The 1101910-nt window shown below is 48.9% G+C and overlaps 315 protein-coding genes across 315 annotated transcripts in view; 157 read left to right on the top strand and 158 right to left on the bottom strand.

The window, feature by feature from the left end:
* Positions 1 to 1962, top strand: part of N7539_008437 (putative rhamnosidase B) — a gene marked incomplete at both ends in the record, with an annotated part of 2454 nt that extends 492 nt beyond the window's left edge. Inside the window, one exon of the mRNA XM_056938037.1 lies at positions 1 to 1962. This exon is cut by the window's left edge and continues 492 nt beyond it. Within this exon, the coding sequence (XP_056787129.1) occupies positions 1 to 1962 (1962 nt within the window).
* A 157-nt stretch (positions 1963 to 2119) lies between these two features.
* N7539_008436 (fungal specific transcription factor domain-containing protein) lies at positions 2120 to 3907 on the bottom strand (the record flags this gene model as incomplete). The annotated part of the gene is made up of 1 exon (XM_056938036.1): positions 2120 to 3907. The coding sequence occupies one exon, from the start codon at positions 3905 to 3907 to the stop codon at positions 2120 to 2122; it is 1788 nt and encodes a 595-aa protein (XP_056787128.1).
* A 13-nt stretch (positions 3908 to 3920) lies between these two features.
* Positions 3921 to 4199, bottom strand: N7539_008435 (Zn(II)2Cys6 transcription factor domain-containing protein; the record flags this gene model as incomplete). Its single annotated transcript, XM_056938035.1, has 2 exons — positions 3921 to 4125; positions 4159 to 4199. 2 exons carry the CDS (start codon positions 4197 to 4199, stop codon positions 3921 to 3923), a joined length of 246 nt encoding a protein of 81 aa, XP_056787127.1.
* A 465-nt stretch (positions 4200 to 4664) lies between these two features.
* Positions 4665 to 6302, top strand: N7539_008434 (uncharacterized protein; the record flags this gene model as incomplete). The annotated part of the gene is made up of 2 exons (XM_056938034.1): positions 4665 to 4822; positions 4892 to 6302. 2 exons carry the CDS (start codon positions 4665 to 4667, stop codon positions 6300 to 6302), a joined length of 1569 nt encoding a protein of 522 aa, XP_056787126.1.
* Positions 6303 to 7761: 1459 nt separating this feature from the next.
* On the top strand, positions 7762 to 8699 carry N7539_008433 (RTA1 domain-containing protein; the record flags this gene model as incomplete). The annotated part of the gene is made up of 2 exons (XM_056938033.1): positions 7762 to 7930; positions 8017 to 8699. The coding sequence occupies 2 exons, from the start codon at positions 7762 to 7764 to the stop codon at positions 8697 to 8699; spliced, it is 852 nt and encodes a 283-aa protein (XP_056787125.1).
* Positions 8700 to 9999: 1300 nt separating this feature from the next.
* On the top strand, positions 10000 to 11075 carry N7539_008432 (RTA1 domain-containing protein; the record flags this gene model as incomplete). Its single annotated transcript, XM_056938032.1, has 3 exons — positions 10000 to 10174; positions 10249 to 10491; positions 10552 to 11075. 3 exons carry the CDS (start codon positions 10000 to 10002, stop codon positions 11073 to 11075), a joined length of 942 nt encoding a protein of 313 aa, XP_056787124.1.
* A 2527-nt stretch (positions 11076 to 13602) lies between these two features.
* N7539_008431 (nucleoside phosphorylase domain-containing protein) lies at positions 13603 to 13862 on the bottom strand (the record flags this gene model as incomplete). The annotated part of the gene is made up of 2 exons (XM_056938031.1): positions 13603 to 13708; positions 13735 to 13862. 2 exons carry the CDS (start codon positions 13860 to 13862, stop codon positions 13603 to 13605), a joined length of 234 nt encoding a protein of 77 aa, XP_056787123.1.
* A 1051-nt stretch (positions 13863 to 14913) lies between these two features.
* Positions 14914 to 16048, top strand: N7539_008430 (uncharacterized protein; the record flags this gene model as incomplete). Its single annotated transcript, XM_056938030.1, has 4 exons — positions 14914 to 14978; positions 15025 to 15176; positions 15315 to 15558; positions 15628 to 16048. The coding sequence occupies 4 exons, from the start codon at positions 14914 to 14916 to the stop codon at positions 16046 to 16048; spliced, it is 882 nt and encodes a 293-aa protein (XP_056787122.1).
* Positions 16049 to 16931: 883 nt separating this feature from the next.
* On the bottom strand, positions 16932 to 17183 carry N7539_008429 (uncharacterized protein; the record flags this gene model as incomplete). Its single annotated transcript, XM_056938029.1, has 1 exon — positions 16932 to 17183. One exon carries the CDS (start codon positions 17181 to 17183, stop codon positions 16932 to 16934), a length of 252 nt encoding a protein of 83 aa, XP_056787121.1.
* A 494-nt stretch (positions 17184 to 17677) lies between these two features.
* N7539_008428 (uncharacterized protein) lies at positions 17678 to 17932 on the bottom strand (the record flags this gene model as incomplete). Its single annotated transcript, XM_056938028.1, has 1 exon — positions 17678 to 17932. The coding sequence occupies one exon, from the start codon at positions 17930 to 17932 to the stop codon at positions 17678 to 17680; it is 255 nt and encodes an 84-aa protein (XP_056787120.1).
* A 952-nt stretch (positions 17933 to 18884) lies between these two features.
* On the top strand, positions 18885 to 19190 carry N7539_008427 (uncharacterized protein; the record flags this gene model as incomplete). The annotated part of the gene is made up of 2 exons (XM_056938027.1): positions 18885 to 19026; positions 19102 to 19190. 2 exons carry the CDS (start codon positions 18885 to 18887, stop codon positions 19188 to 19190), a joined length of 231 nt encoding a protein of 76 aa, XP_056787119.1.
* Positions 19191 to 20813: 1623 nt separating this feature from the next.
* On the top strand, positions 20814 to 22371 carry N7539_008426 (putative integral membrane protein; the record flags this gene model as incomplete). Its single annotated transcript, XM_056938026.1, has 5 exons — positions 20814 to 21011; positions 21129 to 21239; positions 21332 to 21723; positions 21824 to 21888; positions 21971 to 22371. 5 exons carry the CDS (start codon positions 20814 to 20816, stop codon positions 22369 to 22371), a joined length of 1167 nt encoding a protein of 388 aa, XP_056787118.1.
* A 935-nt stretch (positions 22372 to 23306) lies between these two features.
* N7539_008425 (uncharacterized protein) lies at positions 23307 to 25897 on the top strand (the record flags this gene model as incomplete). The annotated part of the gene is made up of 9 exons (XM_056938025.1): positions 23307 to 23414; positions 23491 to 23612; positions 23669 to 23711; positions 23771 to 24041; positions 24347 to 24593; positions 24676 to 24791; positions 24852 to 25031; positions 25196 to 25235; positions 25291 to 25897. 9 exons carry the CDS (start codon positions 23307 to 23309, stop codon positions 25895 to 25897), a joined length of 1734 nt encoding a protein of 577 aa, XP_056787117.1.
* Positions 25898 to 26988: 1091 nt separating this feature from the next.
* Positions 26989 to 27365, top strand: N7539_008424 (uncharacterized protein; the record flags this gene model as incomplete). The annotated part of the gene is made up of 3 exons (XM_056938024.1): positions 26989 to 27065; positions 27086 to 27188; positions 27246 to 27365. 3 exons carry the CDS (start codon positions 26989 to 26991, stop codon positions 27363 to 27365), a joined length of 300 nt encoding a protein of 99 aa, XP_056787116.1.
* A 288-nt stretch (positions 27366 to 27653) lies between these two features.
* On the bottom strand, positions 27654 to 29386 carry N7539_008423 (Maltose permease MAL31; the record flags this gene model as incomplete). Its single annotated transcript, XM_056938023.1, has 2 exons — positions 27654 to 28957; positions 29044 to 29386. 2 exons carry the CDS (start codon positions 29384 to 29386, stop codon positions 27654 to 27656), a joined length of 1647 nt encoding a protein of 548 aa, XP_056787115.1.
* Positions 29387 to 31038: 1652 nt separating this feature from the next.
* On the bottom strand, positions 31039 to 33062 carry N7539_008422 (uncharacterized protein; the record flags this gene model as incomplete). Its single annotated transcript, XM_056938022.1, has 3 exons — positions 31039 to 32459; positions 32560 to 32793; positions 32891 to 33062. The coding sequence occupies 3 exons, from the start codon at positions 33060 to 33062 to the stop codon at positions 31039 to 31041; spliced, it is 1827 nt and encodes a 608-aa protein (XP_056787114.1).
* A 57-nt stretch (positions 33063 to 33119) lies between these two features.
* On the bottom strand, positions 33120 to 33323 carry N7539_008421 (uncharacterized protein; the record flags this gene model as incomplete). Its single annotated transcript, XM_056938021.1, has 1 exon — positions 33120 to 33323. The coding sequence occupies one exon, from the start codon at positions 33321 to 33323 to the stop codon at positions 33120 to 33122; it is 204 nt and encodes a 67-aa protein (XP_056787113.1).
* A 535-nt stretch (positions 33324 to 33858) lies between these two features.
* N7539_008420 (Zn(II)2Cys6 transcription factor domain-containing protein) lies at positions 33859 to 35432 on the bottom strand (the record flags this gene model as incomplete). The annotated part of the gene is made up of 2 exons (XM_056938020.1): positions 33859 to 34958; positions 35027 to 35432. The coding sequence occupies 2 exons, from the start codon at positions 35430 to 35432 to the stop codon at positions 33859 to 33861; spliced, it is 1506 nt and encodes a 501-aa protein (XP_056787112.1).
* A 1352-nt stretch (positions 35433 to 36784) lies between these two features.
* Positions 36785 to 37511, bottom strand: N7539_008419 (GFA family protein; the record flags this gene model as incomplete). The annotated part of the gene is made up of 3 exons (XM_056938019.1): positions 36785 to 36865; positions 37020 to 37228; positions 37391 to 37511. The coding sequence occupies 3 exons, from the start codon at positions 37509 to 37511 to the stop codon at positions 36785 to 36787; spliced, it is 411 nt and encodes a 136-aa protein (XP_056787111.1).
* A 688-nt stretch (positions 37512 to 38199) lies between these two features.
* Positions 38200 to 38688, top strand: N7539_008418 (uncharacterized protein; the record flags this gene model as incomplete). Its single annotated transcript, XM_056938018.1, has 1 exon — positions 38200 to 38688. One exon carries the CDS (start codon positions 38200 to 38202, stop codon positions 38686 to 38688), a length of 489 nt encoding a protein of 162 aa, XP_056787110.1.
* A 338-nt stretch (positions 38689 to 39026) lies between these two features.
* Positions 39027 to 39554, bottom strand: N7539_008417 (uncharacterized protein; the record flags this gene model as incomplete). Its single annotated transcript, XM_056938017.1, has 1 exon — positions 39027 to 39554. The coding sequence occupies one exon, from the start codon at positions 39552 to 39554 to the stop codon at positions 39027 to 39029; it is 528 nt and encodes a 175-aa protein (XP_056787109.1).
* Positions 39555 to 39651: 97 nt separating this feature from the next.
* Positions 39652 to 40199, top strand: N7539_008416 (uncharacterized protein; the record flags this gene model as incomplete). The annotated part of the gene is made up of 2 exons (XM_056938016.1): positions 39652 to 39859; positions 39919 to 40199. 2 exons carry the CDS (start codon positions 39652 to 39654, stop codon positions 40197 to 40199), a joined length of 489 nt encoding a protein of 162 aa, XP_056787108.1.
* A 578-nt stretch (positions 40200 to 40777) lies between these two features.
* N7539_008415 (uncharacterized protein) lies at positions 40778 to 41586 on the bottom strand (the record flags this gene model as incomplete). Its single annotated transcript, XM_056938015.1, has 3 exons — positions 40778 to 41104; positions 41233 to 41351; positions 41445 to 41586. The coding sequence occupies 3 exons, from the start codon at positions 41584 to 41586 to the stop codon at positions 40778 to 40780; spliced, it is 588 nt and encodes a 195-aa protein (XP_056787107.1).
* Positions 41587 to 45409: 3823 nt separating this feature from the next.
* On the top strand, positions 45410 to 45771 carry N7539_008414 (uncharacterized protein; the record flags this gene model as incomplete). The annotated part of the gene is made up of 2 exons (XM_056938014.1): positions 45410 to 45455; positions 45503 to 45771. The coding sequence occupies 2 exons, from the start codon at positions 45410 to 45412 to the stop codon at positions 45769 to 45771; spliced, it is 315 nt and encodes a 104-aa protein (XP_056787106.1).
* Positions 45772 to 45820: 49 nt separating this feature from the next.
* Positions 45821 to 46458, bottom strand: N7539_008413 (uncharacterized protein; the record flags this gene model as incomplete). Its single annotated transcript, XM_056938013.1, has 2 exons — positions 45821 to 46136; positions 46193 to 46458. The coding sequence occupies 2 exons, from the start codon at positions 46456 to 46458 to the stop codon at positions 45821 to 45823; spliced, it is 582 nt and encodes a 193-aa protein (XP_056787105.1).
* A 3515-nt stretch (positions 46459 to 49973) lies between these two features.
* optB (small oligopeptide transporter, OPT family) lies at positions 49974 to 52444 on the top strand (the record flags this gene model as incomplete). Its single annotated transcript, XM_056938012.1, has 2 exons — positions 49974 to 51684; positions 51780 to 52444. 2 exons carry the CDS (start codon positions 49974 to 49976, stop codon positions 52442 to 52444), a joined length of 2376 nt encoding a protein of 791 aa, XP_056787104.1.
* A 1393-nt stretch (positions 52445 to 53837) lies between these two features.
* N7539_008411 (cytochrome P450) lies at positions 53838 to 55530 on the bottom strand (the record flags this gene model as incomplete). The annotated part of the gene is made up of 2 exons (XM_056938011.1): positions 53838 to 55092; positions 55238 to 55530. 2 exons carry the CDS (start codon positions 55528 to 55530, stop codon positions 53838 to 53840), a joined length of 1548 nt encoding a protein of 515 aa, XP_056787103.1.
* Positions 55531 to 56941: 1411 nt separating this feature from the next.
* N7539_008410 (DNA cross-link repair protein PSO2) lies at positions 56942 to 59499 on the bottom strand (the record flags this gene model as incomplete). The annotated part of the gene is given in 2 exon segments (XM_056938010.1): positions 56942 to 57116; positions 57128 to 59499. 2 exon segments carry the CDS (start codon positions 59497 to 59499, stop codon positions 56942 to 56944), a joined length of 2547 nt encoding a protein of 848 aa, XP_056787102.1.
* Positions 59500 to 60940: 1441 nt separating this feature from the next.
* Positions 60941 to 64100, top strand: N7539_008409 (uncharacterized protein; the record flags this gene model as incomplete). The annotated part of the gene is made up of 7 exons (XM_056938009.1): positions 60941 to 60979; positions 61149 to 61289; positions 61342 to 61445; positions 61523 to 61857; positions 61912 to 62569; positions 62617 to 62945; positions 63265 to 64100. The coding sequence occupies 7 exons, from the start codon at positions 60941 to 60943 to the stop codon at positions 64098 to 64100; spliced, it is 2442 nt and encodes an 813-aa protein (XP_056787101.1).
* Positions 64101 to 64131: 31 nt separating this feature from the next.
* On the top strand, positions 64132 to 64325 carry N7539_008408 (uncharacterized protein; the record flags this gene model as incomplete). Its single annotated transcript, XM_056938008.1, is given in 2 exon segments — positions 64132 to 64179; positions 64191 to 64325. The coding sequence occupies 2 exon segments, from the start codon at positions 64132 to 64134 to the stop codon at positions 64323 to 64325; spliced, it is 183 nt and encodes a 60-aa protein (XP_056787100.1).
* Positions 64326 to 66369: 2044 nt separating this feature from the next.
* On the bottom strand, positions 66370 to 68267 carry N7539_008407 (ankyrin repeat domain-containing protein; the record flags this gene model as incomplete). Its single annotated transcript, XM_056938007.1, has 5 exons — positions 66370 to 66537; positions 66609 to 66963; positions 67013 to 67133; positions 67551 to 67763; positions 67814 to 68267. 5 exons carry the CDS (start codon positions 68265 to 68267, stop codon positions 66370 to 66372), a joined length of 1311 nt encoding a protein of 436 aa, XP_056787099.1.
* Positions 68268 to 68480: 213 nt separating this feature from the next.
* On the top strand, positions 68481 to 70175 carry N7539_008406 (protein kinase family protein; the record flags this gene model as incomplete). The annotated part of the gene is made up of 2 exons (XM_056938006.1): positions 68481 to 68496; positions 68734 to 70175. The coding sequence occupies 2 exons, from the start codon at positions 68481 to 68483 to the stop codon at positions 70173 to 70175; spliced, it is 1458 nt and encodes a 485-aa protein (XP_056787098.1).
* Positions 70176 to 71518: 1343 nt separating this feature from the next.
* On the bottom strand, positions 71519 to 72486 carry N7539_008405 (uncharacterized protein; the record flags this gene model as incomplete). The annotated part of the gene is made up of 2 exons (XM_056938005.1): positions 71519 to 72303; positions 72360 to 72486. The coding sequence occupies 2 exons, from the start codon at positions 72484 to 72486 to the stop codon at positions 71519 to 71521; spliced, it is 912 nt and encodes a 303-aa protein (XP_056787097.1).
* A 1396-nt stretch (positions 72487 to 73882) lies between these two features.
* Positions 73883 to 75542, bottom strand: N7539_008404 (uncharacterized protein; the record flags this gene model as incomplete). The annotated part of the gene is made up of 4 exons (XM_056938004.1): positions 73883 to 74153; positions 74219 to 75015; positions 75070 to 75144; positions 75216 to 75542. 4 exons carry the CDS (start codon positions 75540 to 75542, stop codon positions 73883 to 73885), a joined length of 1470 nt encoding a protein of 489 aa, XP_056787096.1.
* An 838-nt stretch (positions 75543 to 76380) lies between these two features.
* Positions 76381 to 77159, top strand: N7539_008403 (uncharacterized protein; the record flags this gene model as incomplete). The annotated part of the gene is made up of 2 exons (XM_056938003.1): positions 76381 to 76498; positions 76528 to 77159. The coding sequence occupies 2 exons, from the start codon at positions 76381 to 76383 to the stop codon at positions 77157 to 77159; spliced, it is 750 nt and encodes a 249-aa protein (XP_056787095.1).
* N7539_008402 (kinase-like protein) lies at positions 77118 to 78389 on the bottom strand (the record flags this gene model as incomplete). The annotated part of the gene is made up of 1 exon (XM_056938002.1): positions 77118 to 78389. One exon carries the CDS (start codon positions 78387 to 78389, stop codon positions 77118 to 77120), a length of 1272 nt encoding a protein of 423 aa, XP_056787094.1.
* A 762-nt stretch (positions 78390 to 79151) lies between these two features.
* On the top strand, positions 79152 to 79678 carry N7539_008401 (uncharacterized protein; the record flags this gene model as incomplete). The annotated part of the gene is made up of 2 exons (XM_056938001.1): positions 79152 to 79291; positions 79390 to 79678. The coding sequence occupies 2 exons, from the start codon at positions 79152 to 79154 to the stop codon at positions 79676 to 79678; spliced, it is 429 nt and encodes a 142-aa protein (XP_056787093.1).
* A 1317-nt stretch (positions 79679 to 80995) lies between these two features.
* N7539_008400 (uncharacterized protein) lies at positions 80996 to 81922 on the bottom strand (the record flags this gene model as incomplete). The annotated part of the gene is made up of 1 exon (XM_056938000.1): positions 80996 to 81922. The coding sequence occupies one exon, from the start codon at positions 81920 to 81922 to the stop codon at positions 80996 to 80998; it is 927 nt and encodes a 308-aa protein (XP_056787092.1).
* A 2628-nt stretch (positions 81923 to 84550) lies between these two features.
* On the bottom strand, positions 84551 to 84817 carry N7539_008399 (Sm-like protein LSM2; the record flags this gene model as incomplete). The annotated part of the gene is made up of 1 exon (XM_056937999.1): positions 84551 to 84817. The coding sequence occupies one exon, from the start codon at positions 84815 to 84817 to the stop codon at positions 84551 to 84553; it is 267 nt and encodes an 88-aa protein (XP_056787091.1).
* Positions 84818 to 85525: 708 nt separating this feature from the next.
* Positions 85526 to 88546, bottom strand: N7539_008398 (uncharacterized protein; the record flags this gene model as incomplete). The annotated part of the gene is made up of 1 exon (XM_056937998.1): positions 85526 to 88546. The coding sequence occupies one exon, from the start codon at positions 88544 to 88546 to the stop codon at positions 85526 to 85528; it is 3021 nt and encodes a 1006-aa protein (XP_056787090.1).
* Positions 88547 to 90767: 2221 nt separating this feature from the next.
* Positions 90768 to 90977, top strand: N7539_008397 (uncharacterized protein; the record flags this gene model as incomplete). The annotated part of the gene is made up of 1 exon (XM_056937997.1): positions 90768 to 90977. One exon carries the CDS (start codon positions 90768 to 90770, stop codon positions 90975 to 90977), a length of 210 nt encoding a protein of 69 aa, XP_056787089.1.
* A 416-nt stretch (positions 90978 to 91393) lies between these two features.
* On the top strand, positions 91394 to 92000 carry N7539_008396 (uncharacterized protein; the record flags this gene model as incomplete). Its single annotated transcript, XM_056937996.1, is given in 2 exon segments — positions 91394 to 91562; positions 91582 to 92000. 2 exon segments carry the CDS (start codon positions 91394 to 91396, stop codon positions 91998 to 92000), a joined length of 588 nt encoding a protein of 195 aa, XP_056787088.1.
* Positions 92001 to 92010: 10 nt separating this feature from the next.
* N7539_008395 (uncharacterized protein) lies at positions 92011 to 92816 on the top strand (the record flags this gene model as incomplete). The annotated part of the gene is made up of 3 exons (XM_056937995.1): positions 92011 to 92332; positions 92464 to 92548; positions 92606 to 92816. The coding sequence occupies 3 exons, from the start codon at positions 92011 to 92013 to the stop codon at positions 92814 to 92816; spliced, it is 618 nt and encodes a 205-aa protein (XP_056787087.1).
* Positions 92817 to 93320: 504 nt separating this feature from the next.
* Positions 93321 to 94776, top strand: N7539_008394 (ankyrin repeat domain-containing protein; the record flags this gene model as incomplete). Its single annotated transcript, XM_056937994.1, is given in 3 exon segments — positions 93321 to 94186; positions 94577 to 94690; positions 94704 to 94776. 3 exon segments carry the CDS (start codon positions 93321 to 93323, stop codon positions 94774 to 94776), a joined length of 1053 nt encoding a protein of 350 aa, XP_056787086.1.
* Positions 94777 to 95587: 811 nt separating this feature from the next.
* N7539_008393 (ribulose-phosphate 3-epimerase RPE1) lies at positions 95588 to 96545 on the top strand (the record flags this gene model as incomplete). Its single annotated transcript, XM_056937993.1, has 3 exons — positions 95588 to 95830; positions 95927 to 96178; positions 96273 to 96545. 3 exons carry the CDS (start codon positions 95588 to 95590, stop codon positions 96543 to 96545), a joined length of 768 nt encoding a protein of 255 aa, XP_056787085.1.
* A 642-nt stretch (positions 96546 to 97187) lies between these two features.
* N7539_008392 (uncharacterized protein) lies at positions 97188 to 98320 on the bottom strand (the record flags this gene model as incomplete). Its single annotated transcript, XM_056937992.1, has 2 exons — positions 97188 to 98030; positions 98105 to 98320. The coding sequence occupies 2 exons, from the start codon at positions 98318 to 98320 to the stop codon at positions 97188 to 97190; spliced, it is 1059 nt and encodes a 352-aa protein (XP_056787084.1).
* Positions 98321 to 99074: 754 nt separating this feature from the next.
* On the bottom strand, positions 99075 to 99330 carry N7539_008391 (uncharacterized protein; the record flags this gene model as incomplete). The annotated part of the gene is made up of 2 exons (XM_056937991.1): positions 99075 to 99162; positions 99230 to 99330. The coding sequence occupies 2 exons, from the start codon at positions 99328 to 99330 to the stop codon at positions 99075 to 99077; spliced, it is 189 nt and encodes a 62-aa protein (XP_056787083.1).
* Positions 99331 to 107586: 8256 nt separating this feature from the next.
* On the top strand, positions 107587 to 109922 carry N7539_008390 (uncharacterized protein; the record flags this gene model as incomplete). The annotated part of the gene is made up of 2 exons (XM_056937990.1): positions 107587 to 107952; positions 108090 to 109922. The coding sequence occupies 2 exons, from the start codon at positions 107587 to 107589 to the stop codon at positions 109920 to 109922; spliced, it is 2199 nt and encodes a 732-aa protein (XP_056787082.1).
* Positions 109923 to 113179: 3257 nt separating this feature from the next.
* Positions 113180 to 113803, top strand: N7539_008389 (uncharacterized protein; the record flags this gene model as incomplete). Its single annotated transcript, XM_056937989.1, has 4 exons — positions 113180 to 113214; positions 113401 to 113530; positions 113588 to 113652; positions 113719 to 113803. The coding sequence occupies 4 exons, from the start codon at positions 113180 to 113182 to the stop codon at positions 113801 to 113803; spliced, it is 315 nt and encodes a 104-aa protein (XP_056787081.1).
* A 1050-nt stretch (positions 113804 to 114853) lies between these two features.
* On the top strand, positions 114854 to 118565 carry N7539_008388 (Acyl transferase/acyl hydrolase/lysophospholipase; the record flags this gene model as incomplete). Its single annotated transcript, XM_056937988.1, has 5 exons — positions 114854 to 115056; positions 115122 to 115942; positions 115998 to 116032; positions 116090 to 118170; positions 118283 to 118565. The coding sequence occupies 5 exons, from the start codon at positions 114854 to 114856 to the stop codon at positions 118563 to 118565; spliced, it is 3423 nt and encodes a 1140-aa protein (XP_056787080.1).
* Positions 118566 to 119965: 1400 nt separating this feature from the next.
* On the top strand, positions 119966 to 122308 carry N7539_008387 (alpha-L-arabinofuranosidase A; the record flags this gene model as incomplete). Its single annotated transcript, XM_056937987.1, has 7 exons — positions 119966 to 120085; positions 120150 to 120599; positions 120672 to 120788; positions 120840 to 121029; positions 121092 to 121735; positions 121795 to 121902; positions 121961 to 122308. 7 exons carry the CDS (start codon positions 119966 to 119968, stop codon positions 122306 to 122308), a joined length of 1977 nt encoding a protein of 658 aa, XP_056787079.1.
* A 4971-nt stretch (positions 122309 to 127279) lies between these two features.
* On the bottom strand, positions 127280 to 127574 carry N7539_008386 (uncharacterized protein; the record flags this gene model as incomplete). Its single annotated transcript, XM_056937986.1, has 2 exons — positions 127280 to 127394; positions 127486 to 127574. The coding sequence occupies 2 exons, from the start codon at positions 127572 to 127574 to the stop codon at positions 127280 to 127282; spliced, it is 204 nt and encodes a 67-aa protein (XP_056787078.1).
* A 1381-nt stretch (positions 127575 to 128955) lies between these two features.
* On the top strand, positions 128956 to 135583 carry N7539_008385 (ABC multidrug transporter A-2; the record flags this gene model as incomplete). The annotated part of the gene is made up of 7 exons (XM_056937985.1): positions 128956 to 129548; positions 129643 to 131155; positions 131227 to 132729; positions 132792 to 133252; positions 133346 to 133759; positions 135000 to 135122; positions 135211 to 135583. The coding sequence occupies 7 exons, from the start codon at positions 128956 to 128958 to the stop codon at positions 135581 to 135583; spliced, it is 4980 nt and encodes a 1659-aa protein (XP_056787077.1).
* Positions 135584 to 136027: 444 nt separating this feature from the next.
* N7539_008384 (proteasome regulatory particle base subunit RPN10) lies at positions 136028 to 137074 on the bottom strand (the record flags this gene model as incomplete). The annotated part of the gene is made up of 4 exons (XM_056937984.1): positions 136028 to 136582; positions 136676 to 136895; positions 136953 to 136991; positions 137049 to 137074. The coding sequence occupies 4 exons, from the start codon at positions 137072 to 137074 to the stop codon at positions 136028 to 136030; spliced, it is 840 nt and encodes a 279-aa protein (XP_056787076.1).
* A 244-nt stretch (positions 137075 to 137318) lies between these two features.
* On the top strand, positions 137319 to 138535 carry N7539_008383 (uncharacterized protein; the record flags this gene model as incomplete). Its single annotated transcript, XM_056937983.1, has 3 exons — positions 137319 to 137451; positions 137514 to 137778; positions 137842 to 138535. 3 exons carry the CDS (start codon positions 137319 to 137321, stop codon positions 138533 to 138535), a joined length of 1092 nt encoding a protein of 363 aa, XP_056787075.1.
* A 1676-nt stretch (positions 138536 to 140211) lies between these two features.
* Positions 140212 to 144184, bottom strand: N7539_008382 (GTPase-activating protein LRG1; the record flags this gene model as incomplete). Its single annotated transcript, XM_056937982.1, has 6 exons — positions 140212 to 140670; positions 140765 to 141051; positions 141121 to 142188; positions 142260 to 142913; positions 142994 to 143696; positions 143801 to 144184. 6 exons carry the CDS (start codon positions 144182 to 144184, stop codon positions 140212 to 140214), a joined length of 3555 nt encoding a protein of 1184 aa, XP_056787074.1.
* Positions 144185 to 147354: 3170 nt separating this feature from the next.
* N7539_008381 (ubiquitin-conjugating enzyme E2) lies at positions 147355 to 149210 on the top strand (the record flags this gene model as incomplete). Its single annotated transcript, XM_056937981.1, has 8 exons — positions 147355 to 147387; positions 147451 to 147484; positions 147549 to 147643; positions 147729 to 147750; positions 147838 to 147934; positions 147994 to 148005; positions 148114 to 148273; positions 148359 to 149210. 8 exons carry the CDS (start codon positions 147355 to 147357, stop codon positions 149208 to 149210), a joined length of 1305 nt encoding a protein of 434 aa, XP_056787073.1.
* Positions 149211 to 149855: 645 nt separating this feature from the next.
* On the top strand, positions 149856 to 151200 carry N7539_008380 (C-3 sterol dehydrogenase/C-4 decarboxylase; the record flags this gene model as incomplete). Its single annotated transcript, XM_056937980.1, has 2 exons — positions 149856 to 150431; positions 150538 to 151200. The coding sequence occupies 2 exons, from the start codon at positions 149856 to 149858 to the stop codon at positions 151198 to 151200; spliced, it is 1239 nt and encodes a 412-aa protein (XP_056787072.1).
* A 489-nt stretch (positions 151201 to 151689) lies between these two features.
* N7539_008379 (uncharacterized protein) lies at positions 151690 to 153509 on the bottom strand (the record flags this gene model as incomplete). Its single annotated transcript, XM_056937979.1, has 4 exons — positions 151690 to 152049; positions 152153 to 152655; positions 152714 to 153289; positions 153404 to 153509. The coding sequence occupies 4 exons, from the start codon at positions 153507 to 153509 to the stop codon at positions 151690 to 151692; spliced, it is 1545 nt and encodes a 514-aa protein (XP_056787071.1).
* Positions 153510 to 154865: 1356 nt separating this feature from the next.
* N7539_008378 (uncharacterized protein) lies at positions 154866 to 155418 on the bottom strand (the record flags this gene model as incomplete). Its single annotated transcript, XM_056937978.1, has 2 exons — positions 154866 to 155051; positions 155137 to 155418. 2 exons carry the CDS (start codon positions 155416 to 155418, stop codon positions 154866 to 154868), a joined length of 468 nt encoding a protein of 155 aa, XP_056787070.1.
* Positions 155419 to 156530: 1112 nt separating this feature from the next.
* N7539_008377 (GMC family oxidoreductase) lies at positions 156531 to 158690 on the top strand (the record flags this gene model as incomplete). Its single annotated transcript, XM_056937977.1, has 5 exons — positions 156531 to 157012; positions 157065 to 157094; positions 157145 to 158015; positions 158075 to 158573; positions 158632 to 158690. The coding sequence occupies 5 exons, from the start codon at positions 156531 to 156533 to the stop codon at positions 158688 to 158690; spliced, it is 1941 nt and encodes a 646-aa protein (XP_056787069.1).
* A 4202-nt stretch (positions 158691 to 162892) lies between these two features.
* Positions 162893 to 163310, bottom strand: N7539_008376 (uncharacterized protein; the record flags this gene model as incomplete). The annotated part of the gene is made up of 2 exons (XM_056937976.1): positions 162893 to 163138; positions 163167 to 163310. 2 exons carry the CDS (start codon positions 163308 to 163310, stop codon positions 162893 to 162895), a joined length of 390 nt encoding a protein of 129 aa, XP_056787068.1.
* A 182-nt stretch (positions 163311 to 163492) lies between these two features.
* Positions 163493 to 169756, top strand: N7539_008375 (protein kinase RIM15; the record flags this gene model as incomplete). Its single annotated transcript, XM_056937975.1, has 3 exons — positions 163493 to 164056; positions 164149 to 166137; positions 166178 to 169756. 3 exons carry the CDS (start codon positions 163493 to 163495, stop codon positions 169754 to 169756), a joined length of 6132 nt encoding a protein of 2043 aa, XP_056787067.1.
* A 5062-nt stretch (positions 169757 to 174818) lies between these two features.
* On the top strand, positions 174819 to 177733 carry N7539_008374 (Mechanosensitive ion channel family; the record flags this gene model as incomplete). Its single annotated transcript, XM_056937974.1, has 2 exons — positions 174819 to 175445; positions 175553 to 177733. The coding sequence occupies 2 exons, from the start codon at positions 174819 to 174821 to the stop codon at positions 177731 to 177733; spliced, it is 2808 nt and encodes a 935-aa protein (XP_056787066.1).
* A 588-nt stretch (positions 177734 to 178321) lies between these two features.
* Positions 178322 to 178843, bottom strand: N7539_008373 (uncharacterized protein; the record flags this gene model as incomplete). The annotated part of the gene is made up of 1 exon (XM_056937973.1): positions 178322 to 178843. The coding sequence occupies one exon, from the start codon at positions 178841 to 178843 to the stop codon at positions 178322 to 178324; it is 522 nt and encodes a 173-aa protein (XP_056787065.1).
* A 1868-nt stretch (positions 178844 to 180711) lies between these two features.
* N7539_008372 (uncharacterized protein) lies at positions 180712 to 185883 on the top strand (the record flags this gene model as incomplete). The annotated part of the gene is made up of 13 exons (XM_056937972.1): positions 180712 to 180930; positions 181008 to 181539; positions 181618 to 182124; positions 182180 to 182413; positions 182481 to 183196; positions 183248 to 183755; positions 183811 to 183934; positions 184001 to 184072; positions 184148 to 184198; positions 184252 to 184316; positions 184385 to 185006; positions 185078 to 185557; positions 185661 to 185883. 13 exons carry the CDS (start codon positions 180712 to 180714, stop codon positions 185881 to 185883), a joined length of 4353 nt encoding a protein of 1450 aa, XP_056787064.1.
* A 1086-nt stretch (positions 185884 to 186969) lies between these two features.
* N7539_008371 (uncharacterized protein) lies at positions 186970 to 188608 on the bottom strand (the record flags this gene model as incomplete). The annotated part of the gene is made up of 6 exons (XM_056937971.1): positions 186970 to 187906; positions 187959 to 188036; positions 188092 to 188135; positions 188195 to 188320; positions 188394 to 188497; positions 188581 to 188608. 6 exons carry the CDS (start codon positions 188606 to 188608, stop codon positions 186970 to 186972), a joined length of 1317 nt encoding a protein of 438 aa, XP_056787063.1.
* Positions 188609 to 189310: 702 nt separating this feature from the next.
* On the top strand, positions 189311 to 193113 carry N7539_008370 (transcription initiation factor TFIID subunit TAF2; the record flags this gene model as incomplete). The annotated part of the gene is made up of 2 exons (XM_056937970.1): positions 189311 to 191962; positions 192022 to 193113. 2 exons carry the CDS (start codon positions 189311 to 189313, stop codon positions 193111 to 193113), a joined length of 3744 nt encoding a protein of 1247 aa, XP_056787062.1.
* Positions 193114 to 193627: 514 nt separating this feature from the next.
* N7539_008369 (putative small nuclear ribonucleoprotein SmG) lies at positions 193628 to 194141 on the bottom strand (the record flags this gene model as incomplete). The annotated part of the gene is made up of 4 exons (XM_056937969.1): positions 193628 to 193687; positions 193752 to 193826; positions 193970 to 194041; positions 194112 to 194141. The coding sequence occupies 4 exons, from the start codon at positions 194139 to 194141 to the stop codon at positions 193628 to 193630; spliced, it is 237 nt and encodes a 78-aa protein (XP_056787061.1).
* Positions 194142 to 194355: 214 nt separating this feature from the next.
* Positions 194356 to 195618, top strand: N7539_008368 (uncharacterized protein; the record flags this gene model as incomplete). Its single annotated transcript, XM_056937968.1, has 2 exons — positions 194356 to 194440; positions 194519 to 195618. The coding sequence occupies 2 exons, from the start codon at positions 194356 to 194358 to the stop codon at positions 195616 to 195618; spliced, it is 1185 nt and encodes a 394-aa protein (XP_056787060.1).
* A 143-nt stretch (positions 195619 to 195761) lies between these two features.
* N7539_008367 (uncharacterized protein) lies at positions 195762 to 197686 on the top strand (the record flags this gene model as incomplete). Its single annotated transcript, XM_056937967.1, has 5 exons — positions 195762 to 195838; positions 195890 to 196059; positions 196118 to 196470; positions 196538 to 196819; positions 196889 to 197686. The coding sequence occupies 5 exons, from the start codon at positions 195762 to 195764 to the stop codon at positions 197684 to 197686; spliced, it is 1680 nt and encodes a 559-aa protein (XP_056787059.1).
* Positions 197687 to 201432: 3746 nt separating this feature from the next.
* N7539_008366 (uncharacterized protein) lies at positions 201433 to 203191 on the top strand (the record flags this gene model as incomplete). The annotated part of the gene is made up of 2 exons (XM_056937966.1): positions 201433 to 202860; positions 202961 to 203191. The coding sequence occupies 2 exons, from the start codon at positions 201433 to 201435 to the stop codon at positions 203189 to 203191; spliced, it is 1659 nt and encodes a 552-aa protein (XP_056787058.1).
* A 620-nt stretch (positions 203192 to 203811) lies between these two features.
* Positions 203812 to 204963, bottom strand: N7539_008365 (uncharacterized protein; the record flags this gene model as incomplete). Its single annotated transcript, XM_056937965.1, has 2 exons — positions 203812 to 204789; positions 204838 to 204963. 2 exons carry the CDS (start codon positions 204961 to 204963, stop codon positions 203812 to 203814), a joined length of 1104 nt encoding a protein of 367 aa, XP_056787057.1.
* A 762-nt stretch (positions 204964 to 205725) lies between these two features.
* Positions 205726 to 208241, top strand: N7539_008364 (uncharacterized protein; the record flags this gene model as incomplete). The annotated part of the gene is made up of 5 exons (XM_056937964.1): positions 205726 to 205831; positions 205980 to 206494; positions 206617 to 206994; positions 207765 to 207784; positions 207854 to 208241. The coding sequence occupies 5 exons, from the start codon at positions 205726 to 205728 to the stop codon at positions 208239 to 208241; spliced, it is 1407 nt and encodes a 468-aa protein (XP_056787056.1).
* A 637-nt stretch (positions 208242 to 208878) lies between these two features.
* On the bottom strand, positions 208879 to 211051 carry zfpA (uncharacterized protein; the record flags this gene model as incomplete). The annotated part of the gene is made up of 2 exons (XM_056937963.1): positions 208879 to 210368; positions 210460 to 211051. The coding sequence occupies 2 exons, from the start codon at positions 211049 to 211051 to the stop codon at positions 208879 to 208881; spliced, it is 2082 nt and encodes a 693-aa protein (XP_056787055.1).
* Positions 211052 to 213387: 2336 nt separating this feature from the next.
* On the bottom strand, positions 213388 to 213567 carry N7539_008362 (uncharacterized protein; the record flags this gene model as incomplete). The annotated part of the gene is made up of 1 exon (XM_056937962.1): positions 213388 to 213567. One exon carries the CDS (start codon positions 213565 to 213567, stop codon positions 213388 to 213390), a length of 180 nt encoding a protein of 59 aa, XP_056787054.1.
* Positions 213568 to 230283: 16716 nt separating this feature from the next.
* N7539_008361 (beta-N-acetylhexosaminidase) lies at positions 230284 to 232089 on the bottom strand (the record flags this gene model as incomplete). The annotated part of the gene is made up of 1 exon (XM_056937961.1): positions 230284 to 232089. One exon carries the CDS (start codon positions 232087 to 232089, stop codon positions 230284 to 230286), a length of 1806 nt encoding a protein of 601 aa, XP_056787053.1.
* Positions 232090 to 234146: 2057 nt separating this feature from the next.
* On the bottom strand, positions 234147 to 235111 carry N7539_008360 (dihydrodipicolinate synthase family protein; the record flags this gene model as incomplete). The annotated part of the gene is made up of 2 exons (XM_056937960.1): positions 234147 to 234728; positions 234752 to 235111. The coding sequence occupies 2 exons, from the start codon at positions 235109 to 235111 to the stop codon at positions 234147 to 234149; spliced, it is 942 nt and encodes a 313-aa protein (XP_056787052.1).
* Positions 235112 to 237243: 2132 nt separating this feature from the next.
* N7539_008359 (acetyltransferase SAS4-like domain-containing protein) lies at positions 237244 to 239254 on the top strand (the record flags this gene model as incomplete). The annotated part of the gene is made up of 2 exons (XM_056937959.1): positions 237244 to 238099; positions 238167 to 239254. The coding sequence occupies 2 exons, from the start codon at positions 237244 to 237246 to the stop codon at positions 239252 to 239254; spliced, it is 1944 nt and encodes a 647-aa protein (XP_056787051.1).
* A 2031-nt stretch (positions 239255 to 241285) lies between these two features.
* On the top strand, positions 241286 to 243358 carry N7539_008358 (neutral amino acid permease; the record flags this gene model as incomplete). The annotated part of the gene is made up of 7 exons (XM_056937958.1): positions 241286 to 241470; positions 241675 to 241758; positions 241854 to 242183; positions 242313 to 242658; positions 242727 to 242924; positions 243060 to 243203; positions 243275 to 243358. The coding sequence occupies 7 exons, from the start codon at positions 241286 to 241288 to the stop codon at positions 243356 to 243358; spliced, it is 1371 nt and encodes a 456-aa protein (XP_056787050.1).
* A 963-nt stretch (positions 243359 to 244321) lies between these two features.
* Positions 244322 to 244975, bottom strand: N7539_008357 (uncharacterized protein; the record flags this gene model as incomplete). The annotated part of the gene is made up of 2 exons (XM_056937957.1): positions 244322 to 244888; positions 244952 to 244975. The coding sequence occupies 2 exons, from the start codon at positions 244973 to 244975 to the stop codon at positions 244322 to 244324; spliced, it is 591 nt and encodes a 196-aa protein (XP_056787049.1).
* Positions 244976 to 245410: 435 nt separating this feature from the next.
* On the bottom strand, positions 245411 to 246997 carry N7539_008356 (uncharacterized protein; the record flags this gene model as incomplete). Its single annotated transcript, XM_056937956.1, has 1 exon — positions 245411 to 246997. The coding sequence occupies one exon, from the start codon at positions 246995 to 246997 to the stop codon at positions 245411 to 245413; it is 1587 nt and encodes a 528-aa protein (XP_056787048.1).
* A 1066-nt stretch (positions 246998 to 248063) lies between these two features.
* N7539_008355 (HVSL domain-containing protein) lies at positions 248064 to 249339 on the bottom strand (the record flags this gene model as incomplete). Its single annotated transcript, XM_056937955.1, has 3 exons — positions 248064 to 248508; positions 248655 to 248952; positions 249075 to 249339. 3 exons carry the CDS (start codon positions 249337 to 249339, stop codon positions 248064 to 248066), a joined length of 1008 nt encoding a protein of 335 aa, XP_056787047.1.
* Positions 249340 to 252686: 3347 nt separating this feature from the next.
* On the top strand, positions 252687 to 253592 carry N7539_008354 (uncharacterized protein; the record flags this gene model as incomplete). The annotated part of the gene is given in 4 exon segments (XM_056937954.1): positions 252687 to 252859; positions 252870 to 253059; positions 253084 to 253407; positions 253470 to 253592. 4 exon segments carry the CDS (start codon positions 252687 to 252689, stop codon positions 253590 to 253592), a joined length of 810 nt encoding a protein of 269 aa, XP_056787046.1.
* A 3083-nt stretch (positions 253593 to 256675) lies between these two features.
* Positions 256676 to 258328, top strand: N7539_008353 (ER oxidoreductin; the record flags this gene model as incomplete). The annotated part of the gene is made up of 1 exon (XM_056937953.1): positions 256676 to 258328. One exon carries the CDS (start codon positions 256676 to 256678, stop codon positions 258326 to 258328), a length of 1653 nt encoding a protein of 550 aa, XP_056787045.1.
* Positions 258329 to 260064: 1736 nt separating this feature from the next.
* Positions 260065 to 260559, top strand: N7539_008352 (uncharacterized protein; the record flags this gene model as incomplete). Its single annotated transcript, XM_056937952.1, has 1 exon — positions 260065 to 260559. One exon carries the CDS (start codon positions 260065 to 260067, stop codon positions 260557 to 260559), a length of 495 nt encoding a protein of 164 aa, XP_056787044.1.
* Positions 260560 to 260587: 28 nt separating this feature from the next.
* Positions 260588 to 261382, top strand: N7539_008351 (peroxin-13 family protein; the record flags this gene model as incomplete). The annotated part of the gene is made up of 1 exon (XM_056937951.1): positions 260588 to 261382. One exon carries the CDS (start codon positions 260588 to 260590, stop codon positions 261380 to 261382), a length of 795 nt encoding a protein of 264 aa, XP_056787043.1.
* A 1575-nt stretch (positions 261383 to 262957) lies between these two features.
* On the top strand, positions 262958 to 264920 carry N7539_008350 (FAD-binding oxidoreductase; the record flags this gene model as incomplete). The annotated part of the gene is made up of 3 exons (XM_056937950.1): positions 262958 to 263205; positions 263315 to 264581; positions 264699 to 264920. The coding sequence occupies 3 exons, from the start codon at positions 262958 to 262960 to the stop codon at positions 264918 to 264920; spliced, it is 1737 nt and encodes a 578-aa protein (XP_056787042.1).
* Positions 264921 to 265071: 151 nt separating this feature from the next.
* N7539_008349 (class I SAM-dependent methyltransferase) lies at positions 265072 to 266777 on the bottom strand (the record flags this gene model as incomplete). Its single annotated transcript, XM_056937949.1, has 3 exons — positions 265072 to 265281; positions 265373 to 266280; positions 266423 to 266777. The coding sequence occupies 3 exons, from the start codon at positions 266775 to 266777 to the stop codon at positions 265072 to 265074; spliced, it is 1473 nt and encodes a 490-aa protein (XP_056787041.1).
* Positions 266778 to 267104: 327 nt separating this feature from the next.
* On the top strand, positions 267105 to 268652 carry N7539_008348 (putative cysteine synthase; the record flags this gene model as incomplete). The annotated part of the gene is made up of 5 exons (XM_056937948.1): positions 267105 to 267368; positions 267435 to 267494; positions 267550 to 267668; positions 267737 to 268407; positions 268474 to 268652. The coding sequence occupies 5 exons, from the start codon at positions 267105 to 267107 to the stop codon at positions 268650 to 268652; spliced, it is 1293 nt and encodes a 430-aa protein (XP_056787040.1).
* Positions 268653 to 270115: 1463 nt separating this feature from the next.
* N7539_008347 (Myb-like DNA-binding domain protein) lies at positions 270116 to 272116 on the bottom strand (the record flags this gene model as incomplete). The annotated part of the gene is made up of 1 exon (XM_056937947.1): positions 270116 to 272116. The coding sequence occupies one exon, from the start codon at positions 272114 to 272116 to the stop codon at positions 270116 to 270118; it is 2001 nt and encodes a 666-aa protein (XP_056787039.1).
* A 380-nt stretch (positions 272117 to 272496) lies between these two features.
* N7539_008346 (beclin 1) lies at positions 272497 to 274160 on the top strand (the record flags this gene model as incomplete). Its single annotated transcript, XM_056937946.1, has 2 exons — positions 272497 to 272584; positions 272653 to 274160. 2 exons carry the CDS (start codon positions 272497 to 272499, stop codon positions 274158 to 274160), a joined length of 1596 nt encoding a protein of 531 aa, XP_056787038.1.
* Positions 274161 to 288679: 14519 nt separating this feature from the next.
* Positions 288680 to 290416, top strand: N7539_008345 (Clr5 domain-containing protein; the record flags this gene model as incomplete). Its single annotated transcript, XM_056937945.1, has 4 exons — positions 288680 to 288894; positions 289250 to 289488; positions 289557 to 289676; positions 289806 to 290416. The coding sequence occupies 4 exons, from the start codon at positions 288680 to 288682 to the stop codon at positions 290414 to 290416; spliced, it is 1185 nt and encodes a 394-aa protein (XP_056787037.1).
* A 1558-nt stretch (positions 290417 to 291974) lies between these two features.
* On the bottom strand, positions 291975 to 294150 carry N7539_008344 (tetratricopeptide repeat protein; the record flags this gene model as incomplete). The annotated part of the gene is made up of 2 exons (XM_056937944.1): positions 291975 to 293801; positions 293983 to 294150. 2 exons carry the CDS (start codon positions 294148 to 294150, stop codon positions 291975 to 291977), a joined length of 1995 nt encoding a protein of 664 aa, XP_056787036.1.
* Positions 294151 to 294607: 457 nt separating this feature from the next.
* On the bottom strand, positions 294608 to 295645 carry N7539_008343 (nucleic acid-binding protein; the record flags this gene model as incomplete). The annotated part of the gene is made up of 3 exons (XM_056937943.1): positions 294608 to 295181; positions 295255 to 295573; positions 295633 to 295645. 3 exons carry the CDS (start codon positions 295643 to 295645, stop codon positions 294608 to 294610), a joined length of 906 nt encoding a protein of 301 aa, XP_056787035.1.
* Positions 295646 to 296709: 1064 nt separating this feature from the next.
* Positions 296710 to 299640, bottom strand: N7539_008342 (uncharacterized protein; the record flags this gene model as incomplete). Its single annotated transcript, XM_056937942.1, has 5 exons — positions 296710 to 297012; positions 297084 to 297812; positions 297880 to 298911; positions 298987 to 299407; positions 299513 to 299640. Coding segments are annotated over 5 exons (2613 nt in total), but the record flags the coding sequence as incomplete, so codon positions are not given.
* A 3136-nt stretch (positions 299641 to 302776) lies between these two features.
* On the top strand, positions 302777 to 306215 carry N7539_008341 (putative RNA interference and gene silencing protein (Qde2); the record flags this gene model as incomplete). Its single annotated transcript, XM_056937941.1, has 4 exons — positions 302777 to 303048; positions 303158 to 304302; positions 304376 to 304626; positions 304746 to 306215. 4 exons carry the CDS (start codon positions 302777 to 302779, stop codon positions 306213 to 306215), a joined length of 3138 nt encoding a protein of 1045 aa, XP_056787033.1.
* A 1630-nt stretch (positions 306216 to 307845) lies between these two features.
* N7539_008340 (uncharacterized protein) lies at positions 307846 to 309159 on the top strand (the record flags this gene model as incomplete). The annotated part of the gene is made up of 1 exon (XM_056937940.1): positions 307846 to 309159. One exon carries the CDS (start codon positions 307846 to 307848, stop codon positions 309157 to 309159), a length of 1314 nt encoding a protein of 437 aa, XP_056787032.1.
* Positions 309160 to 310951: 1792 nt separating this feature from the next.
* N7539_008339 (uncharacterized protein) lies at positions 310952 to 312639 on the bottom strand (the record flags this gene model as incomplete). The annotated part of the gene is made up of 2 exons (XM_056937939.1): positions 310952 to 312238; positions 312328 to 312639. 2 exons carry the CDS (start codon positions 312637 to 312639, stop codon positions 310952 to 310954), a joined length of 1599 nt encoding a protein of 532 aa, XP_056787031.1.
* Positions 312640 to 314646: 2007 nt separating this feature from the next.
* Positions 314647 to 315360, bottom strand: N7539_008338 (DNA-directed RNA polymerase II subunit RPB7; the record flags this gene model as incomplete). Its single annotated transcript, XM_056937938.1, has 4 exons — positions 314647 to 314656; positions 314725 to 314894; positions 314952 to 315032; positions 315112 to 315360. 4 exons carry the CDS (start codon positions 315358 to 315360, stop codon positions 314647 to 314649), a joined length of 510 nt encoding a protein of 169 aa, XP_056787030.1.
* Positions 315361 to 316765: 1405 nt separating this feature from the next.
* Positions 316766 to 317539, top strand: N7539_008337 (2-hydroxy-palmitic acid dioxygenase MPO1; the record flags this gene model as incomplete). Its single annotated transcript, XM_056937937.1, has 4 exons — positions 316766 to 316798; positions 316873 to 316896; positions 316959 to 317018; positions 317093 to 317539. The coding sequence occupies 4 exons, from the start codon at positions 316766 to 316768 to the stop codon at positions 317537 to 317539; spliced, it is 564 nt and encodes a 187-aa protein (XP_056787029.1).
* A 1048-nt stretch (positions 317540 to 318587) lies between these two features.
* Positions 318588 to 320772, top strand: N7539_008336 (F1F0 ATP synthase subunit alpha; the record flags this gene model as incomplete). The annotated part of the gene is made up of 5 exons (XM_056937936.1): positions 318588 to 318659; positions 318748 to 319031; positions 319168 to 319224; positions 319290 to 319410; positions 319519 to 320772. The coding sequence occupies 5 exons, from the start codon at positions 318588 to 318590 to the stop codon at positions 320770 to 320772; spliced, it is 1788 nt and encodes a 595-aa protein (XP_056787028.1).
* A 3974-nt stretch (positions 320773 to 324746) lies between these two features.
* On the top strand, positions 324747 to 326092 carry N7539_008335 (methylenetetrahydrofolate dehydrogenase (NAD(+)); the record flags this gene model as incomplete). The annotated part of the gene is made up of 4 exons (XM_056937935.1): positions 324747 to 324937; positions 325156 to 325789; positions 325845 to 325934; positions 325982 to 326092. 4 exons carry the CDS (start codon positions 324747 to 324749, stop codon positions 326090 to 326092), a joined length of 1026 nt encoding a protein of 341 aa, XP_056787027.1.
* A 369-nt stretch (positions 326093 to 326461) lies between these two features.
* Positions 326462 to 327218, bottom strand: N7539_008334 (signal peptidase complex subunit 2; the record flags this gene model as incomplete). The annotated part of the gene is made up of 2 exons (XM_056937934.1): positions 326462 to 327087; positions 327182 to 327218. 2 exons carry the CDS (start codon positions 327216 to 327218, stop codon positions 326462 to 326464), a joined length of 663 nt encoding a protein of 220 aa, XP_056787026.1.
* A 295-nt stretch (positions 327219 to 327513) lies between these two features.
* Positions 327514 to 328580, top strand: N7539_008333 (ER membrane complex subunit EMC3; the record flags this gene model as incomplete). Its single annotated transcript, XM_056937933.1, has 5 exons — positions 327514 to 327563; positions 327625 to 327658; positions 327724 to 328090; positions 328155 to 328316; positions 328390 to 328580. 5 exons carry the CDS (start codon positions 327514 to 327516, stop codon positions 328578 to 328580), a joined length of 804 nt encoding a protein of 267 aa, XP_056787025.1.
* A 222-nt stretch (positions 328581 to 328802) lies between these two features.
* N7539_008332 (uncharacterized protein) lies at positions 328803 to 329540 on the bottom strand (the record flags this gene model as incomplete). The annotated part of the gene is made up of 1 exon (XM_056937932.1): positions 328803 to 329540. One exon carries the CDS (start codon positions 329538 to 329540, stop codon positions 328803 to 328805), a length of 738 nt encoding a protein of 245 aa, XP_056787024.1.
* Positions 329541 to 329754: 214 nt separating this feature from the next.
* N7539_008331 (MET18/MMS19 family protein) lies at positions 329755 to 333252 on the top strand (the record flags this gene model as incomplete). Its single annotated transcript, XM_056937931.1, has 6 exons — positions 329755 to 329836; positions 329910 to 330183; positions 330270 to 330367; positions 330424 to 330563; positions 330625 to 330813; positions 330868 to 333252. The coding sequence occupies 6 exons, from the start codon at positions 329755 to 329757 to the stop codon at positions 333250 to 333252; spliced, it is 3168 nt and encodes a 1055-aa protein (XP_056787023.1).
* A 1433-nt stretch (positions 333253 to 334685) lies between these two features.
* Positions 334686 to 338905, bottom strand: N7539_008330 (uncharacterized protein; the record flags this gene model as incomplete). The annotated part of the gene is made up of 3 exons (XM_056937930.1): positions 334686 to 337943; positions 338078 to 338446; positions 338873 to 338905. The coding sequence occupies 3 exons, from the start codon at positions 338903 to 338905 to the stop codon at positions 334686 to 334688; spliced, it is 3660 nt and encodes a 1219-aa protein (XP_056787022.1).
* A 967-nt stretch (positions 338906 to 339872) lies between these two features.
* Positions 339873 to 341259, bottom strand: N7539_008329 (uncharacterized protein; the record flags this gene model as incomplete). The annotated part of the gene is made up of 3 exons (XM_056937929.1): positions 339873 to 340753; positions 340879 to 341003; positions 341084 to 341259. The coding sequence occupies 3 exons, from the start codon at positions 341257 to 341259 to the stop codon at positions 339873 to 339875; spliced, it is 1182 nt and encodes a 393-aa protein (XP_056787021.1).
* Positions 341260 to 342866: 1607 nt separating this feature from the next.
* On the bottom strand, positions 342867 to 343735 carry N7539_008328 (GPI anchored serine-threonine rich family protein; the record flags this gene model as incomplete). The annotated part of the gene is made up of 2 exons (XM_056937928.1): positions 342867 to 343523; positions 343589 to 343735. The coding sequence occupies 2 exons, from the start codon at positions 343733 to 343735 to the stop codon at positions 342867 to 342869; spliced, it is 804 nt and encodes a 267-aa protein (XP_056787020.1).
* Positions 343736 to 345238: 1503 nt separating this feature from the next.
* On the bottom strand, positions 345239 to 347019 carry noc4 (ribosome biosynthesis protein NOC4; the record flags this gene model as incomplete). Its single annotated transcript, XM_056937927.1, has 3 exons — positions 345239 to 346280; positions 346336 to 346544; positions 346615 to 347019. The coding sequence occupies 3 exons, from the start codon at positions 347017 to 347019 to the stop codon at positions 345239 to 345241; spliced, it is 1656 nt and encodes a 551-aa protein (XP_056787019.1).
* A 233-nt stretch (positions 347020 to 347252) lies between these two features.
* Positions 347253 to 348207, top strand: atp4 (F1F0 ATP synthase subunit 4; the record flags this gene model as incomplete). Its single annotated transcript, XM_056937926.1, has 4 exons — positions 347253 to 347283; positions 347355 to 347803; positions 347889 to 348111; positions 348185 to 348207. The coding sequence occupies 4 exons, from the start codon at positions 347253 to 347255 to the stop codon at positions 348205 to 348207; spliced, it is 726 nt and encodes a 241-aa protein (XP_056787018.1).
* A 1034-nt stretch (positions 348208 to 349241) lies between these two features.
* On the top strand, positions 349242 to 350760 carry N7539_008325 (tetratricopeptide repeat protein; the record flags this gene model as incomplete). Its single annotated transcript, XM_056937925.1, has 7 exons — positions 349242 to 349473; positions 349512 to 349849; positions 349924 to 349963; positions 350046 to 350139; positions 350197 to 350503; positions 350600 to 350664; positions 350730 to 350760. 7 exons carry the CDS (start codon positions 349242 to 349244, stop codon positions 350758 to 350760), a joined length of 1107 nt encoding a protein of 368 aa, XP_056787017.1.
* A 1398-nt stretch (positions 350761 to 352158) lies between these two features.
* Positions 352159 to 352443, top strand: N7539_008324 (uncharacterized protein; the record flags this gene model as incomplete). Its single annotated transcript, XM_056937924.1, has 1 exon — positions 352159 to 352443. The coding sequence occupies one exon, from the start codon at positions 352159 to 352161 to the stop codon at positions 352441 to 352443; it is 285 nt and encodes a 94-aa protein (XP_056787016.1).
* Positions 352444 to 353091: 648 nt separating this feature from the next.
* On the top strand, positions 353092 to 353972 carry N7539_008323 (uncharacterized protein; the record flags this gene model as incomplete). Its single annotated transcript, XM_056937923.1, has 2 exons — positions 353092 to 353118; positions 353712 to 353972. The coding sequence occupies 2 exons, from the start codon at positions 353092 to 353094 to the stop codon at positions 353970 to 353972; spliced, it is 288 nt and encodes a 95-aa protein (XP_056787015.1).
* Positions 353973 to 354147: 175 nt separating this feature from the next.
* Positions 354148 to 355275, bottom strand: zrfA (high-affinity Zn(2+) transporter ZRT1; the record flags this gene model as incomplete). Its single annotated transcript, XM_056937922.1, has 1 exon — positions 354148 to 355275. The coding sequence occupies one exon, from the start codon at positions 355273 to 355275 to the stop codon at positions 354148 to 354150; it is 1128 nt and encodes a 375-aa protein (XP_056787014.1).
* Positions 355276 to 358279: 3004 nt separating this feature from the next.
* On the bottom strand, positions 358280 to 360330 carry N7539_008321 (putative bZIP transcription factor; the record flags this gene model as incomplete). The annotated part of the gene is made up of 3 exons (XM_056937921.1): positions 358280 to 359429; positions 359529 to 359798; positions 359882 to 360330. The coding sequence occupies 3 exons, from the start codon at positions 360328 to 360330 to the stop codon at positions 358280 to 358282; spliced, it is 1869 nt and encodes a 622-aa protein (XP_056787013.1).
* Positions 360331 to 367651: 7321 nt separating this feature from the next.
* On the bottom strand, positions 367652 to 369250 carry N7539_008320 (CCCH zinc finger protein; the record flags this gene model as incomplete). The annotated part of the gene is made up of 4 exons (XM_056937920.1): positions 367652 to 368229; positions 368322 to 368377; positions 368431 to 369142; positions 369205 to 369250. 4 exons carry the CDS (start codon positions 369248 to 369250, stop codon positions 367652 to 367654), a joined length of 1392 nt encoding a protein of 463 aa, XP_056787012.1.
* A 562-nt stretch (positions 369251 to 369812) lies between these two features.
* On the bottom strand, positions 369813 to 371086 carry N7539_008319 (transcription factor IIF subunit TFG2; the record flags this gene model as incomplete). The annotated part of the gene is made up of 4 exons (XM_056937919.1): positions 369813 to 370178; positions 370237 to 370433; positions 370490 to 370751; positions 370817 to 371086. 4 exons carry the CDS (start codon positions 371084 to 371086, stop codon positions 369813 to 369815), a joined length of 1095 nt encoding a protein of 364 aa, XP_056787011.1.
* A 929-nt stretch (positions 371087 to 372015) lies between these two features.
* N7539_008318 (COP9 signalosome complex subunit 4) lies at positions 372016 to 373333 on the top strand (the record flags this gene model as incomplete). The annotated part of the gene is made up of 2 exons (XM_056937918.1): positions 372016 to 373242; positions 373304 to 373333. The coding sequence occupies 2 exons, from the start codon at positions 372016 to 372018 to the stop codon at positions 373331 to 373333; spliced, it is 1257 nt and encodes a 418-aa protein (XP_056787010.1).
* A 1449-nt stretch (positions 373334 to 374782) lies between these two features.
* On the top strand, positions 374783 to 376327 carry N7539_008317 (potassium channel family protein; the record flags this gene model as incomplete). The annotated part of the gene is made up of 1 exon (XM_056937917.1): positions 374783 to 376327. The coding sequence occupies one exon, from the start codon at positions 374783 to 374785 to the stop codon at positions 376325 to 376327; it is 1545 nt and encodes a 514-aa protein (XP_056787009.1).
* Positions 376328 to 377639: 1312 nt separating this feature from the next.
* On the top strand, positions 377640 to 380321 carry N7539_008316 (alpha-L-rhamnosidase; the record flags this gene model as incomplete). Its single annotated transcript, XM_056937916.1, has 1 exon — positions 377640 to 380321. One exon carries the CDS (start codon positions 377640 to 377642, stop codon positions 380319 to 380321), a length of 2682 nt encoding a protein of 893 aa, XP_056787008.1.
* Positions 380322 to 382766: 2445 nt separating this feature from the next.
* osm1 (putative fumarate reductase Osm1) lies at positions 382767 to 384925 on the top strand (the record flags this gene model as incomplete). Its single annotated transcript, XM_056937915.1, has 4 exons — positions 382767 to 382803; positions 382881 to 382949; positions 383047 to 384732; positions 384828 to 384925. 4 exons carry the CDS (start codon positions 382767 to 382769, stop codon positions 384923 to 384925), a joined length of 1890 nt encoding a protein of 629 aa, XP_056787007.1.
* A 1251-nt stretch (positions 384926 to 386176) lies between these two features.
* Positions 386177 to 386569, top strand: N7539_008314 (uncharacterized protein; the record flags this gene model as incomplete). The annotated part of the gene is made up of 1 exon (XM_056937914.1): positions 386177 to 386569. One exon carries the CDS (start codon positions 386177 to 386179, stop codon positions 386567 to 386569), a length of 393 nt encoding a protein of 130 aa, XP_056787006.1.
* Positions 386570 to 386945: 376 nt separating this feature from the next.
* On the bottom strand, positions 386946 to 388350 carry N7539_008313 (uncharacterized protein; the record flags this gene model as incomplete). Its single annotated transcript, XM_056937913.1, has 2 exons — positions 386946 to 388047; positions 388295 to 388350. 2 exons carry the CDS (start codon positions 388348 to 388350, stop codon positions 386946 to 386948), a joined length of 1158 nt encoding a protein of 385 aa, XP_056787005.1.
* A 143-nt stretch (positions 388351 to 388493) lies between these two features.
* On the top strand, positions 388494 to 389621 carry N7539_008312 (uncharacterized protein; the record flags this gene model as incomplete). Its single annotated transcript, XM_056937912.1, has 3 exons — positions 388494 to 388607; positions 388676 to 389240; positions 389299 to 389621. The coding sequence occupies 3 exons, from the start codon at positions 388494 to 388496 to the stop codon at positions 389619 to 389621; spliced, it is 1002 nt and encodes a 333-aa protein (XP_056787004.1).
* A 1105-nt stretch (positions 389622 to 390726) lies between these two features.
* Positions 390727 to 392584, top strand: N7539_008311 (protein phosphatase 2A regulatory subunit CDC55; the record flags this gene model as incomplete). Its single annotated transcript, XM_056937911.1, has 5 exons — positions 390727 to 390770; positions 390897 to 390937; positions 391010 to 391107; positions 391229 to 391877; positions 392004 to 392584. The coding sequence occupies 5 exons, from the start codon at positions 390727 to 390729 to the stop codon at positions 392582 to 392584; spliced, it is 1413 nt and encodes a 470-aa protein (XP_056787003.1).
* Positions 392585 to 394660: 2076 nt separating this feature from the next.
* N7539_008310 (transcriptional regulator SIN3) lies at positions 394661 to 400092 on the top strand (the record flags this gene model as incomplete). The annotated part of the gene is made up of 8 exons (XM_056937910.1): positions 394661 to 394764; positions 394829 to 394893; positions 395003 to 395625; positions 395692 to 395792; positions 395870 to 396566; positions 396646 to 397101; positions 397223 to 399343; positions 399421 to 400092. 8 exons carry the CDS (start codon positions 394661 to 394663, stop codon positions 400090 to 400092), a joined length of 4839 nt encoding a protein of 1612 aa, XP_056787002.1.
* Positions 400093 to 402197: 2105 nt separating this feature from the next.
* On the top strand, positions 402198 to 404046 carry coaT (acetyl-CoA hydrolase ACH1; the record flags this gene model as incomplete). Its single annotated transcript, XM_056937909.1, has 3 exons — positions 402198 to 402340; positions 402458 to 402698; positions 402853 to 404046. The coding sequence occupies 3 exons, from the start codon at positions 402198 to 402200 to the stop codon at positions 404044 to 404046; spliced, it is 1578 nt and encodes a 525-aa protein (XP_056787001.1).
* A 790-nt stretch (positions 404047 to 404836) lies between these two features.
* N7539_008308 (uncharacterized protein) lies at positions 404837 to 405340 on the bottom strand (the record flags this gene model as incomplete). The annotated part of the gene is made up of 3 exons (XM_056937908.1): positions 404837 to 404876; positions 404968 to 405095; positions 405248 to 405340. The coding sequence occupies 3 exons, from the start codon at positions 405338 to 405340 to the stop codon at positions 404837 to 404839; spliced, it is 261 nt and encodes an 86-aa protein (XP_056787000.1).
* A 7328-nt stretch (positions 405341 to 412668) lies between these two features.
* On the top strand, positions 412669 to 414396 carry N7539_008307 (beta-glucosidase btgE; the record flags this gene model as incomplete). Its single annotated transcript, XM_056937907.1, has 1 exon — positions 412669 to 414396. One exon carries the CDS (start codon positions 412669 to 412671, stop codon positions 414394 to 414396), a length of 1728 nt encoding a protein of 575 aa, XP_056786999.1.
* A 2004-nt stretch (positions 414397 to 416400) lies between these two features.
* Positions 416401 to 416759, top strand: N7539_008306 (uncharacterized protein; the record flags this gene model as incomplete). The annotated part of the gene is made up of 2 exons (XM_056937906.1): positions 416401 to 416515; positions 416620 to 416759. The coding sequence occupies 2 exons, from the start codon at positions 416401 to 416403 to the stop codon at positions 416757 to 416759; spliced, it is 255 nt and encodes an 84-aa protein (XP_056786998.1).
* Positions 416760 to 418623: 1864 nt separating this feature from the next.
* N7539_008305 (glycoside hydrolase family 12 protein) lies at positions 418624 to 419505 on the top strand (the record flags this gene model as incomplete). Its single annotated transcript, XM_056937905.1, has 3 exons — positions 418624 to 419033; positions 419122 to 419342; positions 419426 to 419505. 3 exons carry the CDS (start codon positions 418624 to 418626, stop codon positions 419503 to 419505), a joined length of 711 nt encoding a protein of 236 aa, XP_056786997.1.
* Positions 419506 to 421778: 2273 nt separating this feature from the next.
* N7539_008304 (Mannan endo-1-4-beta-mannosidase man26A) lies at positions 421779 to 423032 on the top strand (the record flags this gene model as incomplete). Its single annotated transcript, XM_056937904.1, has 1 exon — positions 421779 to 423032. One exon carries the CDS (start codon positions 421779 to 421781, stop codon positions 423030 to 423032), a length of 1254 nt encoding a protein of 417 aa, XP_056786996.1.
* Positions 423033 to 423309: 277 nt separating this feature from the next.
* Positions 423310 to 423959, bottom strand: N7539_008303 (uncharacterized protein; the record flags this gene model as incomplete). The annotated part of the gene is made up of 3 exons (XM_056937903.1): positions 423310 to 423439; positions 423509 to 423631; positions 423739 to 423959. 3 exons carry the CDS (start codon positions 423957 to 423959, stop codon positions 423310 to 423312), a joined length of 474 nt encoding a protein of 157 aa, XP_056786995.1.
* Positions 423960 to 426056: 2097 nt separating this feature from the next.
* On the bottom strand, positions 426057 to 426968 carry N7539_008302 (ankyrin repeat domain-containing protein; the record flags this gene model as incomplete). The annotated part of the gene is made up of 1 exon (XM_056937902.1): positions 426057 to 426968. The coding sequence occupies one exon, from the start codon at positions 426966 to 426968 to the stop codon at positions 426057 to 426059; it is 912 nt and encodes a 303-aa protein (XP_056786994.1).
* A 3432-nt stretch (positions 426969 to 430400) lies between these two features.
* Positions 430401 to 431751, bottom strand: N7539_008301 (uncharacterized protein; the record flags this gene model as incomplete). The annotated part of the gene is made up of 4 exons (XM_056937901.1): positions 430401 to 430782; positions 430866 to 430945; positions 431140 to 431569; positions 431630 to 431751. The coding sequence occupies 4 exons, from the start codon at positions 431749 to 431751 to the stop codon at positions 430401 to 430403; spliced, it is 1014 nt and encodes a 337-aa protein (XP_056786993.1).
* Positions 431752 to 434297: 2546 nt separating this feature from the next.
* N7539_008300 (uncharacterized protein) lies at positions 434298 to 436246 on the top strand (the record flags this gene model as incomplete). The annotated part of the gene is made up of 10 exons (XM_056937900.1): positions 434298 to 434467; positions 434527 to 434540; positions 434596 to 434668; positions 434743 to 435074; positions 435128 to 435271; positions 435346 to 435560; positions 435637 to 435834; positions 435897 to 435924; positions 435989 to 436104; positions 436163 to 436246. The coding sequence occupies 10 exons, from the start codon at positions 434298 to 434300 to the stop codon at positions 436244 to 436246; spliced, it is 1374 nt and encodes a 457-aa protein (XP_056786992.1).
* Positions 436247 to 437261: 1015 nt separating this feature from the next.
* On the top strand, positions 437262 to 438725 carry N7539_008299 (putative C6 transcription factor; the record flags this gene model as incomplete). Its single annotated transcript, XM_056937899.1, has 1 exon — positions 437262 to 438725. The coding sequence occupies one exon, from the start codon at positions 437262 to 437264 to the stop codon at positions 438723 to 438725; it is 1464 nt and encodes a 487-aa protein (XP_056786991.1).
* Positions 438726 to 439315: 590 nt separating this feature from the next.
* On the top strand, positions 439316 to 439531 carry N7539_008298 (uncharacterized protein; the record flags this gene model as incomplete). The annotated part of the gene is made up of 1 exon (XM_056937898.1): positions 439316 to 439531. One exon carries the CDS (start codon positions 439316 to 439318, stop codon positions 439529 to 439531), a length of 216 nt encoding a protein of 71 aa, XP_056786990.1.
* A 659-nt stretch (positions 439532 to 440190) lies between these two features.
* Positions 440191 to 442146, top strand: N7539_008297 (sugar porter family MFS transporter; the record flags this gene model as incomplete). The annotated part of the gene is made up of 5 exons (XM_056937897.1): positions 440191 to 440309; positions 440395 to 441260; positions 441322 to 441437; positions 441501 to 441645; positions 441707 to 442146. 5 exons carry the CDS (start codon positions 440191 to 440193, stop codon positions 442144 to 442146), a joined length of 1686 nt encoding a protein of 561 aa, XP_056786989.1.
* Positions 442147 to 442853: 707 nt separating this feature from the next.
* N7539_008296 (Zn(II)2Cys6 transcription factor domain-containing protein) lies at positions 442854 to 444717 on the top strand (the record flags this gene model as incomplete). Its single annotated transcript, XM_056937896.1, has 2 exons — positions 442854 to 443069; positions 443149 to 444717. The coding sequence occupies 2 exons, from the start codon at positions 442854 to 442856 to the stop codon at positions 444715 to 444717; spliced, it is 1785 nt and encodes a 594-aa protein (XP_056786988.1).
* Positions 444718 to 444807: 90 nt separating this feature from the next.
* On the bottom strand, positions 444808 to 445872 carry N7539_008295 (ribokinase; the record flags this gene model as incomplete). The annotated part of the gene is made up of 1 exon (XM_056937895.1): positions 444808 to 445872. The coding sequence occupies one exon, from the start codon at positions 445870 to 445872 to the stop codon at positions 444808 to 444810; it is 1065 nt and encodes a 354-aa protein (XP_056786987.1).
* Positions 445873 to 449913: 4041 nt separating this feature from the next.
* N7539_008294 (uncharacterized protein) lies at positions 449914 to 450252 on the bottom strand (the record flags this gene model as incomplete). The annotated part of the gene is made up of 1 exon (XM_056937894.1): positions 449914 to 450252. One exon carries the CDS (start codon positions 450250 to 450252, stop codon positions 449914 to 449916), a length of 339 nt encoding a protein of 112 aa, XP_056786986.1.
* Positions 450253 to 450453: 201 nt separating this feature from the next.
* N7539_008293 (uncharacterized protein) lies at positions 450454 to 450711 on the top strand (the record flags this gene model as incomplete). The annotated part of the gene is made up of 2 exons (XM_056937893.1): positions 450454 to 450471; positions 450523 to 450711. The coding sequence occupies 2 exons, from the start codon at positions 450454 to 450456 to the stop codon at positions 450709 to 450711; spliced, it is 207 nt and encodes a 68-aa protein (XP_056786985.1).
* A 1667-nt stretch (positions 450712 to 452378) lies between these two features.
* Positions 452379 to 454663, top strand: chs3 (putative chitin synthase activator (Chs3); the record flags this gene model as incomplete). The annotated part of the gene is made up of 3 exons (XM_056937892.1): positions 452379 to 454233; positions 454306 to 454527; positions 454629 to 454663. 3 exons carry the CDS (start codon positions 452379 to 452381, stop codon positions 454661 to 454663), a joined length of 2112 nt encoding a protein of 703 aa, XP_056786984.1.
* A 952-nt stretch (positions 454664 to 455615) lies between these two features.
* On the bottom strand, positions 455616 to 458197 carry N7539_008291 (uncharacterized protein; the record flags this gene model as incomplete). Its single annotated transcript, XM_056937891.1, has 6 exons — positions 455616 to 456191; positions 456289 to 456371; positions 456435 to 457295; positions 457365 to 457826; positions 457890 to 458003; positions 458131 to 458197. 6 exons carry the CDS (start codon positions 458195 to 458197, stop codon positions 455616 to 455618), a joined length of 2163 nt encoding a protein of 720 aa, XP_056786983.1.
* A 1660-nt stretch (positions 458198 to 459857) lies between these two features.
* Positions 459858 to 460997, bottom strand: N7539_008290 (uncharacterized protein; the record flags this gene model as incomplete). The annotated part of the gene is made up of 1 exon (XM_056937890.1): positions 459858 to 460997. One exon carries the CDS (start codon positions 460995 to 460997, stop codon positions 459858 to 459860), a length of 1140 nt encoding a protein of 379 aa, XP_056786982.1.
* A 1119-nt stretch (positions 460998 to 462116) lies between these two features.
* Positions 462117 to 463301, bottom strand: N7539_008289 (uncharacterized protein; the record flags this gene model as incomplete). Its single annotated transcript, XM_056937889.1, has 1 exon — positions 462117 to 463301. One exon carries the CDS (start codon positions 463299 to 463301, stop codon positions 462117 to 462119), a length of 1185 nt encoding a protein of 394 aa, XP_056786981.1.
* Positions 463302 to 463965: 664 nt separating this feature from the next.
* Positions 463966 to 465057, top strand: N7539_008288 (uncharacterized protein; the record flags this gene model as incomplete). Its single annotated transcript, XM_056937888.1, has 1 exon — positions 463966 to 465057. One exon carries the CDS (start codon positions 463966 to 463968, stop codon positions 465055 to 465057), a length of 1092 nt encoding a protein of 363 aa, XP_056786980.1.
* A 639-nt stretch (positions 465058 to 465696) lies between these two features.
* On the top strand, positions 465697 to 466907 carry N7539_008287 (uncharacterized protein; the record flags this gene model as incomplete). Its single annotated transcript, XM_056937887.1, has 3 exons — positions 465697 to 465951; positions 466030 to 466147; positions 466207 to 466907. The coding sequence occupies 3 exons, from the start codon at positions 465697 to 465699 to the stop codon at positions 466905 to 466907; spliced, it is 1074 nt and encodes a 357-aa protein (XP_056786979.1).
* Positions 466908 to 470334: 3427 nt separating this feature from the next.
* On the top strand, positions 470335 to 474020 carry chsF (chitin synthase CHS3; the record flags this gene model as incomplete). Its single annotated transcript, XM_056937886.1, has 3 exons — positions 470335 to 471186; positions 471231 to 473050; positions 473117 to 474020. The coding sequence occupies 3 exons, from the start codon at positions 470335 to 470337 to the stop codon at positions 474018 to 474020; spliced, it is 3576 nt and encodes a 1191-aa protein (XP_056786978.1).
* A 2047-nt stretch (positions 474021 to 476067) lies between these two features.
* On the top strand, positions 476068 to 478525 carry N7539_008285 (WD40 repeat domain-containing protein; the record flags this gene model as incomplete). The annotated part of the gene is made up of 2 exons (XM_056937885.1): positions 476068 to 477025; positions 477084 to 478525. The coding sequence occupies 2 exons, from the start codon at positions 476068 to 476070 to the stop codon at positions 478523 to 478525; spliced, it is 2400 nt and encodes a 799-aa protein (XP_056786977.1).
* A 1163-nt stretch (positions 478526 to 479688) lies between these two features.
* N7539_008284 (uncharacterized protein) lies at positions 479689 to 480696 on the top strand (the record flags this gene model as incomplete). The annotated part of the gene is made up of 2 exons (XM_056937884.1): positions 479689 to 480369; positions 480562 to 480696. 2 exons carry the CDS (start codon positions 479689 to 479691, stop codon positions 480694 to 480696), a joined length of 816 nt encoding a protein of 271 aa, XP_056786976.1.
* A 1019-nt stretch (positions 480697 to 481715) lies between these two features.
* On the bottom strand, positions 481716 to 485978 carry N7539_008283 (class I myosin myoA; the record flags this gene model as incomplete). The annotated part of the gene is made up of 8 exons (XM_056937883.1): positions 481716 to 482133; positions 482210 to 482740; positions 482800 to 483056; positions 483106 to 483197; positions 483260 to 485440; positions 485506 to 485551; positions 485642 to 485875; positions 485976 to 485978. The coding sequence occupies 8 exons, from the start codon at positions 485976 to 485978 to the stop codon at positions 481716 to 481718; spliced, it is 3762 nt and encodes a 1253-aa protein (XP_056786975.1).
* A 1688-nt stretch (positions 485979 to 487666) lies between these two features.
* N7539_008282 (OPA3 family protein) lies at positions 487667 to 488542 on the bottom strand (the record flags this gene model as incomplete). Its single annotated transcript, XM_056937882.1, has 2 exons — positions 487667 to 488410; positions 488483 to 488542. 2 exons carry the CDS (start codon positions 488540 to 488542, stop codon positions 487667 to 487669), a joined length of 804 nt encoding a protein of 267 aa, XP_056786974.1.
* A 1563-nt stretch (positions 488543 to 490105) lies between these two features.
* On the top strand, positions 490106 to 493612 carry N7539_008281 (PLK family serine/threonine-protein kinase; the record flags this gene model as incomplete). Its single annotated transcript, XM_056937881.1, has 3 exons — positions 490106 to 490414; positions 490480 to 490922; positions 490975 to 493612. 3 exons carry the CDS (start codon positions 490106 to 490108, stop codon positions 493610 to 493612), a joined length of 3390 nt encoding a protein of 1129 aa, XP_056786973.1.
* Positions 493613 to 494284: 672 nt separating this feature from the next.
* On the bottom strand, positions 494285 to 496224 carry N7539_008280 (MDR family MFS transporter; the record flags this gene model as incomplete). Its single annotated transcript, XM_056937880.1, has 4 exons — positions 494285 to 495412; positions 495479 to 495789; positions 495862 to 495937; positions 496009 to 496224. 4 exons carry the CDS (start codon positions 496222 to 496224, stop codon positions 494285 to 494287), a joined length of 1731 nt encoding a protein of 576 aa, XP_056786972.1.
* Positions 496225 to 497641: 1417 nt separating this feature from the next.
* N7539_008279 (uncharacterized protein) lies at positions 497642 to 498885 on the bottom strand (the record flags this gene model as incomplete). Its single annotated transcript, XM_056937879.1, has 3 exons — positions 497642 to 498140; positions 498215 to 498566; positions 498645 to 498885. The coding sequence occupies 3 exons, from the start codon at positions 498883 to 498885 to the stop codon at positions 497642 to 497644; spliced, it is 1092 nt and encodes a 363-aa protein (XP_056786971.1).
* A 941-nt stretch (positions 498886 to 499826) lies between these two features.
* On the bottom strand, positions 499827 to 500583 carry N7539_008278 (uncharacterized protein; the record flags this gene model as incomplete). Its single annotated transcript, XM_056937878.1, has 2 exons — positions 499827 to 500065; positions 500193 to 500583. The coding sequence occupies 2 exons, from the start codon at positions 500581 to 500583 to the stop codon at positions 499827 to 499829; spliced, it is 630 nt and encodes a 209-aa protein (XP_056786970.1).
* Positions 500584 to 500747: 164 nt separating this feature from the next.
* Positions 500748 to 502327, bottom strand: N7539_008277 (DUF1295 domain protein; the record flags this gene model as incomplete). The annotated part of the gene is made up of 4 exons (XM_056937877.1): positions 500748 to 500791; positions 500857 to 501103; positions 501254 to 501533; positions 501618 to 502327. 4 exons carry the CDS (start codon positions 502325 to 502327, stop codon positions 500748 to 500750), a joined length of 1281 nt encoding a protein of 426 aa, XP_056786969.1.
* A 742-nt stretch (positions 502328 to 503069) lies between these two features.
* N7539_008276 (EthD domain-containing protein) lies at positions 503070 to 503483 on the bottom strand (the record flags this gene model as incomplete). Its single annotated transcript, XM_056937876.1, has 1 exon — positions 503070 to 503483. One exon carries the CDS (start codon positions 503481 to 503483, stop codon positions 503070 to 503072), a length of 414 nt encoding a protein of 137 aa, XP_056786968.1.
* A 377-nt stretch (positions 503484 to 503860) lies between these two features.
* Positions 503861 to 506783, bottom strand: N7539_008275 (uncharacterized protein; the record flags this gene model as incomplete). The annotated part of the gene is made up of 3 exons (XM_056937875.1): positions 503861 to 505526; positions 505892 to 506163; positions 506277 to 506783. 3 exons carry the CDS (start codon positions 506781 to 506783, stop codon positions 503861 to 503863), a joined length of 2445 nt encoding a protein of 814 aa, XP_056786967.1.
* An 847-nt stretch (positions 506784 to 507630) lies between these two features.
* N7539_008274 (uncharacterized protein) lies at positions 507631 to 510289 on the top strand (the record flags this gene model as incomplete). The annotated part of the gene is made up of 6 exons (XM_056937874.1): positions 507631 to 507754; positions 507928 to 508002; positions 508098 to 508272; positions 508341 to 509294; positions 509363 to 509868; positions 509928 to 510289. The coding sequence occupies 6 exons, from the start codon at positions 507631 to 507633 to the stop codon at positions 510287 to 510289; spliced, it is 2196 nt and encodes a 731-aa protein (XP_056786966.1).
* Positions 510290 to 510647: 358 nt separating this feature from the next.
* N7539_008273 (putative DNA mismatch repair protein) lies at positions 510648 to 513401 on the bottom strand (the record flags this gene model as incomplete). The annotated part of the gene is made up of 3 exons (XM_056937873.1): positions 510648 to 512494; positions 512548 to 512933; positions 512995 to 513401. The coding sequence occupies 3 exons, from the start codon at positions 513399 to 513401 to the stop codon at positions 510648 to 510650; spliced, it is 2640 nt and encodes an 879-aa protein (XP_056786965.1).
* Positions 513402 to 513870: 469 nt separating this feature from the next.
* On the top strand, positions 513871 to 515464 carry pfa4 (putative palmitoyltransferase with autoacylation activity Pfa4; the record flags this gene model as incomplete). The annotated part of the gene is made up of 5 exons (XM_056937872.1): positions 513871 to 514205; positions 514281 to 514452; positions 514516 to 514815; positions 514884 to 514946; positions 515099 to 515464. 5 exons carry the CDS (start codon positions 513871 to 513873, stop codon positions 515462 to 515464), a joined length of 1236 nt encoding a protein of 411 aa, XP_056786964.1.
* Positions 515465 to 515806: 342 nt separating this feature from the next.
* On the bottom strand, positions 515807 to 519297 carry N7539_008271 (putative UDP-glucose,sterol transferase; the record flags this gene model as incomplete). Its single annotated transcript, XM_056937871.1, has 4 exons — positions 515807 to 517205; positions 517263 to 518030; positions 518099 to 519059; positions 519132 to 519297. 4 exons carry the CDS (start codon positions 519295 to 519297, stop codon positions 515807 to 515809), a joined length of 3294 nt encoding a protein of 1097 aa, XP_056786963.1.
* A 622-nt stretch (positions 519298 to 519919) lies between these two features.
* On the bottom strand, positions 519920 to 520108 carry N7539_008270 (uncharacterized protein; the record flags this gene model as incomplete). Its single annotated transcript, XM_056937870.1, has 1 exon — positions 519920 to 520108. One exon carries the CDS (start codon positions 520106 to 520108, stop codon positions 519920 to 519922), a length of 189 nt encoding a protein of 62 aa, XP_056786962.1.
* Positions 520109 to 520509: 401 nt separating this feature from the next.
* On the top strand, positions 520510 to 520761 carry N7539_008269 (uncharacterized protein; the record flags this gene model as incomplete). Its single annotated transcript, XM_056937869.1, has 1 exon — positions 520510 to 520761. One exon carries the CDS (start codon positions 520510 to 520512, stop codon positions 520759 to 520761), a length of 252 nt encoding a protein of 83 aa, XP_056786961.1.
* Positions 520762 to 521787: 1026 nt separating this feature from the next.
* On the bottom strand, positions 521788 to 522687 carry N7539_008268 (TPR domain protein; the record flags this gene model as incomplete). Its single annotated transcript, XM_056937868.1, has 3 exons — positions 521788 to 522094; positions 522149 to 522275; positions 522408 to 522687. The coding sequence occupies 3 exons, from the start codon at positions 522685 to 522687 to the stop codon at positions 521788 to 521790; spliced, it is 714 nt and encodes a 237-aa protein (XP_056786960.1).
* Positions 522688 to 523698: 1011 nt separating this feature from the next.
* N7539_008267 (uncharacterized protein) lies at positions 523699 to 524601 on the bottom strand (the record flags this gene model as incomplete). The annotated part of the gene is made up of 2 exons (XM_056937867.1): positions 523699 to 524104; positions 524261 to 524601. 2 exons carry the CDS (start codon positions 524599 to 524601, stop codon positions 523699 to 523701), a joined length of 747 nt encoding a protein of 248 aa, XP_056786959.1.
* Positions 524602 to 525218: 617 nt separating this feature from the next.
* On the top strand, positions 525219 to 526913 carry N7539_008266 (uncharacterized protein; the record flags this gene model as incomplete). The annotated part of the gene is made up of 4 exons (XM_056937866.1): positions 525219 to 525285; positions 525356 to 525735; positions 525793 to 526691; positions 526751 to 526913. 4 exons carry the CDS (start codon positions 525219 to 525221, stop codon positions 526911 to 526913), a joined length of 1509 nt encoding a protein of 502 aa, XP_056786958.1.
* A 779-nt stretch (positions 526914 to 527692) lies between these two features.
* Positions 527693 to 528866, top strand: N7539_008265 (metallophosphoesterase family protein; the record flags this gene model as incomplete). Its single annotated transcript, XM_056937865.1, has 2 exons — positions 527693 to 527834; positions 527911 to 528866. 2 exons carry the CDS (start codon positions 527693 to 527695, stop codon positions 528864 to 528866), a joined length of 1098 nt encoding a protein of 365 aa, XP_056786957.1.
* A 2518-nt stretch (positions 528867 to 531384) lies between these two features.
* On the bottom strand, positions 531385 to 533204 carry N7539_008264 (cation diffusion facilitator family transporter; the record flags this gene model as incomplete). Its single annotated transcript, XM_056937864.1, has 4 exons — positions 531385 to 532797; positions 532866 to 532952; positions 533019 to 533065; positions 533126 to 533204. 4 exons carry the CDS (start codon positions 533202 to 533204, stop codon positions 531385 to 531387), a joined length of 1626 nt encoding a protein of 541 aa, XP_056786956.1.
* Positions 533205 to 534906: 1702 nt separating this feature from the next.
* On the bottom strand, positions 534907 to 535986 carry N7539_008263 (putative glycosyl hydrolase; the record flags this gene model as incomplete). The annotated part of the gene is made up of 1 exon (XM_056937863.1): positions 534907 to 535986. One exon carries the CDS (start codon positions 535984 to 535986, stop codon positions 534907 to 534909), a length of 1080 nt encoding a protein of 359 aa, XP_056786955.1.
* Positions 535987 to 536863: 877 nt separating this feature from the next.
* Positions 536864 to 538134, top strand: N7539_008262 (putative alpha/beta hydrolase; the record flags this gene model as incomplete). Its single annotated transcript, XM_056937862.1, has 5 exons — positions 536864 to 537058; positions 537198 to 537322; positions 537399 to 537594; positions 537659 to 537964; positions 538111 to 538134. The coding sequence occupies 5 exons, from the start codon at positions 536864 to 536866 to the stop codon at positions 538132 to 538134; spliced, it is 846 nt and encodes a 281-aa protein (XP_056786954.1).
* An 898-nt stretch (positions 538135 to 539032) lies between these two features.
* N7539_008261 (putative MFS multidrug transporter) lies at positions 539033 to 540588 on the top strand (the record flags this gene model as incomplete). The annotated part of the gene is made up of 3 exons (XM_056937861.1): positions 539033 to 539176; positions 539239 to 540056; positions 540108 to 540588. Coding segments are annotated over 3 exons (1443 nt in total), but the record flags the coding sequence as incomplete, so codon positions are not given.
* Positions 540589 to 541321: 733 nt separating this feature from the next.
* Positions 541322 to 543382, top strand: N7539_008260 (putative manganese ion homeostasis (Fr); the record flags this gene model as incomplete). Its single annotated transcript, XM_056937860.1, has 2 exons — positions 541322 to 541645; positions 541724 to 543382. 2 exons carry the CDS (start codon positions 541322 to 541324, stop codon positions 543380 to 543382), a joined length of 1983 nt encoding a protein of 660 aa, XP_056786952.1.
* Positions 543383 to 545593: 2211 nt separating this feature from the next.
* N7539_008259 (uncharacterized protein) lies at positions 545594 to 546472 on the top strand (the record flags this gene model as incomplete). The annotated part of the gene is made up of 1 exon (XM_056937859.1): positions 545594 to 546472. The coding sequence occupies one exon, from the start codon at positions 545594 to 545596 to the stop codon at positions 546470 to 546472; it is 879 nt and encodes a 292-aa protein (XP_056786951.1).
* Positions 546473 to 550063: 3591 nt separating this feature from the next.
* On the top strand, positions 550064 to 551858 carry N7539_008258 (sugar porter family MFS transporter; the record flags this gene model as incomplete). The annotated part of the gene is made up of 3 exons (XM_056937858.1): positions 550064 to 550161; positions 550248 to 550576; positions 550663 to 551858. The coding sequence occupies 3 exons, from the start codon at positions 550064 to 550066 to the stop codon at positions 551856 to 551858; spliced, it is 1623 nt and encodes a 540-aa protein (XP_056786950.1).
* A 1361-nt stretch (positions 551859 to 553219) lies between these two features.
* Positions 553220 to 554657, bottom strand: N7539_008257 (N amino acid transport system protein; the record flags this gene model as incomplete). Its single annotated transcript, XM_056937857.1, has 2 exons — positions 553220 to 553276; positions 553356 to 554657. The coding sequence occupies 2 exons, from the start codon at positions 554655 to 554657 to the stop codon at positions 553220 to 553222; spliced, it is 1359 nt and encodes a 452-aa protein (XP_056786949.1).
* Positions 554658 to 558040: 3383 nt separating this feature from the next.
* N7539_008256 (putative ab-hydrolase associated lipase) lies at positions 558041 to 559954 on the top strand (the record flags this gene model as incomplete). Its single annotated transcript, XM_056937856.1, has 1 exon — positions 558041 to 559954. The coding sequence occupies one exon, from the start codon at positions 558041 to 558043 to the stop codon at positions 559952 to 559954; it is 1914 nt and encodes a 637-aa protein (XP_056786948.1).
* A 1507-nt stretch (positions 559955 to 561461) lies between these two features.
* Positions 561462 to 561776, top strand: N7539_008255 (uncharacterized protein; the record flags this gene model as incomplete). Its single annotated transcript, XM_056937855.1, has 1 exon — positions 561462 to 561776. The coding sequence occupies one exon, from the start codon at positions 561462 to 561464 to the stop codon at positions 561774 to 561776; it is 315 nt and encodes a 104-aa protein (XP_056786947.1).
* A 146-nt stretch (positions 561777 to 561922) lies between these two features.
* On the bottom strand, positions 561923 to 562123 carry N7539_008254 (uncharacterized protein; the record flags this gene model as incomplete). Its single annotated transcript, XM_056937854.1, has 1 exon — positions 561923 to 562123. The coding sequence occupies one exon, from the start codon at positions 562121 to 562123 to the stop codon at positions 561923 to 561925; it is 201 nt and encodes a 66-aa protein (XP_056786946.1).
* Positions 562124 to 563376: 1253 nt separating this feature from the next.
* N7539_008253 (uncharacterized protein) lies at positions 563377 to 563708 on the top strand (the record flags this gene model as incomplete). Its single annotated transcript, XM_056937853.1, has 2 exons — positions 563377 to 563476; positions 563566 to 563708. 2 exons carry the CDS (start codon positions 563377 to 563379, stop codon positions 563706 to 563708), a joined length of 243 nt encoding a protein of 80 aa, XP_056786945.1.
* A 5823-nt stretch (positions 563709 to 569531) lies between these two features.
* Positions 569532 to 571392, top strand: N7539_008252 (putative oxalate decarboxylase; the record flags this gene model as incomplete). The annotated part of the gene is made up of 9 exons (XM_056937852.1): positions 569532 to 569665; positions 569721 to 569833; positions 569901 to 569990; positions 570044 to 570059; positions 570114 to 570285; positions 570360 to 570427; positions 570488 to 570608; positions 570674 to 571178; positions 571250 to 571392. The coding sequence occupies 9 exons, from the start codon at positions 569532 to 569534 to the stop codon at positions 571390 to 571392; spliced, it is 1362 nt and encodes a 453-aa protein (XP_056786944.1).
* A 586-nt stretch (positions 571393 to 571978) lies between these two features.
* Positions 571979 to 573872, top strand: N7539_008251 (eukaryotic translation initiation factor 3 subunit D; the record flags this gene model as incomplete). The annotated part of the gene is made up of 2 exons (XM_056937851.1): positions 571979 to 572186; positions 572317 to 573872. 2 exons carry the CDS (start codon positions 571979 to 571981, stop codon positions 573870 to 573872), a joined length of 1764 nt encoding a protein of 587 aa, XP_056786943.1.
* A 992-nt stretch (positions 573873 to 574864) lies between these two features.
* On the bottom strand, positions 574865 to 576383 carry flbB (the record flags this gene model as incomplete). The annotated part of the gene is made up of 4 exons (XM_056937850.1): positions 574865 to 575327; positions 575416 to 575973; positions 576059 to 576146; positions 576221 to 576383. 4 exons carry the CDS (start codon positions 576381 to 576383, stop codon positions 574865 to 574867), a joined length of 1272 nt encoding a protein of 423 aa, XP_056786942.1.
* Positions 576384 to 578972: 2589 nt separating this feature from the next.
* N7539_008249 (uncharacterized protein) lies at positions 578973 to 580736 on the top strand (the record flags this gene model as incomplete). Its single annotated transcript, XM_056937849.1, has 1 exon — positions 578973 to 580736. One exon carries the CDS (start codon positions 578973 to 578975, stop codon positions 580734 to 580736), a length of 1764 nt encoding a protein of 587 aa, XP_056786941.1.
* Positions 580737 to 581816: 1080 nt separating this feature from the next.
* N7539_008248 (putative arsenite resistance protein Ars2) lies at positions 581817 to 584656 on the bottom strand (the record flags this gene model as incomplete). The annotated part of the gene is made up of 3 exons (XM_056937848.1): positions 581817 to 582407; positions 582480 to 584479; positions 584560 to 584656. 3 exons carry the CDS (start codon positions 584654 to 584656, stop codon positions 581817 to 581819), a joined length of 2688 nt encoding a protein of 895 aa, XP_056786940.1.
* Positions 584657 to 586833: 2177 nt separating this feature from the next.
* N7539_008247 (uncharacterized protein) lies at positions 586834 to 587799 on the top strand (the record flags this gene model as incomplete). The annotated part of the gene is made up of 1 exon (XM_056937847.1): positions 586834 to 587799. The coding sequence occupies one exon, from the start codon at positions 586834 to 586836 to the stop codon at positions 587797 to 587799; it is 966 nt and encodes a 321-aa protein (XP_056786939.1).
* Positions 587800 to 589426: 1627 nt separating this feature from the next.
* hapB (CCAAT-binding transcription factor subunit HAPB) lies at positions 589427 to 590509 on the bottom strand (the record flags this gene model as incomplete). The annotated part of the gene is made up of 1 exon (XM_056937846.1): positions 589427 to 590509. The coding sequence occupies one exon, from the start codon at positions 590507 to 590509 to the stop codon at positions 589427 to 589429; it is 1083 nt and encodes a 360-aa protein (XP_056786938.1).
* A 959-nt stretch (positions 590510 to 591468) lies between these two features.
* On the top strand, positions 591469 to 591807 carry N7539_008245 (uncharacterized protein; the record flags this gene model as incomplete). Its single annotated transcript, XM_056937845.1, has 1 exon — positions 591469 to 591807. One exon carries the CDS (start codon positions 591469 to 591471, stop codon positions 591805 to 591807), a length of 339 nt encoding a protein of 112 aa, XP_056786937.1.
* Positions 591808 to 594375: 2568 nt separating this feature from the next.
* Positions 594376 to 594881, bottom strand: N7539_008244 (uncharacterized protein; the record flags this gene model as incomplete). The annotated part of the gene is made up of 2 exons (XM_056937844.1): positions 594376 to 594539; positions 594725 to 594881. The coding sequence occupies 2 exons, from the start codon at positions 594879 to 594881 to the stop codon at positions 594376 to 594378; spliced, it is 321 nt and encodes a 106-aa protein (XP_056786936.1).
* Positions 594882 to 597297: 2416 nt separating this feature from the next.
* Positions 597298 to 602097, top strand: N7539_008243 (kinesin-3 motor protein uncA; the record flags this gene model as incomplete). Its single annotated transcript, XM_056937843.1, has 1 exon — positions 597298 to 602097. The coding sequence occupies one exon, from the start codon at positions 597298 to 597300 to the stop codon at positions 602095 to 602097; it is 4800 nt and encodes a 1599-aa protein (XP_056786935.1).
* Positions 602098 to 602807: 710 nt separating this feature from the next.
* Positions 602808 to 603212, bottom strand: N7539_008242 (uncharacterized protein; the record flags this gene model as incomplete). Its single annotated transcript, XM_056937842.1, has 1 exon — positions 602808 to 603212. One exon carries the CDS (start codon positions 603210 to 603212, stop codon positions 602808 to 602810), a length of 405 nt encoding a protein of 134 aa, XP_056786934.1.
* Positions 603213 to 603873: 661 nt separating this feature from the next.
* Positions 603874 to 605700, bottom strand: N7539_008241 (BCS1 and AAA domain-containing protein; the record flags this gene model as incomplete). Its single annotated transcript, XM_056937841.1, has 1 exon — positions 603874 to 605700. One exon carries the CDS (start codon positions 605698 to 605700, stop codon positions 603874 to 603876), a length of 1827 nt encoding a protein of 608 aa, XP_056786933.1.
* A 1179-nt stretch (positions 605701 to 606879) lies between these two features.
* Positions 606880 to 609104, bottom strand: N7539_008240 (nucleotide pyrophosphatase/phosphodiesterase family protein; the record flags this gene model as incomplete). Its single annotated transcript, XM_056937840.1, has 3 exons — positions 606880 to 607247; positions 607321 to 608587; positions 608661 to 609104. The coding sequence occupies 3 exons, from the start codon at positions 609102 to 609104 to the stop codon at positions 606880 to 606882; spliced, it is 2079 nt and encodes a 692-aa protein (XP_056786932.1).
* A 1730-nt stretch (positions 609105 to 610834) lies between these two features.
* On the top strand, positions 610835 to 611536 carry N7539_008239 (Glycine-rich cell wall structural protein 1; the record flags this gene model as incomplete). The annotated part of the gene is made up of 2 exons (XM_056937839.1): positions 610835 to 611138; positions 611412 to 611536. The coding sequence occupies 2 exons, from the start codon at positions 610835 to 610837 to the stop codon at positions 611534 to 611536; spliced, it is 429 nt and encodes a 142-aa protein (XP_056786931.1).
* Positions 611537 to 613302: 1766 nt separating this feature from the next.
* On the bottom strand, positions 613303 to 617343 carry N7539_008238 (uncharacterized protein; the record flags this gene model as incomplete). The annotated part of the gene is made up of 1 exon (XM_056937838.1): positions 613303 to 617343. One exon carries the CDS (start codon positions 617341 to 617343, stop codon positions 613303 to 613305), a length of 4041 nt encoding a protein of 1346 aa, XP_056786930.1.
* A 2340-nt stretch (positions 617344 to 619683) lies between these two features.
* Positions 619684 to 621318, bottom strand: N7539_008237 (uncharacterized protein; the record flags this gene model as incomplete). The annotated part of the gene is made up of 2 exons (XM_056937837.1): positions 619684 to 620243; positions 620325 to 621318. 2 exons carry the CDS (start codon positions 621316 to 621318, stop codon positions 619684 to 619686), a joined length of 1554 nt encoding a protein of 517 aa, XP_056786929.1.
* A 9760-nt stretch (positions 621319 to 631078) lies between these two features.
* Positions 631079 to 631471, bottom strand: N7539_008236 (uncharacterized protein; the record flags this gene model as incomplete). The annotated part of the gene is made up of 1 exon (XM_056937836.1): positions 631079 to 631471. One exon carries the CDS (start codon positions 631469 to 631471, stop codon positions 631079 to 631081), a length of 393 nt encoding a protein of 130 aa, XP_056786928.1.
* A 2081-nt stretch (positions 631472 to 633552) lies between these two features.
* N7539_008235 (oxidative DNA demethylase) lies at positions 633553 to 635573 on the bottom strand (the record flags this gene model as incomplete). Its single annotated transcript, XM_056937835.1, has 2 exons — positions 633553 to 635335; positions 635410 to 635573. The coding sequence occupies 2 exons, from the start codon at positions 635571 to 635573 to the stop codon at positions 633553 to 633555; spliced, it is 1947 nt and encodes a 648-aa protein (XP_056786927.1).
* Positions 635574 to 636044: 471 nt separating this feature from the next.
* Positions 636045 to 637109, top strand: N7539_008234 (uncharacterized protein; the record flags this gene model as incomplete). The annotated part of the gene is made up of 1 exon (XM_056937834.1): positions 636045 to 637109. The coding sequence occupies one exon, from the start codon at positions 636045 to 636047 to the stop codon at positions 637107 to 637109; it is 1065 nt and encodes a 354-aa protein (XP_056786926.1).
* Positions 637110 to 637369: 260 nt separating this feature from the next.
* On the bottom strand, positions 637370 to 637774 carry N7539_008233 (uncharacterized protein; the record flags this gene model as incomplete). Its single annotated transcript, XM_056937833.1, has 1 exon — positions 637370 to 637774. One exon carries the CDS (start codon positions 637772 to 637774, stop codon positions 637370 to 637372), a length of 405 nt encoding a protein of 134 aa, XP_056786925.1.
* A 1625-nt stretch (positions 637775 to 639399) lies between these two features.
* On the bottom strand, positions 639400 to 640334 carry N7539_008232 (enoyl-CoA hydratase/isomerase family protein; the record flags this gene model as incomplete). The annotated part of the gene is made up of 2 exons (XM_056937832.1): positions 639400 to 639901; positions 640009 to 640334. The coding sequence occupies 2 exons, from the start codon at positions 640332 to 640334 to the stop codon at positions 639400 to 639402; spliced, it is 828 nt and encodes a 275-aa protein (XP_056786924.1).
* Positions 640335 to 641241: 907 nt separating this feature from the next.
* On the top strand, positions 641242 to 642294 carry N7539_008231 (alpha/beta fold hydrolase; the record flags this gene model as incomplete). The annotated part of the gene is made up of 2 exons (XM_056937831.1): positions 641242 to 641781; positions 641851 to 642294. The coding sequence occupies 2 exons, from the start codon at positions 641242 to 641244 to the stop codon at positions 642292 to 642294; spliced, it is 984 nt and encodes a 327-aa protein (XP_056786923.1).
* A 159-nt stretch (positions 642295 to 642453) lies between these two features.
* On the bottom strand, positions 642454 to 643041 carry N7539_008230 (uncharacterized protein; the record flags this gene model as incomplete). The annotated part of the gene is made up of 1 exon (XM_056937830.1): positions 642454 to 643041. One exon carries the CDS (start codon positions 643039 to 643041, stop codon positions 642454 to 642456), a length of 588 nt encoding a protein of 195 aa, XP_056786922.1.
* A 360-nt stretch (positions 643042 to 643401) lies between these two features.
* Positions 643402 to 644793, bottom strand: N7539_008229 (transcription initiation factor TFIID subunit 7 family protein; the record flags this gene model as incomplete). Its single annotated transcript, XM_056937829.1, has 1 exon — positions 643402 to 644793. One exon carries the CDS (start codon positions 644791 to 644793, stop codon positions 643402 to 643404), a length of 1392 nt encoding a protein of 463 aa, XP_056786921.1.
* An 888-nt stretch (positions 644794 to 645681) lies between these two features.
* On the top strand, positions 645682 to 646332 carry N7539_008228 (Bromodomain associated domain protein; the record flags this gene model as incomplete). The annotated part of the gene is made up of 1 exon (XM_056937828.1): positions 645682 to 646332. One exon carries the CDS (start codon positions 645682 to 645684, stop codon positions 646330 to 646332), a length of 651 nt encoding a protein of 216 aa, XP_056786920.1.
* A 2569-nt stretch (positions 646333 to 648901) lies between these two features.
* Positions 648902 to 650186, top strand: N7539_008227 (uncharacterized protein; the record flags this gene model as incomplete). Its single annotated transcript, XM_056937827.1, has 2 exons — positions 648902 to 649357; positions 649455 to 650186. 2 exons carry the CDS (start codon positions 648902 to 648904, stop codon positions 650184 to 650186), a joined length of 1188 nt encoding a protein of 395 aa, XP_056786919.1.
* A 585-nt stretch (positions 650187 to 650771) lies between these two features.
* N7539_008226 (pH-signaling protein PalC) lies at positions 650772 to 652157 on the top strand (the record flags this gene model as incomplete). The annotated part of the gene is made up of 1 exon (XM_056937826.1): positions 650772 to 652157. One exon carries the CDS (start codon positions 650772 to 650774, stop codon positions 652155 to 652157), a length of 1386 nt encoding a protein of 461 aa, XP_056786918.1.
* Positions 652158 to 653029: 872 nt separating this feature from the next.
* On the bottom strand, positions 653030 to 653445 carry N7539_008225 (putative NADH-ubiquinone oxidoreductase 12 kda subunit; the record flags this gene model as incomplete). The annotated part of the gene is made up of 2 exons (XM_056937825.1): positions 653030 to 653124; positions 653220 to 653445. The coding sequence occupies 2 exons, from the start codon at positions 653443 to 653445 to the stop codon at positions 653030 to 653032; spliced, it is 321 nt and encodes a 106-aa protein (XP_056786917.1).
* Positions 653446 to 653467: 22 nt separating this feature from the next.
* N7539_008224 (uncharacterized protein) lies at positions 653468 to 653740 on the bottom strand (the record flags this gene model as incomplete). Its single annotated transcript, XM_056937824.1, has 1 exon — positions 653468 to 653740. The coding sequence occupies one exon, from the start codon at positions 653738 to 653740 to the stop codon at positions 653468 to 653470; it is 273 nt and encodes a 90-aa protein (XP_056786916.1).
* A 504-nt stretch (positions 653741 to 654244) lies between these two features.
* On the bottom strand, positions 654245 to 655706 carry N7539_008223 (putative alpha-1,6-mannosyltransferase subunit; the record flags this gene model as incomplete). The annotated part of the gene is made up of 2 exons (XM_056937823.1): positions 654245 to 655191; positions 655274 to 655706. The coding sequence occupies 2 exons, from the start codon at positions 655704 to 655706 to the stop codon at positions 654245 to 654247; spliced, it is 1380 nt and encodes a 459-aa protein (XP_056786915.1).
* Positions 655707 to 656935: 1229 nt separating this feature from the next.
* On the bottom strand, positions 656936 to 660139 carry N7539_008222 (serine/threonine-protein kinase; the record flags this gene model as incomplete). Its single annotated transcript, XM_056937822.1, has 3 exons — positions 656936 to 658718; positions 658778 to 659178; positions 659252 to 660139. 3 exons carry the CDS (start codon positions 660137 to 660139, stop codon positions 656936 to 656938), a joined length of 3072 nt encoding a protein of 1023 aa, XP_056786914.1.
* A 1348-nt stretch (positions 660140 to 661487) lies between these two features.
* Positions 661488 to 662772, bottom strand: N7539_008221 (threonine aldolase GLY1; the record flags this gene model as incomplete). The annotated part of the gene is made up of 2 exons (XM_056937821.1): positions 661488 to 661597; positions 661665 to 662772. 2 exons carry the CDS (start codon positions 662770 to 662772, stop codon positions 661488 to 661490), a joined length of 1218 nt encoding a protein of 405 aa, XP_056786913.1.
* Positions 662773 to 663421: 649 nt separating this feature from the next.
* Positions 663422 to 665098, top strand: N7539_008220 (uncharacterized protein; the record flags this gene model as incomplete). The annotated part of the gene is made up of 2 exons (XM_056937820.1): positions 663422 to 663702; positions 663769 to 665098. The coding sequence occupies 2 exons, from the start codon at positions 663422 to 663424 to the stop codon at positions 665096 to 665098; spliced, it is 1611 nt and encodes a 536-aa protein (XP_056786912.1).
* A 442-nt stretch (positions 665099 to 665540) lies between these two features.
* N7539_008219 (uncharacterized protein) lies at positions 665541 to 667049 on the bottom strand (the record flags this gene model as incomplete). Its single annotated transcript, XM_056937819.1, has 4 exons — positions 665541 to 666332; positions 666395 to 666655; positions 666723 to 666835; positions 666890 to 667049. The coding sequence occupies 4 exons, from the start codon at positions 667047 to 667049 to the stop codon at positions 665541 to 665543; spliced, it is 1326 nt and encodes a 441-aa protein (XP_056786911.1).
* A 957-nt stretch (positions 667050 to 668006) lies between these two features.
* N7539_008218 (RNA exonuclease) lies at positions 668007 to 670178 on the bottom strand (the record flags this gene model as incomplete). The annotated part of the gene is made up of 1 exon (XM_056937818.1): positions 668007 to 670178. The coding sequence occupies one exon, from the start codon at positions 670176 to 670178 to the stop codon at positions 668007 to 668009; it is 2172 nt and encodes a 723-aa protein (XP_056786910.1).
* Positions 670179 to 671744: 1566 nt separating this feature from the next.
* On the top strand, positions 671745 to 672664 carry N7539_008217 (PICOT family protein; the record flags this gene model as incomplete). The annotated part of the gene is made up of 2 exons (XM_056937817.1): positions 671745 to 672521; positions 672599 to 672664. The coding sequence occupies 2 exons, from the start codon at positions 671745 to 671747 to the stop codon at positions 672662 to 672664; spliced, it is 843 nt and encodes a 280-aa protein (XP_056786909.1).
* Positions 672665 to 673139: 475 nt separating this feature from the next.
* On the bottom strand, positions 673140 to 674561 carry N7539_008216 (putative Gamma-butyrobetaine hydroxylase subfamily; the record flags this gene model as incomplete). Its single annotated transcript, XM_056937816.1, has 1 exon — positions 673140 to 674561. The coding sequence occupies one exon, from the start codon at positions 674559 to 674561 to the stop codon at positions 673140 to 673142; it is 1422 nt and encodes a 473-aa protein (XP_056786908.1).
* A 698-nt stretch (positions 674562 to 675259) lies between these two features.
* N7539_008215 (thiamine transporter TPC1) lies at positions 675260 to 676325 on the top strand (the record flags this gene model as incomplete). The annotated part of the gene is made up of 2 exons (XM_056937815.1): positions 675260 to 675499; positions 675612 to 676325. 2 exons carry the CDS (start codon positions 675260 to 675262, stop codon positions 676323 to 676325), a joined length of 954 nt encoding a protein of 317 aa, XP_056786907.1.
* Positions 676326 to 676912: 587 nt separating this feature from the next.
* On the top strand, positions 676913 to 677980 carry N7539_008214 (uncharacterized protein; the record flags this gene model as incomplete). The annotated part of the gene is made up of 4 exons (XM_056937814.1): positions 676913 to 677077; positions 677240 to 677308; positions 677426 to 677782; positions 677846 to 677980. The coding sequence occupies 4 exons, from the start codon at positions 676913 to 676915 to the stop codon at positions 677978 to 677980; spliced, it is 726 nt and encodes a 241-aa protein (XP_056786906.1).
* A 344-nt stretch (positions 677981 to 678324) lies between these two features.
* Positions 678325 to 682623, bottom strand: N7539_008213 (LEA domain protein; the record flags this gene model as incomplete). Its single annotated transcript, XM_056937813.1, has 2 exons — positions 678325 to 678849; positions 678922 to 682623. The coding sequence occupies 2 exons, from the start codon at positions 682621 to 682623 to the stop codon at positions 678325 to 678327; spliced, it is 4227 nt and encodes a 1408-aa protein (XP_056786905.1).
* A 1683-nt stretch (positions 682624 to 684306) lies between these two features.
* N7539_008212 (GFA family protein) lies at positions 684307 to 684873 on the top strand (the record flags this gene model as incomplete). The annotated part of the gene is made up of 3 exons (XM_056937812.1): positions 684307 to 684390; positions 684455 to 684617; positions 684677 to 684873. The coding sequence occupies 3 exons, from the start codon at positions 684307 to 684309 to the stop codon at positions 684871 to 684873; spliced, it is 444 nt and encodes a 147-aa protein (XP_056786904.1).
* Positions 684874 to 689133: 4260 nt separating this feature from the next.
* On the bottom strand, positions 689134 to 689763 carry N7539_008211 (uncharacterized protein; the record flags this gene model as incomplete). Its single annotated transcript, XM_056937811.1, has 2 exons — positions 689134 to 689292; positions 689410 to 689763. 2 exons carry the CDS (start codon positions 689761 to 689763, stop codon positions 689134 to 689136), a joined length of 513 nt encoding a protein of 170 aa, XP_056786903.1.
* A 2132-nt stretch (positions 689764 to 691895) lies between these two features.
* Positions 691896 to 697951, top strand: N7539_008210 (putative NF-X1 finger and helicase domain protein; the record flags this gene model as incomplete). The annotated part of the gene is made up of 4 exons (XM_056937810.1): positions 691896 to 693931; positions 693984 to 696270; positions 696335 to 697756; positions 697829 to 697951. The coding sequence occupies 4 exons, from the start codon at positions 691896 to 691898 to the stop codon at positions 697949 to 697951; spliced, it is 5868 nt and encodes a 1955-aa protein (XP_056786902.1).
* A 164-nt stretch (positions 697952 to 698115) lies between these two features.
* Positions 698116 to 698442, bottom strand: N7539_008209 (uncharacterized protein; the record flags this gene model as incomplete). The annotated part of the gene is made up of 2 exons (XM_056937809.1): positions 698116 to 698272; positions 698363 to 698442. 2 exons carry the CDS (start codon positions 698440 to 698442, stop codon positions 698116 to 698118), a joined length of 237 nt encoding a protein of 78 aa, XP_056786901.1.
* Positions 698443 to 699406: 964 nt separating this feature from the next.
* Positions 699407 to 701488, top strand: N7539_008208 (DUF4246 domain-containing protein; the record flags this gene model as incomplete). The annotated part of the gene is made up of 1 exon (XM_056937808.1): positions 699407 to 701488. The coding sequence occupies one exon, from the start codon at positions 699407 to 699409 to the stop codon at positions 701486 to 701488; it is 2082 nt and encodes a 693-aa protein (XP_056786900.1).
* Positions 701489 to 701924: 436 nt separating this feature from the next.
* Positions 701925 to 702794, bottom strand: N7539_008207 (uncharacterized protein; the record flags this gene model as incomplete). Its single annotated transcript, XM_056937807.1, has 1 exon — positions 701925 to 702794. One exon carries the CDS (start codon positions 702792 to 702794, stop codon positions 701925 to 701927), a length of 870 nt encoding a protein of 289 aa, XP_056786899.1.
* A 1218-nt stretch (positions 702795 to 704012) lies between these two features.
* Positions 704013 to 707217, top strand: N7539_008206 (glycoside hydrolase family 71 protein; the record flags this gene model as incomplete). The annotated part of the gene is made up of 2 exons (XM_056937806.1): positions 704013 to 705390; positions 705455 to 707217. The coding sequence occupies 2 exons, from the start codon at positions 704013 to 704015 to the stop codon at positions 707215 to 707217; spliced, it is 3141 nt and encodes a 1046-aa protein (XP_056786898.1).
* An 800-nt stretch (positions 707218 to 708017) lies between these two features.
* On the top strand, positions 708018 to 709796 carry N7539_008205 (aldehyde dehydrogenase; the record flags this gene model as incomplete). Its single annotated transcript, XM_056937805.1, has 3 exons — positions 708018 to 708088; positions 708158 to 708199; positions 708341 to 709796. 3 exons carry the CDS (start codon positions 708018 to 708020, stop codon positions 709794 to 709796), a joined length of 1569 nt encoding a protein of 522 aa, XP_056786897.1.
* A 159-nt stretch (positions 709797 to 709955) lies between these two features.
* On the bottom strand, positions 709956 to 711544 carry N7539_008204 (URC4/urg3 family protein; the record flags this gene model as incomplete). The annotated part of the gene is made up of 4 exons (XM_056937804.1): positions 709956 to 710596; positions 710674 to 710847; positions 710957 to 711326; positions 711392 to 711544. 4 exons carry the CDS (start codon positions 711542 to 711544, stop codon positions 709956 to 709958), a joined length of 1338 nt encoding a protein of 445 aa, XP_056786896.1.
* An 801-nt stretch (positions 711545 to 712345) lies between these two features.
* N7539_008203 (MFS transporter) lies at positions 712346 to 714421 on the bottom strand (the record flags this gene model as incomplete). The annotated part of the gene is made up of 7 exons (XM_056937803.1): positions 712346 to 712858; positions 712965 to 713257; positions 713352 to 713732; positions 713823 to 713882; positions 714001 to 714058; positions 714156 to 714176; positions 714329 to 714421. 7 exons carry the CDS (start codon positions 714419 to 714421, stop codon positions 712346 to 712348), a joined length of 1419 nt encoding a protein of 472 aa, XP_056786895.1.
* Positions 714422 to 715682: 1261 nt separating this feature from the next.
* Positions 715683 to 718645, bottom strand: N7539_008202 (uncharacterized protein; the record flags this gene model as incomplete). The annotated part of the gene is made up of 4 exons (XM_056937802.1): positions 715683 to 716219; positions 716280 to 716361; positions 716426 to 718168; positions 718275 to 718645. 4 exons carry the CDS (start codon positions 718643 to 718645, stop codon positions 715683 to 715685), a joined length of 2733 nt encoding a protein of 910 aa, XP_056786894.1.
* Positions 718646 to 727013: 8368 nt separating this feature from the next.
* Positions 727014 to 727811, bottom strand: N7539_008201 (uncharacterized protein; the record flags this gene model as incomplete). Its single annotated transcript, XM_056937801.1, has 1 exon — positions 727014 to 727811. One exon carries the CDS (start codon positions 727809 to 727811, stop codon positions 727014 to 727016), a length of 798 nt encoding a protein of 265 aa, XP_056786893.1.
* Positions 727812 to 728177: 366 nt separating this feature from the next.
* On the top strand, positions 728178 to 729062 carry N7539_008200 (uncharacterized protein; the record flags this gene model as incomplete). Its single annotated transcript, XM_056937800.1, has 1 exon — positions 728178 to 729062. The coding sequence occupies one exon, from the start codon at positions 728178 to 728180 to the stop codon at positions 729060 to 729062; it is 885 nt and encodes a 294-aa protein (XP_056786892.1).
* Positions 729063 to 729309: 247 nt separating this feature from the next.
* N7539_008199 (Zn(II)2Cys6 transcription factor domain-containing protein) lies at positions 729310 to 730533 on the bottom strand (the record flags this gene model as incomplete). Its single annotated transcript, XM_056937799.1, has 1 exon — positions 729310 to 730533. The coding sequence occupies one exon, from the start codon at positions 730531 to 730533 to the stop codon at positions 729310 to 729312; it is 1224 nt and encodes a 407-aa protein (XP_056786891.1).
* Positions 730534 to 731969: 1436 nt separating this feature from the next.
* On the bottom strand, positions 731970 to 732546 carry N7539_008198 (uncharacterized protein; the record flags this gene model as incomplete). Its single annotated transcript, XM_056937798.1, has 2 exons — positions 731970 to 732428; positions 732463 to 732546. 2 exons carry the CDS (start codon positions 732544 to 732546, stop codon positions 731970 to 731972), a joined length of 543 nt encoding a protein of 180 aa, XP_056786890.1.
* Positions 732547 to 733305: 759 nt separating this feature from the next.
* N7539_008197 (uncharacterized protein) lies at positions 733306 to 734016 on the top strand (the record flags this gene model as incomplete). The annotated part of the gene is made up of 1 exon (XM_056937797.1): positions 733306 to 734016. The coding sequence occupies one exon, from the start codon at positions 733306 to 733308 to the stop codon at positions 734014 to 734016; it is 711 nt and encodes a 236-aa protein (XP_056786889.1).
* A 1560-nt stretch (positions 734017 to 735576) lies between these two features.
* N7539_008196 (uncharacterized protein) lies at positions 735577 to 736713 on the top strand (the record flags this gene model as incomplete). The annotated part of the gene is made up of 1 exon (XM_056937796.1): positions 735577 to 736713. One exon carries the CDS (start codon positions 735577 to 735579, stop codon positions 736711 to 736713), a length of 1137 nt encoding a protein of 378 aa, XP_056786888.1.
* A 1331-nt stretch (positions 736714 to 738044) lies between these two features.
* Positions 738045 to 739513, bottom strand: N7539_008195 (putative phosphatidylglycerol specific phospholipase C; the record flags this gene model as incomplete). Its single annotated transcript, XM_056937795.1, has 2 exons — positions 738045 to 738851; positions 738938 to 739513. The coding sequence occupies 2 exons, from the start codon at positions 739511 to 739513 to the stop codon at positions 738045 to 738047; spliced, it is 1383 nt and encodes a 460-aa protein (XP_056786887.1).
* An 8706-nt stretch (positions 739514 to 748219) lies between these two features.
* N7539_008194 (uncharacterized protein) lies at positions 748220 to 748402 on the bottom strand (the record flags this gene model as incomplete). Its single annotated transcript, XM_056937794.1, has 1 exon — positions 748220 to 748402. One exon carries the CDS (start codon positions 748400 to 748402, stop codon positions 748220 to 748222), a length of 183 nt encoding a protein of 60 aa, XP_056786886.1.
* A 3687-nt stretch (positions 748403 to 752089) lies between these two features.
* On the top strand, positions 752090 to 753766 carry ergS (the record flags this gene model as incomplete). Its single annotated transcript, XM_056937793.1, has 1 exon — positions 752090 to 753766. One exon carries the CDS (start codon positions 752090 to 752092, stop codon positions 753764 to 753766), a length of 1677 nt encoding a protein of 558 aa, XP_056786885.1.
* A 1514-nt stretch (positions 753767 to 755280) lies between these two features.
* Positions 755281 to 756434, bottom strand: N7539_008192 (PX domain-containing protein YPT35; the record flags this gene model as incomplete). The annotated part of the gene is made up of 5 exons (XM_056937792.1): positions 755281 to 755353; positions 755444 to 755529; positions 755595 to 755712; positions 755773 to 755798; positions 755889 to 756434. The coding sequence occupies 5 exons, from the start codon at positions 756432 to 756434 to the stop codon at positions 755281 to 755283; spliced, it is 849 nt and encodes a 282-aa protein (XP_056786884.1).
* A 3818-nt stretch (positions 756435 to 760252) lies between these two features.
* On the top strand, positions 760253 to 761042 carry N7539_008191 (uncharacterized protein; the record flags this gene model as incomplete). The annotated part of the gene is made up of 3 exons (XM_056937791.1): positions 760253 to 760346; positions 760457 to 760545; positions 760632 to 761042. 3 exons carry the CDS (start codon positions 760253 to 760255, stop codon positions 761040 to 761042), a joined length of 594 nt encoding a protein of 197 aa, XP_056786883.1.
* Positions 761043 to 761524: 482 nt separating this feature from the next.
* N7539_008190 (uncharacterized protein) lies at positions 761525 to 762805 on the bottom strand (the record flags this gene model as incomplete). The annotated part of the gene is made up of 5 exons (XM_056937790.1): positions 761525 to 761770; positions 761848 to 761919; positions 762004 to 762101; positions 762198 to 762626; positions 762712 to 762805. 5 exons carry the CDS (start codon positions 762803 to 762805, stop codon positions 761525 to 761527), a joined length of 939 nt encoding a protein of 312 aa, XP_056786882.1.
* A 1077-nt stretch (positions 762806 to 763882) lies between these two features.
* N7539_008189 (COP9 signalosome complex subunit 1) lies at positions 763883 to 765580 on the top strand (the record flags this gene model as incomplete). Its single annotated transcript, XM_056937789.1, has 4 exons — positions 763883 to 764021; positions 764111 to 764155; positions 764217 to 764497; positions 764561 to 765580. The coding sequence occupies 4 exons, from the start codon at positions 763883 to 763885 to the stop codon at positions 765578 to 765580; spliced, it is 1485 nt and encodes a 494-aa protein (XP_056786881.1).
* A 3068-nt stretch (positions 765581 to 768648) lies between these two features.
* Positions 768649 to 769961, top strand: N7539_008188 (class I SAM-dependent methyltransferase; the record flags this gene model as incomplete). The annotated part of the gene is made up of 2 exons (XM_056937788.1): positions 768649 to 769542; positions 769713 to 769961. The coding sequence occupies 2 exons, from the start codon at positions 768649 to 768651 to the stop codon at positions 769959 to 769961; spliced, it is 1143 nt and encodes a 380-aa protein (XP_056786880.1).
* A 534-nt stretch (positions 769962 to 770495) lies between these two features.
* Positions 770496 to 772370, top strand: N7539_008187 (cytochrome P450; the record flags this gene model as incomplete). The annotated part of the gene is given in 6 exon segments (XM_056937787.1): positions 770496 to 770540; positions 770573 to 770632; positions 770643 to 771502; positions 771573 to 771849; positions 771928 to 772097; positions 772193 to 772370. 6 exon segments carry the CDS (start codon positions 770496 to 770498, stop codon positions 772368 to 772370), a joined length of 1590 nt encoding a protein of 529 aa, XP_056786879.1.
* A 454-nt stretch (positions 772371 to 772824) lies between these two features.
* N7539_008186 (uncharacterized protein) lies at positions 772825 to 773454 on the bottom strand (the record flags this gene model as incomplete). Its single annotated transcript, XM_056937786.1, has 2 exons — positions 772825 to 773173; positions 773384 to 773454. The coding sequence occupies 2 exons, from the start codon at positions 773452 to 773454 to the stop codon at positions 772825 to 772827; spliced, it is 420 nt and encodes a 139-aa protein (XP_056786878.1).
* A 1014-nt stretch (positions 773455 to 774468) lies between these two features.
* Positions 774469 to 775613, top strand: N7539_008185 (UbiD family decarboxylase; the record flags this gene model as incomplete). Its single annotated transcript, XM_056937785.1, has 4 exons — positions 774469 to 774758; positions 774813 to 774981; positions 775093 to 775232; positions 775271 to 775613. 4 exons carry the CDS (start codon positions 774469 to 774471, stop codon positions 775611 to 775613), a joined length of 942 nt encoding a protein of 313 aa, XP_056786877.1.
* Positions 775614 to 776621: 1008 nt separating this feature from the next.
* Positions 776622 to 777568, bottom strand: N7539_008184 (putative GPI anchored glycoprotein; the record flags this gene model as incomplete). Its single annotated transcript, XM_056937784.1, has 3 exons — positions 776622 to 777087; positions 777195 to 777331; positions 777449 to 777568. 3 exons carry the CDS (start codon positions 777566 to 777568, stop codon positions 776622 to 776624), a joined length of 723 nt encoding a protein of 240 aa, XP_056786876.1.
* A 2098-nt stretch (positions 777569 to 779666) lies between these two features.
* On the bottom strand, positions 779667 to 781461 carry N7539_008183 (putative MFS transporter; the record flags this gene model as incomplete). Its single annotated transcript, XM_056937783.1, has 2 exons — positions 779667 to 781124; positions 781210 to 781461. 2 exons carry the CDS (start codon positions 781459 to 781461, stop codon positions 779667 to 779669), a joined length of 1710 nt encoding a protein of 569 aa, XP_056786875.1.
* Positions 781462 to 781859: 398 nt separating this feature from the next.
* Positions 781860 to 782919, bottom strand: N7539_008182 (uncharacterized protein; the record flags this gene model as incomplete). The annotated part of the gene is made up of 2 exons (XM_056937782.1): positions 781860 to 782764; positions 782826 to 782919. The coding sequence occupies 2 exons, from the start codon at positions 782917 to 782919 to the stop codon at positions 781860 to 781862; spliced, it is 999 nt and encodes a 332-aa protein (XP_056786874.1).
* Positions 782920 to 784991: 2072 nt separating this feature from the next.
* N7539_008181 (uncharacterized protein) lies at positions 784992 to 786014 on the top strand (the record flags this gene model as incomplete). The annotated part of the gene is made up of 1 exon (XM_056937781.1): positions 784992 to 786014. One exon carries the CDS (start codon positions 784992 to 784994, stop codon positions 786012 to 786014), a length of 1023 nt encoding a protein of 340 aa, XP_056786873.1.
* Positions 786015 to 786477: 463 nt separating this feature from the next.
* On the top strand, positions 786478 to 787705 carry N7539_008180 (ceramidase; the record flags this gene model as incomplete). Its single annotated transcript, XM_056937780.1, has 5 exons — positions 786478 to 786530; positions 786591 to 786955; positions 787020 to 787301; positions 787362 to 787479; positions 787540 to 787705. The coding sequence occupies 5 exons, from the start codon at positions 786478 to 786480 to the stop codon at positions 787703 to 787705; spliced, it is 984 nt and encodes a 327-aa protein (XP_056786872.1).
* A 1072-nt stretch (positions 787706 to 788777) lies between these two features.
* On the top strand, positions 788778 to 790992 carry hrdA (E3 ubiquitin-protein ligase HRD1; the record flags this gene model as incomplete). The annotated part of the gene is made up of 3 exons (XM_056937779.1): positions 788778 to 788801; positions 788870 to 788974; positions 789061 to 790992. 3 exons carry the CDS (start codon positions 788778 to 788780, stop codon positions 790990 to 790992), a joined length of 2061 nt encoding a protein of 686 aa, XP_056786871.1.
* Positions 790993 to 791828: 836 nt separating this feature from the next.
* Positions 791829 to 793054, bottom strand: N7539_008178 (putative mitochondrial carrier protein (Rim2); the record flags this gene model as incomplete). The annotated part of the gene is made up of 3 exons (XM_056937778.1): positions 791829 to 792038; positions 792106 to 792820; positions 792942 to 793054. 3 exons carry the CDS (start codon positions 793052 to 793054, stop codon positions 791829 to 791831), a joined length of 1038 nt encoding a protein of 345 aa, XP_056786870.1.
* A 1702-nt stretch (positions 793055 to 794756) lies between these two features.
* Positions 794757 to 795995, top strand: N7539_008177 (DUF3431 domain-containing protein; the record flags this gene model as incomplete). The annotated part of the gene is made up of 1 exon (XM_056937777.1): positions 794757 to 795995. One exon carries the CDS (start codon positions 794757 to 794759, stop codon positions 795993 to 795995), a length of 1239 nt encoding a protein of 412 aa, XP_056786869.1.
* Positions 795996 to 796961: 966 nt separating this feature from the next.
* N7539_008176 (uncharacterized protein) lies at positions 796962 to 799081 on the top strand (the record flags this gene model as incomplete). The annotated part of the gene is made up of 2 exons (XM_056937776.1): positions 796962 to 798463; positions 798532 to 799081. 2 exons carry the CDS (start codon positions 796962 to 796964, stop codon positions 799079 to 799081), a joined length of 2052 nt encoding a protein of 683 aa, XP_056786868.1.
* A 453-nt stretch (positions 799082 to 799534) lies between these two features.
* On the top strand, positions 799535 to 801406 carry N7539_008175 (DUF3716 domain-containing protein; the record flags this gene model as incomplete). The annotated part of the gene is made up of 1 exon (XM_056937775.1): positions 799535 to 801406. One exon carries the CDS (start codon positions 799535 to 799537, stop codon positions 801404 to 801406), a length of 1872 nt encoding a protein of 623 aa, XP_056786867.1.
* An 864-nt stretch (positions 801407 to 802270) lies between these two features.
* Positions 802271 to 803334, bottom strand: N7539_008174 (Tim17/Tim22/Tim23/Pmp24 family protein; the record flags this gene model as incomplete). Its single annotated transcript, XM_056937774.1, has 5 exons — positions 802271 to 802328; positions 802428 to 802964; positions 803035 to 803061; positions 803143 to 803258; positions 803320 to 803334. 5 exons carry the CDS (start codon positions 803332 to 803334, stop codon positions 802271 to 802273), a joined length of 753 nt encoding a protein of 250 aa, XP_056786866.1.
* Positions 803335 to 803978: 644 nt separating this feature from the next.
* On the bottom strand, positions 803979 to 805036 carry N7539_008173 (rRNA-binding ribosome biosynthesis protein RPF2; the record flags this gene model as incomplete). Its single annotated transcript, XM_056937773.1, has 2 exons — positions 803979 to 804966; positions 805023 to 805036. The coding sequence occupies 2 exons, from the start codon at positions 805034 to 805036 to the stop codon at positions 803979 to 803981; spliced, it is 1002 nt and encodes a 333-aa protein (XP_056786865.1).
* Positions 805037 to 805992: 956 nt separating this feature from the next.
* N7539_008172 (valine--tRNA ligase) lies at positions 805993 to 809391 on the bottom strand (the record flags this gene model as incomplete). The annotated part of the gene is made up of 4 exons (XM_056937772.1): positions 805993 to 806999; positions 807054 to 809063; positions 809160 to 809288; positions 809361 to 809391. The coding sequence occupies 4 exons, from the start codon at positions 809389 to 809391 to the stop codon at positions 805993 to 805995; spliced, it is 3177 nt and encodes a 1058-aa protein (XP_056786864.1).
* Positions 809392 to 810532: 1141 nt separating this feature from the next.
* N7539_008171 (casein kinase II subunit alpha/alpha') lies at positions 810533 to 811787 on the bottom strand (the record flags this gene model as incomplete). The annotated part of the gene is made up of 4 exons (XM_056937771.1): positions 810533 to 810622; positions 810687 to 811106; positions 811162 to 811535; positions 811673 to 811787. 4 exons carry the CDS (start codon positions 811785 to 811787, stop codon positions 810533 to 810535), a joined length of 999 nt encoding a protein of 332 aa, XP_056786863.1.
* Positions 811788 to 812226: 439 nt separating this feature from the next.
* Positions 812227 to 813219, top strand: N7539_008170 (ribonuclease P subunit p30 family protein; the record flags this gene model as incomplete). Its single annotated transcript, XM_056937770.1, has 2 exons — positions 812227 to 812302; positions 812372 to 813219. 2 exons carry the CDS (start codon positions 812227 to 812229, stop codon positions 813217 to 813219), a joined length of 924 nt encoding a protein of 307 aa, XP_056786862.1.
* Positions 813220 to 814019: 800 nt separating this feature from the next.
* On the bottom strand, positions 814020 to 817120 carry N7539_008169 (mismatch repair ATPase MSH1; the record flags this gene model as incomplete). The annotated part of the gene is made up of 3 exons (XM_056937769.1): positions 814020 to 815719; positions 815776 to 816697; positions 816755 to 817120. The coding sequence occupies 3 exons, from the start codon at positions 817118 to 817120 to the stop codon at positions 814020 to 814022; spliced, it is 2988 nt and encodes a 995-aa protein (XP_056786861.1).
* An 802-nt stretch (positions 817121 to 817922) lies between these two features.
* On the top strand, positions 817923 to 824591 carry N7539_008168 (ATP-dependent RNA helicase BRR2; the record flags this gene model as incomplete). Its single annotated transcript, XM_056937768.1, has 2 exons — positions 817923 to 824002; positions 824060 to 824591. 2 exons carry the CDS (start codon positions 817923 to 817925, stop codon positions 824589 to 824591), a joined length of 6612 nt encoding a protein of 2203 aa, XP_056786860.1.
* A 928-nt stretch (positions 824592 to 825519) lies between these two features.
* Positions 825520 to 827732, top strand: N7539_008167 (oligopeptidase family protein; the record flags this gene model as incomplete). Its single annotated transcript, XM_056937767.1, has 2 exons — positions 825520 to 825536; positions 825608 to 827732. 2 exons carry the CDS (start codon positions 825520 to 825522, stop codon positions 827730 to 827732), a joined length of 2142 nt encoding a protein of 713 aa, XP_056786859.1.
* A 288-nt stretch (positions 827733 to 828020) lies between these two features.
* N7539_008166 (uncharacterized protein) lies at positions 828021 to 828670 on the top strand (the record flags this gene model as incomplete). Its single annotated transcript, XM_056937766.1, has 2 exons — positions 828021 to 828035; positions 828119 to 828670. The coding sequence occupies 2 exons, from the start codon at positions 828021 to 828023 to the stop codon at positions 828668 to 828670; spliced, it is 567 nt and encodes a 188-aa protein (XP_056786858.1).
* A 1003-nt stretch (positions 828671 to 829673) lies between these two features.
* Positions 829674 to 830705, bottom strand: N7539_008165 (glycoside hydrolase family 43 protein; the record flags this gene model as incomplete). The annotated part of the gene is made up of 1 exon (XM_056937765.1): positions 829674 to 830705. The coding sequence occupies one exon, from the start codon at positions 830703 to 830705 to the stop codon at positions 829674 to 829676; it is 1032 nt and encodes a 343-aa protein (XP_056786857.1).
* A 1051-nt stretch (positions 830706 to 831756) lies between these two features.
* On the bottom strand, positions 831757 to 834300 carry N7539_008164 (putative MFS transporter; the record flags this gene model as incomplete). The annotated part of the gene is made up of 9 exons (XM_056937764.1): positions 831757 to 831937; positions 832001 to 832330; positions 832443 to 832496; positions 832568 to 832654; positions 832779 to 833272; positions 833393 to 833495; positions 833587 to 833603; positions 833740 to 833947; positions 834104 to 834300. The coding sequence occupies 9 exons, from the start codon at positions 834298 to 834300 to the stop codon at positions 831757 to 831759; spliced, it is 1671 nt and encodes a 556-aa protein (XP_056786856.1).
* A 2018-nt stretch (positions 834301 to 836318) lies between these two features.
* Positions 836319 to 837785, bottom strand: N7539_008163 (putative serine/threonine protein kinase ENV7; the record flags this gene model as incomplete). The annotated part of the gene is made up of 3 exons (XM_056937763.1): positions 836319 to 836857; positions 836925 to 837537; positions 837666 to 837785. 3 exons carry the CDS (start codon positions 837783 to 837785, stop codon positions 836319 to 836321), a joined length of 1272 nt encoding a protein of 423 aa, XP_056786855.1.
* A 1011-nt stretch (positions 837786 to 838796) lies between these two features.
* On the top strand, positions 838797 to 840839 carry N7539_008162 (CAP-Gly domain containing linker protein BIK1; the record flags this gene model as incomplete). The annotated part of the gene is made up of 1 exon (XM_056937762.1): positions 838797 to 840839. The coding sequence occupies one exon, from the start codon at positions 838797 to 838799 to the stop codon at positions 840837 to 840839; it is 2043 nt and encodes a 680-aa protein (XP_056786854.1).
* A 679-nt stretch (positions 840840 to 841518) lies between these two features.
* Positions 841519 to 842244, bottom strand: N7539_008161 (3-hydroxyanthranilate 3,4-dioxygenase; the record flags this gene model as incomplete). Its single annotated transcript, XM_056937761.1, has 2 exons — positions 841519 to 842065; positions 842213 to 842244. The coding sequence occupies 2 exons, from the start codon at positions 842242 to 842244 to the stop codon at positions 841519 to 841521; spliced, it is 579 nt and encodes a 192-aa protein (XP_056786853.1).
* A 226-nt stretch (positions 842245 to 842470) lies between these two features.
* Positions 842471 to 843794, top strand: N7539_008160 (RNA 3'-terminal phosphate cyclase-like protein; the record flags this gene model as incomplete). Its single annotated transcript, XM_056937760.1, has 2 exons — positions 842471 to 842498; positions 842560 to 843794. 2 exons carry the CDS (start codon positions 842471 to 842473, stop codon positions 843792 to 843794), a joined length of 1263 nt encoding a protein of 420 aa, XP_056786852.1.
* Positions 843795 to 847007: 3213 nt separating this feature from the next.
* Positions 847008 to 848051, bottom strand: N7539_008159 (tellurite-resistance/dicarboxylate transporter family protein; the record flags this gene model as incomplete). Its single annotated transcript, XM_056937759.1, has 1 exon — positions 847008 to 848051. One exon carries the CDS (start codon positions 848049 to 848051, stop codon positions 847008 to 847010), a length of 1044 nt encoding a protein of 347 aa, XP_056786851.1.
* Positions 848052 to 850394: 2343 nt separating this feature from the next.
* Positions 850395 to 852107, bottom strand: N7539_008158 (uncharacterized protein; the record flags this gene model as incomplete). Its single annotated transcript, XM_056937758.1, has 1 exon — positions 850395 to 852107. One exon carries the CDS (start codon positions 852105 to 852107, stop codon positions 850395 to 850397), a length of 1713 nt encoding a protein of 570 aa, XP_056786850.1.
* A 1712-nt stretch (positions 852108 to 853819) lies between these two features.
* Positions 853820 to 854668, bottom strand: N7539_008157 (J-type chaperone JAC1; the record flags this gene model as incomplete). Its single annotated transcript, XM_056937757.1, has 1 exon — positions 853820 to 854668. One exon carries the CDS (start codon positions 854666 to 854668, stop codon positions 853820 to 853822), a length of 849 nt encoding a protein of 282 aa, XP_056786849.1.
* Positions 854669 to 855309: 641 nt separating this feature from the next.
* N7539_008156 (putative pre-mRNA splicing factor) lies at positions 855310 to 857088 on the bottom strand (the record flags this gene model as incomplete). The annotated part of the gene is made up of 3 exons (XM_056937756.1): positions 855310 to 856802; positions 856858 to 856891; positions 857044 to 857088. The coding sequence occupies 3 exons, from the start codon at positions 857086 to 857088 to the stop codon at positions 855310 to 855312; spliced, it is 1572 nt and encodes a 523-aa protein (XP_056786848.1).
* Positions 857089 to 857710: 622 nt separating this feature from the next.
* Positions 857711 to 859057, top strand: ppmA (type 2C protein phosphatase PTC7; the record flags this gene model as incomplete). Its single annotated transcript, XM_056937755.1, has 1 exon — positions 857711 to 859057. The coding sequence occupies one exon, from the start codon at positions 857711 to 857713 to the stop codon at positions 859055 to 859057; it is 1347 nt and encodes a 448-aa protein (XP_056786847.1).
* A 1160-nt stretch (positions 859058 to 860217) lies between these two features.
* On the bottom strand, positions 860218 to 862446 carry N7539_008154 (uncharacterized protein; the record flags this gene model as incomplete). Its single annotated transcript, XM_056937754.1, has 5 exons — positions 860218 to 860795; positions 860873 to 861080; positions 861164 to 861569; positions 861666 to 862158; positions 862314 to 862446. The coding sequence occupies 5 exons, from the start codon at positions 862444 to 862446 to the stop codon at positions 860218 to 860220; spliced, it is 1818 nt and encodes a 605-aa protein (XP_056786846.1).
* Positions 862447 to 864030: 1584 nt separating this feature from the next.
* Positions 864031 to 865534, bottom strand: N7539_008153 (phosphatase PAP2 family protein; the record flags this gene model as incomplete). The annotated part of the gene is made up of 3 exons (XM_056937753.1): positions 864031 to 864458; positions 864531 to 865065; positions 865142 to 865534. The coding sequence occupies 3 exons, from the start codon at positions 865532 to 865534 to the stop codon at positions 864031 to 864033; spliced, it is 1356 nt and encodes a 451-aa protein (XP_056786845.1).
* Positions 865535 to 867988: 2454 nt separating this feature from the next.
* N7539_008152 (Acid phosphatase) lies at positions 867989 to 869550 on the bottom strand (the record flags this gene model as incomplete). The annotated part of the gene is made up of 4 exons (XM_056937752.1): positions 867989 to 869177; positions 869244 to 869305; positions 869368 to 869466; positions 869515 to 869550. 4 exons carry the CDS (start codon positions 869548 to 869550, stop codon positions 867989 to 867991), a joined length of 1386 nt encoding a protein of 461 aa, XP_056786844.1.
* A 1634-nt stretch (positions 869551 to 871184) lies between these two features.
* Positions 871185 to 872737, top strand: N7539_008151 (WD40 repeat domain-containing protein; the record flags this gene model as incomplete). The annotated part of the gene is given in 7 exon segments (XM_056937751.1): positions 871185 to 871309; positions 871331 to 871436; positions 871487 to 871588; positions 871635 to 871907; positions 871935 to 872030; positions 872086 to 872586; positions 872600 to 872737. Coding segments are annotated over 7 exon segments (1341 nt in total), but the record flags the coding sequence as incomplete, so codon positions are not given.
* A 46-nt stretch (positions 872738 to 872783) lies between these two features.
* N7539_008150 (WD40 repeat domain-containing protein) lies at positions 872784 to 873616 on the top strand (the record flags this gene model as incomplete). Its single annotated transcript, XM_056937750.1, has 3 exons — positions 872784 to 872836; positions 872914 to 873147; positions 873193 to 873616. 3 exons carry the CDS (start codon positions 872784 to 872786, stop codon positions 873614 to 873616), a joined length of 711 nt encoding a protein of 236 aa, XP_056786842.1.
* Positions 873617 to 875170: 1554 nt separating this feature from the next.
* Positions 875171 to 878979, bottom strand: N7539_008149 (cytoskeletal protein-binding protein SLA1; the record flags this gene model as incomplete). Its single annotated transcript, XM_056937749.1, has 4 exons — positions 875171 to 875196; positions 875285 to 877133; positions 877315 to 878628; positions 878782 to 878979. The coding sequence occupies 4 exons, from the start codon at positions 878977 to 878979 to the stop codon at positions 875171 to 875173; spliced, it is 3387 nt and encodes a 1128-aa protein (XP_056786841.1).
* A 1308-nt stretch (positions 878980 to 880287) lies between these two features.
* On the bottom strand, positions 880288 to 882042 carry N7539_008148 (PRKCSH domain-containing protein; the record flags this gene model as incomplete). Its single annotated transcript, XM_056937748.1, has 2 exons — positions 880288 to 881814; positions 881926 to 882042. 2 exons carry the CDS (start codon positions 882040 to 882042, stop codon positions 880288 to 880290), a joined length of 1644 nt encoding a protein of 547 aa, XP_056786840.1.
* A 4197-nt stretch (positions 882043 to 886239) lies between these two features.
* On the top strand, positions 886240 to 887151 carry N7539_008147 (pirin family protein; the record flags this gene model as incomplete). Its single annotated transcript, XM_056937747.1, has 1 exon — positions 886240 to 887151. One exon carries the CDS (start codon positions 886240 to 886242, stop codon positions 887149 to 887151), a length of 912 nt encoding a protein of 303 aa, XP_056786839.1.
* A 2173-nt stretch (positions 887152 to 889324) lies between these two features.
* Positions 889325 to 890252, bottom strand: N7539_008146 (uncharacterized protein; the record flags this gene model as incomplete). Its single annotated transcript, XM_056937746.1, has 2 exons — positions 889325 to 889551; positions 889694 to 890252. The coding sequence occupies 2 exons, from the start codon at positions 890250 to 890252 to the stop codon at positions 889325 to 889327; spliced, it is 786 nt and encodes a 261-aa protein (XP_056786838.1).
* Positions 890253 to 890495: 243 nt separating this feature from the next.
* Positions 890496 to 891032, bottom strand: N7539_008145 (uncharacterized protein; the record flags this gene model as incomplete). The annotated part of the gene is made up of 1 exon (XM_056937745.1): positions 890496 to 891032. One exon carries the CDS (start codon positions 891030 to 891032, stop codon positions 890496 to 890498), a length of 537 nt encoding a protein of 178 aa, XP_056786837.1.
* Positions 891033 to 896075: 5043 nt separating this feature from the next.
* Positions 896076 to 898397, bottom strand: N7539_008144 (putative YT521-B-like splicing factor; the record flags this gene model as incomplete). Its single annotated transcript, XM_056937744.1, has 4 exons — positions 896076 to 896675; positions 896784 to 897385; positions 897483 to 898166; positions 898295 to 898397. 4 exons carry the CDS (start codon positions 898395 to 898397, stop codon positions 896076 to 896078), a joined length of 1989 nt encoding a protein of 662 aa, XP_056786836.1.
* A 12859-nt stretch (positions 898398 to 911256) lies between these two features.
* Positions 911257 to 915106, bottom strand: N7539_008143 (putative ARF GTPase activator (Csx2); the record flags this gene model as incomplete). The annotated part of the gene is made up of 4 exons (XM_056937743.1): positions 911257 to 912679; positions 912781 to 914669; positions 914820 to 914950; positions 915046 to 915106. The coding sequence occupies 4 exons, from the start codon at positions 915104 to 915106 to the stop codon at positions 911257 to 911259; spliced, it is 3504 nt and encodes a 1167-aa protein (XP_056786835.1).
* Positions 915107 to 916653: 1547 nt separating this feature from the next.
* N7539_008142 (C2 domain protein) lies at positions 916654 to 918562 on the bottom strand (the record flags this gene model as incomplete). Its single annotated transcript, XM_056937742.1, has 2 exons — positions 916654 to 917719; positions 917826 to 918562. Coding segments are annotated over 2 exons (1803 nt in total), but the record flags the coding sequence as incomplete, so codon positions are not given.
* A 2101-nt stretch (positions 918563 to 920663) lies between these two features.
* N7539_008141 (DNA repair protein RAD16) lies at positions 920664 to 924097 on the bottom strand (the record flags this gene model as incomplete). Its single annotated transcript, XM_056937741.1, has 10 exons — positions 920664 to 920895; positions 920959 to 921711; positions 921774 to 921900; positions 921967 to 922013; positions 922087 to 922307; positions 922364 to 922422; positions 922479 to 922553; positions 922611 to 922719; positions 922775 to 923104; positions 923177 to 924097. The coding sequence occupies 10 exons, from the start codon at positions 924095 to 924097 to the stop codon at positions 920664 to 920666; spliced, it is 2874 nt and encodes a 957-aa protein (XP_056786833.1).
* A 1155-nt stretch (positions 924098 to 925252) lies between these two features.
* On the top strand, positions 925253 to 927364 carry rad7 (uncharacterized protein; the record flags this gene model as incomplete). Its single annotated transcript, XM_056937740.1, has 4 exons — positions 925253 to 925291; positions 925481 to 926047; positions 926115 to 926280; positions 926343 to 927364. The coding sequence occupies 4 exons, from the start codon at positions 925253 to 925255 to the stop codon at positions 927362 to 927364; spliced, it is 1794 nt and encodes a 597-aa protein (XP_056786832.1).
* A 332-nt stretch (positions 927365 to 927696) lies between these two features.
* Positions 927697 to 934229, bottom strand: stt4 (1-phosphatidylinositol 4-kinase STT4; the record flags this gene model as incomplete). Its single annotated transcript, XM_056937739.1, has 11 exons — positions 927697 to 928986; positions 929047 to 929334; positions 929387 to 929590; positions 929664 to 929919; positions 929975 to 930346; positions 930407 to 930767; positions 930822 to 930959; positions 931018 to 931126; positions 931181 to 933892; positions 933963 to 934146; positions 934222 to 934229. The coding sequence occupies 11 exons, from the start codon at positions 934227 to 934229 to the stop codon at positions 927697 to 927699; spliced, it is 5922 nt and encodes a 1973-aa protein (XP_056786831.1).
* A 900-nt stretch (positions 934230 to 935129) lies between these two features.
* Positions 935130 to 937426, top strand: N7539_008138 (uncharacterized protein; the record flags this gene model as incomplete). Its single annotated transcript, XM_056937738.1, has 6 exons — positions 935130 to 935168; positions 935237 to 935759; positions 935839 to 936437; positions 936514 to 936644; positions 936728 to 936744; positions 936813 to 937426. 6 exons carry the CDS (start codon positions 935130 to 935132, stop codon positions 937424 to 937426), a joined length of 1923 nt encoding a protein of 640 aa, XP_056786830.1.
* Positions 937427 to 939519: 2093 nt separating this feature from the next.
* Positions 939520 to 941337, top strand: N7539_008137 (cytochrome P450; the record flags this gene model as incomplete). Its single annotated transcript, XM_056937737.1, has 4 exons — positions 939520 to 939765; positions 939845 to 940042; positions 940119 to 941189; positions 941272 to 941337. 4 exons carry the CDS (start codon positions 939520 to 939522, stop codon positions 941335 to 941337), a joined length of 1581 nt encoding a protein of 526 aa, XP_056786829.1.
* A 776-nt stretch (positions 941338 to 942113) lies between these two features.
* On the bottom strand, positions 942114 to 942863 carry N7539_008136 (mitochondrial 37S ribosomal protein mS41; the record flags this gene model as incomplete). The annotated part of the gene is made up of 1 exon (XM_056937736.1): positions 942114 to 942863. One exon carries the CDS (start codon positions 942861 to 942863, stop codon positions 942114 to 942116), a length of 750 nt encoding a protein of 249 aa, XP_056786828.1.
* Positions 942864 to 943451: 588 nt separating this feature from the next.
* Positions 943452 to 944754, top strand: kin28 (TFIIH complex serine/threonine-protein kinase subunit KIN28; the record flags this gene model as incomplete). Its single annotated transcript, XM_056937735.1, has 2 exons — positions 943452 to 943650; positions 943748 to 944754. The coding sequence occupies 2 exons, from the start codon at positions 943452 to 943454 to the stop codon at positions 944752 to 944754; spliced, it is 1206 nt and encodes a 401-aa protein (XP_056786827.1).
* A 4862-nt stretch (positions 944755 to 949616) lies between these two features.
* On the top strand, positions 949617 to 952638 carry N7539_008134 (putative kinesin family protein (KipA); the record flags this gene model as incomplete). Its single annotated transcript, XM_056937734.1, has 3 exons — positions 949617 to 950070; positions 950133 to 950417; positions 950522 to 952638. The coding sequence occupies 3 exons, from the start codon at positions 949617 to 949619 to the stop codon at positions 952636 to 952638; spliced, it is 2856 nt and encodes a 951-aa protein (XP_056786826.1).
* Positions 952639 to 953295: 657 nt separating this feature from the next.
* On the bottom strand, positions 953296 to 954506 carry N7539_008133 (uncharacterized protein; the record flags this gene model as incomplete). The annotated part of the gene is made up of 2 exons (XM_056937733.1): positions 953296 to 954322; positions 954412 to 954506. 2 exons carry the CDS (start codon positions 954504 to 954506, stop codon positions 953296 to 953298), a joined length of 1122 nt encoding a protein of 373 aa, XP_056786825.1.
* A 1001-nt stretch (positions 954507 to 955507) lies between these two features.
* Positions 955508 to 955693, top strand: N7539_008132 (uncharacterized protein; the record flags this gene model as incomplete). The annotated part of the gene is made up of 1 exon (XM_056937732.1): positions 955508 to 955693. The coding sequence occupies one exon, from the start codon at positions 955508 to 955510 to the stop codon at positions 955691 to 955693; it is 186 nt and encodes a 61-aa protein (XP_056786824.1).
* A 288-nt stretch (positions 955694 to 955981) lies between these two features.
* Positions 955982 to 957045, bottom strand: pxr1 (telomerase inhibitor/ribosome biogenesis protein PXR1; the record flags this gene model as incomplete). The annotated part of the gene is made up of 3 exons (XM_056937731.1): positions 955982 to 956002; positions 956096 to 956954; positions 957023 to 957045. 3 exons carry the CDS (start codon positions 957043 to 957045, stop codon positions 955982 to 955984), a joined length of 903 nt encoding a protein of 300 aa, XP_056786823.1.
* Positions 957046 to 957637: 592 nt separating this feature from the next.
* On the top strand, positions 957638 to 961577 carry N7539_008130 (SacI domain and endonuclease/exonuclease/phosphatase family protein; the record flags this gene model as incomplete). Its single annotated transcript, XM_056937730.1, has 6 exons — positions 957638 to 957950; positions 958019 to 958214; positions 958289 to 959936; positions 960002 to 960483; positions 960561 to 960883; positions 960973 to 961577. 6 exons carry the CDS (start codon positions 957638 to 957640, stop codon positions 961575 to 961577), a joined length of 3567 nt encoding a protein of 1188 aa, XP_056786822.1.
* Positions 961578 to 962278: 701 nt separating this feature from the next.
* N7539_008129 (uncharacterized protein) lies at positions 962279 to 964853 on the bottom strand (the record flags this gene model as incomplete). The annotated part of the gene is made up of 3 exons (XM_056937729.1): positions 962279 to 962782; positions 962911 to 964432; positions 964849 to 964853. The coding sequence occupies 3 exons, from the start codon at positions 964851 to 964853 to the stop codon at positions 962279 to 962281; spliced, it is 2031 nt and encodes a 676-aa protein (XP_056786821.1).
* A 3735-nt stretch (positions 964854 to 968588) lies between these two features.
* On the bottom strand, positions 968589 to 969788 carry N7539_008128 (uncharacterized protein; the record flags this gene model as incomplete). Its single annotated transcript, XM_056937728.1, has 4 exons — positions 968589 to 968807; positions 968896 to 969045; positions 969120 to 969326; positions 969420 to 969788. 4 exons carry the CDS (start codon positions 969786 to 969788, stop codon positions 968589 to 968591), a joined length of 945 nt encoding a protein of 314 aa, XP_056786820.1.
* Positions 969789 to 970404: 616 nt separating this feature from the next.
* N7539_008127 (putative AP-3 complex subunit delta) lies at positions 970405 to 973615 on the top strand (the record flags this gene model as incomplete). Its single annotated transcript, XM_056937727.1, has 6 exons — positions 970405 to 970522; positions 970582 to 970778; positions 970871 to 971254; positions 971311 to 971539; positions 971599 to 973277; positions 973325 to 973615. Coding segments are annotated over 6 exons (2898 nt in total), but the record flags the coding sequence as incomplete, so codon positions are not given.
* Positions 973616 to 974085: 470 nt separating this feature from the next.
* N7539_008126 (RAMP4 family protein) lies at positions 974086 to 974456 on the bottom strand (the record flags this gene model as incomplete). Its single annotated transcript, XM_056937726.1, has 2 exons — positions 974086 to 974192; positions 974270 to 974456. 2 exons carry the CDS (start codon positions 974454 to 974456, stop codon positions 974086 to 974088), a joined length of 294 nt encoding a protein of 97 aa, XP_056786818.1.
* A 3133-nt stretch (positions 974457 to 977589) lies between these two features.
* Positions 977590 to 979098, top strand: N7539_008125 (uncharacterized protein; the record flags this gene model as incomplete). Its single annotated transcript, XM_056937725.1, has 1 exon — positions 977590 to 979098. The coding sequence occupies one exon, from the start codon at positions 977590 to 977592 to the stop codon at positions 979096 to 979098; it is 1509 nt and encodes a 502-aa protein (XP_056786817.1).
* A 3150-nt stretch (positions 979099 to 982248) lies between these two features.
* Positions 982249 to 985339, top strand: N7539_008124 (uncharacterized protein; the record flags this gene model as incomplete). Its single annotated transcript, XM_056937724.1, has 3 exons — positions 982249 to 982287; positions 983474 to 983581; positions 985223 to 985339. Coding segments are annotated over 3 exons (264 nt in total), but the record flags the coding sequence as incomplete, so codon positions are not given.
* A 78019-nt stretch (positions 985340 to 1063358) lies between these two features.
* Positions 1063359 to 1063751, top strand: N7539_008123 (uncharacterized protein; the record flags this gene model as incomplete). The annotated part of the gene is made up of 1 exon (XM_056937723.1): positions 1063359 to 1063751. One exon carries the CDS (start codon positions 1063359 to 1063361, stop codon positions 1063749 to 1063751), a length of 393 nt encoding a protein of 130 aa, XP_056786815.1.
* Positions 1063752 to 1101910: the final 38159 nt, after the last annotated feature.

Genomic DNA, 1101910 nt, shown 5'->3' with positions numbered 1-1101910 from the left:
GACAGGGCACCAGCTGTGCCCCTGGAATGGATCCCGGCAGCTTTGTTGTCATTCCCAAATTTGACCGGACTTTCTGCACCCTGGAAATTGTCTCCCCGACTTATTCCATACATGGAACAACGACGGTCACAATTCAGCGCGATCCACAACCTTCGCAGCTGCGTACCCCATGATGTCTGGCATGCGACTCTCGTCCAAAAGTCAGACCGACCGAATGTGCCTAGTGAACTTCATCTTCCTCCGGGATCCAAGCATCAATTGGACTTGGAAGCATCATGCCATATGACAGCTTTTCTCCAACTACGCTTTCTGCGACCGGGGATGGGAGGCAGCCGGGTGACGCTCACGTACGCTGAAAGCTATGAAGACACGCCCATCTTCATCCCTTACTTGAGAAGCAAAGGTCACCGGTGTGATACGAGCAAGCCCCTATTTGGGCCCCAGGATCGATACACTTTGGGGCCGGCTAATCACCTCCCGGGACTTGGATACGACAATCAAGAAGACGAGGATGAAGTGATCGCGCCGTTCCACTTTCGTACATTTCGCTTCATCAGGCTTACAATCGAAGTAGGCTCTTCCGAGTTGCTCTGGAAAGGGATCGATCTCGAGACGGTTAATTATCCTTTGAACATTGTTGCCAGTCTCAGAGTCGACGGAAAAGAAAGCGCCACAGTGAAGGGGCTTTGGGAGACGAGTGTGCGAACTCTCAAGAACTGCATGCATGATTGCTACGAGGACTGTCCCTTCTATGAGCAGCTGCAATATGCCATGGATACTCGAAGTTCTGCCCTTTTCACCTATTATGTCTCAGGCGACGATCGACTAGCAAGGCAGGCCATCATACAGTTGCACAATTCTTTTCAGCCTCACATAGGCCTCACAGCAAGCCGGGCACCCTCACATCAGCTTCAGATCATCCCGCATTTTTCGCTCTATTGGATCTGCATGCTAGTCGATCACTGGACCTTCTTTGCCGATCGAGCCTTTCTCCGCCCATTTCTTCCTGTTGTCGATGCAATTCTCGCATATTTTGACGGTCGAATCGACCCCAGTACTGGTCTGGTCGTTCTTGCTGAGGAGACCGCAGTATGGAACTTCCACGATTGGGCGGACGACTGGCGGCCATACGGCATTCCTCCGGCTGTAGTTCAGACAGGAGTATCATCATACTCAAACAACGTGTATGCATACACACTCAAAAAAGCTGCCACCCTACAACTCGGTTGTGCTGGAAGAGCGTCGATTTCAGACGAATATCTTGCGCGGGCAGATCGAATCGTTGATGCGATAAGGTCGCTCTGTTTTGATGGCGAGTTTTTCACCGACACCCTGGTAGCCAGCTGCGATAAGGTACATCACCTGAGCCAGCATAATCAGGTCTGGGCAGTTCTCAGCGGTGCAATAAATGGCCAAGCTGCCCAAACCCTTCTGCTTCGGGCGCTGAGCTCGGCAGAGAATCGGTCTCTGACACCGACCTCAATATCCATGTCTTTCTATACTTTACGTGCCTTGAGCGCCGTCGGAGGTGGTGTATATGATGAACTTTTCCATCAATTCTGGAAGCCTTGGAACGCGCAGATAGCTCTTGGTCTCACGACGTGGGAGGAGGATAGTGTCTCGCAACGCTCCGACTGCCATGCATGGGGAAGCGCGCCAATCTATGAATTCATGGCCGAAGTTATAGGCCTTCGGCCAGGAGAGCCCGGTTGGGCGTCTCTGATATTCGAGCCGAAGCTGGGGTTGTATCGCGAGATCAAGGCAACTGTCCCGTTTCGCAATGAAGGTCATGAGGCTTTGGCCAGTGTTACATGGATCACAAACGCATCCGGTGAGATTACGATTTCATTGAATGTATCAAATGTGTCTTTGCAGATCCCGGTCCATGTGAGGCTTCCGTCGCAGGCTGAGATGTTGATGAACACCGCAGACGACTTGACATGGACCGTGAAAATGGCTTGAGCGGGAACAATTCTGGGGACATGTTTTGTTGATAGTCATGAATTTTCGAAGATAATTGCAATGGGTCGTTCCCGTTGAGAGACTGATTCTGCGCAGTCTAATGACGGGGCACTCAGTTCGAGTCGGGTCAGCCGTAATGTCTTGCTCGCACATTGTATTAGCAGGGCTGCGATGGCACATGAAAATCATTTTGATAAGCCGAGGATGCAAATAATGGAACATTGAACCAGTTGTCCGCTGCTTGAAAATTGAAATGGGAGCAGGAGTCATCAGCCGGATTGGACTGCGTTTGCTGCGCTTCAGCAGCCGCGACGTAGTCATGCGTGTCAGCCGTTAGTTCGCCAGCTTCTCCCGGTGACACAAACTGAACTATGGGATCAGCTCTGAAGAGATCTTCCAAGTCTGAAGTCGCAATGCGAAAGTCAACCAAAGATGGGAGGATCCCCTGTTTGTTAGGTGTATTGGTACAATCTCCCGTGTGAACCTCCTTGATCCCTTGTTTGAGTAGTCTGAAGTACTTTCCACTGATTTGCCAATACCGGCTCAGGCTTTGCAAAGCGTCCAGCAAGGTTGCAAGCTTCGAAGAATGTGGATTCATTTCTCGCGCCTCCAGCGCGAGAAGATAGCGAGCACCCACCCATACGGACCACGCGAAAGGCCACCCGAGCTTGTCAAAGTCCTTTTCTGTGTCGCCGGATACAATCTCACTGAGAAGACAAATGCTTCTGAGGCAGCGGACTTCGCTGTCCTTTTTTGTATTGGCGAAAGGCTCACCCAAGAGAGCTTCGTAAGCTGGGTCGCTCATCATACTATGTACATGGATGACAAGAGCGTGATAGTATGCGTGCAGTAGCGAGATCGATGGCAAACTGCGTGCAGTTGCGGTGTACTTGTGGTCGGTTTGTACGGACAGCTGCAGAGATGGCAGGATGGTCAAGGCCCATTCAGCCAGCTCTGCAGAAAGCTCTCCAGCTTGGTTGAGCCAGCGGTAGATATTGTCGACGCGCCGGTCTAGGGAGACCCATTCCAGGTACAGTGCGTGTGCTTTTCTGGAAAAGTCAAGTAGCTCCAGCTGGTGTTTCCAAGCCAGGCTCGGTATAAAACTCATGCCGGCCTGCACTTCCCAGGAGGTCTGTTGCCAGAGACGCTCTCGCGATAGAGAGGCACTTTTCAATTGGTCCTCCGTCAGACAAGATGGACGACTCGTGGTGATCGAGATGTAGCAATCGAGAGCATATATTGCCCAGAAGAGGGTTTCTCGGGACAGCGAATCCACTTTGTTCAGCGCACTGCTCCCATGATCCGCAATAGATGTCCGAAAAACGCGGGAGTCTTTGTGATCTAGTTGCGTTAAAAGCGTGGTGGCGATCGCCAAGGCTCCCCAGACCTGAGGGCCATTGGTCATACCAGACAAATCGAGAGTCAGAATCGTGAGTGCCTCCAAAGCACTAAAAGAGGGTTCTTCGAGTACCTCCAAAAATATGCGGCGCTTGGTATACTTCCAAAATGAATCACTGGATCTTTGATCCAGTCGAGAATCAAACGAGTATGGTAAAGTCAGGCCGAAAAGCGCATAATGGAGCAATGTAGGATTTTCCGACCAGCTTAGCTCGAGACAGACCCGCTGGACGTCCAAGAAGGGAAACCATGGATGGATATGCCGGAAAAATAAGGATGTCAGGGACACAACCAGGTCGGTCGGAGGCTGTCTCGCGTGAATCTGCTGTGTTCTTTCAAGTGTCGGCCTCGGGACTTCTTCGGCTGCGACTCGTGCAGCTCGGTACTCGATTGGTGCCTGCACCTGAAGCGTCTCCCCTTCTTCCTGGGGTGGATCACTTGTACTCTGAGGTGGCACTGCGGCCAGTGTTCGACCTGTCACCGCAGAGCTGGCACGGAGACAACGAACCTCGTCCTCGAGTTTCTCTATCACCTCAGCTCGGCGCATTAGTTCGATCTCATTAAACAATAGATTGAGCCAACGCACGTAATTTCTCCTCGAGCAGCTGCCGATGGCCTGCTGGAAACCCCGGTCTCTTCCGACCCGCGTATTCACACCTCACATCTAGTCTCCTGCATCGCTGACAAGCCGGAAACTCACGATCACATCGAGTTTTCCGTTGTTTGCAGCGTTCGCACCTATGCACATCAGCCTCGGTGGCGTTCCTGGGGGTCTCGCTAGCAGGGTGGAAGTCTTACGAGGCATTGCTTCGTCGGGAATGAGACCCCGAGATTTCCATGAGGGCTGATATCGGCACACAATTTGAGCGGCAAATTGAGGGTTGGAGGCTGAGATTGCTCCACCGGGTCTCCCCCTCCTTGTCTCGTCGGGGGATGTAACGGCTTAAATGGAACGGGATTGTCGAGCGAAGCTTCCTCCGCCTTGTCCTGTCTCGGGTCAAGACCATCCGTGTCTTCCCCACACCAGGACATCTGCTCCACACAAGCATGCGGAACGAGGTATTGGTCGAGGCCCAGGGACAATGGAAACGAACCTGTGGAGGAGAAATCCGGGGTTGGGACTTGCAATGAAAAGAACAGAGATCCGTGAACTGCGCATCATATATAGCTAGCTGGTCGCAATATCGTTCACCATCTTCGACATCCCAGCCGCTCACCAGCTGACTCCAGTATCGAACCTCTGTCCGATCATACTTGGCCACTGTGTTGCAAGTCATTACACCTGAGGCTTCTTTGCATCAAATATGGGTGCATCCAAGCCTACTCCGTGCCCTCGGGCGCACACTTTGGCCAATCCCATGCCTGAAAGCAGACTAGACATTGATCATTGGTGGCGACATCCAAACCTGCGAACCCTGAATCTCCTGCTGCTCATTCCGTTATTGTCAATCTTCTCCCAAGGGTAAGTATCATCACTATCTTCCATGCTCACAAGACATTGATATTTGTGCTGACTGGCATGCCAATCCAGTTTTGACGGCTCTATGATGAACGGTCTTCAGTCAGTTACACATTGGCAAAATTACTTCGGAACACCCAAGGGGGCAACTCTCGGGTTCTTCAATGCGGCTTACCCTCTCGGCGGTGTCGCCGGTGTTTTTCTCATCTCGCCCGTAGCCGATGGATACGGTCGACGCATGGGCCTGGCCTTAGGGGCTGCATTTTGCTGTATAGGTGCCGCGCTCCAGGGAGGATCTATCAACATCGCTATGTTCGTCATTGCCCGTGTCATCATCGGCGCAGGAAGTGTTATTGTGGCAGGTGTCGGAGCACCATACATCACGGAGATCGCTCATCCGGCACAGCGGAGTACAGCGACCGCACTTTTTCTCACCTTCTACTCCGTAGGTTCCATTGTGGCTGCTTGGTGCACTTTTGGAACCTTTCGCATTGACGGCACGGCATCGTGGAGAATCCCATCCTCCCTCCAGGGCTTTCCATCTGTCATTCAGCTTCTGTTGGTATGGTTCGTTCCCGAATCGCCTCGTTGGCTTGTTAGCAAAGGAAGATCCGAGGAAGCCCTGGCTGTGTTGGCCAAGTATCATGGCGAGGGCGATGAGAACGATGCGGTGGTGCAATTCGAATATGCGGAGATTCAAAGTGTGCTTGGAGCGGAGCAGTCTTTCTCGAAGCTCAACCTCTTTTCCTTCTTTCGTGAGCTGGCCACCGGTCCCGGCAATCGTAAACGTCTTTTTATCATGGTCTGGGCCGCCATTTGTTCACAGATGTCGGGCAACGCCTGTGTGTCTTACTACTTGTCTCCAATTCTGACTTCAGTCGGCTTGACCTCTGATCTGCAACAAACCCTCATCAACGCTACCTCACAGATGCTCTCCTGGGGCAGCGCAGTGTACTTTGCGACCTTGCCTGCCAAGCTGGGACGCCGGACATTGTTTCTCAGCTCGCTGTGTGCCATGTGGGTGATCTTTATCTGCATTACGGCTGCCAGTGCCATGTTCGCCCAGAGTCATGCCAACAAAGCTGCCGCATACACAGTTGTTGTGTTTCTCTATCTGTTCTCGCCGGCCTACAATCTCGGGTTCAACGGGAATCTCGGTCTCTATATCCCCGAGATCCTGCCCTTCCACCTTCGCACCAAGGGCCTATCATTCTTCTATTTTGTGCAATTCTGTTTCATGATCCTATCAACTTTTGCCGTCCCAATCGGCCTCGAAAGTATCCAGTGGCGCTTCTACCTGGTTTTTGTGGTCTGGATCATCGTGGAATTGATTGGGGTGTATTTCATGTTCCCGGAAACGAAGGGCCCGACGTTGGAAGACATCGCATATATCTTTGACGGGCCGAATACCAAGTACAGTGGAGAACTCGAGGCAGGGGGCGATGAGGTGAAGGTCGAGCATATCCATGCAGAACTCAAGTAGTCAATTGTCATTGGTGAGGAGGTCTCATTCTTTGTGTAATCGATCAAAGGCAGAAATGAATCAACAAGCCTGTTGTTCTCTTCCAGTATTTTTCGTCGCAACTCCCTCGCAATGACTCAATCGACATGAATCAGGTAGTGAAAAGCTCGGCCGTTTCAGGCTTAAAAGGTGCATTAGTCAAGCTCTATCTTCGAACGGTGGAAGGTAGTACTGCAGAGGCCTCGGCGCAGGCCGGACGGACAACGACTCGAGGCATTCGAAGACGGTTAGTTTCAGTGTTATAGGAGAATTTGAGAATGTGAATACCACGCTGAGCGGGGTTAAAAGTCATCTTGGGTTTAGATCGTGACGAGGAGAGTTGTGAACCCTGGCAAAGGCAGGAACTGAAAAAAAGTACACGGCCACTCTCAGATTGAATGGATTTACCTACACAGGTCGGTAATTTCTTGCTAGCCATGTCAATTCTTCCACCAGGCCCCACTGAATGCTCCGAGTCTGGAGGCCTGTCAGGACTCGGGTTGCCTGAAGTTATGAAACGGACCGTAGGACTGGAGTCACCAATTTTGGAGTCTTTCCGGAACAGATTCGGTTCCCCAGATAGGGACATGGTTCGGATAACTCGTACATACGAGAATGCGAGTACGGCCCGCAGAGGATCTCCCAAGTGAGCCGCGCGCCCGTAGTTGACGCCGGCCCACTCGATCCAGAATCTTAAGCTCAGCAGCGAAGATGTGATCGCGTTCACCAGCAGTTTTAGAACACGTCCACTGTGCAAGATGTGGAAGACGCTCACCAAAACACTGGCTCGATTGGAAGCAGGGCTCCGTGTCAAAGATCGGATGTTGTTGTCAAAAGATCTCTCTCTACATGCAGAGATCACTTTCAGATGGATCAATTTATCGCATCGCACCCACACGTTCTTACTGAGGTAAAGAGACTTGACTCCAGCAGAGGTTTCCAGATCGACGGATCTACACAGTGACTATGGGCACTTAGGCTGCCATCTTTCATATGAGCATCACCCTTGGCGTATGCTTCCACATATAGAACATGTGCAGCGCATCAATTAGATGCCATGCTTGCAAGTATCCACAAAGACCGCATGGCTACAGCAGCGGCAGCGCCCGACCCAGTTCACCCTCCGGATACTATTACCCCCAACCATCGTGAGTGATTCTCTGTGACAGGGGCTGGCTCCACTATCGAAGAGTGGTGGCCCATGGTGTTCCACAGACGGTTTCCATCAGCATGTTTAATTTGGTAGTTTGTTGACCTCTATAAAGCAGCTGCACTTCGCTACTCTGTTCAAGCTCACAACTTCGGCCATTCCAACATTCCTTTTTTCTTTCTTTCATTGGTTTCATGTTCTTTCTTTCATTTTTGTCTATTCCATCTGACGCCCATCGCTTTCATTCCTTCCACCTTAAATTTCAATCACAGTTCAGCAACCGATCACATCATGGGCGACGCAAACTCCAGTACCCGATCCGGCATCTTTCCATACAAACCAAGCGAGTCTGCCACATTGATCATGGCTGTTCTCTTTGGCATAAGCGCAATCTGGCATTTGATCGTGATGATCCGAAAGAAGACATGGTTCTATAGTTGCTTGACTGTTGGTGCTATCAGTATGTTGACTCCCTGTCTCGCACTCAGCAGGGAGGAGTCCGTCTTCTATCTTCCCCATCAATCCAGCTAATCATCCGCGTTCTAGTGATGACCTCCGGTTACATTGCGCGATATTTTTCCGCTAGGTCACCTCTCGACCTGGGGCCATACATCATGCAATCTCTCTTTATTATCCTGCCACCCTCTCTTTATGCTGCAACTCTCTACATGATCTACGGACGCATCGTACTCTTTGTCAACGCGCCTGAAGCAAGCATGATTCCTCCGGCTCGAGTGACCAAAGTCTTCGTATGCGGTGACGTGATTGCCTTTTTCCTCCAAGCCGGCGGTGGCGGCATGATGGCCCAAGCATCGATGGCGAACGTCGGACAAAAGATCATGCTCCTGGGCTTATTCACGCAACTTTTGTTTTTCGGCGTCTTTCTCGTCATATCGCTCGTCTTCTGGAAGAGGATGCGGTCATCCCCCAAATCACACATGATCCCACAGCATGGCAAACATACTTGGAGGGCGTTACTCAAGATGCTGTTGGTTTCTGCGGTCATCATCATTTTCAGATGCGTTTTCCGTATCTTCGAGTTCGCGGGGGGAACAAAGGGCTCCATTTCCACCCACGAGGTGTACATGTACCTGTTCGATGCGGCACCCATGTTCCTTGTGCAGCTATTGTTTCATTTCGTTCATGCAGGAGACGTGTTTCCCACACATATCGCGGCGTCTGCGTTCGCCGACGATGGGTCATATATCAACCTCTATCCGAGAGTCTAGCAGTCCGCTGGAGCAGATGGGACAACAATTGGAGTACAGAATTTAATTACAAATCTTGAGGAGTTTTGGTAAAAAGAAAGTTGACGCAAAGAGAACTTGACAAGCCATCTTTGGCTGCAAATCGACAACGGACTGAGATACTCGGCTGCCACTCCACTCGAGTTTCAATACTGGCTATGTCTGGTCTAAGCGCCGCCTCTGCCAAACATGTGGTTAATCTGACGGCATCCCAATTAGCAGTCCTGGTCCCCAGTAGTCGGGAACAATCACCCATGGCTTGAAGACCTGAGATAACATCTGCCCCAAGCTATCTTATCGGAGTCGAGTTGATATCTTGATAAGACCAACTAGTCACTGACTTTTCGTTCCTAGTAGGAAGACTATCCGACCGTCCAAGCTCGTTAGTAAGACCTCAAATGACCATTGGGGATCATCTCCGGGGAGAAAATCTAAGCCCACTAGATCCGTAGCGATCATCTTAATAAGTAGGAGGCTAAAACCAGGACTTTGGTCATCGAATCAGAGCATCAGAAGTCGCTAATTCGATCACTCTTCGAGACTGCTGAACACATGAACAAATTTCGATGTGTTCAGGCGAAAAAGCTCGGTCTTGGAATTGTGATATGCGGGCAAGAGTCAACATTCTAAACTACGTTATCAGATATTTCCCGGCCATATTCTGAATCGTTCAGCCGCCTGCGCCAGTAATGTCAGGTGTCTGCATCAGTCAAGCCGGCAGTCTTCAACGATGACCCGGGGTTGTTGGCAGTGAAGACCTTGGACGAATAAGGTAAACTATGTCACGAACAGCAGTAGCAGCGGAAGATCATGTTTGAAACGGAGTGGATTCGTCTCAAGGGCTGCGACGCCCAGTAGATGAAGATAGTTCGCTCGCTGCCTTCCAAATCTGACGAGGTTGTCCATGAGTCTGCCGTGACTTGGCCCACTTTTGACCCTCGCATTCTCGTATTCTCGTATTCCCGTACATCCGTACCCTCGTATATGGAGAGGCTTCGCGCGGGCCTTCCGTTGCAAGCCCAAGATTAGGTTAAGATACCAAATAAACCATAGAGCTGTCACTTTCATTAAAGAAGAGATCATACCCATCGCCACCCTCGAATCTGCTTCAAAAGTCATCCCAGACCTTCCCAGTGAAAAAGTTAAACTGGATGGTGCAGTGATTGAAGACACGGAAATTTCGATCGTTGCTACTTCATCTGACCCGTAGCTGCTGACAGCCAGCGTCCTTGTTCATCTACGGCCTGCAGACTCGCCTTCATCTTTCGTGTCAACATACATCATGAGCGACCAAAATCAAAATGGTGGTACCGTATTCGCGCTTTATCGCTATACGCCTTCCATTCCTGCGGCGGTTGTCTTTGCGGTTATATTCTTCATCCTAGCGGCTGCCCAGTTGTTTTTGATCGTCCGCCATCGCACATACTTCTTCATACCTTTTATTGTTGGTCTATTATGTGAGAAACCACTCTCTTTCCAACCAGGCCGACTATCTCCAAAACCAAAGCTGACGAATTGCTGCCGTTTGCAGTCGAATGCGCCGGGTACATCGCCCGTATTTTCTCTCATTTTAATACACTCGCTCTCGGCCCCTACATCGTACAAACCATGTTGATCTTGGTTGCACCGCCGCTTTTTGCCGCCTCGATCTACATGACACTTGGACGGATTACAGTGAAACTGGGTGCCGAGGAAGCCTCCATGATTCCGATCCGGTATTTGACGAAGACTTTTGTGGTAGGAGACGTCGTTTCGTTCCTACTTCAAATGGGAGGTGAGTCTTTCGAACATTATTCATCTCTCTGCCCGCTTGAATGATACTGATTCTGTACAGGTGGCGGCTACATGGCGGTCGGCACTCTGGGAGCGTTGAATATCGGTGCAAAGATTGTGATCGGCGGTCTCGCCGTTCAACTCCTCTTCTTCGGCTTCTTCGTCATTGCGGCTGCCATTTTCCACTGGCGCGTCAAGCAGCAAGTCTCACGAACGCGCATCGGTTCATACACCCATGGGTCAACTGCAAGGCGGTCTGGCATGGGAAGCAAATTAACTTGGGAGAAGTTGATGTGGGCTCTCTATGTCGCGTGTGCTCTCATTCTCGTGCGATCGATATTCCGTGTTGTGGAATTCGTTGAGGGGAATGATGGGTATGTCATGCGCAGAGAATATTGGTTGTACATCTTTGATGCAGCCCTCATGACGTTGGCAGGAGCTTCCATGACTGTGTTCTTCCCCGGCTTCCTGTTGGGACGTGGTGAGCTGAAAGGGTCGAGTGCTGTCGAGGCATTTTCAAGTGGGGAACATGAGATGTCTTCGAGGCGGTTGAGGACCAAGCATGCTTCTGGGAACAGGGTATGATCAATGTTTGCTGCTTGATTTTGACGAAACATTCCATATACCATAGAAAGTTATGCCAGTCCAGAATATTACGAGAGTGAGTAAGCATAGGAGTGAGGCACTTGGCTAGAAGCCTAGGAGTCAGGGTAACATATATGTCCTTATGTAGCGCGTCGGGCGGAAAATCCACAATGAATGCCGAGGCACTGTCTGGAGTTCGTCCTCTGCTTGGACTTCTCAGGTCAGAGGTTGAAGAGTCAAATCATCGAAACCGTCTCATGGTTGCGATAAAGCCTTCACTGCCTCCATGGTATCGCATGAGTTATGAAGATCAAAGATTCGCCAGGTTGCGCCTGGTCGTCCGGAGCGTCAAAGGCAGTAGTCAAGTCAAAACAGATCATTGTGATTTATGATGTCAAAAAAGATAATGCAAACAACAAGTCTGGCCGGATGGTGTAGTTGGTTATCACGTATCGTTAACACCGATAAGGTCCTGGGATCGAGCCCCAGTCTGGTCATAGATTTTGTCTCGCGAAGCTCTTCATGCGTTCCCCCACGAACCATTCTTAAATTTTTTTTCTTTTTGAACTGAGCGGGTTGACCGAGGATTTCACTTTTTAGGACGTTGTGGAAACTGGAGACTACAGTGATAGTACTAGAGCGCGGGATATATACCAGGCTAAGCTAATCCTAGCTAGCCTATCATATATAGGCTAAACCGAAAGAGAAGTCGAAGACCCACAGAGCGCACATGCTACTAAATTCATTATATGTGGGTTTCGCACTTCGGGCAGACTTGCTATACTTTTAGGCTGCCATAGGCTGGTCTCGGACATTTGGTAAGAAATATTTCAAGTTATTAAATAAGTGAGCCGTTTACATCGAATTGGCCGGATGGTGTAGTTGGTTATCACGTATCGTTAACACCGATAAGGTCCTGGGATCGAGCCCCAGTCTGGTCACTGTTTTTGTTTCACAGTAAGCAGCAGCGTGCTAAAGCGGCCCACCTCCCTTGCTGCTCTTTTTGTCTGCTTGAACATCAGCAGGCGAAATATATCCTGCAAGACCCATCGATGTCTGCTGCACTGCCAAGGATAGTACTTGTTCCTTGTGACCACCACTGTACCGCCTGTCCTTCTACGCAAGACGTGAGTGCACCGAGGATTGCACGTATTGTACTTGAGACAATTGTCAAGTTGTCATACTTGCACAGTAAGATCAGAGAAGTACTAACGTTCTCCTGTTTCTCATTCATTAGGTATAGCTATATCACTTATGGGTGTAAGGGCATGAGGCCAGGTTGAGTAGGCTATATAATAGACTTATGGGCCTTTCAGATGGTCTTCACTCTTCTCATATCATGCATTCTTGAACACTAGTACCAAAACTTTCCTCATCATTTTGCGTGTATCAATAGCACGTGGGGTTTTAGCAAGAATCACCTATTCCATCGCCGGTAGAGTTTCGAGCGCCGATGTAGATCGTACGGGAATTGATTTCTCGGAGCTGTACAAGGGGAGCAGAAAGCAGTCTCACTATGCAATATGCATACATGGTGTTGAGATAGCTTTAGCTTGGTGGTCCGGCGCGTCACACCACCGTGGTGCACGCCTACGCACACCACCAGTAGTTTAGATAGCACCTCTCACCATATTCAATCTCAGCATCCCTTTCTCCCCTCTTTTGGTCAGTGCTACGTTCCCCAGTTGCTCTCTGATACATGGTACGAACTACCGAGACATTCTCCGTCAAGGGCGCCTTTTGAGAATACGTCAATATGTTTGTAAATCAGTAAATGTCTACGGATTAAAGAGGCTGGATTGTATCGAGAATCAGATCCTTTGAATCTTGAAATTCGTCAATTCGCGAAATGCCATTAATAAAATTACAACCTAAATTTATTCTTGAATTCTCTCGAGTAACTGCAGGTCGTCAGTTAGCGAAGTTGCTCGCAAAGCGCCTGGATTCAAGAATCTGTCATACCTGGCTTAATACAGGCCGGACGCCTCCGTTTCCGTTGCCAGCATGTCGAAACATTGCCTTTGTACCAGGAGGCGAAGGGGAATCCTAACTGAAGGTCCTATCCGAATAAGCTGCTGAAACTGAGTTCGGTGTGTCTATTTCTTTTCAATGTTCTCATGCCGAAGATCGAATTAGCGTGTGTTGATCTTACTGGGCCTAGGTTGAAGCAAATTTCCAATGGTGATGAGTACTCCATTTCACCAAGACCATGAATAATTGCAATCTTCGTGAGACGGGCTTAGGGTTGATAGGCTGCAAATACTGCTACAACTGACTTAGCTCGTCCTGTCGTCGTCTAACATTTCCAATCACTGGCATAGGCTCATAGCTGTTAGGTCGAAGGGTGCGTCAAAGCAGGGGCCCAACAACATGATCAATATTGAGATAGTGATCAATTCTCCAGGGTTCCAATTGGAAGCATACCTTTACCAGATTCCGAATGAGTGTCCGCTGCAGTTGTCTGGTCCACTGCAACAACGTGAAGAAGCTCTTTTGTATACGCCGCCGCCAACGCAGTCGTATATTCTTAGCATTCCTTGTTCTTGTGAGAGTCGGCGTAGTCGCAGATGCCGCGAATGACCTCCGTTTCAACACAGTATAAGTCCAAATCCTGATTCAGCTGATCTCGCCTCCTGGCATCCTGGGCAACCTGATTTACAGATCCGATGAGTCCGTAGTGTGTTGTTGGTTCTTGGTACTCGCTTGGGCGTCGATGCACTCTTCTTGATTGATCGCAGCCAATCCACGAATCAGATGAGACATGCTCGTATTCTGCGTGGGACACATGTTCATCTGTCTCGGTCGTGCAAAATTGTACGGCGGCACCTTAGCCTATAGATTTAAGATGAACTCCACGATTTGACTGCCTTCCATAAGTTGACTCGCATGGAGACATTGGAGAGTCGCGCCGGCGTTCGACAAAATCTTTTCACAAAATCTTTGGTCGGCCAATTGTGTATTCTCCCTTGCTTGAATCGGTCACTCAGCGCTTTCCCAAAATCTCACTGAACGCCCCCAGACGTGTCGGTCGGCTGGCTCACTACAATATCACCCAGTCAAATGTCCGTATGGCTATTTGGCCCGCCGCCGACCATGGAACCAAAGCTTCCAGCACGGACGGGAAACTGGAAACCAACTGCATTGCTATCGTCGCCGCTGCTGTGGTGCCATCCGCATCTCCTTGCAAGCTAGCAATGACTAACTGGTGGTCTCCGATGCTTCCATAGATGTACTGTACACACTCTGGTCCTTCGGCAGTTGAGGAAGAGGTGGATGAATCTCATCCAACATCATCTTTGCCGCTGTCTCCACTCTCCAGTCTCCACAGACAAGGCCCAGATCCACCCGACCGTTCAATCATTGTGGACTCGGATCCGGCGATTCATCGTCAATCGACTCTGTTACAGTCAAATTGGTTATAGCGATTCGAACTTCTGTCAGTGATTGAGACGGGGTCGTGGAATCCCTCACGAAGCCAGAACTTTGGCCTTGAATGAAGATTCGCGCTGAGGCTTAACACACGTCAATTGGACGGAAGGGTTGTCATCAGACTCCTCGTCCCTCACTTCCTCAGTACTTCCTTTCCACGTGGCACTAGTCCCTATCGGGTTGCATTATATGTTGGAACGCCACCTTCTGTTCAGGAATCTTAGTTTCCTTCCTGGCAGCTTCTTTTCTTTGCTTCACATAACGCCCATTGGTTCACCTTTCAGTAGGAACACAAGGCTCTTTCCCTTTCAGCTTCTCTTCCTGGCTTGCCGACATCATGAGTAGCATAAAAAGTTCGATTGCTTGATCACATGATAGAATGAATGCACCCAACAACATCTTTCACAGCATGAACTTTGAGCTAGAGAGCGCCAGAGGACGAGATAGTGATAAGGAACATCATGACCCGACAATGTACAGGAGCAATTCTCAGATTTCTCATACTCGAAAGACTCCACAGCGGATGGGCACAACCTGAGCTTTCATTCCACGTGACGGGCGCCAGCGACTTCATCGCCAGCCACGTTGTTCGGCAGCTACTTGAAAAGGGCGAAAAGGTCCACGCGACTGTGCAAAACACCAAGAACACCGCAAAGATACAGCACCTGCACGGTATGCAGACTCAATGGCCCGGGCAGCTGGTCCTGTTCGAGGCGGACCTCCTGTCGTCTGGTTCCTTCGAACACCCAATGCAGGGCTGCTCTGTAGTCTACCTTTTTTGATTGAGAACAAGGTTTGCGACGCTCAAAGGCACGCAAAATGTGCTTGATGCAGTGCAGAAGATTGAATCGGTCAAGACGGTTATCTTGACATCGTCTTGCGCCGCAATTTACGGAGACAATGCGGACATGCTGGAGATGAAGGATCGCACGATGACTACGGAGTATTTCAACACCTCCAACTTCGTACAGCATAACGCCTACTCTTACTCGAAGACCGTCGCCGAACAAGAAGCCTGGAAGATTTATGAGGCACAGGCCAAGCCTCCTCGCTGGTGATTAGTCGCAATGAATGCAGGTCTCGTCTTTGGACCCTCCTTGTCGCCCTCCTCTGACTCCGGTAGCCTGTCTCTCCTCGACCAGATACTCTGTGGCCAATTCTTTGCTGGTGTTCCCGATCTGCACTTCGCCTTGGTCGACGTTCGTAAAGTGGCTACGACCCACATCCGTGCCGCCGAGAATGCAGATGCACACGGTCGCTACATCTTAACACACGATGCCTCTAATAGTCTCGTTGACATTACTAGGATGTTGAGACCCATCACCAAATTGTCTCTTGTGCCCAAACATACACTTCCTAACATGGTTGTGCGACTGGCTGGACCTTTCCTCGGTTTCAGTCAAGATTGGCTTCGAAAGAATCTCAGTATTTCATTCAAGGCGGACAATCGTCCAAGCCAAGAACAACTGGGGATCGAATATCGCCCATTGGAGGAAACGGTTGCAGATCATTACGAGTCATGGAAAAAAGCCAAGTCCCGTTGAACTGTGCGCAGTTCAAGACAATCTCGCGGGTGGTGTGGCCTGTGAATGAACTGATGTTTCAGTGTGATTTGCATTCGCCCTGAACCGTGACCAGCAATGACTTTAACGCGATGTAACAACTCATATGATAGAGTTTTTCCTCTATCACCCTTGCTCTTTCGCCATTCGAGGGTTGTATCAAAGCATTTTTGACGGCGGCATGGCTATCTACACGACTAGCAAGAACATGACTTTATTGGAAGAGGCGCTCCACGTGCTGAATCTTGTCCAGATTATATGTAACATTTACCACAGCCTTACGGGACAAGTGCAATATGTACATTTTGATAGTAGCCCTGAGACACATATCAAGTGAGACACACATCAAGATTGAAAAACCCGCCAAACAAGTGCTACCTCTCCTTGTTACACGCGCCGAGACATATTGGCCGACCCGACTGGCTTGGAAATTTCATGTTGGCATCCGACCTCATTTCATGTTGGTGTCACCTATTCAATACGAATCCAACACTACTCGCCTGAGTAATTAAGGTATGCGATAGGTACGCAGACGCCGCTAAGTAATCTACCGACATCCATATCTATGAGTATGGGTGAGCGCATTGAATTGGCGACACTAATGCGTTCGTCTACATTGCCTTACGTGTGCAAATCCTCGCCCGCGTGTAATAAAGCTTCAGAGTTGGACGAGCCTTCGAGGTGCAGTTGAATATACTATGTATGCGCACGACGACCTAAAAGCCTTATGTTGTTCTCGACATTCTTCCTCCAGAGCAATCTCGTCAGATTGGCGTCCTTCAACGTCTATCCCTCTCAGGCATATACATCTATTCACAAGGGATAAACCACGGACTTGCTTCTAACGGCTGTGCCCAATCAGAGTTTATATCGTAGCCGTCGTGAACCGCCGGGCTAAATCTGCCTTTCCCGGCCAGCGCACTTCATCCTGGGCGTTGGGTTGCTGGAGGTATTGTTTCACCCGCCAGCTCATCCCTTCATATCCCGGTAGTGTTGATTTGCCTTCATCTCTCGTCATTGAGGTATGGAAACATTCTCGCCCACTTTGGGGATCGAGGCCGCCATTCAGATCCGCAGGGACGGGGTCGGATAAACTCCCCTCGACAAAATTCGCCATATTCGCGGGTCCACCGATTGCGAATCAGGACACCGTCCTACCGCTCGATACCGAGAGGAAGTACAGCTTCAATTACAGATCCAATCTACTTGTTATCTGGATGAAGATTGCCATATAGGTGATACGAACGTTGGACGACGCAAGGGCACGGGAGCTTGTGTGAATTCGATCTTACATGGCAGTAATTGGAATTCAAAGGACCATATATCCTCCCCCCGGTATCACAGATCGGATGAGGGCCAAGTGATACCTTCCTGTATAGAGTTCTCGGTACACTTGATACAGTCAAGCTAGATTCCTTTATGAGAAAACCACTATTCTTCGTCCATGCCGCATCAAATGGGTGCCCTCTCGCCAGAAATCTCGTCTTGCCATAGATGAGAGGGAACAGAGAATGGTCGACAAGGTTCCTGGCGATGGAACTTGACTTTATATTTTGAGACGATAATCGATCAAGTGTCTTGGAAAGCCGATATTGTACACCACTGCTAACCTCAAAGTTGGGGAGTCGCGTATTGCGACAGGACTGCCTCCGTTGAGAACGAATAGTTGGCGATCTTATATGGATACATGGGCTTGATCGCGAGGTTCCACCACCCATCACCCCGACGTCTTTGCATGTATGGGCGTGAACCAAGATATTGGATCTGCGCGCCATATTGCAGCGGCCTGTTGGTCGAAGATAATTCCTTGCCAGTTTGGTCGGTGACCTGCTCTTGGGCTGTCAGAATGTGATTCCAGCGACTCATTATGATGGTCACCAAGTGATCGCAATGGAGAAGTCCATTAAAGAGCCCAGGATATCGTGAGAATCAGGCACTCTGGGTTGGACTGTCTTCATGTCCAGTACCATTTCGCCCTCTTACAGATCAGTCATACCGCTCGTGTGTCACGTGACTCACGTCAACATCTTCCAAAGGAGTGGTTCCTTGAATGGCTGCACGTGATCGCGGAGACACTTTCCGCCGAGAAAACGACATTTTCGAGCTCGTGTGAGATCGGAGGCCAAGTCAATGCCAAGAACATTTTGTAGCAGCAAAATGAAGGCCTAGGCAACCGTATGGAGGGGAGGCATATGATAAAATCATACATGGAGATAGTCGGCCTGGATATCAGTCTTCCAGATACATGATGAGAGACCAAATAAGATGGTCTCACGAGCTGAGTGAAAGACTCGAGTTGATCTTGGTGTCTTCTCCATGTGGGATGCGGGAATATGGCAACAAGATCACGATTCGAGAGCCAGCACAGATGGAGAAAACCCACGTCGATCCTCTGCTGTGTCCTTCCGTGGATTAGCCGATGGTGTGGTCAACTCATTGAAGTTGACGAACTTTATTTCGCCCTAATGAACCTTTTCATGATCCAAGGTAACTTTGCATGATCGTCGACCGAATTTGCTATGTAGAGATGCGATAGTCTCATCTTTGGATCCTCAGAGATTCTCCACTATCTTCCCGCTCCTCGTCCCGAGTGGTTGGAGTGTCCGATGGTTGAGTCCAGTTGATGCGCACGACCCAAATGTAGGACGGTACATGGTCCAAGACCCACAGAATAACGAACAGGGCATGCCGTGTAACCTGCAGATCAGCAGGCATTAAATGATGTTTCTACTTTTTCACTCATCGACTCGGTCATCGATATGCGTGCCAGTGCCGAGTGGACAACGGTGACCCAAGCATTTCGCGAGCGATCGCCACGATGTTTTGGAATCTACCATGGGTGTACTGGGACGGACTACCGGAGGCATTCTCGCAGCCAATCTGCGGTCGAATGGAACGAGCTAGTGCGCCGCATGCGGCTCCTCATCCAGACTTTCTTGATCCTTCACGTCCACCTCCACGTGAGTACCCGGGTGTGTATTGCCATGCAGTACTTCTTCGCTAGTTTTTTTTTTTTTTTTTTTTTATTTTTGCAGAGGGAGCACTGACGGAAATGAAAATCCATTCAAAGCCTCTGAAGGCCAAAGCCTCTGAAGGCCTGGCCCTTGGATTATATAAGCTCTAACCAGCCCGTATTTTTGGGCGGGATCTTCTTCAGTTGACTCTCGCTATCACCTCAAGTGAGGGTACTAGGCTCGGCCACAGTCCGACTTCTTGGGACTTGAAGTTCAGAAAGCGATCCGAGAGTCAAGCCTTGCGAGGAATGGAGCATAGGTGGCCAACCGTGCGAAGCTCGTGAGTCCAGACATATCTGCCGGGCGATTTGCATGGCATACTGATACCGCAATCTTTCACAAAGTGCGGATGATGAATCCGTCCGGACACTAGTTGCAGCAGATACGGCGTCTACGCAGCCGCGCGTGCTGCCCTTTACTGTGGACTGTTTACTGTAGTGCTTTGTGATCGTAGTGACCTGCGCATCCCATATACTGTGCGCGCTTGTTGTTCTATGGTGAAGGTGGAGACGTCGGCAATTCATGGGCCGCGCTTTGTAGATCGATTTGTTGGGCTTTGTGCCTGAAACATCAGACTTGCCCGGGAATCCGATGGAGTGGAAACCTGAGAGGCTTGAGCGGCGATGCGTGGAACTTGCCCGTCGATCGTGATACAACCATATTGTTAGGTCTCCTGCGCATTCAATATTGCTGATGTCTTGTTTCCTTTCCAGCAGGGAATGACGATGAGTGATGCATCAATATGACGATCATCTGCCGACCGCCGGCAATTGAATGAGTGGCCCAGCGCTCTAGTGACCATGATGTGCATCAATTGCCACTGGGCTATCGACTCGAATCCAATATTATTGTACTCGTCCGTGGGCAGGTGTGGATAGGCGAGGGGGCCCTGAAGGCGTCTCGTATCTGTGCGTCTGGAGCGATCCACGGCATCGACGCATTGTGTGTGGCGCTCCGCACATGTCCACATGAGAATTGGGATGACAGAACATGAATGCACTGTCATCCAAAATCTTTGGCCAAGGTACATTGTATGATTCTAGTGAGATTCTTGGAACTTAAGTAGGAATTGAGTTGATACTTTGGAGAGGTGGTATAGTATAGGACTGTGGGAAAGCACATGACGAGGGAAAACCACGGGCCGCGTGTGTGGGTAAAAGTCCATCTCCGTAGAGTCTGCCGAGGACCAAACCTTCGGTCTTCAGCCTTGGAGGTCGAGTTTAGACTCGACTCGATTTGAGTTTGAGGGAACACTTCAAAGGCCACTAATCCTTATTCCATCTGACTCAATTCAATGTTTCTCGCTTCGTGGCACGCAGGCCAGAGCACCCACGCCAAACGTCCATTTCTGGAACCATCAGCGAAAGTTTCAAGCTCCGTGCCAAAGTGGAGGGGGTGCATCCCTCCCCAAAAGAGGGTCGTCCACTTCCACGATTCCGTGGAACAGAATCGTCGGACCACCGCGTGGGGATCAGTGAGAAATTCGAAGCTGAGTCGATCTTCACCAGCCATAAGCCGAGGAGTCTTCCCCCCCCAGTTGGCGTCTTCCGAGATCCTTTCTCCCGACTTCTCGCACTCTTGCCCGCTCGAATCACTGGATTCTATTTCCCGCAAGGCCAAGGGCGACAGTTGACTTTGCAATTCGACCTGATCGGTTTAGCATCCGCCCTGTCGCAGCATTGTAGAATGCGGATGGGATTCGATCAGGTCGTTGTTTTGACACTTTCTCCACTATGGCCAACGACAAGTTGGACGCCTTTGGGGCGCTGATTGAAGATGCTGTGAAGGATGACAGTCGCAGCAACGCTATCCTGATCGTCACTTCGGTCTTCCTCGGCATTTCTCTATCAATGGTGATCTTGCGATGCATTGTGCGGACGCGCGTAGTGCGCGCATTTGGATGGGATGATGGAGTCATGGTGTGCGCAATGGTGAGTGGCTTCTGTTGGACTTTTCCCCTCGGCTCGAGAGTGCGCCGGCGGTTGGCATGCGCCCCTCCAAGCCTTTTCACGTGGCGTCATACTCATTGGGGTTTCATGTGTTGCTAGGTTCTGAACCTTGCCTTTGCAATCTGCGGCATCGTTGGCACCAAGTACGGCATGGGGAGGAAATTACTATATTTTGCTCAATACCCAGATCACCTGAGTCAAGCTTTACTGGTATGTCGTTTCACCATCTCATCTCTCCAACGACTACTACGTCTTACGTCGCAAAAGTGCAAGACATTGACACCACTGTGGCTCGCGTCTAGTGTTGGTGGCTTGGTCAAATATTTTACGTCATCACTTGTGTTGTCGCCAAAATTTCCATCATTATCACTCTCCTCCGCATCACCGTCGATAGAGTCCATGCATGGATCTTGTACGCCGCAATGGCCCTGGCAGTCGCTGTCGGCGGCACCTTCCTTCTCTTTACCATCTTCCAGTGCAATCCAGTGCCCTATTACTGGCACCAAGGGTCCGCCGATGCCCATGGCACATGCATCAACAAGGACACGCTCATTGCAATCGCCTATCTCTACAGTGTCGGCGCAGCCATCACCGACCTGACGATCGGTCTTCTTCCCGTGGCATTGATTTGGAATCTGCGCATTAATAGGAGAACTAAAATCGCCATCGCCGGTATTCTCAGCATCGGTTGCATGTACGTGTGTCCCTACTGTGATGATTTGGAGAAATCCTTCGCGCTGCCCCACGTGCGGAGTAGTCGAGATCGCTGTTGCCATTGCTGACCTCAGGAACAGTGCGAGCGCCGCGGTGATTGTTCGTATTCCTTTCATCCATCACTATAAAGATCGCGAAGTACTGTGTACGTCAACCCACCCCTGACAATCATTCTTGACAACCATCAAGAGGGGTCTCATCGCTAACAAGCCCTCTTTTGTCATCAGATAATACCTATCAAATCGTCATCTGGTCGAATGTCGAAGCCGGCCTCGGCATCACCGCCGGATGCCTCACCACATTCCGTCCCCTCTTCAAATTCCTCCGGGATGGCTCCTCCGCCTCACGAAGTCGCCGCACACCCGGACCAGGCTCCTTCCCGCTCGCAAGTCATCCTCATGGGTCGAAACCTTCCCGCGTCAACCACACTCGCAATGAATCGGGTCATTTGTGGCACGACAGTGCCAACGACGACTACGGTGGCGTGACCACGACCATCATGGGTAGTCAGCAAGGCCACACCCTCGGGAGTAGCGAAGAAGACTTGAACCCGATCACCAACCAGCAATTCGGCCATGGGTGGAAGGTTGAGCGTTCCGTTCGGGTTTCCGTACGCGACGATTCATGATGTGACGACCGCATGTCACGTAATATTATACGAATGCGCAATGTCGAAACACACGTATATTCTTTTTTTTCATCTCTATCATTCTCTGCTGTTCAGACTTGGCCTTTGATCTTTGCACATATACCTTCTTGTTTTTGTGTATCAAGAGATGCCGTGGATAATGGTGTTTTCCCTTTGGGTTGTATTATACTGCACCGCCTGTCGCATGTTTAGGATTGTCGGAATTCCTCCGATTATTCCAACCGCCACGACGTACATCTCAAGTATTCCATGTAAACCACTCGCACCGCTGCAAGAGCTGACCTTCTGGGTCCGGGTCGCCAATCGGACCAGTGGGGTTTAGCGGAAGGTGCAAGCGAGACCGAGGTCTACAGCACTTAATCTAGAAGCCATTGAGTGATGACTCGACCGTTGAAACACCCTCCTGGGTTGGCAGGAGTGGATCTGTAGGCCTGCTGAGGTAAGAGTGCACAAGAAAGCGCGCATCCATCTCCACCGGGTCACGGTCTTGGCTTGTCTCCTAGAAATTCCAACAAATTACAGATAAATCGTCATTGCCGAAAGGAATCGAAGGACTCGACGGCGCACAGAATGGGGATACGACATACCGCACAAAACACATTCAGCGTAGAGCGTGTACCTTGAAGCTACTCATGGTTAACAGGAAATATCTGTCTTCTCGCTTCAGCTCCCAATTCCCCACATTGTCGTAAATCGTGAAACCTTGCTGTATCTGGTGTCGAGTTTGTCGACGGTCTACTTTCCAGCACATGCCAAGCCTTCAATTTGCCGTCGTACCTGAGGCTCAAACATCAGTAGCCGAATCGGGGCTAGTGTTGACGCGTTGACACACATTAAACAAAAGTAATACCAGCGTGAATGTTGATGATTACACTACCAAGTAGCACTATCAACACCACCCCCGTCCCACAGCAATGTCCATTACGCGTGAGTCTGGCCAATTCGGCCGCGTGCTCGACCCATTGGATGAGGAAACGGATAACTTCATTCGAGAAATCAGAGTGAATGGAGAAAGAGAGGAAGTAAGCCAACGTCAATATTGGAAGACCGATGGAAAGCTCCATGGGCAGTTGTCTATCCGAGATGCGAATCCGGTAGCTTTCGAGCAATTCCGATGAAATTAGATTATCCCCCGTGACCCTCAGCCTATTTAAACTGATGGAGGCGACGAACTACGCATTGAGCGCGCTCGAGATCGAGCACATTGAAGTTCTTCCCGGGTACCCGAGTACCCGAGTACCAATGCCAAATGGCATGCGTACATCTTGCCTACAAGGGGACTCGATGCGCAGCAGGTTGGGTCGATGATAAGAGCCAGAGTGAGTGATGCGATTGTCCATCTGACGACCCTCTTCTTATTGTTTTCTGATATTTGTAGGTGCAATACTCGTGTCGTCGACGATCCGTGGTACACTCTGATGTGAAATCATTTGTCGGGCCAAAATACACACATGCCAAATACAGTTGCTCCGGCTTCAAGATGTGCCATTATAGGAACTCGCTACTTGGCTCAATGACACAATCCGTCGTCGACGGCGACCTATTGATACAGAATGAATCGATGCTCATTGGCATGCCCGAAGGGACAAAAGAAGATCGAGGTGAACGGACGACACTCAATCCGAATCCAGGTGTGATCATTGGTGTTTGTGAGCAAAACTCACACTAAATCCACTCACTGCCGTAAGTTGCGACTCTTTAGCCCTTGAATATATGAGATGCATCTGACTCTTGCAACCTCGTCTCATACCCAAGGCCCTGGGTGACTGCAACAAAAGGATTGTGAGGTTCGCCTCGAATGGTTGATTCCGACGGATCTCGAGCGGTATCCATGGGTTGCGTTTGTGTCCCCTGGTGTACGCACGCATCCACCGCCCTCTTTGCAAAAGTCCTCAAGTGAAATCATGCAGCCACTGGTAGGTAGACTTGGTAGATTATGGCATGCGATACTCAGACATTAGTCGCTTTATTGGAGTCCTTTCCCCACGATACTCTACCCAAATCCGTGAAGAGTCTCTTTCGACTCTCCGCGCGAGATTTGCCAATCTTGACCCGATCACTGCTTTGGACGAGAAATGCTATATTCTTGATTTTCCCTATGCGTCAGCCGTGAACAGTGTCGCATTCGCACGGCTAACAAGTGAAGATGTGAAGGTGACCTCACTTTTCCCTGTTGTTTCCGTAGACGGCTCAGCTAATCAGTGAGCCTCTGATCAGAATTATGTCCGGAAAGTATTCTTGGACCTGGAAGGTCCTATGATCATCTGTGCAAGTGACGATCAGCTACGATGCCTTGCCAGATGTACTTTTTTTCGAAATTGACATCTCCTATGAGGTCGTCGAGGACAAGGGCATCGCCGAGGTGAGATTTATGAATCACTGTCCTGAAAGGGATACTGGTACGTATTTTGCTCTTTCAATGATTATTTATGCGTTGTTCGGCAATCTGACGCTTCCAGCAGCATCTACTCGCGTGCGTGTCTTCACCTTACAAGATACTTGCCGGGGTTATCGCGTCCTTTTCGAGAGGGTGTTCGCTCTTATCGAGGAGACAACCAAGCAACGTTCTCGCTTTCAAGCGATCCACGGCGTTGGCATCGCCGCGGTCGTCATGGATGCATACGCCAAATTGTATTTCGGTAAGCTTTGGGTGAGTTACAGTCACCATTCGGACCGCTGACACGTCAAGGTTTCGCCGATTTCCTCTCGGGAATTGCCAAAAGATGCTTGTGATTGCCACGGTCTTGCTTTGAATGGGTTGAGAAGAATACCCACGCCTTCGGTATATTTTTCGACCAGCCAGGCTCTGTTGAGCAGTCCACCCTCCTGGGTGGCATAGAGAGGTAGCTTTGCGTCGAAGAATCCTCTGCAGATATCAACCCCTCTGACGTATCCCAGATCCCTCAAAATTGATCGCCGAGATTTCGAAGCGCATCGATCGCTCCATGTCAGTCAAAGTTCTAGCAGACCGGCAGGTGATCTGCTTCAGGCAGAAAAAATCTGGCCTTGTCAACCAGCGGTTGAATGCTTTGAATTCGACGACGCTGGATGCGACGACACTGAATACGACGACACTGGATGCGGCAACACTGAGTACGACGACACTGAATTCGACTACGCTGAATACGAGGAGACTCGCAAGGCGAGCCGCGAAGCTGCCGAATTCGTTAAATCCATGAGACAAATGATTTCATTTGGGCATGACTTCCCTCATTGCCCGCCGTCAGCTGTACACCCAGATAACCGCGCCCAACCAAGGTCCCGATCACAGTCCCCTCGTGCCTTCGCTGCTCCTATCCGAGTCGGTCCTGATGCTGCTGCCAAATTATCGCAGGACGCCGAGAAGGAAAATGCCGAAGCGGAGCTCCTGGAAGCGCAACTTAGGCGGCTCAAGGCTGAAAAGGCTCTGGAAGACTTCCGAAATGAGAACAGACGAGCACTTGGAGGTCCCATGGGTCCCAACAAACGGGCTAGATGCCCTTTGAGCTCTACCGGGACTTTTTGACTGATGACACGATTGTGCAATTTAAATTGATTTCATCCGGGCGACTCTGTCCATCCCAATTTTCCAAGTCATCAATCAAGCAGGAAAGTTTCCGCGGTCAGAGATCTAACATCACTTGAAAATTCACGAGATCACGTAAGTGTTTGCTTACTCTCCACAAGTAACGCTCTGTCTACTCCTTCCTAACCCTCGTCATCTTATTCGCTTGTTACGATCATGATCCTCTGCTCCGCCGTCAGGAACCTCAAACTCGACGTCAAATGAAGCGCGGGTGTTATTTCACTGGCGATGATCTGGAACTTCCAGACCGCCCGGACGTGACTCGGCTCGCTCAACACTCCCTTCTCTCACATCGCGCGGGTCAAAGCAGGTCTGAATGTATCACCGGTAGGTCCATAAATAGTGCAGCCGAAATCTCGCAGAATGAGTTCGAGACTTCGAAATAGGACAACCTTCCGACCAGGTGAAGAAATCACCCTGGGTCGAAGCCAGCCCATCCATTTCTCTCTCTTACAGCGAAGTCTTCATAACACGAACGAGTCGTACCCAGACACTGAACAGTGACACTGCTTGTCTCGGTAGATGTATTCCCAGCTTTAGTACATACATGAAAAGATCATTTGGCGGCTTTTGAGTCTCGGGGACCCGTTCCACACGGATACATTATTATCCCGACAAGTATGCAACGCAGTACAGTCATGAAATCAGGCACCAGCCCTGCCGCCGAATCGACAACCTCTTTATTGATTGATTGGAACCCTTGGGCAACGACCCACACACGGCCCGGGGCCGGGGCAGCTGTGGCTCTCAGTCCCCTTGATATAGGTTAGGTACTTGCCAGCAACATTCATATGCTACAGAGTCCGATTTGAAGGTAAGCAGATGGTCAGTGATAGGTGAGTCGGGTTCTTCAATTTTTTTTTTCTTCCATTGTACACAAGCGGTCAGCTACCCCCAGGTAATCGATCAACACAAGTATGGGGCGTGGATCAGTGAACTGGAGATTTTCACGGAAAAGATCAAGATAGGTCGGATGGAGTCAGTGGAATTTTTGGATCCACCGGCTCTCAAAATGAATAATATCTCATTTCATGACTCGTGGATATGCCGCGCTACACAAGAAGATTACTCATGTCGTGAACTGGTGCGGAAACCCGCGGCTCATAGTGTAAGTCTTCCAATAACTAGTGGACAAGTCCCGTCCCGGCGCCGGACACAAGCCCCAGGCTGGACTTTGGGTGGCTACCTTAACTCAATGAACTACGGACCAGGAGGTCAATCTCTGATTCAGGTATGTGAATTCGAATGGCAGCAAATTCACGAGTGCCTTTGCATCGCAACGGAGTAGGTGGGGGGACAGGAGGAACTGAAAGTCGACCGGGCTGGACTGGAGATCGCTGCAGCTGCGGTGAAGGGTATATATCTGGCCACGAACATCCTTTTGATGGAACCCTCCGCGGTGGAGTAGGTAGGTAGACCATCTAGAGGCCTCGGTAACCGGCAGATAATTAGCTAGGTAACCTGGTATGGTCAAAATATCCATATCGATCGCACATACGTACGTACGGTAGCACTACTGGAGATCCATGACCGATGGGAAGCTGTGACAAATCTTTGTTCCTCAATGATATATTGAATGTGACTGCAGGCAAGCTAATCATCCCAGAACAGACATTCCTGAAATGGCTCAAGGTTTCAGGTGTCCCAAATCAATTGAATTCCAAGTTGAACTGCGTGACCGACCCATCGTTCAGCATCACTCTTTCACTTCCACTTCCTGCGCAGCCTCACGCTGCACCAGGCCCGTCTGCGAAGCGGACTCTCCAATCGCATACGGATCAATCTTTGTGCTTGCAAACTTGCGCGCAGACGTCTTGGTAGCAAACAGGATGTCCAGCTCTGCATACGTTCGGTCCTTGGGCTCGGGAAGACGGAAAAAGGCCCAGACAAATGCCAACAGAGCAGTGGCACCCCAAAAGAAGCCGGTCTTACCAGATGCGTTCCACGCGGTGGGGTTCATGAAATAGGGTTCGAGAACCTGCGACACCACGTTGATGATCTGGTACGCGGTACGCGCAAGGGCAACGGTCAGAGGTCGCAGTCGTACCGAGGAGATTTCCGAGACAATGGCATATGCGATTGGGCCCACGGTCAGGGAGTAAACAAAGAGCCACAGGAAACAAAACGAGGCCTGAGCCCACATGCCACCGCTCGTGTGGGCGGTTGAGTTGATGATTGCGATGAGGAACAAGAAAATGCACAGAATGCCCTGGCCCGAGACATAGAGAGTCCGGCGACCAAAGTAGGTGATCAGCCACCAGGAGAGTGCAGTGCCGACGAATGCCACCCCGGTGCAGCCGACACCAAGTTGGAACGCCTTACCAGGGTCCATGCCGGCTTGCTCGAAGAAATAAGCTGGGGAGTAGGCAAAAGTACTACCGGACAGGATCTGGCCCATGAAAGTCATGCAGCAAATCTCCGTGCGACGCAGATCAACTCCCTGGAAACAATCCCGGTATGTGGTGCCAGCCTCAATCTCTGCCTCGAGCTTGGTTGTGTGGACAAGCATCGCCAACTGCCCATTGATCTGATCTTCGGTCTTGCCACCTCCCAGACGACGAAGGCTATGCTTGGCGTCCTCTAGCCGATCCTTCCGCACCAGGAACCAGGGACTTTCGGGGGCAAGCCAGCAGACCACCATCAACGGTACCGGCCAAATCCACTGCAAGGCGAAGGGAATACGATAGGACCACTGATCCGGGCGACGGACAAGACCATACAAGACTCCGGAGGCAATAAGCTGACCAATGGCCCAACACATGTTCACGTAGACAGTGAGATAGCCACGCAGGCTGGTCGGGCAGACCTCAGAGGCGTAGGCTGGTCCGACTGTCGCGAAGACTCCCCATGAGAGACCACAGAGAATTTGACCGACAAGCAAGACTGCAACCGAATTGGCAAAGAAGACGACGAAGATGAACGCCGTTAAAAAGCCCAATGCGATTATCATGATGATACGATAGCCGTATTTGCTGGCAAAATAACCGTTGAGAATACCACCTGTGGTCCATTTGTTAACAACACACGTGTCACGGCTCAAGAGTCCCATAGAGACTCATGGTACCTATCAAATGTTCTCAACTCACCAAAGATGCAACCGACCGTACTCGCCATGCTCAATCCAGTCTGCCAAGGAGCAGATACTTGCCAGCCATGCTCCTCTCCAGTGTATTGACCGTACTTCTCCTGGAAACGAGGATAGGCGAAGAAGTTCCCCATTAAGATGGTATCATATCCCTCCATAATGATGGACATGGAGATCAAAACGGACCAAACGACTGCCTTGCGATTGTCTCGCAGAGCTTGCCACAGACTCTGCTCACGCTCTTCCGCCATCGCCTGTCTGGCTTCACTCACTGCACCAATTCCCAAGACGTCCTCCACATGATGGGCGGCCGTCTTCTCCAACGCCGCTTCGGTTTGATTCATGGCCGTAATTGTCACGTTTCGACTCTATGAGTTGTTGCGAGGATCGAGTTGCTGCAGCGCGCCCTCGTGCCAGTCTCGGAACCGTGTAATTAGGAGACAAGGGCTGTTCTTGTTTCAACTCTGCAAAGACGGTCGAACGTCCCGGGCAAGGGGGTGATTGGGAGGGGCCCCCTCCTTGTCTTATACCGACGATCCGCAGTCCATCTGACCACACTCTCACCGTCCAGAGGGTCCCGTCCGAAGCGGGGAATGGGATAACCTTGTCCGGGGGAATCAAGAGAGGGGAGGGAATGATCTGGGGGAAATGTGGAGACGCTAACCTCAAGCCATGAGCTTTCCAGTGGGATCAATCAAGCATCCAAAGCATGGGCATGGTCAGATCCAGGATTTCCCAAGCTCATGATTGTACCGTACCATGTCAACCAAGAAGCTGAGAAGCAAAAGCACCTCGACCAGCTCGTCTTGCATCAAACCCTTTTTGGGATGGAGGGCTAGCCATGGCTATTTTCGCACCTATCAAAGAGCACTTCTCCCGAGGAGTGAGATCCAATTGGGAGAATGGATCTGAAAGCATCCCAGGGTGCGGGATTGATAAGATCGTCGAATCCAAACTCTGTCCAAGCTTATGGATTCCAGCAATTGGCCCGAAGAGCATGGAATCTCGACGCCCCCGGATTCTCCCCAGGTCTTGGTGTGGAGTGGCGCTGTCAGCTCGCGCGTCCATTGATGGAATCGATCATCATCCGCCATTCCCTTTCCGTGACGGGCGTTGCCCCGGCCCAGTTGTAAATCACCCGCGTGGCGCCGTGGCCGGATAAAAAGACATGGAGGCAGTTGGCCTAATCTAGTTGATTGTTGCTTTGCCGCTGGCCGTTCACGGAGAAGGCGAGATGACAAGGTCACCCGACAGTAGCAGCTCGTGGCACTCTTGGACAATCCTGGGTTTTCACTGGTTGCAAGCTGACCTGCGAAGCTCCGATGCTTCGGACTCTAAATTGAGTTGCCAGCATCCTTGACTGATTCAGTCGCCGGCATGCTTAAGCGACCATGGCCAGCGCATGGGTAGCCACTCAAAGCGCATCGGGTCTTTCTTTAGCTTTTTCGTCTATATTCGGCGCAAGCGAAGGTTGAAGCGGGACAGACATCACTTCCCAAGGAGGTTGATGAAGATCATGTGTCCAAGTCCCGTGACTTACAATTGGCTGCACATTTCACTCTCTGATTCGAATCGTAGTACTGATCGAAACTCGAGGACATCACGTCTTTTGAAAATATCCAACTTTGAAATTGCCAACTTGCCCCAATGGACTAGAATTCACGATGAGCATCGGTAGTCGCAAGCCGGGCCTGGCTGATATGGTACCGAGATTGAATTTGAGACAGCGGGACATTGGATAAGGTTTGAGGACGGTGCGTGCGCTTAGCCTCTATTTGAAGGAGATTCACATAGGATAACGCAAATTCGGACCTTTACAGGATAGTAAACTGTACACTCTACACTGTACACTGTACACTGTGCAGTAGTAGTTCCAGTCGATCTGGAAGATTACTCATATCACGTGGTCCTTCGTGTTTACAAATTTTTGCATGAATCGTCTACATGTAACAAATCATGAAGTCATGTCAATCATGCCCAAAGGTAGAACTCAGTCTTACGACCGACGAGCAAGCAATCCTTCAGCTTCCATACCATCCTCCGCATTCCCACGGTCAAAGTCGTGGGACTTGGAAAGAGAAGCCGCCATTGCCAGGGCCTCCTGGCGTCCCTTTTCTGCATTGACCATCCAAACCAAAGGGATGGGCAGAACGATCAAAACCGCAATGAAGACGAATCCCACACGAACCGTACTTGTCGCGTCGATCAGGACGCCCACAATGGCAGGGCCAATGAAAGAACTACCTTTGTCGGTCGCAGCGTAAAGCGCATAGAATGCGGCCTCGCTGCCTGGAGGGATCAACAGTCCAAAGAAGGAACGACAGTACGAGGCAAGGCCTCCCGAAACAATACCGTGTATGATGCCCAAAGGGAATATTTCCCACGGCTGCTGTAGACCGATGACGCCCCATCTCTTCACGAATGGAATATATGCCAGCATTCCGTAGAGTGGAATGAGCTCGAACAATGCGATGCACACCATGATGGTCTGGTTTGATTCCAGGCCAAGTCGTCGAGACACATGCGGCCAAAGAAATGCACCAGCCATGCCGGAAAGAGTGACCGTGACAGATAAACAGCCGATGGCAGTAGTGCTCATGTGGAGCTCTGTCCGCGCAAAGAGAATAGCAGTACCGGAAACAGTAGCCATCGCATCAGAAAGAAGGAACCAGGCGACAAGGAAAACAATCACTTGCCGCAGACGTACCGCGATGGTAACGGTCTGCCAAAGTGACTTCCAGGCAAACCCAACCAGTCGCAGCCACACGCGCCAGCGAGCTTGTCTAGAATATTTCGAGGTAGCCAAGGGAGGGCCTGGTCGGTCACGTAGCCATTGACGAGTCACAAGCGTGAAAGCACACCACCAGATGCCCACGACCAGCAGAATGAATCGCAAGGGAATAGAGCCCGATTTTTTGGCCAGCGCGGTCTTGTTGAGGAGGATGAGCAGAATAATGCTCAGTATTTGGACTAGCACCGCTGCGCAATATCCCAGGCCAACCCCCTTCGACGAGATTTTGGTGGAGAGCTGTAGTGACGAAGCAGACGACTCACTTTGATCGATTTTTCGATGACCCGACGCTTTTCGGTGATCTTCGTCGGCGGGCATTGCGTTCAGACTATCGTTGTCCTCCCATGCACCCCACTCGTTGGTTTCATTGTTCCCAGAAAGATCGGCCATCTCTTCGACGCCCCCTTCATCTTCGCCTGCACCCGCACCTCGTATAGTTGGATGGTTCGCGACCAGCAGCGGAAGGAAAGAATTGAGGACCACAAATGAAGACCCCAGACAAGTGACACCAATCACAACGAGTATTGATCCAAGGATGAATACTGATGGCGCAACGAGAATAAACATCATACTCGTCGCGGAGCCTATCAAGCCGAACGACAGGAGCAGTGATTTGCGATTACGCTCTAAAACACCACAAAATTCCACAGATCAGCTGAGCACATCCCTCTCCTGGTGTACATATATCATGGCGACCGTGTCGTCGAAAAAAAAGATGGAGCTTACCGTAATCAGCCAAAGCGCTGAAGGAGATCAATGTGAGGGCCTGTACCAACACCGCCAACGAGAAGGTGTACATTGCGAAGCTCGCCGTGGTGGTTTGAAGTCCTAGCACATGCACCACGCATTGTTCGTCACCTTTGTTCTCGGGCGCTGAGGATCCCCAGCATGGCAAACGGCTGGTCTGCAGAGTGCCATTCTCACGAGCGAGTTGTTCGAGGGTCAGCGGCAGAAAGGATCCTAGCATCCAGCGATAGCCAAGTCAGTTCCAGGGATAAGAAGACCACAATCGCTCTCATCACATTGACCCCAGGCCTTGGGATGTCTTGGGACTCACCAACACCACAAACGGCAAAAACCTCGGCGGCTATACCATAGCAGTACCAGCCTGCGATCTCGCGCGGGCTGGTCGGGGTGGTGTCTTCGTCATCATACCGCGCAGGCCGAGTCGGGATCTCCTCGTCAGCTCCAGCTGACGAGGACAACGCAGCACGAATGGTCGCGAGCATGAAGACGATCGCAGGCGAGATGAGAAGATTGGGAAAAAAACAAAGTCATAGTACCTTTCAAGCCGCCCGAAGCAGGGCTGCGCGGCAGCGACCATTTCCCGGTGCGCTCTCCTCGGTCACCTTTGCGCACCCGACCGGAAGTGGGCGGCAGCGGAATCCAGCAACTTGCATAAGAGGGATCTTGGATAACGGACAGTCAAACAGGGCTGACGCGCTGGTGACTGGCTGAGCGAGAGCTTGGGGTGGAGACGGTGCGGTCATTGCGGGATCGTCCCGCTGAACGTTGACCAGCTGCTGTTGTCTTGCAACAAGATTCCAACGGCAACTGCAACTTGTCCAAGATGCAAGGAGACTTGCCGACATCCGGTTTTGGCCTGATTCTGCTGCCGTGGATCTCAGGCAGCCACCTCTCTTTCTCTCGCAGACTCCACCCGACCCTGGACTTGCAGGCTTCCCGCGGCTACCTGAATGTAAAGAGTGACCGGATTGTATGGCAGGGTACTAGAGTAGTACATTGCTTGAATTGACCGAATGGATCGAGACTTGACGGTTTCTATACGTCTTTGGACACGTTTCCCGTCGTGAACAATGATCTTTGACGTCGGCTGGCTTGATAGAGCTCACGATGCCCTGTCTTCATTTCAACGAGCTTGACATGATGCTTGCAAAGTATTTGAATTCCATTCCTTTGACTTCACAGATCGGTGATTCTCTTCGAATATATGCAGTTGTTTCCTGTTGTTGTTGTTGGGATAGATGCTACATAGGACTACTGATGCCCACCGACGATGACCCCCTACAACTGGTGATCGATGACGACAGACTGCAATCGCCGGTCAATGTCCGTAATCATGAGTTCCCAACCATCTGCCAACTGCGCAGTCATATTCTGCTGCAGACATACGCAAATCCTGCGAGCCGTGATGAGTAACATCGAGAATTGATCCTTCAGTACATGCTGAACCCACCCAAGATCCTCTTCGGGTGACATGGTACCCAGACCTGCGGGTTGACAGGGAGAATCATAAAACTTCACTTCACCTGCAGCAGATCCGTTGCTCTGCGATGTGATTGATGATACCAGTCCGTCGCCTCGATCGATAAAACTTCCGTCGGATCCGACTCCAGTCGCTCTTGCTTCTGGATTTACTGCTACTGCGTCGATCAGGTTATCGATCGTGATCATGACGGTCATCAGCAAATTCGCCCAGCTGTCCTTACTCGGACAGCAAGGACAGCGTAGAAGAGTATCAGCCAGATTTAGGACTTCTTGCCGTCGTGTAATCTGGGCATGCACCTTGATTTTGGTCTCAACCCTCGAGTGAATGATTGAATCCACCAGTAGACCAAGCACACGGTGGGCACAATCACACTCCAAGAAGGAGTCTTTTCCCTGGCTATTCGAAAGAATCTTTCCGGGCGACTGACTTGCACACGCATCACTCGCACTAGGGCTGAGAAGCCCTTGAAATGGTTGCTCTGGGACATGAGGGAGATAGGGCGATGACTGATCCACGTTGGAAGTCCATAACTCCATGCCAGGACCCGGCAAGTTGTCATCTAGTTTGGAACCTGGGATCCAAGGGGTATGCATTCGCTCGGCATTTTGCACTCGGTACAGGACATCGTATGCCAGGAGCTGAGGTGTGACGCAGAGATCTGCGTCCAAGCTTGAAGAATACATGGACATTGAGATGCTCTCCATGGAACAAGTTGAAGCTCTTCCACTTTGAGGATGAAACATAGTCCCAACAATGTTTGACGCATACGCATCTGGCAAGTTTATCGCAGGCTTGTTAAGAGTAATCTGTGCTCCCGGGAAATCCCAAGGATCTCTGGAATCCGTCGAGAGCCTGCCTTGGCTGGGCTTCGCGTCGGATTGTTCAGATTTCAATCCTTTTCCAATAATTCAAGGTCAGAAAAGTTGGTCTTTTGGGGCCTGGAGCAAGTGGCCAGCGACTTACCCAAGAGATCTTTCTGACATTGGACGAAGAAAGACACCTGCCCGTTTTGCATGAGCTCTTTACCAGCTTGTTGCTTCTCTCGGGGCTTTCGTTTCCCTTTCGATTGCTTTTCGCGAACTTGATCCGTCTGTCGTTTGCAATTTTTGGACTCCCTAGGCTTCTCGCTGGCTGACCGTGCGCTGTCGACCGATTCAGAGGCACTGCAGTGCCCGGATGTACCGTGTTCTGCTCTGGGTGACTTGTTCTTGGCAGGTCGGCCCAGACGACGTGAAACACTGTACACGCATTCGATTCTGTGTTTCTCGCACCGGCGACAAGCTGGCCTCTCGTGGCCGCAGCGGATCTTGGCCTGCTGGCATGCATTGCAGGTAGATCGAACCTTGACGTTGGTGGGCAGTTGACTCATGTTTGACCAGGACTCGCAAGGGTTGCGAACGATGGGGTATTGAATGGACTGTGTCTCCAAGGTAGTTTCTCTTTCTTTCGGCAGTGGGAGAAGTTATACATAACCGTCGTCCGGCAAGCCGATCAGTGAATGACACCTGCTCTACCTGAGCTTGACCTCGAAACCTTCCGCTCTTCCCGCGGCACGCAGGGTACCCCATCTGCACCGCGCGATGTGACGCCGTGAGCAGCGAGTCAACCTTTCACCTTCGCGGATAACCATCCGTACCTTGGTGCCGGTTGTGCATTGACCATTTGAAACGCTTGAAAGTCAAGGTCAGTCGTCCTTCCACGGCGGTGCCTGAGACAATCAGGCCAGAGAATGATAACCCATCACGGGCAAGGTACACACTGCCACCAAGTTACATCCGAGGCAGCTCCTCGGTGGAGAACACGCCCTGTCCTACCATCGTGCCTGAGTTCGACTCGTTCGACTCCAGAACGGGTAAAAGAAGTCCACGGGAGCTCATGGGTCGACGGGAGACAGTCGCCCGTCATGGTTGAGTGACATCCACCCAGGGCCTTCGTTGGGTGTCCATGGATCTCAGGCGATACGACGCAGAGTCAGACTGCATCCACTGGTCTCAGGGAGCAGCCGCTCTCTGCCACGTTTCCAAGCTTTGAGACTCCCTGATTTCTTTCTTTCTTTCTTTCTTTTTTTCAAAAGACTTGGGTCGAAATAAGGTTAACATGCTCGTTGAATGCAAGTAGCCGGAGCTGCTATCTGAATCATACCCAGATTCGCCCACACTTCCGTCTCGCCGGTGTCTGTGCGACTTGGAGAATTTCGGATACTGGAACAGACGGGCCTCACGGACACCTCAGACAGTCCGATATTCGGATGAAAGGTCAAACATCAACAATGCTTGGTCCAGAGTCAAGATGATGATTCCCAGGTGAAGCCTTCCGGTTGAATGGTACCGAACCATGTCGCCCGGGCCAATTCTTCCCAAATTGGGACTTGACAACAGACACTGGAAGATTTCACTGCAAGCAACCCCCCTGCGTGACCAAGACTCGACTTGCCCATGTGCATATGAGAAGACCCCGAATGCTAGCCCATCCTGCAGTAAAAGAGACTTGAGTAGTAAATGAGACAAGTACTGTTTATGCGAGGTGACGGGTTCACGTTTGGAATTGACAAGTATATCATTTGTATCGTTGTATCATCATCGGTTGGCAACCATGTAAGCACGGCAGACTTATCCATCCGCTATTTGAGAGATTCGACAAAGCCGACCCGCCATCTGGCGTTCACGGGGTCATTATTCCATGGCTCTGCACCCGCAGCCCACAGCTCGCTGCTTCCAGCCTTTACTGGGGCATACCCTCGAACGGCTTGGCGAGATGCTCCTGACAGAAGGGCAACTTGCTCTGCGTCCAGATCTCGGTGTCCTGCAAGCGACAGATAACAACATTCACGGGTCAGCAAGCTCTTCTTCAGGTCCGTTCTCGTCGTCACTCGTTTGCCTTCCTCTGTGCAGCTTCTCCGGCAGGATCTCACGGTCGAGACTCCTGGACATATCTTGCTCCTCTTCTGGAAACATACCGGCTTGAGCGTCTTCTTGATCTCCGTATCCAAGGTGCCCGCCTTCAAGGCGATAATCTCCGGCGCCGCGTCCGGGTCATGCGCAATGGGGGAGCCACATTCAGAGCAAAAGATGCGGTGGACGGCTTTGCCGGAACTTCCTTTGCTGGCCCAGCTCTTGGTGGGACCCTTGATGGTCAATTTGTCCTTGGGGACGACGGCGACGAGTGCTGATGGGTGTCAGTGTGGTGGGTTTTAGGAGTATTGTTTCCTTCTTTTTTTCCCTTTTTTTCCCTTTTTTTGGTGGATGAGGACGTGTTGTTGATAGATGGAGACGAGAGCCTGCCACCACGCCTCTCGAATCAATCAATAGTTGGATGGGTCATACGTACAGTAGGTTGAGCCGCTCTGGCGTTGGCAGTCGTCGCAGTGATCGTAGCCGGTGACGAGCGGCGCATCCACATCGGCCGTGTAGGTGACCGCCTTGCAGAGACAATGTCCGGTGAGAGGCATGTTGGAGCGTGACTGTTGTGAGTGATTGGCGTACTCGGTGGATGAGTGGACTGGAGAAACGAATTGATTCCCACCAGGTGCTCGCAATTGACAAGGGAGGAATGGTTGGAGGGACCTTGGGGATGATACCAGGTACGCTTTAAATAATCGACGCCTCTCCCCGTTCCCGCTGTGATCGCCTGGAAAGGGTGACTGTCGCTTCATGTCATCATCACCGATCAACTCATGTGGGGCGAGATATCCTCAATCGTCTCGACTCTCGACTGCTCGAGGGGCTCGCTGCGAGGCACGTACACTACGGAACGAGGTCCCATGGGAGGATCAACAATGTGGAGTTATGGTCCGGTCTGTGATGGGAAGTCCACTGCTGCACAATGGAAGTCTAAAGCCGTGCAGTTAGTCAGGTTTGATCTCCTGGGCGGGCAGGTTCAAATCTCTGCCGCGGCGTGAGCCCACAAGCTTAAACTTTGGACTCGACCAGGGCTGGTCCTTGCTCTTGAACTTTGAACATTGAGCTATGTACATGGCTTGCTTACGCCTTATTACCTACCTTACAGGATCTCAATTGCCTTATCGCGGTAGCGGTAGTAGGGTACTAGGTACTACCTAGGAAGTAGTAGGTAGTAAGGTACTACTAGGTAGTAGGTACTAGGTACACCTCCTGTCCACGACCCAACCGGCCCAAATCATGTCTGCATCGGGCTTTGTTCCTGCGGAATCGATCGTCACTCGTGTTGAACCTGTCTCATTCTGCGATGCTCAGCTTACGACTGGATTGGAGGTGAAGAAGGGCCTTGATGTTGGGATCTGCACTCGGCTGTTGACCGAGTGGGTTTATTTCTGTATGGAGGCGGCGCAGACTGGTGCCCGCATTGGAGTCCAGTCCCGTCACGGATGCTGCATTCAAGCAAGTCGAGTCCATGATCGTGGAACATGGACCGATGAACGGGTTTGTGCTCTTCGACTTTCGAGTGCAGTGCAGTCTCGAGACTCGACCATCTCTGGATCCCGCTTCACCGAACCATCGCCCTCTCGGCCCCTCCATCTGAGGCGGAATGACGCTCAGCGGCCTGCGGCACCGGGCGGAGTGGACCCCCCCGAATTCCAAATCCCCCCACCGCCCGGCCTCCCAGTCCCCGAACCAAAGTCCAATTCATGCAAGGTCACAGCGTCATGACAAAGACTTCTCCCGTCTCGGCTGCTCGCTGGACGTTCCGCCCGACTTCTCAGCGCATCTCGATGATCTCTACCCCTCATCCTCTATGCCAGTGGGACCAAAGATGGAGGAGGGAGAGCGCAGCTTGAAAGGTCTTGTCTCCGGTGTGTATGCGCAAGACTGACCCGGGTTATGGACCAGGATAGCTCTGCAGCAATACCCAAGATAGCATCATTGACAGCAGTCGAGAGTTCAGACGACAACGACGAGATGAAGAACGTGCATGGGCAGGAGTTTGGTGCCACTTGCGGCTTGTCTCCCAAACCAGCTGAAGCTCAATCACAAACGTTCGACGGGACTCACGCCCGACCGACCGACCCAGCCGTACTTAATCGCCTCACCAATTCCCGATGTGCCTGGGAAAGCGTGCGACGGATAAAAGTGGTCATCCCCAGAGGACACGCAAGCTCAATCTCCTCATGCAGAGCCAACTCTCCCGAGTCTCTCGCAGGCCCAGTCTCCTCCCCCTCCTCACTCCCCCTGGCGGCCTGGCGATGGACCGTCCAGAGGTTTCGAATGTGCACCCCCATGGGCGCGTAGATATGTGTCCGCAGCCCCCGTGGGGTATCATGGAAGCAACCCCGATACTTGACCGTTCCGTGTAACAAGCCCCAGGGCAGGTAGGCCACTCGATCCGTCAGCTCGTACCAGATGCCGTGGAGATCTTCGGACGAGGCGTTCGCCGGAGGGTCACATCGTTCGTAGTGAATGACCAGCGGATTCTGCTTGATCATGGCGGCGTGGTCGTGGAGGGTTCGAAGCACCGCATCTTCTGAGATCGAGCTCGGGAGCGGGGTTTGATTGGCGAAGTGGGTGCGAGTCTGCATGGTTGTCTGGAGTCTGGAGTCTGGAGTCTGGAGTCTGGACTGCGAAACAAAATCACCCCCGGTCGTTTGCTGCTCTGTTGGATAAAGTTTAGTTGCAATGCAGCAATGCAGCGAACAGGGCGGATTCGGAATGGATGCGCCGTGTCACCCGTCACCGCTCGCCAGTGAGCACAACAGACGGGACTTGATCCTGGGGCTGGGCGTGGACCGGAGAGACAAGCGACACGAGACTTGGAGAAGTTGCCCGGTAGAAGGCAATACCGAACAGGCGATGGTCGTGAAATGCAACGTGAAGAACAATCGAGGTGTCTGCCTGCTTTGGAGGGGGGGCCCTTCGCAAGCACAGCGCAGCTCAACTTAAAAGATAATCTTGAGAAGAGCCAGCTACTCGTCTTCTGGATCGCCTCACCGCGAAAACGACGAGCTTTCAACGATAAGTGGGCACCACCAGTGGATGAAAAGATTCAAGATTACAATTCCCGGCTGCGTTGGGCGCCCCGAGAGAAGTTCCGCGGTCAAGCCTCCGTGGCGGAGTCATCCTCGTGTGATTGGAACCTTCAAGTCGTGCGCGATCGAACGGCGCCGAGTCCCATTCACGAACCTTACTTCGGTGGCGCGGACGATGCGCCCGCACGGCAGATGTAACTTCTCGCCCAGTCCCACATGAACCTAGATCCAACTGTAGAAGTATATTTTGACTCTCGAGAAGACTAAGGTTGAGGCGTTGACGGTGGATCGCGGGATATAAATAGCCACATGCATTGCTTACCTGCTGTTTCACGTCTAATGCTCAGCCTCGACATTACATCCATTGGAATAATTTGACACAGCCCGTCACGCAGCTTTAAGCCTCACCTTAGAAAGTCCCTCGTAACGGCTGTTAGGCACGCCCCGGCCCATGGTGAATACGCCTGAATTATCCAAATGTCCAGGACAGCAGCTGCAACTTATCTTGATGTATGAAACATTGGAGAACAAAACCTCCCAATTCTGCAGGTAGAACAATCCACTTGACACAGCGTGCTTGTAATGTTGTCTTCCCAAATCCCTTCGACTGGCCACCATTTCTGCTTCCGGAATTGCGTTCAAACGAGAAGCCACAAATGCAGTTTTGACAGTATTGGACATGTATGTGGAATGCGCTTTGCATGAAATGTACGAGTCACTCATCTATACATCCATTCCAAGTGATGGTCTGCAGTTCCAACGCTCCTACGGACTGCCTAGCCACAGATTTCCAAGCTTGTCGGCGGCGCTCTGGAACAGGCCCAATCAGCATGAATCTTTAGGCGTCGTCCAGTCCAGCCCAGAACACGGACTTCATCGTGAGCCACCTGACTCACCTCTGTATTCACTGCCGTGTTGTAGGAAGACACTGGCTCTCCACGGTACACGCTCTCGGTGCGCTGTGTATCACGTGAAAAGTCCCGGTTGATATACATCGGGTCGATGGGCATCACAGGCACGTGGTAGTATTCGTTGCGATTGGCGATGGAGCGAACTTGCGCAGAGATGGAATCACTTCCGGGGGGTCTGTTGAAGGCGCGACCCTATCGAAAGACGGGAGAGATGGACTCGTCAGCGACACCGATCAACACGACACGGAATGTTATCCCGCCGTCCCGCCGTCTCTGGAATTCTCATTGAACTCGAGCAGTTCGATCCAGACTGCACATACCTCCATTGACTGTATTGTTCGGGCATCGTCCTGAGTTATGAGATTCGGTGGCTTGCGAGCAATCTCTTCCACCGTACTGTCGAAGTTCATTTGCTTCATGGCTATACTTTGGGCGGTGGCTGTAGGAAACCATATTACATCAGTATTTGTTTGTCTTCCGCCTCTCCCCGAAATGGCACGGTTGCAGGCGAGATTGCAACAACGACCCGTACCTGCTGGTCCACCGCGGACCGGTCCTCGCCCAGTCAATCGGTTCTCCACTTGAGAGATGGCAGACACATCATCGGACGTGATGCGCTGCCCAGCCTCGGCGGCTTGTTTGAGCTCGGCAACGGAGGGCAGATCCAGATTCATGTCGGGCTGTATGGGGCCAGGTTGAATTGTCGCATCTGTCAATCAGACAGCATTCCACCATCTACAGAAGGAGGGGGTTGACAATCGAGCATGCTCAGTCTCCTGTTATATAGCTGCTTCGTGGGGGCGAGAGTGATGTCACTTTGAAAACATCCATCATGCGTTGATTGTCGCCTTGTGGTGGCGTTGAGAAAAGAACGTAACTGACATGCTCTGGTTGCAAGACCTGAGCGAATGAGCCGTATGAATGTGAGCGAGAAATTCTTGGATACAAGATCCAGCGAAGATTGACCCGGTCATTGGTGCTGGATTGCGATGTTTGAATTGCCGAGTTTATCAGGGGTTGAATGTTGGACACGCGCCACACTGGAGTACAGGTCAAAATGAAACGTGACCGTCTGGTCTATATCGTTTGTCCTACGGTTCCTACCACCGGATAGGTCCAAGAAATACATCCATCCAGCTAATCCAATTGTCGGCCTTCGATACTAACGTTCTCTACCTTGATAGATCTTGAGAGGGAGCGTCCAGCCGGTTTCAGAGTATCCTTTGCCTGTTCGTCAACACATGTGAATATGCTTTTGTGAATGGAACCTTGCGGTCGTCAGCCCTTGGGGCCATGTCCAGAACGACTATTCACCAGGGCCTATATCAGCACCATTGATCCCTCTTCAAGATCATGGATCGTTCATGGCTGCCCTCTGTGAGTATCATTCGCACTCTCATTCGATTGATCCAATGAACAAAGGGAACTGGCTATCACGTGAGACGAACCCTGTCAGGTCAAGTCTTCACGACTACACTCGAGCCTGTGGTGCCAACTGGCTTTACACTCTCAATCAATAACATTCGCAAGAGACGGGTGATATATGACAGTCCGGTCATAGCCGACAGGACATCACAGAAATGGATTCTACTAGCGCCTGATGACAAAAGGCCTCAATATCAACACGATAAGCTCTTGATGTCCACCTGGAGAATGACATACCGAGCAAGGTTCTACGCCGAGTGCGCGGACGAGTCATGGCCTCAAACAATGGTCCATCCTCTCGCCTCGAACTTTCACGATACTGCTCGACATGTCTGGTTTAGTCAGACATCAGAATTCCGAGTCGAAATCCCATGCAAGCTGGGTCTATCCATTCCTTGGGTCAGATGTCTGGATGCCAGGAACAGTTCGGTTTCTTTAGGTTAGTTGCGGATCTTCACGTCTGCGGTAAAGCTCATCTTTCTTCAGCTGAATGAATACTCATTCGAATCTGTTAGATACGCATCACAGAGAGTACAGCCTGGCTATGACGACATTTTCGCTAACATTTTCTTACTTTACATTCAGCGTTTCGATCATGAACGAGCCCTGTCTTGCTTACCAGCCAAGAAATACTTTTAAATGCGTTGATATACATCTTGCTCCTCTTTAGCTGGCAGATTCCATATTAGAATGATTCCATCCGTATAATGACAGTTTGTTCAATTATCACATGAGATTAATGTCAAGGTAACTCCGACCTCCACCTAGGCACCTGCAATGGATCCATCTTTGACCCGATGCATATACCCATACCACCTCCATTAGCAACTGGGGTTGTCCGCGTCCGTCCACGGAACTGCAAACTAGAGAATTGACGGAATCAAAAGACAAGCATGCATATGTCAACTTGAACCCAGCAAAGTGCGCCCTGTAAAGCGTAAACTGCCTGAAATAGCCGCCGTCTATATAGACCTACATGTAGGCTCCTTGGAACTTCCACCTGATTAGTCCATGTCCATGCATGGTCAGCCGTAACTTTCAATTGTACCAGGGCGATATCCCTGCACCTGTAGTATCACTACTTACCTAAGTACTTAGTACTTAACTACAGTACTAGTACGTAGTAAGGCACTTGGTCCAACCGCGTCCTAGGATGGAGGATCTGCGTCAAAGTGTCAGCGAGGGTACCGCTGTACCTAGAGCCTTCCAAGGTTACCCAATAGTCAAGCCGGGGGTATCTCGAACATGGAGACGGCGATATCCCCGGAAATGCTTAGCTGCGGGTGGGTCTCGGGCGGTTCCAAGGAGCCCCAGGGAGGGGCGGCAGCCCACCTGAGAAAACAGGCCAGACATGGCAATTGAGAAGTACAAAGCGATAAGATGTCGTGGGGGCGGCGAAATGGCGGGTGGAACCCTTTTCTGTGTCATTTCCTTGACAAGATCTAATAGGCCAAGGTCTCATGGGGAGTAGCATCATGCTAATGGACATTACTGTAGAGCCTGGGGGCTATTGTTCTTGGCCGAAGCATGGCTGGTTTTTTTTGTTGCAGCTGTTGATCACGCTGCGGACAAGACTGGGAATACCCATGGCCATGATCTCATCGTCAGTGGACCACGAACCTCTCTCAATCCCGGCTACGACTTGCCTCTTTAGTGGCCTTGAGAATCCGCAAAGTCGGACTCTGAGCCATTTGCTTAACAGTGAAACAGGACGGGAGTGGTACCTGTGATTTTCCCGTATCAGCTAACCCATGTTACTCCCTTCCAGCCCGGTAGATCGACGCTGTTTCGCAGAACAATTTGCGCAGTTGCAAGAAGGGCACCACGGATGAATTTGTATTCGGCGAGAAAAACCTCCGCCAATGGCGTTAGGTGCGCGTGGTAGATCTCAAGAATATCAATCCACAAGGAGTGAGTTCATAGAGGGATTGCAAAAATTCTTAAGAGGCATGGAAAGCTCCCAAGTAGTGGCAGGTTGTTTTCTGGGTGTCTTCCAATCGACAGGTCACGGGATCTTCAACATCCGTTGACTCTTGACAGTCTCAGGCTCTCAGCTGCAGTACCGTGAGAGGCCCTTCGGACTATCAACTCGGTATATCTCGCTCAGTCTTTTTCTGGCAAGAGAAGAGACTCCAAAACGAAAACCAAAGCCACGATATGGCTTTTCTTTTCACGCCCCGCCCATGATGACTTTTTGCAACTTGCCGGGTCCTCGAGCTCTCCGCCACATCGACTGTCGAGCACCGTATCCCGACCGCCGCAGCATTTGACTTTGTGTCCAAGGATCGATCTCATAGACTCTCAAAGCAGCCCATGACTAAGTCAATCCAATCGATGGTACTCAACTTCACCGTTGATACGTTACCCCCAAGAGATGAATTCTCTTGGCATCCGCTAAGCATCATGTGCCAACTGAACCTTCGGACGTCCGAGTGCAAAGCTTTGAAAGAAGGCACAACCGTCATCCAAACAATGCAAACGCCGGCGCCAGCCGCTGGAGGTCATAGTGCACGCCACTAGTTTCACGCCCGCATCGAGACAGGCAACAGGTACAGGACCTGCCAAAGTATCGCCTTTGCATGACTTGGGCCGCCTCCCTTTCCCCCGCATTTCGCGGTGGCGGGTCGATTCAAGGTTGCATCCGACCCCGGGACATCCGACCCCGGGAAATCATCGCACGCTCATAGGCCACTCAAGCAGGGATCAATTCTTACTCCGTTGGCAAGACGGTGTTGCGCTGAGCACAACCCTGCACGACTCCGTGCGGGCTCTCCACAACGGAGTGACCCTACCCCCAACCCCAGAGTCAATCCAGCTACTAAGTTTGGAAGTACCCTCGGGCCAGGGTTCCTGAGTGTATGCAAAGAAGCAGGCAACTGATGAAAGAGGAATTGACGTGCGCTATGGAAACGACCCGAATTGGGAAGTTCCCCAGAATTTTGCACGCCGAGTTGGAGTTCTCGACTTGTTTACTGGCAAAACGCTGGGGTAATCAGGGTCTCCAGGGGGTCTTTTGGTCTTGCTAAGAGTAGTAAGTCGCAAATTGCATGCACGTTGCACCGTGCACTGTGCATGGCCTCCACTTTGGACGTCCGATTCCTTGCCCATCTTGCACTTGGTGCGACGATAGAGCTCCAAGCATGGTTATTGACTAATGCCCATTAGCAACTTTCACGTGGTTCACCAGCCTAGACTCCTGGGACCTAGGTTCCCGGAGGAACCCTCCCTCGACCGACAAAGCCACAGAGTCCGTCCTCTGTACTCTACCAGCGAAGGGAAGGAACCTCTCGTCTCTTTGCCTGGGGTGGACGGGAAAAGCCAAGAACACGGGGGAGGCTTATCTGGAGGATGAGGGACCCTTCCTCGCAAACGATATACCGACCACTGGGGTTGTTGATTCGGGACCGGCGCAGTCAGCGGAGTTCACCGCGTGATTCTGCGTGTCTTGCTCTCTTTTCTTCTCGATCGTGGTATCCGTCCTGCTCAGGTGGACTCTCTTCTGGTCTCCACGTCCCAGCGAGTCCGTCTTCCCCAGACGCGGACAGGTGTTGGGCACGTTTGCACAGTCCCCCCGTTGCGGCTGTGACCCGACTCTGGACTTCCAAATGACTCTCTTTTGTCTCTCAGCTCCGGATCGTCCGTCGGAGATGCGACCTGCCAAGGAAACGTGGCACACACACCAAGTCCCTCGCGCCTCGAATGATGGCCCAGGAAGGAATGCCGGCCGACCGGTGGCGTTGAGACCAATTCCGCTTCTGCACTGACTCCCAGTTCGGCATCTCCTGGCAGCTTATCAGCACTGCCAAGATGATAAGACGCTGGGAGAGGGGCCGCTCGACGAGTGACGGTGCTCACCGCTGGGCCAACTGTTCCGACGCGCCGTCTGAGTGGATCACCCTCTCTGATTTGAGTACCACCGCACCTCTCCTTGCCCCACTTCTCCACAGCGCAAATCCATCCCACCTTCCAGAGAACCGGAGCCAGAATCCAGAGCGATGCAAGTAATCTTGGTCGACCGAGGTCCAAGACTCCCGTTTCACGTCGTCTCCGTGAGTCAAGAGTTCGCCTAGCTTGGGCCACATCGGCTTAACGTCAACAAGCTCGTCAGTCGAGCGGGTCATCCGGAGATTGGCGAAGGGGGGGGGGGACCCTTCGGAGTTCGGACTGCACCACCTGACTCCCCGGAGAACGGAGGAGGATGGAGTTGAGTCAGGTCGTTTGGAGGACGAGATGGGAGTCCTCTGTGATGGAAATTGACAATTGAGACACATCACCCCGTCTGATAGTCCGCCGGTGGAAAGATCCGCACGATGGCCTCGTTGGGTAAGGCACCTTGTGAAATGACCAGGGGGGCAACGCTACGCCACTCCTATCTCTTTCCTGGGAGAGGGTTTTGGCTTTTCCCTGTTCACGAATCCGAATCAGCCGACTCCGGCTGCGCAAGAGTTGGCGATTGCCTATAGGCTTGGATAAGAAACAAAGCCACTAGTAAGCGACCGGGTGTCGGACTCGCCTTCAGGGTGAGGCACGGACGTACGCCCAATGTCCGTCCGTCCCTGCAGCTCCAAACTCAGAACGCTGGACGGTCAATCTCAAGGTCTTAGCATCACCTGTTTCCACCATACAGAGAGGCTCTGCCCTCCCCCCGGCTGGTGGACCCTCGGATGCTCCGCTGATTCACTGTCATGTCTCTGGCCTCGTGCCCTTGTCCGATCTCATCGTGGATAACGACGGGAATACTATCATTGCATGTGGGTGAGATCATGATCATGACCATGACTACAGTCAAGAGCCCTGGACGATAACTCATAGGGCATTGTATTCCGTCAGAAGAGCAATGCGTATAGAGGGCTACGGCGAGACTTGCGCTGTCGGTACTTGGCAAGAACGGACATACTACTACTATACCTTACTTTGGCCACAACAAGCAATGTTACCAAGCAAATCAAGACGCGGGATGGAAAAGTGTATCTTGAGCAGGGCCCGGCGGTGCCTCCCAGGGTCCTACCCGGGGGTACCGCTACCGGGTGTCCTTTGCCACGAACGCCGCTATCTGCGCTCTGAGCATATTGCCCGTGTCGGGCAATTATATCAAGGAGGCGAGATGGACGTTCATCTCGCCTTCGGGGATGATAGGGGTGCTTCGCATGATTCGTGTCTGAGCATCGGGTCCGGTCGGTCTTCTCTTGCCATGACATGATCGTGATGAGGAGGGAGGCCGTGTTCTCTCCGAACGGAGGTGGTGAGAGGAGAGCGATATGGCATGCCGTCGCTTCACACCAGATTTGGCCCGTGATAAGGCATCAGGCACCTTCCTAATTCTTCTTGATCTTGGCATGCTGGCGCGTTGGTTCGGATGGCGACCTGTCAGGCGGAAATTGGATCGATTGGCTGTCCTGCGTACTGCGCGATGATGATCATGCGCTTGGTTGGACACAGTCTTGATCTGGAGCCTTTACTAGCACGATCTACAATGGTTGTAGTGTGTGCAGTGTGTGTAGTGTGTACTTGTCGTGTGTACTTGTCGTGTGTACTTGTCGTGTGTGCTTGTCGTGTGTACTTGTAGTGTGTACTGTACTTGTAGTGCTGTACTTGTAGTGCTGTACGATGACATGCGCTCTGCGGGCTGGTCCTTCGATCCTCCTTATTCAGGGAAAGCAGCGCCCGCGCCGCCCATGATCAGATGACTTGTCTATGCCCCCTTCTCACCCTTGATTCCATTTTGAGTTGGTGGGAATGCGGACCAGCGCCACAGGGTTTCGAACGGTCGAGGCTGTCAAGCTTCGCGCTGGAAGGTTCGTGGAAGCGCCACACGCCGTGCATCGTGCAGAAGCATGCCCGTCTGTAGTTTCGCAACTCAAGTCTTGCTAGGACTGGACAAGTGTACATAGTACATCCTACATAATCCATAAGTGATGACTCCGGTACTGAACGTAGGTAGTTGCTGCATGTCACATCACGAACCGTCCGGGGGCAACTTGGAGCTGCTCGGGACGTGAAGTTGCCTCTATCATACCGCTCCGACTGGTGAATCTGGATGGGGCCAGTGCCTCAGGCTTCGGATGTAGCCGACATGGAGACACTTCGACACATGGTGATGGCACCACCTGAATTCAGCGGTTCCTCGCGGGCTCTCGGATGTTCGCACACGTCGCTCTGGCCGCTCGTGACAACTACCTTTCTCTCCACTCATATTGGCGGGCGGATCCCCCGAGAATGTGACACCGCCGTCCAGCGCTTTTTCTCGATCATGTACTCGGTAGGACTAATGGAATATGATAGTCGAGGTAGTAGTCTAGGACCATCATTCGACAATTGTCGCTTTTCCGTGCCGCTTCCACTATTTACCTCCAACTCGGTGCCTGAGATCGACTGGGATATTCCGGGAATACAGTCAATGATAAGTCAGGTACGCTCCTGGCTCCGGTTCGTACCATGGACTCGATTTCCATTGCCCGTTTCCTCTTCGTGTGTTCTTTGTCACCTCGACTCTTGTGCTCTGATGATTGCCTTTTATCTCCCCGATTTAGTGTTGCTATCCGTGCGCCCACTTGCCCGAATCTCGTGGTCCCCACCCGCACCTTCTCCACTTTTCTTTTCATTGCTGCTTGGATTGCTTTCTTTTCTTTGCACCTTTTTACCATTTTTTAGCTTTTTATCTGGTGAGTGTTTCTTTTGGCTGTTGTTTTGTTTTTCCGGTTTTCAGCATTTTCTCGCTTTTCGAATTCCCGTCCCCTTCGGGCCAGCTATTCTTGCGTGTATACTATAGATTGTTTCCCTCGCCAATCATACCATCACACTCGATACTTCCCCATATCCGTCCATGCGCTGGATTCTCACGCGGAGTGCCCGCATGGTCGTCTTCAGCGTTACATTGCCAGCGATATCTCCGCTCCCGTCGTGATTCAACCGTGGACGACTCGTCGGGAGCTGTGGTCGATGCAACTGAGTGCAACCCCCACTCCGCTCTGGCTGTCCAGTCTGGTCTCCGAGATGCCAATCGTCCCCTTTTGGGAAGACGCCAAGGCCCGATAAGGCGGAGGACCGTCGGCACGCGCAGGGACGTTCAAGCGCACTCGGGACGCCAAAGTACACCCTCCAATGAAGTGGAGGATCTGGACAAGATGAGGACCCAGTGCCAGGCCGGATCCTCCACACTCACTTACAGATGATGATAGTGCGATAACCTAATGCATCGAGTCCAAAAAAAAAAAGAACATGATACGAAAAAACTACCGGTATCCACCCATGTACATAGCAAGGCGTGTACACACCACACACTACACTAGTACACACAGGGCTGGTGGACTCTGCAGCGGCAAAGGTGACTCAAGTGAGTGAAAGCCGACGAAGAGAGAGAGAGAGAGAGACAGAGAGAGAGAGAGAGAGAAGAGTAGTTGACTAGACGAAGGTACTACACTAAACCTCTCACACTGACACAAGAGGTCAAGTGCACTCACGAGATTGCCCTTCAACCCCCCCCCCCAGATCTGATACTACATAAAGACCCCTCGACAGCCCACCCCCTCACTTCTCCTTCTCTCTTTTTCTTCCTGACTTGCATCCACTCCACCTCCTCTCCAATTTTCATTCTGGCCTGGCTCATAGATCTGAACGATCTGTCCCACCTAGGCCTATGATGGAGAAGAACGATCCCGCCATTGGCGTCACCTCGGGTGCCGAGGTCGATGAGAATGCACCGACTGAGACCATTACCAAGTTGCAGCATCTCAAGGAACATCACCATTGGGATCCCAACTTGCCTCGCGATGTCGAAGAAGAGCTAGACCAGGCCCTGCATACCGATAGCAAGGGCGCCCAGATCGAGATCGCCCACGAGCTGCTGGACAACTCCATCTACCCCGAGGTCCGCGCCGCCGTCTCCAATGTCGATGAGGGTGGTCACTCCAATACCATCCGCGCCTGGGTGATCGGTCTGCTCTTCGCCACTATCGGTTCCGCCTTGAACATGCTGTTCTCCATGCGTCAGCCCTACATTGTCATTCCTTCCTACATCGCCCAGGTCGTCGCCTACCCAGTCGGTAAGGCCTGGGAGTTCTGGATGCCCAACCTGAAGTTCAAGTTCTTCGGCATTCCCTGCCAGCTCAACCCCGGTCGCTTCAGCAAGAAGGAGCATGCTCTGGTGGTCATCATGGCCAATGCCACCTTCGGTGGTGGTGCCGCCTACGCCACCGATGTCCTGCTGGCCCAGCGCGCCTTCTACAAGCAGAACTTTGGCTGGGCCTTTGAGATCTTCATGTGTATCTCGACGCAGATGCTGGGTTTCGGTTTGGCTGGCTTCTTCACCAAATACCTGGTCCAGCCCGCAGCCATGATCTGGCCCTCCACCTTGATCAACACAGCGCTCTTCTCCGCGCTGCACGATTCGACCCTTCCGGACCCCAGCAAGGTCAACGGTTGGAAGCTTGGGCGTTACCGTCTGTTCCTGTACGCCATGATCGGCTCCTTCTGTTGGTACTGGTTCCCCGGCTACATTGCCCCCTTCCTGAGTGTGTTTGCCTGGGTCACCTGGATCAAGCCTCAGAACGCCGTCGTCAACCAGCTCTTTGGCGGCTGGACTGGCTTGTCCATGATCCCCCTCACCTTTGATTGGACGCAAATTTCCGGCTTCAACTTCAGTCCCTTGATTGCCCCCTGGTATGCCATGGCCAACACCCTGATCGGCATGGTTCTTTGGTTCTGGATCGTCACCCCGGCGCTGCACTACTCGGGGCTCTACTACTTCAAGTATCTGCCCATCAGTGACTCGCAGAGTTATGACAACACCGCAAGCCTGTACAATGTCTCCCGGATCTTAACCCCCCAGTTCACTTTTGATCTGGCTCAATACAAGAAGTACTCTCCTCTCTTCTTGTCCACCACCTTCACCATCAACTACGGTCTGTCCTTCGCTGGTATTGTCGCGGTCATCCTGCACACCATTCTCTTCCACGGATCCGATATCTGGGCTCGCTTCCGCGCGGTGAATGCGGTCGAGGATGAAGACGTGCACAGCCGCCTCATGTCTCGCTTCAAGCCCGTCCCCCTGTGGTGGTATGCCGCCATTACCCTGGTCATGATCGGCATGGCCCTAGGCGTGGTGTTGGGTTATGAGACGCACATGACCTGGTGGGCGTTCTTCATCTCCTTGATCATTGCTGCGCTTTGGTTTGTCCCCCTCGGGATCGTCAAGGCTTCGACCAACATCGACATTGGACTCAACGTGTTGACCGAGTTCATCATTGGTTACATGCAACCCGGTAAACCCATGTCGATGATGTTGTTCAAGACCTACGGATACATGAGCATGTACCAGGGCATGTACTTTTCCCAGGATCTCAAGCTCGGTACGTTCCTCTCCCATCTTTCTTCTTGAGTCATCTAAGAATCTCGAATTCGATGTTGAAACACTTTTCTAACCCACCGCGCTCTTGTTGTTTAGGTCACTACATGAAGATCCCTCCTCGCGTGACCTTTGCCGCGCAGATGGTTGCCGGCCTGTGGTCCTCGGTGGTCCAAATCGGCGTGATGAACTGGGCTCTGGGTGCCATCAAGGGGGTTTGCCAGGCTCACCAGCCGAACCACTTCACCTGCCCCAACGGCCGTGTCTTCTTCAACGCCTCGGTCATTTGGGGTGTCATTGGTCCGTCTCGCATGTTCTCCAGTGGCGAACTGTACAACGGCATGATGTTCTTCTGGATTGCCGGTGCCATTCTCCCCGTGCTCATCTACCTGGGTGCGCGCTTCTTCCCCCGTTCCGGTATTCGTTACCTCTCGGCTCCCATCATCTTCAGCGGAGCAGGTCTCATTCCTCCCGCTACTCCCCTGAACTATCTCGCCTGGGGTATCGTTGGATTCATCTTCAACAAGTGGATTCGGGACCGTTATCGCGGGTGGTGGATGCAGTACAACTACGTTCTCTCCGCCGGATTGGACGTTGGTCTGGCTCTGTGCACCATCCTTATCTTCCTTGCCCTCACCTTGACCAGCACCAATTTCCCTTCCTGGTGGGGCACCGACATTGCGGTCAACACCATGGATGCCTCCGGTACGGCCATTCAAATCCCCCTTGCCGACGGCGAGAAGTTTGGACCGAGTTCGTGGTAATTTGATGCCCCAAAAATTGTATTGGTTTTTTTTTGGTTCTTATCGACAATTTGGCGGATCATGCGCATCTCATCTCGTTCTACCCCAGAGGCCGTCTATCCTCCGTGATGCATGTTTCAGGATGAAGCCCTCATGGGCATACCTCCATTGGCCGGGGGGCCCCTACAAAAACAGCCCTCGTGCCTCGATTTTCAATCCGATGTGATTCTCGTTACATGCCTTGATTCTCCATGCGTATCACCGCAACGAGATTTAACGATTCTATGAAAGTATTTTTTTTTGGTTGCTGCTACCAACACGGATCGAGCTTTAGTTGATTCCATATCTTAATAACATACCCCATTACTGCGTGCCAATCATTCCCTCCGTCTCTTTCTTTCTGATTCTCATACTCATTGTAGTTGAATCAAGCTCGGTAGTAGAAATACAGCACCGTCAAAACAAGTGTGGTATGGACCACGTATCAAGCACTACGTAATACGTCTCTCGTGCAAGCGTGGACAATACCTAGGAACCTACTACTTTAGTACTTATAGTCTCTTGACTACCTACCCTACCTCTCGAGTCACGTGCCCCAAGCCAGCACGATAAACACAACCGCCCGAGTCTCGCCCCGTCGAAGCACCAATTCCCGGCTGGATCTACCTTACCCAACCTTAGATAGAAGTACCCGCCTTGATCTCATCTCATGTGCTGTATGTATCTCGCATGGCACGTGTCATGCGGGGAGTAGGGGGAAAGAGAGAACAAGACAGAGAGGAATCGTCTACGAAGCCACGAGCACACTTCACCCCGGCCGGACATTTTGAAACCCCCCATCTCATGACTACGTACACCGGACTCCGTACGCTTTCGCCCCGTTAATCACGAAAGTGGATCAGCTACAGGCCAGGCTAAGTGCTTTCCATATTTTCTCAAGCCCATATTCCCACATTACCCGGCTCGTTCAGGAATCAAGCCCCAACCATATCGTGTACGCTCTGCCTTGGGAGAAAAGCAGGTGAGGGCCCGGGTCTATTGTATCTCCTGGGGTTTGATCGTGGAGACGTTCGGGCTGGGTTCAAGTCATCATGTTGGGAAGGGAGGGGTCTCGACTGGGGGACTGATCGTGACAGATGGAGGAGCCTTTCGGGTGAGCTGGGATTCTGATTCGGTTCCGTGTCTGGCGTGACTTGTGCAGAGGGGGAGTGTATATGGCAGAGTGGTCTATTTGGATTTTTTTTTATGTTTCCATCGATGTGGAAAAGACATGCAATGAGGGTAATAAGGGGGAGAGAGAAAAAAAAAAAAGAATCGTAAAATATTCAATATGAACAAGAAAAGTGCCCGCGTCCATCACAATCAAAACAGAGAAAGGAAAAAGGTCAGATGGGCTCAGTCTTCGCTTCTTCGCTCAAGCGGAACCAGGCATCCGTCGCTTCATCCCCACATGCAACGCCAGAGGCTTCCTCAAGAACCCTTCCCTCGTCTCCATCGGTCCATCCTGCTCAATTCGATACTCAAACAACCTAAACATCGTCGCACTAATCACCAGCAACTCCATCTCCGCGACGTTTCTGCCCACACATGCCCGAGGCCCATAACTGAACGGGATAAACGCCGCCTTCTGCCGGGCCGTCAATCGCTCGGGATTCCACCGTTCCGGAACGAATTGCTCGGCGTCGGGGCCCCAGACCTCCTTGGATCGGTGGATCGTGTAGCTGGGCACCGAGAGCACGTCGCCGGGTCCAAAGGTGTGGCCGGAGATGACGACGGGTGGGGCGCCCGCGGGGATTTCGCGCGGGAGTCCCATGGCGGAGGTGGAGTGGATGCGCATGGTCTCCCAGATGACCCATTGCAGGTAGTCGATGTCCTTGACCATGGCGAAGGTGGGCACGTCGATGTCGGCGGGGATGGCCTTGTCGAGGATCCTGTGCAGGTTGGCGATGACGCCTGGGGTACGCTGGCACCAGTAGAGGATGGCGCAGGCGGTGTTGGAGGTGGTGTCGGAGCCGGCGATGAGTTGCGTGAGCGCCTCCGCGGTGAGTTCTTCGCGGCCGAGGGTATTGCCATTGCCGTCTTTGCCTTCCATGAGACGGGCGAGGAGGTCCACGCGCGTGTTGTTGGCGGCGACTTCGGGCTTGAGACGCTCGTTGACGCGGGCGATGGCGATTCCGGCGAGATGCTGAACGGCCTGGAGACCCTCGCTGAAGAATTTATCGGGAATATACATCGCCCAGGGTTTCAGTGAGGGCATGCAGCCCAGGGTGGCGGAGACTTCACCACGACGATTGAGCACCTCGACGGCCGCGACGTACTTGGGTGGGTCGTTGGGGTGCATGCGCATCTCGGCGATATCCTGACCCTTTTCCAACATGCCGAAGGGGGCACCGAATGCCAGGTCGCCGATAATGTCAAAGGCCAGGTAGTTGAACCAGTTGAGGGCGTCCAGGCTGACATAGCCGGTCTTGGGGTTGGCCTCCAGATCGGCTAGCTTGCGCCATTGCTTGACGAAGAGCTCGATGTTGCCGTGGATGTATTGCTCGAATTGACCAATGGACTTGGCGCTGAATGTGTGCGAGACGGTCTTGCGTTTGCGAGTGTGCTCGGCACGGTCGCGGGTGTTGAACAGCCCTCGACGGATGGAGACGAAAGCATCATAGAAGTCACTGATCCAACCGGTGTTTAGTATAGTGCGAGACCAGAGTAGCTCGGGAGGAGGAGAGTCAAAATGTTGTACAGATATAATATCGAAGAGAATACAGGGAGTGTTGCACCGATGGAGGGGGCATCGTGCGTCGATGGGTCACTTACGCCTTCAGGAAACCATTGCCATGTCCATATACCGCATTGATCGCCTCATCGTCGGCAATCGACACATGACGAGGCGCAATGCGCACCAGCTTGCCATATTTCCGATGCGCCTCATCGACCGACAAGTACCGTTTCCCCTGACGCGCCTGAAGCAGCAGCCAGAGGTTGGTAAACGCCGCAAAACTCGGACTGGGGATATCTCGAAGTCGCGACACTTGGAGGTACGGCGCCACGAAATAGGCCAATATCACGCCCAAAACGATGACCGGCACGTTTTCCAACGTGAACAGCATGGCGAACGGGGGAAGTGATTGCCGATGTGGGGATGTGTGAGGTCAGTTGCTGCAGGGTGACACTGACACTGAACACAGAACACCTGGGAAGGGGAAAAAAAACAAAAATCAAATAAAAAAATCAGACCGTTGACCCGACGTCCGATGATGCAGAAGGGTGGGTCTGCGGTCGGAGAAAAAGGAAAAGGGCGGGGGTGAGCTTTAGTCTTGCCGTGTCTTGGGTCGGCTGTGTAGTTTCCAGTAGTTTGCAGTTTGCACACTTTGTACTGCACAGCTGCGCTAGCGCCAGTGGCCTCGAGGAACCGGGTAGCTGGAAGTCACGAGACCTTGGTGAAAAAAGTGTGTTTGGGAGCAGTGTATGACCCCTTGCGGTTGATAAGATGACCCAAAGAGGATGCAATCTCCGTCAAGTCTTTCAGAAGAGAGCAATGTCAAGAGTTCTCCTCATCTTCACTTGGGATCCAGTCTCTTTTATGCAGGTTTCAAACAATCACCACCCTCCACTGCCCCGGTTCGATTCCCGAGGTCTGAAGATCGGCCGGGAGTGCTGGTCGGTATCTGGGGAGGCTCCGGAAGTGGACCCGCTGGCCGAGGAGTGCCGTGGCTGACCTCCGAGCCGCCGCTTATTCGGTTATGCTTTGACTCTCCACAAATCTCTCTGCCTTGGCTGCCCGAGTACCTGGTACCGCACCTAAAGCCGGATGATAGTGATACTACCGGTCCATCTACCTACACACCAGTACCGTAGTCAGCAATTCCAACATGAGATTCCGACACGGGGACTGGTCATAGACACGTTACCCCGGAGTACACTATCGACGCCACCGCGCTGTGAAACGTGGAAGACTGGAGTGGACAAGATCGCCCTTACAGTGCGTCCAAGACCACCAAGGGCGGGGCAAGAAGTACTACCACTGTAGACGGACGTCTTGCACAGTACCCATTACCAGTACCTAGTGACTTCTACGAGTTGCGCAACCAGTTGTATCAAGTCTTACATTCTGAGCTACAAAATTCGAGGAGTGGGAAGAGAGAGTCGTGATCTCAACCACGTGATCCATGGATGATGGATGGTGATGGATATCGACTTGATCGTTTACAGAATCGAAGCAACTGCGCGCTCGCTCAGTCAGGTAGACCGACTAAGTAGGGACGATCTAGGGTCCGTCAATTCACAATCACCAGGACATTGAAGGCAACTCTGCATTCAAGTACGCAGATGCGCAGATATAATTTGTTGCAGATAAGAACTAGGACTTTTTGCACCGGGTATCAAAATAAAAATAAAAAAAAAAGAGAAGAAGAAAAACCGAAAAGCCTCCACGAGTCCACGAGCGGGATGATAGACGCCATGAACAAAACACCTGGTGCTGAATAGGCCGCAAACAAAAACAGACACAAACGGGGTCATTCACCAGTCGGCGACTGGGAACAGCCCATTCCGTTTCTTCTCACCCTCCCAGCGATCAATCCAAGCCTTCATCTGGTCACGGCTTCTCTGACTGCCAATATTGACCGTGGGGATGATCCGACCGATCCGCAGGGCACAGCAGAACATGGTGAGTTCCCGGAAAGAGCTGTGCTCGCTGTATGGTACGCCAAAACAGGCACTTTCGCGCGTGCTTCCGCGCTGTGGAGACAAGTTTTGCGTGGTGAAAGGGGTCCGCCAGTGTTCGCCGCGGAGAACCGTCGGGACGGGGGGTTATCGAGCATGCGACCAGCGGGAGGACGATATGACCAGCCGGTGGGCCGAAATCCGACCACGCGAGTAAAGTCAGGTTTCAACGTATCCAGATAGTCAGCTAATGTGTCCGCTCGAATCTCAAACAGGGTTTGCATGTGCACTTGTGCTTCACGGGGATCGCTCGTGAGCAATGCGGTCAACTCGGGATCTTCAAGACAGGCGCAGATTCGCTGCTTGTATGGATTGGCAAAGATCTTGGACCCAAGCGCCTTGGCAATACCCACGCAGATACGCTCCTTGCCAATACTGTACGTGCCCATCACGACCAAGAGACGGCCCGCCTTAGCTGAAGGCTGCTCCGCAGAAGCTTCACGGTTAGAGGTGGATGACAGGAATTTGCTCATGAGACTACCTCCAGCTGTCTTTCCCAAGTCGCCACCGACGCCAGATTCTTCATTGAGTCGTAGGCAGAGTTCAGAGCATGCCGCAATGACATCTTCTTGGCTTGGAAAAGCATATTTGGGGTGAAGATAGGTCGTGTCCAAGTAGCATGTGTCGAGCCGCTGCTGTACTGGCTTGCCCGTCACCACGTCGATCGTATCGGGCCGAAGCAAAGGATGCTGGAGGTGGTCTGGAGAGGCTCGAAAATCGCCGCAATGAAGTATGCGCTGTCGTCGAGGGTTGGCACCGTTCCCAAATGATTTTTCGAACAGGAACAACGAACTACCTGGACAATGATTCGCATTGATCATCGTAACCTTGACGCCTCCGGTGTTCGGTACCTCGAAAGGACTCTCGAATTCCAGATCCACTACCCATTTGGGATCCACCCGCAGTTGCTGACGGACCAGATTGCCTGTCGGGCGGCTGCAATAAATTGGACCGTGGCACCAGGATTTGGTCAGTCCTATGTAATGATCACTGTGGAAATGGCTTAGGAAGTACGCTTTGCATCCTTCCACTGCCCCGTAGCGAAAAGCATCGACGCAAATGGAGAATCCCGGCATGATCTTGTAGAATGGACATGTGCGTTGATAGGCTTGCTTTCCGCGCGATGATACCTCATTCGCAGCAGCGGCCGCCCAGGCAGTGTCTTCGGCATTGCCAGCCATCATCTTGGAGAAGGCTGATCCGGCTGCAGGTGTGTTCTTCGAAAATGGGTCGCGCTGGGGAGGTCGAGCGATGGCAGCCTTTTCCATGCGCGTGGGTTCCTTGCTTGGACTATCTTCTTTTTGGGTGACCGGTGTCATGGCCAGAACACCCGAGTCGGGCGTCTCAAGAGTTGGCGGGACAGAGGGCTTACCGTCCAGACAATCGTTCACATGGACGGATACTTCTGCCTCGGTGAAGTTTGCCAGTGCCTGCTGGCATATCGGACAAGTCGTTACTGATCCCTCTTTATCGGGATCGACATTGAGTGCATCTTCATAGTCATTGGGCGCCATCATACCGAAGCGGACTCCATGAGCCTGTTCGTCGTCTTCATCGTCCCATGGTCTCTCTCGGAATTCCTCCCCTATCAATTCATCCCCTTCTTCAATATCGTCAAAATCCGCAGTTCCAAAATCGTTTCCATCGGTCGTGACGTCTCTTACCAAGGGTGACGGTGACAGCGGAGGCTGATTGGCAAGGCGGTTAGTGGGCGATTCTTCTTGAGGTGGCGAGATCACATTCGTGCTCATCGCGGGGAGTACAGCCGGCGGTGTATCCGTGATTTCGTGATAATTAGGTAGGTCTTCTTCGCTGTCCGACTCGTCGATAAAAGGTCCATTAATCGAGGAGGCTGCCGCCTTGGGCTTCGTGGTCTTAGGCCGATCGCCTGTTTCTGTGTTTCCGTCTTTTGAATCTGGCGAGTCCATCTTCCGGCGCTTGGCAGATTGTTCATCTTCCGCATCTCGAGAATCATTCGGGGGTAGTAAGTCTTCGGCGTCGCCCCAAATGTCATCGGGTGTGCGAGATCGACTCCTCCTGTCGACGTCTAGCGTCGTTCGCTCAAGGTGGATCCTCGCTAGACCCTTCTTGTCTTCTAGGAAAAGACCCTCGGACGAGTCGTTCTTTGAACTCGATCCACCTTGTGATTTCGGCGTAGCAAGCCCAGTGGCGGAAGAAACAGATGACCCGACAAACTGAGTGATGCGGGACTGGCGAGTTGTCGCCCCGATAGGTGCGTCCGTCTTTTGGAAAAACTTCAATATGCTGTGATTTTTCTTCGCGGAGGATGACTTTGTCGCCGACGCAGATCCCTTCGAAGGGGTCGACGCCTTTTTGGCCAATGATCCAGCCATTGCCGGTAAAGAGTGAAGAGCGGCACAGTGGTGAATTCCAACTCAATGCAATCAGACGCCTCAAGAGTTGGAGTCAACCGCGAGACCTTATGGTGCCAATCTATCGACTTGAAGATGGCGCCAAAATTTGTACAGATCACGGTTTCTCCATCCAGGTTCCCACCGAGATGGAATCTCAGATCCTCGCCACTCGATGCGTCTAATCTAAATCGCGCGATCGCCGTGACGCGAAGTCACGTGCAGTCCACAGAGGCAAACTTCAGCAAGCCATTTCCGGACTGTAGATGCAGAGTGGGTCCCGTTCCATTCGACAGGTCTACTGTACTTGTTTTGTGACAGCTCGAAGAATGTCAAAACACTTGTTGCTCGTGAACGTTTTGAAATCGGGCGCAATGATGTTCTCGTAGAAGGAGTTTTCTTGGGCTCGATCAAAATCTAGCTGCCACTTGTGTTAGCTGTTGCCGAACGACTAGATGATACCCGAGAAAAAAAAGGTTGAGGCTCGAAATGCCCGGCCGCTCACTGAGCGCTCAGTGAGTGCTCAGTGGCTGCTCAGTGATTACTCAGAGGAACATCAGAGGCATCCATCTACTGAGCACTCAGACTATGCTCAGACCATTCCCAAAGGAGCTCTCGGGTCCCACAGTGCTGTTTATTTGTGCATTATTTTTTTGATGGCCCTAATCACACCCTCATTTCTTCGAAGTGCTCTCTATGCTCCAGTTCACCTCTTCATTCTCCTTCTCCACTCAAAAAAAAGAAACGCATCAAGAAAATGATGACGCAAAGTCACAGATATGACTTTTCATCTGTCATGAGGTGGATCAGGAGAATGTTCTTTGTGTTACTTGTCTAGAGTTGCTTATGCGTTACACCCAAGCTATAAATTGAAGCTTCAAGTCCTCTCTGGCCAATCCATCCTGCCCATCTTCTTTCTTCCCATGCTTCCACATCTGTGTCCTATCGTGTCCCTCTCTTGGGTTTTCAATCCATGATGGGTAGGAAACAATTTTTTTGCACAGCGAAACGAGCTCGCCAAGAAGAAGCGCCGCGAGCGATTGGAAAGGAGCGGATATGTCTTCGGAGCACATGCACATGAGGATGCGATTCGAGAGAAAGACAAGAGGACCGAGAAGACCAAGAGGATGTAGAAGGAACATGCGGAACTATGGAAGGAGTAAGGTCTTTCCATTGTGATGCCCTCGATTCCAAACGCGAAGGAAAACCTAACTCTACTCCTAGATTTGTTCAGCAAAACGGGATAGAAGGCTACGGGACGGGCATAAATTCCAGTCTTCCGAGTCATCAGCTCATCAAGGAGTTTGTCCGTTGGTACATTCATTTAGCCCGGGGACGACTGAGTAAGAATGGACGACCAGTAGCAAAATCAGTCTTGTCGTTCGCGGAGCGATTTTTCGGTGGCCTTGAAGAAGAGATGCAAATGAGCGTTGCTCTAGAGGATCGAAAGGAAATATTTAATGTGAGGCTGATTCTCCTTCCTTTCCTCCTTTGGCGCTTGCAAACACTAACCGCAAAGCAGTGGATCAAGAGGTCATTGACAGCAGAAGGCGTCATTGAAAATATCGAGTCCCCAAACCATTCCTTTACCAAAAAAAGACTTCCTCAGAACGGTTGCATCTCTGTGGCAGACAGATCATCGCCGCTTCATACCCGGGTTGCCCAAAGTCATCATCTTACCTACACTCCAGCTGTACCTCTTCACCGGAGCAAGAATTGGAGCTTTCGTACCTGCCCACGAGGATAAAAAGGAGAGAGGACTTCGATTCAAGGTAAGGGCACTCCAATGAGGCGTCCTATGATTGAAACTGACTCCTATTATAGCACATCGAGCTTGTGTTGTTTCCATCCTCTACGGCACCATGGAAACTTGAATGGAAGGTGAATCAAGTGTGGCTCAAAAATAATCGAGACCCAAATTACACAGTGTAAGGCGACCCCCCTCCAGATGCCGAAAGGCAACCCGACTTAGACTGAGAGCTCACTCGCCCATTGAATGATCCAGCTTGGGGATTGGAATCCGCGACACCAAGAAACCGCAATTTGCCGCTGGCTACATTCTGCTGGCACTTGCGCTTGAACACGGTGCTCTTTTTGGGGTTAGCAATGTGGAGGATCTGGCCCAGTATGACCTTTCAAATGGACCGATTCCGCTACGCTGGAAGGACGAATATCTGGAAAAGCCTGTTCTCAGGAACGTCACAGCTGATGGACCCCAAGATGTCCCGCTCGCTAAAGACGTCTTTTGCGAATGCTTACGCGTGATATTCACCGCCGCTGGTTACAGCAAGAGGCCTAAAGTCCACGATATTCGGAAATTTCTCGGAAAGAAAATTGAAGGTGGGCTAATAAAACATTGTGACTTGGTGATAAACTCGCTTATGGTTGCTACAGGGAAGCATGGCTCTGCATTGGTTTCGCAAATCTACGGTCACAAAGGAGCAGGGACTTACCCGAAGGATTACCTGTTACACTGCTCCTCGATTGACACAGTCTCAGCCGTTCTAGACGAGGAAGATCAATCTGAGCATATTGAGTACTTTCAAGGCTTTGAGCGGTTCTATGAACCGGGATTGCCTGGCGAGCTTCCGGCGGGAATTGAGCAGAGTATTTTGGACAAGCCAGAACTATTGGAGATCAGAAGCCGGATCCAGCGACTGGAAGACCACAATGCCGACAAAGAATCCATAAATGCGGAGAGACTGAACTATAAAAAGACGATAGTCCACCACCGTCTCTTCGAGCTGAAGGAATACCAGGCCCACTGGGTCCGAGAGAGGCGAGACCGAAGGATCCTGAATAGAGGAAAACAAGAACCGTTGACTTTGGAAAACGACGTCCGCACACGAGCTCAAGCTCTCAGTATGCCAGAACTCTCACGAATTGCAGCATTGATGTCTTGCAACAGGGAGCTTTCTTTTGATGAAATGCTTCTTTTCGTGCAGGATCTACAGAGCCAATGTGCCCTAGATTTTGACGTGGTTTACCTGCCTGGTGAAAGTCCTACCCAAGGACTCTGCCCCGCAAGAGGTTGCCGAAAACAAATTGCAAGGTGAGCGATCTAATCTAATGAAGAAGATGTAAGCTAAGTTCCCTTAGAATTACAAAGTCCGAAAGAAATACCCACGTCCACGACTGTGTCCGCCATGAGAAAGCATTGGATCTACACCTTTCAGAATCCAAGCTGCGGTTCTGCTATCAGTGTATGGAATGGCTCACCTCAAGCCAATGGCGAGACCATTGTAATGTTCATCTCGAGGCCTGGGATACCAAACACTGTGAAGTTATAACATATCGCCGCACAGTGATTCGCCCTGGGCACTGCCCATTTTCCTTGTGGGATTTGAATCTTCCAGCAGAAGAGCGGTTGTATTACTGGCTCAAAAGTGGCAACCTGAAGAAACACATTGAAGAACAGCATATCTGCGGTATGCAATGGCCGATGACGAAGCCACTATGCGGGTGTGCTCAAACGTTTGTGAGAAGATACAGCTATAGTATGGGCAGCAGTATCGAAGTGTGAGAGGGATGAGGAGTGGGATTGCTGAGGGGGAGAGATTCTACCTAAGCTATGGACTGCGGTGAGGCGGCAGTATCACATGCCATACGAACAGTTTGACGATGAGCGTGGCCTTCGACATCATTTGCACGATGCCCACGGGCTAAACAACGCCATATGGTTAAATCAAAAACTCCCGAGAAAGAGAAAGCGTACTTGCAAGGGAGAAGTGCAAGGAACGTCAACAGAGCAAAAGGAGCCGCCGAAGAAGCTCCGTTTCTACCGCTACCCGCCTCCGCGTTACGAACATGAGCATCGACTGTCAGCCAACATATTTTTGCCCGTCCCGACCTTGCTCACGTTTATGGAAGAGCACCCAGAGCAATATGATTCCTCCAATGTCAGTGACGAGTCAACTGAAAGCAGCTCATTTGTGTCTTGCTTTTCCGACGCAGAAACTCCGCTCAGTTCGCGATCGAGAACTCCTCAGTTGGAGGATTTCATTGATCCGAGGATCCTTGAGCCCTTTCAGGTTGACAAAGAGGGGGTATATCCGCCTTGTGGTCAATCTTCTGTGCAACTTGGCTCTATAAGAACCCCTTTGGAAGAGCATGAGACCAAAAGCAATTCATCCTGCGATTCGCTTTGCCCACGAACTTGCATTCCAAACCTTGCCACCCAGTCCGATTTTGGTGTCGAGACCAATGGCCGTTGGTCTGTCGAGACGTCAGGCACCCCAACGGAGATTTCGCGCCAAGCTTGTGACGAAGTTCCCAGCCAGCTGCATTCGCTCAGCTATTCCGTAATTCAGTCTGAGGCTGGGTTAAAATCACTCAGTGATATGAAACAGTCACAATGCTCTCCCCCAAGTTTTACTCCCAGTGAGGCGAACGAACAGAAGAAAGCCTTGCGAGAAGATTGTCCCATCTCAACGTCAGACAATAAGGGATCTCCTGTTGCGGTACATGAGCGAGGAAATCGTCCGCCAGCCCATCAAGGAGTCAGTGATAAAGTGAATCACCATGCTGGGGAATCGGCCATTGGCCGTTGCGGGACTCTCACAAGAACCAGGGCGAAACGATGACCATCTCTGCATTTCCCAGATAACAGGAACAATGGAAAGTCACGAAAGAAACTCAGTGCAAAAGAGAAACGAAAGTTATGTGACTTTAAGGGCCAGAATCTGACCCTGAGGCAAATTGGGGCTCAATTCCCGGACATTGATACGGTCTTCTTGCGGCAAGCTTGGGCAGATATCAGGGCTTCTCAGCGATGCACCAGGTCAAGGGCCAAGCAGAGCGGTTATTGATGTTTATGGTTGGAAATAATTGGTTGTGTTTCAATAAGTGTATGCAGTACTCCGTAGTCGCTTTTCAGTTACACATACCCAGTCGTTGTGATGGACTTTTATATAGACTAGACTGTTTCTCAATTCTGAGAGCTCCAATATCCTGGTATGTATGACCACTTGTTCGGAGAGATCTATATCTCTTTACACTTTGCGTTATCGTTTCATCTCCAGTGTCTGGAGGATGATTTAAACAGTGAAGACCTTCGGGAGCATATAGCCTCCTCTCCGAGTCTCTTCCCCAATCAAGAATTTCTCAGAAATAGACTGCGGCTTGCTTCAGTATGACTGGATTGGAATATCCTCGTCACCAGCTGGATGGCAACACCTTAAAAGGCAGGGAAGTCAAGCAGCTTCATGTTGTATTATTGAAACGTTGACAACCCTGTTACGAAAGTTATACGAACGGAATGTATTTTACACAATAATTACATTGGCATGCACCACCACATCCGCTCCCATATGTATTTTCCCACTGGTAATATAATGTAAAGTGTATGCTTGCTCTTGTACAATACATCTTTACATGAGGGTCCATATAAAGTTGATTGATTGCAGATCCTTTGGACGGCCTAAAGAATGAATTCCGGTTCAGCTACACATCTCCTTTGTTTGTAGAATAATCTTGCTACGGTATGCCTGCGTGTAATATACATGGTCCGATGTTATTTCGACGCTGCAGTTACTCCCACTAGAAAGGCCAACCGGCCCGTAATTTCAGTTTAATCGGTCAATTTCTTGCTCTGTTGGAAGCCAGATACTATGCCAGAGTGGCCCGAATAGGATTAGCACCTTAGGCAGCGCCATAGTACCGTTGTGAACCCAGGTTCCCAGATAAAGTAGGTCAATTGACCACTATGGGAGTTGATCACTATAGGAATTGACTGTGCTAATTGATCACTGTGCGATCACTGTGCCAATGATTTCACCATCGATTGATTAGTGCGCGGACGTACGCGTAGACTATACAAAATATTAAGATTCTCAGGAATATGCTATACCTAATTTGATTCCGTCCAATACGTCGGCCATCCCTCATTAAAGAATTCGTCGAGCCCTCACCATTCGAGTGTTTGAAGCTCAACGTTAACAACGTGTAGGCCCAATCATTGGATTGTTCACTTACACTAACTCTAGTTATGCAAAAACGCATAGAACCAAGTTGTGTCTATCGATGCGTCAGCCAAACTATCGACTTTGAAAACCGTTCTATACACCGACGTTAACGACAAATGCTGATCGTTCGTCTCCCTTGGTCATTCATAAAAGGGAAGGACAGAAGTACTAATATAAATAACCCCTTAAGAAATCGTTCCAAAAGGGTCACAAGCAAACCATCCGCAAACAAGCGATTGATGCGTTCTGCGATTACATTCTTCTTCGCCAGAACGCTCCCTGCGATCACACCGACGAATCTGAACCCGCCTTGCCTTCTAATTTACGGAGGGATCCTCGTTTCCCCATCGATCGTCTCCATATCATTTGCTATAGTGTAGATATTAGCTTACCCCCTGATACACCTAGAACAACATACTCACAGGAACAAATTTCGATATCACCCATAAAACACCAATTAAGACAAGAGATAAGCCCCCAAACAGTATATACCATCTCCAGTCTGGATTGTCTTGAAGCAAGTTTACGTTCATACCAAAGAGGCTCCGGTGTCTTATTCAGCCGAGTTCTCCAGGTGACGGCACCGTGAGGTCGGATGGCTACACTTACTGATACAAATATCGGTGGCAAGAATATGAACTAGACAAGTTCGATCGTCAACCAAACGCACAGCTCATCGAAGTTAGTACTTACAGTAATCCAGCTGACACGCTTGAAACTTGCCGCCTTATTTGTGGAAACCCAAGCAAGTTCCTGTTTCCTTGGTGTTAGTGTTTGGATGAGAGGTTTATGATAAACCTACGATCTGTAAAAGTTCCCGAAAGGCCTGTTCCATATGGTCAAGTCTCACCGTTACGGCCTGCCCGATTCTGTCGAGTGCTGCTACAAGCTAGGCCTTCTGTTCAATTCCAAACGGACTATTGGTCGGGAGCACTTCATTGAGCCCCTCAATTTGCGATTGCAGGCATTGTCGGAGAGCTGCGCGCTCCAATGCGTTCTTGGCAAGCTCGTCGATTAAGCCGCGACTTCTCCCTCTTTTTTTGACTTGGTCATGTCGCTAGGAAATCGCCCTCATGAATCAGTTCCAGACTTCGCTTCCTTAAGAATCACGAAATCTTGCGGACGTACCAATGACTCGACCTTTTTGTTTGCACCGGAACAGATCATTTTCCAATGCTGTTCGAGATTCTCAAGGAGCTGTCCAAAAAAGTTGGACGGACAGTCGGGTACAGAGCCGTTCGTAAGCGTGCTGATAAATCCACATGCAATGCTCTCCGCTGTCTTCCTGCTAGTCCAAGCAACGCCCCAAGGATAGCGCACCTCTCCTTGCTCCTCACAAGGGAAAGCTAGAGAGATATACGTTACGAAGCGATGGCCGAAATCTTTCTGGGTATGCTTTAAGTAATAGCTGTCATCTTTGAGCACATTATGGATACCAAGTCCCGAAGGTAACTGTGACCATATTGACTTCGTCCCACAGAGGCTTAGCGTGTTAGATATAATCATAATTGATAAATGAGAGATTTACTCACCATAACCTGGACTCTTTTGTATTAGGTAACCAGTTGTATTCAAGGTCATCGATTAGTTCCAGTTCGAAGCCCTGACTTTGAATCCTCTTCGTGATTTGAATCCATGCTGGCCTTTTGTCTCCTAGGTTGAACCATTTAGCTGACCTAATAGGTTTGAGGTCCACTGATGGGACCCTTAGCAGGAAATCTACTATATCTTTGCTTCGTACTTCTAAGGTATATTGCAGAGGAGTCTTGCCAGAATGATCTCGGCTGGTAATATTTACCTTAGCACTAACCAAAGTCGAAACGAGCTCTAGGCACCCCTCAAGGCAAGCGAGACGTAAAGCGGTCCTTTCTTTCCGGTCAGGCTGGCTGGGATTATAGCCAGACCGGAGAAGTGTTGTCACCAGGGGTAATAACTTCTTTTGTTCGATCAACCTGATACCTTCGACCAACAAATGCAAACTAATTGCGTCGCCGTCTTTCAGTAAATTTATCATAGCCTCTTTTCCACCTTCCAATGCCCAGATCAACAGAGTTCTGGAAAAGGTCTCACCGGATCCATCGCGAATGTTTATGTCCACCTTGTCCACTTTGGACTTCGTTTGTAGGAACTGCTGCGTGACTTCCACTTCACTATATTCAGCAGCCCAGGAGAGCCAGTTACGACCACTTTGATCTTTCTTATTGGGAAGCGGTAGGGCGCAGATCATGGCGTGGAGGCAGAAAGGTTGTACAGGCCCAACAAGTTTTGCCGGGCCCAGGTTATCTGGAGAATTGATTGACAAAACATATCTCTCTTTAAGAAACCACCAAAACCCTGTATGGCCTTCATCACCAGGAGTGTGTGGATCAGCTCCTTTTCGATCAACAACTGCATAATTTGCACGAACCCACGTTCCGCTGCCAGTGAAAAGGGAGTTCGGCCTTGTGCTTCTCTGTGGTCAATGTTGGCCCCAACCTTGTCGAGTAGACGTTGCGTTTCTCGTTCGTGTCTGTTCGCAACAGCCCAGGATAGCGATGTCCAGTTCTTCTCATCCCCCGAGTTGACACCCGCATTCGATTCGATTAAGTGACTCAGGATTTCAGTCTCGCCAAGTCGCGCAGCCATCATCAAAGGAGTTCGGCCTTCCACGTCCCTCGGGTCTATATAGATTTTGTTCTCGAGAAGAACCTTAACGGCCGATCCATGTCCTTTATTGATAGCCCAAGTGAGTGCTGTCCATTGGTTTACATCCCTCGAATTCGGGTTTGCGTCTGCGCCAAGGAGCATCTCCAAAATATCGGAACGTCCTAACTCAGCCGCTATTAATAAAGTGGTTTGATCCGTTGGACGGCGATTGGCAGCGAAGTAATCAATTTGCAGCAAAATTCCGTCCGGGGGGAGATACGTTTTGAAAGACCAACTACTCAAGTAAGGCTATTTAATTTCATCCAAGGCATCAACATCCGCCATTGCATCGATCAGAAGCCTTGTTATTTCACCATGTCCAAGTTCAACGGTAATCGAGAGTGGCGTGCGACCCTTCACGCGATGATTGACCAGGCTCCCATTAGTTTTGAGTAGTAGTTGGGTGGTTAGAAAATCCTGCTGAAAAGTTGCCCATACCAACAGGTCCCGTTCTATCCCGGTCATCTGCCTTCCTACCGCCTTAAAGTCGACCAGGAGCCTTGAGCATTCGACATCTCCGGCCTGTGCAGCGATTACTAATGGCGTTCGACCCTTGATATCTCTGGAGAGCCGAAAGCCGATCCATCTGCCGACACCGCTTCCAAGGCATGGCTTGACTTGGGGAGGTACGCCAGGGAAGTCCTTGCAGTCCAGGATACCCGTCGCTTTGTCTTAGGCTTTACTCTCTGTGGATCTCTAATGAGGGTATGGGTCTTTGACCGCCTGGGAGGAGTCGCATCCGAGCGTTTTGATATCAACGAGGATGGTCTCCAGTTTGTGTCCACCATTCTTGGTTTTCTATGGATGAGCGAGGCGGAATGTGGATTTGACCCTACAATCATCACGAAAAACGACCGGCGATTCATCGAGATAGAGCAGAATGGACATGCCGAGCGTGTCGTCCTCGAGAAATTGACGAAACGAGCACCTTGCATCGCGGGTCGAGCAACAACATGTTGGAAAGCGCATCGTGAAGAGGACCCCGGGGTTCCGCTCGTTGTCAAAGACTCTTGGCAATACACAGAACGCGACGAAGAAGGCGATCTCCTTCAAGAAGCCACGGAAAAAAGCGTGGTCAACGTCGCACGTTATTATCATCATGCGACAGTTTGCATCCGTGGGAAGATTGACGATGTCCGGGATAACGTCCGAGGTGGCTTGGATATCAGGACCGCGAGCAATTATCGACCAGAGCGCTTGGCGCTCTCGACTGGCACAATTGTAGCTGATGCGCCGCGAAAGAGTCGGAACAGCGGCAAGTCCGGTGTGAAGCGATCTTCTAGCCAAACTGGTGCTTCTCTGCCACCTAATAAGCGATCTTGTTCGGCATCTCCTACCAAGGCATCCAGCATGCCAAATCGAGTTCATCGGCGTGTCATCCTGCGTGACTATGGGAAACCAATTTACAAGGCAAGCACTCGCCAAGCCTTGCTTGCCGCGTTAAAAGGCTGTATTGCAGGGCATCAGTCTTTGCAACAAGCAGGAATCCTTCACCGAGATATTTCAGTCAACAACCTCATGATCAACGAGGATAAAGAGAACCCTTCGTGGCCGTCATTCTTGATTGATCTTGATCTGGCCATCAGAGAGACACGGGATGGCGTTTCTGGGGCGAATGGAAAGACTGGCACGAGGGCCTTTATGGCAATTGGCTCACTTCTGGGCGAGAAGCATTCTTTCATGCATGATCTCGAATCATTCTTCTGGGTGATCTTTTGGATATGCATCCACTATGAGGGGCCAGGTAAGGGACGAGTCGTTGCAAGGTTTGACAAGTGGAACTTTGTGGATACAGACGAGTTAGCTGGTATGAAGAAAGGCGAGATATCGGACGAAGCGGATTTCGTAAAGTCCGCAAATGAGTACTTCACCGAGTACTACCGGCCGCTTATTCCATGCATCAACACACTTCGGAAGGCGGTCTTTCCTAATGGAAGGAGATGGGCGAAGGAAGATCCAGGATTGTATGATCGGATGAAGGCCATCCTACGGGGCGCCCGAGAGGACTGAGAATGTTGGAGCTCTAATTTTGCAATGGCGCCATGTTAGAACCATGAATCTGTTGAGATAGGCTATGATGCACCACTGGATACAGCGTGAGGGTCGCTAGACAAATCGACCTTGAATGAATTGACAGAACTATTCAGAGTTGGCTGTTGAACCGTAGGACTGATTTTACATTGAGACTCTTGGGGTATTTATCATCGGATGAGAGAATAGCACTTGATAGTGGTAAACTCATGATCAGTCTCAATCGGTGTTCTCCCGTGAATTTTCAATGTAGTTCGAAAGTTCCAATTTGAACTTTGGCTTCCCTAGTTAATAAATTGGTCCCGTTCGAGATAGGTTCTCGTATCGCCCTCGGAGGCAGCGACGTGGAACAATTGAAGTCCTTTCATGTAGTGACCTCTGCGAGTTCATTCATGAAATTGTGCATAGCTGAAATTCTGTGCTTTTCTTTTTCTTTGAGACCTCCGAGCGCAGGATCATACGGACTTGAATTCATCCACGTTGACCACTTCCTGACCACTGCAATCGCATCTTCAGGGGAAATCTGAAACCATTCCTTATGTTCCTGCAGACATCCTGTGCAATCAATGTGTGCTTGGCAATCAACTAACTTTGCATGACACAATTCTTCGACGCGAAAAGTATTTGGAACTGCCATTGCAGACTCAGGCGACGTAGGAAATAGCAGTTTCAGCTTTCTGTTGCACTGAAAACTCAGCATTTTGAGGCGGTCAATCACAGGAAGAGATGTATATCCAAGTTTACAGCAATATTCGAAATCAGTTTACCCCCACACTCTCACGAATTGTTTCCCAAACCCTAACTTGAAACGCCCGAATCTTAATTTAGCTACTACTTCGACGACCTTGAGTTGCCTACATCGTAACGGCTGACAGTAACAAATGAGTCATTGTATTAATACCGTAAATCCCGTAGAACCTCGCAGAAGCCCAGGCTCGGATTTTTAAATAACCCGTGCAAATTGAACAAACAAGCGATCTTGCCACCACGTGATCCAGTTGTCAAGTGACAATCTCCCCGAATCGGATTTTAAACTCCCAAGCAGATCTCTTTGAGTTCATCGCTCGGCAATCGTCTGAAGCAGATGATGTGCCCTATCCACAACATCCTGCGAGTCCGAGAGAAGATGGGGCCACGAAGAGCAATTCCCGAATGGGACACACAAACGCCTTTTGTTGAGGGAACGAAAGTACAGGGAATGGAAGGTTGCCTGCAGGAGGAGAGAGAAGCTGAGAAGAGGGAAGGAAGAGGACCCTGCGAAACAGCTGACCAAGGGTCTGGTGGACGACACTCTCTTCTCAACACCCTGACCATGTATCGATTCACGTTCCCCAACCCCACACTTCCTCCAGCTTTGCCTTTGAAACTGATGTCGGCCAATAATTTGTCTCCTGAGTTGTAATTGAGTTGATTTCCATCAAAGCCTGTTGCTCGGTCAGATCCGAAAATTGCTCACAGCAGGTATTGATAGAGACACATGCGGTTATCAGGGCAGGGGGAGATTGTCGATTGGATAACGCGACGCCGCATATCTCTAGTACTGTTGCCCTGAGCTTGGCATCAACTTGAGCTAGAGATTTTCGTCGGGCCGGACCGACTCGTGGTACGTGGGGAGAGTAGGCTGTAAGAAGGATTTTGAGCAAGCCTATGCTCTGCAAGGCGAGAATGTGGCAGTCGTCGAGATAACGGACACGCGGGAAAATCTCACGCTGCGTCTGATCAGCGTCCACGGCATAGATTGGTGAAAATGATATAGGTCGACATTGTTGCCAACGATTGTAGAGGTCGATTAGCCCCTGGTATCGAGTGGCGTTCTGGTTAAGTGTATCATCATGGCAATATTGAACGGCGTGGGCGCATATGATGAGCAGACGGTTTACCCATACATGATCCGGTGCAGGGTCCCAAGTTAGAAATGATTCACAGGCAGACAACGGTAGGCAAAACGGGCGTTGTTGTGCAAAGGCGATATGGAACTCTTGACGGAATCCAACCCAGAACACAGCTTGACGGAATCCGAGGGAAGCAAGTGCCAAGTTTGCCTGTGCCTCGATAAAGACCTGTAGGCCCGTCACAGCTGTTTCAGTTGAGAATTCGATGAATGGGCCTGGGATCATTATTCTAGTTAAAGCAGATGCAAAGTCGATCATGTGGTGGACATACTGTCAAGCTCTTCATAGAATCGGAGAATCACTACCGCTGCCAATAGCTCCTCATCCATAATTGCGTTTGGTTCGCTGGCCAGGTACCTCAAGTCCCCAATGCATTCGTTATGGTAATGCAATACCATCTCCTCGCTGACAGTGATTTCTTACTTGAAACCGTACTCCTGGACGATCTCTTTTTGTCTTTTTCTTGGCAGAGTGCTGAAGTGTCTTGCTGATGCAGCAAGGATTGCATTGCGGAGTGTTTGACAGCCACGAGCTCTTTGTGGAACTGTATTGGCGAAATGATTCTCAGGGTCACATAGGTCAAACTGATGGACACGACGTTAGTTGATCATACAGATCGCGCAGAGGCAGTGTGTACGATTCTCACCCATCTGGCAAGGTCCTCGACAAAGTATTTTAACAGACACGCATCACGGGGACATAGTCTAGGCCAGACGAAATGGGGAACGTCAAGTAGGCCAAAAGGGTCGGTCTCCGGTTCCTCTAGAAAATCCCTGTCAGAAAAACTTGCTTTTGGTCCAAAACTTTCTGGAGAAGGTTGGCCTTGCGTCTAAGACAGACTCTCGCTGTTGCCGGCCTCAGTATTAGTAGATGGAGGATACGGGTGCATTAGCATAGTATACGTTAGAGAGGTCGTGAAATCTTCAGACTTCTCTTCAACAAATTTCAAATTGCTGCATTCTTTCAACACGTCAGCCAGTATTAGTAGCGGCTAGTATCACAACAAACCTGAGGTACTCGAAACGGCGTGACGAAACCTGAGCATCCGCCTGGAACGGACGCATTCACTTCCAGATTTTTCACATCGTGCACATTTAGGACCAGTGCCGACACCTGCTAACCTGCTGTTAGTAAAGGACCCGCTTCTCCGCGCCACACAAGTCTCTAGAGAGAAATTCATCTGGGTTATCTCACATTTGACATGGTTCTCTGTCCTGAAACATCAGCGAATTGCCTGGGTGAGTCAGGGGTTATAACTACGCACGTCGGCAACTCTGGCTGAAGAAGCACACGCCTCAGCGATCAACAGGCTAGCGACAATGGACAGGACCCACTGAGACGACTCACCATGGGTTCCCTCTGGGTGGCATGACTCTGGTAATCCGAGATGTTTCAGAGGCGTGAAACAGATATTGTGATGAATTCACGCGCTGGGGTTTGCGGGAGAGGACAGGAACTCGAAGTCATCAGAAGCCCTACATATTAACCCTAATTTCCCCGCATTTTGTCACTAACCTTTTTCTATCAGCAGTCACCGTACCGTGGAAACTACTGTCCCCACCAAAAGGTTATTGACGCTCTTTCAGTGTGTGTTTTTTAACCGTATAATCTACGACCCGATAGCCCCTACAACTTACGTGCTCCTGTTGATCATCCATGGGTAGCACTATGGAGTGATTCAACCTCTTCTCGCTCGTTTCGAAGGCCTGGAGGAATCATTTGAAAATACATTCGAAGCGACCATGAAGAAACCGGTCAAAATGTACATGAGGAAGGGCACGACAGTCCTGACAGCTACACGGTTTCTTGGCCAACTGCAACCATCGCTTCACGCATGATGGCTCGCTCCTTCTGTCCTTGGACGTCACCAAACACAACATCTATCTTCTCCAAGGTCTTTCCTTTAGTCTCTGGGACCAACAGCATCGCCCAAATGACAGCCAAGAAACACACCAACGTAAAGAAAATATAGGTCTGGTATCCTCTGGATGCCATCATTGGGGGAATGGCTATAGCGACAATGAATTTGGACAACCAATTCACACACACTGATAACGCGACTCTCCTGGATCTGTTTTTTGTAGCGAACACCTCGGGCCGGGGGGGAGCGCCCATCCAAGGGGCGCGTACGACACTCCATAGACGAGGATAAAGCAAAATGCCATCGCCACAGTCGCCCAGCCAGGACCTTGGTGAGCATGCCAGTCGGTGGAAAACAGACCAGCCAAGACTGTAATCACAATGTAACGGACTGTGTTTCCAACAGCGCCGAAAATTGCCAGCCGCCGGCGCCCAACTCTGTCAATGATGACAAAGCAGACGAGAACTGCGACCAATTGCAAAACATTGAAAATGCCGGACATGATCAAGGCCATGTGGCCCGACTGGCCTAAGCTTTCAAAGAGCGTCGGCGCGTAGTAGATAAAAGCGTTGATTCCCGAGAACTGCTGGAAAAATAATACCCCACAACCGACGGCAGTGCGGTGCCAGTTGCGACGCCGAAATCGATCAAGCCAAGAATGAATCTCTAGTTGGATGCCCGTGACCCCAGAATGTGTCTTCTCCCGAATAAGTCGCTGGAACTCGACTTCGGTAATGATTCCCTTGTACTCGGCCTGAACCCTCTCGTCGGCAGACGGAAGTTTGCGCAGCTTCCCCAAGCTAGCTAGGCACTCGTCGCAGCGATTAACGAGTGCGAGCCAGCGGGGCGAGGACGGGAAGAAGTGAATCCCAATACCTAGCAGGGTTGACGATACCATCTGCAAAGCAAAGGGAAGTCGAAAGGACGCTTCGTTAGTGATATACTGGGTACCATAGGTAATCCAGAAGGCAATAACAACACCTGCCACAGTTGAGACTGACTCAAGCACAAGGAAAGCACCGCGAAGCTCGGGTGGGGAGATCTCAGAGATATACAGGGGCGCCGTCTAGTTCGATATCAGTAGCCGTGTCAACGTCAGAGGGAAACAAAGACAGCATACCATAGCTAGGGTGCCCACACCAATTTCTCCAATTGCTCTACCCGCCACCAAGGCGCCGTAAGTCTGGGCAGCGGTCTGCATAATCGCACCGACATCAAACACAACGACAACGGCAGTCAACGCCCACTTTCTCGATATCTTATCACAAAGACAGGGCATAGAAGGCACCCGATGAATGCACCAAGCAAGAGTATCGACGTCATGAACGAGGTTCCGAATGCTGTCGTGGCTTGTGGGAATGCCTGGTGGAAGGTGCTCATGACATTGGTGATGGATTTCACGCCCTGATCGTATCCAAACGAGAAATCCCCAAGCGATGCCAGAAAAGCTGCTCCAAAGACGTAGGTGTTGGAAATGATGCCATGCATTCCCCCCGGCCCGTAGGAGATAGACTCCACCCAACCTTTCGGACTCGATGGAGTGGCGTCTTCATGTTGTGAGGACTCCGCAATCTCTTTGATGGAGCCCGACATCGTGGTCGATGGGGGAAGATCAAAATATGCAGAGGGATCTGGTTCCAGTCGCTGTAGGCAGCTTGTACTAGCACCAGGGTCTCTTTGTCGCTATATATACTTGAAAGATGCTTTGACTCCAAGTCATAGTTTGCAGCCCCATGAATCGCAACCCCATGGGGTACTGTTGAGACTCATTAAGCTCGTAACGGATCGAACTTTCCTTTCGGCGGGCTAGCTATTTTGATGATCCTTTCGCCGTTTCTGGTCAGGACTTTTCAGCCACTGACCTTCCTTTCTCATGAATGGCCGCATAGCAATCAACCATACACCTTGACACAATCCCATTCATGGTAGAGTGAACTTTCATTACCCGATGACCCGATAAATGTGGTCCCAGTTTCATGTTAAACGTTGCCAACTGATGGGGGAAGCCATTGATCATACGCCTAAACGTAGCTTCACCTCCAGATGGGTTCGTTTCGTCGCAACACCTCGTCTCATGAGGGGATGATACATTCTAGAATTCTCCACACACTCCTTAAATCAACTCTTCCCTTAGAATATCGGATTTCGGACACCGTAGGATGAGGGAGCGATATCTGTGGAGGTGTCAGTGCGGCAAATTTCGACTTTGAGTGGAACCAAAGGGGACTCAAATGCGGGGGATCGGCAAATCTTCGCCGACGCTAACCAAATCTGTCCACTTTCGGCGAAGCCTCCCATATTTTGATTTCCTTCACATCACAATTTCCCACGCCGTGGTCAGCTATTTCTCGCCCTCATCGACGTCTATATCAACCGTTAGCTATCGAGATCATGGAAATGGCGCAGTTACGGAAACATTCTTTGCAGCACGATGTACGCCCTCACCCTAGGACTCTTCGTCTTCCTCTACCTCTTTGTGAAGCCAGTCGTCGCCTACATATACGACGCAAAAGGCTTGCGGAAGTACCCTAACTTCTACCTCCTTTCCGGTATATCCGATTTCCCCTTGTTCTACGAGGCCAAGAAAGGGTTTCGTTCCCGGAAGCTCTTCGAGGCTCACAAGAAACACCCTGTGCTACGCATGGCCCGAACGCCCTCTCGTACTCCGACCACAGAGCCATCAAAGACATCTACGGTCATGGCACAGCTTGCATCAAGGACAGATTCTACTCTGAGACCTCCGGCTCGCACTCCAATCTAGCAGATTTTGTCGACAAAAGCGATCATGCCAGGAAAAGAAAGATGCTATCCAGCGCCTACGCACTGAAGAATCTTGAAGAGTGGGAGTTCAAAGTCGCCGATGTCAGCCGCAAGCTCATCAAAGCGTTCGATGCAAGATGTACTGACCCTCTGCCTCCGACCCAACTGCCGAAGAAGGAGGACCTGACTGTCGACTACCGAAATTGGACTGTTCTGTTTACCGCTACCGCGATCGCGAGTATTGGCCTTAGCGAGGACCTTGGATTCTTGAATGAGGGCTCCGATAAGGTGATATCGGAAAGCAAGGATGGAACTACCAAGGAGGTCTCTTTCCGCGAATGTCATGCTGCCACGAGCCGCGCCTCTTACGAGCTTGTCTGCGCCTACGACTGGTTTCAGGCCTTAAAACTAATCTTGGATCTTGCCATATTCAGGCAGAGCCCATTTTAGCATCCATTCTGACTCGAGAATTTGCTTGGTAGTAGGGCGATTCTCAGGTCTGAATGAGAGCATCGGCCGTAGCATGTCGAAGAAAGCTTCCCTCTCCCTTGCATCAAATGACAGCATGCCACTATCTCGCCTAGGCTGTTGCACGCTATCCTCAAACCGATCGTTCCAAGATCGGAATGGGTTACGGTTCATTGGCTTACCATCCTCGGTAAATTTCAGTCGTCGCGCCTCCCATCTTTTCCACCATTCAGGTGGCAAAACGCCAAGAGTATCGACATGCTCACAGGTTATATCGTCCTCCGTCGCCAGAAACCCTTCAAACAATGGCCGCTGGGCGATAATAGACCATATGGTACAGGCGAGAGTCCAAATATCCGATGAAAAAGACAGAGAGTCGTTTGGTTTAAACCGCGCCTCGGGGGGACGGATAATAAGGGGTGTACGAGATTCGTATTTCTGTTCTTTCGAGTGGGAGAAGGCTTCACCAAAGTCTGTAAGCAAGATCCTAGTTTCTAAAAGTGTGACTTCCTCGCTCGCTTGCCCCAACCATACGGGCACAGTACCGTGGGATGGGACACCAGGCGGAAGTGGATTACCATCTAGGCGAACGACTGGGTCGAGTTCTGGTGCTCCATATTTCTCATATAATTGCTCGAGTGAGAGCTGGTCAAAATTTGGCGGAACTCTGAGAAGAATGTTGCCGAGGTGAAGGTCTCCGTGGACAATCCCTTGGGCATGCACGTAATCCACAACAAGAACCAGTTGCGCAGCCAATGACCGGGCTACGTTAAGCTGGAACAGACGGATCCATGAACCATCTTTCACTCCGGAGAGGCTAGCACTCGCCGGCGCTGTAACGTAGCAAGCATGATTGCCGTTTGGGCCATGGATGGTGAACATGTCTAGTATCATGGGAACCATCATCTTTCCTGGGTGGTTGACCGGACGACAATCAGGACGAGTGAGAGTGGATATAATGTCCACTTCCTTTGGATTCGCGTTTGCTGTGCAAACTTTCATTGCGACGTATTTATTGGAGTGTTCATCACGGGCTAGCCACGCAGTTGAATAAGACCCATGTCCCAGCTTATGAACAACTCGATATCGACCGTGAAAGTGATCTCCGATTTGAATGGGGTGATAGCCCCCTGGTCGATAGTTCTCAAGTCTTTCGACTCCCTCAAGAGGCTCATAGACGAGACGCGTGTTCAAATCATCGTCGGCCTCCATTGAGTTGAATGCGGTGAGATTCAGCGCGCAGCGGGATTGCTTCTGTTGAAGTTGTCGCATATGCAACTTGCGGGCAGGAGGAATGGCTGAGGAACATAAATAATGCGGACGAAACAACCAAAAGGCGCACGGCAGCAATTTACTCATCGCCGTGTCGTGCGGAAAATCCGAGCCAAAAAGGGTTGATAAAGGTGATGCAAATATCTTACAATTCATTGAGTTACGTCGTGGGTGGGAGACGAAGGCCAGCTTGGAGAAGGATGTGTGGTCAATGATTGGGCGGAGCGGGGTATGAGAAAGTCCGAGCCCGAGACAAAGCGTTGATCTATTGGCTGACAAACCAGCATTCAACAGGAAAATGCTGCTCCAGCTGCAACATAAGCTTAGCACACTCATCAACTTCAATAGACGCCACGATTTGATGCCATGACCACGTTAAACGCAAAGCATGCGTGATTCCTAGGGGGTGGTCTGGTGTCTAAACTCACCTATAAGGTGATTCCTGGAACATGGAAGTCCTCATTCGACAAAATTTACGCGCCCTAGGCATTGCATTGCCCACGAAAGGTATCGTCGATTACAAGTGACGAGATTGGGGCACAAGGCAGGCTGCGGCTTTAGTTTCAGCAAGGTTATGAAAGCGGACACAGCCTAGGATGAAATACAATGCAGCGGCATCTTGCAATTATACCCTCTTCAAAGTTTCAAAGTACTACTGCCTCTGCAGCGACAACCCCATTTCGAGAGACCATCTGAACAAACATGTCTACGGTCAATATGGTCAAATATTATTTTTATAAGGGCATGATCCCGAAAGACCGAGACCGACTGCGCCAGCTTGTGGCTTTGGCATATCAGACCGCAAGAGACAGAAAGCTCTACCCCAAGGCGGTTCTTATTAGGTGCGTGCACGATGCGCTCGAGGGAGACGGTGCTTACATGACTTTTCTTTGCCTTGGATCACTACTAGATACTACCTGATTTCTGAATAAATTTTCAGGTCCGAGGTCCATGATACAACCAGTATCAATGGCATGCACCAGAAAGATCCGCTGGGTCCACACGTGACACTTTGCTACAAAGACAAGAATCAACTCCTGCAAGGGACTCACGTCGCCAGCCATGGCTATGTTCGTGGGAAAGACGACATTGGGTTTGTGCGCGCAACACATACTGGAGAGAAGTCGGACTCGGCCAGAAGGCAGCAAGGCAAAAAGACGGTATGGCCATCGGAAAATGAGCTTGAGGCTGCACCAGAGATCGGCTACAGCCATCTTCCAATCAACTAGAGTCCGAGTCATTTGTCTGAGGTGTATTGGTTGATTGAAGTGGTGGTTTGCTTCTTGGGGTACCACAGAGCTAGTTTAGTGCCGTCTATTGAATCCGATATATGGACAAATTTTGTCCATTTCTCATAATCCGTACTGCCTGGCTTGGAGAATAGTTCGGTAATTATCAATATATGACGGATCGGTCTTCCTCGATTGACAAATGAAATGGAGGAACAAAGACGACAGTCTTGTCAAGAAATTACCGAATGGGAAGATCTAATATGAGGACTCAGTCTCTAGAAAAGAGCTTGCGGAGTAAAGCCTACAGTAGCTTTTGGTGTTCATGTATAATCTTTTGACACTTGTTTGGATGCGTTGATTCTTTCCTGGGTGTAGTCACATTAGGCAGGTCCTCGACGTTCTGTGCTACCTTGCCACACGTATGACCTAGTTGCTCTTAAAAACTACACAAAACTACTAGTCCTCTTCGCGACCTCACCGTTTGATGTTGTTACTGCCGTGGAGGTCTGGGTGGTGAGAGCAAAGGAGAAAGCGAGCCAGCTGAAGAGGGAGGATTTCTGGGTACAAGAAAGCGGACGTTAAGGAGGATGTGAACAGAATAGTGAAACCGGCGGCAGCAGGTTGCCAGACTCGGTCGCCTTGCCAATTCGCTGCTGGATGAAAGCCTCAATTACTTTTTCTCAGGTCTTACAGTATCTTGTTCCTCTGCCAATCCTTTTGTTGGTCGATCCACATCTGCCGAGGTCGCCGAAATATTAGCTCGCGACAGAGAGTGATGCCAGCAATCGAGTAGGTAGAACAGTTTATTTGGTTGCAATCTCCGCTCTGCGGCTCACCTGAGCTTTTCTTGTTCGTCAAGCTGCCGTCGTAATTCGACTATTGTTTCCTCCATGGCTGGTCGAAAATAATAATCGAGGGACTCAAGTTCAGAGTCCAACACAGCAGGGGACATCTTGCCGCTTGGGTCTAGGGGGAAACTGTCACAATCGAGACGCAGGACTGCGCGTCTGAGTTGTTTATCTCCAGCCAGTTTACTCACACATGGCGCGAAACGTATTAATGCCTAACAAAGGCTTCAACAAGCTCTTGCCAAGAGGCGTTTCTTCTTCCAAACGTCAGCACTCAGTCAGATTCAGTCCTTCCAAACATTTTCAGTAAGTACAGTCACCATGTCGTGGACCATATCCCAAATGCATCGCTCGGCTGGCCCGACGCTTTCTATCCTTCTATCAAAGGGGACGCCCCGCAGGGGTATACTTTGAGTCTTTTCACTGTTCCTAAGAATCACCCAAACAAACAAACGGCTACGATGTTTCAGGGCCCAGATATAAGAAGTAGGATGACCTCACACCGATCCAGCCTTTGCGCAGCACTGAGGACTTTCTGGATAGCGTACGCTGATTCAAGACTCGACACAATTGCTTCGGTATCCTGCATTATTCGCAACCCTTCTGTCGCCTCTTCGTTCGATGCCGATACACATTCGAGCCGGCCAATTTGTGCCCAGTAAGCAAGCTCAGGCCCGACTGCGGGTAGATTCATGTCTGCAGATAGTGATTCGGTTGGTAGGATTTGACCATCGTCGTCCTGCATGACGTACGTGAAAGCTCCGCCGTAGACCCCTTGAGAGCCTCGACAGAGAGCCGCCGAGCCAAAAGCTTCGACTCCGAGAAGTCTGACTGACTGGCACTCCAAAAATGGATAGAAGAATCCAGCTGCTGTGCCATTATCGCTAATAGGTGCAGTAACTAAACTTGGGAGCCTTCCGCAGGTCTCATTCAATTGCCGCATTGCTTGTCTTCCAATGATAGACTGGAAGGTACGGACAATCGATGGGTAGGGGTCTGGCCTAGTCGCAGAGATTGAACGGTAAAAGGAAGTTCTGAAACGGTCCGTTGAGGCCCGCAGGGCTTCACCAGTGGCTTCACGAAGTGACATGCCGCCGTTGTTGACTCTAATCACTGTCGAGCCCATCGTCATAATTTTCTGGATATTCTCTACCTGGTTAAGAGCATCCCTTGCGCCCACGTAGATGCTGCATGCCATTCCCAGTGTTGCACACAAGGTAGCACATTCGATCCCATGGTTTGTAGACCCGCAAGCTGTGATAATTTCTGATTTGTTCATGCGACGCGCCAACAGGATCAGGCCGACAATGTGATGTCTGTTCGAGCTCGCGCAGCCGTTGAGATCCTCACGCTTGAGCCATATATCTCTACCGCCAGCCCACCGCGTCAACATCGGTGCTTTTGCCAGCGGGCTTGGCTTGTTGGGGAAGAAGGACCAGTATTATTCCCAGAAATCAGCATCGGTCAGTGTCCGGTGGGAAAATGCCGCAAGTTCTTTTAGAAACTCGATCTGGCTTTCAGGTGAATACTGTCCTCCAAATTTACCAAATCTCCTGGCGGTAACAAAGCCGTCTTCGTACAATGATTGACTGTGGGCCATTCTAGGTTAGACATGAGTTGAAGATACGAGAGAGATATTTTGGATCGCAATTTTGTCTGGGAATATCATTGATTCTTTAAATAGGCCTCAACTGTCAGTCTACTTTATTCCTGCGTTGTTGTCTCTCGATATGTTGAAGCTTGATTACAAGCCTTCACCCATAAGGACACTATCCAGTCCTGGCGAATTAATAGCTCATCAGCTTAACTAAAATATATTGTTTCATTTCTGCATGGATATTCAGTAATTCGGTCTTACATTAAAATGCTTTTTGATCTAGAATCAGTGCCCCAGTTTTAAACTTATGAATTTGCTGGATATATTTTAGTCAGGTAATTGCTATGTTGCCATTTACGCGGAATGCTTCCACGTACCTCATGTACAATAATGAAAAAGTAGCGTCCATCAGGCTGAAGTGACAGATCCTCGTTTGCGCGATTTCCCGATAGGATCACTATATTGGATTGCCCATGTTTCAGGTCATGCTGAAGTTACACGTGAAAGACTATAAGTGTGCTTCCTTGCCAACTCAGCAGCACGAATTTGTAACATGAGCTTCCATTTTTTCATATACTAGTATATGCGGCTTTAGTGATCTAAGGCTCGTTTGACAGAATTAGTCGTAAGTACTTCTATTACGTGGAGACACGTCAAGATCGGTAGTAGTACGTGTGGTCTGCATGTCCAAATACTGACACTCTAGAACTATGTTTCGTCTGCTCAGGTACATAGCATTTAACAGCAACGTTCAAGAGAAAAAATGTAATGAAACGCGCAAGTATGAGAAGAGTAGGCTATGATATTTCAACAGCTCGATACCCTCTAAGTTAAAAAGGGTGCCCTATACAGTATCATTTGACCCTGTAAACCCTATCCCGTATTCAGTTCTCAGGGCAAGCACAGGTAGACACAATAACTGGAGTTGAGGTCTTGGTTGAAACGGCCGGTGAGGTTGTGCGTATAATTGGCACGGAAGACGAAGTCAGGGAATGTACGGATCCTTGGTCAGAAGAGATACACGCTGGCGTGACGCGCCTGACCACTAAGCTATCTCAACAATTATTTTGTAAGTTAGTACTTAGGTAGTAAGGAAATATAAAAAACCTTACTCTTTTTAGAGCTAAGTAGGGCTCATAACCTATCAGAGAGCTATAGTAAAACGTAGTACTGACTAAAAGAGGGGAGAAAGGGATGGTGAGATTGAATATAGTGAGAGGTGCTATCTAAACTACTAGTGGTGGTGTGCGTAGGCGTACACCACGCTGGCGTGACGCGCCTGACCACTAAGCTATCTCAACACCTAGGAGCATGTAGACTGAAATATGGTATTGATTGGTCCGTCACGTAGCAAGCTCTATTGCGGCGCGATTAATTGCCGCAAGTTTATAAGGGTGCAAGATCATATTGATGATGCCAGGCTCTTTTTGGCGGGGCAATTTGGCGCAATTTTGAGAGGGCGGATGGCACGTGAGAGTCACTAGCGTGTTGTATATTATTGAGGCAGCTGCAAGAGGTTGCTCACCCCTTGATCAGGTTCTGCTCAGTGAGCGAATCAGGGCGCTCAGAGGCGTGCTCAGTTCTACTCAGTGAGCAAAAAGCGGCAAGGTCTGAGCACTAAAACGGAAGGGGAAAGCCAAGAAGTGGCAGAGGAAACTACGTAGGTCCCTCCACCACTAGGTACCTACTACCTACTACCTAGTACCTACACTTTTGCTTGATGCGTAGTAGGTCGGGTATGATCCATACTGAGTACTGGAAGAATGCAAAACCACATGTTCGGGCTTGAACCTATCTATGCCTATGGAGTCATCGAATTTACAAATGCACACCGCAAGTCATTCCTTTGTCTGACCAGAACTTCCATTGAATCACGAAGATTGGACAGGGGCAACGAGACATCATCTTGCAGTCCTACGGCTCCAAAGACACTGCTCCATGGACAGATGTACAACCTCGAGCTGGTTCGACTCCAGCTGATCTACAGTGTTCGCAGATGGAAATATCAGAGTAGTCAAGCAAATCATGAACAATCGTCAACCTCCGCATGTCATGTCAATTGTTTGTCTTTATTTCTCTCTCATCGCACTAGCTTCGGTTCATATCAAGCCGCGCGGAGTATGCGAGTGTCTCTATGGACAGTCATAGTGTGTGTAAGTGGGTCGACGGAATTGAAGCAGTAATATAAGGCATCGAAGTGGCTTTTCCGAGACTCTTTGAACTCTCGGTCCCGAATTTATCGAGCTTTGCCAACTTGATTGGCAGCCTCTGTATCAAGCAAGCAGATCAGCTTCAATCTTCTTCACATTCACTCAAAGCACGATGAAATCTTGTCTACGCGACAAAGGGCGCACAGGGCAAAGGGCCCCTCTTATCCACCCCAATAGACAGATCATCCATTCATGGAACAACTCCGGGCATATATCACTGACCTCGCCTCGTAGCATCCTCCAGCAAACCGACGTCGACTTCTGATCGCGGCAACATGACATAGCGCACCACACTTCCGCGGATGAACATGCTCTTCACAGATGACAGGTGCGGATACTTGTCAAGGTCCAGGACCTCAATATCGTCCAACTTGATGTTCAGGTATTGATCTACGGACTTGAGGATACCCCGAATGCGAATATCATTTTTCAGCTCGATGGTCACGACTTGGTTCGTGAGCGTCTTGAAGAAACTGGTCATGTAGAATAGAAATTATCAGCTCATTGTCCTTGCCTGATGGTGGGGGAGTCCAGTTCGTCGTGGGCAGTACCTGAAGAAAAGCATGGCGGCGGATTTTGGTCGTTCAACCGACGAGCAAAAAGAGATACCAAGAAAGAAGGTTGGGTCCGTTCAGCGAAGAAACTTCAAGCACTTCGTGAGGGACAATCGGTGAGGGTTATCAATTCCAAGTCGCAAGAAGCTTGAATCCTGTCAAGCGGGCATTGCTGGGGTGGTCCGCAGCTCCGCAAAAAATCACCACGTGACCCCCGCTGCTGATGACTGCGGCGCGGTTTTCAGCGGGCGTGGACCCCAAGTCTCGCTCTCGATTTCGACCACTGCAGTGCCGCATCGAGACTCCATTCGGATTTCGTCCAAATTATGTTCATCGACATTGATCGGGACTCACTGAATCGATGGATAAATATCGCTCATATCTGACTCCGCCCGAATCTCAGTATCACTGCCACTTTTTGACCTCGCAAGACGAGGGTTTTAGTACAGTTCTACGCACGTGCCAGTGACAGGGTTCAAGCTCTTGCAGAGCAATAAGGAAAAAGTGCCACAATTTTGGTCATCTCGTATTACATTAAATAAGTTGGCCACCGGGGCACGTAGGGTATAAGTGAGGATAGACATAATCAACGTAAAGCATCAGGTGAGGGAAAGGAAAAACCCGTCGTGAATCAATCAACGACGTAAGTGTGTCGTCTTCTTATTCACTTTGGGCTTCATAGCCCACCCGGACAAGCAGGTCCAGCCTGCGCCCGTCTTTCTCCCTTCATCAAACAAGGCACCCACTCCATCAAGCAACTTGGATCGATCTTGACCCATCTCGCTTCGCAGCCGGACCAGCCACTGCTCCCACATCCAGCCACCAAGAATGCCAGTCACGCTGGCAATGTCCTCGGTACTGCCGATGGGACCTTGCACTGCTTCATAGTCTTCGATTTGGCTCTGCACGCGAGGAGCCGGAGTCTCGCGAGGAGGTTCCGGCGTGAGAGGCTCCGTACCCATGGGCAGGAACATCCAGGCCCGCTTGATGTTAACAAAGCCTCCCTGTCGAAGACGCGCCAGGAACTGTTTGGACGCAGCGGGGTCGTACCCATTCGCTCGAAGATTGTGAGCAAAGTCGTCAGATGCTGCCGAGCCACATGGACCAGCCCGAGAAATAGCCGCATCCAGTACCATGAACTCCAAGTAGCCCCCCGGCTTGAGACAGCGACGACATTCCTTGAGCACCAAATCGTACTCGTCTCGGTCAAGCCCGGCGGGACACTGGCTCTTCAACAAGGCGTGAAGAGAGCGAGTAGTAATGACATCAAACTTGTTGTTCCCAAATGGCAACTCCCACAATCGGTCCACCGTCACCACACGGTGGTTAGGCGGTCCCTTTATGGCACTGTTGACGGTCTGTGTCTGACTGACCACTGAATAGACCTTTGTTTGTGGAAACTCCAAGGCCGCATGCCAGCCCCATTCACATGAAGCATGACCGCCAAGATCAAGGATACGCACTGGGCGTAGATTTGGGCGAGGTTGACCATGAGGCGTCTTGCGGACCCGTCTGGCTCGCTTCTCAACCGGACTGGTGAGAAGCTGGCCACCGTTGAGACATCGGAGTGCGTCCATGGCCCACATCGGCTGGCAAAGCTGGGCCAAGACTAGCTGCTCCTTCTCAAGTTTTGCGAACTGAGCTTTCTCGGCCAGCACCGAGGTGATGATCGAGTTTCGCGGTGCCTGCGAAAATGGTCCCTTGTACGCAGGTCTCTTCGGTAGAGTAAGCTCATACTTGCCCATCAAGCCGTTGAGGTGTGTCTCCAAAAGGCCGACGCGGAACGACTGAATGGCATCAAAACGCATGTTGCGGTGAAGAAAGCCGTCGGTAGCGTTTCCTCTCTGCCGGATTGACTGGAAGCCCCGCCAATAGATTGAATCCTTGCTGGCGAACATTGGCGGATCAGGACTAAGAGATTCAGGCACGCCCTCTAGAAATCGAACGCTCTTCTTGGTCGTCAACTCAGGATCCTCGGGATGATCAACAGGCTCGGCAGGTGAGCTGAAATTGGTCTTCGAGTCAACCTCGTTGATGGGGTTAGTCTCGTTCAACGCGGCCAGATAGGTTGCTTGAGCGTTGAGCCACACACTTGTCCGATCAAGACTCGCCGCTGCACGTTGTTCAAGTTCGGTTTCGTAGAGCTCATCATATTCATACACGTTGCGTGGTTGCGTAATCTCCTGAACAGCCTCAAAGGTTGCACTGATAGGGCTGCTATTATCCTGCCGAGTTAGTGGCCGTGCGGGTGTCTCGCACGGTAGTCGAATCGCAGTGAGTGGACCCTCCTCAATTCGAACAGCCGTATCCGGGTCCTCTTCGTGCGCATGGTCGGGCCACTCGATGACTTGCTCAACGACTTCGCCCTGGTCACGAGAAAAGGGAAGATCATAAAATCCCTCTGCTACCGCGGTCGTCGGCGGAATGTTGGTGTTCGGGATCGACCACGTGTGACGAGCTCGTGGAGCCAAAGACGCAAAGAACCCACCAGGCGATGGGATGCTCAACTCGCTGAAGCTGTAGCCGGACAGTTCTGATGCAGGAGTTGCTCCGTCAAAACTTCGAGGACGGCTTCGAGGGGCAGGTTGGAGCTGCCACATCTCATCATCTTCAGACGTCTCGGACCAAGTCTCAGGCGTGCGATCAAGAGGGATTTGCTGCAGCATTGCCAAAGCCCCATCTGGGAGAAAGACACCGTCATCAGACGGTGTAGGCTCCCGTACTGGCAGCTCATCAGTGATATCGGCCTCCAGATTCAAAGAGTCCAAGGAGATATTGTGCAGGGCTGGCAAGAGATGATCAAACCGCCCGAAACTATGCCGCCAGTCATCGTGCGATGCTTCAATAGCGATCACTTCGTCCGGTAGCTGGAGCTGGTTGTCATCCGAGGTGAGGTGGTTCACTGGATCGTCCACATCCGGGCGCACATGAAGATCTCGAGAATCCCAGTCTGTATCCGGAAGGGAGTTCGAATCCGGGGTTGCCAGTGCACTCGAATTGGATTCTTGGTCGGAGGAGACACTTCCATCGAGCGACGGTGGAGCAAATGAGGCCGGAATGTCCCGACTCAGCAACGACCACGCTGCAGGTGAAACCGGAATCTTCGATGGCGGCGTTGGAGGCACCGGCGAGTTCTTGCAAGTGCCATTGAGCGATGGCCATTGCGTCGACGATGGAATGTCCAGTTTGAGCCTGAAGTCTCGGGTCCCCTGACTGCGCCGACTCCCTGTTGATGTGACCGAGTTCCGCGTGATGGGGGTGATTAGACTTGAACGTTGGGTGTTGATGCCCGAGAAACAGGATTCACTGATTTCGGTGGAATTATCATCTTCCGTATCGTTGTCATCAGTGGCATCGTACATGTCGTCATAGTCTCGTATCTCTTGTTGCCATTCGTAGTCCGAACACGAAGAAAGGGTGCCGGCAGAGAGCGGCGACATCAACCGGGCCAGTCGTGGATTCTTCGGTGCTGGAAGTCCGCTCGTCTTGAGTGTCAACTTAGGGCTTATCTGAGCAGGCTTGGATGGCAGAGTTGTGACGGCCGCATCCCCAATATTTGATTCACCGACGTCTTCCAAAATGGGATCGAGCATAGTGCCGCGTGGCTGGCGCAGAGGAGGACATCGCATGGAATGAAATGGAACCAAGTCAGCCATTCTTTGCGTTCTCCCTCCCAAGTCCTGATGCGCAAATAAACCAAAACAAAACAAAGCGAGATCCGAGCAAAGGTAGAGAAAGATCGAGAATGCCAGTGGGTGTTTTCCGGTAACACGCAAATCTAGGGGTATCTCAAAAGTCGGACTTTGAAGCAAAAAACATTTGACACCGATCCACGGGTCAAGGTGCGATCAAAAATTCGTCAAACTGAAACTATCACCAAGGAAAATCGACTGATTTGTCAGGTTGCAGAGGAATGCGAAGCAAGCACGATGTTGCGAATTCGCCTCAGCTACCAGAGCATGAGACTACAAGACCAAAAGGAAAAGAATTACGAGATGACGGAGTCCAGGACGCGAGCGACAACGCTCTCCCGCTAGCCTGGGATATATACCATCCCACGATTTCTCAAGGTTGTCTTCACCTTGCCGTACAGCGTTGACGCGGAGTGGGCGCCTGCACGCCTCCATCCACCTGTAGGCCGGAGGCCGAAACACCTGGAAAGGCTTTTCCCGGTTCTTTAGCGAATCTCCTCTATGCCGGTCGCTGGTCACTGGTCAGGCTACTGCATGACCGAGCACGAGTAGGTGATGAAAATCAGTAGATCCCGCGTAAAAAGGAGTGAGCAGAGCGGTCATTGGTGCAGATGAGAAAATGGGCGAGTCGCCCAAAGCTCATCGCCTGTGTAGCCCGACGCAGGAAGTACGGTAGAACAGTGACTTTGCAGGTTCATGAATGCTACTCATGCAGGCCTTGCAGGTGTGCTGGAAGCGACGAATCATCAATCTGGAAGGATGATGAACCGCCCGAGCAGCAGGCGGAGACGTGACGGGGGTGCCGCGCGCTGGGCCAGTCGTGGCTCCTCTGTAGCCGCCGAGGTGGCTAATCTTAGCATTTCCATCACAAAAATCATGGTTAAGTCGCCCGAAACAGACAAATTGGCATGAGCCAGGTCGATTCTCTTCCGTCCCTCCGAAAGCAAATTCCGCGAGATTGTTCACCCACGTCGCATCACGGGGTCACTCGTCGTCTTCGGAATGGACAGACTTGGTGTGAGTAATTCGGCTGAATCAGCATGTTATGAAGATCGGGAGTCATGTTGTGGGATGTGGGGGATGTACGCTGCCCGTGACTGATGCAGAACATCAATCCAGATCAGGTGATCATAGCGGTGGCGCTTCACCATCATCCGAGACCAAGCATTGGTGACCACTGACTGTGTACCTTAGTAAGGTACGTTAGGTAGTAGGTAGGTACCTAGTGGTAACTAATAGGTACTGATTACTGACTCAAACATCTACTCTTCCTTCGAAACTATCACAGGAGAATTTGACCGGTGACCTTTCGATTCTGAGTTTAGCCTTTGGTGATTACGGAGCTACCTACTGTACAGCGTTGTAAAAAGATATCTCTTTTCGTATGCTTTCGTTCAGGCTCTGTGTCACTGTCAAGAATTCACGATTTGCTTCACTGCTTAGCTTTACCTTATCAATATCAATGTATGAGAATGAAATTTTCAAGGCAGTCGGAACATGGATGCCGATTGCGATCAGAAGCTGGACATCTTACACTTGGACGAAGAAAATAATCAGGCCTTAGTCGGGTATCTGTCACGTTCAGGCAGACACAGCAATTGAGTGGCGCCTATTCTGGACGAATATCGTTCAGCTACAAAACTTGTTTATGGTCAACAAAGCCTCAAAGTCCTTAAATGTCCATTTGATATGACGCCGGCCACCAAGGGCCGCTTGAAGGGAGGCCGATCCATAGGCAAGGATGAATCTCCCGAGTGTGCCCAAAGTCTTGGTCCAACTCCAAGGTTCATTGCCGAAGCATGCTCAGTGATTATCTTCATGAAGGCGCATCTGTGGAATCTGCGATTGCAATCTGATTCGATCGCTCAATCAAATAACGTAGCCTCAAGTAAATCGATGGCGACTGAAACTTTCTGTCCCCCCTCAGCACTTAAGGAGCATCCCTTGAGCCACATGTCTGGGCCGGCGCGTAAGAACGGTTTCTGATAGGCACCTTTGGAGACGGTCGTCGTACCTAATGGCTCATGCCGAAGGTTGACGATGTATGATCTCCTCAGTGATTGACTTTCAAGTATGCATCGTCGAGACCTTTTCTTCAAGACATGCAAAGCGGCTGTGGCAGCACTTTCCGAGCCGGAACGACGTCTAGCATTGAATCACCAGCGCCCAACGGGGTTTGGGAAAAATGACTCTGCTCTATGTGTTCTTGGAACCAGCTCGACAAGTTTCTCAGTTCACGGTCACTGGGTCGGAGCGGTCGGTCGTCGTTCGCCGATACATGGCCGGAACTCAGCCATCCCAAAGCATCGCTAGTCACGCTGGCTGGCTGATTTCTGAGGACGACGAGCAGTCCTGGTTGTTTGTGAACTGCCGTACAAAGAGAGTCAATAATTAGGGATCGTAGCACATAATAGTACCGGAAAGCCCGAGCCAACTGTGCTAGGAGCTTGTGAGTGTCGTTGCCTGATTTCTATCATCAACGCTAATCGTATCACCAGGGCGGATCCATCCTGGTCTAGGGAGTGCCACAATCCGGGTCGTCAACGACTTGTGGCCCTGCAACAAACCCTGGTCTACTTGGTCCAAGAGCGATGGCCTCCTCAACTCAACTTTCTCCCCAGCAGGACTTAGCGCTGCCAAGTGCGGCTGAGATTGGCGGCAGGCGACTCCTTCTGTCAAGTTGCTATGCGCAAGAGTTCTCTGTTCTTCGGGCAAGACATTACACAGTGCACTGATTACCCTCCGTTCGGATACAATCATACCTTCAATTTGTGTCATCAAGGATTCGTCCATTCTCGCAGCCCTGAAAAAATGGACCGCCCCTCCAAGGACGCCTTTCAAACCGGCTGGATCTGTGCCCTGCCGATCGAGGCTGCGGCTGCACACGAAATGCTGGACGTGAAATTCGGAATCCTTGATGAGCAAGATTCAGCAGACTCGAACACCTACATGCTAGGTCGAATTTGGCAAACACAACGTTGTGATTGCCGCCCTCGGAGGCGAGTACGGGACTACCTCGGCTACTGTGGTTGCGAACAACATGCTTCGTACATTCTCGAACTCGCTTCGAATCGGATTAATGGTCGGCATCGGCGGTGGAATCCCTTCTGCTGCTCATGATATCCGTCTCGGCGACGTCATCTTCAGTTATCCAGATGCTACTTGTGGTGGTGTAATCCACTATGATAGGGGCAAGATTATTGCTGGTGGTGAATTCCAACGCACAGGGTCGCTGAATAGTCCACCGAGGGCACTATTGACCGCAGTCAACATAATGAGAGCGGCTAGTCTGACTGATGACCCCTCCTACCTGGGTTATATCCAAAGTACCATCGAGAGAAACGCTCGAACTCGCAAAAACTTTGGCCGGCCTCCTTCACAACCCGATCGACTTTTCCTGGAATATGTGCCCGACTGAATGGGAACAGATGAGGGATCTACGCGACGATAGTGATCCACTGCCACACTATGGCGTCATTGCTTCCGATAACAAAGTTATCAAGCATGGGGAAACCAGAGAGCAACTTCCCCTGAGAACTAGCGCGCTATGTTTCGAAATAGAGGCAGCCGGTCTGATGTTGGATTTTCCATGCATTATCATTCGCGGCATCTGCGATTATGCCGATTCGCACAAGAATAAGGCATGGCAGGGCTATGCAGCCTTGGTAGCAGCAGCCTACACGAAGGAATTATTGGAGTATATCCCTGTTAGGCAGGTATCACAAGAGGGCTTGGCGGTAGATATGTGTAGTAAGTAAACGAGAGCTTTACCTCGCTCATTCAATCTTAAGAGTCGCTAGCTTATATAGCTCTATTAGATGGTTTAGCCGAATTGAATGGCATACGTCAGGATTTAGACTAAGCACGTAACTAAGAAGCAGAGCACCACCGCGAAAAGCTCGCCTTTGTTCGGACTGAGAAGCATAACCGCTGTCATCAGACGTTCAAAACATCGCCCTACGAGGAGTAAAAGAACATCAACCCCATAAAAGCGGAAGGAACCTGTTAATGAGCTCTCCAGAGTATTGAGTACACCTGTTGGCTGGAGAGTAGTGCGAACGATCTGCTCTGGGTAACTGCCGACCCCGGCTGCGGTAAGTCTGTCCTTTCGCGATCATTAGTTGAGGATTTCTTGAAGGACTCTACTTCAGACGTTACTGTCTGTTACTTTTTCTTCAAAGATAGCGATAAGCCAGATCGACTTAACAAGGCGCTATGCTCAGTACTGCATTAGTTGTTCAGTAATAAACCTCAGCTCCTCCGTTATGCTTTACCCTCTTAGGAAAAGACCGGTTCGAAGCTATAAGGAGAGGTAGAAGAGTTGTGGAGAATCTTTATGAATGCCGCGTTATCGGATAATTCATGCAAAATAATTTGCATATTCGACGCACTCGACGAATGTCGTGAGATGGATTAGAAGCGACTTATCGAGAAGCTACAATTATTTTACGACTTAATATGCCCGCCGACACAGGAGTCCTGGTTGAAATTCCTAGTCACAAGTCGCCCCTACGCGGAGATAATAGATAAATTCTAATATGTGATGGACTCTTGCCTAATCCTTCACCTTAAAGGAGAGGATGAAAATGACTAGATTAGTCAGGAGATTGATATTATTGTGAGATTACGAGTATATAAGCTTGCTAAAGTAAATAATCTGCTACTGGATATCGTGTAGCGGATCGAGTAGTAGAAGCTGCAATCGCGTAGTCGCACGTATCTCTAGCTATATCTAGCTATGGCCGATATTCGAGCTACCTTCAAAAACAGCCTTCGCCCTGCCGAGGAAGAAATTCAGTTGATACTTCGATCAGTCAATAAGGCATATGAGAAGATTCTGAGTCGAGTGCCTTCTAACCGTGTTAGTACTGTGAAAAACGTGCTGCAAATCATTGTTGGGGCACGGCGCCCCCTGACCACAGAGGAAATGGCTATGGCGCTCGGTATAGCCGAATCACCGCAATCCGAGACTGTAGCAGAAGCTGGACTGGACTCATCGCGAATGGGTGGAGTTATACGTCGATTATGTGGTCTTTTTGTCTTCATTAATCATTCCAAGGTTTATCTGCTGCATCAGACAGCAAAGGACTTTCTTATGAGGAAGAATAATGCTTGCAATATCGAACACCTATTCTTATGGACACTTACCGACGTGGAGCATCAGCTGGCTTTGATCTGCTTACGATGCTTGTTAATGAAAAATCTGGTTAATGATGATCTTTACCACATTCCAGGATTTCTGAAATACGCAGCAATTTATTGGCAAGATCATGTCAGGGAGATGGGCGTCACCCAAGACCCCAAGGCCATTCAAAGACTCCAGCAAGTATACACAATGTCTCCCCGTCGACTTTCATTGTTGTTTACATCAATGTCGACTATTAACGATCCATGCGAGAGTCTAAACATACCTGCTTTAACCCTAGCGTCAAGGAATGGGCATATTCAGGCTGTCGAATTTCTCTTGTCTGCGACGGGAACCGACGTCAATGCGAAAGATGAATGGGAGAATAGGTCGATTTTCTGGGCCTCAAAAGAGGGATATGATGAGGTCGTGCAGCTACTACTCGAGAGAGGAGCCGATGTCAACGCTCAAGGTGGCAAGTACGGAAGCGCCCTACAGGCCGCGTCTTGGGGAGGACACAATCGAATCGTACAGCTACTTATTGGATGCTACTGGGAGAACGTAGCAGACCCAAAAGAGGGGAGAAAAGGAATGGTGAGATTGAATCTGGTGAGAGGTGCCTATCTAAGCTACGAAGGTGGTGTGCGTGGGCGCGCTGGTGAGACGCGCCAAACCACCAAGCTATCTCAACACTACTACTCGAGAGAGGAGCGAATATCAACGCCCAAGGTAGCGAGTACGGAAGCGCCCTACAGGCCGCGTCTTTCGAAGGATACGATCGAATTATACAGCTACTAGTCGAGAGAGGAGCCGAGATCAACGCTCAAGGTGGTCATTAGGGAAACGCCTCCAAGCCGCCTTCTCTGAAGCGCCCAGTTGAATCGTGCGGCTATTGAGTCGAACAAGCAGCCGGCGTCAATGTCGAAGGTCTATCCTCCAGATATGCCCTGTAAACGTCCTCTCGTCAAGGACATGATCAAGTCGTGCATTTGCTAGTCGAAAATTGGCCCAGTCAGTGCTGGAAGTGGACTTTATGCAGGCGCTTCCTGATCCGTCATCGAATCGATAACGCACAACAATGGCATTGCAATTGCTCAGCATGCGTAGTTCTCCATCTCTCATCTCCAGGGGAAAGTCGTTCAATATAGCCCTCGAGGACTTTGTTGTATGTACCACAAAGCAAGCCCCGTTACAAAGCATTTGCTGCGTCCGGTGTGGAATGTGTACTCCCACTTATACACGTGTCTCGGATGACTCTTCGATAAAAAAGATTCAAACCGTAATCTTGACCTTATCCTCTTGCTCATCACGGAGCTTGTATAAAACATGGAGAGATCAGTCCATGTTTGAGCACTACCACGTACGATCTCGATGGAAGTGGAGGGAGCTGAGATTCGATATCCTGATTCTTGAGAAAGACCTGATTTTGTACAGTGAATGCCGTCAATCCCAGTATATCGGTAACATAGGTAGACAAACTCGAGCCTGATAGCCGAGCTGCGGTTACCTGAATTGCCCATATCATTAGTACCTAGCATAGTTCAAGTCTAGAGGAAAGTCGGAACTTGATTAAAAGGTGAAGGGTAGGTAGATAGTCATCTACAGTAACTGTTCGAGCAGGGTGGGTCCGATCCACATCAGTTACATCAGACTCTCAAGCACTGAACTGCGGTCTTTGGGGTCAAAGCCGTTTTCCCTGCGGACTGTAGCCCTGGAAAGCTACTACTAAAACCAGCTTCCAACTCCCCGTGATCGGTGTACTCCATTATCCTCAGTACCGAAACCACCGTCAATACCTTCACTCATCCTCCCCATCTCCCACTTCTGCTCTTCCCCAATCTTTTCTCACTCCATCCCCCCCCCCCCCCCCACTCCACATCATGGCGCCGCCTGCGATCATTGCGCCCTCAATCCTCAGCGCCAACTTTGCCAACCTGGGCCATGACTGCGCCGAGAAAATCCGGCAAGGCGCAGACTGGCTGCACATTGACATCATGGACGGTCACTTTGTGCCCAACATGACCATCGGGTGTCCCGTCGTCTCCCACATTCGCGGCTGCGTGGATCGACCCCTCGAACCTGGAGCGCGGGGTACATTTGACTGCCACATGATGATCGCAGAGGTACGTTTGTCCTGGCACAACGTCCGTTGCAATTGGTCCACAGTGATGGCTCGGGCTGAGATGCTGACTCTTATTCTTTGCGGCCGCTCGCTCTAGCCTCACAAATGGGTCAAGGAATTCCAGAAAGCCGGATGTGACCTGTACTGCTTCCACTACGAAGCCGCCGTGTCTTCCGTCGCCGCGACCGAGCCCTCCGATAAGACGACCAAGGAGCCGACCAGCCCCCGCGCATTGATCAAATATATCCACGAGCAAGGCATGCAGGCCGGTATTGCGATCAAGCCGGATACCCCCGTCGATGTGCTTTGGGATATTCTCGAGACCTCCGACGAGAAGGAGCGTCCTGATGTGAGTTGATCGATGCGACATTTGTTCGCTGGAACTTGCGGTCTCCTAGAGGTGGAATGGAGCTCTCCGCTGACATCCCGCTCTTCTCGCACAGATGGTCCTTGTCATGACCGTGCACCCCGGCTTCGGTGGCCAAAAGTTCATGGCCTCCGAGCTGCCCAAGGTCTCTGCTTTGCGCGAACGCTATCCCAACTTGAACATTGAGGTCGACGGTGGTCTGGGCGTGGGTACCATCGACCAGGCTGCTGATGCTGGTGCCAACGTGATTGTCGCTGGCTCGGCCGTGTTTGGTGCGGAGGACCCCGCGGACGTGATTCGAAAGCTGCGCGAGGCGGTCCAGAAGCGTCAGGTTCAGGCCAAGGTTTAAGGGATGGGTTAGTGAGAACATCAGAACCAGCAGGTCTTTTTGAGGAGTTCAAGCTACCCTGCAGTATGCCACCCGGAGGGGGACGGTGTGTCAGCGAGTCATAGTCAATCAATCACGGTCCGATCGAGGTAAGTCTCGCATCGGGGAAGAACGCCTAGAGACATCTTGAGCGTGATCGACGCGAAACCTCACATGCGAAGGAAGCCGTGCCGTGCCGAACACTGTCCATCTTTGACGGTAGACGACAATTACATACATACATAGAATGTGTATTCAATCGAAAGCACACGAACAGAGAAGCGTTGACTTGTATAGTATATGTGACAAGAATGATGACTTATGTGTTCGATTGGATTTCCACTCGTTATCGAGGTTAGGTGATCCGTGGATGTCACGCAATTCCATACCAGTCACCCAGTCGGTGCTGGGCAACCGTGGTGCTTAGAAGATATGAGCGAACTGAAAATTGACATGGACCGCAACAATCTGCTCGATTGAATCATGAACAAAAACCTGGTATCACAAACAAAGTATACAAGAAATTGGCCAGGCCTCGAATCGAATAGAGACTCTTAACGCCTTAGTTACACCTCCCCCAGTAAAATGGCCCGTAGTGAGGGTGGATGCTCACTCCTTGGCTTTCTATTCCACTTCAGCTTTCTCCTTTCGCGCCGTCGTTTCCGTATGAGATACTTCCTTCGTCTGTTCATTCACGGGCTTAGCCGCGGGCTTGATCAGCTCTTCCTTCTCCTCCAGCGGTGTCTCGTCCGCACTAGGAACCTCCTCGATGATGCTCTCATCTCGGTCCTTGCCGGCAGCTTCCTTTCGCAACGCATCCAAGGAGGCAGATGGTCCCTCGGCCGCGGAAATTGACTGACGAATTTCCGTGACCACTTCGTCCTTGTCCGCCTCGTCGCTCCCAGAGATGATCGATCCCCGATGGTGCTCGACCAGGCCTAGTGCTACAGCATTGTCCACGTGGAAGTTGGCCGTCGAGACAGCTGCGACTTCAGGCACGAGGGGAGGACGCTTGGGGCCCGAGGGCGAATCCGGGGCGATATCAGGAAGTTCGGGAGCGACCGAGCCACGAGGCGCTTTGGGAGAAGAGGGCTGTTCAGCCTTGGTCTGTTGAGCAGCTGATGAGGGCTCGTCTGACTTGACCGGCTCTGGATTCTTCACATCTGCCTTTTTCTCCTCGGTCTTGCCCTTTGCCTTGTTGGCAGCTTCGGAGCTAGCTTGACGAAGCGCGAGGACGGCCGCATCGTCCTTCTTATCTTCTTGCTTGGTCGAGGGTGGGTTTTGAATTTTAATGGTGGACGTTCTGGGTACGGTCATTTCAGGTCGTTTGGGAGTTGATTCTGTGGCGGGGGTCTCAGAGACAGGTAGAGGGTTGCTCGTCGCAGGCATGCCGTCAACGTCTTGGAAACTATTGACAATCATGCGGAGTTCGCCGTATTCATTCCACTCTTCCACTTCCTCGAGGTCCTGAGCCGGTGTGAAAAGCCCTCTGTCAGTCCGGCTTGGATTCAGGGTATAACCGCAGTAAGTTGTGCACCTACACCGACAATGTTGCCATATTTCACCAGACCGGGGAGCTTCTTGCCCTTACAGCGACGACTCCATAGCTTGCGGGCAGCTTCATCAGTGGCGACATCAATGGCGCGGAATGGGAGCTTGTTGGCTTTGAGAATTGTCTCGATCCGTGAGGTAGCGGTGATGATGTGCGACGACCCCGCGGTCAGGGAGGTGTAGAGATAAAGGGTCGAGTCGGCCATGACTAGGGTACTGTGGTGGTTGGCAGTCACACCTGTTGGAAGATAGAAGATATTGGGAGTATATGGAATGGGTGAGTGTGACCAGAACACATCCAAGAAACAGTGATCAAGAGGCGCACTGTTGGAGCTCAATGCAAATAAAGGGGGGTGTGGACAAGGAGTTCACGTTTCACCACTCAGGAAGTCTAAAATTGGTTTATTTGTTCGTTTACTGAGAGGACTTGCCGCCCAATTTGGCGGCAGATTCAGATTGTTTGGGCCGATGACGTGGGGGGGGGGGAGGGGAGGAACGAGGATAGGAGACGTCACATGATGGAACGGGTCCACCGGCCTAGTGAGCAAGGAAACGATCATGTGACTCTGTGCGGATAGGGATCTGCCGGTAAAAGTGTCGGGTGTCTGTTGGAGATCGTCCATCCGCTCGTACAACAGTCGGGCTGAAAGTGCGGGTTTTTGACGTCAATTAGGCACCGCAACAACAACAACAACAACCACAACCATACTTCTACTGCTAATCTTTCGCCAAAGTGGTCAAATTTGAATACCAAGTTGCATCAGCCCTGGGTATGTTTGTGACGGATGAAGCGTGGGAGTCAGCTCTCGAACGTGGATTAAACTTACTAGACTGATCATGTCTGTTGTGAATGACGGAGGCCTTCCATCTTCGTGTGAAAGTGGCGACCATCAGACTCTGGAGGTCGCATGTCGGTCCAGGTACCTCTCAATCACGAAATCATCACCAGCAACATAGCCTTCACTGAATCTCCATCTTTTCCTCTGCCACGACATGGGCAGGCAAGAGAGTCTCGCCCTCTACACGTGCTTTTGCCATGTGATGCACCCTTGGATCTTTGGCAAGACCCCGGAGAGGTTTTGTACCACATTTGAAAGCTTTGCAATTCAAGGGACCTTCCGGAGAAGGTTGTCAGAGGGGCATCGTAGTTCTTTTTAGGGTTCAATTGGTGATCCATGACGAACTCCTTGGCATCGGGATTCTTTCGAATGGCCATTATGAACTGTTTGATGCAGTGTGGAAGTGGCAGAGGCTGATATGGGTCGTGTTGGTCACACTCCCAAAAAGCATTCTGCTACTTGCTCAGATGGGTTGTCAGTATCTCAGATGAAGAGCCGAAGAGAAGGTTCCACAGTGAGGCAGACCACGCCGTGAGCAACAGCTTGTGGCGGAATGGCCGTACATTGTCGTTTGTTTTGGTGATGCCTTGCCTTCCCAAGGCTTGCACGCCTTCAGCTGCTTTATCTTGATAAGCACGGGCCTCGGGGTGTTCGTCAGTCTTTTCTGTGAATGGTACTATGTGGAGCGAAGCAGCTTGGTCCTCAAGTTTGCCCATGACAATGGGCCATAAACGCCTGGCTCCATTCGTCAAAGTTAGACTGGCCCTGAAGCAAGGGAACGTAATTCATCATCGAAACAGGATTTATAGTCTTAAGTACCGAGAAGCGGTGGGAAGGAAGCTTCAAAACTCAAATTCTCATAACTCAAGTCGGCTTGGTTCACAGAACCCAGTCACAGTGTTTTGCAGCAAGCGGAAACTTGGACTCTGTCGCAGAGGTGGATTTGGAGTTGTCGGCACGTTGGTGAACGCGCTGAGGGTCAAGTGTGATAGGCAAGAGATGCTCAGGGAAAGAGTGGCGTGGATTGCATGTATCAAGCCGTAGTAAGGGACTTCGACTCACCTCAACGAGGCCTTAGACTGGTCTCCAAATTTGTGGAAATCCAAGTCATATCAAAGTGATGCAATGCAGGGAGGTTAGTGTGGATGAAAAGTCAGAAGGGGCAGGCGAACAAGCCCGCGAGATCAAATTGATTGCGAAGCACTCACATGGGATATGATGGGAAGTTGACGGAGCTTTACCCGAAAAGGGTACTAGAGTGGCTTCAGTGTCACCTTGGCCTGGGTATGACTGTGACTTCTACCGGCCTATCGTCTGAAGCCGTCTGCTCTTGCAAGTCATGATTGAGGAAATATGTACAACAGGTTTTCGATGAAACCGATCAGCTAGGTACTGGAGTAGCCGAAGATTCGCTTAGTTTATCGATAGTGATACTTGTATGGGCGATACCTGACCTGCAATAGAGACTTGCAGTAACCTGACTTTAGACTTGCCCTGTGAATTTCGGGGTTTACTTTGTAATCAGTTAGAATGTCGACCGGTCATGTTGAGGTCATTGCGTGACGAGGGAGCCTACCAGTGATACAAGGTCTTCAAAGTACGAAATGAGAAATGAGAGCACGGAGAGAAAGGTGAGAATCATTGAGAGCTTCCACCAGCTCAAAATATCAATTCAGAATCTCCCATTGAGATGGGTAGATGATTTGACTTCTCCTCACATAGGGGGAGGCCTGCTCAAAAAGCGATGAAACTCGATCAACAGATCGCGCTTCGGAGGGAAGATTGACCGTTGGCACCAGGAAGAGGTGTAGAGACTTTGGTGCATAGTCATGATCCGGCAAGGACAGATCCAGAGCTCTTCCGGCGCGTGAGGCAAAGGTGGTATCAGGTCATATCCCGGGATTTTCGTCGCATACGGACAATCGGGGAGGCAAGGTCGTTGGTAAAGCTCGCCGATCAACAGGAAAACCCGCCACGTAGATTTTTGATGAAGCATCCAGCAGTAGTGAAAGTATCTCCAGTGTCGGGTATTGAGTCGGAGTACTAACTTTGCACGGGACGCTCTGGCAGACTTCGCGCTCATGACCATGCGTTGCCTCAGCCAGGGGAGGACTCCGTGGGATTCGCAGATCTGTCCCTCGATGTAGCTTTGGAAGGTTTGGAAGATGTATTGGCAGGTGATGGAAAAGCAGATCTGGTCGACGTAGGGCAGGTGGACGAGGATAGCCAGAATCAATTCAGGTGGAAGTCTCTCCAAGTAGTTGCATGTTGAACGAAGCTTGAGATTTGAGGGCGATAGAATCGCACGAATCTTGGCTGAAAGCTCAGATATCATCTTTGAATGCGTCATTCAAGATGCGCGAGGGATTGCATGAAAGAGGAGATTGATGATGAAAAAGAGGAAGAGATTGAATATTTCACAAGTGGTACTGTTTATTGTCATCCATCTAACTTGCGTTTTCATGTATACAGACTCCGATCCCCGAAACGGAATATCAGTGCCTGCTCCGGTTGATTCCGCTGAATGATGGAAACCCACTTCCTATACAGTCCGCACCCTCATCGAGGTAGGCCTACCGTGGATCTTGATAAGAACCCGCTGCAAAGCATTTACGATTTTTTGGGTTCTGCAAACAAAACCAAGATATTGGGGGTAGATCGGTCCTCGCCGTTCCGGCCTTGTTTGTCCCGATCAGGCAAGTCTCCATTTAGACCCCCCATCTACGTCGTTCGTCTCCTGCACACAGGTCATATCATGGAGAGTCCACATGACTCGACCCCTTCATCATATTGAACTCTGGTCGAATGTTTCTCCTACCAGATAGAGCTGGCTTGAATAGACGGGATTCGCGATGGTGCCCGAGCATTGCAGATCTTGGTGGACTCTTGAGACGGGTTCGGTGCACGCAGAAGTTAGTAGAAACATGTTCTCAAAAGCTCTGTCACAACAATTGATGGTTTTTTAAGAGCGGTGCGTCAAGAGCCTTGGATTGGTATCCAAATGTAACATGACTTCACCAAGTAACAGCGGGAGAAGCTGTATTTCCAGCATACACACAGAACTAGTATTAGCAGTTAGGCTAAGTAGATGAAAAGGTAGATGGGGGGGGGGCGTACTATTTATCGGCGAATCTCCCACGCAGTTTCAATTTGCATGATAAGCCATCAAATTCTGACACTTCCGATCAGTTCATTTGCTGTTGTATGCAGAAACAGCGGACAGCTCCTTCCCTGCGCTTGTATCAATGCCCCGGACTTCCAGCGGTGCAAATGAGGACTTCTTTCTGCTCCTTCTTTTGCAGTCCTCTTGGAAATGCAAGAGAACAATTATCCTTGCCATCTTTCTTCTGCACTCAAGCACTTCTGTTGACTGTCAACAAGGTCGCCGAGACTCGATAGAGAACTAGTGCTCGGAGAACTAGTGTTCGGAGGAAGAGTAGCTCCTTGCCAGGCTAATCCTTACAACCGACGTGCCATCCTATCTCAGTCCGACTGAAGAGCATGGCAACGAGGGCCAGAGAGCTCAAGTTGCCTCAGCCTGAGCTAACCATGAAATTGATGATCGGTGAAACGGCTTCGCCAACTCAAAAGCTATCGATCAAGCTGCCAACCTACCCTCGACTGAGCCAGTGACTCTATGCGAATTGCAGATCCGACTCCCAAAGAGTGAAGACTTTTAGACTTGACAGCAAGCTCTGTGCAAAGCTCTCATCGATGCAGACCTCGTGAATCTTTTCAACCGAAGCATCAGAACGCCGAGTCGGGTCGAGAAGGGGACTGTCAAATGGGGGAGGGTATCTTCGAAGGTGGCTTTGTGGATGCTGTCCTCTCTTGGGCCCAATGTTAAAACCGTACTGGTAGTCCCAGATAAGAAGCTACTGTATGCGAAGGACTTCATGAAAGCTTACAGAAAGGCCTTGCATAAAAGCGGCTTCAAGACTATCGTTTTCAAAGCCAAGACACTTGCGCTCCTGAAACCAACCGACCTTGCCACAGCAGGTCAGGTTATTGACGGAAATATGAAAGCGGACCATTAGGCTCTGATGCGTGGCGCCGCACTAGGTATTCCTTCTTGGCATCTGGTGATCCTGAGGTCTCTCCTGATGGATGACAAGAAAGAGTGTCACATCCCGACCCACTGATCACGGATATCGATACCGAAGCAAGGGTGGAGCGATTCTCCAGAGTGCTTCTATGCAGTGCGCACTCATCGACTTTCATAAGACCGGTGATGCTCTCAGAATCGATTCGAGAGGTCGTCTAGAATCCTCTTTCGAGAGAGGTGCTCACGTGAAACCGGCCGAGTGATCGTCGGGGCCTGACAGATCATGATAGATTGGACCCTGTTTCTCGTGGGCGTGAGCCAAAAATTTTCTTGATTAATGTAAATTAGGGAGCTGTTATGAGGCTCATTACATACGCGTTTTCTTACGTAGGTGTTCTCCGGCAGTTACTGCCCTGCGCATAGTCCAGACTCAGGAACGGCATGGCGGTAAGAGTCCAAGGGTGACCAAATGTGTAAAATAATAGAAGAGGTGGACCTCCAGTTGATTCATCAGAGGCCCCTCTGGGCTGAAAACACGCAGTAAGCGTAGGTAATTTCCTACGGCTTGATCTTCATGACGGGAGATCCTTTTACTGTCGACGCTGAATAGTGTACAGTGGAGTGGGCAGATAGGATCGTCATCCTTACTGTGAAGTGTGAACAACCACGCTCATGTTGAATCCCGATAGTGAGTAGTATCCACTATCCGCAGATTCTCCACTCAAGCCTTTTGAGACTTGGTCGGCATCCATGATACTTGCCGATCGGGCAGCATTGAGGAGCGTTGGTGGTAATTACACTGGACTTTTTGTAAAGATGCGACGACTGTATGTCCACCAGTGGACTGAGCTGAGACTAGCCATGCTACTGAGCTTCGTAGTGAGCTGAATGATTGCAGGTGTTCCGCAGACTGTTTTCTAAATGATCGAATATAATACCATCTCTTGCGATGGTCATTAGAGGACGAAATCCATGTTGAGATTTTCACGTGGTACAGCCCTGGCTGCCGACGGATGTCGCCGTTCTCAACCATGGTAAACGCCTTCATTTTATCCACTTAGCTCACCGTTGTGTACTTCATACCTAAATTCCTACGAAATACTGATACCGATACGCCGGCGGACTTAGCTAGATGAGAGTGTGTGTTCCGAGCGACTTTTGACGATTGAAATCTTGGTCTCAATATCATCATGTCATGGCCGAGCGAAATGTAAGCTGTCCAAAGTGCTGGTCACGTGAAAGACGTCTTTTCGCTCGGGCTTTACCTGTCTGCTTCCTCACACCCGTACTCAGTTTCCCAGGTACTCCCCCTCGGCTTGCAAATCCATTCCTGCGATCAGGGGATAATGTTCTAATGTAGCAGCTCGCTGTCGACGTCACCGCTGGGCCTCCGTACAAATGCTCTCCAAGCATGGAATAGGAGCTTGGACCGCGCTATGAAAGCTCCCCGGGATTCACCGGGGCCCAACTGACTCTGCTCGTGCATATGGGCTGGCAACGTGGCATCGTGACACACGCTCAAGCGGGGAGAAGGGAGAGTTTCGGAGCGTCACTACTACCAACTAGTAATTGTAATATGATCAGGTCATTCAGCTTCGGTAGTGGAGGATTACATTGTCACCTGGTAACGTAGTCTAGACGGAATGGTCCAAGACTTGCTTATACTAAAGATACAAATTTAGCAAAGAGGCTGAGCGATAGGCGTGGGCTTGTGGATTCATGAACCGACGAGGAAAATCCTGTGATAGTCCAGTGGAGATACATTGGCGGGTGCTTATGTCACACACCTCGTCGCCAAACACCACTGAGGATCCGCGACAGGCGCACTAAATTTGTTTGCGCGAACGGTCGTCGCGGAGATGGATACGGTGAGGGCTTCGTAGAGTCATTCCGCGGTTGTCACATGACTGAAGTTTGAGACCCACCTAGTGTAAGAGAATCATGATGAACGAAATGGAGGCGCGTCGTAGCAGAGGGAATGTTAGGCCTCAGCTGCAAAGGCCACTCGGTTTCCAAATCGACAGGGTATCGACAGCAACAATATAGCTCAGGGACATGATGGTCTCTTGCTGAAGAAGACGAGCAACGAGCAGACATGCTCCCGGCACAACCATGGCCAGGGCACGTGTCTCTGGAGCGTCCACTGCACCGCCCAAGAGCGGAAGGTCGGCCGTGTCACGACCCCACCTCCCAGTCCCTGACTGACCACCCCACGATGTCCAAGCCAGAGAACCGACGGACCACTTCACCCCGGCAGCAACCAATCCCAGACGGATGTTTCACGATTTCCATCTGATTCGCGCTGTCAGGCAGCGCACCGTGCATGAGGGGGGAAAATGCACGCACTGGACCGGTTTGAAGGAGCAATCCGGTTCGCTGCCCCATTTGTTTGAGTGGCCCTCGGCTGAAGAGAACAGCCATCCCGATTGACTTGGTGATCATCGCGCGGTAAGGCCTCGGAGGTTCTATCTCATGCCCATTGATGTGCATGACTGTCCGTTATACAGAAGACCTGTCCATGGCGAGCATGATTAGCCGCCAAAGATCCCAAACACGGAGGCTGTGTATCCCGGTTGTAGCCACGGATCCGATCGGTCGTGTCGCACCACGCCACCGGGACAGGGGCAGATACTTTGGTGGCTCGCGACTCGCTTGGGAGTATCACCGCAATAGACACGTCGGTCGTGGATAGAGAGGCTTGAAAGCCAGTCCGCATGGTGCGAGAATGGCTCAAAATGGAAGAGGAACGACGCTGTCTCATTTCCGGGACTATAACGCTTCCAGAAGCTCGTTCACCCCTCGTTGGAAACCTTGAGCCACCAATGCTCTCGTGCGCCAGGATCAAGGCCCAAATCGATCGGCAGGTCCAGACCATATTGTTCTTCTGCTAGACGGGTTGACTTCCTAGTGACAATTGGCCTTCCAGGTTCCGAGCCTTCATTGATACCATACATCTGCAGACTAAGGGTGCCTGGGGTACTTCGTCAACTCACTGGCGAAACATGAAACATCTTCCAAGTGCCCGTCGCCAGTCGTGATAGCCGAGGCATCAACGCTCTTACCATGTTGAAACCTGCGATCGATCGATGGACGGTCCATATTCGACTCGAAGAGAGCACTCTGTCTGAAAGACGCATCCTCGACCGGCCTTCACATGAGCTCAAAAACGGCAGCTTCCCAGTCATCAACGTGGAGACTAATTTGGCGATCGCTGCTTAGGCTAGGAATGACCCAGTCGATTCGGTTCATCCCCGCCCAAGGTGTCTCTCCCACAATAATATAACATGGCCACTAAGTGGTCATCCCCTGACCTGTCGTTGACGACGGTTCCTTGTAGAAGGCTATCTGACCTCTTGTCGGCAATGAGTTCAATCACTGACCACCCCCCTACGGAGCCCAGTGATGAGAAATTAACGTGGAGGGCTGAATTGACCAAGCGTGCTGCTCGTTCTGTCCGAGTGCAGGCGGTCGTGCTGAGACTGGTCATGACGATGGCGGTTGAGCCTCGTTATCCAGACATTCTGCCCGACTCTTCATCATGGCTTTCGCAGCAACCCAACCTTCCCCCATCTCTAGTGACTCGCATCCACCCCGTGACTCCCCTACCGTGATTTGATGTGGATGTCCGATCTTCCAATCCTGCCTGAACCTCCTTAGTCAGTAAGAGCCCTCTCTTACCGCAGCCAACCCCCACTAACGGATGATGGGCGGTGATCTCCCGACATTTGACTCTCGACCCTCGACACACGGAGCCCTCTGGCCGTTAACTTGTTGGGTTGCTTCGAGGACGTCCTGTATTTTCCCTCCTACCCAGTCACGCCCTCCTCAGATCCCCGAACGGAACTTTTGTCTCTCATTTATTCAACTACCCAACTACCCAACTGCAACCTTCCTCGAAGGAGGCTGGAAATCCCAAATTTAATTTTGATTTACGTTCTCCAAATCCTGCAAGCTGCGAATTAGTCCACTTCTTCAATTCCCCAATCCAGTCATCCGTGTGTTGGTCTTGTGTTTCGATCCCGCTGCCCAATTTGAATCTGTTTGCTCGTCCATCTTGAACAGAAATTCCGACCATCTTCGCGTCAAATTTCCCAGGTCGCGCACATTTGACCCCACCCCTTTTGTCTGTGGCCTGACTCATGGTCCAAGGAGTTCTCATTGACCGTCATCTTGCCTGACGCTTGCCGGTTGTGTAAAGCCCAGCTCCACTGCAGACGGGAACCACTTGATAAGATCTTTGGTTTCGATTCCCCGTGAGTTGAGCGCTCCACCTCCAGATCCCTCCGTCCTGTTGACAGCAGGACGTTTCCTACCGAGGGTCGAATTCCGATGGCTTCCATATACGTCCTCAGAAGAGCTAATGACCCACGCAGGCGGATCGCATGGAGAGGATCGCCCTAGTCCACCTTGGATGTCACATCTCTGTTGTGCATTGCTTTGATTCTCGTTCATATATCGTATCTGGTCCTTCGCCTGATACTGGGTCATTAAGTTTCAAACACTACTGAATCTCACAGAATCACGACCGGTGAAGAGACCTGATTTGGACCTGGCGACGTCCGCCCTCCGATAACTTACTCCCGAAACTATGGCCTTGCATCCTATCGACGACGATGAACAATTGTTCACCCGGGCGATGACCTCTTACAGGGAAGCATTTTTGGTTCGCCTTGCCCATCTACCGGAAGCTCAACGCCACGATCTGTGGAGGCAACAACTCAACCAGTTTATTCCGACCTGTGAGGGTGAATCCAGCTCGGCACCCAGTCTGCCACTTTCGAGTCAACTGCCAGAGAAACCTGGGAAGCGATCCAGACAGGACATGACCCCGCGAACCGTCCCGTTTCCCCAAGCTGCCTCGGGCTCTGCTTGTTGCCTTGATCGCGATTCAAGTTCAGCTGGCTCTGGTTCGGGTTCTGGTTCTGGCCCTCCTCAGGCAAAACGGCGAGCCACCGTACGTGTGACCTTGGTTACTGATTTCCGCTTCCTTTCCACTATCAGCACTTTCACCAACACCGCCTCATCTCCCTTGCTTTGACCCCTCTCTCTCAGTCTACATCCTTCCGCCGTCACTGGATTGACATTTGGTAGACCCCGGATCTCCTAGCGGCCTCCGACCCTAGGCGCGCTACGCCTCAAGTCCATCGCCAGGATGATGCGCAGAAAGCTTCGTCCCGTGCAACTGAGCAGACACACTACCGACACGCTCCAATTACGATTCCCGGAGCTACTGGAAACGCATCGTCCTCGTCCAGAATGGTTCGCTCCATGAGCCAGCAGCTTCCAATATCGCATCAGTATTTACCAGCCAAGGCTTCTACAAGGAAACGCCAATCCGTGGGCCCCGCGCAGCCACTGATCGAGCAATACCGGCCTCGAGAAATGCCGCAGCAGCCATCAGCAGCGATAACGAGTCATTTCATGAATTCTGACGAAATGATTGATGATTATTCACCATCCGAATTTACGAGCCGGTCCAACAATCACATGCGCTCGACGAATGTGACTCCATTTCACCCGGCAGCGATTCATGTACCCACCTCGAGCAAAGTCTCAGCCTTGACAAGCGGACTTGCTGATCTGGAATCGAAACCACCACACCCATTATCACAAACACAAGTCGGCCAGCCGTATTTACCGGCCGACGTTCAGCCGGTGGGTGCAGTCGAGATGACACGCAGTGGTACAACTGACACAATTATCGGCGGCTTCAGCGACTTTGGCTTGGATCGTACTGTCCACAATATCGATGCAGAAAATGCATACTCCATTCAGCCAGAATGGGTCCCAGCAGCGGTGTCTGTCCCCTTCGGCCAGGAATCGTATTCATCGGCCCTGTACTCGGATCTCGATGCAAATGCTTCGTACCTTTTCTCTCACCCTTCATCGTGCTCTTCATCTGCACCGATAGCAACGCCTTTCCCGCCACAGCAGCATCCTACTGTGGTACGAATACCGTCCACGTCGATGATGGTCAATTCGCCGTTGGAAGCTGTTGAGATGAAACAAACCGACTCAGTTGGTAGCAATACCTCTTTCACGCCAACCGCACCATCTCGTGCCATTCGTCGTGCGCAAGAGCAAATTGTCCACGGGGCGCGACCCATTGCACCAAAGCGCGAATCTCACGAGAGAGTTCAAGTCCATGTCCAACCCACTCCCAGTGACCCAAACCGCATGATTCGCATCTCCTCCGCTGACGGAACTGCCAAAGAGGTGGCTGCAATTCCCAAGGCTTCTGTTCATCGGCCGCCTCGACCCAAGACTCACTGTCACTTGTGCAACGACCAGCCCGAGGGCTTTCATGGTGAACATGAATTACGTCGACACATTGACCGTGTCCACGCACAAGTCCGCAAGGTGTGGATATGCGTAGACATCTCCCCAGACAAGAGTTTTCTGGCCAACTGCAAAGCTTGCCGGAATGGGAAGCGATACGGTGCCAATTACAACGCCGCAGCACACCTCCGTCGAACCCACTTCAACCCCTGTCAGCGTGGCCGTGGGGGACGTGGAAAAGATAGTGAGAAGCGTGGTGGCAAGGGCGGTGGTAATCACCCGCCCATGGAAGTGCTGAAGCTCTGGATGCGTGAGATGATCGAAAGAACTGATGATCGGTCCACAGATCCACTTGAGGAGCTTGACCAGGACGAGTGTGCTGGATCTCTACCAGCTGATCGCGAAAGCAGCGCCCTGGCCCGTGGGACTAGGGACGCCGATGCGCCGTTAAAGAGGGACCGGAATATGGCGAATGCGCATAGCATGGCTCGTCCTCATTCGCAAAGTCGTACCCTTGATCACAATCAGTACTATGATGACTTTGCGGAAGACCCTGCAAACGTTGCCTTCGACGATGCGCTACAGGTTCCATTTTACATGGATAGCCAGCAGCTACCCTCGGATCTGGAGACATTTGTCATGTGAGCGACCGTATCAGGCTCCATTTGATCGTCATCCTCCAGCCCCCATTTACCGACAGTGTCGAACAGTCCCCAGATTTTTGTTTTCCTTCCATGATGTCTTTGTCTATTTCTTTCCGATTCTTCTGTTCCCGGTTATACTTCTGTTTTTCCTTCTTTTCTCCAATAAATCTGTTATTTACCTCTCCTCTCTGTTGCACATAATTTGGAGACCCTCTCTGCCTCGCTGAGGTTCTTGACCAGGGGCGGACGGCATCAACGACGGACCCGGATCTCTCTACTTCCCAGAGCCTCCAGTCCCGAAGTTTGTGGCCTTGTTTGTTTGCTCTTGTTTGCTCTTCTTTCCCCGTCTATTCTTTTCAATCTCTTCTTCCGCATGTGTCAAGTCTCGGTGCCGATATTGATGCCGAACCCTTGAAGCTATGGCAGGCTCGGGGTCACTGGAGATGTCCAAGTGGCTTTCATGTTCTCTGGGCGGGACAAAAGTGCTTTGATCTGCATGTTTGACCAATTTCGCTCACGATCTCGGTCGGGCCCCTAACCCAAACGCATGAGGTGAGGTCATTGGTCTTCACCGCCCGAGTCCCATTTTTCTCAACAATGTTTGTCGGGGTCTTGTAGTCACGAAGCACCCGACCGAACACCAGCAACCGACATACCGGTAAACACGAGGTTGTGAGCAGATTCATCCACAGCGGACTTGGGAAGTGTCACGGCATGACAATGTGACGGCTGGAATGGAGCTTACTCGTATTGCGATGGGCGGATCGACAGATCTTGAAACATGGGGGACGACAAACCACGGCAGGCCTTGCTGGTGTGCGGTGTGTAAGGAGTACAACTAGTGGTTTACTGCTTTCCTCCATGAATTTATGATGAAGACGACGATCATACGGGATGATTGCTTTTCTCGTGTTTGATGTGTAGGTTGCGAAAGTACCCCTGTTGAAAGTAAGCTAAAGAGCACCCCCGGTGCAATCAAGGCCATCATGGATGAAGCTTAAATCATTCGAGAAGCATCAAAATGGAAAAAGGAGCCGCTCTTGGCAAGGGATTCAGCGTGGCAGGATGATTACTGTCCCTCCACACTGACAGACCCAGGCACTTCCAGAGGACACAATCACAAGACGGACAAGATGCACCACCGATCACAAATAACTACTACTCATTTGGATTCGATGCAGTCCCACCGCAGAAAGGAGGCTTACCCCCTGGCCTGGCCTGGCCTGGTCTGGCCTTGCAGAGCAGAGCAGAGCAGAGCAGGAGCACCCGCAAGGCAGATGGTGAGGTCTGCCAAGAGAAAGTGGACAAGCTACGGTAGCTACTGTCCTACTCCGATCGAATCAGACCACGCCGTATGGGTGGTGTTGTAAGATTGGGGATTCGGCGACGGGCGTCGGGAAGGGATCTGGATTGATTACGGTACCAGTCGACAAGGCAGCAATGATACCAAGTTCCTGTATGCTCAGTTCCAGATCCTTTCGATGTGGCTGATTCTGCAGGGCCTGTCCAGTCGCTCATCGTCGGTAAGCCACAATTGAAGGCGGAGTCAATTGAGTCATGTCTCTATAATTGGCGACGATATTCAGCAAGTCCTGCCCGAGACAATCTTATTATCACGATCTTATTACTATAGAATAGACACTATAGCGGAGATCCATATTTCTTCACGATAGCACGTACCCCGTTACGTACAAGGTGTCATGTGTTTTATGCAGTCGCAGCTATCACTTCTCCAGAAGATGTGATGGTCTGATGTCACGAGGTGGCGTCTTCACCTGGCTTCCTCTCATAAGGGTCTGATATTTCTCGCCTAATTGCGAAGTGGACGCGATGATCTTTTGTCTACTATGGGACTCCAAACGTGATATCTGAGGGTTACGGTACTGTGCAGAGGTCGTACTGCGCCGCTGCGAACTGATACAGTATAATACGAGATATCAGGGACAGTGTGGCTGAGGGATTTTCTTGCACCCAGTCACAAGGACGCAATGAGCCAGAATCTCGGATATGTAGCGGAGTGCCAGCCCGGTCAAGCCACGTTTACATTACAACTGGGTGACAGGACATGTCACTTGACAATACGTGGTCACATACGCCATCAGCTTGAGAAGCCTATCACCCACCACAATGTCCCTGGGAATGATCACGTCGTTACTCAAAATCGATCCTCATCGACAGAAGTCTTGGTCATAGCCTTGATAGTCTTTCAGTTCCCGGGTCGGCATCATTCAGCCAGCCAGGGACAGCGTGTAATCTGTCTACCCGTATTGTTTGTCATTCAATACTCGTATTACGTGTACCGCCCGTCGGCCACGGTTACAGTACTCTCAGCTGCTGGCAGAGGTCGGACAGATGACACTGTACGGGTCTTGCGGTCGCATTCTTGTCCAATAGTAACTGTGCGCGTTCAGCCTTGTAACTGCTACATACTTGAGTCTTGGCTCTCGGCTGCCTGGGCAAAGGTTTTCAATGGTACGGATCAGATTGGATCTCGAAGCTTTTGAAAGCAGTCCTATCAAAGAAAGGACTAGGCTGACTTGAGAACACACCAAAGGCCCATCATGAACATATCCTAGCCTCTGTACCGCAAGCTATGAAGCATGTACGATATTACCATCACCCTATGAACTCAATCATCAGCTTGGCCCTGGAGTCCTGGACCATAACAACCTGGAGTAACACTCCCGCTCCACCATGCTATGGAAAGGGTGGAGACCCCACCCGCAAGCAGCAGAGCTCTTGATTGACTGCTTCACGATACATTACCGTACCCGATCGCCGGAGAACACCCGGTGCCAAACTGCCCCCCTCTGCAGTCCAGCTCGTCACTGGGGCCGAACTACTACGCCCGAAGGCAGTCTTCTTTCGTCGCCATCCACCCTCACCGTCCTCTCCTTCCTTTCCTCCTCAAATATCCCCCTTCTCGGCGACCCTTCGTCATCCTCCACCCCCCCCCCCCCCCCCCCCCAAATCCACGGCGACATCTTCGTCCACCCCTCCGTCCATCTGAAATACCCTCGCACCTTCCCACAAAAAGGCCGTAAGTCTTGCCCATGCGCGGTCCCGCCTAGCTTTGGACCCTTGATCGAGGTGGTTGAGAATCGTCACGGCGGTGCCCACTGCGCGATCGAACCCTGACCTCCCTCTCGGCGCGCCTGCGCCAAACCTTCTCTCGGGCTTGTCGCATGAGCTCAACCGAACCGGGTGTTTACTGACCTGGCTGGTTTCCGCGCTTTCAGATAATATCATCCAGCCACGATGTCTTACCAGCAGCACCAGTATCCTCCTAATGCGTAAGTCTTGACTCGTCATTTCCTGCGCCCACGACCTCGATCCTGACGGTCGGCCGAAGACCGCCAACCTCGTTCCATGTGATTCGCCAATCAAACCATATTTCCCATCCTTCCCTCATCGCCGGATTTGAGCACTGGGACAGCCTTCTTGTTTGTCGACAGTGGTCTGATCATCGTCTTCTACAGTTACCAGCAGCCCGGCTACGGCCCTCCCCCTGGAGAGTACGGAGGTTATCCTCAGCAGGGCTATCCTCCCCCGCAGGGCTATCCTCCCCAGCAAGGCTATCCTCCTCAGCAAGGCTATTCCCCCAATACTGTAAGGATTTCATGAATGGTCGTTGATGCATTGTCGTATGTTGATCCATAATTCTAGATGCAATACAACTCAAATGCCCCTCAACAGGAGCAGAAGAAGGACCGTGGTTGTCTCGGTGCTTGGTGAGTTTGGTTTTCCACATTGCAACCCCACAAAAACCTTCACTGACCTTGACTCTCACTATGCAGCTTGGCCACCCTCTGCTGTTGTTTCGTTTGCGAGGAGGGTTGCGAGTGCTGTGCCGAGTGTATCGAGTGCTGTGAGATGTGCTAGATCCTCTAGCCAATGACTTCGACGATACTTTGTGATTTCTCCTCGTGGCGTTCGAAAGACTTGAGGACATTTCCGACATGTCTTTGAGCCGAGTTACTACCTTCACCCTTTGGCCTGGCTTTCCCTATTTGTCATTTTCTTGTTTCGTCATATCCAGCCTTAGCAACGTGATTCGCATTCTACGATTCCTTTCGATTCTGCAAGCCGCCATGCACTCGGCGGTTAAATATATGCATATGTGGCTAGCTCAACTAAATTGAAAGAGTGGCACTATTTCCGGATCGGTGGAGCATGGTCTTGCTTGGTGAGATCGGATGTGGGAGACCTATGTTGCTTGATTACAGGGAGGCATTGGGGCCCTGTATGTCGCACTTCTCTGATCACCGATGGCAATATTCACTACGACTAAGTTGCCCGCCTACGGTTCTGTGTAATCTCACCGCTAACCTAAGCGATTAAAGATATGCGACCTGATCCATCGCAGCTTTTTCGCGAACTGATACGCTATGCCCAAAATTGTAAGATGCAAGAACAGTCTGGGGAAAGAAAGGGACGAGGTGAAATTATGGAGACGGAGGTCAGAGGTTCTCACTACTAGAGAGAAGGTACTATGCTACGGACGGCTACTGCTGTTCTAATTGGGAGATCACAGGCCACACAAACACGAGCGCAAAAGCTCTCAAACACCGTAGGAGGATAAGTGCTAAGCGCTCATTCTTTCGAAATGCCGCCCTGACCGAAGCTACAATTAGAATGAACCGTAGCGGAGTCCCAGTCTGCGTCGATCCAGCAGAACATGTTGGCGCCCTACGATGAGCGGCACACTACTTAGTACTGAGTCTACCTACTGACTACCAAGGACTGGAGGCCGCAGCATCTGTTAAGCGCCCACAGAGATGCCTAGCGCCCTGCCTGCATCTCCCCGGCGCTCAATGGCTTGATTGAACTCGTATCATCATTCTCAGAGGTGCCCTCAAATAACAGGATTCGATGCCTATATAACGGAATGTAAAACGTCGCATCACTCTGATCCGAACTAACACAGAAAATATGGCGGGTGTTTCTCGCGCGTCAAATATCCTCGACCGAAATGGCTTGTGTCTATTATCACTTGATGGAGGAGGTGTCAGGGGCCTGTCCACACTCTTAATCCTCCACCATATCATGATCCAATTGAGCCGAGAACGTGGATCCTTGTCAATTTTGAAGCCTTGCGAGGTTTTCGACCTCATAGGCGGGACAAGCACAGGAGGGTAGGTACCTCTGTCTAACCACTTCCAAGCAAACCCTAAAGTGTCTCGAGTGCTGATCGGAACAGTTTGATCGCAATAATGCTCGGGCGCTTGCAAATGAGCACTGAAGATTGCATTCAAGCCTATACCGACCTTATCCGAACGGTCTTTGGCAAGAAATTGAGGTCTGTCCCTGTGGACTGGACTGGCAGTATTCGGCCAAGATACGACAGCGAGAAGCTCAGATTGGCGGTGCAAGAGGTGATCGTCAAGGCTGGTGCCGCACCTGATGACCTCATGGACGATGGAAGCTCACGTGGTTGTCGGGTATTCGTGTGCACAACAGCGAAGGACACTTTACAGGTCACTCGCCTTCGAAGTTACTCCGTTTCAAACGAAGAAGTATCAGCAACCATCTGTGAAGCGGCCCTTGCTACCTCTGCAGCAACGGGGTTTTTTGAGTATGTTAGTATCGGAAATTCTCAGTATGTGGATGGAGCCTTCGGGGCTAACAACCCGGTGGAGGAGGTTGAAGAGGAGGCGGCCGATATTTGGTGCACATCAAGCCGGGATCTAAAGCCCTTGGTAAAATGCTTCCTGTCTCTGGGCACCGGAAGCCCGTCCAGCATGCCAATGGATGACAATATGATCAAGTTCCTCTCCAAAACCTTGGTCAGAATGGCTACGAAGCCGGAGAGCACAGAGCGCCGTTTCATGGCCCGTTGGAGCAATGAAACAAGGCAGAAGAGGATATTTCGATTCAACGTCGAGAAAGGCCTTCAGGAGGTGCACATGAGCGACTACCAAAAGTTGAGCCTAATTGAGACCGCTACACACAACTATCTACATCATGCAGACCAAAAAGGTCGAATCCGGGACTGCATCGTCAACTTGGCTGGTAAAAGAGGTAAGCCAACTACCTTGTGCGTTTGATTAACAGGACTAAATGCTCGAATTCGTAGCCAAGACCGAGCCCGACTTTCACGTCATCATACAGGTAAGCAAATAAAAATCTCAGGTAGCAGACTTTCTTGAACTGAAATATCTCATTCAGGCACACCAAGCCTCGATTTTGAAACAGACCCTCCAGAGATGTACTCCCACCGGAGCATCGACGACTCCGGAGAAACATCCCTTGTGGTTTGTTCCCTTCGATCGAAACGCTGGCTTTGTCGATCTTGAGCTGCTTGAAACTCTGAAACAAAAGCTATTCTCGAAGACACACAGCCCAATGACCGGCATTTTTGGTCTCGGAGGAGTTGGCAAGACCCAGCTTGTTTTGGAGCTGGCGTATCAAGTCCGCGACATGTATCCCGACTGCTCCATCATTTGGATTCCGGCGATGGACAAGGAACAGTTTCAGCAGACTTACGTCAAAGTCGCCCACCAAATGGCCATCGTGCCCAGTGATGGAGATCAAGAAGATGTTAAATCTCTCGTCCATGAATATCTCAGCCGGCCCCAAAACGGCAATTGGTTGCTGATTATTGACAATGCTGATGACTTTGAGATGTGGACCAACAGATTTTCTTCATCATCAAATGCCAGCCTGGCTCAACTTCTACCGCAAAGCCCACACGGGAGAATAGTGTTCACTACGAGAAGCATGCGCCTGGCGCAACATCTTGCGCCCCGCAACATCGTTGAAGCCCTTCAAATGGACGAGTCAAGGGCCACGAGACTTCTGGGTAATGCATTGATCAATAAAGCATTGATCACGGAAGACAGAGACACAACACGACGTCTTTTAGAGCAGCTGACATTTCTGCCGCTAGCCATCGTCCAAGCTGCCACGTTCATCAATGAGAATCGAATCAGCATCGCCCGCTACATTGAAATTCTGGGTGGACACGCGCAAGGGGCCATTGACCTTCTCAGCGAGGAATTTGAGGACGAAGGCCGATATCAGAGTGCTCGTAATCCAATCGCGTCTACCTGGCTGACATCTTTCCAACAAATCCAGAAAGCAGACCCAACGGCCGCAGACTGTCTAGCATTCATGTCGTGTGTGAGTGCAAACGATATCCCAACGTGCCTTCTCCCTGTCGCCGACGAGGTGAAGCGCGAAAAAGCAATTGGCTTGCTCAAATCCTACTCATTTGTGCGCTGCAATGCAAATGGACGACGACTTGATTTGCATCGACTGGTCCAATTGGCCACAATCAATTGGTTACGTTCAGAAAACTTGATGACTTTTTGGCAGAAGAAGTCTGTCACAATCTTGGCGCGACAATATCCCTGCTGTGATGTGTTTCAGCGATCCGATTGGCGTGCAGCTATTCCTCATGCTCTTCATGTCTTACAGAGCTCAATGGCCACTGCAGTCCCAGATGAAGTTTTTCAGCTCATGGGCACAGTCGCTCACTGTTATGATTTAGACGGAAGATTCAAAGAAGCGAAGCCGCTGCGTGTGATGCTTCGAAGCATGCTCCAAAGCCATATTGGCACACGACATCCTAAATACCTCGCCGTTCAAAGCGCGCTAGCACGCACGGATATGATGATTGGCAACTATGGAGAGTCGATTCAAGCCTTTGAATCTGTCATCGAGAGTTACAAGAACGCCGGGCAGCTTCAATCGCCAGACGCAATGGAAGCCATTCATAGGTTGTCCACCTGTCTTCGACTTGAGGGCAGTCTTCAGCGGGCCGAGGAGCTCGGTAGTCAAGCCTTGAGATGGAATCTTCATTCAAGAGGTCCCTATGCCGAGTCTACCTTGGACACAATGATCAACATGACCTGGATCTACTTTGCGCAGGCCCGGGTTTCGGATGCGGAACAAATGGCTCAAGAATCTCTCCACATGGCGAAAAGCACTTTAGGCCCGGATCATCCTTACACAACTCTTGCCACGTCCAGCCTAGCCTGGATCTCCCTGGAGCAGTGGAAGCTCAAACAGGCGGAGGATCTTCTTTTGGACACGCTCGAAAGAGGCCGACGTATCACTGGGCCAAACTATCCTTTGCTTCTGAATGACTTATATCAGCTTGCACTAGTCACGAAATTTCAGGGCCGACACGACGACGCAGTATTGCTTTTGAAAAAGTGCTGTGTCTTACAAGAGCAGACTCTGGGCGTTGACCACTGCCGCACAAGGAATAGTGTTCGGACTCTGGAAGAATGGACAACAATGAGGTCAGTATGAACATGTCGATAATTGCTCCCCCTCGGTTTTCCTTCATTTAGCTCAGATTTGTGGTGGCGCAACGTCCCTAACGCTAAATTGTCACTCGTCTCGACCGACCAGATACCTTCCGATGCGCTACGTCTCTCTCGTCCCGCCGATAGCGCGGTCGGCTATGATATTAGCACGTCGAAGGCGGTATCCTCGCATCAAAGTATTGGGTGGTCTTTATGCTGCTCGGCGGGAACACAAAGACAGCTCCCTTGTTCAAGAAATTATCAGAGTTGTACAAAGCTTTCGGGAAGACTACGGCATGCCGTGTGATACTTGTTATCCCATCGACGCACGGCTGGAAAACCACAGCTGCTACCCGACGGTCCCCAAGGGTGACTTCAAAAGACCTTGACTCCGTCGCAGGCCATACCTCCCGCAATGACTGTTTATCAATGATAGACCAGATGCTCCCTCCTTCGAATATTCCCACGCGCAATACGACGTTGAACTGGAAAGCCAATTAACAAGGGAACTCGAGGAAACTTTTCGTCTAGCAGCTGTTGCCGGATCACCCGAAACAGTGGGCAACTGGCCTGTCTAAGATACCCATCCTAGTGTTCACACATTTTCTTGAGCCGTGAGTGTTGTGGACCAATTTCACGATACTCGTGGTGTCCAACTCAAGTGTGGCTAGGACTGTGCTACTTGCTTGAAATGCGAAATAACCACAACACCTCGGGCATAATGCGATCAATCGCACAGGTCGAGAATCGTGAGAGCTGCAACAGGACTGCTGGGGAAGTTGATGTGTATGTGGGAAAGTAGCGGTCACCCCGGCCGGTAGTCTTTGCGAGCTGCCGGAGTTCTCATCGCAACACCGGCACTCGTTGGCTTGCAATTACTCCCCCTATGCGGCGATCAACAGCTTCGCTGTAAAGCAATGATGGGGCATAGACAAGAGCGCTCGACTGACTGCCTATGACCGCTAACGCGCAACGTACCGAGTCCAAGTTGCGTGGGATGCGCTGTGGGGAAGAAACGCGGGGAAGCCGGGTAAAAACGTCGCGGCAAAGGCATGGACTGCATCATACATACTTTGCTTGTATATTGCCGGGCTTGTTGTCCAAGGCTTGCATTCGGACAAGGGGTCTGTAGTCGATACTCTAAGTGAGCTCGACCAAAATGCCGTCGAAGATAGACTAATTGACTCAACTGTAAGTGCGCCGTCTGTTTTCCCTTCCAATGAAATGGAACACTACTCACTGTTTCCCAGATCAAGTCTCGGTTGATACTCTAAGGAACGGCCCACGCTTGTGCCCAGAAATGCTTCTAGCGTCCTGCAAGACGATAAATTTTCAATGTCATCATTCATGCGCGCCTTCTTCTAGATCGATGCCTGTCTTGCCCTGTTTGCATTTATCCACCAAGGAGATTTGCCTAATACAGAAAATGTGGGATCGACCTCTCGCCAATGCCTTCGATCCTGTGACCGAAGAGGGAATGATCTACCTCCGAGGCGAGGTCTCTACTTGACCCTGCCCGAAGACAATGAGGGGTGATGGCACCTAAGTCGACGGTGCATTCGGTCTCGGCTAATTGCTTTGAGCTCTGTGACGTACGAATCTTCACTGGAAGTCAGGATATAAGAGGTGAAGTCGATCCATACCCATCGATTGATAGTATAGCTGCCAAGGTCTCGCCAATTGATCCCTTGAATCGACGCGTCGCACTACCTGTACGAGTGTTGACTATCGAGACCTCTGAGGCTCTCATCGCTATCGGCTGAGTCTTGTATGCTGTGAAGAAGACAAAATGTTGGCGCAGTCACTTCTTCTGCCATTGCTGGCCACCTATGCCACTGCAGTAAAGGTCTCGGTTGCCAGATCTGGTGGAAATGCTACCACAAATCTGCAGTATGGCGCCATGGAAGAGGTACTCGATGGATGAACCCAATATCAGACACAGCCCGCAATTCACTGACACCATGTTCTCACAGGAAATCAACCACTGCGGTGAAGGTGGTCTCTACGCCGAGTTGATCCGCAACCGAGCTTTCCAGGGTAGCTCTACCTTCCCCTCCACTGTTGACGCATGGGCTGCTGTGAATGGAGCCGGCTTGCTGCTTCAGAACTTGACCAATCCTCTGTCCTCCGCCTTGCCCACATCCCTTCAAGTTCAAGGTGAGGGTATAACAGGCATGGCAAACTCTGGATTCTGGGGTATTGACGTGCGGCCCCAGAAGTACACTGGATCGTTCTACGTTCTCGGATCCTACGCGGGCAATTTCACTGCGTCGCTGCAGTCAGCAAATGGCGAAGTCTTTGCCTCCACCGAAGTTGCTTCGGAGAGTCGTGCAGATGAATGGGTGCAGCACAAATTTACTCTGCACCCCAACAAAAAGGCTGATAACACCAGCAATCACTTTGTATTGACCTTTGATGCTTCCGTAAGTTCCGCATCGCCTTCTTCAATCCATCTCACGACATACGTCGTTGGACTGACAATAATATATTCCTAGCAAACGGAGTGCGGTGCACTTGATTTCAACCTGATCAGCTTGTTCCCACCAACCTGGAATGATCGTCCAAACGGAATGCGACGGGACTTGATGCAGGCCTTGCAAGAGTTGGGTCCAGTACGTGAATTTGCTTCGAGCTTGAAAATTCGGCGAGTCTGACTTCAATAGAAATTCCTTCGCTTCCCGGGCGGCAACAACTTGGAGGGTCAAACCATCGAGGACCGATGGAAATGGAATGAAACAATTGGACCATTGAAGGACCGTCCCGGCCGTGCTACTACTTGGGGTTATGAGGAGACCAGCGGTATGGGCCTTGTCGAATACATGGAATGGTGCGACGATCTTGAGATGGAACCCAGTGAGACTTTCCCTCCTTGAATACATTTGTCCTGGGCGCAGCAATACTAACGCCAGGCATAGTCCTTGCTGTGTGGGGTGGCTTCGCTCTGAACGGTGACGCAGTCCCCGAGTCTGAGATCGGGTTCTACGTGCAAGATGCCCTTGACGAGCTCGAGTTTCTGACTGGCTCCACGGACACCAAATTTGGCGCCCTCCGAGCTAAGTATGGCCACCCTGAGCCTTGGAAGATCCGGTACGTTGAGGTCGGAAATGAGGACAATCTCAACGGTGGCTTGGATTCATACAAAGCCTACCGGTTCCCGGCCTTCTATAATGCGATCAGTGAAAAGTATCCAGAGATTCAGGTGATCGCTTCCACGATCAATATGACTTTCCCTGCAAATGCCGGCGGTGACTATCATACTTACGATATTCCGGACAATTTTGTTTCCAACTTCAACAAGTTTGATAACTACACCCGCGAGCACCCGATTTTGCTAGGTAAGAAGGGACCATACAAGACTTTGCATGTTCTGTCCAGACTGATTGAGATAAATGCATTTGCAGGAGAAATTGCGGTGACCGAGTTCAACAACGCGCAACACGGCATCAACTGGACAGACAAGCACTTCACCCTGTACCCCTTCTGGCTGGGCACAGTTGCCGAGGCTGTCTTCCTGCTTGGTGCTGAGCGAAACGCCGACTTAATCATTGGTACAACCTATGTCAGTCCTCCTGAGATGGAGAAGTTTCATCATCGTCAGGCATACTAATGAGATTCTAGGCCCCCTTCTTCGAGAACCTTGATAGCTATGAGTGGTCACCCACCATGATCAGCTTCAACTCCAACCCTGATCAGACCTCCAAGTCTACGAGTTGGTACTTGTACAAGGTATTTTGCTGATCGTACTTTTTCCTTTATAATTGACTCCTCTCTAATCACATCTCAGCTCTTCAACGATCACCACATGACCAACACCCTGCCATCCACATCCGACAGCGACTTTGGTCCTCTCTACTACGCCACTGGCATGAACAACAAAACAAATTCCTACATCTTCAAAGCTGCCGTCTACAACAGCACCGAGGAGATCCCCATCTCACTTTCATTCGAAGGTGTCGGTCGCGGTGCCATGGCGGATCTGACCATTCTCACTGCACCCAACGCAGTTGCCATGAACGGTGTCGCCGGGCCCAATATTGTGCAGACCCAGACGAAGAAGATCAAGGCCGGCAAGCAGGGTGTCTTTGAATTCAAGATGCCCAGCTTGAGTGTGGCTGTGCTGGAAACTAAATGAGTGGAGATGCGGAGGCGAGTCACTCTACCCGAGTCTCTTTGTGAACGTAATCTGGGAGTATGACATGACTGGACGACTTTTATGAATGTCGAAAGAGATCAACATGACGCGGTCAACGGATATAATGCTAAGTATCACTTTTCGCAAAATGTGAATGGGAGTATAAACCAGATGGATAATATTCATGCACTGCTAAGTTTCAGTTCTTGAACACGTCAGCAATCCGAGACTCAATACTTAATGCATTTGAGATCCTCTGATCCATACGTCCGACAAGAGCCTCCTAGTGAGGCACAATACATACATAGTGTTTGGTGAATCAAGCTAGAATAGTACTCACCTAATGAAATAGCAAGTGCATCGAGGTCGAACAGGGAACCGGTGGGTGGTCGATTAATCGAAACGTCTCCAACAAGCGAGAGCAAAATACCTTCCCCACCGGTCAAACTCCGGAGCAGCTCGTACAAACTGCACTACTACTAGCAAAGTTGCACGAATCCCACGCCTGGATAATCTGCGCATTACTTACCTGGTAAAGTAGGTAAACTAGAAAGTGATAGCTCATGGTCCTCGCTTATAATATCCATGTAAAGCTGCACGTCAACGAGAAAAACTGTTCGAAGACCACCAACCTGTCGCTGCCCTCCTTCAAGAGGTCTTCCTTGCCGAGCTCACCTTTATGGCCCGTCAAGTCGCCTGAGAGTGACATAATGCGAGCTGTCTTTGAAGAGCGCTTCGGGAAAACGTAGGTGCGTCTTTCGAGATGCTCTCTCTTCTTGGTCACCACACAATGAAAATATACTAGGGTAAAGTGCTTGCAGCCTCTTGTTGTCATGCAGATGCCGTCTTTGCATCCGGTGGTATGTCGCCAGACCTACCTCGAGTCGGGTGTCATGAATTCTCCGGCGTAATCGTCGCTGTAGGTCTAGACGCTCGAGCCAAATTCCAATGGAGTTGGTGACCGGATCGAGAGTCGGTGTTCAGCTCAAGCGTATCACCTCTATAAGTGTGTTTTGAATGTAAGTATCCAGGTAAGGATCCTGTGGAATATTCTGCATGTTTTTCCAAGGCTGTTAAGCTGGGACTCATCGTGGATGATGGATTCCAGGAATGGTGCCTCGTTAGTAGTCGCCAATTCGCTCGTGTTCCGGACGTAACATTTGAAGCAAGTGGAATTTTTGATAGCGGAATGTGTCCGAATATGCCAAGTATATCGTTCGATGCCAATCATGATACAAAGTCGACTGGCTGCCTTTGCCCAGTGTTTTCAGAACGATGGTTCTCTGATGCATATCCAAATATCCGTCTCTCTGGGTCGTTTTTACGGCTTTCACTGAGTATGAACTTAGCCAGTCAACTCCCCGAGAAAGAACAGCGGCTTGAGAGACTTACTACGGTCAATGCTCATCTAAAGGCTGTTCTTGATGCGGCGAGTTGGCCTGAGCATCCGGAGCTCATGAACATAAACCCCATTCTAAAACAGCGGTCGGCGAATTGCTGCGACAGCCATTCGGCCTCCCCGTATGCGTCCATCTTCCTCTCCCTTTGCGAACCCGTATTGCCGAAGAGATGAATGACCGTGGGAATTGGTCTCGGATAGGCAATAGGGTCTCACTTACACCACGTGGTATGTTGTCGATCATCGAATTGTAGGTCGCCTACCAACGGATGACCTGTTCACAGGCGGGACCTCGACTGTTGGTGCTTTTGCAGCTTCGACCCAGGATTTCCGTGGACATGGATCTTTCCCATGTCGTTGCACCCGTCACAGGGCGCAATTTTGACTCCGATGCGGTCGTAGGAGAAGCGTGTGTGTCCAATGCAGCGAGACCTTCCACGGGAAATCTCATGTGACCTTCGAGCGATCAGCCCCATTCATCTGTGCACTTGTTGCTGTGGAATTCAAGGAACTGAATTGGTAGTCACCTGTCGGCGTCATGAAATTCGACTCCCTCAAAAGCCGCATTACTCACGAGCTTTATTTTTCGCACACATAGCTCGATGATCGACCGGTGATCCTCAATAGGAGTTGATCTCACTGATACAAGCACATACCGAAAACCTTCCACCCTGGCGCTCATGAGCCAGCCATGCTGACATGCATTGCATTGAAAGACAGATGCTGCTCCTTCGAAAAATAACTCTCGGCACTAAGATTGGTGTCATGATTCGGAGTTGAGTTGAAGACTATGTGACTTCGACACATCTTGACCAGCCGAGGCATTTGTGCGGACCATGGAGTTGGACTTACGATGAGTGATTTCTCCATGTTGACAGACAACCTTCTGCAAGTATTGACAACCCTCCCTGCGGTGAGCGTTCACGAAAGGAATAAGCCTGAAATGTGAACAATTCCTTACGTTCAATAGTTGACCTCCAGCTTGAATCAACATTTCGAAAATTTCCCAGGCGTGGCTGCTCCCGCGTAATGTAGGTTCTGTATTGCTTGTCGCATCAGGTCTTCAAGAACCGGAGTCATGCACTTGAGCTTCCGGGGAAAAGATATCTTCAACAGATGCACGAGTTCGCTCCAAGCGGACAAATACAATTATAATTGTTCCAGCAGGGACGAATTTCCTCCCAACGCTTGGTCTTCTCTGATGGGTCAATTCATGTTGACTTGACAAGGCCACATGATCTTCAGCCGAGTAAGGTGAACTGCAGATCATCATAAACGGTCCAGCTTCGCCAAAGTAGGCTACGATTACATCTGACGAGGCTCTTGCAGCGTTTTCCGGACAAGCTACTGGGGCATGCTCCCAATCGACTTTGGAAGGCGCCCGTTCATCAGAAACCCTAATTTCAGGGAAATAGCTAGCCTATTGTGTTTGTGTAGATGACGGGGTGTTCCATCCACGCACAGCCGGTGCTGTGATAAAACCTCTCAGCAGTGAAGTAGATGATCCGTGGAGATGTGTTTGGGCAATGAAAGTACTGGGTTGAACTTCGATGGAATATCCCATTTCGTGGAGCACAGCCCACTAATTTTTGCACGGTCAAACTCAGTTCGACATGACGGAGAAGTAGAAAGCAAAGAAGGACCGTGGAACAAGAGTTCTCTGATCTATCTCCTCTTTCCACGTAGCCAGGTTCAAGAGTGGACGCTGCGGTATATAGTTTCGTTACTTTCATGAAACATGGTGCAGAAAGAAGAACCCAGGCTTGACGTCGGGCCCAGTGTAAGACTGTCATGATCCACGAATCGCACTGTCCAATGACTCAAAATAGCAGACTTCCTTGTGGCGTATGCTTGTCCGGAACTATCATCTGGCCGAATCATCTGGCGACCAGGGAACTTCTTCCCACTTAATCTCCCTTCGGAAGCTCGCTCAAGAAACCCCAGTGGGAACTTTCCTTGTAGCCTCGAGCCTGCCAGTCATTGATATCCTTTGTGTGATCCCGATTGAAGAGTGGCAGTTGATCAAACAACCGACGTCGCTAATGCTGCCGGAAGGCCGTACAAGCTCAATGCAGGATTTCAGCACGTCCAGCGTGCTGACCACCTGAAGGAAGACATCTGCGCGTCAGCCACTGGCGGCATATCCGAGAGGGTAGCTTGGGGATTGTTCCTCAACATCAGACAACAGATGGGAGATTGACATTGCCTCCGAACAACCGTGGTCCCATACTCGAACCGTTGTACCTCGCTTCTTACCTCGTGAACTTTGTCTTCAAATTCATGGCCTGATATAGAACCGGCGGGTATGGCAGGTGCGGCGGTGAAAGCTCTCCAGGCACATGTTATTTCAACCGTCCTTGTTGCAAGACCAGTAGTCACTGAAATCGGAACGGTCAATATTCTCATGTAGCATAAGTGCCTTAGAGCTACTCACCTTTGTGGAAGGTAACCGTAGACCACATCCCCGCGAAGCCATTCGCTGACAACCTTGGTCGGGGATTTTCAGCAGATTTTCAGCGGTCAAACACATCCGTCTCGACCCCAGGAAAACGAATGTAGACCTTAGTCTACTCATGAAAATCAATGCGGACATAGTGCTCGGGCGCTTTATTAGCTGTCGATGGGCACCATGCCAACACAATCCACGGCTCGGTTCACGCCGTTGGGCTCAGGAGCAAAAATACGCTTGACGGGGTCCACTTCCATGAAGTTGATAGTCTATCGACTGAAAGCTGCTCGTTCGAGACGCTTGGAGCACGGTCCACGGCGTAGACCCGACAGGTCCTACCGGGAATGATAAAGGACGCTGCTAATACACCGAGGGAACCAGCGGCAATCACAGAAACGGCATCTCCGGACTCGAAGCGGGACCATGTCACGCCAGACGAGCCCTAGTAGTTGATCAACTGTCGGATACGGTCAATTCATCCTGTTCAATGGCGGAACTAGTAGTCTTGGCAGTAGAACACACAGCGATCAGTGATTGATCGGCAAACAGAACTCGTGCATATTCGGACCCCAGACTGTGCGGTCAACCACCTTCTAGAACCGTGTTTGGGTGTCAAACATATGCCCGTATGCACAGAGTACGGAGCCGACAGAATGGCATCTCCTCCAATCTGGCTCTTACATCTCACCTGGTCTATCTCTGGTGGTGACCGTTGAGGCTCCCTCTCTCACCCCGGAGAGACGAAACACCAAAGAGAATGCCGGGCTCTGGTGTATAGCTCGCTGCCCAATGAGCTTTTTTGGGGTGAAGGCTCTGCTTCGTTGAGAGTGTGAGAAGACTGGAGATGAGTCGTTGTTGTGAAGAGTCTGCTAGTCTCATTGTGAGAATGCGCCTTATATAGACCCAACTTCATGCGACTTCGCTTCAAAAATCTTGAGGTTGAACTCCACCAACTTCCCCAAGCAGATACCATCGGCCGAATCATGTTCGTCGACAGGTTGAGCTTCCAAAGAGAGTGCTCTTAGCGGATTTTGCCCATCCTCTGAGGCCTGCGTTATCTGAGTACTGCGACCTACCATCCCCTTTCAAGACATCGAGAGGACTGTCGACCAGCTGCAACAGTCTACATCAGTGAGGCAGAGTCGTCTTTGACCTCGAAACGTACCCGTGTCTGCCAGCTGGTGCGCACCGAGTCCTTCTGTAACGAAAGTTGTGTTGCATTGAAATTTGAATCCCATCTGTGAGTCAGTAGACTTCCAATGAAAACCCAGAACTTGCCTGACCTGGGTTCCACCGCCTCTACAAATATGAATGGGCTCCGTTACTTACAGAAGCCCTTCCATTTTCATGCCGGATCGGGCGAGGCTGGGGAGTCGCGGTGACACATTCTGGATGCCGCTGTATTCCACATTCCACATGGGCAGAGGGATTCACGGCTCCACGAGTTGATCCTGCACGTGCATTCTTGCATGAATCTTGGTCGGTCAAGGCCATGGACGATGACCTGCCGTCCCGAATCCACGAACGCAAGTCATCCGACGATGCGTTCAAGGCACGCAACGCCTGTCTCGTTGCACAGTGCCGATGAGAGCGCTCTCGTGTGTGTAGAGCCCGTGCTCCACGTGACTGTGCGACACGGAAACCAGACCAACCGACGGACCCGCCATTCGATCATTTGGGACTCTTGATCAGGTGCATATCGATCGGATATTCTTGGATAGCGGGAAAGTGACATCCGTCGAGCAACGCCGTGCGCTTGGTGCCGCCATCAAGTCTTCTGTCTGGGGCCTCGGCCACCTTTTTGCCTCTTTCCGTTCCAGGGTTTTTGCTCAGCCCTGCAGTCATCGCGATCGGACGGGCGCTATCCGGAAGGGGCTAATGCACGCTCGGCTTCGGGTGGACTCGGTGGAGCTGAGATCCTGGTTCCGACCCACTCGTGGAATACGCGATATACGGACCCAATCACCGAAGGACGTATCCCTGATATCGACATCCATCTGACGTCCGTGTCAAGACCCACACGCAGCGGTTTCCAGTCCGGGGAAGCTTGCTCCATCCGAAGTATGAGATTCTGCGGCAGAAGACCAATCCCTCTCCGACGTGTAAATCAAAAAGCCTGATAAGAAGAGAGAGATTCAACGTCTGAGTCACGGCCAGCAGGTGTCAGCATCTGGTGGTGCTACTAGTAGGATGGTCCATCACCCGAATCGGATTCGCAAGAAGGTAATCCTTTGACCGGTCTCGTTGTTTGTCGTTGATGCCCGGTGCGAGGCGTAAAGAACTCCACCTATGAGGATACCGAAAGGCCCATAAAGTTTTTGCTCAGGAACCGTGACGTTTTGAAATGCTCGATTGCCTTCGAGAATTCTGCGAGTCGAAGAGCTTCTTACTCTCGCTTTGTCTCGCACTCTTTCTCGCCTTCGACCCTTGCGAGTCCTCTCTGTCATCGAAGTACGTTCAGTACCGTACCGGAAGGCTCTGGCACCGTCTCCGTGGTGAGCCAGACACTACCGGGACACTGTATGCTGGTCATTCGGAAGTTTCCTCGTCCGATACCCGAAGAGGAATCGCTTATTCTCGATTCTGCCCGAACAACACCATCACGCCTTCTGACCTCGCATTGTTTCAGATCACCGCCTTCTGGTACACATCCATCGCGTGTCGCTCAATCTCCCGTCTTTTCCACCTTCATTTTCAACCACCGTCCGTATTGTCTCGCATCGCGCATCGATTCCCATCGTCACGAATCGTTTTGCATCGATTCCCGCCGATTCCCAGCGTCAACGTATGGTAACAACCATGACGGATTCCTCTCGCGAGAATGAGATTCGCTCACTGGCGCAGTCTCTCTCGCGAATTGCGACTAACGATTCCGGTGTCTCGAGGCATGTGGTCTCAGAGAATATCGAGTTGACCGATGTCAATTCGAAAGACATTGTGTCCACAAACCAGACTTCCCACGCCCCCGGCACCCCACCAATCTCGAACACGGTCGAGAAGGGGCCAGCCAACCTCACGCAGACCACGTCTGCTTCTACCACCGATGGAATCAACACCTTCCTGAACCCAGAACAGGATCCAGAGCTCAACCCGAACGATACCAGGAACTTCAACGCTCGAAAGTGGTGCAAGAACTTCCTGCAAATGATCCTGCGAGATCCCGCACGCTATCCACGTCGTAGCGCAGGGGTGTCTTTCCGCAACCTCAACGTCTTTGGTTACGGCACTGCTGCCGACTACCAAACCGACTTTGGAAACGCCTGGCTGAAGATGGGATCCTGGATCAAGGGCCAGTTGGGGATGCGCGAGAAAAAGCGCATCGACATTCTCCGGGATTTTGAAGGCATGATCCACGAGGGAGAGATGCTCGTAGTCCTTGGGCGACCTGGAAGGTAGGCTGCGCTGTTCTTTACCCCACCTCCTTCACCAACTGTCCAGGAACAAGTCAGCAACGTAGGAAACTCATCAATTAACTTTGATTTCTAGCGGGTGTTCAACTTTCTTGCGAACAATCGCCGGTGAGACCCACGGTCTGTACCTCGCAGATGGCTCAGATATTGAGTATGAGGGAATCTCGTGGCAGAAGATGCATGGCCGCTTCCGTGGTGAAGTGATTTACCAGGCGGAAACAGAAACCCACTTCCCCATGCTGACCGCGGGAGAGACCCTGCTATTTGCTGCCCTCGCGCGCGCACCCAGCAATCGTTTGCCGGGGGTGACACGCGATCAGTATGCACAGCACATGCGAGACGTTGTCATGGCCATGCTAGGCTTAACTCATGTCATGGACACAAAAGTAGGCAATGACTTTGTGCGTGGAGTGTCCGGAGGTGAGCGCAAGCGGGTCAGCATCGCGGAGGCCACTCTGTGTGGAAGCCCCCTGCAGTGTTGGGATAACAGTACTCGTGGTCTTGACAGTTCCACCGCACTGGAATTTGTGAAGAACCTACGCTTGTCCACCGAATACAGCGGGACCACCGCTGTGGTGGCTATCTATCAGGCCAGCCAGTCCATCTATGACATCTTCGACAAAGCTGTCGTGCTGTACGAAGGCCGTCAGATTTACTTTGGTCGTGCTGATGATGCCAAGCGTTTCTTTGTCGACATGGGCTTTGAGTGTCCAGATCGACAGACCACAGCCGATTTCCTCACCTCCCTGACCAGCCCCTCGGAGCGCCGTGTGCGAGATGGTTACAAGGATCTGGTTCCTCGCTCACCTGATGAGTTTGCGGCCCGCTGGAAGGAGAGTGCCGAACGCAAACAGCTTCTCAAGGAGATCCAAGACAGTCGGCAGCAGCATCCTGTCGACCAAGAACGATTGGACGTTTTCAGTGTCTCGCGTGCTGCGCAGAAAGCGAAGGGTACTCGAGCCCAATCACCATACACTCTGTCGTATTCAATGCAGATCAAGCTCTGCCTCTGGCGTGGGTTCCTCCGGCAGAGAGGTGACATGAGTATCTCATTGTCCTCGTTGATTGGGAACATTCTCATGGGGCTGATTATTTCCACTGTCTTCATCAACCTCCCTGCAACCACCGGAAGCTTCTTCCAAATTGGTGCCTTGATCTTCTTCGCCGTTCTTCTTGCTGCATTTTCCAGCGCCTTGGAAATTCTCACTCAATGGCACCAGCGTCCTATTGTGGAGAAGCATTTCAAATATGCTTTCTACCATCCTTCCGCCGAGGCTATCAGCTCCTACATTGTGGATCTGCCGTTCAAGGTCGCCATGTCCATCACGTTCAACACCATCGTCTACTTCATTCCTCATCTTCGTCGAACGGCTGGTCACTATCTGATCTTCTTCCTGTTCACGTTCACGACCTCGCTTGTGATGTCGAACCTGTTCCGCACTATAGGCGCCAGTTCCCGCTCGATGGCCCAGGCCATGGTCCCATCTTCGATCTTCATGATGATCCTGGTCATCTACACTGGTTTCACCATTCCGGTTAGGGATATGCATCCTTGGTTCAGGTGGCTTAACTATCTGAACCCTATTGCGGTTTGTGGACCAAGATTTACTCGTTCTCCGATTTCATTGGCGATGCTAACGAATGTTATTCTTCTCTCTAGTACACTTTTGAGTCGCTCATGATCAATGAGTTCAGCGGTCGTCGCTTCCCTTGTAGTGACTTTGTCCCTGCCGGTCCACTGTATGCGGATGCCCCGTTAAGTGCCAAGATCTGTTCACAAAAGGGTGCAGTGCCAGGACAGGATTACGTCGATGGTGATGCTTTCATCAATACCACATACCGGTATTTCAGAGAGCACATGTGGCGGAACTACGGCATTTTGTGCGCCTTTTTTGTCGCACTCTTTGTTTCTTACATCGTTGCGAGCGAGTACATTCGTGCTCAGCCTACCAAGGGTGAGATTCTGGTATTCCGGCGCGGCAAGATTCCGGCATTTGTGAAGAAAGCGTCCCGCGAAGAGGATATTGAGGACGCCTCCAAAGGCACAAAGCAGGGACTGGCAGACGAAGCTCCCGACTTGACCGTCAAGAGCGCGAATCTTGCAACGCAGACTGCCATTTTCCACTGGGAAAATGTTTGCTACGATATCAAAGTCAAGAACGGCACAAGACGAATCCTAGATGAGGTCGACGGATGGGTGAGACCTGGAACTTTGACGGCTTTGATGGGAGTGACAGGAGCTGGGAAGACAACATTGCTAGACGTTCTTGCGGATCGAGTCACCATGGGTGTCATCACTGGTGACATGCTGGTTGACGGACGTCCTCGTGACGGTTCTTTTCAGCGCAAGACGGGCTATGTACAACAGCAAGATCTACACCTAGAGACCAGCACTGTACGCGAGGCTTTGATCTTCAGCGCCCTCCTGCGACAGCCCCATAGCATTCCTTACAAGGAAAAAGTCGCATACGTTGAGGAAGTCATCCACATGTTGGAAATGAGTGAGTATGCGGAAGCTGTTGTTGGTGTTCTGGGTACGGGACTGAATGTCGAACAACGAAAGCGACTGACAATCGGTGTCGAACTTGCCGCCAAACCGGACCTGCTGCTCTTCTTTGACGAACCAACCTCTGGACTTGACAGTCAAACTGCGTGGTCGATCTGCAGTCTGATGCGTAAATTGGCGGACCATGGTCAAGCTGTGCTGTGCACCATTCATCAGCCGTCGGCCATGCTCATGCAGCAGTTTGACCGTCTTCTCTTTCTGGCTAAGGGTGGTCGCACCGTCTACTTTGGCGATCTTGGCACAAACATGAGTAGCCTGATCCAATACTTTGAGAATAAAGGATCCGTCAAATGTCCCGAGAACGCCAACCCGGCAGAATGGATGCTTGAGGTCATCGGTGCCGCTCCTGGTTCGCATGCAGATCGTGACTGGGCTGATGTCTGGAAAGAGAGTCATGAGCGTGTGCAGGTACGACAAGACCTGGCTAAAATGAGAAATGAGCTGTCCAAGAAACCGGCTCCTGAAGCCACGGCTGGCTATGGCGAGTTCGCCACGCCTATCTGGTACCAGTTTCTGGTTTGCATTCGACGCATGTTCGAGCAGTACTACCGTAGTCCCGGCTATCTGTACTCGAAGACGGCCATGTGCGTCATTCCGGTTAGTTGCATCATCCAACGCTGAGCTTGTTCTTTACCTCTGCTAACCCTGGCTATCATCAGCCGCTGTTCATTGGATTCACTTTCTGGCGCATGCCCAACACTCTGCAAGGTCTCCAGAACCAGATGTTTGCCATCTTCATGCTGCTCATCATCTTCCCCAATTTGGTTCAGCAGATGATGCCCAGTTTCGTCACGCAACGATCCTTGTACGAGGTGAGGGAACGGCCCTCCAAGGCATACTCGTGGAAAGCATTCATGCTGGCCAGTGTTCTTGTGGAGCTGCCCTGGAACATTCTGATGGCGATACCGGTCTACTTCTGTTGGTATTATCCCATTGGGCTCTACCGCAACCCCCCACCGGGTGAGATGGTTGCCCGGGGAGGTACCATGTTCCTGGTTATTCTCATGTTCTTGATGTTCACGTCGACCTTCAGTTCGATGATGATCGCAGGGATTGAGTCACCAGAAACTGGAAGTAACATCGCACAGGTGATGTTCTCGCTCTGTCTGGTCTTCAATGGGTAAGTTGAACTCAAACCGAAAGATTTCTGAGTTGAGTCGTGAGCCGCGTTCGAGTGAGTGCTAACTAACGGCGTCTCTCGCTTCGTGTGTAGTGTCCTCGCGAGCCCCAGCGCCCTACCACGGTTCTGGATCTTCATGTACCGTGTGTCCCCGTTCACCTACCTGGTCTCTGCGGTACTGTCATCGGGACTGTCTGGGGGTAACGCCAAATGCTCGAGCATCGAGCTTTTGAAGGTGGATCCACCGCATGGCCAGACTTGCTCCAGCTACCTGGACCCGTATGTGAGGCTCTACCAGGCCAGTCTGTCGAATCCCAATGCTACGTCAGGCTGCGAGATTTGTCCGATCCAGTCCAATGATACCTTCCTGGCCCAGTTGAGTATCAGATTTTCTGACTACTGGCGGAACATCGGACTTCTCTTCGTCTACGTTGGCTTCAACGTGGTCATGGCTCTGGTCCTGTACTGGCTTGCTCGGGTGCCGAAGAAGTGGTCGAGAAAACAACGGTCAGGATGATCGACCACTTTGCCTCCGTCTTTTGCTGGGTGGGGATGTTCGTTTGTGTTTTTGCTTTTGTTTTTGCTTTCCTTTCGGGAGTTGAGCCTGGAAAGAGGCTGGGTATCTCAGCTCACCATGTACGATTTATGACTTACGATCCCAACTGATTGCTGGACCCCGGGATTTTGCATTTGTACAATTTAGCTGATACATGTCTGACAAGATGGTCAGACCGGGTCCTAGTTTGAATGGCATGCCTCCCTCGAGTTACTTTTTTGTCATGTCATAGTATTGAACCGTCTACATGTGTAGTCGTCGCGCCAACAGATGTGAGTCCTGGGTGATAGGAGGTGATTTTGAGCGACTATCAACTTTGCTTTCCTTCCTTCCTTCCTTCCTTCCTTCCTTCCTTCCTTCCTTCCTTCCTTCCTTCCTTCCTCGCTTTCTTCGCACCTTTCTACCTTTGATGTTGATCAGAGCCATACAACCAATATCTTCAAGATCATGTGTTCAGATGCTGGCAGCTATCAAGGGTGGTTTTCTGAGCTTCCGAGAACGGTAGCAAAACATCCTATCACTATGTTTGCTTCACGATCTTTACCTGGCCTGGGTGATGTAGCTTCTACATTGCATTCCATTCGATCACTCACAGCATGTCCCTTTGGGGAAAAGAGATGCAAGGCTGAAGACTGATCTATACGCGTGACACCGGGTGGAGGAAAAGAAACCTTGGTGTGATTCGGATATATAGAATCATGAAAATGAGGAGGACATCATATTACCCGCTGGGAGATGTGTGAGTACGACGATACGAGCGCTTCTTCCGTTGTCCAGTGGAAACTATTATTGCAGGTTTCATCGCCAGTTGATGAATAGTCAAGTGCTCTCAGTTTCCCCGCAACTCCGGCGGAGGGTTTCCTCCCCGATAACCTTAAGACCTCCGAAAAGTGTCCCTGTCCGACCGCGATAACCTACGCGCACCAGAATCAAACCTCGCCTTGACACTTACTCTCTTAGTGGTCCAGCACACAACTGCCTACCACGATCGAATCATGCTGCATGTGCTGGAGTAGCATCTATCCTCTCCTCATACCCTCGGCCACGTTGTCCGGATCGCCGACATCGTCAGACCCTCGTTTGCGACCATCATGTTAGTGTTTGGGACTGGGAAGCATGCTGCCTCTGCACTTGCGCCATACGCTTGCGATACATCATTGCACCGCTAATACTCATCTGTCTGTCTAATAGGACGGTCTTCTCCCTTATCATCATCAACAAGGCGGGTGGTCTCATCTACCAGCGTGAATACCAAGCGGGTCTGCGCAGCCTGTCTACCAACGACTACCTTGTCCTAGCAGGTACCTTCCATGGGTATGTGCATCTCGTCCATATCGCTCTCGCTTTCTCCCTCTCTCCCAAATTTCAAGCCAACCACCAATCTCACATTCAATACAAACAGAGTCCACGCAATCACCCGCTCCATCACCCCAAAACTACCCCTCGCCCAGACCTCTCCAGCCACCACAACGCCCGGAGGAGGAGGCAGCGCACCCCCTGCCGGCTACAGCTATCCCAATCCCGGCATTGCCGCCTCAGGACTGGAACACCTTGAGACGGAGAAGTTCCGGTTGACATGCTTCCAGACTTTAACGGGGACTAAGTTCCTGCTCTTCACGGATCCGATGACGGGGAATGTCGATACGATCATGAATAAGATTTATGAGCTGTATGCCGACTATGTCATGAAAAATCCTTTCTATCAGCTGGAGATGCCGGTGCGATGTGAGGCCTTTGATCGACATTTGGGGGCGTGGCTGCGCGGGCGGACGTGAGATGCCTGTTGTCAGGTTCAATTTGTGATTGTCGATGTATGCTGGGAGGCCCAGCGGGGTTCTGGATGTTCTTGATCCCAAGGGCCGTGACTCTCTGTGAAGATGCGCGGATTATATTGAAGTACATGATGACTTGATGACCCTTAGACCAATTTCAATTTCTCTTTCAATCGTATCCCTTGGCCCTTGATCGGTAACGCCCAGTCTGGTAATCGATAGTCAGGACGGATGAAATGTTTCATCTATGAATGTACCCAAGACTTTTTGACTCAATGAGCCGATAAGGAACCCTACTTTGGCTGAGGGTGAATCTAGCAGACTGGCCAGGTCTTAACTCAGAGTATACAGTGATCTGGAATCGTGAGGAAGATTAAGAAAATGAGAAAAAGACAAAGAAACGCCGGGTATGCATCAAAATTCGCTTCCAGGAAGTGAAGACAACATCTAAGCGGTATCCATCTTGTCGTCATCTTTCTTATCCCGAGCATTGCTTGACTCGCCCTGGCTCTCTTCCGGGATATTACCAAGCTCCGTCTTACCCTCGGCGGCCTCCCGTTCGCGCTTCTCCTTTTCTTGTCGGTTCTTCTCTTCCTCCAATGAGAGTCGCAGGGCAAAGGCCAATTCGGGGTCATTCTCCGCAGCATCTTCAAAGTTGAATCCAGCTTCATCACCGCCGCCTCCGCCGGCACCGCCAGCAGCGGCACTTTCACCGGCAAGGATCGGGGTAGTTTGGAGCTCCTCGCTGAGGAGACGGGGTCCCGGAGGAATGATGGCGAGGTACGAGTTGTCGCCACTCGTCACGTTGTCCACAAAGGCTTCGAGTTTCTTGGTCTGATCAGATTCCAAATCACCAAATGCCACAACGTCGATTGAGACGTTGTTCTTTTTCATCTTCTTGGCGAGCTTCACAAGGGTCTTCTCATCTTCTGCGATGGGTGAGCACGAGAACACGATAATCCGTTGCCGTTGCGACTTTTCGGAGCGGTGCTTCAGGGCCAACTGTAATGAATTGAAGATTAGTTTCAGAGTCGGACCGAGCTACCTCCGCGCTCGCTCATCGGCTACTTCGAAGGGGACAGCATTCCCACGTACAGCTGCAACTTGAATACTGGAGCTCAGATGCGATGTGCCATGAATCTTGGTTCTGTGTAGACCAGCCAGGATGCTGCCAAAGTCTGTCGTGAAAGTAGAGAGGACCTCGGGACCCTTGCCGCCCATGCTCATCAACCCAACGGCCGATTGTGGGTGTGCCCGCATCTTGACGCTGTGAACGATGCTGACAGCATCGACCTGAGCTTGCCAGCGGGTAGATCTGCGGATTTGGAAGTCAGAACTTGTCTCCGAAATCGCCAAATGCCGAGCGACTCACGTGTAATCTCCATTGCGACTGCTTTCGCTATTGTCGACACTGTATGGGATTGGTCAGCAAAGCGCTTGAAGAGATGATTGGCACATTCAGACTGACATGATCATTGTAGCCTCGAGAGACATGATGGCGGTATATGACAGAAAGTGATGAGAAAAGGTAGGAGTAGATACGACGACTGTGATGCTGGAGCTAAGGAAGTCGGCTGATGACGATGAGGTGAAGCTATGCATTCTGCCGGTCCTTCCCGCCCGCGGTCCTGTTTGTTATGGGCGTCGCGCATCCAGCCCCGGATATTCCACGGTCTGTTCCACTCCCCCACGTTACTTCCATATTTTGAACCGCGACGTTGAAAACTTTCCCTGCAAAATGGCTACTCTGAAACGCAAGGCGCCTGAATTGTCCGAGGCTTCAGATGCCACACCCACCGGGAGACCAGTCAAGAAGCTGCGTCTTACGCGAAGCCAGAAACAAGCGCTCATTGACAACCTCCAGCTTGAGAGTACGTGCAAGGGATGAGAAAATGGCTGCACTTGTATATGTACTAAACTTTCTCGTATCCAGTCACTGAGCGAGCGCGTAAGCTGCGTGCTCAGTATACTCTCCAAGCTCACGATCTCCGTGCTCGTCTCGAACGACGCGTCAACCGTATTCCCGTATCTCTTCGCAAAGCCAACATGGGCGAACTCTTCGAGAAATACGCCGCTGCCACCCAAGCCACCTCACCTATTCGCAGGATCTCCCCTATAAAGGCCTCGCGTGCGCCAATTTCTATCGATCAAGCTCTTTCGCCCTCTAGCACGCGTGATGGCCGTACGCGACGCACTAGGTGTGTTATTGGTCTGGTTTGTTCTTGATGAATCAAGTCCGCTGACACCTATACCACTATCAGCAACGACGGCTACTCCGATAAGGAGAATGCACCAGCAGGCGGTACACCAGAGGGACTCAAGAACCCCAAGCGCCGAGGCAAGGCCCCAGCCGCGAGCGGCACATCGCGCATTGTCTCGCAGGAAATGCGAAGCAACAATCACCGAATCCTTTCTCCCAAATCCTCCAACTCTCGAACCTACCCTCAGTCTCCGTTCCGCGCATCTCCAGAAAAGGGCCAGCCCTCGTACCTGTCCCGGCCCATCTCTCCTCTCAAACCATCCAGCCCTCTCCGCGCTCCTGCCCCGGGCTCCCGTCCCCGTGGCGCCACCACTTCCAACGTCCGAGATGTCCCATTGTCATCGCAGATCAAGAAGACGACAGCTCGCTCTGCAACCGGGCCTCGAGCTGTCAACTCCCCTCTGCCTCGACCTGCCACTCGCCAAGGTGAACGCAAGAACAGTTTCTCGTCAACGACCTCTTCAGGCACGACCGTGGCAAAGCAGAACAAACCCGGACTCGTGGGCCGCAAAGCCACGACGGGCACAGCCGCGTCTACGAAGAAACCCCCAGTGCCCCGTGCGCACGCCGCTTCACTGGCCGTCAAGAAACCAACAGCCGCGACTGCGGCATCCGCAGTGCGTAAGACTACCGCCCCTGCATCTACTTTGGAAAGCTCGACAAGGGCGACAAGGGCGCTTCGCAAGCGTGTATAAACGAAATTTCTTTCTCAAAATCTCTCTCTTGATGTTCCGAGTGTGCCACCATGCTTTCGTTGGCTTCGCCCGGTATCCCACCATTGAGTTATATCCCGCTTTCTCCAGCGTTCAATTTCACGTGTTGCCTTCTTAGGCGTTTAGTAAGGCTATCAGGCGCAGATCGGCGCAGGTTCTTTTACTTTCCGGTTGCCGGCATGGCATTATTGCTGCGTGTGGGTTTCCATCTGGTATACTCTTCTTTTGATGGATGCGTTATTTCGACAGTCGAAACATACTCTGAGTCAATTCAAATTTTACCATATTGTTCAAAATCCTCATGACGACCCTGTCGAGGGTTAGAAGTCAGAATGACCAACTGCCTAGTGCGTGACAGTATGGTTGTGGGCTGGGTGGGCCGTGTCCGACACTGCAGCTCATGGGTGCCAACAGATGTCGATCACCGCCTTACACATGGTTCAACCCAGGGAGCAGCTCAGGTATTCCAACCGCCACCATCAAGTGTAGAGCGCAGAATGGTCATTGTGTGAGCTCAGGAGGCGTAGAACGGGAGATCTTCGTCCAGGAAAGCCCAAATGGATTCCTTTCAGTTTAAGGGGTACGCGTGTCCTCGAAATAAATACAACCTCTCACGAGAGTTGACATTTTTTGTTGCTGATCGATCTACAGTAGTTATCAATCAAGCAAGTACACGCGATACGGATGATACAGCAGTAGCGAACATTGGGTTCGTCTTCCAGAGCTAAACGAAGCGAGCAGATAAGATAGATGCCAAAGGATAACAAGGGTCATGCAATGCGGACATAACCAGACGTCTTCGAGTCCGAGAGTTCAGCAAAAGTCTCGTCGAAATGTACTCAAGCCAAGGCACACCAACTTCAACGTATAACACTTCAACGTATAACAACAAACAGTCAATGGAATGAGGACTCCAGGAGGTGAATGCAAAGAGCACTGGCAGTGGAAAGAAGAGCGTGGGCCAGGAAAAGTCTTGAACAGCAATCGCAGCGATGATGAGAGCTAGATGAATCCGGGAAGCTTGGCTCAAGTGCAAAGGGAGATTCTTCCTCCTTAGATTGGGCAGAGCAGGACGACCAGAATGATCACAGGGGAAGTTTGTTCCAGCGATGAAAATAACAGCAAGAAAGGTAGAATTTGTAATCTGAAGAAAGATTTCAGATCAACCTTGACGGGGTATGGTCGAGCAAAACAGTGAAAGAGAAGGAACTGAACAGAGGAAATGAAGAGGCCATGATGCCCGGGAAGTATTTGGTAAAAAGAAATGATGGCCCCTCAAAATTAGGTGAAACGCTGCCTCGCTCGCAACAAGCTATGCGCAAAAACACAAGAGCGCGCTCAGAGGACCGGCGGTTTGTGTGCAGACGAAGAATTGAAAGTATGGAGAAAAGCGGAAGCTAAGCCGGCCAGAATTGGCGGCAAGAGGAAATGAGGATGATCGTTGACAGAAAACGATCATGAAGAATGCAATTCAAATGAGAATACAGCAACGCTCAACCCTTCTTCGGAGTAGATAAGAAAACTGAACGGGTCTCGGCAGTCACAGACTGCATCATGTTTAGGTTGTGATTTGCAAATGTTGGGCCCCCAAGCATGGCCTGCCAAATAGAGCTCCGTGAAGAAATGCAGAATCAAAGGAAGAGGACCAGATCTAGGCGTTACCCCGTAACACCCATGGCTCCCGGCCCAGCTCGAGGACGATAGGGTAGACCTTGCTGAGTATGCTGCGGATTCTGTGCATCTTGGTGGCCCTGGCTGCCATTGCTGTGGCTCCGATCTCGGTGATAGGCCGCAGGCGGGGGCGCAAAGTCAAATCCAGCTTGAGGCTGAGCATTCGCGGACTGGGAATGATTGCCAGGTCCAGCGACATGGCGGACAGAGCTTTGCATTTGCCAAGCAGTGTCCTGAGACGGATCAGTCTCAATACGTGCCGCAGTCGGTGTGCTCTGGTTACGGTGGTTGTTGATCGTGAAGGCGTCGAACCCATTATCAGGTTTCGATGACAAGCTACCTCTGGCAATGTCGCCATAACGTTTTAAGATATCTTTCGTCGTCACTTCAGTATTTTCCTTGAACAGCGTGGTATCGCTCAGAACTGCCTGAAGATCATCCGGAATCTGCAAGAAAATGGGTGTCAATAAAAGTTACGCCAACGAATGACAACTCTCTCGTAAAGTGCTGACGGAAATACACCTAAGGATCGTTACTTACCTCACACATGGTATCGTTGTATGTGATAAGGGAGTTCACCGCCTCGATGGCCAAGAAACTTTCGTCTACTGTGCCGTTTTTAGTATTGGGGTAAAGGATGTTTGGCGTCATGACCGTCGCCAGGTTATGAATGTCCATCTTGCTGCCGGATTCCTCATCAATGTGCGAGAATGAAGATGTCCAGTTGAGGAATGTAAATAAGACCTCCATGGTGTCGCGATGAGCTTTCGGCAAAAGACAACAGGCGAGATGCAAAACTCTCTTTTGCTTCTCAGGATCGGATAATTCTGCAAAATTGAAAGGTCAGCGTCCACATTGTCAAATGACGGCCGATCTCTCTCCCATGGCACACTTACTTTGGGACGCAACAAACAGGCGGTGCAGTTTGAATGTCATCAAGGGATCAGGCATCTCTCGTAAGAATTTCTTCAGAAGCGCTGCTATTTGCACGGGGCCCTCCTTGGACATGTCCACTTGGTCGTACTTGGTATCAATCAATTCTGCCAGCTCTTTGAGCCTGCGAATATTGCCGTTCTTGCGGAACACTCCCTCAACTGACATGTCCATCTGTCGCATCGCGGATATGGCGTCATCCACCAGGGCAGGGATCCTCAACGCACCGGGTCCAACACCGTGTCCAGACTCGGTGCCCTCTTTTTCAACTAGATAATCGAGCGACACGCCGAACACTCCCTTTTTCTTGCCCTTCTTCTTCTCATCCTTGAAAGCCCGTCCGAAAATGTTCCAGATGGTGGGCTTCCTAGACTCGATGAGAGAAAGCAACTCTTCCATTGTGAACTGTCCCTCCAACAGAGGTTCCATGGACAAAACTGCCACATGACGCACAATGAAGTATTCCAACGCTGTTAGCTCGGAGAAATAACGCTTAGTGCGTGCAGCCGACTCGGCAAGTGCATCGAGCTGATTTCTTGACATCTCCCGGGCATGGCCAGGCTTATAGGTAGGCATTCCATCCATCGTTCCCACCAGCTTAGTACCTGCGTGTCGATAAGCGTTCGGTCGCTGCTCTTTGGCTTGCTCGGCTGCAACAATGCGTGGGATGTCATCCAGGGTCAGCGCATCTTGGGCGCCAAAGGTCAGATCTTTGACGGTGTCCCCGTTGGCATCTCGCTCCTCGACTATCTGAAAGTCGGGCCCCCGTGGATCGCCACCATCATTACCCGGGGATCCTGGACGGACACTCCGCCCTTCAGGACCATCGATGATTCGAGATGCGCGAGCTTTCTTGTATGTCGTGGACAACGTGCGTTCATTCCGCAACGAGCGGAGGCGGCGCATTTCCCCAACTGTCTGCTCGAGAGAGGATTCTTCGGGTCGACTACGAGCATTTCCCTGCGCATGACGCCCGCTACTTTGCCCAGGGAATCCGTCTTGCGCCTCATGATCCTCGTGGTCCAGAGGCTCTGTAGTTCAAGGTTTGAGAATTAGCAGATACGCGAGGGAAGCGTGAGAGGCAAGGCTTGCAAACTCTTACCACTTGATGCAGGAAGTGTACCTCCAGCGCGAAGCACTTCCAAAAGTCGAGCGAGAGCCACTCTCAGGAGGAACACATATTGCTGTAATTTGGTGACTCGAATAAATCCATCTTGAACATCACCACCAAAGTTATGATGGTTCGCACAAGCCGAGCAATAGGCAAAGTTCAGACTCTCGTTCCAGAGAGCGTCCGACAGATCAACAGTCAGATCCTTCTCACACGACGAACACGTCAAGTGAGGGGGCTTCATGTGCCAGCGATGTTCCCCGTGACGGATACACTCATCATCAATGGGCTCTTGGCACATGGCGCAGCAGTCCGAAAGTTGGTCGGCAAGACCTTCAACGCCGGCATCCAGATCAGCCGTGGCGTGCTCTTCCTCGGTCAGCATGATCGTTTCTTGATCTGCAAGATGACCTAAGAAGTTATGCAGGCCGTCCGAGGCTGACTTCTCTCGCTCCAGCTTGAGGGCGCCCTGGAGACCAATGCGGATCAGGAGTTTCAGATAATGAGCTAGTCCCGTGACCAACGAGAGCAGCTCCTGAGTGACGCCCAATTTGCGGACTCCGGTCTCTTGAGTCTTGGAAAGCAAGGCAAAGAACGCGACGATTTTCTTGCAAAGCAATTTAGCCTCTCGGCCGTAGGACAATTCTAAGGACAAGGTCAGTGGACGTTCTTTTGGTGGGATACGTTGGCTTCTCGCCTCTCGGCAAGTGGAAACCCCGACTTACCCTTGACCGCGTGAGATTTGATAAATCCTGCCAATTCATCGACCGCCACGAAGAGAATCTCGACATGAACGATGAAGCGCTTTGCGACGATGACTCCGTTCAGATAGGCGCCATTGCTCACATGGAGAAGCATATCCGAAATGCAGGCGGCTGACGACTCCTCAAATGATGAGAGAGTGCTCCAGATATTGTAGACCTTTTCCTCCATTAAATCCTCCTCTTTGCGGATATTTTCCCGCTCTTCTGGGGTTGCGTCCGCGTCAACCGGGGGCGGTTCCCACGTTTGGCCCGTGGGGGATAATCGCACATTCCAAAACTTGTGAATCATATAGCACTCGGGGTGCCAGTGTTGGTTTTGTCCGTTACGGAAGATCTCAACAAACTGCTTCAATATAGCGGTATGACATCCGTGGCAGCGTTGGGCGAATTGAGTCGAATAGTGAAAGTGGCAGTAAACTTGTCCTTCGTGTTCATAGTAGGAGTCTTGAGCCCCAAACACCGTGGGACAGACGGAGCAGGTGAAATGCTCGATATGATATTTGCGGTCCAGAGCCGTAATATAGGAGCCGCGAAGGGCGCCACCACAGTCATGACAGAGTAAATTCAATCGCCGGAAATAATCCGTTTCACACAGAGGAAATTGGCACGATCCATCTTCAGAGTCCACCGGGAAGAACTTGGATGCCACAATTTCCCCGCAGTCCTGTTGAGAAGAATTTGTCAGTCGCGCGCCGAACATGGCAGGACGGCAACTCCTGCATGCCGACAGGAGACCATGGTCGAAACACTAGAAGAACGGCTACCCACCTCGCACTTGAAACACTCCAGATGAAAAGTACCACCAAGGGCGCGCACAAATTGCCCCGTCAATGGCTCATGACACTTTTGGCAGAGACGGGACGAGCCCGGGGACTTGTTGTGTGGTCGTGCAGTGGTTCGTGACCGATCTCTTGCGTTCGAGCGATCGCGCAGAGGCTGTGGTTCGGGCTCGAGGCCCCGTGGAGAGCGGTCGTCTGGCGTCAATGGGCTGTGATTACCCGCCACTCGGGTAGAGGGAGAGTCGAATGGGATCAAGTTGTCTTCCGGGGACGTGGGTGTATTCTTTTGAAAGTTGTTGCCATAGCCGGAGGTGTTGATGGTGGGAGTCGGTTTGCCCGCGACTAAGCTGGCTGGCAGCCCGCCAGAGGACATTGTTCCCGAGCGACGTGAAAACGGCTATTGCGCGGTCGTCGGAGCAGTGCAGAGGAACGGAAGAGAGGAAGAGACAAGGAGCGAACGGGGGCGGCGTTGAGAGGGGGGGGGGGGATTGAATGATTGGACGTGGATTTGTGTCTCTCGTCAGTGCCGCAATATGTCGATATGGCAATGGCGTGGGGAAGTGTATTTAGCACGCTCTGGTTCGACATCGCAACCAGAAAGTCAGTCAAAGTCTCCGATCATGATGGGTTCTGAGGTTGGTCTGTTCCACAGCGACCATTGATTCCGTGTTTGGGGGGTGGAGGAACGCCGACTTACTTCGTCTCCATCCAGTGGAAGAGGACGCGGGAACAAGGCAGGGAGAGGGTGGACTTGAACCGAGGAAAGGACAGAGAGCGCGACCGACTGTCTGGATCGCGGGGGGAGGGACACAGATGACTGGAGGTGAGTTGGAGGAACGACTACGCGCGTAGTGGTGCGGACCACCACGCGGGGGTGGTGGTGATCGAGCAGAGAGGGACGGAGGCTGGGAGCTTCGAATACAAGCCAACACAGGCGGCTAGCGTCACAATCATAGGATGAAGCGGAGCATGAGTCGACAGAATACAAACGGATGGTGGTGAGGGATGTCCAACACAACGGGTATTGACACACAGAGGCTCCAGAAAGGAAGGAGAGGGGGGGGGGGGGGGGGAGTTGACGATGGGTTGGAGGTGGGCGGAGGGGGCGTTCCTGGAGGAATGAAGATGGAGAAGGGTTTGGCCTGGTCTGGTATGGAGTGGGTTTGCTGTGGTTTTGGGCCTATACTTAGCCCCCGATGCTCAATTGAGTCGGACTTTCAGGCTGACTCTAATTCTGCCCCTAACCTGAGCGGGCCAGAAGACTGGGGCATCGAGCCGTGGAGCTGTGAATCGACGTCCCATTTGTCTTGACTTGCTCCTGGACCGGGGGTATGACTGTCCCTACTCGACCAGCAGATTTACGTAGATAGTGAGACAATTGCAGTCTAGGTTTTCCCCTCCCAAAACAGGTCGCAACCCGAGTATCGTAGTCCCAGAAGTGACTACTCACTACCTGTATGAGTTAGTAGCCATGAAACCATCATGTACACAAGTGTCTTGGTCCACCCGCAACAAGGCCCGACCCAAGGGGGGAAACAGGAACACCGAACAGGCCCACATCTACTTTGCTGCGACTGTGAGTGACTGCCTGGAGGGATCAAATCGATCTATATGATTATGGGTGAATGCGCTTGCTGGGATGAGGGACTGAATGCTCTGCCAGCCAGTCAGTCCACTCACATTGTCAAATCTAGGTAATTGACTATTGTCACGGTGGCTACTTCATGATCTCCCGCAGAGCCATTCATCTTCTCCCCAGCCAGGAATGGCAGCGGATGGGCAAGTTTGGATTGATGTTGACATGAGTCACGTGTCTGCACGCCTTTGTACACCGCCTCTGATTTGCATTCACGGAGCTACTGGGGAGCAGGAACATCAGATGATTGAGAGCGACACTTGGGCATGATTGTCAGCGCTGGATATGAAGGTTCATCTTTCAGACTCACTGAGATCAGACAAACACGTGACCTATTGACCAAGACCAAACCCTGTACACCAATCCTTGAGACCTGTCGTCAATGGGGATGGATAGCCATGGATCTTGGGGCTCGTGAGCTCCAACCCAGGTGCTCGAGCCGCCCGCTTCCATCGGCCAGTGGCACACTTGGCACGCAAGTGATTGTCAACGCGACCTCGCAATCTATATATGTTACCTTACTTGATGCAATGCATGAGGTTACCCATCCACACCTAGCAAAACACACAGTAAACCTCCCCTTGACCAGGGAACAGTAGTCGCCTTGATCTGATATTCTTGCCGCCATAACATGAGTCAAAATGCTATCTTCACCTATCTTTTCGTTATCTGACCGCACCCGTGTCTTCTCTAGATCAGAATGGATTTGGTCCTGGATAGGTTGCTTAGGTGGAGAAGTATCTTGATACCTTGGTAGTACCTTGGGAAAGTTGCTAAAGGTACGACATGAAGAGTAGCCTTCCTGAACCAATCGTCGTCGGTGGAACTAGGATTCTATTGCATGGATGGAGTTACCTCAACCTAACCCGACCTTGAACAAGGCAGATTTTTACCTACGGAGCCCCAGCGTTCTTTCCACCCGGAGGCTGCGATATATCTTTTGTGGCGGGTGCCCGGACGTGTAACTAGCCTGGTCCGTGGGCGGGTGTATCCCAGGTAGGTATACCTGAGCAAAGCGGGCAACGAGCTTAAATTTGATGTTACCAGAGCATAATCACAAGCACGAAGAAAGCAATTTCGAGACTCCTCATCCTAATTCCACTGACTAATCAACATGCGACCCTAAGTACTACTACTGTATGATCGCAGGTACCGAAAATTATTGATCTATCACTTCTGAGCACGTGACTTATAAGCTGGAGGTCACGGGACGGGCGCAGGAGGGAGCTGCTCCACCGCCCGTGACCACCGCAAATCAAGTGTATCCCATAGAGTATGTTTCCAGTACCCGTTTACCCTTGTGAGGCTTCGGAACTCCTTCTAAGAATTAATTACCCAGGCATGCCCGTGTCCCATGTCTTTCCACATAGACACACGAAGTCAGATCTCAAAAATCTCTAGATTCGGCAAACCATGGCTCGAAAAATCCAGGAATTACTAGGTCGGCATGAATTTCATCTCGTTCACCAACCCGTCAAAAGAGGTCTTAGAACAAAGGAGTTGCGAAGATAAGAAAGAATATTACACTGGAAATTACTCTTCTTCAAAGAATATTCAACTATACGAAACTCTTCAGTGGTGTCGACATTATTGAATCTGAGGTCATCCATGAGTCCTGTAACAATTGAGGCAGGAGCGCGAGCCACTTGATCGTTTTAACCTGGTAGCCCTCCCTAACCTATCAAACCCTCTCTCGAGAATAGCAAACAACAAACAACTGACGCGGTCACAATCACTCCAACCTTCCACCTTCACTTTTCTTCCATCCTCATCCTTTCTTCATCTTTCAACTTCCCTTCATCTCTCTTCACAACATCACAACGTCGTCAGGGTTTCAACACTCACTAGAAGACTGGTGCTTCGAAAGTTGATGCCCGGCCTACCTTCGACCGCACAAATCTGAAAAGATGGCCAACCATGCCACTCTTCGTGTGATGCAAGTAAGGCAATCCAGAGTCTTTTGTATCACTCGATCGTGTTCAACAAGCTGATGAAAGTTACAGGAGCTGAAGCAGTTACATGAGCATGCGGACATCGGTAAGTATACACCAAGGTGAAATCGGCCGTCTGATTGTCGACAACGACTGATACATCTCCGTAGGCATCATGGTGTCCTACGACGAAAGCAACATGCTTGAGGTGGACGCAGTGGTCGTGGGTCCCCCAAACACTCCTTATGCTCTAGGATTCTATGAGGTGAGCATTCCATAATTGAAGACCTGATTGAGACTGAAGTTGGTGACGCCCGCTGACTGGATGATGATTGACTTCACTCTCCCAGTTCAACATCAAATTTCCCCCTGGTGAGTACAAACAAACTCCACACGCAGTCAGCACCACTCAGCTGACCATCGTTTCTATTATCTATTGATCTGACTTGACTTCACCAGACTATCCTGCAAAGCCGCCCAGTGTCATCTTTCGAACAACGAATCGAGGTCACACTCGATTTGGTCCAAATCTTTACGCCTCCGGCAAAGTTTGCTTGTAAGAAGGACTCGCACACCCAATTCAAAGAGATATGGTTCGCTAACTCGATTTGACAGGTCGATTCTCGGGTTAGTATCACCTCTCATTCGGCTTCCACATGGACCGTTTCCACTATCCCATGGTGGTTCAACATCTACCACTACGCTGCATTCACCCATACTGAACATGTTTGGCAGTACATGGCCTGGTAGACCAGAGGAGCAGTGGTCTCCGGTACAAGGCCTTGAGACAGTCCTCCGGTCGATTCAAAGCCTACTGGCCGAGAATCCGTATACCCTGGAGCCTGGTAATGAGAAATGCGCGGACACCCGAGAAAGCGAGGTCTACAACGCAAAGGTAATTGACTTCCTCACATCCAAGACGAGCCTTTGCCAGGCTGTCAGAGTTTGCATGATTGTTCACTGATAATCCACTTCCACAGGTTCATCACGAGAACCTTCGACTAGCTGTCATTCGGCCGCTGGAAGAAGCCTTTGGTGGCAGCGACTTGCCTTTGCCCGAAAAGTCTCTCAACGCTTACCCCAGAGTGCAGAGGAAGCGTCCCCTGCCAAGGCCGTTTATTGATGTGCTCAAGCGAAGATTTCTCTGGTACCTGGAGCCTTACAAGATGGAGATCGAGAAAGGCTGTCTCAGGCGGGAATGGAGCACTGGCTCATTCCCGGTGCTGCGCTTTGAGTACACTGGCAACGACATGGCGGGCCACTGGGACTATGAAAAACTCAAGTCTCGATTGAAGAACCTCGAAGATCAGATCCTTGCAGAGACACACAACTGGCCACGACTTGGAATTGAGGAAGCGTCGAACAGCGAGGTACTCGCTGCAAGTCTGCGTACCCAGTACAAGAACATCGCCTCCGCCCTTGGCCGCCGCTCGGAGGGTATGGCTGTGGTTGAGCTCGTCGAGGATAATCCTTTCTTGTGGAAACTCACATACCACGGGCGTCCCATGACCCAGTTCGACGGCGGAGTGATCAAAGCCAAGATCTACATCAGTCCTAAGCATCCCGCCGAGCAGCCGCGAGTGTTTCTCGAAGACACACTTGAGCATGTCCGTGTCACACCGCAGAAGTTCCTACTTTACCTTCCTCTCGAGGCTGAAGGTATGAGTGACCACGTCGATGGGATCATTCGCTCACTTGAAGAAGAGAGCCCGCCCTGTGACCCTCTCATGACCGTCAACCCGGCAGCGAGCGCACTTTGTTGGGGCACCCCGGAGGAAAAGCGACAGTATCGTCGCAATCTTCGTCGCTCAGTCGAAGCTACTATTGGATGATGCAGCGACGGACTGTGGATGTCTCGTTTGGCACATCAAGAAAGATCCTCTGAAAAATGGGTTCTAGACAAGTGGGCGAAGGAATGCTAGCGAGGGGAAAGGAAGCGACCAGTTTCTTTGCTTGAATACACATATCCTTCTAGGTATTGACCTAGACAATGATGAATGCCATGACTTTATTTCTCATGATAGCTGCCCATATCCGAATCTATCACATACAAGAGTTATGGTTTGACTGACTTCCTCGGGGGCGTGGGCTTTGGTCAGGAGTTGTAATATTCAGATATTCATCAAGATGACAACGAACGCTTCTTTTCGGATGTTCACTCGGCCCATGCCACTTCAATGTCATGTAGATAACTAAGCAGCACAAATGCTTCGACAGAGGACTCGATAGTACATATGGCCCATCGGTAGTTGAAGCCTTATGAGTGTATAGATAAGGAAATCGTGGAGAGTGCGAACGGTGGAGTCGTGAAGAAAGCACGTGCCGGGGCCGATGACTGCTCGAGCGGGAGCTTAAGCTGACGGGATTTATCCCAAAGGGAAAAAAGGACAAACCCCTTTTCTTCCGCTCCGCATTCCCCGTTCAATATCAATTAATCAACTTCGCAACAAAAAAAAAAAAAACTTCAAGCCGTCAACATGACGACCCAAAAACGCACCCTCGAATTGGGCAACGTGCTCGTGGTTGGCGGGTGTGGCTTCCTGGGCTGGCACATTGTCGATCATCTGTTGAACTTCCCCTCGGAGACGGATCCTAGCAGCGAGCTCCCGAAGCCCAAAGACGATGCTCGTTTCGAATACCCTACCCTGGGCTCAAGATACCCCGCATACAAGGCTACTGTGTCGGTAGTGGATCTTCGTACAACACACAATCGTCTGCCCGGCGCGACTTATTATGACGGCGATATCACCTCCGTCGAGTCCATGATGAAGGTGTTTGAAGCCGTGAAGCCGGACCTCGTCATCCACACCGCGACTCCGTCCGTCCTCGGCGCCAGCAAACAACTTCTTTACAAGGTCAATGTGGAGGGTACTCGGACACTTCTCCAGGTTGCCGGCGGCGAGCACGGTAACTGGGGCGGCAAGTGCAAGGCATTTGTCTATACCAGCTCTAGCTCCGTCGTGCACGACACGCAGAGTGATTTGAAGAATGTGAATGAGGAGTGGCCGCTTGTCCGAGGCCGTCTGCAAATGGAGTATTACTCTGAGACCAAGGTCAGTCCTGTACACATTGTCTGCATGGCGCAAACGCACCCCACACACAAAAAGCCTTTCTTGCGACTTTGAAGATCGCTAATTGGAAACCGTGTCACGCGCCCAGGCCGACGCCGAAGAAATTGTTCTGAAATACAACCGTCAATCTCCCACGGAAATGGTGACCTGCGCCGTTCGTCCAGCAGGCATTTTCGGTGAAAAGGACACAACCGTGACACACAACATCCTCGATCACGGATTCAAAGCCTCACAGGCCGTTCTGAACATGCAGCTCGGTGATAACGACAACCTCTTCGATTTCACCTACGTCGGTAATATCGCCTACGCGCACATGCTCGCCGGCCACCGGTTACTGGCGACCTACGCACGGTACGAGAGCGGCCAGGGCGGGCCCCTGGAACACGAGCGCGTGGACGGCGAAGCCTTCAATATTACCAACGACTCACCCGTCTACTTTTGGGATTTGACCCGTTCAATGTGGGCGCTGATTGATCGTATTGTCGAGCCGCAGCAGGTGTGGGCGCTGCCGGAAGGTTTGCTGGACGTCGTGGGCGGATTGGCCGAGGGAGTCATGGGCCTGTTTGGCAAGACGCCGCGCTTGACGCGTCGTACGGTGCGATTCTCCTGCATGACCCGGTATTTCTCTATCGAAAAGGCCAAGTATCGTCTCGCTTATTTGCCTCTGGTCCCGGTTCACGAGGGCGTTGCCCGTGCCGTTGGGTACGTGGTTGGATCGCAACTCCAGTCTAACGGCAAGAAGGCCCTGTAGGCGGATTGCATTGATGAGCGGGAAATGTGTGATGAAATCTTCGATTTATCTGTATCTGTAATAATATACCTCGGAGGCCATCTGTAAGGTGGACTTTCAGATTCAATATGCTCTCGTGCCCATTCATCGGGTTCACGTGCCCACTGATTGTTCTCATCTCCTTATCGTCGAGCCCGCTCTAGATCTGTCAGACCGATTGACTTTTTAGACGCTTCCGCACAGCAAACAATAATAGAGGGCCAGCTATTTAGTGCAGATGTTCCTTGTAGAGTCTGCGGGTTGAGTCCGTCGAATTGGGACTTCATTGAACCGTTCCAATCGCTGGCTTCGAGCAAGCGCAGACACAGCGAGTTGTCTCTCGCACTTTGAAGGATTAAAAGTTGACAACCTTACGCGGACATTGAACATGTAGCAAGTCTATTCAGGGCGATACACAAGTCATAGCAAATGAGATCAGAGAAATCATCGAGAGCCTGGAACACATGAAAATCAAGAAACATCCTCGATCAACGAACCCGACCCCCGAGAGCTCTTGTTTGTGATCGGCACCTCAAGCACAGAGAAATTATCTCCGATCTCATGGTCTTCACGTCGTGCAATCAGAACGTCAAATGCAGCTCTGCTGTTAAAAATGCTTTCCATTTCCTCCAGGCTCTTTCCTTTGGTCTCCTTGACGAACAACCAGACGAGAATCGCAATGATCACGTCGAGAGCGGCGTAGAAGAGGAATATGTAGCTGCCCCAGGACGCTTGCATGTAGGGTGTTACGAGAGAGAAGAGGAAGTTAAAGAGCCATTGGGTTGCGACGGCGACGGAGGAGCCGATTTCTCGGATTCGTGAGGGGAAGATCTATCTTGAGATGATTAGCACAGACGACCTTTGGCATGTTCTCGTGGGAATTACGTCATGACCGAAGGTAGGAGATATCTCATATAGAGTGAGAACATAGTACCTCTGTGGTATAAGGCCATGGTAAGGGACCCCAGCTGAACTGGTAGATTGAGTTTGTCAGGAAGATCATAGCCACGGTTGCGATTCCAGACGAAGTGATTTCTTGCTTGGGCTTTGGAGTGGTGTTATTGACCACAGCCACGATCACGAAGCACGCAGACATTAGCAGTGCTGAAATCCACAACGTTGGCTTGCGGCCCCATCGTTCCGAAAAGAAGAAGATGTAGATGCCGACCATGACAAACTTCTCTGCGCCGAACAGGCCGGTGATCAATAGAGACCGACTGCTGTCATTCCCGACCAACAGTTTAAAGAATTGAGGCCCAAAGTAGGCAAGTGCAGTCATGCCGGTGCATTGTTGCCCAGAGAAGACGAACACCGCGAGAGCTAGACGATATCGATTTGCCGGCTCTAGAAGCTCGCGTTTCCTCATGCCTTCCGTCGCACGAAGCTCTTCCTGCAGCCCAACACGAATCTCGTTGAATTCGGCCTCGACCTCGGGTCCTTGGAATGAGTCAATTCTGCGGAGCGTAGCAGTTCCATCGGTTGAATGATTGCCTACCGTCGCTAGCTCTCAACCATACCAAGCTTTGCCAGGCCTCTTCGTATCGCTCCTTTTTGGCTAACCAGCGTATACTTTCCGGCTGTGTCAACAGTCCCAAAGCCAGAAAAGTGGCTGGGATCAACTGTAAGCCCACGGGGATCTGCCACTGCTTTGATGAGACGGGCAAAGTCTGCTGAACAGCATAATCTATCCAGTAACTAATCATCACGCCGAGAGCAAAGAGCCATTGAACGCCCGAGCCCAGCATCCCACGGATCTCCTTGGGCGCATTTTCCGAATTATAGGTCGGCACCACCGCCGTGCCTGCGCCGAGACCGAGACCCGACACGAAGCGACCGATGTAGAAACAGACCAAAGAGTGCGATGGGACAACTTGGAGGATGACGCCAGTGCAGAAGACACTCATGGCGACCTGGACGGTCTTCTTACGACCGAAATGCTCCGAGAGGGGAAAGACGCATAACGCGGCGAGAAAGGCTCCCACATTCTGCAGACTGACCATGACCGCGTTGACGGTCGTCTTGTCCGTGTATCGAAAGTCATTTTGGTAAGACTCGAATGTGAGAATACCGCCTGTATAAAAAGGAGAGAACGGTCGCGTTAGTTGTCGAGATGCCAAAATCTCTTTGATTCTCGAGCATTATTGCATCCATTGGTGCTAGAACAAGGTTGAGCAGGAATGCTTACCCACGATGCCCGTATCGTATCCGAACAAGAACCCTGCTGTGCAGACAAAGAAGCCGAAGAAGTAAGCTCGAAAAGCCCCCAATCTTGTTCCCATAAGGCCTGCCATAACGCCGCGATGAGGTCTCTGTCACACAAAGCACACTTGCGTAAAGGACACGATAGACCGAACGTGTCGGTTGGTTCAGCAAGGAGGTGACTCTCCAAGCATGAGAGGGGGGGTTCTGTGGCAGAGAAAGACCATCAGGAGTCCGGGACCCCTCACGGCGAAATGGGATGGTTCAGTTCAAATCGTTTGCAACGTCATGTAGGCCACGACATCTTAAATTGTCCATCTGGACGCGAGCGCAACGTCTCTGTTCTACGTGGAAGGGTCATTGGTCGGCAACGGGTCCAAGGTCCGGAGAGGTTGTTTCTATGAGGAGGCTCTTGTCCGGAAACAGCACGCAAGCGGCGATCGTTGATTAAGGTGAAGGTACTTACTTCTTTCTAGTCTTCGACGAAGGGACCGGTCCAAAGTGGGTCACTTTCTCCGCAATTTCGCCATGCATTTGACCCAATAAGCGAAGCAAATGCTGTTCCTACCCCATTGCAACTTGATATAGCACTGAGTAAGAAGTACACCGGATTTCATCTTCAGTATCAATATTCCTTCGGGCAACAGAAGCATGAAACGTCCTCAGACTGGAAACACTACGAACCTTACATTATACGAGACAAAAACATGAAGAATTCTTTTTTCACTGCAACCTTGTTCGAGATCACCGAGGATGCCAAAAGGTAAAGCCATGTCGATGAACAATCGGATGACGACCTCCTTCAGTCTTCAGTTCCCCTGGGTTTCTCGCTAGCACACGAATCTGACCATATTACACGATCTGGGAATATATCCTCCTTCGAGATTACCTAGATATGCTTGTGCCATACGAGGAGAGACAAGTCTTGAAGCAACACTTACTCATTTTTGATAAGGCTGTTCTGGACACTACCTGCAGATATATGGAGATCCAGCCCTCAAGAATTATCCTCTTCGTTAGGGGACATGGCATGATGACTCCCCTGCTTCTCGCTTTTATCGTCTCAATTATCGATCTTGCTTATTGCAATAAAGAAGCGCTATCACCGTAGATAAAGCTTCAAGTCAACGAAAAACCTAAGGACTGATCTGATCAGTTCTAGAAAGTAAAGTCGACGAGACCGGACTTTGAGTCACGGTATCAGTGCGTGAGACAGAAACTGTGTACTTCTTCTATCTTTCGCATCGGTACAGGCACGATGGATCTCTTCGAGTAGGTCATCAATTAATCAAGATTCATAAACTCTCGTCTCTCGTTAAGGAACATGATCGGTGTCAATACGGCACGTCCAAACCGACTATCGAGCCATCGAGGCAGCGTGAGGTGTCTAAGTATGGAAAAATCCCCGCATGATCACTATCATGCAGTTACAAAAGGCCCCTCTTCGACTAATTTAAACGCTTGATGAGGATTCGCAACACCGCATCCCGCTCCGCCTGGCCGCGTGGGAACACCTTGTCAGCGACTACGGTGTAAACGGACAGTGCCTTAGCAGTTGGCCACATCAGTGGAATCTCGCCCGTCTTCCATCCGTCAAGCAGGTCAAAAATGTTGATGTTCACCTGGTTAAGCGCCTAATAAGAGTAAGTGATGCTTTTGAGTAAAGACAACTCTGGAGTGAAGTGAGAGTAGGAAAGTGATGAATTATGATGAGCTCACCTTTTTGCACTTGGCAATAGAGGACAGATCACCTGCCAGGCCAATCTTCTCGCAGACCAGTTGAAGGGTCTCAAGCTCGGTACGGTCTCCAACGAGAAACTTGTATTCGTAACGAACACACAAGCGTTGATTTTCCCGGTAGACCCGTGTGCCTAGACGCCATTTGCGCGTTTTGGCGAGGCGAGCGAATTCGTTGGTAATGGGTGTGCTCGGGTTGTAGTTAAACTGGGGATACTGATCGAAGAAGACATTTCGCAAGGCGTAATCGGTAGAGAGGCGCATCTTGTCGTCGGAGAACGTACGAAATTCTGCTGGCTGAGACAATGGGGAGAGGTTAGTAAAGTCTCAGTGAAGAGGAAAGTTGATGGATTTAAAGCTGAGATGAGCTCGGGCTTGGAGGACCTAGGTAGTGACTTGGAGTAGATTTTTGCGTCTTGAGAAGTGCGAGAAAGGTCTTGTGAATAACTGGGTTTGGAAGAAGAAAGAAAGCAGAGGAAGAGGAAGCACGTGGATGGAGAGAGAGACAGAGATGGGATGACGAGAAGGGAAGGACATAGAATTCCACGGTCTAGCCTTACAGAATTGTTTGGTCAACGTCCAGTATTGCCCTGCCTGGTGATGACTAGGCAGCATAGGTTCTACGCATGGGTTTCCTTATGCGCGTACGCATACAGACAATAAACAAACAAGTTCGACGACAAAAGGATAGACGAGAAGATGTTGTGGAATATCATCAAGCCTCGGAGGTAAAATTTTGATATAATCAATATTTTCCTGCTTAGGAAGTTTGCTTGTTGAAGTGGGCGATATCTGTACAGATCTCACACACATTCTTTGGGACAGAAGGTCCTACCCAAGTACTAACGAAACAAACTGAGAAGGAAAGAAGTTGAGAATGTGAAAGACGTTCGCTTTTTTCATAGGTGCAAAACTTCATTGTTTTCGCCAGCAATGTAAGGCTCACGAATAACCTGATCAGCAGAGGTGCACGCGTCATGTAGGATTGTTTGGAAACTTGCCAAGAGATCGATATTTTGAGTTGAGAGTATGATGTACCGCATCGGTGATCGAGCTTTATAATTGGAATCACTGTCGAGGATTCATGTGCCGCCAGGACTACTGTTTACAAGGTCACTTGTCGCTTCGATAGTGCATGTTCATCCACGCATTCCATGAAGCATCAACAATCTTGTGTCTCAAAGGAAGGTGCTCTGCACATGTTCGAGAATGCTTCGTCCTGCCACCATTTACCCGAAGTGACCGATACATGTAGGCTCTTGAGAGCTTGTGGATATTTCAATGCGGCTTGTGGACGCTGCTAAATTAGGGAGGGAAGGAACCACTGCCGAACTGCGATGACTGCATGTGAACACAACTGCATTCAGACCCCCAACATGCTGCAGAGCATACCATCGCAGTTTAATCTCGACGTTGCTTCGACTGCACACAGCGCGCCTGCGATACTGTCAAGAATGCTTCGAATCGTGACACAACTAGTTTTTGGTTTCCTCGCTCTACTCGCTCTACTCGCTCTGATTCCCATATGTCCCCTGCCGACTCTTGGCAGAAGCACGTGGTGGTTGCAGCCTTTTCCGTGGGATGCGACTTATGACTATGTCGTTGTCGGCGGCGGCACTGCAGGGGTCACGGTGGCTTCTCGTTTAGCCGAGAAAGGACACAACGTGGCTTTGGTCGAAGCTGGAGGCACATACGAGTGGTCACGTCCTCTTTCGAGGATTCCAGGTGCTGCTACCATTGGCATTGGTGCTGATGTCGCCACGGCTTCCTCAATCGACTGGAAATTTGTCGCACGGCGGGTCCCCGGCGCCAACTATAGGGACATCCATTATCCTCGTGGGAAATGTCTGGGTGGTTCGTACGTGCTATTACGATTCGTGTCCACAGACCACGTACTGAGATGACTCTAGATCTGCATTGAACTTTATGATATACCAACGGTATGTTGAGACGTACCCAGGTGGTCTTGCTGCACTCACATCAAATCTAGTCCCTCTGAAGGCGCCATGGACAAGTGGGCTGAGCTTGTCGGTGATGTCAGCTATTCCTACAATGAGACCTTGAAATACTTCAAGCGCACCATCGCCTTCTCTCCACCGAATGCCGAGTCCTCCCGTCCAGATACACCTTACAACTCGTCAGCTTTTGATAGCAAGGGTGAACCGCTCCGGGTGTCATACCCACAGTTTGCCATGCCCTTTTCCACCTGGGCTCGACAAGGATTTTCAGCAATCGGTATAGAAGAAATAGATGGATTCGACAGTGGGAAACTTGAAGGCCATCAATTCTGTGCCATGACTATCCACCCCGCGGACGAGACACGCAGTAGTTCGGATGCTGCATTTTTGTATTCCGGACGGGGACTGAAAACACTCTCTGTCTATCAGAGCACGCGAGCAGAAAAGGTGCTTTTTGACTCGCGTCTGCGAGCAACTGGTGTCAGGGTCAGTGGCATATGGGGATACACATTGTGGGCCAAGCAGGAAGTGATATTGTCTGCTGGGGTCTTTCAATCACCACAACTGCTAATGTTGTCCGGCGTCGGTCCTCGCGATACCCTTCTTCACCATGGAATTAGACCGGTGATGGATGCACCTGGTGTCGGTCAAAACATGTGGGATCATGTTTTCTTTGGGCCTTCATATCCCGTCTCTGTGGAAACATTCTCTCGGTTGACTCAAGACCCGCTCTGGCTCATCTGGCAGGCTGCAAACTATCTCATTCGCCATGAAGGTGTCTTGACTAATCCTTCAACTGATTACCTGGCCTTTGAGAAGTTGCCCCAACACCTGAGGCAAGGACTGAGCCCAGCGGTGGAGGATACTTTGGCCTGGTTCCCGGATGACTGGCCTGAGATTGAGGTAGGTTACTGGGAATCCTCCTAGTTCAATAGGCGTCATTGATCGTGACCATGTTGTAGTATCTGGCAGCATCGGCCTTTGTTGGCAATTTCTCGAATCCATTTTTCCAACAGCCCGCTCGGGGCCAGTATGGTTCGATCGTCACTAGCATCGTTGCACCTACTTCACGGGGCAATGTCACTCTCCGATCGAGGCATGCGAAGGATCTACCCATCATCAATCCCAATTGGCTCGACACGGAGAGTGATCAGAAGCTGGCCGTTGCGGCATACAGAAGAATTCGCAAAGTGTTTCAGACCACCGCTATGGAGGCCATCCTCACTGGGCCTGAGTACTTCCCCGGATTGCAATTCCAATCCGATGCCGAGATTCTGAACATCATCCGAAACACCATGATGACAATATACCATGCCTCGTGTACCTGCAAGATGGGTATGAAGAGCGATCGAATGGCGGTCGTGGACCATAAAGCCCGAGTGTTTGGGGTGGAGAGACTGCGAGTTGTCGACGCGAGCGCCTTTCCGTTGCTGCCACCCGGACATCCTCAGTCAGTTGTCTGTCAGTGATTATCGCTCAGAATCCTTTTGGGGGTGGAGTCTAATGATACGTTTCGCAGATATGCTGGCCGAGAAGATTGCGGCGGATATTATCAATTCACCATTATTGTCTCAGTGAGAGATGAGATTTTACGCTGATGAGTCACTCCGAATGAAGGGCTACATATTTATCATGGAGCTGCAACTAGAGACGCATTCCAATCGGTGCCTGCAGAGTTAAAAGGCTTGCCATGTATGCGGTGAGCGCCCAGACTGCTTGTGTGGTATCAATATATTCCCTAGCTCGAACTGAGGTAATTGACGCCAATTCATTGAACCCTGCCTCAAGTAGCATCACCTGACTTTCTCTCCATAGCGACGAACAGCAAATCCTTCAGTTGATCCCTTGTCATTTCTCAGAGTTCATGACATTTGATAACCCTCTCATGCTATGCTGTCTCATTCAGCCAGTCTCGGTGATTGTCAGGGTGAACGACCACCTTTCATTCGCCGGACGATTGACGAAGCCCCTCGTGCTAACTCCCATCCTCGCAAGGACATCATCTGCATCTGCATCTGCATCTGCATCAGCCCTTGGATCCGCCGTATTGATGCCGGTCCATCCAACCGGAGCCACCAAGTTTCCAGGCCCCGGGCCCAATTGTGGGCGTTCGCCTATCGCCGCAAAGGTAGCTGACGTGGAGCAACTGGAACCGAAGCACAGCGCAACTTTACTCGGGGCGTACAAGGGAAGTCTCTTCCCGGATTTGTCTGGCGTTCAATGACTCGCACCGGTTGTGTTCTGTTCTGGACGTGCGATGTGGGGTTTTGACTTTTGAGTTACACTAGCTTAAAATGGGTGCGTGGTGCTTTTGTTGTCTTGCTTGAGATGGTTTATCGTTCGAGGTGTGTGATTATCCGATGATGTGAGATTTCTCCGGGGGTGTTTTCGTGTTTTCGCTCGACGGGATGGGCGCATGCCACCTGCAGCGTTGTACAGAGTTCAACTCGAGAACCAGAACTTGGGACACAACGTGCTCTGCTTATCATTCCGCCTCCTCCTCCGGACGGGGTAATGCTTTGCAAACCCCCCTCTCATATTGACACCAGACGATGGGAGGAAAGTCTGGACGGGGAGGGTGAACAAGAAAAATCCACCTGGAACTCTCCAAGAAACTTCCTCCGGTTTCGAACCATCCAAATGCATCATCATCAGGTGATGGGGCTTACCCCGCAAACCGTAAATTGGGCCCGACGTCCCCTTCTCCAGGATTCTGACCAAAAGCACCCTATCCCGTCCACCGGCAGTTAGCGACACGATGAGCGGTGGAGTCGCCGATCGACCACGGTCCACCAGCCCTCCATCATCAGGGTGTGGTTGGCTCTGGTCTACACTTGTCTTGTGGGGGACTCGAACGTTCTTGAAAGGAATAAGAGAACCACAGAAGAGGGATCTGGAAGAGGGATCTGGGACGAGCATTGAGCTCGTCGCGTGATCTGCAACTTGAAGCAAGGTCGATGCAAGAGGTTGTGATGTAGGCAGTCAGTCGATCAGTTCTACTAAAAGCCTTATCATGCACTTGCTCAGCTTTGGTAGACGGCGTGTTAGACCAGTCCCACAGTGTACGATGCTCCTTACCATAAGAGCGTGCTAGTCAAAGATATACAGTTCCTGAGTGCCGAATGCAGTGGACGGACAGATCCATTGTTGAGCCTCTTGCTCTCTTGGGTCCAGGTCACACCCTCATACGTTCCATCTTCTCGTGCAGATCGGTCCTACCCAAGACGTAAGATTGTCGGACTCGTCTCACAGAGCACTCAGATCTAGCAAATCCCCGTCTTCTCATACTGGATCTGACTCGAGTTGTTCCTGCCATGAGACTGTTTCTTTCTCTTTGCTCAATCCCTCCGGTCATTTGTTACGGGCGGTTGGAGGGCGTAAGAATTCCTGCGGCCACTTAGTTACTTGGGGATCATGGTCTCTCGTTTCTTCTCCATCTGACCTCTAATCCACGGATCACTGCTATCTCACTGTAGAAGGTCATGTAACTACTTGACCAGCTACTTAAGAAGTTAAGACCGTGCACCTCAGTAAATCCACCACAGTATAATTCTGTAGTCAATGCCACCCACCGTAACCTGAGAACACGCCGCATGGGGCTGGATTCTGGGGCTTAGAAGAGCCCATTGGAAGTTGACCGAGTCAGCGCCTGCATAGCATAGGGTAGTCTGGGTAGCCCGTCTGTTCGATATCTATCGACTGTAGCAGTGCCAGCGTAGACATCACAACCACCCTGAAACTATCGACAGTGGCGTCCGTCCGTCAATCAAGGCTTGATCTCTGACGGGTTCAGGAAATCTTTCCCACAACATAGGAGGATCCGATCGAATGCCCGGTATGAAAGTTACGATCGTCCGGTGGTCTGCTACAAATACATGCTTGGCCAGACAGTCTAGTGCATGACTTCATGCATGCTGGACTATGCGCTGTGGATAGTGTGAGTGCAAGCATGACGGACTGAGCACTTTCCGCGGTCTAGACGCCTTGAAGGATCCTGAGTGAAGCGAGCTCTTTTTGGGGGGAGTTGAGTGCCGTGACTTTCGGACGGTAGCACAAAGTACAGTCCACGTCGGGAGGCCTGGTGATAGGCGTGTCAGGTGCACCGTGCATGCCTCTGGGCAGTATACGCCAGACTTAGCAGGTATAGTCAGTGCCGTGAAGGAATAATTACTACGGACTTGACTACAGTACAGACTCAAATCTCTAAAGAGTCCGACGACTAACTGCCGCTAGCGTTCCGAGAAAGCCTTTTGGTAGGCCAAGTAGTAGTATATTCCCTGACGGATAGCTCGGAAAGTCAGTGAGATAGCCGGTCGCGGCAGTTGTGAGCCGTACTTTTTTGTTTGTCTTTCTGATAAGGAGCGTGACCAGTGACAGATGGTCGTAGCTTGAGGGAATGGCTTGCGTAAGTATCATCTTGATCACATTCAGACTTCCAAGTTGGGGCCTAGGATATGAGGTAGCACAGGTAGCACTCTCAATGCATACGACCGAATGGATCTGTCTATTCCGTGAGGTGCTCACTGCGCTTCAAAGGGGAGAGCGCAGGAGTGCGTGCAGCATAGCACAGCACAGCACAGCATCGCATTCGAGTGCACAGCCCCTATATGTCCGCCGCACAAGACTGGAGGGTGCGTACTGCATAGCACATACGGCGCTCAGAATCAATCAGGCGCCGTGCTAACACGGAAAAGGTAGCCAGTCACGGACTGTGGCTGGTCACTGGTGGTTAACTACACTATTGAGTATAGGGTCTGGATTGTGTCCTCCTTTAGCAGTACAAACTTTAATAGTGGGTGTCAGTGTTGGAGAGTGACGAGTACCTTACTACCTCTACTGCAGAAAAAAGCACATCTCCATATACACGTACAGTATGGAAGCCATGTCCGACCGATCTGATAAAGATTGGCTCTTTAGAAGCATTTCCCGATCCATACTAGACTTTCGTAGACTAGTGAACTACCTCCTTCATGTCATAGTCAGCAAGGGCGGGTGGTTTCGAGTGGATTCCATCCATGTACCAAAGTTCGAGAATAGGGTTTCTTTCCCCCCCCCCCCCCCTGGCTACCGGACTTGGATCGCTTGTGACCGGTGACACCTTGATGGAACACTATGGAAGACCAGCGGGTGCTTTAGTTGGTGTACTCTGTGATGCAAGATGACAACGAGTCCATCCGGATAGTTTTGTGGCCGCTGGGCCCAGGCAAACGGCATAGAAAGTGATGGATTGAATAGGGTCCACACGGGCGATAAGCTAGTGCTTCAGGGCGGAGACACTCGGCCAAGGCATGCCCGAGGACAGTGAGATTGGTGAGTCTTGCGCGCCGTAGAGAAGCCCGGGATGAAACGACCTGACTGCAGTTTGGTTAGTAAGGTAGTACGGTACTGCTGAGATAATCATAGAACAAGAACTGCTGTATAGATGGGTCAGCTCCGCATTCCACCTCACTCCTAAACATACCGACACCGTGACCACCCCCTCCAAGACAATCATTGCTTGTCCATATCGTCCAATTCCAGTCTGGCAGATCCCTTGAGTGAATTGTTTTGAGGTATCGCCATGGCCGTTCTGCATCGCTGATCCAAGTCGAAACCGTCAGAAAGTGGGCCACCGCCCGATGGTCCAAGTGCCTCACGGATGATCTCTGCCCATCACCCAATCACCGTCTGGCCTGCTTCACGTCCACCACCGCTCCTCCTGCCCCCTCCAAGTTTATCTGTGAGAAAGCCGATTCCTCATCTCGTCTCGAAACATCCCAAGTTTTGATGTGCTCCGTGATCTAGGATCCAAATCCTGCCGCTGTCACCATTGACTTCTTCTCGTCCGCGAGCTCCCTGTGAGCGTCTGTTCTGACACCAACTCCTCGCTCCACCTCTGGAGTAGACGTCGATGCCCGATCTTGCGCGTCGCCTGTCGCGCCCGTTCCCCGCATAGAAGGCCGGCTTCCGTTGTCCTCCGTCTGAACCTCCCCAGGCTCCAAGTCTCCATCCACCCACATCCTGCCCATCATCACATCCTCAATACACTGTTCCACGAGGCATTGACAGAATCACGGGTGTCGCTCCAGGCCTGGATTCCTCTGCGCCTCGTTCGGCTCGCGCAAACATGGCCTGCTGAGGATCCGCGAATGATTCCATAGCCTCACCTCCAAGAGCCACCCGCTCTGCTTGCCAGCAGACGGTTCTGCTTGGCCCCATTGTGGATCCTGACATTGTTCCTCTCCTCATTCCTGTCCGTCTCATTCTTCTTTGACTGATCATCTATCGTGAGATCTCTCTGCTCCAGCTGCGGCGGACTTCTTTCGCCCAAAGCCCTGGGGGATCATTCTCGCAAAAGTTGCGCCGTGGTGTCTCCCGGTAGCACAGTCGGGTCAACCATCATGGCAAACAATGGCATCCCCGACTCGCAGTTCCTGGCGCCTCCCGCCGTGACGGCCCTGCGCCAAGAGGCGCGAAATGTCACTCCAATCATGAAGCGATCCTTTAGTGAAGATATGCGTGAGGAAAGGGAAGACTTGAAGGAGGCCGCCGAACAGACCCTGAACATCATTGTCGATTTGGACCTCCAAGGCCGGATCAAGTGGGTGAGTCCGTCATGGAAACAGGTGGTCGGATCAGCCCCGGAATCGGTGGAAGGTCGGATGATCTCCGACATGCTGGTGGGAAATCCCAATGTGTTTCGCGACGCCATCGAGGCGATGAAGGTCGATGATTCCCGCAGTCGATTCATTCGATTCACAATCCAGATGGGGCCCGATTCGGTGCTCAAGTTTGCCCCCGAGCCACGGCCTGGAACCGCCGGGAGCGATACAAAGCCGGATGACCACGGCGTGGACGACCCCCAACCACCCTCGCTGGCCGAAGGGGGGAACGATCTGGATGTGATTACCATGGAGGGTCAGGGGATCATGGTGTATGAGCCAACAGACAACCAGACCGGGCATGTGAGTATTCTGTACTGTTGGAATGGGAGCCTCTTCTACACGATTTTTTTTGTTGCTATCCCTATGGCTGACGAGTGATGATTCTACAACAGTCCATGTGGATGCTTCGGCCACTCACACAACCTCGAGAAGTGACCATTGACCTGCCACCCCAACTGGTTGAATCGCTTGGGGTGGGCGCCGAGGTTCTCGCGAACTACCTGACCGAACTGGCAGAGGCAGCTGCCAACGAGCCGGACCCATCGAAGCATCCTGCGCCGACGCCCGTCTTGTGCCGCATCTGCGAACGCCAAATCACACCATGGTGGTTTGAAAAACACTCGGATCTTTGCTTGCAGGAACATCGAGCGGAGATGGAGGTTCAAATCGCCCAGGAGAACCTCAATGAACATCGTCACATGATTGTGAGGGTGCTGGATGCACTCGAGGCCCGTCAAGGCCGGCCGTTGATCGGCAGTGACGGCAACATTCTGCCGCTAGTACAGCCCGAATACAAGGGGCTACCCATTGGACCTTCACCGATCAGCTCCGGTCCGTCTTCGGCGCCCACCTCGGGGGTGAGCTCTGCACCGGGAACACCGCCTCGCTCCCGCGACCATTCGGTCTCGGGCATGAGCACGCCAGGTCGTCCCAGAGCGTTCACCGTGCGGCGCCCCCTGGCACGGATTGTGGAGCTGATTCTTGACCTGTGTGATACGGCGTTGGAAATCAGCATGCCGGTCATCAAGGAGACTCCACGACCGGAGAACGGAGAGGAGTTTAGAACCCTCTCTCCGCAATCCGAGTTTCGTATCGCCCAGGTGCTCCAGTGGTCCTCTCCGAGCTCAAACACACTGGAGCAAGAACAAGGTCTGGCCGCGCTGGCGGGCGACACGGAAGAGATCGCCAAGGCCAAGGTGGACGCTGTCGTTCGCCATCGACAGATTGTGGAATACGCCGAGCGAATTCGCATCGAGTATACCGTGCTCGTAGAAGAATGCATCACTGCGGCGCTGAGCAAGGCCGAACGGATCGCCGCCGGCCAACTCAGTGATTCCACTTGCTCGTCCGACGACGAGGTGTTCCAAGAGGCTGCTTTCACCAGCGATGCTGATGTGAGCATAGTTGGCGGCAGGGAAGATACGGCACGTGCGCCAAGCCGGAATGCGAGTCAGGATGCTGTAGTCGTGCAATCGACACCCGCGGCTCCAATCCCTCGTAAACCCGCAACGTCGGCTCTGACAATGTCGATGCGCAACTCTCCAGACCGCGCTTTGCTGGCCCAAGGCGAGCACAGATCCTCCTCGGCCGCAATCTCGACGGGGTCCAACAGTCCCCTGGAATGTCCGACGCCTCGATCGCACAAAAGTGCCGCTGGCTTGCTAGGCTCCTCGCAGCCCACTCGACGGGGCCTTTCGCTGGTCGATATAGATGCGGGCGATTCGAGTGACAGTAGCATGCCGTCCATGTCTGCTTTTGCCGGTGCCATGCGCACCGATTCCCCCTCATCCGAGAGGAGTCTCGAGCGCAAACGTAGAAGCTTGGTGCTCCCGGGATTGTCTAGCTCGCCTCGCAGACAGCAATCGCCTGCTCGTATATCCGGTCCCCATTCCCCTCTGCGCATGCCAAAGCCCCGGCTGTCTCATGGCGCCGAAAGTCTCCCTTCTCCTATTGTTTCTCCCTCGACCTACGCTAGTGAGTTGGCACATCATCACCTTCATCACCGCCGCCAGTCTTCGGCCACATCATCCGACATTGTGAAACCGCCTCCTTCACCACGCCTGTCGTCAGTCAGCCAGCAACCGCGTCCCGCCCCGCCCTCTATCAAGGACTTTGAGATTATCAAACCGATCAGCAAAGGCGCCTTTGGAAGTGTGTATCTGTCGAAGAAGAAATCCACTGGAGAATACTATGCAATTAAGGTCTTAAAGAAGGCCGATATGATTGCCAAGAATCAGGTGACGAATGTGAAGGCCGAGAGAGCGATCATGATGTGGCAAGGTGAAAGTGACTTTGTTGCCAAGCTCTACTGGACTTTTGCCAGCAAGGAGTACCTCTATCTAGTCATGGAGTATCTTAATGGCGGTGACTGTGCGTCGCTGGTGAAAATCCTTGGTGGCCTCCCCAGAAGATTGGGCAAAGAAGTACATCGCGGAAGTGGTTCTTGGCGTAGAACATTTACACAACCGTGGAATTGTGCATCGTGATCTTAAGCCAGACAACCTGCTCATTGATCAAAAGGGCCATCTTAAATTGACCGACTTTGGTCTTTCTCGCATGGGTCTCGTCGGCCGCCAGAAGCGGGTTCTGAAGAGTCCCAATGAGCCGGCGCCTGATCTTCTGAAACATGGCCCTTTCCCTCGTGCTATTTCTATCGCTTCCTCGCGCTCTGCATCCTTTGACTATCAAGCGATCTCCTCGCCTAGCTCCACACCATTGATCACGCCAGATATGGCGGCGAACGTGCAGCCGTCATATTTCAGCCTCAGTCAACCTGCTGTCAGCAGACAAAGTTCTCGTCGAGCGTCAGGTTATCGCAGTGATAGCGCCGGTAGTGACAGTCTGAACGGCATGTTCCGGACATTTTCTCTCAATGACCCTGGCAATGAGCACCCCCCGGCTTCGTCCAGCGTCCTTTCTGCTCCAAGCCTTGCCGAAGAGGAGGAGACGCAAAGTGAGACCGGCGATTCTCCTCGCTTGTATCCGCTGCAGTCCACCTTCAGCAACCCGCTGGCGCATAACACACCGCCACAGCAGAGCATGCTCCCACCTGTAATGGCTTTGTTCGACCCCGAAGATCATGACCGTCGATTTGTTGGTACTCCAGACTATCTTGCTCCTGAGACGATCAATGGTGTTGGCCAAGATGAGATAAGTGACTGGTGGTCTCTGGGTTGCATTATGTTTGAGTTCATTTTTGGTTATCCTCCTTTCAATGCGCCGACTCCAGACGAAGTGTTTGAGAATATCCTTCAGAGGAGGATCAACTGGCCAGAAGACCCAGAGGAGTACACCACCCCGGAGGCCACGGATCTGATGAACAAGCTCATGACCTTAAACCCGCGTGAACGGATCGGCGCCAATGTCGAGGAAAAGTACCCCAATGGCGGAGCTGAGATTCGCAGCCATCCCTGGTTTGCTGACGTGCATTGGGATACTCTCTTGGAAGACAAGGCGCAATTTGTCCCCAACATTGAGAATCCGGAGGACACGGAGTATTTCGATGCTCGAGGGGCAACATTACAAACTTTTGCTGAGGAGCTCGAAGATCAGCAATCCCCGCAGGGCCACCCGTCATCGGAATCATACCCCGATCGACCTCATGATGCACTATACAAAGTGCGCTCCCAGGTCAATTCTATGAAGCGCCCTTTGATGCCCTTGCATATCCCACCTCATGTTCGTGATGCTAGGGATTCACGAAGTCGCAGGTTGAGCGAGCCTTCACTGGTTGATGATTTCGGCAGTTTTAACTTCAAAAACCTTCCGATGCTCGAGAAGGCAAACAAGGATGTGATTCAGAAAATGCGTCAAGAGGCGATGCAAGCGCAGCATCGACAATCATCAGCCTCCTCGTCGACCGTGCAAACACCGTTGACCGCGACCTCGCAAAGCATGGAGGGCAGCCCGCTTCCTATGCCTTTACAGAGGACCCTTTCTCACACAAAGGGGAGCAATCGACCCTCCTCCCCGTCAGGCTTAAGTCAGGCCAATTCGTCCCCCAGTCGACCCTCACAGCCATCCTCGCCACTACTGGTTCAATTTAGCACCGGTACCAATCACGAAAGGCGCAAGACATCCGGGTCTTCTTCCACTGCCTCTCACCAGTCAAGCGGGACCTTCCAGCCATCCTCCGTCGACCAGAATCGAATGCCTAATCTCCGGCTCGGATCAGTCGCGTCATCCCCGGTCAAGTCCAATCGACTGCCCGCGCACTCCCCTGATAAGCATCCTTCGACCCAGAGACACGGAAGTGCTCCCGCGAGCCGTGCCAGGTCCCAGACGATTGGGTCGCAAGAGGGCGGCGAGTTTCCCGGAATGAACAAGGAGCCGTTTGTGCCTTCTCATCACAAGCGCCGTAGTCAGCTGTTCGACATATCCCCGTCGTCGTCGGATAACGAAGACCCTCGCGCAAAAGCGTTGCTCAAAGTGCAGCGTCGCCGCCAAAGCTCCCGTCGACTCTCCCAATTTAACCTTCAAGATGGCCCGTTCTTCCGCCCCTTGGATATTCTTATCTGCGAGGACCATCCTGTGTCGCGTCTGGTAATGGAGCGTCTGTTTGAAAAGCTACGGTGTCGAACCATCACGGTCACAACTGGTGCTGAGGCCATGAGATATGCATTGAGTGAAGTTCAATTCGATATCATAATGACCGAGTACAAGTTGCCTCAGGTCAACGGCGCGGACTTTGCGCGAATGGTGCGAGAAACGCGCAGTGCGAACCGGCATACTCCCATCGTCGCCGTGACGGGCTATTTGAAAGATCTTCCGGAGACGCACTATTTCGATGCTTTGATTGAGAAGCCGCCGACGCTGTCCAAGCTGACGGAAGCTCTTTGCAAGTGGTGCATGTGGAAACCACCCCCACGGGACTATAATCCTTCCACGCAACCGCTGGCTGTGGCGATGTCGAATGGTCGCGCCAATCCTCTGTCAAATGACGACAGTCCGAGCTCGGCGTCATCTGGGTTTGTGCCCAACCCTCTCAGCTCATATAGAGGATCCAGTCGCGATAACTCGGTGAGTAGCAGTGTCTTTGGGGATATGGAGTCGGTGAAGCAGGACGAGGTGCCTGTGATCATCAGTCGCGCGCATGACGAGTGGGATCAGAGTCAAGGGGGTTTGGGTATTTCCGCGGATGCTCAGATCGGTAATACCGATCCCCAGGCTGTGCCAACACCACATCTATTGCACACAGTATCTGCCCCTGCCACCATGGACAGCACCGGTACATTGACACCGCGGAAGCAGCGTTCCAGTGAGGCCATTCGTGCTAAGCGAGAGTCCTTGGAAAAAAAACGATACGAGTGCGCCGAGTCGGGTGACGATGAAGACGAAGAACTGGGTCAGTCCCGTCGTAGCCCACCGGCCCGTAGCCGTCGACCTGGATCCAAGCTCGGAATCGAAATGATGCGGACCAACAGTCGTGGCAGTGTGGTGAGTGGTAGCGAGGAGCTTCTGAAAAAGGAGCGTGAGGCTTTGCGCAAGGCTGGCGAATCCGATCAAGATGACGTGTCCTTCGGTTCACCCGCGAGTACAAGCATGGGAGAATGCTTTGAGGGCACGAGTATTCCCGAGGAATCCGAATATGAAGAGCCTCTAAGTCCGCGTGATTCCCCTCCAACGAAGATTTCGCCCTCGCTTCGCCGACCCTCCGTCACGCATCAGAATACATCCATCTACGCTGGACCGACTTCAATGCCCAAGAACGCTCAGGCACCACATACCCTGGCAGTCCAAAAAGGCCAGAAAACGCCCCCGGGGGAGCGCACTCAGGGCGGCGAGACCACTTCTTCCTCGACGCCGATCACGCCGGTTTTCAAATCCAGCGATAGCCTGTTGTCTGCCGAGGGAGGTTCGGGAGGGGATTCGGATGCAAGTCGCACCCCTGACGCTGAAGCTACGCCTCGTCCGAGTCATCCATCTCCCGGCTTGGATGCGGAGGATACCCCTCGGCCACCAGAACGCTACCGATCTTTCAAGCCAACATTCCATCGATAGGGGACGGACGTCTGGGCTACAATTTGCGAACAGCCTCGATGAAGACCCGAACATAGGTACCTAGTGCCTTCTTACTGACGCCTGTTTGCATCTCCGACGACATACTCTTTTTCTTCCATTCTTGTACCCCTTCTTTCCATGTCTTCCCCACTCTCATTTTGACTTTCTCATTATATCCCTCTGAATCATGTCCACTGGATTTGGCATTTTCGCAGCAAAAATGTGTTACTTGACGTCTCTTATGTCCATTTCATTTCAAAATATGTTGGAGCAAGGTGTTTTGGTGTCATCTGTCCTTTGACTATTTTATTGTCAATTGGCCTTGATGTTGTTTTTTTTATTGATTTTTTTTGGGTCGTTCGCAGCTCGCTCGAGGAACATTTACCATCTTCTTTGTTACATCTTGCTGGGCCTGAGTTGTTGGGTTATTCGAATCAATCATATGGTGGTGCAAGTCCCGCTTGCTTTACACAGTCTTTTCACCCATCGCTTTCCCATTAAACTTGTTTGTCTCGTTCGAGCCTAAGTCTTGTATCCCGTATAGCACTGTCTCGTCGTGCAAGGCACAATCGACGGGGAAAAGCGGCCGAGTCCTGTCGTTTTAAGTCGTTCTAAAGACCACATGTACTTCTAGCTGACCGTGTCAGTCAAAATCCTCGACACTGTACATCACCAATGGATGGACTTGACTCCCACCAGTGATCTCTGTACAAGGGTGATTTCTGGTAGCGACCTGAAATTTGCCGCAAGTCACGACTGTCGCCATCATTTACAAAGTGCTCCCGCCCGAGCACAACGGCAACACTCCATTTACATGTTTTGGATGGTGCCTATTAGCTCTGTCGCGCCACGAGAAAGCATGTTCATACTGTAGTCCTGTATGGACGGACTTTGTCTTGGCAAGAGAGGGAATTCCTCTGTAGACCGTTAACTAGATGACCACGGTCCACCTTTTTAGGTCGATTGGTTCGTTCTTTCTTAGTTGGGCCGTCATATGTGTAGAGAATAGGTATAGCAGCAATAGGTATAGATCGATGTTTGGGGCGAGCGAGTCCGAGACAGATATGGAGACTCTTGTTTCAGATCTTGCTATTACGGTGGAGGATGGAGGAATCCTAGACTCTAGACGGGACTGGAGATCATTTATTGGTTTTTGTGGGTGAATCGATCATGTGCATGTGTCGGTCTTACGACGGAACTGGACTTTCATCGAACCGGGACATTTCGAGGCAAGCAGAACACGCAGCAGAAGTCTGGATATACGGCGTGGCGTTCTGTGCTTCCACCAGGGACGTTTATTTCGACATGTTCGCGGCTTAGATACCCGACATTGATTCGAGTGGACTCTCATGATCCCTCCAGGCTCGTACAGAGATAGAGGTCTGAGTCCTACCTCCGTTATTAGCTATGCTAGGTAGCTAACTTGGTAATGGTATATAGTATATCCTATATACGCCACCTTGAACCCTTGACCCCTTCAACCCACCCACATGGCCCAAGACTCCCTAGGAACACACGAATACCCCCCTAAGAAGCAAGAGTCTAGAATCACACATATTAATTTTAGAGACGGCTAGAGGTATCCATCGTCTCACCCACTGGGTCTCAGACGGAAGTCTGATCTGAGTTTGACCATAGGTCAATGGTGGGCGTGAGGTGCTCCACCGTTGCCAAATTTGTATAGTACGGTACTGTAGATGACAGGATCCATCTTTGCAAGCCATATGTCCACACTTTCGCTTCACTCGCCATGGGGAGCTGTCTAGATTCTGGGCTCTGGGTTCCGGGCAATAAGGGGGACTAGGTGTGCGTGGGAAATGTGATTGAGATGGATTGGGGTGATTCTTCGGCAAGTCTAGGCGTTGGGAGTTTAAGCTGTACTGTGGTTTTTGATGCCGGGAATGGACTTAATACTTATACTATGCTCGGTACCTCCCTATGTACAAGGTAGAGAGCCCCCGGCCTACTGTACTGTGAGGATTCTCAGGTCAGGGCTACGACCTGAACCGGACGGCTTTGTTACCGCGAGGGAGCGACAGGTCGAAATATACTGTACAAGAGGCACATTATTTCTGGACAGTCTTCCAAGATACCGTAACTGGCTACCCACCTGAATCCCAACCTACTTGCAGACATCAGTCCCGCGACGACTTCGAGCAGTGGATGATAACGCAGATGCTTGAGTGAATACAGTCCTCGGGGAGACGTATGCGTATCTCAGAAATTGAGCTGATGGAAAGGTGTGATTTCAAGGGGTTGGGCTCGGTCTGGCTGCATATTGCCTTCATGACGGGTCGTTGATCAGAACCATATTACATCGTGGACTCTACGTGAGATGGCAACAGACTGGAACACGTATCGCTGACCGGGATCAGTTCAGTCCCCGTGCATGATTTAACCAAAACTGATGTTGTCATACGTAACCGAAGGTAGATTACTTGCGGCATAGACAACACCCGACCGAACGGAGAACAGGGCACAGCGTATATTCATTTGAATATTCGAATGCGACTCGTATAAAATATTGTACACATATTGTGATACTACTGTAAGGGGAAGACCTGCCTTTTGGTGATCGACGTGGAAATTCAAGATCCCGATTGGCAAGAGATATCATTACAAATAAACTCCCTTCTTGCATCCATTTTCGCAAACATATCCCCCAAACCATCCAAACGCATGATTCTGAGACCTTGTGCCGCCCGTGCTCTCCTTTCCACCCTCCCGAGTCATGCAATTGGAGACGATGGTAGTTAACCGAAGTGCACACGATGTCATGGATCGACGCGGTCACCGTGTCGGCTAAAGCCCTGCACAGTGGCACACGTCAACATTGGACTTTGCCAATCCGATTTTCAGCATGACGAGTATATTTCCAAAATAGTGCAGTTTTCTAGATAATGATCATGATGAGATGATCGACTGTAAGTATGTCTTACTAGCAAGTTGCGACCGATGGGCGGCAGCATACTGAGCATAGTACGCCCCCCACCAATCTCGACTTACCCACTTTGCAGACTACTGGACAATCACAGGCACTGAATCTCACAAAGTTATGCCCACATCGATGAGAAGTTACGCATCGGGGCACTTTCTGATCTAGATCTGTGATGCTGTGTGGACTGTGGAGGCCATGAGAATCTTTGACCATTCATCCAGAGCAAGACACACACCACTGAAAAAAATCCCCCGACCATTTGCGATCCAATAGGCAGCGTCTGGGTTTGCGCCCTTTACAGTTCATCCACGAAAATGGATCCAGGGGCTGACGCACAGTGGCGACGGCGGCGTCTGAACCTTAAGTGTCCATCTCTACATGGCAGTTGTACGCGGACACGGCAAGCATAAAATCGAGGAATTGATCGACGATAACGCTGGCATCCAAACCATAACCATCCCTACAGAGACACTGAGCAGCAGCAGTGACATCCTCCTACCGGACGAGAATCCAACTCAACCCACTCATCTTACCAGGGGGTCGTAGAGTGTCTACCAAGTCCGCTACTCCTGAAGAGCGACTATCATAGGGGCCCTCAGCCGATAGCTTTGTTTGCGAGCCTTGGCAGAATGGATGGAACATTTCGCCTATTTTGGGTTTGGCATCATCGGCGCCACCATATCCAGCCGACCCGCTGGGCGTTCAAATGGCGTCCCGATGGCGCTGGTGGCTTTGACCATTGTGGATCGAGTGGTGGAGTCCGGGCAGGACTTGGAGAGAAGATTCATCGACACTGTGAATCAGATACATGCACGATGCTTGGCCTGGAAGTGTACAAAGGGGGGGGGGGAGTTGAATCGATTGTCAAGGAATAACACAGTTGGCCAGAGTCAGCGTCATGTACAGGAGGGAACATCTGTGCAAAGAAGATGCTGAATTACGACCTTTCGAAAAAAGAAAGTAATCGATGGTCCGAAGTTTCGGAACAAACCACGAGTCAGTCGGTCAAGGTTTGAGCTATGACGCGATGAACCAAGGCGGTCACTCCTCGGCAGTTCCAAGTAGGTGCTAGTCTTGGGTCTCTCAAAATTCCTTCATACGGTAGTATGATTATACTAGTCAAGTAGCCATGGGAGCCAAACACCTTATGGACTGCCGATGGGAAAGTCTTGATATGATCATTATTGAATGATGTCCTATTTCATTCCATCCAAAGGAGCAAGCCTTGACGTCGTCCATCCCATGAAGTAGTGCCTGACCGCCTAACTCACTTGGCCTTCCGGGTTGACTCCGCTCTGCTGATTACAATCAAAGGTCACTCGCTGACACTCCTCTACCCAAGGATTGTACCAGTAGTAACTTCAATAGCCGCAGAAGAAGAAGAACAACAACAACGTACTGTGCGTCTCGAAGTACTTTTCCATCACTCATGCTCATTCCCACGGTGTCCTTAACTCCTGACGCTAATGCACGTTCTCTCGCTTTCATACGCACCCATGAGTGTCGGTGCGAGATTGTAGGACTCCACCCACGGCCCACTTCGTTTCACAACGATGCATCCAGAGTGGCAGAGCAAAATCTCTGAGTTCCAGTGCCCGCGCATGGTTCACTTTCAAGGCTCGGGACAAGTTGAACAGTGCTCCTCATGTAAGCAGGTCATACTGCAGAGATTCCGTCTCGGACTGGTTCGAATCCTGGCGAGAGGAGTACGGTAGTTACTAGTCTCTCCATGGTTAATAATGACCATACCCTCGCTGCCCAGTGCCCGTACCTTTCTCCTCTCACAGTCCTCTTCGACAAATCCTCGCCTTCTCTCGATTCATCCGTTCTTCTGTCCTTACCGAATACCCCCAGTCCACGCCTCTATTATCTCACCCGCCCTCCTTTGGCGACTGGTCAATCGATTTGCCGGCTCTCCTATTATCGCCGAAGCCTGACAGAAACACATCGACAGAGTGGTTGTGAACGACCTGCGCCCTCCATTGCGTTTCCCTTCCATGTCGCCTCCAGCCTCACTGCATTAGCAAGCTTCAATTTCACTTTCATCCCCATCAACAGTTGGACCACGCTGGTAGTGGCTCCAATCGACCTTCCGAGTCATCCGCAGTCCAGCGTGTCGTGATCATGTCCACACCTATCGAGGAGCATGAAAGACCCCTGCAAGAGCAGCGTGGTGGAAAACGTCCCGAGTCCGACGAGGTAATGCCGAGTTCCGACGATGGCACTTACGTCCCTGAACACGGCCATGAAGACCGACGCGACCGTCTCCGAGTGGACACGTCGTATACCGACGAGCGCGGCAGTTCCCTGAAGGGCACTCCGTCGGCTCGCCGGGAGGAATCAACCCGGCTGGAGGATGACCTGATGCTGCTGCAGGCTGAGCGGGTGGCCTCCCGCTCGACGCAGGCCGACAATGGCGAGGGCGAACTGGCCTCGATGAGCCGATCGCGCTCCCGTCGTGAGGAACTGGTGGACGACTTCCTCGAGGCTACGAATCCCATCCACGAGAAGACCACCGTGTATAGACCACCGGACACTCCCAACACTCGCTTGTCTCAATTTGTGAAGAAAATTCACGAGTCCAGCTTCATTGTGCGATATTTGACGTACATTCTTCCGATCGCTTTGCTTCTGCTGATCCCCCTCCTGGTGGGTGCGTTGAGTTTCAAGGATGCCAACGTGGGCGGGGTCAAGCTGATGTGGTTCGCCATCTGGCTGGAAATTGTGTGGCTTACTCTATGGGCTGGTCGGGTAAGTACCAAAGACGCATTGCCGTTGCGAAAGAGAAAAAAAAAAAAAAAAAATAATCTCGAAGTGATTTCCGATTTTGCAATCAGTCTGACTTATCTCCGGATTAGATTGTTGCCAAATGTATTCCGCCCATTGTCAGCGTGTTGGCTAGCGTTTTCACCAACAATGCCAAAAAATGGCGTGATTTAGCTCTGCAACTCGAGCTTCATGCGGCGCTCTTCTTTTGGTGGCTCGGAGTCGAGATCTCCTTCCTGCCGACCATGAAGAATCATCATGTTGATGGCAACACCGCCACGAGAAACTGGGAAATCGTGGTCAACAAGATCATCATTGTCATCTTTGTGTGGACCATTCTCAATCTGATCGAGAAGATCATCATTCAGCTGATCGCCATCAGCTTCCATCTGCGAACTTACGCCGACCGGATCGAAATCAACAAGTTCCAAATTGGAAGTCTGACCAAATTGTACTCGTGGTCCCGTAATCGCATCGAGGAGACTGACGAAGCATTCGAGGAGAAACAAGAGTCCACTCCAACCGGCACCAGGACCCCCTTGCGCTATGCTGGCAAGGCTCAGAAAGTTGCACGCGGCGCTCTCAACAAGGCCGGCAACAAGGTGGCCGATTTGGCGGGAGGTGTCGTGGCTGATTTCACGGGTCGCCAGGTCCGCACCAGCTCCGACCCTTACCAGGTCATTCGGACCTTGCTTCGAACCAACTCCGGCTGTCAGGTGCTGGCCCGTCGTCTGTACCGTACATTTGTTCGAGATGGATTCGATACGGTCTTTTCGGGTGATCTTAAGGAGGCCTTCGATAACAGCGACGAGGCCGAAGCCGCGTTTGCCATGTTTGATCGGGACATGAACGGCGATATCTCCATGGAGGAGCTCGAAGCTGCTTGTGTGGACATTGGCCGTGAACGCAAGTCGATCACCGCGTCTTTGAAGGATATCGATTCGGTAGTCTCGAAACTGGACAGCATTCTCATGTTCTTCGTCGTCGTCATCGTCATCATCGTCTTCCTGTCCCTGATCTCTACCTCCACAGCCGGTGTCCTCACCTCCGCCGGATCCAGTATCCTGGCTCTGTCTTGGCTGTTCTCTGCGACTGCACAGGAATTCTTGCAGAGTCTTGTCTTCGTCTTTGTCAAACATCCGTTCGATGTCGGTGACCGTGTGACCATCTACGGTAACACCGGTGATCATGGTCTGGGGGATGATTACTTCATCAAGAAGATCTCGCTGCTCTATACCGAAGCGACCAAGATGCAAGGACATGTCGTCCAAGCCCCCAACAGCTATCTGAACGGCCTCTTCATTCTGAACCAGCGTCGTTCCGGACCACTCGCCGAGGCCGTCCCCGTGACCATCAAATACGGAACCTCCATCCAGCAGATGGACGCCTTGCGTCAGCGTCTGTTGGAATTCGTACGCAGCGAGAAGCGTGATTTCCAGGGCAACATCTTGACCGAGCTTCGCACTGTGACAGATAACTTCTCCGTCACCCTCAACGTCGTCTTCTTCTACAAGTCCAACTGGCAGAACGAAGGTCTCCGTCTGCAACGCCGCAACAAGTTCATCTGCATGCTCATGACTGCCCTCCAGGAGATCGGCATCGAGGGCCCACGCATGAACCTCCAGGGTGCGACCACCGATTTCCCCGTCCATGTCAACTACGGGCCACCCCCGAGCTACGCCTCTCCTGGAGGCCGCACCGACAACGGTCCCCAGGACAGCATCACCTCGCCCGAGGACCTTGAAACGTTACCCGACAACGACACCTCCGGCACCGCCACCCGTCAACAATCTATCTTGCGCCGAGGCTACTCAGCCCGGCCCCGCGGCCCCTCCATTTCCCGCAAACATGTCGATTTCTCCCTCGGTATGTCCAACATGGCATCCAACGACCTTATGGGTGATGTCTTTGAGGAACGTCAGCCCCGTGTGGACGATATCGTCCGTACCTCAAATCGCGAAGCTCGCGAGCGCCGTATCCAGGAAGCTCTTGAAGAGGAAGAGGAAGAACGCGCCAGCCACGGCTCCGCCTCGCGGCTGTCTCTTCGCCACCGTCGTCCCTCTAATCTCAGCGCCATGTCCCCCGGTCGCCCGTCGACCGAGGCGCCGAGTTTCGCAAGCGGCACGTCCGCGCGGAATCGCTTTTTCCGTCATCGGAGCAGTGTGAGCCATGACCGAGAGAATATGATGGAGCAAGGGCGTGTGGATGGACCTTCCTCACCACCTTTGATCCCCCCTGTTCAAGATCTGGGTCACCACGAGCAGCAGCAATGAAAAGGTTGAAATTTTTGGGACAGGAAAAAATCGTGATGTGGAAACGGACGTTGATGGATAATTGTCATCTTTGAACATATTATAATCTTCTTTTTAGCCCACTTTTCATGTACAAACATTTGTTCCATATATACCTTGGCATGGTCCCATGTGAATACATACATACACTTCTGTCATCTGAAGGGTTCCCTGATCTTAATCAAGAACAACCGTGCCGAATAAAATGTCACTCTGTGGAAAGATATGGTATGACGACTCTAAACTTAGGTATAGCTCTAGGACAAAGGAAACATCAGTGCGATGAGTAGCGGGATGGAGAATTCATAGGCTTATGTACAGATTTCTGTCGTACCAAGAATGAGCCAGGATCAAGGCGAATAGCCCACCTCCACTCATGTCGCGTCGCTTATATGACGGGCGATCACTCTAGACGATCTCGACATGAGAAACTTTCCCAATTGGAAGCTGTACCAGTTCATCATTGCCTTGCCACATACACACATTCTCTCTCTCTCTCTCTCTCTCTCTCTCTCTCTCTCTCTCTCTCTCTCTCTCTTCCTATCCCATTTCATGGATTTGCCTTTTCACCTACACAACAAACGGTGCCCCAGCTGCGACCAGTCCAAGCACCGACCACACACTCCACTCGACTGACAACACCCTACCCCCGGCAGACGCAGGAGTTGTACTGGCCGACGCAGACGCGGACGCAGACGCAGACCCAGAAGCAGACGCACTCGCACCAGACATCGTAGACCCAACCGCAGAAGTCATCGACGCCGTGGCCGTGGCGGACGCAGACATGGATGTGGACGTGGACATGGACATGGACATGACACTGCTCGTCCCAGTAATCACCGTCATACCGGTGGTCTGTATGGGACCGCCAGGATTGACAGAAGACAAGGTCGAGAAAATTTGAAGGGGATTAGTCAGATGCTCAGTGTCGAGAATGCAGGAGCCATTCTTGCAGACGTAGCCGTGTTGACAGGGGCCGCAGGATTTATCGGGGGTGGGTGCGGTGGTGGTGGATGTTGCGTTGACAGGTAGTACCGCTAGCGGGCTGGTGAGGGTGAGGGCGAGGAAGGAGACTGTGTTTGTGAGACGCATGGCGACTCAGTGGTAGGAATTTGTGGTGATTGTGTTTTTGAGGGTTGGATGGGTGATTTGATGTTTCGAGAGTTGGAGTTGTAGGTGTCACGAGGCTGTAAGGAGTATGCGGGGAAGAAGATTGAGCAGATATTGGAAGTAGAGAGAGAGGAGAATTGATAGGTAGAGAAGTGAAGATGAGTGGTTAACCGACGGTTATTGTACACCTCTTTTATACTCAATCTTTCAATCTTCGGAAATCTTCTCAACTCATCCTGAGACTTTTAACAAGCACCGCAAAGGGCACCCTCGTCGTCGATCCATCCTACCCTACACATCATCCACACTATCCACAGCGAATCGTCGACTCGCATGTTTGTATGCAGAGAGAGGGGTCATGTACGATCGCCATGAAACATCCCTCTCCGTCGTTGCGACCGAGGCTGTGGCTGAACGCCGACGTACACACAAACCAATCGTCATTGGAGGATCGTGGAAAGTCCAGATGCCTGTGTCGTCAAGATTGCCCCGGACAACCGGTCGTCCGATGGTAGCTCCGGTCGTGTCGGAGTGCTAAGCATTCATTAGCCTTTTGAGTTGGGTGGGGAGTGGATTCTCCACGGCAGCACGTCCATTTGGTCTCAACGAGCTCTCGAAAGCTAAGTTGATACGGTGGTGTTTAGTGTTTACTGCTAGCCTCAAGCAATTGACCCCTCGATTTGAATACACACCGATGAGCTGTGCTTTCTTCGATGTCAACTCAAATCTCTGACTCAAACAACGGACAACGGTCGCTTCGTGGTCATATCCAGAGGCCATTGTTGGGCGAATGCGTTCTTAACTCACTCTCAGCCGGTCATGGTGATACAGCGGTGATAGGCGAGGATATTCTTTGATATTTGAACTGATGACTGGTGACCTTCGCCAGACTTGGTTGACTTCATTGAGCCTGGCTAGTCAGAGGCAATGTACATGCCTCTGGCGTTAGGCGGTCTTCCACTTCCAGGCGGCGACGTCCCTGAGCGAGGCGTGTCAGTTGCTCAAGTGGTCTGATCCATTGAGATGGTTGAAAGAAGGTCAGAGTTGCGCATGGGTCATTTGAATGCTTGTGAGTTTCCAAGTTCCAAACAATGGCAGGTACCGAATTCCACCTTTCTTCCCAAGCTGCTTCTTATTTGCCTGTCTTCAAACGAGCAACACACATCGAAAGTATGGTCCTTCGCAGTGGTGTCGAAAGACTGGCCCTCTTCGCGTACTGCAAGGACTTCTCGTGACTTCACACTTGCATTGAAGACCTTATTTGTTGAGAGAGATAAGGCATGTGACGCAATCGGCAGACAGTACCTCTTCGCGCTGGCCTAGCCTTCCACGCAACCTCAACCCGCAGGTGCTCACATATCAAGACTGACAAAGGGTCTACGGCTGATGAAAATTACAGGAGCATGGATACCACTGGTGCAGTCGGACCCTCGGGGACGAGGAGTCGTCACCGCCAAGCAGCTTGGCAAACCTCTTAAGAGAGCTAAGCAGGTGAGATTCAGCCTCCAAAAAGGCAATTCCGTTGCGTCTATTCGGTTCTGCCAAGTTTGGCCAGATGCCACGGGATTCGGCACTTGGGCCTCTTTCCCACAGAAACGAATCAGACTGGATTGAAGCCACATGGGTGCATGATAAGCCACCACCTTCCCGGAATTTGACAGGAAGCCCTCCGCCTCCACTCAAGCTGACTCAAAGCTGTTCAATGAGAGCCTAAATCGGAGCTCCGTCGGGAGGAGAAGAGGCTCGTCGGACGAGGGATCCCCGATCGTGATCCTCAAATATCAGGATCACTCGAGATTTTTCTTGTGGAGGACGCTTCTTGAAGGCTGGCATCCGTGAGAAACTCGTCTATGATAGCGACCATGGATTGTGCCCTGGGCAGTGACAACGTCTTTGGCCCTCGCGTCCTTCAAGCCTGTCGCCAATTTGATTTCACTCTTCTCTTTGAAGACACAATCTTCGCAGCTGTGCCTGCAGCTACGTTCCTGCTCCTGGCCGTGTTTCGTCTTCCAGCACTGTTTCGTGGCCCCGTCAAAGTCGACTCGCATCGACTCGCAACTTACAAACTGGTGGGCACTGGCTCGAGCTCCCTCGCACGCAATGTGAACATGTGGCCGCCACGGGCTAATCACAGCACATGACCTAGGGCTCTCTCGCAGTACTGCTCACGCTTCAAATACTTCATGTCGCATTCCAAACCCAAGCTCCGATTCTACGTACAGATGTTGCCTTGGCTGCAAGTATTCTTCAGGTTGTGGCTACGGCGACGGCTAGCTTGCTTTCATGGCTCGAAGATCAGCGCTCCGTTCGCCCATCGGACATTATGGTCCTCTACTTCTTTATCGCCACTTTATTGGCAATCCCCAGAGCACGTACGCTATGGTTACTCTCGCCCATGGTCGAAACGCAAGCTATTGTATGGACCTTAGTCGCTATTGCAACAGCCGCAGTTCTGTGTCTTGAGTCAATTCACAAGACACGCACCTTAATGTTGGCCTATAAACAATCGAGCAAGGAATACACATCCAGCTTCTGGGTGCGTAGTTTCTTCATCTGGATGCTACCGCTGTTTCAGAACGGCTTCTCGTCAATACTCGCCCTTCACGACATGCCCGAAGTAGACCACGACCTACAAGGACGATCAGCAGAAGATCGGCTGCTCAAGACCTGGTCCAAGAGTGAGTTGACGAAGTGTTCGATTGGCCTATTTTCAAGACGAACTCTCTCACTGACTTCAATTTTCGATACGACTACAGATGCAGCCGCACAAAAAAGCAAATTAGTCCGCGTCGTGTTCCGTGCATACCTATGGCCTTTCCTGAGTGCCGTGGTGCCTCGATTGTGTCTCACAGGTTTCAAATTCTGCCAACCATTTCTCATTTCCGCCACCGTTGGCTTCTTGAGCGATCTGCAGGTGTCGGACAGAAAGCACTATGGACCCTCACTAGTTGGGGCTTTTGTCCTGGTCTATCTAGGAATGACTATTTCGACAGCTGTGTACTGGCGCCAGGCATTCCGGTTCAACACCATGATGCGGGCCGGCTTAGTCTCGCTGATTTACCGACAGACAAACAAGTTGGAAGCAAGTGAATTCAAGTCGGAATCTGCCATCACACTCATGGGCACGGACGTCCAACGCATTTCCAGACAATTTCGCACCCTTCACGAAGCATGGGCTGCCCCGATCGATGTTGCAGTGGCTGTCTTTCTCCTTGCTCGTCAACTGGGCATCGCGTCAGTGATACCTGCAATCATCTCAATATGTGCGTTCTGGTTTGTATCGTATTCCAAAGCCGATTTGTTAACTTACGATCCTAGTCTCGGTGCTTGCCACCATTCCAGTCTCTAAGATGTCTCGTACGGCGCAAAAGAATTGGCTCGAACGGGTCCAAGCTCGTCTTGCAATCACGTCGAGTATGCTACACGACATGAAGTCGGTGAAGGCTTTGAGCCTGACCGAGAAGCTACTTGCCTGCGTCGCCGAGTTACGATCGGTGGAGTTGCAAGTGTCAAAAAGGTTCCGCCGCTTGGTGGTCGGCGAAGTTGTGCTCTGTATGTATCGCCCAAAGCCAAGGCATCTTTCTACAGCCCAAGGTCACTAATTAAATATCCTCATCAGCAAATGCACCTGCTTCCTTGGCGCCTTTTGCAACATTCGTCGTATATGCCATCATTCAATCAGTTCGAGGCAATCAAACTCTTCTTGCCAGTCGCATGTTCACTTCTCTCTCATTGATCTCCTTGATGACCGATCCCCTCCTGATTTTCATTCAAACCCTTTCGCCACTGTGGGAGTCATTGGGTTCGTTCAGTCGCATAGAGGATTATTGTCGTAAGGCTCCGATAGAGGAGATCGCTTCCTCAGGTGCTATAGGCAACGAAATGGAACTCTCTTCTCGACCGCTCTCGTCTGTGACTCCAGGCGTTGTACTGGAGATGCGCAATGCCACCTTTTCATGGACTGCTGGCGGTCCTCGTCTTCTTCACGGTATGACTGTCGCATTTGCGAAGAAAGAAATCACTGCCATCATTGGACCTGTCGGTTGCGGCAAAAGTACGTTTCTCGAAAGTGCACTCGGAGAGACTACCCTCAGAGACGGGACCATGTCCGCAATCGCGTCCCCTTCGGTGGCGTATTGTCCCCAGACCCCATGGATCATGAACGACACCATCCGTCAGAACATCATCGGTCCCGTAGCATATGATCCGAAATGGTACAACTTTGTCATTTGGGCATGCGCGTTGGAACAAGACTTGGAATCAATCTCAGGTGGTGATATGTCTAAGTGTGGCAGCTCTGGGATATCATTGAGTGGTGGTCAAAAGCAGCGCATTGTCTGTTATCCCCTTGATTCCTCACCTTTGATCTTGCTAACTTCTTGACAGTCTTTGGCTAGAGCGGTCTATTCGCGAGCTCCGACTGTTCTTCTTGACGACGTCTTCAGCGGACTTGACAACAAGACTGTGGTGACCATCATGACTCGATTGCTAGCAAGTGGTGGGCATTTCAGAGAGTCGCGTAAAACGGTTATTTTCGCTACCCACAATCACCGTCTACTGCCATATGTTGACTGGATTCTGATTCTTGATAATGGGACGATATCTAAAATGGGATCCTACAAGGAACTCCAGCCTGACTTACCACAAGATGAGGATGACAATGAGCCGGGAGGTCGCTCTGAAGATACCATCACCACTCGAGAGACCGCAGTGTCTGTTCCTTTACTTGATGAAGCTCTGGCATCAATCGAAGAGACTGTCGTGGACGCCGATGTCGACCGTCGCGACGGAAAGTGGTCGGTTTACACATACTATTGTCGCGCCGCCGGATGGATACTTTCGATCTCGCTGGTGGTGGTCACTTTCCTGTATTCTTTCGCCCAGAGATACACGGGTATGGTGATGAAAATTATTCTTATTTGCAAAAGGCCAAGCTAACAGACTTTTAGTGATTTGGCTGCAGGATTGGGCAAATGCCAACGAAAACAATCCCGATCAGAAGCCCGGAAAATACATCGGGATTTATGCGTTACTGGTTGGCATTGCCACAGTGAACCTTTTCTACTCGGCTTGGTCAGTGAATTTCAGCGATGAAGGGTCTCGATGTACCAATGTTGAATACTCACGGCTTCGTTGCAGGGTCCTTCTTGTGCCAATTATCACCAACACTGGTCGGAACATGCACTCCCAACTCCTAAGAACGACTCTGGGGTAAATATGCCTTTGTGAAACTCTTCTCGTCGTCTTTTTGCCAGATGTTTAACTGACGAGGATCTCCCATGATAGTGCACCCTTCAGCTTCTTCCAGCGTACTGATGCGGGTCTCACAACGAACCGGTATGACATTCCTTCAAACAACGGCTCAGTAACAGGTTCTGACCAGCTTGTAGATTCAGCCAGGATCTGGAGCTCATTGACATGGACCTCCCGATAGAGGCAATCAACGTTCTTGCTTGTAAGTGATATCTTGCCTTATCACAGTGTGACATTCCCATATGTACAGAAGATCTAACGATCCTACAGCTCTTGGAGAGTGTTCTGTTCAGTTGATACTTCTTTGCATTCTGGGCAAATATCTTGCCGTCGCAGTTCCAGTGCTAGTGGCTGTTCTTTACCTGGTACAGAGCTACTACCTTCGGACTTCTCGACAAGTCCGATTACTAGATATAGAGGCCAGATCTCCATTATTCACGCACTTTGTGGAAACCATGAATGGCATCAAAGTGATCCGCGCATTGCGCTGGCAAGATTCATTCCAAGTCCGACTGCAGGATCTATTGAACGAGTCGCAAAAGCCGTTCTACATGCTCTTCTGCATCCGGCAATGGCTACAGTTGGTGCTTGACTGTATTGTGATGGGTCTTGCAGTGGTCCTCGTCTCCCTTGTTGTTTCTCTTCGGGAAAAATTCAGCGCGAGCAGTGTCGGTGTTGCTCTCAACTTGATCCTGGTCTTCAACCAAGATTTAATGTTATTATTACGGTCGTGGACCATGTTGGAAACTTCTATTGGAGCCGTCGCCCGTATCAAGGACTTTGTCGACACCACGCCATCCGAAGAACGAAGCGGAGAAAGCCTGTCAACTGTGCCCCCGACTTGGCCCAGTCAAGGCCAGTTGATATTTGACCGTGTGGTCGCGTCATACGGGTAAGTGATGGGGATTCTGCATTTCCTGGCAATCTCATGCGCGAGGGTTTTAACAGTCTACTCTCTTGCAGACCCGAGTTTTCCCCTGCCCTGGACAATCTCTCCGTGAAAATCGAATCTGGGCAAAAGATCGCCGTTTGTGGTTCCTCCGGCAGCGGCAAAACATCTTTCATTCTAGGGCTTCTGCAAATGGTCGAGATCAAAGAAGGACGCATCGTTCTTGATGGCATTGACCTCTCGACTCTACCTCGCAACACTGTCCGATCTCGATTCAATGTGGTTTCGCAAGAACCCTTCTTCATGCCGGGAACCCTACGATTCAATCTCGACCGCGAAGTCGATGGTCAGCCTGTTGCCGACGCAACACTCATTCGTGCGCTTGAAGCCGTAGGCCTTTGGAGAAAAGTCAGTGAAGACTGTGTTCGTGGTACCGAACTCGACCAGCCCCTTTTGATTTCTGATTGGTCTATGGGCGAACGTCAACTTCTTGCGCTGGCGAGAGCATTGGTCATGAACAGCCCGATTTTGATCCTCGATGAGGCGATGAGCAGGTGAGATCCATGCCCCCTATCCAAGTTTCTATGCGCACTGTGCACGTCTTTTCCGGTCCCGGACATTGAATATACTAACAATGAATTGAATCCTCGTGTCCAGTGTGGACTGGGAGACCGAAGCAACCATGCAAGCTATCATTGACAGAGAGTTCAAATCTCAAACTGTCATCTCCGTCATCCACCGGCTTCGCTATATCGATCGCTACGATCGGATCGCCCTTATGAAAAGGGGTCGGCTGGTTGAATATGCACCGCCGGCCGAGCTCCTCCGTACACCTTCAGAGTTTGCCTCGTTCTATCGTGCAAGAATGGATACTCTGTAATCAACGTCCACTATTTGGAAAATTTTCAGCACGGGGCGTGCATTTCATGTTGAATCGGAAGTACCTTGGTTAGGCCCTTGCGCTTGTCGACGTTTGTCGCGGGACTTGCGCCAACTTTTGGCGGGTGGGCCGGGGGTTAGGTATGAAGCATTGCTCTGCATTTACTGCACGGCGACCTGTATCGCTCTGATATGCGTTCAATCTCGGCAGTCGTTTTACAGGAGCTTCGAATATATTGATCAACGAAGAAACACATGAACCTCTACCTGAATAGGCATTGACTGCTTTCGGACGATGCTCACTACAAATAACTTCTTCATTGAAAACTTGGACAGTTGTAGACGATCGCCCCGTTCCCGAGGTGTCTGTTTACATGCGCACTGGTCTCGGCCCGGGTAAGTGACCAGAATATATTTCGACTCGAAGCTTCCAACCAATCCCGCCCCACACCAAGAAACACCTAAACGATTAGGTTCATTATAATAATTTCAAGTCGTAAACTCCCGGAAAGGTTCAAGGTTGGTGTTTCGAAATGAAAGTGATAAAACAAATCGGCCGCATTAAAAATCCAGAAGTTCAGGGAGGTCCGGACCACCTCAAAGAGGCGAAATTTGTACATGTGGCACTGGACGGCTGGTGGACAGGGTATTGTCAAGAAAGGAACCTTATGGAAGCTGATGCAAAAGGCACATCAATGATATGGATGTGCAGCTAACGGAATGTGGGTTCGAAAATCAAAAACTCAATTAACCAGGGACGGGAGAAAAGAAATATTATTATACATGACTTGAGATCGATGGGACGTTCAAACTTTGTAAGTCCCGAAGAAAGAAAGAGTTTTCCACAAGAGGGCCGTTTCTCGTCATAATTACAAGGCCATAAAGTATGTATGCGAATCTTACTTCACGCTTTCAGGGTCTGCCTCGCATCTTGTGCGACGGGCCGTAGCAGGAAAAGAAGGAAATTAAAAAAAAAAATCAGAACCATTCTCTAGCACTCAAGCGCGACATCACCATCTAGTGGGCGCAGCTCCAGTCAACAGAGTGGAATAGAAATAGAAAGGAGAGAACAGCCAACAGACCAGCTCTAATGGCTTTTCAAGTTTTCATCGTCCGAGTCGAAGGAAGGTCGAGAGCTGCGTGAGCTGCGCGAGCTGCCGGCTAGAGGCAATCCGGAGTCGCCGAATTCACGATAAGCACGCTCGCGGGCAATGGATTTATCCTTGCGAATGGTGAGGCAATTGATGCCAAGGAATGTAGTGATACGGTTGATCACAAGCACCGCCCAATGCATGTATACAACCAGGGCGAAGACGAAGTAAAAGCGAAGGTACCAGACTTCGAATGTGTGGCTCAGAGGAATACCAATGCGCGGTAGGTTGGCCAGCACGGCGCCGAAGACAAGAGGTCCCTGCAGAACAGTCCAATAGGGGAACGGTTGGCGGAGCAAGTGAGCCAGAATGATCATGGTGGTCATTCGGCCAAAGACGAAGGAAATAGTCCAGCAGAACAAGACGAGGTGGTTGTTGGTGAGAAGGCACGAGTATGGCGAGAACAGCCAGGCACATGTGCTCACTGTGAAAACAACCATGGGGATCCATTCCTTCAGCAGAGGAGTGAAAGGCAGGCCGTGCTTCTTGCGCGCCACGTAAACGTTGAAAACGCAGCCTGGAAGGTGAGCCAGGAAGAATCCACCCAGAAGAATGGGCACCCAGAGATCCTTGACCGAGTTGGTTCCGAAAAGCTGCGGGATGTTGATAAGATCGGTGATAGGTCTCGACCAAATTTCAGGGCCCCAAATGCCAGAGGCAAGCATGATGCTGATCGCAATGATGAGCCCTTCAGTGGGACCGTTGAAGTAGCCGAGGTACAAGGTGTGAGTGTGGTAAGTCTCCCAGGTCGAGAAGTACATCGCCAGACAGGGCACAATTGCGGTATAGGCACCCAACTTCGACGCACCGAAGCCCATTGCTGCAGTTTCCAAGAGGCTAGCCAGCGTACAGTTCAAAGAGTCGATTCCGTGGCTAGAAGAATCGTTAGCGCAGTGTTCACGGATCTTGTGCCCTTGCCACGAACTCAAATAATTCTCCCAGACCGCTAGATGTTCCCGTCCTGCGCGCTTGTTTTCCGTCCACATTGTCAAGCGTCGAATACCTGGTCTTTGTCAGCTACGAGTCGCGGGACTGTGCAGAGACAGAAGACAACTCACATCCACATTCCAAAGGCGAAGCTGAAGTACAGCCACCAAGGACCCTGTAGACCCTCGAACGTTAGATGAGGCAACCATCTTCACATTGCGAAAAAGCACTGACCGGACCGATCATATCGGGCATGAAAAGCTCGATGAGAAACACATTGAAAACAATGAACATGAAACCCAAGAGCGTGACCATGTTAGGGGCGATCCACATTGGAAGCAGTTCAACGAAGGCATTCCACTAAAGTCGACGTGGCGCGTTAGTTGCCATCGCCCAAAAAGCTGCGAGACTCTTTTTCGCCGGAGATACGCACGTAGTGCCTGAGAATGTGATTCGAAATGAACGATTTATCGACACTTGAGTATTTGTAAGATTTCAGGGGCATCAATGCATCGTCGGAAAGCGAATCTTGGGTCTCTGGCGTCATGAAGCGAATGGATTAACTAAACGTTCGTTGTACGCCGAGGCCATCTATTTGCGAGAGTCATTGTGTAATATACCTTGGACCATCCGCCAAATTGTCTCCATGGCGACGTTTGCGACAGTGTTGCGCAGGCACTTCCTGGCTTGAGAAAACGGCGTCCCGTTTCACGTTGGACAAGGTAAGGCGACACGGAGTTGAGGCGACCTCAGGGACAACTCTTTTTCAAGGACAGCTAAGGATACACTGTCTAAGATCGTGAACCTGGACAAGAGGAAAAAGAGAAGAAAATCGAGAACAATAAAATAAATCAGTCTAAAAATAATCTCCGGGGATCGATCAAATTATCGAATGATCAAAAGGAGGGTTTTCGGCCCCAAAATCACGTGCTATGGTCCGTAACGGGAACTCGAGGCTGTGAAGCTCCACCAACGAAGTTCACCAACGAAGTTGCACTGGGCCGCCGGAGATCATCCTGACTTTGCTACTGTAGTACGCGCGCGCGCTCACCCACCATCCAAACGGTTATATTTCAATCGCGCCATCGAGTCGCCGCCGCCTTTGAATCTGCCCAATAGCTTCCACCAGGCAGAAACTTGCCCGTCCTTGCAGCACTTATCTCCTTGTCGACCCCGGCGACTCCGGCGACACGCAAGCTCATTTGCGCGCCACGCGAAGTAGCTGACTTTCCGCAATCTTCTACGCACCGGTCAAGTCACGTCACAGCTTCACTGCGCACTTTCTGGATGGACATGAAGTTTGGTTGTCTTCGTAGCGCTGTTTGCGCCGCCCGCCAGTGAGGTACGTCCATGATGCCGGGCGTCGTCGAGGTGCCGGCGGCGCCGCAATTTCGTCGCGAGTTCAACGTTGGACAACAGAAGGTGCATCTTGAGATCGATTTCGCGAACAAAAGCCTGAGGGGAAGCACGGATATTACGATCTACCCAAGCCGTCTGGACCTACGCTCGGTCCATCTCAACTTTCGACAAGGCGAGATCAAGCGGCTCACGGTCAACAACAAACCAGCGACGTTGAAATACGTTGACCCTTACGACGGTCTTCACCTATACGGGCCTCACTATCACGAGCGCTTAACGCGCAAAGTCGACGGGTTACTGAAGATTCCACCGGATCCTCAGATCGAGATTTCCATTCCCAAGAATGTCCACATCCGAGAATTGGATGCGAGATCTACCGAGGCCCGTGAACGAATTGCGCTACAGAGTACAGGAGATGATGTTGATGGGCCTTCAGGGAGCAAGGCCCCGGATAGCAACCTGCCGCAGTTTTCAGCCCTTACTCTGCACATTGAGTTTGTGATTGAACGAATTCGTGATGGGCTGCAATTCGTGGGCGTCGACAGTGGAGATCGCCGTTATCCCCATGCCTACACGACAAACTCTCAGGAGTCAAGCGTCGGATGTCCCCTCTTCCCATGTGTGGACGATCCCTCGTCTCGCTGTGCCTGGGAGATTTCAATCTCGTGTCCCGCTTCCCTTGGCGACCTGTTTGACCGCAAGGGCGCTAGCTCTGTGTCGCGGACAAAGGCCAACAGTCGATACATTTCCGCCGACGATGGGGCTTTGGACATGTCTGTCGTATGTTCGGGTGAACTGACAGACGACATTACGGATCCCAAAGACTCCACGCGAAAGACTGTGTCTTTTGCATGTTACACACCACTCTCGGCGCGACAAATTGGATTCGCAGTCGGTCCCTTCGAATACGTCAACCTTGCAGATTTCCGTGAAAGTGATCAAGATGAGCAGCTGGGTCAAAACGCCATCCCGGTCCATGCATTTTGCCTTCCCGGTCGAGCTGATGAAGTGCAAAATACCGGGTTCCCTATGGCCCAGGCTATCGATTTCTTCTCGCTGTCCTATGGTTCATACCCTTTTTCCAGCTACAAGATGTGTTTTGTGGATGATGTGGCAACCGAAACACTCCCGTCCGCTGGAATGAGCATCTGCAGCAGCCATTTGCTGTTTCCCAGTGACATTATCGACCCAATGTACGATGCAACACGCTGTCTCGTACATGCCCTGGCTTGCCAATGGAGTGGTATCAACATCATACCATGCGAACCCGCGGATACGTGGGTGACTGTTGGAGTCGCGTGGTTCATCACTGATACCTTCATGAAGAAATTATGTGGAACCAACGAGTATCGTTACAGACTGAAACAGATGTCTGACCGAATATGCGACCTGGACTATGAGCGTCCGTCGATCTACGATATGGGCAATTTCTTGAAGATTGACCCATCAGAGTACCAATTCATTGCCCTTAAAGCCCCGCTGGTGCTTTTCATTCTTGATCGTCGACTTACAAAAGCAAGCGGCAAGGCAACAATGTCTCGCATCATCTCTCGGCTCTTTCTCAACTCTCGCATGGGTGATATTCCTAACAGTGCCGTGACGTCTGCCATGTTCCAAAGGCTATGCGAGCGATTCGGTCACGCGAAGCTGGACATATTTTTCAGCCAATGGGTGTATGGCGCAGGCTGTCCACGTTTTCAAGCTACGCAACGTTTCAATAAGAAAAAGTTGGTCGTTGAAATGATGATTCGTCAGGTTCAATCCGACCAAACTGCCGCCCGCGATCTTGACAAGGATGCGTTCCTCCGTGATGTCAAGGAGGAGATTCGTCATGTGTACGCTGGGCCTATTCAGCCTGTCTTCACTGGCTCCATGACCATTAGAATTCACGAAGCTGACGGAACCCCATATGAGCACATCGTCGAGATCAAAGAGGGCGTCACGAAATTCGATATCCCGTACAATACCAAATACAAGCGCCTCAAACGCAACAAAAAGCAGCGGGAGCGTGCGGTGGCGGCGGGTGACGCAGAAACACAAGAAGAAGTTCTTTTGTACTGCCTCGGCGACGTACTCCAGACAGAAGAAGAAACTCAAGCTTGGCGTCTGGCCGATTGGACAAAAGAGGACGAGGAGCGTATGGGGCAAGAGTCATACGAGTGGATTCGCATGGACGCGGACTTTGAATGGATTTGCAAATTGTCTCTGGGCATGCCAGGCTACATGTATCTGTCCCAGCTCCAGCAAGACAGAGATGTTGTCGCTCAGCTTGAGTCTCTCCAGTACATGGCAGCACAGCGGGAGCACCCTTTGATCTCTACCATTTTCGCCCGTACCCTGATGGATAGCCGTTACTTCCACGGAATTCGCGTTACTGCAGCAAAGGCGCTTGTCAAACATGCCAAGGACGAGGTCGACTGGATCGGATTGCATCACTTGGAAAAAGCGTTCCAAGAGCTATTCTGCTTACCTGGATCACCGATGACGCGCTCCAATGACTTCTCTAATCGCGCAGCCTACATCTTACAGCAGGTCATACCTGACGTGATTTCTCAAGTTCGTGACAACAGCGGCAAAACGCCCCTTCGAGTCAAGCGCTTTCTATTCGACAAGTTGAAGTTTAATGACAACTCGAATAATGAGGTACGTCCCGAAACCGACCGTTGTGCTGATCGGCCCTTCTGACTGGAACTGCTCCTTAGTTTTCCGATAACTATTATGTCTCTTCTCTCATGCACTCACTCTGTCATGCCCTTCTCGGGAGGACCGAGTCTCGACCCGAAGACGAGCTATCTCATTTTGATATGGAGCGCGTCATCGAGGCACAAGCCGAAGAGCAGCTGGAAAAGGATGCGATCGCCGAATTTGACCGCTACAGACGGATGGATGAATGGTCAAGTTCATTCCAGAATTTGTACTCTCGCGCAGCGCTGCAGTGCCAATTACGGCTGATGAAAGCGAACGTCCTTGAAGTGGACCTGATGCGCTTTGTTTCATACACACGTTCAGGGACGTTCGACCTGCTTCGCGTGCAGGCTTTTGAGTGCCTTGTCGAGCTCGACATTGCCCAGCACCCTGAATTACTTCGCTGGTTGATGTACACCATGACAAGCGACTCATCTGCCTACATTCGTCACCATTGTCAACGACTCTTTGGGCGAGCCTTGGCCCAGTTAGCCTTTGGGACAACTCAACCCGTTCAAACGGTTCAAACTGGAGGCTTGATCATCGAGCAAGAATCATCAACCGAGGTCCGTCAAGCTGATCTGGCGCGCCGACAAACAGTGCCTGGTGCCATCGAGGCTCTGAAACGAGAACTCGCCACCGAGCCGTCCCTACGCGAATATATGTGGGCCGCATGCAACTCAGCCAATCTTGGCATCCTGGAGCTATCAGAGCTCACAGACGTCTGTAGTGTTCTCTTCGAATCGATCACGTCCAAAATGGTCAAATTGAGGTACCCTCGCTTCTGGAAGGTTCAGAACATGGGACGTGGCCAGCTCCGATTCTACAGGTCGAGCGAGTTCCGAACGAGCCTTGGTTCTTCGAAAGATGGCGCCAAGCGCAAGCGCGATGAGCAGGGTATGCAGCCCCCTGCTCCGCGCATCACCTTTAAACACTCAAAGACAGCTCTGACCCCGAGCACTCCATCTACTCCCTCGGCTCTGCCAAAGATCTCGATCCCGAACACTCTCCCTCGCCCAGCTACAACTACGCCAATGTCTGCCACTCCGTCAACGCCAGCCGGTGGCGGAGGGCTGAAATTGAAGCTCAAATTTGGACAAAAGAAATAGAGTTATGCTAGATTCGCACGTTGAGCTACCATCCTTATGTAATTCTATCTTTCCTGAGCGCATGACGTTCCATCGTCGTCACAGCACATGTTTTTTGCCTTGAGACCAAATATCCAGCATTATTTTGGGCGCTGTGGAGGGAGTTTGCATATCGCGTGACAAGGAATTACCACATGAATCACGCCTTCCAATTCTTTTTCACTCCTTTGTATGAGATGTTTAACTTCAACATGGCCTAATACATCGAGCAAATGCTGGCCATCAACAATGAGAAGTGAAGAATGAACCAGCTGTACAAGACTAGCTTGATAACGAAATTCGGATCAGGCGTTGCCTCTTGGGGTATACAGCAACAAAAAAGGTATTCGATTGATTTCATAAGAGCATCCAAACCAGAAACGCCCAGGATCATTATGCTCGCATTCGCGCCGAAATCAGTTGTCTCTCGCACGCACCATGAGTGTGTGTCTATTTGAGTCTCAAGGTCGGAGATCGCGTGTGGCCCGGATGTTATTTATTTTTCGTTAATGCGCTCCAAAGCCTCAAGCATGACAACCGAGTTTCCGCGGATGACCTGGGTGAATACCGTTAGACTGGCGGAGTTGTGACATGAGGAATTCAAAAGGCCGAAAACTTACGACCATGCCAATGGAGACCTTTTCACCACCTGATTTCTCCTCGAAGGCTTCGTCAAGGACGATGTTCATGAAGACCTGCCAATGTAGGTCAGTAATATGATCATGGAATCTGCTTCCGCCTCACCCAATTTCCAGAACGTTTTCATGTTGAAAAAGCAGTATCTTGATGGAATGTTGATAGAGCTGGGTTTGCGAGACAACCGCCGTCGGTAACGTACATCATATCCACGGAGAATTCCAATGACTTTGCGGTTGCCGTTCAACTGGCAGAAGACCCGCTTCTCCATGTACTGTGACGAGAATTGTTGTCAGTATGATCCAGATCTGAAAGACCGCATATTGCAGACAAATTTAACTCACCTTCTTCAATTCAGGCTGTGCTTGAGGCATCTTGGGCGATCTGATGTCTCTTCTCAGGTCAAGTCGGGTTCTCTGATGGTTGGATGCTTGGGAGTTTAGGAATGACGGAGAAAGGATGTTCCGGATAAGCGCGATAAGAGCTCTGAGCTTGCGTCAATCCCGTGCTTTCGCGTCACTCACATGGCAATCCGCAATCCCATCCACTAGTATTGCGCCTCATTCGTCACCTTGAGGCTCGCACAATATGAGTTCAAAATTCGCAAATCGAAGGAGACCACGCAAAGTTGGAGGAGATGACTCTGAGGAAGAGGACGTTGCAGCCGCGCCTGGTGAGTCAGTCCTTTTACCATCATCAAACAGCACGTATCCGACGGCCAAGAAATTAATTGAGAAATAATATTTGCCAGAACCCGTCGTTAAGCGGCCGGTCAAATCAAGGACCAAATCAAAGTTAAATCTCTCTTTCGGAGCGGATGAAATCACTACCGCCGAGCATGAGAGGCCAGAGGGAGATGGGCTTGCTCACAGAAAGCTTGGACTTGGTCGCAAACCACCGACCGTTGGAAGTGATGTCCTGGCTGCGCGAGTTGGACGTGACCAGGATCGGCCAAGCTACAGCACCGAATATCTGAAGGAGCTTCAAAGTTCAACCCCATCGACACCCAAACCCGCCACTGACAATGGAGATGAGAAAACAATCGATGTAGCGGCCAAGTTCGGCGAGGTCATGGTTGTCTCGGGCCAGTCGGCAATTCCCACCGAGGCCGAGATTCGGGAGAAAAAGGCCAGGCGTGCCCGTCTGGCACTGGAGCAAGGTGTTCACGCTGATGACTTTATCGCGCTCGAAGACAATTATGGAAGTGACGAGGATTGGGATGCGATAGCAAGGGGTGAGAAGGAGCCCCAGAAAGAGAGAGACACACGGTTGGTCCGCGATGACGAGGACTTCGCTGAAGGATTTGATGAGTACGTGGAAGATGGGAAAATTTCCCTTGGGCGAAAGGCGGAACGCGAGCAACAGCGTATGCAGCGTGAAGCGATGCGTGAGCTTATAGAGGATGCCGAGGCGCTGTCGGATGATGAGGATTCGGATCTGGAAGAGAAAGCTGCATACGAGGCTCACCAAACGAAAGCTGCAATCGGCAATACTCGAGGTGGTGGAACTGACAGACCCCAAACGCCTCCGAAGGTGACTTCATTGCCCAAACTGGCTACGGGTCTGGAAAGACTGCGAACTACCCTCGCCTCGATGGAAACAGCAAAGACTCAAATGATCAGCCGAATGGAAGATCTGCGCAAAGAGAAGGAAGAAATTGCCACACGGGAGATCGAGATCCAAGCGTTGATCAAAGAGGCAGGCGACAACTACGAACGTCTCAAAAAGGAAGCAGGGCTCAATCCAGCCATTGACTCTTCGGAAGGAGCAATGGTGAAGCGTGGATTGGAAAATTTCGGTGCATCCATGGCAAATCCTGATTCAAACTTGAGCTCTCCAGAGCACCGATAACTCCTGCCAAATCTAGTCTCTGTCCACCTGCCCGCGGCTTTGTGCTGGCATACCTTTGCTGTAATTATACTGCGTCTTTGCGAAGTGATACCCCCAGCTAGCTTTTGATGTCCTTTTATCAATGAAAAGTTACTATTCTCAGGATGACACCCAGTCGATTCTCAATGCTGTTTCGCTTCCACCATCACGCCGCTTCATTCAAGAGTTCCCCCGATGCGCCGTAAGTCCACGCCTTGTTGTTCACGCGAGCATGTCTCTGAAATCCTTCCAGGGTATATCACCGTGGCTTACCCTGGATCGACTATCCTATCAAAAACACCGAGGATGGCCCTCGCTGGCACAGGAACTCAGACGCCACGCCCATTGAGTTGTTTTTCGATCTTTTCTTCGTGGCCAACCTTTCTACCTTCACAGCGACGCATCAAGTCAACAATCTCAATGGTGAGAGACCCAACTTCAATAATCTCTTCGGGCGTCCCGGACTAACAATCCTTGATAGTTCTTCGGTCATACATTGGGTTCCTCAGTGTTATTTGGTTTACATGGTTGCAAATAACCCTCTTCGATGTCCGTTTTGCCCGTGACTCTGTCTTCGAAAGACTCTGCAAGGCATTCCAACTTGCCGCAATGATTGGCTTTGCATCAGCTGGGTCAAAGTTCAGCACTACTCTAAGAGAGGAAAATCTTTGGGTCTTTCGGTCGCTCACTTTGATCTTGTCCGCCAGCCGTGGGTTGTTGGCCGTTCAGTACACTACTGCTGTCATCCTCCTCCGAAAGCGCATCGGTTCGGCAACCCAAAGCATCACGTACACTGCCTTAACTTTCTGGGTGACATCGCTCGTCTACGCATTGGTGGGTCTTCGTCTGTGAAGTAATTGACAGCATAGGCCGCTGACGACAAGCTCGGAAACGAAATCAGTTGTATCTTGGCTTCTCGCATGCGAGTGGTGCGCGATCGCGAATTTGGTCTATTTGGCTCGTACTCTTTGGCTTGGAACTGTTCATTGTCGCAGGATTGTCCCTCTGGCATCCTCAGATTGGCTTCGAAGGAACTCATCTGAACACCCGAATGGCATTGTTGACGTTGATTATCATAGGTGAAGGGGTCATTGCGGTGACTCGGATCGAGAACAAAACAGTGCGGCCTGGTGGATGGACAAAGTGGTCTTTCGTCCACATTTTGGGTGTCACCACTAACGTGGTAAGTCAAAGGCCGGGGTGCGTGCATTTTCAGGCCCGAAGGGAATGCTTCTCACCATTTTGTCTTTAGTATCTTATCTGGCAAGTGTATTTCGACACATCTCCTCGTCGTCGACTGAACGCATGGAGGCAGCAGTTCTGGGTGCAGCTACACTTTCCTTTTCATGTCGCGCTTATCCTTTTGCTTGAGGGATCCCAGATTCTGGCGCTCACTCTCGATGTGACTTTGAAATTGAAGTACCTCTCAGACACACTTCTTTTTGTCTGTGAAGAGCCGCGGCCCAGCACTATGAAAGCGGTTTTTTTGATTCGGGACACCATCGATGACATGGAAATTCCTTTTAGTCGGGGCGCCACACGAGAATGGACTGCGATATCGAGTCTCTTGGGGTCTCTGACAACGCGGCCCCTTTGCCCGAGTCTTGAGACATTCGATTACGAGCATACAACCGATCTGTTCAATTACTTGACCGGAAACGTCACTGCCGCACTCTTTTCAAGCATGGAGCTGCTGCCAAGCAAGGGGATCGACATTAGTCTTCTCACCAATCAACAACTGTTGCAGATGTACGTGAAACTGCTGGACCTCGTTTACATCTACTACTTTGTGGCAGCCAGTGCGGCCATGGGACTTCTTGCTATTTTTCAAATTCTGGTACACCGGCATGAGACTCGGTTGTACCAAGCTATCTCTACCTGGTCACGCTTCCTTTTCGCCTCGTTGCTGGCTAGTCTGATCTTGCTTGCTACCTACTTTCCCTTGGCGTACTCCTTTATGACTTCTCCAGTGATCTTGTACGCCTTCACAATTGTCCTGCTGTGTGGTGAGTTGTTCTCGTCAATGGAATTTCAACGTCTCAGGGTCTGATTGGCTATAGTACTTTTACTTGACCGACTTTTGGACCATTTGACGTCTCGACGTCATGCAACTGACCGACGGCACCGGGGAAGCTCTATTGAGCTTACGAGCCCAGCTTCCCCGGCTGGGGGCAAGCAACCCCTCCGCCTTTGAGAGCCGCGTACAGGTGGTATTGATCAATAAATGAACATCAAGACAAGTGTCGAGTCATGAAGGTGAGGTGGCAAAATGAGTCTTGACTCAGTTGCTGCCAATGGTGACTCGAGAACAGATGCATACTAAAAGTCATGTGATATGTGTCCAAAGCTGTGGCGACTGAACCCCAGTATGAATTATATTCACGCGGCATTGATCCGTGACCTGTCTTTCCTACCACTGCAGTACAACAATGACAAATTCAGAAGAGCTTGGTTATGTGCTATGACCGGGGATCCAATGTCAGTTGAGCCGTGGCTTGGCCCTTCCTCGCTAGATCGCGCTTGTTCTTCCAAATCAGTGCCGCATATGACAATGTTCGAGAGGCGCAGCGCCGATTGTCCATTGTGAATATGAATAGCCCGGACAGATGACAGCAGGGTATCATTTTCATCAGGTAGTCTGAATCACTGGGAGCCGATAGTGCATTTACATGGATACGATCACTGGCCTTATCGAGTACTTCCCATGGAAACCAGCTATCTCAATTCATCCAAATCGGTTCCCATGGAGCTAAGAAGCACTGCCTCAAGAGGCATTCCTATCAACACCAAGTCAGTTGTAGCAGCCTTGAGCAGCCCTAATAAGCCGCGATGTTGCAAATTGCAGTCCGTTACCAGTGATCATTGTGATTCGATATGAAGGCCTATAAACGCCATTCTGACTCGATGCAAGTTCACTTTGCAGTGGTCTTGTTAGGAAATTGTGCTTACCTATTCAAAGTCTTACTACCGAGCAGACATTGAGTTTTGGTCGGCTATCCGAATAACCTCGAGTCCGCCCACTTTGTCCACAACGGGTTGACTTCGAACTGAGCCCAACTCCCTTTTCCATCATTCACCTGACTGCATTATCCACTGTCCTGAGATGCTGAGTGTTTCGCATAACAGGAACCACCGAAATCACCCCGTAATATTAGGCTCAATCGTTCGAGCCGATCATTTCAAATAGTACCGGGTTGTCTCAATCATCAAAGTTCTCAAGACAAAAGCAGACGGGGTAACCAAACGACAACACAGGCATCATGATCCTTATACTCTATGGGTCACTCACGGGCCTAGATTAGGTATATCGGGAAAGTTGATACAGATTCATCTGAGTGGTGCAGCAGATCCCGACCTGACATATCAAAGTCAACATGTCCGGGGGGAGGGCTCTCCATGACAAATCAGCTATCATGGACTAAAACAGGCCGACAACCCCACAGTCCCAATTGATCATGGATGACCTGTACAGAGCAGACATCCAGGCCATCCACCTGTTTTGTACAGTCTACAGTAGGCCATGACGAGGCTAGACACTGGGGAATATCCTTCTGGATAGCCCCCGGCCGCCAGTCATGAAACCGACTGCCATCCCTAGACCACTGGAAAGCGTAACCGTTCAGCGTTGGCAATATCTTGGCTCGTTTTCTCATACTTCCGGTTCCGATGTCATCCAGACCATCCCAGGCCCATCAAAAGAAGCTTCTTAGAAACAGGGCCAATCGGTTAAGGTCCAGATCCGCGCATCCATAGATTCTGTCAAAAGTACCTGCTATGGATTGGGTTGTTGTGGCGATCTATGCTGTCGTCGATGAAAGGCTCAACTCCAACTTGAATAACCGGATTGATCGGCAACTCTGTCTCACTCCGCGTGCAATGTCCAGAGACAAGGAGGCTTTGATGGATGGTGTTGAAACATCACTCGAGCACACCTCCGAAGAACCATCTCATGTGACTGAATCATCTACCTCTAATGCTTTGGCAAAAATAGCATGGCCAGGGCGAGACTTTAGGGCATTGCATCCCCGGGGCTGACATATCACTCCCAGCTCTGACATGTTTCTACCCGAGAGAGGAAGCCAGATCGACAGATCCTGGAGTCTCCAAACTCAGTCTACGTCGATTCCATATCTTGGGCTTGAAAGATGAACATGTTCCGGCTTTTTGGTTTCAACTGGATCGGGTTGCGGGAAGCCTCCAGAGTCTGCAGTTTTCCGTGCATGATGGATCCGTTCGAAATCTTCCGCGAACTGGTCCCTCCCCGTCTGTCTGGGAAGAACCGGCCCTGTCCAGGATCATGATAATCTGGGTTGATCTGGTTCTGGACTGTGTAATTTTGCCTGTAAGTCACTCCAAATCTCTTGTCTCTCTTATACCAGCGACGCCAGAGGTAGGCATAGAATACTAGTACGGTGCTCCTGTGTACTCATAAGCAGTTGATCACCAGCAGCCATAGACTGGCTCAATATATCACATAGACATGCACAGCCACAGTATACAAGAGGGTAGAATGAGTTTTGCCTCTAGCGTGGTAGAGAATGTCGATGCTATCGATTGTTGATATCCAAAGAGGAGCTCAGCTGGCTGCGACAATAAAGGAAGTTGACAACCTTCATGTTGACGAAGGATCAGCAACCCAATTGAACCGCCGGGCTCTCCAGGAATGTCAGATTGCATAGATAGAAGGCTGCATGAAACAAGCCAAAAGTGGATCATCATTCTGGGACTTTTTTATTGGCATCTCCGAGTGCCGTTTCGGTCATAGGGAATAAAGAAAGCTTAATCGATAGCTAGGATTGTGTCCGGATCAAAACCTGAGAACTACCAAGTATGCTGCCCCGTATGTCTTGCATGAGTCTCGATCCCCGGGAAGTCATTTTGTACGTATTCCTAGCGGAGCCTCTTCCAGGGATGGACCGGGCCGTTGAATTCTAATTAAATCGCCGCGATAATGATCCAAGCAAGGATGCTCTGCGCTGTATCTAACGGTCACCTAAAGTTCTGTAGGTAGCACCAAGCTATGGGCAAGAGAAAGGAGACAGTCTTCTGGGGACGTTCTGACACTCATAGATTTCCACTGCAAGATTTATATAGAACCCTTGACCTGTGTCTGGGTCCTGGTCTCATGGAATTTTCCATCATTCTCGTCATCAGGCTTCATATTGCGTGCTTGACTGGTTTATCCCACTCATTCTCTGTCATCGTATTGCCACAGCAGCCGATCCTTCTCAGGATTGCCGACAGATCTGAGACAGCGTCTGCATTCAACGGTCTTCCGGTCACTGGCTTAATTGAAGTCTACCAAGCAAGATCTTCTCAAGCTGCGGTGAGAACTCTGTTCGACTTTGTTCGAATTCCAGCCCAGCCATTTGTCTTCGGTGCTTTGGCAAGCGAAACCGCCCATCGCCTGCCCGACTTCCCACCATTCTGATATTGTACGATTAGTTGAGCCTGTTGAGAAAGCGAATAAGTATCATTTACGTGGCACCAGCCACTTGCAAAAACAAAGATGCATGGCTAATATCAAGACAAGATCTGCAAGTGTCCTTTACGCTCTGGCTGCCCAACCGTTGCACGTTGATCGATTTGCATCTGAAGACACTGGGGAGAAAACCCTAGAGGTTGATGGTGATCCACACGCCGCGACAACCCGTGTGCAACCAGGAGCTTCATCTGGTCCCTACTTACGGTGAATCATTCAAGCCCAGAGAGCGACATCCTGGTGTGGGTAACATCAGGAAATTCCACGGGTCTCTACTGGTTGGTAGTGGTGCCCTCAGAGCCCTTGAAGATCAAATGGCTCGGAGTACATTCATAGGGCAATGCCCCGTGGACGAGCACATCCAGGATTCAAATCAGACCAAATCTTCTTTTCTCTACGAGATGCCAACTGTGCGCCGCCAAAACATGGGCCGAAGGCCGGAGCTATTGCCCATGGCAGAGAATCTCCCTCCTCGAGGCTCAGAGAGGGCTTTTGTGTCTTCTATAAAGCCTCAACCGTCTACTGAGAATTTCTCCTTGGACAATCATCCGTCAAAGACTATTCTACCCTATTACTCCCATATCGACAAAACGAGAAGGTCCTTCTCGTCAGACCCACCTTGTCCTGTGATGCAATTCACTCAAACTCCTACTACACGACTCGATAGCACACCGGGCCTGTCGCTCAAGTGTGGACCTCGCGAGAAAGTCCTGGGATTCCCAGGCAACTTATACCAGGCTGTAGCTACCACTATGGAAATGTCAGCCTCTAGCAGTGGTTTCAAATGCAATGATATTACCGACACGAACTCTTTGGGCTCGTCAAATGGTGATTTCCTCTCGACAAAGGTGGAAGATTCGATGTCTGCGATGGAGGGTTCTTGGCCATCTTGCCCTGCGTCATTCTATGGCTATTCAACGGGAAGCTCTCCATCTTCTGCCTCTTCCTTCGACATGATGGACGCCCCCACTGATAATTCCTTATTCTTTGAACAACCTCTCCAAGATTGGGCAGACATTGAAAGCCCTGCTATGCAAGGCTTGATGTCCCAGATCCAAGACTCGCAAGACGTGAAGAGTCTGTGTTGTGGGGACAAACAGGTTGACGGACTTCCACAATGCTTTCAAGATCTCCAAATTTTGAATTGGCAAGGAGGCTGGAGTCCTGACAGCTTTCTGTCTCAGGGACCTGGGGGTATGCCCTACGACGCAGCCTGGAGCATTTTGAATGGCAACACAGACAATCATCTTGATGGTCAGCTCTTTGCAATGTCTCATAATCATGACTCGGAACAGTATGCACCGCTATCACACATCTCCAGCAGCGCAGTCCTCCCATCTCATCACCAGTATCCCCAAAGCGAACTTTATTTCCAGTCACTCATCTCACCAGAAGCAAGCTCTCTACCAACTGCTCCTGTGATACCTCTCAGCACAAGCCCTGTCCACCAAGACCATGATGCACATGGTTGCGAGATATCTGCAGCGACCGAAGAAGACCCAACGGACAAAATCCAGCCCCATCATCTCGAGGACTCCAATTCAGGCGTCAATGCCAGCATTCACTATAGCGACAGACGCAATGCCATGCTCATCAAGTGGAAAAAGGCCGGTCTGTCCTACAAGGACATCAAGCGCATAGGAGGATTCAAAGAGGCCGAATCAACGCTCCGTGGCCGATTCCGGACCTTGACCAAGACGAAAGAGCAACGGGTACGAAAGCCCAAATGGCTGGCACGTGACGTAAGTTTGGTTCTTTCTTCCTTGTCAATCAAAACCAACAATATCCCCTACCCTAGAACGGCTCAACTTGTACTGACTCGGTATTCTCATTGCTCTCCAGATCGAACTATTATGTGAAGCCGTAGTCACCATGGCAAACCAGACATCTTTGTCTGACAAGTCGCCCGCGGACCTTGTTCAGACCCGTGTAGCCCTGGCCGTGGCGGGACAACTACCAAAGGTTTCGTGGAAAAAGGTGGCTCAGTATATCTGGGCGAATGGGGGCTCATATCAATTTGGTAATGCAACTTGTAAGAAGAAATGGTGTGATATCCATGGGATCAAGATCTAGGAAATCGGCTTGCTTTGGCGGAGGTATCTTTTGGGTCGAGGTGTTGCTGCGGCCATCTTGCTCTCTCCGTGCTGAATTGGTTCAAGGTTGGATCGATTGTTTGTTCGTTGGAAAGCCCAAGGCGTCAACTGATGGCGTCATGCTTTCATATGGTCATACTTAAGCTATTTACTTGGTGACTCACTCCAAAACACAAATGGAACAAGTAACACGATTGGCCTTAGCAGGTATAGTGGCTCAGTCCTCCAACTGCATCTTTTGATCTCGCCATGTATATGGCGGTAAAATTTATACACTACAGAACTCGCTCTACGATAGTCTGGATTCTTAAAGCTGCTCACCAGTAGCTTAAAATTGTGCAGCCGGGTAGAAATCATTTATTTATTCATGCCGATGAGGTGTTTACACACTTCCGGGAAAGCAGAAGCGGGACAGAGACGATGCCTTAATCCAAGTGTCGTTCGAAGTGTGCCCGTACACATGCAGTAAGACGCCCATAAGCGAAGTTTCGTGCTAATCTGCGGGAAGAATCTTAAGTGCCAGGGGAAATGGCGGAGCCGCCCTCCCAATAGTCGCTTGATTATGAAACCAGATCCTTTCCCACTCAGTTCGAACGCACATTACAGAGAAGCATGCCCCGGCCCAGGCACGCCAACATCCCTCAGAATGCGCCCGAGAACGTCCGGCTGCGCTCTCAACACATCCCACTCTGCTTCCGCCTTGACCATCAATGTACCGGCCAAGATGGTTCCGTTCAGCGAAACGAGTCCCGGATCTGCAATGTCCCCAGCAGCTGACACATCGACCGGCACATGGGCGGTTTCCGATCGGCGCGGTACAATCATCATCGTCTCCAATGTCATGGCAAGATTATAACTGATGGCAGATGGCCCGTGGTCCGCAACAGATGGGAGACCATCGCGAGGGTCGAGTCCCTGGACGGCACCCACAGCAGCGCGATATAAGGTGGTATAGATTGAATGTAGCGTTTCGGGGGCAGGGTTTGGTGGAAGCGGCAGTGCAAAGTGCGTAAATGGCAGGCTCGGGTGGGATTGGAATGTCGATCGATTACGAGGTTGAGAGGTAACAAAGTCGATGAGAGGTTTCCAAGAATCACCGGCTGACGAGCGCATTGCCTCTACCGGGAGAAACTGAATATGTCGATGGGATTGACTGGCGCCGCTTTCTTCACCCGAGTTGAAGAATGCGAACAGGCGGTCGGTCGAGGTTGACGATGAATCTGGACGGTTTTGGCTTGAGGCCGACTTGTCTCCCCAGGCGCGGAGACATTCGTGCGTGGCTGCGAGGTCGGCAGTCTCCAATATATCGGTTTGAGCTTTCCAAGCTCTCGTGGAGAGAATGAAATGATCAGGGATGACGGGGAACTTGTTGAGGATGAGGGCATGCGTCGGGTCTCGAGGGGGAAAGCTCGCGATTAATAGATCTGGCGATGGGTTCTCGAACGGATCGACTTTCTTCGGTTTCGGTTGCGCAGAGGTGTTGTTTTTGGAGTCTTGGGGTTTCATTGCCAAAGCTGGGCAGAATCTAAGCTGGTACTTCAAGGGACCGAGGCTTGTTAGATTTTGTGTGACCGTTTGCTACTGCTCAAGTCGGATGATGCGCGCGGAGACGTTGGAGAGACGTACCGGAATGCCTCCCGTGGTTATGATCGAGAGCTGCGTGGGAGAAAAGACAAGATGTCCGCCATCTTTGGCAGCCTTCCAGCGCCGGGCCACCAATGTGGACAGGTTCTCAGAGAGTCCCAATTTCATGGTTGAGGGCGCGGAGAAAGCGATTTTAAAGAAAGTCTCGGCGACCGAGGTGGAAACGGATGTGGGGGGAAGAAGACGGTGCGGGGGAGAAAGAGCGGCGATAACGTGGGCGGTGATGATGATATCAAGTTATCAACTGACTGGCCGTGACGGGCACTGACTGATCTTTGTTAAACATTTGAGCCAATACAGGCAGTGGACTACTATACTTGGTGGCTTCTAGACGTCCTGTTGGATGGTCTTTTAGACTGATTGCTTGGCAAAAAGGGCTTCGAAGATTTGGCCAGCTATCTTGATAACATGGCATTCGTCCTCAACACCAGAGTACTTCTTCTATCGGTCGCCGCAGCCAGAACATCATGCCAAGGCCACGGTTCTTAAGCCTTTGAGGGACGGTCGAACTCTTACTCAGTCGTTCAAGCCAGGCGGTCAAGGACAGCCACCAGAATGGTCATCACGCTGACTCTTACAGTCGTCTGTAAAATGAACCTGGACGTTCGGAGTCATGCCCAGACGCGATCTCTCTCCTTTGGTTCGAAGCAAATGAAGGCTCCTCTCTGTTGATGAAGCTCGGTGCGAGAGACTGACCACTTCGTATGAGAAGCATTCGTCCAAGTAAATTGCCGTTGCTCTGAATTCTGATTTACAGCATCACTTCAGCAACCTTGAAGTGACTTCTGGTCAGCTGCATCTCTGACTACGTCTCTAGCCCTGCTTTTCCCCTCGAGATGGGGACTGTCAGCCGGCCGATACGTGTGCAACATGCGGATCAAGTCCGCGTGGCTGGATGCCGCTGGAATCGCAAGATGCAGTCCTGTGAACGTTGCCGAAAAATCGAAAGTTGCGTGTGATCATAGTGTTCCCTGTGGTAGGTGTGTGAAAAGACGGCGTGTAGACGGATGTTATTATTATCCGAGCCTCCTGACGCGTGTAAGCAGACATCCATTTACAGTGAACTCCAGGGTCACACATTGTCCAAGAGCGAACCGTCTGACTAACATCAGCTGGATTACCAGTATCGACAAGAAATCATCGCGAGTGCAGCACCTGCAGCAGTACCCAGGGGTTTGTTGCTTCATCGCTACCGAACAAGGATATTTCATCGCCATCGAATGAGCATTTCAGCAGTGCCGATGGCGGAGACGCTGTCCATACCACGCAGATGGCACTTGGGACAACCCCTAGAGCGAGTCTTCCGCTACCTGATCGTGCAGAGTCTGCACCACCGCTTTTTGATTACCCAAGGGTCAGATCAGAGAAGCAGGGCTTCTTTGGATTTACCTCTCATATGTCGATCATGACAGAAGACTTGACACAGCTCGGGATCACGTCTACGGGTCTGGATCAGGCTACGAGTGTTCATGAAAAACCCATCCCGTACGAGAAGGTCGCGAGCGGTTGTCAAGTTCTTTCGTTCCTGCAGAACAGACCAATGATCGATCGCGCTATTGGTTTGTTATTCAAGTCACTTGATTGCATTCATCTACACTGCGGTGAGCTCATTGTCAGACCGTGGCTCTCCCAACTGTGGGTCAGTCATGGCGAGACCTTGGAAGATCAGGATCCATGGCAGATGCGGCAGCTGTGCGTCTTGCTCTTTGCGAACACGTCAAAGCCGCAGATTTTGACGGCAACACCACTGCGAGGCTATAGATTTCCTCGGCGACGGGCGACCACATACGCTGGGGAGTGATCGCCATGGTCGCCAACTATGTGGGATCGTTCGCCATGGTGAGAAGCTCGTCGGACCCCTTCTTTGAGGAATTTGATATGGACCGTAAGTCCCTTTTGGATCAAATGACCGAAGTTTCCGGATTCTGTATCGGCTTTTGTCGAGAGAGCGGCCTCTTAGATGATGGATTTCTGTATGCCCTTTTCGAGTACTACAGCATTATCAAACATACAAAGGGTGGAGCCTCTTATGCATCGTGGTGTGTGGGTGCCGAGTTGAACAGCGCCTTTAGAGTAATGGGGCTGCATCAAGAGATCAGAGCCGATGCTCAGGTGCCTCTTTTCCTCGCAGAGCTGCAGGTATACTTTTCTCCGAATTTTCTGGTTTGCTCTCTTTCCTCGATTTCGACCGGTCTTGTGCCCGAAGCGTGTACTATGACAGTTTCAGTAGTGTATGCAGTAAGAGCTCTCCAACATGCTTGTTCATTCCGAGTTGCTCTTATCGCTCATTGCTATTCCGACTATTTTGCATGTGTATTCCGACCCCCCGGTGGATAACCTCGACTTACCGCATTGTTTATGCCGACCAGCTGCATACCGGACTATCATTACTGACCGATCACGGGCAATCCCGAGAATTAGCCTTTCTTACGACCGATCAGCATGAGACGCTGCCTGGTCATCTCATCTCACGTCCAACATGAAAGTAAGAATCAAGCAATCAGCAGGTCCTCGAAACTGACCTACGGGACCAATCTTGTCCTTTTTGATTTTTGTATGTCATTTGTCTTCCCACTATAGGTACTGTATTTTCACCCCGATGCGAGGCCATGACCGAATTCAGCTTCCAGCCTCGTACCCGCAACAGGGTTACTGCCACAGTGTAGGCCCGGCGTGACGATGAACTAGATAGTATATGACCGATGTCTTGCGCGGAATTTCTCACAGATTCTAATCGGCTACCTCTGTTTTTTTTTCTTATAAATTCATCAACTTCCTCACCCGATTGCATATCAACTACGTATTCACCAACTTTTCAATGTTTTTACAAAGCCCATCTTCTTTCTCAAAAGACCATTGCGCGTCTCTGAAGTAGTTGAAAGTCGCATAGTACGACTATCTGGCCTTAGGCGTTGGGCCCGTCCCAATCGTGCGTGAGAACCAAGAAAAAAAAGAATATTGTGTTGAGGACGTATCGCTCCTACTCTCCACGTACCAGTACCGGGCTGGGAGACTGCGAAGATGGAGCCAAATGTTTGAAAAGGGCGAGGCAAAAGGAGTATGAAAAGGAGGAACAAGATTCCAGAGCGCAGACCCCGTGCAATGACGAGACATCAAGCTCGTCACTTTGCCACAAACACCGTGTAACTGCAATGACGGGGATTCCAATTGACCAAGACTCGGCTCCCGTCAATGTAGGAGAGCTCGTCGGTTTGAGAATCAGCGACCAGTTGCAGGGCAGTCGTGAGATGCCCTCGTTCCTCACGTACAACATTCAATGCACGCATGAGCTGGAGTGGGATATGGTGCTTCAGGTTGGTGGGGAGAGTCTCAAGGTCAAGAGCGAACAGCCGGTTCTGGTTATGGAGAGGAGTGTCTTGGGTTAATTCGGCCATACTTTACGGTTATTTGCGGCAAAGACCAGGTGAGAATTCTTCATAAATATTCATTCCTCATTCTGAATGTCAATGTTCTATTGGGAATCATGTGGACTAGACAATTCCTCGCCATTCTCATGCCTGAGCCAGCAGGTGATGGAATGGATGTCAAGTCCGCGGTAATAGTCGCTAGCAATAACAGTAGCAGTATCACACACATAACACAACGCAAATAAGAGCAAACGCTTCTTTCACTCCACACTCGTCAAAATTACAATTGAATAGGCCCCGTTGTGCCTCTTTTTTTTTCCAGACAGCCCCGAAAAGAACAAGATAAAAGAAGAGAAAAAAAAAAAAAAGCTTCGGGTCTCCTCGACGTCAACCCCGCGCAAATGCGTGTTTGGAAAAGGAAACCTTCATCAGACGCCAGTAGCGGGTATACCGGGGAAACATGCGTAGCACAATCAATCAAATGAGACGAGGCAAAAGGGGAGTAGAAGTAAGAAACAGGGTATATAAGCGAGCACAAAATGGAAAGGACAGATGGCGGGCTCAATAGATGAAGTGGAAAACACAAGAAGAAAAAATAAGGCGGCATGGCGTAATCATGAGTGTAGTAAATTTTCTTCAAGGACCCTTTCTCGGATCAAGACATCAGCTCGTGCAAAGAAATATCATCATCCTGAGACTGGCGCAGCTCTGGCATAAGCATCGCCGGTTGACCCATGATCTGTGAGTCAGGGCTACCTGACCACGGCCCACGCTCTTCTTCATTGGCGCTCAATACACCCTCGACCCGCTTCATGGTCTCGACGTCCAGATCAGTGACATATGCGTCGCGATAGCTGCCGTCCCAGGTCGTATCGGGAAGACGAAGGCGAACTTCGAATTCCTGGTTGAGCATCATCTCGTCTTTCCACAGGCGGCGCTGTCCATCAAAGACACACAGGACACGCTTTTTGGTCTTGATGCTCGAGCTGGGACATCCCCATGACTGTGGGTAATTGCCGCGGTTGTTGCGACGCCGGTTGAACACTGCACGAGTCCCGGTCTTGGTGGCTGATTTGGCGGTCGACTTGGCCACAGCGTTGCCGGTGCCGATGATCACGCGTGAGGAGGACGAGGAGGACGAGGAGGACGAGGAGGACGAGGAGGAAGCGTCATTCTTTTTTTGAACCTTTAAAGCACCATGACCTGTCTGCCAAGACAGCGACTCCTCATCTTCTTGAACATCCAGTTCATCCACCGGCTCGACGGAGGCTGTTTCACTCCGCAATCGGTTTTTTTCCATAGTCTTCTGTACCTCCTCATCCGCAGCAACCTCGGCCAATCGCTGCTGGTTGATGGCCTCGGACGGCTCCTCCTGTTGGACCACGCGTAAAACACAGTCGTCCAGATGCTCGTAAAAGTCCTGGGCATTGTCGAATGTCGCCGAGCAAGTTGAACACTTGCCCGTTGCATCGCTCCCATAGTTACTGCCTCGTGAAATTGATCCAGATGGCGTACGCTTGCGACAATTCGGCGGGGTCTGTTCCACCCCGTGGACCGAAGTGAGATGTCTCTTGAAAACATCTGCCCGGTTAAAGCTCTTTTCGGCTGGCGAGCCAGATCCCGGACAGAATCCACAGACCATAGTGCCCTTGTAATGAGTCAATGTGTGCCGATTCTTGTCATACTTGCGCGCAAAGCCCTTGGTGTGGTATTCGCAGGTCGCGATCGGGCATTTCTCGGGTCGTTCGGACTGGTGGGTGAGCATGTGCGCTTTGAGATCGCGGAATGCTCGACCGCAGTCGGGGAAAGGGCAGCGACCCTTTTGGTTAATCTCCTCGTCGCCTTCCGTGCTGCTCAGAGCAGGACTACGTTGCGAATGAGAGGATTGCATGGAGACGATGGACGCTCGGCGCTGCAGGACAGGCGATTGCGGTTGGGAATGCGCGGACCCGGCAACCATTATAGGGGATGCCTGTTGTGGCTCGAGGTGATCGCTGTAAGAGACGGGTGAAGTAGCTGAGGAGAGGGGCAGGTAGTCCATGGGAGGCGCTGAGTAGTCATATATGCCTTGGTCGGGAAAGGCCAATGTCGGAGGGAATCCAGGGCCGGTGGGTACTGGTTGTACCGTGTGGATCAAAGAGGGATCTAGAAACTTTGCATCAGTCGATCTAGTCACTTCGAAGACTGGAGTATGATATCGCAATGTGTGCGATCCATGCGGAAAGGGCCTACGTACCGACAAACGGCTCCGAAATTTTCTCCTGGTAGAATCCTTCCATATCAAATGGACCTCCCATTTGACCATAGTCCTGCGCAAAGTGATCGTTCATGACCACAGCAGGAATCCCCAAGCCATGGTTTGTATTCAACCATTGATCTGAGATGGCATGTAGATGACCGGGGTACGGTGAGCCCAGCGCCGACGACGGGGCACTGGCAATGGAGGGCCCGGAGGCTGCAGAGCCTGTCGTAATCGTATACTCTGTGGGATTCGTAGTTGCGATCAGAGGCGGTGTGGTAGGCATGGATGAGATGTGGTTGGAGGTCTGATGATAGATAGGCTCCATGAAGCCGGAGGTGGTTTCGTAATATATGGATGACATCTGAGAATATCCAGGGTGCAGATGAGATTGGGAGTGAGGAGGCATCTCTGTCGCGTATGGGAACATGTCCACCATATTGGGATCCATGCTGTGCGTGTACTGGAAGCTTTCCGCCTTGTTGCGCTTAGTCGAGTCCATAGTCATCATCTTAGACCGCGATGTAGCGTTGTAGGCACCGTTGGGAGGAAACAGGACAAAGTCCGAAGAGGTCGATTGAGATGACATGTATACGGAGGACAGTAGCACGGAGGATTCTTTTTCTTTTCTCTTTTCTGGTTCCTTTCTCGCTTCCACGGCGCCCGAAGCCAGACTATATGCGAGATAAATATCCGACCAGTAGAAGTTTCTAACACATGGAAATTGTCACCATCAGAAATGTTTTTTGCTATCTTGGTGATTTTCGGGGGAGAGAAATCGGGAGCTCATGTTTTGGCATCTCCACCTGCCATGTGGTTTGGATGCCGCATATCGCGGCTTCGGGAAGACATACCGGTTGTATTTGAAGAAGCGGGCACGTTGGACGCCGAAACGTGGATCGTTGGCTGAAGGATGGATGGAATGCCTTGCTATCAGGTCGAGATGCCCAGTGATGTGTGCTTTGATGATCTCGCTGCAAGGGCGGAGTGGGCCACAAGGAGGCAGCGAATTCAGGTCGCATGCAATTGCTGGAGGGGGAAGATGATACCCGACTGGGCCTCGAGATCGTCGAGGAAACTTTGGCGAAGTCGGAATGGCAATGACTGAAAGATTCCGGATGGCTGCTGAGGGTGAGCCGACCGCCCCTAAATATGTATTCTTGTCCACTTGCAGAGGCCGACGGGCGAGGACTGCAATCGCTATCCAGGTCAAGCCTTGAGGGGTGGAAGTGTGTTGATGTAAGAAGAATGGTCGCCGCAGGGAATCCTATGATAACTATATACGAGCTGGGACCATCGGCAGAGCCGAGAGAGGGAAGGAGGACACCAGTGGAGACGGGAGAGATTGGCGTCGATCAAAGAGAGAACGAGTCTTCATTCGGAGGGACTGGCAGTGACAGAAGAGGAATAAAATGGAGATAATTCAATTTCTGACAGACCGCATGGCCAGGTTAAGCAGAGCCAGTCTGGAGCCAGTCAGAAGAAGCGATGATGCGGTCAGAGAGGCATTCCAAAGGGGGCAGACACTGCAGAGAGGAACCCGGGGACTAGATGATTATAGCGTCAGGTCCATATTACGATGCGCCCGGTGCAATAATAATGATCACGATGATGCGTGCTTGTTGATGGAAAGGGAAAGAGAGAAAAGAAATAATGGAATCCGTATTCGGAAAAGGTAAAGACACACGAAGAGTTAGAGGAGGATAGAAATAGAATTCCACTCTGGAGAATGGTGATACAACAACTGTCACTACGAAGGGACTGGAATCCGAAAAATGGCAATAAACAAATGATCAACCATTTCCACATCAGGATGTCCATCACCCGAGACCGAGTCACGATGTGGAGGAGAGCAGCACTCTGGGTCTCCTGGAGGTACTCGGGTCTCAGGAAAAAGAGGGTCTGGAAGAGGAAAAAGAAAAACAATCGCAAATCAAAAAAGAAAAAAAAACCCCCCTACGACCAAAAACAGACAAGAAACTAAAAGTCAAATCCAGAAAAAAAAAAAAAAAAAACAATGAAGGGAACATTCAAATAATCACAAGTCAACAGTCCGCACGGTGGAAATAAATCAGTCCGCCAGGCCATCGCCTAATAGAGCAGGACGTGGGCCATCCATGCACTCTCCCCAAGCGATCCAGTTCCAGTCCCGATTGCAAGCACGAGAGGAGCAAGCGGGGTGGAGAGCAACGACGCCCGATCGAGTAAAAGGCCTGACACTCTGAGAGAGCACAGTCACACCAAATTCATCTCCACAAAATGCATCCTGTAAGGATTGGACAATGAGGGCCGGGCCTTGAAGTAACAAAAGCAAAAATCCCCTCCACAGTGTTCTTCTCGTTGGCTCGACTTGCGTGCCTCTTTTGGGAGAAGATGATTCTCTCGGGACACTCGTGAAACCTTTCCCTAATCAACTATCCAGTATAGACAGTTGGGGCGACCGAGAATAGCGGGCACTGGGCAATGGGCACTGGGCAGGGGGCCAGCCTACCTACTAAACTCCAGTATACGGCACGGGAAGTCGAATCATGCTTCCACTCCCAGTGAGGTCTCAATGACAAGGCAGCCAGAGTCAACCAAAACCCCTTTTGCTGGAAGGAGAGTGCACCACACCTGAGATTCACCGGTCTGCAGCCAAGAGGGAGAGTGCTGTAACGTACAGTAGGGCACAAGAATGCATACGCATTGTACTTGACTGCTTGTAGTACTAAACCACGAATGATACACTTGGAGAGTACTACGACTGTCGTATCCAGGTTCTGATTGAAGGCTCCAGGGACTACTATTGTTTCCTCTGCAGAGCCCAGCATCGTTTCGTGGCCCTGACGCCTCTCTCATTGGATCGAGCCGACGTCAAAGGATGTGCACAGGTTCATGCCAGCGAGCACCAATGGCGTGGTCAAACCCGGTCCAAACCTTCGCATCTCAGACCCGGGAGAGTTTGTTCGAAGCGAGTCCCCATGCTGGACCCATGTCCAGGTTCACCTGCAGGTCTGTGCCCCGTTCGGGGGAGGGTGAATCGTGACGATAGGGCTGGGGGCATTGAGCACTGCCACGGGACGAGACGAATAGGCGACCCTGGGGAGGCTCCAGCACGTACGACATACTGACAGTCCAGAACGACCACAATGAGTGGCTAGGGGAAGTCAAGGGGATGTTACCAAGCATCTTCCCTTGATGATCTGCAGGCATCTCCTCGTGTGAGAGGGTAACCCGTTGCCCGGAACCGTTTGTTGACGGTCGCAAATGCTCAGGACCACTCGAATATCTCTCTTATCTTTGGCCGATCACACCAGGAGATATTCCAAAGGTTATCAAGAAGGAGACAAGACTACTGAGTCCGGAGTTCTCAGTTTTCACATCTTTCTTCAAAAGGGTATGTGTTGCATCGGAGAAAGTGGTTCCCAACTCCGGAAAGAGCGAGACTTGCCAACTTGTCAAGTGGTGAGTACGTTGGAAGTACGATGGTCACTCAGTCCACGGAAAACCCCTCGGCCGTCGGAACAACGAAGACTCCGCCTCAGGCTTCCCTTTCACTCTTGTTCTCTCTCTTGCCCTCTGTGTGTTCCATCTGTGCGAGCGTCTAATCTCCACGCCTCCAAGCTCATCCAAGAAATCAACCCTTTCAAAGTGAGAGAGATTCTGGACAGTCTTTCTCAACCTCGGAACCTCATCTCGCACCGAATCCACCGAGACTGATCTTCCCGCGTCCCCCCCCCCACCAAAAGAGGCCCGTCCTTTCACGACGGGACCACGGTTGAACCGAGTCATGATTACCAAGAGGGGCAGTAAGCTCGTGGGCAGACGTCTTCACTTTGTGACCCTTTGAGCACCCAGGCTCATCTTGTGATCCCCGAGTGAAGATTCCGTCTCGGTATACAACCGTACAGAGATCACGTCGACACTCGACAGTACAGTAGTACATTGATGAAAGTCAAAGTAGTAGAATCATAGAATGTACCATCTTGTCTTTCTTCGTATTTGCCCGGCGTCGATATCCATCTGCACTTTGTCGGGTGCGCTCCCTCGGGATGAGCAACAAAGGATGAGGTATCCGCTCGAAAAACTTCCTGGTAGCAGGAACACTTTTTTTTCTCCAAGCAGCCCAGTACCGACAGATTGCAAGTGTAAATGCACCTTGTGGGAGAAACACCCGACGGGTGGCTTGAATCTGTAACTCTGAACATGGTTGAGGGTACAGTTGGACACTGCTGGTCAACGGAGACCCAGTGCGTTCCTTCTTCCGGTTACTTTTGGCGCTTATTGGCCGTCATCAAGCATGCATTACAATCATACAATGCATGTCATCCAGCCGAGCTCACAGAATGGTGGTGGGTGGGGGCAGCAGCTCTCTCCTCCGAATGGGGTCTTGATTGAGGCTCTCGGTTCCAAGGGGACCCGGTCAGGCATCGGCAACTCCGTAGACATGTGCCTGACACGCTCGTGTTGGTGTTGTGGGTTGCTTCAAGGGTTGACCGTTTTGACAGTTGACCCAGACCCAGACCCAGACCCAGACCCAGACACGGATGAGCGGCTTGGGAGGTTGCGGAATTGAAACGAAATCGATAAACAGAGCATTCTCTCTTGATTTTCCACTTGAGGTTTGTCGTCTGACTGCCATCGTGCTCGACGCTGAATGCAGGACTGGCCATTGTATGACCATCCTCGATTGTCGTTGGATTTCTTGCCCTTTGTTCGGGTGGTTGCTCTGGGAGTGTCGACTGTTCTGTGTTGCCCTCAAATGAGAAACTCCCACAGCGAACATCATGCAGTGTGACCGCACTGAAACGGCGCTCTGAAACCTTGATGATCTCGACTCGGTTTGTCATAAGTAACAGGTACCAGATTGAATATAGACTACGGCACTGCAGAGTGTGCAATCCATTGTCGGTGTCCTCGCCTCGTTGTCCTCACAGCACCCGACTGGGCAGTCAGAGCGCCAAAGTCGACGATAGCCCATACGTTCCGGCAGACCGGTCCTCGGGTAAATTTCCTCGTCTGGCGTCTCGTACCACGCCATATCGAGGGCATTTAGACGACCAGGCCGTGCAAGGAGCCGAGGGCTTTTTTTTCGTGCAAAAGGACGCGAGAGCCGAGAGGGCAGGTGTTGACCTGCCCTGAGGTATCAAATGAGCATTGATCACGATCTAAATGGGTGTTGTGTCTCTTACTTTCCGATCGTTCATCTCGGCCGGCGTACAGACTACGGCCAGTACCACTTGAGGCGACCTGAGGGTCGAGTCGAATACGTAACCATGTACCTGGCGCTACTGAAATTGTGTGTTGGGGATTCGTCATTGGCTGTAGTCCGGTAGATCAGAATTTGAAGTTTAAATGAGCACCGCGCTGCTGGATCCAATCGTTGAGGACCATTCAACTGCCCTATGAGGATCTCATCGAGAGAAAAAACAAAAAAAAAGGAAAGAAAAGAGCTCTCTTATCGGCCTGTCCAAACGTGATAAAAATAAATCACGAACTTTCTGTCCAAAGCGCACGTGTACCACAACTTCATGCTGTTTAGCATACGTACCATACCTCATCAGGAAGAAATGATCGATAGTCAGATAAACTGCCCAGCACTAGACCGAATCCTCCCACCATATAAACCACGTGTATCCAACTGAAAAGCACCATAAACACTACACATTTCCAATCCACAATTGCCCTGAACGGAATCTGCCCAGGATTCATATGCCCGGCATAACTCGACGAGGCATGCATAACTCCAGTCCAGAATAGTTTTTGCTCGGAGCCGCACGGCAGAGATTCCCTCATGATTGGCAGATCTACATCTCAACTGGCTCGTGCTGCCCAGTACACTGCGTAGTCGTACGCCGTACAGTAGTATTCAGTGATTCACCCCTTTCCCCGCCCGACAGGCATTGATTTGGAATTGTGTTGCTCGTGTCCGCATGGTCCGTAGTCCATACTCCATAGTCTATAGTCCGTGACTCTGTGGGCGGTAGTCCTTCACGAAATATACCACACGGCAGTGACGGCCCACAGTATCTAGTTCTAATCCACTGTGAATTGGATGACATGGTCATTTATGGTCCTGGTCTGGGTCTTGGTATGACGAGGGTTCCACGGCGGCCTGCCAAAAACGTGTGCTCAACTGCTCATAGCTTTCATACCTGGCCGTATCCGGAAGGTCCTTGACATTCGAAAGCAAATGGATGCCCTTTTTGTGAGACAGTGCCGTGATGCACGCTTTCGCTTCGGTCGGGTCGAGTCCCAACGGGCGTGGTGGGTCTTTGAGATCGATATTCGGCGCAATTTTCGAACCGTGCATCATACTAAGATGCTCATCTGACTGGCAGAATGGTAATGTGCGTTGAATTTCGAGAATAGAGCCAGAAAAAAAATGGATGGTTCCAATTTTAATGATTCGCCAGTTATGGAAACTAGACGCAGAAAGCACTTACACCGACGGGGAGGATCCCGAGGAAGACAGTCAATCTATCGCACAGGTACGTGTATAGGTAGTTGGACACAATCAAGGCACCCAACAATAAGCTCGAAACGGGAAAACCACAACGCAACTCCCCAACCAGCAATACGAAGCGGGTGTGCATGACTGCATAGTCATACATACGCATGCAGAATTTAGGGTCCGTCCGACGTCGATGCCATGAGCTCATTGAGCTCATACAAACGTCAATCCCCATCGGCGAGTCCGTATGGACCAGCCTTATGGGCGTTAAGATGGTGGCGGTCAATGCATGCTCCTGCCGGACGTTAGTCGTATGCGACAGATGTACGACGAGATATTCGTCGTGACAATTGGATTCAAGGAACAATAACGTTTTCCTCGAGCTGGACAGTCCATCCAATGATGGCTGTGATAGTGGTACGTCCGCAAGAGGAAAAGGCTAGACGGTAGACACGTTCTCTATGAGCCTCGCAAATTGACCATCATCGCTTTGAGCGGTACTGTAGATTGGAACTTTGGGGGGTGGAAGCTGGCCTGGCCGCAGATTGGCCCCTGCTGAATCCTGAAGATTAGAGCCATCATGCTGCTGTGGCATGATTATCGTGGGTTAGGGACTGGTGGAACGTACAGTCGTACACTGTAAGTGGTAAGTAACTCAGGCCAAGCCGCCATTTTGTTTTTGGCCCCGGCTAGACAGCAATCCCTTGGGACAGTAGTACTGATCAATCATCCGCTAAGCAAGCACCCAACTCCCCCGTGGAGAGCTGAACAACCTTGTGGTTAACCTGTCAGGCTTCGTCCTCATCTCGATGAAGCTAATGCAAAGTCCGACGATGGCCCAGTCCGGTCTAGCGTGTACTCTTAGCTTAAAACGGAGATAACTTTCGGCGAGCCCGCAACTGGGGAGGCGCAGACCAACGCTAAAATGGCCCCCCCCCCCCCCAAAACACGCAAAGTCAACACACCTCTTGGGCCGGGCACGAACGGTGAGCAAAGCGCGCCAACGACCATTTGGGCGGTACAAACACTCCTCCAGCCACAACCCCATCTCCACCCAAACGAATCACCCCAGGATGTGCGACCACCCCTCAATGCTTATTGGCTTCACACCTCACAGTTGAGGCGCAGCCCGTTCTCCCTTCACCGCTGGGTGGGTTTGCCAGACCCGACAGCTCTGCCACGCCGTCGGCGACTTCGGCGACTCCGGCAATGACGGTCGTTCGGGGGGTACTCGAGCCTGGGCAGACTAGACTTGTCCGGGCGTCCTGCATGCTTTGTTGGCGAACTGCATGAGATGCTCATTCCTGACAAGTATGCATTGGTCTGGGCGACGATGGCGGTATTGGCGGTTCTCTTCACGTCGGTCTTTGAGGCTCCGAGATAGACCATGGCTTCATCGGTCCTTGATGGTATGCACGCGAGTCGTCTTGAACGTTCTTGGAGATCTCCCCCGTTTGTAAGATAAGTCAAATACTACTTCTCAAGCTGGAAGTATGACAAATCGACTACCAACGACCCGTGTTCATGGCTGATACTCTTCGCAGATAAAGTTCCGTCTGAAAATGTTGTTCCTGTTACTTCGGCTGGAGATTTGAATGACAAACTCCCTTCATGCACAATACTCATCCGTCATCCTGTCTGACATGAGGCTCTTCAGATGACACCCAATCGCCACAGTGAATCGGGACACCCCCGCTGACCAAAACAGACGGAAGCGAATGCATGCCACACCTCCGACCTATCTGGGCAAGTCGACCTGTCATTGCCCAAAAGGGTGCCCGCTACGACCGATTCTCAATGACATATTGTGCGAGGCGAGATGAAACACGGCCCAGGCTTACTTTTGCTCATTCCAAGCCTCTAGCCCCTTGCACAGGGCTGTCCAATCAACCACTTGTATTGCGTCTCCTCCTACATACTGTACTCTTCTCCGGGATGCTAGTGCACAAAACGTCTATAATCAGGATGAAACGCGAAACACAAAGCTGACAGTCAGCTTCCAAAAGGAGCAGGGCAGGATTACCAACCCTCGACGGCCAGGCCACGACCCCGGCTGACCCAGCAGATTCGTACCATGTTGCCATGTCAGTGACGGCGGACATTTGTGATTCTTTTTTGTGGATTTTTTTTTCCCTTCCCGGATGAGGCTCGGGCATCGGTCTATCTGCATCCCGCTCCAATGGCCATTGACTTTAGGATCATCCAGACTAGCAGGGGGGGGGGGGGGGGGGGGGGTTCGAATGGTAGTTGTTCGCGTGGGTCGAGATCCTCGTAGGGCTGTGTAAGGCATGAAGGATGAACAGGGTGCACCGCTAGAGGGGATGTACTGTAGGTACATGTATACAACCACAGTACTACTACCTTGGGTACTTCACTGATCCCACGTCCGCAGTACCGCCCTGATTACCGGATCTGGAGCGTAGTCGGACTGTCAGATCCACGTGATTCTGTCGTTGTCTTGGCTCGATAGGCTCTATTGGGGGATGATATACGCGAGTCTCCTTTAAGGATTCAGAAGCGAACGTCTTCCCATGCTCAATGAAACGGGTGTTTCCTGATTCTGCATCGAGAGTGCGGGTTGACCGCTGACTTGGCGCTCGAATAAGTGGGTGTAGAGTATATTTCTCCTGTAAGTAGTGAAGCATCTACGTGCATCACCTCGTGTGGACATACCTTGCCAAAGCATATCCTGCCAAAGCATATCCTGCCACGTCAAAAGTCCACAATCCACGACTATACACGCGTACAACCAACTCTCCAAACAATCGATACATATATACATGTTAACATTCGGTACTACCCGAACAAATAATCTCCCGCACAGAAGCACACGATCCACCCAAACTAAACAAGCACCCTCCCCAAAGAGATCACCCCAAGACAAAAACATAGCCCATTCAGGCTAGGACTTACCAGTCCCCCATCATTTCTCCTGCGCAAGCGATTACGATAGGATCGGCGACCCCGAAAGGGGATCCCCACTTCCCATCGCTAATGCAGCCGGGGTCCCATTGTGTCGGGACTCGGGACTCGGGACAAATGGATCTGGAATCTGGATGGGGACACTGGACCGGTGGACGGACACACGATTACCCAGACCAGGATTGGGGATTTATTGATTTCTTTGTGGGGTTTGGTGTGACCTTCTGCGGTGTTTGGTTTCCGTAGGTCGTACAGTGTGGTATGTTCTGTCTTGCGTCAGAGCGATCGTGTATTCTGCCCAGGAGGTGGGGTTTGCCAATTTGTGGCAGTCAGCCTTGCAAGGGTTGTGGGGGTCCTGATGGGACGGTGGAAGACGGGAAGGGGGCAGTGTCGAGTGTCGAGTGTCGAGTGTCGAGTGACGATGGTGTCACGTGTGGTGTCATCGCTCAATGCGGGACGGTGTGTATGACGGGCGGTGATGGGTCATGGAGATTCTTACTCATTCCGACATGTCCGGTCATGATGGAGGCTCCTTCAGGCTCGACATTGTTGATGGTCACTAGACGCACACGGCCTATCGTGTGATGCCCATGGGCTTGCACCGCACTGTCAACGATCTACTCCCACGAGTCCATATGGTGTAAGCTACGGCTTCCATGCGAGCCATTTCGGAAGTATCGTACAGAATATCAAAAGCGGGAGATTCCAGTCTGCCGTTCGAACACTCGGGAGACTCGACTTGATACCACTTCTACGTGCTTTGGTCACCTTCCTTGAATCCCCGGCGACTGCAGAACAGCAGCTTGTACATACCGTGTTCCGTCAGCGAGATGATTTGTTCGGGGTCTCAGATGAGATTGCCAATCATAGACATCTGTAGCGCGCCCTCTCTCCGCAACAGACCCTCCCATAGACGATCATTTCAGCAACATCAGAAGAGAAAAGTACCTTTATGAATTGCATCGTGTCAGAGGTCCCGCTCTCCCAGATTCATGGAGTCATGCCCACCACACAAATCTCAAACAGCCCGTCTCTGAGCCCGCCACTGTGGACATGCAGTCTGTCTCTGTCTTGCATGGTTGAATTAATGAATATTCGGCCAGCGTGGGTGGGAAACAACGTGCGGTGCGCTGGGTAGAGTGGATGCTCATTTCAAGGCGAAGCAGATCGACAGGTGGGCGCTCCACCAGATCCGCCTATCCAGGGATCCACTGGTCTGACGATGATCGGGGACGGAGAGGATCGGATTTCTCCGATATTTCTTCTTGTTGTTGGCTGGAATTTACAGATGAATGGGCAATCACCCCGTAGGTAAGAGAATGAAGAAGATCAAGTAACTACCAACTACCTGCCTACTCTGTAATCTGTATAGCTGGATCATCAGCCACAGAGACACGCGGGATGAATGAGTGAGTGGATTGGGGCCTCTCTATCGCCAATCCTGACATAAGGTCGGTCCTGGCAATATCAATCTAGTGGATGTCGATTGCTGGAACGAGGAAGGCATGAAATCTACTATATCCTAACTCAGAATGCCGGATACAATCAGGAAGCTCATCTGGTTGGATCGAGTAAGGCAACTTCCATTGGGGTCTTTCCATAGCCACCACTCGATACAAGGATAAGTGATGCACGAAGCCGATGGACATGGCTTCTCCAAACCTTACTCCATCAGTGGGCGTTGTGAATCATACCCCTGATACGACTGATCCGTGACCATGATCTGAGATGTTCCTGATGTGGTCCGCAGATGTCTCGATCCTGTCAGTCATGCTCATTCAGATAATGTCTCCCCAACCCCACACGGTATGCTTTCTTGTATACCACGGGACACCAGACCAAAAACAACGTGTCCGCAGTACTCCCATCCACTCCCAATCGAAGCCGACGTCTCGGGGGTTGTGCTCCATTCCACGAGGAAAAGCGTCCCGCGCAAAGCGCACGGCCATAGACCAGTCCATCCAACTCCTGGATCAAATAATCATCAGTCCGAGGCCTTCCCTAGCGCCAAGAGTTCGAGACTTCGAGTATATCTCGTCGAGGGCAAGACCAAGACCACATGACTCATTGAGTAAGCAGAGATCACCTCATTAGTTAGTTACCGGTCCAGCCATGTTTAATTAATTCCTCCGACTCCAGACCGGTCTAAGCACCCCTGTCACCCATGTGGCTGCCACTTCGAACAAACAAGTGAAAATAATTCGCATCAGCACTAACTTCTCAGCACTCCGCACACAATACTACAAAGAAAGAGATGCAACTATTCTTCCACGGGGGACCACTCCACCAGCCCCAGAGAAACCAGGACACTCCTCATACGCCGAACGCTCAGATCATCGAGTGGACAGGATCATACTAGCGCCAGACACGGGATCCATCAACATGTCTCGGCATGATTACGCATCAAGCTCAATCTCACTCAGGAGTCAGTGACTCAGTAGTACTGAGTCAGTACTACTACTGTGAGACCTCCGTACGGCGAGTTTTCCTAGCCTCTTCCCTTTGGTATAATGATCAATCTTTGGCCCCCACCGGAGCAATCCTCCCCGTCTCATGCTAGTCAATCTCCTGGCCCCGAAAGTATCCCGGTCAATCTGCATGATCAGATGATGGGAAAAACGTGGCATCCACGCGAACGCAATATTATCAAGCAGGGGGGAGTACCTACCTATCCACATCAAAACACACTACACAGTACCTACTACACAGAGTGCAATTATGCAATGTCGGCCACTGCATCAAGTCTTTTCTTTCTACCTGGCATGGATGTCACAGTGAACTGGAAGTGGAAACCAGGGTCTCGCATGGCAGAATTCAAAGGAGATCCATTTCTTGCGTGCATTAGCACCTTCTCGAATAAGCCATGAGTAAACCAGGGGCCACTGGATTTATATTGCCAATGCGGGACCTTGTGACTCGTAGCCAGGTGTCTCCATGTCAAGTGTTTGATCGTCGTTCTTCTGACGAGTTCCATTCAAGCGCGGTGCAGAATAGCATAATACGGACGGAACAAGTCGATGCAGGATTACAAGTTCCATTCCCGACTTGACCGGCTTCTCAGTTCGGCTGTCAAGGGTATATCTATCGTGGGCATTGATGGCGAGGGTATGAGAGCGGCAAGTCTGACGGTGTCGATCATTATTCCCTGGCTATATCTCTCACAACCTTTCCTCTCTCCTGTTTCCTCTCGGTATCAATTCTTCGTTATACACGTCTTGTTTGGTGGTCTCGGGCATGTTAGACTGCCACGGTTTATGCTTTTTGACCTCAAAATACCGAGTCTAGCTACAGTTCATTTTACACTAAACACCGCCGTCGCAGGTAAGGTAGTTGCATGACAGCTACCACCACCACCAAGGGTCCTATAGTACAGCGTTACCCTCAGAACTATAGTCAGGCCTAGCAGACGGCCAAGATCTCTCGAATTAATATACATATGAGTCATGCCAAGGTGATTCCCTGCTACTCGCATCCCAGGTCTAACTCTCTTCAGGGCCATCAAGCGAAGCGACTCCATGGTTTTGTGTTTCCGACTGAGCTGCAGGTCAAGTCGCAGGGCTTCGGGTTACTGTGAGTGCTGGGCGTGCACGGTCTACCCCCCGACTGAATCCAGAGTCCAGACAATTCAACGGATTCTGCCCGAGCCGACCGTCGCAACTTACCAAAGTTTTGCGATTAATCGGCAAGATATTGCTCTTTCCAGTAAAGCATGCTTTCCGTACAAGTTCGCTCCTCGAGATCCAACTTCCTTCACCCTGTCTTGCTTGCCGGCCGGGGAACAAACCGGATACGGCCACGAATCGAAGCAACAGAATCCTTAAATTTCCTCGCTAGACGTGCATGGGAGAGAGTCCGTGCATGAACATGGATCTTCGGGATCGTCATCTTGCGATTTGTCAGTTGTGGACACGGCACCAACGCTTCCATCTTTGCTTCTGCGTGTGGAAAGGATACCCGAATGTAGAGCTTAGCTTCGTGGAAACAAAAGATCTTCGGAGAGTCTGATCTGGTGAGGGATCTTCTAGATAGCAGTGAACAAATAGAATTGTTGACATTCTCCAGCTTTGCAGGCATACATGTTGGAACATGTCTGAACTATAACATCTAACCACCACTCTCACCTGCTGGCGCACGTGCAGCAGATGAATTGCAGACAGACATACCACAGTCATTGGCTCGGAATCTTGGATCCGCACTTGTCGATGTATCGCACTCACTACTATACCATGTACAATGTACAGCTGTGCCTCGCACAAAGTATCTTGACCTTGAAGGAACCTGACAGGATCAACCTCAGTCCCCAGAGTGCAAACCAACCACCTGCAAGACCACCCCCAGCTCTACCATAGTCCACCGATGTCCAACCATCGCGAGTACAAAGTGCCATGCACCTTCAGACTCGCATCTTGACCCCCGGCTTTCAAAGCCAAAATTGGTCCACAATCGTCGGTGACACGAGGTCACTTGGCGCAAGCATCCATTTCGCTCAAAAAAAAAAACAGCCCTCGCTTGGCAGTTAGCACAGTTCTACCCATGGAATTCATTCAGGCCTCCTCAGGACTCAAGGATATGTCCAACCCCGGACAAACAATCCCCTGCCGTGGTTGCGAAGTGAACAAGGAAGATCCCTGCTCGCACATGGACCAGACAACGCGAGCCCACTGCCCACTGCCCACTGCCCACTGCCCACTGCCCAGGGTCGAATGCCCGAAAAGGGGGCCAGTCCAGTCTCAGGCAAACATTGTGGGGATGGGTCAAATAGAGGCAGGGGGGCACGGTTCGATTCCGTGGAGCCAAGGGACAACAGGCGCCCGTCAAAGGAGAGGTATCTCACGAGGCACTGCTCTCTCACTAGTCACTACTATGGAGGTAGCTAGTAGCTACTAGTGACCTCGAGCTTGCTTCACATTACACATGAAGGACACTCTGCAACGCCTACCTCAGAACCTCATAAGCAATTATGTGATGGCACACTGTCTGGCATGACTCAGTCTGGAACACCCTGCTGCCGACCGCAATTGGAAGGTAGATTGACAGTCGTTCAATAGGCTGGCTTTGATTCTGCAGTGGCCTCCTTCTGTAAGACAATCACTGATCACCCTCGCTAGAGGATCACTGCAACATGCTGCTGTACATCCATTCCATTCCAGACCTTCCATTCCAGACCTTCCATTCCAGACCTTCCATTCCCAGCGCTGTCTATATTCACCTATGCCCAGGGAATTGCGTACTGAACACGACAAGTCTATAAAGAATCAAGTCAGACGGTACCACTACCTACACCTAGGTTGGGAGCATCACCCATCGTCGCTCAATACATATTGTCCATCCAGGATGTCAACGTAATACGGGGTCAGTGTCAGCAAGAACGAGATCGATCCAGACAGATCCATCCTGTTCAAAACTCGATTCGATCACCCGTGATTCAGAGTTCAATCTTACCTCGTGCAAGAGCCCTGATCCTCAATGCATGTGTGACATTCAAGGTTTATCTCAAAAGCGAACATCATCGACTACGGAGGTGCCCGGGGGCGATCCTCTTAGTCGATGGAACCCTCCCGTGTCCTGTTAAGGTTAAAGTTCCGTTCCTCATGTACAGTACTTGGGGCACAGCAGTAGTACTGGCAGTCTGGCACTACTATTTCTTGGTTTCTGGTAGTTCCTAGTTCCAAGTTCCTACTATAGATCGCAACATTACGCCTCTTTCGTCCTGCTTCCAGGAGCACCTCCAGCGCACCTCCACTGCACCCGACTAATGCACCTTTGAATCTGGACCAGCCAGGCAAAAAAAGGAAGCGGATCCATGCGGGTACACCAACACTACTGCATTACTGCAATAGTGTAACACGCACGAGCACGCTTCGATCTCAAGTACTCGAGACAGACCGTGGGGGTCATACAATTGCAATTCCATCAATTGGTCCAATCCGCCATGCAGTGGGGATCCCGTCCTGTGGCGAAGCCAGCTCTCTTGAACTATAAAGTCATGCAGACCGAACACCTCCGAGTCTTGGTAGTCGATCATTCAGCAGTGCTGCACTGTGCTTGGGATCATTGGTGTTCCACCGCGGTGTAAGGGAATCTTCTGGGGAAGGCCCCTGTCAAAAATATGAGGAATGCACATGACTCTCGCTACAGGCTTGTCGACTATACTCTCGTGCGTATGTGCCGTGGATCGCCGAGCGCAGCAACCACGTAAATAGAACCCAAGCGTAAAAATGTTGAGCAAGCAAGCTAGCCCCGACCAGACCGCTTAACCTCAGGATGATCCTCTGTGGGATATCTCACGTCAAGCACTGTCCTTGTTTGAGTGGACCTTGTCATTGGAAGCTGCAAGATCGGCCGAGGCGCTTATCTTAGACCGGATCTACATACCTACACCTCCATGGATTAGTCTTGGATCTGAAAAGGTTGCATCGAAATGTAATCATGAGGGCACGGTCACTTTGAGATGAGGCAGTTTGCCTGCTGCTGATGTTTGCCACCAACAAGAATATTCACCAAGTAACTTAGAGCCGGGTGCCCTACCTGGTGAAAGCCGACAGACGGCGACCGAGTGTAGCAAGCATAGACGGCCATCAATGTTTCCTCTATGTTTATTGTATCTTCTGTGCTGCGTCGGGTGGCTGCTAAATATGGATACTGGATAGTACGTATACCTCATAACCTATGACGATGAAGCATGAACAGCCCTCACTTGATGCCCAACAGCCAAAACAAGCTATGCCCCCGACCCATGACACTTCAACCAAGTGTCTTGTCAGCAAGCTCACCGAACTCAAAGAACCCCCAACCTGCTGCTTATCTACAGATCAATGTCCAGAAGCCAAGCTCAAGACAAAAGGGGGATCGGCAGCGTCCCAGATCCAAAACTAAGGTTGATCTCGGGAGACACTCGGGGTGGACCACGCACTAAGCCAAAAGGGAATTCGTGGGTGGATCCAGAGCATGGCGTCGGCGTGGACGATCCCACCCACGAAGGTGAACCGACGGACACAGGAAATGATATGCATGTGGATGGATACGTCAACCTCGATGTGTCACATTCTGGGCCGGTGGGTTGCGCAATTCTTTTTGGGGAAGGGTGGTGACGGATCCACGGGGTGCGCTATTGAATCTCTTTTTTCTCTATGATGGTTGAGAAGGAATGGGTGGTGGCAAGAAGCATAGTTCAAACTTCATGGTGAGTGTTTCCGAATAGGATGTACTACAGTACCAGCCTACCAGGTCGTCGGTCGATCGCCTGTCGACTTTTGTAAACACGTGAGAATTTTCAAAAGGCCTGGAGAATTGAATATTCGAAAAAAAAAAAAGGTCTCTGACCGGAAGATATGGAGGCAATTGATGTAGTACATGTCTACATGGACGGGCGAACACCATTCCGGGAGCCATGTGTTGTTCAACCTCACGGTTCTCACTTTCTTACTCCACCCTTGGAAAAGTCAGATGATTCGTAAGAGATGATTCGTAATTACTCCATAGTCCATTGATGGATACTGCCGGGATTTGCAGAAGAAGAAAAAGAACCATGTCCACTACATACTCTCCCAGGAATGAGTCGGGTCCATCTCAGCGGAGTCGGTGGACCGATCCTTACTGTCGGGTTCTGTTGTTTACCATAAGATTGGTGTGCAATATCCATGCTGGTAGATCACTCCCATGGACATCATCAGACGTAGTCGACTAGACGTTCTATCTATCCATAGCGGTGAAATCACTTCAAAATCAATGTCAACTGAGATTCCAATCTTCATGGAAGCGAGCTTCAGGGGACTTTCTAACTCGAGTAGATACTTCTGTGTCTCACGTGTACTATTCGCATCATTTATATACGTGTACCCGCACGAGTACAGACTTTTTCCCTCGCACAGTCTCACTTATGTTCCAAAACACTTGAAACGTCAATTTTCCTGTAATTCCGACGGTCCGGGTCTTCGTGGATCCTGCCACACGTGAATGTCTCGGTCTAGCACCGAACTTCCATGGAGTAGGTACGTCGAGTACTCTCAATGAGGTTTCCGAAAAAGATTGTTTGCTACGGTGTCCTCGGATTTCGGACTCGGCGTGAATTCGAGAAGCTTAGTGGTTGACGGATGAACCGTGACTCGTTTGAAAGACGACACATGATATGTACACAGGTGACTCAGGTGAGTGCTTGCATGTTGAATCAAATGCTTCGAGTGGAGGGAACGCTGTAACGAGAGGTTGGCAAGCTGCTACAACTCCGAGAATGGAACCCTGACGAATGGCAATCTCAATACTGGTGCTGTCGAGGACACAAGAGCATCATTGTACATGCGCTGGGCCAGATTCAGAGTGTTCTACGCACTGTATGACGCCGGGGATCTGCGTATACTCTGGCCCCTGCAGAAGGATTAGATATTGCCTTTGGCTCATTTACGAAAGCATTTTGTTTCCATCTTGCTTCGAACGATGAACATGTGATGTTGATCGGATCTTCACCGTTCTTCTGATGAAGTATCCCTTGAGTTTTATTCCATGCTAAGGAACAACGTCTATCGATCGACATCCCTCCACGACTTCAAATCCCCATCTCACGGGCGGGGGGTAACGTGGGACTGTCGCCAGCTGTCCCACATGTTCTGTGCAGCATGAAGTTTCAAAGTCATGAGAATCCAGAGAGGGAATTTCCTTCGCACACCATCCCCCCTAGACCAAACAGTAAGACAGAGAATAAAACATCCTATCTCAAGTTCAAAGACCTGGACGACGATCATCTGTGATCCTGAGGTTCGGCCCCCCGGATTCCAAGTGTTCATCCTTCGTTACCTTCTAATCGCAACGGGCCAAGATGAATCGGAAATCACAAAATCCTCCTCCACTCCAGTCCCAATCATCCGGGTTCTCCTTGCTGAAACCCGAATCGAGTACACACTGCCCTAGACGGTACTCCTGTACATGGAGTGGTGTGTATGAGAAGTCACCTTCCAATGGAGACACGTCAGAAAGAGGCTATACGCCACACGAGAGCTTCAAAAGCCGACACGGTCCGACGACACCGAACTCGGCCGGGAATACAGCACTGTCGCGGTGCTCTCACCTCCAGTGTCACTGTCACTGTCACTGTCCAGGCCCAGGCCCGGGCTGGCTTGGCCTGATGAAGATTCATCCGTTTCATCGCGTATGCGAAACCTCGTGGCAGAGTCTTTCCCCTGCCACAAGCTGCCGTCATTCGTTATTCTGCAGTACTCCGGATGGAACTGGCAAGCATAAACGAAGAAACCCGAGCACGCGTCTTGCATCTCAACGTGCCACCGTACCGCATCATTTTCACAGCAGCCAAGGGTCCCTGCAAGAAAAAAAGAAATCCCTCTCACGTGTCTCGTCTCATCCAAGACCCGTCTGTTCCCCATTGACTGGAGAAAACATACCCATTCTACCGGAGGGCTGTGTTTCCCAACTTGTACGACACAAGAATATTCCGGAAATAGCAGTAAGCCCCAGTCAACTTCTCCATGTCCCGGCCGGCTGCCGGCTCGGTTGCGATGCGAACCTTGATCGCGGAACGAGCAGCGGGCTATAAGCCCTACTACTCAGATTCATGGTGCTGCTTGGATAGCATGGTACTGGAACAGGATGACGAATCTACCGTGGGACATGCAGTGTTTTCAATTTCAAAGGCTGGTTTGCTGCGCTTTAGACACGGGGGGGGGGGGGGGGGGTTTCATCACTGTTTACGTCATACTGACTCGGTGCTGGGATCTGCGCTCGATCACCTCGGGGACTTGGATGACTGGGTAAGGTGTCCGAGAGCAGTCATTGAATGGTAGTAGTGGCGGCGAGGCATCAAGTGGATGGATCCACGATGAGCGTCAGAAAACAGGGTTGGTCGAGTTTGGGGGGGTCATGCCTGTCTGCCTAGTGCCTCACTGCCTACAGGGTGATTTGGAGTGGATGAGAGTTTCTCAGGCTTCAAGATTGATGAACGGTAGTGGGAAGACCGGGGATTGACTGGATGGGTGATAGTCAAGGGGAAGCGTTCTTAAGAGAACGGATAAGGGATCTAATGTTCTTAGTAAGGTTTCTCTGGACTGGCATGTTCTGATGAGATGTGCCTCGTACCTTGGGTGATTGCGGTGGCCTGGTCAATCACCTCATCTACTCAATGATTGCCCTGTGTTGAATTTGATACTTACTTACAGCTAGAAAGGTCACAAGGTGGGATACTTGAACTGTGAGCCGGTGCATGAATGGTTGATACGATTTGATTATGCTTGGAGTTGGGGCGATCGAAAGCCGGGAGAAACTAGATTGGAAATGGGTATCGAGAAGAAAACTAATGCTAGAAACAAGAGCACACTCCCTAGTGAACGTCAACTTGACCTTCGTCGCGGAATCGAACGTCATGTAGGTAGAGAGCTCCCGGTCACCGCCCAACTCATGCGAAGGCCCAAGCGTAGACACACGAAAGGCAAGACGCCAGATGGCCCGAGTGAAGGACACGATCAGGGAGTAATAGCACTCTGGTTGTAATACAAGTCGCACGCATGAGGATGCTGCAGACAGTACTTGGGCACCAGATTCGTGGCCATGACTCCGTTCGCGACGAGATACTCGCGGAAGTTCAGCAGACGCTGGGTCAGTTGCGTGGTGCGCTTGTGGCCAGACGCGTCACGGTTGCCCGACCACACCAACTCCGCGAGTGCGGCGGCACGGGGCCACATCTTGCTGGAGATGGTGACATCGTCGACCTGTTCCGACCACAGGGGCGCCTCGGCGCCAATGACATGTTGGGCTTCCGATGCGGTGAGGTTGGTGGTAAAGTCGTAGTCGTAGATCCGCTGCCAGGACTTGTACGGCGCACACCAGGAACCACCATTGCCGCCGTAGTTGAACGTAACGTCGCCGCCGGGGTTGCTCATCACGTCGTATCGAGGGTCGTTGGTCACAAAGCCGGCGAACCCGCAGTCGAGATACAAAAAGTCCGACGAGGAGACAACCACGTCGAATCCGCTGGCCGTCAGATTCTTGATGTTGTCGACCCCGTTATTCCAGGACTGCATGACAATGTCCCGCGGGACGTCGTGCGCGGCATCGCTGTTGATGAAGATATCCTCCCACATCATCAGCCGACGATGGGGACCACCGGTGCCTCGGAAGATGGGCAGCGCATGGTCCAGCCAGTACTGAGACAGGTCGTTGTAGGTGCGCGAGGGGTCCTCGGCAAACCACTCGGTGATGTACGCGCTAAAGTTGAAACAGTTGTTCTGGAGCTCGTCACCACCCACGTGGAACCAGTTGTCGGTGAAGAGGGCCGACAGATCCTTGTAGACGTTGCCCACGACCTCGTAGGTCTTGTTGTAGATAATGTCCAACTGGCCCGGGTTCGGTTCCACGGCGGTGTGTTTGGGCCAGTCGTCGTTCGACCACCACGTATCGGTGCAGGTGACCACATTGGGGTCGACTTGTTTCCATCCGGACGACGAGTGACCGGGCATGTCAACCTCGGGGATCACGCGGACGCCACGAGCACGGGCGTGGGCCAGGATTCGGCGCACATCGGCCTCGGTGTAGACCTCTCGGCTGGAGTAGGCATCCCGGGTCATCTGCGGATATGACTTGACGTGGATGGGCCATGATTGGGTATCATCCAGATGCCAGTGCAGCACATTGAGCTTGGACAGCGCCATTCCGTCAATCTGCTCGAGGATCTTGGCCACCGAGATAAAGTTGCGTCCGGTATCGATCATGATTCCGCGGTAGGGATACAAGGGAGCATCCTCGATCTTGACGGGCTGTTCAATGATCAGGCCGCCCTGACCATCCGAGATGATCAGCTGCTGCAGCGTGGTCAAGGCATGGATCGCCCCCCACACCGTGTGGGCGTTGATCTGGATGACGCCCGAATTGGCCGTGACCTCCAAGGTGTAGGACTCATCCACGCCATACTGGAGATCCGCGTCGACATCCACGATCGCCAGTTGCACGGAGTGGACGGCGGTCGTCGCGGTGTCGCGCTTGGCCTGGGCTGCATCGGTCGGCCACGGTTGGAATGAGGGGATGGGCGCCTCTGTGGCGGCGGGCACCCACTGGAGATCCGTGATGGTGGCCCAGGTACGGTCCCAGGCGCGGCGCAGGATCCCCTCATGGCCGTCCTGGCATTGGTCGTATCGCAAAGCGGGCTTCGAGATGGCAATCGGGCCGGTGTGACCCCACGTGATAGAGCGAGGCGCGGGCAAGGGATTCACCTTGACGGCCGATGCCGCCGAGGTGAACAGCGCCAACGCACCCAAGCAGGTGATGCCCTTCATCGTGGTCGAGGCTCCCGTCGCGGAAGTGCGAGATACCCTTGAAGGAGTGGTGTTGGGAGACGCACGGTGATGGTTTGAGGGAGACGAAGCGTGGATGATTCGAGGCGAGCTGGAAGTATTTAAATCGATGAGGAGCGTCGCATGCCGATCCTCCGTCCTGTCTGCGGTCCGATTGCGGATGACCAGGGAGGGGGAGGAGGGATTGCAGCGCGCAGCGAAACGTGGAGAAGGGGAAGTGTGAGGTATGCAGGTTGGATCTTGATCTCGTTGACCTGCCGCCCTAGTCGAGCTGCTTTGCTTGGACCGTCCTCTCTGGTGCATTCCATCCCGTTCGTGTTCGTGCTCTCTCCTGTCGACCGGTCTCCTCCCCCTCTTTGTTTCTGCCCTTTGCACGAGGGGGAGTGTTACCACCTCATTCGGCTATCCGGAGGTGTCGGTCGCAACCTGACTATCGAAAGAGAGCTCCTGAGCGAGCTCCACCGGCCGAATGTTTCGGTGTCATTGTGTGGCAGAGCTTCCTGAAGGTCATCATCAGTTGGGTTGAATTCTTCCCCCCGACAAGCCGTGCCAGGTACTTTGTTTGGGGAGGGGGTTGGAGGCTATCTGGCGGAAGAAGATTCCCTCTCTGCGATCATTGGGAGAACCCCAGGTGGAGGCGAGAGTGGAAGTGGGTCTGCGGGCAGGGGAGGAGCTTCTTCTGCGTTGCCTGTTTGGGTCTGGACCCTCCGTGAGGTTACATTCGAGCTTGCCGATGGTTCTGTACCTGGTCTCTCTCATCTTCACTCTTTCCACGACTGGAGAGTAAAGCGACACTTCTCTCAATTATACTACACACTACACAGTCGACTCCCCGCGCAGTTGGAGTAGGTACTCACTTCATGTTGAGATGGGTTGGAGGTCTCGTGGAGGTCTCGCCTCCCGCTTTCTCGCATCCGTCATGTTTGGACTTTGTTAGTGTGCACTTGGCAGTATACTACGGAATCTGATACACTAATAGTAGAGGTCCAGAGGATAAAAGATCGGAGGTACTGTAGATTACGTTGTCAAGAATACCTCAGGTACCTAGGTATGGACTGCTCGTGTTGAGCTCCCCGTCCTTCATCTCTCTGTTCGTTCCACGAGATTTCTGATGTGTCTGTCACCGACTGTATGAAAGATTGACTGATCATCACCAACGAGAACCCATTCCCACCTGACCTCTGCCGCAACAACCTCTTCCTCCTCGGCGCTTTGACTCTGACGTAACCATCGAATACCACTTGACAAGTTGACACTGTCGCAGTTCGACCGGGTCGGCAGAGAGTGACCGAGCAGACCGGGACTGAAGAGAGAGTAGTAGTCTACATCCGTGGGGCTGGAAACTAGCGGCATGTGCGCTTATCGAGGCTCGGCTACAGTTGAATCTCAACCCAGACTGGATCCGTAGACATCGCAAGCGTGGCCTGACATACGCGGGGATCGATGGAAGTACTGTCAGGGTCGTCCTGCGAGATCGTCCGTGCTGCCGGGGAGACCGTTTCTTGGAAAACGAGACCGGCGTCACCATGACCGACTTCTGCCGAGCCCAGGCATTTTGCAAATAGCACCGATACGGGACACCACGCGACATGCGGCCGCGAGCCTCAGGTACGACCGTGACATTCGGCCCAGCAGAGGTCCCATCCGGCACTGCGGGGAACCGTCATGGCCCGGGGACGAGATGGAGAGGAACAAGCCACGAGAACCCACAGGAGTAGTCTCGCAAGACCATCATCCTTCTACCGGGTACTGCAAAGATCCCTTATCGATCTACGAGCGAGAGCCCTCAACGGAATCCGACCTACGTGACAACAGGGGAGCAGAGAGGTGGAACCAGAGCCATTGGTGACCCCGACCTTGCATATCACAGGTAGGTGAAGGTGGTGACCGCGCGGGACAATCTGGAGAGTCCACCCGAGGTCCAGCCAATATATCTATCATGGTCATGCGCACTTCATGCCTCGCGGCAGCATCACCTGCACCATCCCACGTCTTTCCAGTTGGTCCTTGTCCATTCCGCTGTCCCCGCCAGACCCCATCTATGCCGACTTCTTTTCCAAAGACCTCTCCAACTCCAGCCCCTCGCTAAATCTCTCGTGGATGGTCGCCGCGACTGTCGGCTCCGGCATCACGCACGGCCGCCGGGGCAGACCTCCATATCCGTGATAGGTCTGAAGCCCACTCTTGACGGCAATAAATCCGCCCTCGACCGCCACCCAGTCCGCACGAGCCACGATGGCCTGGATGCGCTGTGCCTCCTCCAGTTGTCGCTGCTCGTACAGATCCATCAGATAGAGGCAGGAGCGGGGGATCAGATTGGCCGTCCCGGCAATGACTCCATGTCCGCCCGCGATCAGAGTCGGCAAGGTAAAGTCGGCCGAGCCACCAAAGGTCAAGAAACCCGGCTTCGCACCGGCGGCGACACGCGCGAGTTTCCCCGTATTACCGCAGGTCAACTTGCAGCCAACGATGTTGGGATGAGCGGCTAGAGTGAGAATGTCATCGGAGGACAGGTCCACCCCGGCGGAAGCACCCGGGAAGTTATACAGCAGCACCGGCAGTGGAGATGCGCCCGCCACGGCCACAAAGTGGGCATGCAAAGCCTCGCGGGTGACCAGCGCCTGGTAGTAGCTGGGGGCAAGACCAGGACTGCATCGGCGCCCGCCTCCGCCGCATCTCGACAGTGCTGAATGGTTTCACGCGTCGACGCAGCTCCGCAGCCTGCAATGATGGGGAGATGGGGATGGCCCGCCGCTGCTACTCCCCGGCGCGTGGCGGAGGTGATGGCCTTGCGTTCTTGGCGATCCAAGTGAACGGCTTCACCATTGCTGCCCTGCGTCACGAGACCGGAAACACCGCTGCGGGCCAAGTAGGCGGCGTGTTTCTCCGTCGTGGCAACATCGACCTCCTCGTCCGGTTGGAAGAAGGCCACGGTGGGGACGTAGACCCCTTTCGTCAGGACAGGGCGGGTGTGCGTGCCATTGGTGTTTTCTGATGCCGTCATGGTGGTGAGGTGTCGGAAGAATGGTGAGAAGTCGGCAATGTAGAGTGTGGACCGGCAGTGGGTGGTTTCAGTCGTGTCCGTCGGGATTGTCGGGCGTCGATGTCCAGGGCACGATGCGATTGATCGAGTAGGTACGCGTCACTGCGAGGGAGACTTATCCGGTCAGTTCTCTCAGGTGTTGCGACGATCCCGCTTGCGATTCCTCGCAGCGGCAGATTCTCCTTCTTACATGAGATAACTGGTGAATGCGTGATGATGACGGAACGTGCAACCCTTCTTTCTTCATCAATGGATTGGTCGTTTTGAGGGTTCCAGGCCCTTAAGTATCCGTCCTCTCGGATATACTTTCGTGCCCGTCTTGCCCTCCACTCTCCGCATGGACTTCGGCTGAACTTGGACGACCCCCACGTTGGACGATGTTCCCCCCACCAGGACAGGGACCGACCCCCCCATCGCAACCGGACAGACCCCCTCATCTGCAAATCTACAGGTATGTAGTCAATGATGACAGTACTCGCGACCAGCGATGAGAACCCAGACTTGAGTTTTGATCCCACGATTTCATATCAAAGATCATACCTCCGTTTCCCGGAGCATACATCATCTAGACATGTCTCTGGATAGTCCCATGATATTTCGGATTGAGAATTCCAAGTCCACATCCATACCCGGACAAGGAACTCCCCCTCTTCACCTCTTGCATTCAGAATGGCATTGTGCCGCAACAAGCACGGCTTGACCAAGTCGGAGTCAAACCAGGTGGAGAAGCTCCCCCCCCACGCGGGCGTTCATCTGCGGGGTCGGGGAACCGGCAAAGTAAGTAGCGGGACTCTGCCCAGCGTCTCGTCTCTTCGGGGTTGAATTAGTCAAGTCTTCAGCTGACTACCTATTACCGGGTATACTGAGAGGGGTGCCTGTAGACTGGAAATGGAGGTTTGGAGAATATCGATGCATCTGAAGTCGGTTGGCCCCTAAGGTTCAAGTGAGGATCCAATGCATGGAGTGGGAAGTATAAAATGCCGAGCCTTGTACTACCAGGTAAAGCCATGGATACCTATCGCCTCCTCGAGAGAATTGGAAGTATTATGTATACAACAAGTTGAATCAAACATCAGGACAGCCGTCAGTGCAACAGTGGAAGGTGTAGATTCTCAGCGCAAGAGTTCGATACTGGATACAATGGAGTAGTATCTCCTGCGTGACTACTCTCGTACCCCCAGGTATCCAAGGATCTTCAAGTGAATGCTTCCTAGTATAGTTATGAGGCCAATCATGACAACTGGAGTGAAGCAGCAGCAATGATATGAGTGATATCCTCATGGTAAGTCCAGGATCAAACAGTTGCTCGGATGGTGGGCTCGATTCAAAGGGAAAGACAATTTGAAGAAGAACCGAGATCGCCCTTTCTTGTGGCATTGAGACCGACGGGAGCCTCGACGTGAGGGAATCATCACTGGATTCATACTGTAACTCTTGCCTAGTATGCGAGGGGGAGAAATTCTACTTCTGTCGAAAAGGGAGAAAGAAACATGTGAAAGCAGACTGTTGGACATTGACATCAGTGTAGATTACTAGTATCACGATGTTCAGCAGGTGTCTTAGTACCTAAAGTACCCCAGTCAACCAGGATTTGTGCTGCAGATTGCTTGATACCGAGTTGACCGGAAGCAGGCGTGCCTTGTCAATATTTCAGACGGTACTCGTATGCTTTCGAATTGGAACTCGAACATAGAGGCTTTGAGTTTCGTCTCCTCTTTGATCTTCTGAGACTCGTCTCGTCTCGTCTTCCAAAACGGCCATCCATCATCAACGTCTGGTTTTCTTCATCCGAAGACCTTACGCGGGAACAGCATCGTCCCAAAGTGACTGCCAAGAATCCCTTCTCCTCGCACCTCCATCACCACGGGCAAGACCCTTCAAAACGAGCGACGGGCGACTTCACGACTCAAGCATCGAGGAGAAGATATCTCAATTGCTTCCAGATCAAGACTCGAGGCGATTTCCCTTTACCCGCTTCCCCTGTCCATCCGCCCCCCTTCCATTCCTCTACACAGATCACCACAGCATGACTCTTCACTGAATCCTGTTCCTCCGTCGCAATCTCCTTCTCCCCCCCCCCGATTGTCCCAGCAATGGGCGCCCGGTCACGGTCGTCCCTGCGCGGCACTGTGCGACGGAAGACCGACGACGTACATCTGAAGCATGATCGTCATGGGCTACCCATGAAAAGGCAACGGACACTGCACGATCTCTGGCCGGTCAATCGTCGCCGAAGCTCCCCGGATTGCCTCGACGCTACCACCCCAACGCAGGATTCCGTCGCAAGCAAAGCGCGACACGTCCTCTCTGCCCCCGACACCTCGCGTCCACCGACCTTAACCCACCGCTCACGCCGAGCCTCGTCACCCTCGTCGAACAGCGTCGCGTCCAACGACCGATTGAGCGTGTCGACAACCCCGCGCGTGAATCACGGCGATGGCGTCACAACCCCCGCCGGAGACTGTTCGCGACGCGCGACGGCGACAGCCACGACTCTACTTCGCGACGATCCAGAGTCGCCAGATCCCTTGGACACCATCTCTCCTGCTGTGAAGACCAAATTGAAGCCCACGCGTTCCGGACTCTTGACCCGGTCGCTGGCTTCAGAACCTAGTCTTGCAGATTCACCGACCGCCAAGCGCTCCACGCGGCGCAATGATTCTCAAAATGGCGATTCAGAGACGAAGAAAGCCAAGGCTTCAGCTCCTCCATCTCTCTTCCAAGATGGGATGACACCACTGTCCCCCGACACGCGACCGGCCAATGCCCCACGACCGCAGGAGCAGAAACCGTCCGAGCCACATGCTCCAGATCAAGACTCTTCAGCTGCAGCAACGAGCGAGAGGAGATCATTGCGCTCCGCGGATACTGGCTCACGATGTAAGAGTGAGTTGGCGCAGTATTTCCACAATTACGAGCAGATTATCAGTCTCGACGAGCCCGAGCCTGGTAAGTTCACATGTCCCAGACTCCTTTTCCTTCTCAAGCTCCAGCGTGTTTGGACTGACACTGTCAGAGCTTCTTGCTTTCAACACCGTGATCACTGTCGTTGACAACCTTTCCGAGCCGTTGCCGACTGCCCAGCCTGATCCATCCCCATTTGGCAATCCGTTGCGAAAACTACATGATTGCAAAGTCATCACACTACCAGAGCCTGCTCCGGACTCGGATCCGGCGGACCCTCTGACCGAAGACCTCTATTTTCGTGCTCACCGCAGGTTTGAGCGTCAAGAGAAGCATCTGCGCAACATTGAGCGTGATCGTGCACAACACGAAAAACAACATCTGGATCGACTTCTCGAGGAGCTTCAAAGTCCCGACTGGCTGCGTGTCATGGGTCTCACAGGAGTTCACGAGAATGAGAAGAAGCTTTACGAGCCCAAACGCAAGATACTCGTTGACGAACTTGTCGCCTTGGTCAACAAGTTCCAAAAGTGGAAGGACGAGGAGCGCAAACGCAAGACGGCCAAAGACAAACACCTGCATACGGGAGACGCCGAGCCTGACTCACAAGTCGTCAAGGATACTGCACGCAGGCCACCGGCCAAGGTCGTCGAAGACACGGCTGAGGAAAGCTCCGCTCTATCCGATGCTTTGAGTACCCCAGACCCGAGTGATGTGGATGCCCTGGCTGCTCGCCAATTGCATCAAGAAGCGCGCTCGGCCTCGGTTGCGAAACAGCGCAAATCTGTATCGGAGGGTAGTCGAAAACCCAAGACCAAACGCTCCGAGGGAGGTGACGAATCGAGCTCGGCGTCTGCACACAAAACAAAGCCCAACAAGTCACAATCCACACCGTTCTCCCACGACGTACGAACACCCGCTGCTCCTTCTCCACCACCTCCGCCCGCTTATATGTATATCCCACCTCCTCCTGACAAACCATTTACCTCCTTCTTTGAAGATTCACATCAGCGAGAGTTGGCCGTGGCCACTCTCGCTGGCTCCCAACGGGACCGGACTCATACTGTTCTGGCCTTTGGTCAACCGCTGCCCGAGATGCCCGAACGAGAATTCCTTCCACCAGAGGCAATTCTCACCGACGAAGCACTCCATGCCTCGCAGCGACAACGTCGACTCTTGAAGCGACGCAATCGTGGGTGATATCCTGTTCGTTTAAACGAAAATCACTATCCACGTATGAGGCCAACGTGTCTTGCAAAGCACTCGCGCTGGAGAACTTTCATCCTCTCCTGCATTTACTTCTCCCTCCTGTTCTATATTTCTATTTCTCTTATCTGTCTCCTTTGCATCTCACCATTCCTGAAGGGGAATGATGTCATGCTTATGTGCATCTGCGGTTCTGGTGTTTTGAAATTTGTCTGTACGATAGCATCACGGCGTCTGGGCATGGTGTCTCGTGGGTTGGAATTGGGAGGAAAAACACTCTTTCCCATCTGGGTGGAATGGGAAGGCGGGTTTTGACGCTCGCCAGAATTTGGATGTCTGGTCGGAGGCGTTTGTCAAAAAAGAGTTTCAGTTGGTCCAAGGTTCGGTCAATGTGGAAGACATCGGCCTGTGAATGGATTACGTGAGTGAGTAGTATTGTCCAGCAGTGAAATCCACACTGCATTATTATCTCTGAACTAGCATTCTCGTCCATAGAATGAGCAACCTGATACACATACAAAAGGAAAATCGAATCAGTCTGAGTGATCTCGTGCCTCTCTTTTACGCAATAGAGACCTGTTGCATCGTGGCTTTCACATATAGTCCATGGGGATAGTCCTGTTGAAAATACGAGATCTTCCTATATGATCATTCAACCAAAAGATCCCCAACTAGCAAGAGATACTTCAACTCCCGCGAGCTTTATATTCTGCGTCTCGTGGCACACCAGCAGTCCCGGTTACCTTTGACACTACGACCGTTGAACCGACATGTAGGAACACAGAAGAGCTCAATTCACAATGGCCAAAAGAAGACTCGCGATCGACCAGGAGCATCGATCCAGGCTAACAGGTCCCGTCAAACTCCTACGTCAATCCTGGGGCCTCATATGAAAGGGGCAGGGGCTCATGACGCTGCTCGACGTGTGGTTTCCAAGTCGGATCATACAGGAGCCAGCCGCGCTCGTTCGGAGAAAAGCCGAGCAGAGTCTGACGGTCAATGTTGAGCCCGGAGGACCCGTCGCTTGTAAGTAGGAGCTGGTTGTGGCAAGATGATGACTAGCATTGACAAGTAGGTACGGTATGATGATCTACACTGCACATGCAGTGTGGTGTAGGCGTGGAGGATGGGTGATGGTTGTTTGTCTTTGTAGTTGATGTGGAGAGCTACAGTATGTGGTTAGGGTTGCCTCTTAGTATCAAGCTTCTGCGCTCACGTGGGAAGAAACTTGTAACTATCAGACTGCACGGCAATATATGCGGTAATCCATGGACTCCTTCAGTCCCCTGATCTAATATTTTTACTAGGTATGCAAAACCCAACGCTTGCTGAAAGGTGGAATCCATTCGATCTATCATCCATCATAAACCTCAAAGCAACCATCATCCAAATTGAACAGGATTCCGAGTCCCGTCTTCTCCCAGCACCCGTCCCGTCAGCTGTCTGACTCTTGAACAGTCATCACGACCTAATGTAAAATCTCTTCAACCTCATCTCCATCACAGAGCCAGATCCAGATCCCACGCCGGCATCGGCGACCTCAGATGGATTTTTTCAAGAGAACTTGCCTCCCCCAGTTTTTTTTTTCTCTTCGGCCCAGACTCCATCGCCGGCTTCGCGATGCATATTCGATGGATTCCATTACGTCTTCGGCCCGTGATTCGTGCAGACGGGCCGAAGACTGGTTCCAGGAGTGCCCTCGGTGGCTGTCGATCCACTCCGAATCGGCCTCGTGCCTGAAAGAGGGTGTAGACTGTAGAAAAGGAAGGGCAATGGGACAGCTTCGGTCGATAATTGAGTCAAAAATTGTGGCAGTTGTCACGAGTTGAATGTCCTTCTTTCTTTCTTTTTTTTTTGGCTTTTCTTCCATATCGAAATCTTTGTTTTATGACAACATCTTTACGTTCGGGGATTTCCCAAGTCTTGATTATAGCTCATCTACTCACGGTGACACTGCTTGAGTCGATTTCCATCGGTTCGATTCTACCTTGATATATGACTTCATCGGAAGCTGTTCAAGACGAAATGAGTGCGCCAACGGATCATTCGGCGATGCACACAGATCTGGAGAATGGAGTGTCTACGAGGAACTCTGATTCATGTTACCCCGTGGAATACGAGCCCGAGAACAAGATCCACGACTCACCGGAATACAAGCAAGATGCTTTTGGTAATGAGGAGGGAGCTGAAGTCAAGTACAAGGTCTTGAAGTGGTGGTATGTCTTTTTTTTTTTTTTTGACAACTTGGACTTCTAGTCCATCCGCAATGGCTGGGATTCGGTGTTCTAACCCTATGAGTGTATTTACATTTAGGCAATGCGGTTTACGTATGTGGACATCTAGGGTCTCACGAGTCACCGGAGACCTTTCTTTTTGATCTCGAAACATGCGCCAAACATTCACTGTTCTAACAGACATCTTCTAGTCATGGTTGCCGAGACCGTCTCCCTGGGTGTTCTCTCTCTGCCTGCAGCAGTCGCGACATTAGGTCTCGTGCCGTACGTCTTACAATAAACTTCACCATCTCATATCTGGGCTACCTAGATATGCGTTTGGCCCCTTGAGGAACCCCAAGCTGACACTTGATTTCTAGATCAATCATCCTGATCATCGTGCTCGGCCTCCTCGCAACATGGACCGGTTACATGATCGGACAGATGAAACTCAAGTATCCCTATATCATGAACATGGCGGACGCCGGCGAAGTGCTCGCCGGCTCATTTGGTCGCGAATTCATGGGCGTCTGCCAGATTCTTTTCCTCATCTTCATCATGTCCAGTCATCTGTTGACGTTTACCGTGGCCATGAACACGATCACCAGTCACGGCACTTGTTCACTGGTCTTTGGGATTGTGGGGACGATAGTCTCGTTCGTGTGCTGTCTGCCCCGGACCTTGGAAAAGATGTCTTGGTTATCTCTTGTGTGTAAGTTCAGTCTTTGTCCGTCCACGTCCACGTCGTAACCACTCATCAAAACGCGATATTACCAAGGAAGGAACAAGGAACAAGGAACAAGGAATCGACTAACCCTTCCATATCCAGCATTCATCAGCATCATCGTCGCCGTCTTCATCTGCATGATCGCCGTCGGCATTGAAAATCCCGGCAATGGCGTCGTCGCCGTCGCCCAAACCGATCTATACCACGGCTTCGCAGCAGTCTGCAATATCGTCTTTGCCTTTTCCGGCCACGCAGCTTACTTTGGACTGATGGCGGAGCTGAAGAACCCTCGGGACTTTACCAAGTCCCTCTGTCTTCTGCAGGGTATCGATATCAGTCTGTATATGATTGCCTCGCTGGTGATCTATCGGTATGCGGGCGATAGTGTGACTTCTCCTGCTTTGGGCTCCGCGTCTCCATTAGTGGCCAAGATTTGTTATGGGATTGCTCTTCCTACGGTATGCTTGTCTAGCTCGCGGTTGTTTCACGGTGGGGAATGTTAGGGCTAATTCTCGCGTCATAATAGATCATTCTCGCGGGCGTAATCAACGGCCACGTCGCCGTCAAATACGTCTACATGCGCGTTCTCGCCGGAACAGATCGTATGCACAAGCGTGACTGGGTCGCAGTCAGTTCGTGGGTGGGCATTGCGGCGGCTCTGTGGATCATTGCCTGGATTATCTCTGCTGCTATCCCTGTTTTCAGCAACCTACTCAGCCTGATTGTACGTTTTTTTTCCTCCTACACCCCCAAGATACAAACACAGGAAAGGAGAGGAATGACGACCACCGCTGCTATCCTTGTTTCTTTCCCGTGGCTTTTCATACAATGCTAACACTCTTCTTGTCCGCACTTGTAGACGGCCCTTTTCGCATCCTGGTTCAGTTACTGTCTTGGAGGCGTCTTCTGGCTATACATCCACAAGGGCCAATGGACGTCCTCGCCGCGGATGATTGTGTTCTCCATCATCAACTTGGTGCTTATTGGGATTGGTCTGGTGATTGTACGTGATACCTTCTCATTCGACACTTTGATCAAGAGAGAAAATCAATTGGCTAATTGAATGCTCGATAGTGCGGAATGGGCCTTTGGGTCTCTGGCAAGGCGATCCATGAGAATCCCAGTAGCGCGAGCTTTTCCTGTGCGAATAATGCGTGATTGATATGATGCATCATTTATCGAGACTCGTGAAGGTTTGTTGGGGGTAATCGGGAGTTTTTCTTTCTTCCGTTTCTTTGTTTGTTTTGTTGGGGCTCTGTTTTACGTTGCATTGGGGAAAAGCATACAGGACGGAGTCTATGCCGGGTTTAATATTATCATTAATTCATATTGCTGGTGCTTCAATCTTCCGAGTATTTGTCTCATGTGAGAGGTGATTCATCTCGTGTATGCGGCTTCGGCCTTGCCAGGGCACAATCTGTGGTCCTCCAGCCGAGACAAGCAATATGTATCTCGTGGGCACCGTCTGACAGCGCCATCCCTTCCGAATAAGAAATACTGCACCGAGAATGACCAGTCGGGGCTTCTTCTCTCATTACTCGTGCAGGTCTGATCGTAGAAACTGTCGGTAGTTCTGGACAACTCAAGAACACGAGAGCCGAGAGTCGTGGACCCAAAAAGTATCCAAGCCTTGATTGTTCAAGGCCATCCCTTCATGGGTCACAGACATAAGAAGATGTGCGCCTGCAGGGACCAAGTTGGCCTTTGCATTGAGCCGCTGCAGAGACGTTGTGATACCTGTTCGACTCTTCGTTAGCCCCCAGTTCTTCAACAAGGTGCATGCGCTTCGGGATTTAACAAAGATAGGAGCAGTTTTTTTCAGAGAGAAGATTAAGGTCGTCAAAGCCTTACACATCAGCTACAATGGTATGGTTTTCCGACTAAGGATGACTTGATTTCTTTTCATCATGTCAAGGGGGGACTTCCGGGGGCAGGAGACAAGGGTCTAAATTGTGGACTTACTCAAATTTTGGCGGAGCATGGCATGCCCGACTCACTGAGAGGTGAGCTTGTAGACATTCCCTCGGTTCAGGATTTTCTTCAGCTCTGTAGCCAGTCAAAAAGCAAGCAGCAAGCTGTGGACTCGATGTTTGTTTGACTTTTGCATCTCTCACGCACAGCTCAATCATCGTAAGAAATGATCTTCCGTCCGTGAAAGGTCGGATGCGCTTGTCTCGTACGCTGAGTTTGGTCCAGAGCTGAAGCTGGAGCTGGAACCGAAGCCTTGCTTTGGACATCATCATGATGATCCTCATAGTCGAGAGACTGCTCAGGCTGATCCGGAACCTCGTGATCGACGCGTTTCAGACGTTTCCCCGAAGCAGGCGACACTTGGCACCGCTGCTGCAATGTGTCCGTCACGGGAGAATCTGACGAGTCCAGCGCTCGATCCTGCACCTCGACACTCGCGTCCTCATCCAAGGATCTCTTGCCCGCCCGAGCTTCATATTCCGCATCATCTTGTTCGAGCTGTCTCTTGCGCAACAGGGCATGGACCTCGGTATGTCTGAAGATGCGAATCTGCTCATCGGTCAGAGTTCGCTTCACTCCGTCGGGGTAGTGGCCGAGATCATCTTCTTCCGTGGAGCGAGTGTCTGAGGTGACAGAATCAGCTGCCTCTGGGTATGGCGGCTGGAGTGGAGATCGGGCACCGGGGAAATGAGTTGCTTGGAAGGATTGGAGGTCTTCCTAAGATGAGAGCATCAGCTGAAGCTAGCGCAGGGACGGATGTTCGAATATTGATTCTCGTACGAGAGTGATTGTGGGAATTTGCATTGCAAAGAAGAGATGCTGCTATGGGATATGATGTTGGTCACCAAGAAGCGCGACCGGCAGGGGTGAAACGCTCGCATACTGCTACGTTGGTAGCTGCCGCCACGGGTAGATAGTTAAGGTACCGGTAGGTGGAAGTGCTTTGGGGACCGCTTGATCATTACGTAAGACTGCTGTGGAGATCGAGTCAACACCGACGACGAAACCGACGACGAAACCGACGACAACGACATGCACGGGACCGGGGAAATGCGCAACAAACAAAATCGTTCGCCGGATGACATTGAAAAATCATGGATATGAAGCTAAGAGCTGCCAGGTAATTGCTACAGGCTTGCCTAGTGACAATAATGTACAGTAGCATCACAGCTATTTGGGATGAAGCGCCTGCGATTTTATCAAACAGTGTCAACACAGTAACACACACAACAAACAAGATTACACCCCATCGTCTTCCGCGTTTTCTTCTGGGGCCGTCCCATGGACAGGGGAGTGCAAAGTCTCGAGTAGCAATTTCCTCATCTTCAAGCTTGGCTTCCCCAATGCCGACGTGGAGAAGAGTGCGGGCTCGATGATAGCCGCGGCGAGCGTATTGCCGGCATCATCGTCCTGAGAAGGATCGTCGCTCTCCTTGAATGTCTGTCCAGAGATGAGCGGAGGCGGCAACTCGCATCCTGACACAGACCTTGCCATGATCTTCAATGTGGATTCATGAAGGTAGCCGCCGGGCGAAGGCCAGAATTGCTTCGTCTCCAAGGGAACCGACAAGTTGACCACATTCTGCCTCTTCGCGTTCAGGTAGGACATGATGAAGCGGAAATAGAGATATCGGCGTCGGGGTCGGTTGTTGTTCAAGAACGTCAGAGGGCGATTGTGTAGGTCCTGAGGAGTATGATTAAAAAAAGCCTTGCTAGAGTGGGCAAGGACGGCTGATTGACTATTGTCTAGACTGACCTTTACTCTGACGAAAGCGTCACCACGGCCAGGAGTTCCCTCCAGACCCTTCATGTTTGAACTGCGATCGCAAATAATGTCCTTGTCCTTGGATCGGTCCAGAACCAAGCATCGCCATGTCGTCGGCACTGTGAAATCTCCAGGCGCGGGAACAATGACGAGGGTACCTTGGTCAAGGTGACGCTCAATGACACTGTGGAGGTTTACGGCTAGAGGAACAAACAAGATGTGAATATGATGTTGTCGCCGCTGGGAAAAAAGATAGAACTGACCATTTTGAGGGTCGGAGCTGATGTCGTCGTCCATTTGACCAAAAATGTGGTCAAGATCCCCGGCACGTAGGCTTTTGGGCACGATATGTGCAGCCTTGATTCCATCAGCGTCTCTCCAGACTCCGAGCACATGGCACCAGTTGAGGTCCTTGCTCGGGCGCTGGTCGGTAATGCCGTATAGTTGATTGACCTTCTCCTTGAACCGTTTCGCATTGAAGGAGGTCGCGGCCTGTCTGACGGTAGCTCTCATCACGCGGTCGAGTATTGCCTGGACGTAGGCCCGCTCGAGTAGGCCATCCGGCTCTCCGTCGATCTTCTGGCGTATACTAGCAGTGTCCTTCTCAAGGTCGTCCGCCAAATGCCTTTTCTGCCGCTTCAAGAATTTCAGCGTTGAGGTTGTCACTGCGAGCTTTGTCACAACTGGAGCCATGTGCGACTGGAGCTCTTCGTTCGAAAGCAGCTGCTGCTCGTGCCCTTCGAGGATTCCACGCTTGACGAGTTCGTAATACTTCTCGAACTCTGTCAACTGCTCAATCTTGGCTTCCAGGAAATCCGAGGCGTTCGATTCCAGGGAGTCTGTGGTCTTGGCCGACATCTGAGATGATGCACTGACGCATCTACTCCGAGCCTGTTGCAGCTGATGCAAATTGCTGAGGGTCAGCGCCGACGATGTGCGTTCGGGAAGCTCAGGAATCTTGAGTTTTGCCGTGTCTTTGGGCACGAGCTGGGCAGTGCTTTGGCCGACTTGGCGGAGAGGAAGACGTTTGGAGGCGTTGTTTACCTCAGTTGGAGACGACATTTTCTCGATGGCCTCAGCTGTGAGCTTGAGTCTCGAGAAGACAGAAAGGAGGGAAGCAAGCAGAGTTCAAGCAGAGTCGATGAAAGTTTGACTTCAAACGGAAGACGGGGACACCGACAATTGAGAGAAGGAGAAGAGTCAAGTGAGAGTCAAGTGAGAGCCAAGTGAGAGTCAAGTGAGAGCCAAGTGAGTCAACTGAAGGAAGCACGCGTCATGATGAGCGCGCCATTGAAAAATTCGAGCATCTTGGTGATGGAAGGAAGGAACGGCGTAAATGGAAGGCGCGAGACGTTGGTCTCCGCTTCAGCCAAGCAGATAGAGCCAACATGGACAGACCATCGTCCGTTGTCAATGAGCAGGAGCCTTAACCTCAATAGTTGCCAACCTTGGAGATTGGACGATGACAACCTCATTGTTGGGCGTATATTTCGTGGTTGGGTTGTGATCAGGTAGAGGACCCCGAGCATGCTTCAGCGACTAGGATGAAGGAGCCATCACTAGCTTGATTAGTGAGGGGACTGGATTAGTGTCATTTGAACCTGGAGGTGTGTTTTGTTTTCAGGGCACAAGTCACAAAGTAGACAGATAAAGATGTATGTGAAAAAAATGTGCAGATCAAATCTGTGTCAAAGCGTACTTTTTATCAGCAGAGGGCTCTTTAAAGGGTCGTTCTGGGGTTCTTTTGAGATGATCTTTACGAGGAATATTGGCCGCGGAGAATCATAGACCTACAGCGTCAGTCCGTCTTATTGTAGGTCTCCGGTTGCAAAATGATGTCTAGGTAGTTCGGTGCACTGGATGGGTCTTCGCAACATGACGGTAGGCGGGAAGGCGAAAGGGATTTTAGACTACTATCATAGGACTCCAGCTGCATTGCCATAGGTCTACCGATCATATACTAGCAATTTGTCCATGACCAAACGTGGCTGTCATGCAATGAGCTTCAATCTTAAGCGTCAAGTCAACTCAGGACTTGACACGTCGACGCCTGCAAAGGCAGATCCCCAAGATAGAGGAAGTCCTAAAGTGTCCATCCAAGAAGGTTAAGATCCTCCAGTCGAGGATCTCACCTTGACGAAGGCCCCGAACACTCCGCCGAAAGCCTGATGCTCTCCACTTGATTGCCTATTTTCACCTTGACACTATCAAATTTGACCTCCACGTTCTGCACCGCCCCCAAGCCCAACCGCGCCACGCGGTCCTTCTCCGCTTGAGAAGGCTCCCTCAAGCTCCAGCCAAGCGAGATGTGAAAGCAATCCGAGTAGTCCTCGACAGGCGCGGTCCCACTGGGTCTTGGATCTCGACCATGCGATGCCTGTGCGCGATTCCGAGGAGCGCCACGCGAGGATGCATACAGTGGCGGCTGATCGAATCCCGCCAGCGTCCGATTCGACCGATTCAAGAGACGATTGAGCTCGTTCCCAGTCGGTCGCGCAACGTGGAGGACCAGGAACCAGCGTGTGCGCTCGCGATTGGATACCCACTTGAGGGTGTCCGGGACGACAGTGAATCTTGAATGGGAAAGTTAGCGCGGTGGAACAGGAACGAGGGACGTTGGAATGAGAGAATTGGGTTGTGTTGTTTTCCGAGATGAGGGGGGCTTTTGATCGACGCATTTTCACACCCGTGGAGGGGGAGACTGTGCGACTTGACTCACAGTGAAACGTGGGAGGCTTGTATTGACGTGGCTAGGCACTCCATGAACGATGTGCGCTGCTCTGTCCGTAGTACAACGGGGGGTGACAAGCTGATGTGTAATGGCAGCTGCGCGCCTAGATCACTGTGTAAAAGGCTGTGGAGGTGCACAGCGTCGGCTGAATGACCATCATGACTATCATCACCACCATCCTCCTCCTCCTCCTCCTCCTCCTCCGCCTCATGTGATGATGGTCTGGTTTCGTTGGCTCGTTTCAAAAGGCTTTCCAGCCAGCTGAGCTCGGATTTCCCCGGGTACCCTGATCAGCAACCATCAGATACGAGACCAAAAGCCGAACAGGAGCAAATTCAGACGGGACAGGGCAGAGTTGAATAGGGCAGGGCCGGGCCACCCAGTGCCGTAAAAAGGGCGCATACGTACATTCCAGATAGACATGGGTGGGCCAGTTGCCTTCCATGTGGGGAATGACACGCTTGCGACCCCCATGGAGACTCGGATCATCCTTCACGCTGACCCGCGTGCTCGAGGCATACAAGTCATGAAAAGCCCGAGGCAAGGGCGGTAACTGGCTCGTCGCCGAGGTCGAGGTTAGGGACGAGCATTCACGACGTGGTCTCTTGGCGGGTGGAGATGCTGCAGAGCGTTCTGCATCTGACTCGGAGTCGGAGTACGGCACTAGGGACATGCCGGATTTCAAGGAAGTAGTAGATTGACTTTTTTTTTTTTTTTTTGGCGGTGATTTGACGGACGCGGTTTAGTCTGTTGAGTTTGTTTTCGTTTGGGTTTGCGGAGAAGAGCTTGGCAACCAGGTTTTGCCCGGGGGCGTCGCCTCTGAGGATCGGCTGTGGCTGCCGCAGCCCCATCGCAGATGGATTATCCTAGGTTGACAGAGGCACTGTACCACGCGGGCTGAAGGAGGGAAAGAAAAGGCATGTCGAGGTACTGGAACAGAAGAGCAACAGCGCGCTCCGATATGTCGCACGTCAGACGCGGCTGCAAGTGCAAGTGCAACAGAAATCCTGAATGAGTGTCCATCGATGATTCAAGTCACAGCACCCGAGGTCTCAGGCATCTTCCGGGATAGCCTACAAATTGCTCATCTTGGTATGTGGTACCATACTACTCACGTAAGTTCAAATGGAACATGATAACTACTATGTAGTTAGTATGTACTAACTAGCTGTAGACATGCAAATGCTGACCACCACTCCATGCAACTGCACAAGGCTTCACCATGGCGACGAGTCGAGAGTCTATCATTAGACGATACGCTGTTCCATTCTGCCATGAGATGTCCAGATTGATCTCGGCAATCGCCCATAACCCCCGGCGACCCTTCCAGAACTCGGTGGCCTTGAATGTAACTCCGTAAGCACTTCTCTGCCAATGTAACTCTGTAGGCGAGACCCCCATCGAACGAGCCTAGACCCTGGGCCCTTTTCCAAAGATCGGTCAAACTCATGGGAAAGAAGGTACATCATCTTCGCACATGACTCAGGGATCTACATGATCTACCCGACAAGCGTGTTATTGAGTGGCATTTTCGTAGTCGACTCGGCCCCGGCCCGCCGAGTTCGCGAGGCAGCAAAGGTTCAAGAAATAGACCCGGAGAGCCGGCGATCAAAGCCCATTGCCCGGCAAGGAGAGGTGAAGTTTCATCGCTGCGACGAGAAACGTTGCGGGACGCACCAAGGCAGGTACTAGCCTGCAGTTTGGAGGATGTGGATACAGTACACACGACACACCCTAACGTCGTAGGTCGAGCGCAGAATGAGACCGTGGGCTCGGATCAAGGGTGACGGAGATCACCCTTGCAGAACCAGCAACCGAAGCCGGGTTCACTCCAGTGATGTGGAGGGGAGTAGAGACTCTAGAGTTGCGGACCGATTGACCTGGCGGTGAACCGGGTCTTCCCCATCTTTGCTCAGGTGCCCTTACCGGGGTGGATGAGATGGCATCCGTGGCTTCTATCGATGCGGCAGCGGTATCAGTCTGTGACGATGATGATCGCACGCGCTACATTGCTCCATCGCGACAAGCAAGGGCAATCAAGTTATTCCCATCAATCTACCCGAGTTTAGTGGCAGTGCGAACCTTCGTTCATCCATCATCAGGGGAGCCTCCGCTCTAGCCGGGTCGCCAGGTATGACGCTGGTGAAGAAGCTCGCTCACCGAGCCCTATCACTTCCACCCCACACGGAGTACTCGGGGAAGTGGTAAACAACTGAACATGTCGAGCAGTTTCATACCCAAGGGAGAAAGATTGCCTACGTTTCTGGGGGACTGACCGACATCTGCAGCTTTTGACGCTCGAGGGTAGATGACCAATTGTTCTCTTTCAACGAAACAGCCAAGTCGGACTTGCCCTCGTTTCGGTCCAAGCGGCTTGCCCGTGCTTAGATCACTGATTGACAGTAAGGAGCTGCAAAGTGTGTGGACTTGGCATCGGTACATTTATTCGATATCTCTTCCAAATCCTCCCTGGAATAGCGCTCGATTTTGAGGCTGACTCGGCACCTATGATTTGCAGTCACGCATCGGCAATGCGTGGCCGAGTGATCCACTACTGCCTATTTGTACATTTGAACAATATGTGCCTCGCTGCATACTATAGGTTCAAGAGTGTTCTCCAACCCGATGACCCAGAGTTGCCTCTCACCGTACTGGATTGATGTATTCAAATGTTGTCCATCAATTCTGTAGGTCAGGAGCGCGGCTAGTCCGTGGAGTCATGATTCTGTTGCCCCTCGATCAATTCGCATGGACTGGATCCAAGCGCGTGCATGCCTCGCAGACGGCCCGTGCGTCATCGATTTGGACCCGGACGTGAAGGTGTCACCGTGTGCCCGACGACCATGCGGATCTGCATCGCCTTTCGAGTCTCGGTCCACTGCCGCACAGACGCTGACGTGAGGGCCATCCCACCTCCCTCCGAGACCCCCACCGCGATGGAGACTCGAGAAGGAGTGTGGGCTCTGAGGCACCCTTTGCCCCCGGATGATATCACCGGGAGAGATCGTCATCCACCGGGGAGCCTCTTGAGTCGAGAGCCTCGCCCGAGGCTCCCGTAGCCCAAGGGCCCAAGTGGGGAGAAGCCCAAGGGAACCAAAAAAAAGCCACCATCGAACGGTTTACTGCGATGGGACAAGCGCCCGTCGGAGATGAGTGACTCGGCCACTAGGGTGGTCCCGTGACGGTGTCAGGCCGGACGAGAGTGGGGGCCGTCCCTGCTTATCGATAAGCAGGGGTCTCCACCCTCGATTGAATGACGACTGCAGGGACACACTCACCCAGTCTCGTGCGTCTAGTAACGACTCAATGAGGACTGAGCAGTGAGGACTCGCCAGTTTCCACTACTGTCAGTGCGCAGTATGTCAGTAGTAGTCAATACTAAAATAAAAAAGACGGTTCAAGCTGAAGCTATTTTCCAATTATCGCATCTCGTACACTCCGGTAACTGAAGTACTGCATCCCAAGGATTACCTTACTTTGGAACCACCTAGGGCGCAGCGTACGGAACCTCGGAAGTGACAGGCAGCGGTACCAGAGACACCACCAGAGCCAAAGTAAGGCACGCACACGCAAGTCTGTCACGTCACCCTCCCGCTTTCTTCCGTGTGAGATGGTCTAGTCCCTGAGGTGCTTCTTTGGGCGTCGGACCTCACGTTGAATCGTACTGTTAGCTTGCCCGACGATCTTTAATTTATCGATTCGCCCTTCGTTGCAGTCTTTTGCCTCTGCTTCATCTTCCTTCTTCCTCTCTTCTCTCTCCGTCTTTCATCAGATCTTCTCTCTCCTCCATTTCTCTCTACCGTCCGGCTATACTTTCTCCGTTCCTTCGAGATCACTGTCTCGACCACTGTCTGGACCACGAGACCGTTGTGTACCTCTGCGCATTATATACTTTGACCCCGCCACTATTGCGCCGGGTTGTTCTCTCCGTCGAGGTACACTCCAGAGGGTGCGCAGAAGGTGTCATCCCCCGTAAGCAACGATCACGACCTGTTCGTAGGTGTTTGTCCGATATTCACAATGCCGGGCATCGAGTACAACTCGATGGCTTCACGCTATCACCCACACCATCCCTTGAACCGCCAGAGCGGCCGGGACCGCCGCTCGACCTTTTCGTCAATGGACAGCCGGAACCCGTATGCCAGCTACATGGCCGAGGCACCACCAGCCTACTCCTCTCACTACCACCACCGGTCTTCAAAGATCCCGTCCCGGGAATACCACTCTCGCGCGTCTGGATCCGACTCGGAAGACTCCTGGTGGTCTCGATCTCCCGACGACCACCCGCCGACATATCCAAGTCTGTCCCGGGAAAAGGTCTCCCGGGAGAGAGTCACAGCGCGACGGTTCCCGCCGCGACAACTCCTCCGGCAGGCGGCCGCGACGCTTACAGGTCCGCCCTCCATACGCCTCCCAGTACGTTCAGCCCGATATCATTGATCGGCTGGACGATGCTTCTTTCGGTGCCTACCACCACGAGGGGCCCTTCGATGCTGCGTCCCCCCAGCGCAACCGGGTCAGCAAGAACAGTCCTATTGAGGCTGTCAAGGATTCCATCGAGGAGACGCTGCGGGCGACTCCCCGAGACAAGATCATCGACACCATCGAGAGCCACCGGCCCTTGGATGGTGTCGCGTACTTTCCTCCTGGTACGACGGATCGGGAGGGACAAACGTACCAGTACGAGGAGGGATCCAATATGATGGACGAGTATGGACTTTTCATGCGCACGCCGGGAAAGGTATGTGAAGTGATGCCTGTATCTCTCACTTTGAGATGAGTGGTTAACGGCCTTATCTGCAGAAATTCACCGATGAGGATTTCAAAAATGATCCCTTTTACAACCAGCCTCATCCCAACTACCTCTCAAACCTGAAGAGGAAGATCAGTCTGAAGCGCTGGAAGGAGCGTCGAGGGACTCTTTGATCTAACGGTGGATTCTTTGCCTGCTAGGTCTGTGGCTGTTGCGTCGCTACACATTTCTCCTGGACTCTTCTGGTCTCTCCTGGTTTCCTCCATGCTTTTTTTTTGGTTCTGGCGCAGGTTGTGGCTTTTGTGATTGATTTTTGTGCAGTCTGGTTCCTGCGCAACTCTTTCTGCTCTTATTTCCTCGGGATCTGGTATATGATGATGTTTCGTTTACGACGTCATGACTGGGAATGGATATCTGGGGGATTTCGCTTGCCGTTTCAGATTCTGTGATATGGTCTTGCTCAGGGTGAGACCAATGGATTGATACACCGTGCTAGAGGTTTGGATAGGCGTATCATGCAAGACAGGAAGTGGCGTTCTCCAATTTTCGGGCCTAGATTTCTGTTTCAGTCGAGTTAATGAATGAAATTTACATTCCAGATTGCCTTCCAAACAAGGAGACTGTCCGAGGAATTGGTTGAAGCTCAGAGATCCTATCGTCCTACTACTGCGGTTTCACCACGTGCATTATCTGACAGATCACGGTGGGCATTCCACCTGTTCAAGCAGTCTGTACTCTGTAGATCAATAAAACGAATCAAAATAACAACACCATGGAGCACCTGTTATCGTACACGGAATGCCTATATGCCCCCTCAATCACAAGACGCATGTCTACCATCACCTACACCGTGCCTCGAATCTCAATCTCAAAGCCCTGGCAAAACAACTTCTCGGATAAATCGTGGGAGTTACCAGCACATCTCCATCTCCATCTCCATCGTCCCCACCCGTAATGCGTAATCTGCGGGAGCTTCTTTCCACCCAAAACGACATTGACCACATTGAAACCAGCAATGCAGTTATTGGATCTGATGCAAAACTGGAAGCCAGCCCTCATCAAAGCCGATGCACAACCACTTGCATGTTTTACCTACACCCGTCAGTCTCCTCCAATTCCATCCCCAACGGGCACTCGCGCATCACAGTTTGGAAGCGCACCAGTAAGTGACAAAAGCCGGACCGCGCCAGAGCCCGAGCCCAAGCCCCTGCCCGGGCTGACGGGAGTACTTCCATGCGCAAGCCATGGACTCACACGCGTCGACAGCCACCGCCTGGCTTGGTGTTCCATTTTCCGGGACAGTCTCCCCAGTCAGGCACGACGGGGTTGGATCTGGGGAGATCGACGGGTGCTGCTACGGCCATGGCTAAAAGGCTGCAAAGAGTGAGGAGGGAGGTGACTTTGATGGATAGCATTTTGGGTAATGGTCAGAAGAGGATGGGATATTGGTGATAGATGAGGTGGATCGAATGGGAGCGCCCCATTGTTAAATATCTTCCCGGGGCTGGATTGGAAGGTGTCCGTACATTGACACGGTGAAGCGAGTATAGGTGAATTCTTACTCGCGGGATGATCCAATTCAACTAGCGATTCGGCAGTGGAGATTACTGCAAGATTAGGATTTCAAAGAGACGACTGCAGGTGGAAGAAATGATCCACAAGTATAGAGCTTATTGATGCACCGAAAAGGCAATTCTTACTCTCTGGGGGCTCGAGTCACGAGTCCTTCAACGCCATCGCCACGGCAGACGGGAGCAATACGGTCGAATCAATCTTTCTTTGAGGTCTGGGTAAGTTTCGGCTTGGGAGTTCCCGAGACAAAGGACCGACCTGCTCGGGAGTCGGGTAGAGCGTCGATCCATACGTGAACTCCGTACGATTGCACGTGAACCGTCTCGGTGCACTTACCATAAACGTACTTCAATAAGGATATACTCGGAAGGACCGGGGTCAACGGAAGCCTAATGACGGGATGACGGGACCAGCGAACCGAGATAATGCATTCAGACGATCGAATCTGACTGCGAATGGATGGACTGATTCCTCGAATGTTGTAGGCAGAGGGGTTGTTAGGTCGATAGGTCCCTTCTGGTTGATTGTGAATCCGTGATGTTGAAAAAGGATACCGATCGATTCCGAAGTGTTGCTGAGATCCAGCAAACCGTTGCTTATGCAAGTGGAGCTCTGCTAGTTCCAACCTAACTCTATACGTGAAGCATGAATTATGCAGAGGACTTTGCAGGGCTGAATTGATATCGTAGCATAAATTCCATAGTAGGTAGATAGATGCAAGTTTCTCTCAACTGCCTCCAAACATATCCAGACCGCTTCGGTGGGTCACATGCGGTTGAACGGGAATTTCTAATGACAGAATGGTCGAGGATTCTCAACTTTGAAAACGCATATTATAGATATTTCGTGTGCCCCTCCTGATAGAATAGGTAGAGTAGTTCCAGCAAACGCCGTCTCTATGACAGGGGCTAACATTCCAGTTTATACGACAGAATTTGGGAATTATGTACCTTCCAGGTAGTTAAGTACCTAGTGAAGTTACCTACTATACCAAATAACTAAGTTACCTGCCTGCATCTTACTAATCCCATGCCGCGGCCTGGCAGGTTCTTCAAGGTCGCCCCCAAGTACGGCTGACCAATCAATGGTTGGCCGGATGATTGAACGGAGATCAGACCACGCTGCACTTCTTGGCACTGCGGGTCGGCCGATCCGCAGACTTGCCAAAAGAACATGGCCAGATTTCCATTGAAAGAGCCAATCTGTCCACTTCTTCGTTGAAAATCGAAGGATGATGCTTGTGTCGATTTCGCTCATTCTTTGATTTATCCCCGACCTCATCAGCCTCGATCATTGTTGTATGACCTTGAAGCACTGGGTGGTGACACTGTAGAAAGGTCGTGCAACTGATTCAACCCAGCGTCAAGTGTTTTGGTCTCATTGCCGATTCTTCCACTTTTCAGCGCCACTTGGGGAAACCGCCTGCGCAACAACTGCAATTTCCCAACCGCCAGGCGATCTATACGGGTTACATACCCACAGCTACTGCAATTGCTTCTTCTTCCTCTTTTGATTCACGCAAATTCCTCGACATAATGCGTTCAGCGGCAGGCGTGTTTTACGCGGCCGTGTTCGCTCTGTCTCATGTTGCTCATGGCAGCAGTCAAGCATCAGCGAGTGGAGACTCGATGAACACATGCGCGGTAGGTCCGCTTATCCATCTTTGAAAGATCAAAGGCACAGGATGAGTGTCCTTCCGTACCCCCAAGAAGCAAAACTGACATATGGACGTCTCGGTCAGATTGACCCTACCGCCATGGTGTCCGATGCCTGTGTCTCGTACGGCACGATCAACAAACTCAATGACGATCTTTATACCCTGTTGCAATCGATCACCTCCGAGACCGACTTCTTTTCATACTACCGACTCAACCTATTCAATAGTGAATGTCCCTTCTGGTCAGATTCAAGTAGCATGTGTGGTAACATCGCCTGCTCCGTGAACACTATTGAATCCGAAGAAGATATCCCGCTGGTCTGGCGGGCCGACGAACTGAGCAAGTTGGAAGGTCCCAAGGCAAATCACCCACCTCGACAAGTACAAGCTCAACGTCCAGAGAAACGACCTTTGCAGGGAGAGCTCGGAGAAAATGTTGGCGAGAGCTGCGTGGTGGAATACGACGATGAGTGTGATGATCGGGACTACTGCGTCCCCGAGGATGAGGGTTCCGCGGGCAAGGGTGACTATGTCAGTCTGGTGGATAACCCTGAGCGCTTCACTGGGTACTCTGGACCCGGTGCGCATCAGGTGTGGGACGCGATCTACCGTGAGAATTGTTTTGTGAAGGCCGCGGCCGAGGGCCAAGTCTTGAGCTCTCCCCTGGGCGGACTGGGTGCTGTACAGGCAGCCTCGGATTTCCGAAACGTACTGCAGAAAGAGGCGCAGCGTCCAGACGCCTCGCTGGACAACGAGTGTCTGGAGAAACGGGTGTTCCATCGGCTCATCAGTGGAATGCATGCTTCCATCTCTACCCATTTGTGCTGGGACTATCTCAATCAGACCACTGGCGAGTGGCACCCTAATCTGCAGTGTTTCAAGGAGCGGCTCTATGAGCATCCCGAGCGAATCTCCAACATGTACTTCAACTACGCGTTGGTGTCACGAGCGGTCGCGAAACTACGCAAGCACCTGCAAAATTACACTTTCTGCACAAGCGAACCGGAGCAGGACATCGACACCAAGCAGCGGGTCAATCAATTGACTGAGATTCTCTCACGACCCCCTCAGATCTTTGACGAGCAGCTGATGTTTCAAGACCCCATGGCGCAAGGGCTCAAGGAGGACTTCCGCAACCGCTTCCGCAATGTCAGCCGGCTGATGGACTGTGTGGGTTGCGACAAGTGCCGCCTCTGGGGCAAATTGCAAGTCAACGGATATGGCACGGCTCTCAAGGTGCTCTTTGAGTATGACGAGACGAAGAATGGCGAGAACCCACCCCTGCGACGGACCGAGCTCGTCGCTCTGGTCAATACACTGGGTCGCATCTCTCACAGCATTGCCGCTGCTCGCAGTTTCCACGAGGCTCTGGCGGCCGGACACGATCGCGCCTTCCCGTTGCGACACTCTGCTCCCTCCACCCACAATCACGTTGAGGCCCGGAAGGAAAGCAAGGAAGCCAAAAAGTTGTTCCACGATGGCACGGGCCAGTTCTATTACGAGAATGACGATGGCGATTTCATTTACGGCCGTGAGAAAGTGGATCGCTTGCCGTGGGAACGTCCTCCTCGTAAACCGGACGCGACCGACTTCGACGATATGAAGACCGAGTTCCAGATGGTCTGGGATGTGACGATGTATGTGTTGCGGAGCTGGATGGACATTCCTCGCACGTTGTAAGTTTTCATTGTTTGACACCGCACGCCTTTCTTTGTTCGCAGTTGGCTAACTCGGTTTCCGCAGATATGAGATCATCTCCTGGGAAGCTCAACGCCTTTGGGCATTTTGGCTGGGACTGCCTGTGCCTCCTCGTCCCTGGAAGCTCAAGCTTCCCACAGAAACTGCTCGACGTTCTCCTGTCGACTCTCACGGTGAACTTTGAGTTCCCTCTTTTCCTTCCCTCAGATATCCAATCTTCTCCTGCGACCTTTCATTTCTTTTCGTCGCTAGGATGATCTTCCTGTACATAAAATTGCGTACCACGCGTCTCATTCTGTTGCGGTGTTCCGGATGCTCCATTTGATGATCATTTGTTTTGTCTGGGTTTGGCCTATCTTTCCAATTGCAGTGCCGCCATTTCATCACTGCACTTGTCGCGCCGTCTGATGTTGATTATTGTCTTTGGGCATTTGCACGAATATTGCATATTCGCGTGTACTTTGAACTCAACAGTACCACTCCATTAGATCTAGTATTAAATCATTGGATGTCCGTCGAGTTTATAGAAGACTAGTTTCAAATCGGTGATAGACCTTGCTTGACAAGCTTCACTAGTCACGGCGAATACGGAGATTCCTTCTTCAGGCAAGTACTCTCTGGCAGGTTCTTCGTTGTTTAAGTAAGTAGTATTTCGAAGCATTTATCCACCGAAATCTCTGTCCGTCCGAATGTATTTTGCTCTGGATACTTGTCTCATTCATTAGTGTTCGCCCTCGGCGCTTGCGTCGACCCTCGGGATCTTTGCCGCGGCTGGCCAGCGACTTGGAGGAACTGTACATACGGACTACGGAGTATGGAGTCTATGGACCTGTTGACCGGTCGCTGGTTCGCCACCGCGAAAATTTTCTACGCCTCTACGCCGCTAAATGGAGTCTTCTACCTTATGCAATACTACTGCAAGACAACGACCGGGTTTGCTTTTCATTCAGACAAACCCCATCCTCGTCACTGGTCAGGGCTAACATTCGACTTGTTGTGTTCCTGGTGAGCCGATCACCTGATCTCTGCGTGGACTTGCCCCCCAAATCGGCCAACGCCGACATCCTCGGCTTCTTCTCCACTGCCGGCCACATGCACATCCCTTCCCCGGGCCCATCGAAACGTTCTGAATTCGTCCAACGACAGCAAGAGTAAAGACAGCCGTTCCACTTGATCTCGTCCGGCACAAAGTCAAAAAGGCACTCTCCCAATCGTGACTACGGGGGTTGTTCCTCTTAGTCTGACAGCACCGTGACTCTGGTGTGAGTCTCTCCCGTTTCCGCCTTCTCGCTTCTCCGCCTCTTCTTCTTCCCCCATACTTCCCATTCAGTATCGATCCACTTCCACTCTCCACCACCTTCTACAACCACCGCCCTTGGCCCTCGCAGAGCTCATCCCCTTGCACGAGCTCTTCGATTACCTGTGAATCACACTGCCTGCATTGGGCCCGATGCAAGTTTGATCTCGATCATGGCGTCGGTGTCGCCTCCCAAGCCCTGGGAGAGAGCAGGTGCCGCGGCTGGTCAGTTATTCACCGTCTTCTCGCTGCTTCCGCCAATCGAGCGCGCAGCATCCTCATGCATTTGGATCGGAATTCCTGCCTACATCCATTTACCACCTCTGTCTCCTTTTGCATCCCTATCACTCTCCTTGGCACCTCCTCTGATCTAACATCGGCTCGTGCGACAGGTTCTGCTGCTCCCGCAAGTTCAACCGCTATGACCTCGACCTCGCCGTCCGCGGCTGGCCCCGCGGCAACGAGCACCTCCAGCGCGCCCGCGCTTCCCTCACGTCCGAGTACTCTCAGCACAACAGTCAACTCAAATGCGGCCACATACTCACCCTACGGTGCGTCGCGCTTCGGTGCGACAACGCCATATGGAGGATATGGTGGCTACGGTGCCTACTCATCCCCCTATTCCCGATTCGGCTCCATGGGCTCCATGGGCTCCATGTACGGCGGCTACGGGGGCATGGGTGGCATGTATGGCGGTATGGGAGGCATGTATGGGGGCATGCCAGGGCAGGATCCCAACGATCCCAATAGCTTGACCCAATCTTTCAGTCAAAGCACGCAGGCGACCTTTCAGATGATTGAAAGTATCGTGGGGGCATTTGGCGGCTTTGCCCAAATGCTCGAGAGCACGTATATGGCTACACATAGCTCGTTCTTCGGTAAGTCTGGGTGCTCGAAACAGCTATGGACTCCATGAACATGTTCACTGATTTGAATGAATAGCAATGGTCTCCGTCGCAGAGCAGTTTGGCAATCTGCGCAATACCCTCGGCTCGGCCCTGGGGATTTTCACAATCATTCGCTGGTTCCGAACACTCATTGCCAAAATCACCGGTCGGCCACCTCCAGCGGATGCCACAGCACTCACTCCCGCTGCCTTTGCCGCCTTTATGGGTGGTCGTTCCGCGTCCGGGACCCTCCCTGATGGCTCGCCTGCTCCGGCCAAGCCATCCAAGAAGCCGTTCTTCATGTTCCTGATTGCTGTCTTTGGTCTACCTTACCTGATGGGCAAGTTGATCAAGGCCCTTGCTCGCTCCCAGGAGGAGGAGGCCAAGCGTCGACAGCAGATGATCGGACCCAACGGCGAGCCACAGAGCGGGGTGATGGACCCTGCTAAACTGGACTTCTGCCGTGTCCTGTATGACTACTCTCCTGAGACGCAGGAGAGCAACGGTATTGACTTGGCCGTGAAGAAGGGAGACATCGTTGCTGTTCTAAGCAAATCTGATCCCATGGGTAACGCGTCTGAGTGGTGGCGTTGCCGTGCCCGTGATGGTCGTGTTGGCTACCTGCCTGGTCCATACCTGGAGACCATTCAGCGACGTCCAGCACAGCAGGCCATCACAACAGGCAGCGAGCCTGCCACACGGACCAGCACGATGAAGAGCAGTGCCGCCCACGAGCGCACCCAGAGCCTGACCACCCTTACCAAGCCGGCGAATGAGCAGCCACCACAGCTCAAGGGCAAGATGGGTGACATCACCCCTGAGAGTTTCCAGAAGAGCACCTTCTACTCTTGAGAGAGGTCTATACACCTTGGCGGCTTTAGTCTGACATGATCACTTTGGGACGAAGCGAACACTTGAATCATGAATTTATCTGTTTCCTGGTTTCTACGAAGTTGCGGATACTTCCAAAAGCTTTCTCTGTGTGTGTCTCTTTCTCTCTCAACTCTTCGCCTCTCTGCCGTCTTCCCTCTCCACCTTCTATATTGTCTCTCATCTCTCTCAACCTTTGCATTTTCCGCAAATACCTTGCTCTTACATACGGGATCCCAACGTCGTGAAACCTTTTCCTTATATCTCTGGTGCATTGCATTAGTCATGCAGTGAGGCATGGCAGACTTGGTTACCTCTGGGTTCTTGCGGGTAATCATTCCACCTGCACCTCGTGTATTTGGATGGGATCTTTTTTCTTTTTTCCGTCATCGAAGTCTTTGGATTCGATTTGGTCTGGTTTAGCGATGCTTATACTCCTGGGATTTACTGTTACTGTATATTTCACACCAGCGCGATCTACGTTGAACAATCAAGATACGACATTATAATGTCCATCCATCTGATACTTTCCATATCGGTATAATCAAGAGCCGCGAACTGCACGTACTGCGCGATACAGCCACTAACTGCTATATGAAACTGGAATCGCCCAGGCTGCTCCATGACAACCCTAGGCTGATACAGATGACTCGTGGGTCGATTGCTCAGTACCTTAGACAGACACTCGGTATATTCTTGTGAAAGAATAGGTAAGTTTGGCCATGGGCATTCAACACTTCATTCACTCCCAGGCGAGAATCTTGACAAGAGACCTCTCGCCACGCCATCTTTTCACTTGCACCCACCTCCAGCTCAACTCTCCACTAGAGGACAATCAGACCAGGGCTGCCTCAGAATCCCTTGGACGAGGCATCCATGAGCATGATTAGATCTCCAAGTGTTGGCTCTCTACAGGCTGTGTCGGGCAGAGGGGGTTTGGCCTCATTCGGATCAAAGTTCAACACAAGCTTTCGCGGAGTGGAAGAACGGACTTTCAACGTTGATGTGTGTGCTTTAATTTACAAGCACATGCTCTTCTTAGCAGGTGAAGATGGAAGGGGATATCCGGAGCGACTTCCTCTGAAGAATACGGAAGTTCTGTCTCAGCTCCCTCCTGGCAATCTTTCCATGTCCACCCGAGAACCTGAGGCAGAACAACTCCTCGTTGCAATTGCACGAGAGAGAAAAGAACGGTAGGTAAAACGCGAGTCTGACACTCGCAGTTAAGTTTGTCTAGTCGACCGCTTTGGTTCTAAAGCGTGCAGTAGTGCATAAACTATGTTGTTTACCTGCCGCGTCAGATGCAATCGAATCAAAATTCAACACAGCATGAGGGTCCAAGTTGCAAAAGCCAATCCCGCCACGGCTCGCATACCTCCTGTTGGCATGCACCTGCGCTGCAGCAGTCGCTGCGGGTTGAAAAAGTCAAGGGCGATGGCCGTAAATAAGGCCCCCGTCCTGATCTGTGCAAGTTAAAGAGACAATTCCAAGGCCAGGCAGGGGTCTGAAAATCGAGTCGGAAGAGCACCTCGTTTTCCTCCCTTCACTCATTACAATATGCCTTGGTGGAAAACGGTCGCCGCCACGCTGTTGGCAGCCTCGTCGCAGGCATGGGCCTCGACAGCGTGTCGCTGCTTTCCAGGCGAAAAATGCTGGCCCTCCGAGACAACGTGGGCTCGGTTCAATCGCACGGTCGAGGGCCATTTGGTGAAGACTGTGCCATTGGGTACACCTTGTCATGCACCCAACTATGATGCTGTCACTTGTGCCACCCTCAAGTCTGGATGGCTTCTTCCCGAGGAACAGTATGTGCCCTCGTTCAATCATGCGCTCATAGTATCTAGGCTGAGACAGGGCGTGTGCTCGATCCGATCGCCTTGCTGTTCGTCTTGCTGACTTTCTTCGCTCACATAGTTATGACGACTCGTCGTCCGTGATGGCCCCATTCTTTGCCAATGGCACCTGTGATCCGTTCCATCCCGTCTCCAAGCCTTGTCTGATGGGCAATTACGTGAGCTACAGTGTCGACGTTGGTCGTCCGGAGCATATAGCTGCTACGATTCGATTTGCTACAGAGCACAATATTCGTGTTGTCGTGAGGAACACCGGCCACGATTATAACGGTCGATCTACAGGAGCTGGTGCCCTAGCTATCTGGACCCATCATCTGAAAGACCTGTCGATTCACGATTACCATGACCGCCATTACCAGGGCAAAGCCATCACTATGGGCGCGGGGGTGCAAGGCTTCGAAGCGTATGAGCTAGCAGATGCCCAGGGGTATCAGGTTGTCGGTGGTGAATGTCCCACTGTCGGGTTGGCCGGCGGTTACTCTCAAGGTGGTGGTCATTCTGCGCTGGCGTCGCGGTACGGCCTGGCAGCGGATCAGGTGCTGCAATGGAAAGTCGTCGATGGCACAGGGCGAATCATGACTGCAACAAGAGATAACGAACATTCGGATCTATTCTGGGCGTTGAGCGGCGGAGGTGCTGGTACCTATGGAGTTGTATTCTCCATGACCTCCAAGGCGTATTCGGCGACTCCAGTCTCTGGTCTTAATCTGACCTATACTGCTGCTGGTCTCTCGTCGGATGCCTTCTACGAGACCATCGAAGTGTTTCATACAGTTCTGCCTGCTCTCGTCGACGCCGGAGCAATGTCCATATGGTACTACACCAACGCCTTTTTCTCCATTTCGCCCATCACTGCTCCGAACATCCCAGTTTCCCAGCTGGTTGAGCTCCTCAGACCCTTCACCGACCACTTGGACCAGCTCAAGATCAAGTACAGTATGAGCGCGAACCAATTCGACTCGTACTACGCCCAATACAAGGGCATGCAGGGCTTGATCGAGGTAGGCACCGCCCAATATGGTGGCTGGCTCGTGCCCCGATCCGTCGTTCAAGACAACAACAAGGCCTTGGTCAAGGCCTACCGCAATATCACCGAGAGCGGTGCTACCTTTATTGGCGTGGGACTGAATGTCTCCAAGAAAGTTGCCGGCAATGTCCACAATGCCGTTCTCCCTGCCTGGCGCGACGCACTGATCGATACTACTCTCACCACACCCTGGAATTGGACGGACTCGGCCCTGATGCTGGAAAGACAGCGCCAAATGACAGAAGACTTCATTCCTCAATTGAGAGCTCTCTCTCCCGAATCAGGTGCCTACATGAATGAGGTTCGTACATTGAAGGGAGAAAATCAAGACCGGTCGACCCTGCAAGGCCACTTGCCCATTCTCAGCAACCCCTTGCGAAAGCACAGATTCACGATACTAACTTATTTCGCGAGATAGGGTGATTTCCGTCAACCGGACTTTCAAAGTGTTTTCTACGGTCCCAACTATGCGGCTCTTCGTAAGATCAAGGCAAAATACGATCCGCACAATATCTTCTATGGCAAGACTAACGTGGGCTCTGACGAGTGGCGCGAGCGCGATGACGGGCGCCTCTGTCAAGTGTCCCAGTGGCAGGCGGATTGGCCAGAATTCGGCACGGTGGGAGCATTGGAGCTGTAGCTTTGCTACCTTCCTCCTAGGGAGTATCGTGGCTGGGAATTATCGATTCGATGGGTAGATTCTTGGCAAGGAACAAGGATGATTCGTGATGGTCGATCAGAAGGATCTTGGCGGACGTGAACTTTTCCGATTCACTATTGTACATATGAACTTATACCGTCATCAACATGCTGGCATTCTTGTACCAGGTGAGCAGCGGGTTCTCTCCATTCCTTGTCTCCGTGTCCTCAATGTAAGCCCATCGGCGCACAAAATCCTCATGTGTCGTGACCTGGGTCAATTTCCCCGTGATGGCCCGATACATGTCTTCGATCACATTGAAATCAGTGGGGAAAAAGATATCAAAGTACCCTTGATGGACCTGAGCGAGAAGGAGGGTTCGAAAAAGAAAAATCAGTCCCGAAGCCAAATCCAAAAATCCAAGTCGTGAAAAAAGGGCTTTGCAAACTCACAAATGGGGTCGTGACCGGCACGGTCTGCCGTTGATACCGAGTTTGTACCACTGGCGCATTCAAGCCAGGAACTGCATCCGGCAAGAAATCAAAGTCACTCGATACGAGACGATGGGCTGGGAAGAATTGATTCAACACATCGAAGAATTGCATCAGTCTGGTAGGAATATATTCTGGAGACGAGAATTCCTTTCGGAATGGCCCTGCGGATCGAAGATTACGCAGATACCAGGGTCCTAGGGGGCTAGGGAAAGGGCGGCGCGCCGCGGCTTGACGGACGCGCAAAAAGCGAGCGGCGACCGGATCGAGTTGGGTGTTGTAGTATTCGTGGAAATCGCCGTTGGCGTCGATGAGCACTCCGCCTTGTTGCGGGGTTTGTGTACGGGCATCATAGCGGATGGTGTCGTGACCGAAGTTGTCGAAGACTTCCAGGGCGAGGAAAAAGCATGGCGAGTGCACGTAAGTGTCCCAGTCGAAGATGGAGCGATTGATGATTTCGACTCGTTCTCGATGGCCCTTGGAGCTCAGGGTATCGAGCAAGTTCTTGGTTTGCAGGTCTGCGAGAGCCGGTGAGATCTCGATGATCTTGTACTTGGTACGCTGGTAGACTTCATAATCCGTGTCGCGAATGAAATCAAGAATGTTCAACATCATCGTTCCATTGCCCGCGCCCATCTCGTAGATGATCAGGTCGTGGTATGGGTACAGCGTGAGCTTGTAATTCGAGACCAAGTACCGCGCAATCGTCTCTCCGTAATAGGGCTTGAACAATTCTGTTGGTGTATGCCACAATTGTCTCGCAATGTCTGGTTTCTCCTCGTCGAGCTTGTCTTCGAACTCGGTGTATCGTTCACCCACCATTCGATGGAACGCAGGCCCGTCCTCGATCTGGTTGAAATCAAACGGTTCTCCCGGAGTAAAAATAGTCGCATGTTTTGAGAAATACCCATAATGAGGGTTGTAAAGACTATCTGCACCGATTTTGAGAAAGTCAGAAATGCAATGGAGGTGTTGCGCGCGCGCGATGAGGCTCCACTAGCTTCACTTTACCATCGATGAATTCTCGCGTCAACATCTTCACCTGTCGCGGTCGCTCGCGCCTGTTCTTCAAGTCTTTGGCTGTGACAGTTGGATACTGCCAGTATTCCTCGTCGATGTTCTTGGGGTAATCCCCTCGTTTCGTCCAGAGCATGCCATCGTCTTGGGATTTGCGCTTCGTGGGTGTGCGGCGTGTGAGAAACGTGCGCGTTTGACGTGAAATGGACGAGGGGGGCCGTCGAAGAGACTGACAGGCGGGATGTCGGAATAGCTGCCGCAGCAGCTGGTTCAGGACAGGTGAGTCCATGATGTTTGGCGACACGAGACCGGCTACAGCAATGAAGACCGGTGGATATGGGGTCAACATGGAGCTTTCTGTGGCGCCTGAGGCATGACTATCCTGATGCCTGAGGCCGACAATGGCACCTCCGACATCACTGGCAATGGAGAATTGACGCCGTCTACTTGAAGTTTTGAGCCGTTGCTTCTGTGACTGATAGAAGATTCCGTACAGTATAGAGGTATTTTTCTGTTCCTCTCAAATTCCATCTTCGTGGATTGCGTCTTTCAGACGGACGTCAGACGAGCTCCGCGCTTCGAGCGCTCTCTCTTAATGATCGATCGCCACCAAGAGCGATAAGTTCAACAAAGTCTTTCTTCACGAGGGCAAAAGGTCAATTTCCTGCGCATTAAAATGCCAGACCACACAACTTTATATGTTTGCTCGGCCTTCGTGGCAGGTGTCTCTGTGGCATTGATCTGCAAAGAATTACTGTCATCGCATGACCATGCCAAAGATTCCACGGCAGCAAATGAGCATCCAACAGAGGCGGTTGTTGCACGAACAGGACCTCCTGCGATCGTCGAAGGTATCCAAGGCTGCATAGGGAATACTCATCTCTTCCGCATTAAATCATTATCTGATGCGACAGGATGTGAGATTTTGGGCAAGGCCGAAGTAAGGACTTCTCGCCTTCCATCGAACACCCGAGTGGGTATTCTAATCTTAACGTTTGTTGGCTAGTTCTTGAACGGTGCTGGACAGAGTTCTAAAGACCGTGTGGCACTGAGTATGATCGAAATTGTAAGTTCATGATTCGCATGTCTATCAACAAGCTTAAGGAACTGACACATCACAGGCCGAAGAGAAGGGTATCCTGACTCCTTACTCCGGGGATACCATATACGAAGGCACATCGGGATCAACGGGGATATCTCTTGCAAGTCTCGCTCGAGCCAAGGGCTATCTAGCTCATATGTATGCATACCCACCCCCTCATCACAAGCGATACTCTCCCAGGCTTCAATTCTCACCCTGGCGAATAGCTGCATGCCCTCGGACCAGGCAATCGAAAAGTCCAATCTGCTTTTGAAGCTCGGTGCAATCGTCGACCGTGTGCCACCTGCGCCTATTGTCGAGAAAGAAAACTTTGTGAACCGCGCACGGGCACTGGCACAGGCACACACGGAATCAGCATCAGTCTCAGTCACCTCGGAGCAGGATGGTGGCCTCGAGACTCGTGAGATCGAAGTCCGGGGCCGCGGGTTCTTCGCCGATCAATTTGAGAATGAAGCCAATTGGCGCGCTCATCATTCAGGCACCGGCCCTGAAATCTACGCCCAGTGTAATGGGAAAATTGACGCCTTCGTTGCTGGCGCAGGGACTGGTGGCACTATCTCAGGCGTCGCACGGTATCTGAAGCCGTTACTGCCCAACATGACCGTTGTGCTGGCAGATCCACAAGGTAGCGGCCTGTACAATCGTGTGAGATACGGTGTGATGTTCGACACAAAAGAACGGGAAGGAACTCGACGACGACCCCAAGTTGATACGATTGTCGAAGGCATCGGAATCAATCGTGTTACAGCGAACTTTGAAGCTGGCAAGGAGCTTGTGGACGATGCGGTGCGTGTGACGGATGCTCAAGCCCTCGCTATGGCACGGTGGTTGGTGGAGAAGGATGGAATTTTCATCGGAAGTAGTAGTGCTGTGAACTGTACGTGTGCCGGTCGTCTTCAGTCGTCTCAGCGGATTCGAACTTGCTAACATATGACCATCACAGGTTTCGCCGCGGTCAAGACGGCACAGAAGCTGGGACCGGGTCACCGGATTGTGACCATGCTATCTGATTCAGGATCGAGGCATTTATCACGTTTCTGGGCTAAGGCCGGGGACGTTGGAGGGGCGATCGACACGAAATTGGAGGAGGTCCTTGCAGCGCGTGACGAGGACTTCCAATAAGCCTATCCAGAGAGAATCACCATGTACGATATACGGTAGGACTTACGAAAAAGGGATGTCGTTCCCTCACGAAGTGATAATTCCACCATCTCAAATTTGTAATCTGCCAAGTGGAGCGTTAGGACCGGGCTATGTGATGCCAAACACAGGAAGACGACTGCATGTCTTCATACTTCCAGGTGCGCCTTGCAAATATAAGCGGGATTACTGTCTACGAAGCCCGCTATCTGAAAAGATCAACCGTCCAACTATAAGTAGAAGCCGTCAGATTTCTTGACTTCCTCAGACTCCAGAAGTGGGTCTGTATCAAAATCACGGCGAGGCCTGTGGATGACGCTTACAAAGGCTATCGTACACTGGAGAGATAGAAAGAGAACCCGAAGTTGTTGAACTATTTACTCAATTCAGCAAGATGGCATTTTCTTTTGCGTATGGAGCGAGGAGATGATTACATGATGTGCGAAGAAAGGCTTACGAGTCTAGATGACTGCGCAGCCAAATCGACTGGGGTCTTCCCCGAAACGACCTTCATTCAGCACGATTCCCTGGTACCACTGCAAGATCGCGCTGAGTTCTTGTGCGGATGAATGCTGGCGAGTTACACGAAGATTGGTGGGTTCAGTTTCTCGGTCAACGTTATTCTCCAAGCCAGAGGGATGCTCGACGCTAAAGGTACCAACAACCAACAATAATGGTGTCTCGTCAGAGACACAACAACAATAGTTTAGGGGAACTTCTTTGGGATATACGCTTAGCGGGGGGCCTATCCCCTAGTTTACTTTTTTCCTCTTAGAGGGAGGCGTTCTGCCATCGCGGTGAAGTGACCCAATGTTGTATGATTTACGGCCGCCTAGCGTGGACTTTCCAACAGTAACGCTAGTCCGTAATCGGCTAGAGTCGATCTTACGGAGCTGATTATCAGGCTCTTTTATCTCCGCTGGCTGCGATACTAGCTGGCATAGCTGCGGATCTGGCTACGATGCTGGCTACGATACTGGTGTAAATCTGGCTGTATTACTGGCTCGGTGTTCACCATGTATAGGATTCAAAAGGTTGTTGTGGCCGCTGACGAGGCAAATCTCCAGTCCTAAGACCACTTTTGTCCTAGGGTGGCTAGTAGGATTGCTGCCACTATAGTATATGGGAAGCGACAATACAGCCTCCAGCAAGAGGTCATCGCTTATGTGCGTTTGTGCCTTGATGGTGGATGAGAGCCGGTGATGGCAACATATGTATCGCTGTGACATTGACCCTTTTGATTTGCAGATGGATGATACAGTGATTGACGGCCAAGATGGGTGGTTGATGGAGCTATCGAGTAGCGGCTTCCTGGTGGAAGCTACGGGTGTAAAAAGCGGCCGTTTCTGGCGCATCCAGGGGGGTCACATGTGGCGTCGAATTCAAAGGCCCTTGAAAGCGATATACGAGTTACTGACCAGCGAGCGCTGCTCACTTGGTACTTCTCATAAAAAACCGCGGAACTTGGTTGGTGATTTCCGAGGGGATCGTGAAAGACTTCGAGTTGGCGCAGGACTGTCCAAAAATATGGAGGATAACTTGGACGGAGAAGATGCACCGCTGAGTAGCATCACGTCATCAATGTCATTCACGACGTCGTCATCCTTATCCAAAAAATCTTCAAACTGGCGCCGGTGACTTTCCACCAGAGAGGGCGAAGAAGGCCGAGACGATGCTTTTACTCTAGGTGTCGTGGGAATGTCACGGTCGGACAAGCCTCTCTCGCTCACAATCGATGGACTTTGTGACTCCTCGTCATCACTATCACCTATTTCAATCCTCACCGTCTTGCTCTCTGTTTCATAGCGCACAGATACTGAGGAAGAGAGTTGGAATGGGACCGTGCTTTCGCCACTTTCTTGTTTGGAGAGCCAAATTTCATCACCAACCCAACGCCGGAACAACTCAGATTCAATATCGGACTGAGAGCGATTGGGCAGCTCAATCATGATAGCTCCCCATGAAAGCCCACTTTCTCGTGCTAGTGTGTTCAAAGTATCCGCTTCAGCCAAAGACCAGGACCATGGAGACTCATCAGAAAATGGGCGACGATCGCTCCAATGAATCTGATTCCACTGATAAATTTCTGATAATGTATGGCCCGGTAACGCTGCTGCTATGTCTTGCCAAGTCTGTTCTTGCACATAGCGCATGCGAACGATCAGTTTGGCCTCATCGGGCGTAAATTTGACGCTGGCTTTGATTGGCGATGAGCTTGGCCACCCCTGTGCAGCACCCGCAGGACTAGGAGATGCAGATGAGATTAAATTGTGTTTTGAGAAACCAATATCCACAGCTGGAGTGTTGCGTGATGGTGGCATTGATTCCGAGTGGTGCTGGTCGCGATCGTGATAGTCACGATCCGTGGCCGATGTCTTTTGCACGGACTGATTGGCTCGTGATGACGATTGGCGGCGGGAATCGACCGGTCGACTTCCATCGGGGCCTGTAAGGGCTGCCTTCCTAATTCGGGTGGTAGAGGCAGAGCTCCGAGTCTCTTGTCTGCCGGCTGTTGTGGTCTGAGATGGATTAGGCAATGGCGACGATGGCCATTGTTCCTGTAGTGGATCGTCCGATTCATCGCCTGCGCTGACTTCCGCAAAGGACCAGTCCCGCGTCGCCGGGCTAGACTGATACTTGCGTTTCGCATAGGGCCGGCTTTTGCTTGGTGAGGAAGCTGCCGTGCTTCGAGGCTTCTGTTCAGATCGTGGGAGGCGTCTTCGCGGAACGGTCCAAAGCGACCCGGAGCCCGGTGGAGAGGGCTCACGGAGAATCGTCGGAAGCTGAGGCGATGCAGCAACGGGCTGCCTGTTCGCACTAGGAGTTGCGAACAGCGGTGGCAGCTCAGGGGCCTGCCAAAGAGGATCAACCAGGTCAGCCAGTGGCCCCGGTGACTGCCAGTCTGTTGAAGCTTTGTCTCCCGGTCTTGGGGGGCTGGAGGCTATTCGTTCATGGCCCCGGTTCGAGAGTGGCTTCACCGAGTTGCGTAGTGAACTGGTCGTGTCCCCGACCGGGCAAACATCGAGCGATTCGGCTTCAGGGACCTCATCTTTATGATGTCCCAATGAAGAAGGCTCTTCGTCACGAACACTATCATCGTCGTCGGAACCGAATGGGTCTTCTGCCCAGGGGTCTAGCCTCTTTCCAACGTCGGTCTCCTCGAGCATGCTCTTCAAGTGGCCTCTGTTAACGACAATCTCGCCAGTTTCCAGATCAATCTCGTCGCCCACGTCCGAAAAGTCATTGCCGTATTTCTCAAAGATTCCCTCAAAGATTGACTTGAGACGCAAGTCATTCTGGGCGCGGGCAGCTTGTAAATCCCACTGCTGTGGAATTTCACTAGTTTGTGGTGATTTTGGGATTGAAGACACTCGCTGTCGCTTTCGTGGTCGCTCTCGGTGGTCACCCGGGTGACCATGATTATGTATGACCGTGTCTTCTGCCATGTCGCGTGATTTCAATGGTGTAGATAGAATTCGTTCAAGGCCAGTTATCAAGATTGTCCTTGAGCCGCGCGATCATGGACATGGGAATCGTGAAGAGAGATACAACATCGCGCAATAGCCCGGATTCGCACTCTTGTTGTGTAAATCTCAAAAAATCATATCGCAGGAGAACAACTCGTAGCACGGCATCGATGCGGCGGGGGACTCAAGGAGGTGATTCAAGTTCGCGACGGCCGCAATGCAGAAGCTCAAAAAATGTGGAAAAACAATCGGCATGACGTGCCCACCCAGCGCCGCCCTCATCCCCTCAACCGTCAATCTTCTTCCCCACACCGCGTTTCTCTCCGCAAACGGAGCCCCCAAGCGCAGTGGCTTTCAACATGATGTATTGTCAGAAGTGTCGGACGCCGCTGAAGCTGGATGGATCCTTGGAGTCACTTAATCCAGCTGCTTTTGAGCTGCTCGTCAGTAAGCTTCCGCCTGTCTTGACCCACGAACTCGTGCATGTGATTCGGCCAGCTAAGCTGTTGGTCCAGACTCTACAGGAAAGACAGCTCCCGGACAGAATACAATCTCCCCTGCTCGCCCAGCTCTTTCTTCAGATCGTCGCGCGACTTATGAACGAGCAGCTCAACATGCTACAGCTCCGGTTTACAAAAGATCGGTGCCTGCTCCACGATCGGGCACTCAACCACATCCACCTTCACTACCACGCGCTGAGAGCGGAAACATGTCGTTCGTGATGCTGACGGAATCCCAATTTGTACCTCCACCCACGGAGGAGAGTTTATCGCTACGGACCAAAGGCAAGAATGCACCGAGGCACGATGTTCAGAAACAGGACGGAACATTTGCCGACCAGGTTGACAAAACGAGCCGCTTGTTCGAGATCATTTCCTCGCGTTCCGACATCGATCATCCCATCTGTGTGGAATGCACAGACATACTTGTTGAAGCATTACAAAAACGTCTGGCCGGCTCGACAAAAGAACGAGATGCGTACATTTCATTTCTCAGGACACTGAATTCAGAGATCCCGTCTACGGAAGATCTGGAGGCGGCGGAGCAGTCGTTGCAAGAAAGCCTCAACGCTGAGCAACGTCTACTTGCAGAGCTCCAGTCGTTGGAAAGAGAAAAGGCGAAATTGGACGAGGAGATTGGAAGCTTGGAAGAAGAATCACAGCAATTGGACGCGGATGAAGAAGCCTTCTGGCGCGCCCGCAACAGCTTTGCCTTGACACTAGGAGAGTTTCAAACCGAGCGCGATGCACTGAATATGCGATACGACCACGACTCGCAGCAGCTGGAGCGACTGCAGCGTACCAACGTTTACAATGATGCATTCTGCATCGGCCATGACGGGTACTTTGGCACTATCAATGGGCTGCGACTTGGTCGGTTAGCGAATCCCTCTGTTGAATGGCCTGAGATCAACGCTGCATGGGGTCAGACTTGTCTGCTTCTGGCCACTATTGCAGAGAGGCTTGGCTTTCAGTTCCAGGGATATCGTCTGCGTCCCCTCGGCTCCACCTCTCGCATCGACAAGGTAGAGCTTCCCACACAGCCATCCGGAACAGCTTCCAACGAGCGCGGCAACCCCAAAATCACCCCATTGGACTTGTTTTCATCTGGCGACCTGCCGCTGAATCTACCCTGGTTACATCGCCGTTTTGACAACGGAATGGTTGCCTTCCTGGAGTGTTTACGCCAGCTTGGTCAGTTTGTTGCAACGACGCCCGCCCCTGTCGCGGCTCATCGTCGCGGACAGAGCAACGGGACTACAGGGCCAGGCTTGAAGTTGCCCTATGAAATCAAGAAGGATCGAATTGGGGATGCGAGTATCAAGCTTGGATTCAATCAGAATGACGAGACGTGGACCCGAGCTTGCAAATATACTCTGACCTGCTGCAAATTCTTGCTCGCCCACGCAAGTAATGTAGCAAGTGCAGGCTCAACTAACTCGGCGGCTGTTGCAGCTGCGGCCGTCGCCGCTGCCGACCAGGGTCGACAGCAAGCCTCGAGCCCTTCCAAGCCATCTGGCTGAAAGAAAAGTTGAATGGCTGATGACTGCCTCGCTCGGTCGAAGAGAACCGTGAAGTGAATTGACGCGAGTGAGGAACTCAATATCATGCCTAGCTTCTCGCGCTCTTTCATCTGTCGACCGTGCCCACGATGGCTGAGGTCCATCCGTCTCGTCTTCAAATTTGGAAAAAAAATTGCATAGTGTTCTGGGCACATACAGCACACCACAGTCATCATTCGGGCAGACAATCCCGGCGAGACTCTGATCGTCCGTTTTTTTTTTTATGTTGGTGATGATAATGATGGTGGAGTCACTACTGGGAAGACCGACCACTGCCTCAATACATACAGACATGAGGTGGATGCATTTCCTTGACTTTCCCTGTCGGACCTTTGCTGTCTGTCGATCCAGGCGCAAATTATCCTGGTTTACGCTCCTTCGTCTCCGGGGCTGACTCGTGTCATCTACCAGCCACGTACAGTCTATGCCGAACTCGTGGCCGTGAACAACGAGAACACGCAAGGTCAACTTTTCATTTCCATCCAGCCTGACTATCCTGCCTGGACTTTTTCAGACGGTCCCTGCGAGTGGGACCCGTAAATCCACATCTCTTTCTCCTGCTGCAGCGACGTTGTTACACTCAGCCACGATTCATCCTCGTCGTTGCACCCTTGTCTGTGATCCAGTCTGTGTCCTACATCCTAGTACCTGCATCCGATCCGAGCCGAATGAACGACGATCCGGGAGCCTATAGCTTTCCTGGCGGAGAATTTTTCCGCGCGGTTCAGTCGGCGCCTGCAGGATTTTAGTTCCGTAAAATGATGGGCGCGATGTAGATCGACTTTTGTCTGGCGTCAAGTGGTGCTTTTTCTTTTTCTTAGAACACAACTCCCAAATTCCTCTTCTACTCCGGTGCATAACTGCCTCCGTCCGTGTACCACTCCTAGTCGTCACTTGAATTGTTTCCTCTGAATTATCACGGTGTTCTCGTCCTGTTCTTTGTTGTCCGCCCGCTTGACTCCACCTTTGGTGTCGAACAGGTGAGAGAACTGGGTCAATCTTGCCCCCGGTCCCTGTCCCGTCTAGCGGCCCAAAGCCTCGTACACTCCACCAAAGTCCCTGTAGCGCGATGAGTTGGGGATAGGATCATCTCATACTGCTGGAGCCCAAACTTCAAGACCCTCCTAGCAACCGACCAAAGGACCAACAAAAGTCAAGCCACCCTCGGGAGGTCCGCTGGCGCGGCCCCACAAATGGAGCAGCGAACGCCTACAATCGACACCTTTCGGTGAGCCCTGAAATTCCGTCTCAGGATTGCCCCAATGGGTGTGTGACGGTGTGCTGCGCAGAAGACGCCGTTAGCACCCGGTATGGGGTGTATTGGAGTGGACATTCTCGGACCAAGAGCCCAACAGTCCCGCCCGCGTGCTCGGCGCTCTCCTGTGAGTTGCCATGGGCCATTTGCACCAGAGCCCCTACAAGATCTCTCTCTGACATTCGATTGGCAGACGCTGCGCTCTGGACGCGCAGCACAGGCCAGTGGTCAAGTACGAGGCCCAAGCATCAGGAGGCGGAGGGGGCTGACATGGGGCAGAGGTACAGGGCTGGTCCGGCTGATGCCCAGTACTTTTTTCGGTGTTCTCTTTTCTTTCTCTCGCCGGCGACTCTATCTGACGGCCAGCGCCTTGACCTTTCTTTCTGGGGGCATGGATACCGTGGAGACTAGAGAGAGCTGGACAAGGCCCCGGTCGATACTCGATAGTGTCCTCCACCAAGTCGCCTCCTCCTGAGTCCGTCTCCTTGAACTCCATCTGGTCGACTTTCCCTCCTTCTCGTTGTTTCAACCTGTGACTCCCCGGCGACAGGGGTCTTCCTCCCCGATCGCATCGAGTCATCGCGCCTGTAGGGGCGCTCTGGCTCCTCGTCAACATAGGCTTTTCAGCTCGAACTGCTGACCGCGCCACATCATGGACCTAACGTCTGGTCGTTGCATGGCCGGGGCCCGGGACCGGTCCCGGGCCCCGGTCCATACGACCCAGTGAGCACAGTTGACATCCATTTTTGCCGAATGACATCTCATACTTCCAGCCAAACGGCCGACAGGATCAAGGCCGAGGTCCGTCGTTCTTTTGCTGGAAAGACCGCCGCATGCGTCTACCGGGCAAGTCAGAGAAGTTGAACGTCGTGCGGGAAAGGCTAGATCCCTTTCTCCTTCTTACGCCGCGAACCCTCGCTGTTCTTGTGAGTTGCTGAACTCTACTTCTTCATAGAGTATTCCGTTTGGCTGGCGGGATACTGGACGGATTGACGATCAGGAGTACCCTGCCTGATTATGTTACCGTTCTTGGGGACCTTCGACCGGGTCGTACCTACCTGTGCCCACTTTCGTGTCGTTCATGGATACGACCGGGGACGTCCAACACTTGAAGATACTCATGTGGAGGATACTCTGGATCAAAGTCTTGATATTTTCAACCTAGCAGATCTGGTATATGAACAAGAGATCGATAGTATTTTGGGGCAGGCATGAACGGTGTCATGGATGAGCCTGGCTTATTGGGATACAAATGATGTGCCTAAGCCTCGCCTCGCCTCAAATCGCCCATATTACTGAGATCCCGGCGGATCTTTCATATGAGCACAGTGGAGAAGAGCGCGGTTCCTTTGCAAATTCACAGATGTACACTGATGAATTCAAACGAAGTACGACCCGGCTTCGGCACACTTTGGAGGAAGGGCCATATTCCTTTCTCCCTCCATCGCACCCGACAGTCTGGTTGAAATGGCGCATAGTTGCACTCGTTACAGCGTAACGTGAGTCACAGCCTCGAACCTTTTCCAGTCCAATGAGGAGAGATTCAAGGCATGCACAGCTAGATGGAGAACGTCGCGAGCTGCTCTGTCGAGCTTCCGGAGCATCTAGTACAAATTCATTGATCATGAACGGAGAGAAGGCGGTGCAGGAGAAGACAAGTACGGTCAGAAAGCCGAGAACACAACACATCACTACGTAAAACACGAGAAGAGGCCCGAGTCTAGATCCAGCTTGACAAGCCGTTGCCCGTCCGGCGCGCGAGGACGGAACGTTGGGTTATCAACGCCCGTTGATCAGTCTTGCCCCGTCACTCAGAGGACTAAAGTGGGGAAGAACCTTGACACTACTGGCACGAACGTTCATACTCAGTATTGTGGGACGAGCCTGCCAGCGTCTGCATCGTCGGGGCTCGAAATAAGGGAAGAGATCAAAGCGCTCGACGGAATGCACGATCCCTTCGAGGCGACCTTGTAAAGAGGGTGAATCAGCGTAAGAATGAGGCGAGTATGTACCTTACCTAGCGAACAGCATCTAGCACTACACTACTCAAGCTCGGAGGAGAACCCGATTGTTTCCAAGTTAGCTCAGGGTGCCTTAGCTGAGCTTCTATTACCTAGTACCTGCCGCTTAGGCCGTAGGTATTAGAAGATGTATGGTGCCTCGCTTGTGAGCTGAGTTAATAGGAACCGGAGACGCAAGAGACGCAAAATAGGCTGGACATTTGGGGGTCTTTTATTCAGAGGCTCCACCCTGGCGTTATCCATTTTAGTCCGGGTGCATGGCAGCATGCAGCCCGCTATTACTGACAGGTTCGGTCCCTGCGGAGGCGATGAAGTGAATGAGGGGCCGAAGACTCGTCCAGAGACATATGGTAGGTCATTATGTATTTGTTGTATTGCATTGGAACATGGTATCACGGTGGTTCCACTGTTCGAGCAGTCATGGACTCAATTAAGTTGATCAAGATAAACAATTACTGTCTCTCATATCTACACAGCTGACAGCCTGACAGCATATATTTTGCGCTGCATTGCTAGTACATTGTTGATATGCTCTGCATTTACCTCAACCGCTGTCCGGTTTTGTCCGCTGCAACCTTGCATGTTGATCTTGAAATTGGTATATTTAGATGTAGCCTTGATTCGCTTTTTTTCCCCTGATGGAATTTGGAATATTGAGTTTGGGAGTCTGAGCTTGAGGATTTACACTATCGTCCTAGTCATATGGGGAATCGGGAGCCGTTGAAAGACAAAATGAATTGAATGCTTAATTGGTGTGTGCCGGTGCGTGATCTACTTAGCTTTTCGCTTTTCCATGCAATCATTATCGATGAGAAAGCCCGAGTCCCCGGGTGAGGTTGAGCGCTCGCATTTACTATGTAAGTATTATCTGCTATTAAACAATGGCATTGAAAAAGAAACAACAAAGAAAGGCTTTATTGTCCATAGTCATACTCCATCATGTATATTCTGCTTCCGATACCGTGCAGCGCCCCCAAAACTATGGGAACATGCTCGAGCATAAACGCTTCACGCGCAGTTCAAACATGGATACTGATAGTACAAACCTCTAATTGTCCCTTTCAGGACTCCTGATCCCCGTGTTCCCGACCGGGAGAAAGAAAGATAAACAAAGATGATCATGATCCAAACATTCCATTCCATTCCAGTCATGCACGATCCAATCCCGTCCCGTGGCGCCCCTCTCTCTTCATATGGTTCCACGCGCATGCTGGGGATGAGATGAGCTCCATGTTTGATTCAGGTTCCCACTCTCCATCCGGCGGGAGGATGGTCCAGGTCTCACGATTCAACGGCCAAGCATCACGTCTTTTCACAACGGCTTTATTGTCTCACCCTTGCGTCTGGCGCGTCCGGCGTCACAACCCTATAGTCTACACTCTGCAGTACTCTATAGTCTACACAACCCTGCAACCCTGCACCTGCACCTGCACCTGCCACTGCTACTGTTACCAACAGTTTTCTCTACATGGACGTACGTCTTGAATGATCCCCTTTCTATACTTCCCCCCTTTTAAACAGCACGAGGGATGTGGATCAGGGAATGCACTTTGTTCCGGTTAAAGCTGCGTCTCCACGCTCTTTTGAGTAAGGGGAGCAGTGTGTGATGGTCTTCGTGTGCACCAGAGATGCTCCAATGCGCCGTAGAGTCCGGAATCAGTAACTGGATGGTCTATGGCTGATCGGGCAGTGAACAGTGAGCAGCGACTCAGTGAGCACCCACTGACAACTTACAGTAGACCTGTCTTTTCTAATATATACGTGTCAAATACTCCTTCATTCGAGATCTAGCATCCCGGCTGCTATATACCTGATCCGGACTTCACTGGCTTAATAATAGCAATTCAATGAACGATGCTCCATAGCCCTGCAGTCAACCTCATAGCCCATATAAGCCTGATTTAAGAAAGTGAGGCGAAAAGATGTCAAACACAAGGTCGACAGGCTGGAGGAATGCGAGGAATGCCATGTGCGGAGTCTGACTCGGGCTCCTTCGCATTACATATCGCGGAGACTATAGGGGAACCAACCCCATCCGCTCTATACGGACAATGCCAGATTTGGAGGTCGATCAGTCCTATCTTTCTTCTTGTTGTCAGAGCTACTGTAAGTATTCTGGTCATCCCGATGGTACAGTCACTTCTCCGACCAAACCTCAACAAGATTCGAGACTATTATTAACGTCAAAATGGATGATCATCCTAACGCGTTTCAGGAGTTTCTCATCCATGATCCACCCCGAGTCTGCGGCCGGCCATTTCCGGCCTCTTTCATTTATTGGAATCCTGGGATCTCCTTGACCGCTTGGCTTCTAAACGTACCTACAGAGTGAAGTGTAGGACTATGAACGAAAAATATACCGTGCTGATGGACCAAGCTCAGACTCCAGACAGAGCTGACTACAGTAGAGGCGCCGAGACTAAACTAGTAGAATCCGGAGTGTCGGGATGGCAAAGGACATGGATACCAGTATTTTACGTGCACTTTGCGGACCATCCTCGGCCGGAATGAGCAACAAACACTTGCGCAGAGAATGCAGCATTTGAAGAAAGACAAGGAAGCCAGGAAAAAAAAAAGAGCCAAAAAAAATCACCCTTGGTAGTTTCACGAACTAAGAAACAAAGAGCTGTCAGGGAGGTTTCGGCCCGCTCCCGATTCCTTAGCACGCTTCAGGAGCCAAGGATGTCCCTGGTCTGGTCTAATCTGGTCAGGTCTAGTTCGGTCTATCAAAGTACGAGTCAAGCGTGTGCCGCGCGAGGATTCCGTCTGGGTCCAGTGGAGAGGCACACCCAATGGGGTAGGATGTTTGAGTTAGAGTAAGTGATCTAACCTAACCTCGGAAGGGGGTCGTGGAAAGGATTCAACTAGATTTGGGATACGTTGATCGGTCGGACGACGGGGTATGATGGGAGAGAGAAAAGTTCAAATTGGTAGGGGTAGCACTCTACCGTATATAGGTACATTGTAGTGTATACTTGGACAGTGTGTGGCTCTGGCGCTCTGTCATGTACACTTTGCAGTTTGCACAGTACTACCACGATACTGTTGGTCGGAAAGCCTGGTATTGACATGGCATGTGATTCTGCCACTCACTACAGTCCATAGCTTAGGTAGAATCTCCCCCTTGACCACAACGTCACCGCGACTCCAGCTCTGAAGAGGCAACATATCGCCTGGACCGATAAGTAAACAACGACAACCATCGTCCAGCACTTCCCCTCAAACATCCTCTCGACAAGACCAAGTCTTCGTGATTCTCTACATAACCAGACTACTACTATAGCCACAAAGCCCCCGACCCTCATCACCAATCAAGTACATAATTTGATCGTTTTTGATGGATGACGGCCTACTTTCGCCACAATCGGGTCTCGTGCTACCTCTGACCCAGCGTGGAGTCTCCACATGGCCATGGGAACTCTGACCCGAGTTCAAGCTAATCACACGCATATGTATAGACCATCCATTGACTTGGAGACTGCTCGTCCACTGTCAAATTAACTTTCTCATGGTCAAATGCTGTAGATCAGATGAACATTGTAGATCTTTTGGGCTCGCGGAGTGGCGAAGAGACTCGCTCACGTGTCGGGTAGTTCATGTGATTTTGGTGCAAAAGATCAACAGAGAACCCTGGATTGTACTTCAGGGGTGAGGGCAGCTTCTGATATGCAGACCGCGATCGATGCTAGAGACTGAAAGTCCTTAAATATAGTATAGTCACCTAGGTTGTTGTATCACTCTCGCCTGTACATACTGCTACGCCCAGGCATATCCATACCTATAGTTAGTAACTACTTAGTACTCTCCTAGACGACGCCTGGATTCCCGAGCTCAGAGCAAACCTACTTGATGCCCCCAAAGACTCGGGCGGGTCGAATCCTTGAGCCACGAATGCACCGTCTTGTCCTGTTTTGTCCCCTGCTTTCTTCTGGCCTTTGCCTTCATCCTTACTTGTTCTTCTAAGTGTACGCAATCAATTCTGCTCACTCCCTGATCTTCAGGATTGGTAATAGTGGTATGCCTTCCATATAGCATCCTACATCAGAACGGCACAGCCTTCGCGCTCGTAGAGAGAAAGAGGTAGGCAACACCGGCAGAGGAATGATGATCGTCAAGGGCAAGAGCAGGGTGGAACCCACTTCGAGCCGTCGGCTGTCACACTACTGTCATTCTACCACCTACATAGTCCGACTAGAGTGTGGAAATACTGACTGATTCGTGTTCTGTGAAAGGGCGCGTCTAGGTTAGTCAGAATGAACAAATCAAGGCCCGAGAGGGGCAACTGGTCAGTGATTCATTCTGTCCCCGTGGCAAGTGGGAACCGAGAGAGAGAGAGAGGTAGGGAGACCGCGAGGGCACGCGAAAGGGGAATTAACTGGAACACAAGAGACCAATGACCGCACAGGAGAGTTTTTGATCTCGATAGGGGGTGTCCTGGAGAGAAAATTATTAATTAATTATTGAAAAAGAGAAGAAAAGGGAGAGGAAAAAAAAAGGCAGCGGAGTATGCATTCCATAATCTTGTTGAGGCCAGTGCACTCCCCGGTACAGATGGAATAGTTCCGGTTAGACGGGGATCTGTAATTAATACAGCAGCACAGTAGGATCAATGCATACAGCAGACCAAAGTCACAGTCAGTGCAGGACTAGATCTTGCGCAATGGTCATTGAATGGCCAGTAACAAGGGTAGTCCCCGCTACAAAGTACGTCAAAAGTTCAGACTACTGCATGTGTACGATGGTCTCAGATCCCACGCTGCCTTTCAGCTCTGGTTGTTTTTTTTTTCTTTTCTGTTTTTCCTCAATTTGACGTGCACTGGTCCATCCTTGGATCTCATGTTTTCTTTTTCGGTTCATACCTTCTGTGTCAATGGTGTTCCGCCTCAAGCCACTTCTCCTATTCCCGAACCGTCCTGTCATTCTTTGCTCCCGTGTGGGTGGAGCACTCGAGGCCGCTGGAGGCCCTACTGGAGTCTGAAAGTCGTCATCCAGGTACCTTCACGATACTCGATAGTGGATAGTTATTTCCTGCTATGCACCTCAGTAGTAAGTTCAAATCACTTTCATTTTTCAGTGTTCCATATGCGCCTTTGGTTAATTCAAAGACATGAACTCCCATCCTAGGCGCTGTCGAGTTGACCGACTACTGGCCAGTCATGCAGAGAGCGGCTGACTCCCACAATAGCATATTCATGACTCCAGTACCGGTCTTCATGAAAAGGTCCCAGAGTCCTGTACTGAAACTACTGATACTCATGACTCAGTACCGTACATTGGCCGTCCAGACGTGGTCTAGTCGAAGCTAATGAACGGACACGAGTCCCAAATCAGTATAGATCCCAGCGGTTCCACTCCTTTTGTCATCCCCATCGGAGGATCCTTCTTCCCTAGAATCCCTACAGAGTACTCCCTCTCCAGTCCAGCTGCTTGGCTCCAGTCTTTGTTCGCTCAAGAGGGGTGGATCTTGGGTCCATTCGGTTCGGTCCAGCCCCGTACCTGGTCCATGCGCGGCGGAGGTCGGATTGCGGCCTATTCCAATTTCCCAGTATTCTCCTGGGTCACTGGCCGCTGGTCGCGCCGCTGAAAATCGTGCGAATGATCTCTGGCACTCTCTCCACTGTCCAGTCACCAGTGGTACAGAGTAAAGAAACGAAAAGTCGGGGACTTGGTGGCGAGTGCGCAGCGTGCACTCGTGCAGTGTATGTACCCTGCACCTCGAATCACCATATCACTCTTTGCTTGCATACTGTACCGGGGTACCTGATTACCTACTGGATGCATTCCTCAACAAAGTCTAGCCGTCAGTAATTCACTTGCGATGCTGACACCCTATTACACTACATTCATACCTAGTTACCTACTCATAGTCTCATACTACTTGGTACTTGCCTCAATTCTCCCGCCTTGAAGTCTGGGGAGTCGGTCTCAGTAGTGGAACTAACTTACGAATGTCCATCTACCTTTTCGCTGGGTCTCTGCCTCAGCCACTGCCTCGTAGGCTTGGAAGATTCCAATGTAGTAATGTACAGTACGTGGCTACATGCTATACCTACGCCGAATCCACCACTCCACGGGTCCCTCGCCCGTCCATTCACACTCCAAGAATAGCTGCCTGTGAAGGTCCGTGATGTCCATACCTGTAGCGCAGGCCCAATTCGGCCCCCCTTCACACGGCCTTTTCCCTCGTTCCCGATCTAGTGTGGAGGTCCAGTGGCGTGAGAAATTTGAGAGACCACTTTCAAGTTTTCTTTTCCAGCGATTCCGATATCCTGTGAAATCTGCATAGCTTCGGTGCATCTTCGGCTGAACACTCTAATTGATTATTGTAATTCGTTACTACCTAGTACCTACTATCCACTTTCTTTGATTGCCAGGTGGAAAAAGACCAGCCTGGTTCGAATATTATTGCAATTGAATTTAAGAGACGAGTGTTCAAGTGATCCCGAGTGTACGGTCGTAGCGCCCTCTCGTGATTATGGTATTTGCCATCGGATCGGCCATCAGACGAGATCGATGATCAACCGTCATAGATATGTCTTGCCATTCGTCCTCTGTTGATTTCTACATATACATTTATTGTGATAGGTGCATGGATTCATCGCCGGAAGTGACAGTCGTGCTACACACGTCCCTAGCGAGGAGGGAATGGATTGCCCAGGTCAACCTTAGCAGTGGACCTCTCGAGCTATTCGAACGGAAGTTTTACCCTTGGCTTGGACTGCGGACATTACTAGTCCGGATTTCGGGCACTAGAGATGTTAGTGTCAATGGCAAACAGCTTAGACCTCAGATTTAAATTGGTGGAACTTTATTCTCTTGTGAGTAAATACATGAATGGGGTTGAGAGTGCGATCAAGCTTGCAACGCCATATCGGCCGAACGAGACATTGTTCTCATGCCGAGATCATACCTTATTTCGAGTTTCACGTGAAGACAGGATGGCGATGCTGCGCATTGTAGGATCCTATTTAAAGGGATGTCACTGGGGATTTAGTCGCAAGCAGAGGAACCATGGTCTCGTCCGTCAGGCGACACGACCCGGTGATGACATGAGGACTAGATGACGTTTTTGCGCGAGAATTGAATGTACATCTGCTGCGGTCTCTCATTCAATCGTGTTCAATTGAGTACACCGATGCCCGAACAGTTGGACACTAACTGATACACGAGTCATTCATGGTGATCAGTATTCCGTACATTATCACTCGATCGTCCTTCTTGTTAATCTGACACTGTAAAGATACGGTACAAATGACCGGGGCTGCGTCGAGACTCCAGAAATGGCGTGTCTCCAACTGTCAAGCGGGAGCAAATTGCACGATATCCTGTACTTTGTTTGGGCAGATCGCTTTCGAGGCGAACACCAGAGAGTTTCCGCTAAGGTGCTAATGGATGGCCATGGCGCAGAGCTCCACCTCTCTTGGTACCTTGTCCATCTGCCCCGTGCTGAATAGAGCGAGATAAAGAGAGAGAGAGAGAGAGAGAGAGAAAACGGGAGTAGTGGAGAAGCAACTGGTGGATGACTAGATGATAGACAATAATCGTTGTATTCAATTGATTCTTTGGGTCTTTGGCCTTGCTACAGGATATGAAAATGGACTATTCGGCCAGGTGGTCAAGGTACTGTGTTGCTGTACTCTGTCTCGGGGCACATGCAAACTGGTCATTTTGACACCCACGGTTGGGATACGGAGTATGGACCTGATCAACCGCATGCTAAGCCATGCTTTGCGGATGTAGATAGTGATCCTAGATACACTGCTGATACAGTAGTAGTATCATGTATACAATATACATAGTTACTCTTCACTCTATACCTGTTCTATCCTCAGATACTGTCCCTAACCACGTATCGCCAACGGTTACATCTCATGCACCTGCGGTACCCTCAACCCCCAGGTTCATCCGGGCCCTGTAAGTCAACTCACCCACGGGCGGTGGGTTCACGGACCTCTCTCCACTCCCATCCCCATCCCCGAAACGGAGATCTTCCTTCTTCTGCACCGCCCTGTCCACCCCTTGCCGATGTGATTCTCATCCGTCGATGCTCTCTCCATGTCATGCCGGTCTATCTGCAATCATCACGAGTTGGTCTGTTCGCAAGAGGTGTCTTCCTCTGCCTCCTTTTGATCCTCTCGGTAGAGCCGTTCGAATCTTGCTCTTCAGGTAACTAACAACGACCTTTAGTCCCTCCTCCACCTCTCCATAGCCCGTCCAAATCGCATCACCGAGCAGATGGAAGGTCTCAGGGCTCCATGCGGTACGGTCCTGATTTGGTCGGGGAAGCAGGGGGTCGTGCGTCCGCTTGCCGCAGCTCGCCGGAAAGAGTAGTGGGGCGATGGGGAAAAAAGAGGGTCGAAGACGGGGGCAGCGAGATTCGAGATTCCTCAAAGCCCACTCCTGAGCTGTCGGAGCGTTCTGAGAGGAGGCCCGTCACGATGAGGGTGAGGGGGAATCGGCGGCCTTGGAGGTCTGTGGGCAGAGACAGAGTCCTCTGCTTCTCTTCTTCTGTTGACGACGATGCCACTGCAGTGCGAGGGACTGATTAATAACCTGCCAAGGGGCTCAATGCGCCAGGTACTGTCCAAAGTACAAACGTACACTCATACAGTACTACAATCCTACTAATAGTCTCATGCAGTTGGGGGATTCAGACATTTACCCACTGATTCAGTCTTGTACTAATGCTTGCCCACCTGCACGGTATGAAACAGAGAGACTCGATCAAAAGATCAAAAGTCCAGTACTTCGCGACCATGGACCTTACGTATGAAACGCGTCAATCGCGTCGAGCAGCAAATCTTTCAGCTTGTCGACCAGCGTGCTCAGAGTCTCGTTCGTGTCTTTGCTGCGTACGGTCATCGTCCATCAACCCCCGGTTTCTTCGGAGATTCTTTGCACGGACGTTTCCTCGAGGCTTTTCGAGGTCCCCGGTGCATCTCGCTCGAGTTGGTCCGTTGCTTTTGCTCTCTTTGCATTGCGGCGGCTACAGACATCCCCCATAGTACGGGGTAATTATTTCTTGGGTGATGCTGCTGTTGGGACGGGGATTAGCCGGTCAATCATCAGCGACTGAGTTCCAGGTTGAGGGAGCGCATGTTACTGTAAAGATGAGACAGGACAAGAATCGTGCTCACGCCTGGGTTTCCGCGATCATGTGAGGTTGAATCCACGAGCGCTCGTGGTCCCGATCCATGCTAGAGCTTCAAGTTGACCACATCGTTGATGTCTCCAGCTTTTGCCAGGATCCAGATTCCGGATGGTGCAGCTGCCAACAGCAACGGTTTGGACTTCCATGTGCATCTGCTCGTCTTTTGACTTTTGATCTTCATCTTGTTGGTCGTTATTCTTTTTTGGAATTTTTTTTTGTTCTCTTCTTATTCTCATTTTCGTTCTCATTTCATGTCATTTCCATTCCATTTATTTCTTTTTTATCTCTTTTTATTTATTCTTTTTCGCTCTTGTCTCTTTTCGGGTTTCGCCCATCATCGGCTGCACGGTGCCTCGCCTGTCCGCTAGGAAGATCCCCAGATTGAGTTAGTTTTTTTTGAGTGGTATTTGATTTTATGGTGGCATATTAATAGCATTTTGATCATTTCATTTTTTTTTTCCTCCTTGGGGTGTATTTTCCACTGGCCACGAATTGGTTCGGTGATTAGATTATCATCATTTCTGAATTAACGATCCTCAGCTCTTTCTCGCTCTCTACCTCTCCCTCGTATTGTTCTCTCTCTGTCGCCCTATCTGGATTCCCCCAGAATTCCCACGACTCTGTTGATGCGACTGGCAGTCTACGGTGACTTCCTGTCCGTTCATAATCTTCTTTCCCGTTCAGCTCGATCGCATCACTCTCGGTGGAGCTGTCTCTTGTTCCTCTTGGCCCTATGAGAATAGGCCCTGCCCCCTGCTCGAGGTGGACTTGATACCCCAGCGTGCTCCGCCAACTGTCGAGTCCGGCAGTCTTGATCCACCCGCAGTACAAAGTTGCCTGGTGATCGCATTCTTCTGGGCGAACTCGACTTCCTCTGCACGGGTGTCTGATAGTGTGGCATTTCACGGCTGGAGTTCACTGGACCGGAGTGCAGATTCTGAGCTTCCTCGGATCATCGTCTCGGTCGGTGGATGGTGTGATTATTTGGATTATAATCATATCGCCTCGGCGAGCTTATCCTTTCTGCACCAATTCTTCCGATTGCCTCTTTTGCACGGCGCTCCCCGCTCAGATCTAATCTGCTACTACTGCGACTGCGACTGCGACTACTTCTGTGGCCACCTTCTCTGCCATCTCGTACTTCTTTATTTCTCTCGGAATTACCGATTTCTTCCTGGTGCTTCTTCGTTGGGGTCCATCTTGTCAATTATTCCCCTTGTCTGTTCCTGTCATCTTTTTTCAAGTCCCTTATTCTTTCGTCCCTTTTCGCCTTTTTTATTTTCTTTTTCTCAATCTGCGGTCTTGACCACTTCATGATCACCAGTCCCTCCTGATCTACTTCCTCTTCCGCTTCTGGCACCTGGGAGACTTTGCAGCAACCACCACCTCTTCTCTCTTTCATACTCTTTCATACTCTTTCTTACTCTTTCTTCCCTCTTCCCCTCGATACTGGCTCGCATCGACACATTTGCCGTGTGTTTGCTCAACATCTGGTTCGGTTCGACAATTCCATGCGTCGCCGTGTGCATCTTCATCCTCGTCGCGGCCGCCTCGTACTCACCTCCATGGTACCAATTGTACCTTGAATTATTGGACCGCCACAAACGCCTCGTCTACTTTCTGCTGTTTGAATCAAACTAACTCCGTCCTGTCGGCCGATGCTTCTGACTCGTGAGCGTCTCTCTGCCTTTCGACAAGCCTTCAACGCTCTCTCTAGAACTGCAACTACCACCACTTCCGACTGAGGTCACTCGCAGCCCTGAAGAAATAAGGGAATCGCCGTCACCACCATTGCAAGCATCATCATCATCATCATCGCCAACACCAACACCAACAACAATACCTCAACCACCACCACCACCACCCCCACCACTGCCACTGCCACTAGTATTTCTGCGACTCATCCACGCCATTTTTGACATCGGCCCGGGGGAGATATCTCATCAACCTCATTTCACTCTTGGAATTTGTCAATCAAAAGGCACCTCTCCGCTAGCTGCTCGCATTGACGGCCACTCGCCCAGAAAAGAATCATTCAACATCGCATTCCACCATGGAACCATATCCCCCGCCGTCATCTGCGACGCTGTCGCCTCAATCTCCACCCGTGGGCCCCGTGGGTCAAGCACCATCTTCCATTTTTCGGCCCCGTCGATCCGACGATTGGCACAAGTATCGCGACATCATCGAGCAATTGTACCGCAATGACCAGCTGAAACTGCGCGATGTCAAGCGAATTATGGAACGTGAATACAGGTTCTATGCCTCGTAAATGCTCCCCTCTTTTCTTACGTGCTTCTTGTTTGTGACCTGATCGGTTGAGATCTCCCGTTTCTTCCCCTATTTCATCGAAAAAGGATTCCGTCTTGTACCCATCGGCGGGTCGCGATTGTGATAGCCTCAGGTAGCATGATCTTTTCAAGTTGCCGCCGGCCATCCGCGGATTTCTGTTTGCTGGATGGCCGTGTGGTTTGTCGTGGATTTAGCTCGCCGTCATCTGCATATACCGGTCTCATCTGGCATCTTCGTCGATGACACCGCCGGTGCTGATCCACCCCGATGCATCCTCCTGCCGTGACTTGTGTTTCCGTACCCAGACTGACATAGTTGTGGTTTGACACAGGGAGAAACAGTACAAAGATCGCCTGGCTGCCTGGCATGTGCGCAAGAACATCAAGGCTAAAGAGGTGCATTTGATGATTCGGAAACAGCAGAAACGTGCTGCTCGGGGGAAGGCGACTGCCTTCCGCGTCAATGGTCAGGATGTGGATGACAAACGAATCGCACGTTTTGTCCGTCGCTATGGACGGTCCTGGAATAATGACAAAGATCGGAATCCTGAAGAGCAAAGTCCCGAGCCTAGTATGACCAATCCCTTATGATGCACCAGAAACGGTTGACCAGAGCCTTGTTCTGACAATGATCACCAGAAACTCCATCGGATATGACTTGCTATACACCGGAACCGGAGGATACGGCACCAACGCCCGTCTCACCACCAGATGTACAGTCTCCCACGAGGGAGACATCGGCGTATCCACTGAGTTACGGTACGTTCTTGTTCCTTTACCATCAGCATCGACCTCTTTTTTTTTTTCTCGTGCTTTCGCTGCACATCACCTGAACCTGAGCGTCGGTTACAGCAAACTTTGGCCACCGCATCTAACATGTATTGATAGATCCCAGCTCCATTGAAACTGTCCCGGATCTCATCATGGACGATGATCACCACACGTTCCCACCCATGCACATGCACCCCAGCCAGGCTCAAACTCAAGCTCAAGCTAGGAGGACATTTCACCCACCGGAGCCCACGATACATCAACTATCTCTCCCACCATATCCGACCCACCAGCCTCATCAGTCACGCCCTCCTCATCCCTCTCATCCCTCTCATCCATCATATTCATCTCATCCTCCTCCACCACCAGCAGGTCATTCTCAGTCCGGCCACCCATCATTGCAGGCAGCGCCTTCGCATTCTGTCGTTCACGCGCTTCCGTCGCAGCCTGCCATGACCCATGGCCAAAGTCATGAACCCCATGCCCACTCTCACCAGGCCCAGCCACCGTCGATGCTTCCACAGCCGGGTAGTGCACCGCATCACGCGACGAACATGAACGGAACATCGAACATGTACCATCAACCTCGGACGGGGACCTATGCCAATCTCGATGCGTTTCAGAATCGTCTGGGTGAATTGGGGACAACTCTCAACGAGTCCATGGCCAAGTGGGCCCGAGACCAAGACCCGAATCAGGAACTCTACCATGAAGGACTGGGACTATGAGAGAAGCTACGGAGCTCCTGGCCTGCTGTGTTGAAATCGAACGTATTTTTCGGGCTGGAAGGGGGTGGTTGCCCAAAAAAGACGGGTTCGGGGCTGGAGATGTCGACCCATTGACCTGTCAGTCATCATCTCATCATCAGTGCTTGACGCTGCCGGTTTTTGTCCCCCTCGACCGACTTTTCCTCTTCGTCTTCGTACCGGTTATATTTGACTCAATACCTCTGTTCGAGCCATTTTTTTCCGACAGATATCTTTGGTTGTCGTTGCTCGATACATTCCACCCCCGTGCTTGATTCCTATGTCCACGTTCCCAGCGCACTCATCATCTGTCGATTCTTTGAAGGAGTCTCATCCTGGCATCTGTTTTCCATATCTCATACTATTAGCGTGGCCCATCTGCTTCATTGTGACTTTTCTTACTCATTCATCATATGTTCGTGTATCGGGAGCAGCACTCTACGGTGATGAATCCGGCTTCTTCCTCTGCACCGATACTACTGCATTGGAACCTCCTCTTTCATCTTAAAACTCTGTTTCCCTTCGATCTACGTTGCCATTGCCATTCTCATTGCCAAGTTTTTAAGGCTTCTCTACTCCGTCCCCTCCCTTGTACACGCAAGCATTTTTCCAGCGAGGAACGATTGATCAGTTGAACACAAGATCCAAAGAACCCCCAAACCAAAACAAGTCAAAAGCGATGGCCGACGACGAAGAAATCCGCATAGCAATGGCGTTCCGGTAGAATCTCCTCCACTCCAGCCTTTCGTTCCCGGCTCTTATCCAACCATTCTCACTCGTCGCTTTTCATCTTATTGCACCTTTGTTAGAGTCGTAGGTGGTTAATTCCCTGCACTTGTTTTTCGGTCAATCCTGGTGTTTCACTAAATAGACGGGCTTGTCCATACCTATTTCCGAGATAGCATGTGCTCTAGATCCCATGAATATCTTCTCCATCGACTTGAGGAGTCGAACACCAGACACGAGGGACATCTAATTAACATGTTGTAGAGACCGCAGATCGATCGATGTACAGCCTCGATCGTCCTCGCCGCATATCCTTTCATTCCCGTCGCAGTCCCCAATAGACCGGGATCTGCGTGTCTCTCGAAATCTACGCGAGCAATGTCATGTTGACAGTTGCCCCATCAGGCCGGAGAGTGAACGTCCGTTCCGTAGTTGGAAAGATAGGCCTGGGTGAGATATCAGGGCGGGTTCCGCGAGATGGAAACTTTTCTCAGAGTCTTGTCTATTGGTGTGTCCACTGGTTTCTGGACTTGATGGTCGGAGTTCCTACGGAACTTGGGTATTGGACGTAGAGATGGACGAGGGTGTAGATTCTACGTTGCGTTCATACGGTTCAGGAAGAGCGGGTTCTTTCAACAAGTTTCGTGGCCCCTGCCAGCCTGGAATACGTACCAGCCTAAGATCAAGCCCTTGCACTGACCTACGACATCGCGTTCTCTGAACGAGGGCTTACATGGATGAACGGATCCTCTTCCAACAGAGCCCCAAATTTGCACATGCAGGCTTCATCATTCATTGCGGGGAATAAACGAGTCTAAAATTCAAATTCCTTGCGGAAAATATTCACATCCATACCGGCCACCACCTGATCGGCCAAATCTCGCCGGCCCATCTGGCTGAAGACCCGACGAAGCGTGTCGTACAAGTTCGTGCTCTGGTTCTGACTGATGTGGAGCATTCGCTCCAGACGCTCGTCGTCCAGGCCATTGGCTGCGCCTCCGTCGCCGATGATCTCGCGCGCTCGTTCACGACCTTCTTGCTCGACGACGCGGTGCATCGAAAGCGCACCGAGAAGGTGCTGTGCAGCTTCGGGGTAGCAGCCGATGTTGATGCATGAGACGCCGAGGTTGTAGCGGGCTCGAACGAAATTGGGGTTGATGGTCAGGGCTTGTTCGTAGGCTTCGATGGCTTCCTCGGAGCGACCGCTGTTGGCTAGGGTGGCGCCCAGGCGGTTCCACAGTAGATGCAGTTGCTCGCGCTGGTTGGTGCTGCCGGATTCGGTGGAGGCCAGGGCGGCGGAGAAGCAGTCCACGGCCTTGTCGTATTCCTCGGCGCAGTAGAAGAGGACACCCAGACCGACTTGGACGTCTGGGTCCATCTGTGCACCTGAGGGTGACAATTGGGCGGCCTTGATGAACAGCTCCGTGACACGGTCATGCAAGAGTTGGCGGTCTGTGAATCCGAGGTCTGCGTCACCGGACACTTCTTTGGGGTCGATGATGGAGGGATATTTATGTGATAGCCAGCGCTCAAGGGTACGGTAGGCGGTGGAGTCGTATCCCTCGTTGGTATATGAGACGGCCAGTCCCATCAATGCGTCCAGGTTGCCCGGGTCGATCTTGAGTGCCTGCTCCAAGGCTCTGATCGCTGGAAGTTCCTTTTCATTCTGGGCCTGCGCGGAGCCCAGCATCGTCCACGCTTGTACATGTTGAGGATCTTTTTGAACCGCAGCTTCAAAAGCTAACGCCGCGAGTGAGAGGTTGCCCCCTTCCCGCATGATCTTCACACCTTCTTCGAACGGGTTGTTCACGGCCGAGTACACATTGTCTTGCTCAAACATGTAGTCGCCCAGCTGAGGGTCGCGGAAGCGCGTGTTGAGGCTATCGAAGCCGTCCCAGTCACCTAGGTCACCGACGTGCACACTGTCCGTGACATCAAAGTCACCGCCCTCCTCGGCCAATTTTCTACTCGCGGCGGTCTCAGCTTGGATTCGTTCCCACACAGACTCAAACGCATCCTCGGAGATGGGCACTGACCTGTCCAGCTCGTTCAGCTCCGCCTCCATTGCCGCGTTGGCCTCGTCATCAACCTGAACCTCATTGCCAGCAGTCTCCATCTCCGCAAATTGGGCCTCCCAGTTCTCGTCGTCAAGTTCGACCATTCGACCCTTGCCCTTATCTTGTGTCTGTCCCTCCATTGGCTGCTGCGGCTGCTGCTGTTGTTGCATCATCGGTGATTGCATTCCCATCGGCCGCATCATGCCCATACCACCCATGCTTCCCATGGCACCCATGTAACCACCCATCCCCATAGGGTGCTGATAACCCGCCATCAGCGGCGGAGTCGCGGCCGTCGCAGGACTTTGCGATTGAGGCATACCCATGCGACTCTGTTGCTGAAAACGCGCAAACTCCGCCGGGGCAAATCCAGGCGTGTTGTTCATCTGGGCCGCGCCCGGAAACGCAGCCTCCATACGAGCTTGCTCGCCGGGGTCAAACTCCGCGGCCCAGCCGGGGGATCCTGTCCGAGCAGGCACGTTTTGGAAGTTCTCTAGCTCTCGACGCATGTGCTCCATGGCAAATGGCTGTGGTGACGGTCCATTTAATTGCTGGCCGGGCTGTTGCATGAAATCATCCATCATCTATACATTGACATGGCCCACGGACACAAAAGGTCCAACAGGCCGTATGGTTAGTCGTCGGTCTGATTCTTCACGAATCTGGGGGGTACACAGGCCTCCACTACTACCCCTCTCCGCGCGCGGCCTGAGTGGAAGACTGGGGTTGTTGGCTCGCAAAGTTTCTCGAGCACAAAGCACACACCTGATCCTGTCCTCCCATCATACCCCGTGATCGCATACTCTCTTGCATTCCCGGCGCCCGACCGACCAGCCGGTCACGTTGTAGGGACTTGTCATCTTGGACATGCTTTGTGAATTGCGTGAGGGGGTTTCCCGCCGTTGAGCATTCAGCTCCGCCGAGGAACGACATGTCGTTAACCCGTGTATAAGTGTTTGTGTGTATATAAGATATAAAATGAGAGGATACCAGAGTATCCGTGTTGACGCTATTCAAGAAAAAATGCCCAAGGATATTCAGAGGCACAAGCTGACACAAGTTGAGAGAAAGGACAAAAGACAGTGTCCCCGGATATTTGCCCGAGACGTGGGGTTGGATCAGTCACTAATGAGCTTGCCGTCAGCCGAGGTTCCCCGGAGGTCACGTGGACGGCAATTCGCTGGCATCAACAAGCAAGCGGTAAACCCACCGAGCAGTAGTCTATGTTGATGAGGGTGTTACCGGTGAGCAAGTCACGCTTATAGGGCCAAAAAACGTAAGGTCCAAGGTATTTGAGGTCCAGACAAGCCAGAAAAATTTTGAGCCGGGGAAAAAATCTGTCTTTCGAAATATGGGTATAAAGTGTAATACAAAAGTCGGGTTGAAAAGCCTACGCCTTTTCTTTCCACGGCAATGATTCATCAACCTTCTCGCCCTCGGCCGATATCATTTCTTTCTCCAATGCCCTTTCAGCCTCCTCGGCTTCCCTTCTGGCCCTGTCCCGCCTCCTCGCTGCGGCCTCTGCTTGCGCATGCTCCCGGTCAACAGGCTCCAGTCGAGGTTTCATCATGCCAACTCGTTTCCTTTCCGCGAATGTAACAGCCAATTTACGCCCGTATGGTCTTTTCCTCGCGAGGACTTCCATCGCCTGCATGGCCGATTCGGTATCGAGGAACTCCATGTGCGCAAAACCTCGCGGCATGCCAGATCGACGGTCAACAGGGATGCGAACATCGAGGAGATTCTTGACGTCGTGGACGAGATCCTGCAAGTCCCGGTCCGTCATTTCGAGAGGAAGGCTGCCAATGAAAAGGGTTTCCGTTGGAGGGTATGATGCGCGTTGGTAATTAAAATGGCTACGGGCGTAGTGTGCGACCACTTGACGCCCTTCTAAAATCGTAGAGTGCATGCCTTGGACGGCGGCCGTGGCTTCGTCGATGGTATTAAATTGAACGTAGCCAAAACTAGAATTCGATTGGACGATCAGCACAAAATCAGGGTATCGAGGAGAAAAATGAGTGATGTCAGAGTACATACCCTTTACTGAGACCGCGATTATCATGCACAATCATGGTATGCAGAACAGTCCCGAACTTCTCCATGTGTTTTCGCAAATCCTCAGCTGTGATATCGTAGAAAAGGTTCCCAATGTATACAGTTTCGTTCGGTGGGATTTTGACTTTTGGCGTAGTGCTTGTCGTTTGCTTGGATTGAGCATCTTGCTGAGAGGACCCCGTTTGGGCAGGCCTCGTTGATACGGAATCGGAGTGTTGCAAAGTGTGATCGTCCTCCTTTTGGCCCGTACTGGACGGAGGTAATGATGAGCTCTGCGATGAGTTGGAACGAATCGAAAAAGCTGTGTTGCGCAAAGTACGTCTTTGAATATTCGATTGCAAGCGAAAAGCTGTCAAGCACCGCGAGCGCGCATTGGATATCGTTGGACACGAGTGTAACGATGTCACGACACGAGTTGAGGTTCGACGGAGACAATGCCTGGAAGGAAGCCAAAGTCAGCAAAAGTTGTTTCATCACCAAGAAGAAACAATCCTTCGTCAAGCATGCCATCACATTACATTTTCTTTTCTCCCAAGATAAGATGTGTTTGACCAAAAAGTTTTCACAACAATTATTCACGGGTGCTTTGTCCGTAGCATGTGTTCCGCATCAATCCAAAAAAGTTCCGCGGAGCGATAAGAACAGTCACGTGATATGTGTCCGGACTCGCCGGTTCATCAAGTGGGTTCATGTACAATTAATTGAACGATTCGTATGATCAGGGACTGGATTTACTACACTACTGGTTTGAACTCTCGAGTCTCGACTGTACTGCTACGGAAAAGCGTTGGAAGGACGAAACATGGTTTATTCTGAATAGAGCTGCGGTCGGGAGATACATGATGGGGATGGCAAGTCACGAGGCCTTGCCTAATTGGGAAGCGACAGAGGACGAGGCAGGTGCCCTGACATGTATCCAGTCTGTTACGCAGGCGCTACATTTATTGCGCTGACATCAGAACTGAAGATGGATCGCAGTCTGGAACTAGGCCAGTCTATCAAAAACCTAGCCCGAGGTCTACTGCCTGTGGTTTCCCGGATGCATCGCCAATGGAGCGCGGAGAGCAATTGACCAAGTCTTCACGATGATGGGCGAGAGTTGCTTCACACTCCTTCTACTTCCCTGGGGACAATCAATAATCAAGATATATGCACCAAAATCTGATGTTTTGAGAGTAGAGGGGTCTCGATCTATCTCATAATGTACATTGAGTTTTCCCAAAAGATTAACGCCCATTGCGCATGTCCATTCCAACCCTAACACAATGTCGGTAAGAGCACGGCATTCATAATAATTGTAACCCGTTCAGCACCAAGGAAGATGGATATTTCATCTGCAGCGCAAAATTCAAACAGTGGTTTCGCAAAGTGAGGTATCAATATCAACTAGTATCCCAACAAATTCGCCGGGTCTGAAACAAAACATATGGCCCATCATCAGATTGAGCCTTGACTGCGACCGGTCGCCCCTGACTGTGACGAGGTCGGCGTGAACCCTGGAACCGACGAACTCGCGCTTTCAGGAGAAGGGCCCGGGGGCGAAAACACATTAGAGAGACGCGGCATTGGAGGGCCATTTGACATGGTTGGCGGTCGAATCGTTGACGCCAGGGGATCCGTCATCGCGGGTTGTGTCAGCCCGACCCCTTGAGGCGTTGGTTGACGCTGTACGTCCATCATGGGCCAGAACTGATTCGCAGTGTCAAAATTGGGATTTTGAATATAAGTGTCCCAAGCATCCTGCGAAGAAATTGTCAGCTCACTCGCGGTTTCTTACAAGGCAAGGGCCTCTCAGTTCGTTGTTGACTTACCCAATCTAAATTGACTTGCATGTCTGGCATCGATCCAAACATGCTACTAAACGGCGACAATGGACCGGGCATCTCTCCTGGCATCGTCGTCGCACCCGTCGTGCCCATCGGTACTGATGTGTCCGCACCACCACCCATCTTGAACAAGGGGTCCGGGTATGGTGAGGGACCAGGGTTCATTGGACTCATCCCGCTACTGAGGAGGCCGAGCGTCATTGCCGCATTTTGTTTCTCATCCTGCGGCTCGAACATAGCGCCGCCTGCACTCGGGATGTTATCACGCCCGGGGACTGCGCTATGGAGCTTTTTGAGCATGACCTCCAAAACCGAACAAGCTTTGAAAGCTTCCATGCTCTCTTCCCGCTGCAGTTCCCAAATCTCTTTCGAGCGCTGGATGATAGCAAGCATTTCCTCGCCTCGTTCGCGGCCCCATGCATATGTGTCGCCATAGGGACGATTTGAAGCTTGTGGTTGGAAGGTTTGGTAGAGATCAAGACAGACAATCGTAGCTGCGAGGAGATAATCCGCGCTACTGAGGGAAGAGTGTAAGTCGCGGCCACGCAGACGGCTATTCCGTGCCTCTGAATGCAACACAGCTTGAGACTCCAGGATCTCGAGTGCAGAGTCAATGCAAGTGCGGCGAGAATAGGTAAAGCGGGGATTTTCTCGGGCACGTATCAGGTATGGACGATGCAGCATACACTGCGCTTTGTGGTATATAGTCATCACCTAGAGATTAATCCCGTTAGTAGGAGCCGCGAGTTGGAGTCGTTACGTCCAGTAGCTCAGGACTCACCGAATAGCGTGATATGATAAGGTTGAGAGGGTCATGTTGACATTCCTGCATGGGTCTGATCTGGAGATGATCAGGAATCATGTCGCGAGCCCGTCGAAGATCCGCATCAATTTCCATGACCTGCTCATAGGACGAGGAGGTCACTGCCGAGTAGTACTCGTTCACCCGGCCGAAAGCATACGACAAGCGGGCTTTGGAGATCAAATATGAAATCGGCGTCGGTTCACTGAGTTGGCGAGCCGGCGGCAATTCTTGTGAGTCTTCATCAAAATCATCATCATACAGGTTGCGTGGCAGCTCCGTGTCCGTATCGGTGGTGCGAAGCATACTTGGCATGCCCACCTGAAAAGAGAATAGCAAATCTGCCTGCCGTACAAATGCCCAGACACGACGCCGCATCTCACCTTGGAACGGTGTCACGTTGGGGAACGACTTTGAGTCACGGTGATACCCCATTCGCATCGCTAGTCGTGCGATTACGCCCGCCAAGACCCAGATTGAGATATCCGCATCCCGGGTTTGTGAAAAGTCACCGTGGAGGTGGAAAACGAGTGCTTCGATTAAGAAGCGGTGCGGTTTCGTAAAGTCGGCCAAGGTCAGACATTGTGCCACCGAAGTCCGGAACGATGCCGCCATGTCAATACACTTGCCCCGGAACTCTGGAGGCTCGTCCCCTTCTCGATGATAGGAGAGCATGGATAATCTCATCATCGCAAAAAGCAGGGCAATCCACACGAGTTCCGTTTGCGACGGGTCCTCCCAGTGTCGATTATATTGTGCTTGGAATGACGGACCGTGAAGGATGTGCGTTGCAGGGTCGTAGCTGTTAAAGTAACGAGCGACAAGGATATCGGTTGTGTACTTCGATGGCATGGCTGCCATGATCTCCGGTCGGCTCAAGGGCTTCATGACCCCAAAGAGGATCGAGGACCCACCAAGGCCCTCACCTGCTGGCCTCGTCGCAGCCAGCTTCTCTGCCTGGTCGTCGAATTGTTTCTTATGCGTGGTAAAAAAATTCCTGACTTCGGCAATCTAGGGTGGATTCGGGTCAGAGATCAATCACACATCACACTAGTTGGATACGGAAAATTGAAGGTGTCGACTCACATCATGCAGCACCGATGCCCAATGCGCTTCACTGAGGTAATACGACTTGCCGCTGTCCATCTTCATCACTCCGAAGGACTTTGTGACTTGTTCCGTGTCGCTTTCCTCTGGGTTGCCTTCGTTGCCATTGTCCATGTCGTCGACGTCGATCTCGTTCGAAAGTCGTGTTGACCCAGCACTGCTTTCTCCTGAGATTGCGGCCAAAGCGGCCGCAGGACCAGACGACTGATTACCGTTGGTCATCAAAGATAGAACTAGACCTTCCAGCCGGTCGATTCGATTTTGCATATCATCGGGTGAGGTGAGCGCAGTCTGTTGGGGAGAGGTCTTTTTCCGATTGCTTGCCTGGGCGTAGCTGCAGGATGCCGCATCACCTCGTTTGACACAGTTCTCACAAGGATGAGAGCGGTTACATTTCAACCTAAGATGAGGCCTGTCAATAACTGGCTGGGGATAGGCATGGACACACGCGTTTCCACAAGATTGTTGCCGGCCGCACCACCTCCAGAGATGATAGGAAACTTACTTGCGATGGCGGCAAGGCGCACAGGAAAGTGGTACTCGGTTGCGTTTGCGAATTACCCTGAAGTCAGGGGAATGCGCGCCTGCACTGGACGACGTCGTTGATGGCGGTGTGGGTGTCATACTGAGGATCTACCGTAAGCAGAGCTCGTGTCTCCGCTCCGTGAGTTCAATCGACAAGTCCTGTAGGTATTTGGGGCTGCAAACTGAATGTCTGTAGGCCGCCACACTCCCTGAGACTACGGCCCGGTTCGCGTGCAGGGGAGCTGGTATGAGCGATGAGATGTGGATGATTCGGCGCGGTTGTCGATAGACGATTGTATTTGCGCCGGCTTTAGCGACCGCTACTGTGGCAGGATGTGTAGATGTTGTCGTCTGACGGGCGACTCTTGGCAATGGGTTCGTAAAACGGTGCGCTGGGTTTGGATAAACCACGTCGTGTCCCCTGATACTTGGCGCAATTCCGACTGCGTCGCACTGGTGGAGGGGGAATCAAGTACGTGATGCAAACTTCCTTGAAGATGCGACCAGCTAGAGTGGAGGTCGTAAAGCGTGGAGGAATTGTCGAAAGCTAGCAACCACTGCTGCGGGTTGCGCTGAGCCAGCTTGCAGTCGGCGCCGGTACCCAGTACGAGGGGTTGCTGCCGCTGCGGGAAAACCGAGACGAATTTCGAGAGCCGTGGGGGCCAAGAAGTGTCACGATTTGCGGAGGGTGATCCAGTTAGGTAGAGTATCTCCGCAATCTGACACAGCTAATGATCCTGTTCCAGATCAGTTCCTCCAAAGGATGAGGAGAATCAGACGAGAAGACAAAGACTGATGCCGAATTTCCTCGAGTCTCCTCGAACCTTAACGCGACCGTACTCAGTACTGATGATTAATCCCGCAGTTATCTCCGGCCTGCTCGCCTTATCAGGCCGATAAAGTCGGATCAATGTCAATGATGAGTTCACGGGTAACTCTCGAGGCTCACTTTTGCTGTGTGGTTCGCCCAGACAACAGTCCAAAAAGTGGGGGGGGACTGGAACCACGTTCTGGAAGCACCGTTACTGCTTTTGTCTTTTAGAGTTGTGCGGTAGTATTACCACAGTATTTACTATTGTACCATTTACTAGTTAGTAGTCACCATTGGCATTTACTAGTTAGTAGTTACTATTTAGAAATTAGGCAGTAGTACAGGATTTCCCGTAGGCTCGACACGTACATGCTGATACCGTGACCAGTTTAGTGGAACCTGGAAAGTATCACTCTACCAATTTTGAACTTGAATAAGAGTCCAATAGAGTCTGCACTCCAACAGCCCTTGGTGGGACATTCTTGGTCTACAGGGAAATCTCTAGGCAAGCAACAAATAACTTTGGGTATCGTAAATTCTTCGAATCATGGGTCAGTCTTCCCTCCAGGGTCAAATGTGGAACAACGACGATGTGCCGGACCATAAAATGTCACCTGGAACGCCTAAAGTCAACGAACCTGATTAGTGTCTTGTTCGTCGGAAACGAATATATACCTGGTATTTGACAACTGAACAGGGATATGGTGAGTCATACCAGAAGTCTACTAGTAGACAATGGACAGGGTGGGAAAATACTGCAATCATTAGCTAGACATATGCCCGATGTACCTATGAACATGCTCTTACGGTTATGGAAACATCGCGATCGCCACACACGTATGACATCTCCCGGTCGGCAGCCCTGACTAGCTAACTTAGAGGTCAGACCAAAGCTCTAGATCATCCATTGAGAAATGGGACTTCAGAATAATGTGTAGCACCGATAGAGTGCATCAGAGAGGTACTGGCTTATCTACTGCCTATGAGAAGACATAGCGAGGAGGTTCTCATTTGTTTCATGGTCGTTCTATTCTCTGCACCTAGCCTCTAGGTGCCTGGTGAATCAGCCTTTTCTACGAGGCTGTTGTATAAGGTATCATGTGTCTATTTGTGTGTCGTGTTCGTGATAGTAGATAAAGATGAGATATAGACAATCACAACTAAATCTATGTACTGTACTCACTCTTTGACGAGTCAATACTACTAAGTAACTATCGTCACGAGGGACTACCGAAATCCCTCCGACGTAAGTATATCAAGGGCTGCTAATCATAAGGTACGCTTTAAATTCTAAATACAAAATAATACGTAGTGTAGTAGGGAATCCGGTTACGTGTATATGGAGCAGATGGCTTGCAGAGGTGCGTGTGCCTGATGGTGGCCTTTTAGTCGGGAGAGACTAGTTAGACATTACGAGAGGGGGTCAATCAACTTGACAACCAAGGAATTAAACGACTTCATGGGATCCGGGAGATCCATCGGAGAAGGGAATTAAGGGTTCAGGACAGTCTTTACGGTCGGATTCTTTTGTATTACAATGATACACTCCTTTTAATCTTCACATGTGCCTCTTGACATACAACGGATAGGTGTCGTACGGTCGGGCTGGGAGATCTCTGGACGTGCGTGCTGGTGGTTGTAGTTTGGTTCCTCTATGACTCGACCTATCTGGTGAGATCAGACTGCCTTGAGCATTCCCGTCTACAGTAGATAGTATCCACTTGTTTGTGTCACGCCACTCTAGGCAGACAAACGAGTGTACTACTGCGCCTCTGATGTATGCCTGACCAGGACCCGTTGAGCATTCGCAGCGGTCACAGGTAGTCAAGCATAGGTATAGCAGAGGATCCATGACATCGTAGAATGTATATACTACTACATGAGTTAGGTAGCTCACCTTGAGCGTGAAAATCAGACACCTCATATCAGTATCCCATGTTTAGCTCTACCTCCGTTTCCACAAGATGTATCATTGATACTTTGGTCTCCCTTTATAGCTTCAGTACTTAAGTACTATGCTTTGACTCATATCTCTACAGACGAAGAAAGTAGTTACCTCGGTATTTTACCTTCGAATACTTCATAGTAACAAGCCTTCCGATCAGAACCCCAAAACTGTTGGTTGGCCACGATTCAAGTTGAGATAGATCCAAAAACACGTAGATCCCTGCCCCAATCAATCACGCTTTCTTTGTGTGTTGGCAACGGATGAACAACAGCTCGAGACAAACGCAATACGCGCCCCCGTATGAAAATATTAATATGGGGCCAGCTAATCAACAATCTGACACCACTTCCCTCTCGGTCCCTTTGCTTTAATACTCTTAAATCCTGACACGAGTTCCTCCTTTCTAATATCTTTCTGACACTCAATACACTAGTGACCAGTCAACCTTTAACCAGGAACTGGTATTCTTACTACGTTAACACAAGATGTCTGACCAGCCCCGCGGCCGTGGCGGTCGGGGTCGAGGGCCACGAGGCGGAGATGTAGGGGACCGTGGAGGCGGTCGGGGCCGTGGTGATTTCCAAGATCTACCATTCCGTCCCTCTGAGCGTGGTGGTCGAGGTGATTTCCGTGGTGACTTCCGGGGAGGCCATGGTGGTGACCGAGGTCGTGGTGGTGGTGATCGAGGTGGTCGTGGTGACTTCCGTGGCCGTGGCCGTGGTGGGTTTGGAGGACCTCCTGGTCCTCGAATTCACAAGTAAGTGTTCCAACGATTACCTCCCAAGGAGGACGGCGGGAATCGTCAGCGTCTTTTCAAGACCAGTGCCCATTCAAGAGAGTAAAGATTGACTCACTGAGCCCTATAGTGAGGGCAATGCGATCCCTCCGCCAGATGCCGTTGTCACCAAAACGGAAGATGCGACGGCCAAGGCGCTTGTTGCCAACTACCAAAAGAATGGGAAGAACGCTGCCCAGGCCTATCCAGACCGGCCAGGCTACGGTACGCTGGGACGGCCAGTGACTCTCTATGCCAATTATCTGCCGTTTACCTCGACAGGTAAACCGATCTATCGCTACCATGTCTCGATCGCCGCCGAAGGTGGTCGAGAGCCTGCAGGCAGAAAGGCGCGCCAAATTGTGCGCCTCTTGCTCGAGGAGCATTTCCCAGACAAGCTCAACAGTGTGGCTACGGACTACCGATCGACTCTCATTTCAGTGTCAAAACTGAAGGATGGCACCTTTGACGTTCGTTACAAAGATGAGAACGACGAGGATTATTCTGAGAATCCCAAGGTGTTCAGAGTCACCACCCAGCACACTGGAGACATCAACCCAGCTGAACTGATCAATTATCTCACGTCAACTAACGCTGGAAACATGTTGACTTCAAAGCCTGAAATCATTCAGGCGCTCAACTTGATCTTGGGACATCATCCCAAGACAAATCGCGAAGTCGCCTCAATTGGCGGTAATAGACACTACAGCTTCCAAGGAGGCACCATGGAAAGCGCCAGCTTGGAAGGGGGCCTCGAAGTGCTTCGCGGATTCTTCGTGAGTGTTCGAGCTGCCACAGCTCGCATTCTGCTGAATGTCCAGGTCAAGTACCTGGCTTGTTATCAAGCAGGCCCCTTGACGCAAGTCATTGGAGACTGGCTCTACAGTAACCGGTCCCAGAAGAACTACCGCCTGGAAGCTTTCCTGAAGCGCATGCGTGTGAGCATCACTCATATTAAGCGTAAGGGCAGGAATGGCAAGGAGAGGCCTGCTCGCGTGAAGACCATCTCCGGGCTTGCAACCCCTCAAGATGGCGGCTCGAATACGAATCGACCGAAGGTTGATGTCTTTGGAGCCGGACCGCACGCAGTTAAATTCTTCCTCGAGGGACCCAGTCCCCAACCTTCGCCGCCCGGGTCCGAAGAGCCGAAGGGTAAGAAGGGCAAGAAGGCTCCTCCTAGGGCCGGTCCAACTCCTGCTGGACAATACGTGAGTGTCGCAGACTTCTTCAAGAAGGGTAAGTCGTGCTTCTTGTGATCCACGATGGAGGTGCAGTAGCATGTCACTCGGCGGAAACTGACTGTGAATAGAATACAATATCACGGTCAATCCCGACCTTCCTGTTGTCAATGTCGGAACTCGGGACAAGCCTGTTTATCTTCCTGTGGAGGTCTGCGAGGTTGAGGCTGGCCAGCCAGTGAAGAACAAGCTGTCTCCCCGCCAGACTCAGAATATGCTGAACTTTGCAGTCAAGGGCCGTACGCCCGCGCAGAATGCTCAATCTATCGTCACCAAAGGTGTCGGTGTACTGGGAATCGGCCAGCCGGTCAATGCCACTCTGGTAAGTTCAAGACACCTGCGGGATTGTTCTATCTTGTACAACCTCGGCAGCTTCTAGACTTCTTAACGGTTCCGTCATGAGTCTCTTCGCCACTTTCAGCTGATCCTGCTTTACTTTAGGCATCTTTTGGTATCAACGTAGGTAACGCGCTTGTTACTGTGCAGGGACGTGTCCTGCCGCCGCCAAAAATCATGTACGCCAAAAAGCAAGAGCTGCAAGTCAAATTCGGAAGCTGGAACATGCAGTCAATTCAATTCTGCAAGCCCGCGATTTTAAAGAGCTGGACGTGGCTCTTTATTGACGCTCCCGGCAGCAGGCACGGACTTGACCCGGCAACCTTGACCCAAGGATTGGAGAATTTGACTCGGACTCTCCGAGATATGGGTGTTTCCGTGGAGGGGCACAAGGCGGGCAAGAGGATTGAGCTCCCTCGTAATGGTGACAGTGCGACGGTTATTGAAAAGGCCGTGCGTGAATTGCAAGCGGTGCACAACCCTCAAATGATCCTGGGTATCTTGTACGCTAAGGAGACCGAGGTCTACAACACGATGAAGCAAGTCTGTGATGTTCGTTGTGGTGTGCGTAACGTCAATGTCCTGGCCGAAAAGGTTCGAGGCGCCACCGTTCAGTACTGGGCCAACGTGGGACTCAAGATCAACCTCAAGATGGGTGGCGCCAATCAGACGCTGCGAAACTCCGACCTGGGCTTTTTCGCAGACGGCAAGACCATGCTTGTCGGCCTGGACGTGACTCACCCTTCGCCGGGCTCTGCTAGCACGGCCCCCAGTGTAGTGGGCATCGTAGCCTCGGTGGACGCGCAGCTGGCTCAGTGGCCTGCTGATATTCGTATTCAGCCGGCGCGCCAGGAGATCGTGTCTGATTTGGACACCTTGCTTCAGTCTCGGATCAAGCTCTGGGCCAACACCAATCGTGGTAAGCTGCCAGAGAATATTGTTGTCTACCGCGATGGTGTGTCTGAGGGCCAGTACGATATCGTGATTGATAAGGAACTACCCTTGCTGAAGAGAGCTTGCGAGACTATGTATCCTGCTTCGGATACGAAGAAGGGACTTCCTCGTATGGCGATTGTGATTGTCGGAAAGCGTCACAACACTCGCTTCTATCCCACGAGTGATAAGGATGCTGAGCGGTCGGCCAACCCTCAACCCGGTACTGTCGTCGACCGCGGTATCTCTGAAGCTCGTCACTGGGACTTCTACCTGCAGGCTCACTCATGTCTGCAAGGCACGGCTCGTCCTGCTCACTACTTCACCGTGTGGGATGAGATCTTCTACCCCCTGTATCCTGGTGTTGGACAGAGCGGTGCCGCCGATAGACTTCAAGATCTGACCCACAAGATGTGCTATCTTTTCGGCCGTGCGACCAAGGCTGTCAGTGTTTGTCCTCCTGCCTACTACGCCGATCTTGTCTGCACCCGTGCGCGCTGTTTCATGAGCGACCTCTTTGACCCTACTCCCTCTGCTACTCCAGCGGGCAGTGTGGTCGGAGGTGATGGTGGTAGCCGCGTCCCTGAGGAGAGCCAAGCTACTGTGCATGCTAGCGTCAAGGATACTATGTTCTACATCTAGGCGCTCATGCTTGACGTTGGACCAACGGGCTGTGTACACGGCTAGCTCTTTGCCGCTGATTTCGATCACGTTTTTATTTGGAAGGAGGGGAGGAGGTGTTGAATTATTTGTTTTCTCATCTGTGGCTTGATCTCGAACTTCTTATTTGGCAAGTTTATCGCTTGATTTTCGTAGGCTTGGGGCGTCCTACATGTAGTTTTGTCATTAGCTATGATCTTCATTTCATCGTTTCCCGCTTTCCTGTGTTCTTGTTCACCCGTACGTTGGCTAGCCTGCCTTGTAGGTACGCGCTGGTAGAGAGAGGTCCTTCAGCTCAGACATTCGAAAGGATGATGTTGAAATCGTAAGCAGTGGAAGTAATTCAGGACATGCAAACTCAAAGCTTTGCTCGGTGCACCTTTGAACGAATCACGCCTTCCTCGAATTCGATGGCTGCATTCTCGATGCAACACGAATGTGTCTTGCCCATCTGCATCTATCGATTCGGCTTTTCGTACCACTGCCCATTTCATCTGTTCTAAGGTCAAGGAGACGGAGCCCAGTAAGTAATCAGTGGAGTCGGAAAGGTCTGAAGTCAACCGACCGATGACCTAATCTTGGAGATAATTTTGCAAGTCCTGCTCGTTCGCTCGCAAGGGGGGCTGGGTGATTTCAGTAGCGATGTAGTCTCAAGTCTAAAGGAGTAGGTTGTGCAACTACCATACGTGAGGTTTTCATCTACCTGAATCACGGAAGATGCTGGATGGCAATGTCTCCAATATCAGTTCGCACCGCATCAGGCATCTGCAATGTTGCTATATGATCAAGCATGGCAAGATCCTCCACGAACCATACTACTCTCTGACTGATTATTCCTTGATTCGTACGGTAGTCGCTCTCTTTATTGAAGTAGCTACTGCCGGACATCAGCAAATACTTCTCGAATGACCTCCACCTGTTCGATGTCACTACTGGAATGTTGGCTAGCCAACTTTCTCCGTGGGACCTGATTAGCTGATATTAGGCTCGATAAAGTGGGCTCTCTGGAGAAATGCCTCTATAGTAATCTTTCAATATCAGAGATCATGACATTGATTCATCAATATGCTAGCGCGTTTACATCGTCCTCGTCGACTTCTCCCACTGAGATTTTGGGCTGCTGCCTCCGCATTGATGTGGTCAGGCAGTGGTGTGCTTGTGTTTGCCTGTGCAATTCAATTTCACTTACGAAAGCATCAACCCCGTGAAGCTACCTTACCTGATCCTATTGTCTGCATGTGCTCAATGTTTGCTTTCGCTGTTACTCAATCTGGCGATTCACGACACAACCATCAGATCTCGGAGTGGCCCAGCATCGGACTATAAAATAGCTCTCCTCGCACACTTGCTTGCTTTCTGTCTTTCGTCCCCTTCCTCGTGGCTTCCTCGTCTCTTCTACAGCTTCTACTTACTCAACAACAACTTCTGTGGCTTACAGCACTCAGTCCAACTCGAAAATCAAGCTCGACGTCACTCTTCTTCAACTCGTCTTGCACTCTTACCTCTCAACCGACTCAATTCGTTGTCGCCTTTTCTTCACATGGTCCTCCTTTCCCCTTCTTGTTTCTTCCCTTTTTAAAAAGGTTTCTCTCATCTCTTGCCTTTAACAAAGATGGCTTCCACCACTGCTTCCGCCTCCGCCTCTTCTGGCTCTGCTTCTCCTGCTCGCCCTGCCTCTCCAGCTGGTCTTGCTTCTCCCTCCGTCTCTCGCCCTGCCTCTCCTTCTGGCTCTGGCTCCTGGGGCTCAATCTCGGTCTCTGGGGTTGCTTCTTCCTCTATCTGGGCCTCTCCCTCTCCCTCTGTCCAGGCTTCTCCCTCTGCCTCTGGCCCTGCCTCTCCCTCCTCTGACGCTTCCTCCGTCTCGGGCACTGTTCCTGCCTCTGGCTTCCCGTCGATCTGGGACTCTCTCTCGCGATGGGGTTATCCCACCGTCTGGGGCTCTCCCGCTACCTGGAGCTCCCTTCCTGGCACGCTCACTGGGTATGCCACTGGTCCTGGTAATAGCCCTGCCCACATTCGGGCTCGCGAACGCCGCCGTCTCCGCGATGCGGCCGCCTTCCTCCCTGGCTCCCGCCCGGCTCTTCTCACTCTCCCTGCCGAGATCCGCAACAAGATCTACGAGCAGGTCCTGGTCGCTGACGGGCCCATCACGCCTGTGGAGCGCAACGCCCAGGTGAGCCCTCAACTGCTCCGCGTCAACAAGCAGATCTACGCGGAGGCCCGCGGAATCCTGTACGGCGACAATGTCTTTGCCCTGGACGAGCCTTCGGGCAGAGCCCCTCTTGAATTCCTCGAAAAGATTGGCCCGGACAATGCCGCTCTTGTTCGGGCTATGCGAATTCGAACCCCTCGAGTGAAGGACAACGAGGCAGTGGATTTGGAGGCCGAGGTCGATCCGATTGACGTCGAAACCCTGACGATGATTCGACTCTCATGTCTCTCTCTCAAGTGGCTTTACCTAGCCGTCTTCCGCTTCACCAGAGAAGAGGTGACATTGTACGTCAGTCGGCCGGATCCCAGCCAGTGCATGGTGAGTGTTCGTGGAGCAGCGGCCATGAACACACACTTGGTCGATATCGCCTTCCGAGCCAAGATTGTGGTAGAGACCTGTTCGCGCTGCCACAATACGCCGGTTGAAGAGCTCGAGTTCCCTCGACGTTATGGCTGGCATCCCGTGGACGTGACATGCGAGAGATGCGGGGATCAGGGCTTCTCACTCCAGTTCACGCCACCGACCCGGTTCCTCTCGCCTGTCCAAAGCCCACCCGAGCCACCCTTCGAAGAGCGTCCTCCCAACGAGCCCTTGTGGGAGTTGATGTCGGGACAGTCGGTCGATCCCTTTACGGTCGACTTTGACTTGTTCTTGGATCCCGACAATGACCTCGACGGAGCGATACTCCAGGCGTTTGGGGGACTAGGGGGGTGAGCGGACTCCACTTCCAACGTCTGCCGCCTCGACATGTCACTCTTGGTTCTCACTGACCACTGTCGTTTTTGGAAGCCCAAAATGCCATCATGCAAAATCTCCTCATGGGCCCGGTAGCACGGAGTTGATCGGCTGTTGCGCTGCTCGGATGGCGGGGCGGGGGCTCGATAGATACAGAGGTAGACATGTAGATAGTCCTTGTCTTCACACCCCAAAGACAAGAGGATATGACCTCCTGTTGGAAGCCAGTTGCTGTCCATGTGTTCTCAACGTGCAAATGATAATCTATCGTAACGGTGGCTTCCTAGGCCTCTGACCATCTCATATCCTCACCCTCGATCTTGCGACTCCACCGGTACATAGTGCAACATCAGGTATCTACAGCCTTGCACTTACCCTACACGTCTGGCCATCTTTAAACACACAAAGCCACAAGTCTCAAGCACTCCATCGATCTTGCCGTACATTCATAGTGGGCGTGAATTGCAAGATCCCGTGCCCAGTCGCACAGAGAATCCCGAGACCACTTTCCATCTCCTTCAAGGTTCCTTTCAACTATCGCCAGTCCCTAAGCGAACAACCAACCTCATTGACGAACGACCTCGACATCCTGCATTCCCTATCCATGTCCTCGGACCAGTAGCTCGCGCTAGCAAAGAAGGAAATCCTCTCGCCAACTCGGCAGTCATGAAATCTATATCCCCATTCCCTTTCACCAGTCAGAGTCACAAGTAAGACTCCAAAGGAGCATTCCCGTTCGATTTGACTTTGACTCTCCATCACTATCGAGTACCTAGTGAGGAGCTAGAACATCCTTCAGTATCAGCGAAACAGCATGCTAGCCAGGCTCGTCGCTGAAACTGGCAAGGGCCCATCGCGTTGCAAGCTAGAGGACCCATGGGATAGATGTATAGCAGGACCTAATATGGCCTCGTACCGAGCGAAATAAGCGGAAAGGAGACTCAGGAGACAAATCGAGTTCAGCGCGATGGAATAATTGAGACCTCTGTTCCATCTCGCCGGACTGGTCGTTCTATGATCCAGATGCGTCAAGAGCACAGGGCTGTCTGCTTCAATTGACTGGGCCCGTGCAGATGATGAGCTTAAACGTCTGACTTCGAATGAAAGAAATGATGGGCGACTGCCATGTCTTAAAGCTCACGTTGAGAAGAGGCGCATCTAGACGTCCCTTTTTTGATGCGTCTCCGGGTAGAAAAGTGCTGACTTCAAATATGACTTGATGGATGTATTTTTACACTCGGAAAAACTCAAACGACTTAAGTAGATAAATGAACAAGTGAGTACAGTAACACCACAAGACAGTGGTATGGTGAATCAAACAAACAAGCAGAGGAGAAAATGGTAATGAAACCCACGCTTCTAGCGCGGACAGAAGGCGTAAGAATATCACACAAAAGAATCACTCCGGAACAGCACAGCAAGACTTAGCGCACCGATTCAACGGGATTCAAGGCGCGAATCGAAAGAAGAAAAGAAAATGAGGCCGGCGTGTCTCTCTCATAGCACCCATAAGATACCATGATCTTATCTTTTCTAGCTCTCTCCAGCTCTTTTCATCCTTTGCAGGGTGATCGAGATCTTGTGGGTATCATTTAAACGTGGCTCATGATCTGGCGGTGTAAACGAGTAATGGGCATAAAGTTGACTTGGCCGTGTATTTCATAGCAGAAACGGGTCAAGAAAGCGTTGGAGAGTCCGATGAGCGCGTAAAAAAAACCTTGGCCCAAAGGAGCTTGGCTCTTCACAGCACAACTCAGGTCTCGCCATACCACTAGTCATCTCCAATCGTCCATGAGGGCTGATTGTGACGCGAGGGATTGTGCAAAGCAGTGGCATTTCGAATCGGTTCAGGAGACTGGTCATACTTGTCCCAGGATGACTCCATCATTTGAACAGCGCGGGCCCGATCCAAGGGAATGGGCTTCTGGCCATCATCTTTGGTCTTGTTCGACACGGGTGACTCGTCCGTTGGTTCCCAATGTGACTCCAGGTGGCTGAGACGGCTCGCTTTGTTACCAGTGACGCCGAGGACTTCATCGGCCTTGGGGGTACCTTCATCATCGAACAGCCGGTTCTCATAAAGCCCTTTGCCCCTGTTCTCGTAAGAGCTGGTTGGGCGCTCGTTCTCCTCGTCCTCGTTATCGTCGGTCAGATCGAAGTGAATATCTGCATCTCGGCGGGGCTTGTGCACAGCTTGGCGAAAGACCGGTGTCTGGAGGTCTGCCTCACTCTCAGCGTAGCCGAACCCGCGTGCATCCTCAGTCTTAGTGACGCGGGTCGATTTTTGCGGAGTAGAAAAGTCATTTGCGTCGGTCTGTGACTGCTGGCGCGAGTGGTTGCTGCGCTGCGGCTGTTGCTTGAGCTCGAACTCGGCATTATCACCGCCGATCTCAAAGTGGTTGAATTTCTTGGGGTCAGTCTTGTATGGAGCACGGGCATCCTTGGCGTCATGTTCTTCTTCATTGCCAAAGATGCGATTGCGTTGGAACTTGGAACCCACTCTGGGTTCAGCAGTCTTCTCGGCTTTTGATGGGGTGCTTGGCATCTCATCGTCGTCCCCGACGAACAGTTCGTTGTAGTCATGGGCCCGAGGCCGTCCGGCTGCCTGAGCGTAAGGGTGTCGGCGAGCCTCCTCTTGCTTGCTGGGAGAAAGTAATTCCGTCAAGGACTCGGCAGCGTAGGGATCACGGGTATATCTCTTGCTGGATGATTTCGACTGGGATGCCTCGTGGAGTTGGCCGGCCGTGGGATCATCCTTGATCGGGGACAGCAAGTCGAAGAGCGAATCCGCGGCGTAGGGATCTTTAATGTATCGCTTTCCTGGTGATGCAGGTCGGGTGGGTAGATCAGTCTTGTTTTCGGTCGTCGATGTGAGGGTTGGCGTCGATTTCTCTGCAATTGCCGTCTTCAAGAGTCGAACCTGGTCTTGCGCAGGTCGAATGGGCCAAACTCGACCCCGCGCGCCAATCACCTCTACCTCCTTTAAGAGGGAGCCTTGGTCCCAATAAATGCGCACTTGTTGAATCTGCTGTTCGGCATTGAATTGGACAATGTGGATCTGCAAGCATGGTGATCGAGATGTGTTAGAGATCAGTGCCACGTGTTGCGCTTGTTGGCAGGGCAAGCCAATCGAATGAAATGACTTACCGTAGGAAAGGTGACGACGCGATTGACCAAGAAATTATCGTCGAGTGAAGGGAGATACACGCCGCCGCCCTCGACGAAGTGCAGGGTGGTCTCCATATCCAAGCACAGGGCATCGGAGCTCTCAATAGCATTCATCACTTTGTCGGATGTCTTCTTGACAATATGTGATTGGCGTGACGTGTGAGTCGCGATCGCATCGGCGCCTTCGACCTTGGTCGTCACAGGGACATAGATCAATGTGGCATTGGTAGCCAGGGGTGCGTTCCTGGGACTGGCCAGGAACCGCTGGTAGCTGTCAATAAGGTAGGTCATCCTTATCTCCGTGCGCTTCAGTAAGATGGAGACGGGGAAGGGCAATTGACAGAGACTGAAAGCGTGCGCGGAGCAACACAGCAAAGAGATGTCGCCAAGTAATCAGACGAGACTGGCGAAAGAAGGGTGAGATCAGGAGAGAGAAGGTTGATGCTTCAGGGTTGCTACGGGAAAGATTGTAAGTTGACGGGCGTGGAACGGGGCACCGGTGTCTAAGGGCAAGATTCTAATTGCCGAGGGAAGGTACGGCAGGAGACAATGCGGAATTATTGAATCTTGTGTTCTTTCAAGGTACCAGTGAATTAAAAATGGGACTAGGACCATCGCATGCGTGGCCTGAAGGTCAGCCAAAGACTGGAAACGAGTAGGCGGAAAGGGCGTTGTCCGGGGGCTGCAGCTACACGGAGTATTCAAAGATGTGTTGATGCTCTCCGTGGGGCTGATGAAGCAAGTGGTGGGTACCGGGTACCAGATTGTCACACGTGCTGGCCCCTTGGAATGGAGGTAGTCAGTACTCCAAACGCTTCCATCCTCATCGGGACGAGGTAAATAATAGACGCAATCAAACGGACTCGCGCACGGGGGATGTCAAAGAGGTAAACCACGCCGGTGTTTCACCAGCAGACGGAAGAGCCCCAGTCGTCTCCAACACAGCCGAGGGTCCTGTGGCGCTCTTAGCACAAACTGAAAATCTGCGACTGTTCTAGGCATCTCCAGGGTGCCCGTGAGAATAGGAGTGGATCGGCCAATTTGCCAGTAGCCTAGTGGTAGTACTACTGAACCATACAGCTAGTACTACTAGACTGATAGACTCTAGTCTACTACTTTAGCCGTCAGCCTGACAATACCTGCCTATATACTGCAGACTGCAGGCGAGTCTACATCATGAATCTGGTGCCACTGACAGATAGGTGCTATACCCGAGGTAGGTGGTAATTAAAAAAGGGCAGTAAGTATTAGCTAATAAGTAGTGAACTGAGCACTAAGGAAGGTACTAAGTAGGTAGGTACGGGAGTAGTATTCCAGGCTCCTGAGTTCTTCAGGACGGATCTTGGCCTTTTCGTTCACCAAGGTCTTTCTATTTCATGGCGAGAGATCCCCACATCACAGCCCAGGTATACCGAAAATGATATGCAATCGTACATGATGTATACCCAGCCATATCACCAAGACCGAAGGCTGGGGTTAAGATCGAATCATAAAGAACATATAACTTTCTTGAATTACCAATCATGTGGACCAAGAGCTAATGATTGATCATGTTGACCACGTATACATGAATGTATATTATTGCCTTTATTCGTTCGTGTTCGACTGTATATCTCCACCGAGACATGGCAGCTACCGACGACGATTACATGGTAAGATCTCACTTGACCGATCGCTGAATGTATGGAACTCAAATACCTGTGATTGTTCACGCAGGTTGAGTATGATCTAATTGTTCTGAGGATGCATAAGGATGGACTGGATGCGATATGCCAGGGCTTGGTTTCAAATACGAGCTAGGATCGGAGAAACCATGTGATCAAGCTTTTCCCAAAAAGCTAGCTGCTCAAGGTTCGTTCAATACATTGCGCGACCCTCGGCGTAGCCACAGGCAAGGCCATTTTAGAACTGATAAGCCTGCTATTGAATCAATGGCGACAAATGGGTCGTACTGACAAACGGGCCATGACGGCAAGTGGAAGGCTTGGCTGGACAGCGTAGAATGCCCACCGATGATGCTGGCCCGAGCCTACTGCGTGCGGATCCCTGGATGGTCGAGAAATGAGGGCTGGGGCGCTCCGTCTTACGAGCGCCACTTGTGCTGCCAGATCTTTGCTGTGTTTAGGGAAACAGAATTGAGGTCATCATGTTCAACTTCTGTTCGCGCTAGAACAAGCCCATTGAATAACGGGCGAGGCATGGTTCTACAATTGCAATTGAGAGAGGTATCTGCTGAGGAAGATTCGCTGATAATAATCGAGGGTATGCAGAGTCGAGGTTTGGTGAACATGGGAATCGTTACAGGGGTCTAGAGTGAGAATCACGATATCGTCAGTTCCCCGATACGCGAGACAGGTTCAAGGCGGAAGTACTCACCCAAGGTAGTCCTCCTTGATTGTGCCAATGGCGTTGATTGCAGCCACATCCGGCTTGACACCAAGAATCTTCAGTCGTAAACTCGTGCCCTTTTCAATCACTTGGTCTGCATGATCGGTGTACTGAGGAGGGACTGTGTTCGGTTCCCACTTGATGTCGGACGGGATGTTCTTCAGGACAGAATGAGCAATTGAACAACCTCTTATCCCGCGGAATCGTGTGCTTACCTTTCGCGCAATGAAAACAGACAATGGGCCGGCTAATGTGAAGATGCCGGTGGGCTTGACTGAAGTGACAATTGCGTCCACCTGCGTTCAAGGAGATCAGCACTTCGAGAAGTTCCGATTGACAAGCCTGTGCCGGTCTCTATCGACCCTTCTCACTTACCGTCTCACCGCGGAAGGGTTTCCAGATAATCGCGCGATACTTGATCGTATATTCCGCGCAGCCGTTCGAAGGCACAACTCGACCCTCGCCAACGTCCACCATGTCCATGACGCAAATCACGAAATGGTCACCTGTGCACCGGCCCTCTTCTTCCTCGTTCAGGCGCGCAATCAGAAACTCGCGCATGTTAGGCCCGAAGTAGGACGGATGCATCGTAATGATCTTGGTTTCTTCTTTGAGGAAGAACATGTTGGCGACGACGATAGGAGTGTCTCCGCAAACGAAGTGGTAGGGTGCAGGCGCTCGCCGAAGGCAATCAGGGCGGCAAGAACTTAGCCCCAGTGTCAGCGAGCTTGCGCAACCTCACTTCAGAAATTGAAGGTTGTAGTTGCTGCTGTCGCTAACAGCTTGGAAGACGCGACGGGTAGCGGGGAAATCGGAGACCTGGGCTGAGCAGTTGGGCGGTCGCGAATATGGGACTTCGACGGATGGAATACGCTTGTATCGGGAGGCTGTTCAAGACTTTTGAGTTCAATCGGATGCGAGCTCGAAATGCTGGAGGGCACGAGAAATGATCTTCAAGGCCAGTATGGATATTTGTAGGTCGGTCTTTGAATGACTGCAGAAGCAACCTTGGAGCTCGCTTGAAAATCATTGGTCTAGTGGTCTACCGCGGTCTGCCAGATGAGGTGGGAAGGCTGGTCACGTGTCAAGTTCGATGTTGATGCGAAGGGTAGTACTAGTCGTACAGCAGAACTACGAAGAAGTTAAGAACACAGGGCACCTACAGTACCTTACAGCCCAATTTTCATTAGAGAAGGAAGAGACCTACAAAACTCGCATTCTCGTCACAATATGGAAGGTTCAGTAAGAGTACAGGGCAATGGGAGGAAGATCCTGCGCATAAACAAAGTTGCTATGAGTTGTGAATCGAGCCAGGCCTCGAACCAGGATCCATTTACGTGGTAAAGGAGAGCATTGCCGGCTTCAGCCCATTCTTACGTTTTTGGATCAAAAGTTACTTACCTACTTAGGTCGTGACAGCTCGTATTTACCAAACTCCAACTCCAGGCAATTCGTGGATCACGGGGGTTTGGAACTTGATTCCGGAGCGCTTTCTAAGTTCCTATAACTAGTATGACTAGTACATATTATCATGTCTGAAGGACTACGAATGGACAAAACCCCATGTTTTCATGTATGTATTGTCAAACAGAGCCTTACCGGAAAAGGCTCGTCTGTCTCGAAGACTCAAGACTAAAAGTAAAGACAATCGATATTCGACATTGAACATTCGTCGAAGAGTGTCCCGTCACTACGAGGTCTCCACGAGTCCACGGAAGGTGGGCAGTCCGGCAGTGACACTGTATGTATGACTGTAAGGCCCGGTACATAAACTTACCCACGTTCCACGGTGTCACGGTATTATGGAGCTCAAAGCGTCACCGGAGGACCGCGATACGGTACAGAAACACAGCATCCGTCCCTCGGCCCTGAGCACAGGCGTGACAGCGTCGCGATGCCTGATTGCACCACTTGGCGAGTTGATCAATTAATGATGTAGCCCTGAGGAGACTCTTGTCAAACGTCGGGCTTTTCAACATCCGTCCACTTCACCTCACCACCAGACCGCTTCGCACAATAGCACCTCGTCATGGCGTTGAACCTTGAGAAACAGCTGCTTTTTGTGAGTTCCCGATCCCCGATCTCTCCCGATTGTGTTGAATGCTGTGGAGGGGACGCCGGCTAACACGTTCATAGTATGGAGCTTATCACAATAATCCCGTATGATGGCCACGCTGCCCTACACCACGATGCTCCTTCAGATGGCTGATGAGAAATGTTAGGTGAACATTGCGATTCACGTCACTTGCGTTCCGGTCCTGTTGTTCACAGGAATTGTACTCGTGAGTTCAAGAAACCTGACCACCCGGTCCCCTTCGGCTACAGCGGTCAAACTGACGATCGCGCAATCCCACAGGCGTGCAACTGCCCAACACTCATCCCGACCCCGGAGTTCTTGACATCCAACTACCTTCCCCTGAATGCAGGCACGATCGGAGCTTTCATTTACGCATTCTTCTACATTCTTCTCGAGCCCTGCGCGGGCGGCCTGCTTGCGCCGCTCGTGGTCTGCTTCGCCGCAGCTGGCAACTATCTGCTGGGAACATACAGCTCGGGCGTCAACTACTGGGCTGGCGGCATTCATGTGATCTCCTGGCTGGCTCAATTCGTCGGCCATGGCAAATTTGAGGGCCGAGCTCCGGCCCTCTTGGATAACCTGGTGCAAGCTTTCCTGCTCGCACCCCTCTTTGTCTGGATGGAGATCCTATTCTTCTTCGGCTATCGCCCTGAACTGAAGGCGCGAATGGACAAGAATGTCGAGATGGAGATCGCCAAGTTCCGAAAAGAACAGAAGACCAAATAATTTCAGTGGAGGATCTTCAGTGGTTTGTCTATCTGTGAGCATGGATGCACACAAGGTTTGTGAGCGTCTACCGAGACACCTCGCTCACAGCAACTGAAGAGGCTCAACGAAAGAGTGTGTGCCGAGAGCAAAGAATGAGCGAATGCTTTCGTGGACTTTGAAGTTTGGAGCTCTCATTCAAGGCCCGGTGAATTCGGGTTAGCGTCAATCTATTGTGGCTTCGGGACAGTATAATATCGGATGAGTGGAGTGCTCGTGAGGGGTTTACAAGAACCCTCGATGTGTGACAGAATGCCCGGCGTGCATATGTCTTCGACTTGTTTTGGACTGGGGCAGGGCCCCGGACAATGGGAGCGATGCATTTTCTTAGGAGTATTTGGGAAATTTCATTTGAGCAAGCGCACTATTGAGAGAGCTTCCCATGATCCACATGAAGCTCATGAGTCCGTTAGTATACACTCTCCAGGCATGTATACAAAAATGTCGTTCAGGTAGTGCAGGTTGCTGCAACACATTGACCGGCAACTGCTGGATGAACTTCCCTCCCTACAGTTTGGATGCAGCTGTACCTGGTGCAAGGACGGTTGCCGTGACGAAAGAAATTACCTAAGCATATCATTGGATCTGAGATCCCGCGCTTCCGACAAGAGAAAAAAACGGAAAGAGCTGAGCCGCTTTCGTTCAACTGACCATCAGCAGCTTCGCACCGGTAAGGCCAGAACAGCTGAACTGGGAGTCAAATTGGAGAGTAAAGTTGCCTACAATCCATGCACAAGTAATTGCTGAAGTAGATGGTAGGCTGTCTGTTATACTTAGCCTGGAAAGAAGACACGGTGGTGAGGGTCCGCACTAGGGCCACATCGGAGCGTTCTCGCCCTGAAACAGTTTAGCGCGAGTCCTGAGAATCCTGGCCTCCCCCCGACCGACAAAGCTCTCCCTTCCCACCCGTCCACAACCTTCTCTCTCCTCTCCGAACCTCCTCTCCCCAATTACATCTCTCTTCAGAGAATTCCATCCTCCCATCCTCTGAACTCCTCCCCCATTCACAATGTTCAGGAACGCTTTGCGGCAGTCTAGCCGCTCCGTCGCGGCCGTCTCGGCCACTGGCCGTGTCGCCTCGGTGAGTCCAATTCCGTCCTGACTATCCTCGCCCATATGTCCTCATCGCGATCGCCCTGTCTACGACCAATATCCATCTCGAATTCGAGCTCGATCGGTCGTCGGACCCTATCTCTCCACTTCGAACAATCATTGAGAATGGCATTACCGTGTGGTGGCTTGAGGATCATCTCGTTGACAAGTTTTTCTCGTTTCCGTTCCAGGTTCGCGCGGTTGTTCCCGGCCCCCTCGCCGGTGCCTCCAAGCAGGTTCGCTCTTACGCCGCCGAGGCTAAGGCCCAGCCCACCGAGGTCTCCTCCATCTTGGAGCAGCGCATCCGTGGTGTTCAGGAGGAGGCTGGTCTCGCTGAGACCGGTCGCGTTCTGTCCGTTGGGTACGTCAATACCATAAATTACTAGCGTTGTCTGGGAATGGAAAAATTCGATACCTCGACACCTGCGAACAGAAGCGCCTGCTACGCTAGCCGCGCAATGATGCAAATGAATCACCCGCTGACTGAAATCGAATAGTGACGGTATTGCCCGTGTCCACGGTATGACCAACGTCCAAGCTGAGGAGCTGGTTGAGTATGTGATGGCCCCTTCTGTATCAAAAAAGCTTGGCATTCCGTATCACTAACAGTCCTCCACAGGTTCGCCTCCGGTGTCAAGGGTATGTGCATGAACCTCGAGGCCGGCCAGGTCGGTGTTGTGCTCTTCGGTTCCGACCGTCTCGTCAAGGAGGGTGAGACTGTCAAGCGTACCGGTGAGATTGTATGTCATCATGTCCCCCATTTGTCCACCCAAGGGGCGAAGTGCCTCATTCATGGGGTCTGCTTTCACCCCGTTGACTGCGTCAATCATGCTTATTCGAACTACTAGGTTGACGTTCCCGTCGGTCCCGAGCTGCTCGGCCGTGTTGTCGATGGTCTCGGTAACCCCATTGACGGCAAGGGTCCCATCAACGCCAAGGAGAAGCGCCGCTCCCAGCTGAAGGCCCCCGGTATTCTCCCCCGTCAGTCCGTCAACCAGCCCGTCCAGACTGGTATGAAGTGTGTCGACTCCATGGTCCCCATCGGCCGTGGTCAGCGTGAGTTGATCATTGGTGATCGTCAGACCGGTAAGACCGCCGTTGCTCTCGACACCATGCTCAACCAGAAGCGCTGGAACAACAGCGGCGACGAGTCCAAGAAGCTCTACTGTATCTACGTTGCCGTCGGTCAGAAGCGTTCCACCGTCGCCCAGCTTGTCAAGACCCTCGAGGAGCAGGATGCCATGAAGTACTCCATCGTTGTTGCTGCCACCGCCTCCGAGGCCGCTCCCCTGCAGTACCTCGCTCCCTTCACTGGCTGTGCCATGGGTGAGTGGTTCCGTGATAACGGCCGCCATGCCGTTATCATCTACGACGATCTGTCCAAGCAGGCCGTCGCTTACCGTCAGATGTCCCTGCTGCTCCGCCGTCCCCCCGGTCGTGAGGCTTACCCCGGTGATGTCTTCTACCTGCACTCCCGTCTCCTGGAGCGTGCCGCCAAGATGAACAACAAGACCCACGGTGGTGGTTCCCTGACTGCCCTTCCCATCATTGAGACCCAGGGTGGTGATGTGTCTGCCTACATTCCCACCAACGTCATTTCCATTACCGACGGCCAGATTTTCTTGGAGGCTGAGCTGTTCTACAAGGGTATCCGTCCCGCCATTAACGTCGGTCTGTCCGTCTCCCGTGTCGGTTCCGCCGCCCAGGTCAAGGCCATGAAGCAGGTCGCTGGTTCCCTGAAGCTCTTCCTTGCCCAGTACCGTGAGGTCGCTGCTTTCGCCCAGTTCGGTTCCGATCTTGATGCATCTACCAAGCAGACCCTTGCCCGTGGTGAGCGTCTCACTGAGCTGCTCAAGCAGAAGCAGTACTCCCCCATGGCCGTTTCCGACATGGTTCCCCTCATCTTCGCTGGTGTCAACGGTCTCCTTGACTCCATCCCCGTCGCCAAGGTTCTCCAGTGGGAGTCTGACCTCCTCGCTCACCTGAAGAGCAGCCACCCCGAGATCCAGGAGACCATTGATAAGGAGGGCCAGGTTTCCAAGGAGCTTGAGGAGAAGCTCAAGAAGGTCATTGGTGACTTCAACAGCTCTTTCAACGCATAGATGCACCATGAAGCTCTTGGGTGACTCCCTTTTCGAAAAGCAATTACTGGGGGTCATTCTTAATTCTTCGTGGCTCTGTGTGGATAGACAAGATAGCTTGTACAATTTTGACCCCATTGTTTCTTTCTGTTCCATCTGACTTCTCTGCTTCTTTGTGTCCTTGAGTCGAGATCCTCACAAAAATCGATCTCACAGAGTACCGGATCGTAGAGCCATGGGCTATCATATGCTGGCAGATGATCCGGGAAAAGGAGATCTTTCTTCATGGGTCTTGCAGGCCCTCGGCACACTTGTGGGCATGATGAATTCGGATGAGATACTGAATTGAATGAATGGGCTGCCAAAATGTGATTATATCCTGTACGTTTAGATTATTTTCGCGCATTGGGGAGCGCGAGATGGGAGGACGGACCATTCTAACTTCTATCTGGTCCCCATGTCTCTCTCCATGATGGATCCGCAATTTATTCCTTTTGTTCCACTCAACTCCACTTATGACGAGCTTTAAGCTTGAGCCAGTAGATTCCCGATAGACCGTGTCTAGACCTGCCCAGCTGTGAGCGAATTGGATACAACGCATGTCAGATGTGCGCATTGAGGTCGTTGTGTTTAGGTTTCATGTTGGGTATCCCGGGTCATGTCTTGATTGACAGTGACTGGAGTCAGATTTGATAAGGTCAGACAAATCCCATCGGGTAGTTCGCCTGTTCAGGACATCATTAACGATGTACCTATATCAGGACTCGATCAAGTCTGTTCTCTAGCTTCGATGTAAGATATATGCTCCTTCGATACTTCAAGTATACCCGTCTGGGTGGGAACACGCCAGACTGAGTCACACGAGTTGTATCTGAGCACGAGAGCGAAATTTGCTCCATCTGGAGAATCAAAACTATGTACGAAGTGAGCCCATGGAACCTTCAGAGGTAAGAATATGTTCAATGATGCAAACGCTGAAGTATTGGGGTCCCGTCGTTCACAAAAATCAATACAGGCCATGACCGTTCGTGCAACGTGCACAATAGCGTCAAGAAACTGTTCGTGAGTTTTATACAGGGTGTCAGAAAACACAGCTGGAGACCATGCGACGATGACTGACCTCTCGCTGACTCCATCGGAAAGAAATGCCATGTCCAATGACTGAACATCGACTTTCTATTGGAGTAGTCTATGACATCGCCAAAGTACGGGGCAAATGGCTTGTCATACCCATTTGCTTTATACCGGTAAATCTACTGAAAACACACGAGTCCTTCCAGGTAATGCACGATAACACAGACAAGATTTTGCGGACTAAGACATGGGTATTAAAGACGAAAGGGCCGGTATTGTGTTAAGAATCATACCTACTCTATTTGAAATGGCCCATCTTCATGCCCGACTCAGACGGTAAGAATGATTGACAGGCATCGTATGCGCGTGAGTTAGTCGGTGACAGACGACCTCAGGGTGTCAATTCATCTTCCAGGCCTACCTATTCACTCACTCCGCGATCAACACATTTCCATCCGAGTTCAATGTACCATCACACTCATGCAGCGAGGGCCAAATCCAGATCGTTTCCAGTCAATACGGCGACGCGAGAAGCTGGCTGGTGTAGAAGCGTGACCCCGACGAGGATCCTGAAACAAATCACGCAGATTAAAAAACAAAGCTGAAGCCGGTCCCCTGGCGTACATGAATTGTATAGAAGTTGTAAATGGAGATTCATGTGTTTATTTGTATCATCACTTCAGGCTTGTCATTTACCTTCACAAAGACAGGATGTAGCGAACGTCGGTCGGGCTGATCTCCAGTTCGCTGTTGAAAATGACGAAGAATGATGATGGAAGACCTCTATGAACCTCATTCATGAATGAACTTACTCAGGCTTTGATTATCTATACCTGTACAGATCATTCCCAGCCACTCTCTAATTCTTAGGTAGAGTACAAACCTGGCGTGTTACTGGAAAAGTGTGACTTGGTTATCTGCGTGACTAATGCATCTGATAATGAGTACTAGACTACCTAACTAGTAAGATAGGTCCTTGATACTAAAGTAAGGTGTGCCTCATGTAGCTACAGTCTGCAGGTAATGTCAAGTGTAACTTCCCCTTAAAAGCTTCAAGACCACCTGAAGTCTACCGAATGGTCCGAATCTTCTCTTGTTACCAAAGGACCAATGCCTATCTACTATCACCAGTTCCAATACAAGATGATCACATGAACCTGGAATGCATACAAAAGCCGGAGTCCTTCAAAAGCGTTGATGATAAACCAAGAGTTCCTTATGCTCATGGGGTTTGCCCGGCGGGATGGTATATTATATTCCAAGAAATGTTGGAATCGATATGAATCTCTGAATACGCTCGAAGAACTTCAAGAACGGAAGCAGATCTCAATGTAGGATTTGGGCCCGGAGATCAAGCTAACCTAGTCCGTTTCTGGGACCTAGACATTGAACTGAATTCACTCACCTACGGTATTTCATAAAACTCTAAATCTCCTCGCGTATATCGGTGGGAACCTCGAAAGGGGAATCTCTCAAGAAGCTAAGAACTACGAAATACTTCGGAACAGCCCTCATCCGAGTATTACAATTTACGGCTTATTGTAGTCATAGTAGAAGCAACGTTCGGGTCTCTGGCTTATGCTTCAAGCGATATTCGACAACATTACTTACAGCAATCAATCCTTGAGAATTGAATGAGGACGTATTCCTCTTTTAGGGGTCGTGAATGAGTGACAGAGAATAAAAAATCCGTCTTTAGGGGCTCATCTAACTATTGAGTATTTTCAGTCTCTTAGACTTATCTATATTGACATCAACCCTGCTCGTATTATACCCGACGAAGCGCGTACGTTCATTGTTATCAACTTGATCGCTGCTCACGTATGGGTTGGAGAGCTCCGCGCAGTACGGAAATAAAAAGAACTCAAGACTGGCACAACCATAGTATGAAAAAAAAGTCTGTCGCGATGAATGACTTGAAAGCTTTTGAAGAGGTGCAAACCTCGCTGACCGGATTGAGGGCCGAAAACTTCATTTTTCGACGGAGTGCCAGTGCCACGGGAGTCGTGTGGGAGTCGTGTGCTGAAGTAGGGTAATGTTTCGATCTACCCGTATTTTCTTCCTTGGCCAGAATTTTCCTGGTGTAGCGTGTTACTCTGCTTTTTCTGCTCTGTCTGCTTGTGTTTGCTATTTGAAGTCGTCTTGAAACCCTTTGAGTAGCTACCTAGTTACGAGGAGGTTCTGCGCAATCCCGTCGTAAGGGAAGTTGGTTAATCGTACTTGCTGTGGGCATTGCATTGCATCTGATAGATCCTTATAACTGCATAAAGAGTGTGGATATTGCCTTATTCCCTCTGATAGTGAAGGGCTTCAAAATGTCGACGCTGGTTCTCGACGAGGCTTAGATTTCCGCGATTGCTGTCAGCAGTATGCTCAATGCTCCCCATTGACGGGAAATCTACACCATTCAATATGATCTGGTTTCTCACGACTTTAGAAGATATTTTGGAGAGTAGGAAATATGGTATCGCAGGATTGATAGAATAGCGGAGCCTTGATTCTAAATGTTCGTGAAGATGTTGGAGATGTGCCCGAAGGGAGGCTGTGCGGCGAGGATTCGGAGAACAGGGAAGGATTGATGTCTTCCAGGCCTGGGTTGCATACTGGAGTGCCTTGCAGACTTCTCCAGCGCCATACTTGCCAGTACATCCACAAATCAGACCTGTTGACCAGAAATTTTATACATGCTCGGCGATAGTAACACGCAAGGAGACGCTAGACCTAAGACGGTACGCTAAACTCTTTTGCGTAATTCACCGTCCTCAAAGACTGAGGTACATACGAAGTACAGAATCCAGTCCGAACTCGGCATTGAATTTCTTATCGATAAGAGATCAATCTTTTTCAGTCATCGTCGCAAGTCCCCGCAGTCATTAAGATATTGTCAACCAAATTCTTGGATCGTTGAATTGCCTCTCGTTATGTCGGCTCCCAAATCCTCAACCTCTTGCAAGGTGATGCTCTCGAAGCATGTAGCCAATGTGCTGCTTGAGGAGGTCCAAGAAGGCCTTAAGACCCTTGAGAAGCCGCCGCATTTGGTTGGTTTCCTCGCGAACAATGACCCCGCGGCACTGATGTATGCGCAGTGGACGCAAAAGACTTGTGAAGAATAGTAAGTCCATATATCCGGTTTGCCACTCTCGTTCCGTGTCGGTGGTCAGTGTCTCTACAAGTAATGGTCGAGTAATCCTGGCTGCCTCCTTGCCCATGCCCGCACCTTCGCGTGTGCCCCTCCATCGGGCTGGCGATAAAGGAATGACTGGGGGATTTGCGTGCGCATTGGCCTTATCAATTGGAAATTACCCTGAGCTGACGTCTTGATCGAAACAGTGGCTTCAGGTATTCCCTTCGCGAGGTCTCCCGCGACGAGATCGAGGAGGCCATCATCGCTGCCAATGCGGACGCCGACGTTGACGGTATTATCGTCTATTACCCTATTTTCAACAACCGACAAGACCAATACCTCCAGCAGATCGTCGATATCAGCAAGGATGTCGAAGGTCTCAGTCACCAATACATCTTCAACATGTACCAGAATATCCGTTATCTGGACCCCGAGACCAAGCGTCAAAAATGCATCCTGCCATGCACCTCGCTCGCCAATATCAAGATTCTCGAGTACCTCAACATCTACAACACCATTTTGCCCTATGGAAACCGGTTACATGGCCACACAATCTGTGTCGTGAATCGCTCCGAGGTCGTCGGTCGCCCCTTGGCTGCGTTGTTGGCCAATGACGGTGCCTGTGTGTACAGTGTCGACATCACTGGCATCCAAAAATTCACCCGTGGTGAGGGTCTCAAGAATCGCCGTCACGAGGTTGTCGACATGGAGGGTGCGACATTGAAGGATGTTGCTCCACTGTGTGACGTTGTCATCTCTGGCGTGCCTGGCGACAAGTACAAGTTCGATACCAGCCTCCTCCGTGAAGGTGCGGTCTGCATCAACTTCAGCAGCGAGAAGGTAATTATTTCCTCCAAATCTCTCCGATATTTTGCTTTACTAATGATTTATTTAGAACTTCGGTCCTGAGGTCAAGGAGAAAGCCTCCATTTTCGTACCCTCGATTGGCAAGGTGACCATTGTGGTCTTGCTGAGAAATCTACTGGTATGATTTTGCCCCTAATAACCGACGTGATGATCTCTTATTCTTAGACGCTGACACCAACACCTAACAACCAGAGACTCGTCCAAAACCGCCGCATGGACAACGTGAAACCCGCTGCCGCTACCGAGCGACCTGGTACTCTGGAAGCCAACTCCTGAAGGTCCTTCCTCGTTGATTGACACTTGTCATGATGCTACTATACTTCCAATTTCTTACATATAGACTGCCTTTCTATTAGCCACTTCAAACACATTGCGATTGAGATGTCTTGTGACTTAAATCCATGATGATTGTCATACCCAATGCTTGGGTATCGCATACGAGACGGCCTTCTGTGCATTGCCTTCTTTTGAAAATTGTGGCTAAGCAGCGAATGCGTGACTTGTGAGTGATTTGTCCATATTATTTCACATAATCAGAGCCTTCGATAGCGTATATCACTTGAATATATGACAAGTCCGCGCACACTGCGCAAATTGGCACTCAAAGCTCGTCCACCTGGGTAGCTGTGAACTGGTTCCGGCTTCTCAGTTGCTGACAACAGCGGACGCACCACCCAGTCTCTTCTCATTCTCCTTGGCTGCCAATCGAAGCACGTCGACCTCGCCAGCCAGCCATTTGCGGAAGGGTTCTGGGTGGAAGATACCGTCGGCAGAGAACCACTTGGTGAAGGGCGCCTCGAGCTTCTTATCCTGGAGCACCTTCCCCGTAGGTGACTTGTAAACGATGTGCACCTTGTACAGGACCGAGTGTTTTTGGGCCGAGGTGGAGATGGAAATCTTCCGTTCGCAAGGTATATCGTCAGCATCTTTCTTGGTCTTCTGGAGGGCCCAGACAGTCCAGATCACACTTACAGTTTCACCCGACTTGCGTTTTCCGTTAAAGACCTCGCCAGCCTCAACAGCCCACATCCAGAAGGTCAAGGCACTGTTCAGCGCGAAATATGTGACCACGGCAATTATTATCCAAGGTGATGTCGTCGCTTCCCAGCCGAGTTTTCGATCGGCGTAAAAAGTGAATGCTGCAATTGCGACAGCACTATAGCCAAGTAGGAACCGGATATTACTTTTGGTGTGATCGGCGGTGAATGTATAGGGTGCAGGGAGGTTGGTCAGGTATGGAAGTAGAGCATCGTCACTCGTCGATTTTAGGTCTGTAGAGAATGTTAGATTATAAGCTTTATGCGGTCTTCTGCTGCGAGCTCGCAAGCTCGCCAGGTAGTTCGACGGGCTGGTGATGCTGCTAACCATTGGTCGCATAGACCGGCACCTTGTGGTCCGTCATATTTCTTGTGACCGGTCTTTGTAAATCCAGATGATCAATATTCGAATTGCAGCTCCGAGGATTGAGAATGGTGTCAAAACGCTAGAAATGTCACAAGTCGTGACTGCGGTGTTTATCGCAAGGAGCTTAAGTTGCGGCGGCGTGTCCCTTCGGAGGGAGACATGGAGCTACTGTGGGCCAATGATATCCTACTATGGGCTCCATCCGTCTTCGCCTTCACTTCCCCCTCCGCAGTGCCAGACACCATCGAGGGTCTCTATCCAGCAGCCATTCCCATCCACCTCGATTCATCGCCATGGCAGCTCAAGGTGTTGAGCAGACCATCCTTCGGGACCCGGCTCTGTTGTATGTGCCTTCTTTAAGAGCGGGCATTCGTGCATCATTATGACTTACCGTGCTTTTGTAGTTACTGGATCCTATTCCCCATTTCGGTGGTGATGGTGTGTTCTCGTCACTAAAAACAACGACAGTTGCCATTGATACCGTTTCACTAACATTTCGTTAGATCTTGACCGGTATCCTCCGTCACTATGCTACGGTCCTCATGAATACGCCCCCTAAACCCGCCTCAACACTGGCCGAGTCCCGTGAACGACATGCTCTTCTTCGTGGCGTTAACCTCAGAAATCACGGATGCGCCGTTCTCGACCGCGAGGCTTTCGAAGCACGCAGGAACTATTTGGTCAATGGCTTCCGGACCGGCGCATTCCTCAAAGACCCGAACAATCGCGGCCAGCCCCCTGCAAACCCAATGACGGATCCAGCGGGCATGGAGGCCATGATGGGCATGCTCAAGGGAAACATGATGATGATGATCCCTCAGACCCTGATCATGAGTTGGATCAATGCCTTCTTCTCGGGGTTTGTGATTTGTACGTGGAAGACCATCAATGGCGATTCCGTAAACTTGGAGCTTGTGCTGATCAAAGATTGCAGTGAAATTGCCTTTCCCGTTGACGATTCGCTTCAAGTCTATGCTGCAGTCTGGCGTGATGACCCGTGATCTGGACGTACAATGGGTGTCTAGTCTGTCATGGTACTTCCTGAACTTGATGGGTCTGCAGTCCATATTTGGATTCATTCTCGGAAGTGACAATGGTAGGTTGTTCCCATGGCATCGCATAAAGATTCAGTTCTTCTAGACGTGCTCTGTTGCTAACTCTTTACTTAGCTGCCAACCAGATGGCCCAGCAAATGGGCATGGCCAATCCTGCCGCTATGATGAATCCCATGCAGCCTGGCCAGGATCCAGACAAGTTGTTCTTGGCCGAGGCGGAGAACTTGGAAGTTATGGAGCACTTCAGCATTCTCAATGGTGTCGAGGAGCGAGTGCTTCGCAACTTTGCTCCAGAGGTGAATTGAGCATCACACAGATGGGGCAAGTCTGCGAGCCCTTATCTCAGATGTATTTCATATTTATAGATGTGGTATATAATGTTCCGCAGCAAAGAGTTCCCCAAATCAAAATTGTCACATTACGCATGAAAGAGTTGGAAAACTGCGTCTTCGTCTAGCAACCTGCTAGGTCTGTGCAATTGTGATGAATGTATTGTCGTCAAGTCGTTAGTAGTTTCACCTCAAGCTCTACCCCGACTTGGAATCAATGACCCCATTAAGCACCCAGACCTCTCCATTTGCTACTTTCTCGGCCACTGCGTCAACTTCGATGCTGCCCGGTTGAAGCTGCGATTCACGCGTCAGTCCATGATTCTGCTTTAAATCTGATCGTAGGGGGCGCACAATGATCTTGTCCCCCTCCTTGGTCCATTTCAGCTTCTTCCCAGCCAGGCTCTCTACTTCTTCATCTGCTGGCCAAGGACTGATAGGGACGATGTGGTTCTCAACAAATCGACGTAAATTGTCCCTGGCACGCTCCTTGCCGTCGTTCCCTTCATATGCATTGACCTCACCGAGTTTGGCGTAATCTTCGGGATCCTCCCAAGGTTTGCGGGGAAGCGACTGCACCGCGCTATTGCGCGGGGCAAGAACGGTAATATTGCGCGAGCCGTCATTCAGGCGAGACGAGATGGAGTCGAAATCTCGAGTAAGCTGCGCAAATATATTGATCCCCTTGGTCTTCGGCAGCACATCTGATACGACGGGGCGGTCGTCCCCTGTAGTGAGGTCGCCACCAGATGCTGAACCCTGAGGCTTCAGGAAAGCTGGGACAAGCTTATCCATGACCGAGTGCTGCTGATTTCCCACCGAGACTAACGGCTGCTGTTGGTGAGTTGAATATCTGAGCGAGCCCCAAAGTGCACCTGCCGAGCTGACAGTGCTAAAAAGCGAGATTAATTGTATGATTGACCCGAAAGCTCTCATGTTGAAAGGTATGCAGCTATCATCAAGACTTCGCACGCCAACGGCCGCCATGACGCAACATGTACACGTGATCATCAAGCCGATCTACATCACCTGATCCGTTATCGATAAGACTTGCGAGAAATTACGGGGAGGGGGAGTGAACTATGAGAGGTTATCATCCTCTGCTGTTCTCTGTTCCAGGTCTGGCTGCTCAAGCCGATTAATTGGCAAGATGTCAGCACTACAAACCTTTATGCTTGTGGTGGAGCATGACAAAGATGAAGCCAAGAGTATCGCCAATGGTGTTGCGAAAGGTCAGTCCGATCCTCGGCTCCGGTCCCCCGCATTTGTCTGGTGGGATGGCTCTAATCAATTGACTGTAAACAGATTTAGAAAGCAAGAAAACGACTCTTATAGGAATCGTACAGCAGCTTGGGGAGTACATCAACGACGAAGATCCTATACTCCGCGGGAAAGCGGTCTCTTTCCTCACAGCTGTCATCAAGGCACTACCTCCGAAGTTTCTGTCCCGTCAGCAAATCCAGGTTTTGACTTCCTTCTTCTGTGATCGGATTGAAGATGGAGGCGCAGTGGCAGGACTGGATACTCTGCAGAGATTGGATCGGTTCACAAAAGAACTCGCTGCTGAGGTAGCGCAAGCGTATGTGTTCTTCCTGTAAACTGCCTTTTTCACCAGGCCAACCCGGAGGAAGGTTCGTTTACCTGCATAGCGCTAACTTTTTGCAGTATCTTTTCACATTTCCAGGATCTGCAGTCCCGATCTCAAACGCAGCGATTCCAAGTATACCAATTGCTCAACGAGCTGATGTCGTCGCATCGGGAGGGTATGTGTATCCGGGATCTGAGTTACTCAACGTCACAGCTAATTCCGATCTTACAGCTCTGCGGGAAATGGGTGATACATCTTTAGTTGGCATTGTCGATCTGATGACTGGAGAGAAAGACCCGCGTAACCTGATGATGGTGTTCTCTATCATGAAGGTGGTCATGATGGAATGGGATATTTCCAATCATGTCGAGGTATGTCGGCCTACCATTCTCTCCGAACCCTCAGCGTTTCCTAATTGGACGATCACAATAGCTGCTCTTTGATTCGGTGTACAACTACTTCCCCATAACCTTCCGTCCGCCGCCCAACGATCCATATGGTATCACTGCCCAGGACTTAAAGGGTCGCCTGCAGGACTGCATTGCCTCAACCAGGCACTTCGCCCCTCACTCCATCCCAGCACTGCTCGAAAAGCTAGACTCCACTTCGCCCAATGTCAAGGTACGTACTCAAGGCGTACTGGAAACCTGGTGATCCAATCTGACAAGCTCCAAGAAAGATGCATTGAACGCGTTGATCGCTTGCATTAATTCCTATGATCCCGACACAGTGTCCCGCTATTCTATCACGATATGGGAAGTCTTGAAGTTCGAGATCTTGAACGCACAAGAAGAGTTTTTGTCAGATTCTTCGTTACAGGCATTGCACGCGATTGCGCAGCGTCTTTCAGAGGGTTCCACGTCAGCCTCGCAAGATCTTCCTCTAGCCCAATATCTGCGCCCTATCACAAAAGAGTGCAATGAGCAGCTTCAGGAGCCTCAGCAAAAGCAGGCGAAACCCGCTCAACAAATCCTCAAATCTCTGTCGTCAGCATCCGCGATTGCTTTCACGGTGGTTATCAAGGCAGTGGTTGCACCTATCTTCACCGTATACCAAGAAGCAGACGGTATCGCCAAGCAAAGAGCGCTTCTCGAGACTTTCTCTGTACTCTTTGAGTCTGCCACTCAGGTCTTCGGTCAGTGGACTACCCGAGGTGGTGAACTCTCGACTGAAAATCCACTCCACGAATTCAAAGATCAGTTCTCGGACGTTTTCGGTCAAGCACTGATGGGTTCTGCCAAAGAAGAGGTTTCGTTCAGGGTGACTGCTTTGAAGGGCTTCCTCCGTCTCTCGGTGTTGCGCGATTTCTTTCAGGACAATGAGATTGGTTTATTCGTACAGTATCTTGACGAGATTTTGCTCAAAGAGACTGTCACTGGGCGGGATGACCTGAAACGAGAAGCGATTGCGGCACTCACTGAGATTTCGAAGCACAAGCCCCGCCTCATCATGGACATCACCTTCCCGGCATTTGTAGCAACCTTGCCGGAGGAGAGCGACAGCTCGGATCAGACCTATCTGGCGACCCTGGACATCCTTGCTCAAATTAGCGTCGAGAGAGACATCTTCGAAACGCTCTTCCGACGGCTTTACAGCAAATTTACGATACTGCTTCAGAAGGAACAACCGGGAGTAATCGCATACCCAAGAGCTATTCTCGTGACCTTACTTTATGTCATGCAGCAAAGGAAAATGGACGCTGACCCTAGCATTGATCTTTATTTTGAGAAGATTGTCGTGGGTCTTTGCAGCAGTAGTTCGGCTTCGGCGTCTGGCGCTGGGAAGAACCGTATCTTGAATGATCCGGCAGTGCTTGATACATTAGGACGACTTTGCAATTTGCTTGTACGAGCAATCTCGGCTGAAAAGCAGAGTCAAGTTGCGCAAAATATCTACAAACTATTTTCATCAACCGAGGGTTCTCATGTGGCCCCTTTTGCCCCAAATGCAACTTCTGATCAAGCCCGAACCATGATTATATCGACCTATCTTCTCGCCGGTCTCTCCAAGGACTGTGGCACCAAGATTCCATATGCCTCTCCGGATATATCAGAGCTTCTCACTGCTGTCATTAGACAATCCGTTCTGGAGGACCTGGAACCTACTACACAGCTTGCCTTTCTGCGACACCTGGCTTTGCTTGTCAACAAGTTCCTGTCAAAGGAGGATCTAGGCAAAGCAGAAGCTCTTTTCAGTACGATTGTGTCCGTTGAGAACGATACATACAACCCAGCTACGATCCGCACTATCTTCTGGCTTTCCAAGGCCCTCATCCTTCGCCTTGCGCCCTCGACCACGCATGTCCTTACGTCGCTACTACGACTTCTCTCTTCACCCGATGTACAGACCAGTGTCTCCACTGCTCGAGGATTCTCTATCCTTCTCGGCGAAGATGATGTTCTTTCTGCCGCTAATGGGGCCTCGATTCGACTTCTTTCCAAGCAGCGCGTCTTCACGACTGTTGTCCCCATAATCGCCGCTCGCATTCGTGAAGTTAATGTTGCTGGGAGTGAAGGGCTTCCCACGAAAGCAGACCACATCAAGCCAGCCCACCTTGCAGCACTCGCTGGCATACTCTCCACCATTCCCACGGAATTGGTACTCACCGAACTTCCTACACTACTCCCCCTTCTCCTTCAATCACTTGACCTTCAAAATTCCGAGTCCGTGGCCGTTCGTTCCGCCACGCTTGACACATTGGCTGTGATAATTCGTGACAACGGAGTCGCCGCCATCGATAAGTGTGGGCACGTCCACAGTCTTGTGACAAGGCTTCTGAAGACTGCGGAATTCAAAGCAGATGCTATCAATCCGCCCCGTCTCCGCGCAGATGCTCTCAAATGCCTATACCTTTTAGCTGTCAAGCAAGTATCCACCGAAACGACGTCTCATGCCCGCCTGCCCCCTTCAATCTCTCCATTGCTGCCTGAAAAGGTCCAAGTGTTGCGTTCACTTCGCTTTGTACTGGATGATCCTAAGCGAGATGTCCGAAAGGCAGCCGTTGACGCTCGAAGCGCGTGGCTGCGTGGTGTGGATGATGCGCCGGAGGAGGATGACTGAGTTTTCAAGGTTTGATGATCAGGGTCTACGCATAAATATGGGTCAGACCGGGTATGCAGCATCTGTGGAGCAAACTCTTGCAATCCTGAACACTTGCCATGCGTGGTCTCTTAGAGCTAGAATATAGATTAAATGACAATGATGACAGAATCAGAATCAGAATCACGAGATCAAACAAGACGACAAGACCCAATGAGGCACCCGGTACAGTTAAGTAGTATCGTACTGTAGGGCTAAGCCTTGATGCTTTTCCGCCAAGCATATGAACCGATCGAATGAAACAAGATATATCGATGTTTTACTTGCTTCATAAGTTCATCTCCAGCTGCCGGCCACCATCTTAGATCTCAGCAAAACATATCCACCACTTGACTCGAGACTGGCTGTTCAAGGTCAAGGCGCATGGTCATATTGCTCTAGCACAAACGGATGTTGTCCTCAAGCCAAGGAGGTGGCCTCTTGCGCTAAATTGCTAGGAGCAGAATCCACGGGAGAAGGACCGGGGGCCGTTTCAACCCTAGCGGTTACTCACCTGTTTCCGAACAACATTTGGTTAATAATGCTAAAGAGGACAGCCTCCTTCATCGGATCACAGCTTGGCCTACTAGTCATCACACTGTGACCACGTGCAGGCCGGCTGGCCCAATGGCAAGGCGCTTGACTACGAATCAAGAGATTGCAGGTTCGACCCCTGCGTCGGTCAATCTTTTTGCCACTTTCAGGGCGCCTCACATCGATCAGTACACGACGGAATCGTCTGAATGGGCAAGGCACCTTATGCCAACATGGTTGGTTCAAGGTTGTAGTCAACAAGTTTTTATTTTCCTGGGTCGATATTGGAAGGTTGCTGTACGTCACGAGCTCGTGGTTGGCGGATGGATGCGTCTCATCAAGATGGGACCCAATGGCCGGTCATCGCCCAGTATTCGTACCAAGCCAACTCTCCAGTAAGAAGGTAACGTTATGAATCTGGTAAGGTAACCAGAAGTGGCGGAAGAGGCATGATCAGAAAATCAGAAAATATATACATAGCTGTATCCGGATGAAAGGCATGCATGCCAGCCTAGTAACGGCGACAAGCCCAACTCATTTTAAGCTGTTTGGCGATCTGTGCCAAGTCTCAGGTTGTTAGTACTAGAGTATAGCTAGTTAGATACCCATTCGGAAGATGTGTATATATGGCTGGCTTGATTGTAGCGTCAGTTTATCAGGTTTGGTTACTGTTCACGATCGCTCTGCCCTATTGAAACACCCATCTAGACTAGTGGCAACAAAAGCAAAAGCCACGATCTACCCAAATATTCGGTCTAAGTTGACAGCCTCAAACAAGCATTAAATGACCTGCCAGAGATTCTGCAGACATGTCCGTCGCCAGGTGACAGAAATGAAAAATCAGGTAGCCCTCGCTAATCTCCGTCATCGAGATCAACAACTCAAGCTTGCGAAGCGCAATTGGAATACCCAACAACATCAAGATTCTCAAGAACCGCAGTAGCCAGTCTTAGCAAGGCTCCTAGTCCATACCGTCCAATAGACTTTGCCTTTTTCGACGAGAATCGATCCGCCGCACTCTTGTCTTGAGTACCCAGTATGTCAACGGGGTTCCACAAAGGGGTCACTTCCCCAATGCCACTGGATGACCTATCGCCGAGGGCATGGTTGATAGCAGGACTGATAATAGACACCTCCCACCACTGCCGGTGAAGTTTGGCCATTTCGTCGAGCGATTTACAGGTTGCCTCTAGCACACTGGGATCAGCTCGACAGGGGCCTATGACGAGGTCTTGGACTTCGGTGACCTGAAGGAAAAGTCCACCTGCGTCACCGGTCACTTGCTCTGGCGCATCGACCTCGCAGCGATGTAAGGTCTTCCTTCTTACCATGATTTTCTTGACTGAGAAAGTAGAACCTTCAATGTAAATGCGAAGACGCATACGAGAGCAGTTAGGCTCTACCCACAAGGACCTGGAGATTGTTTCTATCATTTCCAGTGAGGCAGGATCTTGTACCTTTGAGGCATCGAGGGGGCCACGCAGAACAACAGCCGCGTCCCAGATGCGATCTGGATAGCTTATGTTCACAGAGCCCAACATGACGTCAGAACCTTGTCTCTTGTAACGACCCATTTCGTCAAAGGCAATGACACGGATTTCACCACTGTTCGGTACACAGTGAAACTCATACGAGATATCGAGCGTAGAGGGCTCGTTCTCAAAGAGACGTGCACCGCCAGCAGTAGCATCGAGCATGTAGTCAATGTCCGCGGGAGACGTAGTCAACTTGGGGAAAAAGATTGTGCTGGGTCCAGAGACATGCCTTGATGAGTCTATTATATCGTTGATATCCTGGAAACTTACAAAGATAGCTTCTGCTGCCCCCGATGTTCGCAGAATAGCGACCATGCCAAGTTGTATCTCGAGTCTCAGAGATCCGGGAAAGACTCGAGCAGTTTCGAGCAAAGGAGCAAGAAGCTCGCAGGCCTTTTGGGTCAATCCTGGATCCTCTTGCAAAGACGTCACCCCTTTGGAGTGTAGATTAGACATCGTGCGTTCGTTGGTGACCTTTGAAGTATAAGATATGTCAAGTGGCTTCCATCGCTTCTTCGAGGCCTTCGAACTTGTCCCTGCTCCGGCCTTTTTCTTCGCCCCCGGCGCTGGAGAAGGGCTCGCTGTACGTTGGTTCATGACTGAATGAAATTGCCTGTCTGTGCTCTGTGAGCTGGCCATTCTTTCCGCAAGGCTTGATTCGGTAAGGCCGCGCGTCGAGGTCGTTTGAAAAGGAAGACGTTGATTGTCAGATGGTGCGAAAGAAGCTGGTATGAATAAATTGACAGGCATGTTAGAGCTATGCCCCGGGGCCGTAAAATTTGCACCAGAAGAGAATGTCACGGTCTGAGAAACTGGCTGCACTGGCTGTATTGGCTGCACTGGCTGGTATCTAGCAGTCGCAGATGGCTGAGCTACATGATATGAGGGTGCAAGGTTATACTGCTGAGGGTACGTCCAAGCGGATTGGCCTTGCAAGGCCCAATTTGCAGCACGTGGCCACTGCCAGGGATAAGGCAGAGTCCTTCCGCACGGGCATGACCAAGCGTAGGCCGGAGACCCGTGGATGTCCGAATAATGTGACAGCGAACCTTGGGAGCCCGGGATTGATGCTCCGAAAATAACAGGCCCATTGCTCGCGGCAGATCCCACGTAAGAGGGTTGCACCCCAGACAAAGTAGTGGCATTGGTGACAGTGAAACCATACTCAGGCCGCGCCGTGATGGCATTTGCTCCCAAACTGTAGGCGCTCTGTGCGAGCGCCGTCTCTTGATCATAGTGACGACGGTAACTGCCTTGCCAGAAGCTTGAATTTCCGATGTTTGATGGCACCGAGTTGTGGCGAGGTGACGATGTAGACTCGCTGTTCCATCGCCTCCCTTCGAGTTGATCAGAAGTCTGTCTCGCCGCATGTACTTCATTAGGCAGAGTCATCAAAGTTTCGGGATCTCCGTGAGACGCATATCTGTTTCGCAGCGTGGGGACACCACACGTGCTTTCCCGAGTCGGCGGATTACCGTCCATTCTTTGGGGGATTTTCTGAGGGTGAAAGGACGGTTCCATGGTAGGCTGGTAAGACATTGTGCTTGCTGTGAGCGAAGGTAGCAAAGAGTGCACGCTTGGCAACGGCAGCGTACCCAATGATCCATGTAAGCTACTAGCAATATCCACGGCCTCCGTCCTCGACGAAGACCGCGCTGGAAATTGATTCGACACCAAATAGTGACGTGATTGGTGCGAGGCCTCTGATACTTGTTGAGAGTCGCTGATATGATCCGCAAGAAGACTCGTCACTCTGGAGGCCTTGCTCGAGCCACACAAGCCATTAAGACTTTCAGAACTTCCTAGAAGAGGGCTGATATCCGTGTGGGAAGCAGAAATCCGGGGTGGGAGGCCACTAGCGCAAGATGGTTGAGATGTCCGGTGAGTTAAAGAATCATCCAACAACTTCTGCGACACACTCGGCTTCGTCTCATGTCTATAATCTTCGCAGTCAAGCTGCTCGATTTCTGTGGTCTGCAATAGATGACTGTGCTTTTCGCGTTTCGTACTCGTAGACTGGGAATCCGCAGGAGAAGCTGCTTCCCGCTTGCCCGATTGTTCATCGTCATTCACGTCAATGACCCTAGACAAGGATTTTGATTCTTTGCTTTCTGCAAGCTTGCTGTTGTCCTCAACGGGTGTCGCTGTCTTCAAAAGCGCACCGCTGGGTGGGACTGCGCGACGAACCTTTGGACCCGAAACCTTACCGGAATGTGGTGCACTGAAATTAGTTCGCGACGTGACACCAGCTTGACTGCCCTTGACTGATTTCACATCCTTTATGCTCTCGGTCTGGGAGTCTACCACGGTATGTGAGCCCTCGCGAGTCGAGCCTGTGAGAACAGACCGGTTAAATTGTTCGCTAGAATCTCCGATTCCGGTGAATTTGAACTTGGACAAACACTTTATGGTGTGAGGCGTCTCGGTCTTAGATGGATGCGGAATGCCACTAGAATCGCGCAGGTGCTTCGATATATGGAATGCATTTGTTGAGGGATCAATGCGGCACGACGCGGGAACCGTTAAATTGCCAAGGAGTCCTTTGACCGGGCTATCAGGATCTAAGAGGATCCGTTGCAGTGAGCCCTTGTCGAACTGGCCATGCTCTACGACCGCGAAGCGCAATCCATTCGTGCTTTGACAGTAACATGTATGCGCACGTAGGGGGGTCTGAAGCAGAACCTTTGAAAAGGTCAACTACACGATCACCGATGAAAGTCTGGAAGCTGGGGACTTACTATGATTTTCTCGAGATTGCCAAGCCTCTTTAACGCATCCTCCACCCTCTGATGTGCCCTGGCAGATACCTTGATAGCTAACTCAGACGAGTCGCTATTGTCCAAGCTGATGGTAGTCCCTGTTGCAGCTGCGACCTCATTGAGTAAATCCAGATGCTTGTTGTAAATCGTCGAAGCTTGTACATTGGAAGGGGCCCATGTTCGAGATACCTGGGTCGACATGTCGATCACTGGCGGTGCAGCGAACTGGTCATTCGGAACATCCTGATCTTTCGGCACGTGTCGTTTATTGTCACGACCAGCGATCTCTGGCTCGCTCTGAGAGCTTTCAGCGCCAATGAAGGTAGTTGCCCGTTTGTGCGCGTCATCCTATCATGGAATAGTAAATCAGCCTATTATGTTCCTCACCTTCAATCAAGCAAAAGGCTCACATGCGACCTCCGAGGCTTGTCAGTTCCTAAGAACGTCCTGATGCAGTCTACGACGGCGGATTCGGTGTCAGAATCGAAACGGCCCTTGAGGCTTAAGATCTACAAATTTCTCATCAGCATCACTGTTCCATCTTCAAGGTAGGGTTGTACACACATCTTCATCGGCGGAATAGTTCAGGTGTGCGTCTGGACAAAGAGCGCTACAATTCAGTCAGTCGACCGACGCCCAGGGGCAGCATCAATATTATGTACCAAATCTGTTCTCGTAGCTCTTGTACCTGCGAAATATGGTTGACTAAGTCAGATGGCTCCCATTTCTAACCGGGGCGATATAACTCACTTCGATGTCTTCTATCACCCATACGCACACAACTCGTAATTCACGCTCCTCGGCCATGACTCGCAACTGTGAGAGGTCCGCGAGCTATGCTGTAGATGGGAAAAGCTGCGAGTAAGTAAAAAATAATTTGACAACAGTGTCAAAAGGACTTGAAATTTTTTTTCCAGGACTCAGCATAGAAAAATTGGTGAATCATTATGATAGTTGACGAATTTCCAAAGACAATCCCACTCTCACACAGATGAGCGGAATTTTCCAGCGTCGCGGAATCTTCCCTATGAAGGCGCCAAACGTCTTGCTTGGCTTTGAGACTCACACACACACAGTAGCCTATAAGCCTTTTTTGAGGGAGACCCTCGTTTTGTAAGGCCCATCGACGATTACCATGGAAGTAGATGACTTTTAAGATGTTCATTGCGAGACGAGCAAAAAATCTCGCGAGCAGTGAGTATACTGATGACTGAAAGTAATATTTGAACATGAGAAGAAAAGGGTATTGTCACAAATGAACAGAAAAGAAGATAGGAGGAAATTTTTCCTCGGAATGGGCCGGGACCTGGTCAAGCCAGTCGACATGCACGATGAGATGAAATGGACTCCGGAATGGGTTATGCAAGGTCGTCACATCATCAACTTCAACAAAAGGCAACGCAAACGCGGGGATTGACACCGTCTGACGAGCAAGAAAGGACCAAGCAAGGGGAAATACATCCAGAAGAAATGAACTCCAGACATGAGACACGGCAATGGGTATCTTCGGTGCCGAAACGCTGAGGAGGATGAAGGCTCCGGTCATGCGGAAGAGGATCGGTCGAGTAGGAGGAACAAGCTGAAGGACAGAAAAAGGCTAACGCAAGGCCAAAACGTTAATCATCGACTCGGGCGCATTACAGACAGGGTCCGTGATTCGATGGTGATGAACAATGACACGACGAAGACACTCAAAGGCAAGGCTGAGTCAGGCAATTTGAAACCTTTTGTTCTCACATATGATAGAGTCGTAGAAAGCCAAACAGTTGTTGCTCTATGACGATGGGGTCCCTGCCAGTGAGCGGCCAGTCGCTGAGTTATCGTCGCCCCGTTGTCCTTGCTGAACCTCACTCATTCGAATAACCCACTTCATCTTGTCCTCAGTCTCCTTGAGGTCTTTCAGCGAGGCGTCGATCCGATCACCATTCACGCGAGCTTGGCCAAGCACATCTTGGAACTCTTGCTCCTTGATCTCCTTGTACCTTTGGTGGAGGGCCATCATCTGCTCGTGCCGCTCTTGGAGGGAAGACACAAGTCGCTGTCTCTGGTCGTCAACTGTCAGGAGTCGGGTTGCTGCCTCGTTCTGAGACACTTGCGTCTCTTTCAGTTGCGCCAGTTGGGTATGCAGCGCGTCCATTCGCCGGGTCAGATCGGCCTTGTCCTGCTTCATGGCACGGAACAGTACTTCGTACTGGTTCTCGTGATACTTGGCCTCCTCTTGCAGCCGAGCCATTTCGCGATGGTGGTTTTCGCGTTCCACGCGCATTGTCTCGTTGGTCTCGTTGGCCACGCCCTGAGCATCCAGCCGCTTGGTGCGCTCTGTATGCAGTTCGGCTCGCAGGTCCTCAATCTTGCGGTCTTTCCGCTCGATGAGCTTGCCATTGGTCTCATTGACCTGCTCCAGGTGGCTGAGCCTGTCGGTCGTGTTCTGTAGTTGGAACTTGAGGGTCTCATTGGTACGCTGGGACTCCTCTGCTCGGGACTGCCAGAGGGCTGCTTCCCGCTTCTGACGTGCGACCTCCTCCTGCAGACTATGGATGACACGGCCGGACTTGCCTGTCGCTGCGGCGTGACCCACTGCAGACCATTCGGCTGGAAGCTCGTTGCCGAGGTAAGGGCTCGCCAAGATGGGTTGGGAGGACAAGCTATTGGAATCTAGGCGTGTGATCATTCACGGTCAGATAAGAGGGACTAGAGAGTGACGTGACGGTACAAGTGACGTGACGCTACAAGTGACGTGACGGAATAGTGAGGGCTAAGTCAGAGAAGCCGACACTCACCTTTCGAACCATTTGCTCCTGCATCCTCCTCAAAAAGGTTGTTGAACTGGTGCATGTTCAACTGAGTGTCGACGCGGGCCAGATTTACTTGCGGTGCGTCTTCTGTCGGAGAGTTGGTCAGCGACCTGGAGCGTATCTTCGAAGCATCTCCAAGCTTCCACAAGGACCCCAGATGCCGCAGGGAACGTCGTGCCAAAGAAGGCACCTCTTTCTTCGCGGATTTATTGCGCGCCATGGAGATGGATATGGTGGTGGTGGTGATCGTCCGAGCGTGTCCGGGTGCGCAGAAGGCGAAGGGAAAGAGAAAGGTGCCATACCTTTGGTTTCAAATTTGAGCAGGGCCAGATGTGGAGTTGCGATCCTGTGACGGAGCTTGACCATCGCCGAGTCAGCGACTGATTTGGGAAGTCAGGTCGACATCCCAGGACGAGTAATTCGGCAGGGCGCGCGCCGTAGGTTGTCCGATCGACTTGTGTCGGCAACAATCTCGATCACCTTTTCTCGGACTTTCTTGAGCTCTGGCGATGTCAATGTGCAGCAGCTTGCTTGGTGTATACAGTAATTGAAGGACTGCTCCAGAGTCTTGGACAAAGGCCTGTGCGGGTTGGTAGCCAAGACAATTGAGGTTAAGTGATTGAGGGTGGTTGATGGAGGTGTGTTGTGGTATCCTTCGAGTGCAGAACCGGTCCCTTATCGATTTGAATAATTCCCGCCAGGCACAGCTGCGCTAGTTAGACGGACGCTAACGTCATCGGGAAATTTGATGGGATCGATGGGACTGCCGCTTGTCCAAATTGGGAAATTATAGCTTTCTTGAGGACCATTATGGAGGTGATGTCAAGTGTGCTTTGAGTGTGCGTCAATGCGAAATCATGCCTAGTCAATGGAATGGCATCGTGAATGTTTTCTATAATATAAACTTTAGATGTAGTCTCTAAGCCGAATCGATTCAACTTCAGGGATCCGGCTTGTCTACAGGCAAACATCAATTATGCTGGACCGGTCGCAGTTTCGTTCAGTGAAAGATATCGACTCAATGTGAGTCCCCGCGAGAGCGATTGCGACAACCTGAATTGACATCATCTCTAGACTCATTGTCAAGTCAATATGTATGATCCACCGTGTTAGGTACGTGAAACACACGAACGACTAGTTACATATTGGTACTGGCGGATACGATAACCTACCGAGGGCCGGTGTTGACCACTCAGTCGTTGTGATAGTTCACGACCACCTAGACAAGACGTACAAACTCTCTCCAGAGTCAATGATAATGGATATGAGACCCAATTAATATTCATCAATCACCGGGAGGCAACACTCGATTATGATGTAGGACCACGTTATCAAATGGGGGGCACCTACGGCATGCGGCTGCTAGCTACTTACCGTGTGTACTGTCACTACTGTGTAGGATGAGATCACTTTCCCCTGCAGCTAGTTCCTAACTCCCTACTACCTACAGCACTCATCTACCTATAGACAACTGGGAAGCTTAATATCCTCGCCAGTCAACTAAGACAAGGTCAATTTCGAAATGTGATTAGAGAAGATACATGCCCCGCCGGTGCTACTGAAGTTGAATTCCAGAGCCGCACGAGTCGGTTCCGTCCTACCTCGTGTGGTAGATAGACCGCAATATTGTGGAGTGTGGACGATCCGGAAAACCTGCACGATGCCTTGACTGATGCAACGAATCTCTGCAAGAAATTTCTAAATGAAAAGGAGATGGAAAACTTGAACATGTGTTATTGGATTCATGTCATATTTGACGAAAGGTCTACCTACAGAATAAAATCTCCAGTCCTGCCCTAGCACACATTGAACGCAAGATCAAGACAACGATGCTTCATATATACATCGAATGCAGCTTCGCCCATGTAGCTGCACCTGTGATAAAGAACACCCAGATGGAAAAACTTAAGAACTGCCTCACAACATAAGATAAATGGAGAACCACCATCAATGGCATCAGCAAAGCTCGTTCACTAGACCAGGTACGCCGCAAGCATCGCCACCACGCCAATGACCAAGTTGTAACATGTCTCCCGAGGAGAGGCGCTGTTGCTGTGAGTAGTGCCTGTCTCCGTAGGGCGAGGATGCGCAGAGCTTGACTCGACGGATTGCGAAGTCATGGATTCGGATGCAGTCATTGAAGGATACATGCTGCTGGAAGGGGTTCCGGCTGTCTGGGTGCCGATCAATTGCTTGCTGGTGGTGGCAGGAGCTAAAGTTGTGGTGGTACCGTCCACCACTGAAGTGACAGGAACGGTGGATGTCTCTGTTGAGTGGGCCTCAGTGGCAGTAGTCGCGCCAGAGGCAGTGGTCGAGCTAATGACCCGATTCATCGTAGTACTCATGCCAGTGGTCATGCTAGAAACACTAGTGCCTGTGCTCATAGTAGTAGCGGCGCTTGCTTGGGTGGCAGACTGGGTAGCCGACTCCGGATTGACTGCAGGTCCGGCTTTGAGGAGTGCAGAGTAGTTCCGCTCGCCCCCCTGGGTGATTTGGAAGGCATAGTCTTCGCCATCCTTGACATTGGTGCCAGGTGTCCATGTGAAAGTGCCGTCTCTGGCATTCGCTGTAATGATCTCCACGTCGTGCAGATTGGTAGAAGATCCCTTGCGCAGGGTCAAGGTAACGGGCTGGACAAAAGTGATCAAGGTCAGCACGGCGGGTCTAAAGCCCAATCGCATTCTAACAGACTGACCTGGTCAGAAGCACCGCCTTGCCATGTGAGTGTTACAGGCTTGCCGGCTTGAACATCACTAGGCCATGAGGTGAAAGCAAGAGGCGCATTGGCATAAACAACGGCAATGAGTGAAGCCGAAGCAGCGAGAATACTATTGAAACGCATTGCAATGAGTGTTGTTCAATGAGAATGGACCGGAAGACTGAAATGATGTTGAGGCTGCCGATTAGTGAATTTTAGAAGGACAACGAAGTTCAGTACTGAATGGAGGATGGATGCGAGTCCGTTCTCCTGGAAGGGTGGCACATAGCGATCCTTTAAAGTAATACAACAGGATGGAAGACCTCATACAGCCCCACAAATCAATCCGAGTAAAATGGAGTGTAATTGAAATAGTGATGCGTTTGCGTGTTGAGGATTGGGAATGTCGCATTCCGCAGCAGTTGACACATCCCATCTTTTGCCCTTCCATACATGCTAAATTTTCCCGGCTAATGGTGCCATTCAGCAGTTTGGACAACATTATTAGGTGAGTTGTGTGGCCTCACCAGCGGGTATAGTTCATCGAGAGACTTTTTGCAGACATGTCCAAAGGAGAGCGAACTTGGATGCAATAGATGCATCTTATGGGTGTGAGCCCGCAACCTCGAACACGTAAATTTCAGAGCACTTCAATCGTATTTGTCTCGTCTGGACTTCCGTTGCATTTTCTGTGGGTCTTGTCAACGCAAAGTTCCCCATGGAGATGAAGAATGCCATCCCTTCGAAGTCGGCAGTCCGGCATGGCAAGAGGTTTCCGAAGCAGGATTGGGAGCCGCTGCCAGTACCCTTTGACCAAAGTTGACTTTAAGAGGTATTTGAAGGTCAATCTGCGAGAAGACGTTGTGTGGACATGAGCGTAGTTCCAGGGGTGGAGATTGAGTGGCTGAAAAGATGCGAGTCATTTCTGGGTCACACGAGATTGATACTCGTTTGTTCGACCGATCGGCAAGGTACCAGCCAGCCGACTGACGTACGCCGGAGTTATCGAAGTGCTTTGCCGGGCGGCATCACGAGAAGCTGGAGTGTCTCAACATCGGAGTACAGTACATCAAAATAAGACTTTCGGTGTTGGTTTGCTATCCGGGGGTTTATTTATGCTGCAATCTAGAGCCCTTCCAAATGCAATGGAACAACGGATTATTGTCCTAGTGATATTGCCAGCGAAGCCCGGAGAACTCGTTCTCGAAATGCATTGATGGTGAAGCGTTGTGTACTACTCTGTGATGGAGTGAGCACACTGCGCTGGAAAGCAAGTACTGTACCCGGGAGGCTTTGTTTGGGTTTATCCCTATCGGGCCAGACCTACCTCCATGCCGGAAAGTTACTGTTTACTCACCACAGGAAGCGGTCTGGATCACAATTCGAATTCCGTTGCCAACTTTATAAGACGAGAGCATTTCACTCTCCATTCAAGTGGCAGCAAGGTCAAGACAGCACTTTGGGAATAAGAAAATGTGCTCTTACGCGACACTGGCATCTGAAAGTGGGACTTCGATTCAAGTTGTAAGTGCATCGGGAGTGGGTCTATCTGTAGCGGGGGAAACTTTTCAAACGGGTATGTATACAAGAACAAATCATGACTGAGAGGCGCTCAGACATTCTCACATCACTGGGAGCCAGCGACCCTTAAGAGAAATCCCAAAGTCCACGCATGAAGCAGCCGGCACCTGAATCCAGACCTCCATCCTCTTGCAGCAATCTGTCTGTGAAGATGCGTTTGGGAATTTGGTACTCCACCACGGGGGTCTTCCGTAGCGGCTTTTCGCCAGTGCCCAGTTCACCTTGAACCATACCTTGGTAGGTATGATCGAGGAAGTCCTCCAAATTGTAGGCTTGTTTCGTGAATTGCTCCGAAATAATCTTGGCGATCGCAGCAACGTTCGGGTGGTAGTGGGACTGGAGTGACTCGATCTCCCAGATGCTGCTTTCGATTGCGTTGGTCCGAGTCGGGTCGGCCTCAAGAGGATCAAATGGATCTTCGTAGCCCTCCTTCTCAATATCCGCCGCAAAATCTTTATCACGAATTTCGCGGTGCATCATGAAAGTACAGGTGGGGTGGCTCTTGAAAAGATTGTACATAAATGGCACGATGACAACGATGGCCGAGGGCGGCGCATTGAGTGCGAGACGCGAGAGTCGCTTGATGAAACTTGCTACCAGAGTAGCCGGAAGATGGGTGGAGGCGAGGAAGGTGTTCAGGAGGCGGAAGAATCGTGATCGATGCTTGGAGTGCAAGAGGTCTGCGTCAAGGAGGGAGTAAAGCTTCGCGTAGAATTGCGGATAATCCAAATTCTTCTCTTGAATTAAGTAGAAGAGACCGGATAGAGCGAGAAGCGAAGTGGCACCGCCTTCGTTATAAGAATCGGTTAAGAAGTCCATAAGAAGCTCAGGACGTGTGAACCAGGGCTCGATGGTGTGCACCATGATACGCAGCAGCGCTTTTCGCTGGGCCTGGGAAAGGTTGTTGCGCAGAATAGCAAGCCACGCGTCCTGTGCTCGCCGCTTGTGGCCGTGTACTGTGCGGAGTCGCTTGTTGTTTGGATCGGCAACTGCGAAGAAAGATTCGACATCGATTTGATGGTCGGAGCCCGGGGCTTCATCGCATGCTGAGAGAAGAGAGATGAGAATTTCCATGATATCGGCTTTCCGGCGCGTGCCGGCGTATTCCCTGTCCAATGTTAGTTCGGTGCGAAGCTTGACAAAATAGACAAGAGCAAACTTACGCTATTTGCGCAAAAGTATGGAATCTAATGTCTTCGTACTCCTTCACAAACTTGGTGAGGAATTCACCGCGAACTTCCTCGCCATCTCGTGCCTCCACAAGGGCCTCGATAATATTCCTGAAGAGACCTGACCAAACGCTGCTGTTGGCTCCCTCAATGTGGCTCACTGTTTCTTTCACAAGTCGCATACTGAGTGTAAGAGCGGTGACCTATAGTTGGTGACCCGGTGTTAGCTCAGCTGCAAGGGAATCCTGCCTCAGAACTGATCGAAATACTTGCCTGAGAGGTGGAATCAGCCTCGCGGATGATAGACAGCAGCGCGTTCTGATATTCCGAGCATCGTTCCTTTAACCAGGCCACCACGAGCTTCTCATTTTCGGCATCGCGACTGCTTTCAGAGAGGTTGCCAGCTGCCATCAATCGACTGAACACACGGCATAATGATACGGCGACTGCCAGCTCAGGTTTCTTCGCGGAATTGTCCACGTTCAACATGGAAAGGAGTGTTGCGATATTGTTGTAATATTTCCGAGACTCCGCAATTTGCTCCTCCAGTTGCTGAACCTTTGACAATGTCTCCGAAAAGACATCTTCTTCAGCCACAGCGCGGCGTTTCGAAGAAGGAGCACCGGTGCTCTTTACGACTTTGCGCTTCTTTGAGCTTGAATTTGTTATTGAGGGCATTGTGATTGATTGCCGTACTGAATGTGAATCAAAACGTGATCGGCCCATTCAACTTTTTTTTCCTTGAAGCGGAGCGGACATACTGATTTTCGAAGGCTCGGCGCCCGAGTTTTTCCGTTGTACAGTGCCATTGCCCGAAACAGCTAGCGTGTGCAAGCCCGTCCTAGCCGTCCCGACCTCAAGTCTCCTCTCCGAACCACCCACCATATCCAAAGGCATTTCCAACCGTCACAATGGTCTCGCGTCTTGCTAAGAGCGCCATTGGTATGTACTTGAATCAGGACGTCTGTCTCTGAGGATCGCATGCAGATAGCTGACTCGAATCCCCCGTCCAGGCGCCGCCCGGCTGCGGCCCTCCGTTACCGCCCGTGTCCCTGCCATCAGTGCTCTCACTGCGACCCGCGCGGCCTCTTCTGTGCCCTCCGAGGAGCCTGCTAAGAAGGCTCAGTCGATCCTCGATGCTGTTCCCGGCAACTCCCTGGTCTCCAAGACCGCCACCCTGTCCGCCGCCGCCGGTCTGTCCATTGCCGCTATCAGCAACGAGCTCTACGTGATGAACGAGGAGACCGTTGCCGCCTTCTGTCTGCTCTCCGTCTTCACTGCCGTTGCCAAGTACGGTGGTCCCGCCTACGGCGAGTGGGCTCGCGGCCAGGTTCAGAAGCACAAGGACATCCTGAACGCTGCCCGTGCCGATCACACCAACGCTGTCCAGCAGCGCATTGACAACGTCAAGGAGATGTCTGGTGTTGTTGAGGTCACCAAACAGCTCTTCGCTGTCTCCAAGGTATGTATCGGATTGATACTGTCGGAACGTCCCTGCAAATGGAGAGGTATGGATGTTGTCTGACAACATGCGTTGGAATTTGTAGGAGACCGCCCAGCTTGAGGCCCAGGCCTACGAGCTTGAGCAGCGCACCGCCCTTGCTGCCGAGGCCAAGACCGTCCTTGACTCCTGGGTCCGCTACGAGGGCCAGGTCAAGCAGCGCCAGCAGCGTGAGCTTGCCGAGACCATCATCGGCAAGATCCAGAAGGAGCTCGAGAACCCCAAGGTTCTGCAGCAGATCCTCCAGCAAAGCGTCGCTGATGTCGAGCGTAAGTACCATGGAAATTTAATGTTGAATGAGACATCGCCGAAAACAGAGCTTTCCGCTAATGTTTTGAATAGGTATCATGGCTGCTAAGGCCTAAATGAAGTCTCTTTCGCTGGCTTCGTCTGCGATCGCCATTGTGTACAAAACTTAAGGGGCATCTTGCATCGGCCAAGTTAGAGTTGCAATACCATTTCTTTTATTGTCTGGCTCCTGTGTCGGTGCTCGAGCAAAAGTGCACTTTGGACCGTTAGTTACTTAGTCGTAGTCTATCGCAGGCGGATCAGCCTTGGAAAGGCCTTTTACTATCTATCGAATTATGTAACAGTGAGCCTGACGCCTTCTGTGCTGCCTTATGGAATTGTGTCTTAAATTCGATCAATCTGGTCATTGAGGAGAATAGACTTCGGTTCCACCTGTAGATCAGTAGATTGTAACATTGTCAACGATGACCTGACCTACTGTATGTTTAAATTGAACAGGGCTTACCGCTTGTACACCAGTCCGACGTATGGCCCCAATCACTAGAGGTGTTCAGTATCACCACACCAGCTGCCACGTGCCGGAAATACATCCCCGAACCCAGCCTTGCGGTCCATCATCTAAGAGAGTTTCTACATCATCAAATCACCCATCTCTGTTACCTAATTGCTTCGTCCATACGCTTTTGACACGAATCACTCACCTCCAAGAGGGACGAGGGACATGTCCTCGTTCCCCCCTCTGAAGGTGAGTCGTGTTTCGGCTAAGCGCTGAAACAACGACCCAATCGCAATTACAGTAGTCCCCTCGGATCTAAAGTGCCTAGCCAAACAGACCTTCAACACAGCCACCATCGATTTACTTTCTTTCTCTCAAGCTCATCTCATCGGTCGGCTGCCTTCTGAGTCTCTTCTGTTTGATTCTCGAGCTGGTATGACACTGTGTCCTTCTGCTTTACCTTTGGGTATGGAAGACACAGCAGAGACTGACAATCCATTCACACGATCAACTCCCCCTTAAGACCGTGCTCCACTTTTGGCTGCATCTCATCGGCCTCCGCATTGCGCCCGCATCGCATAGCGTAGCTTTGAGCTGGGAGGTTCCCAAAATTGTCTCGACTCGAGAAGCATTGTTGAAGAACAATCTCCCGCGATGCCGTCCTTGCGAAACGTTCTACACAGACGTAACACTCTGACTGAAAAGTCTTTACAATCTGCAGCCGGTAGCGGCAAGTCACAGAGTGGTCGCTCATCTCCGCCACCACCGCCGCCCCCGGAGATCACCTTCTTGCACACCGATACATTCGGTCAGGAGGAGATTATTCCGCCTAGTCGAGAGAAACATGCGTCCACCGGGGCGTTGACGACAGAGTCCCCCCTTGAGAGTCCGACCACGAGCCGCCGCAGCTTTTTCTCACCCAAGTCCAATTCATCGCAATCGCTTTCGACGCCGTCTCCCCCCGTTCCCGCGAGCGTCGCCTGTCCAATCTGCTGCACCGAAACAGTCGCAGAGTCTCCCAAGAGTCATCGACGAACATCCCAGAAGGGCTACCCCAGATTAAGGATGATCAGGCGGTAGATAAGCAAGAGCGTGAGGCTCAGTGGGAGAAGCGGGCGACGGTACTGGTGCAGAACAATCCCCATTTCGGACAGATACATGCATCTCCCGTGTATTCGCAGGGGGACTTGGTTGTTCCGGACGCGGGGTCCTCCAGATCCAGAAGTTCTAGTCAAAGTCGGGTTGGCGACCATCAAGATGATGTACGTTGGAACAAGGGACCTGACGGGCAGACAAGGTTGCTCCACATATCGGCAATATTGCTGACAGCGCACAGGTCAACATTCAGGAAGCGATTAGGTTACACGAGGAGGGAGGTAAGTGAAGAGACCATCGCGCTCTTATATCTACAGGACACTTTCTTGCAATTCTAAGCTTTGTCTGACGTCCATTGTCTAGACCTGGAGCGATCTACGGCAATGTTTGGTCAATTGGCTGATCCCAATGGACACAACAACGCACTCAGCCAAGTCTTGTACGGTCTAGCACTGCGGTAGGTGTTGTCCCATAAATATGTATCGGTCAGAATATGCGACTAAATCGGCATCAGACATGGCTGGGGGTGCACAAAGGATGAAACCCGCGCCGTCGAGTATCTTTCGGCGGCGGCGACCAACTCGGCAGCTGTTGAGTCAGAGGCACTTCGTGCAGGCATGAAGAAAGGTGGAGAAGCCAAGGGCGAGCTGGTTCTCGCTATCTTTGAGCTGGCGAATTGCTTCCGCATGGGCTGGGGTGTAAAGAGAGATCCCGCTGCTGCCAGACAATACTATGAGACGGCGGCTAATCTGGGAGACACCGATGCCATGGACCATGCAGCTTGGTGCTACCTCGAGGGGTTTGGTGGGAAGAAGGATAAAGTGAGTGGATGCCAGTCGGCGTATCCAATGATTTATGATCGATGATCATTGGCCGGTTTGCGAAAACCATACTGATACGTTTCTTTGGTGGTGTAGTTCAAGGCGGCAAAGTACTATCGACTCGCCGAAGAGAATGGTAATCCTACCGTTGGAAATTCCTGGTAAGTTGCAGCGGTAGAATACCATGGTCGCCCAGAGTCGACATGCTAACATGTCATTCTTTCAGGATCTGGAAGGATAAGTATAACCCCAAGTAATGAGGGAGCTCATGAGGTAGCTCCGCACGGACGATTTCATGGCGACATTCGCATGGGGCCCGAGAGCGGTGTATGAATTTTTAAGAGATCTGAATCGCTTGATGACTATCGTGGCATGAGCACCTGCTTTTGCATCAATTTGTCTCTTTTGCCGTGTAGCGGCCGACTGCTATATAAACTCGTGGCTCTGATGAAGCATCAAACTCCAAAGATCACCCGCTTCGTGACTCCGCCAGTGTCCGAAATTGGGAGATCAGTGTTCAGAGAATTCACCTGAGAAGGATGATCGAGCCATATAATCTAGTTGTTCAAGTCATCTATGGATCGTACTAATAGCGAAATTGTGTACTAATCCACCTCTGGTCATGACTTCCAGTTTGCACTAAACAAGGCGCCGGAGACACGGCCACAGAAAACACTACTACAGACTCTGACACCCTGTAGTACAGAGTACTAACAGAGTGCGAGACTGCAAACTACGAAGTATAAAGTATATAAGTTCACCGGCTTATTCACGCGTCTCCATCTCAGCCCCGTCTTCGTCTGGATAAACCGCTCGTCATGTGGGATAAACCGCTCGTCATGTGCATAGTACATCCTCCTTCCAGCTACCTTACCAACTTTACTCACAACCTTAGCACACGTAGCTTTCAATCACCAATCTCTTTCATGAACACTCATACCCACACACCCGAGTCACCCTAAACCGTGGGCAAAGAACATGGCGTATATACACCCGCGCATCCACCTCTTACCGATCCATCCACAATCGCCCCGTGCTTAGCGCAACAAGCCACAAATTCGTGAGATAAAGCCTATTAAGGTTACTGTCGCCCCCAGGCACATCTTCAGCAGGGACGGGTGCATATCAGCGCCGGGCAAACTTAGGCGACGGGTTCTCAATGTTGCCCGAGCATCGACTCCGATCCAGTGAGGCTGATGGGCTCTGCCTCATGTTGATGGTAGTTGGGACTGTTGATAGCAGTTGGTGTGAAACGAAGAGTGGAAATCAAACACCGCGATGCGAAGGTTAGGGCAAGGCGGATTCTTGGCGCCATGAGGTCGGGGCATAGATCGGCAGGTCAATATGTAAGGTGCTACCAGTACCTACTACCTACTACCTGCTACCTACTATGCCTGGTAGGTCGGGTTGACTGGATTGACGGTGATGCAACGGACAAAGCAGAGAAAGAGTCTGGAGTATATAAGTGCGGGTTGAGAGTGAGGTCGACTTGCGTTGGGACATCTATTTGGAGATAATATTGACAACCGTTCCACAGCAAAGTCTATGCCATACGGGGATTGTATCGAGCACAGTCTCATGCTCGTGGGTATACGACAACCCAACACATAAAGAGCATTCGTCAGAACCACCTCAGTGACAACCTCGAACAAGCCATGCTCCAACACCTAAGTGCCCTCTTGGGGCTCACCATCCTCGTAGTCTCCGGACAATACTACGATACCTCCTACGTCAATCACATCGACACCACCGCCAGAAACGGCGGGTCCCTGACCACAACCTTCACGGCGCCTTCGTCGTGCTCAACGCCTAATCCCGGAAAATGGCTTGGATACCCTGCGCTGATGCAGGCATGCCAAGGATCCTACGGCAACGAATGCTGTCCAGATGGCTGGAAATCCGATGTATACTTTAGCCCCGGCCGATGTCCCTACAACTAGAAGACGTGTACACTGCCGACGGCCACACAGCGGGAAGAAATGACAGGGATTTGTTGTCCAGAGTGAGTACTCGTCCAAGACCTCTCCACCTGAAATCATTCCCTCGCAGTTCGAACTGCCTCAGACGGATATGCAAGTCGAACAACGACCTGACTACCTGGCATCAGAGGCTTCGATTGCAACGGGCAGAACTATTGCGGAAAAACATACAACGTTCCCACGACGATCACATATTCGGATCCGACCCTCTCAGCAGTCACCACCGTGCGAGCCATCACCGTGGACGCCATTCAGATCCCATCCACGGCGTCAGAGTCGACAATAGTCCCGATTGTGCCGGATTCGCTCAAATTACCTCGAGATCACTCGATGAGCAAGGCTACCAAGATTGGGATTGGCGTCGGTGTGCCGGTAGGTGTGCTACTGCTTGGACTCATGGGGTTCTTGGGGGCGAGACGGTAAAGACGAAGGATGAAGAGGAGGGCCGATGGTGCAGATGTTGGTGCAGCTGCAGATGCTCGGTTTGCGGACGGGGCACCTCCTCCTTACTCGAAGCAGAGGAAGACTTAGATCGTGGGACTCGAGTGCAGACAACCTTGGGGAGCTGTTGTATATTCTGGATGACAATTGAGACAACTACCATATGACATGGAGGCGGTCATCATCAGGGTCAATGTGAGGATCAAGTTGGGATGTACGATTGCAGCCCTAAATGAATAGATACAAGTGTGAGATGTAGGCGAGGCCATGCAGGATCTCAGGACCAGAGTCCAGTCTTTGTGAGCCAAGACAGCTGAAAGTACAGAGCACACTCTCCTCAGCACGTACACTTTTCGCCATACGATTTGACAAATTGAATGAGCGCAAGGTATTTTTCGTGAATCGGTGTATTAATAGAGTATATGGGTTGTGCATAGTCTTGTACCGGAGCTCTAACCTAAGCAGTCATGCTAGGAAGGATACCGCGAAGCTACTTACCGTCGGGAGGGAGTCAAGGGACCCAGTGATTCGATGGAAACCAACTCTCGTCTCTCAATCAATCGATGAAGAATGAAGGGTGACTTTGCCAGTACAGATTACTTTTTAGTCTGGTGTACTTTGTTCCAAGAGCTTGACTGGAGTTTGATGACTGTCTCTCCGAAGGAATCAGGTTTATCACTCGCGCGTATTAGAACTGGGTCAAGATTTCCGAATGGAGGACGAATGAGGAGGGATTCCCTCGCCTATACGTCTGCAGCAGAAATGGAAAAGAATCTAGCTGGTCCTAGAAGAAGAAGAAGAAGAAGAAGAAGAAGAAGAAGAAGAAGAAGAAGAAGAAGAAGAAGAAGAAGAAGAAGAAGAAGAAGAAGAAGAAGAAGAAGAAGAAGAAGAAGAAGAAGAAGAAGAAGAAGAAGAAGAAGAAGAAGAAGAAGAAGAAGAAGAAGAAGAAGAAGAAGAAGAAGAAGAAGAAGAAGAAGAAGAAGAAAAAGAAGAAGAAGAAGAAGAAGAATAGGTATTTTGTCGCAAAATCTCAAAAGACACAGAATTGATCAGTACAAACCACAATCAATCAATCACAAATCAAAGTCAAGTCTACCCCATACATCCAAACTTTTCCCATACCAAATCAGATCATTCTTCCAGTCCAAATATCAAGAACGGAGTCTGAAGATCTCAAACCCGAATCCAACAGAACGTACAAAGCAAAGCGTTCCCAAGCTTAGACTACGCCCACTTGCCCAACAAAGCCATAATCCCCGCGCCCAACAACAGCGAAACAACCATAAAGGTCAACCGCCTATCATCCGTCGTCCGATGCGGATCAAACAAGAAATCCCTCGCCAACAACTCCACCAACCCCGTATAGATCAGAATCCCCGCCGACACGGCATCCAACACACCCGCCACCACCATCGCCGTGAACGAGTCCGGATTATACGTCGTCCGCACACCCAGCCCAACCGCAATCGCAATCGGCGTGGTCAAGCCGTAGGCCGCACATAGCAGCCACGGGAGTGGACTATCCCTGGGGAAGGGGATAGCGCTCATTCGGGCGCCGATCCCCAGACCCTCGAAGGACTGGTGAAAGACAAGCACGGGGTAGAGCGTTGCAAACTCGTTACCTGTCACGCCGAGATTCAGGCCGATGATGACGGAGTGGAAGATGACGCCGAATTCCATGATCAAGAAAGCGGAGATCTGCTGGCGGAAGGAGCGGACCATGATGCTGTCGTCGCAGGATAGGGTCTCGATGTCGTTGGCTTTTTTCTCCTTGGTCTCGAGCGACGAAGGTGCGCTCGGTGATTCGAAGTGCGGATGAGGATGGGGGTTGGGATGGGGAGGAGGGCGATCTGGGTTCTGCGCTTCGACTTGGTGCACATGGGTGCCTGTTGTCATGATGGGTTCGGGGTCCTCGCGACAAATACCGTACTTTTTCTCGACGTAGCGCTCGGCGCCAAAGTCAAGCAGGAAGACCATCATCAGGGAGAAGAGGACAATCGCCGGACACCAGGCATAGTCGCCCCAGTGGCCGGTCATGCCGACACAAGACTGGGATCCGATCCTGCTGTACGCGGGATCCAGCAGGTGCACAAAGGCCGTGGCAATGATGACACCTGCACCGAAGTATCTGGCAAAAAGGTAGACGTAAAGAGGGATGCGTACTCGCGGCGCCCGTTTGGCAACAACGGGGAAGAAAGTGAAGACGGAGGAGACGATGCCAATGACGAAGATGGATGAGACGCGGGCACCCAGGGAGCCGTTGTACTCGTTGTGACCGAGAGCGAGGTAGCAGATGATTTGGGATTGATCCACCGTGTCGAGATTGACATTGTGAGGATCAAAAGTGGCCATGGCGATCGGCTCTGGCTGTGGTAGGGCTGAGTGAACAGAGATAAAACAGGATTTCTGATAGAAAGATGGCCGACCTCTCGTGTTGATCGCCAGTTATATTGACAGCAAGCAAAGGACTGAGGCGAGGCTCTAGGCAGGTGTATCCTAGCAACGACAAAAACCTCTGCACCCACTCACCAGCTCAATCAAAACAGACGAAATGGATCTGATAGATCTATGAGAAGGTCACTTTCCACTCTTATAATGCAGACCGGCGCAGACCACGATATTTAAACCCCTCAACCCAGAAATTTTGCACAGCTTTGAAAAGAAACATTAATACCTAGAAAAAAATGAATCGAAAAAAAAAAACCAGAAATATCAAAATAACTCTCGTTCCTCCCCTCGTTCCAAGTGACTCACGGCTCTTCGCAAAGGAACCGTCCCAGAACGAGTCTGCCTGCTCGCCATGAGGACCTTGGGGAGTGTTCGCTTCGAAGCGAACACCGTTCTGGACCCTCTTTGTGCGCCACCCTGGCTTCTGGCACACAGGGAAACAGCAGGTCCCCTTTATGTGGGGGACCAGGAGAAGCAGGAAAGATAGTATCTAATAAACAACTTTGTATTTCCGGATTGATATGCGAGAGTGATGAGATACGGCTACGGTAGGGGCAGCAGTATCGATGTGTGAGAGGGATGAGGAGTGAGATTGCTGTGGGGGAGAGATTCTACCTAAGCTATGGACTGTGGTGAGTGGCAGAATCACATGCCATGCAAGCAGAGAGAAACAGGGGACCTGTTGAACCCTGTGCCTGTGCCACGCGCAGAGTGGGATCCGGGCGAGCCTTGGACACGAACAGGTAGAGTATCCCCAGAACGATGGTTGAGTTGACGATGAGCGACATGTAGTAATGCATCTTTCGTTTAGGGGCTTGCCTTCCTTCCTCTCGCCTTGGAAGAGGAAAGAAGCTCGGGCGTCGGTGGGCAACTCTTCTTCTCGAATCGATGTTCCATACTCCGTCACTCTTCCGAGCGGCTAAAACACGGGAACCACATCCTCCTGAGAGTCCACCCAAAATGGACTTTCACCCCCAAGGTCCTCCCAGCTCGTTCACTTCAAAGCACCCGAAAGAATCCATTACCCGACAAGTAAGCAGGCAGAATCCCAAGGCGACCAACTAGACCAGAAATGGCAGGCTCTTATGGTGGCATGGTGGACGTAACCAGAAAAAAAGACTGGGGACCTTGATAGGAACCTTGACGCGGTAGTTCGGTATTGGAGTTGATGTGGTGAATATGTGGACTCACGGATCAATGGATGTCCCCCATCGCAAGGACCTTCGTCCTCGGAGAATGCGAGATGCTCGAGAACATGGAGGTGTGTGGATTCTTCAATCCACTTTACATACTAAGTTTTCCATCACGCTGATACTCGACCTACACCAAAAAATGTGGCCAGATTAGGTAGTCCGGCGTCCGAGCTAGGTTTCTTTTTGGCCGAGATCGACGAAGAGAAATAGTCGTCATCTCTTCATCCCGGACACGGTTGACCCGTGCGAGCCGGTGGAAGACGGTAGACGTTTACAATGCTGGATCGTGTCCACTCACACACTGCACAGCGAGTCAGGCACGGGACGCGATGGGCAACATTGACCGGCAAGTTGGAAGTGAGAACATACTACGGACTCGAGCATCTAGAGTGTGAGTCAGTGGGAGCTGGTGGATCGTCGGTCATCATCATGATGCTGCATGCCTGTAAGGTATTGTGCACTTTGTACTTTGTAAATGCTGTACAAGGTCGGTCTCATCGAGAGACTCCGGGAGATGTCTTCATTCAATAGTCAATCGTATCACATCGTCATCATCTTCGTTGCAGGACGTTGCCGCCAGGTCCACATCATGGGGGTGGTTTAGGTAACATGAGAAAAATAAAACACAAAATAAAACAGTCAGCAACCCAGGGAGATGAACGAGATAAACAAGTAAACACGGTCCTCCGGGCTGTACACACCGAGACACACGCTCGGAGATTCTCGACACGACGTTCTCCCTCTCTGCGTGCAAGAGCGAAGCCAACGGATTTAACCGAGAATGCCCAAGAGGAGAACCTAGACTCTGTACCAGAAAGACTGGAGACACGTATTCGAGCTCGAGCTCATCCGCGCGGGTTGCATCCAAATCCACATTGGCCTCAACGATATCCGCAAGCTGGCAGGAGCACGGTGAAAAGGAGGGAGCAAGTCAGACCGCCGAAAAAAGAAGCGAAAAAAAAAAAAAAAAAAAAACGAGAAACATCTGTATTGCCTCCACAGGAAACAGAAACCGGCAATTCTGGTTCTCGTCATTCATCAGTCATGATCATGTTCACACTCGAACAGAGACGGGCAGCTTAGACCATTCGTCATACACGGCCGTAGACTCAACGTCCTCCTCAGTCATTGTCATCAAACCCTGATTCATTCCTGCGTTCATGAGAAATTTCACCCTCAAGTCATCACACATATCATCCACATTTCATAAGCTCTTGTCAACAACCAAAAAAAAAAAGAATCAATAGCACCATAGATCAATAGCCGATCCCAATCACGCTAAAATATTCGTCGCTAGAAGACACAAGGTAATCAGAAGAATTGCGATAGACTCGACCACATCGCAAGAAGAAAAAGAAAAGAGAAAGATGTCAAAATGACGCAAAGTTGGGTAAGAATTTCGTGTGACGCATTCCAACCGACAACGATCAAGAGTGGAGGTGAAAGACAGAAGAAAAGAAAAATAGTACAAAGGAAAAGACAAGAAGAAGCTTCCAGCAGTACCACTTTTTTTTTGGCAAATTCCCAAGGTGGTCTGGAATCCACAAGATTCTGTCGTTCGCGTAGTTCGCTGCAGCAAGCCTGACTTGGTATCTGCGCGCAGAGCACGTCGGAGGTAACACACACGTCGCCCTGTTGGGACCGTGGAGGGCCATGAGATTGACGGGCGAGGCCTTCGACACTCGAATCTCGGACCCCAAGTCACTCCTTGTGCCCTAAAAGGCCATCATCTCATCCTTGACTGGGGACCCGCCAAACTCCTGCACCATCCGACGAAAGTCTTGAATGACCTTCTGGGGGACCCGGTCCCACATCAAGCTGCGGGAATATACGTCCTCACCGGCGTGCATACGATGCTGCGTCGCAGTTTGCTGCATTGCTGCCAGCCTGGATTGCAAAATCGACGGCTGCGCTTTATAAGACGTTCCGTCATCTTGAAAGGTGGTCATGGTATTGTACTGATCGGGATTGAGAGCAAAAACCTGTGCACGCTCCTGCTCTGCAGTGGGAAGGACGAGAGAGGCATGAAGATCCTCTAGGGTCGAGGGTCTCGCGTGATGCGAGGTCCCAGAGCCCATTTGGCCCATGTCCACGGTCATGGAAGCCCGAGGTGCAGAACCAGAGGCCGTGACAATAGAGCCTTGGCCGAGATCCGATGGATTGGAGGCCAGAACGGCTTTGAGGACATTGGCCGACTCGGCACGATATTCCTCCGAGAGTTGAGGGAGAGAATGTCCGCCGAGGTTACTATTAGCATTGGACGCGATAAATGCACCAAATAAGAGACACATGTAGAAGGCATTCCAGCTGAACGGGTAGTCGGCCGCAGCAGGCTTGTCGGTTGAGCGCTCGGACTGGTTGTGGGTCTGTAATTGAGAGTGGGGATCGTCGACACGGCCGTCATTCTGCCCATGACCGTGAGAAGAAGCAGCGACAGTATCTTGCATTGTGAAGCCATTCGACATGTGAAAGTCACCCCAGTGGCCACTGTCCATCGGAAAGTGATCAAAGCCAGTGAAGTCAGTGGCCTGCATGTGAAGCTGGGCCTGGTCAGCCATGGTACCCTTCCCACCACGCTCCAGCTTCTCAACCATCTCACGAAGACAGTTGTTCCTCTTTCTCAGGTCTGTAGTCTCAACGGTATGTGTGCGGATCAGTTCGTTTTTCTCCATCTCGACCCTCTCGAGATAGGCGGCGATTTGCTGTTGCTGAGCCATCCACTCGTTCTTTTCACGGAGTAAATCGGCCTCACGCTTCTGTAAGCTCGAGACAATCTCTTCAAGCTGATTGATGGCTTGCGTGTAGTGCTTCTTCTCCTCTTCCAGCTTCTCAGTATGCAACTTTTTCCGCTGGCGTGAATCTAGACTAACATGGCCAAAATTAGTCAGTACCGGCGGCTCTAGCCCACTCTTCCGGTCGAACCCAGACGGGTTGCTCTCCCTTCTCTCCGCAAAGATGACTTACGCTGCTTGGCGATTCCTCAGTAACCTCTTTTGCTGCTTCAACTCCTTCACTTCCTCCTCGTTGGTCGATTGGCTGATCAAGTGGTCGATGTTGCTCAGAGTTCGCTCAGCCGGGATCTCAAAACGTGCATTCTTCTTGCGAATCCCATCTCGCCTCAACGCCATCGTCGGGTCCGTCCGATAGGCATTGCTCTTTGCCATGACAGCTGCATCCAAATCGATGGGAGCTGGCATCCAGCCCTGACTGGATTGCGGGGACATGGCTACCCCCCTGTGCCTGGTGGTGCCGCAAAGTTCACGACGCCGCCAGCACCTCGATATGAGACTGATCCCATTGGCATGACACCCACGGACCCAACAGCCCCCGTTGAAAAGGTTGGACCAGAAGTCACCGGTTGCTCTGATTCTGTCGAGTACTGCTCGTAGGCCGTAGGCGTGCAGGACCCGGAGCCGTCGCGGGACAGCGCCCATGTGGCCTGCGGCGGCATGTACGGCTGAGGACCGTCGACCGGCATGAATGGTGCTCCCGTTGAGTCGAGCATGGCCTGCGGAAGACTGGAGGAGCGTGGATGGGAATGCGACTGGTCGGAACTTGCATGTGAGTAGCTGGACCAGATGGAGTTGCGATGTGAGAAAGCGGCTGCATCTGCATCGTAGGAGGGTCGGTGGGGATCGGACAGATGGGGAGAGGTTGAATCCAGAATTTTATCATCCAGGACACTCATCTCTTCATCTTCAGATGGCGGTAGATCTAGTGTCGCCGGGGATTGTTGATAGAAGTCATATTGGGCGTATCGGGCCATCTGGAAGAGGCGGTGTGATCGAGGAACGATGATGATGATGCGATGCGCCGCAGTCACAAATCAAGAGGCGGGGGGTGGGGTAGGGGGACAGAAATCAGTGCGGTATATAGATCTATGATTGCACAGAAAGAACAACAGAAGAGACAGAGAGAGAGTATGTGTGTGAGTGAGTGAGGAGGAAAGCGCAAGGAGTTGAGGAGTCAGGATCTCGAATTTGACCGATGAGGAAGATCAAATGGGAGGGCCGACCGAGTGGAAAGAGGGCTGTGGATCAGATTGTATAGAGTTGGGATGGGGGCGTGCCTCGTGGGGGGAGGGGGGCATCCGGCTTGGAAGTACTGTGACCAGCCTGGGTGTACACGCAAAATGATGTGCCGCTGTTGAGAGTGTGGACGATTCTTGGACCGAATGGCGAAAGATGCTCTCAAGTATATAGTACGGAGCCGCTTTGGTGGCCACTGGAATGAAAGATTCTCCAGCGGCTTTCTGCTCTGTAGATCTAGTTTGTTCGTTTGCAGGTTGCAATCGACCAATGTTGCATCGGATGTTAGCTGTCCGCTGTCATGGTGAAGAGCGCCGTCGCCTTATAGAGAAACAGAGCCCACTTTGTTTCTCCAGAAGATCCGCACGGACTTGGCGGGCGGCACAGGCTAATTGTAGCACACTCTCTTTCGGGAGGTCGTCAGAACGCTCTGTATCAGGTACCTGCTTCTAGCAGCATCTTAGTGGCACTTCGGCTGTGTATGTCAAGTCTCCACTACCTTCGATGGTCTGCGCGAGCCTGGAGGGAGGTTCCTTGGTCGAGTCATTGATCGGCCATTGGCTGCTTTGTCCCCTCTTGGGCAGACGTGCATTTGCGGATCGCGGATCGTGATGGTAGAGGGGAGCGGAGGAGGAAAGGGCCGACAGCGACAGGGACTACAGAGAATAGGGTACAACTGAGATGACTACTGCCTTACGGTGACGAGAGGAGCTGACTTGAACGGAGGTCGCTTCCTCGAGATCAGGCCGAGTGTGAGTCGGTAACGGGCTCGACATCATCGACCAGGGGAACGTCTTGAGAGATCAGCCCAACGAGATGGAGCAGACGATCGGGTCAAGCGTCCACCACATATGCTCTGGTGATTGCAAGTTGGGGACTGGTTCCTGAGATCAACTGGCTGTCGGATCCCTCATGTCCCACCCTCGCACCTACTCGTCTGTGTTCTCTTTCTTCTTTTCTGATACGAGGTGCCATCGGGATCGAGCTCATCGTGAATGTGACAAGCATGTGCTCTCGGGACTTTGTCCGAGAATGAGAGATCGCAGGCTCTTGATGTGGTCAAGGGACCGACAACCTTTGCTCAAAGACTGGGGCGCGTTCCCCGTCCTCCCTTGACCGTTTGACGGTGCTACCAGGGCATCTCAGCAGGACGGACTCTTTCACGGTGGTCGGCTTATCGATAATCGAGAGCCTATCGATCGTATTTCCCGGCGGCCCGCTGAGACCGCGCGATGAGTTTTGGCTGGTCCTGTTTTGCCTTGACCTTTTTTTTTTTTTTTTTTTTTTTTTTTTCCTTTTACTTTTTCCGTTCTTTCCCCTTTCGGGGGTCGCCAGTAGGGTCAGCCAGCCTGAGAGAGACTCGGACTTGGCCAAGGGACCACGGAGGAGCCCGTGCCTTGCGACATGTTCCCCATGCGCCCACGACGATATCTGAAGTCGGGGTGAGCGATAGTCACCATGGTCGGAGGGTCTTCTTGGTCACTGTGGTCACTGCCAGGATGCACCGTTGACCGGGTTCAGTGGTTCGGATGGGGCCAAACGTGGTCCGGCCCGCGGGTGATCCACCAGAGCCGATGGGCGACCGATGTATCCATGGTTTATCGTCATGTTCAACAGTCCAGTGCAGGAAAAGAGAGGACCGCAGGCCACTGGAGCAGAGTCACTCCCGCGGCGCAATTATTGGAGCCCAACCCATCTGGGTGAGATGTGAAACGTGACTCACGTTCCGATCAGACGCGTGAGAGACCTGGCATCCGAGTTCCTCCAGCATGTACTACTGTACGCCGCTCAAGCTCGTCACACTCGAGGTGAGTGGTGGCTAGGGGCATCATTTCTGCCGTCTGTCGATACACGCCATAGCTTCGCTGCCTCCCTGGTCATTTGCTCGCCCCCTCCCGCGCTTTGGGTCTTCCCAGACGCCTGCGTGGGTAGGGAACTGGCAGTCGAGGTCCAAGAAGACCCAGGGGGATCCGGGCAGGTCTCGGAGGTGTCAGTGTGTCAGTGATGCTTGACCGGGCTGGCCCGTCACCGCTTGTTTTCTGCCTGGTTTGACTGGTGCGGTCAAACCACACCAGACGCCCTTTGGGTCCCGAAGCCAGTCCTTCGCTCACGGGACGAGGCGTGCTTTATATGTGGCTTGTACTGGGTACATGTTTCCAGGGCTCCATGAGGGATTCCCTTCGGTACTCTCTACCCCTGCAGACAAGAGACTTCGACCTCGAGGTCCGTGTGGCAGCCTGGGCACCTGATGGGTCTCAGCCCCTCCATTCCTCCGTTCATCCCACGTCTGTAAAGCTCCCCCAACTTCCAAGTATCCCCGAGACAACTCCTGCCCTTCTCTCCCCGCTTCTTGTCTGCTTTGGTCTTTGCTCTTCATGGCCGCCTGACCACCCTCTTCCGTGCTCAATTCTGAAAGGGCAGACTACCAACGTATCACATCTTCAGGGACCCTGGTCCTGGTCCTTTCCAGTTCGAATACGGGCAGAGACTAGCATTTTTCCCCCCGTCGTAGAGCGAGGACATGATTTAAGATTTGCACTCCTACCAGAGCCCACTGCCCACTGCCCACTGCCCAGGATCTCTGGGTGTCTAACGATGATGACATTGGACGACGAAATCCGGATCTTGTCCGTCCCATCGTCATTTTGGCGGTTTCGCCTTCCGCACCGATATAATCTTGACGGATTCTCACTACAATACAGTATGACCTGCACTGCACCGTATACCTACGAGGTACCTCTCGAGTGCGCCTTCATGGACGCGCAGACATGTACCACCCCTCATGAGTTTGCACAGGCTGTACATGTACAGCGGCGATACAGACACTTGAAGCGAATGTCTAAGCGCTGAACAAGTATCATCTCGGTTGACTTGACCTTCTGATCACATACACTCCCATTCGACTTCTATAGATAGTACGAGCAGACCCTCAGGCCCAGTCCCCCTCTCCTCGCGGCTATGGCTTCAGCCAACGATACCAAGCACAAGCCGATCATTCCCCCCTCAACTAGTCCCCGGCACCAGACCCATTCACCAGGTCAAGTTACCCGTCTACCCATCTCACTCGGCCACAGAGTCTCCTCGTCATCTGTCTCGTCCAGGCCAAGTCAATCTGACAAGCTGCCTCAGCCCAAAGCGCGCGCCAGAGATGGCGGTGAAAGCGCCCATTACAACCAATGGCGATCTAGATTCCGGGTCCCGGACGAGTGCCGCACGCGGACCGTGAGTCTCCCGATTCTACTAATCTTCCTCATGTTGCACTCATGTCCGATGATCCTGTAGGCTCAGAGGATGTACATGCGTTTCAAGATTCGACATTGCCGAGCCAGTCTAGGCCATGAAGTATGCTTTCTGACTGTCATTTGACTGGGATGAGCCCTGTCTCGCAACAAAATCCTGCGTCTAAATTCGTGGTTTCGTCGGCCAGCTAAGCGAGCCCAAAGTGTCTCGAGCCATCAACTATGTAGTCGTAGTATTTTAGCAAAATGAGCCTCATAAACAAAACTTGACATGTACGGTAGGTACGGGTGCGAGTCATATGCGTGTGTGAATGGCTAACAGCTGCTAATGAAATTTGTCATGCTCCTTCCATTTCCAAATGAATGGCGCAGTTATGCCGCGCCCTTCGAAGATACTACTATTAAGTACTCCTCCGTAACACGTGCAGTTCTCATATACCTTATTCTAGCGGGGCATAAGAATCACGCCGGTCGAAGAATTTCCGGTACTTGCGACTGAAGCTGAATAGACGGGAGCACGTGCATGATCATGAGGTTGAAGCCGTTTGTGGAAACCTGATGACAATAGTGGTGAGCAGATTATCAACATTAGGCTTTGGTACTTTTGCACTTTTGCTCTTCAGGTCTAAGAGTAAAAGGGAGAGAGAGAGAGGCTAAAGTTACTGCGCCGGTGTTGGTGTGAGAACGACTGGCTGAGAGAGCATCTTGGTATATCGTGCTGCCTCTTGGGTGCAGAATCAGGCTCGCACGGCTTGAAGGTTTATATTTACCTATATCATGACGATGAAATTCTTCCTCCCGTGGGTGTCTTTGCTACTTATCGCGGGTTTTTGGTTTATCAGGCTGAATATCGTTTACGAACAGCAGCCCTATTCTTGATTCGCTTAAGTGGGTATCAGGCAAATAAAGGAGAATATTGAGCCTGTCGGGGTGTGGTGGTAGTAGGATTCCAAACAATTTTCTGCTTGCTTGGAAGTATTCAGCTTATCACTGCATGTTCTCTCATGAGAGTCGTTTTGGTACTGCCTCGTGTCTCTACCTGGAGATTGACCTCAGTGCCGTGATGAGTCAAGTACACCCAATATTACATTATAGTCATCCGTGGAGTATTCCGTCGGGCTGGTAGACATAAGTATCTAGTACCATGCCTACGATTAGTGAAGAGACTAGAATCTACCTTCCATACAACGTCCACCCCGGTATGTATGCACTGGGGCATGTAGCTACGAACTCGCTACACCACGTACGTACAAGACTGTAGGTACTCATGTACATACAGAAACGGACGATTCCCCACAGCCCACTGCTGAATCCTTCACAGAGCCTCGATTCGCCAATCATGCATTGTATATCCTGTTTCCACTAACTACCATGGATCTGATCCACCATCTCTGCGCGAAAGATGACCCCAATAACATCGCACTTCCAACCCACCCTTGGATTGCTAACCTGATCCGCACAGACAAAAGCCAAATGGGAGCCTAACAATCAGGTCTAGTATGGACACTCCACAGCCTCACTTCAGCCCGCTTGCAGGTGGTGGCTTGAGTGGACATTACTCGGAGGCGTGTGTTTACTGCTATTTGCGTCCACCGTTCCCCGTACTGCCTACCTAACGGGCTGGAATAGACTTTGGCGAGTGTGATGAGCGGGAAAGAGATTACAGATTGCGTCCACATGATGTAGTCTGTCGCTCGAAGGAGGGCCGGCTATTCGTGCTTGATAGTTTCCGAGGTCGCCAGGTTGACGTGAGCTTTGATATGATGAATCCCGAGCTTATTGTCTCCTGATTTCCGTCTCCATCGTGGAAACCCGATAATTCCGTGGATTGATGGAGACTGTTTGATGCTTTCGTGAGAATGACCATCGAGCACGCAATGCAAGCTGGGCTAGGCTCCAGTCGACGGGCAAAGTGACTCATCTCGAGTGGTAGGCCGCTCTGTCACGATTATTCGATGATTGCTAGCTGTCTTCAGGAGTCAGTAAGGCTGACACTCCCATATTCGACATGATAGCCTTGGTCCGGTTCAAATCTTCAACGCCCACGGTGGCTGCTCTGGCACATGCTTCTTCATTATGGGCCGAGCTTTCTTCCCAAGGCGGGCAAACTAGATCAACAGACTACCTAGCCCCGCACATGTCATTGAGTAATCTCTCTCTCTCTCTCTCTCTCTCTCTCTCAAACAACCGCATACTTTAAAGTAGACGGTAGCTCAATAGCAGAAGGTACTCGGATGCTCGATTACTCTCACGCCCAAGGTTGGCATCGGATTGAATACACCAAACCTATGGAAGAAGGCGTCGATAATGAACTCTGTCTGGTAGAACTACCTCACGATGATACTAGTAGGGCGATGATGCTCACGCGATCCTCAGACTTGCCAAGAAGAATCTTCAAACAGCCTTCATGTTGCTTTTCTCACATGTTGCAGTTCTCACGCGCGATGTGCACTAAGGCGTGACTTCAACTCAATTCATTCCATTTTGGCCCATGGCCAGGCTTTGATACTTCACGCTTGCCCGCTTGTCGAGACAAAGCTTCGAGAACCAATCTCCGTGCAACACAGTAACCCGAATTCACCAGAGTTTATTAAAAGGCAGGCATTTCCATTGGGAGCTGCTTGCCTCCTGTAACACTGTTTGACAAGGTCTCCTTCCATCTTTGACTTCCAAAGGAATAAAACCGAGTGAGGAAGTATCAACCTCCAGGTGACCTGACAGCCCTGCGCCGCGTATGCGAACCACAATGCCGAAGGACGTCATCTCGTCACAAGAGCAAGGGATCTTATCGGGAATGTCTACGAACACAGCTTAGCTTTAACCTAAGGGAGCCAACGACCAAGATCTCGCGGATTTGGGTCTATCATCGGATTGAATCGAGCTGTCAGTCAGCTGCACTGTCCATCAGTTAGACGAGGCGATCAAGTGGTGATCCTCGAGCCAGAAGCTGGATGTTTGTGGGGTTGCCGAGGGTGCGGTAGGAGGTGGGCTCAAGCGTGTGAAGACAGGGCCGGATGAATGGATGTCGAGCCCGTACGTACCGTGACCCCTCGTGGAGGTACATCAATAGCACTGGGTCAGACTGCGGGAGAGTCAAACCACGCAGCCATCCCAGATGAAGTCGTGGTGGTTTGAATTTGAAGAAAATCATTACCAGTCTGGTGTGCTCTCTCATGACCGAAGCAAAGGTGCATAGAGTTTCCAGGGAAGGAGTGAGGAGGGAAGAATATGGTCTGAATGACACCGATCTGGGAAGTCGCGTTCTGTGGCGCACTTTAAATGCAAAAGGGTAACAGGGCATGCTGAATCAAAAGGCTCCGGCCTTGATACCTGTGAAGCTCCAGTGCATCATCTGGGAAGCTTCGTGCCTCGCAAGTTCGACCTGAGCTAAGCCCTGTCCACGGCCAGCCAAAAAACGCCGAGTTTCTGAGATCAGTCAGGTTGGACGACCGCAGATTTTGGACTGTATATCTAGATTTATTCCAATCCGGGGGACGGCAGAATGGAAATATGTGAACTCGAGGGTCAGAGAGGGGCCTATATGATTCAGATGTATTTTCAAGGATTTGAAATTTATTCATTCTCACATAACGATACTATCTCCTTCTGCGATCTGTCCGCTCTTCCTCCAACTTGGGTATCCATGAGTGCGTGTCGAGTATTACTTGGCGGTCCAAATAGATCTCGCCTGAAGAAACCAGTGCCACAATTGGGAACGGAACGGTGATCAGGAACCAACAAAAGCATGCAAAAGGGGCAACTACGATGTCGCTGCAGACGGACTCGAGTGTCTGCTGGACGAAGTCTAAGACTGGGCTGCTCAGAACTTGATAAAGTCGTGCTGCTCGGCCATCTCGCTGCTATCCACCCCTTCTAGGAGCTCGGTAGATACGTCGTCGAAGTCGTCCGAGTCGACATCATCCGAGTCAATCGCAGCATAGTCTTCTTCTTCGCTAGACTCGTCAGATTCATCCTCATTGTCAGCTGACGCCTCTGCCTTTGCCGCGGCTGCCGCAGCCTTGCGAATTTGGCCCGCGCGGTCAACGTGAGGCAATGGGCAACGCTTTTTATGGCAAACGCCGCTGTTGGCATAATCAGGACATTCGTGAACGTGTCGTTCTTCACAATTGACGCCCTTTTCACAGTACCCGAGAGTCGCAAAGTCGCGACAGACAGGAGCTCCTGGGTTGACCCGAACGTGTGCGTAACGGCACTGTGGGTTAGAGCATCGACCCCTCAGGAAATGCACACAGGCAGGAGAGCGATGGGGTGAGGGCTCATGGGAAAGATCGCAGTTCATACCAGCACTACATTCGCCAGTTTGGAGAAAGTCCTTACAAATGGCAACTTTGTTAGGATCATGAACGAATGGACAAGACGGGCCCTTGTAGCAAGCACCTAAAAGCAGCGAGTAACACGAATTAGCACCGTCCGTAAAAGACAGAAGTCAGCAGACAAGGGCCTGTTCTATTTTGGAAAAATGTGTATACCGGTGGAAGTGAACCTCTTGCACAGTTCGTTTCTTTTCTTGACGGTCATCGGGTTCCTAATTTTTCGATTTTAGCACGCAGTCACTGAGGGATTGGTAGTGCGACTCACTTCTTTGAGGCCACAGCTCCAAGGCGATGAAGATTGCCGTTTTTACTTCGAACGAATGTCACGCCCGCCACATTGACTCGCTTGGGAGTGGTATTGGCGGTATTGGGGTCATCTAGGAGGAGTGAGTCAGTTCTCTCAACATGTTGATAGGACAAGGGAGTCTTACTGAAAACTCGGACTAATTTGCTCCCGCCGTGGGTAATCTTGAAAGGAACATCATTCACAAGAATTTGGTGCGCAGTTCCTGGCTGTGCCATGGTCGATACCATCGCGTTTCCTCGAGTGGCTTGCGCATATTGGAGGACCTTTGCTTGTTCACGCTGAGCCCGTCGCTGAGTTTTCACTTTACGCGATTCCTCCAAGGCTTTGGCACGTGCGACCTTCTCCTTCTCGTAGACAGCCGAGTTGATCAGCTGCATGTGGCGGTCGCGTTTTGCAACCCATCCATTAGAGGTAGTGGGCTGTCGTGTTTCGGCATCATTGTCGCTAGAGGGACCGGGAGTGGATGCGTCACTGTGCGCTGACCCAGGGGTACCGTTATTGAGAACCAAAGTGCGATTCCGGTGAGGGGCTGGATGGCGACCTCTTCCTCTGCCTCGCGAGTACGGCGCCCATCCGGGATGCGCGTGCGCATGACGTGATACATGTTGGGATTGGTGAGACGAGGGCTGGTTGGACTGTGCAGGCTGAGATTTGTGTCTGTTGATTTGTCCTACAACAAGAAAAGGTCAGTGGGTGAGCGCAAAGTGTGGGCTTGTGCTGTCGAAAGCTGACCTGCGAGCTGGCCAATCCGGGCTAATAGTTCCTCGTTTTCAGTCATGTTGAGCTACTTTCAGTTGATAGCTGGAGCGTTAGTGAGGATGTGAGAAGATCAAGACAGATGGCAGAATGAAGTTTGTAGGGAAACTGAAAATGCCCGAAGTTGATAGATGAGGTGAGAGATAAGAATGTTTGTAAGATGGGAAGGTAGACACGGTGAGACACGCACATACCCGCCGGTGGCGTGTGGAAGGTCACGTGGGAAACATCGGTCAGCCTCGCGCGATTGTCGTCATGTGTTCATGGTACTGGTAGTACTGCGAAAACCCTCTGCGTATGCCATATATACCTAGTTATCTGGTAGCAATAATGTACATGTCTTCTCTTTTGGCAGAGAACTAAATATTTGCGTGCTACAATGGAGTGCTACAAGTGCGACATGGGTTGACAGGAATATTACTTGTTTGCACTTCTGTTTGAATTTGGTATCATCTTAATATCTCAGTTTCCTCAACATATGGCCCAATCTCATAAATCAATCAACCACGCTATGTGGCTCAGCCAATTCTGATCTGACTCAATGTGCTTCGGTCTCGATGAGCAAGGCCCGAGTGGATTTTTGTCTAATCGTGATCCGTAATCATGCCCGAGGCGGTGAAATCTTCCTCGGAACCGTCCTCGAAGTCGTCCATGTCGGGGGGCTTCTCATCTTTGACCATTTGATGGGCGACCGAGGCGTAATTGGCGGGTTGAGCCTCGGGTTTGAGCTCCCATGTCATAGCAAAGTCACCCGCCTTAACAAGGTGAGCAACCATCTCCAGAGTCTCTTTGAGATAGGACTCGGGTTGCTGCAGCTTCGCTTTAAGCGTCTTGAAAGGCCAGTAACGGTATTCTCGGAAGCATTCGAAAATGCGATCCAGAAGCTCATTCTGTGGCATACGCGTGGATTTGTTCTCTTGAGCCTTGGCCTTCGTTGGTTTATTTTGTTGCTAAAGGGTAATGTTAGCCTTGGCAGACGCAAGTTAAGGGTGCCGCTCAGAGACTTACCACAAAGTGTCCCTTGTTCGTGGGCAGGAGAATCGCCGCGTTAGTGATGTCAGGAGTAATATCATCAATGTACTGAACCTTCTCCTTCGGCTTCAAAGCCTCCATGGCAGCTTTCTCGGAGATGCGACGAAGTTCCTCATTCTCGACCGGCAAGAGATTGAACTCCTCGCTTACTTGGCCCACAAGTGCCGTTTGCTCTGAAGCAGCATCAGCATGGCTGTACTCAAGAGATGGAGACTCGGGAAATCCTTACTAGGTACCGTTTTCCGCACGTAGGGCTCCCACTTCTTCCCTTGTTGTTTTCTTCGTGCATCTCGTTTCATCGACTCATACAGAGCCGAACGTTTCTCGCCAAATTTCGCCAGACGGTTTTCGGCTCCCGGGATGTCTTTTTCAGTGAAAACGAATGTATTCTGTGTCATATGTGCCGCATTCGTTGACATGACCTGCTTTTGTAGGGTGTAGTCCTTGGGAATGTCTTCGTTGCCTTCTCGTCTATGCAACCGTAGACTAACCTGCACGTCAAATGCATGTATAAGCATTCAGCAAGCGATGCACCTTGTAGACTGGGGAAACATACACGCTTCATATCTCCAGGGTCTCCTTCTATCCTGATCGTTCCAATTTCGATCTCCTCATCATCATCCGCATTCTCGTCTGTTGTCGCCCAGTGGTCCCATAACTGCTGCGGCAACCGTGTGAGCCACACGTTCTGTCCCGATGCTGAGAAATCAAGATCTCCCGCATCCTCGTAGATATCATCATCTTCGATATCCGCAAGCACAATGTCTTTGTTGTCGGGATCTGGCTTGATGTACATGGCGTCGGGGTCTGGCTTGATATGCGCCATGTTGGCAAGCGACCGGGTGCGACGCCCGCGCTAAGCCACGAAGCGTGTAGAACTGAATGAGGAGACTTGGGCAACTATGTTGCAGTTTAGACAAAGAGTTGCAATGGTCGATACGCAAGAGTGAAATTGCGGAGCAAATTGTGAGCGAGTCAAATGTGAGGTTGCGCCTCGCCGCGGGCGAAAGAGCTATATCGCTTTGGAACTAATCGGGCGGGTACAACAGAAGGCGGTGAGTCGCAGAGCCTCCTTATCGCATCATTATTCTTCAACGCTCTTCAGCGTTCTTGAGATCAGATGACTTCATCCGAAGGCAACAACACCAAAATAGGTGTGATCGCAGGCAGCAGCATCGGCAGGTTATTCACATGAGAAATAGAGAGGCATGGCTAGTAATCTACAGCGTGGAAATTGTACATTTCAACCTTATTTGTCTGGAGCAGGCTGCCATGATCCTCCTTGCTCTAGGTAGGCAAAGTGCTAATAGTGCCTCGGCAGTACATATTGCGCACTTCGTTGAGCCCTCATCACTTCTACACTACCCGGCGCGCTAATCAGTAAGACATGGACTGTGTATTAGTGTAGCGCCCTGCATGTATGTACTGCAGTGGACCGATGAAGTCCCTTCATGTTTTATTTCTCTAGTCGTTATGATGACATGCCATTAATGGCATTTCACTTCAATTGCTTCCGATCCGGTTCGAAACCAGCTCACTCAGCAAGCCAATCAGATTTACCAAGGCGGGCCCCGCTCACCGAGCTCCCACTTCTCCGCCTGGGCTTATCGATAAGCTTGCCCTGCCACACATCATCTCCATCTCACAACTAGGTACATTTTCCACTTCGAGACAGAAACTGCAGTATCTAGGCCGCTGATCGCTTTCAGGCGAAGAAATAAGATTGGTCTCTTCCGAAGTGTCATTTACCTGAAAATGGCATCGCAAAAGGTCGTCGCCGCTTTATCCGCCATCGAATCGCTCACACATCAACCCTCCAAGCTTGAGCAATACAATAACCTTCTCAATGACATCGTGTCGACCTCCTCGGGCGACGAGCTTGCTCAGGACATTGTCTATTACCTTGATTCGTTCCTCAATAATGATATTACTGTCGGAGCGACTCGGCCTCTGCTTGATTCATTCATCGTCTATCTGCAAAAATTCGACCCTGAGGTCCAGATAAAGACCGGACAACATGCGATCACGTTACTCCAGTCGCGCGCTACCTCGGTGGAAGAGCAGGACTCACAGATACGGGAAATACTGGCTAGCGCATACGAGTCACAAGAAGATTACAGTGCTGCTGCCCGTGCTCTCTCAGGAATCAATATCGACAGCTCTCAACGCCTGGTCCCGGACACGGCGAAAGCTCGCCTTTGGATTCGAATCGTTCGCTACTACCTGGAGGACGATGACACAACGAGTGCAGAGGGCTTCTTGAATCGTATCAAGAATTTGCCAAGCAAAGTGGAGGAGCACGATCTCAAGTTGTACTTTCAGCTTTCGCAAGCCCGCATCCTGGATGCTCGCCGACGGTTCCTTGATGCTGCTCAGGAGTATTTTAACGTCAGTCTAGCCACAGGCGTTGATGAAAATGACCGACTTACTGCGCTTTCAGCTGCTATCAGATGTGCAGTGCTTGCGCCGGCAGGCCCACAAAGATCACGTTTTCTTTCTCGACTTTACAAAGATGAGCGTACTTCATCGGTGAACGAGTTCTCCATTCTGGAGAAAATGTTCCTTGATCGACTTCTCAACGCCGATGAGGTTTTTGCTTTTTCACAAAAGCTTGCTCCACATCAACTTGCTATCACGGCTGACGGTACTACGGTCCTCGACAAAGCTGTCATTGAGCATAATCTTGTCGCAGCCAGCAAACTTTATGATAATATCCATGTCGATGCGCTGGGTACTATTCTAGGACTCAAATCGTCGAGTGACTTTTCGGCGGGCGAGAAAGCCGAAGCCTACGCCGCGCGGATGGTAGGAGAGGGTCGTCTTCGTGCCCGAATTGATCAAATCGATGGCATTATCTGCTTCGATGCCGAGCTAGCAGGCCCTGGCGCAAACGGGGCGAGCTTGCGCCAATGGGACCAGGGAGTCCAAGAACTTGCGGAAAACGTTGAACGCGTTGCGACCAGTATTGCCGAGCACTTCCCGGTGAGTAAAGCACTCTTACCTTTCATGGTGATAGATTCGATTGGGGCTAATAGTTTACTAGGAGTTTGCCACCGGTCAAATGGTGCATTAGGGGAGATTTTGACATGTTTATGAATTATGATCAATCAACGCCATTACTTTCCAGCCATAGATACTTTCTCATTCGCAGCAGACTCACATTCGTTGACCAGCGCTGCAATTACGTAAGAGCTTGGCTCCTGGGAAATGTACACTGCTCAATAGTCAGGGGAAGACTATGCATAAACTAGAAGTTGGAATTCGCGAAGGGGCAGGCTTGCATTTATAGTGTATGCAGCTCAATGCTGATACATAAGTATGGCTCTTTTCGTAATCCTCTGATAGCTGCGAAAGCTTACGCGTCAATGATTTTGGACTTGTTACTTGTTTCTGAACCTTTTCCGCTCGAATCTCATACAGTTCATATACCTTACCTACTGCGAGCGAGCAATTCCTGACTGAATGTATACTGCTGCTTTGCGGTTGCGCACCCTGTTCCCAGACAGCACCATAATCACTGGAACTTGCACCAAGCCGTGCAAGGCCATCACTATCTATTTCAGCCCTAGATGGAGCGAGGTTTTACATGCACTTGAACCACGGTACAACATGTGCTTCACGCTTATTTTCGACTGCGAAGGGTTGCACACTCGGCTATCTCGGCGCGGTCTCCGAGGCAGAACCGAAGTTTAACACTGTGCAAACCACGGATGACGGAGAGCGTCAAGTGGGCGACATTCTTCCTCATAGAGATCAAACTCACATGGATGATGGAGTTGACGTGTCATCATCATTTAAGCCTTAGTCATATAAACTTTACTACTTAATCGTAAGTTCATACCATTTTTCACATCCATCGCAGCTCTATTTTGACGCGCACCGATCACACGGCCAAAGGGAGATCTCCGAGAACTACTTTCTCTTTTCAACACGCACAAATCATCTTCAGTATTAACTTGAATCTCGAGGTACGACGACACTCAAAAATTGCGTGTGGTGACAGCTTCTTTCAAACCAAACTTGCAAATGAAGTTGATCGCTGGGGATTCTAGTCCGAGATGCCGATGCGATCAAAATCGAGCAATGAGTTCCCTACCGGGAAGAGGTTAGAAGCGTCGAGCATACATGCGTAGTCCGTGCAATCACTAAGGCGAGCAGTAACTGGTTTGGTAATATCACAGGGTTGCCGATGTTTGCAGTATGTGGACTCCCCTAGGTGTTCTTTCGATCAAGCTTGCTGACGGAGCATCAGGGCTCTCTGTATGTGATAGCTCTCGTATTCAATATCTGTGCACTCGCCTCGGAATGGCTGCAGAGTGTCTCGAAGGCTGGACCAGCTTTTACTTTGCCCACACCGCATTGGTACTGTATAATATGAGCTTTCAGTCTCGATTACTATGTTCCATCGGACAAGAGCTTACATTTGTATAGGACTATGGCACTAAAAGCCGTATCTATAGCCTCTTCGGGAGCCTCATACCTTTTGTACCTTCTTGTGATAACTTATAGATCTGAGTCTAGCATGGGGTACGCGCTCACAGCGGTCGGATGGCTCATTTCGGCTATAATCTTGTTCGCTCTTCTGGGTATCGACATTCGCCGGCATCAGCAAGAAGCGTCTCATGAAGCGCTGATGTACACGGAGAATTTTTTTGCCGCAGTGTTCGCTGCATGCATCTACGCATTGGTGTCAATCCTGCTTCTTATCCATGTTCTATTTTTCTGTACTCGTTCTGAACATACAAATGTCGTCGAATGCACGAGCACTATGTTTCGACTTACTTTCTTCGCCATCCTGCTTCTGGGCGGTGCGGCTGTGTACAGCAAAATCGAAGGCTGGACGTTGATAGACGCACTTTACTTTACCGACTACACCGTTCTTACAATTGGTCTCGGCAATGTGGTTCCCAATACACATCTTGGGCGCAGCTTACTATTTCCATACGCTACTTTGGGAATTATCAGCTTGGGACTTGTGGTCGCCGCTGTGATGTCTGTTACGGATCAATTACGTGAACTCCGCTTGGCAGCTACCATTGACAGTGTCCACGGGGATCTGCCAAATATGGACTCAGAAAAACGGCCAGCGAAGAGGACAGTCTCTTGTGGCTTGAAATCTCAAGGCTCTTTTGCCAGCAGCGTCACTCAAAGGTACACGATGTACCTGAAGGAGCAAGAGATCAAAGCGCGCTTTTACCGGAGATCAAGATGGATCGATATCCTTCTCTTCATGTCGGCTTGGTTCATGCTTTGGCTGGTGAGTGCAGCCGTGTTTCGCCATTCCGAAAAGGAATCCAACTGGTCCTACTTTGTTGCGCTGTATTTCACATATACATCGCTCACCACAATCGGATATGGTGATTATTACCCCACGAGCAACTTTGGCAAAGTCTTCTTCATTTTCTGGTCGCTGCTTGCTATCCCCATCCTGACTAATCTGGTGACACTGATGGGAGGTGTTTTCCACACGTGGCTGAGATATTTGTCGGGCTGCATGAGTGGGCATGTATGGCACAGAAATCGCACGAAGGAGCTCAACCACGAGACAAGGCACTACTCAAGACTCAAAGGCAAGGATGTCCAGATCCAGACTAGTTATGAGAGCTGTGAGATGGACATAGAGAGGTGCACTCCCGATGGTCCGTCTTCTTCGAGCCGATATCTTCAGTCGGTGCCTCCGATGAATACCGTATCAGGTCGGTGTACAGCCGAAGAAATTGACCCAGCGGATCCCAGGCGGGCAATGACACAGCAACATCTGATGGTCCTGGAGGAAATTCAAAACCTCATCACTCTAACCAGGGAAGATAGGCACAGAAGTTCGGAGAAGCTGTGCTGTAGATGGTCAAGGGTAATCCCTCTCCTTCGGGCTCAGAACAACTCCGAAGACCTAGAAGGCCTCGTATCCTTGTTTGCATCTGCCAGGTCTGCCACCGCACCGAGAAGCACAGCTAAAGATAGCAAGCATGAGCGGGAAGTGAGAAATATGGAGATCCTGTGGATGGTCAGTCTACTTGTGGAAAGACTTTCTGTCGATCTGCGACATGAGCTCTCTCGGTCTATTTGATGGAATCGAACGCTTTGAGTCCATCACTTTGATAGCTTCCGTCAAGAGTATTGTCTCTTGATAAGCACGTGTAAATTCTTCGAATATCATGAGTCTCTGTTCATAGACTGCGGGCAGAAGACTGTTTGTTTTTGCCAATATTTTCAGATGCGAGATCCTCTATCAATCGCGTCAGCAGAGGAGCCCCTGGCCTAGATATATGACAGGCGAGCCGTCAAGATTCAAACTCAGTGGTGTTTGGGGGGAACGGTCCGAACTCTACGGAAAGTACAGACCCCCTATGACCATTCAGTCATCATGTCTGAAACCCTGTGAGATTGTCCAAACTCCATACCTCCGAAATATCCGAAAATGATGTCGCTCGTCTCGGAAACCAATTTCCTGCCGTCCGTGCCACATCAGCGGGTAATTGCCATTTGGACGTGAATTTACATCATGACCAATGCATGCAAACAAGAGAATCGTCCGTTTTTGGACCAGAGAACGGCTTTTCATGTCTCTATGAGAGCTGTAGACGCCGAGACGGCGCCGAGAAATGTTGGCAAGTATCGAAATTGCAGTGTGAATCGGTAACGGGACAAGCCATGTCTCCCTTGACGCTTCAGGTAAGGATCCATTGATGCTGCGAGTGCCGTGACCGGAACACACCGCCGGGCAGAGCTTAAGTCTGTAGACCGGAGAATCTTGTAAATGCGGAGCGGGCTATTTCGAGGGTGGGGATTGCCTGTGCGGGTAATACTTTCCATTGTCTTCAGCCTGACGATCAACGATTCCGATTCAAGATTATTCAAGATTCTTCCAGGCTGGGTGACTTACACCTGGAACAAATATTAGGTCCTCGGGATGTTGGAGCTGATCATGCACTTGTTGTTCTTCCTCAACCTTTCAATGAACACCTGACTCGTGGGCCGCAAGCAAACAATCAAATGACCCCAGAGTTCCAAGGAGGTAAACGAATCCCTTGACGAATTCAGAAGCTAAAGGGCTTTTGCCTTTTTAGATTGAGACGACGAGTCGCTTCAGATCCCTGAAGCAACCACATTAATAGATCTGCTGCCCGGCTATAGTCATCGCCGGGCGCTGCAGGGTGGCTGCAAATGCCCCGGAAAAAGTACACCAACGGGGGTTGAGGAGCACAGAATCATCCGTCGGGCTCGACTTATCCGATTTTCTCAGTAATTCCCACCAACGAGACCATGGCGATGATACTGACGAGGAGAAGCCGAACCCGCGCTGGGAGATCAGCCCATGCTCGTACCTCAGGTCACTGTCTCCTTTGCCCTCTTCACTACCTGACTTCCCATCGGCCAAGATGAGCTCCCAGCCATCGATAGCTTCGGTCTCATTTGAACAGCACGCATCGGGACGGGGTATTGGGGTATCCAGGCCCCGCATTTCGTGGACGTTCGCAGCAAACGAGGAAACGGAAAGAGACTGGGTTCAAACTGCTTACACTCTGGAGATTGCGCGCAATTCGGATCCGCCAGAATCGCACCACGTGCAGTCCGCAGAGTCGGTCCTCGTTCCCTGGCCCAGTCATCCTCTCCGCTCTCGCGAGGTGGCACAAGTACGTGTGCGCGCGCATGGAACTGCCAATGTGCAACACACGGAGTGGTCAGGTTGGGCGACGGTGGAGTGTGGTCTGCTGAAACGAGCAGACTGGACCGCCAACGCGATCACCAGTCGGTTCAAGCAGCCTGAGGGACCCTTACGACCTTTGCGATTGCGGAAAACATTCTCTTTGCCTGCTGCCGCTATCAAACATGCACGTCTCTACATCACTGCTCTCGGAGTATTTCAAGCCTATATAAATGGCGTCCCCGTTGGTACTCATTGCATGTCGCCGGGGTGGACGAGCTACAAGCACCGTCTAAACTATGAGGTTTTTGACGTGGGTCCCTTACTGAAGGGATCCCAGCCCAATGTGATTGCCGCAGAGGTGGCGGAGGGATGGTATGCCACAAGACTCGGTTTTGGGGGTGGCCGGCGCTTTGTCTTTGGTGATGAAATGGCTCTCGTTGCGCAGCTAGAGATTGACACCGGCAATGAAAAGAAGAGCATTTTAACCGACTCAACGTGGAAGTGTCATCTCTCTGCAATCATGACGAGTGAAATCTACGACGGCGAGGTCTACGACGCTCGTGAGGAACAGCCCGGCTGGTCTGATGACTTGAACATGGACGATGCATCCTGGGAATCAGTCCGCGAGACTGAATTTCCAACGGCTGAGCTTGTTTCGCCGAGTGCACCTCCAGTGCGTGTCACTGGGGTCGTGCAGGCAGTCGAGATCATCAAGACACCCTCTGGCAAGATAATAGTCGATTTTGGTCAAAATCTTGTTGGACGCGTGCGCATTCCACTTCTCACGCAGTCTGCAAACCACACGATTACATTGACTCATGCGGAAATCCTTGAGGACCAAGAACTGGGCATTCGCCCGCTTCGAAAGGCCAAATGCGCAGACACTCTTGTTTCCGCGGGTGCAGCAATCCGCAACTGGGCACCACAGTTCACATTTCACGGCTTTCGCTTTGTTCAAGTTGATGGATGGAGTCCCGACGACGATGTCGCCCCGCTTACTATCAACAGTCTCGTAGCCGAGGTGATGCATTCTGACCTTGAGCGCACTGGATACTTCAGTTGTTCCCAGCCGATGATCAACAGACTGCACGATAATGCAATATGGAGTATGCGCGGCAATTTTTTCTCCATTCCAACAGACTGTCCACAACGTGACGAGCGATTGGGATGGACGGGAGACATTCAAATCTTCGCCCCCTCGGCTTGTTTTCTTTACAACGCTGGCGGTATGCTGAGTGACTGGCTCAAAGACTTGGCAGTCGAACAACTTGCTTCGCCCAGTGCAATCCCTCCCTTTGTCGTTCCCAATGTCCTCTCCGAGTCAACGTGGCCCATGTTCCCACAGGCTGTCTGGGATGATGTCACCATCTTGCTCCCCTGGACTCTCTACCAGAACTACGGAGATATTGAAATCCTACGGCGGCAGTACCCAAGTATGACAGCATGGGTGGATCGTGGAATCCAGCGAGGACCGGACAGACTGTGGGACGACAGTCTTTCCCAGCTAGGAGACTGGCTTGATCCTACTGCGCCAGCACACCAGCCAGGCAATGCACGTACAGACGGCACCCTGGTTGCCGACGCCTACCTTGTTCATGTCACTCGGACCCTAGCCGCGATTGCCACGATCCTAGATGAAAAAGTCGACGCGGCAAAATATGAGCTGGACTTTTTGGCCCTGAAGACACGTTTTCAGTACAAATACGTCTCGTCTGAAGGCTACCTCGTTGGCGATACGCAGACGTCTCTCAGCCTCGCCATTGTATTTGAACTGATCGATTCCCCGGTTCAAGTTGCCAACGCCGGCGCCCGACTTGCACGGCTTGTTCGCAAAGCTCACTTTCAAGTATCGACCGGATTTGCAGGGACTCCGCTTATCACGCACGCATTAACGATGACTGGACATGTGCAGCTCGCCTATCGAATGCTACAGGAGCAGTCCTGTCCCTCTTGGATGTATCCGATCACCATGGGAGCAACAACCATTTGGGAACGATGGGACAGCATGCGTCCCGATGGCAGCATCAACCCGGGCGAGATGACCAGCTTCAACCACTATGCCTTGGGCTCCATCATCAATTGGTTGCATAAGATCGTGGCAGGAATCAGCCCGCTCGATCCTGGATGGAGAAGAGTGCTGGTGCGCCCCATCCCCGGCGGCACAGTCAATCAGGCCGAGGCAATATACGACACTGTGTACGGACGTCTGGAATGCCGGTGGAAAATTGTATGGGGGAAATTTGATCTCGAGGTAGTTGTGCCCCCAAATTCGTGGGCGAGGGTTGTACTTCCAGGTGAAGATGCCCAGGGTGGACGCTGGATCGGGTCGGGTTCGTGGACTTTTGAGACTTGGTTTGACAGTCAAATTGGATGGCCGCCTCAGGAACTGCGACCGCCAATTCCTGGCCTGTAGAGAATCTGCTCTGGTCACGATGTCGATCGTTGTGGAAGAGAGGATATAATGTTTTCATGCGGCATTGCCTTGGACCTGTAATTATTATGGTTGAAACGACGTTGCCACCTTTTTTTTAATTTACCACAGGCCCAGCCTGCTTGTCTGCTAGCTTGAAATGCTTGGATGCCGCCTACGAGAACAACTGCTTTCTGTCTGCTCTGGGGCGGATCTCCATTGAACATTCCACCTTCACTTCTTCGGAGTGCATTACCCCGAGCCCGTAGTTGTGAGCCGTTGAGCAGTGAGCAGGACCCGCGGACATGTTTGGTTGGCAGATTACGGCTGGGTGGGTAGTAAAACCTTTGCAACAGGAACTGCGAAATGTATCGCTAGTCGCTACTTCCTGGTCCATATACAAATTGAACCCAAAGGTCTAGAATCGGGTGGGTTGAGAAACGCCGTATACCTCACCGGCAATCGAGCAGGACAGACGCCCCAAGGAAACAGTCAGTGATGTTCTCTGGATTCCTGTCACGTATTCGGCTAATGGAATTACCTCCCAGATATATTATATCCCGTCAGTCCCGACCCCCGTCAGTCCCGTCGATTGCCGACTTTCCTCCAACAAGTCAGCTGTCGGCAACTGGGCTTGCCCGATGGGGAAGCCACGCAGGGGCGGATCCCCGAGAAGGGTGGCTGCCGTTCGCTCTCCCGATGTGGATTCTGATGGATGAAAGGTACGATTGAAGGTCTACAAGGTTTCACGCTTTTAGTCTAGGCGACGGCATTGAGGAAATCGGTTGATCCAGACGGAATTCTCAAAATTGTGTTCACCAAAGCAGTGGCATCCTCGTGCTGTGTTGCAGAGATCCTTTCATCGGACAACAATGGGTCCGCTGCGAAGATCATGACCAGCTTGTTCTCAGATGGAAGAGTCACATGATCCCGCAACGTGATCCGGGGGTGGCTAGGTACCTTAAGGGTAAGGTTAGGTAGTTAACTTAGATCGTAGTAGAATCATAGAATGCCATTTAACGCTCGAGGTTAGAGGGATTTTCTAATCCTGGATCTTCATCCGGATATTTTGATGAACCACGCCCAAACTACCACGAGATTTGCTTGGCCAGGAAGTATGAGCGTCTCAGCAGTCAAAGTTGGAGCAAAATGCGATGGTGGTATAAAACCTGATCGTGAGGACATCCGAGGCTCTTCTGTTGCCAGGAGACGATCAGAAGGCCAGAGGCCTCCCGCATCAGGAATAGGCATCGACCACCACGCTTCCTCGATCAGGACGAGAATTGCCCGTCGATAGGGGAATGGTCCTAGAATTCCATGCTGATGAATCGTCCCTAGCAAATTGTATCCAGTAAGATCACTTGCTGCGTCTGGTAGTGGTCGAAACAGTTGTCCTGTGGTCTTGTCTACAATACATCTTGGTGGAATAAGAGTGATCCGGTCGGACATGTGAAGATGCATCTGATCATCTGCGACTGGACCTCAGTACTGCGGGGGAACCTTACCCCGGAGTATCCCTGCGCCGGATGCAGGCGACGGTGACACCATCAGCCCACCCCTTGTCCATCGGTGGCCATGTACCCAACATGTCACTCACACTCTTTTTTTTTTTTGGCATGTGATCCATCTGATGGTGCAGAGCATCTTCTCCCAGCTGATCAACTCACCACTCGACTGCCCGGTGCTGACGCGCTGAGATATCACCAGTCCGATCTCTTGCTTCTTACTCTGCATGGTCGCTCCCGCCTCTGGAGCACGGACTCGTGTCTCGATCGAGATGCGGTGGTCCGTCAACCAGTCTAAACACGTCGACGCTCTGTACGTTGACCATGTGCTTCCTATAACGCGATTGCTTCAGGAGTATTCAAAGCCTGCGCCATGTCTCTGTTCTTCCTCCGTAGCCCGTACTCGTATGCCCATAGATTCGCCAAGTATGTGGCCTTTAATGTCCACTACCGAATCTCTGCAACTGCTCGAGCCAGCCACAGCGGTCCCATTACCAACTCCCCGTCAGGAAGTTGTGTTTCCCCAGCCCACCCCAAAGTCCACCGCGACTCCTCTCGACTCCACTTGCGTGTCCATTTCCCCACGCCCGTGTGCCTCGGCCGATAGACCTCGCCTCCACCCAGCACGCACGTCGGCTTCTGATCGTGAATAATCCCACCCGAAGCTGGTCAACCTGGAGCTTGGTGAGTTCATCTTCCATCACGACTCCCCTCGGATTGGTTCTGCGATCCCCCGCCCGCCGTCTTTTGTGTTTCTCGGCCCCAGACTGGTCTCGCGGCCCATTCTTGTGTCTCGTCGGTACCCCAGTTCCTGAAATCCTACTACTTATAACGCCAGTCTCCCGTCGGGTGATCTCTTGTTTTCTCCACTCTCTCTCCCTGCTTTCTTGAGGTCCTCCTTCTGTCTCTCCGATACCCTTCTTCACACTCAACCACACATAAAATGGCCGCTCCTCAAGTCATTGTGGTCGGTGGTGGATGTAAGTTGCTGTGATTCATCACGCGTCGCAATAGATTCGAGCCGAGACCCCGACTAACTAACGCTCTTGGAATCCAGTGTCCGGTCTGAGTGCCGCACACACCGTCTATCTCAATGGTGGCAATGTCCTAGTCTTGGATAAACAGGGTAGGTTCCCCTTTTCCACCCCAACCCGTTGAATAACGGGACATGCCCGCATCATCGACTCTTCAAGTTTCTGACCGTCCGCTGGGTGGTTGATTAGCTTTCTTCGGTGGTAACTCCACCAAGGCTACGTCCGGCATCAACGGCGCCCTCACCCGTACACAGACCGATCTCGGCATTGGCGACAGCGTCAAGGCCTTTTACGAGGACACCCTCAAATCCGCCCGTGACAAGGCCCGCCCCGACCTCATCAAAGTGTTGACCTACAAGTCCGCCTCTGCCGTCGAGTGGTTGCAGGATGTCTTCAACCTGGACCTCACCCTCGTGTCTCGTCTGGGCGGTCACTCTCATCCCCGTACACACCGTGGTCATGATGCCAAGTTCCCTGGTATGGCCATCACTTATGCGCTCATGCAGCGTCTGGAGGAGCTTTCACAGGCCGAGCCCCACCGTGTTCAGATCATCAAGAAGGCCAACGTCACGGCGGTCAACAAGTCCGGCAATGATGTGACTGGTGTGACTTACACTTTGAACGGCGAGACCAAGACGGCGGACGGCGTGGTCGTTTTGGCCACCGGTGGGTACGCTGCTGATTTCAGTGAATCCTCACTACTGAAGAAGCACCGCCCGGACACCTACGGCTTGTCATCCACTAACGGCACTCACGCCACTGGTGACGGTCAAAAGATGCTCATGGCCATCGGCGCAAATGGGATCGATATGGACAAGGTTCAGGTACACCCCACGGGTCTGGTTGACCCTAAGGACCCGACCGCCAAGTTCAAGTTCCTCGCGGCCGAGGCCCTTCGTGGTGAAGGTGGTCTCCTGCTCAACTCCGATGGTCAGCGATTCTCCGATGAGTTGGGTCACCGTGACTACGTCTCCGGCCAGATGTGGAAGGAGAAGGAGAAGAGCAAGTGGCCCATTCGTCTCGTGCTCAACAGCAAGGCCTCCAACGTCCTGGACTTCCACACTCGCCACTACTCCGGTCGTGGACTCATGAAGAAGATGACTGGCAAAGAGTTGGCGGCCGAGATTGGCTGCGGCGAGGCGGCTCTGAAGAAGACCTTTGACGATTACAACCTCATTGCCGAGGGCAAGAAGAAGGACCCCTGGGGCAAGAAGTTCTTCCACAACCTTCCCTTCTCCATCGACGACGATTTCCACGTCGCTCTCATGGAGCCCGTGCTGCACTTCACCATGGGTGGTATTGAGATTGACGAGCATGCTCAAGTCTTGAACGGCGAGAAGAAGCCCTTCAATGGCTTGTACGCTTGCGGTGAGCTGGCTGGTGGTGTCCATGGTGCCAACCGTCTCGGTGGCTCTTCCCTGCTGGGCTGCGTTGTCTACGGCCGTGTGGCCGGTGACTCGGCCTCGCAGCACCTCTTCCAGAAGCTCATCAATGGTGGTTCCTCGGCCGCTCAGCAGCGTCTGGGCCAGATCTCCCTGCACATTGACCCCTCCACTCCCGGCAAGATTTCCGTCGAGTGGAACGGTGCCGCTCAGTCCGGCAACCGCCTGACCAGTGTTCAGGATGCCCCCGGTGCCGCCTCCGCCGCGGCAGCCACCCCGGCCGGTGAGGATGCTGCTGCCAAACCCGACCCCATTGCCAGCTTCCAGGTTCCCGAGAAGGAGTTTTCCATGGAGGAAGTGGCCAAGCACAACAAGAAGGATGACCTGTGGATCGTCGTCAAGGGTATTGTCCTGGACGTGACCAACTGGTTGGATGAGCACCCTGGCGGTGCCAATGCTCTTTTCAACTTTATGGGCCGTGATGCTACCGAGGGTATGTTTCTTGTTTGTCCCTTCACGTTCCATTTTCCTCCCGATACACTTCCATCCATCGACTGAGCAATCATCACTGACTTCCTCTCATCATAGAATTTGCCATGCTTCACGACGATGAGGTCATCCCCAAGTACGCCGCCCAGACCGTTATTGGTCGGGTCAAGGGCCAGAAGCCCAGCCTAGAGCTGTGAACGCCTCTAAATATCCTCCAATCCTCCTGTTCTTTATCCTTCTGACATGGTGATCTTGATGTGAAGACGGTCCCGTGACTGCTTCACGACCTTTGTGCCATTCTTCATACCCCCTTCATCTTTCGATATGTTGCGTGTCTATTTGCTATTTGCTCTCCGGTGGGACTCTATGAATTCTTAAAAATGGGCCGTCACCGTTGTGAATTGACTTTTTCTTGATCATGATATATGCGAGCTGTTGCACCCTCGCGTGGAGACGGGCCTTGTGATTCTGTAAAACACCATACGAGAATTTTATCTATTCCATCTTGAATACAAGCGACTTTGGCGCAACACATTCCTCGAGGCTGCCTTCACTTGTATTGTACACCAACCTGGTACATGATCGAGGTGCGGTCTGTGAGATGGTGCACCTTACCAACCTTTCGAGGTCTACGCGGTACCCACCGCCCCGCAGGCCTGCTACATTCAGAGCATTTAATCAGTTGATTGATTAGAACTTGACGCCCCTATCCACAATTGAAACTTTCCACTTAGTACTCTACTAGACTGCGTGAGTACATACTTACTAATCTCCTGGGCAAGGGGTTGTAGAGTTTGAAAACGCCCAGTTCTGGTTCCGGGGTGGATGATGACGTAGTAGATTCACGCGGTCGGCCCGACGGGATGGGCGGGATGGGCGGGTCCACCTGGCAGTCGCTCGATGCTGTCGTTGTAGATTGGTAGTCTTGCATGCTTCGATATTATTCCGAGGTGCTGGAAGCTTGATAAGAAAGAGGTGACAAGAGTACGTGGATACACGTGGCTGACGGGTTCCTTTGTGAAGTGTGGACAATCCATGTCTCGAGCTTATGATTTGGTACTACGCTGGTGTAGGTTTTTGTGATCATAATTGACGTGGCCATGTGAATTTGCCTGGATATCGTTAGTCGAGTTTATACTCGACAGCTTTCTCCATAGGTGAGGTACGTAGGTATCTAGCCCGTTATCCGATCAACTCCGCACCATGTTTTCCACCAGATAATCACCTGCAGCCCGTGACTGATCGAGACTGCCACTGCTTCAATGTGTAGGCTACCCTGACAACACTTACACCAGTGATCGGTCCACCGACTCCATTCACTATATTCCGTACGATCTACCATCCACTCGCGCACCTCTTCAAACCTGCCTGCCTGTCTTCAATTCCTTTCATTCCTCCACGCAGACCTCTGAAAGCGTGTTCTCTTCATCTCATCTGGCAGACGAAACATGTCGCTCACACAAGAACTCGCATCCTGGGGTCCCCTCCCCCAGCTCGCCGTCTGCTCACCTCCAGTCGCAGAAGCAACATTCCTGGCTCTCCGCACCGCATCTGCCACCCACCCATCCATCAACTTCCTCGCCATATCGCACAGCTCCCAATCCTCCACCGACAAGTGGATCGCCGCCCTGGGCGGCACGGGCCCCTCGCTCACCGTGCTCGTGGACAATGAGCGCCAGATGTATGCCAAATGGGGGCTGGGCGTGAGTTCCTGGGGCCATGTGTTGAGTCCGGCAGGGTTGATGGGGATCTGGATGCTGGGCAAAGAGAAGGGGATCTGGAATCGGCCGACGGAGAGTGGGAGTTGGTGGCAGACGGGGGTGTGCGTGGGCGATGGATGAGAAGGGGTGGGTGAGATGGGGTGGGATGGCGGGGAGGGCGGATGAGGTTGTGGATGTCGAGGGCGCGGTGGGTGTTTTGAAGGGTGGTGGATGGTAGTGATCAGTGTGCTAGGTGCTGTTGAGATACTACCTGGTAAGTAGGTTGATGGAGCGTGTAGGTGTGAGAGTGAGTGGCGCAGAAGATGGGGAGTGGCCACGGTGTAGGATGACTATCGTGAGACGGCTTCAAGAAGCAGAATCTATCATATCTCATACATGCAAGTAGTACAAAATTTGCTTTGAGGCCTTGAGACTCTTGAAGTAGACTCGGTCTAGGCACGCACTTCATGATTCATGCAATCAAGCTCGACTCAAGCGTGTAAGTTCCCTCTGCTCCTTACACCTGCACATGCCGGAGAATCACCTTCAGTCTCCGAACTGCAGGTCCATCGGTATCTTCTCCCCCTGTCAACCCTTCTTGGCCCTTTTCCTCCATCTCCTCTTTTGCCGCTTCCAGCGCGGGGCGAAGATACCCCCAAATTTCATCGTGGTAACGTTTATGCACCGTCACCCAATCCACCGCTCCCCGCCGATGCTCAAGAACGGAGTCGCTTAGAGTCAGACTCGGCTGGGCTGTCGCTTGCATGCCCTGCCGCCTCAGGGTAGACGAATCATTTTGTTGAAGGAAGGAATCTATGTCTGGGATCAAGCTGAGACCAGATAGACCTGCCTGGGATGATGCAGTGGTACTGGCCCTGTCAGATGAACGGCCGATCTGCTTTCGGAAAGAGTTCAGCATCTCCATCTCGGATCGAGTCAAGAGCGGAGGTGCCGCGGCTGGGTCGAGGTCAATCTCTTCTGTGCCTCCGAAGGCAGGGTCAAAGGAAGTATCTGTGAGGAGTGACACAACTGCTGCGCTATCGACAGGTGGAGAATCCTCGCGATGAGCTCGAAACCTGGAAGCGTCTGCCTGCGTGAAGTCATACCCTTGTTGCTTGTCCTTTTCTTCGGCCCATGTTAAGAGTATACCTCCTCGACTCATTGCATCGGGCCGTGAGGCTTCAAGCCAGCCCTCATTGCTTCGCGCAGACACATTGTCGCTGAAAGTCGTCGTCTGCTGAAACGACTCTTCTGACATCATGGGCAATTCAAACGTCTGTCTCTGCACTCGCACCATGATCACGCCAGGGTCCAAAGCCGAAGCAAGGCTGTTATGCACGTCACTGTTTGAACGCCTCAGACTAGAATCCGAGTCAGGGCTCAGGCGTTGATTCAAGTCGCGGTTCGAGTAACGAGCCAAGCCAGAATTCGAGCGAGACTTCAAAGCGGGATCCAAATCGTCGTCATAGCCACCAGCCCAGCACGAGGACACGCCAGAATCCAGACGACAGGTCGAGCGGGTGTTGAAGCCAGTGGTCAGGTCAGAGTCCGGATCGGGATCCAGACAGCTATGCGGGTTACTGCCCAGCCAGGGACGCCAGACCGACTGGTCAATCCATCTGCGTCAGCATCAAACTCAGCAGCAGGTGCAACCTAGATATTTACCCACTATCCCGTGGTAGCAGACACGCCAGCTATTGTCAACCTTGGAGACACGTGCAGATGACCAATCTTCCTTCACAGGCTTCACACAGCCGGTTGAAGCGGCTTGTGGAGCGCAGGGAGAGAGAAAAAAAGTGGAAAGACTTTCAAATAGCAAGAGGGGAATAGAGGGCCACGGCGGGACCGAAAGAAGTCACGACTCACGACGATTCCGTCGTGTAGTTGCTTGATCGAGGCGCCGAGTTCAATGCGCCTGCCATGTATGGGCTTCCCGAATGTTTACAGTAACATGCAGAAACCTCCCGCAAAGCTTGCTCTTGTAGTTTTCCACCATTTCCAGCAACCGCGTACAAGGATATCAGTGTCCCATCATTGCCAAGTCCTTTGTACGTCGGTCGACACAATGTCTGGAGATGCCTCTTCCAAGCGGCGGACGTTGTCCGAGACCTCGGGCAACAGCCCTAAGCGGCCGCGGCTGGAAAAGGAAACGTCTTCAAGTCCGACAAAAACACCAACGGTACCACTTTGAACCCGTATCTCTCTCTGATCATTGCCAGTATACTAACGCGAAGAACAAATCGATAGCTTCGCCCTGCGAAAATTGTGTACGCGGGTTCCACACCGGTTGGCCCAGACCCATTGCGTGATTGTCAGGCCAAAATTGCAGAGGACATTCAGTCCCTCGAGTGGAATCAAACACGGCATACCGCCGCGAACAGCCAAGGGTTCGACATGCTCGATGAGCTTCGACAAATTCGGCATGACGTGAGCCAACTTCAGTCCGGCCTCAGACGGACTGAGGCAGAACTCGCACAGACTCAGTCGAAGCTCGGACAGACTCAGTCCGAACTTCAGGTCGTTCGTCAACGGGCTCGCATCAACGACGCCTTACATCAGACAAGCAAAGACGTCCGTCGACGGGCGATTCTCAGCTTTCACCGTGACTCCCATCCAACCCACCGACAAGATGAGGAGCTGTGCAGAGAAATCCGCGGTCTTAACAAAGGGTCTGTTCACGGCGGGAATGTCCTCGCGGACGCCCACGCGATCAAGGAATATTATACCTCGACGGACATGGCACATCGCGAGGTGGCGTACGATGCTTTCAAAACTTTATATGGAACCACCCCTGATAATATCCTGCAAGCTGGTATGGAAAGATCTTATCATCTGTTCTCTTCGAGATCTATAACTAAAGTTTTCTCAAGACGTACCAAGCACGGCAGCCTCTGTTCGCACGCTTAACTCAATTGCAACACAACTGTATAAGCTGCCAAAGCGTCACCTTACGGAAGAGGCATCTCAGAAACGCCAGTCCCTTGTGGAACTCTTGAACCGACGTCAGTACGAGAAAGCGGAGCTGTTTTGCGAGGAGAACAACGAATTTTTTGCGTTGCCCGAGAAGGGTCAAGAGTCGAAGCTACTGGTTCACGAGCAAAACCACCCGACCAGACAAGATGAATCAACCCTTCCGTCAAATCGTCGACCAAACCGCAGTCATGGGCGGAAGCGTGGGCGTCGACGGGCGTAAGTAATTCTTGAGCTCCATGGCTTGCGGTCATAGTTGACCAAACCTTCACAATCATGTATCATTATCCTTGCTGTATGTATCATTATCCTTGCTGTATGGCGCTTTGCTAGATGCACAATTGCTTCCCGTACAAGGGCATCGACGTCCATCTGGCTTGATCACAATGACCGGCTGTAACTAGGATTTCAAGAGCCGCACCACCCCAGTCTAGCCCCGGTCAATGATTGATTTCATGCGGCGAGTCCGAGTGTCAAAAGACGTCAAGTCGACTCCAGATTTCCCTTATTCCGTGTTCTAGTCAGCTGGCCTCTATGCCATTCCGGTTGGATGATGGAGCGGTATAAAAGAAGAAAAACTTCTATCTCTCAGACTGATATATTGTTAAGAGGTGAATGCCAAGCGTGTCCTTCCTCTCGCGTCCAATTTCCGCTCTTCGAAAGTGTCCATCCTGACCAGGCGGTCTGCCCAGCTGCCTCAGGTCCTCCGTCGATGATCCCCTCTCAAGCTCTTCCACTGCGGGTCCTCTCCTAACAGCCCGGTCGTTTGCTCCTCTTTTCAAACCCATTCCGACTCCCCTCCTCCCCTCCGCCTGATCCCACCGACCCTCATCAACCATCGCTCGACCTGCCAAACCCCCCCCCCCCCCCCCCCGGTTGATCTCCATCTCGCCTCTTTGACCAGGACCCCCGTTGCCCACCGTCTCAATCGTCGGGATCCATTGCGTGGGAGACCTCTCCGACCTTTTTTCTCCCATTTCTTGTTCGGCGTGCCTAATCTTCCCCCGCGCTTCGACCATCTATCTCTCCTCCGCCCCTCCGATCCTCACCTTTCTTCGTCATCACTGCTCGATCCCCCCGGCTCAGCCTGAACGATTTTTGCCCCGCCTCGCCTGGCATCTCACTGAACTTCGCTGTCTGCTTCGCGAGCATCTCGGATCCCGACCGCTTCCGTTTGCCCAAGCCATTCTCCACGGCGTTCTCCGAGTTCGCTGCTCTTTTGGGTGATAGAGCTTTTCCGCGATCGCCTTCCTTTTCGCCCAGATCTTTGCATCGCTCTCCGGATCCATCTCTCCCTTCGTAGCTTAGACCGCCACTAGAACGAAAAGATGGTAGACAGAGACTCCGGCACACCTACCTGGAAGTTCACACAGTGAGTTCCTGCCCCATCTGTGGCTTCAGTGGTCACCTCCTTCGACGGCGCCGAATACTTCAGGATCTCCCTCCGAGTCGGTCGCGCGAGATTCATGACCGTCAACTGACACTGGTCCCCACACAGGTGCTTCGGTGACAAAGGTGATGTAGAGGATATCACAGAAGGTAAGAATCCCACGACTGAGGGGCTGCTATTCAAGACATGTCCAAGCTAACCGCACCGTCCGCTCTGTGCAGCTGATATTATCTCGACGGTTGAGTTTGACCACACGGGTAATTACCTGGCCACCGGTGACAAGGGTGGACGTGTGGTTCTGTTTGAGCGAAATGAAACAGTAGGTCTCTCAAACTGCCCAAATTGCCCTGTCTTCTGCTCTCAGTCACATGGAGATTGGAACCCAAATCTTGGCCAGGTTTCGATGCTGGATGTGCTGACAAGTGCCTGCTTTGCTCCAGAAAAAAACATGCGAATACAAGTTCCACACCGAATTCCAATCACACGAGCCCGAGTTCGATTACCTCAAATCTCTAGAGATCGAAGAGAAAATCAACAAGATCAAGTGGTGCCGTCGGCAGAATGCCTCACACTTCTTGCTGTCGACGAACGATAAAACTATCAAGCTATGGAAGGTGTTTGATAAGTCTCTCAAGGTGGTGGCTGAGAACAACCTGTCGAATGAGTTGACTCCGGCCGGTGCAGCGGGCGGCGGAGGCATTCCGCGCGCGCCCCGGGGCACTTTCAAGAGTGCCGGATCGCTCAAGATGCCCCGACTGACACATCATGACACCGTCGTCGCTGCTGTCCCGCGCAGGACCTACGCCAATGCGCACGCTTATCACATCAATAGCATCTCCGTGAATAGCGATGGCGAGACCTTCATCAGCAGTGACGACCTTCGCGTGAACTTGTGGAACCTCAACATTCAAGACCAGAGCTTCAACATTGTCGATATCAAGCCCGCCAACATGGAGGAGCTGACCGAGGTTATTACCGCCGCTGAATTCCACCCCGTCAGCTGTAACTGGTTCATGTATGCCAGCTCCAAGGGTACCATTAAGCTGGCCGATATGCGCCAGCGTGCCCTTTGCGATGAGCACGCGAAACGTGAGTTGAAAGCTACCCAGTTGTCGTTGATCTGCCGCGAAGTCTGCCCTTCATACACCGCCCCCCGTTTCTGTCATGCTTCCACTCATCGATATGCTAACGATCAATGATTATCACTCGCGACAGTGTTTGAACAAGAAGAAGACGCTTCCTCCCGCTCGTTCTTCTCCGAAATCATTTCATCCATCTCTGATGTTCGATTCTCCCATGACGGGCGGTACATTGTGTCCCGCGACTATCTCACCGTGAAGATTTGGGATGTCAACATGGAGCGCCAGCCAGTGAAGACAATTCCAATCCACGAACACTTGCGGCCTCGCCTCTGTGACACATACGAGAACGATAGCATATTCGACAAATTCGAGGTGGTCTTCTCTGGCGACGCAGAAAATGTCATGACGGGCAGCTACAACAACAATTTCATGATCTACCCCACCGAAGAACAGAAAGAGACCGAGATTGTGCTACAGGCAGACAAGTCCGCCTTCAAGGCCAAGAAGGTCGGAGTGCCGACCCCCATGAACAAGAACGGGAAGAAGGCCGGTTCAAGATCCGGCAGCCCCGCCGGCCCCGGAAGCCGCATGAAGAAAGAGACCGACGCCGACCAAATTGACTTCAACAAGAAGATCCTGCACATGAGCTGGCATCCCTTTGAGGACAGCATTGCCATCGCAGCCACCAACAATGTGAGTTTTGTCTCTGTCTGACTCTGAGACACCCATGGGCTCCCAAGAAATGGCCTTGCTGCGCATTTACTGACCTTGTAACGAGCAGCTCTTTGTTTTCTCCGCTCTCTAAGCAGCAGACCATTGCTATTGTTCTTTTGCTACCGACACCCGGATGAGGAACCGCGCAAACTATGACTAGACTTGGGAATGATGGGGGTTCTTGGTCTGAACTTGAATAATGAAGGGTGTCAGTCGAGTCATATGGTTGCACTCCTTGTCTCCAGTACTACATAGGAGCTACAAAACTATAGCATCAAAGCTGTTTATCGACACGTAAAACAACAGTAGGCTGCATCTTGTAGACGTTATCTTTGCACACGTGTATCTCACCAACCTGACACTCGCCACCCGCGTCGCCAGACTGCAATTGTAAGATAAAAACCTTCATCTCAGTAATTTAGAAGCTTCGGGCTGCCAGCCAAGACGGCAGCGTATGAAACTGAAACCCGGACGTCTGGAGCCCCATTTCGACTGCAGAGTCACAGGAATTCGGTATCAATAGTCCACACTGTATCTAACAATCCTTCGCCTTCGCCCGCCTCTTGCTCTTACATCTGAGTCACTCACTGAAACATTTGTAAAAAAAGGCACGAAGCAATTCTCGCAACCCAATCTGCTTCTCCACGGAAATAGAAGGCTATATCGACCCTCTTACCCCCGCAAGTCGAGCGGTGCTGCTCGCAGCATCAAGTCTCACCTTGTACGCTGACAGAAATCACATGCCAAATCGAAGCGGCATACAGGTGATCGCCTATATCGCTGAATTTCTCTGAACATTAGCTCGGACGAATTGAGCTAACGGGACACCTAGCGTGGAGAGACAGCATTGTATCGCTCAAGACAGATATATTTGTGAGACCTTCAGTGACCGAATCTGGAAAGTTTAGCAAGAGCAAGAGGCGTTGTGAGGCTCAACACAAGTTTGTCAACCAATCGGTGACTAGGTACACACGACCACGCCTTGATACACGCTAACGGATAATCTCGACTGGATTACTTTCAGAACGTTAGGTCCCCAATTGCTAGGAGACAAGACGGGACCTTCTTCACGCTTCAGGCAACGAAGCCCTCAAGCAGGCCATAACCACAGCCCGGCAATGCGAATGTAATGATGGTCCACGGTGAAGACGTCATGACATATGCTCTAAGGGGTGCTGATAGCTCAAGCTTTGCGACGTAGAGACGGGTACCTCGCTGTTCTCCATGAAGCTCGTCGACGTGGGTATTAGTCTAAATATTTGAATATCAAGCCATCAGCGCCAGATTTGAAAACTATGAGGATGGAGGTTTGACTTGAAAGCTCGTCCGGAAATTGGTGAGATTGGTAAAATTGGTGAAAGAATGCACTTTGAATGTCAGCTACCATGGCTGGACACATAGCTGGAAATTGGCTTGGATACTGGCTCGGTTTAGGGCTTGAGTCCCGTACCGGCTTTTGCCCAATTTGGGGAGGGAGGAAGCATTACCAAATGATCACGTGGTTTGATCAACAACGTACCGCCTAATTGACATAGGTTTTCTTCTGCCCGTCTTTTGGGTGATGACGAAGGCGGTCAAGATCAAGGTGTTTGTATTTTACTCAACCGTACCACCCTCCGATTACACAGATAGAGCACATTGCCATCATTACGGTGATGTTTCAAAATAATACCGCTGGGTATCGGATAATGGTAGGCCCGGCAGAGTAGACGTCCTGCCACACAGGGACTAGCGGGAGTCGGTCAGCAAAGCTCCACTGGAGAAGCCCGCGATCGGTCGCGCGCACTCTTTTATCGCTAGATCTCGTCGTCCTCAATCGTTTTTATCGCGGAGTACCGTTGATCTTTCAATTTTGACAGTCTTGGTCATGCTGTGATCCCAGCGCTCTCTGCGTGATATCTCCAAAGCGAGCGTCAGGAGCCCAAAAAACAAGACCCTGAAGCGACACCTGGAAGACCACCTCTTTGCGTCGGACGTTCGTCTTTCCCCTCACGCTGCCCCTTTCGTGCTCGACACATTCGACGATCGATCCTTGGTCTGCTCCATCGCGTACATACAATATTGAATGAGCTCGTCATGAACCCGGGGACTGATTCCTGGCATGCGTCGGCCGGTGGGCCACCAACGCATCCTGGCATGGACCAGATGAATCAACAGCCCCGACCAATGGGCTCCTTCAGGTAGGCCTCTGGGACACTGCGGCATAGTTCTTCCTGCTAATGCGATGCTTTGATGTCATAATAGTCAAACTCCGGGCCAACAAGGGCCAGCATCGCAATCCGCCGGTCCCGTTCTCCCTCCTCCAGGTGGTCAGCCAATTCCCAACGCGATCTCCACAACGGCCTGATAATGATTTGGAACATTTCGGCCCCATAACTTTATGTTACATGGACTGACATCTTCTGTACACACTGCCAGGCCCATATCACCCCGGCGGTCAATCGGGCCACTCTCTCCCCGGTCTTGCAGAGCTTAGCCAGAGTCATGGAGCGCCTCACCAACACTCACCATATGGACAGCATCCCGCAGGTCCATCCCATGGTGCCGGTCACTCTCTGCCAGGCATTGGCCAGGCCATGCCTCAGGCGTCTCCGCAGTCCATGAACCGAGAGCGTGAGCGGGACTCCCGTGAGCGTGAAATCCTAGAGCGACAGCGACAAGAAGAAATGGCGCACCGCGAGCGCGAGCAGATGGAGCGCCAGCAAATGGAACGCCAACGTGAACATCACACTGTTCAGAGTCACACTGGATCCATTCCTCTGCATCAGCCGGTCGCCTCCAAAGTCCCAAATTCCATCCACGGCCCGAATGGCCTTTTGTCTAACCTTGCTACAAATGCGCAGAATGGACCGCAACCCAACGTTCAAGGTGGAGGTGGACCGGGTGTCTTATTTGGTGGTCCTCAAATGCAACATGGAGAAGGAGCGCCAAGAGCTTACATGCATCCAGGCGGACCTCAAATGATGGGATATAACGGACAAGGACAACAGATCCCTGGGAATGTTGCGGCTTTGGCTCAGGGCCAACAGCCTATTCTCAATGTAAGTGGCCCGGAAAAATGAGACCATTTTCAAATCGCTTGTGCTCACGCGTTGTTTCTCGAACAGGATGCACTAAGCTACCTGGATCAAGTAAAAGTGCGCTTTGTCGATCAGCCTGATGTGTACAATCGCTTCTTGGACATAATGAAGGATTTCAAGAGCCAAGCGTAAGTGGTTACAGACACACGCATAAGACATGAAGCTTTTGTGAGTGCCCGGGTTAATCTAACAAGCAATGATGTAGTATCGACACGCCGGGTGTGATTCAGAGAGTGTCAACGTTGTTCAATGGCCACCCAGCCCTGATTCAAGGCTTCAATACTTTTCTGCCTCCCGGTTACCGCATTGAATGTGGAACCGAGGATAATCCAGATGCCATTCGTGTGACCACCCCGTCCGGAACGAACACTTTGAGCATGCCTCGAGCAAATCGTGCACTGGAAAGTTCAGGTGACCTTGGCCCTGCCGGAAGCATGAACAACCATCCTCCCCGTGCAGACTACTATGAGCAGACTCGGTCCGGCTGGCAGCCGACCCAACAGCAACTCCCACCACAACCGCCACAGGCGCATCAGCCTGGCGCCCCTGGCTCATATTCTCCTGGTTCGCGCTTGGTCGGACCGTCCGGCTTGTATCCGCAGGAAGGGCAGGCCCCTCCACAGGATCATCATTTCGGCTACCAGGGTCAAGAACCTCAAGGCCCATCAGCGCTGTCCCATCCCCAAGATCATCGTGGCGTTGCCCAACTGCAGGGTGCTGCAGCGTCTGCAGCATCTGGACTCGGGAGACCGTCGTTGATGACAGGATCTGGCCCTGGGGCAAACCAGGGCATCAGCAGTCTGGCTGGTGTGGGAGGCATGCTCCAGGGTGGTCACCCTGATCTTAACAAGCGGGGCCCCGTAGAATTCAACCATGCTATTAGTTACGTCAACAAGATAAAGGTGTGTCACCCTTGTTACTCCGTCTTCGCGCTGTCGCTCAAAATACTCCCCGCTTGCTAACATATCCTTTCATCCGCAGAATCGCTTCTCCTCGGCGCCTGAGATTTACAAGCAGTTCCTGGAGATTCTACAGACCTATCAACGCGAGTCAAAGCCTATCCAGGACGTGTATGCTCAGGTCACCCAACTCTTCAACACTGCCCCCGATTTGCTGGAAGATTTCAAGCAGTTCTTGCCTGAATCCGCAGCGCATGCTAAGCAACAAGCGCAAGCTCGTATGGCTGAAGAGGCAATTCCTACTTCAAACTTACGGGGGGAACCCGTGGGCCACCCCTCCTCTACGCCCAACAGAGACGTGAAAATGCCGCCTCTTGGCCAGTTTAATGTCAAAGACTCTGGCAAAGAGACCAAAAAGAGACGTGGAGGGCCGGGTGTCGGGCTATCATCTGTCTCTGGCCCATCTGGTGCTGACGCGACTCGTATACCAGAGGCTCGTGGCGGACCTCCAACGGGGTCTTTCACCAGTGGCAATAAGGTAAGTTTACCCGCAATGTCTCTCCTTGACGTCGATGGAGTGAGAGCGTGCAAACGTTGACTCACCTCACTCTCGTGTCACAATGTCAACTCTGAATCATTTGCTAAAGAGACATTCACAGCGGCCAAAGCATTACCACGGAAAGCCTTCAGGCTCCGACATTCCTAATGTCTCCCCAACTCTGATCCCAGCTCTTCCTGAACCGGTCCCCCCAAGTGTCATGACCACACCCAGCCAAGAGGAGATTGCCTTCTTCGACCGCGTCAAAAAATTCATCGCCAACAAGCAGGTGTTCAGTGATTTCTTGAAGCTTTGCAATCTGTACACCAACGACTTGATCGATCGCTTTGTGTTGGTCAAGCGCGCAGAAGGATTCATTGGCTCAAATGCGGAATTGATGAGCTGGTTTAAACGCTTCATGAATGTCGATGAGCCTGAGGATAAGACCATCGACCCCAAACCCCAATCGGAGGCTGGTGTTGTCAACCTTGCGCATTGCCGTTCCCTTGGACCGAGCTATCGTCTACTTCCAAAGCGCGAACGCCAAAAGCCTTGCAGCGGTCGTGATCAGCTTTGCCACGAGGTCCTGAACGACGAGTGGGCCTCTCACCCCACGTGGGCTTCGGAGGATTCAGGTTTCGTTGCCCACAGGAAGAACCAGTTCGAGGATGCTCTGCACCGTATTGAAGAAGATCGCCACGAATACGACCACCATATCGAGGCATGCACCCGGACTATTCAGCTAATTGAGCCAATCGTCCAGCAATTCTTGCACATGTCTGAGGTAGAGCGGGAGAACTTCAAACTCCCATCAGGCCTTGGTGGGCAAAGCGAGGCAATCTACCAGCGGGTGATCAAGAAAATCTATGATCGTAAACCCGGTGAAAGGATTATCGTCGCAATGTTCGAACGCCCGTGCCACGTGCTTCCGATTGTTCTTTATCGGCTGAAGCAGAAACTCGAAGAGTGGAAAGCCTGCCAGCGCGAATGGGACAAGGTTTGGCGTGAACAGATGCAACGAGCCTACTGGCGTAGCTTGGATCACCAAGCTATCGCGACTCGACAGACAGACAAGAAACAGTTCATTGCCAAGAACATCGCGGCTGATCTTCAGGCGAAGCTTGAGGAGACCCAAAGCAAGCGAAAAGGTGGCCTGAACCCCCCAAAACACCAATTGGATATGAAATTCTCGGACCTGGATGTCTTACTGGACACCACGCATCTTCTTTGTTTGTACATTGATCGCAGCACGACTGGATTCGGTGCAGACCCCTCTCGCCTCCTCAACTTTGTCAAGGATTTCATCCCTGTCTTCTTTGGACTCGATCGGGAAGCGTTCCACGAGTACATGGAGGAGCTGATGCTTAATGCCACACCCGCCGAAGAGTTAGAAGATCACTTTGAGGGTGATGATACTTCTACCGCCAGTCGCAAAGCGGTGAACACGCAAAAGCTGGATCTCTTGCGCGAGACATTGGAGCGCAAGGCGGCCCAGACCAATGGAACAGCTCATGATGATGAGACCGTGCCGCAGCCAACCGCGGCGTCTGCGCCTGTCTCCGCACAACTTGCTACACCAGATGTTCGCGCCACCTCTGCTGCTGTGTCCGATCCCGATGGTAGCTTTGACGTGGCTGAGTTGAAGTGGATGGAGCACCCTGGGCATGGCAACTTCAATTTGGAGCGTGAATACACGCTGAATGAGAAGTACAAGAAGACAGAACACCGGATGTATTGCAACCTGAATCTTCTTTGTCTTCTCCGCACCTTTGAGATTCTCTACTCGCGTCTGCTCCGTATCAAGGAGCAGGAAACAGAGGCGCGCGAACAGGTGCGCCGGGGTCTTATGCCCAAGCCCGCCCACGAGCTGTGCTTGATTGATCGATTCCCTGGAGACTTCTTCTACGATGTTAATCCCAAAGCCAATCTCTACAAGCAGATTGTGCGCATGTGCGAAGAGGTCATCCGCGGGGATATCGACCAGATCCATCTTGAAGAGACCCTTCGCCGTTTCTACATGCAGAGTGGATACTTACTGTACAACTTGGAGCGCATCTTCTCTTCTATCAGCAAGTATGTCGCCTCTGTGTTCACTGGAGATGCCAAAGATCGCACCTCCGACATTGCCAACTTGTTCTTCAAGGAACGCGAGAAGCAGGAGACCACCCACCACCAGGAGATGCAGTATCGTAAGCAAGTGGAACGGATGATCAAGGAAGGGAACATGTATCGTGTCATTTATGTGAGTCTTTCCCTCACCAGTCTGTCTTATCGTCGTGTCTATCTCATCGTATACTGATTCCTATTTTCCCCGTATAGTTCCCGTCTGATCGCCACGCCACCGTCCAGGTCATGACCAACGAAGACAACACCCTTGACAGCAGTGAGCTCAGCTCTGAAGATCGTTGGTCCTACTATGTGACCGCTTACTCCATGCGTGATCCCACTGAAGGAGTCTCATATTCCAAGATGCGCGTGCCTTTCTTGAAGCGTAACCTCCCCAACAAGCTGGATGAGGATGAGGAGTATGATCAATTTTATCGCCGCCTTCAGCACCATGACGGTTTGGTTATCCGCATCTGCGCCAATAATTACACCATTCTCTATCAACCACCTAGTCACGACTGGTTTTGGCGTTCCCGGGCTCCCATTCCAGACCCCGACGCCGACGCGGAGGCCGTCCAGGCTCAAGAAGAGGAGGACAACAAAGCAAAGGCTGCTGTGCGTGAAAAGCGTCGCGATCGCTTTGCCGAGAAATTCGTCAACAACCCCAAGTGGGCACGCGGATTGAGCAAGGATGAGGTCGACGAGGTGAATCAACGCTTCCGTTCCTGGGTCGATGGCAAACTCGAGAAGGAAGACAACACTGCACCTGCTAAGTCTGCCGAGCCTGCCGCTACCACCACTGGCGATGAAAAGGAAGAGCAGCCGGCTGAGCCTGCCGATACCGAGATGACGGATGCTCATCCTGCCGCCAGTTCCGAAACCTAGTAGGGCAACGGGTATCTTACGGCATCGGCACGAATACAGTGGGTTGGGGCCAGTATCTGAAACGCGACAAGGATACCTCTGTGTAGTTTGTGATTTGGACAGTTTGGATGGACTTGCATCTTGGGGAGCTTGATTTGGATTTCGCTGTGATGAATTGGTGAAATGGCGTCTTTTGACACGGTCCTATTTTCGTGAAATTTTTTGGACCTGTGATTTTCTCTCTTGCGTTTCTAAGTTTTCACATGAGGAAGTACTTATTCACCACGAATGCCTACGGGCTGTTGCTGTTTTGATAATTGATTTGAAGTTCGCATTTTGATTCCCCCCTTCATTCACTGTGTTCTAACGAGCGCTTTTCCGGAGGTGCATATTTGGGGATTTGGGCCAATCTTGTCATTTCTCATGCTTTGCTGTTCAAGGTCGTTTCAGTGTCATCCAGCAAACGAGCCTCCGGTAACTACTATGACGGTTTTCAGATGCTCTCTCATCTATCGACGTGCAAGGTACTGAAGCATGATGACCTGAATGGAAGATATGAGATTGGCGAGGCATGGATGTTATTCAGTTAAAAAGAATCCCAGATTTGAAATGTCACCATCACATTGAGATACGATCTAGCCTCGCTTTCAGTGGTATAAGTTGTGACTAGCAGGTGCCAGGTAATGGTGTAGCCCCTGACCCTTGACTCCGAACCCTAGCCGATGCGAACCCGAGATTGAGGCGGTGTCGTCCGTGTCGACCGTCATGTCAGGAACTGAACTTCCGTGTGGCCGAGCCCCAGTAGCCGAAACACCCCGAGACGGTTCGAAAGATCAGCCAGCCTGGGTCTCACGGCCCAGCTCCGGGGCTTAAGATTGTACACCCAGGGATCAATTGACGCCCTATGGGTTGTCCAGCTTTCCGAGAACGGACGGACACTTTGGCAAGACCATCGAGTGTGGTATTTACAAGGAGCTCATGATCACCCCGGACGATCAGGGTGGTGTTTCCAGTCCGCACTCTACCGTCTCTTAAGTGAATATCATGATACTGCTGAATAGGACGATTGACTAGTGAGACACAACTGGCCCAAGGTCCGGGCTAAGTGGATCACCCCGCAATCGCTGGCGATCTGGACTGGAGGCCTCTTTACTCTTTATGTACATGCACGGAAGATGCTACTTAGAACGGGTCCCTGAGGGAGTGTGGTGAATGTCGCTTTACCCAGTGAATATCTACAGGCTCGATGCTCGATGACCTGTATCCAGTGGTATGATGAGTAAAGACACCTGCAGCATCGCTATTGAGTTCACCTTCCGTTGCGAGGGAGTGTTGACTGTGTCTCTTTCGATATGAAAACTATGAGGCTGCAAGTGGTATGCTCACCGAGGAAATGCCGATGGCCACCGAGAGAATGCCGACATGACGTAATGATCCTCGTCAGAGATTGGCACTAGACCACATTCGGAGTGCTCTCGGAGCGTGTGGAAGGAAGACGATCCACGATCTATCGAAGAGTGCAAAGTTGTACACTGCATAGTCTACACTCTACACTCTACATTGGCAGTCGCTGGGATATTTGTCTCCACACGCCCCGTGTAGCTTACTTCAGCCATGAGTATGGACAGAAAGAGGGAGAAATCATGGTCGATTGACAATGGGGATGGAGACTGGAGCTGAGAGCTGGAACCACAATGTGGGCGGGCTGCCATACCCCGTTATACGCCTTGCGCATCACCAGAGATCCGTCCTGGGTGACAGACTCGAGCACGGATATCCATGATGCATACTCCCTTCCACCACCGGTCTCATCATGAATTTATGCGTCCGCATCTTGTCAAATGTCTGGTGGGTCCCCCTTTCCTCTCCACTTATTCCATACCTTGTGTGAACAATCGCTCGTGGGGTTGGAGACTGGCTCAAGGGTATTTTAACTCTTTGGCCTTCCCCAGCTATTCCGCGCATTTACTCTTCCAAAATTCTTAGTCCACCTACCAAGCTGAACAATTTTCATTCACCTCAGTGGACCTTCCCAGAGGGGCGTTCTTCTTGTCTCCCTTTGAAAGTATTCGAGTCCCGATTTCAGTTTCCATAGTCTCGACTTCCACGACTTCACCCAGCACAGCATGGCTGCCTCCGCTTTGCTCAAGAGCCGGATTCGCCGGCCATCCTACCTCAGCAAATTGGCCAAGGCTGAAGATTTGATTGACCTCTTTCCCCATGGCTCATATATCGGCTGGTCCGGTTTCACGGGCGTGGGCTACCCCAAGTAAGTCGTTACTGAAAGGATTGATCTCTCGAAGGACGAAATGGGTACTTTGGAGGGTCGAGATGACATCACAACCTTGTTACGGTTGAGGAACTGATCACGCATGTCATCGACTAGGATGGTCCCCACTGCTCTCGCCGACCACGTCGAGAAGAACAATCTGGAGGGTCAATTGAAGTATACCCTTTTTGTCGGTGCCTCATCTGGCGCCGAAACTGAGAGTCGATGGGCGCGTCTGAACATGATCGAGCGCCGGAGTCCGCATCAAGTCGGAAAGGAAATTGCCAAGGGGATCAACAATGGCCAGATCAAATTCTTTGATAAACATCTGAGCATGTTTCCGTCAGATTTGGTATATGTAAGTGCTATCGATACTGGGGACAGCTCCTTCGAAAAAAAAAAAGAAAGAAAGAAAGAAAGAAAGAAAGAAAGAAGATAAAAAACAGAGAAAACGTGAAAGCTCGGAATCACTGACGTGCAGTGCTCCGCATTCCGGGGCCGGGCGGAAGTAGGGTTACTACACACTTGATAAACCGAAGAACAAGATCGACGTGGCTGTTATCGAGGCGTCTGCGATTACTGAGAATGGTGGCATTATCCCGGGTGCCTCGGTCGGTGCATCCCCCGAATTGATTCAAATGGCGGACAAGGTCATTATCGAAGTGAATACGGCTAGTCCGTCATTTGAGGGCCTTCATGATATCGTCGGCTCCGACTTGCCACCTGGTCGCAAGCCATACCTGGTCATGGCACCTGAGGACCGTATCGGAACACCCTACATCCCCATTGACCCAGAGAAGGTCGTCGCCGTGGTGGAATCCACGTATCCCGATCAGACTCAGCCGAACGCGCCCGAAGACGCCGCGTCTCAGGCAATTGCGGCCAATTTGATTGAGTTCCTCAAGCATGAGGTACGACACGGCCGTCTCCCCAAGAATCTCCTGCCTATCCAGTCTGGAATTGGCAACATTGCCAATGCAGTCATTGGTGGTCTCAGCAAGGGCGGCGCCGACTTTACCAATCTGAAGGTCTGGACCGAGGTGCTGCAGGACTCCTTCCTCGATCTCTTTGATAGCGGCAACCTGGACTTTGCCACTGCAACCTCGATTCGATTCTCTCCTGATGGATTCAAGCGCTTCTACGACAACTGGGAGCGTTACGCAGGGAAGCTTCTCCTGCGCTCGCAACAGGTCTCCAACTCTCCTGAGATCATCCGTCGTCTGGGTGTCATCGGCATGAACACCCCGGTGGAGGTGGACATCTACGCCCACGCCAATAGTACTTGCGTGATGGGTTCACGCATGCTGAATGGCCTTGGTGGCTCAGCTGATTTCCTGCGCAACTCCAAGTACAGCATCATGCACACCCCGTCCACACGGCCCAGCAAGACCGATCCCACTGGTGTCAGCTGCATCGTTCCCTTCGCGACCCACATTGACCAGACCGAACATGATCTGGATGTGATTGTCACCGAACAGGGTTTGGCAGATGTGCGAGGCTTGTCACCTCGGGAGCGTGCTCGCGTGATCATCAAGAAGTGTGCTCATCCCGATTATCAACCCATTCTGACGGACTACCTGGATCGGGCCGAGTTTGAGTGTTTGAAGAAGGGCATGGGTCATGAACCTCACTTGCTGTTCCAGGCCTTCAAGATGCACCAAAATTTGCAGGAGAAAGGTACCATGAAGATTGACTCTTGGGAGTAATTGATGTCTTTGGTGATCTGTGAGGGGTCAGTTTCAATTTTGGATAATTGATCTTCTTGTCTCCTGAGCTTGGGTGATACTCAGGATTTGCTTTTCTTGGCCTTTTATTTTATTTTTTTATTTTTTTTTTTTTGGGACAGCGGTGTCCGAAATTTACATACCATCGGTCTTGACTTGAACTGTTCGATACAGCACGTGGGAAGTACAAAGTAGGTTCGAAGATCTGTCTTACTTTACATTGAATTCAGTCGTTTTTGTCAGCTATCCACTCACCAGCTTCCTTCTCCCAAAGATTCGTCAACCAATTCACCCCACGTCCAAAGTCATAGCTCTATACAGCCGTCCACGCGGGGGCCGTCCACCGATGGTTCGCATTATTCATCACCCCCGCGCGCCCTCGGATATGACCGTAGAGGAGGTAGATTGTTTGCAAAGGCCACGCGCAGCCAACTCCACGAAGCTGACGACAACAGGTGAAGAGCGTTCCTGGTGGAGTAATTCAAGGTTGGAAAACATTGTACAATTTTTTGAAAGAGAAAAACAATGATAACATCAATACGCCATCGCTACCGCAAGTCACACGTCAAATCATTTGCATCTCCATGCACTCGACACCAGCTTCACATCAAACATATGAAGGAATGGCCAACACCTCTCGGAATTTTGTCCAGTCGATCATGCTCTCGAGCTTGGAACGGAAAATGACTGGAATCTTCTCTAAGCCCTCCGCCAACTGGAGAGGCATTGTTGTTGCAGGTCGATCCTTTAGTTCATGTTGTCGGGGCTTATCTCAAGCAGTTGTAGGTGGGTGATAATTTGCCCCGATGAATCTGGAGAGATCCAAACCCCAGAACGGTCAGCTTCAGTTACTCTAGTCTGCAAGGTGTGGTATTGAGAGAAAGTCTTTGCATCCCGACTGACCTGTTCCAGATTGATCCCAGCAGTCCTGTCTGAGACTCTCCGGACTTCCGACGCGCCCAGCCTTGCTCGACATTGTAGGATTTGACATCTTGAAGGCCGGCGAAGAGACCTCGTCCGGCGGTAGCGTGCTGTTTTGGAGAGGAACGATGTTAGGCTGTGCAGGTGGATGGGAGGAGAAAGATCCAACAGAGGATATGTATGGAATGGAAGGTCGCGGTGGGATATCGAATGGTGAAATCCTTCTTGAGTGGGGAGGCTAAAGGTGAAAGATGCGACTTACCCGATGAGTCTCCTTGTTACGAATCCAGTAATCAGCACCGTAGTCGTTTTGAAGACGGGCGGATTTGGAGGTCTGATCTTGTGCCGAGCCCATGGTGAGGAGTGTGTGACTTGGAGCAGAAGATGCTGTTTGTAGAAGGTGTGGTTGCTTTGGACTTTGGTAATGAGCTTTTGAGGCTTGATGAATCTGAGGAGTTAGCAAGGGTAGGCTGTCGGACTCGCAGCCCTTTCTTATACGTGAGTGCTGGATGGCACTGCTGGGAAGAATCCCTTGTCGTCGCGAGGTCCCGGCATCTTTGCATCCGAATCTTCCCTACGGATCATGGCCAAGTCATGGGCGAACATGTTGTTTGATCCTGGGGGTATACAGTTGGGATGGGTGGGAATTCGATAAGTTAGTACGAGGATCTGACACCATGTCGAATGGTCGTCCTCTCTCTACCGATGGAGTACCCTCCAATGCTTGGCTAGCTCGCCGGGTCAGAAGGTCTACACCAAGTACCGGGGGCTTTACTTGGACGGCCGTCATCCTTCGGCCGAAGCGTGACCGCTCGGATCGGGTGGTACCACGCTTTCTGACATTCGGAACTGACAACTTGGTTCGGTCATCATTGCACGAAGGTAGTGACCAGCCACAGTGCGGAGAGTCTTTTCCACAGCAAGCGAGTTCCGGTTCACAGTTCCCAATAGTGAATCAGGCCATAGCCAGCCTTGGGTAGGTAGTGGTACATGCATCCAGCTGCCCTGTGGCTGGAGTCCTTCCGAGAGCGTGATCTTGATGACATGTCTCTACCATTGATCAATTACTACCTAGTCCCTGGGATCTGGCCCTGGGTGAGGAGATACTCCTCACCGTCTCACAGAATCAAGCATGCCGGACATCCCACATAGCCATCTACCAATCTACAGGTCCAGTCGCTGGCTGGTGCATATCACAGGTTGTGTATCACAGGTTGTGTAATATGTGCGATCCACGTCAAGGTGAAATCAAGTCAGAGCATGTTCGAAGGAGCCCCAATGGTCACCCACGTGAACTGGGGCAACCGTAATCCCAGTGGACGCACAGTCCAAGTCGTGGCATGTTCCACTGCACAGATCGAACCACCCCGGAAGGAAAAGGTACGACTCGAGATCATGCCGAGAGCCGGCTGGTCTACGATAACGCTGGGCATTTATCGGAGGCGACCGAGTGTGGCGCCGGATCTTTGTTTGTTTGTTTTTTTTTTTTTTTTTTTTTTTTCGCGTGAGTGACGTTTGGAAGGAATTTTGACTCGACAAGGGGAAACGGGGAAGACTACCTAAGGTACCTACTTAGTAGTGTCCGTAGCGAACAAAAGCTGGCGTACCAGTGTGGTACGATTCATTGCGTTATTGACTCGCACTGATTTGGTAGATTGAGATCTCTCTTCTCGGAATAGTCATTGTTCACTCGGGTGGTAGGATATCGCTCTTCAAGCAAGGTCTAGTAAAGGAGCTGATGGGTAAGATATCTGGGAGCACACTTGACGACTGCAGGTATCTTTCCAGGAACGATTTGATTTGATCTACTCACGTGGAACATGAGGTCGAAAAGAACAAATATCCTGTTGATCAACAGTTCCAGTTCACTTTCCGCGCGACTCGGCCTGTGCAGCCTGACTGATATAGAAGATGGCCGAGGCACCATCACTTGTCGTCGATCAAGGACAGTACGTATCCTTGCGCGATATGATGCGATCGCGAGGAATCATCCGTCGCCGTGTCCAAACCCATGGCAATCCGCACGATTTCAGCTTGCATACATCATACATAGACCAGAGCTGAGAGAGGGGACATGAGGGTGAGATTACCACAGAGGAGACTGCATTGAGCGGCGGAAGCAGACTCACATGCCATACAAACAGTTAGGATCGAAGCAGCGATCACAAGTCCATCGTGTGAGTCTGCCTGAATTTTATGGTCTTCACCCAAGCTGCTCTCCTGATCAAAGTTGATTCCTGGCGCGCCTAGACGGAATATAGTAGTAGTAGTAGTAGAGTATTCTTGTTTCTGCTAAGGGGAGAGGCGTTCTGCCATAGCGGTGTAGAACACACAAAACACGTGACTTGTAGACTCGCGCCTTAGCTTTTATGGCGTCGACCCTAGCCTATGATTGGCTAGACGTCACGGATCTGGCTACGATGCTGGCGAGCCTAGTGTAAACCTGGCTGCGATGCTGCCTACGATGCTGGTTACGATGTTGGCTGCGATACTAGTGTGAATCTGCTTGCGATGCTGGCTGCGGATCTCGCTGCGATGCTGGTGTAATTCTGGCTACGTTACTGGTGTAAATTCAGCTGCGATACTGGCTCGATGTTCACTATGTACAGATTTCAGAACGTTGTTGTGGCCTCTGACGAGGCACATTTTCAATCCTAAGACCACTTTGGTCCTAGGATGGCTAGTAGTAGTGAGTTTCCACCCCCAGAATTGCAACGACCGCGCAAGGTCGAGCTGATCTGGGCTGGACCGTTTGGTTCTATTTTTGACCCGTCATCTCGGGTGTGGCAGTTACAGACTGCGCCACCAACGGTTTTCATCCATGCAAGAATATAATCATCTTCTGTTGTTGTTTGTGTTTTCTTCCCCGTTTAGACATCTATTCGAGGGCTGAGTATGCCACTCCGCAGCTATGTACCATAGCATGGAGAAATGGGTGCCGCGCTTAACAAGTACTTCTCGTTGTAGGGATTTCGACCTGGTTTGATTGGATAATACGTGCGTGGGGACAAGTCCCCGTATTCAGCTGACGATGCTCGCAGTATGATCATGGAGCAAGTAAATACAACTAGTCTACTCACGAGTCACCAGTAAATTGAGGAAAAGGCCAAGTCTCAAATGAGTGCAGGTCAAGGGCAAGGGCAGCCTTCAAGCCATGTCGATGTGTGAAAGACTCACATCTGAGGCCCGAGGGTCCGAGACTGCCTGGATAACGGAGGGCCTAGGGCAATAGGTCGCATTCTTTTTGAAAGTCTACCAGGGGCCCCAGGAACGGATTGCCGATGGGAATCCACAGCGTGACGATGCAGCTAGCTGGTCTCAGGCTCTCCTGCTGGATTGGAAGTGACGGGGGCATAGGGAGGATGATTAAAGAAGTAATCTCGACGCATGTCACATGAGCCGTGTAGAACGACTAGATTTGTTCAGCAATGAGAGTTCGAATGATTCCAGATTTGGAAGACACCCGATAGATAAGATATCCACGGAGACAGACGAAGTCACGGTTCAATATCTGACTGTTCAGTATGTGATTGAATACACCTGACTCGGTCCACGAAGGTATCCGCCTGCCTTTTGCTTCTGGTTCTGGCCTGCTGTGGCGGACTCTACCGTGAAAGGTTTATCTGCATCATCACTGGAAGGTACCGACTCTACCGAGGATTTCGAAAATCATCTGAAATAGCGTAACATATTGGTGACATTCGTCGACGTGTCATGATCAATGAAAGACCGAGAAATACCCGCTGTTATTGTCTTGAAGGTCTCGACTTTGCCGGTTGTCGATTGGGTCTTACAGGGCTGTGGATTGCCGTGCGCATCCATTTCTTTTACATGTAGAGAATTCCTAGTGTTGCATAACGTCCCCTCTGGTAGCGACCTCAGACGTACGAAACTACCTCACCGATGCCCGGGCTATTTTTATATATAAATATGTGAAAATGGTAGGGTAGGAATCGGACCACATGATATACTGTAATCGAGAAATTTAGAATGATTACCTCATCCATTGCGAAGTCCCGTCGCGACTTCCAAACATTGCAAGCTCTCCATCTATCTCGGCTTCAACTGAAAGGACCTGACGCTGCTGAATGATCAGTTGATCATTTGTGGCCGGGGGGGGGGGATGGGAGCGTTGTTGATCAGATTCATGTACAGTGTAGGTTTTCTCAGATGCCCGCCTCGAATAGTCCATGGATGCAGCCGCAGATGTATATTTGGACAGACGCCATGCAGGTGGCGAGGGTCAAAGAGAATCGGCAAGGTTGGAAGACCTAATATCGAATATTGAGTGAGCCATCAACATGACCATAAAGTTTGCATGTCTAGTGGAATGAGCATAGAATCGACCTTGCAGATTCCCTGGGGCTGGATCCCAAATATCTCCACGAATCTCACAAGTCAGAATCACCACTCCCCTTCTACTCCATGACGGTTGACTGTTCCTGGTGGCTACGTCCACCTTGCTCAGCATGGAGATCTCGATCTCTTCTCGATTCATCCCGAGCTTTTGATCGGTCGGGAGGGGGGCAAGCGTGTTTGAGAATGCTGCCCGCCGACCTAACCGGCCACGAATGGAGATCGACATGGCGGAAATGAGATATGCTGTAGGCCCAATCATCGCCGAAGTGGAACGCTCCACTGAAGCTGCCACTGGACTCCATTTGGGTCAGGAGTCGCTCCACATGGCGCGTTCAACCGGATTTTCTGTGGGTGAGGGACCCGCCGGGAGGAGCGAACTTGCGAAGTGCAAGTTGGAAACACTGAAAGCAGGGAGCAAGTGTCGAACGACGGTATCTATACAAGAATACGGTACAATCACAAGGTCTCTTGCAAGAACGTGAAGCTTGAACTTCGCATGAGGCCTGACAGATCCGACGAGGAGAAACTGCGACAATTTGTGTGTTGTGAGTTGTCAAAGACTTGTTTACCGAGGAGAAGGGGGTTGAACTACTGATTAAGAGATAATTTACAATTGTGGACGTGACGTGCCTCTGTCATCAATGGAATCTACGGATTTCAATATTCTACAATATGTAATCTTTGGTTCTATCCTGAATTACTGATACACCCCAGCCGAGTCCCGAGTCCCGAGTCCCGACAACCCAACACCGCATCATTTCTCAGGTCTTTCACACGTGGTGCCCAGCGGTACTTCCTCCCAAGGGGCAAGGGGCAACGGGCACCGGGCACCGGGTACCGGGCACCGGGCAACGGTGTGTCGTACACTTTGCTCCCCCGTCTGATCCATTGCCCCCTTTGGATCCCCTCCAGCCCTTCAAGAACCGATAATTGCGCATCGGCGCCTGAGCATCGAATCTGCCTAAGACCAGGCAAGGGGCTCCAGCTGGGAACCAGTTCGACTCTGGTAGTGAACCGCTGGTCTTTGAGTTGCATACTTGTCTCCTGAACTCTATGGTTGTTGGTGCACTCGTTGCCCAAACTGGAGACTTGCCCATTCGGACACTGAGCCGAGTCGGCCCGGCTGTGGCCCCCGAGGGGATGATGACGGACAAGGCTGGGGAATCCGGTTTGGGATGGTCAATGGTTAAAGTCAGAAACACGTCAATAGTTTAGTTCAGATGAGTGACGTTGGTGGACTACTTGACTCTGTATATAGTTCTATACACTTGGACAGTCCTTACAGCGTACAAACTTTGAAACTACAGTCTACAGTACATAGACAAGAAAATTGGCTCTTGGGCAAATGCAGCACAGGTCCCACACGATCCATGTATTGAGGGTGATCTTCATCGTGTAGGTGTAGCCTGCGGAGACTCTCTTGACCTTCTAGCCCTTTTGTCAAACTTTGACTCGAGTCTAAGAGTTGGTCTTCTGGACAGAATAGTCCATAGTCTATAGTCCATAGTCAATTACTCATGGTGGTGGTGGTGGTGGTAGTAGTAGTAGTAGTAGTAGTAGTAGTAGTAGTAGTAGTAGTAGTAGTAGTAGTACTAGTAGTACAACTGACTACAAGACTAGGAAATCTGCACTCTGCAGTCAATTTGAGTGGATGATCATGTGGCAGTTTCAATCACGAGAAGGTGTTGATCTATTGCTTGGTGAATGTAGACCGTTGCCACAGACCGTATGTCTCAGAAGCGGAGGAACAATGTCCTCTCAGGTATGGTACGCTTAATGTTGTGACCTCAATTTGAAGCCCCGGAGATCGGTCGTCCCCAACGATACTGGAATGGTTGATAGAACAGAAAATTCGCTTCCCTATTATTGCTTTCTCTCATTTCTTGCAAGAGGCGTCATGCCTACAAATAGCATGCGTCTGAGAGTGCAGCTTCACAGGAAGAAGCTGGACTCCACTGCTCTGTACCTTACGCTCACTTGGAGGTCAGTAGGAGTTAAAACGCAACTCAGTCTACATTGCATTCAGACGTCTTCTGTCAACTGGTCAGTCTCCTCGGCTTCGATGGCCGTGTGACCGGCCCCTCGGAAGTGTGGAGACGTGGTCGTCTCGCAATTTTAAATGATTCAGTTGCGGTCTGGAACGCGGCCGAAGGGAACCACACTCTGTGGAAGGAATGGAAGCTACGCCTGTCAGTTGATTCTTGAATACGACTTCCACGTCGACTCTTCTTGAGATTACTATTTATGTAGTAGTGACTTGAGTTATTTACTGGTGACTGCTTACGATATACTGACTACGGTGCTCGACCCAGTGACCCAGTGACCTTGTTATATCGAGTCCCATGGATCTTGTCCGTCTTGGGTGCACTTCATTTGCCCTTTCGCGCCTGGCCGCACCGTGCGGGCCAATCCAGAGTCTCGACTCCGGGCGCTCAGGGGTAATTTGCATCTGGCCAATGAGCTCCCTGTGGTGCCTGAGCACGGAACCTCGATCCTAACCTCCTTTGGGTCAAGCTCATTGGATGTCGCAACCAACCAGAGACGAGGCCCCTGCAATCGGTGGAGTCCCTCCGAGTGTCCAGCCGGCGGAGGACCTCCGCGGTACCTGCGTCTGTAGGGCCCCGTCTGCAGGAGGCTCGGTATCCCCCGGGTATGGCGAAGAAACCATGTCTCACGGTCTGGCTGGTTTTGGATGATGATACGCTTCCTCTTTGGGAGGTCGACGATCGGCTTCGAGGAGAAGTTTGGGTGGTGATGTCTCAGTCACGGACTCACGAGCCCCTCGCCTCACGGCCATCTGCGCGCATCCTTTCCCACAGCCTCTCTCTCGGTGCCCCCTCACGTCCATGGCGATATCCCCTGTCCCGTTCATCCCGTACCGTCCGCTGCACGCAGTCCGTCAACTCAGGGACACCGTCCAGCCGGCGCTTGTGCCCACCACCACCACCAACCCACCCCGGTGCTTTGCCCCCACCTTTTTCTCTTCTTCCCGACTGGAGATTCGACCGGTTCAAAAGAGTGTGACGAGTCTTTGGTCTCTCAGTCTCTCAGTCGCGTCTCTTTCTGCACTCCCCCCTGTTCCCACAAAAAGGTCTAACGTGCCCACTAGCTTCCCCTTTCCCACCTTTTCCCTCCTCTTCAAAACCCACGTTCCCTGCTCCTCGCCCATTCCCCCCCCCTCCCTCCTTCTACTCCTCCTCCTCCACACCTTTCCCTTCTTCGGAAACTCTCTCTCACCTTCATTGACCACCGCTTCACTCGTTCAGCGGGCATTCCTTCGTACCTTACCTTTTCCGGGTGAATCGTTCTCGCAATTCTACCACCATGAAGGGTTCCATCTTCGCGGCCGCCGCCCTCGTCGGCTCCGCCATGGCCGACGCTGGCATGCACCGTCGCCATGAGGCGATCCACAACCGCCGTCACGCCTCCAGCAGCGTTGCGGTGTCTCCTTCTTCCTTGATCCCCGGTCCCGAGGAGACCTGCGGCTGCAGCACCAAGGTCGTCACCGTCTGGGGTTCGCCCACCTTGGTGCCCGAGCCCACTGCCGAGTCCACCACCACCAGCACCAGCACGCTGCACTCAACCAGCACGGCGACGCAGACCGTGACTGTGACCCCCTCGGTCGAGCCGGTCCAGAAGTCGACCTCTGCGACCCCCGTGGCCACTCTGCCCACCCCCGGTGTCACCAGCTTCTCTTCCACCGGTGTCTACACCATCCCAGCCACCACCCTCACCGTGACCGACACCACCACCGTGTGCGGTGCCACCACCACCGAGGTGCCCAGCGGTACTCACACCATCGGGGGTGTCACCACCATCGTGGAGACCAGCACCGTCATCACCTGCCCCTATGCTACCGTCAAGCCCAGCGGCACCACCGTGACCAGCGTTGTGGAGATGACCACCTACACTTGCCCCGCCGCCGGTACCTACACCGTCGTCCCCGGCACTGTCACCTCGGTGCCCACCAGCACCGTCCTGGTCTACCCTACCCCCCAGACCATCACCCCCGGCACCTACACCCAGCCCGCCAGCGTGGTGACGGTCACCCGCACTGACTACACCTACGTCTGCCCCTTCGCCACCGGTCTCGCCAGCACTACTGCTCCCGCCGCGACTGTCCCCGTTGTCGCAGCCACCACCACTGCCGTCTCCGTCCCCGTCCCCGCGGTCAGCTCCGCTCCTTCCGTTGTCAGCTCTTCTCCCTCGGTCGCCAGCTCTTCTCCCGCCCCCGCCAGCACGGGGTCCAGCAGCAGCTCCGGCGTCACCGGTGCGGGTCAGTACGGTATGACCTTCTCCCCGTACACCAGCAGCGGTGGCTGCATGCCCCAGGCCGATATCTTCAACAACCTCAAGGTCATCCAGAGCAAGGGTTTCAACCTCGTCCGCGTCTACTCCACCGACTGCAATGGTCTTGAGTACATTGGCTCTGCCTGCAAGGAGCTCGGTCTCAAGATGATGATGGGTGTCTTCATCGGCAGCGGCGGTATCTCCGCTGCCCAGGAGCAGGTCGACGCCATTGCCAAGTGGGCCCAGTGGGAGATGGTCGAGCTCATCGTTGTGGGTAACGAGGCTATCTCGTCCGGTGCCTGCTCTGCCTCGGACCTCGCCAGCTTCGTTTCTTCCAGCAAGGGTACCTTCCAGGCCGCCGGTTACTCTGGCCGGGTCACCACCACCGAGCCCATCAACATCTGGCAGCAGTATGGCAAGTCCACCCTCTGCAGTGTTGTTGACATTGTCGGTGCCAACATCCACCCCTTCTTCAACGCCGATGTCACGGCCGAGAAGGCCGGTGAGTTCGCCCTCGCCGAGCTGAAGGAGCTCGAGGCCATCTGTGGCAAGGATGTCATCAACTGCGAGACCGGCTGGCCCAACGCCGGTGACGCCAACGGTGCCGCTGTTCCCGGCACTGCCCAGCAGGAGGCTGCCATCAAGTCCATTGTCTCCGCCATTGGCTCCAAGTCCGTCTTCTTCTCCTATGCCGATGACGCCTGGAAGCAGCCCGGTGCTTTCAACGTTGAGCAGCACTGGGGCTGTGCCTCCGTCTTCTAAGTGAAGGTGACCGTGCGACACTCTGCGGAATATAATCCCTCCCCCTTGCCATTGTTCTGAGAAAAGAAAAATCCCGTCTCCCTTCCCCTCATGTACAGGAGGTGTCATGACGGGTACCGTCACCGACGTGCTCGTCCGTTCAAGGTGCTGATGGGGTTACTCTTGGGAAGTGACGCCGATGTCTGCGATGGGTGTCGGGCATGGAAGTCTCGTCTTCCCATTCTGGATTCTGTTGCCCGTGAAATATCTTTTTGGGGGGTTTTTTTCTTCTGCACAATCAAGGGGAGTCCTTTATAAGCCTATGCCTTCTTTCTCTTCACTTCTCTTGTCTATTATATTTGAGAATCTCACGTTGGTAGATATATACCTTTCCTCCATGTCTTCTTCCTCTTCAAGCCTGTTGCCTCCTTCACCTGGTTTACTTTCATAGCGTGTTAACTGTATTGTCTCGTCGATGGCATTTTCCCTTTTTACAGTAAGGGTCAGTGCGTAGCCCGGCCGTTGAGTCGATCAGATGTCCAGATATCCGTCGGACATAGACGAATGCGTGACATCCATCCAAACTCCCAAAGTCTCACATACCAGCAAGTCTGTACGACGAACGGGCTATTCGAAATGGGATGATGAGCCTACCTTATCCGCTCACCTCTCAGAAGCATTCGCCACCAGGCATGCAGTAATCCTCGCCATCGAACGGATCCTCAGACACTAACACATACCCAGCACAACAGACCCGTCGACCCAGGTGACTCAAGACCAAAACTCCACGAGCAGAACTCATGGCCCCGTCCACCCTTTCCATGCCCGACATGGCCATATCCTTTCCCATGATCTCGACCAAATCCAACCCCACCGAACCATAGCACCGGAGCACGTAACTTTCCACATAGGTACACCATCTCCATCCTGCTTGATCGTCTGCCTGGGCTGTTCGAGAGGATGCAGACCTCCCGCGCCGCTCGTTCTTGACGGAACTTGTGCGCGCGTCCGCGAGGCTGGTACTGGTACAGATATTGCTATTGATTCAAACCGGGACCGCATCGATCGGAGATGACTCGCTTGACTGGAATAAGGCCCGGCTAAGTGTACAAGTATGTACTGCTTTGTCTCTATTTGCAATACGGCCTGTTACTGTCAAGAGAGGTCAACTACGTGGACGAGGTATGGGAATTGGAGGGTTGGGTGATTAGCGCGAGGTCAGTTGGTGCACGATAAGTTTGGCGGAAGTGAGAGAGGGTCGGGAAAGATGAACCATGGGAGAGAAGCGTCGTACTTGATGTACCCAATAACTGGAAGTACACAGACTGGTAGTACAGAAGATAGGTATTTGAAGGTATGGTGGTATATAGCGCAGTGGACAATAAACAGATTGGTCGAGTGTCCACGGGCACTTATTATCCATAGCTTCGCTGTCAGCTGCCATCTATCAGAGCGTTATGTTCATAGTCATACTATAAAGTATGTAGCACATACTCAGTTATGTAGTAGTGTAAACTTATAAAGTAGTCGACCGTATGCCCCACGGAGACAAAAGATCCCCCGATCACTCATGCTACATCATATCTCACAGAGGCTCTTAGATCGCCTCCAACGCGACTAGGTGCGTCAAGCTTAACTCACAGCAAACTCTAATAGAGCAATATACCTCGGCAGACCAAGAAGGTGTCCACTTCCACGTCTAGCAAAGCCACAGCTCCGGTGCAGGCACAGCGAATGGAGAAGCAGGGCTCGAAGAAGAGCGTTCAACAGAAAAGCGCGAAAGCGGCCGACGTTCGAACCACGTAGTCAGTCGATCATTATCAACACTCAACAGTATTTACCGAGGACAGTGCCGAAGTCCAGCTCGGCACTGTCCGTGTGGTTCTGGAAAACATCCCTTGTTCAACATAGCAAAGATCGTCCGCCTCGGAGGTGTTGCCGGGATCGGGACGTACCTTGGTCAGTTCGAGGTTGGAAGTGGGTGTCTGGTGGCTATTCGTTTGACTCTGCGTGAATTTTTCCAACATGGCCCATGTTTGCTATGAAGGTGGTGATGGAGTCAGTGCGTTTGGTGGCTCTGTTGACATCATTGCATTGCTTGGACGATCTTTTAAAGCGTATCTTGGTGAGCCTGGGCGAGGTGAATAATCTGTTATTGAAGAGAGAGGGCGGGATGGGTGGAACCGACCGGTGCGTTAACTGAATCTCTACCGTCTGAGTCTAGTTCTATACTCTACAGTACAGTAGAGGTGACTTTCTTCGGTCAGAAGCAGTACTTGAAACTTGCACGAAGAAACCACGGTTCCAAGCCGGACGAAGCTTGGCTGGCCTATCACAATCCAAACAACCGACGCAGATGCACGCATGAGGACAGTAACAGGTGATACCCTCGATATTGCGGATGAATAGCCAGTACTGCGACGATCCTCTCGTTCTCGCCTTCAGACCATCCGACCATCGAAACAGTGCCCTGAGAAGTGGTTGCTGAAATGACAGAGGGCCGTTCTCGAGCCATCATGTGTGGTCATCTAGTAGACACAATTGACTGTAAGCGGCGACCTCGCCTGCGCAATGATACTCTTTCTGAATAGCGTCCTCCGCTAGACACAACAACTGGGTTGACCCAGCTGGAGTTGAAAAGGGACAGCGGTTGTCGGATATAAATGTTCACAAATGTCGAGACTCTAAAGCACGGGGACTCGTACTTGTACACTGTATCGGAAACCCTGGGCAGTTGGAACTTGGTGGGATGTTCAAGTCATCGGAAATCCGCCATGTGGGAAACGCTCAGCGTTTGAATGGAAGTGGATGGACCGGGTCGCCATTCTCCATCTGGACGTCTACAGTATATCTCTACTCAATTATAAAGCGTGTCATCTGGATGTTGCAGAATTTTGACTAGTGTGACCTTGAAATACTTTCTCAAACACCCTACCTTCCGTCCTGTTGACACGTTTGGATACGTAGAATGCTTTCACAACCCAGAACTTGCTTCGATACTTTGTAGTCGACGTACGTGCACCGCTGATATCTATGACTTTCTCCATCACTGTTGTACTGTAAGAATCCCTCACCGCAAGATCATCTCTCCCCCGCCCAGTGGAGTGAATATCTACAGTCCCTTGACAACCTTCATATCCAGCAGATTAAAGCTCGGAAGGTGGAGACGTTCCCTTCCATGGTTAGCATTCCTCAACGATTGACGGGTCCAACCCGCCGGCACCGCCCAGTCCCTTTCAATCTAGAACACTAGAGAGACGTTTCAAACCCCTGGACAAACACCATCGCTGGGATCCGCACGGGATTTGTCTCGATTCAGTGACCACCACCACCACCACCACCACCACCACCACACATCTCCACGGCTGATACAATGACAGGGGGGGGAGAGAGAAAAAGACTCCTTCTACCGTCCATCAAGTCTTTCTCCCACTCATGAGCCGTCGGAGTTTGTGGTGTCCCCGCCGCCACCAACATCACCACCACCACCGAGCTACTGTACTGTACTCCAGTGGCACTCCAGGCCCGCATTCGCTGAAGAATCACCCGCAAGACAGGGTCCCATTGGGTTCTCGCTCGATCAACGACGCTTGCGCAATTGGTCGGCTAAATGGTTCCATGTCTGCAAAGAACAAATCTGTCCCATTTGCAGCACTGCACGAAACCGATGCAGGCGATGTGACTCGCGCTGGGAATTGCGGGGAATCCTCGGGGGTGCGTGAAGAAATGAGATCCACCGGGGCCTTCAAAGAGGGTATAAATCCGTGCTGGACTAACGCAAATGGGTAAAACGCCATGTTACACGCAATGCTTGAGATAGAGAGCTTCTATAGCCAAAATGGAGAGTCGGGGTCAATCCGGTCACCGGCAGAGACCTCAATCGGGCTGAAGAAGACAGGACAAGGGTCGTTCTCGGCTACATTGCATACTCCACCCTCTACTCCGTGAGGATCTGCACCTGTCGATTTTGATGCGAGATTAACCCGACCTTTCTCGAAGGGCTTGGAGGACTTGAGGAGGAGGGTGAAGATGGAGTGTTTCATGGCGGACGGGAGGAGGAGAAGAGCTCGTCTTTTTGTTCTGACTCGATGGCAGCTGGGTTGTTGAGTTGTATAAAGGTAGACCAAGAAGACGCCGTCTATCTTCCTTTTTCTTTACCAGCCAAAGTTTTCCCTTCTCTCTTCATACTTCCACCTTGTTCGAGATATACCTCCCTTCCGTGTACTATTTCCTCCCACCGTGATCAAAATGAAGACCGCTATTGCTTTGACTGCCGTCGCGGCCGTTGCCAACGCCCAGCTGGCCCGTTTCTGCGATCAATATGGCAACTGGCAACAGGGTGCCTACTCGGTCAGTAACAACCTCTGGGGCAAGGATTCCGGCTCCGGCTCCCAATGCACTCAAGTGAACTCGGCCAACAACGGGGTCGCCTGGTCCACCACCTGGAACTGGAGCGGTGGTAACTCCAACGTCAAGTCCTACGCCAACTCGGGCATCTACTTCAACAAGAAGCTCGTCAGCCAAGTCAGCAGCATTCCTACCTCCGTCTCCTGGACCTACGGTAACACCAACATCAACGCCGATGTCTCTTACGATCTGTTCACTGCCGCCGATATCAACCACGTTACCTACAGCGGTGATTACGAGCTGATGGTCTGGTATGATCAACTCTCTTCTTCTCTCCTCCTCTGAGCCTACATAATCAGTGATCATGTACACTAATATCAACCGCTTCAAATACTTTAGGCTCGCCAAGTACGGCCCTGCTCAGCCCATCGGTCAACAGATCGCCACTGCCAATGTCGATGGCCGCAACTGGGCTCTCTGGTACGGTGCCAACGGTTCCCAGAAGACCTACAGCTTCGTCGCCTCCTCCCCTATCAACTCCTACTCGGGCGATATCAAGCACTTCTTCGACTACCTCACCCAGCACCAGGGCTTCCCTGCCAGCTCCCAGTACCTGATTGGTATGTTTTGCCCGTCCCCCCGTTGTTGTTGTTGGCCTTCTCGGGGATGATGGTTGAAATACTAACATGCTATTTTCTTCCAGATGTTCAATTCGGTACCGAGCCTTTCACCGGCGGCCAGACCACTTTTGACGTCTCCCACTGGTCCGCCAGCGTCTACTAAAGTGTAATACGGAGATTGATGGACTTGCCTGCAGGATGGGTGAGAGATCAACAAGCCTGGAGATTGTTGTATAAGAAATTGTATATACTTTGTTTTTGCTGGAGAGTGCTTCCCCTTTGCATGCTGGCATCTGCATTGAGATTCGCGAGCCCTATGATCAGGGACTTTATACCGGATATATGCTCGCTTGACACCATTCAATATTCATACTCGCAGTGCATACTGTATATTGTATAGTGTGTACTGCATATTGCTCAGCTCAGTACTGTGTAAGGAGTGTTCTAGAAACTTTCCACCCTTTCATTCTTCCCGAGATATCTTTTTTCTGGGATCCTGACACACTCGTAAAACATTGATGTGAATGTCGCACATCCCTCTCTTTGCCCTGTCAATTTGTATCCGATCCTCAGAACGGCATTTCACACAATGAGCCCAGAGAATTTCTTGCGAAGATTGATCAGGTGATAGACTCAAAGGAAAGTGGTTCTTGTTGGCGATGGGAACCTCTCATGCGCGAAATGTTCGAATTCTATCTTCAACCGGCTCGGCTCGTATCATCCTTGAGCAAGTCTCACCCCATTATTCATACAGCTCAAGTAAAACTACCCACATCAATTCCCGCTCGTGACTGTAGGACATGACTTGTTCCTGATAGGGACGTCGTAGTACTCGCAGATACTCGTTTCGATACATCTACCCCGAGCTAGCATGATCAGGTGATGATCATTTCTCCCGTCTTCAGTGGTAGTCGTTCTCCTCTTCCGTTCTCTTTTTCCCCACGCCTCACAGAGCCCATCCCCAGAATCTATCATCCATTGCCAGCTCAGACGTTCTCCAATTCGGTTGTTGATGCTGCGCTGGTCATCACGTAATTCTTGATTGTCATACCGGCGCTTGAACATTTTCTTGTCGGGCCCTCCCTCGGTTTTGTCATCAAGTTGATTTTTCAAGTTTCTTCAGCTGAACGGACCTTCAAGCTTAGTCCGACGCGGACAACCGTGCCTGAACCAGCAATCTGTCAATGCGATCGCAAAGTTTGCTATCCTGGCAACAATTTCTGAACGGCAGGCTGGGATTGAGAAGCCCGCAGAGCGCCAGCCTGCTGACACCAAGAATGTGAATGCGCTTTGGTCTTGTCCCGACAACTGCCCGAATGTGACCGAATCTGGCTGACTCGCTATGGAGGATTTGTGGGGAAGGTACTGACTGCATGAAATAGCGCGGTATCTGGAATGAGCGAGGTCCATTTTCGGTAAGTGCTTGATTACGCATGCACTTTATCGTTCGGCTGTTGGTCTGCGAGGCAGGATATGGTTGCAGGTAGGGAGCCTCAGGCGTGTATTGATTAGTCGATGAGCCGGGGATGAGCTCGACGTACCTGCAAGTACCGAGGTATGCGATAATCACCTTTGTCACCTGTGTGTTTGACTAAAGTGCAGTGGACTTAATGTTCAATGAGACATGTTCACCTTCTACGGCGCGCTGATAGCATTGCAATTCCAGTGCAAGAATATTCAACCCGAAAATCCTCATCTTGATCTCAAGATGCTGTCAAGATCAGCTCTCTCATCTCGATTCTCAACGATTCAGCGTGATCCGGTCTCATGTTCTGTCGGATCATTGAACTCTTCAACAATGACTCTGAAAGAGACTTTGGGCTGCAACCATATTTCTCTGTAGCGTCCGCCAGACCCCACGAGCCCATTACATGCTTTCACGATCCTTTCTGCATCAAAAGCTCGAGCGCCCGATGTTGGGCGTGGCAAATGCGGGGAAGGAAAGTGCAAGTCGACCGTCACTTGCTCATTTGGGCTGAAGAAGTACGGGAGTCCAGGCTCAATCGGGAAAGAACCTACCCCTGACTTACGGACATCGCTCAATACTATGCCAGAAGGGGCAACTTTCGATTTCGTGAACGATAGTTGCTTTCGCATCAAATTGAGTGTCTACCTCGCGATCTCGATGACCATCAACTGTGACCTTGTGATGCGGGCCGGAGACTGCGTTCAGAACTGTGTTTCACTTTCAGAGAGTTTGCGAGTGTAGTGATTCCGCTGCGTTATTGGTGTGGCAGCGGCATTGCAACTCGATACTAGGGAAGCCTTCTCCGGCGACAAATTGACATATCTCTTGATGAGACCTCAGCCAGCCGCAAGATCTAGAGGTATTTAAACGGTACCCTCCGCCGCCGAAAAATTGATCAACCACCTACACTGTTAAAACCTGAAACTAGCCAAGTTCTTTAAGAATTGCACGGGTCAAGGTTGAACGTCATGAGGTCTCGTCTTTCTCTTCTTGCGCTAGCACCAGCGCTGGCTGTCACTGAGCCCATCAAGCACACCGCACGGGCAAATTGGCTCTCGTATAGCCCTATCGATCCCCAAGCGGACACTGGCGCACGCGCTTTGTTGAACTACTTGCAAAGCACTTATGGCAACCACTATCTGTCCGGCCAAATGGACAAGAACGACGTTGCGTGGGTAAAAAGCCACACTGGCAAGATACCCGCTATCCAAGGAAATGACTTCATGGACTACTCCCCATCAAGGGTCGCATATGGCGCATCTTCATCATCGGCCGAAGAGGCCATTGCATTTGACAAGGCCGGCGGGATCAACACAGTTGTCTGGCACTGGAACGCCCCGACCTGTCTTTACAACTCGGCATCTCAGCCTTGGTACAAGGGCTTCTACACATCTGCAAATTGCTTTGATGTGCAGCAGGCTATGAATGAAGGCCCCGGTGGTAGCAACTACCAGCTCATTCTTCGAGACATTGACGCCATTGCCGTTCAGCTGCAGAAACTGGCCTCAGCCGGGGTCCCCGTGCTCTGGAGACCTCTGCATGAGCCCGAGGGAGGCTGGTTCTGGTGGGGTGCCAAAGGATCCGGCCCGTTCAAACAACTTTGGGATCTCATGTACCAGCGTCTGACCCAGTATCACAATCTTCACAACCTGATCTGGGTCTGCAACACTGCCGCTCCTGACTGGTATCCCGGAAACAGCAAGTGCGATATTGCCACTGTGGATGTCTATGCCAGTGCCGGCGATCACGGTCCTCTGCATGACCAGTGGAACAGTCTTTACGGGTTGACGAATGGAGCGCGTATTCTTGCTTTGGCTGAAGTCGGCGACATCCCGGACCCGAGTCAAATGACTAGCTCGGGCGCTCTGTGGGCTTATTGGATGACATGGTCTGGTTCCTTCATTGAGGATGGGAGCTACAACTCGGTCAGCTATATCCAGCAAGTCTATGGTGACTCCAAGGTCATTACTGTTGATGGACCGTCGCCATTGGGCTCGTGGAAATATGGTTCAACTGGGAGCTCGGGTAATGGCTCTTCAACCACAACCACAACCATACAGACCAAGCCCACCACGACCACAACTTCTGCTTCCTCGGGCAGCACAGGCAGCTTGGCTGCTCAGTTCGGTCAATTTGGTGGTCAGGGATGGACGGGGCCCACGGCTTGTGTGTCTCCGTATACATGCCAAGTTCAGAATCAGTACTATTCGCAGTGTTTGTAGACCTGGCCAAGCGATTCGTACGTAGCGTTCAGAACGTGAAGGAGAGCTGAAGGAGAGCAATCTGTCTTGTCATTTTATTCAGTCTCGCCTTTTTTTAGCCCCTTGAAGTCGTATTTAGCTTTCACCTTGCGACGACTTTTACTTGCCAGCCCTGTGGCAGAACTTGCCTACATGCAATTGCCAATTCATATGATCTTCATCTTATATGATTTCATTCATGGAAGTGCTGATGTTCCACGCCTCGAGATATATTTACCTTACAGACAACTGTAAAGGCTTAATTACAGACAGGAGCCGAGTTGGGCTTCGAAACCGGCAGCTGTGGGTTTGTCTGCCCACATCCATCGACCACACCAAGAAGGGTATCGTCGATTGCAGCTGTGAAAGCGGCTCCGCAGTTGGGATCGCTGAAATCACATGGTTTCAAGTTAGCTTTTGCGCAACTTCAAAGCTCGTCTCGAATACAAGTCACGTACCTTGCACCTCCACTGGCATTGTTGAAGTAAGAGCAGATATCGTGCGAATAGCAGTCCTGGGTATATGCATTACCCAATGCGAAACCGGTGCACCCGGCACCACAACGGCCATTGCAGGAGTAACTACAAGTCATCATTTCCATCAGTCCATACGCACTCATTTGAGAATTATTTAGCAGACTCCCAAAAATAAAAGTCCACGAATCTTCGCCGAGAAGCCATCGACTTACTCTCCTGATCCCGCACCGTCCGCACCAAAATTGCTTCCTACCACGCCGGTGAAAGTGCAGTGCTGTCCGGCGCTATTGGTCCAAGTGGCTGTTGCTGTAGCTCCGACCTTGAGACAGGTAACGGATCGTTTATTGAGGGCTGCGTACGACTCTGGAGACGAGGGCATTGCCGCAGCCAGAAGAGGCAGGAGGGTGAAGATTGTGCTGATGTTGACGATCATTTCGACGGTGTCTTGGTGGGTTTGGTTTGGCAGTGTCGTGTGTGTGCTTCTTGAGATGCTTTTGTTGGCTCTCCTTCGTTTTATACCTCGTCATTGGGTAGTCCTCTCTGTCTTTCTCTCTGCTTTTTTTATCCTTTTTTTTTTTTTTGGTTGGGGTGCCTAGTAGGTACGTGCCTCAAGGTTGGCATACTCGCCCGGACGTACTAACTGGAAACAGGCTATAGGGCCGTGATTCTTCTGCCGTGCCCGGGATTGGGGATGCGTGGCCGGGGACGCCATAAAATAGCTTGGCTCTGGCTTTAGGTCACTGGCCCCATTGATCCTGCAACCCAGATACAGATGAGGGTTTTTTTTGTTGGTTGCTGCGGGTCCGGGTAGGTATCCTCGGGTTCATTCACGCGACCAGGTACTAGTAGTGTTGTTTGGCGTTCGTCCCGACACCGACAATGTGATTAGCATAGCCATTTGAATTTCTCAAAACAATCACATGGGTTGGATTTCGTATAGCTTTGAGAGACGAAAGGCTCCGGAGATATTCTCGGAGAATGAGCGCTCATCTGACTGTGCATCATGCACGGCTATATTTTGAATTTCATTTTCCCCGCGCATTTCCAAGCGCTGATGCCATTCCCGTGACGATAGTGGAGACTGGATCAGTCGTGCATTGTCCTATGCAGTTATGCGAGTCTGTGTCCCGCCAATCTGACAAGAGTATCAAGCCGTCGGATTTCCGTGATGACGATCTGAGCACTGGTGAGCAAAGCTATCTGAGGAACAAGTCATACGAAGGTTTGAACCGACACAACTTGCCTCATACTAGCCCGGCTTGCGTGATCGTGGCACCCTGCGAGATTTGGAAAGAAAGGGAGCCAACGGCAAAGTAAGCAGTGAGGCTGTCACTCTCATTGAGTCTCAGTGACTTATGCGGTGGAAGGTCATCGCGTCCCAATTTTTTCGGCGACTTGACTATCCAAAGCTGGTTCAATGTATTTACCACCGGAAAACGGCCGACCTCGCGAGATGGAGCAAGCTTGACCCAACAGAATGGAATCAGGGAGCTGTCTGGGATATCTTGCGATGTTTTTTTTAAATCCCGTATTCGACTGGGACAAACTCAGGAGATTTTGCACGAATCTCCGGGCTCTTATTAGAGGTTCAAAACAGCATGAAGGGATCCCTCAGAGCCGCTTTCTGTTATCGCTGTTGTTGAGTCTCCTGGTGATCCGCGGGAACATGTGCTCTACTGGGGTATAGGCACAATAAGCGTTGATTTGATTGGGACTTTAGATGATGACCGTGAAAAATAATCAAGGGGAATTTGAAGTAATTGACTGAATCACTGGAGGAGGTTGAACGATGGAAGACTAAGAGGAACAGTAGGGCGAAGGTCTCATACGACAAGGCCCTCACCTGGACACATGACTGCTGAGCACATGACTGCTGGTGATAGCAGCACGGGCGAGATCCTACGGGACGTGAGCCTCCATCTACCTTATCTTTTCCTATAACTCACCTGCATCGGTACTAATTTCTTTTTTTGTCTTCCTTTCTTTCAATTTTTGGCATGTTTGTGCGCGTAAGGTACCACCTTTCAATGCCTGAAGCTACAAAAGCGAGTGACGAAACCGCGGTTCGTTTTCTTGAGAGCTACGAAGCATGTGGCAGAAAGTTCGTGGTGGCATTTACTCCGGTGGCATTCGAATCCAACGCAAAGTGTGTGGGCTAACAGAGGAATATTGATGGGACTGGCCAACTGGGCCGTATCTTTGTGGCTCCGTCTTCGTGCTCTATACTTGAGAGTGATCTATGTAGACACGTTTAATGAACGAAGTCGGTAAAAAAACGTCTTCTGGTCGTCTCGCTCCTTGCCGCATCCGAGCCAAAGTGAATTGTGAGTGGAACTATCATATGAGGAGTAGCTCAGCCTTATGTAGTTCTAGATCATCGAATTATGCGATGCAAGATCCTGGTCTGGTGGACGATCCCAGGAGGCATGTCATCCATTTACTGCGTAGACTGCGGCCAGATCCATTCTAATCCCTTGCTTCCGCTCTCCCACTGTCAATCCATGATTCATAATACTCAATTGAATAGACTTTACTGCGTCTCGCTGACCACTTGTGCTTCCAAATGAGACCTTAAATTCCAGGTTTTCATTCGCATCTGTGAATGAAGATAACCGTTGCAAATGCGTCCAATCTCCGCGTGACCTCGCGCCAACGCAATCTGCATCGCAGTTCTTTTCTGATTCCCAGACAAAGCCGAGACATTCGCACCAGCATCAAGCAAGGTTTGCACAATCTCCAGATGGCCACCTTCAGCGGCGGCGGACAAGGCTGTATAACCATTCAACCCCGCCCCATCCGCATTGACATCGGCACCTGCTTGGATCAATTGCTCCACAACTTTACAGTGTCCCTGAAAAGCCGCAGCCTGTAGGGCTGTGAGCCCCTTGTAGCGCACTGGACGCTCGTTGACCCTCGCGTTGCGCTCGAGCAATATCTGCACGATCCTGGCATTTCCACTAAATGCAGCAGCTTGAAGGGCCGTCCGACCGTCGACCTTGGCTGGGGGTGCATTAACATCGGCGCCTTGACCAAGCAACCACAGCACGAGATCCTCGTGACCTCCTTCGGCAGCGGCTTGGAGGGCGGTTCTGCCGTAGTATCTGTAGGGTGAGGTGTTGATGCTTGCTCCAGATGAGACTAACTTTTTGACAATGGAGATGTGGCCTGCTCCTGAAGCCAAGACCAGAGCAGTCTTGCCGCCATTGTTGCCTCCTTTGGCATTTGTGTCCGCTCCTGCATTGATCAATACCTCGACGACTTCCAAGTGGCCGTTTGCTGACGCAGCTTGAAGAGCTGTCTTTCCATAATATCCGCGGGGCTCTTCATTGGGCTGTTCTGCAGATTCAAATAGGAGCCGTTGAACTTCTTGCAGATGTCCTTGTTCTGCAGCGAGCTGAAGTGGAGTCGATGTTGGTTCTTCGAATGATTGATCTGGATCCATGATAATGTGTATGAGGCTGGATAATAAATTCGAGACTGCGAATTCCAGGCATTGGGCCACAAATGCATCCTGTACCTTTCTCGTCCACGTTCGCTGCTGGGCGATGGGAAGTATCGAGTTTGTGCTGGACAGCAACCGCACAGAGAAAACCCTGGCAGTCAAGGTCAGGGGTCGCGTAAGCAAAGACCGGTGGACAACTGGACACTCCCAAATCACGAGGGAACTAACTACCCCGCTTTCAATGCTCAGGTAGGCAAGCTTGACTGAAGACATCCGGGCGAGAAACTCAGCCACCACTGGGATTTATGATCGTCGTCAAATATGTGCCGCGTGGGTTGTAGCTATATACAAAAACAGTATCGGCGGACGCAGGGACAATACAGTAAGAACAATGCTCCTCCTCTCTCCCGTGGTCGTAGGACCATCACATCTCAGATGCACCACCCGTCGCAGATATCTGGGATGTTGCTATGTGCAAAGTCGTCATATGAAGGACCGAGAGCACAACGGCTCAAAGCTCAGCTTTGATCCAATCAGGACCCGGTCAAAGGTCTGATGCTTAGCGCACGCAAATCTGCATATAAGAATGTGATCAGTCTTAATCTAACAACTTGGAAGCTCGATTACCATGGGACGACCCTGTCCTCGGATGACTTACACCCTTGTCACAATATAGACCGATGCAGCAAGCCGTAGGCTGACCAAAGTATGCAGCATCGTTGCAAGTAGCATTTCCCTGAGCGGAACCACGCGCATGTCAGAACTCTGTACAACGCCAATCCTCAGCGACGTGTGTTGCTTACCCCACGGCACACTTCTAAAACACGAGGAAAGGCATAGGCCGTGCTGGCGGCCAGACCGCAGAGGAGAATGGAGAAACGCATGTCGAAAAAGAAGATGTGAGTCGGTCGGGAAGTCGATGACGACGGATCTAGAGTGAAAAGCTGATCGAGGTTAGTACTGACGTGAGAGGAACTGACCGAGGGCAATCATAAAGCTTTGTTGTCGGGGTCGAATGGACTGGTCGCTGTTTCTGGGCGGCCGAAAGCTCGAGGAAGCAAGGACACGCGATGCAGACCGCAATAGAAAAAAAAAAAATTGCACACTAGGGCTTCAAATCAGGTGACCGACTTACAATGATAATATGTATGTGACCCCAAACTAGCTTTTTAGCAAACGTCAGTCCAGACAGGAATGCCAGGTCACTGGGGTAGAACTTCTTATAACATTCCTTCCCGCTCGATTGGCGTCGCGGCAAGCTTGTGGCGATCGATTCGTGGGGCAGGGGCTGGGTTACGGACGGTGATCCACGTCCAGCCCATCAGCCAGGTAGCGATCTACAGGGGGAACTTGGATCCAACTCATGCTGATTTGGTGATGGAGTCGGCTGGGTGACTGATGGATCCCACTACTGTGTGAACTGAGTCTGGGCAGACGATCAAACTGGAGAGTGCATGACGAATCGGTGGCCCCTGCAGGTTTCAAGCGCCCGGTATCCTGGCCGTTCGACGGAGGGATTGGCTGGAGATCAGCAAACGGTGGGAGATACCTGAGCGCTGGTTCTCGGTATGGAAGCTATCCAAAACCGAGGCTGCATTATTACTTGGGTACCTAGTGGGACGAAGTATCTCCTTGGGAGATAAACATAGCGCTCGAGAACACATGCTTCTTTACGGCCGCCCGCGAGCTTATGTGTATAGCAGCAGGTTGAAATGTACTAGCATTTTTGGTGAAACTTCCATTGAAGCTGTCAAGATCTCTATCAAATATGCCAAGTGAAATCCCTGTGATATGAAAAACAAGATGAAGGCCTGCGTCTGGCAGTGTGTGTTTCTCCAACTTGGGCTTGCAGAATCCCAGACGGAGTCTCATCTTAATCTGCAAGGTGCCATATGCACGGATCGTATGCGACTTTGTTTGGGCTTGGCGGAGACATGAGCGAGACAGACAAACTCAAAAGGTGAGAGCCTCCACAAGATCATACCTGGCCCTACTGGTGGATGGGGTTTCAGATGCTACATGTAAATAAACCTCAGCGCATGCACGATATCTCTTCATTCTACCAAAGACTTGACAGAGCTCTCATAGAAGTTGTGACTTGTCTGATGTATCAAATTCTCAAAGCGGCCCGCGTCTTGCTGTTGTGCGCTCAAGACTGGTATCGAAGGGTTGTTTCGGGCTACCAAAGAAAATGATACGTGCAGGTCGCAAATGACTCACTCAAGTCTGAAACAGATCTAATATGAGACACAGGTATCAAGCCTCCGCCCTGGAATCTCAAGAACATCCATAAGTATTCTAGGTAGATCGCAAGACAGCCTGAGCTACAGTGACAGTGCGACGGGGAAGCCTAAGTATCAAGCTTGCTGACTATTATTGTAAAAAGAAATAAACAGCGAGACACGCGAGGCTCGCCAAAAACACAAAAACATACAACAGCCAGGATTCGCATGTGGTCACCCACCATACTACTAACTGGCCGGCGTGTGGCTTGAGTACGGCTGAGCGGACGGGAAGCCCTATTTTCCACACCCTATGGTCGTATGTGCTTGAACGAGCTGCAAAGTGAGCCTAGAGGCTTCGCAATGATATAAAATGGGAAGGATCAATGTCCAAAGACTTCGTTCGATTGAGCCTTTCTAAAGTGAAACTCTAAATATCTTTATAGGTCTGAGTAGAATAACTTCCTACCTCTGAGAAAGCTCGGACTCGTTGGTTAGCATATATTCGATCTTAGCTACCGCGTGTATCAATGAGATAAAAATGAAAATATGCAAAACAAAAAACATACAACAGCCAGGATTCGCATGTGGTCACCCACCATACTACTAACTGGCCGGCGTGTGGCTTAAGTACGGCTGAGCGGACGGGAAGCCCTGTTCTCCACACCCTATGGTCGTATGTACTGGTAAGAACTGTAAACAAAAATATAAACATTTGATATCATGAATTCCAGCGTTTTTAAATTCGCGGTTGTCGTCAAATCTGAAATCCCTCACTCCAACACGCGCTCGGAGCTCATTCTAGTGTCAGCAAAATGGATGCGAGGCTGACACCAACCTCATCAAGCTAAAGTTCCGCGCTTGGTGCGAATATAGGGCAGCAATTTTGTAAACTCCTTGGTGAGGGCTATGTCTCGCGTGCGGGGATGCGGCAGAAATACATCATCTTCTCGGGTAATCTACTATAGACCAAACACACACTACGCTCGGAAAAGATACGAAAATGCAAATTTGTGGACGACGACTTGGTGGAAGAAGTCCTAGGCAATCACATGACCGCCGGGACTGGAGCAAACAAACAGTGCTATCGATGCATGGAGTCAACTTTCCATCAACTTTGTCACTAGTCATGGACCCATCGCACGCGCCATCCATTACATGGTATGACTATGCATCCATTGTGAAAATTTATCAAACAGGGCGATCCATCTCAAACGAATGTAGCTCCTTCACTCGCTTCGTCTACCCCCAGAGACAGCTTTCCTACAGTGGTCGCAGACTCGATCAACCGATGAGCTTCCTTCAGCCCAGCCAGGTTCAACTTCAGACATCTATTGAGATTTGGCACCAACTTTCCGTCTTCTATATAGCGGGTCAAGTTCGCAAGAACCTGCTGATACTTCTCTGTGTCTGTATGATGACATGCTGATGTGCCGAGCCAGTCCCATGAGAAGGTCATCAACTTTGACATCCACTCAGTCCCATAGAGATCAAACTTTGCTTGCACGATTGAGCACACCTTGGCGAAGGGTGCACATATCTTTCTGACGGCATGAATATATTGCTCTGTTCTTGCGACGACATAAACATACCTGTAATGATGAGTATCAGCGTCTCCATTGACAATTAACATACCAAGCAAGCAACCAGGAAAAGTGATCGGAATGGTACTCACTTGATTGGAACGTCCAACTTCAAAGCTTTGATCTGGGACTCGAGGTCTGCCTTATGATTCACGACATGGGTGGCACCCATCTTCCTGCATGAATTCATGGTCTCGGCACGTGAAAGAACAGGAAGTTGCAAGACTTTGCTAGCGATCTAGACAGCAGCACTCCCAACTCGGCCACCGCCATTGATCTTCAAGAAAGCGTCAGAGAAGTGTTTGAACTGCAAATGAAGAGCTATGTCTCCTTATCATCCCGGCTTGACATATGATGGAAACTCACAATCAGAATACCAGCGTTCTCATTCTGCTTGATTTCCAGCCTATGGACAAGTGACTGGAAGGTAGTACCGAACGTAAGGCCCATACTGGCGGCTTCCACAAAGTCAAGTGACTTCGGTTTCTTAGCACAGAGACGTTTGTTGACAAGGATGTACTCTGCATTGCTGCATTGACGCGTTGTAGAGCCCACGAAGAAGATATCATCGCCCGGTTTGGAATTTGTGCATTCGGTGCCGATTTCTAAGACGGTTCCGGCACCATCAAATCCAATGATATGAAAATCATTCGGCACATACTTGTAGTAATCTTGCACAAAAGTAATTGATGAGTACCAGACCTTTCTAGCGGGTGGAGAATTTGTACCTGGAGCGTCGTCATAGGTGCCGTTGCGAACTTTGGTGTCAATGGGATTCACTGAGCATGCTTTGGCTCTAGGTTGAATTAGAGTAAATCCCGTAGCGGTAGCTATGTTACCCTAACTGTGTAAAGACACGTGCTCGATAAGCATGTCCATTCCCGTGGGCCTCTCCGGTCGCGGAACGTCGCGCGACTCCAAATTGTCGATCGCGCCATACTTGGCAACTCCGATTGCTTTCATTGTCTTCGATACCATGATGACTATGGCTTAGTGCTGTTCGAGAAGAATTCTTCCAATGCATTCTCAATCGAGGTCCCTATTATATTTATTAGACAGATAGAAAACTTGCCGCTTAGTATAGACCTAGGTGTTGTGGCCTGGCTCCAAATCTCAATGCGGTTATTCATCCTGCGCGAGATCCTGATTGTCCGACGGGCTTTCCGCGATGACGCGCCGGAGGACCGAGATACCCAGCGGGTATGTATAAGCCGTGCTCCCGTCAAGTCGCGATGAATAGTCGAGCCCATGTGGGGTTGGACTGCGAGCGAGCGAGCACTGGCTGACGAATTTATTGCTGCTACCTGGATCATCTGCGCCGAAAAAACGGCTTCAGAATCCAGTAGCTACCCTCCCGAGTATTGCTGTTGACTCAACATGAACCTCCGAGGTAGTTCGTTCCACACCCGCATTTGTATCTGGACCAAACGCGATCCGTAGTATCTTCGGTTGTGATCTACCCAATTCGGGCCTATAGAACCGATTCTTCTCGTGGATAATCTCCATCTGTGGTCGGAAGTCTACCTGGTGGGACTTATCCTTGATCCATCATGTGATGGAATGGAGCTACAGCAGATGCAGCTGCACTATGTGTGAGGGGGACGAGTGTGAAACCGACTAGCGAGGAGATATTCTATCTAGGCTATGGACTGCGGTGAGACGGAAGTGTCACATGCCATACTAACATCATGTACCTCTGAAGTTGATGGCTGTAGCATTCATAGTTTTGCCAGCACTTTTGAAGTTTAATGATCCCTAGCTAGGCCCTATATATCAGAATTGAGGTCTAGCTTATCCTCAATATCAAAGTAGCTGTCTTTGTACCAAGGATTACGTTAATAGTAGAGGGATGCAGGTCTCTCTCCCCCGCAACGTCGGAACTCCAACTGTTGCCACTCCTGTACGTAAGGTGCTCCCGATAACTACCTAGTAGCTAGCTATTAGTCACCTCGGCACAACAGCCCTGAGCCTAAGCTTAACGTTACTGCTATCTCGGCTGAGGATTTGAGCAACTCCGAGCGGATAAAGTTAACGACAACAGAGGGATTAGAGACTGTTCGTATGGCAAGTAATACTGCCGTCCTACCGCAGTCCATAGCCTAGATAGAGTATCTCCTCGCTAGTCAGTTTCATACTCATCCCTCTCTCACATAGTGCGGCTGCATCTACTGTAGCTCCATTCCATCAGTGGCCAGCTTCCAATTGTTTGGTAAAATAAGAGAACGGGCTCTCTGGTGAAAAATGTTTCGCGGGAGAGGAGGGCGATGAGCGCGGCCTGTTCGCATGGATCCAATTTAAACCCTATTTCAATTGCTGACGCTAGCCAAAAAGGTAGTTCAGTCCAGCGGGAAATGGAACCTTCTTGGATTAAGGTTGTATCGGAATCATACTTTGAGTTCAATCGTCACTGTTCCTTAACCTTAGTTGGCAATGCTCCCAGAGCTACGATATCTGAACTTCTGAAGGGTTCTCAGTATCGTATTTTGTGTAAGAGCCGGTATTATTGTCTGAAACCCCCCCGGAAAACTGACAGTGTGTACTACGTAGGCATCGCTTTTAACTAGTCGTACTTCCAACTGATCACTTCACTCTCAGAACCCTAAATATATAGAACTACCTATCCAGCCTAGTCCCCTGGCTAAGCATAGGTAAACCTTTTTCACACCTAGTTCCGTGGTCTCGAACTAAGACGGTGTGACATGGAGTACGGCCCGGGTTCGATTTCCCCGGAGTCAAAGGACCTTGACGATGTGGGTCCTGAGACCATACGGAGAGCTCGTCATGAGTAAATCACTGGACGAGTGGACGCAGATTGATGGTGGTCTACAAGAACACGGAATTTCCATACAAACCTTTGCCATTCACCTAAATCGCATGCGTTCATGATGATATGGGGTCTCGATCTCGGCTGGTTCCACCCGAAGCGTTCTGCAGAGTTTTTCCGTTACATTTCTTCTGGGAGTACGGGGTTGTCCCGCATTTTCGAGGTTTTTGGGTTCCCCCCTTAGTCTCTGGTTTTACTGTCCCTTGCTTGAAGCAGCTTTCGATCCGGTGAAAGTTGTCCGCGGAAAAGCTTCTTTGTCACCTATCAGCATTGGTGGGTGAGTATCATCACGAAGGACTTTCCCTGTGGACTACATTTTTCTCGCGCGCCGATCTTTCTACCAATCGGATCCTCGGTATCTCTCGGCCTTTTCATCACGGCGCCACAATTAGTCACACGGTCAAACTGCGTGTGGCTTTCGGCTCTTTTGGCGATCGCTTTTGAAGCAACCCGGAGAAAGTCACGGAGAAGTCCCTTGACCCACTCAAACTTGCCCGTCGAATTTTTTCCTTGGCCGGGGTCGAAGTGGCCCTCAGTCAATCGTCCTTGACTGTTTTTCTTCTCTTGTCCACATAGTTTATTGGCTGGTCATAGACACTGGATCACTCGACATCTTTGTTGTGCCGGACTTACCTTTTCCACATATCTCTTTGAGGTGTTTCCAGGCAAAGTGAATCTGATTAGTCTACGACGGGACAAGATGACATTACTCAAGAGAAACGACGAAGAGTCATATGCGGGCGGTATGGCGGACCTCCCCGCCGACGATGATCTCAAGATGAAGGGTGAGAAGGCTCTATCTGCCAAGGATCTGGAGCCCTTTGGCAATGAGGAGACCGCGGAGGTCAAGTACCGTACCATGAAGTGGTGGTAAGTCATTCTTCACCCAGGGCGTTTACTGTTGAGGTCTACAGCTAATGATCAATCAGGCACTGTGGCATGCGTGCGTATTCCCTCTAAACGCGCCAACGCGGAGCTATGTACTGATTCTGATTTAGTCATGATTGCGGAAAATGTCTCCGTTGGAATCTTGTCTTTGCCCTCAGCGGTTGCCACACTGGGCATGGTGCCGTATGTATCCATTCCAGGTTCTCTATGAGTTTCTGTGAGGGACTGGGAAAGATGGCTGACCATGACGTGCTTAGTGCTTCCATCATGATCTTGTTCATATCTGCCCTGTCCTGGTATACTGGCTATGCCATTGGACAGTTCAAGCTCCGTCATCCTCACATCCACAGCATGGGTGATGCTGGAGAGTTGTTGATGGGTCGTGTGGGCCGAGAGGTGCTCGGTATTGGCCAACTTCTCTTGCTCATTTTCCTTATGGCCAGCAACATCTTGACCTTTAATATCTTGATGAACGTGCTCACTGATCACGGCGCCTGTACGTTGGTCTTTGGTGTCGTTGGTCTGGTGATCTGTTTCTTGGGTGCTTTGCCTCGCACCATGGAGAAGGTTTACTGGATGTCTGTTATTTGTGAGTATCTCTGACCGGAATGTAATTTATATCCTTTGCTGATTGATTATTAGCATTCGCGAGTGTCTTGGTGGCCACCATCATCACCATGATCACCGCTGGTGTTGAAGCCAAGGGCTCTGTGGTGAACGAAGTGACCACAAATGTCAGCTTCCGTGAGGGTTTCCTCGCTGTCACCAACATCATCTTCGCCTATCGTAAGTTGGAAAGCACTCTTTGTGTACACCATTCACGGAGGACTCGCCAAATACTGACTGGCGGCATTTGATAGTCGCCCACGTCGCCTACTTTGGGTTCATGTCCGAGACTGAGGACCCACGCACCTTTAACAAGTCCCTTGCAATGCTTCAGATTGTCGACACCGTGCTGTACCTGGTCAGCGCGTTGATCATCTACCACTACGTTGGTCCCAACGTCTCCTCCCCAGCTATCTCTTCACTGAGCCCTGTCATGAGCAAGGTCGCTTGGGGTATTGCCATTCCAACTGTGAGTTCACAAAGCACCTACCCCTCGGTGCCTGATCTCTTTCACTTCATCTTGAACTTCTCACTGACGAAAGCAGACTATTCTCTCGGGCGTTGTATTAGGTCATGTTGCCTGCAAGTACATTTACGTTCGCATGTTCCGTGGCTCCGACAAGATGCACAGTCGCAGCCTTCTCTCCGTTGGATCCTGGGTGGCAATTTGCATTGGCGTCTGGGTCGTTTCCTGGGTCGTTGCGGAGTCGATTCCCGTCTTCAATGATCTGCTCAGTTTGATTGTGAGTGACTTGCAAAGACTGGAGATTCTCGAAGAACATTGGCTGACAGATTTCAAATACAGAGTGCCCTCTTTGGCAGTTGGTTCAGCTGTAAGTACTATGATTTGTTCCCCATATCCCATGTATAGTGGTCGATCGCTAACAACCGTCTCAGTTGGCTTACCTGCTGTCTTCTGGCTCCACATGAACAAGGGCCAATACTTCCGCGATTGGAAGAAGGCTTCCCTGACGATTCTCAATATTTCTATTTTCCTCATCTCATGCGCTATGGTACGTGATGATCCTTACCTGAGATACAAGCTCATTGCCTCGACTAACAACTTATCAGTGTGGCCTTGGTCTCTTTGTCTCCGGCGTCGCTATCCATAATGACTCAAGCTCAAACAGCTGGTCCTGTTCGAATAGTGCTTGATCATTACACGGATGACCAGGGAAATGGAGACTTGTACTGCGAACTCTCGGCGTCTGATACGATGATACTTGATGAAACTTGACTTGTCCATTGTTGCGCGGACTGCATATAGACTTGGTATGGATTGCTGTATATAGAGCGATACAAATATAGAACATGATAGATTCGAAACGATCTGCAAGATGAACATCACTTATGAAAGATGAGGCTGAAAACCCTAATCTGAGTTGGACTCAATTGGAATTTTTTCTTTGCACATGCGAGGTCACTACGTTAGCATTACATGCAGATTCCTTCATTCGCCAATCTCGAACTGAAGCTTACCTTAGGTCATAGGTTCAGGTTGAGTCGGTTGGCTATTCCAATCTAAGCTCTCAGAAAGCCGCATGTTTTGGAGTTGAGAATCTCAAGCATGGGAACTGCCACCAATGTGCTGCAATGAACGAGCGGCTATGACACGGCGAAATGGGACCGTTACCGGATAACTGCGTCGCTAAAACGGGATTGAGCTGAATCCATACATGTAACAGGCTCGTCGGCTACCTGACCCTGCTCGAGTTGATCACAAGGCCCGACAAGGTTTTCAGAAGCCTTAGGCACCCAGAACGAAGATGCACGTAGCCGCGCTTAGGCTGACTCTTTTCGGTCAAGTGTCGACCCACAGAAGCACAGTACTGATAACCTCGAAGCCGGAGTGGAAGTCGGCTCTGCGTCTTTCCATCTGGACTCTGGGGGGTTCCATAGTCCGCATCAGCAGCAGTCTCCACTCTCCACACTTTCTTAGCGCTGTCTTGCCCGCTTGGTGAAGCCGAAGACTGCAGGTCTCAAGTCGAACGGCCTGGCACCACTTGTCATCCGCTGCCGCGTGAGGACTACTTGCCTTCCGACCGTGGCCAAAGCGAAGCCGATATAGATTAGTCTTTTGACAGTGGATTTCTGGAAAGCCTGCTCTCATTCCAAGTTTTTTTTCTCCGCATCTGCTGCTTCACTCACATGCCATCGTCGACTTTTCATCATGGAGGAACCCGTTGCGCCAGTTCTACCAAAGACGATAATCTCAGAACCCCTCAAACACAATTCGGCACCTATTTTCGAAGAAGAGGCGTTCTTGTCACCTGGCACATTCTCCAGCGCAGATGAATATGCCGCGAATCCAAGATTTCTTGAACTGCAAGAAGAGCTCCGCTGCGTGCTCTTTTCATCCGTCGCCAGTTTTGACCCAAGCGGTGAAACCTCGTCAGTGCCTTTTGAGCACCCAGATGGGCAAACCAAGTCCCGCCCGACACTAGATTTCACGAGAGTGTCAATTCCCAAAATCAGATTGATTTTTTACCTTAAGAACTGGATCACCGAGTGTGCACCCTACCTGGACAAATTCGATGAGCTGCGCCATTTCGGAGTACATATTCCGATCCTGGCGCAACGGTCACCCGCCTTGTTTTATGCCATTCTTGCCTTTTCAGCGCGACAGACAGAGCGCAAGGCGTGCCTGGATAAGGCATACGATAGTCTGGAGCTCTATCAGGAGTCAATTCGATTACTGACACCCTTGCTCCAAGCGAAAGATCCCGATGTTCTTGTCACGGTCTGCATCCTGGCGGTCATGGAGCTGATGTCCGTCAGTCCGCGCGACTGGAGGCGACATGTCGAAGGATGCGCAGCCTTGTTTGAATCGTTCAATGTGCATGGTCTGTCTGGTGGACACTTGTCCGCCACCTTCTGGACATATGCACGCATGGAGCTTTGCGGCGCCATCATATCGGGAGGATCCGAGTCTACTGTGCTGCCCTTGCAGAAATGGGTCCCTGCGGTTTCCGAGACCGCGACGCCCCGAGAAAGAGAGCTGATGATTCGAGACATGTTCTACCAAGATGGATGTGCGTCTCCAGACATGCATGCTAACTGGGCCGTGTATCTTTGTGCAAAGACATGCGATCTATCATGCCGACACACAAGATACATGGAACTGGGCGAGAGGATCGAAGACCCTCGCCCCTTTTCCGAGCAGTGGACTGCTCTATGGGAGGAACTGCAATTCTGGCTGGAGAACAGACCTGCCGCAATGTTGCCAATCAAAACAACCGGAATCGGCGGTGGTCAAATATTCCCCGAGATCCTCTTCGCTCACTGGGCTGCCATATCAGGCAACCAGCTCTACCATGCCGCTTGCATAATGATGCTGGACATGAAACCCCCCGGCAAGATGTTGCCTCTGGACAAGGCGCATTACTCTTCAATATGGCACGCGCGCCGGGTCTGTGGGATTTCGTTGACGAATCCTCACTCTGGGAACCTCATCAATGCCATTCAACCCTTGTACATTGCTGGCAAACTTCTCAGCCATTACAGTGAGCATGTGGAAGTGGCGAAGCTGTTCAAAATTGTCGAGGAGACGACTGGATGGGGTGCGCTCTGGAGGTTAAAGGATCTTGAGCGGGAATGGGGTTACGAGCCGGGGGAGATTTTGTCCGCGATTTGAGTTGCAGTGTCGTGATCTCGGAAATAGGAAAGACTTTTGATACCCAACTACTGAGCTATACATGTCTGAGATATGCCAGTGGCACCGAATGAATCTCATCGTGTGGAATCTCGTACTTGTTCTGTTTTTGACCTTACAGAGTCCAGCGCCGTAAGATAAGGCCATACACTTGGTATACCTTATCGCATCGACGTATAACTATTGTCTCCCATTAACCTTAGGTAAGTGAGTGACATTAGTGATTGTAGGGGTCTTTTCACTCCGGGGAACTGGAGGTATCGGTACTTGGCTCCGCATCAACATATCCATATCACCCAACAGGCAAGAAACAGCGCTCGACCCGGTCCATAAGATTGATCTCATGTCTTGGCCTATCCTTGTCCACCTGCGACTGCACGAGTAGGACAAATCGAAAACCTGCCACGTGATCAAAGACCTCCAGCTATCTTGAACTGGTCAATCGGCTTGAGTCGCAGCCCATCACATACCACCTGCGATCTCACAAAATACGAGCTCGTCCGAGAGAGCTACCTGGAACACACCACACTTTCCAACTCAGGTGGCGCGGAAGCTAAAAACTCAAGCTCATCATGCCTCAGCTTTGCGTGGAAGTTCCCCGCATCCTTCTTGAGCTTGAACAGCATCTCCAGCGCAGCAAACAGACATCGGTGCCTGTGTTTACCCAAAATGGGCGATCAGACGACAACTCCAGTTTGCACCTGGCAGCGACTAGCCCAGGACAAGGCGGTGGCGGGTACCCTTTCCGCAGTGCCATACTTGAATACATTTCATTGGACCCGTCTTAGAACTTGGTTCAAATCACGAGCGGAAAGAGACGATTGGGGAAATGGAGACAGAGTGAAGAGTTTGCAGTATGCACCCTGCAGTGTGGGGACTGGGGAAACAAGGAGACGAGCACTTCTGAAAGTGGAGGAGGGTCTGGCTGACCATGCCACAATTTGCGGGTGAGGACTTGCTCCTTTGGGGACGTTGCCAGCTGGGATTACCCAATCGACCCGCACTGGCTCCAAGTCCAGAATCCTGAATTTTGTGAGTGTCGGGACCGTGATGCCAATCTTCGCCCAAAGAGGCAGTCATAGCCTCCAGGGAGTTGCGATTCCGGCCTAGTGGCTGGCCTCCGCACTTTGATTTCTCTCCGCGTTTTCTCAATTTTTCCCTTTTCCGGGGCCATGCGAGGTTTTCTCGGGAGGCCGAGCCCGGGGTAAACGATAGCTTTAGCCTTTTTGGAAGGTGTTGGTCTACGTCTGCTGGATTGAGGGGGCAAAAAAAACATATAACATCCATGCCCTCCCCGCGCTGATCAGAGATTTTAGTAAAAGATCACATACGACGCAATTGCCTCCATCTATCTCTCTTTGTCGTTGAGGCAAGATCCATCTCGCCTGATCTCCCTTTTGTTGCGGAAGTATTCTCACTCGGGCCGAAAATTTTATCTGTCGCGCAAATGGCCGACCGCACTTCGACGGATGTGGAGGAAAGTCCGCGAGTCCAAATGGCGACCAAGTCCATGTGGCAATCGCTTTATGAAAATCCCAAAATTTTGCTGATTGCCTTCTTTGCGTCGTACGTGCATCTTTCCCCGCTGGCCCTGCGCCTCGTGTCGGCACGATCGCGGTAGATATCATTCGTTCGCTAACAGGGAATCTAGTCTCGGTGGTTTCGAATATGGCTATCAACAGGGTGTCCTTGGCCAAAGTTTGGTCATGACACGCTTCACTGAGAATTTCCCGTCTGTCGTAGCATCCACATCGGCTACCGGGTGGCTGACATCGATCCTGCAAGTCGGCGGTATTATCGGCTCCCTTTCGGCTGGTGTTCTGGGCGAAATCATCTCTCGAAAGTACACCATGTTTATCGCGTGTTGCTGGGTGACTCTCGGTTCATATCTGTACATCGGTGCCACCGCTGGCAATCCCGCCATGCTCTACGCCGGTCGCTTCTTCACTGGTCTCGGCGTGGGCTTGTTCAGTGGTGTGTCTGGTCTTTACAATGCTGAGATCTCACCTCCATCGATGCGTGGTCTCCTGGTCTCCTTCTACCAACTTGCAACTATTCTCGGCATTATGATCTCCTTCTGGGTCGGATACGGCAGCAACTACATCGGGGGCACTGGCGAGGGTCAATCTGACCTCGCTTGGCGTTTGCCTTCAATTATTCAGGGTATTCCTGCTGTCTGCCTGGCCTGCGGTATCTGGTTCATGCCCTTCTCTCCCCGATGGCTGGTCAAGCAGGGCCGTGATGAGGAAGCCCAGGCAACTCTCGCCTGGCTGCGCAAGCTCCCCATCGACGATGATTTCATCCAGATTGAGTATCTTGAGATCAAGGCTGAGTCCGTCTTCGAGGAGCGTGCGTTTGCCAAGGCTGCGCCTCACCTTGCCGAGCGCGAGCGTCAGAGCGTGTGGATGAACCAGATTGCGCAGTACGCCAACTGCGTTCGCTCCATGGACAACTTCAAGCGTGTCAGTATTGCTTGGCTCATCATGTTCTTCCAGCAGTGGAGTGGTATCGATGCGAGTGAGTTATACCCTTACGAAAGCTTGTTGCACGTTGGTCACCATGCTAACACACATTGCAGTTATCTACTATGCTTCCAACGTTTTCCAGTCCCTTGGTCTCACTGGTGGCACTATCGCCCTCCTGGCTACCGGTGTTACTGGCGTTGTCTTCTTGATCTCTACTATCCCGGCCATGGTAAGTGATTGATCTGCGCTTTCCAAACATTCCTTGATCCGGAACACTAACATCTATCTCCAGTTGATCATTGACAAGGTCGGTCGCAAGCCTATGCTCATCGTTGGCTCTATTGTCATGTTCTGCAGCATGGTGATTGTTGGAATCATCGTCGCCAAGTACCAGCACGACTGGCCTGGCCACGTGGCCGCTGGTTGGACTGCCGTTGGTAAGTACTCATCTCAGCACCGAACTTCAAAGGGGATGTACCTCTGACTAACGCTCTATAGCTCTCATTTGGCTCTACATTGCCGGATTCGGTGCCACCTGGGGTCCCTGCTCCTGGACGCTTGTTTCCGAGATCTTCCCTCTTTCCATTCGCGCCAAGGGTGTCTCCATCGGCGCCTCGAGCAACTGGATCAACAACTTCGCCATTGCCTTCTTCGTGCCTCCCATGCTCCAGTCCTGGCAGTGGGGCACCTACATCTTCTTCGCTGCTTTCCTCTTTGTCGGCATCTTCTGGGTTTGGTTCTTCCTCCCCGAGACCAAGAATGCCACGCTGGAAGAGATGGACCGCGTGTTTGGAAGCAAGAAGAACCAGGAAGATGCCGCCTTGCTGCGCGAGGCTCAGCGCGACGTTGGCCTGACTGCCTTTTTGGAGGGATTGGGCTCGCCAAATAATGCTGATCTGGAGAAGAAGCACGGCTCTGACTATGTCGAGTCTGTTTAAAATACGACCATCCCTAAGAGAGATGGTTCTGACGACTATTTAATATGTGATGAACTTGATTGATGATCTTTTGTCTTTCCGTTTTCAATAATGCGAGTTTTGTGATATATCAAGTTTGGTTGACGTCCAGTATGAATACTCTTCACAGTAACTTCCTCCGAGGAAATGCTTTCAGCTCTGATCGGTGTACTCGATAGTAAGGAAGTCATGTCCAAGGCGCCAAGAATCTGGAGCCTGTTATGCAGAGATCGATATTTGCCCAATATAAGAAGAATGTTGGTCGCATTCAAGGTCAAATCGAGCTCACGTGCGAACTAATTCCACATGCGCTCAAGAATGCACGTGGACGCAGGACGCAGAGGAGCATCACGTGTCTAAAGCAGCTGCCGCAGTAAGTAGACCCAAATTTAAGTCTCCGTCCGCACCAAGCGGATCATTCTACAGAATCATCCGCTCGTGGGCCATCGCACCGAATCGGCGTACCGACCTCCCAGCATGACCCACTCTCACCGTGGCAGGTTGGCCGTTGATTTGTTCCCCCGCTTGTGTTCGCCTTCCACATCTTCTCCGCAAGGGAAAAAAGTCCGCACAGTTCATCTCCGGGGAGAGGGCATGGAGCCTCCGATTCACCGATTTCGCTCATTGTCGTTTCCCCAGATTTTGTCAGTCTGGGGCCATGCACGCCAAGGTGTGCAGTGACAGATAGGATGCCCCGAAAACCAACTCCCCCGGGGAAGCAGAGGGTGCGGACAGGCTGTCTCACATGTCGGAAGCGACGACGCAAATGCGATGAGCAGAAGCCGCGCTGTGCTAATTGCGAGGTTAAGGGTTTTCCTTGCAAATACGGCAGGGATGTGGCATTTGTGCCACCCCGATCAACGACTGCAGGAGTCACTACGGGGCAGGTCTATGGGTCTATCACTGTAAGTGGCATGGTGTCTTTAAGTTTGACTGTCTAATGCTCCGCTGGTATGATGGATGTGCGCTGATTTGAGAATATAGTTTGTGGATGATTCTCCCTCGACAAACGCAGCAACGAAAGGGAGTACTCAGCAACATGACGGTGATCATTCAAGGCGGCAGTCTCTTGCCTCGACTGCAGAGCCTGTCATCGGACATGTCGAAGGCACTAGGACTGCCGCGCATGCGGCCACCCAGCGGCATGTGCCCGAGACTCGCACAATGCTGAATCTTCATGACATGCTCACGCCCGATGTGCCTCTTGAGCCGCATCGAAGTGTAACAAATCATCAATCTGCGCCGCCCACAGAATCGCCGTCTTCGCATGGCAACCGCGGCTCACTTGGTCATGCTTCCCAAATGCCTCTGAGGGCACCATTGACACAGAGAGCCACAACCTTATCTGTCACCAATCATGAAACAGACCTGCTGCGACACTTTCGATATCAAATCTGTCCTTGGCTCGACGTCGGTGACCCCGAGGGCGCTCTGGGAATCCAGGCTTTGCTACTGTCTCGTACAAATCGCCCTCTACAAGCGGCGGTCCTCGCCCTGTCATCGAATCAGCGTGTCCTCACTGCAATGCCAACGCAAATTGAAGACCACGACAATTCCGTGCGATTTCGGTCCGAGGCTGAAGAAACGCTTGCCTTTGAGCCAGAGTTGGCCAGGTCGGCTGGACGGACTTTGTTACTTTTTCAGGACCTTCTTCAGTATGGCATACAGCAATGGAGAGATCTACTCGCAGCCCAATTCGAGAATTTCAGTTTCTCGTTGCATCCTATTGTTATGCAAGACGAGCTGGGCGAAGCAATCTTTTGGTTCCAATTCCGCCTTGACCTGGCAGTCTCAGTATTGACTGCAAAGAGGCCACTCATGCAGTTCCGCTCATACATCAATCGGGATGGGTCCCCGATCCAAACACCACAGCATGCCATTCAATCACCCTCCATCAGCCAAGTTTACAAGCACTCCTTATCTCTCCTCGGACATTGCCTCTCTCTCATCTACGGCGGTCCAGACCCCTCGCACCCTCAAAGTGCCGCTCCCTCTGAGCTCTATGCATTCTCCTCATTACCGCAGTCTCGCTTCCTGTCTCAATGGACCTTCCTCTGGTCCGATTGTCAGAGATGGTATAATGAGCGACCCGTGGATGCACAGCAAATAGTCGATGTGCGAGGTGGTGAGGCTGACAAGATCGATCCCAGCCGCGATTCCGCATTGCCAATCTTGATCTATACGACACCTTTGGCGCTGGTCGCTAATGTCGTCTACCATATTACCTCATTACTTCTTTTGGGATACAAGCCTCGGCTTCTGAAGGCCCTGCCGGGGCCGCGATGCTTTACGTCGCATATCTGGCACGCTCAGTCTATTGCTGGCATCGCTGTCAGCAACGAGTCCTCAGAGCAATGGGACCCAATCCTCATTGCGAGTCTTTTGCTTGTGGCTCGAGATATGACCCATCAATCACAACAAGAAGTGTTGATGGAAACATTTCGTCGAATCACCGCAAGTACGGGAATAAACTTGAACCACGAGATTGAAGCACTCCAGGCAGGCTGGAAAATCGCGCGATTTGATGAGGATACGGATGAGATGGACGGCTAAGGGGTTTGGTTCATGAGGTACGGCGCTTTTTCTTTTGTCACAAGTCATACACTATCCTATAACATCCTGTTGTTCTTCCGTCCTGTAAATCTATTTTACTTCATATGCAAATGGAATGCTCTGCATGGCCCCCGCCGCAGCAACACATTTGGCGGCCGCTGCGTTAGCCTGTCTCACGGCATTTTCAATCTCATCATCGAACTTCTCCAGCGGCTCGCCCTTTGCAAGGAAACGGGCTAGGGCCGTTGAAAAGTATCCAACAAAGGTATCTCCCGCTGCCGTCGTATCCACGACCTTGGCAACTCGTACTCCGGCCACGGCGCCGGTGCGACCATTCCGGGTGGAGAAATAGACACCCTTGGCGCCCAACGTGATAATCACAACTTGCACATTGGCAGTATCATGGAAATGAGGGGCAAGCTGCTCAGGCTGCAAGTCATCCAATCCTGACGACTGCGTCGAATCCGAAATCGGAAGGCCCGCGATAGATCTCGACATCTGAACAGCTTCGGTCTCATTCATGATGAGCACAGAAGTATTCTTCAACGCAGCCAGAGAAATACCCTCCGGATAGACCGGTGCAGGGTTGAAAACCACATGCACACGCTCCCGATTCCCATCCGCCCCATTATAATGTTCCAGCAGTTCCAGAGTCGTCTTGCGCGGAATCTCGCCCTGCAGTACCACAACCCCAGCCTTGATCTCCTGCTGTTGCACGGTCCGCACAATCGCCGATGTATCCTTCATTAGACCAGCGTGATTCGCACCCGGCACGACCAGAATGCGGTTCTCGCCGCCGGCCGCTTCTTCAACGATGATCGTCGCCGACCCAGTCTGCGCAGTTTCGGACTGCTCGATGGTCGCTGTGCTCACGCCGGATTTCTCCAGCGCGGGCTTGAGCAGAGTCGCGTAGTAGGGATCGTTCGCTCCGACGGCGCCGATCATACTGACGGCTACATCTTGGGTAGTGGGGGACGTGAAGGAGGCGCGACCGCAGGCGGTGGCTTGGTTGCCGCCTTTACCTCCTGCTGTGACGGTGAGGGAGGTTGCTGTGAGGGTTTCGCCGGCGCCGGGACAACGGGGGGTGGACGTGACGAAGTCGATGTTCAGGGATCCAATGACGGCGATGTGTGATTGGGTGGCTGAGGAGGCCATTGTGAGTGCGTCTAAGGGCTGCGGATACCAACTATCAATGTCGTGGTTTATGGCGGTGGAAAGTCTTGGTGCTCTAGTCGCAAGGACAATGTTTTCGCTCGTGCGCGCGTACTCCGGAGATTATGAGTAAATTGACGATGGCGGGTCGAAGGCGCAGATAAGAAGGCAATTAATTTAGATCGGGTGAAAAGCCGGGTATAATTGTTTTTTTTTGTGAAGCGATTCAGCTTCGAGGAATCTGTCCAAGTATTATATCGGGTCGCTCGACAGAGTCGACACAAGCTGGAGCCGCGTATCCCTACCTTTCTGGTTCGAGCACCTCTCGGTCAATAGCATTTAGTCGTGCAGCTCCGACTCGTGCATGAAACGATGATTGACCGAGAGCCTGCCCCGCGATCGGTCTCGAAACGGCAGCTGTAGGCTACGAGCAACCCAAACAAGGTTAGCGTAAGATGCATCACGTGGCTCGTGCAGTCACCGCCCACTCCAAGTCTTCTCGGTTTCCCGATCGGGTTGTTCTAGTCGGGTTATCGGCTGACGCAGTAGACAACTGGCAGACCCAAAATCGGGTCGCTCTCTTGTCATTTGTCATCATGCACTTTGGGACGAAATCAGAAGAGCCACGTGCTTGTTTGTAGACTCACCATCGTGGGATTGCAGACTTGATACGCGGTGGAATCCCTTAGCGTTGTCACCGAGGGACTTCATCCTCAATAGGCTCTAGCCGCGGACGGTCATATTCCTAGAGAGCCTGTTTATGGACGGGTTGATCTCTTCGTGAATGAAGGGTGTGAGCTAGGGCTATGTATATTGGCATGCTTGATGACATTTCCTCTCTCTCTCTCTCTCTCTGCACAATTTCAGTCTGAATGAAAGTCCATGCATTTTCCATCTCGTTCTCGAGTTCTCTTGTCAAGGCCTTGGCCACGGCATCCCTCAGTCCTGGTTCTGCGATTCTTCCATATGGCGAGGGACCCAAAGATCTTCTTCTCCACTGCTAAGGATCTTGGGGTCAGGTAGTCTTCCAGTATTGGGTAACAGGTAGATGTCTGTGCCATTCAATCGGATCAACGACAAATAGGTCAACATCAAGATCATTGATATTCATGACTATTTTCACCTTGTACGCTCCTCAGACGCCATCATTCATACCATGCAAATATTGTTACGAATATCCTTTGCGAGCAATCGGCATCAATATCCCCATCGATACGTTTGTTGATACCCTTGAATAAGGTCGTTGATGATCTACAGCTACAGAGGTAGATGCAGCCATGGAACCTGAGAGAGAGATGAGTATGGTATTTCCTGGCTAGGAGAGATTATAGCTAGGCTACGTCAACTTGCGGTGAGACGGCAGTATCACCTGCCTTACGAACTACCTCACAGGACATGTTTGGACGACGTGAAAATGTCTCCTCGAATAATAATGTGTATTCCTGGACGATTTTGACCTGGAGATCGTCGATACGGTGTATCATCGTCTCCTGAAAGGGCTGCCAAATGTGGATAAGAGAGGTGATGCACATTCTAGAACTCCTTTCGGCCCGCAATATCTTGCATTTACACACTTGTTCTTGCGTCTACAACGTGACAGTGCACTGGTACAAGTATCACCTCAATGGGTGTAAGGTGAAGACGCCGCATCCTTCTTCCAACACACCCCTTACATCATGAATGATCTATATATCTTTGCATGCTTGATTCAGCTCATCCAAACGCTAGATAATCAGCAGGTTTGTTTACATCCTGGACTCGCCTTCGAAAAAACTGTATTGTAAATGCAGAGTTAGAGACGAGCTGAAGATGAGCTGACTAGAAATGAGCTTCTCTAGGTACCAAAGATCCTGCTGAGTGGGCATTCCGACTGGTGGTATAAAGTGGGTTTATATAACATTTGGTACCTTGTTTCCACTACAGTTCCCTTGGCCACAGGATTTCAAATGGAAGTCCGGCATATTTCGCGGCCCCTTGCAGGACCAATTCCAAGTATATTCATGATGCATCTGTTTGTGATAAGCACACCAGCGTTATTACATGAGGGCTTTTCGCTAACAACTATGACAGAAACTTCGACCTTGATAAGAAGCATGGTTGAACACTGAATCTGCTCGCCATCCTCCATAACTACGTTTTTCGACCTCGATGGACCGTTCATGGAGTCATTTGCGTGAATTTCCGTCCATCAGTCTGGTTTTAGGGCGATAGTATACTCACCGCCAGTCAAGAGGATCTCATGTTGTGCTATACCGCGGGCGGTCGGGCTCGATCTTGATATTGTGAGAACCTGCATAACGTAAGGGTCCGGATATATGCCATATAAGCTTTTCTAGAAGAAGCGTTAGGTAGTGGTCACCTTGATGAAACTCCAGGCCCACTTTACTGTTGAGCCTAGTGGCGGAATGACAGATTGTGAATTTGTTCCAAATACAATCCGAATCCTTTCAGTATACAGACTTGCGGCCGGATCGAGAGGACGGACACCTTGTAAGCACAAAGATTCTTACCACTGCCATCTAACAATCGGACCAGTGATGGTCAGGATCTCGGAATAACTTTGGATGTTGGACTCTGCCCGTCTATCCTGTCCAGGAGGGTGGTGCATTGAAGGTCGTAGCAAGCGATAGATTCCAACCCCACCTAGACCGAAGCATTTGCTGGTCTGGGCTTCGGCAATGATGGCGTCGGTACGGATCACCGGTTGAAGTCTCGAGCTCGTATCTGTGCAGACTGCAGGGTGGCCATGCACAGACCTGGACTGGACCTCGACCTGGATCTGTCGGAGAAGCCTCACATGTTCGTGCATGTGCTCTATCGGATGGGTGCCTGTTTTCCAGCCGCATCTTGGAAGTTGACAAGGACAGGTGTGTCCAGTCTGTTTGAGAGGAGTGTCTGTTATTTCATTCGAAGTGTCAAATCCCGAAATCATCGCTGGGCCGGGGCATGGTGGGTTGAGGAAGGGTCGCTGTAGGGTGCAGCGCTCGGATACATTTGCTGGAGTATGAATTCTATACAGGGCACTGAAGATCAACCATCAGGACCCTGATTATCAGTGGAAGATTGCAGGTGAATTGGACCTACTGACCTAGTTAGTACCTACTTACTACCTAATACCTACCCTCACATACAACGATGTGACCGTAATGAAGCGATTGACCGTAGGAGGCGTCTCTTCCACTACAGTGTTTCATAATGTTGAGTGTACTAAATGAGACTCCAGTGACAAACACCGACATGAGGCCTCTGGTCCCTCTACATCGCGACCATCATCACTGATCCCGAGCCGAGTCGCGACCGGGGGATGGAATTAAGGTTATGTGAGCGTATCCAGACAGTGACACAGGTCAATCCCACACGGTGCGCGTGCGCATTGCGCAATCAATCATTTTGAGAAAAAAGAAAACAATAAGCAACTTGAAAAACCTCGATGAGGCGACGGCCAAGAAATCAAGACCCATGATGTATGCGACATCGACATTTGGCAGTTGTGTAGACTGTAGACTATAGAATATCGAGACATGGTCGCGGCTGTCCAATTGATGGTCCCTTTCCTTGTTTATAATTGTAAAGTCCTTCCAATCCAGGATCTTACACCGAGAACCACAAACAAAACCACCGATCGTGGAGAAAGAACGGGCCATCGGGACATGGTACAATGGAGGTTCAACGTCTCCAAAACCACCAACCATAGGTCCATGGAGCCAAGTCTTGCTCGGCCTCTAATGTGCAGAACATGACTTTCTGCCAAGTAACGATGCCCAACAATACGAGACTGTTGCCTCCGATGCTGGGTTTCATGCTAAGCCGTCTATGCAATATGCATCGAGGCATCAGACTCTCTGACATGGAAAGAACATGGATCTTTCCTCCACGGGCGTTCATTTTATGATCAAAAGCTGTTGCGGCTACGCTGCTGGAGCCCATCCGAGTCCTCCGCGAGTCCGCGTGCTTTAAACAGTGGAAACCGGCGGTCGCTGTGGGGTCTGTCTCGATGAGATCTTTTCTCATCTCAATTCTTTTTTTTTTTTTCTCAATCCACGGTCACTTTCCATCCAGGTGCCCACTGGACCCAAGCCACGCGCCGGTCGTCATTACCAGACGGGGTTGGACGGTCCTTGACCAGCGGAAGCCGATCAGGTTGGCGCCCTGATCGCGTCCTATTCTCCATGATGGGACTTCCGTGATGATCTCAAGATTGGACTCTCCGTTGACAAGGCGAATGACCTGACGGTTGCGTTGCTCTGCCGGCTCAACCCTCCGAGACAGGAGTGAGACCTCGCTGAGCTTAGTGTGTTTAGCGTCGACCGACACCGAGTAAGCTCGAGTTGAATCGACGCTGGCGAGAGGGTCCTCACACCGGCTCTCACGGTAGATTCTCATAGGTTCGATGGAGGGGAGGGGGGCCCTCCATTACCATTCACTTGCGCGGAGAGACGAACGACTGAATGTTAGTATTAGTAGTAGCACTAGCTTCGCATGTGCGCCTCCAGTGCTCCACAGTCCATCCTGAACCGCCGCATGACGGCCGAGCTTTGGTCTCTTCCTTTCTTTCCCCCCACTCTGCCACACAGCCTCTCAGTCATGGTCGCTCAGATTGTGGTGAGACACTGGGGGAGTATGACGATGAGTTCTTGAGTCATGTCAGATCAGGTCCAGCAGCTGTCAAGGCAGTTGAGCAAAAGATTCTTGCCTGCGATCAAAGAAGATACTTTGGCGGTCATCACTCAGGCAGATGCGCTCATTGTAGCCGAGTCGCAACTCGGAGTCATGCAAAAGATGGATCCAATCATCCGATCGCCCCCTGAATTCTATGCTGCCGGCGCGGACCATGTCAGGTGAACCCCAGACTTTTCAACAAGCCACCGGCCCCCTTATAGGAAGACAAGGCTACAACACGACTCACTACTGTACTGAGTAGTAGTGAGTACTCAATTACTGGTGCACTGTGCAATTTGCGCGGGTTGAGAGACACCGTAAACCCCTCTTAGATCCAAGCTTTCCAAACAGCAAGTGGACTCGAGATGAGAATGAAACGAGGTCAGCCGTCGAATGTGCCAAGTGCCTCATGTTGAATGTTGAATGTGCAGTAAGAAAGATCAAAGAACATCTCGGTGGATCGGGAGAAAACGATCGAGGTCTGCGGAGCCGATCCCCATATACCCTGCAGGACATCCACGCATCACCCGTATCTAGAGACTTGGCAAAGCACCGAATAAGGAAGACTCAACACCGCCAGACCCAAAAAACACACCCATGCAGGAGAATGGCGGCTCGCGAGCATGGCAGACTCGGTGCAGGACGGAGGTCGCCCTGCCTGACCTCGTTAGTGTGGAGGGATATATGGCTTTGCCGTTGTTTACTCCGGGGAAGTTGCACTCCGGACTTGACTGGCAGCCCGGCGCTCTTTGTATCGGGCGGTAGAGGGCAACCAGCCTGCAGCATGACCGCCACTGCTATTCACAAGGTATGACAACCCTAAGGCTGCCCGTGGCTGGAGTCCGACTCACTGAATCTTCACAGTACAGACCGAATCCTGTACGTACTACGTACAGTCATGAGGAGCCTGGGAGCGTGTGCATAACTTGAGATATCCTCGTTCCAAAGACATGTCCTGTCGCCTCGTAGCACAAGCGCGTGGCTCACCGGTGGAATAGAAATACATGCATGCTGGTCCTAAATTTATTATTGGGCCCACTTTCTGAATCAGAAAAGGGATCTCCAACATGCAAAATGGGGACCGTCAGACTCAGACTCAGACCAGTGCACCCGTCAGACCGAAAGGGTGTCCACTCTCTGTGATGTCCGTCTCCACCGGCAACACTTTCTCCCCCTCACCCCCCCTTCGCTTCACGGCCTCCATCGTGCCCCGACAGCTTGGAGTTTCACTCGTTTTTTTTTCCCTCTCCTTTCCTGTCACCGCTGTGCCAGCAAAGCAGACCGCATTCCACAAAATTCTCATCTCGGCTTACGTTGCCAAAAGTTGTTCGATTGTGGTGGTGGAGGCCTTCCCTTGTCCGACCCTAGGTACCACGGCGGCATCTCTGCGCGCTGATTCACCTCGGTCGTGATCTGAACGAATCATTCATCAGCGGCTGGGCCGATCCGATCCTCCCTCGAACATCACTGAATCAGCCTCCTCCGATGAGCCGACTGTGAAGTTTCATAGCCAAGTATTGCCCGGCAGTGTCACGAGGTCGGAGAGCGACAAAGACACCGTTGACGGCGTGGTCTGCACACACAACCCTTAACTAAGCTATCTGGACTGCGGTCCCCACTGTGTCGATTCGCAACCCTTCGTCACGGCCTGCCTTGACTTGCATCTCGCAATCACTATTCCGGGCGTCAGACACTGGACGTCTGTCCTGACAGTCAATTCGAGTCCGGCGCATCGCGTGATTGCCGGAGCGCGTCAGTGACATCAAATCTGCTGAGCGACCAGAGCAGAAAAGATCAAGGACATACCGGACACGCCTTTCCGAATAGCCGCACTCGCTTCTGTCGCAAACATGGCCTCTCCAGTGACTGCGGAACATCCTCCGATCCCCTCTCCCCCACCGGCGTATTTGCGGTCAACGCCGCCCTTTCCCTCCGCCTCGCCCGGGGCGACTCCCCGCACGATCCCTTCGCATCTCTCACCTACTCCATTCACTCGCAAACCTCTTGCAGTGGGCACTCAAAACTCAGAGTCAGCAGCCCGGATTCAAGCCTCGCCGTCCTCGCCAGTGCGCATCGACCGTGCTTACAAGAATATCCCTCAAGCGTCTTCGGTTCAGGTCGAGGACTTTCACAATGTGCCTGCTCCCTCGCAACTTCAGATGCCGCAACTGGCCAACCTTTCGATCAACGATGGTCCGAGTCAATCGTCTCAGCAGGTGGAACGACGAGAATCGGTTCAAGTCCCGCAGTTGACATCACCGCACTCGCACTCTCACACTCCCGGCAGCAGTGGTTCATGGTCCATGGTCGACGAGCAGGTCAACTCCGTTGGCCAAGGGGACGACAAGCGCAAGGTCGCACATGAGAATGAACGAGCGAGTCCTACCGACTCATCCCACGGAAGCATAGAGAGCGGTCCGCAAAGTCCAGAGGATTATCAGCCTCTGGCTTATCATCATCAACGGCAGAAGCAACAGCAGAATCCACCCAATGTGCGGCATTCCACCATGGGAATTAATCTTGGGGACCAGAATGCCGGATCCTCTAATAACCTGGCGGTTCACGGGACCCGAAATGCACAGCGTCAGTCCCAATACTCCACGACTTCCGAATCGGGAGTCGGGCAGCATCGCCGCAATCTCTCCGCATCACCATATCTGCAACCCCGATCCACATCACGAAACTCTCCAGCGTCAGCCGATACCCGACCCCTATCCGTACTAGACCTTCTTCACAGCTCTTATCCTCAACCAGGCCCTAGCGCGGCGCACCTCGATCACTCCCACCTGCAATCATCGGTGGGGAACCACGCCTCTCTGCTGAGTCATGAGAAGACCTTCGATATGTACCTGGCCAATGTCAAGAAAACGGACGTACCGGCCGTCCAGTACGAATTCGCGGTGTTCATGATCAATGCGATGCGCGAGATGCCCAACGTCGACCTGGAGGATTCCAACGCCATCACCCGCCAGCGGTTGCTTCGCGAGTCCAAGACCATCCTGCAGCGTCTAGCGGACCGCAGCTACCCATTTGCGCAATACTACCTTGCCGATGGCTATGCGTCGGGCTTGTTCAGTAAAGGCAAGGAAGACTATGAGCGCGCGTTCCCCAACTTCCTGGCAGCGAGCAAGCATGGCCACGTGGAGGCATGCTATCGTACGGCTCTCTGCTACGAGTTTGGTTGGGGTGTGCGTGTGGATGGCGGTCGTGCCGTGCAGTTCTATCGTCAAGCGGCGTCGAAGAATCACCCCGGGGCAATGCTGCGTATGGCCAAAGCCTGCTTGAACGGGGACATGGGTCTGGGCAAACGATATCGTGACGGCCTGACGTGGCTGAAGCGAGCGACAGAGTCATCAGATGAGCAGTACAACTCGGCCCCTTATGAGCTTGGACTGATGCACGAGCACGGCGATGGAAATGACGTCTTCAAAGATGAGTCATACGCTGCGCAGCTCTTCACCAAATCCGCGGAGCTGGGTCACGTCGAAGCTGCGTACCGCATGGGTGATGCTTACGAGCATGGGAAACTCAACTGTCCGCGAGATCCTGCTCTTAGTATCCACTTCTACACCACTGCTGCGCAAAGCGGACACCATGCCCTGGCCATGATGGCGTTGTGTGCATGGTATCTCGTGGGGGCTGAGCCGATCCTTGAAAAGGATGAAAATGAAGCGTATGAATGGGCCACGCGAGCCGCTGCCCTTGGTAAGATGAACTCGGCTTGCGAAGGACCGATATGAGAAAATTCTGGGGCTAACATCATTTGCATCACAACAGGCCTCGTCAAAGCGCAGTATGCCGTGGGCTACTTTACCGAAATGGGCATCGGTTGCCGACGTGATCCGCTTGAAGCTAACGTCTGGTACGTCCGAGCCGCGGAGCAAGGCGATGAGCGCGCAAAGCAACGGATTGCTGCGATTCGGGCAGCTGCGGACGGTGCGAATCCCGCGACGGCTGCTCGAGGCGGCGGCAAATCACGGGGAGGTGGTAGTGGTCATGGTGAGTTGATTGAGACTGAGATCGATTTCCACGTTTCTGCACTTGGTTCGTGGTGCAAACCATCCTGACCTCGAGGCTAACACGTTGTTTTGTTGGAACAGATAAAACCAAACAGAAGCGCTTTGTCATCTTCTAATCTCCCGGTGTCAGCTCGTTCGCGTCTCTTCCCTCACTGGTGTCTATTTTGGCGATTTGTGCTTATTGTCCCTGAAAAAATTACCCCCTTGGCCAATGTCGGAATAATGCTTATTAGCTGGTGATGATATCCAGCCCATTATATTAATCGATCTGTCCTAAGTATGCACGACGGCACCGAATCCACAGGTCCAAATGTTGTTGACTGCATTTTGCGCCTTGCGTTTCGTTTTCTTTTCTATCCTCTACTTTCCGCTGTTTTCCGGCCTAATTTCTGAAGAAAGCTTCTTTAGGCATGGACGACATTCTTTCTCAGTTGCGTCACTGACTGTGCGCTGCAATCATCATGTGCTGTTCCTACCTCCGATTTTGACATCCTTGAGTTGGCACGAAGAATTTGGGATTCGCGGCTCTGTTCCTCTGGGCGTGAAGCATTCTATAATGACTGACTATCTAATCCGGGCTTCTTAATGTTTCACATGCGTGTTTATTCGCATCCTAAGGATATCGAGTCTAGAGTCTATGTGGTCTTGCGAACCATCATTTCGTATTTGGTCGGAGAACAAGTGAAAGAACTCTTCAAATGGAGACTCAAGAGAGAGATTTTTGTATTCATGTCTGTAGTCACCATTCGTATTACCAGGTCTATTTGTTTTTCATTGAGGCTGACGACGCCTCTGTGATTGGCAGGTCATTACATGTGCGTTGAAAGCTTTCCATGGTAGGTTGGTACTCAAGGAGATGATTCATCCTCGTGTACTGGGTACACTTCTCAGGGCGAAGATTATCGCCGCGTCCGCTCTGGGTAATCATTTATCGAACCCGAAAGGAAGTCCAAAGCGATTGAATGTCGAATGTTGCTCCGGACCATAAACACGCTAAGCCAAGGAATAGACTATTTCCAATCACAAACAAAGATACATGAGAATGAAACACCGCGCACACTCGCACCCTCACTTCATGTTCACGTAGAACAGATACCGCTGCCGAATCTGCGCCACGTCATACACGATATACTCATTATACTGCAGATAAGCCTGCGTTCCGTCTCGCTCCGCCGTCCCGCAACTCACGTCTGGAATCTTCACGCCCTCCAGATCCGCATTGACAACACCCGCATCCTTCCATGCAGCCGGGATATGACCTCCCTTACCGAGCGTGGCGATGCTCCCCGCGCTCTTACAATGCGAAGCAGCCGATGAATTGGCGTTGACGAGCTCGTACATGGGATCGCCGAGCTCGGTGTCGCATAGAAGGAGCAGGCCCTTGTTGTCGCTGTAGTAGGAGCAGCAGTAGTTGGCGGATTTGCTGGACATGTCGGCGAGATAGACGCCCTTGCCGAACATGTAGCCGTTGACGGGCGCTTCGGGGGGTGCGATGCGGAGACCTTGACTGAGAATGCCGCCGAAATTGGTGCTGCGGGAGCCGTGCCAGAGGAGGCGTCGGTTGCTCCTTTCGAGATTCGAGTAGGGGGAGTTGGTGAAGCGGTCTGTTTCGCCTTGGCGTTCGATGCGGAAAATGTCGATGACCTGGGGGGAGGAGGTTGGGGGTTAGATGTGAGGGGGGTGGAAGGGGGTTTCCGAGAAGCAGGATAAGAAGGGTGAGGTTCTTGGAGCGTTAACTCACTTCGTATCGGAGGGAATGAGTCGCGCCACGAGAGTGGTTGAGGTAGTCGGACAGCTCGATGAATTCTGTGGATTTGTGATCCACTAAAAACTTGTCAGCATGGACGGTCTTCGACCTTGCTAGGTGGAGGAAGGATTGGTACTCACATTGTGTCATCTCCTTCATGCCCAGACTCTCGAATTGACGATCCAATGGATGGACTTGAGCGGCGTCCTTCGACGCCTTGAGAATCTCGTTTGAAACGTCCATATCTGTCAAGGCTTCTAGCAGATCGACCTCCTTCTTGATCATGGCATCTGTGTTCAGAATTGGTGGCCTGTTTCGCCCGAAAACGTGGGGGATCAATGTGAAGTAGCGGTTGCTGAGAAACTCTTGGGCTCGTCCTAGATCAAGACCATGTTTCGAAGTTGCCAATGTGGGATCGCCGAGAAGCTCAGCGAGGTCTTTCAAAACCGAGAATCCTGCTTTAAGAGTCCTCTCACTGAGCTTTCCCAAGGGCAATTTCTGCGCATCATACGACATTGACGCCAACGCAGAGTTCATGTGTTGTTGATTGAAGATGAACGCCATCAAATCCTGCAAAGGCTGCTCGAGCTTGCTTTGCACCTGTGGCTTCGATTCGGTGGCTTCTTGCTTCGTACCCTCTTTGCTCTGGTCTTTCGAATCTCCTTCTTTTTGTTCTTCTTCATCCTCCTCGTAATTTCGTTCCAGATATGTATACTTATTGTTCTTCGGAGTGTCGAGACGATTGGTCCAGGCCAGTCCGCTCTTGTCTTTGAACTTCTTTTCGAAGAATGCTTGAGCCTGGGCGAATGTACCGATGCCGGAAGACGCAGATTGGCCACTCTCCCCCACTCGTCCCCATCGCGTCCAGGTGATAAACTGATCAGTCTTTGGGGAATGAATGAGTTGGATGGCGTAGAATTTGTTGTTGTTCGCACCCGCATTTGTCTGGTTCAAAGTGGCATCCCAGATGACACCCGAGGAATCAATGTAGATTTGTGGATCTATATTTAGACGTCAGCAATCCACCGCACAGTCTTGAATGTCAAGAAATTGATAGCTTGGCGACTCACTCTTGAACTTGGGCTCTTGCAGAAGGAACTTGGAGTCCACGGGAACCACCAAGGCCTTTGGAGGTGCTTTTGGGGCTGCGCCTGGAGCTATTTTTCGTTTTTTGCTGGACGGGATCCCTTGTGCATCATCGTCCTCTTCCTTGATCTTGCGCTTCTCCGCAGACTTTGCTGGCTCTTCAGACTTGATTGCCTTCTTTGCCGTCTCGTCATCCTCTTCATCCTCGTCTTTCTTGAGATTGCCGTCGACGGCGACGAGATCCCTGTCCACAGAATTCGCTGGAGCTTTTCGAGTGGCACGCCTAGCGCTCTGCTTACTTTCGTTGTCCGCAACACCCGCATCAGCTGTTGCACCCGCGTCCAAGAGATAAGGCTTCTCGGCGATCGCATTTTTCTTCTGAGACGAGGCCAAAAGCCAGTCAATGGAGACAATTTTGCATTTGGGCAGCTGGGACGCGGCCAAATCTAGACCCGGGCAGTCAGTACCGCAACATGACCTGCACATTGAATTCCATGATTAGGACTCACATTTGGTGGTTTTCTTCTCCACTTCCTTCAGCGTCGTGATCAGGTGCGTACACTCCTCAGTGACTGTGGATGTGAACGTGGCACCCTGATTTTCGACCAATCCTCTAATGTCCGCTGCACGGGAAGAGGAATGTCCATAGTCAGCCTCAACTCCACTTGACTGTGGGGTTGGTCGTGATCCAGGGGGAGGGGAATTGGGGAACGGTCGGGGAACGTCGATTGGCATGAAAGTCAATTTTACCTTGTTTGTAGCCAGGCACAGTGCCACTGACAGCCACCACGAAGCTTGCAAATTTTCGCGGCGCCATTACTACTTAGATTTTGATGAACTGACGCGAGTAGATCTTCCGACTGGAGAAATGGAGACTTCCACGGATTAGGGGAGAAAAGGATACGGTGAGTCCGTATCTTGTCGATCGCAGCGCCGCTCCGAGGCGGATTCGAGGGGTGGAGATTGCAGTAACGAGTTCGAGGATGTTCAGTGGGTGACTGAGGGAACACCAATTCTGCGAAATCCGGCAGTCCTATTGAGCAGAGATTTGCGAGAGAAGGGGAGGAAACCCTCAAGATGAGCAGGGATTTTTATTTCTTGGCGATGATGCTAGTCAGCACTGGATTGATTCGAGCTTTTTAAAGTTGGGCCACGAGAGCTACAGACCCTGGCTGGCCTGAAAATCGAGGCTACCAGGGCCGCTGCTGCCTGCGCGCTCGCAGGCAGCACCCGCCAAGTGGGGACCAAAGCAATCGAATCAAGCAGTCTGTTTTTGATCGCAAGTCTCTAGAGAGCCCCAGATGACGAAAGACAACTGACCGATAGTTGATGCAAGCGAGACTGAATGCATCAGTCCATCGCCAAGGGAGCTAAGGGAGGCCATTGATCCCAAGCTCGACAAGTGGTCTCAAGGCCGGTCGGTTTAACCGAGGATCTTTCAAGTGACCGAGTCAGGTTGCTGCTTTGGACAGCTCTGTTTGTGGACTTTCATGTTGAACCTAATGCGTTGTCCTAGAGCTTCAAACAACAAGACCAGTGCGTTGAAATCAGGAACGGACCAGCCCCGCAATTCATGACACGCCGGTCACCTATTGAACACAGAAGTAACCCTCGGTCACCACAATTTCGTTGATGTTTTCAGCGACTCAAGTAATGAGCGATGCTCAAGGAGTCTACTGATCCTTTATTTGCTCTAAATGTACTCCAAGGCGAACTGGAATGAAGGACTGTTTGTCAACCACTATAGCAGATCTGATCAGAATGGCTGCAGGTCCGCTTGCCGAAGGAGTCTTGCAGGGCAGCATTTCATTTAAACCACCTACTGAGATGAGTTAAGACTGACAAGATTGACAGGTCGAGGAGTGCTTTAGACACTGTCGATATGGACGCGCCAAGTCTACGCTTTCCTATTGCTAGAGTCGAAATGCGCGACTAGATATCTGGGCCACATCAGTCACCGTGACTGGTTCAGGCAGAGCCCCCAAGTTGGAATACGGGGGGTTTCCAGCACCGGGCGGACCAATACATTAAACTTTATTGGCATTATGTGATTTCCACGAGACACATTACCACAATATGGAAAATATCAGACGTCTACCTCATTCACGGGTCCCCGTCAAAGTTGGGCAGTGTACTCGAGGGCTTCAATTGCTCCCTCTTCTTCAGCGTACTCGAGAAAAGAAGCTGCCGGAAGCGCCGCCGTCCGTGCTCGATACGAGATTCTGGGAAACACCCCCCTTTCTCCAGTCCTTGGCGCCAAGACTTTGGTTGGGCATGGGTTCAGAAGGGGCCAGTCTACATTGAGACGCTGAAGTTTCCAACTTGGACAACTCATAAATGCCACGTAACATGCATCGCAAATCCACAGTCTGTCCTTTGAACGCTTTCAAATACGTATCTCAAGATAAACATTTCAATCGTCACATAGAGCCCGAAACCGGGGAACACGCCTCTTTTGTTCAAACTCGAAAATGTTACTAAGCCATATGCCTCTCCGGCATCGACCGATACTCTGTGTCATCAAAAGGCTGAAGTCCCCTCGAAATCCTGTTCGAATTGACATGCTTCAGTAAGAATGCCAGTGCAGAGTCGTCGGAGGCATTCGCCGCTCCATCTTCCAACCTCTGCTCAGAACTCACGGGCTGTCCGGGGGCCAAATGCGAACTTGATCCTGCCCGTGGGGGCGAGTATCCGCAGAAATCAAGATAGAAATCAACAAGACGTGGCAATTTGCGCATGTGCAGTAATACCTGTGGCCATTTTCCAGACTTCAACCGAACCAAGAACAGATAGCATCCTGATAATTCCGGAGCGAATTCCCGGTCAATGAGCCGCAGAAGAACATTGAACGAGATGGAGACTCCAAGTAGACGAAGGGTGCGCAGACTCAGAGAAGGTGGAATGACGAGATGGTCGACATCCAGGATATGCCAAGATTGAATTGCAAGCGACTTGAGATTGGATGCAGCCTCAGCCAGTCTGAAGAATTGAGACGATGTAGAAGTATCGTCTGGGAAAATGGAGGGCTCTAATCGCCCGTGCCGAATTTCCAATCCCTCAATATCTGCATCTAGGCATAGCTCAAGATGGCGGAGACGTCGCATGACATCTCCAAGCGGGATCTGCGAAGGACTTGGGGGCTCTGGCAAGAAACGTGCAAAGTCCTGCGGAAAAGAAAACCTGAGTTCAAGTTCCTTCAGATTCGGGAGCGGCACATGGTGTAGTACCGACGCGATAGTCTCCATATAAACTCTTTTGTGAACTCGTGAAAGCAACGAGGGAGGCCCATCAAACTCAAGAGCAGCAAGATTGGGAAATTTGACGAGAAGATCTGATAAATTCGTCGACAAGTCCTCAACATATGACTCATCTGCTGTTCTGAATCCAATGTCGATTTGGCGCACGTGGTGAGCATGTGGACTCTGAGATATCCTCAAGAGTCTTGTCAGCGGTGGTGTTTTTGAAGGGTGAGAAGCAGAATTCGCAATGATATGCATGAACAGCCACCGCGAAGCGCTGCTGCAGAAAGCTCTGCTGACAAGCCGAAGAGCGGCTAAGTCTCGCCGAATCACCTCTCTCCTAAAGCAGTAATATCTGGCGTAGTATACCGGATACATAGACTCTGTATTGTGAATATTCCAGAAATGATGTACAATCTGTAGGGGCCATCTGTTTAGCTACCAGTCGCACGACTCAAGCTTGCTGGAGTACGTAAGCATGGGGAACGCACATGGTCATATACCTCTGCAGGGATTTCCATCTCGTTATTCAGAAGTTCGAAATGCGACCTGCCAGCGGATATGTAAAAGGTTGAGGCTCACATTTGCGGGGGGTGGAGGGGCCATGGAGGTCATCATTTGCCGACACTTGGCATTGAGAGAAGTTCAGCTTGTCCAGCACAGCCATCTTCTGGCTTGCTCACGTTGACGTTCTACGATGAGAATATCACTCAAGCCTTCAGCTCAGATCGAAGCCTCGCTATATAGAACGCCTGGAATCCGTTACTCTTGCTGATATTCACCTGCTCCCGTCTGTTTGTGTGAACACATCCCACAAGCTTTCAGCATGACCATACGAGATCGAAATAAATCTATCGAAGCACCAGTGTATCCATAGGCCGTGGTCGAACGTCGCCAACCTGAGGCGGCAAAACTTCTCACCAGGTAGGCGATCGATTTGGATCCCGTCTACTGCGAGAACTCAGCTTGCGACAGAGATAAGCCCGTGTCCCCAAATAGAGAAATTTTGGAAATCGACCACCCCCACGTTACCTAAGACTGGCGGATTTGCCCCTCTCCATAATACCCCAGTATTGGTGGGTCGTATGTCTACCTAGGTATCCGTGAGATGATCAAATATCGTATTGTTTGCGAAGGTGACGTGAATGCTCTATTTCTGCGGTTCTACGTAAGGAAGTATTCGTATCCTATCCCGTTTCCGTCGGCCTCCCATTATGAACTCTTGAAGACCGAGGTAATCTGTTCTGGTATGAAAATGTCGACAACCAGTGAGTGTGTGCGTTTTCAATGGGGACTTCTTATAGGTAATTGAATGCAAAGATCCAAGCAAGGCCAGGTAGGAGAAGAAGCAAGTTGGTATTAAGTGATTAAATCATATTTTCTGTCCTATCTAGTGGCATTGTTTCGACCAGACATCCTAGCTCTCCTAAGGTCACGATCACTCAAGAACTTAGCACTCGCCTCTTGGGTACGCGGCTGCTGAAGGACTTTGATTTTCTATGAGGTTCCAAGAACATAAGTGCCGCATGGTCCGTTGCTGATGTCAAATCCGCCGGCGCCGTTGTCGGCCTGAGCATGAATATGAGACGAAGACGAGCAGACGGTAGTGGTGACCAAGTAACAATCGTTAGTGGTATAGAAAGACCCCGCACAATGAGGGTTCCCCTGACATTGGACGCAGCAGTCGTAGGCAGAAGACGTGGCCACGGTATTGAAGAATGCACCGGGAAGGGACGAGAAATAGAGGGCGTCGACTACTTTACCAGCGATTGGCCCATACTCTGGGCCGAGGGGGCTACCTCCACCGATATTGTTTGAAAGACAGGCATTGTACACTGGAGTCGCCGAGACAGTTGCCGTCTGTGTCGTGGTCGCCGTGACCACCGTATAGGTGGGAATTCCACGAGTGGTCAACGTTTGCTGCAAGGTGGTGCTGTAACTCAGAGTGACTGAGACCTCTTCGGGGATGACCACAGAAGTTGAGGTCAGGGTACTGGTCAACGTCGTAGTGACCACCGGCGTGCTGGCGGTGTTTGTGAGGGGGACTGCCGTGACAGTCGATGTAGTGGTGGGCGTCACAGTGAGTTTTGCAATGCACTTCACGGCGGAAGGGTACTTGTAATCATCGGGCCCAATAGGACAGGTATTGTCATCGGCCAGACCTCTTTTGACAAAGGTCGGCTGGACCAATGAGTCCACGAGGGGTGTGAGTCCTGCGGGTGCAGGAATGGTGCTGGTGGTCGTCTGCGTAGTCGTAGTTGTCATGAGGACAGTGCTCCTACTGGGCGGAGGAGTTACAGTGACAACGGTATAGGAATACACTGTTGACGTAGTCGAGAAGGTATCGGTGATTGCAGATGCAATGCTGGTGACTGTCAGGGTCTCGAAGCTCGTCTCGACTTCAGTCACCACCGACGGAGTGGTTGTGATGGTCTCCTGTGTGGTCACGTAGACGACCACGGGATTGTGATCCTGAATAGTACGAGTCACGGTCGAGGTGGGAACGACCGCAACCGAGGTGGTCGCCAGGCGAGTGTGACATTCCACCGAGATGTGAGGAGGGAAAGATGAAGGAGATGGGATTGAACTTGAGGAAGCCACGCGAGAAGTGGCTGATGCTTGGCCGACGAACAAGCTGGTCAAGCCGGCAATGGCAGCATTCTGTAGCTGTTGAGTCTTCATTCTGGAGAATATCCACCCTCGTGACCTGGTTGAAAGCTGCACGACCGTTGAACCACAATTTCCCCGTGGCCTGCTTCTTTGGTTCGTTCATCCTTTGGAAGTGCCATCCGTATTTATAAGATCTCCGTCGATACTTTTCCACGTCGGCAAGAATTGCCCCTGGGACCTGGGGAGATGGTAACTTCCTGTTCCTGAATTGTGGCGGCCCGTCCGTCGGCTTCTTTCACCTCGTGTGGTTCTCAATCGGATGTGGCGTACGATTGGAGTCTCTGCTAAGCCTAAAACCTAGTCGCTTAATTGGGAATCTCATCGTGGCATCCAATCGGTCGGACCGAAGACCAGACGGGGCCTCTCGTATGTGCGGAACTATTGATTTGACTACCGTAGTTTCCAAGAATCTCAGCTAATGTACACCACGTTTGGGGGAATGGATGCGACGCTCCGACCAGGTGCGAATCTGCGAATTTTCGAGGTATATCAGCCTCGACTACCGGCTGTTTTTCTCGTCCGAGTTCCCTCATCTGCGTCCTCCATTCACTCTTTTTTCTTGCTCTCTTTCTCTTGCCCAGACGGTTGGCTGTTAGGCTGATTTCACTCGTTTCCATCACCTATCATACTTCTTCTCACCGTCATGTTGGACCTACTTAAAGGATGTGTTCTCACCATGTTGTTGGTTGATGGCGCCCTCGCCGTGAGATCCCGTACAGTCACTCCTTCTTTCCCCGCGAGCCCTAGCTCGACACCGGTCCATCTGCATCACCACGACCCTCATCATCGCCATCACTGGACGTATAAGCCCGTCCCGTGGCATAAGCATACTCGGTCATGCAAGCCAATCCCGCAGTCCACCCCCGTGGTTTCCGTCTCGGTGACTATGCACTCGAGTACGCCCGTGCCTCATGGATCAACCGCTATTGTTACGACTCCGACTCAGTCCAGCGGTGCAGTGTCTCAAGTGACATCTCTTGCCCCTGTAACCTCTCAACCGGCTCAGTCCAGCGATTCCGTCCCACAAACTACGTCGACCGTCTTCACGACTCGTACCTCCACTATCACTGCCTGTCCCACAACTGTGCACAACTGTCCTGCTTCGCAAAAGACCACTTACATCACTACCGAGACCCTAGTAGTAACCACCACGGTCTGCCCAGTAACCGCAGGAAGCGTGCCCACCGGCCAGGCAACCAAGCCTGACAATGGTCCGTCGGTCATCACCTCCACTGTTCTCAGCACTCGCATCTCCACTGCCACCGCTTTCCCAGGCACTTACGTTACCACTGAGACTCTGGTTGTTGGTACCTCTGTATACACCGTCTATCCAGTTCCTACAACTGGTTCTAGCTCTGGATCTTCCGGCTCTGGCTCATCTGCTTCAGGCTCGCCGGGCTCTGACTCATCTGGCTCATCTGGCTCCGGTCCCTCTCACGGGAGCGCTACCAACAGTGCCCAGACTGGCACCAACCATGGTGTTAGCCCGGTCAGTGCTACCTCGGTCGCTGGTCAGCCATGCCATGGCAGCAGCTGCATGGGATTCACAGGATCATCCACTCCCGTGCCTTCATCCATCATGACCACCCTCCGCGGTCAGTCAGCTACCTCCATCCCCTATGTCAACACAGCAACCACCACGGCAACAAGCTCTTCCACTGGAAGCACTGGTAACGCCCAGTTCAACGCTGCTTCGCCTTCAATGGGTCCATCCTTGTTCCAGTTGATGAGCTTGGTGATGGCAGCTTTCGTTGCGCTCGTTGTCTAGTCCTGTGAATGTGAACATATAGCTTGGTACCATATATAATGTAATAATCACAATCAAAACGATTGAATTATTCATTCAACTGTCCAGACCGAAGCCAAGCCTCGACAAATCAGAGACGAAGATAGTCCTCGAAGTAATGCTGGGTTCGATCGATTCGGCGAAGAACATTGAGCATCTTACTATCTCAACTGGTGGTTAGGACTCTCATTTGATCGAGGAAAGTGTATTGGAGACTGGAACTGATCTTTCGTGATACTCTCGGCAAAGCCCTACTACCCCCGCCGTTCCGGCTGATGCCGGCCTCCCGCCGGCTTCTCGCCCATCCGATCACGGCTCCACTTGAGCTTCGTTTCGATTGCCGTGCATGACGCAACGCAAAGATGGCGTGTGGGGTAAATGCATCATAAAACACTGCTCGAATGGTGAAAGCGGGCACTTTATTCACCCGTCCCCGTTGATGATTAGTAATTGATGGAGCACCCCGTCAGGTCATGAGGTGATAGGAGGGCAGGCAGCATCTGAGATCAGACGCTATCAACTAGTGGGAGTGGCAATTGACGATATAATTGTCCACTTGCATCTCTTCGGGTTTCTCAAACCAACGCTCACCCTTCCATATCGATCACCTCGTCATCCGCCATGAAAGAAGTAATCAACCTCATCGGGCCAGCCGTCAAGATTGTAGACAGTCCAATTCCCGAACCCAACGATGATCAAGTTTTGATCAAGGTGGTGGTATCTGGGTCCAACCCCAAGGACTGGAAGGTCCCGGAGTACGCTGCTGCTGCGGGCTCTAGCCTACCTATGTTTGAGGCAGTTAAGAATGGTGTGAATCAGGGAGATGACATTGCCGGCATCGTTGAGAAGGTTGGCGCAAATGTAGTGGAGTTCAAGGTGAGTCTTCCGAGGCTACTGAAGTACCTCCTGAATCATGTTCATTTTGCCGGTCTGAGCTGACCTTTTCTCTCTTAGCCGGGCGATCGTGTCGCCGCCTTCCATGAGATGTGCGTGCCTCATGGCTCCTATGCTGAATATGCCATTGCGTGGAGTCACACGACTTTCCATTTGCCCAAGACCACGTCCTTCGAAGGTAGGATGAGTGCATTCCCATTATGTGTGGCTCTGTGTACTAAAACTTTCTGCTCTTAGAGGCCGCAACCCTTCCTCTCGCGGCCTTGACCGCGGCCGTCTCCTTGTACGGACACCTCGAGCTCCCGGCGCCCTGGACCCCTACTGAGACTCCCACGCCATTCGTCATCTACGGTGCCAGCACGGCCGTCGGCTCTTTCGCTATCAAACTGGCGCGCAACAGCAACATCCACCCTATCATTGCCATCGCAGGCAAAGGCGCACCCTACGTTCAAGGCCTCCTCGACCCAAGCAAAGGCGACACAGTCGTGGATTATCGCCAAGGAGTCGCGGCCACCATCCAAGCCATTAAGGAAAGCCTCCAGAAATCCGGCCATTCTTCTGCGCGCCATGCCCTTGACACCATCGCCTCCGAGGACAGCGCAGAGGTTGTAAGAAACTCGGTGGCAGAAGGCGGCAAGGTCGACTTTGTGCTGCCGAATGAGCTGGACGTGTCTCCTGCCGTGAAGACGATCACATCAGTTGGCTCTGTTCATAATCAGCCTGGATTTGGTACCCATGAGAACTACGAGGATCTCGGTCAGGTGTTCTCGCGGTACTTTACGCGGGCCTTGCAAAAAGGCACCTTTTCTGCTCATCCTTATGAGGTGAGGCCTAGAGGTTTGGAGGGTGTGGAGGATGCTTTGAAGGATCTGAAGGCAGGCAAAGCAAGTGCAGTGAAGTATGTCTTCCGCATTGCGGACACGCCGGGTCTTGCTTGAGGTTCATTGTGTCTCCGCTATTAGACTTTGAATATACATACATACATGATTCTATGGCGATCACTGGATCTCTTCTGACAGCCGAGAGAATGGAAGTATCTTCGAATGCAAGTGAAGCAAGTACCCAGACAGTTTTTATGACTATGATGGTAATCACTGCCTATGAATATTAAAAAAGACATATCTCTGCGCGAGATGGTCCGAAGTGTCAAAAAATCAAATCTGGCCCTCCCCATCGAGGTCGAAAGTGGTCCAACCTCAGAGAACTCAGTACTTCCACTCCTTTTCATGCTCGTGGCGGTACCAGTCCGTATGTCGACAGTCCCTCGCCACTCCGTACAGGACCCAGAACCTGTTGATGACCTCCCTTCTCGGTTGTATAACTATTTGCTTCCGGGTCTGGCAATGATTGTGAAGACGCACCAGCGAGGACGAAAAATCCAGATATTGAAGAAGGCTTTGCAGGTCAAAGAAGAGGCTTACTTTGCATGTCAGACAGACACGAAGAAGTACTGCAAGAGAACATGAAAGTCATCTTGTGCTGCGTTTAAGCAAGAAGCAGGCAAATTCCGAAGAGACATTCTTTTCGAAGCTCCACGTATCCTTCTGGCATTTGATTGCGCTCATCAGAAGCCACTGCATCCCTCAGTTTTTCCGAGGCTGTTGCCGATTCCACGGATATTGCATTCCGAGGGGCGAGGAGGTGACTTCTTTTGGAATTTGCTATTTCTCAATATTCGTCGACCGAGTGGTGTCGTCCGGCGTCCGGATGACCGTTTGTGGGATGAACCTGCCCTTGTCTCCAGCATTCATAAGGGCGCAGGTAAGGCACGTTTCAGACGCCTATGACTGATCATCATACAATGGAGAATCTGCTGGTAGAATGAATTGAGGGAAAAGATCAACAGGATGGATACGCTTCGTCATCTGGGGGCGGCAGATCTGCGCCGTTCATTGCGCGCGAAACTAGACATGCAGGACACCGTTCCCTGGCATTCGGATTGACACAGTGGAGTGAACATACCACGTGAGTAGTGTAGGAGCATCATTTCAAAGCTTGCGATAAAGAGAGAGCCGAGTAGCCGACTAGAGTGAGTTATCAAGTTGATAAATTCCTTGCAAGTTGGCGTGTGCGCTGTGATCGACGATATGCCAAGCTCTGTCGATGGCATAAGTGCGAGGGACATGTGCAATCAGGCGTGTCGGGAAGTCAATTACGAAAAGAAAAAATCGTAGTAAAACTTGCCACATCCTAGAAGACCTGGAAGGAGAGCTTTGAGCATCACACAGGGGGGCAATTCATGTCCCAGTGCAAGCCAGAAACAAGCGCTCCATGAATGAGAACGATGGTCGTGCTGTTCTTCGAATGAAACTCTCGCGGTGGAGCTCGGTAAAGGCGTCTCCATCCGTGGCATTCAAGTCGGTATATCTCACGAACTCATTGATCGTTTTCCTGCCAGCTGCTTGATATTTCTATACACCGGTATGTCTACGCTTGAACAAGGCTCGAGGATCGCATATGCCACAGGCGGGGGCCCGGCCAAAATGGATAAGGATTCCCAGCTCGTTTGCTCAGGCTGAGGCTGGAACCGAGATTGATGAGTGTTCCTCAGAGGTCCAGCATCGTGCTTCTCGCTGGAACTGCATCGGCGTACAGCAGATCAAGCTTCATCATTGAAGATTCCCAGCCTGATGCGTGTAAAATGTCCAGTGTGCGTTGCCTCAAGTGATCGCATTTGGAGCAGCTAGCTACGAACAAACTCCGTAACAGCGTGCAGCCATATCTTTAACTTGACGGAACCACCTCCTTGGCTTGAGGATTCATCACCGATCATATACAAGAGTCTATCATGTTCTGCAAGACTACATAACCACATATACATCGATTCTATTAATAGTCATAGGCAAGTGGCGCTTTGACGGCTATCCCAAGCCAATCACAATACGCCCATAAACGTGAAGGCAAGCTTCCATTCTCCTCGAGGAGAGCACTTTGCTCATGATTCTATACGGTCCGTATGAAACCCTATACAGTGGCCTCTTTCTCGGCCTACTCCATGCCGGCTGCCTATGATTCTTGAATGCCACTCTGCCACGGTATTCGCGAACGTATAGGTAGGAATCAGTAACTACTACAGCACCGGAGCACGATTCCAATCCTTTACGCAGTCGAATGTAAAAATAGATCAGGGGCAAACTTTGGTTCCCGCAAATAGCGTTCTACCCGGAAAGCGTGGCCATCCGCCTTGAACCACCTGGGTTTGCCGGACTGTGGTACAATAAAGGATGATCGAATTGAACTGTAGACGACGCAAATGATGCAATGCAGGACCATCTGTCTTCGCAAGAAGGTGTGTCTTTGGATGAGGATCCTCATCGAAGGTGAGCGTTCGATGTCTTGATCGGCGGGGAAAAGGAATAGGGTGTAAAGAGCACAATCACCCCGGTCGTGACATTGTGTCCACTGTCCAATAACTAATCTACAGTTGTAAACACTAAACAAACACTAGGCAACGAGTCAATACTGTACCCGTGGAAGCCCATGAGAGCAGACCTAGAGCTCACGTTAGTCATGGCGATCGCCCGCTGTCTAACTAAGCTCTAAGGGTAGAAAGTATCAAATTACTGCATCAGTTTAGATACCCACTGGGCCCGTCTATGTCTTTACGAGGACAACGGTACGGCACTCGGTTACTGTGGCCCTTCTTTGTGCACATTGAGGCGGGAGAGATTTGAATGGCTCAGATCTCCGAGCACCCCGTGACTCCTCCGTGGTCCCTGACTCTGCGTCCGCCCCCACAGAATCGATCACCGTAGTGATTCGTGTTGTGTCCCTCTTTTTCTCTTTCGATTCTCTACCCCCTCGAGATCCGGTACCTCTGTCCGACCGGCGTCATTGTCCCTTGAGAAAAACAAGACTCTTGCTTTTCTCCGGGTAGCCTGGCTCTCTTCAGGCCCTTCGTCTGATTCTGTCGCTGGCCCTGGCAGCCTATCGTTGTGTGGACACCAATTGCTTGTTCTCCACCCCCGTGATCGCCGACCTCGATTTGAGCGCCATCTGCTGCATAATCTGCACTCTCCCGCGGCGTGAAGCGCATTCGACTTTACGACTGCTGCTTAATTTACCGGTAGCACCTGGGGACCTCTTACTGCCTCTTCTTGCCGACCGACCGTCCCTGAGTTTTGCGGAACCTTTTCTAGTTCCGTCGCACCGTTTCCCAGTCCACCGCAACAAGTCGATCCATGTGGTGAAGCAGCGCCGATCCAGATATTCTACCGAGAGAACAGTCTGTAGAACAGCCCCGAGGCTGGCTGAGGTATCTGCCGCCTAAAAGTGGGTGCCGTCAACTTCAAACGCAACCAGAGTCAACCTTCCGAGCCCAAAATCTGACTGAGGCCGCCCCCCCCCCACTTCAAGTAGAGAGCAATGTCGTTGCCGCAAAGACCGGGCAGGCGTGAAGAGCGCAGTGCTTTTCGCGAGTCTTCGCACCGTCGGCACACCCGAGACACCGATCCAGCCGACTACAGCGACAACCCAACGTCCCCGTCAAGTCATCGACATCGTCGCCGCCGATCACAAAGTCACCGACGGACCGCCGGCACCGACGAGGAACGCATGGAGCGTGGTGCTAGTGTGAGGCGTAAAAAGACGCTGGTGAAACCGGAGCGGCGTCAGATGGATCGCGATCATCCCAATTATCATTACCGACAACGATCCCACCGGATGCCCGTCCATCCTTCAGCCACAGGCGACGACCCCTTACTCGACCGAGATCCCGAAGCGGAAACGAATAGCTCAAAGAGCTTGGATTCAAAGTCCAAAGACCAACTGTACGGTGCACACGGCAATGTGAACAAGCCTATGGATCGTGCACCCAGCCGGCATCGATCGAAGAAGAAGAGAAGATCTGCACGGCGAAGCTCGAAGAGTGGCATGTCCAGCGAAGAACAAAGGCGTCAGAAAGTAATCCAGCAAGTACGGCCGCCCGACTTGTGGACGACTTATTGCGCATTGGTCAGCTGTCTGGTACCTGACTTTGTCCTCAAATGTTTTGGCATGCCGCAGAAAGAGCAGCGAACGGCTTGGCGGGAGAAGATCGGTCTGATCAGTCTGATCCTTATGATCGCTGCTTTCGTGGGCTTCCTCACTTTCGGTTTTACGGCTGTGGTCTGTCGCAATCCACCACTCCGCTTAAAAGTCAACGAGGTCGGCGGCGGCTACATGATCTTCCACGGCAAGGCATACGACTTGACCGGCTCCACACACCCCCCGCTGAGGGTATTCCTGGTGGTTCAAATGTTCTATATGACCTGCCGCACAAGTACGGCGGTCAAGATGGCAGCTTCTTCTTCCAGCAAGTCAATGGTGCATGCAAGGGTCTTATCACGGCGAAGCCCGGTGGTGGTGTCCCTACCAATTCGAATGGGGATCTTGGTTGGTACTTTCCATGCACCGCCTTCAACCAGGATGGTTCATCGGAACCTAACACGACAACCTCCTACTACGAGGGCTGGGCCTGTCACACTAGCCGTGGCGCGCGAAATGCATTCTACAACCTGACTGGATCCGGCGACGTCTACTATACCTGGGAAGATACAAAGAATAAGAGTCGAAACCTCGCCGTGTATTCTGGCAACGTTCTGGATCTGGATCTACTTCGATGGTTCAACCCGGACCAGGTGCAATATCCATTTGAATTCGATGCATTGCGTCAAAACCCTGACGTCCGCGGTGTCGATCTGACCTACTATCTGCAAAGCGGGGAGCAGAAGCGAATTGGCAAATGCTTGACCCAGATCATCAAGGTTGGCAGCATTGACACCGATACTGTCGGTTGTATTGCGTCCAAGGTGGTGCTTTATGTGTCGTTGATCTTCATTCTCTCCATCGTCGTGGTCAAATTCGCCTTTGCCTTGCTCTTCCAGTGGTTCCTTGCGCCTCGATTCGCTGCTCAACAGACCAGCATGGCATCCGATGCTCGTACGCGAAATCAACAGATCGAGGACTGGTCCAACGATATCTACCGCCCTGCACCTCGCGTGGCTGACCCGGTCATGCCGGATCGCGCCAGCAAGCGCGCTAGCTTCCTTCCCACCACTTCTCGCTTCTCCAGTCCGTACGTGGTGAGCAGCACGGGAACCGGCAAACAGATCAAACAATACGTGACCATGGCCAGCCAGAATTCGACCACTCATCTGATGCCCGGCTCCGCAAATAGCAACTCCATGTATAAGACGAGCCACAACAGCAGCAACGGGACGCTGAGCGCCGACAATTCTCGCCATAATGCCGCTGCCAGTCGAACGAGCCTGATCGGACCTGGGCAGCAAGACCCTGGATTTGTGACAACTGTGTCGGAGTCGGAAGTACCCGGCCCAGCTGGATTCATTCATGAATCGGTGGTCCCTCAGCCTCCGCCCGACTGGCAACCTTATGGCTTCCCCCTGGCTCATGCCCTTTGTCTCGTGACATGCTACTCGGAGGGTGAGGAGGGAATTCGCACGACTCTGGACTCAATCGCTCTGACTGATTATCCCAACAGTCACAAGACTATTCTGGTCATTTGTGACGGTATCATTAAAGGTAAAGGCGAGGAGTTTTCCACTCCAGATATCGTCGTTGGCATGCTCAAGGATCATACTGTGCCTCCGGAGGAAGTAGAAGCTTTCTCGTACGTTGCCGTGGCCACTGGCTCCAAGCGCCACAACATGGCGAAGGTGTACTCGGGCTTCTACGATTATGGCGAGACTTCCATGGTCCCTCCCGAGAAGCAGCAACGAGTGCCGATGATGGTCGTCGTGAAGTGCGGTACTCCGGCTGAGGCCACACAGTCCAAGCCGGGCAATCGTGGAAAGCGTGATAGTCAAATCGTCCTGATGTCTTTCCTCCAGAAAGTCATGTTCGATGAGCGCATGACCGAGCTTGAATTCGAGATGTTCAATGGCATGTGGAATGTGACTGGTATACCGCCCGATTTTTACGAGGTGGTTCTTATGGTCGACGCCGATACCAAGGTCTTCCCCGACAGCCTGACGCATATGATCTCGGCCATGGTGAAAGATCCCGATGTAATGGGTCTCTGTGGTGAGACAAAAATCGCCAACAAGACTGACAGCTGGGTCACCATGATTCAAGTATTTGAGTATGTTTTGCCTTCCAATCGTCTGGCCATCACCGGGTCGACTTGCTAACAATGTACCCTTTGCAGATATTTCATTTCGCATCACCAGGCCAAGTCGTTCGAATCTGTTTTCGGAGGTGTTACCTGTTTGCCAGGCTGTTTCTCGATGTACCGAATCAAGGCACCAAAGGGAGGCCAGAACTATTGGGTTCCTATTTTGGCTAATCCGGACATTGTCGAGCATTATTCGGAGAATTTGGTTGATACTTTGCACAAAAAGAACCTGCTTCTTTTGGGTGAAGATCGGTATCTGACCACGCTGATGCTGAAGACGTTCCCCAAACGAAAGCAGATCTTCGTACCACAGGCCGTCTGCAAGACTGTGGTTCCGGACAGTTTCATGGTGCTGCTTTCCCAGCGCCGTCGCTGGATCAACAGTACCGTTCACAATCTTCTCGAGCTCGTTCTTGTGCGGGATCTCTGCGGCACGTTCTGCTTCAGCATGCAGTTCGTCATCTTCATCGAGCTGATCGGAACGCTGGTTCTCCCGGCCGCCATCGCCTTCACCGTCTACGTGATTATTTCCTCCATCATCCGCAAACCTGTGCAGATCATCCCGCTCGTCTTGCTCGCTCTGATTCTCGGCCTTCCCGGTGTTTTGATCGTCATCACCGCCCACCGTCTCATCTATGTGGTCTGGATGTTCATCTACCTCTTATCACTTCCCATTTGGAATTTTGTCCTTCCAATGTACGCTTTCTGGAAGTTCGACGACTTCTCCTGGGGTGACACTCGGAAGACGGCCGGTGGCAAGGATGAAGGTCACGGTGCAGTCGAAGGTGAATTCGACAGTACTCAAATCACCATGAAGCGCTGGCGTGACTTTGAAAAGGAACGACGCATGAGGATCAATGGCTGGACGCAACCTCGGCCGCACAGTGGCGGTGACATGAGCGGATATCCCAATTACGAGGAATACTCCGATTACTGATTCTCGGCGCCTTCATTCATATAATTCAAGTGCTCTTGCTGAGAGCCTCTTCTGTGATTTTTCATCTCTTTTGCCTGTCACCCTGCTTTTCATTGGCTGAAGCTGTGTCTTGCCAATTTTACATATCATCTTCTGTCATTTCCCATGTTCATGTCTTCGTCAAGCCATTGTCACTTTCGGGCTTCTCTTTCAATTCTTTGCCGCTTTCTTGATGATTGCTTCCGTTGCCGTTCGAGTCCTGAAGCAATTCATCGAGCGTCCGGTCATGGCCGAGATTTTTGTGCCACTCGATCTTTTCTTGTTTCCCATATTGTCTTATCCGTCGCCTGTATTCATACGGAGTATATACAATGGCAGAGCCATCGGCCTGCTTTAATCCAAGCCGATCACGAACTCGTACACTGCTTATCACCTACCAAGCTGATTAACTATGTATGTAATAGTAGTACTCACAGCGGAGCTTTTTCGACACTGATCGGAAGATGGAGTGGAAGACACATTGGAAGTCTGGTCTGAGTATGGTTACATGGCAACCAGATCTGCTTGCACATCCAAAGAGTGGACGCTTGGACCAGGGCCGGCTCAGTCGGCGGAGTAATTCTCCCCCGGTCTCCGAGCGCCGGAGATTCTGTGGCCACTGGCCATCACCTGCAGGCCCCATGTTGTTTCGGCCTTGCATCCTACACTGCGTACACTCACAGTGCGTAGGGCGTACTGCGTCTGTTCATGGTATACTGTGGCTTATGCTTCACAGATTTTCTTGAATCACGATTTTCCTACTCCTGTCTCACTCGCACATCATCTTGCCTTGACCGGGGCTGAATTGCAAGCCTTGACAAGCAGCCTGGCGTCAGCTCATCCTTTTGGATTCATCTCTCTTCCCATCATCACTTGCCTCCGGGTAGTCCCATTCATCCCACGTCCGCATGAGCTCCACTTCTACTTTCGTCATCCTACATTCGTCTCTCCAGCCTCGGACCCCGTCGTAGGCGAAGTTTAGAGGAAGAACAAAGAACCTTTTGATCGACGAGCATATCGATCCCAGGCAGATGTATACCGCAGTATACAACTATACAGAGGTATCAAGGCACCCATGAGTTTGTCCATCTTCGGTTTCTACCCAGTGTCAAATCCCTTGGTCCACCCACTCTGACTCCCGTCGGTCGCTCCACCTTGAACCGACTATACATTAATTGAAGGCTTGAGGCATTATTGTCATTGAAACAGCACGCTCGGACAACTTTCAGGACTCCAGTTCTCCAATCTGTGCCCGTTTCCGAATTTGCAAACCTGGGACCAACGCCACCCATTGGCCGTGGGCGAAACGTTGCCCAAGCGTAACGGCGTGCGCTCAGTCTTCGTTTGACTGTCACGGGGGTGTTCATTCTCAGGTGTCGGGCCTGGCACCCACGTGTAAGCTGCTCCTCTTGCCGGATTGTCTCCCTGGCCTTTCAGTCAACTCCCCGCCCCTGTCGCTCTCTGCGGTGACGAGCGTCTTCTTTATCGACAGATTCGACGCCCCTCGAGACATCCGCCCCGCTACGCGGCGGCTCTCCATTCTCGTTGGCCTCTTGTTCTCACCCATCGGCGAGGTCTGACCGTCCTATATGTACATACGTTCAATCGGTCGACTCCCAATTATCGCGTTCCTCGGCACCCTTCCTCGTCGGCCTTAAGACGATACTCTCCGGACATATCCGCGTACCTCTGCAGCGCTCACAGTGACTGCACAACGATACACCCACACAGAACAGATAGCATCACAGTCCATCGAAGAATCAGGACAGCCCAGTTGCCTCTTGCTCAGAGCGTGGGGCTACTATTTCCGCTACTTACTCTCGCGCCTTCGTCCCTGGGGTCCCCGCTTCCAACGAACGGCCATACCCTCGTCGACCCGCACTCCATCGATTCCTCTCATCTTCTCTCTGGAAGGCGATCTTTCGGTCATAGCTCATATCGGCTTCTGCTACTGCGTTGACACACCTCCGTTGCGTGCGATCTAAGCCTGCAGTCCTTCGACTTCACCCCGCCCCTTCCATGACTGGCGATGCGCGGTGACGGCATTATTGGATCCTCGCCGCTACCATCAAATCTGTCACGAACGGCAGATCCTCTTCCGTCGACAGAAGGACATTACGATGTGTCGTGCGATTCGCATGAGGGAATACCTCTAACGCGCATGAATATCAGCCGCTCGGCCGCAGACGGGGTCGATGGTGCATCGGCCTTGACTGGCGAGGCCGATCGTGTCGTCTCGCACTTGGATCACCAACACACAATGAGCCAGGATGAAATGGAAGAAAATAGACATCTGGCAGCCTTGACGACTATCATGCAGAACCCCCATATGGTGAATGAAGGCGAAGCCTTTACTGTGGCTGAAACTCCGGTCGTCAACGCTGTGACCGCGACCGTCCCATCCGCCTTAATCCAATCTGGTGTACAACTTGTGACAATGGAATCGCTTTTTCAGGACGGTACTGTCGAGAATACCCGCTCGGCTCCACACGGTGCGGACGACCTGTCAACCGAAATGGATGAACGGTCATCCGGTTTGCTATCTGGCCAGGATGATCTCGTGATGGATCGAATCGTGCAAGACTTACTGGGCCAGACCACGAGGTGGAGCAACATTGCGACGATCACCAACAGCAATGATCTCTGTCGCGACGACATGATCATGGATTATGAGTCCAGCTTGGCAGGGGATCATCCGTCACCCTCGACCATTCCTGATGACGAGCTGGAAGACTTCCTCCGATTCTATCCTGATGAAGAAACCCACTTCTATCAATATGTTGCGGGGCACTCACAACGCGATAATGCATGGCACGATGTGAATCTCGACGAGTTCTATCAGGAAATCACTTATGCCTCGACGATTGCCGAGCCGCCTCAAAATGCGCCCGCCGTTCCCGACTTTGCCGCTGCAGGCCCTGATTCCATGGGGAATCAATCAGAAGAAGACAATGACTGGCATCCTGCCTCGATTGTGCATACTACTAGTGAGTCACCGTTATCTCAAAATGCCCTCATAGCGCATCTGACTGACCTACTCCACAGCATTCGAGCGCAATCTGACGATAGACGAGTTCATCCAGCGTTGGATGGACCAATCCAACATCTCACCTCACGGCTCCCACTCGGAGAATAGGGTATCTGCTCAGCTTCGCCCGTTGACCCGGATGATGTATTGGCAGCAGCCCCCGGAAATCCATCGACCACGCGAATTCACCAATCGGGCCTTTGATCTGCAACAAATGCCCTGGGCTGAGACCCTGAAGGTGAAACGCTCGGATGCTAGAGATCTTCGCGATCGGTGGTACACATCATACCACAATCTTGACTATTCACCCCACGAGCTGGCGGAACGATTGCCCCAGGAAGAGGTCTTTTTCCGAGAAAAGTCCATGTACACTGAATGCAAAGCAACCGTGGAACATTTCCAGCTGCGCAATCTGATGTCCGTGCCCGCATCTAACACGGTCCAATTTGCCAGTCGATCCAAGATATACTCGTGGGCGCCCGAGTTCCAGGATATTTCATGCTTGATTGATCTGAGTCGACCCATACCTGAACTGGGTTTCCACAACCCTGTCAAGGTCTCAAGCATGAAATCGGCATTTGGGCTCACTGTGGCAGGCGGGTTCTGCGGCGAGTATGCACTTCGGCGGGATACGGGCGAGGGTGCAGGTGCCAAGGGCCTTGTGACACCCGACTTCAACGACGGCATCACGAACCATGTCGACGTCATTCGAAATCGTACCGGTCGTGAGCCCATCTGCGTGTTCGCGTCCAATGACCGTCATCTCCGTGTGCTGGACTGCGAAACCAACCTTTTCGTATCTGATCAAGAACTCTCTCGACCCATCAACTGCACCGCCACATCGCCCGACAGTCGACTTCGTGTGGTGATTGGGGACTCGCCGGACGCGTGGATCATTGAAGCTGATACGGGCCGGCCTGTGCATCCCCTTCGGGGCCATCGTGACTTTGGGTTCGCCTGTGCGTGGTCCCCGGACATGCGGCATATTGCCACGAGTAACCAGGACAAGACTGTAATCATCTGGGATGCTCGTACCTGGCGTGCCCTTGAAACGATCGACTCTGATGTGGCCGGGTACCGCTCCCTTCGCTTTTCTCCGGTTGGCGGTGGACCTCGAACGTTGCTTTGCGCTGAACCTGCAGATCGCATTTCGATCATTGATGCGCAGATGTTCCGGTCCCGACAAGTGCACAATTTCTTCGGTGAAATTGGCGGTGCTGATTATTCCCCCGACGGCCGTGCGATCTGGGTCGCCAATACAGACCCCCATTTCGGTGGATTCATGCAATATGAGCGTCGAAACTGGGGACAGTCTTTTGGTCTGGCTGATCTCCCCAATGAATGGTTGCCGGAAGGAGATCTGGACGGGGACGACCGGTGCGTGGTCGGTTCGCGACAGAGAGACTTGCGTTTTTTGCGGACGATGGCGGATGATGAGTATGAGATGTTTATTTTGTGATGGGCTGACATCAGGCTTTGGTGGCCACCCTGGCTGTCCAGTCTCTCCTCTCTTTGTCCTTTTCTTCGGTTTCGTCTAGAACCACTGGCGTCCCTGGGCGGATGTTGTGATTCCTTTTTGTGATCTTTTTTTTGGTTTCGGTACCGTCCTATTATGCGCGCATTTGATACCCGGATATTTTCATCTCTCTGCTTACTACGCTACACACACGCTCTCTCTCTCTCTCTCTCTCTCTCTCTCTCTCTCTCTCTCTCTCTCTCTCTCTCTCTTCTCTGTTTGCCCTTCTTTTTCTCGCTTTGACACATGTCTCATTCTACAACGGTCTACAAAAGTTCGAGGTTGCGGGCGGTCTCATCGTAATTGCTGGAGATTAACCCTCACTCTGGCCCAATTGTCCATTAGAGCTTTTCTACATACTTGATTTATAGATTCGCCTGCAATGAGCATGGGTGATTTACTTTGTCGGAACTAGTGCTCAGGAGACGTCCTCTTCCTGGAAGCCGTACCCCTCGTATGTTCTTCTCTAAATACTAAACAGTAAACACATGGCCGGCTCTCGACGAAATTACCCATGCCCTCTTAACAGTGACATTGTTTCTCCCACCACACCGTTAGTAGCTCAATGCCCGCCTGACAGCAGAAGTTTGCCAGTGTACTGAAGCCAACCTGACCATCTGTGTCCCCCGCTGTCCTGTGCCGCCCCAGTCACACCCCTCCCCATTCTCCCGTCGTCATCGTCAACCGCAGTCGTCCTTCGGCTGCAGCTTCGCCCCACCCAAGCACATAACACAGCACACAAGCACCCAAACAACCCCGCCACTCGATCCGATCGGAAGCCCAAAGAGACGTAGGATAGGCAACAACCCCGCTCGTATCCACCGCAATCCACGGCTGACCTCACCGTACTCCCCAGACGACCTGACCCGTACTTCTCCGGACATATAAGAGCTCTCTGCACGGGAAGTGTGCCTGCGCCCCTGGTCATTCTCTCCATTCTTAACGCATTCTCAACTCTTCCGTGTTCCTTCCTCTATTTGCAAACAGTAAGACCCTCCTGTTTATTTCTCTGTTGGCTTCTTTGCTTCCTGCATTGGCTGATCTTCTTGTTTGTCTCTTTTCATATAGACTTTGCTGGTCTACCAACACCTTTCCCATCATCAACCATGTCTTCCAACGATTACTACAACGATAATGGCTACCAAGGCGGCCGCCAGCAGTATGGTGGTGGTGGTGGTGGTGGTGGTGGTGGTGGTGGTGGTCAGCAGCAGTACGGAGGCGGCCAGCAACAATATGGAGGCGGCCAGCAACAATACGGCGGTGGCCAGCAAGGATACGGCGGTGATCAGCAAGGATATGGAGGCGGACAGCAGCAACCTTATGGCGGCCAGCAGAATTTCCAGGGAGGCCAGCAACCGTACGGAGGCGGCCAACCCTCATACGGCGGCCAAAGCCAAGGCTACAACAACAACAACAACAACTATGACGACGAGTTCAGCAGCGCCGCCTCCCACGCCGAACAAGACTCCGGCCAAGACCGCTCCTTCTTCAGCTCCGCCCTCTCCTTCCTGAACGACCGCAAGTCCCAGCTCTCCGACCCGTCCCGCATCGAAGTCGACGAGAACCACGCCGTCCAGGCCCACAACGCCATGTACAACGACAACAACGACAGCGGACGCCGTCACGACTCGTCGACCGTGGGCGCGGGCGCCGCGATGCAGGCGTTGAAGATGTTCACTTCGGGTGGGAACAATGACGGCGGTATGGATAAGAACAAGTTGATTGGGATGGCGATGGCTCAGGCCGGTCAGTTGTGGGATCAGAAGTCGGATAGTGGGGCGCAGATGGTGAGTCTTTGATTTTATACCCTCGTTGGTTGATCATTGCACGTCATGAGAAGACGTGGATGTATCTGGGGGGGGGGGGGGACTGTCGATGACAGGCCTGGGTTGTGGACTTGGAGACCGGTTATACCGGTCCTTGTTTTTCATTGTATCCCACCGCCAATTGACCCATGACGCTAATATACCACATCACAGGAGGGCGACAAGCAATCTGCCATTAACAGTGCCGCAGAGATGGCTCTGAAGATGTACATGAAGAGTCAGGGTGGTGGTCTCGGCGGCACCGGTGGCCCCAGTGGATTGTTGAGCCTGGCCAGCAAGTTCTTGTAAAACGCGGAATTTGATCTTTTCCACGTTTGTAGTCATTTTGCTATGCATCTACTGAAGTAGAGACCCTTTAGCACGTCACACCTGAATCATCAAATCTTCAAAGTTTCTTCTCGGTCGACGATGGAAACGTTCCTTGATCAATCTAGTCAATGTGAAATACGTCTACTGAAGTAAGATTGGCCAGCATGTCACGGCAGAATATTCGGATTTCACAAATGTCTCGCTTAGATCGAAGGTTGCCTCGATTCCAAGTCAATCAACTGAAGTACTAAACTACCTGAAGACAATTTCCCGACGTGAGCATGTAACGGGCACAGAAATCATCACCTTAGTGCTTACGTTGTACAAGGTAATCTAGCTCCCTCATGAGAATATGGTTGGACCAAAGTCATGTCTACGAATGAGTAGAGTGACCACTGCAAGATCGAGGAGTGACCAACCTTTTGGAGGTGAGATCTTGTACAAGATCTATACGCCAGCAAAGACCAGTTTCGACGACGTCGACGTAAATGTTTGTTATGCACGAAAGTAAAGTCAATATCTCGATGCTTCGATTTCACCCGACTACTACTTCTGGGCTCAGCCAAGCGAGACGTGAAACACAGGAATGCAATAGATGAAATATCAGACTTGGGCAGACCCAGCTCCAAATCTGAACTCTGAATTATCAAGGGTGTCGAGGAGGGAATGGTTTGAATTCTCATAGCCGTAGCTTGCTTTACACGACACGCAACAACTACTCAAACAACACAATGACGACGGGGTAATGGCTGGTTACCCGATAGAAAGGAGAGAACCCAAGGCAGGAAATGAAGAAGTAAGGGGCAAGAGAGTCAAGAAGAAGGGCCAAAAAGACAAGGGAAAAAAAAGGTCAAACGCTAAGCGCAAAAATGTGCCCGCGACCGACCCGAACGCAACGGGAGCATGGAAAGAGTTGACCTGGAACCCTTAAAACGAGATACACCCCTCTTTCCTGACTGCGCGAGCCAAGAGCGCAGTTTGAAATGTACTACTGTACCCTACCACTCGTCATCATCATCGTGCTTTCCCTGCATAGCACTTTGGCGTGCACGCAATGCCTCTGCCAGACCGCCAGCGAGACTGGCATTCGAAGTGCTATTTGGGGTGCCGCGACCACTTGCGCCAGAAGAGTCGCCCGAATTCATACTCAGGACGCTATCGCGTGGAGCAGCTGGAGGTGCGGGCTTGCGCCCGGCCATATTGGGTCGTTTCGCAGGTGGAGCAGGCGGAGCAGGCTTGAATTTGGCCGCAGCGACGGCACCGTGCCCATTAGAGACAGGACTAGGAGCTGCCCGAGGAGCTGCTGGTGGGGGGGAGGAGGCGCAGGTTTGGGCGTGGGCGCAACTTGCTCCTCGAGATAGGCTTCGGGTGTCCAGCCCTGCGCGGACGTGGTCTTGTTCATGCATAGCCACCATCCTATAAATGTGCGAGAGAGTATTAGGGCCCTTGGATCTCTTCATTTTTCATTTGGAAATTGGGTCGTGGATTAAACGTACCGTTCCCTTCCTTGGACACAATCTCCAGAATTTCACCAGCCCGAATATTCAGCTCATTGTCACGATCGCTGCTAAAGTCGTACAACACCTTGGCAGTTGGCTTTCTAGACGCGGCAGGGGGTGCAGATGGGGGTGGGGGAGGGGGCGCTCTGACTGAGCTAGTCGATGTGGTACGTGAATGAGCGGCGGCTGCGGACACTGCTGCCACAGGTTGAGGCACAATCCGGGGTTGCGCTGCGGGCTGACTCGTCTGGGGTAAAGGCTGCGCAGCTGGTGCAGGTTTCCGAGCGGCGGCAGAGAGTTTCGAAGGGCCTCCACCAGGGCCACCCGGTCGAAGCAGCTTTCCCTTGGTCACAGGCCGGGCAGCTATCTGCTTGGCTCGCGGGGTAGGCTTGGAGACGGAGCTGGGTGGCTCTCCAGCGCTAGTATGAATAGTGCTGCTCTTGTAGCTATCAACCGCACCCGCTGCTGGGTCCTTGACTGCTTTGACATAAGCCAGCTTTCCGGGCTTCTTGTTGTATTCGATGCTGTGAAAGGGTTAGATACGACTTATGACACATAAATAAAGTCTTTGTGGCGGTCTCACCTCTCGCCAACTTTGAGGTTCAAAGAGCCTCGAAGCGCCGTGGAAAGATGAGTGAAGAACTCCGTCTTGAAAACGCAGTTCAGAAGAGGATCAGGCTCCTGGGCTCCAATGACTAGTGAGAACCAATCGTCCTTCAAGTTGGACGTGCTAACGCTTTTGATAGCACCGAGAGGAATTGTGCGCTCTGAGGCGATGACGAGCTGGTTGTTGACCAGACTCTGGGAGACAATGTATACATGGCGATTGGTCTGCGACGGCTGTTAATAACGTCTTATGAATCGCCCACTTGGTTGATCATATACTTACCAAAACAATGATGCGAGGGACAGGCTTGCTCGATCGACCAAATTTGGACACAAGCAGCTCACCACGGCAAGAGAACAGGACCTCCTCCGATGCTGTAATGTACGGATTAGATCAATCTGCGAGCGGCCATCTGCCACATCGAAAGAAGACTTACTGCTAATGTTCGCTCCATTGCGGATCACTTCACCAGGACCACCCTTGTTACCAATCCCAAGGTAGTCACCGAGGAAGCGTCGGGATCCAAGCAAACTCATTCTGCGACGCTCCTTACGACCCTGCAAAATCTGGTGTCCCTGATCACGCACCTTGATCAGTTCGAGACCGCCTGTTGTTCGGCGCCAGAATCGCTGGATACGAGTCGCACACTCGATACGGTAACGGAGGTAATTGCGCCAAGCACGCTGGATACGAATAGCCATATTGTGCCAGTACCGATCGCGCATAGCCTCCAGAGCAAAGAGCGTCTCAGGGGTTTTGATGAAGACCTTGGTGATACCCATCTGATATTCTTCGGCCGGGATACTAGTGTCACGCAGGATTTGCTTGGCGCCCGACTCGGAGTCGCCCGTCCATGTGTAATCACCGGCATACGAGGTCTTGGGTGAAAGAAGATAGAATCGTTCGACGAACTTGTCGAAAGTCTGACGGTAAGCGAAGCCAGCACGACGAATGCGCACGTTCTCTTGCAGACCCAGATACTTGATCTGATGGAGGACATTGCCTTCGTTGTACTCCCGCGGTGCCTTGTTGTCATTGGGTTTGATGGTACGAATATAAGAGGGCTGAGCTTTCATTAAAGTGGTGACCAGGTCGTTGGCGGAGGCCTTGATCTTATCACCGGCGGTGGGTGGACGTCGTTTGTCATCTTGGTTGACCTGATTGGGGAAGAGCGTGTGAACGAATTGGTTGCTGCTCGAACCGGCCAAGTTCAACAAGTCCTTCAACAATTGATCCTTGTTCTTGTCAGTCATGCCTTCAACGGCGTAGCTGACATCTCCAGCATAGTGCTTGATAATAAATTGGCCTTGGCGCGCCTCGAAATTGGGGTTTTGCGCCAGGAAGTTCAACCTTCCGACAAAAGTATTGTCGGCGGCGCCGGAATCAGCGTGTGCAGTAGCACAAGCATCATTCAACGCCGCAAACACACCAGGGGGTCTCTTGTCCTCGATCAAGGAGCAGACAACCTTGTTGTCGAAATACTTGATGGGTGTCCACTTGATCTGCTCGCGAGCATACTCGTCTTGCTCTGCCTTGAGCGTCAGCTGAATGAATATTTGTTGCAGCTTTTCATTGACGTAGTTGATGCAAAGCTGCTCAAAAGAGTTTTTTTCAAAGATCTCAAATCCGTAAATATCCAAAATACCAATCGAATTGGCCACGGCTGCCCGAGCAGTCAAAGACTGATTGACTCGCCCAACAATCCAATCAAACAGATTGAAATAGATAGCTTTGGCTAGAGCATCCCGAACCGCGGAAGCCTGTACCGTATTCAACGGAACCTCATACACAGATCCTCGGCGACCGCCACGAGCAGTCTCCATCAGACGGAGAGTCAACGCCTTGTTCACCCGGGCGGAATCGACCTCGAGCAAATAGGCCACGAAGTCCACAACTGACTGGTCCGTGATGGATGCGTTACCCGAATCATCCTCGGAGAATTGGATGTTCCCGATCCAGAGAATTGCTGCAAGCATACGGAAGACGTTATCTTGCTCGGGTTCCGTCATTCCAATCATGCGCATTGCGTCAAGCGTATCCTTGAACTCGGCGACGTCGTCAATCCCCTGCACATCATAGCACTTGGAGCGGCTTGTGTATAGATAGGTCTGTGGCTGCTGCACACCAAAGTTGTCGCGGTATTTCTGCGGAGCGCCCTTGGTGAATTGGTAGAAAATGTGGAAATTTCGCTCGTTGGTGATTTGGCCCACCACTCGGGACTTCTCTAGAAGATAATTTGTGATATTGGCGCCGACTGGTTCGCCGTTAGAATTGAATTCCAGCTCCAAGTATTTGCCGAATCGGGAGGAGTTGTTGTTGCGCAATGTCTTTGCATTTCCGAAAGATTCCAATAGAGGATTCGTAGCCAAAACCATATCCTTGGTTTGCTGGATGGAGGAGTCGCTGCCCCCTGAGACACTGGCAATGTACTGCATGATGCGCTTGGCGGCTTCTGTCTTTCCTGCACCTGACTCTCCGGAAATGATCACACATTGGTTGTCCTTGTATGACTTCATATTGTAGTATGCGGATTCGGCGACGCCGAAGACGTGAGGGGGAACTTCGAGTCGGTTCTTGCCGCGATAGGAGTCGAGCACTTTATCAGTGTAGATTCCTACTGTGATCCAGAAGGCACATGTCAGCAAAATCGACAACCAGGGCGCAAATTGGACGTATACTTACAGTCGCGGAACGGATTGACAGAGACCAACACATGTCCAATATAGGTCTGATGTGACTCTCGTTAGCCTCAGTCCTATCTCCCACGCGCGGCGACTCTGCCCCGCAGTGTCTCTGATTGCGCCGGTGGCCACCTTACATAAATCTCATCGTGCTCAAAACGAAGTTTTAGGTTGTCATTGATAGCCTCGTTGGAGATCTTGCTCAGTAATGTGAGGTCGGAAACACCGATCTCCTTCTTCTTGGAGGTCTCGAAGGTAGCCTTCTTGACTTGCGACTTGCCAGTCTGGCGGCCATCGCCAACGTCCGCGGCGGCCTTGTTACGACCGAAGCGACTCTTCTTCTCGCCGCCTGCTGGTCTTCGTGACTGACCCTACATGGTCGCAACGAATTGCGGGGTTAGCCTTGTCGGTGCCGGAAGGTTGGTCTTGCGACAATCATGGGGGGGGAGGGTGTAGGTAGAGGCCACACACCATGATTGTTTTGAGCGCCCCGGCTTTTGGGCGTTAGAGATTGTTCTGTACAGTCAATCGACGGTTGGGAAGCACCATGCAGATGCGCTGGGTCTCTGGTATAGAAGAAAATGTCCTAGAGACGAAGGAATTCTCTGAATGGACGAGGGGAAAAGGCACAGGATCTCTAAGGAGCGGCCTGTAGCTGGGGGCGGCATGCGGGCGGACTTACGTACGACGAGACAAACCAAATCAAACAACCCGCACTTCCCGGTGGAACTGCGCCACACTTGGGGGTCACTGCTTTCCCTGAATGCGTCTGTACTTCATGGTTCATGCGTTGGATGATTAATTAATCTTGCTGCCTTTACCATCTCGCCTCAACGGGGCGAATGATCAATGCCTTGATCTTTCAAGTCCGGAATACAGCCAGGTCAACTGGTAAAATTTCAAATCTCCTCCAAATCTCGAGGATCATCTTTCAATCTTTGATTGGGTTACACTGGAACTGTCATCTCAACAGCCACGAGCGTCACGATGTGGCTCGTGCAAGGGTTCGAGGGTACCCGACATGCACCGACGTCATTAGGCATGGACAATAGAGACGGAACCAGCGGAGAAGTGAAGCCCAACGGTATCTTGATTACAGACGGTGGTGAATGCCTATTCACTTGATAGAGTCTTCACTGAAATAGGAGATGCCTTGGAGAAGAGAAACACCCTCAAAGCACTGGTCTTGAGAACACCCTCACAGGGCACGTGCTTACTGGGAGAGGCCTGCGCTGTCGATATTGGAGTACATCCGGGCAAAGACAGTGTGTCTCTGGCAGCAGCACAAAAGGTCTCATCCTCCATAGTGACTGGACATCCACTTGCAGGCACGAGTCCCTGGCGGAACGTGCAATGCCCCTTGAACACGTCCATCTCTAGCCGTGGGCTGCTTGAGCCTCATTGATCTCCACAATGCTTCCCTTTTCAAACGTGCGCGTCTTCTTCGATAGGTATCCCCGCCATTGCTCTGACTCCTGGATGCTCAGAAGGCGTCAGCGCTATCGAACTGCTGTAAGTCTCTGTTTGATTTAATTCGAGATATTCGAAGAGTTGAGTCTAAAGACTGGACTTGTCCATGAGAGGAGTAATTGGGCTGAGAATGCCAACCTGGATGAAAATCGCCAGAGACCGTAAGTGGATTCCACCGAGAAGTAAATTGGAGTCCGAGCCACAGGAAATGGACCATTTCTGTCACGCTTTCGGAAAGTGATCGGCGGATTCTAGAAGGTTGCCGAATACGTACCCAGAGGGAGGGATTACCAACCGAGCCAATCCATAGGTCCATTTCTCCTACCATGGTAGTCGTTGTGTTCTTACACGAGTCACTGGCTTACTGCTCCCGTCAGGGCCTACACCTTGCGTAGTCGTGCGGCTGATCGATGTGCCATGTTTAACGATGGCGAGAGCGTGGACTCGCGCGGTAGGTAATTTCTTCAAAAAGTTGTTGACATCTGCTCCAACACATATGTGCCTCTACCCAGATAGACATGAGAAATCAATCTATTGTAACGCCAAATCCTCAAAAATACATATATGTGCAGAGCGGAGGGCATTCAACGCTAGAAAGTGATGCAAGGTCAAAGTTCGAAAAAGATACCAGGTCGATGAGTTGATGGTTTGGTAGAGGTGTCCTCCAGCTGACCAAAAGTCCACCAGAAAGATTATGATTTGCCTCCGTGAGCGACTCCGACGGGCGAGATTTGCTTCTCAGGCACGGGTTGCTTCTGTGATGACTCCGCATCTGTCTTGGCGGTCGCAGAACTGTTGGTGAAAGGATTCAAAGAGACAATGCGCGTCCACCACGCTTCTGAAACCACGGGTTCGTCTGCCTCTGGAACAACCTCCCAGACTTCGCGAGGCAGGATGTGTGTAGCCTTTGATACCTCGCCATGCTTCATCTTGAGGGACAGTAGCTCTTTCTCCAACGCGACCAAAGCCTCCTTGGCAACCCTTTCTGATTGTTCAAGTTCCGTCAAGCGATCCTCGACGCCTTCTCGACGAGTGCTTTCCTTGCGACGTGAGCGCCACGACTCGAAAACGATCAGACCGCCCGCCACAAGGAAGAGGAAGGATTCACTGATGAAGTTTGCGCCCGACTCGATGGCTTTGGATTCGGACAACGGTCGAATTCGGTAATGTGCCGGTTTCGCCGCTTCCTCTGCAGCGGCTTTGGCTTTGGCCTGAGCCTCCTCTTCAGCCTTGGTGGCAGCCTCGGTTTTGACCGTTGGGGAGGTCGGAATGTGCTTCTTGAACTCAGCCTCTGCTTGGACCTGTTTTCGAACCGCGCTCGTGTCACGTATATTTCCTAATCGCAGGCGCATATCGAATCGATGGAGGGCTTGCGCCATTGATACGCAGATTTTCCGAAAACGTTCATGTTCACGAGCTTGTGCCTTGATTTGGTTCTGCAGGGCTGTCAGCTGGTATGCTCCGGGGAATAAAGGTGTGCAGGGCCAGTGTTCGTGTTGCGAACTTACCGCAATTGGTTTTGATAGAGTGCGAATCGCGAGAGACGATAATTTCAATGTTAGCGACATCGTGTTTGCAGACAAGACAGCTTGCAGTGTTCGAGTGCAACTTCGAAGCTTCAACTCGACGATTGTCCACTGCAGTTGCTCGTGACAGCGATCAGCCACGGGCTGAGCAAAGCCCCACCACATGCAAACCCGACAAACCCGAGTCTAAACTCCGGCACCGACTCCGAGGCGATCGATATGATTCGCGACGTATACTGGTAAGATTCAGGGGTCTGGTCCATGTTGAGTCAGCACATGCGCCGTCATTGCACATATAATACATTTTAAGAATGGGATCGCGAGGTTCAGCAATTGGCTTGATGACAGGTCGCCCTGCAGGCCGGCGAGATTACCACCAAATGGATTAGAGCCTTCTTTCAATGGTGATCGCTCGGCCAATGTTCATGGACCTGGGAGAATGATAATGTACAAACTATAAGAGCAGATGGATACCTACAGCCCGAGGGAACTGATAAGATGGAGAGACAGATGGCAATCTTCCATTAGGAGAACCTGCAACTGGGCCCTTACTGACTATTTCAAAGACTCAGGCAGCCGAGCAGGGCGTCCACTGCGGGCGGGGATTTCTCGAACATGAAATTGCATCAACGTGCACCTACCTTGGATTGGTCAGACTGAATTAAATCACTGCCTTGAATATATCAATCCGATCATGCGCCCCTGCATAGACATGGCCTGGAGCTTACACCCTATCTACCTCGGTTTCAGCATTACCACTCGACCAACTCCTCAGGCAGCAACACCTACCTTGGGCTGGAGAAGATATATATTACGGGTCGGGGAGGCGACGGGACTGGAGTGGTCGGCTGGTGATCAACAATATGCCGCTCCTGCTGGAGCAGACCGACTCCACAGCATATCCACGGGTGGAATTCCATACATCGGTGAGTCGAGTTGGGGGTTTCTTTTCGTCTGGCCTGACTCTAGATGGAACATCACTCTCACTCTATTGCCAACATGACGTGAGATGCAAACGCACACACCTAGAGCTAAGTATACATATAGAGCTTCCCAGCGCCATGAGTAAACCAATGTAGCAGTTAGCAAATCGGGGTCACATTGAGTCTAACATACTGCACGCAGGCTGGGTTGCCATGGAGTCACGTGACCAATTGCACATGTTTATTGTTTTCCCGAACGGGAAATGTATTATGATTCAAGGTCTTCACTTTGGCTTCATCCGCTTCTCCGCTTTTAGTCCCTGCCGATTTATTGCCGAGTCCTATTTTTCACTCCAGAGTTGTTTGTACAGTGCTTCCGTTCTTTCAGCGTATTGCATTACGGTGAGATCCCTACTCTCGAATGGCCGACCGGGGGACTGCTCGGTTGCATGACTTTTCGTCGGGTGGATGTGAACTGGAAGTCGGGACAGATGTTAATGCTCTTGTGCCGTTGCAGAAATCGCGACCTGCATTCTAATACCCATCTCCTGCACCAATGCATACCCTGTGATACCCTTTCTACTTAACTCTTCGTCGACGAAGTAATTCCCATCAGACAAATCGTTCCGTCCCAGTCTTGGCTGTGTTCCGACGAAGGATCCTCGCTGCCACATGATCCAGGATGGAAGCTCTTTCGCCCCGATCGACCAATCTAACGATAAAGCCGAAGGCTTTGCCAGACCATAAGATGACCGACAAACGTGCCGTTCCAGTGACCCAAAAACCTTCCTCCACCTCGAAGAATCATGCCGATCCACCACCATCAAGGGTGACAGAACCCGAGGAAGATGGAGAGGATTACATTATTGGAGGCTTTCTGGGGAAGGGCGGCTTCGCGGTGTGCTACGAGGGAACATTAGCCCGCAATGGTCGCGTCTTTGCAATGAAAGTTGTCAAGTCGCACATGCCTCAGAAAAAGATGGAAGAAAAGGTACAATGAGACTTGTTTATATGAAGACGTTTTCGACCCCGCACGTGCGCTGACCTTTGATGTAGTTTCGCACAGAGCTCCAGATTCACTCGAAAATGCGCCACCCTTTCATCGTTCAATTCTACCGGGCCTTCGCCTTCAAACAGAGCACATACGTCGTTCTCGAACTGTGTCCGAACGGATCGGTCATGGACATGGTCCGGAAGCGCCGCTGTCTCAGCCTGCCCGAAGTACGACGTTTCATGATCCAGCTATGTGCGGGTGTGAAATACCTGCATAAACGTTTCGTGGCGCATCGAGACCTGAAAATGGGAAATTTGTTCCTCGATCGCAATATGAATATAAAGATTGGAGATTTCGGATTGGCAGCAATGATTCTCTCAGACAAGGACGCGAAGAGACGAAATACATTATGCGGCACACCAAATTACATCGCACCTGAAGTTCTTGACAAGAGTAAAGGAGGCCACACTCAGAAAGTCGATATTTGGTCGCTCGGTGTCATTTGGTAAGCGATGGCTCACCGTTGTTCAAGCAGGCAATCTCTGACAGGATTATAGTTTTGCAATGCTCACCGGCTTTCCACCCTTTCAATCAAAAACACAGGAAGAAATCTATAAAAAGGTTCGGAGCTTGACTTACGTGTGGCCTAAAGAGTCGGAGAGCACCAACTTCATTCCGGAGGAGGCGAAGGATCTAGTCAGTGCTTGTTTGAATTTGGTCGATGAGGAACGTCCAGACCCCGACGACATTGTGGAACATGCTTTCTTCAACATGTACGATGGCTGCATTCCCCGACAACTGGACCCGGCATGTCGATTCAACAAGCCAATATGGCTGAAAGATCAATCGCCCCGTGGTGACTGCATGGTCAACGGATACGGACTGGACTTTGACGAGAAGCTTCGCGCGTACATTCAACAAGTCGATGATCCGACTCAACGTTACCACTCATGCAGGGCGGCATTCTATTCATTGTGCGGCGTGGGGAGGAAGCCAGATGGGACGGCTCGCAAGTCGGTAGGCAGGAACTGCTCCAAATCGGCATACTCGGAGTGCGAGACCGAGGACGCCAGAGGTCTAAGACCCGAAGTGCCGCTACCAACAGACTTTGTGTACCGTTGGCCTCATGAGATTGAAGGCGATTGGTGCCACATGGAGAGTTCTCGAAAAACGCTGCGTACCGAAGATCGCGGACTTGACGACAGCGCAGTGTCCGGACGCAGCCTTTCCCTTCGCTCGAAAGCCGTTGCAAGCTCTCGAACAAACGTGGCGCTGGCAGCTGCACAACAACGCCGAATGGAGGGTCAAAATCACGCCGCCACCCTGCGACAACAGGCTCGCCCTGGTATGGCCTCAGTTCGACGAGCACCGGTTGTGGTGGAGTTTCCAGATCCCACCGCAAGACTGATTCGTGATACAGTGGAGCTTGATCCTGCGGCCTCCGTGCATTCGAATGTACCAGCTGGTGGTCTTGCAGAACGGCCCATTCGTGCGCGAAGAATGGTCTCTGCATCGAATGCCCCTACAACTCGTGAAATGATTGCCCCTCCGCTGGCCAAATCGACAAGTATGCCATCCGGGCTTACAATAGGGAAGACCAGATCGCAGTCGCGCAGACTAGAGGCCGCCAATCAAGGCTTGCAGTCTGCCGTGCCGACCAGCGAGAGCAGAATGCCAGCAATTGCTGAGCAAAGTCGTACTGTCAGTCGGCAGGGCTCACTTCGATCCGCGTCGCGTCCTGATTCGAGAACTGCAGCGGGACGAGCAGAGCCATCAAAACCCAGCTCGACTGAATCTGCTCTCTCGTTTAGCCAGAACACTAAATCATTGACTCCGATGGACGGTCTCACTCGAACTGATAGCAGGTCGCAAAGGGCACGCTCTAGTCTGGGTCTCAGTCCACTTTTTCATCACGATGATGTCTGTCATGACCTGCCAGGCACTTCATTATCCGACGTCAACAACAGCTTGCGAATTATGTTGACAAATCTTGTCAACCAAGGACCTACTCGTCGCCGGGTTGGTTCGAGGAAGCAACCTCACGCATATGTGATCAAGTGGGTAGATTACACCAATCGCTATGGAATCGGGTACGTTCTGGACGATGGCAGTGTGGGATGCGTGTTCAAGGGGGAAAATGGTCGACCGGCAACCAGCGTGGTCATTCGAGATGGGGAGAGGCATATTCGTCGCAAAGCACGCAGTGTCGACACATCAGAGGAGAAGGGCGTCCCTTATTCAGAGGCAGATCAACTTGTCCCTCGAGCTGGCGCACCGATTGAATTTTACGAGAATCGCGACGATAGCTTACTAGGCTGTCGCGGCATTCGACGTGCCGTGATCGACACATCACTTTTCGACGCGCGAACGTCCAGGGTCATGAAGCTCCGTGCCACGTCTGGCTCCGAAGCAGAACGCTCTGATCTTGAAAAGATCAAGCGAGTGAAGCTGGTGGATCAATTCGGCAAATACATGATCGGGTCGCTGGGCCGCCACGGTGATGAAGGGATGGGTGATGAACTGCCAACACCTAGCAGTGGGCAATTCATCAAATTCTACCAACGACTCGGAAATGTCGGAATCTGGGGCTTTGGGGATGGTGCTTTCCAATTCAACTTTCCTGATCATACGAAGCTCGTAATTGCACCCGGACGCACTCGCAGCTCCTCCCCTTGGATTGACTTCTATCATCTCTCGCCTTCTGCTGCACGTTACTTTACGGCGAAAGGGAAGATGCATCCAGCGGGGTTCGACACTCGCGCTGTGGCTTCAGACGAAGCAGCGACTTTCTTGAGTATCGCCAATGGGGAGTCTCTCAATTCCGTCGAGGATCGCATTCGTGAAATTCTGGAGGCCAACTCTTTCCTGCAAAAAATCGATTTCATCCGAGATGTGCTGAAAGATTGGATCAGATACGGGAGACTGGGCGGTCGTCCACCGTGCGTGTCTGCATCCGGAGAAGAACTGACGCCAACGGAGATGTTCTGGCAAGGAACACAGGATCGCGTATCCGGTGGAAGCAACGGGACCAAGTTCGTCTGGGTGACTGTTGGAGCGCCGGATGGAGATGGTGTGTATCGATCGATCGTGCTCAAGGACTTGGAGATGGAGAGGGCCAACAAAGGAGTGGGCACTAGTCTTGATCGTGAAATGGATGCCCTCAAGGAACGATTGAGAGTTCTGGGCCGCGAATGATGCTTGGAATTGTTGTCTACTTCTGTGATCTATCCTGTCCTCACTTTATGAACTTACGACTAGCTTTGCTTTTTAACATGCTGTGTTTATGGCTGTGCATATCTGGCGTTGCCGAGAGCTCTTCTCAAAAGGGCTTGGTGGCGAGGCTGTCTGGGCGTCTCTTTTTTTAATGGTTCATTCGGGGGTCTGTAGCTCGTTGGTCGAAATTGAATTGTAATAAATTGAATCGACCGAGTGCAAGAATTATCTGATGGTGCATCACGCGACCTCAGTTCTTCTATGTTGGTGTAGTAGAGATCAACTGTTAAGTCTCGGTGTTACATGGTGAGGACCAACCAGCCTTCTACTAAGATCATGAATAGCTCAGGCATCATCTTCCATTTCAGCTTGATACAAGAACATTAAACATGGTTTGAAGAATGCATGAGTGGAGAACTCAAAGTGTATATTAGGAGTAAATACAGCAAGGGCGGCTTATCTCAAACCCAAAAGGCGAATTTATCGTTATTTTATACGTAAATCTTGCATGGCTAGTAAGTGCAGGGTGTAGGATTACAAGATGGTCACTCAGGGGACCAGAAACCAGAAGTTGCAAAATCCGCAATGCACAATTCGATGACGTCCAATACGCAAGCACGAAATCAATGCATGCAATTTCTTAATCTCTCAGAATCAATACGCCCAGGGCGTGCGCTGGTTGGTCTCATCCAAAGAAATCTCAATATCTTTCTCTCGTGGCAGCTGAGTCTCTCCTTCTCGTAGACCCTGAGCCGAATCGAGCACCTGGTCAAGATCGTAAGACTTGGTGAAGAGACTCAGCACCAGAGCAACAAAGGACACCGCGCAACACACGGCCCAGACAATGCGCAGGCTGTCGGTGTAAGCCTCTTTCAGATTGGACTTGTCTGGTCCCTCGGCCATCGCCTTGATGACTTGAACCAAGCCGGCCGCATCCTGACTATACTGATCGGCCATGGGCGCCAGATTGGCGTATCCCAGCAGATTTTGCCGCATGCGGTTTTGGAAAACGACTCCTCCCACAGCGACACCAATCGCTTGACCCATGGCACGGAAGAAGCTGAACATAGCGACGGCGATGGCGAGATTCTCGGGGGCCGCTGAGGCTTGGACAGCGTAGCCGAGCGAGGGGAAGAGGAGACCGAGACCGATTCCCGGGACGACGTTGAGTAGGATCCAGCCCGCAATACTGGTTGAGGGCTTGATGATGCACATTAGTCCCAGTCCAATCGTGGAGATCAACCACCCAGCCCAAATCACCGATCGATAATTCCCTGTGTGGGTAATCAAGATGCCTGCGACAACTGCACTGGGAGCCACAGTGAAAGTCTCTGGGAAGAGAGCGACGCCTGAGAGGATGGGACTGTACTCCTTTACTGCCTCATAGTACAGTGGCAGGTAGTATAGAGTGCACCATAGAATGAGACCTTGCAGGATACTCCCTATGAAGGAGACTGTCGCGGTGCGATTCTGAAAGATCATAGGCGGAATGATTGGATCCCTGGCGAAGCGGGCTTCGTAAAAGGCGAAGACGAGTAGACCAGCAGCCCCGATACACAGTGGGACCAGGGTATGCCACGAAGACCAAGGGTATGATACACCCCCCCATGTCAACGGGATGAGAAAGGAGGAGATGCTGCCGACAAAGATGAATGTGCCGATATAATCGATACGACGAAGCTTTTCGGCCAACGAAGATGGCAAGATCTTTAGATTCAAGAAGTATATCACGAACACGGCTCCAACACCCACAAAGGGTAGATTGATATAGAAGATCCAGCGCTACATTTTCAACGAGGTCAGTACCGATCTTCCTATGCATCCCGAGATATTGGCGTAGTTGCTCACCCAAGACACTTTCTCTGCAAATCCACCACCCAAAATTGGCCCTGTCACCGAGCCAATGCTCCACATGGCACTGATGATGCCAAAGTATCGACCTCGGTCCCGCAAAGGGACCAAATCAGTCACAATGATCTCGCTCAGGGCGATAATACCGCCTCCGCCAATGCCTTGGATTGTCCGGCCGACGAGCATGTATGTGAAATTATTGCCTATAGCGGCAATAATCGCACCCACACAGAAGAACAAAAGGGCAATAAGAACAAGGGGACGACGACCGAAGATATTCGACAGTGAAGCAAAACTTGGCTGAAAGACTTGAGTAGAAATGAAAGCAAATCAGCCTACAGTTCATATGAGACTGCCTCGATTTAGAATGATTGACCAACCTGTCGACGAGAGTAGGAACGAGGTTCCAGCCCAAAAGGCTTCAATCGCTGTTCCATGAAGTGTGTCGGCGATGATCTGATTTTTTGTCAGCAAGAGGAGCTTGGTGCCGTTAGAGTGAGAGACTCCATCTGAAAAGAAAAACTCACTGGAAGAGCAACTGAGAGAGACGTGCCATCCAACGCAGCCATGAGAGTGAGAACAGCGAGCGTGAAAAACGCCAGCTGCCCTCGTCGACTCAAAGCGAACTTGGGGCTCCCTGCATCGCCATCCTTATTCTTGGGGCTCGTCGAACCAGAGTTGCTGATAGTTCTTGTGGCATCGTAGTCCGGTACACGTCTCACAAAGGGGTCTTGGGAAGCCATGATTGTGAGATGAGTCCAGACAGAACAGGGGCTGAAGCGAGGGGAGTCTGAAGAGATAGATATCACAGTGACTAGAGGGAATGAGTGGCTAGAAGAATAAGGCTGCAGGTGGTTGGACCAGTCTCAGAAGAGATGTGTTTGAGCTGTCCCTTTGGCCGATTATGATTTTGTTTGTAACGGCCTGGTGGACCTTGAGACTTATATCAAACTGTTGATAAGAGATGACGAGATCCGTTCATGATATAACACGGCAAACATGATCAGGCTCTATTCTCCATGTGCTTGAGGAAGGCTTCGTCACTTGAAAATAGTGATTACTCTTTGGCCCGGGCTTAACAGCACGTCGTAAACACGCCGTTCCTCGGCATCTCTTGCCCTGAGCTACAGTATGTGCATGTCGAATACGAACCTCATCTCGCATTTCCACCGCTGGATTGACGCCTTGCTGCCCATGGCGTCGACCAACACATCGGGAATACCAGATTGAGGCCGAGCGGGACGTGGAGCGCCTAATTGCGCCGAGCCGGTTGAACTGCTCCTCCGACGTCGCGTTGAGAGTCTTTCCACGCGATCGGCGGTCGGTTCAAAGTCCCGCCAGCGGGAATTGGCGAAATGTCAAACTGTCAGACATTCATCCGATGTCCAGACCGGGGGGGTCAAAGTTTGCAATTCTCATCGTTCCAAGACCTCATCAGTGAACACGCGCAGTCTCGCTGACAGACAAAGTGTCATGTCTCGAGTGATTGACCATATCCTCCATTAGGCAAATCGCTCTTTCTGCTCTGCCAAGCCTGCTAAGGTGGACTTCAAGAGAATCCTTTCGCACGGAGGACTGAGATGTCTCCTCCGGATAACCTTCTACACTAGCAACTCGTCACTTAAGCTCGACCGGGTGCGGCTCTTCGGTAGCTTCCACTATTGAAGCCTAATCCCTCAATGTCTTCAAAGGATCTCTTTGACCCGACTTATCCATTGATAGACCGGTCGAACATTCTTGTTTCCTCTTGTTTCCTTCAGCGCTGACGAGAAACGACCGGTTCATTTCTTCAAATTTAGTCGTGGTCTCGTCATCACCGACTTGATCGTTTGACCGCCCTATTACCTGAGATGTGGATTGGGCAGCGGTATGACTCGAGTCGGCTTGTTAGAATCACTACGGTCTACACTCTAGAGTGCTCGGAAATTCAGCCTTCATTGAAAATCAATTCTGCCAATCAGTCGCTGAACAGCCAACACGCTGGATCCGCCGGCATTTGCTTCGGCTGCTACTTCCAGTTGTGGCGGTTGCAGACAAGTCTCAACATGCAGCCCCCCCCCCCGGTCTGGCCGGACAGTGCGGTCTCGCTCAGGTTGCCCAACGAGATACTCTGGACATGATTCCCCGACCTGTCATATCCGCCACTATATCCAGGCCTTTTTACTTCTGCAGTCGCTGCCACTCGCTTCGAACAATTTCCGGCAACTCCTCCAGCAAGCTAGGGCTGGATGGTCTCCACCCGAGAATCTCACGCGCCCGGAGTGCGCGACCTCGCGAATTCATACCCCAGCTTAACGACTCAAAGCCAGCGTACTTCTTCGCACTCTCAAGGTCAATGCGCTCCGCCTTGGCTTCGGGGATAAAACCCTGTTCAGCCGCAGTCTGTGCTGTCGCTTGAGCAAGGTCGCCCCAGCGGTGCTCCCCGTTCTCAGTGAGATAGTAGGCTTCAGGTCCCCAGAGGCCCTTATCAGTCCGGCCTGCGACTGCAGCCTCAACCAGCAGTGAATAGACCGTGCTCAAATCATGGACGTGCACATTATTCCAAATTGCGTCGCCTTTTCCGATGACTGGGCCCTTTTGAAGTCGCAGAGTGACGTTGGCCAGTTCGTAAACTTGGCGACCACGTTGCGAGCTGGGTCCTCGGCCTCGTCCTGCACCGCTCGAATTAGCTTATCCCGTTCGACGAGGAGAAAAAAGTAAAAAAAGAAAGAAAACAAGACCCCTCGAATGTACAAGGCCAAAGGCATCGGTCGGTATGTACGAGTCGTACCGTAAATGGTAGGAGGGCAAACCAAAGCCACTCTGAGCACATCCGCATGCTTCTCCGCGGCTTCGAGAACGATCTTGTCAACGTTGCGATGGAAGGCATGGTCGGGAAGGGTCAAAAGCTCATTGACTCCATCCCAGTCATTATAGACCTTGTCACTCTTATTTCCAAATGACTCCTTGTCGCTATCCTCAAAAGTGAGGATTCCAGTCCCACCCGTATGCAACCAGTAACCCGGTTTGTCTGGGCTGTGACCGGCCACCAGACCTGCCGCAATGGACTTTGCCGCGCCTTCGTGGTCAGACGCATCTGCAGTGTCTGCGGTATTTAGAAAGCGGCGAAGTCCCCGTCAGTCTGAATCCAGATCAATCCGAGAAGGTCCTCGTTTGGACTTACGAAGGACAATATCAGCCGCTGCACTCTCCCGTTTCAACAGCGCCGAATCATCGAGGTCGCCCATCACGGTCTGCACATTGGGGAACCGGGATTTGACTTGGTCGGCTTTCTCAGCACTGCGAACCAACGCTACGTACGAGTAGTCTGGATGGGCATCGTGGATCACGCTCAAGGCGTCCCCGCCAATGTAGCCTGTTGCACCCGTGCTAGGTTGTTGTAAGCCAAGTGATGCGACCACCATTTTGGAGCTGACTTGTCTTTACATGAATACTCTGGTCATTGTGAGATTGTGTGTGGTGACTCGAATAGACGGTAGATAATTGGGCTGGGTTTGGAATTCTCACTTGATCAATGTGGAACAAAGATGAGATTGAAGGAATATTAGGTAGTTGAAGATAGAAAAGTGACCTTTCTTCCCCGCGATATTTAAACTCCTCTCAGGTCGCCTCAAATACCAAGCTAGTGCCGGTAGCTCACAAGGTTGTTGTTACTTGGCCATAGATCGAACAACTCGAAGCCAGCGTACGTCATTACGGCTTGATTGTTCAACCGACTGGAGAGGCACGCCCTACTGAACTTTTCAATCGGATGTCATCTTGACACAGTTCTTCTCAGTCAAGGATTTATTGGGAAATTCTGCAACAACTGATAGGATCTCTATAAGTGTAATAGGGCATTGCTTAGAAAACACAATCCTCGAGGTAACCAAACTCCAGCGAAGACGACTTAGTGTTCAAGAGGGGCTTCCAGGTAGGTCGGGTCTCCTCCAGCGGCTAAGTGCATATCCGTCGATTCTGTGCAGGTTGGAGTGTACTAGCAATGGCGTCATTTGGACTTTTGACGTCGCCAGCTCCAGCGTGACATGTATATGACCAACTATTCGCCCTAGCCTTCTTGAGGCATGAAATTGTACAATTCGTCTCATTGTCAAATTCAGTGTAGTGGGATATTCCATTCATGATCTTTCTCGCATGTCTAATTCCCCGTGGACAATGGTGGTATACGAGGTGAGCAGATGTTCTAGTGATCTGAGTATGTACAGTGTGTTTATAATTCTCGACGAGGTCTCACGTCCCTAGATCTAGAGAGATATGATCAATCACCCACCTCACGCCGAGATCAAACATGAACTTGTCCCATCATATGAACGCCAACATCAGCCCAACTTCCTGCCCCTCCTGCTCACTCCTTCTTCGACTGGACAGGACGAAGCATGCAAACCTGTACATAGCCCGGATATGGCGAAGAAGGATTGCCGACAACCTTGAATCCCTTCTTCTCATAGACCGGCCGGCCGCTGGGGGAAGCAGCAAGGTATACTTCGAGACCTTCTTGATCTGCGCGCCCCAGGCCCCATTTCAAAAGCTTAGACGCCAATCCACGCCCTTGGTACGATGGATGAACACCCAAAATGTCAAGATCTGTTGTTGGCGTCAGTCTATTGTGGTGCCTCCTTGCTGCGACTACATCTCCAATCCGAGATATTTCGATTCCAGGCAGTTCTATGAGGTTACACGGCCGCCACCAGTGAGGAATCTCTATACGTACAGTAATGTGGTCGCTCCCCCATAACATTCTTGTGATTTCTCTCCATCGTCGAGAAAAACACCTTGCACAAGTCCGGGTCCGCGCCCTTTGGCCAGTTAGGAGGCCTTTGATCTGGCCGGCTATCGTGACTGGCATCCGATCCACGGATAGGAAACACCCACTTGGCGAAACCAGCAATCACGTCTGGATGGGCGGGATCGACCACTTTTAGCGTGACACCCTTTTCGGAACTCTCTGAATCGCCGAGGATCGTCTTCTCCATGAACGCGCGCACCTCTGGCTCGTTAGGAGGAAGCATTTTCCGGTCAAATTCATGGGAGAACGCGTCGAAGAAGACGGCCGCGAGCTGGGGGCCATCGATGGGCTTGGCGACTTGGACTTCGAGCGTCATTGTCGCGTGTGAATTTTGGACAATACAATCGCAATCCTGGTCTTTGGGTCTCGTGGCGATGGCCTTGTCTGTCTGTCTCACTACTTACGGAGTGTGCGAGACTCGAGGCTGTTCTCCGTGGTGGGATTCTCCAATGCTGCCCGCGGAATTCGCCAAATGCGCACTCAGGCCTGGAAGGTTGTAGGGTGAGTCAGGGCCGGCTGGCTGCCTGTGTGATAATCAGCGGTTGGTGGGGGATTATGCAAATTCCACGCCAAGACTCTTCTTCCTGACTCTGTATTCCTTCAGTTTCTGGCGAATTGGGTGAGTCAACGATTTGTGCAGTACGTGGCTGATCGCGATAAGGTTTCGGCTTCGGAGATGGAATACTCGAGAAGAGAAGCACGAGGGGATCTGGCGCTTGTCCCGTCTCGGATGGGCCGAGGTCCACTGATCCACTCTGGGGCCGCCGATACGTGGGATCAGTTGGAATGGCTTTAATGATACCGTGGTGGCTAGAAACAGTGCTTGCGCGATAGTACTGTTGATAGCAGTGAGTCGTTGGGCTTGTGGTGCGTCTCTGTGAGATCCGTTTCGAAGAATCTCACATATTTCTTGCAGTTTATGTACAGAATTGGTCTTGTTATATAGCCAACGACTGGCGCAAAGCTCTTTCTAAACCGACACCTACGAATCCACATCCAAGGACTGCCAGAGTCCATGGATTGGTAATTTCTCGTAGAGAAGGCCAGAAACTGTTCTTTTCCTTGCGCCAAGCACACAGCTGCTCGTACTTCTCGGGTGCGTTCTCTCGGTATCGCTCCTCTTGGCTCTGCTCGGTCTGCTTGTCGCCGCCAACGAAACGAAGGAAGAGATAATTGGTGAGAGGTCCAACAAGGACAAGAGGGTTAAACTTGTTCGTGATGTTCAGGACCAAAAACGATAGATGCACCAAAGTGTCTCCCAAGTAGCTATGGAACTGTCAGTACTGTTCATTGTTCGGGGTTTCGTGGACACATCGTGAAGGGAAAGGCAAAGGAAAATAAGAGACTAACTTGGGATGGCGGACAATACTCCAAACGCCATGACGACACAGATCACTTCGTTCCTGGCGATGGCGCTCAACTTGGCTATCGGCCAGTACCTCGAGCGCGAAGCCAGAGCTAAAAAGACCGACACCCAGCGCCCGAATGGCGTCGAGCGTTTGAGCACCCAGGGAGAGAGTCGTTCGACTGGCGACAAATGGCACAGTGAATGGCAAAGAAATAATACTCAAGACTGCTGCCTCCGGCAGGAACATCTGAAAGAGCGCGGATCTCCAGAAACCAGGCTCTTTCTTCGGTGCGTCGTACCGAGAATCATCCTTTCCGCGAGCCAGCGAGCGGCTTGCAATGCGCGCAAACAATCGGGTTCCCCAGACCGTCACACCTCCAAGAAGCAGCTTCTCCGACCATGAGAGTTCCTTCCAGGCATCAGAGAATGTGAGGCCATGTTCATACATCGGACGGCCAACAGCCATCAGCCAGGCATTGAGGACTTGAGCAGATGGCCATAGCCAGTCTTTCCCCTCAGCACGGTCTGTGGCCTGCGCTGTGAGATAGGTCGCGACTGATAAGCCCGAATAGAGTCCAAAGGACGGAAGAAGTGTTGATCGTAGAATACCAATATCGCCGGTGGTCATCTTGAGACTGGGGCCTGATGAAAGATGCGCCCCAATTTGAGGTTGGGGATCGATCATCATCGAGTACGCTGGAGCCCCCGCCATGACGATGAGATGGGTAGCGCAGAGCTCGATAGTGTGACTTGAATCTCACAACATGAGAGGTAGCAAAGCACAAGACTCCCCGGTATTGCGCATTTTATGGTCTGGCGATCAGGCAGGATCGCTTCAAAACTCGTTATCGACACGGCGATGATGTCATTGTTGTCTAACGGTTGGACCGAGCTTTCCGCTCGTTTGCCTAAAGTGATATGGATGGATAGGTGGACATCATCTCAGTCTTCCCATCAGACCTGTTGAATAGTTGATGTTTTGAACATTGATCACGAAAAGATGGAGGGTGTTCATCATCTCATGCGCAAATGCGGCTACGAGAGCCCCTGCGCACGCTTGAGCCTTTGACTGGCTGATCAGGGACACGATGAAGTCTGCCCGGGCCGGGTTGGGGCAATGGCATGGGTTATAACTAATAGTTAGAGTGCATGTATGAGCCGACGTTAGTAAATGCAGTAGTAGTCACTGCACTCTGGGTCTTCCGAATGTATCGAGAGTTTGGAAGTTGGAAGCGAATGGATGAGTCATGATAATCTTCTCTGGGCTGGACCGCTGAGGTGGACCTGTGGGCGTGTCATTAAATCGACGGGGACCGAGATAAACACATTCTATAAACATCCCCATTCCACCACCCCTTCAGATACAAACATTAACAACAAAAATGTCCAACCAAGACCACACGTCGCAACTGACTAATGCCCGTCAAGCCCAAGTATGCGTGGTCTCTCAAAAATCACTTGCAAGTCTCCACGACGTCTCCGACAACAACAACCCCCGTCTCCGACCGATCAAAGAACTGGTCTTCATCAGCCGCAATCTGCGCACTGATCTCCGGGGCACGAACCCTCGCCACACAGGCCTCCCAAGAAGCCTGATCCGCAAAGGTCATCTCAGCCAGACAATCGTAGTCGTAGTCAGATGGCTGGCCGACAATCACGGTCGCCGGAGTGGTCGCGTTGTGAGAAGGATCATGATCAGGTGGTGCGTCGATCAGAGTGCGCGATATGTAGATGCGCCGGTGAGAAATTGGGAATGCCTCGCCGACGAGGCGCTTGAAAAGCTGGATGTGCGCTTCATAGCGCTGTTTGAAAGTCTCTGGAGTGACCGCCGGGAGTCGATGAGCGTAGACGAGGACTTTGAAGGGCATGATTGATCGGATTGACTTATTGGGGCTGATGGGGATGGCGGATTGATTGTTTCGAGGCTGATTTTGAATGTGACCCGTGGGAGAGATTCGTAGTTCATGTTCTTGTCTGGAGCCATGAGTCAGAATGATTTCCAGAATCTTAGCAGTCTCTTCGAGGGTGCGAGAATGAGCTCGAAGATGCCCGAAAGAACCAGATCTCAATGCCTCAGTCTACAGAATTGGTTAGAGAATGGAAGGTTATCACAAACAACAGTGGACCGGAGTCTTATGATCTAGGCACAGAGGACCTTGTTGGATTATGTGGCATGGTGCAACTAACTTAATGATTATCTATCTTCGGTGCATAAACCGAACAAAAGAAGAGGACCCTCACGTTTTTAAAGGAAAGACACGAGAACAGTCAAAATCAGACTCAAAACAGTAGTACCGATGGCTTCACCCTTGGCCGAGGCCAAGTTGGGAATATGGGAAGATACCGCCGTACCTGTAGCGGAGGCAACGCCACTGGTAGACGGAGATGCAGTGGTGATGTTGCTGCTAACGCCAATGATAGTAGAGGTTGTGCGACTCCAGCTCTCTCGACTCATCGAGCTATCGAAGGTGCTGGACGTTTTTGCCACTTGAGTCTGGTTGACAGAGCCTCTCGAGCTTGCGCCCGAGTCTGTGACGCCCACACTATTTGTTGTTGGTGTTGCGATTGTCTGATTACCCGCATCGGTGGAATCAACGCTGCTACCCACGTGAGTTCGACCAGTTGTTGAGTGCGAAATGCCCGTGCCAGATGTCGGATCTTTGCCTTTGCTGAAGACCGTCCCAGGGGGAGAGCCAATGGCAGAAGGGTCTGGTGTAAGGGACTGGCCTGCGCCTCCCGCAGAGGTCTCAGTGTGGGCATTCGACTCTGATAGAATCGAAGACCCCTTCGAGGGCATATTGCTATTGACATCAATAGCCAAAGGACTCGAGCCGGGTTGCGGTGGAACTAAAGCAGGTGCCCCGGTCGAGCTTGATGGAAAGCTGATGGCTGATGTATATGCCTCTGGGACATGAGTGGTCATGTCATGCCCGCCTTTTGCTTGGGTGACACTGTTCGCTTTTGTCTCAGCCGGCTTTGTCCCAACTGGCATCGCCGAAGTAGCTTGACTACTGGTTGTAGCTACGGCCGAGGTAACCTGAGGTGCGGAGACAGGTGCTGGAGACGTAGAAACAGGTGCAGCTGGAGTAGACTCGGATGTCGCTGCCACATTGGTGGTCGGGACTTTCTCGCTCGTGGTGATAGCAACTGTTGGCGGTACAGTACTACTGACGGATGTAATGGTCATGTCGTCGCAGAAATTAAGCCATTGGGAAAATGAAGGCAGCAGTGTCTTCGAGTACACGTCAGATGGAGTCGAGGCCCAGTGACTGATGCATGACTGACAATTGGCAAGATCCACGGAGAATGCTGAGCCAGTTTTGCAGAGCTCTGGTACCTTCCCAATCGACTGCGGTTCAAGAGCAGCATCATTGCACGGATTGTAGCAAAGAGGGGGAATATTTTCGCTGGCACCACCTGTGCCTCCTGTGCTCCCCGAGGCTCCTGATCCGCCTGAGCCTCCCAAACCCCCCGAGCCTCCTCCGGCGATGGGTTTAGGACCCCATTGTGCCGGAGGAATGAACGTGTACCTTCCGGTACTAGAGACAGACGCCTGCGGAGTCTGGGAAGATTGTTCTACCTTAAAGTGGTAGTTCAAGCCGAAATTTTCAGGGTCGAGATTGTAATAATCCTCGCTGTAAGTATAGGTCTGATTGCCATCCGTTGTCCTCTGGTGTACTAACGGCGGTGCAATCACACACTCTGAAGGCGAACATGTGTAATTTTCAGCAGGAAGACCAGCCTCAATGGTACAGTCCTGACGCTCGCCAGTGCGGGAAGGCTTGCACAAGAACCCTGGAGGACAGCCCCATGTGTAATTCCTGGGGAGAGCAGCAGGTGGGCTGTATGTCGGGTTGATAGTCAAAGTTGAGCAGACGGATATCGAGGCGGCATCCGTGGTTATCCGAGTGCTCTGATACGCCGAAGTTTGCTTAGTCAATGTAGTAGTTTCTCGTGAAGTGACAGCAAGAATTGTCGTTGTCCCTAAGTCGATCAGCGAAATTCAGTTACTGGGAACAATGGTTGAACAAACCCGATACTGAGACTGCAGAAGAATGGGTGGTAGATATATTCGCGGCTGTAGTGCTCACAGAAAGATAGCTTGTCGATGTACTTCCTCTGAACATGGAGGTGCGGCTAGTGGTTTCAGAGGTGGGTGGAATGTTCGTGGTATGCAGGGTCGATGTAGTTGTGATAATTGAGCTGACCAAGCGAGTGCTTGTAGATGTGACAGGCAAACCAACTGATATGGTGGACGTGGACGTATGAGGCATACTGGTCGTAGATGAAGGACCAGTGATAATTGTAGTCACTGTCGATCCTGGAACCACAATTGTCGAGGTGACAGTGGTTGTGTGAGTTCTCACGGATGCTGTTGTTGAAGATGTAGTTTTTGTCACCGAGGCTGAAGGCGTAATCGTAAACGACTTGGCAGTGAGGCTTGAGCTTGTCGTTGTGGTGGACACTCCATGCTGGATTGAGGTTGACTCCCTGGACGTGCTGGAGGTTGTGCTTATCGCTTGAAATGCAGTAGAGCTTGAGACCGTGCTCGTGGGGGCAGTGCAAGTTCCATTCAAGCGAGTCACACTGGAGGTCACGGTGATTGTTGACACAGGACCGGTCTTAGTGACGCCTGGCAACGTTGTGGTGATAGTGCTCACATTGCCCGTGAGAGTGATTGTTTTTCCGGGACCAGCGATGGTTGATCCTCGAAGCGTGACGGTGGAGCCGGATAAGGTGACCGTGGGCCCCTTTACGGTCGACGTGACAGTTGATGGCCCTATCGTCACAGTAGGTCCGGCAACTGTAGACACAACGGTGGAAACATGACCAGTCACATTAAGTCCGGGCAAAGTGGTAGTCACGACAGACCCTGGCAAGCTGACTGTCACAGTTGTGGCATTGGACACAGTCTGCGTCGATATGACTGTTTCGGTGCAGGTGATGGTTTCGTGAATCTCGATCGTGACCTCTTCGGTGATTGTGATACCGCAGCCGCCCGGTATAGGCGTGGCCGCTGCCTTGAGAGCTCGAGGGGTGACAGCCGGCAAAGTGACCTCCCCGAGGGCTGTCAATGAAGACGAAGGCGTCAGTGCTGGGCCTGGCGACTGTGTTGCTGCAATCGCAATGGTCGCACACAGCGAGAGGCAAGTAGTAAGGAGCTTCATCGCGGAACGACCCTTCGCACTGGAATTGTGAGTATTGACAGAGAGCACGATGACCGGAGAACTTCAGATGGTCGGATGGAAGAATGAATTAGAAAAATAGTTGAAAAAGAGTCGAAGAGCTCAGTGTGAAGTTTCCTCTCGTTCATTTTCGTCCTTTGCAGCGCTGCGTTTTGGGGTCCACAAAGTCAATAACAGCCAACTCTGGCAACGATCCCCGAATTGATATTTCGCTTTGAGCTTGGCTTACCACGTTGACTCGAGTAGGCCAAGTGACGTGAACATAATTGGCCAAGTCCCGAAAGGCCCTGGTAGAAACATGAAAGAACTATGCATATCCATGAGCTGAGCTGTGCCCGGTTGCATTTCTTATTTTCCATCTTTGCCATATGAGGACGCCTCACGCCTCCAATGTAACCGCGAATAGGTTTTAGGCTGGAAATATCGCCATCATGACAGGGATTCATTGTCTAGGTGGAGGCGATGCCATCAAATGCGCCGCGGAGAGAGTCGGTGGTGGATGGGTTTGGCAGAGGGAGAAACAAAGAAGTCGACGCCTCCGCTCCCACGTGGACAAAGCCGTCTGCCAACCCCCGGTTCGGCTTCCATCTTCTGTCTTCCGAGTGGTGGTCGAGTTGACCGGCGTGACTCGAATTGCGATTGACTGCAAAATGTTTCATTCGAGATTATGAGTTGAGCAAGTTGACCTGGGTTGTCGAAAGACGCAGTCACTAGGTGTTGAAAGCAGGGGGTGCAGCTCTTCGCCGAGATGTGAATTTTCGCCACGCGAGAAAATTTCTTGGACACCTCACATCTTTTCAAGTCATTTCACCGTTCAGATATCTGCATCATGATAGCCTCAGCTCTGGCTACTGTGACAATATGGGCGATTCTCGTGGATCATGCATTGGGGGCCTGCTCCACCTGGCAAAAACAGGTCAACGTTTCCATGTGCAACTGGCAGGGCGTGCGCGGTATGTACAAGGAAATTGGAGTCGGCAACACTATTTCCCCGAGCGTTCGAAGATATCTCATCGAAACTGGATACTAATTGAGTGCAGCGAATGTTCTCCGAGATTCAATATACCTAGATGGGGGATATCTATGGATGCAACAGTAAGACAGCTTTCGCACATCACACTTGCAGAACTTAGTCAAGCCCTCATGCTCAACGAGTCATATAGAGGATTCGCGGACGGCTGCGTGAATTATGCCAACGATGGTAAGCCCACAAGATCAGGATCAAACGTGTTGGAACACTCCCAAATCAAATCCAGAGTCTAGACTGATCTTGGATCATGATACCCATATCAATAGGCAACTTCCAGGGCTTCATATATTCCCTCAATCTCTCCACTCCCTTCAACACGAGTTCGGACTTTTTGGCCGTTCTCAACAATGAGACAATTGCAGGTGGAACAGCCAATAACTTGGCTCCCAATTACATCGACGGAGTGATGTTCTCGAACCAGAATGAATTCTACTTATATGGGTGAGTGGGACTTCGCCCAGTTCAACTATCGACGTGGGGCTGTCACTCACGGTTTTCTCCATATCCAGCGGTATGCCCCGTCTCACCAACAGCAGTGATCAGCCTCCTGCGGACCAAATCTTGTCCTTCGAGGGATATCAGTATGGCGCATACAGGAACAATTGGGGACCCGGATGGCATTCGGAGAAGCTGTCTTCCAATGTCACCAGGTATATCACCAATGGGGCTGGTGTGTCCGCGCCTAGTGAGAATCTTGGTTTCTACTTCAGTGGCATGCGTGACTCCAATTGGGGATCAATCACGTACGATCAGCTTAATGCAAACATGACTGCCAACACGATGATCACGGTCGATATGTCCAAGATGGGAGATGCCGCATGGAGGAATCAAAGTCTACCGGCTGAGGTACCCGGACGAGCCAATGCAGAGCTGGTCTGGGTCCCTGTATCGGACTCTGGCGTGCTCGTGGCGATTGGTGGTGTTGTGAATCCCGCTCAGTTCTATCCGAATACTGGATTGAACACGTCCCAGACTGAGACGTCGCAAAAAGTCAGTCCGTCATTCATGAAGACTCTTCCTATTTTCGATGTCAAAACCCAGACGTGGTTCCTGCAAAATACCACAGGTAATATACCACCTCAATTGACCCAGTTTTGCTCCGTCTTGGCTAGTGCACCGGATGACTCGTCACACAACATCTACATCTATGGGGGCTATGACGGCATTGATCTCAGTAGCATACCTTCGGACGATGTTTACGTCTTGTCTTTGCCGTCTTTCCAATGGATCAAGGTCTATAACGGGACAAATAGCCATGGCCGAAGTGGTCATCGTTGTCTCAAGATCTACCCAGACCAGATGATGACACTAGGAGGAGTTCGCAATGGTGCTACCGAGTGTTTGGAGGGAGGTGTTATTGGGACCTTCAATCTTAACACTCTAGAATTCCAGGATAAATACGACCCGACACGATGGAGCGAATATAAGGTCCCTAGCAAAATTACAGCAAAAATTGGCGGCAGGTCGGTAACACCATTTAAAAATCAAACACGAAACATCCCAAGCGCTCAAACTAACACTTGAACTCCAGCTCTTCTGGCGGCGCAACCAAAACAGCCCCAGAGACGTGGAACAATTCAACATTGGCAACCATCTTCTCCAAACCATACTCCAAGACAATTCGAGACTACTGGCCATACGGAGTCGCCGACGGAACACAGGCAAATAAAACGTCCGAGCAGTCTGATCGCCATTTCCCCAAATGGGCAGCAGCAGTACTCGGTATACTGCTCGGTCTGCTGGTAATCGGAGCGATAGCTTTTGGCCTATGGTTCTGGAGCCGTCGTCAACAACAACGAGAAGACAGCCTTCCTCCATCCTTCTGTAAAACAAATGGACCTAGAGAAGCGGACAGCACTGAAGTCAGCCACTTGATGTACGGGGCAGGCCCGACGTCTCCGCGTCCCGGACCGCAATCAGTATCCACTGGACGGCGGACTGAAATCACCGCGCCTTCGTCGATTCAGGGCTCGTTTCTTACTTCGGTATCTCCTCGCACCGTGGAATCGGGTGGGGGAGCTGTACATGAATTGCAAGGTATGTGATGGTTTGAAGGTGCCAAAAAAATCACTTCAACAAACACTAATTACCTGAAGACTCTTCTCCCATCGAACTCGCCACGCCTTATAACGTACAATCGGATACTCCCGTGGTCACTCCCATAACCACCCATTCATCGCCAATTTCACCTGCAACACCTGCAGATGATAGCGGCACAACAGTACGCCCGGCGACGTTTCGGACCCCGTCCACAGCGTCAAGTATACCATCTCTTTCCATCGATACTATGATTGGGGGCCGTCGTTCCTACGTCCAGGAGAAGCGAGACAGTAGGAACATGTTACAATTGGGTCATGGCTCTGAGGTTTCGGACTCTGATGCGGGCGAGGACGGCCGTCGACGAAAGATCGGGCAGGCTATTCCTGAGGATGACTTGTATATTCGCAGCGGTGTGTGAGAGCTTGCATTTCTCGATGCTCATGCCGATTGTATTTAGGGGTTTCTCGTCAGGCCTGACGGGAGAATCGATGAATTGTTTATAAATCATGCAGTTTTCAAGAAATAGGAAAGACTCATGAATATTCTTCAGGACAGCCTAAGGATCTCAGGCTATAAGAATCGCCAGATAACCTAACTACTGTCAATCCAATAGATTAAAAGCGACAGAAAAGTTTGGGTCGCCCGATCGATTAAAGTGAGATAGGAAAGCAGCTAGAAGAAGCTCAAATCCTGTGCTGAACATTATGGGGTATTCTGCAATTATTTGATCACGAGAGTGACATTCCTTAATCCAGTGTAAGAAATCTCAGCCTAGCTCATACAAGGCCGGCCTCAGTTGCCTCTAGGCGTTTCTCGTGATTTGTCAAGGCTGCTTGAATTTCGTTGCGCAACTCAAATGGACTAGAGCCGACTTCGTGTTGAAATCTCCGACTGACGATCGCAACCAGTCTGTCACTCAGGAAGGCAGTCGCATCAGCGGTATCAGAGAAGACCAGCTGAGTGTTCTCATCCTTTTTTCGAGTATATTGATCACTGGAGGCAAGGTCATGAAACGCTTTCGCCACTTCCGAAACCTCTGTCTCGACGACAACAGATTTTTCATAAAGCTTGTCCTCCTCGCTAATATTCTCCAAGGGGAGCTTACTCGTTCTCGCTCGTCGAGCTGGCCCGTCATTCATCTGATGCGAGATGAGGTAGGCTCTCGGATCATCAGCTGCTAGATGAGTGATGGCTTGAAACCCTACAGCGGCGCCTCTTGTTGGATGTGATTCTCCAGCGGCGAGACTTTGCGAATCGTCGGCTTGGACCAGCGAGACTTTTCTTATTGACGGGTTGGGTCGCGTGGAGTGAGTTCGGACTTTTCTGTTGACTTCCCGTTTCCGCCTCTCAAAGTCAAGGGCTTGCTCCAAATCGAGAGAACGTGCAGACACGAAACCTTCGTGAACACTGGCAGCCCAGTTTTCGAGAACAGGATACCCGCGACCACTATCTATAGGCCGTGTCTGAGCTTGACCCGTTTCTGTCGCTGCTTGGTCGGGTGATGATTCCACGGAAGTCCCGGGAGCTTCACTGGGCGGACCTCTCGTCCTGGAGTGATGACTCTCACCTGAGATATTGGACGTGACCAGGGGGTCGGACGGGGGGTTAAATCTTGCTTCAGCAAGTGCAGAAAGGGAAGGCTCGGCAGCATCGGGCTGGTTCTGGGTCTCTGACGAGCTAGTATTGATGGAACTTTGAGTGAGACGCTGGAACCATGTATCGAGAGCACCATTACCATAACGCTCTCTGTCCCTTGCGCGCGCCGCCTTTCTGGCACTGTTTCCGTGTTGAGGGTTGCGCTCCATTCCTTGACCCGGGGGCGAGCACTGACGGGGCCTCAGTGGACTCACTGGAGTGAGTCTCGATTGGCCGCGTGGTCCGTCTGTTTGACTTCGCGAAGCCCCGGTAGTGGCGTTTGTTGCACCTCTTTCAAAATTCCCCAACAGACCGGGTCGAATTGCCCTATGCAAAAAGCGCTCAGAAACCTCATGGTTCTCTTGTAAAGTGGCGGAGTCGGCACTTAAAGCAACCCGGGGTTCAGATGAGCGCGCATCTGGAGAGCTAGTTACAACAGTCGTGTCGAGGGCTCTTCGTTGCCGCTGATCGCGCGGTGTGATCTCTGGCGAAAGCAGACCAATAGACGCCAAAGGCTGCCGTGCAACAGCGGGAGAGCGGATCGAAGTTTGGATATTGTGAGTTTCGTCCACGTCTTTTCCCGTAGAGGGAAGGGGTCTTCGGGCCATCAGTAGAGAGAATCCCGTTACTTGCTCACGAGACGATGTATCTGTTGACTTTTCAGGCTTGTTTTTTGTTGCAGACTTTGGCAGCGCCCCATAATGAGAGGTAAGTATCTCTTCAAAGAGATCAAATAAGATCTCGCGATCTTCTAGAAGCACATCGTCCTTGCCAGGCTCGACGTTCACGTCGTAGCTTCCCTGCGGACAACTGATTTGGAGACACATAAAGGGGTCATTGACAGACTTGGGAGCGCCACGTTCCAACCAAGCCACACGAATACAAGACTTGAACGACTTGACAAGATCGTGTCCCAGTCCCCTTGCTGAGGAGAGCGGTCGACCGTCTATGCTGATGAATTGGCCTTTGCCGTTGATTTTTGATGGATCTGTAGATAGCGATTAGAATAAAAGGGATTCTGTTTAGTTTGCTGAAACTTACCGGCATCAACGTTTGGAAGAAAAGCCACGACTTTATATGGGCTCTGAGCAGGGCTGTCCGTTCCGGGTATCTCTGATGTAGTCGAGGCTACCTGCGTTGTGCAACAAGCGGCGGCATCAAGCCCAATGACTTTGGTAGCCGCATCCAGAATTGACGGACTTGAAGCAGGTACAAAAGACCAGTTGAGGCTTTCTTTCTTAGCATTCATCACCTTCACGGAGAACCGCTTGGAGGGCTGCGCCATTGAGTAGTCTTGAAGAAGCCTTTTGATCCTGCCGAGACATCTCGCACTGCCTTTCAACGTGGCCTGTCTTCGGACTGGAATATTTTTCAAGAAATGCCGGATACGCACTGTGCTTCCGACTGGGTGTGCAATCCTTTGAGACCTGGCCGAAAGGAAACATGAGAATTCCATCCGGTTACAAGTGGAAGCATCCGGAGCCTTACTTGATAATTTCCCCATTCCTCCCATATTCCAGCTGAAAGCCCACCATATTCGAGGCGGTACGAGTTGTGAAGATGACCGAACCCGCCATCTCAGCAATGCTCGCAAGAGCTTCACCTCGAAATCCTAGAGTCTTCCCACCAACATTTTTCAGATCGTCGATCGTCGAGATCTTGCTTGTAAAGGCGTGCTTGCAAACAAAGGCATGATCCTCGACATGCACACCATGACCGTTGTCTTTGACTTGGATGGTGTCCACTGTATCCTGCGAAATCTCCACCGACACGGAGGATGCGGCGGCATCCAATGCATTGTCTAGCAGCTCCTTCACGACGGAGCATGGATCAGAGATGACCGAGGTGGAGCCAATGGCTCGAACCGTGGCTTGCGGGAGAGCCTCTATTGGCATCGCGGGAATCTGCAACTCTGCACGCCCGTCATTGCCTCTTCTGGCGTGAATTGCTTCGCGCAATGCCCCTTCCCGTTTAAAATCAGGCCCCCTTCGTCTTGCTGTGGAATTGGCAATGACGTCTCGTTCAAGCTGTTGCTGCCAATGTGGAGACGGATAGTAGGTGATTCCGGCCAGTCACGTTGGACGAGTCGGGCCATATACAGACGTTAGCCTCAGGCTTTAAGGCATCACTTGTGTGCTTGTCCATCCGTAAACGAATACGGTCATGGGTCCGGGGCCGGCGCCAGGCTGATTACTCATCTCCCCATCGCCCGGTGCAGGTGCCAGGTGGACGGGCCCATGGATGGACAGCATGCATCAACGGCTACGGGAGGCTATCTGAGCTCTCCAGTCTCCGGCCAGCAAAAAGAACAACACACCCTTAACCTTCTATGACCACATAAGCGCCAGGTCGCTGGGTCTCAGGATGTTGAAGGATGACTTCTCAATATCGCAATTGGCGATACCTGCTGTCAGCTTTCTGATCAGTTTCCTGGCATACACATCCCAATACTTCTTCCAGCATTTCGAAGCGGTACCATTCCACAAAGACGAGTTCTGGAAGATCAATATTTTTGCTTTTTGCATCTGGATCTGTTACTTTCGTGCCTGCTTTGTAGACCCTGGACGTCTGCCATTAAATGTCAAGACATGTGTCTCGAAACAATCGGATCAAGACCCGGCGACCATTCGGCAAAGATGGTGTCGTAGATGCGAAGCAGTCAAGCCTCCCCGTGCTCACCACTGTAAGACGTGCAAGAGGTAAGTTCTATGCTTATGAGTAGCCCCCAATTCTCCTGTCCATTGTGGAATGAAAACAGGACTGATGAAATACAGATGCATACCAAAGATGGACCATCATTGTCCATGGACGTCAAATTGCGTCTCGCACTTTACATTCCCTCACTTCATCCGCTTTCTGTTCTACGCAGTGGTCGGCATGACTTACCTCGAGACCTCGCTTTGGGAACGAGTATATGCAGTCTGGAAGAGTAGAGACCTGCCCAGCGTGAGCTTTCGATCTGACGACAACCTCACTCGATCGTCGACCCCTCACTAACGTTCTGCTTAGTACCTCGGTCCATCAATCGGACAACTGATCCACCTCTTTGTCCTCTTCGTGGTAAACAGCTTGACAGTCTTCGCTCTGTTGATCCTACTCGTGCGAAGTCTCTGGTCTCTCATGTTCAATACAACAACCATTGAGTCCTGGGAAATCGAGAGACATGAGACTCTTGTCCGTCGTGCTCGAGTGTTGGGAGGTTACCTCGAGGGACCAGGTGGGAGAAAGGTAGCCATCAGGAAACAAGAATTCCCGTATGATATTGGCATCTGGTCCAATATTAGAAATGGGATGGGAGGCAGTGCCAACGTCAGTCAATCTCCAACACCTGTCAAGATTATCCTTCCTATCCCCAATGATGCTGACCCCAGTAACAGGTCCTCAGTTGGTTTTGGCCGCTCGCAGCTACACCAGATCGAAAGAATGGCTGGGAGTACGAAGTCAACGACTTTGAAGGTAAATCATTAACCACTGCATCTCACCACCAACTCCCCCTCCCCCAATTTCGAAATATTCCTAACATCCGCCTCCCCCAGACCCCGGCGTAACATGGCCACCCCCCGATCCCGATCGCATCCCTCTCCCCGCCAAGCCTCAAGCCGAAGATGACTCAGCCCTACTACAATCATACACCTCAGCACAAGAGCAAGTCGAAGCGTTCCGCCGGCGCCAAGCCGAAGATGCCAACAGGCGTAGACCCTTTTCTCAACTCCAAAAGCGCAAACGCTTCCACGAGCGATATAAGCAGCAACGGGGTGGAGTTAAGGGCGAGAGTGATCCTGACGAGCGAGACGGGGCGAAGCCTTTGTATGGTGATCAGCCGGAGGAAGGGGAGGAGTCGTGGAGAAATGCAGAGGGGGAGCGGCTTGGGGACTTTGGCGTGGATGAGGAGGCAGAGTTTTATGATGAGGATGATGTTCCGTTGGGCGTACTTATAAGGCAGCGGGGGTATCGCTGATACTAAAAGTAGAGATGGCTGTCGACTCTCGAGTGAGCATATGGTATCTTGTACGTAGGTGAGATGAATATACAAGGCCGGCGAGACTTATGGCGACAGGATGGAGGCCTGGTTTAGTTTCCGATTGGGAGAGACTCGCGACCTTTATTTCCGCAATGCTAATATACACAAGTGAAAGCTAAACATTCATACAACAATAGCCTTTAAGATCATCCCGCAGCCCCGCTCGAACATCAAACTCAGGAATGCGTATAACGAGAATGCAAAACATGAACAACAAAACCGAGGGTATACATTTGAAAAAAAAAAAAAAGAAAAACAAAACCCATCAAAAATACAGAATCAAGTGGAAGTCGTAACAGCATGAGACATACTAGACGGACCACGATAGTGGTTATGGTGGTGGTGAAAGTGTCGACGGAATCCAGTATCTTTATGTCTGCGGCTCTGCGTTGAGGTCAAAGACCCTTCAATCACGGACCATTTCTTCACGACTTCGGCCCGCTCATGAGGTGATGAGGCATACATTTCCTCGTGGCCTTGCGCAATGCGGGATAGGACAATCTGGCCTTCGCTGGAGCGACCAAGCGCGGCTAGGATTCGTCGGCGGACTCCCATGAGAGGATATCCCGTAATTCCCCATAGGCCTGAGAGTTTGGATGTTAGTCGTATGAGCAAGACTTCGTCTTGAGTACTAGTTGAGATGATGGGGTGGAAAGTTTCGCTCATACCTGCTGGTGGCTTGCAGAAAACTCCTCCGAGGCCCTTTCCGATACCTTTGATCATTCCCTTTGTGCCTTTTTGCTTGTAACCGTGTCGCGGTTGAGTCACCAGGCCGGTAACTCCGTCATAGAATCCGTGGAACAATTCCTGTGTATTTGTGAGTATCTTGTTGGACTGTGTCATCTCGGTTGACTTCCAAGTTTGGCTTACCTGGCCGGCTGCTCTGAAGCCGCTCTGAATGTCATCGACCTTAGGAGTTGACCTGACCATTGGATCATGCCATAATTTGGGTGCATTATGAAATCCCTTAGACAGACTGATGGTCAAATCCGTTGGTAGCCAAATAAGCAGATTGACAAATTTCAATGACATTTTGCCCCCAAAGCTTGCAATTTCATACATGATATTGTGCGATCTGGAGGGTTGATATTCGGATGCCACGGTCGTCGTCTTGTGAAGTTCATTGGTGCATTCTCTTGCCAGATCCAGGTTTGGCTCCACGTCGAGTGAGTCAGGTAGGTCGCTGTCATCAGTGGAAGACTCGCTGTCATCGTCGCCATGCGCGTCTCCATTGGGTTGCATTGGCTTGTGTTCGACAGTGTTATTTGAGGTGCTTGGTCGAGGTGGTTCACTGGATCGGTTATGTGCTTCGCTTGATCGTCTGCCAGTGTCTCTTTCGCTATCATCAGCTGTATGAGCTTCATCACCATTTCGAGTCTCATCGCTGGCCTCAGTCCCGTGGCTTTTCCGACGATCATGACTCTTCCGTGATTTATGACTCGCCCCGGTTGATCGTGGTCTGCTGCGGGACCTGTGGCGTCGCCATTCATGGTCGAGATCAGTTCGTCCGGAATTGTTGATCAGAGCTTGGCGTGCCACAGCCAAATCATTGACCATGTCAGCAGGCGCATCAGCGATGCCACCTACGAAGTGCGCAATGGCTCCAAACAGGACTTGTGCACTCGCGCTGATCGGGCCGACCGGGTCACGATAGGTATCGTATTCTTTGGGGCGGTTTCTAGAAAATGCGTTCAGTCGAAGAAACCTGCTTGCACAGATCAATGAAGAAACTTACAACACGAGATTCTCCGGGTCGACCTTGCCCGTCTCCACCAAAATCGCAGCAGCAAAAGCACTCAACCCGACTGTGGTATGCTTCAAGTGCCACACAGCTGGCCGCGATGGACAAATTGCGCATCGCAGCGATCGCAGATCCAGCTGGCGATGGAAGCTGCGCACGCCGTCCCGCACCCCAGATTCACCTTCCATCTTCTTGGCGATTTCCATTGCCTTTTCGCGCGTGGAGTCCTTCAAAGCAAACCTTATAGCGTCAGATAGACCGTCCACGGTAAGCTGCTTGTGGGGAATAGGCGAGGGACCTGCACCGTTCCGAGCGACAATATCGCCCCAGAACTGCTGGTCGCCAAAGAAAGGGACAATGATCGTTGGACATCCAAGGGCAAGTCCAGCGGCAGTCGTACCGGCTCCACCATGGTGAATTACACATGAGACTTGTCGGAATAACCAGTCGTGAGGACAACTTCCAATCACGAGGATGTTATCGGGCACCTCTACGCTATCAACGCCGACATTACCCCAGCCCTTGGAGATGATGGCCCGTTGCCCAGACTTTTTGACAGCCTCATATACAGTTTCCGTGAGCTTTTTCTGATCGTCAACCACAATAGAGCCAAACCCAACATAGATCGGCATGGGTCCTTTGTTCAAGAATTCTGTAATCTCTTTTGGCGGGTCGTAGTCAGGTTTGGACGGAAGAAAGCTGAATCCACAGACATCAATATTATCACCCCAGTCTTCCGGCTTGGGCAAGATAGCTGGTGACCTGAACTTTTCCGTTAGCGTGAAATTTCAATGTAAATTTCAGTGGTGATTCCCCAGGGGCAGCTGTACCAGAGGTATGAGCAAGGAACCCGTAGTTTGTGGAGGATACTCGGAGCCGTGATGGCATCCAAGGAACCAAGCGTAAGAACCGTCCGTCGATATTTGTTGACAATATCCCCCAAACCTTCCCAGATCATCATGTCTACGATCGCATAGGAGACAAAATTGGCGACTGAAGGCTTACAGTCCTGCTGTTGGATGACTGCCAAAGGATGGGGGAAAGCTTGTGTGGGCGACCAGGGCATGCTGGAAAATGTGCAGAAGTCAGTACCAGTGCGGTTTATCTGGCGATCGCATTGACCAGAGACCAATACCCACGTAAAGATGATATGCAATGGAATTCCCAGTTTCTGCGCACAATGGATATGAGCCAGACTGGGTGGGTTCGCAATAATGACATCGGCCACGAACGGACGCTGACGATAGTCTTCCTCCTCACTCCACAAGTCCTCCTTAATCTGATGAAGGTTGGTGCCATCTCCCATTTCGAAGCACGACCTCCAACATCCGTCCACAATGTCTCTCATTTCTCGGCGACGTTTCTGAATCGCACCGCTGCGGATTGTGCTCATGTTGGGGAGTAGACCCGAGTTTTTGACCATGAATGCCATCAACTCGGCTGGATCGCCTCCGATGTTGAAGAATTCCAGACCGCCATCCAGCACGAATTCGCGGAACGCAAGATGTGTCGCTAGGCGTACCCGATGCCCGTGTTTTTGAAGTTCCTTTCCCAGGGCGACGAACGGTTGGACGTCGCCTCTAGATCCGACTACTTGAATGACAATGTTCAGATGGAGTGGGAAATCATCGGCATCTTCGTTCAGTTTCTGGGAGGTCTCGTCGACACGTTCGGCTTCGCCCTCGGCCGTCCGATGTGTCTTGGACGGGCGATGCAAGTTCAACAGGCCTGCAATATGGGGCTTGTGCTGGTTGATGCGAATTTTCAAGCGACCATCTCCTGTGTGCATGACTGCAATTAGCGCTCCAGCTTGCATATCGAATACAAGAGGAAAGGATCTGAAGATCTTTGAATCTCACGTACCCATCACCCGCACGCCGGTGTTCAATCCATCCCCTTTGAAATGCATGCGCTCTCCACTACTACGAGGCGAGGATGCGTCTTTGAGCTCCGTTGGCCAATCTTGGGATTCAATTTGGTCGTCCGGCGGGGGACTCGCCCGTCCAGCAGCGGGCGCTACTGAGGGCATCGTTTGCCGGGAGATCGTCGCAGGGTTGGATGGGCGATTCGATAGGGAATCCGACAAGTTTTGAAGAATGCAAAACGTAAGTCAAAGGCTTTCTATCAGATCATTATGATGAGGTTTGGGTTCGTTTGTGAAGTCTATCAGATGATGGACAAAAGAAGTTTCTCTTCCTCGAGACATCTCTGCATCGACACCCATCGTGTTGAGTCGGTATGTTCTGGCGATGATGTCAGATGGGGGTCCACCGAGCCGGACGTTCCATCACGCCGAACCGGGCCCACCAGTGATCGACCTGCCCAATTCGAGAGAGAATCGGGAACAACTGGACAACTCTGCAGGCACATGCACTACCAAGACCCACGAGATAAGTAGAAGTGGAAATCAGATGTTCCAAGCAACTAATCCAGAGGGCAGACCTCCCTACGGGAGGCTCAAGGTCTTTCTAGCAACTGGATCAACTGTCCAGTTGACTTCAATTGTGGTCGGTAAACCGAGGCCATTTGTCTTTTGAAGAACGCCTGCCGAGGTTCAAGCCCGAAATTTGCCGATCGGGCCAGGTGCTCACATGAGGTGTATTGGCTCAAATGAATCCAATGGGACAGATGGGCAGGCGAAGAACACCTCGTCACCGAGGTTTGTCTCTTTCCATGGGGATGCGAAGCGGCGCAGGTGGAAAATAAAGTTGCGTGGAGTCGTTCGTGGGTGGCAGCCGCTTGGCTGACGGCTTGGTCGATCCCGTCCGACTCGCAGGTTCATCCCGGTCGTCCTTCTGCGTCGCCGCTCGCGGATATCTTTCGTTCGTGACAATAGCCATCTCTGGGATACTGATGAGTTGGTACCTAGAGGATACTTTCGACAACGGAGCAGGGCACCAGAGCATCAACAATTCCCGCCCGAGAACGGACTAGGGTATTCCGGTCGAGACCAACTAGGTAGTATGCTTACTATATTATGATGCGTGAATGACAGACCCGAAAAGGTCAAATCCGGTTGACCCTGGACAAGGACTGCAGCCACGCACATGGGAGCTGCTCCACATGGAATCCTGTAGAGCCACATCACATCTCTGCATGTCTCAAATTCGAGGTCGAGCAGGAGCAGACGCGCACCTGCCTTCCTCGGATTTGAATCGAGGGCAGTCGAGCGATTCCTACGTGGGGTCCTTCATCACGTGTCCGGAGCCAAGGTGAGACTTCCTTGGATGTTCCAGGCAGCATGAAATCAGGCACGCGGCGGACATTCGGCACTGCTGAGATTTCAACCGCGAAGTTTCTCGCGTCCAGACTCACCTTTGTGGATCCCAGCCCTGCTCGCTATCGTTCGACTTGGGCTGGAATTCCAGTCTTTGATCTTGGATCCACCCTTTCGATCGACCACTTCGATCAGCGCGGACTGGCAGAGAATCCGGCAACTGAAGTGAGCTCCTCCAGCGGAGCCAAGGCTGGCGTCATGGCTTGGCGTCGCTGAGCAGCCTAGGTAAGCTTTTTCAGAAATCAGCCTTGACTGCGTGAGACGATGGTCACGTATAGATATCGATTCTGTTTTATCCAGACGGTGCACTGGGTCATTCATTTCAAGATGGAGGAGAATATTCCCGAGTATAGCTGAGGTCAGCTAAAATCACGGACTCTGCAACTCTGATAGACTGGCTGGTTCTCCACGTCTCACCCACTCTATTGTATCAGTCGACCATTTCCAGTATCACTTCGGATAATCATCGCTGCCCGAGGATGCCTTTCGGGCCACATGCAGAGGGTTCGACTATCAGGCCGGTAGGATGCACTCAGGAGAACTTGACCCGTTAACTGTATCAGGCTTGTGAGCGCAGAGAGAAGAGAAGTAAGACAAGCTGAAATATGAATATGGATATTACAGGGGGGATGGAGAAGAGGGGGCTTTGGAGAAGACTTTCTAGGTCTTCACGTCTTGGCTAGGCAGGTACCGTTTAAATAAACATTCTTAGGAATGCTGGCAGTTATTAATATGATGCTGAAATCTAGTCCTTGTTTAGTTTTCCGGGACGGCAAGGTGTGTGCTGGGAATTAAGCAAAGCAAAGCCAGACGGAATTGAGACCTTGTCTAGTCTGGTAGAAAACCGGGAATTAATTGACCTGCAGCATACTTATACCTACACAGCTGTACATGTAGTGCCACTAAAAGGAGTTGTACAGATCCCGTTCACCTTATGCAAATAGATACTTTGATAAACCTCACCTTCACTGCTAGGTTGTTGCTGGGTTAAATTAAAAACATCCTCCTATACATGTTGTCTCTCGCGGTGGGCCAAAGATGCAGGTGGTAGACCCCAAAGTTCTTGTTTACTGCAGCTTGATATGTGGTAGCACTTTAATCCTACGTCGAGTAAGAAAAGAGAGAGAAAATACTGCGTCAGAAATCTGCCAAGATGCTAATTAAACACTTAAAAAAGTAAGAGAAAGTAAAGAAGAAAGAGAAAGCCCAGCAAGATAATCTGGGGAAGAAACCTCTTCTCCATCAGGTGACTGCTGGGCCTCCAGGAAGACGACATAAGGAGGCAAATGCCGCTATCAACAGGGCAGGGTTCCGGAAACCGGGCTCAGTCGGCTCAGTGGGCCGAAATAACCATCTCAGCGCGAGCTTATCGAAAGGCACAGACTCTCGAGCGGTCTGTCGTATCTTTTCCACAATTTCGCGCGTTTGCACAAAGTCTGGATGATCTTCCCCGACGCAATACCGGTCAACTTCCACGACCTTTTCGGCCCACAAAAGAGCCATTTGAAGTTCCATCATCCTCATACTGTAACTGGCCACTTTATGATAGCTGATACGTGTGTCAGTGCAATGACCATGGGTACGATTGCAGTCAATCACTCACGTTTCACTCAACTCGGGACCCACGAGACCTTCGGATTTCTGCATCGCTGCCATTCTCAGCGAAAGACCCCGTGCCTCCTCGTTGGACTTCGAGTCGTTGTAGATCGTGGGTTGTGCGAGCTTGTCATCTAGATCAAACAACGTGGCCCGCTTCGTCTCTCTCTGTCGACCCTACGATGTGTGCTCGCACGCCGGGCAGTTGCAGAGGAATCCCCACCTGTTTAACTGTGCCTGGCGCTGACTTTTTATACGATTAGTACCACTGATATACTCAACTGTGAGCTCCTCGCCCGCCGCGAGATCGCGAATCGCGTGGAACGTCCCATGCTTGATCGCTGGATTGTATGAGAATGCAACGTTCGGAAGACAGGAGTGGTTGATGCGAGAGCCGAGCCAGAAGACATCCTTGAAGGAGTTCGCCGCGAAGATGGAGAGTACTTTGCGATGAAGCCCCGATATCTCCTTCCAAGCCTGTCCCATCTCATGTCCAGCGGCGCGTTTGAAGGCGCCACATGCGTATGCGTGTAGCTGTAGATACATTTCTTGCTGTGAACGAGCGAGCTAATCAAACGCCAGCACGATGCCTCTTGCATCCAGGGTACCCTTTTCGATCTCATCCCTAAGGTTGAGTAGCGGTGGTTCCGAGATGACTCGAGTGCCACGGCAGATCGGGACTCTTGCAAAAACGCCTAAACCTTTGCCCGGCGCTTCCCCTATTTCAAACAAATCATCATGAGTCAGACGCATTTGATTCATGATCGCGGATTCCTCTGTTGGGGATCGCAAGGACCGGAGGTGAAGCAGGAGCCTGTTTGTTTGAGGGCGGAGACTCGGCCTGATTTATACAGCTGTTTGATAGTCATGCACCCGGCCACTGGATTGTAGTCGTACTGAAAAGAGCCTCCAGCTCGCCATTGCTACCTCTCTCCATCGGCTTTTACTCATGGTCAATCACCTACCCTCCTAGCTGGCCCCTCTTCGTAGGTTTGCTTTTGTCGACAGTGGCTTAGAAGTGGCCTTTGCACAATAATATATCACAGCTTCTGTGACCCAATCGAAGTTTTATGAGTCATCAGCTCCGTCGTTGGAAAACGAGGCTTAATTCTGAAGGCCACGTGGTTTCCATGATTCGGACCGACCACTGCGCTGATTTTGCCCTGAGGCGAGGCTGAACCAGACGAGAGGACTTGAAGGATGGTCATCGGCGGCTACCGGTACCTTAGTACCTTAAGTACCAAGTACACGATGTAACAATTCCTAGCAAGGCACCTTCTGACAACCTCTAGACTAGTCGGTAGGCAACAATCCCTATCCGCCCTGTAGGTGTGTAAGTATCACTGGTCGAGTGATAGGAATCTCTCAAATTTAAGACTGTCAACTCGTGAAGATCCAATGGGTGCTTGATTGTATGCACCACAACTACCTTCGTTCTGGGCGCGCTTATCGACCGCCGTCAAGGGATACAAGGCTTTCAAGGTTGGCTGACGGAGACGCTCAATTGGAATCATCAATCATACATATGTGACCAAAAGAACTTCAAAGACAGTAGATCTATATTTGCAGAAATGTGTCAATCAACACTGAGGGCTGATCAAAAAAGTCAAACATCACCATGCCCAGTCGCTTGCATTTTTGCTGCTTGAAGAACTCCAGTAGCCGCTGGTTGACTCCGCCGAATGGCGTCAAGGATCCGTTGCCAAGAGCCATGGTTCGAGGCCAGTCTGGGGGTGCGTTAAGAGTGTTGGTGCCAGAAGCCCAGTTCCAGAACAAACTGTCACGATGCTGTGCAGCGGCCTTGATGAGGTTTGTTGTCGTGGCATTATATTTCCATTGAATGTTCTCGGTCGCATTTGATCCAAATGGAGTGAGTGGCTGATAGTAATCCTCAATGTACGCTGTCAAGTTCTCCTTTGAATTATAAATGAGCGATAAGTTCACACCGTTATCCTCCCACTGGCTCGGAGAGAAGTGAAGGCCTGGCAATGAATCGGTGTAAGACGAGGGCAGTCTGTCGAAGTCAAATCGTCGAAGGAGGGTGATTTTCCCCCGCGCCTGGCCCAGTGTGCCTAGGCGATTCTTCGTCTATACAAAATAGTGTCGAGCAGCCGCTGACGTGAGAGTATAGAACAGCTTGTTTTGCAAGGCAGCATTGTTGGATGCATATCTTGCAGTTGAGCCCTCGTATTGCAACGACAGGAACAATGCCTCGGATGGATGATCGTCCAGCCAGCGGTAGAATCCAAAGAGTACGTTATCCAGTGAGGCGGTCTCGGAAAGCAATCCTTGCGAATGGTAAAAGATGATCGAGGTGTTTGTGGGATCAAACGCATACCTCAAATCAAATACACGGATGCCCATGTTCAGCATATCAATCAGAGGCAGCTGTTGGCATCGCAGAGCCTCGGGGACTGGAGGTGCGACCTGGGTTGAGCTCGGTGATTCCCCGGTTGGCATCTTGAGTGGCTTGAGTGTAATTCCACGTTGCACTGTCGTGAGTCCCTGGAATGTTCATATGAACTAGAAGGATGTCGTCGGGATATTTCTTCATCCACTCGGCCTTGCTTGTAGTTGTATGGGAGTAGTCTCCAAATATGGGCGAGGCATCGGTCAGAACCTTTTGCAAAGCGAAATGATCCAGCGATGATGAAAGCACGGCAGGAGCCCACGATGTGGCAAGAGCAGCCAGCAACCAAGTCAGTCGTGGAATGTTGAGTCGCTAGGAGAAAGGCCCTCTTGCAAACAACAATTGCAGATATCGGGCTCGGGTGAGAAATTGGCGCAACAGGAGAGCCAGTGCTACCGTAGCACCGTTTGATCTGCCGGTTCAGAGTGTCGCCCCAGATCGCGGGTGCCGGCAAAGTCCCGGGGAACGAGAACTCTCTATCATCGATATTGAAAATGCTCAGCCTCCATCCACAGTTCTTCCACCGGTGCGATGACGATCGAATCGGTAGAATAAGACAATGAACCGCTGCCTGCTCTTCACGGGATAGTCATCCTTGGGGATCGCGTCGCGCCACTTGATGCTGATCCCCCACGTGTGCTCGAGGACACTCCGCGACTGGCTGCATATGTGGTGGAGTTTGGCATGCTTCAAGATCTTTAGCGCGACCGTGTTGCCGAGCTCGAGGAAGCTGCGTACGTCGGTGCAGTGATTCAAATCAACTCGCATGTATTTAAACAAGATGGCGGTACAGTACAGGTTGAGCTCATATCCCACACTTTTATCGCAGGAAGGTTCTCACCATGCGCAGTCTTACTACGGGCTTGATGCTCGGGGCCTCCAGCTCCGTGCTTGCCCTCTCACCCCTCGATACCTTTTACCCGCCAGGTATCAACCAGACCTCATACATCTCGAATTCATCTAATGCACTATATGGCGGCATTTACAAAGCACCAACCAATGGTCCAACAGGCGGTGATCCGTATGGCGTTTACGATTATTGTTCCATGCCGCACCCACGCTCGCAGGAGTACAAGATGCCTGGACCAGTCGCGAACGGTTCCGTGAAAGCCAATTTGGTTTATCTGGAATATCTTCAACGGCATCAGCGTCGGTCGCCGTACAATATCCTTCCTGGCGGTGAGGTAAAGTGATGATGCAATGTCAGTGGATGATGGAGATTTTGGCTAAGGTCCGCATAGAACCAAGCCTACGAATGTGACAACGTGCGGCCATATGTCTACGCAGGACTGAACAGTAACAGTGGCATTCAGCCAATCCCTGTGTATGCCCAAACATATGAGGATCCAAGTAATCCATTCTCCCCCGGTGTGAATGGCACTTGTCAATATCCGCAAATCACCATTGGGGGCGTCCAGGACGGTTTCCAGCATGGCAAGGACCTCTGGCAAGTCTACGGCAAGAAGCTAAAATTGATCCCCAAGAAGCCCAACCAGCGTGCCTGGTTCCGCTCGAGTGAGTCGTCCTTGACTCAGGCATCGGCGGGTGCCGTTCTCCGGGGAGTTTGGCCTGATTACGACGGTGCGCTGCCTTTGCACCAGATGGTGTCATCGGTGGACACTGTCAACGAAGGGTACTCGTGCAACGCAATCGGTGCTACCCTCAATCAAATCAAGTCCACCGCCGAATGGCAAGAGCACTTATTGGTGACCAGCGATTTGCGCGCTAAGCTAGGCGCCATGCTGGGCGTCACATCGAGCTCGTGGCAGAGCACTTTTGACCATTTCTCGGACAACTTCCAGGCACGCCTTTGCAACGGCTACGAGCTCCCGTGCAGTGTCTCCAATTCCTCGGCTTGCGTGACGATGGACATGGCGGCCGAAGTCTTCCGTGCGGGCGACTGGGAGTGGAACTATTACTGGCGTGCAAACCCTTATGTGGCCGAGTACATTCAAGTGGTGGAGGGTCTGTTCATTGGCGAGATCATCTCACACCTTGAGAATGTGCTCAACGGGAAATCATCTTTGGACTACAGCCATGTCTTTGTGCACGATGGTGATATTGGCCCGGTGCTGGGAGCTCTGGGGATCAATGTCCTCCGTTGGCCCGCCATGGCATCAAATATCGCTTTTGAAGTTTGGTTAGTCTGCACTCAGATAATCGTCACATGTCTTGATCTCGCTTGCTAACGTATCACAGGGAGACGAAGGAACACAGCTCAAAGAGCTTCTACGCCCGTGTCCTTTACAGCGGACAGCCTGTGCAGACCATTCACGGCTCGCTTGACTGGATTAAACTAACTGATTTGGTTGCTATCCTCAGGCCCTTTGTGCCAAAGGACATCAAGTCGCTCTGCGGGTGAAGGAGAAGAAAATTAGATACTTGGGCCAGGTTAACATTATTTTCAACTCTAGTGATCTTCGAATCAATGTAGTATTGGGGGAGATCATCATTTACATTCGTTTCCATCATGCCCATGGGCTGAAGATTTGGCGGCAGTTCTGTACGTGGGTGGTTGTTAATGTAGTCGGCGCACTGGTTTCGGCCTAGCTTTGAAGTAACGCTGACAGATTTGATCCCATACACAGTTCGTTATTGTGGATGCTCTAAATCGGTCAATATGCATTCGCTGTGGCAGGAATTGGCGCCTCAATTTTATCCGCCGGGATCAAGCGACGTTCATCGGCAGTCTCATTTAAAAATTGCCTAATCGGGAGCTAACCTTTCACGCCACCTCCGACTAAGATGCGCCATCTTACTGTGTGACCACATTCCGGGTCTTTACTTCTGCGCAGATACAAGTTGCAATACCCCGCCTGGGTCTCGAATCCCTGCAGGATCTGTCCCATTAGAGTCGAGCCTGGCACCCACGTGGAAACTGTGATTTTCACGTGTCAGTTCTCTTCAGCATCAACCGTTATTCCAAGGTCGTTGATCTCGTCGTGGTTGTAAGCATGGTTATTAAGGGTGGCTTTAAAGCCAAGCAAAATTATAGGCCGCATAAAGAAATGACTCCTTGCTTCCTTTTCAATGGGACTCTCTCCGTGTCACCATATCCACCTATAGAAGCTGTATTTAATTCTCGGCCTCAAAATGAGGCATACACTCTTACTTGACGCTTCCAGACAGCGGCTCAGTAATATGTGGAGTTGTCTCGGTCTGACTTCGCTCCTCATTGCACAATCCACTCAGTCACCCATTGACAAGCCTGTTGAGTCCCTCCGGTTCTCCGAAGATGGTATCTTTCATATTTCAATTCTTGAAGATCTTCATTTTGGAGAAAGTGAGTGCGCAATTTCCTTTTTTTTTTGATTCCACTCGCGCATCGTGCAATCCATCTGATCAGTGTTTATGATTAGACGCATGGGACTCCTGGGGCCCCGAACAAGACGTCAACACGGTGACGGTGATCAACCGTGTACTCGACAAAGAATCACCAAACCTCGTCGTTCTCAACGGTGACCTCATCACTGGCGAGAACGCCTTTCTCGAGAATAGCACCGTGTACCTCGACCAGATGGCTGGGCCGTTGGTCGACCGCGGCCTTGCCTGGGCATCGACATATGGAAATCACAATAGCTCATTCAACTTGTCGCGCTCGGATCTGCTCGCTCGAGAGAAGCGGTTCGCCAATTCTCGCACCGAAGCAATGGTATCGGATCACCAGGCCGGCGTGACAAATTACTACCTGCCCGTGTATGGATCTGGCGCTCACCATAGAGAACGAAACGACATGCCCGAGTTATTGCTTTGGTTCTTCGACAGCCGCGGAGGTGTCTACTACCAGAAGCGTGATGCCTCTGGAAACGAGATACCGCAACCGAACTGGGTGGACGTCAGCGTCGTCGAATGGTTCCAAGCCACCAATGCAGACTTGGTCCAGAAACACGGCAAACATATCCCGTCTCTGGTCTTCGTGCACATTCCCATCAACGCGGCGCTGGCCGTTCAAACACAGCACGAAGTCGATTCACACAAAGAGCCCGGGATCAACGATGATTATCCTCTCGCCCAGCAGGGCCAGAATTGGTGCGCAAGTGGTGAGTACGGGGGCTCGTGCTCGTATGCTGGACAAGACGAGCTCTTGATGAAAGCCTTGGCTCAGACGCATGGTGTCATTGGGGTGTTCTCGGGCCATGACCATGGTGACACATGGTGCTATAAGTGGGATAAGGCGATCTCAGGGATCAGGCCGGTGAATGAGAAGGGGATCAATCTGTGCTTTGGTTCAGCATACGGGCTACGGGGGGTACGGGACCTGGATTCGGGGTTCTCGACAGGTGCAGGTGACGCAATCGAAGCTGAAGGATGGTGAGGTCGATACGTGGATTCGGTTGGAGTCGGGGGATGTGGTAGGCGCGGTTTCTCTCAATTCGACATACGGGGAGGATTTCTATCCAGTGACGCCTAATACTCACTCGTCCTGCCCGACATGCGCTTACACAAGTGGTTGAGGGTGAACAGCGGGGCAAGTTCAACTCGACGCGCTCCTACAAGATTAAGGCTCGTTTCTCACTTATTAGAAAGCGCTAAGACAAAGATCCTTGTTGCACTGTTTCTCTTGGATTCAGAAAGAGGAACAAAAACGAGAAGTTGCTCGGAGACAACCTCCCGTACCGGTGGAAAATCTCCTTAAGTAGCGGGAAGACTAGACTCGGGAACATCGACGAGCACAGGTTTGGCAGGTTTATTCTGTACACTGGTTCGCATACTTTGATAAGTAGAAAAACTGTGTATTTTCATTTTTGGAATATGTAAAACCGTCATCTTTGCGGGACAGATCCTCATTTCATTTATGGTTATCACTGGGGCTGAGAGCCGGGCACTACTGAAGGGCACCACCATCCATCTAGACGAATTGAATCATCCGGTCATGTCGTGTCGCAGGACTTACATCACTAAGTTCACGTGATAGATCGATGGCCTGGCGTCTTATGATTTACGGTCTTTCAAACAATTCGCCAACTCACACCGCCTTCATAATAAGTCTTTCAGTAGCCCCCTCGTCACTGCACTTTTACACTGAGTTGCCTCATTCTACCCGTATCGAGATTCAGTAGCATGGTCATCATTGCGCCCAAAAGCCCTGACCTACCGACTGGCGGAGATCGAAGCCTCAGAGCATGTGTTGAGTTTTCGGACAACCGCTATCAAAGTCGTCCGGGTCCGCGAATGCTTCGCAGTCAAGTTCGGCTATTCCATCCTATTGATTCCACTCCTTAGAGGAGAAACCATGAAATTCGTCGCAGGAAACAGTAACGTGCCAGTGCCAAAAGTTCCTAACTTTTTCGATTCAAAATCGCAAAAGAGATACCTATATCGTTATAGACTAGCTATAGATCGCAGGAAATGACCTTCAAACATAACTACCATCGCTCACGCTAGTACAGAAGAAAAAAATCAGCAGACGGGTATGAATAAACGCGCGCTTGGTAAACTACAACAAATACCAGCTCCAAGGTACTCTGGAAACCTGGAACGCCAGCCTTATCCATTCCATTGGGGTACTCTCTTCAGACGACGATCCGACGATTTAAGGACCGTTTGAGGGTTAAAAACAAACCTAATTAGTCATGGTATCTTGACAGAACATGGCCAAATGCAGTCGCCTTTTTCCGTTCATTTTCTAAAAGAGATATCTTCAGCCAAAGAACACAAAGATTGAGCGCAATGGACTCCGTGAAGACGGCAGCAGCGACTTTAAAACCTTGGTTGACTGGAATCTATCGGGATGGTACCCAGAATGTGAGGGATTTTGCAATTCGGCGCTTTTTTGCCAGTTCAAGCCTGGTTGGTTGGAGCTCGTCCCGGATATTCTCCGACCAGTATCATTTAGATATGGAATACTCGATGATGAGGGTTGTCTACTCCTCGGTGTTCTACTAGAAGCTCATCGCCTCTTCCAATCTTTCAATTGCTAATCATCATTGTGCTTATCGTGGCCAGTCTCTGCTATATAACTATTGTCAGGGCCATGGAAGCTGACACCTATACCAGAGCACGAGGGCAATGCCGCTGAATCGCGGGATCGCGCAACCTTAGAAGGCGATGCCGTTTCGGACGCCTATGGATTTCTCGAAATGTGTCTATTGGCAGCAGAGGGGACGCCTTGTTGCGAACACCTAAAATAAACCTGACGTAGGAGATTGTGCAATGAGGTATCTAGCGCTAACGAGTACATAGAAAAATAGAGCCGTGCTAGTAGGAGATTGGGTATTTGGGAACGTTTTCTCCGGATATTCCTCTTGGAAGTACCGTACAGGTACGGAATATGGAGAGATACAGTGAAGATCAAGTCTCGGTACATAAGTGGTGCCAAGGTCTGCTAACTCCACCGGTGCACATGTACCTACACATATCACTGAAAAAAGCTGAGCATTTTTACTTAAGGATACTGCTGTTGAAAGAGATGTCGCGCAGATGTTGTTCACCTCGGAAATATGTAAACCCAGATAGGCCTGTGCGTGATTTGAGGACTGGAAGGAAGTTGGCAAATACAAGCTGACTGCGTTTAGCGCAAGTGGAATTTCTTTTGAACCGAAATAAAAAACATGAAGTATCTTCATAGGCAGGTCGCCAGTGGATGAAAAACGTCAAAGTGACTTGAAAATAATAGAGCGCCGCTGTGAGTTTTGCCAGACATCGATCATCTCAGCATGGTCCGAGGTGAGCCGCTCAAAGCGAGAGTAATGAACGAATGGATAGAGTGGTATAATAATAAGAAAAATTATGACAATAAGAAGAATAAGGGCAAGAAGACACGGAGGGGTAGGGTGTCAAGTGGCAGTGTTCTTTTAAACCACGGAGCGGTTGGAGAATATGGTTTCCAACGATCAAGTCGACTTTTGAGGGCAGCATTGGCCGGTGCTTGCACAGTTATCATCACACTCCAGCAGGCATGCGTTGGAATCGCTGTCCCGGATGCTGGATCCTCGGCTCGAGAGATTCGCCACTTCATTCGCGGCGCCGGACGAGGAGGGTTCTCCATGTGCATGGTCATCACCTGGAGCAAACTCGGGCTGAATAGTAGAAGAGTGAATACCGTAGGCGTGCAGACAACGGCGAACCTGACGGGCAAGGCGCATGTAGCGTTTCGATCCCTCGTCTTTAATTTCAGTGTCAACCTGGATATGGATCGAAGCAACGAGCTTGGTGTCGTTGAGCTGCCACACATGCAGATGGTGAGTACCCATGACACCAGGTAGTCGCTCAATATCTTCTTTGATGTGATCCACACTCATACCCTGAGGCGCCGCCTGAAGAAGGATACGCGAAGCGGCCTTGCAGAGTGGAATGGCCGATGCGAGAATGATCACGGCGATAACAAGGGAGATACCAGGGTCGACATAGTATCGCCAGTCGTAGTCCGTTAACCAAATGAACAAGGCAGAAGCGATGACACCAATGTTGCCCAGTGCGTCGCCCAGGACGTGCAGGAAAACACCCCGCATGTTCAAGTCATGGCCGTGGCCATGGCCATGACCGCCTTTCTGATCGTTGGATTTGGGCTGGGCGTGGTTGTGGCTCTTGTGGACATCCTCCTCGCCAATCTGCTCTGGAACAGAGATCGCGACTCCATTTTCGTCAGTGTAGTTGCTTGTCCGATCTCGGTGGCGCAGCAAGCCAGACCGTTCGGTAATGGTTTCCCCGTCTCGACTATCAGAGTCAGATGACGGTGACTCATCGAATGTGCCCCGACTAGCAGCAATGATATCTTGGCGCAGGGTGGCAGGGTGGACATAGATGTCTTCGACGTTTGCCAGTGAACCGCTGTATCGCCGAGAGCCCCGGCTCTGGGAGTCGGGGGTCCATCGCTTACGAGACGGAGACATCGGCTCCGTCGCCGAATGGGCCAGCCCATTCGATCCATTTCCCTGCGATCCTCGGCCCGATGCTCCTTTGCCGGTCTGTCCATCACCCAGAAGAGGGGTGGGATCGTGATCATGCCCTTGCTCGTGAACGTGAGCGTTTCCCTGTTCAACGTCTTCCTCATCATGTCCCTCAACACCTGTTCCGTGGTCGTGGCCGTGGCTGTGGCCATGACCACCGTGCGAGTGGTCGTGGAAAAGTGCCAATCCGATGATGTTCGAAGCCAGTCCAAGGCAGCCAACAATGCAGACAAACTTGGGATTCTGAACCTCCTGAGGTTCGACCAATCGCTGAATGGCCTCAAGGAAAATTGACATACACAGGGCGACAAGGAAGACTCCGTTCACGAGTGCGCCGAGGGTTTCGGCGCGTTGCCACTATACCGAACAATATACCGTCAGTCCCAGACACGCGCGATGCTGCAGGACAAGGGCTCACCACTTACACCAAATGTATAGACCTCAGAGTTCGTTTCGCGATTCGCAACTTTGACTGCCCAGAGACCGACGCAGAGGGACAGGACATCATTCAGCTAGCGATCAATCAGTCATATGCTCGCTCAGCAATCTTGCGCCGAAGTGGGCGGGTGGGAGCGTACCATGTGGAAAGAATCCGCGACGAGGGCAAGGGAGTGGACGGCATAGCCTAGATAGAAATTCCTGGTCAGAGAGAGAGATCATCAAATCGGGGGCAATCGTATCCTACCGGTGACTAATTCAAGCAGGAAAAAAAGAGTATCGATGACCAGCAGGATGATGATCCTGTTAGTCTTCGAGAGGCCCATAGCGGCGATAAGGTTGTGATGCGCTCAGTGGCGCCTGGGCTCTGAAACGGCACAACTCAGGCTGATCGGGATCAAGGCGACGTAGGCGATAAGCGGCTCTGGACCGAGGTCGTCAAATGAATGGCAGTGAAGAGAATCAATCTGTTATATTCTGGCGGCACGCAGGGTTAAAAGGACGGGAATCGCATGGCGACACAGAAATCGTGCGAGTGGAGGATGGCAAGTGGAGGAAAGCGGGCGGATTCCAAGGCAAGCTCCAACTGAGCGGAGCTCGGAAGCCGTGGACGAGGAATAGTGTGACCGCGAGCCGGTAATGAACCTCAGCCTCATCTCAAACGGGCCTAGCCGGTCGTTAGTATATGAGCGAGTCCAGTCAGGCAGCGATTGAATTTTCTTTTGATGTCCTGACTGCTATTCGAAATAAGCTATGATACGTGCAGCATGCGCCCTGCAGGTGTTCATACCCACCGCCGACCCGAGAGGTAGCCGAGCATCCTCCATTAGGGTGGCGTCGACGGGACTCTATTTCGGTTGAATCAGCTTCAGGATACTATTCGCGTCCGTCCTGTACTTCATACTCTTCTAGCTGTACCATCAGGGCCCACCTTGGCCGACAGGCGTGCAACATGGGACCGAGGCTCTGGCCATTCGCAAACGATCTGCTCTCGTCGGTGATTTTGTGGGATATCGTGAAGCTGCTGTGGAGCGCTTCCCTGCGACTTGGTATCACGACAGAGATCCGGAATTGGCCCAAGGGGATAGGCGTTTGGTGAAGCCTACAGGCTGCCATGTTGTATGTCTAATCATCTTCATCATGAAGTGATGAAGATGTATTTAAAGGTCGATCAGCAGATTGCGACCACCTCAGTTAGGTCGTGAGCAAATCGGACGGTGCTTGGCTACAGGCGTTGGACTGGAAGCTTCTTGGCAGAACTGCAGAACCTTGAAGATGCCTTGGCTAAAAACGAAGGTTGAAAAGGGTTCGGAGAATCAGCGGAAATCCCTGACATAGGTATTTTCCAGAGCATCGGAAGCAAGACAAGTCAAAGTCATCTACCGACCAACCCAGGTTGGAGTGCTCTACCTGTCGCCACCTGCAGACATGATATCACCTTGAAACAGTGAACAAGCGCATATAGGCTTGCTATATCAGTAATGGAGCGTCAAGGCTAGAATAACGAGACTTCGCGGAGGCATGAGCTTATGAAGCAGGCGAAGCTAGTCTCAGTGAAAAATCGGCGTATGAGGGACACGGTTAGCTCGTCAAGAAGTTAGATCAGATCCGAGATCCACCTGCAGTGGAAGATGCTAGGCCCTATTCTCAAGTAAGATCCGCCATTACTAGCTTTTCATCCATTCATGTCCGTTCCTAGGACCAGCAGCATGGGCAAAACAGGCAGCCGAAGAGATGAGTAGCTGAAATGACTACTGTAGAGTATAGACAATTTGGGTGGTTACAGGGTGGCTCGGGAGCTGAGGTCTGTGTATGACAGAGATGTACACAAGTTGTGGTATCCAACCTGTAGGTTGAAAGGTTCAAAAGTTGCATGTCAATGATCCACAAGACCGCCAGGCAGGGCGAATGACGGGTCAAGTCCCTCAGCTTTCAATCAAGACAAGCCTTTCGTGCACAGAAGCCGAAAAGGATTCCACCAGCGAGCTGTATACAAATCTCTGTTCCATCCACAATCAACATCCACCCCTAGACAGTGATCTTCCGGCGAAGGGCTAGAATTCGATCTGTGGCCTTTGTGAATTTGCCTCTCGGCAAGGAGCCATTGTCCAAGGCAGAAACCAGTGCGTTGACAACAGCTTCCCCTTGTGCCACGTCGCGAGCAGACGCAAGAATGACGTCCATACCCGCTTGGCTCGCCAAGAGACCGCGATTACCGGCATCGCCAAAAGATTCTAAAGCTCCCGCTTCGAGCGCATCGGTGATAGTGACACCGCGAAAGCCGAGTCGTCCTCGAAGTTCTCCCTCAACCCATGCATTGCTGAGCCCAGAGGGATATGTGGCGTCTAGCGCTGGATACACTGCCCACGAAGTCATCACCATGTCGACGCCCGCTGCGATGGCATTTGTATAAGGAGCTTCGTCAACGGCCCGAAGCTCTCTCAAGGGGAGATCAATCGTGACAGGTCCTTCATCCGTGTTCAAGTTGCCGGCTGCTCCGAGACCGGGAAAGTGTTTGGCAGTAGCAATGACTCCCGCCACTTGCTGAGCAGTGATGAAGGCCGAGCCGCATGTGGCTACCAGCTCAGAGTTATTGCCGTAGGATCGACCGTATTGATCTAGAAAGTCGCCTGCTTCGCGATAGATACCTAGCACAGGTGCCAGATTGGTGTTCACTTGAAACTCTGCAAGTGTGTGAGCGGCGTCTTTGCCAGCTTGTATGGCTGCCGCGCCTGGATCGCCGGACTCGCCAACTTGTTTGGCACTGGAGACGGGACCACCGGGTAATCGACGCACAATGCCTCCTTCTTGATCGGTCATGATGAGCAGTGGGCTACCCACGTATGCTTGACTTTGCTTGTAAGCATCCTGCAGCTGGTTGATAATTGTGCTGACATTACTAGCAACGTTCTCTCCGAATAGAATGATGCCGCCCACCTTTCCCTGTTTTATCAAGTCAAACAGGTGAGCTGGAGGACTGATGCCCGGATAAGAGAATATGACATGATGACCCGCCTCCTGGGCCAGATCATGCCCTCTCTCAGCTTGAGTCGAGGAGGCTAAAGACAGGAAAAGAGCCAGAAGTTGAGGAATTCTAGACAGATGCATGGTGTGTGGCTGTCAAGGTATCACGCTCTTTGACAGGTAAGCTTGCACATAGTGATCGGGGCACGGTGGCCTTAAGTCTCTGTTCGTTGGGGACATCATGACCGCAGTCATTTTCGTTGAAGCTCGGGGTAGACTTGCCCAAGGTTTGATGGTCTCCGATAGACCCGCGAATCGTATAGACACGAGGGGCGGAGTGGTTACATCGATCGACCTTCAGTGACCCTCGATTGCGGGGGATGGCGCTGAGGGTGCTGCGACGCTACTTTGGCCGAGAATCCACCCCCGCGTTTGACATCAACGTGTACTTGCCGCGTGGGATGAATTCTCCTCTCCCGTACACAACCAAGGTGGCTCGTTCGTGAATCTCTCGTAGTCTCGTAGATATGTCTCTGGCTTGGGGAAGCCACTTGTCGTTTCATCGCGATGAGTTGCTCGGAAACGACCCGGGTCATTTCTTCAAAGATTCCCCACCAGACAACGCTCGGCAGCAATGCCCCTTCTAGAGAGCAGCACTTTGGAGCATGTGCGATTTCCGCACCTTCATTTCAATCTACGAAAGAGACTGATTCGCGAAATCGGACATGTCATCCCAGGCTCTTCAACGGAAAATGACGTCGAGAACCCTGTTGCTCTCTTGGACGAGCTGCAGTAAGAAATGCGGTTGTCAACAGAAACTCCACTCGGCGTGGGCGCGACGAATCGATCGGCATCTGACGTCCGAGCCCCAAGACGAGCCGGATCAGACCAGGACTCGGTCGCGTTTCCTCCGACCGGCTGTTCTCCAGTGATAATCGTGTCGAACAACATCGCCATACTTAGGCTAGTTTCAAGGTGTTTACTGGCTTGACAGTGCACAATTTGAAGTGCAGCCCGTATCATGATACATCCTACACGCACCTGTGTGCGATTAGCCTACGAACTACACAAAGCCAGCAGCCACAATGCTTCGACAAGTCTCACCGACAGAGCGCCCCCAATTCTGTTTCTACATGGATTTCTGGGATCCAAGCGAGAGAATCGCAGGATGAGCAAGTCTGGATGCCCCGCGAAGAATGCCGACATGGAGAGCTCGGTGGCTAAATCGTGATGACCTCGATCAGGAATCTCGCACAAAATTTGTCGCGTAATGTCTACGCACTGGTACCGGTTCCCCAATATAGCACCAGAACAAGCTGAGCGACAAGCACGAGTCAAATACTGATCTGATGTAGGATCTACGGAATCATGGTAATTCGGGTCATCATCCGCAACACACCTACGCGAACATGGCACATGATGTTGAATCGTTCATACATCAACATAAGCTGGGGCAAGCCACGCTGATTGGCCATTCAATGTAGGCTCTCCTTAGACATGATACTTGGCGGTCTCATGTCCAACGCACCCGAACCAAGGTACTAATCCAGCAACAGGGGCGCAAAAACGGCCTTGACACTTGCCCTTCAATCACCGAGCCTGATCGCCCACGTCGTGGCAGTTGATAATGCGCCCATCAAGCTGCCCGTGGGAACTGAGTTCTCGAAGTATCTCCAGAGCATGGTCCGAGTTGAGCAGGAAAATGCCCGGACTCACGCAGAAGCAGACGAGATTCTTCGGCAATATGATTTGGTGCGAGATTTGTGAACAGCGTGCGAGCACGCGCGTGACGTTGCGAGCTGACTGACTATGACAGGAAACACCGGTCCGTCTGTGGCTATTGAGCAACTTCGTTCAGGACCAGACTTCCCACTTGCTCAAGTCGCGGGTGCCCTTGGACATCTTGCAAGAGGCCATTGATCCCCTTGGGGATTTTCCATACTGCCCAGGGAGTGCAAAGTATCAGGGACCTTCTCTCTTTCTCCGCGCTCTCCGGAGTAGCTTCATTCCCGAGGACTCTCTGCCTGAAATACCGAAACTGTTCCGTCGCTCGGAGATAGTGAATATAGATTGCGGGCACTGGATTGTTCAAGAGCGGCCTCAACAATTTCAGGAAGGTAGGGTTGCAAGGCTCGTGGCGAAGAGAGAACATGCCCCCCCCCCCCCCCCCCTCTGAATTTCTTCACTAATTTGCGGATCACTTCAGAGGTTGTGGCGTTCTTGTCAAGATACTAGTCGAGGTACACCGAGTCTCGACTCTGTGGTCAGCTCTGCGTCTTTGGCGAGTCGTGAAAGATGACCGCAGCCCGCAGCCCGCAGCCCGCAGAACCCGAGGTGTTCCAGCTGAATTCGAGCTTTTCTGCTTCTCACCTTGGCACCCCCTACCGTATAAGGACACCCCCGTATAAGAGGGAAGACGTAGACATCACCATTGGTAGGTACTTTGGATCTGTTTGGACCTAGGTGTGCATGTCAAGCTGGTGGACCCGATTCTCTCGAGAACATGGTTCCGGCTGGAACAGATCATGGTAATCCAGGGCTTGACAGGCATACATGCACATTTTGAAGACTTGATCGCAACCTTCGGCATCCGTGGTGCGATCAGTAATGTTCATCATGTGGTAGCGCGAATCGAGTGAACGATACAAATCTACAAGATCAAAAACATTTGCCGTTATTCTTCGGCATTTTCGGCCTTGGTCAAAGGTGCTCTGGTCGTCTGTAACAGTAGTGCTTGATGCTCAAGCATTGCCCGCCCCAGTCGAAGATCTCTGGATCCTCCCGTTGTCGTGGACCCACTCCCTCCAACTTCCTAATCGAGGCCCCCTCCCGCCAGCTGCCCGATTAGGAAGCCCACGCTCGAAAAGTCTTGGCGAAGACTTTAGAACGGGCACGAGCTTCTAGATAGCGTCATTCCGACTGGTCAGTCAACCAATTTGGGGCTCTACAGTCGGAAAAACGTGTGGCATTTTGCAGCTCCACACTGACCAGAGCTTGCATTGATAATGACCCCGGCTGATGTCGCAGGATCAGGTCTCACAGGTTCCTGGTGCCGTGACGACTCGTGCCTCTTCCGGAGGCATTGTATAAATGTGTCATTTGCTGCCCGCCATGGAACGCCCCTCAGCCGATCTTTCATGACTGTGACAACTTGATCTCAAGTTGCGGCCGCTTGAAGTATCCCGGGAGCATGTCGACTGTGAAAGGATCATCAGACATCGTCAAGTCTGATCCCCATCTCGACCGACTGGGAAGGGCTCGACCGGAGTCTCTGCCTGGACAATGGTCGGAGCTGGGTTTTTGCTTTGCTGTTGCCCTATCGCAGATCTTAGCAGTAGGACCATTCAATTCCGAATCCTGGGCAGAATCATGAGCTAACAAGCACGCCATTTGTAGGAGTTCTACGTGACCGGATCAAGTGTCTTGCTTCCTACACTCATCAAAGAGTTGGAAATACCGGCTTCGTCAACAATTTGGCCTGCAACCGCTCTCTCGTTGGCCGTGACATCTACACTGCTGATTTTCGGCCGCCTTACAGACATGTACGGTGGCTACGTAGTCTACAATGGCGGGGCCATATTGCTGACTGTCACTTCGATCCTCTGCGGCGTATCTCAGTCAGCGCTTATGTTGATCATCTGTCGGGCTTTGCAGGGTCTGGCCCTAGGAGCGCTGCTTCCCTCTGGATTGATGATTCTAGGAAGCACATATCGACCGGGGCCACGCAAGAACCTCGTTTTCAGCATCTACGGAGCATGTGCCGTGCTAGGTTTTTTCCTTGGCTTTTTCATCTCGGGTCTCTGTGGACAGTTCTTGAGCTGGAGGTGGTTTTTCTTCATCGGTGCAATTCTATCAGCAGTCATGGTGGCCTTCTCACTATTCTGCGTTCGAAACGATTATCAGGAGAAGAAGAGCGCTGGCGTCCGCATGGATTGGGTGGGACTCGCGCTTTCAGTATCAGGAGCAACACTTGTTGTCTTTGCTCTTGCGTATGGCTCGCATGCTCCGCAGGGCTGGAAGACTCCCTACATTCCGATTTTGTTTGCGATTGGAGTGGTCCTACTTTGTCTAATGGCTTACTTTGAGGGATGGGTTGTGTCAAACCCTCTGCTGCCGGGTGATATTTTTCAAGTCAAAAGCATGACGCCTATGCTTCTGGCACTGCTTTGCCTTTACGGAAGTATGGGAATCTTTTTGATCTTTGGAGTTCTCTAGTAAGAGCCCAGCACTCGGCGTGTTTCCTACATTCGCTTACATTCTTTTAGCATGTCTGCTTTCATGGGAGCAAGCCCTCTTCAAATCGTCGCGTGGACGGCTCCAATGGCAGTCGGGGGACTGTTCCTTTCAATTACCGGCGGGCTCGTCCTCCACAAGCTCTCCGGAACACTTCTCATGATCATCTCTTGCTGTGGCTATGTTGGATGTGCTCTACTATTCGCCCTCGTTCCACTCGGCGGAAACTACTGGGCGTTCATTTTCCCAGCAATGATCTGCGCCACCATTGCCGTGGACATCTGCTTCAGCCTGGCAAATGTGTTTGTGACGACAAGCTTGCCCCAAGCTAGACAAGGACTGGCGGGTGCGTTGATTTATTGCACGCTGCATATGGGAATTGCCGTGGTTTTGGGATTTGCAGATATCATCGAATCTCAGACCAAGCACCTGGGCCAGTGGAAGAGCTACAAATCTGTGTTTTGGTTTCAGGTCGGACTTTCTGTCGTGGGACTGCTCATCATTCTTGGTTTTGTGAGGATTCGCAATGCCGAGAGTGACTTGACTGTGGATGAAAAGGCGGGACTCGAAGCAAGCGACTCGGTTGCTCGGACACAGGAAGATGTTTAGATGATTATTCCTGAAGACTCTCTAGAAAATGCCCTCTGAAAAGACCCGCAAGACATTTATATAACCTAGCAGCCTGGAGGCCCTGGACTTATGCCCCTGAGGATATTAGCTACAGTAAAGTGAAATCCTTGGGATGTTGGCTCTCAAAAGGTTGCTCTATAAGTTTAACAACTTATTAAGTAGAAGACGTTCGACCCTGGGTGCAATTATCGGCCTCAGTACTACCATGTTTCGCTTAGAGAAACAGGCGGTTCAAGACGGTCGCAAAGACCAAGTCCCCTCGTATGAGACACAATCATTGTCAATGATGATGTCCAGGGAGCCAAGGACTGTACCTCTGATTGTTATCACGTGATGTACCCACTCTTGCCCCAGACCGGCCAGACCATCAGCTGGCCCAGCGCACGCCCCTGGATTGAATTTGGCACTTCCTTGCGGCCGCGCGGGACAATCTGGCGCAGAAAGTGCTCACGTTACAGATCAGCCACAGCAGGCCATTTCACTCGTTTTACTCCATGTTCTTTTTACCTTACGGAGCATGTGCCATTCTTTCCCTCTTTAACTTGTACCTGTATACGTCCCGCGAGGTAGCTAAGCCGAAGTTTGTCCAGAGCGAGCTTGTTTCACGGCCAACACAATGAGCTACGCCTACCAACGTGGCGCTGGCGCTTCGTCTCTCCCCCACTTTGCGCCTGCTCAAAGGGGATCCTCGCATACTATCTGGCAGATTCTGGAGAATATCCCTGCAAATGCGAAAGCATGGGTCTTGGAGGGGTTCTCGGAAGTTCGACGAACGAGGAGCGGAGCAGGCACATGGGGTATCACGAAATTGGTCCTCCGGCGATTGTTCACCTTCGCGAATGCAGTCATCATTCTCTGGATATTCACGCTGTGGCGGGGTGAACGGACGGTATTTCAAGAGGCTATTGATCGCTGTGTCTGGCAAAGCTGGGAGAAATGGGTATGTTGGCTTGGCTCTTCTGCCGTTCACTCTGATATATGACCGTGAATCGACGCAGCTGACGTTTTCCGTGTACAGCCCCAGGGAGCCACGCCCCATCATGTCGCTTTCATTGCAGATCCTCAGCTCGTGGATCCCCATACGTACCCCGGCCGACCGTGGCCATTGTCAACGTTGACAGTCAAGTACACGGACCAATATATGCGCCGAGCATTCTCCCTGATACAAGAGCATTTGGAACCTGACTCGGTTCTCTTTCTTGGCGATCTGTTTGATGGTGGACGGGAGTGGGCTACAAGCACTACGACTAGTCCCGAGGAACGATACAAGAAAATCAAGGATTCATTTTGGAAGCAAGAATACGGTCGGTTCATGAGGATTTTTATGAACCCCTGGCTGGAACAGTACACTTCTCCAGCTGACAATCGTGGTCGTCGGTTCATTGCGAGTCTTCCGGGGAACCATGACCTGGGCTTCGGCAATGGCATCCAAGAGGCGGTCCGTCGGCGGTTCCAAAGCCACTTTGGCATTGGCAATCGGGTCGATATCATTGGCAATCACACGATTGTCTCAGTTGATACCGTCTCACTTAGTGCGAAAGACCAACCGGATCCTTTGACGGGAAGTTCCCAAGCTAGTGAGAGTGATGAGAAGGCGGGACAACGACCGATTTGGAAAGACGCCGAGGAATTTCTAGACGATATGGTTACTCGAAGATCGACCGCGGAGACAGAAGAGCTTCGACAGCTTCAGAACAAGACCAAGGACATGCTCTTCAAGCACCGCGTGGTCGATGCTGGAGACGAATCCGTCGAGCGGCTTCCACAGCCCAAAGCAGCTGGGTTCCCCACTATCCTCCTCACACATGTCCCTTTGTATCGCAAAGCCGCAACGCCATGTGGACCACTTCGAGAACGTCTGCCGCCCTCTGCGCCAGACTTGGAAGAAGATGAGCCCAATTCTCTTCGCCTTGGAGGCGGATATCAATATCAAAACGTCCTCACGCAGGCCATCTCAACTGAATTGGTCTCCAAGGCTGGCCCCAACATTGTCCAAGTCTACTCTGGCGACGACCATGATTACTGCGAGGTTAAGCATCGCGAATTTAATGGATCGCCCAACGAGATCACCGTGAAAAGCTTATCTTGGGCCATGGGCGTGCGACACCCGGGATTCTTACTCACCAGTCTCTGGAATCCAATTGATCCCATCACGGGCCAACCTCTTGCCGAGGGATCCTCTCCCACTATTCAAAATCACCTCTGTCTTCTTCCCGACCAGTTGGGAATGTTCATTCACTACGCCACTATCCTCGGACTCAGCCTTGTGCTATTGTTCGTTCAGACCGTCTACACAACCCTCTTTGCCCCCAGCTTCCCCACCTCTGCCACCGGCGCCGTCCTCCCGCTTAGCGAGAGACGCAGCTATGGTCTCGATCACCAGTACCAGACTTCCGGTACGTCCAGCTCCACCTTCCCCTCTGGTAGCTTGATTGAACGTTCGGGACTTTTTCCCACGTCGCGCGTCCTCGGCGGCAAAGATTTCAGCGAGACTTATCGCGGTTTAGATGACGATGACACTGTCGACACTAAACGAAAGGGATTCTCCCCCTCGACGGGTCCGAGTCGGGGTCCACGCGGCAAGGCTGCTTTGCTTGGGAGGAACTTTGTACGATCTGTTCGCTTTGTGGCGGTGATTGTGCTGAGTGTTTATTTTATCCTGATCTGGCGCTGGTAGCCTGGGGTCGGGCGTGTATAGACATCAGACACAGTATAGATCTCTCAAGCGAAAAGCATTCATCATGACTTTTGTACATTTCTCATATGCCTTGCTACTCTTTATGCGTTCATGTACACTCGAAACTGCTTTTCTTCCTTACAGCGAAGAATGAAACATCATGACGTTCCGAACTTCCACCTCGAACCAGACGGAAACCCAACCCTGAATCGATTCCAAAACAAGCCACCCCAACCTGGATGGATCCCCAGATCTTCCCCAGAATGAGGGATGAAACCCCTCGGACCTCCAGGCTGCCGGTGAAGGCGATAGCCCCTCAGTTCAAAACATGACCAGGGCAAGGAGACGCGACTCGAATTGAAAACGACTGGTACGGTGACGTGTACGTGATCGTGCAGTTCTCATCTGTCTTGCAATGAAGTTGATTGACAATTTGACGCTCTTCTTCGGCCCCCGCGACGAAAATGACGACCGATCTCGTTCCATTTTTCACCCCCCTGTTTCCTATCATAGACCGTCCTTCTCCCGTCTTGACAGGATTTTTTCGGAGCGGGGTCTTACACGTCTTTTACCAACAAACAGTACCAGTACCTACCTGCTAACTACCTACTACTAGTACCACTACCTTGTCTCCACCAAGACTTGCAATAAACGACAACGAACAAGGCGCCAAGCATTCTCAACCCCACCCTGAGCTCTCCCTGCTTGGAGTACCTCTCCGACAGATTTCCATGATCCAGTTTCAAACTCGAACGTAACCCGAGTACTCCAGGTCCGGTCGGGTCTGAGCTGTCTATGGCTCCGTTCGGGACGGGGCACAGGATTTGGCGGGCCAGGGAACGGGGTCGGAAACCGGGGAATTCTCAGACGTCAACTGGTGCGATTCTCGGAGTTGGGTCGGGTGGGATGGCCAATCTGGGGGACGGGATTTTCTGCGTCGAGATTGATGGTCCGAGGGTGATCGGGAGGGGCATACGGTATGGTACGGTGTAATTGTTTTGGGTTGTGTAAGTCTGGAAGAGGTAGTTAACTTGCGATGACTCCTAACGAGGCGGGATATTGAATCATGAATGTAATCCTGTGTGTGATTATGTACGGTGCACGGGTGCAGTATTACTGTTCAGCATTCAGTATTCCCTGTACTCAATATTATTACTACAAGTATTGACCATTTGTTTCATTGAGTCAATTCAGTATTGACTCTTCAATGAGTAAATGAGTCTTCTAGTAATGATTGGGTACGCCCGTCACGGCGTCACCCAAGTCTCGAACACGGGCCGAGTGGGACTGGGGAGGGTCCGAATTCCAAGTATTTCCCCCTTATTGATGTTGCCGTGTGTCTCCCTTTCCCCCGAAAGGCCACAAGGCCACGGAGCTACTGTCACTGCATCGGTTCAATTGATCTGGACTCGGCAGTGCACGATCCTCGGCCTGGCCCCCCTACTCCTGCGCTTTTTCTCGGCTTCGATCCCACCGGCTGTGGCTGAGCCTCGTTATCACGCGCCGTGAAGAAAAAGACGGGCCGAGTGAGGGAACAGACTCGGGTCGGAGTCTGATTTTGGTGATGTATTTCTCGGGATCACGAGACGGGTTGCGGGTCACGGGTTAGGGTTTGGTCGGTTGGGTAACTACTAATTACTAACGGGAGTGAGTCGACTCAGTCGAGTGACTGGACAAACTGCCCTGAGCGCTCGTACAGACGCCTGAGCACAAGGCATGAACATCCTACTAAAGCAGCCTAGCGTGATGGAGATGTGGAAGGCAGTCATTTTGGCTAAACCGCCACCGTCTGTCTTGCACATACGGTTGTATCCACTGCGGAGAGAACGTGGTCCAGTCTATATTTTACAAGAGAAACATTGTGAAATGATCCTTTTCGTCAGGACCCTTGAAGAAGATCCAGCTCAGATCTATGGACTGAAGTTTTGGATTCTTTTATTTCGAATGCGGAGGTCGAAGTAGCACCCTGCATTTCAGTGACACCTGTCATGCACATGAGATGGCCTTGGGCAAAGAGGCGGTGTAGGCGATTGATCTGTTGATGCAAGCTTCGCAACACTCGACTACCGTGGACTGTAAAGTGGTAGTCTGTACTCTGTACATACTCTTTCTCAGTTTCTAGCAGTTCCAAGAAGAATCCAAACCTGACAAATCTACTGCACCCCTCTGGCAAGCTGTCCAAGATTCGGTTCTCGCATTCGACCCTGAAGCATGGACACCGAGGCCATCTGCTCCGCTTGTAGCTGGTCCCCCATACGGCAATCACACTGTAGCTACCACAGTCATGTGAAACTCTTCTACAGCGCCGGCAATCGAGGAGCATGGTCCTTGGGTTCAAAGCTCATCCTCAAAGAACGAGAGAATGCCCTCCCGAACAATGAAACGTCAAACATCCAATTCTTAACCGAAAGGACATCGATCCCTATTCCCCAAGTCGTCGAGGAATGGACAGAAGACGACGGAACACACTTCCTGCTCACCAAGCGGATCCCAGGCCAATGTCTAGAGGAGGCATGGCCCACCCTATCCGCAGAAGATAAAGAACGCGTCGCAAAACAGACAGCCGAGTATCTGATGCAGCTTCGTGATCTTCGCTCCGACCGTATGGAATGCCTAGGTGGCACACCACTCTACAGTGCGTTCTTGTTCGCAGACGATTATAAGACCGGGCACGGGCCGCTGACTTCGGACGACGAGCTGTGGGCTGAGATGTCGCGGTCCTTGTCCCACGTGCCGGAGGAGGCTCGCTCGGCACTGCGTCGGCGAATGCCCAGCGCTGCGCCGTATACTTTCACCCACGGCGACCTGACCATTGTGAATCTCATGGTGGACAAGGGTCATTTGGCAGGGATTCTGGACTGGGAAGGCTCGGGCTACTTCCCCGTGTGGTGGGAGTTTACGCACGCCGGGATTAGTCTCTCGGCGGAGGATGCGGAGTGGAAGGCCTTGTTACGCAAGTATTTGCCGGATCATACTGAAGGGCGCGAGTTTTGGAAAGATTTCTGGTTTTTGCGTCAGTACCCGGACTTGGAAGAGAGAGGTCTACAGTTTTTGAATAGTTGTGGTCTGAGCTTGCCTGAGAAGATGTAACGCATCAAGAGTAAGGATCGGGAGAAAGGCGAGCTACAGTATCATTGTATATTGATACTAGACTGCTTGTCATTGTTGCAGTACTTTGACAGTCACGGAACGCTACTGATCAGGCTTGACGGTACAGAGCCTGTTTGTTTGTTTTTTTTATCTGTTTAAGGTTGGTATGGACTGTGGACTCTGTGAGTTTTGCCCGGCCACCTGTCGTCTGAAATTGACATTTGATCTCAAGTTTGTCCCCTCACTTACGCTCTACAAATTGAACGGGGACCAGAAGAGCTGCGCAATGCAGAGTTTTCAGGTTACAACGAAAGCTTCCCTCGAACTTTCCAATGAATTGCACTTCCGACACTTGATGTTCAAGATGAATTGATTTTCATTGGTTCGCAATGATGGGGTCGACTGATTCTCATAGAACTTTAGAGCTAATAAGTCGGGATTTGCAAAAATCCAATTGCAGGGCAGAGACTGCCTTCAATCTCCATAATCCATATTACAGTATCATACAGTACTTCCCCTTCTTCGAGCTCAATGCGGCCTCCGGTGAGCGAGATCCCAAAGACAACCAGAAACCAGGGGCCCCGCATCATGCTCGTGTCCCGGGGAAAGGAATCCATCGACTTGACTGTCTCTACCCGTACTCTCTAGTCCGGTCTTTGGCAATCGTGGAACGTACCTCAATCTGACAATCCCCGACAGTAGTAGCAGTAGTACTGTGTTCAAGTGTTTGAGTTCTCCAATTGTCCCCACGACTCCACAGTCCACAGTCCACAGTCCACGCACATTGCCCTCGCCGTGTAGGCCGTAGGGGAACCTCACAGCCACAAACCTTGTTCCAAACGCCATACCTAAGCTACAGACATGATTTTCAGCCCTGGACAATCGAACTATCGGAAATAATCTTCACGGATGATTTCCTCTGGTTCGACAGGGCAGGCGAAACTAGTGTCGGATGGGGCGTCGCTCGGACCAGACTTGCAGTTTCGGAAGGGGCGTTGGTTTGACTTTTTTGGGGTGTTGCTTAGCGAAGGCATTGGAAATCACCGGCAAGCCGAGGATTTTGGGGAGGGGCTGATGACGGTACTTTCAAGTTTCGCGGACCGATAAACTCCCGACATACGTGCAGTCGGAAATTGGACTTGGTGGTGGCGCGCTAAGAAATGATGTGTCGCTGAACGGCGTACGCCTCAGAGTCGAATCTCACTTGACGGGTCTCTATCGTACTGGGTCGAAGTAGATTAACAGGTATGTCAATCTCCATTTCTATCAGTACAGTACGGTTTGGTGGGTTAGTTTGGGCCCTCTGGGGCGACCAAGCAATCGCCGATGATTCACCAGTGAGGCGAGAGAAATCTCCCCCGACTCGGAGACTGAGCAGGATTTCTGCGAGAACCCTATTTTCTGGGGACATGGGGGAAATGGGAGGTGGACTCTCTGCGATCTGTGGAGGAAATCTCTGCTCCAGACATACGGAGGGGAACAATCCTGTTTCATAACCTGGAGAAGACGGGTTCCCGCGTCAGGGACTCGAAGTCATTCTTTTTTTTTTTTGGTTTGTTTTGTTTTTCTCTTCTCTGGAGTGAAATGAAACAACACTCGGGAGGCTCAGTCAAGATCTGATTGATATTGGTGAAGATAATAGACACTCTGTTCAGTGTTCACACTGTTCACTGTTCCCAGCTATGATTGTACCGACCGAAGCCAACACCCGAACAGATGACCCGACTTTCGGTCGGCTTCTCCGGTGGTGGAAGAGAACTCTTGGCCCGGCTGGCCGACCGCTCCAGTTACCGAAGCATCACGTAAGTGGTGGCTTCCCGAGACCACCCAGGCCACCGACGGTAAAGTTTGTGGCTTGGTCTTTCTTGGTCTTTCTCGGTTTAGTCGAATGGACCGTGGATATTGACTTTGGTGCCTGGCAGAGATGAGCAGAACTCAACACGACGGTCTGTAGCTCAAGCTTCAGCAGGCAGCTTGTGTACCTCGAGTCAACAAGTTCCACCATGTGTGCAGATCGCTGCTAGCAAGGGATGACAGGACCGTTGAAACGCTTCCCAAAGCGGACGGATGCCTCGTGACGCTTCGAAAGGAAGGAATCAGTACTCCAATCGATCCCTGGCGGGGTGCAGGGCTCTGTTGAGTCCATCCCGCATTGGGGCAATCCCTCCGTTTCCAGCAACAAACGTAGATTGAACGGGATCGAATCGTTTACACCAATGTCTTCACTGGATCCTCCAAAGACGAATCCCTCGGATTGACGTGCATGTCGTGATGGTATTTGATTCCTCGGAATGACCGAATGATGATCTGGTTGAGACCTCTTCCTCGAGGGAGGTGCGCTCGTCATGATGGACGATTGCCGTGTCTTTCGCCCAGACTTACAAAACGACATAGAAATAGTAATAGTCATCCCTTGCTCAGTGTGTGAGTGAACATTTGACTAGACATCTTGATCGCCGTCAAGGAAAGCAGAGTCATATCACCCGCTAGTCATATGAAATCTGCATGTCTACTATCAATGGAACTAAGTCTCTTGTATAGCTCGGAGCCGAATGCAATACGAACCGCAATGTGTTCCTCTCCCTCTCCCTCCCTCTCTCTCTCTCTCTCTCTCTTTCTCTCTCTCTTTCTCTCTCTCCCCCCGCCTCCCCATCCTCCCGCCGTGCAACGTGCCCCTCGCGTCCTGTGGCGCTGATTTCTACAATGTGGGCGTTGCATGAGGAATGTCTTGCTAAATAGGGCTACGGCGCCGCCGCACGAGGCAGGTTAGGTTCTTTCCCCGGGGCTTTCTCCCTCTCTGATTGGGACGTGGATTCTCCTTTCTCCTCCACTCGCTGCTTCGTCCTCCTTCTGCGGTGCTCACTTTTGGGGGTTGCTCAACATCCGACTCCACTGGACCGGTCGGGACGGCGTGGCCGGCCACCAGACTGGCCGATTCTCGGCATCGCAGAGGGTCCCAAGCCCGTCCAACTCCAGGCAGAGTGGCCGACTCCACCATTCTCACCGCGCCCCCCCGACGGAAAGGGCTAACAATAGCTGCACGGCCGCTCAGGTGACCCTGAAAATGGAGCCTGGACGCTGGATCAAGCGCCGTATTCTGTCTTACACGATTAATTACCGTGAGTAATTCAGATTGGGCTGGTCATGGAAACTGGGGGATTGCGGGCATTGCGGAGACGCTTCGAGTCCTTTCGGAGCTGGTTTCGGCCAACTTTGGGGCCCCCGGGGGTCGGCTGTCTTTGCACCAGGCCCGATTCGATCCATTTCGCACGTTTTTTCTCGAGTTTATTCGGGATGGTGGTGTGGTTTTCCCTTGTTTTTTTATTTTTATTTTTTTCGTTCGTCCTTCTGCTCAAATGTGAGAAAATCTGGAGTATTAAAACCTCGTGGAATCCCCCCTCGAGGTGGTTGAAACTTTTGCATTCTCATTCATCTCGATCACCTTCATCGTCCTCCTCTTCTCCTCTTCTCCTGGAGATCTGCCTATAACTGCAGTGCAGCCCTCTCATACCTTCACCCCATCTTCTTCCTTTGAATTATCCTCATCGATCCATCCTTGTTCAGCCTCTTCTCACCCTCAAATCCTTCATCATGGGCTTCGCGTTGAAGAAGCCCGCTGATGCCGTGGGTTCAGCAACCCCGGCCATCCTCATTGGTCTTTTTGTGGCCTTTGGTGGTGTTCTTTTTGGGTGAGCGGTCCTTCTACCGAGTCAATGGATCACCTCAATAGACAAGCCGCCATGGACATGACTGACATTCTTGCTTCGTCTCATAGATACGACACGGGTACCATCAGTGGTATTCTCGCCATGAAGAAGTGGCGGGAGATGTTCTCGACGGGATACACCAACCCTAAGGACCACCTTCCCGACATCACTGCCTCTCAATCCTCCATGATCGTCTCCCTGCTCTCCGCCGGCACCTTTTTCGGTGCCCTCTTTGCTGCTTATATTGCCGACAAGTTCGGTCGTCGCCTGGCGATGATCATGAACACCTTTGTCTTCTGCTTCGGTGTCATTCTGCAAGTCGCTGCGACTTCGATCCCCCTGTTCGTGGCCGGCCGTTTCTTCGCTGGTCTCGGTGTCGGTCTTCTCTCTGCTACCAGTGAGTTTCTCCCGTGGAATGCGAATGCTCCGTCGTTTGAGGCTTCTCTTTCTCCAGCGACTAATCTGTCTCCCTCCGTTTTCTAGTTCCTCTCTATCAGTCTGAGACCGCTCCCAAATGGATCCGTGGTGTCATTGTCGGTGCTTACCAGCTGGCCATTACTCTGGGTCTGCTGCTCGCGGCCATTGTCAACAATGCCACCAAGGACCGCACCGACACGGGCTGCTATCGTATCCCCGTTGCTGTGCAATTTGCCTGGGCCATCATCTTGGTCGTCGGTATGATCATCCTGCCCGAAACCCCCCGCTTCCTTATCAAGAAGGACCGCTATGAGGATGCCACCAAGGCTCTTGCTCGTCTCCGTCGTCTCGACGTCAACGACCCTTCCATCATTGAGGAACTCGCCGAGGTGCAGGCCAACCACGAGTATGAGCTCAGCCTGGGCAAGGCCAGCTACCTCGAGATCGTGCGTGGCTCCATCGGTAAGCGTCTGGCGACTGGTTGCGGTATTCAGGCTCTCCAGCAGCTCGCCGGTGTCAACTTCATCTTCTACTACGGGACCACTTTCTTCCAGAACTCGGGGATCCAGAACTCCTTCATCATCACCCTTATCACCAACATCATCAACGTCATCTCCACCTTCCCCGGTCTCTACATGGTCGAGAAGTGGGGTCGTCGTCCTCTGCTCATGTTCGGTGCCGTCGGCATGTGTGTCTGCCAGCTGATTGTCGCCATCGTCGGCACCGCCACCTCTTCCGATGTCTCCAACAAGGTCCTCATCGCCTTTGTCTGCATCTACATCTTCTTCTTCGCCTCCTCCTGGGGTCCCGTCGCCTGGGTCGTCACCGGCGAGCTGTTCCCGCTCAAGGCCCGCGCCAAGTGTCTCTCCATCACCACCGCCACCAACTGGCTCCTCAACTGGGCCATTGCCTACGCCACCCCGTACATGGTCAACGAGGGACCGGGCAACGCCAACCTGCAATCCAAGGTCTTCTTCATCTGGGGTGGCTTCTGCTGCATCTGCGCCGTCTTCGTCTACACCTGCATCTACGAGACCAAGGGTCTCTCCCTCGAGCAGGTCGACGAGCTCTACGCCAAGGTGCCCCGTGCCTGGCAGTCGGTCGGCTGGGTGCCTTCCGTCCACTTCACCGACGTCCGTGATGTCGCCGGTGACAGCAAGGATGCCGCCAACCTGGCCGATCTGGAGACTTCAGCCAATGAGAAGCGCGATGGCGAGCATGCTACCCACTACGAGGGTGTTACTGCCAAGGCGGATGTTTGAAAGAACCGCCTCCCTGTTTACCTACTCTGTTGACATCTTTTGAGTATTTTTGATGTTTCTGATACTCATTTTGCATACGCATCGCGGGTTTGAATCTTGGTTTTTTTGTTGAGGTTGATGTTTTTGCTTTTCATTTATTTCATGACATGTATATATGACGGGACTTGGATCTGTGCTTGGACCTTTTTTTTTCTTTCTTTCTGTCTTTTTTTTTTTGCTTTGGGTTTCGGGAGCTGATTATCTGGTTATGCCATTAAGCCCTGCTTTCCATTGAATTGTCCATCTTGGATTGAATCATGAACAAACACTTGATGACTGAGCACCGACTCCTTGAACAATCGTAAATTCGTAGTCCAAATTCTCACCAAGAAGCCGCTTTCATAAAAGACGGACTGTAAGGGTCTGCACATACCTGGGCGCATCCATCCTATTCCATCTCAAGATCCGTCCACCTGCACTCCCCACATTCCTCCCGTCAACCTTCCCGGTCGAGGTAAGGTAGGGGTGGGTTACTAACCACTCCCGCTACTTTGACTGCGTTCGGAAAATCAAAGACTTTGAAACCAGCAACCAGCCCACCAACCTTGACCGAATTAACAAAATTAAACACAACGACCAAAAGAAAAAAAAAGCAAGAGCAAAAGATTGACGTCAAAATCCCCATTTACTACACGATCAACACAATCGACGGGCAATGCGTGATATAAAACGTTTTTCGTGGGACTCGCTTGTCCGATTAGACTAAGTTGCTAGGTACTAGGTACTAGGTACTAGGCCCTCGTAGGAAACTCGTCTATGACAGTAGGACTAGAACTAGGTATCCATGTGCCCTTTAAAATTAAAGATGTCATGAGTAGTGAGTACTAGTATCAGGTGCATTACCCGCGCCAACCTGTTTCTCGAAATACAAAACAGTCAGATGCAACTCGGACGGTTTCAGAGCTTGATGCCTTATGGTCGTCATGTCGATGTCCCGAAAGATTGGAGGACAGTGCGGTTCGGAGGCCACCCCATAGGCTAATGCAGAAGTTCTCTGTGTACCGCTGACTTTTGTTTTCCAGATTGAATACTTGATACTATTGGGTAGAGCAAAGAAGGATATTTAAAATGTGGTGTTCATTTTTCGGGGCAAAGCCAAGGGTCATAGCCAAGGAATTCCGAATCATCGTGTCATGCAGTCATGCTCTTCAAAGCAAAAGGGGACAGGGGCAGGGGAGGAAAAATCAAGCAAAATCTATGGTACAGGGTAAACCCAGCAATGTCTATCGTCTTTGTACACCGAATCAATGCGCCAATGCTGTTGCAGGAGAGGAAAAAGAAAGAGAAGTGGGAGGGTGAGGCGAGGGGTTTTCATATAGCGCCTAGGCAGCAGTGCAAGAGAAGACGCCCTTGACGCTACCGTTGTCATACGAGTCAATCTGTAAAAGAGAAATTGTTAGAAATTGCGCAATCGAAAAAAAGAGGGGGGTCAATCCAGCTGGGATATGAGCAACTTACAATGTCCTTGATACTGGCGTACGTTCCCGCGCCCAGAACAACCATACCAATGACAAAAATCGCGGCATTGAGAATAGAGAAGAACAGGTTCTTCTTGCTGAACATACTGCCTTCCCGGATGAACATGAACCACATGATGGCCGGGAAGTAGAAGGTGAAGCCGGAGACGAAGAGCGAGGAGATCACAGAGAGCAAGTCATCGAAGAAGGGAATCACCTCGGCCACCACGAATTGCAAGATTGACAGAACAACGATCAGAGCCAACCAGGTGGTCCAGCCCATCTTGGTGTTGACGAACCGAATGTTGGAGTTCTTGAAGACTCGTCCATGGATCAGGCGACCCAGTACCACAGTGTTGATCGAACCACTGATGAAAATGACGGGCAGCGCAATACCAAAGGCAACGCGGCTGAGCAAGTGACCGGCGGACAACAGAGCAGGGCTCTGGACGTCCTGGCCAACAAAGGCGTAGACGAGGGCGCCAGTGACCGTGTAGATGAAGATCTCAGCGAAGCCAAGGGACACGATAGACTTGGGGAAGTCGGTAGGAGTGTGCATTTCGTCCATGAACGAGAACTGGCAGAGTGCAAAACTGTAGGCGAAAATGATGTTGGAGAGGGCGATGAAGGCCTCGGTAAATGTCAGGCCCTCCTTAGGCCAGGCGGACCAGTTAACAGCAGCCAAGCCGGTAGAATTGCTGGCCTCGACTCCAGTGCCGATGATCGTGATCCCGACGGCGATGATGATAGAAACAAAGTCGATATATCCGAGGATGGCCATTTCAGAGAAGCTAGGGGGCACAGCGAAGATGAAAAGAATAATCGCCGAGACTACACCGAATACCACGGAGCAGATGTTACTCTCGGTGATGTTCTTAAAGGCAATCGTTCCGGTCAAACAGTGGGAACCAGCCGAGAGCAGAAGCTCCAAAGCCAACATCATGTAGAGAATCTCATAACCCCAGCGGCCAAACATTTGGCGTCCCGCCTCGGGATAGTCCGAGATGTGAGGGAATTTGACCTTGACTTGACCGATCACATAACTAGTATAGACGGCGATCAAACCGATGCCAACACAGCAAATGACACCTGCCACCATTCCCAGTTTGGCAAAGGTCGCTGGGATGGACAGTGTTCCCAGAGCAACGGCTTCGACGATGAGCACCACGGTCAAGCGTTTCCATCCGAGACGGTTGAACTTCTGAATGCCTCCCTCATAGATCTGCTGCTCCCGGTCACTCATGTCCAGGACCCCATCGTCCGATGGGGTCATCTTGTCGGACTTGGTCTTACTCGGAGACATGGCAACGGTGGTGGTGATGACCAGACTCGTTCGACCGGGTGGGAGAGGGGGGATACAGAAGGAGAGTGGCCTCGGAGGAGGGTGAGAGAGAAGGAGAGAGAGAGGGGGGGGGGGGGGGGGGGGGGGGGGGGGGGGGGGGAAGTGGTGGTGGTGGGTGGTTGATGGGAGGAAGAGTAGGAGAAGGAAGATGGTTGGAAGAAGATGAAGACGACAGACCAGACACGAAATCTCCCACTCCACACGGGCAAAAGAGAGTCGGATCAGTGATAGATGGATTGATAAGAGTGCTCGGCCTGAGCAGGTTAGACGAGGCCAAAAGGTCAGAAAGATCACCGAAATCTCGGTGGCCGGGTGTGCTGAAGTCCTGGAGTAGCAAACTCCATCCGCACGGCACCTTCCCGAAACAGCCTTTTTTTTGGTGAGTGCCCGGCGGTTCCACCCACCGCCGCCGTGATCATCTCCAAAAAGAAGCCGAACTTGGCCTAATCGGGCCGTCGTGGACGCTCGTCGGTGTCTGTGTGACTAATAACATGGCCCTGAGCTCCACCGTCGACACTCGTCATTGGGTGTTCATCGATCTTGTTAGTCACAAATGATCGTCACATCCTGCAACTTGTATGCTATTGTATTGATCATCACCACCGTTATCTGCACTTATCGTTGGAAAATGAGGAGACCCCGTTCTTTTTCTCACTTTTACCCCGTGCTCGTTCGCTTGTGAAACTCGTGGCTATCATCAAATGGAGTGCTTCTTCTGGACTGCCGCTGTCTGCGGCTCTGATAGTTTGTTGGTGGTCAGACCAATCGGCTGCCGTCCTCGCACAAGCCTCGATCCACGCCACGGCCGCTAAGATTTTTTTTTTACCTCTTTGGCCTCTTCGAATGAAATTGCGCCTAGCCGTCAATCTCCCACAGCCCTAGAAGCCTTGGTGCCGAGCGTAAAAATCTTAATTTCTAATGTCCTGCTGTTCCTGACGGGAACCGCGCTTTTCCGAGGCATTCCACGGTAAACCGCGCAACGGAGGAAAAATGGATTTTGCCGATCACCCGATTCTACCCTCAGTCTGACTGTCTGACTAGAAGTACTGTAGTTACATTTAAATGCAACAATGTACATCCACCGGTGACCTCAGGTGTTGACAACTTGGTATGAGAGGTTATATTTGGTTGCGATGCATTGATTTGAACTAAGGGAATGGATCGGAGGACTCTCTGCCATGCATTGTGTTGTTCGTGTCTTCCACGTCCCCCCGGCAGAGACCAACCTGGTCATGATGCAAAATCTACGTGCCAAGTCGGCAAGCCGGAGAGCCACGTGATTTTTAACCGATCCGTTTCCGGGTCCGGAATGGGTGAAGCAAGGAATATGTCCTGATGGAAAAACAGGGCCACATAAAGCAGAAATGCTGCTGGATAGTCATCGTCTGTGGGGACAAATCATGACATACAAATCCTACCCAAAAAGTTCGTTTGAGGTTTTCGCTACAGTCATAGATATTGATGAAACACAACATCAGAACATCCCCCCCTTGTCGACCGCACTTTACCTGTAATTTGAGGTGGAAATCTATTTGCACGTAACTTTCTTCGATGGTAGTAAAATCATTCATCGTACCCGGCGATCTGAAAAAGACCTCAGGGTAAGCTGTCCTATCTTGGACTACTGTCAACACAAGTGACGCTACCGAGTACAAAGGTCGCTTGCGCCTGCGGCATTGGAACAACTCTTGAGGATCTCAACTTGAACCGGCCCACTGCTAGTCCGTTTAGTGAAGTGGAACCACGGTGATCTGAAGCAAAGGGAAATTTTTCAAGTGAGGAGTGGGTTTGGCCCGTTCTGAATGGCACAAGACGAACAGACAACCAGGCAAAAAAATCAGAAAAATAACCCGACAGCTGGCGGATTTGAACCGCCGCCTCCGAAGAGACTTGATTTCTAGTCAAGCGCCTTAGACCACTCGGCCAAACTGTCCTATTGATGTTTCTCGAAGAAATTTTAGCTTTATGATTAAACTCAAAATCTTTATGACGACTTCGGCGCGTCCCTGTAATCTGTACTTCTGTAGTACTGCCAGTGCCCAGTGCCCACTCTTTCTGCTCTAAATCGGGCGACTTTCGGCTTTCGATGTCTCAGCGCCTAGGCCTCCCCATCGTGAGGCTTTCCTGGCTTATCTGCTCAAACAATTGTGATATCAACGGAGATCACAATTAAAACGCTCTTGGCATAGTTATGTCCATCGCATTACCATCGCGTGGTTCTTGAGCAGTTGACTGATTCGTTAGATGCCTTGATAGCGCGGCACCACTCGCTTCCGCCCCGTGCCCAAATATATCTTTAAAGTGAATGGATTGAGATTCTATCATATCCACTCAATTCACGACCTATCCCGACTTGAATCATGGAAGATATGTAACGGCCTTCATATACTCTGTAACGTAGGCACTTGTTTCACGTACAGCTCCCGCAAGCTACTGCCCGTAGCGTGCACGTCCTGGGCTGCCGTAGGTCCCTGTTGACCCACTACTACTGGGCTCTAGGGAGTGACAGCGATGACGACTAGGTGGGATGAGTTTGATCATTGCATTCCCGAGGTGTACGTACACCCCAGATGACGAGGACTTGACGTGGACCCGGATGCCGAGTTCATGCATGGAACTGGATGTTCAATCCTCCATCGAGTCAACCTCCTCTGGATGTCTGGGTTGGCCTTTGGGGTCTTTTCATTCTGAAGTGCATGTTGCTTCAGTAATCTCAGTGGCTTAGGCCTCGTACTCGCTTGATGGAGTAAAGTTTTCCGGAGGTCCACGTAATTCATGTGTGCTGCAGCAGTGCATTACTGCAGTGTAGGTTGGAGTACCCACGAACCAGAGCTTTGCCACCGCATTGAGGCATTCCATTGCGGAAGAATGTATATTTTGGCTTGTTGGAGCGGGTCCAGAGAAACGTCATACATATGATCATGACCCTTTCTCTTCTCTGGCGCCCATATCATCAGCACAAAGAAGCCGTGCTTCTATGATACGAAACAGAGATCGAGATCTCACGTGTAGCAGACAGAGACCAGATTTTAGGATCACACATGTCAATCATCCGGGAGATCTTGCACTCGTGATTGTCCAAGATGCTCCAATCGAAGGAGTGGGATCCCAGATCAATCGCCCAAACCCACCGCCTTCATTGGCACGCAATCAGCACGTGACCGGAATGCGCGTCAGACGCCGCGGTCCCGCTTCAGGCAGTGGAAGGCGCTCAGTCCCCCCGGAAATAACGTCAGTGCCTTGAATGGGCTGGGAGGGTCAATCCTCAAGTCCTGCTTGCTCTCAGTCTGCAAACATGAGCTTGTCTTGCTCAACAGCAGTCGCATTCTCATACACCTAAGGTCATGGAGGTCTCAATACCCCCAACAACGATCACGACGTCTGAAGAAACGCTAAAAGATGGGCATGAACCTCGACTGGTCTTATCTACTTTCTCCGATTTGCCCGATGTGCCGTCACATAGTCCGTCCACAGAGCTTCCTGATATAAGCCTTTCCGAGACAGTCCAAGGAGAGTCGAGCGAAAGCATCACAAAGACCCTGTGTGATGCCCCTGAAAAGATCACGGAGTCGTGCGAGCAGGAGCTTCCTGCTCTTTCGCAGAAGAACCCCCTGTTTCCACCGCTCCCGTCCTATGAAACACCAAGCATGAGCGGCAGTATCAAGTATCTGATGATTCGGTTAATTGCATTTGTACTCTCACTCAGCTTTCTGACTGCAATCTTCGTGGGTGCCTTATCACGAACGGTGTGGACGGTACTGGGAAATGTTGGGTTAAGACTGCGTGGTAAGCCCGAGCCAGGCCGAATTTTCGAGGCCGAGGAGAAGAAGCGACGACTAGCACGCGATGCCGCGCACATGGAATGGCATTTGCGACTTCAAAACCAGCAGCTGGACGCGGAGCAAGGCCAGGATGAATGTCCACCGCTGGAAGGGGGCAAGGATCGACTGGTGTGCGACGTTGCCTATTATGCCAGACGAGTGGGACTTGATGTCGAGACCTTTCGTGTCCAGACCGAAGACGGATACATCATCACACTTTGGCATGTCTACAACCCTAAGGAATATGCACCACTGTCGGAGGAGCAACGTCGAGAGCGTGGACCCGAGGTCTTTACTGGCGCGAACGCGAAAAGCTGTGCCAATACCAACTCCAACGTCAAACCTCGATATCCCGTCCTTTTGATGCATGGATTACTACAAAGTGCTGGCGCATACTGCACCAATGACGATGACAGTCTCGCGTTTTTCCTTTGTAAGTCTGGATACGACGTGTGGCTGGGAAACAATCGCTGCGGAATGACGCCCGAGCATGCCACATTGTCCCCGTCGGACCCCCGCATGTGGTCCTGGGACATTCGCCACCTGGGCACTCTTGACCTAGCGGCCCTGACATCCCGCGTGCTGTACGAGACTGGCTTCGAGAAGTTGGGTCTGGTCTGCCACTCGCAGGGTACCACCCAGACTTTTGTTGCTCTGGCAAAAGAACATCGCCCCGAACTGGGCAAATACATATCGGTGTTTTGCGCCCTCGCACCCGCTGTATATGCCGGCCCTCTCGTTCGAAGATCTTACCTTCGATTTATGAGTAAACTGTCACCGGAGACGTTTCGCCTCTTCTTTGGAATCCATTCGTTCATTCCCTTTATGATGGCCGTGCATCGGGTCTTCCCTCCCAAAATTTACGGCGTGCTGGCGTACTGTGTCTTTTCCCATCTCTTCGGCTGGTCCGATTGCCGATGGGAACGAGATCTCAGGGATCGCATGTTTCAGTTCGCTCCTGTATATGTCAGCGCTGAGCTCATGCGGTGGTGGCTTGGCGGCGAGGGATTCGCCAAGCACAAGTGCATCCTCGCACCGGAGGAACAAGATGCAGAAGACACCGAGATGCCCCGATTCACCGACGAACCTAGATCTGTTCGCCCAGAAGACGCCATGAACCACGGAGAAACCGACCGCACTCCCAAGAGTCCCAACAAACAATCATGGTACGGCGCTCAGACCCCGCCCTTTGCCCTGTGGATCGGAGGCTCCGATGCCCTCGTGGACGGACGTAAGTTATTGACTCGATTCGACCGTGGCCTCGAGCCTCAAGTGAACGTCGTGCATTCCAAGATCATCGAGGAATATGAACATCTCGACGTCCTGTGGGCCATGGACGCGGTTGACCAAGTCGGTAAAGAAGTCCGCCAAGTCATCTGGGAGACCATGCCTCACGGAGCACGTGTCGCTTGTCGAAGACCTCGTGGCGTTAATTAGACTAAAAGTCTTTGTCTTTCCGTGTGGTGAATGGGGACAAGTACTGTATTAATGATTAGACGGTAGATATTCTGCGACATGGAGCGTTCCAAATGTTAATACATATAGACTTGGATTGCCCCGATTACCCACAGCGTTCGAAAAGCCTAATCTGGGAAAAGTAGCTGCGTCAAGACATGAACCACAGTGCTTAGAATAGGTGTTACCAATATTGAAATTGCGATAGACGAGATCTTATCCCGTCACGACGCTGGGAATCCACACGAGGACCAGACAGCTCATTCCTTCGACATACGGTGCTCTAGACTTTTGAATTTCCAATAGTAGAACCAAATGGAAAGCTCTCCAGAACGCCTGAGTTGTCAACTACTCCATCAAGGATGCGAGGGCTGTTTGCTATTTATTAAGGGTGTAAAAACGTTCATCGGAGCTGAGAATGGTCTGCATGGGCAAGCGCGTTCAGGCTTAAATAAACGTCATTCTAGCTCCAAGAGGATCTCAAAAAATAATACTTGCATTGCGCATCGAGGTCGAGTAGTAAGTGATCCGATTTGCTTGCTTCCCAGGACAAGGACTCCGACTCGGATGTTGACCTTCCACACGCAACTTCCATTTCCCTCTTCCAACGCCCTGGTGTGATTGTCAATCGCGCTCGATGAGTCTCTCGTCTGCACCCACTTTGCCCTTGAAGAGAACTTTGGCACGATCATGTATGATATCCCGAGAGGTTTCATTCTGTCTCATGATCGACTTGACTGATCTTGGATAATGTAGCCTCCACCGCAGATGTTCCTCACTCCCACCGTGATTTCCACCGTGTCTTCCGGCGCCAAACATCCGCGGCCACTCAGAGTGAGTCAAGTTCCTACGCATCGACCAGGTCTACGCGCGAAGCCAATCTCACTCCAACATCATCGTTTTCCGTCTCCTCCGCCGAGTCGATGTCTCTCTCTACTTGTCTTATGATGAACAATGGAGACAATCGATCACGAGGTGCTGGCACGGTGCCCGAGCCTGGCTTTCCCCAGTTCAGCCGACTCCCCGTGGACTTGCGACTGATGATCCGGGAGATGTGCATTCCGAAGCGTGCTGTTGAACTGACTCATCCCCGATTTTCGACACTCGATCCCTGTGATCGTCACATCGATCAGACGTCTCCGCGCAGTCGCAGGCTTCCAACGATAGGCTTAGTACGCCGAGAGGTTCGATATGAGGTTTTCAAAATCCTCTGGTGGGTGCCCAGCCTCAAGAGTCGCGGGTAATTCAGACCAAATTCATCGATCTGTGTGCGGAACCGGGATACCGTGGTGCTGCACAGTGTGGGCGCAGACCCCGATCTGGACTACTAGAGACCTGGTTCCATCATGGTGGATATCTTGCGGCAGATGAGCCAGCATGCGGGCAAGGTAGCCATGCACTTGCCCAAGTGTCGCCTTTGGTCTGGCACCAGGTGGCCTGAAACCAAATTCGAACAGAAGTTGCTTTTCCTAAATGGCATGAGCCCATCATGATCATAGGCATCATCACGGTCCATGCCACAAGGAACGAGATTGCGCCCACTGGTCTCTTCGGTCTGCTGAGCGATGCGCCAATTCAGCTGATCGACCTCTTTGATGCGAAGCTTGTTGATCGCTACCTTCAACTATTCGAGAACCTGCGGTACTCTCAGGGCCGAATGACTTGCCAATTTCTCAGGAACCTAGAAGACTTGACAACGAATGCGGGCATTGGAACACGCGAGGCTCAAAATAGAATGCTCCACTTAGCTAACAAGACATTGCATGGTCCTGGCTCCTGGGCTAGTCATACCTTCATGGGATGACGCCTATTACATGCCCAATGGTGGCAATCCCTGGGTGATGGATTTTCTGAGCCGTACCAGCCACATCTTTCAGATCATGTTTCGTTGGTGGGATAGGAGATGTCTGCAGTCTTCGCGCGTGAGTTCGGGAAAAGTATAGTCCCCAGTTACTGGGGGTGTTTGTCGCTCTCTCCTACGCCCACGGCATCGGAGTGAAGGACCTCAAGAGCCAGAAGATAAGGAAGGGGTGAATTGAATTCATCAAATTCCAAGAGCAAGTCAAGCTCGATGCGGTCGCCGATCAGCCTCATCACTCGACCACCTTGGCTCTGGTCACGCGACCCTTGTTGACACGGCCGGGTCAACATTTCTGCAGTGCCGGAGGGAGCACAGATTGACCGCCTTACTCACACCAGCGCCAGCTGATTCTATTGTGGAGGAACTATACTACAACCTGAGGGCAAATTATGACTAGATTGCATCTTGGGCGCTTGTATGGGAAAATTTATAGCCCTTGGTTCAAACAAGAATTTTGTTTTCTAGCCTTGTCTCGTGTTTTTGACACCACGTTCTCACGATTTGGTGATTCAACTAAGGGTCGTTCAGCTAGTGGGTACACTAAGCACACGGCGACCCCACACACGATCGCAACCCCGGATTTCCACAGTGGGCCCCGGAACGGCCGACTCCACTCTGCTCACGATGTGTTGACCTGCGCTTAGAGGCAAGCTGGACGAACACTGAGGGAAGGAAGAGCTGAAGAAGATTTGGAATGAAGACTGGGATGAGTCAGGCTTAGTGTTAGGAATTGGATTCGTTGTCATGGCTCACGTGAAGATCTCGGGAGAGATAGTGTGTCTGTTTACCCCGACTTAGGGGGTGTGGTTTCAGGGGGGCGCAAGCAACTCATCTGCCCCAAGAGATGAATGACTGTCTACCTGGTACCAGCTGCGTAGTAAGCGCCATATACTTGTGTAAATGTCACTCCAGGTAGCTTTCAGGTAGCCAAAGTAGGCAGGATTGCATATCTGGGGTCCAAGGCCATGGTCTAGGGGCCAATCATTCGAGAGGAGAAGTGTACTTTGGCTTGCAGATGAGACCATCCTGGTCGCTCGTCTCATTCACAGCCGTCAATCTTACTTCCCCGCCCATTAGTCGATGTATCTGCAACAATCGTCTGTGGTGATAGAGCGGCACTCAGTTCACATAGCTTCAGTTAGCTCTATAACCTCAGCATGGCGAAGAAGAGATTTTCCAAGTCGGGAGGCTTCTTGAATGAAATAGAACAGCCTATCGCCAGAAGTGATCGGTACTCTGAGCGAGCCAGCCACGAAGATTTCAGGCTGAAACTTTAGTTTATCTTGCCACCACAACTAGGATGTCTCGGATGTCTCTCCTTGTCACTTTTCACCCTGGCGTAAACCCCGCATTAGCATGTCATCTGATGCTCTCCCCGTATATAAAGCCCGATAGACCTTAGAAGACATCTTTCTTTTACTTCCAACTCAAGTCGAAACTCTCCTCTCTTGACACACCTCAGGACTACTTTATCAACCAGCAGAACATCCTTCATCCAAATTTCATCACACGATCTCAATCCCCCCATCCACATCTACCAACCATGTCTGCCGCCGTCGGTCCCTTCATCGCACAGCTCCAGCAGCTGCCTGCCCGTTCTCGTCAGGGTCTGAACAACCTCCGTCAGCGACTTTTCCAGCAGGGTAAGTTCCACCTCCAGCATCTCTCCTAGAGATTTCCCACGCCGGTTCAACGACCTTCCCATTTTCCTCTTCCCTAACACCGTGTACAGAGGCCAAGCCCAAGAAGGAGGGCCAGCTTCTTCGCACCTCTTTGAACGTCCACCGTCCAGTCTGGGTCACTGCTGGGGGTGGTGTCTACACCAGCCTGGCAGCAGTCTACCTCACCATGCGCTACCTCAAGCGTGTGAGGTAAACTCGTGGTCGATATTGAACCCGTACAGCTTTTTCCGACCGTACCTCGCCTGGCTGGTCCCCATGAGAACATCATTCTTCTACTCATCTCCAGGCAGACTTTCTTCCACCCATACAAGCCCGCATATGTTCGCGCACGTCTTACCCACTATGACCTTCTTTTCTTACTGATTCGACACGCACCCTTTGCCTTCGGACCTACCCGTACTGGATTATGGCAATGCCGTGGAGGAGGAATCATTTGGCAGGACCTTTTCGTTTGTGTATCATTTTATTTCCTTAGGATGTCTCTCTCTTTTCGTTCTTGCTTTGCGTTGTCCATTGTCATTGATTGACGGGACCTTTTTTGGCGTTTTTGGGGCTACTTTCTACCCCAACTTTACGGGCTACAATGCTATAAATCAAATACACTTAACTATACCACTCACGGAACTTCGTAGCAGCAGTAGGGACTGAATGACAAGATAGAACATGCTCAACGAACTCAGATACACTTGAGGGAAACAGGCTGCGACACTCTAATACCAAGAGAGAAGTCGAAGGGTACTTGTGACTATTCTCAATTACAGAGATACTAAAGTCCATGTCGAGAGGTCATTATGACACTGTAATGTCGGTGAAATCGACGGGAAACTACATACTAAGCAACCCAACCCATGATTATGGAAAGATGATCCGGTGACAATTTCCCATCAAACTCTTCCTACTAGGACGGCAATTACCTAGTAGTTACCATAAGGCTGTGTCTGAAAGCCCCCATGTTATTAATTTAAGAATATCAAGATCCAAAGCGGCCTCTACAGAAGCTCAGCAGCACACAAATTCAAAGACGAAAATGGAACAGTGTGAAGATAGCTTTCGCATGGCAAGTTGGCTGTGCGCCCGGCTCTTCTGAGCCCTCGTCTAAATGGCCTTGCATGAAGAGCGCGCCCTGAAGTTTGCACACAGACCATGAAAAGGTACTACTGTGTCACTCATGTACTTCCAGTCCTCAAAGTACACTCACAGACACTGGCCCCCCCAACCGTGTGCCTTCTTTGTCCACACCAAGCGACCTCCAGTCTTCCCCGGACTCAATTCCCCGTACCCAGTAACCGCTCATCCCACAGCATCAGCCCAAAGTCAGCCCCTCAAGATGACCTATCACATGCACACACTTCACTCTGTCAGTCCACCTTGACAAGGTTCCTTCAGGCGGAGTCCAGAAGATGATATCATGATTCGACGCCAATTTCGATGCTGGTGGAAAGTTTCCCTCGCATCGAGTAGTAGCGTAAAGGCACTCGAAGCGCGGTGTGTTCACTCATGGTCGCAGCCCCTCTGGTACTTCCAAGTACGCTTTTGTGATGAAGAGTGACTTGTGTATGCTTCGGGGTCAAAGTCCGTGATCCAATTGGTGCTCGGATGTCTGCAGGCCTGGACCTTGGCAACCCCGCACTACAGAGGGTGGTCAACGATAGTGAGTCTCGTCTAACTGGTTGACGTTGTCTCCAAATAGGCGAGGGGGGAGGGTGTGTATGCACGGGGGTTGCGTGGTCGCTGAGGCAGAGGGGAGTTGCCAATGGGCATAATGTGAGTTTATCCATGCGGGCGAGTCTTTCAACTCAAATGACTATTTCCGCTGAATGAGAGTCCAGGTTGACGAGTTGCAACAGAGGAAGCGACCGTAATAATTGCAGCTAGCTTCTTCGATGGAAGATAGAAATCTCCTGATAGCCTTTCTGTCGAGTGCGGGAGCCCTAATGTGATACCTTCTTAGTAGTACCGAGATGGGTGAGATGTGACGGTAAGTGTAGGTACCTGACTTACTGAGGCCTTTTTCTTCCAATCAGCGGACGTGCAGTCGTCTCGGGGATATGATAGATGATGAGCCACGGAACTGGAGAAGGTAAACAAGTAAGAGGACCATGGGCCGCAATCAAGTTACTTCAATTGGGTATAGAAGTACGGCCACTTCGGGTAGGGTCTGACGTAAACACTGTAACAGTCGGGGGATTCGTCACACTACCACATACCATGGTACTAAATCAGGTACCTCCGTCTGGACTCTTAGGTTATCTACCAACCTACCTAGTAGCCTAGAACATGTGAAGAATACTAGAGTGCTGACTACAGCAATACTAATAAGAAGAATGAATGCAAGGCTAAGAGGACCTGCACATAGTATGCTATCGACTGTCTTTGTCTTGCTCAATTTTCCGGCTGCGCTGTCGGCTTGACTCGTCCGGGCAGTAAGCTCTGTCTCTGCCCGGGTCATCTGCGACAGGTACAGAATCCCAGTCCACCGATATCTTACACCCATCTGTGACGACCTGGCGTACAATGAGCTTTGATAATTGAAAGAGAATGAGTCGAAGCCACCAAGGCAGCATTAAGACCGTCTGCCGCATTTCATAAAAAAATGGCCGAGAACCCAGACACACGGGATACGAGAGAGCAACCACCTACCCAGCCGCATGAAGCATTCATGGAATGTTCGGGTATATTCTGGTCGATAAGAACTGACGTGGCGACAATAATCAAGAATCCGGAAGATGGATCTAAGCTACAAAGTTAAAATGCTTGGTATTTGTATTTCTTAATAGCTGCCTCTCGTCTACAAGTAAGGCTTAGACGGCCAAAATCGAATGAAATGGACAACAATATCTGTCGTCAAGCACGAAAGTAATTTTCACCCAGCAAGGTATTAGAACAACCCACGTGTCATAGCTCTTGCGTACATACATCGTAAGTGTAGTACTCGTAGAGAAAAAGGAGAAGACCACCTCTCGTTGACATATCCAGGCGGTCGCTTGACCTAGCTTGTTGTACTTTCGCTTCGATCCCTGTGTCGTCGAGATCGACTCTGTCGGGGATGTTTGAGAGAGAAGCAGCCTCGTGATAATTCTTGTCTTGTAGGTTATCGTGGAGGCAGATCAACATCAATGGAAAGCCTACTTAAAGGTGACGTGCCAGGCTCGTTGATTTTTGGGTTAAGTTGAACCAAGGAATTCATTCACCTTTTCATTGTTCGTATAGCATGTGATACTGCCGTCTCACCGCAGTTCATAGCCTAGATAGAATCTCTCCTCGCTAGTCAATCTCACTCTCATCCCTCACAAACATGGTGATGCCGTGCCCATTGGAGCCCTCTCCCAAAAGTAAACACCGAGTCAGGTCCATCGGGCAGTGTTTACACCCGCAAGTCTCTTTAAGATGTCCAAGGGGGGTAGGTACCTGGCCTCCACAGCTCAATAGACTTACTGCCCCGCGAAGCTTCCAAAATTCATATGAGACAACTTATTCTCAGTAAAATGGTATCATCCTGGTGATACCCAGTAAGCCTTGTCTTTCTATCCATTCAGTCACCCCATGAGACACACATCAGGTTCACATCCCCACCTACATCCAAATAAAGGTTAAGAAGAAGGCCATGGGTTAGTCTTTGATAATCTTGCCAAAGTTCTCTGTCCCCATCGAGCGACTCACTAATGTGGCGCTGATCATGCGCACGACATGATATCGTCTGGAAGTGATATTGCCCGGGATTGATAATAACAGGCTTTACCTCATGCGGATGCGATGTACATACAGTGATTACTCGAGCCGACGAAGCATGCCTCCCTACGTCTTCTGCGTCGACGCATCATGAATGGCTGGTGTTTAGATTCTCTACCTCTCGGTAACCTCATCTCACATTGTTGGGAAAGACGATCATGAGAATCTACTTTCCCTGGTCCTGGTCGGCGCTTCCGGAATTCACTTTTATGTCGAGGAGATCATTTTCACTCGTTCGTTTTCTTCGCAGCCCAGATCGGGAGCTTCGTAAGTGTAAGATTTTGGTCCACCTTATCTGCCAAACTAAGCCAAGTCGAGTTTGTCAAACGATTAATAACGAGTCGGTACGTACCTGTCGAGTCATGCAGCGATAATGATCGGGCTGGAGCTCGCAGATCTCCAAGAATAGAAATCGATCAGGCCGCCCGTATACTCATAAGTAACTTGGTATCATCGCCACGGCGCCGCTTGCTAGCTTCCAAAGATTGAACTATCCCCGTTTCACAACTCTGCTCGCTAATCTATCATCGCCTAAGCCGGAGCGATGTTGGCTAAATGAAATGCTTCATGCCGGGTATGATCAGCAAGTCTCCTTCCCACATGGACCGACCCTCGATGAAAAGACTGGTCGCGTCGTATTTGCATCGAAACTTCCATTCGTACATGGCTCATCTTACCTGAACGAGCTTAAGACAGGTAAATTTGAGCGATCTCTTTCATACGTGGGGAAGATACTATCAAGCGGATAAGTCGGCGGGGATCGCTGCCCTAAAAAAATCAGATCAGCAACTGCAGTTGGAACAGGCTAGTGAGTTCAAAGACAAGACCGGAAGATAACGCAAGTGCGCAGCCTGTCAGTAGTCTTCATATGCATATGAATTTTGGGCATAGTCTAACTTCTTACGGATACATATGCGAGGGTACTGTGCGTCGTGCATCAATTGAATTAGGATGATGACGTGCAGAGGTGGATTTGCCTTGGCGGGCTTGGGCGAGCTTGAGCGGAAGCTTGGTAATCCCCCGGACATCCCCTCCACATACGGACATTCAAACAATATTGCGTTGTGCAGGTCCTCGTTGAACAATAAAAATAAGTGTGGGCGAATTCATATCTGAGCCTTGTAAGGAACACAAAGAGTAGCTCAAGAAAGTAAGCACGTAGGGCTGACGGGTCGGATAGGCCCAAGTTTCCCGTGTCTTCTTGAAGAAGGGGTGGGTAACAACCTGAAGGATCATTGAAGTTGGAAGCTAAGGGTTGCTTGATTCATTTGTCGGTGGGTGGTTGCGGAGTCGATTGTGCCGAGGCTGCCGACAACCGGTTTGTTTACTCGCCGAGGAGGCGCAAATCCGCCTGCGCATTCCTGGACTAAATTGGAACCAGCCAGATGCGTGGTGATGAATACTCGTGCTATCTTTCGGCTGCAGCAATCAGTACGCCTTCGACCAAAGGGTCTCCGGACCGTGCTGTTCTGCGCGTATGACATCTCCGAGCAACGATAGAACCCAATCAGAATTCCTATGGCGAAGGTTCGAGACAGTTCGAGCAAGAAGTACGACATGAGGTAGAGCAGCAATCGCAACGCTTCTGAGATTGGACCTACCACTTCAACACGGTAGTCAAGACGTATGATTCTACAGCAACGGGGTTCAATTCTCTATTTCTCGACGAATCCCCCAGTTACCGAGTACCACATCCCCGACAATCCTATTCCTTGGTGTATCAAGTCGTCGACGCGAGAAAGTGGATACCCTACGCAGTGTAAGGTGTGAAAAACGGTTCGATCTGCAAAGGCTGCTTCCAACGTCTTCCGTCTGATCTCATTAGCAGCTACAAGACTACTACAACAAACTAACAAACATGGCGAGGGGATAGTGTTTGTTGTCCCCCGCTAGAAATGAGGGGATGCTGCACTTGCTCTCCGCTTGAAAAGCGTACAAACCTATGGAAAGCAGGGAATTACGCGAATGACCATGAAAATGAGCCGTTTTGATTCTCACATGATCGCTTACAAGAGCCATTGCTATGTGTAATGTGCTACGGGCTATTTTCGTGTGCAGTGAGAGTGAACCTGACGTATGACGAAACGAACGGAAAAGCGGATCTTCCCATCTTGTTCTTAGGGGATAGCAAGATCTATATAAAAGACGAGCTTCTGTCCTTCGAAAATTGACTTGAACAGAGACCTTGGAAGTCACAGATTTCTCAACTCTGGCACATTCAGGAGACTTGATCAGTGAACTTCTCGCTTCCTCAATACTACCTAGTTCCGTGGTCATTTCACCTAACATGAAGTTCCCCGGCGTCACGGCTACTGTGAGCTTGCTCTTGACTGTCCTGCCTACTGTAGGCGGTGCTCCCACTTCAACAAACGGCAATGCCGCAGCCAATCCCAACCTGAGAGGCTCGCCAGAGCTGGTCGGGTACTCGCCAACTGAAAAAATTTGCAAGCGGCGCTAAGCCTGATATCAAGTACAGTCTTCTACCCGGCCAAAAAGAGAATAGCAAGACTGGGTCATACCTTGATTTCGAAAGTGTTGAGAACCCTCAGCCTATTCGAGGCAGTAAGGGTGGTGATGACCCTGGCCCACGTAAATCTTGCTTCAATCAGTATAGAAAGGTCATGGATGATCACGATGCTGATGTCATGTCCCCCAGGAGACTATTCATATGAAAGGATCAACAGCGACAAATACGCTCCTCCGGGCACCGACAATGGGGCCACAATCAATGCGCAGTGGCCGATGGGTCAGTTGTTGTCGTCTAACCCTATGGCAGGACTGAGCTAAAACCATGTCTAGGACTGAGTCATAACAGGTGATCATGTCGATTTGGTGTGTATCCCACCCTTGCTGACAGGTAGTTTTGTAGGCTCGGACTCGACAAGTCTGGATGGGCTCGTCAACAAAACACGGATGTGCTGCCAGATGCCAAAGAAATGGCGGGTGTGGACATGCGATTAGAACCAGCGGCATACCGCGAGCTTCACTGGCATGTGGCTGCTGAGTGGTCTTTGGTTCTGAACGGATCCTGCCGCATCCAGGTACAATCTCAACTCAGCCTGAATCTTCGGGGTTCAGCAATAGAAGAAAGCGACATGTTGACAAGGATCTTCAGGCCATCAACGAAGACGGAGAGACCTTTGTGGACGATGTCCAAGCTGGTGACGTGTGGTACTTCCCACCGTGAGATTTGACCCAAATTCTTTGCCTACCTGGTATATCTCTGTACTAAAACTTGACAAGTGGGGTTCCTCACTCTATCCAAGCCCTTGATGACGGCGTCGAGTTCCTTCTGGTCTTCGATCAGGGTTCCTTCAACGAAGACAACACCTTCCTCGCATCGGAGGTTTTCATGCACAATCCGGTAGGCTCGAGCCACAAGCAAGGCGGAGAATGCATTTAAAAGGTTTTCTAATGAGTGAATCACAGCGAGAGGTCATGGCAAAGAATCTCGGAGTGCCCGTGTCCGCTTTCGACAATATCCCCGACAAAGAACTTTACATCTTCAACGGTACACCCGCCCCAAAGCAAATCGAGGACCAGAATGTCACAACGGGGGCTGGGATCATTCCCCAATCAAGAAGCTACTCATATCACTTTTCTCAGCAACCCGCTCACGAGGTTGCGGGAGGATCCGTAAAGATCGTCGACCCTCTAACTTTCCCAATTGCCAGCAACTTCTCCGCCGCGATCGTGACCGTCAACCCTGGTGGCATGCGCGAAATCCACTGGCATCCGTCTAGCGATGAGTGGACATTCTTCATCAAGGGGCAGGGCCGTGGAACCCTATTCACTGCTCCCAGTGACGCGACGACATTTGACTATCGTGCCGGAGACGTAGCATACTTCCCCAAGTCGAATAGCCACTATATTGAGAACACAGGTGACGAGGACTTAGTCTTTGTTGAAGTGCTCCAGGCTCCAAAGTTCACTGGTAAGTCTCCCATTTCCTCCCAACAAGATATGCTACTCCTTGGAAGCTGTTAGTACTCACAAATCAGCTAGATGTGGCGTTGGGTCAGTGGATTGCCTCCACGCCCCGACAAATTGTCAAAGACACTTTGAACCTCAGCGACGACACCCTAAGTAGAATCAGTACCGAAAAGCAGTATGTTGTTGCCGGCGAACCCAAGAGCTCACAACCATGAAACCCGTGCACGGGTGGCATTGACAGGGCGTCGAAACGAAGTTTATCAGCATGAAGCGCTCACTTTCCAAATTTTTTGCAAGAAATCTATGTCTTTAATTGCAAAGATTGCTCATGGCTTTTCCCTTTGACCTTACAAACACATATCTGCCAAACCTAGATTCAAGTCTGCGTAATGTGACTGCAAAAATGCACATCAAACAGTAGGACCAGGACCGGCGTAGCGAAACACTCGAAAGACCTATAGAATGAAGAAAGATCGTCACATCGAGAGACGGCGATCCACTGAAGATTACTTACCTGTAGATTCATAGACCAGGAAGTAGTATCGAAAGAATGGAACTACACCGTGCCAAGGCAATGCTAGAAGGCGATGAAAGGGACTAGGACCGCCTTACCTAGTCTAAGTCTTCTCAGGTACACTGATCGAACCACTGCGCCACGTGATCGGGCGGTGCTCACCGCTCGGCGGCACCAGCCACATTCTCGCGACACAAAAACTTCCCGCCGATTATCTTCACCCCACGCTTCAAAACCCACTATCCACCGCTTGCACTCGTCTTTTCGGTGCATATCTTTCAGTGATAATGGCTCCGATGTCTCTTGCCGACCTCGTCGCCGCTCTGCCGGCCGAGGATACCTGGGGACCCGCTACTTCAGGTGACAACATGCTTGGAGGCGTTCCTTACGCTCCTTTCTCAAAGGGTGACAAGCTTGGCCGTATGGCTGACTGGACCGCCGAGTCCAAGGACCGTGCCGGTCAGGGTCGTCAGCAGTACAACCGAAACTTCAGAGGTAAGTCGGATAGAACAAGTTCAAGGAGGCTTTTTAAATTTTTCATATATGTGTCGATTCGCTAAATCGACGAGTTTTTTGTTTTCATTTCTTTGTGAGGTTGTCACTTACAATCTCTGTCTCCGTATAGATCAACAGGTGTACGGTGCCGGAACCGGCAGCCTGTTCACGATCCAGGGCGCCGAGGACGAGTCCTCTTTTTCCGTTGTCGACAACACCCGTACCTCCACCAAGCGCACCTTTGGTCGTGGCGGTGGCACTGTTTTCCGTGGCCGCGGTGGCCAGCGCGGTGGCCAGCTCCAACGTGGTGGTGCTCGTGGTGGTTTCCAGCGTGCCGGGGGTGGCCGTGGTCAAGATCGGGGATATGACCAGCGCGGTAACCGCGGCCGTGGCGGCCGTCGCTTCGGCTGGAAGGACTACGACAAGCCTCAGCGCACTCGTGAGGCTTCGGTCAACATTCGCCCTGATTGGCAAATGATCGAGGAGGTTGACTTCAGCCGTCTGTCCAAGTTGAGCATGGATGTGAATGAGGGTGAGGATCTTGAGTCCTACGGTTTCCTGCACTACTACGACCGCTCTTACGACAAGGTCCCTGTCAAGGGTTCCGAGCGCAGACTCCAGAGCCTCGACCGTGCTGCCTACAACGTCACCACCTCGCAGGATCCCGTCATCCACGAACTCGCCGAGAAGAACCAGGCTACCGTTTTCGCTACTGCCGATATTCTGTCCATGCTCATGTGCGCCACCCGCAGCGTGTACTCCTGGGATATCATCATTGTTCACCAGGGTGGCAAGATCTACCTCGACAAGCGCGCCGGTGCCTCCATCGACTTGGTCACCGTCAATGAGAACGCTTATGATGCCCCCCTTGAGGTTTCTGAGACCTCTGGCAAGCAGGAGCAGATCAACACCCCCAGCGCCCTGGCCATGGAGGCTACTTTCATCAACCACAACTTCGCTTTGCAGACCGTGACTGAGTCTGACGACTCCAAGATCACCTTCACTCACCCCAACCCCTTCTACAACGAGGCCGAGGAGACCGAGCCTCTCGCCTCCAAGGGCTACAAATACCGCCGCTTCGATCTCGGCCTCGAGCGCGACGGCGAGGAGCCCATCCAGATGATCGTCCGTACCGAGGTGGACGCCATCATGAAGAACCCCACCGGCGGTGCTGACCAGCAGCTCGTCGTCAAGGCTCTGAACGAGTTCGACAGCAAGGCCCCCGGCTCCGGCAACGCCCTCGACTGGCGCAGCAAGCTGGCCTCTCAGCGTGGTGCCGTCCTGGCCACCGAGATGAAGAACAACTCTTCCAAGCTCGCTCGCTGGACCACCCAGGCGATCCTGGCCAAGGCTGATGGCATGAAGCTCGGTTTTGTGTCTCGTGCCAACCCCCGCTCTGCCGCTGGCCACGTTGTTCTCGGCGTTGCTGGCTACAAGCCCAAGGAGTTCGCTGCTCAGATGAACTTGAACCTCAGCAACGGTTGGGGTATCGTCCGCACTGTTGTCGACCGCATCCGCGCTCTGGACGCCGATGAGCCCGAGGATGCCGTCAAGAAGTACGTCCTGATCAAGGACCCCAACCGCAACGTCCTCCGTCTGTACAGCGTTCCCCCTACCGCCTTTGAGGAGGACGACGAGGCCGAGGTCGAGGAGAAGAACGACGAGGATGAGGAGGATGATGAATAGATATAAACTTTGGGATTGCGCCTGCACGAATGACTCCATTCCCCCCTTCCCCTTTTTTTTTAAGTTGGAATGACTCGCTTTTTTCCTTCTCCCTTTGTTTCCACCCTAGTATTTACTTGATGTGCATAACGTTGCAAAAGTTTTGAATCAGGAATGACATGAGCCTTGTGATGAGATTCGTCATGTTTTAGTACTTCCAAAGAAGGGTAATAATGCATCGCACTCAATATGCTCGCTAGTCTCTGTTGGGTACGGAATCAGGTCTTATCCTACAAGTCATAAGTAGATTCATTCTTAAAGAGCCATGACGTTTCGAAAGGAAGATGGCATCAAGACCTCTGAAGTCGATCGTATGGATATGAATGAAGCCAAGGGAAAATACATCGGAAAGCACCTTAGACCTCGTCCGTGACATAGCCGAGTGGGAATCGATATGACCATGACGGACGTCTACTTCTCAAGCCTGAAAACAGCAGTGGAGATGATCAAAGTATTGACAATTCAGACGGAAAGACAGAAAATGGATGAAAATGTACAAAAAAAAGGGCCCTCATTCGCTGAATACGACTGGCACACAGGCGACTTGTTCGGGCTGAACAACAGCATGCATGATGTATGAGGAAGACAGTCAGAGAGAGAAAGAGAGAGAGCAATAGATCCTCTGGAATATGGTAATTGTCCGTGAGCACTTGGATGTATAAGGGGAAGAATGTACCGAATGACCAGAACGCCACAGCGGACGCCCCCGAAAAAGAACAGTCAAAAAAAAAAAAAAAAAAAGGAAAGATGAATCAAAAGACTAGGAAATCGTCTAACAGAAAAGGGGTGGCAATGCCGCACTCGAGTCTGCTGGGTCATGGGCTTTTAACTTGTTGCTCTGATTCAAGGGGCACTTCATGACCAAGGACACCACAGCGAAGGTGACACTTTGCACCCGAGCGCAAGTCCTCTCTGCGGGTACGGGTACGTGCAGGTCAAGTCAAACCAGTGCATCACCCATAGATCGAGTCATCGCGGACACGAACCACGCTGAGATCCACCGTCGTACCAAGCACACTGCTGAGGCAATCAATCAGCTCAAAGTCTTCGACAACGGCCCCAAATCCATAGCAGCGGACTTTGGTGTTCAATGTGTCAATGATGATCTTGATGTCTTCGCGACGGAGGGAGTGATAGAGTTCATGATTCTTGAGGCACTGTAGGGCCATGATTGGTGTGATCTGTCCATCTGTGACAAGCTGGCGACTCAGGTTTAGCAGTGTACTGAGATTCGCCAGGGGAAGGTCGTATGTCTTGTGAGGATAGGTTTGATCTGGAGCTGTGTTGGCAATATAACTGGGTGGCGGACAACTGGCCATCAAGGCATGGCCGGAGAAGGGCATATCTTCGTCGTCGGCCTCGGTGATTGAGCGGCGGCAGAGATAGTCCGTATGTTCGCGGCAAGGTCCCTCGAGTCTGTGGCGAATAGTCAGCAAAAGCGGTTGGGGATATTGTCGGGCGTGGACAAAATATCAGCAATGTGTGACAGTTGGACAAAACGCACGTCAAGATAAAGTCAATTTGCAGCTGGGGATCATTCTCGAAAACCCCTCGCATCACCGGCACGGGGGGCTCTGCACCCTGGCCGACAGAAGACCTGTCCATTGCAATATTCTCCATAGGGCTGGCATGATACACTGTTTGCTGCGGCACAAACCCCATCGAGGCCGATAGATCGGGCTGTTCCACGCTATGAACGGCTTGCGGACTGAGGCCTGGAGAGATAGATGTAGCTGGTGTGATGTTTTGGAGATTGTTGGTAGCGTTGGTGAAGGCGACTGAATTGGATCCTGTACTGCTCGGTGCGACGGGACTTGACTGGAATGCCCCCATTGAGCCACGTTCCGCCATCTTTTGCTCCAAGTCTGGCGCAAAGTTGATGCCGTGCGCGGAGAGAATTTCTTTCAAGATTTCATTCTCACATCTTGATTTCTTGAGCATCTCCTGGTGTTGCTGAATGGAGACTTTGGCCTCGGAAATTTCATTGGTGTATGCCTCGCGGAGTCGCGACACTTCGGTCTCTAATGCTCGCATGTACTGCTCCTTTCGTTCGCGATGTGTTCTATCGCCGCATGAGTGAGTTGATTCTTATCATCGACGCAGTGGTCTAGACCAAATTCATCGGAAGAAAATTTTGGGTTTGATACCTCTGGGCTTGGCGGTTAAGCTCCTGACGTCGCGTCATGGCGGGCTTACTATCGGGCTTAGGCCCGCGGCGTTTAGGAGCAGCCCCATCTACGTGATTTGACGTGAGTCGGCATTGAAAATCAACGTGCTCGGTCTGGAGGTGACGTTGTAGGTACACATACCTCGCGTGGCCTTTTTCGGTCCGGTGAAGATCTTGAAGAATTCCGTGCCAAAGGTACCTCTGTTGGGGGTCTCGGGCTGCGAGTCTAGAGCCGTCAACACCGGATGGCCCGCTAACGCGGGCGACCCCGGCAGGGAGAGATTAGCGTGGGCCGTCGCAGCCATGATGAATGAGGAATGTGAGAAACACATGGACATGTCTCTGATTTTGTTTTTTGTTTTGTGTTGTGTTGTTTTTTTCTTTTTTTTCCCCAAAATCTCCGAGACGATCGCGACGCGGAAAGGGGGATTCAGCAGCGAGGGATATGAATGCCTTGTGGATATACTGTGGACAGTGATACAGTGCGTGATGGTCGATGGAGGATGGGTGTGAAACCCACTACCAGATCTCTGATCCGCCTGGCCGCCCCCGATCTCATCGCGAGCACGGTCGCAGAAATTGGAGCTTTCCTGGGGCTCCAGATCGGATCCACGAAGACCCAGAACAGACGACACTTACTCGGAAGCTGCTGCGCATCTCGTGAATAGATGCCGGCCGATGCCATTGCAGACGGATGTGTCTACACAGTCGGAGTTCGAAGCAGGTGCTGTAAGTGGACCTTTTGGCGAAGAGAGGGAGAGAGAGAGAGAGAGAGAAAGGGCAAAAGTTGAGGAAGGAAGATAACGAAGAAAACGAACGAGCACAGGAACAGGAACAGGAACAGGAGCAAGCACAAGCACAAGCACAAGGTTTCCCAACGGCGGCCGACAGGGAGTTTGTGCTAAAGAGGATGAGAGAGTGTCCGAGCGGGCAGAGTGGATGTGATGGATCTCGACGGACCCGATCCAGCAAGACTTGGCCGATGGGGCTCGACGGTCTTCTTGTGACGGTCGAGCGGAGATGCAGGGGAAGAAGAAAAGGGTGTCGAGTGGTGTGGAGGAGGATGGAAGTGGTCCAGCTGGGGCAGAAGAAGAATAAAGAAGATGCATCCGTAGTGGTGGAGGGCAGCTTTCCACCCCGGATGAACGACGGTGTGTGCTCATGACTCTCTCTTTTTCTTTTTCCCTTTTGCGCCCACTGGGGGAAAGCCCGTCACCTGTACTTCAGGATACGGCTCCCGTGACACCACATGCCCGCTTTTGTCCAGCACAGACGGTCGTCACGCCGATGTACCCGATACTTTGACCTCTGGACATCTTCCTGTTCGAGTCTTGGACTTGAACATCCACACCTCCTCAGCCCTGCATGGCTGCAAGCGATGCGGGTCTCGTGAGATGCTCCCAGTCTTTATCGAGTTGTACAGCAGATTGCTGATGCAGTGATCAAGAGTACGAGTCAGTCTGAGTCTTCGGAGACTCCCATACCCAGCCATCACAAATAGAGAGAGAGAGAGAGTGTGTGTGTGTGTGTGGGTGTTTGATATGGCAATCAGCCTCCTCTACAGTTACAGTCGATCCGACGTCGTGGACTAAATCAAATCTAACACATGTATTCGAGTTTCGAGGAGAGGTCGTGCAGACTCCTGACTACAGAGTCCATTGCCTGTCATGGAGTAGAGAACAATCTTGCAATCTTCTTCATTGTAGTTGGGTCCCTAAAATCGAGTCTCAAGATGACGCTGTGATCGTAGTTGGAACTCGACCCAAGGACAGTCCCGGATGTGTGAGTCTGAGACAGGCGTGGATTTCAACAACATCTTTCTCATCATTCCATACCCTCAGCTTCTCTCGAGTCTGCCTTCTAGACTTTCGACTACATCCTGTATTGTTCGCCCGCGAGGTCCACTCCAGGCAAAACCCACTCTGCAACGGTCGGGTGTGGCGGCAACGACTGGAGCAGTGTCATTCTTTACAATCCGTAGTATACACTTCGGATACATACTATAATAATGACTATGTCATTGTATAGACTCTCTCATGTGCGGACGTGGGAATTGTTTGTTTGTTTCATATCCTTCCACCTGGCTGACGCCTCCATTGGTCCTCCTGACCAGACGTGGGCAACATTTCAAACATGACCGTCAAAGCGTTTCATCATGGAATTCTGACCTCAGCAACTCGTGGTAGCGACCGCGCATGCCACGCCAGATTCACCCATTCGGGGCCTGAAGCAATCACTGCCTCGATACGAACTGCGTAGGCCAGTGCTGCCGGTGGTCGGATGGCCGGGGTCTTCCCAGATATGACAAATGCCTTCCTTGTTCAAAAGACCGACAAGTGGACGGGGCAAAATCTTTCTTTCAATAGTCAGTGATAGCGCCCCGAAAGCACAGGTTGCATCGACCAGGAGCCTCGAGTCAGAAAGACTGGAAAAAGGAACGAGAAACCGAAAGAGGTGACAAAAACGAGACATTAAGACTGGATTCGGATGACCCGGCGTGATCGGTAGCTTCCAGTGCCACAAAAATGCAGAGTCTAACAATACCAATAATGACAATCATAACGGAAGTCATATCTTGTTGGTGTTAGACCCGGTGGTAGTTCTTGTACCGTGGTTGTAGTTGGTAGTCACGACTCACCATCCGGTTATCCGCAGGACTCGAACTGTAGAGTCACTCGAGTGTAGTACACTTCTACACTCCCGCCGCATGCACATCTTCCTTCTCTGTGATCCACTCCTGCGGAACAATTCCACATTCCACACAGCGCATCGAGATCCCTCGAGCTTCCGGTGCACTAAGTGTCAGAAGCCCGATCAACTTCTTCCCACCTCGCTCCTCGAAGAAACAAGAACAGCCAAGTGGTCTTGGACACCCTTCAACCGGATTCCTCCCTATGGAGCGGGGGAACGACAGACAACGAGATGAAATCTTAGTGCATGTCTCCGCCCCCAGTACCGTCCGTGATGACGCTCGATATAGAGCCCAGGTGGCCGCGATTCGCGCGTTCGAGCCCTTCTCGCGCAGACTAGTGAAGAAGATCGACCACGATCTGCTCGCTGTGGAAGAAGCCCCCGCCGTGCATCACCTACCCGAGGAACCTGCCTCGCTAGGCCCAGAGTTGTCGCATCCTGCGAACGAGCATCGACCAGTATGCATAGTGGACGCAGGCAACGCCGGTGCTCAGACCATGACGGCTGCAGCCGCAAGAATTGCAAATTCCACGCCGCCGCGCGAGGATCGTCCGCCGATCTCTCCGGCTCTGCACGAAGAAAATCAAATCAGGCCCGATCCGCTGCTGTCCACCGCAGCAAGGTCTGCCTCGCATTCGCGAAATCAGACCCGTGATCTACGGGGCAATGAGGAGACGCACATCGGCTCCGAGACCCAATACGTGCCGGAATCGATCGAGAGTCCTGTTGGCGTGATTCCAGATTCACAGCCTGAGGCGGTGGCATCCGCAGTGGTCCAGCAGACAGGACACCCCCATACGATGCAGCCCCCAAGAACCTTGTCGCCCTGCTACAGCGGTGATCGCTCGCCGACGAGATCAGTCAAGCGGCGACGGATCGAAGCAACCCAGGCTCGGCCCGCCGAGAACCATGCAATCAGCAACGGAGTCTCTGCATCAGAGATCATCGCCGACATGGCCATCCCCTCAGATCCAGCCCCTCGAGAAGAGAGAATATCTACCGTAAAGGAGAGTATTGACATCCCTTCTTTACAAAGAGGTGCATCGTCGGACACTCATCGTCCAGAAAAGGCCAACATTCCTCCGGCGCCAGAAGAATCATTCCGAATCTCCGCCTGCACAATACCCCCGAATTCAACAGGCTCCAGCCTCAAGTCCCCTGAACATGAACCCCACCGCCATCACTTCGAAGGTGTCACACGAGGATCCACCTCCACGAGCTCTATCAAAAGCACCGAACCAAAGCAGCACCTCCTTTCCTCGCTCCCACTCACCATACACCCTCCACCTCCACCCATCTCCAACTCCCTTTTCACCACTCATGTCACGCCAACTCTCGCCATGCTCACAGAACGACTCAACCCATCCCGCACTTATCAGCCCTTGCATCAGACCCGCGATCTCGATCCCCTTGAGCGTGGTTATTGGATACTGCACATGCACGTCCGACCCGCTTCAACCCACCCTTCACCATCTATCGCGTCACGCTCTTCATCCCCGCAGACACGGAAGGTCAACAGGTTCAGCTCCGTGACTTCTCCTTCTCGCTCTGAAACCTGGTCTGAAGCCGACTTTTCCAGGTTCTGGACCTTCTTGTGCGGCTTTGTAGAGGAAGCTCGTGCCGGATGGGGCGTGTGGTGTCTTGCAGAGCGCTCATCTTACTCTCCGTCCACCTCGGGACGAACCCCAAGAAGAATCTCAAAGGACGGAAATGTAGATGTAGACAAGGACAAGAACAAGGACAAGAACACCGACACACATCCCATCCAGATCAACCCAGTCTCAAATCTGGATAACCCGTCGGTCTCGGTACCGGCACCTGTGCAGTTGGTCATCAAAGTATATGGCTGGGGAGAAATCGCTAGACACGTCTACTTGATGCTGTATCTGGCCAGTGAGCGGCGCGTGAAAGGAATGGGTTTGAAATGGGTAGATCCAGCGGAGAAGGTGATCATCCAAATGCCCTGACAAGCTCAACGCCCACAACTGATTGCTCGGTTGGAAGTCGAGCGGTTACATAACTTCATGACACGAATCGTATTGAGAGACGGTTCAGCTTGGAAGAAAGAAAGAAAGAAACACCCCCACCCCCCTTCTCCATCGTTTTTGCAATCAAGGAAATCGGCAACGTTTCTGTCGCAGGCCAGACGTCTATTCGCGGTATTATCGCATATCTCATTGATGCAAATCATTTTGCCCTTTAGCTTGAGTGCTCTTGGGAAGAAACACACTCTGTGCTCAAAAGGGATGACACCAAGCTAAGGTAGTCCTACAGCCTCGGCCCCTATGTACCCGAGTATGTCTCATTATGAATCCAAACGAGACTCCAGTGACCTGACCAATATCATGTAATGCGGGTTTCATGAATCTGATACACATGTCCACAGTTCACACACGGGTCAGCACAAATGCAAAACACACGCCGAACACGGAAAAAACCCGGAGCGACGTATGATAAAGTATGCTGGCTCTATGGGAGTGATTAGCTTCGTCGTCTTCAATCTTGCTGCAACACAACAATGAGCGAAACTACTGGACGTAGAAAAGCCTGTCATGTAGTCTTACAGTTACATCGGGAGTCATTCGCAAAGAACGCGTCTATTGTAGCTGTGTATGCCTAAGTAATGGACCACATAAGAATAGGTGTACACAGAAACGAACAAGGGTCGAAAGGAGATGAAAGTTTAGATATCAAACGATCCTTCACAGCTTGCCACGGGGAAACAGATGGAGTCTCGCAAATCAGAGGGTTCTTCAAACTCTGATAATAGAAGCGATGGCGAAAGAAAGGGAGGTTTAATGCGCAAGCCTGACTGAAATCCAATCCTCAGTGCGCCAACGCCAGAGACGTTTGTGAAAAGAGAGAGTGAGGGGAAAAAAAATAAAGACAACCCCAATCGAAATAAAGACAGGAATAGGAAGGAATCTGAGCGGAATAGTTGTGGTCCAAGGATAGATGAGTTGCGAAAATGACCGGGCGGCTGATGAAGAAACGATGAAATTGGAGAGAGTGAAGAAAGGAAAGACGAAGAGATATATCAGCGAGATCTAGTAATTAAGCTCTCCACTGCCAGATCCACCCACGGCGTCCAGATCCTCGTAGCTCTTCAAGCTGCGGCCCTGTGTGGCCTCTCGGGGCGGAATGCCCTGGGTTCCGTTACCGCCATTCATGGCATCTGGGAAAGGATGGGGAGGAACCATATTCGCAGCCGGGTGGCCCGGAGGCACAGAGAAGTTCGATGGGCCACGACCACCAGGGCCGTACATGCCAGACATGCGAACAGGACTGAGACGGCCATTGCCATTTTGAGGACGGCGGCGGTCATAAGGCCCAGATCGATGAGAGTGTTGCCGGTGACCTCCTCGTCGCATCACTCCCGGTTGATGCAGGCCTCCCTCCCCAGTACTATGAGGGCCACCCCAAGAGCCGCCCATGAACCCTGGTACCCCACCGGCACCGAATCCGGGAGCAAGGGCGGCAGCGTTGCCGGCAAAGCCCACGTTGTGGAGGCTGAACCCGCGAGGAGTTCCACCGTGTCCGTGACCAGAGCCATGGGGGAAGTGGCCGTTGCTGTTAGCATCGGAACGAGATGGAGCGATGCGCGAGGGATCAAGGACATAAGCATTGACCAGAGCCAGCTGCCACGAAAAATGTTAGTTCTTGTTGGATTTGGATAGTGTCATTTCCATCAGCTGTCGCTCAATACTCACATTACGCTGGATGCTCTCGAACCACTCGCCGTGACGTTTCTCAACGTGCTTCCGCCAGAAGTTCTCCGCCTTGAACAACTTGGTACACTCGGGGACCTTGCATCGGTAACGATCATCAGTCTCTTGCTTGACGTACTTGGCAAGTTCGTCCTCGAGTGCCTCCTCCACTGGCTTGCCGCCGAGGCGACGTAGATCAGCATTTTCAGGCTCCAGAATTTGCAGCAGCTTATCCTCGAAGGTCTTCACCCAGTTAAAGGCACGCTGAAGTTGTTGTTCTGACTTGGGGACTCGCTGTGGTCGTCTGTCCTGGGCGGGTGACGACGGCTCTTCGCCTTCTTCACTGGTTTCCTTTTTCTTAACAGGGAACGGTTGCCCAAATGCACTGGCGCGAGCGACCTCCTTGGCTTGTTGGGAAAGGCCAGTTCGCGGTCGCCGCAGATGGCCACCGGGGCACTTGCGACCCAACTCGTGGACCGAGTCACACTCAAAGACGCAGAAGAAGCAAAAGTTGTGGACACGACGCAGGTACTCCACCATCAAATCTAGCTTCTTCTTCTTTGCCAATAGCTCCTCATCGTCCACTTCATCATCCTCGGCGCGATCTTGCTCCTCACCCTCCTCCATCTCGCCATCTTCGGCTCCATCTTCATCAAACTCGCTTTTTTGCTTCTTGACCCTCACAGGCCCGGTGACAGGAGGCTGGAGCCAGCCTTTGCCACGAAGGTCTTCAACACGCTCTTCGATTTTGCCCGACCCGTCCACTTCGCCCATCTCAGAGTCTAGATTTGCGACCAATCGTCGAGCTAGCTCTAGATCACGGTCAATACGTTCGGGGGCAGAAAACAGATCCCACAGCGCCTTCTTCCGGGGCTGGCTTGCGGGGATGTGAACGCCTACATGGCAGGTGAAATCACCATGGACTGGGTCATGGATGGTCTTGTCATTGACGGCCTCGAGCGCCTTCTCAGCGACGTTCACAGTGGCAGTTTCACCTATGCCAAGTTCATGGTCCATCTCTTCTTCCCGCCCATCACCTCGTTCAACCATCTGTGTTCGCTCGCCACCAGGGTGCAGCATGATCCAACCCATGCGATGGAACTTCTTAGAAGGATTTGGATCGCTGAGGCTGAGCCACTTGAAACCCCCATCATTTTCCCCGAGGTGCTCTCTGCAAAAGTCCTCGATTTTGTCGCGGCTCACATTGGGAGCAAGAGTCTTGATGAGCAGAGCAGGCTGGGATAGCGCCTCGTCGCGAAGTTCGCCTCCCCGGACAGGGAGAAGATCCAGAACTCCGAGGGTTTCACCCACAGCGGTAGCTTCACCTTCCTCCTTCTCCACCACACCCCCGGCACCGTCACTTTCGCTCTTGTAGATGCCCTCCAAAGTGAAGTCGTCGAAAATACCACCGTTGAGATCATTCTCCCACTGGTCATATGCGCCTTTACGGAATCCGAGCAACCGACTGCGAATTGGACCCCGGACCTCCGCAACATAGCGCTCCTTGAACCATTCCTCCTCACGATGCTGTTGCACAAATGCGCGGGCCAGCTTGACCTGAAGGTCGACCTTGTAGGAGTCGTACGCGGCTTGAATCTGAGCTCTCTCTCTATCACGATCGTCGCGAGCTTCACGCTCACCTTTGACGCGATCTGATGGACGACGGCCGCCATGCTTGGCACGCTCTTTTTCCTCTTTGATTGCCTGCTCGGCGCGCCACCATTCGGCGAACCAGGTGAAGCCGACTTGGAAGTCCAAACTCAAAGGGTCTGGAAGGGGATTGGTTGGAAGGGGTCGCTTTCCAGAGTCTTGACCGGGGATGTATCGGTCAATGTGCATAATGTTTGGAGAGGGAGCGCGTCTCCTATCCTCCCGATCACGCGCGGCATGTTCACGAGAGTTGTTGTAGAAATCCTCGCGGGGACGGCGCTCGGAAGGCTCGTAACGGTCAATCATTGGTGAACGAGATCGGCCGCGTCCACGGCCTCGTCGGTCCTGCGAGACTACAATCACAGTTTAGCATATGCGTGTTTGTTCAAATTGCTTCAATCTTGCGCGTTCTCATACGAGAGATTGGACATACCTGGAGAGCGACGACGGTCGTAAACAGGTGGCCGTCCATAGGAGTCCGCCTCGCGGCTTCTGCCCGGAGAGGCATCATAGGCGTCGTATGAATCCATTTTGATTGTACCACTAGCGTTGTGGGAAGCGTAATATGGGCACAAGGCCTGTCAAAGCCCACTTCTAGCGACGAGCTCCAGTGTGGTCGGGATGAGATTGGCGTGACAAGGTCTTCGGCGATTTCGGTCAGGATCGTTGAAACGGAATCGGAAGCTATCGGGAAAGTCAATAACAAGGCCCGGAAGATGAAGATCAACGCGGAGGAGGAAACACGCCATGTAGGTTCGATTGTCCGGAAAGCGGAGGGAGAGTGAGACAGCAAACAAGAAGATGAAACCACCCCGACGCCGGATAATTATTACCGGCGACTTCCCGTATAGGAAGTAAGACCACCGCCAAGCATCACATTGTATCTGGAAGAGCCATGGTCAAGGACAAGACGCTGGGGAACAGGTCCATTGATGGTTGCCTCCCAAGCCGACGGCAGAGGACATTGAAGCCAAGTGCGATCGCACCACTGGTACGAGACGGATTCCATGACCGACGTCTCTACCATTGTAGATGTTGAGGAGGTATCAGGGGGGCAAACACATGACTGGATGAAGGGAGGGTCCAGTGAACCCAGGGGTGGAGGTGGAGGAGAAGAAGAAGAAGAAGCGCTAAGCTGACGAAAGAATGAAGACAAGGGTAAATGTCACAGAGGCTGAAGAGCCGTTGTAGCACGGCAGAAGACAAAGAAAGTGGAAATAGAGAATTCTGAGAAAAGAATGAGAGGCAGGCCACCTACTTAGAGAAGCCCAGAATGAGACTGCGATTGGGTTTGAAGCCAACGGAAAACGAGAGCAGCTCCGTCGCAGGGAGGTGGAGAGTGTCAAGTGTGAGCGGTTGGAGGTGATCAGAAGGTTGGAGAGAGCTGGAGAAGCACTAACTCGATTAGGGAATGGCCTGGTTCCTGAGTTCGGCGTCTGGAACTAGCTGGTCACCTGATCAAAGCGGGTGCCAAGCTGTCTGTGTCCAGACTGTGGGTCTGGCTCGGCAGACTTGACGGTCAACGGCTGACAAACTAATAGGCACGGGGGTAAATTGACATGATGAACTCACTGAAGGTATGTTTTCACAAGTTGACAAATGTGTATATCATGAGTCACGAATGAGGTCATGTGATTTTAAGCTCTATCAGGCTCTATGTTTAGTAAATACCATCTAGTTCCCCTGACAATAGATGAATGCTATACTGGTTGCTGTCCACTTTTGGAAGTATATGCCATGACAGATAAGTTTGTACTACAGTAGTAGCTTTGAGTGGCATTATGCGTATGTATGTATAGGTTTATTCAAGAGCTTTTCGTCTATATGAGGTCCTCGTGTGATTGGTAATCTAGAAATTCGTGAAGAGCAAGGTTATACGACTGAACTTTTAGACAATGTCCCTGTTTACGAAGGATCTATTAAGCCATGCCGTGAATCATACTGGTACAGTACGTGGATGCTATATATAGACTTATTCACTGAGCCCAACATGCTCTATCTAATAGCTCTTTTAGATCCAGCTCTAGCGGGTAGGCATAGCTAATACCGGGTTAAGTAAATGTCATGGATGTGTTAAGGTAAGCCAGCGCGTAGTGCGGATTATCCTCCATCTACCCTGCCTAAAAAAGTAGCATTGATGCACGCTTGGACGGCAACGCTAAACGTTTAGTACTCATTAAATATTATTGTCAGACTACAACTCACTCTCTTCTCACTTCAGATGCAAAGCTCGGCTCATAAGCTAAGACTTGGCCAAAGTCAACCGCTTCGTTTTCTTGCATCTCTACTTCTGTCCGTGAGTCCTAATTCTATTTTTTTAAGGAGCAAAAGCCACATTTAAAACTTATGCTCCAGCACTACGGCATCTTTGGAGGACTCCTGAATAAAACGAAGATCTCTCAACTCAAATTGAAGGTGGTAAGTTATCTCATTCGACGCGAGATCCACACCTTACAAGCACCCACGTTCCTTTCGCGCGTTAAACACTCCTTCATCGGACATCGATCGGATCACTCCATCCACATTCCAACTTAACGCCAACCTTATCTCCGAGATTGAGCTCCAGAGAGGCCCGTGCTCCATCTGCCCCAAATTCCAATCGACCAGCCCACAGCTGCCGTCATAGGAAATAAAGTTGAGCTCTTCAGCTGTCGTTGCTGGGAGGCCCAAAACCAGGAGCTGAAAACCAACCCTCTGCATCTGAAGGATGAAGGGTTCTCTCCTCGAATCCCGCTGGGCCCCAGGTAACCACGACGCCTACGACCAACATGAACACCCATCTTACTCCTACAACAAACCCTCCTACCACTCAGTCTCAGCCCCGCAAACCTCACGTTCCTCGAACCCACCATCACAATGGCAGTCAAAAGCTCCCTCACATCCACCGCGCACACATAGTGTCCCTGCACCACACACGACATCCTCCTCATTACCACCACCTAATACCAACAACCTCCTCCCTCCCGCCGAAGAACTAGCCCGCTTCATGAAGATCGTCTCGCGATTACGTTGGAAACTACCCTTCCTGGCAGAAGCCTACCGCATAGCCACCGAGAACACCCAGCCATCCTCTGAAGCAGAAATCATGTTCAAGATCGATTTCTTCGAATACTACGCTCTGCTGGAGCGCGCGATCGTTCATCTTCTCGCCGTGTTCAACATCACCGTTTCTTCAGCGGGGGCGGGAGGGCTCCCGGCGCGCGGGCGCTCGTACAATGCCGGTGGCGGGGGCACATCGACAACAGGTAGCTACGGGGGAGGAGACAGTGGTTCAGCCCTCTCACGTAACGGCGCCTCAACACTCCACCGCTACCACGCAAACGTTCTCTCCGCGCTCGAGTCTGAAACGAGCCCGCTCACCCCGGTATTGGGCTCTGGCCATGTATTTGAGCAATTACGGCAAGCAAAGGAGCTACGTAATCGGTGGAAGACGGCCGATATGACGACGGAGCAATTGGCACGGGATCCGGTGGGGAATCGGGACTCGGTGCGGCCGTTGGAGAGTTATGATCTGGAGGGGATCCTGAGTGCGATCTTTGCGGGGTTGGAGGAGGGGTTTATGAGGGCCAGAGCGCATGTTGAATTGTGTAAGAGGCCTGGAGAGGAGGTGGAGGAAGTAAAGGAGGGAGGGTGGGATTTCATGGTTGATGCGATGGATTGGGAGGCGGTTTGAGTGGGACGCCACCCGGAGAGATGGCGGCGGCGGGTAGGAGCAGATAGGACATGATGTGAAGCGATGGGATGGACGAGGTCACATCTGTGTTTCCGCGTGGAAACTACTACTCATATGGAGTCGAAACTGTATCCATGGATAGCGGTGATGGCGGTAAGCTCATACTGTCCGTGGATGTGGTCTGCGTAACGCTAGCGCGGATGATGATCGGCGGGCTCATGAGTGATCAGCTGAAATCAATGATTCTTTTTTACTCTTGGCTGGCCCAAGACTATGACTTGATGTTGATCAATGACTGATCACAGGTGTCATTCCTATGCGCGGCGCCTGCTCATTCGGTGAATGGGAATCAAATCTGTGGAGCTGAACGCATACTTTCACTTTCGTCTATGAGAGCCTCAGAGATACTAGTAGTCAATAAATTCGGAAGGCATACCGAGCCATCAGAACTCTTGCTGGGGCTTCACGAGCAGAGCGGACTCGAACAGTATGGGAACTTGATTGAAGGCATATTCAAAGCCTTGGACGAGGTCCGACTTTCAATAGCGGGGCCATGGTGGTTCTAATTTCAAAGGCTAGAAGACAGACACACCACTACCACGTCAAAAGACGAAGATTCTCGATCATGTCAAAGCAGGTACATGAAGGACATCAAAATTTGCCTGATAACTAGAGACGACGATAGTGGGAATCACTCTGACATATTTCCAGCGAAGGAAGAAAAAAACAAACCACTCTAAAGTCCTTTGCCAGTCCAAATTCATCAAGGCCCAACGCGCAAAAAAGCAAATCAGCTGAGAAGAAGTTAGAAGAGGGGGGGAAAGAATCTGGCAAGCCCCAGAAAATCTCTGAGGTGTCAGTCAATGTACAAAAAGTGGCAACGAGCTCTCCAACAGTATGAACAAATGAAGCCGCAACCAAGGGTAAGCGACAGTGTGCACGTCCAGCTATTCCATTGACCGTGGGTCACAATGGCAGAGATCTGAACGGTGTAGGGGTTTTCGAGGGAGAAAGTAGGGTCCAAATATCCTCAGGGTCACACGACGCATTTCTGTCCTGGGCTGTCACCCTCTCAACCGGCAGGAAGTGGGGGATGGGGGCTGATGCTCTTGGGAAATTGGATGTCAGGCGAGAGACGGTCTGAGCTATGGCTTGAACCAGCCCACACGGTGGACTTCAATCGCACTGCTTCCCGGATCGTCACAGCAATCGCAAGGGCTACTCGCATCTCCTAGTGAAAGAGGAAGAAGAGGACAGTTAAAAGACACGTCGAAGGCACAAGAGGTGTTCCACGTGGTCACAGTGAAGAAGGGGGGGGAGCTCCCATACACATTGAGCGCTATCACAATAAAGACGACAAGGGGAAGAAAAAAGAAATAAACTGAACAGGGGGGATTCCATGAGAAAAATGAAGAGAGCATCCATCCATAAGCCGTTAGTCGCAACAAAAGAAACGAATCAAACAGAATAATCACATCAGAGGGTCACATAAGAAAGTTTCTTGACATCACGCAATACATGCTGAGCAATGGTCCCAAGTGAAATGAAACTTGGTCCAAACTTCGGCAGACACTCAGATCAGAGGCCATCAGCAGGACGGCACCGCGGCAAATGAGACCGACAGCATTCAACCATCCTCATCAGATGGGTCAGCTGACTCTTGTTCACTTCCCTCAGCTGTCACATGCGACTTGGTCTTCTTTGCGCTGCCGCCGTCGTCGTGGACCTCACTCGACTTGCGCTTTTGACCGGCAGCGCCGTTCTCCTTGCCCAGATCCGCCGAGCCCTCGCCGTCTCCCTCGGCAGCCTTCTTCTCCATGGCAGCCACCTCGTCCGCAGTCAAGAACCGACCACCGGGGCCACGGGGACGGCGCATCGCGTGGTTGTGGCGCGACTCGTGCAGATATGGTTTCCGGCCCTTGGACGTGAGACGGAGCTGTTCTTCAAGCTTCTGACGGGCCACGCGCCGCTTGAGGATACGGTGGAACTGCTTGGCGTTGACGTACAGAGGCGACTCTTCCTGGTTGCCTCCGGGAACCATTTCAGGCGATGCCTGGGTCTGCAGGGCCGCTTGCGATGGACCGGCCATGGCTTGACCGATCGAGCCTCGCCCCACATGGCTCATGACCGGCTGGGCGGGGGCAACATTGGGGCTGCCGATGTGGCTCATGCGGCGACCGGGCGGCATCTGTTGACTTTGCATCTGCACCTGCTGGCCCATGGGGGGCATCGGACCGGACATCTGCGGGGGGGATCGAGGGTTGCGGTCGGTCTTCATGGGCATGCCGCCCATGCGTGGGGAACCCCGGGTGCCAGGCGCCATCTGTTGACCCATCGCATCATGTTGGGGGAACGGGTAGAGTTGTCCCGACGCGGCGGCCGTGGCCATGGCGGCAGCTTGTCCGGGCGAGATGCCATAAGGCTGACCCATGGCAGCCGAAACCCCATAACCTTGGGGAAAGGTCATCTGCTGGTGGACGGCTCCCGGTCCCCCGGGCGCTTGCTGGTAGTGCTGCTGGGTGGGGACGATGGGGGACGTCTGATGGGAGGGGTGCTGGGGTTGCATGGGTGGCTGGGCATTGGAAGGAGAGGCCATGGAACCCACAGGTGCACCCTGTTGAGGCGGTCCTGATTGATAGGGACCAGGCATGTGAGGAGGGGCATGGGGGTGTTGGCCATGCGCCTGGGGGTATTGAGGAGGATACTCCATTCTGACCGGGGCTGATTGACGGTGGGTGGAGTATTAGAGGAGAATGTGGTCGCACAGAGGCGGTGCGTGTCTGCGATTACCCGCGTGCAATGAAGCCTGGGTTTCCAGGTACGAGTTATCGGCTCGCAGCGACGAGCTCGGGATGCGGCTGATCCTGAATCGCGGAACAGCCGACGGTACGAGCTGTGACCCTCGGAATCTCTCAAGCGCCTGATCGTCCGGCTGGTAATGATGTCTGGTCGACGGGAGATGTCGAGATCACTGAGACGCGAACGGCGAGTGGAGCAACCGCTTAACAACGGCAAGAGTTGACTGGATCGGTTTCTGACCGATGAGAACTCCTAATCTGTGGCGGCCGCTTATCACATCAGCAAGAGGCGCATTCAAAGACGGTCACTGGACTCGAGGCGCGGGGAGCGGCAGCGGAAGCGCCAAGTATGATAGGAGGAGACGACTGGGAACAGTACCTTGAGAGACTGCGAGTGGTGCAGCAACAAAACGACTATCCACAGAATCACGAAGACGTCGGAAGAGGACTTGCAATAGTCGGAGAGCGTCTTCAATGGAGAACGCGTTTCTTTTGTGCAGACCAGTCAACATTCAGATCGAAACGTGGTTGGGCTATGATGCAGCGGGCGGGGCATCCCGCAACCAGAGTGCTTGATGCGCTGTCCGTATCGATTGGCACATGCCATGATGGCACCCAACCGGCGGGACATGAACATGTTCAGGCACAAAGGAAGTGGATGGCCACTAAAAACCACGAAGCATGGGGCGCAGCATGGGAGCGACTGGTGAATGGTGCATGGATGATAAAGAGCTGATTGTGCACTCACCTGGTCGTTCTTTGTGACCTCCGAGTCCTCAAGTACAGGAAGCTCGATGCGCTCGAGGCAGCAGTTGGTCAAAACCGTTGACCAATCAGATCTGATGGACGGTTAGTATGGTGTATCTTGAATATGGTCCGTCCCGGTCCGCCGAGAGTGAGAGAGCGCGAACGAGGACAGGCTTCGGTGAATCAGAAGAGACGTGACGATGACGCCAGCATCAACTTCCGACGCTTCAAGAGCGGCTTGCGTCGGCCGACTTTCGCACCCTTGGACGGAGGCGAAGAACCCCCTAAGCAGGGTCGCAACGGATGCGCTGGCACGGGACATGGTTTATCAAAAAAAAAAAGGTTGCAGGGCGCAGACCTACCTGGCGCGATCGGCTTCTACAGCACGATAGAGGATCAGCGAATGCTGATCGGAGCGGAGGAGCAAAGCAGTGATGCGACTGTGGTAGGGAAGCAATGTTAGATGGAGCGCACATCGGCGGAAAATGATGTCAATGATGCCAGGGACCGACGCGTGCAGCGAGCAACGAGTCGGGAGGGGCGGTAGAATCGACGAACAACACGGGCAGAATAACAATTCCCGACGAACGTCAGTGCAGCAAGCGTTGCAGAGCGGACGGGGACGTGGACGGTACCAATCAGAAATCAAGCAGAGGCTGTTGCATGCGACCCGAGAGGGAGGAAGGGTGAATGTCAATAGGATCAGAGTACGAACAGAACGGGCAGTGGATGGGCGCGTGTTGTGTTTCGCGACCGGGCCACTCACGGAACGCGCGCACAACGTGGAATGGTCGGGGCGGGGAGGATCAGTCAAGCCTGAGGAATACCTTTAATGGTAGGGTGGGTTATGGGACTCTGAATCAGGTGGACGAGATAGGGCAGAGAACAATGGACGAGCAGCCACGGCCGAGGTCGTGGGCGATTCTCCGTTGCACTTTGTAATGCTTCGTTCCAGTCCAGTGATGATGATTTGACCAGTGGATGAGTTGGGGGGAAAAGAGGGGGGGGGGGGGGCTTGAGAGAAACGTGCCAACGAGAAGGCGGTGTTGCATCTTCAGTGCGCCACTGGGTCCGCGGATCTCGAGGCTTGGTCTGTGCACGTGAGCCATGGACACCCATGGAGTAATGGAGTCATGGACCATGGACCGCGCAGGTGAGGGAAGGAGTGAGAAGGAAAAGGATCAGACAGGCAACCTTTGATCCGGGCATAACTTCCATACAGCATCGTATAGGGAAGGAAGACTCAGTGCATCCGGGTACGACTTGATCAAGGCCCTGTCGGAACATGCATTTGGCTTTTGAGGGAGCATGACTCGGGTTAGGGCAGGGGAAGGGAATGGGGACGGGCAAGTCACGGGATCAGATTGTGATGCATGAAGCCCTGATGCGCCGAGCCTCAAGCTCGGGAGAGGCAACGGGATCTGGGACCTGAAGGGAGCAATTGATTCATTGAGGGAATGCTGGGTGAAAAGTGAAACTCATGAAGGGGAGAGAACGTGATGTTGTGGTACGAGGCATCCAACCGATCAAGGTTGCAAAAGGCAAAAGCTGGAGTGGCAGGAATCATGCATCGTGTGCACTGTGCAGACTGCAGGCTAGCGAGGTCATAGGAAACGGAGACCTACCTGGAAGGGTGAGAGGCACAGATCACGTCAGTAGGATAACATACTATATGATGGTGTATAGTATATAGTATATAGTATATACTATTGGATCTTGCTGCGATCTCTCGAGTCCAACTCCACCACAGATTGGCTCGTCCGGCCAATTTGCTGGTGCTCAATCGAGGATTAAGCTATCTGGAAGGATCCAATCGAGGTCAATGATGGACACCAATTGACGGGCCGCTCGCACTGCAACTCGTGGAGAGGCAGCGCCGACCGCGGGGAAGTGCGTACCGGCGTCTTGCACGACTGATTGGGGGCTTTGCACCAGTCACCACACCTTCTTCTCTCGAGGGAGTCGAATCGGACTCAGTCAAACGGAGAGGCAAAGCAGATCAAACCAGTGGGAAGTAAGGGTGGCCAGCGCGCTGCAGTGGTTGGAGGGCGACTGGACTGGGAGGAGCGGGCAACCAACGAGAAGAGGCAGAGGAGAAGGGGAAAAAGGGGCGGGCGGGACGGGGCATTTTGTAGATTTCGGACTGGCTGGACGACGGACGCGCTGGCTGGTCCGGCTACGCGGGAATCGTCTCAGCGAGGTGGTTCAAGTGGAGATCCTCCTCAGTCATCATCATGCCGAATCCATCACATCCAGCGGCAGAGACTAGAGTCGAAGAGACAAGAGACTCGAGCCGCTCCGCCCTGAGCCTTAAGCCCGGGATGCCACCGGGACAATACAGTATCTGTATTGTCACCTGATGCATCTCTCATACCGTTGCTTATCAATGAACGGCCTCCGACCGGCTGTGGATTATTCAGTCGGTGACTCGATCTCCATGCCATGCCCTCAGCTGTCTGCTGCCGGTAGCAGCATGGAGTCGCGGACTTGGGAAGTAAGGACTATGATCGTGATCCGCAACATGAACGTGCCCAAGTCACACCCTCAAGGATGCATTCAAGCATTGTGCGGTATTGCCACTGCCCGGCACTGCCGGCAGACACATGCCCTGCCATGCCAGCTGTCGTCGATGGATCATGACTCTTGGCCAATGCATCACTGCATAACGCATGGACAATTGGCGGCCATTGCGGCGTACGGTCCTACAGAGTCTGAGAGCACAAGCTGCGACTCTGCTCAAATGAACAGATTACAGTATTAGATATACTGTATCGTGGTAAAGACAGCGAGACTCTGCCTCTCCCTGCCTAAGAGCTCAAGCTATGTAGGCTGTGGCTCATTGCTCGGACATCACGAAATTCACGCTGTGACGCTACTCGTGGGAATCGAGATGGCACAATACAGTTCTGTACTCCGGGAACCTGTACAGAACGACTGACAAGCCAACAATACAGAGTCACAGAGTTATCCCTGTAGTTGACACGATTGATGTCCACAGTCCCCATCCGCGTCAAGGTGACTCGTGTTTACATCATGGCGGTGGATCCACACGAGCCTCGTCGGTGCCCAACCCGGGCCCTGAATGGCCCATCTCGATTACGCGGAGCGCCTGGAATGGAACCACAGCTCGCTTAGGGGAATGCTGACTGGTCCATGTCAGACCTGAGCGAGCACTAAACCCGTCGAAATCAGGTACTGTTACAGTATTAGACATACTGTATAAGTGTATGTTGTATAGATGTATCGACGCACCCAAATGTTAATATCGAGGTAGCTGGCTGCTCAAGAACAGATGATCGAAAGTAAGAATGTGCCCGTGTGGTGATGCTGATGGTGGCTCTGATCCAGAGAAGAAGGCTTGAAGAATGAGCCGCACAAACTGGGGTCGGCTGATTGCTCAAACAAGGCGAGGCCGAACTCAGCGGTGGAAAAGGCGGTCGCGATATCAGTCCAGAAACTAGGGCCTGCGCTAATAGTACTGCTGCGCAAGAACCTCAGCTCTGCTATATCCTCACGGAACAAAATGAACTCGAGCATTGTGTCAAGCTTACTGACCTATATGAGTTTTCCTGACATGAAGACAGAACCCAGCATTGTCGGGTCGATATCTCAATGAATGACCCTATGACTATATGAGCTTCGCGCTTCAGGTGATTCCCAAAGCTCCCGAGAGAATAGTGTTTTACTCACTGCCACCGCCTTTAACGGTTCACCGCTCCTATCCAAACACATCTCATTGACAGCTACATAGACTGTAGTCATCTTTAGGATTCTAGCTCGGTAGTTGAGTATACCGAAGCATGGTGGCACTTGTAGCACGCTATCTTACCCTGACAATGCTTGCACTCAAGGCGGGCTAAGCTGAGATGAATTGGAGAGTAAGACACATATATTTTAAGGCTCCATCCATCCTCAATGGATCTTCGGGATGCTCACTGCTGTCTGGCGCCGGAAACAAGCATCTGCGCTTCAATTATTGGAGAAGTAGGTATGTTTAGGCTGGGACACAAGGTTGACATACGTATTGACCCTAAATAGACTAGATGTTGGGCCGTTGGCTGCCTCCAACCTTAGGAGAATGCCAACTTCCTTGCTGTTCCTGGATCTTGACAGAGTGAGCGGGCGCTTGCTACTGTGGTCACGTGGTGCATCAGTTCCGTCAATGTATTTACCTAGGTACCCGCTGGGGCCGCTATATACCTATGAGTATTGAGGGAGACGAGCATTCATTTGAAGAGTCGTGCATTCATCCACCGACATGAGGGCATGTACTAGCCATCTCACTGACTCGGATATATAATTATATGCTGGTATGTCCATCTATGTGGTGAAACGAATCAGGTCAAGGCTAGGTGATGGAAGCTAAAGTTCAAGCTGTTCTATGTGAAAGTTGTAGGCCAAGAGAATTTCTCGTATCTCGTACTAGGTACCGCGGGGCTGTGCGAAGCTATCTAGATATAGCGTATACTGAATCATGTATCAAATTTAGCATGATGTCCGCCCGTGTATAAGTAGCTAGCTTCAATAACCCCCGCCTGAAATGACCATAAGCATGCCCGACTAGACATTGTCGTGAACTTATTCCATCAATGTAGTATGTACAACCTCGACCCAGCTTTCTAGTTCATACCTGCAGTAGGATGTAGGTAACCGCCAGGAGACAGTCCGATTGAGCGGAAGTGGAGGAGCTAACGGGCATGCTTCAATGGTCTAGACAGAGCCCAGCATATGAATGTTTGAGATCATCATGTGTATAATCAACAAATCAGGGCCCCACGGCCTACACTGATACCCGAACATGGCTCAAGCCCAAGGGCATTTCCACATATGGAATGAGAGACCATCCTCAATACTAGGGTCCTTTCCTTGTGGCGGAGTCTTCGTTTATGCTTAATGATGGAAATTACTTCACAATTGCAGACAAGACTTGCCTTGCACAAAGTTGTTTGAGACATAGGGAAGGGGAAGTGTGAATGTCTGTTATCTAGTGACTGTGATTGTTTTTATGATGTAGCAAAGAGTTGAGACCCATCATATTCAACTGGCCACGTACCCCAGAATCAACCCGCAGAGAATCGGGGATATTCCTGTTGGCACTCTCGATCCATGACGAACCCTCGTTTAAGGCACTTAGCTGGTCATGCCAAGTATACACAGCGGAGCAGTCATGTCTTGACTCTTGAGCGCGCCGAGGTAGACTTTGGAAGAAGTACCGTGCCCCAGGTCTCGTCCACCACAGAAAGACTGACTCAGCAAGGGGTCCCGCACGGCCTCCCTGTCTGGAGGGGGCAAGTGGCTTGACCGCATGAGCGAGTTTCGACGACTCGGGGATCGCAGTCGAGACTAAGCCATTTGTCCCCCTCTTGTCTTTGCTGATATACATCCTGCACTCAAATTGTGGTCCTCATTTCGAGTCTCTTGATTGATGTTGACCGCCATCCGCCAGAGTTGCCGCTCGCCGCACACTACAGTGGACTGACCCGGATTTCAATACGGGCATGACGTGTTTGTTGACATAAGCTCTCAATAACCATTCTGCAGAGTGTCGCTTGCACATCGACAAATCCGGTAGCTCTTTAACGAAGATCGTCAATTCTTCGATTGCGCTCCCGACGGAGTTGGCGCGAGCCCGGCGCTCGGCAAGATCCCGACTGTGAAGAAGGTGCTCAACACACTTCGGCCTCTCTCCCAGGGACGGCCAGGAATCGCGCGATCCGTAGTGCATGGATTGAAAAGATAAGATGGCTCCAGGTGGAGGAGGAAACATCAAGGTGGTGGTCCGTGTGAGACCGTTCAATAGCAGAGGTGAGTGATGACAAGACTTACGTTGGAAGCTACGTAGCCGGCAGTTCCCTGTCGCTGCGCAACAGATCCGGAGGTTTGCGATTGACCCAATGCTGATTTCTGACTACTATCCACAGAAATTGACCGAGGAGCAAAATGTATCGTACAAATGAAAGGCAGCCAGACGGTGCTCACCGCACCGCCTGGCGCGGAAGACAAGTCGCGAAAGGGGGGAGGAAAAGGTGGTGGCGATGGGCCAAAAGTGTTCGCATTTGATCGATCGTACTGGTCTTTCGACAAGAATGATGCAAACTATGCCGGCCAGGATAATCTATTCGATGACTTGGGTACGCCGCTCCTCGACAATGCTTTCAGCGGATACAACAACTGTATCTTCGCCTACGGACAGACCGGTTCCGGAAAGTCATATTCGATGATGGGATATGGCCAGGAGTATGGCGTGATTCCTCGTATCTGTCAGTCCATGTTTGAGAGGATCAAAGAGATGCAACAAGACAAGAACTTGAATGTGACCGTGGAAGTGTCCTACTTGGAAATCTACAATGAGCGTGTCCGCGATCTGCTCAACCCCTCTAACAAGGGAAATCTCAAGGTTCGAGAGCATCCTTCTACAGGTCCGTATGTGGAGGATCTCGCCAAGCTCGTCGTTCGCTCATTCGACGAGATCGATCACTTGATGGACGAGGGAAACAAAGCCCGAACAGTCGCAGCGACCAACATGAACGAAACCTCCAGTCGATCGCATGCTGTCTTTACGTTGACGCTCACCCAAAAACGCCACGATGCAGAGACTTCCATGGATACCGAAAAGGTCTCGAAAATTAGCTTGGTGGATCTGGCTGGTTCTGAGAGAGCAAACTCGACAGGCGCCACAGGTGCGCGTTTGAAGGAAGGCGCGGAGATCAACAGATCTCTCTCAACGCTGGGTCGTGTCATCGCCGCTTTGGCTGATGTGTCCTCGGGCAAGCTGAAGAAGGCATCTATGGTTCCATATCGTGACTCAATCCTTACCTGGTTATTGAAGGACTCGCTGGGCGGTAATTCGATGACCTCCATGATCGCAGCAATCTCACCGGCGGACATCAACTTCGACGAAACGCTCAGTACCTTACGTTATGCAGATTCTGCGAAGAGGATTAAGAACCACGCGGTTGTGAACGAAGATCCGAACGCGCGCATGATCCGCGAACTGAAGGAAGAGCTTGCACAGTTGCGTTCCAAGCTGGGTACTGGGGTGCCTGGAGGTATAGCTGGGCCCCCTGGATCATCACCACAGGAAGAATATTATCCGCCGGACACGCCCTTGGAGAAGCAGATGGTCTCAATCCAGCAAAGTGATGGTACTGTTACCAAGGTCAGCAAAGCAGAGATTGTGGAGCAGCTCAATCAGAGTGAAAAACTATATAAAGATCTCAATCAAACCTGGGAAGAGAAACTTCAAAAGACAGAGGAAATTCACAAGGAGCGGGAGCAGGCGCTCGAAGAATTGGGTATCAACATCGAGAAGGGCTTCATTGGGCTGAGTACGCCCAAGAAAATGCCTCATTTGGTCAATCTGAGCGACGATCCTTTGCTGGCTGAATGCTTAGTCTATAACATCAAACCAGGCACGACGACCGTGGGCCACTTGGACCAAGGCAACAATGCTGAAATTCGACTGAATGGGTCCAAAATTCTCAACAAGCATTGCACCTTTGAGAATATTGACAATATCGTCACAATTGTTCCAACGGAGGGTGCTGCTGTGATGGTCAACGGGCTACGTATCGACAAGCCCACACGGCTCAAGAGTGGATTTCGAATCATTTTGGGAGATTTCCATATTTTCCGGTTCAATCACCCGCAAGAGGCTCGTGCCGAGCGAGTCGAACAAAGCTTGTTGAGGCACTCTGTGACAACTAGTCAACTCGGCTCTCCTGCGCCGAACAAGACCCATGACCGCACGCCCAGCAAGGTTGAGTCCGAAGCCGATGGTGATTCAAGCCGTGCAGACTCGCCGATGCCTTCAAGGGGAAGGGAGTCAGATTGGTTCCTCGCCCGTCGCGAAGCCGTGAGCGCAATGGTCGGCCCTGACCAGATCTCTCACCTGCCGGATGATGAGCTCGACGCCTTATTTGAGGATGTGCAAAAAGCGCGAGCAGAACGTCGTGGACTGCCTGAGAATGATGAAGATTCTGATTCATCAATATCCTTTCCAGTGCGTGAGAAGTACTTATCGAACGGGACAACCGATAACTTCTCTCTTGAAACAGGCATTACCATGCCCGGAACCCCGCGTCAAGCAGAGGACGAAGGACCGAGCGCCCTGCTTCGGAGAGAACTCAAGGAAATGCAGCTGCAAGACAAGTTGAAGCCTGATCAGACTCCGCCAGGGTCAGATACTGCTGAGCATCAATCACAAACCGAAAAGGAACGCATTGAGAGTGCATTGCGGTCAGCCAAGGAGGAGTTTGAAGAACAGCTCAGACTGCAGAAAGAAAATTTTGAAATCCAAATGCGCGATATGGGAAAGCCAATCCCTCAGATTCTCGAGAATGGGTTCCCGAAATTAGACGAACATGAGTTGGAGATCGCTCGCTCAGTTTTCAATCATTGGTCGCAACGAAATTTTGTTCGAATGGCAGAGAAGATCCTCCAACATGCCTCACTGTTGAAGGAAGCGCAGGTTATGAGCCAAATTATGGACAAGAACGTTGTTTTTCAATTCGCTATCGTCGACAGCGGACATAGCATGGCGTCTTCGTACGATCTCGTTTTGAATGGAATCTCTGGAGACGAGGATACCGTGTTGGAAGAGACCAAGAAGCCTTGCGTGGCGATTCGGGTCATTGACTACAAGCAGAATGTGATTCATCTCTGGTCAATCGAGAAGCTGCAGCGTCGATTGCAGTCCATGCGCCAACTGCATCAATACATTGACCGGCCGGACTATATTCAGCATTTCAAACTCGACAACCCATTTTCTGAATCGTGCTCACCACGGTACTCTCTCATCGGAGACGCTGATATTCCTTTGACGGCCGTCTTTGAGACTCGTGTGCAGGATTTTTCTATCGAAATCATTTCGCCCTACACTCAAAGCGTGATCGGCATCATTCGGTTGTCTCTTGAGCCTTCCTCTGCACAAGCCCCTTCGTCGACGTTGAAATTCAATGTAGTGATGCGGGACATGGTTGGGTTCGCCGAATGGGAAGGTTCTGATGTTCACGCGCAGCTCTTCGTTCCCGGAATCTCCGAGGAAGGTGGTGCAACTGCCACGCAGATGATAAATGGTTTCGAGGAGAGTCCCGTTCGCTTCGAAAGTGTACACAGCATGAGCCTACCATTCTCAAGTCCACGATCGGCCACTCTCAAAGTATGTGTATACGCTCGTGTGACCTCAGTCCATCTTGATAAGCTGCTGAGCTGGGACGACATGCGGGATGCGGCTGAGACTATGCCAAAGAAGCGAACCGCTCCTCGGATCGCCGAGTCGGAATTCTATTCAGAGGAGCGACACGATGTATTTGCACGTGTTCAAGTCCTCGAGATGGCGGAAAGTGGGGAGTACCTTCCGGTCGAAGTTGTTCAGAACAGTCCTCTCGATGCTGGCACGTATCAGCTTCATCAAGGCTTGCAGCGCCGTATCTCAATTAACTTGACATACAGTTCTACTGAGAGCCTCCCATGGGATGACATCAAAAATGCGCGCGTTGGCTCCGTCCGACTCCTTGATCCATGGGGCAAAATTCCCGACCAGGACTTCCAGACGCCTGATGTTCCCCTCAAGTTTCTTCAAGAACCGGTTGTCAAGGATAATGCGGACGGCACATCGAATGTCACCATCCTCGGACAATGGGACTCGAGCTTGCACGGCTCCCTTCTTCTTGACCGTGTAACGGCCGACAGATATCGGGTTCAGGTCACGGTCCGCTGGGACCTTATCTCGTCTCGTCTTCAAACGCCTGTCGTGTTTGAGGTGGATCAAACCCTGCAGATTCTCGGACGTAACTACGTCCGCCAACAGTCGATGTTCAAGCAGCTATGGAGCTCAACCCGGGTGGTGCACTCCACAACTCAGATGTACTCGCTAGTAATACGACCGGTGTCTGCAAAACGCGCGGCCGACCTCTGGCGCATGAATACCCAGAACGATTACGTTAAAGGCGAAGAGCTTTTGACATCCTGGGCTCCTCGTAAGGTGTCTTTGGTACGAGATTACATCGCCGCACGCAAACGCCGACAAAGACTTGCCGAGCTGCACGCTGCTCGTGGGGCGTTGAGCGCCGGTAGCCTACACCCTTCCCTTGGCCGAGGTGTTCTTCCATCGCCCGCTCGAAGTGGACGATCAACTCCGCTGCGCGGCCAAGATCTCAACGAGCGCAAGATGAAGTTGCTTCGCAAGTACCTTGACCTTTGGTCAACCAAGCGAGATCCCACCGAGGCTATCCTGGCCCGGAGCAACACGGAGCCTCCCAGCGACGGCGCTGCAATCGCAGCCCAACGTAAAGGGAACGGTGCTTGTACATCAAACAATGCGTCGCTCAAGCCCCGCTTCGTGGCTACTATTCAGGCCCTGCCGAAGAATCCCTCAGCTCTTAAGTCAGGGTATGTGCTCACTCCAGATGACACCAACAGCGTTTGGGTCAGAAGGTTTGTGGAATTGCGCCGGCCATACTTGCACATCTATTCCGCGGAAGGAGACGAGATCAATGCGATCAATTTACGCAACTCGCGAGTCGATCACAATCCAGACTTTGCCCGTCTCCTTGACAGATCCGGCGTAGGCAATGACCGTTCACTTTCTGCCAAAGGCCGGCCCAACATCTTCGCCATATATGGCACCCAGAACACCTACTTGTTTGCCACTCGCACAGAGTCTCAAAAGGTAGAGTGGATCTTAAAGATCGACGAGAGCTACTTCAGCAGCAATGCCGGGAGTGCAACAGTCAGTGGAGACGAACGATGATGAAGATAAATTGCTTTTTTGCTCCTTTGCAGTACCTCCGGTCTTGTGCTGTATGACTGCTGGCACTTGAAAGTCCCCGAAATCGAGCAGCTCCCAGCCTTTGGATTTCCGTCCCATATGTTGTTCCTCGCCTTTCTCGCTTATTTCAACGTCGCAGCGTTCTCCTTTATAAACCAACATGAGCCATTTCATTTCTCTTTTTCATGATCTGCTGTTGAGATACCCCCTTTGAACCATATATCAACCGGCTTTTTGGCGCCTCGCCTTTTTGTGTACATATCTCTTTTAAAGATTTGATAAACAACGCGTTTTGAATTAGCTGGTGAATGAATGTCTCGCCGGTTGAGCAATGAATATCTCAACCGTTGCGGCAGGTCCGAGCATGCGTTGCACGCCGGCCGCCGCTGTGGAACGCGGTTTTCGTCAGGCGTAGAATGAATGAAACGCGAAAAATAAAAAATAAAAAATTTGAACGCAGAGACAAACGCAAGGTCTTCAGGGCTGACCGCTGAAGAGTGGCCTCAGATCCAATGGACCTTCAGCGAAAAAATCGAAGCAGGGTTGCTGCCATTGTTGGATAACGTGAGGCAAAAGAGATGGATTCTCCTGAGAGGAAATCCTCAGAGGTCTCCTGAGAGACATACATCTGAGGAATCACGTGTGTGTCATGTGTACATGGTCTTGACGCTTGTTCCGCGTCAGTGCAAAATCTATGGGAATTTCAATTGAAGTGATTCACCGGTGAGGACCGTTTTGTCTCCGACTACCACGATCCAACGTATGCCGAATGCTTCGACGACGACCCCTTTCCCTTTCGGTACCCGCGTACCTCGTATCCAGCCGTTGTTTTTCTCGACGTCACGTCTCCAGCTGTGCACCTCTGTCTTGGGCATGATGCTGCGCAGTGCACATACTGTGAGATCGTCCATTGGCGAGTCTTTTGAAGGCATGTTATGAACGATGTCGTGGTGAGTGTCAATGCAGCGTTGAACTGGTTGTTCGTCGGCAGCGGCTGCCGCGGTGGTCCAACCCTTGTATTTCTTGTCGAGGACGGAGAGTGTTCTGAGGACCTCGTCGGTGTCTCCGTACCTGTCGATAGGGATGATCTTCGTCATCTTGCGATATGATGGCGGAGTACATCGTGCGTGAGGGTAATATGGGGGCGTGTAAGGACCTGCTGATTGTATTATTCAATATGTGCCGGATGGCTTTAGCAAGGCCTCGCCTACTCGTCAGAAGTGATGTGCAGTGAGAACAAGGTAAAACGAGGTGTGTCAGAAGGAAGTTGAGGTCTAGGAGAACTGTGTACAGAGGTATCCGGGCATACAAGGGTCACCGATGAAAAGGGCTTCGAGGGCAGCCGTGGCCATCCTGGACCTGCAGTCGTTCAAGACAAGATCATCTTATCTATTGCATAGATCACATAAATCTTGAATTTTGACAAACTACCTCTTGTGGACATATGGCGGTATGTACCTATGAAGCACGCACTGTTGGTTTGATACGTCAAAGATAGTTGCCGATGCAGTTAGAGAGCATGATCAAGGCTAATTTGAATTCCTTCCAAACGAGCACATGGTCTCCGTCTTGAAGTCCAAGTCTTCCCGTAGAGGCCTCCTTCAGATTCCAGTCTTTTACCTCACTAGTGCGAGCAAGTACCGCCTATGGTACACCGATGCGCATCAGGTCCCATCATATGCCTACTCGCTGGACTGCGACATCGGCCCCGCGTCAATTGGAAGCAAAGTCCAACCTCATATTGTAGACTTTCCCTCATCAACTTTTCACAATTCCTTGGGCTTCAAGTTTGGCTGCCAATAGGGCATTCTTCTTCTTTCTTTCCTCGGTCACCCAGTCCTTGACTTGCTCAATCGCTCTCTCGGGGCGGTCCTTGTGTTTCAAGAGATAGCCCTGGATTTCTGCAGGGGAAAACACTCCACTAGGCACCAACGACGCGAAATCCTCAGCGAGCGATGCGATGCGGGATTCGAGCCGTTCAATACGCGCCTGACTGTTGAGATCTTGAGTCTCTTCAGATTCTGGGATCATCGATTTCGCGTTTGATTTATGTGAAAGGTTTCTTGCCTCTGTTTGGGACTGTGTGGGATTGATGCGTCCGTTTTGACGTCGGGTCACCTTGTGGGGTCGATCACTCTTTGAGATCGAGTATATTGACTTGTAGAGTTGCTGGATGTCTTCGGACATGGCTAGTCTGAATTGTATGTGCATATCGATGCGGCCGGCGCGTAGAAGAGCTTCATCGAGTTTCTCCGGATGGTTGGTTGTCATCACGAGGATACGGCCCTCACTCGCAGCCACGCCGTCGAGGACGTTGAGTAAGCTGGACAATGTGATTCCTTCACTCGCGGTCTTGTCCGTCGGCTTACCTCCACCATGATGTCCAGCGGGTGCTCCGGTAGGCGGCATGTTATTATGTGTTTGCGTCGGGGGCGTACGTGCGTCGTCAGGGTCGTCAGTGCCTGTATGATCGAGGGACTTGGTCATAGATCGTCCACGACTATGTGTGATGTCCGAGGCATCCACGTCCTCGACGAGAAGAATGCATCTTCGGGGCAGGGCAGAGAAAAGTGACCACAGGTTGTCTTCGTCCAAGGTTCGCGAGCTCAAGCTGAGAAGGTAAATCTTGAGACCGAGTCTGCCTGCAACGGCGAAGCAGAGACTGGACTTTCCAGTTCCCGGGGGGCCGGAGAGAAGGTATCCACGACGGTATGGAATGCCGTGCTCTGCATACCACGCAGCTGTGCCTCTCTTGAGGTACTCTTCGATATCGTTCAGAAAAGCCCGCTTCTGAGTCTCGTCCAGAATGACCGTGTCCAGCGGGCGCGGTAGTCGAGACATGCAGCGATTCCAGTCAAACGTTGAAGACGAAGGACATCGCTGACCACGATAGATGATCGTTCGACTGCCATCGCGCTCGACGTACGTTCTTTGAGCTTCCGCGAGAAGCTGATGGATGACTGATGGATCACGACCCAGACATGACAGGTACAGCTTCTCGTTATTGAGCAGCCAGCGAGATTGCGTCTGCTCGTATCGGCGGTCCAATATAAGCAATCGCCCTTGATACCAAAAGTAGTGACGACCCTGGGACGGTGTGAAGCGAAGCCGCTTGTACTTGTCTCGGTTGATGATTTGTTTCCAGTATTCATCGAAAGACTCTGTGCAGGTTGAGTCCTGCTCATCATCCGACATCTTGTCTTCGTCGTCAGAGTCCTCATGCACGCTCCAGTAGCTGTTGAATCGAACACCGGCCAAGAAACGGGTTGTCCGTTTTATACGGGGCTGTCGCGACCACCAGTACATGAGGTAATTAAAGATCTCATCATCCAGACGCAGTTCAGCCGTGGAGACCAGGTATTTCTCGAACCAGTTTGATACATATCGCCATAGATACTGGCTTGCGACAACCACCACCGCCAACAGGACAATGTACTGCAAATAAGCCGCTAAGTCAATGTGTAGGTAGGACAGGAGTAAGCCGGAAATAAAAGTATAACCCGGTAGCAGGATTTCCAGAATCGCCGCTTCGGGTGTAGAAAATGCAACTTTGGCAGACGCGGTGTGTGACTGATTGGATGCCATGGCCTCCACGATCCGCGGGTTTGAAATACGAAGGAGTGAGAGTTGAGCAATTCACCATCAGAATATGCTCATCCTGCCTTCTTTTGAATGAGAGAGGCCTGGCAGTTTCAGCCGCATCGGCCTTGTACGAGGCCCCGCACCAACACTCCAGCTTGCCATGTTGGGTGCCCGCAGCTGGCCAGCGCAAACGCCGCGCACTGCTGCCTGATAGTTCTGACTCATGGAGAATGCAAGGTAGCGACTGTCGCTTGATCTGTTGCTTAAGACCCATGACAAGTACAGGGTATGTGCATAGGCCGACTTGAAAGGCCCAAGGCTGAGCTTTAGATCAGGGAGGGAAGTGAGCTGGAATTGACGCGAGGGCTGCGTGTTTGCCGAGTTTCCACTGTCCAGACATGTGGCACACGTCAAGCCCCAAACTAGCGCTCGGCTAAGAGGCGCAGTCCATCTGTTGGATGTGATGAATGAACTGTTGGCAGCGCTGTGAAGCACGTTGTACAAAGATCGGGCGCTCTAAGCAAGCAAAGCTCAGGTTGCATGACTCGTCATTCACATCGGAATGACGGATCGCTAGCACGAAGATGGGCAGCTGCCAGTATTAAACTTCATTTTCGATCCCTTCGAGTGCAACACAAGTGATGTGACGTATAGTGAACTGTAAAGCCATGAAAATTGTTGAGTGGAACTGCAAATTGACCAAGTAGGAGTCACTCTAGAGGCCAGACCTACGTCGAGCCCCATACGACCTTGTCTAACGGCGCGAAACATCCAACAACAGGGTATGTTGGTGGACTGGAGTCTCACCAGGGCTTAGCCTTGCCATGGGATAATCAAGACTTGTTGTATCAACAGCCATACACCTTCTGTCTGCGTGTTGAAAGTTGGCAAAGGTTGCATTGGCAACTCTTCGGTTCCACCTTCCTTAATTGCAGCTGGAATGTGAACGAGGAAGTAAGTGCTCGTGGAAGTTGAGGAAAGATTTCCTACGAGAACAATTCTAGGCCCATAATCAGGCGAAATCTGGGATTTACAGCATTTTTGCTTTCGCTACGTAGAAATAAAAGTGTGGAAAGACAAGAGCAGTAAAGGTCCAGAAAAGGGTATCTCTCAATCATTTCAAAATCAACAAGGAACAATGATATGCAATAGTCGGCAATAGTCATCGCAGTGGCGCTACGCTCATGGCTGTGGATGATTGTCTATTTCTGCAGAAAACAACTCCTCCGCCCATTCTTTGAGATCACCAAGCTTGTCTGTTACCTTTTCCCACCATGAGGATATCTCATCTTCGACATTACCAGAATCAGTTGAAGCTGGCACATCTGTAGCAGCCGAGGTTGGTTCCGGGAAAACAGCCGTAGCAGTTGTGACCGTTGTTGTTGTTGTCGGCTGCGTGGATGCAGGAGGATCCGACGGCATTGCGTGTGGCGGCGTGTATGAGTCCGAGTGCAAACCCACGGGTTTAAGCGGTAGACGCAATGTGCCATTATTTGGCAACGGGCTCACGCCGAGCGAATCACAGATGATGTTGTACACCTCAATATTTTCTGGATAAGAACAGCCATATTAGTCTACTGCGCAGCGAGGGCATCAATTGTAACATGGAGGACATCGACTTACGGAAAACTTCAAGTCGACTGTTTGGTTGGTGCGGGAAAGCAGGTCCTCGAGCAATGAAGATCGCCCGCATGAGTGGATGTTCATGATCATACCCATGGATCCCTTTAGGATGATACAACTCTCCAGTCTCAAGCGCCTTCTTCGCGTCGAAGGTGGGCCGCTCGACAATGGCCCAACCTGCACGAGGGATCACCCACAAGGGAGCGATGCGATCATTATTGGAAAAGTGATACCGTTCAGGCATGGTCTCACGAGTGTATATCTCGACGGCATCTGCATACTTTCGACCCAGCCTCTCCAATTGCTCTTGCAGAATCTCCAAATTTTCTGGTTGCTTAGGACGCAAACCACGGGATGGCCAACCATCAATGCGTTCCACTAGTCGGAGGTCTATTTCATCGTCCAACTGGACAAGCCGCTTGGTGGAGGTGCTAGCCATACCGTGATCTGAAACAACAACTAGGTTGACCAGGTCGGTCAAGTTGCGATGTTCCAGACCAGCAATGATACCTGCAACAAAACCGTCGACACGTGAGATTGTTCCTCGTATCTCGGTACTATTCGGACCGTACCTGTGTCCATCCTGGTCCACATCTGGTACATATGCAGCAATGAACTGGGGGCGTTGCGAAGCCAGGTGCGTTTCATCCTCTGGCCCAGGTAGGTCAAGAAGTTCGAGGATGCGCTTGACCTTGCGCGGCAAAGCCTCCGATCCATTGTATTTGTCCACGTAGCTCGGCTCAACTACCCCGATATGAGCCTCTGAGCCCGGCCACATGTGGATGCCGGTCTTGACCCCTTGCTTCTCCGCTGTCTCCCACAAAGGCTCAGCGTTCCACCACTTGGGCTGCATGCTCACGGCAGGATGAGTATAGAAGAATTCCTCGCCCATGTCTGGATCCCAGAAAGTGTTGCCAACGATGCCATGGCTCTCGGGATACAGTCCAGTTACGAGTGTGAAGTGGTTCGGGAATGTGACGCTGGGAAAGCTGGGATTCATGTACTGGGGCGACACACCCTTTGCGACCAGTGAGTGGAGGGCCGGAGTCAGGTCACGGTCGAGAAAATCGGCTCGGAATCCGTCCAGCGAGATCATGATCGTGGTCGGAGCAAACAAGGCTGTTCCGTTGGACAGAAGACGCTGAGCATGTGGACGGATGGCTCGGAAGCTACTGGAAGCCTTATACGCGCCGAGGAAGAGGATGAGGAACAAAACGGCGATGATCGCAGACACCAGAACTAATTTCTGCCAGGACGGCCTTTTAGGCTAGGCAGGAGAGTCAAAATCACTTGATCAACAATTCGAGGAAAGTGGACGTGCAAATCCCCGCAAGACTCACTGGTTCGTAGATAAAGCCTTCTTTACCCGCATCGTCAATCGACGACCCTCCGCTCACGAGAGAGGAAGTCTCGTCATCCCCTAAGCCCTCTTCCATCTCGTACATGAGCTCTCCTTCCTCACTGACTCGTTCGCGGCGTGACAAGCGCGCTTCCCGACGTGCTCGCCGCCGCTCCTTTTTGCCAATACGGACTCTGGTCCCGCTGGGACTGAAGATTCGGCGCAGGCCCTGAGCAGGACCGCTTCTCGTCAAGAGCTTCTCCAGTTCGTCTTCATCCTCAAGGACGCTCCGATCGTATTGAGAAAGCTCCAGAGTACTGCGGGGTTGACGAAGGAGCTCGTCGTCGTCAGAGTCAGAGTCCTGCTCGGAGGGCGATCGTAGAGAAGCCGCGTCATTGTCGTAGTTTGCCGGAGACAGGAGAGAAGGACTGCGCGGTATTGGCATGGCTGGGCAAGCGCGTCAGCCGCAGCGTCAAGACATTGAAGCGTAAAGGACGTCGAGGTGGCAATAGCGTAGGCGTGGAGAAGAAACCCTTTCTGGGCCCAGCTACACTCAAGGGCGAAGATCCGGAGCGGGTCAGCAGCGGGCCGCCAAGACATCGTGGCATCTTCACCTGTCACATCCGATCTGAGGGTTTCAACAGCGACGAACTTGCTATACCCTGTACGCCACGACTAGGGGGCCAAAGAATAGGGTCGGTCTATGGCAACAAGGGACCTCTGCTTGGTCTCCGAGGGATCTGCCTCTTCTTGTGCTCTATCCGAGGCTGTTTACCTCTGGGCTAAAAATACACCGCGCTGAGGGGCCGAGCTTGAAGAGCCGCAACCATCGAGAATGTGGAGAATTCAAACGGTTGAGTCGCTCGCATCGTTCCCATACGAAACATAGCGCCTACCGATTTCCGCAAAAGTCACAGTCAATCCGAGTTCAATATTATCCACTGTGGATCTTGCATGATACTGATGGCGTGCGTCTTTGCTGGACACACGTTATCGCCCTGAGGGCCATTCTGCATTCCTATTCAAAGTGGATGTCAGTGGTGTCAATCGCAGTTGGATTCAACCCAGAGATTGACGACTAGTGCGACTATGTTTAGAGAACCGGCATAGCTCGTTCAACCACAAAACGGGCGTCTCAAATGTTGGGATTCTTGAAGCGCTAGTCGCCGGAGGGTGGCAAGGCTTCTTCCTTGTGAACGAACGTTTGCTTCGGGCCCGAGATGAAGGTTGAGACCGGCTTTTGCGGCACAGTGACACCTCAATACTTCGATCTATCATGATTTCAAACTGAAGAGCCATGATGAAGACGATATCTGAAACGCGCAGAAGTACCCACTTGAAAGTCTACTGTCTGCGATCATTTCAGTCGGAGGGCACTAGCTGAGCCTGGGATGAGCACCAGCAAAACACGGCCAATATCCATAGGCTCTTTTCAATAAGAGACATCCCTACTCTTCTATTTCTGTCCGACAGTGCCTTCACTGCCTTGATCTTGGCCGGTATTGGGAGCGCTGTCCGCATTCGATGATGCTATGCCAGTTGCCTATTTGGGAAGAGACAGCTCACGTGACCGTGAAAATGGTCCCATCTCGAGCGACGATGAGCCTCAGACTTTTATCGCCAGTAGTTCCCACCAGTCCGCGGTGCATTCAATGACTACGAGACGATCTCGGCCCCGAAGTCGACCCTATCAGCACGATATGGTGGGCCTAATGGGGGTTGGGACCCAGAGTGACATTGATGGATCCACCTCTCCGGATGCGGCAGTGCGAACTCGTCCTTGTCCTGTGGTATCGGAGACCCCGGCGAGCAAAGCATTGAAAGCACCAGAAGTCAATCACAGAGCAAGACGCGCGGGAAGATTTCGTGTGTGCCTGTGAGATGGCATCATACATTAACCCATCGACTTGGTGACGCCGGATTTGGCCACGCTCAGATCTATAAGATGAGGTCTCAGGCCTCGGCTTCACCTGCAATTCTCTTCCATCCTTAATACAGCACCGTCGTTCCCACACCCATCTAGCCAGGTAAGTGATTGTCCCCAATTTTAAGCTTTTCTCCTTGACGCAGCACTGACCTTCAGGTATAGCTTCGACATTCGTTAAAGAAGAGGCACCTCAATACCTCCTTTCTCCGCCAATCGCTTCAACCCTGCATCAATATCATATCATCAAAATGCACTTTTCTACCTCCACCCTGGCCCTCTTGGCCATTGCCGCCGGTGTCCAGGCTGCTCACCAAGAGCCTCCAGCCTACAACGTGAAGGCTCCTGCCGTGCAAGGCACAGGCGTGGGCGGCGTTCAGCCCGGGCCCACTGGTGCTCCTGCTCCTGCCCCCGGCCCTAACGGCAATGGCAACGGCACCGTTGTCCCTGCCCCCGGCCCTAACGGCAATGGCAACGGCACCGTCGTCCCCGCCCCCGGTCCCAATGGCCAGGGCGGCAACAACGGCACTGTTGTCCCAGGCCCCAACGGTGGTGGTAGCAACGGCAATGGCACTGCTGGCACTGGCACTGGCTCCAATGGATCTGGCTCTGGCTCTGGCTCTGGCTCTGGCACTGGCACTGGCTCTGGCTCCGGCTCCGGCTCCAACGGCTCCGGCTCGGGCGGTGTTGGCGGTGTTGGCGGCTCTGGTTCTGGTTCTGGTTCTGGTTCTGGCTCAGGCTCAGGCTCCAGCTCTGGCTCTGGCTCTGGCTCTGGCTCTGGCTCTGGCTCCGGCTCCGGCTCCGGCTCCGGCGCTGGAAACACCCCAGCGTCTCCCAGCGCCACTGGCTACACCCCCTCTAGCCCCGGTGCCAAGATCTCCGTCCCTCAGCTTGGTATGCTTGGCACTGGTCTGGGTAGCGTCGCCTACGGTGCTATTCTCTTCCTCGCATAAACGAATCAACCGGAAGAAGAAAGAAGCAACAAAAATGGGTTGATTGACGTTGCTTACTCCTTTTCTTGGAGTCGTTCCTTATCACTGTTCTCGGTTGCGAAAACTGTGCCCATTCAACCTCACTTTGTCCAAGTCTACGGTTGCCTCTTTCGTGCGAGGATTCAACCACCTGGTTTCTATTCAGCCGTCAATTATCGATTGAGACTGGATGTGTGCCGTGGGAGTATCGAGAGGAAGGTGGATTAAGGGCAAGGCGTTTGTGGTGTTATAGACTGATTTTCTACTACATAATGAAGTAATATAATTTTCCTTTTAATGTTCCAATCAGCCTCCGCTCCCTAGCACTAATCAGCGCCCTCGCCTTCTTTTCAAAAAGTCATACCCTTAGGCAGGTAACTCTTGACACAATGTACATGTACATCCTGTTCAGAAAAGCAACTTCCAAAACTGGAAACCGTATCCTTAATCCGTCAACCTAGAATGTAACCCTATTTTTAGGCCGCCGCAACAAGCCCAGAACAAATGAACCATCGATCAATTTCGATCCCGTGGTTCACACACGACCCATACATCATCAAGCATGTCATAAGATATCTACACCCTCACCCTAAGCAGGCATACGCCGAGAAGGGAAGGGCAGACGGTTCGAACATGAAGGCCAAAAAATGTAACCTCGCACGGTGATGCTGCCCTGATTTGAAGTCGATCCTTGACACAGCAGAGTAGGGGCGGCCACATCTCCTCAGTGTATGCATGGGTAATGGGTACCGCCGTAGTGGATTTGACCTCCTCTAGGCTAGCAATAGCCCTAAGGGCAATTTAGGACCGGGAGATGGATGGTTGCGATGTGTACTGTTCAGTACTCTTTGGATTCCGGTCTTTGTCACTCGGACAGTGTAATCAAGTACTAGGTGATCGACAGGGCTTTCCTTATATTTGACGAGGTACCTTTTTCTCATGACTTATGAACGGAAGGTATTCTTGAACCTGGGCTGTTCCAAACATCCAGGGCCAAGGTCGAGCATGTATTGCCGCGATGCGTACACACCATATGCAGTGTGCTACGCAGCTTCATTTGTGATAGAACTTCAAACGAGATGCCCCGTAAGGTAGCCCGAGACCGATCGTGGCAAAAGCTAAGATGAGGCCCGTGCCGTAGGCCAGCTGGAGGCTGAGAAGTGGACCTGGCATGTTGAAACTGGATAGTTAACATTTTGACCTCCTGGATAGATCCGTGGGCAGATCTTGTCTGCTGCGTTGGATTAGTTGGTTAGTGGTCTTCAAGTGTTCAGTCGTGTTCAAGATGGGCTTGAGATATCAATATAGGATGCAGGTGGCTGGGGGAGGTGAAAATGCCCCGATGTCCGGTGTGTAGATAGATTGAGGCATGGGAATTCTTTCGACGGCACAGGACCCACGATCCGTCGAAGAGTCAGTCGCAAAGATGAAGATAGTCAAAACTGCTCATGAACACTGTTGGCTTTCTGAGATATATATATAAAAAAAAAAACCAGATCTTCTGTGGAAGACTGGGTTGCGTCCTGAAAATTTGTTCACAAAGATGCCAAAGATCTTTAAATGATATCAATCGCTTTTGTTGCGCCGTGGGATTCCGTGATAAAGGCGTATCTATAAGTTTTCATCTCCAGGGAAATTCATCAAGTTCATCTATTCAGTCACCCATGATACCAAAATGCTCAAACGCTCCACTTCCCCCCTCACAGCTCGTACAAATATCCCCGTCTCTCTATCTCACTCAATTTGACTCAGGATCTCACAATCCAATTCGTCCATTGGCACGCACATCCTCCAGACCCCCCATCAATCCCACCAAACCCATGCGTACCCAGCCCCTGAGCTCCAGCTCCAGCTCCAGCTCCAGGAACGTTATCAAAGATCCCAGAAGCCGGATTCACCAAGGTCCCCGCAAACCCACGGTCTTCAATCTGTAGCTTACGATCCGTGATATTGTAGTGCTGGTCACTTTCGACGCTGTAGCAGTAAACGAGTTTTTGCCTTTGGGCGCCGCCATGTCGGTCGATTGTTATGGTGAGTGGGTAGGGGAATGAGCCGGGGCGGGTGAAGTTTGTAGCTGAAGAGGAGGGGGAGGACGATGAGTGTGGTGATGTAGATGAAGGTGTTGTCGCGGTTGACGTGGTGGTTGGGGCTGTGCTATTACTTGATGGGCTTAGAAGAGTGTATCCTAATTTTGATGACCGGGTCCATATTTGTACGAGGAAACGGGTCTGAGACCAGGTGCAGCGGACGGCCGCGTCGGATTCAGTTGAACCGCCGTTTTGATCGAGTGGTGAGAGATCGTCGGCGCTGCCGTTGAGAGGGGCGCGAGAGGCGAGGAAGATGGATTTGTCAAAGTACGTGTAGAAACCGTAGTGTTCTGTGTCTTGGCCGCGGTTGTAGAGACGGATGGGCTGGGATTCGGGCAGAGGGTAGAGGATTGCGGCGGCGGCGGTGCCGTCTGAGTTGACGGCTGGCGCAGGAAATGCGGTGGTTAGATTGGGGAAGAGGGATGTGTCGTTGGAGGAGGAGGAGGAGGAGCGGCGGAAGAGGCTGTTGGGCGTGACTTGAACAGAAGATAGAAAAGTAATGTAGAAAGGTGTTATTTCGCCATCGTAAGGGATCGATACCCCGTCAGTCGTATTGCCCAAAAAGATCTGGTCGGTGGTACTCGGCGGCGCAGGCGACGACGTCCATGAGTCGACATCTCTGCGGCGAATGGCCCGCTCCGAGGACGAAGCTATTGTTGTACTATTGGGATACGTGCCATTTCGAAAGCGTATCTCCATTCGAAAGTTAGGCTCATCCGCAGCATAGGGCTTGTTATCGCGTTGTTGGCCTTTGGGTAATGCGCAACTCCACAGAGACGAAGGCTTGATGCATCCCGGCTGCTCAACTCGCGGCTCCGCCCCGGCAACCGTCGAAATACCCGTTGGCATGGGTGGATAGCCAGTGAGATTGAGCCACTGCGATTGAACCGGTGTCGTGTCGCCCTTTCGGGTCAGTGTTGTGGCCAACACAATGGCCACTATGACGATAGCAAGGAAGAATATGCAAATGGCAAAGTACCACCGACGTCTCGTTCGACCTTCACGGCCTGACCGACCAAAGCAGCCCTTCTTACTGAAACAGCCTCTCCCACGCCAGAAACCGCCAATCTTTCGCCCAATTGCGTCTTCGCGCTCGTGCCTCTGTCGTCGCACTTCTGCTGGTCCTCTTTCGCCGGTAGGATTCATGATTGCCGCTCCGGGTGCTGGATGAAGCATGTATTGGGGCAGGGCATCATCTCGCGGATGCTGGCTGTACGTGGGAGCTGGCGCAGAGACATCATTGTTCATGTTCATTGAGCTCATAGGAATAGATCCCGGCCCGCCGGCTGCGCGTTGAAAGGCGGGTGATATCGGTTCATTCAGACATGCAGCGGGAATTGGAACGTGATCAATCTCTTGCTTTCCCGGATTTACTGGCCGCGGTTTTGTCAAGATGCCTGGCGTGCCTCTCGCCTCTTCCTCTTTCGTCGGCCGATCTTGTTCAGCGGATGCTGCTGGAAGATCGTGTTCGACACTCCGAGATTGCTCTTGTGGTACAGGGTCAGGCTGGGCTGGCTGAGATACTGGCGGATAAAAGGCCCCATAGTAAGGGTTGTTTCTTTCAATGATTATGGGTGGTGGAGCCGTGGGTGCAGGCTGCTGCTCGATGTGAATGGTATTGGCTGGGGGTGATATTGTATTGGTAAACTGAGGAGCTGGAGCGGGTATCGGCACCGGCGGCTCTGGCATGACTGCAGGTGCTGGTGGTGTCGCCTTTGGTGGCTCAAGCGTAGCAGTCGCCGCTGCTGGAGACGATTCAGGAACCGGCTCAGCGATCTGAGGAGGTGTCTCAGCCTTGCGCTCGTCAAAGGGATCTCGAGTCGCCTCTGGTGCTTTGTTCTGCGGCGTGGAAGACACGGATTTTTCCCTTTCAACCACATCACTGTCGTCATCACTGAGACTAGAAGCCCACGAATCCGATGAGGCAGCAGAAGACGGTGAGCCTAACTTGTTACTGCCTTTCCCATCTTTCTCCTCTATCGTTGGAGAGTCGACGTCGATCAAAAGGCCCCTATTGCCGTCAAGTAGTTGCGATTTGTCTTGCTCCTTCTCATGAATACCGGCCTCGGCGAGAATCAGTCCACGATCACGGGTCTCTCCCTCATCGGCGTCGAACTGGGCTGCATATCTCGCGGCAACGATATGCTCAGGCGTAATAGAACAGACGTGGTTAAAGCATTCGAAATACGGAGTCTTGCTGAACAACTCATGCGCACAGGCCTGGTAGTATTCTGCCGCTTCACCTTGAATAGAGCGACCAGCAAACATCATTGAAGCAGTCGTCTGTCTCCTGAGAGAGTACGCATCCTTCTCAGTGTTGGAGTCGTTTTCAACAGAGCGAGTTTTTTCAGGGGGAGTATTTTCGCTCTCTTGCCACTGCGTTGGGAGTGCTGACTCTGGCGTCTCCGGTGAAAAGCAGGATATTTCTTTTTCACAAGCTTGGCGGATTTCCTGGGGGCTTGGTGCCTTTGACTCTGGGCCTTGACCTTGTCCTTTGCTTCGAGGGAATGACGGACTTAAAGGCGACTTTTTCCCCAGGAGTGGTGAAAGCAGATATGTCCACCAGCCCTGTGATTCCGGTCTCAAACTTTGCGTATTCACTCTGAACCGGTTGAAAGAGGCGCCATCGTCGCTATCTGAATAGATCAAAGAACTCTCCCCATGAAACAGGTCGTCTTCAATGACGGTCTCCACAGACATGGATCGGCGAGGACGGGTCATAGCAACGAGGTGGGCATTGAGAATTCGCGCCGACGTGCCCGTTTGAGTGAGTTCCTTTGTATGCTCCGTTGGAATGGCCGGAACTGGAGGGACATCTGGACCGTTCTGCCAGAGTCGAGGTGTGGGCTGAGAGTAGATACTGGATGTTGCGCGAGGCCGGAGATATTCCGGGCTTGACGATGTCCACGGGGCGTCTTCTCTAGCAGGTGTTACAATAATAGTTGGAGTCATCGGAGCCCCAGCACTGTCCAAGTCCTTGGTATACTGAAAAGCCTCGTTCCGAGGCACTGAAAGCCCGATCAAGACGTGTCTATCTGAAGGCGAGAGACCACTGTCTATCCTATCCCCAAGAGCATCCTCGCTGTCAGGGTTCAAGAAGGGGTTTCGGTTCTTTGTCCTCTCGTTCTCCAAACGTTGAGTTTCGTCGGAAATTTGACGATAGGAGTCCGGTTTCTTCGACATGTTCGAGAATGCCCCTAAAAAGCCGTCCCTACTCCTTGACATCGTTTCGGACTCAGTAGACTGATCAAACCGTTGTCTCGCACGATGATCCGAGAGTGCCTTGAGATCATTGAGATCCACAAAGGGTGCACACTCGTCTACCATCTTGTACTTCTTCGGCTGCGGTGGCGCGGCCAAAGAAAAGTCCGTCACCAAGTTCAATCCCACCGGTTTCGCTGCTGCATGCTTCTTGGATTTTGTAATTCCCCGGATACTATGCCGTTTGGAGCCCGAATCTGATCGAGCTCGGTGCGAAAGTTTTGGCGAAGTGCGGTGACTGTTGCCATCTTGTCGCACTTTCGTCTCGGCTCGTTGCTTTGTGGCCTTGACCATGAAGTCAAATGGGCGAGTTCGTTCCAGCTCTTTATCGTCTGCGGAAGAGCATGACGGACTTGAAATCTCCTCACTGATTGGCGATGATAATGGGAAGACAGGCAAAGTTGGGACTTGGAGCTGGGGCGCGTCTTTTCGAAGAGGCATCCTTGTGGTTGCGTCAGAATTGACTGAATGACTAGACCTCTGCAAATGTATGAGACTAGGTCGACCTTGTCAGCGATATTTATGGAGATGCTTCAACACACTCAAAGCGAAGTAGTCCTCTGCGGTGACTGTGTATCTGTCTGATAACATACCATGTGTGCCTCGAGCAGTCGAGATGGCGCAGAGGAGTGTTTTGGCGTGGCAAGAATGCTGAAAGCCAGATCTGATGTTGTATCCTGATATGCTGCTGGGTCTGACGAGGCAAACAAAGGGCACTGTCCTTGAGCCACTTTCTATTAATATCCAGACAACGCTCGGAACAATGCAATGCTGAAACGACTCCGGGTATGCAATGACCACCGTCTCACAGTACAGAGAAAAAAAAAAGAGAAGAATTTGTCAAACGAGAAAGCGTAAATGAGTGACGCACAGAATAGCACGAGATGTAGCAGGCCAGAAGCACGCGCACAGGCTAAGAGATTTTTAGAAGCTGGGAGAGGAGGAGAAGTGGGAGCGAGGCAGAAAAAGAGAGAGAGAGAGAGAGAGAGAGAGAGATAGACAAGAACCAAAAAGAGTGAGAAAGCCAACCAAAGTACCAGAGCGTACAAGAGAGAAAGTAGTTTACGAACGAAAGAGATCAAAGTCCACAAAATAAGGACGACTGTCGAGCTTCGCACTCGACAGGAGCTGACGAGAGCTAAACAGACCTCAAGCTACCAAGTCAGCCACCATGCAGCATCGGGGAATTGTAAAAATAAACGGTCCCTCTCGAATCAGCAACCGCAATGCTGCACGAGAGCTCTCTTTTTCAAAGAGTCTAGAATAGGATAGAGCCATTTCTCACTTCACCGGTGGCATCGACCATCTTGTCTTCCGCCGGATGTGCTGGTCCTGGGCTTGGTTTTCCAACTTGTTCATCGGGCCCGCTCTGATCTCGTCGGACAGGGACGGTGGTCCTGGCAAGTACTCGCCCATCGTCAAATCCACTACCCACCATGCAGCCCCGACACCAATGACATTCTCCAAAGTCATCAATCTTCACGGATCTCCGACATTCCCCTGCAGTAGGCGAGTTGTGAAGGTGCCATTATTGGTGCAGGGACTCTGTCAGTCAGGGCCAGTGGGGGAGGTAAGAGAGGTGGATGAGGGTGAAGAACCCGGCAGGTTGCGCCGGAGGTGGATGTTGGGCGCTTAAATGGAGCCAATCACCAAGCCACCCGGCCATGGCTGGAAATAGAATTGATGGAAGTGAGTTGCACGGAGGGCGGGAAATACGGTCCTCGGCAGATGGAGACTTGAATGAGGGATCTCAAGGAAATCTAGACGCATAGCGGCCAAGTATCGACATCAGATGGACGATCTGTTCAACAGTTCAGACACGGAAACAAAGATGGGCTACAGGCTCATACTTCGGGAATGGAAAAAAAGACTGGCAAAACCACAGCGACGGCCAAAACACAGGAAGGCATGCCGCCCCGGTGCGCAAAAAATGGTCATATTTGATACAAATCCCAAGATCAACCTCGGGACCAGGGTGGCAGAGATCAAGCCGATGCTAAGAAGCGCACGAGCGAGAGAAGGAAACAACAGTGACCGACCCCAATGGCCGGAGGCCCCCAATCTGCAATAACACATTTGTGTCCAAACCAGTTCCGCCATAATGCAGCCATACTAAAGACAAGAACACGCGATTCGAGCTGTTCCCCAAAAGTGACATAGACGGGCGACAGGAAGAGGAATAAGGACAGCAGTAGCAATGGAGGCAAGACGAGAACACATGACCAGGAAAACAGAGGAAAGAGAAAGGGGTTCGATAAGAAGGAGACGCAACAGCCGGGTTTCGAGTGGGCGTGATGAGATGCACTCATACACGAAACCAGAGGCCAACGAGGATCGACGGTCGCAGAAACTTTGACGAATGTCCAACAAGAAGGTGGGAGGATGCCGAACGGTGATGAGACACGAGGAGACACACACAGAGTGGTGGACAGAGAAGGAAGAACATGGATGAAATATAAGTCACACCGTTCCGCAGTCGCAGAGGCATAGCGCGCAATGCATCGCCGACCGAGGTGAAGATGGGAGAGGGAGTTGAATGTCTAGAAAGGGGAAGAAAGAGAATCCCCACCCCAAAAAAAAGTCGCACGAGAAATCAAAAGGAAGAATGGGGATATCTTGCAAGGTGATGGTAGGGGGTAAAAAGGAAATCGTACGTGAAGTGCGCATTGCAGCGTGACAAGTCATAGCTCATCGGGGAAAGAGAAGTCGATGGAGGATGAAAAGTAGAAGTGCCAATCGCGATGGGGGGGGGTGGTAAACGGCGTTTTGAGTTATGTTGTTTTACCGCCGCTCATCGGTATACTGGATGCCCTGCATCGGAGCCGAGGCGCCATTCATGAGCGGTGGTAGCGTTCGAGGTTGGTCCTGAACCATGACCGGGCCGTTGCCAAAGCCACCAAATGCAGGACCGGGTGGATGACCATTTGTGGGCGTCGTCGCCATGGGATGATGTTCGAATATCGATCCCGGCCGCGAGGGATTGTGAGCTTGCTGCTGCTGGGCAAATTGGGCGCGCATCTCTTCAATCTCGGTACGCATGGCGGTATTCTCCCGGCGAGCGCTCGCCAGGTTCTTCTCTAACGAATTGATATACTCAATCGCGCGACTGAGCGTCTCCCACTTGCTCGACTTGTTGTTTTGTGTCTGAGGAAGGCGCATGCGGAGGGCTTCGAAGCAATCCTTCATCTCACTGCGACGTTTCCGCTCGGCAAGCTTGTGGGTGACACGCAATTCGGGCGTTCGACTGTACGGCGTATTGCCGCCGTTCGATTCGGATTCTCCAATCAGGTCGCGGACCTGCTTGTGCTGCAAAGTGTGATGATGGACGTTGGGTGGTAATTCTGTGGAGGCGTTAGTGCACTTGGGCCAGAGAAGGAGACTAGTGGGCCAACTGCTGAAGGGGAGGGGAGGAATTCACTCACCATGTTGACCTCGCGGCATGCGCTCCGAGTACATGCTGCTCAGAGACTCCGCCGTACTTCCCTTCCGAGAGAAGGGTGGGTTGGACTTCTCCGCAGACGAAATGGAGCTTGATCGAGCGACGTCGGGATCTGGAAAGGCATAGGCCATACCGGCGGTGGGGGCCTCGGCATTGTAGATCTCGGAGCGCGGGTTCGAGGAGATGGCCGGCGCAGTCCGTCCAGCGGCGAAGGAGCGGTGTTCTCCTGGACGAGGGCCCAGTGGAGATAATGGCTGGCTGCCGCTGGAGTATCGGGGACCACGGTATGAATTCATGTCGTTGGAGATGCCGCGCTCACGCTGTAAACTCGAGACGATCGAGGACTGGGAAGCATTCGTACTGTGATAGGGAGAGGCGGGGTTGATGACCAAGGAGCTGATGCCCTGGTTGACACGACTATCCACACTGCTTCGTCGCGACTCGGGCGCCTCGACGACACTGCCGCGGTGGGAGGACGCCTCGAAATTTTGATTCAAGGACGGGAGCGCCGGGTTGGGTTGCGAGGTGTTGAAGCTGGGAGACGGGTGGTTCCCGCCCGCCGAGGACGGGGTGGTCGACTGCTCGTGCGAGTAGGGGGAGCGATCGGGTGCGACATGGCCACGGTTCGGCGAGGGTTGCGAGGACGAGGTCAGGAAGGTGAGAGAGGGATAGTTGTTGCCGGTGCCATTGGTCGCGTTCGAGTAAGTAGAGGATCCTGAACGGTCAGCATGCCGCGCCCGATTTTCCCCAGAGAGCGGAGGGACCCTACTTGTGCTGTGCGGCATTGACCAATTCCCCGAGTCGCGTTCAATGGTGTTGAGCGAGGAGTTTCCAGGCGATTTCTCAGAGGCATTATGATTCCCGGGCCCAATGTTGGCGGTCAATGTCGAGATGGAGGGCAACGTTTGAGTCAGTCCGGCGGGGGTATGAGGGCTCGAGGAGACGGCCTCCCAGGGCCGATGTGCGACAGAATCCATTTCGGTCGAAGAGCACGCAGCGGGAGATGCGCCCGAAGATTCCCAGAAGGGTCGTCGAACGTAAGTCGTAGGTCGTGTGTTGAGGGGGAAGAATCCGTGCAGGCCCTTTTCAAATCTCGCTCCGTCTTTTTTGTCTTTGAATTCCCCCTTCTTCCGATTCTCGAGTCGAGTCGTTGACGGGCAGATTTGCAGCGATGGAGGGACAAATTGTCGCTCAGCTTTCGATGGGGGCAAGTGCGTCGAGGGTCCACGCTATTGCATAGTCACCAATCACCAGGCGCACGCGTCAAGTAGTCAATGCGATCCAAGAAAATAAGTAATGACCGTGCAGCAGGCGACCGAGGAGAAGGAAGGAGGTTGAAGAAGAGAGCCAGATATCGCAGCGGCCAGCAGCAGCCGTGGCATCAGCTGTCAGGGGACCCAGCACAGCGGCAACGTGAGTTTCTCTGCAGGGACCAAAAGACACTGTCGAAACCGTAGATTGGAAGGGAATGGCGAAAGTAAAGTGGAGAGGAAAGAGTGGGAACTGGGGGGGGGGGGGGGGGGGGGGAAGGAATTCTGCACGACGAGTCGTCGTCTCCAAAAGAGTCCAAGAGGGGCCGGAACTTTGACCAGCGCTGGCCACGGCCGACTGTACGAAGGGTACTTAGTGTACTGGCGCAGGCAGTCCAGAGAATAGTCGTACAGTTGTGTACCACTGTACTCGGTGGTCGAATTGACGCCGGAGCGACGCGAAGACAAAGTCGCAGGAAAGATCAGCGGGGTGGTATATCGGGGGATCCGGGGAGAAAGCGCCTGGTCGCGAGCCTCGTGGACTGTTCGGACTTTCGACTGAAGGGGAGTTGAGAATTGAGAATGGAAATTTCAAGGGAAGAGGGGAGAAGAAAGGACTTCGGAGGTTGCAGAGGTGAACCGACAGCGCTTTCTCCGTGGCTGGAGTTGAAGGAGAGGGGGGGAGGGCAGACAGAAAACACCGAACCGAACAGAACAGAACACTCGACCCGGTATGGACGAGTATGCTATTGTATGTATTTCTCCAGGCTCTCTTTCTAGATTTCGTCTGTCCACAAGGGTCTCATCTCACGGCTGGGGCCCTCGTCGTGTGTTGTTCTGTACAATCAACAGAGAGAACACTTGCTTTCAACCCTAGAACCCTCGTTGCATGGAATCGAAGAGGCCGGAATCTGAACTTGGCCGAGGGTTCGGCTTCTAGTTCTACTGTACAGCTTCTCTCCCTTTATGGGATTTTCATCTGGATGAGTGTAGCGGATCAGTCCCTAAAGGGCGCTCCAGATCTGCTCCAAAAACACATGTTTTTTCTAGAATACTGTTTGAATTGAATAATGAATCCATTGGGAAAAATGGATTTTTCCATTCTTGGTGAGAAGAGACTGTGACTCTACGATCGCGTTGACATTTCAGCCGGGGAGAGAAAAGCCCAGACTGGTCATTCTTCGATACTCATAGTCATACAGTCGCCGAACAGAGTTTGGTATTTGAAATACCCAGGGTGGTATCATACAGGCATGCAGTACATCTGGATCGCAGAGCTGGTCAGTGGCCAGCGGTCACGCCAGTCTACTGCAGCTGCTGGACCTTCCCCATGCTCTGCATACTGCATGGTGCATGGTGCATACTTCACATTCTCTCGCAAGTGTGGCAGAGGGGGGCATGGTCCATTGCAGCAGACACGCGGGGAGGTCCAGAGAGCTCCGCAAGGGTCATTCGCACAGGACCACATCTCCTCCCTTCCTTTCCCCCCCCCCCCCCCATGGAGACCTAGAGGTAGTGCATGAGAAACGTGGGACAACAGGGGGGGGGTGAGCTCTTCCAACTTTGGTTCCAATGTATGGCCTGTGGAGGGCGGACACTGGACACACGATACACATGGGGGAAGGGGCCATCGTTAGGAGGTGCGTGGTCAAAAGGGATGCAACATTGACGAGGATTCGTCGCAGTGAGAGGGCATTTGAGCTCCAAGAGGAGCTATAGGTTGAGTTGAGAGGATAGGGAGGAATTTCTAGTGAGAGTGAGAAGAGAAGAGAGAGCTGACATTAGAAGTAATCAACCCTCTTTGAAGACAGTATCGTGATGCAGTAACCATATTATTATACATAAGATGGTCAGACAAGCGGTATATCCAACAGCTTAGGTTTGCCTCAATCTTGGACCGGAAGAGGCTGCAGCCTGTAAGATGAGGGCGAGACTCTCGAGACATACAATCTCCCGTCGTAAATCCAACCTGGTACATGTCGGTCTATGTTTTGCTCTTTCCATATGATGTAGTAGTGGATTGAAAAGCCTGAATATCTAGACAAGCTCTGCTTTCCGTCGCCCATGCGATAACGTAGGTCTCATACATAGATGCCCAGAGGGTTTCGAATCAAGCATTCGCAGGCATCACGTCAACCCTCCTCTATGCATGCATAGAAACTGTTAACGGCCACGGATTATCTGAAATTTACAAGGACCATAGGATACACAGGGCAGCGCATCGATCATCTTCAGTGCCCGGTCCTTCGGTTTGAGTCAAAGATATTTCCGCGGAGGAAGTTGGCCGTGATGATCGGAGCCTAGGGTGACTGACTACCTTGCTTGTGACGGCTACTATTTACGGATTCAGATGTAATTCTTCTTGAAGAAGATCCCTCCACACAAGACACAAGCTTTATGGGTTTGTACCAAATATACAGCACATGAGTCTATATACAGACTGACAGCCGATACACCTATCACCCTATTCGATGAACTTTGCCTGTTGCCTAGCGGATAGATCTCATCGTAGGCTTGTCTTTGCCAAGCCGTCCGTGGACTGGGCTTAAACATGCCCCCTCGCAATATTGAACCTTGGCCGGACCGGGAGCTGCAGGTAGCCCACAAGCTGGGCCCGGTCGGGTACAGACTGCAGAGATGGTGGGCTTCCGACCTGCTCGGTCAGCATCGAGGAATGACGGGACCTACCTAGTAGTACTCGACGTACTTTTTGTCTTAGCCGTACGAGCTTCGCGGGGGTGAGGGCTTGGCACTGGCCACTAGCCAGTGGGCACTAAAGCAGAGGTAAGGTGACAGGAATTCCACTTTATACATACTCATGGTCTCATAGTATATAGTACATAGTAGGCAAATACGACGGACAGAGGCTCTACACTACCTTATCACTGTAGGAGATACAGTAAGAGATCGCCCTAATTCGCCTCATGTTCAACATGGCGTAGCACAGTCACTCATGACCAATACATACCGAGGCATTTCTAAGTACATCTTGGTCTGTACTCTGTGCCCTGTGGTAGCCTGGATGTTCAGTGCTTCCGACATCCATGTCGATGGTCTTCTATTTGAGCTGTTCTGTCATGAAGATATAGCTACACAGAGAACAAGGTATTCTCTACTGATGGTGAAAAAGAACGACCAGATACCTCAGTACCTTCTTCAGATCATGAATAAAACTTTGTACCCACGTCAGAGGAGGTCACACTCGAACCGTCAAACGTCCATCCATGGTCTGTATCCCTATAAATGTATACTGTATAATGTATACTGTACTGTATGTAATACAAAACCTGTCCATAACACTCGCCATACCAATCATACTGCCATGCATATGCCAAGCCTTGAATCTGCGCTACTGCGCGCAACACCTCCACCGGAGTGCCACGAGGCCGACCCTTTTTGGATTTCTGGGGCACGTAAGGGCGATTGACATGCTCCCAGAGTTACATTGCCGATCGAAATGGCCAAATATGTGACTCTGAAAAGAGAAGCAGATCAAGTAAAAAGAAAAAGCACTTAAATCTGGTTTTACCACCCTCGCATATCCACTAGCAACCTCTTCCTGACTTACAATAATTCACAGATTTTCAGATTTTCAGATTGTTTTTTTTTTTTTTTTTTTGTTTTTCACAAGAACAAAGTTCCACTTTGTCTAACCTTCATTGAAAGCTTAATACCCAAAGTAGAAAAAGAAAGGTCCAAGGATCCATTTGGGCCCTACTATGTTTCCCTTGTCCCGCCTCCCTCGCTGTCTTTGTTCAAATCTGGAAGACTGGAGTCTCTAGCAACGGAGGGTCTAATACTTCTCCATCTTTGCTATCCACTAAGTTACCCAGTACCACTACTTAGTACCACTACTTAGTACCACTACCCAGTACCCACTGCCCACTACCCACATACCCTACGACTCTGCTGTCAGCTATTCAGGTTGAAATACTAAACTGAGAATATACGCCATAGCTAATTTAGACTTTTTGTGCTCTTCTCTACCTTCTCCGCGGATGTCACCTGATTTTTCCCTCACCATCCTGGTAAGCACTCTCTTCTAGTACAAAACTACAAACTGCAAACTTGACCGACACCAATCGTCATGAATTACACCAAATCTCACCAAGGTCAAAACTCAATCTTCAAAGCCAACTCAACTCAGATGACCGAACAGTCGCCGCTCCCCGCCCGCTCCCGCTCAGCGATGCTTCAATCATCAAGTATCGATTGGCAAGCACTACTCCATTTCATTCTCAACCACTACATCGACGACTTGGAATCTTGACAGTGCGCTTCTAAATTTTACCAGTCTTTCCCCCTCAACCCCAAAGACCGTTTGCTTCCGTGGAGCTTCTCCTTCTTTCCAGATTCCACACCAAAGTCTAACTCCTCACCCAACTTCTCCAGGCCCTGTTTCGCGCACGCGCGCGCTCTAGCCGCGGCTCTCCATGGAATTGTACCGTGTCTGCATAGTTTTTATCCGTCCGACGTACAGAGAGACCCTTACCGCCGCTCAGCCTAACAGTCGATCGCTCCGGTGGCCGACTCATTAAATGATATCAAGCCTCTCACCTCAAGGCTCAAGCAGACTCTGGGTCCGCGCTTGCACCTAGTCCTAGTGCTAGAAGTAACATTAGTATTATTGAAGTGTGCAGAGTCAGTACCGTTAGATTGACCATGGCGTAAGGGCAAGTCCAGCCCAGGTTGGCCGAGGCCGAACTTGCAAGTTCCCCGCTACGCCAAACGCCCCAATTTCCAGCATATATTCAGATGCGTGGCCACTGGCCAGATGGGATGGTGATTGGAATGGGCGGCCATGCGTTCAACGGGTCCCCTTCTCCCCGTCCATCCACGGGCGGGCGCGAATCGCTTCTAGTAACCGACGGAACTTCAGATGGAGCACACTTCGGCGGGAAGTGGATCCGATGCCTCGTCGCCTCGCATGGCCAAAGAAACCATAAATCTTGTTGCGTTGGCGGGTCAAATTGAGGCAGAGCCGGAGACAGAGCCACGTATCGATTGGGGACCGCTGCTTGTGAACACGGCGGTGCCTTTGGTTTGTTTTGTTTTCTCTGACAGTTCTAGGCTCTAGCATCAATTCAAGGATAGCATGGTGTGGTGGGAAAGCCGAATCAAGGGGGGAGGGCTCATCACGATTGCGTGCAGTGGTTCATGCACAGCGGCTCGAGGATAATACGAGAGGCTTGTTTTCCAGAGACGTGCTGGAAAAATGGGGCTCTTGCGGTAGTTGACGGAGCCCAGGAGATATTATGGTGGTGACATTGTTGGAGATTTGATTACTGTCAGTCTGGGACAGATCTTGGTAAGGTGGTAAGTATCTCTGTCCAGCTTTTTGGGTACACGCGCTCTTTTTGACCAAGCAGGTGTTGGGAGCATAGGTATCAAGTTAGGTAGTGGTACTAGTAGTAGCGGTCTCGCTGCCGTCATGTAATTTCCTAGAGTGGTCCTGTCTTAAGTCAAAGTCTATCCTTGACTAGGATACTCATTGACAGCATTATGCAAGGAGATACTGAAAGGAGAACAAGAGCATAGTTTAGTACTCGGCGCTCCTTTGATCTTCCGAGAACTTGACCTGCAGGGAGAATTGAAGTTATCATTTTCACATTACCAAATCATAAACGAAACAACTTATCTACCCATGGTCCCAGAATCAGTTACCATATAGGCATGTACTGCACTTCTTTATGAGACTACCCACATGAAGCCTGACTGCCCGTGAATGACAAGTGCTTGACCAAAAATGAATTGTTCAATGAGACAAGGTATCCCGAACAAAGCACATAGCAACCCCTTCAAGCTTTTCCATTGACGTGACTCCACTACCGTGCCTCCATCAGCCGGCGATTCACGCTTCGTTCCGCCCAGGTGCATCTGGTACAGTAGTACCCGGCCAACCTCGCGAATTACATCATGACTGTCAGTCTTCACGTCATGTTACTAGACCTACCACCTTTGTACTTTGAGCACAGGGGGTACCGGGTCGATGGTGGGCCACGCGTGGTCTCCATCAGGGCCGGGAATCGTCCAAGGGAGTTGAATCCAGAGGTACTTGGGTACATTTCCTTGACACTACTAATTGTGATAGGTAGCTAAGGTGCCGAGGGCAGAGCGTATAGTGTATAGTGTATACTGCATGTCCTGCCCATCAGTCACAATTCCGTAATAGTTGTTGTAGGCTCATCAGGACATGTAGTACGATATAAGCTCACCGGGGCTATTGCTTGATCTAACTACTGACTAGCCTGTTGGACCAAAAGTGACCTGAGATGATCAGGTAGACGGATCCCCAGACAGAAATTGTTGTTCATGCGTACGATCACGACATCCATTACAATCCTATATTATCACCTACAGTAGGAACATACTCTAATCCGTCACGGTGTACCTAGCGACTCCAAACCTCTTTCACGTGGCAAGGCTTAGGCTCCTATCCGGGCTGGGAGTGCCAATCCTAGCAGGGGACTTGATCTTGATTACAAGAAGACTTCCTCTTCTGGTACATCGATACCCTGCACATACCGTGTCGCCGTAAATCAACAATTACTTGTGCCTCCCCCCAGCTACGATTCACTTGCCTCCCTACTGACTGTCGACTAGATCGCTAGAAGGAGTCACATGAATGCCGTGATCGACCAGGACCACGTTCTACAGCGAGGGGGGAAGCAGAAGGGCAGTTGGCTAGCAGTAGACTGACAGGATATCGAATCATCGTTGATCTTCGCGACCGGGGAGGAAGGGTAACCATGGACGGAAGAAGCATAGTGAAATGGGACCTATAGGACGCTAATCTCTGATGATCAGGCTGAAGCTGGACACATGGCATTGACGGGACCCATCGACAGGGATCGACTGGGATGCGGGATGCGACTGACTGCATTAGTGCTGTACAATTGGACATTCCGAGAGAGTCGGGGACAGTATTATTTACAACAAATGGAATCTTACAGGAGTATCTTACAGCGCGGGTGTGTAAATTACCGAATGGTGGTAACATGTGTAAATAATACACTGATATACAATATGTACGAAACTTCACATGCCACATTCACATTCACATCATCAGTCTTCTCAAGTGAGTACTACTGCAGCCGCAGCGATATTGAAGTACTGACACAATTGCATCATGGAGTCTTGCACTGTTTGCTTCATATACAACGACATGACCTCAGATCATCAACCTCTGAGTACTACTACACCCCAATATGATCTGAATTCATCATTTGCTCGAGCAGTAACTATCTCACCGCTGAGGCGACGCCCTCCTCGTGTCACATTATGGCTGAAATCGATCGTGATTCAGGTGTGTCTCGGCTGCGGTCCTTCGCAAGGCATTGATAAGCTTGACGAGTCATGACTCTCCGCCAAGTCGACTCTGCACCCCCGTGCAAAGTGGCACCACATGACTCTTTGACCTTTTCCAACGGTCGCTATCTAAAGCTGGATCCTCAAATTCAACCTGCAGGTACTTCAGAGCCCAAAATCATCCTCCTGGCATGGAGTCTTCATGTCTGGAGTCAGATAAGACGCATCGGTTGATTCTTTCGTCTAAGCCTCCATGACACATCTCTGAGGAGACTAGCCTACAAATCCTAGCGTGGCGGGCTTCACGTGTATTGATATATGCATATGGATAGCTTGCTTATGTAGCTTGGACCATATAGGCATGGACCTACATCAGATCCATGGCTACGTGCATTGATTCTCGTACAAACATTATCATTCCTGTGTCGGTCCTCGTATGCCATCAATCTCTGGAACGGGAGATGCATGGTAGGAGAAGAAAAAAAAAAAAAGGGTCATGAGTCGTCCCCTCCCATGTCTTGAGTTTATCCTCCGTTTGTCCAACTCGGGAATCGGACAATGGCAGCTTCTGTCCCAGTTCAAGGATCCTTCGGGGGAGAGACCAAGGGCGCCAACCTTATTACCTAGGATTCACGACCGGAATAAGATGCATTTTGCATCCCTCCCCCGCGGGTGTTCTGGTCCCCTCATCACGAGGCAGTAGCAGAGGAGTGGACAATTCCGGGCTGCTGGTGGCATATCCTCACTCCTACTATTTAGCTGCCTAGTGAGATAGTATGAAGCAGTCAGCTAACATCCTTAGCGCAAAGCGTGATGAGCACGAGTCCTCAGGTGGGAACCCACTTTCGCGACTCGTGGAGGTAGATCCCGGAAGCCAAATCGTTGCAAGGACCACACACGACGGGCTGGGCCTGTTCCATTTCGAATGTTTACCGGGAACCAACCGAACAGCTTTGACAAGGAAGATTAGGTCGGTATTCTCCCCGTCAATACATGATCCAAAGGTGCTTGCTTTGTGTGTCCAGCAAAACTTCCAGGTTGTCCACCGTGAATCTAGACCTGGACTGACCGGACCAAGGTCAGGCCACGGACGAAAATCCTAGATCCGACCAGATGAGACGTCCATATGCATTCACCCGCTTTACTGGTCAAGTGCGTCGCGGGCGACTGGCCCGGTCGTCGATCCCACGTAACGATCGAGGAAGGCTACAAGCATCGACACATCGACACATCGACACATCGACTTGTGGGTGCAGGTAATTCCCCCGAGTCATACGCATGCTCCGCCTGCTGCGCCCCTCGGTCGCAATCAAAACTTGATAACACTTCCAGACCAGTGTAAAGTTGTTGTTGTTTTTTGAATCTGAATTGGCACGTTTACCTGGCAACGCAGGTACGAAGGTTATTGTTGTGTCTACGAGGAGCAAGCCTGAGTGCGTGCCAACTGCCAAGCGCTTGCGGAACAGATGTATCAGACGTCTCCATCGACGCCACGCTCGTTGGATCTATCCAATGCCCTGTGGGGTGGACTTTTGGGATTGACAACAAATCCCCTTGGCCATCTGGGATCGAGCTTGAAGAGCGACTGCAATTCATCGGGGGGTTGGAAGGTACAAATTTGACAAGGGGATATTCTCATCAAATCATTACAGTGATATGGGCCTTCCCCTTCCCTCTCGACTACCAAGGTACACTGGAGGTTTCACCCGTTTCCACCGATGCTCTGAACATTTGAGAGGAGTTTCCATTCCAGTCATCAAGACGAGTTGCTACAGGACAATAACATCAAGCATGGTTCGCTCTTGCACGTCAGCGCGTATCGAAGACGAATCCATGGTCAGGTACAGTACGGGGAGGGATTTCTCTCCTTTCTCCTACCAGAGACGGGCGGCATATGGACATTCATGACTTGTCGTGACCCATAGGTATGAGCTACTCAAACCATGTGGACACTCCTAGACGGGGGGTCCATCATTCGACCGACTCTGCTCTTCCGGCCGCCGCTCATATGTCCATCCGATTTGAATCTTGCCACATGGCTCAACCGCCCTGTGTTCACTCAGTCCTGGAGAAGAATGGGCACCGCCATCACCACCACCATTCTGTTGGTGGCGCCAGCTCCACAGCCATGGAATTCTGGCGGACTGTACGTGCTGTCAGGGTCTGAAGAGTGGAGGTACTACAGCTCGAGTGTAGACAGGTCACTCGCCAGTCGCCACATGACCGACACGCGTACACCAAATATCCGGACGACAGCATCGGCCGGTCCCAATAGCAGCTCATGATGTCCCCTTCTCGAGCAATTCCTCACCGACACGGTAGCAGTCTTCCATTCCTCAGGGATCCTCACTCTCTTGCCACCCACGGTGGAGAATTGGAAACGGGCTGTCATCAGGGATCCCAAGTTCGAAGTACTGTAAGCTCGAGCTTCAGGTGGACGGGGCATGGCATTCCGCATAGATCGGAATTTCGGATACGACTCTGCGTCGTACCTTTTCTCCAGCACATTTACCATCGCATCATTTCTGGCAGGATCGTCTTGAGCATGCGATCGTCCCTTCCACAAGGGCATTTCTCACCCCCATACGACTCGATCAGTGATCGAGAAAGATCAGCCGCTTTACCTTGCGACCTGCAGGACTCAACAGCGTCTCACTCGAATTCCGGGTAAGCACTGTGCACGGGGCGGTACCACAAATGATCGTCCAGCTCCACTCGTACAGTAGACAGTAGCAGACCGTAGATAGAAGACACTGTGCAGTGTGTACCTACTGACGAATCCGCTCAGCCCGCAAAAGATCTCCGTCATGCTTTCCCTTACTGCCCATGGGCCTGGAGTTATACAGCCTGCAGTCTCTCGTAGGCCAGTGCACAACTGCACATTCATATATGATCGACCCATGATGTGGACGGTACTCAGCAGTGGTACTCCCCTTCTGTACTCACGATACCGGTATACAGCACCGTATATGGTACCGGCATCTCAGTACTCTGTACTCGAGTTTCCCCTTCGGTGAATGAGGATGGAATTGATTTCCAGACTCTTTGGCTGTAAAGCCTTCGCTGAGTTGATTCTTCCCGATAAGGAAAGGGAGGCAGCTCTCCGTCAAAAGAGAATTGGTCATGTGAGAGAGGGAGAGAGGGGAACGAGGGATAAGCCGGAGCTGTGAAAACCACACATGAACAGAGACGGAGACGAGATATTCGTGATATCGCCCCAGGCTACGAAGAAAGGATATTTCCACGTCTCCCTCACTTCCCAATTCCACTCCACTCCACTCCACTTGACTGACTCCACCCCGCCTCCCGTCGATCACCCGCAAACTGTCTTTCCTCCATCGATCTCCAGCTGCTGTGCTATCCTTGAAAGTCAAAGGGTGATGCAATACCGCTGGACTCAATGATACGCCGTCGCAATGGTCCATCGTCGACATGACCCCCTACCAAGAGAGGCGGGTCGGAGGGATCAACCACGACCGCAGTATCTAGCACTGTACACTGGAGAGTGACAAGAGACACTCTGAATAGTGAGTTCCACGGGCACAAAAGCTCGTCCACACACCGCATTGACTTCAAATATCCCCTTCCCCTCGTGTCTTCCAATGGATCCCATATCGCGTGGGCCTGCCTGATCCTCTGTATCCCTGGGTGCGAAGGTAACAACTAGGAGGCATCCCCATTGCCCTCGGTTCAGCCGGTGGGTCTCGACGCTCGAGAACATCCAGCACCAGCAAAGTTCCGCAGTACCAGAGGCAGCGCTGAGCACTGCAGGACAGCCCGAGGCGTGCTGATCCAGGAGACGTGGAGGGTGGATCTGGCTTGTCCTCATTACGCCACGGATCCTGCCGATCGACTCGCCGTGATCGGATTCTGGTGGTGGTCATGCATGGGTGTCGGAGGTGCGAGCGGGAGGTGGAATAGATAGATTATAAGGAAATCACGAGTGGTTTTCAAAGTTCCGCCCCCTTCGCCCCTCAGGACCTTTTGGTCCATGATTTGTTTGTCCCTTTGGCGAGGGGATCGCGTGCGTCGAGGCACATGTCCACGGTAAGTGGAGGGAGAAAGAAGAAAACATGGTCGACGAGAGTACAGACGTACGTGAACGTGAGGAAGGAACTTATAGTACTGTGTGGCAGGGGGGGGGGGGGGAAGGGTTGAAACGATTCGTACAGGAGGTGGAGATGATGAGGGTTCGTGGCGATACGACTTTCCATTGCGTACAGAAGAAATGTCCGTCCGTTGCTTCTAGGATATTTATTGCAGATTCTATTGATCTTAGGTATGCGGTAGATTCCTCGATGGTGAGACCTATTGGAAGGAGGGAGACGCAAACCGTACAGATGGGCTGATACTTCTTCATCATAGTGCTGTGTGGTTGAATGCTATAGATTTAGTCCAGGCTGGATATATTCATTGTACAAATGCAGACTCGTGAACCTAGTGGGTGTAAGGAAACGTCGATTTGGCTGTGCCCGAGAGCAAGTCATGGTGCTTGCTGCTGGTGATTTTGTTCAACGATCTTGACTGAGATCACTACCGAATATCTGCGAGTGATGGGTGGGAGAATGCGACAGGCGACAGAGAATTTGAACATGCTTGCTCGTCTGTTCTCGTAGATACTATACGGAGATCACGACCACCCATGGGCTTCCATTAGTTGTCATCTTCATTCTCGTCCTCATCCTCATCCTCGTCAAACTCCACGTCAATGTCACCTGTGATGTCCCATCGATCACCCTTGGCATTGGCACTGACATACTTGACAAACTTCAAGGTGCCGCTATCACGAAGCACAATGCTGAGACGGTTCCACCCCGCCTGACTGCTGAAGAGGATTCCATCGTCTTCGTCAGCACCGGCAGAGCGGTAAATCGCAGGGTCAGCCTTGGTCTTCTTGGGTCGGAGGACTTGGTCTGCGTTCGCCTCGTCCTCTTCTTCGTCCTCATCCTCGTCTCCGGCCATGTAGATTTCATATCCACCGACGGAAGGGTGGTCTGCGGTTTCCTGAGCGGCGCCCTTCTGGGGCGCCTTGGACGTCGTCTTCGCGGCTTTCTCCTCGCCGTCGTCCTCGGCTCCGCTATCCTCTTCCTCCTCTTCACCTTCCTTCTCCCATCCTGTGGTGGGGGTCAGGGAGAGAGTGAATTCCAGGCGGGGCTCCTCTCCATCATAGCCGCTCGCCAAGGTATAGTCGGCGCCACGACGGAAACGACGGGCAAGGAAGTTGTGCGTCTTGAGATGGTCCACGCCTGTGATCAGGGCAAGCCACTTTCGGAAGGACTGCGAGGGGAAGAGGACATTCAGCAGTTCCTTGACGGGGTTGCTGGTGTCGTCATCCGTCGGTTGCTGATAGAGATAACGGTGCTTATGGGGGGGCGCGGCCACTGTCCACTCGGTCGCGGCTTGGATCTCCTCGGACGACGCGGGCAGGCCCTTGCGTTCTTGGTCTTCGATATAGGCGCTCACGCGGGAGGCAAATTTCTCGTTGAGGAAGCGCTCCAAGCTGAGCGAGGACTCGTTGCCAAAAGCCTCGGACATCTCCTCGGCAATGTCGGGGGTCAGGTAGGACGGGGCCAAGTACTGCACGAGGAACTCCAGGTCGCTCTCGGTGAACTCATTACCCTCTTCTTCCTCCTCCATCTTCCCCTTTCCTTTGCCAGAGACTTCCGGGGCCTCCCAAGAGACGGGCTTGGGTTGAGGCAGATCGTAGATGTCAGCGCGGCCCTGTAGCTGGGCCAGACTGCTGCGTTCGGCAAGCTTCTCTTCAAGTCCTTCTTCGTAGCCATCCTCCCCTTCTTGGGGAATATGGAACCAACCACTGATGGCCATGCGCACGCGCTTCTTCGACTTGTCCTCGCCTTCGCGGTGGTGGTAAACTTCTTCCACATCATGGAAGCTCTCGCCGGGCTGGACAGTAAAGAAGCTGAGCTGATTGAAGGCGGGAGGGATTGAGAGACTGAAATCAGGGCTGGGGACTTTCACATCCGCGCCTTGAGCATCCTTCTTGGTCGTGGTCGGATAGAGGCGCAGCGCACCACCCCATTCCTTCTGCCATGGAGTGTCTGGATCGGTCAAATAGAGGATGTAACTGACCCGACGACTACCGATGACATCGTCATGGCACAAAAGATGACAGCCCTCTGTGTAGATGTTGATGGCCATGTCTGTCTTCTTGCCGCTCAGTTTGCCGGACCCGGTGACGGAGGAGAGGTACTCGCGGAAGCGAGCCGAGTACATGGCATCGCGAAGCTTGAGGAGGGAGGGAAGCTTGGAAAGGGAGGAATCATCGAGGCCGTCTAAGTTGGCCAAGTCTCCGGACTGGAAAATCTTGTAGATGTCCGTCTCCTTCTCGGTGAAGGACAGATGCTCTTGCACCTCGTCGCGAACAGAGCGGAGCAGAGATGGCTCAATCAGCGGACATATGACGCCGTGCAGGTATCTTTATGTCGGTATAAGTGTTAGCATGCACCTCATAGGTCCCCAGAGAGCCATGGCCAAAAGGGTAGCTCGTACGGTGAAGACTTTGCGTATGCATCGGTATAGTTCTTCAGCTTGACCGGATCGAACAGACCGTCGCTAAAGCGTGCGACAGCCTCTTCGCTGGACAGAGCCCGCTTTTTGGTCTCGCGCATGCCATTGCCATCAAGAGAAGGCCGTTGATCTGTTGTGCGCTTCATGTTGGGCTGAATTGAAGCGTTCGAACGCTGAGTTGGAGATGGCCTGATCACAAAAATTTCAGAGGCGGTGCGGAACTCATTCCAGCCTCGCCGCCCGAGCATGTGGGCCACAGGATCCGGGGTTGTCGTATCACCGGCAGAATCTCACGAGTGACGCAATTCAGCTTTGGGGTCTCACGAGTGGATGAGACTTTTGAGGGTAATGGATGCACACAAGATCCACGCGATATGGAAGCAACTCTTCGAGTCAGCTTTCCAAGTGTGGTTGATCCGCCACGTATTGGAGCGAGTCCTGGCTTGAAGCTTCACAGTGCCGTGGCACACCAGAGGCCTGCCGTGCGCCTCCCTCCAGTCTTCCATTGAGGCCGAAGTCTCACGTCACTACGCAAGAGAGTCGGCATGTTGGAGTTCTAAATTTTGACCTTGTCAAGCATTGGAACAAAACCGAGGAGGGACTCACGGGACTCGCCGATGTCGAAAATCGTATCTCGTCAGGAACCGAAGGACTCTCAAAAGTGCAATCTCTCCCCGCTGGACAAGGCTGGGCCCGCACCTGATCTCTCGTCTGGCCCGACCGTCTCCACTGCCTCCCGGTGTCGTCACTCAGTCCAAGTCGGAGTGGGAGAGAGCGCCTTCAATCTCAGCCGATCACTTACACACCGTCCCGGCGCCGGTCCCCACGTCCACCCTGCCTTGAGCCGTGCGGCGCATCAACAGTTCTGGAGCTTCCGAAAGCCTATCGCCATGGATCCTTCAAGAGATGCGACCGTCCCATCCACACCTGTCGATCGCCCTGGTACACCACCACGCCCACCGTATTCACCGGTGACCCCAGTCTTTGCGCACTTGAATACGGTGGCCGCAGCCAACGCGACTATCGTTCCACCCCCTCTATCGCCCTCTCCAACTTCACACACTCCTCCGAATCGACCGTCTAACCATGTACCATCGCGGCCTCCAGGAGCGCCGGCGGTCTTTAAATCTGAGCCGCCACCGGTGCCTATATCCGAGAGTGAGAATCCAGATGCCATCGCGTTGCGATCGGCGATCTCGATTCTGCAGATGCAGAAGCAACAGACCTTACGGGACATTCGCAGCCTGGATCGCTTGAAAGAAGCCGCTGCGGCGGACCCAGAGGCATTTGCGCGAGAGTTGGCTGGAGGGCGTTTGCGCACTGAAGACCGCGGGACGGTCATTCAGTTCTCCGAGGACGACGCGATGGACACGGACGAGGAGAACGAACAACCTGAAGGCTTCGAGGAATCTCAAGAGAAAAACGGATCAGGGTCTCGCTTTGGTCGCATACCACAACCGCAAAATATCGTTCGAATGCCCCCGATCAATTGGGCCAAATATCAGATTGTTGGCGAACCACTGGAACGCATGCATGAGGAGCAGCTGCGTCGACCAACTCCCGGGGAGCCTCGACAGCAGCCTGCACCGGAGTATCTGCTGGCATCACCTTATCGACCGCTTGTCGATCAATTAGACTCACCACCAGTGCGGCCAGCTCGCGCAAGCAAGAGCAAGAAATAGTTACTCAAGAGAGCTACGACCGAGACGACCCGCTTATTCTACGATATGACGCCTACTTAAACGCGACGTGTGCCTCAATCAGGTACATTCGTGTGACCATTGGCTTTGGTATCATTGGCGATGGCTTGCGATGTGCTCAGGAATCCCCTCGATTCTGTCGGGTGACATTGATTTGCTTGAACCACAACTTCTTCCATTACTTTTACCAAGGTCACCTCAGTGTCCACCAAGACATTCGCCTTTGCCCTTCTTTTGGTCCTTCATGACCGCTCTTCTGGTTCTTCATTTTGCGCAGTGGCTGCCCATGCCACCACCTTCACCACCACCGCCGCCGCCTCCTTCTCCTGCTCCTGCTCCTGCACCACCACCTGCACCACCACCTGCTCCTGCTCCTGCACCACCACCTGCTCCTGCTCCTGCACCACCACCTGCACCACCACCTGCACCACCACCTGCACCACCACCTGCACCACCACCTGCACCACCACCTGCTCCTGCTCCTGCACCACCACCTTCTCCGGCGCCGCCTCCCTCACCCCCTCCGACACCTCCACCGAACCCTCCGCCGGCACCTCCACCTTCGCCGTATCCTCCTCCAATACCTCCTCCGCCGCCACCACCAAAGCCACCACCAAAGCCACCTCCACCTCCGCCCCCTTTATCATGGCCGATGTCCCCGTCTATGCCATCAGTCACTAGGATGCAGACTTGTCAGAAGAACCATCCGATATTCAGGAAGTTCCACTTTCAACATGATCAGGAGGTATCACGTACCGTCTTTACCAGCAATTGGAGCAGTAACAGCAAGCCCTGTCAAGCCCAGGATGGCGAGAAGAAGCTGAAAACGCATTTTTTCTTCTGGATGGTACGTTCGAGTGTGAGCTAAGTCGATATTATTCAAGACAGCCCTGAGTCAGACAAGGAATGCATTCATAGATACCTGATGTATTTGACCAGCTGGATGTTATAGAACAACTGTATATGGCTGTCGTATCGAGTTAGACTTGTGCCGCGTCCATAACAACGTCAGGAAAGAAGAGGAAGGTGTATTTATAGATGACTTGGACTGCGAAGCAATCCAAATTGTTTGGAAGGAAGAACTGCCTAATTTGCGACTACAAAGCATTACCGGGCTATGCCTGTTATCTCTTCCGACAACATTCGGAGCTATGCTGTACAGCTCACACTCACGCCGTCTTATTCTGGCCTGCAAATCGAGGATGTCGTGGCCAGGCCCAGCGCACTCCGTCATGTTGCTGTCCTAATCCCAGAAGCCCCCCGCAAGTCATTCACGGGCTCGGTATCTGGGTACATAACAGGATATCAAATGTCTATGAGCTGTCTCAGCTACCGTAGCAGTGATGCCCATATGCTTGTCTTCCTTGAAACCGCAGCTCGGCAATTGAACATGTAGTGTCTAATCCTGTCCTTCGGCCGACGAATGTTGACGGTATGTATGAGAGCACGTTCGTACACCCAAGCCAACGTATAGTATAGTATCCCTCAGAATCCAATGTTACTGTTCCGACTTCGCGTCATGCATGTGTCAGTCTCTATACCATTGACACATTCTCTGAACCATCGAGGCCGAAAGTCAGCGCCGACTCTCCGAGGTTGCACAGTCGCGTGGAGAATCCACGCCCGATGGGCCAACATGGAACGGGTTGTACCCGATATGCTCGCGGTCAGAGACCTGAAGATGTCATCTCTGACGTTCATGTTATGACTTCTCCCTAGGCGAGAGACGTTTACGTGAAGGATGAGATTTCTGGGTGGGTAAGGTAGTATCAAGTTGAGACTAATGAATCGCATGCAATCATACTACCGTGTTGAAGTACACGACTCTCCCTGTGATCGAGGTTTACTTGTCAGCCTTCACACGGAACGATTCACCTTAAGAGTCCCAAATTGAGATCAAAAGTTCGCTTGTGAACTGGAGATTCCCAGGCTAGCAATTGAGTCCAGCGATTACTGCCGTCTAGTTCCTTGTCAACAGGTGTGACGTTCCGAGTGGACCGATTTGTACGATTCACGGCCTTGTAGGTGGGTCTGCTCCGTGGTGCAAAGCATTCGGTGCCCTTTGGCAGGTTTGAATGGTCTCGTCGACGAGATCGCTGCCTCGAGACAGCGCAACGAATTGCTTCGTCCACCGGTCGATGTTTTGCTCTCGGGAGTTGACAGATTGCTTTACACTTGCTGAATGATTGGGATATTAGACAGAGTCAGTACCTTCTAATAAAATACATCGGCACAAGTGCTTTCCTCTGCGATAATTGTGAGCTTCCCTTTCTCACAGCTTCGATATAGGGGACTTTTCCCAGATCGCAACTCGTTTCAATCCCTCTTCCCTCAGCGCCGCATTCCGCACCTCCACCTTCTCACGCCAGACCAGATTACCCTTATGATCATCCAGTCCATCCAGAACCCGAGCATACATTTCTTCTTTCATAGTCCCGTAGATCCCCGTCTCTGCTTTATTCAGAAGCTTGCGATCCCGGACCAGGGAAACAACCTCCTCCAACCCACCCACCGCATCGACAATGCCGGCCTTCAAGGACTCGTGTCCACCGAATCGGTGAGCTTCGAGAACCACATTTCGGAATGTCGTGGGCGTCAGCTTCTCGCGGAAAATGGACATCATGGGTGTTTGGAGTGGGACTCCGAATTCCAACTCGTTGACGCAGAGGAAGCCCTTGTTGGGGTTCTGGATGCGGTAGTCGTGGTACATGGCTAGCATGAAGCCACCGGCAAACGCGTGTCCGTTCAAGAGACATATCGTAGGCATGGGGTACCTTCAAATCGACATTAGTCTGCTGTTTTGTGCACCGGATCTGTGATATTCTTTCTCCATCCCCTTCGCTTTCGTCCCGTGCTCATTGACGTGTGTCGGGCGCCTTACGTGAGAAGCTTGCGGAATAGCCGCCACAACCATTTTTCGAGGAAGCCTTCCGTGATCATCACCAGCTCCAAATCGAGTCCATTGCTGTAGAATTTAGGGATACCGCTCGTCGTCACGACCACGCCCTTGGGATAGCGGTGCTCAATGATGTCCAAGGCGAGAATAAAGGCATCGATAAACGTCGGAGTCAACCGGTTGTCCTTGGGTGATGTAAAGGTCAACAGGTAGATGTTTTCTTTGGTCTCGGCTCCATGTTTCGCAGTTGGGTTGGTGCACACGATCGTGCCGCCGGTGGAAGTGATCGGAATGGTGAAAAGAGTGGTCATGATGAGACGTTGTCTAGACGTGTGGATTCACGTTCAGTGCACGATCTGTCGAGTGCCTGTCGGATTAATCATGTGTTACTATGGAGGAGCCTCTCGGCGCTAGTTCGGCTGGAGACACCTCCTTGTTCTCGACCTCGGCTCGTCATCACATGCCGGTCAGACTGCTTCAGAGGAGCTCGTGTGGGACGAGTCTCCGGCGGGCGAGACCACGTTGGATGTCCTCCACAAGGCCTTCCATGACGCTAGCCTTGAAATAGAATGGACAGTATTGACGAAGTTCCAGAGCTGCAAAGTTGGCCAGCTGACGCAGGGCAGCATGCGGAAGTTTACGTCCTTCAATGCAGATGGGAACTACGTGCCAACCCAGATTCAGCAATATGAGTCGCTCTTGCAATCGGCTCCTTGTCATGATATTGGATACGCTCCACCTGAGTGTTTCTATAGTTCATACACTTCGTCTTGTAAACTTGTACTGTTGATGCTCCTCCTTGATCTACTATATCATGTGCTCCGGGCTGTACTTCAGATTCGTTGACCCTTTATCTATCCTTGGTGTAGCTCTTTTGCAAAAAAAAAAATTACAAACTCTGAGCAGGTGGATGTTCCTTGCGATGAAGACAGTTGCTAGAACTATAGGCAAGAGGTCTTTCGGTCCCTGGCATGTCTACCAGGCCTCCTGCAGCATTGCATGGGTTGGGCGAAAAGTCTCCGAAAAAGTCCCCGGCGAGGACATCTACAGTTCTACACCCCTGCTCAAGCTGCGCCGAGCCCTACGTATAAATCACCGGTCTCCAGCTGCCAGCGTCTACGGATGTCCGTGACTCTTGACTATTGGAGCTTGTGATGCCCAATTTTCTTCGTCTAATTCCTATTCAGTGACAACATTGCGACATAGTCTCAGTCTAAGATGGCATTCATCGCATTTCCACAGCATGCCAAGAGCCTGGATCTTTCGACCGGCCACCACTACAACTATATTCACATTCAAGCCCCCTCACAAATCAAACCAACCATCCTCTTCTTACATGGGTTTCCCTCCTCATCCTACGACTGGAGACATCAAATCACTCACTTCCAATCCAGCGGATACGGCATCATTGCACCCGATCTTCTAGGATACGGTGGAACCAGCAAGCCCGATGCCCCGGAAAAGTACAAGGCCAAATTGATGACAGCGGAGATTATCGAGATCCTCGATCATGAGCATCTGAATAAAGTCCACGGTGTTGCACATGATACCGGTAGTTTGTTGCTTTCACGACTGGCAAATTACCATCCCGAACGGCTACTGTCATGTACTTTTATATCGGTGCCCTACAGCAAACCCGGCGAACATTTTGATCTGGATGCCATTAATGCAATGACGAAGAGTGTCCACGGCCAAGAGCAATTTGGCTATCTGAAGTTTTTTGTCAGGGATGATGCAGGAGACATTATCAATCAGCACGTATGTTCGCGCCCGTGTGACCTCCGTGCCTGAGAAGGAAGACTTTTTCCCAAATCTTGACACTCGCAGGTCGACTCGTTCATCGATATTTTGTACCCCGCAGATGTGTCTTTGTGGAATGACCATTTCGGTCCCCTGGGTGCTCTCGAGGCCTGGCTCTTGGCCGACAGTCGAGGACCTAAAGCTCCGTATATGACAGGCGACGAAAGGGAGATTCACTGTCAAATAATGCACGGGAATTACGGCTCAGCTTTAAAGTGGTACCACGCTTTAGTCAACAATCTTAACGTCGAGGATGAGAAAGCCTCTGAGCTCTCAGCAAAGCTGTCGGTGCCGGTTTTGATGTTGGCTCCCGCGCAGAGCGAGAGAGAGAACACAGCCATGGACGCAACAGCCTGCGAGGAAGCGGCCTTATTCTCTGCGAAGAACATGGGAGCTAACGGTCACTGGTTACAGCTAGAGGCAAGAGATGAAGTCAATAGTGCGCTTCAAGAATTCTGGGAATCGTTCTGATTGTCTAGCTGTGCCCATGTGAGAGGAATGATCAGGTTCATATGGCGATCCTGTAATTCGTATATTCTCATAAAGCCCAGCTCCGAGTCCTTTCAATGCAGCGAGCCGTTGATCTGTGGGCTTCATGCCAGAGATCATCCAAGAGAAAAAGCACCTCAACTAGACAACAGGGGTTCCAGAACTCTCCTTGAGCGCCCTCTCGACTTCCTCATTCTGCTGCATCTTACGATCCCTCACACCTTCTCTCTCAGCAACATCACTCCCCGGGCTACTCTCAACTCTCTCAGCCAAGACACGATCATGATCAGCCCTCTTCTCATCCATATTTGCAGCCAAATCCCTCTCCTCGCCGAACCCAGGATGACCCGGTCCTCGTGCATTGCCGACGGGCCCCGCATGAGCACCTGCCTGTGCACGCTGCATTCCCATCCCCTTGCGTGCAACCGTGTCTGCGATGTACCCTTCCGCTGGTTGTTGCTCAATGCCGTATTCAGTGTCGACTTCCTGAGATCGTTCCATTTCGTCGCGGTGTTTTTGGCGCTCAGCTTCTAGGCGGTTGCGGGCTTCATCGCTGGAGGGCTGGGAGCTAGGTCCGCGGGTGATAGAAGCGGTGGGATCGCCGTATTGACGAGACTGGGCGGGCGCACGTTGCTCAGAGGGTGTCTGTGGGACGGGGTTGGAAGCTTGGGCATAAGCCGCTTCTTTCGAAGGTTGAGGGGGTTGGTTGGCTTGGTTTCGAGTCTCCATGTTGAAGATGAAGAGGTGTGAAATTTTGACAGGGCGAACAATTCAACTTGATGTTCTGTGGCGCTCACTCTTACAGTATACTGAATCTGCTATGAGAGTGCTGGAAGAGGACGTGGTAGTTGTTGAGTCGAGAAGTACATTGATGTGCTCCGCTCAGTGTATGACGTCACGCGCTACAGCAGGCTTTCTTCAGAGACGTCAATGGATTTGAAAAGATAAGACCACAAGTGGCTCCTCTCGTACGCTCTGAAAATGAGTATCATCGGTATTGAAAAAAAACAATCAATGCGCCAGCGCAGGGATTGCGTTGCTTGGACAGATTGAAAATCATGTTCAGACTTGGGCTCTGGGTTCAGCATATCAGACGTCATTCTCGCCCGGCAAGCCAACAGACACCTTCTTCAACTCCAAATCTTTCTTGAGCTCTTGGATTCGGCGACCCATTTTGTTGCGTAAAATGTGGTTTTGCACTGTCTGCCAATTGGCAGTCTCGGTCTGGATGAGGGCTTCAAGTTCAGCAATCTCTTCTCGGTGCTGCTGAAGCTGGCGTTGTTGCTCCAGCTGTTCCTCGTCAAGGTCATCTTCGGGGATATCATCGTCCTCGTCGGAGACATCATTCTCATCGCCCGAAGAATCACCTCCGCGGTCCGTGGGTGCAGCTGGTGTTGATGCGGTCGCGGCCTGGACTGCCTCTGTAACCGCAGCTGCGGCGTCATCGTCCCCGGCTGCCAGTGCAGCTTCCATCTCTGCCGCCAGGTCGTCCTCAAAGTCATCCAGCATCTCGTCAATCTCGCCCTCAGCATCTTGCTCCTCATCATAGTCCTCCTCGTAATCCTCCTGTACAAAGCCTTCGGCACGGTTCAAGGATGCACTATCCACCAGATCGAACCGAGGGGGAAAGAGAGACTGCTCATCCTGTGCAATCAAGTCCTCGACGGATTTCTCCACTTGCTCGATTGTACGTGAGCTGACTCGGTCGCGAAAACGCCGCTTGCGAACCCAGCGCAGGGGCGGTGCCAAACCGTGAGGGTATTGTAGCGTCTTCGGGTCAGAAGCCTCGACCTCAGGCGGTAAAGGATATTCCAGAGCTTCCTGATCGTTTGATACTGTCCCAAGTACCAGCAGCATCTGACAAATATCCGCCGACTTGTACCAGCCTCGTCGGTCCCAGCTCTTCATACCCTCGATGATGCAGGGAAGGTCGACAAGACAACAAGCATATTGTTTGTTTCGAATCTTCAGAATCGCGCGTCGTCCTTCACGAGTGAGCGGTTTGAATGAAAACTCGGATTTGTCAAATTTTCTCTCCTCAATGGCTTTTCGTAGATATTCGCAATCTTCGCCCGGCAGCATCCGTAAAATGAACTGCTCCTCGATTGCAGGGTCAATTTCCGTATCTGAAGCTTCAGAGTCATAGCCAACGCCGACTGGTCGGTTAGGTACATGGCCTTTGTTTTTGATGCGGATCGACTTCAGCTTGGAAGTGTTCAGTTTAAGTCGCTTGGGGCCCGGCGGCGCTGCTGCGGTTTCTGGTACTGTAGCATTGTCGGCAGGACGCTTTTTCGATGGTGCTTTTTTCTTCTTTGCTTTCTCCTCAGAGCCATCGGGTGGGGGTTGGTTCTTGCGACCGATCTTCAGCGTGAGCTTGGGTTGTGACGATGGTTCGGCGGGCGCAGGCTCTGGGGGTGGCTGCGGTGTTGCAGGCTTCTTGCCGAACTTGAGCTTCAAAGTGGGACCTTTGGACTCAGACATTATGCTTCTCTGGTCAGCATGAACATGCGACTCTGTGCGTAGCGTGGGTGATGCGACGTGAGGGTGAGCGGCGATTAAAAGTTCGATTGATTTGCGAAGAGAGCGTCCCACGACGCGACAGGGTGAACCTCTCTGCCCGGCCTCCGCAAAGTCGACGGGATAGGAAATAAGACGGGCCGAGGGTATCAGTGGCGCGATAAGAAAGGGCATTCCAATCCTTTTAATCAACAATCAAAAGCAAATGTATTTGATAGATCTCTATAGCCAGCTCTGTAAGATCTTCGTGCTTATTCATCATTACTTTATCTCCAGTGACTTCAGAAAAGATGCAAAGATCGAACTTATGCCAAGCTTCAGATCCTGTGTGTACCCACGAGTTCTTGACGGGTTGTAGCGAAGTATAGAGCCTTCCTGCAGGCCTTCTCGGCGTTTATTGTACATGTCAAGCTCTCGACCCAGCAGAATTGTTCAGGAAACAAATATTCGTAGCGATCGTGCGGAACTGCTCAGCTATGCCTATACAGTGTCTCACCACAAGTCTGCAGCTTGTCTGTAACTCTGTAACACTGGCCACGCTAAATAGTGTGACCGTTATCGATAAGATGGGCTGAGGCGCTAACCTAATCGAGCAATAACCATCCACACAGGTTCTCATTCTCCACGAGTTCACATCGCAATCGTCGCTCCCACAGCACCGTATTCTTCGCTTTTCAACAATCTCAACAACCAACAGCTCCACGCGCTCTCTACATGCGGCTGTGATCATTCATCTCTCCTCCCATTAAAACTTTGCAGACTCTCGCGCAATTACCGACAACTTCTCTCCTTTGGCTGGCTTCAATCGTTCCTCATTTACAGCACACTACTTGTTCAGCCAGTCCAGCCGCCATGTCTGGCCACAATCTCCACAATGCGCTTCTACGACCCCCCATCATTCAAATTCTACGTGCCCAGGGATTTCATTCCACACGACCATCAGTCCTCGAAACTCTGTCCGACCTCACTGGCCAATACCTCATGATACTTGCCTCGGCGACAGCTTCGCACGCCGCCAACGCTCATCCCGAAGATCCTGTCCCCGTCCTCGAGGATATCTACCAAGCGCTGCTAGACACAGGCGCCCTCCGGCCACAACTGCGAGAATGGGAAGAGGACTGGGCTGGGGAAGAAGACATGCGCGGGCTGGACGCTTTCCTCGGATGGATCACAGGCCCTGCGCATCGTGAAATTCGCCGCATTGCAGGCTTTGTCCCTAGTGAGGGCGATATGGTTGACCCGGATGCAATCGAAAAGGAGGATTATTTGACATCGCTGAAAAAGAAGCACAGTAAGACCGGAGAAGAGTCGCGATATGCAGGAACGGTTTTGGGCAAGGATGGCGAAGAGCACCCGATCGTCCTCGACGGAGGTCTGCCGAGTATCCGGGAATGGGGTGCTCAGGTTCGCTCGCGAGTTCCTTTGAGCCCTGTGACCAGCGAGACTTCCGGTGTCAGTAGCGCACCGAGTCATCTCTCTGATGACGATCGGATGGAAGGTTGAGACACGAGTGCAACGTTTTCTCCCTTGAGTTCGCCCTCCCCTGACCCTATCTGCTTCAATCGGACTACCTCACCACCCGACCCCTCTTGAATTTCAGACTTCGGATTGAGACGGCGCGCGCCTCCGCCATCAAGGGTACCGCGAGGACTGAGACTTTCCTTGGTGCAATGATCGTGACGGAGGAGTATGCACTTGAAACACGCCGAGCTGAGCTCCTTGGGGGAACCTTGGCCAGGTCTGCTCATTTAACGACATCCATAACCTCACCTGTTCAACTCGAAATCCCCATGGCCTCCATTTGAGGTTTCTCTCTCCTCATTTGCATGCTTGATGTTTCGCGGCAGATCTTTTTTTTATTTCCCGCGCAGCTCGTCTTTATGTGGCATATGTCAGATTACAGAGATGACGTTTCCGCCGGACCCAAGCTTCACGCTCTTCGTGGACTCGTCGGGCTTTACCACTGCCAGATTTTCGTGATTGTGCACCACACGCGACCGATTTCGAGGCGCAGATCGAGTCTCTAGTGCTGTGATGGGCATGTCGTTGGGGCTGTGAGAACGGGGACCTGGCGTATCATGCCGAGCTGCATGAAGGCACCTGGGAATTGCTCGGACTATGCGGCAGTGCGAGTTTCCCACAAAAGCCCCGGACTTACGACTAGGTTCGATGGTTTGGGCACCTAGGATGATGCTTGGCTCGTCGTCTAATTGTGGATATTGAAGATTCATTTCCTCGGCGCATAGCTCCTTTCCTGTGTCACTTTCTCAACTCGCCATCATGCGCCGCATTACGATCGATCGACAACCCCCAAGCGTGCGGAGAACCGGACCACGTGAACATAAGTAGAAGGGGCGAGTTAGTCCTAGTGCATCAATAATAATATTGTGCCTTAAACCTTTGGCCTTCTTTTCTCCGCACGTCGGTTTCTCTTCAAATTTTTTAGTGTTTGTCAATGGAGACCACAGCTCCGCATACTTGTGGTCAGTGGTCACATGGTCCAGTACTAATCTTACGAAGACCACCGAATGTACTGCAGTCCTCTTGGCAACACAAAAAGCACAAACCAGCGGCAGAGTCTTGAACCGCGAGTGTCCAAATTATAAACTCTTCAAACTCTTCATCGGCAATACCCCGTCCCAACGCTGCTTTGACACGGATGAGGTGGATCCCCGTCGAGGTCCTGCCACAAGCCAACGAACGAGAAGTTGAAACACACGGAATTTGAGTGGAGTCAACCCCAGATGGCAAAGCCTTCCCATCATGATCCATTCTCCAGGCTTCACCCCGTGCCCGGCGCACCGCTGCCATGGTCACTGGAATCGGGATCATGGTACGAATAGTTGATTCCCCCAAAGTTCCAGCCTATTGCGGGTCTCGGCCGTTCCCTACGAGACGAACAGCGCAAGAAGAAACCCCCAAGACATTTGACATTCAAGCAAAACTGCGAACGGGCTGCATGAGTGCTCACGCGAACTTCGACGTGCATGATGGGGCCGGCTCATAACCCAATCCACGCACTACATGCTGTATTACCAATCCAGGTCGTTCCGCGCCACCCGACTTGGCCGGCCATGTCAGTGCTTCGGGTTCGAAGTATGAGCGAGCCGCGAGTCTCCGCCCTTTACAACCACCAAGGTCGGGATCTCGGGACGATGCATCGGCAGTTGAACAGTCGTGCAGTCGAAGCGAGGCGCCCCGTGGAACCGCAGTGGATCGAATATCTTCATTGCCTCCCTAATCAGCTTTATCTCGGCTAATCTACCTATGAACTGGGACGAGCTCGGGGTATAATGTTGTGTCGGACTCGGAAGGAATAATCAACAGAACTCCCGTCCCAAAACGTTAAAGTCTCGTTTCGAATCACGACTGAGAACTGGGGAAGCGGAATTATGGGACCACGATCTTCCATTTAGCGCTTGGGGCAGCACATACCATGCATTGTCGGGCAATCATGCTCACAGTGACGGGGTGTGGATGGAGCCCTGGTGATTTGATGGAGTATCAACCGGTGTCCATGTCGATGCACGGCAATAGTCGTTGGACAATTATTGCCGAAGCTTGAAGAGCGCTACCCCAGAGGTCGTTGGCCCCACGTCTAACATTAGTATGAACGCGGGGGTAAGAAGGATTGGATCGGCAGCCTCTTCGATTCCTTTATTAATATTCTCATCAAGATACTTCACTTATTCCCAAAGCTGTCCATCCGATATATTGCTCTTTTGCTACACGGCCATATTACCCAACATGGCGTCGGACGCGCGATCCCCAGCGGAGACTCCTGGCAAGTCTTCTGCAGATTATTTTGAAGAAAAAGGGGTGACAATTGGGGCACATCCTTCGGCCTCACTCTCAGATTCACACAAGGCGTATTTGATGCAACGACATGGAACACTCGATCTTGATCCAATTCCTAGTACGGACCCAGCAGATCCGTATAATTGGGCGTTATGGAAGGTGAGTAGATGGAACAAATTAGCTGTAATGCTACGACGGAAGACCATTCTGCTCACAATTCGGGTTGCGGGAGTAGAAAACGACCAATCTCGCTCTTGTTGCTTTTCACGCCTGTATGGGCACATTCACAGCTGCAGCTATCATCGCTGCATATGAAAACATTGCCCTTGACCTGGGAGTCTCGATTCAACGAGTGAGCTACCTCACATCGTTGCAAATTGCAATTCTTGGTGGTGCGCCTCTGCTCTGGAAGCCGCTCTCGCACAGATTCGGGAGACGTCCGATCTTTCTTTTGTCTTTGATCCTCAGCTGCGCTTGCAACATCGGTTGCGCTAAGAGCCCTGACTATGCGTCGATGGCGGCATGTCGAGCTTTGGTCGCCTTTTTCATTTCCCCGGCATCGGCGATTGGCAGTGGTGTCGTGACAGAGACTTTCTTCCGTCACGAGCGAGCGAGGTATATGGGTATCTGGACTATCATGGTCACTCTAGGGGTTCCAATTGGACCCTTCATCTTTGGGTTCGTGGCTCAGCGTGTTGACTATCGCTGGATCTACTGGATCCTCGCTATCGTAAGTGCCCTCCGGTTTTGACAATGACTGCCGACAAGTCGTACTGGACGTTCATGAACAGATGATACAGTACAAAAGCTGACCCTGGCCCACGCAGACCAACGGAGTCCAAGCAATCTTATACCTTTTCTTTGGCCCTGAGACTCGGTACATTGGCGTGGACGTACAATCTGAGTCATCGGCTTTCAAGCGCGAGTACCTGTCTCTTGGGAGAATCGACCCAACTCCAATCAAGGTGTCAGAATTCTACCATCCATTGACACTTTTCACAAATATCCCAGTTCTGCTGGCCACCGTCGCCTACGCCATGGTCTTTCTCTTCGCATCTGTTTTGAATTCCGTGGAGGTGCCACAGCTTCTTCAGCAGAAATTCGAACTCAATGCCCAACAACTCGGCCTTCAGTTCCTCGGCCTGATTATCGGTACTATCCTTGGCGAGCAGCTTGGCGGCTTCATGTCAGACATGTGGATGAATGCTCGCGCTAGGAAAATAGGACGCAAACCTGAACCTGAATACCGACTGTGGCTGAGTTATATCGGCTTCCTGTTGACGATCGCAGGGATGGTTGTCTTCTTGGTGTGTACGGAGCAGGCGACTGTAGGGCAGTGGAATGTCAAGCCCGTTGTCGGCACTGGTATCGCTGCCTTTGGAAACCAAGTCGTCACGACAGTGATGACGACATACGCAGTCGATACCTACCCTCAGGATGCCGGGAGTGTTGGTGTCTTCATCAACTTTGTGAGATCCACATGGGGATTCATTGGACCTTTCTGGTATGTTCGTCCTGGGCAGGATATCTGTTTCTCTTATGGTCAGAAACGGAGCTAACTCTTTCCACAGGTTTACATCGATGTTTGAAAGTGTCGGCATTGCCAACAGTTCTGGCATTGTCGCTGCGCTTTTGATGGCTTGCAGCTTCCTCCCAACTGTTTATCTTCAATGGCAAGGAAAGCGGTTCTACCGGCGTGATTAGAAGGGGTTTCATACTGTTCTCGGGGCGGGCGGCGTCTAATCAGAAGGGTTATTTGTTGAAATGAGCTTGCCGGTCGTCGGCATGAGATCAAGAATTGTACATATTGAAGCAAGGGCAGAATATATTCCATGCATGAAGCTCGTTTGACAACGAAAGTTTTATTATCATACCCATTTACAACCCGAGCAGGGGCACAACGTGGTAGAGACAGAAGTTGAAACGAGAATCTCACCTTACATCGAATGGTTTGGAACTTTTTTTCCAAGTAGTAACAATGTCGGAGATTAGAACGTGAACCATCTGCCAAGTCCGCCGCCGTGTCTTGGCCGCCAGTGACATCAGATTCCGCTTTAAACTTCCATTCTCCCGCAATCTTCCCCATCCTCCACATCGGCAGCTCTCCCCGCGCTCGGAGGGTCCAAAAAAAACCGCAGTTCACCATGGTCTTCGCATTCACGTTACCAACAACCTCACCTCTGTCCTTTCAAACATTCATCAGCTCACCCACACATCCCTCGCTTCCCCAATCTGCATCCACAGCCCGTCATGCTCTCCGGCTTGCCCTTAAAGCCCATAAGCGTCTACCCCGCGGCGCGCGACAAGATGCACATCTTCCCGCTGTTTCGGCCGCTTTGAATGAGTACATCCCGTATCTATTCGCAATTTCCAACGGCTTGTCTGCGGAGTCAGCGCAAGTCGAGTCCTTTGAAACCCCGACATATCAGTCCGGCGGAGATGCAGTCGAAGTCGTTTCTCACGCAGAGGTTCAGTCCGCATGGAGAGCCACGCTTTCCGCCAACACCGGTGGAGGTCTTCATATCCACGCGCCTTCAGGCCAGACCAATCATAAACTACAACGTCTCCATGGGGGCCGTACTGCCGGTCTAGGTATTGACTTTGAGATCGCCTTCACCTTGACCACGCTGGGCTACGTACTGAGTCGACTTGCGCGCGCTGAAGTGCTCGAGTCACTCTACGCACCGAAAACCCAATCGCAAGAACAGCGCACGGCAGCTGTTCAAAACGCCACGCGCAACTTGCTCCAGGCAAGCTCGGTGCATTCTCTTCTAGCTACGTCGACGGTGTATGCGTCAGTGCCTGTGATTTCAACGCCGGAGATCGACCCGGGCACGCAATCGGCGCTAGCGTCATTAGCTCTCTCTGAGGCCACTCTTCTAGCTGTCCTGAAAGATGATGCCTACGTCACGGCGTGTATTCAATCGCGCAACCCAAATGATCGTGACTGGATGGTGCGGGCGCCGGAAATCCCAAAGGTGCGAGCACTGCTTTTTGCGAGATTGTGTGTTCGCGCTGCGGAGTATGCGGAACAAGCTGCAGCAGGACTGAGTGTTGTGGGATCCGGCGCGAGAAAGCTCGAGAGAGTGAATGAGGAGACTGTCCGATATGCGGGTGTCCTGGGCCGAGTCGCTCGCGCGCGTGCTTGTCGATTTTTTGCCATTGATGCCGAGTTGGCTGGCAAGACGGGTGAAGCTATTGCTTGGTTGCGTGCTGCTCGATCTGCCCTGGGACTCCGACCCGGCGTGGATGCGCACTCTACGGAGCAACGTGAAATTTCAAGCTCTTCAGGAAAAAGTGGCTTCTCTCGACTGAAACGGGAATGGACCGAACGACGAGAAGAAAAGAAAATTGGCAAGGATGCCGGAACGGGACGCGGAGATAAAGGGATTGTTGACGCCGGTGATGACGCAGGCCGTGATGAAGAAGGTCGAGTGATTACCATGTTGGAGACCAAGTGGATGAAGCAGAATGATACAGTAAGTCTAATGTATCCGGTCTGTGGTGAAAGAAAGAGCGAGCATGACTGATAGACTCTGGCAGATCAACACCCAAGCAATCCCCCCCTCGGCACCATTGCTCGCCAATCTCCCATCAGGCCGAGATGTTCACGCGCCTCCGGCACCCTTTACGCCCCCTCCATTGGACGATGACCAACTGATGCGTATGCGAGCGCCACCAGATGAGAGCCTCACTACTCGATTTGGGAGTGATCCGGATGATAGCGAAGAAGAGCAACTTGGCCCAGCTGCCGCTCCTGGTGCATATCCAGATCGCAGACAGACCGCGTCAAACGTGTATTATTGATGACGTTGCTGCTGTCTGCAAGATACTTTTCTGCATGATCGAGATGCAACTAAGAAATTTGAGCATTTTGAATGTCTGTGACGACGTCTTCGACATTCATCATCGAGCTGGACTCCTAAGACGCAGGATAATCTCATTACGCAACATAAACTTGTATTAGTCCGTGTAAAAGTATCTTTGAACGAAAAAATAATGAAATTGACGAGGCAATGATATCTTATATGTACAATACAACGAAGAGAGAAACCAATCTTCTCTTTTTCCCAACCTTCAGCCTTTTTTTATATAATAGGATTGAAACGAGCTTCGTAGCTTTGACAGAGCTTTCAAGAAAATAGCCGCAACCTGGAGAAGTCCTGTCGCCAGAACATATCCGCTTATCGACGTAGGTCAGCTGGGTCAATTGGAAGAGGAAAATCGGCCAAGAGGCCCCAAGACCATCCCATTAAAAGAGACGGTCTCAATCCGATCAGACAGACAGACGCAGATCAGTCGGCCCCATAACTCAACAAACAAAATGAAACGGCGAATCCGACACAGGATCCCGACCTTTCTCCCTCGAAAAGAAGTGTGAGCAGTGCACACAATCAACCGTCTAAGCAGACTTGCCCGATTCGCCAGAGAAGTAGTTCTTCTCCTGGCCAAGATAACCCTTGACCTTGCGCTCCTTGATCAACTCGAAATACTTCTCTGTTCACACCCAGGAGCGATCCACATTAGCCTCTTCTTCCAGATTTCCATGCAACGAATAGTCAATTATGTTCCAAGAGGAAGGTCTGTCTCACCTCGCAGCACACCACACTTCTCGAAGTGATTCACGCCCTCGCGCGCATAGCACTTGCCCAATTCCTCGCCGACCAAGCGGGCCATCATGCTGCGCACCCATTGCTCACGGATGATCGCATCGCGGGCATTGTGGAGGGCAATGTTATCTTCAAAGTCGACGCCCTCGTAGGTGGGAGCCACGGTGGGCTTCTTGGCGAGGAATGCGGCAGATTCGGGAGTAGGCATTGTGAGAGGGTTTTTGGGTAATTCAAGGCGGATGGGATGAGAGAATGGGGACCTGGTTCTCAGGACGGTCGAGACAAGGCGCTGGAGGTTGATGGCCTGGCGTGGAGATTCGTGGTTGCGGAAATTGGAGGTCAAGAGGCGTCCGACTTGAGGCTGCGGGCTGGTGGATGTTGAAGCCGACGAGAGGCAGTTTGGTGATGGTTTCCATGGGAGTTGTGATTGGTTGGTGTGGGTGGGCGGTGAAAGGGGTGGAGGGACGAGCAGAAGTGCTGTTCTCGGCTTGGGTCACGTGCATGGGGCTGACCAGTTGCCGACTAGTTACATCTACTGTGAATCTCAGAAAAGCGCGTCTCTGGACATATATTGATTTTTAGATGGCATTCCTGGGCCTTACTTGGAAGAGGGTGTCCAAACTCGTCGCGTGGTTCAAACGGGCCCGTCCAGGATGAATAAACATCAAGTGTTGAAGTTATGATTCAATGCGCAAATACCGCTATGAGCCTGTGATTCAACTCCAAACGCAAATATTGCCAATCCTTTCACAGATTGCAGGAGCTTCAACGCTCGATCGTAACTCATACTGGACCTACTAGTCTAATATTATAAGTGTCTCGTGGAACCTAACGTGAAACCGGCTCTTGTAATGAAATTATTGATTTCATGTCCATCTGCGATCTATTATGTAAGGTAAAAAGGCAGCCGTTTATGAGTATCATTATGGGATCAGTTCTTGGCCAAATCCGTGACGGCGAAAACAACGAAGACAAAAAAAGAAGCATAGAGCCACTCCAGAAAGTGATCAATCCACTTCATCCGGGGCTCCAAAGATCTTCGCTCGAATACCGCGGATTTGCTCAGATACCCCATCCCACGGCGAGCGATTAAGATCGTTGCTGATCGCACGATACGTATATATCTCCGACCAGCAATCACGCCCTAACATACAACTGGCCATGTTGACGACGAAGTCCCGATCAGCCTCCTGGTAGTGAAAAGCTGGGTCATTGTCGTCGCCACAAGCACCCAAAGGGAAAGAGTTGATCCGACGTTGGGGCAAGAAGCCTACACCACTGCGCGTCCAGGGTTGACTCTGATAGATGTATTCGAGCGCGCTCTGTTCCTTGTGGGGCCACTGAGAGTGCATCTGCTCATACATAACCGGGTCCCACCAGGCGTCAAGTAATCGCTCGGTCCAGACAGAGCGACGCAGGAAAAATGAGCCCAGGCTGAACCCGGAACAATCCTGGCTCAAGAGAAGATGAAGAGAGCTTTCATCGCCGTCGCCCGTCGGCGCTCGTGCGAGGTCGTCGAGGTAGAAATGCGGAGGTGGATGGGTGATATTCAGAGGATTGTACTCGTTGATATCGCGATACACGTGGGAGTCGATGTTGTCAAAGATGTGGCTCTGTAACGAAGTGCCATATTCCATTATCCAGGTGTTGAGATCCAGCCACCAGAACCACTCGGCTTGAGGATTCTTGCGCATAATTTCACGGATCACGTCCACTTTTTCCCAGCTTTCGCGCCATTCATGGGAGTAGCGTTTCTTCGCGAGCATGTTGGTAATCTCCAGCTTGTAACCCCATTTTCGAGCGTATTCCCGCTTGTTTCGAATGCTGTTGCGTTCCACGGCCCATTCGCGCGCACCTTTCCATTCCATGACGCCGCCTTCGACATTCGAAGCGAGGATGATTACGAATTTGGAGCCTCCGCCAAGTGGTGATTGGCGATACAGCTGGACGATTGCTGGAAAGAAGCTCTTGTTAGTATCCTCTTCGAGGACAGAAATCCCGATACATCATGCAGCCTATCCAGCGAGGTCACTTACTTGACCACAGCAGCAGATATCCCATCCAGAGTATGAGAGCCACAAACAAAATCCTCATCTTTCCCCGCCGCAGGAGATTCCCAAACCACCCTAGCATCCCAGTGCAACTTCCCGCACCAGCACCGTGTAAAACGCCGCGACCATAGTCGTCCTTGTCGACGTACCCATGGCGAGCGGTCGTCCCGCGAAAGCTCGACATACGCGCAGATATTCTTCGTTTTTGTCTAAAGAAAAACCCATCATTCCGCGTGTCGAAGGAAGGATACTTGTGCAGCTCGTCGCTCTTTGCTTTAGCCGCCGTCCACGAGACGTTCTTGACGCCTCTGGTCATGGGCGAGAATCCACGCGGAGAGGATCTGCCGCTGCCGGGAGTCAAGCCTGGGCTAGACCACCCTCCACCCCGATGGGGAGAGGGTGATCGCGACAGGGACATTGGTGCCGAGGAATTGAAGATCGGTGGGGTTGGAATTTGGGGCAGTGGTTGACGCGATCGACGTTACCTTGGGAGTCCGTTGTCACGGTGATCCCGTGCACTGCGCATTCAGATCCTGATGTGACGGGAGACGTTTGGAGAGAAAGTGCGCTGAATATATGGATTGCATGAACCGAAGCCGTGCGTATAGTTATCGAAGATTAGGCTGCAGTTGTAAAGGAAGGGGGGGGGGGGGGAGAGAGAGATAGAAAGTTAAGGTGACAGAGCAAGAGGGATGTAGAGTAGGCGAAAAGGCAGCAACCACCGATCTATCAAGAACGATCCCAAGTAAACTAGGAGATGCGACATGAAGATAAGCTGCAAACTTGCGTGCGATCACCTCGACTACCATCCGAGGTCCGATCGGCCTGAAGTCTGGACTAGACTGTCTACAAGGGGGCGTGTCCTTTCTTAGCCAGAGCCAAAAAGTTCGGTAGAGATGGTGCCCTCCCTGCGTTGATGATGCCGGAAACAGAAGAGTACAACTGTACTTTGGACTCGGCCAACAACCACCCATTTTTCAAGGAACTCGTGTATGACTTGCGAGTCGGAATTTCCAGGTAAAACACAAAAGATAAGGATGGAAAATATCGTTTCACGGGCCTAGCGAAGGAGTGCCATCGATTGCCGCTAGACTTGCTGTCATTCAAATGTAGTACGTCTACGGGCTGAGACACAACCCTTGCTATGTATCGTCTTGCCCTCTCGCGCCCTACGCTGAAGCTTCAAATCGAAAGAGAGACTAATAACATTAGGACTCAAAGGGGTCAAGCCAGCTCAGAGTTGATCCTTATTCAATCCATCAGCGACATTGATCGATGAATTACTTGACAACCGAGTTAATGCGCAGTATTAGGCCGTCTTCTCATAAGTTGGCAGATCGCCGCATCCGGACAATGTCCCTTGTGGAAGAGTACTTCCACAAGGGGACAAAAGGAAGAGGCTACTGTGACTTGAAAGTAACATTTCGATCGATGATGCAATTCATGGTACATTTGGTGCGGGTCAATCTATATCCAGGCGAACGGGGCAGAGCAAGGCAACGCCAAAATGAGAGACCAGATGCAAGAGGTGAAGTGTCACCCAGGTGCCTGAGTCGCAGTCTCCCTGTGTCCACTGAACGTGTCACTCTCTCCAGCAACAAAACCTGATCCTGCTAGCCATCCACCAAGAGAATGAATGTGTGTTCCTCACACAGATGTCTTCATGCGGTTGGCCTGTAGAGACGGACGGTAAGAGGCGTCAGTCTTGGTCAAAAGAGCGTGACGCACGATAAACCCAGCCTCGCTCTCAGGTCGGAGCCCAGCACTCTCGCCGTGGGTAAATTCACACTTCAGTTGCAGAAATTCGCCATTGTCTTTGTTCTTGTAAATGGTGATAATATCCCCAGTGTAAAGCTTGCCGAAACGTAAAACGTCAGGTCCTCCTCTGCGCAAGGGAACACCGTTGACCCAAATGCACTTGCTCGTTTTGGTGGACAAGACCGCCATGACACCGGGCACCTGAGTCCAATCCTGGCCCTCGGCAATGCGTCGCTCGATGCCAGGAGCCCAGAAGGTGACCTCCAAAGCGTAAGCGGGGACGCGCACGTCCAGATTATCGGGATAGCGATTTGAGGTGTCCGGACCACGGCCCCATGAAGTCAGTCTGTTCTCAAGGCGGATGTTCACATCGATGATTGATCCGCGGAGACTTCTGAGCCGCCCGAAGAGTTTGGAAGGCTTCGTGAAAGCCGCGCCAGGCACACCCACGGCAAGGTCATGACTGTCAGGTTGTTTGTGAACGACAGGCTCCGATGGTTCCTCTTCCGCATGTCGCATATGCTCAAGAATGACTTCACCGGTTTGGGCATCCAAGGTGATCGCCAGATCCACGTCGTAGTCAGTCTCTGCCGGCGCTTCTGGTGGGTTTGCAGACTGGGCGCGACTTGCAGGTGCACTACTGTCGGAACGTTCGCTAGCTGTCTCGGGTAACTCAAGGTCGATTCGACGCGAGACCTTGGGCGGCCGCGGTGTTGTTTCACTGGCGCTCGAAGATACCATTGCAGTTTGATGTGGAGTGTCCCGGGCGATCGCAAAGTGTGCAGGCACTGTGATCGGCATATGACCGGGACTGGTCTGTCGTGTAGGTGTTTGCACGAGGGCCCCCAGTTGTGCAGGGTAGGCAGGATGGGATGAATTCATGTTTAGTCGTCCAACAAGGCCCTCTGTTCCCATGAGACTCGCTGCCACACCGCCAACTGGATGCTCTGGAAGAGATATGATTGAATAGACGCTTCGTTCGTCACTCACAGATTCCTCCGACGAGAGATTTTCTTCAAGGTCATATTCGTCTCCCTGGTCATACGACTCTGTATGTCCCAGACAGTAGGAGCTCCGCAGGGCAGATGATGTGACTTCGCCGAATAGCCGCCTTGCATGGGCCTCCGCAGCGATCTGACCGTCTTGGAAACTTTCGATTTTGGGAAGAGACGGATACCGAATGTCCTGGGCAATGTACTCTATGCGTGGTTTTTTGGCGAGGGCCTCGCTGCTGTTTGTTTCTTCCTCGCCCGCGGAATGTGTGTACTCTGCTTCCTCATGGATGGACAACTGTGACGCATCAAGCTCCTCTTCGGCTTCTCCTATGACCGAGAGAGCGTCGCGTACATCCGCGAAAATATCGTCATCTTCGTAATCATCCACGTCGGGAACTTCAGAGATCCAAGGGTGTTGAAAACACTGCTTTTCGGTTGGCCGAGAGAAAGGATCACGGTTCAGAAGTCGAGAAACAAAGTCTACACCCGACTCCGACACGCCCTCGCGCCGCAGCACATCAAAATTAGCCTCCGACTCCATGATACCGCGCAGCATGGCCACACCGCGATCTTCTGCGCGTCCCGAGTACGGAGGTACTCCACATAGGATATGGTACAGTACAGCACCTAGAGACCACATGTCCACGGATTGACTGTACGGAGACGTTTTGGGAGGCCTAGCGAGCGAAGTCAGATCGATTTGGCTGATTATGGCTTAACCAAGGACGAAACTTACGGGTCACCAAGGCGGCGTCGTTTTCGGAACTCGCCACGTCGATAGGTCTCATAGTCTGGGTATACCTCTGGTGCGCAATATAGAAGCGTGCCACAGAAGGTTTTCAGGAAAGTTTCTTCTTGCGTGACCTTGGACAGGCCAAAGTCCGAGAGTTTGACTTTGAGCGGGTCCAGAGAAGAAACAAGAATGTTGTCGGGCTTGATGTCACGATGGGTGATGCGTCGTTTATGAAGATAATGCAAGGCTCGTAGCAATTGGCGGGCAATTGTTCTCACCATATCTTCTGCGATCTTGCCATGGCTCGAGAGGTATGTAGACAATTCTCCGCCTGGAACGTACTCCATAATGATGTAAATCCAGCGATCGTGCTCGTGATAATCGATGTATTGGACGATGTTTGGCTGATTCGCAATTAGATGTCAGCAACAGGCTTCTTTACTCGGGGATCTGTCTCAAATTCAGAGGCAAACCCACATGTTTCAAGTCTCGCATGATCTTCATCTCGTTGTCCACCTTGTGGTCCAAAATCCCGTTTTTCATGAAGCGGCGTTTATCCAGTTCCTTTGCTGCATAGATTGCACCGTGCTGTTTGGTAGCCAACTTGTAGACTGTCGCGAAGGCCCCCTTTCCAATTTGACCGGTAACATTGTAGACTGTGCCTCCGGTCCAGTGCATACCATATGTATTGGCAACTGACCATGATAGGGCTGACGTAGTTGGCGCATTGCGATTTTTGAGCTGTACGGCTCCTGCTGCCCTTTGCACACGTTCAAAATAGCGAAGGATATTCTGGGTGTATTGTAGTGCAAATCCCTCGCGAGATGGAATTCGAACAATGAAGCGGACTTCATCGGAGCCTTCACCGGTTACCACTTGAATCACTGAGCCATTGGTGAGCATTCGACTATTCTCTTTCTGGTTTCTTCGTAAGCGGCAGTTGTCTACAATGGTGCCGTTAGTTGAAGTGTCTTGCAACATGATGATCCCATCTCCGGTGAGGTAGATTCGGAAGTGAGTGTTGGAGACTTGTTTCGCCTGATCATTGACAGCTAGGAGAACGTCGCATCGCGCATGATTGCGACCGAAGCAGAAGCCGACACCCAGGTTGCACACTTGCGAGGACAACCGCAGGGCAATATCGAGCGCAGCAGTATCAGACTGCTCATAGTCTAATAAGTCTTGTTGGAGAATGTGCTGGCTTCCAATAGCCGCAGTAGCCGCCACCGCATCATGTGCTGCATGGGAGTTTGGGTGAAGGATGCATATGATGTCCGCCAGATCTTGATCATGGAGTCCGGAATTGTTCAGACCCATTCGGCGAGGATCCGTACATGGTTGAGTTGACTCTTGAGTGGCCTCCATAATTGATCGGATATTCGGCGAAGTTGATGCCAATGCAAAGGGCTATGAAGAAAAATAAAGAAGAAGGAATGTGCGAAGAACTACTGTTGACCGATATGAAGTAGGGTATCTCGAGTGAAAGGAAACGGGGTATCGAACGTAATGATCGGGCATTAAAATGCGTGAATGAGGCCTGCGGAAGGGCCAGTGAGTGACAAAGAACACAGTTTTCCCAAAGTCCGCCGGGGGAGGTCAAGGGTTATATACCTCTGCGGCGGGATAGAGTTAGGATAAATGGCTAGTCACCACGGCGATCACCCGGGTGAACGACCACGACGACACAATGAGAATGAAAAAGTGAAAAGAGTTGAAAACTGGAGACGTGTTTGTTCCGAATGGCATGGAATTTTCTCGAGGTGATAATACAGCAATGGAGGAGACTGCTCGGGTTGGGAGGTATAGCAACTTGGGACCTTGCTCGACAGGTTCAGTACCAGTGGATCAATGGTTTGCCTCGGGAGCCGCGTGGGCACTCGGTGGCTGATCAAGGAAATCTGCCAATCACTTCGGAGGAAATGCTGTTTATGCACTCCCACGATTCCAAGGGAAAAAAAACAGTCAAAGGTCAGGCCAGACTAGATGTGAAGTCCAGCAGGTCACCTGCACAAGGCTGGGGATCGCTGCCTGGGCTGGTGATCTTGACGCTGACTTATGGCCAAAAAGACAAATTACCCTGGGTAGACTCGAATGAAGACTTGTCGCCGTTGATGCGCACGAAAGATGTATCTCTGCGGGTGAATAGAAACAAATCAGCTACTCAGCCAAATGCCGTGAATGAGGCTCAGGTGGACCCAACCCTCTGAGTTGAGATGGATGTCAATAAAGAGCTGACTCACACAAATTGACAGGCGCCCCCATTCCTAGTCCATTGGTTTGATAGCCTTGATGAAATTGTCGCCTCGGTGTGAGAGACAGGAGGGAGGCAAACCAGGGCATCGGCAGGGGGAGGTTGTCGTCCGAGAAACGAAGAAAAGATGATCGAGGCGAGTGAGTCGAGCCTCAAACATAGTAGCCTGAGGCAGAAACAGCTTTCGTTCCTGAAGCTGACTGAGCCACTTTGATGCAATATGATTGGACAAGCGGTAGACAGGTGCAACTGGGTCTCAGCCAACCGTGGGTTAGCTTGGGAATCTTAATGTCGGTTTGAGTGACCGTCTGACGTTGTCATACACAAGAGACCTCGCATCTTCAGGAGTGTAGTGGAGCATTGTTGGCCTTGAGAACGACAAGGAGTCTGGTCTATGGATCGTAGTGGGTGAGCAGCATATGTATGTAGTATGTACAGTGTTTTACAAAAAGAAAACCGTAACTAGTGACTACTTCCGTAGGCCTTTCTCGTATCTTTGCTGCGCTGGTAGTCTCCCTTCAAAGCGAACTCGAAAACTTTCTCCAGTCGAGAAATGGCTTCTCCAGACACCTCTGTTGGCAAGTTAGCGATGATACGCGAGCGTCTCCACGGGCGCGTATGGCAAGGGTTGACACTCACGGTAATGAACCACAACCCGATTACCCATCAATTGCAGACCTTGCTCCTCACCGATGGTGGCGAGATCATTAGGTCCCACGCCAGAAGCTTGCAAATCCAGCCAGACCATGTTGGTATGTACCGGGTATTGCAACTTGCCTCCACGGCTTGACCACAGCTCTGCCACCTGCTTGGCTCGTACGTGTGTTGCAGCGAGCATACCTGTCGTGCCGTGGTCGTCCGTCCCAAAGGTCTCGTCAAGGGCGACACGTGCGGCGGCAGCAAGAATACCTGTTTGACGACCGCCACCGCCGATGGACTTCCTAAACCATCGAGCCTTCTTGATGAATTGCTGTGATCCAGCAATGATGCTGCCGATGGGTGCGCCTAAGCCCTTTGAGAAGCACAGACTCACGCTGTCAAAGAGAGTAGTATACTCTGAGAGACTTCCGGCCCCCGAGACTACAGCCTCCCACAACCGAGCGCCGTCCAAGTGTACTTTGATATCATTCGCATGAGCCCACTCTGTGATGCGACGGGCCTCATCGAGAGGCATGATCAGCCCGTTGAGGGTGTTCTCCAAGCTGATCAATTTAGTGGGACAATGATGAATATCGTCATCGAGCACCGCATGCTTTTGAATGTCCTCTAGCGTAAGATGAACGCCATTCTGAGGAATTACGGTTTGCACAGTTGCTCCAGTCCACAAGCTGACACCGCCGGCTTCATAGCAGACAATATGAGATCGGTGGTCGCACAAAACAGCATAAGGGGGTTGAACTAAATGGGAGCGTATAGCCACCTGATTCCCCATGGTACCGGACATGACAAGAAGCGCGTCTTCGTGCTGGGTCCTTTCAGCGACGTACTTTTGAAGGCTATTCGTTGTCGGGTCTTCGTTGAAGACATCGTCCAGGAGTGTTGTTTGGCAGATTGCATTAAGCATTGCTGGGGTGGGCTTGGTCATAGTATCACCTGTCCAAGTCAATTCATTAAGCGAGGTCTCATCAAAAACGCAGCGGAGGGTCTTACTGCGCATGTCAAACTCCGCAGCTCCAGCCCCATGCCAGGTGGTCTCGCCATTGGCAGCAGGGATTGCCACCGTGGCCGACGGACTCGAGTGTGTCATGGTGAACTTTCGGAACGAAACAACAGATGGATTTGTATATGTTGATTTTATCACCCTGGTCGCCCGGGAGAAAGGACGCAAGAACCAAGTCATGAGTCTTTATTTATCGGCAAGGACGCCGTGGGGTCATCGCAGAAAATGCGGGGGTATGAGTGACTTCACGTGATGGACATCTCGGAGATAAGGGGATAAGAATTTAGAATTTATCCAGCAGGGTCCACCTCGCAATGTAAGTTGGTACTCTTTCATTGACACGACAAGCCTCGAACCTCAACTGGAATCAGTTCGAGACCATATAGTAACACACGATCTCTACCATTGATAGTCATTGGAAAGCATAGTATTTGCATAGACCATTGAGTCGCGTAGGTCAGATGTCCCCAGCGATAGCGGCAACAGTCAAGGCAGTGAGGAATCGCCGTGGTCACTGATGTGGATAAATACGTAACTTATCGATAAGTTAATGCCAGGCACCTGACGGGAAGAACCTCGGTCCACCACCCAGACTGTATTGGAACTGACTCAGCCATTCGATGGCCCCACTCAACCCGTCCTGTCCGCCGCGCTACCGCAGAGACGATGCCTAACTACTCGTAGCCTCACGCGTTCCTTATGAAATCCGCGCCCGACCGGGTGGAAGCTACTAATCATGAACCTGAGCTTGCTAGAACGACCGGCGATACTATGTCAATGCCTCAGATGCTCCAGCTCGCTGGCTGTTTTAGAGAATGAATGGGGAAGACTTTCCGGCATCTATGCCGTTCCAACGGCGTGGTTGAGTGTCAACCTGCAACGAATCTCGGTTGCGGACGAACAGAAGACTATCCCGCAGACTTCTGAGATGAGCATGTTCCGGGGCTGTTGTGCTCAAGAGGTCTCATGCAAGCTGTGCCAGCAGAAATTGGCCATCCTCTGCGAACTAAATGATCGGTATGTAAAACTGACGTTTGATGGACTATCACTCGCACCTCGCTGGACGCTGATGATGAGAATTAGCCCCCATATCCTCTGGAAGATGTCAAAGGTTTCCTTCCGAGATATTGTGACCATGCGAACCGCCGAGCCTCTTTTCAAGGATGGTGCACTCGACACGTTGTTCCACCCCGCCGCGTCGGTAGCCGAATCCCTCCAAAAATCGAAGCATGACAATGCTTTGGTGCCTGCTGGATCGCAAGATACACTTCTCATGGACCCTTCGATGCATAGGCAAATGCAACATCACGGTCGAAGCATCGACCAAATCTCGAACTCAGTGAACAATTTACACGACACCATGGCCGATTTGAAACATTCGTTCACTTCACTCCGGATAGAATTGAACGACCCCAACAGAGCCTTCAGTGAAAACAACTCGACAAGAACTCCGGGGTTTGAAATGATTGCCACAGTTCTCAAGGAGCTCAAAAGCAAATCGGACGAGAATGAGAAAATGAGGCTAGAAATGGAGACTCTGAAACTGAAGAATCGCATGATCGAAGCACGCAAGCCAGCCAACCCTGAGGATCCCGCTCCAGTCCTCACCCTAACACGGCCTACGGACCTACAAAGTCCGGGTCCTCATCAAGCTGGGAAGAAGCGTGCATGGCCAGATGCATTCCCGGCCGTTCGAGCCCCAACGGTGGCAGACTCGTTTGATGAAGATGACATGGCAGATGACCTGCCTCTGGAGAATCGGTCGAACGAACACAGCCATGACCCCTCGCTGCCCGCGGCGCGCCATTCTTCGGCCAGGCCCGCAGAGTCTCAGCTTCAATACGAACTCAGCCAAACGGGCGAGAACAATACCAACAACCCGACGAAATCCAGCAGGCCCAAGCGGCAACGACTGAACCCGCGAAATGATGAAGAAGCGCCCAAGACCAGCAAGAGACCCGGCCGACCACGAAAATCAAACGCGATCGAGGAGAATGTAGAGGCTACGGCTGTGCCGCCAATTTCTACAACTATCGAACATGCGACACAGCTTCCCTCGGCTTCTTCGACCTCAGAACCACTGAATCCACGGAAGAGAAAGCTACGTCGGAGTGCCCGGTCGCAGTCGTTTGGGCCAAGCGCTACAGCCTCGCATGGCAAAGATGCCACGAATCCAACAATCCCGAGCGAAGACCGAGGTACAGCCCAAGAAACGAGTACCGATACACTGGAACAGATGGGCACTTCTTCGGCTCTCGACGTGGATGCAACGAACCATGACTCGACGATGATGACCGAAGCTGCCCGTGAATTTCAGAAGGAAAAGCTGAGAGCTAAGATTCTGGTGCGAGATGCTCAAATTCGGAGAGTGATGGAACAAGAGGAGGCAATGGACACTCATGAAGCCCAATGAGTTTAGTACGTGTATCGAGTGCAAATTAAAGTAAATACTATTTCACAAGACAGTTTACGTGTTGTCTGCGACGAGGTCTTAGCTCGATCTTGTTTGTCTCTTTCACGAATACATGGGACTTCCTGATGGTTAAAAGGCTTCGGGTACGTATCAAGAGAAAGGTAGATGTAGAGGGAAGGTGTTCAAAGAGTGATAGTTTACTAACGGCCGTTTTCGTAGAGACATGAGAGAGACGTTAAGCTTTGATTGTAAACATATGGAATGCTGATGATTCGAATCTGGTCTATATGCCTGAACTGGTTAAGGATGTCCAAAGGGGACCTTTGGCCAGTTTGAGGCCAAAGGCCATACGTTCAAAGACTCCCAGCCTTCTACTGCCCGGTGTGGCATTTTCCGTTCGTCCGACTTGCCTGGCGTGCAACAAGGCGCATATTCAGTGAGCCTAGGAGAGCCTGGAAGATCTTGTAGCAACACCGAGACCCCCAAGCAGCGCCGAAACTCCCGTGAACACAATAAGGGGTCCAAAGCCCGACCCATACGCCTTGGCCGCTAATCCCTGCCACGGAGATCCCTTGAGCAAAGCTTCACTGAGCGGCCCACTGATAATGTTGCCTATACCCCGGCCAGTCGACAAGAAGCCGAAGACGATACTTGCATCCGCAAAGGTACTCCTTTTCTTGATTTCACTCACAATGGCCGGCCATGTAGACGAGAATGACCCCGCGAAGAGACCATACATGATGCAAAACACATACAGAGGGCCAAGCGAGTCGGCAAAGCCCCAGATGCAAAAGACTGCAATGGTGCTACCAACGGTCGAGGCGAGGATGCAAGTGGTTGCATGGCAGCGATCAACCAATGAGCCCATGGCGATGCAGCCGAACACGGATGCCAAATTGAACAGGATGACAGTCAGGGATGATTCAATGCCCCCGGCGCCGAGACTGCGGGCAAAAGAGGGTAAATAGATAGTGGGCAGGAAATACCCGACTGCCTCGAGAATGTTACCCGTCTGATAGACGAGGAAGGCCGAGTCACGGAGAAATTTGAAGTCGAAGGGTCTGGTGCGAGACGATCGGGAGATTGGCAGACGAGGCCGGACGAAGTACAGCAATGGGCCCCCGAGAAGCATCAATGTGACTGACCATGCGCGCAGGGTTGTCTGCGGTCCAAATGCATCAAGCATCCATTGAAGAACAATTGGCAAGATAACACCAGAAATCCCAGTGCCGGCCTGATGAGAATTAGCGTACGTTTGAAATTGACACCCTTTGAGTAGTCGATTAGCCTACTCACCCACATGATCCCGAACGCCAAGCCTTTCCTTTGGACAAACCAGTCATCCATGAAGACGATGGTTGGAGCATAGGCTAAGCTTGCTCCGATTCCATAAGCAACTCCTTGCGAGACAATCAAGTGTGATGTGCTGGTTGCGAATGAGCTAAGTGAAAGCGCTAGACACATAATGATGAAGCCAATCGGTGCAGCCCATAGCTTAAGTCGAGGAACTGCATGCAAAAGAATGAAAGCCACTGGGAGTAACATATATGAGATGCCCTATCGGGAATGTAAGCGATGACTGCACCATTGCACAACAATAAAATCTGGCCGAAGTACGACATACCATGGCGCAGGTTCCCACTACTGCAATATTACCTGAGCTTTTAAACGGCTCATGAGCGCTGTAGTAATCCTGGAAGATACCAAAAGAGAAGGTGAATCCTGAAGTCAACTTCCCTATCAGCATCGAATATTGGTAAATCCTCGTTAGTATAGACCGAATCCACTTACCCCAGATGAGCGCCTCAATCATAAAACAAGCCGCTAAAAAAAGCCACGCTGCCTTGCCGCGATCCACTGGTGGCAGATCTCGTTCACTCGTAATATTCGAGCCATTGGACGTCTCAAATGCCTCCATTGCTGGGGCGAGAGGAATGGAAACATCAGCCATGGTGGTTCAAAGTGATTGAGGAATGAGAAAGTGGAAAAAGCCCTGCTTCACCAAGTTTCACGGAACAATCCGCACGGAGATACTGTATCGAGGTGAGATGAGTCAGGCATTATTAGCCTTTAACCATAGAAGGTCAAGAAAACGCCCACTTTTACCACCCGCCGTTCGATGCTTGCCGTGCCGCCGCGCCCGCACGCCCTTTTGATCAAATCGTGGACTTCCATGCGGGGAACGGTCTCATTCTGAGAAATCAACATGTCAGTCAGCTTGAAGGCAAGCTTGTTATTGGCGACACGCATTCAACAGCTCCACAGCTGGCTGTTCGAGTGGGTCATTGCTCAGTCTGACAGGGAGATCAATGCCAAACCAGTCAAATGGTCATTGCGATGTTGAGATGTTTCCGAGACCGGAAGCCGTGGTCGACTCGGGGCCACCGACGGTCGATGCCGGTGCCGGTCTGTCAGCGACTTGGCGTTGCTTTGTAATTGAAATGTGTGGACGGGCGCTGGCTGTATGGTCGGTTTTCTGAATAATGAGGCGACGGTAAGTGACCGCTGGCATGCTCGTCCGCATAACAGCCCTAGTAGGTCATTTTATTGTTCGTGAACTCCTGAGAAGACAAATAATAAGTCATTAGCTTCGGGCTGCGGAGAAGATGACCCCGGCTACCTACCCGTAGTTGTAGCGCACAACTTCATTCAGACGTCGTGGATCAGATTAGACACAAAGCAAAACTCATGCTCATGTGATCCTCTGTCACGGCGGCAAAGTCATGTACCAGAAATCGACAATGAGGAGGATATTCATGGTGCTTATGTCTTGGAAAAGTATCGGTTTCTTTTACTAGATGGCATGACTGCAGGCAATTGGACAGAAGAACCAACAATTCAATCCAACAATTCAATCTGGTTCTTGCTTTGAAGGGGTATCGTACGGAACATCATGACAAAAGGACCTTCACTTGACAACCATGAATCCACAACCCTCGCGCGCTCGTTCACAGGCCTTCTTCAGGGCCTGCTCCTCCGTGTCTGTCCACTTCACACTCAACTCATCCCAAGGCACCCGTGCGTTGAACTCCTCACGGTACTTGCGCTGCATGGCTTGAAGTCGACTCACTTCTCGAGGGTCACCGGTACCTGAGTAAACAACGAACAAGGTGCATGGGGGCAGCGACTCGTAGATGCGGGAGATGTCAGTGACGGTGCGGCTGACGACCTGGGACAGCTGCGAAGGACCTATCGACGAATCAGAAGGACCCGTTGTTGGGGTCGTTTCCTCGGGAGGAGGGACCAGAGCTGTCGATTCATTGGCATTGTTCGCATCAGGCATGCGAGTACACCAGCCGCGAGCCATTTCGAGATTACGCAGGCGTGCCCACGTGAAATCAACACCGCCACCTGGAATTGCGGGATTGGTTTCGTCGCCCCTCACAACAGAAGCCACACCTTTGACGACGTCCTCATCGTCACGACACCCCATGGAAACTGTGGCCTGGGAGCCGAAGCCGCGCTCGGGGTTGCCCCAGTCTACGACGGCGCCGGTGCGACCTTCACCGGGGGCAGTGGTCTTCCCATTCTTCGTAGATCGTCCAAGTCGCCGGAAGATACTTTCGTTGGATGCCTCGCTGGTGCCCCAAAGCTCGCCCTTTTCACATTTCAGCTTGACAAGCTCGAGCACAGCCCGAGCATCTTCGACTGAGTCGTGGCCAGTGGTGCCCTTTTGAATTTCCCGGCTCAGGTATTTCTGGGTGAGCCATTTGAGACTGCATTTCAGTGGTGGTCCACGCGGGTGTGGGTAAATATGAGCGGTATCGACGATGAATGGATGCGTGATTTTCAGTGCCGTGAGATCGGAGTTGAGTGAATGGCCAACCAGAATTGCGCGTGGAGTCAGAATTGTCAACAACTTCTTTTGAATATCGGCCAGGGTCGTCGTGACTGGCTTGAGCATCTCCTCAGTAATGCCCGAATAGCGAGTGAGATAGTCAATGATCGGCTTGGTGGGTTTGACCAGCTCGTCCAGAACGACCTCGCCGTCCCAACCAACCATACTAATGCGAGTCAACTCTGACTGCCCTCCTTCCGTCAGACACATTTCACAGTCCAAGGACAACACAGTCCGACCCGCAGTCATGCTACCACTCTCAATTTCACTCTCTGGCACTTCCCCCGCCTCCAGAGAAGGGACGTCGGTGTCAACCCAGCCATGTTCAACGGACTGCTCTGTCTGACGGCGGACGGAGAGTTGGGCCTCCTTGGCCTCGTCGGTCGTGAAGAATGCAGGGTGCAGAATATACTCGTTCTCGCGCAAATCCTCCATGTTGGATATGAACCGTGTGATTGGGGTGCGCTTGGGTGCGAAGTTTCTGTCGACTTTGGCGGGCCGCGCGCCCTTTCCGCTACCACCGCTCTCCTTGGTTTTTGGCAGCGATGAGAGAAGGATCGCTTGAAGAGGAGAATGCACTTTGTTGTACTTGGAATCACCGGGCGCTCGGACAGGCCAGACGTGGGGGAACATGTTCGCCAGAGGGCGTAATGGTTCGGGTAGGGTGTCTGCTTCCAATTGACGGGGGTTGAACCGCGAAGAACGATCCTCCAAAGGAAGTCCTTGCTTCCATCGCTCAAAATCGGCATGCTTTCGCTCGTCTGATGTCTCCCCGGCCTCTGCCATTTCCGTATCCTTCTTCCCCTCCACCTCGATCTTTTTGTCCGAATCCAGGGGAATCGTGCCATCAAACATACCAATCTCAAGCCCGGGAACCATCAAGACAACAACCTTTCTCATGTGTCCAGAATGTTTGATAGAAATCCATTGCGGTGCGACGCCATCGGCAAAGCAGTAGAGAAGCAGTCCCTGCAGATCTGCAATTCTGATCGAGTTTTTCAAACTGCCTTCCACGTAAGTCAAATCCGGATATTTGGTTTTCTCTCCATCCACACGCTTTCGTTTGGCACTAGGCTTTTGTGCCTCTGTGTTTTGCGAATCACCGGCGGTTTCATCCATGGCTAAAGGTGTCGGTGCGTTCAAACGAGACAGGGTCTCTGCAACGCCAAACCCATTCGTATTGGGTTCAGTGACAAGATCAGCATCATCAGCCTCACGTTTCCGCTTGTTCTGACGGCCCATCTTCGATAATTAGTAGCGCTTTAGAACGCGACGCTGAACTCCTCGCGCATCTTGGGCAAAATTATTATGATCGTCACGTGCTGATAAGCTGGAGCGGTGACGAGATTCGTGAAGAGCGCGGGAGATGAATAATGCTCACGTGCTCAAGACATCTTAAGTGGCAAGCGCCCTAAACTAAGTATCTAACTAGTGTAGTAGGGAATCCGGTTGCATGTACCTAGAGCAGATGGTTCGCAGAGGTGCGTGTGCCTGATGGTGGCCTTATAGTCCGGAGAGACTATTTGGACATTACGAGAGGGATCAATCAACTTGACAACCGAAGGAATCCAAGAAGGAACCAAGGAATCGAACGAGTTCATGGGATCCGGGAGATCCATCGGACAGAGGATTCAGGACGGTCTTTACAGGCGGATTCTTTGCATTGCCATGCCACACTCCTTTTGATCTTCACTTGTGCCTCTTGACATCCAACGGATAGGTGTTGTACGGTCGGGCTGGGAGATCTCTGGACGTGCGTGCTGGTGGTTGTGGTTTGGTTCCTCTATGACTCGACCTGTCTGGTGAGATCAGACTGCCTTGAGCATTCCCCTCTACACTAGTCACTTAACTTAAACTATGTAGTTACATACCTACTGCAAGTTACAGTTACGAAAGCTGCTGACATTTCCAGTGCCAGGGCAGCAGGGATCGTGATATCGAATTTCAATTTTACATAATCGGATACATACTTTTGTCTACTCACTTACCTAATAAACCAGTTGCCTCTACCGGTGTCGGTTCTATGAAGGAACCTTGACGGTCACTTTGGCCGGTCTTCTTCAGACTTGAGCGAAGTGGGAACATCCATAATGCTCTTTGTCAAGACACCTTTAGTAGCATGTGAGACGAGACTGGAGCAGTATCTTGACGCGGCTAGCATCAAAGCCTGCCGCCTCGACACTTGAACCAATACAACTGCTCCATGGCTTCGTTACTGATCTTGCGTTGCCGTTCCGTTGTACTCCATGCAATTAGACCAAGCGCCGTTCGGTTAGATTCGACCTTCTTTACCGCGTAGCGACTCATGCATGAGTTGTAAATCGTGGATGACTCACCAGCATATTGCCACACAGAAGATTGTTGGCAGTATACACGCCCCGCTACTGCCAGCACGAAATAGTAGTAGTAAGCATCCAGTGTCAAATCTATGCAGAGCTCATCTGACGATAGATGATTAAGTCCGTACATTATTGTAAATAGAACGCTAGCATTGTTGCTATACTCTTAATTCAACCGCGGCCCAAGAAAGATTACGTGATCTGGATTCCAGGCGGGCCATTGCCGAACGATCTGATAACGGACGATCGCCGGAAAATTCGCCGTCGTCACGTCACGCCATCAATCTTCATCTCTTTCCTCCCTTCTCTCGCATCCTCTCACGCTCACTTCGAAGGGACCACTCGTCTCTAAATCCCCCATTCATCCTTTGAATATATTTACTTCGGGCTCAATTGCTCCCCAATCCCTCAATTCACGCCATCTTCCTCAGTCTCGGGAAACCCCTCGGTTCCCCTCCCCCACCACATCATGTCGGCCCTTATTGAAATCGCCTCGGAGACCGACTTCACAACACACCTAGCCTCGCTCTCACCTTCTGCGCTCCTGGTGCTCTACTTCCACACACCATGGGCTGCACCCTGCACGCAGATGCGCGCCGTCCTCGAGGCCATCGCTGGCCAATACCCCGCCGCCTCTCCACCCGTTATCTCGTTTGTCAGCATCAATGCGGAGGAGTTGCCTGATATCTCCGAGGAGCTTGACGTGACGGCGGTGCCATTTGTCGTGCTGATGCGTGGCGGTCAGCGCTTGGAAGATATCAGTGGCAGCGACGCTGTCAAGGTCCGCAGTGCGATCGAGCGTCACGCTGGTGGCTCGGTGCCCGTGGACGGCGCAAAGGCCAGTCTTCCTGCCCCTCTTGCTGCGACACCCCGAGAGAATGGGCCGGAAGTTGCCACCCAACCTCCCGTTGCGTCTTCACGTGCGCCCGAATCCTCTGCCAATGCGATCGATGTCTCAGCGACCCCTGCTCTGACCCCCGAGCAGTCGAAGGAGGCGCTGTGGGCTCGCCTGGACCAGCTGGTTAAGGCGGCCCCCGTGATGCTATTTATGAAGGGAACACCCAGCTCGCCTCAGTGTGGATTCAGCCGGCAGCTGGTGGGTATCCTTCGTGAGCGCAGCGTCAAATACGGTTTCTTCAACATCTTGGCCGATGAGGATGTACGACAGGGCTTGAAGGAATATGCAGACTGGCCTACTTTCCCTCAGCTGTGGGTTGGTGGTGAATTGGTTGGTGGATTGGATATTGTAAGTTTGATTTCGATAGAGCGGCGGATCCCCGGCGCGCTTTCCGCAAAGCGGTTCACTGACTTTGGTAAATTCAGGTTCGCGATGAAATCGAGAATGACCCGAGCTTCTTTGACCAGTACTCAGTCAACAAGCAGTCTTGAAGTAGTTTTGGAACGCAATGATATATAACAGCAGATCAAAATGGAAGAAGCCGGATAATGTAAAAGAAGATTCGCGCTGGAAATTTAGTGAACGAAAGTCACTGGAATCCCCTCAATCTCTACCTCTCTAAACCCTTTACCTCTCGGCGCCTGCTTGACTTTCAAGACTTGATTGAGATAGATACAACCCATGTTACTGTGAAGCTTTCACTGTAGTATATGCTAATATGGACCTTTTCACAGGATACAAGAAAGTAGATACGTCGTCCACCGCCATTGAAAACGCTCACTCTAACGCGTGATGTCGCTTAAATTGCATGGAGATCTCGTGCAGGCCATGGATGCCAAGTAGATATGAGATTGTCAGACCTGCGTTAATCCACAACCCCTGGGGCCAGACCCCACTCGATACAACAAGACAACACGCCCGGCATCATCAGTCTTACATAGCCACTCTCATAGGGTTGAAGGCTTCTCATGATTGAGCCTCTGTTAGCGCCGCCTGGGCCTCACTGGCTGTCGTTCCAACTATTTCTTTGCGAAGTCCATCCAGTCCGTTAAAGGGATCGGCAGCCTTCCATGTGGTGGGTTGCTTTGCTCGGCATACAGCATAACGCGACAATAGGGCATCCTCGTCCACATAGGCGCCTGCTAACCATCTGGAACCAGAGCTGGTATTGAATTGGTTCCGCGCATGAACCACGCGTCGGTTGTTGAAGATCACACATTCACCTGGATTCAACTTCAGCTGGAAGACCGACGAGTTTCCCTCCATGACCTTGAGGAAGTGATTCAAGGCCCGCTTGAGTTCCGCGTAGCCGTGGATTCCGGAACCCTTTTTGCCTTCGTACTCGGGAAGAGCAGATTGGAAGGGTGGTGAGTAGTTGACATAGCGCAGCTCCTTTGTCTTGGGGTCTAGCTGGAAGACAGGGCGAGTGTTGTGGTATTTGTGTTCCTCGTGATTGTACTCGTAGCCGAGATGACGGCGGCACAGAGCTTTGAACTCGGTTGGAAACTCGACTTCCATGATCCTAGCTGCGCGGAATGCATCCGCAAAGAGCGATTCGCCTCCATCGCACGAGTTCTCGAGACAGTGTAGCAGCTGGTAACCTGGGGGCTCGTTCATGTACATGAGATCCATGTGAAAGCCGAGGAATTGGTTGGTATAAGCAACGTTCTTGGCTTGTGGTACGGTCTTCACATCCCAGGTCTCACCATAGAAGGTGTTGCGCAGGGGACCCATCCGTGTCGCGATCTTCGCCACCATTTCTCGCGAATCCGGGATGTCCTTCACAAATATCAGGCCCAAGCGAGAAAGATTGCGCATCGCCGCGGCAAATTTCGCGTCGTCATTCATATACTCGTCATACGACACCCAGTGTTGCAATCGAGTCATCAAGTTCTTTGTCCAACGAAGAGGTTTCATGTTCGGAGACTTTTGCTCGTGGGGGTCCAGCACGGGATTTTTCAAATAGTCGATGCCCCAGCGAGATGTATGATCCTTCGCATAGCCGGCGATATCATTTGCCCATTCCACCTCAAGGTGTGTCCCGTCCCATCGTACGACACGCGGACACACATCCTTGGGGATATCACTTGTGCGGAATGACCGTTGCTTCGAGTGAGGGTCAACACACTTCGGACATTTGCACAGATCACGCAAATAGTACAGTGGTAGAGCCACTGAACCATGTTCAGCAGAGCATAAGACTAATTTCCCCGGCTGCAGATAAGCCTCCGCAGGCTTTGTGACCTCCATTTGCACTGATTGCTCGGGGCGGCCCCCAAGAGCAGGGAGCTTGATGCGATTGACAGACGTGGGCTTACCATCTCGTTCCACGAGGCGCCCTTTCTTTATAGCATCAAAGAGAACCGCATTGCTGGTCAGACGGGCCATCGCATCCTCCTCGGGATGCGTGCACCTCGGCGATGCGACAAAATGTCGCCGCATAGGGCCGACCAGACCCCGAGAGATCCTCCGCGTCGGAGAAAGGGATGTGGGACGCATTTGTAGTCTCTTGAAAACTGACCAGTGGATTCAATTGAGAAGGTAGGTAAGATTGGAACGTGGGGTAAATGTCAACAAATGTGGGTAAACATGTGAGGTCTGTCGCACGGCTGTTCAGGACCCCCAGACTCCGCTTAGAACTAACGGGCCAACGGACAACTCCGTTAAACAATAACGGGGTCAGAATCAATCTGCGTTGACAAATTGACACTCAAGTAGCTTGGGTCGACTGTGGTTTTGGCGTGTCACTTCGGCTTAGTGCACGCCTGACATGCAAGCCCTGATCAGTAATATTGAGCTGCATGACATTCAATTGTCATTGCCGAGGTCCAGCAATTATCCGTCGAATCGACTTGAAGTTGTGCCTGATTCACCATCAGTGATGCCTTTGTTTCCAGGTGTCAACATATTTGTTGATGCATCCTTACGTAAATCACCGCGGAAAGCCGCGCTCATTCCAGTCGCCTCCGAGAATTTGTATTGTTTGGAGTTTTTACTTTTGGCAAAAAGACAACAATTTCACCGGCCCGCGCACCGAGATGGTATCAACGTACTAACGACTGAGCCGCGCCCCCAATCACACAGTCATGTCCGCTGGGGGTGAACATTTGAAAGATGAAGGCTCCAAAAGGCAGACGGTGCTCGCTGGCGGAGCCGCTGGCTTGATCTCCCGCTTCTGTATTGCGCCTCTCGACGTGGTGAAGATTCGACTGCAGCTGCAGGTTCACTCGCTTTCGGATCCTCTCTCGCATCAAACCATCAATGGACCCATCTATAAAGGCACCAGATCGACAATGCAGGACATTGTGAGACAAGAGGGTATCACGGTATGTCAACCAACCCCCAAACGGAGGAGTCCATCCGTCTCAGCCTTGCGAAAGCCAGCAAATGCAATGGACTGCTTGACTGGACGAGTACTGATGATTTTTCGTGACTTAGGGTCTGTGGAAGGGCAACGTCCCCGCCGAACTCATGTACGTTTGCTACGGAGCGCTCCAATTTACCGCATATCGAACGATCACTCAAGCACTGGAGCAAATGGGCCCTTACCGTCTGCCACAATCCGCCGAATCCTTCGTCTCTGGAGCCCTAGCCGGCGGAATCGCGACCGCCACGACATATCCACTTGATCTTCTTCGCACGAGATTCGCCGCCCAAGGGAATGAGCGCATCTACCGATCCCTGAGCTCCTCCCTACGGGAAATCGCCCAACAAGAGGGAACCAAGGGATTCTTCCGTGGCTGCTCGGCCGCCGTGGTGCAGATTGTGCCCTACATGGGCCTCTTCTTCACCGCCTATGAAGGGTTTCGTCCTGTGTTAGCTCAATGGGAACAACTACCATTAGGTACAGGAGATGCGGCTGCTGGTGTACTGGCCAGCGTGATCGCCAAAACCGGTGTTTTCCCCTTGGACTTGGTTCGCAAGCGTCTGCAGGTGCAGGGCCCTACGCGAACCCGTTACGTGCATCGCAACATTCCTGAATATACGGGTGTCATGCAGTCCATTGGACTGATTTTGCGAACACAAGGTGTGCGAGGTCTATACCGGGGCTTGACCGTGAGTCTGCTCAAAGCAGCCCCGGCAAGTGCAATCACAATGTGGACCTATGAGAGGGCCTTGAAGATGCTTCAGGAGACAGGTATTCTCGCATAGTGGAGTCGGGTTTTATGGTCCATTCTTGTCATTAGAAATAGAGTGCATAACGGGCGTCAACAGGATGGCATTATTGGGTGTACGGGTGAATCTTTGATTTTTGAGAAAATAAACACCTGTGTGTGGACATACGTGCTATGCTGTCTTAGATTTCAACAACGAGCCCTGTAGACTTTGACTCTGCGCGTCTGCAGAGTAATTGCTGGATTGAGGTGGATAATCGCGTGCTCGAGTCATCATCTGGATAATTTCTTGCGCTCACGAGTCACAACAATCTCAAAGATGAGCAATCAACCTGGCCAAAGCTATCCGGTGCCCATTCAACGAAAGCTAGAAGCACGAGACTTGGAACCAGAGTAGGCTCAACGCCGTCAACAGTCATGCAAACATACTTTGGGCGCTTCCACTTTCCAATCCTTATTTCCATCCTAAATCCGCTACTGGCTCACGGCCCCCACGGGCGTGCATCTTATCCCGCACGCAAGTCACCATGTGAGTCAGCCCCCTAAAAATCTCCTGTGACGTGGTCAATCCAGAACTTCACGATATAATTGTCTTTTACCTCATTGACCTCTCAAATTCAAAGTATGGCTTCAGACACCAGAGTAACCCTCATTCCATGGGATCCGCAATCCCCGAGTCATCGGGCATGGCTCCTTCAACAGCGAGATGAGTGCGGCTGGGATCGGGAAAAGGTCAATGGTGTGTGGATTGATTATCAGACTCAAGGTATTAAAAGTATCTTTTGGATTGTGAGTTCCTGTTTCCTGCCTCGAACTTTGACAGCCTCGGTCTCAGCATGGCCTAGCGTCTTCTCAAGTCAGAATGCACTACCGTCTGGAGATGGAGTCTGGTGAAAGGCATCCGATTCACCAAAACGAACTACAATTCTTACACCCTCTCACAAATTACAGGTCCTACCTGAAGACAAGCAGGACAGTGCCTATGACGAGACGCAGCAAAGCTTTGAAGAAGATCAGCAAGTAAGTAGTCATCTTCAATATGCACAATCTTTCGCCATTCCTCTATCCATGTAAATGAATCGCATCACCAAAGACCATCAAACCCGAGTACCGATCAACTAACAAAACGCCCCCCAGTCATCCGATACACAACCCTTGTTTCTCCGAGACACAGCCCAGTCTCTGAAAGGCGTGTCTCGCCAACCAACACACGTCAAATTCCAACCCGTTGGCCACATCTCGCTTGATTCCGACAACCCCGGAGTCGAACGAGTAGGCGTGACCAGCTCCGCACCGGGGATGTTTTGGATCAAGACGTTCTTCGTCTCCAAAACGGTTCAGAGCCGAGGCGTTGGTCGCGCGGCCATGGAAGAGCTCGAGTTGATGGCGACTAGTGCTCCGCTCTCAGCGCGTGTTCTGGTGCTGGATGTTGTGCTCGGCGAAGATCAGATGAGAGAGGACTTTGCGCTTGCGACGTATGGTACTCTCCCAAAGGTATGTGAACTGTAAAAGGGTGGGCGTTGATAGATGGAGATTGTGAGCTAATTTGTTGTATAGTTTTCTACGGAGCAGTGGTATCTTCGTAGAGGGTATAGCCCCTTCCAGACAGCGCAGAACTTTTATGATGTGGTGGATCGAAGTGGCAAGCGTTGGGATATGAGGACAGTCTTTATGAAGAAGGAGATTCAATAATTTTGGCCATATTCCATATACAGCCCCCTTTCTTTCTGCATATATCGGAGAAGGTCGGCTAGAGCTTTACTTCCTGGAATGATCATGTTCCATAGTGACACAATAGATCATTTGAAAACCTGAAATTCATTTCGATCGATCGATTATTATCTCAACCAGGAGACTTGAAAATTTGCAGTGCAGAAAGGTCAAAAACGAAAAATATGCCGGCAACATGAAGAAACGGAAACACCAAATAATACATCGAGAAAGGCTATTTCCAGAATCCGCAAGAATAGAGTCTCATCCATCACAGTCAGAAAGAAAACTTCTCACATTGGAGTCACAAAAAAAACATTCTCAACTTATTTCTTGCCAGTGAGACCCAGGGAGTCGGTGATACTGTCCAGGCCAAGTCCGCCCAGGAGCTTGTCAAGACCAAGACCACCAAGAATGCCGTTAAGCAGACCACCAAGGCCAAGTCCGTCCAAAAGACGGCCAAGCAAGCTGAGCACACCGTTCAACAACAGACCAACGGCGGCAATAATCTGGAACAGAGGCTCAGAGAGCAGCTTCCACAGGGGGTTCAGCTTCTTCTTGGCCTTGGGCATGTCAGCGATACGCTTCTTGCCGTTGTCGATGGTCTTGACAACGGTCTCGGTGAGTTCCTTGAGTAGGTCAGCGAGCTGGTACTCCTCGGGAGTGGCCTCGCGCGAGGCAGCGCGGGCCTTGGCGGTAGCGGCGATGCGACCATCCGGATCGAGGGCTCGGATGGAGCCATTGCACTCTTGCAGAATGCGACCACCTTCCTCGAGCAAGGGCTTCACATCCTTGACCAGCTTGTCTTCGTCCAGTTCGTCCTTTGGAGTGCGGTCGGCCTTTTCAACAAGCTGTAGATGGGAAAAAAGACAATCGCGTCAGTATTGGAAATACCCATGAAGAACATCCGAGAGAATACGTACGTCAGTGATCTGCTTGCAAACAGGCTTGACCTGGTCAAGAGTCTGGCGCATGATGGTGATCATCTTCTCGGCCAGTTTGCGGTCCTCCTCAGCCTTGGCTTGAGCTTCCTGTTCTTCGGCAGTAGGACCCTGCTCCTCCTCCTCCTCTTCGGGCTCGGGCTCAGGGATGTTCTCGAGAAGAGTGCACTCGCCGAGACGGTTACCGTCGTTGTCGACAACGAAGCCGTTATCATCAATTTCCTTGCCGATCAAGGTAGCGAGGTTACCAGAGGTCAGCTTGCCGATGAGGTTGCCATCAGCATCGCGCACCTCACCCTCCTTGTTGACTTTGCGGCCAGACATAGGGTTGATGTCGCGCTTCTTCTCCTCGGGCTCCCATCGCTCAGCCTTTCCAATGGTGTTGCCGTTCTTGTCGAGGACGTCACCATCCTCATCGACCTTGCGACCAAGGAGACGCTTAGCGTCACCTTCAATGAGACGTCCAATGACACGGCCGCCGTCGAGAACGACACCGTCCTTGCCAACCTCGGCGTTGTCGAATCCGAAGAAGGGACCCTCAGCCTTGTCCTGATCAGCACCGGGGATGAGCTCAGCGCGGCCGATGACCTGGCCGTTATCACCCCAGATCTGGCCCTTACCATCGACCTTGCGACCAGCCAGACCCTTGCCGCCTTCGACAACACGACCGAAGACCGCACCGGTAGAGGGGTCGACGACCTTGCCGGTCTTGTTGACAACTTTGCCCTCAAGAAGAGAGAGGTCAGCCTCCTCGGGCGCGGCCTCCTCTTCGGGCTCATAAGGCTCGCAACGGCCCTTCACGTTGCCGTACTTGTCGGTGATTTCGCCATCCTCGTCAACGGCGCGACCACGGAGCTTCTTGGCATCACCCTCGACGAGCTTGCCGACGATTGAACCATCCTCATCCTCGACGAAACCTTCCTTGTTGAGGTACAGCTCATCCATGCCGGCGAAGGGACCCTCAGGCTTGCTCTCTCGCTCATCCTCGGGGATCAGCTCAACCCGGCCGACGAGCTTCTTACCGTCGTAGATCTCACCGTCGTAGATCTTCTTGCCGGCAAGCTCCTTGGGGTTACCCTCGATGACGCGGGCAATAGGGAAGCCCTCCTCGCCGATCACGTAACCAGCCTTGTTGCAGTGCTTGCCGTCAAGGACAGAGAGATCAGGACCGGTCTCCTCCTCCTCGGGCTCGGGCTCGGGCTCTTCGTAGCGCTCAGCACGACCAATAACGCTACCATGACGGTCGAGCACCTCACCGTCCTCGTCGACACCACGGCCGAGCAACTTCTTGGCATCGCCCTCAACGAGCTTACCAACGCGAGTCTGGTTCTCATCAACGACCCAGCCGTCTTCGCCGACGACGAGACCGTCGAGACCGGCGAAAGGTCCCTCCTCGTCGTCACCGTCTTCAACAGGGAGAGCCTTAACCTTGCCAATCACGTTGCCCCTGTTGTCCCAAAACTGACCTTTCTCATCCAGCTTGGCCTTCATGCGGGAGATCTTTTTGGCATCACCTTCGATGAGCTCACCAACGGGCTTGTTGGTGTCGGGGTCGATGACATAACCGCGCTTGTTGCAGGTCAGACCCTCAAGGGTGTCAATGTCCGGGATACGCATGCCTTCAGGGACATCTTCTTCTTCATCCTGGTCGGCGGCATCTTCAGCACCCTCGACAGCATCTTCGGCATTCTCCTTGGCCTCCTCGGTGTCGGGAGCTGCCTCTTCAGCCTTGTCGGTGGCACCCTCGACACCATCCTCAGCGGTCTCCTTGGCCTCGTCGACGTCAACATCGGCAGCGTCCTCGGCTTCGTCAGCGCCCTCTTCGACGTTCTTCTTAGCGTCTTCTGCGTCAGGAACAGCGTCCTTGCCATCGTCGACGGCGTCTTCTGCATCCTCGGCATCTGCAGCATCCTCTGCATCCTCAGCAACGTCCGCAGCCTCTTCGGCGTCCTTGGCGGACTTGCTGGGCTTGCTAGCAGCCATGCTGGCGACACTACCGGCAGCCTTCTTGGAGCTGGCAGCAGGGATGTTGTCCTTGGCGTCCTCGTAGTCCTCATCGTCATCCTCATCCTCATCTTCTTCGTCGGCCTGTTGGGTGGCGTTTTCAAGACCCTCGATCATGTTCTTCTCCTGCTCCTCAGCAGGCAGCAGCTCGACACGGCCAATGGCATCGCCATCGTCGTCGACGACTTCACCGTCGTCGTTCAGAGTGTAGCCAATGAGATCCTCAGGGTCGCCCTCGACGATCTTGCCGACGACCTGGCCAGCAGAGTTCTTGATCACGCCGCCGTCCGAGACGGCGAGACCCTCAAGCTGAGCGATATCGGTGATGACATTCTTGGTAGCGCTGGCCTTGGACTGGGCATCGTCGGCGACGCCGTTGGCCTGCTCCTCAGCATCGTGGAGAATATCAACGCGGCCAATCAGGTCACCGTCCTCGTCGAAGATCTCACCGTCGTCACCAACGGTCTGACCGACGAGGTCCTCCGGGTCACCCTCGACGACCTTGCCCACCGGGTTTCCGTCCTTGCCGAGGATCATGCCACCGTCGGCGACTTCAAGACCCTTGAGGGCGGACAGGTCGAGAGGGAGGTTATCGGTTACGCCCACGGCTCCCTTGGAAGCAGAGTCCTTGGCTTTGTCAGCCACCCCGTCGACATCGGCAGCGTCATCAGCCTGCTGCTTGAGGTTGTCGAGAATGTCGACGCGGCCGATAAGGTCGCCATCTTCGTCGAAGATCTCGCCATCGTCACCGACGGTCTGACCCACTAAATCTTCGGGGTCACCCTCGACGACTTCACCCAGGGGGTTGCCGTCCTTGCCGAAGATCTTGCCACCATCGCCAACCTCGAGACCCTTCAAAGCAGAGAGGTCGAGCGGAACGTTTTCAGTAACGTTCTTGGCAGCGTCCCTGGCCTTGCCGGTGGCCTCGTCGGCGGCACCATTGACACCGTTGACTTTGTCCTGGGCGTCCTGCAGAAGATCCACACGACCAATGAGGTCGCCATCTTCATCGAAGATCTCGCCATCGTCACCGACGGTCTGACCGACCAGATCCTCGGGGTCACCCTCGACGACTTCACCCAGAGGGTTACCGTCCTTGCCGAGAATCTTCCCGCCGTCAGCGACCTCGAGGCCCTTCAGCGCAGATAGATCCAGGGGCACATTGTTAGTCACGCTCTCCGAGCCCTTGGACGCAGTATCCTTGGCCTGCTTGGCAGTGTCCTGGGCAGTCTCGGTCGCCTGCTCAGTAGTATCCTGCGCAGAATCCTTCGCCTTGCCCGCCAGACCCTTCGCCTTCTTAGTCAACCCGGAAGCCGACTTCTTCTTCATGGGTGCCGCAGACCCCGAAGCCTGTGAGACCGCATCATCAGGCTGGGAGCTGGGGCGGCGCTGTTCCGACAGAGGCGCCTTCTTCTTCTTGGACTTGGGTGACGGGGTCTCGGGCACGGAGACGTCGTCGGCGGTATCCTCTTGAATGGACTGGGGTGCCTTGGGGGTGAGCTTGCGCGGAGTCTTCTTGGCCTGCTTGCTGGGGGTGTCTTTGACGTTCTTGACGGTCTGGGCGGGGCTTTCTGAACCACCTGCCTTGGAGGGAGCGCTGGAGCCGGACGCTTTGCGGAGTTTTGCGGGGGAACCAGTCTTGGATCCCAGTTTGGGGGATCCCTTGGCAACGGCGGACATGATTGAGGTTTGCTTTCGTCTTCTTTTTTTGGTTGTGTTGGATGGGTTCTGTATATTCAAATGGGCCAGGAGGAGTCAGCTTAGTAAGGGCATGAGGGCAAGGCTGTTCTTTGTTTCCATCGTTGTTCTTCAAAAGGATGGAGAACTTGAATCTGCAATCACACTACGTACCGAGGTATAGGGACAAACTCGGCGGCTCGAGAATTCAGTCCCAGTCAAATTGATAGTCGTAAGCCTTTCGTTCACGTTGCGTCACGGGCGTTGCTCGTTGCTTGGTCGCTTGATCGCTTGCTGAATAGATTCAAACACAGAAATGCCAATCGCACTCGAAGAGAAAATATAATACAGTAACCGAGTCGATTCACGTCGAGACCAGTTCCAATAGAACAGGAAGGTTCAAGAAGCGAAAGCAGAGCTTCAATGCTAAAGGAGTATAGATTAATCGCGGTGGTGTGTGAGTTTAGGTGTATAATAAAACTCTTGTGTGATGATATGATGAAAAGGAAGAAGATAAAAAAAAGTGAGATCTCTCAGGTACCACGACAGAGGGAGAAAGAGTATCAAACTTATAACATGGTATGCCGTCTCCAAATCCCAGCCTCTCTCCTCTCTAGGCTGGGCTGTGGCTATGTCAGGGCTACCTGGAAAAAATGAGAGCTCGATGATATCAGAGCGTACGCTGTGAGAGCGTACCCCCAATGTGCCTGGGCTAGTCACATCTAAGCGGAGACCAGAAGCTGTGATTGTGTGCTGTGCTACCGTGGAGAAAGCTGGCCACTACGTCATGGGTAATCTATATCTGGTCTTCAGTGATCATCATTAGAGAGGAGAGGGAGGGGAAGATGCCCTCCAATCCTGGTTGAGTAGAGTCGTGCTTGAGAGTCCAGAGTGGTCTGCAAGAGGGCGCACGGGGCAGGAAAAAAGAGGAAAATCATGTGCCACATACGGAAATGGTGATACTCGAGCCTTCCGGTTTGAGGAGGGAGAAAAAAAGGGAAAATAAATAATTCAAACGTTGGCCAGACTAGGGAAATTGACATCGCTGCAGTAGAATGAAGAGAATGGAGTAATTTAAAAGAATCTACTATACTGATGACTGATTTGAGCTAACCCGCTAACGTTGCTTACCAGCCACAAGCGCCACACGGCGGCCGGAGAGCATCACGGTTGGTATCATCATAGTGGGGCTGGCTAGCGCGAGTGTGACTTTCACTAAACAGTTTGAATTTCAAATACAGTACCGACCGGTACTATAAGTATATAGATTGCAATTGATGAGCGGCATGTCTCGATAAGGAGGCGGTAAAGAGAGCTACCGGGAGAGATCTCTGACTTTTGCTGAGCTGCTAGCAGAATGTGTATGCACTTATGTACATGTACGAGTTCAACCTTCGAAGGCCACAGTCCTGCCCAACTGACTCAATCCACTGTAGAGTGTAGTAATGTAGTGTAGTTACTACTTAGTAGTATAGCAGAGATACTTGACGAGATTAGCGCATTGGGGATAGGATTCTGGGATTATGTACATTCAACATTGTGTGACAGTCTAAGGAATTAGTGTTGCGGCTGCACCAGTTGATCCGTATTTGTCAGCCTGAATAATATGATAAATATACTAACAATAAAAGTGCACAATCTTTGATCCCATCGTGTTTTCCGTGTCCTAACGATCTGTGGGAGACAATGCAAGATAACGAGAACATGGCGATTGGTGCTTGTTTCTGCGGCCAGATTCGTATCAAATTGAAAAGCCACCCGTTGATGTCGGTGAGCGAACCCGATAACATAGGATCTATGATCAGGACCCTCCCCCATGCTAACTTATCACTAGGGACTGTGTCACTGCCATGATTGCCGTAAACTGACCGGGTCTCCCTATTCATACAGTTTGGTCGTCAAAACCGCCGAACTGGAGGTCTTGGGGAAGCCTAAAGAAGTTCCTAAAACATCGGACAGTGGAAATGACATTAGGAACTACTTCTGTCCTGACTGCGGTATGTATGATAAGGAAATTCATACATGTAGGGATACTATGTCTGACCAAATATACAAGGCACGCCACTTTATGGACACCAAGTCAAGTCTGATGGAAGCCCTGATGAAATCACCGTCGTCAGGGCAGGAATCTTTGATGATTCCGTCTTGAATCATTGCAAACCACAGGCAGAGCTATATACTGATAGCCGCCTGAAGTGGGTAGAACCCGTCGCAGGGGCCGAACAATTTGGCGGCATGATGGCACTTTCATAGCTTCTGGATCGAAGTAGATGCTCTGGAGAGATACTGTACTTCTTCCATGCTCCTTCGAGAAAAAAATTGGAGGGATTTTGATCTAGTTGAGCAGGGACTTGACTTGAAAGGGAATTATCGGGGACAGATGATTGGTTTTTCGATTATCTGGATCACTTTCATACCTCCCCCGCTCAAATTCTACATGAGGTGGGACAAGGAGAGCGAACGTCGGTGTGTTATGCGTACCCATTTGTGGAATTACAACAGGCGTAATATTCTGATGTATACAGTTCATCAGTATAAAGTTCCTTCCTCCCATCATAATTAACCATTCTTGCCGGAACGATATGTTTATTTCAGCATTAGCCATATTTGGTTGGGTGATGCATACGACCAGGGTTTGACAGAGTATATCGGTGTTTCCCCTCATGAAAGGCAATGACGGTTCGGCACTATGACATGCTCACAAAGTGGTGGCATGGCCCAAGAAGTCTGACTTCCAGCTGGCTTGACAACGATCATCTTGAGTAGGGGGACTTGTGTATTCTCATTGTAATACTTCGGTTTTGACCTGAAGCCCATGATGGAGCTGTGGCTTGGACGTCGGCTATGATCATCCGCGGATGGGGACCCGGTGGAGTCTGCAATTCACAAATGAAATGTGACCAAGCCTGTCAAGATGACGCGGAGGGGGGATGATCCAGTGTAACATCGTGGACGGTAAGAGTAACACTGGGATGGAAGACATCTGACTTCAAAATGTACAGAATGTTGTTGAAAAGAATAGAGTCCCGGGTTGGTAAGCTCGTTGTTGGCGAGAATTATCGCTAGTAGACTCATGATGGACTAGTGAAATATTGCCGGGCTCATCAGGTAAGGAAAGTAAGAGGATGATGACCTCTCTTGCATGTCACAAAGTACAATACACGACCCCTCCACGAACTCACGAATATGTACCTCCTACGGTAAATGGTAGTTGTGTTGATCATGGTTTAATGCCTCCAGTGTGTACCTGGAGTACTTTCGTCCAAGTACCATTGTCTAGATCCATCCGACCAACCGACTGGTTCCCACGTGTAGTCTACCCGCCGCTGGAGTCAATGGACCCGTTCCGGAAAATAAAAACCACCAACCCGGAGAAGATCCAGGCCCGAGGCCAAACCGACAATAAAGCAAAGAAGACGGGAAAAGGTGACAGGAAGTATAAAGAAAAAAAAGAAAAAGAAAAAGAAAAAAGAAAAATCGAAAATCGAAAATCGAAAATCGAAAATCGAAGTCGACTGTGTGGCGGACCAGGCATCGCAGGTCATTCAAAAGGAGCAGAACCGTGGAACGGTCTTCAACCGTCGCCTGGAAAATGTACCCAGGACCTTCCGTCATCAAATCAACGGTGTACTCGACTCTAGTTACTCTCTCTGGACTTGGACTGACAAGGGCACCCCCGTGCAGTCTTGTTTTGGCAGTACTGAGACCTGCTCGAGGAGGGTGGATTCCCACCCTCTTGTTGATCTGATCATCCGTGGTTTCACTCTCGACCTGTCAACCCAACTACTGGGCTTCTAAACCGGTGTCGACTCGGTCGACCGAGTCGACACACCTATAGTGTGGCGCATGACGGTTCACTTTACTCGGTTCACAACATGCAAGCCTCCTCGTCCAACTCGACACTGCAGCTTGGAATTGACCAATACTCGACGCTCAACGCATATTAAATGATCATCATTACATCAGTCCGCTCAATGTTTCTCTTTGCTCACACCACAGTGTGACTTCAACTGGGGAGACATTGTCAGGACCACGAATGAATGATCACGGCAGTATTAGGTAGTATGCTGTCGGATTCTTGTTGCCTGATTCAATTTAAACAACCCCGCGGTGGTTCTCTGGAGTCGTCGACGGACTTCCATGGGTTATGCCATGGTCTCAACACTTGTGCAGCAGGTACACGCCATCCACTTTCTCTGGTCGGCTCGGCTCAATGTCATGACAGCTCCAGGTCCACGAGTCCTGTCTTATCTTGTCTTCCCGGTCCAACAGCGTTGACGCGCATGAACCCGCGCGGACCAGTCTGGAGGCTGGGCCCAGATCCTCTGAGTGAGTCTGTTTCCTTTTCTTGCTGTTCAGTTTCGTAAGCGCGTAGTAAGTTCAGCGTGACCAGGGAACATCCCGGTTGTACTACTACTGTGCATCACTGCGATTTTCTGCGACAGACAAGTAGACGTCGGAGGCTCGAACATGCCGCCGATTCCAGCCCCCAGCCCCAGAGACCCAGCCAAGGAGACAAAATGGAAGAGGAGGTGCTCATGGCGCATGCAGTCACTGCTCCGTGCTCCCTGTGTATCCACGCGGCGTCGAATGAGATCACGCCCAGATCGACACGATTCATCATCTTTAATCTATTAAAGTGGAGCCGCGTCAGCCACACACTTCATGGGGCGAGTCCGCCCTGATCTCTGTCGGTTTCAGCCGTCGGAATTGTGATGGTCATGTCAAGACGTCCTATGTGAGTAGATTAGAAAGGGTAGCACATGGTGGGCAGAAGCGCATTCAATGTCCAAAATCCAATTATGGAGATCAGAACATTGTTCACATGATCTCCAGCAGACGACCTGCCCTGACACCAAGTCAGACTCAACCTTAGCACAGGTACAATACTCCAAATACCGTACTGTATCATCATCCAAATGTAATTGCGCATCTCCACTGGCCGGACGGGCGGGCCTCTAAGAATAAACTCATTCTTAGTCTACTGCCCTGTTCATCCTGCGCCAAGACTCAGAAGCAATGACGTCCGACCCGCCCCGACCGTTAAGCTGTTACCGTAAAGTGGCTGTCTCTCTTCTGTCCTCCCACATCTGCGATGGAACCATGGACACACGGATACCCGGCTACGAGAGGGGGGGCCGTTAGAAGGAAAATTCTCCGACCGTAGCACCATGGAACCCGTGACAGGCTGACAACGCCTTCATGATAGGAGGTGCTGGGTTTCTGAGTTTCGGGACAAAACCCAACGGCGCGCAAATCAAGAATCGGGGGATTTGGTTTTTGGAGGGGTTTGCGTATGCTCTGGATGGGACAGAACTTCCTTCTTGATGTATTCAGACATGAGTCATGAATATGGATCAGATCATCAGACGCTGTGATCTTAGATGAACATTGATCTCCTCCCAGGTTTGTGGCCCATGAAGAACACCCTTATCCGCTATCATCACGTGAGTATCACCTGAGGCAGCAGATCCCGGTAGCACGAGAGGACCGATCTTTTCATCTTAAACATGTTACTACTCTGGCGTGGATGAGGTCTCTGAACAGCAGATGTCTGTGTTTCAAGAATTTCAGAGGCCTTTGTGATCGTGATGGGACCTCAATCAGGGCCGTCCGTGTAGATTGTGTGTCTCTTATGTGGACTCTCTGCGGAGTCTCGCTTGAAGTAGTAGTCATACGGAACAATTAGCATTTCGCGCCTGCCATCGATTCCAGTCTGGAGTCTGGACCGTCACTCAATAGTGACGAGAGGCAAAAGAGATGGATTCTTCTAAGAATACGGACTACTCTGGGAGCCTTGCAACCCTGGAGGGGATCACGTGTATCTGGATCAGTATCACGTGTGATCTGACGCCATGTTCCGCGTCAGTCACGCCTCGATCCCGCTGCTGTGGTAGGTCCAGTCTATAATCGGGATCGATGGATCTATTCTGCCTGAAGACTCAGACTTTTCATCTGTCAAGGTCCACTATAGGCATGTTTTTGAGCCACTTATTTGTTTTTGTTGAACACTTATTTCGTAGGTTGTTGGAGTCGTTTCCTCGATACCAGGTTCAGCTGAAAGTCTGGCGCAGAACAGCCTTGTAGGGCAAATTTGTCGGTTTTGCTCAAGGTTCTGAGGATTGGATATATTCCGCCCGTACCAGAACACTCCACCCAAGTGCAATCGCCAAACCTTGAAAGGTTCCTACTTACCTGTACATAGCCACCTAGCTACCTCACCCGTCCATGTCCACAAGTCAGACTAGCTCAGTACATGTCAAGATGACATAAGGATGCCAGTTGAAGTCGTTTCTGCTGTACGAAACCGGTCGGAAGACGGCCAACTTGATCAAAGACTGGGGTCTACATGGCTAATTCAAAGAGAAAAATAATCCTCCACAGTGCATAGACACCCTACAGGTCCAAATATACTGGAAGCGTGTGCTGCTACTACTAGATAGGTAGGGCACCTTCAATCGTCAAAGGACAACCGATGCGTGTTCAAGTATCCAGAGGCTTTCACAGAATACACTAACTTGACCGATGAATACTGGGCTGGAATCTGAGACCATGGGTCGGTGGGTCACGCTTGGAGTAAACAACCTGGATCGCTTCGGAGCTGATCAGACGTCTCCCCACAAGGAGGCGGATATACTCCAGGGTCCATTCTTGATCTCGCTGGTTTGAGGACTGAGAGTGACATATCGCGGATTAGTATATGATAACTCAGTTGCAACGATTATGGTTCTCGTTGCTGAGTGAAATACTCCCAAGAAGACTGAGAAACACTCATTGCGTTCTTCCTACCTCATTGACCGGCGCCAGAAAGTTCTCACAAATTCCCGGAGTCGGAATCCCAGAAGCCACAAGCTCGATATCATCTCGTGGGCTCTGGTCGATATATTTCAACCCCGTTTCATCGTCAACGACATTCTGTGAATCGGTCTCTCCGATACGCATAATCTCATAATCTTCCACATGATCCTGGGCAGGGCAATAGTTGCCCTTGGATTCCAGGGTATAGCCGGTCATTGGTGCGCCCATAGCTTCGATGAGTGTCCTTTGGTCGGGGTTCACCCCTGCGGGAACGAAGATGGCAAAGTGCGCCCGTTGCGCAGCCTCATTTCGTGATGTGATGAGGTAGAGCGTGCAGGGGGTCATGACTCGTGTCAAGGGAATGTATACACAGAAGGTGAATAATGGTTTGAGTATGTTGTTTTTCGCGGCATCATGTCAAATTTGCTGGACTTGTGGATGTCCTAGATCAAGTCCTATTAATCAATATTGACGTAATTTTTCGAATGGTCAGACCCATGAGCAAGCAATAATAACATCCATGGGCTCAAAGCTGCGATCAAGGCTGGGAATCTAGTTGGGGGGTTGATCTTCCCGCTGCGGGGTGGCTTCAAGGTTGACAACATCGCTGTGATATGACATGGCGGACGAGTTGTGATTTGATGTCAAATATGTGCGGGGAAGCAGTGTGATGAGGCCTTATGTGGTACATTATGAGGCGAGCTAGCAACAAATGGTATTATTCGAAATTCACTGTAGATACTTGATAATGATGGAAGTTGGCTGATTAGCTGTCAGTGCTCTAAAATATTGGCAAAGTGTGACTCTAGGAATCGGCCTGTAAGGGCCTCGAACTGAACTGGAACAAGATACAAAGGGTATACTTGTACATACGTTAGGTGTGTAGACTGGAAGTATGATGAGCGTTGCGCTGTATCGTACATGTAATTTTCCTTGATAGCTATAACATCAAAGGCAGTCAGTTAACTAGTTAGTGCACCTAAGTACATAGTAGGTAGGAAATTGTCACTTACCCCTTCGACCGTACATCATTCAAAAAGGACTAGCTATGACTCACACAAAGACTAACCCAGACCAACAGACCCAAGAGCCTGTTGACAACAAAACAACGTTTTTCAATTCGCTGTCAACCCCCTGATATGCCGTTTCGCCTTGGCGCCAGAGGAATCAGCCCTGTGTTATGGTTGTCTCCAGGCTGGGTAGTGGCCGGATCTGTAAGCGCCAGTGAAGTACCCCACTCACCTACTGGTAAACGTTTACGAAGCGATCGTGAGCCAAGTGGACGAGTCTTCCAACAAAAAAATGTCCACATCATACAATTGCACAGCTATTTAGCCACATTCATCGATTATGAACCCGTAGCAAGCTTCATTAGTACAGTAATGTAAGACCCTAGAATATGCATACGAGAGAGTACTGACTGGGACTCTGTATGCTTGCAATCTCATCATATCAAAATACACTTATATGGTAAGCCCCGAGAAGCAAATATATACGACATGCACGATTCATGATCGCTAAACCGAATTAAGACGTGTTGGCGAGTCGTGAGTTGTTGACTCGCGGTCAATCAAAGGACATGAAGGCGAGAGTTCCGGAGCTCAGAGAACAAAGTAGAATGGAGCCCTGCGAACACAACATGTTAGCCTCCAGAACGCCTAGCTGATAGAGTCTGCAAAGCAGCCTTTTGTGAAGCTCCGTCAGTGTGCTCCAGAGTATGAAATTGCCGCTTAAATCTAGGAACATGCCTTCCATGCCAGACAATTCGCTAAGCCACCCAACTTTTCTGGTCGCATTGCGCTCTGCTAGACCCAGCCTCGCGTTACCAATTCAGAACATACGCCGATGACTCGGAGCACCCCTGTAATACTAATGAGGGGTACCAACTATGGGCGCAGTGAATCGTGTCTGTATAATGACTCTTCTACCTTACACCCGAACCAGCCATACGACCGCTACTAACCACTAACTTCCAAAGCCATAACATTGAAGTCAAGTAAGTATTGCGAGAGAAAATGTCAAATGGAGCAAACCTGTTTCCAGGCGTCGCATTATGCAGACTTCCGCACAATGCTTTCTTTGATGGCACCCCCAACACACTGGCGAGTTAGCAAAGCTGTCTCTTCTGCCCAACAGGAAATGAGGCAATTCTGAATGACTCTTACAGCGGAAGGCAATGCCCATTCACTCATACCTTGCAAGGCTTAGGGGCAGTGCAGACATGCATTGCAACTCTGGGGATTGCATAGTCCAAGGCTGACTTTACTCTCATCTTTCCTTATTGTTCTGCTTCCTATATGAGATACCACATCCCCCGCCCTCGCTAAAAGTCATAATAAGAATCTATCCTTATTAAAACCTTTCAGATCCTGGCAATAGTCACTCATCTTCATCTTTTCCATATCTCAACGATCTGTCTCGCTACTCCAATTCCACTTGTGACTTGTACCTTACACGTCCAAATCCTATCCACAAGAATGACTTTCCGTGAGAACAGGCGAAGAAGGGGCGATCCGAGCATTCGTGGAGGAAACCATCGCGGAGGACCCAATGGCCTCATCCGGCGTAGACCGTCGGAAGGATTATGCGTCCACTTTCAGCGCGGCAGGTGTCACTGGGGTGATAGGTGCAGGTTCTCCCACGACACGACTGAGCGTGTCCGTAACGGATCAAGCTCAATCACCCATGATCCGGTCGCAAAGAATGCGTATCTCGACTGGAAGAGGAGCCTTCGAGGCGGAATGGCTTCATGGCTATATTCTGGACGAGAGCACGAAAAACTTGGCCGGTTTTGGAACGAGGCTCTGGAGATACTTGAAAGTGACAGCAGAGAGAATCACCAGTTGTTGGCCAAGGACCTGGTGGACGAAGAGCTGCATGGACGGGATTTTATTCTCGCCACTATTGACGCAGATCAGGCAAAAGGAAGTTTGCGCTGTTTCGAAATCTACGGCGAGCCATTTCTCAAAGTTTTGACACACTGTTCTCTCTTGAACTGTCTCTCAGTGGATTCCTTCGTTGGCTCTCTGTACTCAGATTTCGGTGGCACAAATGGAGACCGAGGAATCAACTACCTGAACGCCGTGTGTTCTGGCATGATAAACACGAGAAATGAGCAGGGAACCTCTCTCGATTCCGTGAAGTTACTGTTAAATGTCCTCCATCAGCTTCTGTCGCGAATTCGCCGGGCTCGCTTTCACGATGAGGTCTCCATACTTATCGACCTGGCTCGCAAGTTAGTTGATAAGCTTGCACCTATCTCCTCTAAGGCCGACATCGACGGACTGGAGAGCAAGATTCAAGTCATGGAAAGCTTGGTCAACATGGCCAACAGCAACATCCTCCCTTGTACGGCACATTACCACCTACCGCAGCAAGGAACCGGCCTAGTTCTGTCATCATTTCCGCTGGATATGCAGACACCCGGCGGGAGACACGACAACGACTTTGCAGACATCGCGAAAGTGCAAATTCTTCCCACGTATGGCGAGGTTGTAAGCGTGGATGCAGAATACTTGCCGTCCACCAACTTCCTGCAACCCCACATTCTCACTGATCCTTTGCAGAGATACATTGACTCTACATTTCGACTGCTGCGGCATGATGTTTTTGGCTCAACCAAAGACGCTATTCGTGACCTTTTGCAGGAAGACGATTTGAGTCACGCCACTCGTTCCTCGAACAGAGACAACACGACACATCTTTACCCTGGAGCACAGGTTTCAAAGATCTTCATCAACAGCAAGAATGATCTTGAAGCGATTGTATCGTTCCAGAAACCCGCGCAAATCCGCAAAAAAACCTCGAGCGAACAAAGCAGATGGTGGCAGGACTCAAATCGACTTGAGGAGGGAAGTTTGATATGCTTCTTAAGCTGCCAAAAAAGCCACAAACGTCTCATTTTCCTTGAAGTGACTTTGAAAAGTACTGGCAAAGATAAAAAAGAAATGCACAAGAGCAGTCTTGTCTCCGATAGATATCCTCCGAGTGTCACGGTCAAGCTTGCTGCATGCCGAAAAGAAGACTTGATCTTGTTGACCGAGTTGTATCGAGAAGGACACACTGGGATTGTGGTAGAGTTTCACGGTCTGATCCCGGCTACGTTCTCTCCTATATTGAAGAATCTTCAGCGGACTCAACAGGCGGGAGATCTGTCATTCTCAAAATGGATCTTGCCTGGTAGGACGGGTGACGAGGACACCCAAACCACGACAGCGCCAGCATATGCCCGCAAAGCAGGGTTCCGATTCTCATTGACGCCAATAACCAGTATCGGAGACGAGGCTCCCCTAACGTTGGATCCTACCGATACTACTACAATTGATATTGGAAAGCTACAAACCCAAACTGGTCTCGACTACGGTCAGTGTCACGGTTTGATTGCGGCACTCACACGAGAGTATGCCCTTATTCAGGGACCACCTGGAACCGGTAAATCTTACTTGGGCGTGAAACTTGTGCAGGTTCTTCTTGATGTCAAGGCGAAGGCGAATCTTGGTCCCATTCTTGTCATGTAAGTTTGCTGTCCTTTCTCACCCAATATTATTGCTGACCTGGAGACGTAGTTGCTACACCAACCATGCGCTGGATCAGTTCTTGAAACATCTTCTTGATGCCGGCATTGAAAAAGTCATCCGGATCGGAGGTCGCAGCCAGGCCCCTGAGCTTGACGGCAAAAACCTTCGGGTTGTCAGCCAGAGTATTGGCAAGACCAGGGTGGAATCGCAAACCCTTGGGAAATCCTACTCAGCTCTGGAGACATGCATGACCGATGCCGGCTTCGCAATGAAGCCTTTACACAAGTCTAGAAGAGGCTTGTCTTGGGAAAATATTGAGCCTTTCTTGAGAAGAAGATGGCCGAAAATACACCGACAATTGGATCGAATAGACGAAGAAGGGTTCACAACTATCGCTAGTGACCCCCTACTCTCGTGGCTTTCAGGAAACTCGGTCGGCGCTGTTAGAGAACATGGCGAAGGCGAGATTGATGAAACACGCCTGGCAGCTCTCATGCTTCAGGCAGAACAGGATATCTATTGCCTGTCATCACGAGAGCGAAATATCTTGGCAAAGACATGGTTCAAGCAGTCACAGGAAGTTGGAACCGATTTGCTATTCGAACACATTGCCAATGCCGCAGAGCTTCGCAGTGACATCAATGCCATCCACGAAGAGATAAATCGACGGGCATTGGTTCAAGCAGACGTCATTGGAATCACGACCACGGCTCTCGCGCGTAATATTGAGACACTTCGCCGCGTCGGTTCTAAAGTTGTCCTGTGCGAAGAGGCAGCCGAGGTGATGGAGGCCCATGTCATCTCGGCCCTTATGCCAGGAGTCGAACACTTTGTTCAAATTGGAGACCACCGACAGTTACGACCACAAATTTCAAACTACTCACTCAGTCTTGAATCATCAACTGGGAAAATATGGCAATTGGATCGAAGTCAATTTGAAAGACGCGCTATCGGCGAGCCGGGTCTCAAGCCGGCGCCTGTTGCACAGCTCAACATACAGCGAAGAATGAGACCCGAGATATCACAACTGATCAGAAGGGTGTATCCAAAACTAGAAGATCACGAGAGTGTGAGAAATTTACCTCATGTTGTTGGCATGCGAGACAACCTTTTCTGGCTGGATCATCGATGTCAAGAAGATTCGGCAGACAATACCGGCCGAGTGAAATCCCACAGCAATCAATGGGAGGTCGACATGGCCACTGCTCTCGTTCGACATATTGTTCGACAAGGAGTGTACAAGAGTACTGATCTTGCACTCCTGACACCTTACACCGGCCAGTTACGGAAGCTCCGGGCATCGCTCGGTAGGGATTTTGAAATCTGCCTCAGCGAGAGGGACTTGGAGACTTTAGCTGCAGATGGAATTGATGATTCCGAAGATCCAGCACCGGTTACGAACAGCCACAAGGCACTGGAGAAGAAGACTTTGCTCCAGACACTGCGTCTTGCGACCGTGGACAACTTTCAAGGGGAGGAGGCGAAAGTGATCATTGTGTCTCTCGTTCGCAGCAACCAAAACCGCAAGGTCGGTTTTCTCCGCACCGAAAACCGCATCAATGTGCTTCTCAGTCGTGCTCAGCATGGAATGTACCTCATTGGTAATGCTGAGACTTATCTCAATGTCCCGATGTGGGCAGATGTCCACTCTCAACTTCAACATGCAAATGCGGTCGGCACAGAGCTGGCACTTAGTTGCCCTCGTCATCCAGAAACGCCTATCCTCTGTGCCGAGCCTCATGACTTTGAGAGAAAGAGCCCCGACGGTGGATGCGGTCTCCCATGCACTCGCCGACTCGAGCCGTGTGGACATCAATGCCAGGCGAAATGCCACTCGGCAGTCATGCATGAAGGTTTCGCGTGCGGGAAGCCCTGCCAGCGCGTTCGAACCACTTGTTCGCACGCATGTCCTAAACTTTGCGGTGAGAAGTGTGGTTCTTGCATGGTCAAGATTCCGGAGGTAGAGCTACCTTGTGGTCATGTCAAAGAAAGCGTCTTCTGCCATCAATTGTCATGTTTGATGGATATCAAGTGTGACGTGAAGGTAGACAAAGTTGTTCCCAGGTGCGGCCATACGAATCGGGTGGGCTGTTTCAAAGATGTTGCGGCCCCAATTTACAGATGCTTGGAACAGTGCAGGGAGGTCCTGAGATGTGGCCACAATTGTAGCGATTGCTGCGGAAGCTGCCTTCGAGAGATTGTTGATGGACGCAGGATCTGTGAGCACCCAGAGTGCAGAAAGATCTGTGACCGTCCCTACGGCGCATGCAATCATAGGTGTACCAAGCCCTGTCACCTGGGCGAGATCTGCGGTGGATGCAAAGAAAAATGCGAGGTAAGAGCACCGATTGCAGCTTTGTCCTTGAGGTTGATTCCGGGGATGCTCACTGTGCTAATAGGTCCGATGCTCGCATAATGCGTGCACCAAGAAATGCGGAGAAGCTTGCACGCCTTGCATCGAGCCGTGCACCTGGTCATGCAAGCACCTCGGCCCCTGTACAATGCCTTGCGCGGCACCATGTAACCGTCTTCCTTGCGATGAGCGGTGCAACAAACTCTTAAATTGCGGCCATCGATGCCCCAGTCTATGTGGCGAAGATTGTCCGCACAATTTGTGTCAAGAGTGCGGCAACAAGGGAGATGCCCGCGTCGATTTCGTCGAGATGAAACTTTACTCAGAGATCAACCTCGATGAGAATCCAATCATTGTGCTGGGATGCGGCCACTTCTTTACAAGTGAGTCGGTGGATGGCGTGGTGGGTCTAGACGAAGTCTACACACGAGACGAGGATGGGAAGTTCAACGGGCTTCGAGACACATCTTCCTCCCTAGCCACCGGCATACCATCATGCCCAGATTGCAAACAACCCATTCGGCAATTTGTGACCAGACGGTACAATCGTGTCGTCAACCGCGCCGTGTTAGACGAGACCTCTAAGCGATCTTTAATCAAAGGTCGCACCGATCTTGAGACTCTCGAAACGCGTCTGAATGACGTCGAAGAGAAGCTCAAGAATCCGTCTGCGAGATGGTCACCGGACAAGACTGAAAAGCAAACCAAATCCCTTCTCGATGATTGCAGAAATATTGGGAAGCGAGCCTTTGACCTCAGCCGAGACACCGCTTCCGAAAATCAACCGGTGAAAGTGCTAATGGATGCAATTACGATATGCAAAAGCTCGTCGCAAGATGAATTTCGCTCCCTACTGACGCAAATGAAGTCGCTGAATATAGCAACACCCAAATTTGACAATCAGATCAGCCTTGGAGCGCGGCTTTTGTTCATAAGAGCCCAGCAGATTCGGTTGAGTGAGGTCGTCAAATCATTGAATTCACGCAAGACTTTCACAGGGAGTCTGATTGGATTACGCCCTTACCAACCATCCTCCGAGTCCCTCAATATTTTAAAGGCTTGCCAGGAGCTGATAAGGCAAGCAAACGAAGGCAGTTTCTATCGAATCGCTATCGCGGCTAGCATTACCTTTGCCAAGCTTTCCCAGCTCGTGGCATGGCACCGCCGCACCCATGGCAAGCATGGAACCAATACTGAGAACAGGGAGGACCTAGGCTCAAAGGATCTCATAGGTAACTTTGAACTCGTGCGCAAGCTACTTGATGCAGCCCTGATATCATGTGAACGGCTGGGGAACTGCCCTGAGCTCCAAGAGCAGGTGCAGGCAATGTTGAATCTCTGCAACGGCCCGCGATACGAGGTCGTCACTTTCGAGGAACTTGAAGAGATCAAGTCAGCTATGCTCAACGGAAGAAGTGGAATTGCGACTCACTCTGGACATTGGTACAATTGCACAAATGGGCATCCGGTCAGTCCATCTCTGACTTGCGAAGTTACTTTTCCTGATTCAAGAATACCAGCTGACTGATTCCTGGCATAGTTTGCAATTGGAGAGTGTGGCATGCCAATGGAACAAGCGCGTTGTCCAGAGTGCGGAGCACCCATCGGAGGTCAAAACCATAGGGCTGTAGAAGGTGTCACCCGCGCTCATGAGATGGAATAGACAGGAAGCACTGATGATATCCACGGATGTTTCAGTATTTGCCGAGCGAGGCGTGAGCTACTATTGTTGCTGTTATATACAATTTGAGCTGGAATCTAGTTTTCTCGGGTTTCTCGCTAGGTATCCGTTGGGATTTTGTTCCGGCATTTCATAATGAACAACGTCTACCGTAGACTTTGCTGTCTAGGTATGTACAGAATTCCGCCCACCATACCTTCATAATCCGATCGTTCGGCTATCGAACCATATTGCAGTCCTTCAGTGCTGTCGATGGTGATGGCCTCGCTTATGTTGATCCAGATGGTCTTGATGCCGTGCAAGCTATGCGCAAAGCATGTTAGTCACAGTGTTCAGGGCTTCGAAAATTGGAGTTTCATACCTTATGGGTGGAGGACTGCCCAGTTTCCGCACCTGCGACTGCCGATGAGGAGGAATGCAGTGATGGCACTCTGGACACAGACTGGGATGGCTGCTGGCTTGTGGTATCGCATGATCCCAGAATGAAACCGGCGCTTTTTGCCTTCGCCACAGGCTGTGCTCGATAAAATTGACATTCATTTGCATGGACAATATAAAGCCATGCAGCACAATACTTCCTTGAATGACACTCTTCGGCACATTCTGACGGCGAAAGATGGGTGAGCCCATAAGCTAGCGGCGCCTTACTGAAGAACCCGATGCTTTCATTCTGTGCGCTAGGGAAGCACGAGGCCGACACGTGAGAAATGATTCCTGAAGTAGCAAGAAGAGCCAGAGAGATAATGCCTGAAGTTGGCCACATGTTTTCAGATAGGGTACTGAGAACCTTTGTTGGTAGAAAATTTTGGTCCTCTGTTTGCTGCGCTGAGAAAGCTTATACCAAGCCCAGCAAGGTGCATTCTCTTCAGCCAATGCAAAAAGAGTCGGACTAGGAAAAGGGACCGAGGCGCAAGATATCCGCGTATTCGCGGACATTGGTCTCCATACAAGCGACTTGCAAATATGTTTTTTTCTGAAAAGACCTTCACCGACCGATGCAACTTCCCCTGTCTCTTAATTTCCGGAAGTGCGAGGGTGTTGCAGTAGCGTGGCTCGCTTGTCAAGCTATTGACGCCCGTCGGAGCAGGTGGGGCTGCCAAGACGCCAAGAAGGCCGGCGCTTGCGCTAAGCGTCCGGTGGTATGCGGAGTGACCGAGAACCTGACCCAATCTCCGTATGAGCGGCGTAACAAAATTACCAGCTCCTCAGCCGTTCATTTCTCCCCTCTCAGCTCCTCAAGTCAGGGAGCCCCGGACCTCCTCCTCTTGCTCTCATTTTCATCCGACTCGAAGCCAGTCATACCATCACTGTCGTCCTCTGCTTAGGACCCTAACTGATACGATGGCTGCAGGCACACGGGTCTCGTCTCATCTGCGACTGCCTGGCCGGCCAAGGACTTCATGGCCTCTTCCTACTTCTCTCTACATTGCAAAAAGAATGAAGGTGGATTCCTCTCACATCAAATTGGATAACAGTGGAAACGGCCCGCTGAAAGTCCCTGGTTTCAATGGCGTACCGGTTTTCTATGAACACTCCAAGGCCAATCGCTTTGCGCATGGAATTGCCGACTGGCAGCAAATTCCTCAATTGTTCGTGAATGAGGTGACCATGTTGCAATTCATGTCATTCGTTACCGATCAACCAGATTGGGAGAACAAGATGACTGATCCTCAGACATTAGAGGATTGGCGCAAGCATGCATTTGCTGTCTTCGATTTCAGCGAACACTCGTGGAAGTGGTGTGTTCAGGAGCTGCAGGATAAGGCAATGGATTTCAGACGCACTGGCCGTGTCGCCGCGTTTGACGTCGGTTCACGAGTTGTCAAAACCCGGGTACCGACAGACTTGCTCAGAGAGATGAATGATGCGTTAGCGCCGCTTTTTGCCAAAGAACCCTCGTCCGCTGCTTCGGGTGACCTTACTTATACGGCTCGCAGGGAGAGCCCCGTTCGGCACGTGGTTGACCCTTCCATGCACCCGCTCGTTTTTGGGCATACTCGAGTGCTTGATCAAGGGGGCCAGATTGATTTCCAAAGGCCCGAGACCTGGAATTCCTCCAACACGGGGATTGCTCCAATTCCCGAGCGGCCACGGGACCGGTGTCAACGTGAGGAGTCTGAGATGCATGCGGATGAACGGCGCGAAGATGCTTGGCGGGACGATGGGCGCGGACATAGTAAACCTGAATTGTGGTCCAATGCCTTCCAATGCCTCCCGTGTGATGTTGTTTTTGACGGCAATGGAGCACCAAAGATAACTTCCTACGTGAACGGTGTGCATCCAGCGGAGAAGAGGATGTATTCTGTGTTCGAGGATCTGATCTCGACCGCTCTTGAACCGTGGAACGAAATGCTCATACGAGACGGTAAAGATCGCACACCGCGACGAATCAGAACCTACAACTTTCAGGTGGACGGCACTGAGAGGACACCTCAGCTGTGTTACGAAATCGAGCGACTTGATCGAGTTTCACGCGATCTAAAGAGTCAGCTCTGGCCGGAGTTGAAGACTCGAATTCGAGAGTATTTGTCTCTCCCCGAGCCAGAAAGACGGTACCGTGTCTACCGAGATTCTGGCCATCACGAGCTTCTCCCTGCTGAACAGTCCCCTGTTTGGAATGATACCAGAAAGCTTTCGGATCTTGTTAGGCAAAAGCTCCATCGCCTATATGCTGTTAGAGGTGTCGAGCCGGGCATTTCCTTCACATACAATGAATGGAAGACTGGCCACAACACCGGGCGGCCGATCATGCACAAGTTTATTTGGCCTGGCTCGAAGGAGGAGCCTGCACCTCCTGATCCGGACCACGAATACTACACTGTGTCTCTCCAAGATCAATTTGCAGGCCTGCAAGTGATTATGCGGGTCTCTGCTGTTGAGCTTACCCCCGAAACGCCCTTCTACGCGGGTGACGCACATCCCAGACCCGTGGGTAATCTCAACGAGCATATTGTTTCGACAGCTGTCTGCTACTTTGATATGCACAATATCCAGGAATCCCAACTGTCTTTCGAACAAGAGAGCATGGTTGATGTAGATGATTTTGACATTGACCAATGGAAGGCCATCAATAGCGTTCATGGTATCCGCACCCCTCACGACACACTACATGACTTTCCAGATGCGTTGCAGACTCTGGGAAGCATCTTGATCCCTCGTAAGGGCCAGTTGGTCGCTTGGCCTAATGTCATGAGGTACAAGGCTGAACCACTGAAGCTGGCAGACCCCAAGCAGCCCGGTCGTCTTCGATTTGTGACTTTATGGTTGGTTGATCCGCACTATCGAATATGTTCCACCAAAAATGTGCCTCCCCAGAACCCTGACTGGATCGGTCCATCTCGTGTGATGCCGGACGAGCATTCATCCAATGCCATGAGTGCCGATCAAGCGGAAAGGTATCGTAGGCAAATGAAGGAGGATAGAGACACCAAAACAAAGACAATTGTGGAGTCTTTATGCTTGTGCTACAACCATATGTGGGATCTCTGGGGATGCGGAGAGGGGAGTAATTACCACTGAGCGAAGATGAGCTGAGGGGCTCACGGTCTCGAGGTCGACGTTCAACGAGAGCATCTTCATAGATGAGAATGGGACATATCTCAATTCTGTGTAGACCAATCAAGATGATGATCGACTGGAAAATTGAGCAAAAACAGCCTGGTATCGAGTAGTTGTCTCTTTGCTTCATTGCACATGGCAATAAGATCTATCAATTGATCACATAGCGCTTTACCAAATCTCCGCTGAGCTTCCTCACCTGCAGATTCTCTTCTCAATTTCTCTTTTACAGGATCTTCTGCCTAACACTGAACTTTCATTGTCGTAGGACTAGGAATTTCTCAGGATGATCATTTCGGTCAATGCATCGGGAATCAGCTTCTCCCCAATGGCCCGTGACTCAGTATTCAATTCGAGGTCAACGTCTTGGAATGTAACTAGACCACAGAAGTCACGTTCAACAGCCGAACACCCTCGGGCACCACTGAGACGTTCCGGACTTGTACCACGGCAAAAAGTTCTTGGTAAAAGCCGTGCAAGAACCGACCGAGTCCAACGAGCCCAAATTCCAGGTGATTGCAGCAGTGACTACTCGATGATCGCGCAGAAGTCTCACATCATTATCTGTCGTTTTTTCCCAAACATCTTTGCTGTACCAGCGAACAACATCTGCCTGAGGAACACCACTTGAAGCCAGAGTCTTCTTCCAACTCACGTAGTCGTACTCAAGATCTGTTCCCGGGACCTTGATCTTCTCTGACTCCAATTTTGCTTTCGAAAACTCGTTTTGAAAGAGCTTTTGTAAACCTTGGGAAAATATCTCTTGCTGTCGAGCTCCAATAATGCCGGCTGACGCGTACTTGTACTCGGGGAGATAAACACCCAGCTTCTCTGTGATCGAAGACGTTGAGGAACTTGAAGCCCTGTAGACAACATCGTTGACCAGGGCAAGTACTTGATAATGTGCCATTTTCATCTTCGTAAGTTCTTTTCCCAGTAGTTGCTCAACCGAGTACTTTGGCCGCCTGGGAAGATATTTTGTGATCTCGTCGACATTGGCTCTGTTGAATTTCGGATCGCTGCTCAGGAAGATCCCCTTCTTAGGAAATCTCACATTGACGTAGACACGGGACGCAAAGGTTCCAAAATTTGCCATCTCAGTTCCGCTCAGAGCCGGTCCTATCGTTCGCTGTGCTCCATTTTTTGCAAAGTCCAAGGCATAAGCGTTGTACATGGCTAGCATTTCGGCTGGAGTAGCCAGCTTGGAGGCATTTCCAAGGTGGAAGAACCACGCCAAGGCGTAGAGCAGAATGGTCACGATTCTCATGTTGGCGACGAGGGGGCCAAGTACGACTCAGGTTTCATAAGCTGGAAGAACGGCGATGCAGTGAATAACGAACAAGCCTAGCCGCACGTAAGGGAAGCTGATCAAATGAAATTGACGCAAAGCTCGCGCACCCAAGAGTCGGATGAGCAGAATGAGCAGGTCCCGGTCCCGGAGACGGAGAGATATGGGGAAATGGGGGGGGGGGGGGGGGGGGGGATCTTGTTCAAGATCTACTTCAACATCATTCTCGAAATGGACCAAAAGTCCGCTCTCAACTGATGACTTTCCGAACGCGACAAAAAAAGGATCTTGTAAACCAGCTGTATTGACCATTTGACGCTCAGCATGGACCGAATATTGGTCTGACCGGTGGGGTCTCGAGCATCTATCCAAGTCCCTGCTAGAGATGTGGATCCCGGTCTACTTGTGCCTATGTACATAGTAGCCTAGCCGTGCTTTTCGCGACTCAACAATGTGCTTTAGATGACAGATGGCCTTGGCGACCGTACCTATCTTGATTCCAATACACGGACCGCATGCCGAAGCTTTACCGGCGTGGCTTGTCTCGATATGCAGCTAACGCACAGCTCATCTCCGGACGATCTTGGCAGTCTGATCTTTGTGCCAATCAGCCGCCGAGCGAACACAAAGCGCTTGAGTCCTCGTGCGTTCAAAAGACAGTCTTTGCCACAGACCCCAGAACTTATCTCGGATCACACCTCAAGGGATTCACCGGATGAAAGACACCATCTTACTCTAGTGGCGTAACGACGGTGGAGAAAGGTCGTAAGTCTAGAAGTTCAGGATCACCCCTGGGCGTTTTGTAATTCGGAAACGAGAGGTCGATGGTTCGGCCGTGTCAAGCTCGGCCTTTGGTAACACGATAGTCATATATGCTTGTAATGGTTGGAGCGAGGACTGCGCCTAAATGCCCCTGACAGAAAACACTTCTCAACATCGCTTATGGGCAATTTTGGGTGAAGAAAAAAACAAGAAGGATAAAAAGCCGGAGAAAATTACAACAAATATTCAATTCTTACGAGCCACCCAGAGAGTAGGGGCACACTGTGGAAGATCCCATGAGGCAGGTTTGATCTTTTGCCTCCCTGCCCCCGATTGCCTCTGCTGTTCGTAATATAAGAGTTTCGAATCATTCTTGCCAATACTCGAATTCCTGTCACTTTGTGTTCATGATTGGGACTTTCTCGACCCTGAACAATGCCCTCCTTGATCGCCGTTCTTCTTGTGTTATGCATGACCTTCGGTCACGCGCACTCACGTGCCGTGTTCGCTCATTTCATGGTCTCGAACGCACTTCACTACACAGATCAAGATTGGGAACCCGAATTTCAGGCTGCGAAAACAGCCCGTATCGATGCCTTTGCTTTGAACATGGCAGCAGGAGACATTGATAATTACTCACTGGATCCTATTTTCATAAAAGCAAAAGAGCATGGTGTTGGCCTTTTCTTCTCATTTGATTACGCGGGCAATGGGGCATGGGACCAAGATACCGTCCTGAGTCTTCTGCAAAGGTATACGTCTCATGATGCATACTACCGCCACGAAGGGAAAGCATTGGTCTCTACGTTTGAAGGGCCCGGAAGTGCCATGGACTGGATCACTATCAAAGCCAACATTGAGATTTTCTTTATTCCAGATTGGTCTTCTGTTGGGGCCAAGGCTGCCGTGGCACTAGCGGCCGGCGTTGCAGATGGTCTCTTCAACTGGGCGGCGTGGCCGAACGGGCCAAATGCCATGGACACTTATGTCGATGCCTCCTATATACAATATCTGGAGGGCAAGCCCTATATGATGCCAGTCTCACCATGGTTCTTCACAAACATGCCCGGATACAGCAAGAACTGGCTCTGGCGAGGTGATGATCTCTGGCATACACGATGGCAGCAGGCCCTTTACCTAGCTCCCGAATTCATCGAAATCATCTCGTGGAACGACTTTGGTGAGAGTCACTACATCGGGCCAAACCCCGATGAGCGTCATCCAGTGGACGATCCGATCTATACCGCCTTTAGTACTGGTGAAGCCCCGTACAACTACGCAGCATCCATCGAGCACATCGGCTGGCTAGAGCTCCTACCTTTCTTGACCGAGATGTATCGGAACAACAAAACCAATACCGGTGCGGAAACTCTTGTTGGTTGGTACCGGTTGAACCCCGCGGGGGCATGTGCAGATGGTGGTACCACAGGCAACACAGCCTCTCAGCTGCAACTGGAATATCGAGCTCACGATATGGTACAAGACAAAATATTCTTCTCGGCTGTTGTGTCCCAGCCGTCCGATATCACTGTGACTGTGGGTGGCGTGGATCTCGGGGCCACATGGACAGACATCCCAAGCGGTGACGTCGGTCTCTACCACGGCAGTGTCTCTTTCATAGGTTATTCTGGGCCCGTAGTCATCAGCGTGACGACTCCCGCCAGCGGCGTGATCACTTTTCGAGGAGAGGATATCAGCAGTTCATGCGCAGTGGGAGACAAAGTCGAGAACTGGAACGCACATGTTGGCACTGCCCTTGGAGAGTGGTACATAGAACAATCTGCGGATCTTGCGGATGAGGTTTGTGTCAAGGGTTGGGGGAAAAGGCAACTTCATGGGCCTTTGCGAGTTTGCTTGCAGTCTTGGATACTGTCCAGTTGGCGCGTGTGTGTGCACCAAGCTGGGACCTCACCCAAAACTACCTCCAACTACCGGTGTCAATGGTTATCCCGCACGTGGCCTGGATGCAAATTACGCTGGACTCTGTGCATTCACTTGTGAATATGGCTATTGCCCCCCGGGCGCATGCGGCACAGTTCCAGCTCCATTGACCATCCCCACAATCTCTCCATTCACGCCGGACACCTGCGTAAGTGGGACTGGAGAAGGAGAACTCGCCGGCTTATGCAGTTTTGCTTGCAACTTTGGTTATTGTCCCATCTACAACTGTACCTGTACCGCGACAGGTCCCTTGAACAAACCTCCCACGCAGAATGCCCCTGCGCTTGTTTGGGCACCGGACTTTGAGGATAATGGTCTTTGCGAATTTGCTTGCACAAGAGACTACTGCCCGGGACCAACATGCCTGAGTGACTCTAGTGGCTCCCCATGTGGGAGCGTTGACAGTGACGAGAACTGTGGCGACGAACTTCCCTGCGATTATAGCATCAGCTACAACTCCGTGGAGAAGTTGCAATCAGATCTCGAGAAGGATGCGAACCTGTACGCTCCCTTCTGTGTCAGTTACTATATGCTGGGTGCTTTGAGCGGAGAGCTAGACTCAGTCATGGAGAACTACACGAAAATCGCTGATACCAAAGACTATGACGACGATTTCAAAAATTACATCACCTATATGGAGCAGCTTACTCAAAGTAAGCTTCAGACCATGATGGACGACGGTCTTGCTTTCAGCGAACCGGGGCCCGGCAATAAGTTCTTTGACTGTTACTGGAGCAAGGATGTCGTACATCGAGATGCGATTACGTCGTGGACAGCATGCCCGGTCGAGTACATTGCGGGTGAAGATGTCTCGCACGTCATCTACTTCAAACTCAAGGACGCGGAAGGCTTCAATGCCACATTGTTGAAGGATTATGCAATTCAGCCAGACTGGGTGACGGTCGATGGCGGCTTGCTCTTACCAGCGACTTATTACTACGGGCCTCTGCCAGTGACACAGCTTACGGGAAGTTACGATCCAGGTGAAGACCCCAAGCACCCTCCTCCCGGTGGAACCTCTCATGTACAGCACGTTTATTATGACGGATATCCCAATCGAGCCGAGCACATGAACATCAGCGATCCTCGAGAGAGTATGAGAGCGGCTGCTCCGCAGATCCCAACCATTCAAACCGACATCATGGTCGCTCAACTGGAAATCGCTTCCGGTGGCTTCGATGGCGTGATCGACGATGTCGTGCAGACCCTTTCAACGGCGATATTCACGATCGCAGAAATGGTCAATCGCATGCAGAGTGTGATTGACATCGGGGAGCAAGTCGCGGAAGAAAAGAAAAAAGCCAAAATCTTGGAGATCATTGGCGCTGTGTGCATGGCGCTTCCTTTCCTGGGACCCGTTGCCGAATTGGGCCCAGTGGCAGAGACCGTCGTTGCGGTCGTCTCTTTCACAGCAACACTTGGGAACGAGGCTCTGGGAGTCATGTCAATCATTGAAGATCCTGCAAGTGCTCCTGTTGCAATTCTCGGTATGCTGCTTGATTTCCAGCTGGGTGCAAATGGAGCAAAGATAGCGGGCAAGCAGGCGGATGGATCTTTGGGAAGCGCTACGTATAAGGATCTTGCAGCCACGCGGCGCGGTATGACAGCCGAGAAAGCAACGTCTTTCGGGAAGCTGTTCAAGGAAAAGATGGATCTTGTCTCGAAGGTGACCAAGAAGTGCGCGAGAAGTGAAGCATGACATCCAAGGCAAGCAAACGGCAGGCCGATATTTGTACCAGTATCATCATTTTGGATAGAGAATAGAACGCCCCAAGTTCGAGCGTGACCTACGCTCCAGAGATACTGAGTCATTCCTGGGACTGTAGTTGAATGGAGATTTTGACGAGCTGGAGATGTGTTCGAACCCTCTTTTGAGACAATATGCTTCAATGTATAAAAGGCACCACCTACCTATGGGTAGCAATTTTGAATCCGCAAGTCGACTTGGATATTGTTCAAGGAACACACTGAGTGGCAATGAGCACGGAGCTTCAGGTCTTCTTGAGAACGCTGACATTCACTATTAAGTACGTCCAAATGTGTGGCGTTCAAGTACGGCAGTCGCATAAAACTGTAGTCGGCCGTTGAGCGGGTGACGTCGGGGCTCATTGCGGCACATGGTCATCTAGTCCAGCAACAACAATGTACATTCCGGTGTGGCCTTGACCTACAATTGAAGTCCTTAACGGTCGTCTTGCTTGAGATAGGTCCCTACCGAATGGCTGTGTCTCATAGCCCCGCCGATATAGTCGAACATATGAGACAGCTTTCATGGAATGGCTACTACTCCCAGAACTCCTCATTCTACGGCGACTGCGCGCCCAAGCCCCGCTCACCCGCTGCGAGATAAGCGCCTCCGCAAACGCAGACACGAGACCCCTCCAGAGATAAACTGCTTCCCCGGAAGTCTTCTCGGACTTGACAACGCTCAACTTGAAGAACTGTGATACATTGCAACTGGAGCAGCATAGCAAGAAGCTCAATTGACTAGAGCCCCCGATGACGACTGACTCGCTCCCGATCTACGATCTGTGGGTGGCCGGGGAAGAGAAGCCAGGACAAGCAGAGCTGTAAGTGAAAGTGAATCAAGTCTCATCGTCGAGCCGGCTGTGAGTCGATTGCTCACTATGGCTTCGCAGATTATCAATTGAGGATCCGGCAACCGGCGAGGTGTTTGCGTAGTAAGTGTCATACAGCCCTACACACGCGGCTTTGAATCCTACGGCCCTCGCGAAGGATCCAGGGATCACAAGCGCAGCGTGACTCTCACTCATACCTCAATACGCACATTCTTACCGTGTTTTGTCTTCTGCTTTCACCAGCTGCCATGCCGCCTCGGTACAAGACGTCGAGACCGCCGTCACTGCAGCCCACAGCGCATACACATCCGGCATCTGGTCTCGAGCCAGCCGCCATCACCGGGCCGACATCCTCGACAAATGCGGCTCTCTCCTCGCGGAGTCACTCCCCGAGCTGATCAGACTTGAAGTGCAACAGACCGGCCGCGTCATCAAAGAGATGCAAGCCCAGGTCCCATCGCTCGTGCGCTGGTTCAAGTACTACGCCTCTCTCCTCCGAGTCGAAGAGCGCTCCGTGCTCCCGACCGTGGGCCAATTGCACAATTTCATCGACCGTGTCCCACTCGGCGTTATAGTGCAAATCACTCCGTTCAATCACCCGCTCCTCATTGCCGTCAAGAAATTGGCCCCTGCTCTCGCAGCAGGGAACAGTGTGATCATCAAGCCCAGCGAATTGACTCCCTTAACGTCCATTCTCCTGGGGAAGATCCTGGCGCAGGCAGGTATTCCATCAGGTGTATTGAGCGTTCTGCCCGGCTTGGGCGCGACGACGGGTAAAGCGCTGGTCTCGCATCCTCGTGTTCGGAAAGTCGACGTGACGGGCGGAACGGTTGCCGGACGAGCGATTGGCTCTATTGCGGGCGGCAATCTGGCCGCTTATACGGCCGAACTAGGTGGGAAGGCGCCCCTGGTGGTCTTTGACGACGCCGACATTGACGTGGCGGTGAATGGCATCGCGTTTGGGAGTTTCATCGCCAGCGGACAGACATGCATTGCGAGTACCAGGATCATCGTGGATCACAAGATCCAAGAACAAGTCCTGCAAAAGCTACAATCCAAACTCAAATCAATCACCAAGAGAATGGGAAGCCCGTCCAACCCGAACTCAGTCATGGGTCCACTAGTCTCTCAAAAGCAGCTCCTCCACGTCGAGCATCTAGTCCAGACATCGCTGGCAACCGACAAGGCCACCGCTCTCACGGGAGCAAAGCGCATGACCGGAACAAGTCCGCTCGACGACACCGACTTTTCCAAGGGCTACTTCTACGAGCCTACGATTCTCGTCTCCGGCAACGGCAGCAAAAGTATCACCGAGACATCCATCTGGCGTGAAGAAGCGTTCGGTCCAGTGATCGTGGTTGTTGGCTTCGGGGACGAAACCGAGGCTATTGCCCTGGCCAATGATACCGAGTTCGGTCTCGGAACGAGTATCTGGACCAAAGATCTGTCTCGGGCGTTCCGGGTCTCTGAGCAGATCGAGGCGGGCATTGTCTGGGTGAATACGCATCATCGCAACGATCCGAGTAGTCCGTGGGGAGGTGCCAAGGCTGCGAGTGGCGTGGGAAGCGAGAATGGGGTGGATGCCTACCATGCGTATACGACTACGAAGAGCACGATCATCAATTATGCTCCGGCTGAGACGTCGCGCAGCATGGATGACTGGTTTGGGGAGAAGGGTGAGGATATACGATATGGCTGAGATGGGGAGAAACCCCAATCCCACTTATGTGCCTGGTGAAATAGTCAGGATCACGGGATTTGTAGATGTTCATATAAGAATAACCCCGAAAAATGTCATTCCCTCGGCAAGTGACGCATCACACTCTATACCTCGCCTAGCTAAACTCCTTCCCAGGAATCAGAACAAAGTTCCGTCTCCGTCAATCAAAATCGGACTTGACTTTGTCTCCGGCCTAAACTTGGCCGCCAACTCACGACCTGCCTTCCACGATCCCGCCTCCAACATCTGCGGCATACTCAATGTCACGCCCTGCTTCGCAAACCTCTCCCCAATCAACCCGTGTAATTTATCCAATAGCGCGACTGTCATTGCCCTCCATTCGACAATCACATCGCTCGTGGCCTCGAAGCTCGGAAGATCACTTCCCGAGGACGCCAGGCCCGTCTTCAACGCTTCGGCCTTTAATGAAAGGACACCCAGGTCGACGAAGAGGCCCCCGTTGCGGTACTCTGGCAATCCGGTGCCCTTTTCGAGATTCTTCCAGTGCATGCCGAGGACGCGCATGAAGGGGACTGTGAGGGAGTAGGCGAGCCATTGGGTGAGTTTATGGAAGGGAGCGATGTGCTGCGTTTGGGACGCAGAGGTCGAGCTGGGGTTGATCTTGGAAAGGATCTGGAGGGGCCAGGCGTCTCCGATGGGGACGTTTGCGATACGGGTGCGGTTGCTGGGCCACGCTGGGAGAAGGGTTTCCTGGAGGATTCCCCAGAGCATGGTGAAGTCGAGCTGTTTTTCTGGGCCGGCTTGTTGGACGAGGTAATCTATTGATCATCAGAGAGTGTTCCTTGTGATGAGGTGTGTGTCTGAGGCTTTTGAGATCGTGAATAGCGCTGCCTACCGACGAGGTGACCCGGTCTACCATATTGACCGAAATATTCGGGATGGTCAAGAAGCGATTTCCCCACTCTCTTCAACAGCTCGACTCGAGATGCAGCTCCAACGAGAAGATTCTCTCGTGTGATTTGAAAGTGTTTCTCGAATATGGCAGTGTCGAGAGCCATCAATGCATGACCTATCCGTGCCGCAGTCCTTGCATTAGCCATGCAATCCATAGTCTCCCCTACATCTCAAGACACCCCTTCGCATTCTCGCAACGTAGATGTGCCCATCTCAAAACTCACCATCCACAACCTCACCCCCCACATCGCCCGCATCTGCCCCCACACGACTCGCAAACGCCCCCGCCCGAAACATATACAACGCCGCAACCGCAATCCCCTCACTCCGACCATACGCCTGGCCCCGCCCGGTACCCAGCCCCGTCCCTCCCAGCGCACGCTCCGTAAACTTCCACACATCGCCCGCGCCCGCATCCAGCAGAACCGCCACAAAGAACAGATCGATCAGACGACGCGTCACTTCCAAGGGATCCCAGCCTTGGCCCTCCCAGCGTGAGATCAGCTGAGTGATGCGGGGGACGTCGCCCACTTCAAAGTGTTGCCAGCGGCCGTGAGGCGGGATCTGGTCGTAGGCGCTGGGGCCAAAGTCGCGCTGTGGTCCGGGTGTCAGATGAGAGATTGTGCGTTTGGAACAATATACCGTCGACGAGAACCTACCGAGATAACACCCTCCACGAAATCAGCAACATCACTCATCTTCGAAGCATCGTAGGCAAAGTGCAAAAGTTCGTTCTTTTCCGCCGCGCCCAGGACAAGATGCGCTCTCTCGCGAACTGCGTCGAGACTCTTGAGATATTCAATGTCGCTCATTGTTGTCGCTTGTTCCAATGTTTTCTTTTTTTGGCAGGGGTGCTTGATTCTGGTTTCTGCGATCTGAACTCTCGACTTGAACCCGACGGGGGGGGGGGGGGGGGCTGTTTAGTCTGGATGGATGAGATGAGGAGCTTGGGCCGATAAGAAAGAAGCTTGGCTTGGGAGCTGGAGAGCTTGTTGCTCGATAGTGAGTGTGCAAGTCCGTTGACAGACACGCTCTCTCACAATCCGAGAATGTGGAATATAGAAGAGAAGACCAGATCAGAAAGCATGAACCGAAGGAATTCCAATTGAAAACAAAAAGAAAAGAAAAGAGAAGAATGGTAAGTCGAGATCAACCCCTCGGAGGTCCAACTCCCCGCACGAGGGCTCCGCTTTGTTTTATCGGACCGGGCGTGTAGGGCTGATTTGGACCAACTCGCCCGCTGATACAAGGAGTAGTTCACGGCTGGTTTGTCTTTGGGAGGTTGGGGAGGAGAAAGTGTGCTATGAATTTGGTGTTCTTTTTGTTTGGGGGGGGTTTCTGCTTGTTTTTGTTTGACGGAGCATCCGATTTCATGCCGAGTTCAACGATGGGAGACTGTGCGATGCATTAATCGAGTATGGCGATGGGCAGTAATAGTACAGTACACCGCACTTCTGGATGTACAGGTGAGAATGGTATCATATCGAGCGTCCGCCTCGGAGTCGAATTCCAACCCCCTTTTTGTTATACAATATCCGACCTGCTTCCTCCTCCGAAATCACTCATTACCCTCCTGTTCCTCCTGCTCCGCCTCCTCCCCAGCAACCGGCCCACTAAACGCCCCCAACACCACCGCCGCCAAAGCACACATCCCCCCCCAAAACAAGCGTCATCATCTTCCACCCCGCCGACACTCGAATTCCACCCGCTATCACCGGTCCCACCAGCTGACCTGTAGCAAATGCCATATTAAACAACCCATAACTCTGTCCCACGGGACTCGTGTCGCCAAAGGCGCCCGGGTACCGAGCTTCGAATTTACTCGCCGCCTGAGACACCTCGGTGGTAGCGGTGATTTCAATGGCCGCGATACAGAAACCTTGCAGGAAGAGAAGGATGACGAGGAGGATGATCTCAAAGAGGCGCTTCTGTCCCACGAAGCGGAGGGAGATCCAGCACACAGCGGCGAGGAGAAAGCCACAGACGTAGGGGATGCGGGCGCCGGTGCGGTTGATGGCTTTGCCGATGTAGACGCCGCCGGCACTGGGGAGCGCACCAACGACGAAGATCAGGCCGGCACCGCTGGAGGACCAGTGGAAGGTTTTCATGACGAAGAGGGGGAGGGTCTGTAATTTTGTCCTGGTTAGGCATTGCGTCGTATGGGAAGAGAATTGCCCGCCGACGCACGCCAGCGTGATCTGGCACGGGACTTGATCAATGGTGAAAACTTACAGTCTCCAACGCAGAGAATAATATAGAAGTCATCATGGCAGCCGAAATGGCAAGAGGTAGACGCGAAGACGTAAGGAGATCGAAGATGGTCGCCTGGCGTTCACGATGGAAACGAGGCGGTTCGATGCTTGGATTTGACGACCGGATCAGCCGTCTCCGGTCACTCAGTGATTCTTCGTCGGAGGACGCCGATTCGCATTCTGATTGTCCACTCTCGGGTGAAGAAAAGGTGCCATAGGCAGTTTCATTCCCATCGCAGACACTTGGTTTTCCAGCTTTATCACTGGTATCGCCTGGGTGCGGAGCTTTGTCAGCTTTCCTTTTGGTCTTCCCCTCGTACAAATTCGCACACGAAAAATGGCTCGCAGGTGTCGTTCGACTTCATACCTGTTCGCTCCACCATGGCAAATCGCAAGCCCACATCTATCAAGATCAAGACGGCCGGCACCGCGAACGTCGCATAGTACCCAAACTTTTCAAACATGAAACCTCCAATCGTGGGACCAAGCAGCGACCCCCAAGTCAACGCAATGGTCGTCTGACCCATGGCTTCGGCGACGCGATTCTCGGGTACATTATCGGCGACGATGGCCAGACCCACGACCCAGACCGCGGCAGCTGAGAAGCCTTGCAACCCTCTGGCAATGATCAGTGCGGGCAGGGAGCGACCCACGACGAATAGTAGCGTTGATGCACCCAGGGCGACCAGGCCCACGATAAAAGGAAGTTGCCGCGCCCGGCTATGGTCGGCGAACCAGCCAAATAAGGCTATGGAAAATATTAGCTTTGATGGCCTCAGAGGTGGATAAGACAGGGACATGGAGAGAGTAGTCCGAGTAAGAAGGAGGATGAACTCACGTGAGCCTACGAGAAGAGAAGCACCGTAGACGGCTAGTAACACGGAGACCCATTTTTGAGCTGTCGCGAGGCAATTGATAGGGTTAGTCCAGGTTGAGTCCAGATAAGCATGTCCAGGGATCAGACGGAGAGCCAGGATCCAGAAGCCTAGCGTAGATCGTGAACAGGGAGCAGTTACCGTCTTCGGGCCGAGCCCCGGCACGATCGACCAAGGCAATGGGGACGATCGGTACAATCTGCGATGATCAAGTCAGCCACCCTCAGTTCGAAGAAGCGCCAGCGATCATTGCATTGGACAGATCCACTTGAACCATCCTCAGATCGATTACATACCATTCCATAGATAAAGACATCCTAAAACGTTGAACAATTGGTCAGCAATCCATGGATTCCATATCCATTCCAGTGAAACCGTCCTCACAACACAAGCAACACCAAGATATCAAACTCGCCGACACACCGGTGGAGACAAGGAACAAATTAGTAATACGAGGTTTGCGACATACAGTGAAAATAGCAATAGACACCACAATGACTATAAAAGTCTCGGACGACCGAACTTTACTCAGCCATTGCCAGCGCTTGCCGCCACACTCCATCTTTCCCGGAAACTGCAGACGGAAGCAATGCCAGACTCGATGATTAACTTTGCGGGAGTGCTCCAGGCAGGCCGCAGGATCATATCTTGCGCGAACGACAGAGATATCTCGTATGAATTGTTCAATGACTGTGTTGTCAGAGAGAATTGTGCAAGTACAGAGCTCGTGACAAAAGCTGCAGGTGTATTGTAGCGACGACACCCTGGCAACAGGCTGAAAGCAAAGACAAAAGGAAGGACTGGTGGTCTGGATTTCCGTCAAAAATGGATGACAACGGAACCACCTGGGAGGGTTTCGGGTTTTGGGGGACGTGGACTCCCGAGGACGAGGTTTGCATCACTTGGCGGCCTGGCGGCCTGAGGTTCTGCCTGATTCTGGCTGGATCGGGTCTAGTCCGGTCGGGATCCCTTTTTAGGCTGGAGTAGTTCGTCGGTCCTGACTCGGTCTCGAGGCCATGGAATCAATAGAGTCGATCGACCTCCCCGATCCTAGTGGCTGCCGAGCTGTGTGGTAATGCAAGGGTATCAATTGGAAGAGATTGATGACGATACTGATGTGTGTGGGAGGAGAGTAATGTTCAAACCCCAGAGAAAAGGCTGGGAGGAAGTGTTGACCCAGGCTTAGAAGAAACACTTCGACCGTGAGGCTGATCAGAGCCCTTTTCGCGATGATGTTACACCAACTTGCGGCAGCGAGCTTTCCCGGTCGATCGCCAATGGAGGGGAGGATCCCGTCCGTCATGCGTAGCAGCCGACAAATCACAAGAGCTTCAGACCCATCAATTTAAATATCTGCAAGGGGGAATACATCGGAGCCCAATTGACAGACATTGGTGATTGTCATACACAAAAGTGGAAGTACCCGAGAGGCGCCGAATCAGACACGAGAATCAAGTCGTTCATTTTGATAAGAAGGACAAGCCACGCCAGAGGTATGCAATGGGATGAGGAAAATATGTACAGTGATGAAGCGAAGATGGGACAGGGTCCCTAGAAATAATTGGAAGAAGTGGAAATAAAAAAAAGCAAAGAAGGAAAGTATGGAGAGTGCGTACCGTGCGCCCATGCTGATGAAAAATAGGTCCTCCAAACAGGATCCAGAAGTGGTCGATCGAAGAGAAGCAAGTGAGTGGTATATGTAAGAGAAGAAGAAAAGCAAAGCAGGAGATATGGAAAGAAGAACAAAAGAGGCAAGCACACAAAAGAGGAGTCGTAAGATGATTGCCAGCCCATAGAGTCCGAATGCAAATGATTTTAAAAAATTAGTGACCATCGTGAGAGCTGGGCCACGACTCGTGTGGCTTTTTGGGCGCCAAGGGATTGAACTCGTAGCGGTGCCAGTTGTCGGTCACCCACCACTGAGCCGCCCGGGCGGCGTCGTGCAGCCACTGGGCTGTCTCTTCGCCATGAGTGGCCTTGACGGCCTTTTGAAGAGATTCAAAGTCAAAGGCCTTGATGGGATGAACCTCGCGGGGATCCCGGCTGAGGTCGGTGAATCGGAATTCCACCTCGGGAACAAGCGGGACAACGAGACGGTACGGGGCATTAGCCGCTCGCATGGCGACGAGGGAGCCACCGGTGTTCATGACCGTGAACTGATACCAGGGCGTCTGGTCGTTGTGTGTAATGATGGGTCGGAGAATAGATTGCCCCTCGTACATGGGCAACAGGTCGCTGACAGCGCGGCTGCCCTTTTTGTCCAGAGAGCCAGAGTGCTTCAAGAGATCGAGGATGGTGGGCAGAATCTGGATGGAGGTGACAGAGGCATTGAGTTGGAGAACGGGAAGACGAGGATTGGCCTGGAGGTGGCATGAGTTAGTGGCTGCTAGGACCATGTAGAAAAGAGGAACGAAACGTACAAAGACCAAGGGCACGTGGAAATTGGTTTCCAGAGGGTTGTCGTACGGAGTGACGTTTCCGTCTTCCACCAGAGAGATACCACTAACAATACATATCAGTCTGATTCCCAGGCCAGCTTCAAGAATGAGGTTTGGTGATGACTTACTGGTCTCCTGTCATAACAACGAGCGTCTCATTGGCAACACCCGTCTCCTCCAGAATATCCAGGAAAGTCTCGAACCAGCGGTCGTTCACACCGATAGTGTTGAGGTAGCGGTTCAAATCATCATTACCACCGCCAAAGACGTTCTTCTGCGGGCCAATCAACTCCTCATACTTGTGACCCGGGGTATCCCACGGGTGGTGTGTGATGCCGGTCAAATGAGTCAAGAAGAGACGCTCGTGATCGCGCTCAGCCTTTTCGATAGCCGTCCTGAAGTAGCTGGCGAGAGCCGAGTCCGGGTATCCCCAGAAATTGAACTTTTCAGCCGTCCAGGAGGTGTCGTTGGCGTGTTCCTGGTCAATCGATTCCACAGTGACGATGTTCTCGGGCTTGAATCCGAGCGCGGGAGTGAGGCGATCCTGGTGGTCGTAGGTGTCGGTAATAGATTGCATGAACGCGGGGCGCCAGGGCCAATGAGTAAAGTCCTTGCTGTGACTGTTGTTGGTCAATGTGCTCAGCATGTCGAGGATATGCGGCATGCACGGTTGGTAGATGTGGTGCTCATATTCGTGGTTGAAATCCACAACCAGGGGCTCCACACCGCAAGTGGTTGCCTCGATGCTCTTGAGCGTGAAGGTGCCGCCAGTGTAAGAGTTGTGCATGTTGATCCCGCCGTAGGGCTTGATCGTCTCGTTTCGGTGGAACCCGGATGATTGTCCGGTCAGTCGTTCCGCAGTGCGAGTCAAGTTGACCAAGCGATCCTGGACGTCGTGGGGGAATTTGTTTCCCTTGTATGAGGTCTCCAGGCGATTCCAGAGATAGGAGCTGTTTCTCAGTGGGAATACATCGTACCGAGTGCTTTCCATCTTGAACACAAAGATGTGCTTGATCTTCACATCGCCGCTGTCCAGTGCCTTCTTGATTGGGGCCAGGATCTCCAGATCCAAGTTGGAGATGTGCAGAGGGTCCTCGGTCGAGTTGTAGTGAGAGTAGCGAGATCGGTCTTCCCAATCCCGGAAGCCGGGATATTTGCCTTTCGGGACCCAGTCAAATACAGGCACTGCGGTCAACGCTGTAGTCTTGCCGTACAGTTCACGCTCGGGGAAGGCCTTGGCCAGCGCGCTCTCGGCGGCAACGCTGACAAAGGGAGTGACGATGACGGTTTGCGAGAGGAAACCATATGAGGAGATAGAAGGACGACATATGCGCACAATGAACACATATAGCGTTGGCACGATGATCAGAGCGCGAGTTAGCCAAAGCTTCCAGTTGACGTTGCTAGCCCAGTGGGCACCTTGATGACGGAGATTGTCAAAGGCCTGAGAGGGATGGTTCAACAAGGGAGCCCCGCTCGTGGTCGTCTTGTCGTCCGCCTCATCATAATCGCTCAGGGGCACTGCTTCATACAGCTTCAGCCTCTCAAACACATCGCGACCTTTACCCCAGCGGTTGAGCACCTTGCGAAGGCCGGCTTTGGCATAAGGAGCCACCGGCTGCACAATGGCCTTAATCGTAGCGCCCCAAATGGAGATCATCGCATCCACTCCGTTGTAGATCCACGGGGTCATCAGCGCTGCCCCCACAAAGAACAGTGTGTCCACGATGGCGAGACCCGTCAGGCCGGTCATGAGGGTGTTGATCGAAGCTGGGTCACGGTTGAAACCTCCAGCTTGCCGCCAGTGAATTTCGGCTCCGGTAGTGAAAAAGAAGGAGATGTTTGCGGCGGACATTGTAGAGAGAGCAAGTCTGTCAAAAATCGTCAGCATTGACCACTTCTTCTTCCTCGTCCTCCGCTTCTTTCCAAACAAAGGCCTGTTGCGGTTCGCTTTTCCGCTGCGAAGAAATCACTCACGCTCCGGCAATCGTCGCAGTCGCAGTCACATATCGAAACCATTTGCGCTGAAAGTTATGAGCGAGCGCAAAGGCGAAGAGTAAGAACAGGAGATCCTGCACAAAGAACGTCGGACCCCACAGAATCAAGTCGCGCAGCTTGATCGAGTCGGCATGGGCGTAAATGTGCAGTGTTTTGGCGCTGAGGATAGAGACGGTCAACAAGCTGTACCAAAACTTTCGCGAAGTCTCCCAAGTGAATGCGGCTCCACAGGCCCGCGCCGGCAAGACGCAGCAAAAGTAGTTGAGGTAGGTCTTGGGCCGAGGCTGCGATTCTCCGAGCATGATGGCCGAATTGCCGGGTATGGCCCACGAGTCGCTGGGGAGACGCATGATAATAATGGATCAAATTGAATCAGTCCGACATGAAAGGTAAAGAATGAAGGCTGTGAGCAACACTCTCCGCTCTTGACTCGGCCCGGGCAATGTGTGCACGAGGGGGTTCGTCGAAGTCTGCAAGTGAAGCCCGGATAGCGATATCATCTACGAGCGAAATTCCCTCACCAAAAGCAAAACACACGAGAGCAAAGATGGAAGGAAAAGACAAAGGAGAGGCAAGAGGAAAGGAAAAAGAACCAGAGAAAGAGTCTGGCTCGAGCGCACGGCTCCGTCTCGAATAAATACGGAATTTCAATCACCGTTCGATCCGGGGGGGGGGGGAGGGAAACAAATGGTGGAAAGTTGAAAATTAAAAAAAAAAAAAAAGCGCGCAAGGTCAGTCAGCCTCGGCCAGACCGGCGTTCTTGGCGACAGTCACGCTTATGATTCGAGTCTCCATCTTCAGCTCTACGAACGATTGAACCGGAGCTGCTGGACAATCGCCAATTGGCGGCGGCGGGGCTCAACAGCGTGAAACCTATCTGGTGGAGCTACGAACAAGACAGGCCCCCAAATTGGTTGTTCTGAGTTCAAATACATTCAATGCGGCTCACTGGCCAACTTGTGTGTGTGTGTGTTCTCCATGCTTCAGTGGGGGGGGGGCAAAAGGTACACAGTTGTGTACATCAAGGGGAAATCCACCTCCGCCATCTCTTGTGTCCAGTGTCTACCACCGAGCAGAATGAGTGAGCAGACTCTCGTCTGGCAACGGATGCCAACCGAGCCTCCTGGACCTCCTGAATGCTTAGCCTTGCAACCACGACCCTGAGCCCCCAAACTCTCTCCTGCAACGCGGAACCTGGTCATGCGGTGTCTTACCCAAAATGGAGCTGTGGGGTAAGGGGGGCCGAAGTCCCAGATGCACCATTGAGATTAAACTGGCGTCCTCGTCGGGTTTAGCGTCAGCACACTAGGGTTGAAATGGGACTAGCGGCCACCCCAAAGTGGCTCGGAGAAAAAGGGACCCTCTCGGCAGACCCTTTCAGAGGGTTCCAAATTAGTCCACACGAGGCGAGACAACCTTCCCACAACGGGGCCACGCCTGACTCGTCTGACTCAGCGGGGCTGAGCTTCCGATCCGCTCAGGAACCACTCTGGAAGGGTGATTGGTTTAGAGGAGCGGGGCATCAACGGGTGTCCCTGACGGAGCGTTTATGGGCGTCTTGGCACGGGCGAAAAGGGAAACTCTTCGTGTGAGATCTCGTGCACATGTCTTCTCAGAGTCTCAGGAGGGTAGTACGAAATGTCCTCGGGAAGATTGCACTTGCATTGCCCCCTAGTTCCTCATCAAGAGTATCACCATCATACGATATCCCTCATGCTTTGGCAGGCCTCACAGGTGCTCTTATTTTCGATCGCCAGCCAAGGCCCCGCAAATCGAGGCACGAGGCACGAGGCTCAATGAAATGGTGGTAGTCCGCGGAGGTAGCTCCCGTCCTCTGGCACTGGTATGCAAGACTGAGATCTGACCGCATAAACACATGGATACCACACTACTGCAAGTACATGTACGACTAGAGAAAGGTCGCATCATTACCTAACCTGTTGTAGTAGGTAACAGTAGGTAGTAAGGCACTAGGTAGTGGACGGACTCCTTAGTTAAGGCTAAGGAGTGCAGCTACGGTATACTACCGTAAGTGAGACCAGGGAGTCAGGGACACCTTCCCCCGCAGTCATCATGACTCGCCTTTCAAGCCTCCGCCGCCCGTTCCCCCGGACCACGGTCCTCTTCCTGTAAGGCGTCCCGAGACGTCAAGGCGGCACACGGCTGTAACGTGACCACCAACGCACTCGGGCTGGTCGAGTTGAAATGTTGGTCAAGCCGGTTCCTGCCCCGTGTCCTTTGGACAGGAGAGCAAATCAAAGCCCCAATGGCATCATGGTTGCACCAACAATAGCTTATCAGAGTTTTCGGATGTGGTACTCGATGCAGGGTCCAAAATGACTCAGCATGGTCTTGGCTCAGGTCGGGCAGTGCCGCCATCGATCAATGCTCGAGAACGTGAATCGGGAAACCGTCTCAACACGACCGTCGTTACCAGAGAGCGCTCCGGGTAGGATCACCTAGTTGCGGCACCATTTCGCTCATTTCACGCAGTTGACGGCTCGAAGGTCAACGGATGCACGTTGGACGGCTCATGAAGCGGCGCAATGGTGCACGACGGAGTCCGACGTGACAGCGGTGACACCGGAGACAGCGGAATGCGGGGCATTCTGCCGAGCTCTGACATGAGTATTGGGTCAAGGGCAATGGTAATCTCCTGTCGACTGACCTAGTTATTCCACGAAACCGACTAAGCGGGAGAGAAAAGCCAACTCTACTACTGTTGGACATTGGAACCTTTAACATTAGGATGCCAATACTGTAGACTGTAGTTCTTACTGAACGCCGTTCGAGTGACTTCTACTTCCTGAAACCCCTCAGTCTCTGCAGGTATTAATAAACACCAAGCTTCAGGACCGAGGATAGTAGGACACCATTGTTCCAGTTGAGTCAAACGCTCCTCAACCAGCGTGGCACTTGGTCAGTGATCTTCCCGGCACAGACTAGAGGATCACGCGACCCGTTGCTCGAGCCAAAGAAAGGGGGGGACGGATGATTATGTCAACGTTGCACCACGTGACCACTGCAGGAGAGAAAGCGTACTGTATCTTCGTACCATCTGTTACGGTATCTTGATACGAAGATGCGGCTCAAGCGCGCTTAGTCTCACACTTTGGTCTTACGGTGTGGAGTTACTGTACATAAGCTGGAGGGACGATTACTGTATTGCACGGACCACGTATTATCCCACGAAGCGGATTTAGTATTTAATCTATTTACAGTAGCGCGACAATCACAAAAAGTGGCGGGTGGATATATCTCCTCTTTGTAGGATTATCAGTGGAGGGCCAAGGACCCAAGGTCCAACCCTAAAAGGAGATCGGGATAGTGGTTGGGTTCCAGAAGGTGCCAGTGATCGGGCCACAGAGTTCCCCGTTTTCCGTCGGGCTTATCCTGCGAGGCGGTTGGGTTCTGACTGGCTTTACCATCCATCAGTCGAGGAACGTTCCGTACTACAGTCGGACAACCCTATGACTTAGATACGACCATTAGAGATCGGAACATGTTGCCGAGCATCATTCAACATCAAGTTCATGAACACACATGGCAATAGTCTAGAATGCATTCTAGCGCATCTATGTGGGTCTGAATAATTGCATTGGTGAGGTGACTGGCTCCAATTCCTTTTCTGGCATTCAGCACCGCCAGGATATATCTCCCTCTTCCATCAAGCCAGGTTCAGCTCGTTATAACCTCAGATGCAGTGCATTATTATCTAACTGCGACTCTCAAAATGACTTCCCCTTATATTTAAGACCCACAATAACATCCTAACAGAAAGCCTCCTATGGCTAAGAGCTTGTGAAATCGCCGTCATGCCCAAAATCGCAGTAGAGGCATTTTTGGATCATGGTCTGGAAGGATTTGCTCATAAACCGGTAAGTTTGATCGAGTAATCTATATACCGCGAGGAAAACTTCGTGGCCTGGACAAGATCAGCCGGTTGCTGAAGACTTGAGAGGGGAGCTTGATACGTCAATTCCAGGAGCATAGTCTCCGGCCTGAATAAAACGGGGTTCCGGATGAAATGAGGATGCCTGCTGGTAGGAGGCTGAGATGGTACCAGAGACTCCGATGCTGGTCGTCCAACAAATGTACTTGAATAAGGCTGAAGAGGCCAAACCTGCCAGCGAGTTAGTTCATCACCTCCAGAAAGTGGATATCGTCGGTATGCCACTCTTGCATGAGCCACGCTGTGGCATAATATAGTAGAATCGGCGCAACGAGGCATTTGGCCAATCGAATTCGCTCATAGAGGCACATACTATGAGTGGCGTCGCTAGCAGACATCAAGATCGGCTGTGGGAGTGATGTGAGTGAGGATGCGGACTTTTCTTCCTCGTTAATGCATGCCAGATGTCTGCAACACTCATTGTCGGCCAGCACACCGATGCAATGGTTGTACTGTGACTGCCGAAGAGCTCTCTCTCACCCTCCGGCTACACGAGTGAAACTGCCCCGCAGGAACAGGCTCGGAGGACCAGATGGAGGCTGGGGTAAATAAGACGACTCCACGTGCTGGGCGAAGGTTGGCAATGGACTAGTAGCTTTGCAGCGGAAAGTGAAAGTGGGGACTGTAGTTCCTCGTCCCGTCGTGTTCGTTTAGTGCAAGAACCGCCCGCTTTAAAGGTCATGGAGACTTGATCGGAGCTTGAGTCACAGGGTTTGAAAAATGGCTTTGACTGCGACCCAAAACGGCCCTCCTAAGAGCTGCTTCAGCGGTCTTCTGATCAAAGCTACCTTGTATCGTAGCTATGTCAAACTTCCGTCCAGATCTGGTTCCAGGGAAAGACGGACTTCATGAACACGATGTACGGTGTAAGCTGTTTCCATAGCATGAAGCAGGATACGAGCGGCTTCCTGGACGAAGTGAACCTGAACCTCTGTTTTCTTTGGTATTCTGCACGACCGAGCGCTGCAATTCATGAGTGCCAGAGGATCTGGAGATTGGAACAAGGAATTGTAGGCCTTCAATATGATCCTGTTCAGTCTGGGTCAACGCTGTGTCCACGTGATCAATCACGACTCCACGAATCTCACCTGGAGCGTTTCTGTGACACTCGTCAAGTCTTTCGTTGATAAAGCAACAACTTGGAAGTGTTCTGCATTCCCCAAAGCTTCCTCGGGCCTGGCTTTCATTGCCAAAACAAGTTCCACCATGAACAAAATCAGCTTTCGGTCCGCAGAGGAAAACACCCATAATTGCAGCAGACAGCATGTTGGGTCCTGATGATCCTGGTGAAGTAGCCATCTCGAGGCAAGTTTTTTCGACTCTGTTTCGGTTGAGATATTGTTTCCTTGCAATTGGAATCAACTGTTCGTCGCAAAGTGGACGTGAGCAAAATGCAAGGAGCGCCACATGGTAACCAACAGGCAATACCTTGCAAGTAACCAGCTTCATCGACACTAGGGTCTCACTAGCTTCTTGAATCGTCTTGATCCTTGGATAACGGAGAGTCTTCGCAGAATTGAGCGCCATTGCGGGCAGAATCTTGTTTTGTTAATGCTTCAACGCCCACAGTTTTGAGTCCAGGCTTAGCGATCGTTGCCCGTTGTGCGAGCAAATGACTTCAGCAGCGCACCTCTGCCACATTCTATTTCTGTGGCGGTCGGCTTGGCCACAAACACCCTTTGCAACGATGTATAGCAGACTACCGTGGGTCCCAGCACCTTCCGTCTCGAAGCCGATAACCTTCTTTGTCCCAAGAGCGATCGACAGAGGACTCCACCGCGACGGCTTCCAGCCGGATCACGCAGACCATCGCAATTTGGAGATGATTGTGACTTTTCAGGGGACATGTACCGGTCATGGCTGTCGAGTTCTGCAAGTGGTAGCACCACGAGCGCGCTCATAAATGAAATGACAATCCATGACGGAAGCATTGAGGTGGGTTTAGCTTTCTCACATCAACCGCGAGGTGTCGGTAATCATGTGCTTGCTCGTATGCCTCTCTCGCCAGAACCACACACCCACCATCGAAGCATAATTATCAAACCAAAGTCGGTGCTTTGAGCCTCGTGTCACTATTGTACTTTCACTGTCTCATGGGATATGACGACGAATAAGTCAAAAGAGAGGCTCGACCACTGGGTTTGGGTTGCACCTCGGGTTTTGTTGAATTCCTTTGCGTGACCTATACTTCATTTTTCGTCAGTATTTAGAATTAAGAGCTCTGATCTCTACCCCGTGGTAGTAGTCAAGACGATCTAGGAAAGGATATGATGAACATGCCACTACGGGTAGAGAAATTTCCTCCGACCCAACTCCATGAAAAAAAATGGATCGCTCGGCTCACGTAAAGATCAATGTGGGGGAATTCACAGTGCAATTGGCGGAAATCTCAGGGTCGTTGTCGAGAACAACGACGTTTCTCTGGCGTTTCGGTCGAAGGCAGGCATATACCTGCCCATTATGAACGAGGAGCTCTCAGTTCAACCACATAAGGCAACTGTGACACTCTCTGCTGCGGACGCATCTGAATCGTCATCGGACAATGAGTATAGTATCAACGCACTTCAGGCTGCCGAGAAATTCAATTGCGGGCATAAAAGAGACAGCAATGATAGCCAAGTTTCGCTTCTACCCTCCTCTCTCTTCTACGATCTCGGTGTAGCTACGTCTGAGTGCTTGATCACTACGGAAATCTTCGATTTCCTACCGCGAGAGACCGAATCACCCGCCGAGGTCACTAAAGCAAATGTGCAAAAAGGATTGAAAGTGCCTTATCTACCATGACATGGAAACGCTACGTCCCGCCGTGGACACCGCTTGCGAATAAATTTCATGCAAAAGGAGACTGAGCGGAGGTACTCTTCAGTTATAATCCTCCTGTCAAGAACGGTTCTGACCGACTTGAACAGCACTGCCGCTTTCGTGGATATGCGCTCTTATGAATGTACACATCCCGAGTGCAAGAATGCCCCCGAAAAGTATCAATATTCAGAGCTTTGAGCGGAGCATAAATTCAAGAAGCCACCTGACCGTGTAAAATGGCGGTGTAGTATCTGCGATGCCACTTTAAATCCTCAGCAGATTCTCTCCAAACGTGTGATCGAAGCTCACCTCGTCGCGCGAGATGGGCAGCGTCGGACTGATGAGATACGGCTACTGTAGGGGCAGCAGTATCGATGTGTGAGAGGGATGAAGAGTGAGATTGCTATGGGGGAGAGATTCTACCTAAGCTATGGACTGTGGTGAGCGGCAGAATCACATGTCATGCGAACACTGGCCATAGCTACTTCTGAAGGTGAAGAGTCTGTGAGAAGACCGGACCTTGAAAGATTCGAAAGACCCCTTTCTGTCATGTTTGCATGGCCATCATGGAGCTCACATGAGCAACATGCAGGTGGTCATCTGGGGAATCTCATACCGAAGACCTGAGCACGGTGAGCAGACCACTATGGGAATGACTTTTCATTAAGACGAGCCAGCCGATTTGACGGAGGAGCATCCACACGCATCTATCAAAGACGAGATTCTGCCCTAGTTCAAATAAAAACTTCTCCCGATACCATCTATATCCAGTATGGCGGCAGTATCCACCTTTCACGATTCACGCTTATTCTTACAATGACGACTCACTGAATCTGGACGCGTTATTCAATCTAGCACAAGCTAAATTGTCTGGCAACAACTCGAAAGATCTCGAATTGGTCTATAAATACATTGCGATGACAGACAACGCTTGCCCATGCAAGGCAGAAGAAGGGCTAATCACTCCACGGTGATTTGCATCGGTCACGGAGAGGAGAGCGGAGCTCCTCCTCCACTTAGCGACGCAAGTCCTGTTTCGACAACAAGATCTTTTACAAATATTCAGCCCTTGTCTCTGTCGAATATTTCAACAGGTTGGGAGCTTGACGAGCCACCATCCCAATCTGAGAATACCAGAAGCAGCAAAAGCGACTATAGGAGAGATTGCATATGGAGTTCCCTACCTCGAACGCCTCCATTCGGGTGAGAGAGCCAAAATGACTTGCTTGAATCTTTGAGCACCTTATCATTCTTCTGGACGGTCCAAACTTGAAAGACCTGAACAAGTGCCAATGAAGAGCTCGCCTGTTTGTCAGAATACCTAGAGCATGATCTGATTCGGCCGTGCGATCAATATCTGGCATGTTCACCAACCGACATAGGAACATGAAAGCATGTCTAGAAACAACTGGTGTTTCCCATTTTGCGTCGTGTGATGGTCCAGGCCGACGAGATCGAACTCATATGTGGCCAAGACCGCAGGCGACGCAAAGCCCTCATCTGAGAGGCGCTCGGCAAAGTGGATCAGCGGGACGAAAGCAGAAGATTTCTCGACGACTGACTTCTGGTTCAGATTGTTGCTCGTCGAAGAAACTACGTTATGACGAGCTGTTTGAACTTGGAGTAAGAATCTGCACCTCGACTCCAATTTCATATGAGTGTATCACGTCTGGCCGAAGATTACATCCGGTTGTAATCGAGCAGCACCTCTCTTTTTTCATATAGAAACTTTCATTCCAAAGTAATCGTGAAAGTCAGGGAGAATTTAAGATAACTCGCAGATCCCCTCGATATGATTGCGGCCACACACCCCACGATCACCTAGTTTGACTTCCGGTGATCCACGTTCAGAATAGATTCTTGCAATCAGAAAGTTTTCCTAAGCCCAGAAGACACCCACCCGAGACTGGCACAAGCTGGGCTCGATCAAGTCCCTTTTTGCCTGAATTCTTCTAACAAACCCATCAGCTCAGTTCCATCTGCCCGAGTTCCGCCTGGACGTGCGAAGCCCGCGCAGACTGCTCGTTATCGAGGTTTGCCAACTTCAAAATATGCGTTACAGACTCGATCTGATGCGCAAGACGAGCGACGTCCGCGCTCAATGCATTCAATTGCTTGACAATCTGCTCCATTCCCCGTTCATCCTCCCGCCATTGAGCCATTCTCAGCCGAGGTTTGCGCAGATCGAAAACAGTTGGTGCAGGTGCATCACTCTCTGGGTCTAAGAGCTCTCTCCACTTGGGGGCAAATTTGTTTCGAGCGGATTCCGAAATGACGAAACTCCCGTCATCGTACTGTCGAAGAGCGATCCATACGTAGGCATCACGTAGTTGGAAGGTTCGCCGTCCACCAAGATGGACGAGTGACTTTGCTTCTCGGAGACCAGGTAGATCGTCACTTTCTAGCATTCGAGTGATTTCCTCGATTGTTTCCTCGCAGGGCCAGATGCCGGAGCCTCTCAGGGAAGGACGGGGAATGCCATGCTCGTTGATGACTCCTGCTATGGGAATGCCATTGATCAGGTACTGCTGGGGTATACCAGCGGCTAGCCATAGACCGTTCTCAACCCGCGGACCCTTCTTGTCACCGTAGATACTGGGTTGGAGTGGTCTACCAGGCATGAAGCTGGAAGGGGTGGACGCTGGAGACGAGAAGGGATATAGAGAAGTAGAAGGGAATGAATCGGCCGTGGAGGGCTGTATTTCCTTCACGGCATCCTCACTTGTCTGCCCGTTGCATGACTCCGAGTTGCCCATCGCCATGGGTCTCGTGAGCGAAGCCTACTAACGTTGTGAGGCTGGTGTAATGCCACCGCGGTGAGTAAAGAAAGTCTAATGGAGCACACACTCTGTGAACTGCGTACGGTGAAGGGGAAGGCGAGGAAGCCAAAGTGGTTCGGCTCGACAAAAATGCACTAAGAAATAAAGGAAGATCCTCGTGTAACTCCCACCAAAACAAAGGTCTGACCGTGTGATCTCCCCTTCGATGCCTCCTCAGCCCGGGAGAATCCAAATTTTCATTTCTCCCCATCTACAAACCCATCGGGCTTCTACCACAGCATCGTGGAACTTTCCCTTAAATTTCCTCCACAAATTTGCAGCAGCATTTTTATCGACCTTTCAGCCATCATGTCGGATCTTCCCTCCAGCTTCACAACACCCAGAAGCTCAAGTCCAGCCGGCAACACCAGTACGAGTTCGAGCTCGAGCTCCGATTCAAGTTCAAGTTCAAGTACACGCTCAGTTCAAAGCGTGTTTCGACGCCGATCCAAGAGCACGCCCTCCCCGGAGAGGAATATTCCACTAGGAACCGCATTCTCCGAACGCGTCAGAGTCAGCACCCCAGATCCAGAATACTATCGCAAGACCTATTCCACGCGGCTCCCTTCCGGAGACTGGCTCGCACACGGCATCAACAGCCATCAAGTGGTCAACAACGTCCCCATCGTCGGCTACCTCAACCAGTTCGATCAACCTCTCCCATCTATCATTGGGCCCGGCGTCCAACTCACCCTGGCTACGATGGACGAGATCTCCCAGATTGGGGAAGATCATGACGAAGACCGCATGATGAGTCTGGGCCAAGTGTTCTTTCTCAAGGGCCCGCGAAAGGGCCAGCTGAACGACGCTTACGCCTGGATCGCTCTCCGAGGAGATGGCGCCAACAAGTTTGCAATGTCTCGAGGGGCACGAAATCGACTCGTTCCAAAATGGAAGGATCTGGTTGAACACTGGGAGGAATTTGACGAAAGCGTCACCGATGCTTGTCATGAATTGCGGAGAGTTTCGACACGTGCCATCGCGGAGACAATTTATTGCATTAAAGAGCTGGGAACGGAGAAGAGAATCGATCTCTTGCAAGGCGAGATCGAGGATATTATTGACAGGGAGAAGACTCAAAGTAATCCAAACAAGGTATTGGTGGACTCGGCTCGGGAGGTTCTGCTTGCTGCAAGTGCATTTGAAGAAGCTGTCGCAAAACTCCAACTGGTCGCAGACAAGCTCACTGCATAAGGCAGAACCGGCCATGGCATGTCCATAGTCAGGGTGAGCACTCGAGTTCGCCTAGTGGTAATGGAACATCGTCATTTTCAACTCGTCGCATTGCCAATTCCCGCGTTCTACCCCGTCATAGCAATCCCTTTACTGATTTCCACAAGATATCGAATTCGCGGCACGGAATCAGCAACGGTCAGATTGCCCATATGCTCAGGATTCCCGGCGCTCATAGATACCGTAAAGCTCCATTAAAACCTTCGACTCAATGCAGAAGAGCTTTATTTTCCGAATCTACTCTAGTGATAAAATGTTCATGCAAAGCCATTCTTCGTCGCACCCAACCCATGCATGTCTGCCAAGGGAAATTGCCTCTTTCCAAGACGCTCATGACTTCATCCACGAGTGCCCTGCCAGCATTACGGGCCCACCAACGCTTCCCGTCCAACTTGGCAAGAAGAACTCCCCAATGCGCAAGGATCAGAAGCGGAAACGCAGAGCGACCTTGAACTTGATTCACAAACTCATTGTCGACTGCACCGAGCCAAGCAAGAACGGGTGCGGGATCAGGGGATAAAAGAAACTTCATGAAACAGTGTCTCAGGTGCTTAATGATGTCTCGGTGTCGGTTGTGCCGTGTCTGGTCTGCGCCAGAATCAATCTGATCATTGAGAAGGAATAGTTGTTCAAATGCGGACTGGGTATCCTGGTCCAGCTCTGTGGATGTATCGCGCCAAAAGTCGCCATTGACGAAAAGTTTAAGTTTGATCCAGCCGCGGCCGAGGACTAGGATCTTTTTGACACCTTGAAGGAGCTGAAAAGCAGTGACCACATTGTTGATCATCATGCCTTCGATCTCATGTCCCGTGGTCAATTGGGGCAGTGCAAGACATATTGCCGCCGTCACGACCGACTCTGCAAAGACCGCGTCGCAATTCTCTGAGCTCAGATTATCGAGCGCAACACGAAACGGCTCCAGACTTTTGCTGTGGTATTCGAGACCAGCATCCACATAGAGACGCGCGCGGATTGGGTCCGTAGTGGTTGTGGCAAGGTGAAGCGATGCCAGCGAGAAAATTCCATACATCAAGTACCGATGAGCAAGAGCCAGGCGAGGCACTGATTTTTGCCATGCGACCGACTCTGAGTCACTGATGCATAAACTCTGATACGTCTCCGTGGTGAACTGAAGCATAAGCTCCAAATCATCCACTGGCTGGGAAGTCAAGGGCAAAGAGGCCGGTGAGACTCCAGCCGACGCTATTGCCGGCACAGGACTGAGAGAGTTCGAATGCTGCGAATTGGTTTCATGACTGTCTCGACGACCGTTGCCGAGAAGGTTTGCCGGTAAAACGCGGGAGTACCTGCAGTCGGGCAGTCGGCGTAACACGCAATTATTGCAGGGCGGGCCTTGCTCATCACATTTGACTCGTCGGCGTCGGCAATTATCACATCCGTATCGCGACTTGGTGTGCGTTTTGCGAGGCATTGCATGAACCAATGCTCATGCCATACAGAACACCTCTACTTGAAGTGGCATTGTCCCCCTGTCGATTGAAAGAACGTGAAATGCAGCAACGGTCGTGGACAAGCCGTTGTCCCCGCAGTGCCACACGTCAAAGTGGACTCTCGGAGAAAAGGGCGACGGGTCACGTGATAATTGCCCCGGCAGATAAGCAACAAAAACAGCACAGAGAAGTGGCGCTTGAAGAATCGCATGTAATTTGCGGCGATTAAAGAGGACGGGGAAAGCTTTGTCCACCCTCATCTCCGACTGCTGGCGGACTATTATGCTTGAAAAGAAAAATTCCTCACAGATTGAAGACTGACTGAGGACAGCCTCATACTTTTCCCACCGCCTTGGACTGGAGCTCTAGAATTGCAACCTCAACAATGGCACCGCACACCCATTGCGTGTTACAGTGTCGACACGTACAAACTAGACTGAGCTGTTACGGCAAGTTATTGAGTCCAGGATCAACAGGTGTGCATCGCAGTGACGGCTGCCAATGCAATGGCGGCTATTATTCATGATCTTCTTGGACTTGTCTCGCGACCGGCTATGTCGAGGAAGGGCCATCGCCCGTTATTCTGTGATAACCTTGCATCAGACTGAAGACTTCTGCATTTGAAGTCGAATTCGAAATCCGAATAGTTGTCAACATCTTCGATTGATTGGAGAACCATTGCGCAGAGGTTAGAACAGACATTTGTGGCTTCACTGGGACCGGAACGATCCGTCCCGCCAGCCTTGCCAGAGATATGTTCCGACAAGTCCGTTGCACACATCATCGCCCACAAGAGAGGAGTTTTTCAAATTCAGCTCCGCGCCATTCCTTGCTTGAGCCCTTGAGCAAAGGTGATTTGGAACCATTCTTGATAGTCTCAGATGTCAGCTGAAAGAGGCGAATTGTCTATTCAGCGCGTGTGAACCTCGCCTTTGTTCACGCCGATCTGCATGCCAGAGTTGGGCCCTTCGAATCTGAGCGTGTCAATGTGGTCCCCCCGAAAGGAAGTCTTGAGAGCTTCAACCGCTTTTGTCCCCTCCTGCACCTGCTGCGGCCTGAATTGATATAAAGAGTCCCTTGCATATGCAGCTGCGGCCGTAGCCGCAGACCCTTGCCAGGCCTTATTTTTGTGCGAGTCTGCATAGTCGCAGGTGCCTCGAATGACCAGGCATGGAAAACGATCCATGAGTCCTGCGGCTTCCATCTCAAAGCAAGGAACATTTTTTTCCCTTGCCAGTTTATCTCTCACTACGGCGTTCTTCATAAGGTGGTTTCCTGAAGCTATAATTCCGTAATGAATCGCAGGATTGGCGTCGTTCTCGCCACGTGGATCACGTGTCACAAGAAAAATGGATCGCTGCCACATTTCACGTTGCAAGGTTCTTCACTGTCCTTCGGATGCAACGACTTGAGCCTCCTATAGAAGATCCGTGGCAGGGTCTGGGCGCTCGAAATCCCTTCGCAGTCTTGGCTCTTTTTCCAGAATTTTGCTGACCACATCATCGACGGCGTGACCGTCGCTCATATATTGTGCTCGGAGCTCACAAACCGCGGCGCGAAGAACAGTAGGTGGCTGATCAAGGAAACCTGTTTGCTGGAAAATTTGGTGTCGCATCGTTTTTCCAAAATCATACTGGAAAGCACCGCCGTGATCATTGTGGGGAGTGCTCACAACGATTTCCCCAAGGCGTATATCGTGCTTCGGTCTGGGTGCCCCGCCGCCTATGACAACCATCAAGCCGATGCGAAGATTCGGGAAATTGTGAATCATTTCTTCGGCCACACGTGCTGCTGACGATATTCTGTGTTCTCTGATCGGTAAGACCGAGATGACAACATTGTGGCTCCCAACTTTGCCAAAAGTGTAGGTGTTCCTCTGATTGTGCGACAGGGGAAACAGGGTCATTTACGGTGTCCAATATCTGCTTCGCGGCGACATATTCGGTTGTGATGGCGCAGATCCAGCCTACGGTGTACTGTTCCCGAGTACACATCGAAGCTCAGTGTCGGTTTCAATATCTGTCAATATCTGCCCTTTTGAACTACACGCAAGGAGCACATATATGCGAGAACTGCCGGCGCCGACGAGGTAGTCGATCACAACACGTGCGGGGGTACGTGATTCAGCCGCACGAGGCAACCCATCCTACTTCTCCCGAGCATGTGCTTGAGCACGTACCGGTGTGGGGTCACCTGATGATGAATCACGAATTCCCCTTGATCGCCCTTGGGGGCCAGATCCTCATTATTGTGTAGTCACGAAACGACGCCAACGGTTCATTTCCTTGGCATGTTCTGATGACGTCTGCGAAGTTCTCGGGGATGAACAGCGGTGTATAAGTCGTGATAAACAATGCCCCTATGAACAACACGCAGTATTATCTGAATGTTGGTGAGTCATGTAATCCTCTTAACAGTGGCGAAGCGACCCGTCTCTGATACCGGTGAATGTCGCAGAGTCACCAGAAATACGTCCGGACCCTCTATCAACGGTACTCTAGTTGGGCGACCGAAATTTCATTCGTCGTGATGAGCTTCCTACCCAGATCCACAAGAGTGTATCAACTCAAGGCTCGAACAGTCCTCGTGGGTACCGGTGGCATAGAGTAGGCAACATATAGTCGCCCTGTGATCCGCTTGAAGCTGCCTTCAAGCTAATTCACACATCAGCAAAACACAACTTGCTGTCGGGTACTGTCACCGCATTCGATTACAATCGCCAGACACTTGGATACGCTGGGTCCTTGCGAGTCATGTGGTTGGCTGTGAGAAAGTTCGCCTCGATCTTGCTGATCGGCTCAAATGCTACTGAAGTACTTGCGGAGAAATTGATCCTCGCACATGCATACCGTGCGGAGGGAAATCTTGAGGAGGCTGAAAAGCTTCAGGTTCAGATGGTGGAATCATGCATGAACGGCCCTGGCGAAACCCTCCACGACACGCTCATGAGCATGTCTGAGCTTGCCGCAACATACATCCTCCAGGGACATTTCATGGAGGCCGAAAAAGTCGATTTGAATGTCTTCAATACCCGCAGGATGGTATTTTCGAAGGATCATGTTGATATGCTCAGAGGCAAGGAGAATCTAGAGGTCACGAAGAGACGACTCGGTCGGTGGACAGAAGCTGAGAAGCTTCATGTACAAGGAAGCAGAGCCCGCTCAGCGAAATTCGGGGAGAGCCATCCTGATACCCTTGCAAGTCGTGAAAATTTGGCGTCGGTATATCATTATCAAGGCCACTGGCTGAAAGCAAAGAAGGTATACGAGTTCTTGATCCAGGTACGCAGGATTCAGCTCGGCGAAGATCATCCCAATACTCTAAGAAACATCGACCAGCTTGCCGCTGTATACTGTTCTCAAGGTAGATGGAGAGAAGAGCATTCCGAGACAGTCTCCAGCATCAACCGCCTGGCCGGGAATCGCACATTTTCTGTGAAGACTCACCAAGTTTTGAGCTCTTAAAAAGCTTATTTGACCATGTTGAAAAAGATCAACCAGCAAGATGATACACTTCAATTTGTTTATATCGAGGAGCTCTCGCAAAATGTATCTAACACGTGTTCTTGACTCTTCGACGGACCATCTTTGGGGTTCCTGATTCATATTCAGGTATTCATTTCTACTCATGCCATCAGAATCAACAAAATCTATCTTCATAACCACAAGGCTTCTGTGGATGAGTTGCTCTGGTATCATATCTGCCTCCCATGCCGACATTTGCTATGGTAGTCTTTTGTCTTTGGTGGTTCCACTAGAGTCAAGGCATGGTGAAAAATACTAAGTAGTTACTCTCTTACAATAAGTGGTGCGGCATTCGCCAAGCTGGACAAATTCCTCTTCCCTAGCAGCGTACCGTGCAATAAATGTAGCCTGGCCTTGTCAGTGAAGCTGTTCTAATGGAACAATTTACGAGGCATCACCTACTGACTTCATGAAATATGCTGGCACATTTCAGTATTCGTCCTGCACCTATGAGCCCTGCTGTATGACCAGGCTGACCTTGAGTGTCCTTTTTCCATGGATCTCTTTGGTACGACAAAGTCTGATGTGTACATGTTGCCAAATATGAATGCCGAGTCGGCTGCTCTCGTGGGATGAGTGAATGCTTGTTTGACATGACGATGTCGCATGTCGAATCTGTCATGACTCTTTGAGTGTATTGGAAGACGAGTTTGCTAAAGGGAGTGTGAACAAAATATGTTTCGACATAAATATCCGAGCTGGTCTTTCCATATTTCCCGAAGTGTGCCTGCTACGTACTTGCTAAAAGCTGCTCTCAGTACGATCCCATCAAAACCACTTGGTTTGCGTCAAAGAAAACCGTTCCGGTACTTTCCGCCACGCTGATATTAATTTTGGAATAAAACTAGGTAGGTCGTAACGCAAGTGGGGGGCATTGGCGTCAGAGTGCAGGAAAGACTACGAGCCACAATTTTCAAGCCATCGCTTTGAATCCAGCGTGAACCACGCCAGGTAAATATCAACAATATTCTGGTAGTTTTCTGTAGCTTGTGAGAGAGATGTCCAAGCAGAAAGCCTGGTAATGGTCATGGAAGGTAGCAGAAGACCCTTCATGAGTGTCCTCGGCCCAGCTTCCTCCGAAATGCTCAGTAAGTAGATGTTCTCCAAAAGCACGTCTCAGACTATTTGCCCATCGAGATTCAATTGGTCTCACACGTTGTCGTTTTCTGCGTTCTTCGTGGATGTTTGTTTCCCACGCACGTGTTCCCCTGTGTTGTTGATTCTGCCCTACTCCGAATGTTTGCCTCCCACGCACGTGTCCCACAAACTATTTAAACCTCGAATCTCTCTTTCTCTTTTCCTCCTTCTTCAAATCTTTCTCCTCGATCCTTCTGCTCCCTATCATAGGTTCATTTTCCCGCAACGAAAGACTCCACAGTAAGTCATGAGCATTCGTCTACTTCTTGCATATCCATTCGTTTTCTAAACTCTACTGACTTCAACGAGCACTCGTTTTTGTTTTTGGGTTTTTAGTCACTCGTTCATTTGCTTTTCGTCAAGATGAAGTTGTTCTTCAAGCTTGCGCTTGCGTTGGTCCTGGTTGCCATCCAGGTGGTCAGTGCCTTGCCCAATGTGGCTCTTCGTGCAATGACTGCTGGTCCTCAGCCCACCAGTGATAACCAGACTTTGGTGGCAACCTCGACTGTGACCTCTTCCACTACTGAGGATGGGCGTTTTAACCTCACCATTACCCTGCCCCCCGTTGTGCCCGTTCCTACCACCACCTCGGAGATTCGTGTGACCTTTAACATCTCCCTGCCTGATGCGACGGAGACCACTGCTGAGCCCACCAGCACCCCCCTCACTGGCACTCTCGGTGTTACCACTGTCCCTATTGTGAATTCCACTCAGTCGAGCACTCAGAAGATGACCACTTCGGTCATTTACACCACTTCTGAGGTCACTATCACCAAGTGTGCAACCACTGTGACCAACTGCCCTGCGGACTCCACCACTGTGGTTACCTCCACCATTCCATTGACCACAACTATCTGTCCTGTGACTGAATCGGAGACTTCTACTGTCAGCAATAGTGTCAAGACATCTCCCGCCTGCTCCCAGGCTTGCGATACCTCTGTTCCAGTGAACGGTACCACACCCACCACTGTGGCCGACACTACAACCACAGTGTGCCCCGTTACCTCCATGATCACCTCGGGTACCCATGTCCTCACGTCTGTTTACAGCACTGTGTCCACGGTCACTGTGGTTCCTTCGACTCCTACCGTCCCTGCTGTAGTCATTCCCTCTCAGACTATCCGCGTGCCTGTCACAACTGTCGCTACCTTTGAGACAACCACGTCCTATCCAGTGACCCAGACTTTGGCCGCTGGCACCACTACCCACACAGTCACCACCAACAAGGTCGCAACCATCACCGTTACCAGCACCGGCACTTTTGTCCCCATCAAGTCCGAGAGTACCGTTGTGGTTCCAGTTGTCACTGCCCATGCCTCTCACTCTTCCAGCATCGGGGTCGACGCCTACAGCCGCCCCGCGGAGAGCACCGCATACCAGACCTTCAACACCGTGACTGGTCCAACCCAACCCGCTGTGTTCAACGCTGCCACTACTTTCGAGGCGGCTACCACTCTCTGGCTCGCTGTTTCTGCGATCCTCGTCCTTGCTGTCCTTTAAGGGACAGTGAGTGATTCCCCATTTGTTTCCTGTTCCAAGGCAAGACACATGTTCCGGCCCCGAAGCCGTCGCCATTGGAAGTCAGTTTCCGTTCTCCTTAGGATAGTTTGCTTCAGTTTCCATATTCCTGTATGCTAGATGACCATGATCATCTTGCTTTTATTTTCACAGCCAATGTCTACCCTTTTGGTAAGACTTACAAATCAAAGGCAAAATTTCAATATGAAAAACCATGCTCTTGTTCCCATCCATGCTTGCTTAGATCAAAACATCTCCGTACCCAGTGAAGATCTCGTTCTCTTGTCTAACGTCCACCACTCAAACGTTGCTTCGGTACATGTCATGCACCACCACCCAGATCATTGCGTAGCACCTGCTGCCACTTCCTAGTCCGTCACCGCACCATAAATAAAAACATGGCCTGGACTATGAATCTCCCATTCATTCAACCATGGAACACCCGAGCCTCCCTGGTTACCCCCCCCCCCCCCCCCCCCCCCCCTATTTCACTGTTCCACAGAATACGACGTCAATCCCAGCAAGCAAACTAGACGCACAAACTATATCCATCCAAACAACCTGCAAGGGGCGCTCACAAGCACGACCATCCCACCAGGCACTATTGACCAATGTCCAGCTCAAGCACGCGCCTTGAGCTGAGATGTAATTTGATCGTGTATAATCCCTTGCGCGTGCAATATTCGGGACTCCGTTCAGAGCAGAGCGCATGGTATATTCCACAAGCGCCGTCGAAAGCGTATTGTAATAGTTTCAAAGACACCGGACTTCTATTCGTGCCGCTTTGGAGTCGTGGGCTCAGACTAGGTAGGTGCTGAGGGGGAGTGCACAGGGCTATACGTTCGACATCTGGGCTTGGACTGGCATGGGCGAAGGTGTGTGTTCCATCGCGAATATAGTTTGCTGCACTGAGCCGTCGGGTGTGCCACAGGTGTGTAGTACCGCCACTCCATTTCAGCTCACCGGTTGGAAGGACCACGGCCGTTGATTACAACGTATTCGTGTCAAGGAGGAATTGCTGGTCAATGAATGCACCGTCCAGTAGCGAATATGAGTCGATCAAATATCTGCACAGTATTGATCGAGCAAGTTCTGGGCTTAGCGTGATGGAACGGGCTACGCTGGTGGCAAAAGTAATTATACGCTTGTCAGTCGTACTTGGATAGTCTGTGTCAAAAAGCAAAAAGGTGTTGTTTTATAGCTGGTCTATGATAAAGTTTATGTCCAGGAAATTCCGGGATGAAAAGTAACGGTAAGAAAGAAATCAAGTGAAGACATAACCATCCACCATTACACATCAGTCATGTCGCGGCCTAAACCGCCTCCGGGAAAGGGTGAGGAACGGCCAGGGTCTGAGGAGCAGACTTGCGAGCCTTGGGACCGATCAAGTGATCAAAGGCAGGAGAGTGGGAGACGCGGGGAGACATGTCCTCGATGTCCCAGAGATAAGACAGAGTCTTCAGGACCGAAGTGGCAGAGTAGGAGGAGGTCTCGCCAGTGGCGGGGTCAACACCCATGTTCTCGACGTGACCCTTGGCGGCGTAAGGAGAAATGAGCCAAGTGGGTATACGGCCCCCGAGACGGTCAAAGTTGAGAGTGTAGACGCTGCCATCCTTGGCGGTCTCGGTGTAGGTCTTGTCGTCGGGGCGGACGGCCAAGGGAGGAGCAACGTGGTCGTAGAAGCCACCGGTCTCGTCGAAGGTGATCAGCAGCATGGTCTTCTCCCACTGGGGGCTGGCGCGCAGAGAGTCGTAGATCTGCTTCAGGAGGACCTGGCCGGTGGAGATTTGGCCAGAGGGGTGCATGGAGTTGGTGTCGATCCCGCAGCAGGAGGGGTTGATGTAGGAGAGCTTGGGGAGGGTTCCGAGGAGAGCATCCTGGAAGAAGTGCTCGAGAGGCACGACGTTGGACTTGGCGTTGGCGGCGGTCCATTCAAAGAACATGGCGTCGGACAGGAAGGCGCCGTTGGTGCCATCGTAGTTCTTCCAGGTGATGTTCTTGCTGGAAGCCACCTCGAAGATACTCTTAATGGGAATGGCGGAGACGTCGAAGTCGTTGTCGTTCGTACCGTGACCGTCAGGGGTACCAGCGACGGCACACAGACGGTTCGGGTTGGTAGGCTGAATTCAAAAGATGTCAGTCAGTGATTTTCAGGTCAACCGGGAGTGCATTATGGATTGCAGCTCATGGAGCTTGGATGACATACACCGGGGACACACGAGTGCCAGTAGTTGAAGGTAGTGAATTCGTTCACCAGATCCACCATGGTGGGGATCTCATTCTCGGAGTAGTAACCCATCACCTCCTCAGTGGCGAGCTTGTCGTCGATCTTGTATCGCTCTGCCTGACGCTGGACGAATCCTGACAGGTTGGGCTTCAGCGTGCCGTTGGCAATGGCCGCATTATCAGGGTTCCAGGTGCCGTAGAGCTCAAAGTTGACACCGGTGACCGAGTGGTCCGGGTCGTGGGTGACGGAGTCAAAGTCCTTGAACTGACTGCACATCGTCTGGCCCTTGGGATCAGCGACCGAGACAGGGTTGCAAAAGGGACCATTGTTGACGACGTTGTCAAGCTCCTTCTTGTGGACGCCTCCCAGAATGTTGTCGAAGCCGCGGTTCTCCATCAGAATCCAGACCACATTCTCGACCTTGTCCTTCATGTTGGCAATCGACTCCTTCGAGCCGGAGGTGTAGCCAAAGGGAGTCTGCTTGTGGCTGTTCACAGCGGCGCCAACAGCGGCGCCGGAGAGACTCAGCAGGGGGAGAAGAGAGTTGGTCTTCATGATGAAGGGCTTGACTCGGAATCCAAGCAATTGAGATGTGGTGAGTAAAAAGAAGGAGCGATCACTGTGGCTGCTGGGAATCCAAGCATTTTATATTCGAGATTCCTCGCCACGTGCATTGTGAGGTTTGAAGAAAGGTAGGAAAATATCCTGAGGCACGTGGGAGAGCATTCCTCAGGATGTCGGGTTGTTTACAAGAGCTCAATCGGGAAGGCGGGCAAACGGGCGACGATCTCTGGATGCACATGGCAGCGCATCGGAATTTCATAGGGTCGTTGACAGTCTAATTAAAATAAGGCCCGAGCACCCAGAGTGCATCACGGGCCCTGTAGAGCTCCGCTTTCGTGGTGGAGTCGTGGATGCAGGATCGGGGGCTTCTTGCATACCGGAACTCGGTAAGGCAGGGAATTGGGTTGATGATCATAGTACATCACCCCGTCTCCATCATTCAGATGCCGGTGTGCTTGTCATCAAGAAGACCCTTTGGTGAGTTCTCCCGTACAGGCCTGCTGTTCACTTGGAGGGAAATTACGCGCCTGACGCATAGATTACCAAGAGCACTATACATGACAAACACCCAGACTGGCCCTCGCCAAGCCTTCCAATCTGGATTCTCGCGAACTGCCAAAGAACGGTGCCAGTGGCGCTTGGCGGGAAAGCTGGAGGATGTACCTGAGGAGCCGGTAAACGAGAGTGGGTCATGTGCCAATTCCGCTGGAAGCCCGAGGACTTAGTCATCCAGGTTCCGCCAATCAGCGCTGACACGTCCGTCAGTGAAGCTTTGCCACAACCAGCATGGCGTGCCTTGGCAAGGGCCAATCACGTGGGGAGCTGAGCACATGCCGTTGATGTGCGGACTCGACTATTCGGTAGACTCGTCCTGATAGGATTCCCGCTGCAGTACCGATACAATGATCCTTGCAGACCACACCACTCCCCACTTGCTTGTATAGGCGAACGTGCTGGCCTTGCCTTGGACTGCTGCCCTCCAACGCCAAATTCGAGGAACCGGGAAGGTCGCGGTCGAGCCGTAGATTGTCCGTGAGAGTCGCGACGGCTGCTCCCAGTGCCCGAGAATGGAGACGACGGGACTTGCCCATGGGCGCGCACAAGCCAGGTCCGAAGGATCGAGTCTGGGCCCTGGACCTTGACATGACAATTCGTCAGCAAGCATTCTCAAACGCCGTCCACAGATCCAGACGGCGAGTCCGTTGATGTCAAATCCAACCACCTCCTCTTCACCCTTTTGTACAGCCCAGCAAGTGACTCGGGTAGCTTGAACTCGTGCCGAGGACAGACCTCGAGCCCAGGTCACCACTGTTGTCGGGGATCAGACAAGCATCCGTTGGCCGTAAGAAGGTCCACCGGCATTGACAAAGAGGACCACGTGCTCTTCGATGATCGGCACGGCGACTTCCCCGTTTCATAAGGGCGGCCACAGCCGCCCGGGCGTAGTAGCGTAGACTGCCGGTAAACCGTCCTTCAATCGCAGCTATTCGAATGTCACTGTGCACACAGAACCATCGCGGCTTTTCCATTGAGCAGGCTCATGTTGACCCTCCAAATCAATGGCTGAGTTGACGACAGCGGGTGAGTTTGACGTGTGGCGTGGGCTGCTCACTTGTGTTGGCTACGCAAAAGTGCTGGCCTCGCCACATAATGATGATGGTCTCATGAGTGTGAGTGCGCTAAGCAGAGATGACCGGGGACTTAGACATCAGTGAAATTCTGGAAATTTGAAAGTGTTCCAAGCTGGGCAATCCCAGAGTCGACCAGACTGTAGTGTGGACGGACTCCAGTTAATATCGTGCTGTCAAGTCATCGTTCCTTCGAGGAGCCGGAGATGTGATGTGAGGTACTTAGCCACCAGATATATCGAGACTCATGATGCATACAGCAAAACCTGCGAGTCCTGGCGCGTCCGTCCGAAGTTTTTGCTTTCTGGTGAAGGTCACGTGGCAGTTGAGGGTCACTCCTGAGACTGAGTTTCGAATGTGATGATCGGGCGCGTCTCCCCGTGAGGATTTGTTAACCTCGCGTGGCAGTGGGCATCAGCGCGCCTCGCCCACCAGCGGCTTTCAATCCCGTCAATGACAGATTCAAGTGTCAACTTACTTTGGCTGGGCGTATATAGATACAGCATGTCAATATAACAGCTTGTATTGCAAGAAGTGCGATATGTCTGCCAAATGATCCCTATAGATGTCTGCCGAGTAGTCACGGACCAACGATGTGGATCCTCTCCACCCAAACTGCCGATTGGGTTCACGATATATCTTGCCAACTCGAGAGGTATGAAGACAACATATCTGCTTGATTCCACTGCTATTTGAATACCCAAGACGATGGAAGATGCAGGAACCCTGAACTGGTCAATGGATGTTCTCGCTATTCGATCTGACGGACGCATTTGATATCGTAATTTGTATTCAATATTGGACCACTCGGATCACGTCTGACCTCTTCTTCCTGATATATGGTGGCTACATAGCATTTTCCTGTCATTCACATGTCTCGCATTCATGTTTCCAGTTACGGTGTCCTCATAACATGCAACGCCTTGGGATCGACGTTGCGAGTGGTGTGTCCTAGTTGTAGAATCGAATGGAATTGCCCTTCCAGGCACTTCTCAGGCTTCTTAGATGGTCACTGACACAAACAAATATTCTGCCAGGCAGCCACCCACAACACACCGGCGCTGGAGCAAACATTCAGAGCTTTTGGCGAGAAGCAAACATCAACAAGCGAGACGCAAGTCGGTCCACTAGTGCGAGAGCCAGGAATATAAATACCCCCCTTCCCCCCAGCTTTCTCCTTCTTTTTTTCCCCTTCTTCATCAACCTTCTTCTCAACACACCTCTCTACACATTATACTATATAATGTCTTCTTCAACTGTCACACACATCCCACACTCACCTTGACGTTGTCCTACATCATCACATGATGTCTTCTTCTACTACTTCTTCTTTTCTTATAACCACACGTCATCTCATGCTTGCACATCACATTCATGACTTGGCCCTCACACCATACGTCCTCCTACAACACGTCCTCCTACAATAAGACCTTACACGACACGTCCTCACTTGACACGTCCTCCCACAACAAGCTTGGTCCACCATGGACACAACATCATAACACAAGCTTGCCTCAATACAACACAACATGATGTCCCTCTTTACTGTGTTCTTCGACACACTCCTCCTTACCAAAAACCCACGTTTGTCACATTGGCTTCCAGTCCCTGACAGACAATTCCGCCGGCTTTGAGTTTCTCTTCTTTTGTTTTCCTTCTTTTTTCTTTTTGCTTGGCTTCGCTCAACCACCACCTCGGTCCCGATCTTCGTATCATGACTCAACATCTCAACAACCACCTCTCTACCCTTTACTTTACTCTCTGAACAGGCGTCATACAGTCAACAAACTGTTTGTCAGGACAAATTCAGTGTGTTGAGTACTAGGTATGACAACAACCACCTCCATTTTATCGATCCTCCTTCAACGTCTCCTCCACTCTTTACTTTTCTCCCTGAACAGGCGTCAAACAGTCAATAAACTGTATGTCAGGACAAATTCAGTGAGCTAAGTACTGGGTATGACAACAACCACCTACCTCCATTTCATCGATCCTCTTTCAACGTCCTCTCCACTCTTTACTTTCCTCACTGAACAGGCATCATACAGTCAACAAACTGTATGTCAGGACAAATTCAGTGAGCTAAGTACTGGGTATGACAACAACTACCTCCATTTTATCGATCCTCCTTCAACGTCCTCTCCACTCTTTACTTTTCTCCCTGAACAGGCGTCATACAGTCAATAAACTGTATGTCAGGACAAATTCAGTGAGTGGAGTACTGGGTGCGACATCAACCACCTTCCGTTTCCTCGTTCGCTCTGCGGTCTTCTCCTCGTCCACTTCATCGTTCTCTTTCCGCACTTCGCTTTCCTCTCTGAACAGGCGTCATACAGTCAACAAACTGTATGTCAGGACAAATTCATTGAGCTAAGCAATGGCTGTGACAACAACCAATCCACGATACCCACCTCTCCGGTCCTACCACAATCTTGGCTCCTTACCCCCCTCGCTGAACAGGCGTCATGAAGTGACTTACCTTCATGTCAGGACAAATTCAACGAGGCAGGTATGAGATGCGTTCCGACGATGACCACGTCCAATCTCCTCGCTTGCTTTTGCTACCACTTCCAATTCCCAATCGATGGTCGTTGTTTCTTTTCCCTCTTTGAACAGGCGTCATGTAGACTGGAGGTCACATGTCAGGACAAATTCATTCGAGGCAGGTACTAACTAGGTTAAAACAACGACCATCTGCTATGTCGTTCAAACATCTTGGTCGCTTTTGGACCTCGTTTCATGCCGTTTGGCTGAACGCAATTTTTCTACCCACTTTCAAGCCTGTCGTTCCTTGCAATTCCCTTGAACAAATATCCGTATGCACGAGTTTGCATGTCAGGACAAATCCAAGGAAGCATCGAGCGTCAGCACCTTCTCGCTTTGATCTTTTTGATCGTTTTTTTCATATATTTTTACCTTTCAGGGCCAGTCTGCGACGCCCTTTTTCTTCTCCTCACCCTTTACTTTCCGCACTGGACAGGCATCATACAGTAAGAGACTGTGTGTCAGGACAAATTCAGTGAGTTAAGTACAGGGCATGACAACAACCACCGTCCGCTCCCTCGTCTTCTTCGCCGCTCGTCTTAGCTTGTTCATCAGTTTCCTCTCCATCCTTTACTTTCCTCATCGAACAGGCGTCATACAGAGATTTCTGTATGTCAGGACAAATTCAGTGAGCTAAGTACTGGGTGTGACAACAACCACCTCCATTTCATCGATCCTCCTTCAACATTCTCTCCACCCTTTACTTTCCCCACTGAACAGGCGTCATACAGTCAACAAACTGTATGTCAGGACAAATTCAGTGAGCTAAGTACTGGGTGTGACAAAAACCACCTCCAAAGTCTTCGTCTGCTACTTTATTTGCTCGCTTTCTCTCCGCCCATCATCTTGCTCACTGGAAAGGCGTCATACGGTCAACAAGCTGTGTGTCAGGACAAATCTAGTGAGCTAAGTATTGGGTTTTACAACAACAACCTTCAGTTTCTTCGTCCACTCCTTCATTCGGTCGCTTTCTCTCCGCCCATCGTCTTGCTCACTGGACAGGCGTCATACATTCAACAAGCTGTGTGTCAGGACAAATCTAGTGAGCTAAGTAATGGGTTTGACAACAACCACCTTCAGTTTCTTCGTCCGCACTTTCATTCGCTCGCTTTCTCTTCGCCCATCATCTTGCTCACTGGACAGGCGTCATACGGTCAACAAGCTGTGTGTCAGGACAAATCTAGTGAGTTGAGTGTTGGTTCTGACAACAAGTGTTGTCAACATTCCCCCTTTTCTGTTCCTACCACCATTTCAACCCGATACTTCTCTCGCTGAACAGGCATCATGAAGATTTTTATCTTCATGTCAGGACAAATTCAGCAGGACGAGTACTTGGTGCGTTAAACACACGGTCTCACCGTTCTTCACACATCTCCATTTCCATGCGAGCTGTGGCCCCTTGCTTCCGTCTTTGAACAAGCCTCTCCAATGAATCAACTACGCCCCAGAAAAACTCATTGAGATAGGCAGGTGTTTTCGAACTGTTGCCTTTCGCCCTCTCCAGCTACCTACACAACACCTCTACACAACGCCTCTTCACTTTTATGATCTTTCCCACATTCGTTGTCCCTCTTCGAATAGGCGTCACGTACATATACATGTACGTGTCAGGACAAATTCAGAGGGGGGTATCGACGTTCTATCCTCCGTGCGTCCATCTTCTGTCTCATACATTGGCTCGTCAAGACGACCCAAATGCCACCTTACCACGTTCTTCGCCGCGAGACATCAGTCATCCCTCTCGAGCCGACCCTCGCAACCTTGTCTTCACCCATGAATTCATCCACGACATTCAATTCACCGTCCGTGTCATCTTGTCTCCCAATACCCTCCTCATTAACTCCACCAACGCCGCTGAAAAATTCACATCGTCACATTTCTCGCCATGACACATCCTTGGTTCTCCGCTATCGGATTCACACTGCTTGCCTGTGCTCTCAGACAGGGGTCACGAAGTTGTTCAAGACCTTCTGTCAGAACAAGTACCACCCACAACACGTTCAACATCCAGCATCCAATAAAATCACTTCCCTAAGCATAAAGTCACTACATCCTCGTATCACCGCTCTCCCATTTCTCATATTCTCGCTTGAACAGGCGTCACAAAGCTTGCAACGGCTTTTGTGTCAGGACAAATTCAGCGCAGAACTTGAACAATCCAGTCAACACTTTGTTCCACTTTTATTCTCGTTCCACATCCTCAGTCACAGGGTACAGCACGCCCATCTCGTTCCCTTTCTTGGCACTCGACAATGTCTGGCAAGACCATCGAGCAAAGTCGTCATGTCTGGCACATTGACCTCCTTTCCATGAAGCCCTGCGAGGCACTTCACCGTTTCTCCTTTTTCAACCCCTTCGACCCACCACTGAAACACCTACATTCAGTTCCCCCAATACTGCCGGTGCGACCTTGGCACTCCGGACTTCATGTCTTGATTTCATACGAAATGTCGGGAAAATGTCACCTCGCTGTCTGATCATCTTCGGCTCTCAACAAAACACTTGCATCTACCAAGCACTTTGAAGGCTCTCCACAATCTTCATCTGTGACTCTACCACGATCTCGGCACAGTTCACGCTTTGGGCCTCCTAGGCTTCAATCCACACACACAGCGTATCCTCTACAACGCCCTCCAACGAGATTGTCTGATATTTTGCGACACACAAGGGTCGTCAACTGGCTGACACTCCACGTCTCTGACTACAAGACATGCTGTCCTCTACCACCACCCCTAAGACCAGCATTTCCACACACACGTCTTCAGTCTCCATCAAAGACCATGTCAATCATTATGGTTACCGCCACAGGAATTTTTGCCACATGGAGTTCATGAACAGGGCTTCCACAACGAACGTGTCCACGGCCGAGACTTTGACGGTCACTCAGTTGACAACCGCATTAGATGTTCTTCTTCAATGGTGCCTTCGACCAGAGATACCATTCACCAAAGGTGACCTCCGCCATAAGGTTGCTTTTCTCCCACAAGTGCCTTTCACAGAGATGATCGCAAGCAGAGATGACCTTCGCCAGACGTCTTGTACTTAGTCGTAGAAATAATGAGATTGGGATTCTTTTCCAATTTTGGTAACTTGTCTGCAGACACTCACAGCACACTGTATCCTATCTTTGCAATGGAGGTCTTTCTATCGTCCCCGACAGACTCCATCTTACTGAGCTCTACCCTTCGTCAACCAGGTACTAACCAGGCTATCTGTGCGTCATTGACGTGTCCATGACAAGACAGTATCTTTCGACAACATCAAGCACCAGCTCCTTCTTCGGTCGTACTAATCACCAGCAGTGGAGGGCGTCAGCCTTATGATCGGCATACAAGCACATGAAAATGTAAAATGAGACGACGAGTAAGTTTGACCGGTAGGAAGAGACAACGTCCATTCACCTCCATCTAAAACATGTAGAGCTCTCATGAGGGCCCTTCCGGCTACCAAGTCATCATACTCCTCATCCCAATGCATGCCGATTTTCCGGGTTGTTGCATTGCGATGACAACGGGGCCATATCGCCAGCTGTCGAGCGAGTCCAGCTCGATCCGAAGCTTGCATATCGGAGACGTCGAACCGAGGATCATGGGGCAGTGTCGCTGCCCAGTGATAAATGTCATTGCACACTGCTGTATTGTGAATAGTGTATTGTGAATAGTGCTTGGTGTTTACACCTTCTCCTTTATAGAAAATGATCAAGCATGCACCATCATTCAGTGGGAACGACCACCGCCAACACATTGAACAAGCCGAAAATAAATGCCCTGCGGCCATGAAACCTACTGTCCTTGTCGAGCACGAGCTCGGGCCGTTGTTGGGATTTCTCTGGGCTGTGCACAGTACACACGCACACATGTCCAATGGGAGGATTTCATTGCAATTTCATATCTCTTCCACGATGGCACGGGGCATTTAGACCTGGGTGCTGCGCATCGCATGTCCGTGGTGTCTTGCAGGATTTTTCGCACGAAAAGCGAACTTGTCGAGTAGATAGACATGGAGATGGGGAAAACATCTACGCAAAAGGGTCCACCACGAAGCCGCTGGTTTTCGCCTTCTAGGCTCTGAGCAGACGTCAAGCCACCCCTCGAAGAAGTGAAGCGCCTTGCTCAGCTTGCGGTCAACAACTTGAATTCTCTCCAGTATTGTGCTTGACGCTGTTTTACCCTTTCTTTTGATTTGGACATATGATCAGATTGTGGTCTGGAAGGGAGATGGAGATCAGTGATTGGATGGGGGCAAATCATTCGGGCAGCCTTGATTCTTAAATCGACCCCCGGTCCAACCGGATGAGCAGACCATCTTGTTTGCTTTGGGGGCGTGGTTGCGGAGACTTTAGGCAGCCACGACATACGACTCACGAGTTCTGTGACGGCCGGTGCGTCGGGGGTGGAATGCACTGCACTGCGGAGGCGGATGCAGATGCAAAAACAAATGCGAATGCGAATGCGACCGAAGTACTGCCGAGGGTTCGAAGTTGTGAATGCACGATGAGAAAAAACAAAATTGGATGAAAGTCCGATCATGTTCCATCCTTGTATTCAGGGTGGCGTGGTCCAGCAGGGTCAGCGGGCGGAATCACCGCCAACGCATGACTATCCAACCTCAAGCTGATGATGGTTCGGTCGGGGCAGAGGCAGATTCCTCGGTGTTTCATCTTCATCCAGCGACCGGACGGGGCACGGGACGGCACGACCTTTGCCATTTCGGGAAAATTCACGGCTCGCGCAGTGTCAAGTTGCCAAGAACACGTGATCTGAGCATGACTCGCGGGGGTGTCATGGTGTCCAGACCGCCGGGCTGAGACGATCCTTTGTGGCTCTACCGTAGGCATTTCGAGAGAAATGTGAGGGAAGTCAAGTGATGTACATCCTGACTGCAAGGGCGTCATGTCCATTCCTTCAGGTCTCCCGCCGGACCAATGTTCTCGTCGTGATTCGGGCCGGTAGAGTGATGCGATACAAAGTCCATTCGGATGCCTGATGGGCTTGGATCTTGGCGGGGAGAACAAGGGTTCAGATGAATTGGGGGGGGGGGACTGGGGGACTGGTGGAGGGAGAGAGACACAGCCCCGGCCGCTTGGATTGCGAGCGCGACTTTGATGTCTTGGCAAAGAGAAACCAAGCCTTTCCCTGGGATGGGTTGCGATCAAAATATACGTCCGATAACTCCAGCACACTAGTCCGACGCCAACTGGCCAACTGGCCAACTCGCTATTCCTGGTATCATGCATTCTGCAGGGCGGAGCAGTGCTTACCTAGGGCTGATTGCTTACAGACCAGGGCTGATTGCTTACAGACCAGGGCTGATTGCTTACAGACCAGGGCAGACCTCAGCCGTATGACCGGTGGAAACCTCAGTCCCCAGACTCTTCGGCTGAAACGGCCCGCTCGTCCCTAACGGTCGGGCCGAGGAGTTGTGACGGCGGAGAAATGAAGGTGCCTAGCTGATGCGTCTCATGCATGTCATGTAGGCCTTGTCCAAGTCTGGCCGTCCCTAGGTAGGTAAGTCTATGTTATTCTCAGTCTGCACGTCGAGTCGGAGTCTAGACTTGCGGGAGGAACTCCGTGAGAATATGGGAGTCGGGGGATGAGAGAGCCAAAGTAAGCGTAGGCAGCCAGGATATGTGACACCTCCGCTTGCCCGCGATCCCCAAACGGAGCGCCTGCAGTCTCGCTTGAAGAAACGATTCTTCCAGGGGCTGGAATAGCCGACGGTAAAGGGCTCTCACTTGCGGGATTGGTGGTTCGGACAATTTTGTTCATCGAAAGGATGACCAAGGAAAAGAACGGGTGTGCCCTGGTAGGTGTCAGTGAGATTCGAGTTTCAAGATCTTGACAAGTCGATCTGACCTGATCTAAGCTGATCGAGTCTGATCGAGTCTGATCTGACCGGATCCGACCGCCGCATTCATGCTATACTTTCTTTTTCGGTCGGTTCGAGGAATCTCAAATCCGTGGCTATGGGGAGCTGTGACACCATTGCCGAAGCACCGTTTATCGCTCTCGTTTAGAAGCTTCTCAATTGACTCTCTGCCTTGGAGGGACCATTCTGTGCACTGCGCATTTACCACATCCAGCATGTTGTAGACTTTGCTGGGTCGGGAAGCTTGCTGCCTCAGGCCACCGCAGCCTTTGTCCAGGGGTGCTTCGAGATAAACATACCAAGGCGAGACTAACGAGGCTTGTGTGAAATCTTAAAAAACTCAATGATCCCCAACCAGAAACGTCGGCGCATCTGACCAAAAAGGCACGACCTCCGACAGGATGACTTCAGACCAGACCAGACCAGGCCAGACCCTTGCTTTTTGTCTTCCGGCTGGACTGCTGCAGCGGTCCTGACTTCTGACAGGGATAAGTGGGGAGGTGCAACTTAACGTTTGGGCTGCGGTCGACTGGCTGGCACAGCGCTCAGGCACCAGCATTTCTTCCCACTTGGGGCTCCAAGGTGGGCGGTTGCTACATGTACTATGCTTTTTCAGTGGCTCCTACGATGATTTTCGCACACGGACCCTTTGCTCTTGTGAGAGATGATGTCGAGTATTGGTCATCCCCGGTAGATCCTGTTGATGTGGAGAGGTGCTTTCGTTCAAGGGACATGGGATTCGGTAGAGAGCACAGTTTAGTTGGTCCAGGGAGAAGGATCCATGATGAAGCACATAATGACACTATGGTACTTAATTCCACGAATCCCTTTTTCGGGTACCCTCGTCCCATCTTTCTGCTAAAGATGCCGTGGCTGCTTTTTCCCGGCTCAACCGGGGAGTACTGACAGCACTGTATAATGTACAACTGTATCCTGTGGATTGTGTAGTGTCACTGTCAACTTTCAAGGGTCAAGTGTGTAGACCAGAGTGGATAGTGTAGACAGTATATACTATACTGTATACAGTGTATACTGTATAGTGGATAGTGTACACTCAGATACTTTAATCGGTATAGCAGTCTGGTTCATTGGAGGCACTTCACAAAATGAAGCTTCCCGGGGTCGGACCTCCACTGACGCTTGACCCTGCAAATCGCTCCCCGTCCCACGATGATCATGATGCTTTTCACGGTCGCGCCGGGAGGTTCTACTTCTGGGCTCGCCTGTACGAAAGCACCAATCATCCCCACTGGTGGTGTGTTGCGTTTGAGTAAAAGGAGGGTCAGAGCTGTTGAACCTCGTCTCGGGCGCCCGATCATGTACCATAACCAACCAGCCATCATTGGTCTGCCAGGGTTTCTTCATCAGTGGTAGACAGGCGGGGGTCCACCTCCTGCAGTGTGGTTGGAGGAGTCTTAGCCTGACAGGGAACGCAAATTAGTCAAGTCCTGGTGAAGAAGGGAAAGGCTGCAGTATACAACTCTCTCTGTCGAGTGGACTTGGCTTCCGCCATGAGATGATAGTTGCAGTTCTTCGACATCCACTCATGGAGTCGGAAAGAGCAAGAGATGAGTGCCAAGAGTCATACTGATGGCTCGCTGGGCTCAACAGTTCGCAGAGCAGATCGACCACTCTGTTGGTATTTTACTAATGTAATTACTCTGTCGAGAGATTGGGGAGGATCAAACTTTGGTGCGCACGACCAATCGTCGGGACTCGCTCTGGGAAAGTTCAGAGGTCAGTATGACGCCCTTATGAGTCGGGCACCCTTTTCCACTAACAGAGCGATACCCAAAGTGATGTAGAGAGAGGAGAAACTCTTTCTTCTTCCTTTCCCGCTCGGGGGAGGTCAAGTGGACGGAGCTTACTACCCTTCCGCCATGTAGACTCGATGATACTGATTCCAATGGTCTACTGTAAGCGCCTGCCAAAACATCGTCTCCCGGACTCGAAAGAGGTTGCCTAGTATGAGCATGTCCGATCACTCGGCGAGGCTAACAAAGACATGCGTTATTGAAATCAAGTAAGAATAAACGCACTGGCAAAGGCCGGATCCAAAAATAAGATCTCCCTTTCAGTCTTGTTCCGAACTTCCGAAGTATACAACGGGTCCCGCGAAGTCACTTGTGGAGGTGTTGTGATGTGCAGGCTCCAGCATTTTGCACCAGCCGGACATGGGCTCCTCCCAATGGGTCATATTCTCTTTTAACTTTGAGGCTGGTTTGGCGCCAGATGTTTAAAAAAGCTTTCTTCCTCGGGCTGTGATCCTGGGTTTATTTGCCACTTGCACCTTGTGTTCTTTTTCTTTTTTTCCCTCCCTGCAGAACTACTTCGTCACGCAGGGATCATTCGTACCTTGGGACTAGGTACCAAGCAACGAAGAAGGTCTTCATTCTCCTTCTTCAAACTCCCTCTGCCGTTCGAATCAATTAGCAAGAATCATCGGTCAACGTGTGACTACTTCTGTTTGGGTTCTTTTATCGACCTTCGACGTTGCCGCATCCTCATCATATCTCTCTGAACCATCATGACCTCCGCCATTCTTCCGTCAACACAACAGACCTTGTCCTCCACAATGACCGCCTTCTCCAACCCCGACTCTCTGAAATCAACACCACACCCCATAATCTGCGTCACATCAGCTCCTGACAAGAAAAAGCGCGGCCGAAAAGGTCGCAAGGAAACCCTGGCCGGCAAAGACAAGAAGACCACGCTGGTGGAGGAACTCGGAGAAGCGCTGGTCGATCAGATACACACCATCACATCAACATCACCAAGCCCCCCAACTCGCATCAGCAAAAACGCCTTAGTAGTCGATCACCTTCGCAATGACTTCACCTCTTCCTTCACTATCCCCTCGTGCCCGGATTCACGGAACAGCAGCAGCCGCTCCTGTGCCAGCGACGGGACGACTTCCCGGGAAACCAATATCTCTTCTGCATCCACCCTCGCGCCGTCAGTAACGGGCACCAATCGACCCAGCACAGACTCGACCCAGTCGCGGCCCATCTTTGAGGATGAATGTCCTCCATCCCGAGTGGGAGATGCAGGCGCGGTCTTTTGCCTCGACGATTTTGCCACAATGACAACCATTCAGCGTCTGACGGCGCAGTACGGCCGTGTCGCCAACATGGGGATTCTGGACCCTAGTTATCGCTTCTTTGTCAATCGTAGTCACACAGGTGCCCTCTCCTTCAAGGTGCGTAACAAGGTCGCAATCGTGGGTGGCGATCCGCTCTGTGAACCTCGGATGATTCTCTCCCTCCTCGCCGACTTTGCGGCATATCGCCGCAAACATAAATGGGGCATTGCTTTTATGGGTGCCAGTGCCGACTTTGTCAAAGAGACAGCCCAGCCTCAAGGCTGGACCACAATTCGCTTCGGGACTGAGCGTGTGCTAAACCCGCAGACCAACGAGGTCCTCCTGGAACGCAGTGGGAAACGCATCGCTGTGCAGAATCGCCAGCTCCTCAACCCTGACAAAGGCGGCATCCGACTGGGGGTGTATGCGCCTGCGGTACACGGGACCGATGCTCAGTTGCAAGCGGAGCTAGTGAACATCTACGATTCATGGCGCGCCGAACGCAATGCCTCTGGGGGTCCCCAGGCGTTTATTACCGTCTACGACCCCTTCGCGCTCCCGTCCCTAATGACCTTTATTTACAGCCGCGGTCCGGATGACAAGATCAACGGCTTCGCCGCCCTGCGTCGTCTCGGAGAGGGAGGATACCATGTCGATCCCTGCATTGCCGCTCCCGGTGCCCCCAAGGGTATCAGCGACCTCTTGATCGTGTCGACCATGGCCCTCCTTCACCGTGCAGGTGTCTCGTATCTAGGCTTTGGATTCGAACCTTCGCACGCTCTGGGTGCGGAAGATGTCACCGGCATGTCTCGACCCTTGGCCAGTCTGACGAGAAAGTTGTATCGTCACACGTTCCAAAGACTGCCTATTCAAGGAAAGAAGGCATACAACGACAAGTTCCGGCCTGATGCGGAACAGGACTGTGGCCTCTATCTGGTGTTCCCGGGGGGTATGCCGGGTCCTCGACAATTCCTGGGAATGATCCACATGGCGAATATTAGCTTGAAGAAAGTCTTGGGTGCAGACCTCAAGGCATGGATGTCTCGCTCTACTATCTCGAAGCAGACTGAAGATGCGACTCAACTCACGGACAAGACCCAGACGCCTCAGAATCTGTCATGACCGCTACAAACCCCCCATTCTCTTAACACTCCATCGTTTGCCAAAGATACTTTGAGACGAACGAGTCCGCTTGATGATCCGAACCCCTACTCATCATTCTATCAGCCACATACCCTGATTATATCTTTGGAAACACTTTTCCCATCCTGTTTTCCGTCCAGGTCGACAAGTCGGCAACTTCTTTCTGCCTTGTCACCTTATCTTTTCTATCACCCTGGCTCTCTTCTTCTCATAACAAATGTACGACTCCCAGGACGGATTCTTTTCTTTTCTTTCTTTTCTTTCTTTTCTTTCTTTTCTTTCTTTTCTTTCTTTTCTTTCTTTTCTTTCTTTTCTTTCTTTTCTTTTCTTCACTTCGCCTTTTTCCCCCAGTTACTTCCCACTTCATGTCCAATTGCTTTTCATAATCTTGTTTTAGACTTTAGATGGGCATTGCATCACGCAATATTTGCTTGGCGTTGGTCTCGGGCACTTTTGGTTGAAATGTTATTCATGATGCATTTATCGCGGTAATCGGCACTCTTTGTTGACCCCTTTAAACATTCTTCTTTGTAAATCTCACGTGTATTATTGGTTTTCCTTTTACTTGCTTTTCTGTTGTTTCTGCCCATGTCTCTTGGTATCTTTATCAAGATGTTGTCAGTCGTCGACTGCGAGTATTCAATGGATTCTTATGAAATAGCTCTTTCCTCCCTGATCCCCTTCTTTTGACGGTAGATTCCATCTTTCTGGGGAGAACCATCCCTTAGTACAAGTAAATCTCCATCTGAGCTGCACTCGTTCTCATTCTAAACCGCCAAGGAACCCCATCTACCAGTACCTACTACCTAGTATGATCCTCGCTTCCACGTAAAGTACACATATATCCTCAGACTTATCAACCCCAACCAGAGAGTATTCACTCTTTTATTCTCCTCCCCCTCCCCCTCCCCCTAGCCAAAATAATCGCCGGAATTCAATCTCGCCGTCTGATAATCCAATCATCTCGTACGCTGTCCATGTTCACGTCCGAGTCAAGGACTCGGATTCGGGGTCTGAAGTGTGAGGGAATACACGACATGTGCAAGGGTCTGGATGGTGGGGGTTTGGCTTTGATTCTGGGGAATGTGGTTCCCTTGGGAGATGGAGATGGGAGGGTCGACGTGGTGTGTGTTGGGGGGGGCGATTCTGGTTCCGATTCGGCATTTTGTATTCTTTGGGTCGTGGGTGTTTGGGGAGATTAGGATTTACTTTGGGGGTTCTGGAGTGACGCTTGATAGAGGGGGGGGAGGGGGGATTTAGGTACAGGAGTAGGTGGAGAAGTTGAAGGACATGAAGGGCACACGAAGAAGAAGAAAAGTTATAATGTTTTACACGCCGACTCGGTCTTGAAGCGGAAAGACGGAACGACAGAAAGAGGTAACGCTATCAAGAACAAAGAAACACTATGCATATACTCGTTTCATTTCCTCGTCCGATTGGGACTTTATCATCCTTGATCGGGACCAAAGAGGTTTCTTCAGGTCATAGGGCCGTCACGACGAACGACCAAAGAGAAAGTCTTTGACGATGGGTGAGCTGGAGAATTCGGGATTGAGGAGGACACAACTATAAGCCCAGGATGTTAGTATCATGTTCAAGGTATAACCCCCCATATTTGAGCCGTATGACGGAAGTGCTCTGGGTGAGTTAACTCACTTGAGAAAGTACTCTAGTCCAACACGTCTGGTTTCAAGGAACTTCGGGCGAAATTTGACTGTCGTGTCAGATGAAATATTAATCTTCTGCATTTTGGGATACGTTGAATGACAGGTAGCAAGAACCCCGGAGTAGAGGGATACTGTCTTACATAGTACACTCTTGGGAGGAAGCGACGGTAGTGCATTTCTGGCATGAGGAAAGGCTGATGCAAGTCTTTGCCGAAGGTCATCAAATTCAGAGTATCTAGTTGTAAGTCAGTGCTGATCCTTGATGGCAATTGCACAGGGCATGATATGAGGAATTGCTCAGACAGGACGCGAACGTACCTCAAGCGAACAACAATCGGACCGCCCTGGTAAGGTGAAGGGCGTTAGCAAATGAGGCCAGAATGAGTCTTCGTCTCTTGAATCTCTCTTGAGTCGCGGCTGTGGTGTCATCTTACATCGAGAGTCTGAACTGTGCAGTTCCAAACCACATATGATCCTATTCCGCTCTTGCCTTGTACTACGACATGATCATCAATGGCGACACTCTTGGCCCATAATCCCCGACTTGTCTCTGAATTTGGGTCTGCAGTGTGATCTTCTAACCGAATGATCCTGCTCTGGGCAATTGAGCTCAACGATGCGCGGGAGACCGTCCGCTCATGGCGCTGCCAGAAGGGCGGAATAATTCCGGAGACAGGCCGGGAAGATTTGGAGCTAGGTGCAGGACTATTGATCGGCGAAGGGGCTGTATGTTCGAGATGGCCGTTTTGCAAGGTAAGGGTGCCTTTATCGCCACCGTCTTGGCTGCTTTGGATTTCATTCACTTTGTGATCTTCATGCAACTGGTTGTCACCGGCGAGGCCAGCTTTAGCGGAAGAGATATCCTCGGCATGTCCATTATCAATCGTGTTGGGAGTAGTCGCGAGGGAGAGCTTCGACACTGGCTGGGGCAGAACAGCTGCTGCCGGTGTCGGGGCTGTCTCTTCAATCACAGACTCCATCCATGAATATGAGTGGGATCAGACACAGGGAACAGGTTCAGTCTTTCCTTCGACGGTGTTGTTTATGGTCGTTTGTCTATCGCCTCACGTTTGCGTAGTTCCGAATCTAAAATCAAGAAGACCCATGTGTCAGCCATCTCGAATTGAAGGTTTGACCATGGTCCGGGTTGGCGAGGCACAGCTTGGGTGCGGTCAATGGTGGAAAAAGTTCCGATAAGGCACACAACGGTCTGGTCGTCCATCATTCTCATCCGAATACATGCTCCCCATACTCTGTATAGTGATTACCACAAACAGTGAAATGGTAACGTTCATGCCTGCATGTATGTCTCATGCAAAGTGCCGGGCATACTACATAGTGCGGGGAGAGCGACAAGAATAGAAACGGTCTTCGGTTCGCGCACGGGGTAAGTCCGATCGAAGGGTGGGACAGTGCTGATGTCTGCTGTTTGGGGCTATGTGGGCCTGATATGGAGAGTGTGAGCTTACCCTTGGAGTTTTGGGGAGAGTACAGTGTGAGTCAGGCTGGATGCTCCCTGTGGACAGGGTACAGCTGCTCGGCTTGGAAGACAGATAAAGAGACGGGGCAGACCGTCGATGGAAGTGTTGGAGTGTTATGGAGTGGAGGTTGAGATCACTCTTGAGCGGAGATAATCTTAGGTAAGCTAAAGACGGGATCGACGGGCGGCGATGTCATCATTCGCAATCTGGAAAAAGATGGGACGACCGCTGTGGATAATACTCAATAAGAATAAAAGAGATAGTTGTGTGTCAATCTAAAAATCTTCACAGTTGGACCCCAGCTGAGGCGAGCTTCAATACCAATCTGACAGAATTGGTTCTCCCTTACTGTGGACAGTGGACTGCACCAAGCTATCAACTAGTGTTTGGGATCGATTCTCTAAACTATATATTCCGCCGACCGCAATCGTGCACCCAGATATGACCGTCCACGTCAATCATGAACCTCCATGGAGGTGACCCTTGGAAAACTTTTGCGAACCTAGACTCCGTTACTGTGAAGAGGAAGGGAGTAAGATGAACACATGTATAAGTCTATAAGCTAACGATACCCTCTTGAATGACAAGTTGTACCAATTCAAGGTAGATACCTAGATCTTTCAACGTCTCCGTGGTACCTACCAAGGGAGCTCGACTCGGCAGGTTGACGAAAACTTTCCACTTTTGATCTGGAGTTGCTCTATATATATTGTTCCCGGTTGACTGAATGACCCGAATGGTTATCGACACATCGCATATTTTCGAGGGGTAGCGCAGTTTTACTTTTGCTCACATAAGGTAAGTCGTCGGTAAAAGGGTATCAAGATCTAATCCTCGAAACAAGTTCCAGTAGATCCAGTAAAAGACGGGACTAGTCTCACAATCACAACTAGTCAGTAGATTTCCATTCCGAGCCCAGTAAATTACATGATCCATCCAGATATTGCATTCCACTATTACTTGTGATGACTGGCTTAAGTCGACTATAGGACCAGCTCTGGGAAGCCGCCTCCAGTTTGCAGGTATCACCACACATTGGTATCACTGCTTCATGCGGTCATAGATGTATGCCCCCGTGTCGGATCAGTGCAGTGCATTTAAGTAAAGTGCAACTGCTATAGAGATGTATGATGTATAGCATTGTTACATCGACCTGGGCATGTCCTCAAGTCATGCGCTGATTGGCGGGTTCAATAGACTGCATGATGTGCAGTGTGACTTCGTTGGAAGTTGGGTAACCTGAGGGCAGACTTGCGTTGGAGGTTCTCTGATCCCCCATCACATCTTTCCTTTTACGGAAACTATGTCTCCCCTCCGCAACCCTCCCCTTCAGGGTCTACCCACCATTCTCCAGTGCTAGTATGGACACACGCCCCCTGTTTTAGGACTCCGAACGGCGAAAGATCGTGTCTCGCAAGATCGCCATCCAAGCCGTTTGTAATGGCTTTCCCCCGCCGGCCTTCTTATCGATCCACTCCCCCTAGTCCCGATCCGGTTCGTGTTCTCCATCGTGGTCGCTGTCCGGTGGCATCCACACTGACTGAGACCTCCCTTATCAAACCCTCCCATCATGCTTCTTTCGCCTTGAGCGGGGGATTCTCCACAAAATTCAAAGATGCACGCTTGCTTGCTGGTTTGGTCCTGCTGCAGCGGTCAGTCCAGACTAGCCGGTCTCTTTGGGAGCGCACTAGATTGATTGTCGGAACAGCTGTTAGTCGGTAGTCAGGAGGGCCGCGGCCACGCAAGTGGTCACTTTCGATATTGGTGAAAAGGGGCATCACGGGCACAGAAGGCTCGATCGAGCAAGGGCCGTGAGAAGACTAACTCCGAATAGGCGGATGATGGACGTGAGTAATCAATTTGGGACCGGGAGCCGGGCTCGATGGAAGTTTCCTGAGCGAGTTGGTTCTGCAGCCGAGATCCCCGGATCGGCATTGCCTCATGTCTCCTTTGGGTTAGCGCCTCGGAGCTCTCACCCACCAGCCACTTGTATGCTGATTAGGGGCAAATGTCAACAAAACACCATGTCTTGCATGACTGCGGTCAGCATCTCTCGCTGCCAGTCAAAGCCCTTCAACCTGGAATCTCAGACACATGGCATCCCTCATCTGAGCTGACTCTTGAGACACCCTCCACCTACTTACCACACAAGAAAAGTCCAGTCTCGAGTCCACTGGATCATCACTCGGTACATGTCGCTGGAAAATGGTGCAATGCTCCACTCTTCAGTAGGACGCTAGTGAACTGCCCAGCTCCAATTGGGAAACCTTGATTCAGTCAAACCATTCTGATAGGAGCACCGGGTTTCCGAGCCAAGTCCAAGCGCAGAAATGGAGAAAAAAAAGTTCCTCGACTGACAATTCAAACCACCATCCCTGTCCGAGACTGTGAATCTCTCAACCAGTGAGTATACACTTGGACTAGGTATGTGCTATGGAGTATGACTATGCAGTATGCACTATGTAGTATGTACTATGTACTTTGTAGGTCCTGTACAACTTTACAGCACAAACTTGATCCCGTGGCTCCAAAGGTATCATGCACATGTTTTGTATTTAGGACCCCAGAGGCAGATCGCAGATAGTGATACTAGATAGAAGCGTACTGGCTTCGGTTCATCGGTGGATCCCGCCACGACCTTAGCTCCAAGCAGTCAAGCACACCACTCCCTCTCTCTCTCTCTCTCTCTCTCTCTCCGAGATGAATACTCACAGATGGCGGTGATGGCCTCGTGATCGATCAGTCCATGCGACTCCACTCCTTGCTTTTAATAGCGACCTCCTCCACTCTCCGTCGGAGCCCTTTCTTTCCTCTGCACGTCCGATCTGCTTTGCTGCTGTGATCTTCCCCTATCTGACCTCTCCGATTTCCTCTGCTCCACAGTCCACTCTCAGTCGGTCGCTACCAAGCTTTCCCACCGCATCCCAATTGCCAGTGTGGTCTCACCCGAGCCCTTCCTCTTCTTGCTACTGATCATCCCGGATCAATCTCAAGCCTCAGCCTCTGGAACTCCAGAATCTCTTGCTGCGGTAAGTCATGACACGACGCGGTCTCGGCTCTATCCACCGAGTCTATGTACTGGTCCCAATTGGTGCTCCCTGCATTCCATCCTGGGCCCAATGGGGCCTGCGACAAACATAGAACCCATGCGTGGCTAGCCTTCAAACTTGCATGCAAACGCAACGCCTCCACTGTTCGATAGGACCACTGACATCTTACTCCTTGAACGGGTCTCCAGATTTAGCTGTTGTCCATCAACTCTCCCCTGTCACATCATTCCCCCGAAACTATCAGTTTCCCACCTCTTCTCACCCATCATGCTGTCCCGTCTCTTGTTGGCCCTGGCCTCAACTGCTGCCCTGGTGAGCAGCCAGAGCATCGACCCTAGCACCGTGCCCATCGCAACACGTCGTAAGTGATACCCTCGTAGAGTGTGGTATCAACTGCTTGACGAGCCTTGATCCCCCCCCCCCCCCCTTCCCCGGTCAGAGAAGACCGAAGATGTACTGACAACATCCCAGAGTACTGGTGCAACCAGCAAGAGTCCGTTTGCCCCCTTCTGTGTCTTCAGATTTCCACGGGCAAGCCCGTCGCCAATGACTGCGATGCGGTAAGTTTCAACCTATCCTTTGTGTTCTCCACAGCCCTCGCCAAGGTTCATTCAATCGTGCTGATGGTCAACGCTTTCTCCTCTAGAAAACCCTCGACTACCACTGCATCTGCAGCAATAACATTACTCCCAATGCTTCTCAGTACTCTGAAACCATGCCATACTTCATCTGCACTGAAGCCAACAACCAGTGCGTCAACCGTTGCTCCGCAGCGGACAGCAGTTGTCAGTCTCTATGCCGCACCCAGCACCCCTGCGGTGCCCAGAATCCCATCCGTGTCAACGTGACAACAACCGCCTCGACTTCGACTGCCTCAATGACCGCCACTGGTAGCAACACTGCCACGGGCACCGGTACTAGCGGTGCCAGTGGTGCCGCTCAGTCCCACGAAGCCACCGGTGGATCTGCCCGAGTCCAGCTGGGCGAGATTAGCCAGATCTACGGTCTGGGTGTTTTGGTCGCCGGTGTTGCTGCTGGGTTTGCGGGTTTGCTTTAAATAGCGGAAACCGAGAACCGCGAAGTGGCGAAACTCCCGTGACTGCCTCGTTGCTGGCTCTGTCTCTCCATAGTACATTCCCGCTGAAATCCTGCACGCGCTGGTGTTGAGCACAGCAAAGAATTGTTCCCTTCCCAAACCACGTTGGCTTTTCGAGCAAATACTGGACCACGGTGTTTTTTTGGCCTGCATTACTTCGAATTTATCATGTCTGCTTTTCTTATCTCTCCTTTCTATTCATTTGGCATTGGCGTTGAGCGTTGCTTTTTTTCCCCCTGTTCACAAACAGTCCACCTGTCTATTTGCTATTTGCTAATGAGTTTGATTATTGAAAATCGAAACACACTGATGTGCCTAAAAGTTGCTTCTATGTCTCAAGGGCTCGAAATGCTAATGCCAGTCGAACCGAGCACACTGACCCGTGTATCTCTAACTCCATCTCACACGATACAGTGCTCACAGAGCATGCCATCTCACCCCATCTACATCTTCGCCCGAACCTTCGCACTATCCATCCGCTGTCCCTCGTCATCCTGCTCCGCAACCTCCAGACTAGGGAACCGCGCCGGCATGATCCGCCGGGGCGTCGATCCCGGAACCACCGCGTACGCCGAGAAATCCGTCACCCCGCATTCATCCCGCAGAAAGTCCTCATCGGTGTCCAGACGGCCGTTGACTGTGGCCGGGGAAGCGCGCAGCATGGCGAGAATAGCATCGGAGAAGATGGTCTGTCCGAACATGGAGATTGGAAATTGAGTAGATGTGGAGGGAAACAAAGAGGGCGCCTTGGCAGGGTTAGACGTACCGGTTTGCGAAGATCGTTCTTGTAGGTCTGGTCGTCGGATTTGTTGAATTCGGTTGCGGCGGACTCGATTGCCTGTTGAGTGTTGTCTTTTTTTCAGTGATCTTCTTCTCCCCACTTGTGAGGCTCTCGTTCGACAAGAAGATGAGATGTACATACCACGGCGGGCCAGATCCCCGTAATCGCCATCTCAGTTCTGTTCTGTCGAACAAAGTCCATACCCAGACCCTTGACCAGGACGCTCATTCCAACTTTCCCTATTCACCCAAAGGAACCCCCTCCCCCATTAGTCTCAATCTCATCCCGTCAACACGGACCAGCCCTCCACGCCGATGTGAGTACCGAAAACCTACCCATTGCATAGCCCGTCTTCCCCCTGAAAAACCTTGAATAAATCGGCGGACAAACAACCACAATCCTGCCCCTCCACCCATTCCTCTCAAAAGCCGGCAACGACGCCTGCACACTCGCGTACAGCCCCTCCGGATTCACCTGCTGCATAAGCCTGAACCTCTTCAGCGGCGTCCCCTCCACAGACGACCACCAGATCGCCCCAGAGTTGTACACCAGCACATCGAGGCGGCCGAAGATGCGTAGCGTCTGGGTGACTGCGTTGGCGATCTGCGCGGGATCGCGAACGTCGACGGCGACGGAGGAGGCCGTGCCGCCGAGGAGGTGGATCTCGCGCTCGACGGTGGTGATCGTGGAGGAGGGGGAGTTGGGGTCCGGGGGAAACGGGTGCGTTGTGTCTGGGTTGGAGGTGGTTTTGGCGGCGAGCATTACTTTTGTTCATTGGAGGGGCGGTGCGGTGTTAGCTCGGTGTGTTAGGATCGGTTCATATGTCGTGTCAATTGGGTTTACACACACCTGCGTAGCCATTCTTCGCTAGGTTGATGGCTATCTGGCGACCTATGCCGCGGGAGGCGCCTATGACGAGAGCTACAGGTTGTGACGATGCCATTGTTGTTGGACCAAGTCGTGTCGACGCTGTTGCGGCTCGTGTGAAATAATATAGTTGGGTTCGATATAGAGATGAAATTGGGGATGCGGAGAAGACCAGTGCGGGGAGGCGTTTCGAGGTATTTATCGTTGGTCAAACACCAATCTTAGCTCTACCGCGGGATTTCCTAGAATCCGACTCTGAGGAAAATTAGCGAAATACGCAACAGCAACTGACAATAGCACAACGAATCAAACCGTGATGACCCGCTTGAAGGTTGGTGGAACGTTGAGTATGTCCGAAGTGTCAAATCGACGGATACGACGGCCTCGGCCTATTTATTGATTACTCGATCATTATTATCTCGGTCGGAACGGAGGTATGATGACTGTATGGTGCTCTCCTCCGAGGCCGGGACGAGACCGAGGTGAAGGGAAAAGCCTCGGGCATATAGCTTTTCAATTCATAGTTTTAGTCGGGCTGGGAAATTGTACTTTACTGCGGTGATTACTATGATTGCAATTTTGTGAACCCGGGGCTCGGAGATGATGATGTAAATGATGCTCAAGCGGGCCCGAGGAGACTTCTTGTTGCATGATTCCTCGGTCAGGCTGGCGTTTCATTGGAGCTGCCGATGGATATATGGCAGTTAATGATAACTCGGTCTAGACTCAGATCTGGTCAATGACATTGTTCGAATGTGACCTTGAGTAAAAAAAAATCATGGACATTCATGACGCCGGCTTCTCCAATCTGAATCAAAAGGGAGCTGCCAGGGTATAGAGTTCACCAGCTTCATCATGACCATCTCCTGGTGGACCCTCCGGATCTTATCGCGGAGGCTGAAGTGGCGGCCTGCAAAGCGGTCATGTTCTGCCCGCTTTTCCCCAGCTCCACCAGCTACCACAACCCAGACCGTCAACATCATATCCTTGAACGTCCCCGAGGTTGTGTCTAGTTTGCGCAGATCGATGATTGTCACTCGACTCATATTGCCAATCTTTCTCCCCCAAGCTTGAGAAAAACGACCATCTCTCTTTCTTCCCCCCACAGGCCTCGTCTAAGCTAGTCCTGCGCCTCTGAGGCAGTCCGAGCTCGATGGACACCCTTCCCGATGCTTTCCCCTCGCAGGGCCGATCTGCCGCTCCGTTCGCCTCAGCATCGCAGAGCACATCTAATCAAGGATTTCCCGCTCCAACAGAAAACACAGAACCAGCTCCTCGAATCAAAGTGCACGGTAGGCCTGGCTCTCCTACGGCACAAGCATGGCACTTGCCCCGCAGCCCAGAAAGAGAGAGCACCTACTGACATTCAATCAATCTATAGATCCTCCTAAATTTGACCTCGAATCTTATATTGCAAATTATGTTGGTCAGTGGCTTCGCCTCCGTGAATATACATCTATTGTGCTTTCTGACGTCCGACATTCTAGGTCGCACACGATTCAACCGCTTGTACCTGATCGGAACGACATCGACAGTCCTCTCTACTGAAGCTCTGAAACTGGCCATTGCAGAGGCCAAGTCAGGAAAAGATGTTGGTCGATATGAAAAAGCAGTCCGTGCGTTGGCGGAAGTCGCACCGACTGAGCCTGAAGCTACTCTCGATACGGCCTGGGTTCAAAAGGTGCAACGACAGGTTCAAGCCCAGTCTGAACGGTTGGAGCAAGAACTGCGGGGATACAAGAACAACTTGATCAAAGAAAGCATCAGGGTACGCCTCAACGTTTCCAAGGGTTCTCACCGCGGCAGTCGCATTCTAATTCGCATCCACTAGATGGGAAATGAGGATATCGGAAATCACTACTACGAAACAGGCGACCTGGTCGCTGCCTCCAAAGCGTACACCCGAATGCGCGATTACTGCACCACACCTAACCACATTGCGTCGATGCTTTTCAAGCTCGTCAACGTCTCCGTCGAGCGCGGCGACTGGCTCGCCGTTCAATCAAATGTCCATCGCTTGCGCACGGCTCAATCAAAACCCGAGGATCAACAGAAAAACCAGCCCAAAGTCAGCGCTGCCCTCGGTCTTGCCCAGATGCACTCAGGCGCGTATTTAGATGCCGCAAATAGCTTTTTGGCCACCGATATGAGCCTCTCCGATACCTTCAACGAGGTCCTCACAGCCAACGACGTGGCTGTCTACGGTGGTCTGTGTGCGATGGCATCAATGGATCGGGAAACTCTCCAACGTCGTGTCCTCGACAACGGCTTATTCCGGAACTTTTTGGAACTTGAGCCGCAAATCCGCCGGGCCGTTGCGTTCTTCTGCAACTCAAAGTTCCGACCTTGTCTCGACATTCTAGAGTCCTATCGAACAGACTATCTTCTTGACCTCCATCTCCAGCGTCACGTTTCTGATCTCTACCATTCGATTCGCACAAAGGCCATCAAACAATACCTGGTGCCCTTCAGTCGCGTAACCTTGGCCTCCATGGCCACCATCTTCGCACCCGAGGTGATCGGCGGTGAAGCACAGCCCACGAGCGTCTCCTCCCCCTTTGTCCAGGAGATCATCCAACTCATCCAAAAGGGAGTCCTAGAAGCTCGACTCGACCTGGAGAAAAACGTCCTGGTCTCCAACAAATCCGATCTACGAACGGAGGTCCAAGAACAAGCCCTCGAAAGTCTTCGCGCATTCAATCAGGAGGCGCACTTACGGATTCTCCGTGCCAGCGTACTCCAGGCTGGGTTGGAAGTGAGAGACGCCGAGGCCGAGAAGCGAATGCGTAAACAACAGGGGCCGCCCGGTAGAGCTTCAGAGAGGCTTGCTCGAGGCGCAACGCGTGCCTAATGTGTGACCGAGGCGCTGTCTCAAGTAGACCCATTCTCCAATCGAGAATGAAAATGCCTGGCCAAGGCCTGGCATCATAATGAAATGAAACGGCTTCATGACGGACAATTTGAATCTTGATAAACTGCCTCCATTGATCCGGCTGCACGTAGGAGGAAGATTGTCTTCCAAGGACCCCGGCCAGCGAGCGGGAGGATCCCGCGTCAAGTAAAGATCCGCATGATGGAACCCTAACGGCAAGAATTCGTCCATGCGTGTGATGAAAGTGTGACCGACCTGCCTACCCTCGTATTCATCACTTGCCGCCTCTCATCCCCGTCTAGTCAAAGACAGAACACCCTCCTAGGCTGTCCAAAGGCCTTCTGGTCTCACCCTGTGACTAGTGGTCCAAATGGGGCCTCGCACGCTGGTTGAACCTTATGTCGTGGCATGTCTGTCGAATGGCATGCGAGTCCCTGGATGAATGCATGATTCAGCTTCGTTCGTGGAAGAATGGAGGAGGAATGTTTAAATGATATACAGGAATGCTTGATCTCTCTCCTTTGCTGGCTAAAAGGAGCAATGGAAAGCTGTCAGAGAAGAGCAGCCGAAGAGACTGCTTGTTCATCATGACACGGATACACTATTCGAAAGTGATATCTGCCGGGTGCCTACGTTGATAGGACTCCATGAGCGAAGAATCGAGGGAAGAACGCTATTCTTTGGGCTACGGAAAGACCTCTGGACTATGCATTGCGCTGATATGCAATCAATTCTTCTCTGTTTGGTGGCAATGCGATATAGAACGGACGAAAGGACCCCCGCAACACAAATACTTGGATTCTCTGGCGCTGTCTTAGACCGCAGGCCAATTCAACTGCTAAGAAAAAAATTAAAGCGTACTCTTCTTTCTGCAATCGCAAACATCGACTCCGTTCATACCCGGTGTGGTCATCGGCCTGCACATCATCACCCCGTAACTCGGGCTGTTGTTAAATCTGGTGCATCTTTCAACCGAATCATCACATTGTGCCGGCCACGAATTCAAAGCCACGCCGGGACAGGGGCAGACATGATGATGGCACTCGACATGGCGACTTGTACCTGCACAGTGGAGACGCCGGAGGCCCCGTTGCGGGTTGAAATCGGCTTTTGAGCGATTTGAGTGACGGGATCTTTTGCGTCTATGGTGTTTGCGAAGCGGCTGATGGTGCGGTTCTAGGCGTGCTAGTTGAGACTGTCCTCGTTCTGAACGCGGTCTGGATTGCGAGCATCTCAAAAGGCTGGATTCTGATGGAGTCTCGCGCCGGGGCAAAAGAATGTTAGAAAGCTAGTTCGAAGTCTGTGCCAGTGCATGCTGGCTGCGCTGGGCCTCGACCAAAGTTGAGGGAGTGTGCCTGCGGTGGGAATGACACAGGGCAAGATCATCTATTGCTCTGTCGCTTGCTCCTTGTACCTTGACCTCAAGCCACGACTAGGGATCCTTCCCGGCTTTGACAGTTCCTGATCGCACGGAAGTATTTCGTGCCGGCCGTCATGTGGCATTGGCATATTCTTCACGTTAGTTGCAGGGCGCTTGGCCGATATGCAAAGACTCGTCCTGCCGATCATCGGCGTTGTTGAGTCTTTCGAGCGCGCAGAAGACCAGGATTCACCAGTTTGGAAGGAAGCTTCTTTGGCGCCATATTCGTTAATCCATCGTGATCTCATGCTCGCCGTCCCATGTTCACCCCTGCACGCAACACTCACGAGATGAGGGTTACTGGGAAGACACAGATTATTCGGATAGCCAAGTGTCCCAAACTTTGTGATAGCCTCCATGTAAAGGAAACAGACAGGGGACTCTCCTCGCCAGACAGCGCTGACTGGTATATAAATGTAAATCCTGACGCAGATAGCCACTTATCGACAACACTTAAGCTTATGCTGATCCAGCCCGCCTGACGAGTGGAATGAAGGAGGAACGGTTGGGCCTAGCAAGGCGATTATCAGTTGGGTGATGATGGTCGCGCAGCCTATGTCTGTGGTGAACACCAGTCTAGTGTCATAGTCAGGAAATGGCAGATATTCCGCTTTATTCCAAACTCGTCTCCGACTGAAAACATTCTCTGCGTCATGGACCCATGCTCACGTACGATACTTCTGCCAGAATCGTAGAACGTATGGATACTGTCGACTCCTTCGGTACAATACGCTGATCCTTCGAGGAGAATTCTCGAGCGATCCTAATATTCATTGTAGCCGCTCTGGGTGAGGGCGAGGGCGAGGGACGGGTGCTGGAGCAGTATGTGAAGGTCTCGATCTAGTAATAGGTAGTCCTCTGAAGAAAAGACTTTCGATACGAAGAGCCGGTGGTGAGAGTGTGCATACCTCTCTTCACCGCCGAAATGATATTGTGCCGGGGCTCAAGCTGATCCTATCATACACGGCGATGAGTGAGAATTCCTACTCATTCAAGCAACTAAATGGACACACCGTTCTAGATTTGGTCTTCAATGGGTTGTTTTCCCTCTAGTTTGCTTCCGCAGAAGAAGCCATAAGCTTACCGAGTTCCGATCTTACTATCGCGTGGAATGTGACCTTAGCGGCTCAGCCCTGAAAATGCTTGCGGTAGGGTTCAATGCGACTCGCTTGAAACCCGGGCGTTCCGCTTGCATCCAAGGTTATGAGTTTGAGGGCGACCATTAAGCAGCAAAGCCCACTGTCAAACTACGACTGTGGATGCAGACTGACGATCGTGGACCCTCCTACAGGGCATGGAGACTCCCCCACACTTTTCCACCGCCACAGAACCTAAATGGCTCGGACCCTTGAAGATCTGGATAAGTTTATCAACCTCGTCAGAAGTGTTCCTGGTGATGGCTGTTTGGTATTACACGAACGAAGCAGGCCGATTCTCTCATCAAACCCCCAACCAAACCCAGGCATTGGACCCGTTGCGAACTTGCGACAATTCAATCAGACCCCGCTTGCCGCGCAGCAAAAGAAAAGGATAGCTGATCGCGGGCGGTGACCTCCACTTTTGCGGAGAGATCGGGAGCAAAACAAAGTCAGCAAAAAAACAAGGATGGCCTACATCACAAGCAAATATGACCTTGACTCCACCATTCCCTTCACCGGCGAGAAAGCCGAAGAACCCTGGCTCGATGTCTTCGCAAAGGGAGACGCCAGCCTCGCCATATTCGAAGTCTCCACGTGCAGTGACAACTCAGTCACCTGCCTCTGAAGATGCGGTGGATCCCTCCTCCGCAGACGATGAAACTGTGGGATCCATTTTCGACGAAGATGAAGACTATCATTCCGACACCTCAAGCTTCACGGCCTCTTTGCTTTCTGGAATCGAGGAGCATGTCTATGAGAATGGGCGACGATATCACTCCTATCGAGCGGGCCATTATGTCCTGCCAAATGATGAGCAGGAGCAAGATCGGCAGGATTTGCTTCATCATGTTCGCAATCTAGTCCTTGAGGGCGCACTTTTTCGTGCACCACTGCAAATTGATGCAGTCCAGCGCGTGTTGGACATTGGCACAGGGACTGGAATCTGGGCCATCGATTTCGCAGATTGCTATTCCCATACCGAGGTCATCGGCACTGACTTGAGCCCCATTCAACCATCATGGGTGCCGCCGAACTTGCGTTTCTTAGTGGACGACGCAGAATCCCCCTGGTTGTTTAACGTCAATCGACCATTCGACTTTATCCATGCACGCGACCTGGGTGGCGCTATAGCAGACTGGCCCCGTCTTCTGGCACAGGCTTATCACCACTTGAAGCCGGGAGGCTGGATCGAATTACAAGAATTTGAAGTCACGCTCAAGTCAGACGACGGGTCGATGGATCTGGCGCCCACCCTGTGCGATTATCTTCACTACCTTCATAAGGCAAGCCTGGCGTTCCAAAGGCCCATGAATATTGCCGAGGGTCACCGGCGACGCTTGGTGGATGCGGGATTTGAAGAGGTGAAGGACGAGGTCTACAAAGTACGTCGGAATCCCCTCCCTGCACAACGTGGTTTCGGAGATCGACCCCCGGAAAGCATCCTTTTGTCTTGACTAGAGGGTTGCACTGCATTCTTAGTACTTTTGTCGGAGCGGCGGGGCTAACTTTACACGATGCGGGCCTTTCCGTGCCTTCGGTTGTTTCTGATTAGGTTCCATCGAGTGGTTGGTCCACTGATTCTGTCCAGAAAGAAATCGGACGCTACAACCTGTGCTCGTTGTTGATGGCGGTCGAGTCGTACTCTCTTGCGCTCTTCACTCGAGTGCTTGGCTGGTCGAATAATGAGACCCAAGTGTTTCTGGCCGGCGTCCGCCGAGACTTGCGGAACCCCGAGGTTCACACCTACTGCAATCTGCATGTGGTCTACGGTCGCAAACCGGATATTTGCGACACTACTTGACGCTATTTGAATGCCATGAGACAGTCGGGCTCAAGTCAACTGATTGACGCACGCCAACACCGTCAAGAGATGATCTTTCCCAATCGCGTCCAAGACCGAATGCACCCTGCACGAAAGAGACTTGCTCTGTCATGGCGCCGACCGACAATGATTATTGTTGGTGCTCGTCTGTGACGACCTTGCGCCTATATTCAGCACGGAAAAGAACTCCGATCAAACATATGATTTCGATTTGTCGCAAGGACCCCATGCTGTCTGCGCGAGGTTTTCTGATAGGCATGCAACCTGCATACATATTCACATCCACCTGACTCTATTTAGAACAATGACCGAGTGAAGCAGTATGACCCAAAAGTCCTGACTCAAAACTCCTCGTCCGGTAATGTCGCCACCACTTTGCCCCTCTTATGAGGACCATGACCCTTCACTTTGTGAAGGAGTCCTCAACCTGCATTTTGGAAGAGTCTGATTCTTCTTATCATTGTTTGATCCTGCCGCCGACTATTTTATCAGTTTTAGATGTTGCCGTTGAGCATGTCTTTTGATATTCTCACCTGGGGAGCTGTTGCGACAGCATTGGTAAGTCCACTGCCTGCATCGCTAGTATACAGTTGGTCTTTGTACATTTGTCCTGGCGTGCTCCCGTGACTGACCCCATTCTGTTGCTCATGGTAACTTCAGACTCTATCGGCGGTCTTGTACAAGGTTGTGTACGAGCTGTATTGGTCGCCGCTCGGCCGGTTCCCGGGACCGAAGCTTTGGGCGATCACCCCCATCCCGAGTCAATTGTCTGTTGTTAAGGGATACAATCACCTGGATGTCCTGGCGTTACATGAGCAATACGGTCCAGTGGTTCGTCTGGGTCCCCGTGAGCTCGCTTTCTTCACGGCCCGTGCCTTTCGAGATGTTCACTTGTCTCGACCGGGCGGATGTCTACCCAAAGATCCATCGACTTATTCCCCCACGCCGAATGGGGTCGACAACGTAGTAACGACTTTGAACCAGGTCGTTCATGCACGTCAGCGAAGATTACTGGCTCCTGCGTTCTCGGAGCGAGCTTTGAAAGAGCAAGAGGGTCTGATCATGGGCTACATAGACACCTTGATTGCGAAACTGCGAGCGCAGGTCCAACGAGGATCATCAGTGGTTGATATGAAAGATTGGTTCAACTTCACTCTCTTCGACATCACTGGCGACCTGATGTTTGGCCAATCATTCGACTGTTTGAGAGACTCGCAGTTGCACTCATGGATCGGGTTGACGTTTGCGTCTGTTCAGTATCTGTCCATTAATGCTGCAGCAAGACAATTCCCGCTGGTCTCTAAGGCTCTTGACGCCATGATCCCGAAGCATTTGAAGCAAAAGTCCGTGGATCATTTCAATCTAGCAGCGCGTCGAGTGGATCACCGTCTCGAGTCCAACACTGCCCGACCAGACTTTATCTCTGCTTTCTTGCAAAACGGCCTCGGCACCACCAATGATCACGATGGAAAGACAACTAAGACAATGTCACGAGCGGAGCTCCACGCCAATGCTTTTATGTTCGTGATAACTGAGCGAGATACTCTGTATATGATCTCGATAGTACAATTTGCTAACCGGCGATTTCAGACTGATCATCGCTGGAAGTGAAACGACTGCAACCCTTCTTTCGGGCTGCGTCTTTTTACTTTGTTCTCATTCCGAAGTCATGCGCCGCCTCGTCGCCGAAGTTCGGTCGTCCTTTGTTTCTGCAGATCAAATTACGTTTGAAAGCACGGCCGGACTGCCTTACCTTGGGGCGGTCATTGAGGAATCCCTTCGGATGTACCCTCCTGTGGCAAACACTGCCTACCGACGAGTTCCAGCGGGCGGCCTAGACATCGACGGCGAATTCGTGCCCGAAGGGGTAAGTGACCATGTATCTATCATGTCTCTTTTTGCTCGATGAATGCGGACTTACATTGAACGGCGCAAATGGACATAGGCGAGGGTCGGTTGTCACCATTATGCCTCAAACCGATCATCCGCCAATTTTGCGCTTCCACATGACTTTATCCCGGAGCGGTGGCTAGGAACCGATAGCCGTTTCGTCAACGACAAGAGGGATGTACTTCAGCCCTTCAGTCTTGGGCCGAGAGGCTGTATAGGAAGACCGTGAGTGAAATCCTTTCCCTTGCATGCTTCCCTTGCTCACGGGAGGTGTATTCCCTGCATACTTTATCGCAGCTGACACTGTCATCGGACGGCAGCCTGGCGTACTGCGAGATGCGATCAATCTTATGCAAACTGCTTTACAATTTCGATATCTCCCTCTGCCCGGAGAGTAAGAACTGGATCGACCAGCAGGCGTTCACTGTTTGGAAGAAGCCACGTCTGGCAGTGACACTGCGGGATCGCTTCGAAGATGGTATGGGAGCAAGCGTTTGACTTTGTTAGCCAGGACATGTTATTCTGTGGGATCAGAACATGCAAGATAATGCAGCGAGAATCAGCCATAATCTTCACATATAAGATTTCTTTTCGAGATTCAATGTACGACATGGTACTTGGCCTTCCATTTGTTGCTTCCCTCCATCGATTCTCCATGGACAAGAGAATGTCCAGCTGCTCTCCATGCCCAGTGTTCCCACAAATTTGCTTGACAATCTCATAATTCGATCCGTCAGGGACCTCCTTGCTCAAAGGCTCCTGTTCCGTCGTCTCGCCCAAACTTAGTCTTTCCAGTATTTTCACATTCCTCAAGACTCGACTCGTTCTTGCAGCGATCCCTGCCAGCATTGCCCTCCAACCCGTAACGTACATCTTGCGACATGTTCGAGCTGACCATCCCAGCCGTATCTCGCGCAACACTATACCGGTCGTACCCACAGCGCGCAACAGGCTAAGTCTTCCTGACATCTACGATCCCATCGTGAAGCACACTACCAGCAATATGCACACCAATCACCTTCCCGATCACGGCGTCCACAATCACCCTGATCCCGCAAACGCACGGTAGCCATGATACCGTCACTCGAACTTGACCGGTGCCTCTGTGACCATGCGTCCCATCGACCAAAGTAGCCTCTTCTTTGGTCAGCCCGCAGAGCTCGAACTCGTCGGCGCCGTGGGGAGTCTGTTCAGCGGTGATGATGAGTACTTTGCGCAGATCCCGCGTCGCTAGGGTTCTAGACGAACGGACCGGTTTCTTCGGCGTTGATGACGGTGTCTCTAGTGAGACCTTGTCTGGTCTGGTTGGAAGAGAACGTCACGTATGCTGGGTCGGAGGTGAGGTTGTTGAATTGTGGGGAGGGCGCGAGATTGCATTGGCCTTTTGGGTTCTTGGTCGAGATTCGGCCAATATGTTGGGGGATTAGGACTACACAGGTCTTGGAGATTGGGAAGATGTTGGCTGTGGATGGAATGTGGTGTTGGCGAGGATGTTGTCGGTGTGTACGTACAGAGACGATGCTTGAATGGGAGCATGGGGTAACCGGAAGCCGTGCTCGGTGCCTCCGGGCTCGTAGAGCATTGTGTGCAGAGAGGTATATGCGATCGGGGAGAGTATGAGAAGATGAGGTTGCTAGTGGGTGCTTAACTGAGATCTGGGTAGGAGCGCGGGAATTTGCTCCTCTCTTTACGCATGGCCTTGCTGCAATAGTGTGATTCGCATGCAACACCGCAGTCCGTCTTTCAGCTCTCTTCGCTGTACAAACTCAAGTCGAACTTGTTCTGGTTGTGCGAGAGACGCCGCTTGGTGATATCCATCTGAGCAACATGCTGGAGATTACTCGCAGTGGAGCGAGTGTTTTCCCTTTCGTGCCTGCTAATTATATCAGGCCAGTGTCTGTGGAAGACTTGGTTGATCAGACTGTGAATCGAATGCTCGATCTGTTAGATTTGGATTCTGGGGATTTCGAGGGATGGAAAGGATGGCAGACGAAGTCGTCGCTGTCTTTTTGAAATTGACTTGGTATTCCTCCACGATTTGGCATTTTTTGTCTTCTGGGATCTTAATACTAGTTACCACTGCATTAAATTGAAAATACACTTCTTGATGACCCAGGCAAGAATACCCTGCGAGACTGTGGATTGCGTACAAAAGCGATGGCTTATCTTAGTGCGAAGCGAGTAATATGATGTTATCTTCCCGTGAAAAGGTGATTGCCAGAATTTCCATGTCACAAAGTATTCTCTCGACCATGAGCGGACTCCGCAGCACCAGCAAATGTGAGAAGTCAATGCGGTCATGAAGCGTCCAACGCTCTAGAATTACCATGAGATTAGTTCAGCAAGATATGACTCCGCTTGGTGTCTCGATGTGGAGATCCTGACAGGCTGCCAGAGTTCCAAATTCCTACCGAATGGGTAGTGCACCCTCAATGACTCGTTAGAAGAGAATGCTTAAACATCAGGTTCCGGATGATACCAGTGGCCAAGGCCTGCCTTTCGCAAACACGCCTACATAATTATTCGATAGTGGGTAAGCATGGTTCCAGGCCTCTTACCATGTTCTTGACAAATCGCCTCAAGAGATATTTTGAACATGGCTGCTTCCAATGATATCAATCACACTTTCTCCAGCGCAGATGAATCTGTTCACGACTGTGTCGAGGCACTGCAGAAAGACAAAGATCTGGTTGAAATCAACGACGAAATCGACCTTCACCTCGAAGCTGCGGCTATCACTCGTCTGGTCTATGAGACCGACGACAAAGCTCCCCTGCTCAGCAACACGAAGGGCAGGGGCAAAGAAAGGGTCTATTTCGCAGCTTTGGGGCTCAAGGCTGCGTGCGAGCTTCAAGTCGTGACCGTGGTCGTCTCGCGCGCCATCTTGTCCTGCCACCGACTCCGTGCATAAAGCAGATCCAGGGCAATCCTCTCAGCCAGCAAGGTGTTCCTTATCGACCCTTTCATTGTGACTACCGGCCCCGTGAAGCAGAACTCTCTCCTCGGCGACGAAATCGATCTGAATGCCCTGCCTGCTCCCATGATCCACAAGTCCAAGGACGGCAAATTCGTTCAAACGCACGGCATGCACGTCGTGCAGTCCACCGACGTCAGCTGGACCAACTGATCTATTGCGCGAGCAATGGTCAAAGACCGAGACCATCTCACTGGTCTAGTCATCCAGCCCTAGCGCATCAGGCAGATTCACCCGATGTGAAAGAAAGAACGCAAGGACGCGCCCCGGGCTCTTTGCTTCGGGCGTTCCCGCCGCTACCTGGCTTCCTCGATGCCCATCCCCGACGGCATCAACGAGGCAGATTATGTCGGTGCTATGACCGAACGGGCCCTGGAGCTGGTCAAGTGCGATACCAATGACTTGCACGACCCTGCCAGCGCAGAAATCGTCTTCAAGACGGAGGAACCCTCTTCCTCACCGAAATCGACGGCGAAGGCCCCTTCGGCGAAATGAACGGCTATGTCTTCCCAGGCGACACTCACCCTTGGCGCGTTTACACCGTGAACAAGATCACCTATCGCCACGATCTCATTCTCCCGATATCTGCCTGCGGCAGTCTCACGAATGAAACTCACATCATGATCGGCGCCCTCGCCGCGGCCGCAATCCGCAAAGTCTGCCAACTAACCGGTCTGTCCACCACAGATACCGTCGGAATATGCCACTGGTGCGGACTGGGAAGCTGCGGATTTCAAAATCTCTTATCCCCAGAAGGTGAAGGGTAAGGATCTGAACAACGGAGAGAAATATGGATTCCGTGCCCGAGATCAAGATGGAGTTTGACGATGAGGAATAAGAACATCTAGATCGTTATTAGATTGAATGCATTCTCTTCTGCAGGATAATCGTGTTGCCTTTATTTTCGGGCCCGCCGCAGCTCATCTTTCGATTACGTGAAGGACATGATAAATCAAGTGTGCGCCTGTTTGCGTTCGGCTGGAGTAGCTGCTGATTCGGCATGGGCATGTGGCTCTCGACTGTTTCTGAGTTGATGATGGACCTGTGATTCAAAGACCCATCTCTTGGGCGGTATGATTTCTTTCTCAAATTTTTCAATCGTCAGATTCGTGCTTGTAGTTCACTGTCGTCGTACCACATGCGCTGAGATTTAAACTCACATTTCCGCTACCGAGTGTTGCTGCCCTTCTTTGAAGAACATTTTCACGCACAGGTTCGGTATAAAGCGAGGAAAGTGTTCGGAACAAGTCGTTGATCAAAGATGATGCGCTTCGCGTTGGAGGTCAAGCAGGGGTCTTGAGTCAGTTGGTAGCTCATAAGTCCTTTACGTCGAAATGCTGTTTGAGGAATCCCAGGGATGATGCACCCTTCGTCATTCAAGAGGACATCATGGAGAAATTTTACCATTGAAACAGTCAGGAAGGAAAATGTGAATAGTAATATGTATGATAGAGCAATCAAATGGAAATACACAAGAGCCGATGCGCTGGATCATGCTGTCGTCGAAAATATAATGGTATCAAATCATTAAGAGAAAAGGGTGAAGAGAATGATAGAAAAAAAAAGGGGTTCGATGCATGCAAGTAGGATGAGTACAAGACCGACATCTATTAGAAGATAAACATTACCATCCGAGACATTCCCAGCTTGGGGAATAAGGAAAACAGTGACTCGGACAGGTCATTTGATTCGAAAGGGTCGCATCAGTGTCAAGAATTGACACTGGAGAGACGACAGACGAACACTCCCACACTATGTGGTCATTGAAAGTCCACCTAGAAAAGAGCATAGAACAGCGCCATCACAGCACCGCTCATAGCCCAGCCATTACCGGCGAGAGAGCCAGCACCGTTGAGAGCGGGATGGGTAGCAGATGCGGTTGCGGCTGGCTCGGTGGCAGTGACACCGCCAGTTTGGCTGGGAACAACCAGAGGGGTGCTGCTAACGAGAGATGACGAGGCAGAGCGAGAAGGAGACTTGACGGGGGTCGAGCTCGCGGACCAGGTAGCCGACGAGGTAGATGAGGTCAAAGTAGGGGTTTGGGTGGCCACAGAGCTGGTGAGAGTAGGGACGGCAGTGGTAGTAGGGATGGGAGTGCTGGTGGAGCAGTCACCGGTGACAGTGACGGCCATCCAGTTGATGTCCTTGGGCGCGAGAGTCTTCTCGACAGTCACGGTGCCTTGGGAAGCGGAGCAGGAGGCAACGGTGGTCCCCTCAACACTGCAGGAAACCAGAGCGATGCTGAACAGGCATGTTAGTTCCGTCACTCAGATAAGACGCGCTGGTACGCAGGTCAAGAAGCATGCCAGGCCAGGCAAGCCCGCGATAGGGTGAATCATTGTACTTACTTGCCGTTAGGGTAGGACTGAATGATCTGGGCAGCTGTTGGAGCAGCGACAACAGTCATGCCCTTTCCGGGAATCCCACAATCAGCAGAAGCCACGGTGGTAGGGCAAGTGACGAGGTAGGTGGTAGCGTCGCCAGCCTGTTCAAAGGTTAGATATGTGCTGAATTATAGCTATCATTCGCGCATAGTACAGTAGCACCCAAGCTATATGTGCGCGATGCGGCTCTTGCGCACGCAGAGATAAGAGTTACACACCTTGGTGACAATGCCGGCTTCAAGGTGACGACCTTGGAAACCAGGCAGGAGCAGGTTGGCAGTGTTGCTGGCAGCAACGGCAGTAGCGCCAGTCAAGAGAGCGATGGTATTGAAACGCATGGTGAGTGGAATTGGATTGCGACTGAAGCGGTGTTCAGAAAACTTGTCTTGGGGGCTTTGGTGAATTGAGCACGAAAAGAGCGGATTAGTGAATAATTGTACGATTCACAGACAAGGTCGACAGGCGCGAATAAAGAGCGACTAGATCTATAGAGATCTTGAAACGAGGGACAAAAATAACGAGTGAATGAGGGGGCCAAAGGCGTCGCGCGAGTGTAGAGACTGGAGCAGGGGAAGAGAGAAGAAGAAGGGGAAGAAGGAAGACGAGTGCGCCGGGAATAATATTCTGTGACTGTTGGGGCCAAGGCTAACGCTGTAGGTTCTCCGGTCCTGTCCACTGTCCTGGCCCGAAATCCCGCACTTCATCGTGTACCTGCGCTTCTGGAGGAGTCCGGGGGCGCAAGGACCAGGGGCTCTTTCGTGGAAATGGGCTGAATGACAGGGCCTAAAGACCGAAAGGGACTAGACTGGCGAGAGTTAGCAGACTAGCGCACGAGGACCACAGCGATACGCCCGGACCAAGCGACAGAACAGGGCTTTCATCAGAACATCCACCTGGGCTCAATGATCTACAGCGTTTTGGGGGCACCCCGGCAAGCCAGTGTATGCCATATTCCAGAAGACGTCGCAAGCTAAAGCTCAGATGCCGGAAAAGAGTGTGAAATTCCACAGCATAGAAGCATATCGGAGTGTCCAGCCATCGAAACTTCCAGAGTCGCATGTAATAATTTCCGCGCAAAGGCCCAAGCGGCTAGCTATTGAGGAAGCCTGCGGAATCTGGACCGGCGACGGACCACGGTTCAAAGCGCGGCCCAGGAACAGAAGTCTTGGCCTTCAGGAGTCCAGTCTGTACGCGCCTAAACCGCGAGACTGAGCGCCGTTCCACTCGAAACAAATTGTCATCATGCAGCATCAGGAGCAATGCCCGCTATAACCTCGATCAATGCGAGAAACCGCTCCCGAGGGCCCTGTGCATTTGCCCTTGTCGCTTTGTTGTGATCATCATCTCGTCGGACTCTTTGACTTTGTGGGGCGCTCCAATTATTGTCAGCGCACCGCCAATGTTGATACCCACGAACGTGCTTGTTCAAGCAGGACGAAAAAGGGGCAATCGCCGCAATCCACGCTAGGGGGCCGCCGCTAAGCCAGTAGTGGATTAGGGTCGAAGGCATATTCACGAGTCGGCGGGTAAAAGTGCAATTGTGGTGATTGTGACGATGATCGAAATTTTAACCACGGCACAAGAAGTTTATGTGGGGAGAAAGCTGTGGTGGCACTCATCGGGGAGCTTGTGGTGAGCGAGGCCGAGTATGACGGTATCTGGCGTACACATAATTAGTCTCTTTTTTGTTTGAAGTTCGGAGTATGACGGATTCTCGTATTGCGCTGCTCTGCGAGACGAACTCTTCATCGGATCCAAATGCTACTGTGAAACGTCCGACCTTCTGAGGGTGGAAGGGTGAGGGCCCGAGAGGGAGAGATCTAATTTAAAGGGTGGAGCCAGTCGCGGAAAGTGAGTCCCAGCACGGGACCACCCAACTCGGGCTTCAGATCATGTGCCGAGCCCGTCTCATTGCGATTGTTTGCTTCGTGCTACCATCAATATTTAGACCTGGTTAGTTCTCTTGTTTCCCAAATATTTACTGGACTAGTTCATGGTCGAAGAGAGTCCCTGGTCAAGACACAACCAGTACTACCTAGATTCCTGTGTTATCGACGGTTTGGAAACAGGACGAGCAGATGGCTTCAGTACATTGGTCTATTCAATGCTCAAGCTCGTAGTGGACGACACCATCAAGACACTCTCCACGTCCGATTCTGAGGCAAGTGAGGAGATATTGCCTTGAAAGTTGTGCCAGGACGGGTCTCGTGGCGCTAATATTAGCACTGAAACTGGGAGTTCGAAACCCGGAATGATGCTATTCGTCTTGGGTGTACCCGTTGCCGAGATGCGCAAAGTGTAAAAATCGCACAAGTGTGTTGAAGTTCCAACGCCGGCTGTTTCGAGACGATGGCTTTCTCTCAGGCACTTCTTCCATCTATGAAACACAAGACAGGATATAGGGAGGCGATTCAGATCGACATTCAGATCGTTGTGTTACTCTGATGCAATCTTGGATCGAGCAATCTGATTCCAAATTCCACACACTGCACCCGCGGCAAGCAGAAATGCGTTGAATACAGCCATGATATAGAATGGACTCCCCGCTGAAACCTTGTCAAACAAGAGTCCGCCGATCTTGGTAAGGATCAGAATACCCGCGCCACCGTACAGCGAGTAGACCCCAGCGATGGAGCCCTTCAAATGAGAAAGATGCTGGAGTCGGTCATCGGCCGAGCGAGAGAGTAACGGCTGTTGCTCTCCTCCGATGCCACCATCCGTCCCCCAATTCTCAACTCGTCGATCGTATATTTCAGCTAGCACGCCCTCAGACACGCCAACTTCAAGAATGCCGTTACTGAGAACGGCCAGGCTGCAAACGATGGCGCCGATTTGACTGATGCCAATGAGGCCCATAATAATGAAGACACCAGGGTTGCCATCCGGTGATTTGAATTGTGGATTGGGCAAGAGCCCAAAGGCGAGGTATCCCACCACGCCGACCAGAGCCGCCACAAGCAAGGGCACATTGTACCGCCGGGACTTGTCGGTAAGATATCCAAATGCGGGGGCCGCAATCAGAGCAACGAGTTGGGATACCCCGGTCAAAATCGATGCCAAGATGTATGCTCGTGGACAAGCTTTTCTTATCTCACCAAGTCCTGATCCAGGCAACGGCTCGTGATCTTCGTCGCATACCCCGGACACGCGATAATAATGATTCACTGCCAGTGGGATGAACAGAGAGATTCCTACCGAGGAGGCGCGCGCGACGAACCCCCCGATGTATCCCAGAGCGATTCTGCGATTGCGGAATCCGAGCAACAAGGCGGTGGTGAACTGCTTCCAGTATGGCAAACTACGCAGGCCATGCTGGATTTCGTCGTGTCCCTCTGGAACGTCTCCAGCATACTCGTCACGTCGGCTGTGAGTGGACTGGTTGAGCCAGAACGTACGCGGATTTTTTCTGTCCTCATCCGGCAAATTCCGTAGTCCAACAAAGCTGACGAGGCTGATGGCCATGGCCACCGCGGCGACTACATAGTAGCTTTGCCGGATTGCCTCTGCCGGAGAGAGTCCTCTTTTCTCGAATCGAGCGGGAAGAGGGAGAAACACCCCGAGAGATATCAGGGCACCACAGCCTGCGAAGAGCCCCACGAATCCTGATAGTCGAGCTGACGGGGATGCACGAGAGCTGGTAGCTGCGCTCTGACAATCAGTTTCGCCTTCCTCTCCAGTTGACTGGGTTGGAGTCGTGGACTGTTCAGCGCGATTGACAGAACTCTGCAGACTTCTGCTCGTGACAGCCGGAAGTACGGCAGTCACCATCGTGGATACCGCAGCGCCGCCAATGCTAAAGAACAGTCGCCCCAGGAGCAATTGCGGATAAACATTTTTGGCTTGTACGAAGAGAATTAACGCCACGGCAATGATCGCGTAGCCAATCGTACAGACCTGTTTATGAGATTAGTTGTCAAACTGCACGAAGGTATGAGATCACGCAATGCAGATACTAGCACTTGACGTGGACCCAACTTACAAGCCTCACTCCGATTCTATCAGAGAGCACACCCCACAGCGGACACGCCGCAAGTGCGAGAAGCTCATCGGCAAATCCCAGCGTCCCCACTGCATCGCCTTCTCCCTCACTGACTCCAAGAAGATCTGTCACAACAAATGAAAGTGAGGAATTGATAAAGACCAGAAAGGCGATGGAGAACGAGCAAACCGCCAACAAGTAAGTCAACGTTTGAGTCCGCGATGCGGTGAACAAGGCGGGTCCGGTATCCATTGCTATCAAATCCTCATTGCTAGATAACGCTGAAGGGAGAAGGAGGAAGTTACTCGAGCAACTTCAATCAAACACTCGGCCTGCGATCACCCTGTACGTCGTTGTGCAACCTGATTACGTCGATGATGGACGGTCAGTCACGTGATTGGGGGGGGGGGGATCTGGCAGATCGCAGTCGATCGAGCAACGCTGATCCACGGCGGTGGAAGAGCGTCTACGGCTCAGCCCACATTTATGCGCACCCCAACCACACCGATCATCGGACAAGGGCATGTTATGTCCCTCAACTTTGCAATTATTGAATCGCAATTGTTGTACAACTCTTGCAACCCCCACGAATACTTATCAATCAAAAGCATGACAATCCCAACGCGCGAGCGATATCCCATGCCATCCTTTCATACTTGATGCATTTGCAAGCGATCCATTCTCCTCGAAAATCGGTCAACCTTCTCTTGTTCAGTCCTCGACGGGGGCGATTTCTGCCAGTAATACCACAGGCCGACAGAGAGTGCCGAGGCAGGCAGTGCAATGGCCCAATATATCCAAAAGTCGGGCGACATTGCCCACCCCAGCTGCCGATCGTAGTTGAAAAATGACATACTGAACAATGCACAGATGAAAGTAGGCGGCAAGAAAGTATAGGTGACAATGGCAATTGTCTTCAAGGCTGCACTGTCTTCGATCATGACGGTAGCCTCACTCCGCGCCACCATCTGGAAGGTCAGCTGGATCTCATTCTTCAGCCGCTTCTCATTGGCAATGGCTCGTTGTTGTTGACTGGCTAGAAAGCCTTGAGAGGCGATCAGTCTTGCATGTACGTCTTGCCAGATGTGATCTTTAGACGGCGTGGTGAGGATCTGCGGCGAGGTTGACTGCGGCGTCACATAAGTCTTGTGGCCCTCGATGATTTGCTCGACTGTCAGGAGTGTCACGTCGAGAGTCTCTATGACGTGGATCGAATGGCGCGCGATATCGTGCAGCTTGCGATAATTGGGCGTCTGCCCCTCTTGTGGCGTCTTCTCTTTTTCGATCATACGAATGCTATCGCGGATCAACCAAACGGCGTTGTCTTGAAGCTTGCACAATTCGTCCAGAACATGTGTAAGGACCCAGAACGGGTCTCCAAGAAGATCAGCATTGAGGGCTATTTTATCGAAGGGATTGGGACTCTTATTTGGTTCGAAGAGAAGAATTGCGGTTTTGTTTGTTTTCGCGATCCACCGCGTGAAGATGTTGAACTTTGACCACTTGTAATCTGTGTCTGAGTTCACTTCTTTGGTCTGGAAGAATGTCCACATATCTATTCGCGCTTCAGAATCAGTCTGGTGTCGACAAGCTACAGTGGATTGTATGCTACTCACTAAACCCAGTCGCCTCGTCGTTGTCCCGTGTTATTTCACATCCAAAGTACCCGTTCGACCGTCTCATATGATTCTCCCACCAATGCGACGGCATGAGGAAAGCATCCGACAAGGCCTGTTGACAGTCCCGACATGTTCGAATTGTATTAGCGCTTGCTGAGCTGTGATCCACCTCATTAGCGCTTTTCACCCATGAGGCGTACTAATTCGCCAATGCTTCTAAGCTGGAGACTCACACGATGAATAGTGGAGATCCTGCAGATATCAAGTCTGAGACTTGCCCACGCCGATTGCTGGCCAACTCCTTCGGGTCGATTTGGCGAGATGGTTGTCTTGTTCCCGCTGCCCCACCATTTTAGCATGTGCCGAAACGGCATAGACACGTCCATTGGGATGGTTTTGGCTACACAGCGTACTTACCACAGTCATACTCTTCCAAGGTCACAACATGTTTACAACTTGCAACAGAAACCAGAGGGGCCATGACTATCACAGTCTATCCTCACTCTTTGTGTGAGAGTCTTGATCGCGACGTGAGGCTGGAGTCGGGGATCTGCACCAGGTTTATACAAAGTGCGTGGACTAAGCGCCCGTGCGGGGTTTACTAGTTCAAAGAGGCTGGAGTCCATTTGCTGCAAGTGCATGACACCGGTTTTAGTACCGGTTAGCTCAGCTGAACAGGGCTGACTCTCAATCTGCGAATTGAATGCGATCAATGTCTCCAGAGGCTGAGACCACGTGAGAGAGAGCCGAGGAAGAGCAGTGTCTCCGGGCTATCAAAGCGCCTCCCGTTTCCGCCTTGCCAACAGCACCCACTAACTTACAGGTACATGCAACTGCTTTCATTTTCAGTACAGCGACGACATAACTCTGGTGGATTTGCTCAATCAATATGGCCTCATTCAGTATCGAGGCTCAACTCATCCTTTCAAGACCTTTGACGGCCGGTCTCCTGCCCACTTACAACATGCGGTGTGACCGTGTGATCCCTGCTGCGGCCGAGTTATATGAGCCAGAGTTGGAAATCTGAGACTTCAAATTAGGATTCACGACCTACTGGTACACAGCCACATGACCACGTGGAGGAGACAAATCCTGAGAGAGACACATGTAGTCGACGTCGAAATGCTTTCGCCTCGTCGTTTCGCATTGTGATTTTGCCTCGGTGGCGGCATGTCCAGAGTTTACCTGGCTGTCAGATGGGTTGGATGTACACGAGATCAGGTCTGAGCCTGTAGGGCGATGCATAAGGTTGCTGCCGTCTCAATAGATTTTGATACTGCCTAAGAGGAATCTTTAAACTGCAGACTCACGGAGCCTACCTTGACTGTTCTACGTTCATCGAGTACCGGCCTGTACCTGACCTGGGCTGCGGGCTTCGAGTGAAGGCCTAGGCTGTGATTTGAACCTGAGCACAGCCTAGACTGCCGTTCAACGTGGACCTCTGCTCTTCTATTCAACCGGAATCCCTGATGTCTTCTTGCAAGTTCGGATTATGATGTCCGGGCGATAGGTGAATCAAACCTACAGCTCTTCGCCGCATACCTAAATCCAAGCTTAGACATAAAAATCAGTCCGATAACAAGGCGCTGCATTAAAGTGGGCTAGTAGACAGGAAGTACGGAACTAAATTTAGGTGGTCGAGTGTCTGTATGGAGCCGTTGTAGAAATGATGGGCTCTGCTGTAGCGTTGAAGCGATGAGAACTGATATTTCTGTACAAAAGCTTAGAGGTAGCTAAGTATGAAGCACTCCAGTCTGCAAATAAAGTCTTCTTGTACTGATGTTTGACCTATTGCTCAGAGCAATTTGTAGAAAATTGGTGGATTATCTCATGAAAGCGCGGTCATCATGTCAAGCTGAAGGTGGCGGTCTTCTTTGGCCGTGGCCCACCACACAACAAGTCGAGACCTATCCCATCATCTCATGATCGAAAAGAGCTCGCTCATCTGAACTTTGACATCAACAAACATCGCGTGCTCTGCTCTTGAATCATCCTCTTGACTCACTTCACCTCACCCGAGTACATCATCTCGCTCAAGTTCAGAAGGTTTTGTCCAGTTCTTGTGTCTTTCCCTTTGGGGGAGGCACAAATCACATTACGACCGAAGTTCAGATCGACGAGTGCTTCCATTTGACATCCTTACTTTGAATGAACATCGCCAATATGGCAGAAATCAAGCCTGTGGCCGCGGCATCTCCAGAGCCTAAGCTTGAAACCCTCACGTGGATTGAAGTGACTCGCTACGCCGAAGAAGTACTTGCGCGGTTCGAGAATGATGAAACCACCTTCAAACGATGGGAAGTCAAAGTGGTGTGGGAATACTGGCGTGGTTTTGAGATGATGGGCATCAACCCAAGTCTTACCGTTTTGAAATTCATGCAAGACCTGGTCATCCCATTCGCATCCTCTCGCGTTCGTTCACGACTGCAATGCCACACTCGGTACGAAAAGGCCACCGGAGCAGATAAGTCCAAAACGTACAAGATCGAAACGCCCGTGGATGAGGGCCCTGAGATCTTGTATCGCAAAGGCTTCACGCCAGAAGCCACGACTCCACTGAATGAACCCACCGTGGAAAATGAGCCAGAATCCATTCCAGGTTCCATCCCCGCGGAAACGAGACCGAGTCATCAACCTATTCAGTGGGACCTGGGAGCGCACATGAGAGCAACAGCAGCGAGTCAATCTGCAGCTCATCAGCCTCGCCCAAAGCCTGTCGAGTCATCAAAGGCCTCAGAGTCCACAAATTCCTCAACTTCGGTTGTCACGGTAGAGCGCGTCAAATCTGACTCCTCTACTTCCATCCCTTTCGACAATGTGCCTGTGGCACAGACCATCAAGAATATCCTGAATGCTCCGATATCAAAGTCCAAGCTTGTTGCACCTGGGCCCTCGGTCTCCGGCAGGTTTCCAGCCCCAGCTGCTTCTCATGTCGATGGGCGTCCGGAGATGATAAGAATTGTGTGCAACGGCGAGGAGGAACTCGTTGGTGCAGAAGACCTGGTCACAAACAACTACCTGTTGCGATCAACCATCGACTCGCTCAATACAACCATGACCTCGATGCAGGCAATCATCAAATCTCAGCAGGGTCAGATTGACAATCTGAGTGGGTACATCGAGTCGCAGCATGCCAGAATCAGAGGTCTCAACGAGCAGATTGGTATTCTGTCGGGACAAAACTAGCCTAAACCCTTGACGCAAAGCTCATGGCCGTAAAGGTGCTTTCTCATGTGCCATGCTTGTTTCCTGCCATCTGAATTGACGTGGCTGGGCAGGACATGGATCGCTGCCTCGGTCATGGCATGTCGCATTGTCCGTGGAGAGACTTTTCAGCCCTTCTGATTAACTTCAAGAATACCAAAATAGTCGCAATATCAATATGCATCTCACATTTCCATGGGTTCTTTTCAACACTTATGTCGTCATACCTCGTGTTAGGTGCGAGAAGAATACTATTACCGACAATCGGCGCCCGCAAGGGTAAAGAGCGGATACCTGCAATGTGCGACAGCGCCCCCACCTCCTGTGGCCGCGGGATCCGCAGGCTGCCAGATAAAACATCCCTCTCAGGAACGGCCCATGAGCAACTTGGCACAACCCTTCTGTTCCCTTCAAACTCGAAACGACCGATTGGTGCGTCAGTGTCATGCAGTCCAACTCTGTAGACCCCTTCTGGGGCCCTGCAACATCGTATCTCAAGTTTGTTTTGACCCTGCAGGACCCACTGCTGTTTCCCAGTGACTGACGTGTTCAATCTAGCTTTTGTGAAGAGGTAAATCACCCTCTTGTTGTTCTATGCAGCCTCATTTGGAGCTCACAAGATCATTTTGCTTACATTGAGATTGATATAAAGGATTATGCTATAACTCGTTACATTGCCGAGTTCATCAACACGCTCAGCAGCTTTGTTTTCGGTATGTCGACTCCGAGATATGCCGATTTGGCGAATTTGTATGATGTTCTGACCGCCATGCTCTCTCTAGTTCTTTTTGGTGTCTATGGGCTGCGACAACTCCGAGAAAAAAATGCCGCCAGCTATCGATCGCTTTTGTACTTTGGGCTGATCGGTGTCGGTGTCTGCTCAGCTGGGTACCACATGACACTGAAATACCACACCCAGATGTGTAAGCGTCAAAATCCGCGAAATCTCAGAAGTGAAGACCGCTAATCAGGGCGCGAGATGACTAGCGGATGAGCTTTCAATGCATTTGCTGACCACGCCGCTGCTGTACCGGATTCTCACCTTTCAAGCGAGTTCTAAGAAAACCAGAATTGTCGGCATCGTGCTGTCTTTGCTATTTGTCACCGTGATGTTCTTCCACATGGTCTTGAACGAATTTCTGCTCCACGCGGTCACCTTCGGCACCGCTGTGCTGACAATCGCCGTGCGCACATCCAAAATCACCGCACAGCAAGTGACTGATCCATATATGAAGAAGAAGCTCAGAAACATTTCATACTTTGGAATCTGTAAGTGAAGCAAGCGAGATTGATTGGTGGATGGATGAGTACTCTAACAGTGGTTGTCAGTCTGCTTCGCATTTGGATTCTTTGTGTGGCTTATTGATGGCTTGGCTTGTGGCCTTTTGAAAGACACTCGACATGCCATTGGTCTGCCTTTGGCCTTTTTGACTGAGCTTCATGGCTGGTAAGAACAGTTGTCTTCTGATCTGGTCTATTTTGTCAGATAATTGACCCTTCAAAATAGGTGGCACATCTTGACCGCTATCGGCGGCTACGTCGCTGTTGCGCTCGTGGACCTCGTGACTGCCAACGAGCTCAACAAGGGAGATCCCATCGAAGAGCTCGCATGGCCAATTCCTACAGCAGCAAGATATATTCAAGAGTGGGTGGGCCCTAAAAAAGAGAAATAGGGCTGGTAAACAGGACAACAGGGCACTGAATGGAGTTTGTTCGAATTCAACATTGAGCGTTGGATCGGTGTTGGCACATGTCTTCTCAGTTGCTTGCACCCCGATCCGATAGACGGGGTAGACATGGCATGAATCATATCGTTAGAGCGGAAATTCACATTGATAGAACATGTTAAATCCAAACGACTGTCTGGTGGCTAGATTCAATCGTCCAAGTTGTATTGCTGCAATCAGGCATATGCTCTGTCGTGAACTTTGCTGTAAGGCCAAGATCCATGCACAGTTACGTACTCTTAGATGACAAGTCTTAAGATGGAGATTCTTGTATAACTACCGTCCTCTTCCTTGTGCAGAAAGTCAAACAGCTTTTTTGAGGCACAATACCAAGCTGTTCGAGTCGCGAGACACCGGAAGTTCAATCAGGTACGCTCCTTTCACCTGTGTCACGGTCCGACGTTTGTTGAGGCGCTTTCATGAGCGTCACCGCTCCGACCGCGGCGCGGCGGCAGCACGTGGAGCGGAGAGGGCAATATGGGCGGATATCGAGGGAAAGCGTGATCAGGGCGGTTGCGGGCCCAGGCACCGCTCTGAACTACAATACCGCCTTCGCAATCAGGCTTCATGAATTCCGGAAACAACTTAGGGCAGAGTATAAGCCACGCTTGGTGACTTGGTAGCGATTGCATCCCGTCGAAACAATATTTACTGTAGTGAAAGCGATGACTTGGGCGTGCAGGTCATTTCGACCAGTGCGTGTAAGTCAAAGAAGCTAATCCGCTGTCCTGTCGGAACGATTCTCAATAAAGAAATAAGTTCTGTTCAAGCGACTATGTGATCGAGATCAAACAGCAACATCTGGCAAAATGATAAGGCTACCTTATTGCCGTTGTGGTCCTTATCGCCCGAGGGAGGGCGGTGAGACTGACGTAGCTAATGTGGAGGCGGGCGGCATTCTGTCAAGCTGTCCCGATGGAGACAAGAATGATATAGACCACCTGGCCCTAAACTTCAATTCACTTCCAATTTCTCCTCTTCTCATGGTATCGGAATTGCAAACGACAGCTCTTCCGCCATGAGATTGGCTGTCTATGTCAGTGTAAGTCTTGGCCATGCCAGGTCTTGTTCATTCTTCGCGGAGATAATGTCGGCGCTGACTTGTTATAGACCTCGGTGGCCTTGGCCGCCGGTGTATTCTTCAAAGCTCTTCACCAAAGAGCCAATTTCTATTCGGCATGTGTGTATCTGTCACAGAGCAGTGCAAATCTCATGGTATGTCTGCCAATCGGCGCGTTTGTCTCGTTTGTTGAGGTGGGCAACGAGGGGGGCTGACTTGGCGCCATCTACCACAACGGCAGATTCTCACAAACTTATGTCTTCTTGCAACTGGCTTCATCCTCTTCTGGCTTCAACGACTCTTCTTTGGAACCCTTCGACCGATTGAAATAGAACAACTTTACGAACGTGGCTGGTTCGCCGTCACAGAAACCTGTCTCGCCATGACCATCTTCCGTGGAGAGCTTGGGTTGTGGTTCCTGGTGATGATGGTGCCGAATTTGGTTCTCAAGATGGGCGCTTTCCTCACAGCCAACCGACTCGAAGTCTTGGAACAGCAGCCCCTTGCTCATCCGGTGATGGTTCATTACCAAATGTCATTTGCCCTGAACACCGTAGCCTTCTCCAGCGCCTTCATGATGTACTATTGTATCCGAAGTGTGATTGACGAGGCGCGGGCCAATATGATGATCACATTCAGTTTTGAATTTGCCATTCTCACCATCGTGTCAATCTCGACCTTCCTTCGATACGTGCTCCTACTCGCAGAAATTCTCATCACCCGCCGACAAATCAGAGCCCAAGTGGAGCTGCGCCGTGCGGAGATTCGAGCCACCCGTGCCGAGATGATTCGCGAACACGCACGAGCTGGAGCAAGCTCCCCGCCAACCGATCTTCCCGACGAGGACGATGTCAACGAGCTTGAGATCGATGTGCCGGGATGGGAGGAAAAGGGTCGTTGGATCTTCTACCTCGATCTCGTCACGGACTTCCTTAAGCTGGTGGTCTATGCCGGCTTCTTTGCCATTCTGATTCGCTTCTTCGGCTTGCCGATTCATATCCTTCGCGACCTCGTTCTAACGGCCCGGTCTTTCGTCCGTCGTATTGGAGACTTCATTCGGTATCGCAAAGCCACTCGAGATATGAACTCACGATACCCCGACGCTACCCCGGAAGAAACCGCCCGTGAGGACGTCTGTATCATCTGCCGTGAAGAGATGATTTCGATCTTGCCTGCCGCTCCTACCGAGGGGGCTCCAGCGCCACCACCCCCTGCCAATGTGCCAGATCGACTGCGCCCAAAGAAGCTGCCCTGTGGACATGTCCTTCACTTCGCGTGTTTGCGTAGCTGGCTGGAAAGACAGCAAAGATGCCCAACTTGTCGTCGTCCCGTCCTTGGTGATGAGGCTCAAGGAGCACCCGCAGGCGCCAACAATCAAGGTGGCAACGCTGCTGCTGCTGCTGCTGCTGCTGCTGCGCCTAACGGTCCTGGTGGCAATCCGGCTCCTGTTCAGCGAGCTCGTGTTTTCCGATTCGGTCCTTTCCGTGTGGGCTTTGGTGCTGTGCGGGGCGATGTGCTCCAAAACATCCACCAACAGATTCATCAAGGCGCCGCTGGCCCTGCGCAAGCTCCGGCAGATGCAAACCACCCTGGCGCGCAGCACATCGGTTTCGGATTCGGATTTGGACGCCCTCACGCGCCTCTCACTCCCGTCGCCCCGGCCCCTGCGCAGACGCCCGCAAGCACGCCCGCGGCTGCCTCTGCCAGTGTCCACGCCCAGCTGCAGGCAATCGAGCAGCAGATTGAACAAGAACTCGCTTCCCTGCGAGCTGCTGCCGAGCATGTTCAGCGTGTGGCCCACCTCCAGGCGGAACTCGAACAGCTTCGTTTGGAAGTGAACTCTTCGACCGAGGACGCTACCGCCACGTCCACCTCTTCCTCGGGTCAGACTCGGTTCACTTCTGCGCGTTCTGAGGGCTTGGGCGCAGGTGACCCCCGGTTGCCTGAGGGACTGGTTTTGCCGGCGGGCTGGACTCTCCAGCCCTTCAACTCCGCCGCGTCGGTCAGGGCCGAGTCGAGCCCTGCGACCGCCCCTCCTGCCTGGGAAAGTGGCAGTAGTGGTGAGGCCAGCGAGATCAACGCTGGCCTCGGATCCACTGCCACCGGGTCCTCAGCCAAGGGCAAGGGTCGAGCGACGACGGTGGAAGAGGTGGAGGACGTGGATGCGTTGTGATGGATTGACTGAGGGAAGGGTCAGTGTTTGACGAGGACACAGTTCGATTTGTCCTCTTCTTGCGGGCCTGTACCCTGTCTTTCTATCGCGTCTTGTTTTTCTTTTTCTGTTTTCCTTTTTGTTTTTCTTTCCCTTTATTTGATGATCGTGGGCCAGTTGATCGTGTTCTCATCGATCTGGTTCTCTTTATTGGCGCCCACTTTTTTTATTATTTTTATACCAGCGTTGCATGGCGTTCTTCCATATTCTCATACCCGGGTAGCGCAAGTTGGTACCGTATATATTACCTACCAACATGATCACATCTTCTTATCGAATGCTTGGTGCATCGTAATATCCGTTTTGTGAGATAGTCATGGGAGAGCCTCCTCCGTGTCTCAACTAAATAGCCCAGCTTTGCTTGTGTTCTTGGACGAGAATCCAACAGATCTGTTCAATGGACACAAGTTTCAACCACGCTAAGACTAACTTCCGAGCAGTTTGAGTTCTCAATGTTCTCTTAGACTCAGGCCCCTAAGCCAGAAATTCATAACACGTGTGTAAGGGAAGCGGGCGAGTTCTGGATCGCGAGATCAAAGGACGTAAGTAGATAGATTGGTGCAATATATGATACATTCCTCGGACGGTAAATTTATGCACAGACACAAAATGCAAAAGAAACAGAGAAAATTTGCCAGTCCACCAACGCCTCTTTTTTCAAGGATACATGCAATTAGGTCACGTCAGTGCGTCACCTAGTTCAGAGAAGACGGAGCATCATGACGTAGTGTGATATATGGTACAGAGGGTGCAGAGCGCACACTTTTTTTGTCAATGGAGGGGGGATGATTCACGACTCAGGATGTTCCAACGAAGCGGAGGACAAACTCATAGACACCAAGGGTGATGATCGCAGAAGGAATCGAGCGGAGCATGTGCGGCATCAAGCCTCCGTAAAGACCGGCCATGCCCTCTTCCTTAGCAATGAGCTTGAAGCACTGCAGCAAGCCGGTGTATTTGGGGATCCCATTCTCCATTGGGGCTTGGCGAAGTCGTGTTCGGATGACCTAGCAATTTGATACCGACATGTTAGAAAGGCGATCCCGGGATTTCACAAGAGTGAAGGGCCCTTACCTCATGAGGATATGCAATCAAAGCCGCAGCAAACTTGGCGGATCCAGCCGCTCCGGTTGTGCTCAGCCAGCTCGTGATCTCCTTTTGCGTGGCGGTATCTTTGCCATCGGGCGATCCCAATGACGAGTGCAAAACAGTCTTGATTCGCTCATACAGCACAAGGTGCAGGGCTGTTTCAAGCGAACCCAAGTAGCTCGCGCTGAGTCCTCGATACAAGCCGCTGAACCCTTCTTGGCGGATCACTTGCCGGATGCAATCCAGGCTGTTCTTGTAGCGGCGCGTACCGGTCGTGGTTTGCGCCTTGTCTAATTGCAGTCGTGTCTTGACCAGCCAGATGGGGTTTGTCGCAGTCGCAGTCGCGATTCCTGCGGATATGGCGGCCTGCGCGTGAACGAGTGTAGAGTCTTCACCGGTTCCCAGCACTTGGGCACCGATGCGCTTGGAGTTTCCGTAGACCCAGAACTTGATAGCGGTCGCCGGGACCACTCCCGCTAGACTGGGGCCAAGTCCTCGGAAGAAGGCACGCCATCCCTCTGCTTGGTAGATGTTGCTGATGATACGAGCAGTGTTGTGCGTGGCGTGTTTGGAGATAGTAGAGGCGGCAGCGGATGACGCGGAAGTAGAAGGAGGAGGTCGTTGGTAGAAGTCAGACTGAAGACGAGTCCTCAGAACATCGAGAGGAGATGTTGCAATCGCAGTAGCAAAGCCACCACTCCTACATAAAACATTCAGAAAACAATTTTCATTTTCAATGCGATGGTGCACGATGATACAGGGAATGGCGGACGGTTCGGGGAACGCATGGAGGCAAATGGAAGCCACACGGCAGGACTTACGCGCCAGCGATGAGGTGTACCCACGGATCGTGGGACTTTTTTGTGGGAGCATTGGCAGACTTGATGGTTGTCGACTCCTCAGCAGGCCGACCGTGAATCTTGGGGCTCTGCATCGTAATGGCGCATTCTGGAGAAGGAAAAAAAAATAAAACGATAAGCTCCGGGCCCAGGAAATTTCCCTTTCTGGGGGAATCTCGCCGCAAGACCACAGTCACGTGAGATAACCGTGTCCGATAAGCCGCGTCACTTTTGAAGGACTTGATGCCTCAATTTTCGGATCTCTCGCCACACGGCCACACGACTTTGACGGCTGGCCACTGGGCACTGGGCAGTGGCTCGGGCTTGTTACTACTTATTCCAAGATACTTTCAATCACTTCTTGACAAATAGAAAGATCATGATGATTGGCTTGCGATTGCGTGTTGACTAGCGCCATCATTATGACCGGTCACTAAGTAATTAATGTGTCTCATCAAAACAGCGGTGGGTACATACTGGACATATTTGTAGACGCCTTCTACAGAAATATTACCGCAAATCTCAGCTTTCATTCAATATTTCTCGTCGAAATTGACCAGACCCTCAATAAGTTGATCAAAAGGCCTCGTACATCGAGCATGTCTGACCTGTTCGGCATCCGACCTCAGATGAATGTCGGTACAAAGATTTCAGTATGCTTCCTGCATTTCCAACTTCTCTGCAGCCGCGATAGGTTAGTAAAGATCTTGATCGTCCCCTAATTGGCGATATGTATGCGATTTGTTCACGTGAAACGCGAACCTTAAATGGATGGAACATGCAACTACATGCGTGCGGCCAGACTACGCCAGTTCGTCAATTGTACCATCGAGTCTCCGTGACGCACTTCGGACGGGTGCAACTGCTGGACGCATTTTCAGCATACTTATATCTTTGAACATAATCCGGAGACCAGATCAACGCACTCTCACATTCGAGGCAGTCGTTCCAAAACCCCCGAGGAGCTTCTTATCGCTCAACAGCCCCTTGAAACAAACCACGGTCGGTGGCTGAGATGATCTGCGGCAGCGACGGCCGGTGGCCGAGGCTAATCAATCTATCCAACAGACTGTTGCGCGTCTCAGGCCTTGCTCGCGACCCATAGCATTTACTCGCACAGGTCCTCGATTTCTTTGAAATAATGCGCAGCGACTTCAAGTCCATGAGTCACCTAAGCTTAATCTTCACCAATAACGAGTGAAATGCTTGCAATATGAAATCTCGCACTATCATCTCTTGGCCGCCTCCAACTCACGCCCGTGTCGTCATCCTCGAGCGGATCTTCAAACCGGTGCTGTTCCTGGGCACCACTTTTGGTCCACAGGGGTCTTCGCAATCGCCATTGATTTGTCCAGCGTGCCCCGCGTTGGGGAGACCTTCTGGATCGTTGAAATTTATATCAAGCATGGGTCATTCCCCAGACTTCGCTTCCGTGGGTGTAAAAAAATCAGACTGCCTGGCGGAGAGGCTATCCGGGCCTCAACACAAGCCAGTAAAATCGCAATCGATACATGTTCCCAGCCATCTGGCTCGCAATACCGGGTGAAGCGAAGATTACCACGCATTTCGAATGACAAGAATCATTCATGGCACGTGCGAGATCTACGAAATAATGCCCTACGAAGAGCCGAACGTGCAATTGCTTCGGATGACGCACGAGTTCTGATATCACAAGGTAAATTTTCCGCGTTTTGGTAAGGAAGCATCGACGGGAATTATGGGTTTACTAACAGTTTGCTCAGCAGGATCATTCATTCGAGCGCATGATCAATAACGCTTTTTTTTCTTCGAACGCCCATGGGTCTCTTAAAGCGCCAAGTCATTTTGATTGGCTTCGGTTTGGCTTGTATTTTCGTTCTTACTGCTCGTCAGCTTTCTCAGTCATGGAGCAATGATCCACCCAGTTTGCGCCTGCGAGACTACAATAATTTTCAATCAACATTCTACAACCAGTCGAGGGCGTCCAATGCCACTCGCTATGGAAGCAGGCGCCCTTATGCGCCTCAGCCCAAATTCGTCCCTGGTTCACCAAAGCCTCCAGGCTCAAAGTATAACAGGACGTTAGTCGTACCGCGAACCAAAAAAGAAGACACAAGTTGGATTCACGAAGAGTTGCCAGACTGGGACAGCGCCATCTACGTCGTGGACGATCCAAAAGCACCTCTGCATCCACCGCGGAACAAGGGCCACGAGGTCATGGTGTACCTCTCGTACATCATCGACTTCTACGAGGAGCTGCCGGATGTCGCCGTGTTTATGCATGCTCACCGGAAAGCCTGGCACAACGAAGACTTCTTCGACGGGGACGCGGCCGATATCCTCAGACGGCTCAGCCTTGAACGTGTCATCCGGGAAGGATACATGAATACGCGTTGCGCGTTCGCACCTGGATGTCCCGCTTGGATTCATCCCGGCGCTGTGGACGAGGACGAGTCCAAACAGGAGGAGGTCCTGCTCGCCCGCGCTTGGGGGGAATTGTTCCCCGACATACAAGTCCCCTCTGTATCGTCGCAGCCATGTTGTGCACAATTCGCGCTGTCTCGAGATCGCATTCGCGCAATCCCACGGGCTCGATTCATCTTCTACCGCGACTGGTTACTGCAGACAGAGTTGAGTGATTATATCACGGGCCGAATTTGGGAATATCTCTGGCAAGTTGTGTTTACAGGCGAACCGGTTCTTTGTGTAGAGGAGAGTGTCTGCCTCTGTGACGGCTATGGATTCTGCTTTGGTGGACCTGAACAGTATCGCGCCTGGCGCAATCTCGATGCCGAACGAGAGGCCCTACAGCGACAATTCGATGACTGGGTCTTCATGGCCGAAGACTACGAGGTCGCAAAAGCAGAGGGGCTGGTTGATGAGCTTGAGGAGATGAAGATCCTTCCACCGGCGGAAGAAGCAGAGATTGAGGCGCAGCTTGCCGAGAAGAATAAGATGGTTGTTGATCTCTTTGATGCCGCCGTCGAACGAGGTAAAGACCCGAAGAATCGTGCTTCTGAGGCCGGTCGACCTTGGAAGGAAGGTGATGGCTTTTAGAGCTTCTCCAATCGCATCACTCAGCTTTGCCGGTGTTGGATACTGGTCGTCAGCGTGATATGTTTCTGTTCTCTGTGTCGGTCAAACTTACATATACCCGCCTTGTCTTCTGGTCCTTTTATAAAATGGGTCATCTGTATGTGCACATTTTGATGCATTGCCTCATTGTTGCCAATGACTTTGTAAAATTCTTAGGTATAGACCACAGATCTTCAGTCAAGTTACATTCATCCTACTCCTGCTTGTATCGTGAGGTGGGCAGAACATCCGCAGTTGAGGAGTGGCATCGTGCGCTTACAAATATGTATGCAAGAATCTTGGTTTTTCCGTCCCACCTATTGTGATCATATTGATTCAATTTTGCCTACCGAGCTCTCAAAGTACCACGCATTGCATACTGTACTTTCCAAAATCATATACTCTGCTGATCTGCTCATCTAATGTACTAACGTCACCCTCTGCACGTGACAAGCGGCTTGGTGTGGAACTGGAGGGTTAGGACATAAGGGGAGAGGGACGTCATGTGACTCGAGACACAAAGAGTTTGCATTGTCTGTCCACCCTTCAAACTGCACAAACATCGCATCATCGTCGGATCGGTCTTATCGATCGCAGGCTTTAGGGCTTGTGCAATACAGCGTCAAGGTCGGGCTCGAGGTTCAACCTCTTCCTAAGTCGGCGCACTCAGTGCCCCGTCGAGGGGCATTTTGCCCACGGACTGATCTCTGATTTCCTGCAAATTACGCGACGTCTTACTTTCAACTCTGTCACCCCATCCACATCCCTTCCTTTTCTCGAAGCTCGGACCTACGAGCTATACATACGCGCCAAGCTACGGACTCAACCGCCACGGCACCAGTCTATGAGGTGTCGCTTTCGTGACTCTTATAGATTGTCGCATTCGGCCAATTCGAGCCTACATCTGGAGTCCACTTGCGCCCCCGAATCCGCGTCAATTAGGCGACAATGTCCGCGCACAACAGCCATCACCATCAAACATCTTCCTCTGCCGACGTCGCTGCTCAATCAAGCGCAAACCTCTCGATTGACCCCAATACCGCATACACCCCCAGCGACAACCAGCTCGCGGGCTTAGTTGAAGCCGCGACAGCGGCCGCCGGTCAAGATGTGTCCCCTCATTGGGCTGCTGCTGTCGCAACAGCTGCTGGTGAAGCGAGCCACCACCAATTAGATACATATGGGTCAGATATGCATCTTGGCGATGAAAGCTTCAACGAGACCAATTTTGCGGGTGGCTTGAGCAATGCTCGTCACTTACGGGTGCAGAACGATCACGCGCAGGGGCCTGGACTCTCGCGAACCGTTTCGAAGAAGCGGAAGCGCAACGAGGACAACCTCGATCCTGCGCTTGCTGGTGCCGGGATGTCTGGGTCGCAACAGCAACAACAGGTCCATCAACCCACACAGCACAGTCATCAACCCTATTCCAGTGGTAATTTCATCGTTCGCCCCGTTCCTCCTCAGGCACTCGCTGATGCACGTTCAGTTGGTGTACATTCTGCTGCGGCGCTGTTCCGGCAACCATCCGAGAACAAAAAGTATACGCGACCACCGATGTCAAAGTTGTTTACATCATTAGAACTGTCGCCAGAGAATTTCCTCCATCTTCAGGCTGCGGCCAAGGCGTTCATGTTAAACGACGAACACCCCGAACGGCGCGATTGTGTTGGCCAACGAGGAAAAGGCGACACCGAAATGGTGAAATTGCGCCTTTGGAATTGCGTCCGACAATTTCTTGACGATGAGGGGAATGGCGAGCGTTTCTTCGGAGAGAACGTGGTGAATGAGGGACTTGGGCCTCGTGAATTTGTCTGGCCCCGAGATCAACAAAAGATCATCCTTTTGGTCATTCCGCTCTTGCGGAGGATGGTCACAAACGAGCGCCAGCGCCAATACGCCGTCGAAACGCGGAAGGGTGGCGGCGGGGATGAGCGTCGGCGACGGAAAACAAGTGAGAACCTTCAAGAGATCTCTTCCACCACCTCCATCCCGGCCCAGTTTGCTCCCGAGCAGCAGTTGCAACATCTACACGCTCAAGCGCAGCCAATGCATTCTGCTCATGCGGCTCCGCCTCTCACTGGGCCCACCCAAGCAAATCAAGGTGCCCAAGATCAGATTGAATCTGGCCAGATTATGGATGTGGGGCTCAACGACCTGCTCTTGGACGGATACACCGTCGACTGGAACGACATGGCCCGCTCTTATGATATTTTTAACCAAAACTACGAGTTGGACAACCTCTGGTCTGTCTCTGGCCTCGACCAACCTGAGTGGCGAGGGCTCGTCGCGGCTGTTGACAGCCATTACCAAGTCGTTCATCGAGGTGATTTCGACTGTCCCCCGGCTTGCGAGGATGCAAACATCTCCCGCATTGTTCACGCTGACGCGACCGCAAACCTGTCCTGGCGTGTTGGGGGTGCTCGTAACCCGCCAGCTCGAGATGCATTGTAAGTTCATATTCCCTCTCCCTGGCCGCAAAAAACAATGTTCCCAGAAGGTGCTGACTCGTGAACAGTGTCAACGGCATTACTCGTGATGTTTCGCGTGTTATTCGAGAATCGTTAGCCAGTCGCAATGGAGATCATTCCGCGACCCAGTTACCAGCTGGTCCTGACCAGCACTTCCAAACACAGCCTTCCTTCGTTGCATCGAACGAAGTGAAACCAAATGGCGCCACGGCGTTACCGCCATCGCATCACGCATCTCACACCCAAATCACCCTTCACATCAACGTGCTCCACCGGGGGAAGCGTATTCTTCCCCGGCTTGATCTCCCGGCTGGGCAGTGCCCCAATGTAGACATGATCAAGGAGTCTGTCATCCGACGCTACCACAACCAGATTCCAGGCCTTCCTGTGCTCCAAGGAGCAGACGGGGTTGACCAGCAAGTCCGGGATATGGCTGGAGCCGTCAGTTGGAGTGTCAAAGCCCTCTTGTCTGATGGACTCGTCTCCATTCAGAGCGAGAAAGACTGGGCATTCGCTCTGCTGTCAGTAGATACCGTGGATTGGATGGATGGCGACTTGAAAATTCTTATTGGCGTTGACGGCGATAATACCCAGTAGATGGAAATTCTGCTACCGATTTCACTTTTTAAAGCATGTACTATACTGCTAGATTTTCATCACCTCCAATGTTGGATCTACCGTGGACAATGCCTTTGTACACCATTTAAGCGATCACATGAATGATTTGGTTGAGGCATGTGCTATGTTTTCCGCCATATCCTACGCCGTGCGCGCGCGCCGCGCGGATGTAGAATCAACCCTAACTTACCCTCAACCGCAAACAATGCGTCGTGATACACAGCGCGATTAATTTGTTTGCTTCCCACGATGAAAAATAGAATCGTGGGCGTGCCGTATTCATTTCGTTTATAGTTTGCTCTCATGAATAGTTTCGTCTCATTCTACATGTCTCATCTTACCTGTCTTCATTCCCTTTGTTCCACTTTCTTTGTTTCCAACAAAGCGCTCCTACCTAAACATTACAGCCACACCGATCTTTAATCCAACACCATGAGTCTTAGTCTTCAAGACGAACTGGATGTCATGCTGCAAGCCGAGGAGCTTTGGAGTCTATCAGCAAACGAAGAAGCCAAATCGATGGACGACGCTATCACTAAGAGTAGCTCACAGCCTGAGACCAATGCCGAGCTTCCAACCTCGTCCTCTGAAGAAGAGCTAGAGTTTCCCCCTGAGGTCCTGGGAGAAATTGACGCTATTCTTCTGGCGGGCGTTCAATTTGGTACCGCTTCCCAGGATAACTCTTCTCAGGCTGCTGCTGCCCAGGACTCTACTCTTCAGGTTGCTGTTTCTCCATCCACTGCTCCTCAAGTTGCTGCTCACACTTCTCCAAATCACGCATCTCAAATTACTACTCCCCAAATTTCCACTTCCCAGGTCACTGCTCCCGAGGTTCTCGCTCCTACAGGCTCTGCGACTCAGGTTACTTCTTCTCCTGTTCCTGTGCGTCAGGTTGCAACTCCTGAGAACTCGGCTTCTCCTGTTCCTGTACCTCAGTTCTCTGCTTCTCAGCTTGATATTTCTCAGGACCACGCTTCTCAGCTCTTTGATTTGTCTGAGCTCGTCCCTCAGGCCTCTGCACCTGAGGTCGTGACCACTGGCGTCTCTGCTCCTGCTGTTGGGCCTCAGGCTGTTTTGGCTCAGGTTGCGACTCCTGACGTTTCTCCTCCTCAAGCTGCTGCTTCTCCAGTTGCTGCTCTCCAGGCTTCTACTCCTGAGGTTGTTGCCTCTCAGCTTGTCGGTTTATGGGATCTCGCCTCCCAAATCTCTGCTCCCCAGGTTATGACCTCGAGCGTTTCTGCACCTCAGGCTATTGCTCCCCAGGCTATTTCTCCGCTTAGCTTTGCTCATCAGGTTGCAACTCCTAGCATTTCTCCTCCTCTTGGTTCTGGCCCTCAGACTGCTGTCTCACCGGTTGCTACTCTCCAAGTCTCTGCACCTGAGGTCCCAGCTCCTCAGCTCTACACATCCCAGGTTGTTGCTCCTCAGGCGACTGTGCCCCAGAGCTTCGGTTCCCTTTGCGGTTCTTACGGCTACGCTTCCCAGGACTACGCCCCTCAGATTACTGCGCCCCAGTATTTTGCTTCTCAGGCTTCTGTTCTTCAGCTCTATGCTCCACAGGCTACAGTTCCTCCGGTCTGTGCTCCTCAGGTTACTGCTCCTCCGGCTTCTGCTGCTCAGTTCTATGCTCCTCAGATGTCTGCTTCTCAGCTTGATGCTCCTCAGCTCTATGGCCCTCAGCTCTATGCTCCTCAGCATTACGCTGCTGCTCCTCAATTCTCTGCTGCTCAAATTCCTATTTCTCAACATTATGCTCCTCAGCCTTGTGCTTCTGAGGCCTGGGCTTATGCACCCTGGTCTTTTGCTCCTCGATATCCTGCTCCAATTCCTCAACTTTCCCCGTCCGTTATTCGAAGTTATGCCCCCCCTCCTCAGGTTCCAACTCCCGTTTCATCGGCTCCAGCTGTTTCTCCTCAGCCTCTTTTCGATCCTCCAGATGTCCCTCCTGGACCTCGCGTTCGACTTCTGCGCGAGACCACATGGGTTTTCGGTATCCAGCCATGGGCTCATCTTATGAGCCTGACTCCGGTCCGAGAACCCACTAACAACCGGATGATCAACATCAAGGAGACCAAGGACCTCAAAAGCTTTTTGGAGTCTCGTCTCCGCAAGCGAGTTGCCATGCTCGCTCAGGCTGTTGGTGTCCGTCTCGCTTCCGAGTGTAAGCAGTGCGCCACAGGCAAGGGCCAATTTGTTGGGTGTGTTGTGATTCCCGATCAGCTGGACGGAGCTTGTGCGAACTGTCTGTGGGAAAAGTCTCCCGGTCAGCCTGGTCAATGCAGCTTTTGTGAGTCCATCCATTGATTTCTCTCCCCATCCTACATCGTCCGACTGGTTTAATATCCACATACTAGCCTGCCGTCTTTTGTCTATTGTTACATGGCCCGCGACTAATGCTGTCGTCTTTTGAACTTGTAGTGGTTGAACGACAGAATCTGGAAGCGGGCATCGAGAACGAGAAGAAGCGCAAGGCTGGCGGTTGCCGTACATACACCAGTGTGTGGAAATTGCCGAAGAAATCTTGAACACTTCCTCGAGCAAGAAAAAGAGGGGATGTCTTACCAATGCACTCTGCGGCGTTTGGAACTCGAGTTTCGGACTATTGCTTTCCTGGACTTTTTTTGACGGTCCGATTTCGGGTTGTGTATTCAAGGTGCATCGGTGGAGTTGGAACATAACTGTACTTCTCTTCTCCTACGCGAAGCAGGAACATGAGAACGGAGTTAAGGATACAGATGCGATTGTGAGTCGATAGGAATGGTGTCTCGATCTGAATGAAACATCGGATTTTGCATAGTGCATACACGTCAACACGTTAACACGTAGCATCTATAGTGACCTTCTTTAGCTTGGCAAAAGATGAATTTGTCGTATTTGTTCTATCATGATCTCATGGATGGGATCGCTCGCTTTCGAGCTCATGTGCTCGGTCGTAGAACAAATATAGAAGACAGACGCAAAGCACTCGCACAAGAAGATGGACGTGCCGTTGTCCAAGGAATGCGCTTCTCAAATCAAGCAACAAGACTCGTCATTGACTCCATGAAGCGGGAAAAAAGAAAGAAAATATGTAATCTCTGCTCTATGTGCCGTGTGAAATCCCAAACCAGCTGGAGACCAAGAGGCTAGACATGTACTATGGACCAGGGCGTGATCGCTCGAGCGACTCTATTTGTTGTGTATCAATAAGTTTCGGAAGGAGTTCCAGTGGTCCGAGTCCGCATAACTGAGACAACAACGATATTAGCCGGCCCGTTCAGTTCAAACCCAAAATTTTGGAATAGCCTGAAAAACCGAACGCAATCCAAAAGACGGTTTCACTCACATGTATACCATGCTACTCCGCAGACTCGATGCCAGAGTCTCTGGGTACCATCGGAAGAGGTACATGACGAGCGCCCAGCTCATACTGGCGAAAACCGGCCAGGCATTATCCGTGATGGAAGTCCGAGCTTGGGGTGTTATGAGAGATGAGAGCGGATGCATCCCGGGCTGAACAGAAAGTTTCGCAAGGGAGAGCATCACCCGAGCAAAGACATAAATAACGATCTGCAGATACGGATTCGAATTAGCCGTCGGAAGCGCGATGCGATTCTTGACCCGAGGTCCCTTCCATTCCATTCGGCCTCGGTGTGGGGACTTTCGGCATACCTGCTGGCTGATACTTCCCCGCTGCCGACCAAAAACGGCGTATCCACCCAGTAATCCAGCAAAGAAACTGTCATAGCGACCTTCTTTGCCCTGTCCAGCAGGAAGATTTCGAAGTATGATCATGGATGCCTTATATATCGTAGCAAAGGTGGCTAGGTTTCGGGCGTGGAGGCGAGTCGCATTCAAGACCAGCTTGACCTTTTCGCGGAATCTGCATGGTCGCTCAAGGTAAGCTTCTCGGAAAGGACGCGCATGGGAATGGAGAGGAGAAGATCACGTACGTTCCCGATCGGAAAAGAAATATCATTCTGTGAGGCCAACGAAAGTTAGTACTCCAGTCTCGTCGCGACACTATGCGGCGGTCGATGTATCCAGGGCATTTGACTTACACCAGCGCGTGCGGAAATCGCACTTTGGAGCCGTAGACTATGCCATTCCGTGCGCCTTTCACGAGTGATAGTAGTGGTGCAAGTTCAGGGTTGAGCACCAAGGCATCGAGGCGTGACTATGAGAAAGGTGCGTCAGTCGCTGGGACAAGTTCGTATATGCCCGGCGTAGCTTCTCACCGTGAGCGCATCCATTCTGATGCGCGAAACCTCGACTGGAGGTCAACACTGAGATTCGAGGGGCAAATGCAAACAATCCTGTGACAGAGACGACTTCTGAATGACAGGACTCGGAGGATAAAATCGTAAGAGTGGAAGAAGTAAAGCAGCTGAAAGACCAGAACCTGGGGGAGGGGACAGCGGCACTTTACTCGGATCCGCAACTGCAAAAGGGCCTCGGCATGTGAGACGATGCCGACAGCTAACGTCATGGTCACGTGGCCCAGACAGAGCGCATCAAAAGTCAAAATGGATTATTCTTTCGGCAAATACAAGACTCAGTGTAAGTTCAAAGCGCCTCAAAGCTCTGCAAACATCAAGTCTGCTCGAATTACTCAAGCATCTTCGCGGACTCTTCGTCTCTCGATCTTCGTAAAATTTGACCCTCAGATTACTTCGCAGCTCTACCAACCATCGGATATCCTACAAAGGGTGACTGTGTGAGAAATCGAAGATTCAGTTGCAGGGAAGGAATCGCTTCACTATATATAAAATACTTTTTCATGTCGATACAAGATGCCTGAAGGATATGCAGGCACCACGGAGAAGCACAAACCCCCAGCCGGACCAAACAAACGCCTTGAGTAGTGTAAATACGCAAAGATGCAAGTGAATCAAGCTTAATCCGTCCGTGGACGCTTGTTGCCCTCTTCCTCCAAAATCTCGTCGACGTCCATCATCTCCATATCCTCTTCATCTTCGTCGTCCGAGTCGATACCCGCCCGACGCTTCAGACCCTTCATCTTACGAGTCTGAAGGCCACCCAGATCCTGCTTGCCCAAGTGCACACGACCAATCTTGTCACCCATAGAGTCCATGATGATGTTCTTCTTGGTCTTCATATCTTCATTGGGACGCTTGCCCTGCTTCATGGCCTCCTTCATTGCCTCGGGGGTAGCGGGGCGGTGACGGCCGATCTTAAAATCGAACTTGGGACCAACGTCTTCAAGTTCCACACGAGGCAGCTTGTGGCCACTGCGCTTGGTGATGATCTTGTACCACCGAAGGTGCACGACAGGGGACAAGCCGTCACGAGGCTCTTCGGCGCCAACCATCAAAATATATTGAAGACCCTCGACATCGATCTGGGTCGTCTCTTCGCCCTTGAACATGTCAAGGAAGAAGCTTTTCAGCATGACGTGAACTCCTGATGTCGGATCCTCCCAAGGACTACCGGAGAACAGCAGCATCGGCCGCATGCCAAGACCGACGGGCATAGTAAGCTCGTTGAATGGAGGGATGGCGTTCGGCTCAGATGGGGGAAGAAGCATCAGTTCGCAGAGGTCCAGTGTTTGCGAGTTGAAAATTCGGCCAACTGTCACACAGTTGGGGCGCTTCTTGTTGCTGCTTCCAAAGACTACCAGACCACACTCGTTCTTGTTGGCCAAGAATTCCATGCTTTCTGTGTTCTCGAAAGGATGAATGTTCTCATTCTTCTTGTGGAAAAGGACGGAGTTGGGCTTTGTGAGAGAGTGGAAGGTCTTCAAGACGGTGTCGAGGGCTTGAGGGCATTTCGTCCCGTGCAGCAATAGAGTCTTCTTGGGGGGTTCGATGAGTTGGGGCTCTCGCGCCTTGAGGATACGCGCAGTGCGCGGGTTCTTTGCCTTGCTGTTTGTTCTCAATCAGTTCAATCCATACTGCTGAGACGTCTGCAGGGGACTCACACTTCGCGCAACATGGTGGCGGTGTTTTCTTTATGTTCGAGGATGTTCCGAGTAAAAATCGCAAAAAACTTTTGGGGTGATGGCTTGGCACAACTATCGATAAGGACCCACTGCAGTGTGCCCGAGTCGAGCCTTTCTGCCTCACATTGCAGGCTGCCAGCGATACTGATCTACTCGGCTTCGAGCACCCGAACGTACGACGGTACGAGTCAACTGCACGAGTACATCGAAGTGCATTTGTTTCGCAGATTTTGACCCTTACGGTACTCGCTCACCAGCTCTGCACGGAGTAAAATTCCGGCATTGAATCTAGTAATTTTCAGCCACTTCTGCACCTGAAAATGTAGGTAAGTTTTTCCTTTCGCTTTCTGCCCGACAATCCGGGACATGGATGGAGGGAAAATATGTCTCCAAACCAGCCAATTTCTAAGACGCATTAGTAGAGACCTGCAGTATGCAGGTGTCCATGGATCTACTTACACACCCACATCGACATCATTCAAGGTATGAAGCTCACCATAGGTACGTTCTTGGAAGCTAGATGTCTGAGATTAAAAGCCATTAATATTCATTTTCATTGACCTTCGGATTTGCTGTCTAGACTATTCGATTGCGTTCATCCAACAAAAGGTAACAGGTAGGATAAGGCTCCCGCCCCTACATGGCTAATTCTGAATCCTTCCCTAATGGCATACCTCTCAGGAGGCAGCACGGACGGAGGCTCTATTATATCGAGCCAGTCATAGATACGAACAGCTTCCACGAGTGAATGTACTGGTATCGACTTTCGGAACTATATCCAGTCAAGGCCGAGTCCTTATGAAGTAGGTTGGCATTGTCATGGTGGTCATGCTTATATACTTTGGACCTATTGAACTACACGGGACGATAAAAAAAAGCGAAAGACAGAACAATTCACTTCAGACATGGTCTTTTATATTACCCCTCCAATGCGTGCGATGGGCGTAGTTTATTCCAGACGAAGCTTCTCAAACTCCTTGATCTGTTCCTCCAAGCGAGCGGCCTCACTCTCGGCATCACGCAGTCGCTTCTCTTCAGTCTCACGAACCTCCGCCTTGACCTTCTCCTTCCAGTTGGGAGCGCTCATCACGGTCTGAGATCGGCGCACAGTCTCACGGGCACGCTCAAGACTGGCCTTGGCCTTCTCCTCCTGCTCGAGTGCGACCTCCTTGGAAACGCGCAGGTAGACAGCAGCCTCAGCACCCACTGCCGCGACGACGCAGCCAGCAGGGGGGGTCTTGTTGTCCGGACCAACGTGAGAGAGCTCACCCAGGGTCTTGCCACCAAGGGACTGAATGGAGGTGAGCTGCTCAGACACAGTCTTCTCGCTGGTAGCATCGTAGGTCTGGATGATGATGTCACCCTTAGCTTTGACATCATATTGAGCAAGGATCGAGCGGATAGCCTTGGAGGTGTTCAAGATAAGCTCATAAGCCTTCTCAGCAGCGGGATCATCGAACTCGGCGCGATACTCGGGGTACTTGGCACGCATGATGGAGAAGGTCTTGTCGTGTGGGCGCCGGGGAAGACGTTGCCACAGATGCTCCGTAACGAAGGGCATGATGGGGTGGATGAGACACAGAGCACCTTCAAGGGCAGTGTAAAGAGTCTGCTTGGCAGATTCCTGGGTCTCGGAGGAGGCGTCCTCGGCCAGGAGGTACTTGGAGTTCTCGATGAACACATCGCACAGCTGAGAGTACCAATATTGATAAGAAACATTGGCAGTCACAGAGAATTCACGCGCTTCGAGGGCCTCGTTCATCTCCTTCGCGGCAGCATTGAGCTTGTGCAGGATCCAACGCTCGGACAAAGACTCGTGACCGGTCTTCGTCACAGTGGATAAGGGCTTGAAGTCGTCGCCGAGCTTACCAAGAACGAACTTAGTCGCCTGGTAAATCTTGTTGCAGAATCTGCGGTAACCGTGGATGACCTGAACGTCGAAGGCAATGTCGCCACCTGCATGGGAGAATTAGAAACCAGACGAGATGAAAGGATTAGGCTGTCACATACCACCAGTCGTGTACGAAACAAGGGCGAAGCGAAGAGCGTCAGCACCGCACTCAGGAATGCCCTTGGGGAAAGCCTTCTTCTGGTACTTTGTCGCAGTAGCAACCTCCTTCTCAGCGAGGTTGCCGACAAGAAGCTTGTCGTGCAGGGTCTGGAGCTGGATGCCCTCCATCACGTCCAAAGGATCGATGACATTGCCAAGAGACTTGGACATCTTGCGACCTTCGGAATCACGAATCAGGGAATGGCAGTACACCTCCTTGAAAGGAATCTGTCCGGTCATCTTGATGCCGAGCATAATCATACGAGCAACCCAGAAGAATAGAATGTCCCAACCAGTTTCAAGCACAGAGGTGGGATACAAATTCTCGAAGTCGTGAGTCTTGCGGGGCCAACCCAGGGTTGAGAAGGGCCACAGAGCGGAAGAGAACCAAGTGTCCAGTACATCGGGATCACGGTCAAGAGTAAACTTCTTACCGGGAAACTTGACTTCGGCCTTCTTGCGAGCATCCTCTTCGGTGCGACCAGTGACCCAGAATTCGCCGTTAGAGTCATCATTCTCCTCGCCCTCGATGTTCACAAAGTAAGCGGGGGCCTGATGACCCCACCAAAGTTGACGCGACAGACACCAATCATTGAGATTGCGCATCCAGCGGAAGTAGTTCTTCTCGGCAGACTCTGGACGAATGATAATGTCACCCTTCTCAACGGCCTCAATAGCGGGGCCGACCAGTGACTCCATCTTCATCCACCATTGGGGTTTGAGGATAGGCTCAATGATATCGTTTGACTTTGAGCAGCGGGGCACCTTCATGGGGTTGTGCTCCCACTTCACGTACAAGCCCTTCTCCTTGAGCATGTCGATGACCTGATAACGAGCATCAAAGCGCTTCATACCAACGAAGGGTCCTGCGTTCTTGTTGAAGGTGCCGTCGTCGTTCAGGACAGAAATGAACTCCAAGTTGTGCTGCTTGCCGCGGTTGAAATCGTTGAAGTCGTGAGCAGGGGTGATCTTCACGGCACCGGTACCGAATTCGGGCTCAACGCCCTCGTCGGCAACGATAGGCAGCAAACGGTCAACGAAGGGATGACGAGCGTTCTTGCCGATCAGGTGCTTGTAGCGAGGATCGTTAGGGTGGACAGCAATACCGGTATCGCCAACCATGGTTTCGGGACGAGTCGTGGCGATCTCGATACGCTCAGGTGAGCCGTCGATCTCGTAGCAGAAGTGGGTGAGAACACCAAACTCAACCTTGCGGTCATAGCCGGGAACATCCAAAAGAGTGCGGCCTTCAATCTCCTTGTTCTCGACCTCAAGGTTCGAAAGCGATGTGTTGAGAGCAACACACCAGTTGACAAGACGGTTGGCACGGTAAATAGTACCCTCCTCGTGAAGGCGGACAAACGTTTCGGTGACGGCGGCAGACAAGTTAGGGTCCATGGTGAAGGCCTCACGGCTCCAGTCGAAAGACCCGCCAACTCTCCGGAGGGCATTCTTGATGTTCTTGTGGTACTCATCTTTCCAATCCCAGATGAGGTTGACCATAGCTTCACGGCCGAGATCGTGTCGGGTCTTCTTCTCCTTCTTCCACAGCATCTTTTCAACGACGCTCTGCGTAGAGATACCAGCGTGGTCCATGCCAGGCAGCCACAGAGTAGTCTTACCCTTCATACGCTGCCATCGGATCATAGTGTCTTGCAAGGCGTTGGTCAGAGCGTGACCCATGTGAAGAGAGCCGGTGACGTTGGGAGGAGGAATAGGAATGACGAAGGAGCCCTCTGGCTTGACCTTGCCATCAGGGCCCCATTCGGGCTTGAAGAGGTCCCTCTCCTCCCACCACTCAAGGCGACCGGCTTCGATAGTCTTGGGATCGTATGCGTCGGCAGTCTTCTCCTTCTCAACCTTCTGCACCTTCTTCTCGGCCTTGGGAGCGGCAGGCTTCGCGGTCTTGGCCTTGGCCTGTTTCTCAGCGAACTTCTTCGCCTTCTCAGCCTTCTTGCGCTCACGCTCGACTATTACGTCAGAAAGACAAGATTAGTCTTCAGGCAAGAGGCTCAAGCGAGAAACAACAGCGTTTCAGCTCGGGGTGCACTGCGGGGTTCACGTACGTTCTTTCTCGGACTTCACCTTGGGGGCGGCGGCGCCATCGTTCGCAGCAGCAGCTTCGGCGATCTGAGTGCGAGTTTGCTGATCGACGGGAGGAGGAGTCTCAGTCAAAGGGGCAGTGTTCTCCCCGACTACATTGCCATTCAATTGTAAGCTTGCGGACTCGGACATGAGTCATTGACTGCCGGAGCACCGTCACTCACGTGGGTTCTGGGATGCGGAGTTTTGCGCCATCCTGGATAGTGATCGATAAGTCGGAGGAAGTCTCCAAGGCGCCGATCGCGCCACGAGTCGCCTGATAAGTATCTTGAGGATGAGGAGTTGCGACAAGGAGGGGTGGTTGTGCGAAAATGCGGGCAGATTAAATTTCCACGACGAATGAGCGAGCGGGGCTCAGGTGAGGATCGGTGGGGACCGCGCGACACTGGGGCAGTTGGAACAATGGCTTTCTGTAGAGCTGAGGGTGATTGATACGCGGGTAATTGAATAAGTGTCGAGGTTTTGTGAGCATGTGCAGTATCTTTCTCGAAATAATTCTTGTGATTTGATCGAGGACTCCTTCAATCCCAAAGACACTCACGTGATAGCGCCGGAGCCTCTGGGCGATCTTTGCCAAGGCTTAATAGAGTGACACCAGAGAGCGACTCACCTGGTGGTAACAGCCTGGCATGAACACACACTTACGATGTCTGAGATTGTCTGCTCGACTCGGGACATCGGTTACATGGTAACCTAAGATTATTTCACTGCACGCCATCCGGGATGAGAAAAGTTGACGATGGCAACTCAATCAAGCGTATTTACGGGGAAAACTTATCCTATCTGGCATGCCGATAACACGGGCAGTTCGTAGAGATTTTGGACACCAAATGCTACTGCGAGATGACTTGAAAGCTGAGCAATTCTACACGTATGGTATGCGGGGCTCGAGCCTACATCTTTTGGAAATGGTCTGTGCTGGATGATGCGAGAGCCGAGCCGTGAAGAAGATTGGAAATTTGATTGATTGCGCCCACTTGAAGTTCATCGAACCTAGACGGTAGGGTTCCGGCTAGCCCAGGAAAATTAGATATCATGTCTTGTCATCAACGTCGTCTTCGAAGCTCGGTCGTCCACTCAGGCCGCATATATCTAGTGCAAAGAGCGCATTAGATTGAGACATGTCCGCGCGAAGGGTCTTGCTGCTTGATTTGTTTGCTGCACGACACTATGACTGCCGGGCGATCATCCATGAGCAATGACTGGACTGGAATACCGAAGGATGTTCTCTAGGTCAGGAAAGCAGGGGAAATGTGTGGGAGAGAAGCTGATGGAGAGAATAAGAAAGGACGGGGAGGGGAAAAAGGAAGATCGTGTTTTACTGCCGAGGGGAGAATCAAGACTGGGCAGCAGCGTTCTTCTGAGCATCAGCGCGGACAGGGTCAAAGTAGGCGTGAGCCATGGCCTCTTGAGCAGTCAAGCGTTCCTATCAAGTTGTTAGAACTAGAATGCGATGAGAGATAGTGGCAGAAATATGAATTCAAGCTTACCGCATGATCGTAGCGAAGCAGCTTATCGAGGAAGTTAATGGCTTCGTCGCTGACGAAGCGCTGGTTCTCAGCCGTGACAAAGGAGTGCCACGGCTTGCGAGGGAATCGAGACAAGATATCGTCATATTGGGGATCCAACTCGATATCATACTTGTCCAAGTATTCAAATAGCTCCTCAGTTCCGAGAACTTTCGCAATCTTGACAAGCTGGTCGGAGTTGCTGTTTCCGTGGAAAAACGGCTCCTTGCGGAATATCATGGAAGCGAACATCGCACCGAGTGACCACATGTCGAGGGAATAGTCGTATTCCTGGAAGTCGACAAGCAACTCGGGGCCCTTGAAGTACCGCGATGCGACGCGGACGTTGTACTCAGTACCCTTGTGATAGAATTCGGCAAGACCCCAATCGATGAGTCGCAGCTACACTGTGTTAAAGATACCCTCCCTTCAGACTGGATCCACGAAATGTGCGTACCTTTCTTTTCTCATGGTCAATCATGACATTGTGGGGCTTGACATCACGGTGCATGATTCCCTTGCTGTGACAAAAGTCGAGCGCTTTGAGGAGTTCGAAGATGTAGAAACGGACATCATAGTCGGTGAAGCGGGGGTACAGGGTACGGAAGTCGGTGTTATTGACGGCCTCAAACACCAAACTCGGAGTCTTGCTTTGGTTGTCCCGAACAACGTCCAATAGAGCGACAACGTTGGGGCCACCAGCAAGGTTTTGCAGAATTTTGATCTCTCGCTTAATCTTCTTCTTCTTGACTGGCTTCAAGACCTTGATAACACATTTCTGATAGTTGACCACATTGATACCTTCAAAGACCTCAGAGTACTTTCCTCGACCTGCAGGTCATGAAAAATAGTTAGTAATTATGCAAGATGGTGTTGCCGATATGCAAGCAGCGTGGCCCCTTGGGTGAGCGCATTTGACGGAAAGTGCCTCACAGGCCTACTGGACTTGAACTTGGGACAGAACGCACCAATCTTGCGAACAATTTCGTAGTTTTCAAGAACTCCCCATGAGATGTTCACACTATCATAGTCCCAATAGGACCGGGGCATGTGCTCATTGACATCAGCGTAGACGCGCGACATGGTGCGGTCAGGCGGCGACTGGATCCGCCCACAATGGAATATGAATGGAGCGGGGTGAGGCGGGGCGTGACACGGCCGACTAGAGAGAGCGAAACGAAGGCGGTTGAGGCAGGCAGAGAGCAATAGCAGCAGCAGGCTCAGCAAATCGCTCGCGTGAACTCAGCTGTGCTATCGGTCTTCCTGATGCAATGGAAGATTGGAGAGGGTTGGATATTGTGATATGAGCGAGATCAGTTCCGCCCTGTCACGGGATTTTCCCAGTGGGGAGCAGGCCAGGTGTGGCTGCACGGAAAATCATTTCCCCGACCTTTTTGTGAATTCCATCTTTAAACAAATCAAGGCTGCAACTGAAGCGATAACATTGGCTTGATCAAATGTCCCTGACATCTTGAAGCACTGGTTGCGCTGCTGGGAGTCATCGGATCTCCAGACCAGCGCCATGTTCTTTGACTTGAACGTTCCGTACAGTCAAGATGACCCGGAAGCGCTGAACACATTGAATTTCCTCGCCGAACGTAGGTCATCTCGCCGCGACCGTTTGACAGTTGATTTTCATATCCATAGGAGTGCTGACGTTTCTGTAGTTGGGTACACAACCGTCGCCTTGTCACAGACAGTCACGGGCAAGCTGCCTACAAGCTTGACTCCACCGACACTGCCTTCGAATGCTCCAAAGTCGCTACAGTTGCTCACACGTCTCAATCTTACGCTCTCCGACACCGCGCAGAACCAGAGACTGAACAACCTGACGCAAGCATACGATATCGTCGCTTTACGGCCCACAAATGAGAAGACCCTTCTCAATGCTTGCACCACACTCGAATGCGACATGATATCGCTAGATCTGTCAGTACGGCTGCCTTTCCATTTCAAATTTAAAATGCTATCGGCTGCCTTGTCTCGCGGTATTCGGTTGGAAATTTGCTATGGTCCAGGTGTCACGGGAAGTGGATTCGACGCACGCCGCAATCTGATCGGGAACGCGATGTCACTGATCAGAGCTACACGGGGTGGCCGAGGCATCATCGTTTCGAGTGAGGCCCGACGCGCTCTGAGTCTGCGGGCACCATGGGACGTCATCAACCTGACCTGCGTCTGGGGATTGTCGCAAGAGCGTGGAAAAGAGGCGATTTGTGAAGAAGCTAGGAAAGTTACGGCCTTGGCAAAGCTGAAGCGTACCAGCTGGCGTGGCATCGTTGACATTGTTCATGGCGGAGAGAAAGTGGCAATCGACAATGCGAACCCAAAGTCCAAAGGCGAAAAGAAAACCTTCGCCAGCAAAGAATCTGATAACACACCTGACTCATTGAAGAGGAAGGCATCCTTGGGCTCCGAAGCTGCTGTCGAACCCGAGAAGCCTCTGTCTAAGCGGGAAATGAAACGCCGAGCCAAGAAGGCTCGACTCGAACCACAAGCCGCGGATGCGAGCTGAGCTTTTGAGCTGAATTGAATTGCCATCTTCGCCATTCCCGAGCATCTAGTGAGATATTCTTGCAGACCATGCGGTGATGATCTCCTGGCCTCGAACCTGGGGCTAAAGTCTCTCCTCGTAAGTCGCCGGGCTATCACTCGTGGGCATGCAATATGCAACATGTTTTTCGCATTGAAAGATTGTTGTGCTAAAAGTGAATCCCTGGAAAGCACCGCTCTACCGTCGAAGATGTTGTACTCACCGGCGCAATATGGACTGGCTCGGTGGCACTCGGCTCTATGGTGCGGCTGTCCGCCTTTGATGACGCGCCCCGAGACCTCCACACAAAGATCCCTGGTGCCTACCCGGGTTTAACCAGTGTCGAACACCGAATCCATCTGTACCGCAGATGTTGGTTTCGGACGGACAGAGATGTTGCTAGAGCGGGGCGTTTGGCAATCCGAACTCGACATTGAATTTTGATGTCCAGTTCTCGGACGAATATGGTCTGCCCCCGGAAATTTGCTGTCAGCACGCTCTTGCATGACATTCAATATGTGGCCTGTTCACGTTCCTCCACAGTCTCTTAGGCTTTTCCAATTGCGATTAATGAAGGGTCAAGTACAAGCTCCATTCCCGTACACATCACATTAGATATCAAGATGGTACAAGGCACCATACCACACCCTTAATTTTTGACTCCAATACCACACAAATTGGCAACCATATGGCCATTATCGCTTCTGCTGCGTACTGTTTCCAAAAGTCGAGTTCTTTTGTCGATGGTCAGCCTTGTGCTTAGAGGCCATTGAACATGACCCTCAACCTGTCTCTCGTCTTTGTTTGTGTATTTCCCCTTTAACACGACAAGCTAGCTCGATGGTGTCCTCGGGTAATCCAGCAAGCTGAGCCACCTTAAGTGCGTGTGATTCGCGGTTGACACCTTTACGTAAACGATGCACAAAAGAAAACCTCCCATCGGGTCTCTCATGGACATCAGTGCAATAGCATGCCAAGGATTCAAACCCATTGGTCATATCAGCAAGCGCGTGAAAGTGCGTTGCAAAGAGAACGCGACTGCGGTTGCGGTAGTGTAGATGGTGAAGACACGCAAAGCTGACCGCAGTACCATCTTCAGGAGTAGTCCCTCGGCCAACCTCATCCATGATGACAAAAGATCGAGGAGTAGCTTGTCTCAATATAGCAGCTGTCTCGAGCATCTCGACCATGAATGTTGACTGATCGCGGAACAGATCGTCTGCGGCTCCAATACGACTGAATATTTGGTCGACGATGCCTATCTCAGCATAATGCGCAGGCACGTAGGAGCCGACTTGAGCCATGATTGTGATCAAAGCATTCTGTCGAAGGAAGGTGCTTTTACCAGCCATGTTGGGGCCAGTGATGAGCCAGATTCGTTCCGGTCCACCGAGAAAGCAGTCGTTGCTCACGAAAGATCGACCTTGCTCTTCCAGGCCCAGTTTGACTGTAGGGTGACGGCCACCGACGATGTTATGCGTCCTGCCGTTGTTCAGAATCGGTCGAACCAATTGCTGCTCTTGAGCCAGAGTTGCAAAAGAGCACGCAACGTCCAGCTCATCCATGACTGCCGCATTGCGTCTGATTTTCATCAGGTTTAGAATGACCTCCCGGCGAAGACGCTCGAAGATTAGTTGTTCCTCCTGTCTGATTCGCAGTCTGATGTGATCCATTTGATTGCCTAGCTCGCTCCAGACAGGGAGATAAAAGGACCGCGTGGATTTTGTAGATGACACATTGCGCGTCACCCCTAAATCTTCAAGAGCAGCTTGAGAGATCTTGGCCCCTTTGACATGGCATATGTGGCCTAGTCCTGGTGTCCACCTGAGAGTCAAGTTGGTAGATCCAACAGATTCACGTAAGCGTCGAACAAGAGCTTCCTTGTTGACAAAAGCCTGATCCAGTTTTCCGTGGAGAGACTTGAGTGTTGAGCTGGCCTCACGACGCATGATCCACGCTTCTGTGGGCATGAATTCCGCATCCCCCGAGTCCCGACGGTCATTTGCCTTAGCACGGACTTTCTTAGGCAACTCTTCTACCTCGGCGGGGGTGCCTTCGTGGAGAGCTACTTTCTGCGCAAGGTTGGCTGCTTCGGCTGCAGTGCCCTCCTGGATACGCTGCTGTTGTAGCAGCCCTTCCTCGTCGATCGCAGCTATGATACGTTCAGCTAGAACGATGGGGCCGTCGAGGTCAAGCCGTGAGGTCATTGATGCTAAACTGGGTATACCTGCAGGCTCAGGATCACAGCTTGCATGGCGCAATAACAAGGTTTTGACCTCTCTCGCAGCTACAATGGCACGGGAAAGGCATATCAAATCATCGGCGTCTCCCTTGCCAAGGGCAAATTTCTGAACGAGACGCTGAGCGTCGTAGCTCCTTTTGAGCAGCCGAATCACGCTGTCGCGAAGATCGACGTCTTCACGGAAGGTCGAAACCAAATCCAATCGTTTGTTGATCACTTCGATAGATGTTGAAGGTGAAGCTGAGGGACATGGATTAGTTTTTGCGAAATTCATAATGAAAGGCAACATTACCCACTCAGTCGATCGCGCAGCAGACGAGCGCCGCTCTTCGTGCTCGTTCGGCGAACAGCGTGAATTAGGCTGCCCTTTCCAAAACCATCGCGAGCAGTTTCAAGTATCTCCAAACCACTCAGGCTATTTCGGTCGATGATCATCGACTCGTCAAGATGTCGTCGCAGAGGAGGTAACAGTTTGAGGTCTGTTCTCTGAAGCTGTCCTCTTGTGTATTCAAGTAGGCTGAAACCGGCAGCGACTTCCTCCTCCGTAAAATCACGGATTGCATTTTCTGGAACAGGGGACTCTAACATATGGTTCCATTCGGACATGGGTGCTATTATGTTTGGGAACTTGAAAAAAGTGACGAGACGATGATCGCGACCAACAAGAAGCTGCAGTTCTTGTCCAATGAGATTCTCAACTCTTTGGTCGACAAGTATCTCTCGAGCTCCGATTCGAGCTATGGCCGACGGCAACATCTGCAGCGTCGTGAGCTGTGTGCGGAATTCCCCAGTAGACAAGTCTATCCAGGCCAAGCCAGCATTTATGGGCACTGAAGATAGTAGGTGCTGTGATGATTGCGCAAAAGATTGATCTTGCGAGACTTTTTTCAATGATTTGACGTCGAGATATACTGCGAGCAGAAAGTTGTTCTCTGATGGATCCAGAAACTTCTCATCAATCAAAGTTCCTGGAGTAATAATTCTGGCTACCCTGCGGTCCCACATGAGGCCACCGGACTTCGTTTTGTCCTCTGGATCAACAGCAAATTCCTCGCTGATAGCCACGTAGCGATTGAGATCTTGAACAAGCAACTTTAGGAAGCGATCCAGTTGGAAGAAAGGAAATCCAGCCATAGGAACAGCGCCGGCACTTGTCTTCTTAGATGCGAGTTTCAGATTAAGCAAGGGCGCAATTTCTTCAGCTTGCTCAAAGTAAAGCTGCAATGATAGATCTCAGTAATCAGATCACAAAGATTTGGCGACGTTGAGGCGTACCTCATAGAATCCTCCAACCCGAGTGAGAACAACACAGTCCTTGAATTTCTGCATGTTGTTACGATGGCCTTGTATGACCGTTGGATACTGAGGCACATGGTCCTTCACATCCTGGTATGCCTCTAGTTTGAGCACGCCCTGAGGAAGGTCCTTCAGCTTGACAGCCACTTTGGTTTTCGCACCTCGTCGAGGATCCAGATTGGGGAGCACCGAAGGCACTTTCGCGCGTGGCCTGTTCGGCCGCGCATGGTGGCAGATTGTCCTGTGAACAGAACAGGAGAAGGGCGAGAGTTGAAGAAGATCACGTTCTGACGAGTTTCGTATGCCTGACGCCCATCGAGTGAAGTTTCGAGCATTGACGCGCATCTTGGATCGCCTCACCCATCGACATTCAACATACGAGCTTAGAAGGGGCAGAACTGCGAAAGCTTACCTCGTCCGCCTGCGGCAGCTGATAAGACACCAAGGAACGAATTTGCTGTAAGGTACGACTAAGTCACTGGCTCTCGCAAGTATCTAGACACGTATTAGCAGTAGGAAAATTGATAAGAGATATTCGGTCTCTTGAGGCGTGAATTTAAGTCGAGAGAGAGAGAGTAATGAGCTAGCTCAAGAACACTTTAACCAAATAGAGGAAGCTTACCTGGGACAACAAGCGTAAAATTTAAGTAGAGCAACCTTACCCTCTATCAATAACATGGCAAAGGTAAAAATGTTTGTAATATTCAATCTATGGCTCGAATTTCCACCCTTCGTATGTTTGGAACAGTTGATGGGGTTTCATAGCTCAAGGCATCAGGTTTGGCCTGGGGAGACTACGTCCGCTCTCAGGTGCTTCTATCGGCCGCTGTACTCCGCCTTCGCCACCGAAATCTTCCCGAGCTCATATCTCTCCTGCGGAAGCGCAATTCTTCCCATCAACCCTGGCCTCCATTGCTCCACGTCCCAGTTATTTTTTTCACTTGCAACAGGAGCGTGAGCCAGGCAGGGGCATTTAATTGAACTCAGTGTCTCGTTCCCATTGACAGTGCTTTCGCCACTCTAGCGCAGTTGATAGGTCGGGCGCGGCGCAATCGCCGACCACAGTCGCGACTCAGTCTTTCCCACACTCTTTCACAACCTAACCCAATCTTTTTCTGGGGGAAGCGCCTCCAACCGCACGTTCAAAATGGCGGACCAAAACATCTCGCAATACAAGTACTCGGCGATGTCCAACCTGGTCCTCCAGGCGGACCGTCGTTTCATCAGCCGCGTCAATGACGAGCCTACAGGCGATCCAGAGTCACTCGCGGGCCGGATTGGAATCCGAGAAATGGGTGGGCGAGTAGCACGCGAAAATGTGCCAAAATCCAAGAAGAAGCCCGCCACCGATCTCGAGCGTGGCGCCATCCACGAGGGCGAAGATGTGCTTCTGCGGGAACAGAGGAAACGTCAGCGAGGTCAGCCAGCGCAACAACGCGGGCAAGGCATTTTATCAGCGGCAGATGCCTTAGTGGAAGGTCTCAAATATCGCCCCCGAACGCCAGCCACGCGAGCGACTTACGATCTCATCCTCACGATAACCGGAACAAATTTGGGGGACGTTCCACACGAGGTCGTGCGCAGTGCAGCCGATGCCGTCCTTGAATTACTCAAGGATGAGGATATGAAAGACTTTGATAAAAAGAAGGAAATCGATGATCTTTTGGGTACTTCAATGAATCCGAAAGAGTTCAACGAGCTTGTCAATCTGGGCAAGAAAATCACCGACTACGACGCTCAAGACGACGATGAGGAAATGGACGGTGGATTGGATGAAGAGGGCGAGCTTGACGAACGTCAGGGTGTCGCTGTAGTCTTTGACGAAGAAGACGAGGACGAGGATCGTATGGGTACTGTGGACGAAATTCGGGAAGAGGACTCTGATGAAGAGGACGCCGATGAGCAGGACCGGGTCGACACGTACGGCGCTGCTGCAGAGGATCGAGACGCTGAAGATGAAATGATAATCGACGGTGGATTGAAGCAGGGCGATAAGTCGCAGGACCAAACTGGAATGACGATACCCGCTCGCGAGATCGATGCGTACTGGCTTCAACGTCAAATTGGTGCTTTGTATCCCGACGCCCACATTCAGCAAGAAAAGACCAAGGAAGCCCTCGAAATATTAGGTGGCCAGGCTGAGGACGGGTCCGAAAAGCCTCTTCGCGATGTCGAGAACGATCTCATGGAGCTGTTTGATTACGACCACCCCGAGCTTGTTGCAAAATTGGTCTCCAACCGGTCCAAGATCGTCTGGGTTACCAGGTGGAGGCAGGTTGCTGAGGATGCAGATGCTAGAAACCTGGTGGAAAGCCAGATGGTCGAGACTGGCCATCGTGCAATTTTGGACGAGATCCGTGGCAAGACCACTGAGGACGTTTCCCACCGCTCCGGGAAGATTAAGCTCGACCTTATGGACGTCGATGTTCCCTCCGCGCCTGAGGCTGAAGACCTGAAACAAGTGGGCGAGAATGGCCTGGTCGGCGGCTTACAGCCAAAGCGCTTAATCAACCTGGAAAACCTCGTCTTTCATCAGGGTAATCATCTCATGACCAATCCCAACGTCAAACTACCCCAGGGTTCTACAAAGCGCACATTCAAGGGATACGAAGAAATTCACGTCCCTCCTCCACAAGCCAAAAAGCTGCCCGGTGAGAAGAACATTCCGACCACGGAACTTCCGGACTGGGCGCGTGTGGGCTTTGGTAGCTCGAAAGAGTTAAACCGAGTCCAGACAAAGTGTTATCCCAGCGCATTCCACGATGATGGCAATTTGCTCGTCTGCGCCCCTACTGGATCCGGAAAGACGAACGTCGCCATGCTCACTATTCTCCGCGAGATTGGCAAGAATCGTAACCCCGAGACTGGAGAGATCATGCTGGACGATTTCAAGATCATCTACATCTCTCCACTGAAAGCTCTTGTCCAAGAACAAGTTGGAAACCTCGGGAAGCGTCTTGAGCCCTACGGCATTCGGGTTTCTGAACTCACAGGTGATCGTCAACTCACCAAGCAGCAAATCGCCGACACTCAGATCATTGTCACCACCCCTGAAAAGTACGACGTCATCACGAGAAAGGCCTCAGAGACGAGTTATACGAACCTCGTGCGACTCATTGTGATTGACGAAATTCACCTTCTTCACGACGACCGTGGCCCTGTTCTGGAGAGCATTGTCAGCCGAACCATTCGCCGGGTCGAGCAGACTGGTGACCCCGTTCGAATCGTCGGTCTCAGTGCCACTCTGCCTAATTATCGTGATGTAGCGAGCTTCCTCCGTGCTGATCCCGAGACGGGTGTCTTCCACTTCGATGGTTCATACCGTCCTTGTCCGCTGAAGCAAGAGTTTATTGGAGTGACTGATAAGAAGGCTATTAAACAACTCAAGACAATGAACGATATCTGTTACAACAAGGTCATGGAGCAAGTTGGCCAGAAACGAAACCAGATGTTGATCTTCGTTCATTCTCGCAAGGAAACCGCCAAGACTGCGAAGTACATCAGAGACAAGGCTATCGAGATGGAGACTATCGGGCAAATCCTTCGCAGTGATGCTGCAAGTCGTGCTATCCTCTCAGAGGAAGCCGATTCGGTTGATGACGCATCATTGAAAGATCTCCTTCCCTATGGTCTTGGTATTCATCATGCTGGTCTCAGTCTCGCTGACCGTGACTCCGTGCAAGCCCTCTTTGCTGATGGCAGTATTCAAGTTCTTGTCTGTACCGCAACCCTCGCCTGGGGTGTCAACCTGCCTGCGCATACTGTCATCATCAAAGGAACACAAGTGTACTCCCCAGAGAAGGGTAGCTGGGTTGAGCTAAGCCCTCAAGACGTTCTGCAGATGCTGGGACGTGCTGGTCGACCTCAATACGATACTTTCGGTGAAGGTATCATCATCACTTCGCAATCTGAGATCCAGTACTATCTCTCGCTCATGAATCAACAGTTGCCCATCGAGTCACAACTCATGAGCAAGCTCGCTGACAACTTGAACGCCGAGATCGTGTTGGGTAACGTCCGAACGCGTGATGAAGGCGTTGAGTGGCTGGGTTACACTTATCTCTTCGTTCGCATGCTTCGATCCCCTGGACTGTATAGCGTTGGAGCGGACTACGAGAATGATGATGCGTTGGAACAGAAACGTGTGGATCTGATTCATTCGGCCGCGGCTGTACTTGAGCGGGCTGGACTTGTCAAGTACGAGAAAAAGACTGGTCGCCTGCAGTCAACTGAGCTCGGCCGCATTTCTTCCCACTACTACATTGGGCACAACTCCATGCTTACTTACGCTCAACACCTTCAGCCTTCCATCACGACGATTGAGCTATTCCGAATCTTCGCTCTGAGCGATGAGTTCAAGTACATTCCCGTTCGTCAGGATGAAAAGCTTGAGCTTGGCAAACTCTTGGGCCGAGTTCCTGTCCCCGTGAAAGAAACCATCGACGAACCCCATGCCAAAATCAACGTCCTTTTGCAGGCTTACATTTCACGACTGAAGCTCGATGGCCTTGCGCTTATGGCTGACATGGTCTATGTCACTCAGTCTGCGGGTCGTATTATCCGTGCAATTTTCGAAATCTGCCTCAAAAAGGGATGGGCCTCAGTGGCCAAGACAGCCTTGGATCTATGTAAGATGGCCGAGAAGCGTATGTGGCCAACCATGTCTCCGCTCCGTCAGTTCCCTGGCTGCCCCAGAGATATTCTCCAGAAAGCCGAGCGTATTGACGTGCCATGGCCTAGCTATTTCGACCTGGACCCCCCTCGAATGGGCGAGTTGCTTGGCATGCCCAAGGCCGGTCGTGTTGTCTGCGATCTTGTTTCCAAATTCCCTCGACTTGACGTTCAGGCTCAAGTGCAACCTATTACCCGCTCCATGCTACGTGTTGAGCTTACCATCACACCCAACTTTGTGTGGGAAGATTCTGTGCATGGAGCTGCGCAAGAATTTTGGATCCTGGTCGAAGATTGCGATGGCGAGGAGATTTTGTACCATGACCGCTTCCTCCTGCGTCGCGAGTTTGCCATTTCTGAAATGAACGAGCACATGGTTGAATTCACAGTCCCGATCACTGAACCAATGCCTCCCAATTACTTCATCTCCTTGGTCTCTGATCGGTGGATGCATTCTGAAACGAAAATTGCTGTCTCCTTCCAGAAACTCATTCTTCCCGAGCGCTTCCCGCCTCATACTCCTTTGCTGGATATGCAGCGAGCGCCAGTCAAGGCGCTGAAGCGTGACGAATTCCAGAAGTTGTATCCTGGTTGGGAGCACTTCAATAAGATTCAAACCCAGGTCTTTAAGTCTGTGTTTGACTCTGACGATAACGTCTTCATTGGGGCACCTACAGGAAGCGGAAAGACCGTGTGTGCCGAGTTGGCTCTATTGCGTCACTGGGCCACCGAAAAGGAAGGTCGTGCCGTTTATGTCGCACCATTCCAGGAGCTCATCGACCAGCGTCTGGCTGATTGGGACAAACGGCTGAGCGGTATTGCTGGCGGCAAGACCATCGTCAAGCTGACCGGTGAAACGACGGCAGATCTGAAGCTTCTGGAACAAGCCGACCTTGTTCTTGCGACACCTGTGCAGTGGGATGTTCTTTCCCGCCAATGGCAGAGACGCAAGAATGTCCAAACGGTGCAGCTGTTTATTGCAGATGAGCTGCACATGCTTGGTGGCTTCGGCGGTTACATTTATGAGATGGTCGTGTCTCGTATGCACTACATGGCTCTCCAGACGGAGAACGAGATGCGGATTCTCGGCCTAAGTGTGCCACTCTCTAATGCTCGTGATCTCGGTGAATGGATCGGTGCCAACAAGCATACCATTTACAACTTCAGCCCCCATGCTCGCCCCGTACCCTTGGAGCTGCACATCCAGTCATTCAACCTCCCCCACTTCCCCTCTCTCATGCTTGCCATGGCCAGACCGGCCTACCAGGCGATCTTGCAGCTGTCTCCGGATAAACCTGCGCTGGCCTTCGTTCCCAGCCGCAAGCAGGCTCGCTCAACGGCAATGGATCTCTTGGCGGCCTGTGCAATGGATGACAACGAGGACCGTTTCTTAAACGCCGATGTCGAGGAGCTAGCACCCCTTCTTTCGCGTGTTCAGGAACAAACTCTTGCCACGTCTTTGAGCCACGGTATTGGCTACTATCATGAGGCTCTGAGCCAGACTGACAAGCGCATTGTTTCTCATTTGTTCAACATCGGCGCCATCCAGGTTCTTCTTGCCTCGCGCGATGTCTGCTGGGAGCTGAACCTGACCGCACACTTGGTGATCGTGATGAACACTCAGTTCTTTGAAGGCCGCGAGCATCGTTACATTGACTATCCGATCAGCGAGATTCTCCAGATGTTCGGAAAGGCGTCCCGTCCCGGCGTAGACAAGACTGCTCGTGGTGTGCTCATGGTGCCGGCTGTTAAGCGAGAATATTACAAGAAGTTCCTGAACGAGGCTTTGCCTGTTGAGAGCCATCTTCAGGTGTATTTGCACGATGCATTTGTGACCGAGGCCAGTACCCGCACTATCACGTCAACGCAGGACGCTGTGGACTGGATGACATATTCCTACTTCTACCGTCGTCTACTCGCTAATCCCAGCTTCTACGGTCTTAGCGACGTGAGTCATGAAGGTCTCAGCACTTTCTTGTCCGAGTTGGTGGAGACGACGCTCAAGGAGTTGTCTGAGGCGAAGATCATTGATCTCGACGAGGAAGACGACAGTGTTTCTCCACTGAACGCTGCAATGATCAGCGCCTACTACAACATCTCCTTCATCACCATGCAGACCTTCTTGTTGTCTTTGTCGGCTCGCACGAAGCTGAAGGGTATTCTGGAAATTGTTACCTCCGCGACCGAATTCGAATCGGTCCAGATGCGTCGTCACGAGGATCATATTCTTCGCCGCGTGTACGACCGAGTGCCCGTGAAGATGTCAAAGCCCGCGTTTGACTCACCACACTTTAAGGCCTTTGTTCTCCTTCAGGCTCACTTCTCCCGGATGCAACTCCCTATCGATCTCGCCAAGGACCAGGAAGACATTGTTCGCAAGGTGCTCAACCTCCTCAGCGCTTGCGTTGACGTCCTTTCATCCGAAGGACATCTGAATGCCATGAATGCCATGGAACTCTCACAGATGGTAGTCCAAGCGATGTGGGATCGCGACAGTCCTCTCAAGCAAATTCCTCACTTCTCTCCCGAGGTGATTGAGGTTGCCAAGGAATATGGGTATGTACCACTCCATCCACGCGAGGAGCGACGATCCACTAACTCTTTCTCTTTCAGCATCAATGACATCTTTGAGTTCATGGAAGCCATGGACCCCTCGGAGAACAAGGATTACGCCACCCTTGTCAAACGTCTGGGTCTCAACAACAAGCAATTGGCACAAGCCGCCGCGTTCACCAACGAGAAATACCCCAGCATTGACCTTGACTTTGAGGTTGAAGATCCCGAGAATGTCACATCTGGGGAGCCAGCCTACCTGAAGATTAAGGTCCAGCGAGAGGTGGAAGAGGACGAGGAAGTTGACACAACCGTGCACGCACCCTTCTACCCCACCGAAAAGATGGAGAACTGGTGGCTGGTTGTGGGCGAGGAGAAGACAAAGAACTTGCTGGCCATCAAGCGTGTCACGATCGGTCGCAAACTTGACCTGCGCCTTGAGTACATCGTGCCCACGCCGGGTGAGCACGAGTTGACGCTCTACCTGATGAGTGACAGTTACGTTGGGGTTGATCAAGCTCCCACCTTTACCGTGAATGCGGCTGAGGGCATGGATGAGGATGAGAGCGAGGAAGAGGACGAGGAAGAGTAGATAATGATTTTGAATTTTTGATGTTCAATTGTACAATTAGTCATGCCTAGGCTATCTAGATGAAAAGGTGTCTTTTGTTTATATTCAGTTTTAGTTGCATTTTCTCATTCTACCTCCAGTGCTAGCCTTGTACAGACCTAACCCATTCACTGATTGGAGATTTCCTGCAAATGGACAGCGGACTTTATCGAGGAGTCAGAGCGAGTATCTGACCTTCACCACACGGTAGGGCCGGTACTAGGTAGGTACAATCCATGGAATCATCATGAGGTCCTTACTTCAGGGTTATCTTTATCGTTGTGCAATTGATGTGCATGGCTTCGGAGGTTGCATAAATGTACCCGTGCAATTTATGTTAATAATGTGAGCATGGCTTCGTACAATACCTTCTCTAAAATTGCTTTTATATTTACGAATTAGGTGAGGTAATATCTACGCTCAACGCAGCCATGCCACAACTGAGATACCATCGTATTATCAGCATGAGGTGCTCCTGTTGCAGAATTTCCGACTACTGAAGAGTCAATGCTCTCCAAGCTCGACCCCGAAGCGAGTTGGAGAGCCTCCAGCCGGCCAAGCTCCTCGGGTAGTGGAGCTACTCGATAAGCAGCGGAGATACCCCGCATCAAAGTCCGAGTCACGTTCCATTGTCCTGCATGTCCCCCTGCATTCCCCCTTCGAGTCAGCATTGTGTTTTCATCCACTCCTTCAGAGTTCTTCAGTCATTATACACGAGCTCTTCTTCTGGACATTAGATCAGCCTTTGCTGTGCCGTTGCCTGCGGACATTTCCTCTTCACAAGTTCGTCTCTCGTCATCTGTCTAGCTCACTTTCAAAACACACCCACCGAAGGTTGATTCACGGAGACTCACCTTTTGGGTTCTCTCTTTTCTTCTAATTGAGGTTCATTGATATGACTGTTCGTCCAATGAAGTTCACTCCAGAGTTAGTACCCATACCAACAATGTCACTTCGGGGTCACTGGCATGAGGCAGACGGCTAATCTAGTTACACAGGGTCCTCCTCGGCGCCCCCAGGCGATCCTCCGCCGTTCCCAACGCCGCAGGAACACTGGCACTCTATACGCAGACGTCCTACTCATTCGATTCCCATTCCAAGACCAACGAGATTCGTGTCCTTGAAATCGAGTCTGGTCGGTCCGCTCTGGTCACCAACGATCCCGGTGCCAGCAACCCGCAGTGGCTCGGCGAGAGCGACGAGCTTGTCTGGCTCAAGGCCAAGTCCAATGGCAACACGAGCTTCATTGTTGGAGATGCACGCGAGGCAGACAAAACGTATACCGCTGGTACAGTCCCCGGTCCTGTGTCGGACCTGAAGGTCACTGTTATCGAGCCTGGAAAGATCGGGTTCGCCGTATCAGGTAAAGCCAATCCGGACGGATCGCTCTTCAACCCTCATGATGCGAAGAAGTCCCACACTACGGGCCGTCTCTATACGTCTCTGTTCGTTCGTCATTGGGACTCGTACGTCGATCCCCAGAAGAATGCCATCTGGTATGGTCTACTGGAGAGGGCACCCGTGAACCCTGCTCGTCGGCAATCGGGAAAGTACGCAGTCTCCGGCCTCACCAATCTCATTTCCGTCTCGGGCCTAGGGCCGGTTGAATCGCCGATTCCTCCATTTGGAGGAACGGGAGACTTCGATATCAGCCCTTCTGCAATTGTATTTATTGCAAAGGACCCCAGCCTGAACCCAGCAACCCACACCGCTTGCTCTTGTTATTATGCGCCCATGTTTTCATGGACCAGTATGAGCGTCTCGGAGGTGAAGCCCTGTAAGGTGAGTGGGTTGCAGGGTGCCATGGCCTCGCCCGTTCTGTCTCCCGATGGCGGCTCTATTGCTCTGCTGGCCATGCAGACGGACGGTTACGAGTCGGACAAGAACCGCATTCTCTATGTACCCAACCCCTGGAATGGTGAGATGATAGAGATTTTCAAGTCCGCCGACGGAAAGGGTGGATGGCCCCTGAGCCCTGGTGCCGTGTCCTTTGCTCAAGATGGCAAGTCATTGCTGATTCAGGTGGAGGAAGTTGGTCGTGGAGTCTTGTACCAGCTTCCTCTTGAAGGAGTTGAAAAGGCGACGACCAAGGCATTGAAGAAGTTGACATTCAATGGCCACGTCAATGATGTTGCACCTGCTGCAGCCAGTTCTTCCAAGCTTTTCGTGTCAAGCTCCAACTTGGTTGACAACAGTGTATGGTCCATTATCGATCCTGCCCATCCGGAGAAGCCCCAGTTGGTTTCATCCAACTGTCGCGGCGGGTCTCATTGTGGCCTGTCCTCGTCTCAAGTGGATGAGATTTGGTTTGAGGGAGCCGAAGGCCACAAAGTACACGCTTGGGTGATGAAGCCGTCTCATTTCAAGGCCGGGGAGCGATACCCCTTGGCCTATCTCATTCATGGTGGTCCTCAAGGTGCATGGAACGACCAGTGGAGCACTCGCTGGAACCCGGCTGTGTTTGCCGAACAAGGATACGTTGTAATCACTCCCAACCCGACCGGTAGCACTGGGTATGGCCAGGAGTTTACTGACGGCATCCGCGGTGAATGGGGTGGTCGCCCATACGAGGATCTTGTCAAGGGCTTTGAGTACATTGAGAAGAACCTTGAATATGTCGATACAACGCGTGCCGTCGCCCTGGGAGCTTCCTACGGAGGATACATGATGAATTGGATTCAAGGCCACGACCTGGGTCGCAAATTCAAGGCGCTAGTCACCCACGATGGCGTGTTCAGCATGACTTCCCAACTGGCTAGCGAGGAGCAATACTTTCCTCTCCACGATCTGAAGGGGCCGATCTGGAAGGTCCCCGAGAACTGGGCTAAATGGGACCCGTCTCGGTTCACGGAGAACTGGGCAACGCCTCATCTGATCATTCACAATGAGTTGGACTACCGACTGACGATTGCCGAGGGCCTGGCTGCATTCAATGTGCTGCAGATGCGCGGCGTGGAGAGTGCATTTTTGACCTTTCCGGACGAGAACCACTGGGTGTTGAATCCGGAGAACTCGCTGATGTGGCACCGCACAGTGTTGAATTTCATTAACAAGTATGCGGGACTGCCCCCTGTTGCGGATGAGCCTGATCTGAGCTCGGAGATGGGCAAGCTGGCTCTTTGAACGAGGCTGGCGCGGTGATGAAAGAGGCAGGGTGGGGGATACGGAATTTGTAAAGTCGAGTTATTTTTCGGGAAGCAGTATTGTCAAACAGTGACATTGTCAAGGACGAACAAAGCGGCACCATCATATGGAATTGGATTACAAAGAGCATTGTGTTTCGGGCACTGAAAAAAAAGGACTGTTAAATACTTGCATTGTTTTACCCGTCTTGTTGAGACTCGCCTCTACCAATGATTCATTATTCACTTGGATATCGCCCGAAGCTCACATTGTCAAGAGGAAGAAAGCATGATCACGTCGAATGTGCCTATAAATCCCATCGAACCTCCGCGAGTCGAGTAGAGTCCAAATATCATCAGCCAACCTCATCGCGTCTGCACCTTTAGCCATCCCAACCAAGCAACCCATATTGGGTCTCATCCATCAAATCGAGCACCACCTACCATCTCCCCAGCACACCTATCCAACACCCCCAAAACCACCACAACATGAAATCCCCAAATTCCAACCCCCCACCCGCCTCCCAGCCCCGATCATCTCCATCTGCATCTCCATCTTCGTCCCCGTCCCTCGCCCAAACCCTAACCTCTCTCTCCACCCCGCTCACCCCCCTCGTCCATATCCTCACCGGCATCCCGCACCCCGAATTCCCCAGCTGCATACTTTCATTTCACCTGCTCACCTCGCCCCAATTAGATCGGTTGGCGGTGTACTACCATCAAGTGTGGCCGCCGACGCCGCAGACGGGGCTTTATCCGGTTGTCATGCGGGCTTGGGTCGGGTGGGTGTACGGGGATGGGGAGGGCGAGGCGGATATTGGGATTGAGGAGAAGAGAAAGAGGTTCGGCTGGTTCATCGGGCTCTATGAGGCGAAGGGCATATGTTTGGGGGGTGGGACTAGAGGAGAAGGAGGAGGAGGAGGATGCGATGGACCTTGATGGGGACGAAGAGAAGGACGACGAAGATGATCTGATAGTGGAAATATCACAGCGAGTTGTCTTCGAGGAAATATTGATCTGGATTCCGAGCTCGGGCTTTGAATCCGCGATATGCTCCGCGGAGCGTTTGGAAAGAAAAGTGCTCGCAAAGAGAAGGTGGAGAGAAAGAGACGGGAGAGAGAGGTAGCAGCGGAAAAAGAGGTTCTCGTGTGGATGGCTCGAGAATGGGAGGATGTACTCGATGAGATGATGCGGGGGCCGCGGGGGCTGTTTGGAAAGTATTGATTGTGGATGTGTGACGGGTGTGTTTCTCATGTGAATGGGAGAAGATGATTGAAGATCTATTGGTGTGGATTGAATACAGGTGGAATCGAGGGGGCTGTGAAGGACTGAGTGTATGGCAGGATTTGCAAAGAGTAAAAAAGATATCCTCCATGGCGACTGGCGGACATCATAAGTGTACCTGTCAGGGGAGGTACTAATTTCAGCAAAGTCGACCACTAAGTACAACTATCTGTGTTGGGGAAGCAATATAAAGCTTTAGTATGTCATGTCGGGTTAAAATCCCAGGGTATAGATAGATCGAGAAATATAGTAGGGGGAAAGAAGAAGTAAATCAACTATTCCAGCGTGGGTCATAGTCATCTTTGCGCTGGACTACCTCAGTATTGCTTTTGCTCAAACTTGTGTACCCCCCTGGATCTCGAAGACAGTAGGTTTGTTTACACGCACGTCCAACTTATCATGCTGCACCTCACAGGCGTAGAGTGATCTAAGTGGTTTGTTTCCTACGAATCAGTAGGTCGATGGATCCATGTCTCTACGGAGGACGAAAGGCCCATGTGGTAGACTTGATGTAGACTGTATACTATAAGTGAGTTAGGGACAATGCCCTTCATCTCATCTAGAGATAGACTTTCACTTGTCTTGCTCCCAAGACGGTTGATATTCATCAGTCCTCATACCAAAGAGACTCGTCATATGTACAATGTCGTCGTCTCCCCTACGCCAAATGAATCTTATCCTCCTCGTCATACACAATCTCCCGCACCTTGACCGATCTCAAATGATCCACCCCCTTGGACAGTTCACAATCATGATAGAACAGATACCACTTGCCCTTGAACTCCACAATCGAATGGTGCGTTGTCCAACCCAGCACCGGCTCCAAGATCCTCCCTTGATACGTAAATGGCCCCATCGGCGAGTCTCCCGTCGCATACACCAAGTAGTGCGAGTCACCCGTCGAGTACGAAAAGTAATACTTGCCCTTGTACTTGTGCATCCACGCAGCCTCGAAGAAGCGGCGCTCATGATCATCCGCCGCCAGGGGCGCCCCGGTCTCGGGAGCTAGGATCTGCATCTCCTGCGGCGGCGCCGCAAACGAGAGCATATCGTCGGACAAGCGGCCCACGCGCGGACTCAAGGCAGGCACACCGGGGCCTGAGGGCTCCTGAGGCCCAGACTTGTTCTTGTTGAAGACGAGCCCGTTCATCTGCGGATCGAGCTCTGCACCTTTCGCCTCGGACGACTCGGCCTTTTCCCAGCACTGCAGCTGTCCGCCCCAGATGCCGCCGAAATAGAGGTACGCCTGGTCGTCCTCGTCCACGAAGACCGCCGGGTCGATGCTGTAACTGCCGGGGATGTAGCTCTTCTCCGGCGCAAAGGGACCGGTGGGGGAATCCGACACGGCGACGCCGATGCGGAAGATGCCCTCGTGATCGCGCGCCGGGAAAAACAGGTAGTATTTGCCGTTCTTGGTGGCGGCGTCCGGAGCCCACATCTGCTTGGAGACCCAGGGGACCTTGTCGGCGGAGAGGACGACGCCCGAGTCCGCGACGGGCCCGTCGATCGAGTCCATGGAGAAGACGTGGTAGTCGGTCATGTCGTATTGGTCGCCATTATCGTTGAAGGCGATGTCGGTCTCGCGGTCGTGAGAAGGGTAGATGTAGATTTTGTCGTTGAAGACGTGGGCGGAGGGGTCTGCGGTGTAGAGATGGGTGATGAGGGGTTTGGGGTTGGATGAGGAAGACATGGTGAAGATGGAGAAGAGCTTTTGACGAAGTCACGAGTGTACTCTGTATGCGATGAAGCTTTTTGATGGAGAGTTTTTAGATCAATTGCACACCACTGCGATCGGTCCGCTCTGCTCACGATAACCGATGAAGACTACCTAAGAGAATGAAAATGAGAGAGAGAGAGAGAGAGAGAGAGAAAATAAAGTAATGGCTGCCACCTGGTTATTTAGTTCTCAAGCGTTGCGCTGCCATTTAAGCGGTCTTTACCGCGGACTACTAGTATAGTAGTAGTTAGTAACTACTAACTAGTGAACAAGGACTGCATCTTGTTATTTTCCCTTTTTTCCCTTGGGATCTCTTTGGAAATTAACCGCCGGCTAAAAGCAAGCGGCGTCGTGGGGGTCAAGCTTGGAGTTGGAGACGGTCGTCGTCCCGAACAGGAGTAGTCGGAAAGCTGCACTCTTGACCAGATCCGGACTGGTGAGACGTGGGAATTTCATTTCCTACAGTCGGCAGTCTGCACTCTTCAGAGCCTGACTCCATGATCATTGATTAAAGGCTGATTAGGTCAAGAGTCAGGACTCAGGACAAGTGACGGATGGATCGGAGTACCGCCATGCCAGTATTGCTAGGGTTTTCTCTACAAGCAAGTGCGGCAAGGAATGGAGATGCGCGAAATGATGCATATCGTTTGTCGTGTTCTTCCTCGGTTGAACTGCCGTTGAAATCCATCCCGCTTTTTCCCCGCACCGGCACCGAATCTCCACGCATTCTCTTCTTCTTCTCCCCCCACTTGCCTGTTTGGATCTGCTATTTACCCTGGAGAGTGAGGGATAGGGATAGGAACAGCAAGAGCAAGAGCAAGAGCAATAGCAATAGCACTACAACAGTAACAGCAACAGGAACTGAACAGCAATGGTCGATAGTAAGGAAAATATCAACCTGAACATCTCGTCATTACTACAACAAGTTTGAAGAGTAGTTGTTAACTTGTGACACCTTCAATGTATCCACCATTATCAACTCTCCGCTGCTCGAATATTCGGTTTGATCTACTTCTCCCCTCCCCTAATGCAACCCCTTCTCCCAATTGCCCTGCACAATCTCCCAATACTTCTCCCGACTCCGAATCCGAAACATCTTCCCATACCGGATCATCACCAAAAACACCGCCGAACAAGCCATCCCCACAAAGGCCGCCGAGATAAAACAGTTCTGGTATCCCATATTTTCAATCCACGGGGTGATTCTATCAAACAAGTTAGAGATCAGAGAAAGAACGAACTTTTCGAACCATCCTTCCTCAACTCACCCATAGCCAATCGCAAAGGACATAGTATTCCGCACCAGAATCACACTGGCCATGGCCACCCCGCTCAACTCCCGATAACTATCCACCAGGTAGTTGATGCTCAGTGTCACGGCGCAGGTGTTGGTGATGGCCACCATGCACATGGCGACGATCAGACCGAACCAGTGGATTTCGTGGGCTGCCCCGACGCCCCAGAGGAGAAGGGAGCCCGGGACGAGGATCAGGCAGGCGAGAAAGGGCCAGAGCCGATGCTCGGCTTCCATGATGCCGTTGTTGCGACGGGCTAGTCTGAGGGTGAGCCAGTCGCTGAAGCGGCCGGTGAAGATGGAGCTAACATGGGGCATTTAGGTTAGCTGTCCACGAGTAATGTAATGGGAACAGGATCGATGGTGCATATCAACAAGGCTTTGAAACTTGGAGGCTCGAGGGTGTTTCAACGTACCCAATGGCCACGCCCAGACAGCAGGCAATATAGCTCACGCCGACCATGGAGGAACTAGATATCGCGGTGAGTGGTTGAGTCTCAATGACCGCAGACTAGATCTCCCCTCTGAGAAAGGGTCGTACCTGAAGTTATAAGGCGCAGAGCCAAGAATGATCGAAGCCGTGCCGTTCAAGATATTGAACAAAACCAGATAGGAGCCATAAGAGAATCTAGAAAGGTGATCATCATCCTCAATGTCAGCTTGCTGGCGAATTGCGGAGGTTTCTCACACACGCTCCACCTTTCTCTGGAGACTGTGTGAAGTATGGACCGCAATCAAAGATACCGACCTACCCCGCATAGAAAATCACAGGCCACGACAGATAATACAACGTTTGCCACAACCTCAGGAGCATATTATTGTGAGTCTGCTTGGGCCCCAACAACGACAACTTCTGTAAATATGTCTTTTTTGTTAAAAGCAGCCCCTCTCCATGGTCTGTCACAGCGTCAGCCGGAGAAGGATCGGATTCTCCCGTCTTTGGAAATGCCTTTTCCTCCGCATCCGCGACATCTGCACGGGACGAAGAAAGACTCTTCTCCAGTGCCTGTATGCCGCCATTCAGCGTCATCGGATCTTCGACAGATTCTCGCACATAGGTGGTTTCTTCCATGAAAAAGAACAGAAAGATCATCGCGCACGCAAGAAAGACACTGGGCCAGTAGAACACCCATCGCCATCCTTGGTAGTCGGCGATGAACCCGCAGATGACTGGGGCGAAGAAATTGCTGCCCGCAAGGAAGAAGGCGTAGAGACCCATGTAGCTGCCGCGCTCGTGGGTGAAGTACTACGCGAACGATCCATCAATCTCTTTTTTCGTCCATGTTTTTTTTTTTTGCCCCTGTCAAGCCGTAGAGAGTTCGGGAGAACCTTGGCTTTGGGGAGGAAAGGACAAGGAATATCATACCACATCCGTGACGGTCACTTCGGGAAGGGCTTCGATAGGCGCAAGGAAGAAGCCCATGATGACCGTTCGAGCGATCCATTGACCGTCAGTGCCAGCATACGGACTACAATACTCGTGATGAATGTCAGTTCAGGACCAGGGTGGCCCGGATGGTTTTCTCGGTCCTGTCATGGACGAATAGAGGTTTGACATACCCCCACATGGTTGTCGCCTAGATAAACGAGACGATTAGCCACTGCGAAGAAAAACGGTCGTGTGCCATAAGCGGACGAGAGTTGTTTCTTAGGTCGAAAACCAGCAACCCACGGGTCCGGACAGGCAGCTTTCATCTCCGAGGATAAACCTACCAAGAGTCCCGCCAGCGAAAGTAAGTATGTCAACCTCTTTCCAAACTGCATTGCAAAAGGCTGCCAGAATAAAAGCCCCCACCCCGCGAGCAGGAACATATATCCCGTGCCTTGATTGATGGTGCTGACTGACAATCCCGTCTCCTTGGCCAAGGGAGTGATGACAGAGTAGACTACCGAGGCAGAAATGCCGGCGAAGAGGGTGTATCTGAGTAATTCATTGCAAGATCAGGGTGTCAGCTTAGGTTGCACGCAGGATACGACATGAGTTGAAACTCAGAACATCAGCTCGTTTGCAGTGAGAAGGCCAAAGTCATGCGAAAAGGAAAGAAAGGAGACAAGATAAGGAAGCCCTGCTACTTACACGCTCACACAAACAGTGGACAGCAACTTTCGCCTCGGACTCCAATTCAACGGATCATCAGGATCTTGAGATGGCGGCGGAATTAGCACGATGTCCCGATCACCATGGTCGAGATGGCGTGTGTTCGAGACGTGTTCGATATCGACGAGAAGCACGGTGCCCGGAATGTGAGAGGGGTCTATCACTGGGGCCGTCATGGCTAGCGGAGGAGCTCGAAGAAGCCAACAGGAGCTCTCTTCGGCTGGTACTGGAGGTAAGTGAGGTGTGTGGACACGACCAGAATTGGAGTATGAAGGGAATATGTGTGAGGAAGGACTGCAATCCTCGATTGATGGGATTATGGTATGGTAAGCTCAGGTAGACCGTGGTGGTAGGTATGAGAGGATACAGAATGTATCTAGAGATACCAGTCTCAATTTTGAAATGATTCACAGCCACTTGTAATGATATCTGAAACGAGACTGAACTGAATTCGACGAGTGCATATGCATTCAAGCGAGGGGGCAACTGTCATGAAAACAGCCGCTCCACAGAGCGAGCAGATCGTCGAGACAGACATCTCTATTTATATGAAGCAGAGTACTATACCCCAAAGATCAAAGCTGACATGTCACCCGGTCATCTCGAGCGAAAGCAAACGATACTCGATCCATCTGGACCTCAAGTCGTTATCAAAGCGGGGAACAGAATCCCTCTCTCGGCGGTACTTGTTCGGATTCCATGCGACCAAAGGCGGACTTTTTTCCGCGAATGTCGGCGATACCGTCCTGAGGCGGAATGGTCCATGGCTTGGGTGTCAGCACATGTACCTGTACTCAGAAATTGTTGCGGTCGAGGGGGTCACAGATAAGTATCTGTCCCTGTCCGGTTGCAGATCAGCGGCAAACCGATGTCAAGAGGGTGGTACTGATAAGGTAAGATGATCGTAGTAGTATATTTCCCCGCACCGTCAGCCGCGGGTTATCGAGGTACTTTTGGTCTTTACTCCTCCAGTACTAAGTACCTACTACATCCAGTACCTACTACCTGGTAACTATTTCCTACTAACCTAGCAGTCCACCAGCAATAGTACCAGTACCCATACCAAGTAAGGTGATGCTCCAATGCATGATCCGTGACCGTCGACGGTTTTATCCACGACCAAGACCAAATTGCAACAAGTACAACGGATCGACCTTTGAGACTTTCAATCACAACGATGATTGAGTCTCCTTCGAGTCCTTCTGGATCCCGATACTCTACGTCCCGTACCATCGACCCTATTCAAGATGGCCGCATATCTCGAAGCTTATCAGTCCCCTCGTCCGGCATTCTTTCCGAGTCGAACACTATCAGCTACGACTTCGGTCTACCCAATAAGCCGTGAAAGCCAGATAAGACTGATTGACTTCGGCTGTCCGAGGATGACTGCGCTTTGTGCATGGTCAAGAAAGCGAGCAGAAAAAGAGCAAGTTAATTCAAGTCAGCGGCCGCGTCGTACCCTTTTGTCAGAGTGATGTTCGTGTCCTGGAAGTGGCACTTGTACCAAAAGGGGTAGGCAGTATGGTGAGATGGTGGGGCGTATTCATTCGACTTTTATGCAATTTGCAACGCTGTGTACAGACAACAAGCCAGGATTTCCCCAAAGACTTACAGTAGTACACTGAAGGACTCGCAGATCTAGCCGGTTTCGCCACCGTAGCAAGAACTGAGAACGGTGGCCGTCGGAATGACTCCCACATTTCTACTGCTTCGTCTCCGGCACGGATATTGGCATGGCAAATCCCATTCTTTGGTGATGATAATGGTAATGGTCATGGCAAGCGCAATGGTATGCAACGAACAGAAATATTCATCCTCAAAAACCGATTATGGATTAATTTGCAAGCCCTGATATCAATACACTTGACATCAGGGACTTGAAGCCTGACATCGAGTTGTGGTAGCGGAAACCAATAGATACACAAGTACTTCACGGGAAAGAAAAGGTGTTTCGATGAACAGGACCACGGAAGCATACACAAACATCCACAAACATCCCGTAAATTTCTCGCGCTCAGACAATACTGTACAAGTCGCCAATATCAATATCGCGTGCAGGTTCGATCTCAATTGAGCCTGCCCACGTCGAAAGTTATTAAACGACTCCCGCAATAGAAAGGAGTGTACCATCGCAAAAGTGTCGTGTTTTTGGCGCATAAATCAAAAGCAAGATCCGCGGGTTTCGATGCGAACCCTACGCAATTCCATCATCGTCCGGCAGCTCACTGATCATATCTTTCATCATCTGGATTAATTCATCGATATCCGGTCGATCTGCAGGTTCAACCTGCAGACATCTGCGAACGATCTCCTTGACTGGTTCGCTGATAACTTGCTCGCTGCTGCTGGATCCAGCGTCTGCGTCGCCACCGACCTTGGCCTTGCCCTTTGTTGCGCCCGACTTTTCGTCGGGAAACCGCCAGTCACCACCCAGAACACACATACTGAGACTGCCGCCGGTCTCATCGCTGCGGGCCTCAAAGGGGCTCTTGCCCACCAGACAGGCGTAGAGTGTGCAGCCAAGGGACCAGATATCTACCTTGGTATCGATGATGGAGCCCGTTTTGACATCGAAGAGTTCTGGGGCGCGGTACGGCATGGTGCTGTGCTCCGCGGCCGTGTCCTGTACGGCCAAGGCCAAAGATCGAGAAGTGATGGCAATAGGACTTGGTGCGAGCGAGCCGAGATCCATGAGGATAGGATTTTGGCCATCGTCATCGATCATAATATTGCCTGATCGCGACACAATGTCAGTTGAGTTCGAATAGAAAAGCAGGGATCGCTCGCGAGGAGAACTCACCAGGCTTGATATCGCGATGCGCATACGGGCGTAGCCCACCCTCTTGCACACCCTCCTGACTTTGTGTGACTTCGTCATCCATCAACGGCTCGTTCTCCTCGTCCTCCTCATCTGCGGTATGGCCTGCTCGTCGCTTTGGCTTCATCTGCATCGTTCTCGCGTTGTCTGCTTCCTCTCCTTCTCGTCGGACCGCCTTGGCCTGACGGGTAGACGCAGATCCACTCTGCACTCGATACTGATGCATCGCTTTCAGTGCTTGAGCCACCCCGAGCATCAACACCATAAGCCGCTTCTCCGGGAATCGAGTATGATTGACTAAATTGGCGTTGATCGCATCTTGCAGATTACCCCGCTGGTAATAGGGAAGGAGGATATAGACGGTCTTGGAACCGGGTTCGCCGCCATCCGATCGAAACTTCGACCCCGATTCTGTCGAGACGCAGTGATCGATTGCATGAATGATGTTCTTGTGTGACGTAAATAGACCGTAGGCCTCGACTTCCTTCAGCGCTTGCGACACGGATTCTTGACCGAACGGACAGCGGATCTTCTTAAGCGCGAACAATTCCGAGCTTGTCTTATCTTGCACGAGATAGACGTACGAGAAACCACCCTATGCGAGATCGAGGACGTCAGCTTTGCGACCCCCATGGTTTGGAATCACCGTCCCCGTGACAGGTTGCCGTCCAACCGGCGAATCTGTGATCCCCTGGCAACCGGCGCATTGCCTTGTGTCCTTACCTCGCCCAAAAGTCGCAATAGCTTGAAGCTACGATTGTTGATCTTAAGTTGCGGCGTGCTGGGAAAGCAGCACATGCAATCTGTGAAATTGTAGAGCAGGTCGAAGAAATACTGCGCCATGATGACGGCGGGAGCTGGTTTCTCAGCTTCGAGAGATCCAAGCTCTGGGAGCAAAGAAAGAACGGAGCGTGGCTGGCCGTTGATGCGCTAGGATCCCGCGATCGGCGCCCAAGGGTAGTGGAAACAGTGGATGAGCCTGAAGTGGAGAGTCGTGCAGTCTGTATGTGTTCGGCAAGGAGGAATGGCTGCAGTCGGTCCGCCAGGTTCAATAGGGGGGTGAGTCTTCTTGTCCTGTGGGTAAGTAGAGGGTTCGTTGCGGGAAGGTGAGCTTGGGTGATGAATACGGAAGGGAGACTTTGGCGCTGTTGCGGGTGGAGCGGGAGGGATGTCAGTGGTGTCCGAGTAGTAGTGTCCACTTGCTCGGATACTTGACCTCGTATTACTGAATTGAACTCAGGATAATACTACTATAGTCTATACTCTAAGTAGTTCTACTATGCTTGTACTACCTGAGAGAAGGTAGAGAGAGCTTGTGGTCCTGGTTAAAGTACTGTTGACTCTTGAGTACCTGCAACTGTCTCAACATCTGACCAAGCCTGGCGGTCACCTTTCTGGTACACAACTACACTCATCCATCCACCGTCCCACCGCCGGGTTTGTTTACGCTGATTTGTTGTCCCGCGCCCCTTTCCACCCACCTTGAAATTATTGCCGATCCTGTCTCGTGCTTTTTATACTTTGCTACGGTAACTACGCACGTCTTCTTTTCGGGCTGGTGCAACTGATTCAACTGCAGCGGTCCAAACTCGTCGGGCGCGCAGGCTTCCCTGAACCGATGGCATTGACTCTTCCTTCGCTTCGTTGGGATCATTGACTCTCCTCCTGAATTGACTCTCCCTCGACTGTTTTCTGGACGTCTTTTTGGAGTCGTCTTCCCTCTCGGCCCACTCCGGTACTGTCCCCTTGAGCTCCCCTCACTCGGTCGTGGGGCTGTCCGGCGAAATCATTCACAGTCTTTCCTTGGGCTTCTGTGACAATTGACTGTCCCATCATACTGTCGTGGGACTGATCATGGCGATCATGGACGATATCAAGGTGGGCGACACGGTGAATGTGCCAGGAGGTATGTATGGTACAGTCAAGTATCTCGGCACTGTGGCGGGCAAGCCAGGCCGATTTGCAGGAATCGAGCTAGGCCCTGAACATGCGCAGCGAGGCAAGAACAGCGGCGATGTCGAGGGACGCAAGTATTTTGCAACTTCAATCCCAGGATCGGGAATCTTCGTCCCCATGAACAACTCCAAATATGTGACGCGACGAACTCCATCTTCCTCGGCCGGTAATTTTGCACCTCCAACTACCCCCGGACGGGCTCCGCCCAGCTTCAGCAAGTCGGTCGGTCCCAGCCCAGCAATGTCTCGTCCTCGGATTCGACGGCCATCTCTGCCTCGCCCCGAGTCCCCGCGACATACGGCCTCGCCCCCGAAGCTGAGCCTGGCGGGCTTGCGGACACCATCTGCGGCTTCTCGGACCTCAAATATGAATGGCTACCCACGCAGTCCGGTCAAGGCGCCCTCTCGACTGTCCGACCGACCAGCATCGAGGATCAGCATCGAGGACGATAATCTGTCAACGTACAGCAGACCGTCGGACTTCCACCAGGCCTCTGTGGCTGAGATTCAGGAATTGAAGGACCATATCAAGAGCTTGGAAAGGCAACTTTTGGACCGTGATCGGCAGTTGGATGAACAGTCAAAGACATTGAGCGAATTTCAAAGGACCATGGAGGAATTGGAGGGAGAGGACGCACTCAACATTCGGGCGCAGCTTCGCGAAAGAAACGAGCGCATTGCACAGTTGACCGCCGAGTTTGATGGTCATCGCGCGGATTTCCGAAGCACGCTGGACACATTGGAGATTGCAGCGTCCGAGACGGAACGGGTTTATGAACAGCGCCTGGATGAGCTCATGCAGCAGAATAACGAGCTTCAAAATCGCGGTGAGGACGTTGAAATTGTGGCCGAACAGCTCAAGCAATTGGAAGAGCTGGTTTCAGAATTGGAAGAAGGTCTCGAGGACGCACGGCGAGGAGAAGCCGAGGCCAGGGCTGAGGTGGAATTCCTCCGTGGAGAGGTCGAAAGGACTAAGCTGGAACTCAAGAAGGAGAAAGAGCAGTCGGCCACGGCTCTGAGAAATGCACAAGCTGCAAGTGAGAGTCCGCGAATCTCACACGAGTTGGAACAGAAAGATGACGAGATCCGTGGGTTGAAAGCCATCATTCATTCATTGAGCCGCGGCAACCCTGGCGGCTCAGGCACCCAGGAGAACGAAGCATCGCAAACTCATAAGGAGCAGACCGAGCAAATATCCCACCTGGAGCAGCGACTCAAGGAAGTTGAGGTGACTGCCCACATCAAAGACACTCGCATTGAGGAGCTCGAGCAGCAGTTGCAGGAGCTGCGCTTGAGCGCGGCCGAAGATCGCAACCGTGACTCGACGGCGACTCTTTCGCCGAAACCACACCACAAACCCTCCAACTCATCCAGTAGTGTTCAACCCAACACTGCTGTCAATCACGCCCACCGCCTCTCGGATCGAACAGTAGTACCCAACGACTGGCAAGATCTCTCCCCCAGTGAGCAGCGTCAACACCATCGTGGATATTCGAGTTCATCCCAGCCACGACTCGCATCCATGCCCGAGTCGGAACGATCATCCGACGAGGACGCTCTGTGGTGTGAGATTTGCGAGACCGGCGGTCACGATATTCTGAATTGCACCAGCATGTTTGGGGCCGCTAACAACACTGGTGCACAAAAAGGCCACCAGGAGATCAGTTCTGCAGCCCCTGTGGAGCAACCTGCAGCGCTATCGGTGGATAACAAAACCACTTTACACCACGCCGCCTCTTCAGAAAGCTTAGCTGCTACCAGCACTCCTTCGCAGAAGACGGGCCGTGACGTGGTACTTGAGGGTCTAAAAGGCATCGGTGGCCTAGGTTCCTCCATGGCTCCAGTTGCCGGCAAGTCCTCGGGGGTGATCGATGAGTCCAAATGGTGTGCACTCTGCGAACGAGATGGCCATGAGAGCATTGATTGTCCATTTGACGAATAATCTCACAGCGCTGTTCTTTCGCACTTGGCGGAATGAGTCATTATTGAAAGCGCCTACCTAGAACTGAGATTCTTCCATTCCTGCATACATCGCCATGCAGCCGCGATGCGGCAGTCGTCCCTAATGAGAACCTTTTTTTTGATTCTTCTCCGCGCTCTGCATTCGAATCGAGCAATATGTGCAAGATCAAGTATTCCCGCTAGCTGTGGACAGCAATTCCCGGTTTCACTTGACGCATTCTTTTCATATGTCCATTTTCATCTGTGTATTACTTATTCATCACTTGCGCAAGCTCTCGAGCCTGTCTATAACCCTTCGATAGTCCGATTCTTATTACCTGCTCGGATGTATCTAGACCCGTATTCGGACTAATGTGCAGACTAGCTCCTTGTGCATACTTGCCGCCCTCTTTGAGCAAAAGCCCTTCCGTATAGCACGTACTATGACAAATCGCTGCATGGCACTGATGTTTTCGAAAGCGTTCCCCTCGGGCATAAGGGTGTTTGACGCATTCACTGGGAGAGACAACGGATGTTCCGAGGGTGTGTCATACCCTATCTCAATTGGAGTTGTGAGACCCGAGACCAGGCTGAACTGAGTTGGGCATCAAACAAGGTTCCTTGCTAGCCTACTTGACTCGACACTACAAACGATATCATATGTGCAGTCTTTCCACTCATCACTCAGGATGCGCTGGCGGTTGAACCAAATCCCCCTCTGCGTACTTCACTGCAGCAATCCTCCCACATTTCTTACATGTCCTCTTGTCCTCATCCGCCGCAAACTCCTCGACAACCTGCTTGACCTGCGTGCCCAGATCAGTGCACACAAATCGTTTCTCCCATACAATCTCCTGGCAGTCCCTGCAGTACCACCGCATGACATCCACCGCATCCTCTGGCCTTGGCTGCTCCATGACCACGCCGACTGTGTCTTTGAATCGCACCGGACAGTGTGGCGTATTCGCGGGAAGCAAGAAGATGGACCCTTCGTGGACGGGGATATCGTGGAACGTAGGTGGCGTCGTGGATGTATCAACTGTTTTGAGGAGCATAGAGCCCCGATATTGGTAGAAAAATTCAGGCGTTGTATTGATGTGGTAGTCTGTTCGCGCGTTGGGTCCGCCGACGATCATGACCGTGTAGCCGGCTGTGGCCGGGTTGGAGGGGTGGTAGACGCAGTAGTTGTTGACGGGGGGCTGGAGCAAGTGGGAGTTTTCTTCGAGCCTGGATATGTGGGATGTTAGAATTTACATCTGAAAATTGGCGTATTGAGCATGCATCGCCGCTTCAGGAAGATGGATTGAATTTGTAATAAGTCTCGGAGGGGTCATTATCAACGATGCGGGGGATCGAATGGAGGAAGAGCAGTACCATTTTGGGATGTTGAGGGCTGGGGGAAGCATTTCGTAAGGTGGTCGCCGCCTGGTGTTGTAAAAGAGGTCGGTTAAAGCGTTTCGCAAGACGGGTAACAAAAGTTCGGAAGACTTTATGAGTGAGAAGCCTAGAGATCTGATCGAATTGTCATCATGAGAGAGCAGCGGATCAGATTACAGAGCCGCCAGATAAGTAATCGGTGACGCTCATTTCCCCTTCGCGGAGATAAGGTCCAGACCGCTCGGAGCTATGCCGATGTCCCGGAACGGATCAACCTGGGCCCGTCAATTTTTCCATTTTTCGATGTGGCCGAGCTTCATGCGGAGACTGCTTCAAGAAGGTAGAAATCACAGCAACCACACAAGATGGCCACGACATCTCAACCCCCCTGCGATTTACAACGCATCACAACCTTGTCTATCGACTTGTACTTTCGACCCTGACTGGTCGCACGGTACACATCTCGCAGATTCGCTCATCCTCGCCTACGAACCCCGGCTTGGCGCCACATGAGATTTCGTTCCTTCGATTGCTCGAAGCTGTTACCAATGGCTCTGAGATGGAAATTTCGTACACCGGTACCATTCTGGTTTACAAGCCCGGCTTGATCACTGGCAGCGCGAGCGGCATTGGCGCCAGTGGCGGAGTGATTCACCATGAACTTCCTTCCAATTGCAGTCGTGGACTGAGCTACTTCTTGATTCCTCTCTGTCTGCTTGCACCATTCTCCAAATCGCCGCTCAAAGTTCTCTTCACTGGCTCCGGTGTGATCACTTCTGCTACCCCGACGGGTGACATGTCAGTCGACAGCGTTCGCACCGCGATTCTTCCCCTCTATAATCAATTCGGCATGTTCAACAACGTGGAATTGCGCATTCTGAAAAGATCGAATCCTGGCCCCAACGGTCGCGGTGGTGGTGGTGAAGTGCAATTTACATTCGGACACCAAATTCGCCTTCCCAAGACCCTGCACCTCATGAACGCTGGTCGCATCAAACGCGTGCGAGGTGTTGCGTACTCTGTGGGTGTATCAGGCTCTAACAACGCCCGAATGATCGAATCTGCGCGTGGTATTCTCAACCCGCTCAGCCCGGATACTTATATCTTCTCTGATGTCTCATCGGCACCTCTCGTTCCTGCACCAGACAAGAGCAACCCCAATGCGAAGAAGAAGATCGGACTCGGCTTCGGTCTGTCTCTTGTCGCTGAGTCTTCTACCGGCTGCCTTTTCTCCGCCGACGTTGCGTCTCCGCCTTCTGGTGGTGAGGCTCCCGAGGATATCGGCAGAAAGTGCGCCTTCCAACTGTTGGAGACCGTCTCAAAGGGCGGTTGTGTGGCTCCTGCAGCAGTCACCACCATGCTGACTTTGATGACTATGGGGTCTGAAGATGTTGGTCGTCTGCAGGTAGGACGTGAGGTTATCGCCGATCCTAACACCGTTCAATTGGCGCGTGACTTGGCCAAATTCGGTGCCCCTGGTTGGGGTATCCGTGACGCGGCTGGGGAGAACGAGGATGGCGATGTGATTGTCAGTGTCGTTGGGCGCGGAATCGGTAACATCGGCCGAAAAGTCGCTTAATTTATCAAAAGCGGTCCTTAAATTTTGATATACTCGGTGTCTCTCCCGCTGTCCTTGCTTTTGGACGAAAAAAAAAGTCTTGCATTATCTTGGTTCATCGCTGGACCGTCATGATACCCGGCGTTATGTCTTCTTCTTTCTCCCCTGCATTGCTGAAGTGTATTTATACTTCTCCGTTGGTCGTCAAGGTGTTTTGGTGTGTACATAGGTAGAAAATATTCGATGAGATGATCAACGTGTTCGAAATATCTTTACATGCTTGTTGCCTCTTATCGGCGTGTCATAGACATGACCGAAGCCTTGAAAATCAGAGTAGTTTAAGCTGGATTCATACCTGCCGTCTTGCTATCTGGTATTGAGTTTTACGGAACTTATGGGTGAGCGATCACTTTGAACACAGGGTCCACCTCTCAATATTGTAATGCGCCGGTCTGTGCAATTGATCCGTACAAGGCTGCCCAGAGGGTCAGAGTCTCCAAACTGAACAGATGGCAAATTGCGTTTGTGTATTTACATCATTCAGATAGCAGGTCGTGGACATGTACTGAGGCATTGAAATGCTTCGCTTGATGTGCAAGAGCCCAATCGCGAATCGTTTCAAAATCTTTGCATGTATGGACTGTGTCCAGATGACCTCTAGTGCCGTGGTATTCTTCATGCCACTTCCACACAAGCGGCGACAAATCTGCGTTACACATCAAGCTCTGCCGAATGGAATCAATGCGATGGTCGATATGATCCATGTCCATGCGATGGACATCAACACTGTTGTCTTTGATTGGAACGGTTTTGCTCACTAGCGTGGCTACTTGGTCCATGGGGATTCTACTGAGTCCAACTGACTTGCCAGATATCCAAACACATAAGAGTTTATCTCTCAATCTTCATTTCCCGTCAAGAGGCCTCTTTTTCCGCATGACCTCGGTGGATGCGCTCAACCTTCTTCGCTGCCGTGGTGTCCCTGAACCTTTTCCATGGCAAGGCCACTAAACACCGATGGCGCCCCGTTCCAACGAGGACTCGCGCACTGTCGATGCGCTGGGATGTATGCCATCGTTGCTTTCCAAGTCCAACGTCCCTACTATTTAAGAACTGACAAGCAGTGTAGAGCATACCGTGTGACAAGGATGGGTGCTGGGAAGATCGTTAAACATCTACAATGAACAGCATTTCGGGGTTAGGCAATAGGCCCCCGATCATTTGAATTCATTTTCGGCCGTTGACATAACCAGTCGTCGCGTGGATATTGGTCTCTATCAGAGATTCTTTTTCCTACACTTCGATGCGAGTGACACTTCGATGCGAGTGCGAAGGCAATCATTCCATACGAGCGAATTTCGATATTCGCCCTTTTGTTCATGAGAGCCATGGGTGCTGATGGCCCAGGAATGATCCTCAGCGGTCAAGTAGAGCTCTCAAAGACCTCCTGTGTTCAGGAGCAGCCCAGCATTAGCAGTGGTAAATCTATGTGTACAGGGAGCTGGTAGAATTTGCGAGTGAGTCAGATATGGTTCGGTATCATATATACACGTGTGAATGATAATCATTTCGATTGTCGCTTCTCACATGGGCCAAACGAACGTGCAAAATTAGTTCCATGAGGATGCCGTAGTCCAGACCTTCACATCCAGAAAGAAGTTGTGTGAGCACGCAACATATCTGCAATTGCCATGTGACTGTACACGAGCAATTATCATGTGCGTCTGGCAAAAGCCTCCGGTAATTTCACGCTAAACACCTTCCCCTGCTCTTTTTGCGGCTCCGCCGGTATATCGTGCAAGTTTGCGACGTTTCAGCAATATGTACAAGATACACTACAATTTAACTAGTCTGAAAGGAATAATTTCCTAGAGAGCTGATTGCGCTGTGCAGCAGCGCATTGCTCTCATATTTCGAGTACTTGAATTATTCGGCGCTGTTGTTCTACCACTATTCAGTTGTTGAGAATTGATTGAGAAATGATCCAGAGTAATATCAAGCGACAGGAGCTCCAATCCTTTCCAGCTGTTCTTTTGACAGAGCTAATGACCCTTCACAACGGTATACACGGTAGAATAATCGTCCGGATACTTGTGTCATGGCACTGTATAAGTGCAAGCCAGTGTGGCTGGCAAATTTTTTTCTTCTTTTGTTTATTTTCTTTTTTCTTTTTCCAAAAAAAGGGAGTTTCCGAGGCTGGAAGTTGACATAAAAGCTTTTACTTGCGTCTTTCAAGATCGACATCTGACTAGGACTCTTTTCTTGATACTAAAAGTCACCAACAGATACCTCAAAGTCTGCAAAATCTGCCCAAGTCTTGCTGTTATTGCTCTCTTCTCGAGTCCTGCCATTGCAGCTCCATCGTCGGAATCCGTCTCCGTCACTTGGTCTAAGTGATCTCGGGGCTGATAATACTGTTCGTGATTATTATCCATACTCCAACAGGCCAATGTAATTCCGGCTCTCCAGCTAACGCTACATTGCATTGGCAGTTGACTGGCCTAGCCGGTCTAGGTGATCTAAATTCTCGAAGAGATCCATGAATAAACTTGTTCGAAAACACGTAAATCATACATAGACATTGTGCTAATTCTTGCCAAAGGCCGTTTGCCTCGCTGCTTGATTCAGTCTGAACAAGCAGGGTGGTGATACTCTCAGAGTTCATGCTCCCGCTGTCGGCTTCTATTCTTTCATCTCTATAAGGTGCCTTACCCTATTTTAGATTGCTATCAATGCAGGTAGACTGTTGGCGTCTCCCATCTTCGTTACTATTCCAAGCGCGTACCTACCTTGGGCGCTGTGCCTTATTCTCTCGGGAACTCTGTGAGTTAGGAAAGTGAGAATTATGATAAAGGCATCTCACCTCATGAAGGATTCATGCAGAGCTTGATTCTAGATATGATGTATTAGAAACCCAATATTCCGATTATCACGTTTGCAATTGCTGTAAATCCAATATAAGAGTCGATGGGGCAATCGTCTTGAAATCTGAAAACAGTCGCTTTAAACTTAGAAACCACGAGCAAAAGTCCAATCTATTAACTAGTGGGCAAAGTTCTCCAGAAATCGTAAAGCCTCCCAACGCCTTTCAAATGAAAACACGCGCTCAGCCCCTTGATGCGAAAGACACGACTAAAATGGTGATTCACCAAGCTAACAGAACGCCAGAAAGAACCGAAAAGACCGAAGATGTGGAGCAGAAAGACAAGGAGCAATGAAACTCAAGACGTAAAATTAGTCGCTTACGTCCTCGTCCTTTCCGGGGAACATAATATCACGCCGAACCACTGCCAACACATGGTTGACAAAGACAAACAGCCACATGGCAATAACACATATAGACATGGCTGAGCCCACACCCTTCAGCGCCTTGCTATCAAATGAATTGGCTAGGGTGATAGTCGCCAGGGTGAACCCAGTGTTGGGAAATACCATCGCCCACCAACTCAAGTGGAAGGATTTTGGCGGAGCTCGCACCACGGCAATGAGTGCAATGCAGAAGAACCATAGACTCAGCGCCCATAGAAATGCGCCGGCTGAAAGGGCCAAGATCTCGAGCACTTCTCGATCGGCCGAGTCATCAGGTCGACCCATCACGCTGAACGAGTCGGGCAGTCCACGGGCCATGCCGATGAGGGCTAAGGCCGTGAAGGCGGGTGGGCCGACGCAAATGAACATGCCAGGCCGGTGTTCGCGATGAGGGAGTCCAGACTCCATCAAGCGGCCAATATAATGTGAGTACATCATGAAGCTGATGCAGAAGCCTAACCCTTGGAAGGTCATACCCGCCACGACAATGGGAATACATGTCGCGGAAGGTTGACGGGCGGCGATGACAGAGGCGATTGTCCCACTCAGCATAATTGGGAAAGCGGGCAGAACCCATGACGGCATCATTGTCTGGAGCCGGTAGCTGATCGAGGTAAAGACGTAAGAGTATTGAAGAGCGGCAACAGTAAATGTGCAGACGCAGTATATCCAGAAAAGAACGCACATGGTCGTGGAAAATGAAGGTTCTGGGTCGTCGCCAAAGTATTTGTCAAGACCAGTGATCATGGTTGCGATTGATAGCCAGAATGTGGGAAAGAAAAGCCCTTCACGTTCATGTGCAAGAGACTCGAGGAAGTTGTGATGAAGGACGAATCGCGCAACCATCAGAGAGGTGACGAGAGCGAAGAGAGCGAGATTGATGATGTAGACGGCGAGTCCGATTTGGTTGAGGCCGGTGAATGTGTTCGGCTGATTCGCGATGAGTAGAGCTATCCCGCCTGTGCTCATTGTGAGAGTATACCAGGCCCACGTGAAGTGACGAAGGCGTTGACTCCATGATATCTTGCTGTAGTTGCATGGCTTTTCTTCGTGATGAGGCGTAATGGTAGTTTCTGAGCAAGAGGTACGGATTGTGCGTTGTGGTAGCTCGAGATTGTTTGACACAAGCATGCCCGGGTGTTGCAGTGTGGACATCACGATTGACTCGCTTAGAGAAATGGAACGACTGTTTCGTGATATCGGACAATTTGATTGAAGAGCCAGAGATGATTGCCTTTAATTTGTGCGAGAGAAAGTAATCTATGGGAAATCTGACATGCACAGAAGACTCTTTCCGATCATGAGAAGCAATAGCCAAAGTAAGGATGGAAAGGACTAGAGGTGAGTAGGGTTCAAGGTAGGAATTCGAGTACAGCATATACCTTATGTATTCGCCGTGCCGCACACAATCTCAGCTGAACATGAAAGCTGACCCAAAGGTTCGGGAGGATCCTGGGCTATGTCCTTACGTTTATGTCCAGATCAACCACTTCGCCACAAAGCTCTATCATCGTCGTTCAATGGCAGTGTAGATCTTCATGAGTGGATCTTCAGCCAAGACATACAGCAAGTATCGACTCTGAGATTGTGCCCAAGCGGTTTCGAGACCATGTTGAAACGAAGTAAACGCTTAACTAGAGCATGCTGCCCAATATGGGATCCACAATACATGCAAAACCTCACACAACAGACCTACCAGAAGCTCAGAGCTTATCAGTGCCAAGGCCAACATGAGAGCTCTACAGGTAGTTACCTTGGAAATAGAGTCTTGGAAGTTCGAGACGGGGACACGCTATCATGAAACGCCAAGAGATCGACTTCAGTACTTCACCTCAGAGAACTTTGCTCCAATGAAGGGTCAATAGTCTGAAATGTGGAGCAAGGAGAACACATGGATCGATCTCTGGGCATGATAGGCCGAATCCACCTCGTGCAGAGCATTTACAGGAGTTTGCGACGCGAAATACTAAAAAGATTTCTTGGCTCTTGACAGAATATGTGATATGCGCTGAGCAACGGAAGAGCGCTTAATAGTGCTGCCTGCCGAGATATGATTAAGATTGTTTTTGTGCGTGATACGAGGCACTGGAAAGAGATATCGATGATCTAAAGTCAATGTAAATATCGTCCTGATGAAGCAGTCACAGGCTTTTACGATGCTCCTCACTTCTTTATCCTAGCACATGAAATTTTCTTCTTGTTGACGAACCAGTCTTATCGGGCCGACTCAATTAAAAAAGGAGCATGGCGAGAACCCGAGAGAAACTCGCCAAGACCCGATGATCGACGGTCGGCCCGCCGCCAAGCTTTTCGAGGGGGGCTGTGAACCGGAAAAGGGGAACGGGACGAACAGAGTGAACAACGTTTGAGGCATGAGATCACCCCCTAATGGCTAGAGCCAAACCTAGCATCCAGTGCAGCCTGCGACAAATGACGGATGCCCGACGATCGATATACAGCCACCCAGAGATAAGGCACTAACGAATTCTCATAACCTTCGTGGTGTTCGCAGCGTTGCGTCTAAATTTAAGTTTCGTTCGACCGTCCCTGGTGCCTATTAGACCAGTGTACCTTGCTCTTCTCGCTGCCATGTCCGGTCCAGGGGCAGCAGCATTACGTAACCCCTGAAGCTGGGCCAGATCGAGTACAGCTCTGCAGTAATACTGCGCTTATCTTCACAGCCGCGATGCCAAGATGATCATCCCTGTACCAGCCAGCGAGTTTTATGATCGCCATTGATGCTCGCGAGAATAGCAAGCCCCAGCGTCGTCCACGTCAGATTGCCGATGCTAAGAAGTGATTCGATCATAATTTTCAAAACTGTTGCCTGATGTGACATGTATCATTTTTGAGTGGAATCTTCATGTTTGGTTTATTCTGTGCTGAGAGTCCCCTAATTTGGTCCAAACTGGCCGGACTCTTTTCTTTTTGATTAGTGTGCGGGATATGTGTCTGCCTGGACGGGCGGTTATGGGGGGTATCATTCGTACGACCGGATTTGTAGAGTGATGGAGATTTGACCCGATATGTGCTTGTAGACTACACCGTACACAAGTACACGCTTACACAAAAGTCTGAAAGGATACGAAACACAAGACATCGTGCCATGTGAAGAAAATGCATTTTCTGATATTGCCCTGTGTCCAGTTTCAAGTGTCTCTAAGAGTGACGATTGTCCATGTTTCCAACTTAATCGTTACTGAAACATCAGGCCATGTGCGAATGAACGCGAGCATTGAAAATCACAAATCTTGCCAAGATTCATGTTCACCAGCATCAACCACTAATCGCTCGCATGCCCTTCATCCGGTCTCACATCATACGATACACAAGATCACTCGCCAGCTCAGGTGTCTGATCCAGCAAAGCCTTCATACTCATGGGCTTGGCCTGCTTCGCTCCAGGCGTATAGCGCCCTGTCACCACAGGTGTCGCCATCCCGCTCTCACTGACTGCATGCCACCGCGCCAACTCCTTGACCCGACAAGCAGCATAGTGCACGACAAGTCGTCGCAGTTCGTTCTCTCGCAATTGGGTGGCAGAAGTTGGACTTATTGGTTCGAGTCTCGTGGTCTTGGTATATGCGTAATGCAAGAGATCCAAGACTAAGCTCTGGGCATCGGAAGTATGGAACTTGTTAGCTCCGGCTGGCTCCAAATCACCGATAGTTTCATCGAGAGGTAGTTGGACCAAGTCTGCGTGTAGCTTGCGGAGACAGAGCTGAGCAAGAGCTGGAATGAGGTATCGCGTGGCAAAGACGTAGAGCTTGGCGTGGAAAGTGAGGTAGGGCGGAGTGCAAGCTTGCGATGTTGAAGAGGCAGCGGGCGGCGCATTTTCATCCTCGTATTGTATTGCCTTGAAATCACCCCAAAGATCCAGTCCGGCAGTGTGTCGGAATGGCTCAAAACGCTGCTTTGCAAAAGACATGTCTAGCATTGGTCTGTCCGAGGAGGTCTCCTGGTGTGCGGTCGATACCGACGTCGATTTCACTGATGGTGCCGGTGATGGACTTGAGCGAGAAAATCCCTTGTTTGTCGATTGCGATCTTACTGACTCGGGAGATCTAGGTTCATCGATAGCAGATGCTGATGGTGACTGTGCCCGGGGAGTTGAAACTTCAGGCTGAGCCTCAGCCAATGTGCCCTCTGCTCTCTGCCCCTCGAATTCCGGATCAGGTGTTTCGGGCAGAGCAGCTTCTTGCTCAGATTGCCCCACGGGTACAAGTTCTTCCAGAATTGTTGGCTCTGCGCTTTGAGAAGGAGGTGTTGATGGAGGTGTCAAGCTAGTCGGGCACTTATCCTCCAAAGGGTGCTTATGAGACTTTTTTTGGCATGTCTTCTTGCACTTCCTCATTTTCGCAGAGCTCTTCTTTGGCGTGTACACATATTCCGGCTCTTCAATGGGCTGCTCTTCGGGAAGAGCATCCTCAAGTGTTGCACGTTCACCCGAATCTGTTGTCACTTGCTCGATCTCATGGCTTGAAACCAAATGGACGGATGAATCCGTCGCGTTTTCAGGTTCAACTTCATCGTCGGGTCGATCATGGGCCACAAGCTGTTCATCGCTCACAGGATCGTGAGTTTCACTTGGTGCAGCAGCGTCTTCAACACGGTCCTCCACCACTTCATGAGAATTGCCCTCACTCGCTTCCTCCAACCCATTCTTCTCGGGTATAGGATCATCCTGAAGTCCATGCGTTTCACCGTTATCCTCAACCACATTCTCTGGTGGCGGAGACGGCACAAGTGGTAGAGCCGCGGATGAAAATGATTCAGTGCGATAGGTGCCTCGCCATGAGAGCACCGAGTTTCTTCGACTCTCTATCGATTCAGACTGAACATCATGCTGTTGTTTCGGGGCTTGTGCTGATACTTTCGTACTTGCGCTGACCGTGGATTCCGGCAACGCAGGCACCTTGTAGTCCCCGGTATACGCATATTCGCAAAATGCGACAAAGGTTTCCACCTCTTCGTCCTCGAGGACGGCGATTCGATGCTTCGATTCTCTAGTGTGACCATTGTTCATCAAGTTGTGTAAAGGCTTCGAAACATGTTGGGCGAGTCCAGACTGAATGGTTAACTTGGTGTGTTTCGGTCCGACAAGAAAGGTGAAAGAGGGAGAGTGGATGATGCTGTGAGGGGAAAGTAGGTTATTTGGATTAGCCGGCGGTCGTCACATTATTTCAGTAACCAGGTGATGCTTGAAGCTGGCTATCAAGGGTTATTGCTTCTTGCAAGCCTTCGAACACCCAGATGTAGTGGGGAATGCATACCTATTAAAGTCGCGAAACTCCATGAGTATCAGCCCCTGTGCGTTTGACTCGTCTGATGGTATGTGCCAGGATAGTATAAAACAACTGGAGACGCCTTTCTCTCTACACTGACTCCCAGCGTCCACCACGACAGAGACCACATTCATTTAATACTCGAAGCAGCCAACAGTCAGGCACCTCGTTTCGAGGCAAGGCGATCTGTCAATCCACTAATTCAACTCAGATAAGATAGCCCCGTACAATCTTGGACGTCAAGCCAAGATAAGCGAGGCATCTTGTTACCTTTTTGACATGCAACGTGGGCGGCGATGATGGGTGGACTAGATTGAACCATCCATAGAGCCTCTGGAATCTGCGCCAACGCCTCACCAACAGACCGACAGATTGACTCGAATTTCATCTCGCACCGAGTCAGGTACCAGATAGCTCGCCTGGGACGTGCTTGGTCGCATGACTTGATCGTGAATAACTGGGTAGTGTACAAACATGGAACTTCTGCATCCTCCATGTCCGCACTTTGATTTCGTTGTTTCCACTTTCCCAACTACTTCGAACGTCGCAACGCCTAGAGATGAGAGTTGCCATACTCCCACTCGACGATCTAGAAATTAAGCATAAGGCCTGTCATCCAGATGAACGGCAACTCTCATAACCGAGCGTATTTCATCCTTTGCTCATTCATTCTATCTGGTTTGGGCCGGCAATCAATGCGCCAAGCCTTGAAATTCTTGTCGTTCGTGCCCAATCGCCTGGTCTACGCCTCCGAAAGACAGGCTTCGAGTCAAGACCATGTGGCCAACCAGATGCCTCATCTGATCGTTTTTGTGTTCCATGGCACTTAAAAGGATGAATCAGGCAATACCGTCGTTGGTTGAAAGCAAAAAGCATCAAGATAAAGGGATTAACGCCGATCGCCCTGAAATGAGCATCGGATAGACCGACTTTACAAGTGAAGCGTTGCAGCTTCATTTTTCACGGGTCACGAAACAGCACCTGATCGGGGGCGACCGTCAGCCAGCTTTGAATAGAACGAATAAAAGTGCAGCTAGAAGAATTAGGAGCGGCTGATAGGTACTCATCGCGCTCAGAGGACGCTGGTGACTGGTCCATTGAGGTATACTGTACCCTCACGACTTAAGTTGGGTTCCCATGATCGAGATGAAATCAGCTGCTTGATGGATTAGCCCTCACATTTCGACCATCAAGGGAACACCAAAGAGACCTCGGCCATATCTCCAGGACAAGGGTCCCGATATACTCCAGCTGCAGGTTGAATCCTGACAATCATAGCAGCAGTATCTGGAGAAATAGTGTACTTTCGGCATCGATGGTACATTTTAGTGAGAGAAAAAAGTTCTCTCGTGACTCTAGCGGAATACACTGACATCCCAATATCTAATATGCGGTGATTATACAAGGCCCAAAATGCCATTTGAGCACCAGCCCACAACAGCCGGACACTCATCTACTCACCATGCATCAACCGAATCTCCGTGTTCCCAGGTTCCCATTCCCTCAACCCTTCCCCGACACTATACCAAAACCGCAACTTGACACACTCGGCTCTCGCACCTTCAACATCTCCCCGATCAAAAGCAGCCGCCAACGCCTTCACGCAACCGGCAATCCGCTCCTCATTCTCATCCTTCAACGCCTCAATCTGAACCTCTGCGTCCGCCGACGCCCCCACTTCCTCAATCGTCTCCTGCACCTCCATCACCTCCATCAAGGTCCCAGCGTCCAAGGCATGCTTCGCCGATCCATCTTCGGCCGTGACATCAATGCCGTGCCATTCGCGAAGCAAGTACTGCGCCCGCTGTAATGGATCAGAGAGAGTCCGGTAGGCTTCGTTGATGCGGGAAGAAAGCGCTTCGGCGCGTTGCTTGTCCGTGCCGGAGGGGTACTTGTCTGGATGTACGGCTCCTTGGAGTTGGAGGAATTCGCGGCGCAGATCAGCAACGGAGATTTCGAACGGTGAGTGCGGAGGGGGCCCAGCGGGGAGGGTCTGGGGGAAAATTGTGTAGTGGTTTGTGGTATCGGGGGCTCCGGCGAGAGTGGAGGGGTCTTCTGTTGATGCCTTTGTCGTCGTCGAAACTGTCCGTCGCGTGTGCGGGCCTGATGGTGTATAGACCGGCTTTGCGGTCAAGTTGCGGGCATGCTTTGCGACAGCCTCGGCGGTCCGAAGCTGGTTGAAGCTCAACGCATCGCGACCAGAGGAAAAGGTCAAGGATCGGCGTGTTACGAGTGCTGTATTACTCCGAGGTGTCGAAGTTCGAGACAGGCGTCGTGCCAGACTTGGAGCACGAAGTCCCATTGTGTATATATGACGGTGGTGAATGTTATTTGTGGCAAGAGTCCGGTCAAGTCCAGCGTCATCGGCTCTAATTCGAAACGGAGATCACTTGGGACAATTGCCGGGCAGAATTCGGGCGGCTCCGCACTTATCCGCACGTCCATCGCTGGGACAGCGGGCCTGTTGTAAAGAGCGCGGAGTACACTTGGGGGGTGTGTAGTGTGTAGTACACACTGCGTACTGTGTAGTGTGTACAATTACATTGTCGCTTTTTGATGTGGACATATGTACACATTCCATACACAATTCTTCCCAGTCCTCGCCTAGATAGACACCTACTGTTAATAGGTATAAGCGATATGTGTCGCTCGTTCAGTAATCCTAAGAGTGCTGTACTCAACTAAAGCAAAATTCCTGGGCTCTTCCACTTCCAGCGACCAGGCAAGGTATATGTCGTTTGCGGGGCGGATATACTCCCATTTCCGCACATCAGCCAGGGCTGCTCTTGACCATGGAATACGTCGGCTGTCTGGCTTGATACCTTGAACGAGACTGACGAACACATGGATGCTGGTCTCTACACAGCTGCCGAGATTAGGGCCAAAGTCTTTTATATCATACAACTGATAGATAAGTTCTCAGAGTGATCTACTTCCGGCCCATCACTCAATGCCCCAAAGTTTCACCGTCCGGTCATGACCACAGCTCGCAATCCATTGCGCATCACCGCTGATATCGGTAGAGAGAACGTTGCCCGAGTGCCCACTGAGAGACTTTACCAGAGACCAGTCGTCAGCACTGAACACATTGACATTCTTGTCAAAGCCACTGGACACAAAGAAAGTCCCGGACTTTTTGGGCTCGATCCCCGCGGGATTAGGAGTTGCCGGGGTACTATCCACGTCCATCTGTCCGCTAGAAGCCTCGGTTGTGGGCAAGAAGGAGGCGGATTCAAGACCCTTGTACCATCGAAGATCAGAGACAACGCTCTTGTGCGCTCCGATGCCTCCAATGTTCCGCACTTGGCGAAGATCCCAGCATTTCACCCATCCGTCACCCGAGCCGGAGAGCACTCGGTACCCGTCGACGCCCCAGTCCAGGCCAAAGATTTCACGGACGTGCCCTTCCATGATCATCACGGTGCGACCTGTGCGCAAATCCCAGATGCGACCGATACTATCCAAGCCACCACTGGCTAGCAATGATCCGTCGTTGTTAAAAGCAACCGTGTAGACTTCTCGCGAATGGCCTTCCTGTAGCAGGAGTTCTGTCGTCGTCTCCACGTCCCACAGTCGCCATGTTGTGTCGTAGGATGCAGACGCCACATAGCGGCCCGATGGATGGAACTCGGTGCGACACACTCGACCCGAGTGACCAGAGAGAGTGGCTAGAGGCTCATTCGAGTCCAGGGACCAAAAGTTGATATTCCCCTCACCACCGCCGGACACGAGATTCACGCTCGAAGAGGAGACGCCAGATTCAGGTAACGTTGATCCCGGGAACCATGCCAAGCCTCCGACTCGATCAGTGTGGCCTTTCAAGTTTGCCTTTTCCTCCAGATTTGGCACAGACAGCATCCTGATATCACCCGACCAGTTTCCAGCCGCGATTGTCTTGCCATCCGGTGCAAATCGACAGATACTGACTGGCCGATCACCCGCAATCTGTGAACCGTAAAGATCAAAGTTTCCGAGTTTCTCCTTGACGGCCTTCCGGTGCTTTATGTGCGTCCGCAGTGGGATGGTAGACTCTTCTTTCAATCGTGCGACTCTCGCCTTGGCGCGGGGAAGCGAAAAGCGAGCCATGGCCCTTCTAGCTTCTAGAAGCGCATCGGATCCCTCCGTGTAGAATTCCTCCTGTTGCTCGCCTTCCTCCTCATCTTCTGCTTCTTCCATTTCGACATCCCCGTCACCTCGTCGATCCGAGAGGTCGGTCAGCAGCTCACGCAACCGATCTCGTCGATCTGCAGGGCCTTCACCGAAGAGTGTAATGGGCTCGCCGAGCTCTCGTAGCCGTTGCCGCACCCGGGTATCGTCTGTCGGCACCACCATGGCGGCGGCGCGTCGCTTTCGTTCGAATTGTGCATGGATGGCGGATGCTCGCTCTGAGGGAATGCCCGCCGCTGATGCGGGCATCTCATAGTCCGTATCCAGAGCTATTGTCGCATATTTAGTATGGGGAAGAAGTGGGCCAGGAGGGAAACTGCTTACGGATGTTCGCCAGATCGATGCCCGTGTCCATCTCCTAGGCAGGCATTGCATATATTAGTGTCCATTGCACACGGAGAACTAGTATTTTTGCTGTGTATCCAATAATTGTTCCAACCGCTCCCCAATCGAGGCGCAAAGTTTTGGATGACAACGGGCGTAGTCGCGCTGTCAAGAGAAATTGCTTACCTCGGCCGCCTCCTCAACATACGCTTGTCGCGAAGGGTGCATCATCTTGGCAGATTCAGAGCTCAGATCTCTTCCAGTCGATTGTAGGTCAAGAGACACCCCTTTTTCTCTCCTTTCCCTTTTGTGCAATGCTTGGACTGCAAAGTGAGCTCGAAAGATGGACCTTGGTGGATGATGTTGCGGGCGGCAGAATTGATAACGAAAAGCCAAGAGCTTTCGGCGTCGCAAAGTTTCCAAACCGCACCTAAAACACCATGCATATGCGCCAGGTGAATGCTGCTAAATTCTGACGGAGTGGGGAGGGGGCAACAAAAAAAAATCTGGAACGTCGGCAGGCTCGAATTTAGGTTTCCGACGACAATTCGAATCCCTCCATTGCCTGGTGTTCTTCATTTGAGTATCATTACTGTACCACCAGACCTTTCTTCAGAACACTGGAAAAGACCACGCCGAATGACGCCAGGCGGTCAAAGAGCGATAAGCAATGCGTCTCTCATCCGCTTCGGCCAGCAGTGCTCCAAACTTTTCTATAAGACTCTTGACAAAACCCATCTTGGCCAGTCCCATCTGGTCCGGTTTTCGAATCTTTCTCATCTTACATCTTCTTCTCTGCGATGTGCTTGTAAGCGCATGTTCGTGGAAGGGCCGTGACCTTCTGTCCCCGGCCATGATCTCGCCAAGTGTGCCCTCCAGGGTCTGCAGTTCCACCTGCAACTTGCAACAACTATCAGGCTTGTTCCGCCAGGGCGTTTGCTTTTCAAGTCGCGATACCCTCTCATTCTCTGTTCTCGGACACTCACTGCCATGTTCTGCGTCAAAACCTCGCAAATCCGCTCTACATACCACCTCTTCCCGATCCTTCCACTCCTCTCCCGGCCGATTCTCCAATCCTTCATCTTCCTCAGCCCGGATCTCATATAAAGTTGCCGTCTCGTCCACCGGCAAAGGCCGCCGCTTCCACCCTCTCAAAAATGTCTACCATTTCGATCCCGCAAAATCAGACATGATCGGGGTCTCGAAAGACCCCAGTCCCAGCGTACGCAAGCGCAATCGCCCCGATAGCGGCGAAGATGCATTCTTTGTCAGCCGGATTGGTTCCAAAGTTTCAGGCCACCCAGACACCGACGGCGCTGTCGCCTTTGCTGTTGCTGACGGCGTAGGTGGCTGGACCGAATCCCGCGTCGACCCGGCGGACTTTTCACACGGTCTATGTGGCTACATGGCCCAGTCGGCGTTGACATGGGATTCACCTGCGGACAGGTTACGACCCAAACAGCTCCTGCAAGCAGGATATGACCAGGTTGTCAAAGATCCCACGATCAAGGCTGGAGGGAGCACTGCCTCGGTGGGAGTTGGCCTGACGGATGGACGAGTGGAGTTGGCGAATCTAGGTGATTCGGGGTCTGTGTTGCTTCGTCTTGCGGCCGTACACCATTATTCCGTCCCGCAGACGCATGGCTTCAACACCCCGTATCAGCTCAGTGTGATTCCTCCCAAGATGCGTGCTCAGGCGTCCGTCTTCGGAGGTTCCTTCTTAGAGGACACACCCCAGGACGCAGCCGTGACCAACGTCCAGATGCAGCACGGAGACGTTCTCATCCTAGCTACAGACGGAGTCTTTGACAATTTAAACAATCAGGACATCCTCAAGATCGTCACCACCCGGATGGTCATGACAGGGGCATGGACAGCCACCGAGGACTCGGGGGTGAAAATCTCCCGCGAAATCGCCAGTCTCACGGTCCCCGGTGGCCTCGCCTCCGCATTCCCTCCCCCCAAGTCCGCCGACAAAGAACACGAGACTCTCGAATCAGTCTATACATTACAGTCCCTTCTCGCGGCCTCCATCGCCGGAGAAGCCAAAGCGGCCAGTATGGATTTCCGTCGCGATGGACCCTTCGCCAAAGAAGCGCAGCGTTATTACCCGGGCGATTACTACCGCGGCGGCAAAGTCGATGACATCTGCGCTTTGGTCATGATTGCCGTTGATGAGAATCAAGTCGCGCACAAGTAAACGGGGTGTTGCTGCCTTCGTGCGATGTTGTATATATATATATCTTCCAAGGTTTCTTTCTTTTCTCCTTTGGTCCCTGTTATCTTCTCTCCTTTCGTTTTCTTACTTTGGTCTCCCCCCTTCCCTTTCATTCCTGGGGAAATTTCTCGGGCCGCAACAAGGGTCTCCTGCGGCCACATGAACATCTTGCATATAGAGGCGTTAGTCTTCTTCCAATCTTCATTCGTGAAAGGGGCGGTTTAAAACAAACTCCCATCCCTCTGCGATCGGCGGAGGAAACATACCATGCTCAGTATTCAGTATTTACCATCTCATGGATAATGACATTCGTCGCACATACAATTCATGCCAAAAACTCATGAACATACACCATCTCCCGTTCAAAAAAGTATATCATTCAAACAGACGCAAATTAAAACCGACCAGGAGATCGGACGCATTCCACCAACCTTGGTAGATAGCACCTTCCAAGTCCCCCTCGATATATACGGAAAAGGGTATCACATGCAATGGGACATTTATCCAACGCATGTGAAAACCTTGGAAGATTCTCTGCCCTGAAAGGTCTACATTCTGCTCAACTGGGTACGCGGTTTCAACGAAGGCTTTGCGCACGCACCCAGATGGAAGATTAGGTTTCGTCTCGTCTCTCCGACTCACTGGACGTGAGCCATTTCAAGGAGAACGATAGCCCTAGGTCGGGTTACGTTACGCTGTCGGGGAACGGCAGTCCATGCTTGTAGCTGGAATTGTTCACTTGCAGGACTCGAACCGAAGCCACGGTACATCGTAGAGGGATTTACTGACCAAGAGTGAAAATAATAAGACAAGCAAATAAACATATTTGGACTGGACATATCGTCCGCCAGAGGATTAACAGAGAGAAATTTAAAAGGTACAGGGAGGACAAAGACAGAGTCGGAAGAGAGATATCACCAAAAAATTTGAACATCAAAATTGGACTGTAGTTCCACAAACCAGGTTCGATCCGAATCGTGGGAAACATGAGCGATTGAAAAGAGCCACCGCGTCGGAGATGAGTGAGCTTGAGCATGAGCATGGTGTGATGGTTAGGAATCAGAGAGAAATTTGAGGAAGAGGTGTAGAAGCGAGGTTTGTAGTCTTGTTTTGTTTCCTTTCCACAGCAATGTGAGGCATACTTATTCCGTTGCCTCTTCGGTCTTCTCCTCGGTCTTTTCATCATCCTTCTGCTCCGATTCCTCTTCGGCCTTGTCCTCAGCCTTCTCCTCGGCTGCTTCTTCTGTCTCCTTGTCATCCTTGGCCTCACCCTTTTCGGCAGCTTCAGGCTCAGTCTTATCCGCATCGGCGTCGGGCATCGGGGTATCATCGGCTTCAGCCTTGCTCTCGCCCTCCTTCTCCTCCTCGGTCTCTGCCTTGGGGGTGTCGGCAGCTTCCTCCTTGGCAGCGCCATTGGTGGCAGGCTTGGCCTCCTTGTCCGATGGCGCGGGGGCATCGGCCTCTAGCACGCTCTTCCAGCTTGTCAGGATACCAAGAGCGCGTTGGCGGAATTGGAATTCCTCGTCACGAGGGATGGTGTCAAGCTTGACAATCATCTTCAGGACCTTGTTGATCTTAGTGGCGCGAATAATGGACACTTCCAGATCCGTGTGCTTCTCCAACTTGTCAAAGTAAGTAACCATGGTGGCCATCTCGTCCTCTTGGGGAGGCATTTCACGGGAAATAAAACCCTTCTGCAACTTGTGGCGGAGGAAGAGAACTAAACAATAACAATTAGCCAGCGGTCGCACTGAGTTTATGCGCCATAGAATGAGACGTGACAACGTAAAAACACACCTTCTTTCTCCTTCTTCTTTCGCAACTCCTCGGGATCGACCTGCTTCTCAGGCTCCTTGGCCTCGGGGGTAGAATCCTCCTCAACTGCAGCCTTGCTCTTCTTCGTGGCGGCCTTCTTCGCCTTGCTCGCAGGTGTCTTTTTCTCCTCGGCGGGGGCCTTGGGAGTGGTCAACTTGAGTTTTGTGCTGGTCTTGGGAGTCTTTGCAGGCTGTGTAGGTGGGGTTTATTGCGTTAGCTCGCCACGGTCGATTCTCCAAAACTTCGATCACCCGTTCGATGGGTGATGCTCACCTTCTCGGCCTCAGCGTCGACCTCGTTCTTGCGCTTCTTAGAGGCAGGCTTGGCCTTCTTCGAGTCATCAACATCCTCCATCTCAACGTCGGTCTCGGCTCCCTTGCTCTTGCGCTTGTTCTTGGTAGCCTTCTTGGCCGCTTCTTTTTCGGCCTTGGCAGCCTCCTTTGCGGCTTCCTTCTCGGCCTTGGCGGCGGCCTTAGCAGCCTCAGCGGCCTCCTCCTCCTCAATCTCCTGCTGGATGGCGGCCTCGTGGTCGGCGAGCATCTGCTTGAAGTAGTCCAAGTCGTGACCCTCCGCGGCAACCTTGTACGCCGCGATCAAACCCTTGGCCTTTCCCTTCTCGGGGACGTCTTTGCACTCTTCGGGCGTGATAGGGGTGAGCTGAGTGTTAGGAATCCAAGCGCTGCACGGAAAATCCAAACATGTCAGCCGTTCATGTCACCAATGTAGCCACCGACTTCTGCCGCCTAGAAGACTCAAAAAAAGGTTCCAAACTTACAACTCATTGCTCTGGAGGAACATCACTGGGAAAGTCCGCTCGTGAGCCCGCTTCCCATCATCTGCGTAGTCGGCGCGGTAAGTGCCATCAGGCTGCGCCGCGGTAACGGGACGGTTCTCGACCAAGATAGGGGGGAGCATCTCCTCATCGCAGATGATGGACGGCCAAGGCGCATAGCTACGCAGACGCGCAAGGTAGTACTCGCCAGGCTTCACATTCAACTGAGTGAGCTTAGGCATCGACTTGCGCTTGTTGAGCTTGGACTTTTCACCGACACCACTGGAGCGGCGACGATCCTTGGAGGATTTCTTGGAAGCGGCCGGGGCGCCATTGGCCTCTGGCGCAGCAGTCTCGGCGCCATCAGCCTGCTCCTCATCAGCAGCAGCGGGCGGAGCGGCAGATTCATCCTTGGTCTCATCGGCGTCGCCAGAGGTTTTGGATTCTTCGGTGCCGTTCTCGGCCTCCTTCTTCTCATCGTTTGCGCTCGTGGTGTCTGGAGAGGGCCGCGGCCGCGGCCGGTGAGGTTAGCTGGATTGCGGTCGCACAGAAGCGCATGCATTGACCATGACCGGAAAGCTTCACCATAACTTGGGAAGCTTGGGCACTTGACCAGTAATGCGGCGCATTGGACCAGACATCAAGACTTACCGGTGGGCTTCTCCTCGGTGGTGGTCACGTTCTCATTCTCCTGGTCGGTAGGCTTGTCGCTGGCCGCAGCCGCCTCGCGCTCGGACTGGTCAACGGCCTCAGCAGGGGCAGCGACAGGAGTCTCGTCGGCCATGATTGAAGAGACCAGTGTGTTCGCAGATGATGAAGTTCGAGAGTTGAATGATCAGGGATGGTGTCGTGGGATGTTGGTGGTGTGAATTGGGTGGCAGGGGAAGGTGGGTGAGAAAGATGTGGAGAGGGTAAAGAATCGCGCAGGTCGGCTCGCGGGAAGGACGCGTTGGGGTCCTGAGAAACGGGGGCTGCGGCGGACAGGCAATGACGCCACAACGTGGACAGGTAGCTTCACCACCGCTTCAGTCCCGGGGTCTCGGCGTGATAGAATAATAAGTGACGGTACCTCCGGAGATCGAAGAAGGTCGAGAGGTACAAAGAGAACAACACAATGGTCCTCTAAAGGAAGGAAACGGGTGTTCAGCCCAGTCAGCGCTCGCAACAGATCACGGTCTCACACTACCCAGCCGCTTTTGGCTTGAAGGTGTGGCACTGTGGCCCGAGGCAGCGATACGGCTCCACTAGGACGCTCCGAAGAGACAAAGGCAGGCAAGCGATTGAGTCTTAACGATACTACTCCTGTGCACTTTGAAAAGTGCGAGTATCCCATTCAAGCCGTTGAGTCACCCTCTGCTGACTGCCAGCTGTACCAAAGATCCTGAGGCTGGTGACGCGCGAGATATCTGATCCCCGAAGCACCCTTCAACATGTATTTGCCCACAGAATCAACAGCTTGCTCCCGTGAGAGTGAGAGATCCTTTGATCCAAGGCGTCGCAGCGAGTAGCGTTTCTTACTTCCTATTCACTCGTTATTAGCTGCATTCTGTAAATTCCTCGGGCCAGGACTTACCTACAGCTCGAAGCTGTGCACCTAGTGAGTATGTTACGTTAGTTAAGTTACTGGAATTGACGGGTATTGTACCTCGGCAAGGTACTAGACACTGGCAGACAAATAGTAAGCATTGAGGCGCTAGGCGTACCCTAATTATACTCAGTGATGGATGATGCGTAGAAGCTTGATGAAGTCAAGAACATATGATGAAAGAGACGATGAGATTATGTGATGCAGTAACCCTCGTACCTCGAAATGTCAAAGGCTCATGCACGTGAACAATAAGGCCATGCTTGCCCACAAGTACAGTCCCTTAACTAAGGTCCTGACAAGCTATGAGTTAAGTTACCTAGTTACCTACGATGCTTCTCCGCCCTCGTACCTGAACACTCATGGGTAAGGTCTCAACAGACTTTCCGTCATTCGAGACCCTTAGTAAATACTACTTCTCGTAGTATTACACGAATGGTGATACTAAATTTTCCTCCCATGAATTGGTACTCAGGCATGGATTAGAAATATGTGTTATTAAGAATATCAACCTGGCGAAGTATTGAAGGCGTCAATAGCACAAACAAGAAACATGCAGGTTACCACAGTGATGGGTCTCGCAGCTTCGTGACTATACGAAGTAGCGAACAGAGGAACCTGCACCGCAATAGCAGCAAGCAGAAAGTAAAGTATATGAAGTGACGTGTGCATCACCAATAAACAATAGGGGATTCGCCTGAGATTCCCTCGGGCTTTTCCTGGGGTATCAAACACGGATTTTTCAGAAACACCATGACAGAAAAGAACAAGAAATAGTCTCTGTTACTGTGGAAGCACAGCCTGACGGATCTGTCCATCATCCGAGTCCCAGTCATCAAAGGTCTTGGTGTATAGACCGGTGGATGCAGGCTCGGGCTTGTGGATGCGCACCAACCAGAGGAAGTAATCCTCAAAGGGTAGCAGATTCAGCAGAATTGAATTGAAGTTCCAGCCCAAAGCACAGACCAAAGCACCGGCAACAGCGTCCAATATAAAGTGGTTGGCGGTTGCCACGATGGCGACAAGGATGGTGAACGGATAGAGGAAACCAAGTGTGAGACAGAGAATTCGTCGCCACGAGGGAATACGGAGTCCGATGCCGCAACACAGCCGAGTACGAAGAGATCGCCGGTGATGCGATGGCAGAGGAATGGTCATGATAGTGACACCGATCATCAGGGAATACCCAAAGTGCAACGAGGGCATAGCGGCTGCAAGAAAGGAAATCGGTATGAGCACTTGCTGATACCTAAACTTGGGTTGAATCGTGAGCAATCACTTACCATATTGATTGCAGAAACGGTTTTGTGTCCAGACACTTCCGGCACCATTCTCTCCGTGAACGGTATCAACAAAGCCATAGCTGCGGCTGAGCTCACCTTCCGGACCTTGCAGATTTGGATCGCTGAGCAGCCGCGGGGGCATGCACGGCCACAAGGTGAATACCACGAACGCGAGAAGATTGCAGACAGCCATTGTACGTCTCCGTGCCTGGTAGAGTAACGGACCGGCTGGCGAGCCACTCACGGAGCCGCGCGGCTTGCCGGGTTGAGGTTCGTCGATGCGGTTGCGCGTGGTCGTGTAGTAGTACAGCCAGACGAGAAAAGCAATGGTTCCGGGGATATGGATAAAGGAGTAGATCCAGTTGATCCACATCATGGCAGTGGTATGGCGAAGGAAGAACCGCTGGATGTCCACTTCCCAAAAGATGCCCAGACTCTTTTCGACTTCAATTACACTCAAGGCATGTCGACGGGCGACATCGACGGTATCATCTTTGAGAGTCAGTGCGGTGAAGGCACGGCCCAGCTGGTATGTCTATGCAAAGCCAATGAGCTAGCGAGTCAGAAACAAGCTTCATGACTGACTTTAGACCTTTTGATTGGCAACTTACCCAGTAGACCAGCGCCCAGTACCAACATTCCACTAAAAAAGGAAGCTTTCGGAGCAAACGACTCAATAGACGATCCTGAAATCTCTCTGAATTGGGTGACCAAAATGACCAGGTATAGCCTAGCACACGCAATTGTCTTGTGTGCCACCAATTGTCACTTGTTGTTGTGGTCGAGTGCGGAGAGCAAGCGCGTGTCGACAAGAGTGCCTCTTTTGGCGAAGGACTGAGTCGACCCGACTCGAGCGAGTCAGACGAATCTGTCCGCCGATACTCCGCAGACTGGCGGCGCACATGGATGATGGAGGTGGAGGTCTTGGTGACCCGGTTGATCCAGGTGCCTCCGAAGAGAAGGACAATCACTGTCAAGGGCTCGAGAATTGCGCCTGCGCCCATGGTGAAAAGCCGAGGGAGCACGCTGTGGTATAACGGTGATACACAATCACGATTCCCACTCTTTGGTGATGGAGACTATTCCCAGGGCACAAATTTGAAGACAGTTAGTTTACTGGGAAGTCGGGGAAGAAAGAAGAGTCTCAGAAGTCCAGTCAACCCGAAAAACAGAAAAGGAACGAATCATTGATGAACCACATGCGTCACCATGCAAATATTGCTCTGTGCTGCTGTGCCAAGTCTTCGGAGCCAGGACCGAGGGACGAACAACGCCAGGATCAACACTGATGAGACAAGGTCAACGCGGGTGCCAGCAGCGAGCCAGACTGCCAGAAGCTTCGTTTACCGGGAGCGCGAGTTCGCGACTTCTCTGAGTGCCTGTTCATCCTTCCATACCCGGCAACCAGGCACGAGAACCCAGCCTGGGACACGGTTTCCGTGAATCACGATCTTTCCGTTTGCTCATAGTGGACCAGGCCCAGTCAATCAATGCAAGACCTCCATGGGCTGCGGGGAAAGAGCTATCGGTACGATCCACCGAAAGCATCTCTCTGGACGTTTGTCGTCGAGCGCCAAGCAGGTTTCGTAGTCGAGTGGGTATGCACTATGCAGAATAAGTTCTTTGCTCGTGCCGTCCACTGCATAGCGGAGTCGGAGTGAACCGAGAACCGATTCACAGCGCATCATGGGCGAAGTCGTACTGTTGAAGGTGCCAAATCGGGTTAGGGAAACGAGAGACCCCCTGGTCTCCAAGCTAACAGCTAGTGAGACAGGCACTGGAAGATGTGTTTTCAATGCGCTGTGCAGCACAGTCACTTAGGCAGATACTCTTGCGTGTTGCGTACCCAGACAGCTTTGGGTCCCATCTCTACTGCTAGATGGATGCAGAACAATGAATGTCTGCAGAATGTCTGCATCTCTCCCATCGAGAATTGTGGTTCGGTCAAGTGCGCAAGACCTGCCTCGGCGGCGCGCCAAGAGAAAGCGGAGTCGCCCCACCGGACGATTGGCGGAAGTCGGCGGACTTTCAAGAAAAACAAGTCGCGAAATCAAGAAGTACCCCAAATGTCGCGTGCTTGCGGTTCCTGATCGAAGACAGACTTGTCTCACAAAAAAACAAAATCTGGGAAGAAAATAGCACAATGCGCAACAGAAGAGTCCTCATACTCGAACTGACAGCGAATTGTACTCGGCGCCTTCCACTTCGCTGGAAGCACGCGCCGTCTTGCTTGCACTTTGCATTCTCCTCGGTTTGGTTCCCGCTCGTATCATTGGCGCTTTCAAGTACGTATACATTACGCCACTCTGCAGCCAAGATTCTACAGGGCTGAAGCGTGGCATGCGGTGAAAATCAAAGTTATCACCGCCACAGGGCATAAACACGGGACTGTGTACTTGTGTAGTAGTATGTACAACTGGACATTTATTTTCGATGTGTCATCATCTCCTGGTTGAATCATTTGAATAATTTCCGGACTGTGAACTCATGACGCGAAGCAATACGTCTGCGCAATAAATAATCCAGCGCATAACTTATACATAGGGGCGCAGCATATGTAACCATGTCCGCATAACCAGCATTTAATAAAATTGATATATGAAATTATCCATCCTCGTACCCCATCCTCTCGGATCTCGATATAGTTACGGCGGATATATTACTAGTCATCAACCAGGGGTCTTTCAATTCGACTCCAACAGGATGAGCAACCTTGAACGACCCGCTGAAAGTTGGGGGAGGACGGTTACCTCCCTTTGACAGCCCGCTCTAGGCCCGTCCCATCATCGCGACGATCAGATTGTGATCACTTCGCGTTCCTGGAAAGTTGTCGATGATCACTACTGTTTCATCAGTTGCTCACTTTTCAGACATGCTGGACCAATTCGGACTAATGCAGATCAAAGGCAATCAATCCGAATCACAGTGGGTCTTCCACTCACTGTTTACTTCATCAGTCCCAGACTCTTGTGAAGAACATGCTGATTGAGTTTAGAAGCCGCTGGCACGGCCAGGGAACATCCGAATTCCGGAAACACTTGGCAGCCCTAGAGCTCGGTCGGCTGGGGGGCTTCCGGGCCGCTGACTACTCATCACAGGTCCGCACTATCATCAATGCCCAGTACTCGCCCCAGTCGAAGAAACTGCTTTATCAATCACATGTATTTGTGCATTCCATTGAAGAAGATACTCGACATGTATGAACTATGGAGTATTGAAGTCAATAGACTGGACGGGCGCGGTTGTCTACCTTGGTCATTAAGCCAGACAGTCCCGCTGCACTACCGTTTACCGGATCGTGGCTGAACGCCTCAAAGTCAGGAAGACCGTCAGATTATATGGCCTTTTGCTGCTGGAAAAATGGTTCTTCACTCGTGAACTTCATGGTCCGTCTCATGAATCTATTGTTTGTCCCTCTGCAAAATTGGACTGCGGAAAGAGTTCTTCTGACTGACCATCTACTGCTGGAAAGCAAAAAGAGCAACAACAGCAACAAGCATAGCGTTAAAGCTAGGTCCTGTGCCCCGAGAGGTACCGGAGAGGACCGGCAGTGTCTCAGTGGCGGCACTACCCCTGCTGGTCGAACTAGTATCAGTAGTCGTCGTCGTAGTGTAGGCTGACTTGCGAGTGGCAGTCACGTTGAGATTGTAACCACTAACGCTATCCCAGGGATAGGGGGAAGTGTAGTTATAAGTTGCCTTCATGCCACTGTATGTCCTCTTCACCGTATCCAGCACGCCGTACCCAGCCGAACACTTGGCATCCACGTTGGGAACGGGCCAGGTCCACTTGGAACTGGGCGACGTCTTGAGGTTAGTCGCACCACCAAAGTACTGCTCCAGAATGCCGGTGGTCAACGGGCCAGGGTAGGTGTAGTTCAGGTACAAGTTGGTGAGGTCGACGTCGTAGTTGAGGTAGCCGGTTTTGTTGGCCACGATCTCGAAGATGTTGGCGCCGCAGTCCCAGCGACCAAGAGAGGGGAGGCCCCAGTTGGCGGACACGGACGCGATGGTCGAGTAGTGGGTGTAGAAGGTGTCGTCCGTGGTGCCCTTCAAGTGATCGGGGATGGCGCCGCCAAGCAGGATGCTGTGGACTCTGCTGCCCTGGTCAAATGTGGCGGACTTGTCGCTGATATCGTATATGTCTTCGTCAAAAGTCAACAGCACAAGAGTGTCCTTCATGAAGTAGTCGTTCTGGAGCAGAGCAGACATCCAGTGACGTTCCCACTTCGCACCGAAGGTGATGTTTGTATCGTGAGCATCATTTGTGACATTCGGCGTGATGAAGGCCCATTGAGGAAGCTTCTTGTTTGCGAGATCCGCCTCAAAACCAGTGAAATTCTTGATCTGGCGGGCACGAGTATCATCCACGACCACGGCATCATAGAGAACCAAGGGGTTGTGTCGGCGGACGTAGTCATCTTTGAGTGTCTCTTGGTTAGAGTAATTGAAACCCTGGAAACCGGCGTACGGCAACTGCTCCTGATACTCAGCCCATGAGATGCCCTTGGTATCCAGGAGATCTGGAACCGAGGAGATGTTGGCGGGTACCTGGAACCACTGGTCCCAGTCCATACCGAAGGTGTCGCCACCGGCAGCTGCACAGTAGTTGGGCTCGGATGGGTGAGTAACGCCATGATAATTGGTCCTAAGTTGGATCGGCATCGAGATTAGATATTGGTAGTGGTTTTGATTGAGTCGAGATAGAACCTACAGCAGGATACCTTGCGAGGAAAGCCATTGCATGTTGGGATCAGCAGCCGAGGCGCTGTATGCCTGTGAGATCCTGGTTAGTATAGACATTCTTTTTCCACCTAATTGGCTCATTCCCAACATACTGTATTCTCCAACCAGACTTGGTAGAAGCGATCGAACGCAAGAGCCCTCACGTTCGAGACAGGAGATTCGGGCAAAGCTGTGGCCGCCGCAGCCCTGATCTGACTGAGCGACGGCTCAGAGGTGGTCGCGACTTAAGCGCGGGCCACAGCCGCCATCAAGACCAATGATGCAGTGGTCTTCATATTGGCAAAAAGTCGAGTGTGGTCTTCGTCAAACCAGGTCTCTTGACTGTCCGCTAGAATAGCAGCTCAGCAGAGAGGGGGGCATCAGTCACGACTCTTATATACGCCGTACAATGGTATATGTGACTGCATCGCTTAAACTGAGGGTTGAAGATATGTCGTTCCCGTGTGCTGTAAGCGAAGGCCAGTCAAGGCTGTTGAGTATCGCATACAGCATAGTTTAGCCTTTCTCATTCCTACATTTTGCCGACATCCTTCACTGGCGAGTGGGTACTCCAACCTCATACTGCATCGAGTATGTCAATGATGATTGCACATTGCAGTTCATCGGCCGTGTTATACTCGTAGGGTTATACTGTTGACCAGTGACAGCAGACTTTGACGTTTGACCACGTGCACTGAGTTGCAGTCGGCAAATATGGGGTCTCGATAAGGATATTGATACTTTCGTGTACAAATTATTGCATGATATCTCGGCAGTCTGAGTGATTGACGATGAGGCACGGTTCAGGACCCGCGGCTTCAATTGGTTGCCGTCCAACCGAAGGTGTCGCCAAGCGAACATGCCCGTGCAACGGGAACGCTTAGTCTCACTCATTGCAAGGCACACTCTTGCACACGTTCGTGAAGCTGTGGTCTTGGAGAACATGATGGGTGTGCCGATGAAGGGCATTGAATGTCTACATGAGATGTTGTAAGAGAATATTTGCTTACACGTCGAGACCAAAAGGAGTGTAAAGGTGATGATTGCCGGAAACTATAGGTATTCCTAGCCGGCAACGGGTGACTCTCATTTAGTCGCAACGGTCAGACGAGTGTCGCCCAAAACGATCCTCGCATTACCTAGTTGGCTGCACTGGCTGAGCTCAATCATGCGTCGAACGAGTCGAAACAGAATGCTTCTGCACTTGGAGACGGCCGCCGAGGGAGTGTAGATTCAGACAGCATTCAGTTAGTCGCTGGCCGTTAAGCGATGGAACTGCAGCAAGGTCATTGGTAGTGATGCCAATCAAAGACAACAAGATGGCTTACTGCACCCAACAGAGCGAGGACGACTTGTAGATGATCGAGCACGGTGCCATTGAATTTTCATCGATCAGATAACACGAACCGTATGTGCTTTGAATAAGGTTTTCCTCCGGCTGTGTGGATCAAGACTGATAGCCGTTTGTTGTTATCATTGCACACGGCTCTGATCCACAGCTCCGCAAAGGGTAGTGATTCCATACGAGCGATATGATGTGAGCTATATGATGTGAAAGATTTCCTGGCACGGCGTTCATGACCGTTACGATCACATCACAGAGATCCAGTCAAGTCACCTGAATTCTGATGGATATCCTGCTGAGCCAAATCCGGTAACGACTCCAGGTCTAGCGTTCTTCTGGCGGTCCCTGCTGGCAATATCTTGATTCGCTATTCGAGTCACTTGGAGCTTGGACCAGACACCTATTCAGGATCAGTGATGCTGTGTGCGATTCCATGCATCCACTGGAGTGACACCCAAGCCTCGAAATTTGGACGACAGACTCCAGCTTGTTTCAGAGCGTGGAGTTGCGGTCATTCTATCCCCATTACAGACATGGTGAGCCACGTGAGCTCGATGTCGTGCGGCTCATTCCGTTCTCAAAGGGGATCTTTGTATTGAAGACTTTCCACCGTGGAGGCACGTGCGGCGGACTACACGAAAGTGGTACAATGCTGAAACGCTTGAGAAGATTAAACGCTGTTTGTTGGATAACTCACAATGCACATTTTTGTGAGTTGCCTTGGTTTGCAGAAGGCTTACTTTGACCTCACGACGACATGCGTTGAAGACCCTTGAAACCTTTCCTGCTGGACTTGACACACTATACCAACGGATTTTCGATCGATCATGTTCGAAAGTCAGAAGATGCTGAGCTTTGTACACTGCTCCTGAGGACCTTGTTGACAGTGTACCGGCCGGTCACACTGCTTGAGCTGGGCTCTTTACTCGAAGGACGCAGCGAAAACTACGATGACATCGGTTCTCTCCCAGAGATTATTGCAGCTGCGGGTCATTCCTCGTGTTGCGGGAGAACACCATCGTTTTTGTTCACCAGTCTGCCAAGGACTTTTTGCTTCAGGACACATCCGCTCAGATCCCTCCACGTGGATTGGTTGATGAACACTACCAGGTCTTCTCACAATCCCTTAAAGTCCTTCACACGACCCTACGACATGATATTTACGATATCAAATTTTCGGGAATTTCCGCCTTTGATATTATCACGCCGAGTCCAGATCCGCTCGCACCAGCTAAATACGCTTGCATCCTCTGGGCGGATCACCTCGATGCATGCATGAGCAGCGCAGAAGAAACGCACTGTTGGCTTGTCAGAGATTCTCTGGACGTTTTCTAGCAGGAGAAATACATTTACTGGATCGAAGCTCTCAGTATATTGCGGAATGTTTCCCACGGCATCAAAGCTATGAACAAGCTGGAGCAACTGTGTCAGGTAAGCTCTACCGAGTGCAAATGGTAGAATGTCGCTTTAAGAAAAGAATTCGCAGAAGAACGAAACGCTGAGAGGCGTATTGGAACGAGCTCGAGATGTACTCAGATTCATTCAGTACTTTGCGACCGGGATTGAGATTAGTCCTCTGCAGTTGTATTTGTCGCCTCTGATCTTCAGTCCAGCTAAAAGTCTTACCGGAACTACTTTCCTGACAGAAAGACCAGACTGGATTTCAAGTAGCCCTCCCGTCGAGGAACATTGGAGTCCGTGCCTTCATATTGTTGAAGGGCATCCGGGGGAAGTCTACTTGATTGCTTGGTCCCCCGATGGGGACAAACTTGCGTCGACGTCGGCGTCGACAGACAGGACAATTTGCATTTTTGATGCAGTTACTGGCCAGAACCTCGTCACTCTCAAGGAGCATACACACAGTGTCAGTTCACTTGCCTGGTGCCCGAACGGAAGTCGAATTGCGTTAGGACTGGAGAATGGTATGATCTGGATCTGGGAATCAAGCACCGGCGAAATCATTTGCGAACTCGGTGGAGGTAGCCGAGTTAAGATCATAGTGTGGTCGCCGAGTTAAGATCATAGCGTGGTCGCCGGATGGAAGTCGACTCGTCTTCGAAGGTGAAGAAAGAACAATCTGGGTCTGGAATCCATCAACCGATCAACTTTTAACTGCTCTCAGAGATGATGATGATTGAGAGTTTTTTTTTTTTTTTTTTTTTTTTTTTTTTGCTTGGTCGCCCAATGGAAGACGCTTTGCTTCAGGTTGTCGGAATGGTATTCGAATCTGTGATGTAGTCACCGGTCAGTGCCTCTCATATCTTCACGGGGTTGTTGATTTTAGTAATTTGATTTCTTGATCACCAGACGGAAGTCAAATTGCTTCACGATCGCAAGACGGGTTTTCCGGTCGAATATGGAATACATACACCGGTCACGGTATATCTGACCTTGCTGGGTATGAAGTCTTGTGGCGCTGGAATTCCTGGTCACCAGATGGTAGGCGACTCGCTTCGCTTTTGACCGATAGTCAAACGATTCGTGTCTGGGATGCAGCTTCCAGTCAAGTCATGACAAATTTACGGCGTCATCGCGAATTGATCCACTTGTTTGCCTGGTCACCAGACGATAATCAATTTGCTTGATTGTCGAGAGACGGCACAGTTCGTATCTGGAATCCAGTCACCGGTCAGAGCACGGCAGCCTTCCGAACGAGCGATAGCTATATGCTCAAATTCGATGACACTCATCCAACCCGTCTTCACACCAGCGTCGGAACATGGGACGTGCAGCCCAACGACTCTTCCACGCCTGCATATGACAAGTCTCTTCGACGTGTCAAGCCTCGTGCATATGGAATCAGCAATGACGAGTCCTTGATCACATACGATGGGTGCAATGTTACTTGGCTTCCCGTCGAATATCGCCATGTTAGCAATATCTGGCCCTACGATGACTATCGACAAGACAAATGTAGCAGATTCTTTGCACACGGCAACAGAGTAACTATCATCCATCCCACAAAGGGCTGCCTCGTCCTCAAGTTCTCGAATCGACCTCCCTTGCCCAGCTCTTGAAATATGTGTATCGTCTGACGAAATCAACTCTCTTGTCCCTCCCCGTACCAGAACTCCGTCATCCGTGTACTTTCCCACATCTTCGTCATCATCTGCCCAAAAACTAGGTACCTTCTTGAGATCTCTCAATCAGGTAAACCCAGTTGATCACACATCGTTCTCCGTGAGAACCCTCGGCACATATGATTCCAACACTCCACAGAGAAGAAAGTCGAAGTCATTCACCAGCTTAAGACTCATTGACTTGCTCTCCCCGTCCGTTCCCCTATTTTCGCCCCATTCATATTCTCGAGGCTTTTGTCCACGAATTTCCAAGATACCACCTCCAATCATGCTTGACATACTCCAGTATCCCCAAAAGCAAGCCCACCCGCAAAGCCCCCCTTCACGAAATCTACCACTTCGTCGATGGACAATTCCCCACAGATGCACCAGTCATGGCCCTCGAGAAAAAAATGAGAAAAAAATAAGACAAACACCCAACCCAGCATACCGCGGTCCTTCGAAAACCCTGCAGAGAATAAAAAAAATCTCACAACACACATCAGGTATACCGCAACACAGTCCCGCAACATTGTCCCCTCCCAACAATAACATAATTCCACACTAGAATCCCCTCCCCTTCCCCCCCCCCCCAATACCGAATATCAAAGAACCAGAAGATCGTCCAAAACGACCCGCACACAAGACCGCTCCTTCTAAACCGACATGTTCCATCCCTGATGAACTAATCCGAAGCCCTTGCCGACATCCACCTGGAAACCAGAATCCCTCAATATTTCACCAATGCGGTTATTCCGCCACGGTACACACTACCCAGCATCAATCGAGTAGCCCTGGGATCCGGTGGTCTCGCGGGCCAATATAAGGATTAAGTTACCCTGGCGCTGTGACCTTCGATCGAGTATGCGAGATTTTTGCTGAGTGTTTGCGGGAGTTTCATGTAGCTTGCCAGATCTTTCCATGTCTGTGTTCGGTTAGGTAGGAGGCACAAGGGATTAGATAACCTGTTTAGGGGGAAGAGATCACGATTACACGGTACAAGGTTACTATATTTCTGCTTATAAACGCCCTGATGCGCGAGATATACTATGTGCAAGTCACGCAGGACATGCAATTATGATACATACGGAGATCGGTTCCATGTGGAGTTCCAAATGACAGGACAGATGGATAAAAGGTTCACTGTAGTGGCCTCGAGTCAAGAAGGGTTGAATATGTAAATGCGACTCTCCATTTCTCCTGTGAATACAAAGATTGCAGCTATGAGAACATACGTCACATGTAGGCGAGTTACAATAGGGAGTAAAGGGGAAGGACGAGCACGGAAGTAAAGAAGAAGGGATGTAAACAGGGATGTTTTACCATTCGCCAATATCAAAAGCGGGAAACGGGAAAATGAAATCGGGAGAGACGACAAGACGAATCAACAAAAAAAGATTGCGAAAAAGAACTAATGGGGGGGGGGGGGGGGGGAAGAAAAGATTATATATGCAGAGTCGACTAGGCTGACGCGATGCCTAAATATCCCCAGAAAGCAGGAGGTGTAGTCTTCTAAAAGCCGAAGGGGTTGGTGGGCGCTGTTGCAGAAAAGGCAGGTTAGCATCATTGATCCTATTTTTTTGGATGTGTGTTCCAACACCAGTTCTTTCGTTGATGGATACTTACTAGCTTGAGCCAGGTTGGCCCGCATCCCTGTCGGCTGAGCAGCAAGTTTCTTGGGACCTTCGGGCTTGACTCCGAATCGAATCGAAGGAGGAGGTCCCGTCTTCTGGGGCATCAGGGGCGTGGCAGTGGGTTGCGAAGGGATTGGAGGCACGGGAGGGGGATTAGCAACGGAGTAGGTGTTGTTTCCGAAACCGTTGACCCCAGTGGGTTGAGGCTGGAGTGCTGGGGGCAACATGGAGTTGATGCCCGTGGCCATGGGCTGCTGAGGTGGAGCAAACCCACCGAAGCCAGTGGGTTGAGGAGCCATGCCCTGGAAACCCGCCTGGCCATTCGCATATGGAAGTTGATTTTGTTGCTGTTGCTGGATACCAAACTGTGATTGCGGCGTGAACCCGGTTGGTTGGGGCACCATCATTCCGTTTTGATATTGATTGGAACCCATGAACCCAGTGACCTGAGGCTGCATCTGGAGCTGTGGTTGCATGCGTTGCTGGTTCATAGCGTTGGGGTTCTGGCCCGTGGGAAGGCCGCCCAGCTGAGGAACTCCCGTCAATTGGGGCTGCAAAGGAGGAGGACTGAAGGAGGTCTGCTGGGGAGTGAAGTTCTGAGGTGCTGACAAAGGGCGTGGCGGCGGGGGAGGGAGTAGCGTGTTTTGAGCCGTAGTCTGCGGAGCCACTGGACGTTGGCGGGCCTGTGTTTGGAAACCCGTCTGTTGAGGGCTGAACGCTTGAGCCTGAAGCTGCTGCTGTTGCTGCAGTTGCTGCTGCTGTTGATGCTGACCGATTTGAGCGATCTGGTTGAAGAAATTAGGATTCACGCCTGTCTGCTGAGGCTGTTGCACCGGGGGACTTTGTACGGCAGTTTGTTGGGGCTGAAGGGCGGGAATGCTCGAGATAGATGGTGCTGGCTGGGCTGGTGCTGCCTGGGTAGGCTGAAGTGGGGCCTGGAGAATCGATAAATCGGCCATGGCACCGGTGATCTGTTTCTGGATAGCAGGCTGAGCTGGAGGGGGCGAGGCCGAGCTGGGTGGTGGTGGGGTTGCTGCGGCAGACCCCTGAGGCTTCTTGACCTCCCATGCATCGTCCTCGAAGCCACGAGCAATGGGCTTTTCGGGCTGTGCCACTGCCCCTGACGCTTTCGGAGTTGGGGGTGTTGCGGCCCTCTCCTCCGCCTGAGACTTAGAGGTGTCGGCTTGCTCAAATGCCTTGGGGTCGACTACATCACCAGTCTGCACAGCAGGAGCCGGCCTTCCCTTGCGGGTGTTATTACGCAGCATGCCACCCGGTCCGGCAAATAATCCACCTTCCTCGCCGTTATTGCCCATGACCTCCTCACCCCCAAAGCTGACATTGCGCAGCTTGGACTTGGAGCCAGTACGGCCAAGAGTGTTGTCGAGGTGGCGCATCACACGTAGAATATCTCCCTCCTTCAAGCCAAGGGTTCGCAGAGTCTCAGGAGTGATATCGGGCAAGACTGCCTCATCCATAGAGTCCTTGGCAAAGTTCTGCGCGTAGCGTTCACATTGATGTGGGCCAACACCGGCCTTGAGGAAGAAGTCGAACCAGTCATACTCTGGACCACGTACTGAGGCGCCTGCCGGACCGCGCTTAGCCTCCTCGGATGCACGAGCTCGAATACTTGAAAGGGGCTTGTCTTCGTCAAGTGAGACACCAGCAACCTTTTCCACGTACTCGAGATCCTCTACCGACATCTTTGCAACCGGCACAGCGATCTTGATGCCATTGACCTTGTGCAATTGAATCTTGCCGTCCAGAAGACCGATGAACTCTGCCTCCACGGTGAACGCTTTGGTCCGATCTGTCCACTTTCTGACTTTGCTTGGATCCGGCTCTAGAAAGTGCTGTTAGCTTTGTGACATCACCCGGCATCGCCCTATTGAGATTCCACATACTGGATTTGGCCCCTTTACTATCACGCTTGCTGTCCCGTTTGCTTCGCTGTGTAGATGACTCGTTTTGGTTAGCTATCAGCAAAAACAGCTTCGCATAGGAGCTATTGCAACGCCTCACCTCGCTGGTCTCTAGCGAATCGGTTCTAGGTCTGCCCACCGCAGCCTTGGCCAATCGAGCCTCCTCCATACGATTACGCTCCACGGTCGACTTGGCAGAATCAATCGCCGGAGATGGCTGGCTGGGCATAAATCCCGTAATTTCCACGTAGCTGCTGGGAACAACACCTTCCCTTCCGTTCTTGAGGCGTCGTACCATCCACCATTCCTCGGCCTTGCTGTCGTCCAAGATGACGACCTCGTCGCCCACGGCCACCGTTACCTCGTCGTCACCTTGCGCCATGAAATCATACAAGATCTGGCCCTTCTTTTGGCCACCACCACCTTCGCTCGCCGCAATCACCTCTCGGAGCCCTTCGGCACGGTAAGCTCCAGCAATTTCACCCAGAGCAGCGACAATTTCCTGAGCGGTATCCTTGGCTCCCGCATGGAAGTCAATGTTCTTGCTGGGTCGGATCAAGTCGACAAAGACGTGCTTGCCCTCGATCGAATAGTGGGTCAGCTTGTCAGCGGTCCATTCCTGCTGGCGGTCATCACCCTCCGGGGAGATGAAAATGATTCCCGTGGCCATGTTGATGCCCAAGGTGGTCGGCATCTTCTTGCGCTTGCCCATTACTTCCACCATCTCATTGATGTTGTAAATGTGGTAACCAGACGGTGAGCGAGGGTTGATGTCTCCCCCTCGACTATAGGGGGGCGACTCTTTGACGTATGGTCGACTGTGGCCACCCATCGGAGGTTGAGGCGCTTGAGAGTGAGCGGGAGGAGACGCCGGCTCTGAATCATGGTGGGAGAAAGTCGGCGTGGGAACTTCTGAGGGAGGCCGACGGGGAAGCGCGGGGGGCGGTGGAGATTCTTCACGATATTCTTCCTGTTCCGGCGGAGATCGCGATGGTAGTTGCGGCAGTGGAGGCTCATCTCGCGTACTTCCGGATTGAACTGGAGCGCGCGCGTGTTGTTGGTGGATGATATTGGCAATGGCAGCAGCTGCGGGGTTCTGTGTGCTGTCAATGGGAGACGACGAAGGCGATTCATCGTATTCTTCTGCGACCTGCGGCTGCGGAGGCCGTGCGGGCAGGGACGGTGCTGGTGGTTCCTCCTCGGCTGCTGGGGACAGAGGCGCGGCGGAGGCGTCCCCGACGATCTCGATGTAATTAGCCGGCGCAAAGCCGTAATCGGAGTGAACGCCCACTAAAGTCCAATCGGGATCTGACGTGTCGTAGACCAAGATATCCGCATCTTCCGTAAAGGATACCTCTTCGTCCGTTTGTCGCGTGTAATCGAAGAGGGCCTTGGCCTGGTGAATCGGTTGCGCCTGGTGATTACGAGCGGGGTCAGAAGCTGCGAACACGTCCTTTCTTTTTGCGTCTAAAGTTCAATTCACCAGAGGTGGCATCTTGCGCGAATGAAACCAAGTCTCATCCGCCGAGTGCATCCTCGTTCGCACAATAGCTGCGTCGCGACTCACCTCTTCGACGTAGTTGTTCGGGATCAATCCCTCAGGCTCATCTTCGTCATCGCGGTCCGCCTTCTTCTTTGCCTTCCACCAATCGTCATCGGTATTCTTCTCCAACACGCAGAGAAGGTCGCCTTCTTTGATTTCCAATTCACCTTCTCCTTGTGGTTGGTAATCGTACAATGCGGTGTACACCCCGAGGAAACCCATGGCGAGAGCGAAACTCCCACGTGCAGTCTCACCTTCAGGGGAAAAGGTTCCTGAGCGCTCAGCCGGCGATGACCAGAGGTCGAATCAAGAGCTCGCGGCAGAATTGGTCGGAGGAGGGAGACTGACGCCGAGGTGACTTTGCGGAGAAGGGGGCCCCGAGTGAGTGACGCGGGCGGATGTCGGGGGGAAGTTGGAAGTTGGTTCAGTTGCAGTCAGCCTTGGCAACACCTCGGAGGTGGTTATCAAGTGGTGCCTGGCCGAAGGAGGGGCGGTTGACTGGAACGCCGTGTAGAGAAGAGACGTCTCGAATTCTGCTATGGAGAGCCGGACTGGGAGTGTGATTGACTATTGTAATCTCACACAGTGGGAAGATGAAGTGGCTGTGTGGGTTGGGGGGGGGGGGGGGGGGGGGGAATGGGGAAGAGAGAGAGAGAGAGGGAGGTTGTCGTGGCTGGTGATGAAGATGGGACTTGAGATCAGGGACGGAGAGGGACTTTGGGGGGGGGGTCACGGACGGAGGTGGAAAGGGTGTGTGGGTCGAGTTTGAATCAAGCACAAGAAATGCGCAAGTCTTTTCTTCTCGGGGGGGTCGTGCACCCGTCACGTTCCTGACGTAGTGAGAGGAGGAGAGCCCGAGACTCGTAAGCAGCCGTGGAGGGAATTGACTCTGGTCAAGCTGGACTTGGGTTGGTAGCCGCCAACTGGCGACCTTTACCCGTGACAACTGGTCAGTCGCGAGCTCTGTCATTCTGGGGTCTGCACTCTGCACTCTGCACTCTGCACTCTGCACTCTGCACTCTACTTTCTACACTTTTTCTTCACGCTCCACGCTTTAGTAATTTCTCCATACCATCATCTGTTGATCCAACACGTATTCCTTTCCGTAGAAACTGTATCTCGTCTCCATTTGCCGGCCTTAGGCTTCTATGCCCCCACACGGTTCCCGATAGACTGGGGCGTCTGACGTCTTCGGGCAGGAAGCTAAACCGAACTCTCCGAGCTCAGAAAGGTACCCACGAGGCTGTTATTTGGAGGGCTCGGCAGGCTTCCAATTTCAGTAGATACTGATGCCAACCACGCGCGAACGATCACTGTTCTGCGATTCTGAAGATTGCATGGGATCAATTCTGAATGGAAGTAGTGCAGGTGGTGGTTTGTAATGAATCTATGATTCTAGAAAGGTGTTAATGTCTCATGGAGGGAGGTATGTTTGTGTAGATATTGATGGAGCTGGAGGTCCGTATTTACAAGAGACAGCTCTAGTAGGAGTCTGCGTGCCAGAATCGCATCTCATTCCTGGAGCATTACCTATAACTCATCTTTAAAAGTCTCTTCACTGCCCACCTGGTCACTGTCATCTTCTTCTTCTCGCTCTTTCTTCGCGGGCTGTTGTTGTTGTCGTCGTTGTTGTTGCGATTTGCCTTTGGACTTTTGGGAGGCTTTACCCGTGTTTGATGATGCTTGACCGCGTGTGGTCTCAGCACCAAACAATTCGCCATCATCCGCCTGGTCAAGAACGACTGCGTTCTCATTCTCCAGCTCTTTCTCGGCGGCGGCGGCTGCTGCTGCTGCCTCCTCTTCCTCGTCATCATCTTCGTCGTTCGCAATGGCACCCTGGAACTTGAGCATCCCGTTGCTCTCAACCACCTCCAGAGTCCAGTCTTTGCCGTCGGCCAGCTTTTCCAGTCGTTTTTTCATATCCTCGATCGACTCCAGATCGAGATTGTACTTTTTGATGACTTGTTTCGATGGGCGCTGAATTTCTCCATTTTCACGCTTGAGAATCACTTCCACCGTCTCCTCGTCAAAGGAGACCACTCGACCCTTTTCGATCTTCTTGCCTTCCATCCCCACCAGTTGCTGTCCACCAATGACGATGCCCCCGACCGTTTTTACTTCCTCGTGAGCGGCGGCAGCATCGGCCAGTTGGTGGGTGGCATACCAGTCCTTGCCAGCCTCCCAGTCGGGCACTTCTTCGGGGCGGAGGATCTCTCGACACTCGATGTTGTGAACTTCATCCTGCTGTGGTGGGAGGAATGCCACGTCGTCACAGAGTCGCGGCGTATAAATCACCATCAGGTAGGAACACGTCGTCAGCTCCTTGATCCATCCAATCTGGTCCGTGGATTGCGGATGGCAGTGGAATTGGACTTCGATTCGACGGTCCCGACCCGTCAGATCGCATTTGGTCCCGCCTCGCAAATGCTGTACCAAGTACCGAGAGCCGCCCTTGGTGCGCAACTCGGCCACATCCGTAGACGTCTTTTGATCTGCTTTCTCTTGGCTGTTTTTCTCCCGCTTCTCCTTGGCATTGTCATCTTGAAATCGCCCCAGAATGAAAGAGTGGGTACTGGGATCTTCGACAGGAGGATAACTCGGCACACCGCCACCGGCGGGTCGCGCGTGGAATTGCTTGATCTGGTTTCGATAGCAGAACGAGTACGACCACCACCCGGAGAAATAATACATGCATTTACCCTCGAGTTCCTTGAGCAACTCGAGTCCCCGGTCTGTCGCACGAGCCAGTTCATTCATTTCATCGGCCTCTTGCGACGCGCGACTTCCAGTGCTGTTCGTTTCGTCTAGAGTGACGCGAGGGATCTGGCAGAGCAGGCGCCGATGACCCATGACCATCTCCTCGTAGGTATATGTAGGAGGTAGTGGTTCTTCTCCATTGTGTTCGTAAGAGCCATCCGTATGATGATTGCCAGTATAAATTTGAGGCTCGTTGCGCGCAACATTGGATGAGTCTGGAGATTCAGGCGCGACCTTGGTGCGAAGGAGCTCGTGCGCCTGTGCCTCTAGAATGTATTCGTCGGGAAAAAGCAGTTGATACTAATGAAAAAGATGTCAGTGAGTTCAATTTCAAAGTACAAAGAACAGTCAAAGCGCAGGACGCAAAGAACCAAGGTATGCCACAAATCAAAAAAAAAAAAAAAAACGTACCTGCGGATAGGCCAGCAAATCATCATTGATATTAAAGGGCTTCTTGGCGGCACAGGCTGGCGAAATGGAGCTGCCCAGAATGAGCCACGAAGCGAAGGTCCATCGCGACCGACCCATGCTGTCTACGCGCGAGTCGAACCAATGCAGGCGATTATGGTTGCGAAGATGGACAGTATGTATCGATGTTATGGGTCGACAGTAGGTGGGGAATGATGCGATATGTTTCGAATGGGGGTTAGTCAAGCTGTGCTGGGTATGCGTGACTTCTGTATGGACGGTTTCAATCAGGCAATCGAGCAAGCAAGACTCGAGAGCTCTGTTCAGCCGATTTTGACGCTGTTATCGGCGATCTGTGCAGCAAAAGAGACTGGGACGTTCCAATTGATGGAGCAGCTTGCGGAGGCGGGAGTAGTAAATAGCGGGAGTTGCTCCGTGGCCTTATCCGATAGCGATAAGCACGGATGGGCTGGTTTCGCCGGGTGGTCAATGCGTCTCCGGGGGCATGACTATGAGTAGCTATAGAGTCACGGACTATGGAGTATGAGGCCAGATGGAGGAGGATCTTCATCACGTCCATGGAATGAACAGAGACCCCCAAGTGTGTTTATCGAAGCCTCGGATTCCACATAGCTGAAAGATCTTTGATTTTTGCAGAATTGCCCGAACCCAACTGGATTAGAGAGACGAAACAAAAATTTGCTGGCGGGAGACCATTTCCGAACAATATATTTGGCTTCTGGCTACCCCGTGCAGTCTCTGCCTGACGATGGCAACATGTGAAGCTATCGCCTAACCAGCTTGGAAGACGACCAGTCCAGAATCCAGGAACAAATGACCGACGCGTTTACTTGGTATATGTTCTGGGGTATATTTAGGGACTCGATTTCTGTTCAAGCTCGCACTTACACTCGGCTGGGTTTCACATACTTGAAGTAGTAGCGGAGTATGCTTCTCATTAGCTCAGTTTTCCTCTACCACATACCATCAGCAAAGATTCAATGGCTCACTCAGTGTTCCCAGCATAGATTTCTGCACGCGAATTCCACTTCACGCGAAATTTTGGATCGACGGGCTGCAAGGCCACAAGAAGAGCCGCCTAGGTCAGAACCAAGGCCTATAGGCGAAGACCCTGCACGCTTGACCGACAGGGTCAACATCAGGTTGGAAGGATAATATCACGGCCAAATCCATTGTTCGGTCCTCGGTCAAGCAGCTTATTCGGAACACGGCCGGCTTTCTCAGACTTTATGGTATACTCGACGGTTCTCTGTAAAAGGTACATCTAGACGCAGTGTTGACCAAGCATTCTAGTATGAATAATCGTGATACTCTTCAAAAAGAAAAAGTTGGGGGGGATGTAGACGATATCGTCTGGTAAGCACGGTGAAAACGATCAGTTTCCATGTACTACAGATTTCGTAGAAATAGCCGAAATCGTGGTTGACGCAGATGGACCCGGACGGTCTGCTGGGCAAGACGAACACGTGCAACGAGTCACTAGCACCCTCTATTAGATCATTGAGAAAGATTGTGTCCATCTTCAGGCGCATTGTGGGATATCTCGCCCTCGAGCTAGGATGCAGTTCCCCGCCGCTGGCTCAGAGTCAAAGACATAATCTTACTGTGCAGCTGCGACATCTCGATAATCCTCGGTGAATCTGATTTTGAGCGGCAGGAGTGTGTGACAGTCGCTGTTCCAAGCGGTCTGCTGATATGAATCCAGGCTGATATCATGTTACGGTCATTGGGCTTTCGTCTCCCTATTGTATTCTACTTACTCGAGCAATATATAGTAAGATAATCCATTCATAACGAGTCTCTCGGACGGGATTCTCTTGTTATTGTCCGATACTCTTTCCGTCTTACATCTAGATCTGTTCCATCTCTTTCGGCAAAGCCTTCACAGAGTGTATCGAGGAAGACCTCACCAAAGTAGATACCAGGTATTGACCATTTGTGTTGTCTGTGACGGCACGTGGTACTACGAACCATCGAAGGCTGAATGAAGATCCATTTGTTCCTTCGTTTTATCCTTCTCCTTTTGATCTCAGATTCATCTGACTGAAATTAGAAGAGACTGCAACAAAGCGTGTATGGAGCACTTCAGTGCTGACTCGACATTCGTTGCTTCACTCCAAGTTTCCTCAAGATCTAATTTTCAAGGACCAAAGAGCCGAGGATTCGCTAAACACTCATGTTTCTGCCTTTATCGACAGCCTCATCTCGGAGCTCAAACGTGGATTTGCACTTTTTAACATCGTCCACGCATCCCTCTCCTCTTCAGTCTTTACGCCATCTTCCAGCACAAGCTGCAGCACCATTCTGCGGCAATTCTACAACATTCTCTACACCGTCACTCTCATTCAGGACCTGGCAAAACAGCTGAAGCGCAGCCTGAGCCTGAATAGATGTCGCTTCGTGCAAGTCACGATACGATGATCTCTTCCGGAAGGAACTGGCATCAGCCCCTCGACAATTGGAACTCGAGAAGATTCTTGGAGAAAGGCAAGGCTGGCCAGTATTCCATCAATTACGTCTCAATAGGCCTGGAGAAGCATGGAGTAAGCGCGCACGTCAAGTGGCAAATGTCGCACATGCCATAAACGTGTACAATTACTGGAGACTTCAAACGCGGCACGGAGCCACACAGCATGCGTGGGGTCTACTTCGGAGAGCGACATCCCCGGCAGCAGAAGAGATCCTTGAGCGAGTCGAACCCGCGAAGCCGACAAAACGATCAAGGCGGGGCCTGGCGAGGAAGGGGCAGGGACTTACGGAGGAAGATGAGGAAGTCAATCTTATTGACCAGCTTGTTGACCAAACGTACGTTCGTCAAAGACTCGTGCGGATGGATAGGAGACGAGATGATAATCTATCTCTCTGCTCACTTCAGAAACCTGACATCGTCTACTTGGAACGCCAATTGACACAGCTCGATAACAAGGATGTTGGAACACTCATCCGTTTAACCCTAGTCTGGTGGATTCCGCCGTGATTCATTCATGAAACCGTGCATGGACAAGTCGTCGATATATTCAGTCAGTGGATCGGAAGGTGTTGAGATATCCCTTAGCTCATCTCCATCATGGATGTGACCTCATAATCCCCAATGTATTTCGAAATTCGTGTATTGCCGTGACTGAACCCTCATTTCACGTCTTGAGCAAGTACACATATACCGCGATGGAGATACTTAGATGGCCGGGTCATGAGTTTCTTGTATTTTAACTTCGTTGCAGATTTGCAGAGTTGTTCTCTCGCACATGAGAAAGTAGGGTACTCAAGAGCTTTAACTTTCAGGATAGAATCGATGTATCTTCCCCTAACCATATGACATATCAGTGACCTTAAGAGATTCGACCCTCGGCCAAGGACTTTTACCTTACCCAGTGAAGTTTCAGAATCTCCTCACTATCATGCGAGTACGATTCAAATACTGAGTCCCCGGTGATCCATGTGGTCCATCTGAAAAGCAGGTATAGACGACCATCTTTGATCAATCTATCGGTTCCGTATCCGTGAGTAGTCAGTGCCGAAGTTAAACTTCTTCGATTAGGGCTTCCGGTCGGTCGCTGACTGGGTTCTTAGTCAGACCTTCCATCGATCCCGAGTCTCGACGCTCGGACTCCCAGTGCATCATCTTCCGTAATTCCGCATGGCCATGACTTTTGATTGGGTCTGATGAGCTTCTGTATTCCGCCGATACTCTCCCCCCGCATGCGAGAGCACTTTGGCTGACTGATTTCTTGCAAAGCAAAGACCCTGCATTAACGTGTGGTTCGAGATCCATATGCCGAGTGGAAGGAGCCTTGCCCTTGGCTACTGACACTAATACGAGCTCAGGTAGTATTATCAAGTCGTGACTAAGGCTGACAATCCCTCAATCTCCATGGTGTCATGACGTTTTGTCCATCTGTCAATTCACCTCTCCTGGAGTTTCTTCTTCCTTCTTCTTCTGTATACGTGATTGTGTACCTACTACCTACTACCTACTACCTACAGTCGATCAGATCGAAATCTACTCGAACATTCGAGCTCATCCTCTCTGCACATCTCTTTTCACCCTATATCAAGGCGCTGTTCCCTCGCGCCCCCATGAAACCACTTTTTCCAATTCTCATTTGCATCTCGGCAATCCTCCTCGCTTATTACCATCCAAGCAGCTCAACTATACAGACCACCCTCTCCAATCTCTTCGACGACGTTCTCCTCCCGATCCAACAACACCCTCTTCTTCATAAGCTCTTCACCAGAACAAACCTCTCCCAGCCACTCAGTCCCACCAACACCGACACCAACACATCCACCACCAACATGACTGCCCGCCCGATCCGCCAAATCCTCCACGCCATCGAACAGTCCGAAGGCGCCGGCGCGCGCGTCCGCCGCTCCATCGGCACCCCCTCGCTCCGCAACCTCTCCCCTTTCCTCATGCTCGACCACTTCACCATCGGCAAGGGCGCCGGCTTCCCGGACCACCCGCACCGCGGCCAAGAAACCATCACCTACCTGCTCTCCGGCGGCGTCGACCACGAAGATTTCGCCGGCAACCGCGGGACCATCGGCCCGGGGGATCTGCAATTCATGACGGCGGGCCGGGGAATCATGCACGCGGAGATGCCGCACGAGAACGAGGACGGGGCGCCCAACGTCGGCATGCAGTTGTGGGTGGATCTGCCGCGGGCGTTGAAGATGTGCGAGCCGCGGTATCGCGATCTGCGGGCGGAGGAGATCCCCCTCGTGAAGACCGACGAGGGCCGGGTCGAGATCAAAGTGATTTCGGGCCAGTCGCACGGGGTGGACTCGGTGAGGGATTTGGCGTACACGCCTGTCTGGTTGTTGGATGTGACGATTCGGCCGGGCGGGACGGTGAGGCAGATTCTGCCCACGGGGTGGAATGCGTTTGCGTATACGTTGGCGGGGACGACGGTGTTTGGAGGTGGTGAGCAGACCAAGGTGGTGGACGAGTTTTATAATGTGGTTTTTGAGCAGGAGGGGGATCTGGTCGAGGCGTTTGTGCCCGAGGGGGAAGGCGCCGGGAAGGAGGCGAGGTTCTTGTTGGTGGCGGGCCAGCCCTTGGATCAGAAGGTGGTGCAGTATGGGCCGTTTGTGTTGAACAGTCAAGAGGAGGTGTACCAGGCATTGATGGATTATCAGACCGGGTCGAATGGCTTTGAAAAGTCAAGGAATTGGCAGAGTGAGATTGGGAAGCGAATGGCCGCGTGAGGGCAGCGCCCAGCGCACTGAGTGCAGTGGATTTACAAGCAGAGTCCCTTTGGCGTGAGATTTCACGGTGTGAAATAGACCAAATTGCACCGATTTTGAAGCCGCGTGATTTACGCCCAATGTGATCTACAACCAATGATATAGACAGAGATTCGCATTGAACGGACTGGACGAATATACCGAGGTCAGTTTACTCGAGGGACGAGGTCTCATCTCACACACGTACCTATAGACCCGAAAATAAACTACTCCTCGACCCAACTGCCAACCTCCTATCGAATCCACTCACACACGGCCACAATCCAATGACACTCTCCCACTCCATATTTTCATCCAGTTCAAATTCAAAGTCGCCCATACCAACTGGTGTTGAAAGCCTGATATCGTGCAGTGTCCTTTGATCGAGGTATTTCGCCTCAAGCCACTGTCTTTCTTATCTCGCTCTTGCGAGATACCATGTAATTGGACTAATCCTGCAACCTTATGTATCTACTCCCCCCCCCCCCTTCAATATCTCTCACCTCTTCCAATTCAATGAGGTCGCAGCTTGAAACATACACTTCCGGAAAATGGAATCTTGGATCGACGAGCTTTCTACTCCCTCTGACCTGGATTCATTTATACTCGTGCTGACCATCCGACTATCTGAATCGGCCTCGGTCCCTTCTCCAAACTGAATCTCCCCTCATGATATCTCCCCTAGATCTCGAGACCGAGACCGAGTCCGAGAGTCTCATCAGAAGATACTACCCAAAGAGTCTCGTCACACCCGGACTCCCCAGCAGACTACGAACTACATATCCAACGCATTACGCCGGGTTCCGGAATACCGCCCAGGCATTACGACAGAAGCCAGCGGCCAGGCCAGGAAAGTTACGAACAAGATAAGCGAGCCCTGGACGGATCCTGGTACGCTGAAAAAGCTAGTATATTGGGTAATTGGCACATACCATGAAAAGTCAACGGACTCAAGACCACGCTGAAGACTCACGCGCACCGCTGGATACTACCTTCCCTTACCTTATTGAGGTGTTTGGGAGTGGCGCTCTTACAGGGGTACTGTTCGTAGGAGGTCATTTACTAAAGAGATGGGTGATACGTGGATACGGGATACGTGTGTTCTCGACGTCATCGTTCAATTCTAGACGTTTACGTTTACTAGTATAGACTATAGTATCCTCCGGCTACGGGACAGCACTCAGCAGAAGAGCAGAAACACGGATTGAATGTCCGGGAGTAAGTATATTGTCGAATGGGATGGAAGCCATTGAAATCACCTATTGTCTTATCACTTAATATCTACTGTTTATTGTCCGATTATAAGATTTGGCCCCAGTATTATAGCGTCACTTTGCTCCGCAATTATTCAAAGCTCAAATCATAATGAGCAGCACATGGTCGACTCACAGCGTCCACCTGCAGACCTCCGTGTACTCGTCTAGTCTTGCACTTAATCGTGGTCCTGACGGGACTTTTCATCGCCGTCTATACTACAGGGGAGGTCTACTGTCTAGGCTTGGAACCATTTTGTCAAAGCGAGTCGTCATATAACTTCATCTACTGAGGCACCTGAGAATCGTCTTGTGTAGTCCATTCAATTTGGTTATTCATTCACAACTTGCATATTTGCACATCATCACCAGGATGAGAGACCACCCTCTAGAACCGACGGTCCACGGGGCGTAGAAGTGGTAGTGGTAGTGGTAGTCGTAGACCACAAAACCGACACATAAAAAAAATGATGTGTACATCCGCAGAATGCCACAAAGATCAAACTCAACATAACAAATCACTCCCAAGGGGATCTCCAGGAAAACCCCATCCGTCAAATGCACTCCCGGGTGACAATTTGGAGAAATCCAACAATTCTCTCTTCAAACCAACTCCCAAAAACACTAAGATGTATCCACAAAATCATTCCAATCCACCGATGGACTTCATGCCCGACCCTCCTGAAAACTCCGTAAATTGAAAAAGTCCACATTTCATGGCGGTGTCGCATATCACAACAGTCGACAGTCGAGTGTCAACAGTGTCGGTCGCACTGGAAGTAAAAGCCTCCTTTGTTGGCGGATTTTTCCCAGGTCGCGAACATGCCAAGATGAAAATATCCAATCAAAACTCGAACCCAAAAACAAACGGTAGTGAAATCATGTGCGCACAGCAGTCCAGATCAATCCATGAAATCACCACGGAGGATCTTCTCTTGGAAGAAATCCGGCTTGTTCTGCTTGGCTTGCTTGGGCATCTCGCGCACGGGTTGCTCCATGGTGGCAATCGACGCGGCCCGTTGGTGACTGGCCTGGCGACTGACCTGGGGAGGAGACACGGAGGAACCTCCGAGGGAAGGGGCACGTTCTGCTCGGTGTCGAAGTGCTTCGGTCCAATTGAAGCCTTCGCCTGGTCGGCGTAATGAGGTGTTAGATCTCTCTTCCAAAAGGGCAGCGGCAGAATTTGCAGATGCGGGAGATCGGGAGGAGACAGCAGGTGCAGCAGCAGCAATAGGAGTAAGATGGACAGAAGCAGGTGTAGCACCGGAAACCGTGGGAGGAGAGTTCCGCCGGGGCAGAGAGGCGGAAGCCACCGGCACTCCTGCGGTGGATGCAGACCGCCGCACTCCCGCTGTAAAGGAGGAAGAAGAAGACGACGGGGGGAGCAGTAGAGGTTGGGGGAGGGTATCTACCGTTGCCTATACTTCCCGCTCGGGCCTCACGCAGCGCCTGAGCACCAAAGGACAGCCGCCGTGAAAAGGGGGAGCCCGGCGTGACTCCACCGGAAGCAGAGGCCGGCTCTGATTCCTCGGCCACGACATCATCATTGGGGGGGACCGAACTCCACGAGCTGGAGAGACTGCCTCGACGGAAGGATCGACTGCCAAAGGCGGAGGAGGTCTGCGTGGGCGATCCAGACAGTCCGAGGGTGGTGATGGAAAGTCGACGCTGAGGGATGGCCTGCGCGTTGCTGGCTGGGGGTTGGCTCGAGGCGCTGGTGGAAGGCTTGGAGAAGAGGTCGGAGAAGGGAAGACTGGCGAAGGAGCCCCGACGAGGGCGGTTCTCGGACGAGGGGACCGAGATGGGCGAAGTGGAAGAATCGTCCGACATGATGAAGAGGAGTTTAAACAGACCAGGTGATTTGACAGGATGGTAGGATTGGTGATCAGAATACAGTGGGGGAAGAAAAAGTCGAAGAGTTAAAAAGACAGAATGAGAGTAAGAGAGAGAGAGAGGGAGAGAAGAGAAAAAAAGATGCAAGATCTACAGGTTCAATGGTGGAATTGTGAGATTGTTTCAGAGGGAGCAATCGCGCAATTGAGTTCGGACGGACTGGCCGCCCTTATCATGCGATCAACGGCGAATCTGTGTCGATCGGTCGATGGTGGTACGACGCGGGACTGGCGGCGGGTGGAAGAAGAAAGCCAGGGTGTGGCGGAGGTCGAGAAGGAGATGGTGGAATGACGTGGAGGGAGACGATGCAATGAAGGGGGAAGAGATCAAGATAGTGGAGAGGGTGGGGGGGGGGGGGGGGCGGACAATCAGTGGAGGAGAGATTGGGGAATGGAATGGAAGGATCAGAGGTAGTGATGGCGGGAGGAAATCGATGATCGGACAGTGAGTTTCGAGGAAGAGCAGATGGATGAAGAAGAGGAGAGTGGGCGGAGGAGGAGGAGGAAGAAGAAGAAGGAGAAGAAGAAGAAGCGAAAGGAAGAAAGTTGTAGCGTGGGAGAGGAAGAAGAAAAGAAAAGGTCCGAACGGTTCAGGGAAGCGAGCCCGGGGGAGAGAGGATGGAGGGATGAGGAGAGGGGGTCGATCCTTGGAAGTGCCAGTACGAGCGCAGTCTGGGGAAGGCGGCAGGGTGTAGTAGTGTAGTACTCTGGTCCTCATGTACAGTGTGAGTGTGGAGTAAAGTGTCTTTCTTCGTCGTCCAACTCTGCTGGATTTTCGGTGTGGTAAGAGGGCGAGAGATGGTGTGTCACCGATAAGCGTCGTCGGTCTTGCGACCAAAGGGCGGGATTGGACGGCGGAGAGGGCCACTCCTGCAGCTACCCAGCGACGTTGCGTGTGTCCGATGCAAACGATCTGAGCAAAAGATGCGCGGTGCAGAGAAATGGCGTATCGATGCGGAGAGCAAAGAGGCAGAGGATGCAGACTTGGGGATCCACAGGCCGATCCAACGGCGGGGCCTGTCCAAGAGGGAAAGATCAGCTGATCGTCTCTCGGATTTTGGGTCTCGATGAGCACAGAATCGACAGTGGATCGACCAGAAAGGTTCCAACCTCAATGACGAGATGCTACCGAGGAGAGCAGGATGGGCGGTCGGAGGGGGGGGGAAGAGTTCTTCGAATCAGACACGAAAGACGACAGCAGGGCCAGACTGGGAACGAAAGAGGTGATCAGGATACAACCGAGTCAATAGTAACTCAGTAGGACATAAGGACTCACTTTGTAACTGAGGAAGCTTGGACCCCCGAATCCGGGGTAGCGTCGAGGCTGCATCACCGAAAGTCCCAAAGTGGTTTAGTGGGGGACCCACGGACCGTCTCCGGCGCATCACCCAAAGATGGGGTCAAGTTCTCCATCCGGTAGGCCTTTTGCAGCTGGGACTGAGAGTAGTAGAGTATAGACTAGAGTAGACTAGAGTATAGACTAGAGTAGACTAGAGTATAAACTAGAGTAGACTAGAGTATAAACTAATGTCTGCTCAACACAAAGATACTATTAATACTGACTACTGACTACTGACACGACTGTAGAGTGTAGACCACTAGACCTACAGACTACAGTATGAGTGTCGCCCGCTCTCCTGGTCTCTCCTCCTCCCATACTTCTCCTTTTCTCTCCACCAACTGCGGTACCAAATCTTATTTCTCACCCTCTTACCCTCTTACCCTCTTACCCTCTTACCCTCTTACCCTGTAGACTCAGTTTCCCCGCAAATCATCCACATCTCGACCACTCCAACAGCACCCAATCCCCAAACCCGAGCAATGACATTCTCATCCTCATCCGCACACCAGTCAGACTCATGCGCATGTGTTCCATGATCCCTTCTGCTCTTGGCTTCCATTCAGCTTTCCTCCTCCACGCCCCCTTGATCACCGATCACCGCTCACCTATACTCAATCCTCAATCCTCAGGTAACCTTCACACTAACCTCTAATCACCCCACAAAACACGGCAAAGTCTGGACATACCTCTTCCTTCCCCATCACCACCACTCCAATCAACAAATCGTACAAGTGTCAAGCACTGCGAGACCCCCCCCCTTCCCCTTCCCCTCAGGCACGGGATCCTGGACAAAAGTACTGTCCCACCCTCTTCGACTGGACTTACACCCCGGAAGCTGAGCACTCACCCGCCAATCTCAAAGTCAAGTTGACCAGACTGGAGAAGACTCCCTCTGTAGACTTGGGAGTTTACTCGTCACTAGTTGAGCCTGGGGCAAGTTGGTCTCGTATCTTACTAGACGGCCAGAACAAAAAATCACGAACCAGATGCATGCCCAGACCCACCGACGTCTCTAGGAAGTTACTTCCAGTAGGACTTGGGTATCCACGACCCCATCTATCCTCAGCAGATCAAAGCCAAAGTCAACCGCCAAGCGGGGGAAAACAGCGCACTTGGCTAGATCCGGAGCGAAGAGGGCCAACGAGAGTAGGTAGATCATTGCGGGGAAAAGGATGGAACTGGAGGATCATGACATAACTGTAAACTTAATTGACCAGTACAGGACAGGATAGCACGGGAATAGTGATTGTCAATGATCTCTCTTCACCTTGCGTCCTTGATGCAACGAATCAGAGAGATACATGGTATACTGCGTCTGGTCTTTTGCACCAAGTCTGGCGATCTAGGTACTGGGTTTAATGTACGAACCCAAGATGGGAAGACAAACTTCTGGACCGGAGCTGTCTTTGTCTCCATGCCCCCATGAAGATTCGAGGGCGAGGTAGAAGCTTAGAACTACTCGTATACGGTACATTTGTACAGTCGTTCGTACGCCATTACCCACAAAACAAGAATTCTCTGCCAAATGCGTACCATGAATGGTCCCGTCTCCAGAGTCCAGCTACAGCGGACAGATAAACCAAAACGACCTATAGAATCAACCCCCGGATCCATCTGTCATCTGTCACCATGAACCAGTCCAAAGAAGCACCCCTTCTGGTGGCGTAAACTCAACCCCAAGAAAGCCCTCCCCACCAGAGAGATGGAACCAAAACGTCCCAAAGATAATGTAAACTCAAGACCTTGTCGAGAAGAGAGAAGAGAGAAAGAAAAAAAAAAGACCCATCTAGACAAGACGTCAAAAAAAAAAAAAAAAAAGAGATTGTCCAGTGTCCACTCGTCCCACCTTTTCCCTTCCCCCGAATCAAATCGTCCACTCGCGTCGCCAACCTTGGAAATGACGAAGCACACTCGACGCAAAAGGCCAAACTCAAACCTAGATAGATCGTCCTGGACCAATCGGCGGGTCCAGACAATGACCTACCGACTGTCTGATCTCTTATCGGGTTGAAAGAAGTCCGTCAAGGTTTGCACGGGACAGAGTCGAGGTATACAAGGGTTGAGCTGAAAATCCGGGGTCGTCTAGATTTCCATGGTTGCGTAGACTGTCAAGAGCCAAGAGTGAGACGCGAACTAATGACATGATGAGTCAGGTAAGATCCAAGAGGCTAGAGGTGGCAGAGAGATGACGAGTACTAGGGACTCGTAGAAGGGGATGCTGCGTGTGTGGTTAAGAGCCGGTGCGTACTCTGGTATACCTCATTGGGTGTGCCACCGGCACTGCAGGAACTGTCCATCGTGACGTGTGTTGAGCGTTGACGACTATGAGGAGAGACAACGGTGCAGTCTTGTCTTTCCATCTGCAGCCCGGAAGACACGGATGTGAAAGGTCGACGGGAGGGCGGGCCGTGTGGAGAGGCAGAGAGCACGAGGACCATAGTCGAGTCTCTTGGAAGGAGAGAAAACCCTAAAGGGCTCAAGGGAAGCGGATAGCGTTCAACCTTGGGGGAATTGTTATGAAATTGGAATCTACTGCAGATTGTATATAGTGTATATTACAGAGGGAACAGTAACAGCGTCCCATCTAGAGATAATCCACTGGACAGTTCACGTTGCTAATCGAAAGTTTAAAAGAGCCAAGACATTCCTTCAAAAGTAAGATCAACTAGTAGTCTACCAACTAATCACCACCTACCCAAGTTAAGTTACCCACTGCAACGGAGTCACAACCCCGAAAGACAACCACTTTGAGCTCCCCGCTCGCATCAAACAAATCGTGCAGATATCCCCACTCCAAGTAAGTACTGGTCACTGGGTCATGGGCACTGGACCCGGTAAGATCCTGACTTTTGCATTCTCGACTCTCGACACGTGATTGGAAAAGTCACCCAAATCAGTAATTCCAGGAATTGCGGGGGAGGCGGAAGGTTCCTCCAACCCATCATCCGGCGTCAGCCGGATACTACCTACCTTCCTGTACCTCTACGAGTTACCTAGTAGTATACTAACGATAGGTACTGTTGCGATAAGGAAGAGCCGAGACCACTTCATCCCTGCCATGTACGGTATGAGTGCAATTCTGCACTGCACCACCCCTATAAGATATCCCTCCTCGTCAACGACTCAATCCCAGAACTATACACGGCCTCGAGCTCGAGCGTCGTCGTCTGAGACGCGAATATCAGTGAAGAAAGGTGGTGAACCTAGTCCTACCGAACCCAGTCCTACCTAATCTACTAGGTTATCAAAGTAGTCACATACTAAGCTCTGATACTCAAGTCACAAGTACTACTAGTGGTATGCACCGAGACTCATGTCACGGGATTTGACGTTAAATAAATTGATTAAGGTAGGTAGTAGGTGTATCGTACATAAAAGACAGAAAAAAACGTAATTGAACCAGCATCCGTCGAGACAAAAGACATTGCCTTATCTGAAGGTTCTTCCCGTACTAAATCGCGGAAGATCAGTTGGACGACATGTACTATGCAAGGTTTGTGTATGTATAAGTGACAAAACAACTCGGCAAAAAAAAAACCCCTCCCGCTCAGATATCGTGTATGAAGATGCTTGGGGAAGTACATAGTGGGCCTAAAGAAAAAACAGGCCATGGAGGAGAGGAAAAACGATTGGGAGAAAATGCGAAGAGAAGCTCAAAAATAAAATGGACATACATCGTGTATTGCTCGTTTCCCATTAAGATTTTAGTTGTGCATGTGAATAACATTATCAAGGGCCGCCTTTTCCAAGCCGCTTCCACCTCCTCAGAGCAGTCGCAGCAGGTCCCATATTCCCATCTCCCGATTACGATGGGATATATGGAAATGAGAGCCGACGGCAAAGTCCTTGTTCGTATTCCATATCGACTTGTCCCGGTACATTCCTGCGTCCGTGAACTGAACGTGACACTTTCTCCTGCCCCACCACCGCCGAATAGACTAGGACATGGATCTCAAAGCAAGCCCGCGGCCCCAAGAACAATTTGAGGATGAGCAAAGGCAAGAGATCAATCATCAATCTCTAGTTGCTTCAGACAACTCGCGACTCGCCATCCAGGTCAATTCCTCGAGATCAAATCACTCGGGCATGTCTTTGGAATCATACCATCCCGGTAATCATTGATGTCAAGAGTCGACCTGGCAGTAGCGTATGCAATAATCAGACCCAGATCGCATGTCCAATGATATCCAGTGCGAGTCATTGCAAAACTCCGCTGGCTATCAACCCACCGCAGATACTCACGGCCTCAAATCCGGTGGAGAGGAATCAGAGAACGGCAAGAGCAAAGAAAGCATGAAACACATCGTATATCGTGTTCAACTCCCCGTCGTTCTTCCCCCTCTTGAGTGTCACTTTCAGACCAAAGATGCAGTTCGAATGCACATGCTCTTTCCAGAACAAGTAGCGTGAGATTCACGCTCAACACGAATGGAAAAGCGAGATCAGTTTGCGACCAACAGTCGGTTCAATTTCCGTTCCGTCGCGCGCGATTTTGACTTCACGGTTGGCGTTCCACGGGTTTCGCAACCCTCGTGTACGATGGAATGGTACTCGGTCAGTCGACAGCCATTGAATCCGGAATGGCTTGCCAAATGTTTGAATTTCTTCTTCGTCTCCAGTCATCCCCCCCGTTGCGGCCTCGTTTGTGGAAACGGGGGCGGGTTGAGGAGGAGGAAGTGAAGGAGAGGGAGGAGGAGGAGGAGTGTCGAGGCCGGCTCCACGGCCCTCGACCCTGTTGTCGTCGCTGGGCCCAGCGTCGTGTTCATCTTCGGACGATTCAACCTCCCAGAAGATTGTACCGCGAGCGGAATCGTTAATAATTCGACCTTTCGGTGCGCTCGGCGTCGCAGCGGTGACGATTACTTCGAATTCGTCGGCCATTCCGAGTTGCGGCTCTGGACGTGGTGGCATCTCCATTGTAAGATCCTCGTCGTCGTTGATGGGCGATTTCATTCGTGCATAGCCGAAGTATTCGCCAGACTTGTTGGCCGAAAATACAAGATAGACATTATCCGTGTTCTGGGAGTGGGAGAGGGAGAAGTCAGTCAAGCTTGCATTTTCGGCTAAAATGCTAGAAAGGAGAGAATTGATCAAAAGCTAGCAGACTCGGACATCAGTATCACTTACTGCAAATGCGTGGTTCAAAGTCACCTCGTTGTGCGTCTGCGTCGCCCAAATCCCACTGTGTTTGCTCAACTCAAGGTCTTCCACTGTCAAGCTTTTGACAATAAAGTACCGTTCGGGCATGCGTGGTGGCTCCCCTCCCCGTTGAGGTCCAGAGTTTGAAGGGTTAGGCAACGGTCCCGTCTCGACGCCGGCGAAGGAACCAGCGAGGTCCCCAGGATGAGAATGAGAGACCCCACCACTTGATCCCATTCCCATACCCACTGCACCGCTACCCAGCCCCGATCCTGGCGCGGTAAAGCCCTTGCGGAGTCGACACACTAGCCGTACGCCTTGAAATCGGGAGTCGTGGAAGCGAGCCAGCGCCGCCGCACATGCGGCAGCGGATTTATAGTTCACGAACGCACAATTGCTCTTCGAGATCAAGAACACACTTTCAATGCTGTCGACCGCATCCTGTGAAAAGTGATCCTTCAGGTCGACCACGCTGGCCCCGGGTGGCAGATTGCCTACCCAAAGAGCATGACCGGACTGTTTTGGTTTTCGAGGGGGTCCGCGAGGAGTTCCGGGTGGTGGGATAAGCGGTTGATATGCGTGTTGAGGATCTGCATATTGGTCAGCTTGAATTATCCAAAAAGTGGATTCGTGATGGAGACGGCTGTCTGCGCAAACGTTCTGGACAGACAAAGACCCAAAACGTACCGGAAGTGGTAGATACAGGTTGGCTTGGTCGTTTCGTATTCGAGCCATCCACAATCGTCTTGGTCACATCGTAATCGCCCTTTGCGCCTCGCTTGTCGGTATCCGTTCTTGTAGTCCCGGTCGTGACGCCTGGTGCGGGTACTGCTTGCGAGAAACTTGCCTGTCTAGACGGTATCCCTGGATTGCACAATTGGGCCGATTCAGACTGTGATCCATGTCGAGAGAAGGGTATGTAGCCGGCAGGATGGTAGTATCCAGCCCCGAAGGGAGACACTTGTCCCGGCGCTAGCTGCATTGTCGGACTCAATACGTACTGCGGGTAATGGCCCGTGGCGTGTTGCGTGGGCGGGGGTTGAGGCATGGGATAAGGTATGTAAGCTGGAGGGTATGGTGCAGCAAATGGCATGTTCCCTCCAGTGTTCTGACCAGGGTAGTGGCTCATAGATTGCATCGGGTAGGGGAGCACATGAGGATGGGTCGTAGGATATTGGTGCATTAGGTGTTGCACCTCGAACGGGGAGGATGGCGACTGATGAGTCGGAAGTGAATAAGCCATGTGGCTCATATTCAATGGAGACGGCGGTCCATAACGGGCTTGGTTTGGGTTCGGGAAGGTTGACGACGAAGTCGAAGAGTGTCGTGAGTAACCTGGTCGAGAGGGGGCCCCGCGTCCACTTGACGTCCCTACACAATCATGTCCAAGACGTTAATGAAGATGTTGCAGTGGGTCGAGGCCAGGGGGTTTTGCCCGCAAAAGCAAAAGAAGAACGGAGCTTTTGTAGGATCTGGAGTACTTGAGATCCAACACTTACCGGGTGTCGGATTGGTTTGCGACGCATCCAGACGTGATTCTGGAGGCAATGCCTCACCTGACCCCGGGACCGTGTTGGTCTTGTCCGGAGATGCATTGCACATGGAGGCTGATGTTGTGAACAATACGCCGTCAAGTTATACACGTCGACAACGAATCAAGTTTCTTGTCACGAGTGAGCTTGACGAGTCCACGGCAAAGTCGATCCAGATGATATACGAACTAACCTTGCACGCGGAACCCGAAAGAGCCCCAAGCTGCTTCGGGCCTCTTCAGACCTTCCACGTAGGCAAAGGACCCCCCAAAGTAGAATTGTTTCAATTCCCAGATCGCAAGATGCCTGACCAGAATGTCTTTATCACCAATGCAGAAAGAGGGAGAACACTTCCAAATACTGGTGTCAGCCCTATCTTGTCTGCAGAAAATGTAACAACGCGATGGAAAAGACGACAAGATACATCAATCATGACTTGCGACTAGAGGCAAAGGAGGTGAATCAGGGTGTCATTCATGCTGGGGATGGGGCGGTATGAGTGACGCCGACAAGATGTTCACAAGCAGGTGCTGGACTCCGCGAGTATGATAGCCACCTAGAAGCGGTTGTGGAAAATCGGTTTCGAGGGCCGGGGTATAGAATCCTCAAGCCGAGGAGGAGGCTGAGAAGATGATGACCATCGCACATAAGAGGAGCTTGGTGGTCATATCTTGATGTGCTCCACCAGATAGGTTCCGGCAACCTCACCAGGGGATGAGAGGGAAGGACGGTGAAGCTCAAGGGATGCCAAGAGGAAGAAAAGGGAACGGGTTGGTGAAGTTGAATTGGAGGGACTGATTTCCATCACCGTGCGCAGTGTCAGAGCTCACATTCAAAGGAAGAGACAAAGACATTGAAGTGTCATCTGGCCCCTTCAAGTCATGTGAGATGTCGGATCACGTTGGTTCGGTTTCAAGGGTGCGAGGAGAATAGGGTTTGAAACTCGAGAGAGCTTCAGGGCAACCTCAAAACCTGACAAGTAATGGGAGAAGGATGTAGAGGAGAGGAACAGAATGAAAGTGTCAAGGTGCAAATGTCACAGTCGTCTCACAATGAGGGCGTTGCAACCGATCTCTCTTGTATGTATGTTTGTTTTTTTTTTCTTTTCGTGAACTGTGTTCAAACCAAAGAATACTTCCGTCCGATAAGGGGCAGCAGGGCTAACAAGAGGTACTTTCTTGTCGAAAGGAGTGGGCAGAGGGTCTCAGGGTACACCAACCATCTCTCACTGGTGTTTAAGGCAGCGACTTCGCCAAGAGGGTTGGTCCACCGCAATCGGGACGGACGCTTAGCCCTCGTAGGGCATTGATAGTGCGCACACAACGAAGAACAGAGCACGAGACGGGAGCAGAGGATGGAACCAACCGATGCGATAGATGCAGACAACACAAAGTGATACAGCACAATCAACACTCAACCAACACGAATACAACACGAATACAACATGCAACCCGAGGGCGAGGGAATCGCGGCGTGTATGGGACAAGAAACAGCAGTGGGAGCTTACCTCGCTAACGCTAGACTAGCGGGACAACCGCAGAGAAGACACACACGAACCGAGTCCGCTGAAGAACGGGCAAGGACTCTCTAGTGCGAGAAGATCGGTGTCTGAGTCGGCGAAGCCCGAGCACGACAAAGAGATATAGAGGTCTCGGTCCAGTTCAATCTGTCACGGGAGGGAAAAGAGGTCCGCGGGGAGGTGAGAGGCAACGCTAAACTATTTGGAGTATTTTTGGAGATGAAACGGGGGAATCGGGGGGGGGGGGGGGGGGGGGGGGGGAAGCAGCAGAAGGATGGATACCCAAAGGGGACAATAAAGGGCCAGCGAGGCCAAGTGATAGGCCGATCAAGGGCCAGGCTAGTGGGAAGGACGAGCCAGGTGCACCGCAGGAGACCCGAACCGAGGGAACGGGTGTGGCTCAACAAGAATGGGGAGGTCAATCGAGTCATCCGAGAGACGCAGAGACTCGGAGACTCAACTGTCGCATGCACGTACCGTGCGGAACGAGGCGAGAGGGGCGGGTTGAGAGGACAAGGTGGATGCGGTACAGGACGAAGGCAACAGTGAAGAAGACGAAGCAGAAAAAGAAGCACGATGGACCCACGAGGGTGCTTGGTCCAAATGGAGCCAAAGGGGGGCACAGCACGGGACCCAACGCAAGTGCACAGGTACCTGCTGTACCGGCTGTACCTGTCGCCTGTTCGAGAGCTGCTGCGGCTTTTTGCAGATGGCGAAGGTGGAGAGCTTGGATGGAGACCACCGAGACGGGGGGATAACCACGAGCTGCCCACAAGATGACGAGGAATGGAGAAATCAAAAAGAGCCAAGAGCTACGAGCAAAATGAAGAAAAGTTCCAGAAGAGGAAGATCAGAGATAGAACAGCTTGACGGCGGGCGAGGGAAACGAGACGACATGGAATTGAAACATGCCAAACCAGATCAAAGAAGAATAAATGAAGAAAATACAAGGGAGAGGAACCATTTACCAATCACTAGAGTATGGGCCGGGATGAACCAAATTGAAAAAAAAAAAAAAACGTTATAAAAAAGTAACGAAAGGAAAGAAAGAAAGAATAAAAGGAAAGAAAAAAATAACTCAGCCCTAGAAAGGTTCCAGCCACCGTGGAGGAGGCAAAAGGGAGCTGGATGAGGCTCGACGAGCTTGTGATTGTGGCGGATAAATGCAATGCTTAGGGACCTAAGAGTAAGATAAGTGGGCACGGATAAGAGGGAGGCAAAGAACAATGGAGAGGTATCCGAACCGTTGGGTGCACGCGCACCAATTGGTCTGTGGCCGACTGACAGCGGGAAGAGATGCAGTCGAGCGTCAGAAAAGCTTCACAGTCCTGCGCAGGAAGTTTAAAAAATCACTACAACAAATAGAAGGGGCTCTCCAAAATCGAGGTACGAGGCGAGCCAGGTCAGGCAGATATCTGGACGGCCCGGGAGGAATGTATTGAGGTGGACAAGGGGACAGAGCCGCTGAAGACCGATGGCATTAGAGTGAAGAAATGGGTCCTGGTCAAGAGTCGTGAGGACACTCATAGACCGAGGTAAGAATGACAGACCGGGGGAGGCGACAAAGTCAAAAGGCGCAACTGGAAAACGATGCGGCGAGAAAGGGCACAACGAGCGAGATCCGAGAGCGGATTCTCCTGGTCAGAAGTTCGAACGGTTAGGGGGCAAAGAGCACTCGGCTCTTCTAAGCGTGCAGCGGTGGGTCGAGGCTACCGTTTCTGAGACGGTGGTACTATGATTGTACCGTTACTCGGATGATGTGGAATTCGAAGTGGAGGATTCAAGCGTGCAGATACTTGTGGACGTAGGGTACACAACACACATGCAGGGCTGGCCGCCAGGTGGGCAACTGCGGATTTTGATTATTTCGAGCTTGGATTGCGCAAACTGGGAAGCTGTGAAAGGGAAACAAACTCCGAGGAGATATATAGTAACCAGGTACCAAAAATGGGAGCCCAAGATCTGTTCCGGAGTCCCGATCCACAATCCTCGTCCTTTCTTCATGGGATCCTTGCCCTCTTCGGGTCAAGTTTTTCCTGCCTGGGCCAAATCCATGTTAATCATAATTTTATTTTATGATGATTCTTTCTTTTCTTCTCCTTCATTTTCTTTTCGTTTCGCTTCCCGGGGCCATGCGCCACTCACTTTGCCGATCTCTCCAAAATAGATCCAAAGGAACCGACTTGAATCATACACGAACTAAATAATTAAACCCTAACTTTCGTCGATATCTGGTGCCTACATCTTTCGATTCTCTTTGGACTGCTGTGCGTTCCTCAGGTATTGGCATCGCGAAGAGACCTAGAGAGTGAGATGTTTCGTGTGATCCAGCCACGGACTGATTGACAATGAAAGCTCTGCTCGTGGATCATAACCCACACGATTGAAACATACCCCCAAATTCTCTGACTCTTTTCCGGTATGGATCGTTGCCAACTCGGTACTTTCGACCTTTTCTGTAGGAGAGTGAAGAGACGAGACCGTGCCAAAGTGGATTGTGGCTTGAGCGGCCCACGGATCTGCCAGTGTCCCCATCCGGTTGCTGAGTTGGAGGCGACATGTTGGAGACAGTTGACCAGTCGGGCGGTCAGCGTCTGCACACCACTGACATACAGTAGCACCACCAGCAAGCCTCATTGAACACGCATATATATCGGTTGACATGGAGCAGCATTGATCATGACAAGAGCTGGAGCCCATGCCATGTTTGATTTACAGCAGGTTTCAAAAGTCGCAGCTATCTCGACAAGGCGAATCTGTCGCTGGTCCCCTTCCATGTGACGGGGGCTTTCTTCAGGTCACAACAAATGTGATACCCGGTCAGTCGACTATTTGACGAGATGGCTTCGTAGTTCGTACAGATTACAGAACTTCTCTGCGCTTCATTCTTGGATTCCTATAATCTTCGACTCCCATGGGACTGTCAGGGTTAGTAGCTTGGCCCCTCTTGCCGGCTGCTTGACCCAATCACAAGCATGCCCCTTGAATTCGATGGTAAAGCCTCCGACAAGAGGAACACAGGCATAAGTAATGCTAGGGCAGCCGACCCATCAAGGGAAAGCGTATGGTTTTGAGGTGGCCTTGCCACTGTCAGGGGAGCTCGGCTATGCATCATATGCTGCATAAACGGAGGCCAAAGCTTTGAAAAAGTGGGACCCCTTGGCCAAAAGGTAGAATCAACTCGAAGTTGAGACTTTTGGAAGACGAGCCATCAATGATAAAAAATCAACCTTGTCGATTGACTTCGGCGAACATCGCAGCATTCCGATCAAAACTAGCAAGTCGAGGTGGCGTGGCTACCACCGCAACGGGAAGGATTTTCCTTTCCTAGCGAAAAGGGCGCGACAATGGGGAGAATAGCGCGGATAGCGTCCTCCGCCCGGCGCCTCGTCCCACTCTGTTCATCCAGCTCCAGGATTATTAGTGCAATGGCATTAAGTTTTTCTGATTTCATGGAAGGAGGGACCTTGGGTGGAGGGAGACCGTTTGTATCGTTTGTTCCCAATGAAGAATCTAAACGTGGTCTATGAGTCCGTGAAGAACTGGGTCCTTGGGGGCCATTGTTTTGACCCCAAAGGTATGGCGCGCAAAGATACTCTCTCGGTCGGGAGAAATGTACCATAGAAATCAATCATTGCAATATCCACTGGGAGCACCGAGGACGTGGTCAATCATAATTTGCTCTGAACGGCAAAAGGACAGCACCTTTGACGTGCAAAAACATAGATATGCGTACGAATGGGGATGAAGCGGACCTACTACACTCCCACTAGACCCGATCATGTCTCCGCCGGCAGCGGATCCACTCGTCAGCGTTCAGTCGGTGGCGACTGGCAGGAAAGGATGGAAATTCTAGCCGTCACTTTCGGAGACTGTTGGCCCGTGGCTGATCCATAAGCCACCATCATTGGCAGACTCGGGGGAGGGGTGGGAAATATCTCCACTTCTCTCCAGATCCGCTCGTCCATGTCGACAATTTCGACATGCTACTGTATGTTCAAATGTTGTCTTCAATATTGAAAGGCAGAATACTAGATGTCGTTCATACTGTGATCTGTCAAAGTCGCGCGACCCAAGGCAGCGCGCCGAGCAGACCACGCTGTCGGGAAGCAGCAGGGAGTCGCTGCAGAATGAGAATGATGACGCAGGAAAACTTTCTCCGCTGATCTTTCGATCCTCTCTGTTTCGTAAGGTAGTACAGTATGTTTAGCAAGAAGGGCGCAATGACGAGGTATTCCGTACAGACTCCGATATCAGCTGATTGATTGGTAATCAGAGATGTGAATGATTCTATGACCTCGAAATAACGAAAGTGGCTTACACAGGACGTGTGATGTACGGGTTTGCTGAGGACGATGAGGTCGGTGGGAATCGCATAATCGATGAATATCCTGGAGGAGAGACTGTCGTTGGATGAGGGCCAACAGCGATGATTAAGCGGCGCGGGCGCATCAGCCGCGTGGGCAATCAGAATGAGAAGGCGACTGGAGAATATTGGAGCCTGGGGCAGGATGACTGCCAGCGACCACTCGGCACCTTAGATGAAAGTGGGAGGTGACACTGGAGCACAGGTCACCGCGAGTCGAACAGTGGACGGACGGGGCACGTTTTACAGCATTAGTCACCATCCGGCCCGCCGAGGCACGGGAGTTAGGTAAGGTACTCGAGTGGGCCGGCTCGAGAGAGAGGAGACACGGTTGACCGTTGTGTTGTTGTTCCACATTCAGACCGGCAGGACTGCCGCCAGGGAGTGCATCCATCATGTACTCGATTGTGTGTCACCGTCAAAGTACCGAATAGATCTTCGCCCATCATTTCAGCTACAATTTAGGATCAAGGTTTTCGAGACTGCTTTTTGTTCCATATGTTCCTTTGAAAGGAATACCGAGTATGTGGGATGATCTTCGTTTAGACGGTGGCTCTGGTACATGACAACGGGGCAGTCAATGGACTTACGCTCTTTCCCTCTTGCTGAGACTCCGTTTGAACCATTTTGGGGTTTCAGAAAATCATATTTGGATTTGGGAGTATGCTGACGAATGACAAGACCCACTTATCGGCCTCTTATGCCAGCCAATCATCATCTGCTGTCGTCACCTGCACCTGACTGCTGGTGCCTTGACGCCTGAGAGCCTTGGCGCCTCAAGGCGCCTCTCGCCTCATCGAGGCATCGATCGATGTTTGACAGCACTACGTAACCGTCACAGCTCGGCTGATGTCAATTGGAGCGGTGTTGTTGATGCTCGATCGACCTGGGAATAGTGGCTGTTTCGCACCTTGGCCTGCGGACACTGCATTGGCGCATTGGGTTGACTTGGTCTCGTTGGATCTGTGCTCGATTAGGGCTTGCGAGCGTGGGATAGTCAAAGCATGCTGCTTCCGTGACAGCAATGGAATCGAACCACGGTGTCCTCTCTATTGGAGCTTCCCTACGTTGCTGTCCAATGGTCCAATACTTGATGAGCTTCGTCTGAACAACACTTGGGTACATATTATGTTTTTTTTTGGGCACAGTGTACAGTAGCAAGTAAATATCTGTCATGTGTCCACGGTTTACTGTGCGTAATTGCTGTCCACAATCTACCTGAGCACGTACGCACATGCCTGGACTGTAGAGTGTCGAGTGTAGGCTACAACCCGTCACATTGGCACAAGCGTCCGATAGCCCCATCCGTCGTCAAGACACCTAAGCGATGCCCACATGATGAGGAAAGTCGCCTGCAGATCTGACGGCCCTCCTGGAGTCGGAACCCATGTCATTCCCTCCTCCTCCAGCTCTCTCCCATGACACATGACATCCCCCCCCCCCCCCCCCCCCCCCCACGGTCATACTTCCTACCCGATCATCTTCCCCTTTCTTTCTCTTTCTTCGCCCTCGTTTTGATGGCTGATCACCGATTCCTCATCCCAGAGCCACCGCTGACGTGCCCTCACCTGATTGAGATGTCCCACACTTGGCTGCGGGTTGAGCTGGGCATAGTCTGAATTTGAATTCAGATCGCTTCCCCCCTTTTCTACGCAGTCTGGCACTGCCCTCGGAATCGAAGTCTAGGAGACATCCTGCATCATGCATCGACATGCCACCTTCCTTTTCTATGAATAGAATCACGACCTCGTTCATCAGATAGCTTCATTGCTCCTCGTTGCGTCAAGAAAAGGACGGTCAACCCCTTGGGATCTTGGCTCCATTGCCATCGATCGAGCCGCTTGGTCTTCGGCGATGCACAGCGGGGAGGAGATCTCGGGCAGTGAACAGTCTACTGGATGCAACACGACAGACCCCCAAGTGGTCGGGAATCTACTATGGAAGTTAAACCAGAGGAGGTCTTGAGCCACGGGAGATACGATACAGCCGGAACATGCAGTCAGCGGGACTACTTGGAAAGCACGTAGAATTCTAACTTTACACTTGGCATTTCGGGAGCGGAAAGATTGCTGAACCCTTTTCTTCAGCGACTCCGGCACACGGGCAGTCTTGATGTGCCCACTCGAGGAATAGGCACTTGCAGGTACACCCATGGTGTCGACGCCCTTCAGAGCATCGACCATGGGGCAAGATGCGCATCTCAACGGGGCGTTTGGGGCTTCGCAGCCACATATCAACCACTAGCCACAGTGACTTTTCTCACGCCCTGTCGATCAGACCTCAAGCTCATTCCAAACTGACCAATCACGTCGCTCAAAGTATCATGGTGGCGGGAGTTAAAGAGCTTGCTCCAATGCATACGGCCGGGTCTTTTCAATTCGCACTTTCGCAGTACCTCCTCTACTTTGCGCCGAAGAAGCGGTAGGAGATGAGCCCGTAAGTGTCCTCAGAACTACTGAGCCAACATGAACCAGCTGCACGTTCGAGCACGGCCCAATCTGTCGGTGCCACCCGCGGAGTCTTTGCCGCCTGACGGCCGGAGAGCGTCGCCATGCGTGAAGCGTGCCTGAGGCCATAAGGCCAAATCATGGATATGTCATGACGTCACCACAGGTGACCCGACGGTCTTGTTCCTGACCTCGATCAACCAATCATTGCCATTCCACCGGCGTGGATGAGCATCATGCAACCGCAGACAATGCTGTCAAGGACACCAACCTGACCAAGGCAATGCGCAAGCCGCTGATGGCATATGGAAGACGATACGGCTACGTATCGGGGGCGCCGAGGGAAAGTTGGAACAGCCGCCGTACCCGGTCGATCATGAGTCCTTTCATGCCTGTCATCGCCGATTCGGACCTCTGATGTCCGCATTGTTTTCTTCGTCAACAATGATTGATTGGCTACCTTGCAAAAGTAGGACCAGGATGACCGTCTTACCAAAGACGGGAGGATACAGAAGGAGGTGAAAAAGTGGAGGTACCGTCCCGGTGGTACTGTTGAGGGAACATGAACAATCGGTGACCCAATTTCGTCCTTCGATGACTCTCCGAAGCAAAAACACTCTGATCCTACCCACTTGCGCCACGATTCACCAGTCGGGAAGGTACTTTCAAATTGATTCATCATCTTCTCCACATCGAGGGCTTTGATCCTCGCCTCCAGTGGGACAGAAGATGTCCTCCACCTTCGGAGGTAACTTTGCCAACGACTTCATTGGACTTGCGATGGGCTTCCTCGGCCAATGTCTCTCCAACCCAGGGACCAATGAACGCAATGGGTCGATGAAGCAAATTGCTTTCGACGCCGCGCCGCACAAGCCTCGAGTGTACTACTACCCAAGGGCGCCTGAGTCCATGGCACGACAAGGAGACAAACGGAAATGCAATCACCCCAGGCCCACAGGAAGGGGCGTTGTGGCTGATCGGCCGAAGATCATTGGAATGATCATGAAAGTGCATGATCGATCTTTGTACAGAATTGGGAGCCTGTCGTGACTCACAGTGGCAGCCCAATGTGACCGCCGAGTGCTGCTCTTTTGCTCAAAGGGGAAAAGCCCGCCGTTGCAGGATCCTCGGAAATTGTCCCCGGGTGTCGCCCCAGTGAACTCTGCAACATATGACAGCCAAAGCGACAGGCCGAGTCAGATCGGAAGCATTGGCAGCAAGGTGGTTGTTTCTCCGGCCTTGCTCCTATGCCTGTCGAATATACAACACTTGAGATTGCCGAATTCTGTTTCAGAAAAAGGACACGTCAACATACACCGGCACGTCCCGATAAGCTGTAACCGAAACCGTTATTATTCTCTCAACCCTTGCCACATGCCAATTGAACTTTTGCCTCAGATTGACAATTTTCTGTTAGTCTCTTCGGGGTTTGATTCGACGATTCCGTACTGGAGATCGTCAAGCCATTGCCCGAGTCTGATACACCTCTACACCGGACCCACGCCAAATGACCCATACAGCATGCGCTATGCAGTACGGCCGAGACGAATGTCTTTGTGCTCTTTTCTGTGGAAAATAGAGCCGGACCTTTCTCCCCTGGGCCGCCGTGCATGTATCTTCTACCCACTGTGGGGGAATGCCCTCACGAGAGGTTGCAAATTTTTTTGCCACTGTCAGGCAACAGAGGTCCCTCAGAAATGCCCAAGTTACCCGATCTGTCCGTGAGCTACCGCATCGGCACAATCTGCCGCTGACACTTGAGAGTGGTGAAAAATTTTCACTCCTTAGTTTGGAGACGGAAGAGTCGTGTGAAGAATTGGTCATGACAGCACTCGAATCATGGGCCTGTCACACGTTGAGAAGTTTTCTTGCTTCAAAACGGTGGGTTTGTAGATGGGGAAAGGCTTCGGCGGACTGAAAGAACCGATGTGTTATATGGACGACTCATGGGTAAGTCACTGATAGCGCGTAACAGACAGAAGTAGACCTAGGAACAGCAGATCAGGGCGTCGATATCGAAGTAGCCACGCTTGTACTGGCGATTTGTATCGCCCAGCGCCCTCACTCACGTTGTTATGAACGAGGATGGACACGACTTGCGAAAAGGTGTTGCGCAAACGATGACTCCATATGAAGATCAAAGCAACCAATCTTCTGATTGATACTCCCGAATACGAAAGCATTATCATTCCTGTACATAAATCATTGACATCCACGATACACGACATGCTCAGTTCCATATAAGTACCCATCCTTACCCTTCTCAACGAAGCTTTCTTTCGCATCTACCCACCTGCAGCCTTGTATCAATTACATAAGGTAGACCTTCCAAATGATCCGACGTTTACAATTCCGCCCTCCTCCCACATAATAGTAGTCATTTGCCTTGCCTCATTAGAACAGCTCTAACTCCCAATCCAAAAAAAAAAAACGAATAAAACAATAGCAGAGCGCCAGAAAAGCCCTTTGTACCCACACTAAAATGATATATTATACTATACTCAAGAACCCAAGTGAATGACAAACACAGACGGACGCCGTCTCTACTCCCTACCATTAAATCGATGACGAAGTATGAAGCACAACATGCACCGACAGAAAGTATCAGTATCTTAAAGGCTGAAATCTCCGAAGTGGTATGGAATATAAATAGTGGATAGTAGATAGTATCGTTGTATTGCGGCGAGTCCGCACGTCCGATGGACAGGGCTAATTTGAGCCTGGATTCATCAAGCCCGAGGTACTGTGCACTATACAGTAGGTAGTGCAGTATACACTGTACAGTGCATACTGCATGTGAATCTCCTCCGCGTGTCGTCCTAGCTATTTGGTCCTGAAGGAAATGCAAGTGCAAGCTCACCGTCACATCAATGGTACATGGACGGTACCGCGCCAGCATGCTGACGATCTCCTGAGCTGAATCCGGACATGCCCGAGGAGTGATTACACATGTTGGGTATGAAAAGGGTCACTGGCTTCTCTATCCGAGTTCCGTTGGAAAGGGACCTGTATCGTTGAAGGGTCAATATCGTTAGGCTCGGTAGGGAATTCCTTGTTCTGTATGAGTATCCGACTATCTTGCAGCTGGAAGGGGCAGGCGATCAGCTGCTTTTCCTTGTTCGTTAGTGGATCATTTTATTCATTGGGTATATGTGTTGATTGAGTCGGTTCCTGAATGATAAATAAGGTTGTGCGTCCAGTGCATTACGGAGTAAGTAAAACTGTCCTGATGACATAGATGTGTCCTGCTAAGAGCATAACCTCGGCAAGTATACAATAAGACCTCGCATCTCATCCAACCGACTAGAAAGATAGGATTACCATTCAACTGCGTCCAACTCCCGTCTGGCTCGACCTTTCGCATCTACAAGACTAGACACCATTGTAAGACTTTCAATACACTTCCCTCCGTACCTCTGAGACCATACATCTGGTACCGTAGATATAAAGTGATGTTTCTCAAGGTCTCAAATCATGTATTTGCACGTGAAGAGTGAGCATGACTTGTCCTATACCAAGTCACCTACATATACCCAGGAAATTAGATGGATCTGGACCTTACTCGGCATGGCTAGAGGTACTAGATAGCAAGTACCTAGTAGGTCTGTTCCGGTCCGGTCTAATCAGGTAGTAAACCTAAACACCAAACAGTGCAATCTCGCCCTCCCAACAAGCCAACAGACCTCCAGCTGGTAACCCTAGAACTGAAACTTATCACAGAGTCCTTCCTAAGTCCACGGTGATCCATTCCAGCTCGACGGGATAAATGGAAGGTCCCCGATTTCGCAAGCTTTCGCAACCTCTTTTGTGATTGGAGCCTGAGTCCTGCTATTTCATTCTCTCTCAGCGATTCCCTATCGTGTCTGCATATGCCCTACGGTTTTGGGGAGTGGTTTTGAGTTTTTGGAGATAGTACTGGATTCTGATATGACTTTGAAAACTGCCTGTTGCGGTTCTGGTTGTCTGGCTCGGCTTTCAACTTCCGGTTGTAATTGTATTAAACGCTCAAACACTCAACCTTCCTGAATACAAACACGAACTTCCAATGATCCAGGGTCACCAGTTTCAGAGAAGGGGAAAAAAGTTCAATAGGATCCAACCTCAAGAAAAAAAAGGCCCAGCCAGGACAGACCACCACCAGTGGTTTCGGGCCCGGACACAATCAGGCCAGAAGCCGTTGCATTATTATTGATCGGGCCAAGAGAAAGGGAATGTACAATTTCGCGATATCATTGAGAATTCGAGAGGAAATTATCAGAGTCAGGCTTGACCTTGGACATTTGACGCGCTAAGTTCTCGGTTTCAGGGGGAGAAAGGAGATGCGATGGAAAATCAGAAAGGAGGGTTTTCCATCGGGAAGTCATTGGGTGGAATTGGGGTTGGGTGACATTCATTAAATGTAGATTCCACGTTGTGAAGAGGGGGCGAGTATATAGACAATGCAGGTTATGATGTGCTGTATGGAGACGACGGGGTGAATGGAAGACATGGGAATATGGAGAGGAGGAAGAGAGAAGGATAGGAGGTTGAATGAATTGGGAAGGGTAGGGAAGGGGGGAGAGAACCATATACTTAAAGTATTCAGTGACAAATCAATCTATCGATCAATTCCTAATGACGCTACCTTGCCCGCGAGTCTCGCTCCGGCACTCCCACGCTTGGATAACCTTTCTTTATCTCTGTCCTTGGAATTATTGTCCAGAGAGCTCATCGAGCCGTATGATGCAGAACCAACAGGCACAGACATGGGCCCATCTCGACCCGAGGCGGATGATGAGTGGATAGTAGGCAACGTCCCCACTGTATCACTCACCATCGACTTGCCCGCGATCGGAGCAGTAAAGGCCGGTGGACGAGCCGTGCGCTGACTGATGTATAGCTGAGCCGCCGGGGAAAGTGGGATCGACGGGGGTGCGGGCGGAATCTCGGCACCGTTTTGAACGAGCAGCTCGGCGACGGGGAACGGGATCGCCTTTGCGCTGGACCGTGCTGAGATGGATGTTGGGGTGGAGCCCGGAGAGGCTGGATCGGCGGCCGCAAGGGCCAGGAAAACGGCGTGCGTGTTGCGAGATCGATCGGCCACATTGACGTTCGCTCGTAGAGCAATACCGTACAGGACTCCTTGGATGTCGTTCTTTTTGATGGACGCCAAGAGCGATTCGTCAGGCGTGGCGAAGCTGGAGCGTGGAGAGGGTAGGTGCTCGACAAATGCATGATCGACATATTTCGCGGTGATGAATTTCAGTCGTTGCTCGCGAGTCGAGCTGGCAATCGGCTTCACGGAGTGGTCCAGTGTAGCCTCCCAGATCATGTTGCTGACACGATTGCCAATCTGTAATAGGATCTCCACAATATCATTGGAAAAGGAATGTACGTCAAGTGTGAGTGATCGAATCTTGGAGATATGAGTTCCTAGCGATCGGTGGATTCCACTGCACTCGATGCACAGAATGATCCCAAGATTGATAGACACCCACTCAACCTTGGACGATGACCCACAGTCGGCACACCAATTGTTCCCCTCGTCAGCATCACGAACAACCTGTAGCAGACGTGCCGGGTTGTCCTCGTACGAACTGCTGTCATTCCGCACATAGCTCGGTCGAGCCCCAACAGTTGTGCGACGACTGACGCCGGACACCGCCGAGCTGGAACTGTTCGAGTACGAGTGGTGACCGGACACAGAGGAGCTCTTGCCCGTCAAAACCGAGCCGATGTCTCGCCCGGTCGAGCTCTCACTCTTCCCCGTAATCGGCGGCGGGGGCATTCCTCGCCCCTCCACTGCACTTTGTAGTGCATTGTTGATGGAGCGAATCCAATTCGCCATGTCTTCCTCGGAAGTGGCTTGGTATATGCGCTTGAATTGAGGGGTGATCACCTCAAAACAGAAACGTCGCTCTGCATTCCTGGCCTCGCGTACAGAGGCCATCCGTAAATCGATCGGATCCATATGCAGGTCCAGCTTTTGTTTCCAATTACTATATTCTGACAGCTTTCCTTGGTCTAAAACGATCCAGAATCTGCACCACAGAAATCAAAGGTGGGACAACGTCGTTAGCCAGGGACAATGCATGGATTTTCAGAAATAACCTAGTTCTCGGTCTCGTAGGTGTTGACTCACTTGTGCCATGCCTGCTTGTTGATACCCTTGGGATCCATATGCGACCCAGGACGCGAAAGTGCCCATAAAAGACCCTCTTTTCGTTGCTGGCCCGCAGAACGATCTGATCCAAGGCTCTCGCGCTCTTCCAAGTCCCGAATCCCCTTGAAGCGGTTCTGGACTTGCGCATTCGTGCTCCCGCCGAGCGGTGCAGAGGTCCCAGTACCAGAACTCACTGATCCCGCGTTGGCCTGCGACGAAACAGATGAACTGTTGCTGATGACCCCACGAAGCTGCGAGCCAGTACTGTCCGCGCGTCCTAACTCGACTTCTCCGCCCGAGCTTCCGTTGTTCACGGCAACGCTGCCGAGAGTCGTCGATGCGGTCCCCGACACAATCGCAGTGTTTGCAGGCGCACCAGCGACAACATCCGGTTCCATGTATGGATTACTATTCTTCTCCAGAGCTCTTCGCTTTTCCTCGCGTTCGGACCGCTGGAATTGGAATTCCTTATCTGCCTGAGTGACTTCGTGTACGAGGGCATTCAGCTGAGGGGCCATCTCCTCGACCTTTTGAGCGGCCGCCAGAAAAGCCTGCGCTTGGAATTCAGCGTATTTGGTCAGGTGAGAAAGCACCTCTTGCTCCTTGCGACCGCCATGCAGATCTTGCATGAAAGAGGAATAATCAAATCGCTTCAGTTCAAAGTTCCGCCTCTTGGCTTGGTACTTGGAGTCACTCTCGGCGCGTTTCTTCTCTTTGAGAGAGTCTTGACGCTGGCCCAGGTACCGACTGACGTAGGCATAGTAATCTCGGCTCTCCTCGTCAAAGTCCTTCTTCTTCGATTCCGCCTGTTTGATATCATTGTTGTAAAGTTTGATCAGGGGCTCTATCACGAGTTTCTGCAATTGCATGGTGTTGGTCTGTTCATAATTTTGGATCTGCCGAGCGATCTTTTCAAAGTAGTGGTCCAAGGCTGGCTGAATGGCTTTGGCATTGGACGTTGACGCATCACTCAAGGAATTGAGAAAGGCTTCCATCGACTCGTTGCAGGCGACTTGGGCTGCCTGCGCGGCTTCAGCCTTCTTTAGCACCTTTTTGATCTTTGAGCGCATGTTGCCCGTCTTCTGCTCCATCGCTTTCATCGTGGCGCGGAAGAGCGGACCATCTTCCACCGCACTCACGTCCTCGCCGGGTCGAGAATGGACTAGATCGACCTTCACCGGTGGCGGAGGCGGAGGTGCTGTGGGTATCGGGGGTAGCAGAGGGCCATCCAGCGAGTCTGACGGACTCGTGATAGGGAAATTCGAAGCCGACAGCGCATCGCTGTCACTGATGTGCGAAATTGCCGATTGATTGGATGAGATTCGATTTCGTGAAGGTAAAATCGGCAGCTCTAGGTTTGGCGGTGACAGGAGCAGTGGGCTTGGCAACGGTCGTGTGGTACTGTGTACCCAAAATGAAAAATGCGCGAGGGTGTTCAGGCGATTGGTCTTTTGATCGTAGTCCAGGAAACTGCAGCTATTCCGCCAGCCGCCACCACGATCCTCTGTAGCCTTTGGTGGCTTCCACTGCCATAGCCATTCGAACGAGACCGAGGGGCTCCCCTCGGTGGAGTAATTACCGATCAGTTGGACGTTGGAGTTGTTCTGCAGGTTCGGGTTCGCGTGGAATTCGCGGGTGATGAGGTTGTCCAGCTCCTTGGCGTTGGATGCGTGAGCGAACGTCAGCCCCGTGACTACCGTATCCAGCACCTCCGGAAGCGATGTCGAGACACCATTCACCGTCGAGCCCGCGACATTCCCCGTTTGTGTTTGGCGGAGCACGAAGGTAAATGTGAAGATCAGCTCATCGTCATTTGAGAGGCGCAACAAGAAAGAGGGAAATGGCGCGGTGGAAGGAGCATCCGGGTCCTAGATTGCGTTGATCAAAGTCGACAGGTCAGCCTGCGTTTCAAGTTCGCTCCGCTTTCCCCAAGCCACATCACTACCGTTCGCAAGTCGGTTTTTCCTTCCCACTGCTCGCGATCACCATAAGCTGTCCCCGCCACCGGGTGATCCTACCTGGATGTACTCAATCGGCGTATCATCGCCCGGGTCTCTTTTTGCCGTGAATCTGGTCGCCGGAAATGCGTTCGGTGTCAACGTCAACAAGCGACGACGGGAATTGCTAATCGTGACAGCCGCAATGGTTACTGCATCGAGCGCACGCAAACCTCAATTAGTATGCGCGAACAGGCATCCTTGTGTGGTCGGGGCAGCTCTCCGAGGCCAAAGGGAAAAGACCCACAGCGATTCTGATCCTTAAAGAACAAGCTCCCGTCATCCAGACGGCTTGCGACATTGCCCATGATGGGGATCTTTAAATGCGACGATGCGACGGCGGGTTGCAAGACCGGGCGGCGGAAAAGAAGGCAGGATCAGCGACGAGTCAATGCATCGGCCATCGGCAGCGTGGGCGACAAGCAGACGTCTGTGTCTCGGGGACCAGAGATGTGCGGCGCGAGCGCAAGATCCGTCATTCAGGTGTAGGGCTGTTTGGACTTTCGCAGGAGGAGTCGCGGGAGGGCGGAAAGCTGGGTTAAGGTGGGGATGGCGTGGTTCGTGATGTTGTGAGCGGCAGCGATGGTGGGAAGGGGAGAGCACGTTGAGTGAGCCAGTGTCAGTGTAAGTGAGGGGTGGGAAAGGGCGTGTTGACTGTGGGCGCTGAGAAGCAAGTGGATCGGAGGGGGTCAGTGAGGAGTGGTCTCGAAGATGCAAGAAAAAGCTTAGACGGGATGTGAAGATCGGGGGAGTGTGGGATGGAGGGGGTGGGGGGGGGGGGGGGGGGGTGGGGTGGGGTGGAGTTGGCTTTCGATCGCGTTGATTTTGGCTCGTTTGGGAGACGGAGAGATGCAGTTGTTCGGAGACGGAGGCGGAGAGAGAGAGAGAGAGAGAGAGGAGGGGGTGCGCCTCGTTTTGTTAGGATTTGGGAGGCGGGGAGGAACCGTCGATCATGACCAGTTCACCAGTTTGGTGTCATTGAGACCGGACGTCGAAGCCTGACCACGCGACATGTCCGGCTGAGAGGACTGAGTCAGAATGTGGCGAGCAGCTGTCCAGGCAGATCATACAAGAGGTTCTATAGTACTAGAGATGGTGTGGGAGAGGACTCTTCACGAAGAACGGAGTGTATCAGTGTTGACTCGTTGAGTATAGTACGAAACATGTGGATAAGCCTCCTCAGAGGGGGCGTAGCGCATACGAAGTGCGGGACACGAGAAAGCCCCGTCGGCGGCTAACAGGGAGCTGCGCAAGGTGGACTCGGTACACATCATGAAAGACTGTAGGATAGCTTTCAACACTCATACTCCGGCGATGCAAGAAGAATGCGTGGCACTTGGACAGCATCTGTCCGACACCAACGTGACCACTCTAGCTACCAACTTACAGGACAAGGCTACAAGTAGGCGACAGAGTGGAAATAAAAATAGTATCATTCAAGAAAGTCACATGAAAGCGTCCCGTGGCGCCTCACACGCGTCCCCTCCCAAAATAAACAGCAATGACTCCAGGCACCACCACCTCTCTAAATTACCATCGGCAGGACATGGCATCATCAATCGGGTCGTGAACGTCGTGAGTCGGCTTCAATCAGAGGAAAACAGGACACAAAAAAATGAGAGAAAGAAAGAAAAAAGAAAATCACACACTAAAAAGGGCTGTCTGGAATGAGGCAAATTCAAGGGTCGCGGGAGAAAGAAGAAGCTTGTACCCGGCGATCAACGCCAGGCCACTGCACCAAAGCGACAGAACACCAGAGAACCCAGTATGAGGAGAGCAACGGAAACAAGAGTACGGACCAAGGTCAAGCAGGGTATAACTAGGCACCCACTCACCCTGACTCGCACCGGTTCCATTAAGCGCCCGTGTTCACGGCCGATGGCGGCGCACCCGACGACCTCATCTCCCCCAAAGATGCAGCGCGATCACGTCCAGCTGTATGGCGATGCTTTGGTCGGTCCGGGTGCCCATCATGCTCCACCCATCGCATCATCTGTCCCTTGACATCGCGCATCTCATGAACGTGTCGAGAGAAATCTCCGCGAGGCTTGCGGACTCCAGTTCGCTCATTCAGCTCGTCTTCGTCCGAGCTGGAGATGGACGAGAGCGAGGAGCTGCTGCTGCTCTGCTGGAGGTAGGTGATCATGCGGCCCTCCTGGGTCTTGGCCTCTCTTTGCTCGTCCTTGAGTTCCTGCATCCTGTCGGCGTCCTCTTGGCAGTCGAGAGTGGTAATATTGATGCCGGGGAAGTTGGAGGCTATGAAGCCTTTCAACTGAGGGAGCAATTTGGCGTTGGGGCGATAGGTGCCGCTGTCGTTGTCGATGTACAGATCGTAGTCGGAAGGTTCTTGGGACACCCCGTGGGTCCCTTCAGAATCTTCGTTGTCGTAACCTTTCTCATTCTTCCCGTCCTTGGGGTCTTCTTCCACGGGGAATTCGGTCGTCTGGTCTCCGGTCGAGGGCATCGGATGGGAGGCCTGCGAATGGTGTCGACGGACACGGTGGGGGCTCTTGCGACACCGCACGAAGAACTCGCCCGAAAATGCGATGTAGCTGGTCACGTCACTGTGCATGGTGTGCTTGCTCAGAAGATCGATGCCGAACTCCTTGCCGGTCTCGGTGAATCGGAACATCCCGTCCAGCATGAGCACATAGGTGAAGATACGGCCTCCCTGGCCATGCTGCACGAACTCCAAGAGTTTCTGGGCCAGTTCTCGACAGGGCTTGGGAAAGACACCGTACAAGGTGGTACGGTCATAATTGTAGATGCGCTGATGCTGGTGGTGGAGCGCCTTGTGCAGAAGCCGACCTCGGAGGCTTTGCGACTGGAACATGCCCGCGATAAAAGGCTTGAACTCCACATAGCGGTGGTACATTTCCGACGGCACCGGTCCGGTCAGCTGCATTTCGATAGCCTGGAAACTGAAGAAGGACAAGCCTGAGTTAGTGCCAAATGCAAAAACCAATCCATCACGCGAGAGCGCTTTCTGTGCAACGGTCCTCTTTCCGCGGGACCGACGCGACTCACTTGTATCGGCTAATCTCCTTCCCATTCTCACCCTGCTTCGGTACTTGGTCCTTCACTCCGGCCAACCGACCGATCAGAGGCGAAAAGTGCTTGAACCAGAAGTTCGGCCCCACCGTAAAGATCTGGCCGCCTTCCTCCCCCGGCGTCCTCCCCAGACATTCCACACTCACGTAGAGGTACGAGACCTTGTGATGATTGGTGAGCTTTTGAAGGTTTGTCAACGCATACACCCGCTTCCTGGCGAATCGATGTTTGACCTTGACCGCCTCCTCTCGAATGGGCGTCCATGACTCGGAGAGTGCATGGGTCTCGATTGTCGCGAGGCCAAGCTTATCATCGTGGTCAGAGGCATCCTCGTCGTAGACTGCAGCTTTGAGCTTGAACCCCGACGCGGGCACATTGGCGACAATCCAGTCGGCATTCCAGACGGGGTTTTGGTCCTTGTGCACCGTTGGGGTGCGAAATGTCATGCCTGGATCCTGCTTATGGCGACGGGGTAACGCCACCTCGAGGCGCGCAAAGACAAACGGGTCGGAAGAGAGGGTGTTTAGATCGGCGAGAGGGAGGTCGACGGCCCGGTGAAAGGTGAATTTCATCGTGTACCCCGGCGGCGCATGGGGGATAGGTGTGGAATCAAAGCCACCGGCGGGCTTTTTGCTGTCGTTGAAGCTGAGGTGGTTGGTGACCTTGTCGGCCTTGGAGACCAACTTTGGGGCGTATTGAGCCATGTTGATTGCTCTTCACACGATGGAGCTTAGAAGTCACGCCGCGTGGACAGCCGCCGAGGGGGCGTGATTTGAGTACCGTACGCGAGGCAAAGGGCAGGACAAGGACACCCCCAAAAAGAAGAAGGAAAAAAAAAAGACCAGGCCAAGGACCATGGCCAAGGGTGCCGAATTTAGATCACTTGGGACTGCGCCCACTTTTCCCGCCATGACGGGGAGGGCCAGCCCAGCCCGCAGTACGATCGGAAGTAATCAGATCCTCGTTCCCCCGTCGCGCAGATCGGTTCTGTTTGGGGTCAGAACAGGGCGATTTACTCGGTTCACGGTTCACGAGTTGAGGCGCCACCGACTCCGTTTTCCATTTCTCGAGTTACTGGTATTCCGTCATTCGCCATGTTTGTTTCTTTGCACCCCAGTTCCACAGTCGGCACGTCGGCAGTTCCTGTCTGACTTTCGTAGGGCAGAAGGGAATGTCCGTTCCAAGAGCCAAGATGCCGCCAAGCTTTCTTATCCGTATCGCGATCCACAAATGACGGAGGGCTGAGCAGGCAGCAGCATTCTTGGGCCTTCGTAGGGCTAGCGACTCGCGAGGACTTCTATAGTAGTTCTACAGTACAGTCCTGGTATGTAGTAGTCATGACTATGCACTTACCTGGTTATGGACTCAGTAGGCCCAGTGATGTACTGCATGAGAGAAGATCGTCATGGGCAAGTGGACTTCGAGTGGAGGAAAACTCCGCTCTACATGACAATCAAGATACCACAATAGGCAATCTGGTGTGATCATATGACGCGCATCCATGAGGCCTGTGTCATCAGGTCGGGATAGGTATGTAGGACTGGGTCGAAGGGCTTGGGGACAATGGTACAGCAACACCGGGTACATCATTTACCACATGACTGCTATTGCAGCGCTGCCACTTACCACAAAGTACAGCTCCATGTGTACCTGTACCTGGCTGCTCGACTTGCCCACGACATATTTTGACTGGTAGCAGTATACTTCGGCTCAGGATGCATGACAGGACCAGAGATCGGCGAAATTCTCTCTTCTCTGTCCAATGACCTCCTCGACCAAGTGCCATGTGAGCGTTTTGTCGTTGCGAACCAACGCAGCCCAGCCACAATCGAACCATAGAGACCCCCGATGCTGATTTTAAGGTCAGCGCTATTCGTGTCCGTGGGCCTCGTAACTTGTTTGGGGTGAGTACAGTACATGGCTACATGCGTCAATTGCGTGCAGGAGGTAGGTATTCCCAAGACAAACGGCATGCATGTGATTGACGGTGGGGGTTGTCTCTTGGGTCGCAGTGGAGCCACTGAACACCGCCGACGCGGTGGCGTGTGGGCAACCAAGTTTGCACGTGTCATACTTCTCATAGCGAGAGAAAGCTCGCCCTCAGCCCTTGGTATCATCATACCACAGCGCATGGGTCATACGAGTCGTGGCATTGTAGCATACTCAAACACAATCGCTGTTATACAGAGAAGGTGTCCCGTCAAGAGTCGTTCATGGCATCGATGGTCAATCATCACGAGGATCCTGCCCGGGAGGTCGATAGAATCAGAGAATTACCTCGGTGAAACAGATGAGGGCCAGTACGCAATATGTAAAGCACAAGCTAGGTACCTAATTCCAGGCCCACGCGAGCGCGTTCTTACGCACCCTACCTAGTAGTACCTTAGCATCCATCCATGGTTGGCAGGTTTACAGTCTCAAAATATACCTACCGTTATGTTTCAGTGTCTAGTATCCTGGCTGAAGTACTGGTTGAGATCATACTCGGCTCGAGCATTGAAATAATAGAGGGAAATGCAAACGATAGAGTGGATGGGAAGTAAGAGAGACTTAAAAATGGCATGCTTTTTCCGCGCATTGCGATGATGAAAACATGAATCCTGGGCAAGTCACGCCACGAAAAGAATGTGTGTCGCGCACCTGGACGCCGGTGCCAGTGATAATGTGGTGAACAAGACAGGTGCGCGAGACGAGGTAAAAGCAATGCAAGCAAACTGGAGGCTATCAATAGGAATATGTACATAAAATAATAAAGTCGGCAGAGCATCTCGGCTGCCCAGCCTTGGACGATAAGAATCGTGTGGGCCGACCCTTTCATGAACCCCGGAACAAGAATTGCATATCCTCCGGGGTGAGTTTCTCCAGCGCCTTGCCCTGGTCCTTGTTGATGGTACCTCGGATGAGATTGGCCTTCTTTTCCTGAAGCTGGACAATTCGTGATTCGACCGAATCTTCAATCGTCAGGCGAGTGATAACACAGGGCCGCTGCTGACCGATTCGGTGACTTCGATCGGCACTCTGCCACTCAGCCGCGGGATTCCACCAGCTGGAAATTCAACAGGTCAGAACTTGCCACACACAGGACTCAGGAAATGAAGACACCACTTACGGATCCACAATGAAGACGCGAGATGCTTCGGTCAAGTTCAGGGCCACACCGCCAGCTTTCAATGAGACGAGGAACACCTCCACGTCTGCGTTCTTCATGAAATGTTCAATCGATTTTTGACGCTGCGCGGGTGTCATGGTGCCATCGAGCATCACCGTATTGAAGCCAGCATGACGCAGGCGCCATTCCACCAGCTGCAGCATGGATGTGAACTGTGAGAAGATGATCGACTTCGGTGTGTGGCTCTTAGTTCGCTGTTGATAAAGCTCATACACCAAAGTCTCGATCTTCGTTGACGATGTCCAGTTCTCCATCATGATTCGATTGATGATGGAGTTCTTCTTCACTGACTCGTCCGATTGCTCGATGGTCGGCTGCTCCAGATCAATCGAAAGAGGAATGTGACATTGTGGGCAGTCCACAGCGGAGACGTCGTCGTAGGACTGAATATAGTCCTTCGCACACTTGCGGCAGAATTCATGTCGACAACGGGAGCGAATCGCGTCTTCAGCAGGCTCATCGCAGACACGGCACACCAAGACATTGAAGCCCGGCTGCACATGCTTCTTCAGAATCAAGTCTGGGTGATTTGCGACTTGTCGCATCTGCATGATGAGACCAAAGATGTTCGCGTAGTTGTTCAACATTACACCTCGACTGACGTAGGTGTCGAATTGTCGCGAGGAGTTTGTCATGATACTGCGCGAGAAATCATGCTCAATCTCACCAAAGAATTCATTGTGGATGGTGATTCTGTCGTGGAATAGATGTTAGTTTGTCAAAATTCAGAATGTTTGGATGATGCCTCGGCGTACCTTTTTGGCGGCAGTTCCATGGACGACGTATGCTCCTCTTTCATTCTGCGAAGCATAATATGATCCGTGATCAAGCGCAGCTTGGCAAGTCCCTCCTTGCGTTCTTCGGTAGTCCTTCCCTCGGTGACTTAGGGGAGATTAGCCTCGATCCATGCATGTCTTACAGACCGATGTCTGGTCAGTGACCACTCACTCGGATTAAGTATCTCCTTATTGAAGATGGAGATGTGATTGAATCCCCTGATTATTAGGTAAGTATAGATCCTACAAGACTTGTCGTAGGCCATGGCGAAGCATCCCAAGGTGCACTCACGTGTGTTTGCATTCGTTGCATTGGCCCTGCTTGTTCGCTGACCACTGGAGCTGCTCACAAGGACATTGCTTGCAGAAATAACAGGCGAATGGCTTCACCTGAAGGAAACGCAAGAGAGAAAAGAACTCTCCGATTCTGTTTTGGACCGGTGTGCCGGACAAACACCACTTGTAAGAAGCCTTCAAGGCGAAGCAAGCCTTCGCAACACCGGTCGTACGTGACTGACGACTGGTTAGTTTTTAAGATCTGGGTATCAAGAATACGCGATGACTCTTACCTTGATACTGTGTGCCTCATCAAGGATCAGTCGATGGTATTTGATTGAATGAATCAAGCCTACTCGGTCGTCAATAATCACCTCGTCTAGACTCGTCAATTCAAAATTCACTCACTGTCCTCCTTGACCGTTCCATTGCCACGCGTCCAGCCCTTCTCCTGCTTTCTATGGATGGACTCAAGACCAGAGTCTGCATATACTGGTCAGCAACTTCCAAAGTGTTCGTCAATTAAATTGATCGACTTACAAGACATCATGATAACATCAAACTTGCGCAGATCCGCTCGTGACAGCTTTTTCACCTTGGGGTCCGCGTTGTGATATACGCATACTTTCAACTTGCCATTGGTGTATTCCTGCAAAGTTGGATTAGCTTCCACCGACACATTCGTGAATGAATTCGTGGCGTACCTTAATCTCAGACACCCATTGCATCAGCGCGACTGGTGGCACCAGGACTAACGTGGGCTCCGGCTGGGGAAAATCCGACATAATCAAAGACACAGCCTGGATCGTCTTGCCCATTCCCATCTCATCGCCCAGGAGTCCACCCCGGTATTGAGTCTTTTCCTGTTCCAGCATCCAACTCAACCCTTCTAGCTGGAAGGGCTTCAACTTGCGTGTGATGGACTCGGGTTGCTGTGCAGGCTTTGGTGTGATAATTGGAGTCGCCTTGAGGGTGTCCCACATGGTGACAATAGCCGGATGCTTCTTCTCTAACTTCTTGCGATCGGCTTTGGCCTAGATGACAGAAATCGGGTAAGTCTTTCTTCTGGTCGGTGGAGCACTACGATTTTCAGCAATCCTACTCACTCTTCGCGCTTTGCGTTGCTCGTCCCAACTCAACCCTAGTTCCTCGGCATCGTCCTCAGCCATATCGGTCGGACCCTGATCTTCCTCGTCATCTTCAACCTTCGATTTTCGAGTTTTCTTGGCCTTTTGTTGTGTCACAATTTTTGGCCAATCTCCCTCGGAATCGGACTCGAAATTTGAGTCAAGATCTTCCGCAGACTGAAATACTTCATCATCGAGGGAGTCTAGCACGGAGGAGTCAGTTTCTCCCGAGAAATCAATGGCGTTCTGCTGCAAACGAGTTGAAGACCGGCTTCGCTCAGAAGCCGCGGTTTTGCGTTTCTTAGGCATCGGCTGCTGCTCGTACTCCTCCATCTGAAGAGCACGGGCCATTGCTGCGTCCGAGGTTTCCAAATTGAGGTCGTCATCCTGAAGTAGCTCAGCGTCGTCAGCCGATCGCTTTGTCCCGGTTTGCGATCTCAACGACGTCCGTCGTGTGACTGTGCTGGTTGCACGCAGGCGCTGAGCACGATCTGATGCATTCACCCGAGTGCGCGTCCGCTTCATGCTGGACTCCGCGGGCGTTCCAACGCTAGTGGCAGGAGTACTATATGCCGTATTTCCTTCGGCGGATGGATTGCCTGGTGAGGCGCTCGAGTCGCTTGTAGATGCATCCATCTGCGAGGGTATCACCACTTTCACAGCCACTGTCGGATCCGTTCGAAAGGTCTGATTCTTGGGGGTATCCATGATTATTGATGCGAGTTCATCCTCTTCGGTATCATCAATGACGCGGGCTGAGTCATTTTTGATTTGTGATGATTTGCGCCGGGGATTGGTTCGACGAATTGGTGAGCCTCCTCTGACTGAAATACCGCTGAGATGGGTATCGTTCTCAGGCTCAGGGACTACCGCAGCTTGAGATCTTCTTCTGGCAGGCATGATGAGGTGAGGTAGGTCGCAAAAACGGCAAGATGTGGGGGCAATTGAAGTAAATGACGGAAGTCGAAGGTGACTCGAGACCCTAACGAGTGATCTACTTCACAGAGTGGCAATTATCTAGCCGAAGATCAATGTCAGCGCAACCATCTGGAAGATGATCATCGACCACGACAAGGAAGCTTGGTCGCGCATATGCCCAGCATCTAGAGGTATCCAGACTTACGGTAGTTATCGACTGATTCTCGCGCTTCGAGGCAGGAGAGTCCCGCGATACTGACCAGTGACAGTGGAATAGCAGAAGTATACAAAGCCACCAGGTTGGGATCAAACACTCGACGAATGATGGAATGAAATTTAGATGGGACGAAAGAGGGTAAGGAGTCTCGGTATACAGCAGGCAGTCACGGAGACTCGAGAGTCGAGGTTGTCGAAGCAAAGAGCGGCGTGACGCGCTGATGGAATCGAAGGCTTATCGGAACCTCCCGCGTCGGCGTTAAAGATTAATGAGCACAAGTCTTCGAGGCACATGACTGAGGATGACTACAATAGCTTCTTTGGAAGGAATTTTCTGTCCTCTCGATCTATCACATCCACCGTCCATTTGCCTCATTCCGCATAGCGACCTCCATGCCATTCTCGTGGTTTCCCTTTCGAGAGGCGTGTCCTGAGGTTTCAATTCCTTGGACTTCATCTGAACCCGCCAATGACGAGCATGCGCAGCGATCGCAGGGGGAACTTTGCCACTTGAGATCCTCTTTCTGCTTCTTCATTTGATCTGATTCAGGTCCCGATTGGACCGATTGCATACCCTCGTCTTGGGCCGTGGGTCTCACAGACCCATTGCTCCCCTCCTGCAAAGTCGATTGATCCGATCAATTGCCGCTCACACTCGTCCGAAAGGACCTGCACCAAAAGACGGAGAGTCACAACACAAATCGCCAACTGCGGGCGGCGATAAGAGCCTCTTCCCGCCGATCAGCGCGTAAAGTGCAACGCGAAATAATCGCGGTCCCGTGACCTGCTCTGGACTCTCATCGCCACTTTCCTCTCTGCATCTGGTCACCAGACATCGATACAATACCTTGATCGGTTTGAGCGCACGAAAATTCAACATGTAGGTCGAATGATGCTTCTATTCTTTCCTTTGTTGGAGACATGCTGACCACAATCAAAGGGCAAGCCGAAGACAAGCGAGTAATATTCGCGGGCCGTATGACCTCATTTCCGATTGTAAATGTTCGCAACCGAGCGGCAACTAATTGATCCTTGAACCTACAGGCGATCCGCCCTGACTGATTTCTTGGCCGTACGTGCGCGATTACCCATTATTTGGCTCATAAAACCATTTGCTGAGCTTGGAGTACTAACGTCCTGCCTGTATAGTCAAATAATATCTCTGCGGTGCAAATTCGCGACGACTACGATCGAAGAGTAGCCGAAGCTGCGCGCGAGAATGTGGGAGAGCAGCCGGAACAGCCAGAGCCGGAGCCAGAGCCAGAAGATGTGGAAATGGAAGAGCCATCGGCAGAGCCCACGCCAGAAGCGGAGTCACCAGAGGACAAAGCCAAGAAGCGCAAGCGACAACAAGCCATCGAGAGAATCAAGAAGTCCAAGGACTTTGCTCGTCGCAAGGCTCGAAGGACAGGTGAACCGGATGACGACGATGATCTGCTCGCCGATGAAATCATGAATGAGAAGCAGCGACCACTACCAGGTCAGCTCGGTAACTGTGAGATTTGTGGGAAAAGGTTCACTGTCACGCCCTACAGCAAGACGGGTCCTGAAGGTGGCCTTTTGTGCGCCGAATGCTCCAAGAAACACGCTAGTGGAGAGAAGAAAACTGCGCCTAAGAAGCGCAGTGCAGGCATTAGTCGGCGCCAAAATCAAAGCGCTCTGCTGGACGGATTGGCTTCGCAAGGCACACAGAGCTTACTGGAGACATGCATCAAGGTAGGCATGGGGGGTCCCATTTCCAGTACGCGTACGGGTTGAACAAGGCTGACCGATCCTCCTCCAGAAAGTCGCAGAAAATATCGCCGACGTGGAGGAGTTTGGAGATCTACCTCCACCGGTGATGAATCGTCTCAGCCAAATTCTTGCGCGTCGGCGAGCAATCACCTCAACGACGTTGGACCTGTTCATCCGCCCACAAAACAGGGAGATTAACATCTACGATTGTGCCAGTGAGAAACCTAAGACCCCTTTCACTACTACGGATTGGGCGCTTTTCTGACCTGCATCTTAGAGCTTGATACGGACGATTATCATAAGATTCTTGCTCTCATGCCCAGCTTGAACAAGCTCAACCTGCGATTCGTGACCCCGATGAAAGACCGCATATTCGAATACATGATGGACCGCGGCCTCCCCATCGAGCACCTGCACCTTGATTCTCCGAATCTTGTCACTGACGATGTATGGCGAAGGCTTTTCGTTCGGCTTGGCCCACGCTTCCGAAGTTTGAAACTCTGGAATCTGGATTCTGCTTTTGACGACGAGACAGTGGAAGTGATGGCAAAGCACTGCACCCAATTGCAGCGGTTGAAATTCAAACACCTCCATAAAATTGGCGACAAAGCGCTTGAGGCTATTTCGACCATGAAAACCCTCGAACATCTCTCTCTGCACATTAGCCAGGAAACTTCCGTCGAGCCTCTCAACCAAATTATCTCCAATCTTGGATCCAATTTACGCTCTCTTTCTCTCGAAGAGTTCTATTACGCAGACGACCGATTGGTCCATCTCATCAGAGAGAAGTGCAGACACCTCACCAAACTTCGACTCGCGATCAATGCCGAAGTCTCCGACCAAGCTCTTGCCACGCTCTTCATTGACTGGCCTAACCCACCCCTCACCTTTGCTGACTTCCACCGCACACGGGATGTAGATATGAGCAATCCAGCCGGCCCAGAAGAGCCTATAGGTCTCGCATCTAATGCCTTCATGGCGTTGATGGCTCATTCCGGCAGCAAGCTGAGAAGTTTGAACGTTGCTTCATGTCGACACATCTCATACAAGGCGTACGAAGAAGTATTCAGCGAGCACAAGCGGTATCCGGAACTGAAGTACCTTGACATCGCTTTCAACGGTGTGGTTGACGATTACCTCGCCTCATCTATCTTCAGATGTTGTCCGGCTTTGACGCGGTTGGTGGTCTTTGGGTGCTTCAAAATTCGTGATATCAAGATTCCTCGGGGTGTAGCGGTCATTGGGACGGTCGGGGCCAAGTTGACGGTCGATGGAATTACTCAAAAAGAGCTTGTTTAAGTATCTTGGGTGGATTTTGGCATGGCTTGTTCTTCTGAGTCGTCGCTCGATACGAGAAGTTGTCTGGAAAGTGGTTGCGCTGCAGAATTCACTACGGGAATCTCTGGAGATATTAAAAAACGTGACATCATGCCTATTAGCATAGCCTAGTATACTGCTTGTACTGATTACAAAGTTATCCACTCAAATCGCATTATGGGACGAGACTTATCGAAGACGATTTGCATTATAATTATTCAGTAGATGGTTTCGGGAAGCACATGTCTGATAACTGATGCTGGACGAGAATGAAGATCGACGGGACAGCATGATGGGTATCGAGCCTCTTCTGATCAGTATGGAATACCGTTGGTCATGAGCTGGAACTGATCGTATCCTCTGGTGGAAACGCTCATGTAGGATTTACGGGTCAATTCCCGCATGTACTCCGCGGCATCGCGTTCGCTCTTTTCCAAGACGAATCGATCGCGGAAATTCTTCAGGGTCTCTGGCTTGAAACACGGGAGTCCACTGTCCAACATCAGCGTCACGATGTGCGCCAGCTTGTTGCAGTAGGGACGTGATGCAAGGAATGCCTTGACCACGAGAGATTCGAACCATCGGTACGGCTGCGTGTTAGTCGGGTTGTGCGAGTTGCTGCCCGGTAGACTGATTCCACCGCTGCCGGTATGGTGGGCTGGATTGTGGGTTCCGCTCATGACGGCGACCATCTCAGACGTTAGCTTGAATGGCGCGCGCTCGAATCGGACACCACCGGGTGCGATATCAAAGCAGAAACCGAAGTCGATGTGGATGATGTGGCCTGCGTCGTCAATCATGATGTTGCCGTTGTGTCGGTCTTTGAACTGAAGCAGGTACGAGATTACAGAGTATGCAGCCATACTCTTGACGAAGTTGGTGCGGGCTTCCTGGAATCGAATCGAGTCTTCGCCTCCGTATTTGGAGACGAAGTAGTCATAAAGGCCATTCACGGCTTCTCGGCCAAGCATGTCACGAGAAATAGAGTTGGGCAAGACGTCAATCACACCACAGCCTGGCGCGGTAGATGTGACCCGGTAAGGGAACACCCACACATCTAGTCCAACGCTCGAGAAAATGCTTCGGAAAGCCGCAATCATTTGCAGAGCAAGCATATCCTGCCGACAGTCGTCACCAACCTTGAAGATCGCCGACTGCCAGACTTCATAGGTCTCCAGATCAGGTTCACCGGAGCGGCTTGCAAGCTGGCGTTCATCAGCTCCGATCTTGGACACAGCCTTGGCCATATCGCCCTTGCTTTCAAGACGAGGACGTGTCTTTTGAATTCGGAAAGTTGCCATATAAGGTGCCTTAGCGTGACTCTGCAACGGCTTGCCAGATTTGCGGTCGATTCCAATGACCACACCGTCTGGATTACTAGGCAAGTAAACGCCGACCTCGACCTTGATTTTGCGAAGTTCTTCTTCAATCTTCTGTTTCTTCTCGGGTTTGCTTCGCTTGATGTACGGGCGAAGTTTACCCGAGACGTCGGTGACCTCGTTGAAGAAAGAAAACTCCCTGTCGTAGAAGTCCCGTTCTTCCACGGTGAAACTTGCAAGCAAGGAGTCGAGGAACCGGTCCAGCGTAGGCTTGATCGGGTCGGGCTGAAACATTCTATGTTAGTGTTCGGGAATGACAACTTTATTGGAGAAATTTCAACTCACCACCTGAGAGTCCTCGTCCTTGTACGAATTAGCCTTCATATTCCAAATCACCTGATGGGCGAAAAGTTGAGATTGCTTTGCTGTTTCAAGTGTATAACGCTCAACGTAGCCGAGATCGTCATATCTGAGGGCTTGAACTAATTGCGCCACAATGTAGAATCGGACATCCATTGAGTGGCTCTCGAGCGCTCGCATGGCATACTGAAGAATGAATGGGTGGTTTCCGAAAGCGGGCAGGAAGTAGGTCAGCGCCTCAGTGGGGTTGACTGGTGCCCAGTAAAGCAAATACTACACCGCGGTTAGTACATGTAACAACACAAACTCTTATTCAGAAACTTACCTTCAATTGAGAGTTGACATCGGGCTGCAACGACGAGTCGAACATGAGCTCCAACGCGGCTGGCTCACCAAGAGCTTTCACGGGTTCATTGAGGATCAAGGCCCGGATCTCAGTCTGCATCTTCACTGACGGGAATCGTGCTGCGAGCTGGATTGCCAGACCGGCGTTCTCGGCCCATGCAAGGCGAAGGTAGTTCGTGATAGACTAGACATTCCAAATCAGCTACATTGTATCGTCACAAGCAACAAAAAAAACATTTTGCTGACATAGAACCTACATCAGAAGAAGAAGTCTTGCCACCAATTGAGGGTATGTGATGCTTTCGCTCAGGTTCCAATGGGAACAACCAAACTCGAAGACGCATACGCTCATTCTCGAGCAGCAGTTGCGTGAGGTCTTGCCTGGAATGCAGGGATTTGTAGAACCCTTGTGTGGTGGAAGCGATGTCCGCGGTGCCTCGCAGGGCGTTTAAAACTTCGCCAAGAACCTTGTCTTCTGCTTTAATCTGCAGGCGATTGCCGCCGAATGACCATCTGGAAGAAAAGATTAGCGAATCATTTTGTAGACTTGATACACACCGGCGTTTACCTTGGTGCGTGCTTGAACCAACTCAATGCAGCCGATAGAATCTGATCCTTGAGCTTCCAGGAGGCGGTTGTGTTACGTGGGCTCATATTTTGAAGAACACGCAAGCCAAAAAGAACAAGGCGGAAATGGATCTCTCTGGCCAGAGGATGAGCGGTTGTTTTGGTCAAGGCAACCAAAGTGTTGCTGATCATCCGACAGAACAGCTGGTGGTCCTGAAGATTTCCCAACCGTACAGCACTGAAATGACTTTCGAAGAACTGAAGCACACGCAGATGTGGTGACAATGTATCCTGCGCATTTTGTTGTTGTCTTAACATTCCTGCCTTGTCGGATGGGAGTAGCTCGATTTTTGTTTGCAGTGGATCCAGGTAGCTATTATTAGTGGTCAGCAGTCTATTTCGACATCGAGAGCAGGATGCAGGGTGATCTTACTCGAACTTGGGGTCGAATAAGCCCTGTCGTCGCTGAATGCTTTTATCCCACGCCTCCACCACGTGAGCTAGGATTCGCGGCTCAACGCTGGGGTTCTCGTGGATCACACCAACCCACAATGAGACGCCCAGCTTCATGGTTTCCTTGTCGAAAATTTGGAAGGGCAAGGCCACCAGGTAATGGACAATGGATAAGCGAGGGCTGACGCTACCGCAAATCAGACGCGCAGCTTGTCGTAGCGCATCTCTTACCTCAACGAAAGGAACACTCTCGCCTTTCATGCTCCTGCCATACATGCGAGCAAGGCAATATTCAAGAGTACGGCCTGACTCACTCGCAGGGTCGGAGTCAGCTTTGAGACCTGGAAAAACCAGTAATTAGCGACATCAATATCAGTCTTTCCAGTTAAACGAACCATTTGTTTCAAGAGATCGACCAATCTCCCCAAAATCAAACGAGGACTCATCCGGTCGACGATACTTCTGGCGTGTAGTGTAAAGCGCCATGAAGTCCGAGGCAATATTTGCCTCACTTTCGAGTGGATCAATCGACCCTATAAAGTTGGTCAGCTCCGAACATCTTTTGTTGCTAAAGCTTGTTTGTAGACCTACCAAGTCTTGGGTCACTGAGCGGAATCAATGAGCCCATCTCCAGAGCAAATGAACGACCCAAGGCGATGTGTCCGTAAGCGCCGTCGTCGTCGTATTCAGATAAGTATGTCTAAGTTCCGAGTCAGTGCCAACATTCAGGAAATTTCGCCAATGCCATGCATACCTGTAAGAGTCCCTTCACATCCAGCGGGGCGATATTTAAGACCGCCATCACCCATGTCCTAGCTTTTGCGAGGAACCTGTGCAGGGTCGCTTTCCGAAGTGCGTAATTGTCTGGCAAATCGACCTTTACAATGCCCATGGGTGAGATTAAGGTTGGGTGCCACTCGAACTCGTCAAGTTCGCCTTGTAAGCATGACGACCACATCACAGTGAGAATCTCAAGCAGAGCGAACAGAGACTTCTTCTCACATAAAGCGGATGGACATTCACGTATAATCTTATCCGTGCACAATGTTGCAATGTTCTGAATCCTCTCAATGCGATGGCAGCAAGCAGTCAAAAAGTTGGCCAGCTGATTCGCCAGATAAGGCGCCGAGAACTCGTCATATTCCCCAGAGAGCGTCCGCGTAAGATAGCAAGCCACGACCTTGTCTGCCACAGCATTCATGCAAGTCACCATCTCTGGAGCTGCCACGGCCGGATCACGGAAATAGTTGAGGACCTTGGTGCAGTCGCCGCTTAGCGAGCGAAGTGTTTCAACTAACAGCACCGCGTTCAGAAACACCAAACGGGGATAGTCGAGACGCTTTATGTCAGAGTCTCTCCCAGGAAGCTCTGCCGTCAGCAGGCGCTTTTGCTCTTGGAGGCGGTTGGAACTTGTGCCTCTTCGAAGTACTGTGTTAAGCTCCACATCACTCTCGAGGGATTCCATGCGCTCCTCCGCGATGAGGGGCGGAGAATAGCTTGCCAGCAGGCTCAGCTCCTTGAGGTGTTTATGATAGACACTTGAATTAACTGTGATTCCATGAATCGAAATGTTGAACCAAGCATCACGGAAAAGCGAGCAGATACCCTCGTCATATCCCAAGGTCAAGAGGTTCGTTTCTTCATTGAGTGTTCGCGAGGAAGCCAGCAAAGCCAAAGGCCTCAACAATGGGGTTATGTCGCCATGAGCGAAGACGACATCTTTATGGCGTTCAGATTCTCCCATGTCAGGGATGTCACCCTTGTTCACGACGCTCTCCAGAAGGTGGGTTAAGAAAAGCCTGTGAAGTGGAGACTTCACACCTAGAGAGACGGCGAGATATGACCAGGCACACTGAACAGCATCAGTGATGATGTTCAAGCCCTTGTGCAAGCCATCGAGGTAGATGCGAGTGTAGAATTTCAGCAGCAACAGAAATTCGGGCTGGCCGATACTCAGAGCAAGTACGGCAGTCTCTTGAATGATGAACGCGTCGACCGAGACATTGATCTTGCCAACTTTCTGGAGAAGCATTGACTGGGCAAGTGCGCTGATCTTATCATCCTTGCAGCTGGCCGCAATGTTCACAATGGCATGCACAACATTGCGGTTCGTCAGAGTCTCGTCTTCACCCAGAGCAGAGAGGGTCGCCTGGCTTGCGTCTCCGGCATGAGCGTAGGCCACCAGGTTTCCAGTGAGGCCAGTAGAGTCGATGAGGAGGTGATCTTGGACTGTCTGATCAGCCATGGGACCGGGGCTCAACGAATTACCCAACGAGTACAATGTCGCAATCACCGAGTCTTCGGACAGGATGCTGAGAATCTGGGCCAAACAGCGTGAGGCCACAGCCACAACTGGGCCCTGTGATGCACGACCATGAACCAAGTACTGCAATAAACAGCGTCGGCCGAGCGTGGCCCCGTTCGATGACATCCTAGCGAGAATAGCCATGCACTTCAATGTGGTAATCGCCAATTCTTTAGAGGCCATCTGCTGTGCGTTGCCAATAGTGTTCTCCAACCAAGACAGAAGGACGTCATTATTCGCAGCATCTTCTCCCAGGATGACACAGTTTAAAAATCCGACAAGCGCGTGGCTCTTCACAGAGAAAGCCAACCGCTGCTGAGAAGGAGATCCGACCTGCAAGTAATCCGAGCCGTCCTCCAGCAAATTGATTTCTTCATTGATCAAATCAGTGACACGCTCGATCAAGACGATTTCACCCTCGTCATAGCTCTTAGCAATTCCCAGACCCGCCATGTAGTCGTCCAGCAGCTGATCATCGGTGAGATGGGGAGATCCAATCAGTGACACAGCGCAGGACTTGACAAATTGCATGAGTCCTTCTTGCACGAGCATGGCACCCAGCGGACGACCCTGCGTCGCGTAACGCTTGGAGAACCTCCGCCAATCTTTGATTGGAATGTCGGAGTGGCCGGCATTGCGCACCGTCGATGAAGCGGTCTCGACGGCAATCATGAACGGTTCAGACACCATTGACCGCAGATGGTCGATGACTTGCAATTTCTCTTCAGCCGTCCAGATTGCGGTACACAGGGCAGCGGCTTCCAAAAACCCGACCAGTGACACTGCAATTGACAGTACGGCGATGGATTCATGTACTACGCCTTTCCCACCCGTCTCCGATAGAGAGTACTGCAGTGGTGTAATAGCGTCCACTGCATCTGCACAGTTTTTCATGAACCCACTGATCGCATCCAGTGCAACCATTCGCAAAGATGGAAATTTCGTCGCCAGTGTCAAAAGCGCCTTGGTGAGGCCGTGGGAGAGTGTCTCCCATGGCGACGGCTTGACCTGGTGAAGAAAAGGAGATGGGCGGAACAATTGGGTTGGTGATTCTGGCAAATAGCGAGACAATTGCGATGCCAGGCGGTTGGCATGCTCCGGGTCACTCACGGAGGAGGCTGCGCTACACAGCGCAAGTAAGACATCCAACTCACGGAGTCCCTGTACAAAGGTCGTAATGTTAGTGTATGCAAGGCCCCGCTGTTCAACTGAACGGAAGACATGAGCGTACCATGGGAACTCGGGACGTTGGAGCTTGTTCAGCGAGCGCTCCATTTGCGTTTCCGTCCGGTTGACGTGCGTGTCGAGTCTGTCGTACAAGGCGTGCGAGGTCCGACACATCGTCATTGCCTGGGGATTTGACGGCCAAGGCCGCCAATTTCTCAAAGGCCGAGCGTCGAATGCCGACCGAGAGTCTACTAGGGTCGATTAGTTTTAGGATCCTATTCTTGTTGCTAAGTACCGGATGAGATGAGACTGTCTTGACTTACCCGTCCATTCTCAGCTTGAGTCCGTGTTTGTTTGGGGAAGAAAGAAGTTGGACTCGAGGGTCCCTTCGAGAATCTGGGGAATGTGAACGAGGAACGGAGAGGCACGTGTTGACATGCGCGAGGTACGGGCAATCTTGGCTGGACTCAGGGGACACTTCTGGGTTGATCACCCAGAGTTTCGTTACTTGAAAGATGTCATATAAACGTGGGGGATGACCTTTGTAATGACAAACATTAGGCTCAGTTTATTAAGGGTATATCTGCATTAGCTCACATGTCCTGCCTAAATGCCACTTGATAAGGTCGAAGCAGTCAAGCGATGTCATTCCGGGGAAGCTTCGTATATTTACAAGGTACCTACAGTACTAAATCGGCCCAGCCGGGTACACAGCGATCACCTTTTATGACACTCATCGCTTGATCTTGAAATGTTTACCTTTTCGAGAGGTTACACGACAATTCTCATTCACAATTAAAGTTTGCTGGATTGGGAAAAACACCGTGTTTATGTTCCAGTCGGCAACGTTTTGGCATACAGAGATCTGTTGACAGCTTCGGTCCTTTGCAACTTGACCTGTTGGAGCGGGTAGCGGGCGGCTGATGGCTCCTCCGAGAATGCAGCTTCCTGAGAGCCTCCATGAGTCGGCCCCAGTTCTTTCATCTTACCTGACCTTCATCAGAGACCACTAGGTTTTCTTGTGAAATCTTGTGCATCTGGCCTCGGTGGGTTCCAAGGTTCGGGCGATACGGGTCTACGCTTTGCAACTCTCCGAAACTGGGTGTCGTTGTCTGACGTGGTCCAACACCCACCACTCCGCGGAGCCTCATTCTGGCAATCCCGATCATTGGGTTCCGTCGTGTGTGCCAGAAGTTCAAGCCGGGATCCGAATGGAAGCCTAGAGAGCGCCATGGCCCCTCGTGAGAAAAGCTCCCTCAAGCGAGGTCGAGTAAGTCGATTTAGTGATTAGGTCTGAGACCTCGCAGGCGCTGACGAGGTTCTTTGCTCCTGTCACAGCACAGCATTGATGCCGATTCGCAAGAATTGAAGAAACCGCGTCGCTCGCAGAGAATCTCAAGTCAACAACAACCTGAACCTCTGGAGACGCCTGTCATTCACGACTATCTGCCGACTCCACTGACCCACGGTCATTCAACGGCAACGGACATTCGCAATGAGAATACAGCAACTCCTCAGCCAAGTTCCGACCAGCGGGACCGCCAGCGGACTCCAGCGAGGGAACTCACTCCATCCCAAGCCTACTCCTCCCCACCGGGAGATACGCAAGCCTTGTCACAGTTCATCTATCCGCCGCGGTCGTACGCAGACGAGGTCGATGACGAGAGCGCGGAGGGGGTATGGGGATACTTGATTCCGCTCGATGATAGTGTAAGCGGTCCTTTCGTCCTAAAGCACCGCGAGGGATGTGCGGGTCGCGACAAGCCCGCAGATGACAAGAAGGACAAGAAGTTGGAAACAAAAAGGGCCAAGGACAATCGTGCGCCTGGCGGATACCTAGTCGGCCGTCATCCGGAGTGTGGTTCGTTAACACCCTTTCGCCACCAGGATATGCTCAGGCAGTTGATACCATAAGTTAACATTGCTGCTGTAATCCTTAGATCTGGTTATCAACAGTCCGACCATCTCTAATCGCCACTTCCTGCTCTTCTCGGAGAAGCGGAAAGGGGATGTCGTTGCCATGCTGGAAGACCTGTCGAGCAATGGAACCTTTGTCAATGACGCGTTGGTAGGACGCAATAAGCATCGGGAGCTTGAGGATCGGGATGAGGTGTCAATTTTGAATGAAGCGCGATTCGTCTTCCGGTACCCGCGTACTCGCGACGCGAGTGCCTTTCGTCACCAATACCGAAAGCTTCAACAACTGGGCAAGGGCCACTTCGCGACGGTCTACCTGTGTGCGGACCGCACCACGGGGAAGCAGTATGCCGCTAAAGTCTTTGAGAAACGACCAGGTGACTCGCAAAAATCGCAGTCTCAAAACGAAGCGTTGCAGCAGGAGATTGCCCTTTTGATGAGCGTCAATCACCCGAATCTTTTGTGTCTCAAAGATACATTTGATGAGACAGACGGGGCGTACCTGATCTTGGAGCTTGCGCCTGAAGGTGAACTGTTCAATTTGATTGTGACCAAACAAAAGCTGAGCGAAGCGGAATCTCGACACGTCTTCCGACAACTCTTTGAGGGATTGAAGTATTTGGTAAGATCTGACTGGGCATAGCCGGTCTTCGCTCGGCAGGGATCATTTGCTGATCCAGTTTCATACCAATCTTTAGCATGACCGAGGCATTGTTCACCGTGACATTAAGCCAGAAAATATTCTGGTGGCGGACAAGAAATTGACCGTCAAACTAGGTGATTTCGGCCTTGCCAAGATCATTGGCGAGGACTCTTTCACCACCACCCTGTGAGTTTTCCTTAGCTCTCTTTGCCTTGTCCTATCATAGTCACGGTTGGAGAAGCTGCTGTCATACTGACTTGAATTAATAGCTGCGGTACACCCAGTTGTATGTTTGGCCTCGAAAAAACCCAATACGGGATGTCAAATTGCTGTTCTGACTACTGACTGATCTAGATGTCGCACCGGAGATTCTTCAGGAAACCCGTCGTCGACGATATACCAAGGCGGTAGATATTTGGTCTCTGGGAGTGGTTCTATACATCTGTCTCTGCGGCTTCCCTCCGTTCTCGGACGAGCTATGCACCCGAGAGAATCCATATACACTGGCGCAGCAGATCAAGATGGGTCGGTTCGACTACCCGTCACCGTACTGGGACTCCGTGGGCGACCCCGCGCTTGATCTCATTGACAAGATGCTCACGGTAGACGTCGAGAAACGAATCACGGTGGACGAATGTCTGGAGCACCCGTGGCTCACACAGAAGTTTCCCGGTGTCAATGACAGTATTGACGGCCTTACGCCCGCGCTCGACAAGTTGGACTTTTCAAAGCGCAAGGTCGAACGGGAGCGCACGATGCTCAGCAGCGTCAACGACGTCCACTTTAGCGAGCATGCAGAGGGCAGCGAAGCCCCAGTCAAGGTATATCATAAGAATGAAGTGGGTAAGCGCGTGCACAACCGACCATCCGCGACGACAGCCCATCAGCCTTCTCCCCGAGGTGATCGAGACCCAAAAGACTTTGTCAATTTGGGCCAAGCCGGGGACCCTGCGCTGTATGATGAATGAGAAGAGTTTGGGCGACCTGTTATGCACCGACTTTTTGGGATGCAAACCCATCTCGCCAGGCCGCTCGTGCCCGTTGACCTCTGGTCATCATAGGCACGAGCAGCTGCCTACCTTCTTTCTACGGATGAGTCCGTTATCAGTTTATATATAGCTTGACTCCTGGGTCGATACCATCCGCGACCGTTTTAATTATTTTGGACATGGGGATATGACGGAAAAAACTCAGGGGTCGTGCTTTGGATGGAACTGGTGCCTCTTCAGATGGGCTCTTCATGAGATGTGTTTATAATCTTGTTATACTGGCTCGGTTTAAGACATTGGCGTTTCTGGGAGATATCTTCGGCGCATCTGCAGACCGTCCCCTTTTTATCTCCCTTTCCCCTTCCCAGGCAGTGATCATTCCCAGAGCCATGCGGGATGTAAGGTAGCATCCTCTTGTGCCACGTAGCTCGGACTGATAAGTACCAATTTTGATGTGCCTCAGTCCAACGCATCCACCGCCCACCCATCTGCTTAGACACGTCTACAGCGATTATCGCACTGGCCTGGATACCGCCTCCACTGACATCCAACTACTATTTATGTCACTCAACGGAGTCGTCGTGGACACCTCACAGCCCGCTCCTCAAGCTGCACCGACTGTTGAAACAAACAAATTGGACGTAATTCCTTCAGCGCCAGTCAACCCAATTCATGTGAGATGGCCTCGTGCATCGTGCCCAGTCCGCTATCCCTGTCTGTCTCCCCTCTTCCCTTCCTCAGAAGACACCAGATGTTCGGAAGCTCGTCCAACCGAGCCCGCCTTGTCCACAGCTGGTGGCCTGATGGAATGGTCTGTTGTGCTTGTGTCAGCGCGAGAGTGACCGCCGCTGAATACCTGACTCGGGCTGCTGGCTGAGGCGGGGCTTGCGGAGATAATCAGGATGCAAGAGGCCTCCTTGGCCTTCTTGGCCTTGTTGTATGGACTGTAGCTGGCTCATCTGAGGTAGTCGTGATATCATCTATGGTGACAATTTGAGTACGAGTTGCAGGGCTCTTTTTGACCTAGCGGGGCGACATCTTTGGCCTGAAGATGATGACAGAGTGTGCGGCGTAAGGTAACGTCTGTCGAGTCGTCGACTCATCTCCTACCTATGCGGGTGTTATTTGTGTTGGTGTCTACCTAACTCTGAGCTAACGCATGTGCCATACCTCGTATGCGGTGTGGGTGTGCTTGCATTTTACAGTATAGACTATCGAGTCGATAAAAGTATCCAGTCGTACACGGTTGATGGTTGACTGTCAAGTCTCATACACCCCAAATGCTCTTCATGGTCGCCGTAAGTCAAGCCACGAGTCTGACAGGTACCGCGTAGGTACATTTCAAGCGATAGAATAACCAAGTGTTTTGAGAGTGAAGTAGCGACTTGGCGCCAGGCGAGAAAAAAAAAACACAGAGACGGTCAGGCCGGCTCGACAATTAGCCGTATGGTCATACGTCCAAACTACAGGAGCGGACACTGTTGTAGACTATAGACTCCGGAGTTAAGAAGGCCCATTTTGTCGTCCCCAGTCTTTATAGTAGTCCCTCGAAATCTCACAAAGATCAGATTACTAGACATCGAGATTGATAGACTTCTCACCAACAAGGCGCCAAACTTTGTTTTCCAACCTCTCTATGCTCACTGGTCCAGTCTGGAAGGGTAATGGAAATCTCACCTGCAGAAGCCGTAAACTACAAAGGGTCCTCGAGCCAGGAACCAGGCGGTCGACCGTTCGGGCCAGGCGGGCAATCGATCGTACGAGACGGAGTGGCGGGTCTCCACCGGTACCGAAAGTGGCCGTGGAGATGATTATAATTCGGGCACCGCCTCCCCTTCCCTTTTTTGACCATCTGCAATTCACGGGTTTCTGTCGACAGTCAGGACACTCAAAGCCTCTCGACAGCCGAGTCCTGCTTGACTTTGGTGACATACCCCCAACTTACTTTCAAGTCCACCGTCAAGGCCTCGAAACCTGTCTGTTGTGGTGTTCTACTTTTTTTATTTTTTATTTCAAACTCACTCTCCCGCCGCGACCCCTGACCCCCGGAGCCTGTATACCGTCGATTCAACATGGGTCTCTTGAACGCGTTGATCGACCGAGTTTGCGAGCATTGCTCCTCGCAGTCGATCTTCGCACTCCTCTCAGTCGCATCTGTGTCAATCATTGCGCTGGCCGTGGTTCTCAACGTCTTGCGCCAGCTCTTGTTCAAGAACCCTCATGAACCTCCTGTCGTCTTCCATTGGTTTCCTTTCGTGGGCAGCACGATCAGTTACGGCATCGACCCTTTTAAGTTCTTCAACAACGCTCGCGCCAAGGTATGTGTGGTCTGAAGTGATATCGTGGTCTCCGTACATTGTGCGCTGTTGATCGTGCGCCTAACGTGTCCTCTCGCAGTATGGCGACATTTTCACATTCGTTCTCCTGGGCAAGAAGACGACCGTCTACCTCGGTACGAAGGGTAACGAGTTCATTCTGAATGGCAAGCTCCGGGACGTCTGCGCCGAGGAGGTGTACTCGCCTTTGACAACCCCCGTGTTCGGAAGCAATGTCGTCTATGACTGTCCCAACTCGAAGCTCATGGAGCAGAAGAAGGTGAGAATCGGGAAATGCGCCCATTACTTCTCTTCCTCCAAGCGCGCATACTAACCGAAGATGGGCCTGAAATTAGTTTGTCAAGTTTGGCCTCACCTCTGAGGCTCTCCGCTCCTACGTCCGTCTGATCACCGACGAAGTGAATGATTTCGTCAAGACCTCCCCGGCCTTCAAGGACCCCCAGGGCACCTTTGACGTGTGCAAGGTCATCTCAGAAATCACCATCTACACGGCTTCCCGCTCTCTGCAGGGCAAGGAGGTCCGCGACCGCTTCGACTCCACCTTCGCCGTCATGTATCACGATCTTGACATGGGTTTCGCTCCCATCAACTTCATGCTGCCCTGGGCTCCTCTTCCTCACAACCGCAAGCGGGATGCTGCTCAGCGTAAGCTGACCGAACTCTATATGGATATCATTCGCAAGCGTCGTGAGGCTGGTGGCAAGAAGGACTCCGAGGATATGGTCTGGAATCTGATGTCCTGCACCTACAAGAACGGTACCCCGGTCCCCGATGAGGAAATTGCTCACATGATGATTGCGCTGCTGATGGCTGGCCAACACTCGTCTTCTTCGACCGCGGCTTGGATCGTCCTGCGCTTGGCCACCTGCCCCGAGATCATCGAGGAACTGTACCAGGAGCAGCTCCGTGTTCTTGGGGAGGATCTGCCGGACTTGACCTACGAGTCCCTGCAGAAGCTCGATCTCCACTCCAAGGTTATCAAGGAGACCCTCCGCATTCACGCCCCCATTCACTCCATCATGCGCGCCGTCAAGAACCCCATGCCCATCGAAGGAACTCCCTACGTGATCCCCACTTCCCACAACGTGCTCTCCTCCCCCGGTGTCAGTGCTCGTTTGGAGGAGTACTTCCCCGAGCCTCTCAAGTGGAACCCCCACCGTTGGGATGAGCCTAACGCGGGTAAGCTCGATGAGGAGGATGCGGATGAGGAGAAGATCGATTACGGTTATGGTCTCGTCAGCAAGGGTACCAACAGTCCCTACCTGCCCTTCGGTGCCGGTCGTCACCGCTGCATCGGCGAGCAGTTTGCCTACGTCCAGCTGGGCACGATTCTCGCGGCTCTGGTCCGGCAATTCAAGTTCTCCAACCCGCCTAATGTCGCTGGCATCCCCGATACAGACTTCTCAGTAAGTGGACTTCCGTTTGTCTGCCGCTTTTGCAAATTTTTGTAGCCAAGTGATCCAGACTAACCTTATTCACCTTCACTAGTCTCTGTTCTCCAAGCCCCTGGGCAAGTCATTCGTCCATTACGAGAAGCGCGATGTGAAGGCATAAATCGCTCATTCGCGTACTTGGAACGGACCCTTTTCTCAATGTTTCGAAACAGCTTGATCCTTTAGATTTTGAGGGTTGGAGTCTCCTTTACACTTTCATTGCTCTCTCCATTCTACCTTAATGACCTTTTTCCCCCTCCGGAGGCGATGCATGTGACTGGGATTGGAAGAGAAGTGTTTGCTGTGGGACATCGTCTCAATGTGCGCTTCATGTTCCTTCCGGTCTCCTTTTCCACCTTTGACGCCGTAAGCATGATCAGATTGGACTTTCTTGTATATGATACACATTTGTGTTTTTCTCTTAACTCTGTCGTCCGCCGGATACGACCATTATGTTCGTGACTCTACGTGTGCATACCATGTCCCTTGATACAATATACTATTAATCCAAGACGAATCATTGGCAATTTCATCATTTTTGTGCTAAGGATACCTTTAAAAGAAGTCGCGATTTTTTTTTGCGCTGACGATGTGTCCTCGATTGATGATTGCTAAAGACACTTATTATTGGGAATTGACTCCCTCGGTTTGTATCAGCTCAGTCATAGTCCTGATAGTGACAAGAGGGCAGACCAAATCCCTCGATCTGAGATTCTACATGTGACAGTATAATACATTGCAAAACGCGTAAAAAATCGACTCGCAAAGACGAGAACACAAAATACATCTTCCACACTGGCCGGGCGTTCCCATTACTACCCGCGAAAAGGATGGAATACACTCACAGCAAGCGAAAGTGGATCGTTGACACCTTTCTTCCTCAAAGAATCAAAAGATCTACGCCTTCCTGATCTCCTCGAGTCGCTTCTTCGCTCGCACTTCGGTTCGTCGTCGCTCTCCACCGTCGACCTTGTGTCCTCGTTTATCCTCCCACATACCAGGTTGCACCGTGATTGTAGCCGCAGACCCATGAGACCCCTTGATCGGCTGTAAATACGGGCCCATAATCTTCGAGCCCCGGTGAATCTTCATATGCGCAAACTTCTTCAGCACCGCAGACGGACTGTGCTTGTATTCAGTGGCCTCGGGAGCCAAGTTCACAATCGCCTTCTTCATCCCCGGAGTCAACGTCGCCGAACTGATGCCCTCCGCGGCAGCGCCCGCAACAGCATTGGCCGTAACCTTTTCCACACTCCCGGCTTCACGGGGGACTTCCACCACACGTAATTGTGCCACCCCGTCGACGACTTGCTCCAGGTCACCGCCGGGTCCGTAGACGCCGTTGCGGAACTTCTCGCGCTTGCGGATCAGGTAGCGGCGCTGGCGGGCGGGCTCGATGCCCATATCGCGGAGCTGGGTTGAGGTGGAGGTGAAGAGGCTTTCCCAGGAAGGGATTTTGCTAGCTTGCTTGGACATGTCACGGCCGATGAGGGTGAGGAAGGTTTGGACATCGGGGACGAAGGGGGTCGGGGAGGGCACTGAGGGTGCGGTTTTGCGATGTAGGCTTCGGATGCATTGCTTGGAGATGGTGATGGATTGGCTGATGCGGGAGGGGAGACTCCAGAGCTGGGGGTTGCGCATCGCCATTTTCTTTTTGGTGTCTTGCGGCTGCTGCTGGAGGATGAGTTGGTGGTTCGGCGGTCGAGTCGAGCTCTTTCTCCCCGAGGCTTGTAGACCTTCGGCGGTAGGTATATGAGATATGTGTGGGATTTTGAGGAGTAATTGGCGCGCCTCGATTACTTGAAGAAGGACTTTGAATTCCGATGTCCGGTGGATTGGCAATTTCCGGGACTTGAGAATGTCGTTCAGCTGGTCCGAGTTCGAGGTTGCCCGTACCTGTTTTGACTGTTTGGCCGCGCTGAGAAATTTCGGAGACAAGGCGGCTCCCCCAGCTCGGGATCAACGATACTCCGGGCGCTTTCAATGCTGGACGGCGAGACGATGTAATCGGCCCATAGAATTGCTGGAACATGCAACTTACTTACTTTTGGAATTTCTAAAGTCATATATTCTTTGTCACTCTGCTCGAAAAGTAGTACCTCTCATCTTTTTTTATCAACCCACGAAAGTGATTCTATGAAAGTTTTCATGGTCGGGTCACTCCAAGTCTCCTAGCGCCTTTGCGTTCGCCTCACATCAGCTCCATCGAGCCTTGACGCTCGATCGATTCCCGCCATGGCCCTCTCCCCATTCGGCTCTCGCTCGCCTGCAGTCACAGTCGCATCGCCAAACTCTGCTTTACGGCTGAAAGCGGCGGCAGCCGCGCCACAGAATGCATCTGCATCGACTTCAACGATCATCAGATCAGATCTGAATCCTGAACGCGAGCTTGCGGAACAGCTGAACGATGATATCCGACGGAAATACGTCAAAGGTTCGCCTTCTAATTTAGCGACCCCTCCACGGAGAATATCCTGCGCCAGGGTATATGATGCGGACTCGAGAATCTTAAAACTGATCATTCCTTATAGGCAAGAAGCTTGGTGAAGGAACATACGCCATTGTTTACCTTGGCAATTACCGCGACGATCCGTCCTCCCTTGTTGCCATCAAGAAGATCAAAGTGAATGCAGAATATAAAGATGGACTTACAATGGACGCCATTCGAGAAGTCAAATACCTCCAGGAGCTCTCGCATCGAAACATCATTGCTCTGCACGACGTCTTCTCCTCCAAGGATCAGAATCTCAACCTGGTACTAGAGTTTCTCCCCGGTGGGGACTTGGAGATGTTGATCAAGGACGGAGATATACATTACGGTGCGGCGGACATCAAAGCTTGGATGGGCATGTTAGCTCGCGGGGTATGGTTTTGCCACGAGAACTTCGTCCTTCACCGAGATATCAAGCCGAACAACTTGTTGATCGGGGCCGACGGCGAGGTCAAATTGGCTGATTTCGGTCTGGCACGGTCGTTTGCAGATCCGTACCTGAACATGACTCATCAAGTCATCACTCGCTGGTATCGACCTCCTGAGCTGCTTTTCGGTGCACGGCAGTACTCGGGGGCGGTGGACGTCTGGTCCATGGGCATGGTCTTTGCCGAATTGTTGCTCCGCGTGCCTCTGCTAGCCGGCATGTCTGATTTGGACCAGATCACCAAAATTTGCGAGGCCTTCGGCACGCCGACGGAGGAGAATTGGCCGGGTGTCACTCAACTGCCCAATTATGTGACGGACAAGGTGGTGCCGTTGCAAGGTCGGGATTTCTTCCTCAGACAGTTCCCTACGGCTGGTCCGGTGGGGGCTGATCTGCTCATGTCGATGTGTGTTTTGGATCCGCGGAAGCGCGCTACTGCACTGCAGGTGCTGCAGCATCGATGGTGGACCACAGAGCCACGACCAACGAATAATGAAGATCTCCCACGGAAATCGGGGACTAAGAAGATGGGGAATGATTTGGCCCGCGTTGGGGGGGAGACCGACGAGGGGCTTTTCAAAAATGCTGCTCGGCAGTTGGACTTTGGTGGCAAGAAATGATGACCATGAATAGACCTATCTTGATGAACCCAATTTGATGCATGATCATGAACCTGGTGAACTCTCACATTTCTCATTTGCCTTTGCTTCAGAGTAGCCGCCCTTCATGAACTATCTGTGTAGGTAAGTGACTATATTTATGGAGGATGAGGATCAGAATGCAACCTTCGTCATCCCACCATTCAAGCCCTCCTGTCACACTGGAATTAGTCTGTTTGGGTTTTGCACCCTTTGTCGACTTAGGGAATGGGATGATAGCTGGGCTGACCTCACATGATCCCTAATCTCGCTCGGATTCGACTTGATAGACCAGACCAATAGTTGTATGCGTGCGCAGTTGAACACAAGCAATCTTGTTTTCTTCCCTGGCAGGAAACATCACTTGAACATGCAGGCTGTCTAAAGTTTCATCATAGAAGGATGAGAGATACAGCGCAGAAATATATTTGTTCTCATCAGCCCGGCCCTACCCTGCAATTTTGCGGGAGTGGTGGACGTCCTCTACCTCGAAATAGCCTATGCTGTACAACTTGACACTGACACAGTCTATTCTATAATATATACCATGTTGTTGTCAGGTACGAGGCGTACCACAGTGCGCAGAAGGGTGACTTGTCCGGTGGTCCTCTCTATGAGTCTATAGTGACTCCATGTCAGAAGTAGGTCATGGCTCTGCATGCAATGCTTGCAGAGCCTACTGTAGGTGGATTCATCTTAATCTGAATCCTGTGACCACGGTCCTACAAGTCCTGAGTCTAGTTCTACTGAGTCGAGTGGCAGTCCACTGACTACCTAGGTGTACGTTGTTGATCTGCCTGATCCGCACGATCCCCTGAACCTGTCATGTTGTCCCTACGCGATCCAAGCGCATGGAAGCTTCGATCGAATCGATCCATCATGGACGATAGTATCCATCTCCGAGCATGTAAACAGTGAGGGACACCAATAGACATGACCCTGCTGGGATGGGGCGCGCCCGGTAGTTGCATCTTGTCCCACTTCCCTTGCATTGGTTGCCGATCTACTGCATGCATTCAGCCTTTTGATTTCCCACTCGGCGAGTCAGATCTTCGGCATCAGCGCATCTTGTGCAGTAAGTACGGGGCCCAGGGCACTCAAGACCAAGGCTGGGTCTCTCACCAGGCACAGACACAGGAACCGACACAAGCACCGGCACAAGTCCTCGATGGAAGCCAGATTACCAGCCTTTTTCGCAGATACACTACTGCGTTTAGTGTTGATGTGTTCATGTTACGCCTACTATTTCTTCCGGATCGACAGTCCCGAAGAATCTCGCAGAAACAGGGGTTCGACCCTGATGGATCTCTGATTCACTGTTTCCCTCCCTCCGCCCACACTCCTCTCCCTCATGAAGGGGATTGCTTCGAACTGAGAACCCACCTCCCTCGAAGAATTGGGGCATCACTGAATCTGGGCCCCAGCTCTAGGCCTTTGCTCTCATCTTCATCCTCACGGGCTGTCACGTATCAGAATGTCTTACCTTTTTTTCTCTGTTGTGCGTTTGGCTTTCTGTGGCTCGCCTTTGGCGTACAGACTTGACAGGACTCGACCTCGACCTCGGACGGGGCCCGAAGTGAACGAACCTCGAACGCACAACGCAGTGTTGAAAAAGAGGACCGAGACCATCCGCACGCACCCACTACAGCCCTGAGCATGTTCGTCTGTCTCTTCTAGGAGGGTGGGTCCGGCCCGCATGGTACTTTCACTGCATTGTAAGTGGTGACTACGGAGAATGCCGTGGTGACGGTGGAGCGACGATCAAAAAGGAGGATCCACGTCGAGTCTTTCACTCATGGGGGAGAGGAGGTGCTCGACGGAGTCGACGCTGTTTCGGATCTCTGGTGGAAAGAGGCGTGGCGTTTGGATTCGCCCATGAATCGTGACTCAACCGCGATCCCGAACGCACAATGGGAATCTGTGATCGGGATATCTTCGCTGCTGTTGGCGGGTGATGAAAACGTCCCCGTGCGAGGTTGCAGCACTATATGATCACTACCCTGGCTAGCTTTGGTCCAAGCTATTCAGACCTGCTCAGGAGCGTCGGCCCTACTGCCCAGTCTGGGCTGATTCATGGTCGATCAATGATGACTCGGGCTCGTCCCAACTTCCCGGATCTCATGGAATCCATAAGTTGATGCAAGTGTCATTCATGACTGTGCTGGTGTGCTCTAGTCGCATTGTGCAGGGTGCAGACTGCATCCTCCTAGTGCATACTGCCTAGAGTCAGTGCCTTGCGAAGGGATGTTGATGCCCTTGTTGGAGACATGCAGTTCAGACCTCGAGAGTACGACATCCCAGCCTTATCAGAGTGATTCAGGTCCCATGGGTTGTGTACGGTACGTACCTGACTGTAACGACCTCCTTCTGGGGCTTTTCTTTTTTTTTCGAAGGCTATCTTACCTTACCCGCTTCCGCGTCTACTGGCAGGCGGATTCAACTGCCCTCGCAAGTCCCACGCCTCCTTTGGTCACCACGGTCCATTTCGACGCCACCTCTCCTCCTTAAATGTGTCCACCGTCCAGTGTCCTGTAATCTGTTTGGCCTCAGAACCCAACAAGCCGTTCCCACGTTGATTTGATCACGCACGGCTCCACCAGCGGGGATGCGCTCTGAACTTTCCATGTTCTCGGCTGCCCCTTTTTTGTCTCTCTACTGGCTCGGGAGCTCTCTTTCCCAAATCCTAAAGCTTCAAAGGCTCGCGGCCGTTGGGGGTCCCCGAACGAGCACCTCCACCCATGTCAACGCGTGCCATTGGACTGAATTCGTTCACGACCAGCCAGGAACGACGGCCCTTGACCACTGGGAGCGCCGGACTATGATTGTTGTTTGGTCGGGTCGTTGCTCGCTCCACGCCCGGCGCTGAAGCACATCTGCCGAAATTTGCCCCCTTTTCCATTTGAGAGCTCTTCCGCGAAGCCAAGGATTGTGAATAGATTACATGCGGTCATTTAAGATTGAGCTTTCACATGGGAATTGTCGAACCCCAGATATAGATTTGAGCATCTCACTCTTCATGACTCGTGAGGGTCTCGACGATAGGAGTGAGGAAGTCGTACCGCCTGTGGTAGAGTATACTACATACTGGATTCTGCGTTGATACTCTGGATGTGGGTAACTCACGGTCTCCTTTCGGTGGCAATGACTTGACAATGCCTTGGAGAGATCCCGGTGGTCTAGGGAGGGCAAGGATACCACGGGATGACTGCCTATCTTGACTCTGGTCTCTGAGCCTCAAGAAGCCCTAGAGGAGGCAAATCCTGGAGAAGGGACCAGAGGGGGAGAATAACTCCTTCTGAGGACCTTCAGGAGGGAATGATTCGCTCGTGCCAGGGCAATTGATGATTTCAGTGATCATCTTGGTGCTGCATCGGCCATCTGATTCGACGTGGATTGCCGGGGATAATTTGGACGCGAAGAAAAGTTCTTTTTGGGCTGCGTAAATCATCCACTCTTGGATCGTGAGATGCGAATGCTGAGATCAAGCCTGCAGGCATTCAGAGTACTCTCGTGTCTGCGACGAGAGTTGTAGTTCGTCTGAGCTTCTGAAGAGTACCTGCATTATTGACCACTGCAGGTACGGTGATGGTGTGTCTAGTGTCTATCATGTGAAGTGTGAACTGCTTTTGCACCTCCATAAATCATTTAAGGTCAATTGAGTAAACTGATTCCTTCATCAGGGACCGACCCATTTCGACCCTTTCTCTCCCTCCCTCTCTCTCTCTCTCTCTCTCTCTCTCTCTCTCTCTCTCTCTCTCTCTCTCTCTCTCTCAGTGTCTCCTTCCTGCGCGGGGAGTCTCCCACTTGAATACCTCTTTCAAGGGTCAATTCGTAAGAATTTCCGATTCCTGGCAACCTTCACAGGTTTCCTTTGCTTTTGCCTTTCTTGCCCTTGACTTTTGCCCTTCACTCTGCCCTATCCTCCGCTCACTGTCACCAAAATTCACGTTTTACGTCTCGATCTCCGGTCCCCATCTCAGCGGGTTACTTATTCAACTCTCACTCCCCGTGTCCGCCGCCACTCGTTCACATCGGGTTCTCCATTCTCGCTCGGTTTCCACGGTTGCTTATCTTTTGATCCTTTGCCAAAAAGGATCGGCGCTCCTGTAAAGACTAATAGATCGCCTGACTTGCGTTTTCTTTTTCTTCCTTGATCATCTCTCGCTTCCTCATACACCCGTGACTTGAGCACCGTCAGGGCGCTATCCGTGCTTTCGTGGGGGTTTCTATAGCGTCGATTTTCCACGCTCTCTCCCTCTCTCTTCCCGTCGCGATCGCAACGCATGCTTATGCTTATTTGAAGCTGTAAGTATCCGAAAACTCCGCGCGAACCCCCCCCTCCCCACATTCTTTCTAGATCTGGGTTATGTCTACGACACTTGGGAGCTACTTTGAAATTTCGACGTTCAATGGGAGTCGCTCGGTGGATGGAAGTGTATCATGACCAGAGAGTACCTTGTCAGGCGCTGCACAAGCTGCCCGGATCGATACTCGAGGACTCGAGTACACTGCACTGGTGGATCGGAATTCCGTGGACTAATTAGGCCGTATGTTGACAGTCTCCTAATTTCACCCACCCCCGCGCCCAAAGTGGTCGATCATCCAGGTCGCAATAGCAACGAACGGAGGAGAGGACACCTAAAAAAAAAAAACAACACCGATACCATACTGCGACGTTGCGACTCCGTCAAATCTAAAATACTTTCAACGTCGAAAGGTCAAACACGCATGCTAAATATTTATCCACTGGTCTTCGCTTGAGTGGACACTTGGGGAAGGGCTGCCGTGGAGTGAGCAAACCACAATCTCCGGTGATCAGTGGGTTCTTCAAATCATCGCAAAACATGGCGTCTCTGTCCGCCCTTCCACCGCCCTCTCGGCCATCCACAACCCCCCCAACCGCTTCTTTACCTCCCCTCCCAACCGCGAGAGCCCGCAAAACAATGCAAGTACCGGAGGGCCCTCGATCCGCGTCTCCATACCAGCCATCCAAGTTGCGCACTCCATCGAGTCCACGCCCTCCATCCCTCAGCCGTTCCCCGCTCTCCAACTCCAGCTCCACTACCAATTTGACGACGGTACGGTCGGTTTCCAACGGCCGCACACCGAGCAGTCCCGACAAGGCGCTGCGACGAACGATTAGTATCGCTTCATTCCCACAGCCCCCCAAAGCAGCTAGCCGTCCCTCGACGGCCGCTTCCACCATACCGGGCGTACAGGGTCCCGCCGCCGCGGGCGGTGGTGGTCATGCGAAGCTTCGACGGAGAAGTTCTCGCCTGAGTACCGGCACTGTGGCGAGTCATCGCAGTTCCAGACCGCCGTCATTATTGAACGGTAGCGCGGACGGGAATTCGATACAGGTGGAAACACGGGACCCAGATGCGTCCCCGTCGCACAGCCGAAGCTCGTCGACGGGGGGTCATGTTCGACGAGTGTGACCACCTTTGAGGATACGGAAGACTCCGTGGGAGCTGCCAAGGGCGGCAAAACAAAGGAATCTAAGGGAAATGTGATTGTCAGCGTTCGGGTGCGTCCTGATACGAGTAACGGAGGAGAGACCCCGAGAAATCATGGCGAGTGGTCGCTGGACGGCCGTCGGAGCCTGATTTCTCATCGAGGGAAAGATGGGGGTGATTATCACTATGGTGAGTGAAGCGGAGATTTTGACAGGACGTTGGAGGAGATCCCCCCTTGAACGTGTTGTCCTAGCAAGCGTTTCGTTCCTCCTCGCTAACACCCGTATTCTCAGACAATGTCTTCACACCTCAAGAAAACAATGCCAAGGTGTACGACGCTGCCGCCAAGCGGCTTGTGCGACGAGTCATGGAAGGTTACCATGGGACAGTCTTTGCGTACGGTATGACAGGTACCGGCAAGACATTTTCGATGCAAGGCACTGCCACTTCTCCCGGTGTGATTCCGCTTGCCATTACCGACATTTTCTCCTTCATTCGCGAAACGCCGCATCGTGAATTCCTGCTGCGGGTGAGCTACCTGGAGATTTACAATGAGAAAATTCACGACCTGCTCTCCACTTCGGTCACGAATGGCGTTGCGGCCCCTCCGCAAGAAGAGATCAAGCTTCGCGAGGACAGCAAGCGGGGCGTGTATGCGACGCCGCTCAAGGAAGAGATTGTGCAAAGCCCGACTCAGCTACTTCGAGTGATCGCTCGAGGTGATCATGCTCGACGGACGAGTAGCACGCAATTCAATGCGCGCAGTTCGCGAAGTCATGCCGTGGTGCAGATCGTGGTGGAGAGTCGAGAGCGAGTGCCACCGGGGGATGCGCAGGACAAACGGGCTGCGATGCCTCCCGGTGGCGTTCGCGTATCGACCCTCAGTTTGATCGATCTGGCGGGCTCAGAACGGGCTGCTGACGACAAGGAACGCCGGACGGAGGGTGCTCACATCAATAAGAGTTTGCTTACTCTGGGAAACATTATTTCGAAACTCTCCGACAGCAAGGATAAGCAGGGAAACCCGATCGATCGGGATGGTCGACATTTGCCGTATCGTGACTCTAAGTTGACGAGATTACTGCAGCCTGCATTGTCCGGTAATTCCCTCGTCAGTATTCTCTGCACAGTCCAGCTGGTCAATGGCATCAACGCACATTCGGGTGAGACTCTTAATACATTGAAGTTCGCGGCTCGGGCGAAGAACAGCATTGTCAGTCACGCGAAGAAGGCCGAGGAGGCTTACGGTAGTGGTGGCGGTGATGCTGGCAGTCGCGTCCTTCTGGAGCGGTACCGCATGGAGATCCAGGCCCTTCGAGGCCAACTGGACAGTCAAGCCAAGGCGCAGGCGGAGAAGGAGCTCAAGTGGGATGAGCAACAATTCGAAAAGGAGGCTCAGGCGCGACATGAAGAGCAAGTGTTGGAAATGCAATTGGCGCGGACTGCGCTGAAAGAACGCATTGAGCACCTGAACCGCCTGATTCTGAGCTCCAAGTCCACCGGCGTCAATCACCATGGCAATCTCTCTTCCGCCTTTGGGCGTTTGTCCCGAATGTCCTCCACAGATGCGGGTACCCGCTCGCTTCGGTCATCTGCTAGCCAGTCAACCTTGGGCGCGGGCCACTCCATCCGACCGATGTCCTTCATGTCTGTCAACAGCAGTGATCCCTCCATACCATACATCAACGGCTCTTTTGGCAACGATGAAGAGGATGATCTGGGCGAGTTCGGCGATGGCAAAGCCAGTCTGCAGCGGCAGGTTGCGGCACTGCAGGCAGACCTGGGTGACAAGAATCGATACATCTCCACTTTGGAACGGCGGCTCCTGCAAGCCCGTCGGTCAAGTCACTCGCGTATGTCGGCGGGTGTCAAGTCCAATGCCTCGTCTCCAGCCACGATAGCCGAGCATCCAGACATGGCGACATTACTCCGTGAGAAGGACATGGAGATTAACGAGCTCCGCTCTCAATTAGACGATAAAGATCGAATGCTAGCAGCCCTCCGATCAGCTGCCCGCCACCGAGATGTGGCCGTTGTCACGGCCGAGTCCTCCATACCAGAGCTGAGAGTCAAATTGGACACCACATCCTCAAGGCGAAGCAGTACCAATGTTTCGCCTCCGAACGAGTCGAGCGAGAAGAACCCCAGTCCTACACGACGCGTTGCCTCGCTCCGGGTGAGCGAAAAGGACACTGATCGAAGGAAAAGCGTGGACGACGTCTCTCGCATGCTCGACGAAATGATCCAAAGCCGCGTGGAAAGTGGTCATCTAGAGAGGAATTCCGTCGGCCACTTGAAGCATTTATCAACGGATAGCCGACGAGGCTCAGTGTCCGCAGAAGTGCGAGCATTGACTCCCACGCCGTCAATCTCGGTGGAGCCAACACCGGGTTCTCCGTCCAAATCATAATATTCTTGGCTCTCTTCCCTTCCTTCCCTCCCTTCTCTTCAATCTCTCCCACCAACCTGGCATGGCACGTCTTCCTGTTGAACTTTACCCTCATGATGATTTTGTTTTGGGTGGGGAGATTTCTCGAATTTTCTCTGAACATGTGTTTTGCGATTCTTTTGTGGGCGAAGTTGCGCCCTTGTTATTATTAGTAGTGTTTGATTTTTTTTTTGTTGAGTCTCTTGGTTGATCTGATACCCCGTCGATACATTTCATGCGACTTTTTCCTATGATCAGTTCTCTCCTTGACTTTTGAGTCTATAGTGTCTTTTTGCCATTTTCCTGGTCGCCCTTTTCTATTCTATAGCCAATATGTCTTTTCGTGGTGATTGAACTTCCGTCTTCCCACATAGTGAATTGTATTTATTATTATTTCCTCGTATTGTTTACAGTTCATTCGAGACAACACAACCTTTCCAATCCCTTCTTCATGATGATCTTGTTGGGGGTTGATGTACGATGGTCTCATTCGTAATCGGTGTGCGCTATGCATGCGCGCTGTATTAACGTAGAACCGAGAAACACCCAAACATAAACTGCACGCGTGAGTTCGCTATGCATAATTGCCAAATATCAATGTGCCACAGTAAAAGAGTAAATTACTCCGATCAAACGGCCTCACGAAATAATCTCCAGCTCGCCCGTCCTATCCTTCGCATAAACATCCTTCCACCGATCCCACAGTCGCTCCAGCTCCTGCACATACCGTGCATGCAGCTCATCGATGTAGCTATCGTCGATCCTATCCCGGTTCGACTGCTGCATGACAGCGATAGGCTTCCCAACCACGATGTCCAATGGCCGACGATAAGGCATCATTCCAACGTCGTAGTTGAATACGCCGCGCGCATGGAACAGCGGGATCGTGAATCCCATGGTCCGCTTCACCAGCATCTGCACCTTGTGGATGATCGGGTGCTCATCGCCGCGAACCTGGTCGTATAGGTCGTTTTCTCCGAATGCGAGGACGGGCACGAGATCTGCGCCGGTGCGGATGGCCAGTTTGATGAATCCCTTGCGTCGTTTCAGGACGAGTCGGAGTGTGGATGGTTGGGCGTTGAGCGATTCGCGAGCTCCGCCGACCACGATGGTGATTGCGCGGCCCATGCCTTCGCCGTTGGCGCCGCCTTTGTTGAGGATGTTCTCACATGATTCGCGCGAGACGCTGGCGAGGCCCATTGCCATGGCGTACTCGCGGTAGAAGGGGATGCGGAAGTTGGAGTCAAGGGTGAGAAGGGTGTTGGTGATACCCGGGAAGAGCTTGGAGAAACCAAGGGCTTCGGTGGCAAAGGCTGCAAATGCACCGTGGGAAATGATGCCGTGGGGATGATAGCCAAAGATGTACTTTTTGGTTGGTGGGAGGTCTTCCTCGCGATGAAGACGGGCCGGGAAGTAGGATGCATAGATTTTCCAGATGGGCAGGTGACGAAGGAAATTACGCCGTCCTTTGAGCTCTCCCGAGGTGGCGGCGGTCGAGAATAGAGTGATATAGATGAGATAGGGGAGTAGGAGTGGCCAGAATAAGGGTATGGCGCATGTGAAGAAGAATCCCGTTAGGAAAATTGCGATTGTGAGGGTGTGGCAGAGCACGACAAAGGTCTGCAAGCGACGCTCTAGACCAATGTTGAGAGGCGCCCAGTGAATACTGCACAAGAATTAATTAGTATATCGTTGAGGTTGGGGATGTGCTCGAGGCCCATGGTGGATATAGGCAGATAGGCAGCAGGCGCATACCGTTTCGTCTCTCCATTCTGAACATTATTCGAGCTTGTACGGCTAGTGGTGGAAAGCCCATCGGGCTGGTTTCGTGATGTAGTGTGCCCATTCATCTCCGGTAGCTTGGCAATGCAAAGACAGACCAAGTACGAAGAGAGAAGCGGGTGAGAGGAAAGAAAAAAAGGATGAGGTCTCCGAGTATCACAAGAAAGCCTTCGACAATGACCGGAGCAAATGACGTCGGATGCGGCTTAGGTAAGGAAACCGAGGTCCGGCCGGGCTCTCACTCAACTGAGGACCTCTTGAGGAAGTAAGACGAAGGACGGTGACACTGCCTGTGCCACGCCCGCTATTTGTTGTCTTCCTTAGGCACTTCGGAGTATATGTTATGATACCTCATGCCCGAACCGGTCTTGCAATTCGACGGCGCTTTCTCCCCGTCCTACTTTGACGGTCTTCACATGGAAGTACCGCCTGATAAAGTTCGATTACTAACTACCAGGATGACACTTTAATAAGGCTGGAACCTTTTCTCGCCTCAAGTCTCTCAGGAAATCACCCCGCAGTGACAGATGAGCCATGTTTCTATTTTCATCCGTGGGCAAGAACGGATACCTCATGGAATAGTACAGTTACTACGCTATACTCAATATATTATTTGGGATATTATTCTATACTTGTATTAGTATATAATACTATAACACCAGGATTCGCAACCAGCGTCGAGTCCGAGCTCATGCGACGCAATGGCGCCCAACAGGACTCTGCCCAAGTAGCTATATCTTCCTTGTCTTTTCCTCTCTTCATTGGAAAACGAAAAAGCCGTCATTCAGACCTTTCATTCCCATCTCCCATACTCGCCCTCAAAAATCTACCTTCACAATATATCAATTCAACCCGGCTCAATCGAGCGTCAGGCAATGGTAATCTTCCTTCTCTCACCAACCGTTTTCTTTCTTCTCAGTAGGCTAAACAAACCCTCCCTCAGTATCAACTTTCTACTGCCGGACCCTGCCACGTTCATGACAGAATGCGGATGAGGAAACCATACCTCAAAGACAACGGGCCAACCCAGCTATGTGTTCTATGTTCTCGTGCTTTCTGCGCCGACCACATGGGGAAGGAGCAGGGTGTCTGCGAGATAAACCATGAGACATACTATCGTAATCATCCGGCGGATCAGTCACACTTGTATCGGACATATGAGAACTGGGTCAAAGATGAGGAGCAGATGATCATTGATGAGATGTCAGGGAATGAGGAGAATACAGGATGCAAGGTTTCCACTAAGCAGATATGACGAATTTCTTCTGATACAGAATTACTGATGTTGCGTGAATATTTCCAATGAAAGTATGTGCAGTGCACTGTGCTCATGGTTATAATCGACCAACACATCGAGAACTTACTCGACATGACGAAGTGACTACTAGCTAGGGGTTTCGCTGACTAGTTTGGGCCAGTAGGTATGCAGTATGCACAGTGCAAGAAATGGATTGAACTAGGATCTATAGAATTGACCGATTTACGCCTAACACCTCGCCCATGAGACTCAACAATGAGTGCTTAAACAATGCAGCCCGGATATCTATGCTTTGATCATGAAGATCTGATTTTGATATATCACAGTCAGTATTTGCACAGCCACACACAGAGATTCGAATAGACTAAAGACCATAAAAGACCCTGCACATGGACTTACCTCGTTGAGCGACTTGTCATCCATGAGAGCGCGCTTCTTCTGTGCAATATGCCGCCCGCGGAATACTTGTCTACCCATTGGCCGGCGCTCGCCCAAGGGGATCACTGACACTGTGGACACTGCAGTTCCCTCCACGGTCGCCGACTTCTCGTCAGGAGAAGATGCCCGGCGCTTGGACTTTGTTTCAGTGTCGTCATCGTCTTCCTCTGCCTTTCTCTTCTTGGACTTCTTTTTCTTCTTCTTATCGGATGATGAGTTGTCGGTCTCGTCGGATTGAGAGCGAGACTTCTTGGAGGACTTTTTCGATGACTTGTCCTTGGATTTCTCCTTCGACTTGGACTTGGACTTGGACTTGGATTGGGAAGATTCCTCGGGAGCCGATTCGGTGTTGTCGGCAGAATCACTTTCACTGGTCGCATCCTTTGATTCTTTCTGAGTAGCCGGTTCTGGTAGTCGTTGAAGCTTTTCCTGGGTCAACAGACCACCGCGCACAAAGCGGACCTCGGGGAACTTGAGCGCCACGTAACGAGCGAGGTGTACGTCGTCTCTTTTCCGTTGTTCACGACCCAATTCCTCCTCACTCTTGCCATTCAGCCGACCCAGTAGTCCTTTGAACGCATCCAGGCCGGTGGGCTGACCTTCGCGGCTCAAGCGAGCACCCAGGCCAAGTGTGTCATCCTTGAGCGTGACTTTGATGTGGTTCAAACTGGCCGCAGTCAGGTGTGCCGCATGCGCTGCGTCCTTGGCGCCCAAGCGATCACCAGGGGTCCAGCCCTGAGCGCTCATGATTTTGTGGCCGAAGCCGGACGTCGATCGGGCCCATTTCGTGTTGTTGGGATCATGGGAGATCTTGGTTTTGCTGGGAATGATTCCGATCAGTTAGCCATGAACAAAGAGTGTCTAGATCGCATGAACAAGACTGCCTACTTTTTGGGTCCGGCCAAGCCCATGGCTGCTGGGTGTCAAGAGAGTGAGGTGGGGGTTAGAACAAAAAAAACGGACAAGACTTTTGTACTATTTAGACGGCCCGGAAAAGCGAAGGTTTAGGGAAAAAAAGATTGTCGAGCACGGCGGTGCTGAGTCATCTATCGATAAGTCCACGGATCGTCCAAGTTCCAACCATTGAAACTTGGGCTGGATTTCCCCGCGTCGATTGGCTTATCGTCTCCTCTTATCGCTGGATCAGTTTATCGATATCCGATAAGATACTCGCATGTGCCCTCCGCAATTTGGGTCATTTGGTTCAGCCACATTTCGCATTAGCGGACTGGACTTCATTATCATCAATCGGAGCCGTGAGATCATACGAACAGTCTTTCGCGTTCCCCCGATTTTCATGTTACTTGCGTCTTTCATGATACGGTGGAGATAGTGGAGCAATTGCTGATCTCGACTTTGACGAAAGATTCACATGGCTGAGTAACATCAACTCCATTGATTGTTGCTGGTCGGACAAGCTGAGGCTTAGCCCTCCCGTGCGGATCACAGACGTAGAAACCCTGAGCACAATCCAAAGAGATTCTTGCTCTTGAAGGCGAGGCCATGTTCAACTTCCGTGTCCTTCGCCGAGAACAACCCAATCGCTCAATTGCACTGCAGGGGTCCGATCATGTCTTGATATTTCATCACAATGCGGCCGACGAGAGGTCAAATACTGCCCCGCGTTGTCAGGTTGAATTCTCGGAAACTTCTTCTGCAGATCTCAAGGGGTTCCGTGCCTTAGGTGCGGGATATGGCACTCTCGGCCTTGTTACGCTCAATGAAGATGTATTCGTGTGCGTGATTACCGGTGCATCGCAAGCCGCGACTGTTCGCCCCGGTGAATCCGTGGCCAGAATTGACCATGTAGACTTTTGTACGTTGTCTGCCCCATGTTCGGACTGTGGATCAGCCACTGTACAGTGGTCTCTAACGAATGTATAGATTGTCTTAATAGAGCTGAATATGAGATGGGCCAGGACTACGAAAGTAGCTCTCAGTTTGCTGTCGATGAGCGCCCAGGGGCAGACGGAAAGGAAGTTGTTACTGATCACCCATTTCTGGCCTTGAAGAAACTTCTGGGTGATGGAAGCTTCTACTACAGTCTCGATTTCAACTTGACGGATCGGCTACAGGACCGGTGAGTTTAAACCCTGCAGACTTGGTCCGGCGTCATTGAACGGTTTATTTCATGAATCTGACGAAGTTGTACAGTGCTGATAAAGTAACTGCATTTGGTATCGATTCCCTGGATGAGGACATGCTATGGAACTCCTACATGATCAACCCTCTCCTTCTGTTTCGAAGTAATCTCCCTCCGGAGGATAAGGAAAAGCTTGATCATTCTCAGTTCCTGACTTGTGTTATACGCGGGTTCGCCAGTACGCTGAAGATTCCCGCAACGGTGTCTATTTTACCTCGAGTGCGAACGAATCTTCCGGCTCTCCTCACAATTATTTCCAGACAATCGTCTCGCCGTGCTGGTACGCGATTTAATTCGCGAGGGATCGACGATGACGGCAACGTGGCCAACTTTGTCGAAACCGAGGTCGTGCTCTGGGTGTCTCCAGGCATTTGTTTCTCGTACGTTCAAATCCGTGGCTCAGTGCCCATCTTCTGGGAACAGACGCCAGGTTTGATCCCTGGCCAACAAAAGATCGAGGTGACTCGCTCGTTTGAAGCGACGCATCATGCTTTCAATCAACATTTCGAGACTCTTGCACTGGAATACGGAGCTGTGCATGTGGTCAACTTATTGAGTGAACTCAAACCTGGCGAGGCGGATCTCTCAGCCAGATATCGTGACCATATTGCTCGAAGTTCGCTCAGGAAAAAGAACGCGCGAGAGAGACCGGATCAGCACAGTCTGTTACGAATGACAGATTACGACTTCCATGCGGAAACCCGGGGGCCCGCTGGATACGAGGCCAGTCAATCAATCAAGTACGACTTGGCTGACTCTCTAGATGGATTCGCATACTTTCTTTCCGATGACAGCTCCCGCTCGGTTGCCTCGGCTGTTGACAAGGAAGATGCGGCCAGTAGCTCTGCGGTCTTGCTGCAGCAAGAGGGGGTCTTTCGAACAAATTGTCTCGATTGTTTGGATCGGACCAACCTCGTTCAAACAATCATCAGCGCAATGGCACTGGATGCTTTCCTGTCTCAACAGGGTGCCAGACTGAGTTCAGATCTCCAAATGCGTCATTCTACCTTGTGGGCTGACAACGGGGATGCCTTGTCGAAAATTTATGCTGGAACTGGGGCTCTTAAATCTTCCTTCACCCGTCACGGGAAAATGTCTCTTGCTGGAGCCCTTGCAGATGCTCGGAAGAGCGCCACTAGACTCTACGTCAACAACTTCACAGATAAAGCCCGCCAAAAGACCATTGATCTGTTGTTGGGCCGACTTACGAATCAGATTCCCGTTCATCTCTATGACCCGATGAACGAACTGGTGAGCGAGGACCTTGACCGACGTGCAGATGAATACTCTACGACCAAGAAAATACGCATATGGGTTGGCACATTTAATGTTAATGGCCGCGACGAAGGGCCGGGCGCAGATCTTTCGTCATGGCTGTTTCCCAAGGGGGATGAATCTCAAGAAGACCCTGCAATTTTCGCCGTAGGATTCCAAGAGATCGTCACTCTTAGTCCCCAGCAGATCATGTCCACGGATCCGAGCAACCGAAAGGGCTGGGAACAGGCAGTGCAGAATTGTCTGAATGAACATACGCAGCAGAAGGGAACGGGCAAGTATGTGTTGCTACGCAGTGGGCAGCTCGTAGGCGCCGCCTTGATGATCTACGTCAAGGCGAGTGCGCTCAAAGTTATCAAGGATGTGGAAGGCGCTGTCAAGAAGGTACGGCACGACTCTGGGCTTCTCGCCACTCGTCTTTCATTGACCCAAATCTAATACCTCGATAGACTGGTCTTTCAGGAATCGCAGGAAACAAAGGAGGTTGCGCGATTCGATTCGACTTTTCGGATACGAGTATTTGCTTTGTGACTGCGCACTTGGCGGCCGGTTTCGGCAACGACGATGAAAGAGATCGCGACTACGAGACTATTGACCAAGGACTTCGATTCCAGAAGAGCCGATCTATCGCGGATCATGACTGTACGATCTGGCTCGGGGATTTCAATTACCGGATTGGGCTGGGCAATTCCACAGTCCGAGACTTGATCTTGCACCAGGACCTGCAAAAGCTTTATGATAATGATCAAGTGAGTAGCACACCCTTGGAAACGCACCGTCAGACGGCTGCTCAGGATCGTATGCTGACGGGTTGGGACCAGTTGAATCTACACATGTTGGCTGGCAGAGTCTTTCAGTACTATTCTGAGGGCCTCATCACATTCCCACCGACCTACAAATACGACGTTGGGACGGATCGCTACGATACATCGTAAGAAACCTACACGCACCAAGAGAACATTTCAAGTTAGGCCTTCCAACTTGCTTACCTGTCTCCTTCCACTCTAGTGACAAAGCCCGCATCCCCGCCTGGTGTGATCGAATCCTTTGGCGAGGAACCGGTCTGCGCCAAACACAATATCACACTGCCGACCTCAGATGCTCAGACCACCGGCCCGTCTTTGCCAAATTCGATTGTAAAATCGACGTCGTCGACCTGAACAGAAAGGATAACCTGAGACGCGAGCTCTACAAAGAACGACAGCGCGATACCCTCCCGGTTTCTGTTGATCTGCTGGATTTCGACGAAGAAGACAATTACACCCAGGGTCCAATTGCTCCAGGTCTACCGCCCGCGAGCTCGGATCGGTCTCGGTGGTGGCTTGATAAGGGTGAGTCGTTGGAAATCGCCCCCTTTTCTATATCTTGCTATTTCGTCCCTGCCCCCCGTCAAGTACTCACTAACGCTCAACGCAAACAGGCGCCCCAGCTAAAGCCGAAATCCAAGCCCCGAAACCCGACTTCGTCCCCAATCCCCTCCGCAAATCAAACCCCTTCTCCGCAGACACCGAGCCGGACTGGATACCCAAGACCCAACTCCAAGAAAAAAGAGCCAAAGCACCTGCTCTCCCCGAAAGAAAACCCGCACCGCCTCCTCGACGAAGAACCGCCGGACCTTCCAGGGATAATGATCTTTCGACTTCTACTTCTCGTTCGACATCCTCTTCGTCTCCTGTTTCGTTGTCTCCGAGATTGGAGAAATTGAGGCTGGACAAGTCGCCGCCCGCGGTCCCTCGGAAACCGATTTCGTTGAGCTCGCAGGTGACTGGTTCTCGGTTTTCTTCGCCTGCTTCTTCCCCTGCTTTTGCGTCGGCCGGGTTGGCGAGGAGTTCGACTTTGCCGAGGGATTTCGAGTCGAGGAGTGTGGGGAGAACAGCCGGTGGGGGAGGTGGAGGAGGAGAAGAAGAAGAAGAAGAAGAGAAGAAACGAGGGTCGCAACTGTCGGACGCTAAACGATCGGATGATTTACTAGGTGATGCCGCTGGAGACTCGATTGGGTGGAAGCCGCTACTTCCTCAGCGATGAAATGAGGACTGATAGAGCGAAGACGATTTCTCTCATGTTGCATATATCTGATGAAGGGGTTCCCGCCGGCTCTTGTTCAGTTGCTGAAGTTCCATCTGGAACCGCACGACAATAACGAGCATGCAGCCTTGAGGCGACTCTCTCGTATCTCGAGAATTATACAATCCACGTAAGAAAGCAATTGAGCAAGAGAAATTTTGAATTCTATGTAATCTTATCAAAACACAACAGGGGTATTTCGGAGTAAGCGACATGACATAAAACAGACATATAATCATTAATCACGTTCGAGGCATCCCCGAAAAGAACAAAGGACAATGTATGTCAGCACCCATCAAACTTGCGCCCAGGACCCGAAAATTTTGGTGCCCAGGCGCTGAGAGTGGACGCGACAAAAGTTCAAGGGGATTTTTTTGAGAGGAGCGAGGGATGAGGTTGCGCAATGATGTGCGCACAAACGGGAGAAGTGTACGTGGGACATCAGGAATGTCCCTTTGGCGCAAATCCTGGGTACGGAAAGCCTTGCACTGCATGACCCTGGTAGTGGTCCAGACGTATACGCATGGATTGCTGGATTCCCCGGCTAAGATACTGGCAGGCATGGTGGAATGAGAAGAACAGGAGTTGCCGGTGGGAAGATGGAGCGAGGTGAGTGATGCACACCATAAGATCTCTGGCCACGACGACCCAATGGATATGGTTCAGCCTCCTCCAGCAGCAGGGGCAGGAGGATCAGCTTTTTTCTCCGCCTTGGGGGCCTTGGGTGCCTTCGGGGGAACACGTCCACCGAGCATCCATTTGGCAAATGAATTTGGTTCCGGTTTCTTAGCTGGCTTTTTGGGAGCTAGAACGGGAGGTGGCTTAGTACGAACGATCTCGCGCATGACGAAGAGGTTGGCCTTTTTTTGGATCGCATCTAGCATACCTTCGGGTTTCTTGGCAGGTTCCGCGGCTGGAGCTGCGGGCGGTGCTTCCTCCTTCGCTGGAGGAGCTGGGGGTTCCGCAGGGGGATCCGGATCTTTGGGTTTCTCTGGGATTGGCCACATGTGCATGGTAACGGTCCAGTCCGGTTCAACCACGGTTTCCCAGATCTGCGGGAGGATAATGTCGCCATTAGGACCTTTCAGGTCGTAGTGTCCATCAGCCACATGCGGCCCAATCACTTCGATGTGCGAGAAGGCTTGCTTGATCAAATCTTCCATGCCCTGCACAAGTTACTTATTAGAAATCTGATTCTTGAAAATTTTGCGCTCAACATACGCTCACTATTCGCATGTAATATGGCGGGGCATATCACCCACGCCGTCAATGAGAAACACAAAGTTGGACTCACCTGCCATGTAGCACACAGATCAAACGGAAAGCTGAATTTCCTCCCAATGGCGTCTTTGAATTTGAGCGGCTTCTTCTTCTCGGGAGGAGGTGGAGCAGCAGCAGCGGCCGCTGCCTTGGCCTCTTCAGCCTTCTTGGCTTCCTCGGCTGCCTGTGCCTCCGCCGCCTTCTTGGCTTCCTCTGCCTTCTTGGCCTCCTCCTCGGCTTTCTTGGCCGCTTCTGCAGCGGCGGCTTCGGCAGCACTCTTGACAGCCTCCGCGGCCGCTGTCTTTGCAGCTTCGCTGGCGGCGGCCGCCGCCGCTTTCTCTGCTTCTTCTTTGGCGACCGCCGCTGCCTCCGCCGCTCTTTTCTCGGCATCTGTTCGAGCCAAAAAGGCCGCTTCCTCGGCGATTTTCCGGTCATGTGCAAGCTGCTGCTCCCTTGCCAGCTTCTCTGCCGCCTCGCGCTCAATAGCAGCCAGGCGCGCCGCTTCCTTGGCTTCGCGCTCCGCGCGCTCGTCCATGATCAGCTTTTCCAGTCGCGCAATGGCTTCATCCTTGGCCACGTCGGCAGGCGCGGGCGCAGGTGCAGCGGGAGGGCTGGCGGGGGCTGGTGCAGGACTGGGAGCCGCAGGCGCGGGCGCTGGAGTTGGGGCGGGAGCCGGCTCAGGCGGCTGAGACGGAGGAGGGACCGATGGGTAAGGAAAATAGGATGGGGGGACCATGCCCGGCATGATGGGATAAGGGTTGAGATACGGGTTCTGCGCATAGTGCATCATCTCTTGATGGAAGGGCGACCCCGGATACGGGGTGGGTGACATGTGGCCGGCGAGATGGGGAGGCATGGGCGGCTGTCCCAGGCCATGAGGATCCATGCGAGGATGATGGGGTGGACGGTGACGATCGGGCCCATAGAATCCGTGCATTCCGGACGTGTGGGAAGGAGGATATTGTCCGTTGTACGGATAGGCCCCGGGGCCGTAGGGCGGAGCGCCCGGATTTCCATGGCCGAGTCGCACTAGTGAATCTGAGGGGAGGTGGCCGTTGAGATGGGGTGGGAATGGAGAGGCGTGTCCTGAGACAGGAGGATATGCGCCATAGGAGGGGCCGGAGGAGTTGCTGTGGGCATAGCCCGGCGGCGGCGGCGGCGCCTGCGGCCACCTGCGATCTGCGGGCGCACGTGTATAATGACCGGGGTAGTCTTCAGAATCTGCACTGTCGGCGGACTCGGCGGACTCGGGGGAGGGACGACGGCGCTGGCGAGTCCCATAGGACTCGCGAGACTCCCGTTCAGGCACCATCCGCCGACGCACTGGATTGGGGCGGCCCGACGCGGAGCGCGAACTGTGGTGCGAGCGATTGCGGTGCGAAGTCCTTGGTCGAGACGCTGAATCAGACGGTTTCACTTCACCCGGATATGACAGATAGGCCCACTCATTATCATAGTCCTCGTAGTCATCCCTTCCCAGATCTACAAGAGAACCCTCTTCGTCCGACGGAGAATCTGAGTCGCGCGAGTCCTGGGGGTCGATGGAGATGCTGAGCCTATGGTGGGGGGAGGAGACACCCGGGTTAGCACCATGGAACGGCGCGTGGAGAGCGTTTGAACGAGGGGGGGGGTGTGTTCCAACGCTGAAGAATGCGAAATGGGAGGGGGAGGGAAAGCGTGAGAGGGGCGGTGAGAACGGGTGCCCCGAGCTTTTTTTTCGCCTTTCCCGTCTAGTTATGGTCCAGTCGAGATGTCATAAACATCGCATCCAACCGGTGGCCACAGACGAGACAGAAGGAATGGAAGAGAGTGAAAGAATGAGAAGCGGAGGAAATGAGAGGGCAGAAGAACAGGACAAGAGGCAAGTTGGGCAACGCAGTCACTGAGCTGGAGGGGGAGGATGTCCTCGCCCAACAGCCGGCCGGCGACGAGGAAGGGTGAGAGGGAAGAGGAAAAGAAAAAACAAACTTACGTCATAGAGAGATTGCAAAGCTTATCGTGTCCAGGGAGAGGAATTCAGTTGACGATAATGAGATTGTACTGCAAAATTAACCCTCTTCCCCTCTCCGGAAGACTTGCATGCACCAAGTGAGGAGGGAGAATTGGGGACGTGCGAGAAGAGTGGCGGTGATGAGCGGAAGAAAGAAGATGGGAGGGGAGAGAAGAAGAGTGGAGTAAGAAGGCTGCGACGGAGTCGTCTGTAAGGCTGTCGGTGATGAACCGTCTGACGAGGTTTCCGCGATGGCAGATGCCTTTGTCGTAGTGGGGCTCACGATGTTGCTTTTGTTGTTCGCTGGGTTGGGCGCTCGCGGCCACTTGTGTTCCGTCGCGAGACAAGCTGGTGCTACTCCCCCGGACGGTCTCCTTCTCGTCCTCTCGTCGTCAGTGTTTACAAGGATCAGGCTGGGCGGACGCGGGGACAAGAAGAGACCTCGCATTTGACTGGCCCCGCGCAATTGAGGCTTGAAGGCTTGAGTGTCGTATGGATTTAAGTTGGCGAGAGAGGTGGGGGTGGGAATCCGGCGCGTGTATACGTGAATGAGGATGGAAGTATCGGCGTCCGCGTGTGTTGGTGTCTGTCCAAGCAGGAAAACCTCCTCCCCCTTGCAAGACCGGCAGGGCTGGCACGGATCGCGATGGACCCAGGACCAGATGTGAGTGGATGATGGATTGTTTTCCGAGATCTTCCTGTTGCTTTTTGCACGAACCAGGAATGTGGTTGCAAAGAGCCCAGAGCCGGATAACGGGGGGTCCCTCAGATGTCTCTTTGGGAGTGGAATGAAGGCAATTGGAGTACTCGATACACTCCCGGTGCAGTCGACGACTACAGTATAGTAGTACACTACTCCCTTCGACTAGGCAGGACTCGCAGGAGAGACACAGTAGTCGACGAAAATTCAATCGCGCCGTGGCAGTGGTTGAGCCGCGATGGAAGGTATCAACTGTGGATGTGCGCTGAACAGTGTACAGTGTACACGAGTGTACAGGGTACAGTGGCTGTGAACGGGAAGACCTTTATTGACTCTCGTGATCATTTGAAGTCCCGGCGGTGGTCAATGTTTGTTGTGTCACCTGAGACGGGGGCAGGGGATGGGATCTACGAAAAGAAATGAAGAGCGAGAATGTGTGGACTTGACGAGCGGAATATGAGAGGCGAGAGAGTCAGGAGACCATTCTGGGACGGAGCTGCTGTCGTTCTCACGTGTCTGCCTGACAATCCGATGTGTCACTTTTTGGTTTTGATTTTTCTTTATTTTCTTTCTCCTTTGCCTTTACCCTCTCTGGTCGGACGAGAAGAACGACAGGAATCGGGTCGGGTCCCCACGACTGGACAAAAATTACCAATTGGGCTCCGATTGGGCATACAAAAGCACGAAGTTGAAGAGATCGGGAGAAGAAGAGGATCGCATGGGAGATGCAGTGAGCCAATCGCAATGTTCAGGTATGCCGATCAGATTTTGGTCAGTACTGAACTATACAGTCTACAGGACTTCAGGTAGAGGTCGATCTATCTCGATTGTTCTTTTTTTTTTTTTTTTTTTTTTTTTGTGCACAGGCGTCTTGAGCTCGCGATGAGAGAGAGGCTGTGCTCGATGAATCTTCCACGTTTCCCCCGGTTCACCTCATCGTCATACCAAAATCAAGATCAAGGTAGCACGACGACTAGGACAGGACACAGAGGACTTGCGGTAGAAGTCATCCGGATACAAGACGTGGTTCCTCCTGTGAACGCGGGTCAAAGATTCAGAGGGAATTCGAAGGGAGAAAGTGGATTAGACTAGATGTTGATCCAGTCCAAATGACAAGCATACACATCCGCCTCTCCTGGTGGCCCATCGTCGAGTCTAGAAGCAACATGAACCTCTCGTCCAGACCTTCACTACTCCCCTGCCTGGTGCCTTACAGCGGGTGCGGTCTGGCTCAAATTCAACCTGGTGGCGAATGATGATAGATGAACACGCCATATACTTACGATTATTGTTATTGTTATTATTCTACGGCACCTATTAAATCCAAGTGGTGCCCATCAACCCTCCACGGCGGCAATAGTCTACTATGGCCGTCATCAACCGTTCAATGTAAAGAATTCTCTACGAGAAGCCCTAATAAAACCTAGCGACGAGCGGCCTGATATCATTCTGGGCTAATCTCGATCACTTTTACGGCGGCCCGATGAAGTTTTTTATGGATGCCCCCAGCACACAGGTGTTATTGTACTTCCCATGGAAAGAATATCAACGGTCATGATTTTGTGCAAAACTGCTGACTGCGAAAATATGCCCAGCATACAAAATCAATGTCTGCCGTCTCATGCGATCAAGATTCAAGTCAGGAACCTTAGCAGAGTGCCTCCGCCCGATTCTGGTGTCTCTGGCCTGCCTGCTGCCCAATGGCGCCCAATCACCAACCCTGGTCGCAACCTGGAAACATCGCGATCATGTTGACGAGGACAAAATGGAGAGTGAACAAATTTTGGAAAGTGTCTGATCATGCTCAAGATGCAAATCAGACTTTGCAGTCGCAGATGTGCACAAGCCGCAACAGGAGTCTTTCTCCCATACACCGGTACTTAGTACTTACCTTACAACATAGATAATTACCTACATCGGTGAATCCTCATACTATAGAGTACCACAATGCATGCTCAAAGCCAAGATATGACTTCCAAAGGAGAATGAAAAAATAGGACAGGAACCAGCCTTGCCCAAAAAGCTTGAGGTAGGGTCCAGGTAGTTCTCCCACCTTCATCGGAAAGATGTGACTCACAGCGGAGACACTCCCCTCGACTGAAACCGTAACTAAATACCGTGCAGGGCCACTGGCAAGTTGCGACGGCTGTACTGGAGAGTAGTGAGTACATGACTAGGAAGTTGAAGTCCACAAGTGGGTAAACGCATGCATATGCCCAACAAGTCAACCCAACGTGCATCGGGTACAAATCCACCGCGTGCAGCAAGAAAGCACCAGTCAGCCTGCAACCCAGTGCTGCCTCTCCCCAAAAAACACATACAGTAGTACGAGTTGCGCCGGTCTTGTGAGCCAAAATTTGAGCCTCCTTTCTAATTTCCCGTGCGAGTCCGGGTGGCTAGTAAGGTCGGAACGGCGGTAAATTTGGTTGTTCTAACTTCTCTGCCTCTTGCTTTCAGCTCCATCAGCAAGAAGTGGCCTTTCGTAAAAGAGGGGCGCGTATAGCCAGCTCTTTTCAAAATGTGGAACGTCGTCTTCATGATCCACAGGGTCCGCTTCACGAGGTCTAGAGCGTACTTTGTAACTTGATGATTGTTCACTTAGTGACTCTAGGAGTCAGCAACTGACAACCTAACGATAATTTGGTAATCGCGCGAGTCTCCAGGCCTGAAATTGGGCGAAGAACTCCAGAGGCCGGTGACTTTTTGCGCATTTCATCCTGGGACGAGCGAACTGACGAAAGTATCTGAAACGAGTCCAGAAATATTCTGTCATGTGGCAGCTAAGCCGATCTCATCAACTCCATTTATCCTCTGCCTAGTTCTCGCGCCCCTACGGAACATCGTCACCGGGCAGGCATGGATCCCCCGCAGACTCACACGACGGAATGGAACAGGCAATGAAGTGATCTTTTGAATTAGGGTATCTGACAAATAAATTGCAATTGACATGAATGAAGTTTTCCCCCTGTTCATTCCCCGTCTGTTGGCTTTCTCTTTGTTCTAGAGGGGAAAATTGTCCTCCCTATTTAACCGCCGAGTAGCGGTTGAGAAGCTCCTTGGCTGCAATCAATTCTCCCCGACTTGACACCCAATTCTGATCGTCCACCGAGCGGGATTGCACAAGATGTTCCAACCGACGCAGCGCAAGATCCTTGAGCTGTTCAATAGTACGCCGCGAAGGCACGGCCGGATCAGCCGAGCTCTCGGGCGCGTACTTGTTTTCGAGCACGTGGGAAGTAGCCTATACGCATCAGTATACGCATGAGTATACGCATCAGTAGACTGGACTCCTGGGAACGGAGACAAAGCCTGCAAAAAAAAAAACATACCATTGCCAATCCGTAATATCCTCGCAGATAATCGTCACAAAGCTCGATGCTACGACAGAAGTGTTGAACAGACTTGCCAGCAAGTCGACCTGCATCGCCTTCGGAAGATGAGGAGCAGACATAGAGCAATTCACCCAGTCGCGCATGAATCTGCAAGGAAACAGGTCAGTTAAAGCCCCTTTTCTCTTCAATGCCAGGTGAGAAAGAGATGGCATGGCACGTACGTTCCAGGAGTTGGGAGCAATCAGCAAAGCTTCCTCCATACTGAAGATCGCCTGTGCGCCCAGGCCCTGCGACTGGTATAGGTCGGCCAGCTCTACCCAAGCCTCGGCGTCAGTAGGTACAGCATCGAGAAGCTGGATGAGAGCAGCAATGGCATCTGTGGGCCGCTGTAAGGACCGAAGAAGAGCGATTCGGCGTTTCATTACTGGCTGATATGAGCATGAGTACCAAGTCAGTCCGAATCCTGTGGCTTGGAGAGGTACTCCCATTGACAATTCTCACGAGACCATGTAGATACTGACCACATTGACGGGTGTTTCTGAGAGAATCTTCTCGTATTCGGCCAGACACTTGTCCAGAGCGGCCGTGTCTTTGGCAGTCGCTTCTTGATACAAGCCGCGAAGACCCATTACTCTTTCATTGGCGGGCCCGAATCGCTGACTGAGTCGATCGAGACATTCTTGCGCAGATTTGTCATCACCAGTCTGTAGACAAGCCAGAAACAATTGTTCAAGCCGGCTGTATTCCTCCACTGTATCCCGCGAGACTTTAGCCGGGATGTTGGTGCTCGGCGCAGTGCCGTGGCCGAGAATGGCGGGAGCCTGCTGTGCCAACTTCAGAGCAGAGAGCACATCGCTTCCATTGACATCGGTCCCCACAGAGCCACCCATCACGGACAGATGAATTGATTTCGCTCGCGGAGGGTGGGGGTGAGACTCGTACTGTGATCTTATCTGGTCAGTGCGGTCACGGATTAAGGGGTCGCGAGGAGTGTCCTTCGCAGCTTGTGTGACCGAAGTGAATGGCTATGCACAAAGGAAGTCCTACCTAACTTCCCCTTAGATCTCGTTTTGTAGAATATCAGGGAATACACGCGGCTGGATAACAATCGCGTAAATGGTGGTCGCTTTAGAGTGACAATCGACAATGGTGGAGTAACTCCGACAGCTGGGGGCCGGAGATTAGCTGCGATACGCGATCCCGTGATCCTTATCGGCCAGAGTCAACCCACTCCCCCGGAGCTCCCCACGTCGAGTCGGAGGTGACGGTGAACTTGGAGCTTTCCATCTTTACAGCAAGCTGCATCGACGGGCGCATAGACTGGATTGAGCATTGTGTACAGCGTGCTCCCTGTGAATATTGCCACAGGATTTGACCCACGTCACCCTTAGCCCGGTCAGGCCAGTCGGGCCGCGCCAGACACAATGTAGGTGATACCCCGAACGAGCCACTTTCGGCCGTAGTCTTGGCCATGGGCCTCTACCGAGTATTGACAAGCATTGCAGGTTCGAAAAGTCCCTTTATGACCTCATCAAAGGCCTTCGAAGCCACAAGGGGGCCGAAGATGAGTACGTACAAAGTTGTCTCCGCGAGTGCAAAGCGGAGATCAAATCACAAGATATGGGTGAGCTTGGCGTGACATTCGGCTTCTGGTCTACGCACCTTGTACTGAATTTCGAACAGACAAGAAGGCCACAGCTCTATTGAAGTTGATATATCTGGAGATGTTCGGCTACGATATGTCTTGGGCCTCCTTCCACGTCTTGGAAGTGATGTCGTCTGCCAAGTACCTCCAGAAAAGAGTGGGATATTTAGGTGCGGTACAGAGCTTTCGTCCTGACACGGAGGTGCTCATGCTAGCGACGAACATGCTGAAGAAGGTCAGCCTCATCTAAACGCTCTCTGCGACCTGAGATTGTGTTTTATTTCCCGGCCTTTGTGTGGTTGCGCATACGCTAAACTTCGAATTCAGGACATCGTATCACACGGTATTCCCTCATTGTCACTTCCGCTGGTCTCTTTGCCGCATATCATCACACCGTCACTGGCCATGTCGCTGCTGCCCGATGTTCTTTCCCGACTTTCCCATTCCAGTCCCACGGTCCGAAAGAAATCGATCGTATGCATTTACCGCTTTGCCCTAGTATACCCAGAAGCGCTCAGATTGGGATGGCCCAAAATTCAGGAAAGGTTGATGGATGAACACGAAGACAGTAGTGTCACCACTGCAGCTATTAATGTTGTTTGTGAATTGGGGTGGCGACGCCCTACCGATTTCCTCCCATTAGCACCGAGATTCTTCGAGCTTCTCGTCGACAGCGGCAACAACTGGATGGCCATCAAGATCATAAAACTTGTATGCATTTTGAGCTCTTTTACTTGATCGTAGGGGCATTGCTAATCTCATACCAGTTTGCGACATTGACACCCGTGGAACCGAGGTTGACGCGCAAGCTATTGCGCCCATTGGTCAATATCATACAGACTACGACAGCAATGTCTTTGCTCTACGAGTGCATCAATGGCATCATTCAAGGCGGCATTCTAGACGGCGAGGATAATCTACAAGAAAGAGACGAGGTCGCTAGCCTTTGCGTTGGCAAGCTCCGAGGAATGATTGCCATGGATTCGGATCCGAACTGTAAGGGAATCAATTCTTCGACTTGTGGGCGATTTGCCAAACTGACTTTATGCTTCTAGTGAAATATGTTGCATTGTTGGCCTTGAATCGGATCGTCGCGACTCACTCTTCACTGGTCGAGGTGCAGCAGGATGTGATCATGGACTGTTTGGATGATCCAGATATCTCTATTCGTCTGCAAGCCCTGGAGCTCGCCGCCGGGATGGTGTCTAGTGAAACTCTGCACGAAGTGGTAGACCGTCTCCTGAATCAGCTTCGCTTGGCTACACGAACACTCCCGGCTACTGCTGACGCCGGGACCACCGTGTACCCTGAAGGGGAAGACGGAGAGGAAGAAGGCGAGGGATCTCATCCAGCCGCGAACCCTGCAGTCGTTATACCAAATGACTACCGTAACGAGATCGTACATCGGGTACTTGACATGTGTTCCCAGAACAACTACTCGGAGATTGTGGATTTCGAGTGGTATGTCAGTGTCTTGGTTCAACTCATTCGACTATTACCACCTTCGGAGGCGGAGGATGCCTGGTATAACACAGCTTCGGGCCACGAAGCAAGTGCGAAATCTAAATTGAGCACCGCTTTCCGAATCGGATCTGAAATTCGAAACGTTGCGGTACGTGTTAGAGGAGTGCGACCAGAGGCAACACGCGCCGCCGAATCCCTTTTAATCATCGACAACCGGTCAGCCTTCTTCCCCCTAGGCTCTAACGCTGGCGATGATGTGCTGGGTCCCGTTTCATGGGTTGTTGGTGAATATGCGACTGAGTTGGCCTCTCCGAGTCGAACCCTACAGTCGATGATCGACCCATCGAACGTGAATCTCCCGGCGTCAACGCTCCAACTCTTCCTGCAAGCCATCCCCAAAGTCTTTGTACAGGTGAACAGAGATGCTTATCAAGCAAACTCGTGGAAAACCCAGACCACTCTTCTGCTTGCGCGGATTGTGGAGTTCCTTGAGGCCCTGGCAGCTCATCCAGATCTTGATGTGCAAGAACGAGCAATTGAATTCCTGGAAGTCCTTCGCCTGAGCGCCGAAGCACTGCGTTCTGATGTCGAGGAAATGCCTTCGCTACTGGCCACTGTCCTTCCCAGTCTTTTCGAAGGCTTGGAACTCAACCCCGTCGCTCCCACTGCCCAGAAGAAGGTAGCATTGCCTGCGACTTTGCTTCTAGATGAACCAATCAATGATGATCTTCCAAATTTGTTCCAAAGCGCTGGCACTGCATTCTTTGAAACCGATCAGCGCGGTACTTTGCAAAACTTCTACCACGTCCCCGATCTGACCTCTGTCCCTACCAAGGCTGCCTCGGCCATATCTTCTCTGGAAATGTACACTGAACCATCATATCAGAACACTTTGAGAGGCTCTGCGGGATCTCCCGCCGCCACTGAGAGGCGCAGGAATGAACGCAGTGAGCGTTATAAAGATGATCCATTCTACATTGCGTCCATGGGCGGACGCTCCGATTTGTCGACGTCACCCCTTGCGGATGGGAACGCGCTGGATGTTGACTCCATCCCAATTATCGACTTACAATTAGACCCTCTACAACCCGATCGTGCCACGCGTGGATCAACAGGCACACGTCGGAGCCGACGAAAGAAGTTGGAGGTTGCGGCGGACGAGACCTTCGGCGCTAGCGAGACCTCCCCTTTGACAACCCTACAGAGTCCGCATCTCTTCCCCCGAGCGCCAGACGATCGCTTCTCACGGTGGACTCCAGCGGTCTTGGCAGTCTGTCTCTTTCAAGGGACGACAAGCCCGAAACGTCCACAGGACAGGGCGACGATGGGGACCTGGAAATGAAAAAGGCGATGCGAGAAGTTGAGCAAGTGCGGTTGCGTATGCAACGAGCATCAGAACGCATTGAAGTCGAAGGGATACCCAGCGAGGGGATGCTCGTCAAGAAGAAGAAAACGAAGAAAAAAGTGGCGTCTACTGATGATGCCCAACCGACTGAGGTGAAAAAGAAAAAGTCCCGACAATCCAAGGAGAAGAAAGACAAGTCTCTCAAACCCGAGGGGGGTAACGGGATTGAGACCGAAAAGACAGGAGAGGAAATGCCTAGGTGACACGCAGACCCTTCCAAGGTTCCCTTTCTATAGGTGTACGATTGTGACGGTGATCTCAACAGACATGTGTCATCTACAAACAGCAGATTCTCTGTGAAATAAATGCCTTGGATCGTCGAGTGGAGAGAATGCTCAACGTAGAGGCAGAGTTCAAAATAATAGTAGATAAGTGTGGTACTAGAGACCTTGCAGACGATACCAGCTCGTATGGAAAACATAATACAAGTTGAAAGTTGACGGAGAGCCTCAAAGACAAGGAAGTGCGAGCGAGACCGTATCCATGCTTATTTGGTGATCCTCGACGCTCGAAGAAATGAGGCTAGACTTGTCCTGTCGCGGGAGGAGAAGGGATATCGCCATGAGTAGAACCGACGCTGCAATGCCGTGTAGAGCCGAGGGTATCTTTCTGCATCATTGCGATGGTGTATCGATAGTCATAGGGAGGGTAGAAAAGACCGTGCGTTACTGATTTATCCAGTGATTCGAGTAAGCATCGAGGCCAGTGTGTCCCAGATCTGAGGGACGATTCTGAACAGCTCGAGGATAAGTCCACCACAGACGACGAAGGCCAGAACCACTGAACGATGGAAATAAGGTGTGTTAGTGAAACTGATTAGAGTAGTTGTTCAAGGCATACTGCATTTATCGACTTACCAAGCCAGCCTGTGGAAACTGGAGACTTGCTCTGCTTGGGCTTCGCGACAGTTGGCCCTCTTCCGCGCTTAGCGGCTTCGCTCTTGGCGAACTTTTCGTTTGCACGGCGTTGTTGGGGGGTTTGCGCCTGGATTGAGTCAGTCACATTAATCTTGATGATAGTGAAGGGTATAAGGAAGCTGACCATGGTGAAGATAACAAAGCAAGAACTGATAGAAACGTGGAATTCGAAATTGGAACGAAAGGGGAAGGGGTTCAAGTCGCGGAGGGTAAATAGAGATGTGTACTTACGATAGCGGATGATGCAGCACTCTTATCGTTATCACTCCCACCGCGCTTTACTCGATCTGGTCGGAAAGGCCACGTTTAATCGCTGGACTGTTGGAGATCCCGCTTATCGAGATCGGCGAGTAGGACCGAAGTATCGTTAGTCTCTGACTGATTCATGAGACATCCGAGTCATGTTCAAGGGATGGAAACGGTACTGTATTTCCGTCCGGCGTCTGCAACTTGCACTGCCATGATTGGCACAGGACGAAGCAACGAGGTGTTAAATCCGTCACTTGACGTTGAGTCACTGGTCATGAAGAATAGCCGGATCAGTGGATAGTGTACTAACTTGAGCTAGGTATGGGGTAACTACTGGTAGTCTGACCCCGAGTTGCTGCTGTCACCGAGGCGGATATCAAGAGGACAGACTGATTATTGGGGTATATTCAACGTTTGGAGTCCTTACTCACTCGACCGTATCTGATCACTCATTTTCTTTTCCAAATTTGCTCCCCATGTTGGGCCTTTTGCCCTCCTGCGGTCGCTTGGCTTTACTTGAACGTTTTCCAACCACAAAGCGAAACAATCCTATAGAAAGCCAAGAGTCGTACTTCAAATAGCACCTTGATCCGCTCCGAGAGAAATCATGCAGTCAGCAATGAAAGTAACAATACCAGATCTTGCAGAAGTATTGGACACCTGAATCAGGAGCAGTCCCGTTTCAGATCGACGTGAATCGGGTCCAGACAATATCGCTTTGCGTTTTGTCCATGTTCTGCAAGGACCCATGATCAAATAGACAAACGAAGATCTGGTTTGGCGACTTTCTTCAATTGCGGCCTGTGATGTATGGGCTACAGTTACTGTCTCGCGTTTTCTCCTCCGATCGGACAAATCCAATTCAAGCTTAACTATCTTGTTCTGCCGCTGCTATGGTGGACCTTAGATGCTCGCCTGCACTCGAGAGCGGGTAAAAGCGAAGACCACGGACGGGCAAACTGTTAATCTCAACATTGTTCGATGTTTGAAGGAAATCACTGCAAAAATAAGATTCTAAAGATGGTGGTAGAACATACTACCTAGGCAGGTCAGATAACATGGTTACTAATGCGAATCTTATGACATGGCTATGGGCTGACAAGGGCATAAGATCCGCACACTGTTATCATAAGCCCGACTCTGTCCACCGAAATAGAGTTCGCGCTACTTCGACCAAAAAGGCTTGGCGGAAATTTATGTCATTTCTTTGAGTATGCACATTGTGAACTCTGTATGCGAGTCGAGAGAAAAAAGTTCTCCGACTGATCGGTATAACTCAACACTCCGGATGATTTCCCTGGCTTCGTTTCCTCTAAGATGTTCCTTCTTTCTCAGTTAGAGTGTTAAGAGCGCTGAAGTACGGGCTGTTGCAGTTGTGTGACACAAAAGGAGATAAGTCCTTTGAGCGTCGACACTTTCTGACTAACCGTTCAAGGAGGACGGGACCTATACATAAGCCCGACCGGGCATTTGACCTACAGCAGAAACAGCAAGTAGCTGCTGACAAGACTAAACGGGGACCGTACTAGGCTTAGGTCCAAAGGTGTCATAAATTGATTGCTTCCGCAAGCATAGAGAGCGGACGGATGGCAGAAGAGGTAGCCCGTCGATATGTGCCTATGCAGCCAGCGCTTAAACTCTTCAAAGCTTGAGCACATTTTGAGTACCTTCTTCTTCACCAGAGCGAGGAGATGCAAAAGTCTATTCCTCGCACGTAAATACAGGTAATGACATAGACTGTTCATAATTCTCTGAAATAGAGCATCAGCTTATAAATAGCACCCACAACAGACCTCATTCTGACCCTCCTTTGTTCGCCGAGGCAAATACCTCTTCACAGTATCATTGCAATAGATATACCATCTGATCTATTCCGTAAACACCACTGGCGAACAAACGATCTCACGTGTCTGAAAATCCAGTAGCAGGATAAACAACTCCACCAAGTACCTGACCCAAAAAGCCTGTTTATACTCGATCATCAACTTGTCCATTCTTCGGGTATATTGCGGTGAACAGAGCACAGCAAACCGATCCAGTTTTTATTTCAGCTTTATTTTCGCTCATTGGGTATACCCCTACTGTCCTGGTACAGCAGACCCCTACAGGGCCTACACAGACGAACATACTTTCTAGACGTTTCGACAGCCCTCTCGTTTCATATTTTCACGGAGCTCGAGGCGAGAAAGTACAGCCGCGAAAAGTCAGTCCAGCCAAGTCCTACCAGCGTACCAAGGATTGGAACAAAAGCTGTCGACTTTCTCCCTGGGGCTGGTTCGGTCGAAAATGGCTCAAATTCAGCTAAGCAAATTTTGATCCCAATTATGGGTGCCTAGCCCCGCTGGACGGAACTGGTGGTCAGGTCACTCGTATGTTACTCACCACGAGCATCCTGGGCCCAAGCTTCTTTCTTTCTTCCACCGACGATAGACGAATTTTTCTCGGCCGTATCAGTCGTCCGATGGTCGGGGAAAAAAAAAAAGGGCTCACCGGGGTGCGGATATGTATGAGGCAATTACTGGTGCCGACCAGGGAAATATTAGCGTTGTCCATCTGCCATCATGCCGCGGCCGTACCTGAGCCCTGTTTTCCTCATCCGGTAGTTGAGCCCGGAGGCCGAAGATGGCATATTGACACCATCAACCGGCACCCTCCGTCGCCGGGCCTAGTATTTTCCACTTCCACTTCATACTTCTCTACACTACCTCTCCCATCTTCCCACCATTCTCTTTCTCTGCTCTTCTCAGAAGACCTACCCAAAGACACAACAACACTCTCAGGCACAAAGTGTCTAATTCTTGACATCTGGATGGCTGATTCTCGCTCTATGAACTCTCTCGTCTCCATCGTCTCCTCGATCCCAGGCACATTGACTGGACTAAAATACTCTCGCGAGTCCGCAAACCGCACTCACCCACCGTAACTGGCCCGTCCTGTCCTTCATCCTGAGTTGGTAAGCGATTGCACCGTATCGGAACCCCAAGTCAGCGGTACGTGCCTGATCGCCTACAATGAAATCCTTCAGGCCTGTTTTCCGATGTGCGATTGAGGGGGCAGCAGAGACGCAGCGCGTGGCAGAGGAGAAGGAAGTAGGAGTCAATGTCGCCTCCACGCCGGCGACCGAAGAAGTCTCCGGGTATCGAGTCAAGACGAGCCCGAGACGGGTGGACCGCTGGCTCGATGCGACGGTGCGGGTGGCCGGGTCGGCCCCGATCTTCTTATTGATCATTGCGGGTCTTTTGACCTGGGCTCTGATGGGCATTCGCTTTGGGGACTCGGATGTCTGGGTTGCTGCTATCTCCGATGTGCAAGCCATTCTTTGTTACGTTTTCGATTCATTCCTCATGCGCCAGCTGCTCCGCGAATTCTCCGAGCAGCGCGAAGTCATGATTCAGATACAATCCCGTTGCAACAGTCACCAACGCATGATCGCCAAGGTGAAGGCGAAGCTGGGAAGTGAGCGAGTACGTCGGGTATCGGAACATTGCGATCATTGGCCACTCGACCCGTTGGACCATGGATTGCGCACACAAGGTCTCTTTGGTCGGTGGATCATCGTTTCCGCCAAGACCTTTGGACATATTGCAACCGGTGCTGTCTACTGGGTGTGCATCTTCATTTGGCTGGGGTTTGGCCCCTCTTGTGACTGGTCGAATCGATGGCAACTCTATATCAACGATGCGACGTCGGCGCTTATGATTCTGGTCTTTGCCTTCCTAGCCTGCCTTCGCGAACGCTACGCAGACTACACAAATACGTGTCTGGACGCGATCTTCCGACTTGATTCAACTCTGGAGAAAGAGCTTCGTCGCCTGAGCGAGGATGACCTACCAAACCAGACAGAAGTGATGTCCCCTCCGAAAGAGAGCTTCCTACAAGTCGTCGTCTTCTACTATGCGGACATTATCGGCACTCTTGTCGGTATGATCTTCCTCGTACTTGTGGTGATTGCGTGGGCAGCCGTCGGCCCAGTCTTTGAGTTTAACAGCAACTGGTGGCTGCTCATCGGCACATACGCGGGGCTGGTCGGGCTCTTTGACAGTTTCGTGCTTCGAAACATTCAAGGCAAGGTGCACCAGTACACGGACCATCAAATTCGCCTAGTGGAAGAGAGAGATTTGAGTCTTTTCGCAGGACTATCAATGACGGTTCCTTCGGCTGATGGGACCGAGAAGCCTCTGTCTTTGACTCAGCGTGTCTCGGGCCGGATGGACCAAGTCAGCTCTCATATTTACATGGTGATTGCTGGCTTTTTCCTGACAATTGGTTGTCTTGCCGCTTCCAGCGCCATGAGGTGGAGTCTTACCGGCCAATTGATCTCCAATGTGCCGCCTAGCGTCATCGAGACATTCTTCATGCTCATCCTCATCACCGGCCAGAACGATGCTGAGGCGAAGGTGCACATAGATCTGACCAATATCTACTACCGGCGCCAACGACTGCTGCTCTTCATCCGGCAGGCGAAGGAGACTTGTGCTGAGCCAGAGTTTGCCGAGGACGTCGCGCTGCCCGTGGAATAGATCTCCTGCAGCCGTAGCGTCTGCTTTTCAAACATGATGGCCACTAGATTCAATATCGGCCGAACTCATGACAGTACGGGGTGTGTACACCGTCGTTCAACCGCCGGTCTACACTCGAACTGGGTTTCTTCGCTAGATTCCGAAGCCCTATGTTGTGTTTAACTTAATAGTCCCTGTTTCGTATGCCCTGCCTTTTGCTGCGGAAAGAATGGTTCGCATTGTGCATTTGAATGTGATTCTTGTCTTTTGAATTAAACCATGATTGTTCCAGAACCCTCTCGATGAGTCTCAAGAGATATCTGTGACCTACGTAATCTTAGTACTTCGACCCACCCACAACCGCCAATTTCACAATACAATATAATCACACGATCGAATTAATTCCGGGAAGCGTAGTACCGTTCAAGCTACTCTGTCCCTTATTAATCGTAGAATTAATAGTCCTCAAAGACTATATTACCGATAGTCTCGCCGCTCTCGCGAAAAGATAGATCTAATACAGCAAGAGCGAAGGAGGTACTCTTATACTATTTACGTGATTATAATATAGATAATATATAAGCTATATAGTAATAATCTTAACCCGAAAGTATCTGATGGAGCCTGGAGGATGCTGGGTGATGTGCCTGATGCTAGGACTAGCTCGTGTGGGCTACTTGGTTAGGACTTAGGTCTGCGTGGTTAGGCTGTTGCTTGATCTAGTCTAGTTGTAAATTGGAGTGGAACGAGAAGTTGCTTCTCATATAAGTGCTTGGAATTTCATTTCTGTGCTCTGATTGGCTGGCCGTGGCAGAATTGACCGCCCCTAAAGTTATATTACGTAGAGTCACGTGATATCTTCCAAATATTTACTTCTCACGTGATCTTTCTCAGCTACCACATATATCACGTATATCACGGCGCGACCTACTAAGGCGCGGCCACAGGATAATCACGTACGGAACGCTAACGAATCTATCCGGGTTGTAGCCCTAAGGATACAGGTCCGGTACGTAGGAGATATATATATAATAATCGTAGAAGGGAGGAAGAACTCCGATCTTTAAGATTTAGTCTTTAAATTTAAGCCCCCCTAGACTTTAATCCTTTACCTAGTTAATAGTCCTAGTTATCCTATAATCCTAACCCTAATAATTACTAAATCTTCTTTTTAACTACCTAAAGGAAAGATATCTAACCTACCGACTTACTAGCGTTCTACCCGTCTTATAGCCGCTAAGCGTTCTAAACGCTATACCGAGATATAGAATCTATTAGACTTCCGCATAACCTAACTTGGGTCGAAGGTCTCGACCCAAAACCCAACCTAGCCTGGGTCCGGGTTGAACTTCTCTAACCCGGACCTAACCCGGACCTAATGCTGGGGCCCTAGTAAAACCTAATGAGACCTAACTTGACCTAACTTTTTGCATAATTCTGATTATAAAGCTGCTTAGTCATCAAAATAATATACTATTTTTTATATCTGTTCTGGTTAATACTAACGAGTACTATATATTCGTCGTATAAACCTTTTAAAACTTTAGAAAATAACTCTATCTTCCGTTAGGCTAGATCTAGTTTATAACTTATTACTTATTAGAATATTAAGGTTAACTTAGTTAGGAACGTTTAACCTAGGAGCTTAATATTCTAATGAGTAATTATAGAAATATATATTTACTAGTCGGAGTTAGTGTATCTTCTTATACTAAAGGATATCGCTCCAAAATCTTACTCTTTTTTGTAAGAAGTATTATAAGGTAATTTAATCTAAAGGAAGAGAGTCTATTTAATTAAGAAAACTAGGTTAGGGAAAATAAGAAGAAAGTATAAATAATATATTTTTATCTAATATTCTTATCGGGGGGCGGCCCCCCGATAAAAGTTACGATAAATTAACTAGCTATCTCTATAAGGTCCTTACAGAGAGATAGATTAAAATTTTTTAAAGGGTCCTAGGGGGAAGTTAGGATAGGAATTAGGTTTTATCTAGGTTTTTTTAGGTTATTACTAGGTTTTTACTAGGTTATCGCTAGGTTTTTTAGGTTATTACTAGGTTATTACTAGGTTATTATTAGGTTATTTAGGTTATTTAGGTTATTTAGGTTAGATCTCGAGAAAGGTAGATTTTATAAACTAACTAAACTATATAATTCTAATATATTACCGCTCTGAAGTTAATATATCGCTTTTGCTTAATTTATTCGCTACTCCTATAGTCGATTTACTCCTAATTATCCCTAGATACTATTACTTAGTAGGTATCTCCCTTCTTCCTTACCTTCTAAGTTTCCTACTAGGCTAATTTATCATATCGTAAAGTTAGTACTCTAACTTTATATTATTCCTCTATAATAGTAAGATAGATAATCTTAGCTATCTAATATTATTAAACTACCTAGCTACTCTATCTAGTAGTTATGTGATCCTAGGAGGCATAGCCGCATCGAAATACGGGTGCGGGATTATCTGACTATATATACCGTTACATAGCGAACCATTCTATCGAATGGTTTAGCATAGACCTTTTGGTCTAATAGTAATACTATGTGAGCAACGGCACGGGTGATTCCATCAAACCATTCGATAACCGAGCTCGTGAGGTTACGGGCTCGAATCGCGGTGCGTACGCTTTTCGAATTCCTCTTATCTTATCGTGCCGCTGGATCGATAAGATAAGATGCTCCGTACACTCGGTAAGGAGCGTATTACTAAGCTGATGCCGCTTAATTCGGCTTAGTAAGGCGTAGCCTTGGAGGTTATATATAGTTATACGTATTGGTACCTTCCTAATTCCCGAGGGACCTACTTTGAACCTAGGCTAGACTGATAAGACCTAGACGGGTGTTGACTGATCATCCGGTTGAAAAATTGAAAATCAGGCAATCACGCAAACACGAGGATATGATTTGAACTTAGTGGGGGAGGATGTGATCCCAGGAGGCATAGCCGCATCGAAATGCGGGTGCGGGATCATCTGACTATATATACCGTTGTATGGCGAACCATTCTATCGAATGGTTTGGCATAGACCTTTTAGTCTAATGGTAATACCATGTAAGCAACGGCACGGGTGATTCCAGTTAATACGTACTCGATATCTCTGACTAAGACTTTCTCCGACCGAATATCCCTCTAGTAGTCCCCTCTTTCTTTATATATATTAGACCCGACCGAAGGAAGGCCTTTATTCTCTACGATAGAATAGTATATACTAACTAGATAGACTAGTAGCTATAGACTAATTTCGGGAGAAAGAGTAAGATTAACTAGGATTCGACGTAATATATAGAGATTTAGAGCTACTACTACTAGGTTACTTATAGTATAGATAGTATACTAAAGGTTATATACTAGCGTTATAGAGCTATTCTTAAGTACTCTTATACTATTAATCTAAAGATAAAGGGTAAGATATAATATTATAGTATATTAATAATATAGAAGTACCTTAAGATAGCTAGGTATTTAAAGAGTAAGCGAGGGAAGAGAGTAGAGATAACTAGATTTCTAAAGAATAGTATACGTTCCTATACTTTATCCTATTTTTCTACTAGAACCTACTCCTAGCTATTACTACTTTACTAACTTATTTTAGATACTAATATTAGGAAGAATCTTTAACCGATATACCTTTCTCGTAAGAGACTTAGGAAGAAGATATCCTATAGTTCCTTACGCTTAATCGGCTTCTACTTTATCTTATTAAGTATCTAATATTTTAACTACTTATTTCTCGGGCTTACTATATCCTATTACTACTACTAATCCCCTCTACCGATATAATCCGCCGTCGACTAAAAAGCCTTATTTAAGACCGGTAAGAGTATATCCTTTAGATACTACCCGCTAGCTTAAAAATATTAATTATACTAGACTACTAGATATCTCTATTCTTATAGGTATTTATAGTAATTATAGGCTATTTTATTAATACTAATTAGGTCTGCCGCGAGGTACTACTTAGGTTTAAGCCTCTTTATAGGGCCTATACTAGTATAAACCTAAGTAGCGTCGTTCTTTAAACTCTAATAGAGTATAACCTTAAATCACGAGTATTTAGATTAATAATAGATAATACGTCTAATAATAAAACCTTAGTAGATTCTCTTTAATAAGCTCTATTAGACGGTATTATTATTACCCGGATTCTATCCCTTACTCACGTTATTTAGCTTAGCCTAAACTAGCTACTTAATCGTATTAAGATAGTCCTACTAAATAACTCCGCTATAATAAAGTAGACAGAAAAGTAATTAAGACTAGCCTAGTTAAATATATAGTACTAAGAGCGAGAGATATTATATACCTTAAATAAGATCCGCTATCTCGTAATCTATATAAACGTAAGTCCTTAGCGCCAGGAGATATTCTATAATCTTTAGATATTAAGCGTAAAGCTAGTACCTATCTAAGATATAAGAACTCGATAGAATTTAACTTTCCTTATACTTCGTCGGATAAAATATCTACGTACTATCTTTACGTCCTTTTATACAGAGTATAACTACGAAGAGATACTACTTTAGGATAAGGAGTAGCGTTAGGTTAACTATCTCCTTTATATTACTAAGCTATTTTTTAACTATATAACTTAGCTATTAAAGACCTAAGACGTTATAGAGTATTATATATTTAAGATTTATAATAAACTCTTCGAGTACCTTAAGTAGTTAATAAAGTAGCTACGACGAAAGCGCGCTCTATAGAAGTAATAAATACTTTATATATTAGAGACTAGTCGGACGAAGCTTAATAAGTAATACTTATAAACTAATTATATTTAAGGGTATATCTATTTAAGGGTATATCTATATAGTATTAAGAATATGAGAGAGCTACGGACTTAGATTTCTTCTACAGAAGAAATCAGTATCAGAGGGGAGATACCGTGAACCATATATACCATATTAAAAACCTAGGATCTATAACTGCTAGGCAGTACAGCTACGTGAACCTATATATAGAAGGAAGAAGGTAAAGTAACTATATCCTATGTAATAAAGAAACTAAGACGAAGGGGAAAAAGGAAAGGAAGAAATAAGGAGGACGAAGTGCTACCTCAAATACTCGACGTAGGCGGACCACGGGGAAGCGGTAGAATCCTTATAGAAAGTCCTAGATAGGAGATTCCCCTATAGAAGTTAATAGAAAGGTAAATAATTCTTAGGCTCTAGCGCATACACGCGTGAGGCTCTAACTATTAATAACGCGTAGATACCTATCCGATCTTATGAACGCAAACATCGGTTATATGATCTCCTCCTCGATCCTCTAAGTCTATCTCCGTTAACTGGCTAACCGATTTACTAGTTAACCCTAACTTACTAGTCTACCGACTAACTGGTCAGCGAACTTACTAGTTCACTATAGCTAACTAGTTAACTCCTCCACATAGCTCTACTCTCTAAGTTCGTCTGCGAACTGGTCAACCAACCCACTAGTTGACTATTGACTTTCGCCCATACGTCATAGGATCTACTATAGTTTCTTCTTCTTTCTCTTTTTCCCCTCTAGCTCTTAAGATCCTCGAATACCATACAGATAGTTAATAAAGAGTTTATAAGTCCTTCTAAACCTTCCTAACTAGCGTATAATATATAGTTAGTACGATACTAGTACTAGTAAATAAGTTTAAGTTCTTCCTTATAAAGGATTAGGATTAGAAATAGCGTGATATCTATCGTAAGTCCTTCTAATAGGCTCTTATTCTATATTAAGAGTAACTTTTAACTCTTAACCAGTCTTTAGATAGGTCTTAATCGGTAGCTCGGCTAAGCTTAAAGCTTAATAAGATATTAGATAAAAGTATAGTATAACTAAATATAGCTACTAACGAAATAACCTAATATCTTAATAGTAGTACGTTTAAACTAAGTCTTTACTAAATTATACTAACTAGTTAATAGATACTATTTATATTACGCCCCTTTTATTCTAGAGAGAGTACTAAACTAGCTTTCTAGTAATCGCTATCCTTATACGGGATATACTCTCCTTCCCTATAATAGGTATAGGTATTAAACGGCTCTTTAATACTACTCGGGATATCTATTATTATTATTTAGGGAGAATAAAATCGTAGACGATTAAAGAGTTAATAATATTTCTATATACTTTAAGGTTTAATATAGAAGAGTAGGAGGCGAAGCTTCTTAAGAAGTTCTTCTCCTATAAGGAAATAGAAGCTACGAAGAAGGAGAAGGATAAAAAGCTTAACGAGGTTAAGATAGACCTAATTAGTAATACTAAGAAGTAGGATACTATAATTAATAACGAGATAGGGCTAGACATAGTAGATATGGTAGATAAGGCCTAGCTACCGCTACCTAGGAATAATACCTAGGTATAGGCCTCGGGGCGGAAGCGTAAGAGTCGAGATAATAATATCTTTAAGTATTATTAGTTAGATTTAGGCTGTAATAGAGATATCTTATTCTTCTTACGCTTTCTTCTTCTTTATAGTACCTTAGCCTTTATCGTTCTCGTTTCCTCCTACCCTTATATTAAGATCGACTAGATTTAGTCGTAAAGGTAATACTTAATATTATAGGCAGAAAATATATAATTTATATAGTCGCGGGCCCTTAGTATATATATCACGTTTATAACCTAAGTTAGGGCCCCGGACCTAGGCTAGGTTACCTAACTATAACCCGGACCTAACACTAGGTCGGAGTCTTCGACCTAAAACCTAACCTAGCCCGGGTTAGGTCCGGGTTAGGTCCGGGTTATATTAGGTCGTATGGAAGTCTAGAATCTATAAGCTAGTAAGAGTCTGACTCCGCGGATCCCTACTAGTACTTCTCTTAGCTCTACTAGTAAGACTACTTCTCCTATACCTAGTCCCGGACCTCTCTTACTAGGAGATTCTAGTATACTAGAATTACTTTAAGCTAGGATCTACTAACTAGAATAAGAGATAATATTTCTTTAGTAAAATATAACCGAACCGGAACCTCCGGTTATATCTCGACCGCGACGCGGTATAAAGATTAAGCTTAATTATATCTTCTATTAGTTAAGCTCCTTCTTCTCCCTTAAATAGTATAACTAGTAGCTTAATAAAATTAAGTATATCTTCGATATAAGTCCTAACTATTTCGCTAATAATTTATACTAAATCCCTATTAGGTTTTTTATACTTAAATCTACCTAATAGGCCTAATAGACTAACTATCGGAAGACCGAATTCCTCTATATCTATCCTATATAGTCTAACTTTATTAATTAGACTCTAGAGTTTATTCGAGGAGACCGATTTACCGATACTAATATTATAGAAAAATACTATAGTACCTAATAGCTTCCTAACTAAGATCCCTAAGTATTTTATAATTATCTCTAATTAATCGAAAACTATATATATCTTTAAAAAAAGAAGTAAGCTCTCGGATAGAGCCTCTATCGTTTTCTTAAAAACGAACTTAAGATATTATACTAGAATAATCTACCTAATAACTAAACTAATATAGTTTCGGTAGCGATCTATATCTAGGATAGCTATAGTTTCAGTAGAATAGAAGGTGATTATATAGCTAAATATAACTCTAAGAAGTATTATAGGGGTCCTATAACCTCGATCTCCTAATCGGATCCGCTAAAGAAATAGAAATCCTTAAATACTTCCGATTAGGTAATATATTCTAACTAGACTACTCTTAGGATATTATTTTAATATAATTAGTCTTCTAACCGGAAGAATTACTTATATATTACTTATTTCTAATATAATAAGAAAGGATACTATATCTCTAACTATTCTTAAGAATAAAAATCTAGCTAGAATATCTAAATTAACGAAATTATAGAGGAGCTAACTTATTCTCTAGGAAATAATAGTAAGTCGGAGTAGACTCTATATCTCTAACTTCCTAGTCTATTATAAAGATCCTCTTTATAATCTAGATAGCTATATAGATCTAATAAGATATAGTTATAGTTAGCCTCGATACTGGAGCTAGTATTAATATAATTAATCTTAATTTTATAAGAATATATAAGCTTAACTAAATACCTCTTTATATCCTAGGGCTTCGCGACTTTCGGGATTATTTTAGTAATACCGAAGATATATATTAACTCCTAATTACCGCTATAGATAGCCGGGGCGCTATCTAGATATAGACTATCGACTATTATATAGTTATATAAAAATATAGACTTCCTATATTCCTCGGAATATCTAGGTTAAATACCTAAGGAATTATCCTTAATATAGATATATATTAATAGTACTTTAGGGTAAACCGGAGGAATCTTAAGTTACTCTCTCCCTACTAGTTTATAAAATATCTTTATAACTAAGTATATATCTTCGCTATTATTCCCTACTAGATAGTATCTAACTTCGACGAAGATAATTAACCGAGTATACTATCCTCTTATACTATTAAGGATTAACCTAAAATACTACTAGATCTAGAAGGAATTAAAGCCTAGCCTCCCGAGTTCTAAGACTTTATAGATCTCTATTTAGCCTAGAAGACTAAGACCCTACTATATTATAAAGAGACTAACTATACGATTAATTTACTCCTAGATAAATCTTTATCCTATAGACCGATCTATCTATTATTAAGGACTAAGTTAAAAGAATTATAAGAGTATATTCGAGTTTATCTTAAAAATAGGAGGATCCGACTATCTAAAATTCCTATAGATATATCTATCCTTTTTATTCTTAAGAAGGATAGTAGTCTCTATCTTTATATCGACTACCGAAGACTTAATTATATTTTAGTAAAGAATTACTATCTCTTACCTTTTATTATAGAAATCGTTAATAGACTTATAAGAGCTATAGTCTTCTCTAAAGTTAATATCCGCGAGGCTTACTACTATATTAGTATTAAGAAGAGTAATAAGTAGAAAATAGCCTTCTATATCTAATATAGCTATTTTAAATATATAGTAATACTATTTAGACTTATAAATATATCTACTATATTCTCAAATTATATCTATATTATATTATAAGAATATATAGATATCTTCTATATAGTCTACTTAGATAATATCCTAATCTTTTCTTCTAACTAGGATTCCTATATAGAATATATCTATCTTATCCTAGAAAGACTTTATTAGTATAAACTCTATATCTATCTATTAAAGTATATATTCTATAAGGAATATATAGAATTCCTTAGCTATATAGTAAGCTCTATAAGAGTAATAATAGATAAATCTAGAGTAGAAGCTATCCGAAAATAGCCCTAACTAACTACTATCCGCGAGATCTAATCCTTCCTCGGATTTTATAATTCCTATCGATACTTTATCTATAATTACTCTAGTATTATAAAATCTCTTACCGATCTTACGAAGGGAATAATAAATAGCTAATAACTAGGAGCTTTCGAACTTAAAGCCTACAAAGTAGCTATATTCTGCTAATTAATTTAGGCCTTTAAAATAGTACTAGTTCTCCGATATTTCGATCCCGACTAGAAAATTAAACTCGAGATAGATATATCTTAGTAGGAAATAGCTAGTATCCTAATATAACTAGATCAAAAGGAAATCTAGTATCTAGTTATATTTTAGTCTTATAAGTTCTCTAATACCGAAAGTTAATATACTACTAGAGATTAAGAACTTTTTACTATTATATATTCCTTTAAGATATAGTAATACTATCTAGAGGAATCCTAGTACCGAATTAAGGTCTTTTCTAACTATAATAACCTATATTTCTTTATATAGAATCCTAAACTATATAGTTACTAAGCGCGATAATATATAATCCTTTCGATATTTAACTTTATTATTCTATACTATATATAAAAAAATACCTTATAGATATATCTTTAAGGATAGTAAAGCCTACTTTAAGAGATATATTAAATACTACTCTCTTAAATCTATTATATAACTAAATAGGAGCTAGGATAGTAATCTATTAGGAAGAGGTGGTAATATAGATAGTACTAGCTAATCTATATAAATTAAAAACTAAATTAATATCCGATATAGAGATAGATAGAATCCTAGATAGGTCTTTAGATATCTAGAGATAAGAGTTAGATTATATCTAAAGCTTATAATATAAAATAGTAAAGAATATATATAAAAGCGAAAGTACCTATATTATAATTATATTAGAAGATCTTTATAGTCTAATCTTAGAATCCTAGAGAGAAAATCCTAGGAGTTAGGATCTAGTTAGTCGATCCCGATAGTATAGTATACTATAAGAAACAACTTTATATCCTAATAGATAAAATATTAAAATAAGAATTAGTATATCTATACTATATTAATCTAGTTATAGATAGATACTTTAGACGAAACTATACTATTAAACTCTTAAATCGGAAGTACTACTAAAGATAGATCTATAAGTATATCGATAAATATATTAAGTTCTATCTAGTCTACTAAGGAACTATATCTCCTAAATATCGAAAGTATAGAACCTTAAAGCCGCTACTAATCCCTTTCTAACTATAGTAAGACTCCTTTATAGACTTTATTATAGGTTTCCTGCTAACGATTTATAAGAGAAATAAGATCGATATAATCCTAGTTATTATAGACTATTTTACGAAATTTATAAAATTCTTCCTAGTATATATAACTATTAATATAGTATAACTTACGGAGCTATACTATAATAAGATCCAGCTAGTCTTCGGACTATAGGAAGGAATTATTTCTAATTATAGTAGTATCTTTACTAGTAAGTTCTAGATTAACTTATTCTATCTAACTAAAATAAAACTTTATTTCTTAATAGTATTTTATCCCTAAACCGATAGCTAAATAGACCTCGCCACGACCCGCAGGTCACCCTGACGACCCGGACCGCGACCCGGACTACGGAGGTTCCTGGGTCGTGAGTCCCGACCCTGACCCTCTAGGAGGGGAGGGTCGTTGATGCTGGGACCCGACCCTCAGGGCTACGACCCTCCCCTCAGGGTCGTAAAATAATACAAATATCAGTAGGTCACGAGGTGTATAAATTGTGTAGATTTTGGCGGTATTTTTGAGTATCTTACTTATAGTCTTATAGTATTCGTAGGTCTACTTAGTTAGCTTTAATTATACTAAAAGTACTGAATTAAAATGAAATATTTAAATAAATAGATAAATTAAACGAACTAAACTATATATTCTACGTCTTATATCTATTAAGTAATCTTAAACGCTTACGAACTCTATCTAATACTCGGTACTACTACTATATCTCTGGTAGGGATATTACTTTACTATTATCCTCCTAATTACTTTCCGTATCCTTAGCTATATTCCTTAGGCGTCTTTTGCTAATTATCTTTATAGATAGGCTATACGAAGTTGCTCGGAGCTATAAAGTTGCTTAGAGCTCGGTAGAAGGCCCTTTATCCTCTTTATTATTACTAATTAGATTAATAGTAATTTATTACTATATTCTCTCTTCCTTTATAGCCTATATCTTCTAAGCCGAAAGATATTTAGAGAGTATTATTCGCTCTTCTTTATAAATCTTAAACCGTGATATATATATATATATTATAAGGTCCGAAATCGTTTAAGGCTATAGAGAGCCTCGACGATAATAATAGATATCTCGTATAGAGTTCAAAAGCCGCTCTACTCCTATACTACTAGCGGGAATAGAAAGAATATCTCGTGTAAGCCTTGCTATTATAGGGAATTTATCTTAGTAATATTTCTACTAGGTTCGAGGATAGGTATTTAGGACTATGTCTAAAAGAGAAATTAGTTATCATTTCTATCGAGATTAAGATACTAAGATACTTACTACTACTAAGATACCTTATAAGCTCGTCTGACTAAACTGGCTATAGAATCTGAGATTACTACGACTCGTCTCTAATATAGGCTAAATCAAATTCATCTGTTGCCGTAGAGGCTAGAGGAGTACCTAATATCTACTGCCCCTAGGTAAGATTTTCCGAGTACTTCTCGAGAGACGACTTAAGGCTCTGGCGATAGGTTACTCGGTAATTAATTCCGCCTTCCTCTAGGTCCTAGTCTACGGTTGAGAAGAACTGAAGTTTATCCTACGGAGAAAGAATAGTACTAATAGTGTAGAGATAACTATTATAGAGGGGAATGCTTAAGGCAGTCTGATCTTACCAGATAGGTCGAGTCATAGAGGAACTAAACCATAACCACTAGTACGCACGTCTAGAGATCTCCTAGCCCGACCGTATAATACCTATCCGTAAGATATTAAGAGGTAAAGATAAGGATTAAAGAGAGTATATTATTATAATAGAATAGGAACCCGACTATAAAGACTATGCTAAACTCTCATAAAGCTATTTAGTCCGATGGTTGCCTCTCTTCCTTATATATCCTATAGGTACTTAAGTTGATTAACTCCCTCTTCTTATATCTAAATAGCCTCTCCCGACCGTAAGACTACTACTAGGTATACGTACCTTAGCAGACTATCTATACTATATATATATAACCGGATTCCCTACTATATACTATCCCCCCTAGAAATTTACCGTTCCTTAGTTAATTCTCTATATCCTTCGAAGATTTTACTAGCTTTTTCTAAGAGTCTTATACAGACTTATTAGTCTATATAAACTATAGCCTTACTAATAGTCCTTTCTCCTTCTACAGAAAATAGGAATATATACTAAACTATACCCGTTCTTCTTATATTATTATCTAGAAATACCGTAGATAGGCCTATCTTATCCGATCTCGCTACTCTTAAATTAATCGGTAGGCACGTTACTAGTCCCGACCGAACAGAATATCTAGCTCGTTAATAATAGTAGGCGAGTCCTATCTTTCGCGACCGATAAGAGTATCTCCGATCGGACTTAAATCTTATAGCCGAATCGATACGAAGAAGGGATATATAAGCCGACTACTATACTTCTGACTCGACTATCCTAAAGGAGTCTTTTCTAGTAATAAAAAATCGCGATAGTATACTGAAAGTTTAGCTAAGAATTCCTATATTAATTAGGTTATCTTAGTAATAAGTATCCGTGATTATACTAGCTTATATTAGATCGAAGCTATCGATCCTTCTTATAATAAAGAGCTCGAAGAAGCTAAGCTTAACCTAATTAGCTACTACTAAGCTCGACGATATACTAGGAAGAAAGACTCCGAGAGCCTTCTATTAGCTTCTGGCCTATCTAAGAGAAGCTGAGCGTAGCTTCTAAGTTTATATATCTAGATCCTAAAGTATATAAAATTATCTAATAATTTCTAGATATTATATAGGATAAACTCTCTAATATTCTTTCTCCTATATAAGCTATAAACTATATAATCGATACTAGTAATATAAAGCTAGTTAATATTAATATCTATACTCTTTCTTATAAGAAGCTATAGGAGTAGATAGCCTAAGTTAATCTACTTCTAAAGAAGGAGCTTATATATCTATCCTCGAGCCTATAGGGATTCCCTATCTTATTTATTAAGAAAGTAAATAGGAAGTAGTAGATATATATTAACTATTATACCCTAAATAATATTATAGTAAAGAATAGATATCTCATATCTTAGATTTAGGAACTATTCGACTAGATTAGAGCTATACTATTCCTCTTAAAGATACACTTAGTATCTAGATTCTAGTAAGTATATATATACAAAAGATCGGTAGCTAAGATAGTCGTTAATACTATCTAGGGTAAGTATAAATAGCTTATAATACTATTCGGTCTCTATAATACCCTAGCTATCTTCTAAATATTTATAAATAAGATCTTATATCCCTTCTTAGGTAAGTTTATTATTATATATCTTAATAATATACTTATCTTCTTAATAATATAGAAGAAATACTATAAATATCTATACTTAGTATTAGAAATACTATAGAAGTATAAGCTAGTAGCTTAACCGGATAAATATAAACTTTCGGTTAAGGAACTAGAATTCTATAGATATATAGTTAGTAATAGATATATATAACCCCTACCGGCTAAGATAGAGATTATTTAGAACTAGCTAAAGCTATATAATATCTATAAAGTCTAATAGTTCGTAGGCTTAGCTACTTACTACCGATACTTTCTTTAAGACTTTTCGGAAGTCTATATACCCTTATATAAATTAATAAAGGAAAAGGACGAAATCTTATAGAAATAGAAGTTCTAACCGATTCGGTAGACTATTATATATAAGTCCGCTTTTAAAAGAATTAAGGAAATATTAATAGAAGTCCCTATACTAATATAACCTAACCCTTCTAAGCCTTTTACTATTAAAACCGACGCCTCGGAGTAGGCCCTTAGTATAGTCTTATACTAGGAAGGCTTAGATAGGAAGCTTTACCTAGTTATATTTAATAGTCGGAAGCTAAGTACTTCCGAAGTAAACTATCCGGTCTACGAGAAGGAGCTTTTAGCTATTAAAGAAGCCTTACGCTAATAATCGCGGTATATCGAAAATAGTACTTAAACTACTATCGTAACTAATTATATAAGTCTATAATATTTAACTATAATAGTTATATATAGTAAATAATTAGGGTACTAGATAGAAGAATTCTAAGAATACGATCTAAAGATTTAATATCGGAAAGGATCGGATATTATTATATCTAATACTCTTAGCTATAGGCCTAACTTTATCGGGGATAGTCCTATAAATATATCTAAGTCTAAACTAATCTAGGATACTACTCTTAATATTATAAAAGTAGATCTAATAATAGTAGGAGATATATTAGAGAGTAAATAGCTAGAAGCGACTATATACTTCCTAGAATTATAGGAGAAGCTAAGTAACTAGGTACTTATAAAGGTTATTAAGAAGTATATACCGAACTTAAGTCCTTAGGTATATCCTAATAACGTAAATAAGTACTTATTTATATTTATATATAAAGACGGTCTAGTAGCTCTATATCTAGAGCCTATCTTTTATATAGATCTTATTAACCGGATATATATATAGTATAGCTACTTAGGTTAGCTAGGGTTAAATAGAGTTATCTACCCGAGAGTATAGTAGCTATAGATACGAAAGGATATTAAGAAAGCGGTATATATATATCCTAATTATTAGGTTTCGTAAGATTCGAAGAAGAGTCTAGAGAGAGAGTTACTATAGTATATAGTAATATACGATATCTAGCTATTCTAATATTAGGATATTAATCTAATTAGTATCTTATCTACTATACCTAATAGGAATTAGTAGATTATTACTATAATCGATTATATAACTAGCTAGCCGGTTATATAAGTAGTACTAGAAGTAATAGAAGAAGCCTTATATTAGTTCTTATATAAATAAATCTTTATAAACTATAGTATCCTCTTAGAATTATTATTAGATAATAGTTAGAACCTACTTTCGGGAGCGGTTAACTACTATCTAAAGCTTCTAAAGACTAGATATTAAACTATAATCTCTTATTATCCGCGAATAAATAGGAAAGTTAAGAACCTAAATAGTTTAATTAGATATATATTAATAAAATAATTTATAGATAAGCCTATAAAAGCTTAGGACTTATATCTAGTCTAAGCGGTATTATCTATAAGGATATAAGACTATATAGTTACTAGTCTTAGCCTATTCTTCTTAGTATATAGTATATATCTATAATTACTAGATAATAATCCTAAGCGGAGTATCTTAATAGATAGAGACTATCTTAGCGAGCTATAGGATCTAGGTAATATAAGAACGAAAGCTAATAAGCTCTTTCTTATAAGAGCGATTAAGACTAACCGGATCTATAATAGTAAGATTATAAAGATAAATTTTAAATAAGAAACCTAGGTCTTAGTATATAATAAGTCGCTATAGAAGTACGAAAGTAAGTAGTTTAGCCTATTCGAGGTACTTAGCTAGTATCTACTTAGTATATATATACTAGTAGAGCTAAGTAGTTATATACTCTACTACTTAATTAATAGATCTTAACTTATTAAGGTAAAAGTCTAGGATCCTAAATAGCTATAGATATCCTAGGTAGTATAGAGTATCTTATATACGAAAAGCCTATATCTATAGTAGCCTAAAGAGATCCTATATATCCTTAAAAAGGATAAGAACCTTCTATCTTATTTATAATTATCCTTATTTATATATAAGGAATAATATAAGTTCTACGAGGATATTACTTACTAGGAACTAGTAGAAGAGAGAAGGAGTATAGTAATAAGAGCCTATAAGAGATAATATATTATCTATACTATACTTAACTACTATCGAAAAAGACTCGAATAGGTATAAAAAAAAGCGTATAAACCTATTCGATACTAGAAGGAGCTATAGTCCTCTAGATCGGATAATATAGACCTAGAAATAGATAGTAAAGATATATAATAGAAGGATAGCGATATATAAAGCTATTTAGTCTATAAAAGTAAGCCTAGGGATACCGATACTTAAGAAAAGACCCTATTTAAAAGCCTAATAGCTATTATAATTCCTATAAAATAGTCCTAGGGACTATAAAGAAATATATATACTAGTACTCTTATATAAACTCCTCTAATAAATCCTTCTTACTCTTACCCGCCTTCTTATCGCTATTATTATTATTATTCTTATCGAATTTACCTTTAGCCTTAAGTATTCGGATAAGGATATTATAGTTATTTTATATATAGGTAATAATATCCTTAAGAATAGTATAAGCTTCCTTAGTATAGGAGAAATCGCTATTAGTAGTATACGACTTCTTATTATTAAGAGGCGAGCTAAACTAAGTATTCTTAAAAGGCTATAAGATAGACTTTTTCGAAACCTTACTTAAGCTATCGGTCGTCTTTATATACTTAGAAGGCTCTTTAATACGTAAATACTAGCTATCTATACCCTTACGCTTAGGCTAGATCGTAGTTTTAGCTATCCGGATAGCTAGATAATTCGGATTCTCCTTTTTTAGGAGCGTAGGATCTATTAAAATAAGACTTCCTATCGAAGATTAGGATATAGTAAGACTTAAATAGATCCTTCTTCTTATTATAAGAAAGATAGGACTTACTAGGCGGTATCTTAATACTAACTTATTAAATAAATATATATCGAAGGTATAATTAGTCCTTATAATCTTTCGGGCTATATATCTAGTTAATATTATATATATACTTAAGCTAGTATATACTAAGGTTATTACTCTTCTTAAAGAAGAGTAAAATAGGATTATATTACTTATTAAGATATATATCTATATACTAGAGTTAGTAAATATATAATACTATAAGGAAATAAGAGAGATCTATATATCTTAGATAGAGAGATCTTATTATTATCTATTTCCTCTTCGGAATCCTTAGCTATCTTACTCTTATCTTTACTATTATTATTATTATTACTATTATTACTATTATTATTATTACTACTATTATCGCTATTATTATTACTACTTTTATTACTACTACTATTACTACTACTACGGAGATAATAAATAGTCTCCTCGATATTAGACGGGTATATAAGGATATCGGAGTTAATAGGAATAATACTACTTAGAGTATCGCTAACTAGAATACTAGATTAAAGTCGGCTCTGCTTAAGAGGCTGAGTTAGCGTAGGTATACTATTAGAAGATATATTATAAGTTACTAAAGCGTATATTAATACTAAGGAAAGATTACTATTAGTATCGAACGGATATAAATAGTAAAGGACTTATCTATATTAAAGTTAGAGAAAGATTTCGAGTACTAAGAGGAGAAGTATATTATAAGTTATAGGAAGAAAGAGAAGCTAAGGCTAAGAACGAGTATTTAAGTAAGAGACTTATCTCGTTATAGAAGTTACTATATCGAGGGAAATTCCTTTAATATAGATATAAACTACTAGATTTAGTAAATATTAGAAGGTCCTATAAAGCTATAAGGATCTAATCCCGTCCTTTCTTTATATAGACTAACGCTTTTACCTAATTTTTATAATAATCGGCTTCGCCGGTTAATTTCCTTTATCTAAGTTCTACTATTATTATAAGTATAGCGCCGATCGGTAAGGATTCGGGTTAGAAATTATAGGAATTACGGGAATTCTAACTCGGACGTAGCTCTTTCGATAGGGAAGCGTAAGTACGAAGACTTTCGTAGCGTATTTCTTTATAAGAGATTCCCGATCGCGAGGGCGTAGTCGAATCTAGTAGGGAAGAATATAATCCCGGGCCTATAGCTACCTTAGGTATCTTAATCCTTCCTTTTTACGATAACTAGAGCTAGATAAGCTATAACCTTACTATATAGCTCCGGTCGGTTATATAAGGACCCTTAGTCCTCTGTATATATATAGTTACGTCCGTAGCTATACTTAGAAGAACTATATCCTATCTACCCTCTAGATCTTACGTTCTAGTATTTATTCTATTAAATCTAGTAACTTGTATATATTATCTAGATTATCTTAAATAACCTTCTTAGCTCTATAGATTCCTCGCCTATATATAACTTTCTCTAGACGTTAAAGAATAGTGTTATTAACTCTAAGCTATATTTCTTCGAAACTGATTCTGCTCTATATTAACTTACTAACTTTTTCGGTAAAGGTTTTCGTTCTAGCTCTGATTATAATCTTTTTAGTATTACTATTCTAAGCTTAGAGTACCGTATATATTACTTATTAGATATAGTTCTTATTATACTCGCGGCGATTAACTATCTCCCTTACTACTATCTAGCTATCTTTAAAGTCCTCCTAGATCTTATATCCTCTCTAAAATTCGCTATCCTTAATAAATATATAGAGATTAATAGCGACTAAGTCTAGGAGTTCCTATCCCTTCTTATAGATCTTATATAGGTAGAGCTTAGTAGTTTAATATACCTAGTCCTTAGGTAATACTTATAACTCCTCGATAATCTAACCTAGGGAAAGGACTATTACTAGTTAGTTATTTAATATTAAAGATATAAGATTAAGATACTATTCTACGGCGGATATTATAGTATCTTTTTATAGAAGGAAACTAAAATCCTAAGTCTAGAAAAAGCAGAGAATATTATAGGTCTTTATAATAGTATTATAGATTAATATCTTCTATAGAAGAAATCCGTAGAATTTAGCGTAAATTTACCTATACTTAACGTTCTTCTCCGGAGGCTTCCTTCTAATCCTAAAATTTTTACTATCCCTAGTAATCTATTATTTTCTAGTCGTTTTCGAAGAAAGTTCTTAAAATATAAAAAAATAATAAAGACGAAATTTAATAAATTTAGTCCTTTTAAAAGAAGAAAGCTTTAAAATCTAAAATTTAATATATTCGTATAAAATAATCTAATTAGTACTTAAAATTTAATAAAGGGAATCTTAGTTAAACGTAACTTAATCTTATTCCTATTATAGTAGCTATCTCCTTCTACGCCTCTGCGTAGTAGATAGGGATATATTCTTAGCCGTAATTCTTTTAGTATTATCTATATTTCTTTTATCCTAAAGACTCTAGTAATAAAATCTTTTTAGCCTTCTCCCGTTAATACTAGCGCTTAACTTATTTATTTAATAGTAGAGCGATCTATCTAATTCCTTAATTTCGTACGCTCTATTTTTCAGATCTCTTCTGACTCGATATAGTCTAGTCTACCTAAATCGTAACTTATTTTTAGATATTATATTATCTTCTAGCCTAGTATTATATAGAAGGACGAGGTCTTTTTCTGTTAGAGATACGAGCTATAGATTCCGGTATAAGTTATAGTATTCTTAGTTCTAGATCCTTAGCTACTATAGCTATAGTATTATATCTATAATATCCTAGTCGCGTTTTTTAATCTATTTCGTGTATATTATAATTAAATCCGCGCGTATCTTAATTTTATCCTAAGGTAAAGTAGTCTAAGTAGGGATATCTAATTCTATCGGTAGAACTATATCCTATCCGTAAACGAACCTAAAAGAAGAGACTCTAGTATATATATATAAAGTAGTCCTATCTATAAGTATCGCGATCGGTAATTTCTAAGACTAACTTAGCTCGACTCTTTTAGATAGCTTATATCTATTAGTTAGCTTTAATAAAGTATCCTTTAGAGTTCGTATCGCTTTTTTAATCGTGCTATTTACTAATAGGTTATATATAGAGATTAAAATCGTATTAATATAATAGGATTTTAAGAAGTTCTATAGCTTAGAATATATCTAAGGTCCGAAATCGATTACTATCTCTTATAGGACTCTATAACTATAAATAATATCTTCCTAAATAAATCTTATAACGCTCTTTCTATCTACTTTCTAGAGAATCCTTACTTCTAACTATCTACTTATAGAATCTCTTATCTAGATAACCGCTTTCTACCCTTCTTCGTTTAGTAGTAGAGTTATATTAATATACTATTTTTCCTAGATTCTTATTAGCCTTATATTTCTAGTAGGTTCATACTATCTAGTAGGATTATATATCTAATATTTAAAATATATATATATAAATTTTATAGTTTTATTATATATTTCTAGCTAGTAGTATTATATAGCTAGTAGATTATATATAGCTTCGCGTTCTTTATAATCTAACTCCGCGTATAACCTCTTTAGTACCTCCTTTCGAAGTCTAATATTATCTAGAACCCTTTATATAATTAGATCCCTACTATATCTTTTATAAAAGAGATACCGATCTTAGACTACAAATTTTAAGGCCTTTTTCTTAAAGATACTAAATTCGCTATAAGATATTTCTAGAGGCCTACGGAATATTATTAAAAACTTTATAATCTATTAAGATTCCTATCTAAAATTTCGGTATTAGCCCAAATTTCTTCTATAGAAGAAATCGGGTTCTAGTCTAGCTAGTCCTTGTATAAGTTTTCTTCGGTAGAAGAGATATCTTAAAAAGCTAGAATTTTAATAGAAGTTATTATTTCTTTAGGAGAAATAGTAACGTAGAGATAGGAAATTTCTACTATATATAGCTAGTACCGTAGCTTCTTAAATATCTTTAATACTCCGCGATATTCTAATTTTCCTATATTATGGGTCTACTTAGCTTTAGACTATACTCTAGACTTATACCGCGTAACTTATTATACTCTATCTCTCTTCTATATTAAAATAGCTCCCTATCTAATCTTAGATATATCTACTATAATAATTAGATCTAATAGATCCTAGCTATAGTTAAGTAGTATAACCGCGGGAAAACTATATAGTATCTTCTTAATTTTATTAAAGATAATCTATTTAGCTTCCTCCTACTCGAATACCGAATCCTTTCGTAGGATTATATATAATAGCGCTATTATATACTAAAAATCTCTTACTAGGATCCGAAAGTAGACTATAAGTCTAATAAAAGAGCGTATCTTATCGCGATTTATCGGAATAGGCTAGTTAGTAAGCTTAGAAATCTTCCGCTTATCCGGTCTATATCCGTTCGCATTATATACCTAACTAATAATTTCTAGTCCTAATATCGCTAGCTACGATTTTTCTACGGATACTCTAACTCCTACGAGTTCTAAAAGATATAGGGTCTTATCTAGATTTTATATATACTCTAGGATAAATTTACGTATTCCTAGTGTCGTAAACTTATCCGAGATTTAGGACCTTTAACCGGTATATTATCTATAAACAGTTTCGTAATATATAAAACTTTAGCGAGAATCTATAAGACTACCCTTTAGAATTAGGGTACTAAATTCGAAGCTCCCTATAGTAAGGTAGTCTATCTTAGTAGACTAATTAGTATCTAGATCGTAGTTATATTTCGGTCGCGACTATCTAAGGTTATTTAATCGTATCTAGAAAATATATTAATAGCCGAAGATATCGCTATCCCTACGAATTCTTTAATAAACTTATCTATATCTAGTAGTATATTTATATTATATATTATTACTTTATTGATATATACTATAGCGTTAACTAGTCTATACTTTCTATTTTTCTTATATACTTAGAACTAAGGATTTCGGTAGGGGCTATCGTAATAGTTAAGGACTTCTCTTTAAAGTCTTTCTTATAGTATCTCTTTAACTATCTCTTTTAGGGTAAGTAGAATACGAAATCTAGGATATTACTATATTTTATATAGAATTATCTTAATATATTAAGATAGTATTATCTCCGGAAAAATTAGAGATATATATAACTAATCCTATATAAAATATCCTTTTCTTTTAAATAATATTTCGCGTAGTAACTCTCTCTCTTTTAGCAAGAGATTCTTACTAATTAATATCTTTTTTTCTCTCTCTAGCGTTAAGTAAGCTCCTCTTATAATTATAGAGATCCGCGGAATTAGTAGGTTATCGAACTCTATCTAGATATTAAGAGCGCGATACTTAGTAAAATATCTCTTTTCGTAGATTTCTTTCTAATTTATATACCCTATAGATACCGAGCTATTATTTTTAGTCTTATTAACTAGTTTAATTTTATCTATAACTCTCTTAAATAGAGTATAGATAGGTATATTCCTTACGGAGAAACTAAACCTTAAGTTCGTAGCCGAAAGGTATCTCGGTCGTAGAAAACTCTTCGGAATATCTTATAGCTACCGGCGAGGAATTTTATGATAATAGCTAAACCGATACTTATCTATAGTTAGAGATATTTTTATAAATTTATTATTTTCGAATATTTTTAGTAATTTTAGCGGATATATTAAGAATATAGTTAAAATATATAGTAAATTATAGGGAAACTTCGGTATTTTAATCTTAGAAATATCGCTAATTATACCTTCTAATATCCTAAAAAATTTATCTCTATATCTATAGACTCTATAAAATCTTTAGGCTAAAGCTAATATTCCTAAACCGAGATCCTCTCGCTTAGAGAGTAGGCCTTAAATATTAATTTTCGCGTTTAATCTTCTAAAAAGATAGCTATCTAATAGATCTATTAGCTTTCTCTATAGTAGAGACTATTATATCGCGTAGCTAGATCCGTCCTAGAAGTAGTTCGGCCGTATAATCCTTTATAATTATATAGTAAGAATATATAGTAATATTACCGATCGAGATAGATAGATCCTCTATTACTCTATAAAATAAAGATATTTAGCTATTAATAGGTATTATATAAAGCTTTAGATCTTTTCGGATACTAAGATCTAGTATTCGAGTAGTTTCTAAGGAAATAAGACTAACTAAAGATCCCTAATTAATCGTAGCTTCTAATTTATAGTCTTATATATATACTTTCGTACGCAGAAGTCCTCTAGTATACTCTTTAACTATACCCGAATTTCGTGGCGCTATAACTCTTACCGATTTTCTTAGGTCTTATACTCGTATATTTACTTCGTCTACTTTTATAATCTACTAAGTACTAGCGAAGTATATAGCCGTAGTCGAATTTGTAGTAGTTACTAGTACCGAAGGTTTAAAAGAATTCGTAAAGTTCCTAACTTAACTACGTAATTATAGTAATATAAATATTAGATCTCCTATAGTAATCGTAGGTAGTATAGGAATAGCTAGTAATTTTATAGTAATTTCTTTCTTACGTTAAGTAGTAGCCTCTACGGAAGATTTAGGATATGTCTAGATTATTACCGAATTTCTAGGACTAGGCTAGTAGGTAGGTATCGAAGATCTTATATCTTAACTATTTTTCTAGGTCTAACTATCCTAGCTATAGATTTCTTCTATAGAAGAAACCTACGACTAATTAACTAGTTAGCGTTCCTATTCGCGATCGCGGATTTCTTCTATAGAAGAAATATAGGAAGAGGTTACTCCCGCGTCTACTATTATATTATTATTATTATTATTAATTATTACTAGATAATATCTACTAAGTTATATACTATATACTTTCGTAGAATTTCTAGTTAGATTCGGGTATTTATAACTAGCTAGTTAACTATTAATAGCGGAAACCTCTCCTCTATAGGCTTTATCTTTACTTCCTTCTAGTTCTTTAAAATTTACGTCTTTTCCTAGTAATATACCTATAAAATCTATCGGCGGCGTATAGATTTATAGTATATAGTAGAAATAGGTATTAGAAGGGATTTAAGATAGGATAATAGCTAAGACTATATATATATTCGTATATTAGTTCTTCTACTATTAGTATTAGTCTAGAACTATATCTTTCTAAAGTTAGTTATCTCTTTTATACGTATCTAGACTATCTTTACTAGCCTTACTAATTTTTACTTAATTTATCTTATTTCGATAATATAAATCTTTACTTTATATACTTAGGAAGATAGGATACCCTTAGACTTAGTAGCCTCTATTCCTATACTAGAAATATCCGTTAGGTAACTATCTAGTAGGTATATAAGAGGGATTATTCTGGCTATTATTCTTCGTAAGAAGATACTAAATAAGAGCTTACTATTTATTAGTAGCTTTCTACTAGTCCTCTATAACTTTTAAGTATATTTACCGAAAGACTATTAAAAGTATTTATTAAACTTTCTAAATCCTATTCTCCTCGGAGACTTATATCTCTAACTATAGGGTTACTAATTCGCGGAGTATCTACTATTATTTACTTTTTAGAAGATCTTTCTCTAGAATTAGAACTTATATTAGCGTTAGCGTAGATCTAAATTCCTTTATTAGATATAATATATTCTATCGTAAGATTATAATCCTTTTAGTCCTAGTTAAGATCTCTTACTACCTTTTCGATCTAGCTAAAAGAGATCTATCTCTTACTTTTTAAAGGATAATTAATATTAATCTTCTTTTTCTTAATTAACTTTAACTATAGCTTCTCCGGTAGTCCTTCGATAAACTAAGTATACCGCTCTAGTTTACTAATATCTCCTCTTTTTATAAGATATAAAGATATAGATAAAAAGGTAGTTAAATATATATAGAAATCGTTCTACTTAATATAGTTCCTATAGAATCTTTATAGCTAAGTCTAGGTATAGATAGCCTAAAAACTATCTATATCTTAGTACTAATCTTTAAAATCCTTAAAAAAATCTTCCTTATCCTTTATCTACTAGTTAAGATTCTTCTTAATCTAGATATATTAAAGCTATCTATAGTAATCTAGAAGGATATCTAGAATCCTTATATTATCTCTTATATTATAGTACTTATATATCTATTTAAAATTATCTAAAAATTTAGAAATATTTCTTCCTTCGAACTATAATACTCTAGGAATTCTAGGCTTAGGTATAGTCCCGACGATATATCTTAGTATTTATATCTCCGAACCTAGACTATAGACTTAGGTCGGTAATAGCGAAGGGGCTAGTCTTAGAGGTAGTAGTAGTAGCAGTAGTATAACTCTTTTACTAAATACTTTAGGTAAGCCTTCTATAGACTCCGAGGGAGCTCGATTACCGGGATTATAATAGACTTTAAATAAAGTTATATTCGTAGGTATTATATTTATAGGTATTTCTGTAGATATTTTAGATTCTTTTGGTGATTTAGATTTAGGTTTCGATTTCGATTATTGTTTTAGCTTTATAGGTTCTATTCAATTCGGATATTAATATTTTTAGTGGTTTTTATTTATAATAGAATCTAGAGGTATACTATAGGATTTATAATATTCGTAATCTTTATAAAGTAATTAATTCTTTAAGTTTAAAGAGATCTTTAAATTAGCTATTAAAATAGGTAGTAGCGTAACTTTATACTTTTTACTAATTTTTATTTTTCGTTTCTCTTATCGGGTAGGGATTTCTTCTATAGAAGAAATCTATAGCTAATATATTAAAATAGTATTCTTATCTAGTAATATCTTCGTAGTTATAGCCTATAGTAGCCGTTCTAAAGTAATATACTAACCCTATATTAAAGTTCGGGTATACTAAGGATATTATTTTATATAGTTAGTCCGGAGTTATTTTTAGTAGTTAAATTAGTACCTTCTGATCCTCCTAGTATCGATTAGCTAATAACCCGCGAACTAGATAGGTATATTAGTTAAATAAGGATATTATCTTAGCGGTAGGCGCGGTAGGATCCTTTACGGGCGTAGCCCCTTATATATAGCTAAAAGTTATATATTTAGCTATTTTTCTAAATTCCGCTAGGGTTAAACGTATCGTCTACTCTTTTATAGTAAAATTATAAAATTTTAGTTATAGTCGTAGTTATAGTAATATTAGTAGTATTAATCTTATTATTAGATTTTCTTATAATTATATTATAGGAATAGTATAGTTCTCGATCTTAGCTACCTTTTTATAAAGCCCCTACGTCGGTTACTAATATAGAGGGGAATACTTAAGGTAGTCTAATCTTACTAGATATATCGAGTTATAGAGGAACTAAACTATAACTACTAGTACGCACGTCTAGAGATCTCCTAGCCCGACTATATAATACGTATCTATAAGATATTAAGAGGTAAAGATAAGGATTAAAGAGAGTTTATTATTATAATAGAATAGGAACCCGACTATAAAGACTATACTAAACTCTCCTAAAGCTATTTAGTCCGATAGTAACCTCTCTTTCTTATATATCCTATAGGTACTTAAGTTGATTAACTCCCTCTTCTTATATCTAAACAGCCTCTCCCGACTATAAGGCTACTACTAGATATACGTACCTTAGCAGACTATCTATACTATATATATATAACCGGATTCCCTACTATACTAATTAGTTATTTTATAAAAATAACCTAATTATTAATTATAGTATTTAGATATACGCTAATAATATCCTATTATTCTATTTCCTATTTTCTAATAGTTACTAAGGTTATAAATAATTTTAAAGAAGTATCTTTTATAATAGAAGCGTATCTTTTATCGGGTTAGAAATTAATACTAGGAGTTTAATAGTTCCTATAGATAACCTATCTCGCTCGAAATTCTAAGATAAAGCTATTAGAGTTATATTTAATATTATAGACCTATTTCCCTAGTAAGATTTTAGTATCTTCTAGTAGTTTATTAATTAGGGTTATTATATTCGAGGCTTAGAACTTTTTTAACTAGGTCTTTTTAGCTTTAAACTATTATATAGTAAATTCTATTTTTATAGCTTCTTTATAAGTTAAGGGTATTTTTACTATTATAGATCGAATATTTTCGGATATAGTATATAAAATACTAGGCCTAATAAAATTATCTAGGATAGAGATAGTATAAAGAATATCTCCTCTAGTTTAGATTATAAGATATACTAATCCTTTATCTTTAAGTTCTTTAATTAGGCGTATTTTCCCTTTTTATATATAATAAACTATTCCCTTATCTAGGGTTCCTAGGATTAATTATATTAAAGAACGGTATATAGGTAAAGTAGATCTTCGAACTATCCTAACCTAGTCGGTATAAAAAGTTAGTTAGTTTATTAATATATTAATTAGGTTAATTAAAGAATAATAGGAATTCTGTATATCTCGAACTCGATTTTTTAAAATTTATAGTAGTTCTATATCTTAATAAGCTATTTAAGATAGTATATTTTTATAGGCCTTTTCTATTTTATTTATATTAGTAGCCTCTAGGGTTAGTAGAAATATACTAGGAATTTTTTTAATACTTTAGATTAGGATATTATATTATAAATAGCTAATTTCTAAAGTTTACGAAGTTATTTATTAAGATCTCTTAAATATATTAATTAAGATTATTAAGTTAGTTAAGTCTCTCTTATATAGAATTTTAGTAATTTATAGTACTTATCTTAGGTTAATTAAGAGTAAAAGTTAATCTAAAAGATATCTATAAGATTATTAAATTATTAACTTATAATATTTTAGTTATTTCGATTATCCCGATTTATAAAATAAATCGTTTTCTTAGTTATATTTATATTTTCTATATTTTAAAGTTATTTATATTAAAGAGTATCCGAACCTCTTTTCCTTAGTTAGATCGGAATAATTTTATTACTTTAGTTTAGTAGTAAAATTAGTATATTTTATAAAATTTAGCGTTATATTAGTTAGACTTATAGATTTAGGAGGTTTTGAATATTTATAACTAGAGATATTTAGCGTCTATAGATAGACTAAGTATTTTAGGTAAGTTTATCCTAAAATATTCCTATATTATAAGATTATAAGCTTCGATTAATAATCCGTAAGTTATTAATTTCTTTTTATAAAATATTTAATCTAATATTCTAAGTAATATTAATATTTTAGTTTAGAAAATAATAATATATTAATAGCTCTTCCTAAAATATAATATCTCGATAAGTAGAAACTTAATATATTTTCGGGTTATAGATTCTAAACTAATAGCCGTTTTCCCCTTTATAATCTATAAGAAAACTAATCTATACTCTTAGGGCTATCTTCTAGCTTAAGGTTCTTTTTCTTTTTAGAATATAAATATAGGCTTTAGAATACTAAACCCTAAGAAAGCCTAAATTAACTAGTTTAATTTAGCTTATTCTATTCTTTTTATACTAAAAATTATTCTACTTTTCTAAAGATAATTTTAATTTATTTAGTCTTTTAATTCTATTTATAATATAGCTAGTTATTAGGACTACTTCGGGCTATAAGAATATAGGAGTATTTAGTATTATAACGATTTAAGTTCTTATATCCTATATAATAATATAACTAGAGTTTTTAGAGACTCTATTTTATTTATATATATAGGATAAGCTAACTAAAAATATTATATCTAATAGAGTTTCCTCCCTCGGTGCTAAGTGGTATATGATTAGGACTAGCTATTATCTAGTATTAAGAGGTTTGGAGGTTTTCCCCTACGTAGGTAGGTTTTCCCTTCTTCCTCTCCCTAACCTGTTTAGATCTCGTGCTACTTCCTATACCTATAGACTTTCTAGGTCTCTTAGGTTATAAGCCCGACTATCTTAGTACTAGAGATCGTTTTCTTAATTTATTCTGATACCCTTTATTCCTTCGAGTAGGAATATTATAGCTTATAACGCTCTTATTAGATTAGTTCTGCTTAAGATTTAATATCTTCGAACGTTTAGGCAGAATTATTTAATTTAAAAATTTATTTATATAGCTACGCTAAGGGGTTACGTAAATTATATTTACGTAATCCTATAAAAATTATATTATAGGATCACGCTTCTTGTGTTAGTATATAGTTCTACAAAAATTATATTATAGGATTATAAGCTAAATTATTTACCTTTATACTATTACTATTATAATAATAAAAACCCTTATTAATAAGAGCTTTATTTAAATATACCTACTAAAGGGTTATCTACGATTAAATTATCTATAATAAAAACTTCCCTTCCTTAAATCCTTAAATCCTTATCGTAAAAATAGTAGTTTACTTAGTAGACTATAGTAACTTTATTAACCCGGCTACTATACCGTAAAATAGTATTATAACCTAAGTTACTAATACTCCGAAAGAGTTTACGCTAAATAACTTAAAGGTTTTAATAAATACTAAATAATTTAACGAGTAGTTTTTAACTACGACTATTACCTTACGATAAATACGACTTTATAGATTCCTAGACGTAAATATCCTAAGACCCGATACTAAGGACCTATATACGAAGAAATAGTTCGATTACTCCTACAGAATCTAAGGATAGCTATAGAGTACTATTTCTAAGGATATTTAAGATTAAGTTACGGTTTCTAGAAAATTATACGAATTTACGGATGAATTTATTAGTACTTTAAAGGATATCCTATATATAGCTAATTTTATAACTTATAATAAGAAAATTATTAAGCTTATTTAAATAGACCGGTCCTAGTTCTTATCTAGCTTAGAATTCGCTAAAGAATTATAACGATCTTATACTAAACTCTCTCGAAAATACCTAGTCTAACCTAGAGTAGTTTTAGCTATCTTTTTAAAAGACGTATTAACTAATATACCTATCCTTACTACTAATAAAAGTAATAAACTAGCTAAAAAGTACTTAAATCCGAGTAAGGTCACAAACTCTAATCTACTAAGTATTTTTAATAAGATTATTAACGATTTAAAAAATCTACCTGTATTAGATATTATTAATTTAGCCGTTTCGAAAAAGAATAATAAGAATAATAAGGAGAGTAAATATCTACCTCTTAAAAACGCGCTACTATATAGAAAACTAATTTAGATTTAGATAAAAGAGTAGGTAGATAGTCCTACTTAACTAATACTAAATAGAAATTATATATTTTATAGAACCTATAGTAATCCGGTAAAGAAATATCTATATCTTATTATTACCGAATAACCTATAACCTAGAAACTAGTTAAAGGTATTTAGGTTAATTATCCCTAGAAAAATAAAGATAACCTAGATACTCTAAGACCCGAGAACGTATCGACTATTTATAATAATAAAATTCGGAAAGATAGAATTACTATAGTTAAAACTATATTAATAAATAAAATAATAAATATAATAACTAATACGCTTTCGACTAATACCTTTTTAAATAAAAGTAAAAAGGATATTAATATAAATACTACTATTAACTCCTCCGAATATTTCGTTAACTCTTTAGAATATTACTATAGTATCCTAGCCTTAGCTAATACTACCTAAATTAACCCTATTTATTCTATTTAAAATATAGAGTATAATTTTTTAGCTTACCTAAAATTATACTATAATAAACCTCGTAAGGATACCTTTCCGAAATTAGTATTAGTAATAGGAGATCTACTAAAAAACGAATAGATTATAGATTCCGGTACTTCTCGATCTATTTATATTAATATAAACGCTATTATAAAATTTTAATAGTATAATAGTATATCTTACTAATACTAAACTACCGAAGGACGAACCGTTAAGTCTATAGGAAAAATAATTATAAGAATTAAATTACTTTTCCTAAATAGTTTAAAATTATTAGATATTAACTATAAATTTATACTAGATAGCGTATATAACCTATTATTAATAACTTAAATATTCTAGGAATATAAAATAGATTAGAAAGACTAGGAAAATAAATTTATTAACCCAGAATCTAATACTACTTTAGCTTATATCTATCGGAAACGCGGTGTTCTATTCTTATACGCAAGAATACTCTAACCTACTAACTAGATCCTAAAAATAACTTAAGTTTAATAGGCCTACGCGATAGCTACTATTATACCTTAAATTACTTATTCCCGACTTAGTTATATTAGGTAACTAACTACGAAAATTAACTAGACTCGTATTAGTAATAATATCTATAGTAATAAAACCTTCGATTATAAACTATATAGATTAGTAAAATCTAAGAGAATTATATCCTATATAACCTAGGTTAAATCAGAAATCCCTTAGGAATTTTTATATATCGATATCTAGCCCTACTCTCCTATAGGTATTAGAAACTTAATAAATATCTTAATTATAGTTAATAATACTACTAGATTTAGATAGAGCTTACTATTAAAAATAAAAGGATAAGTATCTAATAAGTTAATTAAATTCTATACGACTATTTTTAATAAATATAGTATTTAGCCGATAGAAATTCGAATAGATAGTAACCGGAGCTTCTATAAATTTTAATCTTAGGCCGAATAGAAAGGAATAATATTTTTAGTTAGCGTATCTTATATATATAAATAAAATAGGGTCTCTGAAAACTCTAGTTATATTATTATATAGGATATAAGAACTCTAATAGTTACGATACTAAATACTCCTATATTCTTATAGCCTAAAGCCGTTCTTATAACTAGTTATATTTTGAATAGAATTAAAAGGCTAAATAAATTAAAATTACCTTTAGAAAAATAGAATAACTTTTAGTATAAAAAGAACAGAATAAGATAAATTAAACCGATTAACTTAGGCTTTCTTAGGGTTTAGTACTCTAAAGCCTATATCTATATCCTAAAAGAAAAAAGGACCTAAAGCCAGAAAATAGCCCCGAGAGCCTAGATTAGTTTTCTTATTAGTTATAAAGGGGAGAACGGCTATTAATTTAGAATCTATAACCCGAAAATACGCTAAGTTTCTACCTATCGAGATATTATATTTTAGGAAGAACTATCGATAAATTACTATTTTCTAAAATAAAATATTAATATTAACTAGAATATTAGGTTAAATATTTTATAAAAAGAACTTAATAACTTACGAATTATTAACCGAAGCTTATAACTATATAATATAGGAATATTTTAGGACGAACCTACCTAAACTACTTAGTCTATCCGTAGACGCTAAATATCCCCGGTCGTAAAGGTCTAAAATCTCCTAATTCTATAAGTCTAACCGATATAATACTAAATTTTATAAAATATACTAATTTTACTACTAAGCTAAAGTAATAAAATTATTCTAATCTAACTAAGGAAAAGAGACTAAGATACTCTATAATATAAATAATCCTAAAATATAGAAAATATAAATACGATCTAGGAAATAAATTCTTTTATAAAATAGGATAACTAAAATATTATAAATTAATAGTTTAATAATTTTAGTAATATCTCTTAGATTAACTTTTACTCTTAGTTAACTTAAAATAACCGCTATAAATTACTAAAAATTCTATATAAAAGGGGTTTAACTAACTTAATAATATTAATTAATACGATCGAAAGATCTTAATAAATAACTTTATAAACTTCGGAAATTAGTTATTTATAATATAATATTCTAATCTAAAGTATTAAAAAAATTCCTAGTATATTTCTACTAATCCCTAAGACTATTAATATAAATAAAGTAAAAAAGGCCTATAAAAATATACTATCTTAACCGGCTTATTAAGATATAGAACTACTATAAATCTTAAAAAATCGGATTCGAGATATATAAAATTCCCGTTATTCCTCGATTAACCTAATTAATATATTAATAAATTAACTAACTTTTTATACCGACTAGATTAGAATAGTTCGAAGATCTACTTTACCTATACGCCGTTCTTTAAGATAATCTATCCTAAGAACCCTAGATAAGGATATAGTCTATTATATATAAAAAGGAAGAATACGTCTAGTCGACGAGACTAAGGATAAGGGTTTAGTATATCTTATAATTTAAACTAGGGAAGGTATTCTTTATACTACCTCGATACCGGATAACTTTATTAGGCCTAGTATTTTATATACTATATCTAAGAATATTCGATCCGTAATAGTAAAAATACCCTCGATCTATAGGAAAGCTATAAAAACAGAATTTACTATATAATAGTTCGAAGCTAAGAAGACCTAGTTAAAAAAGTTTTAAGCCTTAAATATATTAACCCTAATTAACGAACTACTAAAAGGTACTAAAATCTTACTAGGAAAATAGGTCTATAATATTAAATATAACTCTAATAGCTTTATCTTAGAATTTCGAGCGAGATAGGTTATCTATAGGAACTATTAAACTCCTAGTATCGATTTCTAACCTAATAAAAGATATACTCCTATTACGAAAGATACTTCTATAAAATTATTTATAATCTTAGTAACTATTAGAAAATAGGAAATAGAATAATAGGATATCGTCGGCGTATATCTTAATACTATAATTAATAACCGGGTTATTTTTATGAAATAACTAATAGGGTATAAAAGTTATAATCTAAATAGTAAGGAATACTTATATATTTTAAACTAAGCCTTATATAGTCTATAATAAGCTAGTTATTTATAGTATAAACTTTTCAAAAATAATCTAGCTTAACTTAGCTTAACTCCCTTAATCTTAGAACCTTATATTTTCTAAAATTCTAATACGATAGCCTTTATTATAATTTATATAGATAATATTCTAGCGACGGGATTAAGTAAAAATATTATAATAATTCGTTCGGGATTAATTAAGAGACGTAAGTTAAAAATCCTTCTATTTAAACGGTTTCTTAGATATAATATTATTAAAGAAAAAGGTCCTTATATAATTTTTATAAATTAATAGACCTATTTAACTAAATTACTTTATAATAAGGATCTCGAAGATTATAATCTATTACTAATTCTAATATCCCTATCTTAGAAAATCCCTTAACCTAATAATAATCCTAATAATCTAAATAATAAGGGATTCGATAAAGGGATTTATATAAAGATAATAGGGAGAGTAGATTAGTTATCGATTAAAATAAGACCTAATATAGTAGCCGCTATATCTAAATTATAACGACGAAATAACTCTCCGAGATATATAGATATAATAGCCTATAAAACGCTACTAAGGTATTTCGTAGGAATAATCGACTTTAGAATCCCCTTTACTTATAAACCGAATAAAGGTCTTAAAGGTTTTATTAATTCCTCTTTTACTAATACTAAGAAGGGTAAATTAATAGAGATATATATATAGTTTTTCGCTAGAAGTCTAATATTATAGAGCTTAAAAAGATAGGAAGTTATTATATAATCCTTAAGTATAGCTAAATATTATATATTAGCGACCGCTACGAAGGAAGGCTTATACCTAGCTAAAATTACTACTAAATTATACTTAATAGAACCTTTGAATTAAGAAGGGGACTTCGAAAATAATATACTAATTACGTTATTTTATGATTCCGATAATATAATTAAGAATATAAACTATCCTAAGATTAGTCCGAAATTAATATAGATCTCTATAAGATACTATTTAATTAAGGATCTTATAAAGAAGAACCTTATTTAATTAGTAAATATTCCGAGTAAAGATAACGCTACTAATATCTTTACGAAAATCAAACCGAACAGCGTATTCTAAGCCGATCGTGAAAGATTACTCAGAATACGTCTACTAAAATAACTTAGATATTATACTTAGGCGTTCTTATTTATACTACGTATAAAGATATATATTAAAAATTAGTTAGTTATATAGCTAGTCCTAGGGGGGGTATAATAGAGTTTCCTCCCTCGGTACTAAGTAGTGTATAATTAGGACTAGCTATCGCCTAGTGTTAAGAGGTTTAGAGGTTTTCCCCTACGTAGGTAGGTTTTCCCTTCTTCCTCTCCCTAACCCGTTCAGATCTCGTGCTGCTTCCTATACCTATAGACTTTCTAGGTCTCTCAATATCTTTTTATTTAGCCTAGGATTAAAATTTATAGAAGCTCCGGTTACTATCTATTCGGACTTCTAATAGCTAAATACTATACTTATTAAAAATAGTTATATAGAATTTAATTAACTTATTAGATACTTATCCTTTTATCTTTAATAGTAAGCTCTTTCTAAATCTAGTAGTATTATTAACTATAATTAAGATATTTATTAAATTTCTAATACTAATAGGAGAGTAGGGTTATCTATCGATATATAAAAATTCCTAAGGAATTTCTGATTTAACCTAGGTAACGTAGGATATAATTCTTTTAGATTTTACTTATCTATATAGTTTATAACTAAAGGTTTTATTACTATAGATATTATTACTAATATAAGTCTAGTTTATTTTTATAGTTAGTTATCTAATATATCTAAGTCGGGAATAGGTAACTTAAGATATAATAGTAGCTATAGAATAAGCTTATTAAATTTTAGTTATCTTTAGGATCTAGTTAGTAGATTAAAGTATTTTTACGTATAAGAATAGGATACTATATTTTTAATATATATAGGCTAAAGTAGTATTAGACTCTAGGTTAATAAATTTATTTTCCTAGTCCTTCTAACCTATTTTATATTCTTAGAATATTTAAGTTATTAATAGTAGGTTATATATACTATCTAGTATAAATTTATAGTTAATATCTAATACTTTTAGACTATTTAGGAGAATTAATTCGATTCTTACGATCGCCTTTCCTATAGACTTAATAGTTTATCCTTTAGTAGTTTAATATTAGTAGAATAGACTATTATATTTTTAAAATTTAACGATAGTATTTATATTAATATAAATAGAACGAGAAGCACCGGAGTCTATAATCTATTCGTTTTTTAGTAGATCTCCCGTTACTAATACTAATTCCGGGAATATATCCTTATAAGAGTTATTATAGGATGATTTTAGGCGAATAGAAAAATTATACTCTATATTAGACTAAATATAGTTAAGTTAGGTAGAATTAGCTAACGCTAGAGTACTATAATAATACTCTAAAGAGTTAATAGCGGTATTTATATTAGTATCCTTTTTATATTTATTTAAGAAGGTATTTATCGAAAGTATATTAGTCGCTATATTTATTAGTTTATTTATTAATATAGTCTTAACTATAGTAATTCTATCTTTTCGAATTTTATTATTATAAATAGTTAATATATTTTTAGGTCTTTAAGTATTTAGGTTATCTTTATTTTTCTAAGGATAATTAACCTAAATACCTTTAACTAGTTTCTAGATTATAGATTATTCGGTAATAATAAGATATAGATATTTCTTAACTAGATAACTATAAACTCTATAGAAGACGTAATTTCTATTTAGTATTAGTTAAGTAGGATTATCTATCTATACTTTTATCTAGATCTAAATTAGTTATCTAAATAGAGATATATTTTTAAGGAGTAGGAATTTACTCTTCTTATTATTTTTCTTCGAAATAGCTAAATTAATAATATCTTATATAGGTAAATTTTTTAAATTATTAATAACTTTATTAAAAATACTTAGTAGATCGGAATTCGTAACCTCGCTCGGATTTAAATACTTCTTAGCTAGTTTGTTACTTTTATTAGTAGTAAGGATAGGTATATTAGTTAATACGCCCTTTAAAAAGATAGCTAAGACGATTCTAGGTTAGACTAGGTATTTTCGAGTAAGTTTAGTATAGGAGCGTAGTAATTCTTTAGTAAATTCTAAGCTACTTAAGAACTAGGATCGGTCTATTTAAATAAGCTTAACGATTTTCTTATTATAAGTTATAAAGTTAGCTATATATAGGATATCTCTTAGGGTACGAATAAATTTATCCGTAAATTTATAGGATTTTCTAGAAACCGTAACTTAATCTTAAATATCCTTAGAAATAGTATTCTATAGCTATCCTTAGATTCTATAGGAATAATTAAACTATTTCTTCGCGTATAGGTCCTTAATTTCGGGTCTTAGAATATTTACGTCGAGGAATCTATAAAGTCGTATTTATTATAAGATAATAGTTATAGTCGTTAGTTATTCGTCGAATTATTTAGTATTTATTAATACCTTTAAGTTATTTAGTATAAACTCTTTTAGAGAATTAGTAACTTAGGTAATAATACTATTTTATAGTATAGTAGCTAGGTTAATAAAGTTATTATAGCCTACTAGGTAAACTACTATTTTTACGATAAGGATTTAGTATTTAAAGGGAAGTTATTAGTATTTAAGAAAGGGAAGTTTTTATTATAGATAATTTAATCGTAGATAATAGTTTAGTAGATATATTTAAATAAAGCCCTTATTAATAAGGGTTTTTATTATTATAGTAGTAATAGTATAGAGATAAATAATTTAGCTTATAATCTTATAATATAATCTTTATAGGACTATATACTAATATAAGAAGCGTAAACCTATAATATAATTTTTATAGGATTAAGTAAATATAATTTACGTAACCCCTTAGCGTAGCTATATAAATAAATTTTTAAATTAAATAATTCTACCTAAACGTTCGAAGACGTTAAATCTTAAGTAGAACTAATATAATCAGAGCGTTATAAGCTATAATATTCCCGCTCGAAGGAATATAGGATATTAGAATAAATTAAAAAACGATCACTAATACTAAGATAGTTAGGCTTATAACCTAAGAAACCTATAACGGTCTAAAGGTATAGGAAGTAGTATAAGATCTAAATAGGTTAGGGAGAGGAAGAAGGGAAAACCTACCTATATAGGGGGAAAACCTCTAAACCTCTTAATACTAGGTAATAGCTAGTCCTAGCTATATATACTATATAGTACCGAGGAAGGAAACTCTATTAACTCCTATAGAATCTAAGAATAGCTAACGTAATTTATAGCTAGTTAGGATATATAGCCGGTCGGGATACCTAGTACTATTATAAAGATTTAAAATTAATTATCTTAAGTAATATCTATTAATTTAACTAAATAATACGATTTTTATATAAAGTAATCCTATAGCTAGTTTAGCTATATCTACTATAGGTAGACGGAGTCCTTCTAGCTAGTTAAATCGGCTAATTAGGTAAATCGATCTCTTTATATAATACTATCTTATTAGCTTTAGGTAGTTAAATTAGCTACTAAACTAGCTATAGGCCCTCTTCGATCGATAGGCCTCTCTTATAAGCTATTTACCTAGTCGATTAAGTACGCTTTTAACGTTTCTTTTTATTCGCTACACGTAGATCGGCGTTTTCCTTTACTAATAAGATAGTCTAATATAAAGCTTAATAGTAGCCCTTAAGAATCTAATTAACTACTAATTTTAATAGGCTTAGAGGACTTTTTAACTACTAATCTATTAGATCTTTTATTATTTTAGCCTACTTTTCTAGCTATTTTACTATTCGAGGCGTTTTTAGTATAAATTAGCTAGATCTACTACTTAGTCGACTTAATAGTAGTAGAGACGTTCGAAGCGATATATTAAGCTTAGAAAGTACTCGACTAGTATTAACTAGTACGATACTAGTAGCTATAAAGCTACTTTAGATAATATTCGGTTAAAAAGCTTCTAGCTATACGCGAGGATAATCTATAAGAAAATTAAGCCTATCGATATAATTATAGTCTATTCGGGCTAGATCGCTTACGAAGCGACTATATATATACTTTAGTACTATAAAGTATCTAATATTAAGTAGCTATAGTAGATAAGACGAATATAAAGATATATAAAGTAGTATAATATTATTTTCGGTATAGATTCGATCGAATTAAGGTATAAGATAGCTACTATATCCGTTAAGGATTAATAGCCGAAATCATCCTTATATATAAAGTAGTATATAGAATAAAGAGCTTTTAAAGCTAGTAAAGGCCGATTTTATCGGTAGTCTAGCTATTATTTAATACTTCGATTCGCTAATCCCTAGGGATATTCGACGATTTAAACTACCTAGCGATATAAACCTAGCCTTTAAAAATAATATAGGACGGTAGTATATAGCTATCGGCGTATATTACTTCGATTATAGTAATCTATTCGCGATTACTAGACTATAGAATCGATCGCCGACTATAGTATTTAGCGCGCGTAACTACCTTTTACGAGGATATAAAGTCTATCGTAAAGCCTATCTTATTAAAGTTATAGATATCCTCTAGTTAAATCCTATTCTCCTTAATCGTACGTTATACTATTAAAAACTACTCTTTAATAGCCTTTAGATCCTTATTAAGAGCGCGCTAATAATTATATCGTTTAGAATAGCGTAATTAAAGCTTATCGCGCTATTTAATAAAGGTTAATACCTAATTAACGCTAATAGTTAATAGAGGATTAGTTCTACGCGCTATAAGAAGGATATTAGCTATGTCTCGAATAGTAGAGGGCCTAGGCGCTATCCTATACGAATCTATAGAGAGGATCTATTTAGTAAGCGAATCCTCTTCTAATTAAGTTAATTTATAACCTAATAGACGTTTATTAATATATAAGGATCTTCTATACACGTGCGCGTATAGTATAAAACATAGTATACTATATAGCTCTATAGCTACGCGAATAGATTTAATACGGCTATTTCCTATATTATTAAGGGCTAATAGGATCCTACCCTCCTAATTAGCTAATTTCTACGAAGATTTAGTACGAATTAGTAGTATAGTAGGTAGTTAAATTAGGTAGGATAGTAGGAGTACGTAATTTTAGAGTAGGCGTCCCGGCCGGCCGTATATCCCGACCGGCCGTGAATTATATTATAGAATACTATTTCTAAGGATATTTAAGATTAAGTTATAGTTTCTAGAAAATCCTACGAATTTATAGATAAATTCGTTCATACCCTAAGGGATATCCTATATATAGCTAACTTTATAACCTATAATAAGAAAATCGTTAAGCTTATTTAAACAGACCGGTCCTAGTTCTTAAGTAGCTTAGAATTTACTAAAGAATTATAACGCTTCTATACTAAACTTACTCGAAAATACCTAGTATAACCTAGAATCGTCTTAGCTATTTTTTTGAAGGGTATATTAACTAATATACCTATCCTTACTGCTAATAAAAGTAACAAACTAGCTAAGAAGTATTTAAATCCGAGCGAGGTTACAAATTCCAACCTACTAAGTATTTTTAATAAAGTTATTAATAATTTAAAAAATCTGCCTATATTAGATATTATTAATTTAGCCGTTTCGAAGAAAAATAATAAGGAGAATAAATTCCTACCCCTTAAAAACGTGCCTCTATTTAGAAAACTAATTTAGATCTAGATAAAAGAGTAGATAGATAGTCCTACTTAACTAATACTAAATAGAAATTACGTCTTTTATAGAGTTTATAATTACCCGGTTAAGAAATACCTATATCTTATTATTACCGAACGACCTATAACCTAGAAACTAGTTAAAGGTATTTAGGTTAATTATCCTTAGAAGAATAAAGATAACCTAGATACTTAAAGACCCGAAAACGTATTAGCTATTTATAATAACAAAATTCGAAAAGATAGAATTACTACGGTTAGGACTATATTAATAAATAAACTAATAAATATAGCGACTAATACGCTTTCGATAAATACCTTTTTAAATAAAAGTAAAAAGGATATTAATATAAATACCGCTATTAACTCTTTAGAGTATTATTATAGTACTCTAGCGTTAGCTAATTCTATCTAACTTAACTATATTTAGTCTAATATAGAGTATGATTTTTCTATTCGCCTAAAATCATCCTATAATAACTCTTATAAGGATATATTCCCGGAATTAGTATTAGTAACGGGAGATCTACTAAAAAACGAATAGATTATAGACTCCGGTGCTTCTCGTTCTATTTATATTAATATAAATACTATCGTTAAATTTTAAAAGTATAATAGTCTATCCTACTAATATTAAACTACCGAAGGGCGAACTATTAAGTCTATAGGGAAAGCGATTATAAGAATCGAATTAATTCTCCTAAATAGTCTAAAATTATTAGATATTAACTTTAAATTTATACTAGATAGCGTATATAATCTACTATTAACGACTTAAATATTCTAAGAATATAAAATAGATTAGAAGGACTAGGAAAATAAATTTATTAACCTAGAGTCTAATACTACTTTAGCCTATATATATCGAAAACGTAGTGTCCTATTCTTATACGTAAAAATACTCTAATCTACCGACTAGATCCCGAAGATAACTTAAGTTTAATAGGCTTATTCTATAGCTACTATTATACCTTAAATTACCTATTCCTAACTTAGATATATTAGATAACTAACTATAAAAATTAACTAGACTCGTATTAGTGATAATATCTATAGTAATAAAATCTTTAATTATAAACTATATAGATTAGTAAAATCTAAAAGAATTATATCCTATATTACCTAGGTTAAATCAGAAATTCCTTAGGAATTTTTATATATCGATATATAACCCTATTCCCCTATTAGTATCAGAAATTTAATAAATATCTTAATTATAGTCGATAATACTACTAGATTTAGATAGAGCTTATTATTAAAAATAAAAGGATAAGTATCTAATAAATTAATTAAATTCTATACGACTATTTTTAATAAATATAGTATTTAGCTATTAGAAGTTCGAATAGATAGTGACCGGAGCTTCTATAAATTTTAATCCTAGGCTAAATAAAAAGGAATAACGTTTTTAGTTAGCGCGTCCTATATATATAAATAAAATAGAGTCTCTGAAAACTCTAGTTATATTATTATATAGGGTATACGAACTTTAATAGTTATAATACTAAATACTCCTATATTCTTATAGCCCGAAGCAGTCCTAATAACTAGTTATATTTTGAACAGAATTAAAAGACTAAATAAATCAAAATTACCTTTAGAAAAGTAGAATGATTTTTGGTATAAAAAGAATAGAATAAGATAAATTAAACCGGTTAATTTAGGCTTTCTTAGGGTTTAGTATTCTAAAGCCTATATTTATATTCTAAAAGAAAAAAGAACCTAAAGCTAGAAGATAGCCCTAAGAGTATAGGTTAGTTTTCTTATCGGTTATAAAGGAGAAAACGGCTATTAGTTTAGAATCTATAACCCGAAAACACGTTAAGTTTCTATTTATCGAGATATTATATTTTAGGAAGAGCTATCGATAGATTATTATTTTCTAAAATAAAATATTAATATTACCTAGAATATTAGGCTAAATATTTTATAAAAAGAAATTAATAACTTACGGATTATTAATCGAAGCTTATAACCTTATAATATAGGAATATTTCAGGACGAACTTACCTAAAATACTTAGTCTATCTATAGACGCTAAATATCTCTAGTCGTAAATATTTAAAATCTCCTAAATCTATAAGTCTAACTAATATAATACTAAATTTTATAAAATATACTAATTTTACTACTAAACTAAAGTAATAAAATTATTCTGATCTAACTAAGGAAAAGAGATTCGGATACTCTATAATATAAATAACTTTAAAATATAGAAAATATAAATATAACTAAGAAAACGATTTCTTTTATAAATCGGAATAATCGAAATAACTAAAATATTATAAGTTAACGATTTAATAATTTTAGGGATATCTCTTAACTTAACTTTTATCCTTAGTTAACCTAAAATAAGCGCTATAAATTACTAAAAATTCTATATAAGAGGAGCTCGACTAACTTAATAATATTATTTAATATATTTAAGAGATCTCGATAAATAACTTCGTAAACTTTAGAAATTAGTTATTTATAATATAATATCCTAATATAAAGCGTTAAAAAAATTCCTAGTATATTTCTACTAACCCCTAAGGCCGCTAATATAAATAAAATAGAAACGGCCTATAAAAATATACTATCTTAATCGGCTTATTAAGATACAGAACTACTATAAATTTTAAGAAATCGAGTTCGAGATATATAGAATTCCTGTTATTCTTTAATTAACCTAATTAATATATTAATAAACTAACTAACTTTTTATACCGACTAGGTTAGGATGGTTCGAAGATCTACTTTACCTATATATCGTTCTTTAAGATAATCTGCCCTAAGAACTCTAGATAAGGGAATAGTTTATTATATATAAAAAGGGAAAATATATCCGATTAAAGAACTTAAAGACAAAGGATTAGTATATCTTATAATTTAAACTAGAGGAGGTATTCTTTATACTACCTCCGTCCTAGATAATTTTATTAGGCCTAGTATTTCGTATACTATATCCGAAAATATTCGATCCGTAATAGTAAAAATACCCTCGACTTATAGGGAAGCTATAAAAACGGAATTTACTATATAATAGTTTAAAGCTAAAAAGACCTAGTTAAAAAAGTTTTAAGCCTCGAATATAATAACCCTAATTAATAAACTACTAAAAGGTACTAAAATCTTACTAGGTAAATAGGTCTATAATATTAAATATAACTCTAATAGCCTTATCTTAGAATTTCGAGCGAGATAGGTTATCTATAGGAACTATCAAACTCCTAGTATTAATTTCTAACCCGATAAAAGATACGCTCCTATTATAAAAGATACTTCTATAAAATTATTTATAACCTTAGTAACTATTAGAAAATAGGAAACAGAATAATAGGATATCGTTAGTGTATATCTAAATACTATAATTAATAATCGGGTTATTTTTATAAAATAACTAACTAGATATAAGAGTTATAATCTAAATAGCGACGAATATTTATATATTTTAAACTAAGCTTTATATAGCTTACGATAAGCTAGTTACTTATAGTATAAATTATTTAAAAATAATCTAGCTTAACTTAGTTTAACCCCCTTAACCTTAGAACCTTATATTTTTAAAAATTCTAATATAATAGCCTTTATTATAATTTATATAGATAATATTCTGGCTATAGGATTAAATAAAAATATTATAATAATTCGATTAGGAATAATTAAAAGACGTAAGTTAAAAATCCTTCTATTTAAAAGGTTTCTTAGATATAATATTATTAAGGAAATAGATCCCTATATAATTTTTATAAATTAATAGGCCTACTTAACTAAATTACTTTACGATAAGGATCTCAAAAATTATAATCTATTACTAATCCCTATATCCCTATCTTAGAAAATCCCTTAACCTAATAATAATCCTAATAATCTAAATAATAAGGAATTTAATAAAGGGACTTACGCGAAAATAATAGGGAGAGTAGATTAGTTATTAATCAAAATAAGACCTAATATAGTAGCCGCTATATCTAAATTATAACGACGAAATAACTCTCCGAGATATATAGATATAATAGCCTATAAAATATTATTAAGATATTTTATAGGAATAATCGACTTTAGAATTCTATTTACTTACGAACCGGATAAAGGCCTTAAAGGTTTTATTGATTCCTCCTTTACTAATACGGAAAAGGGTAAATTAATAGAGGTATATATATAGTTTTTCGCTAGAAGTCTAATATTATAGAGCTTAAAAAGATAAGAAATTATTATATAATCCTTAAGTATAGCTAAATATTATATATTAGCGACCGCCGTAAAAGAAGGCTTATACCTAGCTAAAATTACTACTAAACTAGAATTAATAAAACCCTTAAATTAAGAAGGGGATTTTAAAAATAATACGCTAATTATATTATTTTATAACTCTAATAATATAATTAAAAATATAAACTATCCTAAAATTAGTCTAAAATTAATATAGATCTCTACGAGGTACTATTTAATTAAGGACCTTATAAAAAAGAACCTTATTTAATTAGTAAATATTTTAAGTAAGGATAACGCTACTAATATCTTTACAAAAATTAAACTAAACGGTATATTCTAAGACGACCGTAGAAGATTACTCAGAATATATCTACCGAGATGATTTAGATATTTTATTTAGGCGTTTTATTTTATACTACGTATAAATATATACGTTAAAAATTAGTTAGTTATATAGCTAGTCCTAGGGGGGTATAATAGAGTTTCCTCCCTCGGTACTACGTGGTATGTGTGGCTAGGACTAGCTATTACCTAGTGTTGAGAGGTTTGGAGATTTTCCCCTACGTAGGTAGGTTTTCCCTTCTTCCTCTCCCTAACCTATTTAGATCTTGTACTGCTTCCTATACCTTTAGACCGTTATAGGTCTCTTAAGTTTATTAACCTAGAATCTAATACTACTTTAGCCTATATATATCGAAAACGTGGTATCCCGTTCTTATACGTAAGAATACTCTAACCTACTAACTAGATCCTAAAGATAACCTAAGTTTAATAGGCTTATTCGATAGCTACTATTATACCTTAAATTATCTATTCTCGACTTAGATATATTAGATAGCCGACTATAAAAATTAACTAGACTTATATAAGTAATAAAGTCTATAGTAATAAAACCTTTGATTATAAACTATATAGGTTAGTAAAATCTAAAAGGATCGTATCCTATATTACCTAGGTCAAATCAGAAATCTCTTAGGAATTTTTATATATCGATATATAACCCTACTCCTCGGTTAGTATTAGAAACTTAATAAATATCTTGATTATAGTTAATAATACTACTAGATTCAGATAGAGCTTACTATTAAAAACAAAAGGATAAGTATCTAATAAATTAATTAAATTCTATACGATTATCTTTAATAAATATAGTATTTAGCTATCAGAAGTCCGAATAGACGGTGACCGGAGCTTCTATAAATTCTAATCTTAGGCTAAACAGAAAGGAACGATATTTTTAGTTAGTATACCCTATATATATAAATAAAATAGGGTCTCTAAAAATTCTGGTTATATTATTATGTAGGGTATACGAACCTTAATAGTTATAATACTAAATACTCCCGTATTCTTATAGCCCGAAGTAGTCCTAATAACTAGTTATATTCTAAATAGAATTAAAAGACTAAATAAATCTAAATTACCTCTAGAAAAATAGAATAATTTCTGGTACAAAAAGAATAGGATAAGGTAAATTAAACCGATTAATTTAGGCTTTCTTAGGGTTTAGTTTTCTAAAGCCTATATTTATATTCTAAAAGAAAAAAGAACCTAAAGCTAGAAAATAGCTCTAAGAGTATAGATTAGTTTTCTTATTAGTTATAAAGGGGAAAACGGCTATTAATTTAGAATCTATAACCCGAAAACACGTTAAGTTTCTACTTACCGAGATATTACCTTTTAGGAAGAGCTATCGATAAATTATTATTTTCCAAAATAAAATATTAATATTACCTAGAATATTAGATTAAATATTTTATAAAAAGAAATTAATAACTTACGAATTATTAATCGAAGCTTATAACCTTATAATATAGGAATATTTCAGGATAAACTTACCTAAACTACTCGGCCTACCCGTAGACGCTAAATATCTCCGGTCGTAAATATTAAAAACCTTCTAAATCTATAAGTCTAACTAATATAACGCTAGATTTTACAAAATATACTAATTTTACTACTAACCTAAAGTAATAAAATTATTCCGATCTAACTAAGGAAAAGAGGTTCGGATACTTAATAATATAAATAACTTTAAGATATAGGATATATAAATATATCTAAGAAAACGATTTATTTTATAAATCGGGATAATCGAAATAACTAAAATATTATAAGTTAACGATTTAATAATTTTAGGGATATCTCTTAAATTAACTTTTACCCTTAGTTAGCTAAAAATAAGTAATATAAATTACTAAAAATTCTATATAAGAGGGATTTAACTAACTTAATAATATTAATTAATATATTTAAGAGACCCCGATAAATAACTTTATAAACTTTAGAAATTAGTTATTTATAATATAATATCCTAATCTAAAGTATTAAAAAAATTCCTAGTATATTTCTACTAACCCCTAAGGCCGCTAATATAAATAAAATAGAAAAGGCCTATAAAAATATACTATCTTAACTAGTTTATTAAGATATAGAACTACTATAAATTTCAAAAAGTCGAATACGAGATATACAGAATTCTCGTTATTCTTTAATTAACCTAATTAATATATTAATAAACTAACTAATTTTTTATACCGACTAGGTTAGGATAGTTCGAAGATCTACTTTACCTATACGCCGTTCTTTAAGATAATCTATCCTAAGAATCCTAGATAAAAGAATAGTTCGTTATATATAAAAAGAGAAAATACGTCCGATTAAAGAAATTAAAGACGAAGGATCGGTATATCTTATAATTTAACCTAGAGGAGATATTCTTTATACTATCTCTATCCTAGATAATTTTATTAGGCCTAGAATTTCGTGCGCTATATCTAAAAATATTCGATCCGTAATAGTAAAAATACCCTCGACTTATAGGGAAGCTATAAAAACGGAATTTACTACGTAATAGTTCGAAGCTAAAAAGACCTAGTTAAAAAAGTTTTAAGCCTTAAATATAATAACCCTAATTAATAAACTACTAAAAGGTACTAAAATCTTACTAGGGAAATAGGTCTATAATATTAAATATAACTCTGATGGTTTTGTCTTGGAATTTCGAGCGAGATAGGTTATCTATAGGAACTATTAAACTCCTAGTGTCGATTTCTAACCCGATAAGAGATACGCTCCTATTATAAAAGATACTTCTGTGAAACTATTTATAATCTTAGTAACTATTAGAAAATAGGAAATAGAATAATAGGATATCGTTAGTGTATATCTAAATACTATAATTAATAATCGGGTTATTTTTATAAAATAACTAACCGGATATAAGAGCTATAGTCTAAATAGCGAGGAATATTTATACGTTTTAAACTAAGCTTTATATAGATTACGATAGGCTAGTTATTTATAGTATAAATTATTTAAAAATAATTTAGCCTAACTTAGTTTAATCTCTTTAGTCTTAGAACCTTATATTTTTAAAAATTCTGATATAATAGCCTTCGTTATAATTTATATAGATAATATTCTAGCTATAGGGTTAAATAAGAATATTATAATAATTAGCTTAGGACTAATTAAGAGACGTAAGTTAAAAATCCTTCTATTTAAAAGATTTCTTAGATATAATATTATTAAAGAGACGGATCCTTATATAATTTTTATAAACTAATAGGCTTACTTAACTAAATTACTTTATAATAAGGGTCTTAAAAATTATAACCTATTACTAATTCCTATATCCCTATCTTAGAAAATCCCTTAACCTAATAACAACCCTAATAATCTAAATAATAAGGAATTTGATAAAGGGATCTACGCGAAAATAATAGGGAGAGTAGATTAGTTATTAATTAAAATAAGACCTAATATAGTAGCCGCTATATCTAAATTATAACGACGAAATAACTCTCTAAGATATAGTAATATAATAGCCTATAAAATATTATTAAGATATTTTATAGGAATAATCGACTTTAGAATTCTATTTATCTATAAATCGGATAAAGGCCTTAAAGGTTTTATTAATTCCTCCTTTACTGATATAGAAAAGGGTAAATTAATAGAGGTATATATATAGTTTTTCGCTAGGAGTCTAATATTATAGAGCTTAAAAAGATAAGAAGTTATTACTTAATCCTTAAGTATAGCTAAATATTACGCCTTAGCGACTACCGCAAAAGAAGGCTTATATCTAGCCAAAATTACTACTAAACTAGGATTAATAAAACCCTTAAATTAAGAAGGGGATTTTAAAAATAATATACTAATTATATTATTTTATAACTCCGATAATATAATTAAAAATATAAACTATCCTAAAATCAGTCTAAAATTAATATAGATCTCTACGAGGTACTACTTAATTAAGGATCTTATAAAGAAGAACCTAATAGAGTTTCCTCCCTTAGTACTAAGTAGTATATAATTAGGACTAGCTATCGCCTAGTATTAAGAGGTTTAGAGGTTTTCCCCTACGTAGATAGGTTTTCCCTTCTTCCTCTCCCTAACCCGTTTAAATCTCGTACTACTTCCTATACCTATAGACTTTCTAGGTCTTTTAGGTTATAAGCCCGACTATCTTAGTATTTAAGATCGTTTTCTTAATTTATTTTAATACCCTATATTCCTTCGAGTAGGAATATTATAGCTTATAATACTCTAATTATATTAGTTCTACTTAAGATTTAATATCTTCGAACGTTTAGGCGGAATTATTTAGAAATTTATTTATATAGATACGCTAAGGGGTTACGTAAATTATATTTATATAGTCCTACAAAAACTATATTATAGGATTACGCTTATTATATTTATATATAGTCCTATAAAAACTATATTATAGGATTATAAGCTAAATTATTTACCTTTAAACTTAAGAACCCTTATTAATAAGGGCTTAATTTAATAATACCTACTAAAGTCTTACTTACGACTAAATCCTTTATAACAAAAACTTCCTTTTCTTAAATTATCGAATCCTTAAATCCTTATCGTAAAAATAGTAGTTTACTTAGTAGACTACAGTAACTTTATTAACCCGGCTACTATACCGTAAAATAGTATTATAACCTAAGTTACTAATACTCCGAAAGAGTTTACGCTAAATAACTTAAAGGTTTTAATAAATACTAAATAATTTAACGAGTAGCTTTTAACTATAACTATTATCTTACGATAAATACGACTTTATAGATTCCTAGACGTAAATATCCTAAGACCCGATACTAAGGACCTATATACGAAGAAATAGTTCGATTACTCCTATAGAATCTAAGAATAGCTATAGAGTACTATTTCTAAGGATATTTAAGATTAAGTTACGGTTTCTAGAAAATTATACGAATTTACGGATAAATTTATTAGTACTTTAAAGGATATCCTATATATAGCTAATTTTATAACTTATAATAAGAAAATTATTAAGCTTATTTAAATAGACTAGTCCTAGTTCTTATCTAGCTTAGAATTCGCTAAAGAATTACGATAATCTTATACTAAACTCTCTCGAAAATACCTAGTCTAACCTAGAGTTATTTTAGCTATCTTTTTGAAAGGCGTATTAACTAATATACCTATTCTTACTACTAATAAAATTAATAAACTAGCTAAAAAGTACTTAAATCCGAGTAAGGTTATAAACTCTAATCTACTAAGTATTTTTAATAAGATTATTAATAATTTAAAAAATCTGCCTATATTAGATATTATTAATTTAGCTATTTCGAAAAAGAATAATAAGAATAATAAGGAGAGTAAATACCTACCTCTTAAAAACGCGCTACTATATAGAAAACTAATTTAGATTTAGATAAAAGAGTAGATAGATAGTCCTACTTAACTAATACTAAATAGAAATTATGTATTTTATAGAATCTATAGTTATCCGGTAAAGAAATATCTATATCTTATTATTACTAAACGACCTATAACCTAGAAACTAGTTAAAGATATTTAGGTTAATTATCCCTAGAAAAATAAAGATAACCTAGATACTCTAAGACCCGAGAACGTATCGACTATTTATAATAATAAAATTCGGAAAGATAGAATTACTATAGTTAAAACTATATTAACGAATAAAATAACAAATATAATAACTAATACGCTTTCGACTAATACCTTTTTAAATAAAAGTAAAAAGGATATTAATATAAATACTACTATTAACTCCTCCGAATATTTCGTTAACTCTTTAGAATATTACTATAGTATCCTAGCCTTAGCTAATACTACCTAAATTAACCCTATTTATTCTATTTAAAATATAGAGTATAATTTTTTAGCTTACCTAAAATTATACTATAATAAACCTCGTAAGGATACCTTTCCGAAATTAGTATTAGTAACAGGAGATCTACTAAAAAACGAATAGATTATAGATTCCGGTACTTCTCGATCTATTTATATTAATATAAACGCTATTATAAAATTTTAATAGTATAATAGTATATCTTACTAATACCAAACTACCGAAGGATAAACCGTTAAGTCTATAGGAAAAGTAATTATAAGAATTAAATTTCTTTTTCTAAATAGTTTAAAATTATTAGATATTAACTATAAATTTATACTAGATAGCGTATATAACCTATTATTAATAACTTAAATATTCTAGGAACACAAAATAGATTAGAAAGACTAGGAAAATAAATTTATTAACCTAGAATCTAATACTACTTTAGCTTATACCTATCGGAAACGCGGTATCCTATTCTTATATATAAGAATACTCTAACCTACCGACTAGATCCCAAAAATAACTTAAGTTTAATAGGCCTATACGATAGCTACTATTATACCTTAAATTACTTATTCCCGACTTAGTTATATTAGGTAACTAACTACGAAAATTAACTAGACTCGTATTAGTAATAATATCTATAGTAATAAAACCTTTGATTATAAATCATATAGATTAGCAAAATCTAAGAGAATCGTATCCTATATAACCTAGGTTAAATCAGAAATTCCTTAGGAATTTTTATATATCGATATCTAGCCCTACTCTCCTATAGGTATTAGAAACTTAATAAATATCTTAATTATAGTTAATAATACTACTAGATTTAGATAGAGCTTACTATTAAAAATAAAAGGATAAGTATCTAATAAGTTAATTAAATTCTATACGACTATTTTTAATAAATATTAATAGAGTTTCCTCCCTCGGTACTAAGTGGTATATAATTAGGACTAGCTATCGCCTAGTATTAAGAGGTTTAGAGGTTTTCCCCTACGTAGATAGGTTTTCCCTTCTTCCTCTCCCTAACCTATTTAGATCTCGTGCTACTTCCTATACCTTTAGACCGTTATAGGTCTCTTAGGTTATAAGCCCGACTATCTTAGCACTAGAGATCGTTTTCTTAATTTATTCTAATACCCTTTATTCCTTCGAGCGGGAATATTATGGCTTATAACGCTCTTATTATATTAGTTCTACTTAAGATTTAACGTCTTCGAACGTTTAGGTAGAATTATTTGATTTAAAAATTTGTTTATATAGCTACGCTAAAGAGTCACGTAAATTATATTTACGTAATCCTACAAAAATTATATTATAGGATCACGCTTCTTATATTAGTATATAGTTCTATAAAAATTATATTATAGGATTATAAGCTAAATTGTTTATCTTTATACTATTACTATTATAATAATAAAAACCCTTATTAATAAGGGCTTTATTTAAATATACCTACTAAAGGGTTACCTATAATTAAATTATCTATAATAAAAAACTTCCTTTTCTTAAATTATCGAATCCTTAAATCCTTATCGTAAAAATAGTAGTTTACTTAGTAGACTATAGTAACTTTATTAACCTAGCTACTATACCGTAAAATAGTATTATAATCTAAGTTACTAATACTCCGAAAGAGTTTACGCTAAATAACTTAAAGGTTTTAATAAATACTAAATAATTTAACGAGTAGCTTTTAACTATGACTATTACCTTACGATAAATACGACTTTATAGATTCCTAGACGTAAATATCCTAAGACCCGATACTAAGGACCTATATACGAAGAAATAGTTCGATTACTCCTACAGAATCTAAGGATAGCTATAGAGTACTATTTCTAAGGATATTTAAGATTAAGTTACGGTTTCTAGAAAATTATATAAATTTACGGATAAATTTATTAGTACTTTAAAGGATATCCTATATATAGCTAATTTTATAACTTATAATAAGAAAATTATTAAGCTTATTTAAATAGACCGGTCCTAGTTCTTATCTAGCTTAGAATTCGCTAAAGAATTATAACGATCTTATACTAAACTCTCTCGAAAATACCTAGTCTAATCTAGAGTTATTTTAGCTATCTTTTTGAAAGGCGTATTAACTAATATATCTATTCTTACTACTAATAAAAGTAATAAACTAGCTAAAAAGTACTTAAATCCGAGTAAGGTTATAAACTCTGATCTACTAAGTATTTTTAATAAGGTTATTACTAATTTAAAAAATCTACCTATATTAGATATTATTAATTTAGCCGTTTCGAAAAAGAATAATAAGAATAATAAGAAGAGTAAATACCTACCTCTTAAAAACGCGCTACTATATAGAAAACTAATTTAGATTTAGATAAAAGAGTAGGTAGATAGTCCTACTTAACTAATACTAAATAGAAATTACGTATTTTATAGAATCTATAGTTATCCGGTAAAGAAATATCTATATCTTATTATTACCGAACGATCTATAACCTAGAAACTAGTTAAAGGTATTTAGGTTAATTATCCCTAGAAAAATAAAGATAACCTAGATACTCTAAGACCCGAGAATATATCGACTATTTATAATAATAAAATTCGGAAAGATAGAATTACTATAGTTAAAACTATATTAATAAATAAAATAATAAACGTAATAACTAATACGCTTTCGACTAATACCTTTTTAAATAAAAGTAAAAAGGATATTAATATAAATACTACTATTAACTCCTCCGAATATTTCGTTAACTCTTTAGAATATTACTATAGTACCCTAGCCTTAGCTAATACTACCTAAATTAACCCTATTTATTCTATTTAAAATATAGAGTATAATTTTTTAGCTCGCCTAAAATTATACTATAATAAACCTTATAAGGATACCTTTCCGAAATTAGTATTAGTAATAGGAGATCTACTAAAGAACGAATAGATTATAGATTCCGGTACTTCTCGATCTATTTATATTAATATAAACGCTATTATAAAATTTTAATAGTATAATAGTATATCTTACTAATACTAAACTACTAAAGGACGAACCGTTAAGTCTATAGGAAAAATAATTATAAGAATTAAATTACTTTTCCTAAATAGTTTAAAATTATTAGATATTAACTATAAATTTATACTAGATAGCGTATATAACCTATTATTAATAACTTAAATATTCTAGGAATATAAAATAGATTAGAAAGACTAGGAAAATAAATTTATTAACCTAGAATCTAATACTACTTTAGCTTATATCTATCGGAAACGCGGTGTTCTATTCTTATACGCAAGAATACTCTAACCTACTAACTAGATCCTAAAAATAACTTAAGTTTAATAGGCCTACGCGATAGCTACTATTATACCTTAAATTACTTATTCCCGACTTAGTTATATTAGGTAACTAACTACGAAAATTAACTAGACTCGTATTAGTAATAATATCTATAGTAATAAAATCTTCGATTATAAACTATATAGATTAGTAAAATCTAAGAGAATTATATCCTATATAACCTAGGTTAAATCAGAAATCCCTTAGGAATTTTTATATATCGATATCTAGCCCTACTCTCCTATAGGTATTAGAAACTTAATAAATATCTTAATTATAGTTAATAATACTACTAGATTTAGATAGAGCTTACTATTAAAAATAAAAGGATAAGTATCTAATAAGTTAATTAAATTCTATATAACTATTTTTAATAAATATAGTATTTAGCCGATAGAAATTCGAATAGATAGTAACCGGAGCTTCTATAAATTTTAATCTTAGGCCGAATAGAAAGGAATAATATTTTTAGTTAGTGTACCTTATATATATAAATAAAATAGGGTCTCTAAAAACTCTAGTTATATTATTATATAGGATATAAGAACTCTAATAGTTACGATACTAAATACTCCCGTATTCTTATAGCCCGAAGCCGTTCTTATAACTAGTTATATTTTAAATAGAATCAAAAGACTAAATAAATCAAAATCACCTTTAGAAAAATAGAATAACTTTTAGTATAAAAAGAATAGAATAAGATAGATTAAACCGATTAACTTAGGCTTTCTTAGGGTTTAGTACTCTAAAGCCTATATCTATATCCTAAAAGAAAAAAGGACCTAAAGCTAGAAAATAGCCCCGAGAGCCTAGATTAGTTTTCTTATTAGTTATAAAGGGGAGAACGGCTATTAATTTAGAATCTATAACCCGAAAATACGCTAAGTTTCTATCTATCGAGATATTATATTTTAGGAAGAACTATCGATAAATTACTATTTTCTAAAATAAAATATTAATATTAACCAGAATATTAGGTTAAATATTTTATAAAAAGAACTTAATAACTTACGAATTATTAACTAAAGCTTATAACTATATAATACGGGAATATTTTAGGACGAATCTACCTAAATTACTTAGTCTACCTATAGACGCTAAATATCCCCGGTCGTAAAAGTCTAAAATCTCCTAATTCTATAAGTCTAACTAATATAACGCTAAATTTTATAAAATATACTAATTTTACTACTAAGCTAAAGTAATAAAATTATTCTAATCTAACTAAGGAAAAGAGGCTAAGATACTCTATAATATAAATAACCCTAAAATATAGAAAATATAAATATAATCTAGGAAATAAATTCTTTTATAAAATAGGATAACTAAAATATTATAAGTTAACGGTTTAATAATTTTAGTAATATCTCCTAGATTAACTTTTATCCTTAGTTAACTCAAAATAACCGCTATAAATTACTAAAAATTCTATATAAAAGGGGTTCGACTAACTTAATAATATTAATTAATATAATCGAAAGACCTCGATAAATAACTTTATAAACTTCGGAAATTAGTTATTTATAATATAATATTCTAATCTAAAGTATTAAAAAAATTCCTAGTATATTTCTACTAACCCCTAAGACTATTAATATAAATAAAGTAAAAAAGGCCTATAAAAATATACTATCTTAACTAGCTTATTAAGATATAGAACTACTATAAATCTTAAAAAATCGGATTCGAGATATATAAAATTCCTATTATTCCTCGATTAACCTAATTAATATATTAATAAATTAACTAACTTTTTATACCGACTAGGTTAGAATAGTTCGAAGATCTACTTTATCTATACGCTATTCTTTAAGATAATCTGTCCTAAGAACCCTAGATAAGGGTATAGTCTGTTATATATAAAAAGGAAGAATATATCTAGTCGAGGAAACTAAGGATAAGGATTTAGTATATTTTATAATTTAAACTAGGGGAGATATTCTTTATACTACCTCGATACCGGATAACTTTATTAGGCCTAGTATTTTATATACTATATCTAAGAATATTCGATCCGTAATAGTAAAAATATCCTCGATCTATAGGGAAGCTATAAGAACGGAATTTACTATATAATAGTTCGAAGCTAAGAAGACCTAGTTAAAAAAGTTTTAAGCCTCGAATATAATAACCCTAATTAATAAACTACTAAAAGGTACTAAAATCTTACTAGGGAAATAGGTCTATAATATTAAATATAACTCTGATAGCTTTATCTTAGAATTTCGAGCGAGATAGGTTATCTATAGGAACTACTAAACTCCTAGTATCGATTTCTAACCTAATAAAAGATACGCTCCTATTGCGAAAGATACTTCTATAAAATTATTTATAACCTTAGTAACTATTAGAAAATAGGAAATAGAATAATAGGATATCGTCGGCGTATATCTTAACGCTATAATTAATAACTAGGTTATTTTTATAAAATAACTAATAGGATATAAAAGTTATAGTCTAAATAGCGAGGAATACTTATATATTTTAAACTAAGTCTTATATAGTCTACGATAAGCTAGTTATTTATAGTATAAACTTTTTAAAAATAATCTAGCTTAACTTAGCTTAACTCCCTTAATCTCAGAACCTTATATTTTCTAAAATTCTAATATAATAGCCTTTATTATAATTTATATAGATAATATTCTGGTAATAGGATTAAGTAAAAATATTATAATAATTCGTTCGGGATTAATTAAGAGATATAAGTTAAAAATCCTTCTATTTAAACGGTTTCTTAGATATAATATTATTAAAGAAAAAGGTTCTTATATAATTTTTATAAATTAATAGGCCTACTTAACTAAATTACTTTATAATAAGGGTCTCGAAAATTATAATCTATTACTAATTCTAATATCCCTATCTTAGAAAATCCCTTAACCTAATAATAATCCTAATAATCTAAATAATAAGGGATTCGATAAAGGGATTTATATAAAGATAATAGGGAGAGTAGATTAGTTATCGATTAAAATAAGACCTAATATAGTAGCCGCTATATCTAAATTATAATAACGAAATAACTCTCCGAGATATATAGATATAATAGCCTATAAAACGCTACTAAGGTATTTTGTAGGAATAATCGACTTTAGAATCCCCTTTACTTATAAACCGAATAAAGGCCTTAAAGGTTTTATTAATTCCTCTTTTACTAATACTAAGAAGGGTAAATTAATAGAGATATATATATAGTTTTTCGCTAGAAGTCTAATATTATAGAGCTTAAAAAGATAGGAAGTTATTATATAATCCTTAAGTATAGCTAAATATTATATATTAGCGACCGCTATAAAGGAAGGCTTATATCTAGCTAAAATTACTACTAAATTATACTTAATAGAACCTTTAAATTAAGAAGGGGACTTCGAAAATAATATACTAATTACGTTATTTTATAATTCCGATAATATAATCAAGAATATAAACTATCCTAAGATTAGTCCGAAATTAATATAGATCTCTATAAGATACTATTTAATTAAGGATCTTATAAAGAAGAACCTTATTTAATTAGTAAATATTCCGAGCAAAGATAACGCTACTAATATCTTTACGAAAATTAAACCGAACGGTATATTCTAAGCCGATCGTAAAAGATTACTCAGAATATATCTACTAAAATAACTTAGATATTATACTTAGGCGTTCTTATTTATACTACGTATAAAGATATATATTAAAAATTAGTTAGTTATATAGCTAGTCCTAGGGGGGTATAATAGAGTTTCCTCCCTCGGTGCTAAGTAGTATATAATTAGGACTAGCTATCGCCTAGTATTAAGAGGTTTAGAGGTTTTCCCCTACGTAGGTAGGTTTTCCCTTCTTCCTCTCCCTAACCCGTTTAGATCTCGTGCTACTTCCTATACCTTTAGACCGTTATAGGTCTCTTAAATATAGTATTTAGCCGATAGAAATTCTAATAGATAGTAACCGGAGCTTCTATAAATTTTAATCTTAGGCCGAATAGAAAGGAATAATATTTTTAGTTAGTATACCTTATATATATAAACAAAATAGGGTCTCTAAAAACTCTAGTTATATTATTATATAGGGTATAAGAACTCTAATAGTTACGATACTAAATACTCCTATATTCTTATAGCCCGAAGCCGTTCTTATAACTAGTTATATTTTAAATAGAATCAAAAGGCTAAATAAATCAAAATCACCTTTAGAAAAATAGAATAACTTTTAGTATAAAAAGAATAGAATAAGATAGATTAAACCGATTAACTTAGGCTTTCTTAGGGTTTAGTACTCTAAAGCCTATATCTATATCCTAAAAGAAAAAAGGACCTAAAGCTAGAAAATAGCCCCGAGAGCCTAGATTAGTTTTCTTATTAGTTATAAAGGAGAGAATAGCTATTAATTTAGAATCTATAACCCGAAAACACGCTAAGTTTCTACCTATCGAGATATTATATTTTAGGAAGAACTATCGATAAATTACTATTTTCTAAAATAAAATATTAATATTAACTAGAATATTAGATTAAATATTTTATAAAAAGAACTTAATAACTTACGAATTATTAACCGAAGCTTATAACTATATAATATAGGAATATTTTAGGACGAACCTACCTAAACTACTCGGCCTACCTATAGACGCTAAATATCCCTAGTCGTAAAGGTCTAAAATCTCCTAATTCTATAAGTCTAACCGATATAACACTAAATTTTATAAAATATACTAATTTTACTACTAAGCTAAAGTAATAAAATTATTCTAATCTAACTAAGGAAAAGAGGCTAAGATACTCTATAATATAAATAACCCTAAAATATAGAAAATATAAATACGACCTAGGAAATAATGTTATAGTGTACTTATACGTGGTAACTTAGGACGATTCACGATCGAATCGACCCCGTATCGCCTTAGGGTAATAACCCTAAAGGCTCTATATAGGGCTATAGGGACTCGGTATATAGAACCCCTATATATATATTATATAAACTAGTAAAGTCTACTATACCCTAAGATTTAGTCTTTGATAATTATAACTATAGACTTAGACTCTCTATCTAGCTAATAGATTCTCTGTCCTACGATATAGACCCCCTAATAATTACTAAATCTTACTATTTAGCTACCTAGAGAAGAAATATCTATACCGATGATCCGTTAACGATCCGCCCGTCTTATAGTAGCGGAATAATCCCGACGAGTTAGTAAGGGGCTTCGGTAATCTTTAAGTAAACTTAGCCTAACCCCTCGGGACCTAGAAGATAGGTCTAGTTTCGAGGTACGCTCTCCCGAATAAGCCGAGTTAAATAAATAAAATACCCTTAATCGCCTCCTAGCGCGGATCTAGTAACTCGAATATAAAGCTACGATTTAGCGATAAGATATCCCCGAACCTTAACCTACGCCTCCTCTTCCCTATCGACCCCGAGGCGTAGAGATTAAAATTAATAATATCTTATACCGCTTAAGCTCTACCTTAATCCTAGAGTAATATATCTAGTAGCTCGATAAATTAGAATATATCTTCGAAGCTAGTCCCGACCGATATATAAGTAATTTATATAAGATTCCTATTAGATTCTTTATATTAGAACCGACCTAATAGGCCTAGTAGACGAATTACAAAAAGACCGAGTTTATAGTCTAACGGCCTACCTAGGATAATTTCGTTAACTAAATACTCGAATTTATCCGAGAAGATCGATTTACGGAGGCTAATATTACGGAAAAATACTATAGCGCTTACTAGCTCGAGGACTAAGACCTATACGCGTTTTATAACTATCTCTAATCTATCGAAAACTATATAAATATTTAGGAGAAAGAGTATACTCTTAGCTACTATATAAAACTACGCCTAGTCCTTAAAAATAAACTTAAAGTACTATACTAGAACGATCTCCCGGAGAATCGTACCGATATAGTTTCGGCCGCGATCTGTATATAGGATAGTCGAGATATAGAACGTCGGAATCCCCTCCTACCTAGAATAAATCCGAAGAAGCGATACTAGGAAGACTAGGACTAAAAGAGATAATAGGAAAATACTAAGAAGTATCGATCCTCTTTCTACGGATAAGAGACTATAAACCCTAATCGAAATACTTCTGTCTTACCCTATTATTAGTTCCACGGAAATAGGAACCTAACTTCGGTTATCTATTATATATATAGAAAAAAGGGATATTATACTTCTAACTATTCCTAGGTAAGACTTAGCTAAGGATACCTAAATATATATATTAACAAAATTATCGCCGATGACGAAGCTGTAAAAGAATAGAGAAACGCTAGCGAGTCGGAGTAAACTCTATAGCCCCGACTTAATAGCTACTTATAGAGATCCTTCCGATAATTAAAACCGTTATATATATTAAGGATACTATTATTAAAATTAGCCTAGATATAGGTATAAGTATAAGCGTTATCGACTACGAACTTATAAGGTCTTATAAACTATAATAAGCCGCTCTCTAAATACCTAAGCTCTGTGACTTCTAGGATTAATATAATAACGCTAAGGGCGCTTTCTGTGTCCTAATTATAGTAACCGATTAATAAGGAATTATAAAGACCTAGATAGTAGAGTATTATACTATTAACCGGAAGATAGGACCCCCTATACTACTAGGGATACCTAGGTTATATATATAAGGAATCGTTATCGATATAGGTATATATTATTAGTACTTCGGGGTTAACTATCGAAACCTCGATCTACTTACCTCCTATTAATTCACGAAATATATACGTAATAAGGTATATATCTTTATAGTAGTACCTTATTAGATTAACCTAGAAATAGACCTCGATACTCTCGATAATCTACTCTTCGATAGTTCGCTCCCGCCTACTAATATCCGAAGGAACCCCGAAAGGACTACGAATTATACCGGAATCGCTAGTTAGCCTAAAGAACTTTATAACTTCGAAGATTTATACTTAGTAGAGAAGGTAAGGATCTTACCCTAGCGTAAGAAGACCGATTATATAATCGACCTTATCCCGGGGGCTACTCTATCCTATAGGCCTATCTATCCTCTCTCTCGCGCCGAGCTTTAGGAACTTAGGGAGTATATTCGCGTAAATATAGAGAACGGCCGAATCCGACCGTCGAAGAGTCCTATAGATATATCTATTCTTTTTATACCTAAAAAGGATAGTAGGTTACGACTCTATATAGACTACTAGGGACTTAATCGCGTTTTAGTAAAGAATCGCTATCCTCTTCTACTTATCTCCGAAATCCTTAATCGCCTCTTACGTACTAAGAAGTTCTCTAAGATCGATATCCGAGAGGCTTATTACTATATCGGTATTAAAGAGGGTAATAAGTAGAAGACCGTATTCCGAACGCGATATAGCTACTATAAGTATATAGTTATACCTTTTAGTCTTACTAACGCCCTAGCTATATTCTAGAACTATATCTATATTATACTATAAGAATACCTAGATCTCTTCTATATAGTCTATCTAGATAATATTCTAATCTTCTCGGAGGATATCGAATTATATACAAAACACGTCCGACTCGTTCTCGAAAGACTCCGGTAATATAAACTCTATATTAACCCTAATAAATACTTCTTCTACTAAGACTAAGTAGAATTCCTTAGCTATATCGTTACTACTACTAGAATATTAATAGACCCTTTACGGGTTAAGTTAATCCGAGAATAGCTACTACTATCTACGATTAAGGAGATCTAATCCTTCCTTAGATTTTATAACTTCTACTACCGCTTTATCTATAACTACTTAACTATCGTAAAACCCCTTATAGACCTTACGAAAGGCCTCGAAAAAGGAAAACGACTAGGTAGGATTAAACTTAGTACCTATATAACCTAGGCTTTTTATAATTTACTCTACGCTTTCGAGTCGGTACCGATTCTACGATATTTCGATCCTGATTATACTATCCGACTAGAAACGGACGCCTTATAATAGGAAATAGCTAGGATACTATCCTAACCCGATAACGAAGGAATCTAGTACCTAGTCGTATTTTAGTCTCGTAAGTTCTCTAATACCGAATCCTACTATACTACTAGAGATTAAGAGCTATACGCGATTATATATAGTTTTAAGATTTAGCGGTATTACCTTAAAGGGTCTCGGTACCGAATCGAAGTCTTTTCGGACTATAATAACTTAAGATCCTTTATATAAAACCCGCGATTATAAGAGTATTAAGCACGATAGTATATAACCCTCTCTATATTTAATTTTATAATTTTATACTATATAGGGAAGAAAAACCTAGCGGATATATCCTTAAGGATAATAGAGCTAGCTTCGAGGGACGCCTTAAATACTACTCTATTAAATCTATTATAGGCCCGAATAGTAACCGAAGAGATACCGGAATAGAGCTAGGCGGTAGTATAGTTAGTACTAACCGACCTATATTAATTCAAAAAGGAATTATTACTAGATTCGGGGGTTCAAGAGCTAGATAGTACCTTAGATACCTAGAGATAAGAGCTAGGTCGCGCCTATTACTCCTACTATAAAAAAGTAGTAGCTTATTATCTTAGGTAATATACCTACGTCTCGAATATAACTAGTAACCTACGAAGTATAATCCTCGAGGCCTAGTAAGATAACCCCGATATAGGGAAGATTCGTTTATTAATTAACTAGAATATCCCGACGTTAGGATACTAGTTAGTCGATCCTAATAAATTAGTATAGTTTAAAGGACGACTATATATTCTAACTAATAAGAAACTAAAGTAAGAGCTAATAAAGCTATATTATAATAATCTAGTAATAGGGAGCTATTTTAGCTAGTCACGAACGATTAAATCGATTAGTCGAAAATTCTACTAGAAAAATCTCTATAAACGAGTAGAGGAATACGTAAAGTTCTACCCTATATACTAAAGAGCTATACTACTAAGGTATAAGAAGTACGGCTTATTAAAGCCTCTTCTAATTCTAACCTAACCGTAGTAAGAAACCTCGATAGACTTTATTATAGGCCTCCTACCTACGATTTATAAGGGAAATAAGGTCGACTCGATCCTAGTTATTATAGATAGATTTACTAAATTCGTGAAATTTTTTCTAGTATATATAATAATTAACGCCGTATAACTAGCTAAGCTATATTATAACGAGATCGAATTAGTCTACGGACTATAAGAAGGAATCGTATCCGACCGGGGTCCGGTATTTACTAGTAAATTCTAGCTTTCGCTATTTAATACCTTAAAAATAAAGCTTAGGTTTTTAACCGCGTTTTACCTATAAACCGATAGCTAAACGGAATAAATAAACTAAACCCTCGAATATTATCTAAGATACTTTATAGGGGAAGAATAAACCGTATAGCTAAATTTACTATAAATAGCAGAATTCTATTATAATCTATACTAAAATAATATAATAAAATTTAGCCCCTACGAAGTACTATTCGGATATAATATATCCTTCTATATATATAATAAGGCCGCTATAGAAAAAGAAAGGCTACTAGGAGTATAAACCAGAATCGAGAAACTATAGAGTCTACGTAAGAAGTTAATAACTTACTAGCGAAAGGCTAACGAATCGATAATAAAATACTATAATATAAAAAGAACCCCTATTATATTTAAGCGTAATAATCTTATAATACTTTCTATATAAAACTTACGAATTAAAGAGTCTAGGAAGCTCGCTCCTAGGAGAATTAGTCTATTCCGAATCCTATAAGTAATCGGAACTTAGATATATAGACTAGTACTACCCTAAAAGTACGTATACCTCTATAATATTTTCTATATCTCCCTTCTAGAAAAATAGTATAATAATCTATCGCGAAGCGCTCCTAGAATACTCCCGCTTCCTAACCTTATCGAAGATAACTAAGAATATAAAGTCGAAGAAGTTAAAGGGAAGGCGAAGATTAATAGATAACTTTATTTCCTAGTTAAATAGAAGGACTAGTCCTCTAAATATAACGAATAGGTACCTAAAGAGAATATATAAAATACAAAATAATCTATCGCGAAGTTTAAAAATATATAGAAACGTATAAGATAAAACTAGACCGAATCCGCTACGATTTATCTTAGAAATACTCTATAAACTCTAATACTATATTCTTTATTGCGGTCGCTTCTATCCTAAGTATACTATTCGTAGTTATTATAGTCTCTAAGCGCTCGGTAAAGTTAACTAGCCTAGTCTACTATAATATAAACCTAGTGTCTCCTTCTTTAAGACCGAGATACTAGTCCGTACGTATTAAGGGAGGACCGAAAGCTATAATTAGGTTCTAGCGACGTAATACTATCTTTTCTAAATAGAAACGACGGTATCTCTATAAAGAGAATTTATTAGAATAAATCGTTAAAGAATCACGGGCGATCCGTACCTTTTATATATACTTCGGACCTTCGAATATATACTCTTTCTTATAGGCCCGTACGATCCCTAAGAAAGTTATAGTAAGATCCTTACTTATCTAGAATAGATTAGAATAAATACCGACTAGCTAAACCGGAATATACGATAGCCTAGGCGCTATAGTAATCTCCTAGGTACTATTAAAGATTACCTAGTAAATCTTTAAAAGAAAATAGAATACCTATATATCCTAGATTATTAATACGGGAGTCTTACGATCTATTAGTAATTCGGAAGTATTTCGGAAAAGAGTAGAAAACTTATAGTCTTATATATATTATAGTTACTCTTATAGCTATTATAGAGTACCGACCCTAAGCGATTAAACTCGTACTCTATAGCGAAAGGGACTATCGTAACTAGATAGTTATACTCTGTCTTAGCCCTACTAAAATACTTTAGATACTAGAGAAAATCGGGGCTTACGGTTACGAAGTTTAGCGTAGGAGATATACGGCCTATTCCGCTAGTAGCCTCGTAGCGACGATAATTCCGATAACAACGGGGTATTCTGGAACTAAGCTTAAATAAGGGAAGTAGGTTAAAATTGAAAATCTCCTTATCTATAGGGAAAATCGATTCTATAAATCTTCGGGGACGAATTATTAACGAAATACCCTATCGCGGATAGATTCCTAGCTCCCCGACCGACGTTAATTAGGTAAATAGGGATTAAGCGCCCTACCGCGATTTCTTTTAAATAGTATCGCTAATAGTAGTAGGAGGTTATAGCTACGTAATATAGTAATCCTTTATTTATACCTATATCTCCTAAATTTAAGGACGTAGCGTTCTGTATATAATATACCTACGATTCCTTCCCTTAGTACCACAATAAAGTCCGGACTATAGTATTCCCTAGATAAGAATATCCCTAGTCGGGACGACTAGTATAGAAGGGGGTAATAGTTATCATAGCGTACTTATATATAGTGACTTAGGACGATTCACGATCGAATCGACCCCGCGTCGCCTTAGGGTAATAACCCTAAAGGCTCTGTGTAGGGCTATAGGGACTCGGTACACAGAACCCCTATATATATATTATATAAACTAGTAAAGTCTACTATACCCTAAGATTCAGTCTTTGATAATTATAACTATAGACTTAGACTCTCTGCCTAGCTAATAGGTTCTCTGTCCTACGATATAGATCCCCTAACAAATAAATTCTTTTATAAAATAGGATAACTAAAATATTATAAGTTAATAGTTTAATAATTTTAGTAATATCTCTTAGATTAACTTTTATCCTTAGTTAACTTAAAATAACCGCTATAAATCACTAAAAATTCTATATAAAAGAGGTTCGACTAACTTAATAATATTAATTAATATAATCGAAAGACCTCGATAAATAACTTTATAAACTTCGGAAATTAGTTATTTATAATACGATATTCTAATCTAAAGTATTAAAAAAATTCCTAGTATATTTCTACTAACTACTAAGACCGTTAATATAAATAAAGTGAAAAAGGCCTATAAAAATATACTATCTTAACCGGCTTATTAAGATACAGAACCACTATAAATCTCAAAAAATCGGATTCGAGATATATAAAATTCCCGTTATTCCTTAATTAACCTAATTAATATATTAATAAATTAACTAACTTTTTATACCGACTAGGTTAGAATAGTTCGAAGATCTACTTTACCTATACGCTATTCTTTAAGATAATCTATCCTAAGAACCCTAGATAAAGGTATAGTCTATTATATACAAAAAGGAAGAATACGCCTAGTTAAGGAGACTAAGGATAAGGATTTAGTATATCTTATAATTTAAACTAGGAGAGGTATTCTTTATACTACCTCGATACCGGATAACTTTATTAGGCCTAGTATTTTATATACTATATCTAAGAATATTCGATCCGTAATAGTGAAAATACCCTTAACCTATAGGGAAGCTATAAAAACAGAATTTACTACGTAATAGTTCGAAGCTAAGAAGATCTAGTTAAAAAAGTTTTAAGCCTCGAATATATTAATCCTAATTAATAAACTACTAAAAGATACTAAAATCTTACTAGGGAAATAGGTCTATAATATTAAATATAACTCTAATAGCTTTATCTTAGAATTTTGAGTAAGATAGATTATCTATAGGAACTACTAAACTCCTAGTATCGATTTCTAACCTAATAAAAGATACGCTCCTATTACGAAAGATAAGAGACCTAGAAAGTCTATAGGTATAGGAAGTAGCACGAGATCTAAATAGGTTAGGGAGAGGAAGAAGGGAAAACCTACCTATATAGGGGAAAACCTCTAAACCTCTTAATACTAGGCGATAGCTAGTCCTAATTATATACTACTTAGTACCGAGGGAGAAAACTCTATTATACCCCCCCTAGGACTAGCTATATAACTAACTAATTTTTAATATATATCTTTATACGTAGTATAAACAAGAACGTCTAAGTATAATATCTAAGTTATTTTAGTAGACGTATTCTAAGTAATCTTTTACGATCGGCTTAGAATACGCCGTTCGGTTTAATTTTCGTGAAGATATTAGTAGCGTTATCTTTACTCGGAATATTTACTAATTAAATAAGGTTCTTCTTTATAAGATCCTTAATTAAATAGTATCTTATAGAGATCTATATTAATTTCGGACTAATCTTGGGATAGTTTATATTCTTAATTATATTATCGGAATCATAAAATAACGTAATTAGTATATTATTTTCGAAGTCCTCTTCTTAATTCAAAGGTTCTATTAAGTATAATTTAGCAGTAATTTTAGCTAGATATAAGCCTTCCTTCGTAGCGGTCGCTAATATATAATATTTAGCTATACTTAAGGATTATATAATAACTTCCTGTCTTTTTGAGCTCTATAATATTAGTAAGAGACCTATAACGGTCTAAAGGTATAGGAAGTAGCACGAGATCTAAACGGGTTAGGGAGAGGAAGAAGGGAAAACCTACCTACGTAGAGGAAAACCTCTAAACCTCTTAATACTAGATAATAGCTAGTCCTAGCCACGTATACTATATAGTACCGAGGGAGGAAACTCTATTATACCCCCCCCCAGGACTAGCTATATAATAAACTAATTTTAAGTATATATCCTCGTAAGTAATATAAAAATTCAGAAACGCCTAAATTAAAAGAATTAAATTAAACTATTTAACTATTTTTCTTTTTCTTCAAAATCCCTTTAATCGAATTTAAACTTCGTTATATAACTTAGCTTAGTAAACGGCGTAGTCGAGGATTTATTTTCTCAGACGAAGTTAAAGTGTCGTATTCAGAATTACTAATATTCGAAGTTTGCAAAGTCATTTCTTTATATTTTTTAATTATATTAATTAAAATCATTAATTTATTAGAACGTCTTTTATATAGAATTTTAGTAAGTTTAGGGTATTTAAGTTAAATTTATTATAGGTATAGATTTATTTCGGTATTATTACTAAATATATCAAATTACCGATTTATAGTATTTAGTGACTTTAAATTATTTTTATCCGTAAAATAATTTATATTTTCCCTTAAATTCACTTTTTCCTTATTTTAAAAATATCTATATTATAGAGTCTTAGGATCTCTTTTATTAAGTTATATAGAAATAATTTTATTATATTATATTAGTAATAAATTTAGTATAATTTATGAAATTTAGTATTTAATATATTAGTTTTGTTAATTTAGAGTTTTTACGACCGGTAGGATTTAGCGGGTAGGTTATATAACCGGCCGAATAGAAAAATCATACTCTATATCTTCGACGGGTTTAATTATAAGAGTGCTATAATAATATTCCGAAGAATTAATAGTAGTAGTTATTATAGTATTTAAAGTTATATCAGAAATAATAGGAGTCTTTAGTATTAATATTAAATAGTTATCCTTATAAATTTTGTTGTTATAGATATACCAAAAATCGTTAGATCGTATAGTATTAGGATTATCTCTGTTTCTCTATAGGAAGTTAATCTAAATACCCTTTATAGGTTCCTAATTTATAGGTCTTTCAGAAATAACTAGATATAGGTATTTTTTTATAAAGTAGCTATAGATTCCGTAAAATAGATAATATCTATTTAGTAAAATTTAGGTTAGACTATTAATCTATTCTTATATCTATTCCTAAGGTGATTTCCCTTTTAGTAGAGCGTTTTTGAGAGGAAGGAAATCAGACTCCCTATTTTTCTTATCCTTCTTTGAAATAGCTGAATTAATAATACCTATAGTAGGTAAGTTCTTCAAATTACTAATTATATTATTAAAGATATTTAATAAATCTGTATTTATAACTTTAATAGGATTAGAATATTTTCTAGTAAGATTATTATTTTTGTTCGTAATAAGAATTAGTATATCCGTTATAATACCCTTTAATAATATAGCTAGAATAATTCTAGGTAGGATAGGATATTTACGAGTTAGTCTAGTATAAGATTGTTATAACTCCTCGGTAAAGTTAAGTCTAGTTAAGAATTAAGAACGGTCTGTTTAAATAACTTTAAGAATCTTTTTATTATAAGTTATAAAGTCTATAGTACGAAGGATCGTTTTTAAAATAACGACAAACTTATCGGTAAATTCGTACTTTATACTAGTTATAGCTACTTAGTATTAGATATCTTATAAGAGACCCTACTATAGCTATCCTTAAATTTTGTGTAAATGATCGACCTATTTCTTTATATAGGAATCGGTGATTTCTGGTCTTAGAATTATTATATTAAGGAATCTGTGTAATTGTATTTAGCGGAGGATAGTAGTTATAGTTATAATCTATTCGTCAAACTCTTCGCTATTTATTAAGAGATTTAAGTTATTAAGTATAAATTCTCTTAGTATATCGGTTACTTAGGTTATAATACTATTTTAAGGGATACTAGTAGGATTAACGAAGTTACTATAGTTAACTCTTATAGCTATAGTTTTCAGAAATTCAGGATATTAAAATGATATTTTAGTATTTAGTATTAGTATTTTTAGTGTTTTTAGTATTTTTAGTATTTTTAGTATATTAGTATCTTAGTATCTTAGTATTTTTAGTATATTAGTGTTTTTAGTATCTTAGTATTTTAGTATGTTTTAGTGTATTAGTATCTTAGTATATTAGTATTTTAGTATCTTTTATATTTTATATATTAGTATCTTAAGCCCTTATTAATAAGGGTTTATATAGTATAGTAAAGTAAACAATTTAGATCGTATATAACTACGTGATTATATAACCGTTTATATGATTCTGCTAGGTATCTAAGTAGGCACTTTTACCTTAAGAACGTTAAGTCTTAAGTAGAACCAGTAACTTCAGAGCGTTATAAGCTATAATATTCCCGCTCGAAGGAATAAAGGGTATTAAATTAAGTTAAATCAAATTAAATTAAGAAATAAATAACCTCTAGTACTAAGACGATCGGGCTTATAACCTAAGAGACCTATAACGGTCTAAAGGCATAGGAAGCAGCACGAGATCTGAATAGGTTAGGGAGAGGAAAAAGGGAAAACCTACCTACGTAGGGGAAAACCTCTAAACCTCTTAACACTAGGTAATAGCTAGTCCTAGCCACGTATACTACGTAGTACCGAGGGAGGAAACTCTATTAATTAGACTTCTAGCGAAAAACTATATATATACCTCTGTTAATTTACCCTTCTTAGTATTAGTAAAAGAGGAATTAACAAAACCTTTAAGGCCTTTATTCGGTTCGTAAGTAAAGGGGATTCTAAAGTCGATTATTCCTACGAAATACCTTAGTAGCGTTTTATAGGCTATTATATCTATATATCTCGGAGAGTTATTTCGTCGTTATAATTTAGATATAGCGGCTACTATATTAGGTCTTATTTTAATCGATAACTAATCTACTCTCCCTATTATCTTTATATAAATCCCTTTATCGAATCCCTTATTATTTAGATTATTAGGATTATTATTAGGTTAAGGGATTTTCTAAGATAGGGATATTAGAATTAGTAATAGATTATAATCTTCGAGACCCTTATTATAAAGTAATTTAGTTAAATAGGCCTATTAATTCATGAAAATTATATAAGGACCTTTTTCTTTAATAATATTATATCTAAGAAACCGTTTAAATAGAAGGATTTTTAACTTATATCTCTTAATTAATCCCAAACGAATTATTATAATATTTTCACTTAATCCCGTCGCTAGAATATTATCTATATAAATTATAATAAAGGCTATCGTATCAGAATTTTGGAAAATATAAGGTTCTAAGATTAAGGGAGTTAAGCTAAGTTAAGCTAGATTATTTTTAAAAAGTTTATACTATAAATAACTAGCTTATCGTAGACTATATAAGGCTTAGTTCAAAATATATAAGTATTCCTCGCTATTTAGACTATAACTTTTATACCCTATTAGTTATTTTATAAAAATAACCCGGTTATTAATTATAGCGTTAAGATATACGCCGACGATATCCTATTATTCTGTTTCCTATTTTCTAATAGTTACTAAGGTTATAAATAATTTCATAGAAGTATCTTTCGTAATAGGAGCGTATCTTTTATTAGGTTAGAAATCGATACCAGAAGTTTAGTAGTTCCTATAGATAACCTATCTCGCTCGAAATTCTAAGATAAAGCTATTAGAGTTATATTTAATATTATAGACCTATTTCCCTAGTAAGATTTTAGTACCTTTTAGTAGTTTATTAATTAGGGTTAATATATTCGAGGCTTAAAACTTTTTTAACTAGGTCTTCTTAGCTTCGAACTATTACGTAGTAAATTCTATTTTTATAGCTTCTCTATAGATCGAGGGTATTTTTACTATTACGGATCGAATATTCTTAGATATAGTATATAAAATACTAGGCCTAATAAAGTTATCCGGTATCGAGGTAGTATAAAGAATATCTCCCCTAGTTTAAATTATAAGATATACTAAACCCTTATCCTTAGTCTCGTCGACTAGACGTATTCTTCCTTTTTATATATAATAGACTATACCCTTATCTAGGATTCTTAGGATAGATTATCTTAAAGAACGGCGTATAGGTAAAGTAGATCTTCGAACTATTCTAACCTAGTCGGTATAAAAAGTTAGTTAATTTATTAATATATTAATTAGGTTAATCGAGGAATAACGGGAATTTTGTATATCTCGAATCCGATTTTTTGAGATTTATAGTAGTTCTATATCTTAATAAGCCGGTTAAGATAGTGTATTTTTATAGGCCTTTTTTACTTTATTTATATTAATAGTCTTAGGGGTTAGTAGAAATATACTAGGAATTTTTTTAATACTTTAGATTAGAATATCGTATTATAAATAACTAATTTCCGAAGTTTATAAAGTTATTTATCGAGGTCTTTCGATCGTATTAATTAATATTATTAAGTTAGTTAAACCTCTTTTATATAGAATTTTTAGTAATTTATAGTAGTTATTTTAAGTTAACTAAGGGTAAAAGTTAATCTAAGAGATATTACTAAAATTATTAAACCGTTAACTTATAATATTTTAGTTATCCTATTTTATAAAAGAATTTATTTCCTAGGTTATATTTATATTTTCTATATTTTAGGGTTATTTATATTATAGAGTATCTTAGCCTCTTTTCCTTAGTTAGATTAGAATAATTTTATTACTTTAGCTTAGTAGTAAAATTAGTATATTTTATGAAATTTAGCGTTATATCGGTTAGACTTATAGAATTAGGAGATTTTAGACCTTTACGACCGGGGATATTTAGCGTCTACGGGTAGGCCGAGTAGTTTAGGTAGGTTTGTCCTAAAATATTCCTATATTATATAGTTATAAGCTTCGGTTAATAATTCGTAAGTCGTTAAGTTCTTTTTATAAAATATTTAATCTAATATTCTAGTTAATATTAATATTTTATTTTAGAAAATAGTAATTTATCGATAGTTCTTCCTAAAATATAATATCTCGATAGGTAGAAACTTAGCGTATTTTCGGGTTATAGATTCTAAATTAATAGCCGTTCTCCCCTTTATAACTAATAAGAAAACTAATCTAGGCTCTCGGGGCTATTTTCTAGCTTTAGGTCCTTTTTTCTTTTAGGATATAGATATAGGCTTTAGAGTACTAAACCCTAAGAAAGCCTAAGTTAATCGGTTTAATTTATCTTATTCTGTTCTTTTTATACTAAAAGTTATTCTATTTTTCTAAAGATAATTTTAATTTATTTAGCCTTTTAATTCTGTTTAAAATATAACTAGTTATAAGAACGGCTTCGGGCTATAAGAATACAGGAGTATTTAGTATCGTAACTATTAGAGTTCTTATATCCTATATAATAATATAACTAGAGTTTTTAGAGACCCTATTTTATTTATATATATAAGATACGCTAACTAAAAATATTATTTCTTTCTATTCGGCCTAAGATTAAAATTTATAGAAGCTCCGGTTACTATCTATTCGAATTTCTATCGGCTAAATACTATATTTATTAAAAACAGTCGTACAGAATTTAATTAACTTATCAGATACTTATCCTTTTATTTTTAATAGTAAGCTCTATCTAAATCTAGTAGTATTATTAACTATAATTAAGATATTTATTAAGTTTCTGATACCTATAGGAGAGTAGGGCTAGATATCGATATATAAAAATTCCTAAGGGATTTCTAATTTAACCTAGGTTATATAGGACACGATTCTCTTAGATTTTACTAATCTATATAGTTTATAATCGAAGGTTTTATTACTATAGATATTATTACTAATACGAGTCTAGTTAATTTTCGTAGTTAGTTATCTAATATAACTAAGTCGGGAATAAGTAATTTAAGATATAATAGTAGCTATCGCGTAGGCCTATTAAACTTAAGTTATTTTTAGGATCTAGTCGGTAGGTTAGAGTATTCTTACGTATAAGAATAGGACACCGCGTTTCCGATAGGTATAAGCTAAAGTAGTATTAGATTCTAGGTTAATAAATTTATTTTCCTAGTCTTTCTAACCTATTTTATATTCCTAGAATATTTAAGTTATTAATAATAGGTTATATACGCTATCTAGTATAAATTTATAGTTAATATCTAATAATTTTAAACTATTTAGGAAAAGTAATTTAATTCTTATAATTACTTTTCCTATAGACTTAACGGTTCGTTCTTCGGCAGTTTAGTATTAGTAAGATATACTATTATACTATTAAAATTTTATAATAGTATTTATATTAATATAAATAGATCGAGAAGTACCGGAATCTATAATCTATTCGTTTTTTAGTAGATCTCCTATTACTAATACTAATTTCGGAAAGGTATCCTTATAAGATTTATTATAGTATGATTTTAGGCGAGCTAAAAAATCATACTCTACGTTTTAAATAGAATAAATAGGGTTAATTTAGGTAGTATTAGCTAAGGCTAGGGTACTATAGTAATATTCTAAAGAGTTAACGAAATATTCGGAGGAGTTAATAGTAGTATTTATATTAATATTCTTTTTACTTTTATTTAAAAAGGTATTAGTCGAAAGCGTATTAGTTATTACGTTTATTATTTTATTTGTTAATATAGTTTTAACTATAGTAATTCTATCTTTCCGAATTTTGTTATTATAAATAGTCGATATATTCTCGGGTCTTAGAGTATCTAGGTTATCTTTATTTTTCTAGGGATAATTAACCTAAATACCTTTAACTAGTTTCTAGGTTATAGATCGTTCGGTAATAATAAGATATAGATATTTCTTTACCGGATAACTATAGATTCTATAAAATACGTAATTTCTATTTAGTATTAGTTAAGTAGGACTATCTACCTACTCTTTTATCTAAATCTAAATTAGTTTTCTATATAGTAGTATATTTTTAAGAGGTAGGTATTTACTCTCCTTATTATTCTTATTATTCTTTTTCGAAACGGCTAAATTAATAATATCTAATATAGGCAGATTTTTTAAATCGTTAATAACCTTATTAAAAATACTTAGCAGATTAGAGTTTATAACCTTACTCGGATTTAAGTACTTTTTAGCTAGTTTATTACTTTTATTAGTAGTAAGGATAGGTATATTAGTTAATATACCTTTTAAAAAGATAGCTAAAACTACTCTAGGTTAGACTAGGTATTTTCGAGAGAGTTTAGTATAAGATTGTCGTAATTCTTTAGCGAATTCTAAGCTAGATAAGAACTAGGACCGGTCTATTTAAATAAGCTTAATAATTTTCTTATTATAAGTTATAAAATTAGCTATATATAGGATATCCTTTAAAGTACTAATAAATTTATCCGTAAATTCGTATAATTTTCCAGAAACCGTAACTTAATCTTAAATATCCTTAGAAATAGTACTCTATAGCTATCCTTAGATTCTGTAGGAGTAATCGAACTATTTCTTCGTATATAGGTCCTTAGTATCGGGTCTTAGGATATTTACGTCTAGGAATCTATAAAGTCGTATTTATCGTAAGGTAATAGTCATAGTTAAAAGCTACTCGTTAAATTATTTAGTATTTATTAAAACCTTTAAGTTATTTAGCGTAAACTCTTTCGGAGTATTAGTAACTTAGGTTATAATACTATTTTACGGTATAGTAGCCGGGTTAATAAAGTTACTATAGTCTACTAAGTAAACTACTATTTTTGCGATAAGGATTTAAGGATTTAAGGAAGGGAAGTTTTTATTATAGATAATTTAATCGTAGGTAACCCTTTAGTAGATATATTTAAATAAAGCCCTTATTAATAAGGGTTTTTGTTATTATAATAGTAATAGTATAAAGGCAAATAATTTAGCTTATAATCCTATAACATAATTTTTATAGAACTATATACTAACACAAGAAGCGTAATCCTATAACACAATTTTTATAGGATCACGTAAATATAATTTACGTAACCCCTTAGCGTGGCTATATAAACAAATTTTTAAATTAAATAATTCTACCTAAACGTTCGAAGACGTTAAATCTTAAGTAGAACTAATATAATAAGAGCGTTATAAGCTATAATATTCCCGCTCGAAGGAATAAAGGGTATCAGAATAAATTAAGAAAACGATCTCTAGTGCTAAGACAGTCGGGCTTATAACCTAAGAGACCTAGAAAGTCTATAGGTATAGGAAGTAGTACGAGATCTGAACGGGTTAGGGAGAGGAAGAAGGGAAAACCTACCTACGTAGGGGAAAACCTCTAAACCTCTTAATACTAGGCGACAGCTAGTCCTAATTATATACTACTTAGTACCGAGGGAGGAAACTCTATTAAAAGATACTTCTATAAAATTATTTATAACCTTAGTAACTATTAGAAAATAGGAAACAGAATAATAGGATATCGTTAGTGTATATCTTAACGCTATAATTAATAACCGGGTTATTTTTATAAAATAACTAATAGGGCATAAAAGTTATAGTCTAAATAGTAAGGAATATTTATATATTTTAAACTAAGCCTTATATAGTCTACGATAAGCTAGTCATTTATAGTATAAACTTTTTAAAAATAATCTAGCTTAACTTAGCTTAACTCCCTTAATCTCAGAACCTTATATTTTCCAAAATTCTAATACGATAGCCTTTATTATAATTTATATAGATAATATTCTAGCGACGGGATTAAGTGAAAATATTATAATAATTCGTTCGGGATTAATTAAGAGACGTAAGTTAAAAATCCTTCTATTTAAACAGTTTCTTAGATATAATATTATTAAAGAAAAAGATCCTTATATAATTTTTATAAATTAATAGGCCTATTTAACTAAATTACTTTATAATAAGGGTCTCGAAAATTATAATCTATTACTAATTCTAATATCCCTATCTTAGAAAATCCCTTAATCTAATAATAATCCTAATAATCTAAATAATAAGAGATTCGATAAAGGGATTTATATAAAGATAATAGGGAGAGTAGATTAGTTATTAATTAAAATAAGACCTAATATAGTAGCCGCCGTATCTAAATTATAACGACGAAATAACTCTCCGAGATATATATATATAATAGCCTATAAAACGCTACTAAGATATTTCGCAGGAACAATCGACTTTAGAATCCCTTTTACTTACGAACTAAATAAAGGCCTTAAAGGTTTTGTTAATTCCTCTTTTACTAATACTAAGAAGGGTAAATTAACAGAGGTATATATATAGTTTTTCGCTAGAAGTCTAATATTATAGAGCTTAAAAAGATAGGAAGTTATTATATAATCCTTAAGTATAGCTAAATATTATATATTAGCGACCGCTACGAAGGAAGGCTTATACCTAGCTAAAATTACTACTAAATTATACTTAATAGAACCTTTAAATCAAGAAGGGGACTTCGAAAATAATATACTAGTCACGTTATTTTATAATTCCGATAATATAATCAAGAATATAAACTATCCTAAGATTAGTCCGAAATTAATATAGATCTCTATAAGATACTATTTAATTAAGGATCTTATAAAGAAGAACCTTATTTAATTAGTAGATATTCCGAGCAAAGATAACGCTACTAATATCTTCACGAAAATCAAACCGAATAGCGTATTCTAAGCCGATCGTGAAAGATTACTCAGAATACGTCCACCAAAATAACTTAGATATTATACTTAGGCGTTCTTATTTATACTACGTACAAAGATATATATTAAAAATTAGTTAGTTATATAGCTAGTCCTAGGGGGGTATAATAGAGTTTCCTCCCTCGGTGCTAAGTAGTGTATAATCAGGACTAGCTATCGCCTAGTATTAAGAGGTTTAGAGGTTTTCCCCTACGTAGGTAGGTTTTCCCTTCTTCCTCTCCCCAACCCGTTCAGATCTCGTACTGCTTCCTATGCCTATAGACTTTCTAGGTCTTTCAGAACCTTATTTAATTAGTGAATATTCTAAGTAAGGATAACGCTACTAATATCTTCACGAAAATTAAACCGAACGGTGTATTCTAAGAAGACCGTAGAAGATTACTTAGAATACGTCTACCGAGATAATATTTTATTTAGGCGTTTTATTTTATACTATATACGAATATATATATTAGAGATTAGTTAGTTATATAGCTAGTCCTAGGGAGGGTATGATAGAGTTTCCTCCCTCGGTGCTACGTGGTATATATAGCTAGGACTAGCTATTTCCTAGTGTTAAGAGGTTTGGAGGTTTTCCCCTGCGTAGGTAGGTTTTCCCTTCTTCCTCTCCCTAACCCGTTCAGATCTCGTGCTACTTCCTGTGCCTTTAAACCGTTATAGGTCTCTTAGGTTATAAGCCCGACTGTCTTAGTATTTAAGATCTTTCTCTTGATTTATTTTGATACCCTTTATTCCTTCGAGCGGGAATATTATAGCTTATAACGCTCTGATTATATTGGTTCTGCTTAAGATTTAACGTCTTCGAACGTTTAGGCAGAATTATTTGATTTGGAAATTTATTTATATAGCCACGCTAGGGGGTCACGCAGATTATGTTTACGTGATCCTACAAAAAAAAAAAAAAAAAAATTATGTTATGGGATCACGCTTCTTATGTTAGTATATAGTTCTACAAAAACTGTGTTATGGGATTATAAGCTAAATTATTTACCTTTATACTATTATTATAATAAGAACCCTTATTGATAAGGGCTTGATTTAAAAACACCCACTAAAGGATTATCTACGATTAAATCCTCTATAACAAAAACTTCCTTTTCTCAAAATACTAAATCCTTATCGCAAAAATAGCGGTTTACCTAGTAGACTATAGTAACTTCTAATAGAGTTTCCTCCCTTAGTGCTGCGTGGTATACGTAGCCAGGACCAGCTGTTACCTAGTATTAAGAGGTTTGGAGGTTTTCCCCTATATAGGCAGGTTTTCCCTTCTTCCTCTCCCTAACCCGTTTAGATCTCGTGCTGCTTCCTATACCTTTAGACCGCTATAGGTCTCTTAGGTTATAAGCCCGTTAGTCTTAGTACTAGAGGTTACTTATTTCTTAATTTAACTTAACTTAATTTAATACCCTTTATTCCTTCGAGCGGGAATATTATAGCTTATAACGCTCTTATTATATTGGTTCTGCTTAAGATTTAACGTCTTCGAACGTTTAGGCAGAATTATTTAATTTAAAAATTTATTTATATAGCCACACTAAGAGGTTACGTAAATTATATTTATATAATCCTACAAAAATTGTGTTATAGGATCACGCTTCTTATATTAGTATATAGTTCTATAAAAATTATATTATAGGATTATAAGCCAAATTGTTTGCCTTTATACTATCACTATTATAATAACAAAACCCCTTATTAATAAGGGCTTTATTTAAATATACCTACTAAAGGGTTACCTACGATTAAATTATCTATAACAAAAACTTCCCTTCCTCAAATACTAAATCCTTATCGCAAAAATAGCAGTTTACTTAGTAGATTATAGTAACTTCGTTAATCTAGCTACTATACTATAAAATAGTATTATTACCTAAGTTACTAATACTCTAAAAGAGTTTACGCTAAATAACTTAAAGATTTTAATAAATCCTAAATAGTTCGACGAATAGCTATCGACTACGACTATTATCTTATAATAAATACGACTTCACAGATTCCTCGATATAAATATCCTAAGACCCGAAATCTAGGACCTATACGCGAAGAAATAGTTTAATTACTCTTACAGAATCTAAGGGTAGCTATAGAATACTATTTCTAAGGATATTTAAGATTAAGTTACGGTTTCTAGAAAATCCTACGAATTTACGGATAAATTCGTTCGTACCCTTAGGGGATATCCTATATATAGCTAACTTTATAACTTATAATAAGAAAATTATTAAGCTTATTTAAATAGACCGGTCCTAGTTCTTAAGTAGCTTAGAATTTACTAAGGAATTACGACGCTCTTATACTAAACTTACTCGAAAATATCTAGTCTAACCTAGAATCGTCTTAGCTATTTTTTTGAAGGGTATATTAACTAATATACCTATTCTTACTACTAATAAAAGTAACGAACTAGCTAAGAAGTATTTAAATCCGAGCGAGGTTACGAATTCCGATCTACTAAGTATTTTTAATAAAGTTATTAATAATTTAAAAAATCTACCTATATTAGATATTATTAATTTAGCCGTTTTAAAGAAAAATAATAAGGAGAATAAATTCCTACCCCTTAAAAACGCGCCTCTATTTAGAAAACTAATTTAGATCTAGACAAAAGAGTAGGTAGATAGTCCTACTTAACTAATACTAAATAGAAATTATACCTTTTATAGAGTTTATAATTACCCGGTTAAGAAATACCTATATCTTATTATTACCGAACGACCTATAACCTAGAAACTAGTTAAAGGTATTTAGGTTAATTATTCTTAGAAGAATAAAGATAACCTAGATACTTAAAGACCCGAAAACGTATCGGCTATTTATAATAATAAAATTCGAAAAGATAGAATTATCACGGTTAAGACTATATTAATAAATAAACTAATAAATATAGCGACTAATACGCTTTCGACGAACACCTTTTTAAATAAAAGTAAAAAGGATATTAATATAAATACTACTATTAACTCTTCAGAGTATTATTATAGTACTCTGGTGTTAGCTAATTCTACCTAACTTAACTATATTTAGCCTAATATAGAGTATGATTTTTCTATTCGCCTAAAATTATCCTATAATAACTCTTATAAGGATATATTCCCGGAATTAGTATTAGTAACGGGAGATCTACTAAAAAACGAATAGATTATAGACTCCGGTACTTCTTATTCTATTTATATTAATATAAATACTATCGTTAAATTTTAAAAGTATAATAGTCTATCCTACTAATATTAAACTACCGAAGGGCGAACTATTAAGTCTATAGGGAAAGCGATCGTAAGAATCGAATTAATTCTCCTAAATAGTCCAAAATTATTAGATATTAACTATAAATTTATACTAGATAGTATATATAACCTACTATTAATAACTTAAATATTCTAAGAACACAAAATAGATTAGAAGGACTAGGAAAATAAATTTGTTAACCTAGAGTCTAATACTACTTTAGCCTATATATATCGAAAACGTAGTGTCCTATTCTTATACGTAAAAATACTCTAATCTACCGACTAGATCCCGAAGATAACTTAAGTTTAATAGGCTTATTCTATAGCTACTATTATATCTTAAATTACCTATTCCCGACTTAGATATATTAGATAACTAACTACAAAAATCAACCAGACTTATATTAGTGATAATATCTATAATAATAAAACCTTTAATTATAAACTATACAGATTAGTAAAATCTAAAAGAATCGTATCCTATATTACCTAGATTAAATCAGAAATTCCTTAGGAATTTTTATATATCGATATATAACCCTACTCCCCTATTAGTATTAGAAATTTAATAAATATCTTAATTATAGTCGATAATACTACTAGATTCAGATAGAGCTTACTATTAAAAATAAAAGGATAAGTATCTAATAAGTTAATTAAATTCTATACGACTATTTTTAATAAATATAGTATTTAGCTATTAGAAGTTCGAATAGATAGTAACCGGAGCTTCTACAAATTTTAATCCTAGGCTAAACAAAAAGGAATAACGTTTTTAGTTAGCGCGCCCTATATATATAAACAAAATAGAGTCTCTGAAAACTCTGGTTATATTATTATATAGGGTATACGAACTTTAATAGTTATTAATAGAGTTTCCTCCCTCGGTGCTGAGTGGTGTGTGATCAGGACCAGCTGTCGCCTAGTGTTGAGAGGTTTGGAGGTTTTCCCCTACGTGGGCAGGTTTTCCCTTCTTCCTCTCCCCAACCCGTTCAGATCTCGTGCTGCTTCCTATGCCTGTAGACTTTCTAGGTCTCTCATTATTTTCTAAAACAAAATATTAATATTACCCAGAATATAAGGCTAAATATTTTATAAAAAGAAATTAATAACTTACGGATTATTAATCGAAGCTTATAATCTTATAATATAGGAATATTTTAGGACGAACTTACCTAAAATACTCGGTCTATCCGCAGACGCTAAATATCTCTAGTCGTAAATATTCAAAACCTCCTAAATCTACGAGTCTAACTAATATAACGCTAAATTTTATAAAATATACTAATTTTACTACTAAACTAAAGTAATAAAATTATTCCGATCTAACTAAGGAAAAGAGGTTCGGATACTCGATAATATAAATAACTTTAAAATATAGAAAATATAAATATAACTAAGAAAACGATTTCTTTTATAAATCGGAATAATCGAAATAACTAAAATATTATAAGTTAATAATTTAATAATTTTAGGGATATCTCTTAACTTAACTTTTACCCTTAGTTAACCTAAAATAAGCGCTATAAATCACTAAAAATTCTATATAAGAGGGGCTCGACTAACTTAATAATATTAATTAATATATTTAAGAGACCTCGATAAATAACTTCGCAAACTTTAGAAATTAGTTATTTATAATATAATATCCTAATATAAAGCGTTAAAAAAATTCCTAGTATATTTCTACTAACCCCTAAGGCCGCTAATATAAATAAAATAGAAAAGGCCTATAAAAATATACTATCTTAATCGGCTTATTAAGATATAGAACTACTATAAATTTCAAGAAATCGAGTTCGAGATATATAGAATTCCCGTTATTCTTTAATTAACCTAATTAATATATTAATAAACTAACTAACTTTTTATACCGACTAGGTCAGGACAGTTCGAAGATCTACTTTACCTATACGTCGTTCTTTAAGATAATCTATCCCAAGAACCCTAGATAAGGAAATAGTTCGTTATATATAAAAAGGGAAAATACGCCCGATTAAAGAACTTAAAGACGAAGGATTAGTATATCTTATAATTTAAACCAGAGGAGGTATTCTTTATACTACCTCCGTCCTAGATAATTTTATTAGGCCTAGTATTTCGTATACTATATCCGAAAATATTCGATCCGTAATAGTAAAAATACCCTCGACTTATAGGGAAGCTATAAAAACGGAATTTACTATATAATAGTTTAAAGCTAAAAAGACCTAGTTAAAAAAGTTTTAAGCCTCGAATATAATAACCCTAATTAATAAACTACTAAAAGGTACTAAAATCTTACTAGGTAAATAGGTCTATAATATTAAATATAACTCTAATAGCCTTATCTTAGAATTTCGAGCGAGATAGGTTATCTATAGGAACTATCAAACTCCTAGTATTAATTTCTAACCCGATAAAAGATACGCTCCTATTATAAAAGATACTTCTATAAAATTATTTATAACCTTAGTAACTATTAGAAAATAGGAAACAGAATAATAGGATATCGTTAGTGTATATCTAAATACTATAATTAATAATCGGGTTATTTTTATAAAATAACTAACTAGATATAAGAGTTATAATCTAAATAGCGACGAATATTTATATATTTTAAACTAAGCTTTATATAGCTTACGATAAGCTAGTTACTTATAGTATAAATTATTTAAAAATAATCTAGCTTAACTTAGTTTAACCCTCTTAACCTTAGAACCTTATATTTTCAAAAATTCTAATATAATAGCCTTTATTATAATTTATATAGATAATATTCTAGCTATAGGATTAAATAAAAATATTATAATAATTCGATTAGGATTAATTAAAAGACGTAAGTTAAAAATCCTTCTATTCAAAAGGTTTCTTAGATATAATATTATTAAGGAAATAGGTCCCTATATAATTTTTATAAACTAATAGGCCTACTTAACTAAATTACTTCACGATAAGGATCTCGAAAATTATAATCTATTACTAATCCCTATATCCCTATCTTAGAAAATCCCTTAACCTAATAATAATCCTAATAATCTAAATAATAAGGAATTTAATAAAGGGACTTACACGAAAATAATAGGGAGAGTAGGTTAGTTATTAATTAAAATAAGACCTAATATAGTAGCCGCCGTATCTAAATTATAACGACGAAATAACTCTCCGAGATATATAGATATAATAGCCTATAAAATATTATTAAGATATTTTATAGGAATAATCGACTTTAGAATTCTATTTACTTATAAACCGGATAAAGGCCTTAAAGGTTTTATTGATTCCTCCTTTACTAATACGGAAAAGGGTAAATTAACAGAGGTATATATATAGTTTTTCGCCAGGAGTCTAATATTATAGAGCTTAAAAAGATAAGAAATTATTATATAATCCTTAAGTATAACTAAATATTATATGTTAGCGACCGCCGTAAAAGAAGGCTTATACCTAGCTAAAATTACTACTAAACTAGAATTAATAAAACCCTTAAATCAAGAAGGGGATTTTAAAAACAATATACTAATTATATTATTTTATAACTCCGATAATATAATTAAAAATATAAACTATCCCAAAATTAGTCTAAAATTAATATATATCTCTACGAGGTACTATTTAATTAAGGACCTTATAAAAAAGAATCTTATTTAATTAGTAAATATTTTAAGTAAGGATAACGCTAATGATATCTTCACAAAAATTAAACCGAACGGTATATTCCAAGACGACCGTAGAAGATTACTCAGAATACGTCTACCGAGATGATTTAGATATTTTATTTAGGCGTTTTATTTTATACTACGTATAAATATATACGTTAAAAATTAGTTAGTTATATAGCTAGTCCTAGGGGGGGTATAATAGAGTTTCCTCCCTCGGTGCTACGTGGTATACGTGGCTAGGACTAGCTATTGCCTAGTGTTAAGAGGTTTAGAGGTTTTCCCCTACGTAGGTAGGTTTTCCCTTCTTCCTCTCCCTAACCCGTTCAGATCTCGTGCTGCTTCCTGTGCCTTTAGACCGTTATAGGTCTCTCAGACACTAACACACAAAACATAAAAGACACTAAAACACTAATACACTAAGACACTAATATACCAAAATATACTAAAATACTAAGATACTAAAAACACTAACATACTAAGATACTAACACACCAAAAACACTAAAAACACTAAAAACACTAAAAACACTAAAAACACTAAAAACACTAACACTAAACACTAAAATATCGTTTTAATATCCTAAATTTCTGAAAACTATGGCTATAAGGGTTGACTACAGTAACTTCGTTAATCCTACTAGTATCCCTTAAAACGGTATTATAACCTAAGTAACCGATATACAGTGACGTTCCATAAGTTTTTAACCCCCTGCTGACCCACTTTTCTTACCGCCTACCCTATACGCGCTACTAGAGAACACGCTAAAACCAGCGCGTCGCGAGATAGCTACTATTTTACGCAAAATTTCCCACGTAGATAGATTTATACTAATCCTACATATATCTACATATATTCTATACGCTCTACTATCTACTGTATTGATATGGCTCGATCGAAGGAGCTTACACCTACGCTACGCGCGCGTATATGCGAACTATATGCAATCAACTGGGGCTATAAGCGTATTCATAAGCGTTACCCCTGGATTCCTCTCTCAACAATTCGATATACGATCATTAAAGAGCGAGAAAGACAAGATAGTATCTCGAAGCCACGCAAAGGCCGGCCAAAGAAGCTCACTAAGGCCGACAAAGACCGAATTATCCAGGTTATTCATGAGAACCCTCGCGTTACACAGGAAGATCTACTTACTGAGGTCGACCATAAAGTGAAATATGCCTCAATTCGACGACTACTTAACGCTGAGAATATACGCAAATGGCGCTGTAGCTGGCGACCTTACCTTGAAGAAATTTACGCGGTAAAACGACTTTAATAGGCTCTCAAATATCGCTCATTTACACCTGATGATTAGGCCCGTGTTTATTGGTCTGATAAATATACTGTTGAGCGAGGAATTGGTGTACGTCGTGAATGGACTTTTATACGCCCTCGGGACTAAGCACGCGAGGGTCAATGCCAGGGTTTACCACAGCGTGGAAAGCAGGTTAAGTAGATATTCTAGGCTGCTTTCTCGGCCTCGCGTCGTACGGGCTTAATACCTCTATTTAGCGATCCTAAGTCAGAGCGTAGCGGTGTTAATCGTTTCGTTATCGAGGAATTATATCGCCGGGTTCTACCTACGTTACTGCCTACTGAAGATGGGATTTTTATACACGATAACGCACCTACGTATACTGCGTACGTTGTGCGCGATGCTTTAGCAGATATGGAGATCGAGGTGATGGTTTGGCCGCCTTATTCGCCTGACCTTAACCCAATTAAGAACCTATGGGCCCTATTGAAGGCAGAAATCTATAAGATTCGGCCTGATCTTCTGCATATAAAGAACAACGATGAGACTAAGCGAATCTTGGTCGAAACTGCGCAAATTGTATGGCAAAACATTGATATGCGGTACCTAGAACACCTTTCAGAGACTATGCCTAACAGGGTTGAAGCAATCATTGAATCGCAGGGGTGGTATACGCTATATTAGGGTATATGGGGGTGCGTTAGCTAGTTATTTAGTAGAATTATCAATATTATGGAGTTTTGGTGGAGGTTTTGCGACCGGCAGTATATTATGTAATTAAGGGTGTGTGGGGCAGGGGGTTAAAAACTTATGGAACATGACTGTACTAAGAGAATTTATACTTAATAGCTTAAATCTCTTAATAAATAGCGAAGAGTTTAACGAATAGATTATAACTATAACTACTATCCTCCGCTAAATACGATTATATAGATTCCTTAGTACAATCATTCTAAGACCAGAAATCACCGATTCCTATATAAAGAAATAGGTCGATCATTCATACAAAATTTAAGGATAGCTATAGCAGGGTCTCTTATAAGATATCTAATACTAAGTAGCTATAACCGGTATAAAGTACGAATTTACCGATAAGTTTATCGTTATTTTGAAAACGATCCTTCGTACTATAGACTTTATAACTTATAACAAAAAGATTCTTGAAGTTATTTAAACAGACCGTTCTTAATTCTTAACTAGACTTAACTTTGCCGAGGAGTTACGACGATCTTATACTAGATTAACTCGTAAATATCCTATCCTACCTAGAATTATTCTAGCTATATTATTAAAGGGTGTTATAACGGATATACTAATTCTTATTACGAATAAAAACAATAATCTTGCTAGAAAATATTCTAATCCTATTAAAGTCATAAATACGGATTTATTAAATATTTTTAATAATATAATTAGTGATTTAAAGAACTTACCTACTATAGGTATTATTAATTCGGCTATCTTAAAGAAGGATAAGAAAAATAGGGAGTCTGATTTCCTTCCTCTTAAAAACGCTCTACCAAAAGGGAAATTACCTTAGGAATAGGTATAAGAATAGATTGATAGTCTAACCTAAATTTCACTAAATAGATATTATCTATTTTACGGAACCTATAGCTACTTTATAAAAAAATGCCTATATCTAGTTATTTCTGAAAGACCTATAAATTAGGAACCTATAAAGGGTATTTAGATTAATTTCCTATAGAGAAACAGAGATAATCCTAATACTATACGACCTAACGATTTTTAGTATATCTATAATAATAAAATTCGTAAGGATAACTATTTAATATTAATACTAAAGACTCCTATTATTTCTGATATAACTTTAAATACTATAATAACTACTACTATTAATTCTTCGGAATATTATTATAGTACTCTTGTAATTAAACCCGTCGAAGATATAGAGTATGATTTTTCTATTCGGCCGGTTATATAACCTACCCGCTAAATCCTACCGGTCGCAAAAACTCTAAATCAATAAAACTAACACGTTAAATACTAAATTTCATAAATTATACTAAATTTATTACTAATATAATATAATAAAATTATTTCGATATAACTTAATAAAAGAGATCCTAAGACTCTACAATATAGATATTTTTAAAATAAGGAAAAAGTAAATTTAAGGGAAAATATAAATTATTTTGCGGATAAAAATAATTCAAAGTCACTAAACACTATAAATCGGTAATTTAATATATTTAGTAATAATACCGAAATAAATCTATACCTATAATAAATTTAACTTAAATACCCTAAACTTACTAAAATTCTATATAAAAGACGTTCTAATAAATTAATAATTTTAATTAATATAATTAAAAAATGTAAAGAAATTGATGGAGTTTCCTCCCTCGGTGCTGAGTGGTGTGTGATCAGGACCAGCTGTCGCCTAGTGTTGAGAGGTTTGGAGGTTTTCCCCTGCGTGGGCAGGTTTTCCCTTCTTCCTCTCCCCAACCCGTTCAGATCTCGTGCTGCTTCCTGTGCCTTTAGACCGTTGTAGGTCTCTCAGAAATAACTTTACAAACTTCGAATATTAGTAATTCTGAATACGATACTTTAACTTCGTCTGAGAAAACAAATCCTCGACTACGCCGTTCACCAAGCTAAGTTATATAACGAAGTTTGAATTCGATTAAAGGGACTTTGAAGAAAAAGAAAAATAGTTAAATAGTTTAATTTAATTCTTTTAATTTAGGCGTTCCTGAATTTTTATGTTACTTACGAGGATATACACTTAAAATTAGTTTATTATATAGCTAGTCCTAGGGGGGTATAATAGAGTTTCCTCCCTCGGTGCTACGTGGTGTGCGTGGCTAGGACTAGCTGTTGCCTAGTATTGAGAGGTTTAGAGGTTTTCCCCTGCGTAGGCAGGTTTTCCCTTCTTCCTCTCCCTAACCCGTTCCGATCTCGTGCTGCTTCCTATACCTTTAGACCGCTATAGGTCTCTTAGTTACAACACTAAATACTCCCGTATTCTTATAGCCCGAAGTAGTCCTAATAACTAGTTACATTTTAAATAGAATCAAAAGACTAAATAAATCTAAATCACCTCTGGAAAAGTGGAATAATTTCTAGTACAAAAAGAACAGGATAAGGCAAATTAAACCGATCAATTTAGGCTTTCTCAGGGTTTAGTTTTCTAAAGCCTATATTTATATTCTAAAAGAAAAAAGAACCTAAAGCCAGAAAATGGCTCTAAGAGTATAGATTAGTTTTCTTGTTATTTATAAAGGGGAAAACGGCTATTAATTCAGAATCTATAACCCGAAAACACGTTAAGTTTCCACTTACCGAGATATTACCTTTTGGGAAGAGCTATCGATAAATTATTATTTTCCAAAATAAAATATTAACATCTAAGAGACCTATAACGGTCTAAAGGCATAGGAAGTAGCACGAGATCTAAACGGGTTGGGGAGAGGAAGAAGGGAAAACCTGCCTACGTAGGGGAAAACCTCTAAACCTCTTAATACTAGGCAATAGCTGGTCCTAGCCACGTACACCACATAGCACCGAGGGAGGAAACTCTATTATACCCCCCCTAGGACTAGCTATATAACTAACTAATCTCTAATATATATATTTATATATAGTATAAAATAAAACGCCTAAATAAAATATTATCTCGGTAGATATATTCTGAGTAATCTTCCACAGTCTTCTTAGAATATACCGTTCGGTTTAATTTTCGTAAAGATATTAGTAGCGTTATCCTTACTTAGAATATTTACTAATTAAATAAGGTTCTTCTTTATAAGGTCCTTAATTAAGTAGTATCTCGTAGAGATCTATATTAATTTTAGACTAATTTTAGGATAGTTTATATTTTTAATTATATTATCGGAGTCATAAATAATATAATTAGTATATTATTTTTAAAATCCCCTTCTTGATTTAAGGGTTTTATTAATCCTAGTTTAGTAGCAATTTTAGCTAGGTATAAGCCTTCTTTTACAGTAGTCGCTAAGGCGTAATATTTAGCTATACTTAAGGATTAAGTAATAACTTCTTATCTTTTTAAGCTCTATAATATTAGACTCCTAGCGAAAAACTATATATATACCTCTATTAATTTACCCTTTTCTATATTAGTAAAGGAGGAATCAATAAAACCTTTAAGGCCTTTATCCGATTCGTAGATAAATAGAATTCTAAAGTCGATTATTCCTATAAAATATCTTAATAATATTTTATAGGCTATTATATTAATATATCTTAGAGAGTTATTTCGTTATTATAATTTAGATATAGCGGCTACTATATTAGGTCTTATTTGAATTAATAACTAATCTACTCTCCCTATTATTTTTGCGTAGATCCCTTTATTAAATTCCTTATTATTTAGATTATTAGGGTCGTTATTAGGTTAAGGGATTTTCTAAGATAGGGATATAGGAATTAGTAATAGGTTATAATTTTTAAGACCCTTATTATAAAGTAATTTAGTTAAGTAAGCCTATTAGTTTATAAAAATTATATAAGGACCTATCTCTTTAATAATATCGTATCTAAGAAACCTTTTAAATAGAAGGATTTTTAACTTATATCTCTTAATTAGTCCTAAGCGAATTATTATAATATTCTTATTTAACCCTATAGCTAGAATATTATCTATATAAATTATAACGAAGGCTATTATATTAGAATTTTTAAAAATATAAGATTCTAAGACTAAGGGGATTAAACTAAGTTAGGCTAAATTATTTTTGAATAATTTATACTATAAATTACTAGCCTATTATAAACTATATAAAGCTTAGTTTAAAACGTATAAATATTCCTCGCTATTTAGACTATAGCTCTTATATCCGGTTAGTTATTTTATAAAAATAACCCGATTATTAATTATAGTATTTAGATATACGCTAACGATATCCTATTATTCTGTTTCCTATTTTCTAATAGTTACTAAGGTTATAAATAGTTTCACAGAAGTATCTTTTGTAACAGGAGCGTATCTCTTATCGGGTTAGAAATCGATACTAGGAGTTTGATAGTTCCTATAGATAACCTATCTCGCTCGAAATTCTAAGACAAAGCTATCAGAGTTATATTTAATATTATAGATCTATTTCCCTAGTAAGATTTTAGTACCTTTTAGTAGTTTATTAATTAGGATTATTATATTCGAGGCTTGAAACTTTTTTAACTAGGTCTTTTTAGCTTCGAACTATTACGTAGTAAATTCCGTTTTTATAGCTTCCCTATAAGTCGAGGGTATTTTTACTATTACGGATCGAATATTTTTAGATATAGCGTACGAAATTCTAGGCCTAATAAAATTATCTAGGATAGAGGTAGTATAAAGAATACTTCCTCTGGGTTAAATTATAAGATATACCGATCCTTCGTCTTTAATTTCTTTAATTAGGCGTATTTTCCCTTTTTATCTATAACGAACCATTCCCTTATCTAGGATTCTTAGGACAGATTATCTTGAAGAACGGCGTATAGGTAAAGTAGATCTTCGAACCGTCCTAACCTAGTTAGTGTGAAAAATTAGTTAGTTTATTAACATATTAATTAGGTTAATTAAAGAATGACGAGAATTCTGTATATCTCGAATTCGACTTTTTAAAATTTGTGATAGTTCTATATCTTAATAAGCCGGTTAAGATAGTGTATTTTTATAGGCCTTTTCTATTTTATTTATATTAGCGGCCTTAGGGGTTAGTAGAAATATACTAGGAATTTTTTTAATACTTTAGATTAGGATATTATATTATAAATAACTAATTTCTAAAGTTTGTAAAGTTATTTATCGGGGTCTCTTAAATATATTAATTAATATTATTAAGTTAGTTAAACCCCTCTTATATAGAATTTTTAGTGATTTATATTACTTATTTTTAGCTGACTAAGGGTGAAAGTTAATTTAGGAGATATCCCTAAAATTATTAAATCGTTAACTTATAATATTTTAGTTATTTCGATTATCCCGATTTGTAAAATAAATCGTTTTCTTAGGTATATTTATATATCCTATATCTTAAAGTTATTTATATTATAGAGTATCCGAACCTCTTTTCCTTAGTTAGATCGGAATAATTTTATTATCTTAGGTTAGTAGTAAAATTAGTATATTTTGTGAAATCTAGTGTTATATTAGTTAGACTTATAGATTTAGAAGGTTTTTAATATTTACGACCGGAGATATTTAGCGTCTGCGGGTAGGCCGAGTAGTTTAGGTAAGTTCGTCCTGAAATATTCCTATATTATAAGGTTATAAGCTTCGATTAATAATTTGTAAGTTATTAATTTCTTTTTGTAAAATATTTAACCCTATATTCTGGGTAATATTAATATTTTATTTTAGAAAATGATAATTTGTCGATAGCTCTTCCTAAAAGGTAATATCTCGGTGAGTAGAAACTTAACGTATTTTTAGGTTATAGATTCTGAATTAATAGCCGTTTTCTCCTTTATAACTAATAAGAAAACTAACCTATACTCTTGGAGCTATTTTCTGGCTTTAGGTTCTTTTTTCTTTTAGAATATAAATATAGGCTTTAGAAAACTAAACCCTAAGAAAGCCTAAATTAATCGGTTCAATTTACCTTATCCTATTCTTTTTGTACTAGAAATTATTCTACTTTTCTAGAGGTGATTGAGATTTATTTAGTCTTTTAATTCTGTTCAAAATATAACTAGTTATTAGGACTACTTCGGGCTATAAGAATACGGGAGTATTTAGTGTTATAACTATTAAGGTTCGTATACCCTATATAATAATATAACCAGAATTTTCAGAGACCCTATTTTGTTTATATATATAGGGCGCGCTAACTAAAAATATCGTTCCTTTCTGTTTAGTCTAAGATTAGAATTTATAGAAGCTCCGGTTACTATCTATTCGGACTTCTGATAGCTAAATACTATATTTATTAAAGATAATCGTACAGAATTTAATTAATTTATTAGATACTTATCCTTTTATTTTTAATAGTAAGCTCTATCTAAATCTGGTAGTATTATCGACTATAATTAAGATATTTATTAAGTTTCTAATACTAACCGGGGAGTAGGGTTATATATCGATATATAAAAATTCCTAAGGGATTTCTGATTTAACCTAGGTAAGATAGGATACAATCCTTTTAGATTTTGCTAACCTATATAGTTTATAATCGAAGGTTTTATCACTATAGACTTTATCACTAATACAAGTCTAGTTGATTTTTGTAGTCGGCTATCTAATATATCTAAGTCGAGAATAGGCAATTTGAGATATAATAGTAGCTATCGAATAAGCCTGTTAAACTTAGGTTATCTTTAGGATCTAGTCGGTAGGTTAGAGTATTTTTGCGTATAAGAACGGGACACTATATTTTCGATATATATAGGCTAAAGTAGTATTAGACTCTGGGTTAATAAATTTATTTTCCTAGTCCTTCTAACCTATTTTGTATTCTTAGAATATTTAAGTCGTTAATAGTAGGTTATATACGCTATCTAGTATAAATTTGTAGTTAATATCTAATAATTTTAGACTATTTAGGAGAATTAATTCGATTCTTGCGATCGCTTTTCCTATAGACTTAATAGTTCGCCCTTCGGTAGTTTAATATTAGTAGGATAGACTATTATACTTTTAAAATTTAACGATAGTATTTATATTAACACAAATAGAACGAGAAGCACCGGAGTCTATAATCTATTCGTTTTTTAGTAGATCTCCCGTTACTAATACTAATTCCGGGAATATATCCTTATAAGAGTTATTATAGGATAATTTTAGGCGAACAGAAAAATCATACTCTATATTAGGCTAAATATAGTTAAGTTAGGTAGAATTAGCTAACGCTAGAGTACTATAATAATACTCTAAAGAGTCAATAGCGGTATTTATATTAATATCCTTTTTACTTTTATTTAAAAAGGCATTCGTCGAAAGCGTATTAGTCGCTATATTTATTAGTTTATTTATTAATATAGTCTTAACCGTAGTAATTCTATCTTTTCGAATTTTATTATTATAAATAGCCGATGCGTTTTCGGGTCTTTAAGTATCTAGATTATCTTTATTCTTCTAAGGATAATTAACCTAAATACCTTTAACTAGTTTCTAGGTTATAGGTCGTTCGGTAATAATAAGATATAGGTATTTCTTAACCGGGTAACTATAAACTCTATAAAAGGTATAATTTCTATTTAGTATTAGTTAAGTAGGACTATCTACCTACTCTTTTGTCTAGATCTAAATTAGTTTTCTAAATAGAGGCGCGTTTTTAAGGGGTAGGAATTTATTCTCCTTATTATTTTTCTTCGAAATAGCTAAATTAATAACGTCTAATATAGATAGATTTTTTAAATTATTAATAACTTTATTAAAAATACTTAGTAGGTCGGAATTCGTAATCTCGCTCGGATTTAAATATTTCTTAGCTAGTTCGTTACTTTTGTTAGTAGTAAGGATAGATATATTAGTTAATATACCCTTCAAAAAAATAGCTAAGATAATTCTAGGTTAGACTAGGTATTTTCGAGTAAGTTTAGTATAGGAGCGTCGTAATTCCTTAGTAAATTCTAAGCTACTTAAGAACTAGGACCGGTCTATTTAAATAAGCTTAATAATTTTCTTATTATAAGTTATAAAGTTAGCTATATATAGGATATCCTTAAGGGTACGAACGAATTTATCCGTAAATTCGTAGGATTTTCCAGAAACCGTAACTTAATCTTAAAAATCCTCAGAAATAGTATTCTATAGCTACCCTTAGATTCTGTAAGAGTAATTAAACTATTTCTTCGCGTATAGGTCCTAGATTTCGGGTCTTAGGATATTTACGTCGAGGAATCTGTGAAGTCGTATTTATCGTAAGGTAATAGTCGTAGTTAATAGCTATTCGTCGAACTATTTAGGATTTATTAAAACCTTTAAGTTATTTAGCGTAAACTCTTTTAGAGTATTAGTAACTTAGGTAATAATACTATTTTATAGTATAGTAGCTAGATTAACGAAGTTACTATAGTCTACTAAGTAAACTGCTATTTTTACGATAAGGATTTAGTATTTAAGGAAGGGAAGTTTTTGTTATAGATAATTTAATTATAGGTAACCCTTTAGTAGGTATATTTAAATAAAGCCCTTATTAATAAGGGTTTTTGTTATTATAATAGTAATAGTATAAAGGTAAATAATTTAGCTTATAATCCTATAATATAATTTTTATAGAACTATACACTAACACAAGAAGCGTGATCCTATAATATAATTTTTTGTAGGATCACGTAAATATAATTTACGTAACCCCTTAGTATAGCTATACAAACAAATTTTAAATTAAATAATTCTGCCTAAACGTTCGAAGATATTAAATCTTAAGTAGAACTAATATAATAAGAGCGTTATAAGCTATAATATTCCCGCTCGAAGGAATAAAGGGTATTAGAATAAATTAAGAAAATAATCTCTAGTACTAAGATAGTCGGGCTTATAACCTAAGAGACCTATAACGGTCTAAAGGTATAGGAAGTAGTACAAGATCTAAACGGGTTAGGGAGAGGAAGAAGGGAAAACCTACCTATATAGGGAAAAACCTCTAAACCTCTCAACACTAGGTAATAGCTAGTCCTAGCCACGTATACTATATAGTACCGAGGGAGGAAACTCTATTAATATTACCTAGAATATTAGGTTAAATATTTTATAAAAAGAAATTAATAACTTACGAATTATTAATCGGAGCTTATAACCTTATAATATAGGAATATTTTAGGACGAACTTACCTAAACTACTCGGCCTACCCATAGACGCTAAATATCTCCGGTTACAAATATTAAAAACCTTCCAAATCCATAAGTCTAACTAATATAACGCTAGATTTCATAAAATATACTAATTTTACTACTAACCCAAAGTAATAAAATTATTCCGATCTAACTAAGGAAAAGAGGTTCGGATACTCGATAATATAAATAACTTTAAGATATAGGATATATAAATATACCTAAGAAAACGATTTATTTTGTAAATTAGGATAATCGAAATAACTAAAATATTATAAGTTAACGATTTAATAATTTTAGGGATATCTCTTAAATTAACTTTTACCCTTAGTTAGCTAAAAATAAGTAATATAAATCACTAAAAATTCTATATAAGAGGGGTTGATAGAGTTTCCTCCCTCGGTGCTATATAGTGTGCGTGGCCAGGACTAGCTATTACCTAGTGTTAAGAGGTTTAGAGGTTTTCCCCTGCGTAGGTAGGTTTTCCCTTCTTCCTCTCCCTAACCCGTTTAGATCTCGTACTGCTTCCTATACCTTTAGACCGTTATAGGTCTCTTAGGTTATAAGCCCGATCGTCTTAGTACTAGAGGTTATTTGTTTCTTGATTTGATTTGATTTAACTTAATTTAACACCCTTTATTTCTTCGAGCGGGAATATTATAGCTTATAACGCTCTGAAGTTGCTAGTTCTGCTTGAGACTTAACGTTCTTAAGGCAAAAGTACCTACTTAGATACCTAGCAGAATCATATAAACGGTTATATAATCACGTAGTTATATACGATCTAAATTATTTACTTTACTATACTATATAAACCCTTATTAATAAGGGCTTAAGACACTAACACACAAAACATAAAAGATACTAAAATACTAATATACTAAGACACTAATACACTAAAACACACCAAAATACTAAGATACTAAAAATACTAATATACCAAAAACACTAAGACACTAAGATACTAACACACCAAAAATACTAAAAATACTAAAAATACTAAAAATACTAAAAATACTAAAAATACTAAAAATACTAATACTAAACACCAAAATATCGTTTTAATATCCTAAATTTCTAAAAACTATAGCTATAAGGGTTAACTATAGTAACTTCGTTAATCCTACTAGTATCCCTTAAAACGGTATTATAACCTAAGTAACCGATATACTAAGAGAATTTATACTTAATAACTTAAATCTCTTAATAAATAGCGAAGAGTTTAACGAATAGATTATAACTATAACTACTATCCTCCGCTAAATACGATTATATAGATTCCTTAATATAATAATTCTAAGACTAGAAATTACCGATTCCTATATAAAGAAATAGGTCGATTATTTACACAAAATTCAAGGATAGCTATAGCAGGGTCTCTTATAAGATATCTAATACTAAGTAGCTATAACCGGTACAAAGTACGAATTTACCGATAAGTTTATCGTTATTTTAAAAACGATCCTTTGTACTATAGACTTTATAACTTATAACAAAAAGATTCTTAAAGTTATTTAAATAGACTATTCTTAATTCTTAACTAGACTTAATTTTACCGAGGAGTTACGACGATCTTATACTAGATTAACTTATAAATATCCTATCCCACCTAGAATTATTCTAGCTATATTATTAAAGGGTATTATAACGGATATACTAATTCTTATTACGAATAAAAATAATAATCTTACTAGAAAATATTCTAATCCTATTAAAGTCATAAATACGGATTTATTAAATATCTTTAATAATATAATTAGTAATTTAAAGAACTTGTCTACTATAGGTATTATTAATTCGGCTGTTTTAAAGAAGGACAAGAAAAATAGGGAGTCTAATTTCCTTTCTCTTAAAAACGCTCTACTAAAAGGGAAATTACCTTAGGAATAGGTACAAGAATAGATTAATAGTCTAACCTAAATTTTACTAAATAGATATTATCTATTTTACGGAACCTATAGCTACTTTATAAAAAAATGCCTATATCTAGTTATTTCTGAAAGACCTATAAATTAGGAACCTATAAAGGGTATTTAGATTAATTTCCTATAGAGAAATAGAGATAATCCTAATACTACACGACCTAACGATTTTTGGTATACCTATAATAACAAAATTCGTAAGGATAACTATTCAATATTAATACCAAAGACTCCTATTATTTCTGATATAACTTTAAATACTATAATAACTACTACTATTAATTCTTCGGAATATTATTATAGCACTCTTGTAATTAAACCCGTCGAAGATATAGAGTATGATTTTTCTGTTCGGCCGGTTATATAACCTACCCGCTAAATCCTACCGGTCGCAAAAACTCTAAATCAATAAAACTAACACGTTAAATACTAAATTTCATAAATTATACTAAATTTATTACTAGTATAATATAATAAAATTATTTCGATATAACTTAATAAAAGAGATCCTAAGACTCTACAATATAGATATTTTTAAAATAAGGAAAAAGTAAATTTAAGGGAAAATATAAATTATTTTGCGGATAAAAATAATTCAAAGTCACTAAACACTATAAATCGGCAATTTAATATATTTAGTAATAATACCGAAATAAATCTATACCCACAACAAATTTAACTTAAATACCCTAAACTTACCAAAATTCTATATAAAAGACGTTCTAACAAATCAATGATTTCAATTAATATAATTAAAAAATATAAAGAAATAATTTTACAAACTTCGAATATTAGTGATTCTGAATATAACACTTTAACTTCGTCTAAGAAAATAAATCCTCGACTACGCCGTTTACTAAGCTAAGTTATATAACGAAGTTTGAATTCGATTAAAGGGATTTTGAAGAAAAAGGAAAATAGTTAAATAGTTTAATTTAATTCTTTTAATTTAGGCGTTTCTGAATTTTCATATTACTTACGAGGATATATACTTAAAATTAGTTTATTATATAGCTAGTCCTAGGGAGGGTATAATAGAGTTTCCTCCCTCGGTACTATATAGTATACGTGGCTAGGACTAGCTATTACCTAGTATTAAGAGGTTTAGAGGTTTTCCCCTACATAGATAGGTTTTCCCTTCTTCCTCTCCCTAACCCGTTCAGATCTCGTACTACTTCCTATGCCTTTAGACCGTTATAGGTCTCTTAGGGGTTTAACTAACTTAATAATATTAATTAATATATTTAAGAGACCCCGATAAATAACTTTACAAACTTTAGAAATTAGTTATTTATAATATAATATCCTAATCTAAAGTATTAAAAAAATTCCTAGTATATTTCTACTAATCCCTAAGACCGCTAACATAAATAAAATAGAAAAGGCCTATAAAAATATACTATCTTAACCGGTTTGTTAAGATATAGAACTACTATAAATTTTAAAAAGTCGAATTCGAGATATACAGAATTCTCGTCATTCTTTAATTAACCTAATTAATATATTAATAAACTAACTAATTTTTTATACCGACTAGGTTAGGACAGTTCGAAGATCTACTTTACCTATACACCGTTCTTTAAGATAATCTATCCTAAGAATCCTAGATAAGAGAATAGTTTATTATATATAAAAAGGGAAAATACGCCCGATTAAAGAAATTAAAGACGAAGGATCGGTATATCTTATAATTTAATCTAGAGGAGGTATTCTTTATACTACCTCTATCCTAGATAATTTTATTAGGCCTAGAATTTCGTACGCTATATCTAAAAATATTCGATCCGTAATAGTAAAAATACCCTCGACTTATAGGGAAGCTATAAAAACGGAATTTGCTATATAATAGTTCGAAGCTAAAAAGACCTAGTTAAAAAAGTTTTAAGCCTCGAATATAATAACCCTAATTAATAAACTACTAAAAGATACCAAAATCTTACTAGGGAAATAGGTCTATAATATTAAATATAACTCTAATAGCTTTATCTTAGAATTTCGAGCGAGATAGGTTATCTATAGGAACTATTAAGCTCCTAGTATCGATTTCTAACCCGATAAGAGATACGCTCCTATTATAAAAGATACTTCTGTAAAACTATTTATAACCTTAGTAACTATTAGAAAATAGGAAATAGAATAATAGGATATCGTTAGTATATATCTAAATACTATAATTAATAATTAGGTTATTTTTATAAAATAACTAACCGGATATAAGAGCTATAGTCTAAATAGCGAGGAATATTTATATATTTTAAACTAAGCTTTATATAGTTTACGATAGGCTAGTTATTTATAGTATAAATTATTTAAAAATGATTTAGCCTAACTTAGTTTAATCCCTTTAGTCTCAGAACCTTATATTTTCAAAAATTCTGATATAATAGCCTTTGTTATAATTTATATAGATAATATTCTAGCTATAGGGTTAAGTAAGAATATTATAATAATTCGCTTAGGACTAATTAAGAGACGTAAGTTAAAAATCCTTCTATTTAAAAGGTTTCTTAGATATAATATTATTAAAGAGATAGATCCTTATATAATTTTTATAAACTAATAGGCTTACTTAACTAAATTACTTTATAATAAGGGTCTTAAAAATTATAACCTATTACTAATTCCTATATCCCTATCTTAGAAAATCCCTTAACCTAATAACGACCCTAATAATCTAAATAATAAGGAATTTAATAAAGGGATCTACGCGAAAATAATAGGGAGAGTAGGTTAGTTATTAATTAAAATAAGACCTAATATAGTAGCTATTATATCTAAATTATAATAACAAAATAACTCTTTAAGATATATTAATATAATAGCCTATAAAATATTATTAAGATATTTTATAGGAATAATCGACTTTAGAATTCTATTTACCTATAAATCGGATAAAGGCCTTAAGAGACCTATAACGGTCTAAAGGCACAGGAAGCAGCACGAGATCTGAACGGGTTAGGGAGAGGAAGAAGGGAAAACCTACCCACGTAGGGGAAAACCTCCAAACCTCTCAACACTAGGTAATAGCTAGTCCTAATCATATACTACTTAGCACCGAGGGAGGAAACTCTATTATACCCCCCCCAGGACTAGCCACATAACTAACTAATTTTTAATATATATCTTTATACGCAGCATAAACAAGAACGCCTAAGTATAATATCTAAGTTATTTTAGTAGACGTATTCTGAGTAATCTTTTACGATCGGCTTAGAATACGCCGTTCGGTTTGATTTTCGTGAAGATATTAGTAGCGTTATCTTTACTCGGAATATTTACTAATTAAATAAGGTTCTTCTTTATAAGATCCTTAATTAAATAGTATCTTATAGAGATCTATATTAATTTCGGACTGATCTTAGGACAGTTCACATTCTTGATTATATTATCAGAATCATAAAATAACGTAATTAGTATATTATTTTCGAAGTCCCCTTCTTAATTCAAAGGTTCTATTAAGTATAATTTAATAGTAATTTTAGCTAGGTATAAGCCTTCCTTCGTAGCGGTCGCTAATATATAATATTTAGCTATACTTAAGGATTATATAATAACTTCCTATCTTTTTGAGCTCTATAATATTAGACTTCTAGCAAAAAACTATATATATACCTCTATTAATTTACCCTTCTTAGTATTAGCAAAAGAGGAATTAGCAAAACCTTTAAGGCCTTTATTCAGTTCGTAAATAAAGGGGATTCTAAAGTCGATTATTCCTATAAAATACCTTAGTAGCGTTTTATAGGCTATTATATCTATATATCTCGGAGAGTCATTTCGTTATTACAATTTAGATACGGCGGCTACTATATTAGGTCTTATTTTAATCGATAACTAACCTACTCTCCCTATTATCTTTACATAAATCCCTTTATCAAATCCCTTATTATTTAGATTATTAGGATTATTATTAGGTTAAGGGATTTTCTAAGATAGGGATATTAGAATTAGTAATAGATTATAATTTTCGAGACCCTTATTATAAAGTAATTTAGTTAAATAGGCCTATTAATTCATAATAATTATATAAGGACCTTTTTCTTTAATAATATTATATCTAAGAAACCGTTTAAATAGAAGGATTTTCAACTTACGTCTCTTAATTAATCCCGAACGAATTATTATAATATTCCTACTTAATCCCGTCGCTAGAATATTATCTATATAAATTATAATAAAGGCCGTCGTATCAGAATTTTAGAAAATATAAGGTTCTAAGATCAAGGGAGTTAAGCTAAGTTAAGCCAGATCATTTTTAAAAAGTTTATACTATAAATAACTAGCTTATCGTAGACTATATAAGGCTTAGTTTAAAATATATAAGTATTCCTCGCTATTTAGACTATAACTTTTATACCCTATTAGTTATTTTATAAAAATAACCCGGTTATTAATTATAGCGTTAAGATATACGCCGATAATATCCTATTATTCTGTTTCCTATTTTCTAATAGTTACTAAGGTCATAAATAATTTTATAGAAGTATCTTTCGTAATAGGAGCGTATCTTTTATTAGGTTAGAAATCGATACCAGAAGTTTAGTGGTTCCTATAGATAACCTATCTCGCTCGAAATTCTAAGATAAAGCTATCAGAGTTATATTTAATATTATAGACCTATTTCTCTAGTAAGATTTTAGTACCTTTTAGTAGTTTATTAATTAGGATTATTATATTCGAGGCTTAAAACTTTTTTAACTAGGTCTTCTTAGCTTCGAACTATTATATAGTAAATTCCGTTCTTATAGCTTCCCTATAGGTCGAGGGTATTTTTACTATTATAGATCGAATATTCTTAGATATAGTATATAAAATACTAGGCCTAATAAAGTTATCCGGTATCGAGGTAGTATAAAGAATACCTCCCCTAGTTTAAATCATAAGATATACTAAACCCTTATCCTTAGTTTCCTCGACTAGACGTATTCTTCCTTTTTATATATAACGGACTATATCCTTATCTAGGGTTCTTAGGATAGATTATCTTAAAGAACGGCGTATAGGTAAAGTAGATCTTCGAACTGTTCTAACCTAGTCGGTATAAAAAGTTAGTTAATTTATTAATATATTAATTAGGTTAATCGAGGAATAACGGGAATTTTATATATCTCGAATCCGATTTTTTGAGATTTATAGTAGTTCTGTATCTTAATAAGCCGGTTAAGATAGTATATTTTTATAGGCCTTTTTTACTTTATTTATATTAATAGTCTTAGGGGTTAGTAGAAATATACCAGGAATTTTTTTAATACTTTAGATTAGAATATCGTATTATAAATAACTAATTTCCGAAGTTTGTAAAGTTATTTATCGAGGTCTTTCGATTGTATTAATTAATATTATTAAGTTAGTCGAACCCCTTTTATATAGAATTTTTAGTAATTTATAGCGGTTATTTTAAGTTAACTAAGGGTAAAAGTTAATCTAGGAGATATTACTAAAATTATTAAACCGTTAACTTATAATATTTTAGTTATCCTATTTTGCAAAAGAATTTATTTCCTAGGTCGTATTTATATTTTCTATATTTTAGGATTATTTATATTATAGAGTATCTTAGCTTCTTTTCCTTAGTTAGATTAGAATAATTTTATCACTTTAGCTTAGTAGTAAAATTAGTATATTTTATAAAATTTAGCGTTATATCGGTTAGACTTATAGAATTAGGAGATTTTAGACCTTTACGACCGGGGATATTTAGCGTCTATAGGTAGGCCGAGTAGTTTAGGTAGGTTCGTCCTAAAATATTCCCGCATATATAGTTATAAGCTTCGGTTAATAATTCGTAAGTTATTAAGTTCTTTTTATAAAATATTTAACCTAATATTCTGGTTAATATTAATATTTTATTTTAGAAAATAGTAATTTATCGATAGTTCTTCCTAAAATATAATATCTCGATAGGTAGAAACTTAGCATATTTTCGGGTTATAGATTCTGAATTAATAGCCGTTCTCCCCTTTATAACTAACAAGAAAACTAATCTAGGCTCTCGGGGCTATTTTCTAGCTTTAGGTCCTTTTTTCTTTTAGGATATAGATATAGGCTTTAGAGTACTAAACCCTAAGAAAGCCTAAGTTAATCGGTTTAATCTATCTTATTCTATTCTTTTTATACTAAAAGTTATTCTATTTTTCTAAAGATAATTTTAATTTATTTAGTCTTTTGATTCTATTCAAAATATAACTAGTTATAAGAACAGCTTCGGGCTATAAGAATATAGGAGTATTTAGTATCGTAACTATTAGAGTTCTTATACCCTATATAATAATATAACCAGAGTTTTCAGAGATCCTATTTTGTTTATATATATAAGGTATACTAACTAAAAATATTATTCCTTTCTGTTCGGCCTAAGATTAAAATTTATAGAAGCTCCGGTCACTATCTATTCGAATTTCTATCAGCTAAATACCATATTTATTAAAAATAGTCGTATAGAATTTAATTAACTTATTAGATACTTATCCTTTTGTTTTTAATAGTAAGCTCTATCTAAATCTAGTAGTATTATTAACTATAATTAAGATATTTATTAAGTTTCTGATACCTACAGGAGAGTAGGGCTAGATATCGATATACAAAAATTCCTAAGGGATTTCTGATTTAACCTAGGTTATATAGGATATAATTCTCTTAGATTTTGCTAATCTGTATAGTTCATAATCGAAGGTTTTATTACTATAGATATTATTACTAATATAAGTCTGGTTAATTTTCGTAGTTAGTTACCTAATATAACTAAGTCGGGAATAAGCAATTTAAGGTATAATAGTAGCTATCGCGTAGGCCTATTAAACTTAAGTTATTTTTAGGATCTAGTCGGTAGGTTAGAGTATTCTTGCGTATAAGAATAGGACACTACGTTTCCGATAGGTATAAGCTAAAGTAGTATTAGATTCTAGGTTAATAAATTTATTTTCCTAGTCTTTCTAACCTATTTTGTATTCCTAGAATATTTAAGTTATTAATAATAGGTTATATACGCTATCTAGTATAAATTTATAGTTAATATCTAATAATTTTGAACTATTTAGGAAAAGTAATTTAATTCTTATAATTACTTTTCCTATAGACTTAACGGTTCGTCCTTCGGTAGTTTAGTATTAGTAAGATATACTATTATACTGTTGAAATTTCATAATAGCGTTTACATTAATATAAATAGATCGAGAAGTACCGGAATCTATAATCTATTTATTCTTTAGTAGATCTCCCGTTACTAATACTAATTTCGGAAAGGCATCCTCACGAGGTTTATTATAGTATAATTTTAGGCGAGCTAAAAAATTATACTCTACGTTTTAAACAGAATAAATAGGGTTAATTTAGGTAGTATCAGCTAAGGCTAGGGTACTATAGTAATATTCTAAAGAGTTAACGAAATATTCGGAGGAGTTAACAGCAGTATTCAGATTAATATCCTTTTTACTTTTATTCAAAAAGGTATTAGTCGAAAGCGTATTAGTCGTTATATTTATTATTTTATTCGTTAATATAGTTTTAATAGTAGTAATTCTATCTTTCCGAATTTTGTTATTATAAATAGTCGATATATTCTCGGGTCTTAGAGTATCTAGGTTATCTTTATTTTTCTAGGGATAATTAACCTAAATATCTTTAACTAGTTTCTAGGTTATAGGTTGTTCGGTAATAACAAGATATAGATATTTCTTTACCGGATAACTATAGATTCTATAAAATACGTAATTTCTATTTAGTATTAGTTAAGTAGGACTATCTATCTACTCTTTTATCTAAATCTAAATTAGTTTTCTATATAGTAGCGCGTTTTTAAGAGGTAGATATTTACTCTCCTTATTATTCTTATTATTCTTTTTCGAAATAGCTAAATTAATAATATCTAATATAGGCAGATTTTTTAAATCGGTAATAACCTTATTAAAAATACTTAGCAGATCAGAGTTTATAACCTTACTCGGATTTAAGTACTTTTTAGCTAGTTTATTACTTTTGTTAGTAGTAAGAACAGGTATATTAGTTAACACGCCTTTCAAAAAGATAGCTAAAACAACTCTAGGTTAGACTAGGTATTTTCGAGAGAGTTTAGTATAAGATCGTCGTAATTCTTTAGCGAATTCTAAGCTAGATAAGAACTAGGACCGGTCTATTTAAATAAGCTTAATAATTTTCTTATTATAAGTTATAAAATTAGCTATATATAGGATATCCTTCAAAGTACTAATAAATTTATCCGTAAATTCGTATAATTTTCTAGAAACCGTAACTTAATCTTGAATATCCTTAGAGATAGTACTCTATAGCTATCCTTAGATTCTATAGGAGTAATCGAACTATTTCTTCGTATATAGGTCCTTAGTATCGGGTCTTAGGATATTTACGTCTAGGAATCTATAAAGTCGTATTTATTATAAGGTAATAGTCGTAGTTAAAAGCTACTCGTTAAATTATTTAGTATTTGTTAAAATCTTTAAGTTATTTAGCGTAAACTCTTTCGGAGTATCAGTAACTTAGGTCATAATACTATTTTGCGGTATAGTAGCCGGGTTAATAAAGTTACTATAGTCTACTAAGTAAACTACTATTTTTGCGATAAGGATTTAAGGATTCGATAATTTAAGAAAAGGAAGTTTTTTTTTTGTTATAGATAATTTAATCGTGGGTAACCCTTTAGTTAGTATATTTAAATAAAGCCCTTATTAATAAGGGTTTTTGTTATTATGATAGTAATAGTATAAAGGCAAACAATTTAGCTTATGATCCTATAATATAATTTTTATAGAACTATATACTAATATAAGAAGCGTGATCCTATAATATAATTTTTTATAGGATTACGTAAATATAATTTACGTGACCCCTTAGCGTGGCTATATAAACAAATTTTTAAATTAAATAATTCTACCTAAATGTTCGAAGACGTTAAATCTCAAGCAGAACTAATACAGTAAGAGCGTTATAAGCTATAATATTCCCGCTCGAAGGAATAAAGGGTATTAGAATAAATCAAGAAAACGATCTCTAGTACTGAGATAGTCGGGCTTATAACCTAAGAGACCTATAACGGTCTAAAGGCACAGGAAGCAGCATAAGATCTAAACGGGTTAGGGAGAGGAAGAAGGGAAAACCTACCTACGTAGGGGAAAACCTCTAAACCTCTCAACACTAGGCGATAGCTAGTCCTGATCACATACTACTTAGTACCAAGGGAGGAAACTCTATTAGGCCTTAAAGGTTTTATTAATTCCTCCTTTACTAATATAGAAAAGGGTAAATTAATAGAGGTATATATATAGTTTTTCGCTAGGAGTCTAATATTATAGAGCTTAAAAAGATAAGAAGTTATTACTTAATCCTTAAGTATAGCTAAATATTACGTCTTAGCGACTACTGTAAAAGAAGGCTTATACCTAGCTAAAATTACTGCTAAACTAGGATTAATAAAACCCTTAAATTAAGAAGGGGATTTTAAAAACAATATACTAATTATATTATTTTATAACTCCGATAATATAATTAAAAATATAAACTATCCTAAAATTAGTCTAAAATTAATATAGATCTCTACGAGGTACCACTTAATTAAGGACCTTATAAAGAAGAACCTTATTTAATTAGTGAATATTCTAAGTAAGGATAACGCTACTAATATCTTCACGAAAATTAAACCGAACGGTATATTCCAAGAAGACCGTAGAAGATTACTCAGAATACGTCCACCGAGATAATATTTTATTTAGGCGTTTTATTTTATACTATATACGAATATATATATTAGAGATTAGTTAGTTATATAGCTAGTCCTAGGGGGGGTATAATAGAGTTTCCTCCCTCGGTACTATATAGTATACGTGGCTAGGACCAGCTATTACCTAGTATTAAGAGGTTTAGAGGTTTTCCCCTACGTGGGCAGGTTTTCCCTTCTTCCTCTCCCCAACCCGTTCAGATCTCGTGCTGCTTCCTATGCCTTTGGACCGTTGTAGGTCTCTTAGGATATAGTATTTTCTAAGAAGGGGATATTAGAATTAGGGATAGATTATAATTATTAAGACCTTTATTATAAATTAATTTTACTAAGTAGGCTTTTTAGCTTATAAAAATTAAATTAGGTTCTTAGACTATATTATATCTAAGGAAACGCTTAAATAGTAATATTTTTAATTTACGCTTTTATATAAGGCCTATTCTGATAAGTTTAACTTTTTTAGTATCTCTAATAGCTAAGATATCATCTATATAAATCATAACAAAAATAGTAGTATTATAGTTTCTGAAAATATAGGGCTTAGATTTTAATAGCGTTAATTAAAGTTATATAAGGTTATTTTTAAATAATTCATACTATAAATATCTAGCTTATCGTAATCCGTATAAAGCCTAGTTTAAAATATAAGAATATTCTTCTCTATTTAGTCTAAGTTATTTATAGCCGGTAGGTTACTTTATAAAAATAATACGATCGTTAATTACCGTATTTAAGTATACTCTAATAATATCCTATTATTCTGTTTTCTATCTTCGTATAGTAGCTAGTATTATAAAGAGTTTAACCGAAGCGTCTCCTATAATAGGGGTATATCTTTTATTAGGTTAGAAATCAACCCTAGGAGATTAACGGTTCCCGTAAATAATCTATCTTATACAAAATTCTAAAATATAGCCTTTAGTATCCTATTTAATATTATAAACCTATTTTCCTATTAAGATTTTTGTGCCTTTTAGTAGGCTATAAATTAATATAATAGTATTAGACGCTTTAAACTTTTTTAATTAGACTTTTTCGGCTTCTAACTGATTTTCTGTAAAATCCGATTTTATAGCCTCTATATAAGTTAATAGAATTTTGACTATAGCCGACCGGATATTTTTAGTAGAAACGTATAAATAACTAGGGCTAATAAAATTATCTAGTATAGATCTAGTATAAAATAAGCTACCTTTAGTATTTTTATATTCCTCGTTTTCCTTAATAGCCTATATTTTTCCCTTTTTAGGATATCGTACTATTCTATCTCCCAAAACTCTTAGGGTACTCTGCCGTAAGGATCTACGGGTCGGTAAGGCAGACTTTCGTATTAGAGACTTAGATCTTAACTTTCGGATAGGTCTAACTAAGTTACTTTAGAAATCCGGTTAAAATATCTTAATTATATTAATTAGGTTAATTAAGGAACTCCTAGAGTCTCGAATTTCAGAATATCGTTTTTATAAAATTTATAGGGGCTTATCAGGCGTTTAGGTACTTTTAAATAGTATAGTTTCTTAAACTTTACTATATCGGTCTATTTGAACTACATTAGGAGTTAACGGAAATTATCTAGGGAATTATTTAATACTTTAGACTAGTATATTATATTAAAATTAACTAATATTTGATATTTATAAAGTTATATATCGAGATCTTCTAGATATATTAGTTAATATTAATTACTTACTAGGGCTTCTTTTACTTATAATTTTTGGGAGTCCTATCGGGTTAATTTGAATTTATCGGAATAATTTTAAGTTTTAGGGTTTAATAGTTAGTATAATATTTTCAAAATAATTCCGTTTCTCGTTTAATTCTATATTTTCCTTATTTTTAATTTATATATCTAGACGAGTTTCTGGTCCTCTTTTCCTTAGTTATAATAGAATAATTTTAGTACTTTAGGATAGTAGTAAAATTAGAATATTTTATAAAATTCGTCGTTATATATATAGTAGAATTAGGACTTTCGGTATATTTATTATATTTAGTAGAATATTTATTTATCGTAGTACGGGAGCCTTTCCGACTATAGGACTACAGATATTTTAGCTATTTTAGATTATCTTATGAGAGACCTACAACGGTCCAAAGGCACAGGAAGCAGCACGAGATCTGAACGGGTTGGGGAGAGGAAGAAGGGAAAACCTGCCTACGCAGGGGAAAACCTCCAAACCTCTCAACACTAGGCAATAGCTGGTCCTAGCCACACACACCACGCAGCACCGAGGGAGGAAACTCCATCATACCCCCCCAGGACTAGCCATATAATAAACTAATTTTAAGTGTACATTCTCGCAAGTAACATAGAAATTAAGGAAACGCCTAAATTAAAATAATTAAATTAAATCACTTAACTGTCTTTCTTTTTCTTTTTCTTCAAAATCCCTTTAATCGAATTCAAACTTCGTTATATGACTTAGCTTGGTGAACGGCGTAGTCGAGGATTTATTTTCTTAGACGAAGTTAAAGTATCGCATTCAGAATCACCAACATTCGAAGTTTACAAAGTCATTTCTTCATATTTTTTAATTATATTAATTGAAATCATTAATTTATTAGAACGTCTTTCATATAGAATTTTAGTAAGTTCAGGGTATTCAAGTTAAATTTATTATAGGTATAGATTTATTTCGGTATTATCACTAAATATATCAAATTACCGATTTATAGTGTTTAGTAACTTTGAATTATTTTCATCCGCAAAATAATTCATGTTTTCCCTCAAATTCACTTTTTCCTTATTTTAAAAATATCTATATTATAGAGTCTTAGGATCTCTTTTATTAAGTTATATCGAAATAATTTTATCATATTATATTAGTGATAAATTTAGTATAATTTATGAAATTTAGTATTTAACGTGTTAGGTTTATTGATTTAGAGTTTTTGCGACCGGTAGGATTTAGCGGGTAGGTTATATAACCGGCCGAACAGAAAAATCATACTCTATATCTTCGACGGGTTTAATTGTAAGAGTACTATAATAATATTCCGAAGAATTAACAGCAGTAGTTATTATAGCATTTGAAGTTATATCAGAAATAACAGGAGTCTTTAGTGTTAATATTAAATGGTCATCCTTACGAATTTTGTTATTATAGGTATACTAAAAATCGTTAGATCGTATAGTATCAGGATTATCTCTATTTCTCTATAGGAAGTTAATCTAAATACCCTTTATAGGTTCCTAATTTATATATCTTTCAGAAACAACTAGATATAGGCATTTTTTCACAAAGTAGCTATAGATTCCGTAAAATAGATAATATCTATTTAGTGAAATTTGGGTTAGACTATTAATCTATTCTTATACCTATTCCTAAGGTGATTTCCCTTTTAGTAGAGCGTTTTTGAGAGGAAGGAAATCAGACTCCCTATTTTTCTTATCCTTCTTTAAAATAGCCGAATTAATAATACCTATAGTAGACAAGTTCTTTAAATTACTAATTATATTATTAAAAATATTCAATAAATCCGTATTTATAACTTTAACAGGATTAGAATATTTTCTAGTAAGATCATTATTTTTATTCGTAATAAGGATAGGTATATCCGCTATAATACCCTTTAATAATATAGCTAGGATAATTCTAGGTAGGATAGGGTATTTACGAGTTAGTCTAGTATAAGAACGTCGTAACTCCTTAGTAAATTTAAGTCTAGTTAAAAATTAAGAACGGTCTGTTTAAATAACCTTAAGAATCTTTTTATTGTAAGTTATAAAGTCTGTAGTACGAAGGATCGTTTTTAAAATAACGATAAACTTATTAGCGAATTCGTACTTTATACCGGTTATAGCTACTTAGTGTTAGATATCTTATAAGAGACCCTACTATAGCTATCCTTAAATTTTGTGTAAATAATCGATCTATTTCTTTATATAGGAATCGGTGATTTCTAGTCTTGGAATTATTATATTAAGGAATCTGTATAATCGTATTTATCGGAGGATAGTAGTTATAGTTATAATCTATTCGTCAAACTCTTCGCTATTTATCAAGAGATTTAAGTTATTAAGTATAAATTCTCTTAGTATATCGGTTACTTAGGTTATAATACCGTTTTAAGAGATACTAGTAGGATTAACGAAGTTACTATAGTTAATCCTTATAGCTATAGTTTTTAGAAATTTAGGATATTAAAACGATATTTTGGTATTTAGTATTAGTATTTTTAGTATTTTTAGTATTTTTGGTATTTTTGGTATATTAGTATCTTAGTATCTTAGTATTTTAGTATATTTTAGTATATTAGTATCTTAGTGTATTAGTATTTTAGTATCTTTTATATTTTATGTATTAGTATCTTAAGCCCTTATTAATAAGGGTTTATATAGTATAGTGAAGTAAACAATTTGGATCGTATATAACTACGTGATCATATAACCGTTTATATAATTCTGCTAGGTATCTAAGTAGGCACTTTTACCTCAAGAACGTTAAGTCTTAAGCAGAACTAGTAACTTCAGAGCGTTATAAGCTATAATATTCCCGCTCGAAGGAATAAAGGGTATCAAATTAAGTCAAATTAAATTAAATCAAGAAACAAATGACCTCTAGTACTAAGACGATCGGGCTTATAACCTAAGAGACCTATAACGGTCTAAAGGCATAGGAAGTAGCACGAGATCTAAACGGGTTAGGGAGAGGAAGAAGGGAAAACCTACCCACGCAGGGGAAAACCTCCAAACCTCTCAACACTAGGCAACAGCTAGTCCTAGCCACGCACACCACGCAGCACCGAGGGAGGAAACTCCATCATCTTATTAATATTTTAAGAATCTTTAAATATCCCTACGTCGTAACGCTCTAAAGTCTTATTAATAATCTTTAAATTATTAATTTCCATTTCTAGTATAAATAATCTAATATTTTAAATTATACTAGGGGATTCCTTAGGAAAATAAGGATTTATTAATAGTTCTTCCTAAAACGTAATATCTCGGTAGACAGAAATTTAGCGTATTTTCGGATTATAGATCCTAAATTAATAACTATTTTTACCTTTATATCTAATAAGATAACTAATCTATACTCTTAGGGCTATTTTCTAGCTTTGAATTCTTTTTTCTTTTAGAATATAAATATATACTTTAGAGTACTATATTCTTAAAAATCCTAAGTTAATAGGTTCTATTTTTCTTATACCTAACTTCTTATTCTAATAGTTATTCTATTTTTTAATTAGTGATTTTAGCTCGTTCGGCCTTTTAATCCTATTTAAAATATAATAGATAGTAATAACTACTTCGGTCTATAAAAATCGAGGAGCTTAAGGTATAGAAAGTATTAATATTCTGGCTCCTTATATAATTAAATAACCGGAATTTTCAGAAATACTATTTTATTTATAGGTATATAGTATACTAACTATAAATATTATATCTTTTTCTTTTACCTAATTTTAAAATTTAGTAAAGCTTCTGTTACCGTCTATTCTAAATTCAGAAGGCTAAATACTATATTTATTATAGATATTAGTATATAGTTTAATTATTTATTAGATACTTATCCCTTAGTTTAGATTAGAATACCCTATCGAAATCTTGTTATATTATCTACTATAATAAGAATATAAGAAATATTTTTAATTCTAGTTAGTAAGTATAGTTAGATATTATAATATAAAAATTCCTAAGGTATATTTAATTTTACCTATATTATATAGGATATAATATATTTCAATTTTACTAATCTATATACTTTATAATTAAAATTATTATTACCGTGAACTTTATTACTAATTCGGTTATAGTTAATTTTTGCGGTAGGTTATCTAATGTGGTTAAGTCGAAAATATATAATTTCTAGTATAATTATTACTATCGAGTATACTAACTAAATTAAAGAGGTCTTTCTAATTAAACCCGTAGGATAGATATTTCTTATATATAAAAATAGAACGCTACGTTTTCGAAAGGTATAGGCTAAAATATTATTATTATTTAGGTTAATAAATATATTTTTCTCATCTTTCTAGCCTATATTATAGTTATAGTATATTTAAGTTATTAATAGTAAATTATATATCCTATCTAGTATGTATTCGTACTTAATATCTAAGGTTTTCGTTCTATTCTTTAAAGCTAATTTAATTCTTACGATAGCTTATCCTTTTAATTTAATTATCCGGTTATTAGCTATTTAATACTTATAACTATAGTTATTCAGATTATATTAGTTAAATTTAATAATTATATCGCTATTAATATAAATAGACCGAGAGGCGCTAGAGTTAATAATCTATTTATTTTTTAAGGAACTAATAGATACTATTATAATATCTTAATTAAGATACAGATAAACAGAGAAATTATATTTAACATCTTTATTACTATTAATACTTTCGATAGTATTCCGCTTATTTTCTTTAACGGTAACTAATCCGTAGTAATAATTTAATAAATTAATAGTAATATTTATATTTATATCTATTTCCGTAACTTCTTTTATTTCCTCGGCGAGAACTATACTATCTTTACGGATTCTATTATTATACTTAGTTTACTAATCCTCTAGGTATAGGACGTTAGGATTACTCTTATTTCGCTAAGGGAAATTAACCTAAATACCTTTAATAGGTTTCTAATTTATAGGTCGTTCCGAAATTACTAAGTAAGGGTATTTTCTTACGGGGTAGCTATATATACCGTAGAAAGTATAGTTCCTATTAGGTATATTTTAAGTTAGACCTTTAGTCTATTTCTTAATCTATATAACAATTTTTCTAGAGGGAGGAGGCTAGTTTTTAAGTAGTAAGAATTTACTCTAATTATACTTCTTACTATTTCTAGTCCTTTTATCGTTTATAACAGTAGATATAATAATTCTAGAGGGAGGGATATTTTTTAAATTATTTATTATATCGTTAAAAATATTTAAAAGGTCGGAATTAGTAACTTCCTTCGGATTCTTATATCTTTTAGCTAGATTATTTCTCTTATTAGCGACTAGGAATAGTATATCTACTATTAGGCCTTTTAGAAGTTATATAAGGACCTCTCCGGGTAGAATAGGGTATTTTCTAGTAAGTCTTATATAGGTTTAGCGTAGTTTTTCGATAAACTCTATAGCTATATTAAACTAGTTACGGTTTAACTCTTAAAGTTCTATAATTTTATCGATATAGATAAGGAAATTAGCTATATATAAAATCTTTTTTAAAGTATTAATATATTAGTCCGTAAATTCGTAATAAGATCTAACTATAATAACTTAGTCTTAGATATCTCGCGAGGTTCCTTACTATAACTATCCTTAGATTTTATAGGAATAATCGTACTATTTTTTCGCGTCTAAGGCTTTCGGATTAGGACGAGGGATATCGAAGTCTAGGAATCGGTAGAGTCGTATTTATCGTAAGATTATTGTTACTTTAAGGAGCTAGTTATCAAAATCCTCTGTACTTATTAAGATTCGTAAGTTATTTAAGATAAAATTATTTAGAGTATCGGTAACTTAAGTAATTTCTCTATCAGGATTACTATTACGGGCGATAAAATCTGTATAGTTATATTAGCCGGCTTTAGATTTTAGGAAATCGGGGTCGTAGAACAATATTTTTAGCGAATTTATTATTTTTAGGTTATTATAGGTAATAGGTTTATTATAGGAAAATTATTACTACTTAAGGTATTACGACTTTCGTATTATTTTGTTATATTTATATAGTATATATTTTATAAGGTTATATTATTTTGTTATATATTACGTCTCTTCGTAAGAACGTGCCAGAAGCAACACGAAATATATTTATACGTATAAATAATTTAGATTAGCGAATAAATAAATAAATACCCTTATAGTTAGGTTCTTTCCTACTATATCGTATACTTTTTGGTAATTTAAGATATCTAAGTTAGAATACTATAAGGATATCAAAGTAGATTTAAGATATCACCGGTTAGAATACTACTAGGATATTAAGTAGGATTTAGGATTTAGGATACCTCCGGTTAGAATACTACCGGGATATTAAATCGAAGTTAAACGAAGGGTCTTAATTACTATCGCGATCGGGCTTATAACCTAAGAGACCTATAGGTCTATAGGTATAGGAAGTAATAAGAGAGACTAACAAGAATAGGTTAGGGAGAGAAGGAGAGGAAGAAGAGGAAACCTGCCTACGTAGGGGAAAACCTCCAAACCTCTTAGCGCACTAGACTAGGCAACAGCCTGACCACATAAACCACACTAGCTGGTCCTGACACTAGGCAAACCACCCAGGATCCTCTATTAATAGCTATCAAGAATTAATAGCCGAAACCGGCCTTATATACGCGAATTCGTTAATAGGATAAATAGCTTTTATAGCTAGCGTAGGCTAATCTTATCGGTAGTCTAGCTATTATTTAAGACCTCGATTCGCTAGTCTTTCGGTAGGTTTTCGTTGAACTATCCTATAATAGCTACTTTACCTTTAAAGATAATATATAGAGATAGTAAATAGCTATCTACGCAGATTATATCGATTATAGTAACCTATTCGCGATTTCCTAGTTATAGAAGAGATCTCCGACCGTAGTATTCTACGCGTATAACTATCTTCTACGAGGATATAAGGCCTATTACAAAGCCTATCTTATTAAAGTTATAGATATCCTCCGGTTATATACCGTTCTTATCGATAACGCGTTATATAGTTATAAACCACCCCCGTAGCGATTTAGGGTCTTCCTTTAGTACGTACTAGTAGTTATAACATCTCGAGAAGCGTATATAAAGCTTAGGACGGTGGTTAATAAAGGTTAATAGCTAATTCTCTCTAACGGTAGTAAGAGAAGATTCTTCGCGCGTAGCTAATAGGATATTAGCTATCTCTCGAATAGTAGAGGGCCTAGGCGCTACCCTACATGAATCTATAGAGAGTATCTATTTAGTAAGCGAATCCTCTTCTAATTAAGTTAACTTATAGCTAGTTAGACGGTAATCAACGCGTGTAAGTATACCTTTCGCGCGGTCGGCTAAGGTTATATAAGGGATATCGTATAGCTTCGCTACTGCGCGAATAGATTTAATTCGGCTATTTTTGATATCGTCAAGGGCTAACAAGACCTTACCTTCCTAATTAGCTGATTTCTGCGAAGATTTAGCGCGAATTGGTGGCATGGTAGGTAGTTATAGGTAGGATATAGGTAGAAAGACGCGATTTTGGATAGGGTATACGGTATGGCCGGGTGTACGGGACGGCCGGGAATTACGTTAGCCGCTATATCTAAGTTATAACAACGAAATAACTCTCCGAGATATATAGATATAATAGCCTATAAAATATTATTAAGATATTTCGTAGGAATAATCGACTTTAGAATTCTATTTACTTACGAACCGAATAAAGGTCTTAAAGGTTTTGTTAATTCCTTATTTACTAGTACAGAAAAGGGTAAATTAATAGAGGTATATATATAGTTTTTCGCTAGGAGTCTAATATTATAGAGCTCAAAAAGATAAGAAATTATTATATAATCCTTAAGTATAGCTAAATATTATATACTAGCGACCGCCGTAAAAGAAGGCTTATACCTAGCTAAAATTACTACTAAACTAGGATTAATAAAATCCTTAAATCAAGAAGGGGATTTTGAAAATAATACGCTAATTATATTATTTTATAACCCTAATAATATAATCAAAAATATAAACTATCCTAAAATTAGTCTAAAATTTTTATAGATCTCTACGAGATACTATTTAATTAAGAACCTTATAAGGAAGAACCTTATTTAATTAGTGAATATTCTAAGTAAGGATAACACTACTAATATCTTTATAAAAATTAAACCGAACGGTATATTCTAAGATGACTATAGAAGATTACTTAGAATACGTCTACCGAGATAATTTAGATATTTTATTTAGGCGTTTTACTTTATACTACCTATAGATATATATATTAAAAATTAGTTAGTTATATAGCTAGTCCTAGGGGGGTATAATAGAGTTTCCTCCCTCGGTGCTTCGTGGTATACGTAGCTAGGAGTAGCTATTACCTAGTATTAAGAGGTTTAGAGGTTTTCCCCTACGTAGATAGGTTTTCCCTTCTTCCTCTCCTTAACCCGTTTAGATCTTGTGCTGCTTTATATACCTTTAGACCGTTATAGGTTTCTTAATATTAGACTCCTAGCGAAAAACTATATATATATCTCTATTAATTTACCCTTTTCCGTATTAGTAAATAAGGAATTAATAAAACCTTGGGGGCCTTTATTCGGTTCGTAAGTAAATAGAATTCAAAAGTCGATTATTCCTATAAAATATCTTAATAATATTTTATAGGCTATTAAATCTATATATCTCGGAGAGTTATTTTATTATTATAACTTAGATATAGTAGCTACTATATTAGATCTTATTTTAATTAATAACTAACCTACTCTCCCTATTATTTTCGCGTAAGTCCCTTTATTAAATTCCTTATTATTTAGATTATTAGGATTATTATTAGGTTAAGGGATTTTCTAAGATAGGGATATAGGAATTAGTAATAGATTATAATTTTCGAGATCCTTATTATAAAGTAATTTAGTTAAGTAAGCCTATCAGTTTATAAAAATTATATAGGGACCTATTTCTTTAATAATATTATATCTAAGAAACCTTTTAAATAGAAGGGTTTTTAACTTATATCTCTTAATTAATCCTAAGCGAATTATTATAATATCTTTATTTAATCCTATAGCTAGAATATTATCTATATAAACTATAATAAAGGCTATTATATCAGAATTTTTAAAAATATAAGGTTCTAAGATTAAGGAGATTAAGCTAAGTTAAGCTAGATTATTCTTAAATAATTTATACTATAGATTACTAGCTTATTATAAACTATATAAAGCTTAGTTTAAAATATATAAATATTCCTCGCTATTTAGACTATAACTCTTATATCTAGTTAGTTATTTTATAAAAATAACCCGATTATTAATTATAGTATTTAGATATACTCTAACGATATCCTATTATTCTATTTCCTATTTTCTAATAGTTACTAAGGTTATAAATAATTTTATAGAAGTATCTTTTATTAGGTTAGAAATTAATACTAGGAGTTTAATAGTTCCTATAGATAACCTATCTTACTCGGAATTCTAAGATAAAGCTATTAGAGTTATATTTAATATTATAGATCTATTTCCCTAGTAAGATTTTAGTACCTTTTAGTAGTTTATTAATTAGGGTTATTATATTCGAGGCTTAGAACTTTTTTAACTAGATCTTTTTAGCTTTAAGCTATTACGTAGTAAATTCTATTTTTATAGCTTTTCTATAAGTTAAGAGTATTTTTACTATTATAGATCGAATATTTTCGGATATAGTATATAAAATACTAGGCCTAATAAAATTATCTAGGATAGAGGTAGTATAAAGAATACCTCCTCTAGTTTAAATTTTAAGATATACTAATCCTTCGTCTTTAAGTTCTTTAATCGGGCGTATTTTCCCTTTTTATATATGATAAACTATTTCCTTATCTAGGATTCTTAGGATAGATTATCTTAAAGAATAGTATATAGATAAAGTAGATCTTCGAACTATCCTAATCTAGTCGGTATAAAAAGTTAGTTAGTTTATTAATATATTAATTAGATTAATTAAAGAATAATAGGAATTCTATATATCTCGAACTCGATTTTTTTTTAAAATTTATAGTAGATCTATATCTTAATAAGCCGTTTAAGATAGTATATCTTTATAGGCCTTTTCTATTTTATTTATATTAGCGGCCTCTAAGATTAGTAGAAATATACTAGGAATTTCTTTAATACTTTAGATTAGGATATTATATTATAAATAGCTAATTTCTAAAGTTTACGAAGTTATTTTGTCACGGCGTACTCATGCGTAGTGACTTAGGATGATTTACGATCGAATCGACCCCGCGTCGCGTTAGGGTAATAACCCTAAAGGCTCTGTGTAGGGCTATAGGGACTCGGTATACGGAACCCTTATGTATATATTATATGAACTAGTGAAGTCTACTATACCCTAAGATTTAGTCTTTGAAAATTATAACTATAGACTTAGACTCTCTGCCTAGCTAATAGGTCCTCTGTCCTACGATATAGACCCCCTAATAATTACTGAATCTTCCTATTTAGCTACCTAGAGAAGAAATATCTATACCGACGACCCGTTAACGATCCGCCTATCTTACGGTAGCGGAACGATCCCGACGAGTTAGTAAGGGGCTTAGGTAACCCTTAAGTAAACTTAGTCTAACCCCTCGGGACCTAGAAGATAGGTCTAGTTTCGAGGTACGATCTCCCGAATAAGCTAAGTTAAATAAATAAAACACCCTCGATCGCCTCCTAGTATAGATCTAGTAACTCGAATATAAAGCTACGATTCGGCGACGAGATATCCCCGAACCTTAATCCGCGCCTTCTCTTCCCTATCGATCCCGAGGCGTAGAGATTAAAATTAATAATATCTCGTACCGCTTAAGCTCTACCTTAACCCTAGAGTAATATATCTAGTAGCTCGATAAATTAGAATATATCTTCGAAGCTAGTCCCGACCGATATATAAGTAATTTATATAAGATTCCTATTAGATTCTTTATATTAGAACCGATCTAATAGGCCTAGTAGACGAATTATAAAAAGACCGAGTTTATAGCCTAACGGCCTATCTAGGATGATTTCGTTAACTAGATACTCGAATTTATCCGAGGGGGTTAATTTACGGAGGCTAATATTACAGAAAAATACTATAGCGCTTACTAGCTTAAGGACTAAGACCTACGCGCGTTTTATAACTACCTCTAATCTATCGAAAACTATATAAATATTTAGGAGAAAGAGCGTACTCTTAGCTACTACGTAAAACTACGCCTAGTCCTTAAAAATAAACTTAAAGTACTATACCAGAACAACCTCCCGGAGAATTATACCGATATAGTTTCGGCTATAATCTATATATAGGATAGTCGAGGTATAGGATATCGGAATCCCTTCCTACCTAGAATAAATCCGAAGAAGTAATACCGGGAAGACTAGGACTAAAAGGGATAATAGGAAAATACTAAGAAGTACCGACCCTCTTTCTATAGATAAGAGACTACGAACCCTAATCGAAATACTCCCGTCTTACCCTATCGTTAGTTCTATAGAAATAGAGACCTAACTTCGGTTACCTATTATATATATAGAAAAAAGGGATATTATACTTCTAACTATTCCTAGGTAAGATCTAGCTAAGGACGCCTAAATACGTATATTAACGAAATTATCGCCGACGACGAAGCTATAAAAGAATAAGAAAATGCTAGTAAGTCGGAGTAAACTCTATAACCCTGACTTAGTAGCTACTTATAGAGATCCTTCCGATAATTAAAACCGTTATATATATTAAGAATACTACTATTAAAATTAGCCTAGATATAGGTATAAGTATAAGTATTATCGACTACGAACTTATAAGATCTTATAAACTATAATAAGCTACTCTCTAAATACCTAAGCTCCGTGACTTCTAGGATTAATATAGTAACGCTAAGGGCGCTTTCTACGTCCTAATTATAGTAACCGATTAACGAGGAATTATAAAGACCTAGATAGTAGAGTACTATACTATTAACCGGAAGACAGGATCCCCTATACTACTAGGGATACCTAGGTTATATATATAAGGAATCGTTATCGATATAGATATATATTATTAGTACTTCGGGGTTAACTATCGAAACCTCGATCTACTTACCCCCTATTAATTCGCGAAATATATATATAATAAGATATATATCTTTATAGTAGTATCCTATTAGATTAATCTAGAAATAGACCTCGATACTCTCGATAATCCGCTCTTCGATAGTTTACTCCTACCTATTAATATCCGAAGGAATCCCGAAAAGACCACGAATTATACCGGAATCGCTAGTTAGTCTAAAGAACTTTATAACTTCGAAGATTTATACTTAGCGGAGAAGATAAGGATCTTATCCTAGTATAAGAAGACCGATTATATAATCGATCTTATCCTAGGGGCTACTCTACCCTATAGGCCTATCTATCCTCTCTCTCGCGCTAAGCTTTAGGAACTTAGGGAGTATATTCGTGTAAATATAGAGAATAGCCGAATCCGCCCGTCGAAAAGTCCTATAGGCGTACCTATTCTTTTTATACCTAAAAAGGATAGCGGATTATAACTCTATATAGACTACCGGGGACTTAATCGCGTTTCGGTAAAGAATCGCTACCCTCTTCTACTTATCTCCGAAATCCTCGATCGCCTCTTATATACTAAGAAGTTCTCTAAGATCGATATCCGAGAGGCTTATTACTATATCGGTATTAAGAAGGGCGACGAGTAGAAGACCGTATTCCGAACGCGATATAGCTACTATAAGTATATAGTTATATCTTTTAGTCTTACTAACGCCCTAGCTATATTCTAGAACTATATCTATATTATACTATAAGGATACCTAGATCTTTTCTATATAGCCTATCTAGATAATATTCTAATCTTCTCGGAGGATATCGAATTATATATAAAATATATCTGACTTATTCTCGAAAGACTTCGGTAATATAAACTCTATATTAACCCCGATAAATACTTCTTCTACTAAGACTAAGTAGAATTCCTTAGCTATATTATTACTACTACTAGAATATCGATAGACCCTTTACGGGTTAAGTTAATCCGAGAATAGCTACTACTATCTACGATTAAGGAGGTCTAATCCTTCCTTAGATTTTATAACTTCTACCGCTATTTTATCTATAACTACTCGACTATCGTAAAACCCCTTATAGACCTTACGAAAGGCCTCGAAAAAGGAAAACGACTAGGTAGGATTAAACTTAGTACCTATATAACCTAGGCTTTTTATAATTTACTCTACGCTTTTAAGTCGGTACCGATTCTATAATATTTCGATCCCGATCGTACTATCCGACTAGAAATAGATATCTTATAATAGGGAATAGCTAGGATACTATCCTAACCTAATAACGAAGAAATCTAGTATCCGGTCGTATTTTAGTCTCGTAAGTTCTCTAATACTAAATCCCGCTATACTACTAGAGATTAAGAGCTATATATAATTATATATAGTTTTAAGATTTAGCGGTATTACCTTAAAGGATCTCGGTATCGAATCGAAGTCTTTTCGGACTATAATAACTTAAGATCCTTTATATAAAACCCGTAATTATAAGAGCGTTAAGTACGATAGTATATAACCCTCTCTATATTTAATTTTATAATTTTATACCGTATAGGGAAGAAAAACCCGGCGGATATACCCTTAAGGATAATAGAGCTAGCTTCGAGGAATACCTTAAATACTACTCTATTAAATCTATTATAGGCCCGAATAGTAACTGAAGAGATACCGGAATAGAGCTAGGCGGTAGTATAGTTAGTACTAACCGATCTATATTAATTTAAAAAGGAATTATTACCGGATTTAGGGGTTTAAGAGCTAGATAGTATCTTAGATACCTAGAGATAAGAGCTAGATCGCGCCCGTTACTCCTACTATAAAAAAGTAGTAGCTTATTATCTTAGATAATATACCTATATCTCGAATATAACTAGTAACCTATAAAGTATAATCCTTAAGGCCTAGCGAGATAACCCCGATATAGGGAAGATTCGTTTATTAATTAACTAGAATATCCCGATATTAGGATACTAGTTAGTCGATCCTAATAAATTAGTATAGTTTAAAGAATAACTATATATTCTAACTAATAAGAAACTAAAGTAAGAGCTAATAAAGCTATATTATAATAATCTAGTAATAGGGGGCTATTTTAGCCGGTTACGAACGATTAAATTAATTAGTCGAAAATTCTACTAGAAAAATCTCTACGAACGAGTAGAGGAATACGTAAAGTTCTATCCTATATACTAAAGAGCTATACTACCGAGATATAAGAAGTACGGCTTATTAAAGCCTCTTCTAATTCTAACCTAACTATAGTAAGAAACCTCGATAGACTTTATTATAGGCCTCCTACCTACGATTTATAAGGGAAACGAGATCGACTCGATCCTAGTTATCGTAGATAGATTTACTAAATTCGTGAAATTTTTCCTAGTATATATAATAATTAACGCTATATAACTAGCTAAGCTATATTATAACGAGATCGAATTAGTCTACGGACTATAAGAAGGAATTATATCCGACCGGGGTCCGGTATTTACTAGTAAATTCTAGCTTTTACTATTTAATATCTTAAAAATAAAGCTTAGGTTTTTAACTACGTTTTACCTATAAACCGATAGCTAAACGGAATAAATAAACTAAACCCTCGAATATTACCTAAGATACTTTATAGGGGAAGAATAAACTATATAGCTAAATTTACTATAAATAGTAGAATTCTATTATAATCTATACTAAAATAATATAATAAAATTTAGCCCCTACGAAGTACTATTCGGATATAATATATCCTTCTATATACATAACGAGACTACTATAGAAAAAGAAAGGCTACTAGAAGTATAAACTAGGATCGAGAAACTATAGAGTTTACGTAAGAAATTAATAACTTACTAGTAAAAGACTAATAAATCGATAATAAAATACTATAATATAAAAAGAACCCCTATTATATTTAAGCGTAATAATCTTATAATACTTTCTATATAAAACTTACGAATTAAAGAGTCTAGGAAGCTTACTCCTAGGAGAATTAGCTTATTCCGAATCCTATAAGTAATCGGAACTTAGGTATATAGACTAGTACTATCCTAAAAGTACGTATATCTCTATAATATTTTCTATATCTCCCTTCTAGAAAAATAATATAATAATC

This window comes from Penicillium diatomitis, assembly GCF_028827545.1.
Source record: "Penicillium diatomitis strain IBT 30728 chromosome Unknown utg000012l_segment0_segment0, whole genome shotgun sequence".
Lineage (NCBI taxonomy): Eukaryota > Fungi > Ascomycota > Eurotiomycetes > Eurotiales > Aspergillaceae > Penicillium > Penicillium diatomitis.
This window is presented reverse-complemented; position numbering and strand designations above follow the sequence as displayed.